Source organism: Mauremys mutica, chromosome 8, assembly GCF_020497125.1.
Source record: "Mauremys mutica isolate MM-2020 ecotype Southern chromosome 8, ASM2049712v1, whole genome shotgun sequence".
Classification (NCBI taxonomy): Eukaryota; Metazoa; Chordata; order Testudines; family Geoemydidae; genus Mauremys; species Mauremys mutica.
This window is the reverse complement of record NC_059079.1, coordinates 81,114,200-82,183,527: the sequence shown is the minus strand read 5'-3', so window position 1 is coordinate 82,183,527 and position 1,069,328 is coordinate 81,114,200. Positions and strand designations below refer to the sequence as shown.

Below are 1,069,328 nucleotides of genomic sequence, written 5' to 3'. Positions count from 1 at the left end.
TGTAGGGAAGTGCTATTTATGCCCATTTTACAGATGGGGAATGAAGGAACAGTGAGACTAGGTGGCTTGTCCATGATCATACAGGAAGACTGTGGAAGAGCTGGAAATTGAATCTGGGTCAAGTTCCCATCTAGAATTCTAACCACTGGACCAGATGGACCCCTTCTTCAGATTGCCAAAAAAGAAAGACTCAGCCCTGGAGACTAAACTAGTAAAAAGAGGTCCCTCCAGGTCAGGGTTGAAGCGATGAGGAAACTTGCCCTGTCACTGACTATACCACACTTTTTCTGGAGTTAATCTGCCTTCAGTGCTGTATGCATCTCAGTTTCCATGTCAATTAGCACTTTTCACAAGCAATTAATCTAGTAATATAAAAGTGATTAAATCGGTTCTCAGTGAGACCAGAACAACCTCAGCTGTGATTAGTGTTGCTGAGCAGAATCTGGTCAACTTTTAATTTTATACTGATGTAGCTAGATAGAATATATCCTGGACAAGTTTTATTGGCATGCATTTGGGATGGCTTATTACTCATGAATGGTGATGTTGCTCATGAGTTAAGTTGCTCATCCCAGAAGAGAACAACAAAACTTCCACAACTCACCCCAGCGACACATACATTGCATGTAATATGTTACAGAAAAACACTCCTAAAATAGCTTGGTGGCTCTGTTTTAATTGGTAACTATTTCCTGTATCCATTCCTATCAAGAGTCTAACTGCATGGACTTCAGAGGGAGCCATAAAACCTTTGAAAAGTACCTAAAATACATCTAACCCTGAAAGCACAAGAATGTTCCTCATAGTTGTATCACTTGTCTAGAAAAAGCTGTTTCTGGCCCAGGTCTGTCCTGCCTATCCTGGGCTCTGGACAGGGATAATTTCCAGGAGGAGGAGAGTGAAAGAGGAAGCATGCCTGCTGAGGGTTTGTTTGAGCCAGCTGAACCTGCCCAAGGGTTTAGAACAGGGGTTCTCAAACTGGGGGTCGGGACCGCTCAGGGGGTTGCAAGGTTATGACCTGGGGGGTCGCAAGCTGTCAGCCTCCACCCCAAACCTTGCTTCACCTCCAGTATTTATAATAGTGTTAAATATTAAAAAAAGTGTTTTTAATTTATAAGGGGAGCCACACTCAAAGGGTTGCTGTGTGAAAGGAGTCACCACTACAAAAGTTTGAGAACCACTGATTTAAGAACAATAGAACAGATCTCAGGGATGATAGACAGCTGTTTTACATCCAAAGATGCATGTGCAGTTGCACAGACGGGCATTATTAAACACATCCATCACATACCTGTGTAGATTATCTCCACACAAATAGCCTTTTATAAACTTGCTTTGGAAGTAATAGAGGCATATGCATGTGCTTTGTTAAACTGTGCATTTTGAAACATGTACTTCAGATGGGCCTCAGTATATTAGCCTTATATCAGAAGCAGCACTATACAAAGGGCATATCCCAAGCTCTAACTGAGTGTTGAAGAAGCAGCTTGGGAATAAACCTTGCCGCAAAAGGAAAGTATTTAATGAAGAAGTGATATGAGGTAGATCTTTACTAGTCTTCACCATACATTTTATCTGTTTATGTTAAAAATCCACTGTTTCTATTTCTGCAGGAGGTACAGCTTTACCCATAAATTGAGTACTACCAGAGTTTGAAAATTGAGGGCCTCTGCTGGTGATTCTGTTGGAAAAAAGTTCAGCATGTATCAGAATTTGTAGGGGCCACAAGCATAAAGCCAACTGAACATGAAGAGAATGTGACTGTATATGCTAGATCTATTAAGTCAGAAAATTCAATCAGCCAACACATAATTCTCAACAAGAACATTGCTGCATTTGGATGTGGCCTCATATCTTTATTTCTTCTGGGTGTCCTCAAGGCCATGCCCTGTTGATGTCAAAACCCGACAAGAGGAAAAATGACTAATTTCACCTTCTCTAAAACTGATAGATCCATGCCAATGCAGGGTGGCATCTCTGCTCTACTTAGCACTGAAGCCCATGAGATGACAACCCCACAGGACCCCAGCAATAGGCAAGGAGAATGACTAATCCCCTTGAAATCTGAAAAGCAGAACTCCAGCAATGTGGTGAAACTAAAAAATAAAGTTACATTAGACATGTCTCTTTTCTTCACTTGCTATAATTGAGAGAGCAGGAAAGTCCAGTTTCCCCATTCTATGGCACAGAAATGGCTGAGGCGAACAACAACATATGAACATGTTAGTTTTGCAATAGTTATGGGGCAGCCAAAGTAGAGCTTGGAGAGCGTTTGCAGCTACCCTGCTAGTCAGATATAAATCCAAGTAAGATAGTTTTTATGTTACTTTAATGTCAATTTATAAAGTCATAAAAACCTTTGCTTCTAACTAAGCTGATGTTATTAAATATGTATTCTAACAACCTAAATATTTTGGGTTGGAAACGCTGCATAGAAAGGTTCTCTATTTGGATGGTTTATAGTTTGGAAGAGTTTCAAGCTGGGGGTTGGTTGAAGGGAATGTGGCCTAACGGTGAGATTGGGGGTAGGACTTTAGAGATCTTTTCCTGGCTCAGATAGTGACTTGTAGCCTAAGCTTGAGGACAATTCACCTCTTTGTACCCATTTGTAAGATGGGTATAACACCAGCCTCCTTCAAATTGCCCGTCTGAAGGAATTTGCTAAACCAAACCAGGACAAGTCACTGGATTCTTTCCTGAAAAACTCACAGGGTTGACAGGAAAAACACTTAAGATAAGGTGGCTTTTCTGGGCTGCCAAGAAGCTCGCTGAGAGCTAGAAGGAGCTTACTAATTTCCTCAGGGGACCACACCTGCCTTCCAACCAGCCCAGAATCCTGGAAGTATAAAAGGTGCTGGAAAGGCTCTTTTACTCTATCCTCCTCCTGGCCTGCCTGTCCCTGTGATATGTCTGAGAGGGGAAACAGTGTCTGGCCCATGGTGTGGGACCAAACAATGTGTGTGATTTACTGAAGCTGCAAACCTGATTAAGATGGGAGACACGTTATTGAATCAGTGTCTCCAGTAGGTATGGTTCCCAGCAAAAATAAATCTATAACTACTAGAGAAAGGTGTGCAATCATTTTGGTGCTGTGTCTTACAGCCCTAAGCTCTCTTTCTAGAGTTTTAGCACAAAGTTAGCACGGAGCAGGGAATGTAGTGCTCAATCATAAGCAAGGCATACAGGATGGAAGGTACTATAGAAATGCAAGCTATTTATTAATTTTATCATACTGGCTTTAAAAAAATGGTTTTATAACTCAGGATTTCATGCAAATCTTTATAAGCCTATGACTTTATTACAGGGAGTTTGATTAGCTCACATTCATTGGGAAATCAGTGTTTATTCACTATTCACTTAATCTTTTGTCTTGGCCATCACCCATTTCAATAGACCAGAAAATACCTGTGCTCTAGAGCCCTGGCCATTATCTGGTGACAAAAAGTGCACTTTTCCCTTTTAAAAAGAGTTAGAATGCGATTAACCTAACTCCCCACAGTGAGTAAAGTCAGCCATTACATACAGTAGGAGCTTGTGGAGTACTCGCCAATGCATATTAATTTTGCCAACTTTCACTGACTATTGTCCCAATTACAAACTCCTTACTTGGTCAAAATTCCATTTTATTAGACGGAATTTTGTGTGGAGGTGGAATTCAAGTATCAGGATGTATATTGGCTCTCCTAAAATGATCATAATAACTAACAGAGGATGGAGAGTTAAGTAGAGAATATAGTAGTGAAGGGCGTTATTGACAAAGAATCAAATATTGGCAGAAAGATTTAGCATTCATGATCCTGTTGTCCATATTCAGGAAGATAATTTTCTGCTGAAGCTTTTTGAAACCACATGAATTAAGACAATTTAGCTGAGCTGTCATTTTTATAAACCTTTCCAATTTTGCCATAACAATTTTATGGGCAACAGTTATAAAGATTTCTTCCATATTAGTACAGACGTGGATTAAAATGGGTAAACAGTGGATTTTAGAATAACTATCATTTGGGATAGCAAAGTGTTAAGGTCTAGGTAAGTGATAGTAAAGTCACTCCTCTCCTTCAGATCCAAGTTAAATCAATGGAACAATTCTGAATCCCTCAGTCAGTTCTCTCTGCCTTTGTGTTTGGATTGTCCATTAGATTATACACCTAGACATGCATTTATGTATAGAAATGTTTTGTAACAGATACAATGAGGGATTTACCTTGCTTAATCTCCATTTAGAAAAATTGACAGGTAATATTCAGAGCTCCACCTACCAGCACATAACCTCATTCATAAATGTGTAGATTCAATAAAGATGTTATGTATTGTAAGTGGTTTCCTGACTGCAGCAATTAACAGTATGTAGAAATTTTGGCATATTGGACTGAATTCTGCTCTTATTTATACTGATGTTAAACTAGACTAACTCCATTGACTTTAGTGGAGTTACTTCAATTTGCTATACTGCAAGAGAGTTACCCAAGTATAAAAGAGCAGAACATTAGCTCAGTTTAAACTAGAATAAATTCTGTCTACTGCTCTGGACTCCGGAATGTTTTTCCTATCCACTATGTAATGCTCATAGAGGAACTTGTAACTAAGTGCCGTACACAAAATTATTCACTTTGTTCATCTTCGTGTTTAAAGGAATCTGTGTTGCAGTAGTGATTAACTGTTAAACAGGTGTTTTAACTGTAACCAAGACTTTAGAAGCAAAAGTAAACTCTTCCAGAGTACATACACAAGAGCGAGTATTGGCTTCCAAAGAGAGTCAAAGCAGCAGTTTTGCCTCTGAGATAGTAGGCAAGCCAAAATTCAACTATGCCTCACATATCTGCTAGTTTATTTTGAATATACTGATTCATGGGCATAATAGCCAAGTTTTGTATTGCTAGTAAATAGCTTTGTTTATAAAAACATATTAGTTTGCCTTTGAAGTCTCCTGGTTTGTAAGATCAATTTATGTGCATGACAACTTTATTGGTATGTGTGTATAATTTATCACATTCTCTTGCGTCTGTGTAGATTACAATACAGGCCTGCCAAGCACAGAAGTGGCACAGTTTTCCTCCTCCTCTCACATCTCATTCAGATACTAAATTAGGATAATATAGAAAACATTTAGGATCCAGAACAAAACCACCTCTGCTCTTGCCCCCACATTCTCATCTGAACTGTCTCATAAAGATCAGGAGGTTAAGTTTTGGGCCATATCTGAAGGAGAGGTATAATTATGAATATTCAGATCCCAGTCTTATTATAACCAGTGTCTGTTTCCAATCAAGTTTGGTGAGGGAGGTTGAATACATTTTGGGGCAATGGGGTAGGTATAGTTTATCAGCTTTTTCATGAAGGACATAATCTTATGTGTTTTCCCCTTACTGAACTGGTATTTGCCCAAAGTCTCATGACTAGTCCATTATAAACTCCAATATTATGTTATTAACTACAGTTTCTGAAGCCCCTCTAGCCATTTTCCCGGTACGGGAGTGTATCATACTATGGCAACGCGGCCTTGACTCAACCTACAAACACTTAAGAGATGTTGGCAACACCAGAGAGGAAGTCTAAAACTAAGACCCCTTCACTTTAGAAATGGACAGCTAGAACCTAGGCTCGTTGTACTTGTGACCATTTGTTACAAAGTTGATATTTACCCATAGGTGTACATAGTTACAGAGGGTTCAGCTACACAAATTTAATTACAGTCAATTAGGACAAAATTCTGCTAATCAGTCTGTATGAAGTCAATGGGATTGCAAAGCTGTCACACTTTTCCCAAATGGAAGATTTCAAAGAGCTGCACAGGGTATTTAATATGAGGAGTTTAGGCTTGAGAGTACAGAACAGTACACAAATTTTGCAGCTTCAAGTCAGAATCACTAGTTAATGTCATGTACTGTGGATGGCCAACTCTGTGCCATCAAGAGGTGTTAGAGTGAATGGACATTAAAAAGGCTTTCCTGTAAAACATGTGGAAAATATAAGGCCTGTCAGAAAGGATTCAACAGAATATTAAACTAAAGGGCTGATTCCAGTAGTGAAAGCCAGTTGATTATTGCCAGAACCAACTACAAAGGGTTATCATTCAATATCCTATACTGTAATGTATAATCATCCCCAAAATAGCTATATTTCTGTCACAAACAGTACTTTTTGTCAGTGGGTGCTTGAAATAGGGTTATTAGCCTTTGAATGAACTGGCTTTGCAGAATAGTGTATTAAAAAAAATCAAACCTATGTTTTTGGAACTGAACTTCAGCTGACTCTGCTAGGGTATAGCAAGCTGGAGCTAATGCAGCTGTATAAGAACATAACATAAGAACATAAGAATGGCCATACTGGTTCTGACCAAAGGTCCATCCAGCCCAGTATACTTTCTACTGACAGTGGCCAATGCCAGGTGCCCCAGAGAGAGTGAGCCTAATAGGTAATGATCAAGTGATCTCTCTCCAGCCATCCATCACCACACTCTGACAAACAGAGGGGAGGGACACCATTCCTTACCCATCCTGGCTAATAGCCATTAATGGACTTAACCTCCATGAATTTATCCAGTTCTCTTCTAAACCCTATTATAGTCCTAGCCTTCACAACCTCCTCAGGCAAGGAGTTCCACAGGTTGACTGTGCGCTGTGTGAAGAAGAACTTCCTTTTATTTGTTTTAAACCTGTTTCCCATTAATTTCATTTGGTGACCCCTAGTTCTTATATTATGGGAACAAGTAAATAACTTTTCCTTATTCACTTTCTCCACATCACTCATGATTTTATATACCTCTATCATATTCCTCCTTAGTCTCCTCTTTTCCAATCTGAAAAGTCCTAGCCTCTTTAATCTCTCCTCATAAGGGACTCATTCCAAACCCCTAATTATGTTAGTTGCCCTTCTCTGAACCTTTTCAGAGATATATCTTTTTTGAGATGAGGAGACCGCATCTATACACGATATTCAGCATAAGAACAAAGAACGCAGGCTAAACTTAATGTTGACCCTCCTTTTAGGACTTTAGATGTTTATATATATAGTGGAATTGTATCCAAAATCCCAGCCAAAAGCAGTGAATGATTTTGTTTCATACAGGTTGGCTCATAAAGATTGCCTAGAGTTAGCAAAGTCATGCTCAGATGTAGATGACATAAAGCACTCATTATTGAACAGTTTAGTCAGCACTTGGCAGGGATTTATGGGGATATTCCTGTATCCTCTCCTTAATGGATGAGTAAGGAGCCTCTTCCAGTGAAAGAAATCCTTCTTCATCCGTATGATTTCCCCAAGACACTCAGAGTGCCTGTGCCTGCCAATTAGAGTGAAGACAATGAAAAGAGGAAGAAGCCTGCATTGATGAGCAAGTTAATCATAAATATAAATAGGAACATTTTTCAGAAGTCATGTGTTCCAGTTTGATTGAGACCTCACACTGATGTTCAGAACTATGTTTGGTTGGCATCTCTTTGCTGCCTCACAGCTCAAATAAGTCATTGGTGGTATAGTAGTTGGAGTAAATTAGACCGAGTCAGCTTTGCTCCTTCTCAACCCCAAAGAAAGTCTTGGCAGTTAAGGAACTCGCTTAGCTAGTGGTTCTTGATGTTATCAAGTTCGACAAGTTGTAGACCCAAGGCAATACGACAATTCCCCATCATCCCCTTATCTCTGGGTCTCAGTCAGTTCAAGACAACCATGTAATATCCTTCCTCATGCCATGGGGAGGGAGAAAAGTGCTTGGAGAGAAGGGTAATTCCATCTTTCATTGTGCTCTAGACCTGCAGCTTTTTGTACTCCATATCTTGGTATCTGCGAGTAGCAGCGACACGAGCTTGTATTGTGTTTGTACATTAGATGGCCACTTGATGTATGTGAAATGACATCACATTAACTGTGAATGAGGCAAAGAAGTTTCTGTCCCCCTGCATGCTCACCAAGTGTAGACTGTTATGCTCTGGTCTACTGTCAAGCTGGACTTCTTCCAGTGTCTTGTTCCTCCATTTAAGTGTGCATCAGCAGTAGCTATTTTGAGGTAACAGACATATTACTAAGAATTGTATCACTGTCTGAAAACTTGACCAGACCCTCATTTGGCAGATGAGCCAAAATAGATGTCACTCTCTTAGGGATGAGAGAGTGCAAGGACCATTTCGCCCACCACTTAAAATGCAGCAAACACACTCGAAATATGCCTTTGACCAAATGAACACAAGAGCCTGGACATGAGCATGTCTGGTGCTATTTTGTGATTAGCAAACAGCCAATATTTGAGAAATTGAAACTCAAGGTGGGGCCTGGTGAGTCAAATGACAAGGCCCTAAAGGCCAACATGGTCCAAAGTACATGGCAATATCTGAAAATAAGTAGGCAAACTGAATTCACTGAACATAATTCAATGTGTAAGTAAAGATCAACCTGCTTGTGACAGAAAATAGCTTAGGAGGAAGCTTCCCATGAGGAACTTTCATTAATGCGGTGATAGGGATGGGTCATATGGCTTTTTTTCTTTAAACAGTGCAGCCGGGTTTAAGCCTCTGATCCTAAGATGTTAAGTACCCACAACACCCATTGGTGTCAAAAGGTGCTCAGTACTGCAGGATCAGGACCAGATATCAGAATGTGGAGCTTGATCCTGAAAGATGCCAAGAGACTCCTGTGATTTAAATGAGAGTCAAGGGTGCTCAGCACCTTGAAGGATCGTGCCCTGATTGAAAATGCTTTTAAAAACCCTTAGCACAACATGTGTCAGAACAAGGTGAAGTACCCAACCAAGAATTTTGGTAATGGGCAAAATGTAATTCTATTAGTCTGGATTTTCATTAGCTCACTCGTCTCCACCTCTAGCACAGAGCTTGGGCTGCTCAGAGATTGGATTTTGTTCAACACCATGTCTCCAGAAGCTGACCCAAGGAAAATGCAAAGTTAGCAAGATTTACTAGCTGGCAGTCACAGTGACCCTACATAGCATGTCATTTTGTATATTTTTCATACCTCCTGTGTATAGCCTGCTCAATCAGTTCAGCATGTGCTTTGACTCTTAGCACTAAATGACACCCTTAGCTTGGCTCAATCTTTACCTTGCAAACCTTATAGTTTGCCAAATCTACATGGAGAGCCCCACAGTAAAGTTACAGCCACAAGCTAAATATTTTACTCCAGATACACTCCTCCCATACTGTCTGGAAATAGGATGCAAAAGAACTAGTAATTCCGACCAGAGCTTAAATTGGGATAGTGTGCAGTGGTCCAGCAAATGGATGCTATTTTTCTGGTCGCTGCTATCTTGTGATTCAGAATCTTAGCTTTGCTAACTCTCTAATTTTCATGGTTGTGTCATCTTTTTAAGGCTATCATAAAAGTAAACCAGTGCAGCAATGTCTACCTGATTCTGCAGACAGCTTGAAACAAGAGCTTCATTAAAGAAGGTTAATGCTTAATCTAATGGATCTAGTTTAAATGTTAAGCTTATTCGCTATTTCACTGCTGCTCAGACACCCAGGAAAGGAGAAGGAATATTATATTAAGTTTGTGATTGTATGTTGTGTTGGTATCTCAAGAGACTGGAGCTTCAGTTTTTCACTACTATTCCTCAGTCATTTGTATTACCACCCTTTTAAAAGGTGAATGTTTTAAAACTAAAATAAGAAGTTGTGGAAAAGTGCTTAATTTTGTATTCCAGTAATGATCTGGCTTCCAGATATATTAGCCTTAATCAGAGTTTAATAAACTCAACTGACCTGGATTCTTCCATGAATTGTAATACTTTGAAATGCAATTGAAATTCAGTGCTTAGCTCTTCAGATCAAGTGATAAAGGTGTATAAATTACAACTCCTGGGATGCAGGTATTTATTATGTTCATTTAACTAAGAGGTTAACTGAGGCAGAGAGAGATTAAAGGCTTTGCCCCAGGTCACCCAATATGTCAAATGGCAGAACAAAGGAATGGAGCCAAAGACTCCCAATTCCCAGACTCCTACTCCCCCTGGTGTGGTCAGAGGGTGGCAACTAGCTGCCAAGCAATACTTAGTGCAGGATTATGAAATGCCTAAGCACATGCTTCAGCACTTTGCTGAATAAGGATGAAGATACATAAAGCATGTGCTTCTGTGTTTTGTTGCACTGGGGCTTAAAGTACTGCACCTGCATAAGAAAAGAGGGATTCTCTCCCCTCAGAACTTGCAAGCTCACTCAAACCGTAATATATTCTTTCCATCACAAATGCCTAACCAATTTCTATAGTTTGCACATCTCATCCTGCAGCCCTTATACCCATGAGTTCTCCCACTGACATCAAGGAGACAAATAAGAATGATGAGGATTGCCCATATCATTTTATGGTTCTGCATGCAACATCCTCCTATTTAAAAGAGATCCAAAGATATTTAAACTTGAATCTGATTATGATGCAGGATGGCACTTGAATAAGGAGCTGTGGTGTACATATCCTAGGTTCACCCAATTTAATATCCAGTGATTACTGAGCCAAAAAATCCCTCACCTTCCATTTAATATGGGGAAGGAAAAAACAAAGAAAAAGAAAAAAAGATGTGTTTGTATTCTGAAGCCTGCACAGCTTCAGGAATTGGCAAGAAAACAAGGTTGTGTCCTGTTAGTGCAGAACTGGGCTTCATTCCCACCAGACCAAAAGCAGCTCAGTGGGGCTTATCATGAAGCATTTTTAATTAGAAACTTCTGCTGCTCTGGGATAGGAAAGAGCATCATGGAGTGTGGGTAAGAGATGGAAAATATCAATTAATGCCCATTTCAGTTGGCCCAGTACTTTTAGTGTCCCCCTCTCCGTAAAGCTGGTTGATAAGGTAGTCAAAACTTGTTACTAGAAACACAGTTTCTTCATAAAAAAAACGGTGTTAAAAATGTGTAGCCTAAACAAAATGTAACCATTGCAAACCTTGGAATAGAAATTGTGTTGACATTTCTCAGAAGTGTATTTCGACCAGCTCTGTTTCTTACACGTATGGGAGGAGGCATTTCGAGTCCAAACACATGGAATAGGAATCAAGACTCAAAGGGACGATGAAGGTTAGTAGGCACTAAGGTGTATCTACCTCCTCTAGATTTTCTCTTGAACTACTTACAGTTAAACACTCCCAGTAAACTTTCAACAAGAGCCACAGGATGCCTGGCCCAGCGCTCTGCAGTAGACCTGTCCTCCAAGAAGGAGAGTCCTTTGGCTGCAGAATGAGTGTTGTTCTGCTGTACGGTGGGAGGAATGGATTTGAAGGCCATGTAATCCTTATGCTACACATGCTTGTCCCTGTGTGATCTTTGTGTAGCATCATGCGGGGAGGGGGCATGGGCATGGGTTATAGACATATCTGGAGGATCCAACACTGCATAGCGGGCCTGTTCGGGGCCCTTTGGAGGCTGCAAGAGCCAGCTGGAAGGCAACCTCGGGCTGTATTATCTTGCACTGTGATCCCCTGCAGGCTGGGTCACAAGAGGCCACCCAGATACTTGCCTCACCTTCTCCAATGCCAAATAGCTGCATCTCCCCAGAGTCCCTATTGATGGGTTCCTACAAGTGTATATAGGGAAGTAGGAATATACCACTAACTCAGAACTTTTTCATAGGTAGGTGATACCTTTTGTGTGAAGAGAAAGAAAAAGGCTTTAGAACATCATCAAAGACTCAAATTACCTTTTTCCTTTATAAGGTAATCCTTACTTGCCCATTCTTAACAAGTGGCACCCTCAATAAAAGCAGTAGTGATTGTGAACTCTTCCTGATATGCTGTACAGTGAGTTCTATTTGGCTCCATTTGGTCCTGAAACGAAGACTAAAGTCCCTGACAGATAATCAGCTGGAATCTTATGAAGATAGTGAAGACGCCAAACAGAACAAATCAAACATGCAGAGCCAAAACTTAAGCAAGAAATGTAGCCAGGAAGGACATTCAAATAATAGGAGCGAAGCATGCTCTGTACCTCGCAGGAAAAGACTCTACAAAAACAGAACTGAGAAACATGGCCAAGAAGGAGACACAAGTACTTTTAAGGGTCTCAATATAGACATGTGAAAACTGAAGCACTTTAAAGGGATGCTGATAGCCTTTCCTGAAACATCAGGCCCCTTTAAGACGGTCTCAAGCTGGGCATGGAAAACTAGATATTTAATCAGAAGTCACTTTTGAAAATATTTGCCTGTGCTTTTTGTTCTGATATTCCCTACTGTCAGACACAGCAAGAAGCCAAAATTCTGACCAGCGATTAGAATATCTGCTGCATAAGCAATATGAGCATGCCCACTGAATTAAAGGCCACAGTAACAATTATTATGTACAGTTTAATATTTCACTGATTAGGACTTTATTTAGTGTTTGCAGAGCACCCCAAGTACTCATCTGCTTTAGGTTTGGACTGTGTGTGTGTGTGTGTGTGTGTGTGTGATTCTCCAGTTTGAGTTGGCTCTTTCTGGAATCCATGTATTTTGATACTGCTGGCTTGTGCGATTTGTCAGAAAAATTATTTCAAGTTTTTTTTAATGACTGTGCTTAATTTGAGATATAAGCACAAGTTTAAAGAGAGCTTTATTAGCTTACATGCAAGAGTATTTATTTGTGTATAAATGCAAAACTACAGTTGGAAGATAAGAAATAACAGTTTATCTCTTAGCGAAAAGCAAAGGTCCCTTATAATACTCAAGGCATTTTGTTGGAGAGAGTCAAGATGTGTCCTATCTCTGAACTGCTTATGGCTGCAGTTGTAGCCAACCTGGACCTTGTTTCAGTGTTTTGATTTCTCATTCACTGGCTGGACATGACAGGACCCCATCTCCTCCAGTAAATTGGGAACTTGAGCACTTCAGACAAACTGAGAAAGATGCAGAACAAAGCTCATGGCATGGCACATGCAATATCACAATGCAACACTGCTCATCTAAGAATAGCCCAGTAAAGAGGCTCCCCAGTATTTTAGCGGATGGAGACTTAGCAAAGAGAGAAGTGGTCTGGCCTGAGCCCCATTGAGGGGAAGTCCAGCCTAAACTTCTGCTTTTAAAAAGCATGCCTAAATATTTAAAAGATACTTTGCCTATGTGCTGATTCTAGGGCCCAGGGTGTCCCAGCTGCACTCCAAGACAATCAGCACAGGGCGTTGCCTTTGACAGCCACCATTTTTATAGTCTTTCCCATGCAGAAGAGGATCCTGGAAGAGTTATAGTGGCCTCAGTTTGCCTTCATTTTTTTGCAGGTCATTAAGTGGGAAGGACGATATGCATCTCATCAGCCCTGCTCTTCAGCTTTACCTTTTCACCATGGAAATCCCTCCTTTTCTTCTGAGGTTCCTTAGGCATTTTGCATGGGTGGGCAAGTATTTTCTTTGTTTTATTCATGAGGAAATAAAGGTATAGAAGTTAAGACTTGCCCAATATCACTATACAAGTTAGCAGCAGAACACGAAGGAGAGCAAGCCAGGTCCTTACGACTCTTAAACCCCAGTGCTAGCCACTAGAACATGCTGCCCAACCACTGTCTTCAGCCATAAAAACGTCACCATAGTTAAAGATGCATTTATACTATTTTCTAATCTGAATTGCATACTGCAGAACAAACTATGCTTGGAAGATCAGTGACTTGCACACCTCAAATCAACTGAATTTTGTTCTCATGTGGATGGATGCCAAAGAGTACCAACTATGATGATGGTTTCTTGTCTGTGAAGTGTTTGGCCTAAATCTAGTTCTTATAGGCCACAAAAAAGCTGGAAATGACACACTTAATACTAGTTTGTGGTGTTTACAACTACTAGAGTATCTCACACCATAAATGTTGGATCTAAATTAATTGAGAATTATACAACTTAAAATGTAACCATTTTACCAGATCAAGATAAACAAGGAGTATAGTAAAAGCAGTTCTGCTTCTGGGAGAGACCTTCTAAAGGCTATCAAGTTCTTTTTAAAATATTAATATTACCCAGAATTCTCTAATGACTTTAAAAAAAGGAAATGCGTTTTTGATCTGAAATTGTGGCTTTTAAAATGAAATCATGATGAATTTATCATCTTCCACTTACTTCAGTAATTAGCATATTTTCATTAATCTCTTTTCAGTGTCCAATTTTAGCAGCATTTCTTCCTAATTTGTTTCATATTCAGAAATCTTTAATGTAGTTCCAGTCTTCTGGCTTTTGTTTGGAAGTGTATTTAAAAAGAGATTTTATCACCAGTTCCTTTTTGCATGCAAAAAATTTATTTCTGATGGGCCTCTTTTGTGGGGAGCTCATCTACGACAATGAACATCATTAGGCAAGTTTATGCTAAAAACCCAACAGTAACTACTAAAGTATTTTCCTTAAAGGGCTATAACCTAGTACTGCACTATAAACTGACATGCAAAATTAAGAAAAGTCAGCACTTAAAATCAATGGAATGTTTCTTCACTATACACTTGGCACTTCATTGGGGTCCCTGAGAATGGATTGTGACATTGTGTCCATATCACAAATGGAATTCAGGTCATTCTGTAATCTACCTGGAGAGGGTTATTCTTCTGGGTGGAAGAAGTATGGCACATTACATGTTTAGGGACACATTGTTAAAGGCACGTGTGATGCTGAATGCCATGTCTAATATTAACATCCCCTAATGCAGACAAACTCTAGGACAAATATGCAAGTTTGTTTCTTGCTCCTTTATACAAGCAACTTTGAATCCTCATCTTTATGGCTACTTTAACCCAGAAGACCTGCAGACATTTCTGCTCTCTCACCAGCTTTAGATTAAGACCAGGCGCTCTCCCATGACTAGTTCCCCGAAGAGCCAGAAATAGACCATAATAAGGGAATTGTTTCACTGTTAGAGAGGAAGTTATACTTACACCAGGGAGCCCCTATATTGTGTTTACATTCTCAGACCAAGGCTGTCTTCCCTGGTCCCTTTATCATAATATTAGTAAAAGTTTCAAGGTGGTCACAGTAGACTGCTTCCCTAGTTCATTAAACTATGTTCCTTGAGGGGATAAATAGTAAATATGTATCTTTTCCCCATCGCAGGTTCCTGCTATTTGTATTGTAGTGCCTAGAGGCCCCACTCAAGAATCCCATTGTGCTAGGTGCTGTATGAACACACCACACAAAGAGAATTCCTGAAAAGCTTGCAATCTTAGCCTTAGCCTTACATAACCAACTAATTGTGTAGAAGAAATTAGTTTAAAATGTAAACTCTGTACATTAAACCTAGAAGAGGACGGCATGTGCCTATATCTTTCATCCAGGTTTATATATTGCACCGTAACCATAGTAACTGACCACCATTTTTCAGCCTCTTAGTCAGAAGTACTTTGAAACTGCTATGCACCAGTCTGCAGAGGAGCCTGGCTATTGTGCGAGCGGGGGTGGAAAGAACTAACAGAACGAAGGCCTTGTCCTTATACAAGATATAGAAGCCAAATTCCTTTTGCTCAAAGCTTGAAAGCTCTTCTAGAGGGACTGCTCATTTCTGTGTATTTTACAGTGCCTCACACTGTAAGGGCCTCCTTACTATCTCTGATGTATGTCTAGAGTCAAGAACTACAGAAAGAGAAGAAATGTGCTAAGTCAGTCAAGCCTAGGCCACGTTTCCCATACTCCACCCTCTCCATTATATGGATGGAGCCACTCTGCATAAATAAACAAGAGCTACAGAAGCAATAACTCATGTTTTCTTAGACTGAGGCCCTGTCCCTCAGAGTGGGGAGCTCTTGAAGCTTTTGTGAAATCTTTTGTTGCTTTTTGCAACCTTTGCCTAACTTGTCAGAAGTCAGACCCACCAAACCCAGAGTGTCCTAGCTTGATCAGACTCACCCTTTCTTAGTCATCATTGTTCTTTGGAAGGCCGGAAACCTTCATTTGTTGTGACATCAAAGCAGCAGCTCCCTAGGATAGGCAGCGTTCCTGCAGGTTTTAGGACCAACCATTTAAAGAAGAACAAGGGAAAAAGGAAGAACAGAACTAGTGACCAGGGCAACTGGCGCAGAGAGAAAATAAGGCTGTATTTTTGGTAGTTCTGTTTTCTGGTAGGATTGGGTCTCACTTCTTAGAGCTTGTTCTATAAAGAAATTGCACTAGTTTAAATTTAATTGTTTTAGTTAAACAGGTTCAAACCTGTTATGTGGACACTTAGGTCACTTGGCAGCAAGCTTAATTAGGATAAACTAAATTGACTTAAGTCAGGAGTAAACAGCTTTAAGATTTATCACATACATCACTCTGAAAAACCTTTGGCAGAGATTAGCAGATGAGACCACCATGGATGCCCTCATAAGTATGTCTGCTGCAAAACAAGATACCTGTTTTACATGCAGTTAACTGTTTGCAAAAATTCCCATTTACGTGTTTGGTTATCAGTTTTACACATGCAGATTTTTTCAGTGGCAAAAATGTGTCCCTGTAGTGGGGTTGTTACCCGCTCCTGCCCGTCAGGGCTTAAAGCAGCCCTGGAGAGGGCTGCAGCTCTAAAAGCTGTGCTGATTGGGGAAGCAGCCGCAGGTGGGCCATGTCCCATTCAGGCCACAGCCGGCCTGTATAAAAAGTCTGTGAGCCAGGAGCCCAAGCAGTCTCCCTCTGCCTGTAGAGGGAGAAGGGCCTAGCTGCAGGGAGCTAGCGATAGGGTACCTGAGTGGATCAGGGCTGGGGAAAGGCAGAGGAGCTCCAGCCTGGAAAGCCCCAGGCTGCGGCCTAGCATAAGGCCAACAGGTACTGGGGGTTGCAGAGGGCAGCCCAGGGGTAGGCCAAGGCAGCAGGTCCAAACCCAGCCTTGCCAGTGATGAGTAGGCTGATATTACAGTCTGCCCCAGGGTGTGGGGGCTAGATGATGACTGGCAGTAGCCTTATACTGAGACAAGGTGGGGATAGTGGGTGGGTGTTTCCTGGGGAGGGGAGACCCTGAGAGAAAGGAGTTACTGCTGGGGGCAGCACCCCAGCTAACAGGGCAAACGGAGTCCAGAGAGGGACACGGGCCAAGTGGTAGTGGATCACCAGCCTGCAAAGGGTGCTCTGGGCTGGAAATCAAGCTAATTCCCTGAGAGACCAACAGGAAGTGCCCCAGAGGTGAGCCCGCACCCTTACAGTCCCTGACTTTGAACTTGTGGCTCAAATTTAGTTAAATTATATTGCAACATGGCACAGTGGGCACAATGATGGTCCAAACCATCACTATTGTAAGCTATATTACTAGAGTGTTTTGGACCATGCCTGCATAATGCAGTGGTACAATATATTTTTAATAAGATCACAAGAAATATGCACCTCAATTCTTGTCTAAAGCTGCAAGTCTTCGCACCATTAACACACACTTTGGATTTCAGGGAGCAAAGATGACAGGATTTGGAGCCGTTTGCAGTTTTTAAAGAACTAACAGCACTTCCAGCATAAACACTTTGCTTACACCATACAACATAAACACTAACCCAGGAACCTATCCTTGCAACAAAGCCCGATGCCAGCTCTGTCCACATATCCATTCAAGTGACACCATCATAGGACCTAATCACATCAGACACGCCATCAGGGGCTCATACACCTGCACATCTACCAACGTGATATATGCCATCATGTGCCAGCAATGCCCCTCTGCCATGTACATTGGCCAAACCGGTCAGTCTCTATGCAAAAGAATAAATGGACACAAATCTGACATCAGGAATCATAACATTCAAAAACCAGTGGGAGAACACTTCAACCTCTCTAACCACTCAGTGACAGACTTGAAGGTGGCAATTTTGCAACAAAAAAACTTCAAAAACAGTCTCCAAGGAGAAACTGCTGAACTCGAATTAATATGCAAATTAGATACAATTAACACTGGCCTAAACAGAGACTGGGAATGGTTGGGTCATTACACTAATTGAATCTATTTCCCTATGTTAAGTTCTCCTCACACCTTCTATGAGCCATCTTAATTATCACTTCAAAAAGTTTTTCTCCTCCTGCTGATGATAGCTCATCTCAATTGCTTAGACTTTCCTGTTGTTATGCATACTTCCACCTTTTCATGTTCTCTGTATGCATAAATATCTCCTGTCTGTGTGTTCCATTCTATGCATCCGAAGAAGTGAGCTGTAGCTCACGAAAGCTCATGCTAAAATAAATTTGTTAGTCTTTAAGGTGCCACAAGTACTCCTGTTCACTTTGCTTATACTTTCCTGGGAAGAATTCAAAAGTGCAGAGAGGCAGTTCAGCCTGGATCAAGGTCAGTTAGCATAAACCAGCAAGAACTCCCCTCAGACAATCAATAGTCCTATACAGAAGACTTCTAAAGCTTTACAGATGTTGGTTTAATTTACATAGAGTACATGCAGATTGCATGGTGAGGTGATAAGATTAAAAATGGGACCTGGAATTAATAATTTAAAAGCTGCTTTTAAGGTCTGACTTTTTAGAAATCTTTGATTAATTCCTATCTCGGTTTCCACCTGTTCCTCTCCTTTCACTTCTCTGCCCCCTTCCTTCCTTCCCTTTCCTCGTTCCTTTATTATATTTTTTGTCTTTTTGTTGTGGTTCTCCCCATGTGTGTGTGTGCCTGGGGTTTGGGGGTGGGAGAGGGAAGGGATTCAGTCAATCAATAGAAGCAGTTCACATCAGAATGCATTAGGAAGGGAAACAATGGCTTGTAACTCAGCAGGACTCTTAACTGTGGAAGCAACTGGGCATTGCAGAAGCCTACCAAGAGAAGTGCACTGATTTAACACTCACTTAACATCCCTTTAGACTGAACACTATTGGAAATAATACAAGGATTAGTCCTGCAAATGTAGAACCAGCATAGAGGATCCAGATACCTTGACTATCTAAGAATCTATTTAAAAAAAAACAACTAATTGTCCTGTGGGCTGCTACATGACAGGCAGCCAAAGGAATCTAGTGGTGTGCCATTCATTTGTATGGTAGGAAGCATAACTCCCAAATGGATTGTGATCTGAGCAAGCTAGAGACCTAGAAGGGAAATTCTCAGCAAGCAGTCTCTATCTGTGAGCACACCACTTTGTGTCTGCACATATTTGATACACCACCTGTGTACACACCAGATTGAGCATGGTGTGCAGGGTGAGGGTTTTACCCATGTTAATTCTATGACCTGTATATATAAATGACAGACTCTTATTTACACAGACAAGCATTAGAGTTTCAGAAATGTGCATGGGTGTGTGGGCAGAAGTGTGCCCTTTAAATGAGTGCTGGGGTGGGGAAATCCCTCTGAAAAAATAATCAACCTATAATGAACAAGTACTTTAAATAAATATTCAGCACAGGAGTATGTGCCAGATACTAAGTATACAGATGAAATTTAGAGATACCCATCTCTCTGGAGACAGTAACTTTAAGTCAATGTACACCATAGTTCAATCCTCCATACCATCTCCATCCAGCACTCCCACACAATCCCCCTCTTCGTATTGTGCTGCCAGGGATGCCCACCTCCACTTCCCCTGGCAATTTTCCTAGAAGGATATAGCACAGTCCAGAGGAACTCCTCAGAGGAGTTAATACAGCCTGAGGCTCCATTAATATTATTGGCTCCACCCTCAGGTAGGGGAGAACAGTGTATGAAGAGCACCTATTCCCCTGGTCCAGCGCTCTTCAGTCCTTTTCTTCCCAAGAAAGCCCCTGCCCCTTGGAGGAGACTGTGGGATGGTAGTGGAAGTGAACCTTCAGAGGTAATAGACAACTCATCCATTCAGTGTGGCAAGAAAGGGAGATGCCCACATTGGGAATGCCCTTTGAATGTGAATATAGCTGGAAAAACTGGGTCCTATGTTATTGCAAATGAAATTACCAACGCAAAGAACTGCATTTCCCCCTGGTTGTGACAATGTCAGTGGAAGTATGGGGTTTCAAGCATTATATATTTTCTTTCTTTTCTATCTCCTGAGTTTGATAAGAAACAGCACTTCCTTAGCTTTGGGACAATAGCTCTTAACACACACAGTTCAGAATTCTGGATGACAAGGACCTGCTGTGTAGCCGGCACCACTCAGTCTGATTTCCTTGCTCTTTATCTTGGTGGCTTTGTACAAGAACTACAGAGAGATTAATAACTTGGGTTGAATTTCCTCTTCTGAGATACCACATTTACACATTTTATTAAACAGATAATAAGGCATTTATAACCCTACATTAGATATGTGGTTAGCTTCTTAGAATTGGATGGGATTATGTTTTGGCATGGATTATACTGTACATGACTAAACTACCCATTGTTGAGAAAGATGTGATGATGAGAGCTCAGATATTCACTGATACACATAAAACAGATGTTATTTCTAGCCATATGTTCATTTCTGTATATAATTGGGGAATCTTAGAACATAGGGTTAGTGCCTGCACTTCAGTTCACTATATATATATATATATATATATATATATAGGGGGACAGTTCTGAACAAAAGGAACCCCAAAATGAGAGTCAAAGTGAAAAATACAATCTAAAACTTCCAATAGTTAAACCTAAACAGTGAATGGCAACTGCTATTCATCTGTTAACTGCCTTTTCCTGAGGGACCCATTTCAGGTTGCCTCTTGGAAAATGATATTGAGTGGCTTTCTTCAGCAATTTTGACTTCAGTCTCACAGTGCTAGTGCTGCATTGTAAAAAGCTCTAAGCCAGTCCCAAAGGAAAATTCAGACTAGAATTTATTTTACAGAGCTATTTTAATAATGGGAAAGCGGCTTGTTTGAGCACTCATACCTGTATGTGTAGGAGTCTTGTTTAAGACCACGCTTTATTATAGCAGATTGTATTACATGGCAGCATTCCCATTATGTAGGTGATGAGAAACTAGGAGGCTTTGCTCATGACTGCTGGCTATGACACCAAGCAATGGAACTTTTGATCATGGGTCTTTTAACACCTAGGCGGGGCCTCAGCCACCATCAGGGATTATGACTCGACAGTTTGATGGCACCTTCCAGGAGGAGAGATCCAAAAGCCTTTTAAGGAGTTCAGACTCTGCTATGGAAGAGTCATTTCAGACACCACAAATATAGACACCTTTCAGGTGAAAGGCAATGCTATATATCATATCTCAGGACAGGAGGTAAATATTATATTCAATTGGATACCAAAGGAAATTTAGCCAGCCAGAATGCAATCAGTTGTAATTTGCCTAGGTCTTGGTGGTTAGTATCCCTGTCTTATTAAGAGTACCTGGGGTCCTGTGCCTCCTTAGTTTTCTTCCCCAGTCCCTGGAGTTACCTTATTATGGTGGTTGGGGTCCAATGTTCTTTCAGACAGGAGCGTCCGCTCCTCCTGTTTCATCAAACACAACTTGTGACTTTCAATAGTTCAGAAATTGAACATGACATCAATAGATATTGAATATTGTAGTTTGTGAACACGTGTAGGAATGAACAACAAGCCACAAGGCATCCAATTCCCCTCCACCATTACCAGCCACTGTTAAAGTAGCGCAGAGAAGAGCTGCAAGATGCCTCCAGCGATATACCCTAAAGGCCAATAGATTTGGGTTCTGGGGCCTAAGGCCTCACACCAAAAATGCCATACAAGAATATGCTGACCAATTTCCACTATCATCATCGGCTATGAGGTGGGGAGGAGAGGAGCTGTTTGGATAACAAATCCTAACTAACGAGGATGGGTGCAAGGAGCTCTGGATGGCACATGGAACAGGAACTGGCTGCATGTCCCACATGTCCCCTTTTCCCTTCAATAAAATGTTATCAGGACAGTTTGGGAAAGCACTATGCTGTCACTGAATTGGGGTGCTACAGGATCTCCTCACGGGAGGAGTGATCACACTCACCCAGCAGCAAGAGTCATGCCACCCAATTCACATCTAGCTTTGGAAGAAAGACAGACCAGTTTGAACTTTAGCATAAAGTGACACAGCAGGACAAAAAATGAACAGAACCTGGAGCAAAGCAGAACTGACACATTTTAGACATCTCAGCCAGCAACTCCACAAATGGAAACTCCACAAAGAGTGGCCACATTACTTCTAGCGAGGAGGAGGCGAGACCCATCCCCACTGACCTCTTTAATCTAAGGCTCCCTGGATTAGAAAAAGGCAGATGTGGTAACATTATTTTCTGCTGATGGGAACTCAGCTCCATTGTCAGAACTTCATTTTTAGTCTTTGCTTCTTCCCCCTGCCCCGACCCCAGTTTTAAATATGTTATAATATCATTAATTGAGGAAAGTAACATTAACTTCAATGTACATATATCACTGACAGGTTCTTAAGATTTAGAAATAAACCCTAGCTTCCAAGCTTAGAAATGACTACAAACAATTATATGTTTGATTTTGCTGCTGTCTCTAGTATCTTAACATCTGGCTTTGCTTTTTTATATTCTCTTCTCTTTGTGTACCCCTTGCTATTTCTCCCCCACTTGGGTGTATCTTAAGTAAGAGAAAAATAAAGCAATTTGAGTTTGCACACATCTGGTTCTCTATGCCCCTTGAATAGCTAGAAGGTGTGTTCCACCCTCGTACCTGAAGTGCTTGCTTCAGGGTCTACTACAGCTGACTCCCCAGGCAGCCATCAGCCAAAGAGACAGCCCCAAATCCATCAAGACTAATCTTCCCTAGGAAAAGCGCAAATTTACCAGCAATCAGAGAATCTCGCAGCCCCCTTTGCCTCTCCTCGCCCCCACAAAAAAACACAAGACTATTTTGCTTTTATTCTGCCACTTTCCCCTAAAAGCAGATAGAAATTGAGAGCTTTTGTCCTTGGAAAAATGTCATGAATTTTTACAAGATCCCATTGTTCTTTAAGTCTGTTGTAAACAACCTGTCAAGTTTAGCTGGGATGTGCAATAAATTATCTTTCACAAAGAGAAAATTGTGGAAAATTAGCAGATTATCTGTTAATACATTCCATATGGTGAAATGGAAGAAGCCAACACTCCTGTCAGCCTATATGAAACAGGGCTAGAAGTTGCAGGGTTTTCTCTGCAGCGCCACAGCAGTTTTAGTTCCTGTCGTAATTCTCAGTTAAAGCCAATGTATTAGTTTTTTCAGATGAACATATTCTGTACCAAGATAGCTTGATTCCCTGGAAGGGCATAGCTTGGTGATCAAGCTATCAGGTCTGAAATATCTAGATTCCTAAGAATCACAGATTCAACCTTGCCCTTTTAAAATACATGATGGAGTTCTAAGCAGATTGCAAAATCCTGTCTGCTTTGCATGGTGCTTTTTGTGATTCCAGGGCTTTGCCCCAATCTCCAGAGGAAGCTCACTCTGGTTCAGTGAGCCTGAGTCTGCCACCCTACAGATATTCCCTCTGTGATATAGGTATCTAATTTTATGTCGATAGTTTGCAGACTCAGGAGTCAGACCTACCATGTTTGCAGCAGCCTGCCCCCAAGCTTTCTGAGCAAGTCTCGATGACTTGAGTGGGAGCTGGGGATGATCAGCACCAATTAAAACCAAGACTGAACGTAGCACTTTTCATTTAAAAGTGCATCACAAGGGCAGATTTTGTCTATCTTGTACCATTGAGGAGCCTGAAGAACAGAGGTCACCACTTACCCATGCTCACACAGCAAGTCAATAGAGTCAGGAATAGAACCCAGGTCTCCAACTACCAACTCCCTTACACTAGCCTCTAACTAGCTAATGCTGCCCCCCCTTAATCAAGGTATCTGAAAGCCTTTGGGTAAGACTTTTCAGTCCTGTACAGTCTGTAAAGAGCCAGTAATAACTTAAGGAAACCATATAATCCTACCAAAACCTTCATTTGTGTTCTCTCTTCATTTGTGGCCAGGTGTTTAGACATATGGCCCTAAGAGAGAAGAAAAAAGTAACACAATGGGCCAGATTCAGGAGATGGTTACATGTTGATAACTATCAGAGGGGTAGCCGTGTTAGTCTGGTTCTGTAAAAGCAGCAAAGAATCCTGTGGCACCTTATAGACTAACAGACGTTTTGCAGCATGAGCTTTCGTGGGTGAATACCCACTTCATCCGACGAAGTGGGTATTCACCCACGAAAGCTCATGCTGCAAAACGTCTGTTAGTCTATAAGGTGCCACAGGATTCTTTGCTTATGTTGATAACTGAGTGTAAAGAAGTCTAAGTTAGAGTAGGTTGAAGGCAGCATGCGGTGGCCTCCTAGTAAGCAGTCAGACAGATTGAGTGGCTAGAGAGAAGGCACTGTACATTTGGTAACTGTCTCAGCACTCTACTCAGAAGGAGTCTGTCCAGGCTTTTGCTCAGAGACTTGTTATTAGCATAGTTAGTCACATATAAACCTGATATTTAACCGTATATCTGCCTGGTACCACCGTGTCCTGCCATATTGCTCTTCCAACTCCTTAGCATGTAAGTTATACCAGCTGGATTCCTTTAGGGCCACCTAGACTCATTAGTTACCTCATTCGCTTATGCAAGGTGGCATAAATTACCTGTGGGTATATCACCTCTGCATTTGTTCCAATATATGGTAATTCTCTCTCAACAGAATAGTCCATTTATCCATGGTATCAGAGGATCTTTAAACAGCTGTATTTATATGACTGCCTTTTATCCCAAAGCCACCCAGAATGCTTTACCCATTGAATACATGCAGTAGTACTGAAATGCAGCTGCTTCTGCTGTGGAGGGCACTGGGCGGGCAGCCAGCATTGAGTGCAGGGCTGAAAATGAAGTCTGGAACAAGGACACTTGCAAACCCCTACATGCTGGGGGATTTTTAGTATCTGTTCAGGCCATTCTGTTATGGTCTCATTCAAAAGCTGGTTGATTTGTAACAGACTTTTTCGGAAAAGCCCATGGGTAGAAATGAACAGAGGTAATACTTAAAATGCTTTTAGTCTTCTCTGCTAATGTGCTTTGGTAAAATTCTCTTGCTACTGTGATGCAAACTGGGTCAGATTGTTGATATAATTCCTACCCCAGGTATTCACTGTAGGTCAGCAGATTTTTTATTTCTCCAATTTTTTGGCAGACGGAGCTAGAGAAGGAGGAAACAAACATCTGGCACGTGTCTATGGAGAGTTGTTATTAAAGCTAAATCTCAGATCAGATCCCCAGGAAATTGGTCCCCATGAAGGTCTGGGGAATTTGCATCTGGCCCTCTGTTTACAATCTTATCACATTCATTCCTATTTCTCACGACCTTAACACCATGCTAGCTGTAGCAAAGCATTTGGTTACTACTAAAAAAGGTCAGGGCCCTCCAGAGGCCAATTACTTTCACATGAAGAAACTGCCTTCTAGAATCCAGTTCTGTTCTGCAGAAGTTGAGCCTCCTGAGTAATATAATAAGATGTGAAGTACTGAAGAGTAGCTACACTCTGAAGAATTTATTGGACTGCTGAAGCCATCCATCCAAGTTTTCTACTTGTGCCTGTGCCAGAACTGATAACACATAGGAGTTGGATATTTTTTTTGCAATAGTGAGATAGAGAGTCACCTGAAATTTTGTTGTATAGAACAGCAAGAGCTCATTCCTTCATTCCTTGTGCACCCAGACTCCTTTTGACCTTAATGGTAATTTTGGATACGGAGGAAATACTGGTTCTCAAAATGGAAAGTTTGATTTCACACAGGTCTGTGTGTCTAGCAGGAAATAGATTCTTTAGAAGTCACAAGTTCAACTCCCACTGGAAAATCATAAAAGACAAAAACACCACATCACCAGTGGATGAACACTTTCCACAAACGATCACTCTATATCTGACCTATTAGTCCTTATCCTCAAAGGAAACCTGCACACTTTCAAAAACAAGCCTGGGAGCTGAAAATTGTTAACTGAATAGAGCACTGGATTTATGTCTTATGACAACAACTTATAACCCATTAAGAAACCACCAGCTGCCTCCCACTCCCCCTTCCTTCCACAGCCTATGACTGGAGGGGGGTTAATCGGTCACCTTGAATGGTCCCTTAGAATACGGTATGTGTTAACTACTTCTGCTAAACAATCTGCTCCACCTTGTATTTAGCTGTGACACTCTGAGTACACTTCCCAGCCATAAAGAAGAGCTCAGTGTAAGCCCAAAAACGTGTGTCTCTCACCAACAGAAGTTGGTCCAATAAAAAAAAATTATTACTTCACTGACCGTATTTCTCTAAATTCAACACCTGGCAGGGTCAAGGCAACCCTTTGTGCTGCTAGGAAGATAAAGAATTTGTGGGTGATTTTTCAGATAAAAGCTTAAAACACCAATGGCCAGATCTGATCCTGGGGGCTGCCAGGGAGAGAACCAGCCCCCAGCACAGGATAGAGCAGCCTTAAAGTTCTAACTTTCTCTGGCCAGGTTTGCCAGGTGAGAATCAGTTTGGGCCCACCCACAGCATACCCTCCCCCGTGCCGTATCTTACAGAAGATGCCACTACAACAAGTCAATGTACAGCTGTTACTTTAAAGCCATTAATACTTTAACAGGATAAAGAGGACTTAAGGATCAAGGATCTGGGCCCAAACAAGGTTCTGTCAGAGCTGCATGCACTTGCCAGCTATGCACCAGTTAATGCTTCTGTAACATGAATTTAACATTTAACTGTCTCACAGATATTGGGGATTCTTTGATTTTTTGGTAAAGCATTTAGAACACCTCAAACTTTGAGATCCTCCAAATGGCTTTAAAACAGCAAATGTCCTTCTTTATCTCTTTAATGTAATGTCAAGCCTAAGGCCTTCATGACTAGATAAAGGTTGGCATCTTACTATTTTTCAAGACTCTGGAGTGAGTTGTTAGGTTCCAAGTCCATGTAAAAATGTTTTAGAAGCATAAGTGACAGTAACAAAGCATGATGAATGTAGAGAGTTGGAAGACATTGTCCTAAGGGTACTGTATAGAACAGGGATCGGCAACCTTTGGCATGTGGCTTGCCAGGGTAAGCCTCCTGGCGGGTCGGGCCGGTTTGTTTACCTGCCGTGTCCACAGGTTCGGCCAATCGAGGCTCCCACTGGCCGCGGTTTGCCGCTTCAAGCCAATGGGGGCTGCGGGAAGTGGCGCGGGCCTAGGGATGTGCTGGCCACCACTTCCCACAGCCCCCATTGGCCTGGAATGGTGAACAGCAGCCAGTGGGAGCCGCAATTGGCCGAACCTGTGGACACGCAGGTAAACAAACTGGCCCAGCCCGCCAGGAGGCTTACCCTGGCGAGCCGCGTGCCAAAGTTTGCCGATCCCTGGTATAAAACAACACTAGGCCCACTCTTATCCTATCATTTTTAGGCAAGAGAAAATAAAGTACAAATTCACTCAGCTGATAAACTGGGAACTGTTTCAAACAGTGCAGAAAGAAAGCAAAAGGGAGTGAAGGGGTTAGCATTGTGGGCAGGAAATAAGGAGATTTAAGATGGAAAGTTGCAAACAAGTACACCTGGAAAAAATAATCCCCACATATATTCAATGGGAGGTATTTTATTTAGAAAGCAGTAAAGCCAAAAGGTGCTTGGGGAGCAATAGTGAGCAGGAAGTCAGATAATTACACGATGTGGTAAAGCAGCAAGAGGTCTGGTTTGGGGACCTATACACAGGGCCAGCTCCAGGCACCAGCAAAGGAAGCAGGTGCCTGGAGCAGCCAATGAAAAAGGGGCAGCACTCAGTCCATTGTCGGGGTGGCACGTCCGGATTGGTGGCGGTGGTACTTCAGCGGCAGCTCAATCAACCCGCCATGGATCGGCAGCAAGTGGGTCCTTCACTCACTATCTTGCTCCTTGGCAGCACTTCGGCGAGGGTTCTTCTTCTTTTTTTTTTTTTCGCCGCTTGGAGCAGCCAAGGACATTGGGTTATGATGAAAGAGCTTGGAGAGCCATAAGGACGTTGGGTTATGATGAAAGAGCTTAATACCCCTAGCTTGGGCATATGATAGCCTATACATATTTGTGTTTACATGCTTCAAATGGAGACATGACCAGCAGTTTCTCTGAGGAAATAACTAAAAGTAGACATGAGTGAATACATCTTCAGTTGCTTCACTAGCAATTGACTGTTTTCAAGTGTCAAAATTTGATGAAAACTTTCTGCCAGTAATTCTTGGGTTATAGAATGTACCCTGTAATTTGAATGTACTTGGTGTCCAATCAAATCCAATGGGCAACTCTTCTATTCTTCCACTGGACAAAAATTATTCTTAAATGTGAGTAACTGCAGCGCAAAAACAGTTCAAAATTTACTTTGCTTTTCGTATTCTTTAAGGACACGGCTGGCTAGGTGAGTGATTTACCTTTTTGTTACTGGATACATCTCTCTTATAGGCCAGCAAAAAAAAAAAGTCTTATTGTAAAGGAAAAAACAAAAACCTAATCAGATGGGTCACTAGTTTCTAGCTTGGTGCCAGTGAGAATTATGGATGCTCAACACATAAGAATCAGGCTATTTTATCTTGGGCTAAGATTTTTTTGAGTGCATACTCATCTTAAAGGGGCTTTGTCATAAATATAAAGGAAAGGATAACAACCTTTATGTATGCAGTAACATAAAATCGCTCCTGGCCAGAGGTACAGAATCATTTACCTGTAAGGGGTTAATCAGTTCAATTAACCTAGTTGGCACCTGACCAGAAGGACCAACGGGGAAAGAAGATACTTTCAAATGAGTGGGGGTGGAGGGAGAGGTTTTGTTTGTGCTCTCTTTGTTTGTTCCCTCTTGGGACAGAGAGAGAGAGACCAAGCAGGTAAACCAGCTCCTAAAAAGATACCTGAAATAATACATCTAAAATTACAGAAATTGTAAGTAAAGACAAGGAAATGTGTTAGATTATCTTTTGTTTTAGCTTGTGAATTTTCCTATGCTAAGAGGTAGTTTTATTCCTGTTTTTTGTAACTATAAAGTTGAGTCCAGAGGGGAGCCCTCTGTGTTTTAAATCTGGTATTACCCTGTAAAGTTACCTTCCATCCTGATTTTGCAGGTGTGATTCTTTTACTTTTTTCTTTATAATAAAGTTCTTCTTTTAAGAACCTGATTGATTTTAGTGTCCTAAAGATAAAGGGTCTGGTCTGTACTTATATTAAAGGCAATTGGTTGGTATATTATTCTCAAGCCTCCCCAGGAAAGGGGGTGAAGAGGCTTGGAGGAATATTTTGGGGAAATAGGGACTCCAAGCGGTCTTTTTCCTGAATCTTTGTCTAAATCACTTGGTGATGGCAGCAATACCATCCAAGGACAAGGAAAGGATTTGTGCCTTGGGGAATTCTTTAACCTAAGCTGGTAGAAATAAGCTTAGGGCATCTTTCATGCGTGTCCCCACATCTGTACCCCCGAGTTCAGAGTGGGGAGGGAACCCTGACAGGCTTGATTTTAAGAGGGATGCTTTTCAGTACTTTTTTAAAGTCAAGCCTACAGGATGGACATCCTGTAGGACATCCAAAAATAATTTACTTGAAAGCCTGGGCGCCTTATTCTAGGCAGCTCAATTGGAGACTTTTGGCCAGACATCTTGCTTTTTTCTGAAGCTCACTAACTCAGGCTGTGATCAACCATTAAAGGGAAGAGGTTCCAGGGGTGTGAGGTTGTAACATTCTGTGGTGTAATCCAGACCGATGAAGAGTTGTGTCACTTCTTACCCTGTAACCCCGAGGGCCTGACAATGCCTTGCTCTTCCTGGGATGCCCATTCAGCAACAAGCATGCACTCTATGTCTATATAGTGTACATCTCTGGTCCAAAGCTTTGGATTCAGGAGCCTGCCTGCAATACCACAGACCTTCACTGGTCTCCACCAGCCTTGGTTAACAACTGGTGAGGTGACTCCACACTCTCCCCAGCCCCACATTTACCCCAAAATGTGTGTTCTGAAATGTTCAGCCCTGTCCTGGAACAATGAAGAATGTCAAGGTTTGTTGCTCCTTTAAAGGGTCGATATTCAATAGTTTGTTACTGTAACTGTTCACTGTACAAACAGTTCACCTGAAACACAGTACTGGATTGGTTTAGATTAAAAATAAAATAAGTTTAATTAATTACAAAAACATTGAGTGAGTACAAGTATAAGGATTAAAGTCACAAATAGTTACAAAAGAAATAAAGATAAAATGTCTTCTAGTAACTAAAACTTAACAAGCTCCACTTGGGTCAAGGTAAAATCCTCACTACCTTTTCCCATTGTTATACATGAAGAAGAATTAGCTGTCTAAATATCTTTGAAGTTATGGACCTAAATGCTTAGGCATTTCTTATACCATGGCAGGGCTGGTGGCATCAAAGCCATAGACAGAAAAAACAAAAGTGAGAGCCACCTAGCAGATCTTAACCTCCTGCATTGGAACATTTTTAAGAGCATGCCCCAGCTTCCACCAGGAAACGGTCAGCCTTTATAAGCCTACTTTTTGTTAGCGTGCATGTTAATGCAGCCTTCAAAACAAATGGTGATGCACTTTACTCTGATGGGTGAGATCTACACATTTTACAAGCCATGCAAATGTTTGTGACATTTCCAGGTTCTCCTCTTTCAGCTGCTATCCTATTGCACCCTGGGAACTGGCACTAATAGCTAGCAAGTTTGCCAATTCAAACAAAGTTCTATTGCCAAAGGAAGAGGGAAGTTTTAGGCAAACATTACAACATGCTTGGAAGCTCTCTTACCACATGGATATTGTTACAAAATACTATGCTTTATGTTCCAGTTTTGGAAATGAACACAATATTAATTTCAAACAGTTTGGATAATAGAGAGATCACGAGTTGCGGTTGTACTTTCACCTGATTTCCATCCTCCCTGGTATCGGATCAGAGAGCTGTGGGAATAGCCTGTCAAAACCTCATCACCCTGCACCCTTCCATTCACACTTTCTGGGAACAAAGGCATGTATAGTGTGGAGGATGACTTCCTGTACTACATTTCACCTCCTTTGTGTAACGAAGATCTTGGATGAAGTTACCACTCACAGTGAAAGCGTTTCTTGCTGCAAGATGATGTAGGGCGATATCTGCAGACCTCAGTTCCATGCCCGCTTCCTCCAAGAACTGATTAGGAGCAGTAATCCCCCATTCACTACACTAAATAGGTGTGAATTATTCTCTCTACAAATTTTTTAGGTAGGATATGGATGCTCAAAAGTGCTGAGACACCTCTAGGGCAGTCATGTTCCTTCTAAATAGGAGGGGGTCCTAGCTAGACGTCAGACAGGCTGTGTTATAGAGAAAGCGGGGTGCCTAGCTACAATCAAGGTTGAGAAACAGTGGATTAAAAAAATAGAACTTCTCAAAGCCTACTTCCTCTCAGACCAGGCCTTCCCTTTCCACTAGCACTGGGGAATAGTAGAGCTCCCACACACTTCTCAGAACTCCAGTCTTGAAAATCCTAGCAAAAAAATAAAATAAATGGAACAAGTCTACCTTATTATTTAGTGCTAACTTGTTCTCCTGAAAACCTTTTCTCACTCCCCATAAACAGCTTTCTTGTCAGTCTCTCTCTCCTATTCTTAACCTAGTTCTGCCAACCCTAAGCAGTCAAAAATAGGGGGGAAACCCCAAACCAACAATGCAAACAGAAAATCCAAGATTGATATACAGTTGTAACACTTTGAGGAAATGTTTGTTTCTTTTTATTTGCCTTCTGGTTTGAGCCTTAAGATAAGCATGAACATGGGACCCAAGTGTATCTATACAAATGAGAGAGCTAAACTTTTTTTAAAGCAGAGACTCCAGGTAATAACCTGATTGTAGCAGTTGAGCCTTTAAGGGAAACTCCAAATATCACAGGAGTCTCAATAAAACATTTGCCATTCTTCCTTCATCAAAATCCCTCTGACCTGGGAGCCCCCCCCCACACACACAGTTAGTAGTGCACACGTTAGGTGACCAAAGAGGGCTGTGGCTCTTAAAAGAGAATTTATGAAACCAAAAAGAAAGTGTTGTTCAAACTTCAGTGCTGCTGTAAACAGAACCCTGCAGGGAAGTGGGGTCAGGAAAGTTTGTTGGTGCTGAGAAACCACATGCATACAGATGCATACTGTATACATATGTCAAGTCTGATGACTTTAGCATTAGATGCATTCTCTCGGGTGGTGTGTTTTCAGATGAACCGGAGAAGTTAGGCATTTGCTATTCAGAATCCTTTAACTCTTTGAATGCCACACTGGAAGTTTACCCAGCAAAGATTGTGTCCCGCAACCCTACGGGGCTTCATCATATTACTATGTCACCCTGAGGATGATATGAACAACATTGACCAATATGGGATGTTGTATGCCATGATGGAGGAAAGTAGTTACATTTTACATTAAATAGTGGTTATGTTCTAGAAAGGCATTCTGTTTGAAGACAGACAGCGTTGTCCCATGTTTGTTTTTCTTTATCCTACTCACCCTAGGATATTTAAGATGAGCTGTGTTCTCTCCAGCTGTTTCACCACAAATAAAGCCTGCAGTTAGACATCGGTTAAAACTTCTGCTGATGTGGTCCTTAATGCGACCTTGAGGACTGATGTTTGGGGGATGGAGGAGGAAGGAGATAGAAAATTACAATACGGTATAGTACCAACAAGAGGGAAATCAGTGGAGGATTCTGCTCAACATCTTAGATGTGTATACACAAAGTCAAGGAGTATGGGCAATAAATAGGAAGAACCTGGAAGTCAGTACATAAACTGAATTATGACTTAATTGGCATCAAAAACACTTTGTGGGATAAGTCTGATGACTGGAATATTGGCATAGAAGGATGTAGTTTGTTGAGGAAATACAGGCAGGATAAAAAGGGAGGAGGTGCTTCATTATACATCAAGAATATATATCATGGGTAGGCAACCTATGGCACATGTGCCGAAGGCAGCAAGAGAGCTGATTTTCATTGGCACTCACACTGCCCTGGTCCTGGCCACTGGTCCGGGGAGCTCTGCATTTTAATTTAAATTTTAAATGAAGCTTCTTAAACATTTTAAAAAGCTTATTTACTTTACATACAACAATAGTTTAGTTTTATATTATAGACTTATAGAAAGAGACCTTCTAAAAGCGTTAAAATGTATTACTGGCATGTGAAACATTAAATTAGAGTGAATATATATAGACTCGGCACACCACTTCTGAAAGGTTGCCGACCCTTGATATATATTTTTGTTCTGAGGTCCAGAAGGAGGAGAGAGTCAGACCAGTTGAAAGTCTCTGGGTAAAGAAGAACAGCAAGAAGCCATTATGGCTCCATCAGGAGAAGTTTAATGACCTGAAAATCAAAAAGGAATCCTACAGAAAAGTGGAAATGTGGACAAATTGCTAAGGAGGAGTACAAAAGAATAGCACAAGCATGTAGGGATAAAATCAGAAAGGCTTAGGCACAAGATAAAGTAAACCCAGCAAGGGACATAAAACGAGAGGTTCTTTAAATAAACTAGGAAGAAGAGAAAGACAAAGGAAAGCATAGGTCCTCCACTTAGCAGAGAAGGAGAGCTAATGACATCAAGAAGGCTGAGGTGTTTAATGCCCCTTTTGCTTCTATCTTCACTAAAAAGGTTAGTGAGCAGATACTCAACCCAGTTAATTTTAACAACAAGGGGGAAAGATAGTAAGCCAAGATATGGAAAGAACAAGTTAAAGAATATTTAGATAAGGTATCTGTATTCCAGTCAGCAGTGCCTGATGAAATCCATCCTCGGGTACTTAAGGAACAAGCTGAAGCAATCTTGGAACCATTAGCAATTATCTTTGAGGACTCATGGAGGATGAGGGAGGACCCACAAGACTAGAGAAGTGCAAACATAGTACCTATTTTCAAAAAGAGAACAAAGACAACTCAAGGCCTGTCAGCCTAACTGTGGTACCTAGAAAGATACTGGAGCAAAGGAGTAAACAATCAGTTTGTAAGCACATAGAGGATAATAGGGTTATAAGCAATAGCCAGCATGGATTTGTCAAGAACAAGTCATGCTAAACCAAACTAATACTCTTCTTTGCCAGGGTTACTGGCCTAGTGGATGGAGAGAACCAGTGGACACATTTTGATCAGAATAAGGCTTTGACGCACTCCCAGATGACAGTCTCATAAGCAAACTAAGGAAATGTAGTCTAGATGATATTACAAAAAGGTGGGTGCACAACTGGTTGAAAGACCATACTCAGTAGTTATCAGTGATTCACTGTCAAAGTAGGAAGGCGCATCTAGTGTGGTCCCACAGGGGTCAGTCCTGGGTCTGGTCCAATTCTGGGCACCTTCACATATCTGTTTAGAAAAATGCGACATTTTTACATCACTACTTTTTGGACCACACTATATAAGGAAATTGTTGAATGCTACAGAAAATTGAATCTCTGATAAAAACATGAGCAACACTAATGTTAATGTCAGACACTTCACAAAGTGTCTTTTGGCTGTTCTGAGTGGGATACCAGAATAATAAGAGTTATTATATAGAAATATTTAGTTTTCTTATAGTAAAATAGCTGTAGTAGCTAACAATATTAAAATTACTTCTGAAGTAGAAATAATGGTCAATTTAGCATTCTACCAAGCTAACACATTCTGGGGTGCAATCCAGACAGTGAGGGGTTGTCATCACCTGCCTGGCAAACTTTGGTGCCTCTCAATGCTTTGTGGTTGTAGCTCCCAACCTGGGCCGCTCACAAACAGCATACAGGTCATACCCTGAGTGTCCGTATATAGCTGCAGCCTGCCAGCAACATTCTAGTCAACACTCTGGCTTTCTTGTTTACCACTTGCTGGGTGATCCCAACACACACTCAGTCCCATATTTTCCCCCAAAATGTGATCTGCACTGTCCAGCCCTCTCCTGGGCAATTCAGATATTAGTGGTCTGTTGCGCCTGTAAAGGGTCAATATACAACAGTTTGCTCTTTAATGGGAGTTAGCAAACAATTCAGTTTAAACACAACACTAGATGAGTTTTTACTGAAGAATAAAACAAGTTTAATTAACTACAAAGGAGAGAGATTTTAAGTTAGTACAAGGTATTAAAGTCAGAAATGGTTACAAGAGAAATAAAGATAGATAATTGCTTCCTAGTACCTAAAACTTAAACTAGACTTGGTTCAAGTTAAAATCCTTACCATGTGTTCCCAGCCTGACCAAAGTCTCAAGTCAGGATCTGCTCCCCAAAGTCCAAAGGGCTGGTTCAAACAGTAAAGCAGAAGACATGGAGTCTGGGGGTACAGATGCCCCCATGCTCTTTCTTCTCCCCTGTATATGCTGAAACACAGATCTGCCTTGTCTCCTTACTGTCTCAAGGACCCTGTTCACAGGCACTGGCCCCGGTGGTGCTCAACCCCTGCTCTGCCAAGACCCCATCCCCCACTCCACCCCTTCCTCCAAGCCCCCACCCCTTCTCTTTCCACTCATTTCTCACCCCTTCCCCCAAGCGTGCCCTGTCCCCGCTCTTTCCCCTCCCTTCAGCACCTCCTGCATGCTGCAGAACAGCTGATCCACGGCAGGCAGGAGGCACTGGGAGGGAGGGAGAGTAGTTGATCAGTGAGGCTGCTAGTGGGTGGAAGGCACAGGGGTGGGGAGAGGAAGGAACTGGCTGCCAGTGGGTGGTAAGCACCCTTTCATTTTTTTCTGTGGGCACTCCAGCCCTGGAGCACCCCTGTAGTCAGCACCTATGACTCTGTTTACTACTTATATGTAAAGTGAGGTAAACACACATTCCTTTATTTAAGATAGACCTGTTTAACCACTCCTTCCTAATCAGGGCTATGTGGGTTTGAATATGTGCTACCAACATCATACAGGAGGAATTCAGAACTTTGCATATACCTTTGCTACATACATGTTACCATGATATTGACCAGCGAGTAAGTAGTTTTCAAATGAAATCTTACAAGGCATATTTTGTAATGTGTAGGGTATGAATACAAGGGTGCATTTGGTCACATAAGCATAAAATAGCTGGTCAATAGTTAGGTAGTGCTGGTTTGTCATGGTGCTTTAACTGTTCTCTAGATGAGCATTACACTCCTGAATTATAAGGCTGTTGAGCATCTGAAATTCTCATTTCTTTCCAAGTTATGAGCGTGGAAATGGGTTTGTATCTGACCACAAATGGGGTCAGTGCATTATGAAAGACACCATTGCACTCTTTGTCATATAATGTGTTTGTGTGTCTTAACAGTCATGTTTTCCGTTAACTTGTGTAAAGTCCTTTAAGTCTGTAAGTGAAATCTGTAAAATGATTTTTCCCTTACTCTTACTGTAGGGTTGATCATGGCATTGTCATGTGTGACACTAGTGCATTAAAGAGAAATACTTACAATAAGTTTGGAAAGAAGAATAAAAGTAGGTCTAAATTTTGAGTTTGCTAGCCAAGTGACTAAAGAAATTCAACCCTTTGTGCTGCTTCTTAGTTTCCACGGACAGTGGGGACAGTCTGAATTTGGACCAACGTTTTGCTGTGAGAATGCATGGACTCTTCTTCTGACTTCTTTGACTCACATCCACACTAATCTAAACCATCTCAGATGTAAAGCACTCTGCTGCAGTGCTGGGAGGCAGTGGATTCTGGGATACTTCTGGAAAGCCATCAGAGCACTATGGGACCACTTTAGTGGTATCCATATTGGCAAACTGAAATGGTTCAGACTATTATTACATTACTATGTAGCTGTGCTGAAAGCAAATATAATCCAAATGGTATTTGGCATGTATGCTGTCAGGAGGACTGTTGAGTGTGGATGCAAGAGAAACTATGAATTAAGTGTCCAAAGTGCTGCCACATCTAAAATAGCAGGAAGCCAACTCATGGGAGCATTTCTTTCATGTATACAAAATATTGTGCAAAGAATCTTTGGCAGCTGAATAGCAACAGTTACTCAAAGAAGCAGAACCAATTTTTAAATGCTTTGTGACGGGATGGTCTGGTAACTATTCTGGGTTGTTGTGTGCGTGACATTAGTGAGAAAGAATGGAGTTTAAATAGAGTAAAAGGAAGTACAATATTTTTCTTCTGCTTTCCTGTTTAATGCTACAGCATTGTCTTTGTCTTTCTATCATTCCTTTTAGAAAAGCCAGCAAATACATGCACCTAAGGATTAGATGTGGTTAGTAGTGGCTACCATGAAATGGAAGCTTGGAGAATCAGCTGAAGAGCCTCAGATTGCAGTGGAGGGAAGTGGTTGACTAACCAGGAACCCTGTCCTTAAACTGGCTGATGACATAATCCTGATGCTGTTTAGACTAACACTGAGTGAGCAGGGTTCAGGTGATAGCCTGGGACTATGGAGGTCTGGGGTCAGTTCTCTGCTCCACCATGGACTCTAACAGTCAATGGGTGTGTCTATGCAGCAAAGAAAAACCTGTGGCTGGCCCATGTCAGCCGACTCAGGCTCCCGGGGCTCAGGCTATTTCATTGCTGTGTAGACTTTCAGGCTCTGGGATCCTCCCACCCTGCAGGGTCCTAGAGCCTGGGCTCCCATCCAAGCCCAGAAGTGTTGCCGGCACAGAGGGCCTGAGGAGGCAACAGCGGGGTTCGTTGCCTGGTGTGCTTCGCGCCAATGAACACACCAGGGTGGAGAAGCAGACAAAGTTTATTTGAGATCTCGAAGCAGTGCAAGGAGACTAGCACGTCTCAAATCAAGCGCACAGATACAAGCAGCTTTCCCTTCTTATATTCAAGTCATTTGCTTCAGCTTAGATTCTCCCCCTTCCTCCCCCTGGCCCCCCGTAGTAGCTACAGTAAGCAATCCTTAGCTGTTACATTCGCAGCTTGTTAGCAGACTCTCTCAGACCTGTTATCTAGTCCTTCACAGAGGCATGTAGACTCCCTTATCACTACTGCTTCAGACTGCCTTGAGCTGTAAGCTGACTGTTACACATTCTGTTTTGCAGCTACTTAGGTTGGTTAAAGTTCATCATGGAGGAGCCTTGGTTCACTTAGGCCTAGAGCAGGAGGGCTTCATCGACACTCATGGTCTTCCACCCCCCCGAGTTACCTAGAGTTATGCCTAGTGACACCAACAGAAGTGTACACAGCAATGAAACAGCTCTGCAGCCCAAGTCCCGAGAGCTCATGGGTGTCTAGTTGCTGTGTAGACATACCCAATGGGACCTAGGCTCCTAAGTAAGGGAGCCTCATCAGCCCAGGTAAGTGAGGCCCAGCCTAACCAAGAATCCCCCAAAGCTACAAAATTACATACAGATTTAAGGACAAATTAGGATTTGATTTAAATGTCATAACTCACTCTCTCCAGCAGCAAAACACAATGCCAGAAAGCTTGAAGAATGTAGTGCTGTGTGAGGCTCAAACCTTGGTATAGCTAAGAGTGCCTTAAGAGGCTGCGGTGTTATCATGACAATTTACTGTGCCTGGGAGTCACTTAGTAAGGGCGTTGCTATGGTAACCAGTGCATGGTGGGGCCACTGCAGGATTGTAGCAGTTAAGCCAGGGACTGCAGGAGTCTAGCAAGAGGCAAAGCGGGGGTGTGTGCATCTCCCTGAACCCCCTCCCGCATGGCTCAGGCCCCATGCATGTGCACAAGGAGATGCCACAAAGTCACAGGCTCACCTCAAGCTCCGACCCACATGTTATCCCAGGTAGCAGCAGCTCCAGGGTCCACCTGCTACTGCTTCACTGTAGATAAGGTAAGCTTTTAAAAGCTATGAAATTATCCATTGGGTGGGGGGGTGAAAATAACTATTTTGTGATATGTGCCTCATCTGTTGAAAAAGTCCCAGGATGCCACTGCTCCTAAGTGCCTAAATCCATTTTGAAAAAGAGATTTAGGATCCTAAACCAGTTAAATGGTGCAGTGCTGAGCACAGCAAAGCCTAAATACCTTTAAAAATCAGGGCCTTAGTCTTTCTGTGCCTCAGTTCCCTGTTTTACAGATGGAGTTAATACAGGCCTGTCACATGGGCATTATACATTAGCTGTTGTGAAGTGCTCAGACACTATGGTAATGAGGGGCCATATTAGATAGCTGTTACTAGCCTGAGTTGTGCAATTTGTTTGCTTCTTTGTGTTTTGGCCCTTCCCTGACCCAGCCAGTCAAGGCCCATGGCCACATCCACACAATAATATATATTAATAATAATAAATAATAATAATAAATATAATATTATTATTATATTATTAATATTAATATTATATTATATATAAATATATTATATATATTAATAATATATTAATAATATATATATATACACACACAACCTATATGGACCTGAGGATGTCACATGGGCCACAGGCTCAGCTGTGAGCTGATTGGGTTCTGGATTGAGCTAGATATAGGCACTGAAGTAGTGAGGTTTCACCACACTCTTCTATTGACTTTTACATTAGTTGTCAGCTTTGCTATTGTTATACAAACCTAAATGAATTAGAGAGCCGTTAATTAAAAAAAAAATCACTCAGCTAGTTTTGAAATAGTTTTCAAGGCTCATTCAAAACAATCACACACTGCTGGTTCAGTGTCTGGAGGTAGCTGTTTGGGACTAGATCCAAAAATCACACGTGTCTGAAACTGTACTGTGTAGGCAGCAAAGAGAAGAAGTCAGATCCCTCAGTCTACTTGCAAGATACATTAAATATTTCTGCCTTGATTAGCTTGTTTTGCTCCAGGATAGATTGATGTATAAATATGTTAAACACTAGAGATGGGCCCAGTCTGCAAGCAGAGGTCCGATTCTCCATTTCCTTATGGTTTGGCAGAGGCATGGATGTGGCAGGGGAGCAAAGTTTGAAAGTAGAGTTTGTATTCAGCCCTTTAAAATCTGAAGTTTCCCAAAGGCTAAGTGTCTTTTAATCTGGTTTGTGTACTTCTTGTTAATATCCATTGGAACTGTCAGTGTTAAAGATCTGACGCAGAGATAAGTTGCTTAATGTGTAGGTAAGTGTTTCATTGAATCTAGGCCAGACTTCCATCTCAGGTATATGGATGCAAATCCAGAGTTTCACATTGGTGCAGTTAGAATCAGAATATGGCCCTAGATGAATGAATCACAAGACAAATGAATGCTCAGGAAGTCTGATGTCCTACTGCTGGATGGTGGGAGGAGGATTTGAGAATGGGAGTCTTAACTATATATATTAACTGAAGAGCAAGAACTGGCCCAGATCTTTGCACCTTCCCCAACCTGACTTTTCCTGCTATTTTGGATTAGATTGAACAGGGGTCCCCTCTACATACATTTGGATGGTGACATGTGGGTGCCCAACAGCTACTGTAGCCTTTCTTCTACATCCCAACACAATCTTAACCTTGCACACACTACAAACATCTTCCCAATGAACTGCATGTCAGTTCAGAAGAGACTTCCATTCAGTCATACTGGGATCTAGAAGAGGGCTGCCATTAGCCTGTTGTATCAGAATAGTACCAAGGGAGTAGTCCTGGAGTAATTTAAATACATTAGGGCTAGCCCTATTTGTGGGAGCTTTATGCCAAATAAGATATATAGAAGTAATATGTAGGATCCTGCCCCCTCCATCCTTATCTTCTCCTCCAAACTTTTATACCTACTGCATAGCTTCTGCATGAGGGCATATACAAGCCACCCAACACAGCAGGAGCATAAGCAACAAAAGGAAAAGATATCTCTGGTGCATTCTTACTAGTTCCCATTACACTCATGCTACAGTACTGTAAAGTAACAGACAGGGAGATCAGTGAGGAGAGGCAGCTGGACACTTGCAAACAGCTGGCCCACTGGCAGCTCTCCTAGAGCTGTGTTATGATTATCTATTTAACAGCAGGGCTCTGGCTGCATAGGCCTAATGTAGTCACTAACTACAGACTATGCAAATTTTGAGTTGAGAGCTTCAGTTGGGTTGCTTTAGGTAACAGTATGAGAACCTTAGGCCAAAAATATCAGGCTGACTATGTTCTTTCATCCAGTGGTAAAGAAAAGTTGGTATGATTTCTGTATAGACTATAAATGGTACAGGAGAAGAATTTTTGTATGGCATATGAAGACACCACAAACAAATTACAAGACTTGGTGCATTAATGATTTGATCTGCTATGACAAGTTCTCTTCCTAAGGTACAGTAATCCTTTGAAGAAGAGTTGGGCCACAAGCCACAAAATTCAGATCCAGGTATGAATCCGCAGATTTCAGGGGATTCAGATCCAGTGGTTTGGGTTGTCCGTTTATGTAGGTAAAGGTCAATTATCTTCCGCTGAAAAATCTAGGCTTGACTTATGAATTCCAACAATTTGGGGATGTTTGGATCTCTCTTTACGCTAGAGTGATTGCCATTAAAACTCAGCCTATACCAACCATTGCCAAGTGTTACTACAATGGTATCTGAGATAGCTCAGTGTCATGACTGCAAATAATGGCTTCTATAGAATGGGGATTACTGTAACATGCAAGACTGGCAGCGTCTCTTGATCTTATTCTTACCCTACACATCACAGGAGGCACTCATTAGCTTTTTTAAATTACAGTGAAATATTCTAAGCAGATGCTTGTTATTGTCCAAGATATGCTCATCTAAATTTGTTAAGGTTTTTGTTTAAAGTATTGCACATTGAACTTAGTAGTAGTGCATAGTTATGAAAAAGAAAATGTGTGTACACCAGCACAAAGTCTATCCTGCTGAGAATTTAAAGTAAAATTAGAAGTATGATATATATTGGGATAGAGAGATGATCAAGCATTGGAATAAAACTTGGACATCTTTATGTTCACAAGAGGATATATAATAGGATTGCTGACAGGCTAAGCAAATACAGTAGATCAGACACTGTAATTTTTGTTCTGCGGAAAAATTCGACCTGATCACAATGTCTTAGTTCAAGATGTCTTGTTTTGATTGTTATATTCAATTAAAATATTAAATATGATATATAAAAGCTAGCATGAAAACAAGAAAGCCAGGACAAATAGTTTTGACTTCCTCCTGAAGAGTTTGACAAAAATCAACACATTCTCACATAACGTTTGTTTCAATGAAACTGCACTTTTCAATGAAACATTTTTCAATCAGCATCGTAAGCAAGAAGTAATCCATAAAAGCACAGGTTAAAATAGAGAGTAACATCCCAGAAGTCTGGTGGGTAGGGCACACGCCTAGGATGTAAGAGATCTAGGTTCAAGTTCCTTGTCTGAATCAGACTGAGCAGGTTCAAATGTCCTAACCAGCAGAATATTAGACAGCTACCTCAGAATAGCTTTTTCAACAAATATGTTTCCACAAAAAGTTCTGGCTTCAAAAAATTATTTTCCAATGAAACAACATTTTTGAACCTGCTCTACTTAATCTTTGTCTTCCTCTGTAGGAAAATGCCTAAGAACACATTCAGTTATTGTCTTTCAGATATTTCATGATCCCTGACCAAATACCAGGGCAGTGAATCAGTCATGAGAATCTGCTGGACCCACATCGTTTATGCTAAAACTCCCACAGAACTAGCTTGTGGTTTTGTCAGACTCTGATTATACAACATACTCTAGTTATAATGAAGCTCTGTCAAAAATAGGTTTTGGCTTTCTATACTCTGTTCGCATGGTTGGTTTTATTTTATTCTCATTGATTTCCAGTATAAACCATAGTATAATACAAAAAACTTAAGTGAACTGAAAGAAAAACGTTGGTTTAGAGCCCTGTTTTCCTGTTCATGACCTCCCTAACATTAAAAATAGTGAAAATGTTTCCTTACACTGCCGTAAGGCCATGGTTAAAAGCCTATTAGGCTTCAGTGGGCTTTAAATCAGGCCCTCAGTGTCTGGGATGCTACCAGTGCCAAGCAGGAGTGGAGCTGCCAAACGCTGTGTTCAGTGAATGCCAATATAAACTTGATCCATTAGGTGCTACAACTCACATTTGGAAGTTCCCCTTACACCACACATCCTAGCTGTGGACTTGTGCTCAGGTCCTAAGTTCTGAGGTTTGTTAGGAATAAATATAGGTAGGTTTTGGAAGTGCAAAAGCAAAATTAGGGTTGAGTCAGCTCTGGGTCACATTTTAATGGAAATGCCAATATTTGAGTTGTGGCTGGGTGGGGCATGTTTTGGATATGTAGTTATGCTTGGCATCTCTGTATTTAACTTTTCTCATTGAAAGTTACGAAATGCATATCATTTTAAAAAAGAACCCTTAACTTGGGCCTCCTGATTAGTGAGCAGAGCAGGAATGGCTTTTTTCAAGCAATGTACTTAGTTTTGTAGTTGCTGCTCAGATGGCCTAACCCTGCAGTTTGGGTTAGGATCTCCTCACTGCGGAAATTCAGATTGGGACCCGAACCACCCTGAAGTACAGGAATGTTCAGTTCTGAGCTTTTTGGTTCTGTATTATTCTAAAATAGGCCTCAATCCTGCAAGTGTTTATACACATGCTTAAATGTGACATCAGTGTGATGCTTAGGCCAGGTCTACACTAGGGACTTCTGCTGGACCATATAGCTATGTTGATAAGAGGCATGATCTCTGACCAACATAGCTGTGCCGGCAGAAACCACTAGTGTAGAAGCATTTATGCCAGTAAAGCTGTGCTTTTACTGGTATTGCTTGTTTAATTCATGGGCATGTGGTTTTACTGTACCGGTATAAGACTACGGGTAAAGTGTTTCTAGTGTAGACATTGCCTAAATTAAGTCTTTGCAGGCTTAGGGCAATAAAGTCTACAGGTACTTCACACTTGCAATTTGCACCTTCCTGCATCTGTAGGAGCATCTGCATTTGAGGAGAAATTCACCTTTGGAAGAGTGTCAGTATCACTGTTACCTTTCCCTTGGCAGGGCAGGGTAGCTCTTTTAATCAGGTTGGGACTCCATTAGGGAGTTATAAGAGTTGTAACTTGTTGTAAGATCCAGAGGCCAAGGCAAGCTAGGGGGCAATCCAGAGGAGTAGTCAAGTGTGCATAGGTGGTCAGATAGCCAGCAGGTCAATCTGTAGCAGAGGAAGTCTGGGACACTGCTCAGAGGTCTCACAGGGGTCAGTAGCAGGAAGATCTAATCCAAGGGACTGGGTCAGTGGATTCGGGGTGGGACAAGGTCAGGTGAGGCAGCAGAATAAGGTGGTTTAGGCAGCAACAAGTAGACAATGGTCTGTTGCTCAGACAGCTGATTCTTCCCATTGGGGCCTTTGTATAGTCCAGGTATGCTGTGAGAGTTATGAAGGCAGACAACTGAAAAGTGACAAATTTTATAATTGCATACAAATGCCAGAAGTTTAAATACTTAGATGGGTGAAGTTGAGCATCCGGTATTAAATGAGGATATTGATATAGTTATCAAAGAAACTTGCCTCTCACTGCTTCTTTTACTTTGTTGTTTAGCCACAGTGGCTCTTTTTTGGTTTTCTTAACTATGTTTTTTAATTTGGGGTATACTTTTAAGTTGAGCCTCTATTATGGTGTCTTTAAAAAGTTTCCATGCAGCTTGCAGAGATTTCACTTTTGGCACTGTACCCTTTAATTTCTATTTAATTAACCTACTCATTTTTGTGTAGTTTCCCTTTCTGAAATTAAATGCTACGGTGTTGCATTTTCTGTTTTACAGTACTGCATTTTCTCGCAACATTTTCTGTAGTTTGATAGTGATTTTGGCTAATTAATGAGGCGGATGAACTGGAAGGGTGGAATCAGCGTCAACAGAGAGCAGTTAAACCACCTCAGATTCGCAGATGATATCGTGTTGATTGCCAGTAACATCAGGGTACAAAATATATAGGAATGACAGAGTAGGTCATGCTGGTGGGGGAGTGGCACTATATGTGAAAGAAAGTATAGAGTCAAATATAGTAAAAATCTTTATGAATCAAACTGTACCATAGTATCTCTATTCAAGCATGGGATTTCTATCCATAATCAGAGCATGGCAGTAGGAATATACTACCAGCCACCTGACCAAGATGGTGATGGTAACTGTAAAAAGCTCAGGGAGATTAGAGATGTTATAAAAATAGAAAACTCAGTAATAATGGGGGGGATTTCAACTATCCCCATGTTGACTGGGTACATGTCACCTCAGGATAGGATGCAGAGATGAAGTTTCTAGACACCATTAATGATGGCTGCTTGCAGCAGCTAGTCCTGGAACCCACAAGGGGAGAGGCAGTTCTCGGTTTAGTCCTAAGTGGAGCACAGGATCTTCTCCCAGAGGTGAATATAGCTGAACCACTCGGTAATAACGACCATAATATCATTAAATTTAACATCTTTCTAGTGGGGAAATACCAAAGACGCCCACCATCATAGCATTTACCTTTAGAAAGGGGAACTTCACAAAAATGAGGAAACTAGTTAAGTGGAACAGTCACAAGAGTGAAATGTCTGCAAGCTGCATGAAAACCTTTTAAGAACACCATAAAAGAAACTCAAATTAAATGTATATCCCAAATTTAAAAAAAAAAAAACTTAGTAAGAGGACCAAAAAACGCTACCCTGACTAAACAATATAGTAGAAGATGTGGTTAGAGGCAAAATGGCATCCTTTAAAAATTGGAAGTCAAATCCTGCCGAGAAAAACAGAAAGGAGCATAAACTCTGGCAAGTCAAGTGTAAAAGTAAATTGAGATGCTGAAGGAGCACTCCAGGAAGACAAGGCCATTGCAGAGAAGCTAAATTAATTATTTGCATTGGTCTTCACTACAGAGGATGTGAGGGAGATTCCCACACCTGAGTCATTTTTTTTAGGTGACAAATCTGAGGAACTGTCCCAGATTGAAGGGTCAATAGAGGAGATTTTGGAACAAAATGATAAATTAAACAGTTAATAAGACACCAGGACCAGATTGGTATTCACCCAAGATTTCTGAAGGAACTCCAATATGAAATTGCAGAACTAATAAGTGTGGTATGCGAACTATCACTTAAATGAGCCTCTGTACCAGATGACTGGAGGATAGCTAATGTGATGCCAATTTTTTAAACAAGGCTCCAGAGAAGTTTCCTAACATAGTCAGCAAAGGACACGCACCAGGTAATGGATCTGACTCTATATATTAGACCTGCAATCTTAAGTAGCTTTTGAAAATGTGTTTCAGTGTTGTGAAGCTCTGTAGAGTTGCTATTGAAGTATGAGCCAACTCGTGTGTGTGTGTGGGGGGGGTGAGTGAGAGAGAGAACGAACGAGAATGAGCCCCTAACAAATATAGCAGGAATGAAACACAAAATGAATTGGATGTATTTAGAGGTGAACAAATTCCTCTTGGATTAAAAAGAGAGAGACCTAACCAGAGTTTTTTGGGCTATACCCAATGACAGTTAACTTGTTAGTGACTAATATAAATATGAAGTTTCAATAGCAATTTTTTGATACACTGAACGTGTGTTGAATGGTATTTTTGCTCTCTACTTTGTATTGGGGCTTGGCACTTCCTGGCAGTGCAGCAGGGACTGATCTTATTCCAAGAGGGAGGGGTGTCATGATTCAGGCCATGTCTACACTGACCAAGGATCGACACTGCTGTGATCAATGCAGCAGGGATTGATTTAGTGGGTCTAGTGAAGACCCACTAAATTGCCCGCAGAGCGCTCTCCGGTTGACTCCGGTACTCCACTGGAATAAGAAGAGTAAGGTAAGTCAATGGGAGAGCATCTCCTGTCAACGCAGCGCGGCGTAGACACCGCAGAAAGTCAACCTAAGCTACGTGAACTTATTCATGTAGCTGGAGTAGCATAATTTAGGTTGACTTACCCAAGTAGTGTAGACAAAGCCTCAGAGATGGGCTTGGGATGTGGGAGGCAGGAAATGTTGAATGGGAACCATATGCCATTCATCTCTGCTTAGCTTCTGCTTGTTAAGCATTGATACATCACCTCTCCTTCAACATAACTGTATCAACTTCTTAAAGCTCATGTTAGTTGTTCTTGTTGAGTATGTTTAAAACATACTGCAAAATGTCAAAAGACCTGCAATGTAGAATATGACTTGATAGAACTTTCAGTCACTCCTGTTCATTCATCACTGGTCTGCTCGCATTCCTGTTAGTAAATTGTATAGCTGTTAGGGTGTGCGTGGGGAGAAATCTTCCCTATGTGGGAAACTTCAATGCTTCAAAATTACTTTCCATTCTGAATCAGAAGAGTCACTATAAAAAAAAATCCAAACAGTTTAGAATATGACCTTCTAAATGGCTTTTTCAATTAGAACGAACAATTAGACATGTTGAAACACTTGTCATTTTGAAATGTTGATTTTAAGGAAGACTCTTTGTTTTGAGTACACCATTCAAAATGACTTTGACATCTACACTTTCTCTGCAGAGGTTTTTGACAAAACCACACTTTACAAAAGGAAAATTTTGGGGATGAAAAATGCCATCAAGCTCTAGTAAACTGCTACTCTGACGTCACACTTGCTATCTTCAGTGGCAACTTGGCCATTTTAGACATAGACCTGGATTGTGAAGTTTAGGCTAAGATTTAATCTTGCCCAGATTTTGGAGATATTTGGATCCAGACCCATATCTAGTTCTGGTAGCATACAAAGATTCAGCCCCTGCTTACACCAAGGCTAAGGTGTATGGACCTAGCAGGTTTTAAAAGACAAATTCATGGAAATAGATAAAAAGCTAAGTGCCTGATTCTAATCTCACAATTCTCCATACTTCAGTGGCACCGCTCTAGATTTTACAACAGCTGTTGGCAGATTTCATTTGGGAGAACTAAGCAAGTGCTTCATATCCAGATATGCTGCATTGTTAAAACAGTTAATACATCTTACATTAAGCATCTTTAAAGGCACTGTATTACAGGGCATGGAGACTTGCAATCTGTATGAATGTTTGACTGATTGACAAACTCCAGGGATACCTGCTTTTGAATGACAAACATGTTATGAAGTAGCCCACACTATTCTTAAGCGGAGGGAGGGAATAGTGGAAGGACAAGTTGACTTTTTAAACTTGTTTTCAATGACAATATTTATGTAGTAAGAATGAGTGAAAATAGCAAAGTAGTAAATGATCTGTGTGAAACTTTTGCAATGAAATCTGAAACTGTGAAGTTGAGGTTTTTCAGGGAACAAAATGTACTAAATTTCTGCAGATTTCTGGGCCCCATGAAACTCCAAGTGAAATGTTTTGCTGTCTTTAGATGAAAATAATGTTTACAGTTGAGTTTCATACTTTTGGTCTTGTTTGGCAAAATCTGTGATAGTGCGAAGGGGAGTACAGACTCCTTAATATGAACTCTGGGCTAGATTCACAAAGGTGCCTAACTACCAATTTAAGTGCCACTTGTAATCCACAAAAGCCCTGCTTGACTGCAGCCAACACTGTAGGTGCTTAAATTCACTCACCTACATTTCTGCTGTAAAACTTTCCTGGGCACCTAAGTTTCTGCCTCTGGGCATTCTGACTGCTGCCTCACTCTAGGTGCTTGTGCAATTCACAAAGCAGGGGAAGCTAGGTGCTCATCCACCTATCTTGCCTGCAGGGCCTGATCAGGTAGGTGTGCTCACACAAAATGGCAGGGGGAGGGAAAAGAAAGATAACCTCCCTCATAAGTTTTAGCCCAGTCAGTGGTTGGGGCAGGTACTCACATGGGATGTGTGAGACCCCCATTTTGTGCCCCCCACCCCTCTGCCTGATTAGAAGGATTTGAACATAGATCTGCCATTCCTCAGGAGAATGCCCTAATCACTAGATTATGGGGTATTCTGACATAGGGCTCTCTCAGTCCCCTATTGAAGTTGTTTCACTGTGTGTAAACAGTCATTGGGCCAGAGAGTCAGAGAGATTCTGTAGGCTGGTGGTTAGGGCTCTCATATAGGAGACCCAGGATCCAGTTCCTCTGCTCCAGTGAGTCTTTAATTATTGATACAACAATGAACAACTTCAACAGGAGAAACTGAGGGAGCCCCACATCAGACTATCCCATATCCAGGGGTTTGGGTACACATTTGAGGGATGGTTGATCCTGTTGAAATCCCTTCTCATCAGGCAGAGGGGGACTTGAACTGGGATGGGGGGTCACATAACCAGAGGGCTAGAAGTTATAACGGAGGTTTGCTGTCACTTCTTGCCAGGTGCCTGATTTTAGGAGAGGGTTCCCAGCTGTGAACCCCAAGCAGAGATATCAAACTCCCTGAAAGTTGAAGAGCTTAGCACACACCTTGCCCAGGGCCAGCTTTAGGAAGCGTGGGGTCCAATTCGAACAGTTTCAACAGGGCCCCAGCAGGGATGACTTAAAAAAAAACAAAAAAAACCATGTGGGGCTCGTTCTCACCGGGCGGTGCTCCGAGTCTTCAGCAGCACTTTGGCAGCGGGTCCTTCACTTGCTCCAGGTCTTCAGCTGCACTGAAGGACCCGGAGCTAGCAAAGTACCCGCCGTCGAAATGCTGCTGAAGACCCAGAGCACCGCTGGGTGAGTAAAAATTAAAAAGGCGCCTCTAGCCAGGGAAGGGATTCTCACTGGGCGCGGGGCCCTCTTAGGCGCAGGGCCCGATTCGGGGGAATTGGTGTAATAGCCGGCCCTGACCTTGCCCCTCCCGGTATCTCCCATTGGCTAGCTTAGTTGGCTCCCAGCTCTGCATTCTGCCTTTTGTGAATCCCATTCTTAGGAGTCTATCTTTCCCAAGTTGCCTTGCAAATATCAGTGATTTTGTCCCCAAGCACCTAAAAGTTAGCCATTGTGGTGTTCAATGTGGCACCTTCTAAGTGCCTCTGTGAATCTAGCCCTTAGTATCTGAGATGCTCTCTCTCTTTCTGAATTAAAAATAAATCTTGATGTTTGAGACACAGTAGTACTAACACTCCCACTAAATGACACAAAGTAGGCCAAATAACACATAAATCTGATTATCTTCCTCTCAAACTATGACATTTCATCTTGATTTTCCTTTGTGGGCGATCAACCTCATTCCTGTGTTGGGTTTAGCTTGCCAGTCTTGTGGGAAGCTGCAATTATTTTAATTTCTAAGTTTTGTAACCTGATCATACCACAGCTGTGAACCTGTGTCATGTGCAGTCCAAGTCACTGCTTTCTTTTGCACTTGATATTCTTTATTTCACCTCACTCATCTGCAGTCTGAGTTGCCTGACATCCTGTAATACATCAGGACCACCCATCATGTCTTTGTGGAATTGCCAAGCTTTTATGTTTGCACGTGACTTTTAGTACATAGCCTAAAATAAAGGGGGAGTTTGCTTTTGCTAGTGCTTTCTCAGAGTCACAGGAAACTGACATCACCTCGTGAAAAAACATCTGCACTTCAACTCTGGAGTCCATGCTTCGCTGCAGCTTAGCTACAGGGAATTTTTGGTTGAACTACAGGAATAAATTTTCTCTTTGTTTAAATATGGATTGAAAATGACTGCCTTTAAATACAGCTGCCACAGTCAGTGATAACAAGAGATGTGAGAAGAAAGCAAAGGAGGCTTTTTGAAATATATTAATTATTTCTTTACCCCCCCTCCCAAAGGATTTGCACTTTCAATGAATGAAGTTCATTTCAAGGCACATGGATCTGTAGAAGAACATCTGCACCATTTCAGCCCCACATGAAGGACTGAAGTGATACAATAGTCTCTGCATTAGGATGAATTCTGTCCTGTGAGCACAGTTAAAACCTTTGTTCCCCTACTGATTACAAAATAAACAAGGAGGAACATCTGAACTACCAGGAGTAGGATACCTGTAGCCAGGGCCCTGGGGTTTTGTTAATAGCTCTGCAGCTGATGTGCAACGTGGCAAGTGTTGTCTCAGTATTCCTGTCTGTGAAATTGGTATAATATTGTCTTTGCCATAGTTGAAGGCTATAGCAAAGTTGAGACATTTGCTATAGCCACCCCCATTTTCTGTGTTATTGAAATTAGTTTTTAAGAACACTAGAATTGCCAGACTGCATCAGATCCCTGTTGCATCTATTCCAGTTTATCTCCAACAGTGGCCTGTACCAAATCCTTAGAGGAAGGGCAAGAAATGATGCAATAGGCAGTTAGGGAATAACCTGCCTGTAGGAAAAGCTGCTGACCCTGTTATTACAGGTTGGTTTATGCTGTGAGACATGGGGGTTTCTATCCCTTTCAAAGATCTGCACTCTAATTCTTCTTGGCTGCAGAAGAGCTCCAGAGCACATTGGCCATAAGTCCTAGAGAAAAGCCAGTTAACTTATACTGACTAGCTTGGGGAGTTCTTGAATAGGTTGAATACACACTCAACCTAATTGAATGAGTAAAAATACCCATTAACTTTATTACCAAGACTTGGCCAAATTCAATATTCTGCTTGTATGTTGCATGTCTCTTTCTCCCGTTTTATCTTTAGATTGCATGAGTGTCTGGGCAGGGATTATGCCTTCTCCTCAGTCTGCTGAGAGCCTAGCAGGCCCTGGGTGCTGTTTATTTCCAGCAATTGTACTTGTATGATAAAGGGTTTTATTTGTCAGTGATTGGGTAGAGCACATCACCAAACCTACAGCAAGAGTTCCACTTCCCAGTCTTCATCTGGAAACCCCCGTACCATAGCAAACAGCTGAGACTTCTCAGTGGCATTCTGTATTGGCCATTGCTGGTTCAGGGGCTGCTTCCCTGGCCTTCATGTAAGCATTACCTTGTCCCCTGCCACAATCTACCTAGCCTTTGCCATACTATAAATATGCATTAAGATATTATTTCAAGGTTTTCTAGTAATATGGCTCCAAGGGCCTCTGCCTCTGTTCTGGTTGGCTCATTTCCTTGTCATTTTAGGAAGAATGTTTAAAGATTCTGAAAAAAATCCTGAGACTATTGCCACCATGGAAATGCTGCTTACTGCAACTACACTTACAGCTGTGTCATCACCCTAAAAAGACAGGGACACGTCTTTGATGACAAATATTTATTTTTAAAACATCTGTGAGAAAGCTTAATTTTCAAAAATCCTCTCCAGCAGGAGAAATGGATATTAAATAAAACTAGGAATGTGGCGACTTGTCTCTCTGATGTACGCTCTAGGAATTCTGTTTAGGATGGGAAATCAAACATCAACAGCAGGGGAGAAATAATGAATTAGAGAGCTTCAGCTATGTATTTTTTGCCATTTTAATTTAAGCCTTTTATCTGTCACGTTTGGGGCTTGAGTCTGTGGTGTCCGGAGCAACCTCCATTGACTTCCATAAGAGCTCAGGGTGCTCAGCATATCACCAGATCAGGGCCTGTGTGATTTTTTGAGGGGGTGGTCATTAATGGATTGAAGTTGTTCTGACTCAGTGGAGACCTCCCCAGTTCCCTCTGCTGTGATATTGTAAATGACTCCAGATTCATGTTTTTCCACAGTAGAAAAACACATTAAGTCATTTCCTTGTCTTAAAAACATTAACAGAAAACAAAAAATCCCCTCTCAGTTCTTCCCCACCCACAATAAATGTGTCCGGGGAGAAATGTAAAAGTGAATGTAGGTATCTTCATGACTCTAATGCCAGCATGGCCCTGCCTCTGAGGTCTATTTAACTGTGACATGCTTTGGGAATGCACATGACTGAGTTTTCCCAATGTTTCCTCTTGTCATCTGAAAACACCCATCTGTCCCCCCACTGCAGTGGAAGGAAAGAATTCCATCCAAAGATGTGAATCATGGGCTGATGTCACTGACTTGCTTTGTAGCTCAAAGGGCTGCTTAACATTTAGACCCAGTCAGTGGCGTAGCCAGGTTCTAACATCAGGGGGAGCGAACACATAAAAAAAGGCGCCATCCGACATATCAAATTACACCTCTACCTCGATATAACGCAACCCAATATAACACGAATTCAGATATAACAGGACAAAGCAGTGCTCTGGGGGGCTGTGCACGCACCCAGTGGGACAGCCTCTCTCGTCAATCCTGAGGGGGCTGCTCTGCAATCTGTGGCCCCTGGAAGCAGGCAGCACACAGGAGCGGGGGGGGGGGCCACAGTCCCCCACATAAGAGAGACATTCGGACAGAGGTGGGCAGGGTCTGTTGGGGGTTCGCATGGGGGAGAGGGAGTGCGGGGCTGCACTGGGAGACTCTCCAATGCAGCACCTAGCCACGCTGGCTCTGTGCATCTTGAGGCCACTCGGGAAAAGGAGGCAGCAAGAGAGAGAGGCCGAGGAGGCGTGCCCTTCCCCTCCCAGCTGGGTCTGTGAGTCCCTGAACTTGCAGAATCTCAGCACTGCAGGCACCCAGCCCCCAGGTGCTGGGCTGCAGTGCAAGCTAGAGGGGCTGATACAGAGAAGTCAGGACCAGTCACAGCACTTCCCATGTCATCATGAAAACTCACCCCTGGAAAACTGGATGAGGTAATATGGGGTGGGGGTGTTTAATATATATCAAGGTGGGAGAGGTAATATATTTTATTGGACCAGCTTCTGTTGGTGAGAGAGACAAGCTTTTGAGCTTTCACAGAGCTCTTCTTCAGGAAGAAGAAAGAACTCCATGAAAGCTCCAAGAAACAAGGCTCTAATTTCCTGGGAGATTAGCATACAAAACACAGCATACGAAAATGCAAGATTCACATGAACAGCACAAAGTGACCATCATCACACCAGGATACTATTTTCACGATTCATCTTAGCATAATGTCATCATCACACCAAGGAAGTAGCACTATCAGCAGAATGAGATAAATACCGCCACATGTGCATGCCAAAAATTCACAGTACAAGTACACTGGGATCCACACAGCAGGATAGTAATGTCAGTTTAGCTCTCAGTCTCTGAGTCCATCCCCACTAAACTAAGTCCAAAGTTTCAGCTAAACACATGGGCACCTGCAAATAGCTGTACTAACAGCAGGATCTACACTGGCACAATAGGAGGAGTTGCATGTCAGGGCACTAATTCCCAATCCCAGTGCAAGGCAATATGGGATCCAGGCACCAGGTCCTTAGAACCAGAATTTGTACTCACAGGAGAGTGGGATGAAATTAGAGAAGTTACGGAAGGCAACTCCCAAGAAACAAGGCATTGACCAAATGGCTGGGTGGATGTTAAACAACCATCACCAGCCATTGTGTGCAGCAAGTGAATGACAATTAGTAACTTAATGACCACCATCACCAGAGAATTACTCAACCCTGGGACTCAGCAATGCCCCAGCTCCTCCCAACATGATCACAAGCCCTTCCCTTAGGAGACAATTCAGGTTTCCCCTTATAGGAGAGGGAAAAATCAGGCTACCTCTCCCTGTCCCCAAACATGGTGCCTGGACTTGTATTTGCCAGAGCACATGGGCTAACCTAAACACATACTACAGCAGCAGATAGTTCGTTCCAGCCTTCCCTTGGGAGACAATTCCATCCACACCCCCAAGGCAGAGATTGTACTGCTATGAAGATTTCCCCTGATAGTCTCAGTTTTCCTCTCCTACCCCGCCCATCCCTTCCCCACTGCCTCTTCCCTTCCACCCCTCACCCCCTAAGAGGCAGTCACCCAGATGCCAGGGAGGGGGAACCAAGCACACTACATGGCCACTGTCTCTGAGAGGCAGGTGTCTCTGCCTGGGCAGGGAGGGCAAGCAGGGACACCACACCCCATAGGAGACGCGCCTCTCCCCCCCCTCCCCCACCAATGCCTGTCCTGGTCCAACTGCCCGGGTGCAGGGGATGTTTTTGGAGATGCCTCTGGCTGAGCCCCCTGCCCCCCACCATGCAGATGGCCATCCCACCAGCAGCCAGGTGCTGGCTCTCACAGCCACCTGGGGGGTTTCCAGTCCCCCCGCCCCGCCACCCTCACCACAAGAAAGACCCCCTTGGAAATACACTTACCAGCTGCTGCTACTGGCTGCCTTTAGTTGGGTGAGAGGTTAGGAGCTGCTGCTGCAGAGCCAGAGAAAGCACCTGCCACAGTGCCACAAGAAGCAGGTAGGAGAAGGTGGTGGGGTCTCTCAGCTGCTCAGCCCCTTGCTCCAGGAGCAGTTCCCCTCGCTGATTGGCTGGTGGCCAAAAACCATCTAAACAGCGAGCACTCACACTCCCCTAGCTAGCTACCCTACTGCCCCCGCCCCCACCGAACAGCTGATGGCTCGTGGGCCCCCACGGGCCCCATAAACAGTTGACTGGTGGGTGGGTGCCCCCGCCCCCGCCCCCTATAGGGGCATGCCCCGACCTACCCGCTTCTTCCCCAAGGCCCCAGCCTCTCCTCCTCCCCAGGAGCCCAGCTTGCTGGAGCTCAGTTCTTTCCCCCTCCCCTCACTGATTAGCTGTCTGTCTCCCTCCTGCTGGGAGACAGCTAATCGGGGAGGCAGGGTTTATGCAGCATACTAGGGGAAGCCAGCAAAGCCTGCCTGCAGAAGCCCAGCTTGCTGGAGCTCAGTTCTTTCCCTCCCGGTAACCCTGCCACGTGATCAGCTGTGTCTCCCTCCTTCTGGGAGACACAGCTGATCGGCGGGGAGGGGTATACAGCACGCTGGGGGAAGCCGGGCAGAGCAGAGCAGAGTGTGTGCCCTGCCCCTGGCGCCATGGTAACCCCGCCTAAGGTGCCTCTTTTTTGAAAATGTGCTGAGGGGAAGCAGTTGCTTCCCCTGCACCCCACTAGCTACGCTACTGGACCCAGTTAGTGTTTTCTTCTGAAAGAGAACCTGAAGGGAGCACAGGGTAACTGATTTGGAACATACTCCTTTGGAAGAGTAATGTTACCTGCGTTAATCCCAAACCTGCTGTGGCAGAATTAGCGGTAACACACATACATAGCTGAGTTTATATTCTGGGTAGTGTATAGTCTACTTCAGACCTGCACAACTCGTAAAGGAGCCCGGGCCATATTACTCCAAAGAAAACAGCTGAGGGCCAAACCCCCCCCCCCCAAAAACCACTCCTCACCCCCGCACCAGCGCTGCCTGCCCCGCAGAAACAAACCCTCCTTCCCCAGCGCTGCCCCACCACAACAGCGGTATTGAACCTTGGTAATATGTAATAGCGGGCCCCTAAGGTAGTATAATTAAGGTAAAAGAAAAATGTCTTTTTGCTAGAAGTAGAATAAGATCTTCCCTCCACTTTGTGATAAATTGCCCTGTTGAATGAATGAGGTGTGAATGAGGAAGGCAGCACCTCCAGACAGCTGCAACCCTTGGAGAGGGGATGGGAGCCAGACCAAGGACAATTAAACTTGTCAAGTGGGCTGACTAGAGAAGAGCAGACATACTGATGGCCACGGGGGTTAGAAGCAAGCGCCTTCCTTTGGGAACACCCTCTTTGCAGCATTGGGACAACCCCCAGGCCAGAGAAAAGCAGCAAAAAGGACCAATTTTTATGAGAGACAACAGGGCTGGCTTTAGTCGGATTCCCCTGAATCAGGCCTCGCACCTAAGAGGGCCCCGCACCTAAAAGGGCCCCGTGCCCTAAAGAAGAGCACCTAACTTTTTAAATTTTTACTCACCCGGCGGCAGTCCAGGTCTTCGGCAGCATTTTGGCAGCGGGTCCTTCAGTGCCGCGGAAGACCCGGAGCGAGTGAAGGACCCGCTGCCAAAGTGCTGCCAAAGACCCGGACCGCCACCGGGTATTCAAATTGGGCCCTGCATTTCCTAAAGCCGGCCCTGAGAAACAAGGTCAGTAGAACAGGTCAGCCACTGACTCGCCGCTCGCCTCCTCACCTGCTCCCTGGTATAAAGCCCCCCCCCATCACTGCCCGCCCGCTCGCCTCGTCATCCTCCACCCCCCCGGCTCACCTACTCACTGCCCGCTTGCCTCCTCAGCCCCCCCGCCACTGCCCGTCTGCTCACTTCCTCAGCCCCCGCACCTCCCCAGCCCACCTACTCACCCCCCGCCACCCACTCGCATCCTCAGCTTCCTTTCCCCGCTGCCAGCTCACCTCCCCCACCCACTGCCTGCCCACTCGCCTCCTCAGGCCCCCCACTCCCCAGGCTCGCCTACTCACTCCCCCCCCGCTGCCAGCTCACCTGCCTGTCCACTGCCGGCTCACCTGCCTGCCCGCTGCTGGCCTCTTACCTTCTGCCGCTGCCCCCGCCCCCTGCCACTGGCTCACCCTCACTCCCCAGCTTGCCACTGGCCTCTTCACCACCCCGCCTACCCACTGGCCAGCCAGCCATTGGCTTACCTCATCCCGCTGCTTGCCTACTCACCCCCTGCAGGCCGCACAGCGGGCCCACGCGGGCCACATGCAGCCCACGGGCCGTATGTTGTGCAGGCCTGGTCTACATAGATAACAGTCACTTGGCTGTGTGACTTTATAGAAGAAGCAGAGTTTTTTTATAATTAATTCAAAGCTTGCGGGACACTGAGAACCTGGGAGAGCTATAAATTTCATTTTAACTGCAGACCAACTGTTCACATATGCACTGCTAGGCAGTTTTTATATTTAGGGGATAAATTCACGCAAACTGGTATTTAGAGTTCACCTGTATGATGTTTGCATCCTCTGAGATTAACTCTGAACAACTCCACAAAATTGAAACTGAAATTCGGCCAAAACAGTTTCAGACTAGTGTCTAGTCTGTTTCCTTCCTTTGTGTAAATAAACCTCTCTAGAATTTCAGTTTCACGATTCTTCACTTCTGATGTAAATACCTTTCAACAATAAGTGGTGGGAACACCAGCTTTATGAAGAACATAGTTAACTTTGGGACTGTAATGGGTGATGTCCCTTGAAATGATGGTTGTTTGAGAGGGCGTATGTTTTGGAGAATTAATCATAAGATTACTAGTTTATAAACTGTTCTCACTAACCATTCATGATACGTAATTAATAGAGGTGGTCAGGTTTTCTTTTATTCAAAACACTTTTCAGTGGAAAAAGGCTTTTTTTTGTTTTGTTTTCCCCAATCAGCTGAAATCTTTTGGCTTTCAGTTGCTGAAAATGGAAAAATCTTTGGTTTTGGGGTTGTCAGTTGATTGCTCACAATCTCTAGTGATTAGTCACATTGTATATTAGTCATAATAATCAGGGAGCAGAAACGGAATCAGTTGTTTTATTAGAACTGGTGGATCAAAAATTCTTGACCATATTATTAAGTGGTTTTATTAAAGTGTGACAAGCCTTGTTTTAATTCTAAAACATGACTGTACAGCTGCACCAGGGAGATGCTACCATGAGCCCTTGCTACACAACAATTTGAGATGGCAGAAGTGGCTCTTCAGAGCAAGCAAAATACAACTTCAGTATTTTCAACCCCAAGTGGTAAAAATATGATGAGTTGAGCGCTCCAGGTGTTGGAGCTTTTAAGATTCTGTGAAGATGTGAAAGTAAATAACAGCTTTTTCACATTCACTTAGCTATTTAGCAGATATTTTACAGCAGTTTTTCTTTTAATGGTGTGAATTGAAACAAAACCCAAACAAATATCATCATAATTGACAGTGAACTAGAATGATGCCAAAAAGAAAATGCTCCAATGAAGTTATTTTGCCCATTGGGTTTAACTTGCAAGTCAGTAGCTGGAGACTTCAGTAGTCAGTGAATAGGTAGTGTGGGAGTGAAACTTCTAGTTTTACTCCCCTTGTTTCTAGTTTCACTCCCCTTGCAAAAGAAGTATTTTGTAAGACTGCAGTAGACTTCTTACATCAACTTGATTTGTAAGTAGCTGCAGTATATAGATAGATATTAGTATATATCTTAAAGTTGTGTTCTGTAGGTACAACTGAACACTGGTTCTTAATTCCATCGCTACATAAAAAATGAGATGCTACTTTAGATGTCCACATTTTATTGCAGATTGCCACAGGTCTGGAGCTTTTTGGTGTAATCTTCCTGGAACAGTTTCTGTGGGACAATATTTTGTTTACATAGTAGCCTAAGCAGTCTGATTATATATCCTGCAAAGAGAAGCATATTGCAGCATCTCTTGCAATGTAACTATTAAAGATAAGACCATTGCCAAAACCACATTTGAAAGCTAAATTGTTCTCAGGGGCTTTATGATAAAAAGAAACTTGATCCAATGCATTCATAGTTGCCTATCTGGTCTTGAACTTATTAATAGCTTCCATATGTAAGAATTTATATAGAGGAAGACTAAATGAGTGATGCCTTTTTTTCTGGAATAGCATCAGCTCAGATTTACAATTTAATAGTTTAAACCTATTAGTGCACCTAGGAAAAACAATTTTGGTGGGACAATGAGCTTAGCCCTAAGAAGGGCTACCTATACCTCAAAGGTTTGTTTAACTTTCAGTGACTCAGATTCTCTCTTAGGGCTTGGCTACACTTACAAATTTGCAGCGCTGCAGCAGGGTGTGAAAACACACCCTCTCCAGCGCTGCAAATTGCCAGCTTTGGCAGCTTGCCTGCGGAGGGTCCGCTGGTCCCGCGGCTTTGGCGGACCTTCCGCAGGGACCAGCGGCCCCTCCGCAGGCAAGCTGCCGAAGGCAGCCTGCCTGCTGTGCTTGGGGTGGCAAAATGCCTAGAGCCGCCCCTGCTTCTTTGGGAGGACAGAGGAAATGTACCAAGGTGGCATACATAGACAAGGCCAGATTTCAAAGTTAGGCATGCTCTGTTGCTCACATACATCTGTGACACAGAGGCCTAATTGATGCCAGGTGGCAAAAGGTTCACTCCTGTGGCAGCAGCTCCTATCAGGCCTGACAAACTTGCTACACCCAAGACATTGCTTGTATAGTACTTATCCAAAAAGTCTCTTGTGTCTTCAAATGAAAGCCGACGACACACTGGGTCATTGCAGAATAATATTAATGTATGTACTGACTCTATGTAAGGAATTGTGTGTGTGTTTACTGAAATTAAGGTTTAAAGTCTGTAACAAGGCAGAGTAGATAAATAGGTCTTCCACTAGACCACAGCATGCCTATTCACCTCTCTTTGTCTCTGATGTAAGTTAAGCTTTGTAAAGCCAATACAGTAGAAACCCCATGTGGATGTAAAACAGTGATTCTCAAACTTTTGTATTGGTGACCCTTTTCACACAGCAAGCCCCTGAGTGCAACCCCCGCCCCTCAAAAAAATTAAAACCACTTTTTTATATATTGAACACCATTATAAATGCTGGAGGAAAAGCGGGGTTTGGGGTGGAGGCTGACAGCTCGTGACCCCTCACAATCCCCCTGAGGGGTCCCAACCCCCAGTTTGAGAACCCTTGATGTAAAATAAACAGGAAAAAATGGTTAACGGGAAATGTGAAACCAACGTGGGGGAACACACTGGAGAACAAGAAAAGGGGGAGAAGAGTCTGATCTGGAGATGCATTTCAAAGATTTATAGGAAGGGAGGGAAAAAGGACCCCTTTCTTATCCTTCACTAAGGAAGCAGAAAGGCCAGAGCTTTTTGCATTCATGAAAGTTGGATCCTAGATGTGTGGGGTATTCATGCTGGGATGTTGCTTTACGTGAGAAATTGCTTTTAGACCAAGATGTTAGCTTGTTAGAGTTAAGATTAGACTCTAGAAAGTGTGTTATTCTTTTGGTTTTATATGTCACCTGTTTTCCTAGGAGACACACTCTCTCAAATCTTAATCTCTGTAAATAAACATATTTGTTTTCACCATAAGTAGATTCTAGTGCTGTGGCATTATAAAGGTCCTGCTCCTGAGTAGTGCCAGTCAAGCTGTGTGTACACTGGGTCTTCATATACAGCTTATCAGGTTATTTCTGTGACTGTCAATGTCAGGAACTGGATGCTACCAAAGGGGTTGCTCGCAGAAGAGTTGAGGTATTGGTGTGTGTGTCTGTAACTAGTCTGCACAAGGGAGAGGGCTATGGTCAGAGGCTGCTGGTTTTGGGGAGCTGAGCTACAACAGGCACCAGGCAAGAATGCTTCACACTAAGTGCAGGGGGTGGTGAAATCCCTCACAGCTCTGGGGAGCATCACATCTTTCTTGTGCTCACCAATACAGGGGAAAGCATGCACAATGTACACATGCAGATACCTAAGTGGCAGATGCACACTAGCTAGCAGCACAAATAAACTATGCCCATACACATAATGGCACATACCTGACTTGAGAAATATGGGTTATAATGTACATTTTACATGACATTCTGCCCCCGTGGTATTGTCTCTGTGGCCAACTAGCAGCATGTGATTGTGATAGAACTACCCTACCATCTACTATATTCCCATAAATCCAGGCAGCTCCTTCATTCTCTTGTTTCTGGTGTTCATGTATAGGCTTGGAACATGGGGAAAATCTAGGCTTGAAATCCTCACTAGTGAAAGGCAAAGTTTGGTGCAGAGGATCACTAAAAATTATGGATAATTCTCTGTATCTATGAATACTGCTCCAATCCTCTTGTATGTACAAAAGTGGGCTGAAAATCTAATGGACAGTCTTGTCTAGGTTTTCTTTACTTCCTAAAACCAACTGGGAAGGAACTACTGAGAGATGAGTTTCTCTCACTGTATTTTAACATGGTTGCTTTTGAACCCAACCAGCCCCCAGATACATACAGGTGCACAGAAGTGAAAAACATGGAGAAGCTATCAAAACTTTTCACAGCCTCTGGGGTTAGTTCTAGTTTGGGGTGAAGGGTTATCCTTTTTTTATCCAAACCATTTTGTCCCACTAATCTTCACAAGCCAACAATGAAGAGACTCTGTTGCTATCCAGATGTAAGCTCTGTTGCCTGAAGCCTTGAAGAGTAGAGAGCTTGTTGTTGACATTTGTTGGTGAAATGGGAGAAGCGTGGCCCAGAACTTTGGGACAAAGGCTCCATTGGGGAGGGGGCTTTCTGCCAGCATGTGTTGGTAAGCAAAGGGGAAATGACTTAAAACACCCAGCCTCATTTGCATTTCAGTTATGGGACGTGTTTTGGGCAGTTTGGTCAAAATGCAGTTATGTTTTGAGTTTGGGGGAATAAAACTTTATTTTTGTTGAGAAACAAAAGGACAAGAGAATTGCCCAAAACATGACTGGGATAAGAGATCACCCTAGCCAAAGCCTCCATTTTCCACTGCTAGAATCTGGAACTGGGCTATCACCAGAAGATGGAAAAGACTCTGTTAAGCATCCTCTTTCACTGATCCTTCTCTGAAGACTGTGCAGTGAGGTGGTAGATGGACCTGAGACAGCTTTGGATGAAGTTGCATAAGGCAACATCATAGTTAAGTAACTTCAGCAAGGGTCCCCTTACCCCATGCCAATAAGGTGGTAACCACTACTGCTGTGATAGGTGGTAGAATCCCACTGAGCAAGCCAAGCAGCCCTTCCTTTAGAATGCAGGATCTCTGTGAGAACTTGGTCAGTTGTTATAGGGATGAATTTCATGCTTTACAGCAGGCTGATCTGGTCTAGGTTTACTCTGTAAACTCATCAGTAAAATGGGGATCATACCTACTTCACACAAGCATTGTGAGGATTCATTAAGTAATCTGAGTTGGACAGTGAAATAGAAAACTACTGTTACCACTATTCTTAGACTGAAATAGCACTGGTGTGATTGACTTCTTTCCTGTTTTTGATATGCAGAAGAATCATATAATAAAAACCAAAGAACAAATTGTATAGAGTTTAAAGTAAACAAAAATCAGTATTGCTAGACCTCTCTAGACTAGCCCTGTTCCACTTCTTAATCACCAGGATGATGTCAAATGAAGATTTCATAGGCTGTTTTGGGTTTTCCAGAAATCTAACTTCCAAGCTTCCTCAGAGATGTTGGTTTGAATCAAGCTCAATGTACTTAGCAGAGGGACCAATTCAGATTCATAAGTGACCAAGCCTCAATCAAACCCTTCTTTTTTTCCCCCTTATTCTTACTACATGCCACCAATGTGATCAGAAAAATGTAGATGTGACAAACTGTAAAAGTTAGAAGCATTCATAGAGTGGAAATGAAACTACTAGTGATGTGTCCCTAGATGAAAAAAAAATCCAGTTTGCAGAAAATTGTACCCTAGCATATTTATCAATAATTAGAGGAGAAACTGTTCATATGTAACTTTGTAGGCAAATTTCTATCATGCAGTTTCCTGGCCTATTGACTGCACTAATAGCTTCACTTGTTATGAACCGCATACAGAAAAATTACCTGTTGTGGTTAAATAATTTTTTCACATCTTGCAAATCCCTACCTGTGACTAACAATACCTCGAATCAAGAAAATGGAAAGAATTGTAAAAATCTATATTTCCCCATTTTGCTGTTTACCTTTTTTGCACTTGATTCAAGCTTGGACAGCTGACTACTTAAGCCCACTTGAGCTTAAAACTCAGCAAAGAAGAAAACATCAGATTGAGTGGTTTATTAACAAGCCATCCCGGAATAATGAGAGCTCACAGCAAAGGAGGGCAAAATAGTCTCTGATGCAGGCTATTCCTGCACACTGTGTTGCTCCTCCAGACCCTACCTTTGGGGTGTGCTCAGCTTCTGGCTTGAGGCCCAGCTCTCACTTAAAATTTTAAAACTTTGTTGGGCTGCTCAGCAACAAAAACATAATATCACTGAAGACGTAAACACTCTGTTTAAATGTACAGATTTCATTCTGGGATGTTGCTTGGCTTTACCTCCCTAAAAAGGAATGGAAAGTTAGAAGGCTGAACAGGTTTGCGTCTGTTAACAAGAGATTTGTTAGCGCAGACATTTAATTAGGTTTTCCCTCCATCATTTCTTAATTTAGACACAACAGATAAGGTAAAATCATTTATAAATTCTTTTACCCTTCTGATTATAATTGCTTTTTCTTATATAGACATGTACACACATATACATAAACACACTCTACATGGAAACATTACTCTTCATCTGAATCTTAAGACCCATAGTTCTAGGTATACTCTTGGATTCCTTGCGGATACTGAGGTCTCACATAGCAGCAGCCAGTGTAATGTTTTATACCATTTCTACTTGCTTAGGGGACTCTGTCCCACCATAGCAGAGAATGACATGGCCTCAGTTATTCATTCCTTCATCACCTCTCAGCTAGACTACATCAATACACTATACCTCAGGCATGAAGCCTTCAGCACTTAGGAAACTGACTAGTACAGAACGCTGCAGGGCATCTCCTCAGCAACACAGGCTACTGTTAGCACATCACACCTGTCCTCCATTCTCTACACTAGCTTCCCATAGAAGTTCAAAGGTCTCAGTCCTTATCTTCAAAACGCTCCATGGCCTGGGCCCAGAATCTCTAAAAGATCATCTAAAGCTCCAGGATGACAACTCTACTCTGGCACAATAGAGCCTTCTACAATAAGGGCAAAGCTCATCCATGTGGGAGAAAGAATTTTCTTAGAGGTGTCCGAGACTGGAACAAACTTCACAAACCTTTCCTACAAGTGCAAGTTGCATTTCTTTGACCTTCCCTAACACACACACAAAGGAACAGGCATATAACAAAATAAAAAGCACTCACTACCAAAACAAGACTCCAGTGAACACGCTTCTCCCAGTGAGGAGAGAGAGAATGAAGAACATGTGACAGGCATTAGTCATGTTGCTTAATGCATTACCGGAAAGCACTTGGGTATTATGGTGATGAGTGGGGGATAAGAACCTGTAAAGAAACAAGGCAGAAGAGGTTTTACCAGGGTGGCAACTATTCCCATTTTATAGTTAGAGTAACTGAGGTACCAAAGGAGGCACTAGTCTCATTTCATAGGCAGGGAAATTGATGCACAAGCTAGTTAAAAAGACTTGATGAAGGCCACACAGTGTCAGCAGCCATCAGGAATTACAACCAAGATCTCTAAAGCTTGTCCAATGCTCGGTGCACTCTAGCTGCCTTTATGTATCAAAGCATGTTATGAATTAAGTACCTGTATATGATAACAGCAGGAATCTCAAATCCCAAAGCCATGAGTGGAACCAACTGTTATACACAAGCCACCATCAACAAAGATTAACTTCAAGCTGCACTAGGATCTCAGTCAACAAAAATACTTTCCTTAAAGAGGAAAGGGACTTTATTCCTAAGTACCAGTATTGCCGCTGTACAGACTACAGAAAATGGGTGGTCTCTCTGCTCCCTCTGCTGGCTCAGTGTGAGAGCTGTAAGAGAAACCTGAGAACACAGTTATAAACTTACAGAGAGTCCTGTGGCACTTTATAGACCAGGAGTAGGCAACCTGTGGCACAAGCTGATTTTCAGTGGCATTCACACTGGCTGGGTCCTGGCCACTGGTCCGGGGGACTCTGCATTTTAATTTCATTTTAAATGAAGCTTCTTAAACATTTTAAAAACCTTATTTACTTTACATACAAGTTTAGTTATATATTACAGACTTATAGAAAGAGATCTTCTAAAAACTGGCACACGAAACCTTAAATTAGAGTGAATAAATGAAGACTCGGCATACCACTTCTGAAAGGTTGCCGACCCCTGTTATAGACTAATAGATGTATTGGAGCATAAGCTTTCTTGGGTGAATACCCACTTTGTTCGATATTCATCTGATAAAGCGGGCATTCACCCATCAAAGCTTATGCTTCAATACGTCTGTTAGTCTATAAGGTGCCACAGGACACACTGTCACTTTTTACAGATCCAGACTAACACGGCTACCCCTCTGATACTTGAGTTAAAAACTTATTACTGTACTTTCCACACATCATATATAACTCTCCTGCACAAGTTATTTACATGTCTGAAATGACACTCTAAATTCAACTCCATACACTTGCTTTATTTAATTCTGAGTGATGTACCAGTGGACTGAACAGTCTGATTAATAGGGAAATGTTTAACAAAGCAGCTAAGGAAATGCATATCCACACCGTGGCTGTCTAGAAGACAGTGTGGTGCTCTGCTGAAATAAGCATCAAATTCAGTACCTCCAAAATAAGTCATTCAGGAAATTTTTTGAGATGGGTCCTAATGAATCGAGAGAATCAAAAGGACAGGTTTGCTAGTGTACACATGGTAAATTATGTTGGCAAAAAATAAGCTTTTGTTTCATGACTTCGTCCTCCACATTTTTTCCTCAGTTATAACTGATAGCAGGGCTTGCAAGGAACTGTGTCCCAGAAGTAGTCTCAAAGACTGATGCTGCAAGTAATTTACAAGTAAATCTTTACCTGCACTAACAGGAAAAAAAAAACAGTATGAAAAGTAGATTTGTAAGATACTGTAGCCTCTACCAGGCTCCTGAAAACAGATTCCCAGCTAGGACAAGGAAAGGAATCCACAGTAGAATTTTCCTGTGTGCCATGGTTCAGGGAAAGCAGCTGGCTGGGAAACCTTCTGCCTGGAAGCAGTGTAAACTGGGAAAGCTAAAACCCTCCCCCAGTGACTAACAGATCTGGTTCTACTTCCCCAACAGTAGAGCAGAGGGAAACAATTATCTATATTTCTAAAAGTAGGTGGAAGTTAATGATTTTTACATGACCAAAAGACCATGCTGCTGGCTCCTCAAGATTAGCTTTATACTGGGATAACTGACTGAATAAGCTTATGGATAAAATAATGTGAAGTTACCTAGTTTCCTGGAAACATGACAGCATTGACATTAGGAAGTCGTTCTTAAGGTTTTCATAGTCTCCAGGGTTAGGCTAGACCTAAATATTTATTATACTTCATAAAACAACCTAGGTCCTTGTTCTTGCATAGTAGGTACTAATATGAGGGTTTAAACACCTCAGCTGAGTTGCACATCTGAACGTAAAAGCCTTTTCCAGTGACCAGTACAGTAACCCCCATTCAACATAAAGTATCTCTAAACTCATTTAAATAGCTACCCAGCTGTAACCAGGAAAACTAAACTTTCCAAAAGGTATCTTTAGCTTTCACAAAAAGCTAAAGAATCTGTGTCTTTTATGGGAAAGGGGCATCAGCAAGTATAAGGTACATGAAACCAAGAGCTTGTAGTTATGACAACATATCCACCCCACAAAATCCCTGAAGCCTCTCCTCACTATAGCTCTGCTTCAAGTTATTGAAAATCAGGGCTGTGTCAGCCACAAAATATGATGCAACTTTTCAGATTCAGGGATGTTTGGATTTAGACCAATCACCACTGAAAACAAAAATAGACATTTTACAGACAAAACTGTAGATGCCGACCAGTCCAACCTCCAATCCTGATCTCCTTTGCCACCAACTCTAGCCCTGACCCCTTGCTCCTGAAACTCCCTTCCACCACACCACTAGTTGTCTCGAAAAACCTATCTGCTCCAATCCTCAGGTCTCCCCTACTTCCTCCTACCATTCCAATCGAGCTCTAGCTAAAAAAACACCTCACCCATCCATTTGTTCCCCTCTCACTTAGTTTCCACCAACAAGGGTATTTGTATTCTACCCCCAAAGAAAATAATTTAGTAAATATGCAGTGAGGATTTATACTAGTTTACTTCAAGACAGCCACTACATTAGAATATGCATAAGGGTGCAGAGATCCAAAACTGCTATTTATCATAAATCTGTAAAGTGATTTGAGGTAGTATTTTGAAACATAGATCCTATTTCCTGTACTCTACAATATGTAGAGGATTAATCATGGACTATTTACATAAAATTCATATAAACATTTAAAAAAAATCAAGTTAGCATCAGCAGTACTGCATGGATTTTTAAAAACTCATGTTTGGGGTTAATAACATACAACTGCAAAGAACTTTTGCTGTAAAGATTAGTGGAATAAGCTAGTGTGCATCATGACTTTAAACTTCAGTGCATGTTCTACCCATGCTGCTTTTCATCCAGGGCCTAGAGATGGAGAAAGAAGTATTTTACATCCCAAGAAGCTGCAGAACTCCTCAGGTCAAACAAAACTAGGCTCTTTGGATAGTGAAAACAAAGGACAATTCTCCAGGATGGAGCATTATCATCTTGTGCTCAAGAGGGTTCAGACTGGTAATTTAGAATTCTTGAAATAATCATGAGCTAGTCAGCCAGTGTAACAAGTAAGTGTTGAACTGAACTGAAAAAAATCAGTCCGAGTAAGCACAGCCAGGATGTATCAATGTATAATACCGCCAAGTAGCAGTGAATTGTTCAGGAGTGCAGGAACCAATATACATTCCCAAGGTAGGAAGAAAGATAGTTTTGATGTGAAAGCTTACATTGCTGTTGTCAGGGTCATACTTGTTGCATAGGCTCTATTCTTCAAGGCTATCAATGTAGGGCCATTTATGAGTTGTACATTTAAAAAATGGCAGCTACATCAAAATTTAGTTATTAAATGTGTTTATGATATCTTTTCAGGAAGAACTGGAGGGTTGGTCCCATCGTGTTCCCCTACTGTTAAGTTATACTTTGTACTGTTGCATATATCAATTAGAACAGCAATTTGTGATGCTACATATCGACTAACAAAGGAGCACAAAGAAAAGGAACAATGGAGGCACGATTGAACAATCTGGAGTTATTTATTAGGAAAAGTAAGACAGTTCTGTTTCAACATTCATACTGAACAGTAACAAAACCAGAAAAATAAACTACAAAAAAGTAGGTCCATTATATTAAAGTTGGCTTATGGCAATACAGTACAAACAAGTAAATTAAATCCAAACCTCATTTATGCAAGCAAGCAGTAAAAGAGTTATATACAGTTTTGATGGGGATGATTACATTGTAGGCACAATCAATTTGGCCACAATGAAAATACTTAATTACATTAAATCTATTCTGTACATTCAATAATGAGCAGCTATAAAATGAAAAAATAAATTAAACAATTTACAAGAGATGTACTACAGTTTACATAAAGGTATAATTTAATAAAGTTAATACAAATTTGCAGCACGTTGTACTTTTTACATCATATCTTCAGTGTCAGAACAGTAAACAAATAAACTCAGACATAACACAAGTACAATACAATAGAATAAGGCAACTTAACTGAAATGGCTCTTATGGAGAACATCCTCCTCACACGGGTTTGGAGTTTATGGATTTGCTATCCCTTTTGCTAAGGAACTAAAAGAACTCTGAATGTACGATTTGGTCACTAGAAGGCCTACACATGGTAAGAAAATTGCCTAGCAATTAAGAGATAAAATATATATGGTTAAAATGACAAATGTAAAAACAGATGGTGCTGACTATCAAAATACAAGAGACAACTTTTTGCGTATGTCCCATCTCAATCTGAACACCAAAGTAACACAAATGTTCAGGTTCTTGGTACTGCAAATTTAATTTTTTTCCCCCAAACATCCTCATTCCCTACAAAAATCTGTTTAAAACAAGTCTTTTGTAATGTTCAATCTGAAACCAATGTAACTGCTTAAAGACTTTGTATTTACAAAGGTCAAACATCCATGCTGAAGGAATAGTGAAATTTGAACAGATTAAAACTGTTATTGCTCCAGATTAACAATTCAGAAACCCTATTTCAGTTTATTTTATGGATAGGACTACTTAACAAGTTACACCTTTAAAATTAACTTTAAATATTCACAATTTTCAACAAAAATGGTAAATACTTACAGTAATGGCTGTACTTTTTGAAGTGCTAACACAGAAGGACACACAGTGAGCCCACAGTAGTTGGTACTAAAAAACTTTGTCTACTCTAAACAGCTACAATGACAAAGCATGGGAAAGTATAAGATTAACAGCTAAAGCTAGTTTTAAAACTGAAATTCTAGTAATGGAAAGTGATCCATGTCATAAAATGCACAAATTGAATGTAATCTGCTTTACAGAAAGCAGCACAGAAAGCCAGCTCCATGAATGTCTTGACTTTAATGCATTTCAATCCAAATATATAAAAAAGGAAGCTCAACATAAGGCCATGAGAAATCTTTGCAACTTGACACATTTCAAGTCTGTCAAAAGGACCAGGCCATAAATATTAATTCTATTTACAACTTATTTTGATTCTAAATTTTTCAATTGATTTAGCACCAGCAGCAATATGCAAAGTAGCACTACAGTTTTCCCCATTTGAATGGCTTTTTTAAAAGAATCTTGGGGCCAAATGTTTCATTACTGCTAAGAGTAGTTCCCATTTAAACCAACAGACTACTTAGTAACTAAGACAAGCAGGATTTGGCAGTCAGTGTTACAATAATACAGTGATACATGTCAGAGATCTAAGCAGGTAAACATCTTGGAAAACAGACTTGTTTGCAGACTTTATGTTCTTTGTCTTCAAGTCTTCTTTAAAGGTATTAAATTTTAGAATACTGGTAACAATATTTGGAATATATTAACAAGAAAAGACAGATACAACTGATCAAGAAGGTTTAGTAATATGCACTTCAGCATTTTGTGGACTATAAGTGGGGAAATTATCGCTCTGTGCTGTGAGAAGGCATCTTAGCGCCCTCCCCCCCCTCCCCCATTCAGCTCCATATCAAACACAAACTTCCATAAGCTTGATTAAGTTTTTGCAGACAATTAACCCACCAACTCTATTCTTAATGAGCTGAAAATTACCTGTGCCACACTGCTTTAGCCTGAAGGGGAAGAATTTTATCAAAATTTAATTTCAACTGTATTTATAAAATGTGCTTGTCGACCTATTACTGTAAAAGACACAGCTAGGTAATACTTAGTATGATCCTCAATATTGTTTAAATTCCTTAATCCAAACAAAACCCAACAACTGTACACATTGCAGGTTTTCTAAATACCCGTATGTGGGAAAGACAGAGAAATATCTGTTTCATAAGGAGAACATGAACATAAGAAATAGCCAGCTTGACTGCACATTAAATTAGATGCAGGAGAAAGTGGGTTAACACCTATTTAGCTGCACTGGTTCAACCTCAATACTTGTTTTGCTTGAAGTAATCAGTAACAAGACCATCTTGTCTCCAATTCTGTTATGAACTAAACTAATCTGTCTCCTTAGGATACCAACAATTCATTTACAGAGGTTTTATAATGAATTAGATATTTACAAAACAGTAAAGGCATGAAAGATTATATGATGAATAAACATAATAAGACACTGATTAGTCTTTAAAGAGCACAACTTTGCTCTAAGTGCAAGTACCTTGAAATACTTTCAAATGTTTAACTCCCACAGCTATCCTAAAACATTAGGAAATACAAGTTATTGCCACAGTTATTTAGAATGGGCCAGCTTCTTAAAAAAAAACTCCCAAAAAATGTGGTGCTTTATTAAATATCTACACTGGTTCAGGTAGAATATAAAAAATTGTAATATAACAAAGGCTGTTTATTCTCCTCACATTAAAAAGGCAAGGAATACCTTACATGTATATACAAGACGTATACTACCAACCACCTGAATGCAATAGGAATAGAACTTCTCAATACAACTAAGTATTAGTTGAAGAACCAGAATTGTTAAGCATTTCTTAAGTATCCCTTAGAGATTGAAAATGGGTAACACAGCCTGACTTCCAACTCTCTTAATACCAAAAATTTAAATAGCACTGCATGTGGTATTGATGCTTCATAAGCGCTTTGTTGCTGGATGTATGTCACTGCAAGCAAAACTTAATGACAAAAAAAACGGAAAAACTGATCTGTTCAGAGTCTTTACATTCCCAGATTCTAAATGGAATGATGCTTTATAGAAAAGTTGTTTATACAAGTGGCAATATTATTAGATTCACTAAAAAAAAGACTTAACAGAAAAACGTAATGCCAGTATTCTAGATTTGGTCTTAAATTTAAAGGTCCAAAATACGTAGCAAAAAGGAGTTCCTTAAAGTGCAGTTACCTTAAGCCCAACTAGAAAGGTGTTGGAGAATGGTTAGAGGTTTGTTAGCCATACCAACCAGTCCATATCTTCATATAAAAATGAAGCATCCAGAAACAGCCTGTACTTGTGGAACAAAAAACAAGCATCATTGCAGAGACACAACGACATGCTAAACATTCTGACATAATGCATGGACAAATCCAATGGGACGGAGGGGAGACAAACTGGTAGGCAAAACTACTCCAACAAAAGTAGACTAGCTTGCCATGAAGATGGGAGGCCAGAAAGCTCATACTGTCTTCTTGACTGGTCTAGCGGATCATCTAAAATGCTGATACAATTATTGTCCACATCTACAGTAAACAGTCTGGGGTGACGTATTACTGGTACCAAGAATGCTCAAACATGAAGTTGCAGTGCAAGCAAAACTAACATCACTGGCATCACATGAGAAACTGAAGGCACTCGTCTGGCTGCTTGATCTGAGACCCACTACATTGAGAATGAGCTTTGCCTTTTTCTTTCAAGGGGAAAACCTCTACTTGAAGAAAGTGGTTCCCTCTTTGAGAAGTCAGCAGTAGCCATGAGGATCCACAAGCTTGCAAAGAAAGTTGTTGCACTTCCTCTGCTATAGCATGTGACCGCTTGTTTGAGTTCCTTTACTGTAAGAAAACTCCAAGTAGCATTGAAACAAAGGAATGCCAAATGTGAAGGTAAAAGCATTGAAGATAAGACAGAAATGAATCTACTTCAGCAATTCACTCTAAAGGGAGTCCTGGCAAGGTTCTTTTGGTCTGCATACGAAGGTCTAGATGAAGAAATTTAAAGCTCCTTTCATTTGTATTTACAATGCTTAGTGACCCCTCTAAAGGTACAATCAATCTTTGGAAACTCTTGGATGACAAAAAGGTGTATTTGTACGTTTTTGGAAAAAATAACCAAATAAATCTCAGCAATTGTGCCTGAACACTCTCCAGCAAAAAGACCAATAACCCTCTGTTAGGATGGATCTCAAGGGGTGCACTTTTAGGAGGGCTAGAAAGCTTTGCTGGTAGTCTCTGGGAGAATGGTGGGGGGTAAGAAGAAACAACAACCGAATTATGCAGAAGGAACTAAAAAAGGCCAGCCAGACTTTTTCCAAAGTTGAAGGAAAGAAATATATAAAGGTAGGACATGCATCTTATTTCTCATGAGCAATACTAATAGCATACGCAATACCGCTATTCAAGAATTCCTTATGAATTTATTCCGGTGTCCATGTTAACTTAAAAAATGTATCATAGGCTACATCAAATTAATATTTCTTGAATTTACGAAGGTCATCTGTCTCAGACTGCCTTGCTACAGAACTGGAAAAATAATATTTTAGCTAAACTTACTTTCGATATCTTCAGGTCAAAATATACAATCTACTAAATATTGCTTCAAAAGCAACTCTCAGTTTATGCTCCAGTAGTACAGGATGTGTATGGAAGAAGTAATCTATGACAACGGATATAGACTAGCTAAAGTGATTCTTGCCAAACAGCATGACATGATGCTGAAGTATTATGTCTCCATCCCTTGGGAAAGGCAAGCATCTGGGGTGTGAAACTTTGTATAAGGCTAATACAACCTGCAGAAAAATAAGTCTTCAAATAATCTAAAGTTCATAGAAGAAACAAGTTAAATTACTTCTTCCTACTACTGGCTGTTAACGAAAACTAACTAAGCTACTAGATTTTACACTCAGTCATGGTAAAACTTCTCGCAACTTTCATAAAGACACACTTTACCCAAGCTGTACCAACTTGCTTCGTAGACTGATGCTGCCTTCGCTCAATGATAAGCATAGTTCTAGAAATTATTCTATTTCTTTCCAGACTGAAGCCTCAATTGAAAAGTCTTAACAATGGAAATTTAGCTTAGGTACTCAGCAGCAATGACAAACTATATTCAAAGTTGACATTGCACTGGGTTGAATGAAATGGCCTCCTTCTCACCCCTATAAGAGTCACTGCACTTCTGGCCTTAGGAAATTTTATGGAATTCAACTAAAACAAAAACAAAATACCCCAAACTCCAGAAAGAGTAATTTTTTACTTACTATTTTCAGTCCCCTTTATGCACATTATGTGGAAAGGTAATGTGGCTAAGAAGTTCAGATGCTGCTGTAATGCAACATAGCAATGTTCTGGAATATTTACTCATTTACTTGATTTAGAGTCATATCCATTTAAAAAACATGTTTAATTCCAACATATCAATGAGTTCTAGTCAGATATAGCTTTTTATGCATATATAGGAAATACTTAACATTAATTTACTTACTGCAAAATTGGGTATTTCTTCAGAGGTACACTAAAAAAAAATATATATATATATATACACTGACATACATAGCTGGCTTGACTTCTGACATGGTCTTTCTAGTCTAAAGCCTTTATCTCCTGGCAGCAGCAACACTTCTCACAGTAAAACAATTATTGTAAAATTTAAAATAGTCTGAGAACACAGTATGTAGACAAAACAAAGGCTAGTCTCAGAATATGGAGTTTATCCCAAGGCCACAGTTTGCAATAATGGGAATTGTTTAACAAAGTATACTAAACACTGGTCCTTTTGACTCTGCAATACAAACTCTGGAGCTACAAAAACAAACTTCCAATTCAAAACAAGATAATTAAAATCATCCACCTAGATTTGAGACTATTAGAAGTGAAATATCTTGTTTAAGATTAATGAAATGAAGGACTAAATGTTTTCAGATCGGTAGAGCAGGGATAGAATTTGTACAAGCTTCCTCAAAAAGATATGCCAAAGCAACAGAATTACAAGCTGTAATAATTTTAGTCCCAGGCCTCTTTTGGGTAGATATACTCTGCAAGTTTTGTGGTGACTTTCACAAGTAGAGGAGAATGAAATCAAAATTTTGTGATTTAGAATGTAAGGTCATGGAATTTTGGATGTCAGATGCCTTTTCTAAAGGCTTGCTGTTCATTGAATCATGAACCTAATCCAAAGGGATCTTCCCAAAATACCATATCTACCTTTCAATAAATGAACTGAACAAATGTAAAGCTTCACAAGAGTACAGATATGTGGAAATGCAGTACTGTATTTTCACTTAATATATTTGCTAAAAAACTAAATTAGATATTTTCCCATGAGACATTAAAATTCTGCAATTACTGGAACATATTAAGTGTTGTAACACTTTATGCTGTCATACCGAGAAATGATCTTCTACACTACATAGCTTTGCTTTCTGTTGATGGCACTTTGGTGTTTTCAGGTCAATTGTCTTAAACATACAATTCTGCTCTTAGTACAATGCAGTAGTGAGACAAAAAACCAAACATCAAAATAAACCACTTTCACCAGATTATCTACAAAAGATATTTGCTTAGCACTAAAGCTTCATGTTTAAGTCCACACTATTGTAAATGATGGACACCTAAAAGGGCTGGAATTCTCTTTTGGAAGCTTGTTTTTCAGAGGATGTATTGCATATTAGAAGTTCAAAACTGGCTACAAGCACTGGAGATCATAAGGCAAAACCCACAGGTATTTCACTTAAAAATGCCTTACACAGCAAGATCCCACTTCCTTAATATGGTAACATCCAGCAGTTTACCACTTAAATTTAAAAACAACTGCAGCAAAACTGCTGCTTTTTTTCCTTTGGTTCCCGTTGACTTAAACAATGTAGTAGTAATGCCAACCAAGTGGAAAACAATTCAGTGTAGTGGCATCTGGAATTTCAGCTGAAATTCGGCAAGCCAAGAAGAGCACCAACAGCACCAAAGTATCCCTGTTTAAAAAAAAAAAAAAAAAAAGAGCTGTCATTCCAAGTTTCAAATACCACATTAAAATTCTGCATTCAGAAATACCTTTTTTAGCCACAGAAAGGTACTTGGAAGACTCACACTAAGTATGAAGAACAACATACATTTGTAATATACTGCCTTTTATCTGAAGTACTAAAAACGTAAAAAACCAAAAGTATTTAATTTTGTATACAACTAGCATGCCCTGGTTAACTGCCTCCCCCCGCCTCCCCACTAAAGCCTATATATTACTGAAAACTATTATTTTTTTCCATTTGTTTGTAATAATGGCTAATGTATTTCGAAGGCACATATCAGTGGTATCTGAGCACATATACCAAAACCGAAGGCTTTTGAGAAGAGCCTACAGAGATGCTGGCTGATCTTTGAACTCAACATTACCTCTGAGGCAGTAGTTCAGCACTTCTTATCTCAACTCTCCACCTTAAGTTTCTCAAAGGTATTCTTCTGGCCTGAACAGAGCCAGCTATACTTTGGACTGGACCTTTAGGCTGCATGTGGACAAACACAAGAACCACCTCTATCTGTGGACCACTTCATAATCAAGGTGGAAGCAAGAATTTTTTCCCCCCATCCAAGACAAAAAGACCACCATCATGGTCCCTCAAAAATCAAACCTTAAAATCTACCCCTCAAAAGTCCAAGAAGTAGAACTAGCAAGGAATTTCAACCATTCACTACTGCTATAGATACTACCATTTCTCCCACCTTATGCTCCCATAGATCATCATTGTTCTGATGACCAGTCACAAAAGGAAATGAAAACCTGAATACTAGAGGAAGAAGAAAACATCAGATACAGATTGTCTCCATCACAGCAGTGGCATTCTGTAGTTTTATAGAAGTCGTATTAATTTTTTTCTGTCCTCTGCCATAGAGGCAACAACTTCACACCCTGCTGGAGCAAAATCACTTAAATTCTGACTGTCTGCATTCAAGCCCAGAACATGTCCTCTCCTAGGAAGAGGAATTAGCTTATGTCAGCAGAGGCTGACCTCAACCAGGTTAGCCTCCAACCACCAAAAAAGGTAGAACAAATGCCTTCCCAAGAATTTGGACCATTCACTGAAAGTATCAGTTGTGGAAGAATTAGAAGTCAGGGTGGCTCCTAACCTTTCAAGATATAAAAGCAAGCTAATCAAGAGCAGCCAAAAATACACAATAGCACTTTGAGCTGCCAGCATCCTATATCCCTCAGGTGGGCTTCAGGCTTCAGAAAGGTACTAGTAGCTAATATTCCACCCATAGACAAGGAAAGAATATCCACATTCATTCTGTTGGACCTCTCTGCAGCAGCTGGTGACAAACAAATATCCCTGTATTGTCCCCAAGAACGTACAGGATGAAAGGAAACCCCCAAAGTCCTGGGACCCAGACTGAACCCAGAGAACTGATATAGGCAACTATTTCTTCCTGATGCTTACCTATAGAGTCCCAAAATACCAGATCCTAATCCCCACATGAAATAGATATATGAGACAATCTGAGTTAAGTGCCTGTGATATGTAGATTACACCCAGCTCTACATCTTCCAGAATTTTCAATACCTCACTGAAACAACATCCGCATTAAAAATAGTTTGTTAAAGCTGAACCTTGTAAAAACTGAGATGATGCAGGTTAAAACAGGGAAGCACTGTAAGGGAATAAGGTTAAATTGCATCTTCAACTCCTGAGAAAATCTGCCCTCAAATTAAGACTGCCCATAACCATTTGAATCCGTCTAAATGCTAGTAGCTCCTGTGGCAAAATGCCTATTTAATTTAACTGACCAGAAGACTGTCTCATTTGAATAAGAGACAGACCTGGCTACTTTGATTTATGTATTAATTCCTAGATAAGTTTCAATAATTGAAACTGTGTGGCTGAAGCCAGATACCCTGAAATGCTTCACCTCGTAGAAAGCAAAGCAAAACACATTGATGCCTTCCTCTGTGTTGGTATCCCATTCAAAGTCCCCAGATGGGAGTGGCACTCGCTACTGCTCCCCCTCCATAACTGTGATATGCCGTAATAGCTGTTCCATCAGAACAATGCAATGGTCCACCCACAGGATGTGGCTTATTAATACAGAAGATAGAAGCAGACTCCAGAATTCATTGATGCAAGAAAATTACCACAAAATAAACTTTTTCACAAGTAAAGTCAAAATCCATTCCTTGGACTTATCTTGCCTTCTATTTCTTTATTTATACTCTCAACCACCTACACAAAACCAGCTATTTCTCTATAGGCTAGGAAGAATAAGACAAAAGTGATACTATTGTGAGTGTTTTATAAATATTTGCAAGGTGACTGGATACTACAGTTATGCGGTCATTTAAAATAGGTATTAGGGATTAAGGATAAGGCACAACACATATGTACATGTAAGTGTCCTTCGCTTACCTCATGTTCTAGGAACAAGGCCTTCAGCTGGCCTTTTGACCAGTAATCCAGTGCATATGCAAGAAGCTTCATTGACAAAGTGTTCACACGCAAAAAGTTACCAACAAAGACAACTCTGTTTATTTTCTAAAAAAGGAAAGAAGACAGTACGAGTGTTATGACAAGTTTCCTCACTGTCCAGTGTGGCTTTAAAAAGCTAGGACGAGAAGAAAACAGGTCGTCACAAAAAGGTTTAAATATTGAATGCTTCAGAGTAGAGGGGAAGAGTACAGACCCTTAAAACAAAAGATCAAGACTCTTACAAAAAACTATTGTAATGTAATTTGAAAAATACCAAAGTATTTTAAACCACGGATATAGCCTAACTAAAAGTCCAACTAAATCAAACGTACTTATTCTTGGTAGAGCAAGACTTAATGCCTTCATAGCCCTGTACAATGCTGCTTGATCCATATGCAACAAGGCAGCACTGTAAAGAAGCCGAAGACAATGAGACATTCCAGATGTTCATTTCTTCAGCTGTTAATGAATGCATGGTATAAGTCAATTAGAAGTGAGACTCCAGAGTTCACATTTAATATGTACTTTTAATTTAGTGTAGTTTAAGAATTTTTTTAAAATTTTCATTGAATTTTCCAGTTATGGGGACATTGAAGTTGAAAATAAAGCTGACACTCACTGATGGCAAGATTAAAATCCAATAACTGAAGGAGTCTGAGAATTAAGTATATAAAAAACAGAAGTATGCTTTATTAAAGTTCTAACAAATAACTGATGTGAATATTCACATCCAAATTGTTCCAGAAACTTGTACAGTAGTGCCAGCCACTATCTATACTCAAAGGACTGACACTTGTCAAGATAAAGGTGCAGGAGGGGTAGACAAGTTCATAATTTAAAGGTACAGAAATGCAGTTAAAGCACCCAAATAACCTGGGTGTTAATACTGGACAGAGGTAGGAAAAATCTAAATACAATTAAGGTTGATTTTGATGCCTCAGCTATTTATTCCCTTACCTTAAGGTACAATAATTTGACATTCCTAGGTTCACTATGCTTAGTTGTAGGATAATGACAATATTTCTGTAATGTACTTTAGCAATAAGTTACTGGTATGTACTCTCAACCTTATACCCTTCATACAGATTATACTAGGGCTTAGGAGGAAGGGGCGCGGGGGGACTTACTACCAGGGGCAGATATGAAAGAAGAGAGAAAGGGATCGCCAACCGTGATGTCAAACAGCATCCAAATGCAAAACCCATCTTGCCCACCTCCTATTGTGGAAAGCAAAGGTCCTTGGATTTTTAACAGTGCTGTCCTGGAAGACTCCAAGCAGAGTCCATATTTCACACAGGCTTCTGGCTACTAGGTAACTATTAAGGAATTTCCACTCTAGCTCAGTTGTTGGAGCTGGAAAAAGCTCTCTCCTCATCCAGAGCTTGCTGGTGAGGGGACATGGGTTTCCACTACCCTATACCTCAGCTGCCACATTTGGTCCTTTTATTACTAGTTTCAGTGTCTTCCTGTGTTGATCAAAGCTTCTTGGCTGTCCACTGCTGTATGGAGCTTTAAGTACCCATAATGAAAATGAACCTCAAGTTTATCCTGATGCTATCTGGCAAAGTTCTGAGAAGCAGGAGCCTCAGGAAGAGAACACCAATTTCACATAAATTAACATTTCAAATTTTAATTTGGAAATAATTAGAAGCATAACTTAAAAAAATTAGCTTAAATTCAGCAAAAAACAAAGCCTTTTCACCACCACTGTTAATCAGAAAAAAACATTTTATTTGCCACTACAAAGTACATTCTCAAGCCTTATGAACCTTCCCAAAAGGTACTAAAAGTATTCTGACCTGATGCCAAGTTAACAGAACCAAACGGCCTCAGCTAGGAATTTGATAAAGGACTTGAAATGAAAAGTGTTTTATACTACTAGTCCTCTGAATGACTGAAAGCCACTACACTACACATATGCAATGTTTTGATTTCCCTCCCCCAGCTCACCTTCCGACTAAAGACATTTACCTCATTTACCGCACACATCCGTGCTATAGACCCAATATTATTGGTGATCGTGACCAGTGTAGCTCTAGCCAGGTCTTCTTTACTAACAGATTCTCTCTTCTCTTTGTAGATCATATTCCCAAAACTGGAGAGAGAAAAAACAATACAAAGTGATACATTTGTGTTTACAACAAGTTTAGAGTACAGTTTCCATGCTGTAGTGGAAATTACATCTCCTGTTTATCCTCAGTCTTAACTGACCCCCTTTTCAAATTATCATTGAACAGAGCAATTTGACCACTGAGATTGTGGATGGTTAGGTATGTATCTGCATCCATTCCTTAAAAAGAAATATACTTCCTCCAAACATTTTAAGACAATGAGTCCCTATGAGTTAAATCTTTCTGATTACCCTACAGAATTCCATGAAGGAACACCTTAAATCACAGCTGAACAAGATTAGTCCACAGCACTAGCCAGAACAAGTAAAGGTAATTCTGAGCCCTGACTGATGTATTCTGCAGCTTCTGAAAAGTCAGCCTCACTTCTTCACTAAACAAAACTATTTTGCTCCATTCCTGCCTTTAGGTGCCACTGAAAAAAGATAACCAAACACAAAAATTTCAAGTATAATAAAATAGCCCTGGGGATTTAAAGTGACTACATAATCATAAGAATCATACAAATTTACTGGTGCTGCCACAATTCTAATTTTCCTGGGGCTTAGGAATTCTGCCCTGCCGCTGGCCCTACATAAAGCAAGCAACTTCAGCTCATATACCTAGTCAGTGTTTTGCCTGTGGTCTCTTTCTGGCAGAAGACACAAGAACCGTCACCCTGTTCATATGGAGTGGCTGAAGCAAAACTGGGGGAACATGGAATTAACAGCACTGTTTCCCATCCCAAGCCCCTCTGAAATTAAAGACACTAGTAGTTTCAGAAAGAGGGAAAAAGTGGGTAGAGGAGGTATACAATAGACTCCAACTGAGGGCAAATAAGAAAAATCAGAAGCAAGATCTCTCTGGGGAGGGGCAGAACCTATTTAAAGAAAAAGAAATGCATACAATCATAGAAACAGTCCTTCAATTTTTTACTTCTAGCAGGACTGATAAACCCATTATTTGTTCAGACTAAATCCTTGCTTCAAGTTTATTTTATTCTCATTCTCCAGTTTCATCATTCCTCATTCCTGCTTCCAAGAACATGGATGCTGCTCCATTAGCCTCCAACTAATGAGCAAGCTGAACAGTGAGCAGAGTAAAATATTAACCTTCCACCATTGGAGGACTGCCCAATTCTCAAATTTGCTCATGGCATAATTACCCACCATCCTGAGACAGACCTAAGACTACTTTGCAATTATGAAATCTTGTGGTAGGCTAGCAACTGTGTTTGACAGAAGCTAAGGAAATAATTGCAATATGAATGACTGAATAATAAAGTAGATGATCTGAAGGTTTAACAGAGGGAAGGTCTCAAGGTAGAATAAAAATCAAAAATAAACCATGAGGACGTCTTTTCATTCCAGTATTCAAGTGGAGGAACTCAGCTCTTAGAGCTGACAAAGTTGTAATTAATTTGTAGGAACCTAGAACTTTTAAAGTTGAAGACATGCCTCCATGGGTTTGCACTTATTAGTGACAAGCAGACTATATGCAGGCAGCTGGAATCCTGATCTTCAATAGTTTTGGCTATTCTTGAACTATGACAGCTTGTACTAGATTTGGTGGGTAAATTAAACCAATGACTACAATAAGATTAAAAATATTTTCCAAATTGAAGAGCTTTTCAATGTCCATTAGACAGCAAGTATAAAAATATAAGCATACTCAAAACTACACGAATTCATCTAGCACCTGTTGAATGCTTTGCCTGGGTGCCTGACTGGTTAACCTAAAAAGGTATCAAAGTGAGGAAATAAAGCCCAGACAGGAAGAGCTGTTGTAAAATGGAGAAGTTGTCAGATTAAACAATGCTCTCAAAGATCCCAAACAGCCACTAAAAAGGTTTGACAAACAAACATTTTCATTAATTTTTATTTCCTCTTTCTACGCCTGACTACCCATTTACCTGTGCATAGTCTATGCAAGAGCTTGTTTGTTTCTTTTAAATCTACACTTGCTGTTTTTTAGTTTTTCAGGAATAAATTACACAGAATGGGACTGCCTTGGCATTCTTTCTACCTAGTAATCAACTACTACTATCTGATTTCAAAATGTTCAGAAAGGTTAGCTGTATATATTTTTAAACACAAAAGTAATTTAATTGAAATAGTAAGACTGCAAAAACTGTTCTGCTAATAGATACTGAACACAGGTCTCTCAAAATCTTAACACCTCAGTCTTAATAGACAAGAAAAGGTGATATTTCCTCATTAACAGTTCATTATAGTTACGACTACATTTTAGTCAGATATTTTTACTAAAAGTCATGGACAGGCCACGGGCAGCGGACAAAAATTCACAGGCCCGTGACCTGTCCATGACTTGTACTATATACACCCCTAACTAAAACTTGGGCCAGGAGGCCATGGGTGCTCTTGGGGGTGGGGGGAGGGAGGGTTACCTGGGAGCCCGCTGATGTGGGGGGTGGTGCACAGGGGGAAACAAGCAGCAGCGCATGTTGCTGGTGGCAGGAGGGATGGCAGGCTCCCTACCAGGCTCCATGCTGCTCCCCAGAAGTGGCTGGTATGTCCCTGCAGCTCCTAGGGGGAGGGAAGGCCTGGGGGCCTCCACAGGCTGCCCCCGCCACAAGCTCCAGCTCTGCAGCTCCCATTGACTGGCAACCACAGCCAATGGGAGCTATGCAGGGGCGGTGCCTCCAGGCAGGGGCGGTGCCTCCAGGCAGGGGCGGTGCCTCCAGGCAGGGGCGGTGCCGAAAGCCCTCTGTCCCTCTCCCTAGTAGCTGTAGGGACATGCCTGCCACTTCTGGAGAGGACCCCCTCACACCCCGAGGTAAGCGCTGCCCCTCACCCCAACTCCCAGCCCCTTCCTACACCCAAACTGCACCAGCAGCGGTTGGTGTGACTGCCCCAGGGGCTGCCTGATCTGCTTGAGCCAGCCTCACCGGCCACTGCAGAAGTCACGGAATCTGTGACTTCCATGAGAGATACAAAGCCTTAATTTAATTAAATAAGTGAGTCTCTTGCTTACCTAGAGGCTACTGCCCATCCTGGCAAGGCAAAACGTTCATAGTCCCCTCCATAAATGTCCCGGACAAGCTTATCAGCATGTGTACTGTCCCCTTTGGATGCCATTTCAAGAGCTTCTTCAAAACTTTCACAACCAGTCAATAAACTGCATAAACCGAGAAATGTCCCTCCACCTAAACTAATAAAAGAGGAAAAGAATGACTTTTAAACAGCATTCTCACATTGTGCAACTAAATGCATTCCTTCAATTAAAATACTGTTTTGTCTTCCTTCTTGCTCACAGCTTGGTATAGCTTAGCAAAGTCGTCAGTTGTGAATCATGGCAACAATGTTTACACAGGTGTCAGCTAATGTGCACAAATATAATAAGATTTTGAGCTGCAAAGTTAAGTAAACTGTTTAAAAATAAATGTGTTTTTGCTGTTTCATGGTGCACCTAAGTTAAGGTACCAAAATTCATACTTGCAATAGATAAGTGAAATAGGTGTATCAAAGTGCCAGTGGGAGGGAAAACTCAGATGAGGATGCCCAGAAGCACCCACATCTGATCATTGGCTTCAGGTCCTTGTTCCTCTTTCTGCATCATTTCAGTGAATGCTTTCTCATTTTTCTTCAGTACAGCAGAAGAAACATAAGCGTGTTGGAACAACGCTGTGCAATCAACAAAAAAAGTTACAAACCTAAAACCACACACTACTGATATTAGTCTCCTATTGCAGGCCACACAGCAGAAAAAAACTACACCCCCTTCTTAGAGCCATGGCGATAGCTTACTTAATGCTGCTGGTAATTAAACAGGACATGAAATCAGTTTATCAAATGGAAAAGACATGCAAAGAAGTTATTTGAAAGCTTAAGAAAATATTAGGGTCATTATTCCATACAAAAATCATAACTTAAGATTTCATGTCACTACCTTGTTCCAGTCACTCTCTTATAGCTGTCTTTTGAATGGACTGCTAAAATACTGACTCCTGAACCAATGTTTACAACCAATAATGGGTACGGGTCATCCAGGTTAAAAGGCATCTTTTGGCATCTTTCAGGTTCTGAGGCATTTTCAAAGTAATAGCACTCTGCCTGGCCATTGAAACTGACAGAGTCTATATACAACAGGCCTTTGACAAGACAGTCAAGCTCATCCAGTTTGTGCAACTGAAGGTTTCCAATCTGTGAAAAAGGAAAGGACAAAATTAACAGTTCATGAACTAACTATGCTGGACATTTAAGTAAGCCCATCCGCACTCTACTAAAGATGGATGATGTTAAGCTTTCCACGAACTTATGCTTTAAGCCATTGTTCAAAAATTACCTTTTTTTGCTCATTTCAGACCAACAGCAGTTAACAAACACCCAAAAATACCCAAGTATTTTATTAGTCAAAAATCACGTTTGCAAACCTGTGTACCTTAAAAGGCAAAACACTCATTTGTAAGATACCAAAAAAAGAAAAAAGTTCCTGACTACTTAAAAACTTAAACAATGCCCTATTTAACTTAACCATTACTTCAAGGATTGTAAGAAATCTAACCTGCAGTCTACCTGGCTTCCGTCAATATTTAATCTTAAAATGTTTCCTAACACAGAAACACTAATAATAGAAGGACATTTTTTATATATATAAAGTTTTAGTACCTATATGTCTCAACTCATTAATGTAATCTTTTAATTAAGATTTTTCAACCAGATCCATCTTATGAATGCCAAATCTCATCTTCCTTTTTAAAAAAAATATAATCTGATTATTAATACCAATAGAACAAGCTAGAAAGAATATTTCTGAGGTTACAGCATTTAACAAGTAGTTACTTAGCCTTTGCATGTCAAAGGTATGAAAAGATTGTCCCAGAAAGACACTGCCTATCTTCTACTGATAAAATAGCTGTGACCAATTATTTTTGTTTGTTTTTTTAAACAAAGACCACAGTCCTAGGGAAGGTAGGCTACCTACTGTGCGAAAATCTTCTTCAAACTTATAAGCGCCACCTCCAGTGGCACAAAGCACCGTGTGTAGTGTTGAAAAGTTTTTATTTCTTCCCATTTGGATAAAAGTAGGCAAGTCATGAGTTGGGAATCGAATAAAGTGCAAGTTTCCCCTTCGGCCAAAAAGCGTCAAGTCTTTCAGTTCAAGGTGGACATCTCGAATGCCAGTGGATCCATAGGCTATATTGGAAGTCAAATATTTGCGGATGCTCTTCAAGCTTTCAACTTCCTCCTGCTCCTCTTCTGCAGTGATATCAATAGGTTCAAAATATGCAAGTTTCACCAGTGTTCCCCCAATGTCCATGCCAAACCATGGAAAAGCTGTGGAGATGGAAAAAGTATTCCATTAACACTGTTAGAAAGCCAAACTGACACATCACTTAAATTGAGATTACAAAGACTGAATACTCTTTCAATTAGGAAAATTAATTTTTTGTTTTCTTCAATGCTAGGGAAGAATTTAAAGTTTGGAACCAGACAAGAAAAAAAGTGAAGTTATTAGCCACTCTTTTGAAGTTATCTTTGTAAAATGTACTCCACTGGACCTGGTTAAAACCAAATACAAAGTAACTTATTCCTCTCCCCCTGACTTCATGTGGTCTCCCAAGCTAATTCAAATCCACTAACACGATGCTCGAATAGATGTACTGTAAAGTATTCTACTCCCCACAGCCTTTTAAAGAGGAAGTTTACCTAAAATTTTCCAAGACCCATTTTCTCCTGACCATATAATACATTTAATAATTCTTTTGAGAAATAGGCACTTTTCCACTGATTTCTGAAGAAAGTACAATAGAACCAAGAGAGCTAATTCCTGGAGATGAAAAAGGAATTGTTGTCTAGCTCTCAGAAATTGCAGCATACTAGTGCCAAGTATGTGTATTAAAAAAATATGCAAGATATTGAATGTTACTGAGTTTGGGTTCCAGCGAGTGTTTCTATACCTTCTTCTCAAAAAAGGGAATTTCTTGTATGAAAACAGAAGTCATCTTTAAGAAACACTTCCAATGCTACTGAAATACTGGTGTTTTGTCTCAATCACATTTCCTTCACTGCAGATGTTTGAAGTGACAGTGTGCAAAAAGATGATTTTCACTGTAGAAGCCTAAGCTATATAATAGGGCAAGATCACAATTGGTATATCCAGGCATCTAGTAAAATCAGTTTACAGAACTGTGTTGGAGAGGATTGTGAGTAGTTTCATCTAGTATATTCCCATTTATTGTGGCACAACTGATGTTATCCCTAAATAATCTCCAATAAATAGATTTCAAATCTAGCCCAAAGTAAGTCTGAAAATGACACTTCCACCAGCTCTTAAAATAGCTTGTTGCACTGTTACTATATTTGAAATTCACAGCCTAATATTTCCTATTCTAAGAGTGTTCTCCCTATCTCTGACATGTATATGTCTTTCACAAAAAGTGTGGACTAAAGAGATTCTCCATGTCTCCTGCATTGCTGCAAACTATTTTAACACAGTACCATATCTTTGGGTTGATATTGCATCATTTAAAAAGGTGTGAGGAAAGGAAGAAATTGTGATTAAAACTGAACATACTTTGATGTAAAAATAAAATAAATAAAAATCTTTAAATAGGAAGAAATTGGCTCACATGTCCTTTGCTTTAAAACCCAGCAGAACCCCAGCAAAAGGTGATAATCATCATTCCATATTAGCTATAGATAAACCTGTTGACTACTGTGACTGGGGCCAGGCTATTAAACTCAGAACACAAAGTCTTTCTATCTTCATACCTAAACAGAGTGAATGTGTGGGGGTGTAGAGAAGGACAGAAGAGAAGTCAGTTTTCTTCAATGATTTAACTTCAATGACACAGATCTCAACAAATATCATAAAATAATTTTCTGGTTTTAGAAACATCTGACTTCCCAGCTGGACCTTCTGAATACCAAACTTGGAATCTCACATTTATTTCTCCAAGTGCATGCTGAATGGGACAATTAGCCTCTTATTTTTCCAAAGCTACTCAGAACAAGCCCTTGTTCTTAAACTCAATTGAGATCCAGTTTATACTGAACACTGGTGCAGGATTCAGGGGAAAAAAAAAAAGAATATGTCCAACATGTCCAAAATTTAATTCCAAATTGTATCAGATAATTAGTGGAGGTGGTACGGAGATAACTGAATAGATACTACAGATACTCCCCGACTCATGCAAGCGTTCCGTTCCGGAACGTCTTGCATAAGTCGAATTTTGTGTAAGTCAGGAACATATACCAGACAATTACGCAAAAAAAAGCAGCTTACAGAACTTTTTCCGTAAGTGCGGATTTGCGTTAAGTCGGGTTTGCATAACCCAGGGAGTGTCTGTATAGCAAATTAATCAACGCTTGCCTCAAGCTGTTTATATGTGTAAGATCATTAATGCCATGTTTTAATGGACATCCATGCAAAACTTGGAAAGGAAAAGGAACTTAAGAGCTGCTATAGATCTGGAGAAATGGATTCTCATAGAACACTACCAGATGTTAGAGTATGTACAAGACAGGAAGAGAACCAGCCAAAACACACAAATGATTTTTTTTTAAAATGGTAATTATCTACCTGAGGGCCAATACTTGCACTTGGAAGTAGAAAGTTCTTATAAATGTCTGGGCATTGGGAGAAATGATTCCTCTGGCTCCCTGACCTCCCACACAGATATTCTACAAGTAATTTTCATCTGGGAAGCTGAATTTTTGTTGGACCTTTCTCCAAGAAGCTAGCACCACGTTTTTAAGTCTAGGTAATGTTTCAGTATATTGCAACTAATTTTAGTGCTAGGCTAGCAATGGTTTCTGTAGTATTAATAGCTCTGAATGTTTAAATATCTTATATTATTCTATTTCTTTAACATATCCAATAAAAAAAATTGAACTCAGTTTCATTTTGCTAGTCAGTAACTGTCTACACCTAGCAGTTCACTTATCAGGTACCATGTTCTTTGGCATCTCAAAGAAAAAATAAGTGAGCAGGTAACTGCCTATAAAACCGCAGACTCATGAGTCCATAACTTTCTCCCCCCAAAATGGATCAGAAGCGTGGTAAGGAACACTACTGGCACACTGAGAGCCCAACAATCTGAATACAGTATAGCGAAGACAGCAGCCAAGCGTAATAACGGATGCAGGAACACAGGAATTCTAATCTGCAGAATAAATATACAGGGTTTAATACATGAACACACCTCTCTGCCCAACAAGCCACTCAGATCAATTACATAAAATAAAAAAATCTTCATGCGTATCTAGTTAACATATAGATGCATGCTTGATTTGCAGCTCTACTCCAGATTTTAAAAGGTTTCTCATTTTATTAGCCAGTAGCACTTCACTCAAGTGAAGACTAGAAAGGGGAAATTTTATTTACCTAATAAACCAGAAAGGGTCCTTGGGAGTTGTTTTAATCCATTCAGTTAATATGTAATTGGAACTTTAAACAAAATACAAAGGATCCTTTCTGCTCTATGGAGATATTATGTAATTAAAACATGTTCTTTTGCTTGTTTGTCACCCAATAATTGCGAAAGAATCCCCGGCATCTGCACAGTAGATACTTCTGATTTCAGCTGTTAATGTTTAAAGTTTGTGGAGAGAGGCCCGGGACTAATTTATGAATTTAGACACCTACCAGTCTTTGGAACTTTAATCTGATTTACAGGAACAAGTGTATGCTTCTTGGATACCCAATAAAAAAACAGGCACAAAGCAAAAAAAAGAAAAAAAAAACAATTGAGGGAAACAGAGAAAGCCAGCTTAAGATGAAAAGCTTCCCATTTTTCAACTTGAAACATATTTTTATGCCAGTGTTATCCAATACAGCTTTCTTTTGGGGGTATCTACTCGCTATTGGAAGGAGGGTATTTTCGACACCAAATTACAGAATTTAGAGAAGGATCAGATTTTTTCCTTCTACCTCATGTCAGAAGATGATAGAACCCTAGAACATAGTTAAGTCAGTTCTGGTCAATAGGTTTTAAAAGATTATTTTTTTAAAATTTCTTTTATTTGTGAAAAGGTTGCAACCTTAACATAGGGAGGTTTTTGGGGGTTGTTTTACTGCATTTAACATGCAAAATGCCACTAGTTCACTATTTATATTAGAACTATGAAACATAGGTAAGAACCTTTTTCAGAGAGGTTTCTTGGTTATATAAACCATAATAATTTAGTTTATATGAAATTTGCTCCCAGGAAAAACAGCAGCATTTTGCTCTCTTACTAAGTGGGTTATATGCAGGGCACTGTAGGAGCCAGCTGTGCACCTTGACAGTGACAAAATAGGAAAATGTATCCAAGTTTATCAATCCTACAATAGGTCTCTAGAGCTGTAAGCAGGCTAGAGCTAGAACCAGACTGTTAAAAAACAAACAAAAAAACACCAAAACAAACCCTACTCCTGAAGAGCCAACTAGTTGAGAATTTCCATACTGCTGGAGTCTTTGTAATCTTTTCACACTCTTGAACCCCTCACTCAGTAGAAGCTGCCTAAAATGGGCTCATTATGTGTATCTTTATTATGTGAAAGAAAATACAGGTAAGCACATATACATTTCCCCTTCATAGAATCTCGCTGTGGGTGCTGATCAATCAGCAAGATTAACATACAGATGGCAATAAGAGAAGTTCTGGTTCTAACACTATTTAGATACAGTTTGCTCAAGCTCCAGGCACTACTTCCTGCTTGCATCACCACCTTTGGACCACTTATGACACCGCTGAGGATTTCACATCTAGTTTGTATATTTCCTTATACAAGGTCTATGACCTCTCTATATAAGATGTTGATGCATCTCTGAAATGGGGCATGCTCCGAAATGGAGATTTTCTTTTCACCTTATGTTCTACCTGATTCATCAAGGGAGTTAATTTTGAGGCCTTCTTGCTTTTGAGCGTGGTATGATACAGCATGTACAGTGCTTTGGACTTGGGATGTACAAGGGCATTCTATGAGTGTCATTTTCACATTCAGCATGGGCCATGACCGTTTTTTTGGATGAGAGGGCTAGGGATAGACTGATGGTAGTATGATCGCAAGACCAAGGAAAAACTGAGTTGACTGACAACACCACCTCAACACTATGCTGGAAGTGTAATGGTTGTAGAACTATGCCTGGCTGGGGAGAGCTCCCAACCTCTCTATAATCTATATCGGGGGGGGTAAGCTCAGAGGTTTGAGCATTGGCCTGCTAAACCCAGGGTTGTGAGTTCAATCCTTGAGGGGGCCACTTAGGGATCTGGGGCAAAAATTGGTCCTGCTAGTGAAGGCAGGGGGCTGGACTAGATGACCTTTCAAGGTCCCTTCCAGTTCTAGGAGATTGGTATATCTCCAATTATTACCTATTACGTAACCCTAAGATCTAGTCAGGGGAAGGAGAGCATTCTTGCCTTTTCCTTTTTTGATTTCTCTATTCTTCCCCTGAGCCATTTGGAAACGAGATACAGATTTCAGCTGTTGTCCTCACAGAATATACCTTGTACTTGTCCTTCCAAGGTGTCTCCCCCAATTACAAGGGTCCAATACACTTGGAAGCAGTTGACAGAAAAAAAAAAAAGAGGAAGCAAGCTGTTCTTAGCCCATGAGATTAGGTCTTGAAGACTGACTGCACAGGGCTGCTACAAAACAATGCCTTCTACTCCTGTAATATTCTTGGGTGTTGGACTTCATTAGAACATTAGAAAACCAGGCAATGCTCAGTTAAGGTCTCTCCCACAAAGAAAGGTGAGCGTTAGAAGAAAGGAAACTTGCAAATATCAGGAAATGATAGTTAAGGTACTGCCTCAGACATATACAGCACCACCATTTTAAACATGAAAATGCAAAATTTCATGCAACAACATGAAAATCTCAATTTCAATTAGCCAACAATGCAAGAGCACTTTACAAAACACCTGTACAATATCACATACTCTAATCATTTAACTCATCTCTAAAATATGACTTCTAGCACAGATCTTGTTAGGTAAATAGGTTTTGTTTGTAATCAAAACTAACCCAAATCTTATTCCTAACCAGACTGCACTAAAGCAAATGCATAAGCATATACTTCAGTTTAATCAGCTAGTAGTTTTTCACCCATTTTTAAACTCCTGATAATTTACAGGTTAAGTTTTAGGCAAATATCAATAGTACAATTTGTATATATAATCTAACTGTTTTGGAAAAAAGATGAATTGGACGAAATACTCTTGAGAAAGTAGTTAGTTCAAATCTGTGTGTTTCCAACTCTTCTGAGTCACATGGTAGAAACAGTAAAAGCATACATACTGAACTTTGAACTTGTTTCTCTCCCAACAGAACGTAAACAAGTGTCCACATGTACATGAAAACTACATGACACAGAATTTGAGTTCTAAATCAAGTTGCATCATCAGTATGGTTTAGTAGCAACATTTATATCTAATATAAATCTTATACACACTACATTAGTGAAAGAATTAACTTGCTTGAAGTTCTTTAACACTGAAAATTTTATCACTTACAATATATGAAAATGTGTATTATTTCAGCAGCTCTAACAAACTAATTTTTTGCTGTAGGTGTCCCCAAACTTGCCACATTTGGCTTGTAAACAACCCTCCTCACAAATAAGAACTTTGACTAGTAGGTGTGTCCGATGCTATCCCCTCCAGCTGAGTGGGTTTTTTTTGTTTTTGTTTTTAAAAAGTCAAGTTTCTTTATTAAGGGGGGTGGGGGAACAGACCTGCCCCCTTGATACCCCCCTTCACCCTCACCCCACAATTCCCTCTTCTTCCCCGCTGGCAATGAGCGAAATCACCCCCCGCCAGCGAGTGTTGGAAGGTAGTAATCTTACCGTTCAGAATTTAAATCGAGCACCTACAAAAGGCAGTTCAGTGTCAGGAAAAATATTAACCTGAAACTTGTCTATAGTAATCAAAGTTAAGCCTGTAAAAAAGAAAATGGATGACAAAATGTCACACACCATGTTATCTTCTACAAAAATCTATTTCTTCAGTCCTTCCAAGAACTGTATCTTTCTAGCTCTTAAATTACTTCTCTGGTTTTGTGATTAAACAGAATGTACAAATGCCTGTTACAAAGAAATACTTTCTTCTTACGTAAAAAAAAAAGAAGCCCTTTCCCATTCATTACAAGCTTCTCAGTCAAATGAGAATCAGTTGTGACTAAGAATGTCATGACATAGTTGTCTTAGTAAGATCAGGCATAGGAAAATCTTTCAACCAATAATTTACAGAAGTTACTTGTGTTGCATTTGCCCACAAACACCTTCACAAGCCCTCTCATACTGCCCCATAGGAATTAGGAAAAACTGTCAAAATCTGTAAAGCAAGTACCATCCTTTCTGTCAAATGCCTCCAAAAGTTACCTCTGCTGTGGTAAAGAAAAGTTGCCATCTAGCAATAGCTAGGCAGATGCCAAGTTATGACTACTGTTATTCTTTAGTCTTATTATATTTCTTCTGCAACAATTTCCGCAAAGAAATCCCCTCTTCCATGATGGCTGCCATCTCCCAATGCTTTCAAAGTGGGGTTAAAAGTAACTTTAACTAAGATATATATTTTCAAAATGGTCAATGCATTCCACTAGAAAATGTGAGTGTGAAGCCTAGTTGCCCTCAGAGAAAATAATGCTATCAGAAGCCACCATCTTCTCTGAGAGAACTAAGCTTCACTTTCACTGTCTCTACCATCAGTGGAGATACACTAGTACTAACAATAGAGAGAATTTGTTGTTTTTTTTAAAGCAAAAAAAACACAAGTGGGGGCATTTCTTAGAATTCATAACATCATTGTTAAAGCTGCAGAGGACTAACTGGGGTGCCAGTATTTTATTATAATCCCGTTTACACTAGGAAATTTACCCATTGCAACCATGCTTTCTTTAATTGTGTTGAATATGGTTGCATATTGTCTACACTTGTTCTTAATGCTTTTTAAGCTATTTCGCTTCCAGTCACTACTGATATCTGTTAGCAACTGGCACATTTCCTTTTGTAAGCAAGACTTAGGCTTTCCCGCACCCGCATGTGCTATTTGCTCAGGGCTTGGCTACACTTACAAATTTGCAGCGCTGCAGCAGGGTGTGAAAACACACCCTCTCCAGCGCTGCAAATTGCGGCGCTGCAAAGCGCCAGTGTAGTCAAAGCCCCAGCGCTGCGCTCCCAGCGCTATCCGTTATTCCCCACAGGGAGGTGGAGTACGGACAGCGCTGGGAGAGATTTGACTACACTTAGCGCTTTGACTACACTCAGCGCTTAGCTTGACTACACTTAGCGCTGGCGCTTTGGCTACACTTAGCGCTTCAAAGCGCTGCCGCGGCAGCGCTTTGAAGTGTAAGTGTAGCCAAAGCCTCAGTAAAACACAGTTATGTACTGACATATCCCCCAATATTTACTGAACACTGATACTTACTGTCTAGTTATAAATTTGGATAAATCTGATACTGTTGGTCCAATTCTCAAGCCCTTATTCATGTACCTACTCCTTACACCTAATAAAAGCAGCAAAGAATCCTGTGGCACCTTATAGACTAACAGACGTTTTGGAGCATGAGCTTTTGTGGGTTGCATGTAGTGGAAATTTCCAGGGACAGGTATATATAAGCAAGCTAGAGATAACGAGGTTAGTTCAATCAGGGAGGATGAGGCCCTCTTCTAGCAGTTGAGGTGTGAAAACCAAGGGAGGAGAAACTGGTTTTGTAGTTGGCAAGCCATTCACAGTCTTTGTTTAATCCTGAGCTGATGGTGTCAAATTTGCAGATGAACTGAAGCTCAGCAGTTTCTCTTTGAAGTCTGGTCCTGAAGTTTTTTTGCTGCAGGATGACCACCTTAAGATCTGCTATTGTGTGGCCAGGGAGGTTGAAGTGTTCTCCTACAGGTTTTTGTATACTGCCATTCCTAATATCTGATTTGTGTCCATTTAACCTTTTCTGTAGAGACAGTCCAGTTTGGCCGATGTACATAGCAGAGGGGCATTGCTGGCATATATTACATTGGTGGACGTGCAGGTGAATGAACCGGTGATGGTGTGGCTGATCTGGTTAGGTCCTGTGATGGTGTCGCTGGTGTAGATATGTGGGCATAGTTGGCATCAGGATTAAACAAAGACTGTGAATGGCTTGCCAACTACAAAACCAGTTTCTCCTCCCTTGGTTTTCACACCTCAACTGCTAGAACAGGGCCTCATCCTCCCTGATTGACCTAACCTCGTTATCTCTAGCTTGCTTCTTGCTTGCATATATATACCTGCCCCTGGAGATTTCCACTGCATGCATCCAACGAAGTGGGTATTCACCCATGAAAACTCATGCTCCAAAACGTCTGTTAGTCTATAAGGTGCCACAGGATTCTTTGCTGCTTTTACTGATCCAGACTAACACAGCTACCCCTCTGATACTTGACACCCAATAGTTATTCCATTGACTTTGATTGGGTAACTCATATGAATAAGGGTTGGAAAATGGTTCCAACGTCCACTTTAAAAAACTGAAACTATTGCTGCCTGTTCAGGTATCAGCAACTAAAGTGACACATTGTATATGTACACTTTTTTAGGATTCCCTATATATTTGTATGATCAGGAAAAAAATTAACAGCTTAGAGTATCACTTTTTTTTCCCTTTTGGCCATGAGCGCTAATAAATTCACTAGTTATCTGTCATAAAATGAAGAGTATCTTCAGGCCAAACTTAAAATTCATTGATTAAATATATATGAAGCTTTGAAGTTACAGACCTAAAACTGTTAATTCTCATGTTCAAATAGTTTCAGTTATTAGTGACAAGTCTTAATGGTGTCACTGATGATCCCCTACAGCACTTGTGCAACTCAGAGGTGCTACTAAAATTAACAGTTCATACCAGTTATGTGCAATCAGACTAGCATTGTTTTAAAATATTGATCTACTATAGAGGTGTAGCCCATTACCATAGAGACTGACAGCACCCCCTGAAACTGTTTCAGTTTGGAGACAGCATTAGAAGAAAACGCTCTGTTCAGAAGACATTTTCTAAAAATCAGTATAAATGTATTGTTCACTTGAGAACAATTCTGCAGTGTACTTAGCAACCTTAGTTTCCACTACAATATGGGGTACTTAATCTTTTTCTAGTGCATAAAATAAGTGTTAACATAACAAAAATATTTTTCTTAACTTAAATCAATTTTATGTTTATAATTCTGCTTCTACAGCCTTACTAATATTTCTTCCATGATGTGCATATTTAATGGTGTTTTATCACATGGCTGTTTTAGCAGTAGGGTGCTGACATTTACTATATAATTTTTCAACCATTAAGCTTTTCTAAGGGGAAAAACGAACACCCACACCCACATAAGACGGCAACTTTAAATAAGTAAATGAACGTCACAAACAGGAAAAAGGTCAGGCTGTTTGGGTTTGCAAACTTTAACTGTGATAGTTTTAAGTAGTACATTTCAGCCTGTGATATTCCTTAAATTTGACCAACAGGAAAAAAAAAAAAGGATAATCTCTAGACAGGCACTCAAAATAGGTGGACTCTGCTTCAAGCTCAGAGAGATCTTCTTAGTGATCCTGGGCAATCTCAGCTGATCAACCATCACATGGGAATAATACTACTCACCGACATCGCATAAGTTCATATGCTATGGTGATGAGTGCTACCCAAAAGCCTTAAAGTTCTGTGGGGCAAAGACTATCTTTTCTATATCATGGGTGTCTAGTACCTAGCATAACAGAGGTTTTATCCCCAATTGTGAACTCTAGGTGTTACCACAATATAAACAATAATGAATAGTAATAAGTGTAAGAAATATTAGGACTACACTTGTGAAAAGAGTACTTAAAAAAACAAAAGTCATCTTGTAACACTGATTAATTTTTTAAAATATGGTTCCCCTTCTGTATCCCCCCACCCTACCTTCAAGAAGCTTTATAAGGCACAAGAATATCCAAGTAACTGACTGGCCACTGACATGCAACTGCTTGTTAATAACTCATCAGTGTATCTAAGTTAACAGAATAAAGTCTCATGCCCCTCACCCCCTCAAAACAATGCCTGTCCTTCCTTCCATCTGTAAAAAGTCCCCCCCCAATCAGAAACACTTTATTATGTAACTACATATGTAGCTCCCATCACAGGGGCCTCCCATATATTTAAAAAAAAACACGATTAATTCTAGTTGCTAAAGAAACATGATTTCAGAGCTCAGCTGATTTTCTAGAACAGACAACCAAGAGCTGAAGAGATTCACATAAACCAGAAAACTTCTGTACTTATAAGCAAGATCAATTTGAAGAAAGGGAGCCCGATTTTACACCAGTCTTTCCAACCCACCCACAAATGGAAAATAAATGCCTCTTCCTTCCTAAACCAAAATTTGTGTGTGTAATTACACCCAGGCTTACATGGTTTCTTGGCATCCTTGATCTTCATGTCTTTGCAGTTGTAGTAGCTCTGTGTAGCTTCCTCTCCTGATATCGGTGGGTGCGAGGAGCAGGAGCAGCACCTCTGAATGGGTCTCTTTCTCTCTCTCTCCTGATGGGGCGGGAAGTGTCAGCAGCTTGTCAGGGCTGGGTCTCTTATCTCCTGATCTGGTGCGTCGGGCTCGTGGGTGGTAGAAAGCAGCAGAGTTCAGTCAGTGGGCGTCTCCTCAAGGTCTGGGATAGCAGCAGCACCTGAACTGTTTTTCTAGTTCAGGGGAAGAGGCACAAGCGTGGGGGCGGGAAGAAATGTCTCCTCCCTAGGTTAGGCTGGTAAGGAGTGTCTCTCCAGCCTGGGTGGAGTAGAGAGGCAAGGACCTGGCCCTTGGAGTCCGGGCAGGGCTCCGTTAGGAGGACCCGCCTCCTCTAGGGGATGGTGGCATCAGTTCTAGGGCAGTGCAAGTCCTGCTGGGGTGGACACGGCTTCCCTCTCTGTGGGGCTGCTCCCGTTTGCTGCTGTTGCGGCGGCAGGACCGACGCAGGCTATGGGTGAAGGGGGTATGGAGGAGGAGGAGGGTGCTCCTGCTCGCAGCACCTACAGATCGGGGTGTAGCTGGCTCTAGACGGGAGCGGCGGCAGGCCTGTAGCAGGGGGTAGCGGCGGAGGGGAAGCCGCTCTCTCGAGGCGGGTCCTCTGCCGCGACAGGGCCCTGAGGCGATGGAAGCGGGTCCAGGCAGCTGGGAGGAGAGGGGCGGCCCCACTCGCACTCCACCTTCGTGGCCGGGGCGCCGGGTGCCCCACTGGGCTCCCACCAGCACAAGATGGCGGCCGGCACCGGGAGCCGCGGCCGCTCTAGGGCTCCACACGATGGGGAGGGAGAGAGGGAGGCTCAGCGGCTCCTCAGCTTCTAGTCCGCCCGCCTCGATCGCCGCTGCCGCAGCGCTGCCCTCTCCGCCCCGGCCCCGGGGTCCCGCGCAAGGAACGATGGGAGCCGCAGTCTGTTAGGCGCCTAGGAGCCGTTCTCTACCTACAGCGCCCAGCATGCCCCGCGCCACCCTCCTCTTTCCGCCTTCTGTGCGCGTGGCACGATGGGAGATGCAGGACGTCAGGAGCAAGCCAGCAGGCTTTGCCTACAACTCCCAATAAGCAGCGCGGCCTCGGCGCGCCAGCTCCCCCCCCGCCGCGAGAACAGCACCGCTCACCCCACCCACCGCCGACCAATCACAGACCGCCGCCTCTTCCAGCTCCCCCTCCCCCTCCCGTCGCCTGTTCCTGCCGCGGCCCGCTCATCTTTCTCTCTCGCCTCTCCCCAGGCTTGTGCAAGGGGTCAGGCATTTCCGGGGGAGCCCCTCCCCCGCCACGCCGCTGAGGGGACCGCGAGGCGAACTGGCGCTGGCCCTTTAAGAGGCGCAGCTAGCATCCCAGATGTGCCTGTGCTCGTTGTGCCGGCTCCCTGCCCACACGGGGTGGACTCCCCGCCCCTAGCTGCTGCCCCTGCCCTCGCTGCTCTGGCCTGGGCTACACTGCAGGGGAAGGGCGATATAAGTTGCGTCACCTTGACCTAGCTGTGGAAGTGGCCTCACTTAAAGTTCTGAACTATCCATCCCCCCCCCCTTCACTTAAAGTTGTCTCCCGCCAAATGCCGACGTAGCCTGTCTCCGGTGGTTTAGTAACACCACCTTCCTGAGCCGCCTAGAGTCACACTACTTTATTAGGTCGATGCAACGTCAGTGTGGACATTGCTTATGTTGACTTTACTAGCTGTCAGGACCCATCCTGCAATGCCCCACACTGACAATACAATCCGAAGAAGTGAGCTTTAGCTCACGAAAGCTCATGCTAAAATAAATGTGTTAGTCTTTAAGGTGCCACAAGTACTCCTGTTTTTTTTTTACAATCAGTACAAGCGCTCCTGGTGAGGACGTGCCCCACTGACACAAGGAGCCACGTCTGCACACACACAAGCGATTTAATAACTCTGATGGCCATAGGCTGGTGTAAGTTAGGCCAAGTTTTGCAGTGTAGACATAGCTTCCGCTGGCTCCAAGGCTTGGCTCAGCAGGGGCAGGAAGCAACAATGACAGGCAGGTCCCACTGCTTGGGGAGGTGCCCTGGCAGCAGCTGAGAAGGACCCCAGACCAGACCCTTGCCTTGCCTCAGCCTGCCTCCTCTTCCCTCCCCCCCACGTCGCCCAGTGTGTCAGCCGCTCCCACAGCTGTTCTGCAGCTGAAGCCAGACAATACCTACCTTCTCAAATGAGCTTGCACAGACACATGAGAAAAAGATAAAAACACCTTCTCACCTGCGGCAAACACCACAAAGTCATTGCTCCATGTCTGGCTTCTCAGTCCTCATCCTCATGGGAAAACAGCTCAACACCTCTCAAAAAAATGAGCCTCGCAGCTTAAATTCATCATTGTGCTAAATTGGGAGGGGGGGGCACTTTTTGGCCCGAGGGCCACATCGGTTTTCTGAAACTGTATGGAGGGCCAGGTACGGAAGGCTGTGCCTCCCCAAACAGCCTGGCCCACATCCCCTATCCACCCCTTCCCACTTCCTGACCCCTGATTACCTCCCTCAAAACCCCTGACCCATCCAACCCCCCCTGCTCATTGTCCACTACTGTCACCTCCCTGGAGCCCCTGCCCCTATCCAAACCCCCTGTTCCCCACCCTCTTACCATGCTGCTCAAAGCACCAGGACTGGCAGCCACACCACCCGGCCGGAGCCAGCCATACTGCTGCACAGTTTAGAGCACCGGAGCAGGCCGGTGGCTCTCGCAGCTGTGCTGCTCAGCAGGAGCTCACAGCCCCGCTGCCCAGAGTGCTGGCAGCACAGCGAGCTGAGGCTGCGGGGGAGGGGGGACAGCAGGGGTGGGACCAGGGGCTAGCCTCCCCGGCTGAGAGCTCAAGGGTCGGGCAGGACGGTAGGCTGCAGTTTGCCCACCTCTGTACTAGATACTAAAAATCCTGGTGTGACTAGAGACACTGGATTTACATTTCATTACAGCAATCTGTAACCCACTAATCCTCCTTTGTGCTATGACTGCAGAGTTGTTAATTGCCAACTTCATCTTGAATGGTCTCTTCCAACATGTGGTAACTCCTTATGCTTTACAATCTGTTCCACTTTGTATTAAAGGCTATGTCTACACTACCGCGGTAAGTCGACCTACACTACGCAACTCATGTATTCACGTAGATGGAGTCAATGAGTCGAGTTACCCTGGGGCCTACACCATGGTGCGGGGGGGAAGTTGATGGGAGAAAAATCTCCTGTTGACTTACCTTACTCTTCTCATCGGGAGTAGAGTACAGGGGTCGACTGGAGAGCGAACTGCAGTCGATTTGGCGGGTCCTTACTAGACCCGCTAAATGGACCACCGGTGGATCAATCTCAGAGAGCCAATCCCTGCTGTAGTGTAGACCTGCCCTAATTGACATTCTGAGAGCTTGTCTACATTTAGAACACTAAAGCAGCACAGTGTAGACACTACCTACACTGATAGGAGGGATTCTTCCATCAGCATATGTCAAGGCTGATTCCCCACTCTGGCACTTCGAGTGCAGAAGGTGGGGGCCCACAAGGATTCTAAAAATTAATACTGGCCACTCCAGGCTTGTATTAAACTCCCAATGTTACAGCTTCTCTCTGACCTTGGACAGGTAGATGCTGCCATCACTCAAATGCAAAAAGCAAATAAAAACACACCCCTTTTAAGATCTCAGAAAGGCGCCTTTGGGAATTCCTTCCTGTGGGGTACTCTCAAGCCCTTTCACTCACACACACACACACACACACGAGCTGAGAAAGAAAAACAAAGGAAATCAGCTGTTGCCACCAGCTAATTAAACATATGCACAAACATCATAGGGACACAAAAATCCAATCCTGTTCTTAAAAAAAAGGTAAATTTTATAAAAAAGAAAGACAATACATCTGGAACTTAGGCTTTTTGCTAGATCTTAAAAAAACAATTACAGAAATTAAGCATCAAGACACCTCTCTTGAGGTTCAGCTTAAAAGTTACAAACAAAACAAAAGCACCTGGGGTTAGCACAGAGAAGTTCACAAGCCTTACAGAAATTAAATAAATAAATCTAATTGTGTCTTCCTTGACATTCCCTGATCTACTTACATATCTGGGGTTTCAGATAAGTAGGTTTGAGATATAATTTGATGATTTTTCATGCCTGGTTTTTAAAGCTTCCTATAGCATAGTTCAGCCCCGCTTCAGACATGCAAAAATTGTTATATCCTTGGGGCAGCCGGTGTAGGAAGCAATCACTTGAGGCCAGAGAGCAGACAGCTAACCAAAACCTCCATTTTATTTACAGACACAGAGAGCTCACTCAGCCGGTTGAAACCGGCTGAGCTATCCCTTAATAGTCTAACTCAGTTGCCATAGTAACAAAACCCATGACAACCAAATACACAACATATTCCTCCCCCCGCTAATAAGAACATCCCCAAAATAAAACACACACTAAACTAGAGAAGGAGGGTAGACTGCCTCCATTCCCGGCTAAACCCTGGGGATTATTTTGCCCCATAACCGTGGGTTCGCCCTAACTAAAGATCCAGCCGATGAGGAGGCCTTCTGTCTCTAGGTGGATTACGGCGAACTTCTGGTGTTGTTGCACCCGAAAGTACTAGGGGCTCAGGGTCCGCAGCACGAATAGGTGAGGAGGTGGTATCAGCTCGTGCTGGGCAAAGGGGTATCTCAGCTGCCGGCGGTAATGGAGGAGAACAGTCAGGAACAGGTGACTCATGATTCGGTGTCTCACCAGGAGGGGTGAAGTCAGACCCCTCAACTGCAGATGCGTCCTGAAGACTGGCATGACCTGGCAACAGCTGATCTACATGTCGCCGCCAGGTAAGATTCTCTGCAGTCCGGACTGTATAGGAAACAGGTCCTGTTTGAGTGATGACTGTGGCCGGGACCCATTTAGCTCTGGAAGTATAATTCCGAGCCAAAACTGGCTGCCCTGGGCTAAAGGTTCGGTCTTTTGCTCTGGATGCCCGTCTGATGACTTGATATTGCTGCTGATGTTGCACAGTTTGTCTGGGTTCAGAAGGTTTCAGCAGATCAAAGCAAGTGTGCAGCTGTCGTCCCATCATTAGAAAGGCTGGGGAAGCCTGGGTCGTAGCATGAGGTGTGTTTCTATAGGAAAGTAAGAAGGTATCCAGACGCTTTTGAATGGAGTGTTGTCCCTTTGCTGATTTCAAAGCGTTTTTCATTGTCTGCACAAATCTTTCAGCTAATCCGTTGGTGGACGGATGATATGGTGCTGACGTGATGTGGTGTATCCCATTTGCCTTCATAAAATTTTGAAACTCCTGAGAGACGAACTGCGGTCCGTTGTCGCTCACAAGTTGTTCTGGCAGACCAAAACGACTAAAGAGTCCTCGTAGTTTTTGAATAGTACTCTCTGCAGTAGTGGACTGCATTATAGAGACTTCTGGCCATTTAGAATGGGCATCTACTGCCACCAAGAACATGCTTCCTTCAAGGGGGCCAGCAAAGTCAACGTGAATACGTTGCCACGGGTTTTCAGGCCAGTCCCATGGGTGTAGGGGTGCCAACTGGGGTGCATTTCTTACACCCTGACATGACATACAAGCTTTTGCCTTCTCTTCAATAGCACTGTCCAATCTAGGCCACCAAAAATAGGCGCACTATTCCACAGTGACCGGAATGTAGCTGTTCTAACATCTGTGATCTCAGGGGTGGTGGAATAATGACACGCCTCCCCCACAACAAACAACCAGATTGGACCGATAACTCCGTCCGCCTGGACATGTAGGGAACAAGGTCGGGTGAGACTGGAGAGGTTTGTCGAGATTTTCCATGCATCACCAGGTCCATAACTTGGGATAATACTGGGTCAACGCGGGTTGCCTTCTTTATCTGAGTAGCAGTGATGGGTGTATTCTCTACCTGTTCAAAGTAGAAGATTTCCTTTTGGGCACTATCTTGATGTTTGACCGGTAAAGGCAACCTTGAGAGGCCATCTGCATTGCCGTGCAGAGTGGATTTCCGATATTTGATTTCATATGTGTGTGCAGAAAGTATCAATGCCCAACGTTGCATACGACTAGCAGCTAATGGGGGAATGCCTGTGTAGGGTCCAAAAATTGATGTCAGAGGTCGATGGTCTGTAAGAAGAGTAAACTTTCGCCCAAACAGGTACTGATGAAACTTCCTAATTCCAAAAACAATTCCTAATGCCTCACGTTCGATTTGGGCGTAGTTAGTTTCTGCTTTGCTTAGAGTGCGTGAAGCAAAAGCAATAGGTCTTTCTTCTCCCGAAGGCATAATGTGTGACACGACCGCTCCCACTCCATAAGGGGAAGCATCGCAGGCCAATTGCAGGGGTAAGGATGGATCAAAGTGCGTTAGAACTTCAGAATTTAACAATGCATCCTTAGCTTTGTTAAATGCAACATCACAGGCTTCAGTCCACTTCCAGGCCTTGTTCTGCCCAAGGAGCTCATGAAATGGTTTTAGCAGTGTGGCTAACTGTGAGATGAACTTTCCATAGTAGTTCAGTAGTCCTAGAAATGAGCGCAGCTGGCTTACATTTCGAGGTGGGGGAGCCTCCACAATAGCTTTAACTTTTGCAGGGGCCTTATGAAGACCTGAAGAATCGATGATGTGTCCCAAATATTCAACAGAGGGCTTGAAGAATTCACACTTGTCTTTGCGAACTCGTAGGCCATACTCTTCCAGTCTTTGTAGGGTAGCCTCTAAATTCTTTAAGTGACCAGGATATCATCCAGATAGCACTGAACTCCTGACAAGCCACACAAGATCTGGTCCATAGCCCTCTGGAACAGGGTGGGAGCCGATGTGATTCCGAAGGGTAGGCGACAGTATCGATAAAGCCCCTTATGAGTCACAATAGTCAACAGCTCTTGGGACTTTTCATCGACGTGCATCTGTAAATATGCTTGACTCAGATCAATCTTACTGAACTTTTGTCCCCCAGCCAGGCCTGCGAAGAGGTCATCGATGCAGGGAAGCGGGTATTGCTCTGCACACAACACTGGGTTGACAGTGACTTTAAAATCACCGCAAATCCAGAGAGAGCCATCTTTCTTCACTATTGGAACGATAGGAGTGGCCCATGAGCTATGGGTAACTGGTATTAGGACTCCATTGGTGACCAGGCGCTCCAGGTCTGCTTCAACTTTTGGCCTGATGGCATATGGTACAGTTCGGGCTTTCAGATATTTTGGTGGACTGCCAGGTTTAATGTTCAATGTCACAGTGATTCCCTTCATACTTCCCAAATCATCTCCAAAAACAGCAGCATGTTTCCTTAGTATAGGGGTTAGACTGGTTTCTTCTTTAGTCATCCGGTGCACTTCTGCCCAGTTCAGCTGAATCTTCCCAAGCCAAGACCTACCCATTAAGGCTGGGTAGTTACCTCTCACCACAAACAGTGGCAATTTAGCCGCCCGTCCATTGAGCTCCACCTTAACATCAATAGTGCCCAACATGGCACAGCTTCACCTGTATACGTCTTCAGAACAGTTTTTGTTGCCTTAAGCGGAAGATGCTGTAGCTTTTCCTTATACACAGTCTCAGGAACCAGCGAGACAGCTGCACCGGTGTCTAGTTCCATGCGTATAGGTTTGCCCTCCAATAAGGGGGTTACCCAGTATTCATGTGAGTCCGCTGCCAAAGACAAAACATGCAGTGGCACTTCCTCTTGTGAGGCGGTGTCACCTTGATCATCCTAGGTCTGCTCTAGGGTATGCAAGGTTCCTCTTTTTGTCGGCCAGACCACAGGCCTCTTTTTCTTTTGTTTACAGGCACACTCAATGTGTCCCTTTTTGCCACAGTGTCGACACACCAGGTCCTTACACCAGCATTCTGATGCCTGATGTCCTGGCTTACCACAGCGGTAACATTCTTGACTCTGCACAGTTTTGTGAGTCGGTTCTTGTGACACTTTTTGCACCCTAGGGGGTGCACCGATGTATTGTGCCTCCCTTGTAGCCAGTTCCATGGAGACAGCAATATCAACAGCCTTCTGTAATGTAAGCTGAGCCTCTGTCAGTAGGCGCTTCCGTATAGCTTCACTGCAGAGGCCACACACTAACCTGTCACGCAGGGCATCATTTAACATCTCTTTAAATTCACAGTGTTCTGCTAGCTTTTTTATATGGCTACAAATTGTACAACTGTTTCATCTTCCTTTTGGTCTCTTTTGTGGAACCTATATCTTTCAGCAATTACCAGTGGTTTTGGGGAGAAATGAGACCCCAGGATTTCCACAATGTCACTGTAAGATTTAGTCTCAGGCTTAACAGGGTGTAGTAAGCTGCGTAGCAGAGAGTAGGTTTTAGCCCCTACAACAGTTAAGAATATTGGCACCTTCTTCGCTTCTGTAATATCATTTGCAATACCAAAAAGCTCAAAACGCTCAGTATACACATGCCACTGCTCTGTATTCTCATCAAAAGGCTCCAGGGGCCTGGTCAGAGTAGCCATGATTTTTAGTTTCACTTTCACAGTCAGTGCAAACAAGCAGCTTTTTTTCTTTGTTTGGTCTTTACCTTGACTTCTACTTCCTTCTGTTACTGGAGCAGCACCAGGATCCCACCCTCGTCGCCAGTGTTATATCCTTGGGGCAGCCGGTGTAGGAAGCAATCACTTGAGGCCAGAGAGCAGACAGCTAACCAAAACCTCCATTTTATTTACAGACACAGAGAGCTCACTCAGCCAGTTTCAACCGGCTGAGCTATCCCTTAATAGTCTAACTCAGTTGCCATAGTAACAAAACCCATGACAACCAAATACACAACAAAAATATTTTTCATTTATTTGTAATTATGTTTACAATATGAGTTAAGCTCTGTGTCCCCTCTCTCCGGAGAACAACAACAGACAGCAAATGGGGAGTTTTGTTTCAATTTTAACAAGTTCTAGCCTTCCCATTGGCTCTTTTGGCCAGGTGCTCCCTCATTTCCCATTACCTATGCGTGCAGTCAGACTTTTTAACCCTTTACAGGTAAAGCAAGTAGAGAACAGTTCTGTGTAGCCTGAAAGATTTATTGGACCAACTTTTTTTGGTGAAAGAGAAAAAGATATTATCTTACCCACCTCATCAAACTTAAACTCTGTTACTCTAAACATAATGGCCACCACTGAAGTGAAAAAGCTAGAAATGGCTAAGTTCCTTAGTGGTCAATACACCTAATAAAAAGATTGCTTCAGACATGCAAAAGTATTTTTCATTTATTTGTAGTTATATTTCCAATGTGAGTTAAGCTGCACTCATCCAAAAAAATAAAAAAAATTCAAGGTAGGCCAGGTCTACACTACAAACTTACGTTGGTATAACAACATCACTCAGGGCTGTGAAAAATCCACACCCCAAGCGATGCAATTATACCAACCTAACCCCTGGTGTAGGCAGCACTATGTCAAGGTAAGGGGTTCTCCCATTGACACAGGTACCGCCTCTTGCGGAAGTGGATTAACTACGCTGATGGTAGAAGCATCGGCGTGGTAGTGTCTTCACTGAAGTGTTACAGCAGCAGGATTTTAAGTGTAGACTTGCCCTTAAGCTTATAATAATTAGCAATTATTCTGTCATTTGCCTGATTTTTCAGGAATGAGAAGCTGGAAAGTCAAGTGATCTGCCAAACCTGATTAACAAGATTGCGGAGTTTTCCCCAATGACTAAGATTCAAGCACTCAGACTTTGCATTTTAAAATAATGTAAACTAATTATAAGCAATATTTTAATTGTTCTGATACACTGCAGCAAAGAAGACATTCATGTAAATAGGGATTTGAAATAAATGAAAAATCTTTTCAAATTCACGGGATGGCTGCAGGAGCGGAGCAGCTGGTGGAGTGGCTCGTGGTGAAGGCTGCAGCAACCCCAAAATCACCCAAAAATCCTTAAAATGTATACCCCAAATTAAGAAACACAGTAAAAGAACTAAAAAAGAGCCACTGTGGCTTAACAACCATGTAAAAGAAGCAGTGAGAAATAAAAAGACTTCCTTTAAGAAGTGGAAGTCAAATCCTAGCAAAGTAAATAGAAAGGAGCATAAACACTGCCAAATTAAGTGTAAAAATGTAATAAGAAAAGCCAAAGAGGGGAGTTTGAAGAACAGCTAGCCAAAAACTCAAAAGGTAATAACAAAATGTTTTATAAGTACATCAGAAGCAGGAAGCCTGCTAAACAACCAGTGGGGCCCCTCGATGATAGAGATAGAAAAGGAGCGCTTAAAGACGATAAAGTCATTGCTGAGAAACCAAACGAATTTTTTGCTTCAGTCTTCACAGCTGAGGATGTTAGGGAGATTCCCAAACCTGAGCCGGTTTTTGTAGGTGACAAATCTGAGGAATTGTCATAGATTGAAGTGTCACTAGAGGAGGTTTTGGAATTAATTGATAAATTTAACATTAACAAGTCACCGGGACCAGATGGCATTCACCGAAGAGTTCTGAAAGAACTCAGATGTGAAATTGCGGAACTATTAACTAGGGTTTGTAACCTGTCCTTTAAATCGGCTTCTGTACCCAACAACTGGAAGATAGCTAATGTAACGCCAATATTTAAAAAGGGCTCTAGAGGTGATCCCGGCAATTACAGACCAGTAAGTCTAACGTCGGTACCGGGCAAATTAGTCGAAACAATAGTAAAGAATAAAATTGTCAGACACATAGAAGAACATAAATTGTTGGGCAAAAGTCAACATGGTTTCTCTAAAGGGAAATCGTGTCTTACTAATCTATTAGAGTTCTTTGAAGAGGTCAAACATGTGGACAAGGGGGATCCAGAGGACATAGTGTACTTAGATTTCCAGAAAGCCTTTGACAAGGTCCCTCAAAGGCTCTTACATAAATTAAATTGTCATGGGATAAAAGGGAAGGTCCTTTCATGGATTGAGAACTGGTTAAAAGACAGGGAACAAAAGGTAGGAATTAATGGTACGTTTTCAGAATGGAGAGGGGTAACTAGTGGTATTCCCCAAGGGTCAGTCCTAGGACCAATCTTATTCAACTTATTCATAAATGATCTGGAGAAAGGGGTAAAAAGTGAGGTGGCAAAGTTTGCAGATAATACTAAACTGCTCAAGATAGTTAAGACCAAAGCAGACTGTGAAGAACTTAAAAAAGATCTCACAAAACTAAGTGATCGGGCAACAAAATGGCAAATGAAATATAATGTGGATAAATGTAAAGTAATGCACATTGGAAAAAATAACCCCAACTATACATACAATATGATGGGAGCTAATTTAGCTACGAGTCAGGAAAAAGATCTTGGAGTCATCGTGGATAGTTCTCTGAAGATGTCCACGCAGTGTGCAGTGGCAGTCAAAAAAGCAAACAGGATGTTAGGAATCATTAAAAAGGGGATAGAGAATAAGACAGAGAATATATTATTGCCCTTATATAAATCAATGGTACACCCACATCTTGAATACTGCATACAGATGTGGTCGCCTCATCTCAAAAAAGATATACTGGCACTAGAAAAGGTTCAGAGAAGGGCAACTAAAATGATTAGGGGTTTAGAGAGGGTCCCATATGAGGAGAGCTTAAAGAGGCTAGGACTTTTCAGCTTGGAAAAGAGGAGACTAAGGGGGGATATGATAGAGGTATATAAAATTATGAGTGATGTGGAGAAAGTGGATAAGGAAAAGTTATTTACTTATTCCCATAATACAAGAACTAGGGGTCACCAAATGACATTAATAGGCAGCAGGTTTAAAACAAATAAAAGGAAGTTCTTCTTCACACAGCGCACAGTCAACTTGTGGAACTCCTTGCCTGAGGAGGTTGTGAAGGCTAGGACTATAACAGCGTTTAAAAGAGAACTGGATAAATTCATGGAGGTTAAGTCCCTTAATGGCTATTAGCCAGGATGGGTAAGTAATGGTGTCCCTAGACTCTGTTTGTCAGAGGATGGAGATGGATGGCATGAACAAGATTGCTTGATCATTACCTGTTAGGTTCACTCCCTCTGGGGCACCTGGCATTGGCCACTGTTGGTAGACAGGATACTGGGCTCGATGGACCTTTGGTCTGACCCAGTATGGCCGTTCTTATGTTCTTATGAGAGGCGGGGCAGTCGGCCTTGGACCATGTAAGGTGCCCCTTAACACCACTGTCCCCCGCCCCCCCCGCCCCAGGGCGGGGAGGTAAAACTCTGCAGATAAACTTTTGAACTCTGGGGCTGCACTGACCAGGGACAGAGACTTTTGAGTTGTTGGACTTTTGGATGATTTTGGGGTTGCTGGACTCAAGAGACTTTTGGGGTGTTGGACTTTTGGGACTTCAAGTGATTTTTTTGGGTTGCTGGACTTAAGACCCTGAGGGGAAAAGGATACTGCTAAACTTATTTGGGGGTAGGTTGGGTCTTTTGCTCATGGTTTGTGTTATGTTTGTGGTGTTTCCCCAACATAATGACGCATTGTTTCCCTCCTTTTGGATTTTGCTACACTCAGACTCCATGCTTGCGAGAGGGGATGTATTGTCTCCTAGAGGTGCCCAGAGGGTGGTATGTAATTGTCCCAGGTCACTGGGTGGGCGCTCAAGATGGTTTTGCATTGTGTTATTGAAACGGAACCCCTAGATACTGAACCCGACCTTTGTTGCTGCCAACTCAGATGGGCAGAAGGGTTACACTAGGATAAATGTATTACTGTACTTGTTTTTTAAAATACAGGTGGACCAATGGATGCATGAAGAAGTTAAGTGATTTACTCAAAGTTACATAGTAAGATGACAGCCAAACGAAGAATGAGTCTTGGGGTACGTCTACACTACGGGATTATACCGATTTTACAGAAACCGGTTTTTTAAAACAGATTGTATAAAGTCGAGTGCACGCGGCCACACTAAGCACATTAATTCGGCAGTGTGCGTCCATGTACCGAGGCTGGTGTCGATTTCCGGAGCGTTGCACTGTGGGTAGCTATCCCATAGCTATCCCATAGTTCCCGCAGTCTCCCCTGCCCTTGGAATTCTGGGTTGAGATCCCAGTGCCTGATGGGGCAAAAATCATTGTCGCGTGTGGTTCTGGGTACAGCCTCACACCTCCCTCCGTGAAAGCAGCAGACAACCGTTTCATGCCTTTTTTCCTGGGTGAACTGTGCAGACGCCATAGCATGGCAAGCATGGACCCTGCTGAGCTCAAGACAGCAATCATGGATGTTGTAAACACCTTGCACATTATCGTGCAGTCTATGCTTAACCAGGACCTGCAAAACCAGGCGAGGAGGAGGCGGCTACGGCAGCGCGGCGATGAGAGTGATGAGGACATGGACACAGAATTATCTCAAACCGCGGGCCCCTGCGCTTTGGAGATCCTGCTGGTAATGGGGCAGGTTCTAGCCATTGAACGCCGATTTTGGGCCTGGGAAACAAGCACAGACTGGTGGGACCGCATAGTGTTGCAGGTTTGGGACGATTCCCAGTGGCTGCGAAACTTTCGCATGCATAAGGGCACTTTCATGGAACTTTGTGACTTGCTTTCCCCTTCCCTGAAAAGCCAGAATACCAAGATGAGAGTAGCCCTCACAGTTGAGAAGCGAGTGGCAATAGCTCTCTGGAAGCTTGCAACGCCAGACAGCTACCATGGAGCTCTTTTTTGATTCTCAGGAGACTGCATTGTTACCTGTGCTGATGAGCTCTGCGTGGTCACCTGTGCTGGTGAGCTCTCCACGCTGGCCAAACAGGAAATGAAATTCAAAAGTTTGCAGGGCTTTTCCTGTCTACCTGGCCAGTACATCCGAGTTCAGATGGCTTTCCAGAGCGGTCACAATGGTGCACTGTGGGATAGCTCCCAGAGGCCAATACCGTCAAATTGCAGCCACACTAACCCTTATCCGACATGGCAATACCGATTTGAGTGCTACTCCCCTCGTCGGGGAGGAGTACAGATATCGGTTTTAAGAGCCCTTTATATCGATATAAAGGGCTCCGTTGTGTGGACGGGTGCAGCGTAAAATCGGTTTAACGCTGCTAAATTCAGTATAAACGCATAGTGTAGACCAGGCCTTGGTCTACATTTAAAATGTACACTGATGTAGCTATGTTGGTCAGGGGTGTGAAAAACCACACTCTTGATTATCATTGCTCTGCTGATGAAGCCCCCAGTGTACATGCAGCTATGCAGATAGAAGAGTGATTCCGTCAGCATAGCTAACATTGTCTAAGGAAGTGGTTTTCCTACACAGGCAGAAAAACTGTCAGTGTGTGATGCCCGCCTCTACAGAAGAGGGCTATGTTGGCATATGCACTGTAGTGTAGACATAGTCTGTGTCCAAATTCCAATTAACAGTGCCTCTACTAAACTGGCCATCATTTGGTCAAGACTGCAAGAACACGAGTTAACATTGTGTGTTGTATTTCATAAAGTAACTACCTATGTGTCAAAACATTGACTGCTAACGCCACTAGATAGAAACAGCTACTACTAAACAAAGAAAATTATACATCCCTTCCTTGTACATCCTCCATCAGAAAAGCCTTTCCTTTCCAGCTGTGTAACAGGCCTAATAAACCCCCTTCCCTCTTTATTATTTTAAAACAACCCTCCCGCTCCTTTCTAAAATTTAAGCAGAACTATAGATATTACCTTTCTCTTGACCCTGGTCACTCTCCTGCCAGAATCCTTCCTTTAAAACCCAGAAGATAGGTCTGATACATTACTAAGATCAGCTGCATCATGTGCTCTTTCACCTTTCCATGTCTGTTTCTCTACTACTGCAGAGCCAAGAGTGAAACAAAGGGTCCAGCTAGGACTTCTCTCATGGATCAAAGACCCAAATGTACAGAAGCCATGGGGACCTAGATGGGTAGTAAATTCAAAGAATGCATGACAGGGTGTATTTCCTTCCCCACAAACAAATACACAGCTGATGGAATTTTTTTGTAAGAAACTAAGGCCCAAATCTGTATTAATTCCTTAGGCAAAACTCCAATTGACATAAGTAGGAGTTTATGCTGAGAAGAGTACTTAATTAGGCTCTACACCAGTACAGCTCCACCATCACTTGTCAGTTTGCCAATCCTTAAAGCATTAGTAATGCCCAGCAGATGTCCTTAATCAAAGACCTTGTCTTTTACAACTAGAATAATAAAATATCACATTTAATAGATTTGATCTGAGAAGTCTAATTGTCTATTATAGCATCCAATATACCGTAATATTAATTCTTTATGCAAGCATTGTATAATTAAATGAAAAGCTCCAGAGGTCTTGTCAATTTATTGCACTTTTAAAGGCCTACCTTCTTCTAACATTTAGAGCAGAAGAGTAGCAGGCCCAGTTCAGGCAAGAAATCAAGAATCCTAAGTCTTGAAATTCAGTGTGTACTAGCTGACTTTCACAGTGCCCAGCCAGAGAAAATAATCCTTACCAGATATCTGAATTTGAAAGGCTTCCTTCAGCCCACTTCCTAAATGAAGTGGGCTGAAGGGTGGCTCTGTAGCCAAAGTTTGAATCTGTCAGAAGCCTTTCCTCCTTTTCACAAGCATGGACGGCTACCTAATACTCATTAGATGAGATTCCAGAGGATACATCCTTCCTCTAATGAGCTGGGGTGGGGAGATCACAGCTTATCCTGATAGAAATCCATACTTCCTTCCCCAGCAGATTTCCTGAGAAGTGCTTGCACTGGGGGCAGGCATTTGTGATTTTTCTTCTCAGTGAAAACCCTCACTTTGTCAAGCTCTGGAAAGGTCTAAAAACCCATCACAAGGGGACTGTATACATTTTAAAACCAAATAGGAGTTGAAAAAGTTTACAAAAAATGAAACCGTGGACACAAATTTTCAATTGCCACATTTCCTTTAAAACTATGGATTTTTTTTTAACATCACTTCCTCCCCCCAAGAGGAAGTTATAAACATAGCTGTACAAAACTTCCTTTCCTTTCCTGTAAGCCCCAAGAGACTGTGGGAATTCCCAAACACTGTTTTTAAAGAAAGGGAATTAAGTTGCAGTTTTGTGGTTTGCTGTGTAAGAGGCAGATTACGAATAGAATGTACAAAAAACTATATTAAAAGAACATTTAGATTGCAGCGTCAAGCACTCGTGAGTTAGGAAATGCCAGAATATAGTTTGCCTGTGGAACCATAATTCTGCCCCCTTCTAAGTATGCATTTGATGCAGCCTTTAGGAACTCACAGTACACAGGATGGACAGTGCTTAGAGAATGAGGCAACTGTTCAGTATTTCTATCATTGTTCAATTAGTGGTCCCTGCCTTATTTACTGCACACTATCCAAAATCCCCAGTCAACACAGAATTAATCATTGCTTCCAGGTCTTTTCTAGGACACTCATTGGGGGTCTCGTATGAGGAGAGATTAAAGAGGCTAGGACTTTTCAGCTTGGAAAAGAGGAGACTAAGGGGGGATATGATAGAGGTATATAAAATCATGAGTGACGTGGAGAAAGTGAATAAGGAAAAGTTATTTACTTGTTCCCATAATATAAGAACCAGGGGACACCAAATGAAATTAATGGGAAGCAGGTTTAAAACAAATAAAAGGAAGTTCTTCACACAGCACAGTCAACCTGTAGAACTCCTTGCCTGAGGAGGTTGTGAAGGCTAGGGCTATAACAGGTTTAAAAGAGAACTTGATAAATTCATGGAGGTTAAGTCCATTAATGGCTACTAGCCAGGATGGGTAAGGAATGATGTCCCTCGCCTCTGTTTGTCAGAGGGTTGTGATGGACGGCAGGAGAGAGAGATCAGTTGATCATTGCTAGTTAGGTTCACTCCCTCTGGGGCACCCGGTATTGTCCACTGTCGGAAGACAGGATACTGGGCTGGATGGACCTTTGGTCTGACCCAGTACAACCATTCTTATGTTTTTCTCTTCCCACAGTTACCTACTGTGTTTTCCACATACCTTCCAGTTTTAAGGTAAATGAGAACACCCCTCTTGGATATACAAATTTTGGCTCACTTGGTGTATACACACAAGCCAGAAAAACAGTGCCCAAACTTGTTTTGTTGAAGAATGCATGGTGCATGCCCCAATTCTTACTCTGCTGTAATATACAGAAAGCTTGCTGTGCAGAAGCTAATGGGAATCACAGAGGAACTTAACACGTGCAACCTTCTCTTTCCAGATTCATGTGCTTTTCTCCTGGCCTGGGCCCGTTGACTTCAGCATGGATGTTTTGTCTACTGTTCTGTACAAGCAAATTTTAGTGTTTTAAATGTTTATTAAGAAAAAAGAGATTTAGTACATAAAATTGGTCAAAACACAATGCTGCCCCTCTTCCTATATGCTCTTGTTTTTGCACAGGAAATGTAATTATTTGAACCTGTTGTGTAGAGTATAACTTTATGGCAATAAAATAGATGGCTGTATAACAAAAATGATGTAATTAATAAATCTGAATGAAACAAGCACTACCGTTCATTACAGAAAGTTAATGACATATTCAGCATGCATTGCACTGTAACAGGGCACAGACTCACCACAGCAGCTCCTCCTGCTGGTTGGTTTGTGAATTAGCTTTTTCAGCTGTGCGCCTTTGCTAGTGGTGTCGCAGCCATCGTTACTCTCTTCATCTCCAGCGGCCTCACAGTCAGACCAAAGTCACTCACAGACTGCGGTGTCTGCTTCTGGACACTGCCCTCCAGCTGTGCCTGCTCCGCTGGCTCTCCCCGCTTTCCAGGGGACCGGCAGCTTCTGATTCTATCACTTGCCTCAGTGGCTCACTGCCCCTTCCTCCCAGGGCAAACTGCAGTCTGGCTTAGCCACTCTCATCACTGGCAAGTGGAGGGAAAAAGAAGCGGTAGGGGGACCAGGCCCGCCTGCTACTCTGGACCTCAACCCAGAGACCCTCCAGCAGCAGCCTCTTATTGCCCTTCTCCAACTCTCCTCTACTGCCTACTTCCCTGGGCCACTTCTACATAGCCCCAGTCCCTTCTCTGTCCCTTTGTGTCAGGGCCCCAGTTCGGCAACCATCAGCCTAGAGCTCTCCCAGCCTCTACTGATCCTGCCCAGCACTGCTCTGTCTTAGGTGCTTCTCTAAGAGCCAGTTCTTCTCCCTTTGCCCTCCAGGGACAGACTCCATTCCTCTCTGCCCTGCAGCCTTCTTATAGGGCCCAGCCTGGCCCTGGATAGGCTGCTTTCAAGCCTCTACTTGATTGTCTCCCAATAAGCCCTTCCAGGATTGGCTGGGGCTCTGCGCCGCCTCTTTGGCTTGCTTTAACCCCTTCCACACCAGAGTGGACTACATGCACAAAGCCACAATACGGGGGGGCCGGGGGGGCGGGAAGAGACAAAAATGTAGACTCTGAGTCCCTCCTCCTCACATGCAAGATTGAAGGATTCAGTTTAATATAGTTTGGTGACAAGCTCAGAATATTATCAGGTGAATATTTAGCTATACTAAACAGAGATGGGTATGATCCAAAACCCTAATTTCAAACACCCAGAACTTTGGGGAAGTTTGAAGAAAGATCCAAACTTTGTCACTCTGCTCTATCTCTATTAACAGAAGACATGTACACATGGACACTTATGTGTGCTAGGTCTTGTTTCTGATTTAATGGGTTGGTGAAACTCAAACAGCTGAAAATAGATTTCCTTATGGGAAAAGATATATAGAACTGAACAGATATTAAGCCAAAAGGGTCCTATAGAAACTACCTAAAAACCTATAGAATCTATTAGAAAATTATCTAGAAAATTATTTTTAGTTTTTGTTTTAAACCAGCCTATGTAATTCTAGACCAGGGATATAATTCTCTATAAATTGTATAGGACTTTTCCATAAACTTTACCTCACCACTTTAATTTAGAAAGGAGTCAAAACTAGAACAACTTCTCTAATTATGGTGCTGGTGGGTTCACTTAAATGAGGACTTGGATCCAAACAATTATGCATGGCTTGGAACACCTGGCAAATATTTATAAAACTTCAAATTATCTTGTAGTTCTGCCCTAAAATCTCTGAAAAAACCCATACACTAATTAGTTTCCACAATTTGGCTCCTACTCTTCTTGCAGCTCGGTCACGTGGCATCTTGTGACTCAACGAGAAAGTGCAGTATCACTTTTATGAAGCCAGAAAAGGGTCTGTGTTAAAAAATATCAGACCCTTGGGCTGATAAGGGAAAAAAAGATACACTCCAAATGTCAAACAAGTTTTACATTTCAACTCCCTCATCACCAGAGCTGTACGGAACATCTTCTGCGCGCGCGCGCGCGCGCGCACACACACACACACACACACACACACACACACACACACACACACACACACACACACACACACACACACACACACACACACACACACACACACACACACACACACCCCCTGATATGGCAAAATCTCATTTAAGGAATTTAGGTGAATTGATGTCAAAAACAATTCCTGGCCTATTACTAGAACTTAAACTTCTACCTTTTGAAAAAAGGTTTGAAAAAGTGGAATTAAAGACACATCGATTTCCTTCTCCCACAGGCATCTCTGTTAAAGTGACCATATTTTTAAAATGGCTCACTTTTGTAGGGGCACAGAATACACAAAAATATACAGTACACTTTTTATAATGTGTGCTGGTTTTACTACTGCCAGCTCTGGACGGAACAGCAGCACATGAATATTTTTCAGAGGGGAGGATGCTTTCTTGTAATCTAGTGTACTGAATGAATTTAGCATGAAACACCAAACAGGTGTTAGTAGCATTCACTCTGAGCAAAAGAGCAACTTTGGCGGCTTCTATGCTCATTCAGCTTTTCTCTTCACTCCAAATACTGTCCATCAAACTGAACACTCCTTTCCACTGGACTCTGTTCCTGGAAAACATGGAACAAATGCCACATGTTACAGGACCAGGGTTCCGTGGTTGTAAAAGAACCAAACTTTTGATTGATGAAATGACATTTCAGGGACCTGAAAGACATTCATGGGATGTTTTGATATATGAAAAATCATGACTGTCCCCATATAATTGGCATGTAAGGTTTCTAATGTCTGTGGCTTCTTCCATGATGCTCCTTATGTTTGGAATCCCAAGCTGCTTCCTTCGTAAAGATTAACTTTGGTTGTCTTGTCTACAGGAAGTGAGGGGGAAGAAAATGTTTTTCAGTAAAAGTATTGCAGCTTTCAATATGAATACATGTTCCATTGACTTCAGTAACCATGTGTCCCTTTGTCCCTTTTCTTTTTATGACCCTAGCTTGTTGGGTTATGTCACATTTAGCCTACATGTGTAATGCCGACAGACCCTGGTCATTGGCAGGCAGGATTGAATTGGGGACCACATGAGTTAAAAACCTACAGGCTGTTAGCTAAGGCTGTAGAGCAGACTCATTTTATCTCTCTCTCTCTATGTGGTCTTGATGCCACTAGATGGGACAGAACACCACACCCAATAGGTGTATGGGTTACACATGCACTTGTGGATAGGAACTGGCTGTTCTTGTTTCTGTGAGGCATCAAAGTTGCTTTGGGTACTCAATAAGTAATAATGGATAAGAATATAAGAAAGGACATACTGAATCAGACCAACTGTCCATCTAGCTCAGTATCCTGTCTTCTGACAGTAACAAATGCCAGGTGCTTCAGAGGGAATGAACAGACCAGGCAATCATCAAGTGATCTAGCCCCTGTCATCCATTCCCAGCTTTTGGCAATCAGTGTGCATGACAAATTGGTGATATTCAAGAGATAAGAAGCTGTGTGGAACGGACAACTAAACCCCCTTATGCCGTGTGCTCTCTGCACTGGTTAACCATTTGTTCAAAATCCAGGTTCAGGTGCTGGTTATGAGGTCCAATTTCAAGTGCTGGTGTAGGACCTGATTATTTGAGAAGCTGTCACTCCCCTCCATCTTTCACCATGACTGGTAAGTCTGGCTGGGGTACTTCTGCTATCAGGTATGTGCTAATGCTTTTTGGAACTGGCAATGGAATGTTTTCAACAGAGGGCTCTTGCTTGAATTATATAAGCCCTTGGATGATTCACAGGGAGAGTTTGGTGTGGGCAGGTTTCATTTGTTCTAGCAGGCTTTTAATTGAGGCTTTTAAACTGTGGCTTGGATTGAATCTTTTATACGGCAGCTCTTTATATGCCTGTGTAACATGGCAAAATCATGAGATTGCAACAATAATATCCACAGAAAATTGGCCAATTATGTTAAAACACTCAGGCATCCAAGATGATAGAGATCTAAGTGTGTATATGAAAACAAAGCCATAATATATGCAGCTGTTTATTATTCACACATGCTTTGTTTTGGGGGTAGATGGAAGGGGAATTTTTTGCTTGGGCTGTGTGTCATTTGTTTACCAATATGTACAGGATGAACAAAACTGTATGCTCTATTTTGATTTTTTAAATAAATGTTATAAACATAAAACAATTCAATAAATGCTCCATACAGAGGCAAGCAGAATAAGGTATTTTTTAGCCAGGAGGCAGAGTGGCCTAATGGACAGGAGACCGAGTTAGGTGTTCTGAGATCTGACCTGACGAGGGGGATCTGTACTCTAGTGTATTATACAGAGTTCTAGAAGACCTAGGCCAAAATGCTCAAAAGTCTCAAATTTCAAGTTGGGCCCCCAAAATGAAACGGACACTTTGGAACATTTTGGCAGCTATGTTCTAATTTGGTCTTCCTGACAGTGACTCCGTATATAGCCCTGGCCACTCCTCTTAATTCCTTTCCCTCTGTAGGCAAAATACCGTTCATTTGGGGGATCTAAAATGCTTTAGCTAAAATATATAAGCTGTAGTTAAAGTAGACTGAAACCGCTCTTGTCGCACTGGCTAAGGAGTGGGATGAACTCTAGAACAGGGAGCTGTGCTTCCCATCCACCCTCTGCCAATGTACTTTAACCCTGCAATAAAAATGCAAATTATTAGAGGTGAGGCTGAGAGTATCGCCTATTATTAAAGTTGCCCCACACTTCCTATCACAAGACCATGTTTTTCAGTTCCTTACAACTTTGCCAAACTTAAGCCTTTTGGGGGAGGTGTGTGTGAAATGTGGCATCCTGGGTGTCTGCCTCACTGCATTTTTTTTGGAAAATTTCAGCCAGAACTGTTCAGCCATTGCTTAGAACAAGGGTGGTGGTGGTGGGGGGTGGTGGAATCTTGCTTTCTTCATGTTAAAACATTCTGGTGACCTTTTCTTTTAGCAGCTCTGGTGCACCCATGGCTTGGAACAGGGACTTGAAATTTGCCAGGTGGTTGGCCTTTGGGTTAGGGATGTGCCTATTGCCATTCTTATGAAAATCAACCAAACGTGGCCAAATTATAAGCCTTTGAAAAACATGCAGTATGCACATGCTCAGTAGAGACTGCACATGCTCCAGCTGTGTCTGGGCAGGACTTTTCCTACAATTGCCGATCTGGGCTGCTGCAGACTCTCCTGGGCCCTAGCACCACTTTACATCTGCTAAGTGCTTTATGATCATTTTCTGATTAACCCTCACAACACTCATGAGAAGTAGGTAAATTGTGTTCTCTAGTTCACTGATGGGCAAACAGACACGGGAAGAGAAAAAGTGACTTGCCCAAGGTCCACCAAGGGAGTAATGTCAACAACAACAATAAAAGCCAGGAGTTCTTGGCTCCCAGTCATAGGATGGTCTTCTCCCCGCACTTACATTTAATTCTTCTGGGAGAAAAGAATGCTCTATGCTCTTGGGGAAGGATGTATTAAGACAATAATGGGCCCTTTCACAAGAGCACATCACCAGTGAATTACAATTCTCTAAAGCGAAGCCATTTCTCCCCAGTCTATGTGTGTGAATTGGTGCAACAGTGACATTTACAGTGATGTAGCACCTAGGTTAAGGCTCACATAGATGAACCCCAGGGCACAAAATGAGCAGCATCCTCAACAAATCAGAGCAGCACATCATTACCAGATACTGTACTATACAGGCTTATTGTGCAGGGAGCAATCAACACAGGGGCCTGTGGTGGGAACATCAAAGGCAGGAAGTGATTAATATTTAAAACTTGCCAGAAAATACAGATTTGAGATAGAAACTGCTAAAAGTCTAACTAAGGCTTAAGGAAAGGGGAATGTTTTCCTTCAAACGAAAATGTTTGTAAAAAGCTCATATTTTTAGTGTCATGAGTTTAGCTGAAGATGCAGAATGGAAATATCCCTCCTGTTTGCCAGAAGCTGGGAATGAGCGACAGAGGATGGATCACTTGACGATTACGTGTTCTAGTCATTCCCTCTGGGACCCCTGGCACTGGCCACTATCAGAAGACAGGATACTGGGCTAGATGGACGTTTGGTCTGACCCAGTAGGGCCGTTCTTATGTTCTGTTCTCAACATATTTTCATACGTATTCATAAGATTATCTCCTAAAAGTTATCCCCTTAAGACTTTTCTAGATTCCTTCCAACATTATGTTTAATCCTAGTTCTGTTGGGTACTGACTTCACCTATGTCTGGATTGTCTTCACCCACTTCTTTTGTCAGCTGTAGGACTCTCCTCTTTAGAAAAGAACTGTGCAATATGAGGACCAGTGGTGGAAGTAAGCCGGTACGGGCAGGTATGACATACCGGTTAGAAAGTGGCCACCAGTATGGGCTGGTATACTGCCAATGTTAAAGCGTTGCTATGGTAGTGCGTTAAGCACCATACCGGCAGGGCCACTGATGGGCTGCAAAACGGGCAGCTGGGGGGTCCCTGGGGTCTGACAATTTAAAAGGGCCCAGGGCTCCTGGCAGCGTCTGGAGCCTCGGGCCCTTTGAATTGCAGCCAGAGCCCCGGACGGCGCGAGCCTGGCAGTGCTGAAAGGCTGGCTGAGGGAGTCTGGCCCCAACCCCGCCCCTTCTGCCCGAGGCCCAGCCCCTTCCGGGAGCCCAGAGCTGCCTCCTACCACCTTGCCCAAGACCCCGGCTGTCCTGCGTACTGGTAAAGTTCTTTAAGTTACTTTCACCCCTGATGAGGACTGAAAAAGTTATGCATTCATTTTTCTGAATAGCATGATTTCCACAGTTGTCTGGGCTTCAGACACAAATGACTTGTTAGAAAGCTGAGTTTGTTACTGCTGATGTGGTTGTGTGATTCCCATCAATAATACATATAATGATAAAAAATCCAAAGAATTATGATCAAGCAAAACAAAACCTGTTAGTGCAGGTCAAGAAAATAGAACTGCATTGTCACAATTTTGAAAAAGGAATGACAATGTTTAGAAAAGGAGGGGGCAGTCCGCACAATGAAATCTGACCAAAAGCAAACCATGAACATTCTTGTTTTGAAAATGGTATTTGAAAAAAAGATATTTTTCCATGAAAATTTCTTTTGCTCAACAAGTCATCAGAAAAATCTTTGATGGAATTTTTTTGCCTAGCTCTAATCCCCTGGAGATTTATGTTAAAAGAGGGCTGACCCTGACCTTCCTTTCACTGGTATAACTCAGACCTAATCCCACTGAAGTCAATGGTGTTAAACCAGCATGCAACCAGCGTTGGTGTGAACGCATCAAAACAGATTTAGATGATGACATTCTTTTAAAAAAATCTATAATTCTGGAATTTTAACCCAGTAGATTTAAATTTTTGTGCTATTCAGCTATTTTTCTAATTGCTTGTATGAGAGTGCGATATCTGTCACCAGTCAGCAATTTCGGCAGTAATCAATGTAAACTGTGTGTATTTCTGCCCTATTATATTACACACCACTTTTGTAGAAAACTTTTTTTCTAGGAAGTCTAGGACTTTTTGACAGCCCCACTGTAATGGATTTTATTTTGGAATATTGTTCTTTGCTGTTTTCTTTCTTGCAGGTCAGTCTCCCATAGATTTAATGGAGTTTCATGTCAAAGGAATCATAATAGTTCATCTAGTCTGACCTCCTGTGTATTACTGGCCATTAGATTTCACCCTGCTGTCCATTGGTTGAACCCGGTAACTTGGGTTAGAATCAAGCAATCCAATCTTTGGGAGACCAAACTGTGGTGTACCACAGGCAGAGAAAAGGAAAGACTGAGGTGCAACCAATGATCAAGGCCCCTGCAATGGCAAGGAATTAAGAGATTCATAAATTCTAAGGTCAGAAGGAACCACAGTGATCATTTACTCTGCCCCCCTACATAAGACAGGTCAGAGAACTTTCCCAAAGTAATGCCTAGAGTGTATTTTTTAAATAAAAAAACAACCGATGTTTATTTAAAAATTGCCAGTAGCGGGAGAATCCACCACAAACCTTGCTAAAGGTGGGATTTGGTAGGCTAGGCCCAAATGATCCTCGCAGATGATCTGTATGCCATGCTGCAGAGGAAGGCAAAAAAACTCCAAGGTCCCTGCCAGTCTGACCTGGAGGAAAATTTCTTTCCAGAATCCAAATCTGGCTACCCTGAGAATCAGCTGAACATCTAAGAAAGAGGACCTCACGTGGACAGGTCATGTGAGCAAAGATCTGCAGGGTCAGATCAGTATCTGTATTCTTATTAGCAGGGATAAAATAAAGAGGAAATCAAGGGAGAGCAATTGCCCTACGCTAAAAGCACAGGTAGCACTTCCTCCACTCTCCTTGTGGTCTGAGACAGCATTGCCCTCCCTCCTCTGAGTTAGTATTGCCAATCCTAAATGTTTAAAAATCATGAGCCAGCTCCCCCCAAATCATGAGACTTTTAATGTAATACATTGGAGGGTTCTAGTTCTTTTCCTTCTGACCTCTGAGGCTCTAGCACACCCTTGGGCCACCTTTTCCAGCATTTCTCTGCAACTAACAAGGCTAGAAACATTTTTTAAATAAATGAAAACTAAGATTCTCACCTAATCCCAGGACTCCAGGAGCTGGGGCTGAAGGAAACTGATTTTGCAAGACTTGTGCTAAAATCACAACAGTTCACAACAGTGGTTTCTGGAGCTGACCTGAGGGTGGCTTGCTTTTAAGTCCCACTGTTTGTGTACTTTTTCTACATTGGCAGAGAACACCTTGAGACCATTGTGTACAACAGTGCCACCTAGAGGCATGCACTGCACAGTGCAGATGGGCTCCCACTTGCTAGAGTGGCGTTTCTCAAACTGGGGGTCCTGACGCAAAAGGGGGTCACAAGGCTATTATAGAGGGATGGTCATGGTATTGCACTGCCTTCAGAGCTGGGTGTCTGGAGAGTGATGGTTGCTGGCCAGGTGCCCAGCTCTGAAGACAGTGCTACTGCCAGAAGCAGTGCAGAAGGAAGCGTGGTATGGCATGGGGGGGGGGGGCAGGGGCGGTTCATCTTTTTTTGGGGGAGTGGGGAGCAGCACAGCCTGAAATATTTTCAAAGGATGGGCCCAATAAAAAAAAAATTTGAGAACCCTTGTGCTAGAGCGTTGTGCACTGCTTCTCTGGGCCCCCGCCCAGGAGAAACTCCTCTGGCACAGCAAGGGACAAGTAGAGGGGAGAATAAGCCTTTCTGCTGGTCAGCAGCATGTGGAGGAGTGAGGTAGGCCGAAGTTGCTGAGCATCCTCTGAACCAGTCCCTCAGCCCTGGAGCCCTTAGCATGTTAGGACAGGTAAGGGGAATTTTGGGGTGAGCAGCCAGCCAGGATCCCAGCAATGAGATGATAGTGTTGGGGCTGGAGAGGAAGAGATTGAATTGGGGGAGGGGTTTTATTTTTGTTTATTTAAATGTGCTGGGAAAATGGCAAACTACCAACTCAAATGATTTTAGCCCTTTGAATGTTCCCTGGCCCGAATCTACTCCTAGGCCATAAATATGTTGGTCTTTCTCTCCTCTGAAGGCAGGCCTAGGGTTGCTAGGTGTCTAGTTTTCAAATGGAATGCCTCTCGAAAAAGGACCCTGGCGGCTCCAGGCGGCACTATTGACTGGGCCATTAAAAGTCCGGTCAGCAGCGCAGCAGAGGCCCCGGGCTGTGTTGAGCCAAGCAAGGTTGGGGCAGGAGATTTGGAAGAACCACTGAGAAGAGCCTGCCGCAGTGGGAAGAGCAACTGAAGGGAGCCCACTCTATGAGAAAAAGCACCTCAGGAAGGTGGGTGAACTCTGACGCTGGACGTAGTTGTAAGAATAGGGAGTGAAAGGGAGGAGCAGGCAGCAGAACTCGTTAGGGAAGCCCAGGCCTCAGCAGAGGAGGGGGTAGGTTGGGCAGGTGAAGAAGACAGGTGAAGCCTGGTGCATGACATGGGAGTGGGAGGGCCACCCCTGGAGGGCACCCCCCTCCCAGATATGACCTTGCTCCCCGCACCCGGATATGACCTCGCTAATCACTGCTTGGTGCTCATTTCCTAAAGCTCATGAATCTTTCCCCCTAGTTATACTTAAACGAGAGGAAAAAAATGAAGGTTGGGCTCCATTAGAAAAAAATCTTGGGGGGGAGGAGCGGGGAAAATGGTAAGAAAAATAAATGTGGTGAAAGTTGTAGAGTGACCATATTTTCCAAAGAGAAAACAGGGCACTGCATGGGGCTGGCCCTAGCTGCTCGCCCGAGCCCCCTGCCTCACGCGGGGCTGGCGTCACTGTTTGCCTGAGCCCTTCCTGCCCCCTGCGCAAGGCTGGGGCTGGTGTTGCTGCTTGCCTGAGCCTTGTCTCCTCTCCCTCCCCTCATGCAGGGCTGGCATCTCCACTTACACATACACACTCCCCTCCCTGCATGGTCTTCTGCACCCCACTTTTTTGACAAAAGCGGGCATTTGTCCCATTTGCCAAAAAAAGGCCAAGACAGGGCTTAAAAAAGGGATTGTTCTGGCCAAAATGAGACGTGTGGTCACCCTAGAAAGATAGTTTCCTTGGGCCCAGTCCTGCAAAGTGCTGAGTACCTTCCCCTGTTAACTGTCCCTTGCAGGGTCAAGCTCTTTTTCAGCTTAATCCACTGACCTCTGCAAAAGTGGTAAATTGTAGGCCAGATTGGTAGCGTTTAATGAAGCAGAGTACTCAAAATCCATAACCAATGATATGTGTAAGTGCTATGGTGCCTCACTGATTTATCCATGCATAAAGCTGTGGGAAGGCAGCAGGTGTCAACTCACAGTGTTGAGGTTAAAATTTGAATAAAATCGGGTCATGAAGTTATAGCTTCATATATTTTAAGGCCAGAAGGGCCCATTGTGGTCATCGCATCTGATCTCTGGCATAAAACAGGCCATAGGACATCCCTGAATTCATTCCTTATCCTACGTTGACATATGCTGAGTAATACATTCACCATCCTTTCCCACAATTCAGCTACCTTTAGTTACAAAGAGTCCTGTGGTACCTTATACACTAACAGGAGCATAAGTTTTCGTGGGTGAATACCCACTTCGTCAGATGCTGGTAGTGGAAATTCCCAGAGGCAGGTATAAATATGCAAGCAAGAATCTGTCTAGAGATAACAAGGTTAGTTCAATCAGGGAGGATGAGGTCCTTTAGTTGTAACACTTTAATAATATTCTATCAAATCAAAAGTTGATTCACACTATTACAAGTAAAGTAAGCAATAATCAGTATATTGCTGTTGCATTACTTTTAAATTGCAGAGGGCACATTGGGCTAGTATGTTTCACCTAGGTAGTAGGCTTAACCCTCAGGTTTGTTAAGTGTTGGAGAATAAAATGTAAATGTGCAGGGTTTGTAAAATGTTCCCAAGTGCTATTGGGACAACTAAGAAAAACAATCAAAAGGTGATGATTAGGGTTGGGGTTATGTTAGCCAGTGAGCAACCATTCAGTCAATAAGCATATTATTTCTAATGTCAACTAATAAAAGTCACACAACCTTAGTCTGGCAATGAAATGGAAGCAGAAAAGCTACTTTAAAAAGAATATCCAAGCAATTCATGGACCATCTGTCCCCTCTCTCTAGGTACGTTTACTGTGCTCAGTGTAGTATTCAGTTCCAGCACAAGCACTTCTCGTGGAAAGACAGAGTCGTCCTCAAAGACACAACCATTCAAGGTCATTGAGCTAAATATTTTCGGTGCCACAGTCTCCTAGTCCTTCCCTAATTCTGACACCTTACTTACTTGGTTTGTTGTAGCACTGCTGTGCTAAGCACTGTACAACACTCCCCTCCCCATAACCCCTCCACCACAAATAGTTCCTGCCACAAAGGGCTTACAATCTATGGTCACTAGCAATATTTAGCAACAATGGTGTAGCAGCAAATTTAAAATAGGTGCTTAATGTACATTGGGGTTTTGAGGGGGTCCATGTTACTCGCTGGTTGACTGCAACCCATTTTGAGGCCTCAACTTGCATTAGTAAGTGTTGTTGTGGTCCATAAATGCTCAACACCATCCATGGGTGGTTGTGCGCACGCGCATGCCCACTATATTCTTTGCATGCTCTAACCACTAGAGGAAGACAAAGCCACTCTGTTAACATGGTTTACACAAGAGGTATTTCTTGCATTTTTTTACATGACTACTATAATGAGAAAATGAACAGTACAGTCGAAACTGGGAGATGCAGGCCAGATTCTGTGGAAGAGGCTCTCCTTGGAGTTCCCCTCCTAATCATTCTATGTGATGAAGGGGCTCCATGGAAAAAGTAGTACATCTGTAAGCAAACATCTGACTCTAATGGGAATTGGGTCGGGATCTGCGAATGGGTGGTAATATTTTACTATATTTTTAATGTGGTGTACAGCTGTGTGTGTGTGTGTGTGTGTGAACTATAAAAATGATTGGGTAGCTGTGTTCACTCAGGGTTTGTAGGGCTCATGTGACATTCCGTATTCTGAATGTATTTTAAGTTTCACAGCAGAACTCTGCCATCTTACCACAACACACTTGCTTGATGTGTGTGAATGATCTGCGCCTTCTGTTACAGCAATAACAGTACTTATTTTTGTTAGCAGGCAGCCAAGAAGCAATGACTTAAGCCACACAGCTTGCCTAGCATGGCTGTTTTCTTAAATGCTCGCTTTCAGTGCTGGTCTTTTAACCCACTTTTTTTGGGGCCCATCTGTGCTGTTGCTGTGACTGCAAGACTGGGAACTAGGGTTAATACTGGGACATCAGTGTCTAGGACGGACTAATCAGAAAATGGGAGAGGATGTCACCTAGATAACATCACATAAGTCTTGCAAAATAATTAGTTTTTGAAAGCTCTGACTGACTTCACAGACAAGGTCAGCTCCCAGACAGCTGCACTCTGCAGCACGGTATGGGGAGGAGGTGACCAGCTCTCTGTGGAGAAAGAAGTAGTTTGGACTATTTAGAAAAGCTGGACGAGCACAAGTCCATGGGGCCGGATGCGCTGCATCCGAGGGTGCTAAAGGAGTTGGCCGATGAGATTGCAGAGCCATTGGCCATTATCTTTGAAAAATCATCGCGATTGGGGTAGGTCCCGGATGACTGGAAAAAGGCTAATGTAGTGCCCATCTTTAAAAAAGGGAAGAAGGAAGATCCAGGGAACTACAGGCCAGTCAGTCTCACCTCAGTCCCTGGAAAAATCATGGAACAGGTCTTCAAGGAATCAATTCTGAACCACTTAAAGGAGGGGGAAGTGATCAGGAACAGTCAGCATGGATTCACCAAGGGCAAGTCATGCCTGACTAACCTAATTGCCTTCTATGATGAAATAACCGGCTCTGTGGATGAGGGGAAAGCAGTGGATGTGCTATTTCTTGACTTTAGCAAAGCTTTTGATACAGTCTCCCACAGTATTCTTGCCAGCAAGTTAAAGAAGTATGGGCTGGATGAATGGACGGTAAGGTGGATAGAAAACTGGCTAGATGGTCGGGCTCAACGGGTAGTGATCAATGGTTCCATGTCTAGTTGGCAGCCGGTATCAAGTGGAGTGCCCCAAGGGTCAGTGCTGGGGGCGGTTTTGTTCAATATCTTCATTAACGATCTGGAGGATGGTGTGGACTGCACCCTTAGCAAGTTTGCAGATGACACTAAACTGGGAGGAGTGGTTGATATGCTGGAGAGTAGGGATAGGATACAGAGGGACCTAGACAAATTAGAGGATTGGGCCAAAAGAAATATGATGAGGTTCAACAAGGACAAGTGCAGAGTCCTGCACTTAGGACGGAAGAATCCATGCACTGCTACAGACTAGGGACCAAATGGCTGGGCAGCAGTTCTGCAGAAAAGGACCTAGGGGTTATGGTAGACGAAAAGCTGAATATGAGTCAACAGTGTGTCCTTGTTGCCAAGAAGGCTAATGGCATTTTGGGTTGTATAAGTAGGGGCATTTCCAGCAGATCGAGGGATGTGATCATTCCCCTCTATTCAGCACTGGTGAGGCCTCATTTGGAGTACTGTGTTCAGTTTTGGGCCCCACACTACAAGAAGGATGTGGATAAATTGGAGAGAGTCCAGCGGAGGGCAACAAAAATGATTAGGGGGCTGGAGCACATGACTTATGAGGAGAGGCTGAGGGAACTGGGATTGTTTAGTCTGCAGAAGAGAAGAATGAGGGGGGATTTGATAGCTGCTTTCTACTATCTGAAAGGGGGTTCCAAAGAGGATGGATCTAGACTGTTCTCAGTGGTAGAAGATGACAGAACAAGGAGTAATGGTCTCAAGTTGCAGAGGGGGAGGTTTAGGTTGGACATTAGGAAAAACTTTTTCACTAGTAGGGTGGTGAAGAACTGGACTGGGTTACCTAGGGAGGTGGTGGAATCTCCTTCCTTAGAGGTTTTTAAGGTCAGGCTTGACAAAGCCCTGGCTGGGATGATTTAGTTGGGTTTGGTCCTGCTTTGAGCAGGGGGTTGGACTAGATGACCTCCTGAGGACCCTTCCAACCCTGAGATTCTATGATTCTATGACCGATTTGGGTTCCTTTGACCTTATCCTGACCTAGTTGATTTCACTGGCTTTCCTACTCTGTGTTCTCATAAACACCACATTATGGTTCAACCTGTTTCTATTTCAATCATCTCTCTCATTGTTTGGAAAATCATGAAGATTTGGTGATTTAGGACCATATTTTATCTCTGCGATCACAGGCTACAGGGATCCAGAGGATTCCAACCTTGGGTGGTCCAGGCTTGAGCAGTGCCACCTCCACAGCAACATATCCCCGCCTTCCCTCCCCACCACAGAAGGCCCTTAGTGGGAGTCAGGATCTGTGTGGAGAGGGCCTGGGGCCAGGGAAACATCACTCACTGTCATCTCATGCACCTTTCATGGGTAATCTTACACTGCTCCACTTTTTCCCTCTGTGCCACTGAACTCCCTCTTCAGTGGGGAAGCCCCTGTCAGCAAAGGCTCATACTGACAGCATGATGGAAAGGGCAGAGGCGCAGCGACTGTGCCAGGGTGACCTCATGTCTCTGGATTCATGAAAATCTCTGGCAGCTGCTGATTTTGGTGGCAGACCTCTGTGCACAAGGGGGAGGGGCAATCTTGAGTAGGTCCTGTGAGTGATACTATAATGTAAATGTTACTACTATGGCTTCTTGGGTGGGGCAAATGCAGCCCCTTTACGCCCAAAGAATGTGATGGAAACTCCAAGGGGGAAAATTTTCCAGACCTTATGCATTGGAGTTGCCTGTACATGAAGTTATGTTGTCGCTATGAACAAAGTTGTGTATGTTCTCATTGCAATACTTCAGCTACCTCACTGGTACAAGAGACATGAAGTGGCCAAACCATGATACCCAAAATACACAGTCGAGAGAAATAATCTGCATCACACCACAGGATATGTTATGATCTTCCATAACCCAACACTTTATTTAAAAATTACATCACAATGAGAGTCTGTTAATAAAATACACTAATTCACACCAGTCTTACTTGTTTTTTTTTTTAGGGTTAGCATCTTTCTTCACTTTATTAAAAACTCAATAGTGTTAAAAAATAACTACTGCATTGTACCTACAGCAGCTGGTATCTACTGTAACAGGCAGGTTACAGAGGAAACTTCCCGAGCTAATTAACACTTCAGTTAAACTCATATTTTTGGCACCATTAATTTTTTTTTAATTAAACCAAGCAAAGTACTTCCATATTAAGCCAGTAAAATCACTGATCTGAAACATGGCAGTGATTGTCACGCAACTGCTGTCTAGAAATGTGTAAAAATGCTTCTTTTGGTTTAAAAAATAGGAATTCTGAGTTATTTGTATGTCACAGCACTTGACTGTGATTACAGAACAGGGCCAGCCCTACTGTACTGTAGCTGTTATCATTTTGCTGTGAAGTTTTGGTTTACACGTCAGTCTGCGGTTCATTTAAGCGGCCATTGATGGCTTTTTTGCCTTTGGTAACAGAGTCAGAATTTAAAAACCTGTCAGAAGATTGGGGGGTGGGGACAGGAGGGAGGAGGGGAGGAAACATTATTTTCTCTGTCATGCTGCTGTTTGGATGAAACCATTGGCTACAACTTCAATTTTTGGGGAAAGCAATGCCACACAATGCTTTGGCGGTTTACTGGCAGCGAATTATCCATCTTACTAATGAGACTTTAAAACATTAAGAGTGCTGAAGCACTGCTATTCACTGGTCAAGTCTTGATTTGTCTTCCCTGAAATGATGGCTAACTGCATCTATGAAAATACATTGAGAAAGAATGTATCATTAATAATGGTGGATTTGTACCAGGACCATGTTTATACAAGCATGTGCAGTTAGTTGCTTTTGCAAATTTTTAGAATCTACAGATTAGGGGGCAGGGAGGTTTTTTTTTTTAACTTTATAAACTACAGCTGCTTCTAGCATCACATATTATCACTCGAAATGAAATGAAACCTACGCTATATATAACTGGGTTTTTTCTGGCTCATGAACGGTACTATTTCAATCAGTTTTTGGCACATTAAGTAGTGATTGTTTTATGTTTCACTGATTGCAGGCTCCATTGTACTAGTATTTATTCTGAAAGATGTCTGTTGTATCACTCAGTCCCCTCCTGCCCAAATTACTCTGGGAAACAAAAAGGAACGCTGACTACACTGTTATGGATAAAAAAGGTTTTAATTAGAATAAGGCCTGTAAGCATCTTAGAGCTACTCGTTCCAAAAAAGGACAAAGATTTACATTGTAACTGCACTAGTGCCTGTTTTTTTCCTGAGGGGAATGTAAATTTGTACTGGCTATGACAGAAATCTGTTTCATGCTCTTTTTTTTTCTTTAAAGCCTCATTCAGGGAAAAGCACTAATTATTTACTTTTTTTTTTTTTTAACTGTTGAGCTCTCTTTCTGCCTCTGCTCTTAAAGGGCCTGATCCTTTCCACTGACTTCTATGGGCACCGGATCAGGACAAAACTGCAGGGCGTAAGCTCTGTCTTAGCTGTTTCTCACAAACATAGTCATTGAAGAAAGGACTACTATACTCAGTACCCTTGCAGGGAGAAAGAGAGAGAAATTACTTAAGGAAACAATGGAACGGTAATTGACAGGGAGGTTTGAAATTCATGGTAATAGAACACTTCAAGGCTTCTGTAATGTAATGAATGTCCCTAACAGATAACCCTGGCAAAACCCCCAACACCCTAAGGGTAAAAATCACCTCTCAGATTCGCACTGAGAATCTGTCATCTACATGGATCTCTGCTGCATATTCAGATTTCATTCTGCACACACAGTTCCTGTTAAAGTCAATGGGAGTCCTGCAGGAGGAACAAGTGCAGAATATACAATAGTGCAGGTGAAAACGTTTTTAGCATGGATCAGTCAATCTGTATAGTGGAAAGCAAGAGCAAAAATATATGGAAATATCAAGAGTCTCCTTAAGAACAGATGACATCGCTGTTAAGGTGGGACAGACAGCAGACCTATAGGAATTCCACATGCGTATAGTGCAACTTACACTAATTTTGAGAAGTAGCAGGTGGAGAAGCAGCATGCTGGCCATGTACCACAGAGTGTGTATTAATAGGCAACTGTGGCAAGCAGTAAAATTTTGGTTGAAATAACTGAAAGTGGGAATAAAGTACAATATATCAGCAAGGGACATTCTGGTTCTTGGGATATTTTCACTCTCTTTTAAAATGGATTTATACATGAACTTTGAAAGCTGCAGCGTCTAGGTTTGCCAAACTTCATTGTAGTGTATTCCCCACATTTAATATACTCAAGGCTGAGAGCAGTGAGGCATAAACCTGGGAAATAACACAGGAAGTTAGTATGTTGCTTAATTGGAGTCACTTAGCACTTATTTTTTCCTTTCTGGACAAAAACTTCCCACTCTGTCTTTACCACATTCTCTCCCCCACTTCCTTTTGGATAGAGTTGTCCGTGCTAAAGGGATACAGTCACTCACGCATATACTGGGAAGACAGATAAAAATACAAAATACAAAACAAAAATGCATTACACTATTATAGTACTTGAATAATGGAGTCAATGTCAGACTTAGGCTACTGCCAGTCCGATGTACTTTTTGGGGAACTGGTTCAAGAGTATCAAGCTGAGCCACTGTACAGGAACCAAACACAAACTAGCATTATTAGGCAAGGGTAAGAATCGAGAGGGAGACTTTTTCAGGGTGCACAGATAGAAAAGATGGCTGTCAGATTTGAGAATGTGCTTTCCTATTGTACCCACCAGAACCTCGGAGAATATTTTTTTCAGTCTGTATCTATCATTTTGTGGCAGGTCCTTGAAATATCTTCACATTTGGCCATCGTGCATGCTTATAAACTTACCCCATTTCTCCTTTTGTTAGGCTATGATTTCTTTATTTTTTAAAAACATTTTAAATTTGTTTAACAACTGTTAAAAAAGTTTTATGGTAAAAATAACTCACTATATGATACATATACCCGAAATGGTGTGATACTTTATATAATAAAAGATGAAAATATTCACTTTCCATAATAAAAATAAGTTCTATTTTTGTTTATTTTACAATATACTTAATATTCTTTTCTTCTTCTTCTTCACGCTGAAAGTAAATAGTCCCATTTTGAGAGCACTTCTGAGTCGATTAAAGTGGCAAGAGACTGGAGAATGGCTTATAAGCATTTTGAGCAGCCGCATTCCACATGCCTCTCCAGTTCTTCCATGAAGGAGGATCCATCCACACACTGAAAGATGTATTTCCGCCTTTTGCTCCGGAGGGGAACGCAACACTGCCCATTACTGCAACTGCCACGACATTCCATCTGGGGAACTTTGGAGGCAGTGACACATGAGCTGTAGCCATGCTGCTTGTGGATCACTTCTCGGACAATCTCCCCCTGGCAAAGATTCTCTGTTAAGACAATGGAGAGTGTAGAGATAGGTTTGTAGAAGATTATAATTTAGAGACGCTCCCTCAAAAGGGACAGTATTATGAACATAGAAATTTGGAGATGTGCCCTGGGAACATTACATGGCTGTGCGCAGCAGTTCACCAGAAATGCTCCCCAGTTTGTGTTCTTAAAGTTTTATTCCTTTCATATTCACTGGCTTGCTACTTAACGAACCCCAAGATCGTTAAAGAGAGGAAGGATGGGGACAGTGATAATTATCTTGTAACCCCCTCCCCACCAAACAGCCTTGTGCATGTACTGACATTTATTTTATTAAAGGCAAACAACAGTGCACAGGGTCTCCATTCTCCACTGCTTTGTATGAGGTGTAAAATGCTATCAGGACAGAACAGTACTCTCTTTGTGCAGGTATGTAGTTATACAGGGCATTGTAGAATCAGGCCTGTTGCCTTCAACAGAACTGGAGATGCTTTAACAAACAATAGTTATTTAAGCTTCCAACACCCCTGTAAAGTATATATTATTCCCATATTAGATGGAAAATGGAAAAATATATTAATAGTAAGACCATTATTAGCCATGGGAATGTTTAATGGCATGAGACTTACATTTGAAACACTTAAGCTCCCTCGAGCCACAGATACAAATCTGGGTAAGGTCGATCTGTCCTCATAGCCTTTCAGATTAGATATATGGAGTTCCATGCAGAGTGCTCTGTGTAGGTCTTTAGAGGAGACCCTCACACCCAACATTCAGCCTACTCTGTATGAACTTTAATAATCTGAGGTTTGCCCAAGTATACTGGGCAACATTTCCTGTCCTAACCTATGGTGCAGTCACTGTGCAGCAGTCAGATTCATGGAATATGCAGACTGTGATCCTTTCAGATGAAAGCTGCTACCTAAATAAAACATTATGGGCCAAACTGTTGCTTTTGTGGGGGAACAAAGGAAGGACTAGAAGACCGAGTTATAACTTTCTGAGTTTGTAATAGGCCATTTAATTTGGGGGCAAAACAGGTGTGGAACAGACATGGGGCTTGGCCTCCCCAAAAGGCCAATAGGAATATAGGAAAAGCTAAGAATTTTCCTCGAGACCCAATTTCAAACCTATACAGCTTGGGAGAGGGAAGGAATGAGGGCAACTCACATTACTTATCCTATAAGTCAGTCACTGCTCCTATAGGAACCATGCTTCCTGGGAATTCTGCCTTTGCCTTTCTGAACTTCCCCATCCTGGATGTGTTTCAGTGTTGGGGGGGGGGGGGGAGATTTTCATCCCCAATAATGCAGTGAGGACAATCCTTGTAGTGTATGAAGGGAAAGATGCCACAGAAAAGCACCCACATCCCAAGCCCTCTCCACTCACACATCCCACTCAGAAACAACAGAGCTACAAACCTCCAGGATTCAGGAGGAACAGAGCTATTACCATAGATCTACCCTTTTCTACAAGTTCAGACATCTTCTGGCCAGCTCTTGTGTGGTTTCCCTCTCCTCCTCCCTCTATGGCTCTGAAGGGGCCATTGTCCCGTTAATAAGAGTTAAATGGAGGAAGAGTGAAGAGTGAATAGAAATGACAGTAAAGCAGCATCCCAGGCATCGTAGCCAGGCATACCTTTGTCACAATGTTCTCCGCTATAGTTAGGGTCACATTCGCAGTATGGCTCCCCGTGTTCTGAAATTTTACACTGCCCATGGTTGCATTTCATAATTCTGCAGGGGTTTGAGGAGTCATTCTTCTTGTCGCAGTACACGCCCATATAACCCTCTGAGCACTTACATGTGTAAGCAAAGTTGGCAGCCGTGCATTTACCATGGATACACCTAAAAAGAAGAAAAGTTTAGAGCTGGCTTATGCTTGTAAACTTTGAATTAGGGCAGGAAGAGACCTCAATTTTTCCAGGAATGTTTACGTTGGATGTCTTAGCTCCCATTCAATTTCTGGCCAATATTCCAAAGCAAAGACGTTCAGTGCCAGGCATGCTGGCAGAAACAGCAAGTGGATTTTGGATAATATTCACAGAAAGCAAATTCTGAATTTAGTGATCATGAAATGTTCTCATGGGAAACCTGAGTAAGGGTTAGGCTCATTCAATCATGGATCAAACAATACAATTTATCCAAACAAAACAGCTCAGATTCAGAGCATCAATACTTGAAACAAACTGCTCACGAGCAATCCACATGTCAAAGCGTACTTGGAAAAATTATTCTACCGATTACTCACATGATGAATAAATGCGAGGAAAATTGCTATCTGTCTGTGGAATTTGTGGACAAAAAAAGAGTCTAAATTACTCCAAAAAACTTGACTCTGAATGGTTTCATGATGCAGGAGTCCTGCAGTGGGATTTGGTATTTCTGGAGTGGTGATGCATGATGAGGAACTGCAATAGATCCCCATTCAGCGGGTAAATGAAGGCTCAGACTGGAAGCAGGGCGAGGATATAAAGGTGGCATCTTTAGGCTGGGGGATGCCATCCAGCAGTACAAACGTTTCATATATACAAAGCCCTCGCTTATATAAATTTTCCCATTTGTTATTTTTACTCCTGGCATTTTAAATTATTTCCCATTTTAAAAAAATGTTTATTTTAACTCTTGCCAGTTTTGTATGTGTGCAAAATAGGCAAAAATAAAAAAACAAGAAATAATAAAAGCAACAATGAGCTCAGGATACAGAAAAAAAGGGTAATTAAGTGGAGTCACATTATTTAAAATAAGGCATTTTCAACAACACTAAACTAATTCCTGCTCCTGGATCAGTAACTCTTGTTACTCATCCCCCCTCACCCCTCCACCCCTCCCCATGCCATCTTCTCCTCAGTTTGTATTACCACGTCTCCACTTAGATTGTAAACTCTTTCGTGTGGAGATCATGTCTCTGTATGTATGGCACCTACCACTCTTTTGGAAACAAACCTTCACCATTTAAACAACTGCAAGTCCCTCATTTTTTCCTTGCCCAGCCATCCTGGCTAATTGCTGATTTTGAAAACTCAGGGGACTGCTTGTACATCCTCCTTGGTGAAATACAATAACAAAAGGTCAGTTTAAATAAAAATCAAATCAATATTTCAATATTGTTTAGGGTTAGGGTCATGTATCCAGATCTGTCTCTTATTTTACCCCACCTAGTTTTACTAAAGCTTACAACTTAAAGGGCTTCAATCCTGTGAGGTGCTAGGCATACTCAGGTCTCCAGCATTGAAGGCGCTCAATACCTCCCTGAGGGGTTCAGCACCCTGCAGGATTGTGCCCAGAAGCTAGTTTAAAATGGTTGCTGTGCCAAGTGAAATTCCTGTTCACTCCAATCAATCACATGGATAATTACAGATTGGGTCACGCTGCCTGTCAAAACCATGTGTTTGCAATATCCCTTTCCCACAGATTCTCCAACAGCTTACCATGGGAGTAGCTTCTAATACAAAAGTATTTCCATCTGTTTGAGATAAGACACAGGGCTACATAGACCATTGGTCTGTGCTGGTTTGTCTATTTGTGTTCCTGTCAGGAAATTAATGTATCTATCCAGTGCTCTGACATGAATGTGCACTTTGTTTCTTTGAACTGTAAATGCTTCACTCATAAGCCCATTCCCTGGGACTATACACTATTCCTTCCTCTATTGCTGTTCTTCAGATGTTCTACTCCAAAGGGAACTCTTAAGGACAGCTGAGTTTTGGGGGATTCCAAACCAGTTTAAGTTGGAATACATAGTTCTGAAGAACAACACTGATGGCCTTTGGAGAGTTAGACTCTGAACATCACGTCTAGCACATGCTGTAATGGGCACTTTCTTTTGGATGTGGATGCATCAACAAAATGTGCATCATTCCCCTACAGAAAACTCATCCATGGGTAACGACATGCAATCAGTGGATCAAACGCAATGTGTATGATTGATGTGGAGTTTATGTATGCAATGTGGGGCTGTGTATTTTGGCAGGCACGCCCACAGCTGAAAATGTGGCTCTTGATATAAATGCCTCAACTCCCCCTGAACTGGAGAGCAGATCTATGGCCTGTCATCATTCTAAACAAGAAGTGGTTGATGTAAATTTTCAGAGGTGAAGAGGCTTCACAACTCCTAATGGCTTCAGTGGGAGTTGTGGGTATTCAGCACCTCTGAAAATGAAGCCCGGCTCTGCAAGATAAAAAAGTTAAAAGTCAGTTTATTGAAGAGAGCACTCCCATCAGCACCAAGGACCGTACTTGTTAGTAAGGCAGGGGTCTCCAACTTCCTGGTCACACAGTGGGCCTGTCCAGCCTGGGTGACACTCACAGATAACGCTTGTCTTCTCTATGGACCGGCAGATACCATGCTTGCAGATGTTACAGGATTTGCAGCCAGGAAGGACTCCTAATGACTGCTGGGGTAGATCCTTAAAGTCCTGCAGCTCGTTATTAATGCGGACGTCATGGATACATCCATGAAAGCCATTTGACATCCTATCTGTGCCTTGGCGCAATGAAGATAGCCCAGTAGATGTTGGGATCCCTTCAGATAAAACAAAATATAAAGATTATCTTGCATTCACAATAATACTAGAATAAATTATAATGGCTAGCACCTTCCCTTTGAGGATCCCAAGGCCCTTCATAAACAATAATGAATTCAATTTTAGGATACCTCTTTACAGTAGTTCAGTATCATTATTCCCATTTTGCAGATGGGGAATTGGAAGGGCAGAAAGATAAAAATATTTGCCCAAGAATGCACAAAAAGGTGGCAAAGCAGTGAATAAAGTCCAGCCCTCTGGACTCACAGCCCTGCATTTCAACCATTAGATCATGCATCTTCTATTTATATTTTTATAGCAACTTTAATCCCAAAGTTCTTTAGAAATTATTTAAGAATTTCTTAGTTTGCCAGTGAAATGCTGCTACCTCTGGAATGCAACAAGAAAGCTAACAGTACTCAGCAACAATATGCAACAGTCAGGACTGGAAATAGTAATGTAGCCAGTTAAAACTATTGCAAGAGAAATCTAGACAGGCATAAAATAGCTATTTATATTGGACAGGACACTGTGACTAACACTTGTTAAAGTGCCTTGGGAAATTTAGTGAGTATAACTGGGGGCGTCCTGGGTTTTACATTGCACTTAAAACATGATCCTTATAGAGTCTTCATGGAAGTAACATCACATCAGTATTTTGAATTTATAAAGCTCTCAGTCAAATGTTTATGCTTTCAATTAAAAAAAAGACAGAATTTTGCAATACGTCTAGAGAGGAGCTATGTTTAGCAGACCTATGTTAGGAAGACGTTGACCTTGCAAAAGGAAGTAGTCAAAAACCAAAACTACTTTAATTCTCCCCATTATATGCTTATGCATTACAAAAGTCTAATTACATGATCTTTTTCTGCTTATTTCCATAGGACATACTATTTATGTTTCTAGAGCTGTATCTCTTACGCAGATTGGGTGGTTCAGGGGAGATGTTCTCATAGTTCTGCTGCCAGATCATCTCTGCTGCATGAGGCTCTTTAATCTCTGACATTCTTTATATGAGCCAATTTTTAAGGTTCAGCTCTGGCCAAAACAAGATTATCCAGTTTTCAGATGTGTGAGGATAAGAATTCAGCAGCCACGTAGAAAGGGATTATTAAAAGGGATTATTCACAAAGGGACTCATCCAGCACACAGTGAAGCCAAAAGGAATTTTACCATCAGCTTCAATGGTTTTTGGATCGGGTCCAATGGCCCTTAGGGATCCATTATAAACCTGCAGCCATTTGTGCTTGGTTTTAATCTAGTTAATTTGGAAAAATCACAGCTGAAGAGCAGATGCTCCCTATCCAATCCAAGTTCTGCCATGCCCATCACTGCAGTATCTCCATGCATACCCTGCATGGCTTCACAGGCTGTGGAATTAAAGAGGCTACTAACATCTCGTCAGACCATAAAATTAGAATGTCTTATTTTTTTCAATCTCTTAATGTATTTATTCCAGGCAAATCATTTTCATAGCAGCAACATGATTTGATGGGAGATGCCAGCTGTATTATTAGCTGAAGAAACTTTTGGAAAATTGTCCAGGGCTCAGCTATTGTTGCGAAGAGTGAGTGAACATACCTCCAATGTAGAGTGGGGTATTGATGCTGACTGTGGGTTGTTTCTGCAGTTTGCCAAGACTCTTGGGGGTTCCTTTATCCACAACCAAGTTCAGTGTTTGGTTCAGCATAACCAACTCCACACTGTGAAACTGCCCATCATTTATTGTTTCCACACTAAAGGAGAAAACAAAGAAGGAAGAGAATCAGAAGGAGCTTAGCTGTGACTTTCTTGCTTCTGTTACAGGCAATCACCCACTTCTACCCTTGGAAAGAAAACGGCAAACTGTTGGCTGCTTTGTGATCCGTTGTCTTTTTTATACTAAGCACTTTGCTAAGGGTAAAGAACTTAAAAGGTGCAACTTCAGACCTGTGTCAACTCTCATGTAATAAATACATATACAGATTCAACTCTTGAGATGCTTGTTAGTTACTGGGGAGGTTGAGAGGATTAGAAACAATTTGTGGGCTGGAAAATAGTCAATTAACATGACACGAAAATGAACTCCATATTTGTTGTTCCTAAGCCTACAGATATTTTTATATGTGAAAAGAGTTTCAAATAAGTTAGGCACACAATCTCTCCAATAATTGCACATGCTAAATGTCAGTTTGGATCACTTGCACAACACATAAAATTACCTGTTCTTCACATGCAGTCAGAGCAATTACACCGAAATTAGGAGCACCAATTGTGCACTTAAGCTTTTCTGAACTCCAGCCCAATACACTGGAATAAATTTTATCCTTAGAGCAACTTAAACTCTCAGCCCTGTAAATTGCACTCTGCAGTGCCATGAAACAACATGGACATTTCATTCTATTCCAAAGTGCAGAGAAACGAGAGGGAGATAGGAGAGGGCTGCAAAGGATACACAAGGGATTAACTGCTCTTTGAGAAATCAGTGGGTTTTTCAAAGTGCACTCATAGTGAAGGAAGTGAAGAGATTTTTCCACTGATGCAAATCTAATGAAACATTATAGTCTCTCTTCATTGTACACACGTGAACTTTAATACATAATGAGATACTAATAGTGATGGCTACACCAGGTGTTAAATAATGTGCTATGTAAGCTACCCATGCAGTCAGCTTTGCCAATGAATATCATTCTTGACCTGCTGCAAGCCTTGTCCAGTGCCAGGTCTCTCCTGAATAGACTCCCCAGTTGCGTGATGGTTCTGCCAGGAAAGCATGGGGGCAAAAAGACATTGTGTGGGAGTGAAGAATTCCAAGATGTTGCTTAGTCTAGAAAACTAATTTGGAGTTGCTGGACAAACCATGGTGACAGATGAATAGAAGTGCATCAACTCATTTATTCTCAGTCAACTGGACCATATGCCCAGCTTCATATAGCTGATTAAGTTAAAAGTATATAGGGGCCAATCCTGAGCCACTGATGTCTATGGAAATTTTGGCTTTTAAGATGAGACATTTAGAAACAAGATACTCAAAGGAGGAAGTGACCAAAATTGACTTGTTCATGGAATAGTTACAATTCTACAACAGCTACGATAGACCTGGTACAGCTGATAATACGCAAGCAGGATTAGCCAGAAGCCACCAATATGTAGACTTCTGAGGAGCACCAGAGTGCACAGGGAAGTGGTATTGCTGACTCAGTAGGTAACATTCTGCGAAAGGTCTGAACCAATGCCCCAACACAGTGGTGGAGGTCTTGTGCTGGGAAGGCCTTCCGAATGAAAGAGGACATGAGCACTTGTGGTTATTAAAGGTCATGTGAAATTTTATGGAAGTTTGAGGTGCTTAGATACTATGACACCATATAAGAAACCAGATAGACATATAGCGGATTCATGTTAAAATGCTGTAAAAGTACTTCTTCTGCAGAACAATTCCCATGGAAATGATGCTTATGGAACTTTGTGAACTTGCATTTCCAGTGAGTCCTTTGTGTTGTTATTGTTGTACATTCTTAGGATGAAGAGGGGACTCTGAGGAGGCAGGTATTGGTAGTTTGCACTTGATGCTCCTGTAGTTCTCGCTGAGACCTAGAAGTGTTCCTTAGGGAAAAGAGACCTCACACCACACAGAGGACTAAGACTTATTTAGATGCATTCCTGAAAGATTTGATAGAACAGATTAAACCAGTTTCCTGGACAAATTCCATCTGGTCATATTTTACCAATTGAAATTCCCTCTGCAGTGTCCGTTGGACAGAGTGGTGTTGACACATTGCTATAAACTGCTGCTTAGATGTTCTTGTGGGCTATCTAATATCTGCCAAATTCCACCGAGGAGATGGCTGTGTTTCAGCGGTGGATGAAATGATCCCTATATATCCCATAACAACCTCAGAGGATGTTCTGAGGCTTAATTCACATTTATAAGCATTTTGAGATTCTCAGACCAAAGATGTTCGATAAATGCAAAGGCATATTTTTAATTGTTAAAGCTCTGTAGATAAGTCAATGCGAAAGGAAGAAGAATAGGCAAAAATATTTGCTCTGAAGCATGAGAGTTGAGGAGCAAGGATGAATGGCTGTTTAATAAGCGACCCCTGTCCTAGTGGGATCGATGTCTGAAGATGAAACAAGATTAATTCTTATCTGAAGAAGCCCAAGCTGCGACTATATGCAAGAGGACAACATTATAACATTTGGCAGTGCTAGTTCTTATTTGGGCAAGGACTTCACAGACATTAATCATTAACTCCTCCACAGCATATGGTTTTCCAGATTAGGGCTTAAGTGCTTTGATTAACAGGCAAATGGAGGCCCATGTGTCCTGTTGATGCGTCTAAGCTTCAACCCCTAATTCTTCACTATTTTTAGCGTACTCACAGCTAACATTTTAACTCCAGTGGGGAACTAGAGGTAGGGAGTTGTAACTGGTGCCATTCTGAAGTTGTAACTGGCTGGAAGTTGTCAAATTCCAACCTTTCTCCTTTAACCCACCAAAGAAAAATCTTTCACGCCCAAACTTTGCGAAACAGAAAATCATTAGTTGCCCTAGCCAACCATTTCAGTTTATGAAGCTGACAAAGTCAAAACAGCCTGAGCACACATTTTCTTTTAAAATAAATGCTCATACACAAGGAAGGGGCCAAACCCTAACACCCAAAGGAAAAGGGGCTCTGAGAAAACTGAGATAGTGGATAAATCAAAGCATTTGTTGTTGTTGACAGAAGAGACTTTTAAAAGGCTTTGGAGTCTGAGAGAGACACACACAGAGTAAGGGTGAGGGGGAAGTGCTACGTGAATTCTTCCTTACAGCTTAGTGTGCCATTGGGCCTCTAGGAGACTCAGCAATCGTCTGAGACAGTTGGAGACAGTGGCTTGGCGAGAGATAAAGGGAAGAAAGCCACAGATGCTGAACAGTGCATTGTAACTGGGCTCAGCGCAAACTTGCTGTGCTCTGCTGTTTTCAAGGGGCTTCTTCCCGACCGGGCTCTCTGTGAGGTTTTTATTAAAATGCTAATTGAATTCTCATTGGTGATCAGGTGGTTTTACAGCTTAACCACCTGAAACAGTCCTCAGTATATAACTACCTAATTGAGTCAGGGATTTGTTGCCTTTTATTGGTATTTTCATGCTACAAAGCTATAGAGCACAGTGCCAGAGGCATCTGAGCTTTTAAACTTGCCATGTTGACGCTGGTAATGATGTGACAAACATGAGTGGTAGTGTTAAGATAGAAAGGTGTAACCATTTTATGTATCTGCAAGGCCCAGAGGCACTCAGAAAAGGCAGCTGTTTTCACTGTGATGCACAATGTACTCTAAAAGTCTACCACTAGATGGAGATGCAGCATCACAGAACGGATTGTCAAGTTTGAGAAACCATCCATTGATTTTTTGTATTCTTCCAATTCCTCATCCCACATCAGAATGTTAACAGCTTGATACACAAATGAATATTGCATTAGGTTATACAGTCAGGATACACAGCTACAAAAATTAAAACGTTACAGGATAGGGTTGAGGGTTTGTTTTTGCTTGTTAGAATTTACTGAATAAAAATAAGCTTTTGTAAAGTTACACACCTGCTAGCTGAGATTACACAGTTTCTCCCTTTTTTCAAATGCGTTTGTGATATGTGATTAAACCATAATCACTTATCTGAACAAACATGGAGGGAGTGGAGTCAGAGTAAAACACGAGCTGGATCAGAACCAACTCTGGTTTTGGAGTAAAAAACCAAGTGCTAACTCTTGAGATTTTCCAGTCGATTAAAAACCAGTCCTGAACTTTTCATCTTGGGCAGCCTCCAATGGAACAATTACAGTATTGTGGGCCTTTACCATAGAATACCCTACGTTTATAATAGATACTTATTAAATAGGGGAAGGAAATATTTTAAATGTAAACATCTGAACGATGAGCAAGGGTTGTCATGAATTTGATTTAACAGCACAACTTGCCCAAAAGTAAACAGTAGAAAGAGCCTACGCACCAGTTTTATATCCAAAATGTGGGAATCGCCTCACCAACTGTCATAAACAATCTGTTAAGGACCCCATGTTGGTCACCGACAGTTCACTGATTTTTACTTCAGTAATTAAGATTTATACAATACCTTCATCCTGAAGCATTTTACAAACATTACATGGAGGAACCATTTCACCTACCATCTGAGTGCAGCCATTTCTAGCTCTTTGCTCATAGTCATATCAAGCAACAGAGTAGAATAGGAAGTGAGGAATCATCCAATTGAAACTGCAGGGGGGGATTCCTTAGGCAAAGTCTTTAAATCATGTTTTGAGGACATCAGTAAGTCAGCCAGAGGTTATGGGTTTATTACAGCAGTGGGTGAGTGAGGTTCTAGATGACCACGATGGTCCCTTCTGGCTTTAAAATCTATGAGCCTATGAGACAGTAATGACCTTGATGCAACCTTACTCTTGCCAAAAGTGCCATGGGAGCATTAACAGTCCAAGAGCTGTGGTTCTTGGTTTTACTGGTTTTCTTCCAACAGTGCAGTGCCCTTGCAAAACATGCAGAGGCAATCGTTCAGCCCTGACTTAAAGAAACGAGTGGCATCTACTGAATCACCAACACCACTTCACCCTGCATCTAGATATTAGTGGGCGGTCTACTCTCCATTTACTTATTGGTCCTGACTCTGTTTAGCTTATAAGATCTGACAAATCACATCTTCAGGATTAATAGCTGTGGGTGGTGATGTTCCTCCAGACCTGCTAAGTCTCCCATTTTTCTTGGAAGATTTCTGTCCTGGGTGCTTGAATTTGGTGGGAAACCTACTCCCACATACTCCTAGTCTCTATGGGATCAGTAAGACTGAACCTATGGCTGAAGCAACCTACCTGAGACCATACAGACTAGTAGAGAACCTCACCACCATTTTCCAACCTCAGAACTATGACAATTGACTCCAGCCAAGAATCTGCCCCACAAATATTAGCAAGACTAGGTCCAACACCAATCGAGGCATTATCCCTTGGATGCCTCCCCCAAGTGGATATTTTGTCCTGGATGGAAAACTGGTTGAAACATCAGGAGTAATGGCAGTGTTCATATACATGTCTGGGTATAGCACCTTAGATTCCCTCTGTATATGAGGCAGGTGGCTTTCAGAGTGGGAGTTGTGCAGCAATAGCATAGCAGGGCCTGGAGCTTGCCAGAAGATGGTCTTGTCTGTCTGATACAAAACCCCCAGAGACAGACAGACAAAAGTGACTCCCCTTGAAAGGCCCAGGAGCCTCAGAGCTCCTCCTGACTTGCTAGAAGTAATCACTTATATGATGATGGTGCCCAAACCTGGGGCCCTATTGTGCTGGACACTTTACGAACAGAAGATAGCCCTGAAGAATGTATGCTCAAAACCACAAACAGATGAAGGGAAATGGATACAACATACAAACCAAGAGAGTATGGTGAAGAATGTCGTTAGTTAAATGATAGCAGGAAAATGCACTGAAAAAAATCATGTAAAAATAATTTCCTTCCTACTATAGTCCCTCTCTCCACCTCACTCTGCTGTGTAGCCCCTCACGCCCCACTACTCAGTGGCTGTCAGGGATCGAGAGAGGAGCCCCTATAATTTTGTCAGCAAATAAAAATACTTTTTCAACCACACCCCAGCATTTAACTTCATCTTGTAACAGGATCTTTTAAGTGCCTTTGGCTGTAGCAGAGCAACTGATACTGTGCAGGAAATGGAATAGAGGTAAGAAATAAAATCAGCTTTTACTAAAAATACAAAACATGTAAATGAGGTAATACATAGCCATCAACTATGCAAATTAGGGCATGTATTCGTTAGCCGAAATCTCCACATTTCCAGACCTTCCATCTAAATAGCTCCATGCCTCATTTAGACAAGAGCACTAGGCAAAAGTGGAGCTCTGAGTGACTGAGGGGGTGAAGCAATGGAAAAGGCTAAAGTGAGGGAACTGTTAAAGCGCAGAACGAAAGAAAGCAATGTGAAACCACTCTTCAATAGACTCTAAGGCCTGGTCCACACTGGGGGGCAGTGTCGAGGTAAGATACATAACTTCAGCTACGGGAATACCATAGCTGAAGTCGAAGTATCTTATCCCGACTTACCTCCCGTCCTCACCGCTCGGGATCGATGTCCGCGGCTCCCCCGTTGACTCCGCTACCGCCACTCGCTCTGGTGGAGTTCCGAAGTCGACGGGAGCGTGTTCGGGGATCGATATATCGCGTCTAGATGAGACGCGATATATCGATCCCCGCAAAATCGATCGCTACCCGCCGATTCGGCGGGTAGTCTGGACGTACCCTAATAATCTCACAGCAGAGCAGGACAAATTCTGGAAGAGGTGTGCCAAGGTGAAGAAATATCATTTCGGGTCTGGAATGAGGTATAGTGGGGCAGGAACAGGGAACTCCATCTCTGACAGCTTTGTACCTCTGCTGAGTTTTACTTGCGGTTCTTGCCCATCCTTAATTCCAATTATATTTTAAATTAGCCCCTGAGCTAAAATTAACGTAAACTTCCTCATGGTAATAAAAGCAAAATGAACGAATTACAGTAGCATTTGTAGCCATTGCTGCAATGTTCTGTCACTTTTAGTACTAACATCATCTGAAGCCAAATTAAAATTTATATTATACATGAAAATTTATATGAATGAAACTCAGGATCAGAGAAATATAAATGCAAAAGACCTATCCAATTACTTATATCCAGCCCCTTGGCCAGTGCAGGATTATCCCCCAAAGCATATTCTATGTTGTTGTGTTCAGTCCAGTTTGAAATGACTCTAGTGACAAGGCTTCGAGTCAGTACCACAGTCTACCAGATCTCATCACTGGTGTCTCAGTTTCCCTTTGCTTTTTTTATCCCATTTTGCTGAGTTATAGCTCCTTAGACCACCCTAAACAGTTCCCCTCTCTCCTTGGTGTTTACAACCTCGAAATGCTTACAGCTGATTACACTATGTATCTCCCTAAATGATCATTTAGCCAAGCTGCGCGTAGCCAATCTCCACTCAGAATTTGATACTTGCAGCACACCTGCCAACAATGAAAGCTATAATGCTACAAACATTTGGAGAGAAAAAACAGACTTTTTAGGCCATTGCAAAATGTAATTAACATGCTCTTGACCCCTCTCTCCCAGATTATTAATACAGGAACAGACCCTCATCTGGTGTAAATTGTCCCTGCTTTGAAGTCAGTGGAGCTATGACATTTTACTCCAGCCAAAGATATGCCCCACAGATGTTAGGAAGACTAGACCCAACCCCAATCTCTGCATCACCCCTCAGATGCCTCCCTCAAGTGGATGTTTATGTCCTGGATGGAAAACTGGCAGTGTTCAGATCCAAGTCAATCTGAATTTATTTTTCAAGCCAGAGATTGATCTTGGATATTAGGGCTGTCAATTAATTGCAGTTAACTCATGCAATTAACTCAAAAAAATTAATCATGATTAAAAAAATTAATCATGATTAATCGCACTGTTAAACAATAGAATGCCAATAGAAATGTATTAAATATTTTTGGATGTTTTTCTACATTTTCAAATATATTGATTTCTATTACAACACAGAATACAAAGTGTAGAATGCTCCCTTTATATTATTATTTTTATTACAAATATTTGCACTGTAAAAATGATAAACAAAAGAAATAGTATTTTTCAATTCACCTCATACAAGTACCATAGTGCAAGCTCTTTATCATGAAAGTGCAACTTACAAATGTATACTTTTTTTGCACTCAAAAACAAAACAATGTAAAACTTTAGAGCCTACAAGTCCACTCAGTCCTATTTCTTGTTCAGCCAATTGCTAAGACAAACAGGTTTGTTTACATTTACAGGAGATGCTGCTGCCTGCTTCATTCTTACCATATCACCTGAAAGTGAGAACAGGTGTTTGCATGGCAATTTTGTAGCTGGCATCACAAGTTATTTACATGCCAGATATGCTAAACATTCATATGCCCCTTCATGCTTCGGCCACCATTCCAGAGGACATGCTTTCATGCTGATGATGCTCATTAAAAAATAATGTGTGAATTAAATTTGTGACTGAACTCCTTGAGGGAGAACTGTATGTCTTCGGCTCTGTTTTACCTGCATTCTGCCATATATGTCATGTTATAGCAGTCTCAGATGATGACCCAGCATGTTTGTTTTAAGGACACTTTCACAGCAGATTTGACAAAACACAAAGAAGATACCAATGTGAGATTTCTAAAAATAGCTACAGCACTCGACCCAAGTATTAAGAATCAGAAGTACCTTCCAAAATCTGAGAGGCATGAGGTGTGGAGCGTGCTTTCAGAAGTCTTAAAAGAGCAACACTCGGATGCGGAAACTACAGAACCCGAACCACCAAAATAGAAAATCAACCTTCTGCTGGTGGCATCTGACTCAGATGATGAAAATGAATATGCATTGGTCCACTCTGCTTTGGATTGTTATTGAGCAGAACCCATCATCAGCATGGACACATGTCCTCTGGAATGGTGGTTGAAGATGAAGGATATATGAATCTTTAGTGCGTCTGGCACAGAAATATCTTGCGACGTCGGCTACAACTGTGCCATGCGAACACTTGTTCTCACTTTCAGGTGACATTGTAAACAAGAAGCGGGCAGCATTATCTCCTGCAAATCGTAACCAAGTATGTTTGTCTGAACGATTGGCTGAACAAGAAGTAGGACTGAGTGGACTTATAAAGTTTTACATTTTTTTTCCAATGCAGTTATTTTTTGTACATAATTCTAAATTTGTAAGTTCAACTTTCATGATAAAGAGATTGCACCCTGAGAAAATATGGATGACTGCAGACATCACAGTAGGACTGGCAAGGACTGAGGGCATGTCTACACTATCCGGTAGATTGACACTGCTGCAATCGATGCAGCGAGTGTCAATTTAGTGGGTCTGGTGAAAACACGCTAAATTGATGAGAGAGCACTCTCCCATCGATTTGTGTACTCCACCTCCCCGAGAGGCATAAGGGAAGTCGACAGGAGATTTTCTCCCATCAAGACAGTGCAGTGTGGCCACTGCAGTAAGTGGATCTAACTACGTCGACTTCAGTCATGTTATTCACATAACTGAAGTTGCGTAAGTTAGCTCGATTTACTGCAGTAGTGAAGACCAGCCCTGAATGACTTGTAGCTCTAAGACAAGTACTGAAATGCAAGAATCCTAACTGGTCAGAGAATAGAATTATTTTACAATTAGGTACCTATATCAATGACAAGAATGAAGCCACCAAGCAGAGGGAAAACTTGACCTGCACATGCATGCCTCACAACGAAACATGGCTGCTGGGTTTCATTTTTAGACCTAGTGTCAAATCACCACTGAAAGCAATGTTGGCTTCAGCATTCAGTATGGCATAAATCCTTTGCCTCTTCTGATAAGAAAATGTAGCGCAAGTATCTTCAAGGGTCCATTCTAGAATAAGGAATGCTTAAAGCCCCCACCAACAATGGCCCTTCTTTTATGCTTTTGAAAATGTGTTGGTACACACCATTCACAAGCAGTTGCTGGTGACAGTGACCACTGCTGCTGCTGAAGGTAATTTAAAATGCTTTCAGCTTGAATGACAGGGAGTGGATAAAATTGTTCAGCTGAAATTGGAAGCTAGGCACTAAGAAAGAAAACTAGTGTCTAGTTAGAAACCTGATATATAGCCAGGAAATGAAATACTTTCCACTTTATTTTCTGGTGGCAGTGTATTCATAAGTACGTGCTTCACCTGCCCTGAAAATAAACAAACTCCACTCCTGTTTGGAGACCTGGAGAGTAGCAAATGTCTTACCTACCTGCTAAAAAGGCACTAGGGTGACCCTGGGAGTTATAAAGGAGCAAGCCTAACTTCTGCACCAGGTACATGTATTGAAATAACTCAGTAAAGAATTCTAGAACACTCTTATGCTTTGGGTGTAAACCATCTACTCGTGGGTGGAGAGCTTAGAAAGTTATTTTCTCTATAAGCAGTTTTATTCCATAATATTGCATTATGGAGGTCTTTGCACCTTTCTATGAAGTATCTAGTATTGGCCATTGTTGACAACAGAACATTTTATTGTGGATCAATGATCTTTTAGGACATTTAGAAAACAACTGGCTTGAGTTTGCATACCTCTCTCACATATTCACTGGAAGTGAATTTCAGCATGAGACCATGGTTCAAATATGCAGAAACAGAACTACATGAAAGCTGGTCTAGTATCAATTTGCTTTTACTTGTGCTCACTGGGTGTCAGAAAACTTTGCTCTGCTCTGTCATATTTTAAGTATCAACTTCTCACAAGGGAGGCAAGGATATATTGTGGACAGACTGAAGACTGAATCAATTACCTGCTGGGGTGGAGGACATTCTTATCATTTAACAATTACACCTGCTGTGGCCATGCAGTTCCTAACAGAAAACCTGCACTGAATTTATCCCAGCTCATCCCAGCCACTCAATACAAGGAACAGGTGACAAGTACCCTCCAACACACCCAAATGGACTCCTGAATATTTACTAGCCATTTCAGTTCACACTTAAACCTCCACAGTATCAGGCAGAATGCCACAGAAATAAAAGGAAATAGTGATATGTTGATTTACAATAATTTTCTTCTCATTGGATAAGGATGTAAAGACCTGATCCTGGAAAGTAGAAACCCTGCAACTGCCACTGTAGTCAGAGTTACTTACAAGTACTCAGCAACCCTCAGGATTTAACCCTACCTACCCACCACTGATTCAGCCTATTACAACATCTCCCTTCCATTTGCTTTCTTTATTAAGTGCCTATATACACACCACCTCTTAATTCTTCTTTTGACCAATACTGCTGAACACCTGATTCAGGTACAGCAGAAGACCTTGCAAAACCCATTACATTTTGACTATTGTCCGCTGCTTAGAAGCAGTTTTATTGTATGGAAGCTGCACAGGGTATTGTAGTTTTCTCCTTTTTCCAACACCATGACACAATATTGCAGAGCAGTTTGCAAACTAGAGTGTGGCTAATGCTAACTTATGACTTAGAATAGTGATACTGACCTTCTTTGTAATGTGTTTGGAGAGCTACTGGTGTAAAGTGCTATATAAGAGATAGATATTGTTGTTATAAAGTCAAGGGTACTGGTTTATCTGAGGTTGGAAATAAACCTATAAAACATTAGCATAGAGCATCTGGATTTGGTTTCTAGATGTTAATATTATTTCTAGGCATTCCGTTATTATGTACTGAGTGCAGGACAGATAGCTAAGATGTAAAAAAACCCAATATCATTTAAGCATATATTCTCATACTTGAGGGAATGACATATAAAACATCTAATGCCAACAGGATTTTGCCTATATAAATCCAAATGAATCCTGAAGGATGAAACTATACCCTCAAAGCATTCAGAAGCAGACTGTTCCTGAATAACACAAAATCAAGTATTTGATTCCTAAGCCTGAATTCATCCATCCTTTGCCTTGGCTCATGCAAGATGTATAAGTACATCTGAATTTTACAACATTTACTGTGTAGGTCAGAGATTAATGCCAGTTGCTTTCATTATATTTGATGCAAAAATCTCTAAGGGGGACCTGAAAAAATGAAAGTGTGGTAGAGAGAACAAAATGAATTGCAAATACTCATAACTGTTAAGGACCTGCTGACATCTCATGGAAATCTCTGAGGACAGTCTATTTGGAGACCGTTCAGCAGCATCAAATAGAGATCCCACTGGGGATCAACACAGCAAAAGCTGCAGGGGATAAAGGTATTGGAATAAAAAGGACCAGTCATACAGACAGTCAGCTTCTGCAATCAGACTTTTGGTGAATATTGTATTTGACAAACTCTAATAATTATTCTAATGATAATTAATGCTTTTGCCCTCCTATAGCACTTTCCTTATGTGGAGCTCAATGCATTAAAGAAGTAAGGCTCAACTCTCTGGGGGGCAGAGAAGTCATATTACCCTTTACTGATGAACAGTTAGAGGTACAGAGATATAAGGGGAATATCCTGTCTCCCTTTCCCTGCCAGCTGGAGGTTTTTACATACAGGGGAACTGCTGCGGTTCCACTGCTTGAGGAAGGATTTGGGGAGCCGCTGCACACTACAGAACCCAGCTCTGCAGGAGTTGACAGTTACCTATCACATGCTTTGGAGTATGATTGACAGTGGATAAGGATAGATGGGTTGAGATCTGGTGGACCTCATGCTCTTCTGCCCCATCAACCATTGCGCTCTGTAAAAAGGTTCAACAATAGGCACAGAGTAACACTCGATCACTTTGAGGGCCCTTCTCTGGGCATGAGAGAATCCATTTCTGTTCTGCAGCCTTGCGGAGGAAGAAATCCTATCTCTCAGAGATCCCCAGCATCTAACCCAATTACTTGAGACATGTACCATGAACAGGATTTACACCTGTGTCCTTCACAAGGTCACATAGAAAGCATGTGGTAGAACCAAGAAAAAAACCAACCTCAACTATTCTGACTTCAGGTCTTGTGCTTTAACTATAAGAACAGGCATCCTTCCTATACACATACTAATCAGATCACTAGATTTTTTTTGTAGACTACTTAATGGCATTTTATGTAATGTCTATATTTTATGCAGTAGACACTAGCTGAACATTCTTCTAAATTTTGTAAAGAACTCTGGCATTATTTGGGATTAGACACTGAAAGAGAAACAGTCAATATGGTAAGCAGAATTAATACTAATTATTTACATTTCTACATTTTTATTGCTGCCAGGAAATTTGCATGAAATTTCTATGTTTCTTAGGAGATCACTGACTTCTGCTTCTCATTCTTCACCTGAAGTGACAGTCTGGTTGCAACAGGTCAGTTACAGTGGAGAACATTACATTATCAGATTGTTGGCCAAAGTCGGATCTCACTCAGAGCCATTAAATAAGGAATAATTCCATTGAAGTCACTGAAGTTCACATCAGTGTAAATAAAGAGAACAAGGTCATGCTCTGGATCAAGAACATAACAGAAATAGAAGATAGTTGAAATTAGGAAGCTCTTTACTCTAGAAGACAAATGCATGAAGTAAATCTAATGGCTTGAAGTTGGATGTAGAAAGTGGCATCTTAGTTCCAGTTTGGAGTTTTAACCAGTGGTGAGCTCTAGCCAGTTCGCAGCGGTTCGCACGAACCGGTTGTTAAATTTAGAAGCCTTTTTAGAACCGGTTGTTCCAGGACAACCGATTCTAAAAAGCTTTTAAATTTAACAAAGGCGCGGTCAGCTGTCTGCCCGGCCCCGGCCCCAGCTCACCCCCCCTCTCCCCTGAACGCTCCGCCCTCCTTCTCCTCCCCTTCCCCTGCTTCCCGCGAATCAAATGTTTGCAGGAAGCCTGAAAAAAGGAGCAGGCAGGTAAGCCGGGCGTGTGGGGGAGGGGGCGGGACGGCTCCTCCTGGCCCTGGCCGAGCGCCCCAGCCCGGTCCCAGCACCCCCGGCTCGGGCTGGTCCCGCCTGCGCGGCTCGGACCTGGCCCAGCTCGGGCACCGCGGCTGCGGCTCCGGCTCCGGTGTCGGCCGGTCCCGGGGAGTCGGGCCCCGTGGCTGCGGCGCCGGTGCCGGTCCCGGTGTCGGCCGGGCCCGGGGAGTCGGGCCCCGCGGCTGCGGCTCCGACCCCGGCAGGGGTAAGAGGCCAGGGCCAGGGCCGGGACTGGGGCGGGGGAGGAGGGGTTGGATCGGGCAGAGGTTCTGGGGGGGCAGACAGGGGATGGGGAAGAGGGGGTTGGGTAGGCGCCGTGTGGGAGTTCCTGGGGTCTGTTGGGATGGTGGTGGATGGAGTCGGGGCAGTCAGGGGACAGGGAGCGGGGCAAGTTTGGCAGGGGGTGGGGTCCTGGGGGGGAATTAGGGTTGGGGGTCTTGGGAAGGAGTGGTCAGGGGACAAGGAGCAGGGCAGGGGGGGTTATGGGTTGTGGTTTCTGAGGGGGGGCAGGACGTGAGTGGGGGGTGTACTCACTGGGCGGTTCCCTAGCGGGTCTTCGGTGGTGGGTCCTTCAGCCGCCGGAGCCGTGCCGCCGAAGACCCAGTAGGGAACCGGTTCCTAAGATTTTGGCAGCTCATCACTGGTTTTAACCACTGGACCAGCTCAGCGGGAGGAAGTAGTAAGTTCATCATCACTTGGAGTTTTTCAGCTGAGACTGGTTATCCTTCTAAAAGATACGTTCTAGTTTATCCACTCATTATTGGGTTCAATAGTGTTCAGTAATATACTGGGGAAGAGTAATTCTCCCCACTGAAGAAATTACTGGGTGAAAAGTCTATGGTGTATGTTATTGGTGCAATCTGGCTTTAAAATCTAGAATGCTCACAAAACAGAATTTTGTTTTCCGACATATATCCTCAGCAATAATTAAAGTGATGAGAGGAAACAATGAATAGCAATGCTTCTGTACAGAGTGGATCTTTTGTAAAATGTTTACCATGAGGTTCAGGTTGTCTTTAATTTGCAATTCAAAAGTGATCCTCACCCATAATAGGGCAGTAGGATGTTTTCTTAAAGGCCAATTTTAATCTAGAGTTTTTCATACATTAACTTCCATCTCCTTGCAGCTTGGCAATATACTTTGTATAATCTCATACAATGGATATTTGCTGACTTCTACCTGACTTTATGGCTAGTACTCAAGAAAACATTAATTCAAACTTTGACTTTTCCATCCAAGTCATAATACAGGAGTGGAGAAATTTAAAGTAGGTCCAGAACGAACAGCCAATTACCATATATAGTTGTTCATAAGCCAAATATTTTTGTTAAAAAAGCGATGCATCAAAGAGTGGGGGACGGCTTATTAATGGGTCTACACCAAAATTTAATGATTTTAAACTCTATGGAATCATTGAATTGAATATCTAATACATTGTCATTTTGTTTACCTGGAGCGTCTGCAGGCATGGAGCCCCTCAGCGCCCTGTAGCCGCGGTTTGCCGTTCCCAGCCAATGGCTGGGAACAGCGAACCACAGTCACAGGGAGCTGAGGGGCTCCATGCCTGCAGATGCTCCAGGTAAACAAAGCATCCTGCCAGCAGCTTACCCTGACAGGCCGGGAGCCAAAGTTTGCCGACCCATTTATTGATGTCAATACAGCAGCCTTTTAAAGTTGCAAAGGCTTTGTTTAGTGGACTAGATTGGCTTGAAATGGACCTCATAAGTCTCAAGCCAATATGAAAATATAACGTGCAGAATTGATGGTATCGCTAATAAAATTGAAATAGCCTGTTATCCCTACAGACATGCCAATCTACAGGGCTGCTTTGAAATAAACAAAGAACAATAATAATTTGACAGTGATAAAGCAGGTGACATTCCTATATAAAGTCCTACAAAATCTACAACTATATTAATAATAATCTATGTTCATACTAGTATTTAAAATGAACAACAGTGAAATCAAAAGAAAAAGGTCTTCTTATCATGCAGCATTCAAACTTAAAGTTGTTGAATATGCAGAAGCAAATAATAACTGCGCCGCTGCTTGTGAATTCTGTATCAATGAGGAGCAAGTAAGAGAATGGTGAAAAAATAAAACAACACTAAAAGACATGCCTAGAAGCAAGAAAAAATGTCCAACAAGGTGCTCTTCATTTCCTGAGCTAGAGAAAGATCTCACCTCATTCGTCTTGTGTGCCCTGAACATGTCCCAAACGCGGCTTAACTTCAGTTCTACAACCGCTTGATGTCTGCCTGAACAAACCCTTTAAAGACAGGCTACGCAAAATGTGGTCTGAATGGATGTGCTCTGGCATGGGAAGTTGACAAAAGGCAGGAATCTTATGAAGCCCGAAATCAATCTGGTCGCCCAGTGGATCAAGGACACGTGGGTGTCCATTCCCTCGGAAATGGTAGAAAAATCATTTAGGAAATGCTGTATCAGCAATGCACTCGATGGGTCAGAAGACGATGCCATATTTGATGATGACACAACTGATGATGAGAAGGAATCTGACTCTGAAGACAACGCTGCCGACATCTACAATGACAATGCAGCTGTGACTGAAGCTGAGTTTATTCAACTGTTTGGTGAATCAGAGATTGATTCAGACTTTGAAGGATTTTAAGACTTTTTAAAGTCTCATATTGTTCTAAGTTACTTGTTTTAAATAGCCATTTACTGATTTTAAGTTTTGACTGTAATTTTGAAGGCGAATACATATTTGTTCAGTTATTATTATAACAACAACAGGTTTTTCGTTAGATTACATTAAAATAATTCTAGCAAAACTTTTGAGTGTTTCTTGTGATGCCAGATTTTAAAATATAGCAGGGGTTGGCAAACTGGCTCCTGGCCCATCAGGGTAAGCCGCTGATGGGTCGGGACGTTTTGTTTACTTGGAGCGTCTCCAGGCATGGAGCCCCTCAGCTCCCAGTGTCCGCGGTTTGCCGTTCCCAGCAGCTCCCATTGGCCGGGAGCCAAAGTTTGCCAACCCCTGAAATATAAGGTTGGCTTATGAAAGGGTCATACAGTTTTTGTTATTCTTACCTATCCATCTTGGGGGGTCAGCTTATAAATGAACGGGCTAAAGAACAAGTATATACGGTAGTCTTTTCCTAATTAACTTTGCATTATAATTCTACTTAAACAAAGGCACTGAAGGGAGCAAGTAAGATCCTGCAATGTGTATCCCCTAACCCAAAAACAACCCTGGCCTGCTAGCAAGCCATTTTCACCATGCTTGATTAATCCTCCAGGGTAACAGTCCTAAGGAAGCCTGTCATCTCAAAACTCCAAAGCAGGTGAGGTGAAGTTCAAACTTATAGATACAGATTTCCCTTTTCTTAATCATACCATTTGAGGAATACCACATGTTACTGGCACTATACTAACAAGAGGGGAAATAAATCTGACAGAACCCAGCATGCACTCCTCATCCATCTTTCTAGCACTCCTTACACCATCATTAGCTTGCGGGAATGGTTTAATAATCTAAAGCCGCCAAGTTTGAAATACACTGAAACAGCAGGTTCAAAGCCAGGGAGGGTCAACTGAACCCATTATAATCAGATAAACTGAGATCATTCCAGGCAGTTTGCCATGCATGGGTCTTTAGGATGAGATTTTAAAAAGAACAATGTGTGAACATTATGGATCACGTGGCATTTGGGACAAGTCGAAGAAATTTTTTTGAAAAACACGAAGTTAGAAAGCCAAAACAACATTTTATCTCCCCCTGGGATTAACTATATTAGTCACTCATTATCTTTATTTCATTGCTGTTCTACTGTTTTAAGTCCACTGGGCCACGTTCACTTGACTATGCAGACTATGGCTCAGAATCACCAATGATGGAAAGACTGCTAGTGGGCCTGTCGTGAACCATCCACAGCCAGGACAGCCCCAAAGGTCCCAGAATAGCACAGGGGCTGGCACAACAGAAAGAAGGTGATCTGCATCTTCTCTGCAGCCTCAACTGATGAAGAGCCTACTGAAGAGCCCCTGCTTGAATGTAAAGCCTCCCTCTTTCCCAGCAGACACTTCTTATCCTTGCCTGGGGATATATTTCCCTTGGGGTGCAACAGCTCTTGGTGGTACTGGTGGGCTAAATCTGGTCCAAAAGATTTGAAAGAGTTCCTCAAAGCCAGGCAGTATATATCTAATGTAAGCCTAGGAGTGTTCAGTCACTTTACATAACCCATTTGACCACATTAGACATGGGAGTAGCAAGGAGATTTCACCTCTGTATATGGCATTGGTGAGCCCGATACTACAGTACTATGGGCAATTCTGGTGCCCACATTCTTAAAAGACTATTGAAAAGTTGGAGCTGGCGAAAATGCTTCACAGTGAGAAATTTAAAGACCTCAATCTGTTTAGCTTGTCAAAATGGAGATTGAGAGGTGACTTGATTACAGTGTACAAATACATCCACAGGAAGAAAGTACATCTCTACCCCGATATAACACAACCAGATATAACACGAATTCGGATATAACGCGGAAAAGCAGCACTCCAGGGGGGCCGGGCTGCATGCTCTGGTGGATCAAAGCAAGTTCGATATAACGCAGTTTCACCTATAATGTGGTAAGATTTTTTGGCTCCTGAGGACAGCGTTATATCGGGGTAGAGGTGTACCGGGTACTAACAGGTTCTTTAATATGCAGAGAAAGTCATAACGTAAACCCACGGCTGGAAGTGGAAGTCAGACAAATTCCCACTGGAAACAAGGCATACACTTTTAACAGTGAGGGTGATTAACCATTGGAACAAACTACAAGGGAAGTAGTTGATTCTCCATCTCTTGCTATCTTCTGAATGCCTTTCTGGAATTTATGTTTTAGCCTAGCACAAGTTATGCATTAGTCCTACCCAAGTTACTGGGGCTCAATACAGGGATAACTGGGTGAAATCTAATTGCCTGTGATATATATAGGTTAACTAGATGATCTAATGGTCCCCTCTGACCTTAAACTCCATGAATCTATGGAGACAAACAGGTTTCTCTCCCTTCCCCCATCCTTAAGGAAAACAAGTTTTTAAATTCATTTAGAAGTCTCTTTTTGACATTCTATAGCTGCAGTTTTTCTCAATCAGCCTAATCTTTTCCCATCAAGCTTCATGCTAATCCCATTCTGCTATACTCCTTAAACTAATAAAAGATTAGGGTGACATTTCAGAAAGGGCATCGCATTAAGCAGCAGCTTTCCCATCTCAACAGATCACACGGTGCCAAACGTAGTGAACAGGCCATTAATCTTATGGTAACGAGGTGTCTTTCTGAATGGAGACCTCCTCCTTATCAATACGAAGGGCACGGGAATAATGAGGACACTGATGCTTGCCATCTCCGGCAACTTTCCAGAAGGTAGCGGATCCATAAAGCACACTGATGTCAGAAACAGCTCCTGTCACTGCACCATTCTGCCATTGACAATTGAGAGCAGGCTCCCACTAGGATCTGTCACCTGGTGTGCTGTCTGCAGATAATGAGCCTTCCCCTATGTTCTAATTAGTGGCATAAAACTGTTTAACAACTTTGGCTTTGCTCTAACATGGAATCAATTAGGATTAGCAGCTGAATAAAGAGTAAATTTTCATGCCTCTCTCACTAAGCCGGCATCACCGGTGAAAATCACCAACAAAACCCTTTGTTCCTTCCTAGGGTGGACAGAATAGCACAGACCTAATCACGGGCCTTCCTGTTCCAGAACAGGACCTGCTGATAGCATTGCATTGCCTAATTAGTCTTTACACCACATGAATAGAAAGCAGCCCACTGATTTATTTTCGTTTGTTACATATATCTCAGCTCTCAAAAGGAAGAGACAGCAACTAACGCCAGAGGCAATTATACGTCTGCCTTGTTTCTGGGGCACTAAAATCTCACATGAAGTATTGAGAAAATCTTTAGGAAAAAAGTTTCAGCATCATCCTCTTTACCTGCATATAAACTGCATCTTTATAATTGCTGTGATAGGGGACTACCCCTTTAAGAGCAAGACAAGCTGGGTAACCTCACCAGCATATCAAATAAAGCCCTGATTCCTGCAATGACATCCATGCAGGCAGACCTTGGCACCTGTCACTGAATTTAACAGGCTCTGTATGGGTAGAGGGGTATGACCATATGAAACAAGTCTGGCAGATCAGGGACTAGGTTAGCAGAGGGAAGTCAGTCTGGAGCAGGCTCTGGTGGAGGAAAGACCTGTGGGCACTGCTGTCGGGGTCCTAATAAAAGAAACTCACTTTGGATATGGCTTATACCCTTTTTGTCTTTGGTTCTCTCTCTTGTGGTTAATGAACTGAGATTTGCTCTTGTATCCCTCGGAATGTCTGAAATTCCAAATTGCAGGCTTTTGGAATCCAGATGACTCTGTCTCACACTTGTCCTTCTGTTTAATTCCATTAGCGATGTTTTTTATTTTGTTGTTGATGCAGGTATCAGTGCTTCTAAAAACATCTGCCCTGTAATAAAGTCAAGCCCTTCCTGTCGTTTTATCAAACTGCAATCCTGTACCACTGGCATTACATTCTATTGCTGTCTCTCTCAGGATTCTGAGATTACTGTAGATATCCAGAGGAGGAAATTGATTACAATGAACAGTTGCAAAGTCAGCATTTACCGAAAGCTACCACACTGTAATATCTGTGAAATCACAGTATTTCCTTTCTCTCAGAATAGGAAATAACTGCAATAACTCGTATACAACTGGGAAGTAACTGATAAAAACACTGACTTCTTAGCAGAGGTTAATGCAACCACCCTAATTTTGCAGTCTGTGAAGACAAAAGATTCCCAGTTAACGAAACAGACGTTTTAGATATTTGAAGATGGGGGGAAGGGGGAAATGCAATTTCAACCTGGGACAGATAAGTAAAAAATAAAAGAGCTTGTCACGTACTCTGACAAAGATTTTTCATAGAAAGTCCCACCTCTCCATCTTTTGGGGAACAGTGCATCCTGTAATAGCTTAGGTGGAGGAACTTACCTGTACACTGTGGTGGGTGGAGAGGTCAGTGTGTCATAGATAAGCCTCACATGTCCTTGGTACAACTCCAAAGCCAAAGGGTCATTGTCCCCTTTGTACAATAAGATGCCATTGTCTTTATCCGTTGCTACCTGTGAAACATCAACAGTTAGGTGAGGATGCTTTAGAGTTAATAAAAATGGAAACACTAAACCTGTATCATATGGAAGGATCCTATATTTAGACTAACAACTCTACTGACATTTTTAAAAACAGATACAACAAGAGCATTAGCAATGAAAATTCCCCCAAACTGCCTCAACCATTGACCATGAACTGAGGGGGTAATTCCACACCCATTCTATCCTTGGTGTCTCTTAAGACTGTCAACAAAGGTTTAGACTGTAATGGTGAGTTTTGCACGGTGGACTCTAGGTATTGGACAGGAGCCGCTAAACTCATTTTATATAGGCTGTTCAGCTGCCATTATGAGCTTTGGTCAGCAGAGTCAGGTCAATTCTGCAAATACTGTTTTGCTAAGAGCCATTCCCATTTTTAAAGTATTTACTTAGGCCCTTTGAAATGCATTCCCTGAACATTTGTGCAATGGAATTTTACTAGTGCAAATGCTCATGGGCCGTGATTTTTAAATCTTGCACTTTCAAATGTTTCAATGGAAATTGAACTTAAAACCCAGTTGTGAAAACCTCACATCTCACTAGGGAATGTGATTAACCCTGATGTAGTGTCTTTGTGTGAATGAGCGAGTGACTGAGATGTCATTTAGCTGCTGGGCCTTAACACAAAAAAAGGACCTACCATAGCCACTAGCCCAACGTGCTTTCTTTAGTAAAAATGGTAGAGACCTCTATTTTAGGAGGTGAAGGGGCACAATTCTAATTCCAATCTTTCTCTCTTGAATCTCTAAGAGTGAATTGTGACTGTTTTTTGGCAGCACATGATTCATTTCACAATTCAAGCAACAGCTTGAATTAGGGATTTAGAGAGGCAAGATACAGAGTCAATTAAGTTATCAAAATTGCAAACAAATAAACTTGAGACCATTTCAATCTGATCATGGACATTCTGTGAACACAAAGAGAAACTAAAGTGTGCCTAATGGATTATACATTATAATTATTAACCCAACTCTAGTTATCACCAAGCCAGGCTGAGTTCAAACTGGTGATCCAGAGGGTCAGAGTACAAAAACCTTTCAGTCCCTCCTAGATTTCCATCTTTAGTGTCCTAAAAGATACCCAAAAGCCTAAACCCACAGGTGATGAATTCACCTTCCCATGAGGTGCCCCTAAAAGTGAGAGTAGAAAACGTAGGACAAGAAATACTTTGAACAAAATCTGCCTCAGAGTTATTTTTGCAACAAATATTGCGAAGGTTGTATTTTTTAATAGCAGTTAAGTGGCACAACTAAACAGTTAAATATTTTAATCTATTTTTATTTAAACAAACACTCTTCCTTGCCCCTTAGGAGAGCATGATTTTCATTCTTTTATGAGTATGTTTTAATAGGAAGCTCTCTTTAATCCCTTTTTAATGGCCATGGAGGTATCCCAATTTTACATTGTTGGCAATTAATTAGCAGAAGCAGAAACAATATTTAAACTGGAAAATAAGATTTGAGAACACCATCTGTGGGTGTTCTATGTAACAAGCAGGCCTGGCCCCCGAGTTATTGCTGGGAGACATTTACTCCTTGTACATTTTACTTAAAGGGAAGATGTCAAGGGTTTGAAGCTCTGAACTTAGCCTATGGTACAGTGGAGCCCTTGAGAATATCAGACTTTCTAGAGTCTTTGAGAGACTTTCCTATGATCTGAAATGAGAGAATTTGGAAAAAATAAAAAGGAGAAAGTAATCTGTCTACATGGAGCTAATTGCTCTCTCATATAAACTGAGTACACAGACTTGTTGGCCTCTGCATTATCTACATCATAATAAAGATTATTTTTTAAAAAGCAACTTACAAAGAAATGCTAAGCAAGTCATGCAATGTTCGAAAATTATTTATATTTTCAACTGGTTGAATCTTCAAGGAGGTGAGGCCTTTGATAGAGAGGCAAAATTCTGGTCTTATGATTCCAGGTGGTTCCTTTAGCTATGATAGAAGACATTAATCTAAACAGGTGGTGGTAATGTTGGGTCAATATAAAACTTGTTAAAGTTAGTGGAAAGAGTCCCATCAACTTCAGTTGCCTTGGGATCAGGCCCTTCTGTGGTTTTTGGCAAAAGCCTTTATGAATATTATTTGTAGATTTTTTTTGTGGCAGACATAGAAATTTACAATATTTTTTCAGTCAATAGAACAAACTTGGTAGAAACCATCTAAATAAGCCTTTGAAAAAAATCAATTCTTAATCCTGAAATCTAGTCCCGTCTTGAAAGTCTTTCCCACTGGTGTTTTGACTATGTTGAATTTATGCTCTCACAAGTAGTTCTGGAACATTACTTGCACCACCAGAAGCCATTTCCTTTTTAAACTGAGAAAATAAAGCAAAAATGAAGGAAGACTAATGCGATAATCTCTCTCTCACACATATCCTCATTCATCACTTGAAATGCCATACCTCTTTGGGATGAGGCTGGGATGGTAGCAGTTCAGGTGCATAAGCAGTGGTATATGGAAGAGATATATTATGTCACAGATTAATTTTATGTTTCTCTTTTCTCTTTATTACAAACTGTTAAAAGGGGCAGATTTCCCCCCCTGTTACGCTAGGCCAATGGAAAAATAATTATAATTCAAATGAGATACAAATACAATTTTAAAATATGCCTATGTCCAAATGACTTCCAAAAGACATGGATCTAATATTGGATTTAGTGGCTCCAATCCAAAGCATCTGTGATCCAGAAAATACAAACAAATACTGTAGGAGAGGCATGGTAACCATAATGTTTATTTTCCATTGTCTTCTAAAACACATAACACAAAGCAAATTGACATGATCTAAGCAGACATTAAACCAAAATCTACCCACTTTTGTCTAAGTGAACATGCACAGTAATGCCTGAGCAGTCTAATTTCTGGAAAAAAACATTTCAAGAAGCATCTTTTTACAATGCTGTGCCCTACTATTAAACATTCACTGATGAAGGATGAAAGGCTAACCTGTACATCAACAGTCAGACTGGGAAATTTGAAGATACAGTCCCTATTTAAACAGCCATTACCACCTTGTTATGCAAGTCTCAGAAGGTAACAGGGTGGAGAGGCTGGGGGTCAACCAGGGACGGGACTATCTCAGTTGCTGCATAATGTGACAGGACAGTTGCAGAGCAGCCACTGTCACCTTCCCAACACGGCCCCAACTGTCTGTCATTAGGTGGGTCAATAAATGCACTTCCTCTGGGATGAAAAGCACTGAAAGGTTATCTCTTGGAGGACACTGGGCTGACAGATGAGCCATTACCTCTTCTGTGCAACATACCTGGAGGGAGATGTTTGCCTGGGGACGGATTTTGGCCGATGGCAGCTCAACATAGGAATCCTTCCCAACAAAGTTGACGGTGATGAGTTTCTCGCACTTTTGGCCAGCGAAGCCAGCCAGGCAGCGGCAGACTGGTTCATGGTGCACTACAATGCATTGAGCCCCATTCTGGCATTCATAGTGGTCACAAGGGCTGGTCTGTAGCAGAACCATTGGTGGGGGATTTTCACAGAAGAGTCCACTTTAAAGGAAAAAAAAAGCACCTGTAATTATCACAACCCTTTAGCACTCTGGCAGCATTTCCAGGATCTGAGATTCAAACACCGCATTGTATTGTGACTCCCCAAGTCTAATAAACCACATGGCATTGTGATTCCCAGCTGCTCACAGATATTTGGAGGAGGCCTCTTCAAATTACATGCATGCAAATAGGGTACCATTAGGCAAGGGACTGAGCCAAAACTCCAGATCTGATTGTCACCTTCCCCTACACACACACACACACCTTTGAAACATTTCAGATTCAGACTTTGCAGCTTAAGCCTATCTCTATTTTTACAACAGCAGCCATGAGGCCAAAGCCCTGCTTTTAAATGTTTTAAAAGGTCTACTTGTTTGCTTTACAGTAGGGGTATGTCTATACTGCAATCCAAGGTAGACATGGATAGACATATCCATGCTAGTATGCTAAAAAGAGTGGTAGAGGCTGTAGTGCGGGCTTCAGCATGCACTGGTGGTACAAGCAAGCTGAGTGTAGGGCAGTTCGGCCGGGTCCCGTCCCCTCCAGGGCAGCGGGGAACCACACGCGTCGCTACTTCGGTCAGGTGTGCTGGGGAACTAGCCTGGCTGTGCGGCAAACAGTCCGTAGCTCAGGCCCTCAGGCAAGGGCTGAACAAAGAGTTCACTATGAGCAAGCCCAGGCCCTGGGTCAGGGCAGGGCAACAAACAGTCAGTGGCCCTGAGCAAACAGTTGAACAGCAAACCCCAGGCTCCAAGCAGCCTGGGAGAGGGGGAGTCTGCCACCCGTGAATTGGGTGGCAGGGGGGACTGCGTCCCAGCCTGGGGCCCTAGCAGCGGCAGAAGACCTGCTGCTGTGTCAGTGGGGATCCTGGCCACAACACACTGACATTGGCTCTGGCGGTGTTGCAGCCAGACTAGGGTCGGCTGTCCCCAGGCTACTTCCTACCTCCCCCTCTAGAGGTACCTGGGTCCGGATAGCGTCCTCCAAGGGGTCACACACCATGGGCTCCTCGGGGTAAATGGTGAGCAGCAAGCTTGGCAGCGTCTCTGGGCTTGGGCTAGCATCAGATATTGGCTGGTCTGGCCAGTCCTCGGGTCGACTGCCGATTGCCGTGGCCTCCCAAGTGGGAGCTACGCCACAGGCGTCTGGCCTCTCTGGTGGCTGTCTTCCAAGTGAGCTCTGGGGTCAGGCTTTTATACTTCCTGGCCTGCGCCTTGACCTCTGAGGGGTGGGTGCAGGGTTCGCTGGCTCCTCTCACTTTGGCATCCAGAGAGTCTCGTCCCCCTTCGGGGTGGCAGGGAACCAGACTGCCTTGCTACACTGAGGACCCTCGGTATGTACTCTTGTTGCTAGCCCAATGCTTACACTGCTGTGTCTACGGTGCTATTTTTAGCTGCGCTAGTGTGGGTGAAGATAGCATGGGTATGGCTACTTGAGCTGCAATCACACCCCAGACTGCAGTGTAGACGTACTCTCTATGTATAAAGTGTAAAAAAAAAAAAGAAGTGTGCTATCTCTAGCCATGTGACCAATTTCTGAAACTTATCAATACTAAGGCACTGACACCATGTTATTTGCTGGCAGTTTCCTAATGATGCTGCTTCTAGCAGCCACAGGAACATCAGATCCCTCTTAGGTGAGCTTCTGGTTATGTTAAAGGACTGAAAAAGTTCTGAGGACAGTAAAGTCTGCAATAGTTAGAGGTGGCTGAAAACAGGAATGTCATATCTGAGCACTCATGAAAGCTGAGGTGGGGAGAGGGATATTTTGATCCAGAGCCATACTTTGTGTCTGACTTTATCTGTCTAATAGGCCAAATCTGTGCGCCAAAACAATGCATACACACATGAACTTTGTATCTGATCTGGCCTTTGAGGCTTGGGCCCACATCTACAACCATAGCTATGGTTCAATTTCCTGTGTTGTTTCCCTGACTTCATTATGTCTGGAATTTGTTCCAAACTACTTGCTTTCTCCAACAAGCTGGGATGATGAAATTTCATTGAAATATCAAAAACAATATTGTGGGGGTGGCGGGAAGGGAAGGGAGAGTGTAAAAAACTGCAGTGATCTTACAATGTAATTCTACTTGACAAACTAAACAGTAAAAAGCAGATTGAACATTTCTACCCAGTATGCCCACTATGCTCACACCATCCATGAGCACTGCTAGGCTGCCACATTAAGCAGACAGTTTGTTAATCCCACTGAGACGCTCAAGCAGAAAAGCACATCAATGCACCTGCTGCATGCCCTGAAGTTCCTAATTACAGTAGCTTTCCAAAACCAACAAAACCTTTGTGCTAATGAATACAGCATAAAGTTCTGTGATCACTTGGAACCACTGGAGCTTGTGAATAACAAATGAAATGATGAAAAATCTTTGCTCAGTGCACAGAGAATGCAAACAGAACTTTGCTGTTATGTATGCTCAGTGCTCAGAGATGCTTCACGTTTCAACCACGGTCTCAATCCCCTTTTTGATAAGAGAGTTATGGAAGACATATGCATACACACAAAATGCTAGAATACCCAGTACAGTTCTGGAGAATTAAAAGCCAACCATTCCTGCTGGGAATTTCCTGCTCTGCAGGGAAATTCCACCGAATAACAGTTCTTATTAAAAAAAACAAAACAAAACAAAACTCCCTTCCTGTAAGGAGATGAAACCTCCAGGCTCCACGACTATATATGGAAAGCATCCCCAACTGAAGTTAGAATACAATCTTAATCCCTTTACCAAGCAGTACTACTAGGAGTGCAATGGTTGTTAGCAAATAGGACAGCTGTTATGTATTCCATAGAAACTTCAGCTTAGCCATGAATTTACTTTTGTTGAGATAGAAGTTAGTAAAGAAATTTGGGTTATGGCATCCTCTACTCTTCACTGTTGATTTCCTCATGGGTAATTTACCAGAGAAAGGAAATAGTTAACATCTCACTCAACAGGTGGCATGAGTGCAAAACACTCTAATATTTCACTGCAGTGATAGAATGATGTTGGACTTAAATCTAGTGATGTTTCAGTAGGCAGCCAACTGGGCCATCTTGGTACCATACAATAGAGGTATTTGTATCTGAGGAAATGTGGATGGGTCAAGTTTTGACGTCTATTGAAGCTGATGATATTACTCTGGATTTACACCATACTTGAGAGCAGAATTTGGCCCAGTATTTTACAAACAGAAGAGTAAGTAAAGTACAAATGTTGATTACATTTTGGATTCTTCACTTGAACCTGCTTCTGCAGCACTCCTGCTTTCACAGCCAGTAGAAGGGTATCCCGGGTTTGGGGGAAATGCAGATGCAAAAGGGAACCTCCGCTTTCCTTTTTCTTTCTGACAGTTAGTTTCCAGTCCTTTTCTTTGGGCAAATAAGCTTGAAAGAATAAGCCAGTGGCTAAGGGCTGTAAGGAGTAAGCAGCTGAGCTCTACCTACTTCAGGAGGCAGCCAGTGGGACCTAATGATCTCCCGACCCCCATCCACACACACACTGTTTATACAAACAGTCTGCTAAGTTTGAGTTGTACCACAATAATCCTCTTGTTAACTCTCCCCCAAATCCACAGCCTGGCCCTGTACATGGCGGCGTCATTACTGCAGACAGAAGTCTATTACATAGAACTGTGAGGTGGGAGTGGGGAAAGAGGTGGCAAAATCCTGTTCAGCAGGCCTGGCCTTCAGTGCTCAGGCTGCCTCCGCCTACTTTACAACGTGTATCACCCCTGGGATTGCTCCAGTCCAAGGCCAGCATGACACAAAATCCAAATATACTAATGTGGCTAAACACTCTTTCTTCCTTGTCAGCCACCATCATCTCACTGGGCTTTCCAGGATAAATTGCATTTCAACACTTCTCTTATTGTATTACCAAATGCTTCCCTCATCTGCCACACAAACGCAGCCACATTACACAGCCGGACTCCACATGTGCACAGAAGTACTGCCTCAGAGCGAATGCTCTTCTCTTAGGGAACAGTGCTGGGGAGAGCAGTAGTTAATTAGGAATCTGTTCCTTTCCCATTGCTTGGAGCTGATGCATTGTGCTTTTAGGGGTCACAGTGACGGTATTTAGCACAGGCTAAGGGGAACATTGCTCTTGGAGCCCTCTGTCTCTACCCAGGCAGCATAGTTTTGCTGAGGGACTGGACAACCTATTAATATGTTTTCCCATTTAAACAAAAAAGTGTCCTCCAAACTGTAGTCTAAGAGGCAGCGCTGCTGGGCAAACATAAACCACCACTTATTTATATTTTGCTCCTGAGAAATATACTGAGCACGTTGCTAGCATAGCATTCTGTTCAATTCATCAGCGGAAACGAGGGAGGCCAGCTAGAATTTTCTGAAGTTGGGAGTCCTCCCCAGGGAAATTGTTCTCTTCCCAAAATTTGGTTCAGTCTGGTGCATGCCAAAGACAAATACGCACTTTAAAACATTCCTGACGGGTAGCAGGCTAATAAGTTCTCTCTGGCAAGTGTGAGTTAGCTGTATCCTGAGAAGGGGTGTCACTCCATCTGAGGCAAGGAACCCAGTCTTCAATTGGGTAGCAGAGTTTTTCCATGAGCTCTAGTTACTCCCCACAAGCCCTTGTCCAATTACTTTACGGGGCAATACACCCCTTACATTTTCTACAATGGAGTTATCTGGGGTCCAGGCTCCAAGAAGGCAAGGGAACAAAAAGAGTAACAGTGTTGTCGGAAGCTAACCTAGATACACAAAGGAGCACTGCTAACATGTCAGCTTGCTTGCCAATTTAACCCAGCTGCTACAGTAGCTCAGACCCGTGGATGCCCAGGCTTGACTGATTATTAGTACTCTTGTCAGTTGCAGCCAGGGAACTAAGGAAAGCTGGAGGACTAATCAAAGCAGATTCTAACACCAGCCTCTACAACTGCTAGCCAGATACTAGAATGGACAAGTTGAGTTACAGAGACAAAGTGAGCGAGGTAATATCTTTTATTGGACCAACTTCTGTTGGTGAGAGAGAGAGAAGCTTTTGAGCTACACAGAGCTTTTCCTCAGCTCTGGGAAAAGTATTCAGAGTGTCCCAGCTAAATACAAGTTTGATATTACCTCACCCACCTTGTCTCTCTACTATCCTGGGACTGACATGGCTACATCAACACTGCATACAACAATGGAACATGTTCAGTTAGGGCAGTCTCCTGGTTTCATTGTGTGCCAGATTGTCGTCTCAAATCAGGACTCTTGTGATTGGCTGGTGAATGCTCTCACAGGGCAGTTGGAAGTGAATCTCTAACCAGGGCCAATTCAGTGGGAAGCTAAAACAGACTCTTTAAATGTCTTAGGCTGTCCCACACATTAATGGTAGTACTAGTATCTCAGCACATAGGGTATGGCTACACTTGAGAGTTGCAGCGCTGGTGGAGGCTTTCCAGCGCGGCAATTAGTAACTGTCCACACCTGCAGGGCACATCCAGCGTTGCAACTCCCTGGCTGCAGCGCTGGCTGCACACCTGGGTCTGCTTGGGGTATAACCATTGCAGCGCTGGTGCTACAGCGCTGCTCGTAAAGTGTGGCCACACACCAGCGCTGTTATTGACCTCCAGGGTATTAGGAGATATCCCAGAATGCTTTTAACTAAATTACTCCCTTTGTTTTGTTATGCTGCCTCTCTTTGTTTTGTTGTGAACTCGGGGCTCCGGGAGCTGCTTATCTAAAAAACAAACACAGCTCCTGTTTGCCGTGATCAATCTGTAACTGACTGAACAATCAAATGAGATAAACCCACTACCTTGCTGTGAATGAGGCAGGCAGGGGGATGAGTATTTGCTTGATGAGAGAAACAGCGGGGGCAGGGGTGAGAAAGGGAGTCCGTTGGAGCAGCTGCTTATCTGGTCTGCAGGCTGTTTGCAGTTAAGAGTAAGGGGTCGGAAAAATTTCTGATTTTGCAAGGCAGGAAGCTGATACACAGTGTCGGCTCCAAAAATCCACTCTCTCTCTCTCCCCCGGTCCCTGTCACACTGCACCCCACCCCCCTCAACGTGAAAAGCACGTTGCTGCCACTTGAACGCTGGGATAACTGCCCATAATGCATCACTCCCAACAGCGCTGCAAATGCTGCAAATGTGGCCACACTGCAGCGCTGGTAGCTGTGAGTGTGGCCACACACCAGCACTTTCCCTACACAGCTGTACGACCAGCGCTGTAACTCCCAGCGCTGCAACTCTCAAGTGTAGCCATACCCTCAGCCTGTATATTTTCATGTGAATTTAGGAAAATCACCTGGCCCATACCAGCCTCCTCTAGCAAAGAGGAAGTGCTACAGGAAGCTGTTTTGCCTGTGGTCAGTTTCTCGCTCAAAGATTTCTGAAGCATTCTAATGCCCAAATCTCCACATGAATCACTGGGTAATTTACTCCCTGCAATCACATCCCATTTACTGGCTCTCTCAGTGAACTGTAGCTGTTCAGCTACTAGCATCAAAAAGTTACACTACACACAAGTGTTTGTCAGGGGCTTTTTGTATACCCAATGATCGGAAGTCAAAGTCTGGCCCTTCTTGTCCAAGCTGCCTGAGTCTACGGGGCTAAATAATCCTTGTTTATTTGAATCATCACTGTGGAATTTTCTGCAGTGAAATATCACAAGGGGGAGCTCTGAAACAGCCACACAATGGAGAAAAACACCAACATGGTTTATGTAAAGCTCAGCAGAGTTAATATATGTTTCCCCTCTGAAGCAACATTTAGCAGAACAACACTGCTGTTCCATGGATTGCTAAAGGGAACATTTGACAAGTCAGATTTTGCCCAATAGGGTTTCATGAATTGTAGAAACAGAGTTCATCCACAGGGTAAACAAATCATACTGTGGACAGAAGACACATAAAAAACATTTCAGGAAGAAAAGCATATCAAGTATTTGAAAACCACACTAAGTAATAAGCTACCTTAAAGTACTGCACATAGAGCAACTATAAATTAGCAATTAATAACTCACACCATAATGAAATGACTGGTGTGAATACACACTACTATTTCCTACTGGATGAAATTCAGAGGTGCTTAACTCTACACCTGAGGCCCTAGACTGCTATAGCTAATGGTGATTGTCCCTTGTGCAAATATGCTTCCTCAGCAGAGGAATATGGGTTTTAACCCCACGATTACTGTCCCATCCATGTGACCATGATGTACAGCACAGTCATAACCACAAAGCTGTTAGGGAACCATGCATTTATTACAATAGTATAGACACAACTATTGACTGATTATTCTGTACACTCACTGAAATGCTTTCTGATATTTAGCCAAACATGTCTGTGCTCAGTTTCATCTCATACCTCCTTAGTTATCTTTCCTAGGCTCCTCTTTCCCTCAAACCTTCTCTCCCTCTGTCAGTATTTAAACATTTGCAAAGTTATCCTATCCTCTTAGTAGTTTGATGCCTATGGCATATATCACTGCACATCTTGCAAATGCACAGGAGGTGATTTTGCATGCCTGCACATCACAGATCTGAACTCTGTCCCTCAACATGTTTGCAATTACAATCTTAACAAAAAAAGTCACACTCCCATTCAGAGCTGTGTGGTTTGAAACTACAAAAGGCCAGAGGCATGAAGAGAATAATGAGCAGATAGTTTTTGTTAGCAGAATTTTAATGCTCCTTATGAAAAAGATCAGATACTGTTCTGGATGGGCAGTGAGAGTGGACTAACTCCAAGAGCTTAAGGCAAATTCAGTCTCCAACACCCATTCAGCCCGTAAGCCTCTTCTGAGACTACTGGGATGTGAGGCAGTCAGTGATCGTTGTGATATGGTGATGTGAATACCAGTAGGACCTGAGCTGAAACCACCAAACTCATTTCACACAAGTTGTCAGTAGAGCTCGAATCTACATTTCAAGGCAATTTATAAGAACTATATGAAAAATATCAGAAGCTGATTTCTAAAACAGTCCTTCCTCACAGTGATTTATTCACTGCATGGAAGCGTAGGAATTTAGAATCAAAGCTTGAGGGCGGTGGTTTAGTCAAGGGCAATGGACCGAAGAGCAGGAGATTTGGGTTCTAAAATCCTGGCTCTGCTATTCATTTGCAATGTGAATATAAGGAATTCCCTTAAGCTCTCTGTGTCATTTCCTCCTCTGTAAAATGAGGCTAATGCTGCCTACCCACTTCATCCTATGGCTGAAAAGTGCTGTATCAGGGCTAATCATTAGAGCTGTGCAGAAAACAGTAAAGCCATTTCATGGTGGCTTTTGATATTTGGAAATCCAGTTTCATTCTGATTTGGAACAACAGCCAAAGATTTGAAATTCTCCACAAAAGGGAAGGGAGCCCCAGCTCGGGGACAGGCTGCATATGGGCTGTTCTAGAGCTATGGGTCCTGGGCACTCTAGAGTCCCCAGCTCAGGGGTAGTCCACCTGCTGGGTTGTGGAGGACCTGGGATCCTAGAAGCCCCACTTTGGCGGTGAACTGGGGCCAGGTGAACTGCAGAGGAGCCTGGGTGCTTCGGAGCTGGGTTTCTCAGGCTCTTGGACTGCCAAACAGCTGGAAGCCTGAAAGTCCAGGCTGCCAAGGAGCTGGGCAGGTGAGCTTGTAGGAAATCAGAGAAGTTTCCATCAGAACTCTGCCTGGGTTCCGTTGCAATGGGGTCAAAATTGAAATTTGTCCATGAAACATTTTATTTTTGACTCATTTACATACAGATAGGAAAATGTTCTATCATAGAATTTCCAACCAACTCTATTCAGTATATGATCCTTAGTGTGATTTCTTGAAGACACACTCTCAAATGCTTGTTAGTACCTTCCTCTTGAGCACCAACTGAGAGACATTCCTTAAAACACAGAACAGATCACCACTCTAGCTGGGGTCTCCTAGAATTACCACCATCTGATAACTGGCTTGAGTTGGATTTGAATAGGCAGTGTAGAGGTACATGAGTCTGCAGTTCAAATCCTTGAATATGCTAACAAATAGCAAGGCTATTCAGTGATTAAAATTCTACCAGGAAAATGTCTACCTTGTACCCTCTCTAGCCCAAGTATTGATGTAATCACCAGGGGATTTAAGCAGGGAACGGAACATGATGGAAAAGGTTTGCCTAAGAAATTCAGGGGTTTCTCTTATATTTGTAAGATTTGGTTCTGTGAAATTGCTGCTTACTTTGCTGTAAATACAGTGTCAGTTCAACAGGAGGCTGACTGATTTACAGTAAAAATACTTGTTGAGGAAAAAAAGAATAAGGATGAAATAGAAGAATAAAAAAACTGCTATGCACAGAATAGAGTTTATAAATGCCCATGCAATTTTTGTTTTGTCCAGGCTGATCTTTTCAGGTATTTCTCTCTCTCTGTTTGTTTCAAATACAGAAAAGATTCAATTGGAAGGAAGCCAGCATCTAACCTCAGGCACTGATTAGTGAATCCGTTTGGAGAAGCACTCTCATCTTTGACAGACAGCAAGATTTTCAGAAGTCTGATATATCGGCAGCTGTGAGAGTTGGAGACTTGAAATGCACAGGCTGACTTGTGCAGAGTTCATCCACCAACAGACACAGAACATTCAGAACCCTGTCTTCTGAGGGTGAGTCGGTATACATATCTCAGCTGAAAAGGCTAGACCTCCACTTGTCCTAACATCCCAGCTGTTTCTCTGATGGAACTTGCATGTTCTCTAGTGGGGTGTGTGCAGGACATGGAGCCAGGATCTCATGAGGTCTCATTACAGCTCTGTGTAACAGAAGAGACATTTCTACAAACAGGTGAAGTTTCACAAACAACTTATTTGGTAACAAAACATGGAAAACTAAAACTCGGCACACCACACGATCCAGTTTTCACAGAAAAATTTTACAACAACAGTATCAAGAGAAATCCCTGACATTTTCTGTTCTAAGTATTTTACTCACCTGCTCTGTGGATGTGTGTGTCAGCAAGCACAAGTGTTTTGTGTGTGGCTATTAAACCACACACAGATATAATAAAAAAAAGTACATGGAGTTGTCTTCAAAGCATGACACTAATCATCCAAGTGACAACTTCACTCTCCTTTTTCCCTGCCTTATAATCACTTTCTGTTGTCTTGACTTAATGTAGAACTGATCCTACAATCCTACTGATCCTACCCACTTCCTGGTGCAGTAATTACTAATGTGCACTGTTCCACGGATTTCAAAGTATTAAGTGTGGTGCTGGTTACCAGGTGTCAGCAGAACTGACTCCTTACATTGCAAATTCTTTGAGTAGGGAATAAGTCTTTATAGGGTATGTGAAGAGCCATATCTCTAGTGCTAGACACATGCACAGAGTGTATATGGGCCTGATTCTGATCTCACTGTCACCAGCGAGAATCAGGAGTCTATGGCGTTCCACAGATGAGCAAGATGAGATGTAGAAAAGAAATCACTCCTGGATTTTATATGCCAAGCTTTTTCTCCATATGAATTTTATGGACAGTTTACAGAACCTTCTAAAATGGGAATGGAACAGAATGAGTTGGGCCACTATAAGAGTCTGTATACTGAAAAGCCAAAGGATTGTTTTTGTTTTTTGTTTTAAATGAAGGCTACAGGCATTACCCTCACAAGCAGGTTTTCCATTTCCCCCTGTTCATTGGGGTAAAGTACAGGTTTCCTAGTAAGAGTGTTTACCCCTCCCACCTGCTTAGATGTTTGCAGATTTCCAGCACAGTAAGCTTCTTTCTATCATCCCCTTTCCTAGAAAGGCCGGATAATGTAGGAGGGCTACAGCAGTTAGAGCAAGTGACAACAGGAACTCTAGTTCTCTCACTGGATGTGTAAGCACAATCCTTTATCTGCTCTAGTACGCCACAGCGTGGAGAGCCACCAGCTCAGAGTGACATTTCATCCTCCTGTACACGTTTTTCAGCTTCTCTGCCACTTTGCCCCACTTCCATAGCCCACATCTTGGTGGCAAGTTGGGCTTGAAGCGATTCCTCTTAGCTGACAGCACTGCTGTGCCTCTATCAGACACAGGGGTCGCTGCAGAGTGATACAAAGCAGTTTCATTTACCGGCTGAGTGGACAGCTCCTCTCCTACCCCTCCAAGCTCTCCTCATTGCTGCTGGCCCAACGCTGAAATCTAGGTCGCTCACATACTAACAGAGTATTGGACAATATGCCAGGCCCTGAGATCTTTTCTATTTTCAAAGTAAGGAGAGAATACTTGAGTATCTGGCCCCGGCCCATCTGCAAGATTAAGAGCACTGAGCCATCAGTTCACACAGTAAATTATAGATAAATACCACATCTAGATGCTAGTTTGAGCAGTTGTAGAAAGAGACCAGATATTATGCAGAGAGTACACACAGTCTGAATGATGAGCACAACTCTCTGCTTACCTGAACCCTTGGGGGCAGACACAGGTGTAGCCATTGACTGCATCTACGCAAACTGCACCATGGCGACATTTGTGGCTCACACAATCATCATCATCAGTTTCACAGTGTTTGCCACTGTAGCCAGGTAGGCACTCGCATCTGAAACACAAGGAAGATCATCATCAGTAGGCTGCATCCCTAGCATCCATCGTGATAACACACACACAGGTCAATGTCCGATTTGATCAAGGTATATGGTTCATGGTGTAAGAATGGCAGAGGTAACACTCTTAGAACAGTCAAAGAAAGAGCTAAACATTAACTTTCAGAACTGCTCGAGCTTGAGCTCCTTTGACTGCTGGTGTTACACATCTTAGGCCGTCAAAGCAAATACTATACCATATAATTTCACTTTTCCAAGTCTGCTAAAGAGTGGCACTGCATGGCCATGTACAAGCTTTCTTTTGATATATGAGATAACTAAGTTCACTTGGCTAAGCTTATAAAAGTGTTTGACATGTTACTGACTCAACATTTAGAAGGACTCTACTTTCTACTTTTAACAGCATCTACTCAGCTGAGTCCCAGCAGGAATGCCGAGCACAGAGGTGACATACAGGAGTGTCATTTTGGAAGCCTGCCTGGGAGATCCCGGGCAATGGAAGCCAGACACATTGCAGAGGTAGTACAGTCCATGCAAGAATGGGAAAAGAGGATCCTAATAATTTCTCTTTTATGATTTGAGCTTCATTCGTAGCAGCCACTAGGGACAGAAAGGTCTTCAGCCTTCAGACAAAAGAGAATGTGCACACAAATAATAAATGAAATCATGTAAATGACTTTGAAAGGCAAAAGCAAATTTAAAGGAGGTGATCATCAGTTTTTAGTCCACCACCTGTTCGCTTTTTCATGGCAGATACTCTATGGGAGCAGTAACAACAGAATGTTTCCAAATCACACCTCCTGCTGAAATACTGATGCAATGCCACTTTCCTGCCATTAGGTGGCAACTCGCTCCTAGGATGAAAATGATATGGGATGCAACCAAAACTGCACGCATCGGCTTTTTTTATTATTATTTTTTTTTATTACAGTTGTTAAGTTTGTTGTGTTAAGGTTGTGTCAGCATTTCCATTATAAACCCTATTTTCAGAGGTTTATAACTTGACCATAAAAATGTGCTCTAGGCTGAAATTTGGCATCCAAGGTCTCAGGCCAGGAACAGATCTTTTTGGAAAGTTGAGCAGACTCTTTCTAGCCTGTGGACACTAAATTTTAGTCTGGCTTGAAGGCATTTTAGTCCATAAACCACATTTCACTTCTCCCAGCTGGATTTTATTCCACAGCTGGAAAATAATAAGCATATCACTTAAACCAAAACAAAGGGGGAGCCCCAATTATCTCTTAATGCGCATGTGTATTTTACAACACACAGGTTTGTATCTCCCTGAATTCTGGATTACCCCACTTGGAGTGGCTATGATCACAGCTTTCACACTCTTAAGGGCAAAAGTAACCTCCTTTCCTAGCTGCAAGGTTCCTTTGGAATGGGTGCAGCTCCACTGGGGATATAGGTAGGTTCTGTAGGGGCATGTATTCCATGCGGCATAAAGCCCTGACCCACATGAGTTCTGTGGGGATATATCCAGGGACAGGAAGGATTGAGGGATAGGCAAGCCAAGGGAGGTGGCACCTGAGGATCCACTGCTATGCAGATACCCCTGTCCTGTTCTCTCCTGCCCCAGAGGGGGTTTGGAGGGCCAAGTGCATTATAAGATGTTACTTCAGATATTAGGCTGAAATCTCTGCAGAGAGACTCCATAATCCTGGGAGGGGAGAGGAGGGGAGGGGGAAGGGATGGGAGGAATGGTAGAAGAAGGATTTCTCCACTCCCTGGACAATTACTGGGTGCTGGGTTTAGGATTTGTTCCTTAATGAGAACTTGTATGTGATTAATTATCACTTAGTGTTTGCCCATCAGGGAATTATGGACTCACTCTGACGCAGTGCCAAGCACTGTCAGTTCCCATTGAGGGCAATAGGAGTTGAGGGCACTCGACACTTTGCAGGAGTGGCCACTTATGATGGGGTGTCCGCCCCACACAAGGCCTGAAGGGGTTAAGGTGGCTAGGTGAGCCACCTGAAGGAGGAGCCAGGGAGTAACAAAGGTTAATTAAAGAGGAAGTGCAGCTGGCCAGGAACAGGAGGGGCCTACATAAAACCCAGTAGCTGAGAGTAGAAGGGGCTACAGAGAGAGAGGTGGCAGTCACTGTCAGGGTGAGAGAAGGCAAGGTAGGAAGTAGCCCAATGATACAGCAATATGGTTCTGGACTGTGCAGCCCTCAACTGCTTGTTGTATGGTCTCTGGGTGGGAACCCAGTGTAGAGGGCAGGCCTGGGTTCCCCTACCAGCCACTGGGTAGTGGCGCTGTTAAGGGGCAGTGAAAGAGAAGATGGCCTGGGGCAGTGGGTCCCAAGAAACTTTGAGAACGCAAAGTTCTCCCCGCCCCAGGAAGGGGAAACTACAGTGACCTGGCCAGAGGGCCAAGCCACACAGCAGGAACAATTGAGTCCCAAGAGAGTGAGACACAGCGAGTGTGACAGAGTGCAACCACAGGAAGGGGCACCAGCCTGGCAGTGCTAATCCTCAGACACGGCCAGAAGAAGGCGCTCCAGCAGAGAGTGGAGCACCCTGTGACATCCCTATATATGATGATTCTCTCTCTTTTAGGCATTTGTAAGTATTAATAATATTGTCTCTTATGTATCAGAGGGGTAGCCGTGTTAGTCTGGTTCTGTAGAAGCAGCAAAGAATCCTGTGGCACCTTATAGACTAACAGACGTTTTGCAGCATGAGCTTTCGTGGGTGGATACTTGCATCCGAAGAAGTGGGTATCCACCCACGAAAGCTCATGCTGCAAAACGTCTGTTAGTCTATAAGGTGCCACAGGATTCTTTGCATTGTCTCTTACATGGCACGTTTTATCCTTAGACGTAGTTGGTAAAGCAGCCAGTACCATAGTATCTAGCCTTCTATAGCATCTGTAACACACCTAGCACTTACTGCGGCTGGGTAAAATGACACACATCAGTCTGAAACCAAAATAATCTTATCTGAGAAAGCAATGTGAGTGACTGAAAAAGTAGCTACTAGAACAGAATCTAATAACTTAGATTCTGCAATTGTGGCAGCCCTCAGGGGCCAGAAAGGGGTAGGGCATGGGGTGATTGAGGTTCGAAGATCTGATGCTGTGCAGATCCACCAATCCTTCTCCACCCTCAGTGTGGTAGGGGTCCTGGTAACGGCCATACGTAGGCACTCTTTAGTTGACATTCTACCTCTTGATGTCTTGGTGGCTATAGGAACAGCATGAATAATGTAGTGTTGGAGATAATAAAACAAAACCCAAGACCATTCCTTCCCCAAACTCTGTAAGAGCTGAGCAAAGTTTTTCAGCAATGTTTCTGTCACACCTGCAAACAAATAACATCCATCTAAAGACTTTGTGGGGGGAAATGCAGCATTTAATCCTGTTGTTTTTTTATTGATCCCTGTTGTCCTAATATAAAGTGATGTAATAATGAATGATGTGCAGTTCCTTATTCAAAACTGCCATGTATCACTTTTATGATGTGTATTGGCCATCTCGGTAATGATGGAACCACCACTTTTCTCTGCAGGGCTGCATTAAATCAGTGTTCCATGCTGTCAGGTAGTAATTCCATGCTTCGGAATAATAAAGCATATTTATATTGTGCTCTAACAGAGCCACAGTGAGTGGAAAAACATGCTTCTTCCCTGAAGTTATTTTTTAAAGGCATTTCATTGCATTAGCTAATTTTTTGGTCTGGGATACAGAAAGCTGGCCTTTTAATAATCACAGCACAATAAAGATCTGGAGGCTAGAAGTGAAGAAAGCCACCTGCAATTCTAGCTCAAAGAAAGAAAAGAAAAGAAAAAACAGCAAAGAACCGAGTGCAGCCAAAAGCACATACAAACATGTCAGTTTGCTTCCTAAGCTGAGATTTGGCCGTGCCCTTTAGAAGCACAGAATTGTTTTCTGATCTGATATTTCTGTTATTTTACAGTTTTTTTTTAAACTTTGTCACATCTAGGCTGGATAATTTGGAGCTACCCCACCAAGCACTTGATGCCCCCAGGAACATTCCAATTGTTCGTTTACAAGGCACGTACAAAGTCCTGCTTCTCTGAACACAAGAGGAACCAAGAATAAAAGGAGCAGTTTCTTAGTTTACAGCCCCCAGTCTCTTTAGCTAACACCACACTCAAAAGCTCATTCTTTCTAGTTTTTTCCAGACATACTGTCTTTTGCTCTTTTCTTCCCTCTCTCTGTTTGTGCGTATTCTGCCTTCTCTCTCTCTCACCCCCTCCCTCACAAACCCACCTCACTAAACACTATAAGCAAAATCCCTCTGCCCGCATCTGGGTGAGTTCACAACCCCGTTTTGTCTTAAGTGGGGGACTTCTGATTAACCCATCCTGACAGAGAATTTAAAGGGCTTGTTCGCATCCTGCCTCAAAGAAGTTTGTGATCAAAGCAGTCAGCAGTATCCCTCTATTGACACCGAGCACTTTGAGTTAATTTATAAATGTTCAGTTTTGGAACCTTTCAGAGAACTTTGAACCATGCACAGGAAATGAAATACTACCTCTGCCTTGTAACATGGTGCAACTAATGGATTAGTCAAATAATGGATTAGCTGAATGAGGATGCCTGAAGCAATGTCAGGTAGTTGCAGGTATCACTGTACCACTCAGAGGAGGTTACTTCAGCAACTGTCCTAAATTATTTAACAGTTTCCTTGCCTTCAGGAGTTGGAAGAGGCTCTTTCCCAAAGTCCTTCACCTGTCAACGAGCCATGTGACCCTGCATGGGATGTCTGGTTAGCAGAGAATAGTGTGCGTTCAGCTGTCTGAAAGACCCACTGCTAAAGGAACATATGTTTGTAGTGTGGCTACCTGACAATTTTGCTCTGACTCCCTTTAACTGTACTGAAATTCATGAGCCTAATTTATTATTTTTTAGTAAGCAGAAGCATGCTATGTGCTTCACAGGACACAGCCCCTTCCCACAACACGTGCTAAGTTAGACACTGATAACAGTGAAGCCAAGATTGCTACTGCAGCATATATACCTCCTTCCCCTGCTCCAGTTTGGAATGGGCAAATGCTCTGCTCTGTGGCCTCTCCATTTTCTTTCTGATCTCCCCAAAATCAAAGAGGAACCAGGAAGGGAGTAAGGTGGCTATGTTGTCAGCTTTGGCTGGGCACGCAAGCTGGCTTCAGCTTCCCTATATGCTTTCTTGAAATCTCCCCACCTCCTCACTCTTTCTCATGCTATAGTATGTGGGGTGTTTTCCCATAACTCCCACAGTTGAGCTCCATTTTTGAACCTTTGGTGTGACTTATCCTATTAACAGCACCAGTACTCTTGGGGGAATTCTGTGCCACTTGCTTTCTGATGGGGAAGCAAAGGGAAGCCACAAAAGCAGTCATGCGACCCTCCCCAGCAGTACGTTTTGGGTGACCAGGGCTGCCTGCAGAGAGGTAAATCACTGTGGGTCAGGAGGCAGGACTGGGGAAGACCCAGCTGGTGGCTCCTACCCTACTCAGCTGCTAGCCCCGGATGGGCTGGGGAGAATGGGACTTTCTCTTCCCCTGCACAGCATCCGGGGCTGGATCAGATACACCCCCAGATTTCTCCCCCCGGCTACAGGAAGCTCTGCAAACTCCCCTCTCTGCCTGCTTCCTGCACCCAGCGCTCCTCAGCTGCAGAGGGAGGGATCCCTGTACAGGGAACTGCACCTCCATTCACCTAACCCCCATGCATCCAGACTCTCTCACACCAAGACCCTCCTGCCGAGACTCACCCCCCAGCACTCAGAACCCCCCCTGATGAGCCCCACTCCCACTGCACCTGGACCACCCCAATGAGCCACCTGCACCCGGATCCCCACTGCACTGAGCCCCACTCCCCCAGCATCTGGATCCCCAACCCACTGAGCCTCACTTCCCCAGCATCTGGATCCTCCACTGAGCCCCCCGCACTCAGACCCCCCTGCTGAGCTCTATCCCCCCTACACTCAGACCCCCCCCCACTGAGCTCCAACCACCTTCACCTGGACCCCCCTTCAGAGTCCCATTACCATTGCACCTTGCGCTGTGTCAGGATTGGGTGCAGCCTCATCGCTGAGTCAGTGTCCTGGCGGCGGGGAGGAAGAAGTGGGGAGTTGCACGGTGATTTCCCACCTCCGTGCAGCCACTGGCCTGTGCTCCCCAATGCTGTGCTGGAGCCTCCACATTTATTTGACAAATAAAATTTGCAGAATTTTGAAATATTGTGCGCAGAATTTTGAATTGTTTTGGCACAGAATGCCCTCAGGAGTAGCATAGGAAGTAGAAGCTCTCACTCTTGCTACCTTCTTCTGGAAGCCCATCTTTGCCAATGATGAATATTATTACTAGGCACATCTCAAGCACCTTCCATCCAGGATTCTCCAAATGTTTTATAGACATTAAGCTTTACTTTACCTCTGGGATGTAGGTCAGTATCACTCCCATTATGCAAAGGAGGTGCAGAGAGAGGAAGTGACTTGCCCAAGGTTCCTCAGGAAGTCTATAGCAGAGCTGGGAACAGAATCCAGATCCCGACTCCCAGCCTTGTGCTTCAGACACACAAGACCATCCTTTCCCTCTTGATTTAAATGTGATTTTTAAAAAACTGACTGAGTGCCAGAGGAGAATTACAATGGGATTTTTTAATGCATGAAGTGAGCCTTGTTATAGGAGTTGCGTGTCACTGGGGACTGCCAGACAGATCCCTCTGCATATGGACATGATAATAACTCATTCTACTAATGAGAAGATTTATTTTCAGTTTTCTAAACTGTTTGTTGTTTGGCTGGACATTCAAGCAAGGGAGGGCTTTTTGAACATGGGCAGACTGTCACGTTGAAACATACGTTGGAAAGAAGGTCATATGTCTGAAAAGTGTGATGAACTATGCATCCTATTAGTGCACACTAGCATTTCCAATACCAAAGACACACAGAACCTATGAATGCATGAATCTATGTATCTTCTGTACTGGAAACACCAGCGTGCACTGACTGCGTGACTAGTTCACCACACTCTGCAGTCAGATGACCTTCTTTCCAATTTCCCCATTCCTAAATGCAGTACGTATCCATCTGGAACGACATTCCAAAGACAAGACTTACTATGCCTAAAATTGAAAGGAGTGCAAATCTAATCCAGGCATCCAGTTTTCAGGGGCTAGCCATAGTTTTCCCTAAATCTTGGAGGTGAAAGAGGGGGAAAAGTAATATCTTGTCTTTGTTGAAAATAGGTATGTATCTGTTTATGTTCAGTTCATTTCTGCCATCTGGTCAGGGCTGTGCCTAAATAGCACAATATTAATAAAATATATGGTACGGCCAATTTTAGCTGTCATTTTTGTTAGCTACACTACAGTGTGTGATCGCTTTTTCAATCACAACACCAGCATTACAATTACTACATGATTAATTGCCAGAATTAATCACCATGCGTCTGTGCTATGCTTCATGTGGAGGTCATTCAGTGTGGTGAATCCTGCTCTCCTTGGAGAAGGGAGGACCAAAGACTCCTGTTATGTGAGAATAGCAAAAGTGATGTTGATATGTCAGCCTGCACATAGAGTGGCCACCCTTAAAACCTTGCCTATTACCTCAGTATTTTCCATTTTACTACAGGGAATACTTAGAGAACCTGTGTCCCCTGAGGAATCTAGGGCAACTGGCAGGTTTTTTGAAAGGGTAACTGCTGTCCTTTGCTTGATTTTATTTGAGAATAGTTACTCTGCTTTGGAAGCGCACTAATTATTCTTGGAATAAAATAACAAATTCTGAGGAGCTGGAAGAAAATTGAAGTACACCACTTCACACATACTACTTTTCAGTTTGGCTCATTAGGTCAAACTCATCACAAGTGTGACTGCACTGTAGTCCGTTGGCCCAACACGTGAAGACAAGGATACACAGACACTCACCTGAATCCTCTATCAAGGGAGATACATTTGGACTCATGTTTGCATGGATTTAGCTCGGGAACACAGTGGTTGATCACCTCATCACATAGCTCACCTGTGGCAAAGAAAATTAACAAGGCGTAACACATCTGCTACCAACACAACTCATTGGCTTTGCTGAAACAGCTCTAACCATGGTGTCCAGGGATGATAAACCCACCAGCTCTTGTGACTACAGATCTTACTAAATGGAGGTGATTCAGCAGTTCAAGAGGAAGCCCCATGACAGTACCTGTTACGATGGCAGGACAAACTAAATAAGGGTGGGCTCGCTCAATACTGGATAGTCCAATTCTAGCTACATTTAGCGATTCCTTAGCAACTGAGCTACACTGGGTGCAATAATTTTCTCATACAAACCTTACAGTCCCGATTCAAAAGACCTAACACTCAAGCCCTCTCAACTTCAGCTGGAGTTTTGCCAGAGTAAGGACTGTAGGGTCAGTTCCTGACCTCAAGTTGCAAGTGTCACAGAAAGCCAGTGACATACAATGTGGATATGCACATTAACGGAGTCCTTAAACTTTTCACACCAAGTGATATTCTAGTCATAGTTGATCCTTTACTGTCCTAGGAGATAATCTGACATAATTTAGAAAAATGGCTTTTCAATAATAAGAAACAGCTTTAGGGCTGCACATAATTATACAACCCCCACTATTTACAAGAAGCGCACTGACTCTATTGTACTCATACAAGATACTGTTTTCTATAAAAGTTCCTTATATGCAAGCATTGCTCAGCTGTTTCCAGGTACTGTGTGTAGAATTCAGTGCATTTCCTTGGATTTGTGTAACTTTTAATAATGAACAGTTCCAGAGTGTTCAAAACCATCCTTCTTCTGAGCCCTAAATTATTAGGTTACACTTCAGTACTCAGGACTTGAGATCCTGCCAGAGACTGAGCATAAACTTTGCCTTTGAAACAAACTTCTTTAAGGGAATGAGCAGGTCAATTATTCTTAGTATGGAAATCCTCAAACAAAATCCAGTCCCAAAGCCCGTTTTGCAGTAATAGTGGAAGACTGCATCTGCACAATTTCAAGGATATAGGCATGCGCAATACATACATATGCTCATGTGCTTGTGCACGCAGATCCTCTGAAAGTAACAACCAAACAGTAAAAGCGATGCTAGATAAATATTCTCTGGACAACCTCTGATAAAGCCTTCCAAGTACAGGGTGGTATAAAATACTTAATTAGATACAACAGCTATTAAACATCAACATCTAACACAACAGCCTGCAATATTGTCAATATTTTCTGTGCTGTGGCTCCAACTCTGGGCCCTGCTTTGGCCCACTATGTGCTATTCCACCTGTGCACAGTGGCGCAAAGCCCAGCATACCCCGTCCCTTGAAAAATGTCTCTCCATGGGGACTCCCCTCATGTGGTTCAGATCCATTGTAGCTGCTTCAACACTGTCCTCTCTCCCAGCTGATGGTATAGGAGGCATGACTAGGGAAAAGGTGGCATTGGCTAAGGCACCCCTATGAATGGTTCCAGTAACTTGGAGCCCTCCCCATCCAGTGTCCCATCTCTGGCCACTGGAGATATTTGCTACGAGCAGTTGCAGATAGGCCATTGTAGGCAGTCTCATCATACCGTCCCTTCCATAATGCTGTTGGAACAATATTTTTTCAGAGCTTATTATTGTGACACCGGCAGACCAAGTGCCAGCTTATGCTAAGGCCTGTAGGCCTCACTGACCACTGACAAATGCATAGCTGGAAACCAGTCAGACTCACCTATGTATTAGCTTTGTTAAAATAGATGTAAAGTTTCTAAGAACTTAGTGTTTAGACTTTATGAAATGCTTGTAAATTGCAGCAAGCGTTAATCTCAGTTATAATATCTATATCCTATGTTTAAGGTAATATTTAAGAATTTGCTCTGCAACTATAAAAGTGTTTTCTGTGAAACTGGAAACCCCCGCAGTCAGGAGAAAAGCATTACCAAATGTGAAATACTAGTTCATCACAAAAGGTGTCATCTCCTGATCCCCCAAAAAGATGGCCCACAGACACCAGACAAGCCAATGTGGAACATCAATGGACAAAAGACATTGCTGATTGTTTTCCCCACACCTATGAAGAGGGGATGAACACAAAAACCCGTCCCATCACATTTTGAACTCTAACAGAAGGGAATAAAAATCCCTGTCAAGGAGGAATTGTTATTGCTATGCTGCCTGGAATTCAGAGAAGGCAATATTTCTAAGCATATCCAAAGGATCCCCAAGCTGCTTGGCTTGGGTTAGGCCTAAAGGACATATGGAGCTTGGATATCATAAGCCTGGTCTACATTAGGCGTTTAAACCGGTTTTAGGAGCGTAAAACCGATTTAATGCCACACCCGTCCACACTGAGAGGCCCTTTATATCGATATAAAGGGCTCTTTAAACCGGTTTCTGTACTCCTCCCTAACGAGAGGAGTAGCGCTAGTATCGGTATTACCATATCGGATTAGGTTTAGTGGGGCCGCAAATCGACAGTATTGGCCTCCGGGCGGTATCCCACAGTGCACCACTGACCGCTCTGGACAGCAATCTGAACTCGGATGCAGTGGCCAGGTAGACAGGAAAAGCCCCGCGAACTTTTGAATATTTCCTGTTTGCCCAGCGTGGAGCTCCGATCAGCACGGGTGGCGATGCAGTCCGAAATCAAAATAAAAAAAGAGCTCCAGCATGGACCATGCGGATGTGATCGCAGTAAGGGCAGGCAAATCTGTTCTATCAGCGCTCCGTTACAGAAGACGAAATTCAAAATCATTTTAAAAAAATCTCCAGACAGACGCCATAGCAGGGACTCAGCGCACTGCTGCGTGACAAGCGTAACGGAAAGCCAAAGAATCAAATGGACGCTCATGGACTGAAGGACTCAAGCTATCCCACAGTTCCTGCAGTATCCGAAAAGCATTTGCATTCTTGGCTGAGCTCCAAATGCTTCTAGGGTCAAAAACAGTGTCCGCGGTGGGTCAGGGCATAGCTCGGCAATTTACTGAATGCTGCAGATAGACGCGATGCTGCAGCACTCAACACCAACATCCTTGCTCCCCCCCCCCCACGCCATGGGTGGCTGATGGTGCAGTAAGACTGATACCCATTGTCATCATCAGCCTATTGGCACATGGGGCAGTGCAAAAGGACTGGTAACCATGCCGACTAGCATCCGTTAGGTCTATCATGGGCGCCTGGCCCTAATTTTTCCTGGTAGATGGTGCACAGTATGGCTGGTAACCGTCCTCATCATAGCAACAGGGGGCTGAGCTCCATCAGCCCCCACCCTTCATGTGTAAAGAAAAGATTCAATTGCCCCTGGACTAGCAGCGCGATGCAGGGCTCCTCTCCTCCACACTTCTTAATGTCCTGTCTGGACTATCATAGCAGCTGGAGGCTGCCTTCCACTCATTTCTCACTAACAAGTCACTGTGTCTTATTCCTGCATTCTTTATTACTTCATCACACAAGTGGGGGGACAATGCTACGGTAGCCCAGGAAGGCTGGGGGAAGAATGGAATCAACAGGTGGGGTTGTTGCAGGAGCACCCCCTGTGAATAGCATACAGCTCATAATTTCTGCTGGATCTGACACAGAGCAGCTGTGCTCTCTGGTTCTATGATACAGTGGTTCTCTAGTACACTTGCCCAAATTCTAGACAGGACTGATTCTATTTTTAGATACCAAAAAGGAGGGATTGACTCAGGGAGTCATTCCCAATTTTGGCTTTTGCGCCCCTGGCTAAGAGCAGCCAGGGGCACTTATGACAACAACAGATGGTGCAGTGCAAAAGGACTGGTAACCATGATCATCTTTTTACCAATTTATGGATTGGTAGATGGTACAGTATGGCTGGTAACCATCTCTGCTGTCATGCAAAAGCAAAAGCATGCTGCTGTGTAGCGCTGCTGAATCGCCTCTGTCAGCGGCATCTAGTACACATACGGTGACAGTCACAAAAGGCAAAACAGGCTCCATGATTGCCATGCTATGGCATCTGCCAGGGCAATCCAGGGAAAAAAGCCGTGAAATGCTTGTCTGCCGTTGCTTTCCCAGAGGAAGGAGTGACTGACGACATTTACCCAGAACCACCTGCGACAATGACTTTTGCCCCATCAGGCACTGGGATCTCAACCCGGAAATTCCAAGGGGCGGGGGAGGCTGCGGGAACTATGGGATAGCTACGGAATAGCTACTCACAGTGCAACGCTCCAGAAGTCGATGCTAGCCTCGGACCGTGGACGCACACCACCGATTTAATGTGTTTAGTGTGGCCGCGCGCACTCAATTTTATACAATCTGTTTTACAAAACCGGTTTATGCAAATTCGGAATAGTCCCGTAGTGTAGACGTACCCATAGGAACCACTATTACCTTTTGGAACCTATGACTGTATCTCACTTGTGTGTGTATATTTACCTGCTTTAACCTTCCATATAACTCTTATTTCTTTTTCTTAGTTCATAAACCTTTAGTTAGCTCATTATAGGATTGGCTACAAGCTTTCTCTTTGGTTTGAGATTTGAGATACAATTAATTGACCAGGGTTAGGTGACTGATCCTTTGGGACTGGGAGTAACCTGAATATTGTGATGTTTGGTGTAAAGGACCATCTATCACAAAGGCAGGCTTACCTCAGTGTCAAGATAGACCAGAGTGCCCCAGGGGACTTTCTGTGACTCCATGGTAACACTGTTATAGTGCTTTAGGAGTTCACACTTGTTACTTGGTTGGTGAAATCTAATTACAGAACACACAAATTTGGTATTTGTGCCTTTCTTCTAGACCAGTGTTTCCCAAATTTACAACACTTGCCTATCCCTTTTGAGACATTTGTCTGACCGGCGTACCCCTTCTCCGGTGAAGATAATTTGTGGGGGGAGAGTGATAGCCACATTTTTATAACACACTCCTAATTCGTTTCATTCTGGATTAAATGTTGATTAGAAATAAATACAAAATTATATTACATACAGTTGAAACAAAACTTTTAATAGAAATAATAGTTACATATAGAAATAGTACTAAAAATAATTAAAATAATAGAAGCAAATCAACAGTCTGGCAGAACAGCGTGTATGGTGAATTCGTATCATTCTGAAATTAAAATACGCTGGTTTGTTTAGGTTAGTGAAGAAAGCACTAGTTTTAATACTTTCTATTTCGGTATTGAAAAATTTTCAGTACAAACCAAACTATTTAGGGCGAGGGATGGAACTGCTTTTGACCAGACACTATCGCGGGGATATCTGGCTTGATGTTTGTGATCTTAAGACGAAGATGGGGCTCCACGTCAATAAAACCATTTTGGTTTTTTGTTTTGATGCCAACCAGCACAGAGAATCCAATCTTGCACAAATATGAGGTGGGAAAAGGCAGAAGATACTTGACAGCTTTGTCCGACAGAGCTGGATATTCAGAGCTAACTCCCAACCAAAAAGATGACAGTGTGTTTTGCTCAAATTTTGTTTTCAGGAAACTATCTGAAGCCAGCTCCAAGAGTTGTTCTTCTTCTGAAGTAGAGAGGTGATTTGGCAATGTTTGAACACTGATGATAAAGAGGTTCCTTATCCATTCATAGGTGCCATCTGGTTCAGGGAAATATTTACGAAGATCTTTCTGCAAGCTTTCCAAATGCTGCTTCATGGTTTGCAACACATCACTATCAGGTTCGTTAGTCAAGTTTATTACTAAGTCATGAAGAGATGGAAAGGAATCCAGTTCACGACAACTAAGACATTTATGCCACAGTTTAAATTTTGTGACCATGGCACTCACTTTGTCTTGAACACGGAATATGGATATGACTTTCCCTTGCAAGGATAGATTGAGGTTGTTTAAATGAGCAAAGATATCTGCAATATATGATAGTTTGCATAGCCATTTCCAGTTGTGTATATGGTCTCGCAGGTTAAAGGTTTCATCTAAAAAAACTTGCAGTTCTTTCAGTTCAAACAGGCAATTCAGAACTTTTCCACGCAAAAGCCAACACACTTCAGTGTGAAATAGGAGTTGTGTGTAATCACTGCCCATCTCATCACAAAGCTGAGAAAACAGAGGGGTGTTCAGAGGGCGGCCTTTCACAAAATTGATTATTTTCACAGCTTCATCCAGTACTTGCTTTAGATCTGCCTGCATGTTCTGGATGGTGAGTGCTTCCCTGTGAATGCAACAATTTGATTTTGCTTTTGGCGCAACAGCTTGAATACATGCAACAACTCCTTTCTTCGAACCAATCATGGCTCTGGCACCATTCTTGCTTATTCCAACACAATGACTCCAATCCAAGTCACTGTTTTTAATAAGAAGCAGCAAAGAATCCTGTGGCACCTTATAGACTAACAGACGTTTTGCAGCATGAGCTTTCGTGGGTGAATACCCACTTCTTCGGATGCAAGTGGTGGAAATTTCCTGGGGCAGGTATATATAAGCAAGCAAGAAGCAAGCTAGAGATAACGAGGTTAGATCAATCAGGGTGGATGAGGCCCTGTTCTAGCAGTTGAGGTGTGAAAACCAAGGGAGGAGAAACTGGTTCTGTAATTGGCAAGCCATTCACAGTCTTTGTTTAGTCCTGAGCTGATGGTGTCAAATTTGCAGATGAACTGGAGCTCAGCAGTTTCTCTTTGAAGATCCACAAACCCGGAAATCCTGGACGCCCCATCATCTCGGGCATTGGAACTCTCACTGAAGGACTGTCTGGATATGTAGACTCTCTACTCAGACCCTATGCTACCAGCACTCCCAGCTATCTCCGTGACACCACTGATTTCCTGAGGAAACTACAATGCATTGGTGACCTTCCAGAAAACACCATCCTGGCCACCATGGATGTAGAGGCTCTCTACACAAACATCCCACATACTGATGGAATACAAGCTGTCAGGAACAGTATCCCTGATGATGCCACAGCACACCTGGTTGCTGAGCTCTGTGGCTTTATCCTCACACACAACTATTTCAAATTTGCTGACAATATATATCTCCAGATCAGTGGCACCGCTATGGGCACCCGTATGGCCCCACAATATGCCAATATTTTTATGGCCGACCTGGAACAACGCTTCCTCAGCTCCCGTCCACTCACGCCCCTTCTCTACCTACGCTACATCGATGACATCTTCATCATCTGGACCCATGGGAAGGAGACTCTGGAAAAATTCCACCACGATTTCAACAGCTTCCACCCCTCCATCAACCTCAGCCTGGACCAATCTACACGGAAGGTCCACTTCCTAGACACCACGGTGCAAATAAGTGATGGTCACATCAACACCACCCTATACCGAAAACCTACCGACCGCTATGCCTACCTTCATGCCTCCAGCTTCCCTCCCGGACACACCACAAGATCCATTGTCTACAGCCAAGCACTGAGGTACAACCGTATCTGCTCTAACCCCGCAGACAGAGACCAACACCTAGAAAATCTCCACCAAGCATTCTCAAGACTACAGTACCCACACGAGGAAATAAGGAAACAGATCAACAGAGCCAGACGTGTACCCAGAAGCCTCCTACTGGAAGACAAACCCAAGAAAGAAACCAACAGGACTCCACTGGCCATCACATACAGTCCCCAGCTAAAACCCCTACAACGCATCATCAGGGATCTACAACCCATCCTGGACAATGATCCCACACTTTCACAGGCCTTGGGTGGCAGACCAGTTCTCGCCCACAGACAACCTGCCAACCTGAAGCATATTCTCACCAGCAACTGCACACCGCACCATAGTAACTCTAGCTCAGGAACCAATCCATGCAACAAACCTCGATGCCAACTCTGCCCACATATCTACACCAGCAACACCATCACAGGGCCAAACCAGATCAGCCACAACATCACCGGTTCATTCACCTGCACTTCCACCAATGTAATATATGCCATCATATGCCAGCAATGCCCCTCTGCTATGTACATCGGCCAAACTGGACAGTCTCTAAGGAAAAGGATAAATGGACACAAATCAGACATTAGGAATGGCAATATACAAAAACCTGTAGGAGAACACTTCAACCTCCCTGGCCACACAATAGCAGATCTTAAGGTGGCCATCCTACAGCAAAAAAACTTTAGGACCAGACTTCAAAGAGAAACTGCTGAGCCCCAGTTCATCTGCAAATTTGACACCATCAGCTCAGGACTAAACAAAGACTGTGAATGGCTTGCCAATTACAGAACCAGTTTCTCCTCCCTTGGTTTTCACACCTCAACTGCTAGAACAGGGCCTCATCCACCCTGATTGATCTAACCTCGTTATCTCTAGCTTGCTTCTTGCTTGCTTATATATACCTGCCCCAGGAAATTTCCACCACTTGCATCCGTAGAAGTGGGTATTCACCCACGAAAGCTCATGCTGCAAAACGTCTGTTAGTCTATAAGGTGCCACAGGATTCTTTGCTGCTTCTACAGAACCAGACTAACACGGCTACCCCTCTGATACTTGTTTTTAATAAAGTCATCAATAACTTTAAAAATAGCTTTTCCAGTTGTATGTGTTGGCATAGGTTGGCAGAATAAAATATCATCGTGGACTTAATTATTCAGCTTGTATCTGACAAACAACAAAAGATTAGCTAAATTCACAACATCAGTGGATTCATCCGCTTGCAGTGTATAGTAGCGACTCTTTTGTACTCTTGACAATAATTGCTGCTTTACGTTTTCAGGCATATCTGTGATTCTACGATGAACAGTGTTATTTGAGAGGGGGACACGGTCTATAGCTTTGCTAGCCTTGTCGCCAATCATCACTTGCACCATTACTTTGGCTGCAGGTTTTACTAATGTCTTGCCAATCACTTCAGCAGCTCTGGACTTTGCAATTAAGTACACCACACTATATGAAGCTTCCAAAGCTTTCATATTTTCACCTGCCGCCACATTACGAATTGTTTTCTGGGACTTTTGGAGATCTTTGTGCCTATTTTCAAAGAATTCTACAGGTTTTCCCTCTATGTTTGCTTTCGAAATGGCATTTTAGGTTGGATGGTTTCATACTTTCATTTGTCTCATAACAAATCACACATAGTGGAACAGGCCACCTCATTACCAGTCCACGAAAATCCCAGTTTAAGATATTCTTCAATATATTTGCGGGCTTTTTTCGTTTTCTTTGCAGCTGATATGTTCAATAAACTTACAGATGGTTCACACAGTTCACTAATTTTGTCATCACAATTATCTGATGTAGCCATATCACTGCATTTTTCAGCATAATTATCACTAACATTCGTATTTCTTTCATTATTTTCTTTTGTACATTTCAAACTTCCCATTTTTAGCCAGCGATCCATTGTAAATGGGTTTAATAAAAACAAAAAGAGAGAAATTTTGTATATTAATACACACCAAGTATGTACTCGCTATGATCTTTAGATTACTACGGATAGTTATTCACTTTTATCTTTTATCTGTCAGTATGACTTCTGCGCATGCCACAAAGGGAAGTGTATTGCCCGAGCCATGGTAACGCGCACACGTGGTTTGCGTCAGCACGTGAGCCGATTTTTACTGGCACACTGCTGCCAGCCGGGGTCCCGGCCGCCGGCCCCGCTCAGCCTGCTGCCAGCTTGGGTGAACGGGACTCTTGGCCGGCAGCAGGCTGAGAGGGCCAGCAGCCAGGACCCCGGCTGGCAGGAGCTGGTGGACGGAACCCCAGACCGGCAGCACGCTAAGCCACTCAGCTTGCTGTGGGTCTGGGGTCCTGGCTGCTGGCCCTGCTCAGCCCGCTGTCGGCCCCTTGCCACCTGGAGTCCCGGCCACCGGCCCGGCTCAGCCCGCTGCCAGCCTGGGTGAACAGGCCCCTTTAAACCCTTTCACGTACCAGCAGGGGTACGTGTACCACACTTTGGGAAACACTGTTCTAGACAGTCTGCCCTCAGGTGGGCACTCCTGGTCGTTAGCCACTCTAGACAGCTTGACAATCAGCACCTAGTTCTTATATAGCACTGAACTTGAAATAACTTGGACAAATACAAAGAATGCATCTGGCTTGGAATGGGGGATATGCCAAAGAAAAAGAAGTACTTGGTATATTTGAATCCCTAGGGACACGAGGGAAATTAAAGCATATATTCTGCTGGGTTTGGGTTTCTGATGTTTGTTCTTGCACCTCATTCTTCATCCAAAGCAAGCTGACACATTCAGTAACAACCTGCATGACTGAAACTATTGCTGAAGATATTCAGTAACATTTTTGAGGTGGCACAATTGGAAGTTTACTTTTACCTCCAAAAAAACCCCCCCCGACAACCTAATTCAGCCAGCTAGCAGAGAAATTGACATCAATCAGGGTATGTCTACACAGGGCTAAAAGACCTGCAGCACGGTTGCAGCTGGCCTGAATCAGCAGACTCAGGCTCACAGGGCTTGGGCTGCAGGGCTAAAAATTGCTATTTTGACACACAGGCTCAGGCTGAGCCTAAACTCTGAGACCAGAGGTGCCAACTCCGTGGATGCTCCAAAACTAGTGGGTGCTCAGCACCACCAGCTGTAGCTGTTTGATGGCTGGGGAGGCACTTGGAGGATGATGGAGAGTAGCAAGTGGTCGGCAGGCAGGGCCTCAGGGGAGGGGTTGGAGTGCGGCCAGAAAAAGGTGGAGTGAGGGCTGGGCCTCAGGGGAGGGGGCGGAGAGGGGCGGGGTCTTGGGGCGGAGCATCCCCATGGAAAAATAAAACTCGGTGCCTATATCTGGGACCCTCCACCCTCGCGGGGTCCCAGAGCTCAGGCTCCAGCCCAAGCCTGAGTGTCTACACAGCAATTTTTCAGCCCCAGAGACCAAGCCCTGTGAGCCTGAGTCAGCTGACCCAGAGAAGCCACAGTTTTTTTTATCCCTGTTTAGATATACCCCATCAGGTCAACCTTGGCTTCTAACTTCCCTCAGTTTGCCTTTTTTGTATATTTGTATGAGCATAAAACATGAGAAGCATTCCTTAAAAAAGAAATCCAGAGAATTTCTAACTCGATGGTGACATGACAGGAACTCAACGTTCTAAAGCCTTCAAGTATCCTTTGAAAGGAAGCCTTTTTTGTTAATAGAATACATTGGAGATAGATGCCTTAAGCTGTATCTTTGCTACAATATCCATAAAAGCTTCTTTTTTTTTAATAAAGGAAAACAGACTTTTGAGAAAAGTCAGAATAGTGGTATAAACTTCCAAAGGAAATCATAATTCTTCTTAAAGTATTCTTCTCAGCCAGCTTGGAAAATTGACAAATGCATAGAAATCCAGTAAAAATTTCCCCCAAATGTATACACTTGTCAAATATGACTCACTGTGTCATGCTGAAAGCACCAGTATCAAAATTAGGAGGATTTCAGGCTTGGTACCAAACACAGCATCCAACTAATTTATCATTGTTCACAGAAAACTTGGAATGTTTTAGGCTCCTTCCTGTTACTTATTTTTTCTCATCTCTCTTTTATTTCAGATTTCAACATTTCCAGATTTCTCTTGGGAATGTCGTGGAACCCAGACAACCTCATCTCGGGGAAGAAAATTCCTCTTGATAATTGAACGGGCTTCACCGATGTTTACTGAATGGAAGACAGCACGGTAGGGAAAGAAAACACTTTTTAAATAGTGATACTCAAGGCAAGAGCTAAACATAAGAAACTATGTTTCCTTCAGTTACAAAGTATTTTGGGCAAAAATCTTTCCTCAAACAGGGTATGTAACATTCAGTAGCCATCTGATTGCATGTTTTTGAGGGAAAAATCTGGCTCTTTTTACTTCTGTGCATGACTTTGGGCTCCTAGTTATTGTAGCAATTAAAGGTCTATTCTAAGTTTTTCTCTGAATAGTGGTATTGGGTTCAAAATGATACTTCCAAATATTGTCATTTTGTTAATTATTTGCACACGGGTTATGCTGGGCTCTAGAGGCATTAAACAGCTTTTAAAAATTTTATCAAAAGTGTTTTATATAGAGGGCATTACACCACATTAAAGCTATAGCTACTGTGACAGACCCAGACCAGTGAGGTACAGGAGTCTGGTAGAGGGCAAATATACTGGTCACTGGATGAGTAGTTTTCTGTTCCCTGAGTGACCAGAGCAGGGGCTGCACTAAAGTAATCAGGAACCTGCTAGAACCAATTAAGACAGGCAGGATAATTAAGACACCTGGAGCCAATTAAGAAACTGCTAGAATCAATCAGGACAGGCTAGCTAATCAGGGCACCTGAGTTTAAAAAGGACCTCACTTCAATTTGTGGCATGCATGCGAGGAGCTGGGAGCAAGAGGAGCTGAGAGTGAGAAGACATATTGCTGGAGGACTGAGGAGTACACCAGGAGGTGGTGTGGTGAGGATAAAGAAGGTGTTTGGAGGAGGCCATGGGGAAGTAGCCCAGGGAGTTGTAGCTATCATGCCTCTGTACCAGGAGGCACTATAGACAGCTGCAATTCACAGGGCCCTGGGCTGGAACCCGGAGTAAAGGGTGGGCCCGGGTTCCCCCAAAACCTCCCAACTCCTGATCAGACACAGGATGAATTGACCCAGACTGTGGGTTCCACCAGAGGGGAAGATCTCTGAGGTGAGCAAATCCGCCAATAAGCACAGGACCCACCAAGGTAGAGGAGGAACTTTGTCACACTACACTAACAGCAGCATGTAGAATACATACACTGTATCTCCCCCGCCCCCAGCACAGGTATAAATAGCAGTGTATATGGTGAGGCACTGCTTAAGTGAGGAGAGTCAACACATGCCAGAACCCTACACAGTTCTCTACATGCCCAAGCAGTGCCTCCCACATCTACACAGCTATTTTTAGCTCCTCACTGCCTCCCCACTTCCAGAGGCTTTCCCCACCACTGGAGTTTTTTGCTGCGGCATGTAGCTACACACCACAATGCAGATGCAGCCTGCCTTTCACTGTGGCATTCAGCGACACGTACCTTACACGCTGCCACAAGTATAGACCTAAGAAATGCACTCACCACTGGCAGCACCTTCCCAACCACCAACATCATCCTCCACACCAACCTCCCCTATGTAACTCCTACCTAGGTATGTACAGGTAAAAACACCAGACATACATACATTATAAAACCAAAATTTTCATTACTTGCCCAACCAAAACAAAATCCACACTGTATATCCCACCCCTTTTCTTTCACCAAAGTCTGCAAGAATGGACAGGCTTTGCAGCACACCCTGCTGGTCAGCCGGACAGGGTTATGTCAGACCACGAAGGAGAAACGAGTTGAGAGTCTCACTGAAAGCTACCTGAGCCATCAGCCCTTTCCTTTCTAAACTGGTGGAGGTATTAGCTCAGGCCCTCTAGCAGGTCTAAAGTGCTGTGGCAGGCTACGAGGACAGGATGTCTATTAAGGTAAGCAGGTACTCAGGTGTTACATTACATGCATTAAATGCATTACATTTAAGATTCTGTATTGCACATAGAAACAGACTGGTAACTAGTGCAGATCAAAGCATACCAGAGGCAGAGCGGTGAATGGGCAAGGAGACTAAGCTACCATCCTAGCCTGGAAATGGAACCTTCAGGGCCGTGTTGAGCCCCAGTGGTGGAGTGACGTGGGTGACGCTTGCCTTGTTCCTAACCATGCACTGGATCACTGTGCTTTCTCTTACACCTGGGGCTGTCAATCTGGCACCTTTCAGTACACTTACCTTTTCAAAGCCACAATAAAATAATTACCGCACTCCTACAACATTCCCCCTTTTTTATTTGGTTCAATGAAATCCTAAAGAGGGGACATTGGTCATTCTAAAGTAATCTCTTTTCACAGGCCTCACCGCTTACAAAGAGCTGCTAGGCTGGCATATTTATACAGCTTCATGATCTTCCACAAGTCCAAAACCAAACCAAAACAACAGAAACAGAGACAGAAACTTTTGCATGCAGTTGGTTTGATATAATTATTTTGTTTGTTATTTAAATGACCACATTAGCATATGTGCTATTCATTTCACACCACGTTAGATTTTTAGAGCCATGATCTGAATTATATTGTTCCTTCCTAATGGGAAAAAAAAGGGAGGTGGGGTGTGTCAACATCTTTTTTTTTTTTTTTTTTAAATTCCAACTTTGAAATGATCATAACACCCCCGTTGTAACTTGCCGCCAAGTACCATGTGTTCCTCAGTTTTATTGTCTGCAGTGTCACTTAGGCAATCCTTTGCTCTCATTCCTAATATTAATCAAAATAATTAATAACATGGCATGGAAATATTCTCAGTCTTATGTGAAAACAACTTTTACAGAACCTCAGGGCTAAGGGTAATGCTGTCAAGAACTTCACAAGATTAAATAGGAAAAAGAAAAGTGTTCATGGGGAATGTTGCCTGATTTTAGGGGATTAACATTATTGTTTATGTAATATAGGTTTAGGATGGAGCAATGGATGGAGACAGGCTGGCTGTTATCTATTGGGCTGACTTTTACAGCTTGCAAAGGAAAGATATATATATTTGAATTGTTAAGTAGTATGTTACAGTCCTCTTAATTGTGCTCAGTGAGCCAAAATAGGGGCGTTACCTCTGGCCACACCAGTAAGAGCTGACTACACACTACAGCTGTCCTCGTGAGAAGTTACTCATTGGATACCTAATAGCGACTAATGTTCCACAGAGACTGGGATTCCCCTGCTCTTTCTCCTTCCCCTTCACGCTGGAAAAAAAAAAACGTGGAAAGTGCCAAGTGGAAATTTCAAATAGTCCTTAGCAATCATGGCCACTAGCAGCCAAAAGCTGATTGGCTTCACCAGTGGTAGACGTTACTGAGAGTGTGCCAGATCATGCTATGCTGAGAAATTATTGACAATCAGGAGTAATGCTGATGCTTGATGAAGTTTAACAGACCTGAGACAAAACCTTGGATCCACCTATCTTGGATACTCCAATAATGCATTTCACAACAGATAAGAGTTACAGATCCAAACACCCACAAACAGGGGTGTAGTTTCAGAAAAATCAGAGGGGAGGAGCAAAGTTATGTCAGTATCCCCACTTCCACATTCCCACTGAGGCATACCTGAGGGGGCTGGAGCAGTGGCATGCCAATCCTGTCCCTTGGAGTGGAGTGTGTCTCTCACTGATGGCTGGCTTGGGGCAGGGACTGGGGCCTGACCCAGGCCATTGCTGCTGCTTCCTATCCAGCCAGTGGAATACAGGATTGGTGCTAACAATGAGGTGATTAGGAGCCCTGGCCCAGACAGCCCCAGATTGGATCTCACTCGCCTGGGAGGAGACACCGCAGTTCTGTTGACTGGCAAGGTCTGGACGTGGGGAGGGAAACTGCCTCCCACCTCATAGCAAATGACACCTCTGAGCACACAATTTTAGGAGAGAGGTGTTAAATTTGAACTTGGAACAGAATCTCATGGCTGATGGGCCCTTACTTTTATAACGGGCTGAGTCCAACCCCTGAACTCTGAATATATTTAAAGACTAGATCCATACTTCTTGGATTATTTTTTTACATGAGACTCTTCCTGCTGGACTGGGTTTACCATGCTCAACATTTAGAGATAAAAGCCAAGATTTTCCAACCCCAGATTTTGCCTCAATCCATTGTGTTTGTTCACTGAAATGAAGCAAACAGGAAAGTTGCAGCCAAAGACCTTATGGAGACAGTCCATTCAGTTGCCAGGCAAGTGCACCAAGCCCATCTGCTAAAAATTCAATAAGAGGTTTTGTTGCAAAAATTTAAGGCTGGATGCACAGTAGCTGATTTCTAATCCTTCGTTCTGGACTCAACCTTTGCTTGACAAACAGAGAATCTTGAATTCATAAGTTTTATCAGGAAAAATAATTATTTTAAAAATAATTTAAGGCTGCTTATGGTAAACTCCAATATTGGGGGAGATTTTTTTCACCTTCAAACTTTTCAGCAAGATTTTGAAAAGTAGGAGCCGAAAGTTTGACTCCTAATTCATATTTAAGTACTCAAGTAAGGGGCTTGATTTTCAGAAGTACTCAGAGCCAAGCAGCTATCACTGCCCTTTGTGGTACCAGCGAAGCCAAGAGCTTAATGAGATGAGATGTGGGGAGAGAAGCAGAGATTCCAGCAATATTCCCACATGTTTGAGCAAAGACTGTGTTCTGCTTCTCTCCATTGAGAAGATAAGGAAAAAGCTCATACAATCTCCCAAAGGAACACTGTTTCTTGTTTATGGCACCAGAGAAGATGCGACTGTAGAACAAGATGCTGTAGTGTACTGATGCCCTGGGGCATCTTTAAGGTGAGAAAGGAAATCAAACCCTAATCAATCTCAGAAATTTAAAGATAGACAAAACATATTACTTTGAAGAGAGATATCACTATTAAGTGTTGTACAAACATAAGCTGTTAAGTCATCTTAGTCTATTTCCCTGCCAAGCTTATGACAACATTCAGTGGGGATCTTTTACAGCATTGGTGGCAATTATGCTGTTAGATATTTATATAAGAATAACCATTTACATTAGCTCTGCTGAAGATTTTGTAAGGGACAAACCCTCAAGCATCAGGGCAAGAGTGAATTACTAACTAATGGCCGTTATTCAGAAATTCTGCCTTTTGGAAGGATATTCCACAAGTGTCCATTTTGAAGTTTCTTCCACCATCCGCTGAAGCATCTGATATTGGCACTGTCAGAGACAGGACACAGGCCTAGATGGACTATTGGGCTAACCCAATATAGTAATTCCTATCTTCTTATGTTGAAGAAGAACTGAAATTGGAATAAGACATGTCCCAGTGCTGAAGAAAATCCCTTTTGTGCCTATTAGTGTAGTACCGACATTATTTGTGGATAGTTTATCCTTCGGTTAGGTCCCTGTAATGCTTTCAAGGCTAATGGGAGATTTCAATTAACCTTGCACCCCCAAACACAGCAACTGAACAAATTTAGCCAAATTATGCTCCAATGTATGGGAGTAAGTCACAGGAATCTTCAGCCCACTTTTTTCCTTTGAAGTTGGCTGCATCTACTCTAATGTCTAGCAGAAGATAAATTACAGCTTGCTTCTTTGTATACCAGTTGTTAAAATATAGCAATCTTCCTAGAATAATTTATATACAAGGATACCTGCTTACCTCTTGCTGGCATTTCTAACCTGCCCACTGAGTGCCGAATACAGTAATTAACATTCACACAGTTGTCTACAGAGTTGTCCACTCCTCCTAGATTTGGCAGTTTAGCATGCTGCCTTATTTATTGAATATTATAACTTGCTCTGAAAGCGGTTAGGTTTGTGCTTGGCTTCTAATCCTCTGGCAGGATGTTCACAGGTTGAGGCTAATCCACAAAGAGCACCCTATGTTCAGATCTCACAAGCTTTATCCTCCTAGGCAGTATTAGTCTCATTGTTCCATAGATGTGTAGCTGTCTTGGTGGGCCATGAATGCAGAGGAAGTCTGCCATTTGGGTCCCAAACCATGGGTGGCATTAAGGATTAGACTAGGGATTTGAACTGGCACCAGAAGCAAGCGGGGCACCAAGGTAGGGTGCAGAGCACCAATGTGATGCATTGTTCATGGATTTTCCTGCTAAGGAATCAGACTGTTGTAGTCTCAGTTGCTGTGCTGCTTCTACCTTCAGTCCCAGCACAATAAATTACCAGAATCTGACCTGAGGGAGGTAAACATGTGGATCGCTGTCAAGGAAAACTCAGACTGACTTCGATGAGAGCAGGAATGGGTCCAAGATCTTTGTATCAGTTATATATATCCAGCTCTTTGATTTGATTCTGCAAGTGAAAACTTGGGGTTCTTGCTTTAGTCTTCTTTACAGAAAACAAACAAATTTCACATTTTCTGAGTAAATAAACTGGAAAATTTCAACCCAGAGCAAGAATCTCTTGGATGAAAGGATGGGTGCACCAAACCCTAATCATTAGTTGCTTTGTCTTTCAAGCAAATTATGGCTAAGGATGGTCTCATAGTTCTGAAACCAGCTAATAGTTAGGAACTTGTTTAGGCCTTAGATAGACATATAATAGCTCAAATCCTTGGTGAACTTACAGAAGAAATACTTCAAACCACACTATCAGAAAACTTCCAGCTTGTATCTGTGACACATGAACTGAAAACATACAAAGGCAACAAACCAATCTAAAGAGCTATGATTCAGATAAGTTTAACTCAGCTCTGCAATTGAGGCCCCTCACTGAGATTGTTCTGAGCCATCTCACCACAATGGTTAGTTATGTGAAGCAAGCTAGCGAAGCTCCATAAACTAGTGGCAACCACAAGTCACCACAAAGCATCTTTCCTCCAGAGTAATTTTGTTTACTTAAGTGCTTGGCTTTGGACAGGCAATAGCACTGCAGTAAGCTGGGCCAGAGGGAGGGGCTCTAAACACTCACAAACAATGAATAGTGTTGAGTTGAAAAGGGAAAAAACAACACAAAAATCTGTGACAACAACATCTAAGCCAAGAGACTGCAAAGTCCCCTGAGGTAAAAATGCTTTAGGCTCATCTTGCTAACATGCAACACCAGAAATGGTTTCTACTCATTTTTCTGCGATACAAGTTAATGGCGACAAATCTTTCACAAGGAAATAAACTATTTAAAAACATTTGGGTTTCCAAGATAATAATCTTACAGCGCCCCCTTCCCCTCTCCTTCCCGGGATGCCATCTGTTTTAGGAAGAGGCCATTTTATTTAATATGAGTAAGTTTTTTGAAATTGTTTCCAAACCTGATCCCAATTTCCAGACCAAAGCGGGTTGAATACATTTGCTGAGACTCATTAGATCAGGCTCTTTAAAGAAATTTCTAGTGTTTCCCAAATTCCTTGTGGCATCTACTCATTTCTGCTTCTGACTAAGGATACAGAGTGCAGGGGTGCGTGAAATTAAAAAAAAGACATAAAAGTTTAACTAAAATGTTTCAAAAACTTCAAAGACCAGCTCAGGTTTGGGATTGGTCAGATTCTGGCCAAAAGTTCACATGAGTGCATGGATGATCGTTTGAGCTGCCAATCCCACAGGGATGACAGTGTTTGGATACCACCATTAAAACAGTAAGACAGTACATGCAAGACATGCTTGGGTAAGAACAAGCTCTGGGTGTCTATTTCTCTCAACCCGTGTCTCCCCGACTCACATGAGAACAAGTCAAAAAGGAGCCTGGGAGGCAGATGGACAGCTAGATAAAGAACTCTAGGGAAAGGGAAATGCTGTGGGCTTTGTTAGAGACTCTTGGGGCAGACAGAGCTGGGGTACACGGAGGGGGATGGTTTTAAGCAAGATAGCCAGATATAGCCAAGTCCCAGGAAGGAAGTTAAGAGACTAGCAGAGTGAAGGAAGAGGCCATAAACAAAGGAAGATCAGAAAGGCTGAGATAGGAACCAAGTGGTAGGTTCCTGTTTTGCAGTCCATGGCTAGGAGTTCACCCGCCTTTCCCTGAATCAAGAGGAAAGATTGCTGAGACCTTTAAGAGAGGGCTGTGGCCACAGAGGGCTCCAACAAACTGTTCAGCTAGTTTCTGGTCCATTGTTAACCTTAGACTTCTTCTGAACATCTATCCTGGAAGAAGTAGAGTGTTTTGTTTAGCTGTAGGGCTAAACTACCCCCCAGTGAGAGGAAAACGGAGGCAGGGAGAGTTAAGGACACTGTGTCACAGAGCCTAAATATGGCTTTAATTGCTTACATTTAGGCACACAGATTTGCAAGTGTTGAACTTAATGAATAAAAAGGAAAACATTATCTGGTCTTGTGGTTAAGGCGTTGAGTGAAGAGATTCACGCCTTTTCCTTTTGTTTCAGCCATTGAATCTCTTTGTCACATTCAGCCAGTCACATGCCATTACTATGCCTCAGTACAGACTTCTGTAGATTATTCTTACCTATTTCAAAGAGTCTGTGAGGCTCAGTTCATTCATGTTTGTAAAGCACTTTGAGATCACTGGAAGGGAAGGAACTCAGAGAGTCAAGAATATTTTTAATAATACCAAAATCAGACATCGGGTGTGGTAAATTCCTCCCCACTATAGTCATTTACCATATTGGACATTTTTCATCTAGGATCAGCTAGTAAAGGAAAACATTTGGAAAACTATTCAGTGAAGAGAGATTTACAGCCTTCATTATTTTAACCAATGAAAGCACGATTCATACTTGGCATATTTTTCCCAAAAAGGGCATAATGGTAAAATGAGAGAGACAAGATAAAGCAGGGTGATTCTGAGGAAATAAAGGAAACCCTGGATACTTCCAAGAGAGACTGGCATAATGGAAAAACCAGGAATGCATGTAGCCCATTGGAGAATTCTGAATATGGGAGAAAATTCCTTTCTGACCTCGCAGTGGTTAGCTTATTCTTTGAAGCATGATATTTCATTACTCTTATTTTAGCTTGCAAAATCATGTCATTAGTTATTAGGTTATCTTGCTCATTTTTTTTTAAGATATAGCCACAATATTGTTATCCCTTTTGACCTGAGCAGTTTTGACAGAGCACATCCATCATGTACTGAATTCAGTTTCCTTTTCACCCATCGCTAGCATACCAGTATTTTACCCTAAGATTTTTTGTTGCAGCGAATTCATCAGAATAATTACAAGGTGTGAATAAATATTCTCTTGTTTGTACTAAAATTGGCCTGCAGTTAATTTGAGTGACCCTGAGCTCACATTTCACAAGGACCTTTACATTTTTAAAAAACACAAAGTTCCGCTAACTCTTCTCCTCTCCAAGTGATTTTTTCAGCCTTTCATTATATGCAAGTCTATCACACCTCCACAACCATGCATACTACTGGTCTCCAGACTTTCAGCCTTATTGTTTATAGTTATAATCAAATTTGTTTCAATTGCAATCAAATAGTTATTGGCTGTACAAAGGGTTAATATTATAGGCCCCATATATTGTATTCTATATCCAGCAGTGTGTATCATGCATCTGAAACTAGAATCAGTTCCAAGGAGTTTAACTGCAAAGCAATTTGATGATCTGGTACATTCTAGCTGATGAACAGCTTACAAAAGGAAATATTCAGTCATTCATTCTGGTAATAGTGAGCTGGATTATGATTGAAAATATCTGCAAATCTGACTCTGAAGTGTCATAAAAATTCTTTGGCCATGACCAGAAATGATTCACTGACAGGTACTACCTGCAGAAAAATCCCACTCCTTCCTCTTTTCTCTGTTTTTCTCTGCAAGAGCCATTATATCCCAACATGAGGCTGTTAAAAAGGACAGATCAGGTCCATTGTGCATTGGATCCAGTTCCTTGCTAGCTATCTCTTGCTTAGCTGCTCAAATACACTTCCTTTTGTAAACCTAAAGCCGTTATCACCATATAAGGAGTTCTATTTGATATCAGCAAGGTAAGGCTCACATACATACAGTACATGTAAGAACAATTGGCTCAACATACTAGAAACAAAGTTCTTTGCTCTGGGCCAGCCTAAGCTTTGCCGAGTATTTTGGCAGAAGGAGTAGATAAAAACTCTAATAAATTTTCATTCAAGTCATAAGGCTTTTCCCAGCCAAAGATTTACACAGGCCTCTCATATTGGCCATAAAAAAGCATTTTAAAAGAGTTTGGGAAATTCTAGAAGACTTCTCTGTCACTTACCAGGCCACTCCAACTTTATACTTATTAATTCCAGTGATATGTAATACCCTCCAGCTTACAAGAAGCCCATCATTAGTGCACCATGCTCTAGAGTAACAAACCTATTTCAAAGCATCAAAATAGGAACTAACTCTGTATACTGAGCAGAGGAGATCAGGCTTGAGTGGCTTCTGATGAGTGAAGTATCTACTCCAGCAGTCATCTGAGAGGCAGTATTTTTACATTTTTGAGCTAAGAGGGTTCCTAACCCTACAGAAGATTTAGGAAGGAAGACATCTAAAGCACAGGACAGAGAGTGAGGAGATCTGGGTTCTATTTCTAGCTCTCTCACTGACTCACTTTGTGACTGAGGGAACTCTGTGCCTTAATTCCCCATCTGTAAAATGGAGGTGACTTAACCGAGGTATTGTCATGGTTGGTTCATTAATACATGCAATGCTTTGAGTTCTTTAGATGGACGTTATTGTATAAGTGTTACTATTATAGTATAATTTGAAACAGGAATCGCTTTTATTCTCAGAAATGCTAAGCAGACGTATACTGAGCTAACTCAGTACTGGAAACATTTTTGTGGAAAAGTACAAATTTCTCTAACCAACAGATGAACCTGAGAATTTCTTGTTTATATATTTTAACTGTAGTTCCAGTAACTGCGATGAGTACTTCTGACCTAGGGAACGGCATGTGTAAAAAATATGCCAAGACAGTAATAGATTTTCCCCTCTGACTCTTCCCAAAAGCCTTCTTCTGGTATGAATTACACTCTCTCGGGGTAGCAGTGATCTCTCTGGATTAAGGGTCAGACATATTGCTGGAGCAGCATCTTGGCAAAACTATCCCCTTTTCTTGCCTCTGTTTTCTGGATGAGCAGGAATTCACTGACCACACACTTGCAATTTGGATACTTTAAAATCTACTCAGAATCCAGGTTAATTCCATGTATGTGATCTAACCAAGTGGGAGTGGACCCCAGGTGGCTGGAAGTTCCTTCAACTGCTCCCCTCAGTTCCTATGCCCTTTGGCTGTGGTCCTTCCTTACCTGTGTAATTAGGAGGGCAGAGACAGACATAGTTGTTGATTCCATCCATGCACGTGGAGTTATTCTCACAATCATTATCTTCACAGTCATCTGGGTTTATTTCACATCTCTCCCCCTCATACCCTAGAGGGCAAGAACAGCTTTGGAGGGGGATAGAAAAAACAGAGAAAAAGTTAGTTTGGATTTCAGAATTTGCTTTTGAGCAGGGAGGAAGTACTGGAGTGGGATGAAAACTGATACAGATGAGCTGTACTCTCTGCTGCTACAACACAGCAGCATTCACATTACTAGCGAGTTGGGTGACTCACTACTAGTGAGTTTGGTGATATATGCCACAGTGACAAGCCTGGACACTATATTCCTATAAAAGCAGCAAAGAGTCCTGTGGCACCTTATAGACTAACAGACGTTTTGGAGCATGAGCTTTCGTGGTGAATACCCACTTCGTCGGATGCATGTAGTGGAAATTTCCAGGGGTAGGTATATATATGCAAGCAAGAAGCAGGCTAGAGATAACGAGGTTAGTTCAATCAGGGAGGATGAGGCCCTCTTCTAGCAGCTGAAGTGTGAAAACCAAGGGAAAACCTAATATCTGGACAGTCTCTACAGAAAAGGATAAATGGACACAAATCAGATATTAGGAATGGCAACATACAAAAACCTGTAGGAGAACACTTCAACCTCCTTGGTCACACAACAGCAGATCTTAAGGTGGCCATCCTGCAGGAAACAAACTTCAGGACCAGACTTCAAAGAGAAACTGCTGAGCTTCAGTTCATCTGCAAATTTGACCCATCAGCTCAGGATTAAACAAAGCCTGTGAATGGCTTGCCAACTACAAAACCAGTTTCTCCTCCCTTGGTTTTCACACTTCAGCTGCTAGAAGAGGGCCTCATCCTCCCTGATTGAACTAACCTCGTTATCTCTAGCCTGCTTCTTGCTTGCATATATATACTTGCCCCTGAAAATTTCCACTACATGCATCCGACGAAGTGGGTATTCACCCACGAAAGCTCATGCTCTAAAACATCTGTTAATCTATAAGGTGCCACAGGACTCTTTGCTGCTAACATGGCTACCCCTCTGATACTATATTCCTATACTCATCTACAGAAAAGGTACAGCATGTGCAGAAGAATTCATCTCCCCTGCACCTCCATTGCCCTGCTTGCTGATGTGCCTCATCCCTGTACGGGAATGAACAACTGTAGGGTGACAGGTTAAGCTCACTCACCAAGGCTAATCAAATTCTTGGTTTCTCTGCATAGCCAACAAGGGTGTCGATTGCTACCACAGTGTTGGTTATGTAGGCACCAATCCATCAAGAACAGGACTGAGGACACCGACACAAATCATTACACGTGAATAGGAAGCTTTTAAATGGCTCTAACTCTTTCACCATTAACAACCTAGACTGGATTTGAATTAGGAAGGTAGAAGTGAAAGTTTTCATCTCATTACCAGCTTGTCTCCAATCCAAACAACAAATGTTAATGGATTTTCCAAACAGAGTACTTTCAGTGTTAAGGAATCAGCACTTTTTCAGCTCCTTCAGTACCATGAAGCATCAACTAGGAAAGAGTAATTAAATTAAATGGTGTGATTGTCTACATCCTAAGTATTTATGACTCCCAATACCTGAAGAAGAGCTCTCTGTAAGTTTGAAAGTTAGTCGCCCTCACTAATAGAAGTTGGTGCAATAAAAGGTATTACCTCACCTACCTTGTCTCCCAATCCCTTGGTAACACACCCAAACAACAGACTAAATAAACAAGGACAGAAATACTGGGTTTGTAAGGACTTGGACACAGAACTACTGCACTAAATACTTTATTTTCTGAAAATGTAGAGTGTGCCAACTTAAGGGAGTATGGAGGACTAGATGGCAGTGCAGAAAGGGCTCCGTTGTCCCCTAGAGTCTCCATGTTAAATTTTTAGGATATCTAGTTGTTATAGTTGTGAAGAAAACCTTGAAAATGTGACCCAAGTGTAAACCAATGCAGAGGGACTGAGTTTGCAGAGAGCCTTAAACTCTATAAGGAGCAGAGTGGAGCTGAGGTTGTGGGGTCTAGTGTAGAATCAGCTGAGCATGGTCTCAGGCAGCCTTCAACAGTTTGCATATATGGGGGAAATGGATGGACTGGAAAGGTTGGGAGTTGGCTGGTTCAGAGACTCATCACAGGAATGTATTGCCCCATCAATACTCAGGAATAGCCCGATTCAGGAATTTATATAGCTGCCCTTTACTTGTAGACAAGGACAGTTAGGGGTTTTGCTCCAACTGGGCCTATAAAACATAATAGCAAAACCACATTGTAAAGCAAATCCTGGCTTGCCTTTGTCTACAGGACGGCATAGCCCAGTGAACAGAGCACTAAGGGGTTCTGGGTTCTATTTCCAGTTCTGCCACTGGCCTGCTGGGTAACCTTGGGCAAATCACTTCTCCTCTCTGTGCCTCAACTTCATCTCCAAAATGGGGATAATGATACTGACCCTGTTTGTAAAGGGTTTTGAGATTGACAGATTAAAAGTTCTAAAGAAGAGGTAAGTATTAATTTATTATTATTATTACTACTGCTGCTGCCTGGAGTGGAAAGCACCAGTGCCACCGTGTCAACTGCTGGCCACTGACTGCTGAATCAAGACTATTTCCAAATGCAGACAAGGCTTGTGCACAGTGGTAATGTTTACTGCTCAGGTGGTCAGGCTGGGGAGGGAGTACTTATCATGGAGGTGTGGGTAGGACTGATGCATATAGACAAGGGTTGGTGTTCAGTGGAGGCTCTGCACTGAAGAAACAGGGAGGGTTTGATAGCTGTTAGCAGAGCCACAGACTCTAGACTGGGTGCATGGATCCACTATGGTGAGTATGACGCTGGCTTTCCCTCTCTTCCTCCTCTGCTCTAAGGATTGGCTGCACATGAACACTCCACACATGCCTCAGCACGACCTCAAGGAGTAAACTTGGGTTCCCCTGAAACATGGGTAGCCGAAATATCCACTCCCATGGAAACCCAGGGAATAAAAACTGTGAAGGAAAGTGTAAGAGAGAGAGAAAGAAAGAGTTTGCTCATGTTCTCTCAACCCAGTCACAACAGGAAAGCTTCCAGAAGGGGATTAGCACAAGTGAATAGGTTAGCAGCAGACAGCTACGTTCCTTCAGACCTATACTGGCCGTTCACAGGTCATGAGAGCTAGAAGGGAGGGGATAGTCTTCAGAGTGAATGACTAAAAACAAATGGCTCCAATCAATTCAATTTAAAACACAATAAATCAATATGAAATATTTTCTTTATCTGGCTCTACCTCATTAGTACCAATAAAAAATGTCCTCTTTCTGACCCTGCAACGATCCAGGGGATCACAGGAGGAGATAAGGAAGAGAAGAGCTGGCACAGCACCTTTTGTGGCAAGGGGAGCGGAAGGAGGGTAAAGAAATCTAACTGAACAAAGTCGTGCATTTATCATGTCACCCATTTCCATTACAAAACCCTATTTTTCAGGGGTTTATGACTCAGCCTTAAAAATGTGCTCCAGGCTGCAACTTGGCATTCAAGGTCTCAGTTTGGGAGGAGACATCTTTTTTTCAATGTAAAGGAAAACAACAAAAGGGGATTGTGCTGGTGATTTTTATATTATATGACTATTCCACCCTCTTCTTGCCACATCCTGACTGGGACTGTATGTAATGAAACACTGCTGTAGTAATGGTCCAGTGCACCAAAGTTTACAACAGGGACATTACGGGGATTGTTATTGTACAATATTGCAATTGGAGGGTTTGTTGGGCTTTTGTTAAGAATGGAAATGTCACCATAATTAATGAAATTTGGCAACCAGTTACTCTTTTCTAGGGCAAGTCTTTGCTTTATTATTTACATGTCATTCTTTATTTCAATTTGTGGTCAGTTGTTCCAATTCAGAGATCTGGGTGCAAGCATAGGCTTGAAGTGGTTTCCATCACATACAGGGTTTACAGTTTGGTTCAATGGTGCTCGGCATATATCATGGGTGCAAGTGGAAATTAAATGATAAAACATACAAATTAGAACTCTGGATTGTATGGTGGAAGAGTTGTCAGTTGGGAAGATCTGCACATATTTTCCCAACACAGCCTGGAAGAAAAGTATGAGGTTTTCAGTGTAATCTGAAGGACATCAAATTGGGGTTCCTGCTAAACAATGGTGAAAGTAAGCTCTAGTTATGAATACACAGCATGGCTCAGTGGATTAAGACTCAGGAGACCTGAGTTCTATTCTTGGCTCTGCTGGGTGACCTTGGGCACATCACCCCACCATATGCCTCAGTTTACCCATCTGTGGAATGGAGATAACAAAGGCCTCTTTTCTAAAGTGCTTTGAGATCTGCTGATGAAAAGTGCTATATAAGAGCTAGTTATTATTATTATTACTGAAAACTTCCTGGGCTCTAGCCTGCTGTTGATTAAGCTATGGGACTGTTTACCTGAGCACTCAAATGTTACAGTTTCACATTGGGAGAGGTGGTCTCCTAGATACTGTCACCAAAACCATTAAAAAATTAAAATTCAGCCTGCTCTTCAAGTTCAGTTATTTCATGACACTGCTGTTCTCAAAGACCCTGATGCTCCTGACTATAATTTCCCTTTTACTGTTCTGCAGTATCCTGGGCACAAGTTAGTTGCTTCCTTCTACCCCAGAAGTGGCTGCCCTTCAGAGGTGCAGTATCTACAGAACTTCTGAAGTGCTTTGGGGTGAAAAAAAACAAAAATTCTTAGAAGTTGGCTCTACTCTGAAAAGTGATTATGTAAAATTGTCAACATCTTACACAACAGACCGGCTTCTTGTGCATATTTAGACATAGATATGTTGATCAAGTGATTATGGCTTTTTACTTCTTCTTACACTGTGGTCTATTATTTCTTCTGCATCATCAAAATCCTAACATACAAAGTTCAACTTCCAGGATCAATCCAATTCATCCATGCAACTGAAGGCATAATTTGAAGACAGTGGGGTTGCACAGTTGCCACTGAGGGCAGAATATGGTCTACAGAACCTTTATTACGAGGGAAAATGCATGATATGGAAAAAAAACAAATGATTTTCAGATTCCAGGTTGAGTTTTCAGACTGGCTATTAGAAATACATAACTTTTTACTTGTAAACTGAGCACATTTATAAGGAGCCATTGAGATGCAATGGAACAAGGAACTTAACAGTGCCATTGTTAGAGTCACTTTTCAGAGCTGAACTGTATTGGCAGCAAATTCAAAATGGTTGGCTGCACTTGTCCATGCTATGATTAATCATTTTTGTATTTGGATAACAAAATAAATACAGAGACGATATATCATGCTTTAAAAAGTCAGCTCTTGTGTAAACAGAGTAAATCTTTTCAAGAAATCTATGGCTTTTTGGCAGATGAACTTTGTGCACCTGCATAACAAGTGAATGACTTGATAGCCTGTAAGAGTTTCATTTATCCTTGATCAATGAGGCATTGACATTGCAGAATTTATCAGCTTCAGGTTTTTACATAGATAAGTGAACTTAGTGTTTGTGGAAGGCATAGGACTAATAGTCCTTGACAATGAAGCTCTCTTTATATACAGAATTGGACAGAGCAACACAAGACTATAAGTTTCCCCACACTTCACTGTCAATGATCTGCTGTTCATCGGGGGCTAAATCTGAGTTAGAATGGGTAGCTCTGTCTCCATGACCCAGGCGGTCCTTGATTGCAGTCTCAGTGGAGGGACTACAAGATACTAAATGACACTATTGGCTTTTGTGACACAGATGTACTTGACACTATTGCGGCATTTATGAATCCCACCAAGCAGTTTTCACTGTGTGACCTTTGTCCTAGCTGACCGAGTCGGAGTTGAAGCAGCAATTTAGAGGAAGGGAAGGCTTTATGTTCTATTACCAATCCCCTGAGCTACCCAGTTTCATTTATTTATTTTATTTATTTTGAAAGAAAACAAATCCACCATGATAAAAGGCATGAAAATGATTCAGAGTAAAAAAAATGTTTAAGAAAAAAATGGTGACAAGAGAATGGATCTGAGAACTCCAGCTGAACCTAAGCCCTTCACCCACTCCATTGTGGCTAGCTATTACAGCAACAAAAATGAGAAGTGAAATCACCTGCTGTTTAGAGCCCCTTGCCCTATCTATGCACAGCCGGAGGGGTGTGTGTGCGAGGACACAGTCTCAGCCTTAACTGTGAATTTCCTGCCTTGGGCTGGCTTATGTCACCACCTTACCATTATTTAAAGGGTAATTTCGCTTGTCTGTGACTACAGAAACTTGAGAGTTAAACCACTTGGCATTTTATAGGGAGGAAAGCTTTGGCTTAAGTTTCCTTTTACAAGAGTAAAGATTTGACAAGCTTGGCAGCTGAGTTTGTATATTAATGTATTCCTTCAGGGAAGAAAATCTATAGAAGATATAATTTCTTTCACAGGCCACACAACTAAAAACTCTAAGGGGGCCTCTCATTAAAACATTTTTTTTGACATTCACTTCCTCACAGAATACAACCTAAGAGGATATTTTCTCATTTTGATGCACACAAATGTATGCATGTAGCTCCAGTGGCTGCACATCCATGGGAGAGAGAAGATTTCCCTCCAGACAATCACAGCTCAAAATGTTTCCTCATCTTCCTCCTCTAGCTCTCCGCCACTCCTAAATCTATCAGCACAGATCCTTTTAGATAATGCCTTATACTTCTATAGTACATCTCCTCTAGCAGGATGAGAGCCCAAGGGACTTGTAATATGGCGGCCATCATCAGAGCACCTCCTCATGGCCAAAGGTTGCTCTGCGACAACCTGCCTCTGTTTTCCACATTTTCACTGGGTACCAAAGATTCACCTCATTTTCCTCTTGTACCAGAAGCTGATTTAAGTGCCTGCATTCCCCCAGCATGTGGGACACAGCAAGGCTTCTCCCCAGCTAAACAAGCACTCATTGCCATGCCCAATCTCCTTTAAATAAGTCTATTTGTCCAAATATTATCCCATAATAGACAAAACACAGTTCCTCAGCTCACCCTTTCTCCTACGGTATCATCGCCTCTCCTCCAAGGGTCTTTGGTAATCATGCTTTTTGCAACTTCCGAGTCCCAGCAAGCTTCCCTTCTCACAGGCAGATCTCACTCAGCCAGCTCTGCTCCCAGCCAGTTCTGTTCCCTTTGGGAACACTGGCCACAGGGCTACCTCCCTGACCATCTGGCCACTTGTTCCAGGATCCACCACTGGAGTAAGCTCCCTCAGTGGTTCCTCTCCTCAGGCACAGCCAGTCCCAAACACTCCTCCTCTCTAACAGGACTTTATAGCTCCAGGTTTAGCCTGGCCCCCTTTACTTGGCTCAGTTGCGCCCACCTGCTCTGACTTGGGGGCAGTGGGCCTGGTCTACTCACAGGGACTAGCTACTCAGTGACAGTGTTTTAGACTGAATATATAACAGGGAATTGATGGAAAGCAGAGGTGTGTGGGGGACAGACATGCCTTTTCATAGAGGATTTTGAGATTTCAAAATTTGACTTCATTCCAAATCGGAGCAAAAACAGAAACCTTCAGAATTGTCCATGAAGAATTATTTTAAAAAACTGGTTATGGGTCATTTGAAACATTATCTTTTGGAAAAACTAATTTCCTTGTTAACATTTTTGCATTATAATAAATATATAATATGACAAAAAATAAAATTCAAGATGAAATGTAATTTCACAATGAGAAATGGAGACATTCCATTATGAAAATGTCAAAACAGGATGTTTGGACACCGTTGGGACCTTTTTTGCATTTTTTTTCTAAACAAAATTCTGGCAAAATTGACTCGATTTCACAATGCATTTCAATTTTGACAGAACTGCATGTTCCAGTGGAATACTGTTCCATCAAAATTTTCTCTGATCAGCTTTAAAAGAAAGCCTGATTCATGGAAAATGTATTTGATGATGTACTACACAGTATAATCCTCAGTTGGCTGAGGGTGGCCTAGCCAACCTAAACAGCATTTTCCCCATCTGTGACCCTTACAATTCTGTGTCTCACTTCAGCCATCATTGATATGCTGCATATGGGAAAAGACAAAGCAGTTATTCCTGCAACGGGAACACCACGTAAGCCTTTTGTCCTGTATGCAACTGGAACTACAGTACGAGGGAGTTTTGAGTAAAAGATAGCATAAATGCTTTAGTAGCAATTTTTTCATGACCGTAGCAACTAATGTCCAAAAAGCATGCTAGCATCTTTAACGCAGATAAGTGGCCAGAGCCTTAGTGTGATGTTTCAGCTGAAAAACAACCCCTCTATGTAGTGCAAAGTCCCTTAGACACACAGGACAACTGGAGAAACACTACCTCAGAGGCAATTTTTTCTAAATCACCACCATCAGCACTTCATGCAACTTCCCGGGTTCCCCTTGGAAGTCTCCTATCTGAGCAATGTCTAGGTTGCACCCTGTTCATGTGGGGAGACTGAAGCCCAAGATGTTAAGTTATAGAGGTTGTTCTCTTATGGGCACTAACATAAACTGACACAACCTCTCAGTTGTTCAATTGTTTCTTTAAAGCCTATTTGACTATGAGATTCTTTAGCATGAAAACATTTTGCATCTGGCTGTCTAGCAACAGATGCTCATTTTACAAATTAAAAAAGGGTGTGTGTTTTTGTGTGTGTTTGAAATGCCCCAAGGAAAATTAGTCTCTGGATAACACAAAGCAGATCAGGGGAATGCTCAAAACAGCTTTTAGAGAGAGTCCCATTACGAGAAAATAAGGAGGCCTGTTTTAGAGGAAACAATATGTCACCAATGAAACCAAATTAATTTCATGTCTGGCAAGGAGAATTATTTGTCACGTATGGCAGTTTCAATAAAGAAGCCATTAGACTTCATTAGTGTAAAATAGACAAATGTAAGGTAAATTCATCTCATCTTGCTTTAAATGCAATTCGCTCTCCACTACCTGAATCCGTCTTTATTTGCCTCAGTGAGATGGCAGGTCCCTCCATTCTGGCATGGATTCTGAATGCAGGCATTAATGGGCATATTGCAGTCTCGACCCTATTGGGAAAAAGTTCAAGAGAAATTCAGTTAGTAACACACAGAGCAGCTGGACTAATCTATCTTGTGTATTGGGCTTTGTTTTCATTTTCCCATTTGTATTGACAGAAAGAATGTAGTCTTCAGAGCAGTCACATCACCTAGCATTCTTTACTGAATGGCAGACATTGCTTAAACCAGGCTTTTGGGAAGGCAGAGCTATAATAATGGCTAGTATTGGTGAGTGTATCGGGCTACTGTTTGGGTTTGAAGTCTCTGGCTAGTTATTTTTTCACCTGTTGGTTTGGAGAAAGCTGTTGGGTTTAACTTTATAGAATATACTTTATTCTTTAATATTAATTACACATTGAAATGAGCAAATAATTCCGATGAGAGGTACACCCAGAGCAGTGCAGAGTCAGTATGCACTCAGGTTTCAGAGTAGCAGCCGTGTTAGTCTGTATCCGGAAAAAAAACAGGAGTACTTGTGGCACCTTAAAGACTAACAAATTTATTGTAGCATGAGCTTTCGTGAGCTAAAGCTCACTTCTTCGGATGCATAGAATGGAACACACAGACAGGAGATATTTATACATACAGAGAACATGAAAAGGTGGAAGTATGCATACCAACAGGCAGAGTCTAATCAATTGAGATGAGCTATCGTTAGCAGGAGGAAAAAAAACTTTTTGAAGTGATAATTAAGATGGCCCATAGAAGGTGTGAGGAGAACTTAACATAGGGAAATAGATTCAATTGGTGTAATGACCCAACCATTCCCAGTCTTTATTTAGACCACAGTTAATGGTATCTAGTTTGCATATTAATTCAAGTTCAGCAGTCTCTCTTTGGAGTCTGTTTTTGAAGTTTTTTTGTTGCAAAATTGCCACCTTCAAGTCTGTCACTGAGTGGTTAGGAAGGTTGAAGTGTTCTCCCACTGGTTTTTGAATGTTATGATTCCAGCACTTACAAGGCCTCAGTCAAGTGTTATGGCAGCACACAGAACTCAATACTAAGGATGGCGAAAACTTGAAGGTAAAAGCTTATGTTTTCTGGGAGGAGGCCCAGCTGAAATTCCTCGACAAAATACAGTGACATCTATTCAAAATAGCATCCTTACTAAGCAGCCTTGTGTTTTTAAGAGAACATCCACAAATATCTTCAAGTGCATCAGCTACTATAATTCCGTCCCATCTTTACTAGAAGACTACCTGTGTTAAGCAACTGATTTTTGTTGGTCCTTTGAGTGGCTGTTAAAGCAGGTTCACCTGGACTTGTATCCTGCTGGTTAAAGCTGAATTTGCTATGGAGCTGATATCTACATCTTAGTACTGGTCCTTTCCTTTGAGTTATTTCAGAACAGATTATAAATTTAGGAAAAGTCTCTGGTCTGCCAAAGTCTGCGCAATCACAGGAAACTGAAGGGATCTGCCCAGTGGTTTTAGGGGATGATCCCTTAGCAGTGTCTCTCTCTATTTGATTTGCATCACCAAGTAATCCATTGAGTCAATTCTGTCAATAAATAACCACATTCTAAGCTAAGAAAAATATTTCAACTTAAACTAAAAGGTTATTGAAATAACATTTTTCATTTAAAATCACGGTTCACATCCTGTGTTACTATAATAATATTTTTGTGACTAATCTGTAATAGTCTTTACAGGGGAAGCAGTCCCCTGAGTCAACAGGGGCGGAAGAAGTGGCTGCATGCAACACTGGAGAACCTAGCTTTCATTTTAAAGTGTTCAGTGGCAGGTTTGATGATTTGCCTTCGGCTGGATTCAGGTTTGGTTAACTTCTTGCAGATCTGTCTGCACTCAGAACAAGATGTATATATATGATATGCTGTCCCCAAGGCCCTCTCTTAATTGTTACATCTTGCAGTGCTCAGTCAAAATATAGGCTCCAATCCTGCAACTGGGTCCCAGACGGGTGCAAGGGTCCACATCCATTGATCCAACTGCAGGATCAGGGCTGGAAAGGAAGCTTATCAGGGTTGTTTCAATGGCAGCTGAAGTGCCTATCATGTATAAATACTATGTAAATACCAACAATCCAAAACCCCCGCAGGCTTGCTACCCTGGCATTGATGCAGTCTCATCAGTTTCAACTAGTCAGGAATTTTAGAAAACAACCAGTAGTCATGAGGAGCTATAGAGAAATTGTTGAATATGGTTGATAGCTGCTTTTCCCTCACATTGCTCATGATGTATATTCCATCTAGGTGCTTATATGCTCACCACCCCAGTTACCATAGATCTGAGTCCCGCAAATGTTAATGATCGACATAGTGTGAGGTAGGGAAATATTCCCATTTTACAGATGGGAGAAACCAAGGCAGAGAGAGACTAAGCACCTTGACAAGGTCACACAGAAGTCTGTGGCAGAAATGGGAGTTGAAACCACAGTTCCTGAGTGCAAATCCATTGGTTTAGCCACAAACACACCAACCCCAGCCATTAGGCAAAGGGGAAGGCTTGTGTTTGTTGTGCTTGTTTGTTTTCTCTCCAGGCCAAAAGAAGAAAGGGAGAACATCCATCAGGATGCTCCGATTCTGAAGGTCAGGGAAGCAGAAGACCAAGGTCCAAAAAGCAGGAGCCAGACCTGATCAAATACCAGAATGACTGGGGACTAGCAGAGCCCACTCCCCAAATTAAGAAGAATGAGTGGTCATGGTGGGGCTTTGCTCAGGAACTGGCACAGGTACCTTCTGCTTCACCGATACCCAAGCCTCTGCCAAACAGCTTGGCATTCTCCATTTGAATCATTCACTTTAACAGGTCTCGGGGAAGAGGGGAGGATGCTGAAAGCAAAGAGGAAAGCTCATGCAGCTTTTGTTTTGGCACCATGTGTTCCACAGCACTTACAGGATGCCAGCCACATCTAATACACTGCCACCTGCTGCAGTGTTGCCTCTGCTTTGTCCATCTGTATTGCAAACCCTACATGCGCAACATGTCATCCTAGTGAAGCTGGGATGATGCCATGCTTAATATTTCTCAAACGCTCAGCACAAATGCTTTTCCATATCCCTGGTAAATGGAGTATTTTGCAGATGATTCAGTACTGCAGATATCCTTTCAACTTCACACATACTCTGTGTTCTCTTGGCATCGAAGTCTGAAACCCTCTGTGAGCTAAGTATAGCAACACGCAAAACAAAAAACCCAGCATTTATTTTTCCAATAGTTCTACACACACTCTCGCAACAGCCTTTCAAACACCATGTGTGACAATATTCTTATTACCTTTCATGCAACTATGCACCTTTCCTTGGAAGTTACTGGTGACTATTACTAAAGATCTGTGTTAAAATGAAAGCACACCCTTCAAAAGCATTTTCTAACCCCTCCTATCTGCACATGAAATCCTGATGATTCAGAGCCCAGTTTTCACTTCTTCACTACATAAGCCTGTGTTATTGGGTTTTCAGGGCTTCAGTGGCCTCAGGCACCCTGGAAACTGAACAATGTTTTCTGCTGAATCAGACTTTTAATTATAACATTAATTTGCTGTGTAATACTAGGTAAAGAAGAACCTCTGCCTCAGTTTACCCATTTCTCTCTCTGATCTCCTGAGTGTCAGCTGTCTGTTCAGCACTCTGAGTTCTTTAGATAGAAGGTGCTATGCAAGTGAAATATTTTATCGTACACAAAAATGTGGAAAACAAAGAGTAAGCAGAGACTATTTAAAATATCAGTATTGAGTAAGCTACAGCCAATCAGGCCACTTCACTTCTGAATGAGAGAGACCATGCAGAAGTCTAATGTGCTTTAACTTCACAGCTTGAGTTAATGCATCTTGACTTTCCTGAGTGTTCCTATATAGACGAGCCCTAAGACATGCTGAAAACATCTTTCAAATAAAGATTGCAAGTCTCTGGTCCCACTTAACAACAATACTGGCATATTAATTTCTTTAAATGTCAAGCACCAACCCTCAACTCAGTTCATTTACTCTTGAACTGAAGACAACTATTTGACCTATATACCCTGAAAATTAATTATGCCTGTTCTCAAAAAGGGAAAACATTGAACATTTGGTCCAAGACTAAGGGTGTGTGAATTAAGCTGGAACTGGAAAAGGAGGTGCAAGCTTTGCTTCCAAAGATCTGGCCCGTAGACAAAAACAACATGATTGTCTCGGTGATTCATGTCGCTAGATTGGAGGGTCTCCTTTTGACTGTAACTGTATTTTTAGGGATTTGTAACTCTACTCTAAACATTTTGTTGTAGTCTGATGGTAAGGCAAAAGCATCAGCCTAGAGACATTTTCTGGTGAGTTTTGCAAAACAACACCTGCCCACCCCCAAAAAAATCTGCTTGGCCACTCCCATAGAAGAGGGACGGAACAACATGGATTTTGGCATAAAGTTCCTACAAATGGCAAGGCAGAGTGCATACAGGTCAGGACCACATTTGGATTTCACATGTACCCCTGTAAATCTGGAGTAAATCAACTGGCTCCAACTTTAGTAGAGTTGCTCCAAATGAACATTCCGGTGAAAAAGCAGAATCTGGCCCATAGAAAACATAAGTTCTTCTTTTAGTCCCAGCACTAATTTAAAAAAACGATACTGAACAGTGCTGTACATATAGGCTGTAGATCACAAGAATTGTATCAGATCCTGGATTCAATTACTGGCCTGTACTTATTACATTTTCCAGGATCAAATGCATCATAACAGCAAAAAGCCAAGAAGAATTGGCATAATCCAACGGAGAGCTGGGCAAATAGGGCAAAGAGAGGTTATGTGAATACATGTTTGATGAAAAAACACATTTGCTTTGATAATATTTTGACCATTTAAATTGGTTTGCTGTCATAATGTGGAAAGTGCATATTTGTTTGTGCAATGGTTTGTGACATAAAAGTTCACCAAGCCATCTGATATTTTAGGTTTTTGTCCACCTACTTCTAAAAGAGTCAGCCAGTCACAGATAATCCTATTTGTTCATCATACCCTAGAAAGAGGGCTTCATCCTGCACTACTGAAATCACTGTGTTTGACCAATAACTTCAATGGGTGCAGCACCGAGCTCATAATGAAGAGACAAAGTTAAAGCAACTATTTCATGGACAACCCCTAGGCTGAAAAATGTCTGCATTAAGTGTCTGAATAATTAGAAATAACAGACAAAACCAGTCTGCTTTTGCACATAATCCATGCACAAAAAGAAAGCCAAAATTTGTAAAATCACTGGCTGTAAATTATTTCTCCAGCTCTACCGTAAATAATACCACCAACCTAACACTTTGCATCAGTAGATGTCAAAGCACTTTACATTATCATTATCCCTATTTTACATACATCGGGAAACTAAGGCACAGAGAAGCGATGTGATTTGTCCAAGGTCACCCTGCAGGTCAATGGCAAAGCAGGGAACAGAACCCAGGACTCCACCCATTAGGCCACACTGACACTCATAACCACTAGGTAGCCATATTTTTCAGGTGAGTTAAAAATAAATTAGGCACCTGCTGATACAGAGGCTATTATTTCATAATATACCGGTAATAAATATTTAAGGAATCCATCTCATAGTACCTGTGTGTCATTAACTGGGCAAATACTGCAATAATATTTCCATCAAGATTCACTTGGTATTTTAAATTAACTTGATTTGGCTGTGCCCATAACCCCATTGAGTTAGCACTAGGCAAATTTCTCAATTAAGTTTTAATAGCACAAATATTCACGGAAAATGAATTTCAAGGTAATGTACACAGGATTTTTCAGAAATTGAATTTTGAATTTCCACCCGTATTTGCATCACATGCATCCGGCGAAGTGGGTATTCACCCACGAAAGCTCATGCTCCAAAACGTCTGTAAGTCTATAAGGTGCCACAGGACCCTTTGCTGCATTTGCATCACAAGTGCTTGAGCACTAATTTAACCTGACCAATCACTGCCAACATAAACAATTCAAATACTATTAACTGCAAAAAATCCTCATGTTTATGCCATGTAATTTTAAGAATTTACAAAAGTTTCAAGAAGTTCTGGGAAGAAAAAAAGAAAAGAGGAAACCAACCAGTTCATAGATATTCTCTGAGCAACAGACTAAATAGACTGGGTATATTATTCACTGAGAATTATTCATTTCTAAGCAGTTTCCCCTTAAAGAAAGGAACATATCTGGCTCACAGATTAAAGGCACTGGAATCATTTCCCTACTCAGCTTTTTGGAGGAGGTTTGCAAGAAGAAGAACCTTGTATCATATCCTAAAAGCAGCAAAATTTAGGTATGGAGTTTTGATAGATCAACAGACAAACCACGAAATATTATAATTCTCTTATTTACCTCTCATAAGGCAACTCTTATTGCTGCAAAGGACCTAATTCTGTTCAGTTAAACTAGAGTAAGAATGGAACAATTGCATCAACCTCATTGGAATGATTCTGTATTTATACCCCTGTAGCAGAAATCAAAATCTGACAGACTAAAGACTGTTACCCACTGAAAATATGGGAAAACCAAAAGTTTTCATTGCAGGAGACTTGACATACCACTTATACGTGACTCCAGAAAAACTCAAAGATACGCTAGCTAGCCACTGTCTACCAAAAATGAAGTTACAAAACCTGCTGCTGACTTCTTATGTTATTCTAGAATGATATATTATAATTATCCTTATAAAAGGATGAAAAACCCCTCCACCTCTCCATCAGTCTGTGCTGTGTAACATTAATCACTGCTGACTCATGCTGAGTTTAAAGGTTATTGAAATGTTACGAGATACAATATTTTTCAGGGTACAGAAAGTGATAAGACAGAAGGCATAAAATGATTATTCTGTGTAACTAGGAGAACCACTTTGTAATTAAGAGACATTTCCTGTAGCTGTAACATATGGTGACTCAATTCAATAAATGATCATTTTGTAAAAAAACAACGGCAGACCTCAGACAACAGCAGTGACAGGGAGCCAGTAAGATTCTTATGCCCCCATGGAAAGAGACTAAAGAAACTCTGAGCATCTGGGTAGGCAGAAATCGGAACCACAAGGGGATGAGCAGCAGATTAAGCTGCTTTTCAGTAGCCGCTGTCCTTTTTGGCCTCTGAACTGGAAGTGCAGTAGGCTACACACCGGTAGAGACACAGAGGCCCACAGGGCAGCCACTGAGCTTTTTTTTTTCCTGGCTGATGGGAACCTTGTTCAATGACTAACATGTCTTTGTATTGGCAGCTGATAAAAAAGTACTCTGGGAAAATGACTGCAGGAGAAAGAAAAAGAGTTTCCAAGCAAATACACAGAAACTGTTAACTCTTCACCTTATGTTATTCCTATTACTAGATTTTGTTGAGGCAGTGCATGGGCAGAACATATGTCACAGTTTTCATATATTTAGTGCAGACTCTACGCCAAACCAAATTCAGTGAGAGAATTTTGAAGTAAGACCTAGCCATGTTCCTTGATTGTTTTAAGTATCTTAACTCCTTAAATATAGCTAGATCTTCCCGAGAGGTCAATCACTCAATTGCAAAAACATCTTGAAAACATACTCCACTGATACTCCAAAATATCAGTGTAACATCCCACCACCATCACCACCACAAACAACCTCACAAATGCCAGTGCACTCAACTTACTGGTGTTCTGAATAAAACCCAATAAACCCGCTTTACTGAACAAGAAAAGCCTAAATAAGTTCTTTACTACACAAGAAACGTAAAGGGCCACTTTCCAGCAGCTAAACCAAAATGTAAACTACCTTTAAGCATTTATCTGTCCTGGGATGCCCTCCTAAGATGAAATATCTACTGGATTTAATAGTTTAGTTGTCCTGCTGCTGTGAAATTAAGAAAAGATGAAATGTTTCCCCCTTCCAAAATGTATTAGTGCATGACTCCATTCTTTAGCCATATCTAACTAATAGGGGGATCCCAAGTTTCTTAAGTATTCAGAACTATACTGCTACCTGTGACATTACTGATGATTGTCCCAGTTTTGCAATCATTAATGGCACTCTGCAAAGGCATAGCAACCTGCCCACTTAGATCAGATTTCAGGGTCAGGATGTAAGTTGGTGAACATACAAGGAGGTAACTAGAACAAGGCAAAGCGATGTTTGTTTTTGCTTTATAAGAACCATCTCTGGTTTGATGCGGGAGAGCGGAGAGGAAATAATCAATGCACCAATGAGTGGAAAAGACACAAAAACCCTTTAGAGAAAGGCAGGTTAATTTCAAACTTCTATAAAGGATATTCAAAAAGAAAACATACACAGATTAAGGAAGTATACAACAGCTTCCCTTTAATAACTACATGAGATAAACACAAGCTGTAAATACAAATTAAAAGAAGCAGGAAGAATTTTACACAGATGTCTAAGAAAACATGAAGGGATGAAGTCAGCTATCCAATCAATGCACTTAATTATAAGTTTGGTAGAAAAAGACTATCATGAAGTTCTGTTTACAACTATAACAACATTTCAAAGCCCTTCATTATAAAGGAAACCAACATTTATATGTTGAGAATGTTAAGAAAAACCAAACCTTAATGAAGTGTGCTGTAAAACTAAAAGCAAACCATTACAAAAACCTTATTATGCAAACTGTTACACAAATGAAATTGGGGGACAGCTACACAAAGGGAAATATGTGGATTGCTACATCCATATCTGGTGTAATGAACCTAAACCAGCTGCACATCTATGTGAAGGATCTGGATCTCAACAGAATGATTACTGATGTTGCAGAAGTGGAGAATGAAACTAGCTTTGAAATATCTGATTCCTTTGATGGGATAGATATGAAAAAGAACACCCAAAACCACAGCCTATTTACTGTACCATTCTCTCCCACTCACTTTTTACCACAGAAACCTCTTAAGACAAAGGATTCCATATCAAATCGCATTGCCTTGGGAGGCAATATACACAGATCGCTGCACGAAGTTGAGGTCACTCAGATCTGTCTCCTTTTTGGCAGATGATGCAGTTTCCTCGTTTATCCTGTACCTGGCCAACATAAGATGGCTAAGGCTCAACCGGGATAAAATGCAGATGATGCTAGCTGGCAGGGTTAGGTAATTAGAAGAATTGTCAGGGTGCATGTCTGATCCATCTGTTGGTTGCAGATATACAAATTATTTGACAAAGCAGGTATTTTGGACAATATTAAGGTACTTTTGAATCTGACTGCTCTTAGATAGCAAGCTAGAAGCAGAGACTCAGACAGATTTTGTTAATTTGTGTTTTGCAAATGGGCTGTGCCTATTCTTAGCCGATGCACACCTTGCACAGTCATTCATGCCTTTGCCACTGTGACACTGGCAGACCAGGTACTAGCTCATGCCAAGGCCCATAGGCCTCGCTGAACACTGACAAATGCATAGCTGGAAACCAGCCTGGCTCACCTGTGTGTTAGCCTTGTTAAAATAGATGTTAAGTTGATAAGAATGTGTTTAGACTTGATGAAATGCTTGCAGGATGCGGCATGTATTGCTCTCACTTATAACCTCTGCAGTCCATGGCGTAAACTTATATTGAGTGTTCGCATTGTAAATCTCTGTAACTGTGGAACACCAAACAGGAAAGAAGCATCAATTAGTGTAAAAGACGGTTGCTCACCGTAGTAACTGTTGTTCTTCGAGATGTGTTGCTCCTATCCATTCCAGTCAGGTGTGCGCGCCGTGCGTGCACGGCTCTTCGGAACATTTTTACCCTAGCAACTCCGGCGGGCCGGCTGGGCGCCCCCTGGAGTGGCGCCGCTATGGTGCTGGATATATACCCCAGCCAGCCCGTCCACTCCTCAGTTCCTTCTTGCCGGCTACTCTGACAGTGGGGAAGGAGGGCGGGTCTGGAATGGATAGGAGCAACACATCTCGAAGAACAACAGTTACTACGGTGAGCAACCGTCTTTTCGTCGAGTGATTGCTCCTATGCATTCCAGTCAGGTGATTCCCAAGCCTTACCTAGGCGGTGGGGTCAGAGTGAGACGTGGCAGAATGTTAGACTGCGGAGCCGAAGGCTGCATCGTCTCTGGATTGCTGCACCAACGCGTAGTGGGAAGCGAAGGTGTGGACAGAAGACCAGGTGGCCGCTCTACAAATGTCCTGGATGGGGACATGGGCTAGGAAGGCGGCCGACGAGGCATGCGCTCTCGTCGAGTGAGCGGTCAGGCGACATGATGGCACGCGAGCAAGCTCGTAGCATGTCTGGATGCATGCCGTCACCCAGGAGGAAATCCGCTGCGAGGAGACTGGCTCGCCTTTCATGTGATCGGCAACCGCTACAAACAGCTGGGTCGAACGCCGGAAGGGCTTCGTCCGCTCGATATAAAAAGTGAGGGCCCTGCGGACGTCCAGGGTGTGAAGCTGGTGCTCACGAGGTGAGGCGTGCGGCTTCGGGAAGAAGACCGGAAGGAAGATCTCCTGATTAAGGGTGAAAGGCCGACACCACCTTAGGGAGGAAGGCCGGGTGTGGTCAAAGCTGCACCTTGTCTCCGTGGAAGACGGTGTATGGTGGACTAACCGTTAGGGCACGGAGCTCAGAGACTCGCCTTGCCGATGTAATTGCGATGAGGAAGGCTGTCTTCCAGGAGAGATAGAGTAGAGAGCACATGGCCAGGGGCTCAAAGGGCGGTCCCATCAGCTTGGCCAGAACGAGGTTTAAATCCCAGGTCGGAGTAGGACGCCGCACCGGAGGGTACAAGCGGTCCAGGCCTTTAAGGAAGCGGGAAACCATCTGGTTAGCGAAGATGGAACGATCTTCTATGGATGGCCGAAAGGCGGACGCGGCTGCCAGGTGCACCTTCAAGAAGGAGACCACAAGACCTTGCTCCTTAAGGTACCAGAGGTAGTCCAGGATGGTAGGGATAGGGACTACGAAGGGATTGAGGCCTCGTTGATCACACCAGAGCGCGAAACGCTTCCATTTCGCAAGGTAGGTGGAGCGAGTGGAAGGCTTTCTGCTCTCTAGCAGGACTTGCTGCACTGCCGCCGAACAGTCCCTCTCTGCGTGGGTCAGCCACGCAGGTACCAAGCTGTAAGATGGAGGGACTGTAGGTTCAGGTGACAGAGCCTGCCGAAGTCCTGCGTGATGAGGTCCGGCCATAACGGGAGGGGCATGGGATCCCGAACGGAGAGCTCGAGCAGCAGGGTGTACGAGTGCTGCCTCGGCCAGGCCGGAGCGACGAGTATGACGTGGGCCCTGTCCCTCCGAAGCTTCAGTAGCACTCGGTGTACGAGCGGGAACGGAGGGAAGGCGTAGAGGAGGTGATCCGTCCAGGAGCAGAGGAATGCGTCCGACAGGGAGCCTGGGGAGCGACCCTGGTATGAGCAAAACAGATGGCACTTCCTGTTCTCCTTGGAGGCAAACAGGTCTATCTGGGGAAACCCCCACCTCCGGAAAATTGTGTGCACCACATCCGGACGAAGAGACCACTCGTGTGAGAGGAACGACCTGCTGAGATGGTCGGCCAGCGTGTTCTGCACTCCTGGAAGAAATGAAGCTTCCAGGTGAATGGAGTGGGTCACGCAGAAGTCCCACAGGAGCATCGCTTCCGTGCAGAGGAGGGAGGAGCGGGCTCCGCCCTGCTTGTTCACGTAGAACATTGCCGTCGTGTTGTCCGTGAAGACTGCCACGCAGCGGCCTTGCAGACGGGCGTGGAAGGTGTGACACGCTAGGCGGATCGCTCGCAGCTCCTGGACATTAATGTGGAGAGCGAGCTCTTGGGGGGACCAGAGACCCTGGGTGTGAAGGTTGCTCAGGTGAGCCCCCCATCCCAACGCCGAGGCATCCGTGGTCAAGGTGACGGATGGGCGAGGAGGACGGAACGGGACTCCTGCACACACGACCTCTGGGTTCAGCCACCAGCTGAGCGAAGCGAGTGTCGGCTTTGTGACGGTGACTACCATGTCTATTGAGTCGCGGTGCGGGCGGTATACCGACGCCAGCCAAGATTGAAAGGGGCGAAGGCGGAGCCTCGCGTACGCCGTGACGAACATACAGGACGCCATGTGGCCCAGGAGGCGCAGGCAGGACCGAACCGTTGTCGTGGGAAAGGTGAGAAGGTCCTGGATGATGGATACCATCGTCTGGTGCCGAGAGCGTGGGAGGCAGGCCCTGGCCAAAGTGGAGTCGAGGACCGCGCCGATGAACTCCTCCCTTTGTGATGGAGCTAGAGTGGACTTCTCGGCATTGATGAGAAGGCCGAGGGACCAAAACAGGGATAGTATCTCTGACATCTGGTCCTTTACCAGCTGTCGGGATGTCCCGCAAACCAGCCAGTCGTCGAGATATGGGTATACATGAATGCGACGACGGCGGAGGGCTGCAGCAACTACTGCCATGCATTTGGTGAAGACCCTCGGTGCGGTGGACAGGCCGAAGGGTAGCATCGCAAACTGGTAGTGCGCACCGTTGACCACAAAACGCAGGTAGCGTCGATGGGGAGGGTAAATCGTGATGTGGAAGTACGCGTCCTTCATATCGAGGGCGGCAAACCAGTCTCCCGGATCCAGGGAGGGAATGATGGTCCCCAGGGTGACCATGCGAAACTTGAGCTTGAGCACATACGCGTTGAGCTCCCGGAGGTCCAATATGGGTCGAAGACCTCCTTTCGCCTTGGGGATGAGAAAATATCGGGAATAGAATCCCCTGCCCCGCATGTCGTGAGGCACCTCCTCTATGGCACCCAAGCTCAACAGAGTCTCGACCTCTTGTAGGAGGAATTGCTCGTGAGAGGGGTCCCTGAAGAGGGACAGGGAAGGCGGGTGGGAAGGAGGGGGCGAAACAAATTGAAGGCGGTAACCAGACTGGATTGTACGAAGCACCCAGCTGTCCGATGTTATTTGGGACCACGCCGGAAGAAAGTGGGAAAGGCGGTTGCAAAATAAACGGGAAGGATCCGGTACAGAGACTGATGGGCCATCCTCGGGCGTCCCATCAAAAGGCCTGTTTGGGCCCTTGAGGGGCCTTGGAAGGCACCTGGCTCTGGTTGCGCCTGTTGCCCGACGGTCTACGGCGACTCAGGCCGGGACGCCTGTTATTGTAGGGTCGCGACCTAGGCTGGTTAAATAGCCGGTAGGGTTGCTGCCGAAAGGACCTTCGCTGGGTAGCCGGTGTGTGCATACCCAGAGTGCGAATGGCTATGTGACCGTCCTTCAGGGTCTGAATTCTGGAATCCGTCTTTTCAGAAAACAGACCCTGAGTGTCGAAGGGTAGGTCCTGCAAGGTGTACTGCACCTCTGGTGGCAATGTGGAGGACTGCAACCAGGAGATGCGCCTCATGGTTACTCCTGAGGCCAGGGTTCTAGCACCTGAGTCTGCGGAGTCCAGAGCGGCCTGGATGCAGGACCTGGAGGACTTCTTGCCCTCTTCCAGGAGGGCCGTGAACTCTTGGCGCGAGGCTGTTGGGATCAGCTCTGCGAATTTCGCCAGGGACACCAAGATGTCAAAGTTGTATCTGGCGAGGAGGGCCATTTGGTTGGTGATTCGGAGCTGGAGACCCCCTGCCAAATAGACCTTTCGGCCCAACAGATCCATGCGCCTCGCTTCCCTGGACTTCGGCGCTGGAGCTGGCTGACCATGCCTCTCCCTGTCGTTGACCGACTGGACCACGAGCGAGTCTGGTGCAGGATGGGTGTATAAGTACTCGTACCCCGTGGGGGGGACGGAGTACTTCCTTTCGACATCGCGGGCGGTGGGAGGGACGGATGCCGGTGACTGCCAGATGGTAGTGGCGTTCTTCTGAATAGTGCGGATGAATGGCAAGGCCACCCGCACTGGAGCCTCAGCTCCGATTACATTTGTCACCGGGTCCTCGTCCTCAGTGACCTCCGCTACCGGGAGGTCGATAGCCTTCGCCACCCTGAAAAGACGGTCCTGGTGGGCCCGCAAGTCAATAGGTGGAGGGTCTGCCGTAGAAGCCCCCGCCACCGCCTCGTCTGGTGAAGATGACGAGGACAAACCTTGGACCACCGCCTCCGCAAGTGGGTCCTCTATGGGGTGGGCAGCTGACTCAGACCGTGGATGCTCCGCGGGATCAGGCGGTAACTGGGCCTCACCCGGTGATGGGGGCGGCCTGCTGACAGTGGCCTCCGGCACTCTGCGTTCGGAGGCTGGGGTCCGCTGGGGGCAAGGTAGCCCTTGAGCTTCGTATTGGGCCCAGGGGACCCAAAAACCCCACTGCTGTGCCCCGTGGACTTGTCCGTGCTGGGCCGCCTGGAGATGGCCATAGCTGTCTGCCCGCGAAGCGACCGATGAGTGACGGGATGGCCACGGAGGTGCTGACGGACTGCGCCGTCGAAACTGGCAACCTGTCCCCGGACGGTGCCGAGGGTCGGTGCCGGTCATCACGGTACCGAGATGGCGAGCGAGACCATCGACTGCCGCGGTGCCGGGAGCTCGACCGGTGCCGGGAGCTCGACCGGGATCTCGACCGGCGGTGCCGGGAGTGGCTTCTGGAGTCATGGTGCCGGGAACGGTGCCGGGAATCGGACTTTCTGCGGTGCCGACGGGACGGTGATCGGGACCAGGAGCGTCTCCGGGAGTGCGACCGGTACCGCGATGTTGAGCGGTACCAGGACTGCGACCGACGTCGAGAAGGTGAACGGTACCGCGATGGAGAGCGGTGCTGGGACCGGGAGCGGCGCGACGGTGACCGTCTTCGGGACCGGGAGCGAGACCGAGTCCTGGAGCGCCGTCTATCCCGTCCGTCAGGGGAAGGGGGCCGCATCATAGCCGGCTTGCCCGCTGACTTAACAGCCCACACCGGCGGTGCCGGGGGCCGGAGGCTCGGTGCCTCTGTGAGCTCTATGAGCTCTCTCACCGTCGAGAATGTCTCGGGCGTGGACGGGAGCTGTAGCTCAACCGCGGTCGGCACCGGGGAGCAGGGTGGTACCGGACTCAACGGCCCTTGCGGCGCCGGAGTCAACGGTACGGTGCACGGTCTGTGCACCGCCACAGCCGGTACCGGAGGCATCGGTGATGGCTGGGCTACTGGTCCCGAAGGCTGCGGCTGCGAGTTCGCCTTCGCCGGCTTGCGCTTTCTTGACGGGGAGAGGGAACGGTGCCGGGTTGCCGGTGCTGCTCGTGGAGGCCGAGGAATCTCGGTACCGGATCGGCTCGGGGCCGCTGGTGCGCTGCGCGCCGATGATGACTTCGGCGTCGGCGGGGTGGGTGCCGGGGGCTGGAGCGTTGCCTCCATGAGGAGCTGTTTCAAACGACTGTCCCGCTCCTTTCTCGTTCGAGGTTTAAAAGCCATGCAGATAGGGCACTTATCTGGACGGTGAGTCTCCCCGAGGCAGCGCAGGTAGGAGTCATGCGGATCTCCGACCGGCATGTGCCGCTGGCAAGTCGGACGGGGCTTAAACCCCGGTGCCTTGGGCATGAGCCTGCACCGGTTGCAGAAGAAGAGGGGTAAACCCCCCTTATTCCCTTATCCTAAACTATAACTAACTAGCTTATTCAACTATCTAACAACTAAGTACTTAACAACTATATACATACAAAGGTAGAGAAACGCTAGGGCTGTGGAGGACAGAGAGCACTCCACTGTTCCAACTGGCCGTCACAGGCGGTAAGAAGGAACTGAGGAGTGGACGGGCCGGCTGGGGTATATATCCAGCGCCATAGCGGCGCCACTCCAGGGGGCGCCCAGCCGGCCCGCCGGAGTTGCTAGGGTAAAAATGTTCCGAAGAGCCGTGCACGCACGGCGCGCACACCTGACTGGAATGCATAGGAGCAATCACTCGAAGAAGAAAGTGCTGGTCCTGTGGGCAAGAAGCCTCATTGAAACCACATGAGGCATTGTGAAACATCAAAGGACAAAAACTTTGATGACTGCCCCCCATTGCCACACCCACCCATGAAGAGGAGATGGGTACCACACTTGATTCATCAGTTTGAACTATGGGGGGAAAGAATAAAAATGCCTGATGAGAAGAAACTGTATCACTATGCTGCTGGAATTTATCAAGGGAATATTTCTAAGCATGAGCAAGGAATTCCCGAGTTGCTTGGTTTGGATTAGTCCTAAAGGACGTATAGAATTTGCATATCATAGCAGCTACTATTACCTTTTGGAATCAAAGACTGTATCTCATTTGTGTGCGCATGTTTACCTGCTTTAACCGTAGAAATAACTCATTTCTTTTTCTTAGTTAATACATCTTCAGTTAGTACTACAGGATTGGCTACAAGCGTTGTCTTTGGTTTGAGAGCTGAGGTACATTTGACTTGGGGTAAGTGACTGGTCCTTTGGGACTGGGAGTAGCCTGAATATTATTGTTGATTTTTGGTGTAAGGGATCATCTATCACAAATGCGGGCTTGCCTGGGTGACAAGACAGATTGGAGTATCCAAGGGGATTGCCTGTGACTCCATGTTAAAGCTGTTATAGTGCTTTTAGGAGTTCACATTTGGTTGGTGAGGTCTAATTACAGAACACACCCAATTTGGGGTTTGTGCCCTCTTCCTTGACAGTCTGACTTGAGGTTGGCACTCACGTTTGTGAGCTACCTTAGACAGCTTGACAGCCACCTCTAGGTTACATTACTGCAAGTGATAATAAATTAACCACATTCCTTGGTATCCTGTTCCAATGGTTGATTACCCTCACTGTTAAAAAGTTGCATTATATGATTGTTAATAATCCAATAATCTAATTTAGTTAATGTGAGAAAAAGTTTCATTCATTTCTAATTTTGGTCAAAGTTTCAGATTTGGTTTGATCTCACCTGGAGAGTTCATTCATTTATTTTTGGCGGACATAGCAACCTATCCTAAACCCTGCCCACTATTTTTCAGTAGTGAGAAATACTACTTGCTGAAAGCCACAGAAGGTGATTTCAGGAGAAGAGATCAGTTTAGGTTTTAGCCTCTGAAACCTTCACAGCATTGGTGAGTGTAGTAAAGATACAGAGAACTATTACTGCCTACAAGGCTGTATATAGTAATCTTCTGCACCAGTTTGGCTTCAACTGGCATCTGATTAAACAATAATTGGACATGGCAGCAGCACTTTTTAGTGACTTCCTTGTCCTTATTAATAAATCCTATTTGTCAATTTATAGTAAATTAGGCCAACTCTTCTCTCTTCAGCCTCATTTTATTTTAATCAAAAAGATTTATGACCCTCCAGGGTATACTACACCTTCCATTATCTTTGTAGCTAGTAATCAAGATTATGTCTGTCAAAGTCAAGGTGCAAGGATTTGAGGTATTATTTAAAATATTCTGGCATTGGCGCCATCAGTATGAAATTTGATTCTCGGTGGATGCTTGCGGTTTACTTGTTAATAATATACATTATTGTGTATTTCTTCTTGCCTCATGGACCTCTGCTTACATAAGCATGCTGTATTTCAATGCTTGCGTAAGCAGATGCTATAGATAAAGGACTTCCGGGCTTTCAATCAGCAGAAAGAAGAGGTGGAACAAGTCTACCACATGAAAAATCCACATCCTATACTAATGGACAGGAAGCAATCTCCATGAATCCGATGTTGGAACCTCTGGAATACTTCCAGAAATGTAACTACTTAAGATGTAAACCAAAATCCTAATTTCAATTGAAAAGAAATCTTTGAAGTATCCTAAAATATCCTATTATAGATGTTTCCAGACTTATTCAGACTACAGGAAAGGTGACAAAGGAGGGCTTAATTAGAATTTCAGAATGATAATGCAAACAAACTGCAAAATAGAGGAAAATTTTCTCTTGTCTCTTTCCATTAATGTACTGATCTTAGGTGTTACTTGTAAAAAGCAGGTACAAAAACTTTTCAGGCAAGAATTTGATTTTCAAGAAGACAATGTCCCTTTAAAGTGTGGCTTATTTCCTCCAAAAAAGTCTGTGACATCAGATCATGCCACAACATCATGAAAGACCAAGTGTGACATGAGTGATGGCCATGTGTAATGTTTGGGTACTGCCACATCCTGTGGCTGATGTGAGATAGATGGACACAGTTAAGTCAGTTCGGTTAAATGGTTCTAGAGAGAGTCAGTAACAATCAAAAATAATTAAAAGGACAATCACGTTTTATTCTCCTTTTAAAACCAACAATCATAGTAAATATTTAATATTAGAGCATTTTGTTCTGTGGAGGACACATAATCCCTTGGCACCTAGCATGACAGGAGCCAGTGTGGCACTTAACACTGGCTTATTCCAGGCACACAAATCAGGAGCCAAAATACCGATGTTCAATTTTGTGGATTAAGCATTTAAGCATGTGAATAACCTGATCCCCCCTTACCAAAGCACTTAAGCACAGGTTTACCCCAGAGATTCTCAGAGGTATAAGGAGGAACAGACTCCAGAGAGAACAGAGGAGGCAAGTCTTTCTGACCTCCACATGGCTCAGTGACTGAGACTGTGAGACCAACGGGGAAGAACTGATAGAATGCAAGAGGCTTTGATACAACTGCACCTATTGCGCATGGGCTTTGTCTACATGAGCCGATCACTCGTTCTGAGGCAAGATATGGCATTGCACCCTTTCCGTTCTATAGGAGGTAATGCACTCTCACTTTCCAATGAAAATTGTTTTCTCTGCTGCGTTAGATTGCTTAGAGCAATTTCACGCAAAGCCATCCCAAAGGAAGGGAAAACAAGGAATTAACCTCTGAGGAGAGGTAATGAGCTTAAATTCTGCTGAGGGTCTCAGACAGAGAAAGACAAAAGCTAGAAGGTCATGTCTTATATGGTAAAGTCAATGCCAGAGCTGCACAGGAAGGGTAAAAGAAAAGAGCCAATCATGAGAGGCTTTAATAATAAGGAGGACTGTCTGGTGTGACCGATGGCTTCAATTGGGTGGCTGGTCAGACTGAAGAAAGATTAATAGTTAAATACGCACAGCCTGACTAAGCAGGGACATAACAGTCTACAGATACCTGAAGGATGAGGACACCAAGGAGAGAGAGAAATTACTTAACATAATAAGAGTGGGCATAACTAGGACTGAGAGGATGATATTAAGAAAAGGAAATTCAATTTGACATTAAAATAAGCTTCTAAGAATGAGATTTATTAGAGTGTGGAATGGGAAAAGAAAGGGGTGGGAGCTTCATCTCTTTGGACACTTAAAACTAGACTGATGAGTAAATGTACAATGGTGAACAATCCTGCATTGGCAGGGGCCTGGAGGAGAAGTCTTCTTTATATCAATTCTCGGTTATATCACCAGCTGAGGCTCTGACTCTCTAATTTATTTAAAGTCACCTTTATTGTGGGGAAACATTTCTCCTGATCCCTTTCTCCTGATGCAGCACTGAACAATCAGAGTCAATGCCTCAAGTCACTCAACATCTGCTTTCTCACTGCCCTAGAGCAAATGGAAACATTTCCTCAGGCTTGGCTTCATTGTTAACAGCCCTCACTAGGCCACAGCATAACACATTACTGTGCTTTTTACAGGGCTCCTGATGAGTATGTGCCTGCCTCACCACCCTCAGCCAGCAACTGTGGCCTGTAATCCTTGCTTAAGCCTTTCATTTGTATACTCTAGTGGGTGTAAATCCTCACTTTTCCTAAACCTACTGTAGCAGGGGAAAAGGATCCCTACACAAATCAGCTAACAGATGCATAGTTATGTCTTGGGAAGCATGAATAAAACTTCCAAGTGTGAACAGGTGGGTGCTATGCTTTCCTCTTTCACAGTCTTCCTGTCTTGGGGGCATCAGATGAAATTATAACCCCTGCTGGTGCCAATGGTCTTTGCCTACAAAATCCACACACAGGGGCTCTTATTTTAGAGGGCCACCGATTACTCTTCTCTTCTCTCTCAACCTCTCTGGCTCTCCACTTTATCTTGCAAAGAGCAGGAAGTACTCCTACATTCAGGGATAATTACTCTAAATACTATAGCTTCATCAGAAAAAGGCTTCCAAGGATGGCATCACAGGATGGGAATCTAGTTCACTGAGACAGAATCTCCTAACAGCAGCAATATTTCGCTGCACTGATTTTTTTCACACTAATCAAACTTGGCAAGGGACTAGCATTCCACTATCTTTCCCCCCATCCTGATGCTGTTAATGGAAAGAGGCCCAGATAGGATAACATGTAAAGACCGAGACGTTTGAACTCCTTCATATGTGGAAGAGTGCAGGCAAGATTTAAGAGTTCCTTCCAATTTCTCCTCTTTCTGGAATTCAGACTGAAGGATTTTTCTTGCACTGACTGATGTACGGGGGATTTATGCACATATGTTAATAGACCCAAAGAAATAAAAGAAAGGAGTTGTTTTCCCAAATGGTATAGTCTAAGAAATTAGAGCTGACATATAGTCTCGTACAGTTGACATGTATCATGAGCCAAATTCTGCTCTCAGTTACACCCATGCAAACCCCAACTCAGTGCAGTATAACTGAGGTTACAGTTTGATGTTTTCCACAGACTGTTAAGCACAGATTGGGCCAAACTTTAGTAAAGAGATGGGTCTTGCATTCTGACCTGAATATTGTCTGACTCGGGCATAGTGTCAGATTTTCTCTGTTAAAGCATTCCAAAACAAGTTCCTGATACAGAGAATGTTCTGTCGCAGTGCCCCAGAGACTTACCTAGCACTTTTCCAGTTGCACTGTCCTCATGAAGAATACCTGTGTTGGTTAATTGTAGATGCAAGTTATCCCTCAAGACAGTCAGGTGTAAACACATTTAGGACTGTGTAAATTAAAATATTGACTTTGATCTCAATCTGGAAATGAATAGGGAGGAAGTAGAATTTGTGGAGCAACATTGTGATGAACTCACATTAGCCTCTGTAACTTAAGAGGTGTGCTGTACCAGTTGTACCTGTTAAGTAATGCTCACCTTAAATCTCAGAGATTTGCAAAAGCCTAACACTGAGTTGATGAAGTCATGGGTCAGCCAAACTCATTCCATTTTATCCAAACCACCAAAGCTCAAAGAGGTGATGAAGAGGGAAGGGCAGTTATTCCATTAAATATGTTCATTTGGCCTTATTCTCACATATTAAATACAGCACAACATATGTTTTAAACTCTTCTCCTTTTATTCTGCTACTCCCTTAATTTGGGAAGGGAGAAGAGTGATTATTGTCTAATGGAGATGATCCTCCTTCGCTTGTTCCTGGCTAAGCTCACTATCAAGGGAAACTATTAAAAAGAACAAATAAAAGACCAATAAGTCATGCATGTCCAATGAGGTCATTATCAGAATGTAGAAGGCCAGAATATACTTATCATATTCCTCGGGTCTCACTAGCACACCTACTCTAGTAATGTATTACTTTTTCAATTCTCAATTTGATTATTCTGTTTACCATATATACTTGATCATAAGCTCGTTCGTTTATAAGCCGACCCCACCAAGATGCATAAGTAAAAATGGAAATTTTTTATAACCCGTTCATAAGCTGACCCTATAATTCAGGAGTCAGCAAACTTTGGCTCCCAGGCCATCAGGATAAGCCGCTGGTGGGCTGAGATGGTTTGTTTACGTTGAGCGTCTGCAGACACAGAGGTAAATCTAAGTAAATGAAGTGTCCCGGCGCACCAGCTGCTTACCCTGACGGGCTGGGACAGCAACTGGTGGGGAAATTTTTTGGGGGGGAGAAGCTGGGAGTCAGGGGAGAAACCCCTGTGACCATCCCCCACATGACCCCACCCCTAGCCCGGGACCCCCCCACACTCTCCCCATCCCATCCCTTTCCACCTTATCTGGGGAGGGCCAGGGGAGGATGTCTCTGACCTGGCTGGAGCTGCTCCAGCAGGCTGGGCAGCGCAGCTGTAGCCTGCTCCGGCAGGCCACACCAGGTGGTGCGGCCGCAGCATGTTCCAGCGGGCTGGGCCGGGTGGCATGGCTGCAGCGTGCTCCAGTGCCCGGGCGGCACAGCCACAACCTGTTCTGGGGGTGGGGCAGAGAGGCCTGGCTGCAGCCTGCCAGCCCCAGAGCTGCAGCTGCTTTGGAGGCTGAGGGGGGGAGAGCAGCATGGCCAGAAACGGAGAGACTCTGGCCCCACCTCTTCCCTTCTGGCTCTGCTGGCTGTGCTGCCTCTCCTTGCTCCCTCTGTTGGGGGGAGGGGCTGCGTCCCACCTCTCCCTCTCTATACCCGTTCATAAGCCGACCCCCATTTCTAGTGCTTCCCTTTTTTACTGAAAAAATTCAACTTATGAACGAGTATATACGGTAATTATAATTTATCCATGATCTGTGTGCTGTCTATCATAGTGATTATGTAAAAAATGTACTCAATAGACTATGTGAATTAAAATCGTGCAATTATCTGCCTACATAGGAGTCCATATAGTCCACAAAATTTGGTATTCAAAGATGGAGAAAAGCCAGAAAGAAAGACTTCAGAATCTATTTTATAGTGATCCATCCTCAGACTGACAAACATCCTACAAGGGAAGGCACAGATATTTTTTAAATGATGGTATCTATGATGGGGAAGGGAGAAAGCAATCAATATGCTGGCCGAAACCTTGAGAGCTAAGAGTTACCAGGTTCAGACACATGCACTGATCATTGGAGCCTTGGGCGCATGGGACTCCAGTAATGAGAGAGTGCTGAGAGAATGCGGAATCGGTCAATGCTACGCTTGGCTGATGCACCAACTCATGGTGTCGGACGTCATCAGGTGGTCAAAGGACATCTACATAGAACACATCACCGGACATCAGCAATACCAGGAGGAATGAGCTGGAGTGCTGGTGAGAAGTGCAGTCAGGAAAGTAACTGAAATACTTTCCTCATGGATTGTATTTTGTAAATGGACAATCAATCTAATTCTCAATTACTGAGGGACAATCTTCACTCATTGATATATTTTGCTTTCCACAACCAAATCTCTGCACAACTTTTCATGAGTGATGTACCCGAGTATTCGGATTCTAATATCTAAACTCTATTGTTAAATCTATTTTCCTAAATTTGGGTTATTGCTAATTATGTACTCTATGTATCATTTGACTTTAAAAACAAACTTGGTATTTGTGGATAATTTAAGCACTATACCAAGATGTACAGGCACTCTTTTCTCAACCTATGTTTTATATAATTTTTTTAATATAAACTTTAATAAAATGTTTAAAAGACTCATACATCATTGTTTCAGTGGAAGTTGTATAAAGTGAACTTCAATTAAACAGCTGCATGTTAGCTGACAATGACATCCTGGTTATTCCCGGTAAATCCTGCTAGTCCCCATAGGTGGCACTCTTACACTATCCACTGCTTAGACACCAATACTCTTCAAAGGCAAGAATCCTGAAGGCAAGATTTCCTACAAGGCTTATCTGTAACAAACACATTCAGTACCCAATATGGGGACAGAGCAGCAGCAGAGATAACTATCAGCACTTACTTTCCCTCATTTTAAAGCCAGCATATTTCTACCCTCATTAAATGGAACTGTCTGTCCCACAAGCCTGCCAGCTCAGATTTAGAGGGAACAATTCATGAGCTACCTCACTTTTAAGTCCAGCCTAAGATATGCAGTGTTATACACAAGAGACATTGCTAACAAATATTTACATGTGCATTCCAGTGGGAAAAAAGACTTAAAAGGACACCAAATGTAGCATTCATTGTGCAATTGTACCAAAGGCCAGCTTTAAATATGGTAATACAAAGAAGATTACAAGTCTATTGCTTCCACTGCCATGCTATCTATAGCAACTGGAAGAAACTCTTGATACCATAAGCTGATTGGTAACTTGAACCAAATTTTCTGCTGAGTGACACTCTGTGATTTCGAATGGCCACCATGAATACTGAAACCTCAGATAATTTAACACCCCATTTCAGGGAACCTAGAGACACCGTATACACTTCAGCTCAATTGAATGAGGTTATAAAGAAAATAAGGGTGGTTAGTGTTTTTTTCCTCCAGTGATATACTCCTCCACACAGGATTTTCTCCAAACATACATCAAACAAGGAAAAACAAATGCTGTGAGGGAAGATTTAGGGTAATTTATCAAGATCTGGGAAATAGCTTCCAGATGGACAGAGCTGTTCGGTGCTGGCTGGTGAGAAGGAAGCAAGGTATTGTTATTGAATTAGCATGAATCTCTGGCGGAGAACAGCTTGGTAGAAATAGAGTGCTCTCTTCATATGGTTTACATTTGGACCTGTCAAATTTTACTTTTATTCAAAAACCCACGGTGAAGATGCAGGGTTCTTTTTTACTCATTAAATTTTTCCCAGTTCTCCCTGTACTAGTTACTAGTCAGTATTTTTAAGCTGCCTGCTTTGCTTTAAATGCCACACCTAGCGATGTTCACTCTTTGCTATGCTTGGATGAGAGTTTGGTACTTGCAAGCTCAAAAGCGGTTCTATATCGGGCCAAGTTCACACAGTGAATGTCACCTGAGAATGTGAGTCAGAGAGGGCGAGAGAGAAGAAAAGCTAAACTTTCTATAAGATATTTAAAATAAGTCACCTCAAGGTTTGCTGGTATAGCTCTACATGGATAAGGCACAAAGAGTCCTGTGGCACCTTATGACTAACAGAAGTAGGACATGCATCTGACGAAGTGGGTATTCACCCACGAAAGCTTATGCTCCAATACTTCTGTTAGTCTGTAAGGTGCCACAGGACTCTTTGTCACTTTTTACAGATCCAGACTAACACGGCTATCCCTCTGATACTCTACATGGATAGTTATACTAGCAAACCCTCCTAGTGTAGCTGCAGCTTTTACCACCAAAAAAACCCTGCATCTACACAAGGGCTTTTGCCAACATCAGACATGTAAAAAACCTCACCTCCCCAACCAACATTATATTACCAATGAAAGTTTGCAGTATACACCTGGCCTGCCTCACACATAGCTACTCCACAACATGTATCTTCTAGCATAACACATACAAAATATGAATACATAAATCTATATATTCTCCAATGACCATGGATCAAAGTTATTTACTTTCACTGACATTATCTCAACAGTCTCCTAGTCCTGCTTTCAATAATTCAGGGTTTGTTTGTTTTTTACATGCCAAATTCAAAATGATCACCCTGACTCTTAGTGTTTTACTGACACATGGAGACAAGATAGCCACAGATTTCCCTAAATTATATTAGTCAAACTTTTGTCATAAACTGCAGCTTCTGACTGATTTCAACACCCAAAGGACGTCTCCAAAGTTATTTGTGTATGTAAGGAGCAATGGTTCTCTCCAAGATAAACTGGGTGATAGTAAATAATATGTAAAAATAGTAAATATAAGTTATAGCTCTTTTTTGCAATAAGATTTTTCTGGTTCAACGTCTGATCTTGACTTTTCTATCCTTAGGTCTTCACTTACAGTGGTTTGCAGAGTACAGAGACTGTACACCCTGCCAGCATGGCATCAGCAGTGAGTATAATAGATCAGGGAAGACTTAGCCTTCCCCGACACTGCCGCTGACCCGCTGCCAGACACCTGGGCCACAATGGCCCTGTTAGGCCTGAATGAAAATATAGCAGGCAAAACAGTTATGCCAACCTGACTGAAGTCAGGCTAACAGGCCCCCACCCCCTGCTGCTGCTGCCTGCCTGGTCTCTTCCACTTCACCCTCTCCCTCTAGAGGTCCCTGCTGCTCACCACGTCCCTCCTCTTCAGGAATGGGGGAGTGAGGAGGGACACAGAGAGCCAGCGGCCGAAGGAGGGAGGAGGATCGGCTGGGCACTGAGGCCAGCAGCTTGGGGTGGGGGAGGCCTCAGGGGTGGGAGAGACTGGCACTGGGGCTGGCCTGGTGCCCGGGGGACTGGCAGCAGTGGGGCCCAGTGTCTCAGCTGAGGGAGGGCTTTCAGGGCAGGGCCCAGGCCAGCACTGGCAGTGGGAGCTGTGGCTCAGATGGGGGAGAGCCATCAGGGCGGGGGGGCCTGATGGCTTGGCCTGGCGCTGGGGCCGGCCCGGTGCTGGCTGGTGGGGAGGGCAGCGACTTGGCAGGGGGCTGGTGGCTTGGCCTGGTGCTGGGGGGGGGAGGTCTGGGGGGCTGGTGACTCAGCCTGGTGTGGCTGGGGCTAGTGGGCCGGGCTCCTCCGGTTGCAGGGTGTGTGTGTGTGTGTCCTCGGGGCATCTTCTTTTATGGGGGTGGTTTTTGAGGCTCCTGTGTGCAGGAGGGGAGCAGGGCCATAGGTGGAAGGGGTGGGCCTGGCGGGCTAGCATCCCCAAAGCGGGGGTTCACCCACTGCCCATGCAGTGCGGGTATAAATAGCAGTGTAGATGGTGAGCCACTGCTAAGGGAAGTAAAGTAGATTGCCCTATATGTCTGTAACACAGGGTATGTACTCTATGCTGCTCTCTACATGCCCGAGCAATGCCTGCCATTTTTAGCAGTGTAGTGTCCTCTGTCTCCCTGCTGCAGTGAAAGGCTCTGGCTGGGGGGAGGCAATGGGAAAAGGCTCCGCCAGCTCCTCACTACTGGCATATTTCCACTCTGTCTCCCGTCAGCTGGAGCCTTTCACTGCCATGCGTAGCTTCACACACCAAAGAACATGGACGTAGACTGCCTTTCACTGCAGAATGTAGCTAACTGTACCATACACACTGCTGCAAGTATAAATAAGGTCATAGAGAGGCTCCAGTGTGATACCACTAGGAAAGATTGGTGTGAAGAGGCCTGTACTTTATGTTGTCCAAGGCAGCAAAAGTTCAGCTCAGCTTGTTACATAATTGTTTGTGAAACTCAGCAAAAGCTGGTGACAAATAGGCTGGTACAAACTGGATTGTTTATGTGAAAAGATCTGTGATAAGGGGTCTGCAAGGTTCCTAGTAGAGCTACGGCTTGATATGACGATGAGCTGAAAGATTCTAGAAATGGGAGGAAACGTTTATAGTTGAAATCACCAAAATGTGTTTTGATTGGTTAATGTTAATAGGATGAGGCTGAGGTTCCTTCTTGGACAGATAAGACTGTGTGTTGGGCCCATTTTTCTCCATCAGCAAGGTGGCAAATAAGAGTCACCAACAGAGACAGCAGCACTATTTTCTATCTTTGCTGTTCTTTTCTGGTCTCTTGTTTGTGAGTGTATTTGTTTTATTTTATCTTCCAGGGAACAGGAGCAGACTTCAACAACAGCAGCCGCTCCAGACTATCTCAATTAATACCATCTCTAATACCATCCAAAAGACTGTCAAACAAGGGGGTTCCCCTATCAAAACTCTGTAAAGTGAAAGGGAAAGGAAACAAGGGGCGATTGTTAAAAGGAAAGCTTTACTTAATACTTCACGTTTCAAATGCTTTAATTGTTTTCTGTTCTTTTTCTGTATCTTTAATAAAAAGGTTAAAAGATTTGTAACGGTGGTTGTTACAGGGGGGGTCACCAGGGATAACACAAAATCCCAGATTACATTGAACTGTTCAATGTTGTAAGCATGAACAATGATTTCATTAATATTTCATCCCTTGTGGGCCAGACACATCACCGTTTCAACACAACAGGATAAAGCCCATGACTGATGCAACACGCTTATTAATCTAAAGGGGATGCCCCATTCTTTATACTTGACAGCCCAGTCCCTGACATGTCTGAACATATGATTATTTGCATTATTTAATTTTATATTTTAAACACCATAACTACCTTATATGTCATGCTACCCCTGATAATTCTATTAAGCTCCCAGTTATCTCAGTGGGAGCTGGGAACCTAGAAGAAAGGCAGCATGTAGCCCTATCATTAACAGTGGAAGTTCTACACCAGCACTGAGGAAATGGTATTGCTAAATGACTAGATTTTCCAGTACACTGTACTGGAATTGATAGTAAAGTCTTCTTTGTCTCTCTCTCTCTCTGATACTGCTACATATTCTATTACTAAGGATATGTGTACTTCACATCAATACTATTTCACATTTTCAAATTACTATACAAACATTAACACTCACAACTGAGTTGAATTAGTGTTACTGGACCCAATCACCAGCTCTGTACAAAATGAGTATGAATTAGTGGTTACCATATAGCAACATCTCCTATATATAAACACACTTATACAGGTGGTGGTACCTTACACCCACTTTTCCCAGATGTACATGACTACACAAGGTGCAGGACTGAAGAATTAGGCTCATTATCCCAATCTGAAAGAGGAAGACAGTTTACATGACTTCACCAAGGCCACACAGAATTAGTGACAGAGTCAGGATCTAATTTAGACCTAACTTCTAGCCTCAGTCTTCTTCCCCCAGGCCTGGCTGCTTCTAGCATGGCTGTTTTGGTGCTGATGTTAAAAATGAAATCAACTTGCCCTTTTACATTCTCACAGTATATAAAGAGTTTAAAGAATACACACATTACATGGAAAAAACATCTGTAGCTGTGTGCAGTTGAAAGGCACACAACATACTTGAGCAAGAGACGTTTGAGCTTAGTTGCCTGTACAATTGACCCCCCTATTGATACAACATTGAGGAAGCCAGCAGAAAGCTGAGAATACTGTGTGACTTTTAAGGTAGTTCAAGTATAGTCATACCTTGAAACCGAATGGACAAGTACATCGATAAAACTCCACTGGATCATTGTTGCATGTCCCATTGTTCTTACATGGACTGGAAAGGCAAGGGTTACACTTGGACACAATGCTGATATCTACTGGTCCTGCAAAAATGAAAGTGTAGAATACAAGTGGAAAATGTGGATTGCAAAATTCATTCTTAGTTAATGCACGAGATACTTACCAGTACCAGGGGCGGCTCTAGCCATTCCGCCGCCCCAAGCACAGCGGCACGCTGCAGGGGGCGCTCTGCCTGTCGCTGGTCCCGCGGCTCTGGTGGACCTCCCGCAGACGTGCCTGCGGAGGGTCAGCTGGTCCCGCGGTTCCGGTGGACCTCCCGCAGGCACGCCTGCGGATGCTCCACTGAACCCACGGGACCAGCGGACCCTCCGCAGGCATGCCTGCCGACCTCCCGGCGACTGGCAGAGCACCCCCCGCGGCATGCCGCCCCAAGCACGTGCTTGGCGTGCTGGGGCCTGGAGCCGCCCCTGACCAGTACTGACACTGTTTGTTTTTTGCCCCCTGCAGCAACAATAGTATGTGCCATTGATAGCACTTCATGTGATAATGTTTAATCACAAGGGATTAATTCAAATTTGAAATCCTTCAAGTGTTGGACAAATCTTAATGATATCTGGACTCTTGTCTAAAGAGAGAAACACCCAGCCTGCAAAAACGGACTGCACATGTCATAAGATTGGCTTACTATCAAGATTTTTGGAAATTTCCACTTCAATCAATGCTGGAAATCTGTAAGAGCAGCCTCTGACTGCTAATATTTGGCATTTCTAGTTTGTGGATGAGACCAAAAGAGAAAGTGCAGATTCAGCAGCAAAAATTAAAAATGGGTACGAGACTGTTGCACAAAGATTTGTGAAGCTCAAGAAAGGTTCAATTAGAAGTTTAGGAGATGGTTCAATGTTTCACAATCCCTAGTTTTAACATGGTTTATTTCTGACTTAATTCCCTCCTGTTCTTACTGTAGGAAAAGCAATATGCAAAACATAGATATATCTGGGAAATGATGCAACTGTTATTGCCCTGGATAAGCACACCAATCCATATTTAAGCCATTTAATAAACAACCATTCCAAACAGGTAGGGGAGGGTATGACCAAAAGTACCCCTGCACTCACACCTTACATACTATTATAATAATCTTTGTACAAAATATGCCTTGTGAGGCGTCATTTGAAAATCAGTAATTCACTGGTCAATAATATCATGCTGAAATGTATGTAGCAACATTACATGTTAAGTTATGAAGTCCCTCTGTAGGAGGTTCATAGCACATGTTTAAAGCCACAGCCCTACCCAGGCAGAAGTATTCTGAACAAAGATTTACCTCAATTTACATATAAGTAGTGAACAGGGTCTTTGAGACAGCAGGGAGAGGAAATGGCAGTAAACAAAGCAAATTGGCATTACAGCAAACAAAGATGAGGAGAAAGAACATGAAGCCTCCTTCACCACCAGACTCTATGTCACCTTCTTTACTGTTTGAATAAACTTTGCTTTGAGGGGTAACTCTCAGAAGAATCCATTTCAAAGACTATCCAATTGGACTATAAAAGAAAAGGGGCAGAAAACCCCAAGCTATCTCTCACTCTCTCTTTTGCCCAAGAAGACAAAGGAACCAGATCTTTGACTTTGGGGGCAGATCCTGATCTTAGAATTTGGTCAGCCATGTTGCTGGGAACCTGTGGTAAGAATTTTACCTTGAACTAAGACAAGCTCGTTATGTTCTAGGAAGTGTTTTATCTTTATTTTCATTACCATTTCTGACTTTAATACCTGATACTTGATTTCACTTAAAATCCTATCTTCTTTTGTTAATAAACTTGTTTTATTCTTTAATCTAAACCAGTCCAGTGCTGTGTTTAAACAGAACTCTTTGAAAGCTCCAGTTAAAGTAGTTGACTGTTGAACATTAACCCTTTACAGGGATAATGAGTCATTAATAGCTAAAGTGCCCAGGAGAGGGCTGTGCAGTGCAGAACACACGTTTCAGGGAGTATTCAGTATTGGGAGTGTGTTGAGGCCACCCTGCAGGTAGTAACCCAGGCTGGTGGGAAGCCAGAGTGTGACTGGAGTGTTGCTGACAGGCTGCTGGGGCCAAAGCTACTGGGCCAGGGCTGCAGCTAGACACAGACACTCAGGCTATGACCTGCATGCCCACAGGCTCTTTGTGAGTGGCCCTTGTTGGGAGCTACAACACCAAAGCATTGTGAGGCATCGAGGGAGGCAAGGCAGGCGATGACACAACCCTCGTTGGTCTGGATTGCACCCCAGAATGTGACAGAGTGTTTGTGGGTCAGCAGGAACCTGAATACAGCCCATAATAGTGGAATTTGGAGACTCAAGCTGAAAGCCCAGAGCCAGATGAAAATCGTTTTATCCCACAATGAATACCAGCCTCCAGAAACCACTGTAGTCCTCTGTGATTCCCCTGTACTCTGCACAGTCATCTGCCTATATTGTCTGGCTTGCTCCTTGCAGATCCTAACTGCAGTAACTAGCTCCTGTTTGCGGAGGGAGGGAACTGCCTATGTGGGGAAAGGGAGTATTGATGCTGAGGGAGAGGAACAAATGATGGGGTAGTGGAGGGTTTATTGCAAGTGTAGGGAAATGGGGTGGCAATAAAACTTCATATGAGCATATTAAAATACATGAATTTAAGAATCAAAATGGTCTTGTCAATCTTTCTTAAATGTACTGCATTGTACACAAGAAACACAACACTCGGACATGAGAGAAAGTCAGTAAGTTGTTTTCATACCATTACTTTTGAGCAAGCAAAATCCCTGTTTTAACTCCCTAAGGCACTGAGAAAGGTCTGTGAAAAAATGTAAATGAAAATAGAAACACACGAATACTTGAAACAAACACGGACACTAGACGCCCACACTCAGGCATCTACACCAAAGAGAACTTATGGCTTCTTGTGTAAACACAGAATTACCCAAATTTAAAAACAAGTATTTATTTACTGGACCTCAATAGGTCGTCTGCAGGGCAAAGCACTCAAATTGTCAAGGACACTCCATCGGAATAGTTACTGTCTACACTGTCCACCTCTAGCATGGAGTTGGGTACTAAATCAATCAATATTACAGATCTGCTGAGATGTTAATAAAGATAGGTAAATTTGGAAATGTGAAAATAAAACTGACTTTGTAGTCACTAACTTTCAAATATTAATGACTCAAGTGGTTTTAAAATGTAAAAATGGTCAAAAGAGGCTAATTTATTTCAAGCAGTGAAGGTCTTAAAGCACTTTATTTCCTTTCTATGAAAATATTTCTTTTAAGTGCAAGGACTTCACAAAAGTACGGGCAATAAGTAATAAATTTTACATGACTTAGGACAGACCAAGCACGTGACAGATGGGTGAGGTGGGTTGAAAAGCATTTCATGAAAAGTTGGTAAAATCTGTTGTTTGTTGGCTGAGATCATTTAGTCCACGGTGAATTTTCATCTCTGAGTTACGTCTGAGTGAAAAACATGCTTCATGTTTGAAATACTAACAGACCCTTTCACTGATGGCCCCTTTTGAGCAGTGCAAAATTAACAACCAGGTGAAAAAGCAATGCTGAGGAAATAGGAATTCTTTGCTATTACTGATTGTATTAGCATTCCATCATAAAATAGTGACAAACACCCTCCTTGTGGCACATCTGCATATGACAAATGTGTCACAACTAAAGAGAAGAAAACTAACTTTATGGACTTACATCTTAAAAAACTTCAGTAATTCACTGTCCAGTAATATAAAAATCCATGGTAGGGTTTGCTTCTGTCCTAGCAAACCCTAACTGGGATATTGACCTATCAAATCATTATTAATATTTATTATTTACATAGCACCAACAGGGAGCAAAGGGCTTAACAGATATGTACATTGACAAGGACTCTGCTGCAAAGAGCCCTCAATCTAAGAGGCAGATTCTGATGCCCTTACTCACTTGCTTACGCTGCAAGTAGTGTCACTAAAGTTAATAAACTACTAGTAAAGTTAGGTACTATTTAGTTTGAATAAAGGTATTGAACCTGGCCCTAAACAATACATTACCAAGGAAAAGGGCCCACAAGGAAAGGAATATATACAAAAGAAGACTTTTCGTCTTCTTTTCTGTGTTTTATATTTAATCCATTCCTGTCCTGCTTTATTTTCACTTTTTTCCTATTTGCCGTAAACTCTAGTTAGATACAACACCTTGCAGAAGAGATTAGTCTGAATGGCTGTAGTTATGCCCGTGGGCGTTTTCTCCTTTATGCGCTGCTCTTCTGTTGCTTCTCCCAAAAGTGCATGAGAGTAGCTATTTGAGGAAAACAAGGTGGCCCAGGAGGCAATGACACCAGCATGGATTATACTATACACTATATATAGATATATACATACGTGTACACACACACACACACACACACACTAGAACACAGTCTATCTATCCCTATGGCATTGATCAAAGCCAATCAATGAAGGAGCTAATCAGAGCTCCAGCACTTAAGTACCCTATTTCTTTGCCCTTGGGGGTTTGATTTATAAACCATGTAGCAAAAATGTTCTCAGTCTAGTACATTCCTTTCTAATAGTGCTGCAGACAAGGAGGACAATTTAATAAAATACAGAGCTGAGTCTGCACTATTTATGCCTCAAGTCCGGTCCTGTTTGCACTGTTCTGAGACAAGGCATGGACATTTGACTTTTAGTCCAAACATGGGTTAAACCACAATTTTGACAAAATACACGTTAATTTAGAAAGCCCTGAGAGTCATTCCTCAGCCTTGTCATATTGTGACTGACAGGACTATGGCAATAATGAGGGGAAGGTAGTGGGCTGGAATGAAGAGATTGTTTTTATTAGGATTTAATGGTGGAGCTCCACTGACTTCACTGGGGCTCTGCATAGGTGAAGGACAGAGTTCACACACAAGCAATTGCAGGATCGGGGTGTAAGTGTGCGTATGGGGGGTGACAGATTGCTCTTGTTAAGTTGACAAATCTTGTACATTTGTTTTGAGTGAGGGGGAGGAAGACAGTGGGAGGAATCCAGAAACTGTCCCCATTCTAAGCCAGCACACCAGCTACTCTATTTTTTCCACAGACTGCTGCTCGGCTCATGTGGTTGGCAAGGAGAATGCTTCAAGGAGAATCAGGCAAAGCCATTTCAAAATATGAGAGTTTCAAAAATAAAGAGTTAGCTACTTTTTTTGCTGCATCATATTTCAAAAATAGCTTCATCTACAGATGCCACATTTGTTTTCTTCATTTTTCCTCAGTGAAAGTTAGCACATTGTTGGGTGTTTAGTTAGGAATATTTGTAACTCTCAGCAGTGAAATTATAAACTCAGCAAAGAGCAGAGAGCTCTGATTATGATTTGCTGTCCGAAAGCTATCATCACTTTTAAAATAACTGAATTTGAATGTTCTAGTTATTAAAAATGAAGATGGAAGGTCATTAAAGCCAGCTCCGGTTTGGGAAACAACCTTAACTTTAGCTCTGTGTCAACACCCATCCTCTATTCAGAAATCAGTTTAATCCCAGCTGCTATACAACCATCCTGCTAAGCCAGTGCCATTATTATAATTTATTATTACATATAAATGTACATGGCACTTCATAGATAAACAACAAGATGATGTCATTTCTCCTTCATTTCCAACCACAGACCCTCTTCTCCATTACTGTAAATAGTAAATACACCTCTTCACACTTCTGTCTTCACATATAGGCTAGCAACCCAAACAAACATTTCACATTCCAACAGTCCTTGACAGCAAAACCCACAAACATATCCTCAGAGTTGATAGGACTTAGGGTTGGAGTTAAAGTTGTTTGTGGTACAAATGTCCTTATCTCCACATATTTGCTTTCCACCTGCAACTTCTTTCCCACGGCTTTCAAACTTATTTTTATAACTATAGCATTCTCATTTTTTTCAAAATGTAGAATTACTTACTGAATAAACCTTCTCTTACCTAAGTTTTTTGGGGTCGCGAAATAAATTTGATTAATTATCCCTAAAATGACATTCCATACAATAATTTGCAATTATATTATCTGATGTAATGACAGTGTTGCTAACTCATGTGAGATTTGGTGTTTCTCTTAAAGCCCCAACTGCCGGAGTTAAAGTGATTGCATGAGAATATCAGCTTTCACTGTAAACAATGAAGTTTCTAGCCCTTGTTAGTGGAGAAAAGCTTGAAAACATATCCCAAGTGGGCTCCAATAGCTCAGAAACCATAAGGCACAAAAAAAGAGAGTCTTAAATTCGTTTTACTATCTCATGATTGCTGAAGCTGGAGGTTGGCGATATTCTAACAATAAAGCTGTTTACACAAGATAAGCAATGGCACTCAAATGGTTTACAGACCTCAGCCAAACGGCTTGCTCCTACCTTTGCACTGGAAGTGATGGGTTGGTGTTGTGAGAAGCAGTCTGTCTGCCATGTCCTCTGGCCCACTGCAGCGTGCAATCCCAGGCTCTTTGTACCCTGCCTTCACCCATTCCGAAAGCCAGCGCAGACTGCAGTCACAGTTCAAGGGGTTGGTACCCAGAGCCCTGGTGATGTAAAACAATGAACTTTTTCCTTTGCTGGCAAGCAAAAATAGCGCCCCCTCCCAAATGGCACATTTTACCCATCTCTCCACATTAACTCCAAAGAACTGGAAACCTTGATTCTAAAGAGCTGGAAAGAAAATCCTTTGATATTTAACAGAATTTCAATGTCTGATGTCTCCAAACAGGCCTTAGAAGATGTATTTGGGCAAAAGTCATAATGGTAGAAGTGGGCCATCAGATTTTCATTCTCACCTCACGGCTCCATTTGTGTTCATTTCAAGGCTTTGTCTATACTATGCACCTTTTAGTGACATGGCTGTGCCACTACAGCCGTGTCGCTAAAAGGTGTGCAGTGTACCGCTGTTTCTTGGCAGGAGAGAGCTCTCCCACTGACTAAAAACATCCACCCCAATGCAGCGGTAGCTTTGTTGGCAGGCAAAGCGCTGGTCACACCAGCACTTTCTGTCAGCAAAACTTTTGTCGTTCGGGGTGTGTGTGTTTTTTTCATACCCCTGAACAGCAAAAGTTTTATCATTCAGTTTCCAGTGGAGGCAAAACCCAAGTCTCAGTCTCAGGCCTTCTTTCTTCTGCTATCCCTAGAACACTGACCCCATGCCTCTCTGACTGAACAGTCTCTCCCTGGCTCCTTCCTTAAGACTAACCTCTTCCAACAATCCCTTCTCATACTCTTCTTCTCATCATTACTCATCAGAGTTGAATAACTTACTACTGATCATTTATTCAAGAAATTGAGCCCATTTCCACTTGAGCGATATCTACACACACAGTTTCTCTAAATGTATTATTTTAACCTGACAAAATTCAGGTGTTTGTTTGCTTGTTTAAACTCTATGGCCTGAATGATAATATTCCACGTTGAGCTGTGTTGCCTAGTTATCATTTTTAAGACACTTTTTTTTCTTAATAGAAGTAACCCCATTGCAGGCAGTGGCACTACACTCATGAAGTAGAGTTTGCAGTTGCAGGTTAATTGTGAAGACACATTTTCTACCTCAGAAACTTTCATCTAAATAAACCAGGACAACAGTTCATGATAGGGTGAGTGAGTGAGTTATTGATGGATATCAGCAAATAATGTAATGGTTCTGTAAATTATTATTTCAATTTTTAAGTGCATCTGCTCAGGGGCGGCTCTATGTATTTTGCCGCCCCAAGCATGACAGTCAGGTGGCTTTCGGCGGCGTGCCTGCGGGAGGTCTGCTGGTCCCACGCCTTCGGCGTACCTGCCGCCGAAGCCACAGGACCGGCGGACCTCCCGCAGGCAAGCCACCGAAGGCAGCCTGACTGCCGCCCTCACGGCGACCGGCAGTCCGCCCCCGCGCCTTGCCGCCCCAGGCATGTGCTTGCTGCGTTGGTGCCTGGAGCCGCCCCTGCATCTGCTTTAGTCATGCTCATGCCCATTTTTGTTTGCTTAACGCAAACACTCAAGGGATTAAGTTTTACTAGCAAAAGTTAGCAGGAGGTGACTTTCAAAGTCACACGCACAAATGTTTGCAGAAACTAAGCTTTAATTTTGAACATCTAGGTATTCTTGGGGAAATGCTTATGTGCTGAGCCAATCAGGGACCGCAAGAACACCATGTGAGCTGTCTGATCAAAACAAAGAATTTGAATTGGACTTAAGCACAAACCTGAGAACTCTTCCTGGAAAGGGCTATTTCCTGCATTAGGGTCTAAAGTTGTAAAATGTATTAATGAAAGACTTCTCTCTCTCTCTTTTTTTTTTAACCAAGTTTTGGTTTGTATTTTTAAAACTGTAGAGATGGGTAATATCAGGCATGTGAGTTGTTACATTTCTATTTTTCAAACTGCTATGAAAATGCATCAAAAGTAAGTAGCAGATTTCCTGTTCAATAATGAAAGTGAAATATGATCTAAATCTGCTAAAAGTAACTTTTTTAATTCAAATCTTATAGATTTTTATGTGAGATATTCAGGCAACAAGCTGAAAGAAGAAATAGCATCTCCACATGAGAGAGAGAACCAGTCTCTTGAACATTTTCTAAATGGATGTCTGTTCTTCTTTGGCTTAATTTTTAATAAAAATATATATAGTGAATTTATTGCTTTTTCTTTTTTTAAAAAGAGGGACTGGATAGCCCTCATAGACCATGCATTAATGAGGGTTTCACAAAACTCTGGAATTGCACTAGTTTTTTGAAACATGACATTGCTTTCATTCCAGCCAGCAAACAGTTCCAATTAAGTTTGTGTGTGGTAGTCTGGTGATGTGAACTGCACACATGAGAAAACTGGGACTAGCTTGAGACACTCAAACCTACTTTAAGGCTGTAACCCAAGTCACACTTTAATAAAGGATCCCAGACTTGGATGGTTAGTGAACTAACCCACTGTGCCTCAGAGGCTGCTATATTTGAGAGTGTTAGTTATTTATGGATTGCTGCCAACTATATTTAAACATCATTGTTGGAGTTTGGAGACCAGGGTTCTGTTTCCAACTCTCTCATTGATTCATTGTGTGACCCTGGGCAAGTCACTTAAACTTCTGTGTCCCAGATTTGTAATTCTTTTAAAACAAGGAGCTCAACCAAATATATTTCTCCTTGGCCTGGGATAAATCCCATGTAGCAGAGATGCATATACTTGCAACCACAAGATGGGAGAATCTATTGGTTTGTTTTCCCATTTAATCAGAACTGTTTTCTCATAACCAAGGAAGGAACCAGCACTCCCAGGGAAACAAATTTATGTTAAGCTGCACTTTGCTGGACATATTTCTATTTTGCTCCTGGAAAAAACAAGAAGATAAACCAAACCAACAACCTAGAATAACAGTGTGTTCAGCTTGGCAAACTTGTAGAGTGGTTCAGGTCTTGTGCTAAGCTAAACCAGTGGCTCTTAACCTTTCCAGACTACTGTACCCTTTCAGGAGTCTGATTTGTCTTGTGTACCCTAAATTTCATCTCACTTAAAAACTACTCGCTTCCAAAACCAGACCTAAAAATAAAACAGTGTCACAACACACTCTTACTGAAAACTGCTGACTTTCTCATTTTTATCATATAACTAAATTGTAAAATAAATCAATTGGAATATAAAAATTGTTCTTACATTTCTGTGTATAGTGTGTGTATATATATATCTACCCCCACACACATATATCAGCATAAACAAGCCTTTGCATGAAATTTTAGTTTGTATTGACTTCACTAATGCTTGTTATGTAGCCTGTTGTAAAACTAGACAAATATCTAGATGAGCTGATGTACCCTCTGAGACCTCTGCACACCTGCCATACCCCTGGCTGAGAACCACGATGCAAGGGTACACTCCCCTCAGATATTTTTTTAAATACTAGTTGTTTAGGACAATCTGATCCAAACCAAAGGCAAAAAACTGTTTCTTTAGAAAGAGGCTGGGGATAGGTCATTTCTGGCCGGTAGGATTTAGGGATAATTCCACCAGAGGCAAAAACAACGAGGAGTCTGGTGGCACCTTAAAGACTAACAAATTTATTTGGGCATAAGCTTTCGTCGGTAAGGGAAATCACCCCAACTCATCCTACAGTTTGCTACCAGAGTTTTAATAAGAGGCTTTCCCGTGAGTTGCTGGGAGTCCCATCCAAAATAACAGTGTGTGACTTGCATCCGACGAAGTGGGTATTCACCCACGAAAGCTCATGCTCCAAAACATCTGTTAGTCTATAAGGTGCCACAGGATTCTTTGCTGCTTTTACTATGTGAAATGTGAAATAAATGCAACCTATTTTTCCATTTCAATGAGGCTGCAGCACAAACAAAATAAATGCATTGATGTTGGCGGTAAGACCCAAACAGATGAACAGATGCAATGACATCAAGCCAGGCCATGGAGCCCATGTGCCTCACAATTAGGAGCAGGAGGAAAGAAAGAAAACAAAATCCTGTAAAGACTGGGGTTTTCAAAGAAGCCTAACAGTGGAAGGTGCTCAACTCCCATTGACGTTTAGCGGGAATTGTTTGTCCAACTCTCTTAAGCTCCTGGAAATCCTGGCAAAAACGTGAGCGCTTGACCAAAGGCAGTTTAAAAAAAATCAGCTTTGACGAAATGCACACTAGAAGTCTATGGAGTTACTTTTTTGAAAGCAATGAAGGGTTTTAGCCATGCAACTCTCTTACTTTAATACGTGACTAAAACACTGTAAACTGATCTGGGCATTTACAGGCATCAAAAATCTACAGAAATTTTGACTTGGAAGGAATTATCACAGGAATGATGCAAATTGCTTTTTGAATTTTAGCTTTACCCCATGAATCAGACTACAAATCATTTTTTAAAATAATGTTTTGAACTCAAGCTTCTTTTGGATAAAAACGTTCAGACAGGATATTAAGAAAGGAAACCCCACTAAATTTGTTGATACATTTCTATGGGAGTGACTAATGAAACAGCCCTAGACAGACTCAACTGTAGAGTTCATGGGTTCAATCCTAGCCAGGGCTCATTCATCAAAATTAAATGTGTACAGCAGCAATGCCTGAAAACCCCCAAATCCAGCCCCTTTTGTAGCTCCATTGCTTACAATGGAAAAACTCCAGGGATGACCTTTTGACCCCATCTGCAATGAGTTGGCCCACTTGTGCAAGGCTAAACAAAACCCTACATTTCAAAGTTCATCTAGAAATTACAGTTAAACATTTAGCACTGGACAAACCTCAACACACACAAGGTGAGAAGGAAATCACAAAACGAACACTGAAACATACAGGTTAATCAATCTCTCTAATGCAGCTTGAAGATGAAGCTGCTATATAAATGCTAGGAATAATTTTGTTCCATAAGCTGTATAAATTAAGAAGTGTATTTTTTACTTTCCACTAATTTTTATGTACCACAGCATGCTTGTTTCCACTCACTTCTCCTTTTATTTCTTTGGTCAATACAGCAAAACAATTCCTGGAGGTTAATCATCTCGTACTGCTATGAAACACTAAGGGTCTTTGCAATGAAGGGCAGATTTTTTTCCTCTCAGATTTACATATTCCTCATTGAAGGGCAATTAAAATAACTATAGATGAGATGAACTAGAGATAGAGAGCATTGTGGAGGGCATAGTTTATTTTTATAAGTATCTAACATGAGCTTGAGTAAACAAGAGACGAATCAACAGGGACATGAATCTGAGCTGTTTATGTAAAGAATATACGGATCTCAGACATATTTTTAATAATGTGTTCTTTACCATGCTTTTGATAAACTATCTGGGAGAAGCCCTCACCAGAGAGTGGTACCTGGTAGTCCACTGCGTCAGGTAGTTTTGGATGTGGATAGCATGCACAGGCACTGAATGAATGCATGGGAGATCTCAAGCTTGCTTTGTCAACTTTAAGGCTGCTCTTACCCTAGCAAATTTAGAGCCTTTTTTTAAGCACTAGTATAGGAACTAGTGTAGACAAAGCTCAGACATTTTTATCATGGTGTCAGAAAAACACTAAGTTTGCTTGTGAAGACACAGCCTCAGTTGGAGAATATTCATGATCCTTACACTGGCACAGATTCTGTACTAAAAGAGTATGTGTGGATTCCATAGATAAACCATCCTGTCTCGATGGAGCTAAATATATATACACACACCTTTCAAAAATCTACTTTAAAAGAATGTTACGTTTGCAAAGCAGTTTTGGTGAAAATCTTTCCCTGTGTTTTGAGCAGCTTTGGAAAGTAGATTAGAGTAGGCTAGATCTGAGTTTTTAAATTTCCAATTTCAAACCATATTACAGCTGCAGCTGTTGCAAAAGGCTATGACCAAAAAAGTGAAACATTTTGTCTGTACTAGAGAACTGTACCTTTGCAATTTACAGTGGTCCATTTGAGCCATCACAACTTGTAACAATGCTGTGTGTCCACATTAACCGTTTTGGCTAGGCTAACCCTGTTCAACATCTTAACACTCAGCATCTCCTCCAATGCATTTTAAGTTCCACTATTTACTATGGATTCACACTGTTGGCAAAGAAAGTATCTGTCACATGTACAATTTTATTCACTCACAAGATATATGCAAGTGAAGCATGGCACTTTTTTGTTCCGTTTATTTGAAAATGCCACAGCTACAGACTCTCTCAGATATATGTGAATCCCAGAGAGATCTATCTCAGTGTTCATAAAATACATTATTTTAAATTGCTTACAGCTTTATTGGTGAACTCAACTTCTTAATTGTGTCAAAGACACTGGCCCTCCTAGAGTTACGGAAGGCAAATGTTTCTTTAAAGAAACAGCCGAGAACAATTGCACGGTAGACTTTAATTGTTCACTGAGAAAATGATACCCTAGACAGGTCTTAATTATTTTATGGATCCTACTTATTACCATTCATTTACGCTTTGTGTACTTTACACTGTCAGCAGCACATACTTATGAACAGAGGGGCTACATTGACTGTGCTGCGCCAAAGGGGATTTTATGACTCTCTAGGGTGAACAGTTTACCTAGGAAAACTGTGCCTGCACTTAGTTTAATGTAAACGCCGAAGAAAACCCAAACAAATGGCACATGACACGTTTATCATTTCAGTTCTAAAAATGCCCTTAGACGCCAGCTTCCCCTGTTTGGAAGGTGTCATTGCATTTCCAAGTAGAGACAAAGGAATTTGGTACAATGACCCTGAATTCATCCCCGGACAATGCCTAAAATGAATTTACTATACTATGAACACAGCATAGAATACAAATATCTGTTATACACAAAATGTAATTAAACATTTTATCTAGTACAGGCTAAAGTTTGAGGCTTGGATTTGAAGCTGAATTAGGGTTAAAGCTCAGGTTCAAATTCATGTAAAATTGTGTTGAAATCCCTTTAATTGTTCACACAAGATTTTGTCCCAAATAGTAACATTTAGTACGTATCACTATCCCTTATTTTGAAAGGGGAAACTGAGGCATGACACTGTTAAGTGACTTCTCCCACAGAAACCTTGAAGCTGGGACTAGGACCCAGGTCTAGAACTGAGAAAACAATGAAAGTTTTGGTTCATTGGTAGTTCTGAAGGGAAAAAAAGTCAATTTATTGGTTGTTGTTTCGGGTCCAACAAAACATCATTTCAAGTTGGAACTTACCGTAATTAAAAAATAAAATAAAATTGAAGGAATTTTTGAAACAAAACACATTTGCAAAATGTTTCTGCATATGCATTTTAAATATTGCACAGGTCTCCTGACTGCCAGGATATACCAGTCTGATGCCTTATTCATTGGACTATGCTACCTCCCATCCTGAGGAATGGACATTTCAAGAAATCTGTTTTTGCAAGCTATTTGAACACCCAAGTCACAACTGGATCTGAACTCTGGATCTGGCCTGAAACCAAATCATAGGAGTATGTCTGGAGCCTCACAAATCAAAAGTGAAAGATGACTGATTAAAGTTTACCAATGTTGGTCCATTTCTAGGTGAGTGACTGGTCCAAGGCCATTAAGGAAGGAAGAAAGTGATGGAAAAACTAAAACAGACATTTGGATTTTCTTCTCACTTGGAAAGAGCAAATATATTTCATGTGTATGGATAGTGTGTCATTTTTAGAACATATTTTATATGCATGTGTGGAGTGAAATACACAAAAAGTTCACTTTCATTATTAGTATATGTGAATGATTAGTTCATGTACAAAATACAGTAAGTAAAACATGAGACATTTATTATGCACAGAATCCACATATAAGTTACTTAATGTTCTTGGTGGGTGGCTTCCTGTCTCATGCTCAGGCTTCTGGACCATCATGCTCTCTAAATTTCACATGCAAAGTGCTAGATGACTTTTATGCACAAATGCCATAAAAGAGGAAATGGTCATATTATTCCTTCAAGAAATTTTTTTGAGACTAAATAACAACCAGTCCAGGCATTTATTTAATTTAATTTGAACAGGTAATGTCTGAATAAAGACAGTAAAATGCAGAGAGAAAATGGGCACAACTCAGAATAGTTTAGAAACTAGATTAGCAGCATAACCTACATTGTGTTAGTAAAATAACACAGTCAGAAACATTAATTCAGAGCATGGGTACTTACAGATGTGAAAGGGACACAAGGTCATTAAAAGAACCTTCTGGAACACTGGAAATATCATTACCATGAAGAGTCCTAGAGCAGGGAAAGAACAGTAAGACGTTAGAAACGCTGTATTATCATGCTCCACCCCAAAATCTGAACAAATAGTTAGCTTTGGAACCAATATTTAACTGTCCCCACTGCAGAAACCCTACTAGCTTCATAACCCACCAGAGTCAGTGCTTTGTTATTTGTACTTTTACACAAAGATTTAATAAATAATGTTATCTGCAGTTAAAAATGTTAATCATTAATTTTTAATGTAAAAGGTTTTTTTTTTGTTTTTTTTAAAGAATCAATATCATTTACAGGGCCACCCAGAGGATTCAGGGGGCCTGGGGCAAAGCAATTTCGGGGGCCCCTTCCATAAAATAGAAGTTGGAATACTGTGGAATACTATATTCTCGTGGGGGCCCCTGCAGGGCCTGGGGCAAATTGCCCCACTTGCTCGCCCCTTTGGGCGGCCCTGATCATTTAAGCACATTTTCTTTCAAACAGAAAAATAGGAAAGCATCTTTTCCTCCCTGCCACAGACACCCTTACTGCTGCACAGAGTCCCATTAGCTGAAAATACAAAGAAATCAAAGGAAAAGAGGGAATGTGAAAGATTAAATTAAACATGGACTACAATGGAACTCCAGGAGGGAGTGAGGGTCCACGTGTATAGATATATTTGCAGGATCAGGGCCTACATTCCTACATCAGTAGCAGTGACAGGCAAAATACTTGGAAATCAGTTCTTTGAAGAGCCTGTCCACCCTGGACAAGGAAACCAGCCCCTTCCTAGTATGACCAGAGTATAAGCACAGTCTTTCCTAGAAGGTTTCTAAATGTTTCTCAGACCATTTGAAAAAGGTATTTTATTCCCCACCTCTTCCAAGAAGTGTATTATTTCTATTTATATGGATGTCTGGAAGAATTTTTCTGATAATTTGTGGAACACACTATTTGAAAGGTGCTACAATAAAGGTAAGTCCTTATTCTAAATATATACAGTTTGTATTGCAATAGTAATCAAACACCACAATCTGGATTGAGGGATCATAATGCCGTACAAACAAACAAAAATGTACTTCTTGCACCAAAGAGCTTACAATCAAATTGAAAGAGCTGGCCCAAAAAGTGAGTGCATCAGGCTATGGGAAGGAATATAAGAACAGACATACTGGGTCAGAACAAAGGTCCATCTAGCCCAGTATCCTGTCTTCTAACAGTGGCTGTGCCAGATGCTTCAGAGGGAATGAACAGAACAGCACAAATTAATGAGTGATCCATCTCGTCGAGTCCCAGCTTCCACCAGTCAGAGGTTTAGGGATATCCAACACATGTGGTTGTATCCCTGACCATCTTGATTAATAGCAATTGATGGACCTATCCTCCATGAACTTATCTAATTCTTTTTAGAACCCAGTTATACTTTTGGCCTTCACAACATCCCCCAGCAACAATTTTCACCGGTTGACTGTGTGCTGTGTGAAGAAATACTTCCTTATGTTTGTTTTAAACCTGCTGCCTATTAATTTCATTGGGTGACACTTGGTTCTTGTATTATGTGAAGGAGTAAATAACACTTTGCTATTCATTTTCTCCACACCATTCATGATTTGATAGACCTCTATCATATCCCACCCGTAGTCATCTCTTTTCTAAGCTGAACAGTCCCTGTCTTTTAAAACGCTTCTCATATGGAAGCTGTGCCATACCCCTAATAATTTTTGTCGTCCGTCTCTGTATTTTTTCCAATTCTAATATAACTTTTTTGAGATGGGGTGACCAGAACTGCACACAGTATTCAAAGTGTGGGCATATCATGGATTTATATAGTGGCATTCCCAATGCACACCCATTGGAGCTGAGGCCAAACTGACCAATGAATGACACGCACCTCCCTGAACCAGTGAGAATTTGGGCTTTAGGCTTTATTGGTCCTTTACAAGCCCTGGACTATGCTACATGTTCATCTACTGGCACACTACTGTTTCACATATATTCAGATACAGAGATTCTCAAAAGTAGTCACAGCAGAAATGGAGGGAGAACACACCAGATCTTGTAAATCTCCCTCATGGTGTACATGGACAAGGAGCAGCTTTAGTTCCTGCCTTGTTACGTTGCCGAGATTTGCAACAGAGGTCATCCATGTATGGAGGTGTAGATTTCCTGGACATGCACTCTCTGCTGCTTTGGGCACCAGTACCCCGAAAGCCTTGTTTTCTCACTGCTCTGACCCTGAAGCACCGTATTAAGTGTTTGACCCATCAAGAATAACTTGTGGCACTGACAACTTGAGCTGAATCTCCAAGCAATCCACCTCAGCTGGAAGTAGGAGCAGTCCAACAAACAGGGGACACTAATTAACAAAACTAAAAACGAGCAACTCACTGGGCGTTAGATGGCAGCCTTTACACAGGAAATATTGTTACTGGTATAGGGACTGCAAGATTGGGCCTGTTCATGAAGTGCTCAAAAGCCAGAAGTGAATATAATGCCCTTGAACTAATTACCATTAAAATGAGCTCACTACTATGTTACATTTCTGATCTCTGCCATTATTTTTTTGTATGCCACAAATGGGGGATACCTAATTCGCAGGCAACGGTGCAGTGGGAATGGAGTATTTACACTGATTTCCTGGGTTGTCTTAAGCCTCCTTATTTAGTAAATATTTAAATGAAAGCTGAGTTCAGCTTGTAAAAGCCTAATCCCATGAGGGGCTCAACACCCACATGCAAGGGCTCCCACAGCAACCAATCCATGTTGAGGGTGCTCAGACGTCACTGGAGATCATAAGCACCCTGTGTTGTGTGTCTGTATATTTTAGGTTACATTTGACCCAAACAAGTCTTTAAATATTTTGCCAGACATACACACACATTAGTTCTGTTCATATAAAAAATTAATGAAAACTAAATTAGATGTCTAACCATGACCAGGACACTTACATTTCAATTTGTGCAGCTTCCAATCAACTAAACAATCCTGCATAAACTGGATATAAAAGCAAAGTGGTCCAGAGGAAGAGCACCTGTTGGGAGTTTTACCAGCACACAGTATGCTATATTGATGGGAATGTACCTTTCCCACAGTGTATGTTTTTCTATATTTACATGCACCCAACTACAGTTTACATTTCACTATATATCAATGACCCTTCTAGGCAGCAGTTCTGAACATGTAAAACCGGTGGAACATTTTGTAACTCATTTCATGACTGGGTCGTCACGTTATTGCAAAAGTCATGCTAATGACTGATTCCTGGATTCTGCAAACATTTACGTTGGGGCTTAACAGTAAACATGAGTGGTCCCATTCATGTCAATGGGGACTGCTCATGCGCCTAAAGTAGTGCATGTGCATAAGCACTTGCAAGATGGGTTCCGAAAGAAGGATAAAAAAATATATATATGAACGAGAGAGACAGAGAAGCTGAGCAGCACAGCCAGAGAGAGAGAGAGAGAGAGAGAGAGAGAGAGAGAGAGAGATATGACACGAAACATGTAATTAAATTATCCATTCATGGGTATTCTGATTTTCAGATATGTATATTCTATTTGTTGTTAACAGAATAAACATAAAGAAAGCAGAAGGATTTGGAAAGATACTGAATCACGCATGGAAGAGGCCAGTTACCTTCAGAGGCAAGCACAGCTCAAGATGATGAAATATCACATATACTTTAAAAAACAACAACCAGCAACAACCCTGAAAAGGTGGAAATTGTTTTGCTGATGTTTTCTCTTTTAAATTCTCCTGAGAACACAGCTAATACATGACAATAACAGATTGCACACTGTCACTCGGAAGCACTTTCTCCCCTCTGGAGAATTGATTTTTAATAACAACATAGATGACATGTGGCAAGAGTTGTAGCTGACACCAGAGTTTTGTAGACCATAATAAATCAAATCAATCTGGAGGTTTCCAAATGTATAGAGCACAGACAGAGACTCCCTTTTGGGCTTCATTTCACTAATGTTGTTTTGTGCAGGACTGAGAGGGCTCAGTGTTATCTCCCTTGAAGCAGGAGGTTCTTCTAAGATTTGATTAGCAGTTCTTCAAAGAAAGCCAAGAGCCAGCATTTGAATTTTTAAATGCCACCCTTTGCTTGTGTTGCAGTCCAGGCATGACCTGTAGAAACTGAAATTAAATTATGACTCGGCTACTAAAACCCCTGGAGTGACCAACAACTGGAGTGCATGCCCAGTGGGAAGAATGACTTTAAGAATTTGCCATATAACAGCACCCACAGCCACCAAGAACCTCTCTGAGCCCTAATAATTATATTTAGCTTTTCTATATAACCTTCTATTGAAGGATCTCAAAGCACTTCGCAAATACTCAGGGCATTTTTTGAGATGCTGCAAACCCACAATTCCAGAAAAGTCAATAGCATCTGCAGATGAACAGCAACTCTGAAATCCAGACCCAAATTAATTAGGCCTCACAACATCAGTGATACAGCTAAGTATTAACCCCATGCTAGAGATGAGGAAGTTAAGGCTCACATGGGATGTTTGTGACAGGGACAGGAAACAGAGCCCAGATGCTCTGACAAGTAGGGCTGTGCTTTTGCCACCTGACCACCTTTTCCTCTCCAAATGCACTAATCAAACCCGGCTTGAAATCTGCATAACAGCCAATGCCCAACCGCTAACTATTCTCCTTTCTTGTTTTAGTCTGAATTGATGACCTTAGACTCTAAAATGCAGGAATGACCACATACAACGCTAATAGAAAAGAGTATGCCTTCAAAGTAAGGAAGAGAACATCATTTCTTCTCTTCAGCCCAACTATACTGCAGAATGAAAACACACAAGAGGCTAAAATTTCAGGAGCTTACATGTAATATTTAATTAGGAGCAGAGGTTTGCAAATGAATAGTCACAAGGATGACAAATGGCACACAGAATCTTTTACCATTAAACTACCAATTAAGATGTAGCAATACGTTTTGGTCACAACTAGAGCTAGGCAAAAAATGTTCAGTGAACAGTAAATTTGCCTTACCAAAAAATATTTTTTGGGGCACTGAAACTATTTGTGAATTTGAGTGAAATTCGGCAAATAGTTTCAACTGGAAAAAAAATGAACACAAACATTCTGAAAATGTGGTTTCAAACTGACCTTTCATTTCGAATTGTTTTCCTTGACCCAAACAATTTTTTGGCGGTGGGGGAGGGAGCCTTTTTGTTTTGACAGGAAAACTAAAAAAAAAAAAATCAGTTTTGTTTGAAATGAACCAATTTCCCCCCTGGATTTCCCATTTTTGCCATTGAACCGAAACATCAACTGTTTGCTGAGCTCTAGTCACAGTCAGACTTGATGGTTAGAGGCCTATAAGAAAAGCTGAAGCTCTCAATCCAGTGACCAGTGGACAAATGACCTCCACCCAATTGGCACATTCACTTATGTCTCAGCAGAGGCCAAGCATTGAATGCACATAGAGATTTCACTATTCTTCTCACCAGGGAAGGATTTAGCACCTTGAAAGGGCAGTTTGGAGAAGATCATGCTGTGGGTGCCCATGATGTAGCTGTTTGGTGGAGAAAGAAAAGTCTTCAATCGCCAAGGCTACCAGTCTGGCACTCGTCATGAGCATTGCATTCACTGAGTACTTAAAATCGAGCCTAATAGAAAGAACTCTGGGAAGATTTTTGTTTCCTAAATCTTACTCCTCCAAAGTCCCACTGCAGCATTTTAGCCGGCAGTAGCAAATCCCCAGACAGCAATCAGTCACTATCTGCCAAATAGCTCTGTGAGGTAAGTGGTCAGTGGGGTGCACAGTACAGTTAGCTCTATCCCAAATCCTCTTATTTCGGATGGGAGGTGTGGAGATAAATAACTCTCAGTGCTCAGAAAATACTGCCCTCTAGGAGCATTAACCATCTCTAAGCCTCCTTACCAGCCTCGCCCTTCACAATCAGTTATTATTTATGTGATTATGGCCTGAAGGATTTTCCTTAACAGTAACACGAGGAACTATAGTTTGAACGTGAAGAACTATCACCACTAGAGTAACTCTGGTTTACTTTCCTCCCCAGTGTTTCATTTAAGATGTAGAAACTTGTCATCTGTACAGTTTAGCAGGAACAAATCAATGCAAGATCAAACCAAAGCGGACAGACAGTTACGTTAATAACAAAAATACTTGACACCTCTACTGCTGTTTTGAACAGAAAATCCCAAATCACTTTGCAATTTTATGCAAAATATGCTCATTTTATCAGAGGGGAAACTGAGGCACAGGGCAGGTAGGAATCCTGCCCAACTTCACACAAGTCAGAGGCAGAGCTGAGAAAAGAACATAGGTTTCTTCATTCTTGGTTTATGTTATGGTAGGCCTGGGTGATCAAAGGACTACCTTGAACAATGTGGCAGACAAGAATGGTCTTTTGCGATAATAATACATGTAAAGTGGATTTGCTGGCAAATATCTAGGGGGAGGTGAATGCAAATCTGCCCCCCAAACACACTGTTCCTGGAATCTGAAGTTCAAGGCCCAAACTCTATAAAGTAAAGACTGAACTTATGTGGCAACACTGTTCATAAGTCTTTGGAGAGAAAGCAAAGTGTAGACACAGGCTTGTTTAGGCAGTCTCACTTACTGAGGATATCACAGTGTTGGCAGGGAACTGTGCAGCCTATAAAAATCCCTGATCAGGAAGGAGACAAGCAGGTCTCTGCGCAAGAGAGGTGATGACTGAGGAGCCAGGAGCCTAGAGTGAGTGCTTTTTGTGGCCCATGGATGTGAAGTACAGATACAGTTGACCTGAACTGTGACGCTCAGATGTGGCCATCCCATGTGTGTTTGAAATCTGAGCCCAAAACCAACTTTACAAATGGATCCCTTTCTTTACAATGAAAACTGTGGCTCCAAACAGCCCTAGACTTGAGGGGGCTTGAAATCCACATCTGTATTGCACCACTTGAGCTTATCTCTTCTAAGAAGAAAGAATATGAAGCTTCATTTCTTTTACAGCAGGGGTTCTCAAACTGGGAGTCGGGACCCCTCAGGGGGTCACGAGGTTACTACATGGGGGGTCACAAGCTGTCAGCCTCCACCCCAAACCCCGCTTTGACTCCAGCATTTATAATGGTGTTAAATATATAAAAAAGTGGTTTTACTGTATGGGGGGGGGTCGCACTCAGAGGCTTGCTGTGTGAAAGGCATCACCAATACAAAAGTCTGAGAACCCCTGTTTTACAGTACTTGAAAGTTCCTCCTACGCTACACAACCTAGGGAGCGGAGTTTTGCGACCACTAATCTTGGCCATCCTGCTGCTTCATGATATACCAGAACTTACTTAACAAAGGGGAAAAATATTCTCCTGCAAAGCCCCCAAACCTTAACAGTGGTTATAACTTTATACGGGTGGTTCCAAAATACTTTGTAGCTGAAGTCAACGTATCTTAGATCGACTAAGGATTGACGGCCGCCACTCCCCCGTTGACTCCGCTTCCGCCTCTCGCCCTGGTGGAGTTCTGGAGTTGACAGTGAGCACGTTTGGGGATCAATGTATCGCATCTAGATGCGATACATTGATTCCCAATTGATCGATCACTACCTGCCGGATAGACATACCCTCAGAGTCGTGTATCTTCTCCAAACTGAGGGACATTAGAAAAACGGTAGTGCAGTGCAAGCAGCTTAATGTGAGCTGAGGTTTCATCTCTGAGCATAAATATTTACTACATGTAGTGTAGACCATTGGTGATATGGGGAGAGATGATCCCCAGAAAATTCATAACAATTGCAATTTTCCTTCCCAATATTTTCTTTTGCTGATCATTCATTGGGTTTAAGTCATTTATTTGCATCCACACTGCCCAAATAAAAAAAAAAAAGATGGAAAGCCTGTTTCTCCTCTCCATATAATACTCCTGGTCACATGGTGCTGACTCAACCCTTCTCCCAACTATTAAACTGCATTACAAACAGCTACAAATATTAAATATTTGTGTAATGTTACTTCTCTATGTAAGTTATAGCTTTGGTTGTCACAGGTATGTTATACAAGCACAGATGGGACAGGAGGTGGTCCATGATGATATATTATATGGTCTATATGAAATAATTTGAGAGCCTCTATTATATAGCATCACTTTCATCCTTATATATGTTTGATCAGTAATTTACAATAATAAAAAGAGAGATCGATGCAGGTTTGTATATGGTGGTGGCAAATTTGAGATGAAAGACATCCCTTTACAGGAGGCACAGTTCTTGTGAGATATGATCAAGAGAAAATTTCCTTAAAGGAAAAAATTAATGTTTTTATTGCATGCTATAGCAAGGAAGTGGAACAATAACGCTGAGGTGTAAACCATTAAACAGGGCAAGAAGAGTTATGGATTGTCTTGCACAATCAAACCTTGTATCATTATTACATGGTAGATCCTCATTTCCCTCTGATCTGAGAGGTTCTCATTTGTCACAGCAATTCACAGAGCCACAGGTATGATGTATGAAAGTAAAGTACACAACCAGCCTGTTGCAGTCTTTTCCCTGCCATGTGAATGTTTCTGCTCTGATTCTTGATTGCCACTGAGTACCAGGTGAGCAAAACATCTTGCAGAGTAGAGCCGTGGTAACTTAAAAGAGTTTCGCCTGCTTTCTGCATTCAGTATGCCCTTCTCCCCATGCTCATCCCATGATTTTGATCCTACTCATAATATGCTTTCAGTGCATCGTATCACAGAGGGGATTCTCATTGGCTGGCCCATACTGGCAACCCGCTTAGGCAGACAGCTACCTCCAAATCTACGTCACACAGCTTGCCAACTTTACCATCCTTGGGAACAGTGAAAACAGATACCTATACCCATCCTTGTAGAGGCACAGAATCAATGTTGAAGGCACTAATTTCTCAGCCTGACACTTCTTAATTTGGCTCTCCCATGCCAGAACATTACAAAGCCATATATCTGTCTGGTATAATCATCTCTGTTCACACTGGTTTCTGTGTACTACACCATCCAGGAACTGTCCTGTGAAATTCAGTAGGGTTCTACAGAAGTTTAAGCCTTGTTAAAAACTTTTACGATTTAAAAGAGACATACTTGTTACAGCTTCTGAGGCATCCTCTAGAACAGGTGTCGGCAACCTTTCAGAAGTGGTGTGCCAAGTTCACTGTAATTTAAGGTTTCACGTGCCAGTAATACATTTTAACATTTGTAGAAGGTCTCTCTCTCTGTCTATATTATATAAATAAACTATTGTTGTATTTAAATAAATAAGGTTTTTAAAATATTTAAGAAGATTCATTTAAAATAAAATTAAAATGCAGATCTTATCAATTTAGTGTGATCCTTGCCTGGGATCCTTGTCTGGGGTTCCAGCCACCAGCCCTGCTCAGCCCGCTGTCAGCCTGGGGTTCCATTCACTCAGCCGGCAGTGGGCTGAGCGGGCCAGTGGCGGGCTGAGCAGGGGGCTGAGTGGCTCAGTCCACTGCCAGTTTGGGATTATGGCTGCTGGCCACTTGCCAGTTGGGCTCCCAGTTGCCGGCCCCGCTCAGCCTCCTGCCGGCCTGGATGAGTAGAACCCCAGGCTGGTAGTGGGCTGAGGGGGGCCGGCGGCTGGGATCCCGGCTGGTAGGAGCTGGCGGACGGAACCCCAGACCAGCAGCGGGCTGAGCGGCTCAGCCTGCTGCCGGTCTGGGGTCCCGGCCACCGGCCCCGCTCAGCCCGCTGCCAGCTGAGTGAATGGAACCCCAGACCAGCAGCGGGCTGAGTGGGGCTGGGGGATGGAACCCCAGACAAGGATCCCAGGCCCTGCTCAGCATGCTGCCGGCCTGGGGTTCTGTCCGCCAGCTCCTGCCAGCCGGGATCCCGGCCACCAGCCCCCTCAGCCCGCTACCAGACTGGGGTTCTGCTCACCCAGGCCGGCAGGAGGCTGAGCGGGGTTGGCAGCTAGAACCCCAGACTGGCACCAGGCTGAGTGCTGCCGGCACCTACTGAGTGCTGCCGACACCCCAGACTGGCAGCGGACTGAGCCACTCAGCCCGCCGCCGGCCCCGCTCAGCCCGCCGCTGGCTGAATGACTAGAACCCCAGGCCGGCAGTGGGCTCAGTGGCTCAGCCCGCTGCCACTCTGGGGTTCTGGCTGCCGGCTCCTGCCAGCCGGGGTCTCAGCTGCTGGCCTGCTCAGCCTGGAGTTCCCCACGCGTGCCGTAGGTTGCCGACCCCTGCTCTAGAAAATTATACCCATACTCTAGAGTTCTATTGGTTTCTATAGGTCACAGGGGAATAAATGGAGAAATGTTTTCCTCCATTCTGCACAGGCTGCTACCATTTTGTGTTCCAACAGACAAATACACTGTAGGCTGTCCCATGGAGACCTTTCTTGCTCATTCTTGTCCCCATAATATTAAAGCAAGGACATTCATACTGAAAGTATAGGGTTACTCTTTGCATATGAAAAAGCTTACCATTCACCTGCATCACCTAGATGTAAAGGGAAATCATGCCTCACCAATCTACTAGAATTCTTTGAGGGGGTCAAAAAGCATGTGGACAAGGGAGATCCAGTGGATATAGTGTACTTAGATTTTCAGACAGCCTTTGACAAGGTCCCTCACCAACGGCTCTTAAGCAAAGTAAGCTAACCTGGGATAAGAGGGAAGGTCGTCTCATGGATTGGTAACTGGTCAAAAGATAGAAAATGAAGGATAGCAATAAATGGTCAGTTTTCGGAATGGAGAGAAGTAAATAGTGGTGTCCCTCAGGGGTCTAGACTAGGGCCTGTCATAGGCGTGGGAAGTAGGGGTCCCAACTGCTGGCCCCAGCTACTGACCACAGATGCAAGGTCTCGCATCATGGCTGCTGGCCTTGTGCTTGGGGGTCCTGGCTGTCAGCCTTGCTCCTGGCCACACACGTGGGGTCCTGGCTGCTGGCTCCACTCCTGCCTGCACACATGGCGTCCCGCATCCCGGCTGCCAGCTCCATGCCCACCTCGCTCCTGGACATGCATGCAGGGTCCCGACTACCAGCCCTGCTCCCAGCTGCGTATATGGGGCCCGGCTGCTGGCCCCACTCCCGGCCGCACACACAGGGCCCCAGCTGCCAGCCCTGCATGTAAGGCTCTGCTATTGGCCCCATGCCTGTCCCCAGCCGTGGTGCCAGCCTTGACTTATTATCCCTGTCCTTGTCCCCCCTTCTGGAGACATGGTCCTGCTTCCAGCCTCAGCTCGGCGGGCGGGGAGGGGGGGGAGGGCAACGGTAGGGGGCGCATGAGGTAAAATGTTTGGGGAGAGTTTTGCTGGTTTTCATCATCCCTGCTATAAAAGTGTTCTAGCACCACTGGGATCAGTCCTATTCAATATATTCGTAAATGATCTGGAAAAAGGAATAAACAGTGAGGTGGCAAAATTTGCAGATGATACAAAACTACTCAAGATAGTTAAGTCCCAGGCAGACTGCAAAGAGCTACAAAAGGATCTTTCAAAACTGGGTGATTGGGCAACAAAATGGCAGATGAAATTCAGTGTTGATAAATGCAAAGTTATGCACACTGGGAAACATAATTCCAACTATACATATAAAATGATAAGGTCTAAATTGGCTGTTACTACTCAAAAAAGAGATCTTGGAGTCATTGTGGATAGTTCTCTGAAAACATCCACTCAATGTGCAGTGGCAGTCAAAGTTAACAGAATGTTGGGAATCATTAAGATAAGATAATAAGACAGAAAATATCATATTGCCTCTATATAAATCCATGGTACACCCACATCTTGAATACTGCATGCAAATGTGGTCTCCCCATCTCAAAAAAGATATATTGGAATTGGAAAAGGTTCAGAAAAGAGCAACAAAAATGATGAGGGGTATGGAATGGCTGCCGTATGAGGAGAGATTAATAAGATTGAGACTTTGCAGCTGGGAAAAGAGATGACTAAGGGGGATATTTTAAAGTTCTATAAAATCATGACTGGTATGGAGAAAGTAAATAAGGAAGTGTTATTTATTCCTTCTCATAACACAAGAACTAGGGGTCACCCAAATGGTTTAAAACAAACAAAAGGAAGTATTTCTTCACACAACGCAGAGTCAACCTGTGGAACACTTTGCCAGAGAATGTAGTGAATGCCAAGACTATAACAGAGTTCAAAAAAGAACTAGATAAATTCATGGAGGATAGGTCCATCAACTGCTATTAGCCAGAATGGACAGGGATGGTGTCCCCAGCCTCTGTTTGCCAGAAGCTGGGAATGGGCAACAGGGGATGGATCACTTGGTGATTACCTGTTCTGCTCATTCCCTCTGGGGCACCTGGCATTGGCCACTGTCGGAAGACAGGATACTGGGCTAGATGGACTTCTGGTCTGACCCAGTGTGGCCGTTCTTATGTGTCAGTTGGTATAGGATGTGTTGCACAGAAGTACTAGTACACTGAAGCTAATTGTGTGAAAATATTTATGGTGTACTGAATCAAGTGAAAGCCATCTGCTCATTAAAAATCCTGCTGTCATCAACAGCGTCCTAATAAGCTGTAACCCAGACTTATTGAACAAGTATTACTTACAGCACTCGAAGAGACTTGAGTCCATTAAATGCATGGGTTGGAATACACCGGAGTCTGTTGTAGCTCAGGATCCTAGGAGAATCAGAAAATGCAGTTGCAGTGTTATATGTTTCTTTGCTTATTTTGCTACTAATTTACTTAAGAAGCACTATGGAAAGCCAACAGTTTACATAACAAGAGAGATACTCATTGTTTAATGCAACTGGTTTTTTTGTACTGAACAACAATTAAAACTGATGCCGGAACCACTGATTACTTACAGTGTTGATAGCTGAGTCATGTTGATGAAGGTGTAATTAGCCAATATGCTGATGCTGTTGTTGCTCAAGTCACTAAAGAAATACACACAGCAGATACATCATTTATACAAATGACTTTAAAAACAAGTCATTTTTAAATATTAAAGCAGACTCAAGCAGCAAACTAAGCAATTTCAAAGCTAACTTTATCAATTGCCATCATCTCTTATAATCAGCCTTGGAAGAATCCTACAGCAAGGCACATCAAACTATTTCTCTCTGAGTCTCTCAAGCATCTTCTACAGCACATTTTCAGTGCATCGCAACATAGCAGTGGATGTAAAAGAAATTTCTGGGCAGAAACTGGACAGGTGAGACATTCATAAGTGCACAACAAGTTTATCACATGGATCTGCAATTTGTCACATTGATATCACCTCCACGGGTAGCGTGTACGTATTTTGTATACACATACACATGCAACTACTGCAGAGTACTAGGGTGAACAGAGTCTGATTGTTGGGATCTATTTTGAACCTACAGTTACGACAACTCCACTTCTTATACATCAAAAAAAAGAAAAGGCTTTGTTAGATGCCTTCATTTTTTCAGTGCTATAATATCATAAGCAATGGTTTAACCATAAGAAATTGATGTCTGCCTTTCAAGCCTACCAGTGTTGTACAGGTAAATATGCCACACCCAACTACAGTCACATAGTACGTAATAGTTTTTCGAACACTTAAAGGAAACAATGACTGGCAGAAAATGAGTGCCAAACAACAATTCCCCATATTCCACTCAAGACACATGGAGGAAGGAATCATCTAATTTTGCTGGCGTTAAAACCATGCATTTCTTACATCAGTGTCAGGTGTCTGAAGGTCGACAGCTCCTTTGGCACAGCTGTTAAATGGTTTCCTTCCAGATATCTGAAAAAGAGTCACATTTTGATGATTAGGCACACACATGAACATGAACTTTGGCCAGGTCAGGCTGTGTCCCTTGTATTTTTTGGGAAATGCAGGATCTATTAGAACTTTAAAAGTAGTAACTAGGGGTGGAATCTTTGAATCATCACAGCTTTGAAACTATACTAACACGCCACTAGAATTTATTTGCTTTGCAAATCCATAGTTTCCAGTCCAAAGCATCATAGTAGCTTGTTGGTGGTTTTGCTCAGAAATTTGAAGTGAGTATAGCAAGGACCTTTGACCTGCAACTCAAGTAAAAGCTCATTTAGCTCTTCTTAGAAGACTCTTATAGAAGGAGAAAAAAATAATCACACACGGTGTGCCCTTGGTATAAGGTTATATTTAATTAAAGTTTTTACAAGCAATTCCAAATGTTAATTGACCCCATTAGAACAATTTCTGCCCTCTGACTGCAAACAGCTTGTACAGACAGTGTTTAAATAAACCCTTGTCTGGTATGTTGCATTACTTGATATGTGTACATCAGAACCTCACTCATTCCAATAGGGCCAACCCAAACATCTGATTATTTTAGGAAAGTTTCATTGCAGTATCTCCTATCTGAGACTTCTTTTTTATTATTATTATTTTTACAATCTACAGTAATACAGGGGAAGAAAAACACAAATCATGGTTGATTGTTTAACTCCCATTTGTACACACACCCCCCTCCAAAATCTCTCCTACATTCAGCACGTATACTTAATACAATAGACTGTATTTCCAGGTTAGGTACGCACTGCAGCGCCATTGAAAAAATGTATTTTTTTTTAAGACAAAACTAATGTTGTTCACAGGAATTCACTCTGCAGAGCAAGAAATCTCCTTTAACACAGGAGGAATTTTATATGGCCAGGAGTATATATCAATATAAATATTATCTGTTTAACACCAAATACATGACAACAAGTTTTTAGCCCTGGAAGGTTCTACTTATACCCGAGAACATGGTCAATCTTGGGCATGTAATTTTCCTTAACGTTCATGTATGCAGAAATCCCCACATGTCAAGATGTGAAGACTACTCCCTAAGATTAAGTACTAAATGCACCAATCATTGAACAGGAGCTACATGTATACACACTATACATGCTGGACTATAATGTTCTCTTCCAAAGTTATGACCACTTACTCCTTAAATACATTTCATTATTTAATGAAATATATAAAGATTGTAATAGCTCTGGGGCAATTGCAAGTGTCCTCATACCAGAGACACTCAAATCATCACTTAATTTCGATCTGAAAAAAACTCATTATATAACTGCTAAAATTTTGCCAGGATGTCCTCATTTAACAATGCTGGTTACAAATCTCCATTGCAAAGCATCAGAAATTACATATTCAATTATGTGGTTCACCTTTGCACACATGGATGTGATATATAGGTGCTTATCCACCCACACATGTGCAAATTCAATTTGCACAAAAACAAGCAGTAGCATATATGCAGCTGGGTGGAAAAGAATAGATCCTTTATGTCAATTTGTGACTTCCCAGAAAAGCTCTCAATTTTAAATACATTCCTATTTAATACTATCAGGTCAAGGTATGCCTGGTACGGTCAAAGTATTATAAAGCAAAGAAAATGCAAGAGGGATTAATTATGGAAGTATTACAAAATAGAGATATTAGGAATGGTGGTTAAGGATTTGAAAGTGCTTCAAATACCAGATGGCAACAGTATATAGTCTCACTTCAAGTGGGAAACAGTACATTTCATTTCATGTTGTTAACTGGGCTGTCAAGATCTATGCAGGGTCCTCTCACTCTAGTGTTGGACCCTGGGTATCCATATTTAAAATCTGGAGGGCTTGCTCCTGCACTCCTTACTCAAATAGCCCTCACTGAGATGAAGAATGTAGAATCAGGCCCTTGAAAGCCAAAACTGCTCTTTTAAACTAACTCCGTGGAAGTGGAGCAGGAAAATGGATCTACATCCTAAAGGTATTTCAGGCAGAAAGTGTAACATGGCTTCCCATGTCTACACCTTCTCACTGCGGAGACTCCAGTATGGGAGACCCATGGCAAGTGGGAATGGTTCAGATTAGTAGATGCTTTTTGTATTTGTAAGAAAAACTACCATGAGTGTAAGACATAATTAAAAAGAGAACACTGAGCCAGATCATAGCCCCTACACCTACAAAGAGGTGATGGACATTCTGCACGGAAGGAGGGGCTTTGCTGCTTCTCTAGCACCCTCTTCTTGCACCCCAGGAAGCCATGGAGGGTGCTCCAAGGTCATGGGGCTGCAAGGAGGTTGTGATAGGGCAGATTGGGGTGGGGTACATGCATTATCCTCATTTTGGCTCTGGAGAAATTAGTCAAAAATAATATAGCTCTAGTTCTTTCAGCTTTCATCCCAATATTTTGGGGACAGCTGTGGCCAGTGGGAGGCAATAGTAGAGAAGTTCCAATGGAAATGTACTTCCAGTAGGGTGACCAGATGTCCTGATTTTATAGAGACAGTCCGGATATTTGGGGCTTTGTCTTATACAGGTGCCAATTACCCCCCACCCCCATCCTGATTTTTCATCCTTGCTATCTGGTTACCCTAACTTCCAGTGGGAAAAGGCCAGTACAGAACTGTAGGACTTAACTTGACTTTGGCCTATGTGACTCCACAGGCATCTGCCAGTTTTCCGTGCAACTCCAGTGGCCTTTTCTACAGGGGAAACAAATCCAGCTTCCTCATACACGGGGGGTGGAGGGGTGGGGGAGAGAAAGGCTCTGCTTCAGTCAATGCATGCAAAGATTTCATCCCTCTGAGGCCGCTTTTTGGTGGATTTCTCCATAGATAAACCTAGGTTATTGCAATCAATCTGATGTCCTTCAAAGGGTTATCAAGTATCACCAGGGAGTATGTACACCCACACACAGTAGAGTATATAACACAATGATCTTAGAATCCGTGCCACACACAATTTTTATTTTCTTTGGTAACAAACCTATCTGGTCTGCATTTATAACAGTAAACAACAATAATTACAGAGACTAACATGTTATAGATTCTGTCTCCATGTAGGCTGCTACAATGCCAAAGAATTTTGTGCAAGCTATTTGGTCTAAAAGACTCTTGCTGCAAGTTGAGTTTTTATCTGCATTATTTAAAAGTAAATAGGCGTATACAGAAAAGCTACTGCCATTTATTACAGAATATATTATTGATATCAACTCGTGTTTTATTTTCTCTCTTCTGTTTCAGACTAATGCCCTCCCCCATTTTCCGTTGTCTCAGCTTTGCCTTCTAAACTAAACAAACCCCGGGAAGAATTTCTCATATGATATTAGATGCTGGAGCCTAATAATAAATTGAAAAAATCCTCAGCTATCAAAATGAAGAGAATACAGTGATGAAACCTTCAGAATACATTTTTGGAGATTTTCCAATTCATTTTGACATGAAATAGATGTCAATTTAAACAGCTTTTTTTTTTTTTTTTTTTTTGCTAAAAATGGTCCTTCCCCCCTTTTTTCTTGGTATCTGGTGGGTGTTTAGCAATTGAACACTGAAAGGTGTCTGTTGTACTCTAATTCTTCAGTATTCTGACTGAGACAGAGTCAAACCTCTGAAGCTGGACTGCTACAGCATATCTTCTTTGCAGAGCATATTCAGCTACAATATTCTCAACAACTTCCCAGTTGTCTTAGGGTATGAGCACAAAGGGTAATATTTATATCAATGGAACACTTTGTGAACAGAACACAACAGCTTCCTAATAATTTTACTCTGAAAAATTAATGATTATATCATTATCATGCACAGCAATTATTAGGGGTGCACAAAGATTTCCTATTTAACTTTCTGCCATATTATACAAATGATGGTGACAAATTCTAGAAAAAGAATTTTCAAAGCCCATTTAAGTTGAGTTAATTTGAAACAACCACAGCTTTTCAGAATATAATGGGAAACATGTTAATTTGAGTTGCTGCATTTGAAAAAGCACCACCATTTACACAGGACAAAACTTGATTGGATTCCACATCATACTTCGTGGTGGAACTTTATTCTTGTGACATTTACACAGAGCTAATCTAATACAAGCAGCAAAGAATCCTGTGGCACCTTATAGACTAACAGACGTTTTGCAGCATGAGCTTTCGTGGGTGAATACCCACTTCTTCAGATGCAATCTAATACAGTAACTAATGCTCCAAATCAGAGTAATACACTTAAACCTAAATCTAAATATTTCAGTGAATTCAGCATACATTGAACAATAATGTCTTTCCTTAGTGGCTATCCCCCATTTAAGAGAAGAACCTGTTTCTAGGTAAAGCTGCCTGCCTTGTAGCTTGGGTGGTAAAAGCTTTTGGAGACAGAGGACATCATAGTGTCGCATTTATAGAAAAACTTACAACCAAAATAATACAGAGGAGAGATTTTGTTTTCATTTCTTTCTTAGCCAATGAAGCAAAAGACAGAATGAATTCATTCACTTGACCTTTAGTAGGCAAAGAAACTATGGTATGAACCAAAAAAATGTACTTTTAAATTTATCTCCCAGATTAAGTTAGCTACAGATTAGGTTAATAGATTCCAAGGCCAGAAGGGACCACTGTGATCATCTAGTCTGAGCTTCTGTATAGCCCAGGCCATAGAACTTCCCCAAAATAATTCTTAGAGCTGCTCCTTCAGAAAACCATCCAACCTTGATTTAAAAATTGCCAGGGATGGAGAATCCAACATGGTAAATTGTTCCAATGATTAATTACTCACTGTTAAAAATTTGCATTTTGAATTTGTCTGGTTTCAACTTCTAGACACTGGTAATACTTTTCTCTGTTAGACTGAAGAGACCATTATTAAATATTTGTTCCCCAGGTAGATTCTTATAGACTGTGATCAAGTCACCCCTTAGCCTTCTCTTTGTTAAACTAAATAGATTGAACTCCCTGAGTCTAACATTAAAAGGCAGGCTTTCTAATCCTTTAATCATTCTCAAAGCTCTTCTCTGAGTCATCTCCAATTTTCAACTTGAGTGTACATCAGCTGCCTTAATGTAGAACTGTCTGGAGACCAAAATAATATATTTCGATTCCTAATGCTTTTAGATGCTGTAGCTCTATAGTTTTAGATTTAAATATTTGGGCCCAATTCATCCCCACTTTAATTTCAGCATCACACCATTGATGGAGCTGGTCCAATAGGTACACTTAAAATTCCTATTAAGTTTTATCCATCATTCTGATAATAAATTAATATCTGCCACATCTCTGATGCAAAATAAAAAGCAAAGTACAATCAGATATAAGCCACCTGAAAAGGTTTTTCCAACCCTGCAGTTCCTAATACAGATCTGTCAAGTAAGGATTTAAGCCCAGATCCTCAAAGGTATTTAGGTTCCTAACTCCCACTGAGTTCAATAGGAGTTAGGCACCTTAATGCCTTTGAAGATCTTGGTCTTAGGAACTCTAAGAAGGTGCCAATTTACCTTCATTTTGTGAGTACTTATTTTATAAAATGTATGGATAGTTAAGCATTTGTACAGCAACTTCATCCTGTAATCTCAAAGAGCATTACAAACAGGTTAGGGCATATTGAGTTAGCTGCTGTACACACATATTGTAAGAGAAATTTATCCCCCGGAATCTTACAAACTATATAAACAAAATCTACTCTCAGACAAAGGGATAGGGGAGAAGTGTTGCTATTTTACAGAGGGGAAATTGAGGCACAGAGAGTAAAGGACTGGCCCCAGGCCACACAGGAACTCTATATGGCAGAGCCAGGAATTGAACCCTGATTGCCCGAGGCCCACAGCAGTGTGTAAACTACAAGGCCATCCTCTCAAAAATTACATAGGGAAATTTCAATCTTCTTTCCCAGCAGAAAGGACAAGCCCAGAATTACACAGCAAATGAGAGAGAACAAGAAGGGACTAAACTATTGATTTCCAGACCTGTGCTCTAACCACTACAACATACACTACCTCACAATGACTTCACCAAAGTAGATGAAATGGCTCAGGATTTTGGTAGTGCGATATAGATACTTGCCCCTTCAGGTTGCTCTTGTGAATCGAGGTGGGTCAGTAACAAAGTGGTTATTATCGAATGTGTATTACAGACTCAGAAAAAGGAGATCCAAGTTCTCATAAATAACTCCCCACCACGGAGCAATAAAAGTTGCTCAGCTCCTTTCTGGTAATCTTAGCGAGATCAAAGCCTGAATGCCTCTTCCCCTAAGGATGGCCCTTCTCTCGCTCATGGTTGTGGCACATGGGCATGCCTTGAAGTGCTGCTGCATGCACTCTGCTTGCTTTGAAAATAGAGAGGGCACCTCAGACTCCAGGAATTCCCTCCAGCACCTTTCACAGGCACTAACTTTACATAAAAAAAGAAAAAGAAAAATTATGCATTTAAAATGACAGTTGCTCCTTTTCTAACTTGTCAATTTTTTATATCAGTGAACACTTGGATTTGAGGTGATAACACTATCACAGGGTGCCAAAGCGGCATGTAATGCTTTGAATCTCTTGTAATTTTTTGTATAATAGAATGCCTGCTTGGCCATAAAGGCAAGTCCACAGGAGCATTCTGTGCTAAGAGAGGAAGGCAAAAGGAAAATACAGTTCTCAGACAGTAACTAAAGAGGCATAAGGGAAGGACAGGAAAAACTATTGTTATTTGGGGATTTAAAAAAAAACATTTAAGATAAAAATTAGGAGTTGCTTGGCAATGCTACATCTAAGTTCTAAAATTAAGTTAGGGTCAAAACATTTTTGATGGGATGTTCAGAACGTTGTTTGAAATCAAGGCAACTTTCCTTTACCAAAAAAGATAGTCTGGCAGAAAGTGAGGGAGTGAAGTATGAAATGTATCAGGAAATTTCAGATTTCAATGACTTGAAGAGGTCTGGGGTTTCAGTTCACTTCACCAAGAAGACAGGGGCATTTGCAAAATTTGGATTCAGATCTAGGTTTAGGCTTGAATTTTGAAAACTCTGAAGTATGAGCAGGGTTTTATCTTGGGCTCATCTCTACTAAAATTGCTATTTAAAAATGACATGCAGAAAATATGGTTTTGTTTAAAAGACAGTAATGAGGGCTCCAAAGCTAATTTTTTCTATCATGCTCTGTTAGTGTTGAAATCAGCTTTCTGAAGACTGTAAGACCTTAATACCCACTCAAAAGGCCATTTTATAATTATTGATCTATTTCCTTTTTTTAAATTGTCAGATTTGAAATACTGATTTAAATTCTCTATTTTGGCTATAGCTAAAAATACCCTTTTACAGAATAATTCAAATCTCTCAGTTTGAAAGAGCTTCCCATTTACAGTATATTAAGCAGACTGCAAAATCTTTCCTGACTGAAGCAGCCCCAAGGCCAAGTCTGCCTAAGCTTTCAGCTAAATTGTTTCTCTCCTTTTATTAAAAAAGAAAATTAACTTAACTACGTGTTAACTGTTAGTGCACAAATAGTGCTGATTGCCAGGAAAGGACAGACATTTGCATCCACAAACAGATATTTCTATCAGATATTCCACTACAGGCTTATCACATTGATTAGCAGAAATGATGCAGATGGTAATATAGCAGCACTGGGAAATGGCACACAGCATGCTAGTAAGTCTATATTCATCTCAGCTGACTCCTTAGAGTAAATTTGCTTGTATCTAATTGATTGCAACAAGTTGAATGTACAGTACTCAAAAGTAATGTTAATGCTGAATGCACAGTACTATACTGAAAACTGCTGCTGCTACTTACTCTAGGCCACTATTACAAATTGGGTGTTATCCCAGTCTCACTGGTTAAAGTAGAGCAAAACAGGATGGAAAGATCACCCATTTTGGTGATGGTCACTGTAGGCCTTGATATACAGCAGGCATGTGGGAGAACATTGCTTAACTTGTGGTGACAGGACAAGACGGTGGGGACAGGAGGAGGAAAAATGTTTTCTAAGAGTTCATCTCTCCAAAAGGGCTCATAGTCAGCCAAGCAAAAGTGAGTTTGTGTGTGTGCATAGAGCACGTGGAGCTGTGTCAGGATTTATAACTTGAGCTCCATACTCCTGTTCCTGTCATGTTTATATGACTGACCAGGACAGAGAATGGACACTATTAAAAAATAAATCAAACTGGAAAGTCTGGGCAGGATGCAATGGACCAGTCCTTGAAAAACTGAAATATCCAATGGAATGTCCACCATGGTAGATGAAGACACTTCAAAAAAATTCTTAGCAAAATTATGTATTTGTGTTTTCCCCGAACAGTAGCATTTCCATTGGAGTATGATAGTGATGGGCTACCTTCTGTCATTTATTAGGATCAGCTGCATTTCCAACTTGTGTCCAGAATGCCTAAAGGATAGGTACAATTGATGTGGCAAGACAACCTTCACAGTATCTAGATGACCCTTGTCAGTCAGGGAGAGGCTGAGTGACAGAGCATGAGAGAGGGGGCTTATGGGCGCTGCTGAAAGAGACCAGGTGATGATCAGAGAGATCAGAGAGAGCAGTGCTGGATGAAGACTAAGTCAATTGAACGGCCCTTTTAGCAAATGAGAGTTGAACCAGATCTGCAGGTAGAACAGAGAGGTGAGGGTGAGGAAATGTACAACTAAGGGGTTGGATGGGTCATCAACATGGAAGCTGAAGTTGCCAAAGAAGAGAATGGGAGATTGTGAGGAAAGGAAGAGAGAGTGAGAGTCAGGAATACATTAAACATTTTGTATATATGCATAGCAATACAAATAAAAAAAGGCACTAAAAGAGTTGATGTACACCTATGTTTTCATACCACCCCTATCACTGTTCTATCGAAGTGCTTAGGGTCACCATAGTATTATGAGTCCAGAGACAGCATGATTGATGTATATTTAATCTAAAACTAGACTATGCTCATTATAATAACATAAGTAACTCCAATGTTTTCTCCTCAATGCAAAACCTTGCTATTTCCCATAGACCTAATAACAGCAGCTGGATACTGTCAGGCCTTTATTAGATACAGCCAGGCCTTTATTAGAGATTACTGCTCCTTTTAAAAAAAAGAAATAAAACTCAAGTACTGGGGTAATGTATGGAAAGCATGCTTGGGAAAGTTGCTTCAGACAAAAAAAACTTTTCTATGGCATTGATGTGGAGGGAAGTTAGGCTGTATACTGGATCAGTATGCTACTCTTTTACTTCCGACAGCAGGACTAGAAATCTGAGCAAACTCAAAGGACAAGTCTTCCCTTCAGAACCGTGCACAGAGCAAAGGAAGCAGGTAGGTGTCATTTGGCAGCATGGCTCCAAATGTCAAGGAAAGAATGGGCTTTCAGGTATTGTCTTCCATTTCATACCTCCCCCCAAATCTGTCCATCTGCTGTATGGCCGTAGGCCCAATCTGTGATCCCATAATAGTCCTACCGTCCCTTTGAGGGCAGACTTTTCACTCCTTCCCCAGTTAATCATTTGTCCAAAACGTGGAGTTGGTAAGACTTGTGGTGTTGCACATGTCTCATGGGAACTTCTGAAGATTTGACCCTACCTGTATAATTCCAGATTTCTGCACATCGCAGAACCAGGCCATTTACTGGGACTTGATATGACTGGCAATCTCTACATTTAGAGACACTGGAATAGCAGGATGGACGTGTGTTGGCAAAGCAGTATGGGGAAAACCTGTGCAGCACCTGTCTGCACTACGCCTAACTCTGGATAGTTCTATTAACCCCTGGTTTTGAGACTTCAATTAACGTACAAATTACAAAGTAAACCTTCTAGAATGTATTTCATATGTAAAAAGGATAAAAGCAATAAAGTTAAGAGTAATTGCTTCACTGTGGGGACTTGATGCAAGTTGCCCTGCCTTAAAGTTGACATCAAGGGCACTGAGACACAGTTTCTATGTTCAACATGCTTATGAGTCTCTATAGTCAATCCAGAATGGAAACCCAGGAGGAAAATTGGAGAGGCAGAGCCTAGGTTTCCAGCCTGCCATCATTGTAATAACACTAGAGCTGATGCTCTACTTAGGCTTTTCCGCTGAAGTAGGATATGATGAAATTCTACCCACTGCAGAATGAAATTCTCTGTCCCCTTGTAAGAGGTATATTCATTTCAGCACTTTGTTATTTAGTACCTGTTGCACTTAGAAATTTCCTGTTGTAGAGGTATTTTGGAGTTTTATATGCAACACTAATTTACTGGCTTGGTAAGCTGTATGGCCATGTTCTTTTATTAAAATGTGATGTATAAAGTATGTTACATTTTAATAAAAAGCATTTCAGCTGACAGCTTGTTGCCATTCTAACATGGAAAATGGGAGTTTATAAATGCAGACTCCACAGCATTCATCAAAATTCCACTAAAATATTCCCCCTTGTTACTTGGAACACCACATCAGACCCCTCCCAGAGAAAGAGCCATGAATCATCAGGAAAATAAATGCTAGATCCTTGCCCCAGCCATCACCAAGGGCTCTGTCCACAGTGACACAACTACTATTCTAATGCATGTTGTGAGGGGCAGGATACAGCCACCCAGCATGAGGGGAGCCATTGCTCTTCGGGGCTCACAGCAAACCAGCGTGCAGTATGTCTGAGAATGGAGGCAGGCTGGGGGAGGAACTGGTCATTTCTCCCTTGTGGGAGGTCAGCACCTGCTGAAATGGTAGGCAAGTAATCAGTCTTTTGGGGAGTGCTGGAGTATGAGTGGCTGCAGTGATAGCCATGGAGAGGCTACTGCCACTCTGGCTGGGGAGGTCAAGGATTCCCTTCTCATACAGACCATTGTGGATCTTTTGTATAAATAGACTAGCTACTCAAAAGCCATGCAGTTTGAAGATTTGATGTTGAACCTGTCACAGGAAGTGGTTACTTAAATAATTGGCACCACTTGCCAAAGAATAATTGCTCACTAGTAGTATAGAGCATAGAATAATAGAATATTAGGGTTGGAAGAGACTTCAGGAGGTCACCTAGTCCAAAATCCCCTGCTCAAAGCAGGACCAGCACCAACTAAATCATCCCAGCCAGGGCTTTGTCAAGCCGGGCCTTAAAAACCTCTAAGGATGGAGATTCCACCACCTCCCCAGGTAACCCATTCCAGTGCTTCACCACCCTCCTTGTGAAATAGTTTTTCCTAATATCCAAACTAGACCCCCCCACACTGCAACTTGAGACTATTGCTCCTTGTTCTGTCATCTGCCACCACCGAGAACAGCCTAGCTCCATCCTCTTTGGAACCCCCCTTCAGGTAGTTGAAGGCTGCTATCAAATCCCCCCTCGCTCTTCTCTTCTGCAGGCTAAATAACCCCAGTTCCCTCAGCCTCTCCTAATAAGTCATGTGCTCCAGGCCCCTAATAATTTTCGTTGTCCTCCGCTGGACTCTCTCCAATTTGTTCACATCCCTTCTGTAGTGGGGGGACCAAAGCTGGACACAGTACTCCAGGTGTGGCCTCACCAGTGCCGAACAGAGGGGAACAATCTCTTCCCTTGATCAGCTGGCAATGCTCCTACTAATACAGCCCAACAGGTAACAAGGGCACACTGCTGACTCATATCCAGCTTCTCGTCCCAGGTCCTTTTCTGCAGAACTACTGCTTAGCCAGTCGGTCCCCAGCCTGTAGCAGTGCATGGGATTCTTCCTTTCTAAGTGCAGGACTCTGCACTTGTCCTTGTACCTCATCAGATTTCTTTTGGCCCAATCTTCCAATTTGTCTAGGTCACTCTGGACCCTATCCTTACCCTCCAGCGTATCTACCTCTCCCCCCAGCTTAGTGTCATCTGCGAACTTGTTGAGGGTGCAATTAATCCCATCATCCAGATCATTAATAGCATCTTCAGGGACTCAGGATGTATCGTGTGATGTGTTGAATATAGACCGGCGAATGGCTCTGATACATCCTTATGTCACATAGCAATGCTTTGGTGAGAAATAAAAATATCACCTTCAAGGGTTAACTCTAAAATCTAGTTTTCCTGCAAGTTACTGAAATCTGCTGGAGAGTCTCCTGGATTCCAGTTCTTTCTTCCAAATCTACCATCTTGCTATAGAAACAGAGACTGGAAGACATTTGTTTCATAGTCCTATTAAACCTGCTGGGGTGCTCCTCTTTCTGCCAGAGCAGGTAATGAATACATGGTGGTTTAAAGCAGTAGTTGATGCTATTAGAGAACCACAGACAGTTTAGAAATGTCTGAGCTATGGAAGTCAAAACTAAGGCCTGGTCTACACTGGGGGGGGGGTCGAACTAAGGTACACGACTTCAGCTACGCGAATAATGTAGCTGAAGTCGAACTACCTTAGTTCGAACTTCTTACCTGTCCAGACGCCGCGGGATCGAAGTCCGCGGCTCCCCCGTCGACTCCGCCACCGCCGTTTGCGGTGGTGGAGTTCCGGAGTCGACGGGAGCGCGTTCGGAGTTCGAACTCCGAGAAGTCGAACGCTACGCGTCGACCCGGCAGGTAAGTATAGACCTACCCTTAGTAGTTTAAAAAAATCTGTTAAACTTTAACTGTCCTCAATATATAGCAGGGACATGGTGGGAGGCACAGAAGAATCTATGATTGCTAATAGAAAATTAAAATCTTCAGGTAGCTTTTACCCCTGAAATGCAGTTTTAAAAAGCTTTTAAATCTAAAACTTTTGGAATTCTGACAGATAACTAGGTCCTAGATGACACGAGGCTTTTTAGAACATAACCAACATCTGGACCTGGGCCTGGAAGCAAAGAGGAAACTTGTGAGCTTGACTATATTCTTTTCATTTCAGACCTGTCATGCTTTGAATCAAAAGATCACACACCTTTTGCTTCAGGAATTGATGTCAAGATAAATTTGCCTGGCTTTGTTTTTAGTGACAAGCTGGAAGCTCAGCTCAGGTTGGCTGAAAGAATCAGCACGTGGCAAAATCAGCTGAGACTGATTCAGGGTTTTACTTCCAAAAGAAGCAATATTGAAAGCACACAAAAAGAGGTATGGTTTGGAGCTAGTTTCATTACTAAGTTTTTGGATTTAAAATGCAAAGCCAAACTAGAAGGTTGCAAATTCAAGTAGATTAGACTGTTCAGTTCCATGCAGCTGTACTTGTAATATCATAGACTGCTACTTTCATTTGGAAAGAACGACTAAAGGATATAGCAAACTGCAGGAATCTGTGATATTGCTGTTACAATAGGAATGAAGTTAATTCATGTCACTGGTGTATAGCATATAAAATATTATTACACTCATTATAACAATCCTGACCATAAAAACATCAGTGTTGCACAGTTATATGGAACTGAAGTAATACCTGTAATTTCCCATTGACTACAAATCATGCCCGAGGGAAGTTCTGGAGCTCCAGCATGAGGAGGTCAGAATCTAGTCTGCAGTAGCTTTACTACTGGTGATGACACATTAGAAGGATAAGAATGGACTTGACTTTCAGATGAAACCATATTATTACACCATGAACTGAGCAAATTTGACCAGAAATCACTTTCACTCCTCCAATTAGAGTCAGTTTTCAGAGCAGAATTATACTTCATTCAGCAAGAATTTCCTTTAATAACTAAAAACCAATCTTGAGCATTTTAGGTAGTAATTGGTTTTCCCAGTAGTGTGTGCATCTATGCAAAACACCCAGGAGCTATATTTTACACCAGACATGACACCACACACACTCCCTATGGATTTCTCTACTCTGGAACACTCACAAAAGTTAAGATTAACTTCACAGCTTTACTTGAATAATGTGCATAATTAGAAGTGTATTAAATCCATGTGTGGACATTCTCTTTCTGAAGTAAAGTGGCCATAGTTTCCTGTTGCTTAATCCTCCCCAAAAGACATCCATGGAAGGTGCCACATAGTGTTTGAGAAAAAAAGTCTACACAAATACAGCATGTGCAGCAGCAGTGCAAAATTCCCTCCACTGAACAGGAGGGGCTAACCCGAAGAGTGAAACTGTAACGCCTGTTATATTCCTGGTCTCTCTTGTGTCTACCAATAATAGTGCTAATTAGCATAAATCAGATATGGTTCAGTAGGAAATGGACTGACTAACTTCATATACTCTCATCATATGGTAATCAATTTCTTTCATATATAAACAGTCATTAGCTGCTAACAACGTCCAGTAACTACTCAGCTGGGCTAGATTTCAGTGTGTGACCTAAAGGTGAAAAGCTCTATATTCCTACTACCAACCCTTCAAGCCATTCAGTTCCTCTAGTATTATGTTTTCTTTCCATGGAAATAACCAAAAAAAAAAAAGTACATTCATAGCAAATGAAGAAAGCTAGAATGGCTCCCTCAGCTCATGCACATTCACTTTACAATTTAATCTAATTACCTCTGTTATTTTAGACATTTCATGAGAAGAGAAAAGAAAAGAATCCACTGTTTATTTTCCCTGCTGTTTCTTTTGAAAAATGCCATGCAGTGGGATTATTAGCCCACAGGTGCGTATGTAGGGAATATATTTCCCATAGCTCTTTCAAACTGTCTATTGTGAACTCAAGCTGCTAAAAATGCACTATATATTATACAGTATTGATTTATTCATTTGTTCCCCACATATAGAATGAATAGAAACAAATACATGGCTTGCGTACAATTTAAAATGACATCTCCTCTCTATGCAGAGTAACATAGGCAGTTACAGCCTACTCGGGCACAAGAAAAAGGCCACAATAATCAAAAAATATACGGAAAATATCGAAGTACAATGATTCATTCACTGAAGTCAAGGGCAAACTTCCATGGACCTCAACTGGCACAGTACCTAGTGCCTTTTCTTGTGAAAGGAGTAACATAAAATGTAACTTACAGCTCAGTCACATCCTTGGGAATGCCTTTGGGCAGGATGCGCAGCCCTTTGTTACTGCAACGCACTACTGAGTCCACGCAAGTACATTGATCAGGACAACGAGGAGAGAGCAGACAGCTGCTTTCATCATTACCTGCAGAGAGAGAGCGAGAGAGAGAACACATGAGAGGATCCTGATATTTGGGAAGGAAATCAACCATGCAGGCCAGGAGGCCTCGCTTCAGAGGTAATTGCTCACATCTAATACAAAACAGGGACACCCATAAGTCTACAACAGTTGGGTTGTCAATTGGCCCCTAATATTTAGTGTCTCCCCAACATCACATACTGGATCACTGGTATCAGGGTGCAAAACTGTTCTGGAAAATGCTGGCTACTGTTTTAAAAGGAAAAGGAAACAAAGTTTTATCAAAAAGTTAGCCAGCATTTTGAAATTCTACAAATCTTCATCCATTAAATAGCCTCTCCCTGTCACCCCAACACACGCACCCGGTGTTTGCTGAAACAGAAAACTATCAGCCTTAATCTTATCTTGACATAAGATTACAAGGATTCTTTTAAAAAAATAACTATCTAAGCTTTATGTCCTCATGATGTAAATCTTTCAATGTTAAGCACTGACTTTTAATGTTGGCATGGCACTTCGTTTATCACTTTAATTGAAAAGCCTCATTGTTGACCAGAATAACTAGGCAAAAAACAAACCGAGCTATCCTCTCAGAATTGCTGGCAATGCATCTGTGCATGCAAAAAATATTTAATACTCCTAAAGTGGATTCAAACATCCATAAACAACAGATTAAATCTCATAATTGAAGAACAACAGGGTTTGCATGGAAGAAACCAAGTCTTTGAAGTTAAGAACATTAAAGCATGGATTTTCCCCAAAAACAACATGCTTCACAAAACATTAGGAAAATACAAACTGTAGTATCAAGATGCATATATGAAAGGAAACATTTAGTGAAACATATTCTAGATGATCATGATAGGAAGTATATAGATGTTTATGAATGTAAACAGACTGAATGTACTGAATATTGAAATAGTAAAGTTAAACCATATGACCATGTTTCCATTAGATATTTTCATTTCTTTAAGATGGATACAAAGACTAATTGAGGCAGAGATGATTTTCCTTCCTTCATGAGTCTGCCAGGTGTATGCTTGTGCCTTCAGGTTTAAACAAGACTGGAAGCCCTGCTAGAGGTCTGAAAAGTAATGCTAGCAACTTTCACTCATGAGTGTGCATGTCTGAAAAGGGATTGTTTGCATTAAAAATGACGGAGGGAAAAAGAAGAAAGGGGAATAAGAAAATAATCCCATCATTACAAAACAACCTATGCCATCAAGATAACTAAATAGCCACACGATCTTTTACTGTAACTCCTGGTCTGCCCTGCTCACTTCCCCCTATTGTTTACTAGACTCACTCATTACTTGCTGATCCTGCAAATGCTTAAGCCCAAGAGCAACTTTATGCACTTGAGTAGTCCCACTGAACCCAAAGGAGGTGAATGTGCATTAGGTTACTCCACTTTCATTCTGCACTACTGCCCCCAGATCTTGCTTCACGGGGAGGTAGAGGCTGATGTACACAGGGAGCACAAACCGCCTCAGATTCTGTCCCCACACAGAGCAGAACTGAAGCATTTCTGCAAAGTCCCTTGGATCACAGACCGTAGTTTTGTTCTGTGTTCGTACAGCACCTAGCATGACGGGAGCCTGTTTCATGTCCAAGACTCCTAGCAGTTACAATGACAGAAACAATAGCAACACCTGGGGTCCTCCGTAACAGAGAAGGAAGGGTCAGAGTTTGCCCCTAAATGGCCACAGCCATTCATTACACTTCACTGGATCTTTCTGACTGATTTCTAAATCTCTAATATTCCTATATTCCCATTATATTTCTGCTGAAATGTCATCGCCCCAAGATCTAGTAGGTTCTCCAAGCAAGCCCCATTCCCACTGTCCTCAGAGGTTAAAGGAATGGGAGGAAAAGTCAGTAACTGCACTGGAATTATTCTCAAGGAAGATTGCTCTGTTCGTCAAACTCCGTGGCAAGCGGCTGAATGCACTTGGATTCAAGGGTGAAAAAAAGGTGTCCAGATAAACCAGTCTCAGCTGATTGCACAGGGAAGAACTCATACTTTTATTCTATCTAGGCTTGGAGGGAGGGGGCCCAGAACATGGGAATCACTAAGGTACCATCGCCAATAAAAACACAATTCCCAGATGATATTGAACAATGACATTTGATTAGAGACAGTTCTCTCCCTCATGACTACAGTAGAACTTCAGGGTTATGAATACCAGAGTTATGAACTGACCAGTCAACCCCACACCTCATTTGGAACCAAAAGTATGTAATCAGGCAGCAGCAGAAACATTTTAAAAAAGCAAATACAGTACAGTACTATGTTAAATATAAACTACTAAAATAATAAAGGGAAAGCAGCATTTTTCTTCTGCAAAGTAAAGTTTCAAAGCTGTATTAAATGTCAATGTTCAGTTGTAAACTTTTGAAAGAACCACCAAAATGTTTTGTTCAGAGTTACAAACAGCTCAGAGTTATGAACAACCTCCATTCTCATAACTCTGAGGTTCTACTGTAAATTTAATTCAGCTCTTTTCATCATGATATCGTGGTGCTGATTAGGTAGAAAAACCAGCAGAGATACCAATCTGGTAGTGAAATACCAAGTCCCATCCAGTTTCCTTACCATCACAGGTGAAGTCCTGTATGGCCACATCTTGAATCGGAATCTCCTTTAAGAAAGAGGGTTTCTGGCAACGTGGATTTCCGCTAACAATTCTCCTTTTCCTCAGCCATTTCCCCAGCCATGCCAGGTGGCAATTACAATTAAAGGGATTAGACAGCAAATTACTGAAAGAGAATCAAAACAAAAACACATTGAACATGGTCAGCTACTACAGACATTAAGTGACTAGCAAAAGCCCATATATTCAGAGCTCAAGGATTGCACTCAAGGCTCTGCCCCTTATTCTCAGTGAGAGCCTGGCCAATTCACTTAGGCTTGTTCTACACAGAAATTTTGTACCAGTATAACTGTCTGTAAGGGGTGTGTGTTTTATACTGATACAGTTCTAGTGAGGATGCGGTTATATCGGTATTACATTGATATAACTTATTCCCTTTCCCTTAAGGAAATAAACTATATTGGTATAAGCACATTTATACTGGCATAACTGTGGCCACACTGGAGAAAAAGGGCATGTACCACTTTACCACAGCCTTTGTGTATAGATAAGCCCTTGATGTGAGTGAGTTTACTCATCTAGAAAAGGCTGTGATAGTTAACTGCCTTACAGCTATTGTGAGATACACACCATATCTTGTAACTGCTTCTGAAATATCTTTCAAATGCAGTCCAACTGTTGTAGCACGGCATGTGGCTATGCTAGCATTGTAACAATTCGTGATAAGAGAGCATTGGATGGACTGCCTAAGAGGGGTAAATGTATATCACAGTTTGGGCTAACAGTTTTTAGAAAAAGAATCCCTATGTACTCCAAATATCAACAATCATGCTGTCAAGCAAGATTCCTGAGGAACTGTGGGTAACAGCTGTCTTTTTAAACACATCTGTATCTCTAATACCATTGCTGAAGTCACTGTAGGCATAACCTTAGTTCTTAGTTCTCAAAATATCTCTTAAAGATTTCTGGAACCTTTGGATGAAAGCTGCTACATGTAAGATGGTGTTATATTTAACACATTCATCAGCCTAGTTCTAGGATAATTGGAAAAAGAACTGAGAGAGTCTTGAAAGAAGATAAATGCTACCTGAGACTACAGCTAATACATTGAAATGTCTATACTTTGTGTTTGTGTTGTTTTAAGCTCAACAGCAGACTAAGAGAAGAGGGTGATGTTCCATCTGATGTATGAAAAGCAGCAGTGGCTTCAAGTTTTTGAAAGACATCCCCAAGGAAGGAGAATGAACATGGGGCTTACCACTATCCCCCAAAATGTCAAATGAGGGGCTCAAAATGAAAGCTAGGGAATCCTCAGGGCCCCCAGTGAACCATGATAATTTGTGAGTGGGCAGGAGATCTCCAGCAAGACAGCAGGAATTTTAAGGCCCAAATGAATGCAGCATCTCTTGTCCACCCAGCAAGTGTGTGATATGGAGATGCTGGAGGTGTTTGATATCCTACATGCTCTTAAAAATCTGATGTCCCAGTCAAATAAAGCTATATCAAGGTTTCATCCAGTTAATCGTCCTTCAGATTGCTATGGAATCTTATAAAAAACATCTGAGTGAACTGTGAGGAAAACGAATAATCATACCACTGCCCAAACTATATAGTTTTGGGCCAACACCACATACCCACAATATGGTTTACAGCCACTCTTAGAAAATTGGCTAACATTTTTAGTAAAAAACACCCCAATGGTAGCAATAACCCAGAGCAATGAGTGTGTAATTACAAGTTGGCCTAGCACAGACTATTGAAATTTATAGTTAGAGTAAAAAAGGCAGAAGGGAACTCGGCACAATGTGGTTCAACTACCAAAACCCCCCAACTTTCTTTGTCTCCACTATGACTCCACTAACCACTTCATTGTCAATAAAGAGGACTCAAAATGAAGAGGAAAGGAGCAAGTTTCAGAGTCAAAAAGTCATAAGCAAACATCTTTTCTCAGGTGAAAACAGGCACTGAAAGCATCAATGTATTTCTAGTTATTTTCATACTAAATTGTTTTCCCATTTTCTTACATCCATAATAGGACCACAGACAGGATGTCCTGTATATTTTCAAAATGGACTTACTTTGGCACAAACAATGCTTCCATGAACCAAATGTTTAAACCTCCAAAGGCAGGGCAGCCAGTGCTTCACAGGCCATTTGCTATATTGCCCGTAAGAGACTTGAGTCATGTTCACACATACATCCAAAGAACAAAACACTCCACAATTAGTAGCAGATTATATGTATATACAATGAGTTTCTTGAAGAAAAGGCTATATTGAACTTAAAGAATATTTCACACATCTACAGCATCTTTATTCTGGGCATCTCCAAGAGCTTCATAAATACGAGTTTAATCCAAACCCTCTTATGAAGGTGATTATTGTCTCCACTTTACAGATGAATAAACTACATCAAAGAAGGATTAGTGGAATAACCCTGGGTCCCAGTGATTCAGCAGATGATCAGGGAAGAGAACCCAGGTTTTCTGACCTCTCCTAGTGCCAGGTTCTAACTTATTAAACACCATTTCTCACAAACGAGACCATCTTTACTGTCAGACTCATGAAGCTGTACTGATTTCTGGCTCTATGGCTTTCTAATCAAGAAATAAAAGGTGAAAATAGAGAAAACATAAAAAAGTAACCTTACTCTTTTATTCACATTTCAGGATTTATACTTTATACACCTTTAACTTACTGAATCCACGGCAAAGATCTCTTTAGTGTAGAGTTTTGCTACATGGAAAAAAATATTATAACTCAATTATAAGGCTCTGAAACTGTCATTTTTATTAATGTGGAGCAGTATTTTAATACACAAGCAGTCCTAATGTTTCCAACAGAACTACTTGTGTAGTAAGGCTCTGCTAGTATGAGTGGCATGAACTGGGTCCTAAGGGATCATTGAGTCTGCTCATTCATATTGTTGAAATTTATCAGCTGTTTTTTGATTCACATCCAGTTCAGTTTTTCAGACCTCCACTGCGATCCATAAGAACAGAAGAACAGAAGAATTGCCATACTGGGTCAGACTAAAGGTCCATCCACCACAGTATCCTGTCTACCAACAGTGACCAATGCCAGGTGTCCCAGAAGGAGTGAACCTAACAGGTAATGATCAAATGATCTCTCTCCTGCCATCCATCTCCACCCTCTGACAAACAGAGGCTAGGGACACCATTCCTTACCCATCCTGGCTAATAGCCATTAATGGACTTAACCTCCATGAATTTATCTAGCTCTCTTTTAAACAGTTATAGTCCTAGCCTTCCCCTCAGGCAAGGAGTTCCACAGGTTGACTGTGCACTATGTGAAGAAGAGCTTCCTGTTATTTGTTTTAAACCTGCTGCCTATTAATTTCATTTGGTGACCCCTAGTTCTTGTATTATGGGAATAAGTAAATAACTTTTCCTTATCCACTTTCTCCACATCACTCATGAATTTATATACCTCTATCATATTCCCTGTTAGTCTCCTCTTTTCCAAGATGAAAAGTCCTAGCCTCTTTAATCTCTCCTCATATGGGACCTGTTCCAAACCCCTAATCATTTTAGTTGCCCTTCTCTGAAACTTTTCTAATGCCAGTATATCTTTATTGAGATGAGGAGACCACATCTGTACACAGTATTCAAGATGTGGTTGTACCATGGATTTATATAAGGGCAATACGATATTCTCTGTCTTATTCGCTATCCTTTTTTTAATGATTCCTAACATCCTGTTTGCTTTTTTGACTGCCACCGCACAAGTGCGTGGACGTCTTTAGAGAACTATCCACGATGACTCCAAGAACTCTTTCCTGATTAGTTGTAGCTAAATTAGCCCACATCATACTGTATGTATAGTTGGGGTTATTTTTTCCAATGTGCATTACTTTGCATTTATCCACATTAAATTTCATTTGCCATTTTGTTGCCCAATCACTTAGTTTTGTGAGATCTTTTTGAAGATCTTCACAGTCTGCTTTGGTCGTAACTATCTTGAGCAATTTAGTATCATCTGCAAACTTTGCCACCTCACTGTTTACCCCTTTTTCCTGATCATTTATGAATAAGTTGAATAGGATTGGACCTAGGACTGACCCTTGGGGAACACTAGTTACCCCTCTCCATTCTGAAATTTACCATTTATTCCTACCCTTTGTTCCCTGTTTTTTAACCGGTTCTCAATCCATGAAAGGATCTTCCTTCTTATCCCATCACAAATTAATTTACGTAAGATCCCTTGAGGGACTTTGTCCACATGTTTGTTGACCCCTTCAAAGAACTCTAATAGATTAGTAAGACATGATTTCCCTTTACAGAAACCATGTTGACTTTTGCCCAATAATTTATGTTCTTCTATGTTTCCGACAATTTTATTCTTTACTATTGTTTCAACTGATTTGCCCGGTATTGACGTTAGACTTACCAGTGTGTAATTGCCGGGATCACCTCTAGAATTCTTTTAAAATATTGGTTACATTAGCTATCTTCCAGTCATTGGGCACAGAAGCTGATTTAAAGGACAGGTTATAAACCCTAGTTAATAGTTCCACAATTTCACATTTGAGTTCTTTCAGAACTCTTGGGTGAATGCCATCTGGTCCCAGTGACTTGTTACTGTTAAGTTTATCAATTAATTCCAAAACCTCCTTTAGTGACACTTCAATCTGTGACAATTCCTCAGATTCAGAATAATAGAATCAGAATATCAGGGTTGGAAGGGACTTCAGGAGGTCATCTAGTCCAACCCCCTGCTCAAAGCAGGACCAATCCCCAACTAAATCATCCCAGCCAGGGCTTTGTCAAGCCTGACCTTAAAAACCTCTAAGGAAGGAAATTACTGTGTCCAGTTTTGGGCCCCCTACTACAAGAAGGATGTGGAAAAATTGGAGAGAGTCTAGTGGAGGGCAACAAAAATGATTAGGGGGTTGGAGCACATGACTTATGAGGAGAGGCTGAGGGAACTGGGATTATTTAGTCTCCAGAAGAGAAGAATGAGGGGGGATTTGATAGCTGCTTTCAACTACCTGAAAGGGTGTTCCAAAGAGGATGGAGCTAGACTGTTCTCAGTGGTAACAGATGACAGAACAAGGAGTAATTGTCTCAAGTTGCAGTGGGGGAGGTTTAGGTTTGTCACTGACAAAGGATAGCTCAGGTTTGGGAATCTCCCTAACATCCTCAGTCGTGAAGACTGAAGCAAAGAATTCATTTAGTTTCTTCGCAATGACTTTATCGTCTTTAAGTGCTCCTTTTGTATCTCGATCGTCCAGGGGCCCCACTGGTTCTTTAGCAGGCTTCCTGCTCCTGATCTACTTAAAAAAATTATCACCTTTTGAGTTTTTGGCTAGCTGTTCTTCAAACTCCTTTTTGGCTTTCCTTATTACATGTTTACACTTAATTTGGCAGTGTTTATTATACTCCTTTCTATTTACCTCACTAGGATCTGACATCCACTTTTTAAAAGATACCTTTTTATCTCTCACTGCTTCTTTTACATGGTTGTTAAGCCATGGTGGCTCTTTTTTAGTTCTTTTACTGTGTTTTTTAATTTGGGGTATACATTGAAATTGGGCCTCTATTATGGTGTCTTTGAAAAGTGTCCATGCAGCTTGCAGGGATTTCACTCTAGTCACTGTACCTTTTAATTTCTGTTTAACTAACCTCCTCATTTTTGCATAGTTCCCCTTTCTGAAATTAAATGGCACAGTGTTGGGCTCAGGGGTTGTTTGTTCTGTATCATGAGAAAACAGCCATCATTCTTAAGGGTGCTCTTTAAAGAAATTGAGAGAATAAAGCTAAATCAAACAAAAAATGAGGCTCATGACTTCAGAGTAACTGTTTAACAATCAAAGTTGGATGAACAGTAAAATAAAGAGAGCTTACCAGGAGGGATAATGCCCCTAGTGTGGATTGTTCTGATATAATACTATTTACCCTTTAGTATCTTATACACATTTCTCAGCATCTTAAACTCCTCTCTTGGTGGTTTTCCACAGTAGGATTTCTTGTTTTTTGGGGACACTGTCTTGCAGCCAAACAGATTTTACAAAGCATAACTTTAAGACCAATTCAGTGACAAGGACTCAGAGTGAGTCCTTAACACAATATTTTTCATGTGGTGGTATTGCCAGAACATATCGGGCACATCTGATGTACTGTAAGCACAGCGAGAGTATAATTATTATTACAATACAATCCAGTTAATTATGACAGAAGGGCAGGGATTGCAACAGTTAAGACTGCATAATAATATCTGTGCTAGCATCTGTTTTCAGCTGAATTTTGCCCCTTTGAGGAAGAAATGTTTCATACTTGGTCTCCACCAAAAGGACAGGTTATTAATTAATTATATTATATTATATTATATAAAAGGTAGAAGCTGGAGCAAAAATGGGTTAGCCAATTTTATCCAATGGAGACTAAATGCCTACTCCTATCATAGAAAGATTCTTGACTTTTTTTTAAACCTGGAATGGCTATGGTAGAAAGTTGAAAAACAGCATGACAAAAATAAGCCCTTCAGGAGGAGAAGTGTCTTTTTAAAAAAAATCAGATGTTGTATGTTCAAAGTACATTTTGCATGGGGGGAGGTTGTGTAAGCTCCTACCTTTTATGTTTTCTCTGTTTTGACCTTTTTATTTATGAATTAGGAGGCCCCTAGAGCTGAAGACCAGCACATCCATATTATATTCTCAGAAGTAAACTAGGGAAATGTGGCTTAGATGAAATTACTACAAGGTGCATGCACAACTGGCTGAAAGATCATTCTCAAAGAGAGGTTATCTTGATCTGATGTCAAACTGTGAGCGTATATCTAGTGGGGTTCTGCAGGGGTCACTCCTGGCTTAGTACTATTCAATATTTTCATGAATGACTTGGATAATGGAATAAAGAATATGCTTTTAAAATTTGCAGATGGCACCAAGCTGGGAGGGGTAGCAAGCACCATGGAGGACAGGTTTAGAATTCAAAATGACCTTGCAAATTAGAGAATATGTCTGAATTCAAGAAGATAAAATCCATTAAAGACAAGTGCAAAGTATTTCACTTAGGAAGAAAAAATCAAATGCACAACTGCAAAATCGGGAATAACTGGCTAGGTGGTAGTACTGCTGAAAAGGATCTGGGGTTATAGAGGACCACAAACTGAATATGAGTCATCAATGGGACGCAGCTGCAGAGAAAGCGAATACGATTCTGAGGTATATTAACAGAAGTGTTGTATGTAAGACACAGGAGGTAACCGTCCCGCTTTACTCGGCACTGGTGAGGCCCCAGCTGGAGTCGTGTATCCAGTTCTGGACACGACAATTTAAGAAGGATGTGGACACAGTGGAAAGAATCCAGAGGAGAGGAACTAAAATGATAAAAGGTTTAGAAAACCTGACCTATCAGGAAAGGCTGAAAATACTGGGCAAGTTTAGTTTTGAGAAAAGAAAACTGAGGAGCAATCTGATAACAGTCTTCCAATATGTTAAGGGCTGTTATAAAGAGGACAGTGATGAATTGTTCTCCTTTTCCACTGAAGATAGGACAAGAAGTAATGAGCTTAATCTGCAGCAAGGAAGATTTAGGTTACATATTTGGAAAAACTTTCTAACTATAAGGGTGGTTAAGCTCTGGAACAGACTTCCAAGGGAGGTCGTGGAGTCCGCATCATTGGATGCGTTTAAAAAAACAAGTTGGACAAATCCCTATTGGGGTGGTCTAGGTTTACTTGGTCCTGCCACAGAGCAGGGGGCTGGACTTCATGACTTTGAGATTCCTTCCATCCCTACATTTCTATCATTCTATGATTTGTCAGCTTCTGTGGGTAAGCTAGTGTCTAGAGAAAAGTAATGGGTTGAGGAAGGGTTTTAAATTTTCCCTACACATTTGGCAGGATATGGTGGGGCTGAGCAAGGTGTGCTGAAAGGGAGCGGGGGCTGAGGACATTCTTCAATTTCTGCAAGGTGATCCAAGCTCAGGGACCCTTTGGTCCCCTCTAGAGCGCACTGAAGTTAAAGAGACTCCACATGAGTGTGGAGGTCCAGCCATGCAGATCAGCTTGCAGGATCAAGAATAAGGTGCACAGGAGGAAGTTCCCCTCTTGGGCATTTTAGGAATTACATAGCTGGGGAAAGCATAAGGCAGCCCAACTCTGGCTTTGCCTGACCTAGCATTACACAGTTAAGTTTTCTCATGGTAAAATTCACCTCTGTTTACAGACAGTACATGGCCTCTTGGCACTTCATTGCCACATATAGGGCTTAAGTGACACAACTGCCTTGAACAGTCTCTCTGCTCAGGGGTGAATTTCACCCTTCATATAATTTCTGGTATGGGGAACATACATTCACATGTCACAGTAATCTAAGCAACTTTTGATAATTTCATTTAATTAATTTTATTTTAAAAAATAAACACTGTTATAAACTAACTTGGCACCATATTCAGAGGGCTGGAAACTGAATAGTGAGGCGGCGTCTCTTTTATGTGATTGCATGAAGTTAAATGTAACCCCTGGCTTCAAATTTTCCCATTTATTTTAAGTCTGAGATGGATCTGTTCCAAAACTCTGGATCCAAACACCCAGAAGACTGGCAAAGTCCAATAATCTGGTTCCAGTCCAAATTTTGTAATTCAAATATTCAAGTGTAACTTTTGTTTATGGAGGAAAATTGATAATGTTATTGCATAGTCTATAGTGGGAACAATGAGCAAATCTTTTCTTAATGTTACTTTCTGAGGAAGCACGGATTATTCATATGTAATGGTGCAATAAATATCATTCAATTAATTACACTTAATATTTTTCCAAATATACTGATCCTTTCCCTAATCCCTTTTGAGATATATTATATATTAGAAAACTAGATAGATATATTTTGGTACCAAAACAGCTCGAGCTGTTTCCAAGGAAACATGATGATGCCACTTGGCAGTACCATTAGGTCAATGAATCTAAGTATCACATGGAACAAAAGCTTCACTATGCAAAATTATTTCTGATGATAAGCAATTTGAAAGCCTGCAAGGGACAATAAATTGCAACAGTGTTAGGATGGAGTTTGACTGAGGCTATTAAAGTGGGCATTTTCAGATCACAAACAGTAATGTTTGACAGTTGAAATGCTATAAAATTAAATAATCAGATTTTCTATACCTACTGATAGTAATATAGCCACTCACATTGAAACAGGGCAATCAAGCTTTTAGCAAAGGTGGCTTATTAAAAGGTTTCAGTCAAAGATACAAGAATAATTTTTATAGAAGGGGTGGGCAGAGCCCTTGAAATAAGGAAGCAGCCAGTTAACCAGAAGTGTCTTTATTAAAATTTGCGAAGAGCTATGGAAGCTGAAATATTTAAAAGGAAAAGTTCCAAATTGCAGCCTGTCTTGATACTGTTATAATCAGCTGGGAAACACACTCTAAAATCTAGGCTGATATTTTAATATTGTGTAAGTGTGCCCTCTTAGCATGTTTAATTCATGCAAAACTCACTGTGGATAAACATGCTTGCCTAGGTATTAAAATACATGCATTAGGACTGGGCCTGCAGAACTGTATGCATACCTAAAAAGTGGGAACCTAAATATCTATTTATTTAACTTATCCCACTGGTAGTAAGAAATAATAAAAACCGCTATGCTTTTGCAATGACACAAAAAATAAATGTATCTGCTCCCTCTGCTGGAAACCATTCCTTTGAGTGCTATTTTCAGAACTGTATACTTTCGGATAATATTAAGGATAATGACTGTAAGCAAAAAGTAACAATGCTGCTTTTAATCTGGTGAATGACACAAAATATAGTTTCTCAAATAAAAAAATGGAAAGAAATGTTAGTTTATAAGTGGTTATTATATAAATGAATATAAAATGGAGTGGTTCATAGTTTTGTATTAATAAACGGAAAAAAAGTGAAACTTAAATACTGATTAATCTTCACAATTTAGGGTGAATAGGACAGTCAATGACCTGAACTCTCTAAGTCATGAAAGTAATATTTAATCTCTAGTAGCATCAGGATGCAGGCACAGCCAGCCATAATGGAATGCTGTTATGAAATACAGGTTGGGAAACAGTTCCTCATTTTTCATGTAAAGGTGCGACTACACTTATGGCGCCTGTAAAGTACAGAAACTGCACACTCTGCTAGAATAGGGATAAATAGCAGTGTAGATGGTAAGGTATGGTTTAGTTGAGGAGAGCAGAGTGCCCTGCACACCTGAACCCTATGGTAAATACCCTACACCAATGGCCAAGCAGTGCCTACCATGTCTACACTGCTATTTTTAGCCCGTGCAGATTACTGCAGCCTCTCCGCGCCAGAGACTTTCCCTGCTGCGCCCAGTAGCTCCCCACTGCCTTCCCCCACCAGAGCCTTTTACTGCCACGGGTAGTTACACACCACAGTGACAAGAGTGGATGCAGCCTGCCTTCACTGGCAGCGTGTAGCTATACATGTAGTGCCTGTACTCTACTCGCTGCCATAAGTGTAGACACGGCATGTATCTGAATGATATGACACCAAATCCAAAGTCCAGTGAAGTCGATGGGGCTCCTGCCATTGACTCGAATGGGCATTGGATCAAGCCCTATGTGAAAATCTGTCTGAGTGAACTTCCTAATTCAAACATGGATAGGAACACAATGCCCATCTTCCATGTTCAAAGTGACTACAAAAAGGCATTTTTATGCCAAAGCAGCTCAGTCAATTATCATCAGCTTTAACACACTGTCAGAGGCTGTGAAAATCTTTACGTGCAGCTAAAAAATACCCACAAAGGTGAAAAATTCTTTCCTGCCATTAAATATGACACAATCACAAATTACTCCCAGCCTTATTTGTGCAACCAATAACCCAGTGAACTGTGTAAACAAAGGGAAACATCAGCATTATTTGTTTATGTCTACACGGCACTTGAAATTGTGCTTGACCTAGGCTGCTAAAAATAGGAGTGTGGCCACCGTGGGCTAGCTTGGGCTAGCCACCTGAGTATATAGCCAGCGGGTTGGACAGGACTGCATTTGGGCAGCTACCTATGGCTATCCTGCTATTTTTAGCACGTTAGCTCTGCTCAAGGCAGCCTGTCTGTCTACCTGTGTTGGGAAACACTCTTCCAGCTGCTGTGTTGACATACCTTTTATTTGAGAGCATATGATGAGCTAGTTCCTTTCCTGACATTCAAGAGTAAGTAAATGAGGGATGGTTCCCTGTTCTGAGGTCACTTGTAATAGCAGAGAAGCACACAGAGATTAGGAAAAGGGAAACAGAGGGAACTGTTAAAAATTGAACAGATTCCCTGTAGACAGCATAGCAGAGGTGAGTTTTTGAGAGAGACTTAAAAGCAGACAGGGCATGATTCTTGGGGACTAGTTCAAGATCGTCACTCCATACATAGGGGATGCATGGAGGCAACTGCAAGAAGCAGGGGGAAAGGCAGACAAGGCTGGGAATGCTGGCAGCACAGAGAAGCACATGTGGAGTACTACATTTTGGAATGTATGGTTTGACCAATATAGAAGAATGAGCAATGCAAATGGTGACCAGTGAAAATGAATTCCACTATAGTTAGTGCCCTTGTCCTTCAATCTGCAGGGTGACTTTTAGGAGGGTTGTTTACCTCTCTCTCCCTCCTACCAAAGGGTGAGATGCCACAGCATGGACTGGCTGGTTGGGGAAAGGCTATTAACAAAATTGATAAAAATAAAGGAAGGAGCAACAAAACATTGCAAGACCTCTGCTCTGCTACACCCCTTCCCCTCAAAAAACAAACATATACATTATATTTAAAACAAGTAAACGCCACAGAGGTTACTTTCGAGCCAAAAAAAAATGCAATAGTAACAAAGAGTTTGTTTTGTTTGGATAGTTAGGGTGTATTTTCAGTGCAGAGTGGATGGGATTAAGTAGACAACTTTCATTAACAGTTGCGGCAGTTTCCCATTCACAGCTGGAAGCACAGACCAGACTCTCTCTCTCTATTTAACAATGTGTACTTGTATGAAAATAGATACACTAAGAAAGGAACCCAGAAAATATATAAGAAGAAAAGTCAGAAATATTATAGAAAAACCTTGAAAACTCTTTGTAAATGTTTAGGCTGGGATTTGCAAATTCCAATGGGAACTGAGCTCTCCTTCCTTTTAGGTTTAGATATTCATTTTATAGAACAACTTTTTGACATTTAGGTTTTTTTATTAAATTGAAAAAACAAAAACAAAAAGAACCCCAACCCTTTTCTCTGCCCTCTGTCTGTCCACACTGAAACTGAGCATGGTAACTCTAAAGCAGTCGCAGAAGTTCTAAATTCTCCAAATCTTCAATTTCAGCGAATTAAAAATAAAGAAAGATGGTTCAGATGGTTCTCCCCATCTGAATACTCAAACACTTTGATTTCACAACTAACAAATTCTCTGAAAGTATGGGACAATAGCAGGGCCGCACAGAGGTGTTCAGGGTCAGGGCCAAAATCTGAAACTGAAGCGCCCACCCGTCCCTGCCCAGTACCTAAGGCTCCAATGGTGGGGTGGTAGGAAGAGTGAGCCCACTCCACACGCACCCTGTACTGCTGGCCCTTGTCCCATGGAGCTGGGCCCAGCTCCCCCTTCTGGTGTTGCAACCTGGCGCGTGGGGTCCTTGTGCTGATTTGAGTCCACAGTGGTCGGGCCAATGGACCCCTTTCTCCCACCCCAGCCCAGGCAGTCCTGCACAGTGGCACCATCAAAAAAACCCTAAAAGGATTACTTACATCGTGGACAAAGAGACAAGTGTATTGAAAGCTCCGGGAGTGATGGTGGTGATGCGATTGTCGTAGAGAGAGAGCAACCTTACTGAGCTTAGTCCTGTGAAGGTGTCATTGTTCACACAGCTGATCAAGTTGCTCCTCAGCATCCTGCAAAGATTCAGACATGGAATTAGAATACTCCTGGAAACTGTAGTGAAGGTGGTGGTGGTGGCCTAATCTAAAGGCAGGGGTCCACAAATGCCATTTCTAACATCCATCTGTTGTAATACAGGACAGTGACTGATGCTAAATGAGCATCAGACCCTATTCTGTTTTGACTCTCAAGAGTACAAATAGCTAACAAAGGGTCCTTCTCACCTCAAAGGTGTACCATTATGAATCTCAAACTCCATTATTATACTTGTTCACACATGGCATTAAAGAGTGGTGGACACTCTGCAGTTGAAATTACAGTGGGACCAAAAACCTTCGCTAGCATCAGACATGCAGTCAGCTTTAAAAGTCTAATGATTTACTGAGCCTGGGAGTAATCGAAAATGAATTTCTGAGGCCACCTGATATGGACTCTGGCTACCCTCTGAGCATAACAATACTTACATTGCTTTAACAAAATGACTATCCTAAATAGCTTTTTAAAATTTGTATTTAAACAGTATGAAAGGAGACAACAACAGTGGAAGCTTATGTATGGTATAGGAAAGAGTTTCCACACCAAAACCAGCTCTGAAATCTTATTATCATCATTAACTTTCCTATAGCAGTCAGAGGGGAAAAAAAGTTATGACCCCATAAAATGCCTCTTTGCTCAACGCTTGTACCAGATGAACATACATTGCTGTGAGTTGTTATGGTAACAATGAATTTGATGGTAAAGCCTAATTGAATTGAAATACTGTAATATCTAATTTTGCTTCATAGCCACAAAGGCTTTAGAGCTATTCAAGAAGCATGTGTCACATTTCATATAAAAGACTGTAGTGGTACATTAATGTCACTATTCATCTTCAGATTAAACATTATTCAGTATCTAAAGCATACCACCAGAAGGTCCCAAAACACATGCGATCATGTGCTCCCACTCCAATAATCTAAGCATGTAAACTAAAGGGGAAATAATTCTCTGCTCTGAAATCCAGGCAGTCTGCACTGAGTTCAGTATACCCTGTTGTCACATCCCACACTGATACCAGCCAGCTAGGCAGTTGGATACTACATTGATAGGAGGTACTTTACCATTGCCTGAGAGAGATTAGATTTAGCAAAACAGGTATAGATATTTACATCGTAATCAGGCATTTGGTGTGAAAGGCCATGACTTGACACTAAGTTTTAAGTGGATAAACGTCCAAATCCAGTTATCACCTCAGACACCTATAATATAAATAGATGGGTCCTAGTGCCATAAGCAGTGGTTAAATAGAGCATGTTAAAAAATGGAGAGACCAAAAAGCACATGACAAGAGATGTTAACAGGACACCAAAAAGTTGGGGGGAACTTGTCCCTTCATGCAATGGTTCCATTTATGCCATAAACTCTAGAAGGAACATGCTATTATAAGAGAAGGGGGTGTCTAAGGCCCTGGTTGGATTAGGTCAATTCTGGAAATACATTATATTGAAGTCATGTCAGAATGATGGTTTTTTTGGATTCTATACATTTTAGATGGTAACTTCACATAGCTAGGCAGGTTTTTAAATGCCCGTCCATCTCTATAACTATTTAATACATTTATAGAAGCACACAGGATTTTCAAAATCAATGCATGCCTCTGTCCAACATGGCCTCTTGGTTTAAGGCTATAGTTTTTATGCTCAAAGAATGCAGGTTTATAGATCCAAATATAGTCTCTGAAGCCAACTCTGGATTCTCTACCACACACTGGGTGCCCTTTCTGAAGGAAAACTTATACTTACAGATTTTCATTTCATGCTGTGTATATTTAGACTGCTTTAGCAGCTTGGGGGAAATGCAGGTCAGGTCAGCAGCATAGCGCAAATGCTAAATATCTTTCTATGAAAAAATACTTATTTTGTTTGGGAGCCCTGCCATGGGCTGCTTTCATAGCATAAAAAGTTAAATACTGTTTGTGGATACTAAATTAAAATTTTCTCAGTAAAACACACACACCAGATGGACTAAGCCAAAGAAAAGCAAAAGTTGAAGAAACAGTGAAGGAAAAGTTCTCCAGTTTTTGTCTCTACGGGCCAAGTTGTGAGGTCCTCACTCAGGCAAACCTCCAAGTCACGTCAGGGTTGTTTTGCTTGTGTAGGACTGAAGGGTTTGGCACTATGATACTTTGCAAACTAAGAAACACTTGTTGCTGTGACTAAACTGAGCTTTTTTAAAATTCCACTTGGCATTTTGGAGCCAATTGCAGGGGGAAGTCACATTGCTCACATGTTATGTCCTCCTAGAACAGAGACATTATGCAAACAGGATATCTGTCAAGTGGTCAATCACATGCCATCATTCTTTCTGATTTTACAGGAAGCTTTATCTCCGGTGTATGGAGCAGAAGCAAACTATGATCCATTTTCCAGTGTCTGCTGTTTGTCTATATGTCTAGGCACTTACGTGACCCCATCACTGTAGGAACCTCACATGCATTAAAGAATTTATCCTTAACACTTATGAGAAATTGGAAACTTAAAAAACAGAGATATTAAGTGGCTTGCAAAAGGCCACATGGGAAGTCTGTGGCAGAGCTGGGAATTTAAACCTTAATATCCTGGAATCTAGTACAGTGTGTTCACCATGAGACCATATTGCGTTATACAATCACCATTATCTCTGACATAATCACAGATAATGCCACAGTGAATTAAACCAAAGTAAATTTTAAAAGTCAAATTTTAGAAAGGATCTTAAATTAATTCTAACTAACTAAAACAGCTACATGATTAAATCCACTCAGCTTTGGCCCAAGACAGCTTCACTGTCAATTTACTAATTCTTGAAAATCAGTTTATAAAGAAACAGCAGATACCTAATCACTCACAGAGCACCATAAAAATACACAGTGCTCTGTGAACACAGTAAGACTCATTCCCTGCCCCAAAGAATTTACTGTCTAATAACTGTGGTGTAATTAGGTATGGCTGTAACCAAGCTCTCCCAAACAAGCAGCCATACTTTTCAGCAGTTGGACATAGGTTTCACACTTACATTGTCTTGAGTCCTGTGAGGCCTCTAAACATTCGCCCTTGCACAGATTCCAGCTGATTCCCTGTCAGCATCAGTTCCTGCACCCCTGTTGCCCCGTCAAAGGCACCTTCTCGGATCTCCTTGATCTTATTGTTATTCAGGTTTCTGGTGGGGGAAAGCAAAGGTAATAGGAAAAAGATTTCTGTCTTGTTCCAAACATTTGTCAGAACAAGAGACAGAGAGGCTTAATGAAGGGTATGTGCTTTGCAGAAATTATCCAGCCAGGTTTTCAATCTGTAACGTAGGGCAAACTGCAGTTTGAAATCATAACATACAAACAGCTCCCCTTTCACAACATTTATCACAAACACAATCATACCAGGATAGGAGACAAAACTGAGGTAAGCACGTGAGACAAAAGTCAAAGGAACTGCGCCCTGTTACATCTGGTCTGAATCAGGCTCTGAATGGGCTCGATCCTGCAAGGTGCACCACTTCTGGCACACCACTTGTGCATACAGTTAAACACCTGCTTAGGTGGTTTTGCTGGAGTGGTTTTCTTGCAAGTCTTATCTAACCACAGGGAGAAGAGCACATAACCCTGAGATATGGATCATCTTTACTTGTGTCTATTGTACAGCACCAAACACCACACTGGCTTTAAATGTGTAAGCAATAATGAAGTGGAGAAACAAAGTCAGATGCAAAGGGAATGATTAATGTAAATGTACAACGTAATTAAACTACAAAATGGTTTAAACCTGAAATGAAACCTGGGCTGAATGTGCTGTATTTGTGAAAAAGCCAAATGGATTGAAAACTTCCATTTGATAAAATGCTGTTAGAGATTTATTAAAATAGGCTACTCTTATTTATGAAAATCATGCCTTAAGTTCTTCAGAACCTTAGAGCTCAACCCTGCAAACATTTACTATGAGGCTCAGTGCATGCTACTCTGAATAATCCTATTGACTTCAAAGTTACTGCTCATAATAGTAAGCACTATTCTTTGTAATAAGGCTCTGAAGTATAGGGCCATGCATAAAACACATTTCCATTCTCCAAAAAGCATACTGTCTAAAGGCCAGACTCTGACACCGACACTCATATGAGAAGCACCTTCTTGCAGAAGTAGTCCCATTGCTATTCAACACGAGTAAGGGATTCAGAATATGTGCCTAAATGAGGGAAAACAAGCAAACAAGAAGGCATTGGACTTGTGCCTGGGCCATGCTTTTCTGAAGAATGGACAGTTTGATTAGGATAAAAGTTAATGGAACACATGGCAGCAGTACAATTCTGGCCTTAGATGCAAACAAACACTGTGGGGCTTGCTCTTTGCAGAACTTGTCCCTGAATTAAAGGAACTCTGTAGACTGGAGATGAGTTTCATGTGGTAAACTCTGGTAAGCTGGTTTATGTCTCCTGAAAAACTGTCAGATACTGGGCCATACAGCATGTGACCCATCACCTCTTGTGCGTTCTGCAGCCAGCAAGGAGGGGAAAGAATGCCAACTATAAGGAGGAAAAAATTCACGAAAATATATATACCTTTTTTGGGGGGGGGTGTTCAAAAAGTTTCTTGTGCTTTGTACTTTCGTCTATGATGTGAAGACAAGAGTTTATGTTCAGTGTCAAAGCCAGCCTTGTATGGATATTATGACATATGAATTTAATTTGGGGCTGAACTGTTGTCTGATGAAAGTTTATAGCTCAGTATCTCTTTTGTGTCTGTTTTGAATCCATACATTATGTTACTTCTTCTATTGCTCACAATGACGCTTTTTCCCTGGTGGTGACCATGGAGTGATGCATATTTGCAGTTTTGTTCTCTGACTGGTAATATACAACACCTTTGACCTATAGTTCACCATTAATAATCCAACCTGCACTTGTAGTGATTAGGTTTCATTACTATCTAAAGGCTGTTTGGTCATCCATGTAAAAGAGTGGTTGTAATCCACTTCCTAGAGGACATATACTCATGTTGCAAAAACCAAACACTCTTAAGTAGGCTGGTCAGAGACTGGAGAAGGCCTTATCTTCTCACCCTACAAACTGGACACACCAATCAGGTCAGGAATAAGGCATATTAGTTGACACTGTGTCAAAGCTTGCACCTTTCACTGTCAGAAGATGCACAAAGTAGAAATGGGACTTCAACCACCTGGATTATTGAACTCTGCTCCTTTCACCAGCAGCACATTACTACTTTTTAAGTGTCCAAAAACATGCTAGGTGTTTTACAGAATAGACAAAAATATATCCCCTGCCCTGAAGATCTTAAAATTCAATATTAAATAGTACAAGCTAAACCAAACAGTAGAGGTGAGGAAAGACCAGGCTTACAACAGTAAATGGAGACAAGACTGTTCTGCAATCCCGCTGGGATCATAGTCAAAGTAGATGTCTCACCAAGATCGGTTCCCTTATTTTTCTTCCTGAACCCATTTCCTCTCCATTAGAGTATAAAAAAAGAGATGGGTAGCTGACAGCAACTGTCCTGTACAAATATCTACCATTATGTGAAGATGTCCCTAAAGCCTGACTGAAATTTTGAAAGATTTACTAGAATCCTAGACCTTGGAAATAAGAGGCTTTTCACATTCAAGCTGCATAAAAAGATTCTCCCTGATGGCAAAATGGTGAAGAAAAAAATCAGCAAAACTTTAACTCTTCTTGTCTTATAATTTGGACAAAAAACAGGTTACCATTTTCAGAGGTGACAATGTAAATTCATAGCGAAAACGGCATGTTTCCATCTGGAATAAACTTCTGAAAAAACTCTGACTTCACAGCAGACTTTTACTACTTCAAACATTACAAGCCATGTCCTTCAGGAATGCTGAGATTCCATCCCAAATCATACTTGAAACAAGTGCTTTGAAATAATATTAGATCAGTCTTGGCAACCTTCCAGCTCAATCCTATTTTCCATCTGTTACTCTGGATTTGTTTTACAGAGATACACGAGTTTCCTTTTAAGTGAATTTGTTGGGGGCGAATGATGCTGGGCTAATCGCTATCTGGTGAGTGGGTCATACTACAAGTGGCAGTAGTATAGGTTTCTTCATGCAGCCCTACTGGTGCACCTTGACCCTTCCATGCAGCCTCTCCTCCTGGCTCCCTGCCCATTGGTCTTTCTGCTGGGACTGCTGGTGGGGCACACACAGTTCAGAGACGTGAATCTCTGTCTTCTGGAGTCAAGCCTCCAACTCCTTGACATACCCCAATTATTAACTTTTGGTTACTACCAACCTCAGCTAGATTTGATCCTGTATTATCTAGACATGAGGGGATCAGGGTCCTATCATCCTAATTCAGAGCAAAGGAAGTTTCAGAAACACAGAGAACCATAATTCAAGCTAGTCCAGAGACACAGAAAACCAAAGGGTAGGCTTACCCACCACTAGAGCTGGACAGGAAATAATTTTCCCATCCCACAAAAATATTTGAAATTTCAGAAAATCTTCCCTGCTCCACAGTGGGAGGAAACCGAGACCTTCAGAAACGTCACAAATATTAGAGTGAGAGAGACACATGGCCATACGAGCCAATAGCCTGGGGGTTACTGTACTCATCCGGGATGCGAGTGACCCAGTTCAAATCCCAGTTCTGCTTCATTTGTAGCAAAGACTTGGAAACCAGGTCGTCTACATCCCAGGTGAATGCCTTAGCCACCAGGCTATCCTAGGGCCTTTGTTTCTTTCTCTCTTGTCATGACCAGAAATTCCATCCTGGACCTGAGGAAACCTCTCTCAGTGAAAGTTTCATCAAGCCAATCCCTTCTTGCAAAAAGTTTTGAGTTTGGCAAGTCAGCATTTTCTGACTAAAACCCATTTCGTCAAAAAATTCCACACCAGCTCTACTCACCACCTTTGCCATGATATATCCATCCTGGACTTAAAATAAAAATCCTTGAGTCCAAACAATCCAGCACCCTTCTTGCTTTTGAAAAAAAAAATCCAAACAAACTGTGAATAGGATTTCAAAGTTTGAAGCCTACTTTCCAGGAGAGAATGTGGCCTTGTAGCTAGAACATGAGGTTTCAGGTTAAGAGTTCTGTTCCTAGCTCCGACACTGACATGTGGCTGACCTCAGAAAAGTCACCGTCCACTTTCCTGTGCCTATACTGGCTCTGACTTACATCCCTCACCCCCTTATAAATATCTGGGACAGCTCTAGAAAGTGTAAGATCCATTCCCCCATGCATCCACTTCAGAATGGGAGCATAATAATTGGGGTCTTTTTCAAAAATTCATACAGCACAACTTTATTAGATAGACCCTGTAATGGCTTTGTTGTATCCATGATGAGCTATCATGTAAATTAGTACCAAGAGACTTCTTAAAAATTGGACACATTTGATTCCCAGATTCAGGGGTCAATGAATCCTTTGGGACCATTTAAATACATGGCTTATTGACAGAACAGACAAAGGCTCCAAAGTGAAAACTGCCCGCACATGTGCCATTTCTAGGGAGAAAGCTGCTGCCATTGCCTCCCCGTACAAATAGGTTAGGCTACTGCGCTGTACTATAGGAGTTCAAATGGGCATAAATACACAAAGATTGTGAGGTGCTCAGATACTGTGGAAATGGGGTGCATAAATGTACCTCACATAGCTTGAGGGGAGATTTCCTTTGTTATTGTTAAAGGTAAGAGTCACTTTACCACCCAGTATTATAATGAGTGTTTTATCCAGCACAACCCTGGCGCATAGTGTTACTTGTTAGGTTAAAAATGAGGGAAACAGGGAGCACAGAGGAACCCAGACCTGTGTTGATGAGTGTCCACTGTGTAGCTGCCAGCTTAATCTTGCCTCGCAGTTGCAGGAGCGAGGCATGGATAAGGGCTTCATTACTATGAAGATCATTTCAGGCCATGACTCCACAGACACATCCATTCTCTGCCTACACACTGTCCCTTTTATTTTTAAGCTTTGCACTTGTGCATATGAGAGAAGGATCACAGAGGGCTTGATACCACTAATTACCCACTGCTGTATACTAAACCTAGGGCTCTAAATCTCATTTCTGTTCACAGGTAGCCTCCACCAGCACTTGTGCTGGGGTGCAGTAGTCAGGCACAATGCACAAAGACTAGCAGGATCAATGTTCTGCATCTACAGAGCTCTGGTTAATTTGGCTGTTTTTACATAATAGTGATAACCGCTGACATCCCATTGCTATCATGCAATAAAATCCACCAAAAATGCATGGACAGCTGAAAAGGAAATGGGTCCTGAGGCACGTCTATAAGCACTTAATGTGCATAGGCATGTATCAAAGGGGAACACCTACAAAGCCTGGTCATCATTAAAGACTTTGCTCTCTAACTTGTACCTGTTGGTAAAGTTTAAACCCACACCCACATCTTGGGAGAGGAGGAAAAAAGGAGTCTCTTGGAAGACTGGGCCTATATCAAAGTGTGTCTCTGAACACACAGAATGAAGATCTATTAAGTTATAGAAGTGCCATTTTTAGAGGGCTACTGCTCAGTGTCTTAGCTTTTTACATTAGTGGCTAAAGTTTATAATGGTGTTATACCCGTTGGTCATGCAATGTTAACATAGCTATGGGAAGGAAGATGGATTCTATTCTGGGTCATACATCAACAGAATTGTTTATCCTGTGCTAATTGCTGGGTTAAATTCTCTTTTAGGACTTTATCCTGCTAGTCATCACTGTAGTATGTAAGCACTTTCCACATAAAATCAATAACAGCACAGTCCCTAGTGGAATTTATGGAGTCTCTGGAACTTCTCCTGTTTCAGGGTAAAAATGCTGCTTGTGTTATGAGTTAAATTTTTAACTATTTCAATTGCTTTTTCTTGGTTTTAGGTTGATTCTTTCCCCAAGGGTTTTATAATTTTTTTTTAAGTTGGTAAGAGAAGAGGGTTTGAGTACAAAAGCACATTAGTCATTCTTATGGAAGAAAGAACTTTTTTAATGTTTGAGCCATACTGAAGACAACTGAGCAATTTTGATTTGGGATCACTGGGCCACAGTGAAGACAGAACTCACAAAACTGATGATAGAGTGAGTTGTTTTCAGAGTAGAACTGCTCTTTAAGGCTTTAATTATTAGAATAAACACTGCAATCCACTATCTACCAGAGAGTGTAGATTGAGGAAATAAAGGAAAAACTCAGGTGCACTCAGGCTGCTAGATTCCATAACACTCAATATCTGTCTGTCTATCAGGTGAGCACCAAATAAAGTCCATTACAGTAACCCTTGGTAGAGGTAACGAAGACATGGGTTGCCAGGGCAAGGTCAGTGTTTTGAAGAAAGGATGGCAATTTAGGAATATTTTAAAGGAGAAACGCCACTCTTGGCCATGGGTGACATTTGAGATTCTATGTTCAAAAATGACCCCACATAGCAAACCCTATTGGCACACTTGGATCAAGGGAAGCCACCGATCAAGTGATTCTATAGACATTTTCCCTTACCCATAAGCAATTATTCCTGAGATTCCAGCTGCTGTTTTGCATCCACGTCAGCTAGGAAACCAAGAGAATTGCTGTGGTCTAAGACAGTATAAAATATAGGTATGTCTAGCATTCTACTAATACTATAGACCAGCGGTTGCCAAACTTGTTCCGCTGCTTGTGCAGGGAAAGCCCCTGGCGGGCCGGGCTGGTTTGTTTACCTGCCACGTCTGCAGGTTCGACCGATCGCGGCTACCAGTGGTTGCGGTTCGCTGCTCCAGGCCAATGGGAGCTGCTGGAAGCGGCGCAGGTCGAGGGACATACTGACTGCCACTTCCAGCAGCTCCCGTTGGCCTGGAACAGCGAACCGCAGCCACTGGGAGCCGCAATTGGCTGCACCTGCGGACGTGGCAGGTACACAAACCGGCCTGGCCCGCCACAGGCTTTCCCTGCACAAGCGGCGGAACAAGTTTGGGAAACACTGCTATAGACTGTTCCACCCTATATATGGGATTATATAGTTAATTACTGAAGTTAATCAGGAAAAAAATGATAGGCACAGAAGTTTTACCCTTTTAAAAATCAGTTCTGTTTAAAAAAAGTTCATTTTAGTGGGTTTAATTTCTAAATAAAAGGCTGCCTAACTTGATATTATGGGGTAGTGACCTTTAGAGTTTCTGTACCAAGGATTTAATTTCATTTGTAGTCCTATAACATGTAAAATCAGTTTAATCCTAGGCTGTAATTTCATACATTAAGAGTCTGCCTAGAAGGAATATTTTCAAATTATTTTAACCACTGGATGTAATTGTATATCACAGGCCAGGCTGTTGCCTATGAACCTTGCCTGACACGTGCCGTTATGAGACTCTGTTTTCAGTTGCTTGTAACTTTTTCAAACTCTTGCCATTTGGGCAGATATTTTCCATGCTGGGTGTCTGCCTCAGGCTGACCTTTGAAAAACTCAAGTCTCCCTAGGCTTTGAAGCAGGGACTTGAAATTTGGCCTTTGTGTCAGGGTAGGTCTACACTTACAGTGTGTGCAGAGCACCAGTATTGTACACCCAGCTATCATGGGCATAAACACCAACACAGACGGTGAGGTATTGCTTAGGAGAGTAGAGCAGAGTGTCCTACATGCCTGAATCCTATGGCATACACCGTGCATGGCTCTCTACATGCCCAAACAGTGGAACCCACAGCTACACTGCTATTTTTAGCACTGTTGTGTCTTGCTGCTTCCCCTTTGCTGGACACTGGCCCCTCTGTAGTGAAAGATTCAGGCAGCTGGGAAAGGCTCTGGCCAGAACTTTTCCCTGCTGCCTCACCCCTGCTGGAGTCTTTCACGCCGCATTTAGCTACATACCACCATGAGTATGGATGCAGCTTGCCTTTCACTGCGGCATGCAGCTACATCTACCCTACACATCAAACCACATGTAGACAAGTTCACAGAGACGTGCTTTATGCCATTCCTGTGAAAATCTCCCCAAATTTGGCCAAGTTAAAAGCCTATGAAAAACTGCAGGTTGCATATACTGCCAAGCGTCTTGAGATTTTAGCGTTAAAGTCCCCAAAAATTCTGTCCATAATGGGCATGCTCCAGCCCAAGGCTGAGCAGGACTTGCCCTGCAGTTGCACTCTGGTGAGCTATGCCAGAGAAGGGTCTGGGTCCAGGCACCTGGACTGTGAGCAGGGAGACTCTCTTTCTCTCTCTCTCCTGTGCTTTCCGTGCCTCCTCTGCTTGGGCTTGGCGGTGTGGAGAAGGAATCTGCATGATTTGAACACAGAGGGGATAAGAGCCAGATGTGTTGGGGGGAACCTTAGAGTGGCGGGGGTTGACTACGAATGGCAGGGGTTGAGAGAAGGAAACTTGGACTGAAAGTTGGGGTGTGGGGGAGACTGGGACTGGCTGGGCAAGGAGACTGGGACAAGGAGCCAGGAGGACGGAAATTGATACTCTGAGGAGCCTGAGGAAGGATTTTGGGACAGAGTGGGCATGACTGGAGGCCATGGTGGGGAAAGGGACACACTGGATGGGGACCTGGTGAGTGGAGATTGGGGACAAGGATCTGGCCCTGCACTGGGGGTGAATCAGGGGTATGTAGTAAAGGAGGCTGTTGTGTGTAAGCCCCTCAGCCTCATTTGTTGCAGACGTTGGAAGGTGTGTAGTGAATGAGGCAGGGGATTGCAGGAAGAGGCAGGACAGTTTCATGGTGAAGGCAGTTGAATGTGGCCCTGAAGAACTGGAGTCTAGTCCTGCCTCTGACAAAGAGTTCCTAGGTGATATTAAGCAAATCACTTCTCACAGATGGTCACTAATTGTGTGGGCTTTATTTTCTGGGTGACTGACCTGAGTCCCTGGGGTCTGATCTGTAGAAGTGCTGAGCAACTGAAGTCAATGAGAGCTGTGCTTTGAACATAAAAATGTGCTACATAATGCTAAGTATTCTGAAAAACTGAGTCCCAGGTCTCTCAAATTTGGCATCCAAAATGAGTAGGAACTTCTGATTTTAATCTTCCTGTCCTTCAGTTCCCCATCTGTAAAATGGGGATCAGAGTAAGGCCTTCCCCCCGCACCATCTCACAGGGTGTTGTGAAAGTAAATTCATTGTTTGTGAAGCACTCAGATACTACAGCGATGAGTGCCATAGAAAAGCTCATGACACACGTAACACTGTCATGTGGTGCTTAGAAATGAATGTGGTAAAGACCCTCTCAATGATGTCCCTAAAATGGTGGTGAAATCAGTCTGCATTCCACACCCACACTGAAAAAAAGGGGGCTTGATCCAATTCTCTTGCTCCTTTTATATAAAAAAGTGGCAGCAATGGGTGGCTGTAAGGCTTAACCAACATCTTTTCCACCACGTTCCCTGCCATACACAATAAGCAGCTGTGTTAGAACCACCTGCAACCCCATCCACCAGTGTCTCCCTGGCACAGACACTGCTAAGTAAGCCCCTTGTACTACTCACTGAAGCAGCCTATCACTTAGTAAAAGGGCATTGGTAAAGGGCAAGCAATGACATACAGGGGAGCTATTTTTCTGGCGGCTCAATTGCTTTATGGATGCTTCTAAAGCCATTTTATGAAAGTGTGTGTCTATAGTGTTTCAAACAATGGGAAGTGGTGGCATAATCAAGTTTGATGCACGCTTTTCAGGAAAACTAGCTTAATCTGTTTTAAAGAAGTCAATGATCTCCAATACTTTTTTCTATAATCCCAGCATGTCATGTGGGACAAGCCTTTCACTAAAGGATCTTCAGGTAGGGCAGGAAAAAATGAAGCCCAGCTAACCAGCATGGCTAGAGAATTCTCTTCTTGGAGGCTGCTACTGAAAATCTATATGAGGCAATGCTTTATTATGAACTTCAGGGCACAATTACCTCTCCTTGCCAAACCTTTCATTGCCAGAATCCGGACATCTGAACTGCACCTGTAATCTTACATTCTTATCTTCTGCCAAGAATAAAGCACTGAAGATTTATTGCTTCGTAGGAAACAAGCTCTTAAAACACATGGCTGTTTCATGCTGCATTTATGAATAGCAACGCTGCCTTGTCAAAATGCCCCAACTCCTTATAGATCTATAGGCACAAGAAGGACAGCTGCTCAATCTGTCTATTTTATGTGTCAAATGAAATCAAGGAAATGATCCCAACAATCACATCGCTTATTTCCAACTAAAACATGATCATGTGAGATTTTTTTTCGCAGTTGTATATACTTATTTATTTTTGTAGTGCTATTTACTTTATGTAACTACACACTATGACCTCTACAGGCAACAGGACTTTGTGAAAATGTCACCAACATTTACTAAAAAGCACCAACATGCCTTCTTCATGGTGTCTTTCATGGTGTTTTAGGCTTACAGATATGACTAAACTCCCATGTTCTCTTTCAACTCTGAGATGCAGGATCTAAAATAAACAGCATCTGAAACTTTGGCAGCCTTCAAATTGACAAAAACGATCCTCACCAGGTTTGTGTGTCAGATCCTGAGATCTTGCATGACTTGAATCTGCCAGAAGATTCCAGATGTTTAGTAACATGTGGAAGTGAAAAGTATGTGTGTTAGGGAGAGGAAGTGTGGTTGGTTGGTCTTCCCAAACTTGGTTTGACTGACCGATGTAATTTTGCTCAGTAGAAACCGTAGATGGGATTTGGGTGAGGGCAAGAGAGTTCAATAATAAGGTCTGATAAGAGCCACTTTCTAAGATAAATTTAAATAGAGCCCACAAAAATCCTTTTATAATAGAGTTCCAATGCGTACATTTGAACCCATTAATACTTGCAGCAGAATATTTATCAGGAGAGATCTCATATTACTGAATCACCCAAAATATGACTTATTCAAATATGCACACTCCATAGGGATAGAACAATGCATAGGGCTTATAAAGGGCTATAGAACCATGCATGTCAAAGGCAGCAACTTTTTTCTTCTCTACAGAAGATTAGTGAATGCAAGAAGTTGAGCTCATTTACTTCCCATTACAATATTTTGTGTTTAGAATATCTGATACTACCATGCTGCTTGGTGGCCGATGTGAGATACAGCATGGTCTTGGAAGTTGTGAGTGGGCATGTGTCCACATGACAAAAATCAACAGACTAATTAATATCTTGTTGGCAGTCTCAGGTAAGAGGCAGAGTACAGAATTGGCATGAAGGCTGAACTCCCTTCATCCTCTACTGAAGATATCTTGGGAAAGACAAGGTGGGGGGAGGTAATATCTTTTATTGGACCAATTTCTATTGGTGACAGAGACAAGCTTCCAAACTCCACAGAGCTTGTAGAACTCAAAAGCCACTCTTTCACCAACAGAAGGTGGTTCAATAAAATATATTACCTCATCCACCTTGTCTCTCTCATGTAGGATCAACACAGCTACAGCAACCCTGCAAACATATCTTCGGAAGTAAGGGTTGACGTACTTGGGACAACATGGGAAGCTTGTGGTGCCATTGCCTGTCCCGTACCTAGTCTGTGGATAAACTGAGGACTTTGCCTTCCAGGGCTGTCAATCTGACACCTTATCCACTAAATTCACTTAAATTTAAATGGAAAAAATAGAGGACATTCTACTACTGCAGTATGGAACTGCCTAAATGGGACTCCTCCCCTTCCTCACAGTACAAGGTATCAGGGATTATATTACATATGGATACTTATGAGACAGGAACTTGAACTTACATTTTCCTTAGGCTGGGCAGTTTCTTGAAGACTCCAGTAGCTTCTAGAACTGAGATATCATTGTCATTTAGACGGCTGGTGGGAACAAACAAAAAGGCACTTAATGCTTCATGGATCTCTGTAGATGTGTCTCTATGGTGTACAAGATTGCTACACAGAAAATGATGACCTTTGTTAAACAAAAAGAAGGATCTCACCCTAATTTCCTGCCAACCCTCTATCCACCACCTATTTGAGCTCCATACAATAGAAGCCGTTATAGACAAAAAACATATAAAAGTAACTATATAGAAAGTTCTGTGCAAATGAGAGGGAGTGGCTTGCAGAGCATTTTCTCTACGGCCCCTTAAATCTGAAATTTGCTTCCCATGTTTGGGTCTGAAATAGCCCATGCCTGTTGATCCTCAGAAGTACTGCAAAGACCATTCATTAGCAAGGGCTATTAGGCAGGGCAGAGGGCTTGGGTGGGAGGCTCTATTGCCCTGATTGAATTTGTACCTGGTTACATTTACTTTAATTTTGCTGTGTGCATGCTTTACTATGCACCAAAGGATTCAGATGTGGCTCAGCATTTTTTCATTTCATTTCTTTCCTTTTCTTTTCATTAAGTGGAAATAAATAAAATACCTTAAATACATGGAAAGATTTAAAGAGGACATAAGCACTATAAGAGGACCAAATCCTGAAGATACTATGTTATATCCAATATTGTCTTATACTCCATTAAATTGGATAATTTGCCTTTCATCTGAATGGATCCCCAAAAGTAGAAAGTATACATAGAACATATTAGCTCTTTTATATACAGAGTCTCTTCGCAGTTTAATGTATGCAGACAGTTCTAAGGTGGAATGAATAAACTGTTTCACAGCCTTACACAAAGATTTAGGCCAAAGGAATACCCCCCCCTTTTTTTTTTAATTAGCAGCATTGCATTTTGAAAGGTCCAATAAACAAGCAGTTTAAAAAAAAAAGAGAGGAAAAATGTGCAAAGGATGTTCAGAATGTCAGCATTCACCATAACCACCTCTGGAGGGCATGCCACTTACAGATCGGTAGCATATTCAGGAAGGTGACTTGGTAAGCGGGTGAGTTTTTGATTGGAACAGTCTATAATTGTTCCTTCGCAGCGACACTTTTCAGGACAGACAAGGTCCATGAAGCACTCCCCGGTGAACTTACTTCTGTAATCCTCTGAACCTGCAAGGAAATGGAAATGTATCCAGGTAAACAGCCTGACAATTAACAATCACAGAAATCAGAGTTTGAAAGGCGACCCCTCAGTTCCTTCTCCATCACCCCCATTCACTCCCCCCCCCCCTCGGACTCCCCCAGCCAGTGCAGAGCTGCTCCCTACATTACATTCCAAGGTGTTTTGTCCAGCTCTTTTTTCAAATGACTCGAGAGGATGGGCTTCTGTTTCTTTCCTTCTTCCCTTGGGAGATTATTTCATAGTCTTATAGGCCTTCCTTTTAAAACATTTTTTTCTTAATCTTGTCTAATTATCCCTTTGGGGTCCATCCACAGGCCTGCACACACACAGCCTCGCTGCAGTCAGGTTTGCCCATTTGCACTTCACTCTTGCATCAGGGTGCAATAATGATGTCAGCAAGAAAGATGGTGTATTCAAGTGAAGGAGTCATTTTAAACAAGGGTGTTCAGAAAGGATTCTTTTACTAGCTATTAACCTAGCATAAGCGAGCCTGGTCAATTTTGCAACAATCCGATATCTTGACTAACTACATTAAACAAAAAGCAGTTGAAAATAATAGCAGTTTAAATCATGTTCATTTTAATCAAGGTAAGGACAGACTGTACTTAGAGAGAATCACTCTCTAACATGCCATTATATTGTAATTGCCAGACTTCTTTGACAAGGCTTTTGACCCATTCTAATGAAATGCTTTTCCAATTAGGTTCAATGAACTACTCAGTACTTTTCAGCTTTTTTTATATTAATAATAAGGGGCTTGAAACTTGATCTCTATGCTTCTGGAGCCAAAAGTATTAATAAAAGTGTATGTAAATCCAAGGGTTGCCAGGACAGATCTAGTCATGCAATACTTGCCTGCTCACTTCATATTTCATTATGGAACCACCAAAAACTTCTTTGGAAACATTTGTTTGCTCAAATGATCATAACAACCCAAACCATATTTTTAACTTGTCCAGGGCCCCCAAAAGCCAATTGTAATTGTAAAAGGTCTTTGTCACTCCAAAAAACACTTAGTTGAAAAGAACTAATTCAAACAGACAATACCTTTTTCAGAGTGATTTGAACAAGCTCGTTTTTAAAGAACTCTGAAAAAAATAATAAAAAATAAAACCCAAGCTGAAATTTGCCTTCTGAGAGTTGATCTCATTTTTATTCTAGTTTCCCTGTTGAGGCTGATAAAAACACCACTACTTGTTCTATGATTGCTATCCAGAAGAAGAAGAAATGAATCATCCAATGGTACTGTGGCAGGGTGGACCCTGCTCCTGCTGTGAAGGGGTTTAAAAAGTGGCCTGGCAGGGCTTGAGAGCAGTGGCTCTCAAGGCTGAGTTGATTGGGGAAGTGGCTGCAGCTGGGGGCCACGGCCTAAACAGAGCAACAGGGCCTTATAAGAAGGCAGGGAAGCCAGAAGACAGACAGTCTCTCTCTGCCTTCAGAGAGAGATGGGCCTGGCTGCTTAGTGGCTAAACAAGGTACCTAGGGTGAAGCAGGGCTGGGGAAAGGCTGAGGAGCTGAGGAAGCTCCAGCCTAGAAAACCCCCGGCTGCGGCCTAGCATAGGGTAAAAGGTACTGGGGGTTGCAGAGGGCAACCTAGGGGTAGGCCAAGGCAGCAGGTCCAAACCCCCTTTGCCGATGATGAGTACTGGATACTGCAGTCTGCCCCAGCGAATGGGGGCCAGATAGAGACTGGGCAGTAGCCACTACTGAGGCGAAGTGGGGATAGTAGGGTGGGGGGTTCCCGAGGCAGGGGAAACCCAGAGAGAAAAGGGGTTACTGCTGGGGGCAGCACCCCATGTGAAAGGGCACCAGGGTCCAGGGAGGGACTCGGGCCAGAGGACAGGCGGATCACCGGCCTGCAGAGGGCGCTCCGAACGCTGGACTGAGCTAATTCCCGGAGTGACCAGCAGGAGGCGCCGCGGGGGTGAGTCCGACCCATTTACAGGTACCATTATTATATTAATTCCTGTTACATAACACCTTACCAGAGGAATCCAGTGAAATTTGGTAGCTCCAAAGTTCTAGCACTTTGATCATCAGACCAGCAGGTTAAAGTCCCATAGAAAGACTTGCATTTAATTTATAACACAATGGTTAAAACTACAGTGCAGAAAGGAAAGCAAGTAACATGCTTGTATAGTACAGATAACAGGGTGATGAATGCTTTGCAAAAAGACTGGTCATCATTCTGTTGAGAAATTAAATTAAGGTCTGATCTGTCTATTGTTTTTAGCCTGAAGGCACTGGAAACAGATCTTGGAGATATTTAAAACTGAAAACATTTGTGCTCGACACTTCCTTATTCATTTAAAATCACTTAAAACATTAGGCAGCTATATCCCATTGTATGTTTTAATGTGCTTTAAAAATACCTATTACAAAAACAGCAATAACAGCCAACTCTCTCCTGAAAGTCCCATAACTGGGGCACAAGTTAAAATGGTGACAGACAGGGGCGGCTCCAGGCCCCAGCACGCCAAGCGCGTGCTTGGGGCGGCATGCTGCGGGGGGCGCTCTGCTGGTAGCCGGGAGGGCGGCAGGCGGCTCCGGCGGACCTCCCGCAGGCGTCCCTGCGGAGGATCCGCTGGTCCCGTGGATTCGGTGGAGCATCCGCAGGCACGTCTGCGGGAGGTCCACCTGAGCCACGGGACCGGCGACCGGCAGAGTGCCTCCCATGGCGTGCCGCCATGCTTGGGGCAGCAAAATGGCTAGAGCCGCCCCTGGTGACAGGTGAACACTACTGCATACGATGGACAGCACTCTACATCTGAGTCCATTAGCACTTCAGAATTGTTGTTACACCACCCACATTGAGCAGTCTCCAGGAATTAAGTAGTGACCAGAAACGGGTTTGAGAATATATCAAATTTAACTTCTGAAAAATTCACTTGTACCTTTCATTATAAATTCATTTCTTGAAAGAATAATTGTGAATGCAATAATGTGGTGGCAAGTAACTGTCTATTTAGGACTCTCTGTTGCTGTTTATTTAGGCGTTTTGTCTACTTTGGACATATACCCAGTGTCCTGTGGGAAAATGAGAGATGGGTGATGGAGTGGAAAACCTAGGAAAAAAGGTAGAAAGGAGCATATATTTTTTGAGGGATTTAATATATTAATTTCTAGACATATTTTTCTCAACCTTTTTGGAAAAGCTAATAGAAAGAAATTTACCACGTGACTTTGCAACTTCAAATTCCAATTCTCCGGCTGTGTACATCTCTCATACCTGCATCAACCATTAGAAACCCATCTAGCCAGGGCACCAGTTCACCACCTGCATGCTTGGAACAGGTGAAAACCCTTCAGAACTCAGCAGGAGAGAAAGGAAGCAAAGATTTAAAGGAGAGTTATCTGTATAAGCACGAGTCAAAGTGATAAATAACACACACATCCTCGTCAAGTAGTCAAAGTCATCCATTAGGCTGAAAGACAGCAGGAATCAGCTGCCAAAGATTAGATAAAATTTACTATTTGACTAGAGCCTTGAGATCACTTGGACAGGTGGCTGCTCTATTAAGTTATTCCCATCAGGGAAACTAATGTGAAATGCAGCCATCTGCTTGCAGAACTAGTTAAATGTGTATCCCCATCTCTACAGGCAATATTTTATCAGCATATTGCCTCAGAGGTTTAGGTGGATATGGTATGATTTAAAAAGCACAGTTAGAGATCATGTGCAAATACTACTTCCTCTATTCTAAAAATTAACCTTAGTGAACCATGGAGAAGAGCTACCAAAGAAGTGCAAAAGATTTTGTTTCAGACTAACCATTAACTCATATTTTTATACCATTTTAGTTGGAAGATCTGTGAAGCTAGCCTGAATGTAAAACATGATCTGAAACTTTAAGGTAATTTCCAGTATTGAAACATTACTTGAAACATTAATTGAAAAATTGAGTTGTCTCTAAAAAGGATTTGCCAAAGACAGAAACTGGGGAACTGCATTAAACTGAAATGCCCGTTACTGTTATAGAATTTTTACCTAATAATATCAAAAGCACTGTTACAACAAACAGCTGATAAAGCAACAAAATGTCCTACAGCAGATACAGGTTTTTCCTATCTCACAAAAGGGTACCTGGTGACAAAGTTAATGGACAGTCTTGAAAATTTTGTGCTTAAGTTGGAGTGCCTTTTTTTCTGGTCCTCAATTTGAGAAATTAAAGTTCTATGGTCAAGGACTTTTTAAAAAAGGGGTTCTTTGTTAAATTCTGAAATGCCAGACAGCCAGCAGCTCCCAGTGGGTGCTCAGCACTTCTGGGAAATCAGGCCACATATAAGCACCTGGACGCCATTTTAAGCACTCATTTAGTTAAAATTTTGACATAGGTGTTTCAAATTGACCACCCAAAATTAGTGGACGAAACTGAAAATGTAGTTCTAAGTGCTTTAATGAAAGTCAGAGTGGCAGAGAACACAACAAAACCAAACCAGGAATCCTGACACCATTTCTTAAACTAACCACTAGATAACACTATCTCCGGGTTTATTGGAAAAAATAGCCAGGGCCTGCTGATTCATTAATTCACAGCAACTCTTGTCAGGCCTGATGTATTCATTGCCCCAACTCACTGCTGTCATAATCTGTATCTAAAAGATGTCATGTAGGGTAGCATAAACAAACTGGTAACAGGTGGGTCAAGAAAATCATTGTGTGGGGTATGAACAAAGAGTTATAAATATGTGCTAGAATCATCTTCTTACAATTTGCAAGCAATGCATAAGCTCAGCCTGCCCTAGACAAAGAAATGTGTATTTGCTTGTCTGACCAGCCTGGTCCTCAGGCAGAGCCAACGAAGGTACTTTACATAGAAGGTGAACAAAGCTAACAAGGAAGGGAGAAGACAGCATGGTGTCTGTACCTCAACAGGAGAAAGAAACTTTGCCTAGGCTTACTTTTCAAAGAATACATTTCAAAGGTTTATTAAACTATTAAAAAGAAGGGGCGAGAACCCCATAGTCATCCTTCATCTAAGGAGAGAAAGAAAACCAGGCGCTTTGGGCCCTGTGATTGGATCCTGGCTAAGGAGTAGCCAGCGCCATGCTGGAAGAATTTCTATGGTGAGAAAATTTTGAACAAAATACTCTAGTTTAAGTTGAGTTCCAGCCTTAATAGCTTATTTTCACATTTGTTTCTTTGTAACCATTTTTTATCCCTATTACTTCTACTTGGTATCACTTTATAAACTTGTTTTACTTACTGTGAATCAATTCAGTGCTGTAATTGAAGAGAAGATTGTGTTAACCCCAGTTAAGCTAACAGGCTGCTGTGTACTGTCTCTGTAAAGGAACAGCAAACCTGTAATGTTTCATGAGTGTTCCAGCATGAGGGACTGAGCACTACAGGAGAGATAGTTTTGAGGAAACTTGGGGCTGGAAGGGTTGCTGAATTCCCCTACAAAAAGTAACTTGGTGGTGGAAGCCAGGATGTGCCCTGGAAGCTTGTCTTCTGGCTGTTGGTGTCAGGGCTGTGAGGCACAGCAGCATAGCATATAAGACACCCAGAGTTGCAAGGCAGATGTTGACGGAATCCCTTACTGGCCTGTTGGAACCCCAAAAGGTACAGCATCTCTCAATGTTATTTGATACTAGTGTTTTCAATCCTTACAAATAACTGCTTAGATAATTTAACTGCAGCAAAAAATGTTTCTGATGTTAGCACAATTTATCAGTAAAGCTTCTAAACAAAATATAGTGCTACCTTAATACTAAGCTTCCATGTGAGGCTCTCAAAGTACTTTATAAAAGGTAGACGTCATTATCCCTATTTTACACAGGGGGAAACTTAGGCAGAGAGAAGTTAAGTGACTTGCTCAAGGTCACAGTCAAGGATCAGATCAAGAAAAAAACTCGAGTATGCTCACTCGCAGTCTTCTGCTCTAACCATTAGAGAATATCATCCTCATGTTAGAAAATGTTTTCCGTTTCAGTAGACATACAGCTATGGAGACTCTCCTGAAATGCTCTATCAAAAGTACTTTCTTTCTAGTGTTAGTTCAGTCCTGAGATTCTGTTAAGTAGTTGACTTATAACTACACATAACATTGCCTCAGCTGTGATTCCAAGGTGTGGTTCATGCAATATAGTTCATGGAATAGCTCTAAAAATAATTACTCAAATTACAATACCTCTAGCTAATTAAATGAACATGATTTTTGATCTTGCTAGAATTATCACTGAAGCCAGAGCCAAACATAATTCATCAACAAGATGTCCAATGTGTTCACTTTATTATCAATTAATCAAATGAGTTATTTAGGGACAGTTATTCTGCATGCAGGCCCTCTGAAAAATCACTTTGAAACACTACTGTACACTGGGGCTATCACCCCGAAACCTGAAGTCAGCTGCTCAGCTGCAGGTGGGTCTATTTATAGAACACAAATAACCTTTTTATCTTTTCCTGTGAAAATGAGGGAATCTCTCACCTTTTGATGCTTCTGAAAACAGCAGAAGTATCCCAGCATGCCATGCGGCAGGAAAGTATGCAGCCTTCCATGGTGCTTGACAGAACCATGTTCAATTTGTATTGTTCTACCACATGGTTAGATCAAGCACAAAGGAAAACCCCATTAACAGCCAGAGTCAGTGTTAGGCAGCGCCAAAGAGAGAGGAGCGTTGAGAGGAAGCAGCATGGAGAAGCACAAGCTGGAGATTTCACTGAGAGCTGCTGTCCATTTCACCCATGCAAAAAGGAGCTGGAGTACAAGAGGTCAACATTTTATGCTACAATTGCAAGAACACTCTGTACAGGACAATCTGTGAGCATAAGAGAACAGGGACCAGAAGTTTTTAAAGGCAGAACTACTGCAACAGAAAACACTACCAGAGGACTGCAAATGGCTGCATCCAGTAGGTGTACACAATAGACTGTACAGTGAGCATGTGGAGCTAGGAAAACGCCTATATAAAATGCCTGATCTATGCTACTATGTATTGGGCCCCCTTACTCTTCTTTGGTGACTCCTTTCAGAAAATACAGTGGTAAAGCATACTCAACTCTTTTTGTTTTTTATTATATGATCCACTAAAGAAGCCAGCTTGGAGGTACAAAAAGCCAACTTCATATGCCAGAGCACCTACTGGTAAAAATAGGATTCCAGCCTGATGACCAAACTCTGGCTTCAGATGCTTGCACACAACTCACTGAAGTCAACGGGAATTGTGATTTGGGACCTCAGGACAGAATATGTCCCCCCGAAATGATTACACACAACGGTGGGAATATTTACAAGAGAGTAATAATAAGCAGCAGTAATCATTGCTTGATTCCTGTTTTTTAAAGCCACACTTCAAAACGAGGACATAGTAGAGAACAATTACAGTTTTAAATATAAACGAATCTACTGCTATTGCTCCTTCTTAGCATAATACCTGTAGTTTTCCATAGGGTAGGCAGTGGCTGAAATTTGGCTAAATATTAGTTCTTGTCCACCATGGAGCCATACAGTTAACATGGCAAGCTTCCCTCCTTCCCAGATCCCAGGCTCACTTTCTTATAACTCACTCCCGTGTTCTTGACATGAGGGTGGAACTTTCAAATGTGCTTGGTGTTAGTCTTACTATGCTCCCCGTGAAATCTACTGTAAACTCCCATTGACTTCAGGGGGCGTGCAGCTAAGCCAACAATGAGTGCTTTGGAAAGACTCATCTCAGATGTATTTACACAGATGGCAAGGAGCAGGACTGAAGAAGGGAAGGCTCTATGCAGTTGGTAGGAGCTGGTAGGATAGCTAGTATTCAGAGGACTGCGGTCTTTGTCATGGTAGGCCATTCACTACAATGACACAGAACAGCTTAAAAAATTTTGCAGAGGCGATAGATAAGAGAGCTGGGTTAACTACTGGGAACAACATATGTAATCGTAAAATCCCTTAATTTTTACAAATTTTGTTTATTAATTGACTAATATATCGTATGATCAAATTTCAACCTGTTGATTGCTTGGAAACTATAGTAACTGAGTGTAATTGCTATGTGGGATGCAGTTCCATACTCATATTCCTCCTCCTGTTTAACCTTGCATCCACTCAAACCCTGGATTTTTTGAATAAAATCCCCCCCACCAGGTACTCTGTTATGCAATGAGCAGACATATTTCTTATCTACCAAATGCCTTTATTCAATGAATCCAACATTCATCAGAGTCCCTGTAAACAAAAACAGTAATTTTGATGTGGGTGCACACTTTCAATCATTGTGGAGCAGGACATGTAAAAATCACCAAGGCAGAGCTGTGGGGAATATTTGAACAAATCTGTGTCCCTCTGTTGTGTTAATTAAGCATTTCTCTTTTTTTAAAAACTATCTGCACTAGCCATGAACCACCATGAACAAGAGGTAGCAATGTAAAGAGAAAGGAGTCTACCAAAAAGGCTAGTTCAAGTCCTCCTCAGACACAAGGGGACAGGCTGCTCAAAAGCACCACTACACCTGCTTTGCAGTTACATTTGGGGATTTCTGTTCATGGCAGCTGTGGCAAAAATATGCAGGTAAACAGCCACTTTTGGGGATAAATGTACAAGGGCAAGCAGGAAGCTTATTGCTTGTGCTTTGGTCCCAAACACTTTGCTGCTTCATAAAATGAATTTCAGTTTGGGGCCCAAAACTCATCTTCCATGAGCCTTTATATGAACAAAACATCACTCATATAAATGTTTGCAAAAAGTAATGTTTAAAAAGGGGTGACTGACATGGAAAATTGAAATTTAGTTGCCAATTCACTGAAAAGTTGACAATTTCCCCTGCCATTGGCCCAGCTCAAGAAGAACAATGTTAAATGTAAGTTACATCAAAGTAAAATTGTATGATTTACTGAAAAAGGAGATTCCAAACTGTGGTAATCAGAGGTCTGTTATTTCAAACCAATGGCTGAATCTGTAGTTTGACAAGGAGTTGTGTATGGTTCACTGTTTCCAGCTCTGTCATTAGATTGCATCTACTCAGCAAACTGTTTAGGTATCAGAACAATCGGACAGAAGATTTATTGATCTATTTCAGGATCATATGTCACTGCATTTGTTTTATTTAACATGCCAATCTCTCTCTCTCATGCTTTTATTTTTTCTATTTAAGTGGCTTTTGGTGCTCATTAAAAGGCGCTAAAGTCACTGCTCTAGCGAGTGACATTCAATTTAGCCACAAAACAAGCGTAACAGAGGCAGTGGCACTTATCCCCAAACTGGAGGCACCATCCATTAGGGGTAGCAGGTAATTCTGTGTCCATCCCCTTTCTGCCCAGTGCCTCTCTGCATAGACTCCCAATGAGGGTGTTGGCTTGTAATTTTTACAGACAGCTGATGATCTGTTGTTTACTTTCTGTCAAATGTTCTACTTTCATCAGAAGATTAGGCCTTAAAGTAAACATTTAATTGCGCACCTTCATATTTCACCCTCTTTTGGGGACTATATTCTCTGGCAAACAAGATCACATATTTTAAGATGGACTTGTGCTTCCTTGAGAACGAAAGCCTATAGTATAGATCAGACCTGCACAACATATGGCCTGCGGGCTGCATGCGGCCTGCGGAGGCTCACTGTGCGGCCCGCGGCCGGGAATCAAAGGGCTCTGAGCTGTCCGCAGCGGCGGGGAGCCCAGAGCTCTTTAAATCTCAGCCACGGCCGGGATTCAAAGGGCTCTGGGCTGCCGGCAGCGCGGGTAGCCCTGAGCGCTATAAATCGCAGCCGCGGCCGGGATTCAAAAGGCTCTGGGCTGCTCGCAGAGATTCCCGGCGGCGTCTGAGATTTAGAGGGCTCAGGGCTCCCCGCGGCTGCAGGCAGCCCAGAGCCCTTTGAATCCCGGCCACGGCTCCAGCAGATGGGCTGGGATTTAAAGGGCTCGGGCTCCCCTCAGCGGCAGGAGCTCTGGGCCCTTTAAATCCCTGCCCCAGCCCCGCAAAGCTCCGGGTTCCCCCAGCTGCCAGAGCCCCGGGCCCGTTAATTTGCCCCTGAGGGCTCCCAGCCACCTCTTCAGCTGGGAGCCCCTGGTTGATTTAAAATCAAGTATCACCTCCCCACCCCCCAACCTTCCTTTTTGGCCCACAGCTGTTTTGGTGGGGCGGCGCTGGGGAAGGAGGGTTTGTTTCTGCAGGGCTGGACAGTGATGGGGCGGAGTGTTTCCGTGGGGCCGGGGAGTTTCGGCCCTCAGCTATTTTCTTTGGAGTAATGTGGCCCTTGCTGCTTTACAAGTTGTGCAGGTCTGGCATAGATCAACAAAGCACTGGAGGAGACCGTTTATATATCCCAGGACACTCACAGGGTTAGCAAGTGAGAAGCTGGAATGACAGGAAAAAGAAACAGAGATCTGAATTGCTTCCAAAGCTTTTCTAGAAATGAAATAGTAAGATCAGTGTCATAGTTAAATCAACTGTCTTTTTCAACTGGAATATTTTTGGAGTGAAAGGAAATTAAGAGCTATTATTATTCAAGACCAAGTCATATTCCTCTCTTTTTCAAAGTGGCTAGATAACAAAGGAAGTAAGATGCATAGTGTCATGTAAACCTAAGCTTGCAAATGCAGTTCCGTTGTGCAAAGACTTCATATTCATAAATATGATCAAATACAAAATTCAGTTTGCTCATTTCTCTTCTCTAATAACATTCTATTCAAACAGATTTATTTAGCTATATTATTACGGCAAAAACTCACTTGGACAAACTTTTAATTCCCTTTCCCATCTGCTTTCGTCCCAGCAAACCTGGAGATGAGCAACAATAAGCAACATCCTAGCTTCACTATTCTCTAAGACCTCTGGGGGCATTTTCAGCCGAGCTTTCATCTGTCTCTTTCAAAAAAGGAGGTCACGAGACATAAAATGTAATTGACCTTAAAAACCAAAACAAAATAAAAAATGTTACTTTTCAGCTGCTCAGATCACATGGCACTATTTCATATGTCTGGAAGTTTGGCCTCAAGCAAGTTTTTCTGCAAATGCGACTAGGCTTCAGAGAAGTCTGTTCAGTTCCAGATAATCCCCACTAGTGTCAAGTATAGTATGGGCTAACATAACAGCTGTCAGGTTTCAGTCTCCACCTCCAGCTAGGAGCTGCTGGAGGCCAGCAGGATAAGAGCAGGCTGAACAGCAAATCCCTGACCAGGTGTTACTGCAATACTGTAACTAGGCAGATTAGGGCATGGGGATATCTGCATTTATTAAAAGAGACAGGGATGAATACTACAGGAATATGAACATCCAGTATGTGAATGATGGTCGTTGCTTAAGAAAATGGGGACAATTTGGAAAGGATGCATCATAGTGACTTGCAAGTTATAGGAACCACTACTAGCATTTAAATAAGACATTTCATGTGGAAAACAGCTGATTACACTCACTTAACGTGCATAAGTTTTAAACATTTAAAGGAATAATAATAATACTTTGCATCTTTCATCTAAAGATCTCAAATACTGTAAAGTATACATGCATACAACTCCACTGCAGATATGGAATAATTATAACCACTTACTCTAGGGAAACTAAGGCACAGAAAAATTAAGCGACTTGTCTAAGGTGTATTAGTAAGCTGGCAATACAACTGGAAAAACAACTACCAGGCTCTGCTCTCATCATTAAATAGCCCTATCTCTTCATTCATGGAGTTCTCCATGTAAGGTCCAATCCTGAGGCCATGAGTTTTTTGCTTCAGTAAATGCAGTGTGCACCTCAGCCTTGGGTCCACACTGTAGAGGGGTGAAATTCCAGTCTGGTGTACAGGGAAAGGCCATCACAATCACAAATAATGGGGACTACGCTCTAGCCTGGAGCTCCAGTTCAAGAAGTTTGAACATGTTTACCACCAAAATGGTTGCTTAGAACCCAAATACAAAGACAGGGAAAGACAAATTGCAAGTACCATGAACAGCTTTTATTAGATGCCTTTGATGCAGCTATTGATAAAATACATCATTCTCTAGTCTGATAACAAGGGTTATAGAAGAGATATGAAACTGTCCTTGAACATACAGGTGCTTATGTCTCCATTTTCAACATTTGTATCAGGGCTGCTGCCTTCTGATTGGATTGAATAACTGGGAGGCAGTGTCTGAAAGGATAGATTTGTGTTGGCAGATGGCTCATTGTCCTTAAATAGTTCACCCTGTTTTTGGTTTGTACAGACCTATCTGGTGCTGAAGCAGCTAATTAAATCAGTTAAAAATCACAGGTGCCCAATGCAAGAGGAATTAAGGAGCCAGGTTTAGTTATTAGGGCTTCAAATGGGAAAGAAGTTCATGTTTCTACACTGGAGGAGGGGAAGCTTTTGTGATTTGGTGCTCTTAGAAACAAATATTCTTCAACCATCACCAAAAGCGGAGTGGGGAGAGTTGGGCAGGTAGAACTTCCATCAGTTTTCAAATGCACAAGAAACTGACATTATATGTAAAAAATATAGGCACTAGTGCATGAAAACGTATATATACACATTACACAAACAAAATAGGAATCTTGAGTGCAGGGAGAGCTCCGTGCAATAGCCATTGTATACAGAGTAATCAAGGATTCTGACATTTCTTGAAGTGACAGTGAGCTACCACAGAGGCAGCAAAACCTAGTACTGGATCCTTTTTATTCCCCTAAAGACCAGTGCTGCTTTTCAAAACAAAGCTTAACCTAGTCAAAAGCTACCAGGCAGAAGAGCTTTTTTTTTTTTCCTACCGAGGATGGGATCCTTTAATAACATAGAACTGACATGTCCCACTGAAGAAGCACTCTGTGTAAGCTCAAAAGCTTGTCTCTTTCACTCATTCTGTCTCTCCAATGTCCACCGTATCTTTAGCTGAGAGTGAGCAGATGCTGCTGAGGAAGGAAAATCCCATCATGCTCTTGTATTGTTGCCACTGAAAATGACACAACATCCCCCCTTTATGAGCATATTGGAGGAAGCTTGCACTGAATCTCCTTCCTTGACACACTCATAACTCTGTGAAAATGTTGCTGCTCCATCATCATCAGGCAGTAAAAGCTTGCACCACTGGGCTGGGAGAGGAGAGCGGGGAGCTGCATTGATGATGGAACAGTCCACAAGGAGAATACAATTTACCTTTGCAAATACTAGCATGAAGCAATAGGGAGGGAATAAAGGCAGAAGAAAGTACCAACTCAAGAAAAAAGCCTCCAGAAATTAATTACTGTCTTGTTTAAAGTTTATTGTTTTACTTATCAAAGCCTGAGCCTACGCACTTCCGTCTAACCACGTATCTCCAAATGCTGTCCTGACACCACTCCTAGATACTGACATATCAAACTCCACTGGGCAAAACTTCAATGTCTCATCTTTCCTCCCAAGCCCTTCCCACAACTCCATTATCTTCCCCTTTCACCCCAAGATGACTTCTGAGTCACCTCCACAGCTCACTTTTTACCCCCCTCTCTCCTATTCCACGACCACGCCTTTTCTCATTCAAATCCCTCCTGAAAAGACACTTTTGTGAAACATTGGAGAATCCAAAGGAAGAAGAATCTGCACTACTTTGGGGTTGGGCTTTGTGGACTTTCTGGGATGGAACTCCATGACATGGAGGCCATTTCTTCCCCAGTTGCTATAATGCTAAATACTCCGAAGGTGAACTAATTGTGGGTCTGATCCTGAGATAGGCTGGGCACATGCATCTCCCACAGATTTCAACAGAGCTTGGCATCCTCCACACCGCTCAAGTTCAAGAACCAAGCCAGGGTATTAAAATGGGGCTGCCCTCCCACTCCCCTCGAAAATTATAAATACATTGACTACTTTTTTGACTGAAAGACATGCTTATTTCAAGGCAAATTAACTTTGGAATTTATTAAGGGGCTAACATAAATAAAATGAAAATACCAGTAGCCCTAGATGAGAAATTAATTTTGTAATCTCTGAGCAGGAAGGTATAAGCTGTAGATTTACAACAGAAACTATTTTCCCATTCCTTCATTGAGCAACAAATGCAAGAATCAGATGAGAAGGATCCCTGAGTCGGCAAAGATAAACGGACAGATCACTAAGTATTCTCATCACAGCAGTCCTGATGCAGGACTGTCCCTGTGAAAAGAGATGCATTGCACACCTCTGTTTTTGCTTTAAATACATAATGATCCCACATTTTACATCCCTTTCTGAAGACATGTTGTGGCACAGCCCAAGATAACATCATAGTCCTCAAAAATAAAAAGTGGAAAAATTATATTTTTCTGTTGCATTCTAAGACAGAGGAACAGGTTAAGTTCTAATGCTGCCTCCTTGAATGCACTCTGAATCAGTTTACAAACAATGATTCTTCAAAATATCTGATGGAATAGTACTGCAAAATTTCCGCTCATATTTTAAATTAATAGAAGAATGCGTAGCGAGCTATGATTCTCATTGCCATTTGGAGCTTTTACTAACAAGGATGAGGACAAAAACTCTCTTGAGTTTTTCAATAGTGTTAGTTTTCAACCAACTTAAAGCCATGTTTTGGAGCCTGCACACTGCATGTCCTCCACCCCTGAAGCACACACCAGGAAAGCTCGAGGTATGCCTTCTCATGGGTGTTTGATATTATAGAATTGATAAGCAAGGCTGGAACAGATGGACTGAGAACATGATGGACTGAAGAAAGAACACAACAGAGGAATCCAGACAAAACATTACTCTCAACATCATTAAGTGAATTGCTGTCCCTTCTCAACTCTGATCCTTCAAAAATTGTATCAGATGGTCTCAGCTTTTTTCCAATGGCCTGTATCACTGCATAGGATAGGCACATGTAACACATTTTGATTATTGCTTCGCCCTATTAATAGAGTAAAATAAAAATGGCAGATTGGGATAGATTTAGAGACATTAACTTCTTCACAGTGTTCTTTATTTTGTAAATACACCCCTACCCCGATATAATGTGGTCCTAGGGAGCCAAAAAATCTCACCACCTTATAGGTGAAACTGCGTGTTATTGGATTTGGTCCGGTACGCCGTTCTGGACTGGACCAGCTTCCCTGGGGGTGATTTAAAGGGCCTGGTGCTCCAGCCGCTACGGGGAGCCCCGCCCTTTAAATCACCACTGGAGCTCCGGCAGTGGGGCTCGGGCGGGGATTTAAAGGGCCTGGGTTTCCTTGCAGTGGCTGGAGCCTCTGGCCCTTTAAATCACCGCCTAAGCCCGGCTGCCAGAGCCCCGGCGAGGATTTAAAGGGCCCGGTGCTCCAGCCGCTGCGGGAGCCCCAGTCCCTTTAAATCACTGCTGGGGCTCTGGCAGCGGGGCTCAGGCGGAGATTTAAATGGTCCAGGCCTCCCCGCAGCGACTGGAGCCTCTGGCCCTTTCAATCACCGCCCAAGCCTGGCTGCCAGAGCCTCGGCGGGGACTTGAAGGGCCCGATGCTCCAGCGGCCGTGGGGAGCCCTGGTCCCTTTAAATCACCGCCAGAGCTCTAGCAGCGGGGTTTGGGTGGAGATTTAAAGGGCCCAGGGCTCCCCACTGCTTTACCGGGGCTCCCCACTGCTTTACCACGTTATATCTGAATTCGTGTTATATCGGAGGGTAGAGGTGTATCCATGACTTCTCCATTCTCATTCCAAGTTTCTTTAAAGGCGAATATTGATGACTAGTTACTATGCTACAGCGATGGGCCTAAACCAAGTCCCTGGATCAAACACCCCATAATTTAATAATTTAAGATTTGGCTCTAAACTGCATGACTTGAGCCTGCAACTCAAATTACTTGAAGGCTTTAAACCCTGCCTACAAGACTGACTGATTGCAAATGAAGTTATCCTTCTTTTATTTTATCAGTAAAGGGCAGTTTATCTGAGAATACTGTTTGCTGAGACACACAATGCAGCAATGTCTTGTTTTGGGCTGCTGCCATTCATTCTCATGCTACATCAGCTTATAGTGCCATCAATCTTTTACTGTCAGGAGTACAATTAATCATGCTGTTTTTTCGGGGGGTGAGGAGGGAAGAGGACAAAAATGATAGTAATTTTTATAGAAAACACTGAAAAGTATTTCATCAATGACAGTCATTTTTCTTCTCAATACATAGCAACAGATTTTCTTACACTGAAATTCTGCCTGTTCCTACAGCATGTCACAAGTACAGTAAATCTGAAACCTATGCTACCAGTACAACACACACATGAACAAACGGAGTCTGCTAAATTAAGCTGCATAAGGCGATATCCCTTTGTTGACATCTGGTCTGGAAGATGAAAAAGAGCTAATAGTACAGTTTATGAGGTGGTGGAGATGAGGAAGAGCTGTATATACTACTTTTCAGATTATTTTCATCATCATCAACTAATTACACATTCAGTAAATAACAAAATCTGTGGACCATACCCTGAGGTCAGTTTTGATTCCTTCCTAGAGGACAAAAATCCACTGACTGCAATGGCAGCTTTGCTTGAATGAATAAAAATTAAGGTAAGAGCTTCTGGGTTGGATCTGCAGAAATTAGTTATGGATGGTAAAGCCCTGCTAATTCATATGGTCTATTTCCTCCTGTTCCCCTTCGGGGGCACAATTGTTCCTTGCAGTTTACTTAGGACCTAATCCACCACAAGGTTATTTTCTCTCTCTCTCCCCTGCGCCTCCCTCACCCCCAACCCCCCCCCCTACTTTTTTTTTTTTTTTTGCTGAGTACTTACTCAGGCAAAGCTCCCATTCAAGCCAGGATTTGGCCCAATGTACATCCAGGTTTCCGCCCTTCCCAAATACACCATTTGGCATAAGAATTCATCTGTATCTCCACTGGTTTTCATAGACATTTTATAACCCAGCATTCTTTAAAAATTAAATGTCAAGGATTTTTAAAAAAAAGACAAGCTACAGACTGGGCTCTTTTTTAATCAATAAGGTAATTGGTTTTCTGGAGGACTAACTGAATTTCCCAAATTTAATTTTAAAAGATGCTCCACAGTATCCATTATAGCAAACACTGTCCTGCAGATTTGATTAGCAGGCTCTCTGGACCTGCTTATTTCTGAATTGAAAGTGCAGTACAGCCTGGATAAATGAATTACCTGAGCAGCGGAACTTCTTGCTCTTGATCTGGCTGATTCGTTTGTTGGCAAGGCGACGTGGACTGCTGCATCGAGCGCCGCTGGTTTCTATCGGATTATCCTGCAGGTAATCAGCCAGCCACTTCAAATGGCAGTCACACACAAATGGATTCTGAGCTAAATGTCTGCAAGAGGGATGGGATGTTTAATCAGAAATGACCTGTGACTCTGTACTCCATCATTGTTTTTCACAAACGCAAACCTGAAGAGTAGAGTAATTGAATAAGCTCCCAAAAACTCAGGCCTGGCGGAAGCCACATGGAGCTGCACATGAATGGGAAAATTCTGTGAGCTATCGTATTTCGTAGCTCATTAAGCCTGCTGCAAGTTCTTTCATGGAGGAAGCAAAAATTAATACAGCAAAGCCTGATTTAAAGGATACAGCTCTTCTGTCTCCAATGTTTTCACTTGGAAGCCTGACATGATGCATTGTAATAGAAACACATCTTTCTAGAAACACCTGATTTGAGAGAATATTTTGTGCCCTGGTTTCAAAAGATGGTTTATTGACAAGCTCAGCTTCCTAGGGATAAAAATCTGGATAAGTAAAGGAGAGCACCTTGGATCAGTGGGTAAAGCCACAAATGAGCCAGAAGCCTTCACTCAAGAGTGAATTAATGTTGCATATCCTGTTCAGGGCTAATAGAGTTTTTGTGCATTGATTTCTCCTCGATCTGAAATTTTAACTTTTCAGAATAGACAGCTGATGCAAACTAGGGCCTGACTAATATAATTCAGCAAATGCCCATGTGAAATACACCAGTCTAGTTGGCAAGGTATTTCACTGGACATTCAAATTGCGGTGATAAAGTTCCTCTGGATTGTCTACAAATATTTCAGGTAGAGGCCTCTTCTGCTCTGCTTAGGCTCCCAGAGGTTAAGCCAAAACTTATTTCTGCAGTTGTTTTGGTCCTCTTTGTTGGGCTCAGTGAGGTATTAAATAAAGAAAGTTTGTCAGGACTCTCTCTGAGCCTGCTCCCATGGAAATCAATGACAAAACTCCCACTGACTTCAAAAGGAAGCAGGATGCAGACCTCAATCATGAAATGTCCATTTGTTGGAGAACTGGATGTGGAAAGATGTTAACTTGTGTTTATGAGCAGAGGTATAAGGACATATTTCCAGAGAGTTATGGTCCTACTAGTATTTAGGCATATTTTTCTCTCTAGCTCATGTTCCATCCACACTAAATTTATTTTGTTTCCTTGTTCCAGGTATGTTTAGAGGTTGTGGCTTAATATAATGAAAATAACATGCCACCCGGCTGTGGTGGCAGCACCCGAGAGAGAGGAGTCAAATGAATGTAAAGAGTGGGGGAAAAATGTTCCTTACAGAGGTTACCCAAAGAGGCTAAACATTGTTGCTGCATTGAGCCTCTAAAGTAAAGCCACTCCAGTACTAGAAGGTCCAAATACCAAACTAAATCAACAGTATGTGATGGCAGGGATGGGCTGTGCTCCATGCTTTAAAAAAAGGCAGAAACTGGAAATCAGCTAAAACATCAAACTGCCCACGGAGATGTGTCTCAATGCGAAGCAATAAGGAAAGCTTGATGTACACTCTAAGTAATGGCCCCAAGCTCTGCCTAGAAAAAATATGGAACCCAAGAAGTAACTTTTATAGCTTAAGATTTTAAAAATATCATTTCACTTGGTTTGTTGAATTCATGCACATCTAGCATTTGCAACAGAGTCGTATTAGCAAACTTTTAGCTTTATCTGAAACTAACTCTGGGTTTACACATATATGTAAGTTTTATATATATACACACACAAACCAGAGCCATTTATATTTCACAGAAATATTTATTTTAACGTCTGCTTGGATTGGTGCACCAGGTGCTGGCCAAATATTTGTGGCAAATTATCTTCATGATCCCAGCCTCTTGAGCTTGCTTTTTGCTAAAAATAACAATTGTGCATTTTCTTTTAGGTGAGCAAACATACACAAAATTTATTTACACAGTGCAGTGCCTGTCTTGCAGTGTGTACACACACACACACACACACACACACACACACACACACACACACACACACACACAGTGTTTTAGGTCCTTTTTTTAATGAGTTTGCCAGTCAGACTCTGGGAGAGGTGTATTCTTTCTTTGGAAGTTCTCACAGCTTTATGATGAAAAATCTTACCCTGTAAAATATCAGTTATGGTGCGTACTTATGTAACCAAGAAAAATAAGGGGTTTCTGACCACTCTCCTAGTCCTAATGCTTTAATATCGTCTCACACTAAGGGCTAGTCTACACTTACCTGCCGGGTCGACGCGGTGAGTTCGACTTCTCGGAGTTCGAACTATCGTGTCTAATCAAGACGCTATAGTTCGAACTCCCCACGCGCTCCAGTCGACTCCGGAACTCCACCACCGCGAACGGCGGTGGCGGAGTCAACCTTGGAGCTGTGGAGTTCGACCCCGCCGCGTCTGGACGGGTAAGTCAGTCGAACTAAGGTAGTTCGACTTCAGCTACGCTATTCGCATAGCTGAAGTTGCGTACCTTAGTTCAACATCCCCCCCCTCCCCCCCGTAGTGTAGACCAGACCTAAGACTCAGAGAAAACACAATAGATCCATTTTTTTTTAAATTAATATTTTTACCTGGACCAAATGAATAAGAACTTACAGTGATACACATTTACCCCACATGCCTAGAATGTCAATTAAAATGTAGCTTCAAGTCCTATGAACTATGTAGCAGGTCTCAATGTCCAGTAAGGATAAATAACGAATACATATGCTCACAGAAAACCATTATGGACATATTTTTAAATATATCTGAAGTCTGCTGTGCATATAGAGTCAAATGCACTTGCCCCGTATCGTCCCTATTTAAAACCACTGAATGTCCCCAAATGAAATCAAGTATCAGAGGGGTAGCCATGTTAGTCTGGTTCTGTAGAAGCAGCAAAGAATCCTGTGGCACCTTATAGACTAACAGATGTTTTTGCAGCATGAGCTTTCGTGGGTGAATACCCACTTCTTCGGATGCAAGTAGTGGAAATTTCCAGGGGCAGGTAAATATAAGCAAGCAAGAAGCAAACTAGAGATAACGAGGTTAGATCAATCAGGGAGGATGAGGCCCTGTTCTAGCAGTTGAGGTGTGAAAACCAAGGGAGGAGAAACTGGTTCTGTAATTGTGAATGGCTTGCCAATTACAGAACCAGTTTCTCCTCCCTTGGTTTTCACACCTCAACTGCTAGAACAGGGCCTCATCCTCCCTGATTGATCTAACCTCGTTATCTCTAGCTTGCTTCTTGCTTGCTTATATTTACCTGCCCCTGGAAATTTCCACTACTTGCATCCGACGAAGTGGGTATTCACCCACGAAAGCTCATGCTGCAAAAACATCTGTTAGTCTATAAGGTGCCACAGGATTCTTTGCTGCTTCCCAAATGAAATATTTATATTAATTAATAAATTTATTATATTTATAAGACCCCTGGAAAAGAGGCAGAACCTTGTAGAATCTGGCAGTGCTGAATTTATTCTATACTTTTCTTTCATGTTTTTCTTTTATTTCTGCCAAAAAACGGAAGCTACTGGCCTTATGTTTCTTCAATATTGTCTAAATACCAGATGCAAAGGCAGTGTAAAGATAGGGAACATCTTTGGGGAAAAGGGAAGAGCTGTCAGTTGTAGTGTGTCTGTGTACTCACAGAGTCTGGATCGATTGGAGAGGTGCAAAGAGCCCCTTGCTGATGGTCTGCAGTTTGTTGTCATAAAGAGATAGCAGGTTGAGATTATGCAGATCTTGAAACGTATTTACCCTGAGGCAGTTGATCTTATTGGCATTGAGAAGCCTGAAAGCAGAGGAAAGGTTTATAATTCACTAATATTGTAATTACCAGATAAAGAGAGACTGAACTTTGGGGTTAACCTAAAAAAAATGAAACCACTCAAACCAAATCATTCTGCATTAAAGGTCCTTGGTCTGTCTGTTACCTTAAAAGCAAAAAACCCTACAGTCACCATTAGAGCTATCAAACTGAGGGACATATACAGACATGGGTATACCAGAGCTAGATAAGCAAAAAAAAAAAAAAGTCCTGCAAATATATTTTTGTGCACATAATTTGTACAAGATAATTCCAGAGGAATATTGCATAGGGTTCATGGAGAGAGCTTTCACCTTAATAATGGTTATATAATTTACACAAAGAGATGGTCAAATAGTTGCCTTGCCCCACATAGTGGCTATTGTATGGAAGTCCACTGAAAGAGGCAGACAGGGCACTTCTTTTAACCCCCAGTCAGCAGGTGCTTGAACCCCGCATGAAGCTGCTGAAGTTCTGACCACTTCATTGCAGTTGTTGTGGCTAGTTAGTTCTATCAGAGAACTGAAGAAGAGAGAGAGTCTCCTGAGGGACAGGAAACTAGGTAGGAAGTAGGTTCTGGAACAAAAAGTTCCCTTTACAGTTATGCCTGTTACAGGTTGAGTTACTAATAAAGCCAAAACCCAGGAATGGGGTGAATTTGAACACTTCACTCAGGGCACGCTTACATGCGGGACACAGACTGGCAGTTCACCGTACATAGTTGCATACAAAGTATTATTATAGGAGAATATTCCATTTAGCTTCCATAGACCCTGAGCTATTTTATGCTGGCTTGCGATGATATGCAGAGATAGACCCTTTACATTTAGTGAAGTCCATAGGTATCACAAGCAACATGGTTTCTATGATGACCATAAAGAGATAAGAAACATCAAAGTCAATCACACTTCTCTATTACCTTGTACATCCCATCAATCTATGTTCTGTCTATGGGCTGTAAACTCCAAGGGATTATCTATATGTGTGTATTGTACAGTGCCAAGCATATAATCATTGCCAAACAAGTACATTAGTAACATAATAAATAAATGTTGTGTGAGTCTTATTTAAGTCTCATTGCTTCTAGTTTCACAGCTTATCCACCAGCATTAACTAATTGGAAGGATCATTTTGGGGCCAGGCTGTAGCTTTAAGCTACTGGCCACATTAGTGCAGAGGTGTGAGAGAGGCCATGTAGCAGTGGGAGCTTCAGGAAGAATTCTGACCAGCTCAGCCAGGATTTCTCCAGAGGTTTTGGGGAACGCAGATCAGAATGGGAGTTTCACAACCCTTATGAGGGGCAGGTTCACTCACCCCTTTGAGAGAATAGTACAAACAAGCATAGTGCCTGCCTTCTCCACTTCAGTTATGTCAGTCTCTTGTGCAGATGTGCAAGGGGAATAGTACAGAAGAAGGCACTTCAGTGCCTCTCCCACCTTGCACATCTGCACAGAAGACCCATAATAATCCAAATTTAGTCCATTCATCCAGAAAATCAATACAAAATGGATAGCACCAAGGAAAGCTTCCCCCACCACCTAGTCATGGTCACATCAACTCTGACATGTATGGATAATCTTCATCAGTAATAAGGGAGTACAGTCTTCATTGCCCATTCAGGCACAACTTTCAAGTACTACCAACATAAGCCATACTCAAGACTGTGGCCTACACACGTAAGACCTCACACCAATCTAGACATCTTCTTTTCTGTGTTCTACTGTAGTTTCTGAAGTGGCTTACGTTTCTTCAGGACCTCTGAAGTGTCTTGGCCTAAAGCTTTTCCCCAGAGTTGTTTACCTAAAGAATTCTACAGCATTTTATTTTTTGAAGGGATGCCTACCTTTGTTGAAACGATTTAGTAAATCTGTCATCAAACCTATATGAAACTGACCTCTCCATTTAACTTCAGTGATCCACCAAAGTTATCCACAAAATCCTTAACTATCTTTGAGCTTTCTGAAACTGACAATGGACTTTCTAAAAAGGAAATCTTATTCTAGTTGGTAAGACTGAAACAGTAAAGGTGAAAGTCTGTTGCAATGGGACCTGAACCTGATTGCTGCTTCTGTGTGCTGCCTCAATAATAGTAATAGGGTTGTGTTTGCGGGGTGAAAGGTATCTTTGCTTCCTGAGCAAACTAGTATGAAATCTTAAATAACACAAAAGTACTGTCTCCTGCACTAGCTTGCACCTCTAGCTCTAAGGACAATAGGGCACATTCTGTCAGGTAGAAGCACATGCCAGCTAGGGTCATGTCTTGCTGCTCCCTTTCTCCAACAAAGCATGCCACACAGAGCTTTCTTTGTGCTATCCTACCCTTCAACTACAAGAAGTCTTTCATACAAATTAAGGCCACCACTACTCTGTACTCTCCATTTTATTTGTGGGGTGCCCCAGATATTGCACTAAAGTGTTACAATAGTTGTGCTAGTAAATACTCAGTTGTAATACTTGGAAACAGAGGGTCCTTTTCTCAAGGATTTACAGTGTCTAGATCTTTGATGTAATAATGTGTCAGAATACAGCTTCCCTGCTTAACCAAGGGGAAAAAATCAATATTAATTCACCTGGATTTTCTTCATGATGCCGTGCAGCAGGCTACTGGTCTATGATAGGCTAAGGTCCAATAGAGGGCAATGAGGGATAAATGTGGGCAGCTCTTGCTTGAACAAACAGCTTACAGCATTTTACAGAACTGAAACCTTTGTCTCAAATACGGGGCTTACAAGAGCACCCTGCACCCTGGGCAGCTTAAAATTCTGTGACTGGTGATTATGTGGCATGTAACCCAAAATCTTACTGACCCTAGCTGTACTACAGAGTAATTTTCACATTAGGACACTTGAATAATTCCTCCAGTATATTAGGCATGCTGAAGCTTTGCTTCAACAGCAGGCACCCAGATCATCAGTTAATGACTTGTTTTTATGATTTTCACTGTGTCCAAGACAAAGTAATCACCATTATCTCTGAGTTCTCATGCAGTACATGTCTCTCTCTCTCTCAAACTGATACTTCATCTCTTTATGAAACACAGGTCAACACATTATAGAAGGCAGCATAAAAAAGAGGCTAGGTTTTGAGGTGTTCCCCCAAACAGGCACTTATGAGCCCTTCAGCTATCATCTCTTTTCTTATCTACTATCCCCACTTGCTATTTCCCTCTTTTAATGTAACATTCACTAACTGCTGTGTTTCAAGAGGAGTGTTCCATGATCATATTAAAAACACATTGTAGTACTGCTCACAGTGCCCCGAACCATCCTCCAGCTGTCACTTGCTCAGAGCTGGATGATTTGTTTCAGACCCAGACACTTGTACTGACGCACCAATGTTGGATGAAGTAAAGCGTGCCATCTGCAAACTGAAAAACAATGTGCAGCTAGTGCTGATGGCATTACTTCAGAGCAGCTAAAATGCGCCATGGGCCCTGGAGTGGAATCACTTCTGGCTGTCTTTTGCCTGGTGTGGAAAACTGGAACTGCCAAATGCCTGGAAGGACAGTAATGTAATCTCACTTTATAAGGGTAAAGGACTGTGCAGCGAATGTAAGCGCTACAGAACCATCACCTTGTTGTCCATGCTAGGGAAGATGTTTGCACATGTTCTGCTGGTGTGTTTGGAGCCCCTGCTGCATCAGAAGAGTTGCCCCCAACAGTCAGGCTTTACGAGGAACAGGTCCATGTTAGACGCCATTTTGGCCCTCCACTTGCTGTCAGAGATACATCATGAGTTCAAGCAGCCCCTGCACGTGGCGTATGTCAATCTTAAAGCTCTGTTTGATTCAGTTGACTGAGTCATGCTCTGGAAGGCCTTAAAGGGCGTAGGTGCCTCAACCACTTGGTGATCTCTCGCTCTCAGACCTTGGTTATGTAGATGATATCGTTCTTCTAGTACAGAGCCCCAACAGGTTTTGCAAGGCGCTCCAGCAAATGGAGGAGGAGTCAGCTAAGGTTGGCCCCCATGTTTCGTGGTCAAAGACAAAGCTGCAAAATCTAGGGATCAGGTCCTCCCACGACCCCAATCTCTTTGACTAATGAAACTGTCAAAGCAGTCTCCAGCTTTTGCTTTTTGGGATCTGTACTCAACAGTTCCTCACATGGGGGTTCTTCACCGGATTGGCATCACAGCATCTGCCATGGGTCTTTTACAATGAATATGGAATCAACATCATCTCGGCACAACCACCAAGTTCAGGATCTATTTCAGCTGTATCCTCTCCGTACTGCTGCATGGTTGCGAAACATGGACACTATGGCACTCAGACTGGGCAAAGTTGGAGACTTTCCATACAAAATGCCAAAATTGTACATTGGGCATAAAGTGGAACAACTTCATTTGTAATGCAGATGTTTACAGTTGCTCCGATCTACAGATTGCTGGGGCCACTGTCCACAGATGGCATCTTATGCTTTTCGGACATGTCACAAAAATGCCACAAGACATTCCAGCAAATGCCAGTCTCCAGGTGGCTTGTAACATCCGGGATAAAATTCTACCAACTGAGGATGGAGGGGACCTGGAGGCAAACCCCCTGTTACATGGGTGTGTCAAGTCTGTTCCGATGTTGGACTCTTGGTCTCTCTAGCCCTTGCTACCACATAGGAAAGGACCAAATGGTGAACAATCACTACGGCCAACCATTCAGCTAAGTGTTAAAGAAGAAAAAGTAGTACTGATGCCATATGAAATTACAGCGGCACATGCAAATCCCTTCCCTTTGGGTTTGGAGGATAGATTTGACTTCACATCCAAATTGAGAATCTTCTCCATTGTGCCTCCTTTTCTGATGTTCCTCCAGCTCTCTCTGGATCTCTCCAACAACCCTCTAACATTCCCAGTAGCTGTTGTCAGTGATTTATGGTGCTGCTTTTATGGTGCCCTTTTAACCACTATCCAGAATGGTAACCCCACATTATAATGCAATCTCTCTCTCATTTCCATTTCCAGCCCCATACTGATCACATCAACAGGATCTCTGACTTCAGCACTGGATTTGAGTATCTGAAGGGATATTTTTTATTTGAAGCCAAAATGTTACTTAAATCTTCACACATGCCTGTGCAGGGTTGTGCACCACAATTTGAATCAGAATCAGCTTCCAGAGTTCCTGCACTATGCAACTGAAGGTAGCATTTTCTGATATTCTGTACCACTAGCTCCGTTTTTAATGACTGAAATTATTATCTCACATTAATGTGTGCAGATATAAACCATGCCCTTCAGTTCAAACCATGTACTATGGCAACAGCAGCAGAAGAGACACTGAACACGAGACACAACAGTGGCAGCACTGGGAACAAACTATTTTAGAGTAAGTACTCCCAATTCTTGGAATAAAATAAACCACTTTCTGTGAACCACACCCTGACAGCGGAGTGATTGCTCAATAGAGTGCACCCAACCCACCAATCCAGGAAAGAATTTAACAGAGAGAGAGAGAGAGAGAGAGAGATAGCAGAACTTCTACACCTAAGACTGAGAGACTCATTGAGTGGCTGAATTTTACCAGAAAGTAACAGACGTAGAACTTTAGGAAAATGCAATACAAAATGTGTTTAAATTTCTTGCCAGTGGTGGCACTACTAGCTCATGCCTATGGGCGGCTAAACAAGATGCACGACAACAGGAATTTAAAGAGTGGTGCCCCTTCCATGCTGTACATCCCTCACCTGAGGTCTAAAAACTATACACAACAATATTTATAATAGCATATTTATAACAAAAAGGAAAGAAGATATCCTTAATAGACTTCTATTGTCTCATAGGGAACAGGCAACAGGAGCAAGAGCAGAGTAAGAGACTTACTGATCATATAAGTACCGTACATACAGAAATATCTCTAAACAAAATGGTTTTCAGAACTGTCCCTGAGACATTTTAAAAGGAACTGTGTGTTAACTATAAAGTCAGCATTTAAATAAATAATAGCAAACAATTAGGAAAGGAGGAGTAAGAAAAACTCAAACACCCATTCTGAGCAAATCATGAACTTTCCCAGTATTAAAAACTAGAATTTACAAAGTTTGACTCTTTCCTGGTAAATATTTGCCACTATTTGCAGTAATACAACCAGAAACAACACTGTGAGAGGTACCACTGCTGTGAGAGGTACTACAGAAATACAAACGTAGAGCAATTAAGTCTATATATACACCCAAGATATATAGGCATACTTCCTACTTTAAGGGTAGGTAACAGAAAGTAATGAAAAAAGGGACTTGTTTATGTGAACTAGAATGAGAACGCACATAACCAATTAGAACTGGGAGCTCAGGTAATACACAGGCAGATGCATAGGCAGATGCTGCGATGCCAATACTTCTGTGACCAGCAGTTGCTGTTCTGTAGAGGATATATAGTACCCATGAAATATACCTTTAGTACCTGAAACTACACAGGACAGATACAGAAAAAAAACTTAGAGGTAGAGCAGGTTGGAAAGTTTTTGTCAAAACATTTCTGACAGAAAATGTCATTTTTTAACATTCAAAGCATTTAAAAATGTGTAAATTTTGATGAAAATTCTCACCCAAAAATATTTTTTTAAAGAAAAATTTCATTTAGGAAAATACTGGATTTTTTTTTTCAGATTTCTGCACTTAGTTTAGATTTTTTTCATTTTTGTATTGTTTTAATTATTGTAATTATTATGTATTACTGTTATTATTACTGCATTACTGTTGTAATAACCCAGTTGGACACTGATGACAAACAGGAGATAATTTGATCTAGTAAAGAAGATAAGTTGGTTGAATCAGTACTATTTAGCAGCTGATCTTAATTTTAAAATAATAAGATAAATCACAAATATTTCAGTGATTATATTATGCTATTTTAAATAACATAAATGAACCATGAAAGTAGGCATGTATGGAACAGACTACCCTTCAGGAAAGTTTCTTCCTATCCCCCTTTAGTTAGAAATTGACTTATACCCCCAAAAGATGAAGGTTTATATCCCTTCCAAAGCTCTTAATTATGCTTTACTCCTATTATAACAACTTTGGATATTGTTTTAATCCATGCAAATGTCCTGTTTTATCCTATTAAGATCCTGACCCAAATCATTACATCAAATGATTATTTATTGTACTCAAACAGGTGCATTAGGTAAACCCATGAAATAAATATTGATCTCAATTCCTCTAAAATATTATAGATGAGAAAGCCAGCTATAACTCAACAAGCAGAAAAACTGATTCTGTTTAGACGCTGCACCTTTTAAAAACTGTGCTAAAAAAAATGACAAGAGTTTCATTCTGTTTAGAGTGTTTTTGAAAGAGCGGATAGTTAGCAGTGTATTTTGCAGCCTTATCTTAGCAGGGCCTTACCAATATTTCTCTTGCAACAAATTATGGTGAAAGTAATTTCCACTAATTTTTCTCATTGTGTTATCAGCCTAATCAGATGTGATTTATACACTGGTTCCACATGTGGTACAACATTCAAAGAGAAGTTAAAGATTCAAGAAGAAATAAAACCACATGCTATTTAGAGGGATGATGGATTATTAACTCAGCTCTCTGTTTTCATCCATCTGGACATGTTAAAAAAGTGTGGAAAAGATCACTCAGAAGTCTAAGATCCCATGTCTCCATAGTGTAAGGGAAAGTGGCTAAAGACCTGTGGTATGCACTCTGTTAAAAGCCCTGAGCAGAACACAACTCTATTACAATACTATGATCGTATTACCTGAAGGAGCAAATTTGTCCAGGCACGCTGTAATAATAATGTGTTTCAGCCAAGTCCTTTGAAAGAAAGTGTACTGAGCTGGCACAGTAATGGTATCAGATGTTCCTAAATTCCATCTACATAATTAAGATGGTCTCCCAATTGAATTATATACACAAGCACTGTCAAGTAATTAACATTTAAATAATATTTTGAATTTCCAAAACAAAATGATTGAAAATAATTGGTTTTTAAGAGTAAAGAGGGATGCTGATGAGGCTTGCACTCCAGTAGCATTTTTATTTTCTGCTCAGTAAAGACAAGTAATCAAACTATCAGCAAATAACGATATAACTCAAAGTTTGAAACAGCAGCCTAGCAACCTTAATGCACTCAGAAGACTGCAGGTTGCTCTCTGTTGCTAGTGAATGGATCAGAAATCATTCTAAGTACATTAATAACCTGAGGGAAAGAAAAGGGGAGAAAAGCTGCACAGAGCCATGGTGAAGCTATTTCTTCTTTCTTTTAGTTAGCTTTGTATTACGCTAACAATGACAATACAGCTAGAATTAAAACAGCCAATATTCTGTCACTTGACCGATGGGGCCCTTTGGGGACTTCTTTGGGGAAAATAAGAACAGGATGGGAAAGATTAGGCTTAAAATACATAAGAGATTTGTAAGGAGGTAGGTGACTGAAGCTATTTGCATGGATAACAGTAGAATTCAAATCGAATGCACACAACTCTTATTAAATACCTACAGCAAAAGGCTTTACCTACATTCAAAGTCCCTGTGTGGGAGATATTAATATATATCTATACTGCAAACCTGTGTCAGCTGACTCGGGCTCACAGAGCTTGGGCTGTTGGGCTATTTAACTGTGGTGTAGATGTTCTGGTGCAACCTGCAGCCTAATCCCTGGGACCCTCCCACCTCGCAAGGTCCTACAGCCTGGGCTCCAGCCCGAGCCTGAACATCTACATTGCAATTAAACAGCCCTTCAGACCAAGCTAGCTGGCAAGGGTCAGCCATGGGTTTTTAACTACAGTGTAAAATTAAGAAGGGAGGCTGCACCAAGACACTGGGAATCAGGACTCGGGTTCCATTGACTCACTTTATCATAGAGCAAACCACAACTATTTTTACTCACCTATATCTCAAGGGTGATGTGAGGCTTAATTAATGTTTGTAAAGGTGCTGGATCCTCAACTAGCTGGTTACATCATCATTAAAGCCAGAAATTAGCATAGAGTGGTACCTAAGATTCAATACGGATAGCTGTGGCCACAAGAGTGTCTATATACAGTATTTTGACACCTTTACAATTTCTATCTAGGTGGAGCTTCCCAAATGCTGCTGTGATCGATTTGAAATATGGCCACCAACTGTTTGTATACAAATTGTATCTTTTTTTCTGAAAGTATTCTCCTCTTGAAAGGTATTCCAAATATTGATGTCTTGAGCTAAAAGGTGTCTCCCTCTGAGAAAGATGGAATACATCTAATGCCATTTGTTTATCAGGCATCAGAGTATTAACATATCAGTGGATTTCACTAAAGAGACTATTATTACAGAATAGTTGATAAAGTAATGAGAAATTAAATGTCATTATTTCCAACAAAAACTAAGCACTGAAAGACCTACACTCTTTCCAGACTTAAGCCAGTATAATCCTCTTTGTAGTAAAATGGTGTAGAAAAGGCTAAGATTTGAAAAGAATTCCCCTCCCCCCCAAAAAATGAACTCTTAATATGCATCACTATGATCCAATTAAAAGAAAAAAAAGTGCTTGTCACTACCAGTAGTTGGCATAACTACCAATAAAAGATATTACAAACCTGTGATTCGCGTGCTATGGAAGATGAAGTCTGATATGAAGAGCACAAAGCTTGCAACCTGTCATCTGCCCCACTATATTTAGAAAATCACTGATGTATCTCTTTTTCCATATTATGACTGACCACCAACATTTCTGCCAGGATTCAGCTGACAATGCCAAGAGCTAATTCACTATCAGTTTTTGTCAGCAGTTTAGAAAAGGAGGTGAAGACAAAGAATTGTTCCGGTGGAAATAAAAAGGGAAATTCCAAAAGGTACAATTTAATTATTCATGTTGGAATTTAATCATGGTGCAGTCTAACATTTTTTACTTTGATAGATTTTAAACGCTTCAGTTTTACTTCTCCTCCAAAAGATGGCAGCTCAAGTTGAACAATGACTAACACTATACTGGGGTATTTGTGACTGTGAGGAAAGAGAGCAGTTGAATTACCAACACCTCTTGTCACAGCCCCTGAGCTTCTTGATAGGTTCTCCCATTTAGATACTGACCCAGTTCAGCTTATGAAAGCTAATGAGATCACAGCTGATGTACAGCCACATTACACATCAGCTAAGTTTGTAATATTACCGCAAGAGTAACAAACACAGAAAGATTGAAAGAAAAAAAACAAAAAACACTGCAAGCAGCCTGAAAATAATTTTAAATCTTATTATACAGATCTATACAGAGAACCTTCTTCTCGACTCTGGATTAGACACTAATCTGATAGTCCTCCTGTTCTCCCCAGGATTGTATTAAATAACAAGACAAAAGTGTCCCATGTGATTCTGCTAAGAATTGAAGATGGTCACTTGTTCCATAAGTAAATGCTGTGATTGGTGCCACGGTAAGCAATCCTTTGTTTAGAAATGACAGGATACAATGTAAAGCAAAATGTTCCACTGTTTGTAAGGTGCCCAGTAAGGCCCAAACTCAAAAGGTACTCAGCTCCCTCAGCTCCCAGTAAAGGACTGGATTCTGGGAGATGCTCAATGCCTTCTAGGACCACAGCTTCTCCAAGGTATAGGTTCCGCACAGAATTTAGTAAGTGAAAATCTGTTGATTTATCTGGCTTTCCAGCAGATGCTATTTATGTATGCTATACAACAATCCAAATAAAGCACAAGAAAATCTGAAAAAGTTTAGACCTATACAACATTTGCTCAGTCAAACACTATATTGCATTCACTAAGTCTGCCTGTTTCTAAAGTAACCATTTAACTTGAGCAGGGGTGGCTCTATGTTTTTTGCTGCCTCAAGCACGGCAGTCAGGCGTCCTTCGGCAGCACGCTGGTCACCTGGATTCGGTGGCGTTTCTGCGGGCGATCTCCTGGACCCGCGCCTTCAGCATACCTGCCGCCGAATTGCTGCCGAAGACACGGGACCGGCAGATCTCTCGCAGGCATGCTGCCGAAGGCTGTCTAACTCCTGCCCTCACGGTGATCAGCACGCCATCCCCTGCGGCTTGCCACCCTAGACACGCACTTGCTGTGCTGGTGCCTGGAGCCGCCCCTGAACCTGAGATACAGAGTATCTTAATGGAACATCACTATCCCCTGTAGTGCTTTCAAGCTTGTTTAATCTGCAGTGAGAACACAAGTGCATGGTCTGCATAACTTTTTCAAAAGAAAACAAAAACATCCTCACTTTTTAGAAGGATTGGAATAAAGGCGGCACGGACTACACATATTTCTATTTGGTTTGGATTCATAACCATTTAATTTTGCTTTGTTCTGGGTTTGCTCAATTCAAAGCAAAATAAAGTAGAAACCATAAATTATTCTTTTAAAAATGCAAAATCATGATATTGACCCAGATTCGCTCAGAAATACAAGTGGCTTAAGTCCAACAATTCAGATGCATTCGCTCAGTCAGAAGTGTAATGAGTTGACAAACACAGAAAGGTGCGGGTGGGACTCTTTTCCTGAATATTTATTGTGTGTTCTGAAAGAGTTAAAAAAATGATCCAGGCAAGAAGGGACACACACACACACACAAAACCCTCACTGGTTTGAAAGACAGTTAAGTATTTTCAAGAGCAAGAGAGTGCAAAATCATTTTAAATGATTTTTCATCAATAGCATGGGATTACAGAATGTTTTGAAGACTGGACTGCAACTGCATCTGGTTGTGAACAGAAATTGATGCTTAGAAAGTGGAAAATCTCTAGGGTCCTAGCTTCAAAAGACTGGGATGTCAGCTTGGCAGAAATTGCTTCATCCAGGCACCTTATTTATAAGACTAAATGACTAAACAGAAGAATTTCATGGGATAGGAAGAATTTATCTTTTATTGGAAGGGAAACACAGGTGTGCTGATGATAGGTGTGCTGATGAGGTCACTAGGGCGTGTTGGGGGCAAGCAATGAATGGTGTGCAATGAAGGATTTTGTTATGGAAAATTATTGTTTGTTCACAGGCTTTGTTATTTTTATATATAATTTTGTAGCACTGGTTAAAACTAATAAAGATATGTTACTTCAAAGATTATATTGGAGGTGCTGGACACAGTGGTGCAGAGCTTGGTGTTTTCAAGTTTGCAGAGAGCCCGTGAGAACTTTTCTGCCTTACACCTCTCTACATTCTCTTTGAGCTTCAGATTCTAACTAACTCAAATCCAATGGCTAAACAGCAAGAATTTGGTGGAAATACTGTGCGATAACTGAATTCCATGTGGCACTCACCTAGAATTATAAATCAACTCACAGGCTAAAACTGGCACATAACTTCACCCAACCCTCTCTGGAGCTTCTCTAAGTGGTCTGAATGGCTTGGTGGTGCAAAACTGGGCTGGAGATGTTGTGATAATAGCATCTCTTGTGGAAGTACTGGAAATCTCATTACCAGCCAAAACCCACAACACAGAAGCAGAGGAAAATGAAAAGCAATAAGTGTTAACTAAACAAAAGTTTGATTGGCTTTTAGAAGGAAAAGGCTTGGGGAGAGTGTTCATTTGCACCAGTTTTCAAATGTCAGTGCAATTTCTCACTCTGTATAAGTTAGTAGTTAACACCACACATCACTACAATTAGTGGCTTGGATCTGGGGTTTTGGCTTGAGCCCATCTCTAATTCTGGAACACCTTTAAAATGTGTTTTATCTCTTTATACTTCAGTCTACAGGCATTAGTATGTTTATAGCTCACTCCCCCTTCAATGCACACATTTAACTCTGATGCTCACTGAAATCACATACATATATAAAATGAGAAGCCGTAAGCTTCTTGTGGATTGTTATGGAGGTGAAGCTACAACAAGCCCATCATTTTCCAGGTACAAGCTCTCCAGCACACTGGCATATGGAAAGAGTAAGTACAGGGCTAGATACAAAAGAACAGAAACCACCCTGGGAAACTTTTCTTGTGCATAATTGTCCAATTGACCTTAGTGAGCTCAATCTCTCAAGATTTAAGATCAACACATCACAGCACTAGTATGACCAGTGACAGTGCAAGGCAAATTTCCTTAAGGAGCAAGGTTTATTGAAAACTGACACATGTTAGACACTTGATAAACCAGATTACATTCCCCACTTAGGTACCTAATCTCTTTAAACAGAAAATGTTATGATATCCTTTTGGCACCAGGGACGAAGATACCTCAAAGCATGTGGTGTTTGACGGCAATAAAAACGGTCTGGAAATGTTTGTTTTAATATGGCTGCATAAAATGCATTGTTCAGATATGAAAAGAACAGTTAGACTCTGTGTGCATTATCCACAATTAGTTGGCATGAACCATTTGTCATAGCTCTGTTTCGCTGCAGGATGGCATTGCAGATTTAGCCACGAGGGGGTAAGCAGAGTACCGTAGTCATCAAGCTTATCTGTCAAACTGCTGCAGAGAAAGAACGAGCCGTGGGGTGTTAAGTTTTACCTACTGCATTGTGATTGGCATGTTATTTGGGAAACTCAGGAATTCTTGAAAGGTCTTGTCCATGTTCCAAGAAAATTGAAAGACAGATGACTAAGTTGCTTTAATTTTATTCCAGCCTCCAGACAGACCAAGATTAGTTTAAAGCCTCCTGGAAAGATAGTAAAACTGACTGTGGCTAATGTTTACATGAAAACATCCATCTCCAACTGAGGCACTTTCCATTTCTGTAATATTCATATCCATGTCAGACATGCAATGCTAATAAAGCAAATGCTGTTCTACAGCTGCATTCTCTTTCTATAGATTGTTGCCACAAACTGGAAATGAAAGTTACAGGTCACGAATTAATTCATACTCCAGTTCTCCTTCCTGAAAAATAGTATACCTCGCTACAGGAAAATCTTAGTCAACTAAAACCCCGAGAGGCACTTGATACAGCCCGACAAGCTGAGTAGAAAGAACATGATCATCACTTCCATGAAAAAAGTTGAAGGTCAAGAACAACCACCCAGAATCTTTACCATTTGGGCTACAAGAAGCTCAGAACATGACTAGTTTGAGCTTGATACAGTCCGAGAAGAGAGGTCCCACTTGCTCATTAGGATGCTAGAATCTGTATTGCAACTGGATTCCATGGATATTGCTGGTTTCACTTGTGTATTTATGGAACAATAAAATCCGGGAGAGCAGCATTCTAATTGAAATCCAATTATAGGGTTATTTATAACTATATGTTAGGTCAGCCAATTAGTAAATTAATCATGGCACAGACTTAAATTACATGTATCCGCCAAATTTTAAATTAATCCAGGAGGGTAATAAAGTTAAATTTAAAAAGAAAAGATGGATACTGTCTAACTATGCCTTACTGCCTATAGTATATATGCCTCACCCACCCCTGTATTATCTGAATGAATTACAGAATCCTAACCACCATTCTAGGCGGTCTAAAAGTAGACTAAAATTATGATCTTTCCCACACTCAAAGGACAGACAGGATTGTTAAAGATATTATGGGTCAGATTCTACCATCCATACTGAAGCTGAGCAGCACCTTGCTGTAAAAGCAGGCCACTGATTTTAGTAGAACTACTTGCAGAATTAAGATACTATTCTTCCTAATTAAGAGAGGTAGCATGTGGCCTTACTTTATTATTTTATATACAAAATACAAGGATAGAAAAGTTTTTGTGGGGCTTAAAAGAATAGCGTAATTGAGAGCAAACAACAGAGATTTAAGAGATTTTCCTCCTAAACCAAAACCTGAAAGCTCTGAGAAGGACCCATGCTCACCCTCCCTTCCTAACAGCATACACTGCTTTACAATGTACCGATACATTTTCAAAAATGGTCCAGTTCAAGCTTAGAAAATTATATTGGCTACCAATGTATTCTAATCAGAGCATTTTTATCAGTGTGTCTCCAGACTAATAAGAAGAAATCCAATCTAGAGCTCACTGAATGCTAAATTAGATCTAATCAGAGGGCAGTTTTCCAACTGTTCAACAGCAGGTCTAAAACCAATCCATGCCATTTATGTTTTAGGGATCCATTAAAATACAACAAACAAATCTGTAATAGCTGCTTCAAAGCCACGGTCGGAAAAATGTGCAGATATTTGTTTGCATTTAAGCATGATCATTCAACTTTATCTTTGCCAACAGCTACTTTGCATTCCAAATACCTTCAAAAAGTCATTTAAAAGCCCCCAAAGTAACATTATCTGTGAATGCCCTAACTCGGACAATCTTTTAAGATTTATCCATTTAGATCTTCTCATCCTGATGCGGCTCAAATGGTTTAACAACAGTATCTCTGAACTATTTCCCATTACATGGATTTTGTCACTTTAACAAAAAAGTGTCACTTTAGCTAATCTCAGTAGTAGTGTTACAATATTTGGCTTACAGAAGTAACATCAAATACGGTGTTACATACACAGAAGGACTATTATATAAGTGCAGTAAGTAAACCTATCTTTATGTTTCATTCAGAGGTTCTACAGACACATTTTTACAGGACACTTAGATAGCCATATGTTAAGTGATCTTTTTTTTTTTTTTGCTACTGAGAAGGAACCCATCTGTAACGTGTCCAGCTTTGAATCCAATGACATAGCGTCCTTTTAAATTCACAGCTGTAAAAGGCATCGTGTGAACAGATTTTGATCAAGCTGAATTCTTCATATAGTTTCCTCCAACATAACAAAAAACAAACAAGCAAACAAACAAACACACACACACACACCCATAACTAGATTGAGGATTATTTGAGTTAAAGGCTCTTTTTGCTTGAAGTTCCTTCATTGACTGTATGCTGCTGTTCGAGAACTACAATAACTAATGTGCCTCTTGTATCAATTGATACTGCACCCAAGTTTCAGAATATTTCAGGGTCTACTGTCCTCATGCATAACAAAACAAAAAAATTATTCCATACCTAGTGCACATGCTGGGACCAAAAGTAATTTAAGATACAGAGGAGCCTGCTGTGAATGGGGCAGGCTGACAGGAAAGGAGTGTGCAAAAGGGAGGTAACTGAAGGAGAGGATTGCCTGAAGGAGAGGAACAGTTTGCAGAATTCGCTCCTGAAGACTTATAATAAATCCACCTTGTGTGCTCTCTCTCATCTTGTCTCTTTCCAGAGAAAGGTGATCCAGGTTTGCGACTGAAAAACCTATTGACTAAATTACACACATGAAGTGAGAAGAGAGTAATCCCCTGTGGATTATCGCTTATAGCAAAATTACAAATATTTTAACTCATTTTAGCTTTTTGTCTGTACCAAAAAGTTTATAATCCAAATCTATCTCTGTCCTTGTACGGCCTCTAGTGCAATGGAGTGATGACACAGCTTGAGGCCTCTGAGTAATACAGTACTATCAATAATAATAGTTATTATTTGGATTTTCAACACAGTGTGTGTTGAGACAGACCAAGACTTATAAATAAGAAGTCTTTTGACTAATTTTGTTGTAGTCCACCTAGAAATACTTGATTTCCCTATTTTCCATTGCATTCACTGTATGTGTATTATGTGATGCTAGCCTATATGGATCAACTTCATTTATTTCTTTGTCTAGGCACATCTTCAGGGATGCTAACTTGAGCTTCGGGAATACAGTTTAAATCAATTTAACTTTTACCCCCTCTACTGGATGGCTGAAATGGTGGCTGATTTTTCTCTCTCTCTCTTGAGATAGGTTCAAGATGCTAAATTTTGTTCCCACAAAGCGAAGAAGGTTTGGATCTGGTATTTTAATTCTGTTCCATCTCTATTTTTCCCCAGTCCTTAGATCATGACATTGTTTTAGTGTAAACTAAATCTGCATTTTAAACTATTTGACTATGTAAATATACTAATGGCACAGGACTGAGACCATTTGCATTCAAATAGATCCACAACCAATGTAATAAAAATAATAAAGATATGGAACTAGACACTCCAGGTAATTGCAATATCCTTAAATATTACTATTTTGCTTATGAGCGCAGGCTATCTGCAACGTGATTGTCAGTGAGGATCTACACATTCACCCACATATGTTACAAATAAATAGAAAATATGAAAAGTAGTATAAAAATTATCAACTGGCATCATCTTACTGGCATTTGGTGGTGACTTTCAGATCTTGAGTTTCTTCATAATTCACCAACAAGATACTTCCCCTCTTAGAATTATTGTATTCTTCCTCCCGCAAACTTAATCTATTGTATCAGCTGCCTGATACAGTTACCGAGCTGAAAAAATCACACTCACCTTTTCTCTTTTTCTCCTTTTCACCCCATTGCTATCCTAATCAGTGAAGTGTCTCAATGAGTTTTCAGTGCATAAGGTGATGGGCCAATAAGGGATTTTCTGAAGTTAAAACTAGAAGCTGAAAAAACTAAAAATCTGGTTAGGCTGAATAATAGTAAAAGAAGAGATCATACTCACAGCAACTGCAGAGAGACAAGTCCATCGAAAAGGCCTTTGGGAATCTCAGTGATCTTATTTCCATAGAGCACTCTGAAAGATACGGTGAAACAAAATAATAGTAAGTAACAGTCCAGCTTACTATCCTCTCATCCCTCTCTGAATTATCATTTTTATTGATCTCATGCACCATGACCATGATCTGTAGCCATTTCATTTAACTACTGATCTCATTTTCTTTTCAGGAGGGCACATGGTATTAAATGAGTTGTTATGATTCAGACTTTGTCTGGTGCTGAAAAACGTCTTTAATGCAGAAACTGGACATTTTCCAAAAACTGTATTTCACTATTTTTCAGCCTGTCTTTTTTCCATCCTCCCTGTACAAAATGTTTTAACCATTAAGACCCACTGTTCACAATGCAAAAAGTATAGAATTCAGCATGGTGATGTTGCACTGTTAATTTCTAACAATCTTGAAATACAAACCAGGGACGTGAACATTTTAAAGGACCCTGTCTGGACGAGGTCTGAACGTCGTATGACAGCTGAACTGGGCACAGAATGTCACACAAGCAGCATTTCAGGAGGTATTCTGCCCCCACCAGTTGCAATCTCAACCTGACCCGGTAAGTGCAATGGAGCTCAAGAGGGGAAAATAAGGATATATGAATATTTCACAACAACAAAAATGATTCACTTATGAAACTGAGTAAAGATTTGGGAGCATACATGGGAGTTACTTTGTATCAGCTGGTTCACTGAAAATGCCAGGTGCCTTGATGATGTTCAATATGCACTAATACTGTAGTAATATCAGAAAAGTTCCAAAGGGTTTCCCTCAACCCAAGCCAAACATACAGCTGTGAAAGCAGAGAAAACCACCACCACAGCTCAATGGCATCATACTAAAACAAAACTTTAGATTTTTAGAAAAAGAAAATAAACATTTCCAAGTCTAATGGGGCTGCACGTGTGTGGCACATTAACATTGGAACAAATAACTTACTAAACAAAAGTCAGTATGAGAGCTCAGGCACCCATTTGTAATTCATATTAATGTTCAATGCTACACTGAGCCAAATTAGCTAATGTCATTGTCTGCCCACCATGTCAAAGTGGAAGTCAAACCTTCCCATGCAGCAGCAGAGAAACACAGGGGAAGCACATGACATTGCATCTGATTTTCCTACATCCCACATTTCCATTTATTGTTTCTAATTGAGAGCCTGGAAACATTTACGCAGGAGCTGCTTTGATTAAGTTTGAGACAGGCAAATGTTCAAATGCCCACGTCTGCCTGGCTGTTGTCAGGTCCACACTCCAAAGATATTTTGTCTTTGAAATACTGACAATGGCACTCCTGAAAGTACTGCCGCTAGTAGTTACTTACAAGAGATGCATCTCCATACTGGCCAATATCACACCCAATTACGATATCCCCAACCTTCCATCTTCCCGCCTCTCCAGTACAAATTTGTACACACACCGCAGTGTTTCTGGAATACCAGCATTTAAGTGAGAAAAACACACCAGAAAGTATGCAGGAAGACCCAACTGATCATTTCAATGATTCCACATACTCTTAAAGATGACTTTAGCAACAAGGGGCCTATTTTTGGAGGTTTACCTACAGAAATAAATGCTGTAAAATGCATGTGCATTTACTTCCCTAGCTTGAACATTAGTCATTTCTGCTTTTAATGCATCCAGTTTTCTAGTTGTGTTTGCAAATTTGGCACATAAATGTTACATTGCATTCCGCAACTCCTGAAAATCACACCCAAGGTATTGTGCATTAAAATTATAGTCATACCAAGTAAAATACACAATAAAACAAAGTAAATAAAGAAAATGGCTCTATCACACAATTAGTGAATCAGCAAAGACACTTCTACCCTTATTTTTTCCCCTTGGAGTCTCATTAATGCTTCATTTCCTTCACAGGCTATTTGGAAGAATGAAAGGGTGGCTTTGTAGGGATTTATACTTGTCATTTAGTGCCAGGTAAAGGAAGAAATTTACAGATATTATCTCCCCTTGCGGCAGGAGAAGGAAGAAGACTTCTGGCTGAATTATACCTGCAGTAGTCTGATCTCCATGCTCTTGATTTGAAATTTAAAAATGAGTGAAAGAGGGTTAAAAGGGACCGCAAGACTGCGTCCTCTCCTCTTCCCTGCTGCTCCCTTCCCTCTCTTCCAACTATAAATACCCACAGTGGTGGTCTTTGTTCAAGACAGATACCAATCTGGATGTAGATGAGAGCCATGAAAACAAACACACAATCCTATGTGCAAGAGTGCCCAGTGCATAAGTTGTATTCTGCTCATCCCTGGTACTTCTGACAAGGCTGTTTCTTCTAATGCCAGAATAATTAATACTGAAGAATCTTTTGCTATCTATTTGAGTCAAGCAAACTTTTCACAATACTGCAGGTGGCTTCCTAATGTTAGCGAGTTGTTGTGGCATATGTACAACTGAAGCATTTTTAAGAGCATGTAGAGTCATCAGCCTGCCAGTTCACAGCTAAATGCTTTCAGCATGGCTGCGACCCACATGCTACAATTCTGCAAAGCACCGGGCAGATAAGGTGGATTTCAGCTAGCAGCAATTTCCTGACTGTCATCAGCCTTCCAAACATTGGTAAGAACAGTGCATGAAAAACCCAAACTGCCAGCTGCAATGCAAACATTAGAGCAGAAGCCTGGGAGAATCACCCTGTTAAACTGATGAGGAGATTCTTCACTAAAAACGATAAAATAAAAGCCCCACAGTTATATTCAGCTGTTCATGGAAATTAAAAGTGCTCCTAGAAACAGGCCAATTTATTTTACTGATTTAACTAATTGCTTGGATTCAGAGAACTGAAAAAAGGAGTAATTTTTTACATATTCTTTCCCCTTTATTATATTTAACAAACGATGCATTCCAGAAAGTGAAGCTTGTTGTTCCTTCACTATTCCAAATAAAGTAGCTTATCTTGTTAGCTCTTCATAGCAAGAAAGACAACAAGCAAATGAAAACCCTAATTAAACAGGTCAGACACGCCTTCAAATGTACCATGCTCGTCTGTTTCATACTGTTTGTTCACACACTTTTATGCTCTTATATTAAAAATGTTATTTATTTGTTCCCATAATATAAGAACTAGAGGCCACCAAATGAAATTAGTGGGCAGCAGGTTTAAAATTAATAAAAGAAAGTTGTTCTTCACACACTGCACAGTCAATCTGTGGAACTCCTTGCCCGAGGAGGTTGTGAAGGCTAGGACTATAACAGGGTTTAAAAGAGAACTAGATAAATTCATGGAGGTTAAGTCCATTAACGGCTATTAGCCGGGATGGGTAAGGAATGGTGTCCTTAGCCTCTGTTTGTCAGAGGGTGGTGATGGATGGCAGGAGAGCGATCACTTGATCATTACCTGTTAGGTTCACTCCCTCAGGGACACCTGGCATTGGTCACTGTCAGTAGACAGGATACTGTGGTGGATGGACCTTTGGTCTGCCCAGTATGGCCATTCTTATGTGTTCTTATGTGTCTGCCAAGAGATGCCATTAAACTTGAAGAAAAGTTTAGCAGAACATGATATTTTGTGGGTTAATTTGACTCAAACTGGTGCCAAAATACCACAGTGGCTGACAGTCTGAGCAAATATTGATAGATTAGATAAAATAATTAGACAGAAATAAGGAAAATTCTCTCCACAGTTTGGCGTCTCAGCTTCTGGACTAATCACCTGATGTAAGTGGCTGAAGCACTACTTCACACCCAGCATTAGAATATATTGTACAGAACCCATGAAAATATTAAACATGAAACAATCCTGCACTGGCAGGAACTTGGACCAGAAGGACACTAATGCCTTTTCTACAATCTCTAGAAGTTCTGGACCTCTTTAACAATCAGAAGATTAAGTAATTTGGGATCACATGAGCAGCATAATATAGTATCTATAGGCCTTCCACAAGCACCTTCCTCTGCTTCTCAAGTACCTGAAATAATGGGTGCAGATTTCTCTCTATTCTCTGACACTTCTGCATGCATTCCCACAATCCTAGTTGCAACTTGCTCAGTTGAGTCAGAGTTCCAGAACATAAAGCTTTTCTCCTGAAAGTTGACCCAGAACTTGCTGGGTATAAAAGCCCAGTGCTGAATCCTTTATGCTGTACCATATGTTTTCCAGCTAATAGTTCCTTTATTTTGGCTTGGTTATAACATTCTTAGTGACGTGCCAAATCATGACTCTGTGCAATAGCTTTTTCAGCCCTCAAAAGCCTTTTAACTATCTTTCAGACTGTGAAAATGATTCTTGTTATGAAGAATTATGTTTCCAAAATTATGAGGACAATGGCATAGGTTCAACAGGAATAAGAGCTCTCAAAACAGCAGCAAGGATTGTGGGTAATAGGAGCATTAAATTTCTATTTTAGGAAAATGTGCACCTTTTTTTGTACGGCATTTCATATTTCTCCATAACAATTAGGCCAAATAAATCAAGGTAAAAATACTGGCTGCAATTTGTTACTCTAAAATAGATTCAACATTTATTTAAATAGATAGTGTTTTAGCCCAGAATGACACCAGATACATCATCACACGGCATGTGATGATGTAAAATATGAATGACATGCAAAACACTAAGAATAGTCTGTATGCCAGCTGATCTAAACTGATAAATCACTTGTGAGCCTAATTCAGATTTCTCATTTTACACAGTTCTGAAATCTACTCCTTCACAACTGAAGGGCTTAGGCTGCTTTGCTGCATCATACAAAATGTCTCCAGACTGTCTGGATAAGGTCTTCAGAACTCTGGCACAGCCGAATTAAATGTGCAGAAAGTCTACTGGCTCCCAGAATCCTCTTGTATCTTTGGTACTATGTACAATAAGCAGACACTAATCCCTCATCCAATACCCTCTCTGATAGTCAAGCCAGATGTTTCACTGGATGAACCAAAAAATAATTTACTTCAGAAAGTCCAGGAAACAGGAAAGCGTTCTGAACTTATTCACAATTTCCAGCCTTGTGTATGAAACTTGTATTTTATTAACAGTTACCTAATAAAGGCAAAATAATACTCTAGTTACACAGGTTGTAAATCTAATATATTACTAACCTAGCGGTTTTCAAATGTTTGCTTAACACCGAGACAGTGGAGCCCTTTCCAATCAATCTTTTCTGCTTCCACATCTTCCCTACAACAACATTATCTCTCACACAAAACGTAATATTAGGATAGTATTATGGAGGCAAGAGAACAACAAGCCTTCTAACATGAATTTCAGCTAGCAGCCTTCTAACATGAATATAGCAGCTGCATTGTTACCACTTCTTTTTGTATCTGTGTTGCTTACTTATCCTTAGGTTAAGGACTTTGCTTTTACTTCTATGTATCTTAAAGACTTATATGGACCCCAGTACTGTAGTATCTGGGCACCTCACAATGTCTAATGTATTTAGACTCTCAACACCCCGTTACATAGGGACAGGCTTTTATTCCCATTGCACAGATGGGAAACTAAGGCCATGTCTACACTTACAAGCTTACAGTGGCAAAGGTGTAATGATACAGCTGTAAGATGCCACTGTAAGATCACATTGTAGCCACATTATGTTGACGGGCGAGAGCTCTCCCATTGACATAATAAAACCAACTCAATGAGCGACGATAGCTATGTCGGCAGAAAGCGTCTCCCACTGACATAGCACTGTGCACATGAACACTTATGCTGGCAAAATTTATGTTGCTCAGGTGGATGTTTTTTCACACCCATGTGCAACAAAATTTTTGCTGACATAAGTGCTAATGTAGACATGGCCTAAGACACAGAGAGATTAAGTGACTTGCTGAAGGTCACACAGAATGGGAATTAAAACCAGGTCTCCAGAGTCCCTCTATCTCCACACTTGATGGCTGCAGACCTTCACTTCTCTAGTCACTCTAAATCAATGTGCACTTTGGTTTGATCCTCTTATGTGTTCAGTGTAATTCCAAAATAGGATCATGGTTGAATTTACACCAAACATCCACCCAAACACATGAAAAGAGCCTGCAGGGATGTGTTTGTTTTTGGTGAGCATTTTTTTAAATCACAGCTGGTGACCAAATAAGTTTCTGGAAACTCCAAGGGAACTCTGAACTCTGCTTCAACTATTGTAGCAGAAAGCTTCATAGCTTGAAGACTGACAGGAGGATTCACCACTGTAACAAAAACAACTCCATAAACTACCCAGAAGCATGGACAATCAGTGACCGACAGACCATAGACTGAGAGCAACTTTATGTGGCAGAACAAAGTGTCATGGGGAAGAATGGAGGCACTCCAGGGTATAGTCAATGCTCTCTAACAAACGAGATTTATTCTCCCTGATTCTGGGCTCTAATAACTAACTCAAAAGGGAGTTGAGGGAGGGGCCAGAGCTCCCCTTTTTCTGTGTATTCCCTGGATTTTCTTTCAAGAAGAAAAACATCCTTACCACGAAGACTGATTCCAGACATGGCTGGAGAGCAAACTTCTGCTAAACATATGGGCTAGGAGAAACCAGCTACTTAATTTCCTTTTTACAAGACATGCTGGCAATGGAAGGAGCTTGGGGCCTTATACTGGATAAGCTCTTCTCCCTCTTGGTTTGTACTAAAGAAATCACTGCCAAGACAGGAAGTGCTGTTCTAAGGAGCTGAGTTTGAGTCTGAGCACGAAGAGATTTCTTGATTTAAAAAAGATTTTTTATTTTTTTAAGAAAAAGTCTGGTGACCTTGTAGTGCATAGGCCACTAGTCACGTTTAAGAGATTGGATTTTGTATAGCATGTGCATATGCTGCTGTAATTAGCATCACTATGTTTATAAACTACTGCACACCTGTTTTCTTCTATTCTACTGTAATTATGGTGGGCAGAGTACCCTGCCTCACTGGTGAGGCCTCGCACCACCCAACTAATTACAGGAGAGTTTGGATTGGGTAAGCTACTATATAAGGGGCATCCACTCGTCAGTTGCTAGAAAAACATTCTTGGCAGCCTTGCAGATAGGCCCTTTCACTCTCCTGGAAGCAGAGAGCACCACAAGTGCAGTCAGCTAAGAAGGAGCAGACAATGTGGGCTCTGGAAGAAAAGGAAAAGAATTCAAACAGTGTTTATTTTTTAATGGGCACAAAGTTGCCTACTTTCATTTCTGCATTAGTATGTCTTCTTCCTTTATCATGGTTTTAACTCTGAAAGCTACAGGACCAGCTGTACCATATGCAGATTTAATCTCAATGTTGGCAAACATTCTTATCAGATATCTTTATATTGAATGTGATTAGGTTAAGAAAAATTACTCAGCTAAGACAATGCAGTGTAGACAAAGCAGCGCCTCTTCAGAAAATGGAGCTGAATAATGCCACTGGGCCATTAGGGCTCCAAAAATAATGGACCACTTAAAAAAAAAAGTGAGTGAATTCTCTCTTGTTCTGCTCCATTTGGTAGTGCCATAGGATGGGGACTGGCCCTTTAAGGGGAGTTGGCTTCAGCCCCACTTCTGCCTAGTTATCTGCCTCCCAGTTGATGGGCCAGGGCTGGTGTCTGGCTCAGGTGACCACGCATCAGATATTAATAGCCTAGGAGTAGGGCTTCCTATAAGAGGAAGCCAGCTCCATCATGGAGGAAGACCAGATGCAAGAAAAGACCTGAGGGGAATCTTTCTAAAGATGCCCAGATTCTGGAGTGGGCGTAGCAGAGCTTCCCGGCTCAGAGAGAGCTAGAACCTGATGCACAGAAACAAGGATAAGGAGAAGATACATCAGGAGGGAGGTACCTGCAAGGGAGCCAGAAGAGACCCATGGGTAGGGAGTACCAGGGAACCAGCAGTCCCTACCAACCAGATGGAAAGGCCTGACTGCAGTGACCTGCGGAGAATGGCAGGAGCAAAACCTTAAGAGAGAGTTTAGAGTCCATGAGGCGTATAATGGACTAGTGAGTCTCTAGGAGGAGGCCAGGAATTTCTAGTTTTTAATTTAAATACCTTTGTGTAAATAATACAGTTCCTGCAAGGGGATAGCAATTAGAGCACAGCTGTAGTGATTAGTTTGGCTATAGATGGAGGCAAACTGAGGAAGAGGCAGTGTCCAAGACTGGATGAGGAAATACCCTGCTATAGGCAACTTCCCTCCTTTTATCTTCCTTTTGCTGCTTCTGGCCAAAACTATCCCTATCTCCTTGATGAACTACTTTGTGATAGGCCTCACCTATACTTTACCTGAACTGGTCTGGAACAGTTTTAAACCAACTGAGGCTCATTCGGTTTAAACAGAGTTTTGGATGACAAGCCAAAGAATACTCAGTCCCCTTACTGGTTCTGGGGGACCGCATGGCTTTGGTTCTGGCTTCCTTCTTGTACCCCAGTGTGCCACCCCAGTCACTGAGGTCAACTTGTAGGCTTGTGTCAATTCTACCTAAACTTGAATGCCTTTGAGCTTGGCAGGGCATTAGCACTGGAGGTGCCTTGACTCGGAAAGTCGCTTCTATCTGTTTGCCTAGAGCACAAGCCGTTGAGCAGGGCTAGTCAAGGACTGTGCCAAATTACATTATTCAGTGAACATCCCCTTTTTTCACTGAATCATTTGCTAACATTTTTGTGGAATTTGACAAGATCCATAGCAGGTTGACTGGCAACAGAATACTCAAATCCACAAGTTACTCAGTAAATCCGGGTAACAGTATATATCTTTGGCATTCTACCAGGTGTGTTTAGGACACAGGATAAAGCCCATCTTTTAGTATTCTGCCTCAAGGGCTTAATACAGTATATAGTTTAATGCTGATAAGTCTTTCTATATTTGCACTGATTAAAAAGTTACACAGGTTATTTACTAATGTTATTCAGCATCCAGAAAATGCAGTGATGGCAGCATTTGTAAAGTGCATAGTGGTCTCTAATCCAAATTAATCTAAATTGTCTTAAAACCATATTTCATATTAACTCAGTAATGCCTTTCCAAAGCTTTAGACTCCTCTTCCTACTAGGACTTCTTCCCAACACTTTGTCTTTAGTTCATTTTCTTTATGCAGCAAATGACCTTGTATTGCTCCGTCTTTCCTATTGCAAGCTTCAGTGTTTTAAAACAGAACTTAAATAGAACTAGTGGTGCGAGCTGGCTAAAATACAGCAGTATTCAAACAACTGGAGACCGTGAACAGTTTCAATTTTCAAAAAAGAAAATATTAGTTATTGAGATTCTGTTTTCCCCCTTTTGTTTCTGTTGTAATATTTTAGTCCAGGTACCTTGTTGAAAAAATAGTACTTGCAGGTCAAAAATATGAACATTTTCTTGATTGGCTGAGGTCCTTCATTATGTAATTTGCAAAAAGGAAAACAGAATCTGAATGCTGCTGAGAAAATGGAAGAGGGGGCGGGTGTAGAAAAGCTTTTTTCCCTAAGTTCTTTATAAAAGCACCACAGAAAAGTGACTTTGAGCCGTGCTGTGTTTTTGGACACCAAGATGAGGCAGGCAATAAGCCTACATAACCACATACAACACAGTTACAGAAAGAATATACTCATTCAATGGCTTTGGAGAAGTAAACAAATAAGTAACCTTCTGGGTACTCATCTATAAAGGAACTTATTAGAGTTGTGTAAACTGTTCCCTCTTCAAGTCTGCAGGATCAATTTCTCATTTACGAAAGATTAGGTTCTTCACACTACTTGACGACTGTGCACAGAAACAAAGCATCACCAGGCACCACTTACTCTATTTTTTTTACATTCAGATTCTCCCCAAACAGTTCATTCAGCCCTACTTACAACGAGGTGAGAGATTTCAAGCCATGGAATGCATCAGGAGCAATGTCAGATATTTGATTCTTGCTGATGTCTCTGTAAAGATACGGGGGGGGGGGGGGGGGGGGGCAATGACAGGTTACTTGTAAATAGGAATTTGTTGAAAAAAGTTATATTTTTTTCAGTGTTATAAGCATTTTATTACTTATTTCATTATTATTGTTATTTGTTTGTATTACCCTAGCATGTGGGAGCCCCACTCACCATGATCACATTGTGATAGGCATTGTACAAACACAGAACAAGAAGATGCTTCCTGATCCAAAGAGCTTACAACTGCAGTTTAAGATAAGGGACAACAGATGGACACAGACAGATGGGGGAATTCAAGAAAACAATGCAACAATATTGGTCAACATGATAGGCTATGTTATCAGCGCAACAGTACCCTAAGTGTTGTCAAGCTTTTAGCAGGCATCATGGCAAAGGAGAGTTTTAAGGAGGCATTTAACGGTGAGGTGGCTTTGAGGATGTTTATGGAGAACAACTCCCAAGCAGGAGGGGCAGCATGGAAAAAAGCACAAAGATGCTTGTTTGAAAATTTAACAAGTGGGGAACCGAGGCTGGTATCATTAGCTTACCAGAGGCAGGAGTCAGTATTTCCAGACTGAGATGATAGATAGGATGGCAATAGGCCATGAAAGGCTTTAAAAGTGGAGACAAGTAGTTTATGTCTGATGCAGTAGAGAGGGGGGCACAGTGGAGGGATACAAAGAGAGGGATGACATGGTCAAAGCAATGGGCTAGGAAAATGAGCTCTACAGTAGCATGCTGAATGGATAGGAGCAGGACAAGACTGTATTTGTCAAGGCTACAGAAAAAGATGTTGTGGTAATCAAGATGCAAGATAGTGACAGCCAGGACAAAAATTTTAGCTTCATAAACAAAACAAAATGTGTTAGCCGTGTTTAGGGTTAATCATGGGTTAGAGTATATAACCATCCGAAGAAATGCGAGTACTGGGTTAATAGATAAGTCTTTCCTGTGCCAGATCTCTGTTTGGCAGCGGAGTATGCTTGTATGGGGGAACAGATAGCCCTTTCTCTGATTTTAAAGACCAGCATTAGTGCCACTCAGAACTGGTGCTGGGCAGTAATAAATTGTGCCACTGATGTAAGGTTCTTAATGAACACTCTTGCCCGTTGTGGATGAGCAGAGCACATTCTAATGCACCCCTCATCCGAGGGGAACTCTGCTGGGCATTTAAGCCTAGATTATGACCCTATTCTGCCACCAGTATGGTGTAAAGGGGCCATAAATCACTACAGAATCTGGTCAAGGCACTAAGTTTCAGTAAGGTCCTCTTCACACTCCCATTACAGCTGCACTGGGGCATCTAGTCACAACATGCTTTCACTGTTTCAACAGAAGTTTTGAAAATGCTGAAGACCCAGTCCATCCTTTATTACAGGTGGGATATGAACATATTGTGTTGGGTGCCCCAACATGGCTATGACGTCAAATCATCTTCTCTATGGTACTTAGTACATGCAGAACTTTAAGCATATAAACTGTCTTCCGTTGGAATGGTACCTGCTTACGTCAACACTGACTCTGTTCCATGATTGTTCAGGCTAGTACAATCAGACACAGGTAGTATTTCACATACTACATTTCCATTGTCACTCCATTTCTGCTAGAAGACATGTTCAGAACAGTGGATGGGCTTATGAAATAAACCTCATTTGAGTAGCAGCATCCTAACATCTCTTTAGGAATCTACAAGGAATAAGGTTTTCTCACAAAGCTCTTAACAAAGTGATTGATCTAATAATGTTTCCTTCTATAGCGTTTTGCTTCACTTTTGTCCACTGGAGTTTCATTTTTATGGTTTATCTTTAGCTATACTCACTAGAGTCAAGTCTGTGGTGAGTATAGCCAAAGAAGAACCCCTTTCATGCCCCTCTGAAATCTGTTTAGGAAATCAGTTAACATTGATTGCACTTTGTGTCTAGACAGTAAGATGCAAATAGCAGCTTCATAGAAAGAGCCAAATTTCTTGGCACAGAGTTTATACTATGGCATCTATTCAGAAATATTTTTTCAACCCATTACAATGGAGTAGAGCAATGTGATAGATCAGAACCCTAACATCTGAAAGGGGAACCTTAGTTTTAGAATTAAACATCTCAATGCAGCCTGTTTCTGTATATGTCACATTTTGTTTGAAACAAAAGATTCTGTCCCTCCTCCCCTTCTCCAATTTAGGATGTTAATCTGGGTATAACTAATGGTGCCTGAACTTGCATAAATAGCATGCTGGGAGATGACATTCACCCACCTCTTGCGGATGTGGTATGATCAGCATTAGAAGATAATTAGACACATTATTTCCTTTCCATTATAGCCAAGGCTCCAGTGCTGTTGCTTAGATAGCGAGGCTGAATCTCCTCCTGCCTTGATTGAGGCACAAGGATTCAATTAAGATTTAGCTTTTCAGTTTTTTTCCCCTTTCTATGGCCTGCTGCTTTGTGGTAGGTTCACTGCACTCTAGTGCTTGATTTACATCAGGAAAGAGCGGATACATGCTTTCCTAACCTTTCATTACTAAGTCAGTTTAGGTCACAGAGCACAAACTTCCATAGTTTTGGATATCACTAGAATCCTGAGTGAACTACAGCTCTTTAGCTGGGAATTTAATAGACTGATCAGGATTCCATTCAGGCAGAGAATTCATTAACCATCTCAAAGTCTCATCTCCGTATGCCCATGACAACACAGAAGTGATTTCCTTTTTGAAAAGTCTGGTAAACACACTCTTTGAGCAGTGGAGGGCAACCTGCAACCTGTGGGCCACACGTGGCCTGTCAGGATAATCTGCTGGTGGGCTGCGAGACAGTGTTTATATTGACCGTCTGCAGGCACAGCTGCCCACAGCTCCCAGTGGCCACGGTTTGCTGCTCCTGGCCAATGGAAGCTGCGGGAAGCAGCGCGGGCTGTAAGGACGTGCTGGCTGCCGCTTCCCGCAGCTTCCATTGGCCGGGAACGGCAAACTGCGGCGATTGGGAGCTGCGGGCGGCTGTGCCTGCGGATGGTTAATGTAAACACTGTCTCACGGCCTGCTAGCGGATTACCCTGACGGGCCACGTGGGTTGCCCACCACTGCTCTTGAGGGTGACTGCACACAGCTGCTGTGTAGGAGTAGAAATTGCTTCTATCTCTGCAGCAGGGAACAAGGCATAGCTTGTGCTTCTTGGATAGCATATGAAGATGATTTAAGTTTCTTTACTGCCCTCTGTAAGAGCTTTTGAGACAAACTACTGAATAATGTTTAGAGCTGGTTGAAAAATGAAAAACAAACAAACCCACAATTTATAAAATAATTTGAGGAACAGTTATATTGCAACATTAGTTGGATGGTTGTGAAACTTTGTGACCTGTTTATTGCTAAGATGAAAGGTGTTAATGTTAAATATCAGAAAGAAGTGCAGTTATATTGTTATAGCCACACCTTTCTGGAGGTTGGAGTCCTCAGTCTTGTGCCCAAAATGCACCTGAGAAGCACAAGTAAAATAGTAGGAGATGGCTTGGTGATGTTTCTATAAATTTTCAAATCCGTAGACTATGCAATCATGTATTTGTCTACTAGAAGGGTGAAATCTTCCTTCTGAGCTAGATCAATTGAGTTGCAGTAGTTAACCATGTGTGGAGGCATGAATAACTGTAGTGAGGTCTATGACAGATGAAAGGTTGCAACCAAGAGAAGATGGGATAAGTTCTCTTGGACACTGCTGCTTCCTGAACATCCAGTGCCAGTGAAGCATCCACTCTAAATAGTGAGTTTTAACTAAAAGCAAGTGTAACTTCTCAATCCAGGGAACAGCTATAACTTCTTCCCTCTCCTCAGGATGTTGCCCTGTCTTATTTAGATGGAGCCTCAGCTAACCAGCTCTAACTCAAGGTCTAAGCTCAGCCACACACTGGGAAATAAAAACTTCACCATCTTTTAGGAAACTGAGCTAAGTACCATCAAAATATTGAAAAAAACATCCTAACATCCTCACACGTAGACTGAAAGGATAGAACCTTCTGGTACTCCACAGCATTGACATAATATCACCCTCTGATTGCTTTCACAGAAAAAATGGAGGGACTTTTGTTCTCCTTGGTATACTCCTGTTAGGGCCCACAGACATGTTATTAATCCCGCTGATATGAAAGGCTCCTGCCATTTCTAAAGAATCAGCATGAACAAGTGCGCTTTTCCCCATATCAGAAGGTCATCAGCCAATGAAGCCAGCACAGTCTCCAGGTCATACCATAACTAGGTCTAACAGCAGAGAGAAAGGAGCTAAGAAAATCTGAAGACTTCTGATGATGCCAGAGCTGTCTAATTATCTTCTCAACGCTATCTCCCAAAATATTAAGATTAGAGACATGAATGGTGAGCCTTTTAGTATTAAGAGTGAGTTTGACCACAATTCAGGCTTGCATTAATAATACTAGCATCTTGCAGTCCCAAAGGGAGATGGCAATAACCACCAATAGTAATGGAACAAATAGATCTCCACTAGATTTCACAAACCCTGATGAGCACTGGTCCAGATTACAGATCCTCACTGTCCCATAACAATTCTGAACCTCACTAACGAGACAGAGAAATGTCACGTTTATCCTGCCACACACTGACAAGGACATCTCTTGATCTCCATAGAAGCCATCTCTTCAGTGTCAATGAAGTGTGTGAAGTACTTGGGGATTTCCTCGCTAAAAGAGGATAAATAATGTAAAATTAACATCTGGCATAATGGTTTACTGTTTCACTATCATGGCAGGAATAGTAATAAGGCTGTGTAGAATCAGAACTGCAATAAAGGCCGTCTTTCCCATATCTGTATATACATTTTTAAATTGAAAAGACCTATTTTTAATAATAAGAACATAAGAATGGCCATACTGGGTCAGACCAAAGGTCCATCCACCACAGTATCCTGTCTACTGACAGTGACCAATGCCAGGTGTCCCAGAGGGAGTGAACCTAACAGGGAATGATCAAGTGATCTCTCTCCTGCCATCCAGCTACACCTTCTGACAAACAAAAGCTAGGGACACCATTCCTTTCCCATCCTGGCTAATAGCCATGAATGGACTTAACCTCCATGAATTTATCGAGTTCTCTTTTAAACCCTGCTTTAGTCCTAGTCTTCACAACCTCCTCGGGTAAGGAGTTCCACAGGCTGACTGTGCGCTGTGTGAAGAACTTCCTTTTATTTATTTAAATCTGCTGCCCATTAATTTCATTTGGTGGCCTCTAGTTCTTATGTTATGGGAAAAAGTAAATAACTTTTCCTTATTGACTTTCTCCACACCACTCATGATTTTATATACCTCAGTCACATCCCCCCTTAGTCTCCTCTCTTCCAAGCTGAAAAGTCCTAGTGTCTTTAATCTCTCCTCATATGGGACCCATTCCAAACTCCTAATCATTTTAGTTGCCCTTCTCTGAGTCCTTTCTAATGCCAGTATATCTTTTTTGAGATGAGGAGACCGCATCTGTACGCAGTATTCAAGATGTGGGTGTACCATGGATTTATATAAGGACAATAAGAAATTTTCAGTCTTATTCTCTATCCCCTTTTTAATGATTCCTAACATCCTGTTTGCTTTTTTGACTGCCGCTGCACATTGCGTGGATGTCTTCAGAGAACTATCCAAGAGGAGTCCAAGATCTCTTTCCTGATTAGTTGTACCTACATTAGCCCCCATCATATTGTATGTATAGTTGGGGTTATTTTTTCCAATGTGCATTACTTTACATTTATCCACATTAAATTTCATTTGCCATTTTGTTGCCCAATCATTTAGTTTTGTGAGATCTTTCTGAAGTTCTTCACAGTCTGCTCTGGTCGTAACTATCTTGAGCAGTTTAGTATCATCTGCAAACTTTGACACCTCACTGTTTACCCCTTTCTCTAGATCATTTATGAATAAGTTGAATAGGATTGGTCCTAAGACTGACCCTTGGGGAACACTAGTTACCCCTCTCCATTCTGAAAATTTACCATTTATTCCTACCCTTTGTTCCCTGTTTTTTAACTGGTTCTCAATCCATGAAAGGATTTTCCCTCTTATCCCATGACCTTTGGGACCTTGTCAAAGGCTTTCTGGAAAGCTAAGTACACATGTCCATATGTTTGTTGACCCTTTCAAAGAACTCTAATAGATTAGTAAGACATGATTTCCCTTTACAGAAACCATGCTGACTTTTGCCCAACAATTTATGTTCTTCTATGTGTCCAAACATTTTATTCTTTACTATTGTTTCAACTAATTTGCCTGGTACTGACGTTAGACTTACTGGTCTGTAATTGTCAGGATCACCTCTAGAGCCCTTTTTAAATATTGGCCATACATTATATCTGCTTCTGTACCCAATGACTGGAAGATAGCTAAAGGACAGATTACAAACCATAGTTAATAGTTCCACAATTTCACATTTGAGTTCTTTCAGAACTCTTGGGTGAATGCCATCTGGTCCCAGTGACTTGTTACTGTTTAGTTTATCAATTAATTCCAAAACCTCCTCTAGTGACACTTCAATCTGTGACAATTCCTTAGATTTGTCACCTACAAAGGACGTCTCAGGTTTGGGAGTCTCCCTAACATGCTCAGTCAAGAAAACTGAAGCAAAGAATTCACTTAGTTTCTTCGGAATGACTTTACCGTCTTTAAGTGCTCCTTTTGTATCTCAATTATCCAGGGGCCCCACTGGTTGTTTAGCAGGCTTCCTGCTTCTGATGTACTAAAAAAACATTTTGTTATTACCTTTTGAGATTTTGGCTAGCTGTTTTTCAAACTCCTTTTTGGCGTTTCTTATTAAATTTTTACACTTAATTTGGCAGTGTTTACACTCCTTTTTATTTACCTAAGATTTGACTTCCACTTTTTAAAAGATGCCTTTTTATCTCCCATTGCTTCTTTTACATGGCTCTTTTTTGGTTCTTTTACTGTGTTTTTTAATTTGGGGTATACATTTAAGTTGGCTCTCTATTATGGTGTCTTTGAAAAGTGCCCATGCAACTTGCAGGGATTACATTCTAGTCACTGTACCTTTTAATTTCTGTTTAACTAACCTCCTCATTTTTGCATAGTTCCCCTTTCTGAAATTAAATGCCACAGTGTTGTGCTGTTGTGGTGTTGTTCCCACCACAGGAATGTTAAATGTTATTATATTATGGTCACTATTTCCTCTTGGATCAGATCCTGTGCTCCACTCAGGACTAAATAATACTACTTAACAGTATTTTCAAGAATAGTCTTTTATTCTTTTAGATTTATACAGGTGACTGAAAAAAAATAGCCTACTATATTTGTTTTGAAACCAAACCTAATTTGGGTACTTAAGAAAACAAGGACATACAATATATTGTTACAAAAGTTCAAACCCCTCTTGTAAGAACCATCTCTCCTGCCTAATCAGTGGCAACTGAATTAAAGTGATGCAAATAGATAGGGTGACCAGATTTCCTTATGCTGAATATGAGACACCTGGTAAAATAACTCATATTCAAGCGAGTTCAGCGGCAATCACCTAGAACCATGCACTACAAACACTTAAATTAACATCAGGTTAACTGAGCCCCTGTTAAAAATAAATACTACGTAGTTGGATTCTTTTTATTTACCTTATCTTTTTGGCTTCAGGGTTCACAATGGGAGGGGTCAGATACACACCCCGCACACACACGGGGAGAGGTGATACACCCACACTCCCGTACACGTCTCTCACACGGGGGGTGACCAACCGACCCAACCCTCCTTGCCCGGCGCTCTCCATCCTTCATGCCTGTCTGGGCCCCCAGGAAGACCCACCTCTCTTAGTACCTGGCTCCCCATCTTCCTGAGGCAACATATGGGGAGGGGGCATGCAGGGTCATATGCCCCCCTCCAGATTTCTGCCAGGCTCACACCAGAATGTGGCCAGCAGCAGCCTTTCGGCACTGTGCAGGAGGCAAGGGTCAGGAGCTGCTTCCAGCCACAGGGGAAAGTGGGGGATGGATGATCTGGCCTGTGTCTTTGCAGAGCTCATCTCTTCCCCCCTAACCTCCTGTCACTGTGACTGGAAGCAGCTTGTCCCTTCCTACCCGCAAAGTGTCGAAAGGCAGCTAACACCTCCAGGCTACTGCTGGCCACTGATATAACCCAGCCACTTCCCATCCCCCAGCTACAGCGTGGGCAGGAAGGGGCTAAGGCCTAAGGATGGATTGTGCACCAGGGCCCAGGAAAGCTGACTGCAGGGGCTTCAGCGAACCTGGTCAGAGAGGTAGCTCAGCAGGGGAGGGTGCCTAGGGGATGGAGCAGCTCCCCGCTCCCTGGGGGCAGGACCCGGGCAGCGGGGGGCAGATGAAGAGGGTGCTAAGCCTTGCCTGGGGGGCTGCTGTGGAGCCTGCAGCGTTCAGGGCATGAACAGGATGGAAATCACTCCCTCCCCCCCACCCCGGCCACTCCAGAGCTCAGATGAGGGGCAGAGAGACTTCCCCGTGCCAGCGCTGTGTGGGGCTCTGGCACACACAGGGCTCAGCTCCTCCTGGTCAGTGCCCAGGCCAGAGGGTCTTGGGCTTTCCCAGGGCGCTGGCCCAGCCAGAGTTAATAGGGGAAGGAAGGAACCTGCTGGCCAGGCTGTTGGTGAGCTGAGGGGCTGGTTCTCTGCCCAGCGCTGGGAATAGGACGTACCCCGCTGGGGGAGATATGGAGGAGCAGTGGGGCTGTGTGGGGGTGTGTGAAGGGGCAAAGCAGGGAGGGGACAGTGGGAGGGGGAGCACGTAAAGGGCTGATGGGTGGGCAGCGGAGGCGACACATAACCAGCCTCAGCCTGACACCTGCCCGCACTCACCAGCCACTACAGCTCGCAGCGCACAGCCAGTGCTGACTGGAAATAGGACGGCGAGTGGGGCCCTGCTGGCCAAGAGCCAGTACGCAGCAGGGGGCAGCGCTGATAGACCAGCAGGAGGAACAGCCAGCCCCATGCGCTGCAGCTTTGCCCCACCACCAGCCTTGCACACTTATCCCCATCCTCAGCTACTGGACCCCCCACTCACCACTGGTGGGCAGGTGGCTGGTGAGCAGGGATCCGGCCAGCAGCAGGACCTGCCAGTACTGATGTGGGGGAGACCAAAAATATGGGACAATTTGCCCATTTTTAAGAAAAAGTTGGGACACCTGCAAGAGGGCTTAAAAACAGGACTGTCCCTTTAAAAACGGGACATCTGCTTACCCTACAAATAGACATCTGAATGCAGAAGAGAAAATAATTATAACTCAAAATCTTCTCTGTGGAAAGGAATTCAATGTTTAGAAAAAAATAAAGGGGACATCAATTAATTACTTCATATGCTACACAATAGAGAAGTGAATCTGCATGTTATTAAGGATTTCATGCACTGTTAAGCATCCTGGGCCAATTCCATGCTGCTTTATACTTTGAAAAAGAGTTTATCTATACAATCCTCAGTAGTTTCAACATTTGAAAACAAAGAAGATAAAATTCAAAATAGTACAAGCTACAAGTATAATCTTCCATGTTAGTCTTAGTTTTAAACTTACATTCTCTTAAGTTTCTTGTACTGGGAAAAAGCTCCAGGAGGAACTGTTTTGATGGAATTCTGTTCCAAGCGTCTAAAAACAAACAGAGTAATATAAACATTAAATATAAGATTGTAACGCAGGAATAACATTAAATGTTATAATGTCTTTTTGTACAAATATATAAAACTATATTTGAAACAGATTTTCTTTTGAAAGCCACTAAAATTCAGCAAATGGCTTTTTTAGGAAACAAATTCATCTTCCTGACTAACCAAATTTCTACCAAAAAAAAAGGAAAACCCAATTACAGAGTATTTCACAGTAAGATGGTAAATTTTGTTCTGTGGGAGCTAAGCTTACTTTGTCCTTTCTCAAGATAGACACATTGTAAATCACCATCAGCATCTTCAGGGCCAACTGAATTAATAAAAGATTTCCGATGTATATTGTAATATTTCTCACCAAGGATAAGGTAAAAAATATCAATTCCCTCCAAGTACAAAGCAGTTATCACAAAAGGATGGCAAATTTCCACCTCAAATAAGTTGCTTTATTATTCTTGACTGAAGTAGATAAAGGACGCTTTCGAGCTGACTCAGATCTAAGACAATACTTTCTACGCATATGTTCACAACTCCCAATATAGTCACTTATCTTAAGATAGAATTTGGTCTGCAATGTCAGACCACTAGACCATGTTCTCTCATGGATAAGTAGATCTGTTTGTAAAGCACGGGGGTAAAAGCAAGGAACTCTTAAGTTCTAGACCTGGCTATGTCACTAACTCACTGTGTCACTTTTTTATTGAAGGCCTTATAAATAACTTCTTTATCAGTTTTACCATTTGTAATTTGGGAATAATAATGCTTTATTATCTACCTCACACAGGTGTTGCAAGGATTAGTATATATTTGTGATATACTTTGAAAAAAGAAAATGCTATATACAAAGCATAAGGCTTTTTGCCTCTTCTCATGCCATTCAAGAAATAAAAGGAGAGGTCCCAAGAGATGAAACAAAACACCTTTTTCCACTACCTTAAAATACTAGGGTCCATTTTTAATGCCACAGAGAGGCATCCCATATAAAACACTATGGATGAGATTAACAGTAAAATAAAACACAAAAAATTGCAAGATTGACTGAGGAATATAAAACTTATAAGCTTTTAAAATATTTGTTCATAAAAAAGTTTCTAAGTAGACATTTTAAAAGGTTCCCATAATCCTCAAGAACAGGCCGTGTGATCTCCCAGTTTAATAATAAAAGTGAATCCCAATAAGCTAAACTCAAAATACTCAACTTATCATGTTATCAAAAATTCTTATATCCAACTCTGACAGTGGCATTGAAATCTACTAAGCCTCTATTTTACAAAAAGAACTTCATAAAATCCTGAGTTTTAACTGTGTTGGCATGGTCACCAATCACTCTTGTTGGAAATGATAGAGGGTTGGAATACAAAAGCACCTCACCTATCCCAAAGGGGCCCAGGCAACCCAACACACTCCTTTCTTTAAAAGCAATCGTGGTGATAGGTGCTTAAGAAAACAATTCCCTGAGATGACATGGAGTTAATCAGCATTGATTCCTGCTGCAACCACATGGAAGAGAGAAACAAAAACGTGAAAGTATGAGTATGGAGATAAAATGCAGGGCAGCAAGAAGATGAAGCATGTGTGTCTTAAAGGACCGCAGGAGAATGAAGAGGGAGCGTATGAAGCCTATAGCTCTTTGCCTCAGAGAATATTCTCCAAATGATCTGTGCCTGCAACGAGTAAGCAAAAATCCCACTTCCCCCAATACATTTTCAGTATTTTGGTTGTCTTATAGGAAACAGTTTAGTGGAACTGAAGAGCAAGTAAAACAATGTGTATGTAGTCATTGCCATTAAGCTTTACTGTTACTATTCCTAATTTGTGGATCCATTATCTGACTTAATTATCTCAATTATTTTGTGAGTTGAGTCTCTGTACAAGATTTCCCTCCCAGTTAGTCCTAAATAGTATGGTATGCACATACACTGTGCTGCAGGGGAATGAGCAGTGAAATGCAAATTGCTGCGAATATCTGCACACTGGTGTTTTAGTGTGCATGTACTTCGCAGAGTTGCAACAGACTTTTCCTAGACATTCAGAGGTCAATTTTTCAGCAAAACCTTTTGTGTTACAAACTCACAAAAGTTTCCATGTGCACTAATTTCTATGAACAAAGAAGGGAGTTGTTTGCCCAACTACCCACTTTGCAGACACAAATTAGGGTTTCACGTGCTTCAGAGGTGCATATCCATTTCCACAGGAGCAATCAATTGAACAGAATTGCAAGACGAGGTTAGGATGGGTGAAAACTTGGCCCTGTATTAATAGTTCTTTGAAGTACACAGGAAAATGTCACACATAAAGAACAGACGCATTTATATGTAAAAGATAGCAACTCCCCTCCCCCTGCTTCTCCAACATGCGCACACACCAAATTGCAATCACCAGGGATTAAAATCCACACTTTCTGCAAATGTGAAAAATAAATAACCTAGAGGAGGACAAAGTCGGGGGAAAAAAAGAGAAATTAGGATTCCAGAGGGTTGTTTCACAGGGAGTTGGCCAGTAACACTCAGAAGCAGCACTGAGTTCTTCGCCATTCACCACAAATGAGCAGCAGATGGCCTGTGATGAAAATAGATGGTCAAGGGTGGTATCACATGCTGCTGCATTTTCAGCTTAGTTCCGCAATAAGCTCTTGATTTTATTTAATTTTTAAGAAGTCCTTTCTGTGGGGGACTAGGCTGAACAGATGATGCTTAGTGGGCCCTATCATGATAATGAGGTCATGCAAGTAGATGCATGTAGATTCCAAACTTGCCACAAAGCACAGTCGACATTTACTGTATAATATTAAAACAAGTAACTGGAAAATATGAAGTAGAAACTTGGGCTTTACAATTTCTTTATTCATAAATGCACGTTATGGAGCTGTGGGTACAGGTTGAAAATGGCAATTTTTTATAATATTAGAAATGTGAACAACATAAGTGATTTACATTACTAGTTAGTACTACTACCCTGCCTAACCTCACTAGCTAAGCAACATGCATACAGGTCAGCATTAGATGGGAGATATCCAAGGAACAATTAGGTTCTGCCAGAAGAGGCGCTGATGGTTCTGAGAGGTCACTCTTCACTCTGAGTCAGTGCTGACTCACCACTGAATAATGGGGAACAGTGCTGCTAGAAGCACAATCTTTCAAATGAGATGCACAATGGAGGTTCTTACTAGATCATGTAACACTTTGCAAAACAAAATTAAAACAAAAAAATGGTGTGTGGTAACCTGAACATCTTGGTTAAATTCTGTTTTAAGAGTAGAGCTCGGCAGAATGAAATGGATCTAATTTGCATCTTCAAGTAGACAGCATTCTTTAGCCCGTGTCCTAGTGTGTTGGATGGTGTTGCTGTATGTTGTTAAAGAGCAACTATTGTTCTACAGCAGAGGTGACTGAGATTTCAGTGGCTGGTGAAGTGATCCATTATGTATCTTTTACTTGCCTCTCTGGAATACGAGGAAATAATTTTTGAGAGACATTCTGAGATCTTCTGATGAAAGATGCAAGCACAAAAGAATAATCTGTATTGGCTATTTGAACCCTTTCGCCCCTGTTCTAGATTTCTGTACAGTTTGGATTTGAAGTGAAAATGTAAAAGTAAATAGTTGGAAAATGAAGAAAAAAAATCAGGAAAATTTGTTTCCATTCAACATCCAAATTTCATTTTCACTAATACTTTGCAACCAGCTGTATTTAACAGACACAGCACCAAACAAGTGGAATCCATGAGAACACACTGTAAAGAATGAAAGGTACTGTTAAACTTTCTCATGGGCTTTTGCTCGTCCATTCAGTTATCCTCTTCATTCTGCCATGTCAGCTGCTGCCTGAGAGCACCGTTCGTACTGCCGAGATGTATTATAGATGCTGCACTTCCTCCTTCTGATATGAACAGTGTTGTGTCTGCCTTTGGAAGTTTTACTTTTAAAGCTTCAATGACAATGGATGTCAAAGGACAAGAGCAATTTCCTTTATTCCCCTCTAATAAAGTATCAGAGCCTGGAAAATGCAGAAGGCCTGATGGATTCAAATATATTTTTCTTCTAATAATGTGACATGGGAGATCTTTTTTATTTTTAAATGACTTTGTGGCACTAAGAGCAGATAGTAAACAAAACAGTTAGAAAAAGCAAGGGGGGGGGAAGGACACACTTAAAGGTGACAAATGATCCTCTGGCAAAGAATAAGCACTCAAAATCCCATCCTAATCCATCTCAAGGTTCACTGGGTGCAAATCTTTTCGTCATCTCCTCATCTGGTGCTTACACTACTCAAACACATGCAGGAAAACACAAAAAGATAAAAAACAACCACCTAACGCTGCTTTCTTAGAGCCAGATCACATACTTTGGAGTGACAAAGCCATTTGTCTTGAAGAGTAATGCCCATTGCAGAGTGGGGGAGACAGCCATATTAATTTGGGTCTCAGCTATCTCTTTTTCATTGGGGGAAAAAGAATTTGTTACGCGGCTTGCTAATGGAGCAGTTTGCTAGCAATTTTCCCATTTCAAACAACATCTCAGCTGCTAATGCGTAATGGTTTGTCAAGCCTACCCATAACACAGACAAATCACTAGCTTGGGAAAAAAGAGAGAGAGGGAGCGAAACATCAGTACTGATAATTCTTAGCTGTCAAATGAATAGAGTCTACAAATGAGACAGCCACGGTCTATTAACAGTGTTGTTGTGCTGTGCTTGAGATGTGTCAGAAAACGTCCCTTCCGCAAGAGGCAGCCATGAACATGGCTGGGAGAGGGTAAAGTAATGTACAACCGCCAATCTACTCAATGGATCATGCTGCTCTGCTTAAATGGCCAAAGTTCTTACAGGCTTGCACCATTTGGGTGGCCAAGAGCTGAAAGAAATATCTGGTAGAAAGAGGGACATCAGTACCTTGCTAGTTCTCATTTGTCTGACAGGGTACACAGAGCCTATTCAAAGGTCATCGGGAAGGTGTTAGTCCTCTGTCCCTGGCTGGAGGAAGGATAGCCTATCCTGCATGTAAAGATTTGCAGGGTCGCAAGTCAAGGTCAGTGGTGGGAAATTACTTAATTCCTCCCAGTGCAATGTGCTGTGAAGAGTTGGGGATTGGGACTAGCAGTGTCAGGGAGGAAGGTGGGGGATCTCTAGGATGCATCAGAGACCAAATGAGAAGTGTGATTCTTCCTGATACTTGAGTAAGATGAGCTGCATTTTAAAAGTTGCCACACTTATGCTTGGGACTTTGATGAAGAAAGTCTGCTGAATTTGTTTGGCCCTTAACAGGAACTGGTCAGGCATCAGATATACTCTTCTCTTTGATTACAAGTTGCCTCAAAGAGGTGTTGAAACTTGACCTAGGTCTGATTAACCCTTTCCAGCCTTGAATGGCCTGTCTCACTCTGCAACATTAGTTCCATCATAATTACACTAACATATCCCTAGGTCACTGTATCAAAGTATATATCAAAAGGTAAGCACTATGTAAAATGCATCATGGTTATGAAAAAATACTGCTTTGCATTTATCCAATCAGTACCAGCTTCTTACTATGTAATTAAAGGAACAAAGTAAAATTCTATTTGTACTGAATTACTGCAGTACACAACAAAACAATGCCAATAAGTGATTTGGACAGCACCATGTAAACAAAGTATGAGGTCAAAATGCACAGTCTTACTGCTTCAGAAGCTTTGCAGGTTGGCACTGCTGAGTGCCGGCCTTTGTACCTCTTCTCTCCCTTCCTCACCCTCCTCACCCAAAGGACAACAGAAATGCTTTAATGGCTGTGTGTTTGGGGATAGAGGAACACCAAATATTCTAAATATATCTCTTTGCACTCTGCTGTTGTTTTAAGTAATGGATATTTATAGCTTTCATTCCCTTCCTAATTGGAGCTGTTACTACTACCATTATACAACACTGAATATATGTGGTTCTCTCACTGTCTTAGGGATTTATACTGCCACCATCACCAGAGTATCTGAGTGCCTTCCAAGTATAATCAATACTATTTATTATGAATCATAATGAAACCATTATTTTTCCACTGCAACCAAGGGAATTTACTTCTTCCAAACAGACTCACCTTTACCTTCCCACTTCATGGCTTCTTATGGGGTGGAGGAGCTGTGGTCAGCAACCTGCCGTCCGAGGGAGGAAACAAGAGGGCAGCTAGCAACTCCCCTCCACGTACCAAGTGTTTTGTTACGTATTGTTTTTTTAAGGAACTAGCTGACTGTCTGCCATGCCCTAACCTCCATCATCTTTGAATGGTATTGGAAATCTGTCAGCTTCAAAAATTAGCCTCACAGAACTTGGATCTAATGCATACCAGAGATCAACATGTGACTTTGGATCAGAAATGATTAGACTGATAAATATCTAAGCAGTTTCCAAGCACTTGGACACTGCAGATTCATTCACCCACAAAGTCATGTTGGTCAACTTTTGCATAAGGTCTGAAACATTACGGTAGTTTTAAGGAAACATGAGTTAGGTCTCAGGTATGTCCATTAAAAACAAAAGGTTGTTTACCTACATGGACTTTCATCCACTTATCCAAGTATGACCATGTCTTCCTAATTACCTTTTCCCTTGGTTTCTCAAGGTACTTGCTCTTCTCTGTCTGCACCATTCCATTTCAACATAGCTGCAGATCTTCAGGTTTAACCCAGAGTCATGGAGCAGGAATATGAGTTTTCACCCATCAGTTCAAATCTTCTTTCAAGTGATAATGAACAGTTGTTCACACAACTATGGGCTGTAGATTCTTCCGAGCCATACTGCATCTTTAAAAAGCTAGTGATGGAATTCTTGACTGAATTTTTAACTATTTCTCTAACTAAGGGCAGATCTTTAGCAGCCAAAATTCCCATTGGAATTGTCAAGCCTGAAATGGTCTCTTAAAATAAATCTGTGTACACTAACCTATTTGGATAGCAATGCTCAGCAAAGAGCTCTCTAGTGTGACAGCTGACAACTTTTAGAGTAGAAACAATGTAGTTGCACTTTAAGGGCTTGTTCTGGCCTCTGATATAGTTCCATGAAAACCCATTAAAAACTCAACAATTGCCACACCATGGCATCTGCAGTTCATTGAGTCCAAATTGATACGTATCAACAGCACTTTCACTACCAGCTTGTAAATGCTGATTTTAGCAACCATTGTATGAATCCATGAAATGCAACAGAGTATTTTCCATATGCTAAAGAGGAGAGGCCTCAGTCTGAATCAAGCACTTCCTTGTGTTAGGTACTCTCCAAACAGTCAGGAAGATGGTCCTAATTTTTCTCTCCTGCTGCCGTGCTCTGTGGTAGCTTTCTGTTTTTGACCCTAGTTTATCTATAACGTGGATGTGTCTTTCTTCAGAAGCAGCCGGATGACCGTGACATGCTGATACATCTGAACAAGAGGGTCCCAATCTTTCTGCCTCAACACTGATGCATGCGGCAGACCCTGGATAAAATACTCTGCCCTTCGCTTTGCTTCTCAATAAATCCATCAGTGTCATTCTCTCCTGCCTCCCTCCCTAATCCATTAAGCCTTCCACTTCCAGACACCTGCAGGAGTCTCAACTCACCATGCTTCTGCCTCTCATGACCTCATTGAGACTTCAATAGGTGGCTCCCTTCCTTGGAGGTTGTTCCTCAAAGCAGCAGCAGTAGTGAGGGTTGCAGGAGTTTCTCTTCTGGCTGGTAGAGATGGGAGGAAGAGGGCTCCCAACTCCCTCCTAGAACCAGGTGTCAATTTGTGGGCAGGGGCTGAGAAGGAAAACGGGCACGAGTGGGGCAGGTTCCACGGATTACTGGACTTTCCAGTCAGTGCAGCAGAAACTTGGCTTCAAATACCCTCATCTGTATGCTTTGCTGTAGTGGTGTGATAAGGGGTGGTGAGAGGGTCTATGTCTATGCAGTTTCTCTGCCATAAATAGCTTCAGGGACTAATGGGGAGCTCAACAGGTGACTGTTCCCCTTATGTTAACTGACATGGTCATAGCAACAGCAAGAATGCTTAGAAAGGGGGGGGGGACAAGCGTTAAACAAGGCCAAACACAGTTTTTCTGGGTTGAATGTGGAACAATGTTTTGCTGCTTCCACCATTAAATATAACCCATTTTCTGTCCAGGATCACCCCTCTCTGCATGGGGCTGCCTTGCCCATGCTTCCACAGGGGAGTGAGAGGACTGTGTGCATGGGGCCTCTGTGTGTGGATCTGGGAAGGAAAGACTCACTTTGCTTGAGGGAGATATTTGGCTCTTCCCAACCCTCCGCTGCTGAAATGGGGCCTAGAGCGACACATTCCATTTGTTGGGTGTGAATTGGTACACATGGGTCTATCCTTTAAAGATGCCTTGGCAAGAAGAGGGGCAAGAAACTTAGGACCACTTCAGCATTAAGAACTTTGCAGGCAGACTCCTGTACCACAGCCATCCCACTAACTTTAGTGGGGCTCTGAATGCGTGGTTCTCAGTGCAGGATTAGGGTCTTAATTTTTATCATATATAAACAATGCAACTCTTACAGGGCCCAAAGGCTGAATCTGTTACCAAGAGGCTTGTTCAACCTCTGAGCACTCTGCAGCTCGGTAGTATTTGAGGATTCTGGTTTAATGTATTGGAAAACACCCTTGCACCTTGCCAATTTGACTGTAGTTAAATTTCACACATGTAAACAAGAAGTGGTTTTCAACTAATCAGTATTAACTAATGTGTATGTGGCATTTGGACTTATCTCTGCTTTTTTGTTCTGCTTTGTCACAAGAAGAACATATAGATCCTTAATGAGCCACATCTCATTATGCTCATTAATCCTTAGCAGGCTGACATCCCATCCTCAGTCTCCAGGGTTTACAATTCCTCTATATGTCAGGCATAAAACCTCCAATATAGGTCCTGAACATTAGCACAGCAAGACTGTTTGGATACCAGAATAACCAATGCCAAGCTTTGAGGCTGTGTGTAAATTTACAATATTGACATTTCGTTGTATTACTTTCTTGAAGTTTTAAGACATATAATTATTTTAGATTTGCTGGGAGCGTTACCTAATAGTAAACTGTTTGAAAGGAAAAATAGTCAGCATATAATCTATTATATAATTTGTGCACAATCCCAGTTTTTTAATATCTATTTGTATTACATACCTACAACGTTGACAAGGAAAAGGGATCAGAAGAAAAGGTGAAAAACAAGGACAGGTGGGAAAGGTGCAAATACTTTCCCTGTGCGATAAAGTACTGTCACTTATAATATTTTTGTCAACAAAACAGATGTTTTAGGGCTCTGTTAACTAGATTCTACATGTTGTATATCCTTTCAGTGAAAACATCCATCAAACCCCACAAGTTGATTTAATAAAACCAGCAGAAAAACAAACATACAAATCAAACATCATAGCACCTGCCTGCAATAATAAAACTGATTAGCACATTTTATATAAAATTCATGCTTTTGTATTCCATATTTATTTTCCCTGATGTCTTCTGCACTTTCATAATGAACTTTCAAGATGCATACACACATGATACAATACAATCTCCTTCCTGCAATATTTCAGCCAACACTGTATACTGTGGCTTTCAATACAAGGTACAATTACAAGTACAAAAAAGACTGTGCTTTGCAAAATACAATGTTAGAAGCTACCTTTGAGTGACATTCACATTAGATAAAACAAGATCTCTGAGGTTTTTTGTTCTGAATGTCCTAGTCAGCATTGCTTGATCTAAAGTTAGTCAATTTGATAACTTGGTATATGTTATTGTCCTTACTGTTCATACAAATTCCCTTTTATTAACAGAGCCAGATTTATGTGTCTGGTGAGCTGAAAGGATGCTTCAGAAAATACTCCCAAAATTACAAACTCTTACACAGCTTGTCCTGGTGAAATTCATCTGCATGTGGCTACCTTTTACAAATGTCAAAATTCTAAATCAGCCAGACCAATCTAAAAAAATGATGATGCAACCATAAAAATGAATACAATTATCAGACTTAGTAAAAACATAATGTACCTTCTTGAGGCTGGAGGTGACAATAGTCACATTTGACAAATCAGAAAGTAAGTAAATATCTAAGATACAAAACTTAGCTTGATCTAACAGCTGAAATCTTGTGTAGTGATTGCTTATTTGTACCTATTTTAATATCCAAACATCTTCTATGTCAAATATCTCATTCAACAAATCTGGAAATATTTAATTACTGATCTACCTCACTCTCTTCCCTTTAAGGGTCTAGCAAATACTATACAAAGCAGAATTTACCTACTAGCAATTTAAACAGAACCTGAACATTTCCGTTCAAACTGTACATTTTGATACCCAGACAAAACAAAACGACATGTCCTCCTTAACCCATCTCTGCACATGAAAGTGTTTTTATTCCCACCACTTATCACTGATTTAAATCCTCTCCACTGATTGTTCAGTTCATCTAAAATAGCTGCAATTTTCATGTCCTTGTTCTCAGTGGAAAGGTGGCCCTGTACATGTTTTAAGCCTAGAGAGTAGGAAATTGTTTCTTGATGTTAAGCATGAGCAGTCGGTGACAGTTTGCCTGGTGACATCTGAAAGCAGTAGGCAAATCTGACATGTAAAGATGTCCAGAGCCACTTTACAGCGGTGAGTGAAGATCGTATTATATAACTCAAATAGAGTAGAAAAACTACCCTGGGGAGCCTCCACTGGAACAATCAATAAGTGTGTTCAGAAATACTATACTGGTCTAAGCCACACTATATATCGGAAAACTGATGGGAAAAAATCCATTATTAACTTCTTGAGAAAGGACCATTTGAATTGCTGACCTATCTTTCTTCTGCCCCCAAATTCAACGGGCATTACTTTTATTTAAAAGGAAATTAATTTTGAAAAAAAAAAATCTAAAGACTCTCCTCCAGTTTAAGATGTTAAAGCCAAATTTCACTGCAATGCAATTTCAATGCAGACCAAGTTCTTATGGTGCAGTATAAATGACTGAAAATAACAGATTTATTAATAAGAAATGCTTCACACACTTCCTATTTTAAAGGATTCTGTTGGTATAATTTAATATATGCAAAATCAAATTTGTAAAATGACATCATAGAAATGTCTATTTAAAAAGACAATGGAAAGGGTATTTTGCACTTCTATAACACTTTCATTCTTACAATCACACAATCTTCACTCCGAATTAATTATTTAAGTCTCAACACCCCTCTGAGGTACATTCGGTGGGTATGATCAACAAGAACTTCCCCAAAGGGTATCAATGAAGCAGGAAGAGCCCCAGAAATAGAACCAAGAACCTTGATATTGAGTTGCCTGGTCTACTGACTGTGCAACAGTCCCCACTGGGACTCCCTCCTACTCCCACTCACAAAATCAATTCCCTAAAATGTAATGGTTTGGCAAAGAAGCAAATTTGCCAAAGGCAGAATGAACAGAAAGTTAAAGTTAAAGCTGTTTTCTCAGGGAAAGCAGCTTTGTTTGCTTTTCCTTAGGTAGTCAGAGGAGATAATGAATATTTAGAAATGCAGTAACAGATATTTCCACAATGGTAAGTGAATATCTCTTACTTGTCTCAAGCTATAAGAAGCCATTATTTACCAAAATGAAGTATATATCCTACATAACCAACGATGTTGGTTAGCAGTAAAACAAATCAATATTAAGAATCGGTAAACCAGATACTAAAAAGACATCTGATCTGAAGATCTCACTAAACTTGAAACAATCCCAGACTCTGTTTTGAGGTTTGAAAAAGTTTGGTTCAACTCAAATATTTGGAACACCTGACTAGTTACTTGTACTGGCTAGTGCTGGAAGTGCAAAAGCATAATCTTTGCTGCTTCAGTGAAAACAGTTGCTCTTACTGTATTATTGAGCTGATCGAAACTAGAACCCCCGATGCATTTCCAACTGGTTTCTCAATATAAAAGGTTCAAATCAGCATCTAAATCAAAGGGTACGTCTACACTACGGGACTATTCCGAATTTGCATAAACCGGTTTTGTAAAACAGATTTTATAAAATCGATTGCGCGCGGCCACACTAAGCACATTAATTCGGTGGTGTGCGTCCGCGGTCCGAGGCTAGCGTCGGCTTCTGGAGCGTTGCACTGTGGGTAGCTATTCCCTAGCTATCCCATAGTTCCCGCAGCCTCCCCCGCCGCCCCTTGGAACTTCCGGGTTGAGATCCCAGTGCCTGATGGGGCAAAAATCATTGTCGCGGGTGGTTCTGGGTAAATGTCGTTAGTCACTCCTTCCTCTGGGAAAGCAACGGCAGACAAGCATTTCGCGCCTTTTTCCCCTGGATTGCCCTGGCAGATGCCATAGCATGGCAATCATGGAGCTTGTTTTGCCTTTTGTGACTCTCACCGTATGTGTACTAGATGCCGCTCACAGAGGCGATTCAGCAGCGCTACACAGAAGCATGCTTTTGCTTTTGCATGACAGCAGAGATGGTTACCAGCCATATTGCACCATCCAAACCCTTCCATAAATTGGAACTAAGATGATCATGGCTACCAGTCCTTTTGTACCATTTGCTGCTGTCATAAGTGCCCCTGGCTGCTCTTAGCCAGGGGCGCAAAAGCCAAAATTGGGAATGACTCCCTGAGTCAATCCCTCCTTTTTGGTATCTAAAAATAGAATCAGTCCTGCCTAGAATATAGGCAAGTGTACTAGATAACCACTGTATCATAGAACCAGAGAGCACAGCTGCTCTGTGTCAGATCCTGCAGAAATTATGATCTGTATGCTATTCACAGGGGGTGCTCCTGTAACAACACCACCTGTTCATTCCGTTCTTACCCCAGCCTTCCTGGGCTACCATACCATTGTCCCCCCACTTGTGTGATGAAGTAATAAAGAATGCAGGAATAAGACATGGTGACTTGTTAGTGAGAAATGAGTGGAAGGCAGCCTCCAGCTGCTATGATAGTCCAGACAGGACATTAAGCAGTGTGTAGGAGAGAAGCCCAGCATCCCTCAGCTAGTCCAGGGGCAACTGAATCTTTTCTTTACACATGAAGGGTGGGGGCTGATGGAGCTCAGCCCCCTGTTGCTATGATGACGATGGTTACCAGCCACATTGCACCATCCACCACCAGAAAAAATTAGGGCCAGGCGCCCTTGATCGACCTGACGGATGCTAGTCAGCATGGTTACTGCCCCATGTGCCAATAGGCTGATGACGAGGACGGTTACCAGTCCTTTTGTACCATCAGCCACCCATGGCAGGGGGGGAGTGATGATGTTGGTGTTGACGGCTGCAGCATCGTGTCTATCTGCAGCATTCAGTAAAGATAGGGTGACATGTAAAAGAGTCAGAGGATTGTTTTCCCTTTCGCTTCTGGGGGTGTGTGTGGGGGGTGAGTAGATTGCCAAGCTATGCCCTGACCCACCGCGGACACTGTGTTTGACCCTAGAAGCATTTGGAGCTCAGCCAAGAATGCAAATACTTTTCGGAGGCTGCAGGAACTGTGGGATAGCTTCAGTCCTCCAGTCCATGAGCGTCCATTTGATTCTTTGGCTTTCCGTTACGCTTGTCACGCTGCAGTGCGCTGAGTCCCTGCTATGGCGTCTGTCTGGAGATTTTTAAAAAAGGATTCTGAATTTCATCTTCTGTAACGGAGCGCTGATAGAACGGATTTGCCTGCCCTTACAGCGATCACATCCGCATGGTCCGTGCTGGAGCTCTTTTTTTATTTTGATTTCGGACTGCATCGCCACCCGTGCTGATCGGAGCTCCACGCTGGGCAAAAATTCAAAAGTTCGCGGGGCTTTTCCTGTCTACCTGACCACTGCATCCGAGTTCAGATTGCGGTCCAGAGCGGTCACTGGTGCACTGTGGGATAGCTCCCGGAGGCCAATGCCGTTGATCAGCGTCCACACTAACCCTAATCCGATATGTTAATACCGATACTAGCGTTACTCCTCTCGTTAGGGAGGAGTACAGAAACCGGTTTAAAGAGCCATTAAAATCGATATAAGGTGCCTCCTAGTGTGGACGGTTGTGGCGTTAAATCAGTTTTACGCTCCTAAAACCGGTTTAAACGCCTAGTGTAGACCAGGCCAAAGTCCCAAACTTCAATGTTCAGCCATTTCTGATCCAGGTACATCAAGTTCAATTCAACTCTCCATTACTCCAATTTTATGCAATCGTGCCTCCATTCATTTCAGTGGAGTTATTCTAGTGTAAAATTGGAGTGACGTATTGGTGAATTAAGTCCAATGAAAGCATAGGTTTAAAACCTCCAATATGAGACATAAAGATAAATCTACAACAAGTGTACATCTTAATAAAGTGTTAATATATGAGTATATACATTGGGTTGCTGAAGTGTGATGCATGGTGGTGATACAAATTTGGATATCATCCTGGGGTTCGTAATCTGCAATAGAATCATATGTGAAGAATGGAAGAGACCTAATATTCTTCCACCAAAATTGTTCCCCTTTATACATGTTTTTAATACTCTATTAAGAGGACATTATGAAGGTTGCAAAATTAAGCCCTCAAAAGTTAGGAAATGCCAGAATTAAGATTGCCTGTGCATATGGATTAGGATGGTTCTTTAATGACATAAACACACACTATTTTTTTTAGAGGACCCCTGTGTCATTCATTGCACAGGATGGATAATGCTCACTTCATGTACAGTTATTCATTTTCCCCTTTGTTCAGTGTATGGCCCCATTCCTTATTTACAGCACACTATTCAAGCCCTGCTCTTAAAAACAGAATTTTTAATTTCCTCGTGGACCATTCTATGGCATTCATCACTATAGTCTTTGAGTGCTTCACAAACACAAATATATTTTTACAACACCCTCGTGAGAGGTGAGATTTTACAGATGGGAAACTGAGGCACAGAGCGAATAGGGTCAACGTATCTAAAAACTTAGGGTGCCCAATTTGAGACATCTATGTATGACCAAAGAATAATATCAGACTCCAGGAAACTTCATATTAAGTTCCTCTCCAACCTGTGACTCTAGCTGCTTCATCCATAGAAGATCAGTTAACCCATGGCAACTTCCAGGTACAAGAAACAAAAAGGATACAGGTCAAGAAGTTGACAGTACCCTTTACTACTGAAAATGGAGCCTTGATGGGAAGGTGATCAATACTCCAGTTGTAAGAGTACCGGTATATCTGACATATGCTCGCAGCATTACGGAAACCACAGAAATCTAAACAACTATTGAATCTCCAAAGTGTGATGCTGATGGAGGTATGAAATAGCCCTTCCTATCAGACAACTTTCTTGGGGGTAACTCCAATATAGGAATTATCAGAACCAGACCCAGTGATGGTCTGGTCTTCAGTGTTCTGTATAAAACCCCAAAAGTTTCCAGGAAGATATTTTTGCTCATTAAAGCTGTTGTCCTTTTTCATGCTGACATCCACCAAGAAAATAAGCCATTAGGAGCACTGACATCACCTGGAATATTTCAGCTGTGGAACCCTCCATCTAAACTGGTTTATTGTCAAGAGGGAAAAAAAATAGAACCATAAACTCTGGTCCTGTCCTTGGGGCACAGGAAATGGTCAGAGGCTTAAAAAAAATCTCCTCTCTCCACATACATACATATGAAGATGAATTTATCACAAATTATTCCCCCTACCTCTTCACATTTGAGATTAGTAGACTATTGAGATCTTGATCAGAATCAACCATGCCAAAAATGGCCCTGCAGCTTCATTCAGTGAGATGTCAGTGATACATGTTAGACATTATGATGGGTTGGTGCAGAATATTCTCAAAAGAACTAGTAATATCATATGAAGTTCTCTGGTGGATTCTTCTGCTACCCATGGGAATTACAATTCTTCTCTAGAGCACTATCATAATAAGTACCTCCAGACCTGTTATCTTAACTTCCTAATCCACCCAGTTCACCAGACCCATTGCCTCCCCACAAAGAATCATTGTTCATCTATGCCAGCATAAAACACCACATCACAAGAGAGACAGAACAAGTAATGGTATAGGAACTCTCACTTGATTATCTTCAAATAAAATAGAAACAAAGAAGGCACACTCCTTTAACCTCCCCACTCTCTTGACAATTGCTCATTCCTTAAGCATATCAAAAAGTTACAAATTTAAGAAAAGTCTAAAGGAGCTAACATTTTAAAAGTGTGACTAGAAAGTATCTCTCTTAAGCTTAAGCAAAGTAAACAATCATGGGATAAGAGGGAAGGTTCTCTCATGGCTCAGTAACTGATTAAAAGATAGGAAAGAAAGGTATGAATAAATGGTTAGTTTTCACAATGGAGAAAGGTAAATACTGTAGTGGGCTTCCCCAAGGATCTGTACTGGGACCAGTACTGTTCAACATATTCATAAATCACCTGGAAAAGGGAGTGAAGAGTGAGGTGGCAAAATTTGCAGATGATACAAAGTTACTCAAAGCAATTAAACTTAAAGCGGACTACAAAGAGTTACAAGCAAAGGAATCTCACACATTTGGGTGACTGAGCAACAAAATGGCTGATAAAATTCTGTGTTGATAGGTGCAAAGTAATGCACATTTGAAAGCACAGTCCCAATTATACATACAAAATGATGAGGTCTAAATTTGCTGTTACCACTCAAGAAAGAGATCTTGGTGTCATCATGGATAGTTCTCTGAAAACATCTGCTCAATGTGCAGTGTCAGTCAGAAAAGCTAACGGAATGTTAGGAACCATTAGGAAAGGGATAGATAGGGGATGGACCACTCAATAATTACCCTGTTCTGTTCACCCCTCTGGGGCACTTGGTACTGGACACTGTCAGAGACAGGATACTGGTCTGACCCAGAAAGGCCATTCTTATTATTTCCCTTCTCATTGTTTTGTACTTACACATTCTTCAGGGTGTTTCAGATACTGTGGTCCTTCCAACTGATACATTTCTTCCAAATGTTTCTTAATATCATTTGTTCCCTCTGTTGCTCTCAGATTAATGGAAATCTGAACATATCTTCCGCCCACAGATCACTAACTTCCAGCAGCAGGTCCCACATAACTACCCAACTGTGCCCCCACCCTGTCAGCTTCAATATAAAACTTTATACAAAACATCTTTCTCTATTATTTCACACCAACACTCTGAATTTAGTAGTTTCCACACTCTCTAGAACAGGGGTGGGCAAACTTTTTGGCCTGAAGGCCGCATCAGATTTCCAAAATTGTATGGAGGACCGGTTAGCGGAGGCTGTGCCTCCCCAAACAGCCAGGCGTGGCCTGGCCCCGCCCCCTATCTGACCCGTTCTGCTTCTCTCCCCCTGACGGCCCCCCTGGGACTCCTGCCCCATCCAACCCCTCCCCCCCCCATTCCCTGTCCCCTGACAGCCCTCGGAACTCCCGCCCCTGACTGCCCCCAGCTACTCCATCCAACATCTCCTCTCATTCCTGACTGCCCCCCTGGGACTCCTGCCCCCAATCAACCCCCCTGTTCCCCGCCCTCTGACCACCCAAACCTCTATCCACACCCCTGCCCCCTGACCGCCACCCCCCGAACTCTCCTGCACTCTATCCAACCCTCTGCTCCCTGCCGCCTTACCGCGCTGCCTGGAACACCGGTGGCTCGCAGTGCTACATCCGCGCCGCCCAGAGTACCAGGACAGGCAGCCGCGCTGCCCAGTTGGAGCCAGCCACGCCACCGTGCAGCACAGAGCCCCGGGTCAGGTCCCGGCTCTGCAGCTGCGCTGCCCCAGGACCTCGCAGGGCAGGGGGAACAGCAGGGGAGAGGCCGGGGGCTAGCCTCCCGGGCCAGGAGCTCAGGGGCAGGCAGGAGGGTCCTGCGGGCTATAGTTTGCCCACAGTACTCTTCTAGAGCTTCCCAAACAGATGCCCATAGCTGCATCCTTATTACCTCAGCAAATCTTTCATATCATTATTTAAAACGTTCATGCCTACAGTTCTTAAATCTATCACGTTATAAAACATTACATATATACAACCATATGCCTATAGGTATATATTGTTTGGAATGCAAATTCAAGACTAATTTTTAGTACTTCAGATGTAATTTATACTGTAATTTTCAGGAATAGAAATAGATTCCAAATTGTCATGTTGTACAGGATGCTGTAATCCCAATAGAAGACTGTACATGCCTGAACTTTTAAGGGAAGCAAGTGTTCAGAGTTTCTAAATTGTCATCAAACATGTGACTATTTTTTCATTTCCAGTAGATTAATTTACATGCCCAGGTTATCGTGGGCAGTGTAACTTTAGATCATTGTTTACATATAACATATCTGTTCAGTGAACTTGCATGTTTAAAATATCTTTTTTGATATGAGAGTTGCAAAGTCCACACAGAACATGGAAACTGATTAAATTAAGCATAGTGAACTACTTTATAATGTGCTGAGATAGTAATCACAGACATTTTGAGCTGAATCCTAAATTATAACAATAACCAGTGTGGTGACAGAGGAGTGCACATATAGATCAGAGCACCAGTGAAACCTATAGTTAGAGCATTTTGGATAAACAGAGACCCTCAAATTGCTGGGAGTCAGATATTAAATTGCAATGGGCCAGCATATAAATGAGAGAAGCAGCTAAACTTTGTCCCAGAGAGCCTTGCAGTCTAGCAATATTTCTGCAGAGATGAAAAGATGAATTGTTACAGTAACTATATGGATACGATTCAATCCATAAAGTTAAGGCTCTTAAAGCTGGTTGCAAGAGGGATACTATCTTACAACAACCTCTGAAGGAAAATAACCATTCCCTATGGAACAACCAAAAGCAATTCTATTTTATTTCACACTAATCAGGACTGTGGTAGATTGTGAACTGCTGTAACAGACAAAACTAGTAAAAACAAGTACATCTGAAAACCAATATCTGATATGATGATACAAGAAAGTGTTAAGATAAGTGTAAAAGTTTTGGGATAAATGAAATATAGAAGTCAGAAAAGAGGACTTCTAATGTCAGACTTTAGCAAAGAAGGACCCCCCCCACCACCGCAGGTTCACTCTGTCTGTCTAACATGAGATACTTCCATTATTTTGGGAGAAATCACCAAGGTAAGTTGAAATGTGAAAATAACTCTGTTAAGGAAAATATAAAAGAGGAGCTGATCTATTTTCATTTCCTGGCCTCTAGATAAAAGTGGCCATACTCCATTTTTGGGGGGTAAAAATACAAATTGAAATGAATTTGATGAGTATTTGATCCTGTTTTCAGATGGGCAGGGGTATGTTGCACAATATCTCATTTTGCATTTAAGACCTGGATTGAGCCCTAAAATCGAAAAATGTGGGGGATAATGGCAATGTGACTGGCAAATGGCCATAGTTATCAGCTTAAATGGTTAAAAATTGCAGCTCCCTTCCACAAGTTAAGTGGACTAGATCTGGAATGACCTTTGGAATGAGAATAGTAAGTTGACACTGGCACTTACATTTCCACAATGCCCTCTGGTAGGTTAGATGGAATTTCTGTTAAGCCCTTGCCTCGACAGTCCACAATGTTGTTGCTGCATGTGCAAGCGGATGGGCAAGTGATGGAATTAGCATTGCAGGATGGAGGTTCAGAGTGGGAACCTGAGAATGTAAAGACAGTAGCAAAAATATCAAGATTAGATTTGCAAACTAATCACTTATTTTAACAATGAAAAATACAGCAGTCGGTGAATTTTCAATTCCTGTTTACATAATAAGTGGCAATCCCTTTGGATTAAATTAATGTATTATTGTGCCAACTTCAGAGAAAATGCACAGAATATTATATTTTTACTATTACACCATCTCCATTTTATTAATTTATTGTTCCCTCTGACCTTTTTTACATTGACCACATATTTCCATTTATTATTTGAATCTAAATTTTGGAAAAAGAAGGCTGAAGATCCAAGAATACTTCCAAATAATGAGATCTACTGGCATACTGAAAAATTTTGTTAGGAACATGATGGGAGCTCAATCTCTGGGGTCGTTTTGGTAAAGACAGGACAATAAGCTCAAAATATCTAGTATATGAAGGAACAATCCTGAATTGGCTGAGGAAAAGGCTAGCTGACCCAGTAGGTCTTTGCTTCTCCAGTTTCTATGAAATTTTCAAACTTTTGAGATTGCACATACTAGCTATGATTATTACTGATTAAAGTACAAAGGATGGGGATAGTATGCTAATTTTCACAATATGAAGCAATGCAATTGATGGAGAGAAAAAAATACTCATAAAAATTAAGAACTCTGTCCTGCAAACCTTTATTCGGTCCAGTAGTACCACTGAAGCTAAGGAAACTACTCATATGAGTCAGGCTTTATGGATGAGACATCTAGATGTATACATTCTGAAGAAATCATTAAGTGAAAGTTTAATTTTACTTTCATTAAAGTTTCCAAAAGTTTATCACTTTCTCCAATTTTAACCTAAATGTTACAATTCACACATACACACAAAATATTTTAGTGCCAAGCCATAACTTGGTGTGTGTGTGTGTGTGTGTGTATATATATATATATATATACACACTATATATATATATATATATATATATATATATATATATATATATATATATATATATATATATACACACACACATATATGCACACAAAGAGAAAATCTGAGTGGTGGAAAACAGTTTTTATGCCTATCAAATTTTACAAATGATTGAAAGGTCTTGGTCAAACTTCCAAAACTTACATACAATTTAAGAGATCGAAGACATTTTTTGGAATTATAGCCAAATGTACAGAGCTTACCAATAACTGCTACAATGTGATAGGCTTCTCTCTCAAGGCTATGATTAGAGCTAATTGGTAATTTTTGATGGAACCTTTTTCCATCAGTAAATGCCAATCCATTGAAACAAAAACTTTTCATGGAAATATATTTGTTTTGACAAATATTTCATCAAGAAAGTTTCTCAGATCCAAACTGGGGAGAGAAGGGGGAGTAGGGCGAGACTCACTCCAGAATTGCTACTATCCCAGTGCTTAGAGCACTTTCATGGGATGCAGGGGACCTGGGTTCAAGTCCTTTCTTTGAATCAGGAAGAATAGGGACTTGACCCGGTTTCTCGCATTCCTAACTACTGGGCTATTGGCTGTTCTCAGGGGCAGGTCTCACTCTCTCTCGCCCATGTTTTTTCAAGAAAAAATGTGAAAGGTCTACGTATTGGTTCCCATGTGGAATGAAACCAACTGTCAAAAGCTCAGTTTCTAATTCTTATTTTCTGGCCAATCCTAGATGAGATACAAAGAGGTAGTGACAAAATCTTAACAAAGTGATGAAAAGCAGAACATGCTCAGTAGACAAATTCCATTCCTCTGGTTATAAACACTAAATAAACTCCATAGTGTTTAAATCACAAATTACAGATGACATGTGGAAAGTCATAAATGAAACTCTAAATTCTTTAGGTTTGTGTTTAATTAGAAACATGTATGACATTAAGCCACAGATTGGAACTGTAGCTGGCAATTTGGTCAAGAAGGTCTGAAAAATTCTGTTCTCATCAAATATAAAACATTATTATAACCTGCTTCTTCTGACATACATCTACATGCCATCCAGATTATAGCAAAACCTTAACTGTGCGAAGCCTCCTAACTGGAGAATAGCTAATGTGACGCCAATTTTTAAAAAGGGCTCCAGAGGTGATCCCAGCAATTACAGGATGGTAAGTCTGACTTCAGTTTCGGGAAAACTGGTTGAAACGGCAGTAAAGAGCAAAATTGTCTGATACATAGGTGAACATAATTTGTCTGGGAAGAGTCAACATGGTTTTTGTAAAGGGAAATCATGGTTCACCAATCTACTAGAATTCTCTGAGGGGGGTCAACAAGCATGTGGACAAGAGGGATCCAGTGGATATAGTGTATTTAGATTTTCAGAAAGCCTTTGATAAGGTCCCTCACCAAAGGCTCTTAAGCAAAGTAAGCTATCATGGGATAAGAGGGAAGGTCCTCTCATGGACTGGTAACTGGTTAAAAGCTGAGAAACAAAGGCTAGAAATAAATGGTCAGTTTTTAGAATGGAGAGACATAAATAGTGGTGTCCCCCAGGGGTCTGTACCGGGACCAGTCTTATTCAACATATTCATAAATGATCTGGAAAAAGGGGTAAACAGTGAGGTGGCAAAATTTGCAGATGATACCAAACTACTCAAGATAGTTACGTCCCAAGCAGACTGCGAAGAGCAACAAAAGGATCTCACAAAACTGGGTGACTGGGCAACAAAATGGCAGATGAAATTCAATGTTGATAAATGCAAAATAATGCACATTGGGAAACAAAATCCCAAATATACATATAAAATGATGGGGTCTAAAGTAGTTGTTACCATGCAAGAAAGAGATCTTGAAGTCATTGCAGATAGTTCTCTGAAAACATCTACTCAATGTGCAGCGGCAGTCAAAAAAGCAAAAAGAATGTTGGGTATCATTAAGAAAGGGATAAAAAAGAAGACAGAAAATATCATATTGCCTCTATAATAATCCATGGTACACCCACATATTTAATACTGCATGCAGATGTGGTTGCCCCATCTCAAAAAAGATATATTGGAAGAGGTACAGAAAAGGGCAACAAAAATTATTAGGGGTATGGAATGGCTGCCATATGAGTAGAGATTAATAAGATTGGGACGTTTCAGCTTGGAAAAGAGACAACGAAGGGGGGATATGATAGAGGTCTATAAAATTATGACTGATGTGGAGAAAGCAAATAGGGAAGTGTCATAGGGGTCACCAAATGAAATTAATAGGCAGTAGGTTTAAAACAAAGGGAAGTATTTTTTCACACAAGGAACTCTTTGCCAGAGGATGTTGTGAAGGATAAGACTATAACATGGTTAAAAAAAGAACTAGATAAGTTCATGGAGGATAGGTCCAGCAATGGATATTAGCCTGGATGGGCATTGATGGTGTCCCTAGCCTCTGTTTGCCAGAAGCTGGGAATGGGTGATGGGATGGATTGCTTGATGATTACCTGTTCTATTCATTCCCTCTGAGGCACCTGGCATTGGTCACTGTTGGAAGACAGGATACTGGGCTAGATGGACTTTGGTCTGACCCAGTATGGTCATTCTGATGTTCTTAACTTGAACACTGTGTCACAGCCTACAACTTTCCCCAGTCCTATGTGTTTGTGTTTATACACAGACACCCTATATGCCCACTGTAGGGAAAAGAATTTGAATGCAGTGTAAACACCTAATGGAAAAGTTATCTTGCAAAACATAGCACAACACAATAAAACATTATTTCAATGACCAGTGGGGTCAGGAGGCTCTCTTGAATCTGGGAAAGAATAATTTCTAGACACTGGTTCAGAGCTCTGCTAATTGCAAATAAATATATATTGGAAAGTTCTGAGAGATTGGGATGGGTTCATAAGTGGCTGAAAGACAGCTCCAAACATCTCCACTTTGAGATGGAGGTTAGCCTTTTCATACTACTCACAAACATCACCTAATTTCAATGATGGATAAAGAAATAGCATATGGGTAAGTAACTTGCATCATATCATCCCACATCAAAAACATATTTACATTGATATGGCCATAAATGTCATGATTTTGCAATGTAGATCCAGTTTCCAATAGCTGCAAAATGAAAACTGCTAGTGATTGGCTTACACATCCAGGGTGGATGTCTCTTGACAAAAGGAACAGAGAATTACTGCAAACTCGTGCGTTCTGTCTGAGAAATGTCAGAGCTTCCACTGAGAATTGGTATGTGTGTGCTTGAATTTCCATTAGTTCAAATAGATTGCGTCTGATGGTCATCCCTCTTTTGATCTGTCAATATTATGTGGATAGGAAGTGTCAGAAAATAGGGAAGGAAAGACAATATCAACAATGACTTACACTTTGAGGTATGAGAGTCTTAAAAGTGAATCAAAAAAGCGTTCATCCAACTTTTATAGTGGTTTCAATTCCAACAGAATTAAAGTAGGGTTTATTTTAGAGACTTCCTCTGAGACAGCTGTGTATTTCACATTTTCTCACATTTCGTTTTTTAAAGGAACAGTGACAATTATTAACTAGCCTTTCCTGAGTAATAATTGCACATCAGACTATTTAAGATGAAAGAATTATATAATTGTAATTTAATTTTCATTTTTGAATATTATCATTATTGGTGGACCAGGTAGCACTGCTTATTATTAAGGTTGCCTGAAACTTCGGATGATAAAACCTTGTTTTCAGTTGCTCATAACTTTGTCAAATGTTAATCACTTGGTATAAAATTTTGTGTGACAGATGTCTGCCTTGGACTGATTTTTTAAGAACATATATTGCCTTTATATGTTCAAAGCAAAGATGCCACTGATTTCAGATGCTGCTGTGAGTAATCAACATTTCTGCAAGTCAGACAAAGGGTCTCAACTCAGGTACTGAAAAAATGAGGAACATACAATAAGTGTCCACCCATGAAAAGTTTGGTTTAAGTAATTTGACTAACATCACACAAAAACGTCTCTCATGTCGAGGGCGGCAAACCAGTCTCCTGGATCCAGGGAGGGAATAATAGTCCCCAGGGATACCATGCGGAATTTGAGCTTTAGCAGGTATCGGTTGAGCTTCCGGAGGTCCAGGATCGGACGGAGACCTCCTTTTGCTTTGGGGATGAGGAAATAACGGGAATAGAAACCCCTGCCCCGCCGATCGGGCGGCACCTCCTCTATGGCACCCAAACTCAGCAGAGTCTCGACCTCTTGTAGGAGGACTTGCTCGTGAGTGGGGTCCCTGAAGAGGGACAGGGAGGGAGGGTGGAAGGAGGGGGCGAAAGAAACTGGAGGCGGTACCCCGACTGGACCGTACGCAGAACCCAACTGTCCGATGTTAGGTGGGTCCATGCCGGGAGGAAATGGGAGAGTCGGTTGGAAAACAAAGGGGAAGGATCCAATGGAGAGACTGAAGAGCCGTCCCCGGGTCCCATCAAAACGCCTGCTTAGGCCCTTGAGGGGCCTTAGAGGACGTTTGTGACTGATTGCGCCTGTTGCCTGATGGTCGGCGGCGCGTGAGGTTGGTCCGGCGACTATTATACGGTCGGGATCTGTTCTGGGTAAATGGCCGGGATGGTTGCCTACGAAACGGTTGTCTCTGGGTCGCCGGCGTGTGCATTCCCAGCGTTCGTATAGCCACGCGACCGTCCTTAAGGGTCTGTATACGGGTGTCCGTTTTCTCAGAGAACAACCCGTGCGTTTCGAACGGTAGGTCCTGGAGTGAGTACTGCACCTCAGGGGCCAAGGTGGAGGATTGAAGCCAGGAAATCCGGCGCATAGTGACCCCAGAGGCAAGGGTACGGGCCCCCGAGTCCGCCGAGTCTAGCGCAGCTTGGATGGAGGAGCGCGCAGACTTTTTACCGTCCTCAAGGAGAGCGCTGAACTCCTGGCGGGAGGACGTCGGGACAAGTTCGGTGAATTTCGAGAGCGAAAGTAGCATCTCGTAGGTATAGCGAGCCAGCAATGCCGATTGATTGGCAATGCGAAGCTGCAGGCCCCCAGCCGAATAGACCTTGCGGCCCAGGAGGTCCATACGTTTAGCGTCCTTAGATTTGGGGGTTGCCGCCGGTTGACCGTTACACTCTCGGTCGTTCACCGACTGGACCACGAGGGAGTCCGGAGTCGGATGAGTATACAAATACTCGTACCCCATGGGGGGAACCGAGTATTTGCGTTCCACGCCTCTGGCAGTCGGTGGGATGGACGCTGGCGTTTGCCAGATGGTATTGGCGTTACGCTGAATTGTCCGAATAAAAGGGAGGGCCACTCGCACAGGGGCCTCAGACCCAATGACGTTAGTAACCGGGTCGTCATTTTCCACAACCTCAGCAATTGGAAGGTCGATGGACTGCGCAACTCTGCGGAGCAGGTCTTGATGCGCCCTTAAGTCTATAGGCGGTGGGTCCGCCGTCGCTGACCCTGCGACAGCCTCGTCCGGTGATGAGGACGACGACAGGCCCGGGCCCGCAGGCTCTGTTGGTGGGTCGTCCACCAGTGGAGCAGGAACAGCTGAGTCTGGCTGTGTCACTGGGAGTGGCAGAGAAGTTCCTTGTGTAGGCGAAGGCGGGGCCTTGCTGACCGTCGCTTCCGGCACGCGGCGCTCGGACCCCGAAGGCCGCGTGGGCAAGGGTGGGCCTTGCGACTCATGTTGTGCCCAAGGAACCCAAAAACCCCATTGTTGTGGGCTGTAGGCTTGACCTGGGGTATCCCCTCTGAGGCCTGCGCCGCTGCCGCCCTGGGATACGACCGAAGCCTGGCGTGACCACTGGGGGGCCGATGCGCTCAACGAGTGTCCCGTGGACGGCCGGTGCGCGTCTGCTGGTGGTACCGCCGGTCGATGTCTGTCGTCGCGGTACCGGGAGCACGACCGGGACCAACGGTTGCAGCGGTGCCGGGACGGTGATCTGCTACGGCTTCGGCGTCGGGAAGCATGCGATCGCGGCGCCCGGAGTGGCTGCGGTCCCGGTGCCTGGAGCGGCTCCGGTCACGGTGCCGGGAGCAGCTGCGGTCGCGGTGCTGGGAAAGACTGCGGTCACCGCGGTGCCGTGATCGGTCTCTAGAGGCAGACCTTCGGCGGTACCGACGACTGGGACTCCGAGATTGGTACCTCGATGCCGAACGGTACCGTGAACGGGACCGACGCCGAGACGAGGAACGGTCCCGAGGCGTGGATCGGCGCCTGGATCGAGGCCGGCGAGACGGTGACCGGCTACGAGAGCGGGACCGACTGACGACCCTTGCGCGGTGTTCCTCGGCGCCAAGGGGTCTCATCATGGCTGGCTTCCCAGCAGAGGGTACAGCCCGCACCGGCGGTGCCGGGGGCCGGAGGCTTGGTGCCTCTGTCAAAGCAATAAGCTCCCACGCCTGTGAGTATGTCTCCGGCGTGCTAGGGAGTCCAAGCTCGACCTCGGGCGGTGCCGGGGAGCAGGGAGTGGCCGGGCTCAACGGCTCTTCTGGTGCCGGAGCTGCCGGTCCCGTGCACTGGGAGTGCACCATCAGCGCCGGAGCCACAGGTGCTGGTAGTGGCTAGGCGATCTGTCCGGAAGATGAGGCTTTAGCTGCCGCTGGTGCCTTCTTTTTGCGCACCGGGGACGGAGAGTGGTGCCGTGACGCCGGTGCCGGTTTCGGCGGACGGGATGCCTCTGAGCTGTGCCGGGTCGGTGCCGCCGGCGCGCTACGTACCGAAGCCGATTTAGGTGCCGCCGGGGCCGGTACCGGTGGACGCAGCACCGACTCCATCAAGAGCTGCTTCAGTCTGGAGTCCCGCTCTTTCCTGGTCCTCGGCTTAAAGGCAGCACAAATGGGGCACTTGTCGGTACGATGAGACTCCCCCAGGCAGCGGAGGCAGGAATCATGAGCGTCCCCGACAGGCATCAACCGTTGACAAGCCGCGCACGGCTTGAATCCCGGAGTCTGGGGCATGAGCCCACCCCGGGTGGGGGAAAAAGGAGGGAAACCCCCCTAATTCCTTAAGTACCTTAACTAACTAACTAAACTATGAACTATACTAACTAACTATATACAAGAAATGGAGAAATTGCTAGGGATGTGGAGGACTAACAGAGCACTCCACAGTTCCAGCTAACCGTCACGGGCGGGAAGAAGGAACTGAGGAGCGGACGGGCCGGCTGGGGTATATATCCAGTGCCATAGCGGCGCCACTCCAGGGGGCGCCCAGCCGGCCCGCCGGAGTTGCTAGGGTAAAAATGTTCCGAAGAACCGTGCACGCGCGGCGCGCACACCTACATGGAATGCATAGGAGCAATCACTCGAAGAAGAACTCAGTGGTATAAGCTGTGATAGAGTCCATTATCCACAGAAGTATTCAAGTGCTTTAACTATGAGATCATCCTCTTTCCCTTTCTACAATTCCCTGCCTCATTCACTACACACTTTTAAACTTATGCAACAAATGAGACAGGCATTGACAAAGTCTCCATCACTACACAATCCTGATTCATACCCTGACCAAGTGCATTCTGTGCAATGAAGGCGATAGGGGTCCTGTGGAAAAAGTAGCATCTGATCATGTAATTAAAGACTGTGCCATATGCACATGCAAAAGAGGGCTGAATTAAGGTTGCATAGGCAACCTTAATTCTGGCATATCCTATGTTCTGAATGCTTGGCTTTGCAACCTTAATAATATTCTTTTAACATAGTTGTTGTGTATAATAAACTATTTATATTGCAGTAACATCTAAACACTTCAAACACATTGGGGCCTCATTGTACTATTATGTCTAAACATATAGTTAGAGACAGTTCCTGTTCCAAAGAGTTTACAATCCAAATTTAGGACCAAACAGGACAAGAGTCCATCCCTCTTTGGCCCATCTTCTGGTTTAAAAACATGGGGCCGATCCTCTTCTATTGTGAATCAATGTAATCCTTTAAAGTCAATGGAGCTATGCCAAGTTACACGAACAAAGCATCTGGTTCTAAATGTATGTCCTAAAAATATCTGAGTGTCCCCGTAAATGTTTGTATCTCTTTTGCATATTGAAGGTTTCCTGAGCTCCGTTTACTTATTTTACGTTGGGGCAAAGGTCTTCGCTATTTTTCCATCAGAACAAAATGTTTCAACATTGAAAATTCATTCTATCACACTCTATTTTTCTCCTTCCTTGTTTTCTGTCCACACTGATTGTGATGATCCAAAACAGACCCACAACCATGAAAATAGGAAGCAACAGTTGATAGTCTTCAGAGACAGGCAGAAGTGTACACATTAAGAAAAAGAACTTCAGAGAAACGTTTGTTCCCTTTGAGGAAAAGACAAGTTGGTAGTTAGGTCAAATTTTCTGCAAACATTTCAACATTTAAGTCTGGTATGCTTTCTGAACAGGACTTGTAATGGGGGTTGTGGGGAATGCTGTTTGCACTGATATGCCTTGTAGTATAACACTGTGGTTTATTTGAGGAGTAGTATACTCCCTTTTCATTAGAGTGTGGTGTCAGAAAATCTGTACTTGTATTGCCAGTTGGTGTTCAAGTGTCTGTATCTCATAGTACATTTAATTGACTACATACAAGTTAGCTGACTTCAATATCTCCTAGAAAGCTCCAGCAGAGCTCAAATTAATCATTTCGTCATTTTGTATGACACAGTATTCCACAAGAGGGCATCATACAAGGTGATCTACATAAAAGGGGGCTATTTTCGGTAGGATGACGGGCTAGAGTTAGATCAGAAGCACCAGCCTTCCCTGCTTGGAAATTAAGCAGCAACAATAATAAAAGTACTAATTAATTTTCCCATTACAGCTTACTATCTTGAAGATTTCTGGTATAAGTTTTTCTGTGTGATAAGCTTGCAGCTACTTCAGATTACTATTCCTGCTGGCCAGTGAGCTGTGGAAGTACAGATTCAGAGAACTAACAACAAGGGATCTTTTACTCTCCGTTCTCTATGAACCCTTTCAGATCCACTCCATTCAAAGGCCCTGATTCCATGCCTACTGAAAACAACAGGGAGTCCCTTCCATTGACTTCAACAGGTATGGATTGGGACCACAAAGCAAGTTTCCACAGGGAGTCAGGAACTTTTCTGAGAAGCACACAGCAGAGTTTTCTGGCTAGATGGGGCTTAACCCACCACAGTTTTACCATAGAGGGAAAGCGATGCCATGCCTTTATTCTCAGGACAAATGTAACAGAGAAGTGGAGGGAAAAAAAACACTATCAAAGTTTTAAGCATACAGAATCCACTGAATTTTCATTAAGGAGAAAAATGTCCAAATAAATGAAAATGCAAGAGAAGGAAGATGGCTGTGCATCCCCCCCAACCTCCACATATTCTAGATACTTGATAGCAATGCTTAATTTTTCCCATTCAATTAAAAATACCCCCAGAAACTAGAAATTATTTTTGTAAACATAATATCATTATTCTATGTTTGGCTTAATATACTCTGTATTGGGTTTTCAAAAATGTTAAGACCTATATCCCGTTGCAGCACACATTTTTGTGCTGGTTTGTGTGACTATCTTTTGATCATGTATCTAAATCTATTATAGGTCTTTTGTAGTCAATAAGCTCTTCATTTTTTAAATGAGTTGCAGCAGATCTTGGCTGTTGGTTTTCAGAGCACCTTATTGGAACAAAAAGACTTCATGCACAAATTGCAGAATCGTGCAGAATCGTTTCAAACATGTGAGTGGTTTTTTTTTTGGCAGAAGGCAAACATTGCTTTACATGCAACAGAATTTTATTAATCTGTGTATTGTACATTCCACCACCATTTCAATCAACATTCATCTGCTCATCTTAAGGTTTCTTTAATCAAACTGTAAAGAGAGTCTGAAAAATGATTTGGATTAAATAGTTCCACCTAAATGATTGTTTGTGTTACTTTTACTTTCACGCCAGGTCTATGTGAATCTTGGGTGTAAGCATATTGACAGGACAATGAAACACCATGGAGACAGAGTTTAATCAGAAATCTTCATTGTTGGTGGTCTGGAGGAGATATGTCCATACTAAAAAGAAGACTAATCAAGTGTTCAAATCTAAATATCCCTAGAATCTGGAGTACTAGAAATGCAGATCTGGATCTGATTTTCACACATGGCATTTATCTTTATAATTATACACCAAACCCCTGGTTCAGATCACCATCAAACTAAGGATGTTCAGATCAGGCACTGAATTTCCCAGCTTTCTGGGGTTACCCTAATCCAAAAAAGAGAACCCACCAAGAGACTATATTTTAGAGCTCTACTGCTTGTGGTAGCTAATAGTTTGGTAAGCTACATACCAAGCGAGTGTTACCAAAAGACATGGCCATGGCATACAGAGCTGTAACAGGGCAGCTCACCTCCAAGTACTATCGGGCCCAGCTTTCCTGTTCCAGTCCAGGTGTTCCCCAGTTTGGTGTAATGAGGAGGGCAGGGCTACCCTGGGAGTTATAAATGGGAAGCAGCCCAAGAGTAAGAGTTCAGAACCCAAAGTCCAGGGAGGGAGAGAGCTCAGAAGAACAGAGCTGGGCTGAGAGCTTCAGGGAAGGGATGACTCTGAGGGAAGAGAAGTGAGAGCTCTCTCTAGTGAGCAGTGGAGCCAGGTCAGGCTGGTGAAAGCAGAAAGCAGGAAGGTAGTTGGGGGGAGGGTCACCTATAAACTTCCCAAAGCCAGAGAGGCAGGGCCAGAGAAGGCTGGGGCAGAGGTGTGGGGTGGTGGATGAAGGCTGACTGCAGCAGAGGGAGATGCCTGCTGGCTCTCTGAGCTGGAAATCTGAAGGCTGGGGAATGATTGGGGGTGGGAGGGGGAACTCATTGATGTCTCAGGGCAAGATCTGGAACCATACGGGAAAGAAAGAGGGTAAAGAAATATCTCAGCTAGAGGGGCTGGGTGGTGAGAGATGCCAGAGCTGTACCTGAGAGCTGAAGCTTGGTGAGAAATACTGGAGCTGTACTGGAGAGTTGGAGCACAATGAGAGACTCCAGACGTGTAATGGAGAGCTGCAGCATGGCAAGAGACTCCTGAGCTGTGCTTGGGGTGCCGATGAATTGCTGGAACTTGAAAAACTGAATGTATTGTTTGGATGGTGCTGTGGAGATTTGAATTATGGTTGTGGGATTTTTTTGTAATAAATTAACCCACAAATGGCTATTTATACTCTGAAACCTTATGTGGCGTTACTGCCGACTCCAGAAGAAGGAGAAACTGAGGGAGGTGTCCCAGTCATGCCCCAGCCTGCCACAAGAGGGCACCCCAGGAAGGGGTCGCCATATGACGGAGGTTCTCACTACTACCTACAACTCAGAGATACTGAAGCTCCACTTCTCCAAGTTAATTGTATATTTAACTTTATAGATAATAGAACACACTTCATTCCTTTATATATATATGTGTGTGTACATACACACACACACCCCTATCTCTTTCTATACATAGATAGATAAATCTGAATATCTTTTGTACCAAAATATGCACAGTTGGATCAGTCATCAGGCTGGCAAAAAGGATAGTTCTCATCTATCTCTCAAGAACCAGAATGGCATCTCTAATAATTGTAGTGTTTGGTATCTTGTATGCTAAACTGCAGCATTTTGTTTTAGAATCAAAGTCCATAGGTTATGGAGGAGGAGAGGGGAGACTTAGGGCCTTGGAGTTTACTGAGAAAAGTTAATTCCTGTTTTCAAATTAAATATTTCATTGGCCCCTAGCCTTTTAAGAGTAGCCAATAGACTGAAATTGCAATTAGAACAGAACAGTTGTAGATTATAAATGGATGATTTAAATGCCAGGGGCATTTAAATTAAGTTTTGAAATGAGTAAATAAACCAAATAATCTCATTCCTATTGACATCCAGTTACGGCGCTTTAATAATTAAACATAGGAAGTAGGTCTCAGTTTAGTCCTGCTTCACCTAACCAATTGTTTTGATAGAAACCTACAAAATGCTCCTTGTTTTTTCGGAAGTTCTGCTGGCTTGAATATAAACCTGACAAGATGAATTTACTGGGTAAAGATCTATGATGGGTTTAAAATAATTGTAAGTCTGATGGATGCAAAGTTATTGATTAATAAACAAAATAGTACATTGCTGCAATAAATGTCTGGATATGTTATGAAAACTGTGGTCCTTGACCGCTTGTGAGTAATTAAAATGGCTCTATGGTATTTTTTACAAGGGTAGGGATATCAGTCCTGGTATCTGGATTAAATACAACTACATGATGTGTATTACAATTTTCACTAAATTTGAAATGAATAAATTTGTCTCTCTCTGCTTTCCTAAAACAACTATGTTGCTGGTTTTGAATGGCCACTGCTTCCTAGTGGTGAGATGTCACCCCTCCATGTACAGAGCAAAACAGACAGAGCTGAGTGAGCCATTCATCATGAACATGGACAGGGTTTCTTCTCAATTTCTTGATGCTTGGCTTTTCCCTCCTACTTACCCAGTTGGGAATTTCTGTGAAAGTCCACCACTTTCACAGTCTGCCTCTTCCACAATTTAACTATTCTGAGCTTTGCTTGTATGCACTCTTCTGGCTGAGAGAGAGAGTACAGACGGTTCCTAATAAGCATCCATGAGCCAGGTGGGGCATTTACTCTTCTCTGAGTACTTGTGGCATCTTAGAGACTACCAAATTTATTTGAGCATAAGCTTTCATGGGCTTACAGACAGTCCCCAAACCTGAAGCAAATACTCACCAGCAAACACACACCACACAACAAAAACACTATCCAGGAACCTATCCTTGCAACAAAGCCCGTTGCCAACTCTGTCCACATATCTATTCAGGGGATACCATTATAGGACCTAATCACATCAGCCACACTATCAGAGGCTCGTTCACCTGCACATCTACCAATGTGATATATGCCATCATGTGCCAGCAATGCCCCTCTGCCATGTACATTGGCCAAACCAGACAGTCTCTACGTAAAAGAATAAATGGACACAAATCACAAGTCAAGAATTATAACATTCAAAAATCAGTTGGAGAACACTTCAATCTCCCTGGCCACTCGATTACAGACCTAAAAGTTGCAATATTAGAACAAAAAAACTTCAGAAACAGACTCCAACAAGAGACTGCTCAATTGGAATTAATTTGCAAATTGGACACCATCAAACTAGGCTTGAATAAAGGCTGGGAGTGGATGGGCCATTACACAAAGTAAAACTATTTCCCCATGCTTCGCGCCCCCCCCCCCCAGGTTCCTCACATCTTCTTGTCAATTGCTGGAAATGGGCCAATTTCATTACCACTACAAACAGTTCTTTTTCTCTCCTGCTGATAATAGCTCACCTTAACTAATTACTCTCCTTATAGTATGTATGGTAACACCCATTGTTTCATGTTCTCTGTGTATATATATATAGATATATATATAGAGCTATCTATCTATCTATATCTTCCTACTATATTTTCCACTGCATGCACCGATGAAGTGGGCTGTAGCCCACGAAAGCTTATGCTCAAATAAATTTGTTAGTCTCTAAGGTGCCAGAAGTACTCCTGTTCTTTTTGCGGATACAGACTAACACGGCTGCTACTCTGAAATCTTCTCTGAGTGTTACACTTCCACCACTCTGCCTTCTGCTGTGTAAGCCTGTTTTTTTGTGCCCTTCCAACACAACACAAGTCCAGATTCCTGGAATCCCCAGTGGAATCAGTGTTGAGTAATCCCATTAAAGCCTATGCAACTATTTGAATGAGTCAGGGTGACAGGATTTGGCTCATACCAAGTGAGAAGTCTATGACATCACCAATTTCCTACAAGTATCATTCAATACTTCAACCAACGGTAGCAGTAAAACTACTCCCAATAATACAGTTTGAGTTTTAAATCTAATTTAAATTCAGAGAGAGTGGACACAGATTCCATGTAACTCAGTGTGTCAGTCACACATGCATTGGAATTTTCATGTATTTTCTTGAAAGCAGTTTTTACCTAATTTCCTATGCATTATTAAACATCATAGATACATGTTTCTAAATAAGCAGCAGAGAACACAAATGGCAAACAGAAAACTGATTGTCAAGAAGATAAAAATGAAGAGGTTGTCCATGGGCTTAAGTCAAATGCTTACAAGAGTTTGAAGTCCAACTTCATTCTTCCCTATTCAGCAATATTCCTGTAAGTGAACTACAGCTTCAGAATGGCATTCCATTAACACAAGTAAATGTAGCACTTCCACTGTATACTGAAATACTATTAGTGTATTAGTAATAAAACAAGCCATTAGGCTTAGAAACCAAGACAAAAATGTAATTACATTAGCACTCTTGGAGTAATGGCTCAAAAGCTGACTTCCTGTATGATTATACTTCAATCCAGAATCATTAAACAAGTAGTAACACTCCTTTTACAGAATTCTGCTTAAGGTGAAAAAAATCCATGGCAAACCCAGTGAACATAACAAGCAGAGAGAAAAAAAATAAGAGGGAGTACTCTGATGCTACTCCGTTCCACATAATCTTACTATAGTTTAAGGACAATTTTCAGTCATGATCTCCAGAGAAATCATAGTAACAGAGCTAGTAATGGGAGCTACTTTGGACCAAATTTAGCCCTTGATGTATGAATGGGGCTCACAATTAGCTTCTTGTGAGCACATTCAAAGGCAGAGCTTGGTCAGCCAATTATGGATGACATTGACTTTCTTGCACAGAAACCGGCTTCGCTGTATTTAGAGTAAATATTTCTATTGTTTCATGCTATGTAGTGCAGTGCCCCTCATAGCAGAGAAGAGGCAGGACTCTGCTGTCGTGAAAGTACAGGAAATTAATTATTCAGGCCAGGACTGGTGCTAGTACTTTAGTGCCCAAGGCTGCTGCTACCCAGTGGTGCAACCTGGGCAGAGCAGTTCTAGCTGGTGTGGGTGGGGTTGCCAGACTGTAGCAACCCCTAAAAATTAGGTACTTTGGCTGTTGCCTGTGTAGCCTACCTGTAGCACTGATCCTGATTCAGGCTAAAAGTCAAAGACCAAATCTTGCAGTTCTCCCTTTTACTCTAGATTCCCAACTTAGCATTACCACACGAGGTCTCACTAAGTCTTGGACTAAGCAGTAACAGAATGAATTGCTGGCTATTCTACACACGTCAGTGCATCATCTAGATAAAATTTTTTTTGCTAAAACAACAAGTTGAAACAGGTCACCTTTATAACAGATGAGGGGGCCACTGGCACTGAAATTTGAAAGCTACTTGATAAGCATTGATACGTTTCTCTAAAAGGTTTTTGATCCTCTAGGAGGCTATTTAATTTTCTGTTTCTGCAAAAAAACCAAAACTTATACCTGTTTACATGGGCGAAGGTTCACTGTCCAAAGTGCTATGTACTGGTGAGGTTTCTAGCATTTCTGTCCAGGTTTTCACTTGGCCCTGATCAATGGAGTCTACATGCTGTTTTTATTAAATTTTGCTTTCCTTTTAAATGTGCACCTTCCTAACAGAGCTCCCATGGTACTGAGAGATCTCTTCACTTTGCAGGTTAGTAGGGATAGATCCTGAGAGTAAGCAAGAAGCAACAGGGTGAGATTTTTTTTAAATATATGTTTTTTCTACCCCAGAACTTAGCTCTACATGAAGAACAAGAAGCAGAAGTCATCTGACACTCCAGCAACAGCCTATTGAAAAGGGGCCTGAAGGCACAGTCTTGTATCTTGCATAAACTTTGCACCTGAAACAGTTTTCACATGGGAAAAACTTCACAAGTTTTCACATATTTGGTCAAGGCCAAATTATTTAACATTTTACACACCTGCTAAAGAAGTCTTCTCCCGCATCAACTCCCGGTTTTGCCGGAGATGCCTCCCCACAGTCCTCAACATAAAAAGTCTCTATCATCATCCTGGGTCAACCACAACCAGGACTTCTTATTCTAAAACAGTGTGTCTGCAACTGTTATTAAAATTAGCAATAAGAATGCAAATAAGGATGCTTCAGAAGGTCTAAACAAGAACACACTTTACTGATCTCAGTTAAGTATTGGAAAGTGTGTTGGGGTATGATAAAAGGTTCAAGATTGCTGACACACACACGCATCCACCCAATTTGTCTTTTTGGCTTTACTTTTTACTACTTCTGGATGGTTGCTTAACTTTTGTGTGTGGGATTAGCATTAATAAAAATGTGAGTCTGACAGACAGAAACAGAAGCCCTCCATTTAACCAAAGGAAAAGTTCAGTGTAGACAGCAGTACTGCAAGCATTCCCAAAACATTCTACCAATTGGGCCTTATTTTAGAGAGCCTACCTTTAGGAGACTTAAGGTAAAGAACAGTACCAACTGAAATGTTTCTTTAAACTAGATCTCAGTTAAAGTTGGTGGTGACAAGATTTGTTTAGTAGGAGCTGAAAATCCTTTTGAAATGTCACTGAAGGGCACCAAGAATAAATTCAGATCCCGATTTTCTCAAAAGGCATTAAGAGAAATGAACAAACAGTGTTAACTCCTGCAGCTTTGCCCAGAATCCAGTTTAAGAATGTTTACCAGTACTCTTGGGGCTCTCAAAGGGGCTAAAACCCTATCTTAGAGAAAAAAAAATGAAGATATACCTATCACCGGAAGGGACCTTGAAAGGTCATTGAGTCCAGCTCCCTGCCTTCACTAGCAGGACCAAGTACTGATTTTTGTCCCAGATCCCTAAGTGGCCTCCTCAAGGATTGAACTCACAACCCTGGGTTTAGGAGGCCAATGCTCAAACCACTGAGCTATCCCCCCCACAAAAAAAGTATTATTGGCTAATTTAACCCACAAGTCACTCATATAGAAACGGGCAAAAGTTGGAGCAAATAGTTAAGTTGATAAAAAGTTGGCAAATGATACAAATACTAAGATCTGGTATTTAGTGGTAAACTAAGGATAGCAAAGCCACCTGAACTGAAGCTTTGCAAACCAACCAACCAAACACAAATACAAAAACCACATTAAAAAAAACAAGAAAAAACCCTGACTCTGGACAGGTGTAGGGTGCATTGCTACCCCCATCCCTGCAGGAATTGAGATCAAACGGTGGTGGAGGAAGGAGACAAAACCTTCCCTGCTCCCTCAGAAATTATTGTTGCTGCTCAGTTGGAGCAAGGCCTGCATAATTAAGTGCATCACTTGATAAGATGTCCCACTCATTTCCTTCTTCTCTTTATTTTGCTTTAATCTGCATTCCTTCTTTTTTCAGGGGTTTACCACTTTTACCAGCTATCAGTACCTCCAGGTAACATTTTGTAAGTAGCAGATGATTCTCTCTCTCTCTCTGTATACAATATATATATATATATATATACACAGAGAGAGAGAGAGAGAGAGAGAGAGAGATGTATTACTGCATAAATGAAATATAAGCAGAGTATTTTCCCCTGCTTTTCTCTTGGCATTTTTTGAATGTTCTATCATGATATCTAGCCTATGAGTATTATTTATGTTAGTTTTTCATTCTATTTTTCCTCCTTAACAACATCCCATGAAGTAAAAAAAAAAAAAAAAAAAAAAGATTAAAGTCTAGTGATTCTAGAAGCCCTGGCCAGAGCTTAATGATTTTAGCACTGCTAGATCTTTTCTCAACACCAACCAAACAACCTTCCCTTCCTTGCTCTGGCTCTTGGTGTTGTGCCAAAAGGCAGTAATGGGATCGAGATACTGCATTACCCTCCATATTACACCTCACAGAGAGTTTTATCATAGGACTCAGGAACTTTGGATTCCCAAATTAGATTTGTATCAATTCAATGTTTCCTTAAAATCACTGTCAGCTGCATTAGTCAGAACAGATTGGAAGTTTGACTCTGGGATTGATTCTCCTCTCACCCCAGTTTCAGTCTGGTGTAACTCAACTGAACTACTACTGATTTATACTGCTGCAAGTATGTGAGAAGAAAATGTGGCTGTGTGTGAATAGAGAGTGAGGAACAGGAAGCAGAAAACCCCCCTCTACTTAATGGAAAAAGAAAATTATTTAGGTAACTAAGTTCCACCCTTTCAAACTCCAATTTCATTGCTCATTAAAGAAAATTTGTCCTATAGGAAGCAGTTCAAAAATTAAATGTTTAAATTTATGTATTGTTACATTTCCTATTGGAGAGAGCATTGAAAGAAATAAGTAAAAAAAAATCAGCTATGAATTGAAGGAGATTTTAGATACTGGTAGTACCATTTACATTAAAAAACATCATCTTTTTTATTTCTCCCTTGGAAACTTATACCTCTGGTTCTTACCCTACTTTTATTTCTTTAAATGGTGCCCACTGTGAAGTATCCCAAGTGACTAGTAAAAAATTATGTTATAATATGGTAACAAACCAGTGCCGACCTAGGAGTTCAGGGTCATCACTATGCCGCATGCCAGAGCCACTCAGAACTTGAAGCAGCAACAGGGACAAGCATACTAGCCAGTGCATTACAGTATCATACGACAGGCTCAATTTTCTTATAATGGAACTGCTTTACGCTCAACTGTTTAGTTTGAATGAATATTACTTTATTTCTCCTGAGTCTCTTTCCTCATTCTCCTCATATATGCACTTTAAAAAACACCAGAACTTAAGGATGGTTTATTAAAATATTTTGAAAAAAATCAAATTGTGATCTAAAATGGGGGCATTAAGCGGATCACCCACAAGACACTGACAAGATCAAGGCACTTGCTTGCTAACTGTATGGCTTCATACACTCACCACTTTAGACTGCAAGGCATTAAAGCGAGTGACAAAAGGCTTTGTGACTCAATGTAGCTGATCAGTATGTAGATTAAACTCACCTTGAATGAACAAAGATCAGGTAGGAGAAAAATCAAAGAGCCACAACTCAAATTCATGTAAGAATTAAGTCAGGGGACCTAGGGAGATGAAATAGAACAGCTACCTTAAGGGGGTAGAGCGAAAATAATTCAACAGTGTAATATCTAAACATTGCTTGGGATCTTGTTTTCACCTAAAGCCAAGATTGGAAGGCTCAAATAGGTACCAACAACAAGCTCATATCCCCCCTCCCTCAACTGCTTCCCTGATACCTAGAAGAATATGAAAATAAACAGTCCCTTTGCATCAAAGCAAAGCTGATATTTCAGCTGACAGACAAGTCTTTCCTCGGTGTCTTTCTTTCCATAATGTGGTTGGGAGTTGGAGAGCTGTGGTGGAGGAAGATAGGAGCAATGTGTCATACTATTTGTACTTCATCGATTGGTATAATCATCCTTTGGTTGAAAATACAATACCATCCTATTTAGTATGGTGCCTTGCATGCAAACTCTATCTCAAAATGTGTTGCAGAGTTAAATAAAACAGTTTCACAGGGGAAAAGATGTGTTTGCAGATTAATTCAAGCATTAAGACAGAGTTCTGACAGAAGCAGCTGCAGAAGAGAAGATCGAGAAGTGGACAAGTTATGTTAACAGCCAAAGAGAAGGCTCATGATAGATGAAGAGAGGGCTAGTTAACAATGTGGAAAGCTGCCCAGCATTTCTTCACTGCTCTCCCACAATGGTAAGACAGGATGCCAAATTATTTTTGTCACCTAAAGCCAGCACTGTTCAGGATCATATAATTTATGTTTCTCTGCTGTCTTCAGTACTACAAATCTGATTAGACATCTTTTGAGCTATATTTGCAAGCCAGCCTCCAGGTTGCTGCACACAAATCTTCCACAGACACACATATGCCTGAGCCAACCCCTCATTTCCACGAACAAATCCCAGTGTATACAAACCATTCAACTAGCATGTGTAAAATTTAGGTTCACAAATTGAGAGGCCTGCTTGAAAACTTAGTCCTTCAAGTTCTTTTATTCTGAATGTATGCATCTTGCCCATCTCTCTTACTATACACATTTACCATGCCAGAGAGGTAGCATGGTGCTACATGCCAGGCACTAGATATAGCACGTCACAACCTGGGTTCTTGTTCCAGTTTTGCTATGAGAGTTTGGGTGACTTGTTGCATCGATTTGTTCTTCAGTTTTCCAACCATTCCCTGTTAGGGAGGATTCAGTATTTAGTTGGACCCTTAATGCACATTAATTCAAGTTTTAAAATTTGCTATGAAATGAAAAATGTGTTTTTGGGTAGTGTTCTGTACCAGTCTGAAATGATTTTCCCTAGTTCAAATTTCAAATGCGTAATATGGTGGTCAAAAAAATGAAGAAATGTAAAGATCTCTCTCCTCTCCCTAGAAAAAATGCCCATTAGTATAAAGCAGTTCTGTTTGAAACCCTGAACATATACTGAAACACAATGATGCAGCACATTGTATTCCAGCACTAAGCTTGTCACTATGAAACATAGAAGCCTTTTAGCACCACTTTGGGGCTTGTTACTGTTGTTCATATCACCTTAAATTATATAAAATACATTCACAGTGAGACAGGGCCTGCACAGCACCATCATCTTGCACCAGTCTGATCTGAAGTCGCTCTATATTAAGATCCAGTAACTTCATAGTCAAACAATGACGTAACTAGTCTGTAAATTCAGGGAGGAGAAGTTGGCATGTGAAACAGTGGGGCCAAGGTTTAAGATTTAAGATGCTCTTTAGAATGTATAAATCAGGGGCATCTTCAGTAAACTGTGCTCACTTTTTTTTGTTTGTTTGTTTGTTTGTTTTTAACAAGTGGGCATTAAATGGGATTCTGTGCTAAATCTTTCCCCGTGATGAACTCTTGTAGATTTCCATTTCATCACACACCATTTACAATTGGGGGCTAAGGAATGCGATCTCAGGACTACATAGCTGACAGCTTTTTTGTTGTGTGTGCTTTTGTTTGTATTGTTTTGTTTTTTAAATTAAAAAAACCGGCTACCCTTAAGAGAGTTACCTGATAGGATGATTAAGGAGTCCTCTCTGGTTCCCTATCTCCCCTATTCAACTGCATTTCCTTTTCTCTTTTGGGACAGCATGGCTGATACAGGACACTATTTATTCGGGCAGGTACTTCTTCCCTAGGGAGGAGTTTCTCACAGTCCAGTTACACCTTAGCTCTCCTGATTTAAACATCTCCTTTTGTTTCACTGCACAGTACTGTTTTTCTGGAAGCATCGATTGTTGAGTTCTTTACTTTTTTCATAAGGAAGGATTGGTGTGGTTACTTCCCTAGTAAAATGAGGCTCTGACAAGGGCAGTTTTCCTACCCATGTTTTTTTCTCCTCTTCACTTGTCGCCTTCACCATGACCTGTGGTAGTCTGTCTAGTCTTATCTTTGTAACTTAGATTTTAATGGCCTGCTTTTCAGAAGTGCTGGGCATCCACAAATCCCACTGAAGTCCATGGTAACTACATGAAAATCAGTCCATACATGATCCTTGGTGCAGGATAAACAAGCAGGGGCCTTGTTTCCTTTGTCTCTGTTACACGCCACGCCCATCTCTAATTTTTTAAACTAACTGATTATCAACAATGCACTTAAGACTTTGAACAAACCCTTGTACAGCTATTTACCTCTCACTTGTGGTCACAAATTAATACAACAATGGTGAAAAGCTTGCAGATGTGCCTGCCCCCACAGCCATCACCTGAGCACCAGCCATTTCTCAAATGTTCCTATTGCAACCATCACAATTACATTTTATACAGCTGGCACTGCCTCCTGTGGCACAGCACTGCCAAGTGGCCCCATAGAAAGCAACAGCCATCTTGTACAAACAAGCACACAAGAACTTGACAACGTCCTGTCCCCTCCCTTATGTAGTTCTCACATTTTCTCTCCTTGATCAATCTATACACAAAAATAACTAAAAAAACAGAGTTATTTGTACTGTACTATTTAGGTCAGACGTGTAAGTTTTAGCATTGCTTCCTTCTAAGGTCAGGCTTAAAGCACCTACAAAAGAACATAATCTCTCTATAAAATGGGGGTTTTCCTGCTGTTTGCCTCAAGCTCTTCAGACTTCTCAGAGAGGCTCAGTACCGCTCTCTGTATGTAATATGCATAACTGCTTTTTTTTCCTTTAAGTTTGGCTTACACACCTGCGGTTAAATTGACAGGCAAACTTGATGTAAAAAGGGATTCGTCCTGCACAAACAGTTATACAGCATGTGGATGGTGGGTATACCTTCCTCTATATCTCGGAGCACAGATCACATGAATGAGGGTAACATACCCAATCGTCAAAGCTTCCTATGAGAGCAGGAGGCGAGCATAAGCACATCTCTGTCCTTGCCATCTAATACTATTACGACCATGTATTACTGATGTAAGGGACCAGAGTGACTGCCCAGAGAACATAATGGCCAACACCATTTCAAGCTTCTGCACACTACCCCACTAATGTGCCTCAGTCCTGATGGACAACCTCTAACAGTGAAGGAAAAACATTATCTAAGATCATTCAGTCCTTGGCCTTTTTGCTGACACTGCCAGCAATTCCGGATAGTATAATGATGGTTTTCATAATGCAGAACCTTGTAGTCATATGAGCACAGAGTCAGGAATAAGTGACTCCTGCATTCTACTCCTAGCGCTGACAAGAAGCTTGTTGAGACACTTTGGGCAATTCACTCGGCCTCTCTATATCTAGTTTCTCCATCTGTAAAATGGGGATAATAATACACTGATAAAACTTCAATAAATTAAATAGATAGATAGATAGATAGATAATGATCATGCCCATTTTACCACTAAGGAAAAATCAGGCAGAGAGAAGTTAAGTGTCTTGATTTCAAGTCACAAATGAAGTTTGTTTCAGAGCCTGGAACAGACCTCTGGACTTATAGTCCATGCCTTCATAAATAGACCCGATTCCCACTGGATCAAACCCCATTCTGGAAAAAGACCAATGTATACAGATCAGCATTTACTAATCCTTTCCCTTTTTAAACTAGTCAGCTGTAGAGATTAGAGGAATTTTCTCCTGAGAAATGCCAAATTACTACTACTTAATTGTCCTTTCACATTAAAATCATTTCTAACATTACAGCTGAGAAAATAATTTGAGAACAGAATAATTAAGAGTCCACCACTTCGTATGAGATTGAACAAATCATAACAATTTACAATATTAGCAAACAGTTTAGCAGTGATATGACCGAATCAGCACTGGCACGGAATGACATTTAAATAAGACTAATAATAATACTACATTCACTGGTTTTGTGTGAACTTCATTATAAAAATGTCAGAAGATAGAGAAATGAATAATCAGTGTCATACCAGAGCAGACGTATTCCTTTTTCTGAACATCCGCCACATTAAAACCCCGTAGGTGCACGGGTGCCATGCAGAATGTGAACTGCCCAATCGAGCGTCTCTGACGCAGCCAGTCAGACAGCCAAGCCAAGTGGCAGTCACAATACAGGTAATTGGAGTGAAGCCGCCTGCAATGGGCAGAAAGAGTCACATCACATCTGAATGTTTCAGGAACAGTGATTAAACAAAGCAAACTCATACAAATTTTCAGAGACGTTGTACTAAAAACCCTGCACACATTTTCACACAGGAGTAAGTTGAATTATTAGAGATAAATGTTGAGACTAGAGGATGAGGGGATCCACAAAATTGAAGGAGCTCTCATTTGATCAAATTGTCTTCTCTGTTATATTGAAAAGCAATAAGTGAACCTGACAAGAAGCAGAGCTCCAAGTAAGCATCCAAAAGGATGGGTGTGCAATCAACCCATGAAACTGAAATTTTTCCAGCAGACAGCAATCTTGGGTGAAATTATCAGTGCCAGGAGTACCATAGCAGCTTCATGGTAGTTGGAGGCTTTTACCTTAGGGGGGCATAGACAAAGCACAGAGGATCCCAAAAAAGATAATATCTATTAACTGAACTTTTTCTAATCCATGAAAGGCTTAGTTCACATTTAGGTGAAGATTCATCCTTCCCCATCATTAAGTAATTTAATACAAGCTTCACTTGTTGTCATGGCCATCCATTGAGCTTCTAAGAGGAGTCTGAGAAGTATTGTTCAGCAATGGGATGTCTATTTTACAGACTCACAGCAGATTGGAATCTTAGATACAAAATACTCAAATTTTGAGTACTTGTGCAATTTTGCTGCAGGTTTGCAGCCTACATTAATTGCTTCTCCCGCCCCCTCCCTCAACCATCAGTTCATTTTTAACATGATGCAATTTCACAAGAGAAGATGTAAACTTCTAAGTTTATACTAACAACTTTCAGAAGCATCATCTATCTTTAATCTCTCCCTCCCCCATATCTTTTAAATAGTAAAAATATAACCAGAGAATGAACCCAATACTGTTTAATAACTACCACAAACTTTAGGTCAAAGTTTAATAAGTTAAAACTGGCAAGATTAAACATTTCATTCCTTTTAATGAGTCATGAATTTGTAACATTATGACAAAGTTGAAATGACAACCCCCCCATCCCCCGTCGAAGACTGAAAATCGTGTAAGATATAGTTAGACAAAGCATTCTTAACTGCAGTGCAGTAATATATCAAGTATTATATTAAAAAAAAACAATTGGTGTGCACACAGGATTTAGCCTTGCCAGCTCCAGAAGAAATTAACCATCAGTCTAGAGATATTCATATTACACAATAGCAGTTGAGATCAGTGGTGGCGCCCGAGCTGACAGTCCCTAGATTTGTATGTCTGGGGGGAACCAGTGACACATCTTCAGTGGCTGGACCTCAAGCTTGGAATTCATTTCCATGCTTTGGCCAGTAGCACTTACATCTGCTGGGTACACTTCAGGGCACAATATAAAGCAGATCTATTCACCCAAGATTTCAATGAAGGGGCAGGGTGGGGCAGCAATGTTATTACATTTTGTGAAAGTTTCAGATGACACTGCATCAACTTAGAACTGTGGTAAAATGTTTTTATTATGAATTGCTTTTTATTTCATTTTTGATAGGCACAGTATATAAACTGAAAGAACAAATATATACATTCACAAAGCCGAGAAGAAACACTGTCTAGGAGAAGATCACCCTAATTGCAACAAGGCTGTGTCAACCTATAGATGAACAATTCCATACAACTAACCTGACAAAGAATTAGCATCCCTTCCCATCACAACATTCAAGAGTATCCTATGATGATATTCAGAATTATACTTTCTAAAGAAAGTAGGAACATGCCTTTTTTTGTTTTCAGACAGGGCTCATATGATAAAAATTTCACAAGAACTGCTTCCATATCTCCTATTTGTTTTCTTGCTAGATATGTAGAACCAGGGGCGGCTCTATGTATTTTGCCGACCCAAGCACAGCAGTCAGGCTGCCTTCGGCGGCATGCCTGCGGGAGGTCCGCTGGTCCCACGCCTTCGGCGTACCCGCCACCGAATTACTGCCAAAACCATGGGACCGGCGGACCTCCCGCAGGCATGCTGCCGAAGGCAGCCTGATGGCTGCCCCCTGTGGCTTGCCGCCCCAGGCACGCGCTTGCTGCGCTGGTGCCTGGAGCCGCCCCTGTGTAGAACTAGTTTCTGGGTTTAAATATTTTAAAAGTGGGAACTATATTCCTCCTCAATCTGCCTGCATTGTCCCATGTGAACCCTATCTTTAGACTTGATGATGTTATTTGTGCTGAAATTCTGCAGCATGCCATGGGTGTATGGGAATTGCTCTTGGTTCATTGTAAACAAGCTGTCAAGCTTAACCAGGTAGCCTGTAGGAATATGTCTTTGATACACAAATTAATGAATACAATAAGAATGCTTGAAAAGGGCTCCCATTGTGGCTGAGAAACACAGCACAACAGTCCCTTGTGCAAGTCAGGAGCACTGCAGCCATTTGGTGGGTTTTGGGTTTGTTTGTTTTTTTTTGTATATTTTACATATTTTTTTAAATGTAATCATTTACCTCTGCAGTCACTCACAGATGCAGAGACAACAGTAGACTGACCATTAAAGAAATTAATACAGAGGCCATGTTTAGCATAAATAAAGTTGTTTCACGCAAAAGCAGATCAATACAAACTAATTCCTGTAAATTCTAATCACGAGGCAAAAAATAAATAAATCAATAAAACACGAAAAACAACAGAAAAGAGGAGTTAGGTTGAACAGATCAGCATAGAAGAGCTGATTTATTTTATTTTTAGAAAGGATTCTTAAATGCTACAATTACATTAGTACATTTTTCTTTCCCTTAAAGGTCATATTGACTGAACACTCTTAATTTTTCCTCCCATGTTCTTCACAATGGAATGGATTTTTTGTTTTTTAAACTTTACATGACTCTTGTCCTTATAAAACAAGCTGGATTGAGAGCACTGAGAATAAACTTTTTAGCTACAGAACAAGTACAGTACAGGCAGCTTCCCCAACTGCCTGTCAATGGACCTCAGCACTCACTATAAAGAATTACATCCAGTGTACTCTACCTAGGCCCATTCAATCTCTGGCCTCTCTATTAAACCTGCTAACACAATAGCCAGGTGTGATGATATTTTTGTGATATGGACACCTAGCCACTGGGAACTAAATGAAGACTATATTCATTCCATCTAAGGTACTGCACAGGCATCAGATGGCTGGATTTGAACCACTGACTGAAGGATCAAATACTACATCCTACCTCCCCAACCCAAGTCATCATGCCTGCAACAAATTCTATGCAACTTGCTTTCTCTCATAGATTTTGCCCCTTTATGAAAGCAGCTTCTTTGAGGTGTGTATTAACATGGAAGAGAAAGAAAAAAAAACCGTACAAAGTAAAATCAGAAACGTGACATGAGAGAAGGTATTGCTGTCCCACCCCCCATTAATATCTTCATATAAACATTTTACCTAACAGAACAATAAGAGACCTATTTCTAAGTTGATTTGTGCAGAGATGCGTTACCTGGGCAGTTGCAAAGGGGCATTATTACCTATTTCAGCAAACCACATGTTTAATATCAAAGCCACATTATCCTGCAATATGTACCAACAATGGTTAAGTGTGTTTCTAATAATTTTTATCTATGAAAAATAATATTAATATTTAGACATCATCTTTGTGAGATGTGATGGTGATGATTTGAGGAGAATGAAACAATTCCAGGAAGGAGCAGTGGAAGAAGTCATGAAATATTTGTGGTATCTGTGTTTATCTTACATTTATTATTCTTTTGATGGCTTTACTATCTCTGACAAAGTAGGGGGAAGGTAAAATGAAAAATTAAACCACTGTATTACAATTCTACCCTTCTGCATGGGGCTTTTAAAAAAATACTGAACTGTTTAGAAGGGATGTAATTTGGCAGTCTTTGAGACTCATACATGCCACTTGCTATTGATGAAACTACCTTTGTAGAACATAAGGTGAATAAATACAAATACCAGCTTTTAAAGGTGCCCTTTTAGCCACAGAGTCTAAATTAAATTTCCAGCAAATCCTTTTAGAGTGGGTCAGCATTTGTGTTCTGTAAAATGTGGCTCTCAGAATTCAATATAAAAGCTTCTCTTTATAAATCCCATTTATGACTTCCTTCCTTTTTTTTTTTCGTTCCCTTTTTTTCTTCTTTAATTACAGCAAAGGGGGATTAGTCAGTGTAAGTCTCCAGGGAGCGATATACAAAGCCATCTCCGAAATTAAACTAAAGGGAAAATGGCAGTAGGCACTGAGCTCTGGGAACAGACAAGACTGATTGATCTGAAGTAGTCAGGCAAATATTCTGGATCGTTAAAGGAGAGAAATATCTTAACCCACGCTTCAACTCCCCCCACGAAAAGACAAAAATATAAATTATCTTGATCAGTTACATTAATGCTAGCATCTTTTAATGTCATCCTTCAGAGAAAAAAAGAAAGTAAATATAAATCAGTAGTTATCACTTTACAGAAAACAGCCTATCAGTATGGACAGATAAGAACCATTTTTCTTCAGTTCACTTAACTGGCCTACTGTGATTATATGAAAATATATATCCAAACATAGCATTCTGCTTCCCACTAGTATGAGCAGGCTGCTAGTAACTGGCTTGCTGAACATTTTGGAGTAAGCACATGTTGGCTTGTTTTTATACGCTGGAGTAAAACCAAACAGGTGTTTCTTCAAAAAATGACTTCTGGAGCTGTGTATTCATTTCAAGGGAATGATTTTGGAAATGGCTGGGTGAGGTAGAGCTGCAAAGCTGATGGCATTACCGTTTGGAATTTTACCTCTAAGCCCTCGGTCTAAATTCCACAAAAATTACACACAGGTCAATTTAATTCCCCTTGCATAAGGTTCTCCTAGAGCTGGCTGGATATTTTCCAGAGGAACCTTTTTCTATTGGAAAAAGCAGATTTGTCACAAGAGAAAATGTTTTGCAAAAATGGGACAATTTCTATTAAATTTTATTTGGAGAGAAAAAATTCAAACAAAATATTTTAGATCTTTTGGTGCAAAATGACTTTTTGTTTCAAAATGTATTGTATGTTCTATTTAAAAAATAAAAGTAATTTAAAATGTCAAAATCAGATTGAAACATTCTGACTATAAAAATTAAAGATTTTGACTGACAAACAATTTTTTAATTAAATTTTGTTTCAAGGATATTTTGAAATTTTTGGGTTTGTTCCATTTTGGAACAACTTTTTTTTTAACCTCATAGAATTTCCCACTAAATGAAAAATCTTGTTTCTGCACTGCTCTGATTTCTACATTATCCTAGGTGAAACTGTGCATGCATTTAAAAGCTGTGTGACCCCAACGTATTGAGATTTGCATCAGCTGTAAGGAAGGGTTCAGTTTGGCCTCCCAGTATCAACTAAATAACAGAATTAGATTTCATAATCAGCATGTGACGACAATTAGGCTCAATTGGTAATTTTTTTCTCCCAAAACTAGCTTGAGCTGGTTACCTTGGGGAGAGACTGAAATATGTTCTCACTCAATAAGAATTTACCTCATTCCTGTTTACAAGGGGTTAATGCCACAAAATAAAGTTTTGGCTTGATCTATTTACTGTCCTTTTGTTAAAGAAAAGTGGCTTAAAAAACCTTTATAAACGTATTCCTTGAATAAAGACAAATATTCAAAGCAAAGACAGAGTTATCCAGGCTGCTACTTATTTCTGAATTTAGTACTTACAGAGTCCTGATCTTTGGCATATGGTTGAAACTGGTAAGAGGGATGCGGGTGATGTTGTTATTGTTGAGAGTACTGTTAAAAAAGAAAGAAAAGAAAAGAAAAACAGAGTGATCAATTATTTACATTGCTTTACCAGCACACTCTTTATAGAAATGACCTGCTTCAACAACGAGTAATAAATCTATAGTGCTGCAAACAAGAAGACGTGCTGACAAATATCTCAGGAGCGATTTGTGAGTTGTCAGGAAGGATATTTTTATGGCAAAGTAACCAATAATTGCGCACAAGTAAGCAAAAATTGCTATTTAACATGCCCTGCCCTGCGTAGCAAGTAGCACAAGATTTTATCCACTAGAGTATTTGTTTTCAAACAAAAGGGGAGATGTTGGCACTTAAAGCCTTGTTAGCACAGCCCGTTTGCAATAAGACATACAGCTCAAATTGCTCTGTTAGAAACACATGGATGAATGAGGAATTCTTGTTTGGTTTCCTTAGGAAGAAATATATGGAACGTGGAATGTACCAGAATAAACATTTCCTGTTCAAAGCATATAAGGGTTTCAAATGGAAAGTCCATCAAGTATATTTTATTAGAGCTGGTCTTAGACAGAATGGGACCCCGGTTGCCATTAGGGACCCTAATCATGTTTTTTATGATAAAATGACTAGTTTAGCATCAACTGGAGTAGGTTGCCCTCATTTATGTTGTTCCTAATTATATCAGTGACTCTCTGGAAAATAAGAAGCTACAAAGTTTATCAATGACGGCCTGGGAAATGGAACACACACATCAGGAGGGTATACTTCCCACATTCCAATTGCTCAGAAATTGCAACTACTGCAGCCTACTGTGTCAAGCAACTTGATCAAACCTGACTATCTGTTATCTACCATGCTTCACTGTCCATCTTACTTCTAACTGAAATGGTGAAAGCTCTTCACATTTCCCTTATTTAAAATGCAAACACACAGCAGTTGTTTATAGCAATGGCCCAGCAGGCTGTACATTAAAACAGCCATAGTGCAGTGTTTTGGGCGATTACTGTAGAAACCAATAGCTTGGGCTTGTTTTAAATTAAGGGCTGTAAGCTTTGTGCAGGTGATAAAATAAACAGCCACCTTAAATAATACTTTAAAGCATTACTACTGTTACTTACACCTGAATTGTTCAGTAGTTATGAATTATGACAAATTCAGTAGTATTTGTGCAGGGCATTTCATAAAAAGATTTTCAAGAGCTTTAAAATAATTAACTAATTAACCTTCTAATTCATCTGTAACTTCTTTCCAACAGATGACTCGTTTTCTGTATACTAGAGATCTGCGTGTACAACAGAAACCTCTCAGTAGATTCCCAGTTTGCACAGTGTTAGTGTACCATAGCCTACAAAACAATATATTGCAGTATTTTAGCTCCACTAGAAAAACTGGTAATGTCAGATGTTGGCTCAAATCAGAAATCACTCTCAAATATGGAGGGGATAGGATGTCTGAAATCCAGACCAGAACTAAGATACACATTTCACAATTTGAGCCTAATTGGAATCCCAAATTCAGAACACCCCAATTTCATTGTGAAGGGCAAAGAATTAGGGAGGAAAGTACTGTCAATATCTGGAGTTGAATCCTGGATGCATCACTCATGGTACAAACTACTCAGGATAAACTGTGATGCCTCACAGTGAACTTCTCTTGAGGCTGAAAAGCTGCTTCATCTGTCCCACAGAACTCCCTTCTTAAGGGCATCATAATACCAAAATGAATTTTCCACTATAACAGTTTCCACTATGTATTTTAAAATAAAGCTCTCTTAATATGTAATTATTATTGCTAGATTATGGTATCTAGCAGATGGTGCAGGAATGGAAGTCGGTGGTAGACAACTAGCCAAAAGAAGTGTGTGGCACAGAAATTTTCATTCAGACAAATGAAACATTCTGTAGGAATAAATGACAGCAAATATTGTCCAGTGGCTCAAGCAGAGGATTATGATTCAGAACTTCTGAGTTCAATTGCTACTCTGTCACTAATTCTGCCTGTAATCTTGGACAAGTCACTTAGCATCAGCCTCTGTTTCCCCATCTGTAAAATACTTATCTGCCTAGCCACAGAGATACTGATGCTTAATGTGTATAACACAGTCTGGATGAACCACCTTGGATGGGCTACAGAAGTGCTAAGCATTATTACTGTTGTTATACCTGTGTTCTGATTTTGTTCACTTGTCCACCAAAAGAATAGAGGCAAAGTGTAAATGTGTGTTAGTTTAAGTGGCATATATAACAGAGAGCATTAATATAGGAAAGAACTCCATGCAGGGACTGGGATCATAAATCGCCAAAGAATAACCATGCGTATAGTCAGTTTTGAAAATTAAATTGTACACAAAGTTGACAACTGAATATGTCTGTGAGGGCACTAAAGGATCCAATGCAAGTGAAACTGAATTCAGTGGAGACTGTCCATTGACTTTAACAGAATACAGAGTGGATTCAGAGAGTGAGAAGTGACAATGAACATCTTTCCCAAGTAACTGAGAGATACATTCTGTACACTATTCCCAGCACAACTGTTGAAAATTCAATCTGTACTATCAAACAGACTCAGATATAGCTATTGTAAAAAAAAAAGCCACATATTTAATAGACAAAGTATCAGTCTAGTAACCCAAATCCTAGCTTTGGTACTTACACATTTCCAACATTAAGAACCAATTTGTTGCTAGAAATAAGCAGGAAGATTTCCATAGGTCTCCAATAAATAAATAACAAAGCAACAAATAATGAGGAATACAGTTAATACTGAATTAAGCCCTATTTCATTAATCTACTAATTAACTACAAAATTTCAAGTATAATCGTAGCAGATAGCTACTGCACAGAAGACTTATTAATGCATTATTACACTGATATTTAAATGTTAACTATTATGAAGGCAATAAAGCATTTATGATTATAGCAGTATTTCAACACAAAGAAGGCTAAATACAGCTGTACAGCTCTCATTGCTCCACAAAGGGTACTAATTGACAGTGAACTGTGCATTATTGGTTGTGTGAAGTTAACCCCTTGGCAATGATTCTTCAGCGTGTGGTAGTCTAATGTAGCGGCATTCTTGTATAGGCTCTTGCAGGGGAGCCTTCAAGGTAGATGGAGCAGTGCGAGAGAGACATTTTGCAAACCTGAATACCAAGTACATGAAGCGGTTGTCAAGTGTCTAAAACTCATCATCTCAGTAGCGATTTTTAAGCCTGTGTGTTGTGTTGGAGTCCAAAGACCATAATGCACTCATATATGGAAGATGAGGGGGAACAGAGAAAATCCATCCCCACAATTGTCTATTAAGTGCTATGAAGCCCAGTAGATATTTGAAACAGACTAAGAGCAGAAAACTATGTGAGGGCCTGGACTCTCAGAGCATCCAGGTTCCCTCCGCATCATATGGGGAGACTGGAGACTCACATCACACCAGACTGTCATCAGGATCACACCTCTAACCTGTTGCTTATTTTAGAGACAAGTTTACCCTCATCCCTCACAAACTCACTGTTATCATTGTAAGGTGTTCATTTCCAAAATGCTGAATCAGTAACCTGAGGTTAGAGAAAATGTTATTTATGGCTGCAGACCTGCAGATCTTCAGATCTTGCAAGCAAAGCAGGCTCAGGATGCATCAGTACCTGGTGGGCTTCCAAGAACTACTTGGGAGCTGCACAAAATGGTGTTAGCCAGCTGTAGGTGGCACTTCCCTCTCTGAGGCACATCCTCAGCTGTGGTAAATTGTCAGCTCCAATGACTTCAATCTATACCAGTTGAGATCTGCCCCCTGGGGCAGCATGCTGTTAGGAGGTACTCACTTTCCCATAAGATATAAAACTGACTTGTGGTCATTAAAAGATCACTTAGCATTTTTTCAAAATAGGAATGTTGGCTCTGGAATCCTGTACATATGTATGTATGTATCCCATGACTGATTTTCATGACGTTTGAATGGCAAGTTTTTATTCTGACATTACCCATCTCCTCTTTGGGTCTGGAATCCTGGTTCAATCCCAAATCTGGTAAACACAATCTGCCTCCTTCCTCACATTTCCCATGCAAATTCATTTGCATTCAACATTTATACATACTTCCTAGTGGCACTAAACTGTTATGCAGCATTGCAGTGCACTGATAAAAAAAATACTGAATTCGACCCTAAAAGTGGCTGCATTTTCTGGTGAATGACATGATCCTCTGTATTTCCACAGTTGCTAAAGTGCTTTAGATGAAAGGTGCTATATATATATATATATATATATAAAATCATTATAATATGTGAGAGGAATTAATCCCACATCATTAAAATATTTCTACTCTTGTCTTGTGGCCTCCCCATCATTTTGAGTGGGAAAAGAGGTGCTATTGGGTGACTGATACTTATAAAGATTAGTATATCCCAAATTCTAGAACAAACATAATAGCTTCTAGGCACAGTCCAAATGCTCTGACCAAAAAGTGATAAGATTAGATTTCTAATCTTCCCAGACTAACTACTCAGTTTGAAAGACTCAACCTAGCAGTCTAACTATCTCCCCAAACCAGCTGGACTAATTAGGAACTGAAAAATCCTAGGACTTTTGCTGAATGGCCAGAAGAACTCTCTCTTCTCTCTCTTACCGCTTCAAGCTACAGGGAAATATTATGGGCTTTGTTCCTCTTTGTTGTGTCTTTGCACTGCCAATAATAAAAATTACAACACATCCACCCTACCTACTCCAGTTAAGTACTGGAAATATACTGCAGGACCAAAGAAATCTTCCGGCAATGCCATCAGAAAAGGTTGCAAACCAGATGTAAAAATATTATGTTAAATGCCTATATTACAACAAGTAAAAAGGTAACAATATTAACCGCCTTGCTATTTTTGCAGTCAACCACAACTTCAAGTGATAGAACAGGTGGGCTTTTTTGGGGGTTTCTTTTACAACGAAAGGGTCCTATTATATAACAATGATTAATTATCATCCACTGTAACCCAGCTAATGCAAGTTATGGCATTCTATTTTATCAGTGCTATAAAGAAAAAAGACCTCATAGCAAAATCTAATTTTCCTCCTCTAAACAGTACACTTTTTTCATAAAAGAACACACACAGGAAAACAACTATCAATACAATAGCCGCAATGATTTTTTTTTACGCACAGGATTTGAATGGATGTAAATGACAGAAAAATCTACATGCAACACTAGGCCAGAGCTGAGGGCACGCTTTGGTTTCTGCATATAATAGGGACTGTGATTTTCTTTTACATCCCATTTCTGCAGCTGATTAGCACAAACAGCTAATCAAATTGAGAAATGATATGGTAGATTATATTTTTGATTAGCACTTTTTTCCCAAGTATTAATGAGCATCTACCATAGTTACCAGGGGTCTGCTAGCCATTCAGCCTTTGATAAGCACCAGGCTTCTTTTGTGTAGCATTTGGCTCTGCTGATCAAGGGGGTTTGAAGCATTTGCAGAATTCTCAGCTATGAAGAAACACTAAGGCCCACAGGAGATCAGATCCATGAGAGGGAGAATAAAAAAAAAATGTATAGACAAACTACTGTAAGAAATATACTTTCAAGTGGTGAGGGGTAAATGGGAAAAGAGAAAAGAAACACAACCAGCTCATTTTCTGTATTTGTGTTGCTCTTTGAATTTCTTCTTCTTTTGCTCACTAGAGATTAATAGTCTCTGGTTTGTTTGCCAAAGTTTTGTAGTTTAAAAAAGAATTGTTTGAACCCTGGAAATAACAAGCATCATTTGGCAACACACAGCTCATGCTTATAGGGACTACAACTTTAAACTGAACAGACACTCTTTTAATTTTCATTCTCCCCTCTCCCCACAAAAAAGACCACTTTGCTTACTTTTCTAGCTGTGTGGTAAACCTGTTTTGAATGTATCTTTGATTTGCATGATCCGGGCCTGGAGTTGAAAAGCAGACCTCTGAGGCTGGTTGGAGCAGCGGCAGCTGCTGTGTTGCTGGTAGTGCTAACAAGTCTAACATTTCCCTCTGTCTCCTTTGATTAGACCACTACTTTATCACAGTGTCCTTTTTTTGGCTGTGTGTAATCTGTGTGTTGTGTGTCCATAACACCATGTAATTGGCCCTAATGCAACATTATTATCTGTATGCAGGCAAGGACTGGATACAAATGGTGCATATGCCGGCTCACAACATTCCCAGGAGTAGGGTGATCAGATTCCCAATTTTATAGGGACAGTCCTGATTTTTAGGTCTTTTTTTCTTATATAAGCTCCTATTACCCCCCCACCCACCACCTGTCCTGATTTTTCACATTTGCTGTCTGGTCACCCTACCCAGGAGTGAGTTACTCACCTGTCATCCTCCCTGATTATTGCCTCTGCCATAACTGCCGAGCTTTTCATGTTGCTTGTTCCCAAAGCAAATGGACACACAGTACAAAGTGGAAAGGTAAAGGAGGGTGGAATTCCAGACACACACACGTACATACCCTCAGTTAAACAAAACTGGAATTTTTTAACTAATTTGTCTAGGAATCTCCCAGCACAAGTAAAAACACAATTAAGCCTCAGAACACCCTTCACTTAAACAGTATTGCTAAGATTGTTATCCCTATGCAGGGATGGGTGAATTGAGGCAAACAGAGGTTAAGCTATTTGCCCAAGGACAGTGGTGTAGCTGGGAGAAGAGCCTTGAGGAGCCCTGATATATAGTCCCCTGCTAGCCAGGACCAGTTAGACAGCACTTTCCAGATAGGAAAATATCTCATGATTTCAAAAATCATGAATCATGCGCTCAAATCATGAGAGACATTTTACAAGTGTGGGGTTTTTTTATTTGCCTTTTGGTTTTGGGGCCTTTGCAGTTCACATTTTCAAGCTTCTCTCCACAACCAAGTGTGACAAAGTTTTTTAAATGAAAATTGAGATTCTTATATAATCACAGGATCTGGGCCTTTAAGAAACACACCAAATACCTCAAGACTCAAAATAAAATTGAGAGTTGGCAACTTTTTTTTTTCTCATTTGATTACCAGACTCCTCTTTATTTCAGACTTAGCTGACACCATTTTGATGCAATACAGTCATGGAAAAATACTGTAACCACCACAACGTGAACAGTAACAGGGTTCCTATGACTTCATGTTTACAGAACCGGAGGGCAGGAAATCTTTTAGTATCTATGTGACTAGATTGCAGAACCACAATGCTAACAACACTGTGTCTTTATGCATTATATAGAGATGACGTGTGTCTTGGCTTCCAGGATTTTTCCTCTCTATTTCCATAAAGTTTATTAGATTTACCTTTTCTAAAGCATCAACCCTAATAAGAAAGCCCATTTTGTGGGGGGACAAAAATTAATAAGACTAGATTTAACACAGTGGGCAAAGGTGTCATGTTGACACTAATACATTCTATGGTAATGACTGTTATGGTCATCAATGGCAGCACTACCTCTTAGGCCCCTGCCTACATTGACACTTTAATCTTGTAAGTAGAACTGGTTTTAAATGTCATTTTAAACCAGTTTCTGCTAACAAGGTTTAATCATGTTTTACTAGGTCGCTGTAAACCAAACACACTCATTTACAAACCTACATGCCAGGTCTTGTCCACAATGGTTAAATAACTCCATTTGGAAAAGGTTTTTTATTGTCCTGATTCATAAGGGCACTGCACACCTACGGCTCCGATATACCTCACAGGAGTTAATACTGTTCAGCACCTCTGAAAACCAGGCCATAAATCTGTTTTCAGTAGTTCAAACACAATTTGTGCATTTTGTATACAGGCATAATTAATCCACATAAAGAACATTTGGATCCTGGGATGAAAGTCGCTGTATTTTCATCAATTGTAAAAAGGTTATATTTAACATAAGTCAAAATAAATCAGCATTAAATAAAATGCATAGTATTTCTCAAAGAGGTGAGCTGCCTCAACAACGTCACCCTCTACTTTCTAAATGGCCAAGCAAAGGAAGACCCAGTGCTCCCATGGGTTGTTTTCAATTTTTTTTTCTTTTCCAGTTCTGAGTGCCTCCCATATACAGTTTCTTGATCTCCCCACAGAGCATTTAAATTAAAGCCCATAACCGCTGTGTGGGCATATAATGAAAGTAACTGATGCTGCACTGATTAATCCATTACTCTCAACTGTTAGAAAACATAATGATCTCACAAGGGGCCTTATTCACTGACGTAAAGCAGTTGAGCTGTAATCTGACACCTCAAATTAGCAGCAAAAGCAACAACAGCTGGGTTTTTCTCTCAATATTTGTACCCAACTCTAAAGTGATTTGGCACCATATAAGTGTTATTTTTAAACACAACATTAACACAGCCAACAAACGTTTTAAATGGTCTCCAGGTGTCATGTAAAATCCACAGAAATAAAAACAATCAGTTGCCAATTTGGTTTCTATTCTGCTTTTATCTTAATAAACAGATTCACCATTAATCCTAGGTGATTGTTTTCTTTTTTCAAATGTGTTATCAAAGATATGAGAGGGTCTTCTATTGTTATCTCAGGTGTCTGGCAATGGAAATTTAAACAAGCCAAAGGAAACAGGAAAGAGAAAATGTCCTTTTTTGGAAATGTCTGAGTGAATAAGCTTCATGTGATTAACACATGCATATGCTATGCAGAGCTGGTAGCACCACCTATTATTAAGGTTGCCTGACACTTCCCACTATAATACCCTGTTTTCAATTGCTTTATATCTTTTCCAAACTTACCATTTGGACTGAAATTTTCCATGCTGGGTGTCTGCCTCAGGCTGCATTTTTTCAGCCACTGGTTCAGCTATTTCCAAGAATAAGGCTAGGGAAAAGTACACTGTTTTGTCCCATGTTAAAAAATTCTGGCAACCTTTTCTCTGAAATGCTCAATTGCTCTGAACAAGGCAGGGGTCCAGTGGAAAAAATAGTATGTTATCATGTAAATAAAGAACATTATAATGGATATGCACCAGGGGGCTAACTTTGGCAGGCATGAATTTGCAACCATAATAATGCTCTTTTACCATAGTGTTTTTATGTTCCCAATGTGTGTGCATACGTGCACGTACTCACACACTTCGTGCACTGAATGTATTTTTCTGATTATTGCTGATTTATACCTTTGACATGATATTTAGGTTTCTCATGATCTATGCCTTCATGATCTATGCCCTTCCAAATATGGGGAAAAATAAAGGGAAACAAAGAAGAAATGAATAAAAGGAGTAGACTTCTAAAAATAGATCTTCACCACAAGTTAACACAAGTTAGGTACACTCAACTTTTGCCACTCAAATTAGCCTTGCTCGCGTAAGAGTGGCCACACTGAAAAATAACATTCAAGCTGCTGTGCTGCACTCACTCACGTGTGGCACTAAGATGTCTAGGGGCGTATCCCAGAGCTCTTTGCATTGCAGTAAGCTGAGCCACTCCGTGAATTCTTTCCCAATGAAGAATCTGTCAGTCCTTTCTGGGCACAGGGGGAATTGTGGGAAGGCATTAGAGGACTTGAGTGGTACTAGCCTGAGTCCATAATGCAGAGTGGTCTTGTTAGCAGCTGAGTTGTGCTATCTCAAGCTTCAGGCTGTATCCCCTGACCGGCCAGCCAACTCAAGTAAAAAGCTCCTCCACATGCTAACTAAAGGTTCTGTGTGAGGACAGGACTCAAGTTACAACTTGATTTAACTTTTCAATGATGTTAATCCGTAACCAAGTCTCAGCTGTCAGGGGTTTTCTGGAGAATTATGTTCTATTTCAGCTGGTTAACTGAAATTCCTGAGAGTTTGTAGGTTGGTTTTGCATTTGAATTTTTCATTTAATATACCGAGCAAACAATGCTTTCAGTAATGAATTTACAAGAATTATTGTCTAGCCTTTTGAATAGGGGTTGCTTTTTGTCTTTCATGTATATTATATACATCTCCAAACAATTAGATCATAAGCCTGTCAAAGCACAGACCATGTGTTTACTCTGAACCACGTAACATACTGTGGGTGCTACAATAACAATATTATTAATAATACAAAATATTTTTATACATTCCTTCATTCTGCTATATCTTCTTTAACAGAACTTAATTTTCCTTGGTGATTGTTGCCATGTTTTAGAGTGTTTTCTTGACATAGGAGATCTCTTGCAATAGGGGCCGTCATTTTCATATTAGCCATAAAGTGCAAATTTACAAAGAAATAGTATTTCCATTTTTGGTGCACACAGATGAAGCTGTAAGTAAGATACAATAGTGACATCTCAAGATGGATCATTCTTTACAGAGTCCATAAAGAGCTACTAAAACATAATTAAAAATTCTTAAACTTTTGAACTTAGAAGAAAGAGCTTTAAAATACAAGAAAGCAAGCGTTCATCCTCTATACAGTGCCAATTTAATCCAAAACTGTATATTTTTGTATTATGAGAAAGGCCTTCTTCCAGCTCCAATATAAAATATTTTCATTTAGTATGTGATAATATGTCTAGCACAGGAGATCCAGTGGGCTGGAAAAGCATACTTGCCTATCAAAATAGAGAAACAAAAAAACAGGATACTGGAAGATGTTTGATTTAAGACCATGTAAATGCCAGTTCCTGGGTTTGCAACCACCAGAGCTCTCAACTCAAATGAGCTAGTTGATTGTCACTGAGATATCTAAATCCTAGGCACAGCCATTACAAATGAAGTTCAGGACTCGAGGCATAGGGGCAAAATGACCATCAATACTGCAAAGCCTGTGGTAGAAAAGGTAAAACGTAAGACTCAGTGCTCCTTCAACCAGTTCACTATCTCAGATCATTATATTTACTATGTATATTCTATTATATTTTTACTTTTCTTTTTAGTATATAACCAAGTGGATATAAACTGGCCACTAATAAATTTATGGTAGAAATTAGAAGACAGTTTCTAATCAACAGAGAAGTGAGGCTCTGGTGCAGCCTTTCCACAGGAGTAGTGGGAACAAACAACATACTTAGTTTTAGGATGGAATTTGATGCATTTCTGAATGGGATTATATGATGGGGTTGTCTGCAGCAGCAAGGGACTGGACTTGATGACCCAAAAGGTCTCTTCTAGTCTTACAATCCTAAACCTTTCTATCCTTGAAGAGGGACTTCAGCACAATACCTCTCTCCATTTTAGACCTAAGCATATGATGCCTTGAGTAATTCTTGTTCAAAGAAAAAGATGACTGATGAATAGGCAACCCAGTTGCCTCTTGTTGCAAAAGTATTTCAGTGATGACGTTTTCCCATCTTCCACCCTAAATCATTTGCTGTCCCCATTGTCAAACACCTTCAATCTTTCAATACAGGCAGTGCAACTCCACTGAAAGTGTTCAAGTTGCGCCTCGCACTGAATTTCTTGTTTTAATTTGGGGTAAGAATAGTAGAAGTGCAGTTATTTTATAGCCCCTTTCCCTTCAGGAATAAAGTCACTCTCACTCAAGCAAATAAGACAAAAATGGGAGCTAAACTAATTGGTTAAAAGTAGATATCTTAAATTATTGGTGGCTCCTTATGCACGTAATATGCTTGTCTTTCATCGAAGGACCTGAACATACAAAGTAAATGATAAGCCCATGACACTCCTGAAAAATGGATTTTACAACTATTTGACATGTGGGAGACTGAGGCATGGAGAGATTAAGAGTCTCATCTTGCGCTGATTGAAGTCAATGGGATTTAAGCATATGAAGTGCTGTTCTGAACAGGGATGGATTTAAGCACATACGTGAGAGTTTTCTATGAAACGGAGGCCTTACATGGCTTGTTGAAGGTCAACACGACAGCGAAAGAGCCAGGGAGAGATCCTAGGAGTTCTGTTTCCCAGTTCTCCTCTTTAACCATTAGATATCAATCCCCATTCGATCTATGTTTCATTCCTGAATGTGCTTCAGTTTTATAAGGCTGATGCTACATTAGACTCCCAATTCAGCTCCATCAATGGGGCCGACAGCAGCAGTGCTGGTGTAGCCAAGGCTTCACAGTCACCAGCATTTTTACTCCTCTGTTGTCTAACCTTTGCCACCAAACAACATGATGATAAAAATACCGAAGACCATTGGCACCATGCTCACACTACTGCCAGCACCGGTGGAGCTTAACTGGTGGTAGCAATCGTATATACTTTTGGGAGAAAAAGACAAGTGAAGACAAGGCTTAAGGGACTAAATCATTCTCTTTCTAGGGGATATTGTTCATTCAAGCACTTATTCAATCATGGGTCTCTTTTAAACAAAAATCACCAATGGTAATGAACTATGGTGTTCACGCTGGATTATTTTTTACATCCATTTCATCAGGATCCTCTATTTAAAGTCAAAGGTGCTTTCAAGTTGTGATTCCAGAAGGGGCTGTTCAACTAATTCCAAGTCATTATGTCTGGAAAAGCAAGTGTCCCACCTTTCATTTCACTATGAAAACAAGAGTACCTCCTCTTTAGAGGACTCCACTATTCTGTCTAGAATACTTAATGCCATTCATTGCTAGTTACCTCAGCAGCAACTTCATGGTACACTATGAAGTACTCCATAAAGCCTCTCTCACTGAGTGAAAGCAGCTCTGTGCTTTCCCCTCCATCCTGTTGCAATTAGTCAATATTGCATTCTTCCCTGATACCTGTACCCAAAGATCTGCAGAAATGCTGGTCTTATCTTTGCAATCTTCTACACATCACAACCAATTGCTCTCCTAGACAGAAAGTGAAACTTAAACAGAAAATCCAGTTGTAAAAGGATCACTGCAAAGGCAAACTAAAAACTTTTTTTATTTGTTTGGGATCAATATTATTCACTTGTTTTGTTACGTTTGTTGGCTGTTTCATTTTTTTATTTTTAAATAAAGTGTGTTTCAACAAATTATTTTAGTATATTTAATAACAGCACAACAAAGTCTGGTTTTACTTACCTTTTCATAAAGAGGAGACTTCATGAATTAAAGGTTTGCATAAAGTGTTTAAATATTTCAGTGTAGCACGCTGAGAGAGATTATGTTATGGATCCAAGCCTCAATAGTTTAATAATTGTGTAAATTATTCTGACAAGGGGAAAGACAACCACACCCACAGTCACCGAATAAGCTGTATTATAGCAGTTTTTCATGATAGAACAGTTGTAGTGGCATGGATGCTTGCATTTTGACATCTAATTTCCAAGCATTTGCAGCTCAGCCATAAAAATGCACTTTAGGTTGATCATATATTATCACCAAATTTTTACATTCAAAATTTTGGTGAGTGAGTTTATAACTCAAACACAAACCTCCACACAAAAACACAGATTCATTCTACTGAATGCAGAACTCAACCACACCTATTTGACTAACTATACAATTTTAAAGTTATTTTTGTATTTTGTTAATGGTATCACATAAGTTGAAAACAACTTCTCCTTCCTGTAGGGGTGCGAAAAACTAGTTAAAAAAATCATATGGTTTAATTCTTGCCTAAAACAAATCTGAACCAGTGAGTACCATCACTGCACCCAATCCAATGCCCATTGAAGTCAATGACGGACTTTCTACCAAATTTAATGGTCCCTGAATTAGGCCCTTGCAGTCTATTGATTTGGGCAAGGATTTTCAAAGGAGCTAAGGGGATTTAGGCACTGAACTCTCTTTAGGTTTCAGTGGGATGTGGGCATTTCAGTCCTGTAGGCTCCTTTAAAAATCCTGGACTTGATCAAGAATATGCACTTATCAATAATTATTTTGTAGATCATGTTTTATGTAACACAGTGATCACCTGTAAAACAAAGCAAAATAGAATTTACCAAATGGTGAGCTTTCAGCAGTGCCCACTGTACATTATCATTCATTATATATATGAGACTGATTTAGCTCCCACTGAAGTTAATGGAAGCTGGATCAGGCCCTATATGCATAATTCATTTAAAGCATACCTGAATACATATTCACAAGGAAGACCAGCAAGAAGAGATGAGCTGAAGGGGACTCATGTGAATGCCTAGTTCAGAGTCACAGCCTCTGGGCAATGTAAAAGAGAATCTCAGCTTACATTTTAAAGAGTTATTTATACCCCTTTCCATAGCAGAGACAACCTTAAAAATGTAAACCAAGTCAAAGTAATGCAATCCAACTGCTAGGTTTGAAAGGAACAAACAGCTGGATTCCACTTCTGCAGCGAGATGCTGGGGGAATCCAATGATCAACATGCCGCAGTTCCCAAATAGAGAAGTCCTATAGTATAAAATCTATTGAGGTCTATCTATTCAATTGGGCTATACAAAGAGAAATTCTAAATAATAATCATAATAATTTTCTAATTTAATTCAGAAGAGAATGGTTTCATGCTTCCAGTTATCTTTTTTTTATTTTAGTTTCTGTAAGACTTCTCCATTGATGAGCACACAATTGTTTTGGCAAAACAAGTCAGCTGAGTGGTGGGGAATCTCCCAATAAAACACCTTCCCAAAATCCTCAGGTCAACCCCATGCATGGTACTGTGATTATAGCAGACACAAATGGTTTCCCTTTTCAGGTACAGAGAAGGATAGCAAAAATTGTCTTGTATACCCACTCAAAAATGCTACGATTGTGTCTACTTGTTAAAATGTTCCCCCTCTCCAAGGTTCTCCCTGCACCAGCTGCCGCCAGTTGCCGCAATGCGGCATTGTCTGCTATGACTGAAGTAGCCTGCATGCCCAACTTAGGCCACTAGGAGCATAGAGGGACAAACTCTCAAGCTCTATACACCACATTGCCAGCTACTCCAAAAAGCATAAGGATAACAATGAGTAGGAGGTGGGACCAAGATAGTTCTTCATTGAGTGATACGGCTGCAGCCCACCTCTTCCCCCCACCATTCTTTTCCTATCAAGCCTCATCCCAGAGTTTGAAGAGGAGGTTTGGGAGGAAGTCTAGAACCCCATTCCCATCTGACCCTCCATACTAATGACAGAAGACTGGCTTTCCCCAGCTACCTGCTATGATCTGCACCCCCCACAATAGACAAGGGGGACATGAAGAACCAAACAGTGAAATGATGGACGGATATGAAATGGGGAGGAAAAAATGACACTGATTTTTTTGAAGGGACTTGAGAGAGGAAAGGAAATGTGTCTTTTACCCAGTGAACACCACATGTATTGCCAAGTAAGACAGAACATTTCTCAGGAAGCCCTTTGTTAAAATTTTAGGTTCTAAAGAAGTACGTATAGCCCTCATGGTGAAGTTACATGCGTTGTACATTAAGGTTGATATGTAGACTATTATAAATACATACTAACAGATGGGGCATGTATCTCACACTGAAACTGGAAATTTAGAACTTGCATGTTCAAACATTCACATTGGAAATGTTATCATTTATATAGCATGGGAAACTGCAAAACAGACCTTTGCCAAACCCAGGCACAGAGGCAGCTATTTGTGCCATACACATTCTTTTGGGTGAAAGTGCAAAGAAGTCTGCACTTAGATAATGCTTTCCCAGCCAGAAGGCCGAAACTAAAAATGAACTGTTTTTGTAGTAATGGTGCTTTAGGCAAACCGTGTCTAACTTAGAAAGTAAAAAGTTAAAAATCTGCTAAAAATATCACCTCGTCCTGACTAAATTTCCTTAAGGTGCAGCTTGCCCAATTGCCAGAGCCAGGAGGCTTCTTCCAGTCCCTAAATGATTACAAAAGTTAGTTACTTCACAACCACATGCTACGCGCAAAGAAACCAACCCAACTTAAATACTGAATACTCACAGTGTTCCACTCATCTTCAGTTCACAAAGTAAAAACTTGCAAAACAAAACAGAAGCTTGAATAAATATGAAACAGTCATCTGATGGTGAATATTCTGCAAACATGAAAAGAAGCTAAATAAATGAAGTCAACTATTCCTAGTAAATTATTTGCTCAGCTCTAATAGCTATACACATGCACAACAGGGTATTAACTCCGCTTTGGATGATTTGCATCTCAATGTAGAAATGTAGCAAGTATTAGCTCAAGCACCTCACCTGATTTCAAATGCCATCACAGTAGATGGGGAGAAAGGTTGTTTCTGAGATAAAATGGATCCAAGCCTTATAGGATTTTATAGATCAACCTATCTTGAATTATATCCATGAGCCAATAGGCTGCCTGTGCCGTTGGAGAATTGCTGAAATAAACTCCCTGCTGGTGACTCCACCCAGCAGACTGACAACCTCATTCTGCACCAACTGGAGCTTGTGAGTGGGCTTCAAGGATAGTCTCATGTCTGCTGCATTGCGGTAATCCATGGATTACTGTGGCCATGTCCAACTCGGAGACAGATGGTCACAATCACCCTCACTAGACAAAAATGGAGGAAGGCACTTTTGGTGACTGACACCAGCCAAGATTTCAGAAGTAGAGGGTGTGAAAGCACCTCCAAACTATGCATCTCTAGGCAAAGGGCAGGTAGATGTTTTCATTAAAAAGTGCACAAATCCTTCCTCTGTACTCTCTAGAGCTTTCTGCCTACTCATCAGTCTCACCTCTACCTTGTTTGAATTAGAGGAAGATTCCTCAAACTCAGTCCAAATCCCAACCTTTGCCAGGCACTAGGAAACTGCAGACACAACGGTGTGAGGAAAATGAGAGAGATGGATATTTGCTGAATACTATTCGTGCTGCGGCTCAAAATGTTCTGCAATCTCCCTCAGTGCCTCCTATGAAATAACAAAAAGCCTTGTAGAACCTCACTTAGTAAATCCTAAGGGACAGATTATCAATTGTCCAAACCTCCACTCCAAGCTCTCTAAAAGCAAGGAGTGGAAATACACAAGAGCAATACAGTCTACCCCAGCTAGGGTCTATGTGTGATCCAACAAAACCTTAAAGTCAACGGTATTTAAAGAACATCAAAATAACATTTGTCCAATGTTAGTACACAATGAACATATGTTTAACAATAATTCACCCAATAATGTAAACTACTCCAATTTATATAGGATTAATACACCTCTACCCCGATATAATGCTGTCCTCAGGAGTCAAAAAATCTTACTGCGTTATAGGTGAAACCATGTTATATTGAACTTACTTTGATTTGCCGGAGCGCGCAGCCCTGCACACCCCCCCCAGAGCGCTGCTTTATCGCGTTATATCCGAATTCGTGTTATATTGGGTCGCGTTATATCGGGGTAGAGGTGTAATATTAATTTATCATGTTTTGATGTGTTTCCTTCCTTTATTAAGGCTGAAAATTACAAAAAAAAGTGTTCTACCAAAATTAAGTTTGTGATAATGTTATTTTAAAATTAAGGGTCATGCTTCCATCCTTAACAAATCCTCTTTCACCTTCCTTTCTTTTAATAAACAAAACAGCACATGCTAATTAAAGAATTGAGCATTTTCCTTTCTGTATCCTATCATAACATACGTGTGATTGTCTCATTAAAAATTCTCAGTTTTTCCTCTGAATTTCTTGTGTGCATGTGAATATATTATACAAATATAATTTTAGATCTATTTATGCTAAATGGATATTTATATACAAGTACAAAATTAAACAATAGACAAATCTGGGATTGCTGTCTTTTAGATCAAAAGCAGCCTAGAATTCTGCACTTGCAATTTTGTGCTGATCAATTAATTGGAGAGGCCTTTTTCAGGCACAAATGTACCTGATTTGCAAGCACAATTTCTATCTACAAATTAATTTCTTAAATGTCCATATGCTACCATTTCAATCACCAATTGGTTGGAGATGCAAAATTATTGGCTTATCTGGAAATTTTTGGAAGCTTTAATGTCAAACATCATACAGACTTCGGAATCTCAGCAGCTACAGTTTAAAGTTAAATATTCGGCATGGTGGATGGTGCGCTGGACCCACAACTCTGCTACAGGGAGCATCCTAGATACATTCTTTTCCACCATATTCAAAATTTAAACTCAAGAGAGTCTAATTTGAGAAGAATCAGGGTTATTATGGACTAAATGGGGGAATGAGTGCCTTAGTCCCAGAGCCCTCATAGAGGTGCCAGCACCACTCTCTCTCTTATAATGATTGGGATCCAGGTCAAGCGCTTGTACTGTCTGCAGCTGTGGCAGTATGGCAGATGGAGAATGACAAAAAGCAGATTCCAGGCCATTTAGAACTTTATAGGTCATGACCAACACCTTAAACAGCACCCGGAAACTGATAGGAAACCAGCATTGATCCCAGAACAGTGGAGTAATGCACTCCCAGCCATGTGCGCCACTCAGTGAGTGCTGCTGCATTCTGCACCGTCTTCAGTTTTTGAAAGGTTTTATGGCGCAATGCTATGTTGAGCATGTTGCAACAATCTAATCTTGAGGTGACAAAGGCTTGAACAACAGTAGCAAGGTCTGCATCAGAATGGAGAAGTTGCAACCTGTTGGCCACGCAGATGGTAAACAACTGACTGGGCTACTGCTGTGACATGATCATCCAACAACAGTTGGGAGTCATAGCTGGGAGTTCTGGTAACTAACAGCAGATCCACTCCCTCCACTAAGGGATTCATATTTTACCTTCCCTAGCTACTTCCCCCAACACCACCTCAGTCTCATCTGGATGGAGCTTCAGCCAGCTCACTCTCACTACCACTCTCCCTCAACTACACATTAGCTAAGATGTTGAACTGCATAGTCCAATTCAAATGAGTGAAAGAAACACAGCTGGGAGCCTTCAGTGATAAATTGGTCACTTACATCAAGACTGACAGTCAAAGTTAAAAGCTTGCCCTATGTTTCCTATACAACTGATGGAAATACTATATCAGACAGAGGGGAGGAAGGAGTAGCAAAGTAGTTACAAGATGAACAGAGCCTGCAAACGAAAAAACTAATATCATGGGAAAGTGAGTCTGGCAGAAGTCCCCGGCAGGTCATAAAAACAAGTCCCTCTCAGAAATGTATTTTGTTCTTGATTCATGAATATAATAGTTCCAAATTGGCACTGCTCTTATCTTGATGTGTTCTGCATCCCTAAGGGCTCCTGGGTATTATTAGTTTAAAGGCGATAAAAACACCATGATAGTGGGGGTAGGTGGGAAATGAGCACAGCATTCAAATATACTTCAGTAAGTCGAATCCATCTTCTGTAGATATAGGATATAGTTCGGCATCAATATTGATTTTTCATGGACATGGCAAGAATACTAATACTAATAGGACTAACAAAATTACTAGTTAAAGTACTTATGTGAATATACTGAACCCATCCATAAAGCAACTACTATTAAGACCATAACAGGCATGAAAGACTCTTACAGAGAGCCTCTCTTCCCCCTTCTTATTTTGTTTCTGTTGGTCTTGATATAAAACCTGTCACCTTGGTGCCATCTGGATATTGTTCCTCTCACCGTACACTGTACTTCCAACCTCACATTTTTGAAATATGTTATACAACCAAGGTTATCTCACATTTCATTTCCATACTGTTAGCAATAACAATAGATGTCTCACTGAAAATTTTCATCAAATAACATTCCTTATTAAACATTAAAACATTCCACACACCCCAGCCTGCCTCCCCGGTGCAGAATTCTTCATTTCCAATTGATACAACATGCTAATCGCACACATCAGGGTTTCAGTATATTTCAGAAAGTTCCCAGGACTGGAGAGAAAGTCCTCTACTGCACAGATTTCCTGTTCCTCTTATCTCCAATTTGATTCTTGTAATGGAAAGTGCAACAGCAGCCATGCTTTTTGGGACCGCTGCTCACTCCTTCACTGTAGAGATCTACAATCAGACAGAAACTGATGGGGAAGGACAGTTACTGGGCATTCTCGTAATGCTTATCACTGGAGTAGGTCCAGATAGCTAATGAAGTAGAGAAAAGAGGAACTAGCCACCTGTCCAGTGATACCCCTATACACTGGGGCAGTGGTACTTCACCACAGCTAAGTCTACATTTGTTTCATCTCTGGCTGTCCTGTGAGAGTAGCTTCCTGTCATAACTTGGAGGTGGGGGGGATAGAAGCCTGGTGATACTGTTAGAAAAAGCTTGTATTCCAAATTATTTTGGATTACATGCAATGGGATTAAACCGTATAGTCTGATTACCTACACCTTGTCACTAGTAACTCCTTTTGAATGTTTGTTTTCATCACGTGTCTTATGTGTACAATTACTAGTCAAGAAGTTAATAGATTTTTAACCCAAATTCATTATGAGCCTAACTGTATTATTTTCCATTTATTTGTTATTTTAATTCAACTGCACACAAGCATGAATGACTAAAACAAGAGTTATACATACAATTTATTGTGAAATCTAGTTCCCACTACAATATTCTGAGTGCACTGTAGCAGTTAAGAATGCACCTCACACAGTTCAAATTTAATCTTGATTGCCAGAACTGATCGTAATTTGCAGAAAAATAGAGCAAGAAATCATTCTCGTGGCATTTTCAGGCTTTCATTAAGCTATGACATCTCATATATTTAGAATTATGTCATGACTTTAACGCCCTGCCTCTCAAGATAGCTGAAGCAAATAAAATGCTGAGATATGCCTGGCAAAGCATTTTGTAAATAAGTAAAACTGGCTCTCTGTGTATATACACACACACATATATATGTGTGAGTAATTATATGTGTGTGTGTGCGTAATTATAAGCAGTAAGACTGTAAACAGAAGAAAACTGGAAGAAAAAATAAGTTATGCTATATCTGAACACCCTGATTCATGCTCACAAAAATGTTTCAAGTTTGTTCATCTGAAAATGCATTCACTGTGTATTATAATCATACAGCTGAGAGTTCACTGTCATAAGAGGAAAAGTTATTTAACGAGTTATTGTGGAATACTGTGTTATTTTACATGTTGGAATATTACCCATGGTAACTTGTAACTCAAGGTAAAGCTGTTGAATTCTCAACATAATCTGTGGCAACAGAAATGGATTTAAGTAGAAAGTCTGACTAAGACGCCACAATAATATATCCTCATTCTGCTTGTGAAAGTTTCGTTGCTTGTCAACGTGTGTTTTACACGTAGTCCAAGGGAACCATACTATCCGAATTTAAACTGTTCTAGTAGATTCTGATGTGTTCTCCAGAATACAAGCTTCCATCTGAAGCAAATTTTAAAAAGCCAAGTGCATGATTTGGATCATATTGAGATCTCCGTATTTCATAGTCTGCATAATGAATACTTTTTGAGATACCAGGTTCCAGTTCATAATCTGAGTCAGAAAGAAGACAAGTTCAAACTCCAATACCCCTTTTTTGAATTTTCATTTTCAAATTGTGTTTATTTATTTGATAGTCCCGAGCACTTTTCGCTAGGTTTGAGCTTTGGGACCTGGAAAATATTTTTCATAGTTTCTTTTTCAGATCAACGCCTACTTTTCAGACACTTACAAGCTAATGACTAGAACTGAGGTTCTGAGTTTAGTTTTTGGTGCTCAATTCATGTATTAGAATTTCAGGCATGATTTAGGTTTGCTTTAGAAATCTGGCTGCTACGGTTGGGATTTTTTCAAACTTTGTGAGTATACTGTGGATGTATTCCACCCTAAATGTCTTTTAATATTGAATGCCTCTATACACAGTTTGTTGTCCAGTAATTTAAACAAGATTATTCATACAAGTAGGACTACTCATGGCAAAAGGATTGGAAGGTTTAGTCCACAGCTTGGAAAGCCTCAGAACCCAGGATGAGAGGCATAAGATGAATGAGTAATTATAACAGTAATTAACACTATTAACAACGTACCAAGAACAAAACTGTGGATTATTAGAACTGCATGGTGAGAACAGTGTGTTTGAAATGACACTCTTAGCACAGTTTTCTTTGGGAAAACTCTTGGTAATGTGAACTAAATTGAAAAGTATGCCGTGGTCTTTTTGTTCCTTTCTATCTTGTGAAATCTGCAACATTTAGAAAGTTTTCAAGCTCCAATTTTCAAAGCTATTTCAAGTAACCAGATCCTCAAAAATCCCAAGATTTTAAGCATTTCATTGCTGCTGATGATAGCACAAACACCCAGCTAATATTCATATTAGCTTGTCCGGTTTGGATGGACATACTGAACTCACCCTGACATTCATTCTTGTTGAAAGGATGTCCCACAGGAATGAAGATGAAATTCTGAATGTTGAAATACTTGTGTCATCTATTCAATATTCTTCGGATTAATTGGCTAATCAAGATGTCTGCTAACACCTTTACAAATAAGGATAAAAATGGCACCAACTAAAAAGTGTTGGACTCCTGGGATATGGATTGGAGGATGTTGAGGTTTGTTTTGTTTTTTTAATGAATCCTAGCCTGTCGACAGCTAAGCTGGTTCAGTTTAATAATCTAATAAATATTTCTGAATGGTGCCGTTGTGTCGTATGGTGATATCTGGCATTATAAGCTAAGGACTCAGTGGAGTAGAACAGAAATAAAGAAAACCAGCCTATAGCAGAAATCATACTTTTTGTTTGGTGGGAAATTCACATCAATTTTGTTGCGTTTTCACTTTACAAATGCATATCAGTTTTATATTTTATTATGATTTTACTCATAAGATGCACCCTCCTTTGAGGCTTAAATTGTAAAATTCACTTTTAAGTCTTCCTAAATTTTATCTAATTGTAGTTATCTAATTGTAGTACTAATATATGAAGCTTCCTGTACTATTGTGTCATAACAACAACAATCCAGCCACTCCAAAATATTTCTATTTTACTTCAAACCACTATGCTGGCACATTATTAGTAAGGCTTTTGGAGATCCAACAAAAGCCACATGCAAGAACCAGTGATTCATACTGATGAACCGGCACAGGGCACAGTAACAGCAATGCAACTTGGCAATTTATGCCACAAAGTCTGAAGGGCACACTACTATATGTGCCAATTAGAAGTTTGTAAACATCCTAGTACATACAATCACATTCCTTAATTGAGATACAGGTATCCCAGGCATTAGCACAATACTGTATAAACACGTATTTTGGGTAGTGCAATTAATTGCAGTGACAGCCCAATTTTAACCTTCACTCTGCCCTGTTTGGTGCTAGTTTATTAATGAAAAGAGTTTAATGACAAGTTTACTAATGGCAGGAAGAACTGATGTTAAATAGGCTCTTATACAAGCATCAGAACCTCTCTCTGAGAACCAATAACCCAAAAAATCATATCATGGGGCTCTCTATTCTCAGAGACAATTGAATAATTTCCCTTCCAGTTCCTAAATCTACTCGGAGAAGCTCATCAAATTCCTCTTCTCCTCTGATGAGTTTCAATTTGGGAAGCAAATGCAATAAAGAGATGGAACTGCTAAAATTTAGTATAGTAATTTATTTTCAGTATAGCACTAAGAATGGGCTAGATATGTTAAGCAACTTGCAAAAGCACATGGCCTCTGCTCCCAAAGTTTTTATAATTTAGGCAAGAATTTACCATGTAAACAAATCTGTGTACATTTTGAGAAAGACTGAAATATTTTAGTTTGTGGGAAAAATAAAAATGAACAAGGCTGCATCATTTGGTATCACTGCAAATTGCTCTAGCGAACAGTATTTGTCAAAATTACCATGTCTCCATTATGGGATGGATTATAGGTTAGAACATATTTGCGTACAATTATGTAGTGGTGACTGCACTAGGGAGTGGTCACTTGATCATCTTCTAGTTCCATTGTTAACATTCTTTCTAAGCGCTGATAACTTTTTGATCTTTGACTCTTTGTAACAATATTCAGGATGAAGGTGAGACATCTCTTGGGAAGTTAAGCCATTTGTTTTGTTTCACAGACTTGACGTGCTCAAAATTGCTTTGAAGAGCTTAAATAAAAATTTCAAACTGGGGATGCAACATAATACTGAGGATTTTGTGCCTGTAAGATAGATATCTTAAAAATTACTTAGCGCCAACCTATTTTCTCATCTCATAGAATTAAGACTGATTTCTCCCATAAAAGCATGCCTATGTTGAAAATTAAAACTGCAAAGAATAATTGCTTATGGCCAATTCTAAACACAGAGCAGGTTAGAACAGATTCTCCCCCTCAGCAATTATATTGATTTGGGGATGGTTTAGAATCAGGCCATTATAGACAGATAGATAGGTAGATAAACTAATTCATCATTTGATCAGCTCTGATAACAATGGGAAAGAGAAATATGTTGCTAAAAACGATTGCAGAGCCTACAGTTATTAGACTATTATAGTACAAATATCATGTAATTTGCTAGTCAACATACTTTGTTGAAAGTAATAGCACAATCTAGTGTCAGCGGATGTCTTATGCATCATCCTTGGATAAAGAAAATATATGTCATCAGAAAAAATATTAGAATTGAACTTATTCTTTGTGTAAAATTGGATCATGCTTATGGTAGCTAGTGATGACTTTAAAAAAACATCACAATAATCCTTTCAATCTGGCAGAGAAGGAAAATGTTATTGTGGGATGTCATTACCTTTTCTAACAAATGCTATTAATTCAAAAGAAAGGTTCTGTCTTTCTAACTGTATTCTTCACAAAACAAGTTTCCACCTAGGAGATCCTTCAAATACCTAATGTGAGCTCAACACAAGAGATAAACAGTATTAGGTCAATAACAACATGTTTATTATACATCATGGCTTCAAAACTTGATAGACAAAGACAATAAGTATCTAAAATGACTATCCTAGACAAACAACCATGGAAACTAGCCGTAGGTCATTTAGAGTCTGATCCTGCTTCTACTCAAGTTGATGGAAAGACTCCCATTGGTTTCAGAGTGAGCAGGATAGGGCAAGAACCCCCTATTCAAACTCCACAGTTGAATTGTGAGGAGTTTGGTTATTATTATAGGCTCTCCATGTACTATCCTTTTGTGTGCCTGTCCTCGTAATTCAAAAGGCTCTATGTTGATTCATCTCCAGTTTAATTTGCCTCCACTAGGCATGTGCACAGTTTAACCAGCCAATATTCCACTGTTTGCTGTCATCTAGCTAAGCAAAATCTTTTCTGGTAGGCTGGATGGGGCCTTCTCTGCTGTAATTCACTGCATATAGTTACTGCACTGGACCACTCTTACTGCCACTTCAGGTGCTAAAGGGTTTGGTTTTCATATTTTTTTTTTTGCTTTTCTTTTCTTTTGCGCCAAAGAGTTACACATCTTCAGAAGTGTTAATGCTCTTAGTTTGGAAGAATTAATTTTCCAACCACAGGGAAGTCTTTGCCCCCGTTTGTTTAGTTAAGCAGTACACTAGAAAATGCGTTATTGCTCAGATAAAGTAACTACGTTAGCACTAGTCAAATTATTCTATGCCTAGATACTTAAATCTATGTAATGTCTGATTTTACAAAAAAAAATTAAAGGAACGCATAAACATAGTTGTATGTTTGTAGCTCAAAATCAGGCTTCATTGTTGAATCTAATTTAAAAGGTAGTAATATTCTGCTTATTGTCATTCCGCTATTTCACTAAAACCATTCAAAGGATGCACTTTACCAAAGGTTGGGAAAACATTAAAGACTGTGGTATTGTTGTACTGTAGCTTTAAAAGACCAAATCTTGGCATGATTCTGGTTCTCCAACTGGGACCTTCCCCATAAGCTAATGTTGTGAGCAAACATGGCAAAGTCCCCTACAACCCACCCACCTTTTTAATTTATAATTTATTCTACACACCCTTTCTGTCTAGATCAATTGTGAGATACCTCTAAATATTCTTCTCTCCAAACCTGTTACCCATCCTCTACTCCACATTACACATATATGAATAGGTTTCTGGCTGTACATACTGTACATTACATGGGCTCTGGATGTTATTGAACCCCATCTGTTTCACACAGCAACAAATATGGCAATTTCTATGCTCCTCAGGAGCATCAGCACAGAAGTCCTCTTTTGTAGTTTAATTAGCAGTAATCTCCATCTGGGGGAGGTGAGACATTTCACTTCGCTGGTTATAACACTTTGGCCAGGGTAAGGAGACCAAAAAAACCCCACCAATCTCTACATTTAATCAGCACTGCAGCATGGAGAGAGACAAACACACAGACACACAAAAGAAATCACAAAGTCAACTCACAGAATCTCCAAGTCACGCAGGGCTCTGAAGGCTCCATCTTCAATGCAGCTGATCTGGTTGTTGTCCAGTTGCCTGCAGGAAGGAAGGGAAAGTATGAAGGTTTGCTGGGTAACTAAGCTGCCTTAAAACACCGGGTTCCAATCTTTCCTGTCACTGAGGTGTCCCTCCACCCCCTTGCAGTCTTTGCTCGTCCCCCAGGAGGAGGCTTGCTCATAGCCTGCCACGCTGCTCTGTCTCTTCTCACTGACTGTCTGAAAGAACTGCACAGTACAGCACACTGAAGCCTGTCAGGTCTCAGTAAATATTAATTGCGCTTTTTTTTTCTTTCTTTCTTTCTTTTTTTTTTTTAAGGCAGAAGGGAGTAATTTCATTACATTAGGGCATCCAATCCATTATGAGCTTTTACCGTCATGTCACTGAAACAATTTCATTAAGCTAAAGGCCTGTAAATCATTGGAGGTCACTGCACTGCCCTCTGCGACCTCCCAGAATGCCTTTTTTTCTTTTACTGGAAGTTGCAGTCCTCTGTCCTGAAAGTACTAAATCTCAAGGCTTTATCTGCCCAAGAGCTGCAAGAGTGCGTGGGGAATATACCAATTCCAAATTAGACTCAACTAATCTAATTTTATAGTCTTTTTATTATTCTAAGCACCAAATGTCTGTGGTGTTAGAGGCTTCTCTCTATTGTTACTGGTCCCATCTGGTTGGCCATTCTATTGAAAGATTTTTCACTAAATACAGGTTCTGCCTAACTGTATCAGTGAGATAAATCCATTGATAGAAAATATTCAAGAAATTGTGTGTGCGCGCGCACACACACACACACACACACACAATTACAATCTTAATAATGTAGTACTTTGCTATGAAACAAGTGTAATTTAATACACCTAAGATTGATTTTTCACATTTATTTTACCAAGATATCTATGTTTAAATATATTTTACAGTATTTGGGAACATATGGGTACATATGCATACGTGTGCATTTCAACTAAAAAATTATTTTTTCCTGCTCCATGTGCTTGAATCAAAATGTACAATTTAAGGATTTAAGTCCTTATGTATCTGATAATTTAAATTACACTGTAAAAAAAAATCCGTATTATATGATACTGGATAAGCTATACATACATTTGAATACAATACAGACATTGCAAAAGATGTGAATACACACCCCTTGTTCTGTGTGATCCTTTGCCTAGACCACAATGTTGGCGGGACTGTCTGTTCTGCATGTCTGTATAGTATTTAGCACAATGGTGCTATGATCTTTTGGGGATTTATAGATGCAACTGCATATTAAGCAAAATTATTATAACTATTATATGCACAGTGTACATATACACACTTGCACCAGTACAGATATGATAATGTGGTGTGGTAGAAAAATCATCATCCTCTGTACTCTGCACTGTACAGACATTTAAGAAACCATGTATTGCCCCAGCAACCTTCCAGTGAAAGTAGAAATAAACCATCAACTAGACACAATAATAACTACAATACAATAAAAAAGATAGATAGAATATTTTTAGGTAGAAAGCATGTGTTAATTTAAAGTTCTAAATGACTGTAGCATTGATTTTGAATCTTCATGAATGACCACATAGGTACAAATTGATCCTACTGATATATATTATGCTGAGTTTGTATATATCTAAAGTCCAAGTGTCATCTACCCAAGCTGATGTGGTACCATCGTAACAGACCAGGCTCAGTAAACTCCAAGCTTTTTATGATTTAAAGTGTATGAAAAATCATACTGATTATCAAGGCTTCCAAACAGCTTACAAACATAAACCCAGTTTCAGTTTCTCACAGATCTCATAACTTAACAAAACATGATGAATTTGGCAAATCTTTGCGCAGTATCCCTCATGCTGAACCAAAAGATGTAACATAATCTAAAGGGGATCACACACACACACAAACTGCATCTTTTGGGGGTAGACGGACGATGTTGCTGAGGGACTACTTTTTGGATTTTTATTTACTGGTGGTTTCTGAAACGTTAACATTTGTCACTTTACTGGAACGGTGTCTACATGATAATTTAGGTGTCAAGATTGCTGTAACAAGCATTAAAAATGGAGTAAAACACATTACTGCTGTGTGTGTATTTAAGAACTTTATATTGCAACTTGCTTCCTCATGTACATTATTCATCTAATTCACATGTGCTTTGCATTTGATGTTAAAGAAAAAGCACGTTAAAGAAAAAGCAAGAGCCAGCGATTAGGTGAACACGGGAACCATCTATTTCTTTCTTTTCAAACTCATTAGGTTGTGTTGCCAAGTTTTAACTGAGGTATGGGATGCTACCTACTTTACTGCCAAATATGCTAAGATCTAAGTAAATAAGCCCAGAGTGATTAATATATGTATTCAACATCAGAAAGCCTTCTGTTAGTCATATAAGTCTACTTAAACAGCGCTGGGTTTTTTTTGTTTGTTTTTTAAGAATGCTGTTCTGTTGCTTGGATTTTATGGTAAAATTTATTTAATAAATCATATACAGCTCTCTGTGGGCCCAATACTGCCAACAGTAACTACCAAGCTTAATGCCTGTGGGGTCTATTAATCAACGGGACCATTCACAGTAGTAAGGTAAGCACTACATGCTTTGCAGAGCTGGTATATTCATAGGATCAGGCCCCAAATTATTAAGCTTTCTAGAGGGATCTCATTTTGCATTAGTTATACCCTACCCTTTAGGACTAATTTCAGCTTCCTAACAAACAAGCTATAGGAGCACGATGTCTGAAAGACAGCCAGGTTAAGCATTTAGAGAACGCAACAGGGGGCCAGTGTCACCTGAGTTTTAGTCTTAGTTCTGTAAATGATTAAGGCCCCAATCCTGCAAACACTTATTCATGGGCTTAATTTTAAGCATGCAAATTATCCCTCTGAAGACAATGGGATTAATCACCATCTTAAATTTAATCGTGTGCTTTTTTGCAAGATTGGGGAATCAAATCATATGCCGTGATACTCAAAATGGACAACTTGTGCTTTTAAAGAAAAAAATCAGGATCTGAGAAAAGCTACATCATACATGGAAAAACTGAAGAGTCAGAGAAAAAAAATAGAGGACGCAGGACTACATTTCCCTGAGTTACACATTGTACCACAACTGTCTCCACTTATCACTTAGATCTGAACGTAGTGTTCAAACATGCACATAAAGGAACTACATATTCATTTGTCAGCTATTACTAGCTTTCAGGTAAGTTTAAAAAATGACATCCGTTTTATGAGACAGTTTTGTGTGTCAGTTTTCAGACATTTGTTGAAGAGATTTTTCTCCTTGCTATTACCAAAATAATGTAACTAAGGAAGGCTGCATGGTTAGAGCAAAGGACAGGAGGACATCAGCCCTGGGTTCTGGTATTCTTCTGCCACTCACATGATGTGTGATCTTTGGAAAGTCACTCTTTACCTGACTTTCTCCCCACCTATGAAATGAATACAACACTGACCACATGGGGATGTTTTGAGGCTTATCTAACACTTGCAAAGTGGTTGGATTGCCTCTTATGAAAGGAACTATAAAATGTGCCCACTGCAATTATGAAAGTGGGTCTTTGTATAGCTGGCTGGAAGAAAAGGGGGTTTAATCCCTGTAGAGCTCCCTTATAGCAAGTAGGGAGAAATGGGAAAGTTCATAGGGATGCACGGGAAGGGCAGGAGGCAGATGGGGCCAGGTTAGGACAAGGTCACTGCATTTTCCTTCATGCTGACTAGAAGAGTAGTGGGGTATTTATGTCCCAAGCAACCTCTTTACTAGTACTGGGCTACCCACACATGTACTTGGCAAATGGGTTCTCTTTTGACCCACTGTGGGAATTATGCTAATTTCCCTATTCTTTTCAGGGCTGAGAAGGAATTTTCCCCTTACCCCCGGATTGGCCAAAGCCAGCTCATTTTTTTCACCTTCCCCACAGCTGTTCTGTGACCTTGTGGGGTGGAGTAAGGGGATTAGGTTATACTGTCACAATTTACGACATAAAACTTGTGGTGGATTTCCAGTGCACATACTTGGTATAGAAGGGATACAGTTATTGGACAAAATGGATTGGGAAAGGATTTAGAGGAAAGCATTCCTTAAGGAAATTAAATAAGGGGGAGGGGAGTTGGGGCTCTTACATCTCATCAGCAGGGAGCCAACCCCCTCCTTTTCCAGTCCCCCTTAAACGGGTTAAGGAAGAGGGTTTGGGGCTCCTAGCTCTTGTCAGTGGGAAGCTGACCCCCTCCTTCCTAAGCTGTACAATATGTTGCCTGGTACCCCTGGATATTATAAGTGAATCAAGTTGCAGCCTAAATTAAACCACATCCACGGCCTCCTGTCTTTCTTCCACACAGACGGAGAGATACAATGTATTCTTAGGAATATGTTTGGATAAAATTAACAATTTGAACTGGGAAAGAAAATAACAGAGGAAACAAACTGCATCTTTCCACTCTGGAAGTCGCTCCTGGGATATTACTGGAGCCTCTGAACAGCAAGCAGACTTACAATATGCATCATGTAGACTGTGATAACTAGAAACAAAGGTGGTGGTGGTGGAGGGATCGAGGAAGGAGTGCCAGATTTAATTTTGAACCTCCAGGCTTTTGTCAGGTTAAGACGGATCCCTAACATTAACAGGAATTAAAGTGTTTGTGTAGGTTTAAATGGTAAACCCCTCATGACTAATTTCATACATTAGACACTGGACTTGGGTCCATGGCCTTTGTCAAAAGTGTCTCTTGCTTTGACGTCAGCAAGCACGGGAAACCCTGCAACATATGTGTGATTAAATAGCTGCTCTGACTTCACCCAAGAGGCTTCAGGGAACTGAAACTTCTATGACAGGCAATTAGCTCCCACTAGACAATAACAACAGCTACAGATATATAACAAAAGAATTCAGGAAAAAAAAGAGTAAAATTGGGTATCAAGGAAAAGATGTATTAGCTACTTAAGATAAAGGTAACATTTGAGACAGGAACACTTGAAGCTTGTAAATTGTTGACTGAAGAAATGACATATTCCTTTTTTAAATAAATCTGCTCTTGCAGATATAAAAAATAATCATGGAACTATAGGGCAAGAAGGGGACAACTAGTCTATCCCTCTGCATTGAGGCAGGATTAATTATACCGAACATACACCGTGTATATGTATAATAATATGGTGTTATGAACAGTATAATTTCATGTCACCCATTTACTACTCAAGTGTTTTCAATAAGAAGCATAGAAAATATAAATTATAATTGACCAAGAAATTGTGTGACTAACGGATAATTATTGGTCTTTAAAACTGGCATTTTATAATACAAAATTAAGATAAAACATCTTTAGTTAAAATTGAGAAACAATGCTGCACCCCTATAACTATTAAATCCTTATATTTCAACTGTTATTTAATCCAAGAGATGGAGCTAAATTCTAGCACCAAATTCCCATGATACTGCAACACTTTGGCTCATATATTTGGATTTGCATATTATCTACCATAAGGTGAGAGTTAAATTTCAAATTTCATTCTAAGAAAGAATAGGATTTCAAAATGTTGATTTCCTTTTGCCATTAAAAATCCTTTAATATTCAAAAATCTAAATTGATCATTTTGGTAATTATTCTGCAAATAACACTTCCTTTGTTCTATAACCAGATACCAAATGCAATAGAATTAACTACCTTTTGTGCAACTAACAAACCTATGTACAGAAAGAAAGAGCCCATCAAGCACTAAGCATGTTGAAACAACAAGCTACTTTATTTTACTATATTTTGTTTATTTGCAGTATAGGAAGATATTTTTTAAATGTAAGAACATGAGTCAGGACATTGTAGAATCCAAATGATCTAGTCAAAGAACAGACAGAATACTAGTTTAATTAATGTCTTCACTTTGTATTCCTGGTCTGGAGCCTAGTTAAAAATTTAAACACGGATCTGTTTTAACAAGGACTATTATGCATACTTTGCAGTTATTTTCATTTAATACATTTTATTTCCTGTATTTTATATTACTATTTAGCATACATGTTTCTTAAGTGGAAGAATAGTTTTTCATCCTAATAGTTGTTCATTTAAGAGAACTCTACACTAATACAAATGCACATGACAGATTAATATCTCAGAAGCATGTCATGTGTTAGCTAATGAAAAAATATTTCACACATCAATAAGAAATGTCAACAACAAATTCATTTTCACATTAAAATATTTTACTGTGTTTTAGACAGATTTTTTACGGACATTTAGTGGGAAGGTGCTTTGACTGTACCTATTTTTTTTTTTTTTTTTAAAGAACACTGCCAAGGAATTTAGCCCCAAAATTAAGATTAATCAGTCCTCCAAAATACTCGTTTTGATAGATTTGTTCATAGGAACTTTTTCTTAAAACTCCAGAGGAAACAACTGTTTGGATGTATTTCCTCTGCAGTGTATCCATTCCAATAGTACAGCACTTAGATTGTTCATAAGAACCAGAAACAGACTAGTCTACATTTGCTGTCCGAATCTAGAGTCTGATCCCGCAGATGCTTAAGCACATGAATAATTTGAAGAAAATTGGCCCAACACACATAAGTAAAATTGATCACATGCCTAAGAATTAAAGGATTGGGCGTTTAAAGGGGTTTCATACATACAGAAACTCCCTAGAGGGGGTCCGGAGGTACACATTTTTAATTCTTTCAGTTTCAATAATCAACAAGTGTATTAACAAAAGAAGAGGGAATTTTGAAAACATTGTTTGTAATCAATTTCCATTTTTCACACTTAATTTTACTCATCTTTGAAGAATTGCAACAAAACAATTAAAATCTCTGATAATTTAAAAAAATGTGTAGGTTAAATAAATTGTTGTTACCATTAAAATACAGGTTGAATGGGGTAAAAATGCTGGAGCAGTCTATAAGGGGGAAGAGCTAAAGTGATCAGTCTGTAATCCAGCTCTGACATTTTGAGCCTTACTCCAGAATTGCGTCTTTTTATGATAGTATGGTTTTGGAGACAGCAACAGTCAAAACACTATGCAGAAATAGGTCATCTGCATAGCATAACTGGTCAAGTGTGATCAATTCTCAGTCCCATTCTGTGTTACCAAGGTTGTTAAGTAACAGACCAGTTTTTTTGTTTAAATATTCTGCAGACTATGAAGTTTAAAGTTACCAATATTTGCTCTCTCTGTAAATAAAATTACCTGGCTTTGTTATTTTGGGGGCAAGCAGCATTTTATATAAACATCACATCAATTTAAAGCAATACTTAAATAACAATTAAAAAATTAAAACCTTCCTCCCCTCCCCCACATCCAACGTCTCCTTTCAATTTCATGGTATTTACAACATCCTTATTTTACTGTCCCCAGTTACTGATGTAACGAATAGTGCATACCAAACACACAAATGGCTGTCTCCATAGCAATTGGGGCAGGTTTTGTGGTTTCCCTAGTTACTCCTGACTGATAACCATCTGTTGTTCTTCATTGCCATAGGCCCAACAGGAGGGGGAGGGAAGAAATCAGAAAGATAAAATCGGTGATTGTTAGATCATTTGAAAAGGTAACTTTTGTATACTTTTTTTAACCTCCCCCATTCCCTGGAAAGTATTTGTACTTATTTGGGTTCCAGTTTGGTCTTTTACTTTCAATAAATGTGAACTAAAATATCTTTGTGTAGAAGACGACTCTATTGCCAAGCTGGATCAAAGAGGGCATTACCCCGAGAGCAAAAAGTTGCAAGTCTTTCACTAAATTGATACAATTTTACATTCACTTTCACACTTTTCCTTTTGAGCAAGAATCACAAGGGCTCTAAGGTTCCATTCACAAAACAGGAGGAGGAAGAGGTGGTGCTGCTCTTAGACCCAATAGTCCAGTTATTTGGGTACTCACCTGAAATGTGGGAGGGAGACCAAGGTTAAAATCCCTGCTCTGCAACAGGAATTTTAAACCAGGTCTTTCCCACTCTAAGGAGAGTGCCCTGACAACCAGTCCATAGGCTATTCTGGAATGGATCTCTCAATCTCTCCTGCTGAAGCTGTTCCACTTTGTATATATAATGACTGACAAAGGGATTTGAACTTGGGTCTCCCACGATAGCTATAGAATCATTCTCAGTCACTCTCTCTCTCTGGCCCAATGACTATTCAAGTATTTTATGGCTTCAACAGGAGAGTCTGAGAGACACACAACCCAGAATAGCCAATAGTCTGGTGGTTAAAGGCATTAGTTAAGGAGTGGGAAGATTTGAGTTCAAGTCCTTGCTCTAGGAAAGGGATTCAAACCTGAGTTTCCTACATCCCAGACGTGTACCCTAAACACTGGGCTATTGGATATAACAGGATTGCTTTGTCCTCCTCCTCCTGTTTTGTGAATCTAGCCCTTCATTTCCTTAGCTTTTATTAAAAAGAGGTTAATAATGCCCAGAAACTGAATATTTAATGTAAAAAAAATAATTGTTCAACCCAGCACTGTCAGAGAACCAAAAACTCAGTTCTTTGTCCATCTCTAGCCATGGTGTAGCAAAGCAAGATTATTTAACAAGGGTGCTTGGCAGAAATTGTATAAGTTTCATATTTCATTGTTTGTGACATTGTAAACGCATGTCTTTGAGGGAAGACTCAGGTTTCTAACCCTATAAGAAGGCATGTATTCTCTGGAGAACTTGAAGGGAGATAAGATGGAGTGATGATGATGAAGATGGGACATATGACAGATCTTAACCACTAAGATAGCCTGTGAGCTACCCAGGGGTCAGTCACCCACACTCACTCATCTAAAAAATCAAGAGGAAGATGGAGCAGGTGGCAGTATTGTTGCTGAATCTCCAGGCATTTGTTCACTCAAGTCACACCAGTTCCATTACTTTAATTGTTTTGTATATTCTGTTCTACCACCTTGTAGTCAATATCCATTCAATTTTTATGGATGACTTGAGAAAAAACCAAATGAGCCAAAGACAAATGAGAAGATTAAAAATAAGGGATACATAATACCAAAGTAATAAATTGTTCTGAGATAGTCCATACATTATAGCACCAAAATCACCTGGACATTTAGATTTTACTTTAAAAGGGGAAAAAAGAGAAAAGTTTGTGGATGGTTTTTAAATCAGAAACTGAAGATTCAGACTACACTGAAAATATACTGAAGAATATCCAAGATGAAGGACAGCTAGTGTATTGACTACATCATCTTAGCAACATGCCACTGAATTATTAAACTGGACCTTTGGATAATAAGCCCACTAGATAGTTTGTTGAGTTGCAAACTGGGATCAGCAGCCAACAAAATAATTCCAGTAAGTGATTCTGGTTTACCAATATTCTATTTGTTTCTTAAGTTCCAGCAGTGCCAAGGAGGTGGGAGGGAGTTTTAAATATCTCAGTGCATCCCTTTCTACACACAGTTCCTCTATACCTCAAAACTACTGCTCAATTAATAATGATTTGACTTGAACTGACAGTCACAGTGGCATTTGTAGTGAAGGCTATAGATTTCAAGCTGATGCTTTACCCTTAAATCATGCTATTATGACTAGTAATAGCCAGGGTTTCCCCAATATGGAGCATTCTTAGCGTAGGCCTAGTCCTCATAGGCTTTCCTAAGGAGCTGTAGAGGGCAAATACAGGAAAGGTGTGGGGGCTGGTGTTCAGATGATCAGGTGCTGCATATGACTGGAGCCAGCTCAGAACACCAACAGAATGCAGCTATCTGTTAATATGCTGACATGGCAAAAGTGACTCTGCCCTTGAGGCACTGAGGTTAGATTATTCTAAAGAGCTTTATTATGGGTCACTGAAAAATTAAGTAGTGCACAATAAGCCTCCTTGATTGCTCTAAGGGAGTGAGTATGGGGACAAAAGGTATTCTGTTTTACTATTGCTTTATTCTCTTCTCTGTCTGTCTCAGTATGAAGAGAGTTGAAGAATTGGGTTTGCATATTTAAATGCCCTGGGTCCAAGATACTAGGTCCCTCACCAAAAGCTCTTAAGCAAAGTAAGCAGTCATAGGACAAAAGGGAAGATCCTCTCATGGATCAGTAATTGGTTAAAAGTCAGGAAACAAAGGGTAAGAATAAATGGCAGTTTTCAAAATAGAGATCGACAGATAGTGGTGTCCCCCAGGGTTCTGTACTGGAACCAGTGCTGTTCAACATATTCATAAATGATCTTGAAAAAAAGAGTAAACAGTGAAGTGGCAAAATTTTCAGATGATACAGAATTACTCAAGAGATCTCACAAAACTGGGTGAGTGGGCAAAATAATGTCAAATGAACTTCAATGTTGATAAATGCAAAGTAATGCACATTGGAAAACGTAATCCCAACTATACATATAAAATGATGGGGCCTAAATTAGCTGTTAACACTCAAGAAAGACATTTTGGAGTCATTATGGATAGTTCCCTAAAAACATCCACTCAATGTGCAGCAGCAATCAAAAAAACTAACCAAATGTTAGGATCCATTAGGAAAGGAATAGATAATAAGGCAGAAAATATCATAATGACTCTATATAAATGCATGGTATGCCCACACCTTGAATACTGCATGCAGATGTGGTCACCTCATCTCAAAAAAACATATATTAGAATTGGAAAAGGTAGATAAGGGCAACAAAAATGATTACAGGAATGGAACAGCTTCAGTATGAGGAGAGATTAAAAAGAATGGGACTCTACAGCATGGAAAGGAGATGACTAAAAGGGGATATGATAGAGGGCTACAAAATCTTGACTGGTGTGGAAAAAGTGAATAAGGAAATGTTATTTACTTCTTCACATAACATAATAATTAGGGGTCACCCCAATGAAATTAAAAGGCAGGAGGTTTAAAACAAACCAAAGGAAGTACTTCTTCACACAACGCACAACCTGTGGAACGCTTTGCCAGGAAATGTTGTAAAGGCCAAAACTATAACAGGGTTCAAAAAAGAATTAGCTAAGTTCATGGAGGATAGGTCTATCAACAGCTATTAGCCAGGATGGTCGTGGATGCAATCCCAAGCTCTGGATATTCCTAGCCAGAAACTGGAAGTGGACAACAGGGAATGCCTGTTTGCTCAATTCCTCAGAATTGGACACTGTTGGAAGACAGCATACTGGGCTAGATGGATCATTGGTAATGGCTAGGCAGGCAGCGATGTGTGATTGGCTAAAAATTGCACACATCCTGTTATTTTTGTCTTCTCCACACACGTGCCAGTCCAACACTCTTGTTTGCCTCATGAACTTATGTCTTGTCTTTTAGACTTTTAGCAAATTGGAGCGTTTTCTGCATGTCTGTATCGTGCCTAACTCAACGGAGCCCTGACTTGGTTGGCCTTTGGGTACTTCTGCAATATAAATGGGAAGCGACAATGTTGTTTAGAAATGGCCAATGTCTAGCCCTCATGGCAAATGACTTGATTTATATAATACTGTTAGAAGCCCCGCCATTCTGATAAGATGTGAAATCGAAGACATTCCACTACAACTGAAGACAACTGGCTACCCAGCTGAAGATCTTATTGCACTTTTCTAAAAGAGCAAGCATTCTGTTGTTCACTGCTGTATGTATAGTATTATTGAGTGTGTAATACCTGCAAGATTTACCTAAGGTGTTATTGCAATACCTATACCTGTATCTAGCAAACCGTGTTGTAAAAAGCTGCGGGATATTTAGTGAACAAGAGGTGCTAGATAAAACCAAATTGCATTTTATTGTCTATTTGCTTTCCTTTTTAGGATGAAAAATGAATATTTAAAAAAAAAAGTAAATCAAGAGAAAACCCAGAAAGGGGGAAAAAAGGCAATTAGATAATTGTTGGTTTGGTAAATATGAACTTTTTTTGTAATAAGTCAGCAGTAATTCTGTTGTTGGTGGTCATCTTTGGGTCCCACTGAATTTAACTAGCTTTATATGTGTTGTATAGAATGCAGACACTCAATGGGTGCTTTAGAAATGTACACTGAAAATTAAATTAAATTAAATTGTACAAAGATTAATATCAAAGACTAAATGCTCCTTTAGTATTCAGTGAACATTCATTTAATTTGTGTAACATTTACTAAATAAGCTACCACATAGATTTAGTTTTACAAGCATTTTGTAACCAATATTTTTACTTAATATTAATCTCTCTCTCTCTCTATGTCAAGATCGCAGTACACTTTTTTTAGTTAGCAGATCACTTACCTTGTGAGCAGCACTCTACTGAATCTCTCTGTGTAGTAAAAGTGCACACAACATTTGTGACGAATCTTGCATATATCCTTTCTTTCCCTCTAAATTAAATTGTGTGACCATTTTACTTAATTCAAAATATCAGCTGGCATATATCTATTGTAGGTACTTATCTGACCTGCTTCACCAAAGTATATGAGTCTCTCACAATCTTTCATGTATTTATCGGTCCAACTTGCAGATACACACCTGATAGCAGGATGAGGTTTTCTAAGACCTCAGGAATTCCATCTCCAGAATATCTACATTATTTTTTTTAATTAAAAAAATTTCTAATGTCAAGTGTTAGCCCAGAGTGAAGGAAACCAGAGATTTTACAATGGAAAAGCAGAAAACTTAAGAATGATGATACAATGGATCAGTATTGATAATGTAAGCATCACGGCACAGTGCAGTTATAAAGATAAAAGGAGAAAATTTTACACATGATATTACAGTATTAAGGTTTTTATTGAATCAATATATCTCTAATTAAAAGTAATACTATCAGGAAGCAGTATTGGTACCCGATATGATCATGTAAGCCTAGTTCTTGTGTAGGATTTAAAGCAGTCAAACAGATACTAATACACGTCATTCAGCTTTCCTTCTGGATCTCTATTACCTTTGAGAGATCAGCTGATACGCAAAGAATATCTCAGCTCTGAATCTGAAGCATCATAGTTTAGAAATCTAGATACAAAGGGGCAACCATAATCTTAAAGACTGCATATGTTACCAAAAACAAACCATGCGCCAGTTCCAGGTGGGTTTATTCCTCTGTTTTGCAGAGGGACACATTTCTAATATGACAGTTAGAAAGTTTCAGTTTATCTCTAGGGGAAGCATTTCTAATTAGGGCGATGGTGAAAGAATTATGCCTTACAGAAGGTGATAAAATGTTTAAAAAAAAATCAAACAAACCCACTCTCTCCAAATATAAAATACTTTTACTCCTGAGTGACAAATAAGGATTTAGACACATGTGGTCTATTTTTGTGAGACATGTGGCTAAATTATTTTTAACTTAAATAATGTTTCAAACAGGAAATATTGAAGATATAGGTTTACGTTCAGATATTTCTTTCTATAACAGGAATTAATACTTTTTTCTGTGGAATTTGTGGCTGTTTTATTTTGTTAATGAAGTCATTTTAAAAAGTAAAACCCCCAGGGCCTCTTAGGCAACTTTATTTGGCAAATGTAAACAGCCATATATCTACCCTGATCATCCATATTAATTATTAACCATTCACTAATTGTTCAAAGAGCTTCATGAAACTGGAGTTATCGGCTAAGAAGTTGAAATGCAGCACACACAGTCAAACTCAATCTGCAAAGTAAGACTTGCAACCATTCTTTCTTGCTTCCAAATTCCTTTATACAGATTTTCTTCATCAATATATCCATTAAAGAGATAACTGCTTTTCCCTCACCAACCAAGTAATCAATAGGAAGTCCAAGACAAATACATGTTTGAGTGTATTAGCTGCTATTCCCTAACAGGTTCAGGTAGCAGTTTGGGTCAGAATGGCCGTCAGTAATCTTAGCTGACTATTATAACCCAACTTCAAAATGTCTGAATCATAATGAAAGGAGAAAGCACTTTCATAAAATATACAGAGACAAGATCTGTCCCCAAATTGTTTTTTAATCTTTTTTATCTTAGTCTTGCTACTAAAACAACAACACTTTTGTAAGTATGTAAAGAAGATACCTGTGCAATCTTGGCTTGGTAGTATATTTCTCCATTCCTTATCATCTTCACCCATCTAATTCAGAATGTCTGCTTGCCTAAATTATTGACAACAGGATCTTGCTGCTTAACCCCTTCAGTGCCTGAAGGTTAACACCTAATTAAGCTCTATGGTTACTCAAGAGAAAACATATAAGCAACACCCTTAAAAAAGCAATGTGAGTTAGTGGTAGCAAGGAAAAGGCTTGGCAATCAGTCTGTTCAACTATATTTTAAACCGTTTTAAAAAAAAACAAGGAGTCCTTGTGGCACCTTAGAGACTACCAAATTTATTTGGGCATAAGCTTTCGTGGGCTAGAACCCACTTAATCAGATGCATGAAGTGGAAAAAACAGAAGGTAGTATAAATACATGAAAAGATGGGAGTTGTCTTATCAAGTGTTTGGTCTTGGGTTCTAGCTCATGAAAGCTTATGCCCAAATAAATTTGGTAGTCTCTAAGGTGCCACAAGTATTCCTCGTTGCTTTTGCTGATACAGACTAACACGGCTACCACTCTGAAACCTTAAATCACTTTGGCTCATTGTATCATCTTGGGCAAATCACTTGGCATCCCTGCAACCATCATCCCAACTGTAAGGAAGATTTTAAAATCGTTTCTCAGACATCTGGGATGATGACGGAGATGGCTTATAAAAACTTCACATTTGTATTGGAATGTTTTTATGTGCCATGTCTTAGCTCATCTTGTGCATTGTCCATTATTCTCACCATCTACTTAAATGGGAATTAAACGTAAGTATTGTGATAAAACGTGTTTATTAAATACAATACACTATTATTACATTTTGACCTTCTAATATTCTCAGCTTTGACTGCCTGGCTATTTATAGCAAAAATTTCACAGGTAAGTTACCTAAGTCATTTTAAGAAGATTAGTGTGCTAAAAAAATAAAAATGAAAATGTAAAAAACAACAAAAAACACTTCACTTTGTCAATTTAAAAAAAAAGATTCTATTTAATGAGTATCACACTCTGAAAACTTGGAACTCAAAATTATCATTGGATTATTGTACTACTGTTTGTGGCTTGGAAAACAAACTTTAAATGACACTCTCTCCGATTAAAAAAAGACAACAAAATACTGGGTCAAGGATCACATTCACAGAGGGACCAAATTCTACCATCTGTTACACACGTGCATCCCTATAGATGTTAATGGGACTAGAAGGGGGCAGAGAAAAAAAGCAAAATTTGATCCCACAGGCTCTTACTAGGGAAAAAGTGAGGAACATTTTGTTGTGGATATAAAATTAATTTCTTTCTGTTGCTCTCAGGAGGGCACATTCTTGTGTCCCCTCTGAATGCTGCTATATCACATTTTTGTGTCATATTCTAGCCTAACCCTGAAGAGTTTTCATCCTCTGTGTCCCAGCTATTTCACAGCAACTTGCTCCCAGATTTCCATCGATCTAACCCACTCCTCAGTATTTCTATTAATCACATCACTGATATCTAAGTGCCAGAGGATTCGTGCTGTGGTTGCCTTAGATTTTGTCGCTCCATTTTAATTTAACTAGAGACAGACCATTCCTGACACAAGCACAATACCCACTCTTACAAGAACTTTCTGAGATCTCTAATGTCCCTGCACAGCCTATGGGCCCTGAGTTTGCTTGAATATCAGAAGCAATCTGTTACTGCTCCTCCCACATTGCTGTATTATAGCTTTTAAAAGCAAATGGACAGTTTATTAATATAGTACAATATACATATAACCCTAACCCTAACAAGAAGGATTAAGGCATCTAAGTTTCATACTTTCTTTTCGTACGAAAACAGTTTCATTCCAAGGAATAGCGATCTTGTCTTTAAGACATAAGAAAATGGCTCAATTTTCCTATGGCCACCCCATATCCAACAGAATTCTCTGCTTACAGGATGGCAAATCCATACAACAGTAGGCTGACAGATGTGAAATCAAGAACTTAAATTTTCATTTCTGTGTACAAATATGGGTAAGAAACTATACCCACTTTATATGTGGTTCTCTCCTCACAGACGGTGCTGGAACTATGTTTAGGTTTCTAAGTGGCCTAGAAGTCAGGGCATAACCTTTGCCTTCCGGGCACCAATCTATGGTTTTATGGATAAAGCATAGGAATGGGACTCAGAAGAGAGAGAGAGAGTCTTTCTATTCCCATCTCTGACATAAGATCTCATTCTGATATTGAGCAAGGCATTTACCATCTTGAAGTGTGAATATTACTGCTCACTGTTTCGAAATTATTGTCAGGTTAAATTCACTAATGTTTTTAAAGTACTTTCAGATTTTCAGATAAATGATTATGAAATTATCATATTGCCCTGAAAAAGGCTGTCTTCCAATGTATTATTTTAATGCTCAGAAAGTGGTTTGTGTCTTAAAAAGTGGTATAAATGCATGAATGATGCTGACTATTTGCAAATGTCAATTTCAAAAGTTAATATCATTGAAACAGTGCAACAACTTGGCTGCTCAGAGACCACAGAATCAATGTCTAGATATTACATTCCCTCTTCAAAACTTTGATTAAGCAATACCTAAGTACTTCTTTATAGTTCCCGTGCGATACAGGCACGATATCCATATAGAGATAGGAAAACTGGGGCAGTAAAGGAAACAACAGAGCAAGTCAGAATCAGAGCCAGTATTAAAACTAAGGAGTTCATCCTAACCTCTAACCAATAAACTGCAGCTCTCTGAGATTAAAAAAAAAACACAAAAAAAATTCTATACTTACCAGGGGCTCGACGAGTGGCAATTGATGCATTGGCAGTCGATTTAGCGGGTCTAGTGAAGACCCGCTAAATCAACTGCAGATCGCTCTCCTGTCAACCCCTGTACTCCACCAGATCGAGAAGAGTAAGGGGAGTCGACGGGAGAGCGTCTCCCATGGAAACTCCGTATTATGGACCCTGTGCTAAGTAGATCTAACCTATGTCAATTTGAGTTACGCTATTCACGTAACTCAGCTTGTGTAGCTTAGATCGAATTTCCCCTGTAGTGTAGACAAGGCCTTGGTTTTCTTACCTGAGCCAGACATGGGTTTGGCCTTTTTTTTTTTTTTTTTTTTTTTTGACTAATCACTGCATTGTAGGACTGGGGTGAAGCAGAGAAAAACAAATAAACACTTATCTTGGTTCAAATGGATAGGTCAAATACATGAGTACTTATTCTGACAGCGCTGGTGGGCAATATTTATAACCCCATTATTTGTGGGGACTGTGCTGAAATTATATTGCTATGCTGTTTTGGCTAAGAGAGTATGCACTGACCCTGCTATGCCCAGCACAGCACCAGAATAATTCTGTGCAAAAAGGTTTGCATTAAACGTAATGAAGCAAATGACAAAATCAATAAACCAGGAATGGTGTGGCTATCATAAAAATGATGTAAATTCAGAGTTCAGGGTGGTTATGCAGCTATTTAGAATTGTAATTAAAACCAGCACCATTTTTCCCCAGGATAAAAGCCACTTTGACAACCACAAATGAATGCTACAGGAAATTTTCTACAAAAATATTCAAAATTAATGTATGGCACAAAGATGGCATACATCATCCAAGGATAACCTGTAAATGTCGACTTATGATCAAGTTTAAGAGTACAAAATACAGGGAATTTGATTTTACATAAGATTTTTCGAGTGACCCTGTCTTCCACTTTAATAAAGTTTTATATTAAAAGGGAACTATGGATGCAGTGTATCCCATTTTAAATTAATTGTACTTCTGAAGTTACTCTCTGTCAAAGAGACTTTTTTAAAAGTCTATTAAAATTGCAACGAGAGGATCAAATCTGCCATTCATTACATTCCATTCAAACCTCACTGATACTGTGCTTAGCCAATCCTAACATTCAAGAGAGTATTTTATACCATATCTATATTTTATTTAAACAAAGGAAACACTGAACAGATGAGTGATACTTGCCAAAATTAGTAGCTCCATTGACTTTAACATTTCTTTGACACTCGCCCATATACCAGATTCAAGCTTAGCAGACAAGCTTGGTGTAAACAGATGTGTAAACAGATGTGTTAACTACTTTTATTTGGATGAGTTAACATCACTAACAACTAGAGTTGCCAACCTTCCAGAATTGTCCTGGAGTCTCCAGGTATTAAAGATCAATGTTTAATTAAAGATTATATCATTTGATGAAACTGCCAGGAATATGTCCAGCTAAAGTTGGGAATCCTATGCAACACCTGAACGCTACCCCAAACCTGCTCCTCTCATGCATAATGCATGAGTTACTCAGTAATTCAAGTTGGAGGGCATGCATAAATAACCTGCAAATACCGACAGCATAATCCTACAGCACATATACTTCCTACCAATCAGCAACTCTTGGCATTTTTAGCTGTAAAGTACCCCCACATTTCAAGTGGCTCTCAATGTCAGATTGGGGATGTGCAGCATATGGCCTCATTTAAAAATTCATACAAAAATGACATTTAGGAAAGTTCAATACATAAAGGTTTGAATAAAAGGATTCTCATATCTAGTTTTTAATTGTTATTTCCAGTTAAATACATTGGATAAAATCCAATATAAACTCAAAAATAACATTTAACTTTGGGATTTTCTCATTCAAATACAAACCTATTACAATGCCCTCAGCTGATGCAAACTGGTCATATCACAATGCTGCAGATGCACTGCTTGTGAAGGGTACTGTCCATGCCATTCTTCAACACACCCATTGCTGGGAAACTCAGTAGGCTGCATTAATGATACCTACAGAAAAAGCCATTCTTGTGCCCTCTTAAACAAGCAAGACAAGAGTAAACTATGCAAAATAAAGAGAGTAGATCATGGCAGGATAAGATTTAAGGTAGAAGGAGAGGACAACCTGGGCCACATGATATTACTTTCTTGGCACAAGGCTTTCCAACCCTATCAAGAGGATTTCACCTTGTGAATCAAAGACATTAGAGTCCATTTAAAGAAGTTTGAGAACCTTTAAAAAACATCACCAATATTTGTCCCTAGTTAAACAATCAGGAAAAAATGAAAATTCATGGGAAGCCAAAAATATGACTATTCAAACACTGTATACATTAGAGATATAAAATAAAAACCATTAAAATGAAATCAAATGATAAATTAGCCTTGTTGCAGTGGCATAGGGCTTACATTTCATAAAAATCTAACAATAATTATATATCTGTAATTCTCCAGTGAACCTAAATATTAAAGATTTTTAAAAACATGAAAAGCCCATGTTTTAAGGCTGAGCTATAGGCTGAACAAACATATACTGTTATTTTATTTATTTGTATTTTGCAGATTGAATACCTTTAAATAGACAAAGGAGATATTTTAGCTTTATCTAGTTGACATTTTATGCAGCAGAGGGGAACTAAGACCAGCTCTGCAATAGGGAAATTCATTCCAAGGGTCACAGGTTTGATTTCTAATGATTTATTGTTGAAAATTCCCTCATGGCTGGTCAAGCCCACCGTTATGGATGGCCACAGAATACAAATACTTCCTCTAATGCAAATGCATATTAGGAGCCACATTAATTAATATGGATAGGCTTATGTCAATTTCAGTGATATTATTCAGTTACACACAGATAATCATGGGAAAAGGATCATATCAGGGATGGATGTACTTGAAAGATTTAATATTTTTCACAAGTGCTAGTCAACTGATGTTCTATTTAGGAGAAGGAACATGGAAGACAAGATCATAAAAAGCAGAATAAACAAAAGCAACAAGGAGTTTTTGTGGCACCTTAGAGACTAACACATTTATTAATTTGTTAATTTATTTAATATTATTTATTATTATTTGTTAATTTATAAATTTATTATTTAGAGATTTATTAATCTCTAAGGTGCCACAAGGACTCCTTGTTGTTTTTGCTGATACAGACTAACACGGCTACCACTCTGAAAAAATCAGAATGTGTGTAATAAAGGAAAGCAGCAATAGGCTAAGCAAGCTATAAAAGGAGGCATGGATAAAATAGAATGGTGTCATAGTCCCCAAACTTCATGTAAGGCTACTTGGAATTCTGCCATGTCTCAAATATATCCCCTATATCCTTAATACTTCCCCAGTAGTTCACATTTCTTATAGCTCTTCCTGCTGCTCTAAAAAAACATTTCTTTAAAAAAAATATTCCCTTTAAAATATGGCCAGGTGCAGTCTTGCATTTTAAGACCAACCTCTTCAGCTCCCTGGGGGGTACAGTCATGCACAAAAGTAGCTGATAGGTGTTTGTCCAACCTGTTTTTAAAAACTTCCCATGATGGGGATTCCACAATCTCACTTGGAAGCCTGTTCCAGAGCTTAACTACCCTTAAGTTAGACAATTTATAGTTAGACAATTTTTCCTAATATCTTGCTGCAGATTAAACCCATTACTTCTGGTTTTACTTTCAGTGGGCATGGAAAATGGTTGACCCCCATATACTTCATAATAGCCCTTAACATATCTGAAATCTTATCAGTCCCCCCTTCTCCTGTTTTTTTTCCCTCAAGACTAAACATACCCAGTTTTTTAACCTTTCCTCATATGTCAGGGTTTCTAAACCTGTCCTTAATTTTGTTGCTCGTCTCAGGACTCTCTCCAATTTGTCCACATGTCCTGAAGTGTGGTACCCAGAACTGAACACAGTACTTCAGCTCAGGCCTTACCAGGGCCAAATAGAGCAGGACAATTGCCTCCCGTGTCTTATATGCACCAGTCCTGTTAATACACCACAGAATAACGTTAGCCTTGTTTGCAATTGCATCACATTGTTGACTCATATTCAATTAGTGATCTGCTATAACCCCCCAGATCCTTTTGAGCAGTACTAGCACAGAAGGGGGAATAACTGACATTTGATGTTTCCTTCCTAAGTGAAGTATTTTATTGATTTTCTTCTTGCTGATTTAAGACCAATTCTCTAATTTGTCAGGATTGTTTCGAATTCTAATCCTGTCCTCCAAAGTGCTCGCAACCCTTCCCACCTTGACATCATCCACAAATTTAATAAGCATATTCTAAATTCCATTATCCAAGTCATTAATAAAAATATTGAATAGTACTGGAACCAGGACTGACCCCTGTGCAACCTCACTAGATAAACTGGGAGGGTGTGACAGCAGACCATTGATAACTACTCTTTGAATATGGTCTTTTAATCAGTTGTGTACCCACTTTATAGCAATTTCATCTAGACCTGTGGTTCTCAAACTAGGGTCGCTGCATGTTCAGGGAAAGCCCCTGTCGGGCCGGGCCGGTTTGTTTACCTGCCGCGTCCGCAGGTTCGGCCGATCGCAGCTTCCAGCTCCAGGCCAATGGGGGTTATGGGAAGGGGTAGCCAGTATGTCCCTTGGCCTGTGCAGCTTCCTGCATCTCCTTGTCCGGCCCACCAGGGGCTTTCCCTGAACAAGCGGCAGCCCTAGTTTGAGAAACACTGATCTAGACCATATTTCCCTAATTTGCTTATGAGAACATCATGTGGGCTGTGTCAAAAACTTTACTAAGTCAAGACAGATCACATTTACTGCTCTTGCCCTATCCACTAAGCCTGTAAACCTGTTGAAGAAGGAAAATAGATTGGTCTGGCAAAATTTGTTCTTGACAAATCCATACTGGCTACTTCTTATAAACCTATTATCCTCCAGCTGCTTACAAAATGATTGTTTAATAATGTGTTCCAGGATCTTTCCAGGTATTGAAGTTAAAGACACGTATTATGTTTGCCCTTCTCCAGGCTTCTGGGACCTCACCCAGACCTCACCCGTCCTCTAAAACAATTGCGAATGGTTCCAAGATTGCTTAAGTACCCTAGGATGAATTTCATCAGGCCCTGCTGACTTGAATGCATCTAGCTCATCTAAATATTCTTTAGCCCATTCTTTTCTTATTTTGGCTTGCATTCCTTCTTCCTTGCTATCATATATTAATTGTGTTGAGTTACCATTGACCTTTTTAATGAAGACTGAAGCAAAACAGCCATTAAACACCACAGGCTTTTTGATGTAATTAGTTATTAGCTCTCCTTCCTCACTAGGTAGAGGACCTACACTTTCCTTCATCTTTCTCTTCCTCCTAATGTATTTCTAGAACCTTTTCTTATTACCTTTTATATCCCTTGCCAGGTTTAACTCATATTCTGTTTTAGGCTTTGTGATTTTGTCCCTACATGCTTGTGCTCTTCTTTTGTACTCCTCCTTAGCAATTTGTCCATGTTTCCACTTTCTGTAGGATTCCTTTTTGATTTCCAGGTCATCAAAGAGCTCCGTATGGAACCATATTGGCCTCATACTATTCTTCCTATCTTTTCTTTACATTGGAATAGTTGACAGTTGTGCATTTATACTGTTTCCTTGAGAAACTGCCAGCTCTCCTGAACATCTTTTTCTTTTGATTTTCTTCCCAGGGGCCTTAGCTATCAGTTCTATGAATTTGTTAAAGTCTGCTCTTTTTTTAACTCCAAGACTAAAATGGCTGTCTGCCTGGTTAATTTATCCACTTTCTGAAACAAAAAAAAATTCCCAATACATTCCAAGAATTTACTGGAAATTTTGGTCAGATTTGGTAACCTTAAGGTCATGCCACAAGGCATTTTTCTCCAGGCTTTTTAAGGGTATGGGAAGGTGATAAATACGTGTTTGTGGCACTGCCAGCTGTCCTTTACGTGGAATAGGAAGCCAGAGTTTAAGTTTCAGTGGTAGCCACGTTAGTCTGTATCAGCAAAACAAAAGAAAACAAACAAAAATGAGGAGTCCTGGTGGCACTTTAGAGACTAACAAATTTATTTAGGCATAAGCTTTCATGGGCTAGAAGCCACTTCATCAGATGTATGAAGTAAAAGATATAGGATCAGGTATAAATACATGAAAGGATGTGGGTTGCTTTACCAAGTGTTAAGTCAGTCTAATGAGATAAAGCAATTAACAGCAGAATACCAAGGGAGGAGAAATAACTTTTGAAGTGGTAAGAGAGTGGCCCATTACAGATAGTTGACAAGAAGGTGAGAGTAACAGTAGGGAGAAATTAGTATTGGGTAAATTAAGTTTAGGTTTTGTAATGACCCAACCACTCCCAGTCTTTATTTAAGCCTAATCTGATGATATCTAGTTTGCAAACTGATTCCAGTTCTGGAGCTTCACATTGGAGTTTTTTTGTTGTTTTTTTTTGTTGAAGAATTGCCACTTTGAGGTCTGTTATTGAGTGACCAGAGAGATTGTTTTTTGAATGTTATGATTCCTGATGTCAGATTTGTGTCCATTTATTCTTTTGCATAGAGACTGTCTGGTTTGGCCAATGTACATGGCAGATGGGGCATTGCTGGCACATGATGGCATATATCACATTGGTAGATGAGCAGGTTAACGAGCCCTGGATGGTATGGCTGATGTGGTTAGGTCCTATGATGGTGTCCCTTGAAAAAATATGTGGACAGAGTTGGCACCGGGGTTTGTAGCAGGGTTTGGTTCCTGGGTTGGTGTTTTTGTTGTATGGTGTACAGTCACTGTTGAGTATTTGCTTCAGGTTGGGGGGCTGTCTGTAAGCGAGCACTGGCCTGTCTCCCAAGGTCTGTGAGAGTGAGGGATCGTCCTTCAGGATAGGTTGTAGATCCTTGAGGATGCACTGGAGAGGTTTTAGTTGGGGGCTGTAAGTGATGGCTAGTGGCATTCTGTTACTTTCTTTGTTGGACCTATCTTGTAGTAGGTGACTTTTCGGTACTCTTCTGGTTCTGTTAATCTGTTTCTTCCCTTCACCCGGTGGGTACTGCTGTTCTAAGAATGCTTGATAGACAGTCTGTAGGTGTTTGTCTCTGTCTGAGGATCAGAGAAAATGCAGTTGTATCTTAGAGCTTGGCTGTAGACAGTGGATTGTGTGATGTGATCTGGATGAAAGCTGGAGGCATGTAGATAAGTATAGCGGTCAGTAGGTTTCCAGTAAAGGGCAGTGTTTATGTGACCATCACTTATTAGCACTGTAGTGTCTAGGAAGTGGACCTCTTGTGTGGACTGGTCCATGCTGAGGTTGATGGTAGGATAGAAATCGTTGAAATCTTGGTGGAATTCCTCAATCCTTCCCACGGGTCCAGATGATGAAGAGGTCATCAATGTAGCGCACATAGAGTAGGGGCATAAGGGGATGAGAGCTGAGGAAGCATTGTTCTAAGTCAGCCATAAAAACATTAGCATACTGAGGGGCCATGAGGGTACCCATAGCAGTCCTGCTGACTTGAAGGTATAAATTGTCCCCAAATATGAAATAGTTGTGGGTGAAGACAAAGTCACAAATTTCAGCCACCAGGTTTGCCATGATGGTATCGGGGATGCTATTGTTGTTTTTCAAGCTTGCAAGTGTACACAGTATAGTGTCATAGTAAAGATGGAAAAGGTTTATCCTGACAATCCCACCTTGATTCCCTGGTGGCAAACACAACACACTAAATTCTCAGTGCAATCACTCTTTATAACACTTTAATTCAACATGAGAATAAAGAAAAAATTCTGTATCAAGAAATACCTAGTACCAAGACTTAACCTCTCTCCTTGATTGCTTTGTGCATTATGAGAAAAATCATATTAAATGCATGCTGCATTGTACAGGGAATATGCACATGCATTTCAATACATCACATCTTTTTAATGATGTAAATGTGGAATATGTGGTTTTTGCATTTATAATTAGGGGAGGATCAGACGGTGAAAGTTAAACAACATATTCATTAAATTAACAAGAGTTAAGTTGATAACACATTATTTTAATAGTACAATAATGCTGCATTATCATGGAATTTCTCTGAAAGTGAATGTGACAGCCACAGGGATACCTCCTGAATACATTATGGTCAATATCACAATGAATAGCAATTACAGGAGTTAGAAAGATTTAATCCACTGGAATATTTAGGACTGGTCTACACTAGGACTTTAATTCAAATTTAGCAGCGTTAATTCGAATTAACCGTGCACCCGTCCACACCAGGAAGCCATTTAATTTGACATAGAGGGCTCTTTAGTTCGAATTCTGTACTCCTCCCCGACGAGGGGAGTAGCGCTAAATTCGACATGGCTATGTCGAATTAGGCTAGGTGTGGATGCAAATCGAACTTAGTAGCTCCGGGAGCTATCCCACAGTGCACCACTCTGTTGACGCTCTGGACAGCAGTCCGAGCTTCGATGTTCTGACCAGCCACACAGGAAAAGCCCCAGGAAAATTTGAATTCCTTTTCCTGTCTGGCCAGTTTGAATCTCATTTCCTGTTTGGTCATCGGGGCTAGCTCAGCAGCACCGGCAGCGATGCAGAGCTCTCCAGCACAGGAGTCCATGCAATCTCAGAATAGAAAGAGGGCCCCAGCATGGACTGACCGGGAAGTCTTGGATCTGATCGGTGTGTGGGGCGAGGAGTCTGTGCTTTCGGAGCTGCGCTCCAAAAAATGGAATGCAAAGACCTACGAGAAGGTCTCCAAAGCCATGAGAGACAGAAGATACAGGCGGGATGCAACGCAGCGCCGCGTGAAAATCAAGGACCCCAGACAAGGCTACCAAAAAATCAAAGCGGCAAACGGACGCTACGGAGCCTGCCACCACTGCCCCACCAGTGACCGTGGACTCTGACGATGGGACAGTGTCGACGGCCAGTTCCTCGGCGATGTTCGCGGACGGGGAAGATGAGGAAGGGTTTGTGGAGGACGAGGCAGGCGACAGCGCTTACAACGCTGGTTTCCCCGACAGCCAGGATCTCTTCATCATCCTCACGGAGATCCCCTACCAACCCTCCCCGGCCGTTAACCCGGACCCTGAATCAGGGGAAGGAGCAGTCGGTAAGTGCTTTAAACATGTAAACTTTTATTCTTAATATAACTGCAATCTGAAGTATGTGAAAAGGAGGTCTCTATATATATGGGGATAGAACAGAAATCCTCCTGGGAGATCTCCACAAAGCTCTCCTGGAGGTAATCGAAAATCCTCCGCAGGAGGTTCCTGGGGAGAGCTGCCTTATTGGGTGCTCCGTGGTAGCACACTTTTCCGCGCCAGGCTTTCATGAGGTACTCAGGGAGCATTGCCTCCCCGAGCACGGCTGCATAGGCCCCTGGTTTGTGCTGGCTTTCACGCAGCATGCGCTCTCTATCGGCCTCAGTGACCCTCCTCAGGGTGATCTCGCTTGGAGACTCCTGCATCTAATTAGGGGAATTACTGTAATGTTACGCCTGGTCCAAAATATTTTTAAAAAATCTCCGGACAGACGGCGTAGCAGAGACTCAGCACGCTGCTGCGTGACAAGCGTAACGGAAAGCCAAAAAATCAAATGGACGCTCATGGAGGGAGGGGGGACTGAGGACGCAAGCTATCCCACAGTTCCTGCAGTCTCCGAAAAGCATTTGCATTCTTGGCTGATCTCTCAATACCTGTACGGTCAAACACATTGTCCGCGGCGGTTCAGGGCATAGCTCGTCAATGTACCCCCCTCCCCCACCCCCAGAAGGAAAAGGAAAAAAAATCATCTCTTGACTCTTTTAAATGTCACCCTATGTGTACTGAATGCTGCTGGTAGACGCGATGCTGCGGCACTGTACTGTAGCATCCTCTCCCCCCTCCCGCCTCATGGGTGGCTGATGGTGCAGTAAGACTGATATCCGTCGTCATCATCATCAGCCTTGCAGTAGATGGTGTAGTGCAATACGACTGGTACCCGTCCTCGTCATCAGCCCATAAGTAGACGGCCTGCTAACCGTCTTCATCATAGCAACAGGGGGCTGAGCTCCATCAGCCCCCGCCCTTCATGTGTAAAGAAAAGATTCTGTACTGCCTGGACTGTCATAGCAGCAGGATGCTGTTTTCCTCTCCCACACACTGCTTAATGTCCTGTCTGGACAATCATAGCAGCTGGAGGCTGCCTTCCCCTTATTTCATTTCAGTAACAAGTCACTGTTTCTTATTCCTCCATTCTGTATTACTTCAGCACACAAATCAGGGGACACTGCAACGGTAGCCCGGGAAGGCTGGGGGAGGAGGGAAGCAACAGGTGGGGTTGTTGCAGGAGCACCCCCTGTGAATGCCATACAGCTCATCATTCCTGAATAATCTGACACGGAGTGGCTGTGCTCTCTGGTTCTCTGAAACACTGGATCTCTACTACAGTAGCCCCATATTCTATGCAGGAATTATTCTATTTTTAGATACCATAAAGGAGGGATTGACTCGGGGAGTCATTCCCAGTTTTGTCTTTTGCGCCCCCGTCTGATCTCGGCCAGGGGCACCTATGACAGCAGCAGAAGGTATAATGCAATACGGCTGGTAACCATCATCACCTTGCCAATTTACAATGGCATGGTAGATGGTACAGTATGGCTGATAACCATCTCTGCTGTCATGCAAAAGCAAATGAATGCTGCTGTGTAGCGCTGCTGAATCCCCTCTGTCCGCGGCATCTAGTACACATACGGTGACAGTGACAAAAGGCAAAACAGGCTCCCTGGTTGCCACGCTCTGGCGTATGCCAGGGCAATCCAGGGAAAACGGGCTCGAAATGATTGTCTGGCGTTACTTTCCCAGAGGAAGGAATGACTGACTACATTTACCCAGAACCACCCGCGACAATGAAATTTGCACCATCAGGCACTGGGATCTCAACCCAGAAGTGCAAGGGTCGGGGGACACTGCGATGGGGTAGAACAGGGGCAGAGTTTATGCTTTCAGGATTGCCTGCTGCAGGAGTGCGGACGAGATAGGTGCTGTGCATGGTGTTGTTCACAGACACAGACTAGACTGTGTTCATTGTTCACAAAAATGAATCTTTGCAAGGAATTCACTCCCTTTTTCCCATCACACAGCTTCGACTGTCTCCAGACCTGCCACAGCATCCCCCTCACAGAGGCTGGCAAAGATTAGGCGGCGAAAGAAAAAGACAGGGGACGAGATGATCGCTGAAGTTATGGGGTGCTCCCGAGCCGAGGCGGACCAGCAGAGCCAGTGGAGGGAGACCCTCTCTCTGTACCAGCACTCACACAGCGAACAGGAGGAGAGGTGGCGTGAGGAAGACAAGCAGGCGACTCAAACGCTGCTTGGACTAATGAGGGAGCAAACGGACACGCTCTGGCGCCTTGTGGATGTTCTGCAGGAGCGCAGCCAGGAGGACAGAGCCCCCCCGCAGTGTATCTGCAACCGCCCTCCCCCGCCACAAAGTCCCATACCTCCCGTCACCCAAAGTAACCAGAAGGAGTGGCGCCAGGGGCCATGAAAAATGTCACTGCACCCCAGCAGAGTGCTCAAGTACCCAAAAGCTCTCATACCCTAATTTTTGAGAATTCCTTCCCTTCCTGACTCACCCAAGCCCCAATCCCAGTTTCATCCCCTGACTGTCTGGTTAATTATTAAAAATACTTTGCTGTTAATTACTGTTTCCGTCATGCTTTTTTACACAACACTGTGTTTGAAGGGGTGGGTGGGTGGGTGGGGAAGGGGGTAGGGTATTGCATAGGACAGTCACCTTTAGCAGGGTACAGAGACGGGGGCAGGATCAGCAGCAGGTCACACACACAGTGCAGTCAGTAGGCACCCTGGTCGGTATGGGAGGTGGTTTGCAGGTTCTGTGTGGGTGGGGGGGATGTGACTTTGTAGCGGGGGAGGGGGGTTACAGATCTCATGCAACGGTCCCTGTCCTGGACCACAGAGCCACGCAGCAGAGGAATCTGTATCCGTCCTCCCCCGCCACAAGGCCACATAGCCCCCACACACAGAGTCCCAAAAAGGAGGGATGGCAGGCTCCGTTGAAACAACCAGTCCGGCACTGCAGACCGCTCTGGGAGCAGGAGCCTGTCATTCCTCGAGTTTAGAGGCGGTCTTTACATCACCGCACACCCTACCCAGCACAGTCCGCGTCCCAGTTTCAACCCTTTAACGCAAAGTCATCAATAAAGAAACCTTTGTAAAGTTACAGTGGAACATGTATTTTATTTTTAAACGTGTGTTGGAAGTGGGGGAAGCGGGGTGGACGGGGTATGTAACTGCAGATGCTAGTCAACAGTAACTTGGTAAAGAAACAGGGGCAGGTTCAGCTTCTCTGTAAAGAAACTGAACAGTCACAGGTCACACTGCTCGATGGTACTTGAAGAGTTCCTTGTCGCTGTCCAAGGCGCCTGTATAGGGCTTCACGAGCCAGGGCATTAGCGGGTAGGCTGGGTCCCTGAGGATCACTATAGGTATCTGCACATCCCCAAGAGTTATTTTGTGGTCCGGGAAGAAACTACCTTCCTGCAGGCGTCTAAACAGACTAGAGTTCCTGAAAACACGCGCGTCATTAACTTTGCCTGGCCACCCGACGTTGATGTTGGTAAAACGTTCCCCATGGTCCACCAGTGCTCGCAGCACCATTGAAAAGTAGCCCTATTTCTCAGCAGCTGACTGTGGAAGAGGTGGACGATAAGGTGCGAGGAGTTGACAACGGCCATAAGTGCAGCGGGCTCTGTGCTCGCAGTGCTGTGGCGCCCGCGCTGTCACTGAGCAGAAAAGTGCACGAACAGATTGCCCGCAGGCGCTTTCAGGGAGGGAGGGAGGGAGGAGGTGATTGACGGTTCAATGATGACAGTTACCCAAAACCACCCTCGACACATTTTTTCCCCCAGCATGCATTGGGGGGAAATCCCAGAATTCCAATGGGCAGCGGGGAGTGCGGGAACTGTGGGATAGCTTCCCACAGTGCATCGCTTCCAAATTTGACGCTGGCCCCGTTACTGTGGACTCACACAGTCGAATTAGTGTATTTAGTGTGGATACACAAATTCGACTTCATAAGGTCGATTCCACAAATTCGACTTAAGTTGATTCGAAATAGTCTTGTAGTGTAGACATACCCTTAGAAAGTAATTGTGAATTTAGGGATATGAAGAAAACTTTTAAAAGGTTTTTAGTTATAAATAATATGATCCATTCATCCCTTAAAGGATACATGAGACTTGTCTCCAGAATAAATTTCTCATATAAATGGTTATACTTTATCTCTGAACGGTTAGGCACCTCTGAAGATGCTCAAGAAATATCAATGTTCAGGATCAAAACAATGTGGAATCCATTCCAAAATACAAATGTATTTGCCTTTTAAACGCTCATATATTGGAACATATTTAAAATATTATGTGTCTCACATAGACATCAGAGACAAACACTTGCTGGTCATCCTCTGTGTACTCAAATACAAAAGTATAAACATGCAGGACCCAACTTCCTTCTCATTAAGTGGTTTTATATTTTTGTAATAATTGACTTTAATATTTACTCCAGATTTTACATCTTCTTAAACCAGTTGATAATCAGACCACTGATTCATTTTCTCTTCCCCAAATAATCTTGTGCAAACTCCAATATGAATGTAACGTTAAATTGGCAAATTCAATCAGATGGGAGTCAAGAAATGAAGATTAGGATTTTCAAAGAGCCTAAGAGTTTAGGGTCCCTTGAAAATCCCAACCTAAGGATTCAGAGTAGCAGCCGTGTTAGTCTGTATCTGCAAAAAGAACAGGAGTACTTGTGGCACCTTAGTGACTAACAAATTTATTTGAGCATAAGCTTTCGTGGGCTACAGCTCACTTCATCAGATGCATAGAATGGAACATATAGTAAGTAGATATATATACACATACAGAGAACATGAGAAGGTGGGAGTTGTTTTGGAGAACCGAAGGTTATTAAGGTTTCTAATGCAACCTTAAGATATGCTGCACATTGTAATCAGAGCTCACCAAATAATTCATGATCACTTACCTTCTTTCTGCTTGTGAAATATCTGCAAGCATATTGTCATTGCCTCAGATTTATGCATTATTTTAATTAATTAGACTATTTATTCACCCCCCCCTCTCTGTGTGTGAATGGATCATGAATATTGTAAATAGAAACTGTGTTGCTTAACTGTGATGGGTAAGAAATGTCACACAGCATTGTTCCTGTTCTCTGCTTGTGTGAGTGCACAAACAACTGTTTGTGTTAAATGAAAAATTCAGCTTTTGTGAAAACTTGAATATGCAAGTTGGAAATTCATTTTTTGAAAAAGCTAATCTGTTATATATGTTAACAGAAAGTAAATAGAACGGGGGGATGAGCATAGATCAAGAGAACTTATTTAATAAGTAGAACCAATATTCACAGAAATGTTTTTGCATGCTATAATGGTCTAGATATTACGGTATGTATTAAATAGCAAAATAAATGTGCATTGGTTTACAACGGTAGACCATGCTATGTAAGTGCATTGGCAAGTGACAATGTAAGCATTGGCAGCTACACTCAAACAGTGTTCTGAAAACAGCTAGGTTTATTAGTCAACTGGAATACAGCATAGAAAGTCCCTAGGTTAGCATAAAGAAATGAAGGTTCAAGCATAGAGCATTCTGGTTAGCCCAGAGCCCAGCCAAGCTGCAGTGAATCCCATTATCCAGCCTCTGCCTCTCTCTGTCTGATCTTGGTCACTTCCCATGTGAGAACCCTGACTCCTTCCAGCAGCCAACTCTTATTCCCTTCACCTCACACCTTCCCAGTCCTTTGTTTTTGAGCTGGGATCTTTGCTCAGCTTCCTTGCTGAGAGGTGGAGGAATCCATCTCCCTCTGGGTCATTGGTTGCTAGGTGTTACTGTCCTGGTGACTGGATTTGCCATTGTCTTCTCAGATTCTCCAAATGATATGCAGGGTTGGCCTTGGCCAGTCCTTTTCAATGATTCATTCAGACATAAGCTGCTAGGCGTCATTCAAACCTATGTTTCTTTGCCTCACCCTGAGGGCAAACAGTCTTCCTTCGCCCCCCTCCCCCCACACCCAGTAACCACACAAAATATAGGGAAAACTGAAGCACATATAGGCTCACAATGGTAAATAAGTTGAGAACCACTGATTTAAAGATATCGCTTGAGAGAGGTTCTAATTTTTTGTCCAATGGCAAATTGGCTTATAAACCTTAAGCAATATTTCTCTCAGCAACTGGACAGCAATCTGTGTCCAGAAGCAGTTGCCATCTTCTCTAATGGACCATGGTAGACACATGATTCATACCTTAATTATAGAGGGAAACTGACTGTAGATATGAGAATAAACTACTTATCCAGCTCCCTAGGTATATTTTCCATCCTCAGTATTGTTGCTTCAAAACAGCAGAATTTCCTGTATATATAAACCAAAGCCCCTTGTACCGTGTTCCAGTCTTGTATCATTAAAGATGTTTGTAGCACATATTTGTAGAAAGATGTCAGTAGGACGTTTGCTATGGAGAGGCACTTCAAAAAAGAGTGTTCCCATGGGGTCTACAGTAAAAATACCAGATTGGGAAGCTAATAAAAAATCTATTATGTAGCTAAAACTGCTGTAGTGTGCTACTGGAACCAGCTTCACCATCATAGCTGCCAACCCCACCATGTCCTGGGACTCTGAACCTTCATCCTGATCATTACATCACAACCCCCTTCACTGGCTGAAACCCTGGGATTACGGAGAGTCTCTCATTTCTCTTTCTCCTCCCCACTCCAGCAAATGCCCTTTTCTTTCCCCACCTTATTTCTTCTCTTTCCTCTCTCTTTTTGTCCTTCTGTCTAATAAGAGTTTGGCTTAGCCAGCCAAGACTGCATGTACAGTGATATAAGGCTATGACTAGAAAGAGGCAACTAAATGAAATGCCCTAAACAGCCTGAGACTGATACATGTTTCCAGTTCCAGGTCTCAGAGTGGCTGATAAGATCATGTGGTGTGCCTGTGTTTTTCCAGCCACCAGAGACAGAAGGGGCATTTTCTATCTTGGTGTTCTCTTCACTCCCTGTTTCGTATGCTTGGCTTGTTTTTCTATTCAGAAATTGGATCAGACTAACAGCAGCAACAGCTCCAGCCCATCTGTACTAACTTCTCTTTTCCTCAAAAACACAGTTATTAGCATCTTTGCTACCATCTAAGAGAGTGTCAAACAAGGAGGGTTTCCTTCTAAAAACTCTCTCCATCGAATGGGAAAGGGAACAAGGGGTGTTGTTAAAACGGAAGCCTTGCTCTTAATTTACATTTCAATTGATGTAACTGTTCTTCCTTCTTTTCTGTATCTTTAATAAAAAGGTTAAAGTGATGTTTAATGGTGTGTTTACCATGGTACCAAGCCGGTTGAAATCTCTGTATATCAAACCCTGAACTTGGTTTAACACTGTTTAATATTGGACAGGGACTGGGTTATGTTAGCATAGATTCCATCTTAATTAAGACAACATTTTTGTTATTGTGACATTTTATTAGCTTTTATGTACTTTTTACAGTTGTGCCTACAACTAGAGTAAATTTGTAGGCCCACTTACTACAACATAATCCCTAATTTTTTGCTTTGGATTGGACATTTGTTTATAAAATTACAATGATAAAAATATGTTTATTTTAGTTTAAGCAGATAGCAAAAAGGAAAAGAAAAAACATATGATTATATTTCAAGGTTTGTAATTTTTTTATTTCAAAATTAGAAATTAGAAATTTGATGATTAAATACCAGTTATGTCTAACAATTATATCTTATATTTAATAGTTAAAAATGTTAAAACAGTTTTTAGAAGTTAATAAAACTTATGAATTTACAATATACTTTATTTTTAGTTAAAGCTTTATATTTACATTTGTGATAACTGGGCCTACACATTTATCCTAATTCTAAACACAATTGTAAAAAGTAGGTAAAAGCTTACAAAAAGTCACAATAACCTATGGTAACAAATGTTAATAAAAAGTATCAAGTATCAGAGGGGTAGCCGTGTTAGTCTGGATCTGTAAAAGCAGCAAAGAGTCCTGTGGCACCTTATAGACTAACAGACGTACTGGAGCATGAGCTTTCATGGGTGAATACCCACTTCGTCGGATGCATGCATCTGACGAAGTGGGTATTCACCCATGAAAGCTCATGCTCCAATATGTCTGTTAGTCTATAAGGTGCCACAGGACTCTTCGCTGCTAATAAAAAGTATAACTCCCTCCCCCAAAATATTGAATTAGTCCAAACAAAGGAAACTACTAATACAACTCAAAAACTGTGTTAAAATCATGCTTCAGAAACAACCAAAAATAAGTGAACCAAAATTAATATATCAAAAACTATGCCTAATTAATAAACAAAATAACACAAAATGGGTTATTCCACCTGTGACTCCCTGGCACCCCAATATTCACCACTGTCATGTAATTAGGCTGTCTATGTGTTACTGTAACATGTTGTGAGGTTGAAAATGCCCACAAGCAGCCTTTCAGGTACAACAGTAAAAAGGCCAAACAAAGTTAATGGTTTATTGAGGAAATGCACACCACAATAATGATGATAATAAGTAAAAAAAAGTTTTCGTGGTCTGTTCAAAAGCATCTGGCGGGACGGATTTGGCCTGTGGTCCACCTATTGACTATCCCTTCCCTAGACTGATGTGGATAGACAGACATGTCTTAAGATTAGAAAATAATTCAACTTCCTTAGAAAAAAGATTCTCAGTGCAGATGTCCCAAATGAAGCACAAAATATCCATAAAATGGGGTAATGGAGACCTACGTCTGTACTCAATGCAACACTAAGCTAATATTATTCTGTTCACTTGAACACTCACACAACCTAATGTAGAAGGGGAGCTGTTTATTGCACGTACTTTAATTCAAATTACCGGTACACTTCTATTTCATATCTACGGATACAAAGACACTTGGTAATACCTAACCATCTACTATGCTGTGACTGCTGCTTATTACATAGAGCTTAATAGTCTCAGTGTTAACCTATGCTCCCCCTCTCTGGTTGTTATATCCACATATTATCTCTTTGGAGCAGGCTCAGGGTTTACATTATATGTGCACACAGTGCTTAGCACAATGGGGTCACTACCTCTGACAGGGCCTGTGCGTGGCTACTGCCACAGCCATCCTCCTGGCCAACACATCGGGGACTGAACCAGTCACCTCCAGAGCTACTACATCGTGTGCTGAAGAGTCAAGGCTCTGTAACTGGGGACTGTAATAACTCATGTCCTCATAGCACAGAGGAAGACCTGTAATACACACTCACCAGAAGGTTACACTATCACAGTGCTAATACTCCTATAACATGACATATGTTATGTATGTTACACAGTTTTACAATGAATTTGAGAGACTTTTGCCTCCTTTTCTTAGTCTAGAAAGCAGCCTTCCTCGGGGGAAGGAGACCAGGCACTGAACCTCTGCCACACTGACAACCTGCTGGCTATAACCAGGCTTGTTTCAAGATGGCCCTATCTTGCCTCTAACAGTAGCAATGGAGTGATACTAGCCTAAGACAGTGCAGCACATATGGCCTCTACATAAGGTGCAGCCATGGGAAGGTACAATAGGAAATCTTTACATAACTGTATTCTTTTGTTTATGTTTAGAGAAAGCCAAGGGCCAAACTAATTTAAGGTAATTGTATTACCACAAATAAACAGATTTTACCCTTAAATGGCTTTTATTGAAACACAGGACAGGAATGCAAATGTCAGAAAGAAAATAAAACCTGTTCATCAAGTTAATTTCTTCTGCCTAGCAAAAGTCATACCATTTTCTCACTTTCTTTACTCTGAAGTTTGTGCTGGATCTGTGTAGCTCTGACCTATGCTCTGTAATATAATTACCTGCACTCTTTGAATGAAGCTCTGGAATAAAGAACAAAAAAACAACTTCAGCTAACATCGTGATGCTGTTCCCTTTCAACTTCTCACTGATCTGCTGTATTGTTTCCTTTGACTGATATACTTTAGCACATAGTCTGTAATTTAACCAAACTTTGCAAGGTAAGATTATGCATTGTTGGCATAGTAGGGTCTCCAAATTTAAGAATATAATCTGCACATCTGTCTTTGATCAGAACTCCTACTGATGGATGGGAATTGTTTTTGTGGACTGAGGGGAGCATATAGGTTACAGTCAAAGAACATCTTTCTAGGTGCCGGGACCATCTTTCTATGCATGCTGCATAGACCTGAACTCACATCTGACGCTCAAATAAATAATCGCAGTAGCACAGAGAATATAAGAATGTAACAACTTAAGAATGGCCAAACTGGGACAAATCAATGGTCCATCTAGCCTAGTAACCTGTCTTCCAAAAGTGGCCAGTGCCAGATGCTTCGGAGGGAATGAGCAGAATAGGGCAATTTATCAAGTGGTCCACCCCCTGTAGTCCAGTCCCAGCTTCTGGCAGTCAGAGGTTTAGGGACACTCAGACCATGTGGTTGCATCCCTGACCGTGTTGGCTAATAGCCACCGATGGACCTATCCTCCATGAACTTACCCAATTCTTCTTTGAACCCAGTTATGTTTTTGGCCTTCACAATCCCTTGGCAAAAAGTTCCACATGTTGATTGAGAAGTGTGTGAAGAAGTACTTCCAGATGTTTGTTTCAGACCTACTATTAATTTCACTGGATGATCCCTGAAACTTGTGAAGGGACGAGTAAAACTTCCTTATTCACTTTCTCCACAATATTCATGATTTTATAGACCTCTATAATATCCCCACTTAGTCGTCTCTTTTCTAAACTGAACAATCCCAGTCTTTTTAATCTCTCCTTACGTTGAAGCTGTTCCATATCTAATCATTTTAGTTGCCCTTCTCCAATTCTAATCTTTTTTTAGACAGGGAGACGAGAATTGTATGCAGTATTCGAGGTGTGCACATACCATGGATTTAAACAGTGGCATTATGATATACTCTGTCTTATTACCTATCTCTTTCCTGATACTGTAGTTCGTAACATTCTGTTCGCTTTTTTGACTGCTGCTGCACACTGACCAGATGTTTTCAGAGAACTATCCACGATGACAGCAAGATCTTTTTCTTATGTGGTAGGGTAATAGCTAATTTAGGCCCCAGCATGTTGAATACACTTCACAACAAACATCAAATAAGGCATCACTTACAAGTTCTTCACATCAGTAATTCCTCGAAAGGCCTTCCTTGGGATTCCTTGAATTTGGTTTTCACTTAGATCTCTAAATAAGGGAAGAGGAAAAACACATCATATTAACAAAGAGAACACATTTCCCTAAACTGCATTGAGATAATAGAATATAACCAGTTTGGCAACTACAGACTTGTTAGACTTTGGCAAAGAAATCCCAATATTTCCTTTTTTTAAAAAATAAATAAATAAGTGATAGCATTTGTTAAAAATGGCTATACAAGTAACAGAACTTCCACCATATGTCTAAATGTGTTTTTATGGGCTGTCATATCGATCAGTGCGTGTGACTCACTACCACGATATTTGCAGCACAAAAGTGAACCTCAGCTTTGTAATCTTTAAATTTTGGTGCAAGTGTGGCTTTTTCCCATTTCTCCCATGACACGGTATTAATCTACCTGTTTAAAAAGGAAATAAAATGTATACATTTTCTTAATAACATTTTAAAATGCTGGGCTTTCCTATGATCAAATCTTCAATTTACGTTGACATTGACAGCTTAACTGGATGAACAGAATCATAGAATCAAATAATTTACTCAAATTAAATGCAAAATAAAACAAATAAAAATTCGACTAGTTTTGCTCAGAAGACGTGTTGCATATCAATTAGAAAAATGACATTTTTAACCTGCAGTACAACACTTTAAGATGCGTTTTTCGCAGATCACTCTCAAATTTCTTTGCTCTTAAAATGTTACAAAACTTTTGTAAGTTATAATTTTAGGATTTGCATTAGAGGCAGCATGGGTAGCAATGCCAATACTTCAGGTTGCCAAACTTCTAATATAGGTATGTCTACACAACTACTGTGAGCATGTTTCATGGCCGGGGTTGACAGACTTGCTCTAGTGGGGCTTGTGTGCACTAAAAATAGCAATGTGAATGCTCTGGTTCAGGCTGGAGCTTGGGTTCTGAAGCCTCCAAAAAGGTGTGAACTTCAGAGCCAAAGCTCCAGCCCAAGCCTGAACATCAACACATCTGCACAGCTACTTTTAACACGCGAGCCTGAGCCCTGCTGGCAGGAGTCTGTTGACCTGGGCTGTGATACTCACTCCCAATAGCTGTATAGACATACCTTATAAAAAGGCCATATTCATTTGCTTATTATTTTGCCAAACAGCTTGTGTTGAAATTATTCATGCTGGGTGCCTGCCTAAGGCTGACATTCTGAGGGATGTTTTAGTTACAATTGTTCAACCATTTACAGGAACAAGATTAAGGGAAAATAAGTCTTTTGCACATGATTAAAAATTCTTACAACTGTTTTGTTAAGAAGGTCCAGAGCCTTTAGGCTTATAGATTCATAGATTCTAGGACTGGAAAGGACCTCGAGAGGTCATCGAGTCCAGTCCCCTGCCTTCATGGCAGGACCAAATACTGTCTAGACCATCCCGGATAGACATTTATCTAACCTACTCTTAAATATCTCCAGGGATGGTGATTCCACAACTTCCCTAGGCAATTTATTCCAGTGTTTAACCACCCTGACGGTTAGGAACTTTTTCCTAATGTCCAACCTAAACCTCCCTTGCTGCAGTTTAAGCCCATTGCTTCTTGTTCTATCCTTAGAGGCTAAGATGAACAAATTTTCTCCCACCTCCTTATGACGCCCCTTTAGGTACCTGAAAACTGCTATCATGTCCCCTCCCAGTCTTCTCTTTTCCAAACTAAACAAACCCAATTCTTTCAGCCTTCCTTCATAGGTCATGTTCTCAAGACCTTTAATCATTCTTGTTGCTCTTCTCTGGACCCTCTCCAATTTCTCCACATCTTTCTTGAAATGCAGTGCGCAGAACTGGACACGATACTCCAGTTGAGGCCTAACCAGCGCAGAGTAAAGCAGAAGAATGACTTCTCGTGTCTTGCTCACAACACACCTGTTAATGCATCCCAGAATCACGTTTGCATTTTTTGCAACAGCATCACACTGTTGACTCATATTTAGCTTGTGGTCCACTATAACCCCTAGATCCCTTTCTGCCATACTCCTTCCTAGACAGTCTCTTCCCATTCTGTATGTGTGAAACTGACTGTTTCTTCCTAAGTGGAGCACTTTGCATTTGTCTTTGTTAAACTTCATCCTGTTTACCTCAGACCATTTCTCCAATTTGTCCAGATCATTTTGAATTATGACCCCATCCTCTAAAGCAATTGCAATCCGCTGATGAAGACATTGAACAGAGCTGGTCCCAAAACAGACCCCTGCGGAACCCCACTTGTTATACCTTTCCAGCAGGATTGGGAACCATTAATAACTACTTTCTGAGTACGGTTATCCAGCCAGTTATGCACCCACCTTATAGTAGCCCCATCTAAGTTTGTATTTGCCTAGTTTGTTGATAAGAATATCATGCAAGACCATATCAAATGCCTTACCAAAGTCTAGGTATACCATACCCACCGCTTTTCCCTTATCCACAAGACTCGTTATCCTATCAAAGAAAGCTATCAGATTTGTTTGACATGATTTGTTCTTTACAAATCCTTGCTGGCAATTCCCTATCACCTTACTACCTTCCAAGTGTTTGCAGATGATTGCCTTAATTACTTGCTCCATTATCTTCCCTGGCACAGAAGTTAAACTAACTGGTTTGTAGTTTCCTGGGTTGTTTTTATCTCCTTTTTTATAGATGGGCACTATATTTGCCCTTTTCCAGTCTTCTGGAATCTCTCCTGTCTCCCACGATTTTCCAAAGATAATAGCTAGAGGCTTAGGTGCAACAAGCTGGAAATATGGAAGGGGTCCTCTAGTGTCAGAGATTTGGATGTCCAGAAAAATTCATCCAAATGTGGCCAAGCCATCAACCTCTGAAAACTGCCATTCACACATTCTCAGGAGAGGTTTGTTAAAAGTCTGACAGCTACATTCTCTGAAGATTCGATCTGCATGGAGCATGCTGCATTCCCTCACAGCTATAACATGCAACTGGACCGTGCATGTACCATCTCCAGACCGCAACTGAGGTTGGCTCATCCCAGAAAAATGAGGCTGAGCAAGACTTCCCTGTGAGATTGCTCCTCCTGGCAAAGGCGCTGGCATTGAGAGCAAGGAGACTGTCTCTCTGGTACTCACAATGCTCCCCAGCCTGGCACCCAATCAGCAAGGAGAAATAGGCAACTTGATTCAAATACAAAGAAACAAAGCGGTGCAGGGTGGATGTGGGGGGAGACATTAGAAGCAGGATGAATAGGAACAGGGGAGAAAAGGGGTGGGTGAGGAGAGGAAAGGAATGGGAGGGAGGGGTTGGGGAACGGGCAGAAGCAAAGGGATTGGAAGAAAATAGGAGCAAAGGGAGGAGGGAACATGGCCAGGACAGCATACTACAGATTCTATCAGTTTGTGTGATCATTACATTGTGTTAAAACATTCATTATGAAAAAAGGAATTTGCCCTGGCATGAGACCAGAAGTCTGGTTTTCAAATGATTATTAAAAGTAAGTGGCAACAAACATAAGGTATGCCACCAGATATCTTTTTCTTTTAATAAAAGAAATTGTGTATTGCTGTGAGATCCCAATCCAGTCTCCACCAAATTGGCTTTATTGAATGTCAGTCTTGGAATCAGAGAATTTCACAAAAGCCCATGCTGACCTTCCAGGTCAAGCCATGTCACCAAGGGCATTCTTCTGTTTGTCATCAGGCAGAGAGAGAGAGAGAGAGAGAGAAAGAGAGAGAGAGGGGTGGTGGGGCTATGTCCTTGACATCAGACTAATTCAATTTATACCAGTCATCTAGTCTACACCAAATTCTTGTAGTAGACAATTGTTCACTCAGACTCTCACCATTGAAAATATGTTGTATACAAGAGACTCTTTTTAAAACTAGATCCAAATTCCTTCCCAATTTATCTGCCACTGATCTATGCAGCAACCCTTCCTCCCCCTCTCCTTTCTTCTGCTGCTTGCCAATGACAAAAAATCAGTTGTTTGAGCATGGACCTTCATCCCAGACAAACAAATCTGCAACCATTATATACAGAAGAACAAAGCAAAGGATGTTTCAGACCCACATGAACGTAAATCTTGTAGAAGACTGATTTCACAACACCTCCCCTAGAACAATTGGCTTTGGTGTGTGAAAGACACATGGGAGAGCTATTGCTGCTGGTAAAAGAATGGCAAAGTGTGATTAAGACATGGAAAAAGAAATAAGGGTTGAAAGCAAGAGAAGGACACAGAACAAAACAAAAAGGGCTTGGAGTTGTGAAATTATGAGACCAAATCAAATAAATCCAGAAAAGAAGAAAAAAACGTAATTCATACTTGAATTTTGTTCGAGATTTTTATTACACATTGTCTCAATCACCTTCAAAAACAAAATCCTGGTTTCAAGCAATTCTTCTAACAATATTAGGGACTAACCAGGCTAATTTATGCTATTACCTTCTGCTTTCTCCCCATGCCTAAGCATTTTCTGCAGACAAGTAAAAACAGGAGACTGTAGGAAATTCATCCATTTTCTATGACAATCTGCTTGTAAATTGTATTAATTTTATTTTCCATTGAGACTCTCATCTGGCTAACAATACTGCCTCTATAAATCTCTAGGATTGTGTATTGATTTCATAAATACCTCCAGTGATCTGACAAACTGACAGCTTTAATGGTGTTACTGATGCAGCATGGAGAAAAAGTTCAGTACGGCAGGCTTCATTTTATGTAACTGCCCTTTCACAATTATAAGCTTGCCTTTTTGAGATGGTTATGAATAGTGTGTTTATCTCTGCTTGATAGCAATATGCCAAATTATTGTTAAGCACCTTTCATAAGCAAGTAAACTACCACCAGATCCATCCAAAACACTTTACAAAATCTGTCTATAATCTATAGAAGCTGAGTTCTAGCCAATTGGTCTCTCAGTTTATTTTGTTTCACTTTTGTCAGTCTCCACTGCTGTTTTGTTCCATAGTGAAGGAAGCATCAAAAGGTCTCTTGTGACTATTAACCCAAAACAGAAAAAACAAAACTAGCAAACAAAAAAATGAATAACTATTTGTTAGCAGAAACTATGGAAAAATAGTTAAAATGAACTATCACAAAATAAAAGATTGATTAGAATTTTGGAATAAAAATAACAAATAAATTATTAATCATAATGCAGTCCTGAATCCTTACACAGTAGTTTTTATCCACCTATCTCAAAGAGTGTAACAGAGGGTATGAACCAGAGTCTCTAATTTATAATTTATCACCAAGGAAGTTAAGTGAAATGAATTTCATCTTTAGACACACAAAAAACAATCCACACCATGTAGTCAACACATATGGCCCATCAAATATCACTCAACGTGATGGTTTATGAAATGTGAACTCTAAGATGTGCTATTGAGCCTCTGAAAGCCAGCTATTAAACATCATATCCTCAGTGGGCCATCTCAGAGAGAAAGCAGCAAGACCAAAACCTTAGTGTTTCTGGAGGTAAGAGGAAAAAACTAGTTAGGAGAATGAGGTGCTTCCCTTAGATCAAGGGAGGAGTGTCTGGAAATGCATTCTGTCCTGTACAGGGGTCTTTGATAACCAGGTTGTTTAGGAGAGAAGGTCCTAGACTGTGTGAGATAAGAATTCAGAGGGGACACAAGAACACAGCCAGGACTTGTTCTTGGGACATGTAAGATTGTTTTTGGCCTTGTGTACACAATGCACACCACTGGGCTGTCAATTCTAAATGTGCACCAAGGTGTCACACACTAACTGGCCTATTTAGACCCTGCTGGTGCATACTAAATATTCCTGAGTGTGTATTTATGTAGTCCTGTTTCAAACAGTATATTAACACACACAGTAGGGAACTTTTAATGCACACCAGCAGGGTCTACATGAACCAGCTAGTGCATGACAAATTGGTGCACACAAGAATTTACCCCCTCTTGGCAAGCACTCCCACACAGTGTAAACAAGGCTTTGGTCTGTAACTAAACTATCTAGGTTAGATTATGAGATGTATAAATTAAGACATGTTAAGCAAATTGTTTCTTTTTGTTTTACTCCACCTTCTCCGTTTTTAATAGATCTTGGGTTTATTAGGAGATCTACTGCTGCATGTGAAAGTTTCACCTGTCAATCCTCAAGGACAAGGGTCCGCGTACCCCTGGGGTACACAGAGGTCTTCCAGGGGGCACATCTAGATACTTGCCTAGTTTTAAAACAGGCTACATAAAAAGCACTAGCGAAGTCAGTACAAACTACAAACATGAGACATGTTTATACTCCTCTATATACTATACACTGAAATGTGAGTACAATATTTATATTCCAATTGATTTATTTTATAATTATTTGATAAAAATGAGAAAATAAGCAATTTTTCAGTAACAGTGTGCTGTGACACTTTTGTATTTCTATGTCTGATTTTGTAAACAACTGAGCTGAGGTGAAATTTGGGGGTACACAAGACAAATCAGACTTCTGCAAGGGGTACAACAGCCTGGAAAGGTTGAAAGCTACTGCTCAAGGAAACAAACTCTGCAACTTTGAGGAAAAGTGCTGAAGAGTAAAGAGTTACTGGAGCCAAATCTCTCCCTACCACTCAACTTTAATCTTGTAATCAGGGCATGGGCGAAGCCATCTTTTCCCAACAAAGGGTGTTGCTAAATGCTGAGTCATACGTGCCAGGGAAGAAACTATGAAAACCAGGAAGCGACAAAGGTTGACACTAGGGTTAGGTAACTAACAGTTTTTACCAACATTAATTCTAGCAACACACCTTTGAGGAACTCAGGTAGTCTCCTCATTTCGCAGATGGGAAAATAGAGGCACATTACAAAGCAGCGTGGCTAAGGTGCACTGTGACTCAGAGGCACAGCAGCTAGCTGACCAAATCCAGAAGTCTAGACTAGACTCAACACTTGGCATGCATCAATAAGTTTTTATTTTTTATTTTACTCATAATTTATTAAAATGCTTTGGACACAGATTTACTCTATTTGCAAGCATAATGCTTGAAATAGGAAATGCAAGGGCTTTAATAAAAGGATTGAGGAAAACAAACAAACAAAAAAACCCATTAGCATCACTAAATGGCTCTAAAGTCTTGACTAAAGTGCTGTTTTCTAGGTTCCTGCTTTAACACTCCCTGGTGCATCCAAAGTGAGATTTCAAGTGCCTTCCACAGCAACAGATATCAGGTCTATTTTTTTTTTAATTTACTTGCCAACAATGGAAGAATAAAATAAATCAGTTAATTGAAACACTGGCTCTACACATACGCATATGACAAGATTCTAAACTTAAATTGAAGAGCTAAAAAAATCTAACTAGTGCTTAAAAAGTAGCATTTAAGTTACATTGTCATTGTAAAACAGATGCATGCTGATGAAAAACACATACATTGACATGCTTGGTTTTTCTCTCTCCCTTTTGTTATTTTAATTCTTTGCATGCCAAAGAGTTACCTGCCAACCTTTTCTTGTATGTACTGACCCTAACATTAAAAAGACTCATTTTAAATAGAGAACTTACTGAGAAGAAATTGGATTGATAAATATTTATTTAATGCTGCTCTTTTACGATTCCCCTTTCTAAGCTGGAGTGAATGACACCACAGAATACAGTAATATTTAATAAAGCATCTGATTTGCCTCTTCTGCCTAGAATGCATAGTTTAGATATGCACATACTCTAAGGGCTTGGCTACACTTACAAGTTGCAGCGCTGGTGGAGGCTTTCCAGCGCTGCAATTACACCCCGTCCACACTTGCAGGGCACAACCAGCGCTGCAACTCCCTGGTTGCAGCGCTGGCTGAAAACCCATCCCGGTTGGGGTATAAGGAGTGCAGCGCTGGTGATCCAGCGCTGCTCAGCAGGTGTGGACACTCACCAGCGCTTTAATTGTCCTCCAGGGAATAAGGAGTTATCCCAGAATTCCTGTTCAGCCACTCTGCTCATCAGTTTGCACTCTACTGCTCTTGCCTCAGGTGACCCGCCCTTTAAATGCCCCGGGAATTTTAAAAATCTCCTTCCTGTTTGCTGCAGCCAGGTGTGGAGTGCAATCAGTTAATCTTTACAGGTGACCATGCCTCCACGCGGCAAACGAGCCCCAGCATGGAGCACTGGCGAATTGCAGGATCTCATTAGTGTTTGGAGGGAGGAAGCTGTGCAGTCCCAGCTGCGCTCCAGCCGTAGGAATTACGATATCTTTGAGCAGGTATCAAGGTCCATGCTGGATAGGGGCCATGATCGGGACGCACTACAATGCAGGGTGAAAGTTAAAGAGCTGCGGAGTGCCTATTACAAAGCCCGCGAGGGTAATCGACGATCTGGAGCTGCCCCCACGACCTGCCGTTTTTACAGGGAGATGGACGCGATACTTGGGGGTGACCCCACTGCCAATCCCAGGACAACGATGGACACTTCTGAGCAGGCTGGGGGACAGGAGGAGGAGGCGGATGCGGAGGCGGTGGGGGGGGAGGAAACCGCGAGTGAAGCTACTGGGATGGGGGAAGACACCCCAGAGTGGGCATGCAGCCAGGAGCTCTTCTCAAGCCAGGAGGAAAGTACCCAATCGCAGCAGCCAGCAGTTGCAGAAGGACAAGCAGAGGAGCGGGTTACCGGTAAGCGGCTTTTATTTTCTGGGTGGAAATGTTTCTGGAGAGGAAGGGGGTTTAGGGCTGCATGCATGCCAGCCTAGATGTGGAATAGCCCATTGATGTGGTCTATCACGTCGCGGTAATCGGCTGCAGTTATCTCAGCAAAAGTTTCATCCAGAGCGTGGGCAATATGCCTGCGCAGGTTTATAGGCAAAGCCACTGTGTTCCTTGTCCCAGTCACGCTGACGCGTCCGTGCCACTGTGCCGCGAGGGGTGGGGGGACCATTTCTGAACACAGGCAAGCCGCATAGGGTCCCGGGCGGAAACCACATTGCTCTAAAAGAGCCTCCCGCTGTTCCCTAGTGACTCGCAGCAAGGAGATATCTTTCAGGATTAACTCCTGTGAAAAATGTTGGGAGACTCTTTAGTGAAGAGATAGGGAGATAGTGAAGATCTCCCCTGCAGCTGCATCTTCACTCAACCCCTCTATCACTCCAGATTACCCGAAGCAAGCACCCCTCTATCCCTCAAGCCCCACTTCTCCCTCTATAAGCACCCCTCACTCACCATTTCGTGGCTTCAGTTGTGTTATGTGTGTGGTAAAAGAATGCTAAACTGAGGACTAAGAATGTCTGGAGATAGTGAATACAATGATGCCCTGTTAAATGTATACATTTCCGGCTTTCTACAGTGACCTTGACTGCTGGGCTGAGCAGATGCACCACGGCACAGAGGCTGCACAATTTGAGGAAAAATCCCCGAAAGAGCAAGGAGGACATGTTGAAAACTGTTCTTCATCAGTCTGCTAGAGAGAGTAAAGAATTGAAGGAGTGGAGAGAGAAGGAAAGCATGATCCGCCAGAGACATTGGCGTAGAAACGCTGTGGCAAAGAGGAAAAGCACAAACCAGCTGCTAGACATCCTGTCGCGCCAAGCGGACTCTCTCCAGGCTATCGTAGCCATGCAAGCAGAGCAGTCCCGTGCTGCCCCACAGCCCCCCCGTCCCAAAGCTTTTTGCCTTGTGCCCCAATGTCAGCTCAAACCACCCTTCCCCAGCATCCAGGTTTTTACCACCACCAGCTGCCTCCAACACCTGTACGTTCACCAACCAGCCCTGATATCTACCACCACCCTTACCCTCTGCACTCAACCCCCATCACCATGCAGTATATGCACCCTGAAGTGCAGGATTCATTAAACAGCACTCCAGACAGGACATATGCAAACTTGTGACTGTACAGTTCACCAACCCACACCCCTGCACTCTTGTGTTCATGAAATGTGTGTGTGTCTGTCTGTCAAGGAAGTTTTTTTCTTTTCAATAAAACAATTCTTGGCTTTGAAAACAGTCTTTATTATAGCAGATAGTGAAAGATACCTTAGCCCAGTAAAGAAAGAGGCACTGCAAATCATTTTAGGGATAATAGAATAACAGTGTAAACAGTGAAATTCACTCCCATGCAAGGCAGCAAACATTACTGTTGGCTTTCAGCCTCAAATTCTTCCCTCAAGGCATCCCTAATCCTTGAAGCCCTGTGCTGGGCCTCTCTATTAGCCCTGCTCTCTGGCTGTGCAAATTCAGCCTCCAGGACTTGAACCTCGGTGGTCCATGCCTGACTGAATGTTTCACCCTTCCCTTCACAAATATTATGGAGGGTACAGCAAGCGCATATAACCGCGGGGATGCTGCTTTCCCCCAAGTCTAGCTTCCCATACAGACATCTCCAGCGAGCTTTTAAACGGCCAAAAGCACACTCCACAGTCATTCGGCACCGGCTCAGCCTGTAGTTGAACCGGTCCTTGCTCCTGTCAAGGGTTTCATGAGCCAAGGCAGTAACGGGTAAGCGGGGTCTCCAACGATCACAATGGGCATTTCGACGTCCCCTACTGTGATCTTCCTGTCTGGGAAAAAAGTCCCTGCCTGCATCTTCCTGAACAGGCCACTGTTCCGAAAGATGCGTGCATCATGCACCTTTCCAGGCCAGCCTGTGTAAATGTCAATGAAACGCCCGCGGTGATCCACAAGCGCCTGGAGAACCATAGAGAAATACCCCTTACGATTAATGTACTCTGATGCCAGGTGGGGGGGGGGCAGAATAGGAATATGCGTCCCATCTATCGCCCCTCCACAGTTAGGGAAACCCATTTGTGCAAAGCCATCCACAATGTCCTGCACGCTCCCCAGAGTCACGGTCTTTCTTAGCAGGATGCGATTAATTGCCTTGCAAACTTGCATCAAAACGATTCCAACGGTCGACTTTCCCACTCCAAACTGGTTCCCGACCGACCGGTAGCTGTCTGGAGTTGCCAGCTTCCAGATTGCAATAGCCACCCGCTTTTCCACCGTCAGGGCAGCTCTCAATCTTGTGTCCTTGCGCCGCAGAGTGGGGGCGAGCTCAGCACACAGTCCCATGAAAGTGGCTTTTCTCATACGAAAGTTCTGCAGCCACTGCTCGTCATCCCAGACTTCCATGACGATGTGATCCCACCAGTCAGTGCTTGTTTCCCGAGCCCAAAAGCGGCGTTCAACGGTGCTGAGCATTTCCGTGAATGCCACAAGCACTTTAGTGTCACACGCGGCAGGAGAATCGATATCGATATCATCGTCAGACTCCTCACTGTCACTTTGGAGCTGAAGGAATAGCTTGACTGCCAAACGTGTTGTGCTGGCGACACTCATCAGCAGCTCGGGCTCCATTTGCCACAGAAATCGCGATTCACACAGAGAGTAAAACAGAAAGACACTCACAATGGCGCCAAACGTTGCCGGAAAGAGTGAATGCTGGGATGTGAAGCGATGCACCACGGGGCGTTGGCACACAGGAAGCGGAATGACCCGCACACTTCCTTCCCCTTCCCACAATACTCAGCGCCAAAATGGGACGAGGTGCTCCGTGGGATAGCTGCCCACAATGCACCTCTCAATACAGCGCTGGAAAGTGCTGCAAGTGTGGCCACACTCCAGCGCTGGCCCTACACAGCTGCATGACCAGCGCTATAACTCCCAGCGCTGCAACTTGTAAGTGTAGCCAAGCCCTAAGTGTATGTCTACACTACAATTAGACACCCACAGCTGACCTTGCTAGCTGACTCCTGCTCCTGGAGCTAGGGCTGCAGGGCTGTGTAGTCTTGCATATTTAGGTTGCAATCTGAGTGTTGGGAGCCTCACACATCACAGGGTCCTAGAGCTCAGCCTCCAGCCCCAGCCTGAATGTCTACACTGCAGTTAAACACCCCTGCAACCCGCGAGCCCAAGTCAGCCAGCACAGGACAGCCATGGGTTTTTAGGTGTAATGTAGACATACGCCAAGACTTAAAAAGTCATCAAGAGTACATGGTCCTCAGCCCAACACACATCTTCTGTGATCTGTTACTGAGTGTAAACTGAATCATGAAGTTCCAATACATCTAAAAAGAAGGAAAAATCTGGGTTACTTGAGATGGTTCCTTAAAATAGTTTTTTTTGTTTTATCCACAAACTCATTGTTCCATTGCAATAAGGCAGTAAAGCCAACATACAGTGACACTTTTAGATTGCTGAAATAAAAACCTGAGCCAAACCTAGACTAACTGGACTGTAGGTGGGTTTGATCGTGCAAATTAACTAATTCCTCCAACGGACAATCCACTTGCTTTATTTATAAAGATCACAAAGATTACAGTGGTTGGCTGTATTTCTCAGTGCAAATGATATCACGCACTGGCTTTCACAAAGCATTTCCAGTTTTTGATACAAGTAAATAGAACAGATGAAACTCAGAAGAACTCACCCCCTCTATACTCTATATTCTTTCCCAGGCTGCATTCTGCAAGTTGATAGGAAATCTGCTTTCTAATCTCCTGTCTCATAGTGGCAGAAAGAGGGAGAAAAGAAGCTGCCACTATCACGTCCTCGTTGGCTGAATAAAGGTATAAGAGAAAATGGCCATGGAAAAGTGAATCCAAGAAAAGCAACACAAAGAAAATAATTTTTTGACTATTTGTGGTTCAATGTATTGAGTAGAGCTGGCTGGAATAATCGCAGAGTTTGTCTTGACATTTTTCTTTCTGTTTTCAATCAATATTTTTATTTTATGAAAATGTTCTCACCAGTTCCAATATTACATACTCTGATAATGAACAATAACTGCATAATTTGTAAATATCATGACATCTTTGTAATTCAGGGAATCAATAGAGTGCACTGTTATTAAAGCTTTCCTGATAAATGGGGTGAAATTCATGGTTGTGTGTGTGAGAATTATAGTGTTAGTAGATTACAAAAGCAAGAATTAACTATATCCAGATGTACCGTTCTTATCTGGTTAATAATCGGTCATTTCAGACATTTGTTTGTGTGCTTGTTGTAAAAGCAAACTGTTTGGTTTTTGTGCAGGCAAAGATCTGCTAAATGTTTGTGACCATTATCAGAAATTTTTTCTTTACATTCCAGACCAGAGACAGGCTGATCTATCTTGGGAAAGGTCAAGTACTTCTATAACTTGCTCATGCAATTTGTACAATTTAGAAATACTTTTATATTCTACAGCATGTTTCACATAAACACCATCCCAAAATGCCCTAGGGTATGCCTACACTGCAGTTAGACACCTGCAGCTGGCCCTTGCCAGCTGACTGGAGCTCGCAGGGGTTGGGCTGCGAGGCTGTTTCATTGCACTGTAGACTTCCAGACTTGGGATCAAGCCTGGGGTCTAGGACCCTGCAAGGTGGAAGGGTCCCAGAGCTCAGGCTGCAGGCCAAGCCCACCATCTACACTGCATTGAAACAGCCCCTTAAGTCCAAGCCCCATGACCTGAATCAGCTGGCTCGGGCCAGCCAGGGAGTTTTAATTGCAGTGTTAATGTACCCTCAGAATTAAACAATGCATTTATGGAGTTAAATAGTTATAGATGGAGAAAAATTACAAAGTATTATCAAGGGAGAAAAGGTACGATCTCAGAAAACTCATCATAATACAAGATTTGAATCAGCGAGGTGGACAAAGATACAGAAAGGCTCTTTCAGAAGGCAGAAGCTGCAGAGGAGAGAGTTCTTGCACCCAGAGTGTCCAGATTATGAGAGAATAGAAAGGCCAATGCTAGTCAAGTAAAGAGACTGCCGAGGGGGGGGAGGGAAGGGGGAATGGAAGAGAAGAAAAGGTAAGAGAAGGAAAGACACGGGGGGGGGGGAAATGAGAGAGACATTTGCTTGGTTACAACTGTAACAAGAGTTTCAAAAACAAAGATTGACCATTCTTTGCTTGTGGCCTCTACATCCTCAAGGAAGTCTGGGCATCTCCTGAAGATTTTATTCGTCTGCAACAGATCAACATTCCTCAAATCCAGTCTAAATCAAAACCATAATCAAACCGGGCACCATCACAACAGTTCCAGTGTGCACTGACACGGCCTCCATTCTAAGTGCTGCAGTTTCCTCTTGTTCATCAATCAAATCCTGATTAGAGGGCATGGGCAAGGCTAGAGCACTGCTGCTCTGACACCCCGCAGCCTGAACCGGCCTCTTTTCTCCCCTCACTGCAACAGAACCCTTCCAGGTATAAGAAGGGAAACAGAAGATTCCAATCCTTTTTTGTGACGAGTCAGCAAGAACCGTGAGTGAATGGAGACATCACTGACTCAGAAGATGAGTGGGTGTGAGAGTCAGGAGAGTTGGGTAGTGAGTGAATGGTGTGGTGGGTTTCTGATGTGTGTGACAAACAGGTGCTAAGTGTACATTTGCAAGAAGGTCTGTCGGTGTGAGACACATACACAAGCCCAATCATCAAGGTCACATGATACAAATGATGAGGTCTCTGTGTTGATGTTTATGGTATGGATGATTCAGCAGATTTTTCCTGGCTGGATGTATTTTTCACAATAATTTCTGCAAGGCTGAAATAATACTTAGCACATTTAACAGCTAGATGCTGCTATTGTATAAACACTACTATTAACAAATCTTCTAACTCCCGTATGAGGTGGGCAGGCAAAGTTACCCCATTTCATAGGTGAGTTAACAAATCATATAGCCAGTTCTTTAGAATAAGTCATATGCCCTTGGCCCCTGTCCTGTAGGTATGCCAGATTTGCTTCTGGCATGTAGCATTTTCCAGCTTGGAACAGCAATTAAGGCCAAGTTTGCTTACTGCAACCGCAGTATGAGTGATCCATGGCAAACCTGGAACTCACGTCAGCTCCTCTACAATCAGTGAAACACAATGATTCTATTATACTACTAAATGTCAAGCAAAAAAGATAATAGTTAAGCATCATGAAGAAGCAATTGCACCTGTTTTCATGCTTTAAGAAAGTATGTAAGAGGCTAACTGCTGATGTGGTTACATGACAAGACCTTAAGTAGTACAGTATTGTGCCTGTTACTTTGTGGAAGCAGCAAGCATTACAGTGTCACCTCGGCTTTGATGGAAGGCAGACAAAACTTGCCACCATTGCCATAGAGAAAGCACAGACATCAGCAGTGACTCAGATGTATAAGACAAGAGTGGGTTCTCTCTCTGGCTTGTTCACTGAACTATTAAAGATGATTGTTGTTCTTACTAAAAATAATACTGCTGGAGGGAAACACTCTCTAAGAAACTACCGAGAAAGCCCCATTATTAAAAAAGAGAATATAGCTGCAAGCTACCTAATAGAAACATTGTGACACTTTCACAAATAGCTGCTACTCATGTACTACTGCTAAACCAGCGGCTGGAGGATGCACACAAGTATTTCTTCATTGCTACTGGTTCTATTGTGGCACAATCAATATTGACTCTATACTCAACATTCACACAACGCTCTATAAAGCATAAACCCAAGGCAGCACACAAGTGCATTCTTTAAGGACTGAAATACTGAATATATACTGAGCTTGGAGGTGGGGGAAGGGATTAACATACAGCCAAGTAAAGACAAATCAAAGGCGCCGATGTTTTTTTTCAGCAACAGCCTTCTCCTGCTCCAAGGTCAAATTAAAAAATCATTATTTAATACAAATCTTTACTCAGGGTTCCAATCCTACACAGGCTTACATGCACGCTTAATTTTACACAGTGGGCAGTGTAGTTAATGGGACCACTCAGCGCATAATGTTAGAGTTCAGTAAAACCACTGCAGAGTATTAAAAGTGCAATATTTTAATTTTAGTTTGCTTTACACCAATTGATTTTTTTGTATTTTGTTCATTTCAACCACAAAAAATATCACTTGGTTTCGCTGTCCACTTCCTGAGTGCTAAGGAAAATGCTGCAAATTCTTGGGCTACTAACACTGCAGAGGAAGCTCCAATGCATCCAAGACAAAAAGAAATTAAATTTAAAATCTACCAAAATATTTGTCTCATGGGTTTTTGGAAAGTATCTTTTATTTTGTTATTTTTAAGTAATGTGAGTAAACTACACAGCGATGTCCCTTTTAGAAATCATATTTGTTCTTCATCATTGGCTTTTATAGTTATTCATGAAGTTCCCCCTACCCTTCTCCTCAAATATACAATAACAATGAACGCTGCTGAGATAATACTTTGTGGAGCTCAGTCCTTTTAAAGCAACCAAACATATAACTTGTATATTTTGTTACCTGTTAACGTTTAGCAATTTACACACACACACACACACACACACACACACACACACACACACACACAACACCCCACCCCAAATGTATAATTTCACTTTCAATCTATTTCTCTTAACATCCAACTTCAGTGAATACTCTGGAGCAGTAACAGACCATTACCAAAAAACGCTGAGTTCTTATTTATGCACATAGTGGGAAGTACTTTAAATAAATGGAGGAGAACGACCCCAAAAGAGATGATACAGACCCTGACCAATAAGAAGAACCTTCTCTTGGCTACTTCATTTTCATGTTAGTTGCATGCTAGCCTTATCTATCATGGCAAGAGGGACTTTCCAGTAGCAAAATAGTACACGGTAGTTTTTTGATGTGAATTTTAATAGGAATTTATCCTATTAAGTAAATCTCTTTTATTAGTGATTTAGGCACGGCCATATATTTGCAATAGAGTCACTGTCAAAGCAAAATGAAATAAGGCGTATGTCCTAGTTACAAATCACTGATTTCTATTAATGCATTTCCATTACACAGCTTCCTTTCTCCAAGCAAGACTACAACAGAGCTAGCTAGTCAAAATGAACTACATTTAGCTCAATGAGCTAGGACCAATGTACTGACATCAGTGGAAAGAGAAATAATTTCCCAACACTTTCTAATTACTAAGAAATATTCCATTGCTGGGGGAACAGTAAGAATTTACAGGTCTCTTGCTGCCTTTATGATATTAAAATGTAATAAAGAAAGGAAAACCAACAACATAGGTGCGTCAAGTCCTGCTTTCTTTCTCAAGATCATTAGAGGAGTAATATCTATACCATTCAGATGTTTTACTGAATTGTATTGGGGGGGTGGGGGAGAGCCTACACTTACAACAAATTCTAAATAAAAGTCAGTAAGCAATATTGCTCTCCTTTGTTCTACATGGAACAAAATAATTCCTCATAAAGCACAGTTTGTATGATTCCCTTAAAGGAAAAAATAAAATAAAAGATGTTTCATATATTTTTTAAATGATTATTCTTTACTTTTAGGAGATAAGCAGAGTTGTGAAATGTTAGGGTAAAGAAATATGTTGAACATTAAAATTCAACTGTGTCACCCTTGCAAATCTAATTAAGGGCCCAGTTGTACTTCCATAGGAACAGTGTTTGACCTTTAATTATCCTTTTTTGGGTTGTGTGTTATTTTTTATGAAGTTAGCATTAAAATTTTAACAGAAAACTGTGCACTTTGATAATATCCTTCACAGAAATACAATTCCTGAGTCAGCCATGCCCAGTACATATAAAATATTCTTCTTTAGTATGGACTAATCTAAGAATAATATTATTTTTAATGTGGATTTAATCCTGAGTCCTGTAAACCGTGAATCATGAGATTAGTCTCTTTGAGATCATAGGAGTAAGAAGTATTTGCATGAGACACAATCTGAAGGCTAGGCCTCTTTGATCGTGGACTTTTTAGGGGAGGGGCCTATCATTTAATTTGTATGTAAAACATACATGGGGTTGTAAAAAAGAAAATAAATAGTTAATTATAAAAGCAGTAAAGAGTCCTGTGGCACCTTATAGACTAACAGATGTTTTGCAGCATGAGCTTTCGTGGGTGAATACTCACTTCGGGTATTCACCCACGAAAGCTCATGCTGCAAAACATCTGTTAGTCTATAAGGTGCCACAGGATTCTTTACTGCTTTTACAGAACCAGACTAACACAGCTACCCCTCTGATAGTTAATTATAGTGGATGTAGGGTTGACAAGAATCTGGTTTTCAACCGGAACACGCGGTCAAAAAGGGACCATGGCGGCTCCGGTCACCACCACCAACTGGGCCATTAAAAGTCCAGTCAGCAGCATAGCGGGGGCCCAGGGCTAAGTCAGGCTCCCTGCCTGCCCTAGCTCCGTGCGGCTCCTGGAAGCCTGCAGTCCCTAGATGCCTGGGCAGCCAGGGAGGCTCCACGCGCTGCCCCCACCCTGAAATCCGGCTCCGCAGCTCCCATTGGCTGGGAACAGTGACCAGTGGGAGCTGCGGGGGTGGCACCTGCAGGATATGCTGAGTCTCACTAGCCGCCCGTGAGTCTAGGCACTGCAGGGACCTTGTAGCCACTTCCCAGGAACCACAGAAAGCACCACCGGATCCCAGACTCCAAACCCTCTCCTGCACCCCAACCCCCTGTCCCAGCCCAGAGTCCCCTCCTGCATCCAAACTCCCTCCTGGAACGACCGCCCCACAGCACCCTGTCCCAACCCCTCCTGCACCCCAACCCCCTCATCCCTGGCCCCACCCCAGAGCCCACAACCCCAGCTGGAGCCCTCCTGCCCACAACCCCTGCCCCAGCCGGGGAAAGTGAGTATGGGTGGGGGGAGGGGAGAGTGAACGACAGAGGGATGGGGGATGGAGCAAGGGTCTTGGAGAAAGGGCATGGCAGTGCTGGGGCTTCAGGGGAGGGATGTTCGGTTTTGTGCAATTAGAAAGTTGGCAACCCTAAGTGGACACCTTGTACAGTGCAATTAGCTACAGTTAAATTCCATTTATTATGGTGAAAGAGAAATGATTCAAATTATTTTAGTGCCACAATGGGGGGAGGGATAGCTCAGTGGTTTGAGCATAGGCCTGCTGAACCCAGGGCTGTGAGTTCAGTCCTTGAAGGGGCCACTTAGGGATCTGGAGCAAAATCAGTACTTGGTCCTGCAAGTGAAGGCAGGGGGCTGGACTCAGTGACCTTCTGGGATCCCTTCCAGCACTATGAGATCGGTATAGCTCTTTTTTTTTTTTTTTTTTTTTTTTTTTATTAATGTGAAGAACAAAATTCTGGTTTATCACAAAGCTATTCTGTGGCAAAAAGGGCATCAATATGAGAGAGTTCCACAACAGCCCAATGATATTATTTGTTATGTAACAGAATTATTTAAAATCATATGATAACCTATAGTATCTTTTGCTGAAGTATCTCAAATGAACCCTGAAGATTAGCACAGGTACGTGTCCCGGAAGTTACGTTAGAAAGGGGTTTTTTGTATCTTGCCTATGATTTCATTCATATTATTTTCAGAGTCAGATTCCAAGGCCAGAAGAGACCACCAGATCATCTAGTTTGTTCTCTGGTATATCACAGGCCACTAACACCATGAAGCACCCACATACTAAACCCAACAATCAAAATTATACCAATGTATTACAGCTGCAGGAGACTGAACTGTTCTAACAGGAGGGACGGAGGTGCACCAATGCCCGCAGCCCTCGCAACAGCAGGTAATTAATTGAGATATGCAAATGACCGCACTCTATGCAGCAGAGGCAAGTGGAACTCTCCTAAGATCATTGCCAATCTGCCCTGGGAGAAATTTCCTCCCCAACCCTACATATGACGATCAGTTAGACCCTGAGCGTGTGAACAAGAACCAGACAGGTAAGATGAGAGAGAGTGCTCAGAGCCACCTCAGTGCGCTGGTCAACCCCATCCAATATCTTCTCTCCAGCTGTGGCCACCCATGATACTTCAGAGGAAGGAAACGATAAAACTAAACAAAACCAGAATGCACTGGGGGTTGGGGGGAATCCCTTCCTGACTCCTCCAGTGACCAGGTGAAGCCCTGAGGCATGACCTCTTAGGAACGTAAGATTAAAAAACAGCATGTCACCACAAGAGCCGTTGAGCCCTGCCCCCCACCATCACAAACAATCCTGTCATACAATGCAACTCATAAATTTGTCCAGCTTTTTTTTTTTCTCTCTCTCTCATGACTCTACTTTTACATTTTAACGGCTGTGAATCACTTAGTTCCTGAAAGCTGTTGAGAAATACTGAACGTGTAACTAGATATAGTTTGTACTGTAAGGGGAAGGACTGTGTTTGGGGAGGGTATAGCAAATAGTGGGTGCTAGTGGAAACAATTAATACCAAATATGAAATGGTATTTAACTACAAACATTTCATGCGATCCATGTGGAGATGATATTTAGGCTTATTAGACCAAGATATATGATCTCATGTGGCTTATCCTGTTGGGGGTATTCTCATAAAAAGTAACTGTATAAGGAAGAGAGTCTGCTTTCATATGCCAGACGACATTAATTCAACCCTGAGCCTCATATACTACTCAATTACACCCATTGTAACACGGAGGAGAATCAGGCCTAACATCTGTGCACTCATCACTGAAGCTACATGAACTTTACAAACCACATTCCAATATTTTCACATACATAAGATCAAAGATTCACTGAAGCGTTACCTCAGTCATTCCCTTTCAAAATTACCGAGGCAGGCACAAACACCTTGAGAACTCCATTAGACTCACAGAAAGTTTATAACTCAATACCTCTTGGCTTTTTTTGTGAAGTATAAGGTGTGGTGGAAAAGATTTTCAGTGTGGTATATATTATAGTACAGTACAAAGAGATAGGGGCTCTTTTATCTTGGTATGAAGGATGCCTGAATGCTAACCATCCGTTGTGCTAATGCTTCTCAAAATAGTTCCTCTTTCAGCTTGCACATGTGTTTAAAATAATCATAGAACTGGAAGGGACCTCAAGAGGTTATCTAGTCCAGTTCCCTGCACTCATGGCAGGGGTAAGTATTATCTGGACCATCCCTGACAGGTGTTTGTCTAACCTGCTCTTTAAAATCTCCAATGATGGAGATTCCACAGCCTCCCTAGGTAATTCATCCCAGTGCTGAATTACCTAGGCAGTTAGGAAGTTTTTCCTAATGTCCAACCTAAACTGCCCTTGCTGAAATTTAAGCCCATTGCTTCTTGTCCAATCCTCAGAGGTTAAGGAGAACAATTTTTCCTCCCTGCTACTTCTAACAACCTTTTATATATTTGAAAAATGTTATGTCCCCTCTCAAGTCTTCTCTTCTCCAAACTAAACAAACCCATTTTTTTTAATATCTCCTCATGTCTTCTAGACCTTTATTCATTTTTGTTGCTCTTCTCTGGACTTTCTCCAATTTGTCCACATCTTTCCTGAAATGTGGCACCCAGAACTGGACACAATACTCCAGTTGAGGTCTAATCAGCACAATGTAGAGCGGACAAATTATTTCTCATGTCTTGCTTATAACCCTCCTGCTAATACATCCCAAAATGATGTTTGCTTTTTTTGCAACAGTGTTACATTGTTGACTCATATTTAGCTTGTGGTCCACTATGACCTCCAGATCCCTTTCCACAGTACTCCTTCCTAGGCAGTCATTTCCCATTTTGTATGTGTGCAACTGATTGTTCCTTCCTAAGTGGAGCACTTTGCATTTGTTCTTATTGAATTTCATTCTATTTACTTCAGACCATTTCTCCACTTTGTTCAGATCATTTTGAATGTTAATCCTATCTTTCAAAGCTCTTGCAACCCCTCCCAACTTGGTATCGTCCACAAACTTTATAAGTGTACTTTCTTTGCCATTATCTAAATCACTGATGAAGATATTGAACAGAACCGGACCCAGAACTGATCCCTGTGGGACCCTACTAAATATGCCCTTCCAGCTTGACTGTGAACCACTGATAACTTCTCTCTGTGAATGGTTTTCCAATCAGTTTTGCACCCTCCTTATAGTAGCACCATTTAGGTTGTATTACCCTAGTTTATGAGGAAGTCATGCAAGACAGTATCAAAAATCTTATTAAAGTCAAGATATACCACATCTACCACTTCCCCACCATCCACAAGGCTTGTTACCCTGTCAAAGAAAGCTATCAGGTTGGTTTGACATGATTTGTTCTTGACAAATCCATGCTGTTACTTATCACCTTATTATCTTCTAGGCATTTGCAAACTGATTGCTTAATTATTTGCTCCATTACCTTTCTGGGTACTGAAGTTAAGCTGACTGATCTGTAATTCCCTGGGTTGTCCTTATTCCCCTTTTTATAGATTGGCACTATATTTGCCCTTTTCCGGTCCTCTGAAATCTCTCCCGTCTTCCATGACTTCTCGAGAAAATAATCGTTAATGGCTCAGATATCTCCTCATTCAGCTCCTTGAGTATTCTAGGCTGCATTTTCATAGAATTATAGAATCTCAGGGTTGGAAGGGACCTCAGGAGGTCATCTAGTCCAACCCCCTGCTCAAAGCAGGACCAAACCCAACTAAATCATCCCAGCCAGGGCTTTGTCAAGCCTGACCTTAAAAACCTCTAAGGAAGGAGATTCCACCACCTCCCTAGGTAACCCATTCCAGTTCTTCACCACCCTACTAGTGAAAAAGTTTTTCCTAATATCCAACCTAAACCTCCCCCTCTGCAACTTGAGACCATTACTCCTTGTTCTGTCATCTTCTACCACTGAGAACAGTCTAGATCCATCCTCTTTGGAACACCCTTTCAGGTAGTTGAAAGCAGCTATCAAATCCCCCCTCATTCTTCTCTTCTGCAGGCTAAACAATCCCAGTTCCCTCAGCCTCTCCTCATAAGTCATGTGTTCCAGCCCCCTAATCATTTTTGTTGCCCTCCGCTGGACTCTCTCCAATTTATCCACATCCTTCTTGTAGTATGGGGCCCAAAACTGGACACAGTACTCCAGATGAGGCCTCACCAGTGCTGAATAGAGGGGAATGATCACTTCCCTCGATCTGCTGGAAATGCCCCTACTTATACAACCCAAAATTCCATTAGCCTTCTTGGCAACAAGGGCACACTGTTGACTCATATTCAGCTTTTCGTCCACCGTAACCCCTAGGTCCTTTTCTGCAGAACTGCTGCCCAGCCATTCAGTCCCTAGTCTGTAGCAGTGCATGGGATTCTTCCGTCCTAAGTGCAGGACTCTGCACTTGTCCTTGTTGAACCTCATCGTATTTCTTTTGGCCCAATCCTCTAATTTGTCTAGGTCCCTCTGTATCCTATCCCTACCCTCCAGCGTATCAACCACTCCTCCCAGTTTAGTGTCATCTGCAAACTTGCTAAGGGTGCAGTCCACACCATCCTCCAGATCGTTAATGAAGATATTGAATAAAACCGGCCCCAGCACCGACCCTTGGGGCACCCCACTTGATACCGGCTGCCAACTAGACATGGAACCATTGATCACTACCCATTGAGCCCGACCATCTAGCCAGTTTTCTATCCACCTTACCGTCCATTCATCCAGCCCATACTTCTTTAACTTGCTGGCAAGAATACTGTGGGAGACTGTATCAAAAGCTTTGCTAAAGTCCAGAAATAGCACATCCACTGCTTTCCCCTCATCCACAGAGCCGGTTATCTCATCATAGAAGGCAATTAGGTTAGTCAGGCATGACTTGCCCTTGGTGAATCCATGATGACTGTTCCTGATCACTTTCCCCTCCTTTAAGTGGTTCAGAATTGATTCCTTGAGGACCTGCTCCATGATTTTTCCAGGGACTGAGGTGAGACTGACTGGCCTGTAGTTCCCTGGATCTTCCTTCTTCCCTTTTTTAAAGATGGGCACTACATTAGCCTTTTTCCAGTCATCCGGGACCTTCCCCGATCGCCATGATTTTTCAAAGATAATGGCCAATGGCTCTGCAATCACATCGGCCAACTCCTTTAGCACCCTCGGATGCAGTGCATCCGGCCCCATGGACTTGTGCTTGTCCAGCTTTTCTAAATAGTCCCGAACTACTTCTTTCCCCACAGAGAGCTGGTCACCTACTCCCCATACCGTGCTGCAGAGTGCAGCTGTCTGGGAGCTGACCTTGTCTGTGAAGACAGAGGCAAAAAAAGTATTGAGTACACTAGCTTTCTCCACATCCTCTGTCACTAGGTTCCCTCCCTCATTCAGCAAGGGGCCCACACTTTCCTTGACTTTCTTCTTGTTGCTAACATATCTGAAGAAACCCTTCTTGTTACTCCTAACATCTCCGGCTAGCTGCAACTCCAAGCATGATTTGGCCTTCCTAATTTCACTCCTGCATGCCTGAGCAATACTTTTATTCTCCTCCCTGGTTATTTGTCCAATCTTCCACTTCTTGTAAGCTGTTTTTTTGTGTTTAAGACGAGCAAGGATTTCACTGTTGAGCCAAGCTGGTCGCCTGCCATATTTACTTTTCTTCCTACACATCGGGATGGTTTGTTCCTGCAACCTCAATAAGGTTTCTTTAAAATACAGCCAGCTTTCCTCGACTCCTTTCCCCATCATGTTATTCTCCCAGGGGACCTTGCCCATCAGTTCCCTCAGGGAGTCGAAGTCTGCTTTTCTGAAGTCCAGGGTCTCTGTTCTACTGCTCTCCTTTCTTCCTTGTGTCAGGATCCTGAACTCGACCATCTCATGGTCACTGCCTCCCAGGTTCCCATCCACTATTGCTTCCTCTACTATTTCTTCCCTGTTTGTGAGCAACAGGTCAAGAAGAGCTTTTCCCCTAGTTGGTGCCTCCAGCACTTGCACCAGGAAATTGTCCCCTACACTTTTCAGAAACTTCCTGGATTGCCTGTGCACTGCTGTATTGCTCTCCCAGCAGATATCGGGGTGATTAAAGTCACCCATGAGAACCAGGGCCTGTGATCTAGCAACTTCTGTTAGTTGCTGGAAGAAAGCCTCGTCCACCTCATCCCCCTGGTCCGGTGGTCTGTAGCAGACTCCCACCACGACATCACCCTTGTTGTTCATACTTCTAAATTTAATCCAGAGACTCTCAGGTTTTTCTGAAGTTTAATACTGGAGCTCTGAGCAGTCATACTGCTCTCTTACATACAACGCAACTCCCCCACCTTTTCTGCCCTGCCTGTCCTTCCTGAACAGTTTATATCCATCCATGACAGTACTCCAATCATGTGAGTTATCCCACCAAGTCTCAGTTATTCCAATTACATCATAATTCCTTGACTGTGCCAGGACTTCTAGTTCTCCCTGCTTGTTCCCCAGGCTTCTTCCATTTGTGTATAGGCACTTAAGATAACTCGCTGATTGTCCCGCTTTCTCGGTCTGAGACAGGAGTCCTCCCCTCTTGCAGTTTCCTGCTTGTGCTTCCTCCCGGAATCCCACTTCCCCACTTACCTCAGGGCTTTGGTCTCCTTCCCCCGGTGAACCTAGTTTAAAGCCCTCCTCACTAGATTAGCCAGCCTCCTTGCAAAGATGCTCTTCCCTCTCTTCGTGAGGTGGAGCCCGTCTCTGCCTAGCAATCCTTCTTCTTGGAAGACCATCCCATGGTCAAAGAATCCAAACCCTTCTCTCCGACACCATCTGCGTAGCCATTCGTTGATTTCCACAATTCGACGGTCTCTACCCTGGCCTTTTCCTGCCACAGGGAGGATAGACGAGAACACCACTTGCGCCTCAAACTCCTTTATCCTTCTTCCCAGAGCCACGTAGTCTGCAGTGATGCACTCAAGGTCATTCTTGGCAGCATTCAAGTGCATTTTATCAAGCACTGGTGAGTTGAAGGCATGTAACTTACACTAACTTGTGTAAGTAATATTGTAACTTGTTCTTTCCCTATTTTAGCCTCTGATCCTACCTCATTTCATTGGCATTCACTATGTTAGAGGTCCAAGAGCTAATAATGCATTTCCAATGCACTTCTCCAAAACTGCAGAAGATACGTAACAAACTTAACTGTGACCATTTCACCAAAGCAACTGAGAGTTTGCACTAGGTCTTCTCTGCAGTCAAACATGATCGCTTATTGGTGCTGATACTGGATGAAAAGAAGAGTTTTATTGAATATTCTGACAATTTAATGTTTTGATAGAGCTTCTATCCAGGAGATATAGTAATATTTAGGGAATGAAGTAAGGTACATGGAAAATCAAGGCAAGTCATCCAAACATTTGCAACTCTCCCAGAACTAACTTCCTTGCCATTTATGCACATAGCAAGTCTAGCTTGCAACTGATGCCTGAGCATTCAGTTGCTTATATGAAAAGCTGTGGGAAGGAAAGAGGGGGACAAAAATTAGACACACAAAAAAGTATGAAATAAATCAAATATTATTCTACTATGAAAGCCTTGCTTCCACTTTGTCTCCATTACACAGTTAAGACTCCACTGTTACATTGGATTCAATAGTTCACATTAGGGTTCCACTCTCCTAATACAAAACACACAGACACACTGAAGGAAGATGTACGTGCATATTATTTAAAACAACAAGAGAAGGCTCTTGTGACACGTTTCAAGCTTTAGTCCTGAAGAAGACAAGGAGCAAGGGCACTACTCCGATTAATCAGCAAATGTCTTGCTTCAGAGCTCTTCAAGAGGATTTATTTACATAAAGCCACTTCCAGAAATGAACTCGACTTTCCTCTGAGTCACTGTCAAACATGTTACTGGATTTCAGATTGACAATGTCAGCTCAGAAAATTAAATTACGCATAAAAGAAGCTGATGGCTGAGTGGGGAGAGGGAGGAGGGCCCCCTGTGTGACAGACTTCAAGAGGGAAGCAACAGTCCACATGTTCCTGTTTTGTCTTTCTATATTATAAGAACCAACAGGAGAATCACAAAGAACATCAAGTCCCAAAGCAATTCAATGTCATCATCCCTGGATGGGTTTGAATTTCAGTACCAATGTCAATTTAACTTCCATTCTAGCTCTGTGAGCCTGAAAAAAAACCTACTCATACCAACAGTTCCTGGCTTTTAATTAGCAAAATCCCTGAACAAATCCTTAAGAACAAAACTGGTAAATGACCAGCTTTAGTGGCCAGTCACTTAAGAGGTCCTGCATATAAACAGCAGAAAGGATTGAATGGTTCAAAAGAAAACCAGTGTGTATATAAAAGAATGGTTCATTTTACCTTCAGATACACTCTTCTGCACTTCAAAAGAAAAGTCTTCTGCAAATGCGCAGCAGGAGAACTCCCATCACCCCAGATATCAGATCCTTAGGTGCTGGCCAGTTCCAATTGCATGTTAGATTTCAAGAAAATATGAACAATTTAATCTGTATTGTAGCTGTTTGAGGCAATTTTTAGCCCTTTTTTTGGTAGTCATTCAGAGAGTAGAAACCTCTGAACTGAAGAAATTATCCCAGAACATTCTTTCAATAAAATCAATACAACTTCAAAGAGACTCAAAATTATTTTCTAGTGTCTACCCAAGAAGTAAACTAATTTAGTAGGAGCTGGAAGCAAGGTTTGGTTTGGAAGCAAGGTACCTTGTAGCATAGCTACTTATAGAATTCAGTATTGTATACTTTTGTCTTCTACATTGTGTTTGTTCTGTAGCACATGTTTCGTCCTCATATATATTTTGAACAGTTTATAATTGGCTTTCTAATCTTATTAAAACATCCAATAATTGATTCTAAACATTTTTAGGATCTTCTGGCTATTGATAAATACATTTGTAATGTAAATATTACTTTCAACTATTATTATGTTCTCTTTTAAGTACTTAGTTCAAATATTGAACATACACTTATATGACATTGAAAGTTTTCAGTCTGCTATATATTATCACACCTTTATTTCCAGCTACACATCTTGAAAGAGAACAGTTAAGGGACAAACTGAAGGATACCTCAGTCAGCTGCAAGGAGAAAATACATGAATTAAGGTTGAAATGGTCAACCGTTCTGATGCAACAGAGAGTCCTGTAGCGTCTGACGAAGTGGGTATTCACCCACGAAAACTTATGCTCCAATACATCTGTTAGTCTTAAAGGTGCCACAGGACTCTCTGTTGCTTTTAACAGATCCAGACTAACACGGCTACCCCTCTGATACTTAACCATTCTAATGCCAACTATCTACTCTCCTGGCCAAACCGGATGCTACAGGAATTTCTGCACTACTGCTCCATATTTCAGTTAAAAAAAGAGTAGAATTATTGAAAGAAGCTGCTCTTACCGGAGCTCTGACACAATCACTCACCTCAATCTGTGAACTCCTGGAAGGATACCCCAAGAACTATAAACCCACGTCTTACCCACAAGGTGTTTTATTACATAAACCCATCTGACGTGTGTGTGTGTGTGTGTGTGTGTGTGTGTGTGTGTGTGTGTGTGTGTGTGTGTGTGTGTGTGTGTGTGTGTGTGTGTGAGAGAGAGAGAGAGAGAGAGAGAGAAGAACATTCTCATTCTGCAGATAGTTTGCATCTTTACCTCAGTCTTCCTAAATCACAACCCATGCAAATGATTATCTGCCAATGCAACTTGAATAGTATTGTGAGGAAATTATCAAAAGAAGGCAATACAATTGAAAATAGGTTTCATAGTGTTTACAAAACTGAGTAAAGTAGTAAAAAGAGGCAATTAAATAAATAAATACATAGAATGGTCCCTAGATCTTTTTGAACATGTTTTATACGTGCTGTAACTATTGACGTTACATAGGCGTTATACGGAGTACGTCATAGGGTATCCAATTCAAGAGAAATAAGTTGAAGCATTATACATAAATACAATTATATGTATCCACACATGTGCGCGCGCACACACACACTTCCCATTCAGATATTTTGTACATATATGCAAGCAGTAGACAGGGTCAGGGTGGTGTATAGTAAGTTACAAAAATACAGAATTTGCTACACCAGAAGAGACCATTTTTCCATTTTCTCTCCAATTCCTAGTGATTAAATAAAAATAAAATCCACACAGCCCAAAACACATCTAGCCATTTGAAAAGCATAATACAGAGGGAAACATCCATTTCCCACTTCCACATTGGGACAGAACTTCCACTAATGACATCTTAAATATATATTCCATATGAATCCATACACAAAGTGTACATGAATTTTCACTCCCTTTGGGTTTACAGTATAGTTTGGTCTATATGCAAGGTGGCATTGTTCATACATAACTTATCCAAATAAGGGCCTCAACCAGCAATATGTTAGCTACTTACCTGCAGAGGTAATACTGACCACAGTCACTATTTGCACAGCAATAACTGGCATTGCAGACAAGGACATTTGAACCTGTTAGAATGAGGAGGAAGGCCACCTATAATACTCAGGGTTTATTATACTTCAGACAGTAATACTCTGAGATGCAATTTGATCTGGAAAACTGCAAGGGACTGGAGCAAGAGAATTCAGTTTAATACTTCATCCAAAGGATGGCACCTCTAACAATGTGGCACTGTGATAGCACTGCACTGCAGTGTTGTCATTGAGAATGAGGCCATACAAAGAGCCGGTGCTTAAACCCACAGCTTAGTGGCTCAGACATGATTGTACCACCATACAAGCCACAGTTATACTGAGTAACACATGGTAATATATTAATTTATAGCAACTTGTGGCTTGATTTAATAACCTTCTATTGCTATTGCAAAAAGTCATCTTCTACTTGCACACACATATCTCCTTCTTGCACACTTTTCTACACCTTTGTCCACTTTTAAAACGGAAGCTGTGAAAGTTAAAACAATAATCATCACACAGCTATTTATGGTACTGCATACTGGTTCCTGAAAATATTGTTAAAGAAAGATATGAAAATCCTAATTTTACTTATGGGGACTTGTTTTCTTAAAAGGTCATCTGTATGTTATGGAAATAATTTCAATATCACCTAAATCAGCAGGAGTTTTTCACTTTTATAATGAAATAGTGAAAGAAACATGGGAATGTAAGTTAAATGTAAAGGTTTTGACTAAATTTAAAAACTTCCATGAGCAACTGACTCACGGGCCTTATTTTAAAGGAGGCGACATATTGTTTTAACTTGTATGAGGTGCTTTCTAGAAAGTGAGGAAAGGTGTGTTCAGACCTTTTTATCTACTGCTTATATGATAAATCTATCAGTAGAAAATTGCTAACACTGTCCCTGGCCATCTTAGACTTGGACTAAGCGTAAAAGTGCCTCTTTTTGGATGTCACATCCCTACAGAAAGGGTAATCATAAATATAGTGAAGGGAGAAATCAAAGCTGCAAAAAAGATCAGAGTTTATTTTCGTGAATCTTGACAGAAACAGGCCTCCTTTGAAAGTCTCAAATTTATACATTGCAAGCATCTTCAGTTAGATAATATAAAATTTCAAGGCACATAGTTACTGTTCAAATAGCACAATATATTGATTCTCTGCCCATCCCCTAGTAGCTTAAGTTTACCCAAAAGACTATTTTATTTAATTAACTTGATGCTTTATTAATATAAATATTCCACTATTGATCATAAGAGAAGCTGACGCATGTTTGAGTCAGGCATACATCACATCCATTTAATAGAGCCCTACTTAGGAGAGTAGTTGGCCCTAAATCAAGGTAAATGGTAGCAAGTGCTCCTTTGGGATGACAGGGCTTAGTTGAATCTATAACATTTTTACGGAGCTGGTTTTTTTAAAAGCAGAAAGCGTATGGAAATTAGATAGGAAAATGTTCTCTTCTTGCACGTATCAATTAAGCATGTCAATACCTTAATTAAATTGCTCAACTTAATGAGATTTATATCAATGAATATATTTTATAGTTATAATAGCTTTTTTGGCTAGTGTTCAAGATGTCAAATAAATTGTGAAAAGAGGATTAAAAAAAAGTAGTAATTGACATTCTGAACTGAAGCCAGTATTTTTTCCTCCTTTTTCCCCCTCCATTCATGTGATTTTGGAGAACATATATATATAAGTAATGAACCCTGTAATAGCTTCGCTTTTTAAAATGTCTTTCTTCTGCAGTTCTAATCTTTCTTATCAAATTCTCTGTCTAAGAAGCACATCATTTGATTTAAGGAGCACTTCATCCTAAATGATTATAGGCACTTTTTCTACCAGACTCACAGTGTGCCTTGTCTCCAAGTCTAATGGAAGTGACTTTCTTCCCAATTGAAAAGGTAGCTTCTGTAGAGTCCTCTCTACCCATAAGGGATAGCACAATACCTTGGGGCATATACTATAGTTGCTTACACACACCCACTAGCAAAAGGAGAAATAACAAATCTTGATACTCTGGGCCTGTTCACTGCTTCAGGAACTGAATTTTTTCACTCTCACATACCCACTTCTAGTCCATCCTCCCTGGCTCAGTCCAAATATGCCTCCTCAAGATCTATAGGAGGATTGAAGAAATGATACAGAAAAAGTGTGAGAAAGTACAATTTCCAGAATGGAAACTTTCCTATTTTCTTGACGCTTTCTGTAGTGCTTTAACAAAAAAATACAAGCAGTGCCACCAATAGAATGGAAAGGAAACAAATTACTAACTCACTACTTGGAAGATGAATTTCCAATTAAATAAATGCCATACTTGCAAGCTGCTAACTCAGGTCTTACTGAACTCATTGGTCTCCCTATTGAGGAGTCAAGTCAGGTTAGTGACTCTTGCTGTGGTGACACTAAAACAAGGAACTTCAAATTAGACACCTTCTCAGCTTCAGGTTGATCATGAAGGACTAAAGGCTTGTGATGAGATCATTTATAAAGGTAAGCTGACTACAGGCCAGAATTTGGCCCTATGACATCAAAACAACCTCAACATGTAGCATGTTGGGTGGGGGCACCGAAATCTGGTGAACAGACACAATTAGTGTGTGGCAAGTCTCCTGCCCCGAATTCTTAACTCTGCCTCTAATATAGTCCATGCAACCTTAAAAAAGTTACTAATCTTCCCAGAGCCTCACTTTTCCAGTATGTGAAATGGGATTAATAATTCATTCTGCAGAGATGCTGTCAGGCTTAGTTAATTAATGTTCATAAAAGTTCTACAAGATTCTCAAATGAAAGGTACTATAGAAGTGCCATATGTTATTTCTAGGGAGTTGTCAAACTGGACTGCAGTGCTGTGAAAGTACATAATGCCATTTCCTCTGCATGGAACAATCTGAGGAAAAGGCACCTAGGACGCAAGTTTTAGTTCTTTCACGTAAGATTTGTGGGCAGATAAACTGAAGATAATAGGAGGAGTTCAGAACCACAGTAACATTTCATTTAGAAAAACCCAGTGAAATAAAACCTCTAGATGAACACTAATTCTGAAGTGACCGAAGGAATTTTCACATAGAAACAATTGTTTTAATTTAAATGTGCTCAATAAAACTACATACTTCACAGCTTTTCCCTCCAAATTCTGACTAAATAAAAAAGTCTGAAGTAACTTTTAGTCAGCCGAATAAATAAGTGAAACAGTAACATCAGAAAAAGCACCTCCTACCAATTCCTCTGGACTGCACAGAAGATTAGTTTAAGATGGCCAACTCTTAACAAAACTAGGGAAATGTTGGAACGACAAATAACCTTGCAGCCCTTTGGAAGGTCTCAGAAACTCTCACTGTTAAGTGCCATTGATTGCAGAGCAGAAACCTCTAATGTCTTGCATGTAAGGCAGACAAAGGTATGTTTACCTTTATTTAGTATAGAGCTGACTGTGCCTATGGAGAAGAGAAAGGCAGATTTTGGCACCCTTTCTGATACTCTTTTTCCTTGCCCAAGGCCTTTTAAGGTCCTCCTCAGCTACTCCACTCCTGGCACAGGGAGGAGGGGCATATCCATGGCACTGTGGCTGATGCCAGCTCCACGTCCTCCAGTATTCCTGGATGGTGTTCCTTTTCCCTTTCTCCTCTGACTTGGAGGGAAGAGGAACCCTGCTGGGCAGCACTTGTCTGTTGGAATCAGAGACAAAGCTGTGTCTGCTTTCTTCCTTCTCCTCTCCCCAAACAAGGGGATATGCAGAGGATTGGCCCTCAGGGGGTAAGGATTTGAGGGGAGAAGTGATGGAGACAAAGGAGTGGGAGTTCTGAGGCGAGGTGTCTTACACTCTTGACAGCTCTTCGATTGTGGCCCTCTGCTTCCCCACCCACTGTCAGCCCCATCAGAATCTGAGCCTCCCCCACGGTTCAAGCAGAAGGCATCCAGAATGCATCACAGACTGGCATCTGCCCTGTACTGCAGAATCCTGGTTGGGGGTCAGCCATGCTACATGCCAGCTATGTGACAAAGGCCCTGTTTTATGGGGTGCTCTGGAGGCAGCTGCACATAACTGTGTCAGTCTTCCCTCAACCTCAGGGCTTCTTTGATCTCCTGTGCCCACTCTGAAAGGGTTCCCCCTCCTGCTGGAGACAGAAACAAGTCTAAGGGATGACTAGGCTTTTATAAGTGCTGGAGGAAGATATCCTAAAAAACCTCAAGGAACTATAACCGATGTATCTGGACTGGTACAAATAAATGGAGAGAAAAAACTGTTCTTATTCAGAAGGTTTAGTTAAAATAATAATGTTAACACTGTAAGTGAGTACACAGGCATGCAGTTCTAACAAAAACTAATTATGATTTGATCAATTGGTGTCTGTTAATTTCCAAATAAAATGGGATGTTGGTGGAAGGGTACAATAAAGTTGGCACGGAGGCTACTATGTTCTAGAAAGGCAAGATCTATAATAAAGGCTGAACGTCTACAAGTTACTAATGCACCTCTGATTATTCAAAGTAATAATAGCAGTCTTTAAAAAATCCATTATACTTCTCTGTATTTTATTCCGCTGGTTTTCTTTTTGCCACTCAGCTGTGATAACAGGAACAGCTAGTCAGTTTCACTTTTATTTAATTTCAGTAGTCTTTATCCAGTTTACATTTCATGTTCCTATGCATTACAACCAAGCTAAAGTGTTTTGAGTGCAAATGCTTCAAGGAAAAAAATATTTTAAAAACTATTCTATGACTTGATTGAATAGGAAATATTTGTACTTGTCCTTTGCAAATTTCACAATTTTTTTTTCCAGTGTCCACTTAAAATGATAATGTCAATTTAAAATTGACAAAGACCTCCCCACAAAAGGACTGTAGTGTCAACAGCAGTATGCATTTTGTTTTTTGTAAATTGGCAATTCACGCCAGTCACCCCACACAACATTGCATTTTTAACTGATATACTTTAAACAACAGGAGGACATTTCCAGTGTAGTTACTACTTAGCCTTTAGTTTCTATCCTTATAAAAGGGATGTAATGTTGATCTAATTTTGCAATTTCTTTAGCAGGATATCACAACAGCACCCTTCTTGACAGTGAAGTATAAACTCCTTGATATAAATCAGTTTGCGGTGTTAATATATTAATAAAATGATGGTTGAAATGTCAGGGGGGGAAAAGAATTTTACAGACTCAGTTATTTCTCTGCAGAGTGCTTACAATATTTAAGTCTAAACGGGATTTCAATTGATTAACACAAACACAAGTTACACAGACTCACACCCTTATAGCAATCTTTTATTCATACCATCGTATTATTATTTTAGATAAAATGTAAAGTAACTTGTTATTTGATTAGACTAACCACCACTTCCTTTGTACGGTTGAACTACGACCAAATATTTTTGTTAAATATTATACTATTCCAGTCAGATTATTAAAATGCCCACGGAATGTTACAGTAAATCATTTCACTATGGTTTTTATCTCCTTAGCTTTGCGCACTGACTACAGCAATAAAGAAGTACTGAAAATCTATTTGTGATATTTTTTAAAGTAAATTGCAGTTTGCTAAAAAGTACAAATTAAATGTGATTGTCATTATCTCCAATAAATTATTGTACAGTTAAGAACAATCTATTATAATTTGATGGTCTAAAGAAAGTAAAAGTGTTTTAATACAAAGTGACATACTCCTCTCATCTGCACTATCTGCTGTGACTCTTCTCATTTACACCGTGCCAACGTTTGATTCAATTACCCTTTTTAATGTATTTTTTCAGCATATACCCAAAATCATTTCATTAGAAGTGTCTTGCTGCATTGTTGCCCATCTTTCTGAAGGTTCATCTCTTGTCTTTATAGCAACATAAAGCAGCTTTGTAATATTCTACTCATCTAAAACTAGAATTTTTGATAGGCAAGTAAAATATCATTAGATTTTTCAATATCCCCCTGGTGTATAGATTATACGCTATACTAGTGGGGTAAGTGTTTTACCTAAAATGGAAAAATGTGACTATTTAATCAGTTGTGTACATATGCAAACACATTTAGGGGAAAATATTTTCTATGTACTAGTATAAAATCAAATGTAAACCACTGTATGTAATTTTCAATATTGCTTCCACCACTTACGCCCTAGTTTGAGTGTACGTGTATTTCTCAATGCTCAAAATCACCTGTTTTTGTTGTTTTTTTTTTCTTTACCTGCAGTGATGGTATTTATATTTGGTTGTTATCTCATGATGTATTTTCATGCTGTATCTCATTTCTCATTACTTGTGGGTTGTATTTCCATCTCTCAGTCATGCTCGCAACTGGGGACATAAGGAGTGAAATTCTGGCTCTATTAAAGTCAATGGGAATTTTGTCATTGATATTAGCTAAGCCAGGATTTTACCTATGGTGCAGAGGGCTGCTGAACGTATGTCATGCTAACAAGATGAACTCTGTCCAGACAACTGATCAGGAGACAGCATTGGCTAGGTAACTGCTATCAGAACTTTGATTTTTAATTTGTTCCTGCCACCTGATACCAATCCCATAGTATAGATTTTTTGAAGAGGTCTAAAACTAGGAAAGGCAGCTACTATTAGGGGAAAAGTGGTTATTATTAGGGGAAACAAAGGAAAAAAATGGATTTGAGTTGGGCACTAATCTAGATTACCATAGATACTAATCTACATACTATCTCCTATTTCCTTCTCCTAGTACAGTGGTTCTCAAACTTTTGTACTGGTGACCCCTTTCACATGCAAGCCTCTGAGTGTGACCCCACTTTATAAATCAAAACACCTTTTTATATATTTAACACCATTATAAGTGCTGGGGGCAAAGCAGGGTTTAGGCTGACAGCTCGCGACCCCCCATATAATAACCTCATGACCCTCTGAGGGGTCCCAACTCCCAGTTTGAGAACCCCTGTCCTAGTACCAATCTGAGAAAGTCAGATCTTTATAGTTTAAGTCCAAACACCTCTATGAAGCAATTTGCAATCAGTGTGATGGAAGACCCCAGTAAGTGTCAAAACCTATTGAGCCACAAGTGATTATTTGGTTGACTATCAAAGGGTAAACTAGGTTTCCCTTCACAGCATTTATTACAAACTTCTTATATCAGTTTGTTACAAAGTGTGCTAGGTTCCTTTTCTTATACAAGGATGGACAAATAGCTATGTGTTTTCAAAGCAGAGCAAAACATCTAATCAAAGGAGTCTAGGCAGAACCAAGTCACACAGGTTGTCTCTAATAATCTTAAAAATAAATCTGCCAGCCATTCATAGGAGAATCATATTAGAACATTTAAATGTTTGGCTACTTATTTGAGAGAAAAATTGTTTAATTAAATGCTAATGAGGCCTAAAGTTCATGTAGCTTTCTCCAAGTCATAGAAAACATCAACATCTGAGGTAGACTAGCCTAATAAGCAGCGGTTTTAGTTTCTACAATACAGTTACTCAGAAGGAAAACAACAAACCAATGAGGTTTTTGTTTTGCTTTTTGCCATGTTTAAATGGAAAACACAACTGCAACATGAAAGTTGACTATTTAATAGTCATAACATCCCAGGCAAGTGCCTCAGAATGCAAGATTCTCTGTTAAGTGACAATTCACCAGAAACTATGGCTTGTCAGTGCAGTAACACACACAATGTCATTTTTCTCAAGATCAGCTCTGAATATGCTCCCCAAAGTCCACTTTGGAAATGGAAAGAAAAGGAAATTAAACATCTTTGCCAGAAAAGACCCCAACAAACACTTCACAGGCTGTGCACAGTGCAAGTGGGAAAATAAAAAAAAAATTCAGATTTATTTACAAAAATAATAAAAATATAAATCGATTTTGCGGCTGGGTACAATACACATTCCAGTGATACAAACTGTTCTTCAACACGTGCATGTGTGCGTGCACACACACACACCCCAGACAGGCACGCACGTGCATACACTACACACTGTCTCAACTGGCCATTTCCTTCAGTTTTACCAGATGAAAAGATATATGCTAATGAAATGCTAAAGGATTATTAAAACATTTGCTGGAGGAGAGTAATTCTGTAACAGATTACAATCAATTATAATCTGTACGTTATTTATTTAGATTTAAAATAATAAAGATGCTAATCCAAGGCTTGAGGCGCCCTATTACACCAGTATGTGTTTTTTAGTACTATATGGAATGTTTAACATATCATGGCTATTTGTGCTTTCATTTAATGAGAACTTTTGTGTGTTAAACGGCAGTTATTCTTGTTTGTTAAAACTAAGACCATAGTTCTTATTTTGTATCATTAATTCTAAAATAAATTGTTTTTAATCAAAGTCATTGGTATTAAATAAGCCAAAGACTTCTGAGGAGTTGTATATTCAACAGATAGTGTATAAAGACAGGTTCATTCAAACATCTTCTGCCTGGTGTTGTGTTAACTACTGTGAGGAGAGTGAGGGAAGATAATGGGATTACTCATAATGAGAAGCAGTATCTTTCTGGTAGGACTGGGTCCGAGGTTAGCATATTTGAGACTCTTCAAGCTGCAAACTGACATCAACTTATGCGTATGCATACTCTTATTAACATTAATGTGATCTGCACAGACCTATAGAAAGCAAGAGAGCCCCAAATTAAAGCTTTTTGTTGGCCTTTCTAAAGGAATTGGAAATAATGATTTTGATTCAAAAGAGTTAATTTAGCAATCCAGAGTGAATTAAACAGCACTGTTGACACAGGGTAGTGACTGAAAGAACTAGTCTAAAACTCCTAATTCTGAGGGAGACCTGAGAACAGGCAGTAGAGATGCAATTCATGTTGGATAGATCCTGCCTTTTTTGCACAAAGTTCCCACTGAATATGAGTGAGAGTTTTGAACATATAAGGAAAGCAGAATAGGGTCTTGTGAGGAGGGATAAAGACTCGGGGGAAAAGGGCACTGGTACACCAGGCGCCAGCACCACAGACTTTATATGCTACAGGACAATTCATAGAGCATGTACTGGACTCTGGAGCACATGGCTATAACAGAAAAAAGCCAAGAGACATTCAGTCACATGGAACACGTACTGAATTTTATTGTGTCAAATGATGGGGGACAACATCAGAGGTATTCAGTACTCTGCTGTACTCGGAGTAGGCAGGGATGGAACAACCGTGTGCCTGTGCATGGCTTTTGAGTACAGAACGTAAAGAGCTGGACAAAGTTTAACGGGTCTTTATATATAAAACAGAAAATGATGGAAAGAATCACACGTCAAATATATGTGTACATACAAACACAGAGCTGGATGCAGTCACTGAGATCTTGGTTTGCCCCTTCATGTGATAGGGCAGTGTGTTTATTGCTATGTGAAAGCAGGAAACAACAGTTTTGGAATGTAATGCTTCCCAAATGTACAGTACACTATGGGTCTGAACTACAATACAGAAGATTCCCATTTTCATTGCACTAGCCAACAAAACAGGAAACGTGTACCCATATCATTGACAAAGAGAGCTGTCCACCACAATAGTGGTACTTTTAATCACACATGGGCAATTAATAAAATTCTTGAATATGGCTTTTTATTCTTGCAAGTACACTTTTTTACTTAGTTTCCTACTTTTATAATTTTACACTAAAAACTCTCCAGCTTTAGAGAATAATACATGGAAAAGCAGGCAGATAGCCTATAAACTTGGCAGCAAATGAGAGAAAATAATTACATTCTACTCCCCTGCTAAGACCTCATATGTCAGCTGAATTTTGTCCAGCCTCTTCTCCAGCAGCTGCTTTAAAAAACATTTCTACTGGTTTGGAAAACATTTTACCGGCTGTTAGAGACACTTCCTATAAATTACAATGGTTTGGAACATTATTAGATCACATTAACACAGTCTTATTATTCTTACCTTTGTCCTTCCTTTCACTCCCTCCTTACTGCTGATTCCATTCACTTGTTGTATCTTGTGATAACCTAGATTGCCGGCTGTGGGGGCCGAGACTATATTAGTACAGCGCCCAGCCCAAAGGTGCCCTGATTTTGACTGGGGTCTCTGATCACGACAGGAATATAAATAATAGAAGTACATACTTATAATGAGAAATGGTGGTCAAATTTATATTCCATATTTTACTAATTTCTCCAAATACCTCTGACTTCGGTGTTAATATTAGTATCTATTACTTATAATCCAATAGTACTTAGAGACCCAAACAAGTTGCTAGGCATTGAACACACACACACACACACACACACACACACACACACACACACACACACACACACACAGTAAGATACCATCCCAGCCCTGAAGAGTTTCCAGTCTAAATGGACAAGACACCCAAAGGGTGGGAGGAAAAGCTGAAGAACAGAGAGGGGAGTGCAGAGTTGGGAATAAAATCCAGATGTCCCAAGTCCCAGCCTTATGTCCACTGGACCATGCTGCTTCTCTGGAGTCAGTAAGTCTACCCTGGAATAAGCACTATACCTGGTAATATGTTTTGGCAGGACTAGGCCCTAAAGCAAAACACATTGCTTGTATATTAGATGCTGCCAATTCCACTGCTCAATCCCACACACTTCTGAGTTTAGTGCTAACTAACAGGGAATAGAAAATTCAGTGGGATTACTCTTGGTAGTAAAACGTTATACGCAATAGTGTTGGCACAGTCAAGCTTTTATTCTTCCATAGTCTATGCCTAAGGAGAGGAAAGTAACAGAGAATAAATGTAGAGTGACCATGTGGTTGTGTGTACACAATACAATATCTATTTAAAATATTACTAGGGTGTAACATTGTTCCCTCCCACTCTAATAACTGTGGATGGACAATCTGCTTTTTATATATTGTATTTCTCTTTTTTATATGTAGATAATTGAAAAGCCAGGGGGGAAAAAACCCTCCAGGAAGCCTATCAAATCAGTGTGTACTGTAGTTAGTTGTGTTCTTGGGAAGAAACACAGTAGGAAAGAACAAGTGGAATACTCTGAGACTGGGAAGTTTATTCTTGTAACTGGTCCTCCCCATTGCATTTGTTTATGTTTAATAAGGTATTCATGCACTTTGTGGTGTGGTGCATACACATTTTCCACCCATTCAGTAGCCATGTAGGCTCTGAGTTTTATTATACAATGTTGCCATTTCCTGTTGCTTTAATTTTTTTTCCAAAATAGGGTGTATATGAGACAAATATAGTTAGCAGGATTATAATATTACAGGCCTGCAGTACACGGGCTTGGCTTTTATTCTTGTCTGCCTCATGTAGCTATAGCTCATAAATGCCTTTTTTGCAACATTGTTTTGGAAAAAACTCATTTTTGGTTGAAACATCTGTTGAGAGAGAGGGCGGCCTAATGATTACTGACAGGGAAGGGATGTCAGGACTTTTGGGCTATGTACCTGCCTTTACCTCGTAACCTCTCTTCTATTAACACTGGATGTTTTTATGCAGTACTACAGATTACTTAATGCACGGGAACTAAAGTTAATCACACGTGGCAGCCAACAAACCCTGCACATTAAGCTGTAACATGTGTAGAGCTGGACCAACGACACAGAAGTCACTGGGCTGCACACTGGGGCTGTTGATGACGACAGTGCCGGGATTTGTTCAGCTGGTGCTTGTAGAATTTGGCTCGCTGGTTGGACCATTAGCTTCCCTGACTGCTGTCAGGTACTGGCGGGTGGCACGACGAGGACACTGACCCATTGCCATTAATGGCAATGGCAGGTTCGTCATGGGGTGCTTGTGCTCCAGCTTTGTGGATGTCAGCTCTTGCCACCTTGTAGTCAGTGGCGGAGTACTGCACACCAGTTTGGAGTCGATCATCACACACCAAACTGGTGGATACGCAGTTACGTGCTTCCATGCATATCATCTCCGGCACTCTGGTCCAACTCCGCTCCCAGTTCTGAGCAATATTGCTCCTCCTCATATCAGATGAGAGGTTGCCACTGGCAAGTTTCTGGAGAAAGTGCGCGCCAACTCAAGCCTGCCACTGCACAATGACTTTTAAAACCACCAGTTGCACGTTTGCCATCGCGTCACCCATTATGGTCTCATTCGCCACGCCAGGATGTTAGGGAAGAAACACTGGCAAGAGGAATGGAGATCTGTTATAATACCCAACCAGTTCCTCATCGCCAACCTCACAATCTGCCCACCTGGTTTTGACCTGCCCCGTTGCCAGTGGTCCCTGTTGAACAGGTTCCGACCAGGCGAGGTCTCTGTGCAGCCAACCAGTATCGCTGGGGCCTTTGTGCAGCTGCGGCGCAACATAGACGATGCTGCACATTGTCGATGAACGCCTGCTGACTAAGTTAAGCGGTGGCCTAGAAGAACTGCATCACAACACTGAAGACGCCATCGCTTGACTAGACAACTGCACACTCTAAATAAATAAAATACTGGAACTAAATAGTCACCTTAATCAGCTGCTGGAGAAAGTAAAGCCCCATATCTACCCAGTCAATATATCCAAATCCTCACCACCAATATACATCTCCTAGATTAAAAAAAAAAAAGGTGCCTACCCCTGAAGATCTAGGACTGTAAAGAAATATATCAGAAAAAGGGGAAAAGAAGGATTTTGAAATAGCACACATCATGTTTTCTTTTTAAATGTTATCTCAAATGGTGTGGGAGTGACTTTGTGCCTCAGTTTCCCCACCTGGACATATTATTTACCTGCCTGCTGTAAAGTCACTGATTATATTTAAATCAATTATTTTAATTGCAAAGTTAACATAGTGGATTTAATTTGGAGTATGTGAACAGTAACTTTGAATACAAATTAAGTACTATAAAATACAGCTTTAAGACAAGGATGCAGAGAAGCATAAATTCCTACTCCTTTTAAATGCCTTATTGCTGATTCCCTTTCCCGTGCAGAATACAGTTATCACACTGCAGATATTGATCTGTGACCATCTCCTTGATATACATTTAGAATGGGACCTTCAGTTGTACAGATCAGAAAGACTAACTTTGATTGTCTAGCTCCTAAAATGGATTGGAAGCTAAGATGGAATTTTTAGCATTAAGCCATAGCTAGCATTGCATGTACATTGCTACTTAACTTTCACTGGATCTCTATATCTATTAAAGTACACCCCAATGTAACATAGCATTGTTTCATATACATGCTTGACATGAATGAACTGTGACATGAACCTGTGCTTTGGGAGCTAACCAAATACATTTGATGGTAAATCTACAAGATTTTCCTTCATGAATTCCTGGTTATCAGCAGAAAATATTTCTTTTGATACTTTCATAATGTCATGTGAAAAAAGATTGAAATGATTGGAATGGCTTATCTTAGAGAGGAGATGTGATAAAAGTATACAAATTAATGAACCGTAAAGGGAAGGCAGATCTCCAGCCAAAACTGGTGAATACATTCCTGTTCCACCGTAGTGGGAAAAAAATGGCATTTTTGCCCCTAATATTTCACGGTACAAAAATGATTTGGCAGCAAACATAGCTTTTTCTGTACACACAAGTCTTAAGGCCAAATTCTGTATATAAAAAAAAAAACCCTAGCACCCCCAAATTCTCTTTTTGTGAACCTTGCCATCTGACAGAAGTTTGAGGATTCAGCAAGTTGGTGATTTCTGGGAGTGTTCATTCAACCATATTATGTGCCAACTCATTTCCATGAGGATGGTGCAACTCACAAAGTCTTCAAAGGGGCTAGCATATAGGGGAGGCAACTCATTTGGGAGATCATATGACTCTGAAGAGAAGGTTTATTTTTTTCTGGCAGAAGTGATGGAGAGGCCCTACCTTCATTTGGGGGATACAATGCCTACAGACCTAGCCCTCATGAACACAACGACTACAGAGTTCGCCAGTAATGTTTTATACAACCTATAACTTGGGCAACCACTTAGGTTGGTTTCGTTTAGTTATGGAAGGGATATGTAGTGTATAGGGAGCATCAGAATTGATCTGCCAGCTTGGAGTTGTCACACAGGCCAAAAGAATTTGTTGTGGAACTGATGTTCAGAAAAGCTCCTTTTTCTTTGTGTAAATGGAGGAATATGTAGCCACTTTTATTTAAGTTAAAAGTTATGCACTCCAAAAGGAAGCAGGTTTAAAAAAAATCAGTAACATTTAAATGATATTTTTGAGTTGCCATCAATACTATCTGCAGAGTTTTGCATTTTTTTCCAACCTGGTGCTTCATGTGTTTATGGTTTAATTGCCTACCAATGTCAACATTCAGGCTGCGTAGTGGTTTGTCAAAAAATTATGACTTTGTTCCAGAAGACTACAGCATGCCTTTGTGCATGGGCAAAAGAAAAGGGACCTATCGTTGTGTGAATATGCACTATGGGATCTCCATTCTTCAACTGTGTTATTATGCTAAACACATTGTTGCTGGGGCTAATGCAGTTGGACATTACATAAAAATCACTGACGTTGTGACTATGCAGAGACTATGGCTCGGGAAATAAAAAAGGATGAAAGCATTTGCACAAATCATTTCAGTGTCAAATGCATAACTTCTCTTTTAGTGTGTAGCTAAAAGAATTTTTATGGATCACATTCAAATATCGTGACTGGGCCCTCTGTAATTTAAGTTTGGTTTATTGTTCCATTTCTGATTGATTTTTTCCCCAAAATACTCTTGCAGGGGAGATTACCTAAGCTCTTTTCTAATGGATATCTATATCTCTCTCTATAAAATTTATTCTGTTGGTCATGTTTCCTAATTGAGTTAATTCACATGTTAGCAGAAGGGCCAAGTAGCTTTACTTTAGTGAATTGGAATAGGTACTTCAGATGAAGTTGTCCCAGAACAAAAACTTTTATGTATTAAGTTCAAATTAATTCAGAATGTGAGAGCTGTGTTTCAATTTGGAAATCGATAACTAGGACATTTATTAGGTTTTATAAATGGAACTCATTAGTCAACCTGATGCGGCTGAGGAATGAGAGGACTCATAGGATTGATTTCACCAACTCCCACAGTTCTTAGAGTCCTAACCAGCCTTGTAGCAAGAGGCTAAGAATCAGGAATCAAAAGCCGCGGTCCCTTGAGGCAAGAATAATAATTTGCAAGTACTTTTTTGTTCAATAATTCGTAAATTAATTTGTTAATACTAATAATACCTAGCTCTTACATAGTACTTTTCAACAGTAGTTCTCAAAACCCTTTACAAAGGAGGTCAGTATCTAATTCCCATTTTACAGATAGGGAAATTGAGATTTACGTATTTGCACAGCTACTCAATGGCAAAAACAGGAACAGAGCCCAAGAATACTGATGCTGAACCCTCTGTTCTAACCACTAGAAAGCAGTTCCTCCAGTGCAGTGCAGTGCAGTATTAGGCCTTTAAGATGCCCTCACTTTTGAGTTTTCACCAACAAAACAAAGACAGTTTTTTACCAAACTTTTTCAGTGAATATTAAAAAGCAAGAGCAAATAAGAACCAACTCTCTACTATGTTTATAACAGATTGTACTGGTAAACTACCATAAAGTCTAATGGGGGTAGGGGAAAAATCACCTGATTTCAATTAATACAGCTAAACAGAAGGTCTGAAGAGTGTACAGTATTAGCGTACCAGGGGATCTTAAGCATAACATTCTTTCCTTCCCTTTGCAAAACAATTTCTCTTGTGTTCCCAGGATCAAAAATATTAGCTAAAACTGATGTTTCTCCCCACCCCCTCCTTAATAAAAATTAAAGTTTACTTTTGTCTTTCAAAATCCAGGCTACTTTGGAATTAGCATAATGCACAGGGTTGTACAGCACGTTTGGACATTCACTTGAAACACTTCTCACTTTCCTACCCACTGAACCCCGGAAGTTGTGCTCCTTTGGCTATACCAAGTGTCACCCAGAGCCAAATAAACAGATAAAGGGGAAAAAAAACCTACCCAATAACCAGTCCAAAATTATTTACCTAGTATGTCTATTCCTGGAATATATTTGAGTCAAATGACTCTGAAATATATCCTGGTCACCTTTCTCAAAAGAGTAGTCCATTAAAGGCAACTAGACACCTGAATAAAGCAGGCAGAAGTCGGTCCTTATTCTACAAAGGTTAGAAAAGTAAGTTGATGTTAACCTCTAGATATTCGGAGTTTGTCTTTGACAAGAATAAGGAAAAGATGAGTTATTATACTGTGCGCTAAGAGGATTTCCAAAGAAGTTTGATCAGCACTGAAACTACTATTTAATTTAATTCCACTGGAACTCCTAATGCAACTACCAAGCAATGGCACATCACAAAACAGTGCGGAGCAGGGGATGTGCTACGATCTGTGTATATGCATCATTTACTGCACTCTGAGTAGCAAGCATTACATCTGCCCTTCATTATCACTAATGGAATCCCAAGGTCAATGACCAGTCATAAATGTCTATTCTAAATAAAATGTATTGAAGGCACCCTGCCCAATGTCTTTTACACAGGTTTCTGGGGAGATGCGGAGTGTCAAAAATGCAGTTAACCTTTAGAGATAAAAATATTATCATCAATTGTGTTGATTTAGAACGTAATCTGTTTCAATTAAATTTACCAACTGAGATTATACATTTCCTGTGAGTAGTTTGTTACATGTTTTATCAATATTAATTTTCTTCTTTGACCCTATAGTATTTCTCCAAGTGGTGGTCCCCTACGGTGTATGTGTATGAAACCTTTGTTGGGAATGCTAGTACTGCTATAAACCACCCGCTATGGTATTTTATTTTTGATAAGTACATCTTCTATATTTTTAGTTTGCATTTTTCTCCTTTCTCATAGGAAACAGCTGGAAGGTATTAAGAATAGCTCTGCAACCCTTGTCACATAGGATGAATAATATGTTTGAGATCAGAGAGATCTAGGAGAGGAAAAGAGAGAAATAGGTGAAGAAATTAAGGGGCACATGTGTGTGGTTTTTTTTACATTTTCCGTCAGTCTCTCTCCTCCTGCCCCCCAAATCTGAGATGAGAGACTGAAACACAGAGTAACATCAATACACAATAATGACAGACTATATCTGGGCAGAGGTCTTTGACCCTAGAACTCATTTTCCGTTTTGCTTTTACAGAGCACTGATTTTGATGAAACTCAAGATCAACTGAAAGACTCATCTATTTTACCAGGTTTTTCTGTCAGGGAAGAAAAAAGTGAGAGTGTGGTAGGGTGGAAGAAAAGGAGGAATTGAACAAAGTTATGAGTAAGGAGGGACAGAATGTGCAAATGAATGAACAGCAGGTCTGGGTATGTAAGAAACTCTGTCTTTTGGAAATACACACAGAGTGAGCAACTCACATTGGAAACAGAAGAGAGCTGATAACCAAGAACCCAGAGTCTACAGCAGGATCTGAAAACCCTTCTTCATCCCACATATACATTAAACTACTGATTTAATATGATTGTAGGAAGGTTGGCCTGGATTGTGTATGAAGATTTCTATTGGACAACTCTAACACAGAATTCATGAATAAGGCAACGACTAGGAAGAGGGGACAACTGTGCATACTCTACAGACCCTGTAATTCATGTCTGCTGTTTGAGACGTTTTGAAAAAAAAAATTCTCAGCAAAAGTTAGTACAATTACTACCCTGATTTATGAGCTATATTAGAGGCAGGGGAGTGGAGATTTCACAGAACTTGACTTGACGCCTGAAGTGACAATGGGTCAGTTATGTTTGCTTGAATTTATTGAAATATTTTGAGGAGAATAATGTGTAGAATTTTAGTAGATATTATTATTCCTTACAAGGGAATGTGTAAGAATGGGGGGGGGGGAATTCCTCCCCAAAGGAAATAAAATAAAACATATTTTTTTAAAGAAATCTTCCAGACTACAGATTATTCCCTTTTTATATTTTTAAATTAGTTTATGGTTAAATAAATAAAGACTAGAGTTTAGATATGTGATGGATATAGGGTGGCCACTCACACATTCCGGTAATTCCAGGAACAATGTGTGCTTGCCCTTCCTGTCATGATCCTGCCTCCCTTGGCATGACCTTGCAAACACGGTGCATGGAAGGTTATGTCTCATGGGGATGCCATTTTAAAGAGTGCACCACCCCGTTGGCATGACCTCAAACACATGGTGTTTGAGAGGTCACACCAGTGAGGGCAGAGAAACATGTTCTTCATTCCGGCATCCCGATTCTGAAACCGGAACAAAACCACATTTGGTTTTGTCTTAGTTCTGGATGAGGGACAAACATTAGAAAATCAGGGCTGTCCTGTTTAAAATTGAATGATGCCCTGACTAGATCGATTAGAATAGTCTGCATGTATCTAAATTAAGTCTGCAAAATCCATTTTGTTTTGTGAACATCATTTTGAAACTGTACAAACCTATATTGGATTGGGATTCCAGGAGGTATCAGGATAAATTTTTGCACTTAGCAGAGGGCTAACAATGGAGAACAACCAGCAATCATGACCTTGGATGGCCTTCCATTCAAATGAAAGCCTTCTAGGAGGCTGGCTGCAGCCTAGGGGAACCATCTTTTAACAGTCTGAACTGCAAGAGGACATAACTAAGCAACAAATCACCTAATGAGGGCCATTAACTCAATAAGGAGTCACCTGACAAAAGTGTGTGCGTTTCTCTGTGTGTGTGTTGGTGGGGGGTGGTCTGGAATCTTATAAATGGAAGGATCTCTCACTGGTCATTTTTGAAAAAGAGATTAGAAGAAGGCAACATTGCACAGGAGGTGGGTCCAGGGACCCTGAATGAACCCTGACAAAAAACTTGAAGGGCTCTCAGGGTAGTGAGCAAATAAAGGAAAGGTTTTGTGTGAAGGTTTTTGTTATTTTTCCATAGATCTGTATATCTCTTGTACTTTGTCTGTGAATAAAGTGTGTGTGTGATGGGTTTAGAAATTCCTTTGCAAATTCTATGCATTACTTGCTTTCACTGTCACATAGTCTCTGAAAGGGGAAATAGTAATCCAGAGAGTCCGCAAGAGCATGCAAGAGCTACTGGGAGTCCTGGGTGAGCTGCTTCTACTATGAGGGTCCAAGCATTTGGACTGTGGACTCCACATCTGACAGAAAGGGGAACTAACCAGAGGATATACACTCCAAGAGTGTGGCTAGAAGGCCATTTCCAAGACTCTATCCAGCTTCAGCCAGCCTATAAGCATGAAGCCATCCAGTGGGTGGATCCAAGCATGAAAATCTGGAGAACCTCCACCAGGGAGAACTCTTAAGGTAATAACAAGATATATATATTCATTATCATATTTGTTATCTGAACTCAGATCACAGAAAGAAGGTAAATTAAGAAGTTTAGGACTTTCTGCCCTTGTAATTCATCGCACTACTAATTGTTGGCTAACTAAACCTCAGCATACAATGACTTGATATCAGAATGGGTTAAAATCTCTGTGCAGGATGTTATTTCTTAAAATAATGGTATTTGCCAATTGTACAGTATTAAGAATGTTTTAAATGGCCCTGAACTAACACAAATTTGAAGTAATTCTCAAATTTTTTGCTGATCTCTCTCCTCTCAATTTCCCTTCTCTAAAGTCAGCCCTACACAACTAAAATAACCTTTTCCAGCCACTGCTTTCTCCCATAAACACCAATTTAATCCAAGGTCAGTTATCTATAAAGCCTGGAAGGCAATGTGCAAATGTAAACAGATGGCAGGTCACAAACTGAAAGAAGTGGTGAAACATGGCTCTAAGCCATTGGGGTATTCCACCAGTGCATTTTTTGGGCATCAGTACCATCCTTTTCATGCTTTGGATCACCGGGTATGATTATTAATTAAGTTTGAGAGTCACTCTGTGAACAAGTAGACTTTTTCCTTTTCTACATTAATTTCAGAAACCTGCCCAGTTTGGGCCATTCCTAGAGATTTACAACTTCTCTAAAGAGGAGATTGAAGACTGCTTTGTTTGTACTGCAGATCCATGAGGTTATGCCTTGTATGCAGTGAAAACACTCAACTTCTCTAAATAGTACAATGTGCTCCAGGCTGGGAAACTTGATGAAATACTGTTAGACACTTAAAGCCATTACATATTTTGGGCCCGGGGGGCTGATTAATAATAAAAAGTATGTAATATTATTTTCAGTTTCAAAATATTTTTCATGCAGAGGAAGAACTACAGACACATTGATAAATACACCAGTCTGCATCTAGCCCTCAAGGGTTAATTTTATGTTATTTTTAAGCATATTGTTTTCTTCAAATGAGGTACATTAGACAGATGCCAAGTTGATACAATAAACAGCAATGCCAAATCTAATAAATTAAGAAAAAGAGAACCACATGCAGCGATTTTCAGATGAAATCAGGTAATGACAGGAAAGAAAAATGCAGATCTGTTAAAATGTATTTTTAGTTCAATGTTCAAGGTGTAGAGAGATTCTGAGCAGGAGGAAGTCTGACTCTATGCTGCATTCGTCGTACAAATGCATTTGAGGTGAGTTGAATATATATATATTTTTTTGTAGAATCACTTGGGCTTTAAATAAATCTGTATTCCACTATACAACACAGACAAAGACTCATATGCTGTTGGGGAATCAGAAAAAATAACTGGATTAATTAAAATATTCAGTACTCTGTTTGTTAGAATGAAATTTCATATTTAAGTACTTTGCCGTATGGTTCTCAATTCACTTGCACCAAACTGGCTTACAGAGGCTTGTTGATTACAAACAAGGAAAGAACAGCAAAGAAGATGCATGTGCTCGTTACAGATGCCAGTGCTATTTAAAGATCAAACTCATCTACAAGGTGAAAATGCTGTAATAGTACAAGCGTATTTCTAACAGGCATTAACTGCACCTCATGGATCTTCATGACATAAGTATCGTGCTGTGAGCCATAGTGCCTGGAGTGAGTTAAATCCCTATTATATCAAGGAAGTCTAGATTCTTTATTCACGAGAGCTCACTGCTTTCTCAGTTTGTGGTAGATTAAGTTACTGCTTTTATTGTGTTGGGTTGTTGGTTTTTTTTTTTACTTTTTAATAGCAGATTGGTTGGAACTGGATAACAAATAGAATGTGAATGGCTAGTGCATACAAAGAGTGGTTGTGGGTGGCAATACATGTGCATTTGAAATATCAAATATGCTGCCACAAACTTTTTTATCTAGATATGTGCCTTTTTGTCATGGGATCCTGACAAACACTGAATGTAGCCAGCAGTCACAGCCACCAATCTGGGCTGACACAATGTGAGTTGACTGCGAAAGTATAGTCTTGATTTGGACATCTTTGCTGTCACTGTTCTGGATTCTAGGGATGGCAAAACCATCACAACCACGCTAAATGTTGGTTGGAATGAAATTGATGGCTTTCGGGTAAATGATACCATCAGCCCATTGCTATCTCCTGCTCCACAAGCTACAGCAGGCATTTAAGCAGGCCTTAATTCATCAAAATATATTAATATGAGCTATTTATTGTACTCTCAGATCTGTCATTGTGAGATGTTGACATTGTGCACACTGCAGATGTCCCTGGTACCCATATCAACCCTCTTGTGAAAAGCTTCAAGTTATATAGTCAAAATTACTACGAGAAAACACAGACTAGAGATGAATAACATACAAATAACACACATGAAAGAACTGTGGAACAGCTATATATCATGGAGAAGCAATTTACTGAAATTAATAATTTGTAATGAATCCTGGGGGGCTGAAATCAAAGGTATTACAGACGAAACGACTTTTTAAGATTAATAATAGTCACATTATAGCTGCAAAACAAACATTCAGTGTACAAGTTAGTAGACACAGGAAAATAAATCCTGGCAAATACACTATGGGAAGGGAGGATATTCAGTGAGTATGCAGAGAGAGCAAGTCTCTCTATTTCAGCTTATGTCCTTCACCTTTGCAGAGATTGTATAAAAAAGTATTATTTTTTGAAATGCATGTATTTTATGATCTACCCACTCAAGTGTAAATAATAAGGCTAACACTTCCCAGCACAAATTCAGGCACTGCTGTAGTACTGTTTTCATCTTTATCTTGTATGAGGGCTTACCCATTCTCTCCTGTATATATACACCTAGAGTCTGAATCCTGCACCCACTCAGCGGCAGAACTCTCAATGACTTCAGTGAGTCCCATAGTTTGAGGAACTGCCCTCTTCTTTTTGCATTTAATAGAGTTCATCTGTATCTCAGGAAGACATGTAGTTTAAGCCTCAAAATTCAAGTAACCTATTAGTAACAATTTCAGGAATTGTTTTAAAAGTTCTTTTAGAATTTCTCTGTAAAATACTATGTCTGTTTCTGACACAGGGAATGTTGTCTTGTCTAACGCTGTCATATGTGGCTGATGACTTTTTTTCTTAAGATTACAGGGCAATAATCTCTTTAGTCCCAGCAAACACTAGATACTCAAATGACTGCAAATGCCAGGCAAAAATACCACCACAAGATATTTTTGGTTGCATTAAATGGCTTAATCTATAGATAGTCTCTAATTTTCAATATCATGTTTTTCTTTAGTATCCCAATATTATAATACATAATACAATTTGGGTTTACAATTTTAGGCAAAGATAATAAAACTCAAATCAAAGTAAAAAAGGGAACAGAGATATTAATGAAATCTACAGTGGAAATATCTGAAATTTAGAATGTTATGCAATTCTGAAACGTATTTGTGAAGAGGGCTGGCAGGCCATAAATGGATTTTTTTTTAATGGAATCATGAATTGTCCCTATGCTGATCTTCTCACCAATCTTTCCTTGACAACAGCTAATGCTTGAGCTGTTGCTGCATGTTTTGTTATTGCCTGTCCCGTATGACTCTTGGGAGCTGGAGTCGTGCCTCCTTTGCGCTGTGAAGTACTGTGTGCAGTTAGGTCTCTACATGCCTGCTTTTCTTATTAAGACATAAATAAAAAATATTTTTAAAAAAAATTAGGAGAGTGAGACTAACAACTGTGGGAACTATATCACTAGCACTTGTAAGTACACGTGAAAATAGAGATACCTAGAGAGAAAATAGGAAATTTTTTTAACTCTAGTGAAAAGCACATGTGCAAAAGGGTTTTTTTGGGGGGGAAGAACACGGGGGAAAACAAACAAACAAAATATATTCTACTAAAATAAATAGAGACTGTCCATTGTAATCAGGAAGAGGAAATAGGTATGTAGTAGCAACTACAGTAGTTAAAATATTGAACAGAACCTATATACTGAAGTGGAAATTCTCTGCGGAAACCTCTTCTGCTAACTTGCAAAAAATCTTTATTCACCATGAGATCTCCTTTGCCCTACCATTCTGTGTACACACAGAACAAGAAAAGGTGACTGAATGCAGATGTGACAGATATGACAAAATGACCTCAAGTACATATCCTATAAGACAGCTTCTAGCTGTGTTTTTACAAGCTCCTCAGAGTTGTGTTTAATTAAAATAAAAGGGTGATACATGCCATTGTGCAATGTTATTCTGATAACTAGAGTAGCTAACAATTAAAGACATTAAAGTTCCCGTTTAAGAGAGTTATTTTAGACTGACACACAGAATACTACATGTGGGCCTTACAATCTCTTTTACCACTTTAAAAACAGCAAAGAGTCCTGTGGCACCTTAAAGACTGACAGAAGTATTGGAGCATGAGCTTTCGTGGGTGAATACCCACTTCGTCAGATGCATGTAGTGGAAATTTCCAGAGGCAGGTATAAATATGCAAGCAAGAATCAGGCTAGAGATAACGAGGTTAGTTCAATCAGGGAGGAAGAGGCCCTCTTCTAGCAGTTGAGGTGTGAACGCTAAGGGAGGAGAAACTGCTTTTGTAGTTGGCAAGCCATTCACAGTCTTTGTTTAATCCTGAGCTGATGGTGTCTAACATGGCTACCCCTCTGATACCTTTTACCACTTTGACTACTAATTTTTTCAGACATTCAACCCTGTCTTGGGAAAAGATAAAGAAAAACTGAGGCTGTCTTTTAACTTAGCTTCACTGCGAGAAGGAAGAGGAGACAGTCAAGGCTATCCTTTCAGCTGGAGTAGCTTCCAGGGTTTTTAAAAGAACATATACAGAATGTGGGCATATTTGAACCAGCTGGAACTTAGTGATACCAGCATCTCTCTCACATGGTTGTTACAACCACAACAGAACAGGGGTGCAAAGGCTTCACCGGCACAGGGCTGACATGAAAAGCTATTTCTTTTCTAAAGAAGGTAGTTATGAAAAGGGAGCAGAGGCCAGATCAGATATTTACTCTGTGTGCTACTATCTAAGCCAGTGGTCTCCAAACTTTTTTGATCGTGCACCCCCTATGAGTATAATATTTTTGAGCATTCACCCCCTGCTGTGCCGGCTCTACCATTTTTGCCAAAGCAAAAAAACCCCAACCCACTCCTCCTGCCACGCACCCCCAAGGATCCTCTTGCGCACACCCTGGGGTGCACACACTCCAGTTTGGAGACCACTGATCTATGCCATACCCTGCCAAAAGGGCTGTGCCACAGCAAATTGGGAAACAGAGGAAGGACACCAGGCCTCCTTGTGGTGACGGTGCAGTAGTGCACCTAGTGCAGGGCTTCTCAAACAGGGGTCACCACTTGTGTAGGGAAAGCCTCTGGCGGGAAGGGCCGGTGTGTTTACCTGTCCCGTCCGCAGGGCCGTCCGATTGTGGCTCCCACTAGTCGTGGATCGCTGCTCCGGGCCAATGGGAGCTGCTGGAAGCGGCGCAGGCTGAGGGACTTACCGGCCGCCACTTCCAACAGCTCCCATTGGCCCGGAGCAGCGATCCGCGGCCAGTGGGATCTGCGATCGGCCAGACCTGCGGACGGGGCAGGTAAAAACATCGGCCCGGCCCGCCAGGGGCTTTCCCTACACACGCGGCAACCTGTTTGAGAAACCCTGACCTAGTGGTTGCCATTCATTTTAATACAGAACATTATTTACCTTTTTTGGTGTGAGGGGCAGGGGATTCTCCTATTTTTCTAATCCCCTCCCCCCACACACACTCATTTTTATGGGGGGATTCAGTTGAAAACCAAGTTACTCCTGCCCCAGCCCTTTGCCTGGTGGAATTAGATGTACCATTGCAGGGTGACAAATGGCCTCATCTGATTGGCAGAATGAAAATAGGGTGGAGCCAACATATATATAAAATGTGGTTCCTCTCTAGCAGGGATAGGAGGTTGAGGAGCTCCTGTGAATCTCTTCTCTGTTGATTCTAATTTCAATTCCTGATCCTTTCTGCCTTTGTAATGTTTTGCATGCAGAGGGGAGGCCTGAAGTTTATTATTTTGTTACTCCCCAGGACATCTGTATATTAATCTACTTATCTTTAGCAAACCAGACTGTAAATAATGCCCTGTTCATGAGAACCGCATGAATGATTGCATTACGAGACTATTACAGATTGCCAACTATGAAACACAGACTATCCAAACATGAGCTGGCTCCTACCCTCCAGTACCCTGGCCACACAGCAACCTTATAGAGCTGTCACCACCTCAAGGCAGTATTTAATGTGTTGAAGTCACAGCTGCAGTTCATAAGTTTGCCAGCCTCCATTAGCAATAGAATGATGCCACCTAGTAGCTATTGTGTTGTATCTTTTACAGAGATGCTTTCTGAAATTGTGAAAGATCACTGCTAAGGGATATAGGCAGTATAACTCTCTCTGACACTTCACAGACACAAAGGGAAGTGTCAGTTAACAAAATACCACTCTATACTGACAGAGGCTCAGAACAGCAATTCTCAACCAGTAGAACAATCAGCACACAGCTGCGGTCCATGTAGTTGTACAGGTAGAATGTATTTTGTGTGGATTATAGGTAGTGTGTGTATATCTACCTATCTAAATAAATGAGAGAGAGACAGAGACAGAGAGAACTGCATACACATCTGCACTCAGAGCTACTGCTGAGAGAGTCACAGTGCAGCCTTAGACCTCAGGGACGCCATAAAGCAGCAGCAGCCGCAGCAGCAACACCGATCTAGCTAGAGTGTCATTTTTACAGCTTCCTAATAATGTTAAATCTATCCCAGGACATACACTAAGTAGTTTTTTGCCATGGTTTGCCAACAGCTAATTCAGGATCTCTGTTCTTTGCCACAATCTTCATGGCTTGGTTATTAGGCAGTGGAGGAGGTGCTTTCATGTAGTGATTATTGTTTTGGTGGCAAATCAACAGTGAAGGGAGATAGGTACCTGGCAAAGAGGGGGGTTCTCGCCCTGCTTTAAAATAAATAAATCAAATCAAATCAGATTACCATTCGCTGACTCAGCAGATTCTTCAGCTCAAGCCAACACTTGGATGCCTCATTTTACTCTTGTTTGGAAGAGTGTATGTTTATATTTTTATTTTATATGCACAGACACATATTTAGGGTTGCCAACTTTCTAATGGCACAAAACTGAACACCGTTGCCCCGCCCCTTGCCCCGAGGCCACACTGTGTCCTGCCCCTTCTCAGAGGCCCTGCCCCCACTCACTCCACACCCTTTCCCTCTGTCGCTCACTCTCCCCCAGTCTCACTCACTTTTACTGCGCTGGGACACGGAATTTCCTGCTTTAAGCACACTGTATAATTAAGAACCAACAAATAATGAGTACCAGGATATACAAGTCTATTAGAGTGTTGGCAGTGCTAAAGACTCATGCTGTTTTACCGTGGGCTCCAATTGAAGAGGTGATTTATGGAGGACATTTTTTCATTAAGTAATAGCAAATGGTTTCCACCCTCTCAGTAGCAAGCAATCTTCTGGGAGCAGCACATTGATATTGAAGTCCTTTCCTGGGAAGGAGCATTTCAAGGACTTTGGGTAGATCATAAAATGACAATCACTTACTCAAGGTCAGTAAAACAAGGGCAAATGCAACCGGAGGTTAAACAGAAGGCACTTGGGATACATAAAATTGGTCTTTTAGAGAAAGAACACAATTGCTTTCAAAGCACACAGGCTCTTTAGTAATACCTCTGTAGAGACTAAAAGGTGGCCAGAGTGTCTCCAGGCATCGCACACTGCCATTGCTGCATTCTCTATGTTCACTACTGCCTCTAAACAGTTAACTTCTTGATACCCACATCTTCTAGCCTTGCATATTTCCTCAGTTCCCACAGTCACTCTAAATATTCCTTCCTCAAGCAGAGCATATACAAAAGGCTTCATTATAAAGCAGCAAAGGCACAAGTAATGCTTGTGTGTCAGCAAACACCACAATAATATTGGTACCTAATCATTTAAATTACCAGCTTCCCTGTCCTCTAGAAGAAGAGCTGAACATAATTACATTGGCACTCTTGCTAATGCATCTGCTTTCTCCTCAGTTCTCCAGTGCTGATTACCATAGTCTTGTGTCTGCTAAGAGGGATTTCTCTAATGCAGTGCTGAGCAGGGTGGGAAATATCATAATTACAATACTTTGCATCCCTGACCAACTTGTCTAAGGATCTCAAAATATGTTACGAACATTTAAAGAATTCTCATGACATTAATAGGAACTACTATTCCCATTTTACAGATAGGGAAGCTGAGTGACAGAAATTAAGTGACTTACCCTAGAAGACATTAAGTAATTGACAGAGCCAGGGGGGAAAAACACAACAACCTTGGAGTCCTGGTTCCCAAAATCAATTCATGATTCTCTCAAAAGTTTTCCTGCGACCATATAATCCACCAGCACGCGAAGATGTCATCACAATGAACCAGTTGAATATGAAGGAAAGTTACCATTAGAGCTTCAGGTTAAGCTCTTCCATATGCCAAGCAAATACTTTGCTGAAGAGCTACACACATGGATCAAGATTCAAGGCAAGCAGACAAAAAACACCTTTTATTTATATAGTGTCTGTCTGCAAAAATAATTGATTTACAAGAACTATAGTTCAAGAACCAAGTATGATGGGAGATTCAAATACAACTTTAAGACACAATTCAATCCATGTGCTGTGCTGAAGGCCGTAACGCCAGCTCACAACACCTCAAACACTTTCCTCAACCACTAAAAAATCTCCACCAATTCTTTGATGCCACCTCACTAAGTCAAAAGCCTGAATGAAGACATATCTTGCAACATGCCAGAAGATCAATACTCTTGAGAGATAGTTCCATAGTTTTCAAATTAAGGAGAAGGGCTGTTCCACAGCGCTGAGACCATAGCCAAAGATATAACAAGGCCATTCATGCCCTAGTGTCCAACAACAGCCTCAGCAAGTGATATGTGATATGCTGGTAACCTATATCGTCCACGCACCTGCCATGCTCTCTCAGCAGACACAACAGGGGGCTGTGTAATAAGTTTTCCATTTTCTTCAGGTTGAGATAAGCTGGATATAGAAGCAAAGCAAGTCAAAGCCAAACACATTTGCTCAATGATAATCAATTAATGGCTTCTCTTAATTAGTTTCTTCCACTACCCTACATAGTGGGATGCCACCTAAAGAGACACACCACCCCAAGTAGGCAGTCCGGGAGGCTGTCATCTTGGTGCTTTGAGGAGTAACAATTGCTATAGCACTACCGGAGAAGGTTCTTCCTAAGGATTTGGCAAGCTCCAGTATTCAGCGCAAAGAGTGAGACTACAGGCTTTCCCCATCCCTGATCCCTTTGGGCAGTCTACCACCACCTTTCTTATGGGGACTCCATCGGGGGAAGATCTCTGACTTCAGGCAGGATTCCTCAACTGCATCACAGTTGAAAGATGACAGGGTGATATGCTGAATCAGCCCATCTGCCAAATGTTCTGGTCCAAATAGATCCTTGGCCAGCAGCACATACTTTGAGCAGCACCAATAGATTCTGGCTCTCAAGAGCGGTGGCAGTTGCCGCTGGCTTGAGTCCCATAGAGCTCATCACAGGTGCATTTTCTGCTGCTAAGTACTACAGCTTGGTTTTGCTGGTGAAATCAAATAGGCCTAGAATGTACAAAACAACTATATTGTTAGTATAGATCCTCAGATGCAATACATGCACTTGGCAGTATGGTATGGTAGCCTTTATTTATGCATCTCAAAAATATGGAAGTCACTTCATGTGCAATGAAATGACCTCTTCAAAAAAAACAACCCTGAAATTTTATATTCTTCTCTTGCTCATTTTTCAAGTAATGCCAAGTTTAAAGAAACCAGCTTTGCAAAAATCACATTGTTCTCCATCTGCTTCCTTCATTTATCTCCTATAGAGCCAGGAACTGGAGAGGTGTCAGCTACCACTTTTACCACAGAAGCCTCATGCACTCTGACATCAGTCATGTTATGTGCTATGATGTATCATGCACATCATCAGTCACTTTACGTGAGCAACATTAACAAACCAGATGCAATCACAGGACAGATACTTCTACATGGGGCATTAGCAAACAAGTATAGTTATGCCTATGAAAAATGTTGATTTTTCATAACTAGCTCTTCTTCTTATCTTTTCCTTTTTTCAGTTAACCAACCTTTCATCAGTGGCCTGTTTTGGAAACTGTTACTTATGTTGAGTAGTACTGTACACTCCACAAAACTACTCGGGTCTGGTAAAAGATGCATCTTAAGTAACAGGTAAAGAATAAACCCCTAGCCTGGCCCAGATTTCTAGCACACCTTGTGTATATAACATTACAAAAGGCTGGACTTCAGGGATGCTTGATAGCTTGACAGACAGCTAAGAGAAAGATATACTACATCTCCAAACATTTAACTGCCATTTTTAGAAAACAGCTTTACCAGAGGAATAGTTTAAGCTTTACACATATTCACTACAAAAATGTCTTGCCTCCCACAGCAATAGCTATTATCCAAAGCATACAGAATATTCTACCCTAAAACCCAGCAGGAGGGAAGCACAATAAGTACTAATAATTATAATTACTACTACATGCATTTGTTTAGTACAGATCACTCTCTTTTGCCTTGCATGGCTTAAATTGGTCAATTCAAGGTACTGGTAGGAGTTCAGACATCACACTTGTCTACCCTGTTATCCACTAAATCAAAATGAAGCCCTGTTAATTTTAATTAGAAATGGTCTCCAGCTGTAAAACTTTCACCTGGATCAGGATTTCAAATCCTGCACATTTCAAACGCATTAGTATTAGGTGTTTGTTTGGGGCTATTATATTGACAGAGGGATTTATAAAATTCAATTGTGGGTTCGTATTTCAAACATACCTGAAGTTTGGGGCTCTTCTTCTGAAGTCAATCTCTACCCTGAATATTATTTTGATTTATAGTACATTTTCTATATAAGACAATGTCTTATATTATGAACAATTATATTAAAATTAGTAGCGAAATATAGTTAGTAAATGCTATTTGATAATGTTATTATTCACAAACATAACACAACGAAAGAGTAGAGTGGAAAGTGTGTTTTGACGTAGTACAGCTAATATTCTCTCCCTCCCCCAAATTACATTCTTTCCCAAGAATTCAACATAAAAAGGGTTAGGAACTGTGAAAATGAATAGGTAAGGAATCCAGCCAGTTTTCCACAACCAACAAAGGTACATCTACACTGACAGCTGCAGGTAGAGAACAGACACTGCATGCCCAGCTAGCATGAGTATAAATAGCGTAGGCACATCTTAGACAAATAGACCAGAGTAAGCACCCTACACACCTGAACACCTAGGATATATACACTGTATGGCTCCCTACATGCCCCAGCAGTACCTTCCATGTCTACATTGGTGTTTTAGCAGTATAGTGTCCCACTGCCTCCCCGCTGCTGGAACCTTTCCCCACCACAGTGAAAGGCTCTGGCAGCAAGTAAAGGCTCCAGCACGGGAGAGGCAGTGAGGAAAGTCTCTGGTGGGGTTGGAATGCTGCCAGAGCCTTTCACTGACATGTGTTGTTACACATGTAGTGTCTGTACTTTACATACCGACATAAGTGTAAGTGTTTCGGCAAAGGCGGAGACACACTAAAGTTTAAACAACTAGCTCTATCCCCCAGTATGCCTCCCCCTGTACCCTCCACCTCGCAATCCTCTCTTGATGGCCCAGTTTCCACCGTCCTTTCCTATCAATCCTCTATGTCCCTGGCCTTATGCTCCTTCTCAACATCTTCTATCCAACTCAATTTAAATCTCTCCGGGACAGATTTTTAAAGGTATAGAGGCAGCTAGGGGGATTTTCAAAAGCACCTAGGCTCCTAAGACCCAATTAATGGGTGTTAGACACCTAGATGCTTTTGAAAATCCTACTGGGCAGCTAAATAATTTTAGCAAAGAGTCCTGTGGCACCTTATAGACTAACTATTGGAGCATGAGCTTTCGTGGGTGAATACCCACTTCGTCGGATGCAAAGTGGGTATTCACCCACGAAAGCTCATGCTCCAATACGTCTGTTAGTCTATAAGGTGCCACAGGTCTCTTTGCTGCTTTTACAGATCCAGACTAACACAGCTACCCCTCTGATATTAAATACTTTTAAAAATTTGGCCCTAGCAGCTTTAAGTTTTAAACCTAGAACATTATCAGGCTTTAAAGTTTCATATGAATTAAAGATTCCACCTTTGTCTGTCTCCCACAAAACCTCCCTCAGCTCCCTGTAGAACCTTGCATGTTTCCCCCAGGTTTGCCTTACTTCCATCTACCAACCCCCAAAATGCCATTCCAAATTAACACTGAAGATGACATACTTAAGCCAAGAAACTGGGGAATGGAGACAAACAGTCCAACTGTATTTTACTGACAAAGCAGACAGTACAACAAAATGGTCAGTTTCCAATTTATCCTTGCAGACTGGGTCTATGTCAAGGAAATTCTTGACCATGTTTCTTGGGGCAGGGAAAAAGAGCAACTCATCCTGGATAACCCTTGGTACCTCTGCTGTAACAAGCCCACAGTTAACCCCTTCCCTGCCTTAGGATAGGGTGCATATACCCCATCATAAGCTCCTTTTACTTACCCTACTATCCCAGTCCTATCTTACAAGAAGGCACAGCTAACAATTTAAAATATGTACATGCTCTGACCAATCCACTGCTTTGCCAATACAGGTCTGTCGCATCTTACGCGCATTAAACATGCGCAATTTCAGCTTTGCGCGGTCGGGAGGAAAAAAAAACAAAACACGGGCGATTCCACCAGTGTGAGACGCGAATCTGCTGTTCCCACTAAAATATTTTTTTGGGGGGGGGACTTGACAGAAATAGCATGTCTTTAGGCCTGTGATAAGGGTCTCCTCTACAGTAACCCTGGAGGGTTGGCAAAAAAAAAAAAAAAAGTTAAATAGTGTGTCTGCCCTGGAGTGAGTGTGAGATGGGAGAAGCGAATCTGCTGTTCCCATTACAGTACTCAGTCCCCCTGTGCCTCCCATACTGTGCGCATCTCGCTGCGCTGAGTGAGATTCTGCTGTGCCTGTACTGTTTAAAAAGACAGTACGTATTTTTCGTACTGTATAACATGGCCCCTAAACGCAAGGCACCTACTTCATCTGGTGCTCAACTGAAGAAACAGCGATGTGATCCAACGCTGGAGGAAAAACTGGCCGTGTTGGACTTAAAGAGACGGTATGTCCATCGCCAACATGGCACGTAAATACGGCCGCAACAAATCTAGCATCCGTGCCATCAAGATTCGAGAGACAGAAATTCGTCAAGCCGTGGCATCAAGTTCTCCAGTAACTGCTAAGGTGATGAGCCAAGTGCGTGATAAGACTTTAGTGAAGATTGAAAAGGCATTAAACTTATGGCTGGAAGACATGAACCGTAAACGTGTGCCTATCGATGGCAACATGTTGCGAGAAAAGGCTCTTAGCATCTATGCACTGTTCAAACCTCACACCGAAGAGGGACAGCCTTCTGATAAGAAGGAATTCAAAGCCAGCCAAGGTTGGCTTAACAGTCTTAGAAACCGCTTCAACCTCAAAAACGTGCAGACTACTGGTGAAGCTGCATCTGCCAATGACGACGCAGCAAAAGCCTACCCCGAACAATTAAAGAAAATCATAGAGGAAAGGGGCTATCTTCCAGAACAAGTTTTTAATGCTGACGAGACTGGGCTCTTCTGGAAAAAAATGCCCACCCGCACTTACATTTCAAAATCAGAAAGACAAGCCCCTGGCTTCAAAGCAGCTAAAGACCGTGTGACTGTGTTGCTTTGTGGCAATGTGGCTGGGCATTTAATAAAGCCGGGCTTCCTCTACAGGGCTGCAAATCCCCGTGCACTAAAAGGCAAGAACAAAAATCTCCCGCCTGTATTCTGGCAATCAAATAAAAAGGCTTGGGTGACAACAGCATTATTTCTGGATTGGTTCCACAAGTGTTTCATTCTGGAGGTCAAGCAGTACCTTGAAGAAAAAGGACTTGACTTTAAAGTGTTGCTGATTGTAGACAATGCTCGTTATGCGGCACTCCGGTTTGTGCATAACGATATTGAAGTCATCTTTCTCCCCACCAATACCACCTCCATCCTCTCAACCAAGGCGTCATTAGCTGTTTCAAGGCCACATACACGAGGCTTACATTCTCACGGATCCTTACTGCTATGGATGCTGATCCCAATGTTAATGTGATGGAGTGTTGGAAGTCCTTCAACATTGCTGATTGCATCATTTATATTAAACAGGCAATGGACGCAATCAAGCCTGAAACCGTCAATGCATGTTGGCGAAACCTACGGGGAAGACTGTGTGAGTGATTTTAAGGGTTTCCCGACCATTGATCCGAAGTGCAACTCATTGTTCAGGTGGCCAGGCAAGTGGGTGGTGATGGCTTCGTCGACATCCTCGAGGAAGAAACTGAGGAATTAATTGAGGGCCATAGAGAAACATTGACTAACGACGAGTTAGAGGAACTGATAAAATCATCTACAGAAGATGAAGATGATGACGAACAGGAAGAGCCAGCAACTTGGAATCTTCATACATTTTCTGAAGTGTTCCAAGCAGTGAAACACTTGAATGATTTAATTTCTGAATATGATCCCTCTATGGAACGAAGCCTCAAAATCACACGTAGTATTTCGGATGATTTGAGACTGTACCAAGAAATGTTTGAGGAGCTCAAGAGACAACAGCGACAGTTGCCAATCACCATGTTTTTAAAGAAAAAACAACCAGCAGCAGCAGAGCCTACACAATCAACTTCTCGAGCTGAACCAGAGCCAACCACTTCGTCTATGACTCACTCTCCATCACTCAAGCCTGGCCCATCGTCTCCTGGATCAACATCAAGCCCTGACGACTCAATAATAGTGTTGTCAGGGGAAGAGGAAGACTAATCCTTGGAGTGTGTACAGTACAAGACTGGTCACTGTTCAGGTTTACAATACTGCACTGTACTGTACTGTTTTCATTTTTTATTCTTTCATTCTTCTGTCTCTCTGTTATGTTATTTAAAATACTGTAAAATTATATTTTGCACATGTAGTCTTTATTATATACTGTACTGTACATTGCCGTATACAATACATAGTACTTTATGGGCGATTTAAGGGATTTTCAAGGGTCATTTTGACTATACGCGGTTTTTGCTTTACGCGCTGACTGCAGAACGTAACCCCAGCACCAAGGTCACCAGCGCACACAAAGTAATCCCAAACCCAGCAAGCTCAGTTAGACAAAGCTATAACAGTGATAAGGACCCAATAAAGAAAAATAAGAGTTACTAGTGTGCACAAAGAAATGTTCAAAGTTTAATGCTATTACAAGCAACTGGTATGTTGCCAAGCTGAAAAAGACAAACAAACAAAAAAAAATCCCTAAAAGAATAAAAGATATCTAAAACTGAAGTTACAGTGAAAGAAAATTAATCATCCTCTGACTATTAATAGGCTCATCCACTGCCTTTTAATAATGGTAAATTTGCCCGTTTGTCAAGCGTAATAGTTTTCCATTATCTTCCCCCCTTACGAAGTATAAAATTGTAAAAATGGACATTTACTGCAAAGGTTCTAGAAAAGAGTGCAGGAAAACTAACATAATTACCCTTCTGGCTACTGCCAATTTCTAGCAAATAGTATCTGCAGCTCACAGGTTAAAAATCATGGTTTTCAATCAGCACTGGACACTGAAATGTTTTTCTCCCATACTGAAAACATCAGAATTCTTGGAGTTGCCTAGATCTATCCAGTTTTGTCATTTTAACTCAGTAAAAGATCTGCCTTCTAATATGACTAGTATGCTTCTTTTACCTGTCCATGGTGACATCTCATTTTGAAGGATAAACTCTATGAACTAGCTAACAGCCTTCTGATCCAATTGGAGTTTTCTTGACACCTGAGTGCGCACACACTTCCTCTTCCTAACACACACCAGAAAGCCTCAGATGAAACGTAAGAGAAGTGTGTCATAGTACATACAGAAAGTGCTTGTTTAACAGTTAGCAGTAAATGAGAAGAAAAAAATCGATTTAAAAGAAAACAGGCTTTCCAGAGAAATCAAAAAGGACTTAAAGTAAAATCTTCACTAGTAAAAGAATACTATATTCATGTCTGTGTTTGCATAATTCTAGACTGCTTTGCTTAGAATGAGAAAACCCAATGAGTGTAGAAAGTTTTTAATGTGAAGCGGAACAACTGACAGATATAGAGTGAAATCTTGTGTCAGGATCTACTAGCACAAATCCTCAAGCCCTTTTAGAGTCTCATGGGGGCAGGGGGCCATCATGAGTGGAACCTGACAAAGCACTGGGGCATTGGTTTTAAACCTGCATATTACCATACAGCTGCTATTGCTTTAAAAATCACAATTTTTAAACTTCCAAGTAATCAAGAGGAGGGAATTTTAAAAATATAATAATTTGTAGCTTTTTTAAAGAACACTAAATCCACACAGTTTCTCATCAAGAGACAGTGATAACACACACACACACACTCACACACACTCTCTTATACCTGTTGTCTTCAAGTATAACATATTAGGATACAACAATTTCTACAGGCTGGGTAGGAATTAAGTTGTACATTCTCCATTGACATTAATGAGGATCACTGGGGTAAATCCTTGAATAAACTGCTGGAAGCATTGCTCTTTAAATTGGCATCGGATGCACTTCATATTTACTACTTGCCGCTATTTGTTTAATAGTTATATTCTCATTATGGGAAACAGTATTACTGCAAAAATTTGGACCATTTCTGAAGGATTTCCAGTATTTTATACAAGCTTTTTATATATACATAAAGGGTCACATCTGTTAATAGTTATCAGATAGCTAAACAAATTCAATTCAGAGTAAACATTCTAATGCTAGGGGAAATAAGACTGCAAGGTTAAGATTACTACATATTAACTCTAAATTCTGCTTTTGGTTTCCTTTTGTGAGGTGCCCAGAAATTGAAAACAATAAAAAAAACTGATATAATTTCACATTTTATAATCAGCGAATATGATTTAAAAAGCACAAACATGAATCACAAAGCAATAACTTGAACAGACCAAAATAATTTATTTTTATTTAATTTTCTGCATTCATCTAAACTGATGAATGAACTGATGAATCTGTTTAAAGTATGCCCAGCACTGGGCATACCCGATGTTCATAGTAGAGAGGAAATTCAAACCCCTGTGGAAATGGCATTCATCTATGTAACATACCAAATAGATCTCTATGGAGACATAGCTATATCGCCAAGATATCAAGGTATTTAGCAACATCGGAAAAGCAAACTGACAATAACACCATACAGAAAGAAAAAAATCCACATCTATAGTGAAATAGTCACAAAGTTGTGAAAAGTTAGCCACTCCCATCATTAAAAGTGCTTACCCACCCTTACTAAAATGATGCTGATAATAAGGGAAAGAAACAGAAAGAATACATTTTTTAATATTAAACCAAATATTTTTATAGCTCCAGGCAAGCTGGGGTTCATAAGGCTTATATAGCAAGCAGATTAACTAAATGGATGTCTAAATGTTTCTCTGTATAGTAAGAATTAAGGAGCATAAAGTTACAGTTTGCATTCTAATATCACACAGTAATATAATGCAACACTAAGCTACAAATTAATGTATAGAACCTAATCGCTTATTTCTAGGTCATTAGGTCAAGTTTTATTTAGCTTGAGTTTGAGCTCCATCTTGAAATCTGAAAAGAATACCATGAATTATTCTACTTCCTTGTGTAATTGAAGTCAACAGGGCTACATTTTCCAGTAAGCACTGAACTTGGGGGAAGCATCTATAGGATATGTAGTATCTCTCTTACCTGCAAAGAGTGGAGCTATATAAAATAATTAAAATCAAGGGTGTAAATCAAGCTGGTAATCAGGATGTTTAAGTGCAACATCAGCTACACAGAGGGACACTGGGTTGGAAAAGGCTGGGTTGGCTGAGAGTTCATGCATCATTTTTCAGGACTAGTACTGAATCAAATCAACATAAATTCATAAGTATTGGAGGAAAGGTTATAACATTTTCTTCCCCTTTTAGATTTTTCCATGTTCTTTAACTTTCCCTCTCTCCTCCTCATACTCTGACTAGGAGCCAATTTAATCCTGTCTTGAAAACAGTGCTACTCTTTGTTTTGGTGGCTCTTCCTTTATAAATTCAAAGTGTATGGTGTTAAAAGCATTTTGCAAGTGGTGAAAAAGTGTATACATAGATGAATTTAAAAACACTTTAGGAATTAATTAGGAAAATGGTACTCAGACTTTTTACATTAAACTTTACTTTTTTGTGACAGGCTATTTTAAATGCCACAGTAAATATGACATTGGGTAAAAAACACGTACAAGCCAGGGACATAAAAACAGCAATTACAGTTCCTTTCAAGACACGATACAGTAAGAGAAAAAAATTACAGCAGATAATCCCAGAGTTAGTTTTTAAAAGGTAATAAAGGTAATAATTGGAGATATACCAATCTCCTAGAACTGGAAGGGACCTTAAAAGGTCATCTAGTCCAGCCCCCTGCCTTCACTAGCAGGACCAATTTTTTCCCCAGATCCCTAAGTGGCCTCCTCAAGGATTGAACTCACAACCCTGGGTTTAGCAGGCCAATGCGCAAACTACTGAGCTATGTACGGTACGCAAAGATATATGGAATAACTAACCATTTCACACACAAAAAAATCATCATGATTATGAACTTCATATAAAAATAGCATTAAAACTATGCATGGTTTAAGGAATAAGCTTTGGACATAGTGGTTCTGGAGAACTACTGTGCAATTCAATCATGTTGCAAGCCTAGTCTGAGTGGAGGCCTGTGACTTCAATAGCCGGGAAAGTGCTATAACTCCTCTGAAATTCATTGCTTGACATAGCTTGTTTCTGTTATGAATTGAAAATTATATATGAAAGGAAAAGGGTCATATCTATTAATTTACTGGGTATTATTCAGACTGGGCATGAAATCACTGATACCCAATCAGAATGCTCCAGCTTTAAAGTCATTTTATAATCCTTAATAACAAATTGTAGGAAGTGAATCGAGTCCTTTCTTTACTTGTCATATTTTACAGCTATCCGGTATTATATTATCTTATGTGGGAAGGAGTGGAGGTTAGATGGTATGAAATCAGGAGATATAATACATGCAGTTCATGATCTAAAGTAAATCAGTCCCAGAATAGTTCTTCCAGATTTTAGTAGAGATTAATTTTTAAAATAGTGTTTGTTAGTAAATCTATTGAATTTCACAACGTTTACCTCACCAATTGATCAGTAACCATGTATATGTTCAACTTGCCAGCAGCTGAAAATACTGCACAAAATAATTACAACATATTAGCACAGTCACTCAAGATGCCTTTGGAAAAATTACTGAACTGTTGGGTCAAAGCTGTTGAAAAGCTGCAGCCCAGGAGACTAAGCGTGGAAACTGGGAGTCAGCAAATTCTCTAACCTTTCATGGAATCTTGTATAAATCATTTACTTTCTCTTTGCCTCAGTTTAACTCTTCTGCAATAACTGTTACAATGGTTGTAAAGTGCTTTGACTTCCGTGGATAACAACATGCTTTATAATGTAAATACTGAGTATCAATTATTATCATACTTAGAGCAACATAAAAATATCATCTATGAGAGAATTAATGATATAATGGCACTGAGGGCATAAAACAAGGACAGTACAACATAGAACCACTGAATCTTACTTAAAGTATTTGACTCAATCTCCATACGTGCTCAGAAAACTGAATTACATTTTTTTTTTATCAATATGAAAAAGTGTCCAGCTTTGGGGCTGAATTTTTTTCATTGTAAACATAATATTATTGTGAGGGAGAAGGAAGGGAGGAATGAGAAACAGAATTCTGAAACCTCCCAGAATTTATTTGCTCTTGTTCCGCTTCCATAATCCTGGACATTTCTAAATCATCCGTTTTCAAAATACCGTACTGGAATAAGAGCTTTACACATCAGAGTTATAACCTCCTGAAAACAGAAGTTTTAATAGAACCACTAAACAGACCCTTAGTTACAGCTTCACTACAGGGCACTGCCCTAATTAATATTACATAATACATAAAACACATGCTATCAATTTAGGGATTCCTTGCTGTTCTTAAGCGAATGAATGTGATTTGTCAGCTCCGACCTGCCACTTCCACTTACTGCAGAAGTGTCTACATTTCATATTACATTCTAAAACATGCTGTGAGAACTCCATTAGAACTCACATTATTCATATAATGATCAAGTCCCACAGACGTAATCAGTAAATGGGCAAGACAACGCCTCTAAAATCACAACATGAAACTAGAGGAAAGGAAAGGGGGAGTGGGAACACTTGCCTACTAACTGGGGAGTTACAAGAGAAAATCCCAAGCCAAACCAGCTTTGCCTCAGGGCATTTTTTGCATAACTACCACAGTATTTCTGCATTTTTCCCAGAAGTTGCACATTTAAAAAAAAAAAAGATTAGGTGCAAAGCTTGGCAGAATCTCAGCCACAAGCTTTGTGCAGTTTTAACTTTTCTGAGCTAACACCATAGTGGTAGCTGAAGGGAAACACCAGTTTGGCACTTTGGCAGCTTATCTGAAAAGAAGTAGCCAAAGGTTGATTTCCTGATTGAAACACTAGACAAGACCTGTGATTCTCATTGCAAGTAACTGTATAATTCCCAAACTACAGACCAATATTCCTATTTAGAAAGAATACAGTTAGCAATTGGGGGAAGTTTGCTTATTAACTCTTGCTGTTTCCTTACTTGGCAAAAAAATGGAATTGAGACAGGTAACACAGCTAGTCAAAAATTTTCTGACAGAACAGGTTTTCCTTAAAAAACACTGATTTGATAAACCAAACTGCTTTGCTTTGATTTTATTGTTGCTATTATTATAATAGTTGCAGCACTTCATTTTGATTTTTCTAAAATTCATTTTTTTCTGAAATGTTGTTTTGCGGAAAATTTTGAAAGTTTGTTCTGATTTGGGACTAAAGAAGATTTTGAACGATCAGAATGCCCCACAGAACAGAAATTTCAAGCTTTGACTAGCTCTGTTAGCTAACCTAATCTTTAGAAACAGAAATTAACTATACCAACAAATACTAACACCACAGAATCCTCCAGTAGGGCAGTCACTTTCTTACAAGTAGAAGTTTCACGATAAATGAAGGTCCACTGAGGGATAAAGTCTTGTTTAGCAGCGACAGAAAAGGACTGGGAGTCAAGACTTCTGAGTTGCATTTCTGACACTAAGGAATGAACCTGAGGAAGTCACTTAACCTCTCTGTGCTGCAGTTAACTTTTCTTTAAGATAGGTATAATACTCAATTTACAGAGTGTTGTGAGGCTTATTTAATATAATTGGAAGGTACTTCCTGTTTAACTGGTAATAGCCTTATCCTGGACTAAAATAATCTGAACCCTAGAGGCTTACAGTAAATCATCTTTGAGGAGAAAACCCAGGATATAGTGACTACTGACAAAAAGAACGAGGAGTACTTGTGGCACCTCAGAGACTAACAAATTTATTTGGGCATAAGCTTTCATGGGCTAAACCCACTTCATCAGATGCATAGAGTGGAAAATACAGTAGGAATATATATATATAAATACAGAAAGCATGAAAAGATAGGGGTTACCTTACCAACTCAAATCAATTAAAGTGGGCTATTATTAGCAGGAGGAAAAATCACTTTTGTAGTGGTAATCAGGATGGCCCATTTCAAACAGTTGACAAGAAGGTGTGAGTAACAGTAGGGGGGAAATTAGCATGGGGAAAATAGTGTTTAGTTTGTGTAATGAGTTCTACTGAGTTCACAGGACCTCAGATTATTATTACTTTGACATGTGTAAATGAACATTAATATTGCAAATGAAAGAGAAGGGTAAAAAGATTGGGTAAGATGGGTAAATAAGGAAAGCGTAATGTGAGAAAGTACTTGATTCTGATCCTATTCAACCATAGTGCAAGGATCCTGCTGACTTAAATTACAACATGACTGGGCATGAAGGAGACAAATGGAGTTAAATAATTTTAAAAAACAGTTTTCAAAAGCCATTTTCCCTTCCTTTCCTTGGATTTTTTTAAAAGGTGTTTCTCTGCTTCATCAGAACAAAATTAAGCTTTGGTAATATCTGAATTTTTGAGTTGTTTGCCAGTGCAGAGGAACTGCAGTAACCAAACTAAAGAGCTGCAAAAGTTACAGTATGGTTATTGAGAATGAACTGTAAACTGAAAAAGTAAATTCATGGAGTAGGACTGACTAATAATAGCTGTCAATCACAATATTGATACAAATCCAACAAAATGCAAAATAGGGAGAAAGCTGTACGGTTATGGATCACTAACTTTCAACTTCCCTGGTTGGATTCAATATTTCCATTTCAGTCTACTGGCTTTTAAAGCAATGAGAAGTTCAGGTGAAAAGCACCATGGACGTGCCAGCTGCTATAAGCAGAATTACAATGTGCACATTGCAATGCACTAAAACAATTCAGGACTTTTTCTATTGCGCTAAAATTGGAAATTCAAGTGTTCCAGCTAACTGGGTGCTGTATGTTAAAACTAGAGAGAGTGAAGTTGATTGGAGAAGTATGTTTTAGGAGCAACAGTCCTCGAAAACCATCTTATTTTTTAAAACAATTATGTTTAGGATTGCCATAATAAAAGTTAGAGGTTTTAACTACTCTGAGTTATTCTATTTTATTTGTTTATTTTATTTATTTTAAATAAATCCAATTCACCTATATTCACTGTAGGGTGTCACAATGAAAAAGCCATTCATTCCCTCCGCCCCTCCCCCTGCACACACTCCAGCAAGTCCTGCTAGGTCCCAGGCTGAAGTCTTACTTTGTCATGCTCAGCTCTTATTCTAGAACTAATCTTTTTACAACGAACTTAATCCAGTTAGCTGCAAAGGATGACTAAATGTCAAAGTAATTGGATAACAGCCTGAGATTTTGTAATTAGTTCATTATTCAGGGAGACACTGTTTAAAGCTGTACGCCTACTGACTGGCATCCTACCAGACAATGTTATAAGCAGCAGCCGTGGAGGAGTATCACACAAGTGGCCATTGTCTCCTTTCTCAAGATCACACGTTGTTTCTGACCTCTTGATTTGTGGGAGAACGTGTAGCTGAAAACACTGTAACGCATCTTGTGTTAGAGAAACATTGGCTACTCCATGCGCTATTTCTAAATTCAAGTGCTGAATTAGAGCAATGATTAATGCAGAATAGACTAATTTTACACTCAAACCAAATGGTTAGTATGTAAAAGCTGCTAAACCAACAAAAATTTCTGTTATTCCATCATGTATTCTGCCCTTCCTTCTATTGTAATCCATCCCTGCTATGCATCATCCAGCACTGTTGGAGGAGTTTTGAAAGAAAACCATGCTGGAGTTTCAGACGTGTCTATGGTGCTTTGATGTCCTTCATAGTTTGCCAAAATTTTTAGTTCTAGCTGGTAGCACAGCGGGAATAACTAGAAATGGGGGGAAAAATCCCTTATGTTGTGAGAAGTGATGCTTCATTTGTACAGCGGATCAGACATTTTAAAAACTCCCAAATGTAGTGGAATAGAAATGTAGATGGCTATATTAACACAATGGTGTGAACTGACAAAAACATGTATATGAACGGTATGCCCATGTATATGAACATGTAACATACACACATGCATGAAAGCGCCATGGAGGGCAAGAGCCAGATAATGTAAATATATCAATGTTGTTATGTGCAACAACAGTGACATCCGGGGGAAAGGTAGTATGAACACAGGTGCTCCGTTTTTTCAAGCATCTCAGATATAGTTCAGCAAAAAAATTTGCAACCACAGTAGTAACTTACCTACAAAATTAGCCTCGTTCTGTCTGATGAAACACCATGAGTATACTGACTTGTCTCCAATTTATATTAATTATGTACATTTATTCAACCCTTTTTATATTTTGGCAAATTTTAAGGTCTAGTTATAAACTGACTGCAAACCATTCTGAGTATTTGGTATTTGTCTTTCGAGCCGTGTTAGTTTGCTGTGCTGCATCAGTGGTATTGTTTCTGATACAAGATTGTGCATAGGCACAAGTATGCAAGCACTGTCTTTCTGAATATCTGCATATGCAAATTTAAAATATAGTTCACACATATGTTCATATGTGATTTTAGAGTTTCCTTTCAGCAAACATTCTTTCCAGTAAAATATCATATCAACAATAGTAGAAAGTGAACAAGGGGCCCCAACCATGGCCGAAATGAATTAACTGAAAAAAAATCTGAACAAATATTCATGAATATTATTTTTCACATTATCTGCCTTAAGTCTAGTCTCAGGCTTATCTGCTGCTTGCAACATCATTCACTCACTATCATTAATAGTGTACTTTACTACAAACCAGGGAGCATTCTACAGGAAAGGATGTGATTCTTTCACTTTCTATTCCTACAGCAATTTAGAACTGAAGGGCCCAGACCCCGAAAACACTTAGACAGCTTTTCCAACTCCAAGAGTAAAAACATCATGAGCCGGAACACAAAAAATGATGAGGTTGGAGAAAATCACACGATTTAGGAAAGAATGTCATTTTTTTTGGTCTGTCTTTCTCCTTGCCCACTGCCAATGTGTGTGATAATTATAAGGTGGAAACAGCCTTAATGTGCACACACAAAAAATGATGGCCATGGGTCCCCTGTGCACCTGCTTCCCAACTGCCCCACACTCCTCCCTGGCTTGCTCCACACACACCCTTACCCCAGCAGGCTCCCTCTGCACCTCATTGGCAGACTCTAAAAACCCTGCACTCCTTCCCTGTAGGCTCCCACAATCCTCCCAACTCCCACCTGCCTTCAAGGGAAGGAGCTGCCCTGTGCTCCTACCTGCATTGTATTATCTCCCTTTCCTTTACTGGGGTGGAGGGAGGGCTGAGGCTACTCCAGCTCAGCTTGTGGCTGGGAGGGAAGGGGGCAGCTTCACTGTGCTACAGCTGCCTGAACACTGTGGCACAGACATTTGTAGCACACCAAGTAAGGAACTGGAAACAGTGCCTGCAACATTTCTGGGCTGCTTTTGTTTCCTTCATTGCAGCCTCTTAAAAGTCAGCCCAAAATTGTGACACTTGGAATAATAATCGTGACTGCTGGAAACATGACTTAGGCACCTGAACAACTTCACTCGCATAGATGGCACCAATGACTGTGTCCAATTCTACTAAAAAGCAGCCAAGATCCCAGAAGCATTTCAGACCACGGAATGGAGAGGACACTGCCCAACCCAGGGGTGAAAAAAAAATTAACCCGACTTTTATTTAAACCAGTCAATGCCAGAGAGCTTCAACTCTCCATCTCAGGCCACCGCATCTCGGCTAAACCATTCACCTCAGGAAGGCGCAGGTAAGGAATTCAGGTTTGGAAAGTTTGTGAGCGTAAGGAAGTGGAAAATTGGCTTATTGATAAATGTTTATTAGTTAACCTTAACCACTTCCTTCCCCAAAGCCTATTTTCATGTTCCCAGTAAAGTCACTCTCACTACTATGCTGTTATTTTTGGTGTGTCATTCCTTTGCTTGGGTGTGTTTCATTTATCCCATGTATGCTGGACATTATATTTCTTGACAGACAATAAGGTCACTGATTTCTTGAGGGACAGTACCCCTGTGTATCTTGCACAGTGAGGAGTCACTTCAAGTGGAGGCACTAGGTGCCAAGAAGGAACCCAGGACCTGACCCCCATGAGAAGAGGGAAAAAGCAACTCCAAACACTGGTGATAGCAAGCACCAAGAAGCCAAGAGAAAGGGGAAAAGACTTAAGACACACCTCATCTCTGGTATTTTCCCATATGGAAGTTAGAAGCTTTTCCTGTCTTGAACAGAATGCTAAATTGCTACGTCTGCCTTCTGACAGCTAACAGCCTTCCCAGAGCTCTTCCTCTTTCACAATGTAAAGCTTTTGGGGAAGGATTCTGGCACAAATATCTTACAGAAGTAGGTCACCTTGTTGTCACACTGATTTTTTTAATGAGCATTTCCTCAACTCTAGCAATCATTATTCTGCTACCCTTTGTTTCCAGATACATATGTTGGTTTTTCTGCCACACCTACCCACAAAAAGGAATGTGTTACCTCTGCAGAGGGAAAAAAAGTGACTGAGAATCTAGGATCCCCAGCCTGCTGGTTTTAATATATCCCATCTGCGGTTGTTTGCACTCATGCTTCATTGTGACTTTTTATTCCCAGGAGGGGCAAACCCACATGCAGGAGTTTGCAGAGTCTTGCAGGCAGACCGGACTACTTTTGTCTGCATAAAAATTTGTAGGAATTACTACTCAAAGAACATCAATATCCAGCCCTTTCCAAAGCATGACCCAATACAAAATGTAGATCAATGTGCAGAACTTAAGTACTGCATGTGAATGGATAAACAAAAGAAATCGGCTTGAAATATGTATCATATAAATCTAGGAACAAATACATCTGACTTCTATATGAGAGAGAGGTACAACTAAGAGATGATAATCGCCTTGTCACATGGAACAAGTCAGACTGCCATAAACAAAAGAGAAGCCTAACACACACAATTAAACAGCTGTGATTATGCTGTTTTCTCTGAGTCACTTTGACAGAGGTGCTTCCTCATGCACAGTGACCTAAGAATGCTGCTGCTGTCATGCTGATATTATACAGTGATCTACAACTAAACTAACACTGACAAAAGCAAAACTGGTTCATTGAATCCTTCCTGAAGATAACAGTCATAATTACCTGTAGGATTTTTCTCACTTGGATGCAAGTAGCAATTACAGACAAAGAATGGAGAAGGAAATGAAAGTGGGAATAACTATGCCAATGGGGGGTTGGGGAAAATCAATTTTAATTCATAAGTCTGAATAAAAACACTCTACCAAAAAACTACTTGAGCTAAGTATCTACAAGGCTTGTAGTCCATAGCCACTAAATACAAATCCTAGAGAATGTAGGAAAACTATTTCCTTTATGAATCTAAACGTCTGTGTTTCGTAACATTGCATGTTAAAAAAAATCTCACTGGATTTCAAGCACTATGAACATAGATTGGCCTCACTATGCTTTAATGAAGTCTGATCCAGTAACTCGGAATATACTCTCCTGTACTACATGACGGTTGTAGGATAGTGCCAACTAGTATAAAGAAACTAGCTTTCTACGGTTGTTGCCTGTTCCAAAATAAGCACTCCCCTTCATCAAAAGTACAACAGAGTACACACAGAGGAAAGTGCATATGAGACAGTGCAGTGTCAGTTCTGCTAAGATATACAAAAAGGCAGCAATCTCAGTTACATGCAAAATTTACAGCCCTTACCAGGGCAATGTGACATGTTACTTATTCACACTCCAGACAGATTAGCACTGCACTAATTCACTATGTTGTTGCAGCATGTACACTGAAATTTACAAGGAGCCCTGAAGTAGGGTTGGTAAGGAAATAGCTACCTAAAAAATATCTTGGTAATAATAAATACAGGCCACAATGTTTCAATAGTTAAACCCAAAACAGAGCATATAACTAACAGAAAACTTTCATTAAATACTGATTACATAGTGACTGATCAACAGTGGCACATCTTTAACAAGTTGTATTGCATAATTGATTATATGGAGCCATGTATTACAAAAAAATAAAATAAAAAAGGAAAGTAAAAAGAAATGTGGAGGTGGCTATCTGAGCCCCCACAGCCAATGAGGAAATAAAACTTGCCCCTACACCTTTCACTGTGCAGTAAAGAGATTTTACAGACCGCTGGCAGGAGAGGCAATCGCACAGAAATCTCTGTTCACAAACTGATTTAAAGAGCTACCCATGTACTCTCGGGAAGCCATGACTTAGTATAAAAATCTCTATAACAAGATACACCAGAAGAATGCTGGCCTCTGGGTTGATCATTAGATACTGTACTTTAGCAACACTGCAGATCAAGAAGTCTTGCTGTGTAGTAGAGGAGGTAGAGGATTTTTTTAATTGAGTGGGATGACTTTTCAAGTGTTCCCAAACAATTTGAAACTGATTTGGTTGACAAATATGCTGAAGAATGCCAAAGTGCTCTTGATAATAAATACAATTAGGTATTGTGAAAGCCATTGGCAGTATTTTATCTTTATTTTTAACATGAAATGTTGGAACAATCCTAACAAACTTTAGGGATGATGGATCACTGCTCTAAAAGGATAAAACGGACATGGAAAAAAATAAATACAAAACGAGGCCAGGTTTTGATACATCTTAAGTTAAGAAGAAAAAATGAACTTTTCTTTCCACTCTGAGTACTACAGCTGTAACAGCTTTATTCCTGGATGGAGCTTTATATATGTTTACATTTTTAGCTGATCGTTGGCATACCAGCCACATCTGGTATCATTTCATTTAATGTAGTACTATTTTCAGCATTCTTCCCTCAATCCCTGAGCCTCTCGGGGATTAATGTTGCCTATATCCCTCCCTCTCCTTCTCACCTCTTACCTTTTTTCCTCCAAGTCTAATATTTTGGTGGCCTTCTCTTCCAATGAAGAACGACAACATACAACACTTTTCCCCCCGACTTCTTTCTCCTAGCAGGGAAATAAAGTGCTGACTCTGCATTTTTGTTATTACCTGCTAGCCAGGAACATGATCATAACCTTTACTCTGACCCCCATTCTAGTGAGCCTGGCCAAACATTATATATTTAATCCTTTTGTGCAATTAGCATTGCATCCAAATAAACATGTTTTTCCCTATCTCCTTTATTCATACACACAACATTTTCCCATAAACTGTCAATGAAATATATCTACACTTCCCTAATAACTGCAAAGGTGTATAAAATAAAAATAGCCATCAATTTCTGTAAAAGAAACAACAAAGCAACTGAGCAACACATTACAAGCTAAATACCAAATCGCATCTGTCAGCTTGATTTTTAAAAGGGGTACAATATTTATGACAAACATTTGTGCCTCTGTCAGGTAAGGTAACCAAATCTTAGGCTACAGAGCATGAGTTTATTGCGAACAGTGGGTCAGAAAGAAATACCCTACCTCATGTACAGCACTGAATTAAAGAGGAACTGCTTTCTTTTGAAATATTAAGCATTAAGGCCACTGTCAAAGGCAAGATACTGGACTAGAAGAACCTCCGGTTTGATCTGCTATAGCATGTCCCAATCTCAAGTGACCAACCAGTGAAGTCTTTGTGTCTTTTCCCATAATTCCAGGCAGAAAAAAGAAAGCTTTTGTCACCATCCTGGCTTTTAACAACAAAATGACTCTCTTTCCTCCTAACCATCTGAAAACAGATTTCTGAGTATTGTTAAGGCTCAGTCAGTTGTTATTTGAAAACCACACATTAATGCTTCCGTAGTGGCTTATGATGGGTCAGAGTTGGCTCACTAGAATCATGGAAAATTTATTTCACACGCTTACTCGTGAACAGGCAACCTGTTACCAGATTAGATCTGAGTGAGGCTTCCATAATTGGAACTAGCCAACAGCAATTTGTAGCATTTGGGCAGGTGAATAACCAGGAATAGCCTAGGATACCACTATCCTCACCAGGGATCGTCAGCATCACAAAAGAAATTAGGCTGCGGGATAATTGATGGCAGACAACTATCCTCAAAGGGTGGTTAGGACTCAGCAAACCCCCTTCAAGACTGGGTTATACAGGCTACTAGAGACACCGCAGAATTTGCTCATGGGCACTAGCCCACTTCCAATCCTCTGCAGATTCACTGCTGACCAAGAGAAACCATCTACCCTCCACCCTAAAACTATACAACCTTGCTTCCGCCAAACTCTGCAACTCCACTGCTACCTTCCATACCACATGTTACAAATCCCTCTTGGTGTCCTGGTATCTTGCTCCATGCCTGCCGATGGGCCTTCTCAAAAGTTCTTCAAGGAAGGCAGGATGGCTATTCCCACAGTGTCCTTTCTTAGGATCAGCAGGATGTAAGGGAGATTGCCCCCCTCCATCAAAAAATCTTAAAGGGCCAATGGGGGACAGGAAAAGTCTGTCCCTTTCTCCCAAGGGACCAGAAGCACAAACTTGCCCTGCTGAAGCCATCAGCTTTACTTAGCTGGCAGTACAAATATCTTATATTTCTTAGCCAGGGAACCCTAATAAACATTATCTGGTAATTTGTGTGTGTGGCAGGGAGGTTCCAATCATGGACCCAGCACATGTGCATAAGCAACATTCCTCCTCTCCTGCATTTGTTTTTGTCATGGGGAGAGATTGGCTGGCTAGGCTACATTATTAAAGATAGCGTTAAAGGGAGCATTCCCCCGGCACTCCCTGAACACATAGAGATAGGGGGACACTTGGCTCCAGGATGGATTGTGGAGTGGTCTGGAGGGGTTGGGAGGCTGTCACCATAACTTCATCTTCCAGAGACATCTAATGTAACCCGAGGACCTGAGCTGTCAGGTTATGGTGGCACCATTAGATGGGATGGTAACATCAACAGTCAAGACCTAAAACCCTCTAAAAAATGAGTGTGCTGTCTCCAGGAGGTAAGATCCTAAGCCCACAAGGATTTTTAGGAGGTTCAGGGTTAAATGCCAACCTTTCATATGACTTTATACAAGGCTCCCAGTTATCTATTAACTCCCCTCTCCACAATATAGAGGAGACACCTTGTGAAGGTTTAGCTCATTAGGGCAGGCGTGTGCTGCCAGGTGTCTTGAAAGGTAGAAGAAGGAGAGACTACTTCACTTCAAGATAAAGCATTTAAATTATTTCCAATTCTTTTCCTGTGCCTGTAATACGGACAAACTTTCATTAAAAAGTCAGAATTCCTTCAGATGCAGGAGACCAGGAATGCAAAGATATTTTTCCAGAGACTTCTATAGGTTTAATCTCACCAGGAGTACACTATATGAAGGTCTAAGCTCTGACTTTCTACTTACTCCTGCCACATAGTGGCACTCATGATCTTTAAAAGGATAATACAAGCCAGAATAGCCAGGTGTTTTCTATTTAATTTTGACAAGCAGGTTTTAACAAGATCAATTTATGAGTATGACAGTGTCACTGGTGGTCTGTGTGGTTTTGAAAGCTATACAAATGCTGCCAAAATACATTAACAGATCAATGGGGAAGTTTTTATTTTTTACAGGTTATACGATTATGCTCATTCTCTGGAAAGTAATTTAGCTCAGGGCTTTGAATTATTTGCAACTGGAATGACTGTTATCTATAAAGAAAAGCCCTCTATTGATTCTATATGAAAAAAGTGGATGTAACAATTAGAGTAACCTCTGACTTTCTGTTCCTTTTCATAATAGAAAAACACATCATAAAAGTGAAAATGGCAGCTGTATTCAAAAGACGAGTCTAGATGCAAAATGAACCATTAATTTTGCTTTCCTGACTCTGCAAGTATGTACTAACTAGAAGATTATCGCCACCTGTTCAGTTTCCTGGTTTTCCTCCCTATCCTAGAGAGTATTGCAATTCTTGGAATTCACATATCTATAATCCATTTAAAAATCACATTGATGTCTTTTTAACTAACTATATCTGCCATACCACAGCACTGTATATCCATTATGAAGTTGCACAATATCGGGCCAAACATTGTTTTTAAAAGCTACTCTTACCACAGTGATAATGAAAAACCAACCACCCCAAAATGAGCGACCTACCCATAACACTCCCCCCCCATAGAAACAATATTTACCCTAGTGGGTATTTTGAATAGAATTCTACAGGGTTAACATATCTGTCTAATTAAGACACCACTTCTAAAGGAAGGAAAGACCTTGTCTTTCATGTGTTTGTAATGCATTGTCTTCAATCTGTTCATCATCATTAACGCAAATGTAATCTCCTATTCTGAATCCTTATAAAATCCTTATTTACAACCAGAAAGAAAATGATATTTTTATTAAAGTGGGTTTTATGAAAATCCACAGCTTTTCTCAACAGAAGTTAGGTAGCAGATGTGCCTTAAAACAACTGAGTTTTGCCAAATTTTTAATATTTATTATTGTCTTCTGAAATATTTTCTCCTGTAATTAGAGGTAAACATGAATAAAACTACATGCACCAGCTTACATCTAAAAAAAGTCTTCTTACTCATAGTATCCATCTATTTTTAGGGGGCCTACAACCTTCATATCTAAGCATTAGGGTATATTTGTCAGACTATTTGCTACCAAATAGGCAGAGCTTGCTTAAGATTTCCATGAAATATAAAAATGGGGGAAACAATTATACATACTGTACAATAACCTAAAAATTATTTTTGCAGGTATAAACCAGGACAAATAATCCTCACACAAGTTAATAGAACACATGGTACCTGTTATTCCATATACAACTTATCCGGTATATCTTTTAGACATCCAAATAGAGGGATAAACCAAAAATAATTTCCCCCCAGTCTCACACTACATGTTGATGACTTTCTGGACAGTAAAGGTATGTATTATTTGCAAGTACTCCATTCATTTGGCAAACATAGGAATAAATTTATCTTATTTGCAGCATTCAATTTTGCATCATTAAGACATGAGCCAAAAGGCAGTTTGGATTTCAAAACTCAGTGCAATTTATATTGATTCTTACTAAGAACCACAGGCCTCAGGGATAGCTCAGTGGTTTGAGCATTGGCCTGCTAAACCCAGGGTTGTGAGTTCAATCCTTGAGGAGGCCACTTAAGGATCTGGGGCAAAAATTGGTCCTGCTAGTGAAGGCAGGGGGCTGGACTTGATGACCCTTCAAGGTCCCTTCCAGCTCTAGGAGATTGGTATATCTCCAATTATTACCTTTTTATTACCTTTCACAATTATATGGCACAATTGTTGTGTTTTGTTTTGTTTTGCTGGGAAAGTTCTATGAAAGCATCATTATAAAAGCATCCTCAGTCAGTTCCTCAATACATTTACAAAATATCTTTTATCCCAAAGAATCCCCAAGCACTTTACAAACCTATATATGCACACAGACAACATGAACAGAGAAATAAATTAATTCACCTTAAAGTGTAGTCACTAACATTGCAGTCAGAGAAAAAAGGTACTGGAGAAGTTAGGATCTGACTGGGACACCAAGACCCAGACCTCCACTCTCACAAGAAGTGCCCAAAGATCTTTTGTGACCTGAATTGGTCAGAACCTTGATTTTGTAGCCTCCACAAGGCGGAGAAAATAGACTCTAGAGTCAATGAATAAAAAGTGAATTCTTCATTCAGGTTGCTGGACACAATTTCTTTACTTCTTCCTCACTCTCCAACTAATTAAATAAAGCTGTGCTTTTTATGTCAACCCCCAAAGCTGAAGTAATTTTGTCCTAACATAACCAATCCGGTAAGGAACTGTAATACAAGCTTAACATTTCATTTGAAAGATTGCATCCAGAAACACAGCTTTCCCTTGCTCTGTTTTGGAGCACTGGTCCAGTTACAGACTCAGAATGCCAAAGAATTCATTCCCCAAAGTACCAAGTAATGAACCACCAGCTCCATTACCTGTGCGCCCATAGGTTTTCCTAGAGACCTAGATTATCTCCCATCCAACTGTACTTAGCTTTGGCAATGACCAAAATCTCAGTTCAGGTTGGTATAGCAGCATAAACTAGAGGTAAGAAATTACCAAGTCAAACTCTACAAATGTACTTGAGGAATGAATAATGTAGCCTAGACACAGCTCTCTTTCACATGGATGCTTTTCAAAATATTAGGCACTTAAAAAAACTGAAGTATGTCAGCAGAATTACAGTACACCTCTACCCTGATGTAACGCTGTCCTCGGGAGCCAAAACATCTTACCGCATTATATCGAACTTGCTTTGATACACTGGGCCCCTCCGAGCGCTACTTTACTGCATTATATCTGAATTCGTGTTATACCGAGTCGCGTTATATCAGGGTAGAGGTGTATATATATAAAGCACTGAAAGTGAAGGAAAAGAAGAACTCTGTTGGGTATTCTGCTTCTCCTGCCAACATCCAGGCCTGTCCATTCCAGAGACAAAACCAGGCAGCGATGTTACAACCTTCGAAACAGAGGGACAACTGGGGATCTCTGAAAATAATGTACACAGCTATGTAATATTATCCAATATTTACACTTTTTTTCTTGTAAATATTAAAAGCCTGTTGTCCCATTTGAGTTTAAAAAACTCAAACATGGCAGTGTGGAAATAATGTTAAGTGTACCTATAATGAAAACTAAATCTTTCATTTTCTTGGCAAAATGCATGCACTAGTTATTTTCAAGTTGATTGTGTTCTATTCCAGTTACGGTAAATCCCTTCCTATATTATAACTTTCAGTTGAACTCTATCTGATGTACAGTGAATTGTTTCAAATCCCCTTAATGCAAAATCGGTGGTCAAGTCTTTAAACTATATAGATACACTTTCCACTGGTCCAGTTTTCATAGAGACTATGACCACAGGTCACTATGGAGAAAAAATTGACTCTGGAAAAGTGATGAGCTTGGCTTGAGTTGCACATGCCATAATTAATTATTTTTATTTATTGAACAAGGCCTCGCTGCTGGCCAATGAGAGAGGGGAAATAATATAAATGATAAATGGTGGTGAAGGGCAATTATGATCCTTCTGATGAGAGAAGGGCCAGTGTTCACTTTCTGGCAGTTGGGAGTAGAAATCATGACCCTTCCTCCCCCTCCTCCCCCGCCCCTCATCCCCCATGGGATTAGGATAAGAACATGGGGATTCCTGGCTCCCTGAATGGCTAATTTCTTTCAAGCTTTGAGGCAAGAGGAAGCCCTCCTGGTCATAAAACTAAACAAAAGGAAATGGCATAATAAACTTTAATCTGGGATTATAAAGCATCTCTTTTTTTTAAATTCCTTTCCTGTACTGAACTGAATGCTTTACATAGCTTAACATTTGTGTATCCAGCAAGGGAATGTGAATATTATACAGACAAACAACATATCTGTGGACTGAGCAATCTAACAAAAATTCAAAATCTGGAAAGTATATTGAGCATGTTCACTAAGGATGACATCATAAAGGGTCTGACAATGTGAAACATATGTCAGCTGTTTTCTGCATTCCCCACCCAGTATGCATGAAAATTTACTGAACCTTGATCATTTCAGTGGAGAAATTAGAGACATTTAGGACCTAAATTAAGAAAATACATAACTTGAGCACCAGTTAACCTTGAATTTCAGGTAATAAGGTTGTAATATGGCTATACTTTTTAAAAACACAGCTGTATGCTTTATTATAAGTACCATAATTCTGAAGCTTAACGTAACACTTTGAATCTACTTTTGAAGCAAAAATTAGACACTGCACTTGAGTCAGCTATTTATTACAAAGGGTGCACATGACGTGATGACAATAAAAAAAAAAACCTCCTTCCTCCAGCACAAACATGCATGAAACACTGAAAAATCTGGCAAAGAGACTGGCATAAAACTAAATTACCAGATGTACCTATTAGTGTGGCTGCCAAAGCTTCCTGAAGGGTTCCATCATGCTGAGCAATGATGTATCTTAGCTGTGAGTTGGAGTGTTGCCCCCTTTGGGTATGAAGCATTTCTGAGTCTTCCATGTGTTGTGCACACACAGGAGCCATTCACTTTTTCTTCTGTTGTACATATTTGGTGCAGTTCATCTGCTTTCACTTTCATCTCTGACATGGTTCACTGCAATTCTGCTGCCACTGGAGTGCCAAGCCAGATATGGCTTGAGACATATTTGAAAAGGCAGAAAATTAATCCCTGACGTCATGTCTCCTACTGCTTGTATCAAGGCTTTATCATGTCATGATTTAGAAAACGTATTTCACGTAATACCATCCACACTTATCACATCTGCGTTTTCTATGGGTGCCTAATCCAGAATTAGGAGTAAAATTCCTGGACAAATTTTTGTTTAGTGAGGGGAACTGATTTATAATAAAACATTGAATACCCAAATTAAGAAAATTCAAATCTAAATGTCATAAATTATCCTTCTGTCCTCACAATGCTGCCCACCCTCGCATATCCCCACCAGGGATTCTTTCTAGTTGTCACCTGAAATTTATGTCTGAGCGTGTTAGACTATATGACAACTGTACCTACATCATACTAAAGGAAAGAAGCTGTAGCTCTGCAGCCCTTTCGTTGGTTTTGAAGTATTTTCTTTTAATTCTTTAAAATGACTGAAATCACAAGTACATGTGTCAAAGCTTTCAAGAACAGACAATCTTTTTGCCATTATGCAGGTATGGAACATCTTGCTGCTTGCAAGGGAGGAGATAGAAGCTTAGTATTTTTCATTAGATTATCCCCATTCACAGAAAGGAACAGTAATATCACTCCAGTGCCAAAGAGCAGTCTGGGTCCCATGACTGAAAAGATTACCTTGAAGATATGAATCCAAAATGTAGATACTCCCACCAAACCCCTTCTGATGCATTCTCACGGAAATATAAAAGATTTATCTTTCAACATTTATCCAATTGCACTCTTGTCTGAGTTCATGAACCAAGAATCTAGGCCTTTAATCATGTTTGCGATAATGTTGCATTAGCCGCTGGAAGACTCTTTCTGCATTAGAAAGATATTTAATTGGCCTTTGTTTGTCATAAGTCACTAAAATTTATTTTGAAACACTCTTTTTCAATGTTATTTTATTTAGGGTTATACAATCCATACAGTTATGCAGGCAATTGTTGTGAGGCCTCTATTTGTTCTATGTTGACAAGGTGCAGACAGATTTATTTATGATGGTTGCTTTCTAAGATATATGGAGAATGCAGAATGGTGGTTTTTTTCTGTATTTGGCGGGTGCATAGGATACAGCAGGTTATCTTTCATTAAGAGGGATGCTAGTTGGGGAGAATATAATGTGTCCTGCCTGTATGTGAAAAATAAGACAAGACAATTTCCAGACTTCAGCAGGACAGTGACCTGATGGAAGGTAGAATCTCAGTGCCCCATACATGGTAAGTAGCTCATAAGCAAGTATGAAGATTTTAGGCTTCTGTGAATTCTGAGTAGACAGAGATCTTTAAACATCCGAGGGTTGTGCTGGCCGCCGCTTCCCGCAGCCCTCATTGGCCTGGAGCAGCGAACTGCGGCCAGTGGGAGCCGCGATTGGCCGAATCTGTGGTCACAGCAGGTAAACAAACTGGCCCGGCCCACCAGGGGGCTTACCCTGGCGGGCCACGGGCCAAAGGTTGCTGATCTCTTTTCTATGAAAACAGTCCCAGACAATCTTTTCCTGTGCTTTCCTGATGGTGTCATTTCCCCAGTGGCCAGTAGAGGAACATACTCCAGGGTCCAGTCCAGGGACCATCAGCTCAGCAATTCTGAGCTCTACCCTCTCAGCCTTCACTGCTCCTTCCCTGGACTGCTTCCTATTCTTCCTGATCTCTGCCCTTCTCTGCGAGTACCAGCTCCAAACCAACTCTCTCCTCCCTCTTCCGAAGGAGTGACTGCCCTTTGGCCAGCAGCCCTGTCTGTTCTCAGGTCCTGGGCTTTACAGGCCTGGCCTATTCCTGCCCAGCTGAGCCTCCTTCTTGGCTACTCTTCCAGGTGCAACCTGGGCCAGTTACTTGGCCTACTTGGGCACCTTAACGGCTTCTAGTCCTGTGTGGGGTGAACAGCCCTTCACACCTAGGCTTAGATATATGCATGCAGAATGTCTTGCTGAAAGGAGAATCCAGAGAATGGGGATAAGTCAACCCAGTTTCACAATGGAAACAGCCAATCACTGGAGATTGCAATGCAGCGCTGGGTTTTTCACACATTACCACACAGCATAAATCAAAGCTTTCTCAATCCCTCTTCCCAGAGTAGCACGGAGCAGTGCCCTGCTATCCCACGGGCTCATGTACCAGTGTGAAGGAAGCCCCATGCTTTTATCTGTGAGGCTGCAGTCACGTAATCTCACTGTTTGTTCTTGCAAATATTTAAAACGTGCTATAAGTTATTCATATATTTGTCTTTAACTGGATGCCCAGACATAGCAGCACAAACAGACCTGGAATATTGCCACAACCGCTATGCTGTTGTACTTGAAATAGTTTCCCTAACTACACATATTTCTTCTATACTGGAGCTACTGCTCGCTCTTCTTGTCTTGTTGAGACACTTAATATCCAAACTAATTTTCTATGACAGTGCCTAAGAAGTAAATCAGTTTCTATGGCCTAAGAAGTACAGTGAGTTAATACTCTGCTCATTGTGGCGTCTGGAGATTAGCATTCAAAACTTGACATATCCAACAAAATGCCCCAATAAGAATGAGGTGGGTGAAACCAAAAAGTCACCACGCTCTCAAATGAACTAACACAGAAAAATGATAAAAGACAAAAAACACCAAATCAGCTGTGGGTAAACACTTTTCACAAAACAATCCAGCCACATCTAACCTCTCAGTCCTCGTCCTCAAAGGAAACCTTCACAACACCTTCAAAAGACGAGCTTAAATTCATATCTTTGCTAGACATTAAAAATCATGGTATTAATAAAGACACTTAATTTACAAGAGACAGGGTGGGTGAGGTAATATCTTTTATTGGACCATCATCTGTTGGTGAGACAGACAAGCTTTCAGGCTTGCCCAGAAAGCTTGACAGCTTGTCTCTCTCACCAACAGAAGCTGGTCCAATAAAAGGTATTACCTCACCCACCTTGTCTCTCTAATATGCCACAAATGAAAATAAGTTTGGTGATCTCATCTTTGTTATTTGCAAACATTTGTTCTGATCACAAAACAAACATACATATATTATATATAACTGTCTAATACACACACTTCTTGCATATGAAGATATATGTACATGGATTCACTTTGCAGCCATTAGGGACAATTGGCAGTGGCTCAGAGGACTCTCTGGATTGGAATACCATGTATGTATGGGTCTAGACTGAGGTGTATTAGAATTTTTTTGTGGAAAAGCTAATATAACGTCTGCCCTCATTTTGCTTGGCTCCAACCAGAACTCCAACCAGACCCTGAACTCCAGAATATATATATATTAAAAAAATGCAAACTATGAATTTTTTTTAAAGAAAAATCCAAAGTCATCTAAATTTTAAATGCTCTTTAAAAATACCTCTTCTCCCTTCTATAAAGGAAAATAGAAGGTTGCAAAAATCATGTAACATTTTCATGTGTGTCACCTGAAAGTTTTCTTTTTTTCTACTGGTTAATACATAACTTCAGTCATAAGAAATTGCTACAAGACAGGTGTTAACTTACAACCTACTTCCCAGATGTGAAGGTTAACAGAGTACTAATTTTTAGTAATGCCAGCAATCTCCAATTTATCCTGCAGCTCTCAGTGGTCTATCATTAGTGCTATAACCTAATATTTATCCTGACAAGGAGATTCCCTCCTTAGAAATAAAAAATGATACCTAACATAATTAGTGAAAACTTCATCTCCCAGAGGAGTTATGATTTATACCTCATCTCTCATATTGCTTACACTTAGATAGGACTTTGCATGTGGTTTTACTTAACCGGAAAGTTGTTTACCTCTTGTCCTGGTCAGTGGATACCCAATAACAAGTCAGGTCTTTCCCCATTCTGTGGTTGTTCACGGAGAACTAATGTAAAACTTACTCCAGGTGTCAGAAAAAATTAGAACAAACAGATTATAGGTTATCTTAAAGAGCAAAGAATACTCCTGTCTCTTGCTGAGATGATTCATTTGCACTTTGGTTTTACAAATTAGATTAACAACACAGGTGACGTTCCGCCTTCCTGACAGACTATTTCATTTAAAAAAACACGCACGCACACACACACACACACACACACACACACACTGCTTTTGAAGAGAGTTTGAATGCAAATACAAAATTGTAAGCATCATTAACTCTAATGCATGATGCATACGTTGGTGTTTCAGAGACACACACACACACACACACACACACACACACACACACACACAGCGCTTTTGAAGAGAGTTTGAATGCAAATACAAAATTGTAAGCATCATTAACTCTAATGCATGATGCATATGTTGGTGCTTCAGTCATAACAGAACCTAATGAGATTGCCTTCCTGAACTGATTGATATAGGTTCCTAACAGACAGATTCAGGAATAAGATCTGCTTAATTTCTCTTCAACATAGTACAAATCTATCTGTGATAGACAGCAAAAACTTGGTTAAACATTAAATTTAATGAAGCATTTGGGAACCCACTTTTTTACACAATGACTTGTTGAAATTGTGCTGTCAAGGGAACATAAAAAAATTAGTAGTGGCCTTAAAGAGGGATGCTGCGGAAGAGAATACTCCAGTAATTTGTCCAAAATAATTGGATGTAGTATTTGATGAGAAGTTTGAACTTATCATATTTGTGGAGAGGGTGGTATACACTGTCTTCCCTTTATGCTCCTTTGAGGTAAGGTGTTGGGAGGTAAGATACTTCCATAATTTTGTTAATTACTTTTACCATTTTTGGTAACTGATATAAACACTGAAAATAATTATTAAAATGAAAGTCATTTATCAGGACTGAAGGGTTCTAAATTTTCCCTGAAGTGCTTCATAGAACACAGCCCCAGAGACTAAGATTTAAATCTCTTTGGGATAAGTTTGTTAAAACAGGAATGCAATTTGCTTTTGGTTTTATTAATCAAAACCTCTATTCATGAGACTAATACATGTTCTGAAATTATGATGAAGCCCAGACTTCATTACTCTTGAAATTGGCTACACAATACGAGAACAACTGGAGGTCCCCAAAATTGTGACTCATAGTGATGTTAATCGTTAATAGGTGGGAGTGAATATAAAGTATTAAGGATAGGATTTTCAAAGGATGCCAAGAGGATTAGTTGCCATACTCCCACTGCCTTTCAAGTAAATTTGGGATCCTAATTCCCAGAGGCTCCTTTGAAAATTCCAGCCGAAAAGCTTAAAACATCTGTATATTACTGAGCTAAAATGTAAAATAATTTGTAGTGATTTCTTGTCCAGTGAAGATATAGATTAGGAAATAAGATGTTATTTGAAATAGGGAAGAGTAACTTCTGTCAAAGTCAAGACTAAAATTATGTTGGTAATCATACTGGACATCCCTGTGTTGAATCCAGAGCTAGAGCCAGCATTGTGACCATGTGTATGTTTGTTAATGGATATTAACCAATTTAAATGTTGGTGTATGTGGTCAGGAATGCAAAAGTCACATCTCAAAATTAAGTCAATGTCTGGACACCAGAATATTTATAAATTTCTGATGTCTGGCAAAAATAGTAAGCAAGTCTGACCTAATTCTGCTAATTTCAGGACACTAGAATTATATATATAGGCTTTTACTGGTCTGTGTCAAACTACTTCAGATTGGGCCCAATGTTGATTTCTCAGGGACCCTGAGGGAGGTGCTATGGGAAAGAGTGACCAAGATCCTCAGGGATAAAAACTATTTCCACATGTCAAAACTTTACTTTCTGATCCCTCACACCATGATTTCTGAGCTTCCTGTCCAAAATACGAAAGACAGATTCAAGTATGGTACCTGGAAAGACGGGCAAACCTGCAGAGACCCAGAACATGATTCTATTGACATCTCAATTATTTCAAGTTACATGCTTTCAAGTAAGTACATAAATCTGTTTGTATTTACACCAAAAAAGAAGCTTTACATCATTATCAGCATATTAGGGGTTTGGTGTGTGATTTATTTGTGTGTGTGAATTAGGCTTTCAAAATCACTACCTGGAAGGTAACATTGAATTGTATTGGTATGTTAAGAAATTAAGTAAGTACCTATATACATTCTAACTAGATTCTAATATAGTTATTTGGTTGATTTTATATAGCTTGAAAATGGCATTCCAGCTTGCTTGGCAAATGAGGGGCCTCATTCAAGATCCATAGTTAGATACTAATATAAAATATATCTATTCAGAATATGTTAAAATAATTAAAAATAAGTTAATGCAGTGCAATAAGTTTTATTGTGAAAAATATAGTTTTATGGATTCAATTTATGGTTACTTGATAAAGTTCTAGTATTTTAAGTTAAGTTCAGTCTTTGAAACATTATAAACACTATATAACCATCTTTGTTTTCCACTCTGTAACTTCCAATATAACCTTAATATTTGTAATAAAATGTTATAAAGAAATAAGAATCTTGAATCTATACCTTAAGCCAGAGGTATAATGAATGGGTAGAATTTGCAACATGGTAGTCGATTAATTACTTAATCAACATAAATTTCATCCCTTGTGTACTCTAGTGTTCTAATTACAGTCATTAGTGAATCATATATATGAAGAATCCATTAATTTTCAGTGCACATTTTAGTAGTAACCTTTATATTAGTTCAACGTACATTAAAAATTGATGGGAAACTTCTATTTTTTTAGGATTCTTTGCTGCTTTTACAGATCCAGACTAACACGGCTATCCCTCTGATACCTTCTATTTTTTTATTTTTCTCAGGAGTGCTAGTGTCCTGGACTGAGCCTAAAATTTTCACAAGGTGACATCATAACTGGTTTTGAATAGCCAAATATTGTAATACATTAATGCATTTGTATTTTTGTAACTGGCTGATTTATTGGAACTGCATTGATGACTGGCCTATACAGTAAAACTATTTTATGTAGCATGTATGTTTTCATAAGCATATATATAATCATAGTTGGATTTAGCAAGTGCATGCTTGAAAAGCATAATTTGATAGAAGCCATCAGCATGGAATTATAAGAGAAAGGCACACTCTTTGACTATACATTACAGCCAACAGTGACAGAAGACAATGAGAGTTTCCATTTATATACTCTTCATATGATTCCATACACAGTTGGCTAAATTAATGTCCTAGGCAGAGGGCAAACAGCTTGCTGAATGATCAAAAATATGAAGGGGTTAGCAGCAAATTCACCAAGAGTGTTTTGGAGAAACGTTGTCCACAATAAATGATGAACAAAAACAGCCTTGATAAGCTGAGAAAGTTTAAACACTAATAAAATAAGAAATTCTTTAATGGATCGTTAAAGAGCTTTGAGATACCCAAATAAAAGGTGGTCTAGAAAGGAAAAATATTGCTCAACTAAAAGGACAAGAAATAATCCAAAGAGCTAGACCAAAATATTGTTATTCTAGGTTGATGGGGCAAAAAAACAAAATAAAAGGAAACTTATAATTTTAAAGTAAGTGACAAGTCTCGGGGGAAAACAAATGAAATAGAGAGCTTATTTTTAAAGCAGCAGCCATACAATGTGTATAGAATCAGGGGAAAGGATTAGGGGGTATTGTTTGGAAGTTCTTGAAGCAGTCAGTGCAACATGTCTGCAGTACAGAAAACAAATCAGGATATTAGGATGCTTCCATGTGTGGAAACAATAGAAATCAAAACATGGTTTGTTCCTTTTCAGAACACTGTCTAGACCTCAAATGACAAAGCATTAAAATTTGGTCGTCTTTAATAGAAAAGATCTTTCCATAGAGACAGTACAATATAGCACAATCAGGCCAACTGTGGGATTAAAACATATTTGTAGTGAGGAAAGGCTAAACTTGGTCATTCTAGTTTCAGGGAGAGAGAGAAGAGCTTGAAGTCATCAAATGGAGGAATTGTGGCTGGGATTTTCAAAGATGCCGGGGATTTGGATGCCAAACTCCCCAACATTACTTTGAAAATACCTGCCTTGAAGAATTATGAAAGGGTTTGGCAAAGTGCAGACAAACTCTAGTGCACCAGAAAGGGGTTCAAAAGCCAGGGAAAACAGGAGTATATCATCAGCTCCTAGGCAGATTCCACTAAGAAACAAACATGTGAAACAAATTGCCATTGAAGACTGCAAGCCAATGATTCTAATTAGAGATAAGAGAGACATTTTTATGAAGAAAACAGGGAATTAGAAAAGATAAAACAGATTTAGGAGGGATTAATGCTCAAGGGGATGAATTCTTCAGGACACAGGGACATTTCCTGTCCAGCTCATTCCTGGCGTCTTGCAGCTTTCCTTTCAATCTCAGTACACTACAGTTAACTGATAAAACAACTGCAAACAATCCAAACATTAAAATTTGCTTCAAAACAGGAATAAAATATTGGTGCAGACATTGACCATGTTCTCCTTTAAAAAGTGACTACATTATTTACAATAATACTCCAAAAACCAACAACTTACAATAATGATATTACATGCTAGTTGGTGTGAGAGACAAGCTTTTGAAAGCGTCTCTCTCTCACTAACAGAAGTCCAATAAAAGATACTACCTCACCCATCTTGTTTCTCCAATAATGTTATTAAAATATTTAAGGGAAAAAATGTATGCAACTGCTGGGTTCCTTCTCCAGTTCTTTTTCAATAATCAGAATGTTAGCTAAGAGAATCTGTGCCATTGAAAGTCACTCACCTGTTTGCAAAAAGAGGGTTATATGCTCAGGTAGCATAAAATGTCACAACTCCACTAGCTTCAATGGAACTATGACAATTCACATCAGCAAAAGATATACCCCAAAGCCTTTGGAAGCCAGTTCTGTTACCCAGAAAAGTACTCTGGAAAACCCAAACATACTGAAGTGTTATAATCATTGTCTTACATGAACCTCTTTCTTTCCATTTTGTGCTTTGGTATTCAGTATATATTAATCTTCAAAAGGGCCTGGATGCAAGCCTTGAATGTTCAGTATCTCCATAAACAACATATCTCCACAACAGTCTCCCTTATCTGAGACTGGTCAGAGCTTAGGAAAACATAATGTGCAACAAGTGCCTGCAGATATACTATATTGATCATGAGATATGATCGTGAGTGTTTATTACCATTCTGGAAAAAAAAAGGAACATAAAAGCAAGCAGCTCTGTTCCAGCTGTAAGAGTTTAATCTTATTCATATCTGATTAGCATTAGGAACACATGCTTTGAATATGAAACACTTGTAAGTCTCCCCAGGTGAGTATTCAATCTTATCTTTGCAATTTCTGTCAGACATTTATATACCTGCTTCTTTTCAAACGGGACACAGATGAAGCTTAATCTAGCAGCTAAATGACTTTGAGAACTTGATTGTATTTTTAATATTTTAATGTATTTAATTTATGCAGCATATCTTCCTCAGGTAAATATTGCAATAGAAAAACCAAAGTTTCACTGCACTTTCATCTAAGAGCATTAAAACAGAAATAGAGTAGGAAGTCATCTTAGGTTTCTCTCCTTTCTTTTTTTTAACTATTCTTTCACAGAATACTTTTCACATTTACTGTGAATACTATCCTTAACTATTTACATTTTTCTCATAATGTCGGTGGTTATTGTTACTTTTAGTTACTATACTGTACTGTTAACTAGAGATGAAGTAACTCATTGGGGTAACATAAGAACACACATACAAATCATCTTCGCAAACTAGCCCAATCAAATAACTTCACTTAACAATATTTTTGGGTTCCAGATAGGAGAAGAATTGTTAAAATACAACAAAAAAGGTCACTTTTAGGAGACTTCCAGCCACTTATGTGTTCTAAATATGAATCTTTGGAACTAAGCCTCTGAACCTTGGGAGGGTCTCATTTAAGTAAAGCAGTGACTACAGACTATAAAAACATCACATTCTGCAACTACATACATGGAGGAATGAGGATATGATACACACATACATTAGTTCTGTACAGCGATGCATGTGTGAAATCTACCTCAAAGGTGGAATAAAATCTATCTGGAAAAAAATGTTATTTTACACCAGAGCTGCTGTTTGTGTTTTTCTTTGAAGCAGAAATGATGGAGACCATTAAATGAGCCTAATTTTAAATGCGGACGAGGAATGAATCAGTTTTAGGTTGTGATGAATAAAATATATATGGAGGTTTATTCTCCTCAGCTGACATGAAGCATCTGTAGTGGCTTTACTTCTAAAAGGAGACATTAAGCTCAATACAAACAGACAAGTGTAAAGTATGCTGCTAATGAGCTCTGTGTTCTCCAGTTGTTCCATATTTATGCTAGTTATTAAATATTTGTATTATAGTAGCAGCCAGGGGGCCCAGATTCTCTTTCTTCTTTCAATATATTTTAGCTCAGCCAAGGAAGGCAAGAACTATTTTGCCTTTAATTTTTGTACAATCCTATAAAGTTTTTTGTCCAGAAAAGAAGCAATGTGCCCATGCCACTTGACAAAGCTGATAAACAAACATATTCACCTGATTTTTCTGACAGTTTACTAGTCAACAGCTTGATAAATGGGAATGAGAGACTCTGTAATGGTATTTGACAGATACAGTTTCTATTAATTTCAAAATTCCTGAATATTTCCAAAAATGCAAAGGGAAAATGATTGTTTCTGCTTTAGAGTCCTGACAGTGATATTTTTGACAGCACAGCCTTGTTAGTTTACACTATGATATTTTATATGCAAATTCATATGAACACAACTGAATGAAATAGATAGATGCAACCGTTATGCCTGCCTAGACTATTTTTCTGACTGAAAAAAAATATATTACTGAAAATTAGGCATGGCAGCAAGGCAGTGGCGGACGACTAGAATGATCAGTGATACCTTACAGTAAGTTCGAGACTTATTGTCCACATGGATCCCACTTCCAGTATCCATGCACACCATGCCTGTGAGGTCACATTATTTTGGACAACAGTGTCCATTACGGCTGCCATTTTGCATTTTGTTTTCAGGCTTCAGGCTCTAATCACTCTATGTAATGATATATATTAGAATTGATTTTTAGTTTTATGGGTGCTCTTCCTCACACATCCTTTGTCTTTTTTAAACATTGTCAGCTAACTGGAAGTTATAGATGACACTGCCAGTGATGTAGAGATGCATCATGGAAGCAACCGGGAAATTAGTGTCTATAACCAGATTTTGAGGGACTCTTCCTCTCTACCCATAGAACAGCCTATCCCCATTAAATGTTTATAAAATCAATCTGGGAAAGGCCTCTCTTTCCCCCCGGTCAGGACTGACCTATCCCATGCATGGTGGAATAGCTTCATCCTTCTGTGACATTCTCTCCCCTGCCTCAATAGTTATTGCACAACATATCAAGTTCGGGGGATAACATAGCTTCAGCCTGCTTCTACTCAAATACTTATCCATAGCAATTATAACATATTGGGGGGGAGGGCGGAGAAACGAAGAAAAATTATTATGGTCCTTCTAACAGGCAAGAAAATCCCAACGTTACAAAAATAATTATCTGTTGGTAAGTAAACTGGCACATATGTTAATAAAGCAGATACAGTACAATGGAAATATTCACAAAAATACATTTGTATTGTGATTCCTTGTTAATTACACAACATGAACATTTCACCATCTATTACTGCATATGTGGCAAAGATGCACAAAGTCGGGTATAAGGATGCCACACAGCTATCATTACTGCATATGACTTTCATATATGCACATGCTGGGTAAAACTTCATGGGCTCAGGGATAATGTTTGGCTAAGCACTCCAAGGAGGAATTCCTTAGCCGTGTCTATTGACTCTTCAAAATTTGGTTGGAAATGCCAAGAGGGCCAGCTCTCATACAAAATTACCCAGCGTCCTCTGGTTTTTGTTGGGGATATATTATTGGAAGAATCATCCCTGTACTCTTTTTTCCAGCTCTGACTGGAGCCAGGAGGTGCAGAGATGCCTGGAAACAAAAACACAATAGCAAAAAATAGTGGGAGAAGTAGAGCTGGTCAAAAGTTTTCCATCAAAATGTTTCTTCAATGAAAAATGGCTTTTCAAGTCTATTTTTTATAAAAAAGTTATTTTAGTCAAAAATATTACTTAAAAACCCCCCAAAATGCAGAAAAAAGGAAAACCAAACAATTATTTGTCTTTGTTAACGTTTTTCAAGGAACACAAATAATTTCCCGACCAACTCTGGGAAGAGTTCATTTTCACATCCACTCAGAAACTTCAAGTCTGGGGAGACATGCTGGGTTATATATTTCTTCCGAGTTGTTTTGTCTATCAGCCTCAACACTTCTCAAAACTGTGCTCCGTGGACCTTGGCCAGGTGGTCTGTGGAATACTGGCTGGAAATGCAGCACTGACTTCTCGCTGTTCCCAGCTCCTAAACTACAGTAAAAAGCTAAAAATACATTTTCTTCCTTCCCACCCATAAAAACCATACACAGATCTTCCAGCCTGCAAAATTGCTGGTGGAGCTCCTACTCCCGGCAACAAGGCAGAAGTTGCTGCAGTATGAGCCAGGGGGTCAGCTCTGCTCCTTCAAGTGGTCTTCTCTCTCTTCCACCTCCTTCTTGTTCTGTGTCCCACACCTGCCTGACTATCTCTTCCCTACCTACCCCTCTCCCACCTTCAATTCCCTGACTGCCTCTGCCCCACATACTCCTCTCCCATCTCTAACCTTCCTATCCCAGGCCTCCGGCACCTCTCTAGTAATTTACTTTGCCTCACTAGTTGTTTGTTTCTGCTTCCTCAGTACACCACCCTAACCTTCCCACACCAACCCCCTCAATAGGTTCTAGTCAACTGCTTTCAGGCAACCTCCTCCAAAAGAAAGGAAACAGAGCAAGAATAAGAGAGTCAATGAGGAAGAAAGAAAACTTTCAAACTACACATACAGTAAAGTCTCTCTCCAGAGTTTATCCCAATGAGCCATTCAAACATGTGGTTTTAATAATGCCTGAGAACTTCTGTAGAACCATAATCATTATATAGATTTATCCTGCAAAACAGAAAGCCCTAACTATAGCATTAACTTCGGACATCAGCTTTCACCTCTCTTTGACCATCCACAAGGCTCTCCTGAATATTTCATTGCTTCTCAATATTAAACATTTATTTTCTTTTGTTAGTATTCCATCATGATACATTTGTATTGTGTTTTTTGGGGCAAGGAACTAGGAGTACAACAGGGGGAGATAGCTCAGTGGTTTGAGCGTTGGCCTACTAAACCCAGGGTTGTGAGTTCAATCCTTGCAGGGGTCGATCTGGGGCTAAAAATCAGTCCTTGGTCCTGCTAGTGAAGGCAGGGGTCTGGACTCAATGACCTTTCAGGGTCCCTTCCAGCTCTATGAGATAGGTATATCTCCATATATTACATTAACTGTTTACAATCTAATAGCATATGCACTAGGCTCAGTACAGATGCAATCACTTCCAACTTGCCTTACACAGCCTTTTTGTAAGGATGCTCTAGGACAGACTGTGTAAGCTTGCATTTACCAGAGATCAGCATGCTAGTTAAAAGCTGGAGGGATAAGAGATCCTGGAGAGTATCCAAATCTCCAGTGGGAGTTTGCATAACTGATTTAGGTAATTCTCCCTGGAATTTCTTTTCAATTAGGCTCTGTGAATACACAGCATGCTAGCAAGCACTAGCTTGACAATTAATTTACTTTTCAATAAAGATTTGCTGGTTTAGTTAAAATGGACTTTTGATCGACTGAAAGGAATTCTGTTGTTACAAATGCTTTTTAACACTTTTTCCTTGTTTCCTCCTTCCGCACTATCTAAAATGCTTTCTCCCTAGGAAACCTTGTTCATTCCCCACAGGGATACAGGATTTTAGTAGGTAAACAATTCTTCTAAGAGACAGGAACTCTTTCCTCACTTGATCTCAGGTATTCATTTGCACACAGTTAAGGAAAATTGTTTTATTGTCTAAAGAAATCTGACACATGATTGTTAAAAGAGAAACCATCAAGGTTGACACACACAATATTTAACCAACTGTATCTTAATCATGTAATCCATACACCTATGTATATAGTAAACTGCCTGCTTGATTCCCCTCCCCACAATCCCTATTTCATAGCAGATGAAATATTGTTAAAAATCTAATTCCACAACCATCAAATTACCAAAAACAAGCCCAGAGCACCCACCCTACAAAGACACAACATGTGATGTTTGGAGAGTTAGAGAGCAGTGTGATTAAGGCCAAAGATAGGAGGAGATCTAGGTTTCCTTTACTCAAACAAGATTGTAATGTATAGACCTCTTTGTCATGGGTACAAAACCTCATCTTAACGAAATTACTCAAAGATAGTTCTTAAGTAGCTTGCTAGTATGGACGATACAATATTTTTGGGAGACAAAACTAGAGTTACAACAATGAATGTAAAAAAAAAAAATCCGGTGCAGTAGCTTTGTATGCCTCTGACCTGGATCTCTGAGGAAAAAAAACAAAACTACAAAAAGCCTTTTCAGTTCCAGAAACTGAAGCATTCCCATGTTAACCAATCATCTGCAATTCTTCTGATAAAGCAAAAAAATAAAAACACAGCAGAGCAGCTAATGTGGCTACCAACTAAACAAACTAAAATAAAATAACTAAAGAATGCTAATTCAGCACAGACAACTTATTTTCATATTTAAAGCTGTATGAATTAAATACATCATCTGTCTCTTTCCCTCTATAAATGTGTCCCTCTCATTTTTCTATCTATTTTTCAATTTGGGAAAAAAAGACACCATATAGTATAAATTATTTATTTACTGGTCAACTCCTTCTAACACCAGTTCCAGTTCACTGACCCTCATATCCCATTGATTTAACCAATGAACTATCTACAGTGTTATGTATTATTAACTATATTTGCTCTCTTAAAATACTTCTATGCCAATGCATCAAAAGAATACACTAGCTTTTTCCTTGGTAAAAGGGTTCCCCTTCTGTTTTCATACTGTCTTCAATAAAAGGTATTACAAGTAGTATTGTCCGTTTTTTTTTAATGCCAGCCAGATTCAGATCTGATGGGCAAAGAGAGACCTAATCTGGCTCTCATTAGAATAAACTTCAAAGCACCTATTAACTTAAATTAGTGCCCTAAATATCCTATGTCATGGGTGTCATCAGAGTGACACACACAGGTAAAAATATAAGGCTTTACTCCTCATGTTGCAAAACATCCTCAATTCCCACTGACTCCAAATAGAGGGAAGGGCATGCTACATTTCACAGGGTGGAGCACACAAATACTAAACAAAAGGACCTTTTAGATTCACAAGGACTGCAAAAATGCATTGAAAGGCTGCCAGAAAAAGCTGCAAATCGTTTGCTCTCTCTCACCTAGGGCAACTGACTTCCAGGGAAGAGAAACCCAGCCAGCACTAAACTCTATGTTTTCCACAAAGTCACTGTATGATTCACCCGCAAAACAATGCAACAGACCATAGAAAATAATAGCACATAATCAGAAAAGCTAGGAACAGCTTGGTAAACTATGTTTGGCAACACGTTATGGTGAAAACAGCATAGCTAACTTTCAGAGGTGCAGGGAATACAACAAAAATCTAAGACTTCACTAAGTATTTTGACATGGAAATTGATTATGTTTCTTTCCCTCTTTGCATTTGTATTGAAAACAGCATTTTGTTCTCTAGGATATTGGTTTATATTAGGTTGAGAAAGTCAGAGCGCTTTCCAGCTAACACAGTGACATGGGCCTGAAACGCCTGGCCACACCACAAGAGGGAGGGAAGTACTCATAGACTTGAAGGTCAGAAGGGACCATTGTGATCATCTAGTCTGACCTCCTGCACATTGCAGGCCACAGAACCTCACCCTCTCCTGAAACAGACCCCTAACCTCTGGCTGAATTACTGCAATATGAGTCTATTGCAATGAAACCTGGGAGCTTCTCCAGCTAAACACTGTGTCTGTTAAAGCTTTCATGCCACACATATTCCCAGCTCATCCAGGGATAAGTTTCAACTGATATAATAAACCTGACTGTACCTGAAATGGAAGAGAAAACCTGGAGGTGATGTGATTTTAGAAAATATTTGTTCATTCCTCTTCTCATCCATCTTCTAAAGTACAGCAATGGCAGGATGAATTCTACCCCTCTCCTTCCAGCTGAAACAATGAACCTCTCTGGTTGTGCTTTCTTAACCTTTTCTCCTTTAAAGTGTGTGTGGGGGTGGGGGAGAGAGGAGGGAAGGCTTTAGAATTTTAAATGAGAGCTGAATGATCCTGCCCAAACATACACAAGTAACTAAATCCCTAGAAATACTTAAGCAAGAGTCTCTTAACTTCTGGAAATGAGAGCCTGGAACCAACTATTGCACTGGAACATACTTTTTAACAGCTTTGGTATAAGGTTCAAACTGCTTTTTCTTTACAGCCAGAAAGTTTCAATTCAGGAAAGGCATATGTAAAACATTACGATCTCTGAACCTTAATCTGTGCTGCAGATCAAATACACATACAAAACGTTCTTTAAAAATAGCAAGAGAAATATGGAAACTACTGATTTTTAACACACAGAAAGTCAGTGCTGGTGGGATACAGTGCCCTCTGCTGACCACAGAGTATTTTACAGCCTAAAACATAATTGTATACTAAAAAAACATGTTAATTAGTACTGTAGTTATGCTAAACTTTTCTGAGCTGAATTTCTCTTCGTGTATTTTATAATGGGCCAGATTAACTCTCAATGAACTTCTTTGCACCAACAAAGTGCTCTGTGTCCTGGGTTGCATGGACATTCACAGGAGTGGAAAGCAGACAACATTCACTGGAGCAGGATGGTGTAAAATCCAGCTCAAGGAGGCATATCCACGGTAACTCTCACTGAGCTAGTACACTAAAAAGAGACGCATAGCTGCAGCGGCGGGAGGAGCTAGCTGCCCTGACCGTGAACCTGTCTGAGACCACGGATATGTATTCAGAGCAGCTAGCCCCTCCTGCTGCTCATGCCACCACCACAGATACAATCTATTTTTAGCATGCTAGGTCAATCAGAGCTAGTGCAGGTATGTCTCCCCAAGCTGGAATGTACACCTTCCAGCTTCAGTGCAAACACACCCTTAGATACACTGAAAGAGGCTGCTTTCATTTCCATATGGAAGCCCAGAGAATCCCTGCTGTCAGATGCCACTGAGGGGGTAAACAGAGGAAGCACAGCTCCTAGCTGCCATCGCCACTCCTGCGTCTTGGACAGCACTGCCCATGCTTCAAGCAGGGCTGATTCCCTGCTGTCACCTCCAGAACTGGAGATTATGGCTTTTTGCACTGACACTCTTCCCCCTCAGCAAAATACTAGGAGTCCTATCCTGTGGATTAAACCAACAGATGAAGACATAAACCAGGGAGAATTTAGCACTCCATAGCCAATTCAACAACAATGCTCTATACCGCTGATGAGTATGTATGCGTTGCTTGCAGTTTTTATCCACTACTGAAACCAGGGCAAACTTATTACACTACTTGTATCCTGTTGGGTGGATTAAAACCATGAGTAAATCTAAAAGCAAAAGAATAAACACATTTTTATGGTCTTACTCCTTTCAGATATTTCACTACAGATACCCCTGCTTCCAGAACATAAATTCAGACATAAACCACTACACTGACATCGCTGAATTTGCCAGTGCAGTCACAATTCATGACCCAGCAGAACCCGAGCACTTAGGTTTTCGATGATAATGTTTGAACCACTAAGGTTATCAGGGTTTCTGCTAGAGCTGGGATAATAATTTTCAGCAAATAAGTCATCCAATGAATTTTGCCTCCTTCTCTGTTCACTAATTGTCCACAAACAGCCTAAAATTTGATCAATTAAAGCTACAAATAGCCAGGTTGTGAGCATTCGGCAGAGTATTTTTGATATTTAAAATTTGAACTGTAACTAGGCCACATGGTGTGATTCTGTTTCCAACTTGGGGAGTGTCTCTTTTAGAATCAGGTTTCCAGTGCAAATATTCACATTTATAAAGTATAAATTATCGTTTTGGAGACAGTCTCTGAAATTGGCTAAAGATTTGCTGTTCATATAAATATTCCCAGCAGGAAACTGACTGTTGGAATATTTGTAGGAAGTGAACTTCGAAAGAGGAAGGAAAGTGGGTCGTCCCGCTCCTTATTGCTCAGTTCTACTTTCCACTCTCTGTGGTTGTGCCAGAGATTCCACTCAAACCCTTTCTGATCTCAACTATTAAAAACAAGAAAATTTAGTATGTCCTGGCTTGACATTTTGCTCTTAGGATAAAACTTTCAAAAGGAGCAAAATGCAGGCAGAAAACAGCTGATATCATAGATTCTGTAACTAGGGGTGCTGCACCCCCTGGCTTGAAGTGGTTTCCATTATATACAGGGTTTACAGTTTGGTTCAATGGCTATCAGCACCCCCATTATACAAATTGTTCCAGTGGTCCTGGCTGATATGGACAACACATATTGTATGAAAACCACCATGGGTAGGGCTTGAACTCTGAGTGCATGAGTGAAGCACTAGTTCAACAACCACGGCATGTCACTATGAGCCGGGGTGGGACTGGGGTCAGCGTCCCCCAGCGAGCCCATCTGCGGTGCCTGGCACATGCCACCCAGGGTTCCAGCGGCGATTTAAAGGGCCTGGGGCTCCAGCCGCCGCTGCTGTGCTAGGTTCCCGGCAGGGTCACTGATGGGGGGCGCAAAAGGGGCAGCGAGGTTAAAGTGCAGTTGCGGCAGCACTTTAAATTCAGCCATACGGGCTGGTATTGCCAGCTACTTTTTACCAGTAAGCCGTACCAGCCCGTACCACCTTACTTTCACCCCTGCCGTGAGCCATCTAGTTACTATGATAATATCCCGCCTGCAATACATTTGGCTTCAGCAGAACCTTAGTCTTATTGCACATGAACATTTTATTCTTTCAGAAACATTGGTTGAGCTTGTGCTGACCTGGAGTTCCAAACTTTACATGCAATAACTTCTTCAATATTGCTTCCCCCAAGGGCCACTGGGTGTTGGGCATCAACTGAGCTGCTGGGATCAGTATGGGGGGAGGATCAGAGCCACAGCTTGAGCCCTAGCTATCCCTCACTCCTCCCCCAGCCCCATCAAAATAATAATAATAATAATAATAATAATCAGATGATTTTCTAAACAGCTGATTTTATGGGGCCTATTTCTTGGGAATCCCTGGCTCAAATGACCCCAAATTTAGATCACTAATCTTATCCCACACTCCCAGGAATTACAGCAAATTTCAAGACAATCTGAATCACCATGTGAATTTTAGTACGTGGTAATAATAAGAATGATAATCTCTTAAACAGTAAACGTCTCAACCTTTATTGTAGCAGTGCTGTTGCTCCATTTTAATCAGGAAGATACTTGTTCTATTCAACAAACGTTAATATATTGACTCTAAGTAATATAACTTCTGATGCTGAACCGGCATGCCAGCCAGACAGAAACATAGTTACTTACACTCTCTGACTTTTTTGTCCAAATAATCCAGACTGCCAATTGAAAAAGAGACACTTTGGGAAAGATGGTACATTCCCCACTGCAGCAAGTTTGAAGTGTATAGTTTATTCAAATCCTTCCAGTTCAAATGCAGTTCATATTTTGTTCCTGTTGACATAATGTGAGGTAACTCTCTGGGTGCTGGAATTTTACCAATTTTTGCATGAAGTTGGGAGACTTACTTTGTGCTTTTTGAATGCTTGATATTCTCTCGTATACATTTCTCATTTAAATTTACCAAAAACTTATCTTCAAAAGAAGCCAACATTCATATTTTCCAGTGTTTTGTGACAAAGAGTAAAAAGACGATGTGGTATACTATCATTTTTGATTGCACACCCTGGAAACGTAGAGGGCATTGTTAAAAAGTCATTTTTGCCAACAGGTATCTCCCACCCGCTTTCTCCACATCTTTTCTCCACATATAGATGTACACAATACATATACAGCTAAACTATCTCAGATATGAAAATTCTACTCCTTTTAGTGCAAAAGGAATTTACTCACCAATCAGAAGAAATAATCATTAGTATTTTTTAGCATCATCAAGGACAGCAAAGAGTGGGCTAGCAGAGTTTGTACTTCAGCTTTACTGACAATACTGCAAAGATGATATTTTAAATATATTTTACCAATTGCCAGTAAAATTGACATAATTTCTATCTTTGGTAGTGAGTAAGGTTAACACAGTATTTGTATTAGTCTCCAAACAAAGTACAGAGGAAAACATGGAGAGACAGTGTGACCTCGTGGATAGAACACTGGACTGGAAGCAGGAGACCTGTGTTCTATACCCGGCTCTGCTGCTGGGTGACCTTGGGCAAGTCACTGTGCCTCTGTTTCCCCATCTACAAAATAGGGATAATAATGCTGATCTCCTTTGTAAAGCACTTTGAGATCTAGAGATATGCCAGCTAAGAATTATTATAGTAATATTGTTACTTGGAAAGGCAACTGTAAAGATTTTATTGGTGCTCACTGTACACATCCTGTAAGTGTGTAACAACTGAAGTTTCACATACATTAGGTGTATGGATAGAAAGATTCCTTTAGCAGATCATAATACATTTTCTAATTTAAGTGTGATTTTTCACAAGCTTCACCCCCTGGCACCCAACCACACACCATGATGCAAACTCATGGCTTCAGCATATTTGTTTTGAAACTGATACACAGAGGGGATCCGAATTACTTCAAACAAGTCACCTAGAAGAATGTATGTCTACAACCAACTCAATGCCCAAATATTCTGATTTCGTACATTATATATTTCTCCTAACTTAGCCATTCTAATGTCTTATTTCAGTATCTATGGAGACAGGGAGAAAGTGAAACGTTGGTGTCCAATGCATTCAAGTGTAAAATGATACCACATTGCAGCCTGTTAAAGCTGGATTCTGGCACAAATGAAAAGTAATAAATCCTTGGAAAAATAAACTAATGTCTGTGAAATATTAAGCAATGTTTTCATAAATATTCCAGCAATTACTTATAGATCAATTCTGATTATGGAGACTATATGGAGAAGGCTGCATGCATTCAGACCTTCATTTAATCCCTGAATTCACATCCTCAAAACTTGCTGAAAAATTCTATTTTTGGTAAGAAATGTTCTATGCTTGAAGGTGAACTTTCATAAAAAAAGAACTTGAGCAAAATTCCTTCAGTCATTGTTTCCCCTTTTATGGAAGAACTAAACAAAATTGTACTTTTCTATTTTAATGGAATGTAAGGGGATTTTTTCTCACTAATAACACAGTTGAAGACCAACATCTGAATTTTTTTAGGTTGGCTAGTTATCAGGGATAGATTTATTTTATTGTATGCAAAGAAAACTTAGATTATTTCCACAGTAAATGGATGTATAACATCTGTTGTGTTTAATTTTTAAATGATACTCTCCTTCTGTTTATTTCTCATTCACTCTAACTCTGGTACTTCCCAGAAGATGTCTTTTCATTATCTGTTTTACCCCTGCTGGAAATTAGTCTCTTTACTGTGTCCCTGCTGGATTTTTTAAAAATATATATTATCTTTGTGGAATAATCTTTTCGGGTCAGAAACGGAGACTAAATTAAGTCCACGGGGAGTTCCGAGTAGAATTTGTAGACAGGTGGCAACCTACTGAATGTGAAGGGGGATGGTGATGTAATTAATTCAGACAGCTACATTTATTAATGCACAATATGCTGTCTCTACCTGCTCAAGGAGAGAAAACTTTACATACTCACAGCTAAATACCTGGACCACCACACTACTGAAAGCAATATTGGTTTTCAGTCCATCACCTTCCCATTCTTTTCAGAAGAGAGTGAGTGATAAAGATAGAATTCTTTCACAACTTCCAAGAAGTGCAGGGTAAAGGCAGAAAACAGATTCAACCTCAATGATGACTGGCACAACCAGTCTCATGGAAACACTACCCCTGTATAAATCAGATTCTAAATGACCTCACTCAACAAAAAAATACATACCATCTCTTTTACCATATTTTACACAAATAATTACACTCCTGGTGTTATACTCCTGTGACTTTGTACTGGTGTTTTTCAGTCCTCATAATCTAAAACGCACTATAAAATATTATTTTTGTTCTATGTTATCAGTCTAAGTGCTGTCCTCTTTGAAAGAAATAGGTCAGTCATAGGGATGTGTCAACTGCCACATCAGAACAAATTGTCTGTTTAACCTGCTCTCATATGGCATCTTGTCCAGTATGTTTCTTCAGAGAAGAGCAAAAGGCCATTAAGGCAAGCTGGCTAATACTATGGTGATGGTATGTATTTCTTCCAGACTTCAAGATGGTGATCACCTTATCTGTGGAGAATGATAAATTATCATCTTTTAAGACTTAGCTAATTGAAGCACTCCTCTTAAAAAAAAATCTCACTGTCTTTTTTATATAAATATCCTCCAGCTGGGTGTTCCACATGTTAATTTTACAGTGCATAGAAACACAATACTTCTCCTCCTTAAAACATTAGGGCCTGTTTCTCATTTTACTCTCAGGCCTCTTCTCTGTTCCTAGAGTGTTATAAATGGACCTTAGGTGTTAATGAGAATCAGGCCTTCTGCCTTTAAGTATCTTTGATTGTCCCACTGTGCCCCTATGAGTCAGGGATAATAGGAGCTTTCAAACTATCTTCTATACAGCTATTAGTTATTTTAGAGTACTTGCACCACCATTGCTCTTATTCTATTCCTTTCCAAACTATACAATGTGAATCAACCGATTAACAATCTTTGCCAGACCTCCAGATTAATTAGAAACTTTGGGCACTGAGCTCAAATGTTAAACCTCTTCATACATGCAACCCCCCATCCCCAAAAACACACAACCAATGTAAACTCCCAAATAATTTACAAAATAGCTTTAACTCAACTTAGCCCATGACCCCCTCTAATGCTGGCCAGTCTGAAGAATGATTTACTGCTATTAAAATAGTTACACTAACTTAAAAATTCAGCCGAGAGCAGGCAAAATTCTTCCCTGTGGAGACGATATTTGTGGGAGACACCAGCATCAAGAGTCAGGATGTCATCTTCTCACTGTGCTTTAAAGATTTTTGCTATTTGAAGAAAAAAATTAAAACAAACTATTACTATGTTCTCTTTTCCCCATGGACTCTCTCGAGGGATTTCTCCTTACTTAAAAATAATGTTTTAGTCACTGTAGCTTACGAAAAAACATTGCAAGCTTGAAATTGAAATCTGTTTCTTTCAAATGGTCAACTACATTATTCACCAATTTCCAACCTCATTCATTATTGTAGGGTGGGCCGTAAATGTTAAGATATTGGCACTTTTTCCCCCCTCTTTCAGTGAAAAAACAGCACCCACGCTTTGCTTCTAAAACAAAATGCATACTTCAAAGCATTACTTGGACTAAATATACAAATCTATAGATACATATGTATAAAGCTGATTCGAGCTTCTAAAACTCAGGGCCATTTTTGTTTCATGTTAAAAAAACAAAAACAAAAACAAAAAAACCCTCTGTTTCATTTTTGAGTTTGAGCTGGGTAATGACAATTTATAGTGCTGGTGAAAGGTGCTGGAGACAGTCCGGGAAACTGAAGTAATCTATTTGTCCAGAGAACAAGCAATGGCAGCACAAGCTTTTCCTAAGAGCCCACTTAAATGTGCCGACTTAGAGAGACTATTTCCAGAGATGAAAGTATGGTTCATTTTCCATCTTCATTCAGTCCTTGGCCTCTTCGAAAAGAATGACACGTTTACCACCTAGTAGCAGTTCCAATGGCTATTTAGGAATGTGGACAAGTTCTCTACTATTGTACTGATTCATGTAATAAAACCACCGCATATCCTGTGTTGTCACCAATGTGGCTTGAAGCCTGTGCTAAAAGAGACAGATGAATTTGGAGTAACAAATCCCTTCCGAAAAACACAACCTGCAATAGCTGGAACAATAGCCACGTCTATAATAATACAACAACAGACACTGCATTACTTACATTTATTGGCTGTCATTCCTTCCAGTGGAGCTGTGAAATTGACAAGAAAGCTGGTTCCTGGCTCCCCAGCCGGGCTGCTGCCGGTCTGTGCTCCAAGCCAGGCTGCCACCTAGGCTCCCCAGCTCAGGCTGCTGCATGAGCTCCCCATTCCCTGTGGGGAGCCCTGCTGCCCCTCAGGGTGCCAGCTCCCTGCTCCCAGCCAGGCTGCCGCCTGTGCTCTCAACTCCCCACCGGACTCTAGGCATGGATCTCCCTGGGGGGAGCTCAGCTTTCCTCCCTACCCAGTGTTCCACTTCCCACCAGGTACACAGCTGCACCTGGTGGAGAGCTTCACACACCTATGTTAGGTCAAATTGAGTTTATAGTGTAGACATGCCTTCAGAGGTGCTAAAATAGGGGGGAAATAAACACAACCATTGGATATGTCTACACTGCAATTAGACACCTGTGGCGGGCCTGTGCCAGCTGACTCGGGCTCAGAGAATGTTTAATTGTGGTGTAGACTTTCGGGCTTGGGCTGTAGCCTGAGCTTTGGGACCTCACAGGGTCCTAGAGACCAGGCTCAAGCCAGAGCCTGAATGTCTACACCACAATTAAATAGCCCCTTAGCCTGAGGCTCACAAACCCAAGTCAGCTGGCATGGGCCTGCCGTGGGTTTTTAATTGCTGTGTAGACATACCCATTGAGATACAAAGAAATCCTCTTTAGTTAAAGGTTTATCTGCATTATCCAGATTTGATGACTATTCTAATCTACTGCTTCTATGTCTATGTTAATGTGGCAATCATCCTTCCAAACACAGGACATCTTTCTTTCAACCAGCCTCTTATTGTCCTACTTTTTCCTTACTACCACCCATTAATATTCAATTTCCATCCATCTTCTCTATCTCTGTTTTCTTCCAAGTGTTCAACTGCTTTCAGTTTAAAGGAAAAAACAAATTCAGGAAATATTTAATATCCTGCATGTTTGTAACATGCCACATCTTTTTCTCAGGACCAAAATGTGAAGCTTGCACACTAAGGACATATTATATAATGTAACGTACAGAAGTGAAACAAAGCATCACGTATTTATTTATACCATTTAGATTCAGCTATGAATGACTAAGTTAGAGCTAATTCTGGAAATGGAAATCTGTCTCAGTACACATCTATAGCCACCATATCTCTTTTCCAGTAACTAAATCAGTATCATGAAGTAAGCAAGCACTTTTATTAGTAGAAGAAAAAAGTGATTTTTTTTTTTTTACTACTAATTAGGAATAGCATAGCTCGGGTTTTAAGAGAAAACAGCACTGCAATAAAGTAGCACTGTGAATTACAAGTGAAAGTTGGGGATTTGATGAGTCCACCGCAAAAGTGTTGCTATGGAAATTTCTGATTATAGCACAATATTTCATATTTTTATCCTTGTTACCATAGTTAACTTCCCCGAAATGCTATGCTTTCAAACCGAAGGTTTTCCTGATCTACTTTTTATTTCACACTGACTACAGAAAAAAAAGCCTTCCAACCTCAGGGAATGCTGACCCACACCTGGCCATGTCCATGTTCATCCACATCCAATACCTGTGGCTTGGAAATTAAAATGTTCAATATCAAGTGAAGTCCTCTGTTCATTCCAGGGTTTTGCTCTGGCTACCATTAAGGTCATTTGCAAAACTTCCACTGGCTTAAACTGGAACAACAAATTTAACCTCTGAATTACAAGAACGCAGGGCTTTCATAAGAGGGGTTTGTCCTCCATACCAAGGCCAGAATAGTTCACAAGTGGTGGGTACCCACTGTGCTAGGCTTGGTACAACACCTTTCTCAGACACAGCGACCCCTCTCTAGCCTGGTACAGCATCCTTATTTTCAACACCACCATATCCAACTGCAAAATCAAATAACGCTTCAGAAAATGAAGGATACCAAATGGATGTGAAAATGATTTCTCTACAGAATTACAGAATGATTTATAGTTAAATCGGGACAAACAGTTTCTCTCGACATATTAAGTTCCTAGAGACAGAGAGATTGCCTTCCCATATGCACTGCAGCACAAAAAATGTAAGTAGTAACGTTCTCATTGTTGCTACTGAACGAAACCAAAACACGTATAAGAGTGTACACACACAAACACAAACACACAATGTTTTTAAAAATCAGCCAAGCTTTTACAAACCTCAAGTAAAGTTCTGCTCAGATTTGAACTTGAGACAGTCACTTTCTCTGTCACTATCAAAAATGGGATCTTTATTATTGTGGGTATCATAATAGATTGCTTAGTTATTCACAGGTAATTTACTATCATCACACTTCCAGAGCCCACTCAGCTTTGCCATATAAATCTCATGCACCCTGTCGTAAATCCCCAATCCTGCAAGTTGATCCATGTGGATGAAACCTTGTGATCATGCAGAGCCAAATAGCATGGAAGGATCCAATTGCAGGGCTCTGCTTTTCAGAAACACAGAAAAATGAACAATTCCTCCGAAATAAGGTGTTCAATAAAATACCTGCAAGTACATTCTTTTCTTTAACTATATAAAGCTTCACTCCATATTTTCTGGTAGAAATTTTAAATGGCAAAACCCAGCATTGCGTTTTTCAGCCTAGTGATAACAGCCAGTTTAATATCAGTTAGTTTCCAAACAAGATAAAGAAACCAGCCATTATTAAATTATATGGAAGAGGGTCAAAGATTAAAAATCCTCTGCCTCTCATTATTAGACTTGAGATGACAGATTCATTCCAGAGCGCAGAAGGAAATATATTATCCCAAAACAGGATATGAAGTTCAGTCCCAGTAGATTAGTCTCTGTTAAGTAAATTTACCATCTAATCTTTTAACTGTCTCCCTAAAGTGCTGTCCAAGAAGCTCTTTCCTATCAGCTTTAACCCCACTCAAAACCCAGCACTGCCTTCTGGCCGTGCTAGGACTCTGATGGAGCACAAACTAAACAGAAAAACAAGAGGGGGCCTGGGTAGGAGGGAAAGGACTGTAACTGTAATCAAACAACTAATAAAACCATGATTTATAGAGTGCAGGAGCTTTTTTGTGGGGGACTGGATAGGTAGAAGATGACAGAGAATAAAGTGAGCGTATTTTGCCTCCTTTGAATAAAAGCTGAAAGTCCAGTTAACATGTTCAGCTGTGTAGATTTCTCCTTTGTTACGTTTACCTAGTAACGCTGTTGTCGTTTAAATCCAGACATTGAAGAAAATGTGCAAAAAGCTGCATTTGTACAATGGTAATTTCTGAGCAAAATTAAATACAGCACAAAGCTAGAGGGTACATCAAACAAACAGCAATTCTATCCCCTTCATTGTTTACCAAGGAAGAAGCAGTCTTCCAAAGAATGCTATAATTCTAATTCCCTGTTTAGTCTAACTGTAGCTCCATGAAATTATTTGCAAAGACAGGGATTCCCAGCAAATGCCATTAAAAAAAAAGATTTTCTAGGCAGTTTTTCCCCCTCTCTTAACTATTTCTTTGTTGGTTTATTCTGTATATGAGAAACAGAGAACAAGGAATCAGACCAAGGCAAAAATAATACACTAACATGAACTAAAAGAGCCGCATGGCCATGGACCCACTACTAGTGTCCTTGATACCAATGAGGAAAAAAATACTTCACAAAAACAATTACAAGCAACATCTAGCAAATGCACACTGGGCTAATGGTTCATATTGTAGCTTGTATCTTGTCTTTTGTATTTCTCAATAAGTCAGACAAATACTCCTTGTTCTGTCTCTGGTCTCCTTTTATCTGGTACTTAATCTCTGCACTCCACTCACATGTTTTTCCTTGTCAAAGCTGCCTTGCAGCTTTTTAATTTAGTACTCTCAGAAACTGCAATTGACTTGGTTTGACCGATTGAGTGTGCTGTCTGTCTGGATGTTAAATCTAGGGTAACACCACTCAGGAGTATGTGTGCAAGCATTCAGCGGGAGAGCTTCTATTGCAAATACTTGATTTCTGCAATAAGAAGTTTAAATAGATAGCACCCTGTCAGACCTAATGTTTAGTTTCCATAGGGCCTATTCTAGGACATAATTCTCCGCTTCAGAAGGATTATGGAGGATAGGGTCTTGTAACTTTAGTGCTTGTGGTCTCAAGCAGCGGTTAGGTTTCTTTACAAGCCCTCTTTATTAGAACTAGACAAAATGTTTTGGCTGGAACTTCTTTTTTGGAGGGTGGGGGGTATAAAAATATATCAAACAGGTTCAGTAATGCCAAAATACTTTGTTAATTCATGTCAGTTTCTCCAAATTGTTTTGGTAAAAAAAAAAAAGACCTAATCAAATTTAAAAGAACCTGAAATGTTTCATTTTGACATTTTCAGGATGAAACATTTTGATTTTTCAGTTCAAAATTACTTTGTTTTTAATAAAATATAAAATGAAGCAAAATCAAAAATGTTTTTAAAAAACCTCAAAATTTGAATGCAACTTTACATTTAACCCAAAACATTTTTTCCCCAACTTTTCTCTTTGCCAGGAAGATTTTGGATCTAACCCAAACTATTTCTTTTTTTTTTTTTCAGAATATCCAGCAAACCAAACAAAAACACAGTTATTTTTCCCAGCTCTACTCTTCATTACTTTTTTTTTTTGGGTCGGGTTGCACCAGTTTGATCACAAAGTCTATAAATTAACTATTGACCAAGGGAAGACTTTTCCAGATTCAAGAACAAGAAGGACCTCAGCATGCATCTCAAATGCCCCTCACTTCAGTCCCCAAGTTAAATGAACCCAATGCATATTTAATACAAATTCACTTATTGTTGGAAACTTATATCAGAAAAAGAATCATGGAATAAAGTTATTGAGAAAGTTATTTGCTCTGAAGAATGGAATCTCACTGCATTTTCTGTATCCTCAATGGATAATTTGACACTCTTATGTTCTTTTTAATACATTATGCCCCATCTTGGGACCTTGGCAGAATGAGAAGTATGCGTCACAGACACAGTAACTGTGTTACTCTAATATTTCTTGTTTTCAGTGTTGTACACATATTTGATCCCAGGTTTCTTGTAACATGTGTTAGCCCCTTATGCTTAAAAATCTGCCCCACCTTGTATTTAGCTGTAACAATTGGGTTACCATTCCAGACCGGAAGAAGAACTTCATGAAGCTCCAAAGTTTGTCTCTTCCACCAACAGAAGTTAGTCCAATAAAAAGATATGACCTCACCCACCTTGTTTCTCTAACACCCATTGTCGATTAATTCTCAGAAATGCTCCCCCTAAGGTAAGCAAAGAGATTTTGAAGGTGCAGAACCATAACATCCCCCTTACATTCACTGCACCCATTGTAATCAGTAGGAAAATCATCGTAAAGAGTGGAAAAAAACATAAGAAGGAACATAGGAAACTAGGCAGCCAATCACACTATATGAAATCAATCACACAGTCCTTTCCTTATAGCTTAATTCTAAAAAACATTTATACATTGGGAAATTAACCAACAATACGTTTGCTCCTTTGTGTTGATGTAAGAAACTTAGCAAGCAATTTACCTGCCCTTAGATGCCACTTTGAACACAGTGAGCAGGCTAAAGGGCAACAAGTGGACATGCCAGGCACCTGTAAATCAAACTCACAATCCAGCATACAAAGACATTTACACATACACATGCAGATTGCAAGTCCCAACCCTGCAGGTATGCTCAACGAAGCAATTCTGCCAGGGTCCTCCTAATACATCCCCACATTTCCACCTGTAACCCTTGTGCTCAGTGGAACAAATGACATGAGCTCTAACCAGTGAAACTCATGGGTATTGAAAGAACTGCACAAATCCACCGCTAGCCTGAATAACGTAATGTTACTGCAAATCAAACTCAAGCTGACAAATGTAGTGTGTAGGCTCTCAGGACGTGCAGTGTTTGTGGATACATTCCATCAGGATACAGAATAAAGTCTAATATTCATTTCCACAGGCAAAAACAGAGGAATGGTTTTGGGAGCATCTACCAAATTATATTGTTTGTAGGTAATAATAATAATGCAGGGAGAAAATGACAAACAGTAAAGGAGTTTATCCGATGAGAGACAGCATATATTGTTATGATACAAACCTAGAACTGATTCAACCCAAAACCAGCACCCTTAAATTCTTATCTGGCAGATACAGGGCCGCCCAGAGGGGGGGGCAAGAGGGGCAATTTGCCCCAGGCCCCGAGCCCCACGGAGGCCCCCACCAGAGTTTTTCAGGGCCCCTGGAGCGGGGTCCCTCACTCGCTCCGGGGTGCCCGGCAAACTCTTGTGCGGCCGGGCGCAGGAGCTTCTGCCGCTCCCGGTCTTCGCCGGCGGGGGGTCCTTCCGCTCCGGGGCGGAAGGACCCCCCGCTGGCTAATTACCGCCGAAGACGGAGCGGGACCCGCCGCCGAAGTTCAGCTCGGTCTTCGGCGGTAATTCGGCGGTGGGGGGGCCCTTCCGTTCCTGGACCCGCCGCCGAAGTGCCCCGAAGACCCGCGGCGGGGGCCCCCCTCCGCCGAATTACCGCCGAAGACCGGGCTGCTCTTCGGCGGCGGGTCCCGCTTCGGCGGTAATTCAGCGGCGGAGGGGCCCCCGCCGCGGGTCTTCGGGGCACTTCGGCGGCGGGTCCCGGAACGGAAGGGCCCCCCGCCACCGAAGACCCCGGGCCCCCGGAATCCTCTGGGCAGCCCTGGGCAGATATATACTTCTAGCCCAGGGAGAATATTAGGGCCCTGTTCTGGAGCCCAACAGCATCTATATCAGTCACAGATGATGTGCTCCTTCCTCCCCAAGAGTTTAAGGTGGTTCTCAGCTCAGAACCAACTGAACTCAACTGTCCTGTATGGTATTAAAAAGCAACAGCAATCACTAACTACTGTACTGACCCAGAATTTCATGGCTTTCAGGAGCTTTATAGTGTACAGAATTCAAAACACCTGATAAAGTTTTCAGCTATAGTATCCTTTTTGTCCCGCAGGTCAATAAACTCCTGCTTAAAAATGCTAAAAATATATATTTGGTCTGTATCTCATTTCGATTTCCTACTAGAATCTATAATGGGTGTATTAGCATTTCCCTTAACAATGGGCAAACCAAACTAGTATTTTTCCTCCCAAGTTTCATTAATATTTTGACAAACCATACATTTAAGGCAAGGATTTTCATATTACAAGAGAAAATTCACTACCAAAATAAGTCAAACTTCAAATTTAAGGAACAGTGAACCAAAAACAACAGAAACTAAGTGACAAAATTATAGCTTTTAATATCTTTGATTTATACTAGGCTGTCAGCTATCTTTGTTTAAGCAACATACCCTAAGTCACAGAGGATTATTTTAGTTTTCTGATCATAAGTAGTGGGATTTTTTGGTATGTGTCAAGAGTCTTCAGATAAACATGTACTCACTGCACTGTTTCATAAATGATTTTTGCCAAATTTTAATAACAGCAATCACATCCAGGATGTGGCTTTTGAAAGTTCATTCAAAATGTGCTTTAATTTTTGGACTTAAAATCAGTGACTCAGCCTCCAGAGACACATCAGTGCGTTTATACATATTAAGACCAGAAAAGACCATTATATTCATTCAGTCTGACCTCTTGCATAACACAGGCTATAAAATTTCATTTAGTAATTGTTCATGCTAATCACTGTTTGGCTTTTCTTCTTCTTCTAGTCTTAGTTCCATCTATATGGAGTCAGCTCTTCAAGTCCTTCCAGTCTGTCTTGAAGCAGGTCCTGAGAAACTCCTCAGCTAATCACATCATTTCATATGACATCTATCCATCCAAGTTCTTCTAAGGTTAACACCCTGTTTCATATATATTCTTCTGATCTTCTTTTCATATCTCCCAAACCGTCAAAGCCTCCGTTTTTCTATAATTGGTATAATCTTCATACTTACCCTAATTCATTCATTCTGAACATGGTCCATGCTTGTAACTCCAAGCTTTCACCTTAAAATTTTCATTTCCACTGCATTCTGTTCCTGTCTCTTCCTCAGTGTCCAACATTCAGAGCCATACAAAACTGCAGGCCTATTTACGGTTTTGTAGGTCTTACTTTTCAGTTTGATAGGCATTCCCCTATCTCAGATCACCCCACTAACTTCGTTCCATTTAGTTCATGCTTTTCCTGTGGCTTTTGTCTATTCTTTGTATCTTTGTACTCAGTTTCTTTCACAAGATGTTGCATTCTACATCAATTCTAAGCAATATAACTCAACCAACAATATATAAATAAAATGCATGGTCACTAACATTTTAACAACCATTTTCTACAAAAGACCAAGTCTGAAATTAAAGTTCCAGTGTGGTCCCAGAGAACTAGCAAAAAAAGCTATGTATAACACCGCGGCTCTAATATTAAATAAATCTAAACTAAAATAAGGCTAAGTTAGCGTAACGCAATAGGATTCACTGATCTCAATTGGCTACAATCAAAGTTGGTATTGATTTAAAAACTCTTCTGCGTATAAAACGAGCTCTTTGACCAGAGAAGAGATTCTTACATACATTATTCCCAGCAAAAAAACAAACAAACAAATAAATAAATAAATAAAATCTGAAATTATCTGAAGCTGCAGCTTTCCCCTCCCCCTCTCCACTTCTGTTTGTAAGCCAACTCAATGAAGGCTTAGCATTCTGTCATTTTGATTGCAAGATCTGGAGTTCTTTCCCTTGTGGTATATAATGGGCTCGCCTCCTGAGAAACTTAAATGTTTTGTCAGCTACTTTGAAAAGATTAAACACACTTTCCTATAATAATAAAATACTATATCCATAATCCACCTTCATTAAAGTCTTCTGGCTGAAATGATGCCCAGATCTTGATGACTTGCAGTCATTAGAAAAGCCAATCAAATTCTCTGCAAGAACAAGGCTGGTCCAACTAAATTCCACTTTTCATTATTACATTGTGCCCTTTAGATTTCACTGATTGTGGTATTATTCTTCACTTCCAGCCCTCAACTATTGTGTGGTGCTGCTGCATATAAAACAGTAAACATGCTCCACAGGTGACTGTAATTCACTGGCCAGTGAAGTAATTTTTGACTCAATGACTTTAGGATCCTATAGGATAATACTAACCTGGTAAATGTAGACATGCCACTAGTCCTACTACAAATCAAGAACTTAGTAAAAAGTTAAGACTTCTCTTAGTTCTGGAATTAACTCATGGAAAATTAATTATTATGTTTCACCAATGGCTTCTAAAGACAAAGAAGCAGCACTGATTGATGAAAGTATTAATTAAGATGTCAGCTTACTAATGCTGACTAAATTATCTATGCACATTCTGTATGTATCTATATGATTCTGAATATGTCATTTTTGTATTGTATAGTGTGCAACGTTTCAACACTTAAATGTAACATTTAAACATGGCATTTGATTACTGGTATCTAAAACATTGAATAACTTTATATGTTCCATGTTAACTCCACCAGTCATCGTAATAAATAATATTCATGTATTTGAGCAACTTGCTTAATGAAATGTAATACAACAGATATGGGCAATTTATGGGAGAAAAAAACATTTTTCATTTGTTTTGGAAAAAAATATACATCCCCAAAAGAGAAACTGTTGTGATCCTAGTGGCTTTAGATCAGGGGTCTCAAACTCAAATGACCACACGGGCCACATGGGGACTAGTGCATTGGCCCGAGCAGGGGCAGCTCTAGACATTTTGCCGCCCCAAGCACAGCGGCATGCCGTGGGGGGCGCTCTGCCGGTCGCCAGTCCCACAGCTCTGGTGGACCTCCCGCAGGCGTGCCTGCAGAGGGTCTGCTGGTCCCGCGGCTCCACTGAAGTGACCGGCAGAGCGCCCCCTGCGGCATGCCGCCCCAAGTACGCGCTTGGCATGCTGGGGTCTGGAGCCGCCCCTGGGCCCGAGGGCCGCATCACTGACACCCCGCCTTGCTGCCCCTGGCTCCGCCCCCACTCCACCCCTTCCATGAGGCCCCGCCCCTGCCCCATCGCTTCTCCACCTCCTCCTCCAAGCGGTTTTAATAAAATATATACACTCAGTAAAGCCCCACACACACACTGCACTGGGCTGCACCACCACTCCACTCCTGATCTGCCTCTTCCAGGGGTGGCAGGTTTGTAGAAATTTTGGTGGTGCCCAGAACCTGCCCCACCCATACTCTGCCCCTACCTGCTTAAGGCTCTGGGAGGGAGTTTGGATGGGGGAGGGGATCTGGGGTGCAGACTCTGGGATGGAGTTTGGGTGCTGGGTGCAGGCTCCGGGTTGGGGCAAGGGGTGGGGGTGCAGGCTCTGGGATGGAGTATGGGGACAGGAGAGGGTGCAGGGGTGAGAGCTGTGGGGCTGGGGATGAGGGGTTTGGGGCACTGGAGGGGCTTGGGGCATTGGAGAGGCTCAGGACTAGGGCAGAAGGGCAGGGAAAGGGCAGCCTGCCCAGGCCTTAGTGAAGGGGGGCACTAGAACCCTGCAGCAGCAGCAGGTGGAGCCAGCATGAGCAGCAGGCTCCAGGCGGTGAGGGGGCAGCAAGTGAGCTCGGTGGAGGTGCGTGGGGGCGGCAGGCAGGACCGGGGGAGAGACCCAGCCCCAAACATTGGGGAGTAGTGCACAGGAAGCTTAGCTGCCACATAAAATAACTCGGGGGGGGGCGGGGGTGAGGGGAGTTTGGCGGCAACAAGAAGTAACTGGGGGCGGGGAGCTTGGCGGGCCGCAGGGAAGAACTCTGTGGGCCGCATGTGGCCCGCGTGTTTGAGACCCCTGCTTTAGATGATGGTTGAAAAATGAGAACTCCAGTGTCATAATGAAAACCAAACACACTGAAAAGGCAGACCAACTTCTTTCAGTTAGTAGCTAATACAGCCAAACTCATTGGTCATTTCTCTGTGCGCCTCCCACTAATGTGCTGTTTTTAGAAGAATTGCTAGAAAATAAGTGAAAGAAAAACTGAAAGGAAAACTCTTAGTTAAGTATAAGTGTCATGATTGCTAACAGGAAGTCTCAATTAATAGTGTGTACAGTGTACAAACAGTATTCATTAGGGCAGAAATGTATGTACTATGCCACATGGAACCTCTTAGAACTGTTTATTTTTAAGTCATTTAAATGTATTAATTGGTAATAAAGTCAAGTTTGAGAAGGTGTTTTTGTCTACACTTCATAAACAATGTGCAAAATAAAATAATCTGGAGGTAAAAAAAACCCACTGAAGCTATGCTAATGGCGATAGGGTACATGTGGGTGGAAGCAGTTTGGGATAGAGAAGTACTGATCCACACAAAAATACTGATTTGGTTTCTTTTGGGCTCAAAGTGTGGCATGATGAGTGTTGCTACAGGAAATATAGAAAGCTAATGTGCTAGCTGTTTGTTTGGGGCATGAAGCCAATGGGAGTATCTCTATACTATTCAGTGGAAGTTGGACTGGACTCAGTGCAGATACAGAAAGCTTTCGGCTTTATTGAGAAGTATGGATAATGCTCAGCAGCATGAGCAAACCCACAGTCCCACAATGGACTCGTCACTGATGAAAGTGGGATTCATGACAGACAGAAATAGGGTGTATGTGCTTAAATGCTATCTACTGGGGCAAATGATGTCCACTGTTTTAGAATAAAGTAAGGTAGGTACCACATGGTACTATGCAAGGTTGCAAACCTAAGCTCAAATACAGACATCAACATTTATCTTGTAAATTAGCTATTGATCATGAATTCCCAACCACAGTGGTGGTCCTAGAAGGAATCTTTGCCTACGCTGTGACATTACAGAAGTTACCTAAAGTGCTGTATCAAGTAGAATAGCTAGCCTGCAGAAAACCTTTTGGAGTTATGGTTCTCTATAGGGATAGGGACAAAAAAAATAAATGAAAGATCAAATGCAAAAGGAATTTACATGAAATTTCTTTGCATCAAGTATCTAATTGAACTTTTTTGGCACTCCTATAATTTACAAATGGCCTGATAATTATTGCATTGCATGTTACTCAAAATTAAACAAAGTACATGTGCCTGTGGTGAAACCCATTAAGGCATATTTGGACTAGAGGGAAATTATTTATAGTTAAGTTACATACTATGTAGCTGAAAATGCATCTGTGATGGAATAGCTGACAAACTCAACTACAGGACATCAGCATAAATGGTGCCACTATAATTCATTTACTTACTTGGGTGTCAATTTTATCCTAACAAACATTAATAATGGAGTGAAAGTTGGGGAAAACCGGGTCTCATCAAGGCTGCTTGAAAAACACTATGAGAGATCTTTTTCTCTGCTTTGGGCCAGATTCTTCCTTGTTAGTGCAGGGAACTTTATGTTACACCCTCCCTCTATTATTTGTTCTTGAAAAAGGGAGATTCACGCAGGGGGAGGCAAGTGATTGTACTATGACAAGTATTCCTTGATTGTTACCACCAGCGATTTGTGGGTTAGAAAATGGAACAGCTTTAATTTTCATCCAAGACTCCATAGGAGTCTCATTATTCACGGTGTACACTGGGAATACCCTCAATCAGCCAGTTCCCTGGTTAGGACCACTCACTTTTTAGTTGTGTTACCTAATACAGGGATCATGGCAAATCAGAGATAGCAGATGCTTTCCCTTGTATATTACTTCCCTAAGGCCCTCCTGTCTTCCACCATATTCCTGAGCTGATTCTATCCCTCCCTATAATCCTAAACTGATTGTATCCCATCCCAAATAAAGTCTTCAGGCTCTAAGGAAGGCATTTTAAAACCTGAACCTAAAAAATAAGTAACACTCATTCTGAATGAACATTCCCTGTCAGGGACTGAAATACAGTCCATAGGAGAAACACATCCATTACACACACGAACGAATTACACTTCATAAACAATCAAGTATTATTTACTAACTATACTGAATTGACAAAACACTTCTTTCTGGTTCCCATGCAGAGAGAATGGTATTGGTGTCTAGTTTCTTCCAATATTTATTTAATGAGGCTATTATAGTCACATTAAAGGCTACAATGATGCATATCTGTTGGTTTACTTCTTTGTTCTAGCACATTGTTGCCTGAAATTCAACATGGGCAAAGTACCATCTGATCAAAAAGTGTTCCAAATGTTGGAAGTCACCTGTTTCTTACTAACATTTATCACCTGACAGCTATGGATGTCTCTTTCTTTGCCAGAGCCCTCCATGTTCCTGATATATGTTACTTTCTACATGGCAAACACAGATGGTGCCTTTTCCCTTAGAATTAGGAGGTTACCCTTGTCACACTCTATTTAGCTTTGGTCACTCTATATTTTAAGTACCTTGTACTTTTAACTTGGTTTCAGGAACCACAGCTGATCCAGATGTTTGTGCTGCATAAACTTTATATATAGAGCGCTTTGCTCCAGAAATTCTTTATAAGCCAATAGCGAGGCATTAAGCTCCCAGGCACACCAAACACAGACCCTGACAAAGTAACTGAGCAATACAATATTGTGTTTGATGCTTTCTGTGAAATTACAGATGTGCTATTTGTAAGTCCAATATGAGGATTAACTATTAGAAGTAGAGGAAGACGCTCCAGGTTCGTCTTGGCTTCTGCTTTGATACAAATAATTTACTACAGTGGGAAGAGCAAACTCTCCTTGCAAGCATCTAATTTCTTTGCTTTTCAGCTGAGCCAACTACGTGAAAGAACCCTAAATAAAGAAATCTGCCAAGCAACTGATGAAACCCTAAAGTATTAGAACACTGGGTCCCAAGATACCCTGTGAGAACCTTTTTCCCCCTTTACATTCAAGAAACTAAATATCATTTTTCTTGACACTTCCACTCTATGATGGCTATTTTCTATCCCTCAGCCTTTCTAACAAAATGGTTAGAAAGCTGTATCCAAGTACAGGTTACAGAGAGAAAAACTGGGTGGCAAATCTCTAAGCAACATTTTTTATCATGTAACTAAAAAGTGCACACTTCACAGCCAACTAGCTGGGGGCTCAATCTCATCACGCCCACTGCTTATACTCTGACATTGCTTTTGTTTTTTAGATGGGGGAAAGTATTTCCAGAGATATGTATTCAACCCCCCCCCAAAAAAACCCAACAACCATGTATTGGAAATAACAAAAATCCTATTGACTCAAAACCAAAGCATTAATATTGCATCTTTACATGTAGGGAAATGTATAAGTTTTATGGTAAGGTTCACAACATACAAAGATGTAATATCAATGCACTGCTTTAGACTACGAAGATTGGGTCAATAGTAATTTTCTATATTATATAAAATAATAGCAGGGCCGCCCAGAGGATTCCACGGGGTCTTCGGCGGCGGGGGGTCCCCGCTTCGGTGGTAATTCAGCGGCGGGGGGCCCTTCCGCTCCGGGACCCGCTGCCGAAGTGCCCTGAAGACCCGCGGCGGGGGCCCCCCCACTGCCAAATTACCACCGAAGCAGACCCGCCGCCGAAGTGCAGCCAGGTCTTCGGGGCACTTCGGCGGCGGGTCCCGGAACGGATGACGAAGATCCGGCTGCACTTCGGTGGCGGGTCCTGCTTTGGAGGTAATTCGCCGGCGGGAGGTCCTTCCGCCCCGGAGCAGAAGGACCTCCCTGCCAGCAAAGACCGGGAGCGGCAGAAGCTCCGCCTGGGCCCTGCAAGAGTTTTCTGGGGCCCCCAAAGCGAGTGAAGGAAAACTCTCGTGGGGGCCCTGCGGGGCCCGGGGCTGGGGCAAATTGCCCCTCTTGCCACTTGCCTCCCCCGCTGGACGGCCCTGAATAATAGAAGTTTCATGTTTTTAAAGGGTCCAATTCTCTCCAGGGAAATCTTCCTAACAATGATTCAGAATTATGCAGATTTTCTCAACAGGTGACAAGGTGCAAATAAGCAACTTTGTAATAACTCTACATTTTTGAGGTTTTGTAGAGATCCTTATACAAAGGCAGAGAACTAAGAAATGGCTTCCTGACCCCAGCAAGGGATCTGGATTTCAATTCACTTAGTACTCAAGTAAACAAAATGTCACTGAGAATGTAAGTTCTGAACACTGAAGAACAGTAGTCCTGCAGTGATTTTCAACAGCTAAGCATCCCTCAGTAGGGGCTCAATTCAAATATGATTGAAAACTGAGCAAAAAACCTCCATAGACTTTGATGGAAGATGAACTGGCCCTTAAAGCATTCCTATCTCACATTATTTTTCAGGTTCCAGAGCAAAACATGCAAGTTCCCCCATTTTCCTTAGAAATTAAGGGCTTGTCTTCACAGTGTGGGAGTGCAAAAGAGAAGGCTGTGAATTCTAATGTGCACCAGTATGTTGCCTACTACCTGACCTATGTATACCCTGTTGGTGCACACAAAACGTTACTGTGCATTACATAGCCCTGTTTCAAGCAGTACTTTGTTAGCATGCATGAGGGAACTTCTAGTGCATAACAGCATGATCCACATAAGCCAGTTAGTGTGCAACATACTGGTACATATTAGAATTCACACCCCACTTATGTGCCCTGTAGATAAACTGTGTAGACAAATCCTAAGTGTTCTTATCATGTAAACTTCCTTTTATTTTACCAAATACTAATTTTTAATCTTTTTGAGAGCAACTAGATGAAGAGCTTTTCTACATGAACATTCCATTCATGGGAAGTTAGGGTATGAATCTATCCCACACTAGCCTGCCACAGAAGAACTGTTAATGTGCATCAGTTGGGTCCACATGGACAGTTCCTCCATGGAAGGCTTGTGTGGGATAGAGCCACACCCTAGCTTGTCAGAAAGTAAATGTTCATGTAGACACGATCAAAATTGTATAAATGTATATAGATCAATTCTCTGCTGTAATTTACTCCACGGAGAGCAGAAGCTATAAAGAGCTATACTGCTAGACTACTGATATGTAGCAAGAAGCCAAGTGAATATAGGGTAACTCACAAAATATATATAGATTACTCAACACAGCATTGTGAAAAGTCAAGAACTAAAATAAGAGATTTTGACACAAAGGATGGATGGTTGCAAAGACCAATTGTCAAGCTAACAATTGTACACCTTTATAGAACATTTCATACATATTCTAACAAAATAATCACCGATTATACACCCCATTCCATGCAACGTTTTGTTTATGCACATCAGCCTAACACGTCAAGTGTAATAATCTTTACCCAACACGTATGTGCGAGAACACTCAAAAGTCACATTGAAATTCTTTGATAACTGTCATTTTTCTACTTCTTGTACCCCTTTTTTTTTGGTTCTTGGCTTCATCTACTTTCTTAAATTAAGTGCATAGTCAGCCAAGTCTAGACACTACTCTAATTCCAGTCATGATACTGAAAAGCTGCCCCACAGCTATGCCCTGGCTGGCTTGCTTCTTTTGGTAGCAGCATGGTGCTGCAGCCCATCCTATCAAAGATCAACTTTCTGTTTGCATAAACTATCCTCTTCCCAAACCAAAGTCAAATGAACCTGAAGGCAGCATCTACGGGACAAGCCATAGGCAGAAGGCACAGCTTTAAAAGATTAGGAGAAGCCATTGTTTTCATGTCAGACATGTTTTTATAATACAGACCATGTCTATCCTTGTCATTTCAATTTCATCATTATGCCAGTTTTTCAGCAGTCACCCGACCCTTTCCCACACCACAGCTTTAAAGGCTCATAAACATTATCTTATTTAGGGAGATCCAACATTTTAAAACAGATGTGAACCTCCCTCCTGCCAAGAACCTACACACAGTGTGATTCAGTAGGATCTGGATGTTGTAATGCACAGAAGACAAGGCATTTTAAAATTTACAAAACCTTGTGATCAACTCTCTGAAGGCTTATTTTTTGTTCCCCCCCCAAAACCTGCCCAAGAGTTTCTGTATGGATGTGACAATAATTAAGAAAAACGACCTGTTTAGGGACACTTTTGCACAGAGAAAATCAGACATGATATTCATATGATTCATGTAAAAGGGAGAGAGAGCGCATTTTAGAACAATTAAATTTTAGCCCTTTGCCTGCTGATGTGGCAGCACAGGACTAAGGCAATTTATCTTCTACTGGAAGAAGAAATGACATCACCTGTGGAGACTGACAATAGGTAAGATTGAAGGGAAAATTCTGCCCACGTTTCACCAATATTTTCACTGGGGCATAGCTTGATGGTTTGTGTTTAATGACCATGAGTGCTTTTACTATTAGTTAGTTTCTTCTGGGCGGGAAGCCATTTGAGTTTCCTGCTACCCCCTTTCCCTCCTTGCGGTTTTGGTTTTTGCCTGCTTTTGTTTTGTGCTGTACTTCCTGGAATACAGAAGGCTTTTGGGTTAGGAAGACATTTTTCCCACAGTGCAAACTTGGCCCTTCCAGCATGGGTATTTTTGATTACCTTCAGACACTAGAAGCTCTGTTTTCTTACATTTTAGATAAAACTTTTATGTAGCCACCTTTGTGGGAGTATTTCATGGTGATTCAAGTTTGCAAGGCCCTGCTGCCAAGATGACAGCTTAATTAGTGAGGAAATCTGAGGGCTTCGCATAATAAACTTGGCAGGGATATGGATCTTAAAGGATCATGCATCCTGAGATGCTCCTTCATGGCCTAGGAGTGGTAAGGGAATGTGTCTGCATGCCAAATCCCTTGTGACTGGATTATCTCCCCTCTAATGGCTTATGCTGTCCAAAATTGTTTTGTGGTAATTGCGACCACAACTGAAACCTAAGAGGAAGGAGATAAAATTATATTGTTGCTTCCACTGTTTCTCTAGGGGATGGCCACAGACAATACAGAACAATGACACATCAAGAGAAGTCTGACCAACCTGTCAGTTGCATATATTCAACTCCCAGCGACTGCAATGAGAGTTCTATTCAAGTGATGGTAAGATCAGGCCCCAAGTGTTTGGAAAACTAACCTACAACAAACACACACAAGGTAAACATCAATTTCAACAGTGTTTAGATCACATTGTTTTGAAATTAAAATGGTACTACAAGCACTGCTGTTGGCCAATAGATGGCAGCTATTTCTGCTGCCTCTAATTTAGAAAGCAAATGTAGAGATCATTTTGAAACTTAAATTAGAAAGGATATGACCCAAGCAGCTACGCAGATGGCTGAACACATTCAATTCAGAAAACAAGCTCTGTGTTATTCTATAGCAAGACTCCTGGACAAGTGACAACCAACACGTGAACTAGAGCCATATATGTAATTTTATATTGCATATTTATCTGCATAAAGATGACAGACAACAGAACATACAGAGGGGAAAACAGGGCAGACCATTCCTTGAAGAGTTTACAACCATGCCTAAAGAGAGGAATTGGCGTAGGTGGGTATTCACATATATGCAATGTGCAAGATTGTATGTAAAAGAAATAAGTTCTTCCTCCCTCCACAGAGGAAGGATAAGTTGGCAGTTCGAATTAATATGTTACAAAGCATTATCACTCAAATTATTGTAATTAACTCTGTATCTGACATCACTTGCCCTCTCTTAAATAGAAGCCAAGCTGTTCCTCTGTGGGTTTGTCTACATTTGGAGCTGGGTATGTGTGATTTTCAGCTCAAGGAGACATCCCGAGCTAGCGCATTAAAAACAGAGTGAAGCTGTGGCAGCGAAAGCTACGGGAGGGGCTAGCCATCCTGAGTATGTACACACACAAGACACTAGGCATGTTCTCAGGGCAGCTAGCCCCTCCTGTTGCTCACACCAGCATGGCTACACTCTATTTTTAGTGCACTATCTTGATCAGAATAACGTCAGGTATGTCTTCTCGAGCTGGGAATCAGTCTCCCAACACGCAGCACAAACATACCTTCTGTGTCATAAACCCTATGCTGTTATCATCTAATGGAAAATCTTTCTTAGCTAAATTGCTTTCAAAGTAAGTGGATATGAATTATATTTTCGCGGATGCCAAAACAGTAACCATGGTATGCAGCATAAGCAACAATCACGAAGTTATAGATTGGTTTGAGCATTTCACAGAATTGAAGAAAGAAGCAATGTCGGAGGAGAAAGTTTATGTGAACACCCCCCACCAAAATAAAGCCATAAGCAACTGGGTCTTGAACATTTTGTTTTATTTTCAAGAGTTCACCGACTACAAAAACTTAATTCCACAGCAGTCCTCTGAAGTAGATGACCTGCGCAGTACCTTCTAGGTAGCTGTATGTGATGCTGTACTGTATACTACTAATTATCTGAATAGCATGGGGGGGACGTGGATTTTATTTGGATAAACAGGAGTTGAGATAATCAAGAGGGCGGTAGAGACAGAGGCAGAGCAGGGATCCCTCTGCAGCTCTGCTGTCACGGCCCTGTTCGCTCACTCCTATGACAGCAGAGCTGCAGAGGGCTCGCTGAGATGCCCCAGGAGCCATTCAGCAGCAAAATGGTCTTCTTCCTTGCCAGCGGTCTCTGCTCTATTATCCAAAGTTCAGCATTTTTCCAGATCCCTTCCCTGTCCCCCTAGCTGGGCCAGGATTTGGATAATTCAGAGGTTCGGATAATAAGGTTTCAGAAAATTGGGAGTATACTCTACTCACTAGCTGCATTAATTGCTTATTTAAAAGCAAAGTAAACACCAATATAAAAATATATATAAATATATAACAAGCTCAGCGTGCATGTTGGGACCTGCCTTGGGCAACATTTTCTAATTTTCCTGAAAACTCGCATTTTGCTCTCTGGACCAAAGCCATTTCTCCTTCTGCTGGCTCTGCCCCCTCTGGGCCACGCACCACTCAGCTGAATAGCTGTGAGGTTGCCACTTGAAGGCAAGGAGGAGGAGGGGTTACTGGATCACATTTTGTATTTGGAGGACTTATTTTCCACATTCTCTCCTTCTGAGTCAAGTTCATAGAAATTCCATTCAAACGCTGCGTAAGTGCTGTATTCAGATCAAAAGTTCACTAACAGATCCGAGGGTTTCCCTACCAACCAAAAGGGGGAGTGGGGGGAGAGGAATAAATACTTGCATGGAGCAAATTAGCCAATGAGTTTCCCTAAGCTTGCTCATATTCCTCTAGGGACCTATGAAGACCGATATCTGAATAGGGCTGGCATATACATACAATCACAGCTTAGATCCTGTGGAATGCCCCTTCAACTATAACAAAAATTCTTTTGAAATTCTTTCTCAGAGCTATGGAGAGGACCAGAAATAAACTTCCCATTACTGTACATTTCAAACAGAGAGAAAGGAGAGGTTGTTTTGGAGGGCGGGGGGAGGGGGAGAAAGCAAAATTTCACTTTGCTTTGTACCATATCTAAGCAAACTAGTTTGACCCTGCCAGTTGTTTTATCATCTCAAGTGAAGGTTAACAGAATGTAAATCAATGCAGGAAAACTAGCTTTAGCTGAACTGATTCATATGTTATTTTTATTGGTGTAGTTACAAGCTGTGATGTTTCACACCTTGAAGAAGAATAGGAGATGGGATGAGGGAAAAGGTATCATCTTTTGGTTACTGGTGAGTGGCATTTTGGCACAAAGCAGGGGTGGCTGTAAGTACCACACATGTGATGTGAAATTATGATTGTGTTTCTAAAATCTACACCCTATATAAGTTCACCTGAAGTCCCTCACATTACAGGATAGCATTCTTTCAAAACGAAAATACAGGTTTCCTTCTAACCCCCATATGGACTGAGGAAATTGGAGAACTAGAAAAAAAGAACAAAGGAAACCTAGATTACATTTCTTAAGAGGTATCAAACTAAAGTTCTGTTAAACTGTAACAGTATGTTGCATAGATGTGTACAATTCTAATATCCAGCTATATGTTTAGTGTCAAAACAGTGGCTTTACAACATCACATGTTAATTCAAGTTCTGCATTATAGCACTCTGAATGACAGAAATTAGCTTGAAGGCAAGTTGGCTTGTAATATGAAAAAGCTTTCATTAATCCCTAATTAAATATGTCTGCACTCATAAGAAGTTAAGCATACAAATAAGAAATACAATGAAAACAAAGATTTTCCAGGAACACAGAGATCAGTAAATGAATCTCAAGATAATCTAGTTTCTAATTTCACCTTTTTTATTGTTCTAACCTTTCCTCCAGTCAGATGCTCCTGAATGTTGTGATGAAAAACCCAGTTATTTTTGAATAATTTAAAAAGAAATCCGGGATACACCAGCACATACTGTGAATTTGAAAAAAAAGATCCCAGATGCAGACTTCCACATACACTACTAGTTCTGCAGAACCACAATGAAGGAAAGATTAATTCAAAACAGCAGTGTCGCTGTTACATGCCTTAGTCAGTAGCTAGATAAGCTATAACATTATGATTTAAATTAATAGAAATAAAAACAGAAAGCAAAACAAAACAAAGCAGATCAGCACGCCAACCTGTCTTTTCCAGTTTTTATCCTGCCTCTGTTTTACCAGTGCAAACAAGCTATGTTATTAACATCACAAACAAAATTCCCCTCCACTGAAAGAGCCTGGGAAAAAACAACCTAATGCATAAGTTATAAAGAAGACATACTTTACATTTTAACCTGGTTAGTATTCTGAATTGTTACATTACATAAAAGAAACGTACAAAAATTCTTGAATTGAATTGGCAGAATAAAGTGTCCCTGGTATAAAAAGAACACTTCTGTATTTTAAAAATAAAGCCAGGTGGAATATGTGATACCTTTGTGGTTTGTAGCTTCAGTCTAGTATATTATTTTCCAGGTTTACTCACATTTTCTCCTTAAAAATATTGTAGTGAATGATGCTGGGGTTCATACTGCAGCCTTTATTACCTGGTAAAGCAGTTCATGGTTGTTTTCTTCTGTCACTCATGCTGTTACAAAAAGTTGGCAGACATAATGGTGGTAGCCATGCAGTGATGTCCAGGCTACGGAAACAATTAAAGTAGTTTACCTGTGTTTCCACAGAATTAAGATGTCTGACACCACAAAATTAATTGAATTGAAACCAGTTGATGGTTTCATTAAAAGTATGCATTTTAAGAGTTGGTTCTCCAAAAATGGGGGTTTACTGAAAATATTGTTTTCCATGGATACTGTCATTTTTTCCCATATTTTTAAAAGGAAATTTTAAAACAAGATATAAATGTTATTAATTTTAAACTAACATTTTGCTTAGTTTTGGTTTGGTTTTAGAAAACGGACTTTTTTTAATTTCATATTTCCCCTCATATTCTCTATTTTTCTTTTTGTTAATGAATATAATATAATGAACGTTCTTTAGCTTTATTTTTTTTGTTTTTCCTTTCTAATTTTTCTAAATTTCTCCAGCTTTGGAATGGCTGCAGAATAGCCAAAAAAAAAAATCCTTTGCCACTCTAACTTTTCAAAAGTTGGAGAAAGTGCAGCATTAGAAGGAAAAAGGTAAAGTGGGAGGTGAAAGAAAAAATGAAAATGAAATGAAGACGTCATTCATTTTATTGCACATAATAGCAAAAAGGGGAAAACTAAAATCCACAATATACCCATTCTAAAAACTATTTTTTAAATTAATTAGAAAAATGTGGGGAGTTCCATTTAAAATCCAGTGAAATGGATACCACATCAGCAATTTTTGTGATATATTTTTATCCTTTTTTTTACCAGCTGTAGCATAGACCCATGAAGCTCAATCCAGATAAAAATGGCAGACACACACACACAACCTTTAAAAAATCAGTAGTTGGTACACAAACCACTTTTTATTATTAAGTGGTGAAAATATGCATTTGTGAAGTAACATCTGGATGGATCATTCGATTATGCTTTCCTTTCACTTTGCAACATATCTTCAAGAAACTACACTTTGCGCTGGGAGGAAACAAGCAACACACAACAGAAGACCAAAGGAACAGTTCCTTTAAAAGGGATACATTTATCCCCACATCACTGCCCCAATCCACTACACTCTGAGTATTCAGAGTACACAGGATTCATTCATATGTTTTCTTTACATAAATACTGTCTCACACGTGCACACTTTTGTAATGTGCATCTCTGACCATAATACTCTCTTAATTAAATACTGAATCTGATTACTCAAAATTATTGCATCATCATTGCCAGATTCAAGCTCTGTACAATTTCACACACAGTTAAATCCCAGAAATAGCCAGTAGGTGGCTCTACACTACAATTCCCCCCCATTTAATAAAGCTCACAGAACTCCCCATGTTTAAAAGTTCTGCTTATATATTAACATATGAGAAACTCTTTTAACTAAATTGAGATTAAACTCTATGTCTAATCATTAAGACTTGTTAAATCCAATTTAACAGGGAAAGCTAAAGTTGGATAGCCATACTGATTAGCCTGGGTAGGAAGAGGTTCTTTCAGAGAACTTTAGACTTTAAATGGAAAACATATATTATGTGAGTTTATCCTCCAGTGTTTATTTAGAATTGTTCCCTGCATCCTCTAGTACTTTTTCAAGTATAATTTTAATATGTTTAATATGTACTGGAGCTTTCATACACTCAACCCACTCTCTTGTCAACAAAACATAGGGCCAAATTGAAAGTATGGACTAAGCTCCCCCAAACTTAGATATGTTCCAAGGCACCACACCTGAATCAAGTGATTCAACTGCCCAGTCTCTCTAAGGAACAAGGTGACAGGTTATAGACCATCCGAGGAAGTAGTTGCCCAGCAATCGTGACTGATGATGCTTGAAAGCAGGGCCAGCTCCAGGTACAAGCAGAGGAAGCATGTGCCTGGGGCGGCACATGCTAAGGGGCGGCATTCCATCCATTCTTGGGGCGGCACAGTCTGAGCGGCTTTTTTTTTTTTCCTTCGGCAGTTCGGGCAGCAGTCTGAGCGGCTTTTTAGCTTCAGCAGTTCGGGCGGTAGTCCGAGTGGCTTTTTTTTTTTTTTTTTTGTGCTTGGGGCGGAAAAAATGGTAGCGCCAGCCCTGCTTGAAAGTCGGCCACCGCTGAAGTCTTCAGAAATGGCTTATCAAGCAACTCACATTTCCCTGCACTCCCTATGGGAGATGTATGGGTAGTATATATTAATGCTGCTGATCTGATCAGTTTTCTATGCTGCTGATCTGATCAGTATTCTATAATACACCTGTGCTGCTCCTTATATTTCTAAAGTAACTAGAGATGAGCTTGAATTGTAATTTCAGGAAGGTGTAAGTTAAAATACATCACCGCTTACTTTAACTCAAAAGTTCTTAAGAGTCCTGAAGTACAAGTAGCATCAAATTAGACACACAAGGTATATTTACATTAGGGACATTTTTGCTAAATTTTCCTATTTTTGCTACTACCAGTGGTAGTAACAGCGACCACTAGTGTACACACAATGCCAAGGAGGCCACTGCTGTTTTAAGCACTACGTTGTGTCAATCTATTCTGAGCAGGGTTAGGTGACAACATACTTTAAACATCCCGACTGCCTGAAGCCCTGTCTATACCGTCTGAAAAAGTGCTAGCAACAGTGGGACATTTTAGCAAAAATGTTTTAGGAGAGACACAACCTTACACTCTCCCCACCCCAAATCAATAAGTGGGTGTAGGTAGCTCCAAGGGAGACAAAGTCAAACTAAAGGATACAAGTTATTCCCAGAGTGGTGCCTAGAAGCAAATTTTTCCATTCTGGTCTCATTGCAGTAACAATCTTCTCACTCTGACTAAACTATGCAGTGTGGTTGCTCCTTAAACAAGACGTCAAATTATAAATAAAGCAATAAGAAGAGAAAAAGTGTTTATAAGTGGTTCCACTCACCACTGTAGCCCCCCTTGGCATCTGGTTGTGGTGTTGCAGGGGTTCTCATCTCCAACGCCCACTCTAGCATCTAGTTTCTAACGTTCATTTCTTTGCCCTGAGATGAGCTGTCTCTGTTTATGTCTTTCAAAGCTCAGCCGCGCCCCCCCCTCCGCGGTCACCTCAGCCCTCTTTCTAGGGTGACCAGCTGTCCCGATTTTATAGGGACAGTCCCGATTTTGGGATCTTTTTCTTATATAGGCTCCTATTACCCCCCCACCCCTGCCCCGATTTTTCACATTTGCTGTCTGGTCACCCTACCTCTTTCAGGGTAAAAAAAGTTCTACAAAGAATCCAATTAAGAGTCCAAACAGGTGACCCTTCTGCATACGTTGCAGTTCTCTGCTCTACAGCCTTTCTCCCAGGCACTGCGGAGTCTCTTCTTTGCCCATTAGGGCTCACACAGCCTCCGAGGGCATTTTCCCTGTAGGCAGTTCTTAGCAGGGTTCCCCACTGCCTTCCCTCCCCTTCTCTCAGGGACCTCCCCTTCTTCTTAGGGTGCATCTCCACTGCAAAAAAACCAAAATTACAGAGACAGCGATTCTGAGGGCCCGCATCTACAGGCTCAGGGTGGCACTACAGCACTAAAAATAGCATTGCAGACATTCCTGCACAGGCTCCGTCTAGGGTTGCCGACTTTCTACTCGCACAAAACCAAACACCCTTGACCCGCTTCCGAGGCCCCACCCTACCTCCTACTCATTCCATCCCTCCCTCCCCCTGAAGCTCGCTCTCCCCAGTCTCACTCAATCACTCACTCATTTTCACCGGGCTGGCTCAGGGAGCTGGGGTGCGGGAAGGGGTGAGGGCTCCGGCTGGGGGTGAGGGCTCCAGGGTGGGGCCAGATATGAGGAGTTCAGGGTGCGGGAGGGGGCTCTGGGCTGAGGCAGTGGATCGGGATGCCGGAGAGGATGAGGGCTCTGGCTTGGGGCCGGGAATGGGGTGCAGAAAGGGGCTCTGGGATGGGGCTGAGAGGTTCAGAGGGCAAGAGGGGATCAGGGCTGGGGCAGTGGGTTGGGCACAGGAAGGAGTCAGGGGCACAGGTTCCGGGCAGCGCTTACCTCAGGCAGCTCCCAGAAGCAGCGGCATGTCCTACCTCTGGCTCCTATGTGGAGGCACAGCCAGACAGCTCTGCACACCACCTCATCTGCAGGCACCACCCCCACAGTTTCCATTGGCTGTGGTTCCTGGCCAATGGGCGCTGCGGAGCTGGTGCTTGGGGGGGGAGTTGCGTGCGGAGCCCCCCTAATCGCCAAGGAGCCGCAGGGGGTACATGCCACTGCTTCTGGGAGCCGCAGGGAGCCTGCCTTAGCCCTGCTGCACTGCTGACTGGACTTTTAACGGCCCAATCAGCCATGCTGACCGGAGCCGCCATGGCCCTTTTCGACCAAGTGTTCGGTTTTCTGGTCGAAAACCAGACACCTAGCAACCCTAGCTCCATCAAGTGGTGTGGGGGTGGGGAGGGAGCTTCCTAGCCTGAGCTCCAGCCTCAGCAGGAATATCTAGATGACTATTTTTAGTACCATAAGCATGAGTCTGAGTCTGTAGACTGGGGCTCTGAGACTTGCTGCTGAGAGGTTTTTTTTTTTGTTTTTTTTCCCCTTTTCAAGCAGTGCAGACATATCCTTACAGACCCTAATCGCAGGGTGTGCACAGGAACCTACTCTGCTCTCTATAGTTTTCTCCAGCCTGCCTCCACTCAGCCCTCCTCAGAGAGAGAGAGAGAGAGAGAGAGAGAGAGCGCTCCCTTTGCTTCTCTCTCCTGGGTCTTCTCTTCCTGAGTTCTCGCTCATTATCTAGTCCCCCCTGACCCTTTCATAGCTGGCATCACTGAATTTAGCCACCTGATCAGGATCAGCTGGGGGATAACTACCTGATCACAGGCAAAGCGGAACCGAACACCCCTTAAAGCCAGCCATCCTATCACAGTGTTACTGAACATGCTGAAATTCTAGCAAGTATGGGACAAAGCTGTCCAAACTGTTGGGTTTGGTGTTTTTATGGGGCCATAAGCTTGACTTTTGGCTACTAGTTATTTATTTATCTGTGGACAGCAAACACTAATGACAAGAAGGTTGAAAACTAGGTAGACTGAAGAAAACAGCTTGATAATGAGCTTTATTGTTCCACCTCTCCCGCTGATATGTGTTCCCCCAGGTCAAAAATGTAGTCAAGTAAATTTGAAACAAACCTGTTGATATAAATCAAGTTGAGTCAAATTAAATCAATCTAATACAAACTATGGAGTACAAGTGCTCTGTTTATCAATGAGGGATAAGCACACTTCCAAAGAAATATGTTGCAAGTTATTTTATTCCTGAATGGCTCATCATCATACAGATTTGGTCACCATAAAAAACTTTACATGTTGGTGAAACTTATTTCATTTTATCATCAACCAAGCTAAGAAAGCACTATGAATTCGCATCTGGTCTTCAAGTCTGTCATTGAACCAGACATCAATTTTCAAAATATCTGACTCTTTTACTATATGAACCTATCTTCTTTCCCCTAACAAGTACCTCCATTAGGTGTTCACCTGATAACCGTTAAATGAGTAAAGACTGAAGTGGATCTTTAGAGACCTGTGTGATGTGACAGTGCCACTTAATGCAAGACTTGCAATAGGCAACCAGGGACAACTGAAAATAATGCACACTGACAGTCAAGGTATTATGACCATAAATCCCTTAATGGCACTCAGGGGGCATGAAGGCAAACAAAACCCATTCTTTGTGTGATACAATGTCATTTCTCCATTATTACACAATACTACTTTTTTTGGGGGGGGAGGGGGGTATTAAAGCAAGCCTGAACAAAGGAAGTGGCTTATCCTTTTTCATATGGATGAAGTATCTGGTTTTTAGATCAGAAAAGTTCAAGACCTACTGGTGTCAGTGCAGAAAAGGGAAGTGACCTGATTTATCATAGCTTTGAGACGCTAATGTTGTTACACTGCCTGAGAAAGTGCAGAGAAAAGTCTTTCTAGTATACAGGCGTAAAAGAGATGTCTGACGGACACACTGCAGGTTGCTATAAGTTATAAAATGGCATTTCCTCCAAGCACCCAGAGTCACTTACATAAGAGTTAGACAAACCTTGCAATCCATTTATTAATGCTCCTGCAGTCGCCATTTCAAGGCAAGTGAAGCAATAGCCAATACTGAGCAGAGGAAGTTATTCTATATCCAAAGACATGTAAATTAATGCAAAGTTAAAGTAAAATTAGAGCTAGACTCTTGGGCCTTCTGAACCCTCTTCAGTTCTTAAAGTAAGTAAACAGAACTAGTCAAATTCAAGAAGGCGCACAAACCAAGAAACTATAGAAATGTATGTAGGCTTTGTGCAGTCTGGGGCCGTAGCCAATGGAGTAGTTACACTGATGCAACTTACCACAACCTAAGTTGTATTGGTACAAGCTGTAGTTTATGGCAGTGCAGCTACATCAGCGTGGCTATGCTAGAGATTAAAAATCCCAGTGTGGACAAGGCCCTTAGTCACAAAAATACTTACATCAAACATTTGCTGTGCCCTCTTTCCCACACCACTCACCACAGGAGAATGGTAAAGAGACACCAAAGGAGCACTCGAGATGGTTGAAGGAGAACCAAAAGGATCGTGTCCCAAAAATGAAGAGGGCATGATTTCAAGGAGAAGTATGTGCCTGAGCATAAGTAGCAGCAGATTTAAGCGTTTTTTAAAAAATCCTCTGTGATTTAGCAGCACAAGTCCTATTGATTTTCATTGGTGATTGTTCTTCTAAGTCACTTAGAGGCTTTTGAAAATCCCATCCAAAGGGTAAAGGTGGATTTTTGTCTGGAAGAAAGCAGAGACCTTGGTGAGAGCAGCTTCAGCTGAGTGAAGAAGCTGTGTAATAAGTTTGACTGGAGGGGATTCAGATGATATTGATGAAGAGGAACTGAAGGCAATGCTCTTGGTGAGTTTGAAGCAAATTAACTGAAGTTTGTCTAATTTCCAAAAAATTCACAGTTTGGAAAGAAAGTTTAACAAAGTTTTCAAACAAGCTCTAAAAATGAATTTAAGTGAAATTTAATATGTTTGTTTAAACAAAGAGTACTTAGTAGTTTAAGCCCCAAAAGTCAGGAGTTTTAATTTAAAAAATTAAATCTCAGACAAATAGGAATCTTTTCATTTTTACTTTAGTTGGCAGGTTTTGGCTGGCTGTTTTTGTTAGTTCAAGGACATTCCCCTGCAGGATTTGCAGCCCCAACAATGCAGTTCGTAGTTAGTTCCTGATCTAGATTATGAATAATCTAGTTTCACAGTTCAAACTCAATGAAAAAGTGAGCTAACAGCATAGAAGAACTTTTTGTGTGTGTAGTTTTTATTCCTTTTAGCAGGTTCTTAGTATTCCTTTCTCACATTTTGCCACGTGCATGAAAATGCATAGAAACTTATTTTCCTTAGAGAAAAGGCCTGTAGAAATTAATAGGAATGGAAATATTGCATTCTCATACCATTTTCTACAGAAATGAAGTCTTTTCTATACTTTTTTAAAGACAATCTACAGAATTTTTTGTTTCTATTAGGGCATTTCAGAAAAACCTATAGAAAGGCCATTATTTTCTCTGAAAATCAATAAGACTTTACCATAGCTTAATGTTTAAAGTGAGCGTTAATTTCTATGCTAACATACATTATTCTGTGATCGTGAAGAAAAAGAAAGGAAATCAAAAGTTAACTATAGTTTTATGTCTGGTCTCATGTTCTGTATCTGCGGGAATAGCTTGGTCTGGTTTTAGGCCTGTGATTGCTCTGTCAAATCAATCAAAGAAACTATAAAGATATAAGAGTCAAGCAGCACCAACTGGGGACTTTTTAAGGACTCTTGCCAGACATAACAAGAGTAAATATGAAATGGCTTCATATTCCAAGAATGAATTAATGTTGGGGTTGTGACCGGTAAACACAAAATAGCTAAACAGCCCCTGACTTACTGACTCTGCAGACTATGGAGCCCATATTCTGACTGGAAGGCTTCTTTTATTGATGGTATCACATGCCTTGCTGTCTGGGAGAGGTTTCCCTCTCCCAGGCACCCTGTAACAAATTCTCACTTAAGCAAAACAGTGGTAAATCATCAGTATAATCCGGGAATTATTTATTTTTGCAATGTTAGCAAGATTTCATTTTTTTATCTGCTTCTCATTTTCTCTACATGTGCTATAGCTATCCTGTTACATTAAAGTAACCCTGGCTTCAACTCTGTTACCAGTATGAGAAAAAAAGTTTGGAAAATTATGTAAGTTCAGGAAGAGTAAACTGAACTCACCTAAAATATTTACCTAGGGCTTCACAAAAAGCCGCGTTGTATTTCTTTCCAGTTGGTGCTGCACGGACTGTTGGAAACATCTCTGTTTACTTTTTGCATAAGTAACTTGGCTTGTCACCTTATTCCAGTTAATGGGTGTGTTATCTTTCAACTGTCCTTCGTAGTCTGAGATGACCTTCATTTTAGGCACACATTTTTTCTTGGTCCCATACAAATCCAGTTTTCTCACATGGTTGTTATCGTAAATTATTGACAACAGAAGTCGAATCAAGTAATTGAGGTTAGGAAATGCTCTTTATGATGAAGAAACAACATTTTGTTAGGCTTCACTGGAGCTTTCTTTTTATGTATACTTTAATTTTAAGTCTTTGTCCCAGATAATTTGCGTTGGGTTGAGACATAAGAAAAAATACTACAAAAATTAACAAAAGAAAGAAAGATTTATACAAAAAAATGCAGGAGCTAATGAAGATGATATTGGTTTCCCTTACTGATTAAGAAAATAAAAGGGATAAAGATGACATAAATCAGTAAAATGTCACTGTAAAACAGCCTGGTACACATATATCAACAGGATTATTCAGTTTTCCACCACTCTATAAGAGAATAAATCATCCTTATTTGGTACCACACTGCCACAATCTAGAAAGCACATTTCTCCTTTTTAAGAAGATTTGAACTACTACCCCACTTAGCTACACAAATCAAGTCCTTATTAAAACGGAAATAAAAGTTGTGTAATGATTTTCATCATTTTGCATCAGAAAACTACCATTTTTTTTGCTCCCACCCCCAATTTTCTCTAAGTGAATCCCATCAAAAATCCAGTCACAAATGCCATATTGTATTACTTCATGAACTACCCCATACAACTTTACAATGGTTTGTAATAAAATACGCTGAGGAGCTCAATGAATAGGTGCTAATACGGGAGAGTATAATTCCTTGGATTGGGCAGAGGATGTAGCAGCAATGACAGTTGAAAAATGTAGGATAGATATATTATTTCCTTTTACATTAAATGAAGGTATGGCTTTTTCAGCCACGTACTTCCACCTTACAAGGGCACGTTCCTGGAAAACACATTTATTTTCCATGGGAATTGAAACAATGTTATTAAGTCAATGTATCAGCAGCAGCATTTTCTGAGATGCTTGGTACCCTTAGCTCCCATTCTCTTCAATGGGAACTGGGGACTATTCAACATCTCTTGTGGGGCAAGAAATCACAGCATAAGTGCTTACGTTTTGTATGCGAACTTTGTGTCCAACTGACACCTGCTATGATATACATGGTAGCACAAGACTGAAGACTAATTGCAAATGAGTGAACCTTCACAAAACCCCAGGCCACTATCTGGCTTGACATAGCTTCCTCTGTGTGTCACCACTGGGATTCTGGGTAACAGAGGACACCACCAGATCAGTAGCTGTGTCAAAGCCCCCTACACAAAGGAACTTTTTGAAAGAGGGTTTCAATGTAAGGGGACTGTTGTGCCCTTACTAAAACTCAATGGGGTGTTTTGGTTGGCTAACTCCCAGTACCAAAAGAAAGGGAAAGGGTCAATGGGAAATCAGGATCCTGAGACTGACAGTCCCCAGGAACAATGGGGAGAGGCCAATGCTCCAGGTCAGCCTGACTGACAGAGCGGACAGGCTAATCAGGAAGTCAGGAGGCCGGCGGTGGGAGGGTCCCATCCTCTGTGTGAGCTGGAATTGCCTGGGTCAGACAGAGTGAGGCCGAGCCAAGGAGAAAGCAGGAGCCCCAGCTGAGCTATGTGTTTTCCTTTAACCTTTCCCATTTTTTCCTTCTTTTTTAAAATTGGTTGCTGTTTAATAAATTGTATTTGCTTTGAACTCTATGTAATGATCAGTGGGTCAGGGAAGCATCCAGTGCAGAGAGAGAACCCCGGAGTGGGGACACCCTAGCCCCTGCCCTATGTGACCACGAAAAGGCTGGGGATCTAGCCCCCCAGGAATCCTGGGCCCAGCCTTGTTGGCGTTTTGAGGACTCTGCCACACAGGAGAGTTGGAGGGGAGCCCTTGAGGTCAGGCAGGCCTCTGGGTAAAGGAGCGAGGACTCAGATCCTTTCGCTAGCCCATTTCATCGGGAGAGTGTATATGCCAGGAAAGTTCCCCACAATAGCGGGACCATTCCCTTGCTTACATAGGGTTTTATGTTTTTTAAAATTATGAATATTAGAGTTTCAAGTTAACATAGACCTTTGTGACATATATTCTTGTGAGACAGAACTTCAACAAAAATGGCTAAAAAGCCTCTCCTGTAAGTTACACATTCCTATATTTAGTCAAGGTCCATCCCTTTCTTTCTTTCTTTCTTTTTCATTTTTCAGCTAGACAAACCAATTCTATACGCAAGACTGAGCTATGTCTTGTATAAAATGAAATGGGTTTCACATGTAGACAAAACTTCTCTCAACTGCTGCTGAGTTATCTACATTAAGTATGAAGTCCCTATCTATCAAAGATAGAAGTCCTATCAAGTGCATTTGTAACAAGAAAATCAAGATAGGGTAGTAATTAGAGCTGACACAATTCTGTTTTGATACAATTTTATGTAATTTTACAATATGTGGTTCATCTGTTTTCACCTTTTCCAAATTGCATGGTTCAAATTTTAGAAATAGCCAAATTTCTGATATAACAAAATTGATAAATGTTGAGTAATAAATTTAGATTCACACAACAAATTTGGATATAGTTTGGCTATTTTGGATAAACTAATTAATTTATGTTTTTGTTTTGTTCTTCTAGCTGCATATATTAAATTAGAGTCCATTATAGCTCAGCTATAATAATTATATATCACAATTACAATTCATGAGCTTTAAAATCTTTTACTACTTCTGGTGTTACACAGACATTGTAAATGGCTAGGGAGTACTAGCTATTTTAACCAAAGAGATTTGATAAATTGTGTGTTCATACTGTTCATGGTACAGAGACCCAAATAACAGTGCAAGAAACTTATAATAATAGGGATCAATCTCATTGTCAGATAACATTTCTTAATTATTTCAGTTTCAGGAAGTGGCATTACTGATTTAAAGAAATATAACGCAGTACAAGAGTAAAAGTGAGATAACAACGGGTATGTGTAAACTGGAGTTTAACTAAAGCAAGCTGAGTTTCAGTTATCACAACCATAAAAAACTGTAACAATCAATCAGCTGTACCAAATATGCAAATATATATTTTAAGTCAAGACCATTGCTACCACAGTTATACAAAACTTTTAAGCGAAACAGTCCTGTTTTTACAAAATATTGTTTATACAGAAGCCTCAATATATGTTATAAAGAAGCATGCACGTCATACAGTTGCAAAATTAAAGCACCGGAAAAAATAGAGTTTTTCACTTCAGACCACTTGGAACTGTGTCAAAAGCTAAGTTGCAACGTGAAGTAATTAGAACCAGTTATTATTAGGACACAAAGATACTCCCCGAAGTAGCTTTCTCATTTTGAGTTCAGGAAGTTTCTGTACTGATAAATTCATTGCATCAGAAACTGAAGAATAATCTGAATTCTTTGGGGTCCCCTTCACTGCTATTTCCATATTCTCTGCATAGACCTATACATATGTGTTACAGCCATGAATTACTACACGTTAAGGCTGGAAACCAGGAACTATACACACAATACTATGTTATGGGTTTATATAGTATCATTCTGACATAACTAGGTCGTTTGATGGAGAAAAAATAAGCACAATTACCATCTGTGTGTACTTCAGGCTGCAAATTCCCAAATTTTGGCCATTAGCAAGCATTTTTTTATTTGGAAGCAGAGAGTGCCTGTCAAGTTCTGTTTTTTTCTATATAAAAATGATGAATTCATATAATAATTTAATGGGTACTTGTTATTTCAGGTACAAACCTAAAATGATCATCAAGGTCTCTGGCAAGCTACAGAGACACCGTTTATTATTAAGTTGTTAAAAATAATAGTTAGAGAGTTTTAAAGTTCTCAGTTATCAGCATGCTACAAAGCCAGCTCATTTTTCTTCTTTCTAGGAAGCATTAAAAGTATTTGGTTTCCCATACCATTTCCATTGCAAAACCAGCTATTTTCCCTTGATAGTGCCAGATTCAACATTCCTTGAAGCCTCTGAATACTGAGTCACCTCTACTTCTTATCCCACACAGGAAAAATGAAATGTATATTAACAGCAAGCAAGGCAATCAGTATACCGGATAAAATTGTCTAAGTGAAAGATAAATAAGAAAGAACCACTATCTACAAGGGACCCTAATTACATTAAAGTAATATTAAAAACTGGACTTAATGATTTTACAAAGCATCTGCCTGGGAAACTACAATACAGGAAACTGCTCCCTCGCTCCCATTTTATTTTTGTGAAATCCTGATCTCTCGATGGACTACTAAAATTCAAGAAATAATTTTCATCTCCATTATTTATCTGAGATAAGGATGATGACCTATTAGTTCCAATACTGCAAAATAAAAAATCATTAGTCAGGCCTCCAAAACCCATGAGACTGGATTAAAAACCACTACATTTTTTATAAAAATTATACTTTTGGGTTTCTTTTTGCCTTCTGGTGCTGGAATATTTAGGGTTCATGTTTACAAGCTTTGATCCATAGCCATAAAAGCTAGAAGCTTAGATTTTCTTTTAAATGAAAGCTGAGTTTCTCAATTAATAATCTGATTCCAACTTAGTTGAACTTTAAAAGAAACAATAATTATTGTGAGACTTGTTAAAATCACAATAGACAGCTATCTGTAATTCTAAAACCTGCCTTTTCCCACTGTATTTATTTCATTGTCAAGATTCATTTATAATTTTGGCTAAAATAGAACGTATCACAACAACTCTATCCACAGCATGAAGGATTTAAGAGACGCTGTAGTTCTTTGGAATTGTAATAGGAACCACCACTGACTTCTTGGGGTGACCTACGCTCTTCCAATGTCCGCAGCCAATACTACAGATTAACCCATCTGCTGTCTCCTTGATCAAACGTCTTATTCCTCATATGACCAAAGGGTTGATCTCTGAAATCAAGTGAGTGACTGCCAAAGACATAGGATTTTGGGAACCTTCCCAAATCTGCCATTCTTATGGGGATCTCCCTCATTCTCGGGAGCATGCCAATCTTTCCAATTTACCTATCAAATTTCTTCTTTTACTGGGAAATGCATAAGGCCACTTGCCATGCTCATTCTACACACAGCACTCATTCGAAACAGTGGGAGTTGCGCAAATGCATCAATGTCAATATACAATACTGCAATTACAAGGATGTTGGGAAGGGTGTAGAGGCTACATCTACTAGTTTAGCAATTCCCAATACACAAGCTTGTTACAATTAAAGGAATGGAGGAAAAGCTTCATAAAAGAAAAACGTTCTTCCTAGCACCAAAATGGTGAGACATGACATGCATCCTTCACTAGAGATTGGGAAACTATTACTCCAGTTGCATACGACTAAATTGCTGCTGCATCCCAATATCAGTTGTAAACTGAAGCGATAAAAGAGCAAATTGCACTTGAGATGATTAACCTGATCCGATCTTACTAAACATCTATATTTTTGGTAGACTTGTAGCTAGGAAAGTCGAGGTACGTCAACTTTGTGGAAATAATCTGTAGTAATGTTATTAACCAGTTTGCACCCTTGGCTCAGACATTGACACTTATGTCATTACCTGGTATCTGTAGCATAGCTGCTGTTTTCCCAGCTTAAATTACTGAATAGTCTGGACTGGCTGACTGGAACATTCACTCCTCTTTACCAGAGTGAGTGACCTACACAGGAAGCGATCCAAGAAGGAGAGGTGCCCTAGGTCAAAGAGGGAAGGCTTGCAAGAAAGAGAGCTACTTCAAACAGGCCCTTGCCTGCCACCAGTATAGGATAGCAATTAGCTTTAGGGGAAATGTGTTAATTTGTGTACATACACTTAGTTTCTTCATTGTAATAGTTTTAAAGCACTAATAAATCACAAATACTTGTGTGTGCACCAAAGCATGTGTTGCCAGAACCAATTTGGGGGAAACATTCTGTGCTTCCCTGACACTGCAGAAATAGGGATTCTTCTCCTGCGAAATCACTGAATCTAACTGTTGGAAATTGCCAGTGCTTTAACAGAGATTAGCAACAGACAGACAGATTTGCTGCTATGTGCTGAGTGAATCATTGGTCTCTTTAATGAGATAAAGGGACAGAGGAGGCAAGAAAAGAAAAGAGAGGAAATGTACTTTGGAACCTGTTTTTATCCCTCTGTAAATTCAGATGTAAAGTTTTTAATCTTACTGTGGATAAGACTACAGTCCAGGGTTTGACACTGACAGTGGGGTCAAGAGCCAGGATAGTAACAATAGAGAAGTGAAACAAAGCACTCCCTCACAGTGGTTATTGCCCGTAGAAGAGCTGTCTTTGAGCTGCTAAATTAAAATTCTATTGGTCTGACTGCCATTATCAGCAACCTATTGCCAAAGGCAAGATAATAGTGCACTAAGTGCCTGCAATTATCATTACACTGGATAAGGGGTACGGCAGAAGGATTTAAGTTGGTGAAAAAAGAAATGTTACGCGGAAAAGGAGGCAGAATAGAAAACGTGAATGGAGTGGAATAGACTTCTAGCAAAAAATGAGCTTTCAATTCTATTGCTGGTCTTATTCTTCCTTCTTGGCATAATCTTTCTTCCTTCTGATTAACAGCTGGGGGAAGGTAGGATATGCCCTTTGTCTGAAAATTATACGTCCGTATTAGCAAGGGAGTAGATGGACTAGGGCAGAGGTTCTCAAACTGTGATCTGCGGACCACTGGTGGTCCGTGAGCTCCATTCAGATGGCTGCACACGAAAGAATGAAGGGCCACCCACCTAATTAGTGGAATTGCGCAGCTATGGCTCCACTAATTAGGTGCCTGGACCCTTCAGAAGATGCACATGTAAGGTGAGGTGGTGGCCTTGGGGGGAATCCTAGGTGGGAGGGGGTAGTAGGGTGAGAAGAGGGGATGTGCCCAGCTAAGGTGGCCAAAGAAAGAGGCAAATTTCCCTAGCTCCAGGGCTGCCAGGGAGAGATGGCTGTCCTTCCCAGCCTCAGGTTGGGGGCTGCTGTGGAGGGGGAGAGAGGGCATCAGAAAGATAAGACAACTGATATTAAAATGTGAGTTGTGTGCTTTTATTGGTAGAATAAAAATAGTGAATTATTATTAAGGATTTTTTAATATAGCGCTTTTATCCAAAGTGTTTTACAATAGTTAGCTAATGGTACAACCAACCTTTGGAAAGATCCTTAAGTGGTCTGCCGAGACCCTCAGCAATTTTCAAGTGGTCCACAAAACAAAAGTTTGAGAACCACTGGGCTAGAGGACCCATTTCAGGCTCAAATAGAGCCTCTTTAAACAGCTCATATGTCATACAGGGGCTGAAAAGCTGGCATAACAGCCACTCAGAGCCACATCACCAGACTGGCGTCCCCTTACTACCATACCTTGTGCAGTTCCTTAAGTGTAAGAAGGGAGTATGCCAGGACAGGTGTGGGAGTGGCTGGAGCTATTTGGGACCTGGCTATTCTCAGATAAAGGGCAGCCCAGTGGCATCCATGAGTACTTACAATAAATTAGATCATCCCATTTAACTCAGTAGGAATATTCAAGAGGATACGTGTTCACAGGATCAGGACTTAAATATTCCACACTGCTAGTGATATTTCAAAGTCCCCTATCCATTATGCTGAAGTACCAGACATTCCCCTCTCTCCCACCCAGTTCACAACCCATTGTTACATTCACTGATTAAAATAGTGAAGCATTAATTTATTTTACAGATTCAGCATGCAGTCTCAAGAAGATCATGTTTTTTTTTCTATCAACTGAAATGTTTTGAAGCACTTTCTGAAAAATAATATAAATTCAAAATGCATTACAAATTACTAAGTAACTGGAACACATTCTGTTCTTATTTATTATGTACTGCCATTTACGGATTTAAGTGCAAAACAGAACCAATTAGGCGACAAACTGCAAAATGCAAGTCCTTGTCAATTTTCTTTATTGTACTTGAAGTTTAGGTCCTTCATTATAACATCTATGGTAGAAGATGTTATAGTTAAGGCTGTCATTAGACTTTCACCATAATCCCCATGTTCAGTCATTGCTAATTTTTTCCCCTAGAACATTTAATTTGGGGCTCAAAAATTCCCATGTTTATTTTCAGTCGAAAGATTTTTTTTAAACTTGAGCTAGATCAAGTAATCGGGTCTGTGCCCTCCCTCTTATTTTCAGTAAGAAAAATAAATATTCACCATTAGAAAATGAACAGAATTACATTATTATTAAGTATTTATTATTAAGTATGAGCTCAGAGACCCCAGTCAATCAGTATGTGAACTTCAGTGTATTAGGACCTGTACATACATAGCATTTTTCTTACTAAGTAGACTATTAAATATTTCTGCTAGTATACAGAATACATATAATGTTGGTTCATATTACAATCAGAACATGAATTCTACTGGTTATATAGATTTATACTGTTGACAAGGATTTTATTTCATGTGCTAGTTATATTTGTCCCCCTCATGCCTGATCCTGAAGGCACCTAAATTGCTCTAACTAAAGTATCATACAGGACTTACCCATTGCTGAATAGCATATCCTTCTGGAGAGGAAAGCAGCAGCAACATTAAACTTCACTTTTTAGAAGGCAGGAGTGACAGCAACCAAGTTACTGCATCCACTTAAATTTTACTTGGTTATATCACAACCAAATAGCAAGTAAACCTCATCCAACCTATATTTAGAAACTCGCTGGGAAACTACGGGTATTTGAAAATGCTAAATGAAATTTAATTTGATCTTATACCAGGTCCTGTTTATGAAAGGTACAACAACAAAAATGTAGGCTAATGTGTTCATTCTGTGCAAGTTAGATGGAGAAGCCAGAGACCAGAATAAACTCTTTTTACTGTTTGTGGTTCCTGGAACAACATGACTTATTGGTCTGACTACTGCTTCTTTTGTTCATCTTCTCTTTGTCCGTAGGACACCCACTATCAGACAATAAGTTCACTTGACTGCCCAACCCATAGTAAAATTGAGCTGCTGACTATGATTTATGAGGGAGCAAGCTGTGCAAAGTATTAGAGACACTGATCCTTGTGAGTTGTCTGTTAGGCCATGGAATAATACAATGCTAAAGAATGTATGTTAGTAGGAAATCAGCACATCTATGCACTGAAAGTTCAATTGTTGCTTTTGCCATAACTCATTATCATATTTTAAAATGTCATTAGAGAACCAAAGACATGTGGTAGGTAAAAATTTATGCTAGCTGATTATGTAATTACCAAACTCAATACAACTGCTTTTGCAGTTATAGGAGATGTTTGCTTAGTGCACAGCAGGGAACCAGATACACAAATCTTTAATCCAGTAGGAAGCAGAAAACATCCTTTCCTCTTTAATGAAAACAAGAATCCATGTTAAACCTATTTCATGTGGTCTGAGCAGGAGACTGTCACTGTAAAAACAACACAACAGTGTCATGTCTCATTACACTTCAGTAGCCCACCTGAGATTACAGAGACTGACTAGCCTCCTTTGAAACACCAGTGGGTTTCATTTCTCATCAAAACAAGAGTGAAAACGTAGGGAGGCTCTCTCAAGAGTTGATTTCTGCAAGGATGCTTAAAACTGCTAAGGAACAAACTGCAAGGATGCAGAGAATCAAACAAGTATGGAGAAAAATTACAGCCATTTTCTTTACGCAAAACCACTGTTGACCTCAGATACATGACTGCTGAACAGTAGATTGCAATTCCAAATAACTGCCTTTTTTGCAATGTTTTCATTTCAGTATCCAAATTTATTTGTAATTTTAAGCCAAGCTTGAATGTATCACATGAACATGGCTTGCAGCATAAGGGACTAAAATAGCAGGCTAACCTGACCTTAGCATAGGTCAATAGGTAAAAATGTAGCACCAGAATTATAAAAAGACCCTCGCTGGAGGCCAACATAGCAACTAGTAACTTGTAAATGTAGAGCCATTACTCAGATTTCATTAAGAGGCTCATTAAAATTTACAACAGTTATAATAAAGACAAAAATGAACTTTTGAAAATAGTTTTGTTATTTTTTTCTTATTCCAATAACTATCAAGGGATTGAGCTGTATTAAGCAATGTTACTTGAAATAAATATGCTTTAATAATCATTTAAGTTGGCAGAAGAGGACACACTATAATATATCACATGGAAGTTTACTTTAAGGAGGTTTTGCTAATTGCCCCCACAAAGATTACTTAGCTTATTCATTTCTATGTACATAAACTTCATATCTGCATATGTTGGTGAATTATGCCCATACAAATACCATTTTACATACATTATTAAATGAGTTTGTACATGCAAACAGGAACGCTCACCAATATTATATTTAAGAATGATTGTGTCTGGGGAAATATCAACGATATGGTCATTACATTATCAATCTAATCAACTGCACGGTCTTGAATTGGCTCTATACATTCAGCATACAGTGACTAAATTTCACTCTGCTATTTATAAAGGTGTCCAATTCTGACTACGCATTTTTGCCAATGGACATTTCTACCGACGAAACAAATTATTTTGGTTTCACGTTTAGAAAATATACAGTATTGTGCAACTCAGCAGATCAAAAATCATGAATCAGATCCCCCAAATCATAAGATTGACCCAAAATCATGAGATTTAAAAAAGAAATAATTTAAAAATGTATATTGAGTTTTTGGTCTATCTTTTGATTTTTGAATTCTGTCGCCCATTCCCAGAACATATTATATATGTGTGTGAGAGAGAATAGACACTGAAGCTGGGAGGTGTAATTCCCAGCTTGAATAGACGTACACGTGCTAGCTCTGGTGGAACTAGCCCACTAAAAACACCAGTGTGGACCTAGTGGCTCAGGTGGCGGCTCGGGCTAGGAAGGAATTGTACTCAGACAGCTAGCCTGAGCCACTGCAGCTGCACTAGCTCTATCAGAGCTAGCGTGTGTCCATCTACCCAAGCGGGGTACATGTACCCATCTCCCAGCTGCAGGGTACATGTACCCTTACTGCTGCCCACTCTCCCAAATTTATTGCGTCAGATAATTTTGGATCCCACTCCAGGAGCTCTTACCCCTGCATCTGCCTGTCCCCTGCCCGACAATTAATCCTGCCCACAACCTCCAAATCAATCCTGTCCTCCCACCCCGCATCAGCTCTGCCCTCTCCGCTCCCTTCTGTTTCTCCTGGCATTCTTCATCCCACCTCTCTCCCAGGCCGTGGGGGAGGGGGGAAGGGAGGGAGCAGGGTCTGCAGCAGGTTTTCCTCTTCCCCTTTCAGGCTGGGGGAGCAGCTGTATGGATTCTTCACACTCTCTCCCTTCCCGGGATGAGTATTGCAAGGTGAGGAGCAGAAGCATTGTCCCTTTACCACTGCTCACAGGAAGGGAGGGAGAGGAAGGAATGGAGCCATTCTCAGCAGCTGGGCTCTTTCTGCTTCCCCTGCCTTCCTGTGAGAATAGTTTGGAGTTGTTGAGGGGAGGGGGAAGGAGAGAGCACTCTGCCTGCAGCAGCTTTGGTGGTTCAGCCCTAGGAGGTGGGCAAGTGAGGCAGGAAGTCAAACTGAGTGGGTTATTCCTCTAGGCATGGCTTAAATTCTCTAGAGGTTCTTGCATCACAGTAAGGGTACGTCCAGACTACCTGCTGGATCGGCAGGTAGCGATCAATCTGTCGGGGATCGATATATCGCGTCTTGTCTAGACATGATATATCGATCCCCGAACACGCTCCCGTCGACTCCGGAACTCCACCAGGTCGAGCGGCGGTAGTGGAGTCGACGGGGGAGCCGAGGCTGTCGATCCCGCACCATGAGGACGGGAGGTAAGTCGAAATAAGATACGTCGACTTCAGCTACGTTATTCCCATAGCTGAAGTTGCATATCTTACATCAACCTCCCGCCCCCAGTGTAGACCAGGCCTAAGACTGGTTCCAACCCCAGCTAAAATCCAGACACTTGTAAAAAAAAAAAAGAACCAAGAGTCAGCAACACTGCACCTATAACCAGAATAGGAAAGCCTTCTAGACAAACTGAAGGGAGTACTGTGAAGGTTCTCGGGGTACCCTGGACTATGAGTCACCCCTGCCTCTAGCAAGAGGTAGACTTGCCTGAATTAGCTAGGTGTTAGCTCCCTAATGCCTGGTAGGCACTTCAGCACTCTACTCTGGACTATGCCAGACCTGTCTTTTCCAGACCTGTTAACCTGGGGTGCCAGACCTGTCTTTTCCAGACCTGTTAACCTGGGGTGCAGGTTAACAGCTGCACCCCAGTTCCCAAGTTCCTTTCAAACGCTCCACTCTGATATCACAGAAATCCCAGATCCTCTGTCCCCAAAGAAGCAGTGTACCCCAATTTACGAGGTTTACCTTAAATCACTGCCTCTGTAAACCACACAATAAAACAAAAGTAATTTTATTTAAGAAAGAACTAGAAACAAGAGAGAGAGAGAGAGAGAGAGAGAGAGATGGAAACAAATGGTTGCAATACAGAATAAAATAAGACATGAACTAGGGTTTACACTTATCAACAGTTTTTCTATCTAATAACATCTAATAAAGCAAATTTTCCCCACAAAGTTCATTCTGTTGCAGTGCTGACTTGCCTCACAGGAACCAAGGTACAAACTTTCATGAAAACACCCCTGCTCCTCAAGTTGCTTCCTCAGTGAATGGCTACAGAGTGCCTCTCCCCACTCTGTGTTATGCTGAAAGTGTTTTGTCTCTGTTCATAGATAGGGTGATCCACTGTCTGTTGTAATGTTCCTTTTTTTACCTCCAAGTGGTCTTGATTGTCTATAGTTGTCATTGATGGTTTTCCATTGATAGTCTTGGGATTGTGTAAGGCTAGATAACTAAGCCTTGCATCACATCAGCAGCTAACAAAAGAGGGATGACAACTCCCTCCTGTTTCAACGGGCCATCACTGAGACTTAGCCCCTACTGACTAACTTTTACTCCAAGAATATAAAGCATACTTTCAGTATAGTTACATTTAAATATTACATGTACATTCATCTCACAGTGATTATGAGTTTTGATAAGTTATAACCTTTCTGTATGAACCTTACAGGTTACCCATTATGAATAAACACGTTCAGTGTAATGAAAGTTGGTTGCCAATAACCATCAACTACTTTAACATTTTCTTCTTCATCCACCCCACACACATTCTATATACATCCACTATGAAGTATGAATTACGCATGAATATTGGCAAAGCACACTGATTCTGACTGTTTACACTACACATCGGGCATTGTGTGTGCACTCAAGATGGGTATGGACTAAAGCGTACTTTCTTTTGAAAATCTGGGCTTATGAGTATGATACTTAGAGAGAGAAAAGATGAAACCTCATATCCAAGCCCTTTGAGTTTTTAGGAAGTGGGAGAGTTGGCTCTGAATGCCTGGATTTGAATCTATTCCTATGATGTTGGGTCAAGATTGCAGCCTAAACTGAAAGGGGGCTACTTTCCAGCTGAGGGTCCCACATGGCCCAGATTGCAACTAAAGAGGTCACAAAATTCTAGTACTCTGGAGAAAGAACAAAAAGGAGAAACAAATGATTTTGCCTAACATATTTCTGGTTTTGTTTCAATTTGGCCCACTGAATAGGCTCTCTGATCACTTGGCTGAGATGCCCAAGCATTCTGGCATTCAAGTCTTGTTTTCTCTGTTTGGCTCAGTAACATGGACAGCTTACAAAGCCTGAGGACAAACTGTTTTTTACTACCCGCTCTTATGAAGAGTGAGCCAAGAGGCTACTGGTTTCCAACAAAGCAAAAATTCTTCATAGTCATAAATATTAATTAAAAGGTCATTCAGTGTATTCCCATGTAGAGAAAATCAGCTTAACACAGTTCATTATAATTTCTAAACTTTGTAAAGCATGATAAGGACAGAGGTCTCTTTGGTTTTGTAATTAAAACAGAAATATGACCTTTCTTCCTAGAATCTCAACTCCACGATCAGCTTTCAACCCAAGTACCTTGATGTTTATTAAACCCCAACCTGTCTAATGTATTGAGTTACTCAACATTCAACAGCTGCTTAACCTCTTTCACTTAATTTCTTTCCTAGGTGACTACCCAAAATGAATTAAATGTTTTCTAAATACATGGCCCGGGGCAGCATCTAAGCCAGATCAATGCCTCAGGCAATAGAGGAAGCTATTGGAGACCATCAAATGAAGAATAAAATGTTCATGAGAGTTAAACATATAACTTTGGTGTCAGAAATTTATAGGAATGTGTAAATATAGATCATTGCGGTCTACAGTTTGATAATATGTAACAGTGAAATCCTTTTATGAAGCTTACAGAGTGTAGGATCAATTACTACACTCCTATAATCTGTTATTTTTCACTGAGAAGTTGCTGGTGTCAATTAACAGGTTCAGATAACCTTGAGGTTAAACTGCCCACCCCTCACCTCATGAATGTTTCCATGTTATTGAAGCTGCTCTCACCAGGGTGTCTTATGGTCTCCTCCTGGATAAATCTCAGGGCCTCTACTCTGCCATGACCCTCTGACCTTCTTCTGACAATCATCATCATCTTTTTGATGCCTTATCCTCAGTGGGTTTGTGAGATACCATTCTCTCCTGATTCTCCTAACACCTCCAGCATTTTGCATCCTTCTCTCCCCTCTCTCTTCTCCTGCTCTCTGTAGGGTTACCCAGAGATATGTTCTTAAACCTATGCTCCTCCTCCTTTACAATCTCATAAGATCACCTGGCTTCAGCCATCATCAGGATTGCGATGATTTGTAAATCTCTTTCCACATCGCTGAACTGTTTCCTTGTACCATCGTGCATCTCAGTTTCTCTTTCCAACATCTCCTCTTGGATAGCTCTCAGCTTAAACTGAATACAGCCAAAAACAAATTATGTATCTCTCCTTCCAAATCTCCTATTCTTCCTTCCTTTTCTATCATTGTCAATACCACAACCACCCTGTGACTCAGGCCCACAAATTGGGACAATATTTAACTCCTGCCCCTTCCCTTGCACTCCCTGCACAGCCAAACCATTTTCAAATCTTGTTGCTTCTTCCTCCTCTTAACCACCAAGATATGTCCTTTTCTCTGCATCACCGCAGACAAGTCTCTTATTTAGGCACCATCATTCTTTCCCTGTACCATCCACTGATTACTGCAACTTCCTCGTTTCTGATCTAGCAAATACACACACACAGAGAACCCTACTTCAGTTTGCATAAAATGCTGTCACCAAACTTATTTTCTTTACCTGTTTGATCTTGTAACATCCTTTCCTCAAGTCCCAGCTCTGGGTTCCTATCTGATGTATCAAATTTAAGGTTCTTGTCAGTTCCTTCAAAGCCCCATATAAAACTATGCTAGTCTGTATTTATCCTCCTTATCAAGATTTGTTTTGTTCCCTACCCCATTTGCTCTGTGAATGCTCCCACCCTTATCCACCTATTTGTCAGATTCCAGGCAATCACCTTCACACTTTGTTCTATGCATACCCCCTTATGCATGTTATAACCTCTGTGAGCTCAAGTGCAAAGCTCCTACTCTGTCCACAGCGAAATCTCTTAAAGACCCACTTTTGTCATGTTGCTTACAATGAATCAAGTTGCGAGTTACTCCCTTTCCCATGATCTATGCTTTTTTGTCCCTAGACCGTGAGTTCCTTAGAACATGGATCATCCCCAAGTCTATGGAAATTGCCTACTACACAGTGGACGCTACCACAAATAAATTACAAGCGATCTAGGTCACCTCCCTTGACAATGCAAGATTTCCCTCTACAGTGATTTTCTAGTGCTTTACCTAATAGAATTCATTGTTAAGAAGTTGTTCCCATTATTTGGTCTAAATTTTCCTTTTCTTAATTTCATCCATTGTAATGAACTGATGACAACAAACAATAGGCACAATTATTATATTAAACAGACACACAGCATGAGCTGGGACTAGAATCCTGGTTTCTCAGATACAAAATCACAGGCATCTTCCACTACAGCTACAGGTGAGATACATACTGGCATAGAGTAGGCCCCTTATCCTCTCTGCAGGCCAGCCAGTAGAGGACAGTAACACACTTTTCCATATAAAGTCAGTACATTACACTGTGAGCAGTTGTATCCCCTCAAACCAACTAAAATTCCTCTCCCTTCTTGTGCTTACAAGCACCCAATGCTCATGAGTAGTTATTTCATGCCACATACCTATCTCTGCAGTCATCATTTAGCTACCTCAATTTAGCCATATCAAATATTTCTTTCCTCCAGTCAAATTAATGAACTGATTTGCAGTCTTCATCTGTAGTGTGTTTTTTTTAAAAGATATCCAAGCACGATTCAAATAAAAAATAAGAGAGTGGAAAATACCTCCAGTGAGATAAGAGGTGAACAGAGAAAGAGGCATCTGCACACTAAAGTACTTGTAACTGAGAACAGGTCAAGATAAATTAGGTGGTACATATGGCAACACCCCTTGCCAATTAACAAGCATCCATTTGATACACTGGCTTTCTCCATATTCCCCATATGTGAATCGAGTGCTTGGTACACTTTTTACTGTCCACTTTGCAGTACATTTTCTATGGGCTGTTCTATTAGTGAATCACCACTATATAGCCTCTGACTGGTACACAAAAGACATATGCAGCTTGGAGTAGCATTTTGACATGATACTGAAAGTCTCTCAGAAATGAAGTAAGCATAAACACCATCTAACGGGACAAGCCAACCTGCGGAAAGGGAGACAGTAAGAAGAGCTTGAAACTTATACACAACACAGTCAATAAAACATTTATTCCAACATAGGGCACATGAAAGAGACCCACAACATTAGTACTAGAAATGGGCCAAATGCACAAAGCTGGATTCTAGAATAAGATTCAAAACAGAATTCTCCCATAGTTTGAAGGTTTTTTTTTTTTTTGTTTTTTTTGTTTTTTTTTTAAGGTAAGCTGTCAGTTCAAGACCATCTCTAGCACTGACACTATGTGAGCTGATTAATAGGAACTCTCCTCCTGGAAATGATGAAGTGGCCGAATTGTATCACAAGCTTTGAAGTCTCATTACTCTCTGAAGCTGAAATCCAGAGCTCCAATATCTGGGTGGAGGGCTGAACATAAATTCTAAAGATGAGCAGAGATCATCCAAAGTGGTGAGGAGCTCTACCAGGAGCCACTCTATAGGCCTTCACATGCTCTCCTCCCCTGTCCTCTGTCTTACCCTGTCCTATTACCTCCACATGCTATGAAGCTACATCTCTCTGCATTCTGTGGGGAATGCATATTTATTAAAATTTGAGACAATCTGTTCTTGCAAACATGAAGCACTAGAAATTAAAATCCTATATAAAGGTTCATAATTACTTGAGATGTGTATATTTTTAAACTAAAGTTGCATGGGCAGGGAATCTTAGCATGATTGACACTGATGTGCCTGTAGAATTGGTGCAAGAACAAACAAAGCTTACTGAATTTCACACGTTTACATACAGAATATATCCTCATAGAAAGGTATAAAGTGTTAATATGATGTATAGGGAATGATCACACATTTCTCCAGTTCCCATGAATAAGTTATGATTGGCTAAGCTCCCAATGCATCACTCTGGAAATTTGTCTCGACAGAGGTTCCTGAAACGTAATTGCAACCTTGCTTTTAATGTTATGCTCATAGCACTTAAAAGAATATTACAGAGTTTTGTAGGAAATCAATGCACCATAGTGTGCTATCAGTCACTTCAGTACTGTTAGCTAAGCTAAATGTCTCCACTCATCAGTAAGAATATTAACAGTACCTACCCATATGTAGATGTCATGGAACAAGCTAGGCCTTAAAAAGGAAAAATTCCTCACAGATCATGTCATAGACTGGCCATGTGACTATGGGATGGCAGCAAGATTATATAAATCTGCCTTTCCACAGTTACCAGAGAAAAAGAAGAGGCCAGCGTCCTGGGACTGTGAAAAAGAGCCTGGGAGGAGATCTAGGGACAGACAAACAAGAGAAGGGTGCAGAACCTTGGAAGGGATAAAGCATGTGAAGGAAAAGGACTGCAGCAACACAGTAATGGTGTGGGCTCCTAAACCGGTGTTTACACTGGGGTTTACTTATGAGCCCCAGGCATAGACTTCCACTGAGGGCAGGAGAAAGTTACACCTTCCACTCTCCAGTATCGACCTGGATGAAATCTGTGCCCTAGGGAAGGCCAAGGAAGGCAATGATCAGTCCTCCATCAACAGTGTCAGAGACTATTTAGCACTATGTTAACAAGATCAGAGAGACTTCAGCCTAGCGAGGCCTGAAGAACTACCAAACCCAGGCACACCTCATCCATGCTATTACAAAAGGGAGACTACAGACCAGAAGAGAAAGAGCCCTTGCCTGATCTGACAGCAGAGAGGTAAAGACCCACTACACACAGGCAAAACTACATGACATTCTGTAGCAAAAAATTACTATCCAACATCCATCACCTTGCATGCATCCATGTGAAGTTCAAACATATGCTGCATCTCTTAGACAAGGTCACTAACTGATTTGCCTGGAAAAGACATCATGCGTCAACAGTAAAAATATTTTTACATTTGAAATCTTGACTAAACTGACATATACCAGATTATCCAGCAATGTTTAAAACAGTGGGGCAGACTGAGAAGATATAGGCTTGCTAAAATCTAGTCTGCTTTTCCCATCCTATATTATGCCCTGGGACACTGACAGCTCTAAGTTAGTGCTACCTGTGGCCATTTTTCATACTGAAATTCCTAACTCCAGAAGAGAACAGGCAAGCAGAGACTTCACAGATTTACACCACAGTAAGGTGCTCGTATAATCCCACAAAACACTGTGGATTTGGAGGAAAACCCTGCGCAGAATTGAGAAGATTGAGAAGCAAAGCAGGAATTTGTGTGAAGAATCATTTCCTACAGAAATGAGATTAAGAATGTGAAAAGAGAGTAAAAGGAAAACTGAAAACAAACAAATCACAGGATCTCTCAAAGCCAAGCAGCAGCGTTGTAGATAGGGTGACCAGACAGCAAGTGTGAAAAATCGGGACGGGAGTGGGGGGTAATAGGAGCCTATATAAGAAAAAGACCCCAAAATCGGGACTGTTCCTATAAAATCGGGACATCTGGTCACCTTAGTTGTAGATTAGAGGCAAATTACAAGATACAATACATACTTAATTCAGCATAGATATCTAGGGTGAATATCTCTGCTAACCAGGGTAATGATCACTAAAAAAATGTAAGTATTTGTAATTACTTATATTGTAGTTACTTGTGCTGTTCACTTTCCAAACAGAGGAAGATATTTCCTCTTCCAAAAAAGTGCACACATAATAAAATGTACAATTTAAATGAACATGTTCCATTTTTAAATACCAGAACACCACATCACACATACCAGAAGTCTCATTACAGCAATATAACCTTTGGTATTTGTGATTGCACAGAATAGGGCATTCTGGGATATACTCCCTAACTAGATAACACCAAGAAAGTTGTACAGAATTTTTTTTAAAGGTTTTATTTAAAGACTTGAGTTACTAGTCACATTCAACCGTACTTAAATTTGGCCTTACCTCACATTTTAATTTTTGCTTTGTATCACCTTTAAGAAAAAACATTTATAATTCTCTTCACTAGTCCTGTATCTAGGTCATGCAACAAATGTTTACTAACTGGAGGCATATTTCTTTCTCTTATAAAAGTCAGAAGTGTAAAAGGACCCTGGGAATTGAAGTTGGGCATTTACATGGGAGTAAGATGAGTGGAATGAGTTGTGAAGGTCAATAGGAAACAAATACGTAACTGATAAGTTGCGTGCTGCTGACCACTATGATCACTTGGTTTCTATGTTGTATCTTCCCCTTCCATCTTTTGGCTCTTTTTAGACTGCAAATACTTTGGGGAAAGAGCTTTGCCTTCACCTGTGCTTGGAAAGTGCCCACAGCATGGTTGGTGCTATTGCCGTATAAATAATACACCTCTACCCCGATATAATGTGGTCCGATATAATGCAAATTTGGATATAACGTGGTAAAGCAGCGCTCCGGGGGATGGGGATGGGGCTGCTTTACCTCATTATATCCAAATTTGTGTTACTGCAAGCGGTTCCTCTGTGCCCACCAGTTACTTGCTGCGGCTCTCCCCAGGGCCCCCCGGCCCCAGCTCACCTCCGATCAGCCTCCTCCCACAAGCGTGCCGCAACTCCGCTTCTCCTCCCTCCCACTTCCAGGCTTGCCGGGCCAAACAGCTGATTGGCGCAGCAAGCCTGGAAGGGAAGGAGGGAGGAGGGGAGAAGTGGAGCAGCGGCGGCGCACTCAGGGAGGAGGCGGAGGCAGAGTGGAGGTGAACTGGGGGGGGGGAGCGGTTCCTCTCCCTACCTGAATATAACGGGGTCTCACCTATAACATGGTGAGATTTTTTGGCTCCCGAGGACCGCGCTATATCAGGGTAGAGGTGTTTACATGAGAACAATCATGAAATCAAAGGGGATTGGGTTGGCACGTGAATGAAAGGAGCTCTCATGCATAATGTGTTGCAAAGAATGGAAGGATCTGAGAACCACACAGGCAACAGCACTATTCTATCAGAAGAAAGTAGCATGGCAATGTGTTAGTAATCTTAAAACAATTACGTAATAAATTACTAAGTAAATGAGTGAAGCTACCAATGGATGAAATCTGTACATTCAGTATATAGAAATGATTACGTTTTAATTAAATAATTTATCCTTGTAAAATAATAAAATTCTAGCAAAGCAAAATAAAATCAAATAAAAATAAAATCATCATCATCATCATCATCATAAACAAATGAAACAAAACAAAAAACCCTGTATGCATCCATGTTATCTGTCTGGAGCTCTTTAGTACCCCATGGCAATGACAGTCTGACTAAGATATAGAATCGCCTGTGACTAGCCCTAGTGACACACAAGGCAACCCATTTTCCCCACTGCTGTCTGTCCAAAGGAAAGTTTCAGAGTAGCAGCTGTGTTAGTCTGTATCCGCAAAAAGAACAGGAGTACTTGTGGCACCTTAGAGATTTAGAGCTTATGCTCAAATAAATTTGTTAGTCTCTAAGGGGCCACAAATACTCTTGTCCAAAGGAAGGTGTTTTATTCTATTGCAAGTTGTCTCCATGGTGACAGCAAATTTTTCAATCATCCTGAGACAGGTTATTTTTTGTCCTCCACACCTTCGTTTCCCTCCAGGTGGTATCCAAACTTGTGCTTCTGCCATGATGCTGTGGCCAAACCACTGTGTAGTCTTCTCTGTCTAATTACTGAGTCTGCAGTTTGGTGACCCATGTGGGGCAACACTTCGACTTTGCTTACACCATCTCACTAATGAATTCCCAAGATTCTTCTTAAACAACACTGGTGGAATGCACTGAGCTTCCTGTTGTGTACTTCTACCATCTGCCATATTTCCGAGGTGTACAGTAGCTTTGGGACCACAATAGTGCTATTCAATCTCATTTTAATGTGTAGATCTATCTTTTACACTTTCAGACGTTTGACAAACAGGAAAATGATCCACTGGATTTACCTATTCTTGCCTTCACTTCTGCAGCAAGCTGACCATTTGCAGATATTTTACTTCCAAGCTAGACAAAGTCACCATCTCCTTTGTACTCTTCTCCATCATCACACATCCACCAGCAAGGACAACATTCTCTATCTCCATGGTCTTGATCTTCTGAGTACAGATATGAAGTGTCACTAAAGCAGCCTCTGCTTTTATGTTCATAAAGAGTCTTTTCATTCCATCCAAGTTGCAATCCAATATGACTGTAATATCTGTAACATCTAAGTCTCACAGCTTATCTCTTGCCCAAACAATACCTGTATGTTTAGCGGCAGCTATCACTCTTCTCATCACAAAGTCTATGACAATGTAGAAGAGCAGAGGGGACAGTATTCAACCTTGCCTTTCGCCAGTAACAATCTAAACTATGCTGTGTCTCAGCTCTTTGTCCTGATGCAGCATGCAGAATTGTCATTTAAAGCTTTTACCAAATTAACAATCTTTGCTGGAATTCTGTAGTGCCTTAGAATCTTCCAGAGGGCTTCTCTGGGGACACAGTCAAATGCTTTCATAAATCAAGGAAGCAAAAAGATATTGTATTTGCAAATCTGTGACAAACGTATCTGGTCTCTGGGTTGGTTCTGTAACAGAAAGCATTTTTGCATAGACAGGTTGTAAGACCAAGTCACAACTCAGGAAGATCATGGCAATGAGGTCAGTTCAAATCCAAGATCTTACTGGAAATCTAGTGAAAATTACTTTAATACCTCTGAATAAGCCAGGGTTACTTAGAATCTAATGACTCATGCAATTAGAATGCCTTAAATATATACCACCCTACTCTTGGGAGGTGCTCAGACAGTCTGGCAATGAATGCCAACATGGGGATTTACAGAGATAGATAAACAAACAAATCCTTAGGAATTTATCGTGACGGTACTAATAATGACTTTTCCTCCCATGTGTATAAAATGCCAGTTTATTATTATACTATGTACAGGAGTCCATTATATTAAGCATCAGTTTCTTCATACAGATTGTACTTTCTTACCGAGGCATTTGTTCTAAAAAGCTTGTGAAAAAAACAACTGCAAATTTGTACTGAGAACAAAATACAATACATCCCAAATGGTACTAGCAAATTGAAAATGTTCATGTTAGAAATGTTATTAGGAGAGCTGGTCAGGAAATACAGATTATTTCCATGAAAAAAAATTCAGATTTTTTTTTATGAAAACTGAAAAAAAATTGAAAATGGAAATTCTCCCAAAATTTGTCAGAAAGGCAAAATTCTGTCAAAAAAAAAAACTGGTGAATGTTCTTCCTCCAGCTCTATGCATCAGTATGCTGGTGCAATTGAATATCATGATAGTAGCTTACTACTAAAGCTAAATATGAGTCAACAGTGTGATGCAAACATGATTCTGGGATGCATTAACAGGTGTGTTGTGAGCAAGACACGAAAAGTCATTCTTCCGCTCTACTCTGCACTGATTAGGCCTCAACTGGAATATTGTGTCCAGTTCTGGGCACCGCATTTCAAGAAAGATGTGGAGAAATTGGACAGGGTCCAGAGAAGAGCAACAGGTCTAGAGAACATAAGTTATGAAGGAAGGCTGAAAGAATTGGGTTTGTTTAGTTTGGAAAAGAGAAGACTGAGACGGGGACACAATAGCAGTTTTCAGGTATCTAAAAGGGTGTCATAAGGAGGAGGGAGAAAACTTGTTCATCTTAGCCTCTAAGGATAGAACAAGAAGCAACGGGCTTAAACTGCAGCAAGGGAGGCTTAGGTTGGACATTAGGAAAAAGTTCCTAAATGTGAGGGTGGTTAAACATTGGAATAAACTGCCTAGGGAGGTTGTGAAATATCTCTGGAGATATTTAAGAGTAGATTAGATAAATGGCTATCTGGGATGGTCTAGACCAGGGGTAGGCAACCTATGGCATGTGTGCCAAAAGGTGGCACGTGAGCTGATTTTCAGTGGCACTCGAGTCCAGTCCGGGGGTCTCTGCATTTAAATTTAATTTTAAATGAAGTTTCTTAAACATTTTAAAAACCTTATTTACTTTACATACAACAATAGTTTAGTTATATATTATAGACATAGAAAGAGACCTTCTAAAAACATTTAAATGTATTACTGGCACGCGAAACCTTAAATTAGAGTGAATAAATGAAGAGTCGGCACACCACTTCTGAAAGGTTGCTGACCCCTGGTCTAGACAGTATTTGGTCCTGCCATGAGGGCAGGGGACTGGACTCGATGACCTCTCGAGGTCCCTTCCAGCCCTACAATCTATGAATCTATAACTTTGGGATACATTAGGTGGGATTCCTGAACCAGGGTAGAGATTGAGAGAAGGCATTTTGCAGCTCCCATATTCAGGGGCTGTTATTCTCTGGTGTGGTCCCTGGAAGAATCCTGAGGGCTACTTAAATATGCACACTCCTCCTCAATGAGGAGGAGTCACAGAATACTGAGCTGACAGTCCCCACCCACCCCCACTCCTATTACACCCCTACTATCACAGTCTATCCTACCTACACCCTGCCCACCTCTGAAATGATCCCACACCTAGGTTCCTGCAGGAACAGTTAAAAGGCTTCCACCAGGTATTGGGCTCCACTGCACTTCAGGGTGTTCATAGAAAGGGGAAGCAATTGTGCCAGCCTTGCTGGCATAAAAAGACCACAGGGCAATGATGAATAGGGCTCACTATACTGGATGTGCTTGCTATGAAAGATTACTCAGAGTAGTTATTCATATGCTCTAAACTAATGCAGGATTGGTTGTTTTCTTTTTGCAGAGAATGAAGTGCCGTTCCAGGGTTTTGATTCAGGTGCATCTCTAATTTAAACACAAATCATTGAAATGCTGTAGTGAGCCTCCCTTATTTTATCTGAAATTGACATCCATACATCTGACCTTTCATGCGGGAGATACTGCTCTCCAGTATGCCCACCTTCTGCAGGTTGCCAGGCAACAGAGCAGCATAACCGAGTATGTACCTAGATGTGTGCTCCTATTGTACAATTTTTGGAAAAAATAAAAAACTGGTTCAAAAATATAACACTTTTCATTTCCGCGGCATCATTTGAGGTTGACGCTTCTAAATGCACCAGGAGTTCCGTGATAATTCATATTCGTAGGTGGACATGTCCATATTGCCATGCCATATCATAAATTAATTTTCCAATCAACAAGGCAAAAAAAAAGTGATGCCATTTATAATTGCAGAAAAATCATATTCAGAGAAGCAGAACAAACAGGAATAGGTAACAAAAATATAGTAACAAATATTTATGCTGCTTCCTTAAATTCAAATGCATGCAGTATGTTAAAAAATCAGACACAGTAGTAAATTCCTAGAGGCATATCTAAAGGCATAAAAAAACTGATTTTTTGTTTTGCTATTTAATCATTCTGTTCCTGTGCATAAAATGTTGTCTTTGTAACATATCCTGAAGTTGTTTCCTTTTGAGCAATTCAAACTAACTAGTATTGATTCATTTCAAGTACGAGTAGCACTCAAATATGCTGTACCCATACATTGATATTCAGCACTAACAACCATAGCATAGTCTCACAATATTTGGTATCTTTCTTGAAGACCCAGTTCCTGGAGTCATGTCATTATGTGAGAATCTCACTTTTCATTTAAAAAAAAATCTAGCTCTCATAGTTGCAAAGAAAAGCTGAAAACTGATCCAAATGTACTCTAAAGGCTCAAAAATCATAAGGCAAATCAAGAAAACCCCCAATGTTTTTTGTTTGACTCTCATAATTTGTCACTGCATTTTATGCTTTTTGAATGCTTGGGGTTGCCAATGCTGTATTATTTCAGTGTGAATCATTGAATCAGAGAAATGTAGGACTAGAAGAGACCTCAATAGGTCATCTAGTCCAGTCCCCTGCACTAAGGCAGGATTAACTATTATCTAGACCATCCCTGACAGGTCTTCATCCAACCTGTCAATGACGGGGTTTTGTCAACGTCAAAACCTCCATTGACAGAGATTCCACAACCTTCCTAGTTAATTTGTTCCTGTGATTAACTACCCCTACTATTAAGAAGTTGTCAAGGTTCCTTCCCCACTCTGAACTTTAGGGTACAGATGTGGGGACCTGCATAAACACTTCTAAGCTTAACTACCAGCTTAGATCTGGGTACGCTGCCACCATACAGATTCCTCAGTCTGGAACACTCTCTTTCCCCCCAAAACCTTCCCCTCCCTGGGTAGCCTTGAGAGACTTTTTCACCAAGTTCCTGGTGAACACCGATCCAACCCCTTGGATCTTAACACAAGGAGAATTTAACCATCCCCCCTCCTTTCCCCCACCAATTCCTGGTGAGTCCAGATCCAATCCCCTTGGATCTTAAAACAAGGAAAAATCAATCAGGTTCTTAAAAAGAAAGCTTTTAATTAAAGAAAGAAAGGTAAAAATCATCTTTGTAAAATCAGGATGGAAAATACTTTACACAGTAATCAGATTCATATAGCCCAGAGGAACCCCCTCTAGCCTTAGGTTCAAAGTTACAGCAAACAGAGGTAAAATCCTTTCAGCAAAAAGGAACATTTACAAGTTGAGAAAACAAAAATAAAACTAACACGCCTTGCCTGGCTGTTACTTACAAGTTTGAAATATGAGAGACTGGTTCAAAAAGATTTGGAGAGCCTGGATTGATGTCTGGTCCCTCTTAGTCCCAAGAGCAAACAACCCCCAAAACAAAGAGCACAAATAAAAGACTTCCCCCCACCAAGATTTGAAAGTATCTTGTCCCCTTATTGGTCCTTTGGGTCAGGTGTCAGCCAGGTTTCCTGAGCTTCTTAACCCTTTACAGGTAAAAGGATTTTGGTGTCTTTGGCCATGAGGGATTTTACAGTATTGTACACAGGAGGGCTGTTCCCTTCCCTTTATAGTTATGACAGAAGTTTTTCCTAATGTCTAACCTAAATCTCTCTTGCTGCAATTTAAGCCCATTTCCTCAGTGATTAAGAAGAACAATTTATCATGCTCCTGTTTATAACAACCTTTTACATATCATGCCCCCTCCTCAGTCTTCTCTTCTCCAGACTAACCAGATCCTGTTTTTTTCAAACTTTTCTTGTGAGTCTTGTTTTGCTCTCCTCTAGACTTCTCCAATTTGTCCACATCTTTCCTGAAGTGTGGTGCCCAGAACTGAATACAGTACTCTAGTTCAGGCCTTATTGGTAAGGCTACAATTCTGTCACGGGTATTTTTAGAAAAAGTCATGGACAGGTCGCAGGCAATAAACAAAAATTCATGGAAGTCCGCGACCTGTCCATGACTTTTGCTGAAAATATGCTGGGGGAGGGGGAAGGGGGTACAAACAGAGCACTGCCGGGTCTTGCAGCAGCTCCAGCCCCACTGCCACTCCTGTAGCAGGGGCTGACTGCTGCTGCTCCAGCCCCAGGGGGGCTGACCCACTCCAGCCACTGCTCCATCTGGCCAATGGTCAGCTGTTCCTGCAGCCGCTGCTCCAGCAGCCCCGGGACTGACAGCTGCTCCAGCCCTGCTGCAGAAATAGTTATAGAGGTCCCGGAAGTCATGGAATCCATGACCTCCGTAACAGAATCACAGCTTTACTTATCAGTATTGAGTAGAGCGGAAGAATTACTTTTGTGTGTCTTGCTTACAACACTCCTGCTAATACATCCCAGAACGATATTACACTGTTGACTCATATTCAGCTTTTGATCTACTATAGTCCCCCCCGCATCATTTTCTGTAGCATTCCTTCCTACGCGGTCATTTCCATTTTGTATTTGTGTAGTTAATTATTCCTTCCTGAGTGGAGTACTTTGCATTTGTCCTAACTGAATTCCATCCTATTTACCTCAGAGCATTTCTCCAATTTGTCCAGATCATTTTGAATTTTAATCCTATCCTCCAAAGGATTGCAACCCCTTCCAGACCGGTATCATCCGCAAATTTTATAAGTGTACTCTCTATGAAGATATTGAATGGAACCAGTCCCAGAACTGATACTGCAGGACCCCACTTGATATGCCCTTCCAGCTTGACCATGAACTACTGATAACTACTCTCTGGGGATGGTTTTCCAACCAGTTTTGCACCCACCTTATAGTAGCTCCATCTAGGTTCTATTTCTCTATTTTGTTTAGGAGAAGGTCATGCAAGACAGTATTAAAAGTCTTACTAAAGTCAAGATATATCACATCTACCATTTCCACAATCCACAAGACTTGCTACCCTGTCAAAGAAAACTATCAGGTTCGTTTGACACAATTTTTCTTGACAAATCCATGCTGACTGATACATATCAACGTATTATCTTCTAGGTATTTGCCTAATTATTTGCTCAATTTTCTTTCCAGGTACTGGAAAGAAATGACTCAAGAACTTTTGAAAAATTTATTATAGAAACATTGTAATTATAGTCCAGTGGTATAGTGACTGCAACTATTTTAAAGAGTAACTGAACAACAGGTTTCCAGTGTAACACAAGCAGGCATATGGCTCTGTTCTTGCAATTAAACCTTTACTCCATTATAACGCGACCCGATATAACATGAATTCAGATATAACGCGGTAAAGCAGCTCTCCAGGGGGGCGGGGCTGTGTGCTCCGGCAGATCAAAGCAAGTTTGATATAATGCAGTTTCACCTATAACACAGTAAGATTTTTTGGCTCCCGAGGCCAGCGTTATATTGGGGTAGAGGTGTATTTTATATTTAACTCAAGGCAGAAATTCAGAAGTGGTGATTGAATTCCTTAGCAGCTGCTGGGTTAACTAACATCCAAACAACCTACCTGACACTTCTCCTAAACCTCCTTTATCTTCACAAGGTTTCATCAGATAGCATATATGAAGTGAGTTAGTTATCTCAGTGCAATTCGTAGCGGGCATGTGTCTGTATCACAAAAACTACTACCACAGTTTCTGGCAACATTAGCAGAGAAGCCAAGTATTAAATAGGTCCTGGAAAATATCTCCCTCTTAATTGGGTTGGAGTACATTGGTGGGAGAGAATTATATTGTCACTGCCTTTGCTATACTTGTTCTGTGGACAGTGGAGGAATTCAGTTTATGGAGCTGCCAAGTAAGCACCTTTCACAAGGACCAAATTCCTTTTAAAACTCACCTTGTATTTTCAGATATTCAGCACTTACTCTTCCACACAATATACTGACAATTAAAAAAAAAAAGAAAAGAAAAGAAAGAAAGAAACAACAATCATGTCTCCACCCAGCAAGCATGCTTAGGTAATTAACTTTTTAAAAGACAGGTCACGGCATTTCATTTCTCATAATTAATCTATTTGGGGGTCTAGAGCTTTGCTATAATTAAGAAGTGTCTGAAAGCCTAAGGATATTATTTGTTTGGCAAGATTTTGAAAATGTCTAACTGATTTATATTACTGTAAATATAAACTCCTAAGTGAAAACCGATCTTATCTTAATAACAAGTATTAAAAAATAAGGCTTCCAGGCCAAACACTGCACTGCCAAGATCTCATGTAATGCCATCTAAAATGGCCAGTATTGGAGTCTTGTTTTGTTTAGTTTTGTTTTTTAATGGAAAAGTCTGAAACAACTCACAGTGGCACTTCTCCAGAAACTAATATTTTGTTTAAATGAAGACCGAATGCTTCCCCAGAATTTTTTTTAAATTATCTGACATTTTGAGTCAGTCTGATCTATTCCATAAGCAACAAAAAAACAACAAAAGTCCTTTGTAAGTATCTTTATGAGCCAGAAATGATAGTTATTCCTGACAGCGATGGCTTAGTACAATCTAGAGAGGAAGATGCACTTCAGAGTCAGGCAAGACCACCCTCTACTGTATCAGGGCTTTTTAATACAAACACTGAGCACAGTAGATGAAGCACAGTCATTTCACTGAGGATTTAAGTCTTCTTGGTCATTCCAAGTAAAGTGGAGTTTAATATTTTCTATAGATTGCCAAGTAATTCCTGTCAGAAAACCACACACATTTCAACATAATAAGCAGCCTCTGCTCAGCATCTTTTCTTTGAGACGGAATTACACACCTCACCCACGGGCAGGGTGGTCCCTTCACGTTAATGCTGAAATCTTTTTGGCAGACTAGCCAACATGGTTGAGTGCCTGGTGTGCAGATAAACAGAAGGAATTCAGCAGCAGTTCCAGCCCTTAGGATTCAGAAGCGAAAAACATTTGGCAAAACAAGCAATGAAAAAGCAAGTGAAAGAAACCTTCTTTCTTGACCTTTTCATTTAATGTTTATGAAATTACCCCATCCCTACCACTGTGTATCACAGAAACAAAACACTGCATTACTAGGCTTAGTCAGGCAATACCTTGGGCGCATTATCATAATTTTAATTGCAAAGAAAATATTTAAATTTAAAAAATGTGAATGGTTTTACTCAAGCATCAGGCCCTGCACACCTAATAGCTCAAGGGACTGGTAACAGGACAGAGCCTCTTTCCCAGCTCTAAGTTGTCAGTTCAAAGTTGGAACATTTGCTACTTTCTGAGGGCTGCTGGGAAGTGTAGAGAACAAGAAATAAATGTGAGTCTCTCAAGCTACTTCCCCACAAACAGATGTCCACATCTAACACATTAACTGACAACCTTCTTATTAGTATTGGCAGAAACATCAAGCCTTGAGCGTGCCCGGGTAATGAACTATCCTCTCACCCTATAGGTGGGTCCTCTCAAGGCAAATGAACACAGGTGGGGCAATGTGTGATGCCGTTCCCTGCGTTGGATCTGATTACTTGGATAAGGGGCTGCAGCCTTCAAAGCTGCCACTTGAGTACCTTTCACAAACACTAAGCTAGATGGTTGTCGTGCTCTGCATCACCACCAAGCGTTCCTTTCAACTAAAACTCTGCCCTAGTGGGTTATTCAACTGCACCATGACAAATTTCTCTCATTTGAATGCAACAACACAGACATTTGGTAAAGATCTCATGTGTCTACTGAATACAGACAGCTTGCCGTGCTGTCAATTTGGGGTCAGGTTTAGGAAGTTCAATTTTTTCCCTCCAAATAAACAGAAATTGAACACACTGTATACACACTAGAAGGTGTACTAGAACAGCAGTTCTCCATCGGGAGTCTGCGGCCCCCTGGGGGGGTCTATGACCTGTTTCAGGGATCCACGGAGCTTTGCGGCTGAAACCCTGTGCCCCAAACCCCAACGCTGAAGCCAGGAGCAGTACAGGGCTGAAGCCGGCACCCCATCCCCGGCCCCTGAAGCCGGGAGCTACATGGGGCTGAAGTCTGCAAACCTCCACCCCCAATCCAGGAACAGCAGGGGGCTGAAACTGGGAGCCCCAGTGCATCCCCGCCCAAAGCTGGGAACTGCACTGGAAGTCCCCCTGCCCATACACCCCACACACACCTGTACACAGCCCCTAGATACCCCCTCCCTGCACCCTGAGCTACTCCTCTGCCTGCACACAGCCCCTAGCTAACCTCTCCCAGCACCCTCAGCGGTTTTCAAACTTTTTGAACTAAGTCCCCCTTTTGAGTTACATTTTTTGGTTGCATTCCCCTAACAGCCCAGACAGGCTGGTTGGTCTCCTAAGTGAGTCGGGGGGTGGAGGTGGCGCTTCCTCCCTGAACTGTACTGAGCTAGCTCAAGCCCCGCCAGCCCTTTCCCTCTCCCCTCCCCGAAAATAGAAGTAAAACTATGCCTATGCCTGAGGCGCTCTTCTCCCCACACCCAGAGCCATGTGCTCTGCCCCCTCCCCCACACCAGGCCCTGGCGTTCTTATAACATGTTGAGGGGAGCCTCAGCAAGAAAAAGGGTGGGAACCCCTGTACTAGAACACACATCTTCCACTGCAGGTATATGCTCACCAATACCTGAGCATGGGAGGAGGGGAGAGACACCAAAATTAACCTCCATCCTAGTAAAATATCGCTCATTTAGAGGTTACATGGATTTTATTTCTCACTGTGACTCCTCTGACATAAACAATTATATGAGTGAGGATAGAGGAATAGATGGACATTAGACTGTTTCAGAATGGAAATGTCTGTTTACAGAATATCACTAATAAATATATTCAGTACTAGAGATCAATCCAAATCGCAACCTTAGATCCAAATGTGCCCTTCCCCACCCCCTTACTCAGAAAAAAAGAACCTGATATAGATCTAAACTTTCAAGTTAACGCCTGAGGAACGTAATAATATAATTTTACATCCTTCAGCAAAGCTGGTTGGGGTTACACACCTGCACAATACACTAATTGTGGAAACCAACAATTAACATAGGCATTATCTTCCGCTTGACATTAAAAATGGAGGTCATGAGGCAAAAGAACGAAAGCTGTGCTGGGTCTGGGTTAATTAGGAGTACTTTAAATTAAACTACACTCTAGCCCCCAAAATAAAAGAACTAAGGAGGTTAGAGAACAAAAACAAATGGTGTGTCTTAAACTCCCATTAGAAAACAAAGGGAAAATATGATCAGGAAAGGATTTATAAATTTCAATTTAAGTTCATTGCCACTTGTAATGTTCCTTAACATTACAAGTAATATTGCTTTTCAAATTCCAGACACAGACACTGCTTTCGCCATAGATATTTTCCTTTTTCTTCTTCTCTCTTTCCCCCCCCCCCCCCCGGTGACTTATTCCTGGTAATTTGATCTTGCTTAGAAATGACTAATTCTGGTTCAATGCCATGGACTCAGAGGGATTCAATAATTCATAATGAATGACTGCAGAATTCTTATAGATTCAGAGCCTGGATTAACAACTGAAGACTATCTCTCTGATGTCTTTATGCTCTTCCCATTATATTATTAAGCTATTACATTAGCCACTTTTTTGACTTGCCTCCCCCTTTTCATCATCTTATCCAAATTCAGTGCATTCTTAACCTGCATAGAAAAAAAAACATTTTACAGTTAATCCATAAGTAATATTTGGAGGAGGAGAACTAGGCTTTTGCTGTCGAAAGAGAACTCAATTTAGCGCTCATGTTACTTCATTTCGTTGAAATGAGAGTGATAACTGCTTCCATAGGAAAGCTTTTCATGAATCCCACATGGTACTAGCAAAGGTAGTCAGACCTTATTTAATTGTGAGGAATAACTTCATTTTGGATCAGTTTAACCCTACAATAATCACAGAGTTCAATAACCCAAAGACATGGTCCACAACAAGTACCGGTATATTCTTGTACTATTGAGAATTCAATTTGTGGAGTGCCAGGTGCCAGATTTTGGACTCCACTGGAGACTTCCATTGACTTCAATATGCTGTGTGAGACACAACTGGAGGAGAGACAGGAATTTTAAAGGAAGGATTACCTTCTGAGAAAGAAGGAAAAATCAGGAAATAACGATTTGACAATTTGTTTATTTGTGTAAAAAAAATTAAAATCTTACTTTAAAGGATAAAAGCACAGCCCTTGGATAACTTAATTTGAATGCTGAACTCTGATTCAAAGGGTAGAAAGAAGGGTTAAAATTGCTTTATCCAGTAGAACTATTGCTGAGGTTTAGGGGTTTGTATATCCACACCTTTTCTTACAATAGCAACAGCATATGGAAACCCACTCAGCGTAGAGACACATTAAAAAGTTGGGTCATCTTTATTTGAACCTTAAACATCTGTCTATGTGAAGTTGTGGTTTCCTAATAAAACATTAAAGTTGGCAACACAGACATTTTTATCAGCCATGTTCTTAGGAAGGAAAAGGCAATTAAGAAGACTAAATGTAATTACCCTTTAGTACTTATTACTGCAAAGGCATGCTTTGACTTAAGACTTACAAAAACTACTTAGCTTTCTTTGTTCCGCTACATCTCATGGTGACAAAACAGTGACAGGCCTGTCTAAATATTTAAACATTTCCACTATCGTGTTTTTGTTGTTAGGTCTTCTTACAAGCCAAGGAAAGAAGTTTAAACACATTTCTTCCTATAAATCACATTCCACTTAGGGATAAGGATAGAAAACTACTGACTCATTCTTCTCCAATTCACAGTGTAAACCACAGCATTAGCTAGGTAAAGCTATGGCATTAGATTCCTACCTTGTTCATCAGCTTCTATAACACCTGGTTGTCTGATGTCAGCCCCTGTGCTTCCATTCAAAATGTGCCCCATAATTCTTTACAACAATTGAGAGTAGGAGATGTTAGTCATTCACCTTAGTTCTCCCTTGCCCTGGGAAATGTTCACACTACACAACCCAGTGCCCCCAAAGATTTATGTAGTCTCATGAGCAAAAAGCCCTGGAAGAATATGAGATATCCAAGGCAACAGTTATTCCATATGCAAATTTTAAACTGCATATTTGTCCTGAATTATTTATTTTTCTATCTCAGCTTAACCAGACATCAAACATCATCAAGGAACAAACAGTCAACACAACACATATGAGATATAGCTTTATTAGTTCTGTCTCAAGTCATATTCACCTTTCCCCACGTTACTTTTAATAAATATTACTACTGTACGACCACAAAGCTGCTAGTAATTAGAACAGATTTCAATGAGCATTTCTAGATAAATGTGTCATCAGTACAATGTCACAGCTTTTGAGTAGTTTAAATCTGCTGTCATACTTTTGGGTTTTTTAATTGGACTTGGTCCACTCCAGTCAAAATGAGCTCTTGGATAAAATAATTCTCTTTCATTGTTTATTTTGATACCTTTTATAGGGGAGGGGACAGGAAGAGAGGAACAAACAAAAATAAATCAACCATATCCAAGTTGTCTGCATAAACAAGAGACCAACGTAAGGACCACTTCTAGCAACTGCACCTTTGCTTTTTTGTACATCATTATTCCCTTTATTTCTCAATAGATTCAAATGTTAGGCAAGAATTATTTTAAACATTTTTATTCCAAACTTAAACAGCAATCCTCTTAAGTATCGGTACTTCTAAAAAGTGACCTGGTGCATCGATGATTGATGCAGGCTGAAGAACAATGGTACTTAAAATAAATTGTTCTCTCCCTAGCCACATCATTAGGTCCTGATGTAGCTATACAAGAGTAGAAAGTAGAACGAAGGCAAAAAAACACATGGCATGTTCTCAATAGCATGCTCTATTGTGTATCATCTGAAAATGTTATAATTCTAAACTTCTGACAGAGACTGACAATTTCTGAAGTACCAACATCACAAGTAACACTGAAGTATCTCAAATATCATAAGCAGTCCCCAGCATATTTCCAGTTGAAAGAGAGACATTTTGGGATCATTAAAACTATGTTTGCTGCCTTTTTCTAAAAATTTGCTACCTGGCCTATCTTGATCATCTGTGTTGGTACAAGAGGAGCTAGAGCAGAACGGTCATTAGAACGATCTTTAAATTCTAATTAGTTGTCTACAGTGTTAATCATTTTCATATAGTTGACTAAAGAGCATGGATGAAGAAAAGGTAAATAAATATACAGGAAGAATTAGAAAGTCTTGGGTGAAAAAGATCTATGCTTTAAATTAAGCAATTATTTGTCTATGCTATTCTTTGTAACAGTAACCACAGTAAGAGTATTTATCACCACCCTGTATATTATTGTTATTCACCCCCATTTGAAAAACGTAATATGCTATCTAATCAGATTCCTAGCAAATAACATCCATTTAGCCCTGGGGTAAGTCTTTTCCCCTCATTGAAAATTAGCCGTCTGTCATGGCCAAATGCCAATAAAACTAGAAAAAAAATCCAGGCTGGGAAACGAGCTACTCATCTGGACCAGCCCTTGGCTACCCTAATCCATTCAGCTGGTTCTGTATTTATTGTGACGTGCAGTAACTTCTCATTGCTCACGAGTTTCACCAGCTCTAAGAAACCCTCAGAGCTGCTGATTTTGCAAGTGGTTATTAGAGAATTTGCCCATGCAAATTTGATCCAACCCCCCAAGTATCCAGATCCTCAGCTCTTCTGATGCTGACCATTAGGTGGATCAGGGCCAGCTCCAGCTTTTTTGTGGCAAAGGGGAAAAAAAAAAAAAAAAAAAGAACCTGACTGAGCTGCCACTGAATTGCCGCTGAAGACCCGTACGTGCCTCCCCAACAACAGACGGAGTGCCGCCCCTTTCTATTGGCACCCGCTTCCTTCGCTGGTGCCTTGAGCTGGCACTGAGGTGGATAAAGAGTCATGATCTCATGAGCTTCCTCCACTAAAAATGTACCACTCCTCCTTTATGTCCTGGTCAAGGAGCACTACTTCTCCTTTCTTGTTAATTCCCACACCAATAAGTTTGTGAAAACGTTTCTCCCCATACTATGTGGATACAATGTGGGTTTTGCACGCCCTTTGTTCTGTGGTTCCGGACATGCACTGCAACATGTAATTCTATGTGCATCTGAACATAAGAAATATGCAGTTTCTTTGCTTTAGTACCAGTCTTTTTTTTTCCCCAAATTCAATGGATATTTTTCACATTCCTACCAAAGCCTCTCTGTTTACAGCTTCTTCTCTAAGCAATTTACAGACAGAAAATCCAAGTCTACCACAGGAAGCTTAGGTGATAGATGTGCTTATAAAAATACTAAGTAAAATGATAAGTTCAGATACTATATAAAATTAATTTAGACACACATTAAGAGTAGTATGATCAAAGGCTGTGGGAGGAAAAGATGACAAAATTAGACCATTCTGAAATCTTCCAAGAATACATGATGTTATGACGGAGATTGCTTGAAGCCTTTTTGAAGCTGGTGGGCAAAATAGATGTCCTTCATTCAGGATAAAATCATAGAATCATAGGACTGGAGGCGACCTTCAGAGGTCATCTAGTCCAGTCCCCTGCACGCATGGCAGGACTAATTATCTAGACCATTCCTGACAGGTGTTTGTTTACCCTGCTCTTAGAAGTCTCCAATGATGGAGATTCCACAACCTCCCTAGGCAATTTATTTCAGTGCTTAGGAAGTTTGGAAGTTGGGAAGTTTTTCTAATATCCAACCTAAACCTCCCTTGCTGCAACTTAAGCCTATTGCTTCTTGTCCTATCCTCAGAGGTTAAGAAAACCAATTGTTCTTCCTCCTCCTTGTAACAACTTTTTACATACTTGAAAACTGTTATGTCCCCTCTCAGTCTTCTCTTTTCCAGACTAAACAAAGCCAGTGTTCTCAATCTTCCCTCACAGGTCATGTTTTCTAGACCTTTAATCATTTTTGTTGCTCTTCTCTGGTCTCTCTCCAATTTGTCCACATCCTTATAATAATAATAATAGGAGATATACCAATCTCCTAGAACTGGAAGGGACCTTGAAAGGTCAGAGTCCAGCCCCCTGCCTTCACTAGCAGGACCAATTTTTGCCCCAGATCCCTAAGTGGCCTCCTCAAGGATTGAACTCACAACCCCGGGTTTAGCAGGCCAATGCTCAAACCACTGAGCTATCCCTCCCCCCTGAAATGTGGTGCCCAGAACTGGACACAATGCTCCACTGATTGTTCCTTCCTAAATGGAGTACTTTGCATTTGTTCTTATTGAATTTCATCCTATTTACTTCAGACCATTTCTCCAGTTTGTCCAGATCATTTTGAATTTTAATCTGATCCTAGCCTACGTAAGAAGCAGTTAAACTCCTTTTTGGAACAAGGCAGCTGAAACAACAGGAGTCGCTACCCAAAACACAGGCCACATGCAAGGACAGTCAGAAACTGAGCTTCTGGGGGAGGGGGTGTTAGCAGAAGCACCAAGACAACAGGCCGGGAGAAGCCAACAAAAAAGCCAGGGAGACAATCAGAAGCATAATCCTGAGAGAAACCCTAGGAAACCTGAGAGAAACCCTGGGAGCATGAGCCTTGTAAATGAGAAATTGCCTCCTTTTGATTCCAACTGTGTTCAGGGAAACAAGACTTATTGTGAATTCTTTGTCAATAAATATATCAAAGAAATCCTGACTCCATGACCAATTTTCCCTCCTAACAGAAAAAACTACAACGCCCTGAATATTGGCTAATAGCTCAGGTCAAAAGGGTTAACAGTACTATGGATTGTTAATTTACATTAATAAAAGCCACTGCTTCTACTGGAAATAAAATTCTGATGAGTCAGGGTTCTGATCTCAATCAAATACAGCAATTAAGGTCCAAACAGATGTTAATGGCATCCCAGTTACCGCAGAGCCAAGAAACGGTTTCCCCCACTGAAATTATAACAGAAGATCTCAGGGTGCTTCTTGGTGCATCCCTAAATATACTCTTAAGTCTGATAGGTTCATGAGTTTATTTTAACTCTTGCCTAAGAAATTCACTTTTCCAGGACATACAGAAAGAATAATTAATGAGGGCGCTTAAAACTAGATTACAGGACTATTGCTTAAATCGGTCTATGGATCTCTACCTATATTCCTGTCTGCTCAATACTGCAAGATACTGAGAACCCTCAATTCCCATTTGATGCCCACAGGATGTGACAAGGTTGGACCCTTACTGCTGCTTTGGAAAACACTAAATTCTCACATGGAGGGCATCAGAAAAATGACTATGTTTAATAGCTGAAGAAATTGTAAAAGACTCTGATCTATAGGAATTAAAAAACAGTGCTGTGATGTCCAAAAGTTTACAATGCATGTTTGGTGGCAAAAAAGAATATAGATTGATACATCATATTCTTCTGTCAGGCAGATACAGTATGCACTATTATAATATATTTGGGGGGTTAACTTAGCATGATATCACTACCAGCTACAAAAGGAGACTGTAGAGAAACTGCACATGTGAAAGCAACTGGAGGGCATGGGAATAAAGAGGAGGAGAGAAGAAATTGGGCATTATAATTCAGAGGACAAGTCCTTTCAGCCACATGCAGCATTTGCTGACAGACAGGAAGTGCTGCTGAGTCAGCATAGCATGAAGATGCCGCATAAAGTTTCCAAAAGTGCCAAAGTGACTTAGGAACACAAATCCCACTATCAAAAGTGGCTGTAGGCCCTATATTTTAAAAGGTATTCAGATGTTGTTCCACTCAGCATTGCAATGCCTAAATAATTTAGGAATCTAAAATTTAATTTCATTGATTTTCAGTGAGACTTAGGCTGCTAAGTGCCTAAACCATTTTTGAAAATAAGATTTAGGCACTGGAACACTGAACGTGACACCATTTAAATACATTTAAAAATCTGGGCCTTAGGCCCTTGAAAGCCTCAATGAAAGTCAAGAGAATAATAGGTTTCAGAGAGGTAACCCTGTTAGGGTATGGCTACACTTGCAACTTCAAAGCGCTGCTGCGGGAGCGCTCCCGCGGCAGCGCTTTGAAGTGCGAGTGTGGTCATGGCGCCAGCGCTAGGAGAGAGCTCTCCCAGCACTGCACATACTCCACCTCCCTGTGGGGATTAGCTTACAGCGCTGGGGCACTGTTTACACTGGCGCTTTCAACGCTGTAACTTGCTGCGCTCAGGGGGGTGTTTTTTCACACCCCCTGAGTGAGAAAGTCACAGCGCTGTAAAGTGCCAGTGTAGCCAAGGCCTGAGTCTGTATCAGCAAAAAGAACAAGGAGTACTTGTGGCACCTTAGAGACTAACACATTTATTTGGGCATAAGCTTTCGTGGGCTTCATCAAATACTTAGTCCTGCCATGAGTGCAGAGAACTGAACTAGATGACCTCTCGAGGTCCCTTCCAGCCCAATGATTCTATGGCATAGGCTCCTAAATCACTCCTCTAATGTGTAATCCAACTCTGGCAGGAGCTGCAGTGAAAGGCTCTCTAATCAAAGCAATACTTAAAAAGATAAGGACTTACTGAAGATACTCCCTGTGAAGACTAGGAAAGAGACAGACTGTGGCAGCATAACAAATGCAGCAGCCTGACAAACAAAGTTTCATACTGTACGTGACGCTTTTGACTCCAAACAAGTCCTTTGGAACGTAAATATCTTAGGCCTCTCCAAATGCCTGTCTGATATGACCACTAACAAATTTGCAGGGATAACAGACATCAAAGAACTTTAAAACATCTGTTCCTGCTCTATATATGCTATGTTACATTCAAAAAGCATTATAATCCTCTCTCAAAAACTCGCTATATGGTGTCCAGTTCAACTCAATACACGGAGAGTTATAAAAATAAAAATACATAATTTTTAAAAAGAAGTTGCTAGAGATCCAAGGAAAGTGATGGGTTTTAAACATGTGAAGGAAAACAAATGTCTTCTTATGATGGAAAATACGACTTCAGAGTTGACTAAAGAGCGTTAAATCAGATATTGCAGTCAAACAACAGAAAATACAGTGAAATTACTTAATTACTTCTCCTTCCATAAAGAAAACATTAAAAAAAAACATTTCACTTCTGAATATGGCAGTTTTTTTTATGTGAAATGTTTAAACGGGGATTAGCAACACAACAGGTTATAACTCAATCTTTAGTTTGTTTTGTTTTTCTTGACACATCATGGGGATACTTTGGCATAACGTATTTTTCAGTTACTTCCTCAAAATTAGATTCCCTTAATTATACACAGCTTTTATAATTTAAAATAAATGCAATTCCTTTCTCTGTTTAATGGTTATTGAAGTAGAACTGAACAGCATTCACCAACAGCTAAAAGCTCAGCTTTTACTTGCTAATGTCATGTTCCTACGAAGATACATACTGCTGTTGCCAGAAGCCATTCATATTAAGAAGCCCTAATATTAAGATAGGCATGTTGGTCAAATGAGCCTTTGCAAAGTTGTTTTGACTTCTCTTGAAGTACACTATTACTTTCTGATTAAGTTGTCTGAAGAACACAAAACTACTGCTCATCTTACATGACTTCAGATGTAATTTGAAAGTTTTGATTCTAAAATTCAAAACTCAGCATCGGAGCAGGAAATAATAATTGTATGGTGTATTTATTGTACTACTAGATGACCCTGGCATGCAGTATTCAAAGGCATTTGGGCAGCTACACTAAACACTGTATACTAAGATGTCAGTAAACAAAGTGGGGAAAGTGAACCTTTATACTGAGTCTGTAACTGCAACAAAGCATCAGGCATGTTTATAATAAAACTAATTACAAAAGTGCAGCTGCTACATTTTGTGTTTGTTTATTCATTATTATAGCTGTATAGAACTATGTTTGCATATTTTCATGAGCAAAACATTCAAGCCAGCCAGAGCCACTGAGGACTGGAGCAAGAATTTCTCCAGGACACTCTGCTTAACAATCTTACTCTCCCAAAAAACGCTGTGGGAGTATTATTAGTAGCAGTAATTTTAACCGGGCTGGATTAAAGTATATGTATTACAGATCCATATCTAGGATCCCAACTCCTGGAGTCATGCAATTACATCAAACTCATTTTAAAAAGTTCTTAGTCTTTTTGGTTGAAGAAATTCCTAAAAAAGTGACCAATGCAGCAATATCTGTCTGTCTGAGTCTATAGACAACCTGAAATAATAGTTCTGAGATGCATGAACTGCCCCCATTCATCTCAATGGTATGTTAACGCCAAACCCCATTACTCCAGCAAAGGGCTGTGTATATGGCAGGAGTGCAGCAGGCCCAGCACACCTGAGAAGATACCCACTTCTGGAGCGTAAGAACTGGGGCAACCCCTGCAGCCGCCTTTACTAGACATTCCAAGTCCCAATCTCCCTCCCGGGAGATCTCATTTCTCCTCCACCACCACCTGCTCTTCATCCCAGTGTCTGCCAGTCAGTCCCAGCTCCCCCTGCCCAAATCATGAGATCTGTTGTGCCTCTCCCTATTACTGACTACACCACTGGTTCACAGTCCTAATCCCTTTGCCAATTCCAGGCTTCTCCCAGCATTCCATCCAATCTCAGTCTTCCCCACCTACTGGCTCCCAGTCCCACCCTCGTTTCCCTTCCCTGCTCTTAGTCCCAGGCTCCTAGACCAGCCAGTCTCAGTCTGCCCCTCACACCAACTCCCAATCCAGTTTCCTTCTCCAACAGCCTTTTAGTCCCCGTCTCCCACCACACTGTACTTGTACCAGTCTACTCTCCCCTTCCCTTCCCACTGTCCAGCTCTTGTTCCCACTGCATTTAAGTCAGGCCACTTTCTCCTCTGTGCTCTTTGGGCACCAGTTCCATTGAGAGCACAGGAAAGACAGGCTCATTGATCTCAGTTCAGGTGTCACGACCTAGCACAGCCCGCAGGTGCAGCAGTTCAAAGTGGCGATTGCAGGGAAAGTTCTGCTCAGTTCTGAGCTGGAGCATGCCCAGTGTGCATAGAATCTTTGGGAAATTTAGCTGCTAAAAGCTACATCTCTACTGAACACATGCAAAATGCAATTTTTGAAAAGCTTATAATTTGGCCAAATTTGGGCAGATATTCATGGTTATGGCAGAATGCAAATCCCTGACACTAAGGCCAATCCCCTGCTAAATTACAAGTCCCTTCCCCAAAGCAAGGGGACACTACAGCTTTTCAAGGTAAAGGTTGCCAGAATTTTTAACAATGTCAAAACAATATATTTTCTCCCAGCCTCATTCTCAGAAGACAGATAAATTGTTTTGCCTGCAATTTTGCAGAAAATCCTGCCTGAGGCAGACACCCAGCATGGAATATTTCAGCCCAGCTATAGTTTGGCAGCATCATAAGCAACTAAAACAGGGCCTTATAATGGAAAATGTTGGACAACCTTAATAATAGATGGTGTTTTCAGTCTGGCATATTTTATATATATAATTTTTTTTACACATTTCTATTGAGTAAACTGATTTTATTAATAGGAAACATCGTGATCCAACACTAAATATATCTGGACCACCTCCATTTGAGTCAGTGGAATCCACTTGTGTACAAATGGTGTGTTAGACCAGGAACTTTATGACAAAAACTCTTGTAAAGATATTTGTGTGCCAAATGCACAGAACAGTTACAGGCACAAAAGACTGGTACTACTAAATGGCATTTACTATAGAAACTGTTCAGGTTTTTTTCATATTTACACCACAAACTATGTGCAAATGGAATGGACCTAAGCCACAAAGCTTGGATGTGGCTCCAGATCAGAACTTTTCCAAATGTCTGATCTGGCATCATGGTTTGATATCATCTCTACTTTTCTATAATGCAACATACCAAATCCACTGGAAAAAAATTGTCTGTTTTTTTTGCCAAGTGCCTGATCAAAGCCAAGATACTCACAATTCTGAATAGCTCTATTAATCTTAATAGCAACATGCCAGTCTCCGCTCACATGCACACTGCTTTCACTACAAAGCTTTACCTCTTCGCTTTTTCCACCAGGAAACACACATAGAAATGTAAGTTGCAATAATTTTAAGCAATAATTTCCAAAACATTGTGAAACTGATCCACTATAAAGAACATAACATCCTGAAATGGGAATGAATAAGATGTCATACACTAGTGCACTGTTTCAATTCAAAGCAAATTAAAAAATTGTGGGCGTAGTTTTAATTTTATGGATAGTACAGCAGTATTTCAAAGAACACTCTTCCCTGTGAAAACACAAACCCAGATCTTTTGTCTTTTTATAATTGTGAGCTATTTTGATTATTGAAATACTTAGAGACAACAAACCACATCATGACATTACCACAGCTAGATTTACTACTACTGTCAGTTTCCCACTCTTAGAATCCCTTCATTACAAATACCGGGTTTCACGCTAACAGGAAATATGGTGGGGTTTAAACCCTGATCCAGCAAAAACCTTCACGTTTTGCTGAACCAAGCACAAGAGTAGCCCCATTCAAGTCAAGCGGGCTACTCACATGATTGATCAAGTGATTTACTTTATCGGAGCCTAGGTAAAGTACTGAGCTAATGACAAATTAACCCCTTCATTTCCAAATTTAAAAAAAAGTGGAATGAGGAAGTGGGATGTCATGGCAACGGGAAGACTGCATGCTGAAAGGGGAGGAATGTCATCTGTCAGGCCTGAGAACAGTGAGCAGGTGTGTAGAGGCACCAGGAAGGTAAAGAAAAGAGTGAAGTAATTCAGAACACAAGACCACCAAGATGTAGCTGCAGGATATGAGCCATGCTGCACCAACTAGCAAAGAGATGTAATGATTTATCAACAGAGAAAAGGCAGGCTCAGGAAAGGTGATGATCAATCAGCCCAGGAGAAGTGGGGTCGAAGATCCATTGCAACCCTTGAAAATTTAAACCCACTCCTGACATGCCATTTTAAGATATCACATTCAGAATTTAAGGTATTGTTTTTACTAGGAAACAAGGGGTTTATGCCATTTATCAATTATAGGTGGAGCTGGTAGCAATACATATAGTTAAGGTTTGCCCAATATTTCTCTGTTTTCAGTTGCTGATAACTTTGCCAAAATGTAACCATTGGAGCTGAGATTCTCCATGCTGGCTATCTGCCTCAGACTAAAACTTCTATTTTTAAGTTTTCTGTAAAGACAGTTCAGCCATTTCCAATAATGGGGTTAAAGGAAAATACCATTTTGCCCATGTCAAAAAAATTCCCATTACCCTTTTGTTTAGAAGTTTAACACCTCCATGCTTTGAAGCAATGTCTTAATATTTGACAGGGTGGTTGCCCTGGTACCAGAGATGTGCCTTTTGCTATTCTCATTAAAAACGTTACACAATTAGAGAAGTTATGAGCCTGCACATATTGGATGCACAATATATTAATTAGGAATGAGTGAAATTGTTCAAGAGAAATAAGCACAGACTTGAAGGTTTGTACTGAGAATAAAACACTTTTTATTGCAATCAGATATGTGCCAAACAGAAGGCAAAACACACTACAAATCAACCCTCCTATGAAATAAGAGTGGAAAGCAGTCAGAAATAGTAACCTTAAGCACAGTATGTGATGCATATTGTATTGATATTGAGTACATATATTTTATAATTGTGTTAACAAAACTGCTCCATCAGATCATGGTTAATTAGAAGAGCTAAAGATAAAATTCTCCCATTACGCCAATTTACTAAAACAGCATCACTCGGAAAGGAAATATGTTTGCACACCCTGAAACAGCTCCTCCAGTGGTGAAAACTGACATCACTCCATTGACTTCAGTGAAGCTATGACAACTAATACCAACTGAGGATCTACGCTCTCATTCACATTAACAAGGATTTGAGGCAAGTTCATCTAGTAATTAGAGCAGGAGTCTGGATTTTTGGTTTCTGAACCTGGCATTGCAAAAGAACAAAAAAAAAAAAAAAAAAACCCACCCAGCCTTACCTTGTGTATGTCACAAAACCAAGTTTTCTAACATGGTTACTGATTTTAATATGCTTTATTATAAACAACATTTACCAGGAATTATTTTAAACTCAGCTCTTCCAAATGTACATAATATTGAAACATACCTTTAAAGGGATCTCGTATGCGTCTCCAGAGGTGTAAGGTATATCAGTGATCACCCTTTTGAAGAGAACAGAACAGCTCCATGATGGCATCGTATATGCCCATACCATTGTTAAGAGAGGAATAAGAAAGCCGATCTCATTACTTGTGTATCCAGATTATTTTACGTTAATAAAACGATACTTCGAAATAAAATCACATACACACAATCATCAAATCATATTACAGTTCATTCAGTATGCTTGCAAATTAGTCAAGCATCCCCGTTTTGGGTTAAAGCAAACAGTTTCAGAAGTGGACACTGATTGTCAGTTTCTGTGCACTCAACTTGACAAATCTTGGGCCTGATTTTCAGAGATGCCCAATACCCACAGTTCCCCCTGAAAAAACGTGTAACATAGCTCTTGGTAAGCGCACACTGTGTTTATATTAATTTACAGTTTGCATTGCACTGCAAAAATCATGGCCTGTCAGTTCAGTTTAGAAAAGCGAAACTCTGTTTACACCTCCAAAATCTCTGTATGCTAGTTCAATAAAGCACTAGCTTATCTAAATAAGAATGTTACTCTTTTATCCCAAAGAACAGACACCCAAGCCTTCAAGAACACTTCATTTTACAAGCTATAGAGATGATCAACAGCATATAAATATTTAGAAAATTGCTGGAGAAATAAAACTAGAAATAAACAAGCTGCTGCAAGGCTGTTTGATCTCTCTTGCATATTCAGTCTAACATTGTAGGTGTATATTTCCTCGCTATGCAAAATCCCCCTCTCCCCTGACAACTTCATTTCCTGCACACTTTGGGAGACAGGCAGATGAATATTTAGTGTAGAACATGATTGTGATTAAGCTTCCAAATGCATTCTTCATCTGGATTCCAGCTGGTACAGCATCTCAATTACTTCTCCACCTCTCCTATGGGAGAGTGTCTTATTGATGTATTGAGCATCACATGAAGGTGCTGGATTAAAAAGCTCCAAAGACCCTCCAAAACTTCTGACCTCAATCAATTATCCCTTAATGAAGGAACAGAAAGTTCTTGTGCAAAAATTATTATGGCCATCGCTCAAACTCAGGAACTTCTTATTAAAGCACAACTTTTAACAGGAATACAAATAAATGTTTTAAAAGAAATTAAATTGCTTCCCACTAGCTTTGCTTCATTTTCAAAGGAAAATTTACTGATCAATTAATGGTTAAGAAAACTGCTAATCAGAACATTATGAAATTGTTGAAAACTTTTGAAATTGTTGAATTTTCCATACTGATTCTTTTTAAAATTTGTTTACTAACCAACTGTAGCTAGTAGGCTGTGATGCACGCATTGTCTGTAATGACCTGCAGCCATGCCACCTCATGCCAAGCTCCATCGTTAACTTTGCTGCATGCATCCCTGCAGGGGAACAAGGGATCATTTAAAATGCTTCTAAAGCCACTTTGGGCAGGCCAGCGAGATCATACACAAGAAAGGGGAGCCGTCTCCACAGGATTGTTATTCCTGTCCCATGCAGATGGGCAGAGTCTTAGCTTCAACCTGTTGAACAGTGCAGTTGAGTCAGTGCAAAGAGGGAAATAAGTTGCACCAAAAAAAGGACTGGCCCAGCTTATTTCCTCCACAGAGCAAGGGAAAAGCAAGGTCCATATTATGGCTATCAGTCACAATCTGGCTCTTCCCCAGCTTCTGGAACAGCGCTCTATGCTCTGTCTTTATCAAGCTTGACTGTAAGGTTACATGATAGCTTTTGACTGCTGACATCATGACATCAGGATCTGTGGTTTTAGGTCTGTACTATGTGTGGACCACACAGCAAGAACATGAACTATCTGAGCAGGGTAGAAGGGGTGGCACAGGGTACCCAAATGTAAGCACAGGTATCAAGAGGAGGTGGTAATGTCCTTTCTTAAAATCTCACAACTGTCATCAGATGGCTGAAAAGGTCAATCACACTTGCCCCTCCCCCACATTTTCTATCTTTAACATATGCTTTACTTCTGCTATTCAGCCACTCAACACAACTTCTATCCTCTACCATCCTGCCCACTGGTCCAGCCCACTGCCTGATAGCTTTATTTCCCCCACCCCTGTTCCTGGAGGTAAGGATTCAACCCTCCAAACCTCCCTGATGGTCCTGTCACTTTCCTCCACCTACATTTCAATTTTGTGGCTAAAAGGGTGCTTGGTAGGCAAGGATCATTTTGTGGACAAAAGATGAGGAATGCACAACCACACTAACACGTGTCACCGTCTACTCCAATGATGGTTCTATGTCAGTGGCCGGAGCAATGACAATCTCACTGATATGAAAGAGGTTCTCTTACACTCAGGCAGTGATTGCCTGAGCTCAGCTTTTACTGATCATTAGAGAAAGATCAGAAATCTCCTTTGAGGCTTGGATTCCATCTGGGATTTTTATGACTACTACATTTTCCAGTCCCTACAGAATCCTCCATAAGGAATACCTGTTCTGGTCACAGAAGAATGAAGCAACACAGTTATTCCATTAAAAGGTTTCTTTGAGTTTCGGGGGGAAGAGGCTGGCTGTAATTTAGTCAGTCAATTTATTTTATGATTGGCCTGCAGTCACAAAAATCCTGTGCAGAACATAAAGCCGGCTAGACACTTTTCCCCATTCCCCACTTGTTCTCTATGAACTTCCCACTCCGAAAAATTAATCATGGTACTTAAGAGCTTCATCCATCCTGTCTTCATTTTTCCCTCCTCCTCACTGTCTGTCTCTAACCCCAGTATCTGTTAAAGCTGTCAAGCATTTCCTCCCCTGACACTTTTTCCCTTCACAAGCCCCTGATTTCTGTAGTCTCCAGTTATTTTCCTTACATTTGCAGTAATATATCTCTATCTATCTGCACATTTATCTTAAAGCAATTAATTGCTTTATGGACATACAACAGAAACTTCTAGCCTTTTCAGACCACAGTAACAGTGTGCCAGAGACAGACTGCCCACATACAAGCCAGAGCATGGTCAATTACAGAACCAGTTTCTCCTCCCTTGGTTTTCACACCTCAACTGCTAGAACAGGGCCTCATCCACCCTGATTGATCTAACCTCGTTATCTCTAGCTTGCTTCTTGCTTGCTTATATATACCTGCCCCAGGAAATTTCCACGACTTGCATCAGAAGAAGTGGGTATTCACCCACGAAAGCTCATGCTGCAAAACGTCTGTTAGTCTATAAGGTGCCACAGGATTCTTTGCTGCTTCTACAGACCCATTCAGATAGTTGTGTCCAAATTTGCAGTGAAGCTGTGGTGCAATCCAGTCTAACTTAAAGATTGGGGTTTGGAGCAGCCCACACTCCATTGCAGCACTTCTGAATAAGGCCAGGAGTGGTATACTGGGTCCCCACATAGATACACATTAATAAGGGAGCTGCAGCTTAATACACCAATCACATAAGCCTTCAATATGAGCAGGGGAACACATCAGTGGCTGGTAACTACTGCGGTAGAACAGAGTGCAGTTGTTTTATAGAAACATTACCTACAAAGTTTGCTCTGTTTGCCACATTCTTTTCCTACTTTCCATTTGTCTTGTGTTGTTGCATAAAATCTCTTTGTAGGATGTAATATAAGCATTCCTGTTTTTTCATCCAAATCAATGACTAAAAAAGGAAAAGTGTGGAATGATTGCATTATGTAAAAGTGGAACGTGCCATTTTTATAAGAATCTTTGAAATATTCCCAGCTGTATTAAAACTGCACCTTCAAGAGAAAACCACTGCATAAAATGGGGAAGGGGGGGGGGACGGACACTTAAATTATCTTCCTGATTATGGACGTGCTTAACACAATTCACCCTTTTGGGTGAATCCTTAGAAGCTAGAAGAGGCTTCACAGTAGCCTAAAGCATTGTAAACTCATGAAAAATTAATGTTAAAACCAGGACCAATAAGACCAAAAAACCGCTCTCCATAACAAAAAAGTGTTCAGTTGCATTATTAAAAACATTGCTTTTGAGAGATCAATTAATCTGAAAGGGCTTGACTTCCTGCATTAGAAATGATCAAAGACAGATTTACTGAAAGGATCCTTTCTATCAAGCATGGAGCCCATCTGCTCTATCAGTGTTCTAATTGCAATCTTTGTCATCAGTTTAAGAACCTGTGTGTTCCTTCTAATTTAAATGTTTATGTAACATTCCCCTAAAAACCCTGATGGTGAGTGGAAAATGGCAGTGAGGGTGATACCTGCTGCATGTGGGAACGTCTTCACCCAAAAGGTCTTTACTAACTTTATTTTATAACCCACCTTTTCCAAGGTTCCCTGGTTCTTCAAATGTTAAATATACATCTAGAGGTGTCCACCCAGTTTTCTGGGAGCCTAACCCACAAATTAAGGATTACAACATGAACAGACATTAAATTGCACATAAATATATTCATCTCAGTCCACAGCTTCCTTGACAGCCTTCAGTAAGGGGATGTCTGCACTTAGAGCTGGAGGTGTGACTCCCAGCTTGGGGAGACATACTCGTGCTAGCTCTAACCAAGCTAGTGTGCTAAAACTAGAGGGTAGCCACAGCAACATAAGTGTCAGGAGAGGTTAGGTGGCCCAAGTACATACATATGCTTGCAAAGTATAACGTGGGCTCTGGAGGACTGACTTGAAGTAATGATTTTGAAGATCACAGGGTATGTCTACACTACGGGATTATTCCGATTGTACATAAACTGTTTTTTTAAAACAGATTGTATAAAGTCGAGTGCACGCGGCCACACTAAGCACATTATTTCTGCGGTGTGTGTCCATGTACCGAGGCTAGTGTCGATTTCCAGAGCGTTGCACTGTGGGTAGCTATCCCGTAGCTATCCCATAGTTCCCGCAGTCTCCCCCGCCCATTGGAATTCTGGGTTGAGATCCCAATGCAAAAACAGTGTCGCGGGTGATTCTGGGTAAATATCGTCACTCAATCCTTCCTCCGTGAAAGCAACGGCAGGCAATCATTTCATGCTCTTTTTCCCTGGATTGCCCTGGCAGACACCATAGCATGGCAACCATGCAGCCCGTTTAGCCTTTTGTCACTGTCAACGTATGTGTACTGGATGCTGCTGACAGACGCGGTACTGCAGTGCTACATAGCAGCATTCATTTCCCTTTGCAAGGTTAAAGGGACGGTTACCAGCTATAGCACCATCTGCAATTGGAAATTGGTGATGACGTTTATCAGTCCTTTTGTACCGTCTGCTGCTGTCATGGGTGCTCCTGGGTGGCCTCGCTGAGGTCGGCTGGGGGTGCATGGACAAAAATGGGAATGACTCCCCAGGTCATTCCCTTCTTTATGTTTTGTCTAAAAATAGTCCTGCCTAGAATATGGGGCAAGTGTACTAGAGAACCAGAGAGCACAGCCGCTCCAAGTCAGAGGCCCATAGATCCTGCAGAAATGATGATGCCATTCTACGGGGTGCCCCTGCAACAACCCCACCCGTTGCTTCCCTCCTCCCCTAACCCTCTGGGCTACCGTAGCCCATTTGTGTGATGAAGTAATAAAGAATGCAGGAATAAGAAACACTGACTTTTCAGTGAGATAAAATGAGGGGGAGGCAGCCTCCCGCTGCCATGATAGTCCATGCAGTACAGAATCTTCATTAGACATGAAAGGGAGGGGGGCTGATGGAGCTCAGTCCCCGTTGCTATGATGAGGACGGTTTTCAATCCTTTTGCACCGTCTGCCGGGAATGACCAGGAGTCATTCCCATTGTTGCCAGACGCCCCCGGCCGACCTCACCGAGGCCAGCCAGGAGCACTCACGGGATGATGAGGACGGTTTTCCACCATTTTGTACCGTCTGCCATCAGGAAAGGAAAGGGAGGGGATGCTGCTGTTCAGCGCCGCAGCATCGTGTCTACCAGCAGCATGCAGTAGACATATGGTGACATTGAAAAAAGGCGAGAAACGATTTTATTCCCTTTTCTTTCACGAGGAGGAGGAGGGTAAAATGACGAGATATACCCTGAACCACCCGGGACAATGTTTTTGACCCTTCAGGCATTGGGAGCTCAGCCAAGAATGCAAATGCTTTTCGGAGACTGCGGGGACTATGGGATAGCTGGAATCCTCAGTCCCCCTTTCCTCCCTCCATGAGCGTCCATTTGATTCTTTGGCTTTCCGTTACGCTTGTCACACAGCACTGTGTTGAGTCTCTGCTGTGGCCTCTGTCTGGAGATTTTTTCAAATGCTTTGGCATTTCGTCTTCTGGAACGGAGCTCTGATAGAACAGATTTGTCTCCCCATAAAGCGATCCGATCCAGTATCTCCCGTACAGTCCGTGCTGATCAGCGCTCCACGCTGGGCAAACAGGAAATGAAATTCAAAAGTTCGCGGGGCTTTTCCTGTCTACCTGGCCAGTGCATCCGACTCCAGATTGCTGTCCAGAGCGGTCACAATGGTGCACTGTGGGATAGCTCCCAGAGGCCAATACCGTCGAATTGCGGCCACACTAACCCTATTCCGAAATGGCAATACCGATTTAAGCGCTACTCCCCTCGTCGGGGAGCAGTACAGATATCCGTATTAAGAGCCCTTTATATCAATATAAAGGGCTTCGTTGTGTGGACGGGTGCAGGGTTAATTTGGTTTAACACTGCTAAATTCGGTATAAACCCATAGTGTAGACCAGGGGTCTCAAACATGCGGCCCTCGGAGCTCTTCCCTGCAGCCCGCGGAGCTCCCCCAGTTACTTCCTGTCACCGCCAAACTCCCCTCACCCCCGCCTCCCTCCCCGAGTTATTTTCTGTGCCTAAGCTCCCCGCGCGCTGCTCCCCAATGTTTGGGGCCGGGTCTCTCCCCTGGCCCCACCTGCCGCCCCCACGCGCCTCCCCCCAGTGTCTCCCAGCTCCCACTTGCTGCCCCCTCACCGCCCGGGAGCCTGCCCGGGAGCTCACGCTGACTCCACTCCTCCGCTATGCCGGCTTCCGGCATCACCTGCTGCCGCAGGGTCCTAGCACCCCCCTGCACTAGGGCCAGGGCAGGCTGCCCTTCCCCTGGCCTTCTGCCCTAGTCCTGAGACTCTCCAATGCCCCGAGCCTCTCCAATGCCTCAAACCCCTCACCCTCAGTCCCACAGCCCTCACCCCTGCACCCCCTCCTATCCCCAAACTCCGTCCCAAAGCCTGCACCCCCACCCCCTGGTGCAGCCTGGAGCCTGCACCGAGCACAGAGCCTGCACTCCAGACCCCCTCCCCCACCCAAACTCCCTCCCAGAGCCTTAGGCAGTAAATCTAAGTGCGTGTTTTGTCCTTTGAGTGAGGTGCATTACTGAGTGTATATATTTATTAAAACTGCTTGGAAATGACTTCGTCAAAAAAAAGAACACTCATGGAAGAAAAGAGAGTTTTCCAAGACAAATGGGAGAATTTATATTTTTTCACAGAGGTAAAAGATAAAATTCAATGCCTTATTTGTCAGCAAACGATTGCTGTTCCCAAGGAGTATAACGTGCGTCAGCACTATGACATGAAGCACTGTGAAAAATATGATGCATTCACCGGAAAAATCCAAGAGGAAAAAGTTCAGCAACTTAAAGCAGCATTTGCCAAGCAAAGAAATTTATTTTCAGGGATTAACAAGTCTAGCGAAGATTCAGTAAGAGCAAGTTTTGTGATAAGTGAAATGATAGCTAAATCATCGCGACCTTTTACAGAAGGCTTATTCATAAAAGAATGTCTTATGAAGGCCAGTGAAATTTTATGTCCTGATAGGAAGAAAGTTTTTGAAGGCATAAGCTTGTCTGCAAATACAGTTGCCTGCAGGATAACGGATTTAGCTGATAATGTGCAAAAACAATTGATTCAAATGGCAAAAGACTTTGAAGTATTTTCAATTGCTCTTGATGAGAGTACAGATTTATCAGATACCACACAGTGTGCAGTGTTCATTAGAGGTGTGGACTGCAATTTGAATATAACTGAAGAATTGCTAGACTTAATGCCACTGAAGGGTACCACAACGGGACGTGACATATTTCAAGGATTGGAAGAGTGCATTGAAAAAGCTGCGCTGCCATGGAACAAACTCGTATCTTTGGCTACGGACGGTGCGCCATCAATGTGCTCTAAAAACATTGGTGTGGTTGGATTATTGAAGACCAAACTGAACAGCCTCAATATACCAGGAATTAGCTTCACCAGTATACATTGTATTTTGCACCAAGAAGCCCTGTGTAGTAAAAGTCTACAAATGAAAGAAGTTATGGATGTAGTTGTTAAAACTGTTAATTTTATACGTGCACGAGGGCTGAATCACAGACAGTTCACTTCTTTTCTAGCAAGTATGGACAGTGAATATGGGGAACTTCTGTATCACACTCAAGTTAGATGGCTGAGTCGTGGAAATGTTTTGAAGCGTTTTTTTGCACTTAAAGAGGAGATTGATTCCTTCATGAAAATGAAAAACAAGGAGGTTCCACAGCTTGCTGATTCCACTTTTATCTGCAACCTTGCTTTTCTAACAGATGTAACTGATCACCTGAATGCACTGAACTTGAAACTTCAGGGTAGAAAACAGGTGATAACACAGATGTATGACAGTATTAAGTCATTCAAGGTCAAGCATACTTTATGGGGGAAACAGCTGACTGCTGGCAATTTGGTCCATTTCTCAACTCTGAATTCCTTAGGAAAAGATGAACCCAAATCCTTGAAAGAATATGCAGAGATCATTTCTAACTTAAACAAACAGTTTGATGTGCGGTTTAAAGATTTCAAGGCACTTGAACCACGTTTTCAACTTTTTTCCACACCATTTGCTGTTGAAATTGACAATGTTGCAGAGGAAATGCAGATGGAGTTAGTGGAGCTTCAGTGTGACACGATTTTGAAGCAGAAGTATACAGATGTTGGAATTCCAGAATTCTACAGGTTTCTTTCACAAGAAAGATTTCCCATGTTATTCTCTGCTTCTGCAAGGATAATGGCAATGTTTGGAAGTACATATGTATGTGAACAGTTTTTCTCTTCCATGAAGATTAACAAATCTGTGTTAAGGTCAAGGCTCACTGATGAACATTTGCAAACAACACTGAGATTGGTTTCGTCTCAGGATATCAAACCTAATATTGATGCTCTGGTTGATGCAAAACGCTGCCAGCTAAGTGGCCAAAAATGAAATGACTGTCAAAATTAGCACTGACGTTTCACATTACAGTTAAAGAAGTTGATAAAAAAGTTAATAAATTGACTTTTAATAGCATACTATATTTTAATACTATACTACTATATTACTCTTCATTTTTTTTTCTGCCTACCTCCAGGCGCTTCCCGCCACCAAGCCGCCAAACAGCTGTTGGTGGCGCTTAGCACTTTCCAGGAGGGAGGGGGGAGGAGCGGGGAGCCGTGCGCTTAGGGGAGGAGGTGGAGAAGAGACAGGGCAGGGGCGGGGCCTCATGGAAGGGGTGGATTGGGGGTGGGGCCAGGGGCAGCAAGGGGGCGTGTCAGTGATGCGGCCCTCGGGCCAATGCACTAGTCCTCATGCGGCCCTCGGGGTCATTTGAGTTTGAGACCCCTGACTTAAGGGGAAAGGGATATATTTTAAGAAAATAAAATGCACGTGAAAATCCATCTGGGAGGCAGGTTGCAATGGAAGAAAAAGGCTAGTTAACCAATAATACTGATTCATTTACCCTTAAGTCTTCAGAATTGGAAGTCTAATGTTTCTACATTACCTTTTAAAACATTTCATCTTCCTTCCTTCCCAAATCTGAAATTGGCTTTCTTGGCATTCAATTGACTATGGCTAAACTATTTGAGCAACTTAAAACACTAATTGAAAATATTGAGTACTGGATAAGCTTCCTAAAGACAGAGTATCACTCTTCAGTGACATCTGGAGCACAGCAAAATGTATGCATCTATTTCATATACTATTCATTCAAAGAATTATTATGAGACTGTATATGATTGTGTTTGCATTTATATTGGTAATATTGACTTACCTCTTTGCCCTAATAGAATCTCTTTTCTCAGTAGGCTTGTCCTGTCCTTATGCAAATGAAACAAATTATAACTCACTGGAATTAGAGAATGATGTTGTGAATCTTAAATTGCCCAATTCAAGCCTGACTCGTTGTTAAGGCATACCCAAGCAGTTTTCTTTAAGTGTTCTTATGCAGTCTAGCCCCAGCATCTAGCCACATTTTAAATACACATTGACACCAATAAATATACTGTCTCAGATAAATGTATCGCAAAGTTCAGATTCTAATCGATTATACACCTTCACTGGTACTTATTAACACCCAAATCTCTGAGAAAATCCCAACTTCCATTTTTGCACATCAGCCTGCTTCAGAAATATTTCTTCTTCCTCCCATATGTGGAATTCCTCCATAATTACACGTACCTCAGACCCAGGATGGGTAATTCAGGCTCATGGGACAGCAGCAGCTTTTCAAGATATAAGTATCACAGCTTTGATATATCAGAACCATGCTGGGCTAGAAACAGGAATTGTATACTGTCATAGGTTTTTTCCCCACTTTGAACTTTAGCGTTCACAAGATGGGGACCTGCATGGACTCCTCTAAACTAAATCCTAGTTTAGATCTGGTAAACGCTGCCACCAGCCAAGTTTTTAGTGTCTGGCACACTCCCTGTTCCCCCAAACTTTCCCTGGGGAACACAGATCCAAACTCCTTGAATCTCAACACAAAGGGAAATAATTTATTCCCCTCACCTCCTTCCCCCCTCCCCTCTCCTAGTCCTTAGGAGAGATACCTTGATTCAAACTCATTGAATCAAACAAAGAGGGATTCACTTTTCCCCCCTCCCCTTCCCCTGAAAATCCAAACAAGGGAAGAAATCAAGCAACTTCTAAAAAGAAAAGATTTTATTAAAAGAAAGAAAGAAAATACACTATCTCTGTAATACCAGGATGGAAAAATTTACAGGGTCTAACTTATAAAAACTGGAGAGACTGCCCCTCCCTCCTCCTCAGAATAATCAAAGTAACAGCAAGCAGAAATAAAGATATTTCTTCAGCAAACACACAATTGCAAATGTAGAAATCAATTATAAGACTAAACTGCCTTCTAATACTCACTATACTGAATAGAAGAAAATACTTCAGGAAACCTTGGAGAACTTGAAGAATATGTCTGGCCTCTCTTAAATCCAAAGAGAGAACGGCAATCCAAACAAAGAACACAAAGACTTCCCTCCACAGAGATTTGAAACTATCTTGTTCCTTGATTGGTCCTGTGGTCAGGTGTTCATCAGGTTACTGAGCTTGTTAACCCTTTACAGGTAAAAGAGACCTTAACCATTACTATCTGTTTATGACATATACCATGGTAAAGGAGGGATTCTTAGCACTCACTTCCATTCCTGTGAGGGCCAGAAATATTGGACTTTTTTTGGGATACTCAGAATAAAACTTACTCATGATTATTGCACCCAACCCAAACGCCTACCGATAAAACCTTTCTACTGCATTTAATTATAGGGTATTTTGTATTGCCTGCTTGTTACAAAAAAGCTCTTATCATACCTTGCTAATAGACTAAATTAATTAAAGATTAGTCCTCCACCATGTCTCTTAACACAACTTATCAACCCATGTGGCAGGCAGTCTTCCATTTGGCACAAGAATTTCAGCATTGCCTGGGGGAGGAGTGAAACATCCCACTGTTTTCTTTTTTTAAACCAAGCCTATCCAATGTTCTTCCAAGCACTAGCTCATTGCACACTTTGTGATGTAGATTCTCAAACTGTAATGTCAGAATGTGATATTGAGTTCCTTCTCAAGTGAGGCTTAAGAATCTAATATTTAGTACATCTCATTTTTCTTCATCTAACTAGTCAAGGAGATTCTACTAAGAAGCACGCTGTTAGCTCTGATCTGCCATCTTCATGTTAAGTAGTGTTTTATTTTCACAGGTGGTAAGCTTGACTAATTAGCTATATCTGGCCATAAACCTACTAGCCAGGATATGCTAAGCTTTCCTTGAAAAAAAAATCTTATTAAAAATGAACAGTAACTCAGAATACTGAATAGCACACCCGTTAAAGATCCATGAAAGCCACAATGTTTACACTAGGGGTGCAATAAATATCTTTGGAGAGAAAACTAAAATGAGAACTACTGCTATGGAACTCAATGTAAATTGTTAAGATACAGATCTTGCTTAGCAGCACTGAAATCTTTTATCTATCTACATATACTTATTACTGTAGCACATCAAGCTGATGGAAAATGCTCTTCCATTATTCAACATATCTACTATTAAATCTCTTCAACTATTCTGAGAAACATTATTAGGTGACTCCACTTCAGCCTATAAAGTCAGCATAAAATAAAAGCCTTAGATACTACAAGTAAAAAGAATATTTGATCTTTTGCTTCACAGAATTGCACCAAAATATTACTGAATTCTTAAAGCAGATCTTGAATAACTATTTAAGACCAATATGAATCAAATGTGTTAGAGAAACTACGAGGTAGTTCTTTCTGAATCTTCATATAATGAATGGCTAGCTGTATATTACATATTTGTTGTGGACCTTTGGCATGCAAGAAAGTAAGCCTCCTTTACAAGCCTTTGCTTAAGAGCACAGATGACAAGAGAATAAAAAGCATAACTTTCACTGCCCATATTCAACTGCTAAGAAAAGAGTTCACAAGTGAAACTGTTTTGAAAGCTGGAATTGCAACGTAAAGTCTCCCTTTTGCAAAAGCACTTACAACTTGTTTACAATAGTGAATGTTAGCGTTTTAAGATATGATTAAGACCTCTAACATGACTTGTAAAACCCTCTTGGATCCACATCCAAAAGCACTTTAACTGGTATGCAAGCATTCCAAGACCACACTGGAATACAAGTCAGTTCAGTCTATAGTGGGTGACTGCCTGTGTGGACATGGACAAGGAGAAACAGCATAACTTGTGCCCTCACTTTGGGTACGTCTATACTACCTGCCAGTTCAGGGGGCAGCGATCGATCCAGCGGGGGTCGATTTATCGTATCTAGTCTAGATGCAATTGATGCAATAAATCGACCCCCGAGCGCTCTCCTGTCAACTCCTATACTCCACCAGCGCAAGAGGCGCAAGCGGAGTCGACTGGGGAGTGGCAGCAGTTGACTCACCAGTGATGACACCGCGGTGAGTAGATCTAAGTATGTCAACTTCAGGAACGTTATTCACGTAGCTCAAGTTGCGTAACTTACATTGATCTCCTCCCCCCCTCCGCTCCCTCTCAGTGTAGACTAGGCCTTTGTATCTCCTAGTCTGCCAGTGGCCTTGTGAAATCTCTCAGAACCCATTGGATAGAGGACTGTTTCAGGAACTGCAAGACTGGCACTCGGAGGTCATTCCAAGAGAAATTGCTTAAAACAGTGATCGTCTGAATACAGGACAAACCATTGGTTCTTAAACCCTTTCAGTATAGCTACACTGAACAGTTTGTGTTGAAACTGGTTCCATTACAAAACAGTTCCGTTTTTTATTGTTGGGGGCTTGAGTCTAGTGTCTTTCCTACACAAGTTTAAGTGGACTATTAGCAGGGGAGGCTTTAGCTTTTTTGCCACCCCAAGCACGGCAGTCGGGCAGCCTTCGGCGGCGCACCTGCGGGAGGTCCGCTGATCCCACGGATTCAGCTTACCTGTCGCCAAATTGCCACCGAATCCGCGGGACCGACGGACCTCCCGCAGGCAAACTGCTGAAGGCTGCCTGGCTGCTGCCCTCGCAGGCACTGGCAGGGTGCCCCCCCATGGCTTGCCGCCCCAGGCACACGCTTGGAGCGCTGGTGCCTGGAGCCGCCGCTGACTATCAGCGGTGATGATCAAAACATACACGGCCTGGAGGTTAGTTTTAGATAAGCACTCAGAAGTTCAAATGATTATTCTGAACTGTTCAGTCTCCTGAGTCTGCAAAGCTGATCGGGAAATATCATGAAAATATTACCTTTGCTGGAGACTGAAACATATGTATTGTACCTTACTCATAAAAACTTTTAATTTGTTTTCAATATCTAAATTCCTGTGCTCACCAGAACTTAGGACTGCTGTTCTTGCATCACAACATCTAAGACCAGTCATTGTCCCCTATGACAGTGGATCAAGCCTTGAAAAAACTCACTCACCAGTGGCAAGCAGAAAACTCTTCATGGTGAGATGGTAGGGAGAAAAGGCAAGGTGTCATTTCTGTAGGAATTACGCTCTCATTTTAAAATAAACAGTTGTATGTAGCTAGCTTTTTGGTTGTGAATTTAACATTCCCAACATTAACTGAGTGCAAGCCAATGCAATGCTGACTTCCTGAGTCCCCAGACAACTCCAGTGGCACAGTGGTTTGTGCCTTTCCCAGGAGACAAAAATAAAATAAAAAAGATGATCAGTCATTTTGCTGCTGATATTCAGTAGCCTGTGGGCACTAGCAAAAACTTAATGCATGGGTTTATACCCTGCTGTTGCTTCTTGAGAGGGGTAGGAGGCTCCTTCGCAAGAACTTACGTTCTTCACATGAAAGGAGACATCTTTCCCCCCATCCCCGCCCTCCAAAAAGATAGGAGGACAACAAAGTAGTAGAGCCACATCCTCCTCTAATCCACAACCCATGTATCTCATGTTCAACATTGTTCAACAGCTCTAACAAATTTCCCATAATTGGCAAATAATTCCTTGATGGCTGAATCCAGGCCAGGAGTTAGGCAGACCACATGTGGCAGCACTGCACCTCAAATGGAGTTCAGAGATCTATAGAGTCTGGGTGTGTCCAGTTTTCCAAATAAAGAAACCCTTGTTTATTTACTACACCCAAGTCTTGTCTCTTCATTGTCACAATGAACACCGTGGAGCCAGAAGAAATCATGATGAGCAGTCACGGGAACTTTCATATGTATGAAACCTATTGGAGGTTTATTTGAAAGACTGGCCCCGTGGATGATCTAAGACCTCCATCCTAACAGAAATCCCAGCACCTTATCTCTTTTCACCTTCTATAGACTTACCAGAAAATACTTTTTCCAGACCTCTCTGAGGAGGTCCCTTCTCATATATACCTCCAGTTAATATGTTTAGTCCTCTGCGTCTGCTGTCTAGTATACTCTTCACACCTTCAATTAAGTTACATGAACATACTCTGTATTGAGATTTCTGATGCCTGCACAAATATCACAAGAATAGTCCCATCCTTTATAGTTTACCAATTTCACTTCCAATTGTGACGGGAGTCTGGAAGTGCAAATGAATGCTGGATGCATTCATCCAAAGAAGTTGACAGTTCATCCCTATTGCCAGCACCTTCCCTTTTTCATGGAATGATACCCCGAGAATATAGCTAAAATCAGAACACTTGTAGCATATAGGTCGAACCCCCATCAACCGCTGTTCCAATATGGTTATAATAAGCCAAGAGTAAGTTTAAAAGAGACACAAATTACCAGCAATGGGACTAAATCATGCCTTCCCCATCGCACTTGGAAGAGACTAGTCTTCCTAAGTTAATGTGGCAGGTGATTGCAATGACAACACTTGCTGCTTGCGTCGTTTCAGCTGTGAGCATAAGTTTCCAACTCCTTACATGAGGTAACAAAGCATAATGCCATCTTTAACAAGAAAGTGGAAAATGTGCTCAAAATGTCAGCTTTGCTTTAGTAAGAGTAGATGGGCTAGTTTGGAGATTTGTGCAAAATGCTGTTTACTTGGTGAACTGAATTTCACTGCAGTTACCACAGCCTCTTCTACAAGTGAAGTATAACGTAAGTCATTGTAAAGAATTTACGGAAGATCTTTAATAGTGTTACTGTAGAATCCTCAGCCCCTTGCATGGGGACATAGAAACTTTTAGTTGGAAGAGTGAGTGAGCAAATATTAGTTATTTGAAAAGAATCTCTTTTTTTTCTTGCTAAGATAAGGGAGTACTAAGCAGATCACATCCTGCCACAGTTCTCAATCCCTTTCTTCAAGATGTAACTGCTACTTATTTTACAACAGCGAGGGCAGAATGCTTCTGGCTTCCAGAGAAGCTGTCTTTAATTTAATGCCTGTTATCACAATTTACCAGCAGGGAGGACAGTAGGCAGCAGGCTCCAAACACAACAAGGAAAGGGAAAATTAAAGGCTAAAACTCCCCTCATTAATTTGCTTCCTCTCTGGAACATGCTGCCACGATAAAGCTACTGCAGCTAATCTAGCATATGCCATCACTCTTGCTCATGTACCAAGGCACAAGCTGTAAGTTGAAGAATAGAATAGAAGTTATTCAAAGAGAGATGTTCTACCCTTAAAGACAGCCAGTTAACCACAGACAATGTTTGTATGCTTAACTACATGACATCTCACATCCTCACCGCCCAGTGGCCAATGTTTCCTGAGGGAGATTGAGAGTTTCTCCATGATAGGGTGTGGACATCCAGGAACTGAGTTCTACACTCAGGGAAAGAAAAGCATTTAATCTTCCAACCCAGGATTAAACTCCTAGGATTCTGAGCCACGACAATCACTGAGATTTCAGCTGAAACCTAATTTTAAGAGAAATGAGGCCTTGTTTAACTTACTTCAGCCTTTTCAAATTGGGAATAACATGGTTTAAAATTTAGTCAAACTAAAGAATCCATCTTAAAATTAGTGGGTACTCAGTAGCTAGTAGAAAGAACAGGAGTACTTGTGGCACCTTAGAGACTAACAAATTTATTTGAGCATAAGCTTTCATGGGCTACAGCCCACTTTATCGGACGCACAGAATGGAACATATAGTGAGGAGATATATATACATACAGAGAACATGAAAAGGTGGGAGTTGCCCAACCAACTCTAAGAGGCTAATTAATTAAGATGAACTGTTGTCAGCAGGAGAAAAAAAAACTTTTGTAGTGATAATCAGGATAGCCCATTTAAGACAGTTTGACAAGATACTTAACATGGGGGGAATAGATTCAATGTGTGTAATGGCTCAGCTATTCCCAGTCTCTATTTAAGCCTAAATTGATAGTATCTAGTTTGCATATCAATTCAAGTTCAGCAGTTTCTCCTTGGAGTCTGTTTTTGAAGCTTTTCTGATGCAAAATTGCCACCTTTAAATCTGTTACTGAATGGCCAGAGAGGTTGAAGTGTTCTCCTACCGATTTTTGAATGTTATGATTCCTGATGTCAGATTTGTGTCCATTTATTCTTTTGCATAGAGACTGTCCGGTTTGGCCAATGTACATGGCAGAGGGGCATTGCTGGCACATGATGGCATATATCACATTGGTAGATGTGCAGGTGAATGAGCCCCTGATGGTGTGGCTGATGTGATTTGGAAAAGAATACAAAGTCTACAGTGCTCACTTTATATTTATTTTTAATACAAGTATTTGCATTGTAAAACCACAAAAGAAATACTATTTTTCAATTCACCTAATACACGTACTGTAGTGAAATCTGTTTATCATGAAAGCTGAACTTACAAATCTAGAATTATGTACAAAAAAAACTGCATTAAAAATAAAAGTGTAAAATTTTAAAGCATGTAAGTCCACTCACTCCTACTCCTTGTTCAGTCAGCCACTCAGACAAATAAGTTTGTTTACATTTGCAGGAGACAATGCTGCACACTTATTTACAATGCCACCTGAAAGTGAGAACAGGTGTTCTCAGCACTGTTATAGCTGGCATCACAAGATATTTACGTGCCAGAAGCTCTAAAGATTCACATGTCCCTTCATGCTTCAACCACCATTCCACAGGACATGCATCCAGGCTGATGATGGGTTCTGCTCGATAACAATCCAAAGCAGTGCAGACTGACACCTGTTCATTTTCATTATCTGAGTCAGACGCCACCAGCAGAAGGTTGATTTTCCTTTTTGATTGTTCAGGTTCTGTAGTTTCCGCATCAGAGTGTTGCTCTTTTAAGACTTCTGAAAGCATGCTCCACACCTTGTCCTTCTCAGATTTTGGAAGACATTTCAGATTCTTAAACCTTGCGTCGAGAGTTATCTTGAGAAATCTCACACTGGTACCTTCTTTGCGTTTTGTCAAATCTGCAGTGAAAGTGTTCTTAAAAAGAACAACATGTGCTGGGTCATCATCCGAGATTGCTATAACATGAAATATATGGCAGAATGCGTGTAAAACAGAGCATACAATTCAATTCTCCCCCAAGGAGTTCAGTCACAAATGTAATTAATGCATTTTTTTTTAATGAGAGTCATCAGCATGAAAGCATGTCCTCTGGAATGGTGGCTGAAGCTTGAAGGGACATATGAATGTTTAGCATATCTGGCACACAAATGCCTTGCAATGCCAGCTAAAAAAGTGCCATTGAAATGCCTGTTCTCGCTTTCTGGTGACATTGTAAATAAGAAGAGAGCAGTATTATCTACTGTAAATGGAAACAAATTTGTTTGTCTTGACTGAACAAGAAGTAGGACTGAGTGGACTTGTAGGCTCTGAAGTTTTACAGTGTTTTGTTTTTGGGTGCAGTTATGTAATAAAAAAATCTACATTTGTAAGTTCATGATAAATAGATGCACTATAGTACTTGAATGAGGCGAACTGAAAAATACTATTTCTTCATTTTTACAGTGCAAATATTTGTAATAAAAATATACACTTTGATTTCAGTTACAACACAGAATACAATATATATGAAAATGTGGAAAAACATCCAAAATATTTAATACATTTCAATTGGTATTCTATTGTTTAAAACTGTGATTAAAACTGCAATTAATCACGATTAATTTTCTTATCACGATTAATTTTTTTGAGTTAACTGCAATTAATCAACAGCCCTAGTTATTAAGTAATTTGATAACACATCCCTGGAGTTTAACAAAGTGTGATCATTTTCCCCAGTAGTCAATAATCAAGCCAGAGTGGAAACAATGTTTTCTTCAAGTTTCTCAAGGGAACACATTTTTAATGTGTTATTTTATTTTCTGATGCATTGGACTTGTTGTCTGGAAAGTGTAAATTATGCCTGTCTGTGTTGTATCTGTATTAGTCTATTTAAGTGCTAAACTCTAAGTGGACAGACTGTAAGGAGGAAATGAATTCACAACAGGGGATTGATCCTCTAGGTGATTAGCTTTACCATCAAAAGTGGATGTCAGTCATGTTAATTGAAATCAATATACAGGAGTTAAGGGGGGCACAGGAATAATTAGGTGAGGCAGAGAGATGGGTCCATCAGTTCTCAAAATAAATTCTATGTTAAGAGCTTACTGCAGTACATGACAACGCTGTACCACATCAGAATACCACAAGCATCTTCAATGCACTGATTTAATAGGCAAATTAAGGTCAGTTTGTAATAGCGAGTCTGAAAATCTAATATGGGGGGGGGAAAACTTAGCCACAATACAAATTATATCAACAATAGGCTGATAAAAAGCAATATGAAAAGTAGGAAAGGCAGGTTCCAAATAGTGAGTTTATACACCTGGCACATAATTTGTGAGCCTACTTTTAAGCAGAGTCAAAATGACACCTGTGCTGTTAGAATCCACTCATATACCATTTGCACACCACAGATCATAGTTTTAATGCATGCAGGGAGGAGCAAATTCACAAACTTACTTCAAAAGTGTCCTCCTAGGCTAATGCCACAAACTGTAAACAGAAGCACAATATGAAGAATTCTTGCCATTTATGCAAGAGATGATTGAAGATTTTCACATAAAAACTTAGATTTTCTTATTAAGCATGCAACTTTATTTTCTTCAAATTTAAGAATACACAATGCCATTGCTCTCACTTCACAAGGACTCACTTTTAGTACAGAAAAGGTCTTTTTTATACTCCTATGGCAATATGAAAGGCAGAAAATGATACAAAAGTCATTTGGCCAGAATTTCTCTCCCCCCTACCCCCCCCCCCATTTCTTTAGGGAATACAATGAATACCAGATGTTCTAGTGAAATGTCTTCATCACTTCAATTGCAGCAAATACCTCTAAGACAGCCACACTGTATTTTATTTATTATTATACAGGGGTCAAAAGGTATTTAGCAGATTGATATAAAAGCTGCGGCCTTCTATAGTCTTATCTTTTCCATTTAAGTTACCCTGGCCAATTAACTGCGAAGATTAAGATCATTGGTTGTTTCCCCTTGGGCCAAGAAAGAACTTGTCAAAACCAGTTAAGAACTTCAAGTTTTTTGGTTTTTTTTTTTAATTGTCAGAAGAAATCAAACAAAGGAAGGGAGACCAGGGTAACCTCCAAGTAGTAGCCATTCTGAGAAAGAGTAAAGTGACACAAGATCAAGAGGAAGGGAATTGGAAGACGTCTCTGTCAACAATCAGTAAACAGTGCAGAATTGCTAAGCAGGCCAGTCAAATCCTCATTGTTCCTTCCTCGCTCTGGTCACCAACCCCAATAATGATTACATTGTACACAGCTCAAAGATGTTAAAGGAGGTTTTTAGAGTAAGGAAAGTGGTCATTTCCTCCCCCAAAGTCACAGATTTCCCTTCTGAGTTTCCGCCAAGTACCACTGCTGAAATACCAAGTCATCACCCTTGATTAGCTTCGCTGGCTGTAATGTAAGGGATACTGCCAACAGTATATTGGTCTTACAGCACACACCCACACCATACCTACATTTCAAAGCACAGGAAAGGAGGCATTCAGTTTGCTGATTCAGAGAAAGCTGCTTTCTCTAGGTATACTGGCTTAAAGTATCTGGGGGCCCCGCAAACAAAAGTTGTTGAAGACTCACTCTAAAAAGAAAGGATTAGTGCTGGTATCACTGCATGCTTTGAAAATTGTGTCTAAAGGGGGAATTTAATTACTTATTGAAAAAATGTTGTGTTGTACCAATAGATTTTATTGTATTACTGTGTATTTTAATACACTTACTAGATACATCCAATGGCTAGGACTTAGAACCCACCCACACCTTATTCATTTCAGCTAAATACCAGGTTTCATTTCTGCTGGGAAATAACATTCCCCGCCCCACTCCCACTATGAACAAGTGCTACAACTGCTGCTCAACTTTATTGTAGAAAGTTATGTTACATGGTTAGTTCTCATTTAGATCTCTGGCCTTTCTTGGAGAAAATCCACACCCCTCAGTGACGCAGTTACACCAACTTAATTCTCAGTGTAGACAGCGCAATGTCAATGGAGGGCTTCTCCCATCGGCACAGCTACTGCCTCTCGGAGATGTGGAGTACCTATGCCAATGGGAGAACCCCTCCTCTCAGCATAGGTAGCATCTTCACTGAAACACTACAGCAGCACAGCTGCATCAGTGCTGCAGTTTAAGTGTAGACAAGTCTTTACTGACATCCCCACTTCAACAACATCACTGCTTAACTGACAACAGTCACCACCTTCCAGCCAGGAACTGTTTATCACCCTGGAGCCAGTACCCTCCCGGCGGGCTCCCGGACTCTGAAGGCAGAGAAGGGACCTCTGGTGAGTATAGCGTTGTAAATACAATACATGGTTTAAAAGCAAGCGTGCTTAACGATTAATTTGCCCTGAAGACTTGGGATGCATTCACGGCCAGTACAGCTACTAGAAAACTGTGTTAACGTGTCTGGGGAAATCCTCCAGGAACATCTCAATGAAGCTCTCCTGGATGTACTCCCAAAGCCTTTGCAAAAGGTTTCTGGGGAGGGCAGCCTTATTCCGTCCTCCATGGTAGGACACTTTACCACGCCAGGCCAGTAGCACGTAGTCTGGAATCATTTCATAACAAAGCATGGCAGGGTATGGTCCCGGGTTTGCTGGCATTCAAGCAACATCCATTCTTTATCTCTCAATGTTATCCTCGGGAGAGTGATATCATTCATGGTCACCTGGTTGAAATAGGGGAATTTTATTAAGGGGACATTCAGAGTTTCTGGTGCTGCATATACTGCCGGAAAATGCGCATGGTATTTACAGTGCTCATAACTGCCGCAGTGATCTGAGCGGGCTCCATGCTTGCTGTGGTATGGCGTTTGATGATGACAGTTTGCAGTCCTACTACACCGTCTCCTGCCAGCAGCACCCAGGACACCACAGTAGTGGCTGAGCTTAGCAGGCTGCACACTTGCCGTGGTATGGCGTCTGCGAAACGATTGTCTGCCGTTGCTTTCACGGGGTGGGGGGAGAGTTGGAGAGGGGGACTGACGACATGTATCCAAAACCACCCGCAACAATGTTTTTGCCCCATCAGGCACTGGGAGCTCAACCCAGAATTCCAATGGGCAGCAGAGACTGCAGGAACTGTGGGATAGCTACCCACAGTGCAATGCTCCGAAAGTCGATGCTAGCCTCGGTACTGCAGATGCACTCACCAACTTAATGCGCTTAGTAGGGACATACACAATCGAATGTATAAAATTGATTTCTAAAAAATCGACTTCTATAAAATTGACGTAATTTCGTAGTGTAGACATACCCTTACATCCTCACAGAACAGAACAGAACATCTGACCTCTTTATTAGTGCAAGAACTCACAATGCTGGCTTCTGAATGCTCTTGCTTTGCTAGCATGGCTTAAGCAGACTTTGTGCAATACACATCGATTGCCCAGCACACAAAGACTGCTGAGGGCAACAAATAAGCAAGCAAGGTGGCAAGCCAGGAAGCAGTGCAAACACTCAGGAAAGGGTTGTCCTGGGGTTAGACGGATATGCAAACTGAGTCAAGTGGTGAGGATGGGGGAGGTAGTGGGGGAGAGAGGGCAATTCTCAGTTCAAAACTATGTTACCCTTTAAGGAGTAATGAGTCGGAGAGATACCTCCCCTGCATGTGTTGATATTTACTCTATGTTGTCTATCAAATATGTACACAGTTCACTTAGCCGCAGCATTGTGGGAGTAGTACTCACCTTTCATTTATGGGCACATTTTCTCTATGAGAGAGTGAGGGATCGATTGCAAAAGCCATGAATCAGAGCACCCTGGGACCCAGTGCTGAAAAGTTTTTGACTCCAAAAACAGGATTAGGATTCATGGGAGCCAAGGCATGAACGTTCTGTGGCAGCTTCTTGTCCAAAACCACAGAAATTACTCCTTGGGCCTGAATAGGGAACTAAAGTAAAAAAAAAAATATAAGGCTCTTATCAGGTTACTGGTACACTCATCATCCAGCCATAGCCAGCCTCATTCACCCCACAGCAGCCTTACATAAAGGGCGGGAAAAAAACAGAGCTGAGAAAGAGAAAGCTTTCGGAATGGCTTAAGTAATCACACAACAGTGTGAGCTAATTACTTTAACAGCTACAACTCAACCGCAATGTAAACTACTCAGATCTCTACCTGTTTTTTCTTGCATGCATACAAGTCACTAATTAGTGTTTGCTGCTTGCTGAGGTAAATTTTGCATTCTATTATCACAGAATCATAGGGAGGTCATCTAGTCCAACCCCCTGCTCAAGGCAGGACCAATCCCCAACTAAATCATCCCAGCCAGGGCTTTGTCAAGCCTGACCTTAAAAACCTCTAAGAAAGGAAATTCCACCACCTCCTTAGGTAACCCATTCCAATGCTTCACCACCCTCCTAGTGAAAATGTTTTTCCTAATATCCAACCTCAACCTCCCCCACTGCAACTCGAGACCATTACTCCTTGTTCTGTCATCTGTTACCACTGAGAACAGTCTAGATCCATCCTCTTTGGAACCCCCTTTCAGGTAGTTGAAAGCAGCTATCAAATCCCCCCCTCATTCTTCTCTTCTGCAGACTAAACAATCCCAGTTCCCTCAGCCTCTCCTCAGAAGTCATGTGCTCCAGCCTCCAATCATTTTGTTGCCCTCTGCTGGACTCTTTCCAATTTTTCCACATCCTTCTTGTAGTGTGGGGCCCTAAACTGGACACAGTACTCCAGATGAGGCCTCACCAATGTTGAACAGAGGGGAATGATCACATCCCTCGATCTGCTGGCAATGCCCCTACTTATACAGCCCAAAATGCCATTAGCCTTCTTGGCAACTAGAGCACACTATTGACTCATATCCAGCTTCTCGTCCACTGTAACCCCTAGGTCCTTTTCTGCAGAACTGCTGCCTAGCCATTCAGTCCCTAGTCTGTAGCAGTTCATGGGATTCTTCCGTCCCAAGTACAGGACTCTGCACTTGTCTTTGTTGAACCTCACAAGATCTCTTTTAGCCCAATCCTCTAATTTGTCGAGGTCTCTCTGTATCCTATCCCTACCCTCCAGCATATCTACCACTCCTCCTAGTTTATCTGCAAACTTGCTGAGGGTGCAGTCCACACCATCTTCTAGAGCATTAATTAAGATATTGAACAAAACCGGCCTCAGGACTGACCCTTGGGGCACTCTGCTTGATACCGGCTGCCAACTAGACATGGAGCCATTGATCACTACTCGTTGAGCCTGACATCCTAGCCAGTTTTCTATCCACCTTATAGTCCATTCACCTGGCCCATACCTCTTTAACTTGCCGGCAAGAATACTGTGGGAGACTGTATCAAAAGCTTTGCTAAAGTCAAACAACAACACATCCACTGCTTTCCCCTCATCCACAGAACCACTTCTCTCATCAGAGAAGGCAATTAGGTTAGTCAGGCATGACTTGCCCTTGGTGAATCCATGATGACTGTTCCTGATCACTTTCCTCTCCTCTAAGTGCTTCAGAATTGATTCCTTGAGGACCTGTTCCATGATTTTTCCAGGGACTGAGGTGAGGCTGACTGGCCTGTAGTTCCCCAGATCCTCCTTCTTCCCTTTTTTTAAAGATAGGCACTACATTAGCCTTTTCCCAGTCATCCAAGACCTCCCCAGATCGCCATAAGTTTTCAAAGATAATGGCCAATGGTTCTGCAATCACCTCCGCTGACTCCTTTAGCACCTTCGGATGCAGCGCATCTGGCCCCATGGTCGTCCAGCTTTTCTAAATAGTTCTGAACCACTTCTTTTTCCACAAAGGACTGGTCACCTCCTCCCTATGCTGTTCTGCCCAGTGCAGCAGTCTGGGAGTTGATCTTGTTCGTGAAGACAGAGGCAAAAAAAGCATTGAGTACATTAGCTTTTTCCACATCCTCTGTCACTATATTGCCTTCCTCATTCAGTAAGGGGCCCACACTTTCCTTGACTTTCTTCTTGTTGCTAACATACCTGAAGAAACCCTTCCTGTTACTCTTAACATCTCTTGCTAGCTGCAACTCCAAGTGTGATTTGGCCTTCCTGATTTCACTCCTGCATGCCTGAGCAATATTTTTATACTCCTCCCTGGTGATTTGTCTAATCTTCCACTTCTTGTAAGCTTCTCTGTTTAAGATCAGCAAGGAGTTCACTGTTATGCCAAGCTGGTCGCCTGCCATATTTACCATTCTTTCTACACATCAGGATGTTTGGTTCCTGCAACCTCAATAAGGATTCTTTAAAATACAGCCAGCTCTCTTGGACTCCTTTACCCCTCATGTTATTCTCCCAGGGGATCCTGCCCATCAGTTCCCTGAGGGAGTCAAAGTCTGCTTTTCTGAAGTGCAGGGACCATATTCTGCTGCTCTCCTTTCTTGCTTGTGTCAGGATCCTGAACTCGACCATCTCATGGTCACTGTCTCCCAAGTTCCCCTCCACTTTTGCTTCCCCTACTAATTCTTCCCTGTTTGTGAGCAGCAGGTCTAGAAGAGCTCTGCCCCGAATTGGTTCCTCCAGCACTTGCACCAGGAAATTGTCCTCTACACTTTCCAAAAGCTTCCTGGATTTTCTGTGCACCACTGTATTGCTCTCCCAGCAGATATCAGGGTGATTGAAGTCTCCCATTAGAAGAAGGGCCTGTGATCTAGTAACTTCTGTTAGTTGCCGGAAGAAAGCGTCGTCCACCTCATCCCCCTGGTCTGGCGGTCTATAGCAGACTCTCACCACGACATCACCCTTGTTGCTCACACTTCTAAAGTTAATCCAGAGACACTCAGGTTTTTCTGCAGTTTCATATCGGAGCTCTGAAATGTCATACTGCTCTCTTACATATAATGCAACTCCCCCACCTTTTCTGCTCTGCCTGTCCTTCCTGAACAGTTTATATCCATCCATGACAGTACTCCAGTCATGTGAGTTATCCCACCAAGTCTCTGTTATTCCAATCACATCATAATTCCTTGATTGTGCCAGGAGTTCCAGTTCTCCCTGCTTGTTTCTTCCAGCTTGTTTCCCCAGCTCGAATTACCTAGCTAAAAAGCAAAGCATCAACTCTAGGTGGGTTGAGCTGGATACAAAGCAATAACCTTCTCTGTACCACTAGTGAACCAAAGTGAATAGAACACAAAAATAGGAATATCCCTGTCTAAATTTGTACAGTTCAGGCCACAGTGACCTTCACTGACAACAGGCAAATCCCAGTAAAAATCTGTTGCTAAAAACATAAAAGTTCATAAGATGGGAAATTCAGAATGAAGATTCCACAGCCAATACATACTCCCATCCAGCCAGCACCTGTATCCCCCATCTCCTAATCTACCCCATCTACACACTCCTGGTATTGGCTACAGATCCAGTGTATCTGCTCTAACAGTCATACACACTGACCTCCGAAGCCAACCAGTGCACGCTGATGCCCATTACATCCTTCACTCCAATCTATCACAGACTATTTCCTTCCCACAAATATCTTGGATTTTACTCTTCACACAGGGTCCCAGAGACTACATCCTTCCACCTCCTCCATACAATTTTGAGTGAGATACTCCATGTGTTGTGATCACACTTAAATTTCATTTCATATTTAGAGTGACTGCTGGTTCAAGCAGTATCCCCTACTTTAGAGTATAAAGACTCTCAAATCTTTCAAAATGGAATAAGCTTTAAGTGGTTTGTACCCTTTTAATCCTACATACATGCTATAACTCTCAGTGTATCTACCTTTGACATCCTCTAGTTTTGGCTGAGACCTCATGCTTCAGACTCATGCCCAATATGCATTTAGTCTGCTCACTTTGCACACTTTGGACATACAATGCCACAGTTACTGAAACAAACTGAAACCCTCCTTTCTTCCCTTGAGATGGGAACTAGCATGATTTTACCACAGTAATATGTAGCTAAGTATATGAAAAGTTTCTCCAGTTTATGGAAATCCTTTGCTCGTATGCCCATAGTGGATTTGATCCTCAATAGGTGTAGGATTGGAGTCTAGATGGATCGTGGGCAGATTACTAAATATATAAGTACCACTTAAGTATTTTTCCCCCCGAAAGAATTTCAGATTCAGCGTATATAAAGTGTGTCACAGACTTGTCTATACTATATCAGACTGCAAATGCAAGCAGCCCATTTTCAGTAAGAGGTAAATAAATCTTTCAAATGTTTTATTTATTTATTAAAAACAAGCAAATTCTTTTAATTACAAGGTGATTTTTTAAAAAATACAGCTAAGTGACTTATTTATCCATTGTGAATTATTGTTTGAAGTAAAGTCACTTATCTGAGATACAAAGCCCTCATTAACTGCTAACAGCACAATTGCCAATAGACCCTTAAACTACAGCTGCATTTCACTATACATATATAACTACCTATGGATTTACTCTATCAAGGATTCAAGCATTTGGCATTGCCAATTTAATTTTTAGTAATGTTGTAACATCCATATTCAGAATAGACTCATTTAAACTAAACGTCTATGGCTTGATCTCTCAAGGTGCCCAGCACCTATTGCAAAGTGCAGGAAGCAACAGCTACAGTGGGAGCTGAGGCTATTCTGCACCCAGATTTATGTAATACCTTGGCTTTTCTCCCTTGTGCTCTTGGTTACCAACAACATTTGGGATTTACACAGCTAATCCCAGTTCAATTCTTTTTATCAAACCATTCATAGTACTTTAATTACTTCTCTGGTTCTCTCAAATTATTCACTTGGACAATAACGTTTTCTTCTTTGGCCTTTTTAATTACTTCTGTATTCACTTAGAGGTTCATTCTTAATTTGTGCATCATTTGATGTCCAATCCTAATCATTACACACTGCCTGTGACTTTTCATGTTTACAATGAATTCCACCTATCACTAAAATGGACTTAAATTGCATGTAAGAACCGGTGAGATGAACCCAGTGAAAGTTTCATGTGTGTGATGTCTTGCACTGTGAGTCTAAATTCCTGCCAGTGTTTCAATCTTTGAAATGCAGAGGGAATTTAAATAATGATTCAGTGATGAGGGCAGGTGGTTGTTTAAGTTGCTGGATGTTCATCCTGCTGTTAACAGCTTGCACATTCATATTATAGAACAGGGGTGGGTAAACTATGGCCCATGGGCCACATCCGGCCTGCGGGATCGTCCTGCATGGGTCCCGAGCTCCTGGCCCGGGAGACTAGCCCCCAGCCCCTCCCCTGCTATCCCCCACTCCCTCACAGCCTCAGCTCGCTCGCTCTGCCGCCAGCACAATGCTCTGGGAGGCGTGGCTGTGAGCTCCTGGGGCAGTGCAGTTGCAGAGCCCGGCACTCTGTACTGCATGGTGGCGGCAGTGGGAATGTGGCCCGGCTATAGCTGGGTGGCGTGGCTGTAGCGCCGCCAGCCACTGGTGCTCCAGGCAGCGGGATAAGGAAGCAGGGAGCAGCGGGGATTGGATAGAGGGCAGGGGAGTTCGGGGTGGTGGTCGGGTCCAGGGATGTGAATGGTGGTTGGGGGGGGGAACAGGGGGTTGAATGGGGCCAGGGGTCCCGGGGGGGCAGTCAGGAAGGAGTGGGGGTTGGATGGGGCGGCAGGAGGCAGTCAGGGGACAGGGAGAAGGGGTGGTTGGATGGGGCAGGGGTCCTGGCGGGGCCGCCAGGAATGAGAGGAGGGGTTGGATGGGGTGAGGATGTGGGGGCAGTCAGGGGACAGGGGGTATGGATGGGGTAGGGGTCCCAGAGGGGCTGTCAGGGAACAGGGGTGGTAGGATGGGGCAGGAGTCCCAGGGAGGTGGGAAGGGCAAATAGGAGGTGGGGTCCGGGTCACAACCCTCTCCCCTAACCGGCCCTTCATACACTTTACGAAACCTGATGCGGCCCTCAGGTCAAAAAGTTTACCTGCCCCTGTTACAGAGCAAAACACAGCAAGGCACTTGGAAAAGGAACATAAGGTGTTAACAACTGCTACAAAATATTTCTTTAAGGTATGTTTCCTCCATTTCACATTAACATACATTCTGACAACAGAAAAGCAATATTAATCCATGTTATCATATATATTTAAAAACTGCTTTTAATCTACAGGATAATAGGAGTCTAAATTTCAACAGCCGATATTTTCATAGTCAGTATTTAAAAGATTACTTCATCTGCCCTTTTAAGTAGAGGCATCTCATTAGTTTCCCAGTGATGATTTACTTATTCATTTCTATTGAGGTATTTTAAAATAGACATATTCTATTTAAATAAACACATACTCTGCAGAAGCACTTCTCCTTTATAGAGTATTATAGATCACATCTGTATCTCCTTAAATGAAAATCATTTATTCATTAGAAGGGCAGCCTTCAGTTTCCACACTAACATGTCGATCCAACTGTATTTCACCATTGCCCAAAGCATGTGTGTCCCCAAATCCCCATTTATGATTGAGGCACTCCAACATACACATGCTTTGGCCAAGAGCACAAATTGTCAGTCCGATACCCAAGCTTTCCATGTTCTGACATGTACAACAACGTTTCAGTACAATTTATTCTCCCTCCTTGCTGGAATAACTAACTCTCCAGAGCCTGAACCACAGTCCCAAGTGGCATGTAATTTTACAAATCTTTCAGATAAATGCCAGATTTTGCATTTTAATACAAGTCAATACTATCGGGTGGAAATTGGGGCCTTCCTTAGGGTGATTCTGATCCATACCCAACAAATGGATTGCAAAGAGATATAAATACAGTATTACCCAGTATATTACTTATCTTTCAAATAAATATTATACCTGTTTTGCTCAGCCTAGAAGCCTGCAAGTTAAGAAGAAATGAAGCACCTCTTGGCATGAACAAAGGGTGACATGAATATGACAACTGCATTCCTTACCAACCCTAAATCTTGTTCTCAGAATACATTGCCTTAATAGAGACACACTGAAAGGATCTCATTATGTAGCCATGCAGCAATAGCCACTTTGAGCAGTGGTTGGTAGTTATGGGTCAAACACAATTACCTTGATCCTTACATTTTGTAGACCAAAGGCATGAATATCTTGTCTACTCAGTTCCTCTCTAACTCTACCAAGTGCTATTTAGAGCCTGGCTCCAAACTTAAACTGAGGAAGAAGGGTCACAGAGAGACCCTTTTAAGGCCATACATTCAGAGAAAAAGGGCTACTGTTGTCCAATACACCTCTACACCGATATAAGGCGGCCCTCAGGAGCCAAAAAATCTCCCCATGTTATCGGTGAGACTGCGTTACATTGGGGTAGGGAGAGGAACCGCTTTTACCGCCCCAGCTTCTCCCCCCACAGGCTTGCCACACCAATCAGCTGCTTGGCCCGGAAAGCCTGGAAGGGGGGAGGGGACTGGAGCGGCGGCGGCACACTCAGGGGAGGAGGCGGAGATGAGCTGGAGTGGGAAGCGGTTCCTCTGCGCCCCCCCATAACTTACTGCGGCCCTCCACACCCCCCAACACACCAGCTCACCTCTGCTCCATCTCCTCCCACAAGCGCGCCGCAGCTCCGCTTCCCCCCCTCCCTCCCAGGCTTGCCGCGCCAATCAACTGTTTTGCGCGGCAAGCCTGGGAGGGAAGAGAAGCGGAGCTGAGCGGCGCGCTCATGGGAGGAGGCGGAGGCAGAGGTGAGCTGGGCAGGGGGGCCGCAGCAAGTAAGGGGAGGGGGAGGAGCAGAGGAACCACTCCCAGCTCCAGCTCACCTCCACTCCGCCTCTTCCTCCTCCTCGGACCAAAGTAGTCCAAGCTAATAATGTTTGAAGACCAAGGTCCATAATCCTCTAGTACAGTGTTTCCCAAACTTGGGACACCACTTATGCAGGGAAAGCCCCTGGCGGGCCGGGCCGGTTTGTTTACCTGCCGAGTCTGCAGGTCCGGCCAATCGCAGCTCCCACTGGCCGCGGTTCGCTGCTCCAGGCCAATGGGAGCCGCTGGAAGCGGCATGGGCCGAGGGATGTACTGGCCCTCCCGATCTGTGCCTCCACTCCCATTCAGACCCTGCCCCAGTCTCTCCTCCCCCACTAGCCCTTATGAACCCCTGCCTGACCCCCCGCCCCGCACCCCACAGCCAGTCTCCTGACCTGGCCTGACAAGCGCTGCGAAGGCAGCTCTCTCTCTTCTCTCTCTGGAGGAGAGCTGCAACTTTGTTCTAGCACCACAGCATTCTCTGATGGGCAAAAGGCGGAACTGCAGAACATTTTGGCAGAAGCTATATTCTGCGTAAAAAATTGAAATCTGCGGGGCTCACTAAATATGTACGTGCACAGTGGCGCAGAATTCCCCCCAAGAGTAAAGGGCAATTAAGAAATACAGCTGAGCAGGAAACGGTTTTCCTGTCCCATGACATTTTTTTAAGATTTCAACAATTTTTCCCATTCTGCATCAGAACAAACCTGAGAACTTGCCAACTTTATTTTTTTTAAATGAAAAAAGCAGAGAAAGAGAGTGACTACCCTCAGACTAGCCAATATCCCAGTAGTAAGGGCACTCAGCAGGCTATTGGCTGCTCTTGGATAGGTCTCTCAATCTCTCCTGTTGGAGCTGTTCTGCTTTGTATAAATAATTAAATATTCATTGAGCAGGAGAGAAAGAGAGACTCACAATAGCCTAGTGTGCAGTGAATCAAGCAGAACAAAGACTTGGGGGCTGGGTCTCTGACATGCCAGGATAACCACATACTCTGACTACCAGGTTATTAGCTATTCTGGGATTGGTCTCCCTCTCAAAATTCCATGCTGGACCTGAGAAACCTTTTCCCAATAAAAGTTGCACTGAAACATATACTGTCCCATGAAACATTTCAGTTTTGTCAAAAAATTCCTAAACAACTCTAGTAACGAGCCATTTTTGAGGTACAAAGAGAGGAAAAACATTAAACCTGAGTCAAAATTAAAAAGTATTATCCTGACGTTTAATTTTCAATAACTCAAGAGGTTTGATAAATTTTTTTAAGATCAAAGTTTTTCCTTTGTTTTCATAATAACCTAAGCTGAAGTCAGAAGGGACAAGTTAAATGAAGGTTTTAGAAATTAAACCTGCTCTCATCCTTAACTATGGAAAAGTGCATCAGGGTAAAGGGTAAAGGACAGAAGGGTAAAAAGAGTATTTTTAATGAAAAAAGTCTGTACAGTATATACTACAGTTAACATTGACTACAAAATGTGTCTCACATGTAGCACTACTAAGCATTCCCGGCTTTCTCTCATGGGATGAAGACTAGTGTACATACTGAGTAGCATTCCCCCTTATTCCACAAATGAAAGTACTAAATGCCCAGCCTTTGTTATATGTCATGCTATTCTGGGTTCCATCTTTCTGCTATACACTGTATTTTCCATAGAACACTTAGATTATCTTTTCCCAATATGGCTTATGCACCAGTTATGTTAGAAGATTCTTCAGAGGAAAGAAGCAATAATTCTTCATGAAGTATGTTAGGAAGATTGCCCATCAGGGATCGTGGGTTGCTCTTCCTTCATTTCAAAACACCCTGCCAAGTGGCTAACCTTAGCTCAAGGAAGACTTTATATTAACTATAACAAGCTAAATAGTTTCTCAAAATGTACAGACATAGATACTTTGCTTCTTACATATACTCTGAGGAAGGCTATAACCTGACCTATTTTTCCCCTCTAGCTCCAGCAATAAAAACAAGACAATACCTTGAATATCCAGAATGACACTGAAATTACTTTAAAGAGAGTTAGCAGATTATTTAAAAAAGATAAGTTTGTTAGGGCTTTTATGAAACATAAAATCAAGTTTAATGCCTAGGGTGGACAGGGTGAAGGTCACAAAATTCACTGTGGACTCTTAGAAATCCTAAGGGAATTTGGGATGACAGCATGGTCCAGGGGTTACAACAACAAACTAAATACATAACACTTACTTGATAGACAAGTCACTTAACCTCACTATGCTTTAGTTCTGCCATCTGTAAAGTGTGTCCATCCTTGTAACCTGCTTTGAGAATCTCTTTATGTGTACAGAGTGTTAGTATTTCATTGCACATTGACCAGTTATGGCAGTTAAGTAATTTCTGGACAATAGTGGACAAAGAGAGCTAAACACGTACTTTCAATCTAAAAGTGGTTTATTTTAGATTAAGAAGCAGTAAAGCAGAAGTTAGCACTGCATCTTTCCATATGAAGTTATATAGAGACATAGTCTCATAATATAAATCAATGAATGGTACAAATCTGAACATTGAAGTGGGATGACCAGGCATTACATATCTAGCCATTTTTAAAGTTAACTCAATCAAATATTTTTTGGCAGTAGATTGGGTTTTTACAAGTAATGCCTCCCAAGTTTTCATCTTATATGTACACTGTAAAATTTCATAGGCCTGAATTATGAATTGTGAGCCCCACAAAAGCAGCGCTGACTTCACTTTTGAGATCAGCTTCTCACAAAGATATAATAGCACACAATAGAGGGATAACCAGATCTGTCTATGCCTTACAGTATGAGCTTGAGCAAGTCATTTAACCTGTGGCACAGTGTGCCCATTTGTAAATGAGGAAATTGACACCCAACTTTCTCAAGTTCTTTTAGCTCTATGGATGTCAAGTGCTCAATAAACACTAAGTGTAATCATTCAATTGTTTTTGACCTCTGACTCGCAGAGAGGAACATGGGCAGGTTTCTACTACTCCATTTATAAAAGAGCTGTTTCATTTCTACATAAAGAATGGACGACAGACAGTCTTTGGCTGGAAGCCGGTAACATGTAGGAGATCATGTTGTGCTGATGGACTTAAAAGTAATTATTTAGTTATGATCATTATTAGCTGCTTTTAATCACAATAATGAACTAATACAGTAGTACTTATGCAGGGGAAAGTCAATGGAAATCCATTAAAAAGCTAATTAAAAAACAGTCTTTAAGAAGAGTCATGGCTTATTTATCTCTCTATTAGGTAATATAAACTAGTGAATTGTGCAGCTTGGAAAATTTCCACCAATATAGCTGGTAAGCACTATTCCCCCTGCAGCTGTAAAACTACAATAAATCCTGCTTTAGGGGAACTTTCTATTGCAAGGAGAGAGGGGGAAAGGCTATTCCCTGTGTGAGTAGAATTAAAATTGGAGAGACACTGTTTAACATGTTAAATCATGACTGGCATGTACACTGTATCTACACTGGCAGGACCAGGACCCACCACCAGAAGAAATGGTTGAAGCTGTAGTGTAGACAGGACCCCAGAGTTTACATGACCACTTTTTGCAGGAAAGGACTGGTTTAAATGAAACTTTAAATAAGGAAAGTTTCTCAGGTCCAAGATAGGAAAAGGATTGGAAGATAGGGGATACCCCATAGTCTGTTGCTCAAGGCAGTCACTTGGGATGTGGGAGACATGGTTTCAAGTCCCTGCTCCAAATTAGACAGAATAGGGTCTTGAACCGGGTCTCCCAAATGCCAGTTGAGTCCCCTGATCAGTAGGCTATTAGCTATTCTGGGGTAAGTATATCCCTCCCCCATCTTAGTCCTGAGAAACATTCCTGACAAAAGTTTTGTCAAAACTTTCCCTCAAAAAGTTTCGATTTGGAAGAATCAGCATTATCCAACAAATAACTATTTTGACGAAAAATTCACAACCAGTTCTAACCTTCCTGGTATCACCTAATTACCATTCTTTCTTTAGCACTTATAGCCCATCCAAACCACTTCATCAGGCAGGAAGAGGATTTCAAAAAAGAAATCAAGGCAGTGGTTTCAGGATTTAAATATATTAACCCTACAGAATTTGTAAGTGACCTGATAGAGTTTAAATTTCCTGGAACATTCAAATAGAGAAACAGAAACAAATACCTGGGACTAAATTAAATTGTTACTTTGAGCAAAAATAGAAGGAAAATAGTGCCTTGAAGGAAAACAAAGTTCATGAAACACTGATTAAAGCAAGTGGTAGAGTGCTGTGATGAATGACTATTCTGCTCTGGAAATGTGCATGAAAAGAGGATATTGTTCTCACCTGTGGACCTTTTCCTTTAGTCAGGGTCCCTAATGAATCCAGGTCCCTGTAGTTCACCTCCAATTCTTTACTTCGTTTCCTTCCAGACTCCACTTTAACATTACTCTTCCCAGTATTCTGAGATCAAAACTTAAACGTACTGTTGATTCAAATATTTATTACTCAAACAGGCAGAGAGCATGCTGGAAATATAAGGGATTTAGTCTCTTTTGTATACATTATCAAGAATGATTTTTTTTTATTATTTTTTTACTTTTCTTCAGGAAATATTTATGGTTTTCTATATACTTTTTTTTTTTTTTAAACTTAAGGTTCAACATAACAGGGCAGTTCGAAGGAAATGACCACACTCCATAAACACAAACATATGTTTGCTGGAAGAACACATTTAAATGCTCTACTGCAGTTACAACCATAATTGTGGGGAAACTAGGTTTAATATGGTATCACTAATGCAAAAATTCCATTTCAAGACATAGCAAACACTTGACATTTCTTTAAAGCATATTTAACTGATACCTCTTTTTCTAAAGCAGTGAATATCACAGAATCCCATTGGGAATATTATGCCACATTGATCTGCTTAACTTCACAACTAAGCAACTGTGTAAACAAGGTCCTACCACAAAGGTGTTTAACCTTACCCTTGTTTAAAAATCTGTGAAGTAAGACGTCCACTGTAATATTTATGTGATTTAATTAAACACACACTAGAATGCATCTTCCTAGTTTGCCATTAGTAAAAAACACTCAAGTTTGATTCTAAAATCTATACAACAGCAATTTCTTCATTCCCTCCTCACACAACCACTCAACCACCAAGCATCCAAAATACACAAGACACCTAACCTGAACCTCCAAGGAAAGCCCCACTCCCATATATCACAGTAGCGCCAAAGGAAAATAGGTAAGGCAAAGTTACATGTACTGCTTTATTCACGATAATGTTTATTACTGTTATTATTTGTATTACAGTAACATTTGATGCCCAAACTGAGATCAGAGCTCCATTGTACTAGACACAAGACATGTCTCTAAGCCTTCACCATCCAATGACTTGATCAAAGTCACACAATAAGACACTGACAGGGCTGTGAGCAAAGCCCAACTCTCCTGACTCACAGACCAATGCTTTGTACTAGACCATGCTGCATTCCAGTTATGTGAGCAATGTAATATTTATGCTACCCTATATTCTAGTTGTATTGTACAGAGGAGATAACACAGCCTATTAAATTTACCCAACACTTGCCATTAGAAGACCCTCTTTTCTTACTTATTACTTTACAACTTTGCCAACCTTTAATTGTTTGGGCTGAGATTTTCCATGCTGGGTGTTCGCCTCAGGCTCAATTTTTTTCTTCAAGGTGCAAAAAATGCATTGTTTTGTCCATGTTAAAAATTCTGGTGAATTTTTTCTGAGGAGCTCTAATATATACCGATTTGGGGCAGGAACATGATATTTGGCAGGAGGTAGTCTTTGTGTCAGGAATGTGCCTTTTGCCATTGAAAATCCAACCAAATCTGGCCAAATTACAACCCTTTGGAAAAAAAATCCCATATCACACATGCTCAGAACAGACTACTTACATTTTAACCGCTAAAATCTCAGAGGATTCAATTTTTACTGATCACACTCAAGCCTCTCTCAGCTCTAGTGCTGACCAGCCTGAACATGTATCATTCCCCCCAGAGTGACTGAGCATGTTCCTTCCAGCCCAGGGCTATTGAACCAAAGACAAAGTTTCCTGTAATGGCTTCTCTCAGATGTTCCAGGCTGGGGTGGGGCCAGGTCCCAGATTTGGAGAACTTTCTATGGCAACGCCCCCAATCGCACCCAGGCATGATGGAGTAGAAGGCAGTGTCATTCAAATTCAGAGGAGGATCACCAGCAGGACCAGGTGGGAGGAAAAGGAGTAGATTGGGACAAGCAGTCTGGTGAGACTGGGACTAGAGGAGGGCTGGGAGGGCATGAGAGAGAAACTGACTAGAACTAGCTGGGAAAGGTGACTGGGAATCAGAGGTGAGGGAGAGGGAGGCTGGAACCAATGGAGCAAAGTGCCTGGGAGCTTGTGAGGGAAACAGAGGGATGAGGCACAGGGTGCAGGTAGAATGGGAGCCAGTTGGTGGGGTGGGGAGAGAACACTGAGACTGGACCAGGACCTTCCTGTCTCTTCCTGCAGTACCCCACCTCATTCACCACTCACCTTCCAACTTCCCCAACAAATGCAGCAGGGGTCCTACAGATAACAGCCTCCTTCACTGCACAACTCTGATTCTCTACCCAAAGTAGATGTATCCTGGGCATTGAACGAGGCAGGGGTAAAGTGGAAAAACTAGTAAGTGATCATGTAATTAAAGGTTTTATCATAATGCATATGCACAAGGGGGCCCAGTTACAGTCACACAGGTATTTCTGAGTGCTAACGTTCAAGTTATTGACTTTGCAACCTTAATATACACAAAAAACTATGTTAAAAGAATAATTATAACTTTGGCAATAGGAAGTATATTGTTGTTGTCACTTAGCAACCTTCACTGCTTTAGTTTTTAACAGAATGAAGCCACCACATGAGTCATGTTGCTTCTGTTAAGGAGACAAAAAGCAATGACTTAAGTGAAACATTGAGCCGTCTGCTTTGATGATTACAAGTTTCATGGTTTTAAGACAGGCTCTATTGCGATTGAGTTTGGTATGTTTGTGGTAAAACCCCTGGGGGGAGGAAATAATTTTGTTATGGAAGCACATGTTTCAGCACAATGAGCACATTAAAATAGATTTTACCTCTCATATTAAAATAAGTGCTCGGGGACTTTTAATATACAAATATTCAACAGGAACCTTGTATGCATATCATAATGTTTATAAACACAAGTATTGTTTCCCAGCACTCCCCCACAAATAAAAGCTCATATTCAGGTGGTTTCTTTAAAAGCTTACAACTGACCTGACACTAACAGATCTCTTGGTTGGACAGGTTGTAAATGCTCTCTATCAGTGAGCAGATCAACCAATGCTCATGCACAGTAAGTACATATCTTACAAATTCTAAGGACATATTTAATTAAGAAAGATGTGAAATGACAGACCTGTTTTCTAAATAAACAATGGTATTGATTTTGTATTTTACTGATATATCCAAAAGGCACTAACTCAACATTATGGTTTAATAAACAGAAGCTGTTCATCCTAAAGATGAAGTCACTGAATGTTTTAATAGATGAATATATCCGCTACTTATACAAATATCCATGAATGCAGTGCGAGGCAATGCTAACTATCTCACCTCTAAGCACTGGGAAAAAAACTAGAGTAGTAGAAAATGAAAATATAGTGTCTTAGGTTAAACACATTTGACAAAAGCTTGGATCTAAAGACACCACACAGAAGACTAAAGAACTTTTGTGCAGAAGACTAAGCACCCATTCCTGCACCCACAACATTCAACAGCAATATTCCTATTAATTGCTCTGACCTGACTTCTCTCTCCACTACACCATTCTACCCTGCCCCAAAAGTGCTCACACTTATTGAACTTGAAGCGGCAAAACTGAATTTAATCAAGTTTTGAGGATCTACTTGCTCTCATGGTGAAAATTTCTACAGCATGTTTTAGCCTAGAGATATTTTTAACACTCAGACTCAGACCTATGTTATAAACACTTGAAAAGATAGACTTTTAACTCAAGTGGTGCAAATTGGCTTACCCATCATCAGAAACATGCAACTCATGAGGCTTTATGTAGTTGGTTACACACCAAAGAGAGAAGTATATTTTCACAATGGTACTAACCTCTTAAATCATTATTCTGTATTGAAGTTAATTGGAATTACTGTTTTGCATTTTTAACACTTCTAGCATCTGGAATAGCTTTAGCAAAGGGAAAACCAACCACAGAACAAAAGCTGTCAATAGGGAGACCCTGCTGTAAGAACAATGCATCACTTAAACTCTTGTAATGGCTGGATCATATTTCATAACATGCATTAACAGACTGATCTATTTGCTGTGGTTACAATGTACCTTAGTTCCATTTTATTTATGAAAGCTTTTGTTTGCAAATCAACTGATAGCAAAAAAGTTGCTCCTCGTGTCTTTTTCATGAAGTTTGTTTTGTTGAAGTGTTTGTAATCATACAAAATTATTTATTAGTTGTAGTAGTAGTAGTATTAAATGTCCTGGGACATCTTAGAATAATTTTGTGATAACAGGGGGGAAAGATGTTGTCCTGGTACATTTAATTTTTTTGTTGCTGTTTTAAAAATTCTTTATAGGATGGGAAGTCTTTATAGATTAATTTTAAGTTCATCTTGATTTGATGTATCCCAACATGTAAAAATCTAACATGACATCTATTATATTTTGGGAATAGGCTTCCTACACCTGCAACAATATTGCATCTCCCTGGTACAACACATTTGGTACAAAAGGAAATAAGAAGAGGTTCTTTAAATACATTATGAGCAGGAGAAAGATGAATAAAAGTGTAGGCCTTCTATTTAGCAGGATAGAGGAGCTAATAACTGATGACATCAAGAAAGCTGAGGTGCTTAATGCCCATTTTCCTTGAGCTTTAAAAGGGTAATGATGACTAAATACTCAACACAATTAATATCAACAACAAAGGAGAAAGAATGCAAGTCAAAATAGGGAAAGAACAGGTTAAAGAATATTTAGATAAATTAGATATATTCAAGTCTGAAAGGCCTGATGAAATTCATCCTAGGGAATTAATGGAATTAGCTCAAGCAATCTTGGAACTGTTAGCAATTATATTTGAGAACTCCAGGAGTACTGGTGAGGTCCTACAAGACTGGAGAAGGGCAAACATGGTACCTATCTTCAAAAAGGGGAACAAAGAGAATTTGGGGAATTACAGACCAGTCAGCCTAACTTAAGCATCTGGAAAGACACTGGAACAAATTATTAGACAATCAGTTTGTAAGCACCGGGAGGATAAAAGGGTTATAAGGAACAGGGGGGATGGCTTTGTCAAGAACAAATCAGGCCAAACCAACCTAATTTCCTTCTTTGTCAGGGTTACTGGCCTAGTGGATAGGGAGGAAAGCAAAGACGTGATATATCTTGATTTTATCAAGGCTTTTGACACAGTCCCACGTGATAGTCTCATAAGCCACCTAGAGAAATGTGTTCTAGATAAAATTACTGTAAGACGGGTGCATAACTGGTTGAAAGTCCATAATCAAAGAGTAGTTATAAATAGTTTGCAGTCAAACTGGGAGGGAGTATTTAGTGGGGTCCTGAAGTGGTCAGTACTGGGTCTGATACTATTCAATATTTTCTTTAATGACTTGGATAATGAAGTGGAGAGTTTGCTTACAAATTTTGCAGATAACACCAAGCTGGTAGTGGTTGCAAGCACTTTGGAAGACAGGATTAGAATTAAAAATGACACTGGAGAACTGGTGGAAATTTAACAAAATGAAATTCAATAAAGACAAATGCAAAGTACTGAACTTAAGAAAAATCAAATGCACAACTACAAAATGGGGAATAACTGATGAGATGGTAGTACTGCTAAAAAGGGTCTATATGTTATAGTGTAACACAAATTGAATAGGAGTTAACCATGTGATGCAGATTAGAAAAAGGTTAATATCACTCTGGGGTATATTAACAGGAGTGTGGTAAGTAAGACACAGGAATTTATTGCCCTACTCTATTCAGCACTGGTGAAGCCTCAGCTGGAGTACTGAATGCAATCCTGGATGCCATATTTTAGGAAAGATGTAGACAAACTGGAAAGAGTCTGGAAGAGAGCAACACAAATTTTAAAAGTGTTAGAAAACTTACAAGGAACTATTAAAAAAAAATGGGGCATGTTTAGTCTTGAGTAAAGAAGTTTGGGAAGGGGGGAACTGATAACATTCTTCAAATATGTGAAGGGCCATTATAAAGAGAACAGTGATCAACTGTTCTTCATGTCCACTGAATGTAGAACAAGTAATAATAGGCTTAATCTGCAGCAAGGGAGATTGAGGTTAGATGTTAGGAACAACGTTCTAATTATAAAAAGAGTATAAAGCCTCTGGAATAGGCTTCCATGGGAGGCTGTGGAATCCCTATGATTGGAGGTTTTTATGAACAGTTGGACAAACACCTGTCAGGGATGGTCAAGGACTTCTCAAGGTCCCTTCCAGTCCATGATTCTTGCACTTCATTTTTGCAAAAAGCCCCATTGTCTTTGCACTTTGGAAAAAAAATTGATGGCATAAGAGATCTCTCAATACTTAAAAACTAGAAGCTCAAATCCTTTGAGCAAAACATAATCTGAATTACTAATATTTAGTTCTATATCAGAATGAACACTGTTTATAATAGCCATCACACTTGTACCTGATCACAGTTTCTCAAATGTTCATGAGCTGGCTAGTCAAAATTCCTACATAGCCTCAAGAACCAGCATCTCAACACTGCTAACTCACTCACCATCTTCAACAATTTACATACTCTGTTCTGCTAGCTTCCATAGTCACACAGAATAAGGCAAAGAAAGTTATGGGCAAAAACAATTCAAAATGCCCTTATGAGAAGAAAAGGACCTACTCATCCAGGACAATTATTTTACCTAATCCACAAATATTCAATAACTTCTGAAGAAGCTCTGAGATAGTGCAGTGGTTTGAGCATGGGCCTGCTAAACCCAGGGCTGTGAGCTCAATCCTTGAAGAGGCCATTTAGGGATCTGGGGCAAAAATCTGTCTGGGGGTTTGTCCTGCTTTGAGCACGTGGTTGGACTAGATGACCTCCTGCAGTCCATTCCAGCCCTGAGATGCTAGGATTCTATTTGATTAGTTAAGCAGTTAACTAGGATGTTGTCTCTGAGGAGAGCTACATTAAAAAAATATTGCTGTTCATTATATGTGGAGAACAACTGCAACACAGGTAGTTACACTTCCCTCCTTTAGCTTCAAATGGAAGCATTTCTCTTCACTTCGCCTCCTACAAAGGCCTTTTTAGGTTACTGGCACTGAAGAGCTGTGCTGTTCTACAGCAGAGACAGCTATGTTTCAGTGAAAAGCAAAGACAACCCCCCTTCCCTCCTCCAAATGCTTGTCATAGATCCTTTTTGACTGAAGCACACTAATTAAGTGACAATTTATCTGCCCTTTGCATTTTTTGTGGCAACAGATCAGTTACAATTTCTTTACAATTAAACAGCATGGGTGTTTGTTTTCCTTTTTTAAGATGATGCTTCATTCTGTTCATTCAACAGCAAATATTAGTACAAACATGGGACAATTAGTCTTTTCAGTTTAAGGCAATTAGGGATGGAATTTTCAATAGCTCCCAAGTCACTTGGGCTCATGCTGCTAGGGCACTAAGGTGTAGGACAGTTTCTTTTTAACTAAACAAGATCATAAGTGGACAATTTCTGCAGGCACATTAACATCTCAGTAGACATTCATTAAGTGTCATGGATCTTTTTTCCCCCAAGAAGCAGATGTTAAGCTCCCTTATATGTACTTATAAAGGTCTCCCCATTCTCTTTCCTTGTTTCTACAAATTTAGGGTGCACTTAACAGATTGTGTGCCTCTGTTCAGTGTCATTTCTACTGTTTCTGTCCTTAATTGCACTAGAAGATTGTACAACACAAAGCACCATCGCTTTCATGGGGGAAGAAAGTGTGAATGTTGGTTGTGGAAAGATAAACAGATCTAACTGTTAAAGCCAGGATCTGGGAAATAAAGAGTTCCAGGATCTATTTCTGGCTATGCCAGCGAATTGTTGTGTGGACTTTTAAAGTCATTTAGGGTCTGACATTCAGAACTTCTGAACAGCTGTTGCTCCAATTGTGGTCAACAGGAGCTGTAGGTGATAAGCACCTCTGAAATCAGGCCCTTAGCCTGTGTGTTCCTTAGTTCCCTCATTGCCATATATGGAACGAACTCCCTACTCCTAGGTGTGTTTTATCAATTAACTCATGTTTATAAAGCTCTTTGCTATAGAAGAATGACTTACTATGCTATGTCTATCACAACAGTTGGATGTGTTTCAGCATTGTGTAAAAAAGCATCCAAGATTGCTAAGTCAATCACATTGCTCAGTTACCTGAATTTAATCATGCTATTAAAAAAGGAAGATGATCCTGCATTTAATAATAAACAACCAGAGGTATTCCTATTGCTACAGTTGGGGTCAGGGAGAGAAATTTAAATATATTATGAAATCTGTATATACAAAAAATATAAATACATATTTTGTATGCACGCACACACACACACACACACACACACACACACGTGTATTGGTCAACATTTTAAATATATTAATTTTCACAGTAGAAGATATCTTCATAGTTGAGCATCACATCCTCAGATAAAGTCTTCAAGGTCTCACCTTCACTCCTTACATGACACTGTTGTAACAAAAAGAAAACTCCCTGGATGCCTTAGTGTCTAGCACAGCTTTGCACATGGAATGGTAATACTGATGCGAAATTCAAATCGCTTTCTGACAGCAAGTTGTGCATAGCTGCATTGATAATTTGTACAATTTGCTCTATTGTTGGAAAAATATGCAGGGGTATTAGAGATTTATAGGCTGCAAGAGCCAATGTTGGATGGGCTGACAATTGTAAATTCTGCACTATTATGGAAACTCCAAACGCTGTGTGGGCTTGCAAATGAGTATGATCCTCTTGCAGAGCAATTCCTTCCAAATTTCCATCTCTGCATTTTAACCCTGTCTTTTCACCATCCATTCAATTTTGGTCACCACTTTATAGCTACAACCTAGCTAAGGCTGGACAGGAGAAGGAGCCCCCCCAAAGGGAAATATTCCATGCATTTGACTTTGGCAATGACACTGTAGATTGTGTTTGGGAGTTAATTCCATTTCCCCCATTTATATCGCAATTCTTGGCTAAAGTATTGCACAAAATTCACAATACTTCACTGTCAATTCCCTCAACTCTTATTTATCTTGAGTACCAAAGGAAAAAAACCCTAACCCACTGGTTTTAGTTACAGCTTTAATGTTTTGTAGAGTCCTTTAGCTGTGAAATACAAACCAGACATTTTATAAATAGCTCGGGAAGGGTTTGTTATGTGGTAAAACAACCTCCTCCCTGGAGTTCAGTCTCCTTTGCAGCCTCCTTCTCTCCCTTCCACCCTTGTTTTAGTTGTTTCATGTTAACGAGGTACCTTTTATTGTCCCTTTTGCATGCCTGTTGGATTATTCTATGTTCTGTGCATCTTACATGCACGCCATACTTCATTAGAAGATATTTTAGAAAGAGAAAAAATAGGATGCCAGTGGCTGATTCTAGACACGTCTTCTAACCGCACTCATTAGGAATGACCTCAAAGCTGAGGGAAGCATTAGTTCAATGTCTTGTGAATTCTATGCCTGTTATTTTGACTCTGCTTCAACCTTGTTTTATTTCAACCTGTGTTGTAGACAAATGCTCAATTGGCTCTATAGTAATGGCTGAGGAGAAATGTCATTAGATCTCTATTTTCACTCAAGCAACTTTTCAATAAACTTTTTTTTTTAATTGAAACTCCTCCTGCTTACTCTTAGCCCAAGGATGATTTTGTTTTGAGCATTCCCTGGGTAAGACTAGTCAACCATTCTTCAGTGACACAAACAAAAAATATAAATTTAGATTCGTTGGGGGAGGAGACAAAGGATATGTAACTTAAAAGAGAGCTAATACAAGATAAAACATTTTCAGAGACAAGAGTGTGATTTTTCTGATGATGGTACCTTTTTAATCCACTAGAACCTACTATTTCTCATTTGTGCAAACTAAATTAAAATAGGAAAATGGGAAAGTTATTCTTATTAAACTTTAAGTATGCAGAGGTTTATTTCATTTTTACAGTATAGACATATCTTTACTTTCAAGGGACCTTTTAAAAAAATTGTACTGTAATTAAGAGTAAGAACTAAACAGTATTTCCTTCAATGACCAATCTAACGGTGGAATTATTGTTAGTCTATTAAGTGAGAATTCTTTTTGTGGTCTTTGCAGAGATTAACTTTTTAAAAGTCTGTTTATATTTTGCCTACACTTATAATTAACATGCCATCTCTACTTCTTTCTGAAATATTAATTACTTGCTATTTACACTGAAATATCATACTACTTCAGGATTTTTTTTTCTCATCAGGTTAATTACTGTTTATCGTTTTGGTTTTTCAATTAGGACAAAAATGCAAGGAGACAAAAAGCTTCAGGCATTTAAAGGTGAAGTCTCATCACTACGGTAAAAAAACTGAACAAAAAATGAAAGCTACTTGTTTTAAGTCACGGCAACTTGCCCAATGAAAATCTCATTCTGCTTCATGCACGGTAAGGTCAGAAGCATGAAAACATCCGATCTGTCATGCAGTAGCAAGTAGATGATTTAATTTGGTTTTAGCAGTATTCGTTGAACTAACCCTGTGAACAAAGTAGGCTGCATGTATGGTATGTCAACCTGGCACTACTGTAGTCAAGGCAGAATCAAAATGTCATCTAGTTTTCTTTGAGCACACTTCATATTTCACACAGGATGACCCACAGCTTGTTAGTCTTGTCACTCTGGCTAGCCCCAGCCTGACCTTCAGCTTGTTTTTAACAGCAAGAACTAGAATGGGTAATATTGAGGGCTTAAAAAAAAAAAAGCCCCACACACTTTCTCACTTGCTGGGAAGAAAAAATTTCAAGCCTGGTGCTGACTTGTTAATTGCCAAAGGGCAACAGCCGCCATAGGTTGCACTAAAACCGCAAAGAATGTTCAGGCCACGTTTCAACATCCAAGGGTCAGCCAGGTGTCGTCCACTTACAAGAAAACAATTTTCTACTTCTGAACTTTGTCTTTTGCTCCTGGTTTCTCCTGAGGGGCAGGCTTCCTTTTTTTTTCATTAAAAATGACTAAAAGGAAGGAGACGAAGGAGTAGAACCAAGGACAAATGTGATACGACCAAGAGGCTATTCTGAACTACTCATGGCAAACATAACCCAAGAAGTTAATAATTCTTTTTAAGAATACACCTTCATTAATTTTGTGAACCTGCCATCTCTACTGAATTCAGCAGGAAAGGAAATATCTGTTAATCTACAGAGACACTTCTGTCTACAAAGTATTTCTGGGGACCGAGGGAGGAATTCTCCTAAGAGTTGTATTACCCAAAAAACAGACTTCTTTGCACTGAGTAATGCAAGTCTTTTGTGATGCATCAGATTCTGCAATGGTGAAAATAAATGCTCACTACTTGAAACATGTATAGTGATTTCTAAGTATCAGAGGGGTAGCCGTGTTAGTCTGGTTCTGTAGAAGCAGCAAAGAATCCTGTGGCACCTTATAGACTAACAGACGTTTTGCAGCATGAGCTTTCGTGGGTGAATACCCACTTCTTGCATCCGAAGAAGTGGGTATTCACCCACGAAAGCTCATGCTGCAAAACGTCTGTTAGTCTATAAGGTGCCACAGGATTCTTTGCTGCTTCTACAGTGATTTCTAAGTTGTTCTGAGCAAATTTGTTTCCTTCTGATATCTGGAGTTTATGCTTTAAATGTATAGTTGAAATAACTTTAGTGTTCTTTTGTATTCCTTTAGATAAAGAAATTTTGCTATCCTATTTGTTCTGCCTAGAGAGAAGAATATGTAAAGATCTTAAAAAATACAAGAGGTTTTGGTAGTGGGCCATCTACATTCTTTGATGTTTAGATTTTGATCCTGTTTATAAAGTGCTCATCAAGACTCTATGATAAGCAGCATCTTTGTACACTAAATTATATTCACATGATTAAATTCACAAATTGTCAATCCTTTCAGGGGTCTACTAATGCTAATGTGCTCACATCCACTATCTACCACAACAAAGTCATCCCCACAAATTCCTCCTTTATCTTATCTTCAGATAAAATAGGAGTAAAATTTTTTCTTTAAAAATGTGCTAATATAGATAAGTATTTCAGATGCAGTAATGTTGACAGTGCAGCAGAAATTAGTTTAATTTTCTGGTCTCTACTCAAATATAAACAGAGTATTGCTATTGGTGTGTGAGTAAATTACTTTGTATTACCACATGGCTTAAACCAATTATCTCTTTTAAAAGTAACTTTTAATAAATTATTCCCTGAGTAACAGGAGAGTAAAATGTGTGCTTACATGTCATATTTGCTCAAACAAAAATCAATTGCTGTTGGAACCCAAAAGGGGGTTTTAGTTAAAGTTAACACACACCTAAACTCCTGAGATTCCATGTTTAGCTTTATCTGAGGAAAAGCAACTAACAGGAAATTGTTCTTGTGATCTCCTAGTCTTCAAAGTAGTAGCCTCTCAAATCTGTTTATTGGTTCAAAGTTTAATTAGCCATCTATATGCACTCAATCTGTGCACAGCAGGGAAGACAAAACACTGTCCAGATTGCACTGAAACATCACAGACTACAGGAGAACACAGAGCCTGTTTTACAGCATCCCATCTTTATTGGCCAGGCTGGCATTCCTGAACCATTCCATGGATACCTATTAGTAGCCATTCCAATCCAGATATCCAGCTCCGTTCCTTCAATTCAGATGGCTCTCATGACACAATCTGAATTCCTGTAGTTTGCACAATAACCATCACATCAGTGCAACAGATCATTTCAAGTGTCTCTAACTAGACTACATGAAGGGCCTGTCTACTGACAGGGAAACTGACTGGCACAACCATAGCAGTATAACTGTGTAGACAAGCCCTAACACTGATTGCCAAGCAAGGAGAGTGGAGGCTCTCTTTGAATTTGGTGGGTGGGGGGAAGGCAGAGGGATGGGAAGGAAAGTGCGGGGAAGTCCTGACACTTGGTGGGGACAGGGAGAGGGGGACAGCCACTGCAGGCTGGGAAGGAGGGCGCTAGGGGTTCTTACCTGCTCCCAGGCGCATTCCTTCCCCTCCTAGTCCTGTTCTCAGATCTAATCCCAGGTGCCATCGCAGCTGCTCCAGTCTCTACCTCCAGGTCTCACTCCCTGCTCCCCATCCCAATCCTGGGCCTCACAGCGGCCACTACTGCCCCTGTGGGTCTTGATCTTGCCTCCAGGCACCCCCATCCCCGGGGCATGCACAAGTTTACACAAGAGCAGAGCCCCCGCAATATTTCCATTGCAGGGGTGCTAGCCTTTCCACCCCTCTCCAGTTCCACCACCCCAGTGGCCAAGTATTCAGGTTTCTGTTTATGTTGACCTGCAAGTTTCTGCTCAAGTTAGCACAGTCTTTCTCCGATTTCACTGTTTTCTCAGCAGGTGAGAGGGAACTGCAGCACAGTAGTGTAAATGGAGGATTCTCTAAGTCTTTAAACCATGATTTGAGGACTTCAGTATTCAGCCAGAGGCTAAGGGTCTATTTCAGGAGTGGGTGGATGAGGTTTTGTAGCCTGCCATGTGCAGGCGTTCAGACTAGATGATTATGATAGTCCCTTCTGACATTAAAGTCTATGGGTAAGTATTTGGTAAGTGAAACCATATTGTTACATTTATTGAAGGGAAACTATTTGAACTTGCAATAGGTTTACTTGATTAATAAAGAAATGTACAAATACATGGATTCATCCCAGAGTAGAAAGATGCCATGGCTGAGTTTCTTTAGACAGAAGTCTGGCGGCAGATCAATGTTCTGTGTTTGGACTATGGCACGTTTTAATTATATAAATGTCAACTATAGACATGGCTGCAGATATTGTTTACTATACCTGTGAACAGAAGATACAAATGAATATTGTAAACTTCTTGGGGCATGGATATTATCTTTGTTCTTGTCTTGTACAGGCCTGAACACGCCCCTGGTACTTAATAAAAAATGTTTAGCATTCTCGTGCTAAAAATGATAATAATCATGCTAATTTTCTTCTTTCTTCCCTCCTTTGAAATGTATTAAGCTGACCAGGAAAGTAGTGTTATATTGTAAAAACTAAATTTAGTAGTATAGATTAACATGCTGTTTGCTCTCAGTTGTACCATAAAAAACAACTAAAATCAGAGTTATTTAGAAAATTAAAAGCTGTCAGAGCTAACCCAAAACAGACATTGGTTATCATCATGGATGAGAACTGAATGTTAAATTTCATGTCTAGATTCAGTCTTGTTTATGACTATTTAAAATGTTATCAATTTCATTTATGATCTATCTATAAATTGCATCACATAAATCATTACAAGTTTCTGTGGTTCAGCAGTTCTCTGTAATAATCATCAACTGTAAAATATTTAAGTACAATTTGGGATATCATCCCTTAAAATGTCATAAACATTTGCTATTTTCTTATAAATTGGGATTAGCAAGAGTTCCTGGAAACTATAAATCTTATTTCTAAAATATTTATTTCTATCAGATATTAAATCAACAAATAACATATCATTTAGCAATGCTTTAATAAAGTGTTTAATAAGGTAAGTCTTGCTTAATAAAACTGCTATAAAACTTCCTCTCAGTATTACTAGATTTTCAAACCCTGGATATCTAGATTAGGTATAATAGGTGACAACTGTTCGTATCCTCTTGCATATGTCAGGGATCTGACAACATAAACCTTTTTTAATGACTTTAAAAGGAAGTTACAAATCAATTCTGAAAGTAATAATTCTTATTCTAAAGTTAGTGGAAATTACGGTAATTAAGAAAAATAAAGTGTTGTAATATACAGTATTGAAAAATCACAAATTTTTTCACAAGGCAATGTTTCAGTGGACTGAGAAATTTGGAGTATTCTGAAAAAATTAACCTATAAAATGCTGTGATATCAAGAAAGCAGATAAATTGGGGGAAAAAAACATTTCCCCTCTAATCTCTGACTAACAGTTTTGTACAGGGTTTACAACAGTAGATAAAACTTACTCATGGACAAGTGTAGTTATTAATTTAATGGCATCTCTTCCTAATAGCAATATATGGGTGACAATATAAATCAGTGTATGCACAATATGTGCTGAACTACCATAAAGGTAAAATCTTATCACCTGCCCTTGTCATCATTTTGATAGACCTGAAGAATGTTACCTCAGCAAGATAATGTCATCTCAACTTCAGACCCATACTTAGTAAAAACAAGCTTGCATAGTAAGACCACAGCAGTGTTGCTCTGAATGTATTCCTCTTAGAATTCCTAAAAAGACAGGTAAAGCAAGTTGACATTTTCCCTGCAGCACTATTCCTCTCTCCCACTCTGACCAACTTCAGTATCTGGGCATCTGGCAAAATGGTAGCGGTCAGTGGTTCCCTGACCCAGTTATGTGCAACACAATAACAAACAGTAAAGCTGAGATTTTTCAAAGCTTCCTAATGGATTCAGAAACCTGTCCTCATCAGTTTTGTGAACTGGCCATCCCAATTCTTCAGAAGCTCTTAAAAGTCTCCCACAAAAAACCTAGCATGTGTAAAACAAGAAGCAGGTAAATAATACTGGATTTTGAAAATTAATTCATTTTAAATAACGTAAGTTGTTTATAAAGTTAAGGAAACTTGTTTGCTTGAAATACATGGTTTTTAAATGGACAGCATCCCTCATTTACAATATTTATGTTCCTTGTTTGCAGTTAACCGATGATTGGGAGCTTTTACTTGGGAGCTTAGGAAAACAAAGAAAAGTGTGAAAAGAAAGGGGAGGCATGATTAGAGCAGCATGAACTGTGTAAGAAGACCCAAGGAGCTGTACACAAACAAAAAATCATTATGAAATACCCACAGTAATGGAGTCTGAGTGGCCCTTGTTTCACTAATTATGATTAATGAAGAGGCATTACGGACTTGTAGATGTAATCATGAAAATGTCTGACTAATAATTTTCCATTTATTCTACTGCACTCAATAACTTCGGTAAAAAACACAGCAACACTGGAGAGAAAAAGGGAGTTTAAAATTCCATGCAGAACTAGTAGAATGCTAAGTGAACAGCTGGTAATGTTTCAGGACACTGGAGGTGATCCTCACACCAGAGTAATTTTGCAGGACAAATTGAAGTGAACAGTCTCAGGAAATACCAATTAAATACTAAGAGTCTTATTGTTAACAATGGAGAAGGGAAATAGACTATGACTTAAAATGTACACATTACTTTCAGTTAGAGAAAGCTAAGACTTGTTGGATCTAGTCTATGCTACATCAATCCTGGAGACAGTGGGGGCCATTCTGGCCAGGGGTGCAACATAAAGGAGTCTCCAGCTTTTACCGGGTTGTGCCGGCTTGCAACCATTCCATGTACCAGCTGAAGATTTGCTCACACCAGGGGAGGAGATGCTCAGATGCTGGCTGAGGGGAGTTAACAGATCTGAGGATCTGTATCAATAGCCACTAAAGAGTATTTAGGTTATGGAAACAAAATCTGAATCAGTAAACAACTATTGTCCTAAAAACAAACAAACAAAACAAACAAATAAAGCAATGCTGTTGCAAAGATTTCACATGAGGAAACAGTAGTTCAGCAGGTATGGAAGTTTGAGATCAATATTAGATGCTATCAGCTATGAGCTCTGATGCCAAGGCAGGTGAATGTGTTACACCGTTTGTATGTTACATCTGAACTTCCCTGTTTCACTTTGAGTCTCTCCTCAGCACAGTATTTATTCAAAAACTATTTTGTACGTAAAGTGCTTATTTTTAACATAGTGTAGCTGAGAACAAAGGAGAAATACCCTATGGAAACGTATGGCAGCTGACAATCAACTAACTCTTCTGGTTTGTTGAATGTACGCATACTTAGCACTGAATACATGATTTTTGTTTTTTAGTTAGACAGTTTATCTAGGAAACCAAAGTTGTTCATGCAGAGCTATTACATTTTAATAGCTCCCTAGAAATATAAGTAAATTTTTGACATGAGGTTCAATTGCAAAAGTTTAATACAATAAGACAACCCTGTGAATATCCCAAAAGTAAGCTATCAGGATCACTTATGCAACTCACTTGCAGAAAGCATCATCATTATGCAATATGGTAACAATGGCAAGGTAGAGCCTTTCAACTACTGCATTACTTTCAACTACTGCACGCAGTCTAAAGGCTATAAGAGCGGACTCGGGTTCTTACCAAGGTAAGAAACAACAAAACTTTTAGCCAAATACCATTTTCACTCACCAACAAAAACACCAGAAAGGAGATGAATACTATTTAAATGTACATCCCACAAGCAGCAGTGGTGGGTATGCTTCCTTTTGCTGTTCATTGTACCATCTTTGACTGAGATTCTCCATTATCAAAACTCTGTGGAAAAGGTAAAGTTTATGCAAAATTCTCTGCAGAAGGAATAAAGATGTGGAATAAGCTACCATGACAGCCAGTGAAGCAGACAGCATCATTGTGCAATATTCAAGTGGGACTGGATCAGTTTCCAAGGAGACAATAGGAAAATGGAAATATAGGAACAAAAGGTCAGGTTTGATGGGAACCATAGCCTTTTCTGTTTCTTGTTCCAATGGTTTAGAATCTTAAAGTTAGACACTGTTCAAACATATCTTAATTCATACCAATAATTAGCTATAATTCCACTCATGCTTATAATCTCTTAGTAACCTGCTAGCCTATTCCTTGCATGACTTTCACAGGTCTGACAACTAGAGATAACAAAAAAGTGCATTCACCACCACAGTTAATTAAACATCAGTTAAGTTGGTCATTAAATTAGCTTTAGAAGCTCATGTTTTTTTCCCCATCATAACACTGCTAAGTGACTAAGCTAACAGAAGCTCAGAATAGACAGAAAACCCCAATCCTTACATTATACTCAAAACATACAATTGACTTGTTATATAATTTTACCTCCCACTTACCGACAGGTTTGCTCTTTTTCATTTTAGTGTATTTTGACTAATCAATGGTTATAAAAGTAAAAGTGGCTCTAATACCGAAAAAGATGCATTTTAAATGGTCAATTAAGTGTATATAGTAATTATAGTAACTTTATTAAATGGTAGAAGACAAAGACAACTGTTAACTCTCTCATAAGGAGCAAAGTAACCCAGAAGATAATGTACTAACCTTTCACCTTTAGAGAAAGAAAGCTAAATATTTTAATATGCATTTTAGTGTTTTCTGTAGCACTCATCACCATAACAAGTGTTCTGTTTAAAATATCTTTGAAATTGATTTTACTGGTCCCATCTTTGTCTCCCAGCAGTGGATGTTTATCCACCTTGTTAGACGGTAGGACACTATCATCAAATTCATTTTCATAAATAACCTAAAAGGTCACAGAATTCTGAAGGAAACAGTCATTGGCTGAAGAAAAAGAATGCATTTTGAGATCACGGTGCATAATGCTTTCTTTTTGGTTGCCGATTTTTGTGTGTTTCATTTGGCTATTTATTTTTAAAACGTTCTCCTTTTCCCAGGAAAGGCTAATACCCTTTCCAAGTTTGAGCCAAAAGCTGTGGATAGGACTGCATGTTCTACTCCCTGAATTGCCTTAAAAATAAAATTAAGACTCAGATTCATTCCAAATACATCATATTGTTCATAATTTTTACAGCACATTTGATTTGTAATTACCCAGCGGAGTTACATTTTTAAGCAATACCGAACAAGCGTTTAGAAAACAGGAAACGCACGAAATGTTAATTCTTTGAAGACTGCAGTTGGGAATATTTTGCAAGTTTAGCAACTGCAGACAGTCTTGGGACTAATGATCTCATTGGGAAAATAAATCACACCTATTGTAGGAAGCTGTAGGACTGAAGTTATGTCAGTTTGACAGACCATAGTTCACAGCTTTTGGCTTACCACCTCAGATAATGAAGGAAAATATCACCTACCACATATCCACATGGCACAAGACCCAAATCTAGTTCCCAAATTGGTCATTTACGGTATCAAGTGCTTGTGTATCTTAGCATTTTGCCAAATTTATTACAAAAACTTACCAAGTTTACAATCTTTAGAGATACAAAACTGAACAGTATAAACTTAGATGTAATTCTGTATTCTCCATATACTATTTTAGCCTTCTTTATACCTTCAAGTATGCTTCCTGACCATTGTACACACTGTGCCTTTGAGAATGGGACTCGGTGAACAGCCAAACACATTTCACTGCCTGCAGTTTCTCCAATAGTTATTTTTTATTACATTGTAGCCTTATTTCATTTGGAGAGCTGATATGTTCTCACATATGTTACATTTTCAGTACAATCATCATAACCGACCCCACTGGAGTTTTCATACTACTTCACGTACTGACCTTCCATCAACACCCACAGAACATCCCTATTGTTCATTAACAGCTGAGCTCAGCTTCACCTAGTTTGCCTGGCAAATTCTTAATAACTGGTTATTATGTACTCTATACTTATTCCACTAACCTCCAGCCATGGACAAATATTAAAGGTACATATATATTTCAGAAGAACTGTATTAGTCTGAGTCTGATGAACAGCTATTAAACAGGTGATTGCTTTGGTATACATCAGCGAACATACTGTGCACGACAGACAGAATATAGCACAACACAGACCTTCCATCATTCTCTGATTAAGAATAACAGGAACCTACTTTTAGAAAACAAACTAAGTCCAGAAGCTAGTCTGACAGTCCGCAAGTATGCAAAGATGCATTACAGGATACTTAGCTATGAAATTATGCCTTTTGTAAAAGCAGGTGGGGAGAGGGACGGGAGGGAGGAGGAGAGAGAGAGAAGCAAAAGGAATGTTACTAATTAAATCTCCCAAGTGACTACATTTCTAGCTAAAACTGAACACCTTCATCACTGCTGCACAGCATGCAAAAGATCAAGAGGCAGATCCGACACTTACTAGCCAATATCAGAGCTAAACCATGCAAGCAATTTGCCACCTTCTCCAGGGTCCAAGGTTTGCTAAATTCATAAAATTTTTCAGGTCACCTATGGCATCCTTGGGACAAGGACTAGAAAGCAGAGTGAAGTATTCTAGCTAAGTGTTCTCACCCTTCCCACCCTCAGCTTGTTAACTAAATGTAACATGCTTGAAATTGTGTTCTGTTCCAAGAAGTATGTGACTCTCACTTTTCAGGTTATGGTCACACTAAGTAGGTTATACATCTTGATGAGGCCCAAGGAAAGGAGAAAAGAAAGGATATCTTAAAGTACTTCATCAGGTTACTGTAGCTTATGATTCATTTTAATTCTAGCTCAACTTGTACCTACCTATCACCAATATGATATGCTAGTTTATAAGCAAGGGCAACATAAACAGATGAACTATTATAAAGAAAGCTGATTTTCAACTAGAGTGTGGTTGTCAAAGATATGACTGACCTTTCATTAATACTACTGAACTAGATAAAAGTATTGCACAGCTTCAACCCTACTTATCTAATCCAGCTGTCAACCATTCCTTTGGCACCTCTATTGTTTTAAATCTTACAGAGCATAGTTTTCTGTTTTGTGTAAATAAGTTATGTAATAGCTTGTGCAACTCCAAAAAAGAATTCTCTCTTCATTCCACTGCAACTTCAAAAGTGAAGCAGCAGAGGATTCTCTTGGATTTGTTCCTGATCTGGATTAGTACTTTACTCAGATGCATCAACAGTCATCTCTCACCTCTGTTCATGCCAGGAATAGCTAACCAGTGGTCACCATTAAAACAGGCACGTGCAAGATTACATTTATTAAGAGGCTCTTAAGAATGTGCCTGCAAAGTGAGTATGTCTAGAAGCTCACATATATATGAGTTTAAGCATGCATTAATCCACTTCCGGTTTTTAAGTGTCTGTTTACTAAAAACCCTACATTAACATAACAGGAAAATCAGGGTAACAGAGAGAAATGGAGGGGTGAAAGTAGGGAAAGATGCCTGAAAAGAGTTGTGCCTGCACAGTGTGGCACATATTTAGAGTCCCATTTGGAAATGTGAACTAGAAAATCTATTTTCTAGTGGTATATTGCTATTTTGTACCCAGCTTAAGTATTTTTGCCTGGTTTTGTTCCAAAGCAAAGCTGCAGCCTTTTAACAACAGGAAGTTCCTAATCCTTACTTAGGAATTCTATACAAACCAAAGTCCCTTAAAATCCACAGGCATGTTCCCAAAGATAGTCTCTTGGGTTCTTCTTTCTTTACTGAATGCAGAATACATTGCCAAGGAAGTTCTATTTTTTAAGAAGCGTAGTCCTTAAATTTTGTACTAGATAAACCGTCCTAGAAACCACAGATGTGTAAATGGAAAACCTTTGAAGATCTAGGAACAAGAAGAAAATCCCTAGAAATGTTCAGGGTCATCTCTCTCTCTCTAGACTTTCAAACCAACCCATTACTGTATACTATACTCAGAAGGGTGGGACTGCTGCTGTATGCTTAACTGTTTAGTGTCAATTTCAATTCCACATTTCCAATAAGAGCTCCTTGTGCCTGTACAGGATGACTATGCAACTGCAAAACACACCTTCTGCTATACTATGGGTCAAGCATTTTTACAGAAAACTGTATCGTCTGATCTATATTACTATGTGGAAGAAACATTTGGAAAGGAATGGTACATGTATGTATTACCTCCTTCCCCTCCAGAAGTCTGAATAGAGCTTTAGTCATTTGGGGTATGTCTACACAGCAGCAAGGAGCATGCTTCCCAGTCCACGTAGAGAGAGAGGTGCTAGCTCTGCTCAAGCTAGCACACTGAAAATAGCAGTGTGGCTGCAATGGCATAGGTGGCGGCTAAGCCTGACCCCTTGGGTATATACTCAGGTGACTAGTCCAAACCGCTGCCCATGCCACTGCAGTCACATTGCTACATTTAGAGTGCTAACAGAGCTAGCACATCTGTCTACCTGCGCTGGGAAGCACATTCCCAGCTGCTGTGTAGATATATCTTTAAAGAGAAGGCTCAGCTATAGCAATAAAATGACATTCAGTACATTTTTTGCTGAACTATACTGTTTTTCACTAGTGTAAATGACCAGGGACAGAATGGAGGCAAAACAAAATGGCTTCTATTGGCTTAATGTATTGCTTCTGACACAGAATGCAACTAACACTTGATTTTTTTTAAAATTATTATTATTTCCTATAGTCTAGTCTGAACTCTGAAATGACAATGTTTCATAACTGGTCATGTATCTTGTTTCACCAGCATTCAGTTCCAAAAATAATATTACTCTTAATATATTATTCTTCATTAAATTGGCCCACAACATGCACTGGACTTAATTCACCTATTATTCATGCTGCTTTTAATTCTCAACATTGACTTTGCAGCCTGTAACATCCAGTTCACTGTATCACATCATTCCCTATAGAACACATTTGTATTATCAGCAGATAAATTATTGGAAAAAAATATACAATGGATAAGAGATTTTTCTTATACTAATTATTTTAGCCTTTTAAGGAAAATGTTTAGAGAATAAACATGTAGAAGATAATTAATTGTACTTAATTATTTAAGCAAAGAATTATTGTATGCTTACTGAAGTCACATTTTCCATTGTACTTTTGAATCCTCTACAGACATCTTCACCTAAGTTAATATTTTCATTTGTCCAACTGGAAGCTATTAAACTTTCATTAGGCTTCACACATTTGTTAAGTCAACTTAACCTTCGGTCAAAAATACTTTCTAAGTATCAAATATCAGGCCTACAAATTAATAAAATTTTCTGTAACTTCACTTCATAATTATATCTAGCTTGTTAAAAACTGAAAGAGCCAATACTCCATGAATATTTCCTAACATAGATGCAGAGTAGTTGGGCCTACATACAAACAGCTTGTATTTCCCCAAAAGGCTGAGTAAGTATGGTGAAACCAACACAAGCCTAATTATTATGGTTACAAATAGCTGTACTTGGTGCTTAACAAGCATGAAAGGCAAAGTCCTTGCCCGAAGAGTTTGTTATGCATTTGTGTTGTGCATTTTCTATCTTTGTTTTGGGGAGAAGAATTTTAACTCATGAAATGTATTGGAAAAACTGCCTGAATAAAAAGTTAAAATTGATAAAATTTATAGTAAAATTTTAAAAAGTTTAACATTGATAAAAAGTCCGTTTTTCAATAGAACAAACACAGCACATACCACACCAGAGCATGTCCTTGCCAACACAGCCCTCCCAAATGTAGTTCAACTCTAAACCTAGAGTGACCACTTCTAGCAACATAAGAGTAGTTCAGTCTCCATGACCAGCCACTCCATGGCTTTTATTTTCTTCCCCATCCTTACAGGAACCCATTAGTCTTAAAGACAAACAAAGCAAATACTCTTAATTCTCACTTTTGTTCTCCCTTTTTAATATCATGATTTACTAGGGTCTCACCGGTTGGAACCTACATTGCTGTGACTCTGAGATGAGAGTTGTCTGGTGCATTCATTGATTCTGATACCTTTTTCTTATACCCACTTAGCTGCAATACATGAGTCTGTCCTTTTCAGGAAGTTTTGATAATAGCTCAGATAAATGTGGATGTCTTCACTCAGACTGCATCAGTGAACATTTAACTGTCAGAAAAGTGGCAGCTTCCTTGTCAGACATGTGTTTGATGATATAGGTTGCTCAATGTTTTAGCTGTAAGTTATAAGTGAGGTAGCTGTAGGAACAAGACTTCAATCTGCCATCAGGAACATGCACAGTAAAATTAGAACTGTTTGAGAACTGATGTATATTATCCAATTTTGATTTTAATTTATAGTGCAAACTCCAAAACTTTCTATTATCTTTTAAAAACAAGCATAGACCAAAAAAATAACTAATTTTAACCGAAATTTTGCTCCAACAGAAGACAGTTTCAGGAACAGAATGGTTGGAGGGGCTGAGATTCTGAATTCCTTCCATTTTTAAAAATACCAATATTGTTCTTACTAGCAATTTTTGAGGGGTGAGGGACAGACCGACACATTTATATTGCCTAATTTCACACTCAAATGAAGTTAATGGTTTCAAAAGCTTGATTCTGATATCCACTGCATTTACACTCTGCACAGGACAGTGAAAGAGAATAGACACTGTAAAAAAGGGAAGGAGGAACAGAGAAATTCTACAAAATACAAGTTAATATATTGTACCTAGGAAACTAGTGCTAGTGTAAGTTTGGAGGTGATGATCTGTGATATTCTCGTTCTGCCCTCTTCCCTCCATAAATCTCATTCCCCTTCCCTCCCCCGAAAAAAAATTGGTTTATTTTTAATCATCTTCAGGAGCAAAAAACATGGGGTATACTATGAGAAAGAAATGTAAATGAACAATTCATTTTTCTAACACAAAACATAACTGAGATTTATCCAACCCTTGATCTCCCCTAAGTGCTGTGGAGAATGTGTGAGATTTCTGGACTATTTTTATGAAATACACCGCTACCTCGATATAACGCCACCAGATATAACACGAATTTGGATAGAACGCGGTAAAGCAGTGCTCCGGGGGCGGGGGGGGGGGCAGAGCTGCGCATTCCTGTGGATCAAAGCAAGTTCAATATAACACGGTTTCACCTATAACACGATAAGATTTTTTGGCTCCCAAGGACAGCGTTATATCGAGGTAGGGGTGTATGTGTGACTCATTTTAGCTATATAATTTTGTGCTAATTATTACGTGGTCTCAAGTGGCTAAATTCCTTCCAGAGACACTAGCAGTCAGTGGGGAATAAGCAATCAATTATGTGTGTGTCACCTAGCCATGTCTGGGTCCAGTGAATGAACTATCAAGATTCGCTGACATGTGAGTAGGTTTACCTGGGTAATACAATAGATATGCTAAAGACAGTGGCCAAACCAAGAAAATTGGTTCTTCCAAGCAGGCTAGTAACCAGACAATGGATCACCTGGTGGGGGACTTAGATCACCTGATGAGGTTGATCAGGCAGTGATGTAGGGGTCACCTGACAATAGAGACTGGAAGTTATAAAAAGAAGGGTCTCTCACCAGCAATGTAGAGAGAGAGTGAAAGGATACTCCTTACAGAGGTCAGAGAGAGAGAAAGAGACTCCATGATTTGGAGAAGAATTCATGAGCTGCAGGAGGGATAATCCTAGATACTCTAGAAGCAGCAAAGAGTCCTGTGGCACCTTATAGACTAACAGACGTATTGGAGCATTAGCTTTCGTGGGTGAATACCCACTTCGTTTGATGCAATGTCCGACATGCATCCAACGAAGTGGGTATTCACCCACGGAAGCTCATGCTCCAATACGTCTGTTAGTCTATAAGGTGCCACAGGACTCTTTGCTGCTTTTACAGATCCAGACTAACACGGCTACCCCTCTGATACTACGTACTCTAGAATACTCTTGACAAAATCCCAGGGAATACCCAAGAGTGATAAGGGAACACAGAGATAATGGTATACAGATGCTCTACCTAGATCTGTGTATCTTTTCTGTTGTCTAAAGTAATGAGTTGAAAGGCCTGTCTTTCTTCCTGCAACTATCACATATCATTGAAGACGTGACCTGTAAACCCGAGTGCCCACAAATTGGAGATCTGGGAAAGGGTGTGCTTATTCAACTGAGGAGTCTGGGGGAGCGAGTTCTAGTCTCAGGACCTAGGCTGTTGGACTATGACATCACAGCTCTCAGATGAGCGTGCTAGAAAAAGAACCAGCAACCTAATAGTGTGCATAGAAACCCAGAACTAGAGGCAGTGCTTTGCCTCTTCTCAGACTCAGGAAAGCTTAAAAGCATAAAGGTGTTGGGACCTTATCAATGGGGAAGCTTAACCAGGACAGCAACAAGTGCTAATATATGTAAAGAATAATCACAAGTAAAGGTGGTGAATAATACCCAGTTTCTTAGAGTGGTTATAAAGCCCTAGGAAGTGATAGCCCTGTTCTTATTTATGTTAAGCTATTATCTCAACCTCATCTTGAGCTTCATGACATGCAACTCTAACCGATGGAACAGCAAACATCTTGCTGTTGAACTGCCTACTGTTAAGCACAAAGATGTGAACATGATTAATTGTACCAGATTTACTTCAGAGATTATAAAGCCATGATCTTTGGCTTTAACACCACATGCAGCTCTTTGAGACCCACACTTGAGCAAAGGATCATTATTCTTATACATTCAAAATCAAATTCAGAGGAAAACTATTTCCAATTATTTTATTTATTGATTGGCATTTTTTATACCACTCATATCAGTTTGATCTTAGTCCCACAGTATTCCGGGACAGTATATTTTAGCTTAATTTATTAAGGGGTACACTCTATCGGTCAACTGTTCAAAATATTCTACGGTTCTCCATATATTTCTTTAAAAGAATGTTTACATTCCTCTTCCTCTCCAGAAAGTAGGGCCAATCACAAAACTACATTGGCCCTACTTTCTAGACTCCTTGCAAGAGCTATCACCAAATTAAGAGCATTTAAAAGGCTTAAAATAAGAATCTCAAAATACATAAAAGATTCAGCTGACGTTCAATACTCAGCATTTGTAAGTCAATATTTACTAAGTTATAACTATTATCTTTGGCACTTCATCATTCACCCTGTACTTAGCAGAGGAAATAATTGTGGTAACTCTTGTAAGCATAGACTTATAAAACTGTGACCACTGTGGTAATACAATGATCTTGCAGTTTTTCTGGTAACAAAATATACTGTCCAAAAGAGAGGGAATGTGGTTATTCTGAAGGTGTAATGGCAGTCATCACATGAGTGTTTGATCTGCAGATAATCATAGACTTGGTTAAAGTGCCATTGGGGGCAATAAGCATTTTCTTTCAAGCTAAACAGAATGAATAATTAAGCTCCTTCACATAGTGAGATAGCTGGAAACAGCAGAACAAAACAGTCCACATGCCATGGCTAATCAGACACTAAACTGCATCAGCCGAGAGGTTCTCTGAGCAGGGGCTAAGGGATTGTTTGACAAACTGTGCGTATGTTGTAGAAAAAGAAAGTAAGCAGACAATGAGAGATGGTACATACAGAGCTTCTTGTGGTATAGAACTGACTGGAGGGGCAGACTTGGAAGCAAGAAAACTGCCTGCTTTTTGTTTCTATTGAGTTTAAGGAAATAGGATGTTGTGTACTTTCTTTGTAAATAAACAGGATTGCACCAAAGAAATCTATCTGACTCATATCTATTTATCCTCCTAACACAAACAATCCGACAAGGCCCTGAATACTAGCTAACTGCTCAGGCCAAGAAACAACAACATGTCAGGAATATATTGAATCAGCACCTAAAGGTATTAGTTCATCTATTGTCTATATATTCAGGAACATTCTTGTTTTTGTTACTTGAATCATCTTCCACAGACCTCACAATGTTATAGTACTTAAGAACAGAATAGGGTAAAGTAACTTCAATGTTAAAAAATCATAGCATCTTCCCTCCTACTGTGCTATAAATATAAGCATGCTACCTCTAATAACTTTTACACAGCTTGGATTGCTGCCTGAAAGAAGGAATGATGCTTCAGAGCTTCAGATCAGACTGTCCCTTAAAACTAAAAGTAAAACTCTGAAAGTCTTTACATGTTTATGAATAAAGAAAAACTTGCTGATTCAACTAATTTCATAAGAGTTTGGCTCCTAAACATGACTCCAACCATAATAGCTGTGAAATTGTTCTTTCTTTTCAAGAGGATGTGGGTTAAAACTTTTCTAAAGATTTGTATTCCAAACCATGAACCATGAGCATAGTGAATTCAGTGTTATAATATGACCACTCCTTTAATAGTTTGGGTGAGAAGAAGGGTGGAGTGTTTTTTTCCCCCATGAATGGAAAATACTGACTCTATAGTCAAGTTTATGATCAGATGAAACAAAATGGTATATATTGAAGGGCAATACACATTTCCTTACACAATTGCCAAGAAGAATTTAGGATGATGGGTGCAATTAGATCTAAGTATAAAGGACCTGTGTTACGTATATGCTCCATATCTGCCATGCATTTCTTGGAAGCAGCAGTTGTCAAAATGGAGTTCTGTCACGTCCACTCTGCATCAGAGGAATTGCCAGACAGGATCAGAAACATGGTCCATCTAGTTCAGTATCCCTTCTCCAAGCCACCACCAGTAGTTGCTTCAGAGCAAAATGCAATACATTTCTATAGTAGGCAGATACGGGTTAATCCGTACCCCCAAAAGAGTATCCTTCATTTCCTTAATCCTACTTTCTACCCCCAGGGAGTATCCTAACCTTTAATAGTTAGAGACTGGTTTAAGCCCTGAAGAACAAGGTTCATATCACTTGGTGGAAAGGATGCTCCTATTTTTCGAATTTTGACTAGGCAACTATTATCCATGCCAGACACCCTGAGATTAGAAACTGTAAATGCACTTTATAGAGTATACATATTAAGACTATTCTGAATATGGTTGCCTGGTTCGGGACATAGTGCAGAACATAGATACCTAGCTGTTGTCTCAGACTTATGTACCGTAAAGTGGTCTCCATTACTCTGAATTATTATTCTTATTATTTATTTCATTGTTTTGCAGTAGCCTTTAGGCTCCAGTTATAGACCAGGACCCCATGGTGCTAATCACTATACAAATGGAACAAGAAAATGTCCCTACCTCAACAGATGTATCCTGGGAGCGCCTCCAAAATGTAGGGAGCAGTATGGGAGAAAGCACAAAGTTGCTCATTTGAAAATGTAACTAGTGGACAAAGAGAGTCCTGGCCCATGATTATGGCTTCTAGGCACTACAGTAATACAAACAACAAATTATCATCTTCTTCCTCTACAAAGAGGAAGTGGGAGTCAACTTCTTGATAGCATATGAGAGATGACCGATAGCATGGGGAAAGGCTGTACAGGGCCTTGAAAAGTGAAGATAAGTAACTTCTTTTTTGTGATGGAGAAAGGGGAACCAGTGGAGGGACACAATGGGTACTTAAAGGGGAAAGTGTGTGTCTCTGTCTATGTCTGCGATGCTCTCTCCCCTCCCTTCATTCCTGCTGCCTTATAGACTGTGAGAGTTAACCCTTGAGGGCTCAGACAATTGCTAGTTCATCATTTAGCAGTAAGGCATTCCCTGGAAAAAAAACCAACCCTCTGACTCCTCCACCTCAACCAAGCTTCACAATCATCATCACTGTGTACCAGTATTAAATTGTTTGTTTAAAACTTAGTGTGTGTGTGTGTAGTCTTTTGTCTGGTGAAAAAAATTCCCTGGAACATATAACCCCCTCATTTACATTAATTCTTATGGGGAAATTGGATTCACTTAACATCGTTTCGCTTAAAGTCATGTTTTTCAGGAACATAACTACAAGGTTAAGTGAGGAGTTACTGTACTCTTGCTATAGAACAAATGGGGATAGCGCATGTGGCTTCTGGAGCTATGGGTTATGTCAAAGTACTAGTGAGCACCAAATACCAGGATTTAATAGAAATCCCTCTCCATCTGAATAGGAATGGGAACATGAAAATAAGTTTTGATCTGGAGAATTAATCCAGTTTGAAAACTTCTATGTAGAGTCTTTTTCAGGCATTAACATCGCAAATAGGCAGAAATGGATGTCCAAAATTGTTCTTGATCGTTTATGTTAAACAAACAACTTTTTTCCTTCACAATAATCAAACTTTGACTAGGAAAAAAATGTTGGCTGTTTCAAATGCTCTTTTTAAGCCAAATGAAAACACATTGCTCTAAAAGGACAAAAACGTTTCACAGATAATGCCCATAGATAAATTTAGAATGCATAGTACAAATGGAACTTATTCATGGAGGTGATGGGTTGTTTCCCCAAAAGCTATAATAATCCTGTGAGGAAAACAAAATTACAGATGAAAATAGTTACCTTAAAATAAGTATGAAATTTGAAGTAGCTCCCTTTGTTTTTCTTATAGTCATCTTACATGGGATGTGTTACAGTTGTTAGCAACAAAACCGAGATTGATCAGCTCAGTGTCTACTTAAATTGTTACTCTGTATGTATGCTAGTAGATATTTGAAAATAATTTTGTATTTTATGTACATATGAATTCACAAACACACATATTCACCTTTGCAATGTTACATTGCCCGCAGCACATTGAAAAAGGAACCTAATTGAGTATTTTATTAATCTTGCACTAAATGAGTCACCATTTCAGAATTAATTTGGACATATCTTGACTACATGAAGAACAGGATAACTTGACAGATTTCAGAAATGCATTCCTTCATTATATGCATAGCCGGAAAGGAGTGGACCATCTTTCATTGGCTGGTAGTTTCTCTTTCTACTCCGTATGTTCATTTGCGAAGCAGTCATTCTTTCATTAAATGTAAATACTACCACATCCGGGAATGCATATGTAGCTGATGTTCAGGCATGAGTACAGCATTCATTTTCTGCCAGAGCTAAAGTCTCATGCTGTATTTTAGGGAAATGTCAAATTATGTTTCAAAGATGGCCAGAACGGAGAGCAATACTTTATTCCTCCAAATTATAGCCTCAATATACCAGAAATAGTCTTCTGCCTCTAACTACCCTATCTTGGTGACGGAACAATAAAAGGAACAAACAATCAATGTGTGCAGCTTTCTTGTGTGTGTGGTTTCTGATCATAAGAGAGCTTGGTTGCTTGCCTAACCACCTGGGGAGGAGACTGAAAACAGATGAACGTCTCCTGGCAGTACAGACAGAGAGGCAAAACCCTGATTAAGCCACTGACATGACAACTGGCAGCCCCTGCTCCTGGCACTCTTTAAAAGAGAACAATATGGCAATTTTCCAGCCAAATTCTCCCAATTAGGTAGTTAGTGAAACATTATCCACTAGAATAGAGTTGATGATAGGAATAGAGGGGTTATATTTCACTAGATTAAGAGCCTTATTAATGCTGTCTATTTTGGCTTTCATGACATTGGGTACACATTTTGTTATATAGCTCAGAATCTGTGTAGTGTGTTATTTTGTGCTATCCACAAGGTAGAGAAAGGCTTCTGCCATGGAAATGGGATAGGGGACCCTTTATCAACCCTGACCATGTTGCATTACAAAAGGCTTCATGGCTCTCTGGGTCAGCAGTGCAAGTGCCAGATATTTTGAAAGCCATTTTATAAAGCTTTTATCCATCAACACTGCAGAGAATTGTCGTGTTCCCTCCTTCCCCCTTGGTTTTTCATTTTTTTGAGTCACTTAACATTTCTCATTTTTATTTTAGCATCTGAAGAACAACTATTCCTACATTTTCCAGACTGGTATAGACAAAATGAAAAAGTCAATTGTGTCTGACAATGCAGCCATAATAGTGGTTCAAAACCTTTCAAGATGTTTCTCCAGGATTCACCACAGGTGTTTCATAAGTTTACTGTGTTAACTTTTGGGCACCAGCACTCACTATGTGTTATTTATTTTGTATTTTCTTAGTGAAGTGTCCAAGTAACTGGCAAAGCAATCAGAGAGGATAAAGTTATAAGCAGAAAGACAATTCACAGATTACAGTACCAAACAAAAGTTCTTACAAGAAACATCTGTCTCCTTCCCTCTAATAAATAAAATCACTCTTTAACGCCTGTGCTACTTAAGTGGAGGGATAGTTTTTTGGGGTTGTTTTGTTTTTTAATATGAAACATTAAGGAATTATCTATAACAGGCAAAATACTTATAATTCTGATGACAATAGTTGCAGTCTTCATATGAGAACAAGAGCAAGTACGTCACATGGCCAGTCTTCTGAATTGCAAGTGAAAAGCATTGGTGAACAGCACATATTTTAAATGACATCTGGCTTCATCTTCAAGCCTATTAGCAGATGTGAAATAGTACATGCCAGTGTAAATTTTCCATTAGATGTTGTTTCACTGCTGTGTCCAAATTATCTGAATATAGCATTTTAAGACTTTTTAATTGAGCTGGTTAAATAATATGAGTCATTCAGCAAAGTGCCATGGCCCAGGCTCACAAGCCTCTTGAGTCAATAGGAAAGGAAGGGGTCATCCCCGCCTCCCTTAAGTGCCAGTCAACACAACTGAATGGATGTGAAAAGGAGAAGCTAGCTGCAAGTCAGTAAAGGGCTTCAATGAGTCCTCTCCCCCCCGCCTCTCCCCCCAAGTATAGAGGAGGAATTCTGGTTGAGCCAGAGTTCCTTCCAAGGATTGTTCCTGGTGCGACATACCTTACTGCCATCCTTACAGGCTTGAGTCCAAGGGCTCAGACTACCCCTTTATTGAAATAATTTTTGAATAGTTTAAAATTAAAAAAACCCATTACTTTTTAAACTACACACCCTTCTATTTGTAAAGCATTGTGTGGCATTTAGGTTTAAAACAATTATATGGAAGTGAAATGCACAAAGTATTGAAAAGAACCAGCCCAAAATCTTTACCCATTTCTAGAAATGAACTCACAATTTTCTCTAAAATAGTTTAAAAAAAAAAGGCTCTTACTTTTAATTTTTGGCCATGTGGTTCTGGAAATACCATAGGAAAGCTTATCATCATTACATTTACTAACCAATTCTGCAGGCTTAAAGGGATCCAATAAATTTTAAGTGGAGCTTCCATACACTTGCTAACTTGTGCGATTGCCCTGTCTAATTCATGACAGCTTCGGCTAAATCAGACCACACAAGTTTCAGGTTCTATTGGGACTTAATTAAGAGAATTCTTCTGTCCTCATCACAGAGCTTTATAACTGAAAGTAAATGGATAAACTTAATGTTTGTAGAGCCGCAAGAGATTTATAAAACTGAAGAGCACCATTTTCAGTTTCCTGAAATACCCAGTTGTGTTTTGTGTCTTTAATTTAAAATAAAAAAAGTGGCTCCTAGTAAACGGAATTTATAAGACACAACCAACAGCTATGGAAATCAGCTAAGTTATTTCCTACATTAGTTAACTGTTCCTGCCAATAACCAGGTAAAATTTTTCACACCTGCACTTCAGAAACAGAAATGGATACTTAATGAAGGCTGAGCAGAAGTTTGGCAGAAAAAGCATAACTAATGCCAAATAACTCAAATATGGCAAGTAAGTGCAATTGACATCATGTTATGGCAGCCATACACATGGTTTCAAAATGTCCTGAGGCATTTAAGGGTATGTACAACTTGAGTTGCTAGCACTCTGACTACTAGGCAGTACAAACTAGTTTTCACCAATTTTAAGTTTCCTTCTGTTTAACACACTGTTTGAAACCTTAAGGCTGGAATCATATTTACTGAGACTCATTTCCCAAGGAGACTTAGACACCTGATTGTAAGTTTCTGGTTGACTCAGGCTGTTGGTATTAAGCACATGCACACACAGACTTAAACACACAAAGGAAGATAGAGGAATAGTCTTTTCTCTCACGCACCATTTGAATCTTTAGATAATATTTTTCCACTCACTTAATAGTGCATCAAAAGGAGGCTTTTAAGTCCTGTATTTTGTTTGACTGATGGTCAGGGTTAAGAGTTCCTTGCACTGAGCTACTCATTAGTCTGGATTTAAGGTTTCTTAGACCATAAATGTCTTTGGATTGCTTCCACTGCAAGGACCAGGGCCGGCGCTTCCATTTAGGTGACCTAGGCAGTCGCCTAGGGCACCAGGATTTGGGGGGGGGGCAGCCTGCGGCAGGTCCACCGGAGCCACGGGATGAGTGGACCCTCCGCAGGGACGCCTGCGGGAGGTCCACCGGAGCCACGGGACCGGCGGCGAAATGGGTAGAGCCGGCCCTGAGCATAGGGCGCCAAAAACCCTGGCGCCGCTCCTGGCAAGGACACAGCAGCACTTCTAATGAATGATCCCAATTTTCACAAGAGCTGAGCAGCCTCAACTCCACCCTAAATCAATGGGAGCAGCTCATGCTCAACACCTCATCTTAGATCCCAGAGTAACATACTGCTATGCTCACTAGCACGTTGTGAGCTTCAAGCTACTAGTTTTTAAGTTACGACAACATTTCTGAAAGGCAGCGCCGGAATCTTTAATTTTTCACGTATCTGAATGATGGGTACAAGCCAGCAAGATTCCCAGGCTTGTTTCCACCATCACTGCACCTACTCAGACCCTCAATAATGTTCTTTACTCTGAAAGGACCACCTGAGATGAAAAATGCTTTATTCCCCACATCCTCAAGATCTCTGCTGAGCTAGCTAACAAGAGTGGTAATTAGCAACAATAACTTTATCAGAGATGAACCTATAAAATGACCCAAGATGGAGACACCGCTGACCTTTAAAGTAAGGATCTAAACCTGAATTTAACATCTTAGGTCAATCTCTAGTGTTCAGACTGCCACCTATGACTGAAACCCATGAACCATTTTCTACAGTCCAAGCATTTTCCCACATCACCTCCCCCTTTCAGGTTGTTCAAAAGAAGTCATTCCATTAAGCGCTGGAAATAAGGTTCAGTACACAGCATGAAAAACATTACACCTGCAAGACAGCATGGGCCACATTGTGCCTCACCACGCACAGGGCAGTATGCTGCAATGAAGTTCCCATTTCATCCTTGGCAAATTCAGAACAAGGGTGGGGAGACAGGAGGGTCAGAACACTAGCTAGCTACACTAGCTGCTACCACTGAACCAGGGTGCACAATCCTAAACTCTCCTATTGCACTCTCTGGAGTTGCAGAGGGGCACTGGGGATGTCCCTTGGGCAGTCAGACTCCCCTAGGTCCCTTACTCTGGACTGTGCATTAATGGCATGATTGATCTTTTAATGTTCAAACCTTGACCATTTACACAGAACCCGAATCCAGTCACAAGAACATCATGAAATTAATGATGTGATCTCTGTTCCCCAAACACAGAAGTCTGCTTAGACACACACACACACAGCTATGAGAAAATGTGTATTTCCCATATTCTTTACAAAAGTAAAAAAGGAAAAATTTGACTCTGTAAAACTAATTACCTTAAACTGTCTCACAGGACCATCTATGCTTCCTCCCAAGTAACTACTCTCCAGTGTGATCAATTATCTGATTTTGTAATTAGATTAGCTGAACTCTCTCATTCACGTTGTAATATTCTGGGTTAGATATATTGAACATGAAAATCTTAGGAAGGAACTTCCTAAGTACAACCGAACTGCAATTTATAAGCAAACAGCATCTAAGTTGGAAAGAAATAAACTGAGTGTAGAAAGAGAAAGAAAACAATTGGACTTTAAAACATTTCCTTTCAGAATCTGCTCTGCAGCGGTCTCTATCAAGAATGTCCAAGTGTACACTTAGCTGCAGATAGACATTAAAATACCTACAATGCCAGGGACTGAAATTAAACAGTATTCCTGAAATAAAAGGAGGGAGAGTTTACTTTGTAGCTCCTTAAATCTTAGACTTACATTTAGCATTCAAAAGACATTTCTAAACCGAGAAGAGATTTTTTAAAGAGTAAGACTGTAGGAAGGTATTTGGACACTGTTGTGTAAATCATCGAGCTCAATTTCAGCTTCTGAATTTTCAATTTTCATTAAATCTGGTCATTTTAGATTTAGTTGAGTTGCTGCTTATTTGAGAAAGTGCTCATCCTAAAGGATCATCTGTATTACCACTCCACTTAAGTCATACACCTTTGATATAGCTAAAAAACACATATGTCTGAAATTAATGCACATTAGGTTCTGAGTAGAGAGAAAGAAGCAATACTAGAAATATTTCAAGTTTTGCAAAATTTTATTTATCAGAAAATCCTGCCCCCTTCCTTGCAAGCTACCAACAACAATGGCCAAATGAAGAGAAAGTTGGAGCATTACAAGGGCCTGACCCAGCAACCATTTACTTCGAAGGATGTTGGATCAAGCCATGAAACAGTTTGCTAACACACACTCTATAAAGCCAGATTTATCCAAGAGACATTTGATAAATTTGGTCCTTAAAAAGCAGAAGGGCTTTTCTTAATAGCGTAATTGAAAATGTGGCTTCAGCAAGTGAGGCATCTGTTTGTGTAGACATCCAAATGGCAGAATTTCCTATCTCCTCTAATTGGTGGCATATTCCATTTTCTTATTGTTTTAAGCTCCTGATTAGAATGGTTGTGGAATAATACTCTGCAAAACAATATTACATCTGAAGTTTTCTTTATTTTGGGTTATGCTGTTACTCATTTTCAAATACAGAGATTCTTTTAAATAGAATGTAAAATGGAGGCTGTCAGAAGTATAATTGTGTATACAATCAGGTTCTATTGCATGCTGTGATTACAAAAATGGAGGTCTGAGACCACAATCTTACATGCTGAACTCAGACTGCCTATTTTGTTGCTCTTTAAACTGTCATTATTCCAACCGCTGAAATTAAAACAAGGCTGCCTCAGTAAGGGCATGGTGTGGTATTTTTGGAAGCTTCCATTTGTCAGGCTCAAGTCATACATGCACACACTATTGTATCAGTGTTTCCCCTTCTGATATGTAATCTTTTTAAGCCTACAAGTCACAAGAGAACACCAACTTGGGTCATATGTTCTCTCCTCCCACCATCTTTTAAATACACAAACACTTACAGCATTCACTTAACTGAGAATTTAAATGTTTTCAGAGCTACTTTACTGGGGCTTTCATGCTTTTTAGGGAGATTTTCTTAATCACCATAGGAACACGGTTTATAATTCTAAGTGTTATAAACCAGGTGAAATCTTAAGAGATTTCAAAACCATGGGAAAGCTTCCCATTCAGAAAGTGGAGCTACACAAAAATCAAGATATTATGCCATGAAATTTGGGTGTCAGAAGAAAATTTAAACTACTGTATAGCATAGGAACATACTTGTCTTCACCCATCTTGCCAGGATTTCTTGTTAAGTTGACTATTTTATTGTAAGAATGGCTTTATTGATGTGGTGCTCGCTGTAAGACCTAAGAGTCTGAACTTCTATTCACAATGGTTGGCAGAAAGTTGAAGATGACTCTGCTTGCTTCCCTCCAAGAGAACCCAACAGTGCGATTTGTGCAATGTTTCCAGCCTGAGGAATTCTTGACAAGTGCATTCTTTCCATACCAATCTATCACGTGGAGAAATTAAGCCTGGAACCAGTTTCTGAAATTCACTGAGCATACCTCTCACTTCCCCATTAGCTGCAGAATATAAACCAAGATCCTAAGAGATTTGCAAATCAGAAGAGAACTACAGTTACTTCTAATTAATTGGTTAATTGCTGCCAAGAAATTTTTGGTTTCATCATGACTTTATTTTAACATCCAGTTGTTTAGCTTTATTTGCCTTAATGCTATTTTAATTATAGACTTCCAGGAAAAAATGTATAATACATTTTCAAAGCAGGTACTAGTATCTTTTTGGAAGCAGTTCATTGTTAACTGCTATAAATTGGTTCAGCTGAAGGAAAAGCACATTTGTTTTTTGGGATAAAATATAGCCCTGTAAAGTAGCACTCTCAGTTCTGAAACAGTTGGGCTTTAATGTCAAATACCCAAATTAACAACAACTGTCATGTTTACAACTGCAGAGGAAAGACATACTGACTAACCATATTTAAACTACCAAAAGCAAAAAAACAGTTTAAAGTGTGTAATTTGCTTCAAGTGTAACTGACGTTTCAGCTTAAAAGCTCCTCACAACTGTTCAGACATCATTCTCTACTCTGAATAAAATAAAAGCAGTCAGTCACAGTCATACATGGGAATCGCTCAAACGACTAATGTGGGCTTGTAATAAAGTACCAATATTCAGAAAGCTATGTGGCTGTGACAGTAAGTACACTTGTTCACATTTGATTAAAAGATGCCCATAACTGCCAATGGACCATCATGGCTGCATATGCACAAAGTACACTTGCAGGCATTCAGTCTGGATTTTGAGAGCCTACGCCAGACATAGACATTTGAAAATATTGGGTCTCTCCCAAACGGTAAGCATTTAATATGGTCTATATCTCCTAGCCGGAATTCATATCATATGGCAGAATGATAGGAAATGTCTAACCACTTCTAGGTTTTCACCTGTAATACCTCATATGCTGCAAACTAAAGAAGTTAAGGAACATCAGATTTAATGAAGTGACTTATTTCCAAACTTTTTATATAAGAGGCAGGGTGCCTAATATTGTTTCTGGACCTGTTATAAGCCCTCATTTTCAGTTGCTTATAACTTGATCAAACTTTACAAATTTGAGCTACTGTTTTCCAGGCTTGGTACCAATGTCACGGTTTACTTTTTAAAAGTCTGCAAAAACTGATCAGACATTTCCTAGAACGAGAGCAAAAATAAATTGTTTTGGCAATGTTATTTTGTTAGTTATTTATTTGAAGAACTCTTGTACCATCGTGATTAGAGCCCTACCAAATTCATGGTCCATTTTGGCCAATTTCACAGTCACAGCTATTTAAATCTGAAATGTCACAGTGTAGTAATTGTAGGGGTCCTGACCCAAAAAGGAGTTGGGGCGAGGGGGGAGGGGTCCACAAGGTTATTGTAGGGGGAGGAGGGGTACTGCTACCCTTACTTCTGCGCTGCTGCAGGTGGTGGTGCTGCCTTCAGGGCTAAGTGGCCAGAGAGCAGCGGCTGCTGGCTGGGAGCCCAGCTCTGAAGGCAGAGCCGCCGCCAGCAGCAGTGCAGAAGTAAGGATGGCAGAGCTGGGCCCTCAGTCAGCAGCCACCACTCTCTGGCCGCCCACCTCTGAAGGTCGAGTGCATAAGTAAGGTGATATGGTATGGCATTGCCACTCTTATTTCTGCACTGCTGCTGGTAGGGCACTGCCTTCAGAGCTGGGTGCCCGGCCAACAGCTGCCACTCTCTGGCCGCCCAGCTCTGAAGGCAGCATAGAAGTAAAGGTAGCAAAATAACCTTGTGACCACCCCCCTGCAACTCCCTTTTGGGTCAGGACCCCCAATTTGAGAAACTCTGATTTCCTCATACAATTGGTATAGTATAGGGTAAAAGCACACAAAAGACCAGATTCAAGGGGGGAGACCAGATTTCACGGTCCGTGACATGTTTTTCATGGCCGTGAATTTGGTAGGGCCCTAATCATGATTAGCAATTTGGCAGGGGGAATTGGTGAAGTCAGAGAAGTGGTTTTTGCTGTTATAAACCTTTGAAAACTGCTATTTGCATATGCCCAGTACAGCTTTTAAAAATCTTGCTGCTATAATTGCAAATATTCCACCTACACCCAGCACACACCACAACCCCACTGACCTCCATCTGCACTGAGTAGTCTCTGATACCACAGACTTATACAAATGCATTAGCATAATATTTGTAAAATAGTTTTCTATCACAGGATATAAAGCTCCCTACAGGAACTCGTCGTATTATATAAACTATGTGCAGGATGCTTGGTACAGGGAAGCTTGTTTTTTGAGAGTTATGCTTTGATAATTAACAAATTAGCAATGAGACAAAATTATCATAGTTTGAAGAGCAAATAAAGACATCAATGAGGGGGAATGACACCCAATATGAAGTCCTCATCAATAATATAGATGGCAAAAACTTAGGCCCATAAAATTTTAAATGAAAGTCTGTGGAGGAATCAGCAATTGAACATAGATCAAGTCCCACTTCCCATTTTAATTATAAAACTATCCTTCCCTTCACATACTTCCATCTGAAAATACTGATTGTGCTATTTGTCAAACTATTTCTATCCCTGTCAGCTTAATGTGATTAAAGTGTTCATTAAAAAAAAGTAATTTTCAACTCCGACCTTACAATTTAATGCCCCATTTATCTTAAATAGAGAACTAAGGAATCAGTCACAACAGGGAGTGACTTTCAGAAAGATTTCATCCCTATCTGACCCTACCTGATCCAAATCAATAGAATAATTGGAAAAGGCAAACTACCCAGTCACTCATAGCAATTATTATGAACATGTGTGAAGGCACCCATCACCAGGGTATCTCTGAATGCCTTAAATGATTTAAATTAGATCACTAACAGTACCAAAGCGAGGTGCAATAACACCATCTGCTTTTGCTAAGATATAGAGATGATACAGTTCTGGCCGGTTGGCTAAGAGCCCAGGCTTTCATATCTTACAATCAGTTGAAAGCCTAGGCAAAAATGAGTCCAGCAACCCTTTCTGAATATGTCCAGGTTTGCACTTAAACATATTTTCCGCACGGGCAACCCTGCTTCTATGGAGCTTAACCGTACGTTTGGGACAATATTAAAAACCAAAAAAATACTAATTGGGGAAACCATGTTGCAGCCTAGTGAAAGTAAAACCAGAATAAAATCTAATGGTAAAACATCAAACGTTTTATTTTTCAAAGTACACCTCTACCTCGAAATAATGCTGTCCTTGGGAGCCAAAAAAATCTTACCACATTATAGGTGAAACCGTGTTATATTGAACTTGCTTTGATCCACTGAAGTGTGCAGCCCCGCTCCCCCGGAGCACTGCTTTACCACGTTATATCCAAATCCGTGTTATATCAGGTGGTGTTATATCGAGGTAGCGGTGTATACTCTGTTTCCCTACTTCTTAAATTGACAAATTTATGTTTCCTTCAGACTGGCTCTCATTTACAGACCTCAAGGATATGTCCAGAATGAAGAGCAAGCACACTGGAGAACAAGCTCAGACCTTACTGTTATGCTGAAAGTTGCTAATGCCCACCATCAGGAGTCTTGGATGCAAGACACTCACAGGCATCCTTAAAATAAATGGATGTGCTAAAGCACCTTCCTTCATGGCTAATAGTAATAAGAGCAGTTGAGACTCTCTTGCAGTGCAAAGCAGCTGGGCGCAAAGGAGGGGGCTAATGCCAGGAGCAAAATCATGGAGTGTGGAGTTAGTTCAGGTAGATACCAAAAACATGGGCTGGGTGTTGGTTCCTTGCAATAGGAATGATCTGAAGGAGCTGTAATGTGACCCTGTAAGGAAGCAGAAAAACAGCCATGCCCTGGGCTCAATACTTGAGCATCTGTCTTGGAATCTCTGCAGAAGCCTGCATGCTGTACATTCCTAACACTCTTCCAGGAAACAGGACTTTTGTGTGTGTGTGTGTTCATTCCAATGAAGAGTGTGTTTCTACACTGAGATAGTGATCTCCATCTCACCGATTTCTCATCCTGACTGAATCAGCCCACAAGGCCCTGAATTTTGACTTTCCGCTCAGCCAAAGGGGCAACATTATGCTCTTTTAAGTAGTGTTTCTAGTAGCCTAATATATGAAAAAGTTTGCTACAATGTTTACCAGGGCTCGAGTTGGTTTGCAAGACCTGGAGACCACTATTTAATACTTAACGGCTCTACTGGGAAGTGTGTTGTATAACTAACCAGTCAATATTAGGCCATTGAGTGGGTGGGATGTCTTTTCCTTACTCACACCTATAATGCTGCAATGATGTTTCTCCTGAAGAATGCTCCTTTTGGGGAGGGTGGGAATTAGACTCATTTTTACCTATTTCATATCTTATTTGATTTAACATTTCTAGAGGCTTAGGAGGTAATCATGAAAGCTATACTCTACTCTTTCCATGCTCTCTTTTCACAAAGACCCCAACATAACCACACATTTTGAGTTCTGTACCCATACTGTGAAGATACAATACTCACAAATCTCCATATGGTTTTAAACATTTATAGACTCACAGCACTGACACTTTCAGATAGCTAAATCTCAATCATCCAAGTAAAAACAACTTTAGCATAAAATGTTTTTGTTTTTATAGCTAACGTTTTCCCAGCATCACTTCAACTTACATTTTCTCATTTTGTATTGTTGGTAAGTTTGAGAAACAGAAGAAGCCATAAAAATGCAATATCAGAATAAAAATATAAATACCCTCCATTTAACAGGGAAACAAGATGGAAAATAGCATACTCTATGCTTTCCTTTAAATGTTTGCCAAAAGATAAGATTAGGTTGCTGGATAATGATTGTTGTGGGTGGTGATTGTTCAGACACATATATGAAGTAACATCTACAGGAGATGTGTGTGGTACTATAGGAGCTATAGCTAGTTGGATTTAAGATTAATGGAGGTTTCCCCATAATCCTCACTCATTTTCTGCAGGTTACTCCACACTCCCATCCATGCCCCCTCCAGCTTTCAGCACCCTTTTTTTCATGCTTTCCAGGACCCTGCATTCCCTCCTTCCTTTGATTACTTGACTCCATCCATGTACCGTATTATCTACCTTGGTATATGTCACTCTTTCCATGTCTGCAAGATCTTCTACATCTCCCCTCCCTCCCAACTCACACACATGCACACTATGCCAGAGTCCTTTCTCCCCACCAGCCCAAGTCTCTGGGTGGCAGCCCTCCTATTGTGAAACCTAAGAGCATAGTTCTATGCAACCTGTTCATTTGCACACTGCATCCTCCTCGCCCCGCAGCAAACCATGTTCTTTCATATTCAGAACACTTCTACACTCTTGCCCCAATTAATTTCCCTCTATTTCTACTCCTGTTCCAAGTCCATATCCCTGTACTGAATTAAGCAGCTCATAAGATTATATTTATAAATTTCACAATATTGAGATCCACTTGGATACTCTTCCTCCAGGACTTTACTCCCCCACTTTGAGATTCTAAAATGCACCATTTTAGCAAACTAAAATGTACTTGGAATTTGTAAACCAACCTCTTTCACCAATATGCTGAGCCCAAAGAACATTTTTTTAATCTTCTTAAGGATGCTTGTATTTGCAAAATACTAACTTTTACACTTTTCTGAATTTTACCAAATTTCTTTAAAAAACTCTTCTCTGAAAAGACGTAGCACGCAACATTTTTTCCCCCCAGAAAGTACATGGAAGGGATTAAAGTCCAGGGCTCTTGTATTAAGTTGTGCATGGCAATTCAACAATGGCAATTGCACTGGAAAAGTGAACAATACATACTATGCTAACTGGACCTGAAAATTGTGGAATTATCCATAAATATACTCCAACATAAGAAATTGTAGAAGTTAAAAGCTTTAAAAAGTTGGCTTATAACAGGAAGCTACCTGCTACTTTAACTTTGGAATTGGGGCAGCCACTGCATAACAGCAACATTCCATATTGTTTTCTTTCCATATTCACGCAGAATGTTGATATTGTTACCTCCAAGACCATTTGGGCCACTGTACAGGTTAACACAGTAATCAACAGCTAAGTGAAGAATAATTTTGTTATATCTCGTCTTTCAGTGTATTGCAGCATCTCTGCAAGAAAGTTTTTAATTTTGTTGTTTTTGCTTAGCTGTTACTTGGGCAAGATGTTTCTTGAATTAATGAACAGAACTAACAGGGGAAATTAGCTAAGGTGCAAGTGAGGGCTCTCCTCCCCAGATAAAGGTTCACATTACTTGTCAGAGCCATGCAGTATCTACCCCCTGCCACCAAGCTTTAAAAAAATATTACCTGACAAAAAAGTATGATAACCTGCTGCTAGAAACAGTTAATTCTCCGCTACATGAAGTGCAGGGTTGCTGCTCAGTCAGGATATTGGTTTTGCAAGAACTCTCTCCATTCCACAATGTCTACAGGAACTGTGGACAGCAGCTCCAGAAAGTGTAATTACAAAACAGTCTCAAATGACAAGATCAAAAGACCTTTGGTCATGTAAGCTCACACTAATCCTTTTGTAACAAAAGAAAGGCTTCTATCTGGAGTCAAAAGAAGCAGAAATTATCTCTTCATACAGATAGAGCATTCAAAGGAAAAAGGGCAATAAGTAAGCTGAACCTTCACTGCAGTTACAGTACACCACTGACCTTTAGGGTTCCTCAGTGTTTTTTTTTAAGTGCAAGGACAGTTATGATTCTTCATGGAGGATCAAAATGGTGGCTTATTAAAACACACTTCTCCCATTTCCCTACTGGTCACTAATTCTGTTACGAACTACTGGCCCCTTTCTCACACTTTTGAGAGCAAGAGAAAAGTTTTAGCAGAGCATGTAAAAACAGAGTCAAAACTCACTCACATTTGCATGGCTACATACACTGTCTGGTGGATTGAAAAGTGGCAGTATGACAATAAACCAAGGGCAATGTAATATACAATCCCTCAGGTTTAAGGCGTTCCTAGTGACATAACCACAGAAGTCATTAGGTTTCATCTCAAATATCTTCATTAGTGATCTCTAATAGCACATAGTGATATTCACAGTTGATACTACGTGGTTAACAGCAATGATGACCAAGTATAAAAATCTATGTAAGTTAACTACCTGGGCAGAAATTAAAGTGTGTTTCAGCCTGTAAAAATCAGAAGCTAGTACACTTTTGGGGGAAATAAAAGGAATGGTGATTCAAGAGAGACACCTGGAAAGCATAAATACTAGAAGTGCTTTAAGGATAACAGACAACAAATTAAACAAGAATTGAAACACAGTATGACAGCAAAACTAAGCCAGTGCAATTGTGGGCAATGTCAATGCAATCTCTGAAGTACTGTAGAAGTACAAAATCTTCACATGATATACTGCAATCTTTTCCCATTTGAGTTGATCTTTTCAGTGTTACCTGCTCCACTGTCTTGATCTTAGGTTTAAGAAGCTGTAAGCAACTTTGTGCTATGCTAGTCAGGGGCGGCTGTAGGCTCCAGCACGCCAAGTGCATGCTTGGGGCGGCAAGCCGCGGGGGGCGCTCTGCCGGTGCCGTCAGTATGGCAGGCAGGCTGCCCTCGGCGGCTTGCCTGCAGAGGGTCCGCTGGTCCCGCAGCTTTGGAGGACCTCCCACAGGCACGGCTGCGGGAGGTCCACTGAAGTCGCGGGACCAGCGGACCCTCCGCAGGCAAACCGCTGAAGGCAGCCTGCCTGCCGTGCTTGGGGCGGCAAAATGCCTAGAGCCGACCCTGATGCTAGTTAAGCTGAAGTTCATTTGATAATAAATAGTCATGCAACACAAAATTAAGATGGTGAGGATGGTCAGTCTTAACATAGTCTCTGAAAAGCCACATTCTGACACAGACAGAGAGCTCATTTAAAACTCCATTGACCAAAACACTCAAGAATACAATGCAGGAAATTTTTCTGACCTAGCAGGAGAATGGGCTAGATGACCTAATGTATTGTTTTTCTATCTTTTCTGCATTGACCTAGCTAGTACAAGCTGAACACCTCTGTAGCTTTTTAAGCAGCAAGAAACAGCTGGCAGATAATGGTCAGAATTTTCCTCCTAACTAGCTGTAACTAATGGAGTGAGGCAACAACAAATAATCTCTTTCAAATGATTGTGCTCATGGGAGCAGCTGAATTTCTGTAAGAGAGCCTCTGACAGCTCCAGTAAGTGTGCAGGTAGCTTGGGGGTGGGGGTGGGAGGTGGAAAGGAGGATACCTAATGGCTGCCAATAGAATTAACTCTAGAGGATAAAGTACCACTGCCCACTGAACTGGGTATGGCCCTGCAGTAAAATGGCTCTAGGTGGAAATAGTGGAAACTCAGGTGGCACAGCAACCTGAACATATGCTCTACTTGAAAACCTAAGGGAGTCTGCCATCATGACTATGAAACCAGTAGAGTTTGGCACTGTACCTGGATGCCTTCCAATTCCTTTAGACTTTCTAAACAAGTTTTGCTGAACTCAAACGGTCAAATATGGTAATAAAATTATTCAATACTGTAAAACAGTGATTCAGATTTTGAAATTAATATGGAAATTCATGTTTGAATTACATAGTGGTACTTTAAATTGTTTTAATCATCTCCTACAGTCGGGCATTCTAGCTTCTTCCATCATAACCCAGGAGTTAAGTTGGCAAATTAGTTCAGGCCAATAAGAATCTAAAGTAATTTCCAACAAAGTTTTGTCTTCGGGAGTCATCTAATACCAAATAGTAAGTTACACTTAGATACCACCTTACCAACATTAAGCTTCTCAACAATCATGCAAGGTACTATCCATGTATTACACTTCACCAAACTTTCTGTACCTCAGATCTGTGACTTTCTACCAGGGTCACACAACAGATTTCTTGCACATATTTAATGTAGAATTTCCTACTTCCCTATGACCAGCTGTAACCATTATTGAACACAATTTCCCAAAAAGGCACTGTGGACCGGTGATTCAAGATTATATTCCTTTTCTCTGCCACTTACTTCTCATATGGCACTGCACCTCAGTGTACCTCCATTTCCCCTGCATGTAAAACTGATAAATTGTATAAAGCTTTATTACTGTCTGAAGCACTCTGGGACCTCTCACATGAAAGGCAGTATGTAAAACAAAAATTATGTTACATATGATCTGAGATTAGGGTTTTAATTTACTGTGTGGGTTTTGAGACTAGGGACTACCCTACCTACAGGATTTATTCAGCACACAATATGATCTGAATACAACTCAGTCTTCTGCTGATTTCATTAGATTTTTTGTAGAGATTGGTAATTTACTACTCTTCATAGGTCATATGCCTTTTTGGCTTTATTTTTTAAAATTAATGTGTGCACCCAAACTGCTGAGAAATAATCCCTCCTCTGCTCTAGAATTTCATGTTTACTTTTCAAGAAACAACATGGCCTGTATCCCTCCCCTCACCCCAGAAGTTAATCCACGTTTAAAATACGTAGTTTCACTCCTAGACAGCACAGAAAGGTAATGCTGAAAGTGTGCCCCAAACCTGCCACCCAGTTTCTGTTAGACAGAAAGATGCTTTGATATGTAGAAGCCACTCAGAAAATCAGGTAATTTCCCAGAACAAATACATTTCCTTTTACCTTAAACAGAAGAGCAGGTTCCTTAACAGTTTTCTAATGGTTTTGCACCTTCATATAATTGCACTTGAATTCTGCCTCAAATTTCATTGTGGGCTTTCACAATAAATCATGTAACTAACTACCAGTTTACAGATACCAAATATTTGCACGATCAAGATCTGAGGTGCTATTCTGCAGCTGCAAAATTGTAGTCAGCTAACGATCATGCCCTGAAGTCTATTATTCTTAATTGCAAACATGCTAATTGCCATGCATCTTGTGAAATCTACAAATGCGCTTGATTTTACAAAATATGAAGTGGTAGGATATGTCACAGCAGCTTCAACCTTTTGCTTGTTGACCTCTTAACTCACTTGACGCTTACTAATCCTTTGTAATAAAGGTTTCAATTGCTGTTATACTTACAATTAAATTTAGTGCCTCCAAAAAAGGTGGACATTTCTTTCGACTGTGAAGTACTGTCACTGTTATATTCCTAACGGTATTTTAGTTGTCTGCATGTGGATTCAGATATACTGTAATAGCAATTCCAAAACAGCAGTGTCACTAAGATGACTGTTTCCATGGAGAATAAAAAAGGTCTATTCATAATTAATGGAAAAAAATTTCAACCCAACATCAGTCAGGGTTGACAGGGGAACTCTTCTTTTAAAGACTAAAAAAAAATTGTCATCTATGTCAACTGTTTACATTGCGTATTTTCTGCAATTTGAAGGCAATGTCTCAGAGAAAAGCTGTCATGGAAACACATTTTTATTGCAGATGACAAGTTGGCATAAAGATAACACAGGTGAATAAAGGCTAAGGGAAATAAAGCTACTTGTCAGGCAGTAACAGAGAAAAAAGGAGAATACACCACACAATTTTATTCCTGTAATTAAATGTCAGATATACACAATGCAAGAAAATAATTAGTACAGCATAACTGATTACCATTCAGCTGGAGCCCTGTATATTCGCCAAACAATTTGTAACAACACAACACAAGCTGTTCAAACAAACTGATTTTTTTTTAATTTCTGTATGTAACAATCCTATTCTATCAGTGCCTAAAATACAGTGTTTCATTATTAATACAATGTCTTCTAACAAACTTATGGAAGTTCAATTTGTAACACAGGCATGCATGAGAGGTTGCAATCTTTACCATGCAATAGTTGATTCTCAAGATAGTACACTTAATGCACCCCATTTATCTAGGAGCTGGGTGAAGCCTTCAGCAAAAAGAGATGGCATTCTATGAGAGCATCTGACAATCCACAAGATATGATTAGAAAAATCTAAATACTGAAATTAATTAATAATGTCTTGATCAAGTGGGCTGCTTCTGGAAGCCTTCTCTGCTCACGAGATACTTAGCTCCAGACACTGCTACATGCTTGGAGAAAATCTTCTGATATAATCCAGAACTACAGGAAGTCTGCTTGTCTCAGTTCTGGTCCAAATAATCCATTCATGGTAGTACTTACATATCCTTCATCTCCAAATGGAAACCCCAAGCTTCATATTTTCTCATCTACAGGGGTGCCATGACTTATTTGGTGTCACAAGTTATTTAGCAGTATTTCTGTGAATCTCAGTCTAATTACCATGGTTTTCAATGAAGTTGTTTTTACCACCTAGCTTTTCACACACTGTCACAGCTTGTGAAGATTTACTGTACACTACACAAAACCAAAATAGCTGGTGTAAGTAAGTAACTGTGCTCTAGGTGCTCAAATTCTCTTGAGATGGACCACAAAATTACATTCCGCAATCCTTACTCAAGCAAAATGTCCCATGGACTTCAATGGAGGCATTATTCAAGAAAGGAATGCAAAACATGGACCTTTGTGGTCCATTCTTACAAAAGGAAATACCATGAGATCTCATGGGAAGTCATTTTTGGGGTAATTGTTGCAAACTGCAGCAATGTGATTTTTAAGAAGCTAATCAAAGTGTGTTTGACTTGGTTCTGGCCTCACTACAAGTATTTCTACCACCAGAAATTTTTTTGACACTTTTACTGCTCCTGATTTTTTTTAATTGATCCTTATTCTTTTCATTATACTCAAACTAAATAATCCCATGCCTGGTATATTTATCTCTGATTAGATTCAGAACTTGAATCATGTTGCCGCTTTAGTCTTAATCTCATTTAAGGAAAGATTAACCTCCTTTGACCTTTCACATGGAGTCAGCTCTTGAGAATTATGATGTGAAATTATGCATGTGTGACTTTGCTGTGCACCCTAAACCAATAAAGCTAGAATTCACATGTTCTCACAGATCAGTGTCTGGCTATGCCAGAAGAACAGAAGACACTGGATGTGGTTTAAGTAGGCTGCAATTTTATTTGCAAATGTCAGGGAGTACCTGGCAGATAAAAGTGTACAGTGCAGGCAATTCCATAAGCATTTACATAAACTGGGGGTGGGGAAGTGCTGCTGTCAGCCCTCCCCTTTACCCATCTTGGTCCCCAGCAAACCCACTTCTGAGACTCCTCCCACCCTCGAATGAGGGTTAAGGGCACAATAAAGGAAGAGAGGTGGTTAGCTCCCTGCCATATCAGTTGTAGGAGCCCTGAAATCCCTCAGCCCTGTGTCTGCTCCTTTAAAGAATACCTCCTTTAAATCTTTTACCAATCCATTTTATCTGATCACCATATCCCTTCCCTACAGAGTACCTGCATGGGACATCCGCCCCATACTCATGTAATGAGTTGTGATTTCACAGATTTCAGGTCTGCAACAAGTGAGCCCCCAGCCCACAGTGGAGAAGGCAAAAAAACCAACAACCCACAACCTCACCTTGGCCAATCTGGCAGTGAAGGAAAAAATTGTTTCCCAGCCCTGCAAGAAAGGAGTGACTAGTGCAATGTCCACAGCAGGTCATCACAAAACTGGTTGCTAGCTACGTCCATAGGTGGGAGGGTGGGTGCTGCTCTTCCTGGTCCAGGTCTTCCCGCACTGCACAGTGTCCCCCACCCCTCTTCCAGGAACAAGGGAGGAAGAGGAGGATGGGTCAGCATCCCCACACTGACCTGACTTGAAGCTTCCACAGCAAGTCACACTGGCTATCTAGCCCTTAAAGGAGCCACACTTATTTTCCTACAAGCCAGACAACAGCCCTACTGTTTAATACATAGTGAGGTCATTTACAGCAGACTATGCATAGATTTAGGCTATGTCTACACTAGAGACCTTACAGCGGCACCGCCACACTGATATAGCGGCGCCGCTGCAAGATCTCTCGTGTAGCCTCTCTATGCGGATGGGAGAGAGCTCTCCTATTGACATAATTAAACCACCCCCAACGAGTGGCGATAGCCATGTTGCACGCACTGAGCACACTACCACTTAGGCCAGCGAAACTTACGTCACTCGGGGGAGTGTTTTTTCACATCCCTGCCAACATGAGTGGCAGTGTAGACGTGGCCTTCAGAAGTGCCAGGGAGAATTACTGCTACCTAGAGCTTCTGTATTCCATTGGCTTGTAAATGGAAAAATATGAAAATAGCTGTCAGAACTGGGCATAAAGTAGTTCATAGCTGTCCAGCAGAGGAATATTTGAAACACTTTACACTAAGAAGAGATATGTAAATAATCCTGTCATAATTAGGACACTAAAAAAAAGGAAAAAATCAAAAACATTCAACCAGTGAAGTGAAAACATGTCTACACAAACTGAACAGTGTCATCAAAGGACAGGATTTCTTAGCCAGCTCCTTGTGAGGGGTGTTCCCAATGAAGTGATATTCTCAAATGTGTCATCTGAAATTAGGCTGCCTTTCTGCTAAACAGTTACAGTCTGGATTGGTGATCTATGTTTCAAGTAACCCACCAACATGCTTGAGTTTCCCAACCATCAGTTGTGCACCTTGACTTTCTTCTCTTCACTTTGTAACCTTTTTTTGGGGGGGGGGATTGAGGGGAGAAGCAGAATTGAGACAAGGAGCAACAAGAGAGGAAAGAGTTCCACTCTAACAGATTTCTGTATTAAAAGGCCAGGAATCTCAGCAGTGTATAAACTATTCTGAACAGAGGTCATTCACTTAAGCTTAAAGGGTACTGGTAAATGTCAAACAGCAGTACTAGACTAGATGGACTACTGGTCTAATCCAACATACCAATTCCTATGTAATAACTGATAATGCCCTACCAAAGTACAAACAAATTTCTATTACATAAGGCAATTATTACACAAGGCAATAAGTGCTACAGAGCTGCTGTCTCTTCACCTGTGGCCTCAACTGTAATCAACTAATTACATTTCCACTGGGAAGGGGACTTCCTATTGCACAGAACTCAGGCAATAAACACCAGGACCATTATTGTACAGATGTGCATATGCAGGTGGAGCTCATGTCTACAGCCTGAACACATTAAAAAGTGTATCCTTTAAAGTAAGTTTTCATAATGACCTCTGCAAAATGCTTAAATAAATATGTACAAGATGAGATGTCCATTTGTGTTTTGGGGACTTTCTCCGACAGATTCTTTTCTTGGCCAACATTGGTATACTTACCACAGATCAAATTCTCGGAGTGATATAAACATGCCTTTATAGCAGATTGTTTTTCCTGGACACTTGTCATTCCAATCATTATCATTTGTTAATGATAGAAATGGGATTGGTCAGTGTCAAGTTGCTATTTAACTCTTTAAGCACACGCACAGCGACATTCTTTTGATCATGAATACAGAAACTATACTAACTTACTGAATTGTGCACAGAAATACTCAATACAAAACTAAACATCTGGACTTTCAGTTAACTTAATGACTTCTGAATTTTTGGTATTTCATTTAAAAATATCCACTTTTACAGATCTTATATTTCTACAGAAGCTATCACAGCACCGCTTATGGCTAGTAAGTTATCAGAGCTCATCTCATGTTAGAACAAACCCGTGTAGAACACTACGGCATGGTGGTACTGCTGAAGTTTTAACACCAGATCAGATGACTCTCGCCTTTTGTCAGTTGCACCATCATGATGGCCAGTAGGTGATAGCATGTAACTTTTGGCGAGGAGCATCACTTACTTCAGACATCTTCGTAGCACTACCTCATCTGTAGTGACTTCAAAATGAGCCCTTAAACTCTGTTTAGAGTAGTATTTTCTTTTTAATCTGATCGCACGACCAAAATGCAGGAACATCTCACTTTAACCCCAAGCTTCGGTTATATAAATACACACTGTTGCCAGACCAAAGCACAAGCCCATAAAAAAAAATTCTAAGATTATTTTCCCTGAACAGCCCATGTCTACACGCATCACCATGATGCAGAAGCAGCTTTCTTTTGCTCTCATTTAAGTCCCCACAGATGCTTATTCAGATGCTCTTAGCGTAGCATGTTTAGAGATTCCCATCCTGCCCTTACCATGACTCCACACCTGCCTATGCTCGCTCCCTGACAGACACACATTTTGCTTTGCAAGTGTCTCCTGGTGCAAGACAGGGCAGACATCCAAATTACCCATCAAAGCCAAACTTTTGCAAAATACAGCCGGGCCTCAACAGGAATTTAACCCTAAATTCACCACACAATCTCTCCAACAGTGCTCTAACCTCTGGCACTACGGTTACATGATGGAAAGCCTCATCTAAGATATTCTGCACAGTTTGTATGTGCATCCCCTCCCACAGTACCTCAGGCATTCAAAAACCACAAGTCAAATCCCATAAAACCTGGACTTTGGCTTAAAAATTAGAAGGTAAATGAAAGAGCACACACACACACACACACACCATATTTAATCTCATAATTTTTAAGCAATTCTCAACAACCGTGAGGGCTAGTAACTTGACTTCCTTATGCAAGCTGTGATTCTTATGTAATCACATGGCTCCAAGGGCTCAGGCTTTAAAGAAAATATCAAACATCTCAAGACAAGATGAGCACTAGTGATCCTATGTGAAGATGCTAAGGAGAATGGAAGGAGAAGTTCCAGCAACATTTCAGTGTGATGCAAACATCACCATGGTAGCAACAGGCAATGCTGTTGCCACAAACATGTATTTTTCCTACAGTGTTTGTCAAATGATTGTAGCTTTATGAGAGCATTTGAGAGCCAGAAAGTGCATACCACTTGTTTTTCCTTTTTGCAATTCTCTCAGCTTGGACAAAGAAACAAAGAAGAACAAGTGAGATTGTTCTTTCATTTTAATAATATCAAATATCTTCTACACATAAGACAATCAATGAATTTTAAAACCATAACTTTTAATGTGGTGCTCTAATTTTTTTTCCCTTTAATTTTTGCTGGATTTAGTGTGTCAGCTCAATACCTTAGCAGATGATAGTCATGAAGTAACTCCTACAGTATTTGCTAAGAAACAAACATGGATAGAGCATGGGAATTTCAGTCAGGTGACAACTTCTACTCCTGCCTTTGCCACTGGCCTGCTGTCACACCTTGGGTAAGTCTTTTCATCCGTCCCTGCTTCCATTTCCGCTCTCACTCTAAGTCCATCTTATCTATTTAGACTGAGCCATTCGGGACAGGGACTCTCTTATTTATCACATGTTTGTACAGAATCTGCCACAATGGTTTGAGCATCTAGGTGCTACCACAATACAAACTAATGAATCAAGAAACAATGCTAGGAAAGACCAAGTGGGACCATACAACATACAGCACACTGAAGAAGCCTGTATCACCTAGTTTGTGGGAGTGCATTCTTAGAAAGTATCAGGGGGTAGCCGTGTTAGTCTGTATCCACAAAAACAACAAGGAGTCCGGTGGCACCTTAAAGACTAACCGATTTATTTGGGTTTACTTTCATGAGTAAAAACCTCACTTCTTCAGATGCAAGCTTATGCCCAAATAAATCGGTTAGTCTTTAAGGTGCCATCGGCATTCTTAGACAGCTACTCTAGGGCCATATTTTGTCACCCCTGGTTTCCCCTACCCCCAATTTGTACATTTACACTAGACAAGTATCATTAGTTGTATGCCCATATTCCTGTTGGCTGTAGCCCATGTAGTGCCAGCTTGCCCCTTCCACACTGGCTATCCCTGCCAGATGCTTCAGTACACATGACTGGAAATGCTGATATTTGCCACTTACCCAGAACACTATTCCCCATCCAGAATTGTCTCTTCTGCAGCTACATTTGGAGAGACTGTAAATGGTTTGAAGGGCTTCAGGGATCTAGAATCTAAGTACAACATTCTCATCCTCTGACCACAGCTCTTTGTGGCCTTTGCACATGTACAGACACCATGCAGAACTTGTTTTCAACACAGACTGCTGGTGGAAAACCAAAGCCATCGTCCAGTTAACAAGGAAATCAGCTATGCAGTTAGCTGCTTTAATAGGATCAAATGTAAATGTTTCCTTCATCTTAGCATAGCTTTCATGCATGGGTTAAAAATGAACTGAATTCCTGGGTTTAGTTCTTTTCAGTATGAGTAACTAGCACCCTCCAAGTACCATGTGCTTAGCTTCTACGACTCTCCAAGCCTATTACAGTAAGTCAGAATGGACTGGTTCTCCGCTTCTTCTGCTTAAGTATTTTAAACCACAGTAGGATACAGAATCACCACTGCAGACTCTAGCTGTTCAGTGAGACGGGGTCTGGGTAAACAAACTTAGTAAATTTTGGGAGAGAGATAATGGAGAATTTGAACTGGTCTTTGGCCTGTTAGAGGAAGTTTCTCTAAATATTCTGTATGGGACAAATACACTGAGTGCTCCCTGTTACCCTCACTCTTTCATTTAAAACATGGAATGACATATATTTAATATATTTACACAGCTTATAATTAACTTGTAGAACCTCCCACTGGATATTATTCAGGTTAATACTTACCGGGATTAATAAATTATTAGGTATTTATTGTTAATATTTGTATTACAATAGCACCTGAGAAACCATAGGACCAAGACCCCATTGTGTTAGGTGCTGTTCAAATATGGGAACAAAGGAGTCCTTGCCCCAAAGAGCTTACAATCGAAGTATAAGACAAGCAACAACAGTATTTTACAATCTAAGATCTTAAAATCTAAATGTAAGATGCAGAGAGATAGGGGAGAACAAGGGACCAATGAGGCCATATGGTCAACACGGTTGTTGTCTCTGCACCTAGCAGCCTAACCATTGTCATTGTTATGAATGACAACATTCATAGTTACAGTAAATAAAATACAAATACTTACAGGGGATATTAAATAGTTGGGTTTCAAGTCCAGGGTTGGATCTGTGAGCAAGTTATTCTCCATTGTGTGGTTTTCTGCGTATTTCCCCCAGGTGTCTGTTACAGGCTACTGTAAAACAGAGTACCAAAGGCAAGTGACTGCTGGTCTGCTCCAGCAGGTCAATTTCTATGTTCCTATTCCAATAACACTAATGATTATTCCAGAATAATCATTTGCAAATACAAATGATTAGCTCCCTAGTCAGTCAGGATGGAAACTGGTCCCAACAATTTAACAGTCACACATAAGGAAGCCTTTATAATTTCACCCCTTCCTCCCCCAACTACCTCTGGTGTAGCTGTCAAAAGGGGCTAGGCTGCTTGATTTTATCCATTTAATTAAAGTTTACTCAGTGGTTCTTTAACAAATACACAAACCTGACAAAATTATGGACATGTCCCTTGATCAAAGTAAGGGAGCAGTTATTGAGAATAGTGTCACTTAACTCAGCAAATAGCCAGGCAATAGTTTATCACACAGAAATTACTTGAATTAATGCCCCTTCCTGTGAGATGAATAGCAGGGATTTTCACTCAACAAAAGACAAATGTTATTAGCAACAAACTGACATAGCACAGGGTCCTTCTATGTATCCAAATGCCTAATATTCAATGCTATTTTTCAGTGTTTAATTAGTTGAAAAGGTCAGTCAGCACCTAGAGATGGGAAAGATTTTATTAAAACAAGTCCTGAATTGATGTTCTGGGAAGAATCTGAAATGTAGTATGTTTTCAAAGAATGAATAATTTTCACTAACCCCTTCAATATGTTTATAGTTCAAATGAGTCCCCTAAATTTAAAAAAAAATGTTTCTTTAATGTAGCTTTAAAAAACAAAACAAAAATTGGGAACAGTTTCACAGATAGGTACTACAATATGTTCATAACTGAAAGACAACCGTACATTAGGATCAAACAGCTGTATTTAACAATTAAATTTGTTTCAAGCGCAGGTTGAATTCAGATACTGGCTTACTAGAAATTGCCTTCTCCATTTATCTGGCTGCACCAATCAGACCTCTCATTTAGTGGTGGGTCTTCGATTCTGATTTTTCATTGCCCATTCACACAGCATTTTTCCTTAGGATTTGAACTAAACTGAGTGTGTGCTCCAGGGCCTTTGGATTGTACAAATTCACATTACAATGAGTGCGTGTGACGCGATGATAGCTGGACTGATACCTTAGGAACAATTTGAATACTTAAATGAATTTTCTTTGACTGTCTTAGTGCTCTAGATGTCACTGCTTTCTTTGAATGTTCACTAGCAATGATGTTCATGGAAACAACCAGTGCTACACCAGTATTGGGGAATGCTTGCAAAAAGAGTTATGTATTGGTCAATGAAAAAAATTCTCAACACAAACCTGATTCTACAATTCGAAACTAGCCAGCATTGTTCATATTCGGTATTGAAAATATTGGCAAGGTTCTTCTCACAAGCTACTAGCCAAGCACCACTTATGAGAAGTATTCAACAAAATTTCAAATAATGAATAAATTACTAAAAGCCACCATCTGCCTGAAAATATTAATCAATTTTTTTCTGAACTAATTAATTAGTAGAAATATTCCTTTTAATTAGTAATGTACTCAATGGCCAAAGAGTTTAGGTAAATACCATAGGTAGGTCCTGTGACAGACATGCTGACAACCAACATAAAGTTCAATATAATTAAGTAAAGTGCAGTGGCTAGTTTTCATTTAAGCTCTTCTGAGGATTTGCTTAGAGCTCCCAATTTTATTAATGGGAGTTGTGTGCACAGCTGAAAATATCAACTGCTGAACTTCTGGCCACAAGGTAACCTGACAAGAAATTGAAAAGCCTATTGCACTTACAGAAAACAAGAATAGAGAAGCAGAATCAGGAAAAAAGGTTGCCAGATGGATTTACTTGCATATTACAGCAAATTATACATATTATATAAATCCATTTACAATGGAGAGAACATCTGCCAAAATAGAGCCTCATATGGCAGAGCTCATCTATAAACCACTATATTTGCCTAAATTACACACATACACCCTATTATTTTCTGGCCTGAAACCAAATATACATTAAACTACTATCATTCTTTTTCTTACAACATCACAATTTACAGTCATGTTAGCACAGGCCATAATAACATATGTATTCTTGTTATTGATCATTAACATGCCTCCAATGATATTTTGAGAAACTGTATAAACCAGTTCTTTACACAGATATATAAACTATATTAGAGCAATACTTTCTAAAGTAACTGAAATCTCATGGGTCATTTGATATTTAATGTTATATCCATGTTAGTGAGTTGGGTTCAGATAAATCACTACCGCTTTCTTTTAATGCAGCGGGTATTAAGTTCAACCTCTTCAGGGTCTGCAATCTCTTAAAAGCCTGAGGGTCAAAGTCACCTCCAGCAAGTCTCCTGATTGATGTGGACCTCCAGAGCTACTTGAACTTGGAATATTGAGCTAGAGGGCATGAGACTATATTTCTCCTAATTACATAAGGAACCTTGCAACTTCCTCACTATTTTCATATTAAAACCTTCAAACACTATTAAGCTTTGTAACAAGAAGCAAGAATAAAAGCTCTCCAATGATCCATGATGGATTTTGTCCATTAAAATGTCAGAAACTCCCCTTGACAATGATCTGTATTTGATCTTGATAATGTGCTGTTCACCTAACAATTCTGACAAGAACAAAATTTTAATCTAAGAACTGATATTTCTGCTTTTCAAACAAACAAAAATCATAGTACATTCTAAGCCCAGCAAATACAGCAGAATTCTGCAAAATATAAAATTGCAGAATTCTAGTGATTAGATTTTTTTAATTACAAATGCCCTGTGAAAGAGAAAATATCTCCACCAATAAGATTAAACAAATAATTAGAGTTATTACCTGCAGTTCAACTAGTCAAAAGTAGCAACTCTTCCAGGTACCTCTCTTAACTACATGAATTCATGTATTCAAATTATGTGCACAGCTACCAGCTTTTTAACAGCTTTTGTGGCTTTAACAACACAAACATGACACTTGACATTTTAATTGTCAAAATCATGCAATGAGACTTCACTTTTTGAGTAACAAGCAGCAACCCCATCAAAAAAATGTAACTGCCCACAAATTTCTGAGATGCATAGGAAAGGAACAAAGAAACCTTGCCCTACAGCAGGGTCTGGGGCTTGCAAAAATAAAGGGCACTGGCAGCCCATAAACCTTTGAAGTAAATAACTGTTCCCCTTTTATTAAGGAATGGACATTTACGAAGTCAAAAGGTTTCAGAGGCAGCCGCTTTTATAGAAGAGAAGGAAAGAGAAAACCAATAGCTTCTAAGAACCAGTCTGTGTAAAACTCCATGTTCTTTCTATTCTGTTCACTGTAATCCACAGGAGTGCAGTCTTTACATGCCAAATGATTATGTTTAATCAGAGTCTTTTGTTCTAAGGTTATAATTATCACCATTCCACCCTAAGCTGCAAAATTAATTGCCCCTTAATGAAGCTGTTTTGCAATTAGGAGCCATGGATTTGTAGACAAAGAGGAAGCTAATTTAACATTTAAGGGGAGCAGTTTTGCAAAGGTATGCCTCTACGGTGGAACACTTTTTACTCTTCTTTTTAAAATATACCATAAACATATGACACTCCCTATACACACGGTGAGAATGTTCTGAAAACCTTTGGTTTCTTCTAAATTAGAACACAACTCAAAGAATGGTTTTAATAATGGCTTCCTGACTAAAAGCACAGAAGACACCATGTGAAAATAAAGATAGACATTCAATGCAATTATTCCAAATACACATATTACATTTTGACATGTCTGAGAACATTGTGAGGGAAATATATAAGAAGGCCTCTCATGTGCTGTACCCACACAAAATCCAAGTCTGTTTCAAAAGTAATCTCCAGTACAATGGTCCTCTGATATAGATGTACAGCACAACTTTCTCTAGAACAAGCAGCTTAAAACATGACTGCCTTAAAACAACCCAAAGTTAGTAACTATTATGATACCTGACATAAGATCCTAGGAAGTTGGAAAAGTCATATAATTGTTATAGGTTTATCAGAACATTCTTACAATAACTGCTAACTGTACTAGGCAGGGGATATAGCTAGCCAAGGGAAATGGGACTGCATCTCCCACTCATTCCCCACCCTTTCTTTGGGCATGACCAGTTCCAGGGAATGGAGCTTCTGGCCACATGGAGTCTTTAAGGGTGGGTATACTCCCCTTACAACTCCCACATTTCCTGCCTCTGACTGTCAGGAAACCAGGATGGGCTCCTGATTGGCTGCTTCTCTCCACTCACCCTCCTTTGATTGTCATTTTCTTGCTTTTCTACCCTGACTGTCATTTGGCACCCATCTCCACATTTACCCTTCCCGGTCTTGAGTGTTGATGGTTTCCCTATACATCTGTGGGCTTTTGCCAATCACTTTATGGTGTTAGGAAAACATTTTTACCACATGGCAAGAGTGATGTATGCTGTGTGGGTTGTTTCTGTTTGTTTGGTTTGGGTTTTTTTAAACTTCCTTCCAGCAACCAGGAGAACTGATTCAACATTTGCGCTGAGAATTCTAGCACAAGTCCAATTTGCAAAATAAGAGACAATTAAATGGGGCATGATGGGGCTAAGAGATGCAGGGTGGAAGTGTGGGGGTCTTAAATCTGGCACAGACAGAAGCTCCACCTCGTCTGTGCGTTCACACTTCTATAAGAAAAAGGGGGAATGGAAATTAGACTGCAGAGCCTACTATCTATTAGAGTGATGCAGGGTTTCTGTACAGCCTCCCCGATTTTGTGACTGAGACTTTTCACATTGGAAAGGTCAAGTAATTTGAATCTACACTGGTTCTTACTGCCAGCTCCATTCCCCCTTTTTCTTATAGAAGTGTGAACGCACAGACGAGGTAGAGCTTCTGTCTGTGCCAGATTTGAGAGACCCACACTTCCACCCTGCATCTCTTAGCCCCATCATGCCCCATTTAACTGGTTCTTACTGCTAGCTCTGAAGGTGCTTTAACCTCTTTACTTCTACTGATTTATTACATTTATGTTTCATTTAATTAGACCTTGCTTAGGGTGACCAGATAGCAAGGGTGAAAAATCGGGAAAGGGGATGGGGGATAATTGGCACCTATATACAGGGCCGCCCAGAGGATTCAGGGGGCCTGGGGCAAAGCAATTTTGGGGGCCCCTTCCATAAAAAAAAAGTTTCAATACTATAGAATACGGTATTCTCATGGGGGCCTCTGTGGGGCCCGGGGAAAATTGCCCCACTTGCCCCTCTCCTCTCCCAGGTGGCCCTGGGAAAATAAACATTTAAAAATCTTCCGCATCTCGGCACAAACCCAGTTTTGAGAAAATTTATTTTCAAGTCACCTTTACAAGGTATCACTGGTTCTCAGCATCAGCTAGTGCTAAAAGGCACTAAAGCTCATTAAAAAGGTTGGACAAATATTTTCCGTCAAAACTTTTTTTGGATCGAAAACTAGGGGTTTTTAAAAAGCAGAAAAAAATCACGGACAATGTCTGCTTTCCTTCAAAATTTGTTGTGGTTTTTCTAATTGAAAAAGCTGAAATAAGTCTGCCAAAACCTGAACATGAGTTGGGATTTCAGAAGTGTGTGGCCAAATATTTGCTGCTTGCTGTGTTTGATTGTTTAAAGGAACAATAAAAACATTCTGCTTAAAAAAAATCCAAAACTTTTGAATTTTCATGGAGTTACATGGCTTGCCTCCTTGATCTTCTCCGGCAAAAGTACACACAACAACAGACAGACAAAGACTTTCCTCCCTCCCAGATTTGAAAGTATCTTGTCTCCTTATTGGTCCTGTTGGTCAGGTGTCAGCTAGGTTAGTTGATCTTCTTAACCCTTTACAGGCAAAAGAGGAATTCATCCTTAACTCTATGTTTATGACACACTCTAAAAGCTTATCAGATGTCACTGCTCAATCTGACGGGGGCCCTAGTAAGCCAAACTTCTTCCAGCCCTTCTGGAAGGGTTGCGTCTTTGGTCAGAAGGACTTGTCTGCTGGCTGAATCAAAAGAAGGCCCTGAGTCAGTTTAAATGTGGACTTTTTATGCCAAACATCCTTTCTTAGTCAGTTGGTCTCTGGAAAACCTAGTTTGAACCAGTTTATGCAAGCGTGCCCAGGCATGGTACCTCCCTGGAGATCTTTACAACCTGAGTGATTCACCTTAAATCACCATCCACTGCTTTTAGTTCCTGAAGGAGCTGTGGTATCATTCCCCCTCACTCTCCTCCACTGCCCCAAGTTGCATACAGTCCCTGGTCCACAGTGATACAGACACCATTCATAAGGTTAATACACTATGTATCCCCAGAGATACTGCACGAGGTTGCAACATGTTATAACAACCTAGTATGATATTAGTCTCTTTTGTAGCTGCATCATATTGTTGACACATTCACTTTGCGATTCACTGTAATCCCCAGATCCTTTCCAGCAGTACTATTGCCTAGCTAGTTATTCCCCATTTTGTAGTTATGCATTTGATTTTTCATTCCTAAGTGTAGTACTTTGCACTTGTTTTTACTGAATTTCATCTGCTGATTTCAGACCAATCCTCCAATTTATCAAGGGCATTTCAAATTCTAATCCTGTCCTCCAAAGTGCTTTCAACCCCTCCCAGCCTGGTGTCATCTGCAAATTGCCTAAGTGAACTTTCGACTTCATTATCCAATTGATTGATGAAAATATTGAATAGTACTGGACCCCCGTGGGACCCGCTGGACACATTTCCCCAGTCTGAAAGTGTATCATTGATAACCATTCCTTGATTACTGTCCTCCAACCAGTTTTTCACCCACTATTTCACCTACCTGCACATGACTGAGCCATAGAAGGCAGGCCAAGCACATACTTGACTAAAATAATGTAGAAATATCTTGTGGTTAATCTGAAGAGCAGAAATACACTATTTTTCTTCTTTGCCCAATGAGTGACTCAGTTATAGGTCAGAAGGAGGAATGTGCTCATGCCATCCAGCAAAAGTAACAGTTTCAGCCAGTTATCTAGGCACTGGGACAGAGGCTGGGTGAGAAGCTGAGAGTTAAGCTAAGCAAGGTATATTTAGCAGGTGCCCCCTATGAGACTGAACTCAGGCCAGTGGGCCATTCAGGCTCGACATAAGGAGCATACAGAAGCCTGTGCTGTTACAACTAAAGCCAGGTGATTTTTTTGTTCAATCAAAACAACATTTAAGAAAAAATGTGCAGAAAAATGTTGCTTCATTTAACTTTTGTTTTCCACTTAAATTAAAATCTTTAAAAATGGTTTTCATTGAGCTTCTCCTCTCTTGGGCTTTCCTTCTCCTCGCCTCCTTTTCCCTCTCGGGGCGGGAAGAGAAAAAGGTAAAGAGGGAGAAAAAGGAGGCAGGGTAGAGGGGAAACAACAAATTGAAAACCTTGGAGGCTTTTTTGGTTCTTGTTTCACCAAGAAGCAGAAAAAAAAAACAAATAAAAGCCCTGCTGAACATTTCAAATGAAATGAGAATGTTTTAGAATCCCTGACCCATCCTTCTCCTTGTCCCCTGACCAACCCCCCCTCCCCATCCCCTGAACGCCCCCCCCAGAACCTCTGCCCCATCTGACACCCCCTTCCTGTCCCCTGACCGCCCCCCAGAATCTCTGCCCCATCCAACCCACCCTCCCTGTCCCCTCACCACCCCCCCCAGAACCTCTGCCCCATCTAACCCCCCCCCAGTCCACTGACTGTCCCCGGCACTCCCTGCCCCTTATCTAAGCCCCCCGGCCGCTTACCTCCGCCTTCCGGCGCCTCAGCACACGCGTCGAGAAGCGGCCCTGAACACTGCAGCAGTCGCGTGGCTCGGGGGCAGGGGGGCCTGAGCTCCTCTCCGCTAAGAACCGCGTGGTAAGGGGAGGAGCCGCTCGGCCCGGAGCTCGCAGCCCCGCCCCCTTACCACACGCCTCTGTGCGGGGCAGAGCTCAGCCCCCGCCTGTCCCCCCAGAGCCACGCGGCTGCAGTGCTGTCCAGGACGCGCTGAGGCGCCAGGGGGATGGCGGGGAGGGAGCCTCAGCCATTCTCGTGGGGGCCCCTGTGGGGGCCGGGGCCTGGGGCAAATTGCCCCGCTTGCCACCTCCTCTTGGCGGCCCTGCCTATATAAGACAAAGTCCCAAATACTGGGACTGTCCCTATAAAATCTGAACATCTGGTAACCCTAACCGTGCAGTACAGTGTCTCATTCCTGAGCGCATGCTAAAGACATCTCATCAATGCAGTTTACATTTTGCTGCACAATAGTCACTGTTTTTCTTTTTCCCAAAAGATCCAGATTACATTTAGCATCACTTTTTAAAATAATTTCAGGCTAGCAAATTAACTATTTTAATTGATTTTCAGTTCTTTGCTTTTAAAAACAGATATCCCCCTCCTCCGTCTTTATAGCAAATTTTCAGCTTCCCTGGAAGGTATAATAAAAAGAGATCAAGAGTGCTTTAACTTTATTTATTGCGTATTTCCTCTAACTTAATATTAACATATCAACTGTTGTCTCTGAGGTTCTATTTGTTGGCAGTGAGTTTGACAAATATGTCCCATTTAAGTTTCAGGAGATTTCTCAGTCTAAAAAAACCTAATTAGTGTCAATGTACTTTTTTCAATTGTCTTGGACAGAAGTTATTTCATGCATTCATTTGTTAACAAAAGATACTGAATTTCAAATAAGATGAAACTGGTAAACAGGCATGACATTAAAACCTTTATAGCCATGGCACAGCATCATATATTCCATGTTACTTGATACACACAGATCTCTTTCCTTCCACATTAACAAATGGTTGGGGAAGAGGATAAAGAGGGAGCTTTCAAGTGTATCTTATATAGATATAAATATAAATGTAACATATGAGTTATACATGTCACTAAGTACAGGAAGGGTGGGAAACTTATCTGCCAATGGGTCAGTTAAAGACATGAAAGGGCTAGAAAAAAGTGGGTATTTTACCAGGTCTCTAGGATTCAGGATTTTTGTTATCACTTGGCCTCCACCTACTGTACTATGAGCAAATTTTCCCAATCAAATGGTTAGATACCACCAGAACTATTCTCTTTATTTTGCCTGAAGACCTATCAATATTAGCTCTTCCTTACACAGCTTGATCTCCAGACAGTTAATGCTCTAAGTCCCAGTCTGGACTAAAATCTGGGTCAATCAAATATCATGGCTGAGTTAGACAAGGTTAGTAGGCTAGGGAAAGCATATGGAGGAAGTAGTAGAGAACACCCGCATACTGGATTCAACAAGTTGACCTCTGTCTGATTGACATTTAACTTGGAAATCTTACCAGGTCCCCGTGTAGAGTCAAGAGTTAGCCTGCATACGGGTTGCAGGACAGGCATGATGGTAGAAGAGGGATTGGCCAAGTTTGCCTACCGTTTTAATATCTTGCCATTTGGAAGTTAAAAATTACACAACAGTTAATCAAAAATAAAATTGTCTTTAAATTGATTTTTAATTAACAACCATTTAAAATACATTAAGTTTAGATACTTGCGATTATGTATTCTGTTTAATTAAACACATAATTAATAAAAATAATACTATTTAGCCATCTGAAAGTAATATAGTTTAATGCCTCAATATAAAAAAAACCTGTTTATTTGCTTTGATAAAATTATCTCCTTAATAGTTCAAACGTTTGAACCAACTACATATTTGCACAATGGTAATGTTTTTAAGTTAGAAAAACACAGCAAACATACTGAGACCTCCTTTTTAGATTTATATTCTTTAGGATTAATCAGTGCTGCATGCCATTTCATAGCAAAAAATATTGCCCAGATTCTAATGTGATAGGCACAACAGAAGTTCAGACCAATTAGGGCTGGTCCTGATTGGAGTTTTAGATCTGATTTTATCAGTAGAACTAGTATCTAAGGCCTTGTCTATACCCAGGGTGGCCAAACTTACTGACCCTCTGAGCCATGTACAACAATCTTCAGAAGTTCAAGAGCTGGGGTGCATCTGCCGGGACTTGGGGCTTCAGCCCTGCAGTGGGATGGTGGGGCTAGGGGGTCTCAGGACTTCAGCCCCACAGGGTATGCTTGCTGGGGCTCAGGGCTTCAGCCCCACTCTCACCCCGAGCCCTGGCAGGTACCTGCTGCTGGGCTGAATCCCTGAGACCAGGGATTTGGAGCAATCAAATTTTTGAATTGCTCCGCTCCGGCTCCGCTCAAGCTCCGGGCAAAAACCTACTGGTCCACACTCCAGCTCCGGGCTCTGCTCCAAAGCCCTGCCTGAGACCTCCCTCCCTGCTGGGCAGAAGCCTCAAGTCCCACCACCCCGCCACAAGGGAGAAGCCCCGAGCTCCCCCAAACAGTCCGTTAAGCAGAGAACGTGAGGGGCGTTGGGAGCTCTGAGAGCCACGCTTTAACTGTAAAAGAGTTAAACTGTAACTCACAAGCTGCAGTTTGGCCATCCCTGGTCTATACTTAGGGTACGTCTATACTATAGTGTTCGATTTATCTGGCTTCTGCTGTCAGTGTAGGTACTCCACCTCCCCAAGAGCCAGTAGTTATGTCTCGTCTGGACGCGATAAATCAATCCGCTAATCGATGCCTGTACTCCACCTCGGCAGGAGGAGTAAGCGGAGTCGACGGGGGAGCCGCGCCAGTCGACTCGCTACCGTGAGGATGGCCAGGTAAGTCGAACTAAGATAATTCGACTTCAGCTACGCTATTCGCCTAGCTGAAGTTGGGTATCTTAGTTTGAACCCCCCTCCGCTAGTGTAGCCCAGGCCTTACAGTGGTGCAGCTGCGCCAATGTAGCACTTAGTGAAGGCGCTACCTATACAACGGAAGAGCTTCTGCTGTCAGTGTAGGTACTCCACCTCCCCAAGAACCAGTAGTTATGTCGACAAGAACAGCCCTCCTGTTGACATTACACTGTCTACACCAGGGGTTAGGTCAGTATAACTATGTCACTCAGGGATGCGGATTGCCTACTCCCTTGAGCAATGTAGTTATACCTACATACGTTTGTAGTGTAGACCAGGGCTCAGCAACGCAGACAGGCTACTGTTTTCAAACACCTTTCAACTTGCTTTTGTCACTCAAGTTTTATTATGCATCTTCCCCACTGAAGAAAATCAGGATTCCGAAATGGAACAGAAATTCCCTTCTGGCCATTTCTTTGCAGTCTTTTCAATACAATTTATCAAGTTGGTATAGCAAGAGACTACTTATGTATGCTTTAATATATGCATTCTACAAGCTACTCCTGACAGACATAGGACACTGGCTTTACAGAAAAGGGAAAACTCAAATTTTACTCCAGAGGAAAGCTTCTCCAAAATCTGCCCCTTTCCCTGCACCCAGGTTTTAATTCACAAAAGGACCAAGAGGCAAATTTCAGAGGCATGTAGATCCACGGTTTTGGTTTGGGCCTACATTTTATTACAATAAAGATAGCAGGGTCTTCCACCACCCCCCACCAACCTCTATAGCACGTCTGTCTGAATCCTGTACTTTGTTTCAATTGGCGAGGAAGGATTTTAGCCACATAAGATATAAGATACTCTACTTTCAACTTCAGCAGCATTGCTGAGAACCCCAGTTCCCAGTGCCAGCAAGCTAAGTACACAGCAGGCCTCCAAGAGCTTCATTGCTAGATGGGACCTGTGGCATGGTAGTTCTGAGCCCTAGTCAAATTAAAGAACTCCTCAAGGCTCAATCAACCCCAAACCATCACAGCCGTAAGGCCTCTCAATCCTGGAGAAGGACAGATCCTTAAAAGCGAGGACCCTGGCTCAAACTGGGAAGCATTAAGGAGCAGACAGAACTTCTGCATAGAGCTCCAGGGCCCAAGGAAACACGGGCTGTCTGCCGGGGAAACTATTTGAGAGCACCAGCCACCTGAGCCCTCTGAGTAATCAGATGAACCAACTTTTCCTTACTTGCATTTTTGGAATCCTGGGATTCAGTCTTGGTTGTTTAGACACATGAGGGAAAAGGAAGCCAGGCCTCCTTCCCAAAGCCTGTTGGCCTCTGCCCTGCATGAGACACAGGGGACCCAGCTCTTTTAATAGGCTGTGGAGGTATTTTGCCATTTCCTTTTGGACTATTTTAATACCTCTTGTGAAAGTAGAATGAATTATATTGTAAAAATAAGAATGGATTAAAGAAATGTTGTATGTACCTTTAAGCAGAAATACGAAATGTTGAAATACAGGTGCCAGGAAAAGAAACATTAGGCATAAACAATGGTGCTAATGGCGAAACATTAACAGAAGATGGGTAATAGTTAGTATATGCATGCCTAGCCCAGGTAAACTTATCTGATTCTGCTTCCTTTGTTATCTTGTTAAGTTCTCACCCTTTTATCTGTATAAATAAGATAGTTTGTGTCTTGCATGGTGCTCACATTATCTGGGTGTTATTAGCAGAGCGCTGTGCTAATAAAACAGAGTGGTCTGACAAACTGTGAGTCCTGAGTCTAACTTTGACAATTCTTCCCCAGAAGGGGACAGACTCCCTAAACGGCATAGCTGGAGGGCTGTATCCAAACCCTGGAACCCAGACCACAGTCAGGCCACCGTCCAGAGAAGGAAGTCTGAGATAAGAGGCACTTGCCTTTCCTCCAAAGGGGCATCAGAGAGATACAAGCTATCCCCAGACCAAATTTTGTAACAACATTTTAGTCTAATCGTCTTTAACTTCCACACTCTAGCCAATATAAATGGCTGTGGTTCAGTTGAAAATACTTATTGACTAAGTTTGTTTTCTAGAGTATTTGAGGATTGTTTTTATGCTGTGCTCTGTGGGAAGCCTGGCTCCAGTCCCAGGGCTTTATCTCCCATGACGAAGTTCACCGCTTCCTTTCAAGTGACAAGCTCACAGCTAGCAACAGTGGCACCCAGGGCCTAAGCTACTGTGCTGTTCTCCACAGTATCCAGCTCACCAGCTTTCACTTGGGCTCCCCCACTTTCACCCTGACTGCAATCTGGATTGCAGCTCTGACTCCTCTCTCACATCCTATGGTTGCAACAGACCATGCCCTAGCAGAAGTGAACAGGACTGCCACAATATGGAGGCACTAAGCTATCTGCAATATATCAATAATAGTGAACAATTCCAACATCCTCCAACAGGGAACATAAAATCAGAACCAAGTGGGAATCTGATGGAGACAGCATCCGAATGAGAATAAACGAGTGATCCTGCTTGCTGTCTAGGGACAATGGGCCAAAGGCAATCCATTCCCCTTGATGATTTATGTTTGGATCATGGCTGAAGGAATCCGTTAGCATATTGGCCATCTGGACTAAGAGACTTCAACGGGGTACAGCCTTTTGTTCTATCATATGCTGTTTGTATGCTAACAGTACCTCCCCGAGCTCCAACGATTTGCGGCTACTGCTACAGACGGTGAATTCTTTGTCGTTAGCAGGTTCAAGGCGAAGTGTTTCCATAGAGAGTCACTAACAGACATTGTGAACTCTCCTGCTGAGAAGACAGATTGAGAAGCATGACACAGAGTAACCACAATTACAGCAAGGTAGCTAGAGTGCAGTAAGGCTTTGTATTTAAACAGAAGCAGATTTTTCTTGTTTGTAAGTGGCACACTATTTCTGTCTTCAATATATCCATCTCTGAGCCCAGCATGCAGTTTCATTAAATGTACACTTTATAGCCAATCTCCCTCTGTGAAATGTAGTCTCTCCTCCCCAATCTCTCTTTCTTTCTCTTTTTTTATTACCATTTCATTTGTTTAAAGACTCATGTTTTTATTCCTAATATTTCTTTGAGCACACATCGGCCTCAGCATTTCCAGAAATTAAACGTCACTAGCCTCATTGAAAGACACATGGTTCTGAAAACCTAACTCGCTTTAAAAGCTAACAAATAACAAAAAGTATGTAGGTATGGCTGCCATGAAAATATGATCAGAGCTTTTGCAACACATGACTTGCCTACCAGGGTTTTAGACAAGAGACTGCTATAATCGTTTTCCAGCTCTTGTTTTCCTCCTTTTACTGTTACACTTCATTTGATAAATATTGGGATATTAGATTCTCTATTTCAAGACTGGAAACTAATAAAGAAAAAACTGAATCAGGGCTACAACTTGATAGAGGTAACAGAATTCCATCTTTGGTGGTTTACAAGCTGAGTTGTGCTAGGCAGTTGACCATTCACCACTAACATTAATCTCCTCGATAACATAACTTTTTATTCCTCTTCCCTACCCACATACTCAATTTCAAGGGCTATGCTAAGACTCAAATTGTGTTCAGAACAGGCACAAAAATATCTTACTTATATTAAGATCTTCACCAGACCCGGATTTCTCACCACATTCTCTGCACAATTTCAAATCACTGCACATTTCCTGTAATTATTATCTGAGCTGATGACAGGCTAAGGGCCAGTTTTTGCAGGCACAGAAAGATTACTGCAAGGCTATCTCACACTGAGCTGTTCACTCAGTTATTACAGGCCTATTCTCTCCTTTTTCCAATCGAAAAATCAAAATATTTCTGACATACAATATCACACAAAAACGACACAATTAAAGTCAACTCCAGAGAAATTCTGCATTCCAGTGATTACATTGTTTAGCAAGTTAATGTATGACTTTGGGACATGTGATTTGTTTTGTAAGACTAAAGCAACTATCTTCAAATGTTTTCACAAACTGTGTGTCATATTTCATAACAAAAATGTTACCTTGGATGACAACAGGGATGAGATGTTTCCTTAATTAAGAAGCTATTTGTAGAGAAGTTCAGCCATAAAAATCGATTCTTAAAATTTGTTGGATTTGAACTACTTGAATACATTTGCTCTCCATTCCTAGTGTTTGTCCTGCTCCTACTAGTAGGCCCTCCCTCACCTTATTCCGCAGTTCCAGAGATTGCCCTCTAACTCCTGTCTACCCATTGATCAATGTTTTTTTGATATGCTCATCAGTATACACCTCTACCCCACTATAACGCGACCCGATATAACACAGGTTCGCATATAGTGCAGTAGCAGTGGGGCTCTGGTGGCGCTTTAAAGGGTCTGGGGCTCCGGCTGCTGCAGGGAGCCCCGGGCCCTTTAAATCCCACTGGAGCCCTGCCACCACTACCCCGGGGCTGTGGCAGCAAGGCTCACCGGCGATTTAAAGGGCCCGGGCTCCCCACAGCAGCCGGAGCCTTGAGCTCTTTAAATCACCCTCGGAGCCCTGCCGCCCCTACCCCGATATAACAGGGTTTCAGCTATAACGCGGTAGGGATTTTTGGCTCCCCACAACCGCATTATAGCGGGGCAGAGATGTACTAACCAAGCATCTTAGTAACCGTCCACTTAACTCCAGCCCTATGCACTTCATCTGCATCCACACTGGCATCTTGCTCCTATACACTCCATACAATCTTTAGGATTTCCAGGATTCTTCTCCAATATCTATGATTTCATAAGATACCAGTCCACAGCAAGGGGCATGGCTCAGATCCAAAAAGTCTAAAGATCGTTCTAATCATAATTCTGTTTACTTACTGTCCCTTTTCTACATCACCCGCACCATAAACACATAAATTGCATGGCATTGTTCAGTGCCTTGGTTTCTTGGGCTGGTGTTATCACACAATCTACCCCAGTTATAAAAGAGGTCTAACTGAAAAAACTTGAGTAGTTGCTGTGGATGTGTTATCAGGGCAATTGTGTATGAAACCTCATCACTAACACTGACTGCCTTTTTTACATCCCATTCCTACTCAGGCTAAATGGAGCTAGTTATTTCAGCCATTGATCATGCAATGATACCAAATGAAGATCAATATAGAAGCTCCCCCAAATTAGTTTTATATGATACATTAGTGTTTGTGTTTTAACTAACACAAATGTATTAGTAACATCACCGCGTAAGCATTTAAAATCATTTCCTCAAGTACAGTACTTTCTGCTGCATGTAAATCTTCAACTGTTGAATTACAATTACAATAAGGGCTTTGGCAAACAAAATTCTGGGGGTCATTAACAGACATTAAACAGAAATCAGAAGAAATTTTTCTAAGCATTGTGTTATGAGCTGAGTCACATGTGAAATACTACAAGCAGTTCTGGCTGTCTTACCAGAAAGAACACAACAGACATACACAGGATTTGGAGGATCTTTTAGATAAACATTTGAGAAACCTAATATTATTTGGGAAAAAGATTAAGTTGTTAAGGGAATAGCAGGGACAGATGCTACTACATACACTAAGACTATTTCCACAAATACTGAGCTAAAAACAAGTACGGACAGTTAAATCTTAGGGGCTTTTTCTGTAAGACAAATACCTATAGTTGTATTTATCATCAAGTAAAAATGGAAGTGATATTTAGGCTTGCTTCTTCAGGAATATTTTATTCTCTACATCTCATCCATTTTCACACAGGGAGCAATGAAAAAACTGTGCAAGCATACCTACAAGCAAAAAGATCAGTTGAGAGTTTCATCAGTGTGAAACAAAGAATCCCACCAGCTGTAAGTAAGTCATAGTGATTGGTAAAAGCTAAATAAATAAAGTCTCTTCTGAATTACTCAATGCGGGCAACAGATCTAACTGGGCCCCCTTACCTTTTCACTCCTAAAATTCCCCCACAACATATCATGTGGGGTTTTTGACCTCATACACCGCTACCTCAATATAACGCCATCCAATATAACACAAATTTGGATATAACGTGGTAAAGCAGTGCTCCGGGGGCGTGAGGGGGCGCACTCCGGTGGATCAAACCACATTCAATATAACACAGTTTCACCTATAACGCAGTAAGATTTTTTGGCTCCCAAGGACAGCATTATATCGAGGTAGAGGTGTATGTAAAACCACTATGACCCAGTTTTGCAGTCCTCAGTTACTCAAATGAAGAAATAGTCTCTTCTCAGTAACTTCCAAATCTTCTGTACGGCATAGGCAGTGCAGCAAAAATGTGACTGTAGCAGTGAGAGTGGGAATGCAAAAATATCTATCCAGTTGTACTTGATAGGGGATTATTATGTTGCTGCAAACCCCTAATTGCTGATTAACCTAATTTAAGAGCCATCTAATGGCAGCACAAAGCCTGATATATTTAAATGTGTAATTTAACTGTGACCCCATTCATCTCTGCTGACAGGGTCTTTGGCTCAGGTGATGATGTCCAAGTGCATATAAAGAGAATCACAAAGTTTGAAGAGAAAATAAATATTCCAAAGAGGGCTATAAGATAAAAACTTAATTTTCCATCTCACTTCTTAGATCTAATGACTGGCTACAAATGGGGTGTCATAGGGCGTACTAGGCTCAGAAGCCCTCCCGATGGAGGCCTCCTGGTCCTACCACACCCTGCCCCCGGAAAAAGCAGTAGAGGTGAGTCCTCCTGGCTGCCTAGAGTGGCTGCGGGGAAGAGCCAATCAGAGCCCATCAGCCTCATACAAAAGGAGCTGCTGGACAGAGCAGAGTCAGTTGCTGACTGGAGCCAGAGGAGCAGGCAGGAAAGGTGCTCCTGGCTGGCTGCAGGGACTCAAGAAGGACTTCAGCTCTGGGGTAAGGGTAAAGGTGAAAGTGCTGGTTCACAGGGAAGTGGCCCGAGAACAGTAGCAGCAGCAGCAGAGTAAAAAGGGACTAGGAGGTGGCTGCTATTTGTAGAATCCCTGGGTCCGGATCCAAATCAGTGGGAGGGCCCAGCCCCCACCCCCCCACTCAGGAAATGGCTTAAGCCCTGAGCAAGGAAGTAGCCCAGGGAAGAGAATGACAGCCTAGAAGAGTGACTCAGCTGGGGAAACTGGTGAAGAGTCTTCAGGGAGGAAGCCCTGGGGGCACTGCACCATTCCAGAGTAGGGATCATTTGAGAGCTAGCCCAGAAGGGGACAATTTGAGACTGAGCCCAGGGAGGGCTGTAGGAAGAGACCAACCAAGATACTGTAATAGGTCCTGGTGGACTTGTACCCTGAAAGGGGCTTGTTGTTTCACATATGGACTGCATATGACTCTGCTGGAGGGCTGAGTTGCCAAAGATCCACTTGACGAGGATGGCAGCCTGCAGAGGCACCCTGAGCAGCTCAAAGCTGGAAAAGAAGAGCAGGCACATGCATACCTGCTCTAGGGTGCCCACAAGAGGCGAGTGGACCCCATCACACCTGGCAATTGTATTCTACTTCCACATCAAACAAAATTATCCCTATGCTTTCCTGAAAGGGTGGTGGGATCCTTCATTATGCCAACTCACCTCTCATATAAATAGGTCCAAAATAACAAGTAAAAAGAAACTCCACTCTTCACCTAAATTGGACCCACTTTAGGAGTTTGTATAAACCTTTCATTCATTTACCCCATTTACTCCCTATACATAGACAGGCATCCTGCATGCAGGTTAATTTCCATTATGTCAATGGGAGTTAGGCTTAAGTTCTTCACAATATACCCAGAGACTATAACCCATAGCAGTTACAGTTAATTTTACATCCAGCTTCAAAATGAACTCCACGTGCTTCGTATCCCTGAGTGAAAATATTGTCCAGGGTCGCTTTCACTGAACCTTAACAAAACCAGTAACATACCAAATAGGATTCTAGTACCAAAGGAAATCATACAAAACTTGCCTACTAAAATTGCCATTTCTATAGAAACTACATTTTTAATTTAAGCGCTGTTGTTGAAGAAGGGATGGGGAAAAACTGTCACTGCTTTTTTATTTTGAATAGTTTTGGAAGACTATTGGAAGGAGGGAAAACCAATTCAGATTAAAGTAGAGTTTGAATTTAAAGGACAATAGCTATTCCTAAAAGACTCCACAAGAAGTTATTTTTGAATAACTGTTCCTTAGTCATTAACTCCATGTGTGGGGACACTCTTATTCTGGGATAAATCCACACACATAGCTATTCAGAACAACTCCACGTGTATATAAACCCTAGATTTAAACAACCTCTCTCCAGAGATTGTGGGAGTTTGTATTCAAATCCAATTATAAGTCATAATTTCCTAAATCTGAACCCTCACTAATTTAGCCAAGTGTGTACACTAGTATCATTTATATAAGTGAGCATTGGCATAATTTAGTTATACAAAGTGACTTAAAACAATAGTCTGTTTAGTTTGGATACAACTTTTTATTTAGCTTTTATGGTATAGCTATTGGTAGATTATGCTAGTGATATTGATAGGAAAATATTCTCAAAATGCTTCTCTCTATTCCTTGAGTACATTAAATCAAATCTTTACCTAAGGATCCATAGAGAAGTTATCGTTACTACTACAGCATGCGGATTTCCTAAGAGGAAAAAAATCAACGATAACCATGGAGGACAAGCTGAGATCCCACAAAAGACAAGTCAATTAGTAATTAGTTTTTTGATGGAATTCCTCGATGCTATATGTACTTAATTTATCCTTCTCCCACCCTCTTTTTTCTCCCAGCAGTTTCCACTGTACACAGACATGCCATCATTACAAACATCACTAGGTAGTAATCAAACAGTCCACTCTTTTTTAACAAATGAAATATGGCAACAATTTGACGTCGCAGCAGTGTTTTGCCCTCCTGAACCCTGGCAATGACCCAGAGGATTTGCACTCTGCTGCTAATCAGAATGCTGGCCATGGCCATTTCCCATGACATAGCTGGAATTCTCCCACTGCTTGCCCTCCCGGCTTCAGTTACCAAGTCATACTGAAACTATTTGTTATATCCCCAGGCTGTCAATCATAGCACCTTTCCCCTAGACACTCCTCTACAACACTACAGTCTCGTAAGTTCCACCATGGGGGGGCTGCAAACCTTTGTACCCTTTTATTACTGACCCACAACCAGAAGTGAAAACTCCCTCAGCCAAGCCGCATGTCCTAAAGAGCTGCCTTTTAAGCAATGATACACCATAGTAAAAGTAGCAGCTACTCTTGCTTGAGCGCACCAACAGAAAAAGAGAAACCAAGCATTTTATTCTTAAATTGAAACTATTAAAAGTGTGCTCTTTAGATATATCTAAGAGTGAAAGTTTCTGGTTCACAAATTGAAAATCGAAAGGGCCAATTTTACTACAATATTAAATCTGCTACTCAAAGTTCACCCAACATGCCATGGCATTCTCTCTATAGACACACAGAGAGAACTCAGATACATTTATTTTATCTTTGCAGATAGAAATTAAGATGCCACAATTTGACGTGCCTCAAGAAAATAGCAAAAATAAGAAATACCACAGATGACTGAACCCCTAGTCTAGCCATATAATTCTGTACTCCGTCACGAAAAAGAGTAGCATGAGAGGCTTCTAAAGAAGGGAAGAGAAATCTCATAATGCAATGTGCCATCCGCCTTGACCACAAGCCTTACACAAGAAATACTGTAATCTCCAGTTGACCGTATCTGCCGTTCACTAACCATATTTTCAGTGTTCCCATCATCACAGCTCAAGTCACCAGGCAATTGAACCTTTGCTGCACCGTAGGACCTGTGATCAGGAACACACACTCTTTCAATTTATCTGTGTTTTCTACTTTTTAAAAACTCATCGAGAATATTTATTTAATCATAATATGGCCATTGCTGGCATCTTATTCTCTTAGTTTCTTCCTCTTTCTTCCTCTTTCTCACTCATGATTCTTCCTCTTTCTCACTCATGATTGCCTTGATTTATTCCCATCTGCCTAATTTTAAGTGTGTCCTTTACAATGTATTTCAGAATGGTTTTAATTATGACTCTTATTTGGTTTACGTTGTTCAACTGTGCACTTTTTAGAAGAAAAGTTACCCATTAACAACTAATATAAAATGATGCCACTAATTTAAGCTTTTTATTTTCCTTGTGAAACAAAGTCTATGTATCTCCTAATTAATGGCAATTTCAAGCTTTATCGTTTTAAGTTCACAGGATTTAGCCACGCAACTCACTGACTTTCCTAGCCATGGCATAGAAACATTTCTGTACTGTGCTTTAAAGTCACAGTGTGACAGTATTTAAGCATTGGCACTGTGTAAGATCAGGATTTACATGATGAATTTTGATCTATTGTACCTGCAGAAACAAAAGCTATCAGAGTTTAGTCATTGAGCCCAGTCTGCTTTGTTTAATTCTGTATCTTTATAAGCCAGAAGAAAGAAATCTCAAGCATATACAATCATTTTTCAGAATCTACCTTACTGTTCTGGAATTTTCCTTCTAGCACTGCAAGCACCCCAAACAGCTAGTAAATATACCTATAATAAAATAGGGGGAAATCACGTACCAAGTTAGCTATTCTATTTTACCTTTTAATGGACTCTATTTTATTTTAAAGCATATGCTATACCCTTTTAAATTTCATATTTATACTGTTGTGGTATATACTCCATTTATTTGCTATTACATTTTCTTGAAACGAGTTTTTGTTTTGTAAAAATTATACCCATGTGTTTTCAAAGTTTACCATTGACATCTCATTCTAGGAAGCATATGCCTATTAAAAGAAGAAGAATGCCCTTGCTCATAGTAAAAGGCCTGAAACAAGGAAAGCTATTTAGCGATCTAAGAAAATGCCTGGAAAAAAGTCCTACATGAATGTTGGCCAATTTTCATTCTTCTGTTTGGCAATCTAAATTATTTTATCCAATTATTTAGGACACCGACTCAATAGCTCAAATAAGGCAGTCATTTCACCAATTAAACCACTCTAATCATGGCAGTGAAGCTATTGTTCACTATACCCACAAGCCTCTTCTCTCTCTCTGAATCTAACAATTAGAACTAGCACACCAGTGTTAAGTGCTGTAATCTTTTCTGCTTTGTTTAAAAATATAATCACACAAAATCATTCTCAAAAATGCCACCACTAGTTTCTGAACAAGTGAATTTCCATAAACCACAACATGAACAGGTTTAAATGTTGGCCAGGTAAGTGGGGAACTTTTCAGTTCAGTATCTGGGCCTCGTGGACACCCATCCTGAAAGCTGGTGTGACAACATTTCATCTGTGCTAGTGGACACACGTCTCCTAACCTAATTATAGAGATTCAGTACACTGGACAAGCACATCATACTCTTTTCTTTCAGGAGTACTTTACCCTTCTGTGTACTACCACCTATGTACATACAGGAAATTGTTTAATTCAGTAAGCGTGTTACACATCTAAAATTTCAAGTATATTCATCATTCATCTCTGGATAAATACCCTGGATTTGTTTTTACACTATTAGGCAACATAAGCACATTTCTAGGTTTGTGTCACACTTATGAAAACAAATTAATGTTTTTACGACATGCCTTTAAAGGAAAAATAAAATTTTATCCAATAACCTTTCAACCACTTCTCCATATGCATACAGCAGGGACAAGAAAATTGAGTCCATTTTAACAGTGGGAAATTCTAATGATGAGCTACAGGATCACAGCACAAAAACGTTACATCGGGATCACTTTTCAGGTTAGTGAAATTTGTAAACTACCTCATGATATGTTGGCATATCAAGAGACAGGTAAATGTAATATCTTACTTATGCACAGTATGTATATGCTAAGCATAAATGGGATAATGGAAGAAAGCTTGTCTTGGTATTGCATGCTGCATTTCAGGTCTTATTTGTGTTGAGATTTCAACAGTCTTAGCAGGACACTTTATAAACAATGAATGTATTTAATTGGTCACTTGTATTCCTCGAAAGCCTGAAATAAATTACAGTTTTCCAACTTCTATTGCTTTTTAAATATCCTTTAATTTTGTTAACGGTCTTAATAATTAGCCACTAATATGTTGGTTATGATGCAGTAAATGTAATTCTGACCAACAAACAACAGTACGCATGACGAGCAGGAAGCATTCAACTTTGCTATAATAGAATTTATTATTTTCGTGGGGGGCGGGGGGAGAGAAGGGGGAGGAAGAAGGTGCAAGGAAGCAAAAATTCCATCAACGGTAGCCCAATCTAACAACTCTCTGTTACCAATAGTTTAAGGCAGACTAATTCCTAAGAGTACCATACAGAATACAGGGAGGCTTCAGAATGACATGAACCATCAAGCAAACATAAGGATTAGCCTCCCTTGAGGGACCTCATTGCTGTATTACATGGTTATGCACTGCTCTGAAGAATGCCTTCCACCAAAACTGTAGCAGACAAGGAAGACTGAATAACCATGTTTGTTTCATTTTTTTTACATTATTTGAACAATTTACAAAGTGATTACATATTTGATTTTATAGGAAATATTTGAATTGAATGGATTTTCAATACCATAAAAATAAATAACCCAGTATTTGTATATTCATATCACACAATAAACAACAACTAACTCGCTCATTACCTACCATTGGCATTTTCTATATTTAAATCTATGCATAATAGCCAGTTGACTTAGCTACAGATTTTTATTTGAAAAATATGAACAATCTAATTTATTTCTATAGCAGGCTCACAAAGTTAAAAGCTGCAGTATTTTTATCAACTTTTATCAACTTTTTTGGGGTAATATACTAATTTATTTTCTACATGCAAGATTGCCAGATGTATTCTTAGGACCTTCTTAGAGAGAAAAAAAAACAACCAGGATTTCAGAGGTTCTTCTGGCATATACATTTAAATCCAACATAAAAGATCCACAATTCATTGACAATAGGGGAAAACTTTTATATTCCACAGGAAACAGCCACTGGAGAAATACTTTGCTAACTGTATACCTTTCATAAACTCCTCTGGTTGCTAAATCAGAAGTCCTAACTTTTCACTGTAGCCTGAAAAATAACTCCAGATTGGATATTTGTACATATACTGTGAATTGCTTGGGAAATTTGCATTATAAAAAATAACGATTGAAGTTTTAGATAGTAAACTCTAATGAGGGACTTTGTTGAAAAATCTAGCTTACTTCTGAAACTTTACAAGAAAGCTTGATTTGTTTTACTAGAACGTGTGTTCATAAACAAAGTAACTTAGATAATTGCTTCTTAATTATTGTTTGTATTATTTGCATCTATAGGCCATAACAAAGATCAAGAGCCAATTGCGCTAAGCATCATATGTATAAACACTGAAACACTCAAATGCATGTTCCTAAGAGCTGATTGTCTAAATAGGCCATATAACCAAAGGTTGGAAGGAACAAGAAACTGAAGTGACTTGTCAAAATTACACACAAAGTCAGTGGAAGAGCTGGGAATAAAATCTAGGCCTCCTGACTTCCAGTCCAATACCTTATCCTATCCATAACACCACATTGCCACATTGTTTGAAACTCACTTTGGGGACACTAACACGGTTCCAATTTCCTTTCAACCTCAGTTGGATTTATGTTCATGCTCTCATTAAGGCAATGGATATTACACCACTTCCCAAAACTGGAATTTTGCCACAGGCCTGAACAGTAGGCACACTGGAACCACTGCACATTTAGTTGATACCCATCAATGTAGGAACGCATTTTACATTTTAATATACACAAAAAAGTAACACTATAGTATTCGCCTCCCCGTGGGTATTCTTGCCCTGCCATGTCCAACATATACCATTTCATACATTGACTCAGTCCGTTTGAATGAAAGCATCATTTCCTCTACTTACCACAGTCACCACCTGCAGTACAAACCTGATGTTATAATAGCCTGAACCATTTCTGAATTACAGCTCAGCTCAATCAACTCAGAGCTGTAGGTCTCCTTTTACCCAGATTATGGTAGCTGGGAACTTTATTAAAACGTAGACAGCTTGCTGACACAGTGATAAGCATTACCTTAGAAGTCATGCAAATAAACTGTAATACGGAATCCAGTCAGTAGCATCCAGATAAGAAGAGTGAACAACTTTCAGGGCTGCCCTAGTTACAATACAATCTGAAACTGGATTGTCACACTAAAAATCAAAAGCTATGTCCTCAGAAACAGCAGGACGGACACTAAACTCTCAGTCTCTCTCATCAAGTATTACCGTATGCTCCATCTCAAGACTGGATTGGTAGGTGACATTTGTTCTAGTCCACTTGGAGCTTTTTTTCCTTTCTATATTCAGGCAGAACCTCCCCAGTGAGGTCAATATGAGTTCCCACATGTGGAATGAGGGCAGAAGGGGAGAGAAATCCCCACACAATTTGTTTCAAAAGATCAAGTTTGATATGTATTTCCAAGTAATTGATCCCTTTTTTCAGACCTGTAATTCCATACTTGTTTGAAAGATTTAATACACAACCTTACCTAGAGGTGTGTCCAAAGGCTTCACTACTACTATTAACACAGGCTGCTTTTGAGAATTTCTCTAAACTTTCTACTTTAATTCAAAGCAGCAAAAGCAAATGGTATATTTTCTCCACAGGAAAAAAGGCAAATGTGTTGACATCAGCACCTTCATAATACTAATTCTAAAAAGCAAGAACATCAGCAGAAAAGTCAGCAGCCATCCAATGGGGTAGTCACTATGACAACTAAGTCATTCCTTTTTATCTACCCTTATGATAAAGCCCTATAGAATTCAGCAAGGATAAGGTCAGTTGCGTTCAATGTAAATTACTCTAAAAGTCAATAGAAAATTATATTTTTGTTGTATAATTATACAGGTTGGTTTAAAAATTCTACATAAATGATGTCATTTGCTACTCAACTCTGAAGGTATTTTCCATAAGGGTGGGTATTAACACATCCTTTCCCCTGGTATCCGAGTGTATAGCACTGATAGCTGTGGGAGGAGGGTGGGAAGGGAGCTTCAAGCTGAGTATCTAGTACTTCGATAGCAAAATGGAATGTATCTGCACAAGATGTGAAATTACTGATTTAACTATCAAGAGCCATCTTGATCAGAGGAGACTATCAAGGCAGAAAAAGCCCGAAGAAGTTTGTTTTGACAGTGTTCTTTTCAATATTTTGTTCAAAACATTGGTCGACACAGCAAGCACTTCCTTATACACATTTCTACTAAAACAGAAATCTGACTTCTCATTTTCAGGGGCAAGCATTAGATCAGGCTTATTTTTCCGGCTTCCTTGAAACGATTCCTGTGTCTTAGGGGAGAGAAGAGTTCCTCCATTTTTTTTAAATCACTTATTAGGGAAAATCCTATTCATGGTTAGAGATATCAAAGGTTTTATACAGCTGTAACAGATAAATCTTTCTTTATAAAAACAGTATATAAACTCCTGCTATCTCTAACTTTCAAATCCCACCGGAGAGTCAACAGACGTGATGCTGGTTTCTAAAAAAGTGTTGCTATTTGGGATTAGGATTGGCAATGAATGAAAGAAGAAGGGTGGGAGGAAGACTTTGCTTATAAGCACTTGAAATATCAATTCTGAAGTTAATTCAACTAATATTGACAGACTCCAAAGGGTAACAAAAGGTAACAACATTTATTGCTGCTCAGGAAATACCGTAGCTTAATTGATTGTTGTATGTGGTTTCAAGCAATGTACTACAGTCTTGGGGAATTATTTTTCTTGACCCAAACAATATCTTTATTGCTATTGCCCCTGCATTCACTCTGTATTTTTAATTTCTCTTTTTAACACCTCTCTTGAATTTTCCCAAAAAACTATGCTGATGTCGGCTTGAAAATAAAAACCAAACAGACCCACTTTGCTCTGGTGGATTACCACTGACCTCATTCTAAGATGCTGAGTACAAGTAGAAACATACTGTCATGTGCGTCATCCTCCCCAATGACATATCTAATTTAAACCTTGGAACCACAGAGCTGAAGTATATACTAACTCATTTAGATGAATAATTTGTCTTCTGAAGCAATATTACTAGATTAACTGCTTGGCCCTGGATGCACAAGGTCTTTTCTGTAAACACAACAGTTAAAACCACCCAGATGCCCTCTAACAGTATTTTTCCCTATGCTGCAAGAGACCTGGGTCTAGGAGAAGTACTTGAAGTCTCACGCCCTTGGCAGCAGTGCAGGAAGTTCACATAGCACAACCGAAATATTAGGTGGAAAGCGGAGGGGGGGGGCTGCAAAAATACTCCTCTCCTTTGCCCCAGAAGAGCAGTACAGCTGCCATTCTGTTAAGAGAAAGGCACAAATTATTATTTTGGAAGGGTGGAGGAGTTGGGAAGGAAAGCAGCTGAGTTAAGAGGCAGGCAAAGATCCTGTTCATCTGAGAAGGTATGTTTATCATGCACACAAATTAGTTCCAGCAGAACCAGTTTGCAGGCTTTGAGGATGGTAAGTCTCAGTGCAGCCTGTGACCATCCTTCATTTCCAGCCACACAGGAAACAAGTTGATGCAGAATTCTACTTGATGCTGTCATCATGATCACAAAAGGTTCTCTACACGAGATTTCCTGGTAGAATACTACAAGAATGCTCTCTTACAATGGAAGCTAATTTGTTTAGCCAAATAACCAAAAATGTATATTTTACGCTTTTTTATTTTTCAACATTTTTCTTGCAATTCATGAACCACTTTGAAAGTCTAAATCTGGCATACCAACCATGCAAAAAGCATCAAAACTAACATCCATGAGCATAATTACACGGGAATAAATACCAGCTATTTCCTGAGAGTGGATGTCCTTCCATCTGTCTCCAGCAAACAGCCCTTTAGGCAATTTATTGTACTGCAGCACCATTACCACACAACAAAGATGGAGTCTGGTAGTTAGCTCAAAAAACTTTTCCTTCAGTCACTGCAAACTGTTTGCACATCTGCCACAATTTATTTTCTAAGATCCAGAAAAAGAGAAAAAGGATGAAAGGGCTTTGAGAATTGCACCATGTCTATATGCACAGTGAGACTGAGTATTTGAATGGCAGATCTGTGCCAAAAAACCATGGTATTGTAGGAATTGGTGATCATCGCTAGGGTCCTCTTCCACTGTTTTTCTGATATGCAACAAACTGAGATCCTGATCATTTGTGAACATATGAGATACTACAGCACATATGAGATACTACAGCACAGCATTTACTTGAGACCTTTAAATATCTGAAATGCATTTCACAGGAATGTCCAATTATACCAGTCATGTGTATTAAAAAGCTCTAGAAAGTCCAGCCTAAGTCTTCTAACATCTTCCTAAGGCAGGTATTGTACATCTTTTAGTTTCCAGGAACACAAGTAAGAATAAAAACCAGGAAATACTTGGCTTTACATTATTTTATCAAAAATAACTTCTATTTGAAGAAATTACAATCATTGCACTTTCTCCTACAGAACTGGCTGCTGCTAGGACAGAGCAGTCAGAGATCTAGATGGCTCATGGGATTAGTGATGGGAAAAGGCCTTTCATCCCTAGGTCATGGTTTGAAATCCAGGCCTGGTTTATGGTGGCCAGAAGTTAGCTCTCTTTGGTAATTCATTAACTCATTCACTTACTCAAAGTAAGCACCCACATATCACAACTGGCACTAATTAGCATCCTTGCCAGATATCTCCAAAAATGCACACTGGAACAGAATTGACAAGTAACTTAAACTAGCCTTTTAGCTCACTATTATGATGGAGCATATTAGAGAGTGGAGTGAGGTGGAGTAGCCTCCCACGGACCCAGAGGGGGAGGAACCCCTCACTGAGCCCTGCTGGGTGGAGCCAGGCTGGGCTCACCCCTCCTGCCGGAAGTCAGTGGGTGGGACAGGAAGTATAAAAGACAGGTCTGAGAGCTCAATTGGACTGCAGCTGCTGGAGGAGCCCGACGCCTTCTGCTTGCTCCCGAGTAGGGTGACCAGGTGTCCGGTTTTGGACAGGAACGCACAGTCAAAAAGGGATCATGGTGGCTCCGATCAGCACCTTGACTGTCCGGCTCCTAGCCTTAAGGGTGGCCAGGGGGATCCATGTGCTGCCCTGCCCCCATCCGCAGGTGCAGTTCCTATTGGCTGGGTCAGGGCAAGGGAGGAATAAGTGCAAGCGCGACTCAAGGGCACTCAGCAGTTGAGGGGTTGCATGGCACGTGCCTCTCCCGCTGCTGCCCGGCCCTCTTCTCCTTGTGCGGCTGGGCTCGAGCTGCAGCGCATTCCCTGTGGTGAACCGCGGTCTGTCTGTCACCCCATCACCAGCACCCAGGAGTTTGAGGTATGTGTATCCCCATCTCTGAGTGCTGGGAATGGGGCTGCACCCGCAGCTCCCTGTCATTGCATCCCTCTCCGTCCCAAACACCCCGTCATTGCATCCCTCCCTGACCCAACCCCCCCATGCAGCCCCAAACCCCCCATCATTGCATCCCTCCCCATCCCAAGCTCCCCCCCATCCCCCGCATCAATGCATCCCTCCTGGTCCCAACCCCCCTGCACTCCCATCCCCTCAATGCATCTCTCCTTGTCCCAACCCCAACACATCCCCATCCCTTGTCATTTCATCCCTCCCTGTCCTAACCCCCTGCTCCTCCATCCCCCTCACTGCATCCATCCCCCATGCCATCCTGTCCTGCCCCCCCACACCTACCCATCCCAGCCCTGTACCCCTTACAGCACTCTCCCACCCATCCTCTCCACCTCCCAGAGCTGCCACCCCCATGTCCCTCACCAGCCACAGCCCTGCAACCCATTCACCTCCATATACTGCTGCACTCCCATTACGTCCCTATACAATAAGGTTGGGCAAATTTTTTGGCCCGAGGGCTACATCTGGGTGGGGAAATTGCATGCAGGGCTGGGGCAGGCGACTGGGGTGTGGGATGGAGTGCAGTGTGCAGGAAGGGGCTCAGGGCAGGAGGCTGGAGTGCTGGAGGGGTGTGGGGTGTACAAGAGGGTTCAGGGCTGGGGTGCAGGAGGGGGCTCAGGGCAGGGGGTTGCAGTGCAGGAGGGGATTGGGGTGCAGGAGGGGTGAGGCAGAGGGCACAGGGCAGGAGGTTGGGGTGCAGGAGGTGTGCGGGGTGCAGCGGGGGTTGGGGTGCAGGCTGTGGCCCAGTGCTGCTCACCTGGAGCACCTCCAGGGTGGCAGCGACATGCAGCGGGGCTAAGACAGGCTCCGCGCTGCTCCTGAAAGCGACCGGCATCACGTCTCTGCGGCCCCTGGGGAACTGGGGGCAGAGGGCTCTGTGAGCTGCCCTCCCCTGTGGGTACCTCCCCTGAAGCTCCCATTGGCCAGGGCTCTCCGTTCCCGGCCAATGGGAGCAGCGGGGTTCGGTGTCTGGAGGCGAGGACAGCACACCGAGTCCTCTGCCCCCCACTGTTCCAGTGTGCATTTTTGGAGATATCTGCAGGGACATGGTGCCAGCTGTTTCCAGCAGTGGCGCAGGGCCCGCGGTGTCACTGGGGTGGCAAGCCCATGGACCAGATCCAGCCCGCGGGACGTAGTTTGTCCACCCCTGCTATACACCCCTGTGCCCCCCACATCCTCATGCACCTGTAGCCTTCTGCCTCCCGCTGCATCTCCATCCACCCCACATACCCCCACCCCCTCCTCTCTCCTTCACTGACCCCTCTCACCCCCACCCTGCTCTCATCCTTGGCCTCTTTCCCTCCCCATCCTCTCTCCTCCACCACCCCCACATCTTTTCCCCTCCAGCACACCCTCCTCCCTTCCTAGCTGGGTAATTTAGGCAGCCCCTGGAAAAGTGTATGAAAAGTGTCTCTGTGTAGGCAAGTGCGTGCATGCATGCATTGTATATGCATAAGAAACTGTGTGTCTTTGTGTAGGAAGGTGTGTGTTTTGCCATATGTGTGTATACCTGCGTGAATAAAATTTACAGCCTGACTCTGACTTTTTTTCCTTTTGCTGGCTTGTGCACAAAAAAACTGATGACATAAAATGTGTATTCATTTCATAACAAGTTTTTAAAAGAGAAGGGAACTCTAAAAGAAATCTATTATTTCTTAAAAAGTGAATGTTATTGACTAGTAATTGCAGAAGAGCCAATGTATCATACATTTCTCCCCACCTTTGTCGAGCTACCTTATAAACTCTTTGTTGCAGATGCTCTCTTTTTAGGTGTATGTCCAGCACCTACCATCCTGGAGCCCTGATCTTAATTGGGGTCTCTAGGCACTAAACAACAATTGTAATATTAAATAATGTGGAAGTATATGTGTTAGTGCATGCTAGATGTGTACACATGAATACACGTGTGTATCTGCATGTAAGTGTGGGAGTCAGTTTCTACAGATTTATTTATACAGGTATCTGGACAGGTGTGCATTTCTGTGGTTTTGCTCTATGGATTTGTATTTGGGCTTCTGGAGTGGGCCTTTAATGGACCCATTGCAGCTGTGATAATGTGTGGTACTAATTTCACACAAAATTACAATAAGTTTAGTGAACAAAAATATGGAGCTGGTTACAAAAAATGGGAAGAGGGGAGGGGAAGAATAATGAAAATCTTTGTGTAATTTCATTTTTTTTAATTACGCTTTTTGACTATTTTGCTGCCAGATCCTTTAACAAATAAAACCTGAACTTAGCATAATACATCTGTCAAAACAATACATATGCCTATTTAGACCTTGCAGTGAAAATGAGCACGTGAGAGAGGGTGGGGGAGAGCAAGCGACGGAGGTATGGAGTGAGCGGGGGCAGGGCCTCGGGGAGGGGTGCACCTCAGGGAAAGGGCAGGGCAGTGGGTGGGGCAAGGGTGTTCAGTTTTCTGGAATTATAAAGTTGGCAACCCTACTCCCAAGCTGGGAGACTGCTGGAGGCCCTGGGGAGCTGAGGACTGGCCAGAGCCGCTGGAGCCGTATGCTGACCCAACCACAGAGGAGTTGCCAGGACTACCTACCACAGGCCTTTTACCAGACGATCTGGACGACCCTCTACAGACTTAGGTACACCCCGAAGGGGAGTTAGGAAGTGGCCCAGGGACAGCCGACCCTAGTCCAGCTGCATGGTTGCCATAGACCCCGTCAGCATGTTGCAGTCAGGATCCCTGCCGATCCAGTGGCACGTCTCTCTGCCACTGTTAGGGCCCTGAGCCGGGATGCAGGGGAGTGGGTGGGCCTGTGTCCCCCATCACTCCAACCCTGAGGTGGCAGTCTCCCCCTCTCTAGGCTGAGAAACCAGTGCTTGTCAGCCATCCGCCTGAGCTCGGATGCCCAAAACCCTTGCTGCTCGACCCTGAACACAGGCCTGAGCTATAGACTCTTTTTGCCCCACCCAGGCCCTCCCTAACTGTATTTGTTGCTCAGCCCTGACCACAGGCCCAAGCTAGAGACTTGAGCTGCAGACTGTGGGCTGGTCTACACTACAGGGGGAAATCGATCTAAGATACGAAACTTCAGCTACGTGAATAACGTAGCTGAAGTCGAAGTATCTTAGATCGAATTACCTACCATCCTCACGGCACGGAATCGAGGTCCGCAGCTCCCCATGTCGACTCCGCTACCGCCGTTCAGGTTGGTGGAGTTCCGGAGTCGACAGGAGCTCATTCGGGGATCGATATATCGCGTCTAGATGAGACGCAATATATCGATCCCCGAGAAATCGACTGCTACCCGCCGATACGGCGGGTAGTGAAGGCGTAGCCTGTCACCCTACTAATTCCCTACGGTAGGCGACGAACAGAGACGTAGTGAGGCAGAGTGGCCTCCCAAGGACCTGGAGAGGGAGGAGCCTCCACTGCTAAACCACTAGAGAGAGCTATGGAGGGGATCCTCACATTCCACTGCTTTTCTCTACCTGGTCTTCCATGTCTCAGGGCTATCAGTCCAGCATCTTTCACAAACACAATATTCACTCTTTTTTGGTTCAAAGGGTGGCAGACTTAACAGGAGAATCATTTCAAAGGCTAAAATTAACTCCAAGATCCTATTCTGCCAAAATCTATTAACAGAGACTGATAGCTATACTTACTCTGCTCTTTCCCTTAACTTCAGTGATTAAGCTTTGCAGGCACTGAGTTCACTACTGATTCTAACCCTGTTTCTATGAATCTTGGTTAGATTTTTACAAATTACACAACTTACTGTTCTCCAAGATGATTTTCATCTGCCATCAAAATTAGGCAATGCAAAAGTTTCAGATCAAGAAGTCAGACGTATCAGTTCACTAAAACTTTGTTTATAAGTTTGTTTGTTTGTTTTTTTCCAAACTAAGTAATATTCATATATAGGGTGACCAGACAGCAAATGTGAAAAATCGGGACAGGGGGTGTGGATTATAGGAGCCTATATAAGAAAAAGACCCAAAAATCAGGACTGTCCCTATAAAAATTGGGACATCTGGTCACCCTACCCATATAGAAACAAACAAATGCTTTCTGACTGCACTGAAATCTACTGGCAATTTGCACAGCTGGTCAGCTACAAGTTTTTGTGCTGCAGAGTTCAACAAAAGCCACTCATGATTTCAACAGATGTGCTGATTTCTTTATAGGCCAATGGAAACAATACTTCCCCAACCTCAGATTCCCAGAAATAGAAACCAGAAGAGTCAGAATCCAAGAACTCTGCTGTGAGGGTTTAACTAGCAACATTACAACTTGAACTGGTGCTAACAGATGCTAAAGGTCCAAGATCCTAAAACAAATGTATAAGCATGATGAGCCAATATGCCCACCCACAATTATTGACTGGCAAAATTTATAACTCCTTTTAGTCATAAGAAAGCTATATGAACTTTTCCTTCACAACAGGAATACTGAGCCACAGTATTTTCCCCCAGGTTTCCTTGGCACTGTAAGACACGAGCAAGGATGACTGGTAAAAGGAGCACACTTAAGAACTGGTGAGCGTGCATGACCATACTCTGAAAATATCTGTCCACTTGTCTAGTTGGTGAGTGGTGACGGTCCTGCTGGAGTCTTCTTTGCTCCTGCACTCTCAGATAGAAGCAGTGAACAAAGAAGCCTCATGCACCAACAGCCAGCTCAGAGACTGCACCCTTTTCTGTTACAGAGGACCCAGTCATGATGATTCATATCTGTCACTTCCAAATGATATTATTGTAGTGCAATGTATTTGGAGCTGGACCTGAAAACCCCCGAAGTTACAAATTGTAGCAGCCCAGCTGCTAAACAGCACCAATACAAATATCATGTTTCACATGATTCACATAGAGTATCTGCCCAGATATGAGTCCACACAAAAATCCTCATCTACAAATCCCTCAAGGAACTGAGACTTAATTATTTCAGTGGTCACCTTTTTGTCTCTGTGACTTGGTATGCCAGCTGTAATCAGCAAGGATACCATAACTGTCACAAGGGATAAACTTTGTAGGAGAAAGCAATGCACAGTTGAAGGCTTGCAGCTACAGTACCATTTAATCCAGAGATCAAGCTGAGCCTGGGTTTTGTAACATTATTTCACCTCTTCAGGGAGGCCTTTGCCTAATGGCTGTCCAAGGTTCCCCAGTTCTATTGGGAGACTGATCCTTGAGGGTGGACACAATGAAGCTAGTGAGTGGAGAGCTATGCTCCCATCAAGGAAACCCATTCCACATGAAACTGTACCCAGATACTAGAGTTGCTTTAAAGGTACAGATGTTAATATTAATGTTACGTTTTCTGAAATGTATATGGCTTGGTATGGAACCGTGCCACAGTACAACTGAAAATCACACAGGAGAACTAGCAGCATCTCAGATCTTGGAGTCTTATCTGTGGTTCATGTTCATTTTTAACAAACTTATTTTTAATAGTAGAGTCCTTCCTAGGAGTCCCTCTTCTCCACCCACAGTTCTGCAACCTTCTCCCGTCATGGCAGTTCAACCTACCTTTCTGCTGAATTCTAGAAATAAATCCCTTTGGAGCTAATTACTGCCATGTGATGTTGTCACCAGGAGCGGAGTGCATTGTGCTCCCATTGGTGCCAGCTCAACAAGAGATACGGGATCTGGTATCAAATTCAAGCAAAATCCCTAGCCACACAACCAACAGCATTTCCATAATTTTTTAAAAACCAAATTTTGTCTTTACATAAGAAAAGCTTAAAAAGTGGTTTGTGACATAGTCTGCATATGTTTAGAGGGGAAAGCATAGCATTAATGTGCCTGACAATTTGTTTTACATAACTGTGGTAGCAATTACAATGCCACCCACAGGCGGCTATTAGGTAAAATGGCTTTGCCCCTTCTCCCAAGTAGTTTTTTGCTAAAATAAATGGAGGATGCTGTGACACTAGCAGAACAGGTGCCAGCTCATGCCAGATCCACAGGCCAATTCACTTGTGTATTAGTATAGATCAATGTGACTGTTAAATGTATATGAGTGTATTTCGTGTTTGAACATCATAAAAACAAGTGGGTTGTTACTTGAATTGTTTCCACATATCTGTATCCCATTATAATGTAGTAGCAAACATTTACATTGTTTCTACCCCATAACTAAATAATCCAACAAATGAGAAAGAAGCCATGTGGAATGCAAATGAAGAACTTCAACACAGAAGAGCTAATTTCAGAAAAGAGCTATTTTCAAAGCAAGTAGTCATTCTGTGTCAGGGCCACCCAGAGGATTCAGGGGGGCCTGGGGCAAAGCAATTTTGGGGGGCCCTTCCACAAAAAAAAGTTGCAAAACTATAGAATATTATATTCTCGTGGGAGGCCCTGCAGGGCCCGGGGCCTGGGGCAAATTGCCCCATTTGCCCCCCACCCTGGGCGGCCCTTTTGTGTGTGATGGTCACAGGTCAAACACTCAAATTGCATTCCTCACTATCCATCATCAAAGGAAAAGCCCACGTGGGTAGTGACACTGTCAGCTTGTTTTCTGTGAGAAGAAGCTATAAGTATGGATTCAAGGAAAGAGCCTGTATCTCTGAACTCTTTGAGGACTCTTACAGGGAAATGTACCAGATGCAAAGTGGAGATCCCCAGAGACAATCTGGGTACTTTGAAAAGACTTTTGGGAAACTAGCAGTTTATTACTTCACTGCCACCATTTGGAATTACAAACTGACTCACCTGTGCATATATTTTACCTGCTTTAACCTCTCAATACCTCTCATTTCCTTTTCTTAGCTAATAAACCTTTAATTAGTTTACTATAGAATTGGCTACCAGTGTTGCCTTGGGTGTAAGATCTAGGGTGCCCATTGATCTGGGGCAAGTGACTGGTCTCTTGGGACTGGACGCAACCTAAATGTGATGTGATTTTTGGTGTAAGGAACCATTTTATCACAAAGTCCAGTTTATCTGGGTGGCAGGATAGACTGGAGAGTCTAAGGGGACTGTCTGTGACTCCACGGTAAGACTGCTATAGTGATCCAGGACTTCACATTTGTTACTCATTTGGTGAAATCTAATAATAGAAAACACCACCAGTTTGGGGTGTCTGCCTTGTTTTCTGACAGTCTGCCCTGAGGTAGGCAACTCACAGTCGTGAGCCACTCCAGACAGTGTGACAGATGCTTCTGTCATGTATTAATTGTGGCATATTAGTTGTCTCATCACATGCGGAGAATTTGGGATGCTTCAAGCTATTCGTGTATCACTGGAATGAACTGAAAGCTTTAAGCAGAAGTAATTTATACTAAAATCAAGTAAACCAGCCCCCATAAATAAGCACCACAGATTTTTTTGTTAACCTTGTTATTTTATCTTTTCAGTTATCTAGTATGAAACGCAATATAAAAACTGCCTAATGAAGTGCTTTCCAACAAATAGTCATCAAATTATATCTACAAAAAGGCACTGTCAGTGACATTTCCCATGTTGAGATAGGTAATCATGGCTTACAGTTAGAAAACTACCTTAATTAGCATATCAATTTAGTACTCTAAATTGAGGCTTGCTAATTGGTTTTAGGTAGCCAGCCAATAAATGTGTACAATAGAGAAACAGAATGACACCACCTCTCTGGAGAACTTGTTCCAATGAGTTTGGTATTGTTGAGTTACAAATGAGAGATCTACGTCTTTTCATCGGAAAATGACATGAAGATATGTAAATCTTCTTGTAAGTAAAGCAGCCAAAATAAGATACAAAAGAGCAATTTAAGAAAATACTGGTGTCGATTCTGTAACTGAACGCTGAAATTAGTTTTCCAAATTAAATATAAATATCCTAAACAGTAATCTGGGCCACAATACACACTCTTTAGCCATTTAGGTGCTAAACCATTGCCTAACATTTTCATTGAGTGGCCTGGTTGACTCACTAACCTATAGTCCCAAGCTAAAGCTGCTAGTGAGAAGGAATTCAGAACTGGAAACAAGCTGCATGACTGGCTGACACACTTAGTTTTTCCTCTTTATTGTTTTATAAAATAGCATGATGAATCTGCTGAGCAATAATAGGTCAGCAGAGAGCAATGTGATAAATCTGCTGCTGTTACTGCTCTGTTTCCAGACTGGAGTGTGATAGGTCAGCCAAGACGGGAAGCTTTATTTGAGAGGACCGTATGAGACAGAGCAATAGTGGTGAAAACAGCTTTTTCTTGATGGCTGCTGAACATGACCTGTGTATGGCTGGGTCTACCTTGGTTGGTTTAAGCATAAATTAAACATGTTGTATATAAGAATATGCAAACAGTGTAAAACAAAATTACACCATAATCCACTCCATGATATTAATTTCTGTCTATTAGTGGAAGCTGACCTGCTACAAAAGGCCCATAATCCACAACCACTTGATTAAGAGGCACAGTTGTTTGCCTTTCTTAGCAGTTGGTAAAGTTTCTCTTTTAATACTTAGCTCTATAATGTTGATAGTACCTGTCATTTCTGTGAAGCCTGCTAGTTAGTTCTCCACTGATACATCCAGTCAACACATATACTTTATTTGCAGATTTTACATAACTCTAATTTCCATTAATCCTACGTTTGTTCAACATCAGTTCTACTGTTTTTGCTCTTTAAAGACTGTCAAGAAGAATCTTGGTATCCTAAGCCTAGCTAATTAGATCTGTTTATAAAGATGTCACTTTTCTCTCTCACTTTTTACTGATGTGAAAGATTCTATATTTTAAGCAAGTGATTCTTCACAGATTTAGCGACCCAACCATCATATTACCTCAGCAAAATTAGCCACTTCAATCTCAACTGAGATGATCTGGACATAGTGTTTGTTTTCAACATCATGTAATAACAAGTAACGTATCAAATAATAGCCTTTTTTTCTTTTAAGTATCAGTGTATTTTAAATGTATATATTTCTGAAAATTACCAGTTGAGAGGTTAGAGGACCAAAATCCTACAATGGGTTCTGAGTGAGCAGACCTTTGTGCCCATGTGGAAGTGCACTGACTTCACTGGGGGTCCATATGGGTGCACGGATACACCTGCACGGAAGTCCCAGGAGTCCATTATTTTAGTTTAGTTCATGTTTGAACACTGCATAGAACTCTATGATGTTATTTTTCGTTTTGGAAGCCTTCCTAGAGTTTGTGTAAAACATTTGGAAAATTAAGGATTCTGAATGTCAGCTTTGCATATAAGACCGAAGAGAAAAGGTTTACATTCTTTGCTTATTCTGCAAGAGGGAATGTACACATTGCAAATAGAGATGAAGAGTGTGTACTGCATTGCACTATTTAGCCTTTATACTTTATCTCCTCAAAAGTACATTCATATGCCATTATTTAGAATGTGGTCAAATTTACAGCAAAGAATACTTCTGCCAGATTATTTTCTAATCAGCATCCACAACTCCTCAATCTTGGTCCAAACAGCCTAAATTTGTTGATCCAGGCCAGGCACAGCATTTTCCAAGCAGTTTGTATGTATGTACATTTCGGGGATAGGAATAACTTGATGGGAGTTGATGTATAAGTGGGAGGAGAGTTATTGAGCATTGAGTTTTTTGGCATTTGGCCATTTCTACCACAGGAACTGAAGGAGAACCACCCATGTTGAGATACTAAAGTGAAAAAAAACAAAACAAAACAAAAAAAACACACCACCCTAAGCCTACTTAGCCTGCAGTCCTTCAACAGCAGGGCTAGTTGTCCAGCACATTAGTTAGGGGCTCTGATGTTTTTAACTGAGAAATTTCTGCTTAAACTGAGGATAATAAGAAAGCAACCTCTCTTATTTGAAGCCATACAGATATGACCTGGCACTGTATACTATCATACTAGAGTGTTTTGAGAATTTGAATATATCTATGGTATCCTTTTTTACATATGGGAAAACCAAGAGACAGAGTAACATGCCCAAAGCTATAGAGCGAGTCAATCATATATTAGGATTACAAATATTGGACCCCAATACCAAACGCCAACCCAAAAAACATGCTGCCTCTCTAAAATATTCACACTGGTTTTCATTGTATTCAAAAATAACGAACCTACAAAAGTCCTGTTTTGCAGCTGTAATGGAAGAATGGAAGAACACTCTTGACTTACATCAACAAAGTGCTGTCTAGCATCATTTATTGGTGTGAGATATTTCTTCTGGAAATGAACAGTCCTTTGCCACAAACAGCTTTCAATGTTTACACAGTTGGATGACCCAATCAGTAGAGAACCTAACAATAGACACCCCTTACATGACACATGGCCCTGAAACCACAAGCAAGGTCTCAAAGTACCACCCTCTCCACAGATTCCCTCTACCTCTACCATTCAGGAAACCAAGACATCTGCACAAAGTAGTTTTAAATAACTAACTTCACACAAGTGAGAGACTGGAATCTAGGATGGAGAATCAATTACTTATTTTCTGACACTGCCTTTTTCATTTTCTACTAACGGGTGCAGAAAATATGAATCATTCATAATTAAATTAAATAAACTGTGCCCTCTGCCTGCACTGGGGAAGAACAGTGAACAGAGTCACAATTAGACTCTGCAGTTAAGGTCACTTCATTTCCAGACATAATATTGCTAAATATGCTATTTACCACTAGAGCAAAAAAAGCAAGCAATAAAATGGCTCCAGCTTGATAAACAGAATAGATGTCACCCAGCAATCTCCAATATGTGCCTTTGACCTAACGAACATCTTTTCAAACCAGAAGTGCTCCCTAGAGACCAGCAAACATTTATTGTAATTATTTACTGTCTTCTGAACAGACCTGCTGTGATCTGTATACACTAAAACTACAATTACTGGATCTGGAAAATACCATAGCAACACTCCATTATGGCCCATACTATTTTGTCATGGTAATGCCCAGAAATTCAAGCTTATTGAACAGCTGAATTGTAAAGGCCGGGCTCTAACATGAAATGATATTGGAGCTTTAAGTCAAGAGTGAGATCTCTATTTTTCTATCTACTCTCTATCTAGTGAGAAAGAAATGAGGACATTAAGAGAATTTATGAACTGGTTGCTTCTTCTGAACACAGCTTCTCCTGATGCTCATTAGCTAAAAGCCTCCGGATTAGGTCAGAAATGATTTCATTCTTAAAGTTTCATAAGTATGAAGGTGGAATTGGGAACTTAAGGGCTGTAGTTCTAGATATTGTCTCTTTTAAAGTCAATTTTTGGTAATCCATAAATGTCCTCAGAAGTATCCTGGCTACAGTTAACCCATCGGGTACTGTATCAGCCATAGGCAAAATCCAATCCACATTACACTTATGTGGACTCCTACCAAAAGAAGCTCACCCACTGGGCCAAATTTCTACCTTAAAGTGCACCTGTGAAGAATTTGGCACATTGAATCTGGACGCTAACTCCAGTTTTCACACCTTTGCGTGATACACTGTCCATTCAATAAACAAACAGAGTGTAAATCCAGTTAATGCTGTTGAAAATTACTTATCTAAGAATAATGAATCGATAACACACTTAGATCTTCACACTGGATACACAATCAAGTTCACCAGAAGGAAAAGAAATTCTGAAGATTAAAACATATACATTCAATAAAAAGTCAGACTATGACAGTTAAACAGTCGGCTTGACCTTCTAAGTACCTGTTGTAAATTCATCAACATGATTTTGCTGAAGTTTCTGGACCCGCAACAGATCACACATTTGTGATCACAATCATCAGGCTTTGTCACCATTTCCATTATCAACTCTTATTTTCGGGTCCTTTTAATGTAGTAGTGCATGCCTTTTGCAGGCTCAAGACCAGGAACACTCCAAAAAGAGTATTTCTGAAAGGTCTTCAGAAAATACTTACTATATGTTTAGGTCTAATTTTTATGTGTGGACAAGGAAAATAGAGAAAATGGAGGTTAAGGAAGGTCAAAAAGAAATCCAAGCTTCTCAGTTTTTCCTTGACATATTAACAAGTCTAATCACATATGCTCACTTGTTCAAGTCTTTTTATACCCTGCTATGCATTATGCCTGTATTAGCTAGCATTAATGTGCTGCTTACCTCATCCTAGACTAGACACTTAATAGAGGAGATCTGTAATACAGCGCACAAACTCAATTTATAATCTTAGAGGATATTGTTTCCATTTCCTAATAACTTTATACAGAGTAAGCAAACAACCTCATAATAAAAAAGCAGACATTTCTTTTGGATGGGAGAATTTTCAGAGTTAAACTTTTGTCTCTTTCCCTTTTGTAAAAGCTTCACAGACCTGTTACAAATTGTATTTAATGTTTGCAAAGCTCTGAAGACTTTTTTTTATTTAAAGAGGTGTTAAATTCATACATAATAGTCAAACAGCTCCCAGCCATCTATCATCCTGGCTTCCACAACATCATTTGTTGAAGGGCATTCTGAACAGCATTCAGAACACTGGGGAATTTTGATTGGAAGGTGAAGTCAGTTTTCCCCACACTGGAATAATCTATTATATTCTTGGCAAGTTCTCACTTTACAATTTGTATGAAAGAAAAATTATTGTATTATTAAACACTGTCATCACTTTTAATGATAAATATCAACAAGATAAATACTAACACCGATCTGAATTACAACCAAAGCTGGAATAAATTAGTATAAGTGAATGAAGGCTGTAAGGTTCCCCTCATTGTTATAAAAGCATCGTTTCTTGGGTGGGATTGGTGCCAGTTTAATTTCTCTCACCCCTTCCACATAATAACACAGAGGAACAGCACAGGCTCTAATCTCATTTTTGCAATTAACTGTGTGTCTTAGTCCAATATTCATCTTCTGTTTTCTTCCCCCTCTACAAAAAAAATGGAGATAGTGCTCTTCTCCTGCCTTCACATCTATTTTGCGGGCTAATTAATGTTTGTATGGTGCTCTTCGAATGGAAAGCATAATATAAGTACCAACTATTATTGCTACCACAGTGAAACCTCAATGGAATGCATTAGTTTACAGTTGGGTGATTTACAGTTGGAGCGGCTTGCTTGTTGCGGGGGAGGAAGGGGAAAGGACAATATGCCTTGTAAATAACATATGATGTTAATGACTGAAGCTCTAAGGCCTTGATTCAACAGGAAAGGAAACAGCACATATATTCTGAACAAAACCTATTTTCTTATACTGGGAGAGGACTTTCATAGCCCAAAATGGATATTGTAGCCTGCTACAATGCAAATAAACTGAATTTACTAGATATACTACATTCAATACACACATTCCTGGGCAACAGCAAAACAGGTGTCCCATTCAGAAAAAACTAAGGCCTTATTAACCATAGATATGAGAATAGTATTCTCAGACCAATGGTTTTATTAATTACTGTTACAAAAAGTTCTTACCTGCTTTATTTCACCAATTATTGTGAATTATTACCTACAAACCGTTCTAATGATTTTACTAAGAAACTGAAGTGTTCACCCCACAGACCAACTTGGTTGGCAAATTCCCTTTAGCTAAAAATATTTGGAGCATGTTACAGACTATATGATGTTATATTCAGTAACCTCTACCCATTAGTATCTGACAACTTTTTGTATTAAAATTAGATCTGGTCTCTCTTTTCAAACACAAAGGAACTGGATTTACAGTATTAATTTTCCAACTGATGTGATTTACCTGCATGTCTTCTCTCTACACAAGTACAATTTACAAGTGGAAATGACAAAATGTTGGTGCTCGATTACTTGCAATGCTTTACAACCCTTTGATTTTAATAAGTTTTGTCTGGACCAATGTATTTCACAATTACAGAATCTCTCTGCTACCAGGCTGCATTTTAAAATGTCAAGATCTCTGTATTTTAAGGTTATGTCTACACTGTAATAACACACCAGTGGCTGGCCCAGGTCAGCTGATTCAGGCTCACAGGGCTCAGGCTGTGGGGCTATAAAGTTGCAGTGACATTTGGACTCAGGCTAAAACCTGGGTTTTGGAACCCTCTCCCTTCGCGGAGTCCCTGAGCCCAGGCTCCAGCCCAAGCCCAAGCCCAAGCCCAAGCCCAAATGTCTACACTGCAATTTATTAGCCCAGCAGACTGAACCCTGCAAGCCCATCAGCTGACCCAGGCCAGCGATGGGTGTTTGAGTGTAGTGTAGACATGCCCCAAGGCTGTTGGCAATCTGCTGTCTTCATATATTCCAGACCTTCTCAATCTTATCTAATCTGGTTCATCCATTTTTCAGAACCTCGCTGGCTTTGTGAACTGGCAAGCTAATATGGGTGACAGAACCTAACAGACACTCTGTTAGCAATCAATTGTGAATTCAGAAGTCTAAATAATCATTCGATCTCATTCAGGTTAGCTTTTTAAAAATAGTTTTCTTCTAAGGCATATTACTTCCAGTGCTTTGGGTTGGCCTTGGTCATTTAAAATGCTACACAATTGAATATGTTTATGTTGTGTTCTTCGTACAAAAACGTAAGTCCCATGACCATCTCCAGAAGTCACCAATGCATACTGAGTGTAGAAACTATCCTCTTACATGCAACCCACAAAAAAGGCTTTTTTAAAAACTGATGGAATTTAGGTTCTGGCTTCTCATGTTAAAAAAAAATTAATATAATTACAAATTAAAGCTTGTTTTTATAGTGGTTAAATAGGCTTTTGTGTTTGTTTTTTGCATATGCACACCTCAGTTTGCAACATATTTTTAAGTTTAACATTATTTTTGTTATCCATTTGTTAACTACTGATAGGCTCAACCTCTGGATTTGTCTGGTTGCCACCTCAATTACTTTGACTTCTGGATTTAGTAAGGTGTCCTCCCCCTACATACCTATGCACCGATCCAAGGAATTTGACCATTAACTTTACCAGTGATTCCAATAAAGGTATTTATGTTAGATATGAAATTAGTTGGGAGACAAGGTTTAAATTAAGACCTAGGCAATCAAGACAACAGAAGAATGAAAATTATGCACACCTGTGCAGCTGATCATGGGACCATTTATCATGAGCATTACCTTAAAACTCTTATCTTCTAAGATAAAGCAAATATTAAATCCATAAGTTCCAAAGCCCCACCTTCCAAAGCAAAAGGCTCCATATGGTTTATGCCCCAGTCTATGAGAAACTCATTTTGTGGGATGTTTCACATTCCACTTGAAAGTTTATTACTCTATATATTCCTGTAGTAATGTCAACCAGATGTGACAAAGAAGCCTGTGAAAAATCATAAAAATTACAAGCATATTCTAATTCTGAGGTACTGTAAAATCATAGTTTGTTCTCTACCATTGCACCTTGTAGAGGGCATCTAGGACTACCTGCTCATTTTAGAAAGCTTATCAGCTAATGACTGGTTCTTCATTTTACATTAATTACTTATTAGTGCCAAGACTGAGCACGGCATTTCAAGGTAAATAGCAAGCCAAGTTCCTTTACCTGATGGTTTTACAGTCTAAAAATAGATGAAAAGCAACTCAAGGAGAACTGCACAGTGAGATTCGTTGAGACAATGATCTAGAAGAGGAAGAAGACACCACTTTATGATATAGCTTCTAGCACAGGACAGAAGAAAAACTGTGTGCAATGTTTTAATTATTAACTAATATTTGGGAAAAAAAAGTAACCAAAGCAAGTTTGCACATTAAACAATGCTCATCACCTCAGATGCACTTGCTTTTGAGGAGGGATCTAAATAAGAAGAGTCTAAAGCTCTTCCTTCCATGCAATAAGTAATTGAAAATCAATGTTAAAATTTTATATACATACATGAAATAGCTTTTTTCACTGAATTTAAGTTTCACGTTTTAGACTTGAACTCTTCCTGTTGAATACAAACATTAATCCAAGAAATATGCTGGATCTGGAAAGAATGGTAAACAACTATAGATTGAGAATGAATATTTCACCAGTAAAGCTGGAAGAGAAATAAGAATAGCTAACTAAATATTAATTGAAATTAACAAAGTATTACAGAATATCTATGTGTACAAGACAAAGCTAAATCTGTCGTGCTGATCAAAATGTGTAACTTCTTGAACAAAAAATTCTGCTCATCACATCAAAAATGACAATGTATAATGTGTGTTGAAACAGGTATTTCACTGTGCATGAATATTCTTACAGAAAGTAAGCAACATCACATGGAAACGGGGGCCCACCAAACACAACATCAGGTACTGCCTACTTGTGGGCTACATATATTAGGTCTGATTTTCAGAAGTGCTAGTACCCCAAACTCCAGCTGAAGTCAATGGGAGCTGTGAGTGTTCAGTCAGCACATGATTACATCAGGCTAAGGTCAACAGTAAAAAGAAGCTCTCAAAAACCAAAAATATCTTACAGATTTCTAGGATCCAAAATGAATCTTGTCATTAGATCAAAGCTCAAACGTTATTTGCCTCTGAAGTTTTATAACACCATAAAAGAATTAGTGGGGAAGGGTTATTTATTTTTAAATAGTCTTCACATAACACAAAAGCTGTTTTAAAGACTGGGAAAGACCTCTCTTAGACTAATTGGAAAGCTGTGTACTCTATCTTTCACTAAAAAAAATAAGTACATCTTATTAAACTTACGAAAAGTTGCAAGCATCTGATTGGTAATGAAGCATAGAGCCCAGCTTGAAAAGTAGCCTGAAATTTCCCTGGAGCTGAAGTTTAATGACCTTTGATTTTTTAGAGGTGAAATGTGGTTTGAGATAAGTGTTAATTACATTCTTTCCAATCTGAGAATTGTAGAGCTAGAAGAAAGCACCAGATTATTAGATATTTCATCTGTCATCTGCAGTAAAGGAGGGGCCACAGACAAGGCATTTATTCAGGCTTTATTGTCATCATTTGTATAAAAAAAATGGTGCCCATACTTCCTTTATTTCGGAGGAAGAAATTTAAGGGTCCAAGTATTTAGCATCAGAGGGGTAGCCGTGTTAGTCTGGTTCTGTAAAAGCAGCAAAGAATCCTGTGGCACCTTATAGACTAACAGACGTTTTGCAGCATGAGCTTTCGTGGGTGAATACCCACTTCTTCGGATGCAAGACTTGCATCCGAAGAAGTGGGTATTCACCCATGAAAGCTCAAGTATTTAGCAGAAACACTATTTTTTAAAAGCAGTTGCAAGTGTTAAATTCATTGATGTAACTGCTTTCCTACAATTAGTCCATAATAGCCGGTAAGGTCTGTCTAAATATGCATGAGTTAATAGAAAAAAAATGGCCAGAAAGGAAGGAGTAATAGTTCTCAAGACCTGGAATTATTTCTCAGCTCCTCTGAAGGATGAGGTTATTGATTACTGCAGGTAAACAGCTTCTGGTTTGCCAATATGCATCCCAACACATGGTGAATGAACTTTTAAAATCATCACCAGTTTTCTCCCACCAAGCCAAGCAAAGTAAAGGGTATGGCAGAGGTATGCATCTGTTCCAGCTCTGAAGTCTGCTACTTCAGACATGTTTGCTTTAATATGCAGTCTTTAATATGCATATCAACACTGGAAAGAATTTGCACTTCCCTCTGCCCTCTAAGTTTCCTATAGCTCAAACAAAACGAGAAGAGGTTCTGCTGAAATAAAAAAATATAAACACACACAACTTTAGTCCTACAGGAAACTAACAGGCAACATTTCAACTCACACAGGAACAGTTCCAGGCAGTCATGATTTGTGGAACAAAAGTAATTTAAATTTATTTTACAACCTCTGTGACCAATTCTGAAAACAAACACTTTCAAGTATCTGTCGAACTACCCAGGGTTATAAGAGGTATGCCCAAGTGTTCACCAGATTGGACCATCTTGTGACACCCGCCATCAATCGCAGTTGCTACCAACACCAGTGTTAATAAATAAGATCAAATTGCCAACTCTCATGGAGTTATCACCCGGCTGGTTTTTTTGTATTTTTTCGGTAAAGTTTTTCTTAGGGTCCAAAAACCTGCTTTGTGTCTGTGTGTGTTTGAAATAAGCAGCTGATACACAATGATTGGGCTTTCATGAATGTGTGTGGTTTGTATATTTAAACAGAAGCTCTGCAACCTTATATGCTACAGACATCTTAGCCCTACTGTTATGTAAATTAGAGTTACAGGCATGGATTGATTATGGTGAGCTGAACTAGTAACTTACTTGGTCACAAATCTAGCAGGTTGTCTATGTTCTAACTTCTACTAAGAGGATGAGCAAAGTGATTTGGTAGTCCACTGGGCTAACCTGTGTCAAACTGTGGCAGCCCACACAGTACATGTTTGAGTACTGTGCATAACTAAAAAGATAAATAGAAAACTGAACCAGTATTATCATCTTTCCCTTTTTCTTCCATCTCCTTTTATTTTCTTCTCATTTTGTCTGAGCTCCATTGAAGTCTTGTCACTCTTACTCCTATCAGGGCCGGTGCAAGGATATTTTGCACCCTAGGTGAAACTTCCACCTTGAGCCCCCCTTCCCCCTCCCCGCTCCCTCTCCCCCTGGAGCATCGCTTATTATAAACTTTCAAAAATGAATACTGCATAATGTGGCATTCTTCATGTATACTTCCTTCCTTCCTTCTTTCATATCAAAATCTACTACATTTTATTCTACTTTTAGAATATCCAATTATTGTTATTAATAAAATTTATAAAATTAGAATGGTGGATACTCTGTCATACAACAACTGACAATATCAATATGACAAATTTCAACAACCTACCCATGCATATTCGCACATGATAAACATATATACACTCAAATACTTAACATACACCCACAACTGACACAAAGTATTAGCAAAATGATGCAGCAGCAATTGCCAGAGTCTTAGATCTGAAACAACTCAACAAATGTAGTTAGCCTCAGTCGACAACCTCCGAAAACTAGTAAACTTAGCATTCTAAACAGCCTGTCAGAACAGGTAATGGCTGCGCATGACGAGAAAAATGACATCATTGCCACTCTGTACCGTAGCAGTACACTTGTGCCTGCAATGCAGAGCTGGCGTAGGCTATAGCTGTAATGTACGAGAGAAGAACGATAAGTTAAAATGCAAGTTCAACGACGTTTCTCTTTTCTTTATTCATTCGCTTTCCAGCAATAGTGTAAAAAAAAAAAATTGGGGGCACCGCTTTTTGCCACCCCTAAATCTTGGTGTCTTAGCCGGCTGCCTAGTTCGCCTAGTGGTTAGAAGGATAACACTAGCACAAGAGAAGCGAGCACTCCGTAAAGCCAGAGCTGCAAATGTTGTAACAGTGGTGCCCACGCATGTCTGCCCGACATGTGGCAGAACATTCCGTGCCCGTATTGGCCTTACCAGCCATTTGCGGACGCACTGTGGACAGCTCACAACCTGATAGATGTTAAGGTCTTCTTCGAAAACGATGGACGAACATCACATCACACCAGCCCTGCTCCTATTCCCTCTTCACTTTTGCCTCACTTCTGGTATTCCCCTTCCTTGCTGTCTTAATTGTTCTCTTTTCTTGTACGTTCATGCCAGCCACTGAAAAAGAATGTCAGACCCATGCCCCCTTCATTTAAGTGTTTTACCCAGAGACCTATTGCAAGTGAAATTGATTAATTTTGCTGGACTCCAGTGAATTTAGCTCACTGCAGGAAAGTAAGAAAAAGCACCTCTGAATTTTACTGTGGGTAGATTCAGAGCAGTTGTGCAAAAATCAGATACTAATGTCATCTGTCCCGTTTCCTTAAGTACAAAAAGGGTAAAAAAAAATAATAATAAAAAAATCTTTCATCCACATTCATCCCAATGGTTAGGTTGCTGCTCTGGTTATTCCTGCACCACTGAAACGTGTAGCAAAACTGGCCTATTACTTTTGAAAGCAGCAATAATGATAAATTGTTACTGTATCTAGGGTACATGTTTCACTTTAAACATTATTTCAATTTAATGCTTGTACCTTTAAGAGAAAAGACTGCTTTCTGGCTAAGCACAGTTTGAGAGGATAGATCCCAACTACTACCAGTGACTGAGACCCTGGGATCACACCTGCATACCTCACTGGACTGATGAGACTCCTTATTCACTAACATTTATACAACATTCCAAGGCGAATCACTATAGAAGTGTCAAATTCATACTCAACTAGACCTCTTAGATAATTACCCCACAAGCTTTATAAAAGCACATCTATTACCCTAGTTTTCAAGGACGGTAAACAGCTTGATTATCTGAATAATCAAAGGAACATACTTCTGAATATATTTCATACCAAAATACCTGACTACTTGCACTTTGATTAGTTGCACCACCTTATAGTAAGGCATATCTTCATAGGAGTGGTACATGGAGATTTGTACTGGCATATATAAAGTCTTTCCATAGATGCTGTGGATAACTGCTACCTGAGATTACGGAAATACTAAACTAGATTATTATACTATACTGTTGTTTTGCTGTAGGAATTTAAATGCATAATGGACGGAGGTCGTGTGCATTATCAAATCGGGATATGATCACTGTACTTGTGTATCAACATGCTGAACTGCAGAAGCTGCTTTAAACCTATTGATAATCACAGAGAGTCTGATAGCTACCTGTGGAAGAGGAAACCTACTGCTTCTTAAATAACAGAGATTATGTTATTACATACAGATTAGCTTTGCATAATTTTACTTTAATGAGTGCTGGCACTTGCCTATAAAACAAAACAACCCAAACATTTTAGAAGAATGGTTTAAATGGGGTGTGGTTGAGGCCAACTACCCTATCAACAAGGTATATAGCCGTGTGCAGTTTTGACTAAAGAGCAGTTTCAACATGTGGAAATTACATAAACTTGCACTAAGGATCTTAGAAAACTCAATCAAATACCACTCAGTCCTAGAAAGTCCACTCAGTGAATATTTCCAGGACAGTTAAAAGCTGTGGCAAGGCTAACATATTCCAAGAGCAGGTGTGTCACAGTGGTACTTGAGAGTCTATAGGTAGATTTTGAAAGTAAACGACAGGTATGGCTTATGAGGTTGTGTCTCCAGAACCGTGCTGCTGATCAGAAGCTCCAAGAGTTACACACGAAGTTCTTCACAATGAAATTCTGACAACACGAAGGAGTTTAATATATGAAAATAGGTCTCCACAATGGTATCAGGACTGCTCCTGGCTGAACATTATGCAATTCTTTCACTTTAAAACTTGGACAAAGAGTCTATTTTTTAAAATAGTGAATTGGTTCCTAAATTTAGCTTCACCATCGCCATATGTTTCACATTTCCACAGGAAGAAAATTTATTACATTGCCTAAATGGATAGTTTGATTGCATAAAGAGGTATTAAAACACAATTATCAAAACCCCACATCAATGTAGCAACTTTTCATTCACCCTGTAGTAACTTTACAATTTCACTAGCCAGATCATAAATCTTACTAACCAGCCTCCTATAAATCTAGATAGCCAAACTTTAAAAGAGGTTGACCATGTAACTTCTCTTCTGATTCGCTTGTGGGGTTTTGTTTTGTTTTGTTTGAGAAGTTAATTTTCCAGGTTTCAGAAAACTGTTCTAAAGACACTTTGCCTTCTGCTTCCCTCAGACCTCGCATTCTAATCTTGGTGGTATCTGTACAACCTTACCCTCTGCATGTAAAAGAACTATCAATTCCTCTTTCTTGCATCAAAAACTGGAGGGCATTCATGGTCATCATCACATGATTCTACTCCACTGAGTAGACTGAGAAAAATATATCACCAGCCAGCTTATCTCTGTTTTTCTTCTGATGTGCAAGTTGGCTCCAATGCCAATCTACAAATCTCATCTAATAACATCTTCAGTGTCCATGGAGATGGAAAGCACTACATTTGCCCCATTCTTCAAACAGTAGGAGCCATTGTTCCAGCCTTAACTGTCTCTGAATATTGGCTCAGTTAAAACAACATGTCTTTAATTAACAGCTAGTCGTGACAAACCGTTTTATGCCAACATGCCCATCTTAAATAGCGCAAAAATTGACTGTTTCTCTGTGGACAGCTTACTACACTGAAAGCAAAAAGTGGCCACTTCTGCACTAATCCTGCAACTCTACACAGGAAGTTTTAAGTATATTGACTCCGAAGTCATTATTTTGAATCCACATCAGCTAAGAAACAGGGAAAGAAAGTTTGTGGTTTCTTTCATGTATGTATTTATTTTCTAGTACATAACTACCATAACATAATGGTAAAATGTCCTCATGAAACTATGGAAATCTAGATGTATCTTAAATGTCACTAAAGACCTAACCAGAATATCATAGCAAATGCACTATCCACATAATGAATCAAGGCACATACACAATAGAAGTAAACTGTACTTACAATCTGGTTAACTTCAGCGTGTTCTGGAAAAGCAGCTCGGGTAAAACCTGTAATTTATTCTTGTTCAGACGCCTAAATAAATAAAGAGAATACAGTTAACACAAAAAAGGCATTAGAATAATTTTCATACTCAGGAGCCTATCCCATCTTCCACAACACATGTAACTCCCATTAAAAGATGTGAAAAGCCATGGTATTAAGCTAGTACAGAATGTAGGAGCCTTTGTGTACATTATTAATACACAGGGTCAGTACATCATGCCATGTGTAGACCACCTGGCCAGCTCCTTGAAAAATAAGATAGAGAAAGCAAATATTAAATCAGAATGCTAAAGTGTGTATGAGTCTATCTGCGTGTTAGAGTTGTATTGGATGCTTACTAACACACAAATCGCATGGCTCCCCTGTTAAGTTTTCAGTGCTTTGAAGAGATTTGCAGAAGGTATCTGGTTTTCATCTTTCTTTCTGAACATGTAGGCAATAAGTTAAATATCCCAACCATCTTGGAATTATTTCCAGACTGCCTATTGGATCTACTGTACATGGTCACATTAATTTTTGTTTTAAAAAACTGTACATTAAACATTAACTTTGGAAATCTGAGCACTATTGTGAAAAGTATGAAAACACACTTTTAATGGGACTACTGCATCCTTGCAACCTATTTTACTAAAAGTATCTCCTAAAATAACTTTTTGGGGACCTGTTTTAATATTTATTTTCTAGTTCGTTTTAATATAGTCATTTGACCAACTTTTGCACTAACTCACTAACACATCCTGCTAGCTGGGAAAAGTTTATTTGCCCATCCTGCCCTCCAACAACTATAGAAGTATCGATCATCCCGAAGTAAAAATTATCTTTATAAGTCATTCAAAACTGAAATCAGCTTAATGTAGACAAAGCAACCCACTTTAGAAACACAAGTTAAATACTGTAATGTACAGCAGAAACAGACATCTGTTCATCCACAAGCTCAGTAAATGTTGCTTAAATGTAACAATTGACTTGAACTCACAGAAAAGACATTCAAAGCTAAAACTAAATATCTGGCTCCAGTCTCCCACAGAATAGTTCTGTTTTGTGTCTCTCTATAGCTTAAAAAAACAACACACAGCATTTGGCTAATCTTCCCTGAATGTTTATAACAGTAGTAATGAGTCTGATTCCATGATATGATGGGGGTTACTAGGGTTCTGCTCCCAAAAGCCACATGGGCTTTTTAAGAGAAATACTGATGCTTAGCCTCCAATTCCTGGCTTCTAATTTTCTTGGATGCTGAGTACTTCATTTAATTTTCCATGCCTTTCTGGATTTATTCACTATTTTGGCCTGAAAGATCTTCCTTAGGGATCAGTCTAAGGTCACTGGGACTGAAAGGCTGGAGTTTTCATATGACTACCATATGAATAAATCCAGCAACAATGGAAAAAGGCAACCATATATGTACTTCTCTTCCTGATATCAAGAACAGACAAGGTTGAGGTTGGAAGATTTGCATACAATCGGACACACTCAAAATTAAGGACACACCTAATGCAAACAAGTTATAAAAATGACCAGCAGAATGAACTATAAGGAAAGCAATTATTTTTTGATAGCACATAGCCAAACAGGGTGTGGATAGTTTCTGTCACTTCTAGCATTAACTAGCTTTGACTAACTTAACCATCAAGTTGTTCTTGTTTTGCTGAAGTTGAAGTGAAATCTGTGTAGACCACATCTAAAAGAATTTATATACGGTACCTAAAATACTCTAAAATATATTATCTGGTAGGTAAATTATGATTCATGCAGATTTCAAGCTGAGATGCTGTTATCTGCAACTATCCAAGAGCTCATAGCATTTTTCTTAATAGTTGTTTGACCTGGCCAGTTTTGGGACCAATCTTCTTCATCCTTCTGCTCTTTTTACACCTACTGGTTAATAACTGCCCTCACCTTCCACCCCCAGAGATCGAATCATTGCAGTGGTGCAATTTTCACTTTTGATTCCTTTGTGTGGAAAGGCGTTGACAATGCTACATTTCATACCACAAATACATATCCATGTTAGTTATTACATCTGTCAGTTAACTGAAGAAGAAAGTATCTTAATACCTTTGAGGGCATTTCGCATACCTTTCTAATTTCCTTTAGATAGATTTGTCATCATGGGTGCTACTTCCGGGACCAGCATTTCAACACCACTATTCTAACTTTATCAACAATTATACTATTTACCAAAGGGAATTCTATGGAAAGAGCATCACTGTAAGGAAGTTGGTTTTTGGAATATGCTGATTGACTAATACTTTATGTAGTCAAGACTCTGGTAACTTTCAGCTCACTTCCATCTGTTTTTACTCAATGTGATGTTCCACCCCATAATGCTTTATAGAAATATGCTTATTAGTGTAAATATGACATAACCGGAATATGTTTTATGCTAGATATGCCATCCAACATATCTTTGCAAAGGTTATGATCTACTGAATATATTCATCCTATTTGTATACATGTATCATTTTTATATCTGAAGTTATGAACATTGGCTCTATGCTTGTATTTAAAGTGTTTGCTGTAGGAAGTATATAAAACAGATTTGGTCAACATAGTGGGAAAAGGGTTATTCAAGTAATTGGGAGTACTTAAATAACAATGGACTTTGGGAGATGCCAATCCACATCTGAGCTTTCCTGGGAATGTTCAAACTAACATGTAAACAATGGCGTTGGCCTGCAAAAAGCTGAATCATTCATAGACATGTGACTAAGAGGGTGGTGAAGCACTGGAATGGGTTACCTAGGGAGGTGGTGGTGGAATCTCCATCCTTTAGAGGTTTTTAAGGCCTGGCTTGTTAAAGCCCTGGCTGGGATGATTAAGTTGGGGTTGGTCCTGCTTTGAGCAGGGGGTTGGACTAGATGACTTCCTGAGGTCTCTTCCAACCCTAATCTTCTACGATTCTATGATAAAGTTAAAACAGACAGGTTCAATGTGCATTGTTGCTGACAAATAACTAAGGTGGGCAGTCTTTTCTGACATTGACAAGCATTTGAAACAATACTGTTTAAGGAACATATGTTATTTACAAAAAGTTAAACCACAATGTACTGCTGTAACTTGGCTACCCACCTATATATGTCCATTTAGTATGTTTTTACTCCTACTAATTCCAGAACAAGACTAGAACCCAGAAACCTCAACTTTCCATAATGAATCTTCCTACTTTACATAGGTCCCTGCCTTCCAGAAACTGTTTAGTAGTCTATTATTCTCTCCTAAACAGGACTAGAGATTTCTTTAATAATTGTTTCTGGGTTTTAACTACCTGAAATTTACTGTAACCAAAACATATTTAGGTCTAGGTTGCAACAACCTGGATGCATATCTCAGAGCCAAACTGAAAATCTCACCCTTCTGACATTTCAGCTACAGTTGCACAAATTTCTTCTCTTTTCCATGCTTCAGTGGTCTATATTCTGTTAGCAACCCTTCAGATTGAAATATTTACTAGCCATTAAAATGGTTAATATCTTTAAATTCAGAGTCAATTTGCATCTCTCTCTCTCACTGTGTTCTCTCCTCGGACTTTAATATTTGAGAGCTAACATGACAGCTTTCAATGGAGAGTCCTCCACTCAACTTCATTCAATAGGGTACAGTGTATGATCCATCTATTTACTTAGCGTCTGATGACAGTGGGACTAATTGAGCCATGTACTGAGCTTTTTTCATGAACTCAGTCTCAATATTTATGTGAATTCGAATATATTATTGCTGCTGATAATGGTTAATGAATGGTGTTTTGTTTTAAATGTTTCTTCTATCTAAAACATTGCTAGATTTTACTTGATTTTTAAGGAAGTACAAGAGTACATGAAAAATGTAGTTTGTGCAAAAAGCCTCAGATTAACAACTCCAGAGACTGGAGTACTGTTTATCCCTGGAACAGTCAAAGCATGAGCAATAGAAGCACAGCCTTCCTAAAATTGGTCCACCGACATGCTTCAGCTCTGATTTTGAGTGACAACTGCTAGGAATCAGAAGAAATTTATCCTGCAGCTCCATTCCTTTCAGCTTCTGTTCAGAGACTACCAACAGTACTTGATTAATGGCGATTATGTTAAGCTCATTTATCTATTAAGAATGGAAGAGATTGTCAGTGCATTTTATATATTCCAGCAAACAACTGTCTGCTGGTTATCACTGCCTCTGATCTGATTCCTGATTGTGTTTTTGAGGTGCAAGAATCCATATTCCATTGCCAATTCGAAGCTAGTCAAGGATTCATAGATTCATAGACTTAAGGTCAGAAGGGACAATTATGGTCATCTAGTCTGACCTCCTGCACAATGCAGACCACAGAATCTCACCCACCCACTCCTGTAACAAACCCCTAACCTATGTTTGAGTTATCAAAGTCCTCAAATCGTGGTTTAAGAACCTCAAGGTGCAGAGAATCCTCCAGCAAGTGACCAGTGCCCCACGCTGCAGAGGAAGGCGAAAAACCTCCAGGGCATCTGCCAATCTGCCCTGGAGGAAAATTCCTTTCCAACCACAAATATGGTGATCAGTTAAACCCTGAGCATGTGGGCAAGACTCACCAGCCAGCACCCAGGAAAGAATTATCTGTAGTAACTCAGATCCCACCCCATCTAACATCCCATCATAGACCATTGGGCATATTTACCTGCTAATAATCAAAGATCAATTAATTGCCAAAATTAGACCATCCCATTATACCATCCCGTCTATAAACTTATCAAGCTTAGTCTTGAAGCCAGATATGTCTTTTGCCCCCACTACTCCCCTTGGAAGGCTGTTCCAGTACTTCACTCCTCTAATGGTTAGAAACCTTCGTCTAATTTCAAGTCATTCTCCTGACTGCTTTTATAATGTATACTAGAACCAGGCAATGGCTATGGAAATTTTGTCATGAATATTCATAGACAATATTAAGGAATTAACTTTAGTTTAGTTTATACCCCCTGTTTTTGCAAATATAAAAGTCTCAGTTTCCAGAACAGAAAACTCATCAGCACAACAAGACTGAGGTTAATATTGCTGAATGTTCACGAAAAAGTATATCCTCCAGAGAGCAGATCAGCTTTTCAGAGTTAAATACTTTGAAAACTCCATTTGAACAAATCAAATTTCCAATTTTGGATATTGCATGCGAACACCTTTTTGCAAAGCACCTAGCACCAAGAATTGTTCATCGTAACAAATAAATTTGAGAAAACTGCGGTCATAAAAGTCAACAGAAAGGCAAAATAGATTAAATCATAGAAACATAGGACTGGAAGGTACCTCAACAGGTCATCTAGTCCAGTCCTCTGCACTCATGGCAGGATTAAGTATTATCTAGACCACCCCTGACAGGTGTTTGTCTAACTTGCTCTTAAAAATCTCCAGTGACAGAGATTCCACAACCTCCCTAGATAATTTATTCCAGTGCTTAATTACCCAGTTAGGAAGTTTTTCCTAATGTCCAATCTAAACTGCCCTTGAGTATTCTAGGATGTATTTCATCAGGCCTTGCTGACTTGAAGACATCTACACAAGCACTTACGTTGACAAAATATTGTCACTCAGCATTGTGAAAAAAACACACCCCTGAGCAACACTAAATTTTGCCTACATAAGCGCTCATGTGCACAGCACTATGTTGGTGGTAGACGCTCTCCCACCAACATAGCTACCCTCGCTCATTGAGCTGGTTCTATTATGTCAACAGGAGAACCCTCTCCCATCGACATAACGCGGCTATAGGAGTGATCTTACAGCGGCACAACTGTGCCGTTCTAAGCTTGTAAGTGTAGACATGGCCTTAAGTTTTTATGCACACACATTGTCTGCATGCAGATTAATAGAAATTATGTCCTTTTCATACCCATACAACAATACTGCATAGATTTTAATGAGGATGGAGCTTGGTCTGCATAATTGTCTCCTAATGCCCTCCAGGAATCCAACTGCTTTACAGTCAGTTGTGGAAAAGTATTTCTTTTGCATGGAAATCTGAATGCACAGAACACTAAATAATAATGTGTGTCATATATAACATGTATTTGCATACTAGGAAAAAAAATGCTTACATCAGAACTACACTGAAACTACAAAATACAATGTCCATTCATCACTTATTTTCCATTCAACCAAATTCTAAGTTACTCCTTTAAACAACCCTCCCATCAGCATTTTGGTATTTCACCCTGTCTCGCATTGTTACATTTTAGCTTCCCTGATAATCAAAGCAAGTCAAGTTCATGCAAAAACAGCCCATTCAGACCTTCCCATTATGATTTGTTGCGTGTAATACAATAAACATGTCCGATGGGCCTCAAATGAAAACTGATTCTGAAAATGGAGATATTCAAATATTTGATCCCACTATTCCTGTGACTCAAGTGTTTAGTAAACTAGGATGCCCCCAAACATCTTCCTCTTTTTGCTCCCAAGTGGTTGCCAAGTTGGCCTACAAAACCCAGCTCCTTAACGGTACTGTTACCTAGAGCCGACTTTCAGAGGTGCTAGTAGAATGCAAATTTCTGTCTGTCTACAGATCACGTGGGAAGTAAATAAGTTGGATGAATAACTGCTAACTATTAGGAGCGAGTATGCCTAGCATGTCTGAAAATCAAGGGTGCAATAGTGAGTTGTTTCAATCTTTGTATAAAGTTCATAAGCAAACATATACAAGTTACACAGTAAATAAACATTAATATTCAACTTCAGCCTTTACACTTCTATATTAAATAATATCCCTTCTCTTTCTAATACAAATTTACCTATTGCCTTTAAACAGTTTCCCAGCATACCCCCTCTCATGCTAGGGGGGGTATCCGGTGTTCACAGGCAGCCTCCCACCTTCAAGACTGTCCCTCAAGTTCTGGATGAAAAATTCAGTCCAGGTCTACACTGTAAATTTACATCAATATAACTACATCACTCCGGGGTGTGAAAAGTCCACACCCCTGAGCGACGTAATTATACCAACCTAACCCTTGGCGCAGACAGGAGATCTTCTGCCATCGACATAGCTACCGCCTCTCATGGATGTGGAGAACCTACACTGATGGGAGGAGCCCTCCCATCAGTGTAAGTAGCATCTTCACTGAAGCGCTACAGCAGCGCAACTGCACAGGTGCAATTGCACTGCTAAAGTAACCTGCCCTCAGTTTCAAGCCTCCTTTTAAAAAGGTTTTTGCCCCCTTCCTCTCTGTCCTGGTATTGTGACTTATCGTTATTCGAATATTGAAGAACCCCTCTTAACTTGAGAGCTGGGATGTCTCAATTTACCTCCATTAACTCTAATGGCCCATCGTTGCCTTTTCCTGGGTTGCACAATGGATTGTTACTTGAGTCTGGTTTTGTGTAAACACCTGGTTCGGGAGCTGCCTCTCCCTGACTGATCGCTCGCTGCCCCACTTTGAGGTGGAGCCAAAGTTCATGAGCACAGTTCTCTATATGTACAAATACGTAAATTCATAACCATAGTCTAAATACGCATCTCCTAATGAGTATTAAACAAAAGACCTTACCAGACATACTTTTATAATACAATAATACAGTATGCAATCAGTTGCTCATTTGGGGGATTTAACCCTTCTGTTTTGCCCTTGGGGTGTTTGCACCCTGATTGTCACAATGACATCAATAGCAAGAACTATAAAAATTCCCACGTGACTTCAATCCTTCTTTATTTAACTTTTTTGTGTGCTAGAGAGAAAACTTCAAAGCCCTTGCCAGAAAAGCCATTATGAAGATTCTCAACCTGTGGTATGAGAGTTCCTTATATAGGATTTTTTTTAAATTAACCTATTTTAGAAGATTAAATGAGCACATTTTTAAATTTCAACATTTTAAATTCAGAAGAACTGCGCTTGGGAGAATAAATGCTTTAAATGGCTATTTAGGAATGCTACTTCCTTCAAGCTGACCGGTAAGTGCCAGCCAAATGTGAGTGAACCGTAAATGCTTTTTTTCCAAAACACACCATGTCCATAGGTCCACCTCACTGCCACATGGCAGTAGTCTTTGACAATCACAAAGAAAGCTCAGCATAAGCTTTAAGTACGGCTTAAGTACTGAAGCAAATATTAGAAATGCTAGTACAGGGTCTGACAAATTCTATCCTTCACCTCTTCACAAGTGGCACATGAAAGCATGAACCGCACATGCTTTGAGTACACAGCACAGCAGCACCGTTCTCTTCCCAACCAAAAACGCTCAGGGGCGGGGGGGGTTAGAAATTCCACAAGCTGGCTGGAGCCTTTTATCTGTGACAGCATGTCACATCTGCAGCCTTTACTGCCATGCAGCCATTAGGTGACAGAAGAGACAGTGTTAATTGACAAGTTCAGTATGCAAACATTGGCAGGAGAGTGCCACTGATGGAGACAGCACCTCTCTATTTGCACAGGTTTGTTTCACGTAAGTGGACAAGCACATTATACAGTCTGCTTCCTACTTCCTAATTCATTCTCTTTATAAGGCAATGTGAAGTTTAGCAGCTTTAATGGCACGTCCCCTCATGCTTGGAAAAGGAGAACTGTGTCTTTGATAACACTTGAACGTTGCTTTTCTATTTATTCAGCAGAAGAATCAAGTCAGTTCTCTCATGACCTATTTAAGGTCAAGTTTATTTTACAGAAAGCTGTACTATGTTGATATTTCAAACAATGCTAAATGCTTCATTGCCCTGCTCTTTCCTAGAGCCTGATCCTGCCATGTGATACGTTCGTCTTGAGTACAGAATACCCTCGACTCCCAGAGTCATGATTTGTCTTCAAACTTTAGGCATAAAAAATGTACTTTTTATTTTGGGAAGTAAATGAAATGGAATGAAGACTAATACCAAAATCAATGTGACAGCTACTGAGGGTATGTCTTCACTACAGAGTTAGCCTGAAGGATTGGCACCTGGGTCAGAGAACCCAGGTTCACTGAGTCCAGGTGTGAGCAGCCACATTGGCTATGTGTCATTGTGACTTCTGGGGATAAATCCATAGCTCTTTTGGGCTGAAGTAAGCTGAGACACTCTACGATTCTTTCCCAGTCAACTGTGGGACAACTTGTCTGTCCTGTGCACACTGGGGAATTGTGGGAAGGCATCAGAGAACTATCAGGACTCAAATGATGTAGCCTACATTGTCGCTATAAAGAGGGCAGGTTGCCAGCCTGAGTGAAGAGTGGAACCCAGGCTTTAACCCACACCCCTCCCGCCTGTGCCAACTAGCCTAGGTTGAAAGTACCACTTAAATTGGGTCAGAGGTTGCCCTATGTGGAAAAGAGGGAGATTATAGGCAATGCCCAGGTAAGAGCCTGGGCAAACTCAGCAATGAAAAAATAGCCTTAAAGGAAACTTTTTAGAGTATTCACTCTGCTTAAGCTAAGAGCATGGAAGGTCACTGAGAACAAATGTCTTACTATGAATAAAATGCCTTTAATTACAATAAGCCTTTAAGTCTGCTACTGAGTGCAGTCAGCTTGCCAAAAACCAAAGCCATTTGTGACCATAGCGGAGAGGACGCACAATGGAAAGTACAGAACAATATTAAAATCAGCTGCAACGTGGTTTCATGATCATAATGAGATAATCTGAGCCAAATGTTGATTTTAAAATTATTAATTATGGTGACATTTTCCTTGTGACTACACTGTGTAAAGTAAAGTAATTTAGATAAATCACTACTTTAACTATAGCGCTGGGATATTCAATATATAGGATGACAAGAAGATTTGACAGCTAGAATTAGGAATTAAAGCCTAGTTTAGCATTTCTTATTAACTCTGTAATGGGCACAATACATATGAAATGGGAATGACAAAGTCACTTTTGGGAACATTTTTACTAGAATTAAAATCTTCAGTAAAGTAAAAATTAAGACAGCAAAGATATCTACTGCTCCAATTAAATGACTGCATGTCATCCATAGAAATGGGCAAGTGTGTTGAACCAACCATTGGCAACAGTTTACTGGAGTTGTGTATCAGAAATATTACAGAATACTTATCTAATAGAAATCCACATCTATCAGCATGAACATGTTGACATAGGTCAGAATTATCTGACTGCTTCAGAAGCCACATTAAGCACAGCAAATATGGGAAATGTACTGGCATGTATGGATCTTATGTATTTTTTCTTAATTTGAGTAAAACATTAGAATTATAAAGAAGTGTTTTACATTTGCTCCTGAGCACAATTTATTGCATTTTGAATTTCACATAAAATGCTTTACAAAGTTCAAACTGAAATTAAATATTTTCAGAAGAAAAACATTTGCAAAATGGTGTCCAAGCTGATACTGAATTTAGAAGCCACAGTGAATTATTTATCTTCCATCAGTTCAGCCAGAACTACAGGGGAGTGCTGCTATCATAAACAAGACCAACAGCTGCTCTTACAAAGCACATACTTCCAAGTTACTTCCTGTGAAAGACTGAAGAGGTCCCAGCGTGGTTTTATAGAAAAACATTACACCAATCTTCATTTGTTTGCTCCCTGGAATTTCATTTACTGAGACCTGTCACCTGAGGAGTCCATTCACAAGGGACTGCCTAAGAGAACAAGGCACTGCTTGCTATGTAACAATGGCAGAACAGTAGGAATAGGGGGTATTTTAGCCTGGTGATCCAGTCTAAAGTGGAGTGAACCACAGCATTACACTCTGGGAAATAATGCACTTAGATGCCTGTCCCTAGGAAAGTGCCCCCAGGAACAACTGGGGAGAGATCACAATATGGCTGTACTGTACATGTAACACATGTAAATTCTCATGTATTGAGAATACAAGCTTCCAGTCTTACTAGGACACTGAGTAGGATTTACAGCCGCCACCATTTTCTATAAAATATGACTTAGATGCTCAATTTTCAGTAAAGAAAACTAATCTGACACCAGGGTAGTTGAAGCGCATGTCTTTAGAATGGTTAATTGCTGCACAGCAAGTCACAATATGCCTAATTCTTGGAATGAGACTCAGTTTTTTGCACGAGCAATTTAACTTATGTAATGGGCTGTAGCTACAGTTTTAAACCTACAAACTTGTGAAATATCATGAAAGAGCATGAACAGGTTCTTAAAATTCTGAGTGCAATTCACAGCAAGAACCTACTAAAGTGGAGAGAAGCTTAGTGTGACCATCAAGCTCTTACAAGTAGTTATATGGCCATAAAGATGAATAGGCATTACTAACATTAGTACAAGTCACTCAACTAGCACGGTAAACACATATTATTTTGCATGCCTTTGTTATGACATTTTTCTTGCTCCAACATGTTTACAATTGAGGATATTAACAGAAAAGGCATTGTAGCATCAGACACACTGATTCTTCCTAAATTACTATACTGGTGTCCATCAGCATCTGTAATTAAGATGGCCTTGAAATGTGAAATATGGGTCTGCATACAGGCTTAGCTGAAGTTTTGTGATGTCTGGATACAAACGTTTGGTTTGTGCCTGTCTCTACTTCTTTAATAAGTTTCCTGACATAGCACCCTTCCATTGCTGCAGCATTACCATATAATATAAACTTAAACGTGGCAAATTTGTGTGTGCAGTCCTTGAGTATTGCAGGATTATCTACCTACAGATGACCGTGTGTGATACACTGCCATGCCTCTACATAGCCCACAACTGTTTTCAACACCAGCTTCATATAATCAATTCTTCATTATTAGACAGTTTAATTCAAGGCGTGTCCCTTTTCACAAGGCTGTGAAGAATGAGGGAAATATCTGTATTGCTTGCGGAAAGACAATACAGGTGAGACATGGAGAGAGAGACAGAGATAGAAATTGCAGGTGGAGACCCTCTCTCTCCCTACCCGGATACAGGCAGAGCACATAGCAAGACTGTGGAACTAAGGCAGGAGCTCTGTGCAATGCATCTGAGGCAACAGGACTCACCTCAGCTTTGAAAGGTTTTGAGCAAGCTCCAGGTGCGTGGACCTCGGGTGATTTTAACCCTTTCCGCCACACACAGTGTATCTTTGGGTGAATGGACAAAATGTGTGTCGGGGAAGAGCTGTTTGGAGTCAGTCAGTTTAATTAGCTGCAAGTCATGGGCTCCTGGAGAGGCCTAACTTGCAGGCACCACTTGGACCTGTCATATTAGCATGGTTGAAACCCAGGGGACTATCATCCCAGGATCCCATTGAAGGGCTTGTCTACATGGAGATTTAGTGAGTGCCAAGCCAGGATGTACATCTACAGCATCCTAAACTGCTGTGCAGTAACTGGCCATTTCAAACAGCAGTAGGTGAGGAACTTTAAGTGCACAGGAACAGCAGTTCACACAGCTAGTTAGGACACAGCAGGCTAGTAGTGCTGTAGGTCTACCCCTTCCCTCCCACCCACCCCCGGCTTGCTCTGCACTAAGTCTCCATGTAGAAAAGCCCTAAGAGTGGTAAAACTGTGCGGTTCTACCAGGAGAGAGGTGAAGGTAGTGAAACCTGTCACTTGAGGGGTCCATTCACGCGGGACTGCCTAAGAGAAGAAGGCACCGCTTCCTGTGTAACCATGGCAGAACAATGGGAATAGGGGGTGTTGTAACCTGGTCATCCAGTCTAAAGTGGGGTGAACCACAGAGTTACACTCTGGGCACTAATGCACATAGATGCCTGTTCCTAGGAAAGTGCCCCCAGGAACAACTGGGGAGAGATCACGGTATGGCTGTACTGTACATGTAACACATTAGTAAAAGGTTAACATTTGAGACAAAGTAACAATTCCAAAGTTCACGTGTAGCATCTCTACCATTCTTTGTCAATATCTGCCTAACAGCCTTGGACTTCAATTTAAAAAAAAACTGATTTGGGTTATGGAAATAAAGCTTTTCGCACTTACTGACCAGGCACTGAATAGTTCAAGATGATTGCAAAAGTTCATGTTATAACCAATTCAGTTAATCTTTAATAAAACATTACTAACACACACTTATGTGTGGTTTACAGGTGAGCAGGAACCTCAGAAGCACTTCAATATTTTTCATGGTTGGCCCCTACTTGATAGCAATCCCATGCACAAAGCTTTTGGTATGTGAGACATGGGAAACACTTTGTTCAATCTCATCCAGAAGCTTCAGCTTGATGTTGAAACTCATATTCACAAACAAGTTTAGTGTAGAGGTCTGTGGAGAATGAGGTATTTATCTGTATTATTTGTTTCTATGAACATCATGCGCACCTCACTTTATCTTCTTGACATTATCCTGCTTTATACCAAGGAGTTACATCAAAAGAGGCTTTTGGAGGGAAATGAACAGGAACAAAACGAGGTACCATCAGAGAGAATACAAAGTCCTTAAAGAAACAATGAAGAAGCGATTAACTGGGGAATATCCACCTGTCTGGCTCCTGTGTGGGTTAAAAAGGGATGCTAAACCATTAAAGTCCCTCATTTAGGGAAGAAGGAGGTTTGAATGGGAACAGCAGCAGCTGGAGATGCATCTATGACCGAGACTGAGAATGCTGCATGGTCTGTCTGCCTCTCTCAGCCTAGGAGCTGGGATAGCTGGTCTGAGTGGAACTGACCCAACACTTGCAAGGAAAGAATGAAGCATACAGAAAACCAAACCCTTCACTGTTCTATCCTTTTCCCCATCTTGCTGTGTGCTTTTGGGTGAATAAACAATACTTTACATTTAAACTGTTTTGAGTCACTTTAATCAGCTGCTCCCAAAGACAAGTTCTCCTGCAGGTGACAAGTAAAGTTGGGCCTGTCATATTTACACAACTGGAAAACTGGAAGGCTGCAGCCCAGACATCCAGTCCAAAAGGGGTTGGACCAAAAAGTCCTCTACTATTCAGCGATGGGAAGGAAGCCAAGCCTGTACCTGAAGGTGTATTCAAGAATTATTGCAAAAGGGCCAAAACACAGCTCACCTGGTAACAAACTAAAATAAGAAACTGGGTGGCAAGTTCCTGACTCATTACCCCATTCCAATGTTGAAAATAGTTTTCAGTAACAAGTTTTCCTGCTGTGCACTAAATCTAAAAGCTACAGCCATAAAGCAGGAAACAAAAGTAGCCTCTTCAAACTATGTACCTAACCGGGGACAAGCAATTCCTAGGACATTTGAGGTAAACTTCCTGTTAGCAGAGTCTTAACAGTAAACAATTCTCTTAAGGTAGAACTAGCTTGTCATCTGCCACTTTAGGCAAACACATTAAAAGCCTGAACAGGGGAAGCTGGTTAGATTTTCAACCCTCTTTATGTCATATTCTAAGCCAGTAACTATTTGTACAATATATAAAGGAGAAAATGTAATTTATGATGGCATGCAAGGTCAGTTATACCACAACTGAATATCCCTCCATCCCCAAGTACTATAGCACATATGGAAGCCCTATACCATATGGGCATGAGAACATTCTTTTAAGAGAGATCTCTGCACTGCTCACCCTAATACATTTTTTTTAATTTGTCATTGGGCACCAAGTACTTTTCTTTTTTTTCCTCATAACTGGACCATCCACTGGGAAAAAAGTAATGGTCCATCAACCTTTTGGTCCAGCATACTGTTAGTTAGTAGGCATCCACTTGGCCTACTGAGGGGTGTATCTACAGAATCTTTTGTAAGGTACTGAAAACAAAAGGTTTGTATCACAGCATCTGAAATTATGAAGCCTCTGTAAAGTCAGATATATAATTTATGCTGGATTTTGCTGACATTTAACCAAGTTTCTCCGGAAAGAAAAGGACCAGAATTCACAGAAGTCTAGTCTATTTCCTCAAGTGTGCAAACCTATTCTTACTCACATGGATACATTAAATACTGTGATTTTTTTGTATTTCAAAACTTCCAAGGTGTGCCACTGTATAGAATATGTGGGATACTTTACGATATTGTTGATACCAATATTATAAAATTGAAAGAAATCTGACCAGATATGCGGTGTCAGGTATCTGCAAAAATGTTATAAATTTGCCAAATATGATAATCTTGTTTATATGTTTGTATCGCCTTTGTATTATGAGTTATAGGTATGTTTGGTATATCTACCTTTCCGAACCTGTGCTGTGTTTCTGGGTGACACCCCCAGACAGACTGGCATCAGCACTAGGCCTACTTGATGGCCCATCAAGGGACATCAGCTGTACTATGAACCCATTGAAAGGAGCCAAGGTCTACACCTTATGAGGCAGCAGCAAATCATGTGGTAGCCTGTGGACAGAGAACTCTAAGGCTTCCATGCTATGTGCTGGGCGCTTGTGTTTGGAACAAAGGAAATCAGTTGCACACATATAAAATGGGAAATGACTGCCTAGAAAGAAGTACTGTGGAAAGGGATCTGGGGGCCATAGTGGATCACAAGCTAAATATGAGTCAACAGTGTAACACTGTTGCCAAAAAAAAAAGCAAACATCATTCTGGGATGTATTAGCAGGAATATTGTAAGCAAGACCAGAGAAGTAATTCTTCTGCTCTACTACAGTCTGATTAGGCCTCAAGTGGAGTATTGTGTCCAGTTCTGGGCGCCACATTTCAGGAAGGATGTGGACAAATTGGAGAGAGTCCAGAGAAGAGCAACAAAAGTGATTAAAGGTCTAAAAAACATGATCTATGAGGGAAGATTGAAAAAACTGGGGTTGTTTATTCTGGAGAAGAGAAGACAGAGGGGACATGATAACAGTTTTCAAGTACACAAAAGGTTGTTACAAGGAGGAGGGGAAAAATTGTTCTTCTTAACCTCTGAGGATAGGACAAGCAATGGGCTTAAATTGCAGCAAGGCATATTTAGTTTGGACATGAGGAAAAAGCTTCCTTACTGTTAGAGTGGTTAAGTACTGGAATAAATTGCCTAGGGAGGCTGTGGAATCTCCATCATTGGAGGGATGTAAGCGATGGTCTAGATAATACTTTGTCCTGTCTTGAGTGCAGGGGACTGGATTAGGTGACCTCTTGAGGTCCTTTCCAATTCTATGATTCTATGAAATATAAGCCGCATGGCAAAAGACTATAAAAGGCAGTGCATCTTCTCCATTTTGTCTTCCTTCCTGCTTCTTACCGCTGGAGTAACTTTTCTACAGACTGAAGCTCCAAACAAAGGGCTGTGGATGTGTTCCAGAGGGACTTTCAAGCCAGCAAACTCACCAATACTGCTAAGAACCTGAAATATGGACTTTGAAGTCTTTGTATATAGGTGACTGCTTTGCCATTTAGCAACTCTTTCTTGTTCTTTCTTTTTCTTTAGTATCTAGAACAAAAGGTTTATTATAAAGGATTGGCTGGCAACATGGTATTTTGGATAAGCTTTAATTTATTACTGACCTGGCAAGGTGGTTGGCCCTTTGGGGGTCAGAAGAACAATTTGTATAGGAGAACAGTTTTTAAAGAACTCCTCACCTTACTGTACTTAGGTGCTGATTGGGAGCCAAAGAACTAGAATGTAAGAAAAGGGGCTGTGAGATTTTTTTAAAATTATTTATTTATTCTGTTTCTTGATAACCAGTATGGGGGATCAGGAGCCCAGTTTGTGACTGTTGAAGAGTGTAACTTGAGTGTTAACCACCAGTTTGGGGTGATCAATTAGAGAACATGCTCATTTAAAGTTGTGCAATGCTCCGTTTGGCAGCTGCCTGTTTTCTCCACTGCTTGCAGAAAGAGCAGCTCATTGGAGCTAGCTGGTGGGGGCCTGGAACCAGGGTGGACCAGCAGCCCTGCATCAGCTCCCCGCTCCCCTAGGTTCCCTGTGCCCAGCAGGCTATCAATTGCCGGGAAGTTCAGCTGTCCCCCCCCCAACCCCTCAACCGCCATGTGCTGCTCCTGCCCTCTGCCTTGGAGCTGCTCCTGGGAACCTCCTGCATGCTATGCGGGGGCCAGGGGAGAAGAGGGGTGCTGTCAGGGTGTCCCCCTCCTCCCCCCACTTCTGAACCCCATCTCCACAGAGCAGGGGGGTGGGGGACACGACAGGGCTCAGGCCAGAGGGAACCTGCTGGTAGCAGCTACTGTCTCAACTTGCTGATCTACTTTAAAAGGCAGTGTACTTAGAGTGGGGTCAGGCTACTTAAAGAGGCAATACATCTCTCTCTCTCACACACACACACACCCAGGCATTCCCTGGGAAATATCCCACCCTCTGACTTCACCACCTCAGCCAAGCTTCACAATCATCATTGCTGTGTAGAGTATTAAATTGTTTGTTTAAAACTTATACTGTGTGTGTGTGTGTGTGTGTGTGTGTGTATAGAGAGAGAGAGAGAGAGAGAGAGAGAGAGAGAGTTTTTTGTCTGACGAAATTGGAACCTAACCCCCCACTATTTATATTAATTCTTATAGGGAGGTTGGATTCCCTTAACATCGTTTCGCTTAAAGTAGCATTTTTCAGGAACATAACTACAACGTTAAGCGAGGCATTACTGTACCTAGTTGTATTATCTTCTCTAGTGTGCAGTAGACATGGAGATCAGCGACCCAATGTAGGAAGAAATTCAATTTTAAGAATTGTTAGAAATATAATTTTCATTATGGCCTATTAACCATTTTAAAAGATACCTTGTGCACACACTTCAATTTTTGTGTCACGATAAACTAAGTATCACTTCTCTATCAGCTCTGTACACTCGTGCAAGTGTACATTTAGGGAATTTTTGTTTGTAACATTGTGTGCATAATGTGACCTCTGAGGCAAAGAGAGATGGCTGTTAAGGAGCTCAGCCTTCATGTGTCATAAGGAAGAAGTGTACATAGAATACATAAAGAGCTCCACTGTAGCCCTTGAGTAGTTGGGCACACACATGGTGAATGTCTGAGCATTCTATTATCGAGCAACTAGTAACATATGAAGTGGTTTATCTTCTTGGTTTAAACCTAGGTAATCACATACCAAAACCACATTAGATGAATGTCACTACTTTAAGTCAAGCACTCAAAAGTCAAGGAACGTAATGCAACCTTAATTCAGTCCCCTCATGCACAAGTATTACTACCCGTCTGTCAATACGCAGGAACTATTTTTTCTAATGTATACCTGCATCATTCAGTGTAGGATTAGGATGGCGTGAAGGTTCAGGCAAGGGGCCACAAATGCTACATGAAGGATAATAAATCTCTCTGGAGGGATACCTTGTTCACTAGGCACTCATCGTCATACATGCTGAATAAGGCAAGAATGTATGGGAATAAATTATAGACTACTGTGATGCAAAGTAATATAGGGAAGGAGTTTTAAGTTTGTGCACAAACTTAACTTTGACAGATCCTTACCGAGTGCTTCATTTGGAAAGCATATCATTATTTTAATGTACTTTATATGAAATAGTTTTTATCTACTGTCATTTGTTCACCCCTAGGGCAGGGCTAGAGAATCAACCAGCTTTTTTCTTGATACCATGCTTTTTTCAATACTCCTGCTTTGAACAAACATGTCAGTTAGTCACACTAGTGAACAGAATAGAAGGAATTCCTGAAAAGCATACACTGTCAAGGAAATAGACTGTCTGTAATTTCATAGATCATTATCTGCCATTTTTAAATGATCATAGGCCATTATAACCTGGACCAAGTGGCTTCTGCTTTCATTGCTGGCAAGTTCAAAGATAATGTCAGACTACCTCACTGACATTCTTCTTTTCCAATGGATCAGACTGCATGTGCATGTAAGAATACATATATACACATAAAGATCCTTTAAGCTTTTCCAGACATCCACACATCCCCTGATTTGCAACTGTGACAAATCCCCATGTATAACTAATCAGAGCCTTTCTGCTCCAACCAACTTTTTTAGTATTTCAATTTATGCTATGAAATGAAGATAGCCATATTTTGCTACTAACACCCCAGGTCTGAGCAGCTAATTTACAAAGATATGCCACTGCTACGATCAGTTTTTCATTTTGGCTAATTCCTTTCTCAAGTGCAATCTGCTCACATGTAGGATTTTAACATGCATTTGAACCAAAGTCTGCATAATAGTTTATCCTCAGCCCCACACGCACTTCTCTATTCACCTGCCTTCCTTCCATCTGAAATAAGGACAGGGTAAGTAGATTCTAACAGAACCAAGCTTTCAAGATTATATCCAAACCTGGTTTCATCTCAAACTAAAGCACAGATGTTATCCTTCTGAGAAATAAATAAATGATCAGCCTGTGGACTGAACCCAATGGTCTTCTTGAATAGCTTCCAGGTGTTTCAGCAGTGGTGCCACTATCAGACAGTGTTCTGTCAAAGTTACCCTGTGTTCTCAGTAAACTTCTCACCAGACTCATCAGATATTTCTAAATGATACACAAGTAAACTTAACTGACAGCAAGCCTTTTTGATTAGTCTATATATAAACATAGAGCAATCTCTCTCTTTCCCATCTCATACCCCTGAAAACCAGTGTTTATTGTTTAAAATTAGTTGCAACAGAACTCACATTTAAGCAAGCATTATGTTAGATGTCAATGTGCAATGTATTAAGTCATTGTTCTCTGCATTGCCTATAATCAAATGGTATTCAGTTTTAGGACATAGTTAACAAGATTAAAATCATATGATCATCAAAAACTGGAACAGAATGATGTTCCTCTGTATTAAGTATTGAGAAGATTATTTTTTCCACTGTTCTTAGTGCTTTATTCTCTCCTCAAAGGAAACATATTGCTCCCATTTCCTTTACATGATAGTGAACGGTAAGAGGAGAACTGACCCATTTAAGTTTTAACCTCTCAAGAAGCAAATCTTAGGGGGCCGCAGCCTGTGATTGTGAATGAGCAGTTTGGCCCTAAATGTGTAGTTCACCAGCACGACCCAGCTTTCAGAATGTTTAATATCTTTCAGAGTTGAGGCAAAGAGGGATTCAGTGAAGTCTCCATAATAGGTACTATAACTGACAGAACATCATTCCCGTATAAGGTTTATATCCCAGTTGTGGAGCTTTATTTTTCCTGTGATGTGTGTTGATTTTAAACCACAAGAGAACATGTATTGAGATATCTGAGGTGTTTCAGATCAGATGCTCCATGAAGACGCTGTCCAATATTTGGATTTTTAACGTTTCCAGATCACGTTTTATTTTTCCAAAAGCGTTAGTATTGCTATACTAGCCCCAGAACAGAGTGACTGGATTTAAAGGCTACTGGGAAATTACTTGTTGCATGTACTCACAAGACATACAAATATATTCTCACAACTGGAGAATGTTATAATTTAGGGTGAAGCGCGGTTGAATATTCAAAGAATTTTTAGAGCAATAAAATAATTTCTGGTAGTATTGGGGCATAAACTTTCAAAATAAGATAATTTGATAGCAAATCTCCAGAATTTTCACTTTAGTGGTTTGTTCTTCCACCTCCAAAACGATTTTACTTCGATCCAAAACTAAGCCAGGAAGGAAAAAAATCAATGCTATCAGCTTTTCTACAGTTTTAAAACATGCTGCATATGAACAAGGCAAATATTATTCAAACTTAAGTTTTTGAGAAACAAAGTTGCCCATTTGAAAGAGCAGAGGACCACAAAAACTTCAGGAGTTCATTATATATTACTGCAACTTATTGGTTGTGAAGCTTTGGAGTATCACTTACTGTCTGTAAAACAAGCTTAACATTAACCTCAAAGGTTTTACAGTCACATGTGTTTAAAGAACTTTGTGATCATCAAACTGAAGGTGCTATGGAAGAAATAAAGGACCAGGCCACTACCAACAAGAGAACCACAAATCAAGAAATAACACAATATATATTCACATACCTACTCTCATTTCCATTTCAAATATCATATAAGTTGTATTATTTGATAATACAGGAAGATTTTATATTATACATCCTTTCTAAAAAATTAAGTTGACGTGCAAAATCACAGTAAATCAAAGCTTTACCTTTTTTAAAACAAATATACCCCAGGGCTCAATTCTGCCCTCAATTATAAAATTGTGTCTCCCATGGGCTTCAGGAATTTACCCATCCAATTCCCTATGGACTATCCGTGGCTTCTGAACTAGACAAAATTACAATATTTATATTAAGATAAAGTTCTCTCCCCCCTCCTCCCCATCAACTACTATAGCTGTTTTAATGTGTTTATGGTTATCTGCAAGAAATTGCATTTGAAAGAGATCCAGAGAGATACCTATATCAATACATTTTATCAAGAGTATTGTCAATAGAATTTCTTGTACTATGCTAGACAATAAAAATAGCACACAGGTTACCAGTCAATTCAGTACATCTTTAGAACCTGTGCTTGTTTTTCTACTGTTTGAGATCAGTATCTAAATTACTACCTATGGCGGAATCCATGATACTTTTATTTAATTGCAAATTCATTTAATCTATAGTGCTTTTATAGGGCTACCTGGTAGTTCAGCTAATGATACCTGGAAGCTTTCCAACAGGACCTTAGGTTTAAGCTATGGCTTGGTCATTTATTTATTTCACACTAAAAACATCTGGGTTTCATTTTTGGGGGGATACACACACTAGTTGTAAGACCTTGATTTTTTTTCTTTGTTTTTAAGAGCTCTACCACACTACCCTTAGAGAGGAGCCTCAGGGAATGCAATGTAGTTTAAGCTACTTTGCAAGAGTTGGTTTAAGAACAAAGCAGTCAGATGACAGGCTTGGGTATAACCAAGAAGCCATAAAAATGAAATAGCACCTTACAGCAAAACAGACAGAAGAAGACAGTAGGCTCAGAGGCTCATAGCCGGCACTAGGGATAAGCAGACTAAACAACTGCTTACGGCCCCAATCAGATCAAGGGGCTCCTCTATTAATTGTGTGTGTGTGTGTGTGTGCGCACACACACACACGTGTGCAAAAATTTTCCTGCTTAAGACCCCAATGAGCTAGCACTAGCACTGCTGAGGATTTAGCACATTTTATATTTTAAAATACTGCATATTTTGACCTAAGAAAGAGTAAACTATAAGCACAATCATAATTTGTGTCAGTGTAATTGCAATGGGAGCATGACAATTCCAATGATTATAAATAGGCATATTAAGGTTATGAATATAATTATTAACTATCTTAGGCACATCAATTTTAGGCATTTTTTGTAAGGGATACTGGTTGAAATTCAGTGCCTTCCTGAGAAACAGTTGGTTTTGACTATTATATTCTGTTAGCACTCTTCGCATTACCGCAGTTAGACATAAAGATTGAGGACATGCGCTGGAATTTCAAGTAGGCTGCCAAGAAGGCGGCCACTAGGGCCAAACCCCAGGATTATGATTTGAAATAAATAAAAATATATCTACTTACATTCATGTCTTAGTACAGAAGCTTTTCCCACAACAGTGAGAAGTGGGACTTTACCTCACTGTAATGAGCTATGCTTATAAAAAAGAAACCGTCTACATTGATTAAAACACAGAGATCCCTTACGGATAAACAGATGGGAAGGTCTTGCATGATAGTTTGAAGACTGGGAAAGATAATGGTTTGTGTTCGCTAGACTTCATTAGATGGAAAACCGGGATCTCCTACCATCCAGTGGAGAACCTTTTAGGCATTTACATGCAGCAAGCAAGACAGATCTCTTCCACCTCTCTGCAAAGAATTAATATGTACATTGGAAGCTTTATATGTGATTTTCAGTTTTCCATCAGAGTTACCTGAGAATTTCTCAGTTTTTCTGGCCATTCATAATATTTTATGGAGATGGGGACAATGCTGGGCTCTGTAGTTTAAGCTCAAATTTCCTTTGCCTGGGAGTAGATATTTTTTCATGGCTTTAGCTCAAATTAACTGTCTTAAAATTCCTGCATTCACCCGCCAAAACTGGCATGTTACGATGGAATATTTATAAGCTTGTCTTGAGCAGCCTAGATGTTTGAATTTGTAAGCAATACAAAATCCAAGTGAGAATGCTGTAATAGCATAAATGTCTGAAGTACTAAGGACTTTGAAGCCATTGTGAAAGATGCAAAATAGTTCCACAGCTCACTCTAGGGCTATGTCTACACTTGGAGCTAGGGAGGTAAGCCTCAACCCATGCAGATATACTCACACTAGCTCTCATCGAGCTGGTGCACTTAAAAGTAGCATAGCTGCAGTAGCATAGGCAGGCTAGCCACCTTGGGATCCAGGTAGGTTTGTAGTCAGAGTGGCTAACCAATGCCTCTGCTACCCATGCTACCATGGCTGCACTAGTATTTTTAGTGCGAGTATGTCAGCACAAGCTGGGACTCTCACCCCCAGCTTCAAGTGTAGACATAGCCTAAGAAAAGAAAGAGAGAGTTGCAATGAAAACTGAAGAGGGGAATGGAGAACAGAAATGTAAGGTGGACGGTAACTAATAACCCAGGAACAGCAGCAGAACTGCACAGACTATCCAAAGTCAAAGTACCATATGGTCACAGAGCTACAGTAGATTACAACCTCAGAGGTTTAATTTCCTCCTGCTTTGCCTAATATTGCATACATTAAGAGAGTCCAAACAAGATGGATCACCAATGCACTCACATATCCAGGTACACGTTTGACACAAGCTGTTTAATTTTATTTGCAATTTTTTGAGTAAGGTGAAAAATTACATTCTTATTTTATAGGATGTAAACAGAGGTTCTTACAAAAAAGACTAATGGTGGCTTGGGAGATGAGAAAGCTCCAATTTTTATCAATGTTTCTGGATGAAAATTCAGTACAGGCTGATAGCAACCAATTGTGGTTATCACGATGATGGTTCTTCAAAAGCCTATATGAAATTAATATGTTGGTTCCACTCCAGTTCCCAATAGATGTGTTTCAACATTACCAAAAAAGGACATTTGACAACTCTTTAATTTCAGCATAGGTGTCAAGGTTAGACGAGGCATAATCATCAAATTATTTTCTCTTCAGGTCAAGGCTGAGGCACAATGAAGAAGCCCAACAGGGAAATTTAACCTGACACTTCCCAAGCTCGAGCTGCCCTGTTTATAAAGATTTCAGTTTGGAATAATCAAGTTGTTCCTTTCCAGAAGCCCTACACTCATGTTAAAATTAAGAAATTAAATTACATTGAGATATTGTGGCTTTATTTTTTTTCCAGGGCAAACACCGTGTATTTTCCGGGTAAAGTGGTTCTCTTTAGTAAATCCAAGGCTAACCAGCCAAGCCTGTCCATGTACTGTAAAAAATGCTCTAGTAGCAATATTTGTTCCCTCCACTCTGGGACTATATGCCATTAGCCACCACCAATGAAATTAAGACAAAGGGAACCACCTCCTTATCTGAATTGAACTGGATGCTTGACAAAAGACACACCCTCCAGAGCCAAACTGACTGGAGAGAGGGAGAAAGCTACTTACGGACACAAATCAGCACACTATTAGCCGGGGTGTCCTATTAAGAGAAAGAACTATGGATAAATAAAACCACCCTTAGTCAGAATAGAGGCAATTCCTACATATTTACAGAGTGTCTTCCATCTACCCTCAGAACCAGACATCATGGATAGCCAGTCATTAATTTTGATACTAAATACTGGATTAACCATTACTATTAATTATATAAATTAGAATGATGTCTCTATCTTCACACACAATGACACATGGTCTCTCTCTCAATTTCACAATGCCTTAACCTTTCCCCATTATTATTAATAAATAACAATTTGTATTACTGTAGCACATAGGAGCCCCAGGCATGGACCAGGGCCCATTGTACTAGGTGCTATACAAACACAGGACAAAACCTAACTTACTTTCAGCCACCTCTCTTCTGACCCTGCAAACACATCACAGTAGTTTGGCCTAGATTTTCTGAAGTGCTTAGCACTCAGCAGCACCTATTTCTCAGTACTGAAGATATTAGGAAATCTGGCCCTTTCATTCTGGTGACTAAAGATGTTCTGAGTTTTTGAAAATTTTGCCCTCATTTGTGGGTTCTGGGAACTTCTGAAAAATCTGAATATTTACACACGCACACACACACACACACTCCAACTTCTGCCAAAAGGTCAAATGCAAAAGAAGAACAATGTAGCTAGCACCCAGAACACTAACAAAGCTTTAATTGCCTTCCCTCCTCTAAAAGCATCTTGGAGATGAGTAAAAAAAAAAAAAAAGATGTAGCAATTACTGTATCACTTTGTGAATCCAGAGAGTAACATTAGAAGGTTAGAGGGGAATTTTAAACTGACAAGTCATGAAATAGAGTTAGATTTCATGCCTTTGGAATAGTGCATTTTTTCTGCTCTAGTTCAACAAAGATATCGACAAACTGGAGATGATACTAAGGAGTAAAAATATGACTCAAGGCTCAGGATCTGATCTATGACAGAAAGGCTCAAATAACTAAATATCAAAGACTTGATGAACAGGGATTTACAACACACTAACTACTTGTATTTCATCATGAATTCATCATCATTTAATAATTAGGAGTAATTGTTTTAAAGTAGATTAAGAAAAATACCTACAAACATCAGGATAAATTTAGCCAAATTCATGGACATTTTACACTGGCATCAAAGTAGTATATGACAATCAATTGAATGATGAAATAAGCTCAAGCCAAGAGAAAGAATACCTGTTGGTGATGTTTTCACGTTTCTGAGCCTAAACGAAGCACTTGGGAAGAAGACCATATTCATGGACTGGATGCAAATTTACCCATTACGAAGACAAACTCTTGAATTTTTCCATAATGACTAAAGTAATGACTGCTAAAACCCAAATGGCAAAACATTCAGTCACATTGCTTATGCAAAGCATGCTGTAAATCCCCCTGAAGTACAAAAAAATGCAAAGATCAAGCAAATAAACCACAGCAAGAATAATGTTTAACATCTTCAATGTAATGATAAACATTAATCTAAAATTCCATATGAATTATAGCTATGCTGTATATGAAACATCATTATTCCATTTGCTCTTACAGTCACCACTTTTGGAAGCTTAGAAATTCTGTGGTTACAAAGCCTCTTGTCTATTTAAGCCTGACCCAAATTTGTTTTTCCTTGAGTTCTTATAGGTCAGTGACCTGCTATGAAAATGTTTTTGATGAAACCAGGATGGTTTATTATGATAATTGTTAAAATAAACTACTTTGCTTTGCAGCACTGGACAGATGTACCAATGCAAACCAAGTTAGTTTGCTCAAACATGTGTCCACCACTCTTCTGAGCTGCTCTCCCTTCCACTCTTCCTGTGTTTGGATTCCTCCTGTGAAGACCTGTTGACAGAGCTGCTAATAGTTTCCTTTCCAGAAGAGGCGCCAACTTTTTGAATGTTTAGAAAGGAGAGAAAGGTCCACTCTCACATCAGCAATAGCAAAAGTAAAGACTAAAGGTTCATAGTAGCGGGCTAATGTAACTATTTAATTACTAACTGTAGACAGACATACTAAATCATGAATTAAGTAGGGCATTAGTGCCCTTTAGTACATAAACAGTTAGTGTGCATGATTCACACTTGGTAAAGACACTATCCAGCTATAAGAGATAACCAGAGAAAGGTCATTCTGAATATACATCAGTTCAGATGAGCCACTACAAGTGGTTATCTAATCTGAGACGTGCTGCTTTATTCAGTGTAGAGCCCAAAAAGGAGAAGGGGAAAGCTATTACACAATTTCACAGTTTGGATCCAAATATTTTCCTATACAAATAAACACACACTCAGTTCTACAGTCCTTGTTCACTTTCAATTTGACCTTCAATGGGCCATCATTATGCTGAACCTCCAATCCACTGAAGTTATAGATTGAATGTATCACTATTTAGTGTAGCCTGAAATGGAATATAAAAGCCACTTAATTCAGAACCTAAAGTCATAACATCCACATGTTAGCAGCTGAGAAGAAGCTATGAGATTCACATTCACTCTGCAAAACAGTATTGCACATTTGAAGGCATGAAATGGGGGACAAGCCTAAAATGACGGGGGGGGGGGGTTGTCATCAGCTGAACATGCCCTCCCAGAGGCATGGTGTGACCAAAAGACTTAATGTGATCTTTGGATACATAAACAGGGGAATCTTGAGCAGAAATAGAGAGGGTATATCACATCTCTATTTGGCACTGGTGCAGCTGCTACAGGAATGCTGCATTCAGTTCTGGTGTCCACAGTTTAACAAGGATTTTGAGAAATTAGAGACAGTTCAGAGAAGAGCCACCACAATGATTGAAGACTTTTGAAAACATGCCTGATAGTGAGACATGGAGTGCAATACACATAGCCCACAGAAGAGAAGCTTAAGCGGTGACTTAATCACAGTCTGAGAGTACCTACATGGGGAACAAAATTTTAATAGAGGGTTCTTCAATCTAGCAGACAAAGTTATAACAACATCCAATGGCTGAAAGTTGAAGCTAGACAAATTCAGACTAGAAAGAAGGAGCAAATTTTTAACTTTGAGGGTAAATGACCATTGGAACAATTCATCAAGGGTTGTGTTGGAGTCTCCATCACTGGCACTTTTAAAATCAAGACTGGATTATTATTTTTATAATAAAATATGCTATTGTTCAACAACACCTATTGGACCTGAAGCAGGAATTAATTCCTAGAAGTCTTATAGTCTGTGTTATGCTGGAAATCAGACAAGATCATCTCAGTGGTTGCTTCTGGCCTTAAAAATCCATGAATCAATATTCCACAGAGGAGCACAATATTTTCTATTTGTTTACACCAGTAGTTCTCAACCAGGGGTATGTGTTCTCCTGGAAATATTCAGAGGTCTTCCAGGCGGTACATCTATTTATCTAGATATTTGCCTAGTTTTACAATATGCTACATTAAAACCACTAGCAAAGTCATTACAAACTAAAATTTAATAGACAATGATTTGTTTATACTGCTCGATACACTAAAATGTAAGTACAATATTTATATTCCAATTAACATATTTTATAATTATATGGTAAAAATGAAAAAGTAGGCAATTTTTCAGTAATAGTGTGCTGACACACTGCTGCATTTTTATTTCTGGTTTTGTAAGCTTTTAAGTGAGGTGAAATTTGGGAGTATTCAAGACAAATCAGACTTGAAAGGGGTACAGTAGTCTGGAAAGATTCAGAGCCACTGGTTTACACTGCCCAATTTGATCAACTGTCAAAAGATTGGGTCCAAAAGATTGACACGCTTCTTCCAAATACTGCAAACTAAAAGCAGGATTCTATTCTTCTCTCAAGCACAGATAAAGTCCATTGTTTTTCACTAGTTCAGATTCTTCTTCTCCCCTTCCCACTCCCAACTGTTCCCTTTCTGATAAATACCCATTTGGAAAGTCACCCAACAATACTTAAATCTAAATGTTAGTTTTGTATTAACTACCTTGGCTGGGAAATATTTTAGATTCAAGTAACAATTTATTCTTGATTACTATATAATGAAACTAAGTTCCAAAGTAAGTTTTAAAGAAAGTAGCCATTCTCCAACTTCACTCTTTAGTAAGAGGTTCTCATTGACTGAATCCCCAGTGCAGTAAGTTCTGACAGGAAATGCTTTTATGTAAATCCCAGAACAGATGAAGTCCAAGGTCAGATGACTCAAAATATAACTCTTTCAATGTCAACACCAAAAGAGTCAAAATTTAGAAATTACACTCAAATTTCTTCCCAAGTCTGCATTTTACATTCTGGGATGTTTTAATGTGGTGTTAGAGTTCAATGAAGCAGTAGAATTATTTTACATTTAGGAGGTTTTGGACTTCATAGCAAGCAGTTTGGAAACTTACAATGCCATACTGGGTTAAACAATATAATTATGAACATTTCCATTTGTGGTCAAAAGACAATTGAATGAGAATTATTAAATTAAACATGTAGTGACCACTATCCTTAACTCCAAGCAGTTTGATGCAGCGGATTTTGATAGATGGTGAGTACCTTAGAAAGATACGTTATTTTATGCTTCTTCTGAAGCATACAAGTAAGTTTGGACTTATGATTCTGTTGTCCCATCAGACAAGCATGCACTTAAAAATCCTTGGAAGAGGAGAGCTATGTAATTATTTTCCTCCAAGTTTCCATTGGAGTTGTCATTTGTAATAAGAACATAAGCAAATCCCAGCTTTCTCTCTTCAAATATGTTTGCACTATTTATGTCAGCTGAAGCTTCAGGAAAGGTAACTTTTCAATCTGTGAGGAACAAACGCTAATCAGTACCAAATATACTTAGCTACTCTGCCAGTGCACTTCTGTACTAAACTAGAATGCATTTACTTTTCCAGTCCTTGGACTTCAAGTACTGTACACTAATCATACTGCAGACTGCCCAACTGCAGTGGTTTGCTTTTGACTGGCAATTAAATACTTCTTTATCTTATTTAGTTGGTTTCCAAAGTATATAGCATCCTCTATCTGCATAAACTATGTATTTGTGTCACACGGTGGTTCCTCATTTTAATGCCTGAAGTATTACTTAACTAACTCATATGAATGTTAATACACGATATATACTTCAAGATGAAAACATATCTGTATTTAAATAAAAGCTATATTAGCTGCCTTTGCCATATGCTGCCTTTGACCCTTGAAATAATGCCAAGTTTAATGGGAGCACAGTATGTGGCTAGAAATAAATATTGTTGTACTGTAGGTACGCAATGCCAAGCTGCTAGCAAATTTCTATATGAGAGACACTTTTTAAAGTAAATGGTAAAAAAAAATTCAATATTTCTTAACATTGAAGTCTTTCTTGCTCAACAAATTAAATCATTTCCAAAAGAAGAAACATTGACAATTAAATAAGATGACTTAAGCCATTTGAAAATTTTAAATAGAAACAACCAGTTAAAAAACTGAACAACAATATGCATAGCAAAAATACTGCACAAGATGCTCTTCATGGCACTACATTTTAAAATTATTCAGAAGCTAAAGCTGGTGCAGAAAGTGGCTGCCTGCCTCTTCAGTGTTGCTTCACCACAGCACCCACTATACCAGCATTCCATAACGTGCACTCCCATCTGATGCATACCTTTCATCCCAGTTTGAAATTCTCTCCTTATACAGCCTTAATTGACTTGCAAGTTTGATAATGTTCTAGAGAGAGCATCTTTCCTTGTGCCAGACTGTCACAGTTTCGATCAGCAGAGGCACTCAAGCTCTGTCTCTCCATCTGAAACTGGGTGTGCGGCTAGGATGCTAACAAAAGTTTCTAGGAGGTTCTCATGAGGCTCCTCAATTCTGCAATTTGGTGTTTACTCTGTTTTAAAATAGCCTGGATCTGTTAACATTCACGGCACATTGCAAGTCCATCTCTTGTAGGGAGCACTGAGCCCTCTGTGTGGATAATTTATATACCTACTGGCCAGATTCATATGTAGCTGTGTGTCTATTCTTTAACATGTGGATGTTACATTTAGCTATTAAGATATCTGTTAAGATGCCTGGAATAGTCTTTATTTACACTTACATGGAATCCCACAGGAAACCCAATGGAGTCAAATGACAATAGCAAAAGGTGTCCAAGTTATGGGGGACAACAATAGGGTCAATCAGTTGTTCACTTTAAGTAAGAGGTGAGAAGTAGGGGTTATCCTAAGTGTCAAATTACAGGTCAGTGTCACATTGAAACAAATATTTTTGAAGCTGCATATTTAAAAATAGCTTTCAATATATTTCATATTCTACATGTACACTGCCATCTTTTAAATCTTTATATCACATGTACTTTCTTTTGCATTGTGCTCATTTCACCACAGTTTCAATAAAACCTTGAATGGTTGGCATTTCTCAAGCAGGAGAGATCCAACATGTGACACTAGTCACAAAACAAACTGAATATTTGCATGACATAGCTTATAACTTAGTTTATTTTCTTCTGTTCAGTTACTGGTCAGAGTATTTTGACTCTATATGGAAAAGTATGTAGAAGAGATTACAAAACATTCCTTTCAAACAACAACTTTTTGGACTACAATATTTTTTCCCCCTTCCATAATTCTTTTTTTAAAATCTAGCATACACTGGAGTTGTGAGAACAGCAAAGTTATGAGAAAGATATCTAGAAAAACATTGATCTTCCCTAACTAGATCTGGTATGCAATTTACAGGAAAGAGCAACGCTTCACTAAATCACAGGAACTTAAACAAAACTACAGTGAAATGCCCTAAAAAGGCCACTTAACAGTTCTGACTTGCGCAACTGAAGAAGGCAAATCTGAAATCTTAATCATCCTTTCAGCAGCCAAGGCTACAGCTTGGGAACATTTATTTTGGCTGCTTGAGCCAATGTAACATCATATAAAGCTCAACCAATGGCAGCAGCATGTTACTCTGGGCTCCCCACCTCCCAAAGAATTATTAAATCAGTGGTTCTATCACCCTAACCATGTAACAGCCTGCTGCTTTAAATCCATTCAAATGTATGTCTCTGGTGTGTTCTGATCAATTATTTTATGCTCATTTACTCTGAGTTAGTAGAAAAGAGTTATTTGTGTATTCTAGGGAAAACTGAGGCATATAGCACAAGTAAGCTTCTTCACCAAAAGGTCACACAGGAAGATTCTTAGATATAAATTAATATGGGTCAGTGAGATGAAAGAACAAGTGTAGTGTCTGCAGTTCCAAAATATCTAAATTTCACACTCATCTGGAGTACTAAAATAGTAAAACTCATAGCAAACCAACATGAGCAGGGCACCTACTGTCATCATTGTCACAGTTCTCAGGCTGTTGACAGGTGCCTCCTACTGCATAAACACTGAAAACTCTGTAGGGCATCCTGTCTGTCTAAGTATGGATCTCTATGATACAAATTGAGTTAAACTGTCCATTTGTGTTGAAGGGGGTAGGGTTCTTGGCTCCCACTCCACTAGTCCCTTCTGTATGTTCTCAGATTCCCTAAACCCAAAAGGGGTAGAACATAGTGGTACCAACCACCTGATCAACTCACCTTGAACATAAGAATGACCCTACTGGGTCAGACCAAAGGTCCATCTAGCCCAGTATCCTGTCTTCTGACAGTGGCCAGTGCCAGGTGCCCCAGAGGGAATGAACGTAACAGGTCATCATCAAGTGATCCATCCCCTGTCGCCCATTCCCAACTTCTGGCAAACAGAGGCTAGGGACACCATTCCTGCCCATCCTGGCTAATAGCCATTGATGGATCTCCTCCATGAACTTATCTAGTTCTTTTCTGAACCCTGTTATGGTCTTGGCCTTCACAACATCCTCTGGCAAGGAGTTCCAAAGGTTGACCGTGCGTTGTGTGAAGAAATACTTCCTTTTATTTCTTTTAAACCTGTTGCCTGTTAATTATATTTGGTGACCCCTAGTTTTTCTGTTGTGAGGCTTGCAGAACTTGTCTTACCCAGCCACTGCCCCAGGGTCACTGTCTCCTTGTAAACACAGGAGGTAAGGGCGGGGGGCCTGCTGGTAAATGGCATTCCTGTGCGCAGTACCCCAAAGGCTTCCAGGAGTCTCCTTTCAGAGCTGTAGAGCCACTATCTGCTCTGTCCCAGAACTGCCTGGCAGCTGCTGGGAAATTCCTGCTTTCTAAGCCCCTATTCCACTCTTCTCATGAGTGAAATAGCCAGCCTTGCCCATAGCAGCTTTTTAACCCCTTCAACACCGGAGCAGGGTTTAGACACCCTTCACAATTCACTAATAGAAAATGACCATTTTGAAACCTTCTCCTGAATAGCTATTACAGAAAATAATGTTTCTTAACCTTATGCAAACCACTGCTTTGTTACTCTGCTCTATTATTGGGTGATTCATAAACTTAGATTTTTAGGAATATGGAAAAAAATGCATGTTTGCTGGGTGTAAAGAAACACTACAAACTCTGTATAAATACCATAAGCAGGGATCCATCTAGAATGCCACAGGTCTGCAACAAACTTTTGTTTACTATAGTGAAGAACTATCTGATACATTTATTATTTTACCCACAACTCTGAGCCACTTAGCAATCTTTCCACTCAGCATGTTAATTGTGGAAAATGCTTTTTGTATTACATGATTTATTTAAAGCCTGTTCAGTCCTAATTGATGAGGTCTAGATTGCAAAGCATCTCTCAGAACAATTTATTCTTCTCCACTAGCATCCTCGGTCACTAATAGTGATTTTACAGTACATTATGCCCAAACAACCCACTTTAATGTCATAATCAAACATTTAAAATTCAGCTTACAGAAATATAATACACAGTAGCATCTCTCCAGTTAAAGGTCAAACCCAATTTCCATTTTAAAGCTCTATTGCTGCACAAAACAAGGGTTCTGGAGTTAAAACTTGGCATCCAAGTTCTTTGTCTGAGAGCTAATTATTTTTCCGAACATTGGAGAGATTAGATTTGACTATATTTACAGTTTTTGTCATCCTTTAAAAACAGAAACATATTGTTAGCATTTTCAGATGTTGAAATCCTTTAGTCTAAGCTAAAGAAACTGATCTGAGGAGAAAGAACCAACTGTGAGCTAAAGTCAACCCTTTTGAAGATAGTGGGGCTATGTGACAATTTTTGGCAGACGGCTATGTAAAAGTCAAGACTATTTAATGTCTTGTATCCTGACTCTTCATTCTACAGAGATGTAGGACATCTGGCTGTGGGAGAGATTTCAGTCTGTACTTTGGGCCCCATCATGCCCAGTATCATGAGTTTATCCATTCACTGTAGTACACCTACATTCTTGATCACGTGTCTCATTTTGTTTGTATAATGTGTAACAGCCTTTCTGCTCATTTTGTTAAATTTATAAAGTATGATTGTGTAGCTGAAATGTCAGGGTCCAAACAAACAAGCCAATAAAATACTGTTTTTTAATTGTATTACAACCTTGTTATGCCAATATTTCACAGTACTATACATATTAAGCTCACAGTACAAATCAGATCCAGCTATACTGTAAAATTCTATTTTTATGCGGATATATTTCAATGTTATGTGTTCTAGAACAGTTAAGGCAAAGTCAGAAATAGTGCATCACATTAGACACTGATTCATCCTGCCTGGGTACTGCATCCCGCACTTACAGGGACTGGACCAGTTAAATCATAAGGGTATGGGAGCGGAGGGAGTTGTTAATCTGACCTTCAGGAAGGATCACAAATCTCTAGGATACTCCTCAGTGGAGGATTTTACTTTTGATCTCTTAATTACACCAAATTAGCTTAAAAAGAGGTATACAAATATTTATTGGCCCCTCATTGGCTACCAGTATTGCTGATTAAAGAGCACTCTGCAGAACACTACGTTTCCTGTTCTCCACTGTAGAAAAAGGTGAAGCATCTTTCTAAAACTTGAAGCATCCATAGCATTTATATGGCACTTCACATGCTCAACACTCTCCAAATATCTCTTTCGTTAAGAAAGGGCTGGAGTTCATGCCATGGCAATTTTAGAAGGTTTGACTGAAATAAGTTTCTTACAAATTGTACCCAAGATTATATCTTGTGAATTACTCTCTTTAAACAATGCCATGCTCATTGGAGCATGTTTAGTTCATGTTTGCATTCTCAGAACACATCTTTTTAATTTTCCTTAGCGACATACAAAAAGTACTGAAGCAAAAATCTCTGCTTCTCCAAGCTTTCCATCAGCAATGTTAGTCATGTTTTACAGTCCAATAATTAGCCCTACATAAAACTAGCATGAATAACAGTTGACTACATAATTTCATTTTATACAACGAAACATAAATTGAATTAAGGGATAGGGCTGTAATATAAAGGAGCCGGAAATTACTAAGCAAGTGACACTGTCTTCTGAGATATTCCATATACCAAAAGGTAAAGCAGTTACCTTAAAATGGTTATAGCACTACTAGCCAAGTGAGCTGAACCCTGGGGTATCATTTAGAAGATTCCTGAAGGGCACTCCAAATTCTTTCAGCTATATTCATAACTACTTAAATACTTACTGAACACTCCTACTATTCATAAGGCCTGACACATGAAGTCCTTTAGCTGACATAAGTTCATCACACATTTTGGAAGATCGTACTGTACATCTGTTCTACAAAGAGTATGACAGCAATAGCAGTAGCACTCAAACCTGATAGACAACTTAGGGTATGTCTACACTATGAAATTAGGTCAAATTTATAGAAGTCGGTTTTTTATAAATCGTTTTTATACAGTCAATTGTGTGTGTTTTGCGCCTTTTTTCCTGGGTTACCTGTGCAGACACCATACCACGGCAAGCATGGAGCCCACTCAGCTCACCGTTACCGTATGTCTCCTGGGTACTGGCAGACGTGGTACTGCATTGCTACACAGCAGCAGCTCAGTGCCTTTTGACAGCAGACGGTGCATTACAATTGGTAGCCATTGTAGTCATACTCCTGGGTGCTCTTTTAGCTGACCTCGGTGAGGTCGGTCAGGGGCACCTGGGCAGACATGGGAGTGACTCAGTCAGGTCATTCCCTTTTCAAGTTTCATCTCATGGAGACTCAGTCCTGCCAGCAGTCGTACTGCACTGTCTTCTGGTGAGCAGCCAGGAGATGACGATGGCTAGCAGTCGTACTGCACCGTTTGCTGCCAGCCTAACATGTATAAGATAGATGGAGTGGATCAAAACAAGAAATAGACCAGATTTGTTTTGTATTCATTTGCTCCCCCGTCTCTCTCTCCCTCCCTCCGTGAAATCAATGGCCTGCTAAACCCAGGGTTTTGAGTTCAATCCTTGAGGGGGCCATTCTGTATGACAGTTGTTTGTGTTTCTCCTTGATGCAAAGCCACCCCCTTTGTTGATATTAATTCCCTGTAAGCCAACCCTGTAAGCCATGTTGTCAGTTGCCCCTCCCTCCATCAGAGCAACGGCAGACAATCGTTTCGCGCCTTTTTTCAGCACATACGCCATAGCACTGGGAACATGGAGCCCGCTCAGATCACTGCGGCAATTATGAGAACTGTAAACACCACGCGCATTATCCAGCAGGATATGCAGAACCAGAACCTGCAAGAGCGAAACCAGGTGAGGAGGCGACGGCAGCACGGTGACGAGAGTGATGAGGACATGGACATAAACTTCTCACAAAGTACGGGCCCCAGCAATGTGCACATCATGGTGTTAATTGGGCAGGTTCATGGCGTGGAACGCCAATTCTGGGACCAAAAAACAAGCACCGACTGGTGGGATTGCATAGTGTTACAGGTCTGGGACGATTCCCAGTGGCTGCGAAACTTTCGCATGCGTAAGGGCACTTTCATGGAACTTTGTGACTTGCTTTCCCCTGCCTTGAAGCACCAGGATACCGAGAGCAGACCTCACAGTTGAGAAGCGAGTGGCGATAGCCTTGTGGAAGCTTGCAACACCAGATAGCTACCGGTCAGTTGGGCATCAATTTGGAGTGGGCAAATCTACTGTGGGGGCTGCTGTGATCCAAGTAGACAGCGCAACCAAAGAGCTGCTGATATCAAGGGTAGTGACTCTGGGAAATATGCAGGCCATAGTGGATGGCTTTGCTGCAATGGGATTCCCTAACTGTGGTGGGGCAATAGACAGAAACCTATCTTGGCACCAGAGCACCAAGCCAGCGAGTACATAAACCGAAAGGGGTACTTTTCAGTGCTGCTGCAAGCACTCGTGGATCACAAGGGACGTTTCACCAACATCAATGTGGGATGGCCGGGAAAGGTACATGACACTCACATCTTCAGGAACTCAAGTCTGTTTCAAAAGCTGTAGGAAGGGACTTTCTTCCCAGACCAGAAAATAACCGTCGGGGATGTTGAAATGCCTATAGTTATCCTTGGGGACCCAGCATACCCCTTAATGCCATGGCTCGTGAAGCCGTACACAGACGGCCTGAACAGTAGTCAGCAGCTGTTCGACTATAGGCTGAGCAAGTGCAGAATGGTGGTATAATGTGCATTTGGACGTTTAAAAGTGCTCTGGCACAGTTTACTGACTCAGATATACCTCAACGAAACCAATATTCCCATTGTTATTACGGCTTGCTGTGCGCTCCACAATATCTGTGAGAGTGAGGGGGAGATGTTTATGGTGGGGTGGGAGGTTGAGGCAAATCACCTGGCCACTGATTACGCGCAGCCAGACATCAGAGCGGTTAGAAGAGTACAGGAGGGCATGCTGCGTATCAGAGAAGCTTTGAAAACCAGTTTCATAACTGGCCCGGCTATGGTGTGAAAGTTCTGTTTGTTTCTCCTTGATGAACTCCTCCCCCTCCCTTGGTTCACTCTACTTCCCTGTAAGCTAACACTGTCCCCTCCCCCTTCAATCACCACTTGCAGAGGCAATAAAGTCATTGTTCCTTCACATTCATGCATTTTTTATTAATTCATCACACAAATAGGGGGATAACTGCCAAGGTAGCCCAGGAGGGATAGAGGAGCAGGGAAGCACCGGGTGAAGTGGGGGAGGAGGGAAGCACAAGGCCTCTCTGCACTTTAAAACTTAAAAACTTATTGAAAGCCAGCATTCTGTTGCTTGGGTAATCCTCTGGGGTAGAGTGGCTGGGTGGCCGGAGGCCCCCCCACCACGTTCTTGGATGTCTGGGTGAGGAAGCTATGGAACTTGGGGAGGAGGTTACACAGGGGCTGTAGCGGCGGTCTGTGCTCCTGCTGCCTTTCCTGCAGCTCAACCATATGCTGGAGCATATAAGTTTGATCCTCCAGCAGCCTGAGCATTGACTCCTGCCTTCTGTCAGCAAGCTGACGCCACCAATCATCTTCAGCCTGCCACTTACTCTCTTCAGCCCGCCACCTCTCCTCACATTCATATTGCGCTTTCCTGCACTCTGACATTGTCTGCCTCCACGCATTCCGCTGTGCTCTGTCAGTGTGAGAGGACAGCATGAGCTCAGAGAACATTTCATCCCGAGTGCGTTTTTTTCACCTTCTAATCTTCGCTAGCCTCTGTGAAGGAGAAACATATGCAGCTGGTGGAGGGAAAAAAAAGGGAGAGTGGTAGTTACAAAGACACATTTTATAGACCAATGGGTACACTCTTTCATGGTAAACCTTGCTGTTAACATTACATAGCACATGTGCTTTCGTTACAAGGTTGCATTTTGCCTCTTATTGAGGGTATGCCAGTTTGGTGTGAGAGATCACTCACACAGGGTGGGGCAACAGAATTTGGCTTGCGGGCAGACATGGTAAGCCACAGTCTTTTGGCATCTTTAACCTTCATAACATGTGGGAATGGTTTCAAACAGCAGCGCCCTCATTTCCCATACCAAGCACCCATTGGGTTGGCCATTTAAAATGGGCTGGCAATTTAAAAGGAGGGGCTGCGGTTTCCGGGTTAACATGCAACACAAAACCAACTAACCCCCCCACACATGTCCAATTCTCTGAGATGATGGCTTCACCCCTCCCCCCACCGCGTGGCTAACAGCGGGAAACATTTCTGTTCAGCCACAGGCAAACATCCCAGCAAGAACAGGCACCTCTGAATGTCCGCTAAATAAAACTACCCTATTTCAACCAGGTGACCATGAACGATATCACTCTCATGAGGATAACACATAAAGAACGGATGTTGTTTGAATGCCAGCAAACACCGGGACCATACACCGCAATGCTTTGTTCTACAATGATTCCCAACTACGTGCTACTGGCCTGGCGTGGTAAAGTGTCCTACCATGGAGGATGGAATAAGGGTGCTCTCCCCAGAAACCTTTTGCAAAGGCTTTGGGAGTACCTCCAGGAGAGCTTTATGGAGATGTCCCTGGAGGATTTCCGCTCCATCCCCAGACACGTTAACAGACTTTTCCAGTAGCTGTACTGGCCGTGAACGCCAAGGCAAATTAATCATTAAACACGCTTGCTTTTAAACCATGTATAATATTTACAAAGGTACACTCACCAGAGGTCTCTTCTCCGCCTTCAGGGTCCGGGAGCCCACCTTGGGTGGGTTTGGGGGGTACTGGCTCCAGTTCCACCGTGAGAAACAGATCCTGGCTGTTGGTGAAACTGGTTTCTCCGCTTCCTTGCGGTGAGCTATCTTCCTCGTCCCCAAAACCCGCTTCCATGTTGCGTTCTACTCCACTGACGGAGTCAAAGCACAGGGTTGGGGTACTGGTGGCTGCACCCCCTAGAATGGCATGCAGCTCATCACAGAAGCAGCATGTTTGGGGCTGTGACCCAGAGCGGCCGTTTGCCTTTCTGGTTTTTTGGTAGGCTTGCCTGAGCTCCTTAATTTTCACACGGCACTGCTGCGAGTCCCTGTTATAGCCTCTGTCCTTCATGCCCTCAGAGATTTTTTCAAATGTTTTGGCATTTCGTTTACTGGAATGGAATTCAGCTAGCAAGGATTCGTCTCCCCATACAGCGATCAGATCTCGTACCTCCCGTTTGGTCCATGCTGGAGCTCTTTTGCGATTCTGGGACTCCATGGTCACCTGTGCTGATCAGCTCGCCACGCTGGCCAAACAGGAAATGAAATTCAAAAGTTCGTGGAACTTTTCCTGTCTACCTGGCCAGTGCATCTGAGTTAAGAGCGCTGTTCGGAGCGGTCACAATGGAGCACTCTGGTATAGCTCCCGGAGGCCAATACCGTCGAATTGCATCCACACTACCCCAAATTCGACCTGGCAAGGCCGATTACAGCACTAATCCCCTTGCCGGGGGTGGAGTAAAGAAATTGATTTTAAGAGCCCTTTAAGTCGAAAAAAAGGGCTTTGTCGTGTGGACGGGTGCAGAGTTAAATCAAGGTAATGCTGCTAAATTCGACCTAAAATCGTAGTGTAGACCAGGCCTTATACTAATGCTGTTTCAGGGCATCCCTAAACACGCATGGAGACTCTTAACTTCCATTGGGTACTGCACAAATGTGGAGTTGGCCTATGCAGAGTAGGTTGCAGGATTGGACCTACAGCTGCAGAAGAACAAACATTTAAGTAAGGCAGACTAACTGCACACATTAGTTTTACATGTGTTTTGTTTAAACCATTTTTTCTTTTGATGCTTAGCCACCACAGAAATTGACTCTTTTAGTTCTGGCTTAGAAAAGCTTAGAAGGTGGCAACGTTATAAAAACTAATCCATGTTGTAAAACCACTAAATAAAGCCTGCTTTTTTGATGTGCTGAAGACCGGTAGCTCCCATTGAACTTAACTGAATTGGAGTTATAGGTGCTCAGCGATAGAGAAAGTAAGACCCTTAAAGAACGTAGGAAGTGCAGAAGATAGCTTGCAGACTCCTTGTTGCATGCGGGTTTCCATATCTAACGGATATTATCAAAACCTAGTTACTGTCTGCAATATCATTTTAATTACTAAATCTGCACTGCAGCTACTCATGTTGTGACTTGAATTCAGTGCTTAAGTCAGCCTCACGCTTTCCTCATCTGCCACAATTTTTGACAGAAATTTGCCCTTTGGAGGCTCTGCTTGTGTTGCAAAAACTAGCATCCATTCAATCAGTAAAGCTAAGTTTTTAGAGATGCTAATGGTAAAAGTAAAACAATTGGAAAGTTGTCAACAAGTATGTTTTTGACATCAATAACTGGAACCTACACAGACATTTCGTTTTATAGTTTTAGACTGATTTAAAGGAGGGGGAAAGACATCACAGGCAATAAATTTCACAAAGAAAACTCTGTCCATATTTTTAGTTAATAATGAGGCTTTTGCTTTGATGTCTAGACAAGTTCAACTACATTAAGAGAAAATAATATTAATTTAGGGTTAATACCCTTTGAATGATCACTACTGTAAAAAAAAGCAATATATTTCCAATGCAATTTCGAATAAGAAAATGTAATGTACAATATTTTGCCAGGAACAAAATTACTCAAGTTTTTAAAAGTTTGACCCACTGCAGCTGCTTTGTTAAAAAAGCAAATGATTACTTTTGCATCCACTTTAAGAGATCAAAAGCCAACTTTATTCCAAAGCCTGCAGCAGTGTAAGTGAAATTTTTATTTATTTGAAATAAATTAAATGGAAAAAAGCCAGCTTTTTTTTTTTAATTCAGCCATCATATTTTCTGAATTAACATTTTGTGGTGCTTGACAATAGTTAATAAAATAGTTTTTATATTGCCTAAAATGTTGCAATTTAGCCCTTACAAGTTATGCCAGGCTTTCCACAATTCCTTCTCCAAAGCACACTGATTCATAGCAAAAGATTAGATTTATAGTCATCTCCTATAAAATGACTTGAGGTGCACTACCAAAAAGTTGTGAGTTTCCCAATCTCTAATTCAAAGTACATCATTTAGGAAATATTTTAATGACAAGTAATCCTAAAAGCAAGGAAAGATACAGCGTATGTACGACATAGAGTATACAGTACATAGCAGGCCAACTTAAGAGTTTACAGAGAGAAAATTTAAGGGAGGCATTCAGATATCACATATTGTATATACTTGTTCATAAGCAGAATATTTTTGGTAAAAAATTGACTCATCAAAGAGCGGGAGTCAGCTTATAAATGGGTCTACACCAAAATTTGATGATTTTAAACTCTATGGAATCACTGAATTGAATATCTAATACCTTGTCATTTTGTTTACCTGGAGCATCTGCAGGTATGGAGTCCCTCAGCTCCCTGTGGAGGCAGTTCGCCGTTCCCAGCCAATGGGAGCTGCGGGAAGTGGCATAAACAAAACGTCCCGACCTGCCAGTGGCTTACCCTGACGGGCCGGGAGCCAAAGTTTTCCAACCCCTGAAATATAAGGTCGGCTTATGAAAAGGTCATACAGTTTTTGCTATTCTTACCTATCCATTTTGGGGGGTCGGCTTATAAACGAACAGGCTAATGAACAAATATATACGGTACTTTAGCAGTTACTAGTAGAAGAATCCCATTTTTTATTTCTGGTTTCACACAAACGAAAACATACAACATAAAGAAAGATGAGCTTCCTGGTTATGCTAATCCATTTAAGTATTCTCCTAGTATTTTTCCCAAATGCTCCTTTTAGGTAGATGAGGAATTATTTAAAGAAATAAACAAATAATGGGGAAAGAGGGGAGAAGGAAGTTATTCCATTAAATCACATAGAATGGATGTAAAACTTCAAGACTTAGTGCTGACATTTTCTTTCTAGAAGAACAAACTTTAGCTAAAACAATCGTCATTTAGTGTGTCAGATTATGCACTTATTATTTTGTAAGTAACTTTGTTACTATCTGCTACTTCCCAGACATTTCCATGAACACAACATACAAAATCACCACCTTTGTATCCTTAACAGTGTTTTATATTTCAAGATCTGTTTTTCTAAGGAGCAGATTACAATCTCAATGTGAATCTTAACTTCATCATTTCAATTTCAAGCACAGTTTTGTAACCAAAGACAAACTATACATTTCTCTTATAAGAGTGAATCCTGAGTTGTCAAAAGTTAAGTCAATGGGTAAAAAAGCAACTCACTTGTCAATAATTAAGGCAAGGCCTCAGTTGCTTTAGCACAGCAGACTTCTTTGTTCTACGTATGTACACAAAATTAACTACTCTCCATGCCAATTTTGACAGAGGTGTTTTCCCACTCTATGCACTGTTATACAACAGCAGACCCACTCAACCAAAAAAAATGAGATTGGGGTTACCTTCATGCATAGAATTCTACACAGACCCTGTTATATATTATAATACATGGCCAGTGGCCTTGTAAATGATGGATTTAAGATTATCTAAATCTTTTAGATCCATTTTATTTAAATCACTAACAAAAGCAGCAAACCAAGGGCCTTATTTTCTACTCAAAGTCCAATTTTAGACCTCTGGGACTCCACCAATATCAGTGCCATTAAATTAGTATAAAGCAAATGTAGCTGTATAGATAATCTGACACAAGGAGTTCTATTCTAATATGGAAGTGCAGGGCATTTATACTATGGCAATTCCCAATAGTGCTGGCTATTAAGACAATCCATCACCACTAATCTAATTAGATTAGAGAAGTCATCCTGAGAACATCAGAAAACAAAGTGAGATAAAATTTAGACCTGACTAACTTTGCCTCAGTGGCTAGCTATAATATAAATTATTTATTGGTGGTTACAGTTTTCTTAACAAATTATTGTTAATATCATTCTGAATTACAATAAATCATGGATACCAAGGTTTTAATCTAAAACTCAGCTCTGTTTTAAACTATTCTTAACTCAAATTAATGTCAAGTGTTTTGTTCATTCTAGCCACATTATTTCTATGTCATTATATAAACACAATAAAAAGGATGCAGAAAATAAGGCAGAAAAATCTTTAGTTCTTGAAGTCAACATGTATGCAAAAAACATACTTACAGCCGTTCGAGTTGCTTTAGATCCTGAAATGCTCCACGCTCTATCATACTGATTTGATTTTCTTCCAAATGCCTATAATTAAAGAAATACCAGTTGACAATGATAATTTAATAGAATGCCTTGTACAGACAATATTTTATTCTCCCACTTCTCTACACGCTGCTTGATTTAAAGTGCCGTTCACAGCAACACCAATGACAGTGATAGTGACAGACTGGTGAAAGCCCCCTCTACAGAATGGCAGTGTTTTTTTCCATGATCACTTCTACCACCATCAGAAGATAAAATTTACAGTCCAAAATACATATCACTGGTAGTTTTTGCATGGATGTAAACTGCATCCTGATTACCAGGGCTAGTAACCACATTATTGGCTTTTAGTTTTTATAGCCAAAACCCATTAAAATTTTGCAATTAGTTTATTATAGGCCTGATTCTGCCCCCTTAGTACTTTACTCTTCGCACTTCCAATCATTTTAATTTTATTCAGTGTAAGTAAGGCTGGAAGCCCATAGTCAACATCAGAAGATTAATGCAGGGTAAATAATCCAGACAAAGCATTAAGTGATAAAGTGCATGTACATAAGCATCTGCATGGGATTTCAGACTCCTTCGGAAGTTACTGAGCAGTTCCTATTCAGTGAGACTTCTCCAAGGGTGCAGGAGTGCCAGCTGTCTGTGACCACTGAAGACAGTCAGTCTGCATCACAGGGAATGGGAAAAGCTACCAAGGGAAGTGCTCAGGCAATCTGTCCCTTTTTCACATGCTTGTCTCTCATTTCCTCCCATGAGACAGGGCATAGGTGGGGATGAATCAGCTGAAGAGATTGGAGGCAAGTAGAAATGCCTGGAATAGTCTTTATTTACCATTACGTGGAATCCCACGGAAATCCTGAAATTTATCACTGAGTGTTGTACTGGGGGGGGGGAGACTAACTGACAGGTAAGTGAAGCCCCCACTCCAGATATGATCTGCAGTGCTGTGACACATGGCCCTGGCACTTGGATTAGCTAGGGGATGGGGAGACAAGAGAAGAGGGCTTCTCCACGCCTCACGGAGCCGACTGGCTAGAGGGCTGGCAGGGAATCCTGCCTATATTTCCTGCCACCATATTTCTTGCCACACCCCTTGGCTTGAAGTGGTTTTCTTCATATACTGGGTTTACAGTTTGGTTCAATGGCTCTCAGCACCCCCACGATACACATTTTTCCAGTGCCATTGCCTGCCACCAGCTCCTTACCAATTGGAGGACGGAACTGCCATTGGAGAAGGGACTGTGTGGGCAGACAGGGCACAAGTGGCTGTTGCAGGGGCACAGCATGCCAACAATCTGAGCTCAGGACTGCGGGGCAGGCCCATGGAGCAGTTGGTCTCTGTGGTCATTATGAGCTTGCACCACACGTGATCATCAGCCAGAGCCCACAGGAAAGGCAGCACCTTGATCGGTGACTGATGGACTGGATGCTAGGGGCATTTGGCCTGTGTTTGCTGATCAGTGTGATTGATAGTCACTGAGAAAGGTGTTGAAGTGCATGCTGGGTGAATTCCTGCCTCTCCAAAGTGTCGTTCCGGGTGGGGGGGGTCTCCACTCCAAGTAGTTTGAATCCAACTACACGCGTACACACACACACACACACACACACACACACACACGTAACATAGATTATGCCAGATTTTAACTGTATTTAACATGAATAACTCATATGGTACAATTTACCCGATATTTTGAACAGTACACATAGCATAGCAGTCAGCAAAAGAAACATTTACCAATAGTCACACTGCCATGTCAATAAATGTTATTTTAATAAGGACCCCCATAGAAATAGTGAGAGCTGGGATATAAGCCAACAAACTTTATATGGCTCCAAGCAGCAGAAAAGTCTTGCTGTAGTAGTCTCATCCTGCAGGCGAAGTCAACAAAGCAGGGAAGTAAGTCTTCTAATAAATTTGACCTTTTTTTTATTTAGTTGTAGAATAGTTATAAGAGTTTATGCCATATGTTTTGAAGGAACAGTGGAAGATATTTGTATTTTCATCACAACCATATTAAGCATCTGCCCATTAATTCACAGTGTTAGAAAGTTCATGCTCTATTTATCTCCTAGCATCTTGTAGGACTTTAAGGACTAAGATAATTGTACAAAAGGTGGTGTAAAAGTAGTGTGTTAGCTACAGAGGGCAAGTGGGTGAAATAGGAAGATTTTCCCTCACTTTCACTTTTAACTTACCTAAACCTACACTTCTCACAGGTGCTTATTTGGGGAAAGAGAGAGTGGGAAAACCACCTCTGACCTCCTCTTTTGTGCAATGCTAAGCACAAGTGGTTTTTGTTACTGGTCACTTTATAGGGCTTTTGCTTGAGGGCAATAAACTAGCTTATAGACTTCTTGTGAGCTAAATGGGACACAATATGGAATTGCTGTTCTCCCGTTAGTTTGGGACACATGGAATTATACAATGCCCAGCCAACAGAAGCTGGGTACTGAATTTTTCCTCTATATAATACATTAACAAAAAGAACAGGAGTACTTGTGGCAGCTTAGAGACTAACAAATTTATTTGAGCATAAGCTTTCGTGGGCTACAGCCCACTTCTTCGGATGCTGTAGCCCACGAAAGCTTATGCTCAAATAAATTTGTTAGACTCTAAGGTGCCACAAGTACTCTTGTTCTTTTTGCGGATACAGACTAACACGGCTGCTACTCTGAAACCTGTCATTAACATTAACGTTACCTTCCAAGAAAAAAAAAAATCAGCAAGCCAGTTAAAGAAAACCAAATATGAACTCACTAATAAGACTGGTCTGGTTATTAATACTGCTCAACTCCAGTTGCAACTTTGCAATGCCACAGTGCCCCTATGATCTTGATTCATATAGCGCCCAATCTAAACCTAACCGAGACTAAGGCTATGTCTACACTGCTGTGTAACTATATGGTATGCCATGTAGCCGCATCTCACACCCCAACCAACAAAAGTTTTAATGACAAAAGAGAAGTTTAAACATAGCATAAAATCAACGGTAATCTTACTATTTAATCAACAGTCATTGGGAAAGGCCCATACAAGTTGTCTTCAAACTTCACTGAACCACTTTCACTAACTTCTGCATCAATTTGTGGCTTATATACCTCCCCTCCATTATTTATGTTTTACTAAGACATGGACCACAAACTATTGGCATTTGCATTAGTGACTATACATGCAAATACTGGATTCACACCTCCGTTTCGGCAAAGCTCTGATCTGGATAATAACTTCATTATCTGACCGCAAAAGTTTTATTAATCCGAAGTTTATCCAGATTATCTGGATTTAGCTCTGCAAATCTGGTTGGGAAATCTTGGGGGAAAAAATAGTGTCCATTAGATTTTAAGTGCTTCCCAGCTATCCTGAAAAGTTTGGAAATATTCGGGGGGGAGGAGCAGGGAATGTGGCAGGAAGGACTTCAGGTTCAGGATTTCATTACTTCTCTTTGGTCCCAGCCAGAGTCATAGATCTAACAAAATGACAATTTACTATACTTTTTCAAAGTCCAAAGTTGAATGGCAGGGGCACTTTTCCCACTCTTATCCAATTATACTTCATTGCTGTGTGATTCCTCTACTAAGTTCTCTCCAGTTATGCACACTTCCATCTCATCCGAACTATTTATATATATCTCCCAGTAATGCAACTACGTCAGCAGCAGTGACATGCTGGTTTTGAAAACTCAAATCACCAACATTTGTACTTTTAGACCCTGCTGCCCAATTTATTTTTTCCTCTAGAAATAAATATTTGTGAATAATTACACTATAAATCCTTTGTAGCAAACTTAAATGAAAGCAAATTAAGTTAATGGTGATAATTTAAAAGTTTCACATCATGCAAAATAGAACACTGGCCTTTTGTAACAGTTCAGTCTTAATATGGAGCTATGGAAAATAATTTCTACCCCTTCGACTGATCATTTCTTTTCAGGAATATGATTGGACCCGCAGCTGCTACAAGTGACAGCAGTGACTATTGTTTTTAATCATTTACATTCAGCCAGGAGGTATGGACTGTTTCCTTACAACTGTCAACTATTCCTTAGTCAACTCAAAGTTACCTGGCAGCTGCCATATGTTCTGTATGGGAATACACCCTAAACCATCCCAAAATGGAAAGATCCATTTAACAGTGGTTTAAGAGTGATAAATTGGTTTAACTGAAGTACAATTCATTCTACAGTGCAAAAAGAAAAGTTTTAATCACAATGTTGATTAAAAGCCAAGCAGAAAAACACCAACGAAATATAAACTCCAAATAATTTAAAATCAGTGTTCTCTTGTACTAAGGCACGGCATAAAGCTATAATTAATGCTTTAGTTATGGAAACTGTACAGGGTGTCTGATGTGGATGCTATTTCTCGACTAGAAGATGTAAAATAATTCTACAGTACATAGAGAATCAGCAGCACACATCTTTCCAGGCGCTTATTTTTGGAGGCTAATGGTCCAATGTAGCATTTTGAAGGCCAAGCTAGTTTTATACTCACAAGACACGAAGATTCTTCAGCCCAGTAAAGTCCATCTTGGTGATTCTTGAGATATTATTTCTGTCTAAGTCCCTGCAAAGAAAAGAAAACAGAAATTCACGTTCAGGCACTTTAGTAGCCGCACAAAACTCTGTTTGAAGAGAATGCAACTTGTTCACCTGGGCATTTGTTTGTCACAGGGGTTCTCAAACTGGGGGCCGGGACCCCTCAGGGGGTCACAAGGTTATTACATGGGAGGTTGCAAGCTGTCAGCTTACACCCTAAACCCTACTTTGCCTCCAGCCTTTATAATGGTGTTAAATAAATTTAAAAGTGTTTTTAATTTATAAGGGGTGGGTTGCACTCAGAGGCTTGCTAAGTGAAAGGGTTCACCAGTACAAAAGTTTGAGAATCACTGGTTTATCAGCACTCAAAATTGTACAATTAGTTTTCCTATTAAAATCTAAAATGAGTATGAGTATATAAAATGAGTAAAGATTTACTAATACTGATGAATTTTGCTTCCCCCCAGTGATGTTACTTGTAACTAAGTATTTTGGGAGAGATGGGGAGGAAGAGAAAAGAGTGGGATTTTCAATGCACCTTAACCACATTGCACTTCAATAGGAGGTGGGTGTTTAACTCCCTTAGGCTGGGATTTTCTAAAGAGCTGGAGTAGTTTTAACAACGAGTCACTACACTGTACCTGATCCCACTCCATGGATTCACTCAGTGGTTGCGTGCACTAGCCACTCTTGGTAGTGTGCTCTGTTTGCCAAAAAGTCAAGAAGCCACACGGTAGCTACTCTAAACACTGATCTGACTCTAGCTTTGGCAGAGTCCCATGCAACACTTGCAGTTACTGAAAGTAGTAGAATTTAACAGGGCTAGCAGAATGGAAAGGTACAAAGGCTCACACCACCATCATCTAATTGCAGCTTCATTTCTCCCAAAGCCCTTGTGGGCAGTCTTATAAAGCAAAAGCCTTAGTGTGCTCCTTGGGGCTCCTCAGACATTCTCTCCGGCCCATCTCTCCCTGAGATGAAAGCAGCACTGGCTTTCAAATCATACTAGCTACAGCTTCCCATACAGTGTTCTTCGCGGCCCCATCTGCCCTGTACTTTTATCCAGACAGGCAGCTGCCTCATACCTCTGTTTGCAAGCTACAGTAACTCCTCACTTAACGTTGTAGTTATGTTCCTGAAAATGCAACTTTAAGGAAAATGATGTTAAACTAATCCAATTTTCCCATAAGATTTCATGTAAATGCGGGGAGTTAGGTTCCAAGGAAATTTTGGGGAGGCAGACAAAAGCATTATATACTGTACAGTACCGTGGTTGGGAAGTGCCCCTGGCTTACCCCACACAGGTATAGCCCGCTGCAGGCAAGGACGATAGGAAGCACCTTGTGCAGCAGCAGCGGCAGCTTCCCCCCAGAAGAACAGGCGCCAACTTTGCCAGGGGATGCTCCAGGCCCGCCTCTTCCAGTCCCCGCTCCACTCCACTAAATTTGTTAGTCTCTAAGGGTACGTCCATACTACCCGCCCGGGTCGGCGGGTAGCGATCGACTTCTCGGAGTTCGATATATCGCGTCTCATCTAGACATGATATATATCGAACTCCGAACGCGCTCCCGTCGACTCCGGAACTCCACCGCCGCCAACGGTGGTGGCGGAGTCGACGGGGGAGACGCGGATTTCAATCCCGCACCGTCAGGATGGGTAAGTAGTTCGAACTAAGGTAGTTCGAGTTCAGCTACGCTATTCGCGTAGCTGAACTTGCGTACCTTAGTTCGAACCCCCCCCCAGTGTAGACCAGGCCTAAGGTGCCACAAGTATTCCTCGTTCTTTTTGCTGATACAGACAGGAGCAGCGCCAGGGTTTTTGGTGCCCAAGGCGGGGGGTCCTTACACGCTCCCGGTCTTCAGGGCACTTCGGCGGCAGGTCCCGGAGCGAGTGAAGGACCTGCCGCAGAATTGCCACAGAAGACCCAGAGCGCGGAAGGACCCCCCCCGTTGCCGAATTGCCGCCAAGGGCGGCAAAATGCCACCCCCCCAAATCCTGGTGCCCTGGGTGACCGCCTAGGTCGCCTAAATGGAAGCACCGGCCCTGGATACAGACTAACATGGCTACCACCCTGAATAGAATATCTTAATGTACTTCATGAACAGCGTACACAATTCTCCATTGCTGTTGAGTTTTTATGAAAGAAATTAAGATAGGGATGGAGAACAGTGTCTAGATATGGTTGGTTAAATACATAAATGTTATGGGTCATTCTTTAACTCCTACCTAGTGTGCAAGTTTCCCACAATCCTAGCATATCAGGCTCTCTTAAGAAAACAGGGCAACCAGATCCTTGCACTGACAGAAGTCAATTTGTGGCAGAGAAACTCCAGCTTTGGGGGATCAGAATTCTCCCTAGTTTCTCCTAAGAATGACTCCTGAGATGAAAAAATGCAAACAAAGTATCTTCTTTTCTGTATTAATACGAGAAGAGACAAGGTGGTTGAGGTAATATCTTTTATTGCAGTGGTTCTCAACCAGGAGTCCGGGGACCCCTGGGGGGCTGCTAGCTGGTTTCATGGGATCCGCCAAGCAGGACCAGTGTCAGACTTCCTGGGGCCCAGGGCAGAAAGCCGAAGTCCCACTGCATGGGGCTGAAGACTGGGCCCCTGAGCCCTGCCACCTGGGGCTGTCGCAGAAGCCTGAGCAACTTAGCTTCATGGTGCCCCCTGTGTCATGGAGCCCTGGGCAATTGCCCTGCTTGCTACCCATTAACACCAGCCTTGGCTTTTATATGTAGAAAAGTAGTTATTGTGGCACAGGTGGGCCATGAAGTTTTTAATAGCATGTTTGGGGGGCCTCAGAAAGAACAAGGTTGAGAACCCCTGTTTTATTGGACCAACTTCTAGTACAGGGGTGGGCAAATTTTTTGGCCCAAGGGCCACATCTGGGTATGGAAATTGTATGGTGGGCCATGAATGCTCATGAAATTGGGGTTGGGGTATGGGGTGGGGTGCGGACTTTGGGGTGGGGCCAGAAATGAGGAGTTCAGGGTGCGGGAGGGGGCTCTGGGCTGGGACAGGGGGTTGGGCGCGGAAGGGGGTCGGGGTGCAGGCTCTAGGTGGCGCTTACCTCAAGCAGCTCCTGGAAGAAGCGGCACGTCCCCTCTCTGGCTCCTACATGGAAGCGCAGCCAGACAGCTCTGCACCGTATGCAGGCGCCACCGCTTAAGCTCCCACTGGCTACGGTTCCTGGCCAATGGGAGCTGAGGGGGTGGTGCTTGGGCCAAGGGCAGTGCGTGGAGCCCCCTGGCTGCTCCTATGCATAGGAGCTGGATGGGGAACATGCCACTACTTCTGGGAGCTGTGTGAAGCCACGGCACGAGCGGAGTGGGGCAAGCCTCTGACCCCATTCCCTGGCTGGAGAAGGGAGCTCGAGATCTGGATTAATACGTCTGAAGGGCCAGATACGGCCCCCGGTCCATCATTTGCCCACCCCTGTTCTAGTATAAGAATACTCTAACATAAGAAGTAAACCGCAGGACAATCTTGAAGCCATGAAATTTTGAACTGACCAAAGAACACCTGCATCGTTTATCCTTTAGAAGGTTCAATGGGAGTATTCTTCTAATACAAGAACTAGGGGTCACCAAATGAAATTAATAGGCAGCAGGTTTAAAACAAATAAAAGGAAGTTCTTCTTCACGCAGCGCACAGTCAACTTGTGGAACTCCTTACCTGAGGAAGTTGTGAAGGCTAGGACTATAACAGTGTTTAAAAGAGAACTGGATAAATTCATGGTGGTTAAGTCCATAAATGGCTATTAGCCAGGATGGGTAAGGAATGGTGTCCCTAGCCTCTGTTTGTCAGAGGATGGAGATGGATGGCAGGAGAGAGATCACTTGATCATTGCCTGTTAGGTTCACTCCTTCTGGGGCACTTGGCATTGGCCACTGTCGGTAGACAGATACTGGGCTAGATGGACCTTTGGTCTGACCCGGTATGGCTGTTCTTATGTTCTTATGAGAGGAAGAAGACTAATTTAAAAGCATATATTTCAACCCAATAAAAACTGCTTTCTGTGGAAAAGGTGAAATCCTATTTGAAAACTGTGTTAGATTTTAAGTTAGAGCCATTTAGCCATATAGCCATTTAGTGTCTGAGATCATGACCATAAAAGATAATGCAGGAGAAACCTCTTGCAAAATCCCTGGTTAAAAACAAGTCTTTCATAGTGGAAAAAAGTAATGCTAAATTCTGGGTTAAGCTTTTTTATTATTATTATTATTATCAATGTAAATGTTCACAATTGTCCAAAATTATGCAGAGATTAGACAATGGGGTGGGGGTCCGAATTATTTATGACAGTAGACACTGATGCTTTATAACCATTAACACAAATTGTCCACATCACATGACAAAAGATTAAAAGTAAATATCCTTAAGTCAAACTCTGATTCTCAAGCAACATTTTTCATACTTTGCGTATCTGTAACTTCAGTTAATTAATTTCTATGGACCTATTTTTTGTCAGTTTATGTGTGTGTATGGAGAAATCAATGTTAACCAACACTTATCAATAAAAAACTAGTCCATCCACTCCTCAACAAAAGCAAATAATATTTTAGCAGGATTTGTAATGGTTTAAGCATTACACCAGAGAGACCACACAAAACCACACATTTCTAACATGAAACCACATTCCTTGACAATCTGTGTAATGAATACTTTGTAGTGCCCAAATTATATTGACTCCAATGTCACGTGTCAAAATGGTCTACTACCAAACTAAAGGAATAACCCACCTTTTAAGTAGAAATTTTGCATTATAAGCATACACAATATTCGTTGATGGAAAAATTGTACCAAATAGATTCCTGTACTAAAGCCGTTACAGTTTAACAGCAAAGCTAGGTGGTGTAATGTGACATTATTGACATGAACTGTGACTGTATTAATCATTGTTGCAACCAAGATCCTATAGTTGCACCAAATATTGTACAAAGGAGGTCTAGTAAGGTGTCTATAGAAAGGTTGTAATTTGCTTGTTATGATTATGCTGTCTGTATGTGTGTATCATTTTTGTATTTGAAGTTATGAATATTGGCTATGTACTTGTATCTCAATGTGTTTGATTCTAAGTAGCCTCAGTGAAGCATTTGGTCAGCTTCTTGAGAATGGGCACTTACTGAGAATAGTCCTATCAAGAAACACTTCACTGACAATGGACTTTGGGAGATGCCAATCCACATCTGAGCTTTCCTGGGAATGTTCAAACTAACATGTAAACAGTGGCATCGGCCTGCAAAAAGCTGAATCATTCATGGACGTGTGACTTGCCCAGGTGGCTACAAACTCCATCTTGTTGCTGTGATTCTGCACAAAAGAACAAAGGGGTTTCCACCCACAAGAGAGAGAATATAAAAGGCCCTGGAAGCCTCTCCATTTTGTCTTCAGTTGGCTCAAGAGATGGCCTCTCCACCCCAAAGAAATGCCTGAAAGAAAGTGGGACAAAGGACTGTAACTATGGGGGTGTGAGTGATTGCTGGACCCAGGCCATAAACCACAATGCTGGTCTGAAAAACATTAGGCCCAGAGTAGGAAGGAGTCTAGTCTGTGAAAGAAGCTTATTGGGACATCTCTGAGGATGAGATTTACCTGTATTCAGTTTCCTAATGTATTAGGCTTAGACTTGCCTGTTTTGTTTTATTTTGCTTGGTAACTTACTTTGTTCTGTCTGTTATTACCTGGAACCACTTAAATCCTACTTTTTACATTTAATAAAATCATTTTTGCTTATTATTGAACCCAGAGTTAATAACTAATACCTGGGGGAGCAAACAGCTGTGCACATCTCTCTATCAGTGTTATAGAGGGCGGACAATTTATGAGTTTACCCTGTATATGCTTTATACAGAGTAAAACGGATTCATTTGGGGTTTGGATCCATTGGGAGCTGGATGTCTGGGTGCTAGACACAGGAGCACTTGCTAAGCCCTTTTCAGTTAAGTCTGCAGCTTTGGGGGCATGGGTCAGACCCTGGGTCTATGTAGCAGCAGATCAGCATATCTGGCTCAACAAGACAGGTTCTGTAGGCCCAAATTGGCAGAGAAAACAGGCTCAGAGGTAGTCTCAGCACATCAGGTGACAGTCCCAAGGGGGTCTCTGTGACCTAACCCATCACAGTGTAATAGCATAGAATCATAGGACTGGAAGGGACCTCGAGAGGTCATCTAGTCCAGTCCCCTGCACTCATGGCAGGAGTAAGTATTATCTAGACCATCCTTGTCTAACCTGCTTTTAAAAATATCCAATGATGGAGATTCCACACCTCCCTAGGCAATTTATTCCATTGCTTAACCACCCTGACAGTTAGGAAGTTTTTCCTAATGTCCAACTTAAACCTCCCTTGCTGCAATTTAAGCCCACTGCTTCTTTCCCTATCCTCAGAGGTTAAGAAGAACAATTTTTCTCCCTCCTCCTGGTAACAACCTTGTAACAGCATCTCATCAGTTCCATGACTACAAGTGGATCAATAAAGGGTTATGATTCTGTGAGCTGTTTGCAGGAGGAAAAACAGGGTAAAGAAATCTCTGTGCTTCAAATTTCTCTCTCAATAAGCAATGTCTCTGATATGGACAGGGCTTTGGAACAGAGCCCGGAGCAGCTTTGAAGCAGTGGAGCTTCAAAGGTTTTTGTCTGGAGCTGGAGTGGAGCCGGAGCACAGCTCCAAAGCCCTGGATATGGAGGTTATTGACCACCAGCTTCCATCTTTCCCGCTTGTGACAGAGCTGTAAAACTTCCACTCTCCTTTAGATACCAATCTACCTGGAGACGTTTCCAACATAACTGGGTTTCTTTATCCTCTTCCTGGCTGGCCTGTGATCTTGCCTGCCAGTATGAGTGCTGGATTCGAGTGACTCTGCAATCAGAGAGCTATCTGTCCACAGAAAGATGGTATTCTTTTACCTAGGGTCTCAAGTAGTTATCCTCTTTTTAAATTCAACCTTCTGATCACCTAATGCAAAATCAAACTGAGTACCCTGGCCTGAGCTAATTATGAGATAAGGTCAATTCCAGAACAAAAAGTACCTGCTGGTCCTCTATTCCTCAATATAAGTCCTAGTTGTCTCTCTCACATGGAAGAATAAGTTCTCAGTCTGTTGAATGAGCCTTCTCTTCCCAAGCAAATCCCCTTGGATGGCTGCAATTCCCAAGTCTGCAAACCCAGCTTCCTCTAAGCATACACTAGTGTCCCCTTAGTGAGCTGTGTCACAAGGTAATCACTGGTAGGCCAGAATGACCTGGCCAAGACAAAAAGGGTGAGAAGTGTTAAACCAGAGATGCAGCATTTCTGAAAACAGACATCAGTATTTATTTCACCTGCATATATTTTGTTGCCTTCATTGCTATTACCTCATAAATTTCTCCTTGGTCAGTGTGCACCAAGTCTTTTTCCTTTTCTGGCAAGCCCAAAGTCACTATACAAGACAAACCCCAGCTTTCATGACCAAATTCATACCCTTTTCCAGGTACTGCTTCTTCTCCAACTTGGTCCTATCTAGGGTTGCCAGGCATCCGGTTTTTGACCGGAACACCCGGTCAAAAAGGGACCCTGGCGGCTCCGGTCGGCACCATCGACCAGGCCACTAAAAGTCCGGTCACACCAGGGGCCAGGGGCCAAGGCAGGCTCCCTATTTGCTGGTTCTGTGCGGGTCCTGGAAGCACACGGAGCTTCCCTGGCCACCCATGGGCCTAGGGGCTGCAGGGACCTGGCAGCTACTTCGTGGGAGCCGCGGTAAGCACTGCTAGGACCCTGCACCCCCTCCTGCACCCAAACACCCTCCCAGAGCCTGTACCCCCAGCTGGAGCCCTCACCCCCTTCCCACACCCCAACCTCCTCCCCTAACTCTGAGCTCCCTCCCAGTGAATGTGAGTGAGGGTGGGAGAGAGCGACCGACAGAGGGAGGCAGGAAATGGAGCAAGCAGGGGGCGGGGCCTCAGAGAAGGGACCAGGCCGGGGTGGGACAGGGGTGTTCGGTTTTGTGCAATTAGAAAGTTGGCAACCCTGGTTCTGTCATCAGTGCTCTCTTCTCTGGAGCCATTTTTCCTGGCACTCCTTTAACAGCACACTTCTCCTCATCCCAGAGTTAGAAGAGAGTCTGTATTGTATAGTGGCCCAGACCCCACTCAGAAGACTTTGTTAAGGACTAATAGCCAAGGCTCCCATCCCCCACGAGAATAGTGAGTACCAACAGCTGGACCACACTCTTCCCTAGGACAGGCACAAAGTGTGGGATTCAAAACGGGGCCCAGGCTGACTTTTAGCTGCCCTGCCACCAAGTGGAATTTACAGCACTGAGTTAGGCACCCAGGCTCCCTATACAGTGTATGGGGAGAGATAGATGCCTAAAAAGGAGATTCAGGTAGTGGGAAACTGCCAAAGATACCAGAAGGAAGTGCTGAGGAAAGGGGTGTGGCAAAAACCCCTCTCCTCAAAACGGGATTCAGACCCTAACTCTGGACCAGAGGGAGGTGGCTCCCTTCCGTTGGGATTCACTGCCATAAACTCTCTCCTGGAGTTTGACACCTAAGTCAGCTCAGCCCTTTTTCCAAGACAAAATGAGAAGAGGCAGTAGAGGCGATGCCCTTCCCACATTAAGCTCAATATCCCAGTGGCCAGAGCTCCCACTCTGGATGTTTGAGACTCAGGTTCAAATCCTCCTTTTACCTGATGTGAAGCAGGAAATTGAATGCTGGTCTCCGACCTCCCAGATGAGAGCCCTAGCCACTGGGCTATTGGGTATAAAGGGGGGGGCACCACAATCACCTCCTCCAGCTGTGGTGTGTGGAGCCTGATCCAGCAGCAGGGGCGGCTCCAGGCCCCAGCACGCCAAGTGCGCTTGGGGTGTCAAGCCAGTGGGGGCGCTCTGCTGGTCGCCGTGAGGGCGGCAGGCAGCCTGCCTGCCGGGCTTGGGGCGGCAAAATGCCTAGAGCCGCCCCTGTCCAACAGACATGCTCTACGGCCGCTTGTGAGCATGTCTACTGGATCAGACCCTGCAGGAGAGAAGCACAGGGAAATTACTATGTTGTGAATCTCACTGGGGCTTACGCATGAATTAGGCATCAAGCTGCTCAGTGATATTGGTGCTGAGCCAGCTGTGCACATGCTTACAGCAATTTAGATGCCATGGGGACTTTTCCAGTGCAAACTTAGGCACCTAGGGAGTTTAGGCTCCTAGAGGTTAGGCAAACCTAACCAAATCCCAACCAAACATTCTACAGTTGCTTCCAATCCAGCTTCTCCAAGGGCTTGCATTTTTTCTTCCTTCTTCTCAAGTGACTGTTTACTCCATCACAATCTGACCTCTGCCTCCTCTCTTTGTACACAGTTTCCTGCCTATCAGCTGCCAGAGCAGAACTCGTCCTGCAGCCTTGGCTCTTTTCACTGGGAGGAACAATCAGAAGCCCCACCGCCCACATGGACCATTTAGTGCTTAGTGCCCTGACCCAGAGTCAGTCTTGTACACTCTACTGCAAAAGCGGAAGAACATTGCAACCAATGTTCTCTTTATGCAATGTAATTTTGGGATTCTTAAGCTGTGTTAGACTCATAGACTTTAAGGTCCAAAGGGACCATTATGATCTTCTAGTCTGACCTCCTGCACAACGTAGGTCACAGAATCTCACCCACCCACTCCTGTAACAAACCCCTGACCTATGTCTGAGCTATTGAAGTCCTCAACTTGTGGTTTAAAGACTTCAAGGTGCAGAGAATCCTTGTTACCGTATGTTGGTGATTTATCAGTTCATGCACTTGAGTTTCATCACTTGCCAGGCAACAGTGCATTCTTGTCCTGCTAGATAAATTTCCCTCTGTAATTCACTGACTTTCATGGACATTGGAGCTGATTGAGTAGTCACATTACTTTTCTTTTAGCTGACAAATGACTGTTTTCTTAAACAATGTGTTCATTGTTCAGCCAGGTCTACATTAAAGATGTGCAAGCTTTTTGTAAGCAACTGTGCCCAGAAGAAACTCTCCTGGTTTCAGCTTGTTATTAATTTGGATTAGGTTCATCAACAGGATTGCAGGGGTTCATGAGCCATTCAGTTAATTTAGGCCAACCTATCATTTCAGATGGCAATTGTTTTATTGCTTGCTTTCAACAGCAGCTCTTGAAACTTTGTGCTAACACAGACATTCAGGTGTGATGAACCCCTGACAAAGCCAAAGAGATGGCATGAACTCCTGCTAGCCAAATCTAATTAGTTTTTCACTGTTATCCATGGTATACAACAATACTGCTTTGTATGCTAGTGATCTGCTACTGGAATTTGTGGGAAAATAGCATTTTAGGTTTCCTTTATAAAAAGCATTGTTTTAATCCATAATCAATTACTAGAATAAACAAAAAAGGAAACAGGATGCACCCCTGCCTTACACCTGTCTTGATGCTGAATGGTTTACTCAATCCATTTTCCATTTTAATGTAGCATTTTGAGTTGGCATAGAATGCCTTCATAATGTTAATTTTGTTGGAATCTCATATTGTTCCACAATTTTCCACATTCTTTCTCCGTTTACACTATCAATTGCCTTTTGAAAGTCCACAAAATTGATGGCAAGACTTCCTTGGAATTCAACGGTGTTCTTAATAATCCTTCCCAGGGTGAAAATAGCATTTGTGCCCAATCTCCCTTGTCTAAATCCAGATTGTTGTTCACATACAATGGTATCCATCTTTCCTTTCATTCTGTTCAGGAGGACTGCCGCTAATATTTTTCCTGTGACAGACAGAAGTGTTACTCTCCTCCAATTTGAACAATTGTTTAGATCACCTTTTTTTGGTAACTTGATGATGATACCAAGGATCCATTTTTCCAGCACTTTCTCCTCCATCCATATTTTGTTGCACAGCAAACAAATGACTGATTCCAAGTCTTTGTCTCCATATTTAAGCATCTCTGGATGAATGCCGTCCAAACCAGGTGCCTTGTTGTTTTTCAGCTTCTGCAATGCTTTTTTTTGTTTGTTTGTTCTTCTTTGATTTTTACCTCAGATACATCTAGATCTAGATCTAATGGTTTATCACTGTTCAATTCCAGTCTTGTAATTGGTTCTGGTTGGTTTAGCACTTCTTTGAAGTGTTCCACCCATCTATTTCCTTGTTCCTCCTGTGTTTTCAAAATTTCTCCTTGTTTCCCTTTCACTGGGACACTTCTGAATTTTGATCCATATCCTGTTAACTGTTTCAGGATTGTGTAGACTGTTCTTGTATCATTTTTCCCCCCTGCTTCTTCAGCTTCACTAGGCCTTACTTTCTATCCAATTTTGCTTATCTTTTTTTCATTGTTTCTTTACTGCTTTGGCAAGGTTCCTGCAGGTTTATTGTTTCTTCAGTTGCATGTTGTAGTAATAGAGCCTAAAATAGAACAATTCAAGGCTATTTGATCTATATTTTGCTGATTACATCACTCCTATCAGTGAAAATGCCAATGGACTACAAAAATGCACAAACTAAGTAAAAGTAGTAATGGAGAAGATTGGTTTGAGATACAATGCAAAGAAATGTAAAGTCATGTTAATGGGGACTATAAGAAGAGAAACTGGAGAAGGTGGACAATTTTACTTATCTTGGAAGTACCATCTGCCAAGATGGTACTAGCTCCGAGGAAATAAGAAGAAGAATTGGGAAGGCAAATGCTGCATTTGGAAGACTCAAAAACATCTGGCAACTCAAAAACATCTCCCTCAAAACAAAACTGAACATGCACAAAGCAACTGTTATCGCCATCACAACATATAGCAGTGAGACATGGGAACTTACCAAGAAAGATATGCAAACGCTGGATACATTTCATCACAAATGTCTGATAAGACTATTGGGAATAACATATAGAGATAGGAAGACGAATGAAGAAGTCAGAAAAATTACTGGACAAGGCACCATCTCACAAATAATCTACAAAAGAAGACATCTGTGGCTGAGACACGTGCTGAGAATGGAAAAAGAATGCTTACCAAATACCGTCCTTAAGACCGCAAATAACATGGAAATGAATAGTTCTGAACAACATCAAGCACCTCAACATGAAATGGGAAGATTTGGAGAGAAGGACAGTTGACAGGCAAGGATGGCAAATGTGGATAGCCCAATGTGCAGCAAAGCATGGGATGAACTAAGGTCTACGGTAAGGTCATAAAAAACTTGGTAGGTGACTGTAGGATCACTAGCAGGTTCCAGCTGCAAAAACCTAAACCTTAACCTCTAATCTTCATTGGCTTTCAAATATATCAGTATACTTCTGAACTGGCAAAGAAATGTACACTAGAATTTGTACACCAGGTCTTTTAGTGGTTATACCAAAGTACCTTTCAATGGAAATTCTTTAAATCAAGCCATTCCAAGACACTTGGAAAGTTATATTGCAAGTCTAAAGAGTCTTTTACTTTATAATTAACAAGTTCTCCATTTTTTAAGCACAGATTCATGCAGAAAAATATATGCTCATTATGGATGAATATCTCCTCAGGGCAGAAGTCCTACATCTGACTGGCATTCAGGGCCAGCTACTCTTTTGCACTATGTTAAATTTCACCCTGCATGCACAAGAGCCCTGTTAATATTGTGTGAAGTTACATGTTCAGAGAACACTATCCCATATAACTCATGATACAGGAAAGCTGGCAGTCATGAGCCAAGCTGTCCTCTCATGGTTCATAAGTTACCACTACTCATCTTTACCCACAGGAGATTAGATTGAGGTTGTGACCCACACCAATTTTAGAAAGGCTGCTGGTTCTTATGACTCTCTGGGTTAATCTATTTTTCTTTTGGTATGGAACATATGAAGCAGGGCAGTATAAAAACAGTATTAACTTTTAATATAGGTGTTGTGGAAACTTGATGCAAACAGAAACAAACAAACAATGGAATGGAATGATTTCCGCTGGAACATAAACATGGATTGCAATGGCATGAAATGCATATTTTGTGTGAATACCAATGAAGTAAACTCCCACTGATCTGTTACTTTAAAGGATGTTTTACCCATAAACATCTCCCCCCATGTTTTAATAACTATATAATTTGATACATATTTGGTAAATATGCTGAAAAATAAATCACACAATGTGTATACTTATTGCAAGCAGCAAAACAAAGCAATTGGAGCAAACCCTGCTCCAAACAAAGAATTCTTCAGAGTTGCTTAATCCTACATTCCTCTTTGAAGAGAATTTAGTGAACTCAAGCCAGACATGCAAATAATATTTTAAAGTGTCTCCAAGATTCTATGATGCATGCCATAATACATCTTCCAATAGCATTAGAGCTACATACATTTTTCTATACTCCAGCACAGTTTGAACAACTTTTAGTTTACAGTTACTCTTCTGTGCCACTCAAACCCTTCAAAAAGTAAGTTGTGAATCTGTTCTTCCAAAAACCCCAGCCTCCTCTTGAGAATTATATAGGCACATCACTGGGGAAGTAGACTCATTTGTCACAGTATTAAATGTGTGTGCGCGCAAGCATATTATATATATATATATATATATATATATATATATATATATATATATATATATATACATATATACACACACACACACCTCCCATAATTAATTAAAGGGAACAGATTGAAGTCTTTCAGCTTCTATTCTCAATACTGCCTTGCAAACCTGATCTTGTGCAAATACACCTCTACCTCAATATAACACTGTCCGCGGGAGCCAAAAAATCTTACCGCATTATAGGTGAAACCACGTTATATCGAACATGCTTTGATCCACTGGAGCATGCAACATCCCCCCCCCCCCCCCCCCCGAGCACTGCTTTACCACGTTATAGCCAAATTCGTGTTATATCAGGTTGTGTTATATCGAGGTAGAGGTGTAATTTAACCTCTGCTTACCTCCGTAAAGTCACAGTACTTTGTGTGTGAAGGGTTAGAATTGAGGTTTAAGAAATACTTCAGATGAAATGCCATACCAATTTCTCATATTATGCAATGTTAAACAATAGTCAGGAGCAAAAGATGGTCACACCTGGAATACATGACTTAGGGCATGTCCACACAACAAAATTAAGTCAATCTATCTTATGTTGGCATACAGCTGCCACAGTAATTATATTGCTCATGCATACACTTCGCTCTTTGTGTCAGCGGTGCACATCCTCCCTCACCAGAGGCACTTCTACCGATTGAACTGTCCGTGTGGGGCATTGTGGGATGGCTTCTGAAAGCCAGCAACAGTCAATGTAAGTCTACACTGAAGAAGTGTCAACCTAACTACATCAACTTTGACCCTATACTTCTTGTGGAGGTGGAATTATTAAGTTGGTATAGTGGGCGAGTTAGGTAAGCAGAGCTGCCTTCCATCGACCTAACTCTGTAGTGTAGACCAGGGCCCAGTCTTGAGTTCAGATCACTAAGCCATCCTCACACTGAACGTGTGAAATGTATATATAAAGGAGTATCTGGTACTTCTCCTGCCCCTTCACAAGCACACTTATGGTGGATGCAAAAGGCATGCAAGCTGTTAGCAGACCAATGGGAGCATACTTCCACACATGCCTCCTGTCACAACCTGTTCCCAGTCCCATTTTCTGGATGGACTCCAGTCTGTTGTAATTAGATGCAACAACTGAATCACACATGCTTCTAAACATCCCCCATCTGGGTAGTGACTGATCACTGATCCTAGCTCTGAGCATCTCAGGTGCATTTCCAGATGCAGATCCCATGTCTGGACACCTTTCTGAGGCAATGGGGCCCTGCAGTGTGTCTGCCTAGACCCTGGTATCAGTGCCTAAGTCCTCCAGAGCCCCCAGTTGCTTAAACATATCCAACCCAGAGTCTGGTTTCTTAATTATACCCTTCATGGACAACGTGGCAGTAAAGCAAGGCAGATGGCCTTGCCCAGGAATTTAACCACAGGAACTTTCACTCTTACAAAGCAGAAGAGAGAGTTATAGATCTATGGAAAACAACAAACTCTGAAACACAAACCCCCCCAAGTCTAACCTCAACACCTAAGAGTCCTAGGTTTGGTCCAAATCCAGAGGCCAGGCAACCCTTCCAGCCTTGTTGGCTAACAGATTTCCTTTTGGCAGTGGAACGGCCCTCCTGGCTTAGAGAACATTCTTCTTTTAAAACATTCTTTCACCTTTTCTGCCCATTCACTTCTACTTAGAGATTTCCAAATACCAGCCCCACTCCCTTTTCCCCACTGGCTTCTAGGCAGAGTCGTTCAAAGTCCCTGGCCCTAATAAAGGGCTTTAGAGTGCCATTTAAAGGGAGAAGGCCATAGGTTCCCCCCGCCCTCCCGACTCTCCTCTTCCTCTCTCAGGTGCCCCATTGCCACTATTACCCGAGCAGCCTGACTCCCCTGGCCCAGGAGCCCCTAAATCTAACCCCTCCTAATTTGAGTAGCATTGCAACCTGGTACAAACCTGAGTAGTCCGGCGACCCCTTGGGCCAGGTCACAATGCAATTCACAAAATTTGGCCAAAAGTGGCACAGTGTCCTGGTGTGCAGGGGGTTGCCTGGCTGGACCCCCAGCTCTGCAGACTACGGTCCTAATGACAGCAAACCATTAATAGGACAGAGCCACTGACTCAGTGTTGATGGTCCTTGATTGCTTTCTCTCAACTTCCCAAACATAGTCTCTCCACTGGATGTTAAGTTCCTGCTACAAAAATCAATTCTTGAAGTCACACTGAAGCTACATTCAAGATGGAGGTTAAAATACAACATGGCGGTCACAAAACCACAACAACAATTCATATCTCACACTCTGTCTCATCTCCCACACAAAGCAATAGCAGGTTAGTTTCTGTTTAAATTCAGTCTTGTACAAAACAAGCTATATAGACATCTGCAATAATGCCAGCCATACTCAAGGGTTAACCTCTTGCATCTGCCTCTGGAGTGTGATTGCCCATGAAAATCAGAACCTGCTGTTAAATTCTGTCACTGCCATTTAAATTTCTAAGATATTGTCTGGTAGCCATGAGATTAGATTTGAGTCTTCTCTACAGTCACATCAGGAGCCCTTAACTAACTAGGCCATCCCTACAATTAGTGCATTTATAATACCATCCTTTAGTAGCACATTTTACTCCTCCTTTTGGAAAACTTCCTTGGACTGCTCAGTATAGTCAATGCTGTTGCTGTTTTAAAATTGAACATGAAGACAGTTTCTGAGCCCCTGTTGCTTCATGTTTGTGATTGATTGTACCTCTCAGCGTTAAGCCCCCTGAGTTCTATAATGGCACCATTTAAGTAAACTTTTCCTGGAAGGAAGCAAGTTACCTCTTTATTGGTCTGTTTCTTTACACTTTACACTTTGAGAAGCTGTGATAATAAACTAAAATACAACACAAAAATAGCCTAATCTCTCAGGACATGAAAACACAAAGGGTGAAACTTTCTTAAGTTGATGGAGTTTTGCCATAGACTTTAAAGTGGGTCAGGTTTCCACCAAAGGTGTAAAGAAGGCACACACAGAGTTTGATAACAATTAAGTGCCTGTAACTTTGTCAGAGGGTCACTATCTTGGAGCACCGCCTCCTGGCCTGGGTGGCCCTGCACGCATCTGATCCTCGGTTTCCCCTTCTCAAGGCTCCTCAAGAGTATTTTTCCAGCACTGAAGTTTAGAACTCCCTTGTCACAGTGTAATTATTATACAAGTCTCAAAGGCATAAACTGAAGTCCCATATTGGAACGCAAAACCCCTCTGGCTCTGACACCTCTTAACACTCTTGACTCTTCTTCAGTCCCCAATCTTTCTTCAAAATGGTGGGCTCCTGGGCTTACCTCTGTTCAAAGGACCCACTGAATCAATAATGCAAAGAATGAGTTTAATGAGTTAATGCAAGCAATAAGGAAAGAAGCTGGAACTGCATGACAGGGGATGGCTCACTCGATAATTGCCCTGTTCTGCTGGCACTGGCCACTGTTGCAAGACAGAATACTGGGCTAGATGGACCACTGGTCTGACCCAGTATGGTCATTCTTATATACATATGTAATGTCTGCCCACCCTGGACTCATTACCACATCCCTTCTGAGTTCTTTCCCATCTCCCTGACCTTTGAATAGAACAGTGGCAAGAGGACACTTTTCTGCACCTTTCTTCACCTCAGCACTCAGAGATTAGCAGGAAGCATCTCCTCAGCATCATGGTACAAACAGACAAATAAGTAAACCATCTTCATGGTGTCATACATGACAAATTCAAGGGCTAAGAGACATATAGAACACATTTAATTGTTAATTATTCATGTTATAAGCCTAAGTAATAAACAAGAGGATGGTTATGTGTGGAAAGAAACATGATATGGTTGGTATTAACAACACTTGGTGGGATGACTCATGTTTAGAACAATAAAATTGATGGCTTGAAGTTGTTCTGTAAGGATAGAATGGGAAAAGGGAAGAAGCAGTGGTCCTTTACAACAAAGACACACATTGCCTGTTAGAGTCATAGTTCAGAATTGCAGTACCTTGAATGCTGACTAATATTCTACCTAGTAAAGCTAAAGTAGTGGTATTGGGGGCATCTGTTACAGACCACCTACTCTCACGAGAGAGCAGGATGAACTGTTCCTTAACCATCTGTAAGTAATATGTGGGAAGAAAAAATTATCATGGGTAATTTGAACCTGGGGAACACTTGCTGGACATTGCATGCAGCCAGCAACAAAACTTCCTTAGAGTTTCTAAAAATAATAGATGATGATTTCTTAGGTAACAAACCTTTGTTAGCTCATGCTTGAAAATGTAAGTTTGTCATGTAGGGCTAGAGGCAGATAGTAGCCTGTATCCATTAAAGACAAAGCAGTTCAGCAGCAGAGGCTTTAGGTAACAGGTAAAATAAAACTATGTGGTGCAGCATGAGAATGGTGCTATACTAATCACCAAAACATTCATAGGGAGGGACAGACAGTATTAGAGTTTGAAGATGTGTACTGAAGACTCTCTTGCATCAAACTCCACAAATGGTTCCCATGAAATACAATGCAGAGATGTTGACCACTTTGTGCTACTAAATATTCTGCTTTCACAAGCAGGGAATTTACAACTTGAGTTGTTCGTCTGCCTTCTAAAATCCCACCCATACCACCGTTTAGGTGCTGCATGTTGGAGTTGATGGTTACCTTGTGGAGCAGATGGAGGAAAGAAGCCAAACAGGAAAAATTTAAAGTAATTATTCACTTGTCATTCCAGTAGGTGGTTTGAATCAGCAAAATCTGTAGTAATGCACTGATAAACAATACAACCTTTGTTCCCAAGAATGTGAGTTGCTTGAGTTATTTGGAGAAAGTAGCCTAATGCACAATTGTGCCCTGGGTAGGCCTGATTAGGGGCTCAAAAGATCTATAAGGAGACTTAGGATCCAGGAAGTATGGGAAAGACTGTCCAGAAGCAGGAAGGCCTGGGTGAAGGGATGTTGAGACATCTCCTCTGCCATTCTGCAGGCTGTTGGCTTTCTTCAGCTTCAATTGTCTCCCAATTTCTTGCCCCTTATACAGGACAGTGGTATTCCCTGTGCCTTCCTCTAGGTCCAGTGTCAACATCACAAATGGAGCAGCCAGCACATCCCTCGGGCCATGCCGCTTCCCACAGCCCCTATTGGCCTGGAGCGGCGAACCGCGATTGGCCGAACCTGCGGACGCAGCAGGTAAACAAACCAGCCTGGCCAGCCAGGGGGCTTACCCTGGCGAGCCGCGTGCCAAAGGTTGCCGATCCCTGCACTATCATTATCAGCTTGGCTTTTTCTAAGAGAGTAACATGAAGCCAACAGATTTCAGATATCTCACCTTAGGTCTCTACAAAACAACCAATAGGCAATATAAAAATCTTTGCTTTCTATTAAGAAATTACTGCCCCTCATCCAAGCAGTAGAAAAACATGGGGCTTTACAAGCCAGTCTCTATAGGAGGAATTTCATGTCAGATCCAGCTATAATGATGTGCTTTTTAGAATTTCACACTATGTAAGTGAGGCCTGTTGATCTGAAACCAAGGCAGATTCCAATGCACCGAGCAGCTCTAGAAGCCTAGCTCTCTCAATGCCCACCATTGGCAACAGGCTTCTTCCTCCCAGCTTCTCCATCCCATGTCTCCCACCATCCCAACCCAAATATCACGAAACCTGCTGCTCTTAGCTAATTTATTAGCCTCCAATCAGCTGCCAGAGGAGCAACAAAGGATTCATACTCAGTGGATTCACCACATTATTTAAGAATACCATACTTAGAGTTTACTGTCACCAAGTGTTGCCAACTCTTGTAATTTCATCCTCAGCCTTGTGATATTTGGTGCTTTTCTCACAGCCCCATCTCCCAAATACTGTTATTTCATGAAAATCTCAACTTTCATTTCAAAATAAAAAGGTACTAGTCCCTTTCTGGTGGAAGAGAAAAGCTTGAAAATATGACCAAATCTACAGGCTCAGAAACCAGAAAGTAAACAAACCCCAAATTATCATCTTTTAAAATCTTAAAATTTCAGTTATTCACTTATGGGAGCCTTAGCCATGTGTTTTGAACACTTGAGTTTGGCAACAGTCTGTTACCTGAAACTTTGGATTGCATCACGCCCTTTTATTTCCTGGTTATAGCTGACAGTAGCTAGCTGACATAACTGGTCTTTTGAATCACAAGTGACAACATATGGCAGAGCTGTGCTGCCCTTTTTATTCAAGGCTTAATAATAGCAGTTAAAATATTGATTTATTCCTCTTACTGTTCATGGAAGTTACCAGATTTGCCTTGTATTCTATTCCAAAATCATGGTTCTGTCCAAAAACCTACAAATATTGGGACTGGTTAATCAGCCAAGGCCTTACACCACCCATTCACAACAGTGAATTTGTGCATCCAGGGCCACACATAAAGCTGATAAACCCACCCCTTGACCCACTCTCATGTGACAAAGAGTTTGTCAGATACTTTTTGTAGCTGTCTACGTATTTCATAGAGTAAATAAGGATACAATTTGTTTAAACAAGTATAATATAAGAACATAAGAATGGCCATATTGCATCAGATCAATGGTCCATCTATCCCAGTATCCAGTCTTCTGACAGTGGCCAATGCCAGGTGCTTCAGAGAGAATGACAGAATAGGCAATCAGCAAGTGATCCATCCTCTGCTTTACTAGGGCTACATAGTTTCTTCAGAAATGGACACTACTCATCTGTAATAATTAACTCTACTGCATAATGATAAAACTATACTGAAGAGATACTCCATTTAACATGTTACATGTAATTGGTGATTAACTGCATTGGAAGGACTCACTCACAGTCTGAGCAAATGAAGGAACCATGCACAGCACTGCAACATGCAGTGAAATAAGCCAATTCTGTTTACAATTTACTGCAATTTTCTGGTGGCTCCATCATATTGCCACCCAGTTTAAGGCTCCAATTCAAGAAAATTAGTTGATCCCTTGTGGGTGGCGGGGCTCAGGTTACAGGCCCCTTGGGATCGGGCTTCGGTTTTGGTCCTGGGCCCTAGCAAGCCTAAGCCAGCCCTGGCGACCCCATTAAAATAAGGTCACGACCCACTTTGGGATCCTGACCCACAGTTTGGGAACCACTGCTCTAGGGAATATGTCCCTGGCCCCCCACCCAAGACAGTGGAGCTCCAGCTTTGTCCCCCCACCCCACGCAGGGCAGTGGGGCTCGGGCTGGCTCAGGCTTCAGTCTCCCCCTCTTGGGGTTGTGTAGTAATTTTTGGTGTCAGAAGGGGGTCACAGTGCAATGAAGTTTGAGAACCCCTGAGTTAGATGTAAGTTGGTAGGGCCTGAAAAAATTCACCCTAGAGTATTTAAGGAACTAACTGGAGCAATCTTGGAATTGATAGCTATTATCTTTGAGAACTTATGGAGGAATGGTGAGGTCCCTGAGAACTGGAGAAAGGCAAACACAGGCAAAATGTTCCCCTACATTTAAAAAGGGGAACAAAGAGAATCTGGGGAATTATATATCTATCAGCCTAACTTTAATACCTGGAAAGATACTGGAACAACTTACTAAACAAACAATTTGCAAGCATCTAGAGGATAATAGGGTTATAAGGCAGAGCACAGACAAACCAACTTAATTTCCTTCTTTGACAGGGTTACTGGCCTAGTGGATGGAGGTAGATGGGGAACAGCAGACATGACATATCTTAATTCTAGTTAGGCTTTAAACACAGTACCACATGACATTCTCATAAGCAAATTAGGGAAATGCAATCCAGATGAGATTACTATAATGTGGGTGTACATCTGATTGTAAAACCGTCCTCGAAGAGTAGTTATCAATGGTCAGGACTGGTACTATTCAATATTTTCCATAATGACTTGGATAACAGAGTGGCGAGTACTCTTACCAGATTTGTGGATGACACCTGTAAGTAGGCCTACAAACATTTTTTAATGTTTAAAAAACATTTTTAATGCAAATATTAAAAAATTAAACCTTAAAATTAACTCACTAACTCATACAGTTGGTTAAGCCATTTTAAAAAGGGGAAATATCTTTTGCTGCGAGGTTAAAGTACTAAACTATTAATAATACGTAAGGCTGTCAGTTTGCCACAGAGGTCACGGATTCCTTGACAGTGGAATGGGTTACCTAGGGAGGTGGTGGAATCTCCATCGTTAGAGGTTTTTAAGGTCAGGCTTGACAAAGCCATGGCTGGGATGATTTAGTTGGTGTTGGTCCTGCTTTGAGCAGGGGCTTGGACTAGATGACCTCCTGAAGTCTCTTCCAACCCTAATCTTCTATGATTCTATGACTTTCCGTGACCACCGTGACTTCTTCAGCAGCTGGTGCAGCTGGCCTGGGGGCAGCCTGAACAGCTCAGGTGGCCCCTGGGCCAGCCACACTGACCGCTGCTGGGGCAGTCTCGCCCCCATCACTCCCCTAGCCCCCCAGCAACAACATTAGGAGTTTGGGTGGGGCGGCTCAGGGCTGGGGGTTGGGGAAGGGCTCTGGGTGGCACTTACATCAGAGGACATCCCCAGAAGCGGCGACATCTCTCGGCTCCTAGGGGGAGGTGTGGCTAGGGGGCTCTTTGCGCTGTCTCCACCTGCAGGCACTGCCCCCACAGCTCCCATTTGCCACAGTTCCTGGGCAATGGGAGCTGCGGAGCTGGCATTCGGAGAGGAGGTAGCGCGCAGAACTGCATGACCACGCCTCTGCCTAGAAACTGAGGGACATCCCACTTCCGGGGAAGTGCGGAGTCAGGTACCACCCTCTCCCCGCGCCCCGCCCCCCCCAGCACCCGCGGCGCCCCCCGGGCTGTCCCCTCCCCAAGATTTAGTCAGAGGTATATACTACAAATCATGGACAGGTCAAGGGCCATGAATTTTTGTTTACTGCCCGTGACCTGTCCATGACTTTTAATAAAAATACCTGTGACTAAAATACAGCCTTAATATGCATTCCATAGAGCAAACTTTAAAATGAATGAATATATCTGTAAATGCTGTAATTAATTCATTAAATAATGTTTTTAGGCAATTACATGCAGTATATATGTTACCAAACTTGCTCTGCACCTAAGAAATAAAGCAGGGGGAATAGTCAAGATTATTAAATAGCACACTTATCTGGATCACACCAGTGGAAAAAGAGAATTAAGAATGTTAGGGAGAAAAATTTGCAAAGCTAGAAAGTCCTGGACCTTGAACACCCATGAATTAATAAAAAGCAACAAAAGAGTCCTGTGGCACCTTATAGACTAACAGATGTATCAGAGTACAAGCTTTCGTGGGTGAATACATGAGTCTGACGAAGTGGGTATTCACCTACAAAAGCTTATGCTCCAATACATCTGTTAGTCTATAAGGTGCCACATGACTCTTTTTTGCTTTTTATAGATCCAGACTAACATGGCTACCCCTCTGATACATGAATTAATAGTTCAACTGTGCCAATTATATTTGCTATACCTAGATGGATAGGGAATCCTAAAAACAACGGTGTATGTTAATAGTATGAATACAATAAAAAACAAGACCTATCAATAGCATTGTCCTAGTGTGAAAATGGCCATGCAAGGAGAAGATGAAGTAAACAGCCTGCTGTAAATGAATGAAGCACAGATGGTTCCAAGAGTGCTCAGCACAAATAAACCTAACCACAAGGAAGGAAGGTTGGACCCAACTAGTCATTACAAAAGGAAGTGAAGGAGGTGGTACAGCTTGGGAACACATTATGTGCTCTGAAATACCACAAATTTTCGGTGGGGACAACACCATGCCAGGAAAGCCTAAATGGATTTTGTCTAAACCTCACCCATCTGACTCAGATTGGGAGCCATGCCCTATGGCCAAGCATGTAGATGAAGGAGATTGTGAGAGAGGCTGTGACAGACACCACCAAATGAGAGTCACTGGTAACCATTCTGTTTGCATCTACACCTCCCTTGTCCATTAATACCACTAATTTTGTACAAAGAAAAAAATAACAATTAGTGTCTATTGACCAACTAACAGCAGATATGAAAAACAAAGGCAGTGGTAAGTAGGTAGACTTGACCTAATATGAGTAATTAAACATGGGGTGGAGGGAAAGGAGACAGGAGGCCTCATTCTTTGGAAGATAGGATTAGGGAGGTAAATGAATGATCAGGCTGGAAACAAAATATTTGTGCTAACTAAAATAAGCAAATAGGCCAGCAGGCCAAAAGACAAAATGTCTGAGCCAGCTAAGATAAGAGGGAGAACACTAAGGGAACCATTTACTATAAACAAAACAACCAAATACATTAAAAATAAAATAAAGAGTAGGTCAAGCATAAATAGAACATGAACAGAGCATGCTATACCAGAATTGGTTCCTACAAGGTAACCAAGCCAATCCAATCCAAAGTATGTAATATAATGCATAGTAAATGCAATAAAATATATAAAAGGAGAGAGTTTATGTGAAACTTTGGAGCTGTGATGTACCCTGCATTCCCTCCCCTCTGAGTATGAATCTAATCAACTCAGTGTTGCTGTATGCCAAATAAAAATGTCTAGGTAACAAAATGTAAAATCAGACAAGGTTAGAATTCAAAATGATCTTGACAAATTGGAAAATTGAGCTGAATTCAACAAGATAAAATCAATAAAGACAAGTGCAAAGTATTTCACTTAGGAAGGAAAAAAAATCAGACGCACAGCTACAAACTGGGGAATAATTGTCTAGGGGCATAGTACTGCTAAAAAGGATCTGGGGGTGAAAATGGATCACAAATTGAATGAGTCAACAATGTGATACAGTTGCAAAAAAGACTTACACCATTCTGGGGTGTATTAACAAGAGTGTTGTATGTAAGACAAAGGAGAGAATGGTCCTGCTCTACTCAGCAATGGTGAGACCTCAACTGGAGTATTGTATCCAATTCTGAGCTCTACACTTCAGGAAAGATGTGAATTGGAAAGAGTCCAGAGAAGAGAAACAAAAATGATGAGAGGTATAGAAAACCTGACCTAAGAGGAAAGGTTAAAAAAGCTGGGCATGTTTAGTCTTGAGAAAAAAAGACTGAAGAGGGACCTGATAATGATCTTCAAATATGTTAAGAGCTGTTATAAAGAGGACTATGATTAACTGTACTGCATGTGCACTAAAGTTAGGACAAATAGTAAAGGGTTTAATCTGCAGCAGGGGAGATTCAGGTTAGATATCAGGAAAAACTTTCTACTATATGGGTAGTTAAGATCTGGAATAGGCTTCCAAGGGAGGCTGTGTAATCCCCATCACTAGAAGTTTTTAAGAACAGTTTGGACAGGGGCTGGACTTGATGACTTTTCAAGGTCCTTTTCAGCCCTACATTTCTATGATTCTGTTTCCCAGGTACAAAGGAAGAATCCATTTTGCAGATTAGCTTGACAGCAAGCTTTAAAACCAAAGCACAATGAAACATTATAGATATAGCAGAAACAGACAACTGAATATGGAGAATCCCAGATGCACAAATTATCTAAAGTAAAGAAGAGATTGCAGTAATCTGTGCCATTTCGGCTCAGGCACCATTTTCTTTCATCTGCGGAACTCGTATAAAATTCTACAGTTGTGTTTACAAGAGCATTGCTTATTTTTTGGCTCCATTTAGAGCTTCATGCTATTTCTTTCCAGAAGTCAGAATACTTTTTTAAATTAAGTACTCCTACTTAATTTCCTACAGCAATTACATACTCCCTGTAGGCAACGGCAGCCCCCTCCTCTCTTCCAAATCCAACATACACCAGCTGGTTCCATGGACATGTAGGTGGTTACTACATCAATCCAGCATGTTTGGATTGAAGCCCAAACAATGGTACAGACAGGAATGTGAGAGATTCAAGTACCTTTGCTCAAAGAGGCAACACTTCCACCAGCTATCTGCTGCATTATTTTAGTAAGCTTATAGGTACATTTCACAGCTTGTTTCACTTTTTACTTACAGACTTCATGGTTAACTTCCCCAGTGACTATGTGAATTCACATATACTCACATGTATTGTATTAATTTCATTTAAGGATACTTTTTTAGTGAATAAAGAAGGTACATTGCAGTCAAGATTCAATTCTCTAAGATAATATCTCTCAACCCCACTCCTCAAAGCATATATGACATTTAAAGATAAGGTTACATTACTCACAATGAATAGGAATTGCTTATCCTTCCCAATCCATGTCAAGGATTTGTTAGAATACGTTCAACATTGATGTGAGGTTAACTGTGTTTGCAAGCGCAACAATAGGGACAAGGTTTCTGTGCCCAAGAGCTTAAATATAACTTGTTGAACAATTTAGTGACGAGCATGGAGTTAACATAGGAAAGTTTCTCAAAAGCAGCAGAATTTAAACAGGGACTTGAAGAACCTCGGGAAGGTGCTTGGAACATAAAGGAGAATCGGAACTTGAAGAGCCAGCAAGAAAGGATGGAGCAGAACTCAAAAGACAAGAGGGGTATAATAGCAAAGTAGAGGCAGGCAGTGGAGGAGTGGTGCAGAGCCTTGAGAATGAGAGCTTTGAAATTAATGCATCAGGAAATGAGACACCAGTGCCTTTTGTGAAGTTAAGGACTGAATAGGATGGGTAGAGCAAGGCCTCCAGTGAAGAACTGTAATGCCATTTTATGTATCTTGATGTGTTGGCCCACTGTATGATTATGAAGAGCATTTCTTTAGCTGCTGCCTTAAGATTTAGCAAAAGATGTAGTTCTGTGTTCCATGGGGCCGACATTTCATCCTTTCCTCTAAGCCTTCATAGCAAAATTATTAACAATTGGGTGCCTAAGTTTAACTCAGTTAAGAAATCAGAATCCATTTGTGAATTATGCACTAACAAAAAAGGTTCATATTGATGACTAATAACATTTCACCAGTTGTAGTTGCAATGCCTGTTCAATATTGCATTTTTCAATATGAAACCATCATCTATAAATGAAGATGCTTTCGGTCAACTTCAGGGCTGAGCTTTGGCACTCCCTGACTTTAATCCACACATTGGCTAAGAACTCTTCATAGAGCTCTTGCGTTCATCTCTAGGAGTGCACATGGTTGATATGCCTCCTAATAAGCAAGCAGCTAGAAAACAACTGTCCAGAGTAATGAAAGTGAAGAATTTTAATAAGTAAACTGAAATGATGAAAAATTCTCTACTAATTTGCCAGTTATTAATTAGAGTAATGTTGAATCCTCATGAATTCTAATGTCTTTCATGTAGCTTCTTCCCTTGAACTCCCTCTGCCCTCCATTTTTGGTTTGGCTGCTTGGTGGAAAGATGCTGATCTGACCTATTTTACAGCACACTTCTGTGTGTATTAAGTCAACTTTAAATTCCACCATGCAACAGAAGTTATTGTAAACAAGACTGGTTTCCCACAGGCTACTTAAATTGCACTCACATTTGGCATGACATGTTATCGTAACCATTTTTGCTTATGAAACTGTTTTGCATTGAGCCTCTGTTCTACATTTAGGGACTACAGGGCAATCTTCATGGAAAGCAACATTTTGCTGTTGTTTGTTTAATTTAAAAAGTAATGGCAGTCTCACCAAAATTTTGAATCACCCCCCACCCCCGCCTTCATGAAATGCGAAAGCCCAAAGAACCATACATTTTGCAACGTTTCTAGTAATTCACAAGTTCACACAGGCAGTTATTCAAAAACTCATTGGAATAAATACAATCTAAATATAGTACAGCAATTTCTATTTTGTGGCATGAAATAATTTAAAAACCACCGTGTACTTAAACCCCCTTAGAATGGGGGGCCTTCTCACTGTTAAAATCTTGTGTGTTCTTATCCAAGGGACTTCCACCCACCTCTCTCTTACCTCCCCAATAGTCTTTGCTTCTTGGACCTCACCTCTCTGAACTCTCATTTCCATTTATAGAAAAATAACAAGGCTCCGATTTCCATTCTGCGCTTCAAGAACTCGGACTCACTTCACTGCCATGACTTGGTCCTGCTTTCTCCCCTCCTTATGGAATTGTCCTCTCTTCCTTTCCCCTACTCCCCTACACATACCACAGATATCTCCTACAAAGTGTGTTCTTTTTTAGAGCTTCTTCACTCATCATCATACAATTATCCTATATAAATGTGGCTCCTTCAGTCCTCCAGAGTCTGCTTTCCCGTTGAAATACTTACTATGCCAGTATCTCTAATCTGCAGCTACCACTTTTGAGGAGCACTAGATGGAATCTGAACATGTCTCCTTCCACCATCCCAGAACATTGTTTAGTACAGCTAACCAACCTAATTTGAGCAGGCTACCTGTTTTACCTGGCTAACTAACCAGGGGACTGCTATGGAGCTAGTACCCTGGCCCGTTTTTAAAAGAAAAGAAAATAACTTCAAAAGACGTTGCATCCAGACATTTCAAGTAGATTCAAAACAAAACCTCTCTACTTCAACATAATAATAATTTAACTTTATGAACAAAGTGACTATTTAATAAAAGTTCCTAAAGCAACTGCAAGTTAAGTATTATATACAATGCAGAACTTGCATTAGGCATGCCAGCTACACATGAAGACACAGGAACACCCTTAAAAATGAAGTTCTCATATTAATATTGTCCTATGCGTTTTTCAGGTCCCACATGCACTGACTTCATTATGCGCTAGAGTCACCACATATTTCTGTCATTAAGAAGGATTAGTCAAAATATATTTGCAACAATTTTTCTTACAGGCCTGGCGCTTTGTGACAACATCTCTTCTTTATTCCAGCCTTGCTCTATGGTCATCACATAATAGGAATTTCCTGAAACTAGCATGGTGGACCTAGCTAATCTCTCGCCCTTTGGAGGAAGCAGGGGGTTGGGGTGTGGGAGGGGGTCAGGGGTGCAGGTTCCAGGCGTCACTTACCTCAAGCAGCTCCCAGAAGCAGTGGCATGTCCCCTCCCCGGCTCCTACACAGAGGCCCAGCTAGGCAGGTCTGCGCACTGCCCTGTCTGCAGGCGCCACCCCTGTAGCTCCCATTGGCCACATTTCCCAGTCAATGGGAGCTGCGGGGGCGGTGCTTGGGGCGGGGGCAGCATGCGGAGCCCCATCTGCCCCTATGCGTAGGAGCCGGGGGAGGGGGGGGGACACATGCTGCTGTTTCCAGAAGCTGCGCGAAGCAGGGCAAGCCCCAGACCCTGCTCCCCAGTAGGAGCTCGAGGGCCGGATTAAAACATCTGGAGGGCCGGATGTGGCCCCTGGGCCATAGTTTGCCCACTCCTGTTCTAGAAAGAGACTATGACTAGGGGATCAGAGTAGTATCATCTATGCAAGTTCAGGGTGAGATTTTCCAAGGCAACAAGGGCAGTTAGTTTTGAGTTAAGCATCCAAATCCTAATGACTTTTAGTGAGAGTTCTATATTTAATTAGCTTTTGAAAAATTTCCCACCTATTCTTTAGCTTTTGAGACTACGCACCAACACCAAGCACACCAAATAGTCAACAGTGGCAGCCATTTTGTGATGTCAACCTCAGTTTTTCATGAACATGAAAGTCATACCCATGTAAGCCCTAAAAGCCATTTAACAGCCAAGCAACAAGTTTATCGTTACGTACCTGGGCTCAAAAAAAAAAAAATCAGAGGTTTTCCCAATGTGAATCCAGTTCTTTTTGCAGCTAGCTATTGATGGTAGATTACTTTTAAGTAATCTGATGGTTTTGCACACTAATTAGTGTGCATTCAGTTTTACTGATGGGCGCACTAAGCCAGTGACTGCAGACAGCATATGAGGCCTTTACGTGTGAATGTGTGATTACAAATTCTTGTTATAGCCATCAGCATTTTACTCATTCATGTCTTAAGGAAAAGGTACAGGGCAACATGTTAATAGATTATACAGGTATAGTGATATAACACATCAAGTTCAGTTTTATTAGTAATTTCTTACTAGCCATGGCAACGTAGAGGAAGAGACAGGAAGAAGACTGGGGTCAGGAAAAGGCAATCCACCCTCAGTGGTTACCAGTATATGCAAGTATGACTTTGCTTTCATCATGCTTTAACTAGTTACTTGTTACTTTCTAGTTAAAGTGTACAGTGTTTGATTTAAATTTACATGAGTGTCCATCCACAAAACTAGCTGACATCTTTTCCCCTTAGAGTAAACTAATGAATCTCCAAGTCATACAGCCTCAGGGAGTACAGTTCTAAACCAGATATTGAAAACTATAGTTTGCAATGCTTTAACTTTGTAGACTTAAAAGACAAGTGTCTGAAATTTGCTAAAAATAATGTCCCTGAAGGCCCTAACAAGCCCCCTAAAGGCTCTAACAAGCCCCATGCCCATTCTATCTTCCCCTCCTGAGCCCACCCGATGAAGGCCTCAGCTCCCTGCTGCTTCATATGTTGGGAGGGGGATGAGGGAAGCTTACTATCTTCTCTAGTGTGATTGGAAGAGATAGGACAGTCCTCTACTGTCTATTCAGGAGGTTTATATGGACAACCTGCCTCCAAGCCAGCATCTTCATGAGCTGTCAACTCTTCACACCCACACACATTCAGTAATTCCTTGTGCCATCTTCAATGGCTTTTTTTGCCTTCAAGTAGCAGTGGTCTGGGGGCTGAAGCTATTTTCACTGTAGAGGGAGGTGAATAAGGCTGCCTTCTCTCCCTGAAGTACAACAGTCTAACAAGAGAAGAGAAGCCAGTGGGGGGGTTGCTGAAGAGCAGCTTAAGAGGCTTAAAATGCTTACTGTTGGCTACCACAAGCATGTCTCTCCAGCTCCCTCAGACAGAAAGAGGGCTGTAGATGGAGCTCAAACTCAAGTACCTCATCTGAGGGCCACTGGAGAGCATGATCAAATAAGAGAAACTGAGGCTATTTTTTCCACTTAGGCTAGGTTATTTGTGAGGCACTCTCGTCATGTGCTTCATAGGTTTGGTGATATGACATTTTTAGATATTTCAATGGGTTTTTTTGTCGGGGGGGAGGGGGCGGACTGATTGTGGCCTCAAAACAAGGCTTATCCACCTCAGTATTCTGGTGAGCATTCTAGAACCATCCCTTTTAACTGCAGGGAAGTTATCTGCAAACTGAGGTGTTACCAGGATGGAATTATGTTTGAGGAGGATGCAAAGAGGTGCACAACTTGGAGTTAAAACAGCTCAAATCACAGAAAAGTAGGAATTTAAGATTACACAACTCGTTTGTCAGTGTGGAATTACAGAGAGGAAGTCAGGCGGGAAAAACAAAATCACCCTTTTTCATGGGCTTTGAGAACTTGGAATTAGTTTTTCACGTTTGTCAAAATAGTTCAAAATTAAATATTTTCAAAGCACAAGGAATTTGGTATTTACATGAACTTTAAATGCTAAATGAAAGTTCAGTGTTGTCTTCAGCCAAAGTTAAAAAACTAGAGCTGGATGGAACATCCCGGTTTCCAGAAATGCAGTTAGAAAGTTACAGCAGAGTAAAAGAGTTGGATAACAGTACAGCTGGGACCAGAAGGGGAGCCTGATATATTTAAGTTGCATACAAGAATTTTGTTTTCCTTTTTACAGGCCTGTATGTATATCCAGTGAGCCCAGGGAAAAGCCAAGATCTTAAGCAGTGGCTTCCTCTCCTCATCTTGATGCAGGAATGAGAGGAGCTGGATTACTCTTAAATCTCCTACTCACGAGAAATGGTTGCCATTAGGCCTAGGCCAGCCCAGCTGCTGTTCATTTCCAGGGACCAGGTGCAAAAGCGGGCAGCCAAAGGAAATGAGGCACTCTGGGTATCTGGAACTACGTAAAGGGACCTGGAACAACTAAATCTTGGGTCACTTGAGCCAGCAGCTCCTAGGAGGCATCACATCCTGACTCAGTCTCCGGAACAAGCTCATAAGCTGAAGTATGTGATATTTGCCGTACTAAGACTTAAGCTGTTAAACCCCTGTTTACTGGCTTTTGTTACATGTTTATATGGTGTCCCCATTCCCCTGCCATTATCTGGAAACCTGAGGTTATGTCTACACAGGCCCACAGCTTGGACTAGAGAGGCGTAATCTCTAGTATGCTGTTCTCTGACTTTCCCATGGCTATGCTGGGGAGCCAACTAAAAGCACTTATTTCACATTAACGCTGTCCTGTTTAAAGAGTACCACATTAACATAAATTAAGTACCTTTTAGTTCACACCTGTAATGTCCACACGGGGGAGTTAAAACACTGCATGCTGACACACACTGCAATTCACACCTCCATAGTCCAAATGACAAGGCCATGTAGACAAACACAGAGTATTTTAGCCATCCAGAAGGGCCATCCGAGGAATACTAATCATGTTGGATGTCAGTGTCAATACCATGATCAATGCTTGAAAATTGTGATACATTAAATAGCTAAATTATGCTGGTATTCCTGTACAATTACTGACTATAGCCACATGATGCTCAAATTAATCCATAGTGATTAATGTTGTTACAGCAAATACCAAACTACTGAATAATGACTGGATCTTTATTTACATTACTTAAAGGCTAGCCAAGTTTTTCCTGCCTTGTACATTGTCCAGTTACTGTAGGTATTTTCATATGGATATGGTGATAATGCAGATATTTTAAAAATCATTTTGAAACCATTCCATTAGGAAAAGATTTTGTGTGTGTGTGTGTGTGTGTGTGTGTGTGTGTGCGCGCGTCAGTGCCATCAGTCTGAATAGGTCTGGAAGGGCTTCAGCAGGTAACTTTAGCCTGCTTCAGTGGGATGCTGTGACATTTCTAGTGAGACATGCAATTCTCCCTTACGTGACTTAGGTGGTCCAAAATGGCGTCCTCTGCATAATATGACCTTGCATGCACTGCATGTGTGAGGTCATGCTGTGCAAAGGATGCCATTTTGCTCTACAATGTGCATTCAGGGGCTGGACAGAATTGTCCCAAGGGGTGGATCTGGCCCATGGACCACCAGTTGGACCATATTTTTTGAATCCTAGGGCTTGTAATGCATGCCTTTCATACACAGCCTCATTTTCTCAAGTCAGTGATCAAAAAAGCAGCACATGTACCATTTAAATTATTGGATATGCCTAAGGAAAAAAAGACGGAATAGCTTTCTTCGTAAAGATAGCCTCTTGGCCTTTTTTGCTGTACTTCTTTCAGCAGTGTCTTTGATATGAGCTTAGGTTTAAAAGACTAAAGGAGCTTTAAAAACTAGATGGGGTCAAGGAAATAAAAATAATATAAGCCTCCAAGTAACATCCCTACTTTATTATTATCTACTGTTTCTAAGTTAACTTTTCACCCCTCCTCCTGTAACAGAGACACCCAAGATGACAGACCACCTCTGATCTGCTGTTGGCATAAGGAGACTATTAAAGTTTCAGCATCTGACAAGAGAGTGCAAAGTTGTGCACATTGCTAAACCATGTAATTACTGATATTGTAGTTGCTACCCTCGTCCTCCTTCCCCTTCCATTGTTTAGACAATAAACAACTATAATATAGTGAGACCATGATCCAGCAAACATGCACATGCTTTAATGTATGCACATGAGAAGTCCCATTAAATTAGGAAGGCAAAGACGTGAGTAAAATTAAGCTAAGGTTTTTGTTTTTTTTTAAATCAGGGCTTTAAACAGCATGCTCTTCTGAACACAAACGGTCTCCCCTTACTGGCACATGGCCTAGTACAATGGGTCTTGACTGGGGCTTTTGGACACTACTGATATATACATAAGTGAATAATAATCCTTAGTGGTAAGACTTCTTGAAAGTCAGAATGTTAATCTGACAATCAATATATTTAAAATATTTGCATATATTTAAAAAAATGCTCTGCAGGAATACAGAAGTATTGAAGAAAGGAGCTTGGAGTAAATGACGTGACAAACAAAGCTGAGTAGGCTGAAAAATATTACAAGCCAGTGCGACCTCGCAGTTCCATTCACTCAGGCCAAGAAAACCACAATAATATATTTATACAACAGAAACCACAGGCCACATGAAAAAATTCCATAGTATGCTGATGACTAAACTTCCAAATTGCTCCTAAATATCGACATACTTGAATTAGCTACTCAAGCATAGTGTAGGAGAGTGATTAGCCTTGCTATGGAGAGTGAAACAAAAACTTTGCTCTACCAATTCAGAACAGTAATACACCACCAAAAAACTTACTATTTAACAGGAGAAGGAGGAGACACTGACTGTTGAGGAACCAGATGTGCTAAAACGTCATACCTAACAGAAGCTAGATCTGAGCTCTATGTAAATTTTGGTTATGTTTCTCAATCTTAAACATCTTCAGATTTGGAGTAGAAGGGTATTATGTGGTCTAATGGGACCAGTGACTGGCTGTGACATGGTGCACCAGTCAATGCACATGTGCCTCAGTTAGGGTGACCAGATATCCTGATGATATCAGATCCGTCCCGATATTAGGTGCTTTGTCTTATATACACAACTATATCCCTCTTCCCCCCAATGCCCCCAAAAAAGTGTCCCGATCTTTCACACTTGTATCTGGTCACCCTAGCCTCAGCCTCCTGATTTGTAAAACTGGGCTGACTGACTAATTGTTATGTGCTTTGAAATCATGGATTTAAAATGCCATAAGAGATAAGTCTACCGCGCTTCATTACAGATCTAGGTTTCTGTCCTAATTAAGTTAATAAATTCAATTTGACATGGTCTGTCTTGAATAGCTGACAGCATCCCAAAGTGATATAAGCACTACACAAACAAAATCACAAATTATGCTGTGTCACTAGATTACAAACAACTTCCAAAAATAAGTATTAGAAGATAAGTCAGTTCCCTACACAAATGCATGTCAAGAGTCAAATTTTTAGGTTATCATCATATGATGGTTTCATGAACCTCATATAAAAGGTAAATTAACCATCAAGCTGAAAAGCTAAAGGCATTTTCCTATAAAGCAATATTCACAAGCAAATACTAGCACGCCACAAAATAAATAAATTGGCCTTGGGCATGATTTTATCTGTACAACTAAAGGTTTTAACTCTAGAACTAGCTCCCTCTTCGTAACATGGCACAGCCAGTCAAGATTCTTAAAAAAAAAATAGACTATAATATGAAATTGTACATGGAAATGACAGCACTTCCAGAAGCTGATTACAGCATACCAGCTCAGTTAATTAACCAAGTATAGTCCTATAGAACATTTTGGTAAAGTAAGATATATCCAAAAAGCTGAATGTGAAGTACATCCTTACATGTGCTATGTAATTTCTAAATAACCAATATTTTCTTAGGTCAATAATCCTTCATCAGAGCCTCATATATCACTATTTACTGTTGTCTGTACACAGTGACTCCTCTCTACAGAAGTTGATCATAGTGCTTAGCTTGTTGCTAAAGGCTGATAAAATTTTTAAACCAGTAATTTTCTCCATTATTTAGGGTGCTTGTAATGCATAACAAAATCCTGAAAAGTGAATGTCACTATAAGTCTGCAAAGACTAAATGTTTGTTTAAATATGTAAGTTACCAGTATGTACTTAAACCAAGAACAAAGTAAGATGTCAAGCCGCGCTTTGCCAATGCTACTGATATACTTGTTCATGTAGAAAATTTCTTTAAGGAGCATCGGTTAAAAAGCTAAAAATCCATATTTTAGAGCCCATTTCATTTTGTTGAATGTTCTTGTCTGAGGTTTTGGGTAGAAGGAGAATTACATTTGTAGATTCCTTTCGTAATACAAAAGGTAAATGCAACATCTGTTTACTCCGTGCTTCACGGCGAATATCTTCATTTCAACTACCATTCATTTCCTCTGCATTTAGCCATATCTTTGCTGCACGGCTACATTACACTGAAATCTCTGCTGTGTTTGTTTAGCTTTGCATATAACACTGCTAGCACAAATTAAATTTATACCAGACTTTTAAGGGAAAGGGACTAGCATAAAATGTGCTGACATTATGTAAAATGCAGCAATGCTTATACTCTAGATTTGATACTGCAATTTTTTACAATTTACTATGGAACATTAAATTGTAAAAAGTTTAGTCCAATTTTCGTCAGGATTATATCATCTTGGTGACCACTGGTTGCTCTGCAGATTGCAGCCCTTGGAAAGAGTTACCGCCACCAATTTTCTTTCCAAGAGAAGCAATTTCCAGACATTAAAAAAATAAAGCATAAGTTTCACATTCATTATTAAAAACCTGTCAAAGCAATGACTTTATCATACTAAAAAACTCTAGTGACTTTGCATTTCTCTTGATACAGGTAGATTTGTGCTAGTTAATTTTAAAGAACAAGTGTAAAGCACCCATTTCTTTGGTGGAATGCTTTTCTCAAGGTAACCTTAATGTTACATTTTTAGTTTATTTTTCATTTAGATTCATTTTAAAACAAAATTAAAATAATATTTAGCCTGGCTGCAATAGCCCAAACATTCTCGAAGGTCTGCAAAACCATAATTTTAAGAGCTTAGTGTGGAAGTATTTTAAGTGATGCTGTTAGATCTATTGTCAATTCAAATCAAAACAAGCTGCAACTGGCATTTTACGCCATATAAAGGGAAGGTTCCATCCTTTCTGCACCCAGGTAAGATATAGGCTGAAAGTACAGTGGCGTGCAAATAGCTGTCAAGAAACTCATGAGAACAACATTTTCCAAGGTATCTTACGAACCACAGCTATTTGTTTCCTGACCTGGGTGACAGCATTATCATTTCACAGCTATTTAAACATTTTTTTTTACTAGTCAGAAGCCAGTATATTAAGCAAAACAGTAGAAAACTACAAATCAGTAATCAGAAAGGTAGCTGTGTTAGTCTGTATCCACAAAAACAACTAGGAGTCCAGTGGCACCTTAAAGACTAACAGATTATTTGGGCATAAGCTTTCGTGGGTAAAAACCCACTTCTTCAGGTGCAAAGCTTATGCCCAAATAAATCTGTTAGTCTTTAAGGTGCCACCGGACTCCTCATTGTTTTTACAAATCAAGACAATCTAATGTCACGCACAGAATTAGCAGATTGCCATGGAGCACACAGAACTGAGTGATATAATCACTCCATTCAAGTTTCACTTGTCATTTTTCAGGCAATTGGACCCCTCAGTAGGCTCCAAAGTTTAACAGAAAAGTTAAGATTGAGAGTAACTGCCTAGGGTGGCTCCAAGATATAGTGAGATTCTAACAGCACATTTCAAGCCTTGAGCAATTATTGAATACATAGAATATTTATGGCTAAGTGAACAGAAAACAGGCATTTATTTAATAGGTAGAAAAACAAGGCATCGGAATGAGTTCCTGGTCTGATGAATTTGGATATCAGATGATATCCAAAAAAGGCCTTATTTCCAACTGTGAATTTCAAGTTCACTTGATAGAGTGCTCCCATTCTGTTCACTCTCTCTAAAGCATCTGTCACCTGGCATTGCGGGGGACTGGATACCAGGCTAGATGGACCGTTGGGCTGACCCACTATGGCCATTCTTATGTTCTTATAAGTTAGTGTAATTATCAAATCCAGCATAAGAAAAAAAGTTGGTTTATTATACCAATTTAAATAAGGAATCAAAATAGACAAGTATTTTTAAAAGGTTATATTTCAGCTGATACTCTAAAAACAGCACAAATGGTTCATAAGATACTATCAGCATCAGTAGAATAAAACATTGAAGAAAGAATGTTTCTGGTAGATAGGATGCGGTAATAAAAATATAGACTCTAATATACATCTTCTAGATAGTCCTCAAATCTTATTACAGTGCAGTCTGTATGCTACTTTCACAAGCTATCAGTTAATATTATGCATGAGTGAATACTGGCAAGTTAATAGTCTGCATTAATAACTTAAGAAGCTCTCCATTTACACATTATAACAAAGATCATTCGAGATACTGTATTACACCAATGAGATTAATTTTCCGCAAAATGGTCTTCAATAGTTCTGAGGTAAGTTAGAGTCTTCAAGTTTTATCAGCCTATTATAAAAGAGTACATTTGTGGTAAAGGATTAAAACTTTACTGTTTTATAATCTATACTGGATATTACCACCACTTAGTGTACATCTATAATTTTGCTGTATTAACCACTTGTACATGCATATAGATGCATAGAATTTATGGCCAGGATGGACCATTATAATTTAGCCTGACCTCTGGCAGACCACAAGCCATTAAATTTCACCCAGTAATACCTGCATTAAGCCCATATCTTGTGACTGAGCTAGAATATATATTTTAGAAAAGTCTAAGTCAAGACTGGATGTATTAAATGATAGTGAATTCACCCTGTCCCTAGTAAGGTCCAAAGGTCAAATACCTTATTGTTAATATTTGCACCTTATTTCTAACCCAAATTTAACTCATTTCAGCTTCTAGACCTTGAATCTTGCATACAGAATATGCACATCTCACCAAGTTTGAGTTGTGCACAGCATATGAATTTAGGGCAGTATATGGACCTAGTGTTACTCTTGTCGACTCTGTATTCTGCTACTAGGTTGAACTCTATTCTCTAGATTCCAAGGGTGCTGCTAAACAGTGTCTCAAGTTCCAGACAAGAGTTTTATGCAACAATAGATGTTAATCATTTCCAAAACACTGACATTCATTTGCTCAGTTGGTGTTAAAATGGTCTGTGCGCGAAATTGCCAAGTATCGCTGGATTGCCAAGTATGGAAGATGGGAAGTTGTGTGGTTTGTAAGATAACAAAACTGCTATCATTAAAGGGCTGTTAATATTTCCATTATGAGTTGCATTTGTGGACACATTAATGACCTTCATAACAGTTCACCCTGGGCTGAATCTTAGCCTTTGAGAGTTGAGCCCAGGAGAACTTTTTGCTTAGTCACAATTCATCTGCTTCTTTTTTGGTTCCAGAAAGGTAAAACAGTTTGAGAGTCTGAACTTTCACTAAATAAACTGACTCCACGAGCCAAAATGAAATATGGTGGGCAGTCAGTCCCTACATTGGGCTGTGTTATCTGCAGAACAGTTCCAAACCACTGAAATATATTTCTATGGGACAGCTAATTTTTCAAACGTTAAAAAACTTAACTACACTTCAGTTTGGTTATCACTGGCAACTAACTATGGAGCTGCAATGACGTTCTGACAAGTGTTCAGTTCTACACATCTCCATTACATATTGTGTGAAATACCCATATGCCATATGCACTGTAGTAACCAGTGTCAGAGATACTTCCACTGTGCTTCAAGGGATCTCCAGCATTCCATTAAGAGTTAATTTAAGATCGAAAAAACTGAGGCATTCACAAAGAAACTTTAGCCTCAAGATAGCAAATTAAGAGTGCATTTATGGTGTATGGTCACAAAGCCTTAGAAAGCATTAGGGCCCCTATCTCCTCCTGTTGCACTCAGGTATTGTAGCTCATGCTGTCTGAAATACCCCACCACACAGCAATATCTAGGATAGACCATGAGGGGAGTTCAGAACTAAGTGACAGGCTTCCCCCTAGCATTGCCTTGCTCTGTCAGTTTAAGACAGAAACCAAAGATTGTTTTAATGCAATCTATTATCCATTTTACTTTATTTCTGCCAGCAGCTGATGTTTCCATGGGAATGCAGTCACTGTGCTGAGAAACAAAGCAAGAAGGAATCAATACTAGTCTCCAGGTGAAAGCACCCAGATTTTTAATCATATGTTAAATCTCCTGGAGTGTTTCCAGGGCTAACCCACGTCAGTGCCACAGCCAGAGAGTTTTGAAGCCCTTAACAAACTAGTTTCTGCAAAACCCACAACGGTAAGATTTTAAACTTAAGTTACTGAAGGAAAAAAGAACCTGACACACAGAGCTTGATTAGCATAGAAACAGGATCAAAGCGGCTATAACTTCCGAAAAGTTCCTCCCCCTCCCTCCTGCAAACGTGAATCTGTGCTTGATTATTTAAGCTGTTAGGACTGTGCGGGCTCGGAGTCTGCACCGATATGAATCTGCAGGGAATCTCACCAAGAGCGCTCCTACAAGTACACTCGAAACCTAAGTGTGTGTTACTTACAGTCTCTCTGCATTCCTGGGAATACCCCGGGGCACGGTTTTCAGTCCCAGCCCATGACAATCCACGTTGGAGGCAGAGCAGGTACATTTATTGGGGCATCCTCCAACAGGCATCCAAGCCACGGAGCTCCAGAAGCTCAGGATCACTCCCAGCCACAGGGATGCACGACTCCCACCGAGCAACATGGTCTCCTTATCCCTTCCCCGAAGGGTGCAAAAGGATGCAAGGGCAGCCAGTCCTCAGAGGTGGGAAACCCCAGCGACAGAGAGTGCAAAGGGCTGCGAGGGGCTCTCAGCACAGCCCGAGAGAGGCCACTTCTCCCCGCATCTCCGCTCGCGCTCCTGGAGCGCCACCCAATCTTCCAGGGAGATCTGGGGCGGGGGGGGAGGTTATGTTCCGTGGTGCCTTTCAGCCTTTCGGGTTTCCCGGTGTTATCTGACCGGCACCAGCCGGCGAGGAGTTTAGCAGCGCTCCAGCCAGAGGAGTCCGCAGATGAAAGGGGAGCAGGGAGTTCAGGTAAACAGAGCTAACCACCCATCGGGGGGTTCGGCACGCAGCCCAACCTGGCAGGGCAGGTAACCGCTGGGGGAGGCGATGGCGGAGATCTCAGAGCGCTCCAGCGGCCAGCTGCTCACTCCCTGCCTCCTGCACCCTCGCCGCTCCCATGCCAGGCCAGGCCAGCCCCGCCGTGCCGAGCCGAGCCGAGGGATCGGAAGGCACTGGACGCGGCTCCCGCGGCGGCCGCCTTCCCATTCACTGCGCGCAAGGCGGCCAGGCAGACACCAGAACCGCGGGGGCCACTCCGCCCCCCTCTCCTCCCAAAATATCCCGGCCAGCTCCCATTGGCTGCCGCGCCCCTGACGTCGGCAAAGTTCTGAACTTCGGGGGGAAGAGAGGAGGCGGCGGCCGTGTGGGACCCGGCGTGGCCCCGGCCCGCGCCATGGCCATTGTCCCGGGCGCTCTGCCGGGCTCTGCGCGCGGGGCGGCCCCGGGAGGGGCGCGCTCTGCAGCGGGGCGCAGGGGGCGAAGGGAAGGGCTCTGCGGCGGCCCCCGCCGGCAGCACTGCGGCTTGGGGTCCCCCCCCTCCCCCGCCGGGAGCGGCCCCGGATCGGGGTTCAGGCAGGAACGGGCCGGCTGCAGCAGCAGCAGCGCCCCCAAACCGCCCGGCGCTTCAGCGTCCTACCCACCGGCCCCAACTTTCTCCCTCCCCAGGGGCAACTCGCCGCCTCCTTTTGTTGCCTTCTGTTCTCTCTCTCGTGCTGCCCTCTGGCGGTGAGAGAGGCGCCTCGCTCCGGCTCGCAGGGACGCCTGCGAGTGACGGGGAATTTGCTTCTCTGCTCACCTGCTCAAAGTACGCGGAGTGCAGCAGGTAGGGGGTTCACTCCAGCCCCCGGGAAGGGAGATGGGGCTGACCTAGGAGACAGTGCTCCTCTACTGCTTTCTGCCTTTATCGCTCCTTGGTGCCACAGCTAGTGTTTAGTCTGTAAATGCAGTGTGGTAAGCCTGCAACAGCTAGTCTAGGTGCTTAAGCTGTATTTCCTGGTATCTGGGGCCAGTTGTAGGGGGTAGCAAGCGGAGCAAGTGCCCTAGACCGCATGCCACAGCTCTCCTCCCCCCTGCCCCAGTTACATCATATCTACGGAGTGACTGTAGGTAAATGTAATGTCAGTATTACAGCAATTTCATCTCTAAAAGGGGAAATAACTCACACTAAAGCAGAGGATTTCACACCGTGGGGCCTGCCTCCCAAGGGGGTGTGGAGGGGCCCTGGCCCCTGGGGGCTGTGAGCAGGTTTCAGGGACTCTGTCAAGCATGGCCCGCATTAAACTTGCTAGAGCCCAGGGCAGAAACCGAAGCCCTGCCACACAGTACTCCAGCCCGGGGCACTGAGCTCCACCACCTGCAGCTGAAGACAAAGCCTGAGCCACTTAGCTTTGGGGAGCCTCCTTTGGCGTGGGGCCCCAGGCAATTGCCTTGCTTGTTATCCCCCCCAATGGCAGCTCTGGCTTTTATATACATAAAAACAGTTGTGATGGTACAGCTGGACTATGGAACTTTTATAGCATGTTTAGGGGGGAGAGAGGGAAGCTCAGAAAGAAAGAGGTTGAGTATTCCTGCTGTAAGACACCTAGGCCTCAACCTGCTAAAACTACATCCAGAAATAAATGGGCAGCGAGTGCCCACTGGTGTAAAGGAGTGGCCTTTATATAGCTGCAGAAAGGGCAAGTGGATTCAGGTCATGCATATGAGGGATGTAAGCTATGTAAATGCCTAGAGGCAGGTACGGGACTCAAGCATCAGCACGTGATCCGGCTGCTTTGTGCCCCCTCAGCCTGCCCAAGATCACAGAAAGCTGCCTTTGAGAAAGAAAGTGTTCGGGCAGCTCTACAGCACTGCTCTCCCACTTCCCAGATCTGTACAGGAACACAGGTGAGGGCATGGTTCTGTGCTTGAAACTCAACTGGCCCTCTCCACAAGGTCACCACAAGATACTTTTAACCTACTTCAATAACAGTAGATGGCAGCAGCACAACTCCTCCCATTGTTAGTCTCCTGTAGGACTGAGAGCAGCACTAGTTATTGCCATGTGCCACCTGCAGAGTCCTGACTACCCACCTCTTTTCCATGTTTGCTTGTAATGTCAAAAGCTCAGCTGCAGTTGTGTCAGAGACACTTATCTGTATCTCTCCTCTCATGCAAGCCCCAGCACTGCTAAAGTGATAGTCTACAGGAGATTAGCTCCCTGATGAACAACAGCTGGCTCAAGTGCAACCTAGGCAGGATTAATGGGAAAAGTGCTCTGAATAACCAGCCAAAATGCTTTTTCCTCCTCACCAGTGAGAGCATAGAGCCTCCATTGGTGGAAGTGGTGTGAATTCTCAGGTTCCTGGTTGACTCATCACTGTGCTTGGACGACCAGACAGCACTATCTCAGAATGCCCTTTTCACCTCCAGTTGACTAACAAACTTGACCTATTATTTCCAGATGAGGACCTGGCCACAGAGAAGTGTTCACAGATCACCACCAAATAGGATTACTGTATTCACTGTATCTGACACTGAATATATAAATCCAAAGGCCAATATCAGTTGTCTGCTTTCCATCTTCATGATTTAATCCATTCTGAGCATAACTCCATATGCCAATTGCTTCTATTGACCTCCAATCTCCTTCCAACAGCAGTGCAAGATCCTAATCTTGAAAGCTATTAGTGGATCAAGCCCCATCTCCAGTAAAAAACCAAAATTAGGTCAGGGGACTTTAGATGAATTCAAGAGCTGATCAGCTTCAGGAAACGCTTCCTCCAGTAAATACTTTCCACCATATCAATTACGACATTAACATCCTTCTATACACTTCACCCTTCTCCCCCAAAACAAACAAAATTAACTCCACAAACCACCAAAATAAATTTAAAAAAAATAAGTAACCCACAACAAGTCTAAGTAAACCAAAGGAGATGGCCAACACACAACTGAACCAAAAGCCAACTGTTTCTACCCCCAATATAGTTTAAAGAGACACACTCCATCGAGGCCACAAAGAACAGTTACTTTTACTGGGATGTGTTCAGGTACTGCGGGTGACCGTATTAAGCACTACAGTAGTAGTGCTGCACTCTGTTATTTGTGGAGCCATTATTTCCCCTTTCTCAAATTTTGGGACACTTGAGCAGATTGCAAAAGGTTGGAAAAAGTATCAATTTCAAGAATTTTAGTACTCTAGAGTAGAGGAAATGAAAACTTTACTCAGCTGGACTTTTAACTATTGTCAATTGCTAGGAACTGAAAAAAAGGCATAGACCTTCTATATGGTTCATCTTGTTTAGTATCCAATGTGACAGTGACCAGTATCACGTGCATTAGAAGAAAGTGTGAGACACTACACCCTTGTGGCGTAATATAGCCAGAAGGGAAGTTTCTTCCTACAGTGGCTGGCATTTCAATAAGGAAAAGTAGACACACATTTTAAGTGAATTCTTTGAAATGCCTGCAGGCTGGAAAGCATTTATCTAAAACCACGTCTAATGTAAAAATGTTCGGTGTCTAGTACAACAGAATCATTATCTTTGATTGGGGACTCTAGGTGCTACTGCAACAGGAAAAAAAATTAGTTTACCCCCTTTAGGAACAGCCCTTGCATAAAGATGGGGATGGACTGAACAAACATCTTTCTTCATAATTTTATCTACTTATTGATTTCAGTTTTGACTTATCTTCCCTTTCTGGATACTTTTGGATTTTCTTTAGCTTTATAAAAGTATTAAAGTATAAAAGGTCTAAGTTCCAGGGGGAGCATTTATAAATATACTCTGATCTTAACAACTCAGCCAACATGCCAATTTGTGCTCTGAAATTAAAAATTCATCAGGCTCTGGCCAGTGGGGAAAAGGGAGTTTAAAGTATGAGTTTGTTGGAGAGAAGGAATGTAGCTAGCAGTTAGGAATTTGTTAACAGGCTGGCCAATACATTTCTTCCCCCTTCCCCCATCATCTTTAAAGTTAGACGAGCTGTTATACTCATTATGATCACTAACAGTAGGTGCAGGTATAGTGGATTTACTGTATGAGTCTAGCAGAATGAATAAAGAGCTTGTTGATTAAGCTGAAACCACTGGCAGCGTGTCAAAAGAAATATTGCCGGAGTTAATTAAAATTTGTAGGCCTTGTCAAAGATGGCATATACCTGCCTACACCTATGGCAAAGCAGCATCAGTGGCTGTTAGTGTTATGTATAGCGGAAATGTTGGTCCACAAGCACTTATTAGAACCCATGCCTATCTGGCCTTTATTTGCTTTTCACAAATGTTTGTACAATTTAATTAATTTTTTTACTTGAAATGAAAAAAGTAAATTTGGAGCCATAGCCAAGGTAAGGGGAGTAGAGTAACATTTAGGTCTAAGGGCTTGGCTACACTTACAAGTTGCAGCGCTGGTGGAGGCTTTCCAGCGCTGCAATTACACCCCGTCCACACTTGCAGGGCACAACCAGTGCTGCAACTCCCTGGTTGCAGCACTGGCTGAAAACCCATCCGGGTTGGGGTATAAGTAGTGCAGCGCTGGTGATCCAGCGCTGCTCATCAGGTGTGGACACTCACCAGCGCTTTAATTGTCCTCCAGGGAATAAGGAGTTATCCCAGAATTCCTGTTCAGCCACTCTGCACATCAGTTTGCACTCTACTGCTCTTGCCTCAGGTGACCCGCCCTTTAAATGCCCCGGGAAATTTAAAAATCTACTTCCTGTTTGCTGCAGCCAGGTGTGGAGTGCAATCAGTTAATCTTTACAGGTGACCATGCCTCCACGCGGCAAACGAGCCCCAGCATGGAGCACTGGCGAATTGCAGGACCTCATTAGTGTTTGGAGGGAGGAAGCTGTGCAGTCCCAGCTGCGCTCCAGCCGTAGGAATTACGATATCTTTGAGCAGGTATCAAGGTCCATGCTGGATAGGGGCCATGATCGGGACGCACTGCAATGCAGGGTTAAAGTTAAAGAGCTGCGTAGTGCCTATTACAAAGCCCGCGAGGGGAATCGCCGATCCGGAGCTGCCCCCATGACCTGCCATTTTTACAGGGAGATGGACGCGATACTTGGGGGTGACCCCACTGCCAATCCCAGGACCACGATGGACACTTCTGAGCAGGGTGGGGGACAGGAGGAGGAGGAAGAGGCGGCGGCGGCGGGGGGGGAGGAAAACGCGAGTGAAGCTACTGGGATGGGGGAAGACACCCCAGAGTCCCAGGAGGCATGCAGCCAGGAGCTCTTCTCAAGCCAGGAGGAAAGTACCCAATCGCAGCAGCCAGCAGTTGCAGAAGGACAAGCAGAGCAGCGGGTTACCGGTAAGCGGCTTTTATTTTCTGGGTGGAAATGTTTCTGGAGAGGAAGGGGGGTTAGGGCTGCATGCATGCCAGCCTAGATGTGGAATAGCCCATTGATGTGGTCTATCACGTCGCGGTAATCGGCTGCAGTAATCTCCTCAAAAGTTTCAGCCAGAGCGTGGGCAATGTGCCTGCGCAGGTTTATAGGGAGAGCCACTGTGGTCCTTGTCCCAGTCAGGCTAACGCATCCGCGCCACTGTGCCACGAGGGGTGGGGGGACCATTGCTGCACACAGGCAACCCGCATAGGGTCCAGGGCGGAATCCACATTGCTGTAGAAGAGCCTCCCGCTCTTCCCTAGTGACCCGCAGCAGGGAGATATCTTCCAGGAGTAACTCCTGTGAAAAATGTTGGGAGACTCTTTAGAGATAGGGAGATAGTGAAGATCACCCCTGCAGCTGCATCTTCACTCAACCCCTCTATCACTGCAGCTGTTCGGTGCACTTCCCCGAAGCAACCAGCACCCCTCTATCACTCAAGCCCCACTTCTCCCTCTATGCAGCACCCCTCACTCACCATTTCGTGGCTTCTGTTGTGTTATGTGTGTGGGAAAAGTATGCTAAGGTGAGGACTGAAAACTCCTTCAGTGTGTGGGAATTACTGTCTGGATGAGATAATGAAAACAATGCTACCCTGTTAACTGTTGCCATTTTTGCTTTCCAAAAGTGACCTTGACTGCTGGACTGACCAGATCTACCACTGCACAGAGACTGCAGAATCTGAGGAAAAAGCCCCGAAAGAGCAAGGAGGACATGCTGAAAACTGTTATTGATCACTCTGCTAGAGAGAGTAAAAACTTGCAGGAGTGGAGAGAAAAGGAAAGCATGATCCGCCAGAGACATTGGCGGAGAAACGCTGTGGCAAAGAGGAAAAGCACAAACCAGCTGCTAGACATCCTGTCGCGCCAAGCGGACTCTCTCCAGGCTATCGTAGCCATGCAGGCAGAGCAGTCCTGTGCTGCCCCACAGCCCCCCCCCCCCCCCCGTCCCAAAGCTTTTTGCCTTGTGCCCCAATGTCAGCTCAAACCCCCTTTCCCCAGCATCCAGGTTCTTACCACCACCAGCTGCCTCCAACACCTGTACGTTCACCAACCAGCCCTGATAACTACAACCCTTACCCTCTGCACTCAACCCCCATCACCATGCAGTATATGCACCCTGAAGTGCAGGATTCATTGCACAGCACTCCAGACAGGACATATGCAAACTTGTGACTGTACAGTTCACCAACCCACACCCCTGCCCTCTTGTGTTCATGAAATGTTGTGTGTCTGTCTGTCTGTCTGTCAAGGAAGTTTTTTTCTTTTCAATAAAACAATTCTTGGCTTTGAAAACAGTCTTTATTATAGCAGATAGTGAAAGATACCTTAGCCCAGTAAAGAAACAGGCACTGCAAATCATTTTAGGGATAATAGAATAACAGTGTAAACAGTGCACTTCACTCCCATGCAAGGCAGCAAACATTACTGTTGGCTTTCAGCCTCAAATTCTTCCCTCAAGGCATCCCTAATCCTTGAAGCCCTGTGCTGGGCCTCTCTATTAGCCCTGCTCTCTGGCTGCGCATATTCAGCCTCCAGGACTTGAACCTCGGTGGTCCATGCCTGACTGAATGTTTCACCCTTCCCTTCACAAATATTATGGAGGGTACAGCAAGCGGATATAACCGCGGGGATGCTGCTTTCCCCCAAGTCTAGCTTCCCATACAAGGATCTCCAGCGGGCCTTTAAACGCCCAAAAGCACACTCCACAGTCATTCGGCACCGGCTCAGCCTGTAGTTGAACCGGTCCTTGCTCCTGTCAAGCTTCCCTGCATAGGCTTTCATGAGCCAAGGCAGTAACAGGTAAGCGGGGTCTCCAAGGATCACAATGGGCATTTCGACGTCCCCTACTGTGATCTTCCTGTCTGGGAAAAAAGTCCCTGCCTGCATCTTCCTGAACAGGCCACTGTTCCGAAAGATGCGTGCATCATGCACCTTTCCAGGCCAGCCTGTGTAAATGTCAATGAAACACCCACGGTGATCCACAAGCGCCTGGAGAACCATAGAGAAATATCCCTTCCGATTAACGTACTCTGATGCCAGGTGGGGGGGGGGCAGAATAGGAATATGCGTCCCATCTATCGCCCCTCCACAGTTAGGGAAACCCATTTGTGCAAAGCCATCCACAATGTCCTGCACGTTCCCCAGAGTCACGGTCTTTCTTAGCAGGATGCGATTAATTGCCTTGCAAACTTGCATCAAAACGATTCCAACGGTCGACTTTCCCACTCCAAACTGGTTCCCGACCGACCGGTAGCTGTCTGGAGTTGCCAGCTTCCAGATTGCAATAGCCACCCGCTTTTCCACCGTCAGGGCAGCTCTCAATCTTGTGTCCTTGCGCCGCAGAGTGGGGGCGAGCTCAGCACACAGTCCCATGAAAGTGGCTTTTCTCATACGAAAGTTCTGCAGCCACTGCTCGTCATCCCAGACTTCCATGACGATGTGATCCCACCAGTCAGTGCTTGTTTCCCGAGCTCAAAAGCGGCGTTCAACGGTGCTGAGCATTTCCGTGAATGCCACAAGCACTGTAGTGTCACACGCGGCAGGAGAATCGATATCGATATCATCGTCAGACTCCTCACTGTCACTTTGGAGCTGAAGGAATAGCTCGACTGCCAAACGTGTTGTGCTGGCGACACTCATCAGCACAGTCCTCAGCAGCTCGGGCTCCATTTCCCACAGAAATCGCGATTCACACACAGTAAAACAGAAAGACACTCACAATGGCGCCAAACGTTGCCGGAAAGACTGAATGCTGGGATGTGAAGCGATGCACCACGGGGTGTTGGCACAGGAAGCGGAATGAGCCACACACTTCCTTCCCCTTCCCACAATACTCAGCGCCAAAATGGGACGAGGTGCTCTGTGGGATAGCTGCCCACAATGCACCTCTCAATACAGCACTGGAAATGCTGCAAGTGTGGCCACACTGCAGCGCTGGTAGCTGTCAGTGTGGCCACACTCCAGCGCTGGCCCTACACAGCTGCAGGACCAGCGCTGTAACTCCCAGCGCTGCAACTTGTAAGTGTAGCCAAGCCCTAAATGAGCAACAGTTACTAGGCATGGCAGGAAGTAATGAGTAGTTGAAGTTCTTCGGGGCAGCAACAGTCTTATGTATTTGTTTACATCTTGCGCAATGGGGCAGTGAACTTTGCTGAGGCCTCTCAGCAATATTATACCGCCAGCAGCATTCATTTTTCTCTCCACTAGAGAATAGAACTGCCAAGAGACTTAAGGTGATATCTCCACTTGCACCCCATTATTAGGTGCTGTGTAAACTTAGAACTCCCTACTGGCAGCAGGAAAATCCACCGTTCTAAGGACCTCATCCTGGAGCTTACATGCCTGGGTGGTGCCAAGGCCCATGGGGCTCACATGGATGAGGTTGCAGGATCCAAGCTCTAAGTTTGCAGGACTGTCCCACTTTGACCCCCAACACCCCCACATCCTGGTTGAAATAGAGCATTTCCTGCATTAACTTGGCTACCTTAAATTAGAACCAATTACTATGGGTGAACAAAAATACAATTAAAATTGAACATGCAAGTATAGCCACAAAGTTGTATTTCATTTGTTGTGTAAAGTCACAACTCTGTATTGTTCTTTTTTTTTAAAAAAACCTTCCACATTCCTTGTGTTATTAAAAATCACATACACACTTTGAACGTCATGTTGAGAAGTAGTCACACAAAAGTTGAAATGTGAGGAGAAAGCAGCAAGAACCAGCAGCAACGTGAGATTGTTAAAATGAGTAACCATAGGGATAGAGCTACTGTATCCATTGTGGAGTTTCAAATAATTAAAAATTAAACTTGAGTAGTATAGGTTAGAAATTGTAAGATGACAAAAAGAACCTCAAATAGCAGCAGACACTAATACTTCACCAAAGGAAAAAAAATGAAAAGTCTTTAAAGACTCTTGGGGGGCACAGCACCATTTTCTACAAAAATCAAGATAAGGATTAACATTTGCTTTTGGGATATATTGCAGAACTGATTTTTCTGTTGTGGTGAATACAAGGATATTTCAAGACATATCACTATAGAGAAACATGTGACCTGTGCCGATGCTGTGACACAGTCAGAATCATTGTCCGTTTTCCCCATTTCCCCTCTTCCGCCACACACACTTGCTGGGCCAAAAATGAATGATAGTATAACCAAAGCTGAAGTTTTATTTACAGGATTTCTTTCGGAGCATAACACCCCTTTTGCAACCAGGTTAGACTTTTATTCAAGAAAATGTTCCCAGACTCCAAAATTGCCAAAAGCTATGCATGTGCTTCCACAAAAATGTCCCACATTATACAAAGGCAGGGGCGGTTCCAGGCACCAGCACGCCAAGCGCGTGCCTGGGGCGGCAAGGCACGGGGGGGCGCTCTGCCAGTCGCCGCGAGGGCGGCAGGCAGGTTGCCTTCAGTGGCATGCCTGCGGAGGGTCCACTGGTCCCGCGGCTTCGGCGGACCTCCCGCAGGCGTGCCGCTGAATCTGCGGGACTGGGGACCTCTCGCAGGCAAGCCGCCGAAGGCAGCCTGCCTGCCGTGCTTGGGGCGGCAAAATACCTAGAGCCACCCCTGTACAAAGGGCAATCACACTTCAAGAATTTGAAAGTGTACAAAGTGTGATTGAAGGTCATGACTGATATTATGGATTGGCATTGGATACTAGTTCTGATAAGCTTCTGTTTTCTAATCTTGGTTACATATGAACACCTAGAAACTGGCCTTACAGTTACTGAGTTTTTAGATATGGATTCTTGCACATTGAATAACTCTCAGGAATTGTTTGATGCAATCCAGAATGTGCTATCAAAACACCATGCCAACAGGAATGAATATGCTATGTATTCAGCAGACAATGCTGCAAAGATGTTGTGTAAGCACAACAGTCTCAATTGAAAGCCAAGCAAATAAACTAAGGAGCATATGCAGCGGGGTGCTCTTGCCACCTTGTTCCCTTAATGGCAGAGCATGGGTTGAAATCACTGAAGAGGCATGTTGAGGATTTGATCATTGACTACAGCTTTCAGAGAAGTGTCAAAAAGAGTGGAATCACTGAAATGATTACATGGTACATTGCTAGGGTTACCAGATAGCAACTGTGAATAAATGGGAGAGGGGCTGGGGGGTAATATGCGCCTATAAAAGAAAAAGTCCCCAAAAACGGGACTGTCCCTTTAAAAACGGGACATCTGGTCACCCTACACATTGCAGTACCAATGTGAAGATAATTGTGAAGCTTCTGAAAAAGTGCTATCTTTGGAGAGATTTATTGAATGTATCTTGGCTACTTGGGATGGGCTGTATTCCCATTTTGTCAGAACCTTTGATGGGGAAGAACAAAGAATACTGAGGAACTTAAAGAATCCTTTGAAGGTGTATTGTTTTAGCATGCAGTTTTGCCCAATTTTAAAAAGTTCAACTGATTCCTCCAAACCGAAGCACTGATGACATTAACCTGTGCATCCAACAATGATGATGCTGTGGTAAAATATTCGTTTGGAATTTGTGCAACTCTCCATGGTAGGGAAGTGTTATGGGACTAAATTTACAAGGACTCTTCTGTGCAGTAACCAGTATCTGAAGTGTTTGTGGGCTTTGAGACACGAAACTATGCAAGAAAACTTACATGATCAATACAAGGCCATATAAAACATTCTTAGTCGAAGCGGTGCAATTTTGGGTGCGGGGGCGGAAAGGGGGGAGCAGCACTGCATTACATGAAAAAAACATTGCTTTTAGAAGACTTTGTATTTAGGAGCCTGGCTTTTGATAGTCCCACCAGTTGTTGTTAGCACCTTTCCATGATCTGCTTTCTGAGTTTAAGGATTATCAACTCTTTAATACAATTCCTGAATATCACAGCATTGTGAGAACCAAGGAATTTTGGTATAAAATTTCAAATGAAAGACCTAGTAAATAGCCAGGCAAGATTCTCTTTGCTTTCAAAACCTGTAAAATTCATATGTTTAATCCCCCACAGCATAGCTTCATTTGAAAGACTATTCAGCACAGTATGGAAAATAAACATGAGACGTTCATTTGGGGGAAAAAATCATACACTATGTATGAGGAGGCAACAACGGTGAGGAATACAGTATGTGCTATACTGGAAGAAAAGTCAATGCCTTTTCCCACAATAAGCATCACCAGTGGCAGCCTTCAACTGGAGTTTGCTAAAGGCAAAATCTGCCACATATGCCTGTTTGTCCAGCCAAAAGGAACACACTGCAAAGTAATAGCAGAAGCTTTTATATAGGCAAATACTTATTTTGTTCTATGCTAAACAAACAGGTTCCAGATTTTTTTATTTTACTAACAGTCATTTCATAAATTCTCAGTGGTAAAGACAGATAAAGAAACATTTATTGGGCTTAGTTTTCCAGTAGTTTGAACATATTATAATTGTCATATCAAATCTTCCCCATAAACATAATTACTGTATTTTTTATTGTGTCCCTGCTGAGACCACTTAAAATGCTGAGAGGCGCAGTAACTGTGGCACAGGCAGTCATGCCCAGTGGTTGGAGCAGAGGGTCAAAACCAAAGACACCAGCAGGTGTCAGGCCAGGGTCAGAGCTGGAGATAACGTCAGGGTAAGGCAGAGGAGCAGGGGTGTGGAGTAGGGCAAGACAGCAGGGACTGGGAGTAGATGGTGGTCTGGGATGGGAGAACAGGAACCAGAAGCAGGTAGGAATGCTGGGCTCAGGTAAGCAGGAGAGGTCCAGAGTCACAGCCAGCCAAGGATTCCTCTAGTTGCTCGGACAACTTCCTGGTTTATATAGTGCTCCTTAACCAATATGGGGGTGCTGGATGTTTCCCCATTGGGAGTGTTGGGGGAGGGGTCTTCTGCAAGCTAGCCCTTCACTCAACCCTACTGTAGTTAGTCAGATGAGCTGCTAGGAGGAATAAGACAACCTAGATCAGGGGTTCTCAGACTTTTGTACTGGTGACCCCTTTCACACAGCAAGCCTCTGAGTGCAACCCCCTCCTTATACATTAAAAACACTTTTTATATACATTTAACACCATTATAAATGCTGGAGGCAAAGCAGGGTTTGGGGTGGAGGCTGACAGCTCGCGACCCCCATGTAATAACCTCACGACCCCCTGAGAAGTCCCGACCCCCAGTTTGAGAACCCCTGTCCTAGATTTAGGGTTGCCACCCATCCAGTTTTCAGCCAGACAGTCTGGTTTTTGGCTTCTGTGTCCAAGTGCCATTTAGGGTTGCCAGGTGCCTGTTTTTTGGGCACCTGGCAACCCTAAATGGCACCTGAACCACAAGTCCCATTATTGTGGGGTTGGAGGAGATGCTGGGTCATTAACCCACACCAGCTCCTGCTCAGCCGGGGCTGCCTCCTGTAGGCAGGCTCCTTGAGATGATCCTGCGAGCAACAAGGGGAGTTGGTGGAAAGGGGAGAGGAGTGAGCAACAAGTGGCAGTGGAGTTATTTTTTAAACTACAATTGACCTCACCATGCATAGCAGCTACGACACAAGATTACTTGTGGCATTCACAGAGGTGCTGGTCACAATGGAACGCTGCTTTTGGGCTCAGGAAACAAGCACTGAGTGGTGGGATCACATAGTCATGCACGTGTGAGATGATGAGCAGTGGCTGCAGAACTTTTGGATAAGGAAAGCCAGTCATGGGACTGTGTGATGAACTGGCCCCAGCCCTCCGGCACAAGGACACAAGAATGAGACCTGCCCTGTCATTGGAGAAGCGTGTGGCAATTGCACTGTGGAAGCTGGCTACTCCAGACTGCTACCAATTGGTCGCTAACCAGTTCAGAGTGGGAAAGTCGACTGTTGGACGCATATTGACAGAAGTGTGCAGGGCCATTAATTTCATCCTGCTCTGAAAGACCATGACTCTGAGCAATGTGCGTGATGTGGAGGCTTTGCACAAATGGGCTTCCCTAACTGTGGGTGGGGCAACAGATGGCACGCATATTCCAATTCTGACACTGGACCACCTAGCTTCCGAGTACATAAATCAGAAGGGGTATTTCTCAATGGTTCTCCAGGCGCTTGTGGCTCACCGTGGGCATTTCACGGACATTAATGCAGGCTGGTCCGGAAAGGTGCATGACACACGCATCTTTCGGAACACTGGCCTGCAAGAAGGGGCTTTCTTCCAGGACCAGAAGATCACGTAGGGGAAGTCGAAATGCCCATTGTGATACTGGGAGACCCTGCCTACCCCTTAAGGCCGTGGCTTATGAAGCCATACACGGGGAACATTGACAGCAGCAAGGAGCAGTTCAACAACAGGCAGAGCAAGTGCAGAATTAGTGTTGAGTGTGCTTTTGGCCATTTAAAGGCCCACTGGTGCTGCCTATATGGGAGTCTGGATCTGGCAGATGACAATAATCCTATGCTTATAGCCGCATGCTGTAGTCTCCATAATATTTGTGAAGGGAAGGGTGAAAGCTTCACTCAGGGCTGGACTGCTGAGGCTTAGTACCTGGAGGCTGAATTTGAACAGCCAGAGACCAGGGCTATTAGAGGGGCACAGCACTGGGCCTTAAGGATCAGGGATGCCTTGAGGCAGCAATTTGAAGCTGAAAGCCACTAACAGTTGTTGCTATGCTTGGGAGTGCAGTGTTTGTAATGCTAGGAGGTGATTGGTGCAGATGATGCACTATGAAGATTTAAGAAAATTGCCTGTTGCTTTGAAGGGCTCTGTTTGCTTTCAATGAATAGAATAAAGATTGCTTTCAAACCAAAACAATTCTTTTATTAAAAACCAACAACCGGAGGGGAGAGACAAACAAGCATCCGCACTGTGGGGGATGAGGGAAGGGAGGATCCCAGGAGGAGGTGGGATCCTAGGATGGTTAAAGATTTATATCCAGGTATTATATGCAACCTTCTTCTTTGGAGTACAGTACAATACCCACCGCACTTCAGCAGGGCTAAACTGCAGAGGGATGGGTGTTGAGTGCAGTGGGTACTGGGAGTCCACAGGGCTGGCCTGTGACAGGGCAGGAGTGGAATGCAGTGGGTACAGATGAGAGCCAGGAAGTTGATAAGAGTGTGTTGGTGGTGTCTGGGGGGGCACATGGGAAGAGTTTTGCGACAGTGGCTGCAGGGGAGGACGGGTGCGGAGCTGCTCAGTTTGCAGTGCTAGTAGCGCCTGAAGCATGTCCACTTGGCGCTCCATAACGTTTAAGAGCTGCTCCACGGCTTCATTTTGGCATGCTGCTTTCTCCTTTCGGTCCCTCTTCTCGCTGTCCCATCACTCCTTCAGTTCTTGTTTTTCAGCCACAGAGTGCATCATGACATCACGCAGAAAGTCCTCTTTAGTTCTTCGGGACAGCCTTCTAATTCTGCGCAGCCGTTCAGCCAGCAATAACAAAGAGGGAGGCTGGGCTCCCAAGGTCATCTCTGTGAAGCCAAAACGCAACATTTTACAGTAGCAGTATTGTTTGCAACACAGACAACACTGATTCAGTGATTTAAAACACAGCCACTATTCACATACCTGTCACTAACTGGCTGACCCCAGGCAAGCACATGAGCCACAAGACCCCAAAATGGTGAGTAACTGCAGGGCAGGAGGGGGGGAGAAGAAGAAAAAAAAGTGTTCCAGGACTGTACTGCACACCGGGCACGTGGCTCTTGGGGAGAGCCAGCACTCGGGGGTGGGTGGGGGGGGCTTCTAATCATTAATGTCCCCATATTTTCCACAGGCTGTGTTCATTATGGAAGATCTCGCTACTGAGGGTGAGCAGGGAATCAAGGGAGGGTCTTCTACGAGACTGTGGCTTCTGCCCTGGCCCTTATGTGGCTTGCCTGTGTGCAGCAATGGTCTACCCCCCATGATGGCAGAGTGGCGCGGGAAAGTTACCTTTAATGGGACAAGAAACAAAGCAGCTCTGCCAAAAACCCTGTGGCAGTGGATTACCCAGTATCTGAGAGTTTCATGGAGATCTCTGAGGCAGATTCCTGTGAAGTGAGGAGTCAGCCAACACTCTGTTCTGCCACTCAGACTAGGCATGTGGTGGTACGTGCATCATACAGACATAAGCCTGCTTTCTGCAACCCTTCTGCCCCCAACAACTTGCATCAGCAATTTCCAAAATCAAAGACAGTTACCAGGGTTCTCCTCTCCTGTTTGTGCTTTGCCAAGCTCTGACAGCTGTGACTGGCTAGCCTCCTGTGGGGTAGAGAAGAGATCCTGGCTGTATCCATCTCTAACCTCTGACTCTGGGTCTCCCTCCACAATCTCATCCAAGATTTCCTCCTCCTGGCTTGGTCCACTCTTAACTGGCACACGAGCCACCAAAGTATCCACAGTGGCCTTTGCAGTGGAGGTGGGGTTGCCACCGAGTATCACGTCCAGCTCTTTGTAGAACCGGCAGCTTGTAGGTGCAGTACCGGAGTGGTGGTTTGCCTCCCACACCTTGTGGTAGGTGTTCTTCGGCTCCTTCACTTTGATCCAGCACTGTAGTGTGTCCTGGTCATGGCCCCTTTCTGTCATGCATTGTGAAATCTGTCCATAGATATCATAATTCCTAAGGCTGGAGCGCAGCTGGGACTGGACAGCCTCCTCTCCCCAAAAGCAGATGAGGTCCAGCAGCTCGGCATTCCTCCAAGTGTGTGGGGGGGATTGGGAGAAAATCGCCTGGTGCGTGGAGCAGGCATGGTTACCTGGAAAGCTGTGCTGAGACCACTGCACACATCACTGAGCAAAAAAGAAGTGGACTTTCAAAATTCCCAAGGAATTTAAGGGGTGTAGCTCACGGTTGGTTAGGTGAGGATAGGGCAGTAGAGTTCAAACTGGTGACCAGAGAGGCGAGAACAGGTATAGTGGGACACCTCCTGGAGGCCAATCGCAGTGCTATAATCCACCAGGGTGTCTACACTGGCACCGTAGTGCTGTAGCCTTGGCGCAGAAAGCTGTACGCCTCTTGTCGGGGTGGTTTTTTTACAGTGCTGCAACTGTGCAGTTTCTGCTCACTAAGAGCTTGTCTACACTAGCAGATGGCTCGACAGGCAACGATCAACCCCCCGCTGGATCAATTTATCGTGTCTAGTATAGACGCGATAAATCGAATGCCGATTGCTCTAGTGTCAACTCTGGTACTCCATGTCAACGAGAAGTGCTAGGGGAATCGATGGGAGAACGTCTCCTGTCAACACACCACAGTGAAGACACTGCAGTAAGTAGATCTAAGTAAGTTGACTTCAGCTACATAGCTGAACTTGCATAACTTAGATCGATTTCTCCCCCTCCATCCCCTGAAATGTAGACCAGCCCTAAGTGGCTTGGCAGGGTGTACATCTTGGGACTTATACCACAGAAAGCTGCTTTACTGTGCAGAAACTTGCTAGTGTAGACAAGACCTGAGTGTGCAGAATCCATAAACTCAGTTATGCTGTCTGCAACCACTGCTTAAACCACTAGACAACTATTCCAGCAGCAGGAATAGACATAAGAGTTTTGATTTTGAACATACTAGTGCTATCACAAATATTTGTTTAACCCCCTGTCAAGTTGTATCACACTGCAGTCTAGTGGCCGATTAACCCTAAGGATAGTTCAGCTAACAGTGACTCCTTTAGGTTATATATAGGCTGGCAGAACTCAATTTTTATTTTTTCATAATTTTGATGTCTCTATTCATATGCATTTTTTTTTCAATTTTTATCTATTAAATTTTCAGTTTTGGGAAATTATGGGGAGGTCAGATGATTGTTTAATGACAGTACATGTTGAGTTTCAAAAAGTTAAAGCTTTAGAACCATTAACACAAATTGTGAACATCACATATCAAAAATATACAAAGTAAATATCCTTAAATCAAACCCTAATAAGTTCACAAGCAGCATTTTTCCTCACTGTGTTTATCTGTAAATTTCTATTATCAATGGAAATATTTTTTTCATCAGTTTGCTTGTATGTACAGTGAAAGCAACATTTACTAATTTAAAAAAGCCCTAATCCTTCCAAGCTTAGTTATATACCAGAGGTCTGCACTGTGGATTGGTGGGTCCCGTGTTTAACCCTTATGGACAACCCATGTTAGGAAAATAGTGGCTATTTGATTAAATGAAGAGTTTCACAATGCATATGCACGAGACAGCAAAAATAAAGTCAGATAGGAAGTGCCAGAATGTAGGTGACCTAGTTTGACTTCACAATTATGTTTTTAATACAATTTGTCCTCCCACATCACAAACTCACCACCATGTTTAGCACTCGCTGGCCAGCTAAGAGGCACTGAGAACTGTACAGGTGATGAAGAACAAACTCTCCTGTTAACTCTAGAAGGCCCCAGTCAGGATTGTGGCATGCCAATAGGACACTGTGTATAAGCTTGCTGTGCTCCTACCCTATACATACCAAGCTTAATTCCCCACCCAGTCAAGCTGGCTCTGCTTGACACACACATGAGCAATAAAATAAGGGAATACTTCAGAACAGGATTTCTCTGTAGTCACCCCACATGTGCCTCTCATCAGCAACAAGTACATAATCTTAGAGGCCCATGATTTAAACTTAATATTAAGTGCCAATACACAATATCACCTACTCACTCATTTGTTTAGACAGGGAGCAAATTGCAGCTGTCCTTGAAAAGTGGAATCAAGTTATTCTCATTGACTCTTTTCTAATCATAGACAAGCATAAAACTAAGCCTGATCCTCATTCTTGCCTCTTTCACTTCCCCATCCAAATGTTTCCAGTCAAAATGGAGAGCTAATAGACTAACATCCACAAAAGACCATGCCCCTTACTGTAGCTGAAAACATTTGTTAAAGGTTTTTAACTTATTGCTTGTGAAGAAACAGAGAAAAATGTAGTTTCCCTAAAAGCTTTGCAAATCCAATTAGGTTCTATTGTATTAGATCTGCCTCACCCAGCCAGCACTCCACATCTCTCATTTCCTTACCACAATATGGGTATGAGTCACATAGGATGCAACATATCCCATGGACCATGGAGTGTTAATGCTGTCAGTTATTGAGCTATTCATGTCCATCCAGCAATAGTCCTCTTTGGCTTTTCATCTTGATTGCACTCAGTCTTTTAAGTAATGCTACTTGATTTCATTTTCATATTATATTAATGAAAGTGGGAAACTGCTAAGTGAGACCTGTGGTTTTGGTACTTGTTTTTATTAAAAAAAAAAAGCTTAAGAAATACACATAGTAACTGGATATTTTGATCCGAAATCAACAAAGCCTACGATCAGTATGCAAAGGCTTGCATGTATTGGACAGTGTTCAATAAGTCTCATTGTCGGTTTGCAAGGGCATCTAGGCTTTGGAGATAAGGGATTGAGCTAGGAGGAAAATCTAAATGGTTTTCAAGTACTTGTGGGGAAAACAAAGATCTAAGAGGCTTGTGTTTTGTTAACACTTCATTAACTAGGATAGCCATAATAGATTTTAGTTGTGCTGAAAATGTGACTTAAAACTGTATTTCTCTTTCAATTTTTGTAATGTTGATAAAGTCTTAGATATAGACTAAGTGGCCAAATTCAGCATGGGACACTGAGAATTTTTGCTTCTTAGTACTAATTCAAGTCATGTTGTGTTATGTTCTTTAAACCACTGTGCTGATGACATACCATAGTAGCTCCTCCATTGGAAGTCATGGACTGTTTCCCAAGCATAAAATTTTAACAATATTAACTTAATTGCCATGTATTACCCTGACACACAATACTTTCTTTCATGTTGGTGGTGGTTTGACAGAGTACTTCTGAAACACTAATATCCCAAGTTATTAAAATGCATAAGTATAATGTTAATGGCTTCTCATCATTAAAATGAAAGAGGTTAACAGTACCCCTTCCCCTCTGAGGAACTAACTCTTTGTCGAAGTTATAAGAACAAGAGCTGGGTGGGAGCTCATTTACCTGTCTTGTGAAAATGTGAGATTGTGAAAAAGTTTCCCCATCCCAAATCAGGCTGAAGAGTCAAAGTTATGAAAACGTTCATGAACCCAGAATCTAAAAAAAGATAATTGGTTTGAGTCAATTGTAACTGTTTGTTTTGATTTTTATTTTAAAGGCTTGGTATGCTGGTTGTTTTTCCCTATTCAAAATGACTGTTTAGAAAACAATTGTCATTTACAAAATGTCAAATTGAAATGTTTTAACAATTTCTCAATTTTTTCTTCCCCAAAATATTTAACTTCTTGACTCAATCAAAACTTATCTATGCCCTCAGATGTTTTCATTTTTGACAAATTGGCATTGTCTCACAAAATATTTTATCAAAACATTGCAGCCACCTCTAAAAAGAACTATCACAGTTCTGGGGTTAACTGCATCTCTACCTCCTCCATGATCTGCTCCAGGGTGCCCCTTTAAGTCTGAGGTGTCACCTCTCTATTGGCAGGGATTTGTGTCCCTCTCCCTCCAGACCAGGAATTTAGGGTTGTAGTTCTCCTGCAATTCACTGTGCTTATCCGAGCAGTTTGACGTTAGTCCAGTGCCTTCTGCTCTGCTCTCTTCCAGGGGCTATGACAATGGTTACCAGCGACCAGCCAGCTTTCACAAGGCACAGTTCATTTATTTTAAAAAGCATTACAGAAAAAACATGTCAAAGCAATCAGCAGCTCACACACACACTAGATTACCAGCTGTCACCCATCTTTCACATGGAGATCCTAGCAGGTCCTTCAGACCCTTCCAGCATGATTTTTGCCTTATTGGTTACAATCTCATGGCAGATTTGGCTCAAAATGAGGGAACTCTCAACCAATTCAGGCTGATCTTTTTACCCCAAGCTCTTTCTTTGTTCCCTGGGTTGCCTGTATCCACTCTGAACCAGTTCATCTCAGGGGGTGGTACTTCTCTGCAGTTGTTTGCCTGTCCCAGGGTTTGCAGTAGTTATCTACCATTGATTGAGTTCCTGGAGGATAACCCTCCCTCAGCCTAGAATACAATCCCTAGCTCTCAAAGATACAACATGTACAGACACACAAGTTCATTAATAATCCTGCCACTGGAATAGAGTTGGTTGGAAATGTTCCACTGGAAAGTTTTTGTATCGGAACATGCCAGTGATCGTGATCTCCATTTTTCACGGGAATGTGTGGTTCTCACCAAATCTTTCTGCCTGCTTCTCCCATCATGGGCTGCCACAGAGCTGGGACCCTGGAAATCCCAGGTACAGCCAGGGCTGCCAGGGCTTCTCAGTAACCCGCCAGGAGGGCATCCAGAACTCTGAGCAGCCTTTGACAATTTCATTTAGAATCAGTCATCATGGAATGTCATTTTGATTTTTTAAACCAAACTTTTGGACTCACCTGTTCAGAGGGAAATTGTTGATGCAAGAACTGGACACAGTATTCCAGCAGTGGTAGCACCAGTGCCAAATATGGAGGTAAAACCCTCTTTGCTCCTATTAGAAATTCCCCTCTTTATACTGTTAAGGATCACATTAGACCTTTTGGCCACAGTGTCACATAGGGAATTAATGTTTCATAACTCTGAAAAGGAGTTGGGGGTGGGCTGTCCAATGCTTCCCAGGATAGAGTCCCGCATCTTGTAAGTATGTGTGGTCATCTTATTTGACCATGCTTTATTGCACCACTACAGCCATTGTATTTTCTTCCTTTTTGCCTACTGTCACTGGGCATGACATCCTGCAGTTGCAGAGCTAATTCATGACACCATGCAGAAGACAGATTTTGGATTGCTCCTTAGATGAAACTTCACATTCTGCCTGAAAATAGGAGGGCTGAATAGATAGAGAAGAGTATTTTTAATGGTGTGTTCAATAGCTATGCTGCATGCTGTAAACAAGGAACAGAAGGCCAACGGATGAGATATTCATCAGTGGCTGGAGACAATGGCTGTTATATAAACAACTTTCATGGGGAAGGTCAGGTATTCAGTTAATATTTTATAGATACCATATGTCAAAGTAGAATTTTAACAGGAACAAATGGAAGGTTTGCAAAGAAAGTGGCAGCTGGAAAGGAATAAGTCAAGTAGTCAATCAAATTTGGCAGAGGATAAAAGCACCCATATGATGCTCTTGTCCCATCAGCATGTAACATTTCTATGCTATCGGTATTCTTTGAGACATTTCACGGGTCTGTTAAGGATGGCTTGCACACAGGCTTCTCCAGCCCACAGAGTTTGGAAATGAATCTGCACACTAGTTCTCTAATATATCAGTGTAGTTTGTAACACCTTCTTCAGGTTGCCAAGCTTCTAACATGGTGCTCTACCTTCACTTACCCTCATCAGGAACCATGACAACTAAGGCCTTGTCTACACTACAAGACTATTTCGAATCTACTTAAGTCGAATTTGTGGATTCGACCTTATGAAGTCGAATTTGTGTATCCACAGTAAATACACTAATTCGAATTTCTGAGTCCACAGTAACGGGGCTGGCGTCGACTTTGGAAGCGGTGCACTGTGGGAAGCTATCCCACAGTTCCCGCAGTCCCCGCTGCCCATTGGAATGCTGGGTAGAGCTCCCAATGCCTCCTGGGGGAAAAATGTGTCGAGGGTGCTTTTGGGTAACTGTTGTCATTGAACCGTCAATCACGCCCTCCCTCCCTGAAAACTCCGGCGGGAAATCTGTTCGCACCCTTCTCTTGTCAGTTACAGCGCGTACGCCACAGCACTGCAAGCATGGAGCCCGCTGCGATCATCGCTGCACTTATGGCCGTTGTCAACTCCTCGCACCTTATCGTCCACCTCTTCCACAGTCAGCTGCTGAGAAATCGGGCGAGGAGGCTCCGGCAGCGCGGTGAGGACAGGAATTCACAGAGTGGCACAGACCTCTCACAAAGCAGGGTACGCCGCGCCGTGAAGATCATGGTGGCAATGGGTCAAGTTCATGGTGTGGAACGGCGATTCTGGGCCCGGGAAACAAGCACAGACTGGTGGGACCGCATAGTGCTGCAGGTCTGGGATGAATCACAGTGGCTGCGAAACTTCAGGATGCGTAAGGGCACTTTCCTTGAACTCTGTGACTTGCTGTCCCCTGCCCTGAAGCGCCAGGACACCCGGATGCGAGCAGCCCTGAGTGTGCAGAAGCGAGTGGCCATAGCCCTCTGGAAACTTGCAACGCCAGACAGCTACCGGTCAGTAGCGAACCACTTTGGCGTGGGCAAATCTACCGTGGGGGTTGCTGTGATTGAAGTAGCCCACGCAATCGTTGAGCAACTTCTCTCAAAGGTAGTGACTCTCGGAAACGTCCAGGACATCATAGATGGCTTCGCCGCGATGGGATTCCCAAACTGCGGTGGGGCTATAGATGGGACTCACATCCCTATCCTGGCAACAGCCCACCAGGCCAGCGAGTCCATTAACCGAAAGGGCTACTTTTCAATGGTGCTGCAAGCACTGGTAGACCATAGGGGACGTTTTACCAACATCTTCGTTGGGTGGGCGGGCAAGGTTCATGACGCGCGTGTGTTCAGGAACTCTGGTCTGTTTAAACGCCTCCAGCCAGGTACTTTCTTCCCAGACCACAAAATAACGGTTGGGGATGTGCAGATGCCTACAGTGATCCTCGGGGACCCAGCCTACCCGCTAATGCCCTGGCTCATGAAGCCCTATACAGGCGCCTTGGACAGAGAGAAGGAACTCTTCAACTACCGGCTGAGCAAGTGCAGAATGGTGGTGGAGTGTGCTTTCGGACGTCTCAAGGGGAGATGGCGGAGCTTACTGACTCGCTCGGACATCAGCGAAAAGAATATCCCTGTAGTTATTGCTGCTTGCTGTGTGCTACACAATCTCTGTGAGAGCAAGGGCGAGACCTTTTTGTCCGGATGGGAGGTTGAGGCAAATCGCCTGGCTGCAGTTTACGCTCAGCCAGACACCCGTGCTGAGAGAATATCCCAGCGGGAAGCGCTGTGTATCCGGGAGGCTTTGAAAGCAAGTTTCCTCGGAGAGCAGGGTAACCTATGACTCTCCACTTGCTTTCAAGAGAAACTGACCCTGGGCCTGTGTCTGTATGTGTCGATTTCGATCTGCGGTTACATACCCCGTTCTCCAAGTTTCCCCCACTTCCAAAGCACGTTTTAAAGCAAATTAATTGTAACACTCATTATTAATAAATCTTTGTTTTACTTTGCATTTCTGTTCAGGTGTTGAAACATGGATGCATACTGTGCTGGGCACGGTGTGCACTGATGTACAGACCGCTTGTTCCATAGAGGAATGACATCCTCCTGCTCCTACATAGGTCTCTGGGGTGGGGGACGGTTGCAAGTGGTTGTGCATGAAGGGGAGGGTTTGCAGGAAGGGGTGGGTTTGCAGGAAGGGGCGAGTGGTGCCTTCTTTGGATAGGGGTTTGGATGACGGCAGTGGGCTGCGGGTTTGGGCGTAGGAAGGGGTGAGGGGTGTGGGGGAAGGGTGAGTATCTGTCCGTGGATGAAGGCTCTTGTTGGGGCTCAGGGCAGCGGAGAGGCTCGTTGCTACGGTGGAAGTGCATGGTAAGGGCAGCGTGCCTTAACATTAAGGGGGTGGCAGGCGCTAGGACCCTGGACAAGCATACACATCACAGAATGACCCGGGGCAGCATACACCACACAGAGTGACCCTGGTGCCTACTGACTGCAGTGTGTGTGTGCCCTGCAGTTGATCATGCCCCCAAGTCTGTACCCTGGTAATGTAGGCTATACCGTGCAATTATAAATCCCCCCCCCCATACACAAAAAAATCCTCTGACACGAAAGACGTGACCGAAACAGTGAATAACAGCAAACAGCTTTTAATAATCTAATACACAGTGGGGGGATGAAACTTGGATTTGGGACTGGGTGAGCCTGTAAGGGAAGCACTTCTACAAATTTATAGCGTGAGAGGTGTGTGGTACATTAGCGCTATGCAGTGGTGCAGTGACAGTTCTCACGGCCCCTACCGCCCCTCCGTCTTGTACTTTTGGGTGAGGGGGGGGCAGGACTTCTTGGCGGGGGAGGGCGGTTGCAGATACACTGCAGGGGGGCTCTGTCCTCCTGCCTGCGGTCCTGCAGAACATCAACAAGGCGCCGGAGCGTGTCCGTTTGCTCCCTCATTAGCCCAAGCAGCGTTTGAGTCGCCTGCTGGTCTTCCTGCCACCACCTATCCTCCCGTTCGATGTGTGTGCGATGCTGTTGACATAGGGTCTCCCTCCACTGTCTCTGCTCTGCTGCCTCGGCTCTGGAGCAGGCCATCAGTTCCGCAAACATCTCGTCCCTAGTCTTTTTCTTTCGCTGCCTAATCTGCGCCAGCCTCTGCGAGGGGGATGCCGGGGCAGTCCGGGAAAGAGCCGAAGCTGTGTGATGGGAAAAGTAAGTGATTTCCTTGAACAGATACATGTTTGCGAACAGTGAACACAGTCTAGTCAGTTTCTCTGAACAAGACCATACAGGGCAACAAGTCTCACGAGATCTCAGGACAAGTTCGAGATTTCGGAATACGCTCTCATTGGCTGCGGCATTGCACAGGAGAGCGGACAAGTGGGGAGAGACAGCTGAATCCGTCTAGCAGACAGTCCTGGTAAGCCTTACAGTACATTCTGCTTATCAGTTAATGGATAGCTGTGCCCTCCCGCTAAAGGCAATCTGGAAATCATATACTCTGACCCTTTTCCAGCCACTCCCACCAGTGCACGGGAAAGATCAATGTATGCTTTTCCTATGTGGCCTACAACACGTGGCTGTTAAGCGAGGGTCATTGTTATGCAAAGTAAAAGTCAACCATTCACAACAGTAACAATACACTAATTGCCCTAATTAGATGCAGCATTTCATGAACGAGATCACCCTGAGGCGGGTCCCTCGGAGTCACAAAGAGCGGATGCTAAGGGAAGCCCTGCAGAGACCAGGACCATATGCAGCCATGCTTGTGGAGGCGATGATTCCCATGTACATAAGGATGTCCTGGCGCGGAAGAGTGTGCTTCCACAGAGCACCCAACAAGGCACCTCTCCCCAGGAACCTCCTGCGGAGGCTTTTTGAGGACCTCTATGAGACCTTTGTTGAATTGTCCCTGGAGGATTATTGTTCAATCCCTATATGTGTGGACCTACTTTTCATATAGTTTTTCATTGAAAATTTTATATATAGTATTTCTATTTTTTTATACCTGTTTTATAAAAAATAAATGTTTACATGTTTATAGCACTTACCGCCTGATCCTTCCCCTGATTCAGAGTCTGGGTTAACGGCCGGGGAGGGTTGGTAGGGGATCTCTGTGAGGGTGATGAAGAGATCCTGGCTGTCAGGGAAAGCGGTATTGTGTTCACTGTCGCCTGCGCTGTCCTCCACAGACCCTTCCTCATCTTCCCCATCGACGAACATCGAGGAGGAACTGTCCAGGTTCACTATGCCATCCACTGAGTCCACGGTCACTGGTGGGGCAGTGGTGGCAGACCCACCTAGAATGGCATGCAGTGCCTCGTAGAAGCGGCATGTCTGGGGCTGGGCTCCGGAGCGTCCGTTTGCCGCTCTGACTTTTTGGTAGCCTTGTCTCAGGTCCTTGATTTTCACGCGGCACTGCATTGCATCCCGGCTGTATCCTTTCTCTATCATTGCTTTGGAGACCTTCTCAAAGGTCTTTGCATTCCGCTTGTTGGAGCGCAGCTCCGACAGCACAGACTCCTCGCCCCACAAACCGATCAGATCCAGGACTTCCCGGTCTGTCCATGCTGGGGACCTCTTTCTATTCTTGGATTGGCCGGACTCCTCTGCTGGAGAGCTCTGCATCGTTGCAGGTGCTGCGGAGCTCGCCCCGATGTCCAGCCAGGACATCAGATTCAAAGTGCCCAGACAGGAAAAGGAATTCAAATTTTCCCCGGTCATTTCCTGTGTGGCTGGTCAGAGAATCCAAGCTCGGACTGCTGTCCAGAGCGTCAACAGAGTGGTGCACTGTGGGATAGCTCCCGGAGCTACTAAGTTCGATTAGCATCCACGCCTAGCTTAATTCGAGCTAGCCATGTCGAATTTAGCGTTACTCCACCTGTCGGGGTGGAGTACCGAATTCGAACTAAAGAGCCCTCTAGTTCGAATTAAATGGTTTCCTGGTGTGGACGGTTGAGCGGTTAGTTCGAATTAATGCTGCTAAATTCAATTTAAAGTCCTAGTGTAGACCAGGCCTGAGTCTAGCATTTCAGTGCGGGTGGGGGGGCTGGTTGGTTTTTATCTCAGGGACCCTAAGCTATTGAACTTTTACCTGCTTGCTTTAGTATAAAACTTTGTTACTTGAATAACAGTTACACGCTTTATACACAAAGTGCATACAGCCTTTAACTAGATGTCATCTGCCTTCCCCTTTATGATGTAGAAGTAGAAACTTTATTTTTAGGTAAACAAACAAACAAAAAACACCCACCCACAGCATGTTGTACCTCAATGGACATTTCACTTTCTATACACCAGCATTTAAAAGGGCATCTTATGTTTTGATAAGCTTGGTATGCAAGATACTAATTGCCCTTTGATACAGTTGGGCAGGAAAAGTCTACTTAAATGGGTTTTCTTTTACAATGACCTCTGCCTGACCTTGTGCCTCTTTCACTCCAGTCATGATTGATATTGTTCCTTATAAACATCAGGGAAAGCTGTACTCACACTACAGATGGATTCAGTTTTCCAAGATGGTGCATGGAAAATGATATCTGTCTTCTGCCGTGATAACATCCCCACAATTAAGACTGAAACAGCAAATAATGCTAGTAAAGGTTATTCTTTATTTTCTGTGCAAGTTTAAGGCCAAATTTGAGATTTTTGGCTTTAAAACTGCCAAGGATATATGGGGTTGGGAAATGCAGTCCACTACGTCTGACTTTTTATTGTCCACTGGGTATTTTAAATTCAGCTTCTTTCTGTGCAGCTGAAGAGTACAGAAACCAGGAGATGAATAGCCCAAAATGCTATGTATTGTCAAATCTATTAATACCAATATAAAAAAAATTCATTTTGTATAGGTTGGTGGGAGGCTTTGTTGAAATCTTTATTAGGACTATTTTGCCAAGTCATAATATTATGGCATGTACAGTACTCGTCATAACATATGCACAATCAATATCAAGTTGTTTTTAGTGCACACAGCTGTTGTATGGCCTTTACCAAGATGATTTGCAATTAAGTTCATATTCTATTTCTTATCCTTCATCAAATGCATTTCCTATTATGTTTCTGGCTTCATTACATTTTTAGAGTGCTGGGAAATACAAGGAGAACCTAGAACAGGTGCAGTATGCTAGCAATGAGACCATTTGGGTAATAAGCACTTTTTTGTAGGAAAGAGAGGCCAAAACTTCTCCAGGAACTCACTGCTGATCAGTAGTGGATCTCATTTAAATTTCTCCTGTGGCTGTGGGTGCTGAACATCTGGAAATGGCCAGATTTTCTACTTCCCTGCACGCTGTCAGCTGTTAACCAATAGTTAGACACTATTTTCCTTGATAGGGGACTGACTTCAATTCTTTGTTCAGATTGGTTTTCATTGACTTTGCTCTTCATTTCCTCTCAACAAGTGCATGCCAAGAGTCTCAAAACAGGGCTTGCCACACATCTCTCCCACTCGTTGTCAACCACAATGGTTCTACAGTTTGGAGTATAGCATCTCTGATGAGTGCATGCTGCACGATAGAAACACACCAAGAACACTGGGGAAGAAGCTGCCCCAGGGTCAGATCACCACAAATGGCTTGTTTTCACTTCTCATCCAAAGCACCTAGCTCCATTTCTCTATGTTTGCAGCCAAAGATGTAGAACAAAAAGGACAGAACAAGTAGTGGTTCCATTACTAGCCAACTATTCATCTCTCATGTCCCCGTTTAGCACATTTGGACTTGGTTGGCTGAAGTTTTCCAGCTGTAACCCCTCCAACCTCAAAGGTATATGGGTGGAGGAAGAGAAGCTTTGCCTGGACTAGCAGGAAGAGAGTTCCCCCGGCTCCTTTGGGTTGAAAGAGGGGAAATGACTGAGCTGGGGGGATTCAGGTGAGGCATTTGCCCCCTGTGCACTAAGGGAGGATATATCTATGCTCTCCCCTGATGGATGGTGTCCTCTCTTATGCCTGGATCAGCAACTCCCATCTATGGGAGGAGACTGGAACCAAGGTTTTTGTGGTCAGCTAGGGGCATTGCGCTAATCACTTTTTTGAGGGGGTCTAGGAAGGAATTTTTCCCTCACTTCCAGTTGGGTTTTTTGTCTTCCCCAGAGCTTGGGTAGGTCAGGTGGTACAGTTCAAGTTCTCACAGCTTAGAGGGTATTTATTCCACAGGGGATCTAGTTCACTGATTAACCAGAAGTGGCCTCAGGGGAATGCATCCCCTAAAAGAGCTGGGGAAAGGGCTCTTAATGTCTGGTACAGTGAGGAGGCAAGCCCCATTCCACAGCATCCTAATCCTTGTACAAGAAGAGGGCAGCGGGGTCCCAGTGGAGAACTTGGGGTAATGAGACAGTGGAAATGAGTGAGGAAGGGATGATAACTGGCATGGTACAAGTTATTACCAATAATTTTCCAGCTGAGTTAAATAAAGCTGCAACTAATTAAACCACTTCTGTTGCAACTTGTCGGTCTTTGTGCATGCCCAGGACAAAGCCTAGGTGCTGAAGAGACAATTAAGGGTATCATTTTTAAGGGCCAACACAACTGAGTGTGTTAGGTTTATCCAGTTAGTAGACCAAGTATTGTATTCTGTTTACAGAACGACAAGTTCTTCATTTTTGACCATGTCTGCCTTGCTCCCTTTGGTAAGCTGCATTTGCTTTTTTTGACCCAGTGTTTTCAGTGGGAAACTTTCATGCATAATACTTGGTCTTTGCCCTGCCATACTTATTTTGCTTAACTCATTTAATAGAGGTCGATTTTTAAATAATAAATAGCCCTTTCTAATGTTTCATTATCTTAGAGAAAACTTAGCTGTGAAAGGCATCGGTTGACATTCTTACACCTCAGGTGCTTTGTTTAAAAAAGCAAAAAAAAAGTGTTATTTGGTCAAGCATCACAGCCAAGAAACATGTCTCCTAGTTCTACATGTTCTGTTATCCAGACCTCCTTTGCTAGCCACGATCATAGACTAAGATAATAAGTTATCTTATATGGCAGACACTGATATGTTTCTGGTTTTCAGCCAATAATGTCACTCCTAAAAAATGTCTAAAATAAATACTAATTTCAAAATGATGCTTTCGGCTAAACACAGACTTTAACATTTCTAGACAATGTGGTTGGTATTTGGAAATTGGCCTTTTCTCTAAGCATGCTTTAGGTAACTAGACAGAACATGTCACCTTTTACAATTACAACCCATAACAACTGGCATCCATGACTATGTTATTGTGGTCTCAGTTGTCATGTCACAATAACGTTTGCACAATTTCCATGCAAGGAACATGGAACGGACACTGTACATACACATGGTACTCTAGCACATCTCTCAAGCAAGTCTCATTTCCAGAGAAGGGTTCATTTTTTGTTATTTGCTTATGTTTATTCTAGTAGAATTTTTGTGATGTTCACTAGGTTCTCAACTTTAGTGATCAAACTTAGTAATGGACATGTACTCAAACAAATTCACTGAAAATTGAGACGAGTAGTTCTCCCCTGCTAATCTGATTTTCAAATCCATGTAAGCTCACTCCCACTAGGCTAATGTGTCTTTGTGCCAACTCACCTCACCCTCAATCCTGTGAGCACCTTACTTCAGGATACTGAGGGGGAAATTAGTGAATCAGCTGATTTTTTCTGATGTAACCAAGAAATTTAGCCACTCAGTCACTATTAACTTCAATTGGACTTGTGTGGTTAAAGCATGGTCAGCTTTGAAAATCTCAGCCCATTGGTTTAAGTGCCTACTGACACCAGTATGATGAACACAGGCATATGTTTGAGACTATTTATCAAACTTTGTAAATTGTCTGTATTTCTGTGAGCCAGGAATCGTGTTGCTGGCTGGTTGGGGAGAGTTAGAGTTCCCTCAAGGAACTAAAATCAGTTCCGGGGTCATACTTGCTGGGATAATCAAAGTGAAATGCAAGGGGCTGCAATTTAAATCCCTGGTCTGGAGGTGGGGGAGGGGAAGAGACATGGGTCCCTGCCAAGTGAGAGTTGACAGCAAGAGGCCAGAGATCTAAGCGACCATTCCTTGAACATACCATAGAGGGAGCCCAAGGTGCAGTTAACCTGAAACTGATACCTGCCTTTAGTTGAAATGTGTTAGTCATTAGTTTAAGGGACTGGGTTTTAATTCTGGACCCCTCTGTGTAATCCTTTAGGACTTCACTTTTATATTTTGGTTTCCTCTTTTATGGAACGTGGACAATACTAAAGTGTAGCTGCTGCTTGCTCGGAGTGGCACTCTGTCCCCCTCTAGTGGTGGCCAGGCCACCTAGAGATTGATGAGCCTACTATTGCCTTGGCTAAGAGAGAAGCTCAGGCAGTAGAGGATCATGCATTTAGCTCAAGAGGTCTCAGGTTTCATCCCCACCAATGAAGTCTGAGGTGCTTGGCATTACAAGTGGTGGCCCATATGCGGAATTCAACTGGGAAGTCTCTGTAGCTCACCGTAGAGTCTTTAGGACAAAAACTTTATTGTGTGTTAACAGTGCCTAACAAAATGGGGCCCAGCTCCTGAATGGGACTTCTACTAATGCAGTAATGAAGTGTTTTTAAAACCTCAAATGTAAGGCACTGTGTGAATGGCCCCAACTGAAAATGATGAATATATAACATTTATATAGCCCTTTTCATGAGTGGATCTGAAAGCACGTTAAAAGGAGGTCTGTATCATTATCTCCATTTCACTGAGGGGCAAACTGAGGTCAGTGAGAAGAAATGACTTGCTCAAGGTCACCCAGCAGGCCAGGGGCAGAGCTGGAAATAGACCCCATGCCTGCAAAGTCCCACTCAGGTGTTCTATCTGCTATGTCATATACCTCTAGTGGGGAAAACATTACCAACTTAAAAATGTTATTAATCGTGGTCTGGAACTGAGTGACCAATGGTGTACCAAAGTAATTTCTTCCTGCCTGAAAGCCAGTTCTCAACATATGCAGCTAGGATTCTTTAAATCTGTCTTCCTGAAAGCCTGTCAGGCCAGGCTTTTAATACTTTGCCATCTGACTCATCTTCACATTTTGCATTAGATGGAAGAACTATTAACTGAATGTAACAGCTAATATTAAAATCAAGGATCACAAGGAATTTTAAACAATAATCTGGGTAGCAACTCAAACTAATTTGTACAAATTGTCTACAAAATCTTTATGACAGTTATCTTGAAATGCTGATAGCCTCTTTTGAGGCAAACAGAGATGAGCAGCAGTGACACTGAATGCAATTAATTAGGTTAGAACTTACACCTCTGAAGGAAACTTCACTATCATTCCTCATTGCTGCAGGAATAATCCCTGAGCAAGTCGTTATATCTGGGAGTAGGAGCCTATATGAAACTATAAAACAGTTCTAATTACACATTTTTCATCAGTGTAGAGGAAAGCATTGTGGAACAGTAGGGTCAGAAGCAAGTGAATGTTATGCCTAAATATTACTCCATTAAACAACATTTCTATGGGGGCAGAATGGCTCAGAAAACATCTGAGCTTCAGATGACCAGTTTTCTAACCCCGGTTAGTACATTTTAAACAAGATTTCTTCTTGTTTCAGAGTCTCAGTAAAGATTGTTTTACAGCAAATTTTGGAATTATTTGAAAGTTCACTCAAGGGAAGTGTTAGTACCTTATCTCATTTACCAGTGTTTACTTGGTATACAGAAGTGTGTGTAAAGAGTTTTGAGGGGGCTGAATCACCCGCCCCCAACTACTAGCAATGCAAAACTGATGGGGATCAGGTGGGGGACTATTTAAGGTGAGACCATGAAAATAATAAGGATGTTAGATTGCTCTTAGATTGTACAGATACTCTTTGTGCACTGCTTCATTTGTTTCCAGGGTGGGATTTAGTTTTCTCTCATGTTCATACATTTAAACATAATAATTACACAAATAAGTCAAACTGAAGCAGTGCACATTTACCAATGCTTTTCCATTTATGTTTAAGACCTAGGTAATTAGTGGGAAACAATGATAATGGGCATACTACAGTAGAACAAAGTGCATGAAGGAAAGGTGTTATTAACATTACAACATATGCTGTTGGGTATCAGTGCACAGTAAGGCTCAACTATTTACATTTCAAAAATGTTAAGGCATATTATGCATCCACCACAATATTTCCCAACAAATGATACCAAGAGATCTGGGTCTTATTTACTGAGGCTAGAACAGATAAACATTCTTATATTTTAACTGAAAGGACTTTTATAACAAGAATGCACACAGCGATAGAAAAAATAAATTCACACAGGTGCTGAGAACAAGTGATATTTCTGTAGTTCAAGACATAACAGAACTGTCTACTCCCATACACATGGTAACATGACAAAATAATACCAATGCCAGCCCACAGAAAATGTTATGACAGGTGTCAGATAGACAAAATTACATCAACATAAATCTAGGGAGACCTGTGTTCACATGCAAAGAAAGGCAAAACAATGGACTCAAGCCATGACAATAGAAGTCTCTTATGCCAAGAATGGGTCAAAACTAGTCTGTGTATATTTTACACATTTAGTTGCAATCTGTGTTAACTATATTGTAGTGCTTTAGGAGCATGTGTGTGCACTATGCTTGTTTCAAGCTAAGGGTCTTAAGTCCCTCCCCCTTCTTGAAGTATTATGTTCACTCAATTGCATAAGGTATGTGTATTTCTATAATTTGCATACTTAAGAACACATGAACACAGGATCTGGGGAAAGTGGTGGCACTACATCAGGCAGAGAAAGCATGAACTAGCAAATGCAGGACTTGCAAGCAGTACTAGGAACTCTATAAAGAATCTGGAGCTTGCAAACGCCTCACTGTATTAATCTCCTAAGGCATCGCCTAGGGTTGGAATGGGGCCTTTGCACTTAACCAGGCCCTGGTCCAGACAGCCTGCTGGGTCTGAGATAGTGACCCCCTCCAGAGTTATCAATGAACAAAAGGAAACAAATACAAATTAACTCTCACATGGTCATGGAAGGAATGTTTCCTGGTAACATTTCCTGTGGGCCCCAATCAGGCTCATAGGCCAGTCCGTTATAGTCCCACAATAGTAGTTCAATTTTGGGCCCTCCCTTACCTCAGGCAAGGAGTTGTCTGGCAGCCATTGGCAGAGAAGTTCCTGCCTTCAGCCAGCCCTTCTCTATACAAGGGGCGGCTCTAGCTTTTTTGCCGCCCCAAGCACGGCAGGCAGGCTACCTTCGTCAGCGCGCCTGCGGGAGGTCTCCGGTCCCGCGGATTCGGTGGTGCGCCTGCAGGAGGTCCGCTGGTCCTGCGGATTCGGTGTACCCGCCACCGAATTGCCGCCGAATCGGCGGGACCGGCGGACCTCCCACAGGCAAGCCGCCGAAGGCAGCCTGACTGCCGCCCTCACAGTGACTGACAGGCGCTTGGAGTGCTAGTTCCTGGAGCTGCTGCTGCTCTACACATTGAAGACTAGAAATCTGCTCTGCTGTGTCCTCAACTGATCTGTGTTCTCCCCCTTTTAATCTCCTCCCTCCAGGTTTGATATCTCTCATGGGTATGTGTGTGTGTGTGGGAGGAGGGCAGAGCTGGTTGAACCCACAATAATTGATTAAGCTCATGTTGCCTCCTGTGAAGTTTAATACCCCCATCACATTGGAGAGTAAGGATAGAAGACTAGGTAAGTGCCTGAGGAGGACTTGGAGGGACTATGGAACTTTAGTGTAACTCTCATTAAGGCCAGGAGAAGCAACAAGTACCCTATATACTTGTTCATTAGCCCATTCGTTTATAAGCTGACCCCCCAAGATGGTTAGGTAAAAATAGCAAAAACTGTATTACCCCTTCATAAGCCGACCCTATATTTCAGGGGTTGGCAAACTTTGGCTCTCAGCCTGTCAGGGTAAGCTGCTAGCGGGTCAGGACGTTTTGTTTACTTGGAGCGTCTGCAGGCACAGAGCCCCTCAGCTCCCAGTGTCCGCGGTTTGCTGTTCCCAGCCAATGGGAGCTGCTGGGAATGGCAAACCGCGGACACTGGGAGCTGAGAGGCTCCATTCCTGCAGACACTCCAAGTAAACAAAACGTCTCGACTTGCCAGCGGCTTACCCTGACGGGCCAGGAGCCAAAGTTTGCCGACCCCTGCTATATTTTAAAGCTGGCAACACTCAATTACTAGAATTATTTTAATGTAATCTGATGAAAAACCTGTTATAATAATAACTGAACAAATATGTATTCACCTTCAAAATTAAAGTCAATATTTAAAATCAGTAAATGGATATTTAAAACAAGTAACTTAGAACAATATGAGACTTTAAAAAGTCTTAAAATCCTTCAAGGTCTGAATCAGTCTCTCATTCACCAAACAGTTCATTAAACTTGGCTTCAGTCACAGCTGCACCTGCATTGTCATTGTAGATGTCGGCAGTGTCGTCTTCAGAGTCAGATTCCTTCTCATCATCAGCCTCTGTTGTGTCATCATTAAATATGGCATCAGCTTCTGACCCATCGAGTGCATTGCTGATACAGCATTTCCTGATTTTTCTACCATTTCTGAGGGAATGGACACCCATGCGTCCTTGATCCACTGGGTGACCAGATTGATTTCGGGCTTCATAAGATTCCCGCCTTTTGTCAACTTCACCATGCCTGAGCACATCCATTCAGACCACATTTTGCGTAGCCTGTCTTTAAAGGGTTTGTTCAGGCAGACATCAAGCAGTTGTAGAACTGAAGTTAAGCCTCCAGGTATTACAGCCAAAGCAGTTTTCATATTTTTGGCCACATTTTTCACCTCATCTGTCTTGTGTGCCCTGAACACGTCCCAAACGAGCATAGCAGATTTCTTGAAAAAAGTGTTCCTGGTCTCTTATTCCACACTTTTTCCAGCCATTCAATAGTCCCACTTTCATCCATCCATCCCTTTTCCTGTGCACGTACAATGACACCAGCAGGAAATTTCATGTTTTTAGGCAAGGTTTTTCTTTTAAAAACAACAACAGAAGGGAGCTTTGATCCATTTGCCAAACATGATAAAACCACCGTAAAATGGATTTTTTCATGGCCAGTGGTTTTAATTAAAACTGTTTTTTCACCAAAACTGGTTTCTGTTCTGTTGCTCAGGAGATTGAATGTCATTGGTGTGTCGTCCATATTTCCTATTTGTGACAGTTTGAATGCATATTCCTTTCGTTATTTTATAATAAACCTTTGGAAAGATTCGATTTTTTCTTCCAGCTTTCCAGGCAGCTTTTGTGCTATCTTTGTTCGCTGATGAAGACAGAGACCATGGCGATTCATGAAGTGAGTACACCAACCCGCTGATGCGACAAACATCGATGGCTTTACTGACTTGTATTTGTCGTCTTTGGACATTTGCAGAGCATGCAGACTAATTCCAGCTCTAGTGACAATGTACCCATTTTGTCAACATTCAACAGCCCAATTATTGAGATTGTTCTCTAGCTCAGAACATGAAGAGCACCTCGCTGGACATTTTTTCTTGCTTCTTGGCATGTCTTTTAGTGTTGTTTTATTTTTTTGCCATTCTCTTACTTGCTTCTCATTGATACAGAATTCACGAGCAGCGGCACAGTTATTGTTTGCATCTGCATATTCAACAACTTTAAGTTTTAACATTGCATGATAAGCAGACCTTTTTCTTTTGATTTCACCATGGTTCATTTTAAATACTAGTATGAAAATAGATTATTATTATTGTAGTTATAGATTTTGTAGAACTTTATATAAGAATGTCACCTGCTTTATCACTGTCAAATTATTATTGTTCTTTGTTTATTTCAAAGCAGCCCTGTAGACTGGCATGTCTGTAGGGATAACAGGCTATTTCAATTTTATTAGCGATTCCATCGATTCTGCACGTTATATTTTCATATTGGCTTCAGACTTATGAGGTCCATTTCAAGCCAATCTAGTCCACTAAACAAAGCCTTTGCAACTTTAAAGGGCTGCTGTACTGACATCAATAATTGTTTCGGCAAACTTTGGCTCCCGGCCTGTCAGGGTAAGTGGCTGGTGGGATGTTTTGTTTACCTGGAGCGTCAGCAGGCACAGAGCCCCTCAGCTCCCTGTAGCTGCGGTTCGCTGTTCCCAGCCAATGGGAGCTGCGGTAAGTGGCGCACCACTTCCAACAGCTCCCATTGACTGGGAAAGGCAAACTGTAGCTACAGGGAACTGAGGGGCTCCATGCCTGTAGATGCTCCAGGTAAACAAAATGACAATGTATTAGATATTCAATTCAATTATTCCACAGAGTTTAAAATCATCAAATTTTGGTGTAGACCGGTTTATAAGCCGACCCCAGCTCTTTGATGCATCACTTTTTTACCAAAAATATTCGGCTTATGAATGAGTATATACGGTATGTGAGGACTGGACATGGGATATTAGGGAAAGATATCCAGGCCTGTGGGAAGCATTGTGGCTAGGGACCTTACACTTTTAACTTCTACAAGTCCATAGTGGTCATCCTTTACTGAGGTAACATTTATTTAGTTTTTATATATGCAGTATTCCCTCTGCTTTTTATAAGGAACATACAGGAAGTTGCTTCCAAACAATGAGACAGTTATTAAACACAATTAACATGTTAAATGATGTTGTGTACATGTCTGATCAATTATGTCTCTATAGTTCTGTAGCCTCACAAAAATGCATGTCTTAGCACACCATTATGTGGGTTTGGGATAGCCTAGCCTCCAAACTAAGCTAGGGTGGAACTGCAACTAAATCAATAGGTCCTTTATTCCTCACAATCATGTGTTCCGTACAGACCACATCTTACACAACAATTTTGTTTTAAGTTCTAGAGGGTTTACAGGGTTTCATTGTTACCATTTCTCTACATCTCTTCACTTTTAAAGCCATGGGCTGCTTTTGTACTTCAAATTTATCTTTCTGTAGTTAATAAATCTGTTTTATATTTTACCTAAAACAGTGTGTTCTGGTTGAAGTGCTTGGGAAATCTCAGCTCAGTTTACAAAGGCTTGTGTATGTTTGCTCCGCATTGAGGGAGTGGTGAACTTAATGAATTTACACTGGTCGGACTTCTGAGCAGTGAAAGATGGTACAGTTCTGGGGTGCAAGGCTGGGGAGCTGAGGGAAATTGGCTGAAGCCTCTGGTTCATGAGTGGCTGGGAGATCATTCATGTAACTCAGTTGGGTATGTCCCTGCCTGCGGATGTCTGTGTAAGTGCAGTACCTGTCAGAGGTTTGTGGCTTGACACAGCATCACAGTGTGAGAGGGATACCAAGGTTGGTGGGACTGAGGGCTCAGAGGTCCACCATCCAGGTTGCACCCCAGGGACCCCATCAGAGAACCATGGTCAACTTAGCCCCTACTCTATTTGATGTGGTTTTTCCCTGCCTCCCTCCCTCCCTCCCCCACCCACTCCTTTGACTGCCTACAAGGATGCTAGCTGATTTGTGGACAAGTTAATGAAAAGATTGACTGAGACAGTCAGTTCATTTGATGTACTAATCAGCCATCTTAAGACCATCTTCTTATTAAAACTTTCTGTCAATACTGACATAAGTCAGATTTGGAACAATGACCTACAGGTAAGAAGTTCTTTATCTTCTTTACAATCCAAATTACTGCCTAATCCAAAAGTTCTTAACTTTTAGAGCCATCTGCTATCCAATTTTTATATGTAGAAAGCTAATGATATTCATCCCTCAAAGAAAAATGTTTTAAATCCCTGTGGGTGAATTTCCACTAATCACTATAGCATTAACAAGCTGAGTCTTAGATATCAGAGGGCAATAACCATCCAAATCTTTGTACCCCATCCGGGAGGTGGTGAAAAGCAGATAACACTGTTAAATTTAAATATCTAACTTATATTTATGACCCCACTGCATCCACACCGGCACGAACCCATTTTAGACCAAAGCTGTTTAAGAGTGATCAAGTCATTCAAATATACTCTACTCCAACCCATTCTTACAATGATGAATTTTTAAAATTGGGCTAAAAGTCTTAGTACATTACCAACTATTACATGGAACTGTTGTCAGAGTATTGACAGTGTCTGAACATTGCCAATATATTTATTGCAAACTTCTAGGTCGCTATCTTAACGAGAATGGGAATAGGTGGAGTTTATGAACTGCCATAATCTGTAGACCTTGCCTACAAACAGAAGTTCTATCACTTGCATCCCCACATGCATCTGACGAAGTGGGTATTCACCCATGAAAGCTCATGCTCCAATACTTCTGTTAGTCTATAAGGTGCCACAGGACTCTTTGCTGCTCTATCACTTTAATTATTCTGGCATACTTAGACTTGTACAACCCTTTTAGTTGGGAAAGAAAATAAACCACAGCAGTGTAAGGTACTTGTATACTAGTGTAACAGTTCACACTGGAAGGGTTGTACCGGTATAATTATTTTGGTTTGTAAAAAAAAAAAATCACATTCCAATCTGAAATAGTTATACTAGTACAAAATTTGGGTGTAGACCAGGCCTTGGGGAGGCACCTCCCACTGCTAGATTGACTCTACAGTTTCTACCTATATAAAACAAATGCAATTTCATTTATCTGCATGCTACTGTGGAAACATACTAAGGCCTTGTCTATACTACAAAGTTTTGTCAGCAAAAGTTGCCTTTTGTCAACAAAACAGTGGATGGTGTACACAGTCTGCTGTTTTGCTGACAAAATAAAACCACCGATGAGAGGCATAAAACTTTTTGTGGCAAAGTTAAAGCAACAAAGCATCAGTGTAGACGCTGCTGTTTGTTATGTCGACATAACTGGCTTCTCCCAGTAACCCACAATGCCTGCCGTGACTGCTCTGTTTTGATTTCTGCTGCCCTCATGGACAAAGCATCACATAGGCTGGGGAAGGCTGTGCCTCCCCAAACAGCTCGGCATGGCCCCGCCATTGCTCCTCTCCAAAGCCTCTTCCTGCTTGCCCTTTCCCCTTGGCCCCAGCCCAGGCAGGCTACTCCTCTTCAGGGAAGGGGGCTGGAGCTGGGGCTAGGGCGGCTGGGACTTGGGGAGGCTGGGGACACTGGGGTTGGGGGGCTACCTGCCCCCCCTGTGCTTGGGGGTTGGAGGGTCATGCGCCGCCCACCCCCCTGTGCTCGGAGGACATCGGGGGGGGGTGTCGCATGCTGCCTGCCCTGCTCTCGGGGGCAGTGTGGGGGGGAGACCATGCACCGCCCACCCTACCTGCGCTCAGGGGGCTGGCAGCCATGGGAAGGGGGGGGCTCCAGCAGGGGAAGGGTCCTTGGGTGGTGGGGCAGGACTGTGGTTGCCCTGCATGCGCCCCTCCCCTCTCATAGCATGGGGAAGTATCTGACAGCTGAGGGTGCTGCTCTGTTCTGGGAACAAAGAGCAAATCATTAACATGGAATGCTCCTGTTCTGCCCTGCACTAGGCACACAGCAGCAGGCAGACTGCTGCTGCAGGGAGCGGTGGAGGAAAGGAGAGATTGCTGTGCTGCTTTGACATTCCTCAGCACAAAAAAGCTGCTCAGGATGCTGCTCCTGGCAGCTGAGGAGGCTGTGGAAGAACTCGGAGGGAATCACAGAGCTGCAGGCAGAGTGGGCTGCTTCTGGGGGTGGGGTGGGGTGAGGAGACTGCTGTGCAGAGCAGAGCCGGGGGTTAACAGGGGGAGTGTACCCCTCTCCCTGCCTCAGGATAGGTCGGTCAGCCTGCTGTCTCTGCCCCCCCCCACACACCGCTCTTCTCTCCTTCCCCCTCCCCCACTTCAGTTGAAAAGCCGCTGACAATAATTAAGATGGCCACGGAATGATGGGATTGATAAACCAGCATCATGCTGTACCTGCCCCATGAGGCATTGCAATCCCTTCCCAAAGCACACTGCAGCCAGTTGCACAGTGGGATAGCTACCACGGTGCACAGTGGTCCATGGTCTATATAGTAAATTTTTATCTCAATTAAATACAAGATAGCTTATTCTTTCAACATTTTATAAACCATTATCATGCAAGTGAAGACATGCAGGGAGGCCCGCCCGAGTAGTAATTGCCTAAAAGTGCACCATTTATTGACTAACAGTTTAAATCCTGGCTAGCATGGGCGTAACTAAATTTATGCAGAAACACCCTGTCTTTTTAAATTATGACTCTGCGAAAACATTTCCAGTGATGTTGACGACATTTTAAAGGATAATGTTTGTATTGGCTGAACATCACTATGAGGTAAAGGCGCTTGAACACATAGTTATAGCAATGTATTTTCTTACAAAATGCTAAACACCAAATTGATTAGATATGTGCAACTCATTTATTATTCACACAGGTCCCTGAACACAGGCTCCCATGTCTTCAGGTTTATTAACTTTTCCGTATATGGCAGAACGTACCAACCACAACAATTGAAAACTCAGTCTACCTTTATTTTATAAAATTTTATTTGGCAGAATATGTGATGGAATAGCCAATGCAACAGAGGTTCTATATTGTGATTGTTGGGTGTGTAATAGGCTATTTAGACACGTATCACGTTAAAACACATTCCTTTTATGAGCCACTAGTGATTAAATTTGTCATGCCTGACTTAAAAGAAAAATGCACCCAGTCAAATATAGGAGAAACAAGTATTTACGCCCTTGCTTCCCTGATTTATCAGTTGCCTTGCCATCAGTAGCTTTAATTGGAAGTTTTGTTCCCAACACAGAAACAGGAAGTTTGAGGTTGCTAGCTAGTGTCACGTGATATCAACCCTGCAACTTGTCCATTAATACATGGTGTTAATGAGGAATACAGCACTTTGAGGTGTCAGAATGGCTACTCAGGTATGACTATGTTTTCAGACCCTTTATTATAAAGTGATGATGTATGACCTAGGAGTACTGCAGAAAATCTTTAAGACTCTGATCCGATAGTGGAAAGGTAGTACTTGTGCCACAGAGCCCTCATAGAGCCCAATTCCCAGAGGAGGAAAAACCTGTAGGATTTCCTAATCACGCAGAACTGCAGCTGAGTTCTGCTAGTGTGTTGTGCTTTATGTCATTTTAAAAAAATAGATTGTGTGTGGGTTTATATACATGGCATTGTATAAGAACAATAAGATTGAGACAGGACTGAATTTCTTAATGAAATAAAATTATGTAGCATACCCTCTCCTGTTCTGTAACCTTCAACATGGGTGTTCCTCAATCTTATTTAAACCAGTTCACTAAAGTTTATCTAGAAACGTTTCAGCACAAAAGCATTAGGGTTAGTGTTAGGTGGCGTTCTGCAGTTATCAGTTACAAGTCTTTTCTTTGGTCAAGTTGTCGCTCTCTTCCCCTTTACCTCTTACCCTTGAATTACATGTGGCCCCTTAATTCTGAAGGAGATCTAATAATAGAGACTTCACCTCAACAAAAATAAATGTTGTTTAGTTCCCTTTCTATCTTGTACCTCTGTTCTGGATCCTTTAGCATGGGAGGACACTGATAAATACAGCAGCAATGAATTAGGCCACTTAAATTATGCTCGGAGTGGAACCATCACTTAATCCTTCAGATTCATCACTGTGCCAGAGCAAAGATCTGAAACGGCCCACATGCTTCTTCACTAAGGCACAGACACACATAAAAACTAGGCACACCTTCATCCCTGTTTTATGTGCAGTCCACTGGCATTAATTGCAAACTCGTGCAGTTGAGAGATGCTTAGAGGACAGGTTTCAGAGTAGCAGCCGTGTTAGTCTGGCATATCTTTCAGCTCAGAACAAGGAGTTCCAGCTCTACAGCAAGGGGAATTTAAATTTTAATCAAGGTACAGGTGCAAGGAAATTGACCACATGGTGTTACCTATCTGAAGCTATACACCAGCCTGACTAGGAATAACCTCTGCACTAAGTGCCACAAAAGTTGGGAAACCCTGGTGTCATGAATCAGGGCCTTCAGCAGAGCAAGTTGCAATCTAATGAGCAACCTTATGACCTCAGCTGGCCTATAGGAGGCTGTCTTATTGGCTACACCACATGATTGGTGGGAAGAGTCAGCATACCAGCTCTTAAGCCCAGCAGCAGCAGTTTGGTGCCTGGTCGAAGCATTTTCCCATGGTTGCAGTAGCACCTGCTTGTTCCCAGCCTTGCTCCAGTCCCCCTACTGTCTTATTCTAGCTCTGCAGCTGTGCCTGCCTCAGCCCCTCTCCAGGTAACCCGGTTCTGTCTCTAATTCCTGACTTTTGATTGTGGTTCTAACCCTCAGTTCTGATTCACAGCTCCTTCTCCAGCCACTAGGCATAACTGCCATGTCCCAATCTCTGACACCTGTGAATTTTGCTAGCTTCTAAGAAGTTATGTTTTGTTCTCCATGGGGAGGAGAGCTTTTTCTATCTACAGTGAGTCATTCCTTAATATAGTCAATCTTGAAAGGTGGAGCAATTTCTCAGCTCCAGTGATTCTGTATCTGAGTCCACAGTTTCCCCCTCTGTTGCTTCAACACTTCAAGTTTGGCAACTTAGATCCCATGTGTACAGATTCACAAAACCATTATTAACATTATGCAACCCTACAAAGAGAGGGACTTGCAGCTACAACAAGCTTAGCACAACTTCTACCAATATTTAAGGCAAAGGCTCCCTTTTGGCTCATCGAGTAGAATAGCTGCCTTTCAGCATCCTCCCTTAAAATGAGACTTTGCATTTGTACACTTCCAAGCCCTTGACAATACTGATCTGCCATCCTAAGCTGCTTTTTGAAAAAGTTGACAATGCCAAATAGCTAGTCAATGTGAAAGCTGGGGATAGAATCCTGGTCTTGATTTCTAGTTCAATGCTCTGGACTTCCTTGTGACTGAGAGTCCCAACTCACATCTCTGCTATAGCTGTATGCAGAACCTGTGCATATGGACTCCAGCCATCAGAAATGGGGCCTGTTAATTGGCTGTTACATTCCAGGGTGTGGCCAATAGTTGGCTGCCAAAATCAGCCTTCTCATTACTGCCCTCTGTGGCCTTCCAGACTTGTCACTTTTTTCTACCATTTCAAATCTGAAGGGTTCTCATAGTCATTAAAATCCACTGGGCATAATCCAAGCACCATTTGTATCTCTAAGATGACTTAACTACATATGTGAAATCTGAATCAATTATTACTGACAGCACAGAGACATAACAGAGGGAAAAGAGTGGGAAGCATTCCAGAAACATTGCTGTAGAGCAGACAGAAAATATACACTGACAGGAAGAACACAGTCCGCAAAAATCTCTCATTGATACAGAGGGACAGTTATGTTCAAACCATGTTGACCCTTTTTGTGGAGGCAGGCATTAAGTCCCCAAACTCTAAGCTTTCACCCACAGAAAACTAGTTCAAATTAACTTTAGTTAGCTTCCAAACAAGTAGATTTAAGTATGACATTTATATCCTCATTCTTTTCAAGGTAGTGTTAACAGCAAAAGCTAAGGCTTGGAGAGACTGCTCTTATCTGTGCGTGTTTTCAATTGTTTAGCATTTAAATTACTATAGAAATGATGTAACAAAACCACAAAAAAAATTAGTTATTTGAAACTGCATATGATAAACCCAAACTTTCATGTTGCAAAAGTGTATGCATGTGCTTTGCTCGAAGCCCACGTGCAAGTCTTTGCAGGACTAGAGCCCAAGAGAATATCAATCGTTTCCTAATAAGAGAATACTGGAGCAACAATTTTAAGTTGCATTGATGTCAACATGAGGATAGATGAAATCCGCCATTATTATTTCATTTTCTACATTTGGAGCCTCTTTAATCTCCCAGAGCATTTCACAATCACCACCACTATCCTAGTAAAGTAGTCAATAGTATATTACTGCCACTATACTCTTATTGTTCAAGCATAGAATTTCTATCCATAGAGATTCTATGGGAGTGTTTGATTCATTTAAGATTTGTACTTTGACTCTATTTTATATTGCGCATATAGTGTCACTCCCCATCAGCACAACCTAATCTCATTCTTATATTTTGTACCCTGGTATTATGTCCCATTGATTTATTCCACCAAGTTTCCATGATGCTAGCTTTTTCATTTTACATGCCAGCAGTCTGGTTCTGTTTTGGTTTAGGTGGAGGTCATCCTGCCTCTATAGGCTTCTCCTTTCCCCAAAAGTTCTTCAGTTTCTAATAAACAGGGGCGGCTCCAGGCACCAGCACGCCAAGCGCGTGCCTGGGGCGGCAAGCCATGGGGGGCGCTCTGCCGGTCGCCGCGAGGGCGGCAGGCAGGTTGCCTTCAGTGGCTTGCCTGCAGAGGGTCCACTGGTCCCGCGGTTTCGGCGGACCTCCTGCAGGCATGCCGCCGAATCCGCGGGACCGAGGACCTCCCGCAGGCAAGCTGCCGAAGACAGACTGCCTGCCGTGCTTGGGGTGGCAAAATACCTAGAGCCGCCCCTGCTAATAAACCTAACTCCCTCCTCCCCACACCATCATCTCACATCACTATCTTGTAGTGTTCACAGTTTCCAGCACACCACGTACAGCAGGCCACATTGTCATGAAGATCGGCCCATAGCATCTATGAATTTTTTTTCTTAGTGTATTTGGAATCTGCTTCAATTGTCTAGCTGTGAAGATTACAATTAATGTCCAAGAGTATAGCTAAGGATATTGTCTACGCTGCAATTAAAAACCTGTGACTGGCCCATGCCAACTGACTTGGGCTGGAGGGGCTTGGGCTAAGGGGCTGCTCAGTTGCAGTGTAGACATTCTGGCTCGGGCTTCAGCCTGAACTCTGAGACCTTCCTCTTGAGCCCGGATGTCTACATTGCAATTAAACAGCCCCTTAGCCTGAGCCAGCTGGCACAGGCCAGCCGCGTGTTTTTAATTGCAGTGTAGACCTTCCCTGAAGGAGCTCTTGCCAGCTACAGTTTAGCAAAGCTATGCACTTGTCCCATACATTTTTGATAGCACAGTTAACCAAAAAAAGTTTTAACCCCCATTTGGCAATTATTTCTTTTAATGCTGTTTTATCACGTTTACTACTAGGACTGCAATCTTGTGCTTAGATGCACTATCCACAGTGTTTCAATACGGATGCTTGGTTAATTCCCCTTAATATCAGCATAATCATTTCAGACTAAGATATGGTCACTATATAGACTGACGTGTGTAGCAGAACTGAATTATCAGTAGGTTGTCCTCTAGGAAGTTGCTTACATATATTTTTACTTGTGCTTAGTGACTACATATCCACATATGCAGAAGAGTGAGCGGAAAACAATTAGTTCTGTGAAGCTTCCTGTTTCTACCCTCCTTTCTTGGGGTTCTTAGCCTGGCATGCTAGGTGACAGAGATATGCTGTTCTATTACCCTTAAAAGTTTTTCACTGTGAAGTGAAAATAGCTAGTATTCAGGCACTTGAATACAGATGTAGTGAGTTACCTCTGGGCTGAACAATATTCCAGATACAACCAGCAAATACACCTGTATGGATTGACTTGTCCTGCAGACAATGTCACTGAACACAAAGATGAAGAACATGTGCAAGTTTCAGCAACAGACACACAACTGGTACAGCTGTATTCAATTTGGCTTTGATTTGTAGGACCAAGTACAAAGAAATATGTGGAGCTGCCATTACTAACCCTTTATCTGTTTAATGAGTATACTGAATGAATGTCCAAGTTATAAATTGGATGCAGACTGTCTAAAATGCACAAGGCATGGAATGTGCTTAAAAACCACACACATACACACAGAGACAGGAAAAGACTCTACATGTGCATTTTCCCGGAACCTCTTGATGTTCTGCGACTTCTCTTTCTCCATAGATTTGCAGTGCTCCTAAATTTATGCCTACTTGACCAAACCAAGAACACACACAGACCCTTTGATTCCTGAAGCTTCAGAAACCACTTTGCACTAAGTTTCTACCAAATGGAGTTTTAAGGATTAAGCTAAGCAGCATTTGGCCCTTACCATTAACCCACAGTCATTTAGAGAGTTAAGTGAGGCATTTATCAAAATAAATGGATTCAGTGAGAGTATTGGTCAGGTTCTTCACTCAGCCAGAAGCTTAGCAGCACTCCAATGTGTCAGGCTGCAAATTGTGTGGCAGCTCCAGGCAACTCTAAAAAGGCAACTGATTTCAGTTTGGAAGTTATGCTAATAGTGTTCCTTTCATTATGAAGGGAACTATTTTATGCTTCACCTGTTTTTAACGTATTATTCTTTTTCTATTCATTACTAGGAATGGGCATACTGGTGAACAGAGTCAGAACCAATGCGCGCTATTGCCATGAATAAGGTTTTTGTGTTTCACTACCTGGCTCTACCCAGTCAATGCCAGAACTTATCAATCTACTATTTTATTGCAAGATATATACAGTTTCTTGAAAAATTAACCTAATTGTCTTAAGCAGAGGAGGCACAAAATTGTGAAGTGGAACTTAAAAGTGATTAAAAATGAAATGTAATAAGTTGAGAGTTTATTTGTAAAAAATAAAGCTCAGTGGGAAATCATCAGCTTTTCCCTCATCTGAGGCCACTCATCACTACACAAGACGCGTAATGTTCAAATGGTTTAAAAAGTTACAATAGTAAGCAAATAGCTTTCCCTTTCTGAAGCAGATTCCCATACTTGAGGGAAAGCCAGCTGGCACTTGGAGTCGCTTGCTAGTTACTTTATATGCCACAATATTTACTTCCTTAACTGCGTGTTGAGCTAATCCACATCACTGACAGTTTAAATTTAAGATGAAAACTAATTTTTCATGAAAAACAGAACTGAGTAATCTTGTTTTAAACATCAAGACTCAATTTAGCAGCACTAGCAATTCATTTTTCACTAAAAGGAAAGTCCAAAATTGATTTCCCATTTATTAAATTTCAGTGCATTTTGAAATGCTAGCTAAATGGGAACAGACAAAGCTCCCACTGACCAGTTGTTTGAAAACTTCCAAAAGAATTGCTTATACAAAAGTTGTAGGAAAATAGTGGCTAGTCAAGATTCCTTGAACAGTATGGTTGCCTTCCCTTTTATGACTATACAGTGAACATCCAACTCAATCCATTGTCAGACCTCAATAATTTAGGCCGTACTGCTACTTGTTAGTCACCTGGTACAACTGTTGACTTCAAGAGTAAAAAAGCTGTACACTCTTCTCTCTTGCATTACAATTTGGATGTTTGTGTCAGGGATTTTGTAAAAGTATATATTATGAAGCACATTTTGTTTTGTGTTGAAAGTTGAACGTTTTAGTTATTTTTAGAATTTACATTAGCTGCCAGTAACTTTTTGTACATAGGCGTTGATGCTACCAGCATGGTTTACTACCACCAGGGAAAACTTGAGCTCTTTGAAAATGTATACTTAGCTAAATTTGTTTTTATCCACTGACCTAGTTAAATGTAGTGACAGTTTGTAAGTTCAATTGTGGTTTATGAAGTCTAGCCATGCAGCTTCCCTCTTTAACAGAAATATTTACCACTGTCTTTCCGGAATGCATATTTGTAATAAATTCTATTTTAAAAAAGGCAATTGTTAGCTTTGCGGCCAAATGAACAGAAATCGACATGTTTAAATCAGAAAATTTCCACTGGCAGAGTTTAATCCAATATCTCTCCCAAGTGTTTCTCAAATAGTTGTGAAATAATCTGCTCAAGAAATTACTGATATCTCCACTTAAATCTAGAAAACCAGTCCTTTGCTGGAACCCCACCTCTTAGAATGAAGTGGGGTCTCTTGTTTCCTGTATAATTTTTTTCCCCTGCTGGGAAAATAGAAGCAATTACTTTCCTGAAACTATTTATTTAGTTTTGCCATCTTTATACAGAGAGTTTTGCCACATAGCCCACATTTAACCAAAAGCAGTATCATCAATTTACTGAAAGGGAAATATTTTGAAGAGACAAAGGGACAGATTCAGACAATATACAGGGTTTCCATTAAGATATGAAACTCCCTTTAAAGGGAAGCATATCTAATGAATTCATTATTCAATTCTTAAAAATGTAAGATTGTATCCCAAACCAGCCATCCAGCCCTTATACCCAAGAACAACACTGATCATTTCTGTTGTTGTTTAACTCCTTACTGTACTGAATGGACTATTAACAGCCCAAGATAATGTTGTCTTAAAGAAATTTAAGACAGGATCACGACACCATTATAATGGGTAGTGTCTTAATCTGCTAGTAAAATCAACTAAAATCAATTGGCTTTCTTGGCAGTAAATTGATCAATGTATTCCAGAAGGACTAACTGACTAAGTGGTTTGAGGCCTGAACGACTGAAAATGCTCATTAACGCTTCATATTCCAGGAATGAACAGTTTCCTGAATCAGTTTTCAGTCTAGTTTCAGACTGGTTCAAGCTAATACAGTAGCTATTTAAGCAGCCTTCAAGAACAATCACTTTACCCAATCTATTACTGTGAAATGGGCAACATTCAAAGGCAATAATAGTGGTTTTCTACTATGATATATGAGGGGCAACAAGAGGGCCATTGACCAAGGCTATACATTTGAGTTCCAAAAGGACCTGAATAGAGACATTTCAGTTTAAGTTCTTCAGTAGCTTGACACTTATGGTGCTCAAAATGTCGTGTTTGCCTTATGCTGCATTTACACATTGTTAAAAAAAGGAGCTGCAAAACTAGTTCTAATTTGGTCTTGTAACTGTTCCTGGACAAATTAAAAAACTCAAGATGTTAACAAATCCTGACTGTTCCCAACTGCTATATAGTCAAGGTAAATTGCAGTATGTAAGAACATAACACAACTTGATAACATTGCAAGCTGTGGCAAAGTTATGATACACATTTATAAAGATACAATGAGAAAGAAACTGTCTCAAGTCAGGACTGAGTTTTCCCAGGCACACCACCCTAGAATTGCCTGACCATATTTCTCTCTCCCCTATTACGTTTTACCTCTTTTCTTCAAGAGAAAGTGATAAGAAAGTGGGCAAGCAAGAATAGCAGCATTCCCAGGTACATAACTGTCCATTTCTGAAAAGTTTAGTATAAATAGTTTTTCTTATGGAAAAGCACACCTAACTCCATTGAAATCCATTTGACTAAGAACTTTTTGGATGGACTGTAAAAGCAGTTATTGAATTGGTTGAAAAAAAATCAGTTTCCCCTCTATACAGCAATGTTGAACAAGTCTAGCCAACTCTGATGTTTAAATCCACAGCGCCCTGAGAAGTAGTCAAGTCCTCAGCCTGGAGTCCTTTAGATTATTATCAGGGTTGGAAGGGACCTCAGGAGATCATCTAGTCCAACCTCCTGCTCAAAGCAGGACCAATCCTCAAATGGCACCCTCAAGGATTGAACTCACAACCCTGGGTTTAACAGGCCAATGCTCAAACCACTGAGCTATCCCTCTGTTTGGCATATAGCAAACAATTCCACGACTCTGCTCTATTGTTCTGAGGCCCTGGCTGCTATTCCCATGTTCCATACTGCAGCTTTAAGGAACTCTTCCACCATCTCCACCCCCGAAATGGACACAAGGTATTGCAGGAACCCTGGCAACTTGTTTGCTGATATTGACCATTTACTTATGCCTGGTATTATAGGTATTAAATAAAGACCCATCAGGGAGGTTTATGACTTCAACTTGCACCTGGATTTTTTTTAAAACACTATTTCATTTTATTTATGTATTACATTTCATTCAGCTCTGCCAATTCATTTTGCCATAGTTACCACTGTAAAGTATAACCAACACAGAAAAAAAATCAGTTTTGACTTCATTAACTCAGTAGCCAATTTAGGCTATTTAGAAGTGCCTTACGCAACTGTGAACTATGTTAATGATCACTTCATTGGCCATGAAAATGCAGCCACCTCTATGTAGTATACAGCAACTGTTAAAGTCATCAGGTATTCAATCTATTAATTTTAAAAGTCTGGGCAAAGAGCAGACAATAATTTAGATGTCAACTTTCAATGGAACATGGCAAATGGACAAATGCAATTTTGGGCTGCAGATCAGGAGCACAGCGGGAAGGTACAATCCCTCACTACCCAGTCCTAGTGAGAAAGCTGGGAATGCTGTATTCAGTTCTGAGAACCTTAGTACCATGAAGACTACATTAACAAGTTGGATGGAAATTATGAAATAGCAACTAATGTGATTTAGGAGAACAGTTGGATTATGAGCAAAGATTTAAAAGTACTAAATATGTGAAGAATGGTGACTAAAGAGAATACATTAATCAACAACAATTTGATTTCTATGAACTGATGCCAGTGGCCTCAGGGCACCTGAACAGAAATAACTGATACGTTAAAAATTGGTTTTCAGTTTAATTAGCGTGAATTTTACATTGCTAAATTGTAACCTAGTTGCACAAATGGCTGTTAAAGAAGTCAAGTTACAGAACAGACACATATTTGTAAGTTCCCTTTTACTTTGTAAAATTTTACTTTGTCTTAGCATTAGGTTGGAACAGCTTAGCTTATAGATTAACTCAAGCATAAGTCTGCCCCTCACTATGGGTACATGGGGATAAAAACCCCATGGCTAGCCCAGGTCAGCTGATTAAGACTCATGGGGCTGGGGCTTGGGCTAAGGGACTGAAAAATTGCTGTGTACATGTTTGGGCTTGGGCTGGAGCCTGAGCTTTGGGACCCTGTGAGGTTAGAGGGTCCCAGAGCTCTGGCTTCAGCCTGAACTTCTACACAGCAATTTTTAGCCCCACAGCCCAAGCCCCACGAGCTCGAGTCAGCTGACCCAGGTCAGCCACAACCATGCTGCAGGGCTTTTATCCCCATGTAGATGTACTGTGGCATTTTATAATGACTATTCATCTTTTGTGGATTGCAACTGAGAGATCTGTCCCTGATTGGTCTTTTGTCCCATGCAGTATGGGGGAATGTTAGCTCCAAGACTATTATGGGAGAGTCTTTGGTGTTAGTAAAAGCTCTTACTTCTACTGCTTTCTATATATGCTCTAGAGCCAGATTACTCCCTTTTCCTTGTGCCTGGTGACTAGGACTGAGAATCAGTTGAGCTGTCTATGGGGCATGCAACAACAGCCGCTCTGCTGCATATGCCTTACCTCTCTGTGTCCTCTGATCCCACAAGGGTGCCTGCATAGGCGTTTAATGCAGATATAGCTAAATGGATCATGACCCATGGAACACCTGATGTACATACCTGGAGCCCAGTGGATTTTATTGGGAATTCAATGCCACTCAGCACCTTCTACATCCCCTTGCCCAGGTTCTATGCTTCTGAAAACCTTGCTCTCAGGGAAAAGGGGCATATGTGGGGTGACCAGATCTCCCACTTTTAAAGGGACAGTCCCATATTTAAGCCCTCCTGCAGATGTCCTGACTTTTTCTTTAAAATGGGCAAATTGTCCCATATTTTCTTTCTCCCTCTCATCAGTACTGGCGGGTCCTGCTGCTGGCCAGACCCCTGCTCGCCAGCCACCCACCCAGCAGTGGTGAATAGGAAGTCCAGAGGCTGACAATGGGGGTGAGTGCACAATGGTGGCAGGGCGAAGATGCAGTGCATGGGACTGGCCACTCCCCCTGCTGGTTCATCAGTTCAGCACCTGCTGCATGCCAGCTATCAGCCAGAAGTGCCCTGCCCAGCTGGCACTGGCTGTGAGCTGCAGTGGCTGGTTACATGTTGCCTCTGCTGCTCACCCATCAGCCCTTTACATGCTCCCCCTCTTGCTGTCTTCTCCCTGGTTTGCCCCTTCGTCCTCCCCTCAGCCCCGCTGGTCCTCCATATCCCGCCCCCCCGTAGGAAGCATCCTGCTCCCAGTGCTGTGTGAAAACCAGCCCCTAGTTGGAGCACTGAGCTCACCAACAGCCTGGCCAGCAGGCTCCTTCCTTCCCCCACTGCCTCTAGCTGGGCTGGCGCCCTGGGAAAGCCCAAGACCCTCTGGCCCAGGGTGCTGGCCAGGAAGAGCCAAGCCCTGCATGTTCCAAAGCCCTGAACAGCACTGGCACGGGGAAGCCTCTCCGCCCCTCAACTAAGCTCTGGAGTGGTGGGGGGGGGAAAGCAATTTCCGGCCTGTTTATGCCTTGAACCTGCAGGCTCCACAGTAGGGACTTAGCACCCTCTTCATCCCACCCTTGCCCTGGGTCCTGCCCCCAGGGAGTGCAGGGCTGCTCTGCCTCCTAGGCACCCTCCCTGAGCCATCTCTCTGGAGGGGTTCACTAAAGCCCCTGCAGTCAGGTTCCCTGGGCCCTGGTGCGCAATGTATCCTTAGGCCTTAACCCCTTCCTGCCCACGCTGTAGCTGGGGGACAGGAGGTGGCTGGGTTATGTCGATGGCCAGCAGCAGCCTGGAGGTGTTAGCTGCCTTTAGACACTGTGTGGGTAGGAAGGGACAAGCTGCTTCCAGCCACATGGGAGTGGTGGGGGGGGGGGGGAAGGGGAAGAGATGAGCTCTGCAAAGACACAAGCCAGGTCATCCCTTCCCCCACTGCAGCTGGAAGCAGCTCCTGTCTCTTCCCTCCTGCACAGTGCTGGAAGGCTGCTGCTGGTCACATTCTGGTGTGAACCCCGGTGCCAGAAATTTGGGATCAGGGGGCATGTGACCCTGTGTGCACCCCCCCCCCCAGTGTTGCCTCAGGAAGATGCGGTGCCAGGTACCAGGAGAGGTGGGTCCATCCCAGGGGCCCAGCCAGGTATGGAGGGCGGATAGCACCGGGCAGGGAGGGTTGGATTGGTCAGTATCTCCCCTCCCCCATCCCCATGTGAGAGAGGTGAATGGGAGTGTGTGTGGGGGGGGGGTAGGGGTGTGTGTGTTACCCATCCCCATGTGAACCCTAAAGCCTTAAAGATAAGAAGGTAAATAAAAATAATCCAACTAGGCAGTAGTTCTTTTTAACAGGGGCTCAGTCAACTTGATGTTAACTAAATGTTTGTATGACTGATTGCAACTGAACTCACTTGAATACGAGTTATTTTACCAGGTGTACCATACTCAGCATAGGGAAATATGGTCACCCTAGGCATATGTTAGTTGCAGCCCCATTTCTTTGCAGAGCCTGAAGCTTTTATCTAAGCCTGGTTCTCTTAGTCAGTTGGCACCAATACAAATCTTGTACGCTCCAGCACCCCAAATCCTCTTTTGCCTGAGTTTGCCCAACATGGAGTAACTTGCATGGTAAATATTGTGCATTCACTTATCTAAAATATATTAGTTCTAATGAATTCAAATGTCATTTCTTTAAGAGCTATATTGCAATTAAAATCCAATTGTATTAATATATCTAGTTTAGAGAAGTGAAATTAATTTCTGGCAGGGCTATGCACCACTTTTCACAATGAAGAAATGACATTGTGCTTATATTACTGACTTCACAGAGCTCCCTTTAGAGACACTGCATTCAGCTTATTTTCTCTGTCTAGAAAACTAGCTCATTAAGCATTTTGATGGAAACATCATTAATTGCCCTCAGGACTGTGCTGGTTATTACTAATTAGTCTTATATGCTACCTTCTGCTTCAGTTAAGAAAAGTCAGTCCAGGAGACAAAGTTGTTTAGCTTAAATAGAGATTTTAAAATGTTAATTCATTAAGTAAGGTTTCTATCATATTGGATTTGTATATGATAGATGGACACCACACTTTCTAAAAGTCTTCCATAGCAGATGTGATGGACATGCAATTGCTGTGTAATATAAGAATACAGATATGTAATAGTTTTATCAGTACTGTACCTGGCATGGTCAATGAGATCTGCAAACATACCATATGCCATTTACCCTCATGAAGAATGTACAGCTGAATGGGTCACAGAAACGGAAAATAGGAAGCCCTGAGGATTGCAAGGCCATGGGAACCAAAATATAGAAGCAGCCAAGGGAAAACAGCAGGAAGACAAAGTTGCTACCCTCAGTGTGATAGATTAGGGGTTGGACACCTTCCTGTTCTCACGTGTGTATTAACTTCTGGGAAAGTATCAGAGAAAATGATCTTGCATCATCAATTATGAAACACCTCTGTTCATGAAATGTAAGTTAGTGACAGGAATTTTGTTTTCCGTCAAGAAACTAATGCTGTACTACTAAAGTGCTAGGAATGTTGGGGCACTTTTAAATACTGAACCCAATTTTCATACAACTGTCTGAAAATGAAATGATAGTGGGACCACATTGTCACTGATCTTATTATATAGTAACATTTTCTAACACTACAGAAATCTTTCATACGTCTTAAAAATATATACATACCTGCAGTCATGGGATAACAGGGCAGGTCTTCTCATGAATCAGTAGTTGGTTAAAAGATAGGAAACAAATGGTAGGAATAAATGGTCAGTTTCACACGGAGAGTGGTAAACAGCAGAGTCCCCCAAATATCTGTACTAGTACATGTACTGTTCAATTTATTTATAAATGATCTGGAAAAGGGAGTGAACACTGAGGTGGAACAATATGCAGATGATACCAAGTTACTCAAGATAGCTTGACTGTGAAGAGTTACAAGGGAAATCTCTTAAAACTGAGTGACTGAGCAACAAAATGGCAAATGTAATTCAACACTGATAAGCACCAAGTAATGCACATTGGAAAAAATAATCCCAGCTCGATATATATACTGATGAGTTTAAATTTAGCTATTACCATGCACAGACGAGATCTTGGAGTCACCATGGATAGTTATCCAAAAACTTCCACACAGTGCACAGCAGCAGTCAAAAGGCAGTATGTTAAGAATGATTAGGAAAGGGAGAGAAAATAAGACAGAAAATATCTAATGCCACTATATAAATTCCTGCTTCACCTACACCTTGAATACGGTGTCCAGGTCTGGTCATTCCATCTCAAAAAGGATATAGTGGAAGTGGAAAAGTTCAAAAAGAGCAACAGAATGTGCTATGTGATTTCTGCCCTGGCCCAAGTTTGCTCCTTCAACTCAAGAAGTCCCACTCCTACAGACAGGCGCGGCTCCAGGCCCCAGCACGCCAAGCGCATGCTTGGGGCAGCATGCCGCGGGGGACGCTGTGCCAGTCACCGGGAGGGCGGCAGGCGGCTCCGGTGGACCTCCCGCAGGCATCCCTGCGGAGGGTCCGCTGGTCCCGCAGCTTCGGTGGAGCATCCGCAGGCACGTCTGCGGGAGGTCCACCGGAGCCGTGGGACCGGCGACCGGCAGAGCGCCCTCCACAGCGTGCCGCTGTGCTTGGGGCGGCGAAATGGTTAGAGCCGCCCCTGCCTACAGATTGGGCATGAGGGAGGCTTTTACAGATGCAGAGTGAACATAGACTTGAGCCAGTGCCTACATGAAAACTTGTTATACAGGATCCTGCTCCTCTTAAACACAAACGATAAGAAAGTTGAGTTTTCATTCAAAATTCCATTTGCACTATTTTTTGTAATCTGCATTACTAGAGCTACTGCTCAATTTTAGATGTTTTTAACTCATTAAATTGGGGCATTTAGTTTCTACATTTCTCAGCTATGATATTCATATCTTTGGTGTAATACTCCATGTACACACTTGCACTCTACATCAAGGATAGATTTGTGAACTGACCATTGGAAGTGAATGAGGCTCTTTTGTAGTGAATACTTGTACACAATTCTGACACAGAGTAACAGTCAGCATTACAATATGAGGAAAGCCTCTATTATACAATTTTGTTTCAGAAAATTTCTTCATAATGATAGGATGTAAATGATAAAGGGCAGTGCACATTATCAAAGCCTAACTAAATTGGGTCAGTTTCCACACGGCCAGTCCAGCTCTTGATTGGCTTTGAGCTTTCATGTTCAGCATGAGGGATGAGTGGTCTGTCATTAGGATAATCAATTCTCATGAATATCTATGCCATTCATATCTTTTCAGGAAGTTTGGGAACTTGATTTTCAGACTAGTTCCTATCATTAGGCTATAGTACATAAAAGGTTGTTACAAGGAGGAGGGAGAAAAATTGTTCTTAACCTCTGAGGATAGGACAAGAAGCTATGGGCTTAAATTGCAGCAATGAAGGTTTAAGTTGGACATTAGGAAAAACTTTCTGACTGTCAGGATGGTTATAAATTGCCTAGGGAGGTTGTGAAATCTCCATCATTGGATATTTTTAAGAGCAGGTTAGACAAACACCCGTCAGGGATGGTCTAGATAACTTAGTCCTGCCATGAGTGTAGGGGATTGGACTAGATAACCTCTCGAGGTCCCTTCCAGTCCTATGATTCTATGTTCCTGTATTGTAATACTCCATGTAACCCTGTATTTATGTTATACTAAAACCTAAAGGCCCTAACTAAGAGTGGGGCTAATTATCTAGGCATTGTATGGGATCTCACCACCATATATTAAAAACCTATAGCATAATGGAAAACTTTGCCTTTAGATGAGTTAATAACTCATGTAGCAATAGGGATATTTTCCCCTGTGTAGTAGAGGCGGAGTGTACGTTAGTACACACATCTGAATATTCCACTTAAAAGTGGAAGTTCAACTTAATGCTCAGTTTGACTCTTCCTGCAGGTGCACTAGATTGTGAAAAGATGTAAAATTTTCTCACTTAAAACAGCTTATACCCCTATAAAGAGAAAAAGTGAAGCTTTAATATTAAAATATTTGACACAAAACTATGTCCAGCATGGTATTTCATCTTAGACCCGTGGCTGAAAGGTACTCCGAAAATATTCTAGAGCTTTTAAAACTTAAAATTAATTTGCAATCCACATAATTTAGTTTGCCCAGGTGACTAGATGTTTTTGGCTGCAGTATTTTTGGCTCCACAGAGTTAATCAGCTCTTTCTTAGCAAGTTACATTTAACTCAAGTGTTCCTTTTTCAGTTTGACAGTATCATACTATTATCACCTCAAGCATAAGTTAAGCTACATGACTGAGTCTTTTACAAGGGCTGCAAGAGTTAAGCCTTGCCTACAGAAGCACTACAGCCAACAAATTCCCTGACTTCATTCACACCTACTCATATGTTTACTACAAAGTATAGTTAGATAGTAAAGATTTCTATTAACTCAAGATGCAGTGGTAGCACTTCACACAATCAGAACTTATTTTTGGTTAGTTTCCTGTGGTGTTACCTATAGTTAGGGAACAAGTAGTGAGATGTAATTCATTTGTGAACTGCTTTACATAGCTATGCACAACCACTGTATTGACCATTATGCTATACCCAGTGAACTAAGCTATTCCATCTTCAAATATGAATGTACTGAATGCTAATACTGTATAACAATTTCATTTACAAGGTTCAGATAAAGTGTATACAAGAGTATGTAAATAACTTCTACCCTTGCACTCAGTCTTCTGAGGAATTAATATCAGTGGTAAATCACTACCATTCTTAAAAGTCCTCATTCTACCAGCAACATTTTATCTTGAAACGTCTTAAATCTTAGCTATACTAATTACTACAGTTTGTGAAAAGTTACTACCATTTCTAAATACTTTGAAAAAACACAATTGTTTTTTGTATATGTAAGCTGAAGCTGTTGAAAGATGTTCAAAACTATATTTTAGAGACTAATTTAATCCAAATTTAAAAAATTTAATGGTTTAAGTCTAAAAGCAGGGTCAAGAGGAAGTAATGAATTGACCCTTTAGACATGAGTTAGTCAGGAAAAGTAAAATAGCCAAAAGCACTAGGAAAATATCCATTTAAAATTCATTCCACTCAGTTTGTGCTGTATAGCATAATCTGTTATGATCTCACAAGCTGATAAAGACACTGCACTAAAATACACCTCTACCCTGATAGAACGCTGTCCTTGGGAGCCTTACCACGTTATATGTGAAACCGCATTATATCGAACTTGCTTTGCTCCACCAGAGTGTGCAGCCCCCCCACCCCCGGAGCACTGTTTTACTACGTTATATCCAAATTCATGTTATATTGGGTAACGTCATATCAGGGTAGAGGTGTATAATACCAGGCTTGGCAATCTCAAAACCATAGCTGTTTGTTCCTGTCTTCAGCACAGGTTATCTTGATTCATCCTTGAAGTGAAATCTTCTAGGAGGTATGCATGACAGTTTCATAGATAGCTCAGGGGTTTGAGCATTGGCCTATTAAACCCAGGCTTGTGAGCTCAATCCTTGAGGGGGCCACTTAGGGATCTGGGGCAAAAATCAGTACTTGGTCCTGCTAGTGAAGGCAGGGGGCTGGACTCGATGACCTTTCAAGGTCCCTTCCAGTTCTAGGAGATAATTATATCTCCAATGTGCAAACTAGACATGGTCAACATATATGCAATCTCTTTTATACTCAACTTCAAACCTACTAACAAGCTGAAAATTTGAAGACTAAAGATTGTGGCATTTTTATCTGCCATTGAAGAAAGGCAGAAGGTACAGAAAAAAGTCAAATGCTGAACTAAGGTAATCCCTTATGAAACTACGATAATCCCTGCAAAACTATACAATAATGGCCCAAATCACAACACTCCTGGTGCACAGGGCAGATTATGAAAAGTAGATCTTTGGATGCAGTATGTTCAACTATGCTGAGAAGACTTATGTTGCAGAGTCAAGAATTCAAAAAGAGTGCCACAATTATGGATACCTTTGCAGTCTTAATTCTGCCCCCTTATGTATCTGTTTGTGCTCAATAGGATGGGGTCTAGGGATGAAACTGGACTGATCAGAAATTAAAGACCTGACCTTACTTACATCTGACTAATGTATCTTTACCATGAGCACTCTAGTTGACAGCATCTGCCCTCAGATTTTAATACTAATTATTTTCCCTCAGATACTTGATAAAATTACGAGAATGGACAATGAAGTTCATTTCTGTGATCAAAGAATAGCATCGATACACATAACCAAGGAGAGGAACCCTTTCATTATAGCTATCATAAGACTTCTATAGCTAAAGCTTAGAAATAATGGAAAGTTTTATTTCAAAACCATTGATTGAAAAAAAAATGGCTGAAGTCTAGTTAGCCCTGTTTTGGCAAAGGATAGCTTTTGTAAAGATGGTGATTTGTCAGTTTCTCCTTCAATAAAACTAATAATCTGTAATTGCACCACTCCTATAAACACCTAATCATTCCATTACATCAGTAAGTGTGCTTTCCAGGACATCACTCAACTACTTTCAGGAAGTTTAAGGACCCATTTGTTTTCATTATTTCCCATTTGCTATTTTGCCTGTGTTAAGAATAATTTAAATAAGTTTTCTGAGGGATGGTTATTCACAGAGAAAAATCAGATGTCATTCATCTAGCTAATTTACCAGTTAGATTGATGTACAATATGGTTCTTGCACAGCCTGCCAGTATCTGTGCTCCTGTATTCAACAGCTGGAAAATGTTGCTATAACAGACTTGGCTTTACAATTTTCTTGAATGCTGTCTACCAACTTTTTACATAATAAGTGCTTTAGTCTGTCTAGCACAGAGAGCAGTAATACAAAGTTAAGGTTCACAGTAACGACACTTAGTATTTGTTTATAAATTTCAGTTTAGGAAAAAGTACCTTTTAAATCATTAAGCATTTTGCTTTAAGCACTTCCTTTCCCTCCCCAAATACCTTTAGTGTTATATTTTGAGCCCAAATTTTGACTGCCAATTTAGTGAGTGAAGGTTGAAAGTTTACCATTTAAATCAGTTGTCACTTCTGAATTAACACCAACTGAAAAAACCTTAGCATATGATTAATTTTAAGTATACAGTCAAGTTTATACAAAAGACTGAAATGTCAATTACTTGTAAAAAAAGTCTAATTTGAGGAACTGCAGATTTGCTACCGAAATTCCTCTTGCCATTTGGGAGATTGGACCACCTCATGGATGACAAAGGGCAAATGTAGCAGCCAGATGAAGGGGAGAGAGGTGAGGCCTACAGCAGCAAATGCAGAACTGCCAATTTACAACTGGAGCAGCTGGTCTGTCCCAAATTGCAAGTCCAGCCACAAGAACAGCATGTTGGAAAAGCCTCTTCCACCTGTTTAAGAGGGTGAACCCAAAGTTTTAGCTGTGACCACGCTTTCTCAGTGGAAAGTAGTTCTTAGGGATGAGCCAAGTTCTCCCTCACCTTAGGGAAAACTATCTGGAGTTAAATGCATTTCTAGAGCTGGAACACAGTGTGTCTTTCTGTTTAAGAGGCAGTTGTGCTTATATGCTGTAATTGTTGGGTGCCATCTTCTATTTTATGTTAAATGTTTGCCACCATCTATATGCACTCATCCAGACTTTTGTTTTAAACTGCTGTATTAAGTTGCCTTGGCTTTCCTGACATTGTAAATGTACTCTAGTCACTCTGACAGTTGCAAAATGCCTTGGCTAACAAAGGTTACCTCAGTATTTCAAGCAGCTCTTAAATATATTGCTCTTCTATGGAATATATTCAATATTTAAACAATAGGCTTAGTTGACAAGGATAAGGATGGCCACTTTCCTCCCCTTAGGATACTAGTAATGCGACATGCCATTATTATTAGTGCTTTACTGGCTGGTACTAGTTTAAGTGGAAGTTTTGGCATTTATTTCTTTAAAAATATAATGTGAGTATTGTAATTTAATTTACAAAGTAACATCTGGGGTCTTATGTGCTTAAGGCCAGACAAAGAACTTCTTACTCAGGCAAAGTTTCTATTTAAATCAATGGAAGCTTTGAGCAGCAACTTGAGAGTTTTGTCCATAATACTATAGTTAACCTGAGGCAATGTCATTCTATAATTACTGAGTCAATTTGAACTATGGTCCGTGAGCACTTACTGGTGATTTGTTCAGGGCCGACTCCACATCATTGCTTCGACACATCCAGGCTCATCACTCTAAATAAAGTTGGCTGCCTGGAGAGAGAGACAGTGTTCAAGTGTGAAGATGCACAAGTGGAGGCAGCTAAGCCAGCTCCACTAGTGTAGTCTGATTTTGAACAGGAGCTATGCCAGAGTACCAACAGCTGCTTTTCCATGTAAGCAATTGCTGTAGTTACCACATGAATATTTTAAGTTGACCCAAGTAGTTTTCATGCTTGTGTTTAAGTGGGGAAGTGATTCACAAGACAGTCTAGTACAATGTGGTCTACACTTATGGTAAAGTTGGAGAAACATGTACAACCATCAGGTACCGCTATTTTGAGATTGACTCACCACCCCAACAAGTGGGCACATAAAGTCCCATGTTGTTTAAAAGACAACTGTGAAAATCCTTGTAGAATTATTTGACATGTGAATATTTTTAGACAAGAACCTTCAAGTTTCATGCATTAAGATTAATGTAACTTTACTAGATGACCTAAAGTGGTATTGAAAATGTGCTACCAAGTAACAGTTGAAACGTAGGTGTATTTAAACATAGTATTAAAGGTGAAGGAAGCCAACCTTATGTCTTATACAGTGGTGTTGTAGCCATGTCGATTCCAGGATATTAAGAAATAAGGTGGGTGAGATAATAAGAGATATTACCAAACTTATATCTTGTCTTCCAAGATAGTTTAAATCAATCTACACAACTTTTTCCACCTTCCCCAAAGTATGCACATTTCCTTTTCAAAGGGCTGACACATGCTATTAACATTTTAAGCTTGCCTTTGGATTTCTAGAACTACTCCATATAGTTGGGAAAAGTTTTGCCTGCCTCCTTCAGTGTTGTGTACACTGAAGAAACTCCCTTTGAATACCTCAATTCTAGCCAACTATTCCCCAAGCAAGCTCAGAGAAGATAGCCAGAAGGCCAACTATAAGCTCACTTAGTTCAAGATATTAATAGTGTCCGGTTAAAGATGTAGGCAAATTGGAGAGAGTCCAGCAGAGAGTGACAAAAAATGATAAAAGGCTTTAAAAACTTGATCTATGAGAAAAGATTGAAAAAACTGGGTTTGTTTAGTCTTGAGAAAGGAAGATTGAGGGGGGACTTGTTAACAGTCTTCAAATACATTTAAGGAGGATGGAGATCAATTGTCCACTGAAGGTAGGACAAGAAGTAATAGCTTAATGTGCAGCAATGGATATTTAGGTTAGATTTTAGGAAAAAAACTTTTAAATTAAAGATAGTTAAATACTGGAACAGACTTCCAAGAGAGGTTGTGAAATACCCGTAATTAGCAATCTTAAGAACAGGTTGGACAAACACCTGGCGGGAATGGTCTATGTTCACTTGGTCCTGCCTCAGCACAGGGTGATGGACTAGATGACCTCTTAAGGTCCCTTCCAGTACTACATTTCTATCCTAGACCAACCATTATCTTGATTCAAGACATGGGAAAGAAAAATCACTTCAGTGGCACTGATGTATCAGCTCCTGCTGCCAGTGGATGGTGGGGAGACATCTATTCTCATCCTCCTGGACCCCTCTGCAATATTTAACACTGCTGATCATGAGATATTGCTGTCCTGCCTGAGAGTGGTGGCAGGAGTTCAAGAGAGCATACCAAGATGGTTACAGTCATTCCTAGAAGGACACACCTAAAAAGAAGTGCTGAAAAACTGCACCTCCACTGCTCACCTTTGGAATCCTACAAGGATCAGTCCTCTGTCAGATCCTATTCAACAGCCAGTAGATGAACCAATAAGGTGACATAGATTCAAGTGCCAGCAATATGCTGTTCACACACATCTTGACTCATCTTTTGCCATATAACAATACCACTGCTACCCAGTTAGCTTAGTGTTTGGATCAGTTCAGCTCATTGATAGATGAACAGCTAGTTGCAGCTGAAACTGAGCATGATGGACACAAATCTGGTGGGCAGAAAATAATTTTAGAGAGAGTTTTCAGCCACAGTGCAGTACCCTTTGGTTCAAATTACACACCCAAAATTAATTAATTTGGTCTGTAGTTTAGGAGTGCTTGCTTTCAACTACCTTTAGTTGGCTATGTGACTCCAGCCCATCCTAGCAGATGGTGACCTGTTCTCAGTTCTCATGTAGCCTTTAAAACCTCCTGTGTGGACTACAGCAAGGCAGTGTATGTGAGCATGAAGTCCAATAACTACAGAAGGCAGCAGTGCATCTCCTCAGCATCAAGGTCTATTGCAAGCATGTTAAACTGTCCCCTGCCCTCCACACTAGCTTCCCATAGATTGAGTTAAGTTCAGGGTCTATCCTTATCTCAATGGCATGGACCCAGCATATCTCAAAGGTCCCCTCAATACCTGGGATAATGACTGGTCAGCATTTTGGATCCTCAGACACACTGGAACTTTTTACCATGAGGGTGAAGTTAGTCTGTGCAGCAGCCAGCAGTCAACACCGCACAGCACTACACTACATAGCCTGTACAATTCCCCTAGTGAGAAAGAAGGAAGAAAGCTACATGTCACAGATGTTAGTTATGTCAACTAATGTGCTGCTGGAAGGTGCCCAGCAATTATCGGGATGAGGGTGGTCTAGAAATGTATAGCTAGACATGGCAACTCACAATTAAAGTGCAAAACATTTTACTGAGCTGAGATTTCTGTAAACTAGAGTAACTCATTTTTCCGGAAAAATGCAGCCAGTTAAGATTACCCAATCAAGGAACAAGCAGGGCTGGGAGCACTGACACATGCTCTTACATTTGTGTTTTGAGATGAAGTATCTGGACACCCCTTTAATCACAAAAATTTGGAGTGACGTAGTGGGACTTCACTTTGAAACACTCTTTTAAAGGGGCAACATTTGAGGGATAACAGATAACTGGTTCTTTCTGTTTGGTAGCTCCAAACTGACCACCACGTTACTAATGGCATACCACACCAAAGACTTAAACGTTGACCCTAGTTTCTTAAATTGAAACACTTCCATTTCTGAAAGGACTAGATTAAGTTTTTATCTTGTTTCTCTGCTCTTAAATAAAGCAGCATTTTTTTAAAATAAACTATTGGCAATTTGACTGCCTGACCTCTTTATTTACCTCTATACAGGCAACTGCTTTAGGATCCTCAACCCTTGGAAAGATGAACCAGGTGTGGATAATCAGTCCACAAGCACCTAAGATCTCTGTAAGAACTTTGCTGTCCACCCAAATAGCTTCACTCTGCAAGCAAAGATGGATCTGGATGAAAACCCTTCACACCAGTGTTCTAAGCATCTTTTCAACTTTGGCAGTCTGATTATATAGGCTGTCAATCTTTAGGATTCAGCTGATTTAATTTTTCTATGCTGGGACCCCATAGAAAGTATTAAAAATTAAATATCAGATGGTAAAACAGCTCTTCATGGTCACTGTAGGTTGAATAATTCAAGCTAAGTCAAGTCATTGCTGCTGTATTCTCATCCTTAGAGACCAAAGGTGTGAGAGGCTGAGCACTTTCAGCTCCCATTTGACTTAAATGGGAGCAGAGAGTGTTCAGCACTTGGCCAGAGACCTACGCCACCTTGCACAATCAGACCTGAAAGAAAGAGGTTTAGCTGCAAGTACTTCCATTCAAGTTGCAGACAGTTTGTACTAGTGACTCAGTCTCAGTAGGCAGATTAACATCCGTCATCTGTGTTCTTGTTATTGAACAAGAAGAGTTGAACTACCCATTTTGAAAACCAGCTTGAAGATCTAAGCTGCAAGTTAACATAAAATCATCTTTATGGATAGGATGGTCCTGATTTAGTTGGTGCTGGTCCTGCTTTGAGTAGTGGGTTGGACTAGATGACCTCCTGAGGTCTCTTCCAACCCTAATCTTCTATGATTCTGGAGTACCGTTACCAACTTATATCAGTTACTTCAGTTTTAACCCAAGTTTTCGAAAACTGTCTATTTCAATCCTTTTCCTTCACCCCCCAACCCCTACTCTGTTGGGAATGCATTAGAACTCTTTCAAAACCCTGATTTGGCTTTCATTTGAACAGTGTTCCTTGATTAAATGCAGAAATTAAGGGTTTTTTAAAATGTATTCTGAATTTCAATAAAACTTGAATCCAATTTCAGTCTATGTTTGCCTCGTAAATCAAGGTAGCATCTGTTCCTAAACCCCAAAAGCCTTAGCCTTAAGGGCAAAGTATTTCAGAATGAATGGACTATCTATCTCCAAAGGATTAGCTATCCTGAGATACACCTTAATCCCTTTATGCAATGCAAGAGCTGCTACAAGTTTAACGTAGTTGGAAATTATCATGGCCAATTTTTATATTTGTCTCCCCTCAGTTTAACTCTAGTTTTTCTCCTTGTCAAGTGAGTTTGACATGTTTAACATGCACCACTTAAACTAAGATTGTTACACCTGGTTAGTGGGTTTCTTGGCTGTTTGACAACATTCTGTGTCTAAATTTGACCTTATTGCTTAGCTGCCAACAGCTCCAAAAAGAAACTCATTCTAAGTTGCAATAAGATATGGGCAATTATGCTACCACCAGAACAAATGCCTCAAAGTGATTTCTTAAGTATCTGAGAGGTGAAAGTACTGCAAATAATCATTTGTGTAGCAAACAACATTTTGTATGGGGACATAAGGACAAGCATTTTATCTTTTGTTGAGTGCTGCATGAAGATTGGTGAGAACCTTTTATGCAAATTCTATAGATGCAAGTTGAAGAATAGTGGCATGTTACCCAACAGCTTTTCATTATCTGCATTTAAATTACTTTTGAAAAATCTGAAAATAGCCACTTAAAGAATGGACCCTAACAATTTATTAAGGATAATTCTATATGTTCAGAAGAGGTTCAGTCTTCTGAACTATTCAAAAGTCATGTACAGGAAGTCCGTAGATCAGATGTGGTAATCCACATGTACACTGGTGTGATGCTTTCTCAGGATTTCCAGAGCTGTAAGTCACCTTGTTATTTCTCTGCTGCAGTGAGAAAGAGATTTGCTGCTTCTGAACTGTGTGCCAGCTCTGACTCTCCGCTCTGTTAGTCAGCCAACAAACTCCTCATGGCTCTGCTAGTCCTTTCCTTGCACTGAAGATAACACTTTGTGCCCCCAGTTCCCAAACTTCATGGAAAAGCAGCATCTGCAGTATCCAGTCCCTGCCACTGGACAGTTACAGAAATATCAAGTCTGATGTCTCTGAAGAGACAGAACACACACTAGTCTGGTGGCTCAGCTGAGGATGCACACCTCACTTTCCTATAATAGCACAGAGATGAATTTATAATGAAACAAGAATAAGTTTAATCAATAAAGAACAGAGATTTAAGTGATACTAAGCACACAGAATAGAAAGAGAAATGGTTACAAACAAAAGTATAATAAGCTTCTAAGAGACCACATGTAACCTTAGTGTGCTCCAATCTTTGTCTGAAGCTGCTTTTTCACTTACAGCTACTTCTGACTATCACCAGCCCACATAGTTGGGGATCCGCCATTCATAGATGCAAAGAACACTGACCTCTTTGTTCCCTTAGCGATGGGTAACAAAGGGGTTTTCTCCCCTTTATTTTATAATCCAGTAAACCTTCGAAGTATACTATTTGTGCTCCAGTGAACGGACCATGCTACTCTCAGTTTGCTTTTCCTGTTGACTCAGATGCAAATATAATTTTCATGGTCTCTGGTTTTAGGCAGACAAGTAAATCAAGATTCCTTTTTTAGACTTGTTTATGAACTCTGCTTCCAAAACAAACCTATTTCCAGAACCCAAACATGATTCGTTACATACCATCTGTACATAACTTGTGCCATGTTATCAGTGACCAGCTTTCATTTGATATTCCACTCTTTATTAATAAATACCATGATAGCAATGTGTTAGGTGTCCTGAGTGTGTCAGGCCTGGTAGGAGTTAGACAGAGCGCCCTCTGCTAGTTGGCATTGAGGGGTTCTTACGGTCCCCATTGAGTATTCAGCTCCTGTTCACATCAAGAACATGTTTCAACATAGCTGCGCAAGGGCAGTTTATTGGAGTCTTAGTAAGATAAGGTCAGGTTATAATGGCCATGAGAAACTTCTCACTCACATTTCACATGCAACAAAGTACAGATTTCCTCCACCTGAATTTACATTACACTGAAAATTTGAGACTCTTGGGAAAGTACCTAACCTTTTGTTCATTTATTGGACTCCACCCCCGATTTAAAAATCCTTCCCTATGCTTTTGAGGTAGGTTTGGGGAAAGATTGGCACACACTCAGGGTATGTCTACACTACGGACACCACACCAGTATAGCTATGTCACCGCAGCTGCGTCAGCATAACCCCATAATGCAGATGCAGCCTAAAGTGACAGCAGGGGTTTTTCCCCCACTGGAATAGGATCATCACCTCCCCCAACAAGAACAGTAGCTACATTGATAGACGCACTCTTTCATTGACATAATTGCATGTGTGCTGGGGGTTAGGTTGGCATAGCTATGTCAATTAGGGGTGTAGATTTTTTATAGCTTTCTCAACCTAACTTTTAACTGTAAGCCAAGCCTCACTGTTGGGTAGGGCTGGATCCCTGCACAGGCAAGATAGGGGAGCACGTAGGGCCCAACAGACAACCTTACAGCACACTCACCACAGCCGGGCTGCCTATACTATGGATCCACCTGGATCAGCTGCTGCTCACCACGATAGGAGTCACAGAGCCACTCACTCAAATTTGGTGTGCACAGCATGACCAGCCCCACTGCAGCGAGTGTGTTGTAAGGCTGTTTGTTATTATTCATAAGAAGGTAGGGCCCGATAAATGTATTTTCCTAGGGGCCCAATGATGAGTTAATCTGGTCCTGCTCTTGGGCATTGCAAATAAGGGATCAATTAAATTTCTTCACATCAGGGTTATCCAGTTTGTTTGTCAGCGGAGTCAGCTAACAATCATCACATTCTAATTAACTGTCTGAAGGTTGCATTTTTGAAAACTCTCTCCCAAGGCTGCATATAAACCAAGCTCTTACTTCTTGACTAAATGTGGAGGACTGTCTTTCCCACAGATAGTTTTCAACAACAGGCAATCCATAAAACTGGAGACCATTACCATATGGCTTATTACGATGAAGGCATGACTCATCTTAATGACTCATTTGGAAATCCAGAGATAGAGTGAGTGAGACCCAGTTAGGTTTGTTCCCATGCAAGCCAGCCTCAGTGAGGCTGTATTTGTTTTGACAAGTTTATACAAAATAATTGTGAAAAACTGAAATTTATGGCTGCACCAGCAACAAGCTCTTATTCTGACCCATAAGCCCTGCACCTCATTTCATGGCAATATCAACATTTGGATCTTGTAAGTAAGAAAGGCCCCACTGCATCTGCTCAGTCAGTCGTGGCCATAATTGAAACACAGAAGTTATTTGGGAAAGACAAGAAAAAATATTTGAGATAAATAATATACTACAGTGAATTTGGATATCTTATACTTTTAGAGTCACATGTCTCATGTATTCTCCACTTTCCAAGTGTACATTGCATCTATATAGATAACATTTCAAATTCTTATAAGACAAAATTGTAGTTTCCTTTCAACCAGGCAATATCATTTTGTCTTTTGCAATCTGAAAGAGCAACATGTTGACATTTGTTTATATAAGGATTGTGCTCCATTTAAGACTTGGGGTATGTCTACACTACAAGAGTAGTTCGATTCAACTTAATTCGAATTTGTGGAATCGACCTTACGAAGTCTAATTTGTGTATCCACACTAAGGACACTAATTCGACTTTGTGATTCCACACTAACGGGGCCAGCGTCGACTTTGGAAGCAGTGCACTGTGGGAAGCTATCCCACAGTTCCCGCAGTTCCTGCTGCCCATTGGAATGCTGGGTAGAGCCCCCAATGCCTGCTGGGGGAAAAAATGTGTCGAGGGTGGTTTTGGGTAACTGTCATCATTGAACCGTCAATCACGCCCTCCCTCCCTCCCCGAAAGCGCCTGCGGGCAATCTGTTCGTGCACTTTTCTGGTCAGTGACAGCGCGGACGCCACAGCACTGCGAGCATGGAGCCCGCTGCAGTTATGGCCGTTTTCACCTCCTCGCACCTTATCGTCCACCTCTTCCACAGTCAGCTGCTGAGAAATTGGGCTACTTTTCAATGGTGCTGCAAGCACTGGTGGAGCATAGGGGACGTTTTACCAACATCAACATCGGGTGGCCAGGCAAGGTTCACGACGCGCGTGTTTTCAGGAACTGTGGTCTGTTTAGACACCTGCAGGAAGGTAGTTTCTTCCCGGACCACAAAATAACTGTTGGGGATGTGCAGATGCCTATAGTGATCCTCGGGGACCCAGCCTACCCGCTAATGCCCTGGCTCATGAAGCCCTATACAGGCGCCTTGGACAGCGACAAGGAACTCTTCAGGTACCAGCGAGCAGCGAGCAGCGTGACCTGTGACTGTTCAGTTTCTTTACAGAGAAGCTGAACCTGCCCCTGTTTCTTTCTCTGCAGTTACATACCCCGTTTCCCCCACTTCCAACACACGTGTAAAAATAAAATACATGTCCCATTGTTACTTAACAAAGGTTTCTTTATTAATGACTTTGCGTTAAAGGGTTGAAACTGGGACGCAGACTGTGCTGGGTAGGGTGTGCGGTGATGTAAAGACCGCCTCTAAACTCGAGGAATGACAGGCTCCTGCTCCTAGAGCGGTCCGCAGTGGCGGACTGCTTGTTTCAACGGAGCCTGCCATCCATCCTTTTTGGGATTCTGTGTGCGGGGGCTATGTGACCTTGTGGCGGAGGAGGATGGATACAGATTCCTCTGCTGCGTGAATCAGCGGTCCAGGACAAGGACCGCTGCATAAGATCTGTAACCGCCCTCCCCTGCTACAAAGTCACATCCCCCCCACCCACACAGAACCTGGAAACCCGGCTGGATCCTCTGTCTGTCATGGCTTTGGAGACCTTCTCGTAGGTCTTTGCATTCCGTTTTTTGGAGCGCAGCTCCTAAGCACAGACTCCTCGCCCCACACACCGAGCAGATCCAGGACTTCCCGGTCAGTCTATGCTGGGGCCCTCTTTCTATTCATAGATTGCCTGGACTCCTCTGCTGGACAGCTCTGCATCATTGCCGGTGCTGCTGAGCTCGCCCCGATGTCCAACCAGGAAATGAGATTCAAACTGGCCAGACAGGAAAAGGAATTCAAATTTTCCCGGGGCTTTTCCTGTGTGGCTGATCAGAACATCCAAGCTCGGACTGCTGTCCAGAGCGTCAACAGAGTGGTGCAGTGTGGGATAGCTCCCGGAGCTACTAAGGTCGATTTCCGTCCACACCTAGCCTAATTCGACATGGCCATGTCGAATTTAGCGCTACTCCCCTCGTCGGGGAGGAGTACAGAATTCGAACTAAAGAGCCCTCTTTGTCGAATTAAATGGCTTCCTGGTGTGGACGGGTGCACGGTTAATTCGAATTAACGCTGCTAAATTCGAATTAAAGTCCTAGTGTGGACCAGGGGAGTATCTAAAATATGTAATGATTTCCGCATAAATATAACAGAAAAGGCTAGTTTTAGTTTTATCAAACAAAATTATAACTAAACTCCTTGGAAAACTTGATGCTTGCTTTTCAGTTTTCTGAAAAGCCCTTTTATTAAATCAGGTTTACTTCTGGAGAAGAGTAATCTTGTGTGAAGTGTTTTTAAATGAAGATTTTATAAATAGGTAGATTGCTCTGGACTTAACTTACAATAGAGAACTTGTGACAGGTAGAGAGAGTTATGGTCTGTGAACACCTCAAGCATTTTTTAGAGAAAGTCAGTTTTTAATCACATCTTCTGTGTCAACACTGAATTCAGTTCCAGTGTGCGAAGGAAAGTAATTTAACTTAAGACTTCATCATTTTCTTAAAAGCCACTATAAGTTCACAGCAGCCCCAAATAAATCCATGATGCAGCTTCATTTACATTAGTTGTACAGGTAAATGGCAAAATTTTCTACTGTAGTCTAAATTTTCTGAAATGGCAACTAATTTCGGTTGTCAGAATTTCTGAGTATTTAGCTTGACACCTTGGGACCGTTTCAGGAAAGGCTGAGTACCAGCACCTCTCATTGACTTCAAGCTGAACATGAGGATCAGCAAGTCTCAGCTTCAAGTTGAATGGGCAGAAATGGAAACCTTTACATTTAGTTACCAGTTTTGAAAAATACTTGGTTATATTCTTGTTCTGTGCAGGGGGCGAGGGGAAAAGGAATGGAAATTTAAGCATGGTTCAATAGAAATGCAATCCTTAGTTCAATTGTAAAGCCTGCATTTGTTTAATATAGAACTCTTTGTATCAGCCTCTGGAGTACTCCATTTCCCAGCTCCCATTAGCAGAGGAACAAGCTAGAATTTACAGAGCTGCTTCCTATTCAGCATTTGAAAAGAAAGTTAAATGAGAACATGTTTGAAAGGGAAAAAGGAAGCAATAAAACTTTAAAAAGATATCCACAGGTGTTTTAAACAGGCAATTTCAGAAATATAAACTGCAGCAGAACAGATCAGTTACTTCATATATTTCACCACTAGATGTCCTTGTTTAAGTATAAACAAAACAGTCATTCTGAAAGCTTGTAATGCAATAGCCATGAATGGGAATAATCTCATTTCTGTGATTACTATGATGACTGGGTAGGAGGAACAAGTAGGGACGTACAGAGTCTGGAGACTGCACAAGGTTAATTTGCTATCTGCCCAATTCCACCAAGTCAGGTAGCTAGAAACAATGTGATTTTTGTGCTAATATAAGTCAAGAACTAATCACACTGGCCTTAAAAAGGCATCGTTCATAGCCTATGCTGCCCAGTTTCCCCTCCCAATGCTGCTAATAGTACCTTAAACCTGAATGGTGGCATTCCCTTCCAGGCCTGGACTTAGTTTAAATTAATTCTGCCAAAAGTTCTAGTGCATGATTTGGGCTATACCTCAATAATGTCTTCAGGTGCTAATTCAGCTTGGTTTCAGCTGTGACTTAAATGAAGAGTCCAACTCACATCCTCCACATAGAGGTGAGTGTACACTGATCTGCCACACCACTAAGCCTTCATGAAAGCTCTGGTGCCTCCCTACGTGAGCTTTTTGTGCTCTCTCTCTCATGAGAGAATGTCTGCCTGCCCATCATATGCTGGCTGTGACCTTCTGAAAGGACAGGCTATGTTTCTCCCATTAGGTATTTACAATCAAATGCTAACAGTTAAATGTTGAAGAGTGAGGGAAGTGGGCAACAACTTTACTCACCAACACCCAAAAACATCTCATTTAAGCTTACCTTTAGTGTTAAAGTCAGAAATTGAGGAGTTAACAAGGGTTTCAGAAAGACAGAGTTTCTGTTTCACCCTTACGATAAAAGTAAGTAGAAGTATTCTGTATTATCTGCTCATTGTCTCAGCATGCACTAGCATCTCAAGTATTTATTGGCTCAGTCATAATAGGCCTGAAATAGATGCTAAAACCACCTTGCACAGTTAGGGCTTTTGATACTACTTGCTAATTGGAGGAAAACATAGTTTATATTAATTATGTCTTAGGCTTGTTATTGAGTGAGCCTTTGGATTAAGATTTAATCGTCACATTTATATCTATTCAAATGCCATGTGGGAGAATATAAAATTTAGGTATCACAAGCTAATAAAATTAAACAGCAGCTATATCGCTGCTATGAATTCTCTAAGGTCATCAAAAACCATGGGAGAATGTTTAAATTGTATAGAAACCTATTGGTTTCATTATAATTATTATAGGACATTTGTTTGAGTTGAGGATGTTTTCACTCTTTTCTCTTATGTGAATTCATTTGATTCAAATTAAAGCTATTTAAACTGGGCTGGTACAGGGTTTGCATTTCCTCCCAGAACCAGTGTATGTCCTAGCCTTAAGGAAATTGTTACAGTTAAGCATTTCAGTTCCATGAAACACATTTTTAATAGAAAAAAATTCTCATTAACTAACACAAACAGCCTTATCTTCACACCCTTTAACTTAGACATAAAATAACCTGTGACCCTTGAATTCAAGTGAATAAACTTCTACTACAACAGAAGGGCGGAGACAATCCTTTTTCTTTGCTCCTTGTTCTAGTGAAGAACTGCTCATGTATATTTACAAAACATAAAAAGTAGAATTGGTAAGTAAGGCTTACAGAGAGCTCTTTGAAAATTTCAGTTATGATGACTGAGCATTCCCTTTTAGGAGACCATCAGTCTTGCTTAACCTTTGCAGAAGAGTAACTTTCAGAAGAGGAAACTGCAGTTAATAAGGCCATTGCTGATCATGTTTAGGTGCTCCTTTGCTGATCCTATAAAGTAAGGGACATCTGACATGAGTCTGCTCTCACCTCTGCTCCAATAGCAAAGGCCAGTAGACTACTACATAGGGAAGCTCACATCCGCATTTCACCAAGCACTGTCTTGTTAGTTGAAGAACATGCCTTTGTTCTTTTTAAGCTGAAGGGGAGATCAAACAGTGAACTTTTTGCTTCAATGGAGTCTAAGGAAGGGATGAAGGACATGTCTAACTACTCACACATAGTAATGCAATTAGTTATACAGTACACTATTTAACAGCACTGTATTGCACAGGCACTCTGCCACCTTGCTTATATACAATCACAAAAGTTAAGCTAAGGGATGCTACCAAGTAAACTTGAAGTTTTACGTTGCATTTCGATTGGCTTCAAGCAGCTTAAACTAATAGAACTTATTGCTTATTTGAATGACTTCTCTTTTAGGGACATAGGAAAGCTCTTCAACCTAAATTTGGAATCCACTAAGATTCTGAAACCAGTAAAAACCTGTTATACCAGTTACAAGGAAAGGAAGAGCGTGCTGAAGTGTGAAGGAAAATTTCTATACAAGTATTCATGTTTAATGTACAAAGCATCCACATAAGCCAGGCAAGCTTTTGGAGCAGAGAGTTCTTCCACCTCTTATAGAGATCTGGTGAAGATAGTGATTTGAGTGAAAACTAGATTTCTGGCAATTGTAGCAAGAATAGTCATAAATGTTAACAGTATTGACTACACATGATGCTTGCCAGTGTTGGAAGTAGGGAAGACATGGCAGTTGGGAGGCAGGATCTGGCAGCTCTGGACTCTAATACCTTTTTAAGAGTCTGTGGATGATTGAACTTTTGTTAAGACAGCCTGCTGCCCTGTACTTGTTCATGGAATGACTGATCACTTCGGGGACAATTTAAGCTTGCTTTTCAGAACCCACTTTTCTTCATTTTACAACATTTTGGCTAGGGAACCACATGCCCCTTTTCAGTAAGATGTCTTTGTTTGGTGTTTTTGTTATTTTATGTGCTGTTTTGTCTCAAGGTGTGGGAGGAAAGAGCAAATGGATGCTTTACAAGTAGATGAAGTAGAGCCAAAATACTGGAACACCACCTAATTTTGAGGGTGACAAGGTACCTACAGAGTATTGTGCATGGACTCTACAGTGGGCTGAAGCAAAGTCAGATCTCTACACTGATACCCAGACAGACATCCAGAGGCAAGTGCAAAGTAATTGGAGGAATGCTTAATCCAACTGCTGTATTGCATTACTAAGCAAAGAACATTTTGCAATTGTCTCTCCTTGAGTTGTTGTGGTGATAATCTGTTATGTCCATTTTGACAGCATAGAGGTCACGCTTGTGCGCCCCCTTTCGCTCAGGTGCGGTGCTGAAAGTGAGCCCTGCCTTACTTCCTTTCACCCAGGTTATAAACAAGTCCAGACAGACCTTTTTATCAAAGAGTATCCCCATTTCCAAGGGTATCATTTATGAAAGACAGCCATAACTGTAAGGAGGAGCTTACTCAGATACACATGGGGACACGTCACCTAAGACTCAGTCTAACTAGCCATTCCATCTGCGTCCTTCAGGAGATTCTACTTTCCTGCTTCTGCTAACAGTCTGTTTCTGGAGCCTATCCTGGTTCCTTCTGTTGATTACTCCTTTTCAGTCCTTCCTTAAGCAGGAGTCCACAGCTCTCCTTTTAGGAACTAGGCTATATTAGTTAGCCCCTCATTCTCTCCTTAAACAGCAGTCTCTCCAGCTCTCTTCTCTGGAGATGAGTTTGCGGTTAGCCAGTTTTGGGATCTTTGTCATCTTCTCCCTCAGTGGGCCCCTTTCCCTTAAGTCTGCAGGGTGCTGCTGAAGTCTCCTGGGCTCTGCTCTGCTCAGAGAAGAAGCACAGATTTTATGCTGGTCACTTCTCCCAGTTCATTCCCAATTGGTTGGGGGAGAAGGGAACCTGCCCACACTCTCTGCAATGCATCTGACCCCAGAACCTTCAAGATACAGTGAAAGGATTTCTTCCCATGCACCCTTCATTCCCAGGACCACTTCCTCTCTGTCCATATCCCCCTTATGTCCTTTTATATATAAAGTGTATTGGGTCTTTCAAAGCCTTAAAGAGCCACACCATGTGGTGGAGTGGGCTGACCACGAGTCACACCCATTTTTAAATTGAGAAGTGTTTTATCTGGTTAGCATTTGTGAGTGTTTTCCCTGGACATGGTACTTCAGAGGTTTGTGGGGTTTTTTGCACAGACAGCAGAAACTTTATTGGCATTAAAATAAACACTCATATTATCTTCCCCTTCCCCATATTGTTTTGAATGTAACCATTTGCCAAGATGTAAAAAAGTTTAATTATTCCACAATATAAAAAGCAATAGCTTAGCCGTCCATAAGTTTTATAATTAGAGATCCGAAATACTTCCTGCACAAAATATTTTTTATCAAGCTAGCACAGTATATTATTTGTTTGATATTCCATTCTTAAGGCACCTTTTAATTAAACAAAAAATCTTCCTTGAAATGAAATAAGCTTATTTTGGTTCAAGGAACAAGATCCACTTCAAGAAACAAACAGAAAACTCCAGTGTTTGCATCCAGGGCTGCCCAGAGGATTCAGGGGGACTGGGGTCTTCAGCGGTGGGGGGCCCCTGCTTCGGCGGTAATTCGGTGGTGGGGGGTCCTTCCGCTGCGGGACCTGCTGCCTAAGTGCCCCGAAGACCCGCGGCGGGGGCCCCTCTGCCGCCGAATTACCGCCGAAGACCTGGCACTTAGGTGGCGGGACCCAATTCGGCGGAAGGGGGTCCTTCCACCCCGGGGCGGAAGGACCTCCCGCCGCCGAAGACCTGGAGCGGAAGAAGCTCTGGGGGCCCAGGCCCTGCGAGAGTTTTCTGGGGCCTCCGGAGCGAGTGAAGGACCCCGCTCCAGGGCCCCCGAAAAACTCTCGTGGGGGCCCCTGCGGGGCCTGGGGCAAATTGCCCCACTTGCCCCCCCTCTGGGCGGCCCTGTGGGACCGTCCTGCCTGCCCCCTGAGCTCCTGGCCTTGTAGGCTAGCCCCCGGCCCCTCCCCTGCTGTCCCCCTTCCCCTGCAGCCTCAGCTCCCTCGCTCTGCCACGGCGCAATGCTCTGGGCAGTGGTGGGGCTGTGAGCTCCGGCGGCAGTGCAGCTGCAGAGCCCGGCCTCTGTGCTGCGTGGTGGCAGTGTGGTCCGGCTCCAGTCGGGTGACGTGGCTGTAGCACTGCCAGCCACCAGTGCTCCAGGCAGTGCAGTAAGGGGGCAGGGAGAAGAGGGGGTTCAGGGTGGTGGTCAGGGGGCGGGGGTGTGGATGGGCGACAGGGGGGAAACAGGGGATTGAATGGGGGCAGGGGTTCTGGGGGGGGGCAGTCAGGAAGGAGGGGGGGTTGAATGGGGCGGCAGGGGGCAGTCAGGGGCAGGGCTTCCGGGGGCAGTCAAGGGACAGAGAGAAGGGGTGGTTGGATGGGGCAGGGGTCCCCAGGGGGCCATCAGGAATGAGAAGAGGAGTTGGATGGGGCAGCAGGGATCCGGGGGCAGTCAGGGGACAGGGAACGGGGGTGTGTGGATGGGGAAGGGGCTGTCAGGGAATGGAGGGGTTGGATGGGGCAGGAGTCCTGGGGGGGTGGGCAGATAGGAGTGGGGGCCGGACCACGACCCCCTCCCCTAACCGGCCCTTTATACAATTTATGAAACCTGATGCGGCCCTCAGGCCAAAAAGTTTGCCATCCCCTATGCTAGGGGGTGTGTCTACTCTACCTGCTGTTGTAAGGAGATTATCGTGTAGACATGGCTATAGTTTTCTTATTCTGGCAACCCCAGAGTTAGGCTTTGTCTTAATGTTAAAAGCAAAGCTGCTAAGCAGTGAGCAAAGTGGGAAAGGAAACTAACTGATTAAAACTGTTGGAAACAATGAGGATCCAGACACTGCATCCAGTGTACTCCATATCTAAGACTCTAAAGTTTTCAGGAATAGAGATAAATAGTACTTAATTCTCATGGCCGCAAAAAACAAAGATTTTAACAAACATTAGCCCAGTTTTGCTCCTCTGGAAATCAACAGCAAATCTAATTGCTTGAAGGAGCTGAAAGGCATTTTATAAGGTGTGAATCTGGCATATTGATCATAATTGGAACCATATTGAGCTCTAAAGTTCCCCAGAAATTAGGATTTCATGTGTATCATTTATTTAAAACAAATGCTTTAAAGTTGAACATAAATCTCAGGGAGGAAAACTAAAGTAAAAAGCTTGAATATGGGTGTGCCTAATTCTGCACTAACTTAGTCATACTGCTGTTCAGTTGATCCAAATTAAACAAAATGGAGTTAATACTTATTTACTGAAATGTAAGTGAAATTAGGTTTGGAATATGCATACAACCAGTAAAGGCGTATAGTGGACACACTTTCATCTCCCACAGGGAGAAAGACTGTTTCCACAAGCATTAACTATTTGTAAGCAAAGGGTATCTATCAAAATAACAAACTTTTCAAAACTGAAGTAACGTTCACAAGACTAACCACTATATAAATATGCTTTGTTAATGGGTAAAAATTTTAGTTGCCTGTGACTCAAAAGCCTACATGAGCATTATCATGTGTGCTGTGTAGTCATCTTAAAGGGAAAAGCTTTTAAAGCTGTTTTAGTCTGTAGGTGCACACCACCTTTTAAAGGTTTGTAGGCTAAGTTCCCTGTAAGTCACACCCTCTGCACCCAATCCTCTGCCCCAGCCCTGAGCCCCCTCCCACACTCCGAACTTCTCAGCCTCCCACCACCACATGAATTTTGTTACGTGCGCTAATATGAAGGTGATGTGTGACACGCACATCATATTGGTGCATATAACAAAATTCATTCTGTACCCGGGTGGGAAAAATTAGAGGGAACGCTGTAGGATTTGGGTTTCTTTGAAAAGAAACTTTGGTTAGCTAGGCTGATGTCCAGTTTTATTAAATGCCTTTCAGATTAAAAAAAAGCTGTGGTAAAACTACTCAGACTTTACACTGGAATAACCAAGATTCATTGGCATTCACTTGAGAGTTGTAAGAACCAATGCTGAGTTTCAGCAAAGCCATATAACAACAAAAAGCTAGCATGTTCGAGGGCAGATGGCCAACTAAGAAGTTAATTCTGAGGGCATGTCTACACTGCAAGTGAAGCTGAGCTTGTAGCATGGGTTGGCCTATATGGGCTAGCTTCAGTCTAGCTAGCATGGGGAAGAACAGTAGTGAAAATGGGCTGGCATGGACTAAGAACAAGAGTATGTACCCAGGGTCCCTAGTGGGCTTATCCTCTGGATGCTAGCCTATACTAAAGCCCACTACTGTTCTTACCCATGCTAGCTAGATTAAAGTGTATCAGTCGCCATTGACTTGCAGTGTAGCCCTTCCCTAAAAAAAAGGAACCAAAAGTGATCCTGGCAGCAAACATCTCACTACCATACAAGGAAAGATGTACATTGGCAAAACCGGACCTCTATTACAGATCTCATGGCCACAAATTATAACAGTACTCATCTCATCCAGATGCGTTATCCATTTTAATGGAAGATTTGTCTTAATTCTGTAGACAGGTTTGGAAATATCAGCCTTTGATGCAATTAATACAATTTATTTACTCTTTACCCTGAGGATCAGTTGTAGGAACATAGTGAGAGAAAGTGAGTAATGAAGGGCAGTTTGATGACAGCACACTAGTTTGGTCAGCCTAGAAAAGGGACAATGGTGAACTCCACAAGGACCTAACCAATTAGGACACTGGCTTCTATGATGACAAATTATGGCAGCAATGACAGTTTCACACAAATACTGTGCACATTGCTGGATTCCACTTTATATCCAATTCCCAAGACTATGCTATTAAAGGCCAATCAGGACAGTCAGTGAAGACAGTTGCATAGTAGTTACTAGTGTAATTTGCAGTGAGCTGCAAAGTTTAGAGGGTATGGTGCAATATAGCAACTTTATGTGTTTCAAGTGGTAGAGTTTGGCAATCCTGTTATGTCTACTAGAGAGTGTTTTGCAAAAGTTCTTCTTGCTTCTCAGTCAGAATTTGGCAAACTCACTTATTCCTGGCCACTTGAGATACCAAGGCTATGTTATGTATCTGGATCCTTCCACCAAATTCTATACCGTTTTTAATCCTTATCATAGCTGAATTAGGTCATGTGCTTGGATATTAAATTTTCACAATCAGCGCCAGTGTTCTGAGAGCACAAATTAAGTCTCTCAAGGGTTCTTTATTGCTGTTTGACTCCAACTATCAAGAGAATTTAAGGCCTTTCAGAGCTGCTAAACTTCATCTTCCTTTTCAGAAAAATCTGTGCTGTTATAATAGCTATTAAAATTCACAGAAAAACTTCTAAATTGTAGCTGATTCTCACTTAAGTTTGGGAGAAGATGAACCACTGCTGTAAGACTGAAGCCAGTTTCTTTTCATGTTTACTGGTTGCTAGTTTTAACAATGCAACACATAGCAACTAATCCATAAAAATCTGTGTGCGTAACACCATTTGTCTTTGGAACAGATGTAACTGTAGCATGGCCAGAACTAGGTAGAGCTCTCAAAGTCAGTAAATCTTCCAAAGATTTAATAAAGTTCTGGCAAGGGAAATAACATTCGGTTAATGTTAAAAGTCCCATATGTCTAAAAACAGGTGGCATAGAAAAACCTCTTGTTAAAATAGATAACGATGGGGAATAATGGAATTTCAGCAGCGGTATAGAAGGCTCCTATTTTATTTTAATGGGAGTAAGAGTGCACCCTTAAAGTGGCTTTTAAGCAACACATTCACTACTGGGTATGTTCTCAAGCTTATGCTTTTTTTTTATCCTGCTTAACCCTCAGCGAGGTTCTTGCACCCATACTGAATGTTTCTGGCTGGCATTTTGTGTCTGGAGCTACTGAAAACCGTTTAGCTGACCCCTAAGAATGCTGAAATACATGGTCTACAGAGTAGGTAAAACATGGACCTTGGCAATGCTTATTTAGTTATTTTGTTCCACTAATTTTGGTTAACATACTCCATTTGGAGGTTAACCTCTCTGCAAGGACTATGGTTTGAGCATGGAGCCTGAAATATCTTTCTGGCCATCTCAGACAGTGTAAAATATGCCAGTTACCACCAGCTAATGGCTAGAGCAGCGCTTCTCAAACTTTAGCAACCCAAGGACCCCCATTTTGATTTTAAAAATTTCAGGGACCCCCATATCCCCCACCACTCAGCCCCAGACTCCACCGCCACCCCACATCTTCCTTCTCCCCTGCTCACTCCATCTCCCCTCCCTTCATCACTCACTCTCCCCAACCCTCACTTACTTTCACCAGACTGGGGCAGCGGTTAGAGTTTAAGAAAGGGTGCAGGCACTGGGAGGGAATTTCATGTGCAGGCTCCGGCCAGGTGGCGCTTTCCTCGGGTGGCTCCCGAAAGCGACCAGCACATCTCTCTAGCAGCAGCTCCTAGGTGGGGGGGGGGATGGGGTCTCCATGCACTGCCCCTGCCCGCAGGCACCACCCCCGCAGTTCCCATTGGCCCCAATTCCCGGCCAATGGGAGCTGCAACGTTGGCACTTTGAATGGGGCCAGCGCACGGAGACCCCCTGCCCCCCCACACCCCTAGGGACATGCCAGCCACTTCCAGGAGGGGCGTGGAACCAGGGCAGGCAGGAAGCTTGCCTTAGCACCATTGCGCTGTCGGACTTCTAGCACCTAAAATCTCCCAGTTTGGCTTCAGTAAGCCTCTGGGAGATAGAGGGAGGAGGAGGAGTTGAGAGAGGGAGGGGAAGGGGTTGATCAGCAGGGCCCCTGGCCCCACTGGATTACCCTCAGAGACCCCCAGGGGTCTGTGGACACCAGTTTGAGAAATGCTGTGCTAGAGCTTTGTGGAACATCTCTTTGCTAGAAACTAACCTAAGATAAACTAAACTTAGACTGCATGAGCCACTTGCTTGTAATAATTTTCAGTTACTACTGGTCTACATGCAGAAAAGGCTAAAAATGCATGCATGGGGAGTTACTACTTCTAAGCCACCTACTGGTTGCATTATTTTTGGAGATTTTCTCCCCTAACAAATTTTGGATGAAAAGTAATTTTTATAAATGCTTCTATGTAGCTGGGTTATAGGACATTTGATAGATGCCCAAGGGAGCGGTCATACCGCCTAACAAAGGCTGTTCACAGTTATGCACGTGACTTCATATTATAAAAGTCAATCATCCTTGACCTTTACTTGATAAGGGACCAATTCTGCAGCCCTTAATTACGCAAAGTATACACTCCTGCAGGAAGGAAGATACAGCCTTGTTAATTCCCAAAACGTCCCCTGGGAAGTGAATCAATGCTGCTGAACAGAAAAATTGAGGCACAGTTTAAGGAATTGACTTGAACAGATTAGATCCTTGTGAAACACTTTGAGATCTACTGATGAAAGGTGCTATGTAAGAGCTAGGTAGTCATATTATTATTGACATCAATGGGAACAGTGGGTGCTAAACATTTGGAAATTGCTCTTCAAAACAGAGACCTTCAGGGTAGCTAGCTCCTATTGACCTAAATGGGAGTCGACTGCTCAGCACTACAGAAAATTAAACTCCAGATGTATCACGTCAGACCCCCAAAATAGAGGCACTCAGAACTATCCCACACACTCCCAAAATGTCTTTCCCACGTTAGAAAGCGAGTCAGTACCTGAATTAGAGATCTTCCAGTCCTTGTGCTCTAGACATAAAGTATGCTCCTTCCCTGTGCACAGTTTAGAAGCTAACTAACCTAGGGAATTATAATGCAGCCAACTTCTTGTGTTAGCAACTAATAAAATTTATGTCCAATACTCAAATAATTTCATGGTGACCCAAGTGATAACAATTCTATGAAACCTTTGCTGCTTATGTGTCTCCTATAAAATCTGATGCAAACAGGGCTGCCCAGAGGGGGGGGGGCAAGTGGGGCAATTTGCCCCAGGCCCCGCAGGGGCCCCCATGAGAGTTTTTCGGGGCCACTGGAGCGGGGTCCTTCACTCGCTCCGGGGGCCCCGGAAAACTCTCGCAGGGCCTGGGCCTCCGGAGCTTCTTCCGCTCCGGGTCTTCGGTGGTGGGAGGTCCTTCCGCCCCGGGGCGGGAGGACCCCCTTCCGCCAAATTGGGTCCCGCCACCTAAGTGCCAGGTCTTCGGCGGTAATTCGGCGGCAAAGGGGCCCCCGCCGCAGGTCTTCGGGGCACTTAGACAGCGGGTCCCGCAGCGGAAGGACCCCCCCACCGAATTACCGCCGAAGCAGGGGCCCCCCACCGCCGAAGACCCCAGGCCCCTTGAATCCTCTGGGCAGCCCTGCGGTCCCATGGGCCATAGTTTGCCCACCTCTGCCCTAGCATATGTATATACATGTAGATGGTGAGGCACTACTTAGGTGAGTTGAGTAAGGACACAACTGAACCACTAGGATATGTACCCCACAGAGCTCTCTGCACACCAAGCAGTGCGTCCCCATCTACACTGCTCTTTTTAGCCATGTAATATCCTGCTGCTGGATCCTTTCCCTGTTGCCTCCCCTACACCAGAGCCTTTCACTGTGGCATGTAGCTACAGATTTCCTACATGCCACCACCAGTGGTGTGGAATGAAGATGTACTTTATGGGTCAGTTCAAACTCTCAATGGGCACACCAGGAAGAGTTCACTGAAGTTCCCCTCCTTATAATTAGAAACCTCAAGACAAACTTAACCATAAAAGCAGGAGTGTCTTGAAGAGAAGTCTTTCATAATTACTGCAAGTCTTTTTCCTTTTGTATGAAAATGTCTTACTTTTTAACAGGTCAGAGCCCAACACCCCATTCCCACTTACCCCAACAAGCTTTTGTAAGGAGTTCCTTCCTCTCTATTGAAGAGGGTAGTTTCTTCAGTTGGCTTCTCTCATTTTGGAAGCTCATCTGAGAAGAAGCTCCTCACTTCAGCTAACGGTTCTGATTGAATATCCATGTTTGTGTGCACTTGAGAAGCAGTTGAACTTAGAAGAGTGCCAAGTTCTCCAAATGCAATTTCTTAGATTCAGACTTTGATTTGTTGGCTGAAACAAAGTGAATATGCGTTTCTCCAAAAAAATAATGTCAGAAGTCTGCACCTAGTTTAAGTTGCTCTGAAAATTGTGTAATTTCTCAAGCTATATCAAAGCTAAGGAAAAATGCATTGTATTATTTATAAACCACCAGTTTGGTAATGTGAATGTGACTTTGAGCATTTCAGAACATGTTATTGCACAATAATTGTACACACTGTGCCCCACTGCATAGGAATTATTTCAGGCCTGCCTGGCATTGAACAAAGCAACAAAACTACAGCAGCTTACATTGTTACCTACAGTTTGCATTTCCATTCTGAAGAACTAGTGTGTGAGAAAAAAGCTAGTTTCTCTCATCAGTGCATTTACTGAGCATATGTTCAAGCATGTTAGGATTTTAAGCTTGGTTTGTTTTCAAATAATAGCACAACTATGGTTAGGAGACTAAGCATTATGGAAAGGAAAGCAAAAGCCTCCTTATCACACAGGATCTGCTCTAGGCACTCTGGTGATTATTTAAGATTGTACCATAAGGGCCCATCCTTCCATTCTGTCAGGGCCGGGCCCAGGGCCGGCTCCAGACCCCAGCGCGCCAAGCGCGCGCTTGGGGCGGCGTCCCGCGGGAGGGCGGCAGGCGGCTCCAGTCTGCCTGCGGACGGTCTGCTGGTCCCGCGGCTCTGGTGCACTTCCCGCAGACATGCCTGCGGAGGGTCCGCTGGTCCCGTGGCTCTGGTGGAGCATCCGCAGGCATGCCTGCAGGAGGTTCACCACAGCCGCAGGACCGGCGACTGCCAGAGCGCCCCCCGCGGCGTGCCGCCGTGCTTGGGGCAGCGGAAATCCTAGAGCCGCCCCTGGCCGGGCCACAGGCAGCCTGCATGCACTGGTGAGCTACTAAATTGCAGTCATGAGAGATGAAGAGGGGGTGGGAGTGGGCCAGGTGAGAATGCCAGGAAGTCAGGGTCAGACATCAAGTTGCAGGTAAAGAGCAGGGTCGGGGTAGGGCTGGCTCAGGATATCAGGAAGTCAGGTTACAGACTGCAAGCAAATAACAAAATGAAGGACAAATCAGGGTCAGAAGGCAGCATCTAGGGTATACAGCAAGGAGGGTCTGGCACAGACACAGACAGTCTGCACTGTTGCTCAGACAACTCCCTTTGATGGCTTCCTGATTTAAATACTAGCCTCAGCCAGGCTGTGGAGACTGCCATTCAGGCTCTGCTGGGTGGTACTTCCTGCCAAGCCTGGCTTCATAGGGTCCTCTAGCAGAAAGCCAGCTTAACCTTCCAGGAGTGATGTGGAAGCAGCCAAGGCCTAGAATGGGGTGGGCATACTACGCCCTAGGGACTGCATCCAGCCCTTCAGATGTTTTAATCTGGCCCTTGAGCTCCTGTCGGGGAGCAGGGTCCAGGGCTTCCCTTGCTCTGGCACTCCAGCCAGGGAGCACGGTCGGGGGTTTACCCCACTCTGCACGTTCTGTGGCTCTGCGCGGCTCCCAGAAACTGCAGCATGTCCTCCCTCCAGCTCCTACATGTAGGGGCAGCCGGGGGCTCTGCATGCTGCCCCTGCCTCAAGCACCGCCCCTGCAGCTCCCATTGGCTGGGAACCAAGGCCAATGGGAGCTGCAGGGACAGAGCCTGTGGACGGGGAAGCGCACAGAGCCACCTGGCCATGCCTCCATGTAGGAGCCAGAGGGGGGACATGCTGCTGCTTCCAGGAGCTGCTTGAGGTAAGCGCCACCTGGAATCTGCACCCCTCCCATGCCCCAAACCCCTTCCCCAGCCCTGAGCCCCCCCTCCTGCCCTCCGAACCCCTCAGTCCCAGCCTGGAGCACCCTCCTGCACCCCAAGTCCTTCATCCCTAGCCCCATTCCAGAGCCTGCACCCCCAGCTGGAGCCCACATCCCCCTCCCCACACCCCAAGCCCCTGCCCTAGCCTGGAGCCCCTTCCTGCACCCTGAACTCCTCATTTCTGGCCCCACTCCAGAGCCCGCAACCCCCGCCGGAGCCCTCACCCCCTCCAGCATCCCAACCCCAAATTTTGTGAGCATTCATGGCCTGCCATACAATTTCCATACCCAGATGTAGCCCTCAGGCCAAAAAGTTTGCTCACCCTTGGCCTAGAACCTCCCTGATTCTAGTCCTGCAGGTTCTTAGATTCCTTATGAACCCAAAAGTCACTTAAGTAAATGATCAGAGATTTTCTAGAAATTGCCTGTGCCGCTCTGCAATGAGGCATTAGCAGAAGGATACCCTACATGCTCCTCCTCACATTTGTACTTATTAATAGGAAAAAGTAATCTGTAGCATTATCAAGATCAAACCTGCACTTTGTGTCAGCATTTGAACCAAGGCAATAGTTAGTTTTCTCTTCATTAAACACACAGTTACCTCCACTCATTGGTGCTTTGTAATGGTAACCTATGGTGTAAGGGCTGAGGCTCATTTGCACAAAGAAATTGAATCCATTTACACCTTGGCAATTTAGCTTGCACTGGTAGTTGGAGAAGAGTGTTTTGCACTCATTTAATGAGCTTGATTTGCATGAGTAATTTATGTGGTGGAAGTTGTGCTTAAACCAGGCCATTTGTGTCTTGCAGGTACACTCCTAGGTTGGGTCACTGGACAACTGAACAGAGATACATTAGACTTGATACTGTACAGAGTTGTACAGGGTGTAGGTATCTGTAATTATCCCAGGTAAGCAGAGGGAAGGGAAGTGTTAGCCACACAATGGTAGCATTGAACATTTTACATTTGTTCTAGGACAAATGACCATGGCTGCTCCCTGCTCAGCCATTAGTACTTATTCATTCCTGTACTAGATTCATTACTGCACAAGATGTTTAAGTGAAGGTAGAAGCTTTATCACCCATTTCACTCAGTTAAGTAACTAAAGATTTTCAGTCAAGGTGTAATTATTGTAGCTAGGGTGATAACCCAGGTAACAGTGATTGGCTCTGTACCATATGTATGCCAATATCCTCTATATTACCACAGCTGACTACAGAAGGAATGCATTAGACATTTTTTTAACTGTTACTGTTGTAAGTCATCCCTTTCAAAACTAATGGGCAGGGAACAGTAAGGGGAAAGTCTTTCAACCATTATAAAAGGCCAGCCTTAAAAATTCAACAACATCTAATGGCTCTTGCAACTGTTCATTCCAGTGACGTGAGTGTGGCATAGCAGACTATGTTTTTGAAGGATGAAAGTAATGCCAGGCAAACTTTCAAAGGACAAAAGATTATCAGATCCCAATAAAGTTTTTGGGTGAAAGGTTCGTGTAAGCGTCCGGTGTGGGGGCTCGGCTGTCTCAGGTGCGGCCGGGAGCCAGGCCGCGTCACTACACGGCCTAAATCCACAAGTCAGTCTCCGAAGGTCCACGGGCTCAGACCCTCAGGCAGGGGCTGAGCAAAACCAAACAGAGTCAGTAGATTAAGCCCCAAGCCCTCAGTCAGGGCAGGGCAACCAACAGCAGTTCTAGGCTCAGACCCTCAGGCAGGGGCTGAGCACACAGAGTCAGTAATTTAAGCCCCAGGCCCTCAGTCAAATGTGAAATTGCGGAACTATTAACTATGGTTTGTAACCTGCCCTTTAAATCGGCTTTTGTACCCAATGACTGGAAGATAGCTAATGTAACGCCAGTATTTAAAAAGGGCTCTAGAAGTGATTCTGGCAATTACAGACCGGTAAGTCTAATGTCAATATTGGGCAAATTAGTTGAAACAATAGTAAAGAATAAAATTATCAGACACATAGAAGAACATAACTTGTTAGGCAAAAGTCAACATGGTTTCTGTAAAGGGAAATCATGTCTTACTAATCTATTAGAGTTCTTTGAAGGGGTCAACAAACATGTGGACAAGGGGGATCCAGTGGAAATACTGTACTTAGATTTCCAGAAAGCCTTTGACAAGGTCCCTCACCAAAGGCTCTTACATAAATTAAGTTGTCATGGGATAAGAGGGAAGATCCTTTCATGGACTGAGAACTGGTTAAAAGAGAGGGAACAAAGGGTAGGAATTAATGGTACATTTTCAGAATGGAGAGGGGTAACTAGTGGTATTCCCCAAGGGAACTAAGTAATGAGATTGCTTCAGGGAAGGTTAGGAAGATCCAGTGTAAGAAATACTTAGTGAAGATTGCAGGTGTTACTCTCACAGTAGGAAGGCATCATTTTGAGTCTTTGAACTGGGCCAGGAACACTTTTGTCATGGCACTGAAAACAGTTCCATTACTTACTTCCTGCCAGGTTGTGGAAACTCCATGAACAACAAGAATGGAGCTTCACAAGCTCTACCTGAATTTAGGGGAACACCTAAGCAAAGGCACCAACTGACTGACTCGGAATGATCTAGTTATATAGTCCTGCCTTGAGTGCAAGGGCCTGGACTAGATGACCTATTGAGGTCCCTTCCAGTCTGACACTTCTATGATTCTATAAAACATTAAAATTAATATCAAAAGCAGCTGCATGTATATTCATTATGGATTACATACAAATTCAAAGTGAACAGTACATAGGATAAAATAATTTTATTTCCCCTGCTTGAGGATTGGAATGAAATTTCCCCTATTCTACCATTCATACCATTAAAGAAATTATTTGCTTTTATAACAGGATTGTTTCGATCCTGAACTACGTGAACCTTGCACTAGTATATTGTAGGGCAATCAAATGCAGGTTTTAAATTTCTCAAGCATTTAACTACATTGAGATTCAACTAGTTAATGCTGAGAAATGTGACTTAAGGGCCAACTTGATCCTATCATGACCCTGCAGTGTGTGCTGCAACCCTGTCATAGAGGCAAGGTCGCTGCCCCAAGGAAAGCACAGTTGAAAGCACAGTTAAAGTTCTGTGGCCTATTGGCCTCTGTGCTGTGAGTGTGCACTAAGGCCCAGGACTGTGGGGCCTTGATACACTATGCCCTGAAACCACACCGCACTCTGCAGGGTTGGAGTGCTGTTATCAACTGTGATGACTTGAATCAGTGAGAGTTAGTGGCTTCCTTAAAGCATTCTTGCTGCATTCAAGAGATTGCCTGAGAATTTAATCCTTCAACTCTTCATTGTTTTGGTAAAAAGCTTTACAAATTTGAAACAAGTGCAACCTAAAACTGAAGCCAGCAGGCAAGAGAAGAGAACCTAGTTTGTTTTTTTAAAAATCCTAAGATCTTCAAGCTGATCTCATATGTGGATGCTTAGAGTTTGCATTACTAGTGAGGCCGAACGTAACAATTACTATCTGGTGTGATAGTGGCTTTTATGATGTGGAGACCTGTCTAGTAAAAACAACACTGAGTATCAATCCCATTCATTTGTTGTAGAAAAGTCCATTGCTGTTGTTGCTTTTAACTTCATCCACACACACACCCCGCCCTTCTGTTCTCACCATATACAGCTCCATTTGATACTGGCGTGACATTGCAGTCTTTGAGATTGTGCCAAGCAACTGCAAGTCCATGCTTTATCTTCTACAGAACTTCCCTTCTCAAGCAGTACAGTACAAGTGTCAACTCTTAAAGCAGTATTGCTAATAGCTACATTAAAATAATAGTGGTTGAACAACATTAGACATTGGAGGCGGAAAGAGTAGATTTTTCTCAATGTCTTCCTTTTTCTCCATGGAAAACTTTAATGTCACTAAAAAGTGATTATGGTATATTACATAACATCTGGCCTGGCACACAAGTAGTATTTCTTTAAATTTGTCTTTAGTATGGCTTTTATGAAAAGTCTGATAATATTCAAGATTAAACTAAATGCACTTGCATCTAACCTTTGATCATCAAATGAAATTCCACAGCCTGTCCAGATTTTTCATTTTTTTTTAGAAAAATTTACTTGTACATAGCTCTCCAGAAAGCAAATATATTCAAAGTTTGGGTTTGTCTTGTCCCACCATTGCAAAAGCTGTTTACATACCATTGATTTAAAGTTAATTTGAGCTTGTCAGATTTTCCTCCTCCATCAATACACTAAACATTTTTTTTTGCAAGTGATAGACATATTCACCTTCAGGGACAACAGAGTAAATCTGCGGTAGTTGCAAGTCTCTTTAGCCTGAAAGCCAGTCTGTTTCCAAATATGAAGGTGATATCAGTGAGGACTAGAACCTCTGCCCCTGTGTACTCTTTTTGCACTCAGACTGTACAAAGGGAACACATCACCTGCTGGAGAGTCCCTAAGCTGGTGACTACCATGCTCCATGCAGTATATGTTAAACATGCTCCATAACTAGGTTTGGCAGAATTAAAAAACTTTTTTTTTTTGTAATTTCAATGGATAATATCAATGTTTAAGCATTTTTATTGATTTAACTTTTCACAATTGCAGGAAATTATGGCAGGGTCAGACAATGGTGTGTGTGTGTGGAGGGGCGGGATCAAGTAATAATTATTTAATGACAGTAAGCTGTGAAATGCAAAAAAAGTTACAAAGCTTTATAACTGTGAAAACCCAGGTTGTCAACATCACACATCAAAATATACTAAGTAAATATCCTTAGGTCAAAGTCGAGTGATTTTTCAAGCTGACTTTTTCTTACTTTGCATATCTGCAAGCTCTAGTTATTGATGTAAATTTTTTTTTGGTGCGAGTACAGTGAAATCAGTGTTCACTCACATTTACTGATCAAAAAGTCTAATTCTTCCAAGCCTATGTACAACAAATTCCCATAGTAATTCAAGGAGTTGGGTATGGCATTATTTTAAAATGAAGGCTTGTATATGCTACAGTTACACCTGAACCAAAGCCATACATGTGAACAACCCTGGTTTGGTAAATCTGGGTTTTACATACAAAACCAAGTTTCCTAGTGGACACTTAGCTGTATTAAGCTGAGTTTAACATTTGAAGAGTAGTTTTGCCCTGTGTACCTCAGGCCCCTTTTTACTACTATAAGTTCACAAACTCAGACTGACTTCAAGCTGTACTATTATGTACTAGTCTGTAGGGTGGATGGAGGAAAAGAAAAGTGGTTTATTTTGTCCATCCATCAGCGTTGCAGCCGGTGATGGTCTAGTGCTTATGAGCTTTCATGGGAGTCCTGGGCACTCCTCAAAGTTTCACAGGAGGTAGAGTAAAGTCTCAAGGGTAAGGGATCTAAAAAAGCAAACAAGCAATCCTGGGGCTGTAAGAGGGAATGTGGGCAAGTTCAGCGTTTTGGAGCATAAGGAAAGCAAACTGTGCAAGGAATAAATCTACAACAATCACCTCATTATTCCAGCTTCATATCTTGTTTTAGTTTAAGGCTTAATTATTGGCCCGCTTTATACTTGAGAGCCATTCTTAAATTACTAGAAAGTGCTTTCAAGTGTCCAGGGAGCCTGGTGTTTGTTTAAATTTGCAGTCTTAATGTTTGGTTGACACTATTTGCAAACATACAACATTGCCAGTTACCGACATCTTTCTGTTGGTTTCCAAAATGTTTTTCTTCCAAGTTGTGTTTATCTCTAATTTGAGACATCAAGGGAGGGCTTAGTTTTGGCTTCCATTCTTGCCAAAGCAAATGGTTATGTGTAAAAGTTCTTTTCATCAGTGCTTCAGCATATTAACAGTTTGCTGTAATGTGTATAACTCTGTATCAGGGTTACACAAACTTATGCAGAGAAAGGAATTGAACACATATGTTGAAGGGGTAGAGACTGGAGGAAAACACTTTCTTTAAAGAAACCAATTCTGAGCAAAGTTTGAAGTAAGGGGATATCACAAGATGTAAGGATATGGATGAAATAATGAAAATTGGGTTCTACTGTGCCCTTAAAGCAAGACTAACTTATTTCAGAAAAGTTTCTGCATAAACAATTCTGCAAATTTAATTAGAGTTTGACTTTTGTAGAGTAAACTAACCTGTTTAGTAGTTTACATTCTAATCACTTAAATACACCTCAGAAGTTACACTAAAGAGATTCAGAAAGTCCTATGTACAGTTATAAATATGGCGGTCTCTTCTTCTGTAATTTAAGATAAACATTAGTCAAAGTTAAATCCTTGTGCGCAATGCTTAGCTAGTTAAAAATGAGCTACTTTTACATGAGCTACTTTTAATCCAAAATTTGTTGAAGACCTTTTTAACTATTCTGCAGGAGATTATGTTACCTCTTCTGTCATACCCCCACTATAGTTCCCCGCATTCCAGATTGAAATCTGTTGGCAAATGAATGCCTAAAGCCTAAGTATTTATCATGACTATGCTAAAGAACTCCCATAAAGCTCTGGAAAAAGTAATGATAAAAGATGATATACAATTATTAGCCAATAAAAGCTGAACTGTTAGGTGAAAATATGTTTAATCACATAACCTTTTTATGACCTATCTTTACAACCTGCTTAAAGTTGTAATGGAAACCACAAGAAAAGAATAAGTGGATAAAAACATTATAAAAAGGAAAAAAACAAACCATGAAAAGGCAAACATAATGGAATATGACATTTAGTTGGTTAAAAACTTGTTTTGAACCCATGTTAAAGTAGGTCAAAACTAGTGTAGTGACCTTTTGTGTGCTGGACATTTGGAGTATATTAGGGCATGATGAAAATCTAACTGTCTAGACAACAGGCTGCAAGGTAGATATATAATTGTGATTGGACTAACTGCAAAAATTGTAATATGGGATAAACATGGGGGAAGGCATCTATATGAATCCTTAGAGTTGTCGTGTAGGCAGGCCGGCCTAGTATCCCAGATTTGGTAGGTTAGCCTTTTCTGTTTATGCTGTTTGATTTCAGATGTCTAGTCTGATTAATAAACCAAAATCCAGCTTGACCAGATGTCTTAAAGCAATAAATAAGCAAAAACCCATTATTTATGTAACTCTTCTGCCGGGCCGAAACGATTGCAGCAAGGGCCGGGTTCAATACATAGGGGTCCCTTCCCCACAACATAATGCAAAACCAGCTCGAGCCCCCACCCAGTGACCTGGGAAAATCTTACACTCACCCCTGGGCGCCTCGAAGAGGCAATACTCCCCCTCTCGCAAGCACAGACTCTTGGTGTAGCAGAAAAGGTTTAATTACATGACAAACAACAAGCATTAAACTGGGAAAATACCTCAGCTAGAGTTCATAGGTCAAACCGTGAGCAAAGACCCACTCCAGCAAATTGGGCCATGTCCTTCTCTCAGGGCCCTTGAGTCCAGCAACCCCCAAATCACCCACAGTCCCAAAAGTCCCACAATCCAAAAGTCTCTGTCCCAGGTCAGTACGGCCCCAGAGCTCACGAGTCTCTCTGCAGAGGTCCCCCTCCCCAGCCTGGGTAGAAAGGGGCACCTTACATGGTTTCGGGGCCAACTGCCCTGCCTCTTCGTGGGGTTTTGCTTCCACTAGTCATCCCTGCAAACAGCTCAGCTCCGCTTGCTCTGTGGGCTGCTCCGCTCTGCCAGCTGCTCTGGTCCACCAGCTGTCCTCTGAGCCACTCCAGCCGTCCTCACGAGCTGCTTGGCTCCACTCACCCAGTGGCTGCACAAACTGCTCCACTCTGCTCTGCCAGCTGCTTTGCTCCACAGTATGGCTTCAGGCTCCCCCACTCATTAGCACAGTACTCAGTGCTCTCAGCTCAGCAAGTCCAGCTCTTCAGTGATTCCAGCTCTTAGTAGGGGAGCCCCAGTACCAGTGAATTCAGCTCAGTAACCTGCATTTAGATTCTTAAGGGAATCAAAAATTAACTCTGACATTCCACAGTGGAGAGAGGCACAGGTGGAACTGGTGCTTCTGGCTCACACAAAGAACCTGCACCACCAAGTACAGATCTCTGTCCCCAGCCTCTCTCTTTTCAATGGGTTTTGGAACCCATGTGCCCCATCTAGCAAGCGCTATCCAGCTGACAATGAAACCCCCCATCACAAGACAATTTTGTAGTTCCCCATTTACCCAATCAGGGTGACAACATTTCATTCCTCCTGCCCCAATAACAACGAAATTGGGGCTCCCACAGCTGTGAAAATAACCATCCCATGCTGCTTTGCGGTATGCTAAGTGGGGTGGGAGTGCCCATGCAAATAACCGAAATACCCATGCAACACTTTCCGCACTCCCCATAATTTACCACCAGATGTCAGGGTGGGGCTCATCCTGACTCTGCTTACATCTACAAATCTAACATGGCATACAGGCAATAGATTTTGTTAGTCCTGGTCAACATGTTGTTGGGGGAAAAAGGTCTTTGACAAAGGGATGACAACTCTTATCGACTAGGATTGTATTGAAATACTTCAGCCTAGACTGTTCTGTGAAGCATCCGAAGAAGTGGGTATTCACCCACGAAAGCTCATGCTGTAAAACGTCTGTTAGTCTATAAGGTGCCACAAGATTCTTTGCTGCTCCTGTGAAGCATAGGATCTTTGGTTATGCAGCCATTGCTTTAAGATCCTGTCCCTTGCAAAAATGTTCTGCACATTCAGGAACATACATCCTGTACCTGCTGGGTTATCTCACAATCATCATGTTCTTTCTTAAAGTACCTGTGCTGTATCAGATAGACATACCCTTATCTTAATAGTGCTACTGTTTTATCCTCAGATAAGAGGTGAGATATTTAAGCAAAATACCATGGAGAAAACTTTCCCTTTGTCCATGTTATCTGTTTTCAATAGTGGCATGGTGCATACTCACCATTAGATTGCCCCTTTTGCCAGTGAGTAATGTTCCTGGGAGAACCCCAGAGCTACAGAGGAGGCTACCCTGCCCCCTCCTTGTGGGTTTCTTCTATTCCCTGTTTCCCTCCTGGGACACCAGATTCAGGACTGCCTCTTTACCCTTTGTTCCAGGGGCCTACCACAGAAGTTAGCACTACTCCTGTGGCTCAGCTCTCCAGCCACAGCCAGCCCCCAAACTGATGGGCCTTCCCCTCTAAAAGAGTCCTGCTTCCTCTTCAGTTTCTCCCCTCGCTGAGCTGCGTCAGCCTGCTTATAAGACCCATTTGCCCAGTGGATCATCACCTAGCTCTGTCCCCTTGGCCAGGAGGCAATCACCCCACAGGTATGCAGCAGATCTCATTGTTTTCCCTCCTCCCCCTTCTCTAGCAGGTGAGGGGAAAACCCATCACAAATAGAAAACAACATTCTTTGAGGCCTTCAGTCCATTTCCTTTCACAGGAACAAAGGGCCTACCCCTAAGGTTTCATTATATGCCTTTTACTCCTGGAGGAATTCTGCAGCAAAAAATTTAAAAATTCTGCGCACAATATTTTCAAATTCTGCAAAATTCTGCATGTTTTATTTGTCAAAATAACACCATATAATCACACCCAGTTTCAATTACTTTTGGTCATTTATTTCAAACTACCTATCAGCAAGTATATCTATAACAATATAGACAACAAAAAAGATTCAGAAAATGTTTTTTTGACAAATAGATTCCTTACTAGGCATATTAATACAGAATTCTGAGCAATAATTCATTTAAACTACAATACAGAACCATATTTCACACACACCCCAGAAGCACTGCAAAGGCTGAGGGGGAGTCAGGGGTAACAGAGGAGCTGAGGGAGAGGGATGTAAATTGCTGGGATGGAGGCTGGGTGTGAACTTGAAGGGTTGTTGGGTATGGGTGGGAAAAGTATGGAACAGGTGTTTTTAGGGGGTGGGAGGGACTGTTAGGGAGCTTCCCCCATGCAGACCAGGGCTGACCCCTAGCCTCTCCCATTCAATCAGGCACATGTGTCCCTCCACCCCCAGTTAGACACCCACTCTCCCCATCCCTATGTAGCCCTGCACCCCCTCCCCCGGTCTGCATGCGTCTCTGTGCCCCCACCCAGCCACCCTCTGTCCCTGTGTAGCTCTGCATCCCCTTCCCCATCACCATGTGGCCCTGCACCTCCACTCCCAATCATCCCCTGCCCCAGGCTGTCCTCCTCCACTAGCTCGTATGAGCCTATTTGACCCCCCCAGCACCCCCACACTGTCTGTCTCCCGATAGCCCCATCTCCTGACCTGGCCTGCTGCAAAGAAGACTCTCTCTCTCTTCCTTAGCTGGCTGGGAGCTGCTGCTGTGTTCTATCACCACATCACCCTCTGGTGGGCAAAAGGCAGAACTGCAGCAACTTTTCAGAAGAAGCTTTTTTCTGTGCAAAAAATTAAAAGTATGCACAGATAATTAATTATGCATGTGCAGTGGTACAGAATTCCCCCAGGAGTAGCCTTTACACTAGTTTCATTTCAGAACTACACACTTCAAACCCTTAATTCCTGGAGCATGAATGTTAAAATTTCTAGCTCAGGGCTTTTTTTAAGCAAGACACTTACATTAAAATAATACACACACACACACACACACACACACACAGAGGATATTAAGATGTCAGATAAACACCCAATGCTATTATTGGTTTGGTTCAGAAAGCATTTTTGTGGAAGGATGTTTGTATTGAAAGGAAACCAGAGTTACATTTAATGACTCAGTCAAGTGTGCTGATTAACCTATAAAGATTAATTTGTACAGCATGGAAATGACCCTCTAGCCACGAAACTATAGTCTCTCTCTTTCTTCAGTGGTTAAATACTTAGTCACTGGGGCAAAATAAAAAAGAGAATGACTATAGTCCAGTGGTTAGGACACCCACCTGGTAGGTGGGAGACCCAGGGTCCAGTCCCTTGTTCCAATCACTTTCATTTTTTAATCCCAAATGGAATGGATTCCACAGGAGAGAATGAGGGAGGCCCATATCAGAGTATCCCCTGGATCAATGCTTAGTGCACTCTCCTGAGAGGTAGGAGACCCCTATTCAATCCTCTCTCCATGAAGAAGAGGGGGGAATTAAACCTGAGTCCCCCATAGTGGAATCAAGTGCTCTAGCCACTGGGATAAAAGCTATGAGGTAGGCACCAACTCCTCCTCCCCCCTCACCATTTTTTGTGGAGTGAGGCAGGTACCTTGGGCATCTAAGGCTGATGACTCCAGAAGAGGGGTCCCCATTTATGGACTGCTAGCAGAGACACACCTCCCTGCAGCCTGGACTTAGGCAACTCTCTCCATGAGAGGAACAGGATTTAGGACAACCCTCCTGTCAGAATCTTCCATTGGCTAGCTTGGGCTCATCTTTGCCTAGTGTGCTGCCTTTTGTGGATCATATTCCAAAGCACCTTTCCCCACAGTCACTGCACACACAACTCAATTTGTGGCTTGCAGTATTGTTCTCCTGTGATTTTTAGGTGCCTTGAAGTTAGGCACCATAATGCTCAGCATTGCAATGCCTCAGGACCTTTGTGGATATGGGCTTAATAGCCCAACTTACTCTTATTTTGCAATGGGGTCCTGTTGTGTATTTGGTTGTCATGGTTTTTGGTTCCTATGGTAACTGAGTTAGATTATTAGGGGATAGCTCAGCCAGCTTCAGCCGGCTGGGTGAGTTCTCTGAGTCTGTAAATAAAATGGTGGTTTTGTTAGCTGTCTGCTGTCTGGCCTCAAGCGATTTCTTCCTAAACCGGCTGCCCCCAAGGATATAACAAGTGGCGACGATGGATGGGATCCTGGTGCTGCTCCAGTAACAGAAGGAAGTAGAAGTCAAGGTACAAAACAAACAAATAAAAATACTGCTTGTTTGCACTGACTGTGAAAGTGAAACTAAAATCATGGCTACTCTGACCAGGCCACTGGAACCTTTTGATGAGAATATAGAGCAGTGGCATGTGTATACTGAGCGTTTTGAGCTTTTTGGTATTGCAAATGACTTTACAGAAATAAAGAAGGTGCCAATATTCTTACGTGTTGTAGGGGCTAAAACCTACTCCCTGCTACGCAGCTTACTACACCCTGTTAAGCCTGAGACTAAATTTTACAGTGACATTGTGGAAATCCTGGGGTCCCATTTCTCCCCAAAACCACTGGTAATTGCTGAAGGATATAGGTTCCACAAAAGAGACCAAAAGGAAGATGAAACAGTTGTACAATTTGTAGCCATTTTAAAAAAGCTAGCAGAACACTGTGAATTTAAAGAGATGTTAAATGATGCCCTGCGTGACAGGTTAGTGTGTGGCCTGTACAGTGAAGCTATACGGAAGCGCCTACTGACAGAGGCTCAGCTTACTTTACAGAAGGCTGTTGATATTGCTGTCTCCATGGAACTGGCTACAAGGGAGGCGCAATACATCGGTGCATTCCCTAGGGTGCAAAAAGTGTCACAAGAACTGACCCACAAAACGGTGCAGAGTCAAGAATGTTACCGCTGTGGTAAGCTGGGTCACCAGGCATTGGAATGCTGGTGTAAGGACCTGGTGTGTCGACACTGTGGCAAAAAGGGACACATTGAGTGTGCCTGTAAACAAAAGAAAAGGAGGCCTGTGGTCTGGCCGACAAAAAGAGGAACCTTGCATACCCTAGAGCAGACCCAGGATGATCAAGGTGACACCTCAGCGCAAGAGAAAGTGCCACTGCATGATTTGTCTTTGGCAATGGGCTCACATGAATACTGGGTAACCCCGTTATTGGATGGCAAACGTATACGCATGGAACTGGACACCGGTGCAGCTGTCTCACTGATCTCCGAGACTGTGTATAAAGAAAAGCTACAGCATCTTCCGCTTAAGGCAACAAAAACTGTTCTGAAGACGTATACGGGAGAAGCTGTGCCTATGCTGGGCACTATTAATGTTAAGGTGGAGCTCAATGGACAGGTGGCTAAATTGCCACTGTTTGTGGTGAGAGGTAACTACCCAGCCTTAATGGGTAGGTCTTGGCTTGGGAAGATTCAACTGAACTGGGCAGAAGTGCACCGGATGACTAAAGAAGAAACCAGTCTAACCCCTATACTAAGGAAACATGCTGCTGTTTTTGGAGATGATTTGGGAAGTATGAAGGGAATCACTGTGACATTGAACATTAAGCCTGACAGTCCACCAAAATATCTGAAAGCCCGAACTGTACCATATGCCATCAGGCCAAAAGTTGAAGCAGACCTGGAGCGCCTGGTCACCAATGGAGTCCTAATACCAGTTACCCATAGCTCATGGGCCACTCCTATTGTTCCAATAGTGAAGAAAGATGGCTCTCTCCAGATTTGCGGTGATTTTAAAGTCACTGTCAACCCAGTGTTGTGTGCAGAGCAATACCCGCTTCCCCGCATCGATGACCTCTTCGCAGGCCTGGCTGGGGGACAAAAGTTCAGTAAGATTGATCTGAGTCAAGCATATTTACAGATGCACGTCGATGAAAAGTCCCAAGAGCTGTTGACTATTGTGACTCATAAGGGGCTTTATCGATACTGCCGCCTACCCTTCGGAATAACATCTTCTCCCGCCCTGTGTGGCTTGTCAGGAGTTCAGTGCTATCTGGATGATATCCTGGTCACTGGAAGAAATGAAGAGGATCACTTAAAGAATTTAGAGGCTACCCTACAAAGACCGGAAGAGTATGGCCTACGAGTTCGCAAAGACAAGTGTGAATTCTTCAAGCCCTCTGTTGAATATTTGGGACATATCATTGATTCTGCAGGTCTTCATAAGGCCCCTGCAAAAGTTAAAGCTATCGTGGAGGCTCCCCCACCTCGAAATGTAAGCCAGCTGCGCTCGTTTCTAGGACTACTGAACTATTATGGAAAGTTCATCTCACAGTTAGCCACACTGCTAAAACCACTTCATGAGCTCCTTGGGCAGAACAAGGCCTGGAAGTGGACTGAAGCCTGTGATGTTGCATTTAACAAAGCTAAGGATGCATTGCTAAATTCTGAAGTTCTAACGCACTTTGATCCATCCTTACCCCTACAATTGGCCTGCGATGCCTCCCCTTATGGAGTGGGAGCAGTCGTGTCACACATTATGCCTTCGGGAGAAGAGAGACCTATTGCTTTTGCTTCACGCACTCTAACCAAAGCAGAAACTAACTACGCCCAAATCGAACGTGAGGGATTAGGAATTGTTTTTGGAATTCGGAAGTTTCATCAGTACCTGTTTGGGCGAAAGTTTACTCTTCTCACAGACCATCGACCTCTAACGTCAATTTTTGGACCCTACACAGGCATTCCCCCATTAGCTGCTAGTCGTATGCAACGTTGGGCATTGTTACTTTCAGCACACACATATGAAATCAAATATCGGAAATCCACTCTGCACGGCAATGCAGATGGCCTCTCAAGGTTGCCTTTGCCGGTCAAACACCAAGATAGTGCCCAAAAGGAAATCTTCTACTTTGAACAGGTAGAGAATACACCCATCACTGCTACTCAGATAAAGAAGGCAACCCGCGTTGACCCAGTATTGTTCCAAGTTATGGACCTGATGATGCATGGAAAATCTCGACAAACCTCTCCGGTCTCATCTGACCTTGTTCCCTACATGTCCAGAAGGACGGAGTTATCGGTCCAATCTGGTTGTTTGTTGTGGGGGAGACGTGTCATTATTCCACCACCACTGAGATCACAGCTGTTAGAACAGCTACATTCTGGTCACTGTGGAATAGTGCGCATGAAGGAAATTGCACAAAGCTATTTTTGGTGGCCTGGATTGGACAGTGCTATTGAAGAGAAGGCAAAAGCTTGTATGTCATGTCAGGGTGTGAGGAATGCACCCCAGTGGGCACCCCTACACCCATGGGACTGGCCTGAAAACCTGTGGCAACGTATTCATGTTGACTTTGCTGGCCCCCTTGAAGGAAGCATGTTCTTGGTGGCAATAGATGCCCATTCTAAATGGCCAGAAGTCTCTATAATGCAGTCCACTACTGCAGAGAGTACTATCCAAAAACTACGAGGACTCTTTAGTCGTTTTGGTCTGCCAGAACAACTTGTGAGCGACAATGGACCGCAGTTTGTCTCTCAGGAGTTTCAAAATTGTATGAAGGCAAATGGGATACACCACATCACATCAGCACCATATCATTCATCCACCAATGGATTAGCTGAAAGATTTGTGCAGACAATGAAAAACGCTTTGAAATCAGCAAGGGGACAACACTCCATTCAAAAGCGTCTGGATACCTTCTTACTTTCCTACCGAAACACACCTCATGCTACGACCCAGGCATCTCCGGCCTTTCTAATGATGGGACGACAGCTGCGCACTTGCTTTGATCTGCTGAAACCTTCTGAACCCAGACAAACTGTGCAACATCAGCAGCAATATCAAGTCATCAGACGGGCACCCAGAGCAAAAGACCGAACCTTTAGCCCGGGACAGCCAGTTTTGGCTCGGAATTATACTTCCAGAGCTAAATGGGTCCCGGCCACAGTCATCACTCAAACAGGACCTGTTTCCTACACAGTCCGGACTGCAGAGAATCTTACCTGGCGGCGACATGTAGATCAGCTGTTGCCAGGTCATGCCAGTCCTCAGGACACATCTGCAATTGAGGGGTCTGACTTCACCTCTTCTAGTGAGACACCGAATCACGAATCACCTATTCCTGACTGTCCTCCTCCATTACTGCCGGCGGCTGAGATGCCCCTTTGCCCAGCACGAGCTGATACCACCTCCTCACCCGTTCGTGCTGCGGACCCTGAGCCCATGGTACTTTTGGGTGCAACAACACCAGAAGTTTGCCGTAATCCACCTAGAGACAGAAGGCCTCCTCATCGGCTGGATCTTTAGCTAGGGCGAACCCATGGTTATGGGGCAAAATAATCCCCAGGGTTTAGCCGGGAATGGAGGCAGTCTACCCTCCTTCTCTAGTCTAGTGTGTGTTTTATTTAGGGGATGTTCTTATTAGGGGGGGAGGAATATGTTGTGTATTTGGTTGCCATGGTTTTTGGTTCCTATGGTAACTGAGTTAGATTATTAGGGGAAAGCTCAGCCAGCTTCAGCCAGCTGGGTGAGTTCTCTGAGTCTGTAAATAAAATGGTGGTTTTTTTAGCTGTCTGCTGTCTGGCCTCAAGCAATTTCTTCCTAAACCGGCTGCCCCCAAGGATATAACAGGTCCCATCACTAGCATCTGAACTGATAGTCTTGTCACCTGATAGTTAGTTAAACCAGGAACAGGTGAGGCTGAACCAAACTCTTCTAGGGTAAGCCTTTTAACAGGTGCAATGGGACATGCTGGCACTTCAGGAGTAGGGCTCTGTTACAGGTAGCTTCTGAGTGGTGTCTCACCCTTTGCTGCCCTTAGTAAGCACCACCACAAGCCAGCCACCCAAATACTTTTCCACACGGAATTTAAAAGAAAACATACACCAACCACAAAACAAGTCTTAGCAATTCACACTATGCACGGAGCAACCAAAAGTTAAGCTTTGCACTAAGCTCTGAAGTTATAAATTCACCCTCTCATAGCTTGACAAGCTAGTTCCACAGCCAAAAACCCCTTCAATGAAATAACCATCCTCAGGTGTTTAAAGGTAGGTGCTGTCTGCTGGAGTGACTCAGCTGATGGCAAACATAAGGATAATGCCCCAGAAGAGGGGAGGGGCCAAATGCTATTCCCACCATGTGGTATAGCTTGAGTAACTCAAGTAGTTTCAGTTTATACAACCCAGAATATCTGTAACCTTCTAGCTTGACACTGATCTCACAGCTTTTTAACCCTAGTGCAATGCCACTGACTTCACATGAGTTGCTCATGACAAGCAGTGTAAGAGTAAAACTAGACCCTTCTCTGCCTATGCATCCTCTCTAATTGACACCAAGTGAACCACACCTGTTTAATAGCCCTTAGCTTCAATTAGCAGAGTATCAGTGAGGGTCTTGTCATCTTTGGCCCTGAACTCAAAGTCTTATGGGAAATATAGTTTTTAACTGATTAGCTGTTCCATTGCTGGCATTCTTGTTTATATAAGTGTTTTTACTAAGGAAATTTTTGTACTATGAAACGTCACTGGCCTGTTTGCAACATGTAGGTTATCGGGGTGGAGGAGTAATTGAATGGAGGAAAGGAATTACTAGATGGGTCATTAAGTTTTTGTGAAGGAAGAACAGGTTATAAAAATTTTACTTTAAAAAACTGGGGGTGGAGGTGGGGATGGGTAGACAAAAGTACTAAAATTAATGACTCCCACTCAATTTAATATGGCTGACAGTCTGCACAGAAAAAAAAAAGAGGAATGGTTACAAGCCAGGTGGATGGAAGCAGGGAGATCTCAACAGTATGATTCATGCAGGAGAATGCAGTACCGTTGAGTTTCCATGCTTTGCTTCCACAAGCTTTGGTGCCTCTCTATTAGCCCTATTGTTAGGACAAAACATTACTCCCCTGCCACACCCTGATTGGCAAGGGGCTTTGCAAGAGTTTGTCATAATTGTGAATGATGGCCAATAAGATATTATCCTGCCAACAATAATTCATTGCAGTTTGTAAGCTAATCAGTGCAAAACAAGGGCTCTGTATGTGAGTTGATATTCGTACAAAACTAAAATGATGGAAGTTATGAACAGTAATTGCCTGTCAAGCTGTACTGCTGTTTTACTTCAGACTGAACTGATCTTTTGTGACAACGATTTAAGTATATTCTTTCCCATTTTCTCATGTTTGAAAACTGTCTGTTTCTGTTACAATGAAGCTCCAACTACTGGCTCCATTACCAAACTCACTAGGTTGTAAGAAGCTAAAAAAAAAAAGTCTTAAAATTAAGCTTCCAGGATTTCACCAAGTCCTATTAAGCCCTTTGTTACAGAAGTAATGAATTAATCTACAATATTATTGAAATATATGTGTGGGTATTAATAGTACATCAGTAGGCTTCTTTTATTAAGTCATACATTTATATAGTTGGTTAATTACAAGAAGATAGATCATCTCTGGATCAAGAAGTGCTGTGGCAGTAGAGGCTATTGTAACACAAAATTTCTAACAGAATATATCATAAAAATGATTTTAGACCATTGAATGGGAAGTCCATGGACCAGATCTTCAGCTTGTGTAAAACAGTAAGGGTTCCACTGGAGTCACAGGAGGCTGAATTTATAGCAGCCTCTTACATATCTCAGAGTTTAGCATGTAAAACAACATTATAAAATCCACTGCCTTGACTTGTATAGCTCGTGGAGTAAAGCTCTCTGTCACAAGTAACAGTATCACACACACTCACTCATCATAATAAGGTTTTTAAATGTAAATCTCAGTTGAATGTAATTCTTCAACCAACCTGCTGTACTAACATTGGGAAGGAGAAAATAACTTCCCAGAGAATTAAATTAAAAAACAAGTCATGAATTTTTTTTTCAGATGCCCAATGTGATAAACAAGTTCCATGTCCTCTCCTTATGAAGTCAGTTCACTGGATTTGGCCCCAAGCACTCAAAGCAGCCTTGTGCACTGTTCTGGTTTGACCCTTGCTGCTCAAGGCTGCTATTGGACTTGCAGCAGAGCTGGGGAACAGCTGGAGCCAGGGCTGCTATAGCGACATTCTATGCATGGGACTTGGTTTGAAGAGGGTGTGCAGAGCAACTTGAGCTCCCAGGACAACACTGTGGCCAAAAGGGCTAATGCAATCCTTGAATAATAAGCAGAGGAATCTCAAGTAGTACAGAAAGGTTATTTTACTTCTATTTGACACTAGTGTGACCGCTGCTGGAATACTGTGTCCAGTTCTGGTGTCCACAATTCAAGGAGGATGTTGTTTGGAGAGGGTTCAGAAGACAGCCATGAGAATTAAAGGATTAGAAAACATGCCTTATGGTTAAGGCTATGTTTTAGTCACGGGTATTTTTAGTAAAAGCCACAGACAGGTCACAGGCAGTAAACAAAAATTCACGGCCTGTGACCTAGCCATGATTTTTACTATATATCCCGAACTCAGGGCCGGCTCCAGGGGTTTTGCTGCCCCAAGCAGAAGAAGGGGAAAAAAAAAGCCGCTATTGCAATCTGTGGCAATTCAGCGGGAGGTCCTTCACTCCGAACGGGAGTGAGGAACCCTCTGCCGAATTGCCGCCAAATACCTGAAAGTGCCGCCCTGCTCCGGAGTTGCTGCCCCAAGCACCTGCTTGATAAGCTGGTGCTTGGAGCCAGCCCTGCCCGAACTAAAACTAGGGCCAGGGGGCCTGCGGGTACTGGGTGGGGGTGGCCTGGGACCCCTGCTGGTGCTGGGGGGAGAAGGAGTTGGCAAGGCTGGCAGGATCCCACCTAGCTCTGACCGGCATGTTCCTGAAACTCATAGGGGAGGGGCAGCCAGGGGGGCTCCACATGCTGCTCCCACCACAAGTAGAGTTTCTGCAGCTCTCATTGGCTGGGAAATGCAGCCAATGGGAGCTGCAGTGGTGGTGCTTGAGGGCACGGGCAACGCGCGGAGCCCCCTGGCCCCTCCACCTACAAGCTGCAGGGACATGCTGGTGGGAGCTGGGGAGCTCCCCGGCACCAGGTAAGTGCCGCCCCACACCCCAACACCCTGACCCAGCCCTGAGCCCCCTCCCACACCCAAGCTGCTGCTCCTGCTAGCCCAGGGACTGTCCAGCTCGGGCAGCTCCTGAGCCAGCCACACTGGCTGCAGAAGTCACAGTGGTCATGGAAAATCACAGAATCCATTACTTCCGTGACCTCTGTGACAGACATGCAGCTTTACTTATAGATTCAAGGAGCTCAATCTATTTAGCTGAATAACGAAGGTGTGTGTGTGTGTGTGTGGGAGGGGGAGACACAGGATTATCTTTTATAAGTACCTACATGGGGAATAAATGTTTATTATTTAGCAGCCATACTGGGTTATACCAATGGTCGATCTAGACCAGTATCCTGTGTGTTAACAGTGGCCGATTCTGGATGCTTCTGAAGGAGTGAACAGGGCAATTATTGAATGAGTCATCCTCTGTCATCCAGTCTGAGCATCTGGCAGTCAGAGGCTTAGAGACACCCATAGCATGGGGTTGCAACCATGATCATCTTGGCCAATAGACACTGATGAACTGATGCTCCATGAACTTATGTAATTCTTTTTTGAACCCCATTGTAGTTTTGGCATTGACAACATACCCTGGGAATGAGTTACAAGTTGACTGAGTAAGTGGGCTCTTCAATCAAGCAGAGAAAGGTATATTGTGATCCAATTGCTGGAAGCTGAAGCTAATCAAATTCAGACTGGAAATAAAGGCAAAAATTTTAACTGAGTGATTTTCCATTGGAACAGCTTACCAAGGGTTGTGATGGATTTTCCACTACTGAAAGTTTTGTGAAAAATATTTTATTAATGTTCATAAAGAAACAAATACAGAATGGTAAATGTCTTACAACTTGTATATGTTGCCAGATACCACATATTTGACAGGATGGCCAATAAAATTATGTGGTTAAGCAACTTTACATCTTGTCAAAGCTGCAAGACCAGACAATACAAAATATGCCTGTGTAAGATTGTCAAAACATAACATATTTGGGTGATGGTAAAGATCATAGTAAAGACATACACAAATAGGCAATAAAGAGAAGAGGGAACCAGGTAGCAAGGGAAGAGAAAAAGAGGAGAGGTCAGGCGGAATGAAGTCTTGCATTATTGGGCTATCTCAGCATTCTTTATCCAAGTGTGCCACGAGACAAGGTCCACATTTCTTTACGTAAAATATTCTCTTTTACTGCTAACTCTGGTTAGAATACCACTGACAATTTTTAAATCAAAGATTGGATGTTCTTCTAAAAGATATTGTCTACGAATTATTTTGGGGAAGTTATATGGCCTGTATTATACAGAAAAAGGTCAGACTAGATGGTCAAAATGGTCCCTTCAGACCTTGGAATCTATGACTCTTAACCATATAGGCATGTGTAAGCTTCCAAGCTTTAATATAGAGGAAGGCTGTTGGTAATGCTGATGATTATGTTCCTGACTTGCACTGAAGCTGAATTTTATGTAAAAGGATGAGAGTTGTCTTAACAAAGGCTGAGCGGTAGGTATGATGGCTTACCCATGAGAGGAGTGACTAGTTACATACCTTCTAAGTAATATGGATATGAATATTGAAGCAAAGCTGGCATTAAAATTGATGTTGAGCTTTCAATGACTGGGGGTTGCAGCTCCCATGAAACCACTAATGTACTCACTTGATCATCTGCTGTTTGAAGTTTGAGCTAACCAAGAGCAGCCATCGACCCATGTCTCTTCCCCTGGGGCACACCATCCAGGACAGGTGGAGGGTCCTGGTCTCTCCACAGCAGCCAAGGCTCCCTGGGAGACTCTTACCACAGCCTGGCTCTGGCTTCCAGCCTGGCCAGGGGATGGAGCCCTGGGAGGAAGAGGAGAAGCATGGGTGGGGCCTTGGGGAGAAGGGGAGGAGGGGCTAATACCCATCTCAACCTCCCATCCCCACCCTGGGAAGAGGTTGGCATCACTATCAGGGGCTGTGCTTCGTAGCAGGGGAGCTGATCATCTTATCAGCTCTCCTGCCCCAAAGCACAGCCCCTGCTGCCACCACTCCGAGCCTGCCTCAGGCTACTACACCCATGTTAAAAAGTGGATTGGGATGCCCTCCCAGGCTTCCTCTGGTTCTGGTGCCCCCAGTATGCACCCAGGGGATTGAGCAGGGTTATACTTGTGAGGCTAACCCAATCGACTGCCTGTGCCAAGATGGCCACATGATGATTTTGAGCACATTAGCTTGAGCAGAACTAGCAATGTGTGCCTACTCAAACTTGGAATCATGCCTTCCAGCTGCTGTACAGATATACCCACAGAGGCAAAGGCAGTGCTTCTTACACTGGTGATAGTAACATCCTAATAATGTAATATACTCAGCTACTAATTCAGGAATAATCACTGTCATGTTCTGAGAAGCATTGTTCCTAATGGCTTTTCATCTAGCAGTAAATACTTTTCAAATTAAAGTCAAGAAACAATAGAGTGTAGCTATTGTCCTACGTTCAAGAGCCTTGTACTGGTTCTGAATGTTCCATATGAAATAAGACCTTTAATCTTTCTATCAATCTATGGTTGGTAATGACTGGGCCCACATGGATTAACTTCTCTAATGACACTACCCAACTCACATCTATCAGTATTAACTAAATATGCTTCTTAGCCTCCATTCAAATCAGCTAACTACCACAGACTCAAAATCTCTCATCCCCTATGAATTTCCCCCAAGCAGTACTTGTTTTTAAGCTGAACAATAAAAACACAAGTTATTTGTAGAGGGGAAGTGCTGAGAATAACCTCCTGGATATTTCATTTTATGCTTAGAAGAATCCTTCACAGTGGAAGGATAAGCTTCATCATTAACTTAAAGATTGTTTTTTCAGAAAGTTTTTTAAAATTGCAAGGTCTTATTAAAGAAGTCACTTCATGATATGAACTAATAATTCAATGCACATCTTGAGTTGCTGAAAACATCCAATTGCTTGAAATAAGACATCCAATTGCTTGAAATTAGACATTTAAGACTTAAAGTTGTCCCTATCTATATTGCTTGCTTGAGTTCTATCTTAGAAAACTAGTGATAAATAGTCAAAGTAAAAACAAAGCAATTATGAAGTATAAATGTGAGGAACAAACCTTTTTCTGATGAGAAATGAAGAGATGAATTTTTAAGGAAAAGAACTAGTAAGGGCACGCTACACATAAGGGAGATGCAAGGGTTTGTCTCAATGGATAAAGAATATAAAAAACAGATTTACCTGGTTAATGAAGTCCTTGTACCTGCTACCTCTCAGATATCTTATTGGTTCCCAGGAAAAGAACAGGCAGAAGATCCTGCTGGCTTAACTTTCCCTGCTGAATAAGGGATTGGCAGGTAACCCAGTGACATCAGCAGGATTGTCACACAAATGATAATACCTTAAAGGGACAGGAAAATATTGAGATAGTTAAAGGGCATAATGTACAAATATGGGCCATACTAAAGTAAGGGTACGTCTACACTACGGGATTATTCCGAATTTACATAAACTGGTTTAACAAAACAGATTGTATAAAATCGAGTGTGCGCGGCCACACTAAACACATTAAATCGGTGGTGTGCGTCCACGGTCCGAGGCTAGCGTCGATTTCTGGAGCATTGCACTGTGGGTAGCTATTCCGTAGCTATCCCATAGTTCCCGCAGCCTCCCCCGCCCCTTTGAATTTCCGGGTTGAGATCCCAGTGCCTGATGTGGCAAAAATCATTGTCGCGGGTGGTTCTGGGTAAATGTCGTCAGTCACTCCTTCCGCTGGGAAAGCTACGGCAGACAAGCATTTCATGCCTTTTTTCCCTGGATTGCCCTGGAAGATGCCATAGCATGGCAGTCATGGAGCCTGTTTCGCCTTTTGTGACTGTCACCGTATGTGTACTAGATGCCGCTCACAGAGGCGATTCAGCAGCGCTACACAGCAGCAATCTTTTGCTTTTGCATGATAGTAGAGATGGTTATCAGCCATATTGTACCATCTACCATACCATAAATTGGTAATAAGATGATCGTGGCTACCAGTCCTTTTGCACTGTTCCATTTGCTGCTGTCATAAGTGCCCCTGGCTGCTCTTAGCCAGGGGTGCAAAAGCCAAAATTGGGAATGACTCCCTGAGTCAATCCCTCCTTTTTGGTATCTAAAAATAGAATCAGTCCTGCCTAGAATATGGGCAAGTGTACTAGAGAACCACTGTATCAGAGAACCAGAGAGCACAGCTGCTCTGTGTCAGATCCAGCAGAAATTATGAGCTGTATTCTATTCACAGGGGGTGCTCCTGCAACAACCCCACCTGTTGATTCCGTTCTTCCTGGGCTACCGTAGCATTGTCCCCCCACTTGTGTGATGAAGTAATAAAGAATGCAGGAATAAGACACAGTGACTTGTTAGTGAGATATGAGTGGAAGGCAGCCTCCAGCTGCTATGATAGTCCAGACAGGACAGTAAGGAGTGTGTAGGAGAGGAGCCCAGCATCCCTCTGCTAGTTCAGGGGCAATTGAATCTTTTCTTTACACATGAAGGGTGGGGGCTGATGGAGCTCAGCCCCCTGTTGCTATGATGACGATGGTTATCAGCCATACTGTACCATCTACCAGGAAAAATTAGGACCAGGCGCCCTTGATCGACCTAACAGATGCTAGTCAGCATGGTTACCAGTCCTTTTGCACTGCCCCATGTGCCAATAGCCTGATGATGAGGACGGTTACCAGTCGTATTGTACCATCAGCCATCCATAGCGTGGGGGGAGCAAGGATGTTGGTGTTGAGTGCTGCACCATCGCGTCTATCTGCAGCATTCAGTAAAGATAGGGTGACATGTAAAAGAGTCAAGAGAGGATTGTTTTCCCTTTCACTTCTGGGGGTGAGGGGGGGTGCGTAAATTGCCTAGCTATGCCCTGACCCACCGCGGACACTGCTTTTGACCCTAGAAGCATTTGGAGCTCAGCCAAGAATGCAAATGCTTTTCAGAGACTGCAGGAACTGTGGGATAGCTTGAGTCCTCCAGTCCATGAGCGTCCATTTGATTCTTTGGCTTTCCGTTACGCTTGTCACGCAGCAGTGCACTGAGTCCCTGCTATGGCACCTGTCTGGAGATATTTAAAAAATGATTTTGAATTTCGTCTTCTGTAACGGAGTGCTGATAGAACAGATTTGCCTGCCCTTACAGCGATCACATCCGCATCGTCCATGCGGGAGCTCTTTCTTTATTTTGATTTTTAACTGCATCACCACCCGTGCTGATCGGAGCTCCACGCTGGGCAAACAGGAAATATTCAAAAGTTCGCGGGGCTTTTCCTGTCTACCTGGCCACTGCATCTGAGTTCAGATTGCTGTCCAGAGCGGTCAGTGGTGCACTGTGGGATACCGCCCGGAGGCCAATACCGTCGATCTGCGGCCACACTAACCCCAATCCGATATGGTAATACCGATATTAGCGCTACTACTCTCGTTAGGGAGGAGTACAGAAACCGGTTTAAAGAGCCCTTTATACCGATATAAAGGGCCTCTTAGTGTGGACGGGTGTGGCGTTAAATCGGTTTTACGCTCCTAAAACCGGTTTAAACGCGTAGTGTAGACCAGGCTTAAGAGTCAAAATAAAAACATAGGGCAAAATTCTGTATGGCCCTTATATGCACAATAGGAGATAATGGCAAAGGAGACTTTCCTCCCAGGCATGGACCCTATATGGGGCTGGCACAATTGCAGTCTTGGGCCCATATCCTCAAAAAGAAAAATCAATGGGAGTTAGAAATGTAAATACCTTTGAGGATCTGGTTCTTGGTGTTTAGTGTGCAGTCAGGGGCGGCTCTAGGCATTTTGCCTCCTCAAGCACGGCAGGCACCACACGCCTGCGGGAGGTCTGCTGATGATGCGGAACCAGTGGACCCTCCGCAGGCAAGCCGCCGAAGGCAACCTGCCTGCTGCCCTTGCGGCGACCAGCAGAGCGCCCCCAGTAGCTTGCTGCCCCAAGCACGTGCTTGGCGTGCTGGGGCCTGGAGCCGCCCCTGTGTGCAGTGGTGTAGAGAACAACTGTGCTGGTTGGGCTTGATGGTCATCTTTTCTGCAGGGTCCAAATTATTGTGAAGTTCATCTGTTCTCAAGGTTGTCTGGCTCCTAGATTAAGTTCATCAGCTGGCATTCAGGTGAAGCCAAATTTCAACATGGAGCCTATGAAAGCCTCAAAGCTGGGCCCATACTAGTTGGTAATTTAGCACCACTTGTTATTGACATAGCTCAAATCCTTCTATAAAAGTTAAGCATAGGTTGGGTCTAAGGAAAAGGGCAAAGTAGGAGGTCCACATGTCACGGGACCATGGTGGCAGGCAGTGAGCATATTAAGACTTGGATTACTTTACATTTAATTGCACAAGGCTGTTTTAGTGAAAGGCAGAAGATACAACTGGTCTGCTAGACTGTCAAAACATCTGGCCATCAGTTTGTTTTTTTTCTGTGAAAGCCAGAGTAGTGACAGAAAGATAAGCTTCTTCCTTGCCCCCATTTTAACGAGAGCAGTGTAGTTACAGAAGCAAGAATACTGCTTTTTACCAGGTCTGAGCCCTGAAACAAAGTTCATACAAATCAAAACACTCCTCTCCGAATTGGCCTTTCCTTACTATATGAGAGTTCTTGCAATCACATGGGAGCTTATCACATTAAACACAATCAGTAAGGGAGGATAATCTCTGGAAACAAAAAATACATGTGCCAGAAATGTTAAGTTTTTCCTTTCAATAACTATGGGTGGTCTCCCAAAGAGACTGGTGTTAGCTGGCAAATACAATTTTGTTCCATTTAAGAATGTAAGCTCTGCCTTGATCAGCCAGGAGAACTATTTTTCTCTCTAGTTTTCCAGAAGTTCTCTTTACCCCAGTAATTACGGTGGAGGGAGGAGAGGAATCCGACATGAAAATTAAAATAAAAATCCTTTAGCTTTGTCTGCTAAAGCACCAGCTATAGGGCAACATAAGGGTTATCTGCTGTGACAGCAACATCTCAATGAATTCAAGTGGAGTCTGAAATTAAGGCCAGCTTTCTTTTCTCAAATGCAACTGGAATTGCTGTGGGACACTATGGCTAACATCAAAAAACTCTCATGAGTTAGAGGCTGGTAAACCTTGGATTTTTGTTTTCTGCCTGCCTGGGAATGATTTTCTACTCTAATTCTCTTCTCCATGAGTGCACATAGTGTGAAGGAGCAAACTGTAACAAAAACCAGATGACATAAGTATTTTGATTTTCACTTTAGAATATTACAGATGAGCTGACCAGTTAATATAGGTTAACTATATATCCCTAGTCCTTCAACTACTAAACTGCACAATATTGACTATTATTTTCAGTTGCTATGAAGTGCTAGTAGAGGTCATTGTTTGTCAAAGGGAAGATTATGACTTTATAGTTGGATGACTAATGTGTTTCAATTATTGGCAGACATTCAGAAAACTGAAGGAAGTTGATAAGCATTCAGTAGACTTCTCCTTCCAGATGGTGCTATGACTTAGAGTTTGTCTAGAAATTGTAGTGTTTATGTAATTAATGAGCTCTTTAAACATCTCTTATTTTTAATAGCTTAAAAATACACCTCATTGCATGACTTGAATGTCTGAAGATCTGGTCCCTCATGTACAATCTTCACTGCATACTATGACCACCACCATAAGATTCCTATTCTAGGTCATGAGGAGCACATTAGAAACACAATGCAAAGAAAAGTTAAACACAGAGATAACTATGCATCTTGAGGGATCAGACATTAATTATTTCTAATTGTTAGCACAGATAAACCTATAGTAAAGTAAGACTCTTCTGGCTGGGAGAAACTGCAGGAGATCAAATTGCTATTGATGGTTGAGCTTCAGAGAAGTAGCAACACCTAAGATGCCTAAAATACTATGTTAGATATATGTGCATGAGAGGATGCATTGTTGGTCCCAGGGAATAATTAACAATTACCTTTTACCCTCTGTAATTTGCACAAATTTAACACTTAGGGGAATATCCCAGTGCCAATGACAGGTGGGACTTGCACCAGATCTTCACTAGAAAAGGTCTGCCAATACAGCTAGAATAGGAAATCCTTCTAGTGTAAGAATAGTTATACTAGCATAACTGCATTTGCTGGTAAATTCATACTGGTTTCTCAATCAAAATAAATTAGAGGCCAAAGAACTTGTATAACAGGGTAACTGTACATATACTAATGCTTTTGCTGGTATAGAAATGTTGTTAATAACGCCAATAAATAAATTGCACATCTAACTGATATTACTATACTGGCAAGAGTCTTTAGTGTAGATCTTGTTTAAAGAATACATGGGTTGTGTGGGGTTACTCAACTGCCACCAGATGAGATGTACCATACCACCTCAGAACAAAAATACCCTGCTATTTAACTCTGCTTCAGATTAATTGTTTAGGAATTTAAAATCAACTTGGGTCACAGACATCAGTAAGGTTGAGTTCACAGAAACGCTTCAAGGCAGCCTGCAGTCCCAGTGGACAATGATCAGCCAGGCCATGAGGCAGACTGACATCACCTTTGGAGCCAGCCTCCAGCTGCTACTCAGGCAAGGAGATTAAGACAAATATTCAGATAAACTGATCTTTGGTGACTTAGAGTGAACATTCAAATACCTAACCCCAAGTAAAGTTTGGATTTCTGGTTCACTTAAGGAAGGTGAAGGGGAATATTTTAAGGAGTGTTTTGAAAGATTAAAACCTGAATTTATGACAGAGACCTTGAAGATGCCTGACAAACAGTAGGTAGGTCAGTCTGTCTGTCTCTCTCTTCACTCCACCACAGAATGTGTAATGAATTTACTTAAAGACCACTGTTTCACAAGTGCTTTAACACTGCTTGATTTTAAGAGTGTGTCCATCTACTTCCTACAACCCATACCTTTCAAATGAATTATAAAAAAAAGTTGGTTTAAAGAAAAAAATACTTTCATACAACAAATGACCTCATGAAGTGAAGTATTTCTAACACAAACAATGCAACAGAACAGACTACATGAGAAAGAATTTCCCAAATGAGATGTTTAACAGGACAAGGCCCTACACTTGTAGGTCGAAACGAAGTATTTTCCATCTAGAAGTTCAGAAGTTGCATTTGAAAAGACAACCCATGAACATTTGTTACTAGCTCAGTACAATATATAGAGCACTGTACAAAACAAAAGATACTGTTCCTGCACATAGGTTTTGCCTAACAGTACAGACTGTACAAGAAAGTATTTCAAATTTCTTGTGCTGGAAATACAGTTAAGAATTTGGAATACTTTTTCATTTAGCTGCATTTAAAATGGGCACACCAAAAAGAAAAAAATTAAAATGGATCTCCCCAAGCTGAAATTTTTTTGCCAACATAAGTAAATCTGCATGGTTGAGTCTCAGCATCGCTATGCAGCCAGGGTTTTGTACTATAGATGACACAGCCCTGTAATTACACTTGTGAAAATGACACTAATGTTGAACTTATCTGTTGACAGAAATGTAAGCCAAGCCTCTCAAATAAAAAAAAGCTACTCTTGTGTTTATTCTTCAGTTTCTCCAGTGCAGCTTGCCAAACTATTAGTTCCCAAAGAGATGGCATCATAGATGGGTGTAGTCTAGATTTTCAAAGGTTTTTCAAGAGAATTAACATAGCACACAACAATACTAGATAAATGTGTGTGGAAAAATATACCTGTTTAAGTCCACATTGTCATTGAGGCTCATGTACCTGGTATGGTCAATGTATATTTTATGGGGAGATGCCCCTTAAAAGTTCTAATCAATATTGAGTTCTCTATCAGAACCAGAGTTTTTACTGGTTTTACAACTTCCGTTATTTGAACAGTACCGTTTACCCTTCTAAAATAAGCTTGTAATTCTGTAGGTGAGAAAACCTTAGAGTCTATACAGCAATAAAAGGAACAAAACGCAAGCTCACAAAGGAGAATTGCTAACCCCCAGAGACTATTTTTCAGGGTATGGATAACTTACTAAGGTAAACTTAACAAGTTTTAATAAGAAATTTTATTTTAAAGCTCCTGAAACTTGCAAAGAGTCAAAGAAATCCTTTTCAGTGAGGTGAAGACCTACAGCAGAGAAACTATTTCTCATAAAAAGTCCTCTGAGCCAGAACACCACAATAGTAACTAAGCTACTAGCTGTAAAATTATACTGTCTGAATGCTCGTAAATTAAAATATGTTAACATCAATTTAGACAAAGCACACAGTTTACCAGTCCATAAATGCTGAGATTCAATGGCATTTGAACTCATTGTTAACAGTCTATAGAACTTGTAAGCATTCTACACTAAAGTTTTTAAGGAGCTTTAAAAGAGCTGGCTGAGAAGCTTGCAAATTTTCAATATGTCTGAACACCAGGGAGGTTTGAGTCGACTGGAAGAAAGCTAATGTGCTAATATTTAAACAGGAGGAACTGGGCAATTACATGCCTATCAGTCCTGGCCATGATAATGGAGTGGCTGATATGGAACTTGATTAATAAAAAATTTAAAGAGGATAATATAATTAATGCCAGTCAATATAGGTTAATGGAAAATAGACCTTGTCAAACAAACAATGTTTTTGATGAGATTACAGGCTTGGCTGATAAAGGTAATAGTGCTGATGCAATATACCAGACTTCTGTAAGGCATTTGATTTGGTACCACGTAACACTGATTAAAAATTAGGAAGATTTCAAATTAACATGGCACACATTACATGAATTTAAAACTGGCTAACTGATAGGTCTCAAAATGTAATTATAAATGGGAAATGATCAAAGGAGTGTATTTCTAGTGGGATCCCACAGGTATCAATTCTTTGCCCTATGCAATTTAACATTTTTATTAGTTACCTGGAAGGAAACAAAGTCATCCCTCACAAAGTTTGCAGATGACACTGAAACTGGGGGAAGAAGGGGAGCAGTAAATAATGAAGAGGACAGGATACAGAATGATCAAGGTCACTTAGTAATCTGGGCACAAGCAAACAATATGCATTTTAATATGGCTAAATATAAAAGTAGACATCCAAGAACAAAGAACATAGGCCTTACAGGATGGGGGACTCTCCTGGGAAACTGACTCAAATAGATTTAGTGGTCATGGTGGATAATCAGCTGAATATAAACTCCCAATGTGATGCTGTGGCAAAAGGGCTAAACAGGGGAATCTCGAATTAGGAGCATGTAGGATATTTTACCTTTTTATCTGGTACTGGTGTGACTGCTGCTGGAATACTGTGTCCAGTTCTGGTGCCCACAATTCATGAAGGATGTTGATACATTGGAGAGGGTTAGGAGAAGAGCCATGATAATGATTCAAGGGTTAGAAAACCTGCCTTAGAGAGAGAGGCTCAAGGAGCTCAATCTATTTAGCTCAAAGAGAAGGTGAAGGGGTGACTTGATTACACTCTATTAGTACCTACATGAGGGACAGATTTTTTTAATATGGTCTTCAATCTAGTAGAGAAAAGTATAAAATGATCCAATGGCTGGAAGTTGATCTGGAAAAATGCACACTGGAAATAAGGCAAAATTTTAATGATGAGAGAAATTAGCTATTTGAACAATTTACCAAGGGTTGTGGTGGATTCTCCATCACTGATCATTTTTAAGTCAAGATTGGATGTTGTTCTAAAAGATCTGCTCTAGGAATTATTTTGGAAGCTCTATGGCCAGTGTTATACAGGAGGTCAGATTAGATGATCACAATGGTCTCTTCTGGCCTTCGAATTTATGAAATTAATAGATGGGAACGTCAACTTTAAACTATTGAACTAGAATGTAAATATACACTAAAGATGCATCATCTTCCACCAAGCATTGATTATGTGCATTAGAACTGGATTGATCATTTCCAAAACAAACCAATTGTGTGATTCACAAACCATCATTTACTTCAAACCAAACAAGTAGGTATAGGTGAGATCTTTGAATTAATAAGAATATTTTAAAGAGTCTTCATTTTCATTTTAATGAGAATTATTAAAAAAAAATCAAAATTGGTATTTGTCACTAAAAGGTCTATGATTATGGCTAGAATAAAACCAGCCAATCATGTGTCCTTAATTATCGAGAGGATTTTTTTAAAAGTTTGAAGTACTCTATACATGTATCAGATTTTATTAGTCTATTCTCAAGTTGTAATTGGAGACAAGAGTTGATCATTGGAAACATTAAAAATAGCCCGTATGTTTACAGAGAAGAATGAAGAAGCAAGCAAATGCCAAGATACATTTGTCTAAGCAATTCTGGAGTCCGCAAACTCAACCCATTGTCCATGTGAACAGCAGATGTGAAACAGGGAGTTAATGGTAACCAAAGAGTGAAGAGGTAAAGGACTCATTGGATCCTAGCTCCCAACAAAAAGTAGACACCTAGATAGAGACAAGAAACCCTGCAGTAAATTTGGTTCCACCTTTCTTTAATGTATATTTTTTTTTTACTAGTTATGTTAAACTTCTCCTTTGGTTGTTCCATTTACATTCCAAGGGGCATATTGTCTCTTTGAGATGCATGTTTTTGAAGCTAATGAGTATGGCTATTAGACTCTGCAAGTGGAAGCATTAGAGTAATCAGCACAAGCAGGTGTGTGGATAATAGGCCCATCAGCCCAAGTTCTTATTGCTGGCCTCCAACCCTTTAACCTAGTACCATGTGAAACATGCTTAACACTAAGCTCTTGGTATTAGCCCTTAAAAGTCTCTGGATCTGCCTAGGAAGAGAAATACTGCCATGGTGAGAGAAATCGCGAACAGTGTATCAGTGCAGAAAGGAACAGGAATTTCTCTACTAAACAGTTAAAATTTTAACGTGATGCAGTAAAAAGGTGAGTAAATAAGCCCCACCCTCTTCTAATCATATTGGGTCCAAAGACAATAAAACTCTTGCTCTGGAAGTACAGGAAGCTAAAGTCCAATAAACCTATTTTAAAATGGTTTAGAAGCCTATAAATTTCCCAGTCCACACCAGAAAAAATATGGGGTTTACAGCAATGGTGGAAGGACTAGCACAAGCAGACAGCTGTGGGAGGTTAATTTACCCTCCTTCCTAGAACAGATTAAGTTTCAACTGGAAGTTTAAAGTTCCCACTCAGCCTGAAAGACATTATCTAGTGATAACTTCCTGTTTCCTTGAAGGGAGTCTATCATAGAAAGGCAAGTTTCAGCCAGACAGGAATATAGCTTGGCTGGAATACAGTAACTTGAGTGCTGTTTCCTCTGTAAAACATTACTTGTAGGTTTACAAAGTTAACCTAAAACATGCCACAGTCATTATATAAATACTACCCTCACCTTCCTCTCATATATCCATCAATATCACACTTGCAAAAGTCAAAGGGCAGGACAGAAAAGGAGGGGAGCTTGACAGGGTTGTAGGATAGGTCGGGGAAAATTCTTGTCAGCATCGTTTCCTCCTCTACCTTCATATATACAGCTACCAGTTGTATGAAGTTTGATACTCAGAAGAGAACTAACTTTGCATGATTTCATTCTCTTTTGAGAATGCACAAAGTTCACAGTCTGGTAGTAACGTTAGCATACCTGCCTCCATGTTCCTGTGGCACAATGGAAAGCTGGATGAGAATACACACCTCTGACTGAGTTCTGTGTAGTTAGGGCTTGAACTTAAACATGGACCCCCAACCTTTACCTTTTTCAAATACCCACAATCCCCATGCTGTTACCTTGCTTGCCTGCCCTGTGGTGGCGAGGCAGGAGACATGTCAAAACCCACAGGAGAGGTGACTATCATTTTTCATTTCTTTGTGTAAGAGAGAAACACCACCATTTCAGGGACCACACAGTGCAGTGTTACAAACAGGTGTAATGGTTGCTTTCATATTATTTTGAATCGCTGCGTTTGGCCTGTCTGTTGAATGTAGGCAAGTCAGCAGCCATTGGCACTGATGCAATGCCCTTTTGTGCACATAGCTGATCAAGTTGTGGCTTATGAAGCTAGAATCTGGCCCTTAGCTTGCACCCTGGAAAACTGAAATAAGCAGACCATGAAGAGCCATCAATTGAATTGACTGATTTACTTATATTTTGCATTTTGTCTTCTCCATTAACCTAACAGCCACAGGTCTTGTTAATTCTGAGCCTTGTAGTACTTCATGTGGAAGGAATACTGTTCCCAAGGCTTTTTATGCCTGTGCAACTTGCTTGCTTCTTTTGAATGCAATCTGATCAGTCTTCCCTACAGTGAGAAACAGGATCTTCCCACCATTCAGCTTAGCACTGTACGACTCCACCAATGGAAGGAGTGATAACAGACGTACCCCTGACATTACTGCCATGGACATCTAGGTGGAGCAGGAGTAGAGGATAGTGGTAACATGAGATGGACAACCTTTGCATTCTCTTTTGTTTACACTGGAGCTAACCTGGGGTAAGGCCATATGTTGAGAGATTGCTTGAAAACCCCTCAGTGTAGGTCCAGAAATGTCAAATTTGAAGGCATCAGCTATTGGAGTCAGACCACCTCAATATTAAAGCAGCTATAATGAAAAACAGGCTGCAATAGGATACAAGTGGGTTTCTTGATGTAGAGTGGGAGAACTTCCTGGACAGTCTGCTCATGATAGATGTTTAGATATGACCATATCTGATCATCTAGAACTGTTGCCTTTGTTTCCTCTGCTTTTTGGTGCCAAAAAAGGGTCAGGCAATGAGTCAAGAGGCCCTGTGTATTTCCAAATGCCAAGATGAATAAACATTCTATCTGTATACATAGAAAAACTAGTGCAGATGGCCCCTAAAACTAGTATTTACTAGGAAATAGTTTTGAAATGTGTCTCAAAAAAGAGAAGATTTCTATCCACTGCATTTCAACATTGCCCAGGGACCATATAAAGGCTTCACAAAGATAAAGCCCAATGCACAGGGTACTTGGAGTAATATGGCTTTAGGTCTACTAGATTGAGGAAGCGTCTAGAATGTGAAAAATGTATGCATTAATCAGGGGCGGCTCTAGGAATTGCGCCACCCCAAGCAGGGTGGCACGCCGCAGGGGGCGCTCTGGCGGTCGCCGGTCCCGCGGCTCCGGTGGACCTCCTGCAGACTTGCCTGCAGATGCTCCACCAAAGCCGCGGGACCAGCGGACCGTCCACAGGCACGCCTGCGGGAGGACCACCGGAGCAGCCTGCCGCCCTCCCGCGGCACGCCGCCCCAAGCACGCGCTTGGCGCGCTGGGGTCTGGAGCCGGCCCTGGCATTAATCACTCAGCATACTAGGTATGCGCAAAGGCTCGTCAGAGCCTGGCTTGGAAGCTAACACACAGAACAGCTTTTTAACTGCTAAACCTAAACATGCGTTCTCTAATCTAGTCTAGCCGTAGAATGCCCAATTGCATAAAAGTTAAGCATTCTCCTGCAGGGGATTAATTGTAGTAAGCTCATATACACCTGTGCACTACTAAATCTTTACTTAGACATGAGGCAGAAGCCAGGTGCTTCAAGCTTTTTTTCTGTTTAAGGTTGTGACCCTCAGAGCAGGCAGCTTGCCACTTACCAAATTAGCGGTTTGGGTCACCAGGGTTGTTGTTAGTGCCGCAGAGTGTGGCTACTGCTGCTGGTTTCAGGAGCTTGTGTGCACTCTGCACCAGCAGGTGTAGCTTGCTGATTATCAAACCTCAATGTTATTTATAAAGACAGACCACGGGCTTGGTTCAGTGGCAAAGGTGCTTGGCGAGGTTTATTGTTAATAAAACAGATCTAGCACCCTGTCCAACAGGTTACAGGGACACTAAGACATATGCCTGTGACAAGGTAAAGGCTTAGTTAACATACCAGGATGAGAAATGAAAATTGCCCCTTTTATAACTTTTTTAAAATACAAACAAGTTATATATTACCCTCCACATGTTAGTTACCACCCTTATAGCTTGTCCCTGCTAGTTTTAACAAAACCTATATATTTTTTACAAAAATTCAGTGTGTTCTTATACCATCTCAATAATGTGTTTATGTAGTTACTTAAAATAAAGTTATTTTTGTACCCTCTTCTCTGGTCAAAAATGTACTTATTTGGTTAGCTAATATCCAGTATGACACTATTTCGCCCAGGCCTACTTTAATTTATACTTTTAATTATGCCTAAAGCTTCAGCAAGGCCTACAACTTAATAAAGTGAAATCTATAGAATAGGAGGAAACCAACTCATAAGGCTGGAGGAAACTGGACAAGATGTTTCAAGACACTAATGATAGGAGTTAAAGAGCATAAGCTAAGTTCCCTCTAAGCCGCACAGCAGCCTATTAAGTACCGCACAGGCGCTCAGGGCTGCGGTGGGGAAAGGTGCCCCTCCCCGAGCCACAGCCCAACCCCAGCCCGGCCCTGCCACGGCTGGGGGAGAGGCACCTATCCTGCGGCCTCAGCCCCAGAGCTGCTGCGGAGGGGAGAGGCGCCTTTCCCCTCTAGCCCAGGTGCTGCTGCAGGGGAAAAGCACTGGGGGGAGTCCTCTCTCACTGTTGTAGCCCCAGGGCAGCCTGTACCCCAAACCTCTTATCCCCGGCCCCACCTCAGAGCCCGCAGCCCCAGCTGGAGCCCTCACCCCCTCCCACCCCCAAACCTCTGCCCCAGCCCTGAGCCCCCTCCTGCATCCTGAACTCCTCACCCCCAGCTGGAGTCTTCACCCTCCGTACCCCAAACGTCTGCCCCAGCCCTGAACCCCTCATCCCTGGCCCCACCCTGGAGCCTGCACCCCAGCCGGAGCCCTCACACCCCCACCCCGCACTGTAATCCTCTGTCCGAGCCCTGAGCCCCTCCTTCCCAGACCCACCCCAGAGCCCATACTCCCAGCCAGAGTCCTCACCTTTCCATGCTCAAAACCCCTCGGCCTCACCCCTGCCACATGAATTTTATGTGCACCAATATGGAGGTGATGTGTCACCCATCACCTCCATATTGGTGCACACAACAAAAGTCTTTCTGCACATGGATGGGAAAAGTAAGAGGGAACATTGAGCATAAGTACCATTGATTTATTTTTCCCCAAAGTAACCTGAGCCATTAAGTCTTGAGTGCTTTTAAAATTCCACCCTTAAGTTATCAATTTTGAAAAGGCTGGAAAAGAAACAGTAAATACTACTATGCAAGAATTGATGATACCAAACAGACTCTGATTTGAGCCTTCATAGACTGGTTTAATGTGCCACTAGTTTAATTGTATCTGTGACAGTCATGGCAATTTTCTGCTGTGATCTTGACAAACCTTGTTGAATTAAGTATTTTAGGAGTTCATTTTATTAAAAATGCAAGTGTTTATGTACGATTGTGCAATTGTATACAACTTCTTTAGGAGGAGGACAGGATTAATGCAATCTCTCACACTCACAGTACTTCCCAAAAGACTATGATATTCAATGTAGCAGACCAGGATGATCTTTTGGGAGCATACATGTGAAGTGGAATTCCTAGGAACACTTGGGAAGAGGGAATTGCAAACTTCCACCTGAGAACTCAGCCCGTGATGCTTTGCCCTGAGAGGAAGTTGGGGAGACCATTTGTCCAGGTGATTACCTATTCTGTCACTTTGATTACCCAAACTCAAAGGAGTGACTCTCAGTTAGGAGAGGGGCTAGTTCTCAATGAAAGCTGTTATGAACAGGTGACCACAGGAAAAAACCCATGCTGGATTTGAAGGAGTAATCACAAACTAAAGAGCTTGTTGGAGTGAGGAGGTGATCTCTGGTAAGCTTATTAGCTTGCATGTAGGTTCTTTTATTGTTTAATACATTTTCACAGTAATGCTTGTACCTTAAGAATAAAAAGTACTTGCTCAGAAAGAACTGTGTGGTAACTCATAACTGTTGGCAATTACACTGTCTGCCATCTAAGGAGAGAAGTGAAGCAGGCCTGCTTTGACAGTCTGTCTTTTGGGAAATAACAGTGCAGAGAGGGAATTGTTCAGCCAGTCAAAAGGAAGAGAAACAGGGGTCCACCCAAGAGTGGTGACGGCTGAGGAGCCTGGAGCCCAGAGTCCATGTCCTTGTTGGATCATAGATGGGGAATACAGGTGGAGTTGCCTGAACTGTGACAGTATCCACTGGTAGCTGTGACATCCAACACTGCAATATATTTTGCCCATACTTAAAATCTTGCTAAATCCCTAGGCAGCACGTCTATCCTCTTTGCACTTATGACCTCACCAAACATTAAGCAACATGGATCATTGTCTGGCTTGTAGGGCTAGATGGCCAGAGAGTGACTTGCTTCAGACCAGATGAGTGATGGGATGCTGACCCACTCCCCACCGCAAGGTGATTGAAAGAGAGGGAAAATTATTTAGGTCCATGCCCATGTGGGAAAAGCCCTCTTTTACCTGGACCAGGCTGAGCAGCACTGACCCTCCCACCTATCCACATAGCTAGATACCAGGTTTTGTCATGATCTGCTGTAGGCATTACACTAATCACTTCTTTCTCAGGGGCTGGGAAGGAATTTTCTCCCTCCCTGCCAGACTGGACAAGGTGATGTGGGAGATTTTTAGCCTTCCCACAGCAGGTCTGGGGGACTTAGTTAGGGGGTAGATGTAAAACGAGTTAGGCTGTGATGTCATAACTCATTATGTAAGATGGGGCAGATGTCCAGTGCAAGTACTCCATAGGGAAGGAATACTGTGATTAGATAAAATTGATTGGGAGAGGATTTAAAGGAAATATTCTTTAAAAGAGCAGAAATGGGATTTGGGGGCTTCTACAACTGGTACGGCAGGGGGCCAACCCCCGACCCCTGTTCCTTTTATAGCCTCCTTAATCCTCATTTGAGGTGGGGTGGCAAGGTCCCAGCAACAGGTTGGCTGGGGACCAGGACGGGAAAAGGGGAAGGTCTTACAGTAGCCCCTCCCGACTCCCAACATACATAAGTTATGGAATTACCTGCACTGTACTCTTTTATCTTCTGGGTACACGTTGACATTCTGGAGTAAAGTTGTGGCCTAATTAATCAATATCCACTCTCTCCTGTCCTCCTTCCATCTTAGCTGAACAAGCGCTCTTGGTTCAAAGTCACCTGCAAACTTAAAGCTAAGGAACAGATGTTTCAGCATCAAACCAGAGTATTGGCAATATCTTAATGGCCAGACCCTTCCAATTCCATACATAACAATTTACCTTGGTTCACTATTTGCTGTTATCAATTGACATGACAACTCATATCAACCTAATGTTTAGTTTTGAGCGCAACTAAATAAAATCTGTAGCTTTGGCTGTACATTGAGATGCAATCCATGTGTTTTGTTAATGTAAAACAGATAATCTTACCAGCATATTAGTCAATTTGGCCCCTAATCAATACGCATAAGGGAAACTTGCCAAAGTAGCAAAACACTCCTTTGGCAACTTTAAATCATCTAGCATTTACCTTAAGAAGTATCTTGTGTGGGAGCCTGATCCTTAAAGGAGAGAATTCTCCTCTCCCACTAAAGCAATACCAGCAACTTGCAAGATTAAGCCTTTCAGTGTAACTGGCTGACCTGAGGCAGAAACCATAAATGCAAGTCCAAAGTTATGTAATATTGTTCTATTATGCTGAAGAAACTAATACTGGCAAAATGTGTTATTTCCAGGATTAAACTAAATTGATAAGCCCCACCGAAGCTGTACACCAAGAATGCAAACGGTCAGTAGTTGGAAATACAAACACTTCTGAAGAAACTGAGTTGGATAGGTTTGATTTCAACATAGAAAAGGGAAAATGCAGGCTGAAGACCAGGAGAATGATTCTGTCAATAAGATATATTAAACTATGGACTAGTCATCTAAGGAAAGTGATCTAAGCCACATGAGACAGTATGAGAAACTAAGAAATACCATAAAGAACCATCTTATACCAGTAAGGAGACAATACATCTCTAACTTTCACGGTTCCATGAAATATTTGAGAAAGATAAATTAGAAGCAAAAACCAACTCTGGCAGTAGACATCCTATAATTAAACAACTAGTACTTTTCTATAAGCACCAACCTTATTATGAATAGACTGATGGTAGGCTAACCTGCTGGTAGAATGTGACCAATATTATCTATGAAGCATTCATTAAATACAAATATTGTCTTGAGTATTGGTGCCAATTTCCATCTTTTCTACCTCATACAAGTTTCATTTACATTTTTGAAAACTGTTTGATTAAAAGGGTTTTCATTTGCTTTTTTGACTTTTACTCTCCTCCTTTGTTCCTTTACAAAGTGGGTGGAGGAGGTGAAAGAAGTGAGAGGAAACACTTTTGTTTTAAATTGGTACCAAAGTTTGGAGAAGCAGGAAACTTACTTTAAGTTACATACCATTTTCCCAACTGACAAAAGTTGGACGAGAACTAAAGTGGAACAAGCTTATTATGTTTTAACAATATTGGTGGTTAATTTCCTCATGCAGAAACATTTTTCCATGGGCAAAGTGACCAAGGAACTAAAGAGTATGGGTTTGATTAAAAAGGTATGTAGGCATCTAAAATGCAGAGATGTGCCTAGTGGGAATAACAAATGCATCTAAACTGGTGAGGCACCTAACTCCTATTGAGTCAAATCCAGCACCTAACTCACTTAGGTGCCTACTGGGACTTACAATAGTAAATATCTGCAATTTTAGGTGTGAGGAAATGCAGAAACAAGAGGGAGACAAAAGGAGGTTCTGTGACCAAACTCAATTTTGTCATCTGCTAGATTCTAGTGCAATCTCACTAGATGTATTTGGCTGGTACATAACTTACTAGGTTTTCAAAAGACAGAAATAGAAATTGCATCCTATGGTTCATGAACAAGGCTGGACCTTGATCTCCACTGATGACCTCAAGCAATTGAGCTAAGTGTGACTGGTGGTAGTAGTAAAAACCTCAAGGTGGCCCAGCCACTGGAGGGAATGAGAAACTTTTTGCTAGTGGGGTTCACAAGTACAGTATGTACTAGATTTGGGTCTACCATTTTAGAAATCTAAGTTCTATTACTAGCTCAACTAAAAGTGACACTGAGACCTGTTAGCCCACTTGGAAAGCGAAGGAAGTGATAACTTGTTTCTTATTAAGATAGGAGTATGTGGATCCCAGCCCAGCATACCTTCCCTAGGTCAGAGCATAGCATTTAAATCCTGGGTATTTTCATCTGTCATTTCCAGCCAGTGAGAAATGGTAATCTTCCCTCATCAGGGTGCCTCAGAGCAATGGGGAGGGTGACAGAAGGAAGGAATCTGTTAGTATGAATATTCAAATAAAGGGTTTGTGGTTCACAGGTGTAACTGGGGAGCTTAGAGAAGCTAGTGGGAATCAGTGGTAGACTGTGAAAGCGTCCAGTGATCTGACAAGGCAGGGGGGCCTGAAGCTACCTCCATATTACTTTGGTTCATACCTGTCAATTAGCATGGATAAGTCAGGGTGAATTCCACAGGGATAACATAAGGCACCTCCCTGCTCCTAGTGTAACATCTCTGCCAAATTACACATTTGTGCTCCAAAGCAGGGAGGTGCTATAGCTTTCAACAGAACAGACACATAAACAACAGGAATCATATTTTTGGCAATTTTAACATTCTTAGAAACCAAACTGGAGTGGGTCAATTGGCAACAAAACAGAGGTTGAAGAAGAGAGCCAGCACACAATTTCAGCCTAAATGGTTAAAAGTGAACAAAGGTTCAAGCAAATAAAAATGGGATGAGAGTAAGGAAAGCACTAATTGAGATTTCTATAAAAGACACTGCTCACCAATAAAGAGTAAGACAACCTAGCCTAGATTCTTAACTCAGTTTCTTCCTGGTGGCATGACTAGTTGATAGGTATTTGTTTCCCCAACTATAAAACTACCTTGGTGCTGCTGCAAAAGAACAGTATTTCCAACGGATGTCACAGTGTAGTATCAAGTGTTATTTTGGTAAAGACCAATATTTTCCAATGAAAGTTGCCAATAAGTAAAGTAAATTATTCTCCACGTCAGGGCTGGCAAAACAATTGGCTATTGATAACAAAGTCCTGAAAGACAACTGACTGATAATATAGGCAGTAAAAACATTTCTCCAAAGATACAATATAAGATGTGGAGCACTTATATTCAGAAGCTAGGCATATCACCATTAAAGCCAGTTTAACGCCCTTGTCTCAATCGCTTATGGGTACAAGGATTACATAGAGTTTGGCCCATGCAAGCAAACCAATACAATGACAAAGTGAAGGAGGCTGTCTCATAGTCACTTCCTGGTGAGGGAGAGGAAGATACTGGAGGGGTGAAGAGGGATTAGATGGGGTGATATTAGCCTTCGGTGAACTGTCCCATGATCTGCCAGGTGGACTGACATGGGCAAAGCCTTTTCTGGGGGAATGAGAATGATTGGGGAAATTTTAGTCAATTTAAACTTCTGCCCAGCATTACTTCTCCCCAGTTTTTTCCATGACAGGGCAAATCTCCCACTGGAGTCTATATTCAAACTCACATTGACTTGAAAGGGAGTCTTGCCTGAATAAAAGCCAAGGCTTACATGCATGGTCACAGGTTGGCTGGCCCTTTAAGGGTAGGTGGACTCAACTACCAGCTTAGCTATTCCATAGCTGCACCTGAGTAACAGGTAGGCTTCTGTGGAAGGCCCTGAGTGAGGATCTGTAGGAGATTGAAGGGACTGGAGGCTCTATCCCAGACCCTGAAAGGACTGGGAATAGAGCCTAGGGCAGGCAGAAGAGGTGCTCAAGAAAGGAGAAAATACTTTGTGTCTGGGACTTTTGTTTGGACTTGTTAGCCTGAAAGGAAAAGGGATTTAACTCAGAGTGACCCAACCAGGGGTCTAAACCGTGGTTATCTTTAGAGACACAAAACCTGGGCGAGGGGAAACTGAGGGAGGCAGTGTCTGTAGTGCCACACTTGGCCGGTAGGGTGTGCTACAGAGAAGGCATGGCCCACACTGCACTATTAAACTGAATCTTGTTTAACAAAACAACCAAAATTGCCAAATTGCTTGGTAATTCAGTGCAGTTAGTCTCCCTCTTAAACTAATTGACTTAGTCTAGGGGTAAGTCTCAGCTTGGGTAAAATGAGTTGGGTCCAGTGAAGTCAGTGGAACTACATCATTTTACCCTCACTGCAGCTATGACCTACTGTCTGTATTGTAAAGGTACAGTCACTGCTGTGCTGATTTTATAGCACACAAGCAGGTTACAGAGGTGTAGCTCAGGATAATTCCTTTGCATATAATGGAATCAGAAAAAGGGCTTAGTTAGAAAAAAATGAAAGCTTCCAGGGCAGTAGATATTGTTTTCCTTTATAGAAGTGAGCTAAGGTTTTGTTTCTTGCGTGGGTGATTTTGGCCTGCACCTGATTTTACTAAACCAATTCAGTGCATAAAAATCTTGCATTTTTTTAACTGGAAGAGTCTTCTCACCTGTCAGTGGAACAGGTAGAGAAAGTAGCAGTACTGCAGATAAGCTATTTAATAAAAAACGCACTATTGACATGTGTTTCCGCTGAAAGCGTAAATAAAAAAGTGAATATTGCATTTCAGTCCCCAGCAGACAATCATGAGTTCTCCAGCACACGGCCTAAAGTGATGGGGCAGGAGAAAGGCACAACTCTATCTCTAGCACAGCACTCTGTGAATGAAGAGGTGCAAAGAATGCTGTAAGGTAACAGTTTTAAATGTAATCTTCATAAAGTCACAGTGCATATTCTGTAGCAAAGATATCTTGCACGGATCACTAAGATTCTCATTTACAACTATTTCACAATAAATAGGAGCCAAATCAGTGAAAGTAACTTCTTCCAGATTAAGCACCGCTAAGTTTAACCAAATAGAGTCGCTTTTCGTTTTTATTTTTTTAAAGACTGCTGTGAGCCAAGACAATAGAAATGGCACCATCTGCTAATAATCCAATTAGAGAATTTCAGAGCAACATCTAAAAAGCTGACTGTTAGTGATTTATTTTTGTAAACATTTTTCAATTACAACACATGGAGGTCTACATTCCTTCTAATTACATTCTACTTGGAAACTGTAACAATTCATGGGATCAAGGAAAAAGTTCAGGGTGGTGTAATGGAAAACTAGCTTCTTTCCCAATGACATTTTTATCTCCAAATGTGACAGAACACATCTCTGGCTTAACTATCCTTGTGCTCAGTTTCCCTCATGGTATGTTATAGTCAAATACATTTTGTACATGGCTTTGAGCAGTGATCTCAGTGAGGAGCTGGAATACTTCTTTCCACTTGGTTTATGGCTGAAATAGTTATCAGATGTACAAATGCTAAGCCAGTTTACCCACTGTGATTAAGTGCTCTGACGATATTAGTCTACACTACGGGATTATTCTGATTTTACAGAAACTGAATTTTGGAAACAGATTGTATAAAGTCGAGTGCACGCAGCCACACTAAGCACATTAATTCGGCAGTGTGCGTCCATGTACCGATGCTAGCATCGATTTCTTGAGCGTTGTACTGTGGATAGCTATCCCATAGCTATCTCATAGTTCCACAGTCTCCCCCACCCATTGGAATTCTGGGTTGAGATCCCAAAAACAGTGTCGCGGGTGATTCTGGGTAAGTGTCATCAGTCAATCCTCCCTCCGTGAAAGCAACGGCAGACAATCATTTTGTGCCCTTTTCCCTGGATTGCTCGGGCAGACGCCATAGCATGGCAACCATGGAGGCTGTTCAGCCTTTTTTCACTGTCACCATATGTCTACTGGATGCTGCTGACAGATGTGGTACTGTAGCGCTACACAGCAGCATCCCCTTGCCTTTGCAAGCTAGCAAAGATGGTTACCAGCTCTACTGTACCGTCTGCTGCTTTGCAAGTTGACAATGACGGTTACCAGTCATACTGTACCGTCTGCTGCTGTCATGGTTGCTCCAGGCTGGCCTCGGTGAGGTCGGTCGGAGGTGCATGGACAAAAACGGGAATGATTCCCCAGGTCATTCTCTTCTTTAAGTTTTGTCTAAGGGAGAGTCAGTCCTGCCTAGAATATCAGGGAAGCCTACTAAAGAACCAGAGAGGCAAACGGCCGCTCTGGGTCAGATCCCCAGACATCCCACAGAAATGATAAGCTGCATGCCATTCTAGGGGGTGCCCCTGCAACAACCCCACCCATTGCTTCCCTCCTCCCCAACCCCTCCTGGGCTACCGTGGCAGTTATCCCCCAATTTGTGTGATAAAGTAACAAAGAATGCATGAATAAGAAACAACACTGACTTTATTGCCTCTGCAAGCAGAGATCAAAGCTGGGAGGGGAGGGCAGCCTCCAACTGCTATGATATTCCAGGCAGGAGTGAATCTCCATTAGACAAAGCTTAAAGAAGAGAATGACCTGGAGTCATTCCCATTTTTGCCCAAGCACCCCCAGCTGACCTCACCGAGGCCAGCCAGGAGCACTCACGGGACGACGATGACGGATACCAGTCCTACTGTACCGTCTGCCGTCCACAAGGCAAGGCAAGGGAAGGGAAGGGAATGCTGCTGTGTAGCGCTGCAGCACCGCGTCTGCTAGCAGCATCCAGTAGACATACGGTGACATTGAAAAAAGGCGAGAAACGATTTTTTTCCCTTTGCTTTCGAAGGGGAGGAGGGCTGACGACGTATACCCTAAACCACCCGCGACAATGTTTTTGACCCTTCAGGCATTGGGAGCTCAGCCAAGAATTCAAATGGTTTTCGGAGAGTGCGGGAACTGTGGGATAGCTACAGTCGTCAGTTGCCCCTCCCTCCGTGAGCATCCATTTCATTCTTTGGCTTTCTGGTACGATTGTCTCAGCTTCTTAAGTTTCAGCACTGTGTTGAGTCCCTGTTGTGGCCTCTGTCCATCATAGCCTTGGAGATTTTTTCAAATGTTTTGGCATTTCATCTATTGGAACGGAATTCTGATAGAACAGATTCATCTCCCCATACAGAAATCAGATTCAGTATCTCCTGTACAGGCCATGCTGGAGCTCTTTTTTGATTCTGGGACTGCATGGTCACCTGTGCTGATCGGCGCTCCACACTGGGCAAACAGGAAATGAAATTCAAAAGTTCGCAGGGCTTTTCCTGTCTACCTGGCCAGTGCATCCAAGTTCAGATTACTGTCCAGAGCGGTCACAATGGTGCACTGTGGGATAGCTCCCGGAGGCTAATACCATTGAATTGTGGCCACACTAACCCTAATTCGAAATAGCAATACCGATTTCAGCGCTACTCCCCTCATCAGGGTGGAGTACAGGTATCAAAATAAAGGGCTTTGTTGTGTGGACGGGTGCAGGGTTAATTCGGTTTAACGCTGCTAAATTTGAGATAAACTCATAGCGTAGACCAGGCCTGAGAGGCAGAGGGTTAGAAAATAATTGTGGAACATTATTTAAACAAGAACATGAGTGTGTGCACATGTGTGTGGTGGGGGAGAGGGGAAAGATGTATGGCGGAAAGGAAAGGGAAGGTCAGGCACTCTGATATGACATACAACTCTCTCCTTCTCAGCATCCCTCCAAGGTGCTAGAAAAGTGACAGAAATAGTATGTACTATCGCTGTGAGGATCTCAAATCACTTCAAACACCTTCTAGGCTTTTAGTGTGTACAGAAGGAGAGGCATAAAGACCAAGGATCAGATCCTCAAAGGTATTTAGGCACCTAACTCCCAAATCAATGAAAGTTAGAGGCCTAAATACTTTTGAGGATCTGGGCCTAATTGACTTGACTAAGGTCATGGCCTGTTTCTGGCCAAGGCAGGATTAAAACCCCAACCTATGAATTTAGTACTAGATGACTAGACCATGCTTCCTCGAACACCAGAAAAAATGTCAGCATTTCATAAGGATAGATTTGGTCAGTTAGTTTGGTTTAGTTGACTCTGATGTAGAACATGAAAACATGAGCTCTTCAAATGGAACAGGATCAAAGGCAAAATCTGTCTTGCAAGCGGAGTTTCACTGAGTCTGGTTTTGTTTTAGTATCTGTGATGCCTTCAATATCTTTGTGCATTCAGTATGTTGTTAACTGAAAGGAACTTTCTAGGCTCAGAACAGTCGGGAGAGGACCTGTGACACACACCTGCACATTTAGCCCTGTACAATAAATCATAACCAGGGAAAACAATACTGAATGGAAAGTGGGAGATAAGAACTAGTGAAAATGTAATCTACATCATTTAATACTGTTTCCCAAAACTAAAAGACCAGTCCCCATTGTGCACTGACAGAATTTTATTTCAATACTATTCCTTTGGGGGCATGCATTACCAACAATATAGGAGATAACTGGATGTACTGACTAGCAGAGGTCCATTGTAAGAGTATTTATTCATTACATCATATTCAGTACTTTATTTCAGTTTCCAGGATACATTATAGCAGGCTTATGTATTAAAGTACCTCTTCATGTCCTTAGTGCAGGTTTGAGTTTTTATAATGTTGAATTTGATCTGCTTCAAGAGATAGGAAACAAGAAGCAATAGGCAGGAAAATTGCACATGCTAAACTTCACAAGCAACTGTCAAAAGCTTAGTTAAGGTAACTTGTGCTTCAGTAACTCAACCACAAATAAAAAGTCTTGCTGGGTAACTTTTGTCCTGCTAGTGACACCAGCTGCTAATCCCAACTTTACATACAAAATGATGATCTATTAGCTATATTAGTTACATTAGCTATTACCACCCAAGAAAGAGCTCTCGGAGTCACTGTGGACAGGTCTCTGAAAATTTCCATTCAGTGCGCAGCAGCAGTTAAAAAGGCTAATAGTATGTTAGGAACTATTAGAAAAGGAATAGATCAGAAGTTCTCAAACTGTGGTCCACGAGCTCCATTCAGGTGGTCTGCGATAGTCCCCTCTAAGGTGTGCGCCTGGGAGGCCACAAACGAGAGAACGAATGGCCACCACTTAATTAGTGGAGCCACGCAGGCTGCCTGGACCCTGGCGAAGACACACAGGTAAAGTGAGGTGGTGGCCTTGTGGGGGAATAGGGGTTAGGTGGAAGGGGGCAGTGGAGTAAGAAGAGGTGGTGGGTGGAATTTGGAACGTGCAGGGCTGTGGCGGCCAGAGAAAGAGGCGACTTTCCCCAGCTACAGAGCTGCAGCTGCTAGGCAGAGACAGTCCTCCTTCCCAGCCTCAGATTGGGGGCTGCTGCTGCAGAGGAGAGAGGGCACATCCATCACATTAGAAAGGTAAGACTACTGATATTAAAATATGAGGTGTGTGCTTTTATTTGTTGAACAAAAAAAATTATCAAGTTTTTTTTTCATATAGCACTTTTTATCCAAAGTGCTTTATAATAGTTAGCTAATAATACAAACAACATTTGGAAAGATCATTAAGTGGTCCACTGAGACCCTCAGCAATTTTCAAGTGGTCCATGAAAAAAAAGTTTGAGAACCACTGGAATAGATAATACAGAAAATGTCATAATGACACTATATTATATCTCTCTCTCTCTCTCCCTGGTGCACTCATACCTTTAATACTGTGTCCAGTTCTGGTCATCCCATCTCAAAAAGGATATAGTGGACCTGGAAAAAGTTCAGAGAATTGCAACAGCGCTGATCAAGGGTATGGAATGGCTTCTGTGTGACGAGAGAGTAAAAAGATTAAGGTCTAGTCTACGCTACAGAGTTAAGTTGACATAAGGTATCTATTCTACAAGGTCCTTCCTGCTGATGTAACTCACTTGCTATGTCAATTTAATAACTCCACTTTCATGAGAGGCATAGCACTTAAGTCGATATAATCAGGTCTATGCAGTGGCAGCATAGACACTGCGCTGCTTACGTTGACCTAAATGCTCATCATGACCACTCTGGAACTCCACTGCCCTGCAGCCACGTACCCAAGTGTGCGCCCCTCCCCTTTTAAAGTCCCATGAAGTTTTGAACATGTTCTTCTTAGCTCGGCATGGAGAGCTCACATAGCAATTGCCCAGCTGAGCATACTGGCTTTCTGCAGCAAATTTATTCCTGCCTGGAGTACATGGGAAGTGGTGGATCCCCTGGGTCTATGGGGAGAGGAGTCTGTGCAGTCACAACTCTGCTCCAGCTGCATGAACTTTGAAATCTAAAGCCAGATGGCTCAGGGCATGGAGGAGAAGGGCTATGAAAGGGACACACAGCAGTGCCACGTAAAAAAAATCAAGGAATTGAAGCAAGCACATAGATGTAAACTGTGTATACATAGGGAAATATAGATATGTTTACATAGATGTGGAATAAAAAATCTGCTTATGGAAACTGAATTTATCTTTATTATTCTCCATCACATGGTGGCTGCTGTTAACATTCATAGGTTTATGTGCATTGTTATAGGTGGGCACACACAGCAATCATTACAAGGTTCATAACATGGTACTAACAATGCCAGGCTCAGCACACTACAACACACGTAACTGTGGCTCATTGTTAAAATGCTCCTTCAAGGCCTCCCTCAGCCAGATAGCTCGTGAAATACTGCAGGATCAGGCACGTTGTGTTCATAACACACAATAGTGAAAAGCAGTGCAGGAGCCATACTTCAACAGATGGCTGGCATGCAAGTTGCCAGGGCCAGGGCCAGCTCCAGGCACCAGCGAAGGAAGCAGGTGCCTGGGGGGGGCCAATAGAAAGGGGAGGCACTCCATCCATTATTGGGGCGGCACATCCAGGTCTTCGGTGGCAGATTCTTCACTCCCTGTCTTTCTTTTCGGCGGCACCTTACAGCCAGTTGCATAGTGGGATAGCTACTCGTGATGCACTGCTCTCAGGGGCGGCTCTAGGTATTTTGCCGCCCCAAGCACGGCAGGCGGGCTGCCTTCGGCGGCTTGCCTGCGGGAGGTCCACAGTCCCGCGGATTTGGCGGCACACCTGCAGGAGGTCCGCTGAAGCCGTGGGACCAGCGGACCCTCCACAGGCATGCTGCCCCAAGCACGTGCTCAGCGTGCTTGTGCCTGGAGCCGCCCCTGACTGCTCTGGGTCAGTGCAAGAGCTGCTAGTGTGGACGCTCTCTGCTCACACAGAGAGCATAGTGTGGACATGCAACAGTAGTTTAATTACAGTGGTGGTTGTCTGTTGACATAACTTAAGTCGATTTAACTTTGTAGTGCAGACAAGCCCTGGCTTAGAAAAGGGATTACTAAATGGAGATACAATAGAGATCTGTAAAATCATGAATGGTATAGAAAAAGTCAATAGAGAAGTGTTATTCACCCTTTCCCACATTACAAAAAACAGGGGTCACCCAATGAAATTAATAGGCCACAGGTTCGACATAAACAAGAGGAAGTCCTTTGTCGCACAACGTACAATTAACCCGTGGAACTCATTTCATGGGAAGTTGTAATGGCCAGAAGTATAAGTGGATTAAAAAAAGAGCTGGATAAGTTCATGAAGGATAGGTCTATTAATGGCTATTAGCCAAGGTGGTCAGTGGTGCAACCCCACGCTCGGGGTGACCCTAAACATGTGATTGTCAGAAGCTGAATTGGAAGATGGGCAATCTTGGAGTCATACACTCCTACTTCTGTACACCCTCCTTGAAGCTCTGGGACTGGCTACTGTCAGAATATTGGCCAAGATGGACCATGATCTGACCCAGCATGGAAGCTCTTACGTCACTTGTCCAGGGCTAATTCTTATGCCATTGAACTGTCATTTTTCACAGACACAAGTAGGTGGAAGATCAGACCCACAGTGCTGTAAGGGAGAAAAGACCCTACTTATCATCTTAGTGATTAACTTGAGTCCTTCTATTAACATCAGTGTTGGGGTGCTGGAACAATTTTTATAGTGGGGGAGCTGAGAGCAATTGAACCAAACTGTAAACCCTGCATATAATGGAATCCACTTCAAGCCAGGGGCTGCTACTGCACCCCCAGCAGCCCTAGTTCCAGCATCTATGCATCAATAAGCTGTGAGGCAGGCATGCAACATAGAAAGTGCAGGGACAAACACATCAGTCACGGCCTCCATATGCTACATACACTCTGTATTTAAGTGAATTTTATCCCAGACTACATATTACAGCAGTTGCACTTAAATATAAAAACTTGGTCTTTGTCGCAAATGTTACTAGGATTACCTATATTGAGAATGGTAAAGATTTGGAATATTGTAGTGAACTCAGCTACAGTACAAAGTCAGAAGAGGGGATTTTAAGGAGAACACTCTTCTGTAGATGTATTTTTCACAGTGAAGTTAGAAATAAAGTCAAAGGATTAAAATTAACTGTTTGATATCCTTTAAAAAACCCAATAACTTCCATAGTGATAAGGTTTCACATATGCACCTGGGTCACAGTAAAATAAATGGCTATGGAGAACTTGGATGTTTTGGTTAAGGCTACTGAATTGCAAAAACAATACACTTAATGTCCAAGTTAAGTGAGAAAAGGATAAGGACAGAAAACTTGTTTACTAGATGAAAGGAACTAGAGCTGCCAAAGGGAATTAGAACCGTGCATAGTCTATCCCTGAAATGCTCTGGATATGAACAGCAGGAAGCCTTCTCAGTCACCTTGTCTCATGTGCAGGTCAGCTTGCACTGTGGATGTTGATATTCAGGAATCCTGGCCCACAAAACTTGCCATATTGGCAGGACTTCATATGATGCTACATAAAGTGTGAAATAATTAGGTCTGGCTTTCAGTTCCGTTGGCTCCAGAGAAGCAAATCCTCCTAATAGAATGTGCTGTAGCATCCTGTTTCAATCAAGTACAATGCCTTCCAAGCTGTAGGGTTTTTGATCCAAAGGTGATTTACAGAAAAAAAAAACATGTTAAAAGAAAAAATATTCTTCTGGGAAAGACTTCAATAGCCACATGCTCTCCTGTGGCCAACAGCTGCCAAGCTGTAAATCACATGTCCATCATAAACTGGGTAGGACTCAGTTTTGTAATTTTGTTTCCTAATCTTTCCCTACCAGAGAAAAGTATATTTGTCCATCCAAATTAATGACCTAACATCAAAGGGCACTGAGCACCAATAAATATTAATAGACGTTGCAGGTGCCTATTATGCACCTAACTGGATGTGGATACCTCAAACAGCTAGTAAGACTGACTTCCTAGGTGGCATTGGATGTCCACAGCCTTGATTGTCCTCTGATTTATGCGCTTTCTATAGATATAATGCCAGTAAATTCAGTGGGGCCACGCCCAACATGAATTGGTCTATTGTGATTAGAAAACACAGGGCAATATTGTATGCCGTATCGTTTTTATATTTCTGTTTTACAGATTCTTTCAATCCTCCTATAGAACTGAAATAAATGAATCCCTTAAGTAGAAAGAGAATTTCCAACCTACAAAAATACAATACTAGATTTCAAATATAAAAGATGTTTAGGAAAAAAAAACCTTACTGTACTGTCCATCTGATTTATAAGAACTACTAAATGACTTGACTACACTGCAGGGGCCTGATCCACAACTGTGCTGACTTACACTGGGGTGAAACAAAAAGAACAAAAGTGATTTGTGTGCAAACTGTCTTAGCTGGGAAAAAGCAAACTTTAACTTTTTCTGCTTCAGTTGCATTTAAGCAATATGTTTGGAAACAAGATCAGTGTATTGCACTGTGAGCTTTTTAAAAAGCTAGACATGCCAAACTCCATAATGAACATTAGATTGCACAAGCAGATAGTTAGGAACCTTAGCTTCTGAATGCAAACAGTTGGAGGTTTAAAAAAAACCAAAGTCTTGCATTTCCCCGCACAACTGCATTTCAAAGTACCTGCTGGGCCTTGCACTGTCAAAGCTGCACAAAGTTACCCTTGATATATTTTGCCTGTGGCTGCAATGTAAATAAGGCAAGCTCAAGCCAAAGAAAAGCCTGCAATGGCAGTACTTATATATGTGTTGGATTTAAGGTACAAACCATTTGTTAAGTAAAATGAGTACATGAAACATCATAGAACTTGGGCTCGTGCCCTACTGTGTAGTGGTGGCTGGGGAAAAAGGCAGAGATAGGGGCTATATGTTGCTCACATTTTCCGTGGTACATGCACATGAACAGTACCAATGAAGTTAATGACAACAAAGCCTGCACTAGCCCCTAAAGAAGGGGAGGTTTATCTTGTTTTATGTAGGAAGCTCTTGTATCTCAGAAGACCATACACAGCAAAAATAAAAATCCATCCTTTGGTTCCTCCTCCACACAGTTTCTCACTTTTGATCTCTTTTACTTGCTCCTAGTACTTCTGCAGCCTGAGTTTCATGATGCAATTAGAAAACATTGAGAACTTCAAAAGATGGCTATCTGAAATTTAAATCTTAACCCATTTTCTTAGGGTTGTCTTCATCATGCCTGGTTACAAACTACTGTTTGAGCTTTACAGCCTCCTCTTTCTTTGAAACACAATTCCTCCTTGCCAGGCAGTAACTTCCCTTCCCTCGAATGAACCACCTCAGGATATTTTGGGATTACCCAGCAGAAAGATTTTGATGTATCTCTAAGCATGGTCTAAACACACCAGGATCTCATAGTCCTTCACTCCTCCCCTAAGCCCTCTGGCACAATGCCTCTCCCAGAAGTATCATATCATATAGTCAAACTATGGTGCCTCCCTGACATGTCATCAGCTGAGTCTCTGAACAGTATGTTGTAAAGAGCAGCCTGAGCGATAAAAAAAAAGAATCTTTGCCTGCCTTTGTACCTTGCAAGGCATGAGGGAAAGGGGAGGAAGGGCTATTTTAACTATGATACTGCACAGGCTACAAGCTATAAGAACAAAGTGCCAAACGTTGAATTAGGTATGCCCTAAATGAAGGGATGTTTCTCAGGAGCATTATAGTATTTCACATGTACTTGCCTTTTGTCATTGCCAGTAGGACTAACAGGGGTGCAAAATTAGAGTTTAAGATAGCACCACAAATATATGCCATATCTTACATTGTCCCTAAAAGGCCACCTAGTTGGGGTCATGGACATCAGACAACCTGCCTACTTTCCAAGGCAAGTGCTCCATATCTAACCTGTCCACTTTGTAGCCTTAACCTGCCAATTCATAGCCATTTAACAATCTCTTTTCTGTTTTGTTGTTCTAGCATCTTAAGCATCTGTAGGAAGGAAAATAAAGAAAGATGTGCAACATCATATCAGTTGGGTTTTTCTATCACAAGCATTTTGTGCAAATGAGAAGATGTTTTCCAGAGTACACAAGCTGTCCTAAAATCACATTTAGGATTATTAGGGTTTTTGTCATTATGCATCTCAGTTTGAGCAACATATTTGCCTTCCAGACAAAGATTACTCTAGACTTGTAAAATACTATGTACATGTTGTAAGTCTTAACTTCCAGCTACAAATATAGATGCACTTAGTCATAAGCTTCTGCTGGGGGTGCAATTCCCATCATGAGGAGATATACTAAGAATAATAATGGAATCAGGGTAGCATGAGCAGTTGTGAGAGGCAACATGGACTAAGCAGCTTGACTAGATATCCTCAGGGTCTGGTGCGTTTGTACTCGGGGTGACTGGCCTTTCCCACCATTTGCTGCTGTCCATACTACCCTGCCTACACTACTATTCTTAGCATGCTAGCTCAGTTAGAGTTAGTTCAAGTAGGTCTCCTTGAGTTGGGAATCACACCCCCAGTGACGAAATAGCCTCAAACTAGTTACTGCATGGAAATGGGTTGCATTTTATACAAAAGAGGCAGTTGTTGCAATTCTCTTTGACAGAATGAGCAAATTTAATGGCAGCAGAGTTGAGTATTAAATTAATTGGTGATATAATTTCAAGAAATGACAAATTGCTAGGGGAAAGTGAACAAAAAGCTTTGTCACTGCTCTCAGTACAAAGTTTCAAACATTTACTAGTGACCTTAGAACATAATATTCCATCTTCAAGTTAGTACAAGTCTGATTTACTTGCCCTTCTAAATGATTTTTTAAAAGTTTCCTAGTGAAATTCCTGTTTCCAAGTAGGGATTAAAAAACATTTATCTTATTTGCTTGACAAAGGATTTCCCCAAACTAGAGGTCAATTGCCATTTGATGTCTTTTTGTAAGCTTGCCAACTTAAGTTCTTGTCCAATAACCAGGACAGAGCAGGATGAACATCAAACATTGTGCTTCTTCTGCCTTTTGGCTTGCATCAAAAGAGTAGCTAACTTGGAAAGAGGCCTAACACGTTGAACTCAGAAAAGTATCTACACAATTACTTCATGAAAAGCCAGCAGTGGTGGCGGCAAGAATTGGAGCATAATGTAGTCCTTCATCCAACTGACTTTCAGTGCCCATCAGCTGTTTCTAATCCTAGACTTGTCTGTCCCCTGTATTACTTTCGAATTGCTTCTTGAATGGATCATCATGCTGTGATGGTTAATGCCTTCCTTTCCTTCCCATTTCTTTACTTTTTTGTTCTCCCTTTATTTTTGTGGGGAATTAGAAAATGAAAAAAATTGAATAGAAAAATGTGAAACAATGCATATATTTGGTTTATATTCCCTTTTAGTAATCCTTGTCATAACAGTCTGCAATATGCTTTAAGGTAACAATACACAACAGCACAGCTATTCTTATGCTACCCTCATATAGGGATACCAATATGAAGAGTGAAACACAGTTCTGGCACCAGTGTGTGTGTTCAGGTTTCAGAATCCTGCAGACAGCACACATGGCTGAATGAAGCAAGTTTGACACATGGTTAAATGACTAATAACTTGTGTGAAACAGGTGGTGTCAATTACAACTGAAGCTTCAGACTTCAGAGTGAGCTAATAGATATTGCGGGTCAAGAAAGTGTTGCTTCACCTACCTAAATTGCATTAGAAATCTGTTAGCTATCTTGATCCAAATTAGTGTAGACTGACTCCCTTGACATATGCCCATTGGGCTCAGACGGGGCAATGTTCTGCCTAACAAGCCCGTGAACACAATGAACAGAAGCTATAACTCAAAGAAATTGCTACATTGATTTTATTAGTTGCCTTCAGGGGTGTCCCTGCCAGCAGGTAGGGGATCTTGGGGGACAATTACTGCACTGGTGGGGTGCAAAATAAACTTTATTAAGCAAATGCAAAAACAGAGAAAATTCAATAGTGGGGGGTATGGGGTTTGTTAAGGTAGACAATTGGGGAGGGGTTTTTTTTTGGTGAACAGTAAGGGGGTTTCAATAGTGGGGTACAATACAGTGGGGTACAATACAGTTGGTAACCAATTAACACTGAAGTATAAAAGTAACAGGTAGCTAACAATTTCTATGTAAAAAGGTGTGTCACAGCAGCATATAACCAACTAACAGTTATGGAAAAATATGTTAAATAACAAACAATTTTAGGTAAAATGTGTCACAGTGGTGTAAATGTAGAATGTGAGGTGTATCAGAGAGGAAAAAGTAACCAATGGGGTTTTGTTCTAGACTTCAGCAATACAATTGAGGTTTGGCAGTAGGAGCACAGAGACACAGACACACAGAGAACAAGCAGGCTAGGAAGACACAGAGAACAAACAGGCTGTAAGTTTAAGCAGCAAGGATTCTGGGAATTTCAGAGGGTGATGCAGACGTGGGGGGAAAAGCAGCAAAGGGTTTGGGAAGTTCAGAGGGTGATGCAGACGTGGGGGAAAAAGCAGCAAGGGGTCTGGGAAGTTCAGAGGGTGATGCAGACGTGGGGGAAAAAGCAGCAAAAACCTTATCTATCGTCTAACTTAATCAAACTTATATAAAATGACAAGCAGCTTATACAAAGTAACAAAACAGATACAGAATACAACCAGGCAATGGCTTTTTAAATCTATCTTAACCAACGACTAGGCAAAACAACAAATATCACAATTCTAAGCAAACTATAACAAGCAGCTATATGGAGCAACAAAACAACGAACTATAGCAAGGCAGGTGAGACTTACAAGCTTTACAATCTTAACAAACTATGACTTATCAAACTAAGAAAGAAAAAATGAAACCTATGGTGCACCTTATGCTATGGGGAAGTTACAGAGGGCAGAGTGGTATGTGCCCAGAATACAGCTCCCAAGGCAGCCCCCAAGGAAGCTAAGGGATGGTGGCTGCAGCAGTGGATACAGCTGAAAGCAGTGAGCCCAAGGCAAAGCCCACAGGAGCAGAGCTTAGTAGCGGCACAAACTTATTTTTTAGAGTTTAAGAGAGGTTTTAAGACACAGACCAAGGTTTAGCTTGAGTCTGTGTGCTGGGGAGACAGAGCCAGCAGCTAAAATAATAAAATAAAAGTATAGAAAGTTTCACAGAGGGATTCTTACCAGCCCCCAAGGCAGCAGCAGAGGCAGAAACAGGCACAGCAGCAGCATCAGAGGATGCAGAGAGGACTCAATTCGTTCACAATAATCAGGAGATCTCCAGGCAAAATTCGTTGTTCGTGGGAGGGGAGTTTAAAAACGGGGTACACTCAAAAATAAAACGAGAGCGGAGAAAGGAACCCCCAGAACCCCTGGCTGATCAGACCAGGCAGCAATGCAGGAATCTTTCTAAAGTCTGTTCAGAAAATGTCTGGTTATAAAGGCGAACCCAGGCAGCTTCCCGCCAGTAACTCCGATTGGCTCCCCCTCTTACAGAGAGGAGAGAAGGCAGGGAAAAGACTGCAGGCAGCCACAGAGACATGCCTGGGCAGAGTCCTGTGCAATAGGTGACTCAAAAGCACATGAGGTCTATGACTCATGCCCAGGATCTTAAAAACACAATAGGTCTTGCAGCTCTGGACATTGCATACCCTACACCAAGCCCAGGTTTAACAAGGTGATAACAGGACTAACCCTTTGAACAGGGCAGTGGTCCCACTTAGCACAAGTGGCCATCCCTTTGAGAAGGGCAATGGCTCTTGTTAAACAACTTAAGGGGCCCTCCCTTTGAGAAGGGCAGTGGCCCTGGTAAACAACTTAGCAGCCAGGGAGGGGAGGCCACAGGAGGCGAACAAGAACAAAATGGAGTAACGGGACAGCTGTAAGAACAAAATGGAGCTGTAACAGACAAGGGGCAACTGTAGGAGCAGGTGAGCAGGGTGGGTACCTAGGCACCACATCACTCCACCGTTGTGTTGGCCAAAAGAGTTTGGGAGGTTGGATTCACAGACAGACTTAGGCCCCAGCCGCAAAACAATGGCAGGTGCAGGTGTTAACTCCTTTATAACCCTTAGCCCATGGGTTAGGGCACTCATCTGGGATGTGAGATATCCTGCTTTAATTCCCTTCTCTGCCTGATGTTGACCAGGGGTTTGTATTTGGGTCTACCATACTGCAGAAGAATGCCCTAAGCACTGAGCTATGGGATATTCTGGGCACATCTCTCCCACTGAAGCTGTTACATTGTGTATAAAGAGTCACTAGAGTAGGATGTGACATATCAGGGCAAAAGCCAGACCAATGAATAGTTGTGTCACCCCTGCCCTGTAACCTGGAGTGCCCTTTAAAATGCCTTGCTGCTGTAGCCTCCAACCTGGACTGCTCACAAACAGCCTCCAGCACGTAAGTCACTCCCAACTATGTCTGTGTGCTGCAGCCAGCCAAACCTTGGTTCTTATTAGCCTTGGGTATACTGCAGGGTGATCCCAACACACCGCCAGTCCCAGGTCTTCCCCCAGAAATATAGGTCCTGTACTATTCAGCTCTCTCCTGGACAATGCAAATATATTAAGTCTGTGTGATAAAGAAGCAGGGATGGGGGGAAAGGGGTAACTCCCTTTTATGGACCTAGCCAGCCAGTTAGCTATAAAATCCCTCTTAGGGTATGTCTACACTACCAGAGTAGTTCGATTCTACTTAAATCGAATTTGTGGAACCGATATTACAAAGTCGAACATGTGTATCCACACTAAGGACAGTAATTCGACTTTGTGAGTCCACACTAACGGGGCAAGCATCGACATTGGAAGCGGTGCACTGTGGGCAGCTATCCCACAGTCCCCGCTGCCCATTGGAATTCTGGGTAGAGCCCCCAATGCCTGCTGGGGGAAAAAATGTGTCGAGGGTGGTTTTGGGTAACTGTCGTCATTCAACCGTCACTCCCGTCTTCCCTCCCTGAAAGCGCCGGCGGGCAATCAGTTTGCGCACTTTTCTGGTGAGTGACAGCGTGGACGCCACAGCACTGCGAGCATGGAGCCCGCTGCGATCATCGCTGCAGTTATGGCCGTTGTCAACTCCTCGCACCTTATCATCCACCTTTTTCACAGTCAGATGCTGAGAAATCGGGCGAGGAGGCTACGGCAGCGCGGTGAGGACATGAAGTCTGAGAGTGGCACAGACCTCTCACAAAGCACGGGACCCCGCGCCGTGGACATCATGGTGGCAATGGGTCATGTTCATGCTGTGGAACGGTGATTCTGGGCCCGGGAAACAAGCACGGACTGGTGGGACCGCATAGTGCTGCAGGTCTGGGATGAATCACAGTGGCTGCGAAACTTTAGGATGCGTAAGGGAACTTTCCTTGAACTGTGTGAGTTGCTGTCCCCTGCCCTGAAGCGCAAGGACACCCGGATGCGAGCAGCCCTGACTGTGCAGAAGCGAGTGGCCATAGCCCTCTGGAAACTTGCAACACCAGACAGCTACCGGTCAGTAGCGAACCACTTTGGCGTGGGCAAATCTACCGTGGGGGTTGCTGTGATGCAAGTAGCCAACGCAATCGTTGACCTACTGCTCTCAAAGGTAGTGACCCTGGGAAACGTCCAGGTCGTCATAGATGGCTTCGCCGCGATGGGATTCCCAAACTGCGGTGGGGCTATAGATGGAACTCACATCCCTATCCTGGGACCGGCCCACCAGGCCAGCCAGTATATTAACCGAAAGGGCTACTTTTCAATGGTGCTGCAAGCACTGGTGGACCATAGGGGACGTTTTACCAACATCAATGTCGGATGGCCGGGCAAGGTTCATGACGCGCGTGTTTTCAGGAACTTTGGTCTGTTTAGACGCCTGCAGGAAGGTATTTTCTTCCCGGACCACAAAATAACTGTTGGGGATGTGCAGATGCCTATAGTGATCCTCAGGGACCCAGCCTACCCGCTAATGCCCTGGCTCATGAAGCTCTATACAGGCACCATGGACATTGACAAAGAACTCTTCAGCTACCGGCTGAGCAAATGCAGAATGGTGGTGGAGTGTGCTTTTGGACGTCTCAAGGGGAGATGGAGAAGCTTACTGACTCGCTCAGATCTCAGCGAAACCAATATCCCCATTGTTATTGCAGCTTGCTGTGTGCTCCACAATCTCTGTGAGAGCAAGGGGGAGACCTTTATGGCAGGATGGGAGGTTGAGGCAAATAGCCTGGCTGCTGATTATGCCCAGCCAGACAGCCGTGCAATTAGAAGAGCCCAGCGGGAAGCGCTGTGCATCCGGGAGGCTTTGAAAGCTAGGTTCCTCAGTGAGCAGGGTAATCTGTGACTATTAAGTTTGTTTACAGAGAAGCTGAACCTGCCCCCGTTTCTTTACCCAGCTAATGTTGACTATCCTCTGCAGTTACATACCCCATTCACCCCATTCACCCCCTTCCAACGCACGCTTAAAAATAAAATACATGGAACTTTGTTAATTAACACCATTTTCTTTATTACTGATTTCGTGGTAAAGGGTTGAAACTGGGATGCAGACTGTGGTGGGTAGGGTGTGTAGTGATGTAAAGACTGCTTCTAAACTCGAGGAATGACAGGCTCCTGCTCCTAGAGCAGTCCGTAGTGGCGGACTGGTTGTTTCAACGGAGCCTGCCACCCCTCCTTTTCGGGACTCTGTGTGTGGGGGCTATGTGACTTTGTGGCGGGGGAGGACGGTTACAGATCCCCTGCTGCATGGCTCTGTGATCCAGGATAAGGACCGCTGCATAAGGTCTCTAACCGCCCTCCCCCGCCACAAAGTCACATAGTCCCCCCCCCACAGAACATGAAAACCACCTCCCAGACTGACCAGGGTGCCTAGTGACTGCACTGTGTGTGTGACCTGCTGCTGAACCTGCCCCCGTGTCTGTACTCTGGTAAAGGTGACTGTCCTGTCCAATTACCAACCCCCTTTCCCCCCTTCAAACACAGTCTCCTCTAAAAGAACATGACGGAAACAGTAATTAACAGAAAAGTATTTTTTATTATCAACTAGACAGTTAGGGGATGAAACTGGGACAGGGGCTTGGGTGAGGCGGGAAGGAAAGGACTTATCAAAATTTTTGGGAATGAGAGTCTTCTTGTACTTGAGCACTCTGCAGGGGTGGAGTGACAGTTTTCACGGCCCCTGCCGCCCCTCCTTCTTGGTATTTTGGGTGAGGGGGGTATGAGACTTTGTGGCGGGGGAGGGCGGTTAGAGATAGACTGCAGTGGGGCTCTGTCCTCCTGCCTCTGGTCCTGCAGAACATCCACTCCGGCGTGTCCGTTTGCTCCCTCAGTAGTCCAAGCAGCGTTTGAATCGCCTGCTGGTCTTCCTGCCACCACCTGTCCTCCCGTTCGCTGTGTGAGCGCTGGTACTGCGACATGTTCTCCCTCCACTGGGTCTGCTGAGCCGCCTCAGCTCGGGAGCAGCCCATAAGTTCTGAGAACATCTCGTCCCGTGTCCTTTTCTTTCGTCGCCTAATCTGCGCCAGCCTCTGTGAGGGGGATGCCGGGGTAGGTAGGGAGACAGTCGCAGTTGTGTGATGGGAATAAGGGACTGAATTCCTTACAAAGATACATTTTTGCGAACAATGAACATAGTCTAGTCTGTCTCTGTGAATAAGACCATGGACAGCACCTATTTCATGCGCACTCAGGACAAGGTCGACTTTTCGGCCTTTGCATTCAGTGCCTGGGGTCTTTCAGTGGAGATCAGACAAGCGGGGCAGGACAGCAGAATTCGTGCTGCAGGCAGACATGGTAAGCTGTAGACTTTTGGCTGCTTAAAACTTAATTTATAGCAGTGCCCTCCTTTCACGGTCAAAGCAATGCTCCTAGCGTTGGCCAGTTCCTGCTGCCAGCAATACGGAAAGCATGAACTCTGCCCCTGTCCCACCCCCTCGTGGCTGTCCCCGGGAAAGATCCCTGTATGCTGCCCCTGTCTCGCCTCCACCGCGTGGCTGTAAACCGCTGGTTACAGTTATGTAAAGGAACAGGCAAGCAGTCCCAATACTAACATTCCCCTAATTCAAAGCAGGTCACCATGAGTGAGATCACCCTGATGAGGATCAGTGGCATAGATAAAGACCGCATGCTGCCTGCGTGAAAGCCAGCAAAAACCAGGGCCCTTTGCCACCATGCTCGTCGAGGCAATGATACCCGAGTACCTGATGATAGCCTGGTGCGGAAAAGTGTGCTACCACGGAGGACGCAATAAGGCCGCTCTCCCCAGGAACCTCATGCAGAGGCTTTTCAATGACCTCCAGGAGAGCTTCGTGGAGACCTCCCATGAGGATTTATGTTCTATCCCCGTACATATTGACCTTCTTTTCACATAGTTAATATTCCTGTTCTGTTAAAAATAAATGTTTACATGTTTAAAGCACTTACCGACTGATCCTTCCCCTGATTCAGGGTCCGGGTTAACGGCTGGGGAGGGTTGGTAGGGGATCTCCGTGAGGGTGATGAAGAGATCCTGGCTGTCGGGGAAATCAGCGTTGTAAGCGCTGTCGACTGCCACGTCCTCCTCATCTCCTTCCTCATCCTCCCCATCCGCGAACATCTCCGAGGAACCGTCCGTCGACACTATCCCATCGTCAGAGTCCACGGTCAGTGGTGGGGTAGTGGTGGCGGCCGCAACTAGAATGGAATGCAGTGCCTCGTAGAAACGGCATGTCTGGGGCTGGGATCCGGAGCGTCCGTTTGCCGCTTTGGTCTTCTGGTAGCCTTGTCTCAGGTCCTTGATTTTCACACGGCAGTGCGTTGCATCCCGGCTGTATCCTCTCTCTGTCATGGCTTTGGCGATCTTCTCGGAGATCTTGGCATTCTGTTTTTTGGAGCACAGCTCCGAAAGCACAGACTCATCGCCCCACACAGCGATCAGATCCAAGACTTCCCGATCAGTCCATGCTGGGGCCCTCTTTCTAGTCTGAGATTGCATGGACACCTCTGCTGGAGAGCTCTGCATCGTTGCCAGTGCTGCTGAGCTTGCCACGAAGTCCAAACAGGAAATGAGATTCAAACTGGCCAGACAGGAAAAGGAATTCAAATTTTCATGGGGCTTTTCCTGTGTGGCTGGTCAGAGCATCCGAGCTCGGACTGCTGTCCAGAGCGTCAACAGAGTGGTGCACTGTGGGATAGCTCCCGGAGCTATTAGCGTCAAATTCCATCCACACCTACCCTAATTCGACATGGCCATGTCGAATTTAGCGCTACTCCCCTCATCGGGGAGGAGTACAGAAATCGAACTAAAGAGACCTGTATGTCGAACTAAATAGCTTCGTTGTATGGACGGGTGCAGGGTTAATTCGATTTAACGCTGCTAAATTCGACATAACCTCCTAGTGTAGACCAGGCCTTAGTAGTTATTCTCTACTTGCTTTATCTGTAAAGGGTTAAAAAGTCTCTCTGCATAGGTAAAAGGAAGGGACTGGGCATCTGATCAAAAGAGCCAGTGGAAAGTCTGTCTGTGTTGTTATCCTGGAAAGAAGGGACAGAGCAGCTATGTTGTAAGAGCTTGGGCCAGGTATGAAAAAATCATCAAATCATATCTAGAAACTACTCATTTAAAACCTCAGATATGTAAGTAGATCAGGAAATGTCTAGGAAGATGCAATTAGGTTTATCTCTGTTTATCTTTTATGGCTTGTGGACTCCTCTGTACTAACCCCAAATGCTTTTGTTTTGCTTGTAACCTTTAAGCTGGACCTCAAGAAGGTTTATTCTTGATCCTGAATTTTTTAAGTGGGTTTTTAAAATCTAGCAATAGCCTGAGTTTTCAAATGCATTTTCTTTCTTTTTGTTTTTAATAAAGTTTACCTTCTTTAAGGATAGGATTGGATTTTGTGTCCTAAGAGGTTTGTGCACATGTTGTTTAATTAGCTGGTGGCAAAAGCTGATTTCCTTTATTTTCTCTCTCAGCTCTTCCCCAGAGTGGGGGTGAAAAGGGTTGAGGGTACCCCACAGGAAGGAATTCCCAAGTGCACCTTCCTTGGTTCTCAAAGGGGTTTTTGCACTTGGACGGTGACAGCATCTATCCATCCAAAGTCAGAGAAAAGCTGTAACCTTGGGAGTTTAATACAAGCCTGGAGTGGCCAGTATTAATTTTTAAAATCCTTGCGGGCCCCCACCTTCTGCACTCAAAGTGCCAGAGTGGGGAATCAGCCTTGACAGTCTGTTATTCCTTTAAGGGAATAATATGCCAGCGTATTATTTTATATAGTAAACCTAGCCTTCATTTCCTCTTTAGGGGTCACCAAATGAAATTAATAAGCAGCAGGTTTAAAACAAAGAAAAGGAAGTATTTCTTCACACAACGCACAGTCAACCTCTGGAACTCTTTGCCAGAAGACGTTGTGAAGGCCAAAACTATAACAGGGTTAAAAAAAGAACTAGATAAGTTCATGGAGGATTGGTCCATCAATGAGATGGGCAGGAATGGTGTCCCTCGCCTAGGTTTGCCAGAAGCTGGGAATGAGCGACGGGTGATGGATCACTTGATTACTTGTTCTGTTCATTCCCTCTGGGGCACCTGGCATTGGCCACTGTCAGACGCCAGGATACTGGGCTAGATGGACCTTTGGTCTGACCCAGTATGGCCATTCTTATGTATGTTCTTTGCATTGATTTAAAATGCTCATACATGAATCATGTCATTTCAGATCCAATGAAATGATTTGTGCAACCTGAAATAAAAATTGTTGACTCTTGATTTACCCAATTTTTTTCTGAATTTTTGGTTCAACCTGAACCAAGCTTTTCTTCTTTTTTTGAACTGCAGGGAACAGAAAAATCAGTTATTGTCCCAACTCTACGTGAGAAGAAAAACAAGGGGGAAATTCAATTTAAACAGCATAAGCCACAGATGAACCATGCAATAGAAATGCTTTGTGTACCCATAAGAAAAGCCTTTGTCACCTTGGAGCATGCTATTTTGTCCTTAATGTGGTCTCTTGCATACATTTGAGCTTTAAAAGTAAATTCCCTTTCCGGTTTCATTTAAATGAATGGATGTCAGTTCAGTGTCTCTTATCTTTACATTTGACAGTTACTCTGTTCTTAGTCTAGTTTCATTTGTGCTCATTCCTGTACCTTTCCTCTACTGAAATAAAAGTCCTTGTCAACAGGAAAATTGTGTATGAGGAATGGATGACCTAGAGCACAGGTTCCTCAAATTCGAGTGTTGTCTACCTCTTCTCCCAGCTGCAATTACAAGTACAAAGTCCTATGCCTTCAATTCACAAAATCCCTGTGGGCAGCTTAAATTGGCTAGTTGTCAAATACTACATAAGTACTGTAGTCTTCATCACTTTTATAATTGGATTGAAATGGGAGAGCTGGTATCTTGTGTTAAAAAATATCACTCTAGCCTACCCCATTGGTTTCAAAGGCATAAGTGGGAACTGGGCACCACCCAACTAACTGCCACTGCTCCCTGAAAAAATTCCCCTAACTTCAGCTGTTACAAATTGCAAGACTGATTTATGGAGCTATGATTACCAACAACTGAGGTCAGAAAAGACAAGTCACCTTTCTGCAGCCCATTAACAGTTCCAGCAGAGATAATGGTACATTGCAGTATTGCTGGAAGCTTAGGTCACCTCATAAAAGCATAAGATTAAGACCATAAGAACTGCCTGTCAGGAATCAGGGCCTGCGGCAGAGCCACTCTCCAGGCAACTTAATGAGTGCAGCTGTCCTGTAGTAGGCAGCCTGACTGGTACACTGTCTGACTGGTGAGAAGAGTCAGCAAACCAGCTCTAAGCCCAGCAGAAGGCAATATCTGCGATAGCTCTTGCTTATTCTCAGCCTTGCTCGACTCCAAATAACCCAGCTCTGACATCGTACCCCTGGTTTCGCCTCTGACCCCAGGCTCCTATTCATGGCTACCAACTCTTGCTCCAGTCATTAGAGCTGACCACCCATGTGATGGTTTTTGACGCTGCCCTACTGAATCAGATCAGTGGTCCATCTAATACAGTCCTCTAACTGTGGACAGACAGCTTACTCACAGAAAGATGAGAAATCTTGCCATGGACAAAGAACAAAAGGCAGTTTTCTAACCCCAGTCAAAGGCTGCATTACTGCTTTTATATCACTTCCAATACTTCATTAAACATATAACAGAACCAACTTACCCATGTAAATAATTTTGTAAAGTTCAGTAGCTCTAGGCTTGTGATACTAAGTTTTACAGGCTGACTTGTTTTTAGTTGAGTTCAGATTTTATCTAATGTTTCCCTATTTTGAGGGTAAATGAGAATACCTGGTCTGACACACTGCTTTTATAGCCTCCTTTACGACAATCCCTCAAAGGATATCTGAAAGTCTAACCTACACCCACTGGTTCTCCTGTCTCTGTTGCTTGGCAAAATTGCTCCAAATTCTGAGGCTTCTGTATTTTCCTTCACAGAAACTGCTTCAGCATGTCAGGAACTTCAAGTGTCAGTGAAAGGGTGTCTTACTTATATTTGTGATTAAGAGGAAGGGCTACTTAAAAGCTGTGCCACTTAAAAAGCAAAAGTTGAGGAAAGGAAATACCCTCTGTTCACTTTAATTTGCTCCTTTGTTCCTTTTTGTTTAGTGCCTCTTTAACCTGTCAGACTGCAATGTACAAATTCAGTAAGACTGCCACTACTACTGCAATGTGCCAGCGGAATACAGTTGGGGATGGCGCTCAGTCTAATGGTGCTACTCTCCGTATAGTCTACTTCACTTCCTATAGCTCATTCTGTCTTTGACTGTGGCATGCAGGTCAGACACAAGGATGACTGAGGCCTTGCTTTAGTATTAACTCCTTAGTTCTACTGCTCACACAATAGTTAAATCTTGAGGTCACTGCATGTAAACCTCACTGAGTTGCGGACACCTCAGTTTTGGCTGTCATGATGTTAAGAGTCAGATCCTTGGCTGGTGTAAATTGGCAAAGTGTTAACTCTAAAGCTCTTCACCCTCCCCCCAGTGGCTGTTGCTCTTACTCAAAATACACATGCTCTTCAGGGTTCAAGACAGACCACACAGCAGACTTGAATAGGGTGCAAAAGTCCAGAATTTGAGAGAGTTCCTGACACACAGCCTAGACAGGGCTCCCTGCAACAGTCTCTTTAGACCCCTTAGCCCAATAGTTCTTTCAGTAGATAAACAAAAGGAAAATTGTCTCAAAAACAGACTGAGTTCTGAACCAGGCCTGCCTGCCTGCCTGCCTGCCTACCTTCCTTCAAAAGGACTCTGGCAGTCAGCCACTTCTGAAGAGATTCTGGGCTGTTTCTTTTCTCAGGGAATAAAGGATAAGTCTATTCTCCTCCCTGGGAAGCCAGTTACTGAGCTCGCCTCCTCCCTTTTTAACTGCCCCTTCGTTACCTGACAGCAAGTGCAGGTGTAGCAGGGCGGGGCTGAGTGGGTGCATAGCCGTTTGTGAAATCTTGCTGGCAGTGAGGGGTTGGTATACCCCATCAAAGGGTGTTTCTGCTGTTCATACCAAAAAATAACTGCAAATACTCAGATAATTAATAATTATACAATACAAAGTAGAATACTTAATATAGTAAGTCACCATTGTTCCCCAATAAAAATTACTCTTGTTTCATATAGCAAGTGACAGGCCAAAGAATGTCACTTCAGGTTCCAGTGATATCATACTTTTGTAGAAAAATTCCTGCTAAAAGCAAGAGCATAGGAGTGCTTCAGGCAGTTTGAATTATACTCTGGCATTAAAATCTCTGAAACAATTCTATAGGAGGTTCAAAATCCTACCCTGTGTCACAGTTTCAGGGTAACTGCACCTGTATACTCCCTCCCTGGTTCCTTAAGGGCATCCACTTAAAGTTTCTGGGTCCCAGCCACCACCTCTTTTGGGCAGGGACCCACATCTCTCTCTCCTTCCTGACCAGTGTTTTAATGCTGCACAGTTGCTGCCTTACACTGTGACATGCCCAGCAGCTTGTCTGCCTAAGAGCTTGTCTGCCTAAGAGCCAGCTCCTGTGCTTTGCTCTACCTCTGAAGGCTATGAACAGTGTATTACCACACAACTCTTTCCATGAAAGCACATTTATTCTTAACATCAAAAGCATTAGAGAGAAAATAAAAGATTCCATGTGCATGCTAAAAGTTTACCAGTGGTCACCCCCACTCAAACATAGGGCACTGGTAGGTGTCAGTCTTTCAAACCCCACAACTGGATTTGCAACCAAGGGAGCAAGTTCATGTCAATTTTTAGACCAGGACCCAGACTCTGGGCTGGATGATTCAGCTGTTTCTTTTTACATGTGGGCCTTTGATCTCCAGCCTCCAGGAACAGTTAATCACCAGTTGATGACCCTCTCCGCAGGGTGTATTTTGAAAAGGCTGAGTTTTTGCTTAACCAGGGTTGTAGCAATTACATTAACCAATCCCCAGGGATTCCCCAGGAAATCTACTAAACACTTACTGTCCCAGAGGGCCATGCCTGTCTGGCACATTTAAATATAGTAATTTGAACACCTTACACTTTCCAGGTCACACATCTGTCAGACCTTGTAAGAAAAATAATCTTCTAATATCAGATTTTAGAGTAACTACTAAAGTGCCAGTTTCCTCATTATTGAAATGTGTAGGACTCAGTGTCTGAATTTGCTCCTAAGCAAACTAGTCCAATGTCAACTGCTGCTACAAATGTTGGCATTTGCTCTTGCACAAAGGACTTCATATATGTGTGTATAGGAACATTTAAAAAAAATCACTTGCACTAAACATGCCAAGAACTGACATAAGAACGGCCAGACCAAAGCTGGATCAGACCAAAGCTCAATCTAGCCCAGTATCCTGTCTTCTGACAGCAGCCAATGCCAGGTGCCCCAGAGGGAATGAACAGAACAGGTAATCATCAAGTGAATCCTACCGTCGGCCATTCCCAGCTTCGATCAAACTGAGGCTGGGGACATCATCCCTGTCCATCCTGCTAATAGCCATTGATGGACCTATCCTCTATGAATTTATCTAGTTCTTTCTTGAACCCTGTTATAGTCTTGGCCTTCACACCATCCTCTGGCAGAGTTCCACAGGTTGACAGTGCATTGTGTGAAAAAATACTTCCTTTTGTTTGTTTTAAACCTGCTGCCTATTAATTTCATTTGGTGCCCCCTAGTTCTTGTGTTATGAGAAGGAGTAAATAACACTTCCTTATTTACTTTCTCCACACTCATCTTGATTTTATACGCCTCTATCATATCCCCCCCTTAGTTGTCTCTTTTAGCTGAAAAGTCTCCATCTTATTAATCTCTCCTCATACGGCAGCTATTCCATACCCCTAATCATCTTTGTTGCCCTTTTCTGAACCTTTTTTGAGATGGGGAGACCACATATGCCCACATCTTGAATACTGTGTGCACACCATGCATTTATATAGAGGCAATATGATATTTTCTGTCTTATCTGTCCCTTTCTTAATGATGACCAACATTGTTTGCTTTTTTGACTGCTGCTGCATATTGAGTGTACGTTTTCAAAAAACTACCCACAATGACTCCAAGATCTCTTTGTTGAGTGGTAACAGCTAATTTAGACCCTATCATTTTATATGTATAGGTGGGATTATGTTTTCCAATGTGCATTACTTTGCATTTATCAACATTGAATTTCATCTGCCATTTTGTTGCCCAGACACCCAATTTTGTGAGATCCTTTTGTCGCTCTTCGCAGTCTGCTTTGGACTTAACTATCTTGAGTAGTTTTGTATTATCTGCAAATTTTGCCACCTCGCTGCTTACCCCTTTTTCCAGATCATTTATTCCTACCCTTTGTTTCCTATATTTTAACCATTACCAATCCATGAGAGGACCTTCCCTCTTATGACATGACAGCTTACTTTGCTTAAGAGCCTTTGGTGAGGGGCCTTGTCAAAGGCTTTCTGAAAATCTAAGTACACTATATCCATTAGATCCCCCTTGTCCACATGCTTGTTGACCCTCTTAAAGAATTCTAGTAGATTGGTGAACCATGATTTCCCTTTACAAAAACCATGTTGACTCTTCCCCAACAAATTATGTTCATCTATGTCTGCTAATTCTCTTCTTTACTATAGTTTCATCCAGTTTGCCCGGTACTGAAGTCAGGCTTACTGGCCTGTAATTGCCGGGATCACCTCTGGAGCCCTTTTTAAACATTGGCATCACATTAGCTATCCTCCAGTCATTTGGTACAGAAACTGATTTAAAATGATAGGTTACAAACCACAGTCAGTAGTTCTGCTATTTCACATTGGAGTTCTTTCAGAACTCTTGGGTGAATACCATCTGGTCCTGGTCACTTATTACTGTTTACTTTATCAGTTTGGTCCAAAACCTCTTCTAATGACACCCTCGCATCCTCAGCTGTGAAGACTGATGCAAAGAATTAATTTTGTTTCTCTGCAATGGCCTTATTGTCCTTGAGTGCTCCTTTAGCATCTCAATTATCCAGTAGTCCCACTGGCTGCTTAGCAGGCTTCCTGCTTCTGATGTACTTTTTTTTTTTTTTTTGCTATTACTTTGAGTCTTTGGCTAGCTGTTCTTCAAATTCTTTTTTGGCCTGCCTAATTATATTTTTTCCCTTCACTTGCCAGAGTTTATGCTCCTTTCTATTTTCCTTACTATGATTTAACTTCCACTTTTTAAAGGATGCTTTTTTGCCTCTCACTGCTTCTTTTACTGTGTTGGTTAGCCATGGTGGCACTTTTTTGGTTCTCTTACTATGTTTTTTTTAATTTGGAGGTATATATTTAAGTTGAGCCTCTATTATGGTGTCTTTAAAAAGTTTCCATGCAGCTTGCAGGGATTTCACTTTTGGCACTGTACCTATTAATTTCTGTTTAACTAACCTCCTCATTTTTGTGTAGTTCCCCTTTCTGAAATTAAATGCTACAGTAGTGGGCTGCTGTGATGTTTTCCCTGCCACAGGGATGTTAAATTTAATTATCGTTGCTATTACCAAGCGGTGCAGCTATATTCACCTCTTGGACAAACCTGTGCACACTGGCCTGTGCTGATCTGGAGAAGCTTGTTTCCTTTGTAGGCCAGCCACTGAAAAGGGCAAGGTACACCACACCACTGCCACCTTAGAGCTCATCAGTAAGCATTTAGAAGGGAACTAGTTCTGCATACTCTGTAAACTTGTTGAATCAGTTTAAACTGATTTTTTTTAAATCTGGAAAATGGTGGAAGCAGATGTAGCAGCTGCAAGTGAGAGAAAAAGATTTCAAACTGCCTGGTAAATGAGCTTGAACCTGGCTGGTGGCAAATTTCTAGGGCATGAAGAGCAAAGAAAACCCTTAAAATCAGTAAATAAATACTACGAATTAAGAGCTTGGTTTTTTAATACAACCTTACTAGTAACTATTTGAACGTCAGTACAAGGTGAGCTTCAGATCAATGAAACTGCTTCCCCATGTGGGGAATTGCTGTTGCAGTCCACAAGCAATCTCTTGAAAGGTAGCATGTTGGAAATAATTTGAATTTTGGAAACTTTAGGATCTGGAAAGTCCGTGGGGAGTTCTCAGAAGTCTTAGAGGAGCAACTGCGAGAAACAAAGCTTCAGTTTAACACATTTCATAATGGAGAAACAAGTACCTAGGAGGATGTGCTCCTTGACTAAGGCGTCAGATAAGCATGCAAAGAAATATACCGAACCCTATAAGAGTGTCATGATGAGAGGGTAAGTGAAGAGTTAACATACCAAAATATGTTATGGCATCAAGACTCAAAAGATAGATGTTGAAAAGGGCTGTCAAGCAATTAAAAAAAAGTAATCGCAATTGAAAAAGTTAACCGCAATTCACCGCATGATTAAAAAAAAAATCATGATTAATTGCACAGTTAATTGCACTGATAAACAATAATAGAATACCATTTATTTAAATATTTTTGATGTTTTCTACATTTTCAAATATATTGATTTCAGTTACACAGAATACAAAGTGTACAGTGCTCACCTTATATTTATTTATGATTACAAGTATTTTTACTGTAAAAACAACAACAACAAAAGAAACAGTATTTTTCAATTCACCTAATAAAGGTACTGTAGCACAATCTCTTTATCATGAAAGTTGAACTTACAAATGTAGAATTATGTACAAAAAACTGCATTAAAAACAAAACAATATAAAATTTTAGAGCCCACTCAGTCCTACTTCTTGTTCAGCCAATCGCTCAGACAAACAAGTTTGTTTATATTTGCAGGAGATAATGCTGCTGCTTCTTGTTTACAATGTCACCTGAAAGTGAGAACAGGTGTTTTCATGGCACTGTGGTAGCCAGCGTCGCAAGATATTTATGTGCCAGATGTGCTAAAGATTCATATGTCCCTTCATGATTCAAGTACCATTCCAAGGGACATGTGTCCATGCCGATGATGGGTTCTGCTTGATAAGGATCCAAAGCATTGCAGACCAGTGCATGTTCATTTTCATTATCTGAGTCAGATGCCACCAGCAGAAGGTTGATTTTCTTTTTTGGTGGTTTGGGTTCTGTAGTTTCTGCATCAGTGTTGCTCTTTTAAGACATCTGAAAGCATGCTCAACCCTCATCCCTCTCCGATTTTGGAAGGCGCTTCAGATTCTTAAACCCTGGGTCGAGTGCTGTAGCTATCGTTAGAAAGCTCACATTGGTACCTTCTTTGTGTTTTGTGAACTCTGCAGTGAAAGTGTTTTTAAAATGAACATGTGCTGGGGGTAAGGCTACATTTGCAGCTGTACTGCGCTGGGAGTTAAACCTGTCTTCGTAGAGCTGTGTAGGGAAAGCGCTGCAGTGTGGCCACACTGACAGATACCAGCGCTGCAGTGTGGCCACATTTGCAGCAGTGTTGGGAGTGGTGCATTATGGGCAGCTATCCCACAGAGCACCTCTTCCCATTCTGGCGCCATGGGTTGTGGGAAGGGGGCGAAGGGTGCGGGTCATTCTGGTTCCTGTCCCAACACCCCGTGATGCATCGTTTCACATCCCAGCAATCCCTGTGTTTCCATCCACATTTGGCGCCATCTTTCCACAGTTTCTGTGCAGCGCGATTCTGTGTTCCGTTTCAGTCTGCGGGAAATGGAGCCCGAACTGCTGAGGAGTATGCTGACGAGTCTCGCCAGCACACCATGTTTGGCAGTTGACCTATTCCTTAAGATCCAAAGTGACAGTGAGGAGTCCGACAATGATAGCGAGTCATGTAATGCGTACGACACGAAATTGCTTGTGGCATTCACGGACATGCTCAACACCGTGGAACGCCGCTTTTGGGGTCGGGAAACGAGCACTGAGTGGTGGGATCACATCGTCATGCAAGTCTGGGATGACGAGCAATGGTTGCAGAACTTTCGGATGAGAAAAGCCACTTTCATGGGACTGTGTGAGGAGCTCGGCCCCACCCTGTGGTGCAAGGACACAAGATTGAGAGCTGCCTGCCAGTGGAGAAGCGGGTGGCTATTGCAATCTGGAAGCAGGCAACTCCAGACAGCTAGCGATTGGTCGCGAACCAGTTTGGAGTGGGAAAGTCAACCACTGGAATCGTGTTGATGCAAGTTTGCAGGGCCATTAATTGCATCCTGCTAAGAAGAACCGTGACTCTGGGGAACGTGCAGGACATTGTGGATGGCTTTGCATAAATGGGTTTCCCTAACTGTGGAGGGGCGATAGATGGGACGCATATTCCTATTCTGGCACCACCGCACCTAGCATCCGAGTACGTTAATTGGAAGGGGATTTCTCTATGGTACTCCAGGTGCTTGTGGATCACCGTGGGTGTTTCATTGACATTAATGCAGGCTGGTGATGCACACATCTTTCGGAACACTGGCCTGTTCAGGAAGCTGCAGGCCGGGACTTTTTTCCCAGAGCAGAAGATCACAGGAGAGGATGTCAAAATGCCCATTGTGATCCTTGGAGACCCTGCTTACCCGTTAATGCCGTGGCTCATGAAACCGTACACAGGGAGCCTTGACAGCAGCAAGGAACGGTTCAACTACAGGCTGAGCCAATGCCGAATGACTGTGGAGTGTGCTTTTGGCTGTTTAAAGGGCCGCTGGCGATCTCTGTATGGGAATCTGGACTTGGGGGAAAGCAGCATCCCCGCAGTTATATCCGCGTGCTGTACCCTCCATAATATTTGTGAAGGGAAAGGTGAAAGATTCAGTCAAGCATGGACCTCCGAGGTTCAACACCTGGAGGCTGAATTTGCACAGCCAGAGAACAAAGCTACTAGAGAGGCCCAGCACATGGCTGCAAGGATTAGGGATGCCTTGAGGGAGGAATTTGAGGCTGAAAACCAACAGTAAAGTTTGGTGCCTTGCATGGGAGTGAAGTGCAGTGGTAACAATGTTAGTAGGAATCTGTGTTTGCTAAGCTGATTTGCAATGCCTGTTTCTTTCTGGGCTAAGGTATCTTTAACTTTATGCAATAATAAAGACTGTTTTCAAAGCCAAAAATTCATTTATTGAAAAGAAAATTACTTTATTGAAAGAAACACAACTTTTTTGTAATCTAAAAGGGCAAGGGGGTGGGGTGGGGAACTGTACAATCACAGATTTGCATATGTCCTGTCTGGAGTGCTGTGCAATGAGTGCTGCACTTCAGGATGGCTATACTGCATGGTGATGGGGGTTGAGTGCAGAGGGTAAGGGTTGTAGTTCTCAGGGCTGGTTGGTGAACATACAAGTGTTGGAGGCAGCTAGTGGTGGTAAGAACCCGGATGTTGGGGAAGGGAGATTGGAGCTGACATGGGGGCACAACGGAAAGAGCTTTGGGACAAGGGATGCGGGGGGGGGGGGCGGTAGTGCTCCGCCTGCATGGCTATGAGTGCCTGGATAGAGTCTGCTTGGTGCTCCAGGCTGCTTATCAGCCATTCCGTGCTTTGCTTCTTCTGCGCTATGTTTTCCTTGCAGATCCTGCTTTCCCTCTCCCTCCACTCCTGCGCTTTTTGATTCTCTGTGAGAGATTGGTGCATCACTTCGGGCAGCATGTCATCTTTGCTTTTTTGCGGTCTCTTCCGGAGGTTTTGCAGTCTCTCAGCCGGTGATAACACGGACAGCCGAGATCTCAAGGTTGCATCTGTAAAGGCAAAATGCAACACTTAACAGAGGCAGCATTGTTTATACCAGACAGAGTAATTCCCCAGCACTTAAGGAGAGCACATACAGTCTTCACAATAGCATAATTTTCCCATCCCAAAGAGAGCACACATAACCCACGGGAGCCCCGAAATGGTGAGTAAGGGGGACTGATTGTTTCAGGGCTGTACTGTCCTCTGGGTTTCTGTGCATTGGGGAGAGCAAACAGCGGCAGGGGGCACCTACACTGAACACTATCCCAACATTTTCCACAGGAGTTTATCCTGGAAGATCTCGCTGCTGCGGGTCACCTGGGAAGCAAGGGTGGGTCTTCTACTGCAATGCGGATTCCGCCCTGGCCCCTATGCAGCTTGCCTGTGTGCAGCAATGGCCCCCCCACCCCTCGTGGCACAGTGGTGTGGACGCGTTAGCCTGACTGGGACAAGGACCACAGTGGCTCTCCCAATAAACCTGAGCAAGCGCATTGCCCACGATCTGGATGAGACTTTTGAAGAGATTACCGAGGCTGATTACCGTGACGTGATAGACCACATCAATGCGCTGTTCCACATCTAGGCATGCATGCATGCAGCCCTAGCCCTCCCTCCTCTCCTGAAAAATTTCCATCCTGAAAATAAAAGCCGCTTACCAGGAACCCGCTCCTCTGTTTGTCCTCCACCAAGTACCGACTGCTGCGACTGGCTACCTTCCTCCTGGCTTGAGAAGAGCTCCTGGCTGAATGCCTCCAGGGACTCCGGGGTGTCTCCCCCACTCCAGTACCCTCGCTTTCCTCCTCCTCCTCCCCCCCGCTCTGAAGTGTCCATCGTGGTCCTCGGAGTGGAGGTGGGGTCACCCACAAGTATTGCGTCCAGCTCTTTGTAGAAACGGCAGGTCGTGGGGGCAGCACTGGAGTGACGGTTTCCCTCGCAGGCTTTGCAGTAGGCATTCCGCAGCTCCTTCACTTTAACCCTGCACTGCAGGGTGTCCCGGTCATGGCCCCTTTTCATCATGTCCCTTGATACCTGCCCAAAGGTATCGTAATTCCTACAGCTGGAGTGCAGCTGGGACTGCACAGCTTCCTCCCCCAAACACTGATAGGTCCAGCAACTCGCCATTGCTCCATGCTGGGGCTCGTTTGGCACGTGGAGTCATGGTCACCTGGAAAGATTCACTGATTGCACTCCACACCTGGCTGAGCAAACAGGAAGGGGATTTTTAAAATTCCCGGGGAATTTAAAGGGCGGGTCTGATGGTTGGTCACCTGAGGCCAGGGCAGTAGAGTTCGAACTGATGAGCAGAGTGGCTAGAACAGGCATTCTGGGATACTGCCGAATACTTCTGGAGGCCAATAACAGTGCTTTTGGTGGCCACACTGGCAGGGCAGCGCTGCATCAGCAGCGCTATAGTCTTTATTCCTCTTGTAGAAGTAGAGTACAACCAGCGCTGTAGCCAGGGAGATACAGCGCTGTATGTGCCTTGCCAGTGTGGACAGTGAGTGAGCTACAGCGCTGTAAAGCCACCACCAGTGCTGCAACTCTCAAGTGTAGCCAAGCCCTGGGTCATCATCCAAGACTGCTATAACATGAAATATATGGCAGACTGTGGGTAAAACAGAGCAGGGGACATACTGAACTCCTTGGGGGAGACTTCTAACATATTTAATTAATGCATTTTTTTAATGTGAGTAATCAGCATGGAAGCATGTCCTCTGGAATGGTGGCCAAAGCATGAAGGGGCATATGAATGTTTAACATATCTGGCACGTAAATACCTTTCAATGCTGGCTACAAAAGTGCCATGCAAGTTCCTGTTCTCACTTTCTGGTGACATTGTAAATAAGAGGGCAGCATTATCTCCTGTAAATCTAAACAAACTTGTTTGTCATAGCAATTGGCTGAACAAGAAGTAGGACTGAGTGGACTTGTAAGTTCTGAAGTTTTGCATAACTGCACTCAAAACCATAACAATTTAACAAAAAACCCCTACATTTGTAAGTTGCACTTTCATGACAAAGATTGCACTACAGTACTTGTATATCGTGAATTGAAAAATACTATTTCTTTTGTTTATATTTATCATACAGTGCAAATATTTGTAATAAAAATATATACTTTGATTTCAATTACAACACAGAATATAATATATATGAAAATGTAGAAAAACATCCAACATATTAAATAAATTTCAATTGGTATTCTATACTTTAACAGTGCAATTAAAACTGATTAACTGCGATTAATTTTTTTAATCTTGATTAATTTTTTTGAGTTAAATTGCGGGAATTAACTGTGATTAATCAATAGCCCTAATGTTGAATCTAGATTCCTGACAAACTGAAGCATGCTTCTTGGCCTCTGACGAGCATGTGTATTTTGAATAAGAGCAACAACTAACGTGGCAGAGAGGTTGAAATTAAGAGCTTTAGAGTTAACAGTTTGCTAATTTACCTCAATCAAGGATCTAGCTCTAAACAGGACAGCCAAAACTGAGGTAGGAGAGGAGGTCATACTTTAAGACATGACAATGCTCTAGGAAATAAAGTTTTTTAAAGAAAAAACAGGCCCCCTACTCACATTTCCCCCTAAATGGATAAAGGGTACATGACTTGATGAGGAGTGTGCATATGCAGATGATTGCTTCAGATTCCAGATGAAGGGAACACCAAACTGAAAGGAAGTTTTTCCTTGAGTCTCTGGATACTTAACTGGATTTCCTCTACATTTGTTGGCCTAACAGTTTAATTGTTTCCTGCTAATAATTTAAACTACAATACATGATTCATCTACAAAAAGAGAAAGAATACTTTGCATAAAAAAATTGGTCAGGAAAAAACCTGAAATTCAGTTTCTAAATACTTCATTTAACTCAAAAATATTTCACTTATTTTAAGACATTTCATAAAAGTTTTTAACTTATTGAAATCTATTGATAAAGTCAGTGTTGTGGTCAAGGGGAGCACATCAATAATTACATAGTCTTAAAATCCCATAACTGATCTTATAAATAAACCTTATAGCATTACCAAGGCATTGTGATGTACTAAATAAAGATGAATTCTCCAGAAACCACCAATGGAAATAATTGCCATAGACAATAAAAACAGACACTGAATAAAGAGCTAACTCTCTGACTCAGAGATAGGTAAACTAGCTGAGATGCAAGAACAAACCAACCTTCATGAAAACTGAAAAAGCCACAAATGGTTTAAGGCTTAAACTTCCTATGTACCTCTGTGCTTGCTGGATGATATTTTCAGCTGAAATCTTTTTCTACGACTCAGTGACACAGAAAGCTTGTGAATTTGTGTCAGTTTCACTAAATAGGTTTTGACACATACAAAGCCCCCACAATTTAAATTAAACCCTGAACATTTTGATTTTTTTGGTTCAAAATGAATTTGTTTCAAAGTTTCCTTTAATTTGATGTTAACAAATATTTTTTAATGGTGGAAACTGCAATGAAACATTGACTGTCACAAATCATTGTTAGACCCAAAACAATTTTTTTAATTGCCAGCAAACCCCAAAATCTGTTATTCGCACAGCTCTATGGCTAGCTGAAGTATGGTGAAGGGGCTCACTCCCAAATGTCCCTCATTGCACTAGCATAGCTGTTCAGGCGCCATCCACTGCACAGCTGAGTTTTGGCTGGCCCTTCACTTCACCCAACTGCATATCCTGTGACCTACTGAGCACTGCAGGCTTCCCAAAGCTGAAAGCTCAGGTAACCCCCATTAAAGTTAAGGGAGTGCTGGAGGAGGGGTTCACAGCAGGATCTTTCACTCAGCTTTAAACAGTAAAGTTATATTTCAAAATAGTGCTCTGGCTTGCCAGCAGATAGGTAATGGACTCAATTTCCTGCAGATCAGTCTGCAATCTTGAGACAAATTAAAATAATAATAATAAAAAAAAGTCTTATTCTTAGTAGTTTACATCAAAATAAGCCTAATTCAACAGTCTTACTTGAACAGGTGATGAACCATGACTTTCATGCTTTGACTCACTTACTTCCAGTAGCTGCAAAAAATATATATAAAATGGTACTATAAGCACCACACCGCACGTGCTACTATGAAAGACGTGCTTCAGCTAGACATAACTTACTGTACAAAAATAACCTGGAAATTCAAAGCTACCTTATGCTTTACATAGTATATTTTGTAATGTCATAATAACTGTTTATTGCTTGACAGTGCTAAGGCCATCACTGGAAGACATTGTTTTTAAGTAAGGATATTTCTGAACTTTGGGTCAATCTCCCAATTCCCTGAATGTCTTAGTTTAATGGTAGCTCCTGATGTGACAGTAGCACTTTGTGGAAGAAAAGTTGATCAATTACAGACTGACTGTTGAGCACAGCTGAGCTGTTGATTCAAACAGATGCTATATCCCTTCCAAATCCAGTGGGAACCTTATGAGTTTCACTCTCCATTTAGGAACAAAAGGCAGCACAGTCAACACATTGAAACACATCACTTGACACTGAATAAAGAGCTAAACCCATCAGTTGTACTGGGACATGAATCCAGGCTGCCAAATGGAGATCCTTGGCAATGTGATACCTCAGGATTAAAACAGCCTCACATTTCCTGCTTTTAGCACTTCCACTAACAGTATTCCTGAAATCTAGACTGGACCCTGGACTGCCAGGCCAAAGAAGGGAAGACTCTGAAGTCTGACTTTAGATTTATTGCATGTAACGTGCCTATAATAGGAGACTCCATTAAAACTTCTAGTTTGGAATACAACCAGACTGTTTTAAATGTATATTTAATGTCAAATGCTTACCTTTATAATATTCAATCTAAACTTTGATATATGTATGCCACTCCACAATTGCCTCCATGATTGTTGCTACCTGATAACATTTTGGTAATGCAAGACATTTGAGGGGGAAACTAGACAAAGGATCACAATAAAGTTAACACAAATACTCATATTTAGGTCCATTGATGTGAGGGGAAGTGTTGGAGGACTTCTTTGGCTGTGCGCACTTTACATGCCATTCTCATATTTAGAGTTGTAGGACACAGTGAAGCTACCAAAATATGCTCCTTGATGAATCCAAACTAGTGTTATTTGTGAAAAGCAAACCAAGAAAAGAATACACCTAGACAGCTTCATTATTTTGAGTAACCACCTGAAAGTTTTGAAATCATGAATGTTTTATAGAAAGCCATATAAAAAAAGTTAAGGATAAAGCAGAGTAAGTTCTGTAGAATCATAAGCTCACACAAGGAAGTAAAAAAGCTGTTTTGAAGCAACAGGAGCTCAAATACTCTTGACAAGAAATCTACTGAAACATCAGCAGTATGTAATTAGCCAATCAAAAAATTGCAAGCCTCATCATTCTCAGCTATCAACAGTTCAATCTCCGGTGAGTATTAAAACCAATGGAAGTTCATTTTAAACCACGCAAAAATCACTATATTAAACATGTATGACCCATTTCTCAGCCCCAAATTGAAAGGTCACAATAAAATTTTGCTCCTAAGCTATATCAACTTCAAAGGAATGTCAATAAATGCCTTCAGGCTTAAAAGTTGTAACTTGCTCTCCACTCACTTTTAATTCCAGAAACCTTATCAGAAGTAAAGATAAAAGGGTGAAGAATAAGGAGGTCCCGAGTTCTAATCTGCGTTCCAATTAGAAGGCAAACTGGACATAAAAACAGATCTAAAATAAGCCAAAATTATTCAAAGCAAAAAGTTAAATATAAACATAAGAGACAAGGAATATCAGGACAGGCATGGCCACATTATGGAAGTTTTAGTTAAGTATGGGATTTTCAAAAAAGCCTAAGGGGAGCGTAACAGGGTAACCATCCCCTTTTCCGTGATGTGTCCCTTTAAGTCCTTGAACTTTGAAAGCAGATCAAGACCTGGGGAAGGTAGAGCTAGGTGTTGGGAGAGAGAAAGATGGTCTCAAGGGAATAGTTAAGGAAAACCCCGGCTACTGTTTCTTTAAGGACTTGGGACCAGAAGGGTTCCCGTTTCCCTACCAATGAGGAGAAGCTCTGGGAAGAAGGCTAAAGAAACACAGGCCCAAGAAGATGGGGAGGGCAATACCTTGAACCCAAGGAGACTTTATTTCAAGAGAATTTGGAGTTAATAAAGTAGAACCCTAGCAGAGGGACTCAACCTTTGAAATGTGTTGGGTTTTTAAGCAACCCTGTGAGGAGGAATACTGAAGTGGGGACAGTAGTTTGATGGTTGCCAGCAGGGGGCACTACAGAGGAGGCATCCCATTTGTCAGGGGACAAAATGCCTAACTTTCAACTCCAATTTATTTGAAAATCCCAGCCCAAAGTTTTGAAGAAAACTTCTCCCTGCTTTGCCACTAATTGAACCTCTAACAAAAGGGCATTTTTATTGAACCTTTTGCCAGTCTTCTTTCTGAAAAAAGATCTACAAAGTGTCTGAAGGAGGTGCAATCATTCAAAACACTGAGAAAGGAGTAAAATGTTCTGGGGACTTCACTTGTTGCTGTGGAGTCTTAAACCAAATAGTAGCGGGTATATTCAACAACTCTCTCTAGGCAAATAAACCACTACTTGTTAACTATTGAATCACTAGATGAATATTTTTCCATTTTTTACAAGTTGCCTAATAGGAACTCTCAGTTTGGCCTTGTGTTTTCAGCCTGTAAAATAGCTGACCAAACTGACTCTCTCACTGAGGGTGGAATTCACCCTGTGAAAACATTCTCCAAGGCCTGTGGGTCACTCAAGTCTCCTCTGAGCACAATCTTTAGGACACGAGTGTAGCCTTTCTGCTGCACAGAAGTGACATGGTGGGAGGCATTGTCAGGTAGTAATATCTAAAAGAAATGAAGAGTGCAGAAGTTTTTTTGGAGGAAGAGCATGTCATTGGTTCATAGTGGGAACCATACTCCCTCTCTTGGTGACTAGATAATGCACTGATGGACACAAAGAATGCATACATCTTTATATGAACCTGATAATTTTAGGGGGATTGTAAGAGAATGCAATTGCAGCAATACAATTTTAGGCATGTTTTGGTATGTAACCTATTAAGTTAAATTTACTGAACTTTATGTGAAACTATAATATAACCCATATGCCAATGACTTGCTGCAAAACTGTTTCTCATTACTGTACTTAAAAGCTTGGAAAATTCATGTTTTGCATGGAATGATGTAAAAAATTAGATTCAATAGCCTAAACTACTTTTTAAGAACTGCACATCCAATCAATACTGTTGGAGACTCTTATGCCACGTGATGCTAATAGAGCATTGTGTAACAGGGGAATATGTACAAGACAGGCAAGAACAAAAACTTGCCCAGAAAAAAAGTCCCATCTTAAATCTATAAAAAGTGAAATGATTAAACTTACATTTAAGTTCAAAGGCTAATACATGTTGCAGAACTATGCTAAAGCACAAAGGGAGAGGAAATACTTATGGCAAAGCTTGGAAAAATAAGAAGGTACCAATTCACCTATGAATAAGGGCCACTGACGTCAAAAGGGATACCCCTAGGGATGAATTTGCTAAATCTTAATTTCTTACTCTTAGTAGCTCATGAAATCACCTGCATTTTGGAATGTGGTTGTAATCCCAATTTTCCTGCTGAAATACTGTAACCTTCAACAGGTAAATTCACTTCTGCCCCGTCTTTCCTCCACCCTTGTATATTTAGATTGTAAACCCTTCAGGGCAGAGACTCTTACATATTAGGATCCCATTGTTCGGAGTACCGTTCCTATATCAGATGGGGCTTCAGATACTATTCTAATACAAATAATAAGAAAAACAAAGAGCCATACAACTTTTTAGGGGGCAAAAATTAATTATTTGTTTAATATTGCTAGTGGGAGAGAATGAATCAAAAGAGCAAATGGATAGTTAGTGCCATATAGCGAGATGACTGGGGCTGGTATTGCTGCTTGTTTCAATAAACCCTGGTGGTGCAAGGTGTTAACCTTGAGGATGCGTAGCTCTAACTGGCAGTTAAATGCTAGTTGACTCTTGGCCAAAGCATGTAAGCGAATTGATCTTGATGGCCTGGGGAAGTACAGAAATGCAATGGGTATGGTTTCTGCCATAAATATAAAGGTTACCATGCCCTTGTCCTAGAAGCTCAGGTATGCTTTTGGGTAACTTTTGTCAGAAAATTTCCAACCAGCTCTACTTTTGAGATACAACATGGATTTGATAGGTTTACCTTTATATATTGTTGACTTTAAGTATATGCTCAACCATGCATCTAACCTTGAAACCATTATAAGCAGCAAAATTAAGTTCAGTTTCAAGATGAAAAGCACATGTCTAACTCAAGACTGTGTACTGTATAGGATGTTAAACTGAAATCCCAACAAGAATGAAAATCTGACTTCAAGATTACTTACACTACTAAACAAAACTCAGGTGGATCAGAGAGTGATTTGGGGTTCTTGTAATGGCATTACAGGACACAAACTCTGATGTTTTAGTACCTGGGAATCATGAGGGAGCAATTTAGGAAGATCTACAGTTGAAGAGGTCTGGCCAGATCCTCACTGGAAGTAAACTGGCATAGATCCACTGAAACAACACTGACTGAGGTTCTGACTCTTCCTGGTTTTCTTTAAGTCTCAACCATGTTGAATAGAAGGCAGTGAAGGAGAGGCTGATTGAAAGTGATGTCTGCCCCTATGAGGTTGGTTTTTCTGGTTGGAGACAGAGCTTCAAGCCACCCAGTTTCGATCACTGTAGTAGAAGTTCTAGATTCAGAGACAGGTGAGAACAGTACTGTTAACAGCCCTTATCTAGACAAGTGAAGAAAGCAGACAACTCAGCTTAAACAAACAGAGAAAAATAAAACCAAGCATCAAGGAAGGAGAAGACTGTTTCAGGCAGCTTTAATGAGACTCCAAAAAAACCAGACCATACCTCAATACAGTAGTAGGGATATAATTCATGAGTAAAACCCAAGTGCTGTAGAAGTAATACATAGGAGGAAGAAAGAGAAACATGAGCATGAGACTGAGTGTAACTGAAAAGGCAGAATGGCATTAATGGGTAACACTTTCTGCTCCTATAAACTTTGATATCGGATGGTGTAAATTGGTGCAATTTTCTGTGTTACTTAAGAAGGGGATAGTAAGTTAGGCCTTAGCATTCTGTGATAATTCTTCCTGGCGCGTGATACACTAAACAAGGACAAAAACCATGAGGGTAATGCATTCATCTTGGACATTTCTGTGACCTCTTTTTGTAAGCATGCATTTGTTTGTGAAGTAAGATTGCAGTAAGGAGTGGAAATTAAAACATAATGAACCATTCTCAAGCAACTATTTAAAAGGTAATTGCATGACACTGTAATCACATGCTCATCAAGTGCCAGAAGAGACTAACAAAGATTTCCATTCTTTACCAAATGGAAGACCAAACCATATATTGTAGTCTGTGCCAGCTTAATTGAAAACACATCGGAAACAAACAGATGATATCTGGTTAGCATTGCAGAAAACAAAGATTTTCCAGCCTAAGCTGTTGATTTTGTCCCATACCATAACCTCTGCTCTGACAGGACAGAAGGGGGCTTATGATTTTCTCAGGTCCAGAACTGGCTCCAATGACACTTAAAGCTGCCACTGGGCACCCTGAAGTCCCACAACTGACTTACTCCTAAAAGGACCTTCATCAGTGGAGAGTAGGGGTAGTAAAACTCCACCACACACCCTCTCTTCCCTCCTCTTCTGGGGGTGACCCTTGGAATGTGGCTTTTGCACTGCTTGTATTTGGCCTTGAAAAGGCCAATTGTAGACCTAGAATGGGGGCAAAGAACTAACATGTTACTTGATCATAGAGGTCTGCATGTTGCTCCACAGTGAAAGAAAGAGGTATGCAGGAAGTTCATGTATCCTTGAAGGCTGCTATGGTGCTTTAAGTTTCTGTCAAGGTGGAAACACTCCTGGATTCATCAATACGATGTGGAATCCGAAGGGAATAGGCTGAGTTGCTTCATTCAGAACTTGTAAAGAGATACCTGGCTAAACTTGCCCCTTCATCCAAGCCAGGGCCGGTGCAAGGAAGTTTCACGCCCTAGGCAAAACTTCCACCTTGCACCCCGGCCCCCAGCTAACCCCGCCCCCCCAGCAGCTAACTCAGCCCCCCACCCGGGGAGCCCCCCCGCAGCAGCTACCCCCCCCACCGCGACAGCTAACTCCTCTCCCCCCCCATTCCCCTGTGGAAGCTAACCCCGCCTGGGGAGACTCCCCCCCCCCGCCACGGCAGCTAACCCTGCCTGGGGAGACTCCCCCCCCTCCCCGCCACGGCAGCTAACCCTGCCTGGGTAGCCTGCCCCAGCTCACCTTGGCTCCGCCTCCTCCACTGAGCACGCTGGCGCTGCTCTAATTCTCCTCCCCTCCCAGGCTTGCAGCGCTGATTGGAGGAGACAGAGCGGGGGCTGTGTGCTCAGCAGAGGAGGCAGAGTGGAGGTGATCTGGGGCGGGAAGCTGTTCCCCTGTGTGCCCCCCCCCCGTTACTGCGGGCAGCCCTCCCTGCATGCCTTCCCCGCAGCTCACCTCCGCTCCACCTCCTCACCTGAGGGGGCTTTTAGATGCCCCCAACCACTAGGCGCCCTAGGCGGCCACCTAGTTTGCCTAAATGGTTGCACTGGCCCTGATCCAAGCTCTGTCTGTCATGGGCAGAGGGGATGCAGGGGTGTGAGGGGAGCTAATTAAGTCTCCTTGATGCTGCATCAATGTGGCCACTATTATGATAGATACGGACTATGGATCTTACAGTCATGGTCAACTGAAAAGCAACTACACTGCCACATACCATACACTAGGGTGGGGAGGCAACTGGCCTTTGCCAGATTTCAGCCTCCATAAGGGAAATTCTTCACTGGGTTTCTACAGCAAGAACCTGGCCATTTTGTGTTATCTGACAGTCAGTCAAATAGTGACCAGAGTATTGGAGAACTTGGTCCACTAAATACAGCAGCCTTAATGCCAACTCTCCATTGATCACTGATAAGCACCCTGTATTTGATATCATGCAATTTCCCTACTTCTAGAATTGGAGGTAAATGGGCTCTCTCATCCCAAACTGGGGTGTACTTTGAAGGTCCATTAAAGCAAACTTCATAGGTCTTGGGTCCCCACTCAGAGGTGACAGCTGGAGACCAATGTCCCTCTCCTGCCAGACTGGGAATTTAGGCTTGGTCCCCCTGCAATTCATGTGCTTATTCCAGCAGGTCTTAGTCCAGTGCTTGCCTTTCTGCTCTCTAGAGGCTGTGACAGTGGTTGCCAGTGAGCTGCCAGCTTTCACAAAGCAATGTACATTTAGGAAAAAAGCATCACAGAGAAAACATGTCATAAAATGATCAACAGTCTATGTGCACACTAGCTTACCAGGTGTCACCTTCTTCCTCAGAGACTCAGGCAGCTCCCAGTCCTTCAAACCCTTCCAGCAGAGTTTTGCCCTCCTGGATACAATCTCATGTCAGGTTTGGATCAAAATGAGGGAACTCTCAGACAGTTCAGCCTCCCGTTTATACCAAGGGCTCTTGAACGTGGTCTGGACTAGTATATGCAATTTCTTTCAGGGGGTGGTACCTCTCTGGAGTTCCTTACTTGTCCTGGGATCTGCAATAATTACACCCCCCTCACCCCATGCATTGACTTTGTTCCTGGGAGAAGCTCAGTAACTCTCCCCCCATGAAGCTAAAATACAATCCCAAGCCCCCAAAGATACATATAATATTTGTAGACACACAAGTTCATGAATACACCCTTTGCCCATAGTGTCAGGTACATTTCAATATAATAGTTGTTTGAAGTTTCTCCACTTCCAAGGTCTCATCTGTCACAGCAACATTTGTCTATATTAAAATTACAGTGAAGTAAATCAGTTTACACAGTCACTTTTCTCTCACTTCAAATTCCTTGCCTCGCTTGAGTGCTTCGTCTCTTTGGCCCTGCAAGAAAATAGCCTAGGCCTGCATATGAAATTTACTTTTCAGTATCAAGTGGACATGTACTTCACACTAGAAAAATGTCTGGTGATTAATTGTAAGGTGGGCCTTATAAACTACAAAGAAAAGTTTAATTCAACCTTTGGCTATACTTTTGTGGGCTCCGCTCTCTACAGATAAAAGTTTGGGACTTCTTTCCAACCCTGTGAAATCTGAAGTTTCATTTTTGTTTAAAAGTAAAAGACACACTGGCCTGGTCTATGGAGAAGGGTCTGTATGAAATGTACCATGGTCCAATGTTACCTGGAACACAAAATGCTTTTACACATCTATTTGCTTTTCTAGTGTGTGAGCAAGTATATGGGAATGGCATAAATAAATGGTTGTAAATAATTCTCATTGACTGATAACATCTAGTTGGATTTCATAGAAAACTGCTTAAACAGCATCCAGTGAGGTTCTGCTATGCTGAGCTGAATAAAAACATTACTCAAAACACATGAAATATTTTCATATCCTCTCAAGTCACAAATGCACAACATAATGCTCAGGCAAATTATTCTTCCATGAATCTTAGATTGGCAGATGATAGTGATCCCATATGGAAAAGGTTTGTCCTTATATTATTATGGCTTAAACAACTTACTCAAAACTTGAATAGAATACCAAATCTTTAGTGGAAAAATTTCCACTAAGTTTATATGGAATTTAAAATATGAAGTGTGAAATACATGTTTAATTGTAATATATTATTTTTTCTTTAAATCACTTAATTGTGAAAGAG

The 1,069,328-nt window shown here is 41.5% G+C and overlaps 2 protein-coding genes and 1 long non-coding RNA gene across 5 annotated transcripts; 1 reads left to right on the top strand and 2 right to left on the bottom strand.

The window, feature by feature from the left end:
• Positions 1-67,846: 67,846 nt before the first annotated feature.
• On the bottom strand, positions 67,847-96,892 carry PANK3 (pantothenate kinase 3). The gene is made up of 7 exons (XM_045027630.1): positions 95,857-96,892; positions 84,452-84,804; positions 83,417-83,670; positions 82,502-82,678; positions 79,371-79,494; positions 77,340-77,465; positions 67,847-74,915 (listed from the first exon to the last, which is right to left on the bottom strand). Exons 1-7 carry the CDS (start codon positions 95,882-95,884, stop codon positions 74,865-74,867), a joined length of 1,113 nt encoding a protein of 370 aa, XP_044883565.1. The 5' UTR covers positions 95,885-96,892; the 3' UTR covers positions 67,847-74,864.
• Positions 96,893-128,462: 31,570 nt separating this feature from the next.
• SLIT3 (slit guidance ligand 3) lies at positions 128,463-897,299 on the bottom strand. Of its 3 annotated transcripts, XM_045026794.1 has the most exons (36): positions 896,559-897,299; positions 857,152-857,223; positions 852,625-852,696; positions 809,593-809,664; positions 486,297-486,368; positions 449,464-449,535; positions 423,473-423,544; positions 417,649-417,812; positions 393,492-393,633; positions 374,028-374,099; positions 364,449-364,520; positions 354,682-354,753; positions 337,212-337,355; positions 333,509-333,672; positions 316,369-316,519; positions 315,320-315,394; positions 303,705-303,848; positions 300,542-300,685; positions 287,824-287,987; positions 285,101-285,233; positions 270,237-270,305; positions 269,395-269,466; positions 269,135-269,206; positions 256,573-256,644; positions 248,375-248,538; positions 241,952-242,076; positions 213,478-213,575; positions 204,517-204,656; positions 181,900-181,993; positions 173,871-174,008; positions 162,297-162,537; positions 158,869-158,999; positions 138,031-138,185; positions 136,163-136,448; positions 133,563-133,771; positions 128,463-131,944 (listed from the first exon to the last, which is right to left on the bottom strand). In XM_045026794.1, the coding sequence occupies exons 1-36, from the start codon at positions 896,741-896,743 to the stop codon at positions 131,706-131,708; spliced, it is 4,563 nt and encodes a 1,520-aa protein (XP_044882729.1). In that variant the 5' UTR covers positions 896,744-897,299; the 3' UTR covers positions 128,463-131,705. The 3 variants fall into 3 exon arrangements, with proteins under 3 accessions (XP_044882729.1, XP_044882730.1, XP_044882731.1); XM_045026795.1 differs by lacking the exons at positions 809,593-809,664; positions 852,625-852,696; positions 857,152-857,223; positions 896,559-897,299 and adding an exon at positions 578,922-578,956; XM_045026796.1 differs by lacking the exons at positions 449,464-449,535; positions 486,297-486,368; positions 809,593-809,664; ... (1 more) ...; positions 857,152-857,223; positions 896,559-897,299 and adding an exon at positions 427,019-427,116.
• LOC123375675 lies at positions 535,434-566,800 on the top strand. Its single transcript, XR_006581555.1, has 3 exons — positions 535,434-535,560; positions 559,493-559,797; positions 566,672-566,800. It is a non-coding gene; the product is annotated as an uncharacterized LOC123375675 (long non-coding RNA).
• Positions 897,300-1,069,328: the final 172,029 nt, after the last annotated feature.

Excerpts from the sequence above, each read along its gene's own strand:
- PANK3 (XM_045027630.1), bottom strand. The coding sequence starts at position 95,884 with ATGAAGATCAAGGATGCCAAGAAACCAT. Across the intron at positions 83,671-84,451 it reads TTGAAGAAGATTTTCGCACA|ATTGGAAACCTTCAGTTGCA; the intron begins GTAGGTAGCCTA and ends CCTTTTTCACAG. Across the intron at positions 77,466-79,370 it reads GGATGTGTGCGGTAAATGAG|AAAATAAACAGAGTTGTCTT; the intron begins GTAAATGTCTTT and ends TTCCTTTTTTAG.
- SLIT3 (XM_045026794.1), bottom strand. The coding sequence starts at position 896,743 with ATGTTGCTCGGTGGGAGTCGTGCATCCCTGTGGCTGGGAGTGATCCTG. Across the intron at positions 270,306-285,100 it reads CCCAAGGATGTGACTGAGCT|ATATCTGGAAGGAAACCATT; the intron begins GTAAGTTACATT and ends ACTCTTTTTCAG. Across the intron at positions 136,449-138,030 it reads TACCCCACTCTACATTGGAG|GGATCCCAACATCTACTGGG; the intron begins GTATGTTCACTC and ends TTTTATCTGAAG.